This window comes from Rhinolophus ferrumequinum, chromosome 14, assembly GCF_004115265.2.
Source record: "Rhinolophus ferrumequinum isolate MPI-CBG mRhiFer1 chromosome 14, mRhiFer1_v1.p, whole genome shotgun sequence".
Lineage (NCBI taxonomy): Eukaryota > Metazoa > Chordata > Mammalia > Chiroptera > Rhinolophidae > Rhinolophus > Rhinolophus ferrumequinum.
The window spans coordinates 40749319-41879629 of NC_046297.1; the positions used below are offsets into that span (position 1 = coordinate 40749319).

Here is a 1130311-nt window from a genome sequence, read left to right on the forward strand (position 1 = left end):
CTTTACAAAGAGTGGATTTTCAACAAATTGCTCTGTTGTCTTCCTGGAGTTGTAAATTAAAGAAACTCTCTTGGTATAGACAAGTTAAGTGGACCACAACTAATTATTAAGTTGAGATTCTGCCCTTAGGGTGATCAACATAATACAGCAACAGCCTCCCTTACAAAGTGACTAAGGCAGCTACAAGGGTGTGTTACTCACAGAAAATATTCTGAAAGGAAATATTCTTTTTTTTTCTTTATTAGTTTCAGGTATACAAAACAATGTAATATCTAGACATTTATCATTTATACCCCTCACACAGTGATAACCCCCCTCCCCCCATCTACTACCCCTCTGACATCGCACACAGCCATTACATTTCCACTGTCTCTATTCCTAATGCTGAACTCCAATTCTTGTAATTATATATATATAATTCTTGTAATATAATATATATATATATAATTGTAGTTGACATTATTATTGTTCAGCTTCAGCTTCAGGTGTACAGTGCAGTGATCAATCTACATCATTCCTGAGGTGGTCTCCCTAATGAGACAAGTGTCCATCGGACATCCTACAAAATCTTTATAACATTTTTTATTATATTCTCCAAATTGACTTTCCTATCCCCATGGCAATCTTGTGGTTACCGACTGTGCTTTCTAATCCTCTCACCTTCTCCCTCATCCCCATCCTCCCTCCCATCTAGCAACCCTCAGTTTTTCCTCTATGTCTCTGAGACTGTTTCTGATTAGTTCATTCATTTATTCTTTTCTTTAGATTCTACATATAAGTGAGATCATATGGTATTTGTCTTCCTTTGTCTGACTTATTTCACTTAGCATAATGTTCTTTAGGTCCATCCATATTGATGCAAATGGTAAGATTCCATTCTTCTTTATGGCTGCGTAATACTCCATTGTATAAATGTACCACAGTTTCTTAATCCAGTTGTCTATAGATGGGTATTTCGGTTGTTTCCATTTCTTGGCTATTGTGTATAGTGCTGCAATAAATATAGAGGTGCATACATTTTTTTCGAATTAGAGTTTTGGATTTCTCCGGATAGATACCAAGGAGAGCAATTGCTGGGTCATAAGGTAGTTCCATTTTCAGATTTTTGAGATACCTCTATACTGTTTTCCATATTGGCTGCACCAATCTGCAATTCCACCAACAGTGCACAAGGGTTCCCTTTTCTCCACATCCTCTCCAGCACTTGTTTGTTGATTTATTGATGACAACCATTTTGACTGGGGTGAGGCAGTATCTCATTGTGGTTTTTATTTGCATTTTTCTAGTGATTAGTGAGGTTGAGCATTTTTTCATATGTCTGTTTGCCATCTGTGTGTCCTCTTTAGAAAAATGTCTCTTCATGTTCTCTGCCCATGTTTTAATTGGGTTGTTTGTTTTTTTGGAGTTGAGTTGAGTGAGTTTTTTATAAATTTTGGATATTAACTGAAAGGAAATATTCTAAACATTGGTTTCAGTATATTGTGAGTGGATGTCCTTATAAAAGTAATTATACTTAAAATATACTTATAAAATATATATATATTTTCCAAATTGTATTTAATGGGCATGTATTTTTTAATGAAAACTAATAAAATAAACAGAAAAAAGACCATGATTTAATCTTAAATGATTCCTATTTGATACAGTTTCTATATAGTGCTATCTAACCTTGAAATATTGACAAAAAATTACTCCCAGTCCAAAAAGATGGGTTATAGAAAAATATTAACCAAGAATCTGCCTACATGACCTCATATCTGTTGAGGTTTTAGAGAGTTTAAAGCCAATTGATTAGACACAAGAGTTAAGACAGTTTAAGATCAAAATTTTATCTTGATTACTGGTAAAAGGGGATCAGACAGAGACAGTGGCTTTAAAGACTTACACTCTGCCCCAACATTAAACTTATCTGTCACAGGGAGAGCTGGAAAACCAAAAGCTTTCCTGACAAGGCTGGACCAGGCCCTGCTAACAATACTACATGGAGAGCAGTCCAGAGAACGTGCTCTCCGTAGGCGGCTGCGGCACACATGCCCAGTCCTTAGCCCCAAATACAAATCAGAGGTAGAGGGGTAGAGAGAGATCAGGAATGTTACTCAAAGGAAACTCTTCTATAGGAAACTATGAGACTAGGGGAAAAGAAGAATCCCAACCAACCTGCAAAATAAAAATTTTCATTCAGATAACTAAGGCTATATGATCCTAAGAAATAGTTTTGACTACTTTTAAATTAAATTAATAAAAATTTTGGTGTTAAGTAAATGCAAAAAAAATCTGAAGAATGTCTTGTATTTTGAAAACAAACAATACCTTCTTTTTAAAATGTTCAGCAGTATATTTAATTTACTTCTTTCATTTTCCATAAATTAAAAGTGTCTTGCCAATTAAATCTAAAATTAGAAAAACATTGTGCTGAGTAGAATTCTCTCTCCCTTCCCTAAATACTACTTAGCCAGAAACAAATAAATAAAAACTTCTGAAAAATTGAGTAGAAAATTGGTTGTTTGTTTTGTAAAAGTTAATCCAGGGTATAAATCTGGTAAGGAAAGCCCATCCTCTTAGCTAAGGTTGCATAATCTTTTATAAAGAGTCATCCCTGGAGAGTCATAACCAGGCCAGGTATGTTGATTTAACACCCACACTTTCTGTGCAAGACTTCTGGCCTTCATCCAGACTCCTTGGGACAAGATGTCCACATGCATTTGAGTGCCACCAAGGAGATGGCAGGTAAGGAGATTTTCACGTAGGTATTTAAGTGTTTGAGCCTCTTGCACCACATTTGCCCACTCAAGTATTAAATTAAACCCCTTTTCACACCAAAACATGACTGAACCTGAGAAAAAGAATCCTCCACATCAGGCTTAAATGAGTATCTCTGCTTAGGAGCAAACAGATGTCCAGGAATGAAAACTATCCTCCATGGCAATTGCCACAGGCAGCCACAGGATGTTACCAGGGACCTCTCTTTACTGAGAAACCTTGAGCCTCTTTCAACCTCTATTTCCTTATCTCAAAAATACCAAGGCTGGATTTATAAGGCTGTTTTGAAATTCTGTGATTCTTCAGTTTCTTTCCATCTAAATATTTTTATGGCAATCCAATAAATTAAGGTGAAAATGATCTCAGCAACTGATTACTCAGCTAAGGCCAATTTAAAAAACAAATTGTAAGGCAGGTGCACACACAGACACACACACACACACACACAGAGACACACACACACACACCAGTCACAAAGTAAGGAGCTTGAATTATTTCAATTGTTTGTTCACACAGGCCCAAATTACTCAACTTTGCCCTTCATGGCTGCTATTGACATGCTAATTGTGCCAGGTTGTTTTTAGTCCTTTCCAACTGTCTTCATGTCTCTTTAAGTGGAATAAGTTTCTAAATGTGGGTCTTCAAAACAGGATGGTTGAGCTAGCACTATGTGCTCCTGGGCATGTAAGCGCTAAATGTACTGTTATGCTGAATATGTGCCTGAAAGATGGGTATAAGACACAAGGACAATAACTAGTGGTTGATTGAAGGAAAATGTCCTGAAAAATTGAAGATAAATAAATCTTTCATTAAGTGGAATCATATTTGATGTGTTGGAGGACAATTCCCTATTTAGGACTACATTTTACAAACACTGGATTTAGGTCCCAATTTATTTCTGTCACTTACTGTATGACATTAGTCTTGACTAAGGACATTAGTCCTTAAACCCTTTGTCTGAGCTTTAGTTTTCCCTCTGAATAGTGTAGATAAAACACCCACCTCAAAGGAAGGTTGTGAGGATTGAAGTAGAGATTGGATGTATAAGTGCCTGACATGGTATGTAATATGCGTAAGTACAAAAGTTATTCTTATATTGAAATAATTATCTTATCATTTAAGGAATCCTTTTGAAATGCAAATAATAATCAACATTTATTTGTGTGTGTGTGTTTTTGTGTGTGTGATTTTAAAAACAGAGTCTTATAAAAAAATATCCTCAGGTAAGACATATTCGTTATTCTGCCCACAGGGCCCCCACCACTGAGAGAAAAACATCCTCCAACCCGCGCCCCCACACCCCAACACATATACACCGAGTTCTTCTCCAAGGAGCAGTTTCCTTCCCTTCCCCCATCACCCCTTACTCCCCACACCCAATGCCAACATGGTATCTCCTACTTCCTTTACTAGTGACAGAAATCAAGTACTAAACAGACATTTTACCCCTCCTTCTACTTTAGAATCGCTTTTTCAGAAACCATGAAAGGCAAAAGAACTCTTCCTGGTTCAAAGCTCTACACAGGAGCAGCAGATTCAACACCTCCTGATGGAAGCTCTCAAGGAGGCTTCATTTATTGTTTCAATTGTACTTTTATTTTCCTGCTGTGGCATAACCTGCACAAGCTCCAGAGGGAGAGTTTCCTCAAAATAAAGGGAATGTTAACCCCCACCTTCCAGCTTAGTGGTGGACATGCAGGGAAGGATGCAAAGCATTTAAAAAGGCAAATAGGGAACAAGTATCATGGCTAGAGTCAGTCTCCACAACTGAGATTCAGTTTCTCGCTTTGTAACATAAGTATAATTGTTCCCCCTGTCCCCCCTGATTAGTGGGAGGACCACATGACTCTGTGGCAGCAAAGCATTATCCAAATGGAATGCGTTATTATTAACCATCATGCGTGCAACAAATATTAACTGAGATCACTGTTCTAGGCTTAGAGGATACAGCATTAAACCTGCCCCTTGTGCAGCTTCCCAGTGATTGTATGATGATTTCAGTTTTGGATTAGTACTAGGTGGGAAATAAAAGAGTAATGTAATTTTACAAAAAGCAGAGGAGAGACGGGAGTGGTTCTAGGTTGCTAGGCCTCCTGAGGATGGGGATTTTGGAGCGAGACCTGAGCAATGGGAAGGAGCCAGCCATGAGCAGATCTGGGGGAGGAGCATTCCAGGCTAGGAAGAAAATTTGCACAGGTCTTCAGCTGGAGATGACCTTGATGTGTCAGTGGAATAGGAAGATAGCCAGTGTGGCTGGAGCATGGTGAGCAAACAGGAGGGGGACAGAGATGAAGTCAGAAAATAGATGGAAGCCAGAGCATTTAGGTCACGGTAAGGATTATTTCAGAGACCTGCCAAAATGTGCACATTTCTGACAACCTGTTTAATTGCTTCAATACATAATAGGCACTTAATATTCAGATTAGTATTTAAAGATGTATTATAAATAAATAATAACACTTAGATTAACTGATTTCCTACACATAATGCCTTGGACAAATCTGTGATTAACAGCCATCTGATTGACCAGGACTCTCAACAACTGGCAGGTACAACAGCGTAGCCTTTTTACGGAGGACAAGAATGCAGACTACATTCCATGGAACAGAATCCGGAGATGGGCTTTTCATCCATCTTGGCAGAAACCTCTCCTATCCTAATGTACGAGGTCTGACAATTAAGTTTGCAAACTTTGTTGCAATGATGTTGCTAACCTTTTTTGATATCAGAGGGATTATTCATTATGAATTTGTACCAAGTGGGCAAACAGTTAACCAAGTTTACTATTTGGAAGTGCTGAAAAGGCTGTGTGAAAAAGTTAGACAACCTGAACTTTTCACCAACAATTCATGGCTCTTGCATCACAACAATACACGGCATTATGTGTGAGAGAGTTTTTAGCCAGTAAACAAATAACTGCATTGGAACACCCTCCATACTCACCTGATCTGGCCCCCAATGACTTCTTTCTTTCCCCAAAGATAAAAGGAAATATTGAAAGAAAGACATTTTGATGACATTCAGGACATCAAGGGTAATATGACAACAGCTCTGATAGCCATTCCAGAAAAAGAGTTCCAAAATTGCTTTGAAGGGTGGACTAGCTGCTGGTGTCAATGCTTAGCTTCCCAATGCTTACAATGGAGTGCTTCGAAGGTGACTGTAGTGATATTCAGCCATTAGGTATGTAGCACTTTTTCTAGGATGAGTTCGCGAACTTAATTGTCAGATCTCACATATGTAGATTCCAGATGTCACCAACCCCTTGCCAAATACCAGGAAATAAGCCCAAGTTTAAGGCCATGTATTCTGGGTCTGAGGACTCAGAAACCAGTCCAGGAGAAGTGTGGCAGGGGAAAGACCTCTTCTTTGCCCTTTGCTAGCTATGCAACCTTGAGTAAGTTAGTTACCTAATAATAATAAAAGTAAATATGTATGTAGTGTTTTCTATGGACCAAGCACTGTTCTAAGGACCTTACTTGTATTATTAACTCATTTAACCTTCAGTTTCACCATCTGTAAAGAGGGGACAATAATAGTACTTACTTCATTAGCTGGTATGTCAGGTGTAAAATTAATATACAATAAATGTCCCCTTGCCCCTTTTCTCTAAAGACTAAAACAGATGCCTTCAAAAGCACTAGTAGAGATAATGTATATAAAGCCCATAGTGGGAGCTCAATGTATTATAGCTGTAATGATAGCAATGCTATCAAGTCCTCCCAGTGAAGCCAAGCCCTAGTTTATCTGAAAGGTCAAAGCCCTGTTGAGTGACTTACAAAAACCAGCTATTTGGGGCACATCTTACTGTGAAATTATCCTAGAAGCTGACTGACAGCCTGGCACATAGTAGATGCTCAACAAATATTCTTTCCTCTCTGCGGTTTTACTATCGGGTCAGGAACATTAAAAGGTAGCTATTTTACCTCAGAGAAGACAACTTAATACCTATCAACTGTAGAAAAAAAAAAATCTGACTGTTTTGAGTGGTATTCTTCAATGTTCAAACTCATGCCTCAGCTGAGAGGTTGACAAGTAGAATGTGAGAAGGGGACATGGTGCCTCTGTCGTCCATATCAGGACCAGCCTCAGAGTAAGAGGGAATAGAAGATATAGCAAAACAGAAGAAAAGGTCAGAGGAGCTTGGTTCAGGCAGATGGCCCCAAAACAGTGAGAATAAACCCTGGTAATGATGGAAGGACTTCTCAAGCAAGATGTGCCTGTGTATTGGTGTACAAATCCTATATTCTGTCCTGGCTAGCATCATATACAACAGGCCCTAGGGGATAACAGTTGAGGGGACCCTCATAGGTTTCCCCAACCCCAGCTGGACACAGAACTCACCTTGGAAGAGGGACCTTTTGGGTCTAATATCTACATCAAGTCAAATGACAAGATTTGACTTGAGATAGGTATCAGCACCTCTATTAGCACCTACAGTAAATGAGGGTGTATTGTTTAGCCCTTAAGCTGACTCTTGTCTTAGGGAACTGAGAGCAGAGTTCAGAGATAGGACACAGATCAGAAAGATCTTTGTCAGTTCTAAGACAGGCTCCTCCCTCAAAAAATAATTATCTGAGATTTAAAAAATCAGAACAATGGTTGCCTGGGGGAGATGAGGGAACTTTCTGGGGACATGGAAATTCTATATTGTGATGGGGTGTAAGTTACATGGGTGGTATGTCCATTTGTCAAAATTGTACAGCTAATAGCTGTGCATTTCAATGTATATAACTCTTACCTTAAAAAGCTGTGAAAAAAATAAGAATGGAGTGGAAAGGGAGAATACAGGTATAGATGATATAGAAATGACAGCACGTGACTGGCACATGAGGGTTCACTATGGTGTTTAATTTCCTTTGTATATATTTAGAATTTACCATAATAAAAAACTACATATGTCTTTGTCAGAAGCAGAGGAAGGTATGACCAGGGGCCAGGAAGAGGCTCCGTAGGATGAGGACCCATACACTTAAAGAGCAGCCTGTGGAGTGGACTAGAAGTACCCAGGCGAGGGGAGCCCTTTGTCTCCTGCATATTCCTCTTCAAATTTAAATTTTATGTATTTTGTGTTTTATTAATCTGATCCTTTTCTGTTGAATTTTCTAACTATATAAGAAAAAGCTAATACTTTTATGTATTTGCACAGGCCACTGTCTTAACAGTCTAAGCACTCTAAGGGAAGGGAAAGTAGAAGGTAAATGATGTTGTTTAAACGTGACCCAGACCAGCCCTGTTCATAACCAGTGAGAGAATTCAGAAGCAAGGGACCCACAAACCCAAACTTAAATTACTTAAGAAACTTCCACATGAAGATTACTGTATTCCCAGAAACGATTCTCGTCAAACAAAAAATTGGGGGTGGGGATCGGTTAGTGAATAGCCTTCAAGTGTGGATAGATTTCTCCACCAGAGATGGGGTTGACAGAACAAGGCCTGCAAACTCATGGAAATTAGCAGTAATGAGACATAAACAGTCAAACCTCAAAATAACATCTCTGGCCTTTAAAATCAACACAGCTCTCCTGTCAGCCTGCACCTGGCCTGTCCGGCTGGGTCTGGGAGCCAGTGGGGTTTTAGGCAGCCTTTTAACAGCTGCCAAGAGCACATTACTCATGGCCGGGATGGCGGCCTTTTATGTTGCCACAAGTGGCCCAGCCGTTGTTTGGGCCGGGCGAAGTCCATTGACAGTTTTTCCCAGGGCTGGGGCTTTGCTCTCTGATTTTTCCAGCAGCACCAGTTTGTCCAAATTTTACCAGTGTACACTGAGCAAGCCCCCCAGGCTCCTGTGCTGGTCTGTAGCCCTGCTCACTGCCTGGCCACATCCTCTGGTCCCTGGAGAGACAGATAAAGAGGCTGAAGTTAGAATAGCAAAGGGCTCCAACCCCGCTAGACAAACTGATCTGCCTTGTCAGTGCCTGGATTCCTAACGCAGTGTAAATAGCTGGTAGGTGCCAGTTGAATACAAAATACCCACCAAGAGCATACCTGTAAAATTGCAAAAAAGCTGAACTGTAATACTTGTGTTTGAAATATACCATTGAAATGGGTTGGTCAGTTGAGTTAAAAGAGTCCCACATGTACAAGTTAATAAGTTATTTCCTGGATTGGTAGGGCCTGCTGAAATTGGATTTGGGGTTAAATCCTAATGGGGTTATAGTATCTGATAATGACAAACTCATATTTATTGCAGTTATTTGTTCACCATCTATTTTGCCTTCTTCAAGGGCAGGAGTTGTGTCTGTCTTCACTACTGCTATATCTGCAGGGTCTGGCTGAGAGAAAATCCTCAAATAAATCTTTATAGAATGAAGAAATATGTTGAATCTTAAATCTTCAAGTTGCTACAGCCTATGAAGGCCTGGAGGTATCTAATAATACACTGGGTTCCTTGCAGCAGACATTGTTAGCTGGGTGTCCAGAGTCTTCTCCAAACCCTTTCTCGCTTTCTCTCTCCCACTAGAGAGGTTAGAAAGTCTCCCTGCAGCTAGGGGTCTGGCTAATAACGCATAAGAGGGTATCTGCTGGGGTACGTCTGGGGTACCTGCTTCCTGATTTAAAAAAAAAAAAAAGTTAGACAAAAGAGAACTTGCTGGTGTCGCTCTTTCTCCCTTCTTTGTGATCTGCATGTAGACCGTAAAGCCAGACACCGTGACAGTTGTCTTACAACCAGTAGAGATAAGCATGGGGAGGAAAATGCAACATCCAAGGATTGTAGAGCAGAAACACAAAAATAACCTGGGTCCTTGGGCTTTCCAGAGTCACCAAAACATTCCCGGAACCACCAACACCTAGCCGCCTTATAAGTGAGACATTGTAAGCATTTGTAATGCCTGAGCCACAGTTAGTCTCATTCTATTGTCTATTTCCTACATTAACCAAAACTGGCATTTTTTCTAACTTCCACATTTGATAAATAAGACAGAGACTGTATGTTCATCAACTTGTGTTCACTAGCACGTAGCTCATAACCTGCTACATAGTGAGAGGGCAGTGATTATTGAATAAATGACTGAACTAACAAATCAGGAAATGAATAAAAGGTGATTCAGGAATTCATTTCTTGAACTTCTACTATATACAAGGCACTACTGGTTGCTGAGTGAGGGCAGTTAGAATTGATTATTTATCTAAATATTTTAGAACTACAGTATTCATAAGGTATTGATTATAAACTATGGTGATACTTGGTTCTTGCTCTTTGATTTATACAAATTATGGTTTATCAAAGTGCATGTTGTTTGCTTATTTTCTTAATGCACACATACTTATTGGTTCTTGAAGCTTGAGGAAAAGTAACTCTTCTTCTATTGTTTATTAGTGGAACCCTGTCTATGAAATATGGAAACTATTTTTCTTCTTTGAAATTAGCTAAAATTGGTTCCACTGAGGATTGACAAACTCTGGCTATTTGCTGACATCATTTCATTTAGAGCATTAGGATATGTACTATCCATGGGTTTTCAAAATGTTTGATGTTTAGTACTTTTAAATTAAAAAAAAATGTGTAGCCTTGATCAATGGAAAGATTTTAAATATATCTAATGCAAATTGTAATGAAGCAAAGTTTATATAGCTTACAATCAATGACCCATGTTAGAAGAAGGTCTAAAATAACAAAAAGAGCAGAAAAAAATGCAAATATTATGTTAATAAGTCTGGGGATTAAGTTTGTGGGAATTATAATAAAATTTCTCTTTCCTTTCATGCTGTTCCTTAGCAGGACCCAAGTGAAACAAGTGTAATAAGTTTTCCATCAACAGGTGGCAACACTTGTATTCTTAGCTTTTTAGAGTGAAACTTGATTGCATTTCAAAACAAATTCACTAATAAATGGTGAAGATGAATATGATATTTGTTTAAAGCAACCATATCCAGAAATAACATCTTCATGAAAACACAAAATGAGAACTATGACAGAAGAAATAATAAAAACAAGCAAACAAACGAGCCTAAAGCCTAGCACTATTTGTTAAAATGGCTCAAGATACCCCAGGGACATATACTCAAACAAAGGTAGATTCTCTTCTTTTCAAGTTACTAAGTTTGTCAATGAATAAACAGACATTTTAATTACTCTTTTAAAAAAAGATAGATTCTCCCTGGGCTGAAACTAGGTAGGGTCATGTAGTAGGAAGATGAATGATCATGCAGCTTGAGGTCTATGAACAAGATGGAATACTCTATATCCATTAAAAATGTTAAGTCCAAACCACCAGCCAAGTCATGGAAATGAATACATGGAATAAAGTTAAGTTTAAAAAGCAGAACATGAAACTGTGAGTACATAGAGAATACAGCTTTGCAAAAACGTGTGTATGTTGACAGTGATGGAAGAGAATTTGGAGGCATGTCAGGGGTTTTATGTTGACCAGCCAGGTCTTTTCATTTTTCTTTCCTTTGGCGTTAGTTTAGATTCATGATATAAGAAAAAAGGAAAACCTTAGCACTAAAATCATCCATGGTACCTGAAAGAGTTGTCACGCCCTCTTAAGGGGCTCACGGAGTCTCTTAATAAGAGTTAATAATAAGGTCTAGAAAGTTCATGGCAAGAAAGCAGGGAATCATGAAGACAGGATGCTGTTGTTGCCCTGACAATTTCGAGGAGACTGTTCCCCTCCCTTGGCAGGCCTCCCACCTCTTGTTTCCTCAGACTGCAGTTTGGACAGCAGGGAGAACGCTTGTCTGTTTAATAAGTTTGTGAACAAAGGCTGATTGCTTCCCTTGTCAATAAACAAACATTATATGCTTCTGTTTCTCTGCTAAGTTGAATTTTTGCTTACCCTAACTAGTTATATGAAGACTTTCTGTACACAGGAAAAAGAAATGACAAGGTTGTATAAGCAGGCAGCCCTGAGTAGAGCTATGAAGTCAGTACAGCTTATTTCTTGGGAATACTTGCTTATCTGTTATGTTACTTTTCCCGCTTTCCAAGCTCCAGATGGCTTATGAAACCACTATTTTCATCTTGCATTAACCTATTAAGGGACCAGTGGATTTTCCCCCGCCAGGATTCTTTAAATTAAAAAAAAAAAAAAAAAAAAAAAAAAACATGAGAAAGTGCACAGACAAAATGAACGAATCACTATAGACTGAATCGGTGGCATAGAGGTAGGATTTATATTTGGAAATGAGAAACTTAAATCAAACCACATACGCAACAGTCCCTGTAAAAACCAGAATTGAAAAACAAAAAGCTTAATTTTCTAGCTCAAAGTCAAATAACTAAAAAGAGGGAAAGCTGGTGTTAGAAGTTAGGTCTGCAGAAAGTAGTAGGTGCAATGAGAGACTGTAAGAATTCAGAGGAATAGGGGTTAAGCTGGATTTCTCTTCCTATAGAGGTATGGAGTCTGGGACAGATTTCCCCAAAGGATGGGCCCTGTGACCATAAAATGCCTCAGGATTGTCGCTGGTGTATGACACAGTATGATTCCAATCAGAAGGAAGAGGATGAAATTGTCTGATTTTGGCAAGGCAGGGAGGGACAGGAGGAGACCAGGGGATAAACTACTCATACCAATTATCCAAAGCTGGATTTCCTCTGGAAGGTTGTCCTGCCAAGAGAACGATGTTGCTAACGTACAAACCTTCTCCAGGGCAGCCACCAGAAGGTCCGATTGGTTAGACAGAGTGGGGACTCTCCAAGGTCATCCATCAGATTCTGATTGCATCTCTCTCTATACACCAGACTGCCACAGCTCTCCTGACAATTCCTAAGACAAAATCCTGATCCATCTTTTGGCTCAATCATCCTAATTTTTGGTTCAATCATCCTAATTTTTCTGGCAGGCTTAGTGATAGTCGTTCTTTACTTTTCAGTTAAAAACTACAAAATAAGGCATCCAGACTTGTAGTATCACATGACATGAAAAGACACTTATTGAAAACTTAAAGAGAAATACATGAATGTTTTGCAAAAAAAAAATCATTAGCTCTCACATAAAACAGATTGTCAGCACAACCAGAGAGAAAACTGTTTTCTGTAGTGTATGCTTCACTCACTCATTTAAATGAGGGGCCCAGATTTGAGGAAATAGTGATATAAAATCTTTAGCATTTTACAGTATACAAGACAGAGCCTTCAATGTCACAAATCTAAGCCTATTCAAATGCCTCTAATTATAAGGACTTTTTTTAGCCTCTCTTTCCATCTGAAATTTGTATTGTTGTTGGCCCAAACACCATTTTTTGATTGCCCTTGCTGCTTGCTGAGAATGCAACCTCTAAAGCACTCTGTCTAATCTTTGAATCAACTCAGGAAGATGGAATTACCATCGCTGGAAAACTACAGTTTAGTTTCAAGGAACTTAGTGCAGCTGCAACAATAAGATAGAAATGTGACTGGTTTGGAGGAGGCAAGGATTAAAGGTATGAAATTAAGAAAGACTTCCTTGCCCCAGTGAGGAGAATGACCATATAAATCACAGGCTAACTTTGGCTCCACTTAGCTCAGATTAAAGTATGCAGTGTCACAGCCTCCCCACAATTAGGATTTGTCATCTTGAGCATCAGGATGGAAGACACAGCTGCCAAAGAGGGGCCAGAGGGAGAACAGAGGATGAGGAGGAAATGAATAAATTTGGTGACAGTGACTACTATTTTGATAGGAACCAGAAAGCCTGCAATATTTCAAGAACCATGTATAAGGGCAAGGGCTGTTGGAAATGTGCCTTCCAACTTAAAAATGTGCCTGACCATAAGAACGCTGATAAGCATTAGAAGAGCAGCTGGAATTCTGCGGGCTGCTTGTGTTTCCTTTTTTGATATTTATTCCGAGATCACATTTGCAGCTGCTTTTATCTGCTCCTTAGAAGTTCTTGTATTTGGGGAATCATTAATTGTAAAATAAATACCTACTCGCTGACATGGAAATGTAATTTATTAGTCAGCTACAGAACTGGTTGTCTGTTAATGGAATATATTGAATCTGGAACTTTCCACTCTACTCAAGATGCCATTTATGGGGACTCAAGTTTATCGCACCTCATGTTGCCTGGGCTAAGACGTTAAAAATAATGCTCTCTTCAAGAGAAAGTTTTTAAAATTATGTATCCAGCAATATGGATGGGACATGGGAAGAGTTTTTTGAATAAGAGCCAGAGCTCTGAAAGAATGACCAGAAGAGAAGAGACAGCATGCAAATACACTTGTAAGAGCAAGACGGTTGAGAAATAAGGTACAGTCTGATATTGTTAAAATGGGCCCAACACATGTTGGGATTTGGGGCAACACAGGAAGGAGTGCAGGGCAGAGGTGAAACCATGAGGAGCCTGACCCCAGGATATGTAAGGCACAGTGTCTTAGGATACAGAAAGCTTAGGTGTGGTTCGTATCAGCTGGTCCATACCAGTGGGTAAGGTGCTGAGAGGATCCAGGCAGCAGTCGTGGGTAGTAGTGTGGGCGTCAGAACTACAGGAGTCATAGGACCAGAATCCAGACCAGGTCTGTAAGGGCCACAGCCAAGCAAAATGAAGTTCATGGTGTGTTCCAGTTATATACAAGGCAAGGAGTTTGAGGCTGGGTAACTAAGTAGCTATCAAGCTAGAATCATTACATCTAGATGGGCCAAGTTCTGAGATAGTAATAAGTAAGGGTGACGATGCTTCCACTTTGGAGCTACATAAGGCCCAGGGCTCAGCCTGTGAATGTGCGGTCATGTGAGCAATCCACCTTCATTCCAAGTCACACTGGAGGTCAGGGCTGAGGCTACTGGTTTCTTTCCTGTCCTGGTAAGAACTGGCTCTGTAGTGGACATATGTTGTCCGCCCCGCAGTCCTTCCTTTGGGAATGACTTCTCTGTGATTTAATGTGATTTGGGTATTGCCCTCCCAGTGCACAAGTGAGAATGTGACTCAGGTCTGGCCAATCAGATTACATCATTCCCCCTCCCACAACACCTTATCCAAGGTAGGCATATAGCGCAAGCTGAGCAACTCTTCTATTGAAGGTCTACTACTAGCGTTTATTGTGTGCTTACTATGTGCCAGAGACTGTTCTAAATGCTTCAGATGCATTATCTTGTTTAATTCTCATATCAATTCAATAAGGTAAAGCTATTATTATCTCCCTTTACAGATAAAGGATTGGAGACCAAAATAGAGTAATTTGTCTAAGATCACACAGCTAGGTAGTAGAAACAGAAAGAATAACTAGGCAGTTTTGTACCATAGCTTGGGTTATTGGTGTGCAAGGAAAGACACACTTGCTTCCTCTGGGATTGCACACTATAAGGGTTATATAAACTGGAGATACAAAGGACCATCTTCCCAGGCCTCAGGATGGGCATTGTCTTAGACAGAGGAGGGAGAACTCTCATAATATGGCAGCTCTCATAAAAAGCCTTGAGTTCCTGGATCTAGGTGTGCCTGAAGCCGTTCAATCCATGGACTTTTCAGTTACATGGGCCAGTAAATTCCCTTTATTGCTTGAGTTAGTTAGAGTTTGGTTTTTGGCATTTGTAAATAAGAGTCCTGTCTAATATAGGCTTGTCTGTAGGTTACTTCAATATGCACTGGGAGAATTGGGGAAGGTCAGAGCAGAAGAAATGAGTCAGGACATTAAAAACAGGTTGGCATCCTGTGACATGCATACAATCGTTATGGCAATCCACAGCTCCAGTTGTCCTCACATTAGCAGTGTGCCCTGCCTCAGTCACAGTCTGTAAACATACTGACTGTCCCTCTACAGATATAGCCAACTGGCCTCTGGAGAAAAGCCTAAAGTTAAAGCAATACAAGGCTATTACCTCACAGACAAAAAATGTTGGATCTGCCTTTTCAATGCCTGGGTTTATAGCACACTGAAAATAACCTGTAGCTGGTTGAACGCAAAAGGGCCACACCTGTGAAACTGTGAAAAGCAGGACAATTGCAACGCTTGTGCTTTGAAATACACCTACATGCCCCCTTTTAAAGGTTGGCAGATTGAGTGATTGGTTGGTTGGTTGGTCCCTCAGGAATAGCTAGGTAAAATTAATACTTGTTCCACCTTTGACTAATTAAAAGTGTCCTTTCTAGGTTCCTGGGCTTGCAGAGCAGTGGGCCTTGGTGTGGTCTGGCCTTGGTATTATTATGAGTGAAGCTCTTAGAACAGTGACTAGCACATCGTTAGTACTCATTAACCAAACACCATTCTTTCCTTCTCTTCTTGATTTTTTCAAAGATTCTTCTATAACTGGTATCACTTTTTTAATGAACAGAATCTGTGGTAGAATGAGTGGTGAAGGGTTTAACAACTGGATGAACTGTTCGAAGACTCTCTAATCAATATTCCTGCACATGGACAAATGTTAGGCCCAGAACAGATTTTTAATTCAAAGATCAAAACTGGAAAAACCGAGGCTAAGCGAATCTCCAGGGTCACACAGCTGAGGAATAACAACATTGCCATTAAAAAAAACAGGTTGGTACAAATAAATTGTCCCAGCCTCTTGTTTTGCATTGACAATGAATAATTAAATCCCTATACTTTTTTATTGTCCTATAATCCGATTTTTAAAATCTGAATTAATTATCACAATTTTCTCTGTCATCCAATGAACTAGCTTGAAAAGCACAAAGTGCTTTGTTAGCAAGAACCTGTAGACCTTTGTAGCTGAAAGGAACTTTAGAAATCAAATAGGGGTGGAAAGGACTGGATTAAACGGATGTCTTTACTGTAGAACGTCTCAGAGCTTTGATTGTGCTAACATGAATTTTGATTTTCCAATAAGCTATCTAGTAGTACACAACCTCTGTCAAACTTAGCTGACAATGGAATGTTCCTTGGCAAAATGATTAAAATCTTTAGGTGTCCTGAGCACCGTCTAGGAACGGGTGAGTACATCTCTGAAGTCCCCACATAGGCTCATATTTTATTCTATAAATCCTAATTATTTTCCTGCTAGCTAAGGCCCAGAGTGACAGATGCTTCCTTTTTCTGCTCAGTGCACCTCGCCTCCCCTCATTACCGGGGTTCCTGCTAGAACCTCCAGTTTCCAGTTCACTACTATGCTTCAGTGTGTGAGGGAGAGGCCAGAATCTGTAGCTGCGGCCCCAGGCACCCACACTCCACTCCCAGCACTGCAGCTTTGAATCCCCCTGTGTGTAATTATAAAGTATGTGTTCAGTTATTTACTTTGTCTATTCCATGCAGTGTGTTACCAAATAATACAGTTCACAAGTAAACCCAGCTTTTCTGCTGCGAGATCTGAATTTAAAAGATTACAACCCTCTATTATTCCAGTTTAAAAAGAAACCACTACTTATGTAGCTTAAAAAAAAAAGAAAGAAAGAAACAATGATTCTCTGTCCTCTCAGAAATGCAAGCAAAATTGTAGAATTAAGACATTTACATGGACTTTGTTGTTTCTGACCACACTAAATTGCCTCATTTAGAAAGGTAGAAAATAAAATGCCTATGTTTCTTGAATTTCCAGGAACCTCGTCTGGCAGCTGGTTCACTGTTGTCTTTTAGAGTTTGAAGCAAGAAAAATTACAACCAAAGTGGTGTCAATTTGCTCTATTTATCTTGGGAATTAACTCTAAAGCTTAATTGTCAAAAACAATGACCTCTATGCTCATGAAAATCCCCCGGGAATTACAAAAGCAGACTACTTGAGCGGAATGTGAAAGTCATCCTGGGGTGAACTGGCCTGCATAGCGCCTGAAGAAAACCACTCAGCCCAAAACGGAAGGAGTTGACCCTTACACGTTTTTGTACTTTTCTCCTCATCACTCAGATCTGGTTCCGAACCTACTGCTTCTGTCTGACCCAAGTTTCTGCTGCTGAGCTGGTCGCAGAATTGCCTGTGGATGTGTCTTGTCACAGAGACTAGGTATCTTGAAATAGCTGGGCTGGGGTCCAACTATTGACCCCGTTCAGCTCCTGAAGGCCCCTGAGGAGATAGTGCAGTGGCCAAGGGATGGCTTGAAGAAGTTCTGCTTGCTTACGAAGGCACTTGGGCAGGGTTTTGTCTAGAAACTTACCTTTATTCTGGCAGAATTTGGAACAAATGTCTGGCTGAAACCATATGCTATCAAATTAATAGAACAATCATAGGATAGAGAACAATAAGCCAGAAAACAAAAATGCAAGCATACATCTCATAAAGCCTACTTTATAGTAGTAGTACAATGCTGAGAAAAAGATACATTGTACTCAGTGGAATAACCACCCCCACGGCACCCTACCCCAGCCTAATGCATTTTGCATATATTTAACTTAAAAAAAAAAAAAGGAGGAGGAGGAGAAAATCATTTGAGCCAATCATGCTGCAGCCTCTGTTGTGGTCAGTGTAAGTCCAGATACTCAGCAGATAGCATCACCATTGTATTGAGGTAACAGTGAACAGCCAGGATTGGTACTGGGTTTGGGTAGAAGCATTTAATAGGTACAGAAAACTTTGTTCACTGGCTCCACCCTAAGTCATTGCCTTATAAGAGAGGAGCCCATCAAAACAAAAACAACAATACTGAATTAGATTACATTCTACTATACACAACAATCTCCTTTCCTAGAATCTGTTAGTTGCAAGTTCAGAACCAGGTACTGGGAACCATGGTTAAGTGGCTTTCTTTTACTCTAAAAAATGGAGCTCATTAATCGATTTAGCCTTGACTCACTCTGGGAACGTTGTTCCCTTTGACCAAAAAGCACAATTTCAAGAGGGACTTTAATGGAATGGTGAGATAGGTGGAGACTTGCACGTAGCCAACCAGAGTAGCCAAATCAATCCTGGCGATCATTGGAACATCAGATACGGCAACCAGCCCAACCCCACGACTGAGTCGCAGAGTGATCTAAACAGGCCTTGGGATTGTTGGCTCCTGTTAGTAATAATGATTAACAGGAGAAAGTGGGAGAGGAAATTTGGGAATCAAGCAGAGTTTATCTTCTCAAATTGGGAGCAAGTGAGAAGCCAATGAAAAGAAAAGAGAAAATACAGGCAAGTAGGAAAAATTGCCTTTGTGATTTTATACCTGAGAAAAACAAGGTAGCATAGAGAAGCACTTGCTGGCTTCCACCGTTTACCTACCTAGTCTAAATTATTCCAAAGCAACATCTTGGATTAATTGTTCTCAAACAATTTAAGGACATATTACAAGCTAGTCACCTGGAAGAGATCTTTAAACACCTACGTTCCCAAATCCACCTGTAAAGAAAAGTTTAGTATACAACCAAGGAAACTATACTTCCAGGTTTAGTAGATAGATAAAGACTGGACTTTTAAAACATTTATATAGGAACAGATAAGCAATAGGAAGCCATTACAGGTTCTTAATGCATCAGAGAAAAATGATTAAACAGGTCTTTAAGGAAACAATCTGGCAGTAGAGGCAAATCACCTAGGGATCTGGTTAACATGCAGATTCTGATTCAGTAGGTCTGGCTGCATTTCTAACCAGCCCCCAGGTGCAGCAAAAGCTGCCAGTTGTCCCACTGTACTTTGAAAAGCTAAGTCCTGGGGATGGCTGAGGCTGGAGCTCTGATACTCCTGGCTCTCAGTATGACACAACAGGCTGCTGAATTCAAGTCAACATGTTTTCCCGGAGGGAAATTCCAGTTTCAGTCTAGATGAGATTGTGAGGTATTACAGAGTCCTCTCTTGAAATCAGGAGTCCCAGCTCTGGGCTGTGAAAAAGTAAGCGAGCTTGAGAAAATTACTTTCCTCCTGATCTTCTGTGGCCACATTTGGTAAAATGACTCAACTAGATTACATTGTCTCTAAAATACTTTCTCAATCCATATTCCAAAACTCTCTAGCTCCAGCACATAGAATGGGGTCAAACCAACATAGGTGGACTTTTCTAACTCTGCAGGTTATTAGTTACTACATTTTAAAGAATCAACATGAGTATCTTACATCCTTTTGTTATGTTTTCTGTAAAGCATATATGTCCTCCCTATACATCAATTGTATACATTACGATTTAGACATGTAATTACACCCTGAAGGGAGGAAATATGTTTGCATGTGGGGGGTTGATAAAAGAAATGCTATTGTATACAGACTGAAAAACATTATACTTTATTTTTAAAATATTGAAAGGGCTGGTATAAACAAGTCATAGCTTACAGATGTGTGTAAAAGCCGTACAAACTGTGCACATTTACTATTTGGAGGGAAAACTTGGTTTTAAAAATTGTTTGGACTGTATGTTCTTTTCCTTTTTAGCAGGGTGGGGAGCCAAAGGAATTGAATTACAGGGTAGAATATAAAATACCTCCTTTAAGGAAATAAATGTGTAATAGGAACTATGTAGCCAGTTCTCTCAGGCATGGAATCCCCCGGGGCTCGTGTAAATGTGTAGAAGTATGTCCTCAGTGTCACTCCAGATGTTTCTGCAGGGAAAGAATCCTTTTCCCCACACACTGGCATTAACACTCTGCATGTAACTTCTATGCTCAGCCTGGCTCCAAGCCAAGCAGCATCCTGAAGGAGCACCCTAGGTGAGACTGGGGATCCACAGGCCCTTCCACCCCTGACCCTGTATCCCTGGAAGGTTATGTGTGTTGCTAAGTATCCTCCTAGGCTTGGAGGGGAGAATGGAGCATGTAAGTATTAACACAGGATAAGGCTCAGAAGCAAAGTTGACCAGGCAGAGAGGTCAGGCCAGAACAACTTTAAATAGTAATTAAGTCTCTGTACACTTATCTCAGGAGATTGTCCTTGGGCTCTAGCTGAGCAGGGTCTTCTCTGCTATGTGGGGGGTCTGCTCATAGTTTTGACTCTGCCCCTCAGGGGCAACCTGAGCTGCATATTTTTTTTTTCTTTTTTCTGTAGCCTCTGGCTGCTGAAGATATAAAGAGGCAGATCATGGTTTCTGCAGTTGCCCTCCACCCCCCAGGCTGCTTTACATGGTAAGAAGGCCAGGCTTCCACTTTTCCTCTAGTATGTCCTGTCTCATTTCTCATCCCATGTTCCAAGGGGAAAAATGAAGTTTTCCTGCAGAAGACTCACTAAAGTGGCCTGCCTGACATGCCAGGACCCATCCCTCAAAGGCAATGCTGCCATGTGGTACCTGTGGTATTCTCCACAACCAACAGCAAAATCTTCCCCAGGCATTCTCCTGACAGCTCTTGTCTCCCTACCTCACCCACCTTTTTTATTCACACTCCCCACCCTAAGCAGAAAGTCACATACTAGCAGCTACAACTAAGAGTGGGTAAGTAGTCGCAATATGCTAAGCGGATCCAAAACAGAATCCTGCCACTGCATTTAGTACTTAAAACCACAAAAGCAGCAAAGGGGACAATGAACACTACCCAGAACCAATGACAGTGATTATGGTGCCAACACATATACAATAACATATACAGAGAATGAAGCACCAGGCCTAGACATCCTGTGGCAGAGACTGATCACCCCTCGTATACATTCTCCTATTCTCCTTTAGTAATAGAAGCCTGAATTTTAGCTGGGCATGTGGCACCAGAGTAAAGACTACAGTTCCAGCCTTGCTTGCGGTGGGGTACATCTATGTGACTAGTTTTCATTTCTGTGGAGTCTCCTTAAAGAGAGAGTTCTTGCCCTTCTTCATGCCTTTCTTCTTGTTCTTGGCTAGAATGTAGCCATCTTGGACTACAAGGTGAAAGTCATTTTTTGAAGTTGGTAGAACAATAAAATAGAAGGAGCTGAAGTTCCTGATAAAAAAGTTCCTGATCAGGGACCTAGCCACCATATTGACTCTGGATGGCCTATGTTTATGTGACAAATTAACTTCTCTATTGTTTAAATCCATGCTATTTTGGATTTTCTGATATCAGAGCTCAGTTGTATTCTAACTGATACTATTTCCTTCTGCTTAACAACTGGTATATCAATGACATCTCCAAATTAATTGCTTTGTTGTTTCATTGGAGAGTAACATCCAAAACAATAGCTTTGAAGCCTAAAACATCTATTCATCATAGATCCACTCCATGTATTCTCTAATTGCAATAAAACAAAATAACAAGGGTACAACAAAATGTGGTACACAGTACAGAATTCCAACTTTTCAGTAAACAGTGAAAATGTAGACATTTTCTATTGATAAAAGGCAGATGACTTCTTCTCTAGAAATACTTGTTGCAGCAACTTAATTTCTATACTCTTGACCACTGGATACTAGGCACTGGGTCAGATTTCTTCCCCTTGGCCACCTCTCCAAGTCCTTGGAAGGGTGGGAGGAATAATTTTATGCTGATGAGGTCAGTTCATGTTAATTGGTAAGAAAAAAATCATAACTACTGATAGTCATCCATGTCATTTAACTCTCAGAATATCCTTAATTTGCAGATTCAGAAACTGAGGCTCCAACAAGTGGCATGACTTACCCAAGGTAATAAACTATTAATTAGAGACCTTGGATCCAGGTTTTCTGATTCATAATTGCCTATTTTCTTATCTGTCTCCCCACTAGACTGTAGCTTCTTGTTCATTGTTATATCCCCAGCACCTACCACAGGACCAAACATACTAAACATCCTCAATAAATACATGTTAAATGAGTTAACAAGCCTAAAATCCCACTCTGCCATTGCTCCCTGGCTTTGCAAGGGTTCTACAAGCCAACGCTCTTAATATATTCCAGGTCACTCCCAGGCCATATGGCCTGTCAAGAGAATGTGGTCAAGGATGAGACAGAGGGGAGCAGGAGTGGTGAACACACCCATATGACACACTCGTGTTCTCCTCCACCATCTCCTGGGCCTGGGTGGGCCCACCACGTAGGGCATTTGGAAATGTGCCTCACGGCCTGGGAGACAAACTTGCGCTTTGTGTACTTTTCCAGGGAGAGGAAAAGGCAACCATGGTCTAACACATGTTAGAAATGCTGCTGCCCGGTGTCCTGACATCATAGCATCCACCCAGTCTGATTCCTGGAGGCAGGCCCACTTCCAGGCATGGCTGGGGAGGGTGTAGAGGGAAAGCACATGGGACAAGGGGTTAGGCACTGTAAAATGGAGTATGTGGCTAAGACATGCAGTGTGATCAGGCATTATGACCCATTGCCTGGGGTAAGAGAATGGGGCCTCTCAGCTTCTCATTATCTGTGTGTCTGCAGATTCATTGAGTAATCTGTGTTTGGGGCTTAGAGGCAAAGATAATAGAACTCATCATTCCTTGTAAGACCTGGATTCTCTGAAGCCAACTGGATCTGAGCTGGTCCTACTCCAAGTTCTCCCAAGGAACAATGAGGAGGATGAGACCAGCCTAACTGTCTGCCACTGCCTTTACCCCTCCTTCCAGCAAGGGTGCCAGAGGAATGTTTTTGGTATTTGGGGTTTTTTTTCTTTTCTTCCTTTCTGTGGCTCCCTACAGAGACGGGGGTGAAAAAAGGCTTGAGTGAGCTATGGTCACCAATCATAAGGAATCTACAGCTAAATTATCACCTGGCGTGATGGAAATAACATTATTGTAAAATGTTGTCATGATACTAAGGTCTTCCAGTTGGAAAGCCAAAAGTTAAGCCGGTGCTGGCATTCATTTTCCAATAAATGAGCTGGCTTAAGCACTGACTTTCTCTCCTTGACTTGTAAAAATGACCTAAAAATGTAACAGAGAGTTCAATAAATGTTTTAAAGATTTGCTATTAAGTACAAATATTGTAACAATTTTACAAAACCAGAGGAAAACAACCTTAAAATCCCAACTTCCTTGCCCTTGCCCCACCCCCAAGTCAGGATGAAAATTCAGGGTCTCAAACAATAACACATTTGCCTAGTACCTAGTACGTAGTAGACCCTCAAATATATTTGATGACAAGGACTTCTACGTGCCTTATGATTTGATACCTCACACGTTTTTTAGACAGTTTGCTGACTTGGATTAGATTCAAGAAGAGTATATTAATCCTCTGGGGATATTCCCAGGCAAATAGCTACAGAGATATGCATTTTCCTTTGTTAAAACTTGTATCTGCATTCAAATATTGGCCTTGGCATTTCCTGAGTGCTGGCTGCTTTGAATGTTATTATGTCAAACCATTTGCACTGGAAAGCAAAAATCCTGTTAAGAGATATGATCACAGGTTGTAAAGAGATGATCATGTTCCTGACCATTATACATTTTATATTTTGAAAATCCCCATAAGAAAATGTCATATTAAAACAGCAACTCTTTGTAAAAGTGTAGTTGAGTACTTTTATACAATTTACGACTAGGGTCAACATGAAAATTCATTTTTGTTTGTATGCGTTTTGCAGTGGCTTCCCTGCTTTGGCTAAAATGAAACCTTTCTCTCTGAATGTGAAACTGGATGACAAGAGGCTTCTAGTTAGACCTGATTTTTGAGGGTCTCAGCTCTGCCTGCGAGGCCAAGTACCCCTACTGCTCTCACTTCCCACAACCAGAAAATCTGGCAGTGAAGAAAATGGTCCCGGGGAGGTGGCTTTTTACATGACTGAGGACAGGAGTTCAAGTCAAAGTTCTGGAGAGAAAGTACAAAGTCAAAGCTTAAGGGAGATTGATTTGGCATTAGAAAAATAGAAAGTGCGAGTTTCATTTGGATTTTTAGATACTCTGGGAGGGGGAAAATAGACTCTTCTTGTACTTCCAAGCGAAAGGTAAGGATATTTGACACAATCTTAAGGTGACAAATCCACAAGTCGAGGATCATAACGTCAACGCCTGGGTACACCTGACCTCGGTAAACTGGGCAGTTCAGGGCAACAGAACGCAAGATGGGAGGCGGTGGGAGCCCGGCGCTCAGAGTACGCCAGCGGATCATGCATGTCAGTTTCCACTGTCCTTAAGAGGACCCTGTGCAGCTTCAGAGAAATCCAAGGGCACCCAGGCTTCGAACTCCGGTCCAAACACGTTCCGGCGGATTGTGACACTCCCTCACCCCCGCCACTCCGCGCCACGCACTCTGACCCAGTTCATAGAGGGCAGGGAGTGAGCAGTGTGTATCAAGGTGCAAGTGTAAGCAGCAAACACACAGAATCCCGAGAATGTGATGAAAAGAGGAAGAGAATTAACATCAGCCTGGGCGAGAAGAAAGTTTAGTTTCCGAGAAACTATAAGATGAGGTGCAATGCTTCTGTTCACTCCCTAACAGGGGCATTTTCTGAAATCAGATCAAATGTAGTATTAGATTATAATAATAAACAAACAAGCAACTGACCGTGAATGGGAAGGCACCCTTACTACTTTCTCTCTCTCTCTCTTCCCCTTACATTGCAAGCCCACTCCTTGAAAGGAGGGGTCGCTCCCTGTTCACCTGGGGATCCTCAGCGCGTCTCCAAAAATTTGGGAGGTGCCTTGGGAAGTCAGATGAATGAGAGAGAGCGAGTGAATGAATGAATGAGCGAATGAATGAATTAGCTGCCCTAAGCAGATCTTTTCGCGTGCGTTCTCTGGTGGGAAAGGAAAGGAGGGAGGGAGGGGGAGAGCCGAAAAGATAAATCACGCATGTCCGCGGTTGCCCCCAAATGTCAATATGACCTAGGTCAGTGGCTTTCAAACTTTAGCATGCCTCAGAATCACCTGGAGGGCTTGTTCAAACACAAATCGCGGGACCCCACTCCCAGAGTATCTGACTCAGTAGGTGGGGCCAACAATTTCCAGACGTCCCTGATGTTATTGGACCACACTTTAAGAACTGCTGCTCTGGTGAGTAACTCCGGACCCATAGCAGCATCCCAGAGAAACGACCTCTGCTGCGAGAATTGCAAGGCCCGGCATTTTAAAAACAGACCGCAGAGAACGGTGAGCAGAGCTGCTGAGCTCCAGCTCATTCACAGCCGTATAGGACTGGGAGCTCATTGGAAATCAAGATTTTCGTTTGAATTTTCCCAATGGTTAGGCGTTGGCAAGTTTTTGTGTTGTTGTTTTTTTTTAAGTTGAAAGCCTAATAAAAATAGGTTAGCAGACTCTGCCCTAGTCTTTTCTGAGGATGAGCCTTTTGGAGCGCGAGGGCTGGGACAGTTCCACACTGGGCAGGTGAAGCTACCCCAGAGAGGCACTATCCGCTGAGCTCTCCCTCCTGGGAGGCACCTCGATCTTGTCCTCCGCTGCCAATGTCTTCTGTAAACCCAATCTTCCTAGTCACTGATACCAACGGGCTCCGTTAGAAAAATACCTGGAATTCGAAGCTGTTCTTTGCCACGGGAGCCTAGGAGTTGACCTAGGCTCAACTCCTGGTGAGGCAAACGATACCTGCTCCCGTAGAGGCACTGAAGGTGAAAGCGCGCCCTGTCCCGGCGCACCGTGGGACCAGCGTCCACACCCTCTGCAGGTGGCGCGGGCCTGGGGGCCGCTGAGTCCCGCCGCCGCCCAGCACGTGCCAGAGGCAGCCCGCAGCCCGAGACCTGCTAGGGGCTGACGGGTCGCCGGAGGCTTCGAGTTGGCTCTGGGCCTTGCTACTGAGGCGGCTGACGACCTCACCCGGGAAAGCCAAATTCTGACAGGACCCGGGCTTACCCGAGGGTCGCCTCCAGGATTGCCCACCCGGCCTATGGCCACATAGTTAACCTTCAGTCCCAGTCTTCGGCCTCCACAGGCAGCTCCCCTCCCGGTGACAACCTGCCCGCAAGCTGGTGGCTGGAAGGCGCCCGCTGCGGCATCCAGTGGAATGAAGTGGAGCGAGGGGCGCAGGCACAGGGAGAACGCCACTGGGCCTACCACATCCTCCTCACACTCTCCCTTTCCCCAGGAAACAGACAACCAGGCAAGGCCGGCCTCGGGCGCAAGAGGCTGTAGAGCCAGGCCAGCCCCAGGAGGTGGCTGGCCGGGGATTGGACGGCTGGAGGAGGCACAGTCCTCAGGACCCCCAATCCGTGGAATGCTCCGGAGCGATCCGCGCGCCTGGCGGCGCGCCTCTTCCCGTTTTCTGGCTTAAAGAGAGCACGGCGGGACGAGGGATCCCTTCCCAACAGGCCTTCAATTGCTGGAGTGAGGTGAGGGGTAAGGTGTGGGGAGTGGAACAGCCTCTCCGAATGCGGTCCCCTGAGAAACCTCTCCTGCCTCTTCCGCAGGAATAATGTCCAAGACCTTGGAATCTGCTAGTATCTGGGCAGATCGGAACCGGACCGCCACGAACTCCCTGCGCTGGGGTCAGAACTAGTGTCTTTCCCTGCCCTGGGTTAGAGCCTCCCTGAACCGTGTGGTGAGTCGGCTAATCCGTCTTAGAAAAACCTGCCAGGAGTGGGGTCACTGGGGGGGCCACCACGTGGGTTGCTCAGCAAGGCCCTAGCGGAGGGGTTAGAGCAGCCCTGACAACAGGCCCAGGCCCTCTCCCAGCAACCCTGCCATGCACATGACTCATCCTCCGCAGCAAAGGGGCCCAGGTGGAGGTGAAAACTGTCCAGCGGCCAGATCGGACTCTGGCGGCCCAGAATTCACACTAGGGAGCCAGCTGTCTGAGTGACCGCCCGCAGCGCCCGCTCCACGTAGTGCTTGGCCTGTGCCTCCAGGGGGCGCTGGGGCTCTTCTCGCAGGACGCTGAGATCCCGCCCCCGCTGAACTTTCCCATCCCATCCCGGCGTAGAGCGCCAACTAGAACATACTTTTTCAAAAGATAAAATTCTTAGTTTTCTAGCCCCTACCTCCGCACCCTCAGTTCTGAGCCCACAGCCAACGATCCTCCTCTAGGTTTTCGCGAGCCTCCTCACTGTTCCGGGACCTGAGTGCACACGCCCAGAGAATAGCTGGGTTCCCAACTCCTCCGGGCTCCAGCGAAAGCAGCAAAGAGTGCGGGAAGTTCAAATGCAAAAGGTCCCCGCCCTGCAGAGACAGGGGAAGGCCGGGGAGAAGGGAGGCGAGTCCTCAGAGGTAACGGCCCTGGGATCCCTGGGAAAAGATGGGGTTTCCCTAATTTGTGTCTTAAAGGGTAAGCGTTTTTAGGGTATCCGCAGCGCGTGGTCAAAGTGGGAAGGCTCGGAGTCGACTCGAGGGATGTCTGTCTGACACCTGCTCGCTGCTTAACTGGCAGATCCTCCTGGGTGGGCTGGGGGTGAAGGGGGTAGAGGCCTGCACCGCCGGCCCCCTTCTCCTCCTACTGCTCCGAGCTTCCTCTCGCCCGCCTTCATTCGGTTCTCAAAGGGAGTAAACTTTCGTCGGTTCGGGTTTGGGCAGCAACTGCTCGCGCGCCCCCTCGTCAGTCTGTTAGCCATTTCCCTGGAAGCGTCCTTGGTGTCGAAAGTCCAGAGCCGCGAGGACAGCAGATGACCGAGTCGGCGGCAATGTCAGAGTGAACCCGACGCGCAGCTGGCTCTTGGAGGGCACAGGGGGGGTGCAACCGCTGAACAGAGACTCAGAGGCCGGTGCGCAGCTGGGCAGCTCTAGGCTCCGGTACTTCCCTCCCGGCATACCCAGACCCCACAATAAGCCGGGACCCTGTGGCCTATTTTCCGTGCCGCGCATTGTCGCCCGGGAAGTCCTGTAGAGGAGGCTGTTCCTGGGTGGGCCCCACAATGCCTGCGCTCTAGACGCCGGCGTGGGCAAAAGGCTTACCCGGACTGAGCGTGGAGAAACGCCAGGGCCCGCCGCGGGTGGTCGCGGAGGTGGCCCGAGGGAGCCCTGCATACAGTGCGGCGCTGCGCTCAGCCTCTGGCTCTCCCTGGGCTTGGGGCGCGCACCTGCCCATTGCGGTGGCCCGGCCTTGAGGCTGCCCACGCGCTGCTGGGCCAGGCGGCTTCCCCCCAAGACGGGAGCTCGCCGACTCCTCCCTACCTTTCAAGCTTCCGCAGTGCTCAGGGCCCGCATGGCCCAGACTCCATTGTGGAACTTCGGAGGCTGGGGTGGGCGAGGTAAACACGTTTATGGAAAAACCTGGCCTCGGGAGGTTTGCAGAAAGAGGGCGCAGCTCTTGGGTGGTTGGAAATTCTGTCTACTTCGCTGGAAAAGCAAGCGGTTCCGCACCACACACACACACACACACACACACACACACACACACACACTCACGCGGTGGGAAGGTGTGAAGCCCGCCGCTGGGGTATTACCTCCACTTTGCTGGAAAGGAAATAAAAAGCATAGGAACACTCTTCAGGTCACCACCCCTGGAGTGTGTGTCCTGGGGGTCTCAAAGAAGAGAAAGTTCCCTTCAAATCTTCCAAATTGAGAAAAGCTGCGGAAAGAATGAGGCGGTTAGAGAGAGGGGACCGCAGGCATCTCGGTAGCTGGGGCTCAGTACTCAGTACTAAAATGAAAGCACCCCTATAGAAGCCACCAGGGAAAACATTAAAAAAGAAAGAAAGAAAGAAAAACCTGAACTCAGGCATTTTATTAGTTACACGCTGTTTGTCAAATCTACTTTGAAGCAGTTAAATACTAAAAGATATGGAACACTCAGGTCTGCGTTCCAAGCTCACTTTTTAACCTTTGCGAATTTGAAGTTAGAAAGAAAGCAAAAAAGCTCTTCTATCCCTGAATTATGTTTTACCAAAGGAACGAAAAATTCTGTCCACCTCGGCATAAATAAAATAGAAGGAATTTTATCTTAATAAAATAACATCTCGTAGCTTCTGCCTGTGTCCGCAATCACTGGTTCACCTTTGGACAGTTTTTCGTTTTCTGTTTATATGTGTCCACTTCCCCGCACGATTGAGATTGTTTTAATTGTTGTCTGAGGCGACACATCCAAAACCATGTTTTGGTGGAACACTTTTGATTTTTACAGTCTGATGTCTTGGAGATCTGTGTCCCCCAAACGCAGATTTACCCGGAGCTAAGGCAGATCCCCTCTGGCGACTCGTCTAATCTAGGACGAAGGGCATTTTGCTCAGTTTTGCTCAGGCAGATCTAATCTGGAAAGAGGATGTTTAAAATGAGTGTGTCATTCCCTTTCTGTCACTGGGTCACCCTACTTCCAGAGTAGTTGAAGTGCGTTCTCCACTCAACTCTTACACAAGACCAAACCTTTAGAAGAACATGGAAAACGTATCACTACACTTCAAATTCGATTAAGTTTCCTGGCGACTGAACAATGAACTCTTTTTTTTTTTTTTTTTTTGGCTGGGAATGAAGATGTACATGTTCTGAAAAGCTACAATATTATTTCCCTACATTTTAAAAATGATTGTTCTTCATTCATTCTGGATGAATTCTTTATTATTTGCCAGTATGTTACAGAAGCCTTCCTCTTTAACTAAGTTGGTTAACTACTTATGAAATGAACATTGGCTAATTAAAGCTTAAATATTGGAAGAAATTTCTCCTGGGACATCCCACGTGTCTTTGCAGTAATTACAAAATTAGTCAATTGTCACCTCTATAAACAAACTTCGTTTTAGAAACAGACGAAAGCAGACTACACATGTAGTCATAATTGAACAAAAATATGTACAAAACTGTATTTTAAATTGGGGAAGGGTGATATATGCTAGAGAATACAATCTAGAACTGATTGATTTTACCCTACAGAGAAGATGGGTATGTTAAACGTGTTAAGATGTGGAAATTAACCCAGCGAGCGCACCAAGTAAAACTACAAAACGCCCTTTGGATTTCTCTGCGGGGTCTTCCGGAGGCAGAAAACCAGTTCAGTTTCTAACAATATAAGAAAGTGGCACCGAGAAGGAAGGTGGTGAGCGTTCTGTTTGTGTGTAAGTTTTAAACTGAGTCACCTTCGGCTCTGTCTCTATAACTGGGAAACCTGGAGCAAACCTGTGCCTTTAAGACTCAGTTGCTATCCAAACACAAGTAAACAGAGTGGACCATTAGCGGGCGCCGGGCGGGGAGGCGGAGCCAGGGCTCAGTGGGCCCCGCGCGGCAGCGGGACGCCCGCCCGAAGGGGAGGCGGGGCCGCTACTAAAGCCCTGGACTCCCGGCTGCGAGCAGCCTGGCGAGGGACGCGGGCGGGGACGGAGCTCAGAGCGCTCGCTGCTGGAGGGTGATGGCCCTGCGAGACTGCAGGGTCCGACCTTACCCGGAGTCGGCGAGAAGCTCGCGTAGGTGCGGGATTCCTGGCGAGCGCTGAGCGGAGGCTCCAAGCACCCGGGGTCTTTACGCATTCCACGTCCACAGACTCGGACGAAGGCGAAGATCCGCTCTCGTTTTAGTTGCTTGTGGTGCTCCGGATCATGTCCGCGGCTCCCGGGACTCCGCGCGGAAAAAGAAGTTTGCCGGGCGTGGACCCAATGACCTTTCCAAGCTGTGTGCCTCACTGCCTGGACCAGGTCTGAGAGGCGCTGCCCAGGCGGACCTTTCTGCGGGAGGTGAGTGTCCGCTCTGGGAAGGGACTGCAGCCTCCTTAAGCAAGGGTGAAGGGGATTCAGGGGGCGCTCAGATTTTCTGTTCGGCGTGCCACAAGTTCAGAAATGGTGAAAAGAGATCGGATGGATGCAATTCCCGGGGCATTGTGTTTCTCACTTTATCGGATCCCAGGCACGCTAACATCCAACGACACACACTTTTAAGTACTGTTTTTAGTTTTGGTTTACGACATTTAATCTAAGCATGTAGCAAGATGTGTTATAAAAGCTGATCGACGTACGCTGAGATAAAATCCCATTACCCCAAGCTGTTTCTGACCCTGCCCTGGTATTCCCGGTGCACCCGTCCGGGGGCAGCCGCGGCGGCGCAGCGTGGACAGGCCGGGACACAGTGCCAGTCTAGCCAGCGAGTTTCAAGAGGGAAGTAATAGTTCAGCCCTAGGTAATTCTCCAACCCTGTGTTGCCCTTTTGATTTTCCTCCCATCCTCCAGTCCTGGAGGAGGGCAAATTTCCCCCGGGTTTATACGCTTGGATTTTCGAGAAATAGCAACAGAGGAAGGAGTTGCGGTGGTAGAAAAGAGGGAGAAAAAGGTGTTTGTGGAGGGAGCGCTGCATCTGTCTCCCTACCTGTTACGTAGCAGAGAACAAAAGAGGGCTGGCGTTTCCCGGAGCGAAATGCCGCAGACAACCACTTTCTCTGCTAAACAAACTGCAGTCCTGAGCAGAACAAGAAAATTACTCACGCAGGGGGAGCGAGGGAGCAGAGAGAAAGAACCCAGATTATGCGGAAGGCATCTTAATTTAATTAACTCCTTTGGAAGGCAGAGGCGCTGCACAGGGGCAGGAACTTCGCCGCCGTTTTTCTCTGTTCACCTGATCCAGTCGGGCCATTTTAATTTTATTTTTAAAAATTATCTCCTTAGATGCACTTGGTCTATAGCTTTCTGATTTATGTAAAATTCCATTGTGGTTTAGGCTGAAATTCAGTGAGCCTATCTATCAGTCATTTCTCTCAGTCACCAACGCACAGGTTTTAGTAGATGACCCCTGACGGCATATTATTTTTAGATAATTCAGTGTAATAACATCATTACCAAAAAGCAAGATTCCTTATCAAATTACCACGTACCTTTTTTCCTCCAGTGTTTTGAAAGCTTCACTGAACTTAGCATGTACACATCTCACTTGTTGACAGCCAATGAACTAAATTTTACAAACCTTCTGTACATTCCTGGAAATTCCTGTGAAGACGACTGATGAAAGAAAACTAGCCTCAGCTCTACTGAAATATTTATGTATTTTCATTGGTTTAAATTTCTTTTCTTGCAAAATTAAAAGTAACCAATGGTCCGAATCGGCATGCTGGAGAAATGACAGCAAACGATGAGAGCTGTTATTGCCTGAAACTGAGTGTGGGAACTACTACATGCTCAACTCCAGATAAAGCGAAAGTACTTTAGATCTTTGCATTGACTTAAAATATCTTTTGACAAATATTTCCAGCAACTCAACAGGAGAATGGAAGTCTAAACTCCCTAATTATTTATGGCAAAAGTGTTTGATGGATATTTAGGGTTGTTCTGTTTGTAAAAGGGTTTCAGAAGTCACCATTGGTCTGCTCTTCTGTGAAGAAACCATTTGTCCTGCAAATTAAAATGAACATATACTATGAAACAGCACCTTTGTGCCACCAGGAAGATGAATTATAATAGAGTCATTAATTTTTGTGTTAAAAACCATTGGGAGAAAAGGGAAGGAAGATGGCACTCAACTTTCGGCTCACAGAATTAACATTTAACCTTTATGGCAGAGTTTACTTCTTGCATTTGGAATTGGAACCACAAGTTGTGGTAGTCCTTCAATTGACAACACCCCCCCACATACACACACACACACACAACCAAATATACACACGTAGAACATGGTGGGAGTTGTACTTGCCTCCTGTATTTATTTCTAAGAAATCTACTCTGGGAATACACCCAAATAATAATTTTGGTTTCCTCTCTATGGGGGAGGCTACTTTTTAATACTAGGGGAAAAATAATATTTTGAATCTCTGGAAAATCCTCATTATGCAAAAAGAAGGAAATAAAAGTGTAATTTATTATTTTTAATGGAGGAGGAAATAATCAGGTAGATTGCCGGTGAGGTTAATAGAATTCTTTTTTCCTACCTCTCTAGGAGAGGGTTTGAGGGATTGCCACTGAACAAAAATGAATCGTGATTTGTGATGGGAAAGTTTATTCTGAATGGAGGTTTACAGTTTCGGTTGAATGGTAGGACTGAGACTCTCTGACTGTTTCACACCTCTCATTAACCCCGGGCCTAAACTCCCAGTCCGCGTAGCACCAGGTAGAAGCGGCTCATTAATAAATCCCTGTCTCGGAGCCTTTCCAAATAGAGGAGGAGGGAGGGAAGGCGTGGGCCTCATGAAGGCAGCCGAATTCTGCCTTCCTAGAGCGCTGTGTGACTAGCGCAGCGCCCTAAGTAAGTCTGCCCTCAGAGCGACTGGCAACACAACACACTAGAGAAGAAAATTCAGGAGTAGAAAGGGGTCGGTCGGGAGGGGGAGACTGAACAAACCCTCCCATCATTCCGCTGGGTTCAAAAGCCAGGTGTAAAGGGTGATGGCTTAGACAGGCCTGCCTGTTCCTCTCCAGGAAAGGTGTTTAGCTGTGAGTCGCGCACCTGGGGGGGCTGCCCTCAGAGGCAAAGGCCCAGGCCCGCCAAGTTGGCAGAACCCTCTGCTAAAAGGGGCTGGCAGTGGGAGAAGGTAGGCCCACCCTGAATGCAGATGAGGTATCCCTGGGAACCTGGATCTGAAAGTAAACCTCTGCGTTGCCTTCCGGGGCGCAGGGAAAGCGGAGTGCGTGCGGTAGACCCAGGCCCGCAGACTCCCGGCTGGGTTTCTGGGTGACAGGAGTAAAGCTGCACACATCTCTAGGCGGATAAACAAACTTCCTCCAGGCTGGCAAGGCCTCACTGTACCGCCGCTGGGGCTCCGCTGCTGCTCCGTCCCTTTCCCTCCCCAGGGAGTCTTTTCTACCCTCTTCTCCTGGGACCTCCCGGGTAGAGGAGCCCCTCATGGTGACAGGTCGGGAAGCCGCTAGGGCCTCCTGAGAGCTTGGCGCTCAGGCTGGGATAAGGGGTTTCGGCCTCAGGGACATTCTCCGCCCACCCCCAACCACTCCCCGGGAGCCGAACCATCTGGAAGGGATCTTGGTCGGGGGTGGGAGGAGAGGGCCCCTGGGAAGGAGGAGGGGGCGATTCCAGGTCGTACCCGGCCCCCGAGGTGTCACTTTTCTTTCCTGCGGGCCGTCACCGCTGATAAATGGGACCGAGGCAGAGGAAGGAAAAAGAAAACCATCGAGGTCAGCTCGGGGCGAGGCGGGCCCCTTCGAGGCCCGAGGGCCCAGGAGCACCAAGTACGCTCCGGGTGCGCTTCTGCACCCCGGCGTGGCTCGGGGAAAGGCAGGAAAGGCGGCAGCGCGGGCAGAGCAGCCCACGCTGGGCGCAGCGCAGGGATCTCCCTCACCAGCCGGAGTCGAACCCTTAAGCCCCGGGAGGGACCCACAACCAGTAGTTCCCCGGGGAGTTCCGAGGCGCCGCGGCGACAGAGGTTCGGCCCCGGACCTGGAGGCGTTGGCGTCGCGGGTCGTTGCGGTGGACCGAGTTTTGCCCGACAGGGTGAGGGTGGGAGCTGGACTGGGTGCTGTCTCTGCTAGAGTGCCCCTACCCATATTTCTTTCTCCTCGGGCCTAGGTCTTCCGCTCCGTGCGTGCTGGAATCCGACCTTTCTATGGGTGCCAAGAAGGGCCGCCAGGGCATCCAGCTCGCCAGGGGACTTTTCCTGCTGACACCCTGGCCCTGAAGCTGAGCTCTGCGGCCTCACTGGGGAGGCGGGGGCCGGGGGGAGGGTGGAAAGGAGGGAGGGGCGCTACGTTTCCCTCACCACTCTTTTGGGGGCCCTCAAGTAGGATGTGTGTGTGTGTGGGGGGGGGACTTAGAAGGAAGGTGTGGTAACCCGCGCCGGCACCAAAGGTCAGGCCGAGCTGGCTTGTTGGATAATAGTCACGACTCTCCTCCCTCTCTCCCCCCTGTCATTTTTAGGGTTTCTCTTCGTGCTGTTGTCTCTCTGAGTTTTTGCCGGAGCCCCACACCCACCCGCCTCCGAGTCCTGGAAGAAAGGGGCAGCTCCCTCAGCCCCCAGCATCCCGGAAAATGGGGAGCAAGGCCCTACCGGCGCCCATCCCGCTCCACCCGTCGCTGCAGCTCACCAATTACTCCTTCCTGCAGGCAGTGAACACCTTCCCCGCCGCAGTGGACCACCTGCAGGGCCTGTACGGTCTCAGCGCCGTGCAGACCATGCACATGAACCACTGGACGCTGGGATACCCCAACGTGCACGAGATCACCCGCTCCACTATCACCGAGATGGCGGCGGCGCAAGGCCTCGTGGACGCGCGTTTCCCCTTTCCGGCTCTGCCCTTTACTACCCACCTCTTCCACCCCAAGCAGGGAGCCATTGCCCACGTCCTCCCAGCACTGCACAAGGACCGGCCCCGTTTTGACTTTGCCAACTTGGCAGTGGCCGCTACGCAAGAGGATCCCCCTAAGATGGGAGAGCTGACCAAGCTGAGCCCCGGGCTGGGTAGCCCCATCTCTGGCCTCAGTAAATTGACTCCGGACAGAAAGCCCTCCCGAGGGAGGTTGCCCTCCAAGACAAAAAAAGAGTTTATCTGCAAGTTTTGCGGCAGACACTTTACCAAATCCTACAACTTGCTCATCCACGAGAGGACCCACACAGATGAGAGGCCGTACACGTGTGACATCTGCCACAAGGCCTTCCGGAGGCAAGATCATCTGCGGGATCACAGGTGAGGTGGGAAAGGAGGTTGGCCCGGGAAGGGAAGGCGAATTTGTCCAGAATACCAAAACCTCATAGACATTCCAAGTGTCACTAAAATACTTTCGGAACTAGAATATATCCCCAAAGCTCTCCCCCCCAGCCACAACTAACCCCCCACATTTACCATTTTTCCTCACCAGGCTCCTGCCGCGTTCTTGTTTGAGATGCGGGAAGGACTTTCCCCATCTTTAGCAGTTAAATCTAATGGGTTGGCCTTGGTGCTGGGATCGGTTTCCCAGTTTCCTCCCTGTAGCCCTTGGGGTGGGGCAGGTAAAACCGAAGGACCCCCGAAGACCTTCCCACGGTGGCTGCCGTCAGACCATTTCTGGAAATCTACTTGGGCCACTTCCAGTGGTTTGCCTCCCTTCCCTACCTCCCGAGTGCACTCCAGAGCCTGACACAGTGACCTTCCTTTTAAACTTATTTAATCTTGGTCACTGAATTTAAACACAGCTCTCCACCTCCCTCTCCCTGACCTTAAAGTCTGCATTAATAAACGACAATTGGAGAAATACTATAACATAAGTGTTTTCATCGGTAAAAACTTCCCAGGAGTGGAGGAGGGGTAGCCCTCTCCCGACTCTACAGGCTGTTCCCCAAGGTGGGACTTCTGAAGGATCCTCTGCCACTGTTCAGTGATTCGCTGAAATTAGTCCCCCCGAAACTCAGCCTTGACCTATATCCTGATTTGGCCAGTTTAAATCCCAGAGAAAACCGTAGAGGCCAAGGAGGACTCATTCGGCAGGATTTCGAACTCCAGAATACGCCAGAGAGGGCGATCAAGTGTAGATGAAGCCGGTATCCAGTGAATGTTTTGAGTCTGTTAGTTGAGGTTAACCATAAACAGAATTACACAGGGGAAAAAATACAATCTGAAAACAAAAATGGGAATCATGTTTCTTTTGTCCTTTCACGACTTCGATTTCAGTAACTGTCAGAAGAAACTCGTCACTGCGGTGGTAAAGCCATTTCACTGAAACCTTATGTTAATTTTCAGGTATATTCATTCCAAAGAAAAACCCTTCAAATGTCAGGAGTGTGGGAAAGGATTTTGTCAATCTAGAACTCTAGCAGTTCACAAAACTTTACATATGCAGGTAAGTTTGTTTTCTTGTTTAAAAACAGTGACTGGTTCCACTTTATCATGTTTACTCTACAAAAGGTGCTCAGTGGCAGAATCTTTCTCTTAAAAGACTGCATTAGTTTTCTAGGTAGGGAAAGCAACACTCATTTTTTCATACATAAAATTATTCCCATTTAACATAAAACATTTTTATATTATTTTTAAAGGACAGGCCAGTTTATTCTAAATCCTGATTTTAGAATTTTTTTTTTAATCATATCTGCCCTGCATTTAAAGCTTTCGTGTTTGGGAGGAAATAAAGGTAATTTTGATAATGGAGGCATGGTGAAATACCATCCGAGCTCTCTCCCAGGGGCCTCATAATTTGTAGTTTTCAGAACATTGAGGAATAGTTTAATTTTCCAGCAAAGAGGAGCCTTATTACCCGGGAGAATGTCTTTCCTTAAGAGAGGATTAGAGTTTTTCCTTCCCCCTTTTCCTGTCTATGACATGGTGATGAAATGTAAAGAGCTGGAAATCACAAAGCCCACCGCAGTGGCCACCGGCAGTTATCAGTGTAATCGGCCTCTGTGTGTGCCTGAGCGTGTGTTTTCGCGATTGGAGGATTAGGAGCACAGATTTGTTCCTGCAAGTCCCCTCTTTTGTTGTCGTGCGCGTGTTATGTTAACGCTTGTGATACCGATAAGACAGAAACTATTGAGAAGGGTGCGGTGGTGGTGTGAAGGATTAATCCTTTGCTTGCTTCACATCTGAACAGGAATCTCCACACAAATGTCCCACATGTGGAAGAACCTTTAATCAGAGAAGTAATCTGAAAACTCACCTTCTCACCCATACAGACATCAAGCCCTACAGCTGCGAGCAGTGCGGCAAAGTGTTCAGGCGAAACTGTGATCTGCGGCGGCACAGCCTGACTCACACCCCGCGGCAGGACTTCTAGAGAAGCCCAGGATCTGTCCCGTGCCGCTGCTCCCCTCCCCAGACACTTCTCCACGCCTCCCACGGTGGGGGGGTGTCCCACCCCCAACCCTTCACTGACCCCAGGTCTTCCCTTGCTGCAGCCGCACCTGCAGCTCCAGGGACTTTACTTCTCGAGGACTGAGAACTGTAGAAAGCCACACACGTACCGGTACATCCTTTCACAAAGAGCATATGCTAGTTTCTTGTAGATATTCACAGCTCATTTTAGAGCTCTGTACATAATGTCGTGGGTCTTTGTTTTGTTGTTTTGTTTTGTTTGTTTTTGTATCTTGTTGGATGCACCTAGATATGGAAAATGGAAGCCAAATTTATCTTTAAAGACTGTATTTTCAAAATAAAACCTTTTCTTGTTTGTTTCAACACCCCTGCAAATGTGTCTTGCCATTTAACTTCTGTTTTCCCTGTGGCTTCCGGAAGAGCGGGCTGCCTCTAAAATAGTCAATATTGGAGGGTTTTCTTTATACCTAGGTTTTGAAATAAGACTCTCACAATTCTTTTACTGAAACTTCAGCTCTTCCTTTTTGGTGCTGTGGCAGCTGTGCTTATCTTTTTGTTTTTCAAAGATATTAAAATTGATAAAACCTGAGGTTTTATCCCCTTTTGTTTATTCTAATTCCTTCAGATAAAAGCAATATAATAATCATTATTAATAACTTGCAACTCCAATGATTAACCTACTTGAAAGCATAAGGTAGGAAGAAGCGTAAGGAAAAACAAGAGAAAGGAGCTTCTCACCACCTCAGTTTTAAAAAGTCCTTGACCTACTGTCAAAGTTTATGATGGGCAACTTTTCTTACCAGTAGACTTTGAACACTATGATTTAGCACGATAGACAGAGACTTTACCCTGCCTTCAGGGGAGAAGTCTAACATCCTCCTACAGAAGAGTGCAGGGAAGTACAACCTTCAGAAGAAGATGGAGGACAAGAGGAGAAAGGAGAAACTACTTAACTATGTTTGCACAAAATATTTCTTTCCAAGGGTGGAGATCCTTTCTTCTAGAAGGTTTGGATTTCTCAGCAAAGCAAACTGAGTTAGGTCACTAGCAAGGTTTCCATCACTGGTTGGCCTTTTGTCCCTGGGAAAATTCCAGAAGTACAGGTTACTCTGTGTATAGAACTCATGGCAAATATGTAATCACCTTCTAAGGCATTTCAACCTTTCCCAAAAGGTTCCTGGGAAATATGACACTAGTAGTATAATGACAACCCTGTGCAGGATTTAAGTGGAGAGCTATGGATGCAGATAAACAGTAGTACTATGCAGAGATTGGAAGTAAAATAAATGAACTGAAAGTGAGAACATCAGAGGAATCCAAGACCCAGTGGCCCAGCAGGTTCCACAAACTTTATACTGAACAACAGGGTGAATTAAGTACTCTCGGATTTTTTTTCATGTGTGGGGATGGCATGTTTCATCGACAGGGTGATACTAGGCAACACGTACTGTTTGTAGCTGAGAATCCTCCAGAAGGGTAGGTAGGGATTCGAGGACTAGATTCAAAATTTCTCACCAGTGCCTTGTTCACTACAACATAAAAGGAGGTTTCAAAAAGTGTTCCAGACTCACTGCTTACTCTGTTCTCAGGGCGCCTGGCTGGAAGTCACTTCCGCTTCTCACAAAACATCAGTTCTCTTCACAAAGTGTCCACTCACCAGCCTGTGTATCTAATGTTCACACAAATGCATTTCCCAACATGGGATAGGCCTAAAGGCTTCACTGAGGAGAGGGCACAGGGATGTAGTATAGGATGCCCTTGTGTGTGTGTGTGTGTGTGTGTGTGTGTGTGAGTGTGTGTGTGTGTGTGTGGTATTTAGGGGAGTGAAACTGTTGTTTGTTTTCTTTGGTTTGTACAGAATTAACTCAGTGACCTCCCTACCCCTACTCTCTCAAGATCCTGCCCACCTTGGCACAGAAGATTTGAACACTTTAGAGCAAGGTTACACATTGACTGTCACTAGTGTTCCTCTAATCCTGCAGGCATTTTCCATGTAGTCAATCTCACTGCCCCACCCACCTCAACTGACTACAAGCTTCAATAGTTCCATTGCACAGGGTTCAGTCAAATTATCAAAGAATGACCCTTGCTCACTATCAAGCTCAGTCATATCCTTGCGTCCCTGTCACAGGGATAAATAGATAGGTGTAACCAGAATACTGTTCCTCTTCATTGATTTTGGTTGAAAAAATTGGAATCAGAAACGAATGAGGGAAAACAGACAAGAACGTGGAGCAAGCATTTCCCCTTCCAATGTACACACTATTTCAAAAGTTAAAGTGAAATTATTTATAATTTAATTATTTAGTCAATAATTTTACAAATGTTTATTATATGATTTTCATTTGCCAAGCCCTGTGCTAGGTTCCAATGATTTTCATTCTCTGCCTTTCTATATCTAGTGGTACACTTTTGCCACTACTACTTAGATAATTTGAAAATCTATAATTTTAATTTTACAGCTACCTTCTATCTGCACTCTTAAATCCAGCATCCATCTAGACTCAGAAAGGACCTAGACTCTGAGTAAACTTTCCACACTCTTCATGATCTCAGGTGAACTTTTGAACAGTGGGTTCCTCTCCAAGTTCTGAGTTGTTTTCTTCTTCTTTAGAATGTCCAAGTATGCAGGAAATGAATCTTACGTGAGACAAACTTATGAGGCATCATAGGGAAAATGATATCTTGTATCTTATGAAATCCATCTGCGGGTTTTTTTTGTTTTGTTTTGTTTTTTGGTTTAGAGAAGAGTCATTATTTGAGTTTTAGATTAGCCCGTGTTTTTCTTACAACCTCTACCATAGTCAACTCGTGAATCAATACTCCTGGCCAGAGACCAGGAGTGAGAAACATCACGAGTCACAACCACAGTGCTGAAAAACTTCATGAGCAATAGTTAAGTATTGAGCTATGACTTTAATCTCAGTTTGTAATCTTTGTGTGGAGTTTCAAAAATAATTTCTAAATATGAATTACATTGTAACCAATTGTTAATATAAAATTATGAATATGGGTTAAGTCCACTTATTGATACTAATATTGATCTGTAGGTCATCGTAATACTAGTGCTTTATAATTGTAGTAATTAAGGTTGCTATTGTGCTCAGGAACATCCTCGTTTACATGAGGAGGACTTTCCAAAATTTGACTCTAGGATAACTAAACACTTAAAAAGTAAACAAATCTAAAATCTGAAACTATAAATAGGCCTAAGTAGTGATGAAATCAGAGGCAGTTACTGCGACTTTTTTCCTGCTGTTCATTTGTTAGATGTTAGCATGGACATTTAGACCTCTTCACTGAAATCACTGCCCCAGTACTGATTCTGGAGGGGCAGCTTATCCCTGAAAGGCACTTGGCAAAAATTAGTTCTTGAATATTGTCAATGACAAATTAGATGCATTTGGATTAAACACAGTGCAAACTCTACAGAAAATTTTAATACAAGAAGGGTATTACCATGGCATAATGTGTTGCCTTTCTTATTACCACAGTAATTTTAATATTATTATAATAAATATAAAAAGTGGATGAAATCATACAACACATTACGACAGGAATGGCTTTGTATATGGGCGGATTATGTTCACCACCTTTATTTGTATGTTATATTGAGATTGTATTTCCCAATTTTTCCTTCTGAAATGTAATTTGCCACTGATAACAACCTCTGCCGCCAGCGATGAGCAATAAAGGGAGTGGAGATTCAGAATAATTCAGCTTTGATGACCTGAGATATTTCATGTTCATTCCTGTTTCTTTTCTTTACTGCTTATTAGTCCCCCGTCAACACCAATTATATTATTATCTAAGCTATGTAACTTTTTAAATTGAAACTATTCAAGGCAAAAACTGATAGTGAAAAACTGTAAGTAACATAAATACACCACAAGAGGAAAATTTTTAGGTAAATTATAATGCTATCTCTATTAGGATGTTTTCTACTGCAAGAAACAGAAAACCTGAAAAAAAAAACGGACTTAGACAATAGAGGATTTATTTCCTTACATTAAAAAAAAGTTTCAAGGTAGGGCCCAGGGATGCATAATTAATTGGAGTGACAAGATCATCCAAAACCCAGTTCTTACTTTTCTCTTCTGCCATCTTCAGTGTCTAGACTTGCTCCCTTATGGCCACAAGATGGCTGCAAAGGCTCCAACCATCATCAGCTCTAGTGCTTCCTTCTCACACACATCGCATAGGCAGAAAAGGGGGTTAAAGAATCTCCTCCATAAATCCAACCTGTAGACTTGCACTCAAATATTATTGGCCAGAATTAGTTCACTTGTGTCTTCCTCAGCCAATCACTGACAAGGAGAAGAAAATTATACCATGATTGACATAGACTAAATAAAATTCACCTTCTATGCATGGAAATGAAGCCAACTTTCCGTGGAGCCCTTGACTGCCTGAAAACACCCGAGTCCTATTAGCTAGGAAGAAAGTAGAACTGTCTGTTGTGAATATTAAGCAGATGTTAAAAATGAAGTTTCCATTAATAACCTTGTGTTAGGAGATGCTTATGTTATAAAAGCAAGATATTTAATGGCATATACAGTATTATCCAAACTATATAAACAAACAAAACCTTCAAAAAACTAAGCAGAAATAAAGACTAGCAGAAAATATACCAAAATGTTAACAGCAGCTATTCGTGAGTAATAAACTTTGGGTACATTTTTCCTTTCCTTTTCTTATTTTTCAACTCTTCCACAATGAGCATGTGTTACTTTTATAAAGGAAAAAGTTAATAAACATTATTTTTAAAATCCAAGATAAAGCCTTAATTTCCTCAATAGTTTTGTTTTTTCATCTTGCTTTATTGTCTCTAACTAGTCTTGCCTCTTTCCATGGACATTCACATATATTTCTTCGAAACCATCCTTTTAATTTAGTTACATCTTTACTTTCTAGTTTCCTTTCTTTTTTCCTTGATTTCTATTCAAACCTTCCTTCCCTATCTTTTTCTCTTCTCTATGTTTCCGTGTCCTGATTCTTTGTTTTCTCCCTTTTAAGAGCTTCAATAAGTCTAACTCAGTGTTCCTCCACGTGTGATCATTAGAATTATCCAGGTTACTTATTTCTGGGTCCTCCCTAATCCAGTGGTTTGATTGAAATTTCTGTTGATAAAGACTCAAGACTCCGTATTTTAAACAAACACTTCAGGTAGTTCTTATGTGTATTAGAGACTGAGAACTTCTGCATTAGCCTTTGACACCATCATTCCCTTTATCTTATCCATCAGCCAGCCATTTATTATGTGCCTACCGTAATAAACATAAAACAAATCTCAACCCACTTTTCTTAACTTATTTACCCACTGTCCTTGAAGTTGTCAAATTTCCCCCGACTTGGTTCTTACTGCTCTTCCCTTGTCTCTGCATCTACTTCCCCCCCAATACCCGCCCCACATTGTTGCTGTTCCCAAATTCCATGTTTTCACATTAATAGACGTCTTTGGATTTAATATTTTATTTATTTGGTTTTCTTTGTTACCTTAATCCACTTACTAATTTAAAGAGGCAGGAGAAGAGAAGAGAGAGAATGTAATGATTAAGATGAGGTAAAAATAATTTTCTTTAAAAATTTTAAATTAAAATATCATTACCAAATGATTTGTTACTTTGACTTCTATATGAAAAATATTAATTTGCTATGAATAATGCTTTATGCATTGAGGTGTGGGTGTATGATTGTGCTTAAGATCAGAGCTAAGTGAAATTGTTTTTAAGATTATTTATACTATTATCTCACTAAAATTTCACAGCAGGCTATTTTGTGTTGGAAAGAACCATGGTGTGAAGTCAGAAGATGGATTTCATTTTTTTTTTAAATACTAGGACTCAGTTTTTCATCTGTACAACGAGAATTTGTACTACATAATAATGTCTTCTCTAACTTGTAAGATTTATGGTTCTCATTGAGTAAGCATAAATGCATTGTTAGATAAGTATTATTGACTACACAAAGACTAGAAAATGCCAAGAAATCATATCACTTCCCTCCCATAAAATTTTTTATTAACTCAGTAAAAATAAATCTGTGTTTACAAATTAATCTCTAGTAGTATACTGTCATATCATCGATTTTCCTAAAACTGTTGAAATCTTAGGGGCTTTTTACAATATTATTGATTGAAAGTAATGTTTTGAAATTGAAAATAAATGTATTTATTATTTTTCAGCGATAAAAACAATCATGCTTATTGTAGAAAATCCAAACAACATAGAAGTGTATAGAGTAAAAGTCTCTACTTCTTTCTCTCTCCCGCACTAATGATCCTCTTAATTCCATTACCCAGAGGTAACCCCTATTAACACTTTGGGTATATCTTTCTAGACATTTTACTGTGGGTATGCAAATGTAAGTGGACACTTAAAAATATGCACATACAAATAACATCATACTATAATACTATTTTGCAATTTTCTTTCCCCCCACCCCACTTAACAGTAAAACAGTATATATTGAGTCTATTTTTGCATATCAGTATAAGATAATGGGGAAAAAAACTCTAAGGACTTTTAAACTTGAAGATTCATTCTTTTCATTAGAATTAATGGAGAAATAGGAAAACCATTCTGTCACTGAATTTATTTACAAAATGCCATCTCCTTAACTGACAACCTTTAGTTCCTTATCTTCATGATGGCAGCTGAGAGTGCCTGAGGGTTTTGAAGATTCTTCAAAGTGTGTCATATTATGGTTCACATCAATGCACACTGGTATACCTCTCTGGCAAGAAGTGAAAGATACCGTTCTTAAATCCCCTGGTGACCCATTATCCATGGATCATTGACAAGATAGAATGTAATAGCTCCTGTCTTTTTACCAAGGTAAACTTCACAGTGAAAGTGTACTGTTCATGCCCTACATCTTTTGTCTAAACAAGAAAATTAATCTAGGAAAAAGAAACTACATTAAGTAGTAATATTCTTTACTATATTTTAATATTTATTGAATGAGGAAATATCTATCGAAGTATAGTAGCTATTTAATTGCAGAGACTGAGACTGAGAAACTTTTCCCAGAATCTACCTTTCCAAATAGATCATCTGAAATTCAAGGCTAAATGAATGGCACAAGATGCAGCATTTAGAACATCCAGTTAAACTAATAGATGTTTTTCCTATTTAAGGACAACATTAAAGTAGAAGTTCAGTTGATACTATGGGTCAGAATTTAACATTTTCCATTATTTTGCTGTGATCTAAAAAGGCAGTTTTTCTCTATCCTAAAAATTATTTCACTTGTGAACTGGGTCATAGTCATAAACTCTCAGAGGGACTTATTCACAGGCCTCTGCAATATTTGCCATGTGGCACTGTGTTTTGCAACATCACATAGTGACAGTGCTCTGTTGTAAATATCATAATGTGATGACAGGACATGGCCATGGTTTTATGTGGTTCTGATCTAGGTCCATCTGAAAGCTCCTTATTTTATGCTAATCTTCTTGATTTCTATAAGGATTCCGCCCCATTTCTATTGATTTAGAGATAGAAAAGTTTAGAAATAGAAAGATGATGTCCTTGTCAACTTAATTAACACTTCATTTCCTGCCCAGGTTAAAAACATAAAAGAAGAAGAAAAATAGAAATAATTTAAACAACTATCACCATAGAAATATAGGCAACTAGATATTGTGCTCTATCTAGAATAGTGAAGTTGAAGATATATATCCCTTCTACCCACAAGTCCACTAGAGAAACTCAAGCATGTCTACAGAAAAAGATATGGGCAAGAATATTATCTGAAATATTATTTACAGTGGATAAAAACTGAAAAAATATAAATATTAACTAACAGGAGGATGGATAAATACACCATGAGTATTCACATAATGAAATACCAAATAGTTAAAATAGATTAGCAGTACATATGTCAGCATGGCTTAATCTCAAGCACATAACGTGTAAAAAAGGCAAGTTGCAGAATGATGAGTATATATCATTCATGTAAAGTTTGAAGATATAATATGTAGTAAAAGTATAAATTGTTCTTAAAAATAATAAACACCAAATTCTGGATAGTAGTTGCCTTTGGGGAGAAAGAGGAAAGAAATTAGGGACTGGTGCACATTGGGGAGTTCAACTGTATTTGTAATATTTTATTTCTTTAAGAAAAATCTGAAACAAATTTAGAAGTTGTTATGACTTGACAAAACTGAGTGATGCGTGTAAGGGTATTTATCATATTAGTCTCCATACTTCCTATATGCTTGAAACTTTTCATAGTAAACTTTCTTTTCAAAAAAGTATTAGATTTTAGATTTGAAAGTGATGTCAGGAACCATCTAATATTGCATATTTAATGAGCAGCTACTCTGTGATGTTAGAGACACATTGATATACCGAAGAAACAAGATCTCTATGCCTTTGGAGCTTACATTCTACTGGAAAGAGGCCAAATGAAAAAATACGTACAAAAACAGACATTAATAAGGATAACACAGAGGATTTCCTTTCATTTGAGGAGGAAGACATGGAGGCACAGAAAAGCTAAGTGATTTTCTCAGGGTGCAAGCCAGTTCTAGAAACTTGCCTTCTCTCCCTGCCTTCCTACAAGTCTATTTTCCCCTGGTCACTCCCTCGCTTAATATTATTCTAATTGTTGATGGTGTTGGCACAAACACAATGACAGTGCCTCAGTTGTTTTGTAGCCATGTCTAAGTGAAGATATAAAGCAGAAGGTACAAATGTATGAAACACTAAAACCTAACTAGATAAGTTTTAAAATTATTGGAATATTTTGAACATGACACTAAATTTACACAACTGTCTTAATAGGTAGGTCAGCATTATCTTCATTTCATGGGCAAAGAAAGAGATGAATGGGGGAGCAGCAGTAGGGTGAGGCAAATTGCCTAAGGCTCTGTAGGAAATAAGAGTGACAGCTTCTGGATCAGAATTCAGAACTCTGACTAATCTAGTGCAAAATCTTGAGTACCTTTCTTTCTGATCTTTCCTTTCAGGTAATGTGCCTCACTTCCACACATTCCTGTAAAGCAACACTACTTTTTTGAAAATTGTAAGAAAATGGCCTGTAACACTAATATCTTGTCAGAAAAACTGAGTATTCTTTCACATTCAAAGTTGCAAATATGTTCACCTAAGTGAGCAAACACTTCTCTCCAGATGGTCTCAAAGAATGTTCAAGGAAATAATTTCCCAGACTGCAACTATTCTATGCAGAGCTTTGAAGACAGATTTCAGGTGAGCTTTTATTCACTGCTGGCAAGTAAAGGGAACAGAAGAAGAGAATAATTATGGTGACTTAATCCACCTAGATGGTGTATGACATCCATTCTACTTATAAAATTCTAACATTCATAAAATTTCTATTCAAGTAATTGTCTTCATTTCTATTAGAATAATTATTTTAATATTATGATAGCCAAAGGTAATTGTTTTAGCTTCTTTCCTTTTTAAGAAAAATTGTCACTTGTAGAAAAGAAGCCCGTATGGGGAAAATTATTCTGAGCAGAAGTTAAATATCCAACATCAGAAGGTAGTATGGTCTAACACTATTGCTACCCAGGAGCCTATCAGTAGACCTTATCCCTGTGCACTATACACTTCCCTACAAACTGATTATAGGTTTATGTTGTAAGTGTTCAATATTGACTGGTAAAGGAACACTCCAGAATTACTTATGATCTTAATTTTCCAATGAATTCTTTCTTCCCTTGGCTGATGTGTGAAGCTAGGCTTCTAAGGACTTCTTCAGTGTCCTTATTGAGAACATCTGTAAAGAGCATCAGAATGAAGTGTTGAATTTCACCCATTTGGATTTCATTAAAGTGTCTATAGTTGTCAAGCATTTAGAAAGTCAAGACACTAAGAGTTTGGGGTTTGACCCAAAGGAAATTGGTCCTCATTTTAAGGCTAAACAGGAGAGATAACTGAGCCAAAGTTTTTTAGGGAGACTTTTTTTTTTCCTAAATCATTCCTGTCAGATACATGCCCTTAAAGAATGAAAGCTTAAACAGTCCCACTTTCTAATGGTAAGTTTTCCATCTTGCCAAAACAAAGTGTGGGTTTATTGCAGAGGTTCTTAACCCAGAGTTCATGGACTCCTAGTGGGTCCATAGGCAGACCTCAGAGAGTCCATAAACTCTGTGAAATTGTAAGCAAAATTTCATGTGCATATACACATATGTATTTGTTTTTCAGGGAAGAGGAAGCTATAGCTTTCATCAAATTTTCAGAGACATCTGTAATTCAAAAAAGGTTAAGAAATGTTGGTTTATTTCCTTACATATTTAGTGATGCTAAAATTTTCAAAGTATCTGAATAAGCAGTTTTTAATTTTTCCTTTTACTAAGAGTACACAATACACATAAATGTACATAATGTTTAAAATGCTAAGGTATACTAATTTCTAAATATTAACAAATGATCAGAATTTTGGTAATTTGTGAGATCTCAATTATAACTAAATTCACCTACACAGACTCTCTGACTCAACCAGTTTTAACAAAAGTAATTTGACTGATCATTTGGAATAAATAACATAAAAAGAATAATTTGGTTGAAAGTGAAAATATGTTGTATTGGCAGTAGAAAGTGGTAAAAGAACAAAGCAGCTTCAAAACTTTTTATTACATTTAGTAGTAGTAATCAATAAAAATGTTTGTTAATTAATTAATTATGCTCTAATTATAGTAAAATGGCATGAATTAATTTACATTGTGACTTAAATCCACTTTGAGTAAAAATAGCAATTTCATTTAATAAAGAACACTAAGTGAAATAAATTCTGATGTGAGAAATTTACCAGGTATTTTTAAGTTTTGTAACATTTAAAATGAATACCACATAATCTGAACATCATTACATTAATTCTAGCTGCATTTATATTTGGAACATTTGCTGAAATTTAAGAGGTCATATTTTAAGTTCAAATATAATACGTGATTTCTTCTCTGCATGTGACTTTTAAAAAGTGTTGTTTTAACTGGATCTTATAATTACATTTTGCTTTTAAAATAGATTATTTAGTATACATTGAACTAAACATTTTTTCAATGTGGTTTTCCTCATGAATCATCCACTTTAGACTGGAATCAAAACACAAAATGCAGAAACATAGCACAAATCTTTGATTAATAGGGTATCTGTCACTTGTCTTTGTTTTTTATTGAGAAAAATATGTTATTTACCCCTTGAATTAAACTTCAGACATCAGTCTATTTTGATTTATCTTTGCTCCTTATGCAGCCACCTTCTTGAATTACCTATCCTCTCAGACAGTTCTTTAGCTTATTATATGTGAACCTGGCTTGTTTCCAAATTAATTTGGCTAGCCTCTTAATCTTTCCCATCCTCTCTCAAAAGCCCTGATCAGTCTTCTTGATATTCACCAAACCAAACTTAATTTCCAGGCATAGTTTCCACTCTCCTGTTCCCTTGCAGCCCCTATATATACTATACATCATTAACCTTTCTTTTTCAGATGCCTTTATTCTCTCCTCTTGTCTTTCTCTCTAACTTTGCCTGAAAATATTTTCTTCCTTTTGATCTGTTTTATAACATACTCAAATTTAAGTATTAGTGAAACATGGACTCCCAAAGAGTTCCTTATTTCTTTTAATGTTAAGGTTTTTTCTATTCCTTAGCACCAAATTTCCCTCTTACTATTTAAATAAAGTTAAAAATCAGTAAAGGTTATATAGTATATGAACTATATCTCAACAAAACTATTATTAAAAAAAAAAATGAAGCAAAGGAAAAAAGAATAAAGTAAAAGAATTTAGGTGAAAGTGTTTTGAAAAATATAAACTGAAATATGGACCCTAGATTTATCATTGTTTTAATTACTATTACATGCACTATATAGCTTTACAAATTCTGTAAAGCCTTCCCATAAACTAATAATTTAAACTCCTCTGCTAACTCACTGTCATAGAATGATTTATACAAATACAAATTATGTAAAAGCTTCTAGCACAATGTCTGGCATATAAATAGGTGTCCAATACATGTTAAAAAAAAAAAAGTTAAAGTATAATTTATAAATTCAAGTCATATCCATTAATATAGGGATTAATGACTAGAAGAACTTAACCTTTGCCTAAAATAATCAGGAGCCAATTTAAAGTTATTTTAAAATTTTTATTCTTTGATGTTAGAAATAATATATGCTGCTACACAAATAACAGGGTTTGAAATACCATATTAAAATTCATTTTTTAGGCCTTTTTTAGAAAACTGTTATTAAATAGCAGTTGAAAATTGATTTCGTGGAGTGATATGATGATTCCCAATCATTATGGGGAACTCACAGTTCTGGTGACTAAAGAGTACTTATTCCAACACGGTTCTTCCCTTTGGAAACAGAGAGCAACTTTTTTTATTTTCTGTTAAAATATGCAACAGCGAATGAGTAGTTCAAGATGTTTTAGTTACTCATGAGGTGTTTTATTATTATTTTTCTATATTAACCCCACTTCCCTCTCATGTTCTCAGAACAAATGAAGGAGTAACATTATTTATCATAGAAGGTAAGGCCCAGAGTTGATGGGACATTTGTTGCTAGGCAGAAGAGCTAGCATATTTTGAAAGTTATGATCTTCATTATGTTTCAAGAATCGCAATGCCTTTGGATTGAAAGGAACTTTAGAAAATGTCTTTGTTCAATTGTCATATAGCATTAATAATAGAAGAGTAGTCACTATTTTCTGAAGCTGCAGGTTCTATTGTTAGAGAACTCTGAATGTTAGAAAAGTTTTATGTTCAAAAACCCACTTTGTTGCACCTTTCAGTGATTGGTCCCAATCCTGCCCTCTACTTTCTCTAAGTTGTAAAGTCGGGGGAGGAGGAGAATTCCTCTTATATAAACAGATGAGATATTTGAGTTGAACTTAGTAAAATGTTTAGAATTGTTAGGAAATGGTGTCACCACACAATCAGGTCCCCAGAAAAATACATTGCTTATTCTTTATTTAGATTCTACACTAGGAAGTTTTCATCTTGAGTCCAAATATGCCAGTAAATTGAGCAAACTTTCGGTCTTCCTGGGAGATCTGCCAACAGTTACCAGTGAATCAGTGTTAGCACACCTTATGGGAGGAGGAAGAAGGAATTAGAAGCTTCATAGTTTTATTTCCTCCTCTGGTGGTATGGTAGGAATTAGGATTAACTGGTTAGAGCTGAAGCCTTACTGGGTATGAATCTTTTAAATCCGTGGGCCAGATTAACTGAATGATCCCAGCATTGAGCACACAGGTTGTCAAGAGTACTTGTATCATAGTGATTTACCTAATAACTAATCTAACCTCCCCCACATCTAATGAGGAGGTTCTATTGTCCTCCTCTTGCAGGTTCTAACATGCTATATTCCTATCTTGATTAAAAAGGGCCTGAATTGCATGATAGTGTCTCAAGGTGCCAAAGGCCACAGCTTCTTCATTTAAAAAAAAGGGGGTGGTGGTATTATTACAGATCAGGAAGCAGGACTCTTAGAGTCTACACCTGGCTGGCCCAGGTTTGGTTTTTCCTCATCTATTTATTCATCCAAATAATAACTTCAAAAACAGTAAGAAAAAAAAATGAGTCACCCTGGTACCAAGCCTGAGATAATGTGTATTGGCTTTGATCACATGCTCTGAGGTTTGGGAAAATGAATTATTATAAACCGGGTGTCATCCTCAGCTCTTCCCTGGAAACACTTTTCTTAAATATTGCTTTTGATCATATTTTTTAAGATGTAATTAAGGATTCCTTTTCCCTAGTCATGTTTTCTCTCTTGAGTTAAAACCTTATGGAAACAATCCAATGGAATTATACAGCTATGGTTCCACTCATAGGAGCTCTTGGTAATGATTAAGGTTGCCTGGACAAAAGAATATGAAATAGGTGTTTGCCTAGTGGGTGTGTCAATGGACGGTGGGTGTACTTTTATCTTTCTACAACCTGAGGTCCTATGAGGAACCCCAAAACATATCTGCAACCAAGAAATTCCTCTGATTGAATTTGTATTTTTTTCCCAATACTTTTCATTCATTTGACAACCATTCAACAAACATTTGAGTATCAACATGTGTTAGGCACTGTATTAATCCAGTATGAGAGACAAATAAAAAGAAAAACATGAATAAAGAAAAAATTATGTTATCACCCAGGTATGTGTTGGCTTCTGTGACAGCAAGTAGAAGGTTCTCTCGTCAGTGAGGCAGACTTGCTGGAGGAGGTGAATGTGATTTCAATGATGACAGCATTGAAATGACTTTCTCCAATGGAAGTACTCTATCCCTGGAATGGTCAGATAGCAATGGCAAATAGTTTTCCTTAAAGCATAATGCATGACAAAAAAGTCTTTTTAGACTGAGACAAAAAGGATTTTGTAGTCAAATACATGTGAAACTTCACAACGCACATTACACTTAAAGAGACCCGATTGACAAAGTATAACCCAGCATTTCCCGTACTGTCCTGACCACAACTCTCCTCTTTTTTGTTAGAGGGAGACACATTGCCTTCCTGACAGATTCCATTAAAATTATTTACCTAAAGAGGGTAATTTCCTATGAAGAATAGATGCAGTGGGTCAACAAAATACATTTCAACTTTTCTGTTTCACAGATAACTATTACCATAAAAATAGTTAATGAGGATGGCTTTTAGAATGGGCATATTGGGCCACGACTTGGGAGACTCTTGCTTACTGAAGCTTATGCCTACCCCTCAAAAAATCTGCATAGGATCCTCACCTTAGAGGTAAATAGACTGGAGTCCTGGGGCAGAATATGTTTCCACATTCCCTGAAACAAGTATGAAGAAACAAATAAAAGAACTGCTATTATGAATCGTACTAAAGCCATGATCAAAAGTCTCTATACTTTGAAATACCTAATCATATTACAGGATTAAAAATACATGCATGAACACTAATCAATTGATTCATTTCTATATCTACTACCTCTTTTAATTTTGAAAACATAAATTTGTGGTTCTTTCTCAATTATACTATCAAAAATCTCTTATTTTCAGTCTGGTAGGTCCGTTTTTCTATGTTTTGCTGTACTTAGACTATAGTCAGTTTCTGGCTTTATCCAAACTCACTTTTAGAGTGACTTTTGAGTAGAAGAAAACTTAAGGGTCTTTAAAGATTAGAGTTCATACAAGAAGTCTCATCTTTTTCTAGGAATAATGAAGAGTGTGTAACCTCTATATGAATGTTGGGCTTATTTTGTTGTGTTCTAATAAAGCTCCACAGTTGAGGCCATAATGGAAGGCCACATGACCATCTCTGAAGAAAGTGGGTATCCCCTTTCAGATATCCCCTTTCCAGATAATCAATAATCTGGAAGGGGGCAGTTCCTCAGACTGCTTATCGGGATGTTGGAAAGTGGATTCTGGATTTGAGTGACAACTCCTGACTCCCTGTGGGATCATACCTTTGCTGGAGTTTTAAAGTGTCCTGGGGATATTGGAAAAATAACCTCTCTAGGTTTTAGGCAGGAAGGTGGTACCTCTGTAGGGGTCATAAGATGAAGTGATACAGTTTCACATTATCTAGCTTTATGCTTCTCTCTGGGTTCACTCCTGTCTGGCTATGCCCAAGTCTTCAGTGAAGGCTTATCGTAATACTTTAGCCTGGGCACAGTTCTCAGTTGTGCACTAAGGATCTCAGGGAAGAGAATATGGAGTTCATGTTTGGGTCAAAGAGCTAAAGAAGATACAGTAACCACTTAAGTTAACATAATGATATGTGGTTACTCTTATGGATAATGATAATAACTATCAGATTTTGAGTACCCACTCTGTACCAGCCACTTTAAATATGCTATCTCATCTAATCTTTACACCAGTCCTCAGAGGTAGGCTCTATTTTGTCCTATTTTGTGGATGAGGAAATCGAGACTCGGAGGTGGGATTTCAATCCAGGTTTCACTTGAATCCAGAGGTTGAAAATACTCTAGCCAAGTTATTCAACTTCTCAGAACTTAAGTTTTTCTATCTGAAAACATCTATCTTCTAGGGCTGCTATAAGGATTCAATGAAATAATGTATATAAAGATCCCAGGCCATTGACTAGAAGATAACAGGTATCCCCAAAATGGTGCTTAGTCTTATGTTTTTCCTCTGCCTTTCTGGCCATTCCTTCTTAATATGCTTCAAGTCTTCCCTCTTCCTTTGTTGGCCGGTTAAATTGGTGTTCCCTAATTTTTTTCTTTTAACACTCTCCTTGAGTGATTCACCAAATCTGGAGCCTCAACTATTTTTATGCTGGTGACTTCTAAATCTTTACCTTCAGTCGAGATCACTGCTGAGCTCCGGACCCAAATATCCATTCATCTGACATCTCTACTTGGATGTCTCACAGACACACTAAACTCAACAGGTCCCAAACTGAACACATCATCATTTTGTTCAAATCCTGGTTTCTCTCTCTGTAAGTGGCATCATAAATGTTCAGATACCTAAGCTAGAAGCTTGGGAATCTTTCTCTAGTCCTCATTCTCACTCATCCCTCACGTTCAATTAGTCATCAAGTTCTCTCAAGTCTCCTTTTTTATTATCTCTTGTATCAGTCCCTCCCCCTTGCTCCATATCCTCCCTCAATATCATTACTGCAGCTACTATCACTGCCTAACTTCAGACTCTCATCACTTCTGTCAGTCATTTTTGTAATAGTCTCCCAACTGGTTTCCCTACAATCTACCCAACCTTCCTATGAGTCCTCAACTTTACTGTCAAAAAATGATCTTTCAAAAAAGCAAATTGTATCATATATTTCCCACTTAAAATCTTTCAAGAGCTTCTATAGCTTTCAGGGTAAATTTCAAATTCAGCACACAAGGACTTTCAAGATATCGCCTCCTTCCTTATTTTTCATTTTTACTATTTGTTACTTAAACTTTTCTAAAGGAAGCTATCTCTAGCCTTGGGCCTATAGGCATATCCTTTGGATGCCTACCCATGCTCCCCCGTCCCCCTCTCCCCAACTGCTTCCTTTCAAATCTTTCCTTAAAACCCAGCTTAAGAGGCACTCCTCTGGAGAGCTTTTTCTTGATCTTGACTCTGGTGTTTCTCCTTAATGCTCCCATGACACCCATGTGTTGTTACCATGTTTCCCCAAAAATAAGACCTAGCTGACAATCAGCTCTAGTACATCTTTTGGAGAAAAAATTAATATAAGACCTGGTCTTATTTTACTATAATGTAAGACCCAGTCTTTATAATATAATATAATATAATATAATATAATATAATATAATATAATATAATATAATACCGGGTCTTATATTAATTTTTGCTCCAAAGGATGTATTAGAGCTGATTGTCTGGCTAGGTCTTATTTTCGGGGAAACACTACGGTATGTAACAGTACTTTTCATACTACCCATCTCTCTCACTAGTCTGTAAACTGGACCCCAAAGTTTGTTCAATATGGCATCCTTAGCACCTAACTGCCTAGCTCATAATAGGTGCAGACTGTTAGTTAATGAAGAATTCAGGAAGAGAATTTTTAAGCCTTGGTTATGTTGTGTGTAAACCTAAAAAACTAAAGGAAAGGCAGGGCTTTAAGTTAAGGTGGCATATTGCACGAGATTACCTTAAACCTCATTTCTTTCTTACCAACCCTGTCCTTTCTTCTCCATTTTACATACGTGGCCAGGTTCTACTATTCACCCTAGGAACAATAAGACACAACAGCTTTTAGACATACCTGATGTAACAAGCAATTAAGACCCAGAGTATTCCATTTGGCAGCTTAGGAAGATGAGATAGAGTGATTGGGACCTACCAACCCAATATACACCCTGACCTCTACAAACTTGAACTTCATTGCTCCTTTGTAAACCTGAACCAGAGGCTGATCTCTGAAGGGCTCTGTTTGGTTTTATTTTCACTGGGGAAATTGGATACTTCAAAAAAAAAATTACGTCAATTGATCTCTCCACTTTCTCTTTCTCCATTTTCAGACTTCCTTTTAAATTTTAAGCTGTGTAATGCAGGGTTTCAGCTCCCACTCACTGAACAAGAATGCAGGATATGGTGAGGCCAAAATGGAACAACAACGGAGCCATAGATAGGGGAATCATACCACTACATTCTCCATAGTGGCTGGTCGCGACACAAAAGCAAACATCCGCCAGTACCCCAAGGAGGGTTCTTCCTGTACCCCATCTCGCTGGTGGCTGGGTGAGACACAGGAAGTAGGATCAAACAGGATCTGCAATCCACAATCTGCTTGCTAACCACACTTGCTAGCCGCAATCCGTACTTGCTAACCATGTCATCTGCAATCCGCACCTGCTAGTGCAGCCACAGCAGGTATATCAGTGGCTAATAGCTAACTGGCAACAGCTGACGGCCACCCAGCTGCAGCGGATGGCCATCTAATAACCAAGCCAGCACCATTCCACATGAGGCCGAGAGCCTGGAAACTGCTCTCTGGGACTCTGTCCCCACACTCCACCCCTCCAGGGTCTTGCCTCACAATCTACACAAGCATCTTCCGCAAGGGGCCATGTGTGAGGAACCCAGCTCACGAGAAAAAGTTTCAGTCCAGTTCAAATAATGTCCCAGGAGATGTCCCTCAATGTCCACCTACTTTCTGGGCACAGAAAGGGTTTCTCAGAGTACCACCAGTCTTTCTGGGCATAGCCAGACTTCCTGGGGACAGCCAGAGTTTCTCAGGGTACTATGCTGGAACAATAGGGGCTCACAGTCAAGGTGCTTACATATTCTTGACAGCAGCCAGTTGAGACACAGGAAGCAAATATCCGCCTGTACCCCAACAAGGGGTCTTCCTGCACTACAGTCTCGCGGGCGGCCAGGCGAGACACAGGAAGCAAACATCCCCCAGTTCCACTATATGGTGATATGTTCCCAAGCAAACAGTCAAGCGGTCCATCAAATCGGGGATGGAAGGCACTGCAGCGTGCACAGGTGGCATCACCTTATTCAATGCCCCATAGTCCACAGTCATTCGCCAGGGCTATGTGTTGGCATCACAACGTCTGTGCTCTCCGTAGGGCGAGGGCTCCAAGTCCTCCCCAACCTGGGGGTGAGGACCTCAGCAAGCACTTCCCAGCCCACAGGGCCAAAAAGGACCCTCACTTTCTCCGGCCTATGCTGGTTGGAGAACCATCCATGTCTTCCGACTCCTCCATGGGGGTCCAGCTGTCCAGCAGCTACACAGCTTTTCCTATGCTGATGAAGACCTGTCCACATCTTTGCATCCCTCCACGGGGGTCCAGCTCTCCAGCAGCTGCTCCTCATGGGCTTCCTGACTGAGTGTCCATACGCATAAACTGCTCCACCACCCTTCGGAGAGCTTTGGCCGGCACCGTACCCTGCTCTCTGTGCCATGTGTAATGCAGAGTCTCAGCTCCTGCTCCCCACATAAGAACGCAGGATGTGGTGAGGCCAAAAAGGAACACCCACGGAGCCATAGGTAGGGGAGTCATACCACTATACTCTCACTGGCGGCTGGGTTGGAGACACAGGAAGCAGGATCCACACGATCTGCAATCAGCCATCAGCTTCTCTGCCAACCAACCTTGCTAGCCGCAATCCCCTTGCTAACCATACTTGCTAACCATGTCATCCACAACCCGCACTTGCTAGTGTAGCCATGGCAGCTATATCAGTGGCTAATGGCTAACCGGTAACAGCTGATGGCCACCCAGCCACAGCGGATGGCCATTTGATTACAGCAGATGGTCATCTAATAACCGAGCCAGCACCTTTCCACGTGAGGCTGAGAGCCTGGAAACTGCTCTCCTGGCTGTTCCCACAGCTGTTTCCCACCTCTCCTTCTCTGAATGTAATAGAGATTAAAAGAGTTAAAATGAAGGAAAGTAAAGGCAACTAATTTAAAAGCTAATAGAATTTTTTAAAAAACCTCTTTTGGGGTGTGTGTGTGAGAGAGAGTCTCTGAGTTGGAAAAAGACATAGGAAGCATATAGGTTACCCAATAACTTTATTTAGTGAATGATGAAAGAAGGGCAAGAGGGAGTTAGTGACTTGCCCATAGCGACTTAACTAGTTGAGAGCAAGAGTAGTATTATGGCTCCCAAACCCCCAAATTCCAGTCTTGGCAACTTTTTTTTCCTTGAAGACTCTCTACTTGTTCCCACAGCTAATATATTTCTGTTTATGCAAGCCCGGGTAATCGGTAAGGATATATTATATATAAGATGTATTTATATAACTTATAAGAAACATACAAGGTTAACACTAACAGCAGAAAGAAGCCACGCGGTCGATGCGCAGTGCTCAGATGTGGCTCTCTACATTTTGCCCCTGGGAGAGTAAGAAAGGTTGACAGAGCCACTGTTCCTCTCCAGCCTTGCTCCAAAGAACAAACTGACTCATAAAGGGAAAGCCAGGCCGCGTCTGCGTAACCTGGAGGCGCACCCTTCTCCGGTACCTGGTGCGAGACAACGTCCAGGAAGTGGTCAAAAGCAAGAATCTGCGAAAAGTTGGCCTGGCCTCACCAACCCACGCCAGCTCTCAGCTTGCGGGCCACAGCTTCGGGGTTAAGGCAGAACTCTGGGCGCTGGTCCTCCTGGGAGGTCCCCCTGCACGTCCTGCTCGGGAGTGCGGCATTTTACAAGCCTTGATCCCTGCCTCCAGGTTCTCACCGCCCCATGCGCCCCTTCGAACAGGCAGCTCCGACCCTGTCATTGAACTCGAGAGTCCGGGCAGTACCTGGGTCAGAGGGCAGAAGAACGTACGGTCCCTTTTTATAACCAATGTAGAACTCTCCTATGTCACGGATGACGAACAAGGACCTTCGACTTGGCCAACGCAGGAAAACCGCTTGTGGAGATCCATTTCCTTTCCTTGTAAGAGTTTATTCGATATTTATACAGCACCTCTTGTATACCATCAGCTGTATTATGTACTATAGGTAAAAGGATGAAATTAGCTTCATACCTAGGGACAGTTTATTTCCATATAAACTAAGAAACAATTAGGTATAAGGTGGTGAGTGCTCAAATAGATCTTAGAGAGTGCGGGGGAGGGGCACTGGGGAGAAGCAGGCACGTGGAGACCCAGAGGGGAAAAGGGGAGAGACAGAGGAGAGGAATGGAGAGGGTTGGGGAGATGAGATGAGGGGAAGAAGGAAGAGGGTTGGGGGGACAGATAGGAGAGGGAGAGGAGAGGCGCAGGGGTGAGCAGGGCGGGATGGGGGAAGGACACAGAGAAGTAGACCCGCGGGGTGGGAGGAGGTAGAGGGGGATAAGAAGGGCAGGAAGTGGCCTAGTTTGGGTCCAGGTGACCTCTCCTCATTGCGCTCTTCTAAAAGCCTCTCAAGGCCCCACATACGCTCCCGACAAGCCCCCAGCCTCTCCAAGCGCAGTCTTGACACCTAGACCCCGCTCGCCGCGCGGCCTGAGAGCTGCAGCGTGCACACGTCGCCCTCGCCAGTCCCTCCCAGTCTGGGCCCGACGGCCTCCCTCACGAACCAGTGGCCGGCTCTTGGCAACGGCTTTCCTACGAGGCCCCGCGCGCGTGCGGGGATGCTCGTGCTCGCGTCTCGGGCGCCGGGAACAGCCCGCCCCGGTGAAGGAAGCCGCTGCGACGACGCTAGGCGCAGGCCCTAGACCTGGGAGAAAGGCGGGAACCCCGCGGACAAGCCGGCGGGAGACAGGGCCCGGGCCGGCTTCCCTTCAGCTAACGCGTATTTGAGCTACTTCTGTGTGTTTACTAGTTAATAAGCACTTTGGGGGGCGTTCCAAAGTGGACCGCGACCGGCAATGCCCCCGAGGAGGTTGCGGAAAAGTAGAGGAGATAAGGAATATGGATTGCTCGCGGCCCGCGCACGAAGCAGGCTGTGGCGAGGGACTGGGGGCCGGTGCAGCGCCCCTCAGCTCAGCCCACGCGTCAGGCCGGGGGCCGTGGCGCGCGGCCCATTGAGGGTCGCTGAGCTGCTGGGAGCGCGGGTCGGATGTGGACAGCAAACCCTCGGTGAGGCGAGTGTGTAGAGCGGCCCCCGGCGACTGGCCTGACGTCGGTGGGCGCCGCTGAGGCCACGCCCAGGCCATTGCATCCCTATCCTCGCCCTAGACGGAGCGGAGGCCTGTCGGGTAACTGGGGCGCAGATGGGCATTTAGGGTCCCTGCTCCTCCTCCAGGTGGGAGTCCGGCCATCCGGCCCATCGTCTGGCCGTTGCTCCGGGTATTGGGCGGCTGGCGCCGAGGCCGCTCGTGTTTTCCCGCTTTCCGCGCGGAGCCGGCGCCCGAGCGCGCACTGCGGACTAGGCGGGTAGCGTCTGGGCGGACGGCGGAGTCACGCAAGGCTGCCCTTCTCGGCGTTCTCCATACCCGCTGCGAGCGGCAGGAGGCGCTGTGCGGACGAATTAAAAACGAATAAGATTTTAGGACTGGCGGTTTCGCGTCCTAGGACAGGACTGCTTTATTGAGTGACCGGATTCAAACCTCCTCCATCATCTCCTCCCTCTCCTCTTAAAAAAAAAAGTGTGTGTGTGTGTGTGTGTGTGTGTGTGTGTGTGTGTTGGGCTAGTCAGAAAGATGAAATGTCAAGCGAAAGGGGTTGAAAGTAGAAAGCTAAAATTTCAGATTTCGCTGTTTCAAAAGGAAGATGTAAGGCAGAAATTCTTGACTTTCTATAAAGGGCTCGCCTATTACTGCCATTTGCTATAGATCCTACGGATTCATAGCATTTGGTTCAAATTCTTTTACTTAAAGGTTTATAAAAGACTTTCTGTTATTTGCTTTATGAAAGATCACATAGTAACTGGAACAAGGAGGAGTAGTTCCAATATATATAACTGAAATTCCAATATAATTATACAAATACCATATTTGTGATGGCCTTTATCAAACTATAAAAATCCTACTTTTCTGCGAATATATGGTGGTCTGGGAATCATTAGTGAATCCATTGGAACTGAAGCAGTTATATGCGGAAATGAAACGTATAATTTATCATCGTACTTAAATGTAGGACCAAATTATACCAGTGAGTATCTTCTGAAAACTGTCAGCAATAAAGGGAAATCCCTGATCATCCTATGTATGGCCAATTTAGACTCGAGTTCTATCTAAATGGTGGGGCTGTGAAGGGATTAAATGGTACTGCCTCAATCTGTGCGTTCAGCCTCAGAAAGATGGGCTTCCTGGTGGAATCTGACATTCTTGGACTTTGGTTTTCATAAGTGATTGATGCCGTTTTGGAAATTATTCAGCAGTAATTATAAATGCAACATGATTAAAATATATGGAATATAAAGAGACATTTTATTCTGCTAATGATTAGTCTAATATGTGGAAAAACTAATTTCCAAACAAAGCTTCTATTTTAAAAGAACCTCATTTGTTTTATGGTAGTGTGATTTGGAAGTGATGCTGTTCTAGCTAACAAGTAACTATTTCAGGAGCTCAGGATATTAAACTTAAAATCTATACGAATTTTTGGGAAAAGGAGGAATTTGTGGTTTAAACAGATGCCAGTTGTACCAGGCTAGATAATTCTTCACAGCTTTGCTCAAATACAGTGCTTCAAGCTGATGTGCAAGCTTCTGATAATGTGATTCTACTTCTTTGAACAGGTTAACCTCAAAGTAGGTAAAAAGTAAACCCTGGTTAAATATAATAATTCTTTTTTATTTGGTAAAGAATAGGTTAGATAGGTAAGTAGTAAAATTACATAGGAAGTTAAATATATGGTAATCATATTAGCTTACCTTTGTGTAGCATTTTGTAATAAAGTGGTTTAACATTCATCTGTCTCATTTAATTCTCAATAAACTTTCTGAAGTAGATGCTGTTTTGTTGGTTTTATAATTGGGGAAACAGTCTCACAGTGGTGGCCTCAAGTTCACGTAGCTAGTTCACAGCAGAGCTGGGACTCAAACCCCAGATATGGGAGATTTTATATATATGTAGTTTTTAAGTGGTACATTTTAAACATGTGTTTTTAAACTTTCTAATCAAAGTTTTTTCCAAATTACTTAATCTAGATTACTGGATGATCTATTTTACTTCAGTAAAGACAACATGGAGGTGTGTCAGTGATTAAAATGTAGCAAAAATTCAGTGTCAAATAGATTAACCGACACTTAAATTCCCTCTACATTAAATAGGCATAATTCTGCAATACCCCTCCTGATATTTTCATGGGTTTTTTTGGTTTTATATAAGTTCGAGTATTATTTTTGTTTATTATTTGGAATACATTTTTCATGAGTTCAGAGAATATGTTTATCCATCTTGTTAACAGATGTATATATATCCTCAGTATCTTGCCTGTGCTTCGAATTTAGTGGATATAATAAATACTGATAAATGAATGATGCTCGTACCCTCCTTCATTTCATCTTTTGGGAAATTCTACCCATCCTTCAAAGCCTGATTCATATGCTACATCCTCTGTGAAATTCTCTGATCTTTCCCGCTTTTAAATTCTCATGGTGCTTTGTGTGTCTCTCGTTTATAGCATTCATCTATTCCAATTGCTTCCTATTTATGTAAATGTTTTTATCTTGCCTCCTAGAATGTAGACTTCTGTAGGTAAAGACACCTTACCTAGCATAATGCCTTGTACTGTATATTCATTAATGTTAACTAAGTGAATAAAACCAAAACTGTCTACATGTACTATCCAATATGAATTTATATAACTTGATTATAAGTGTTACAGTAAAATTTATAAGCAAGATAAGTAACGTGGGATATTGGTCATAATCATTTTCATTAGGGGTAGTCTATAATTTTTTACTTCAAGATATAAAACTAGCATTTAGCATGATATTTACTGCAACTTTTAACATTAACCATATATCTAGAGCAAAAGTTATAGGGATTTTCAGTATACCTTTTTATGACTAATAGAATTCATTTACCAAATTACATACTACTTCTTCTTCATACTATAAATACAAAGATGTATGCTATAACAATACTATTGCATATATTTTTCAGAGATGAGGACTGATTAACGTTTGGTGCTTTTATAGTAATTTTTTTTTAACTCTAAAAAATAAATTAGAGGTTTAATGGCAAGATTTTTTTTTTTAAAAAACCTGAGTCATAAGCCGCTAGAATTTTTTTTCTTTTCACTTCTAGAACACAACTTGAGGCCAAAAGAGCTTCCTAGCTTCATTTATTCTGCTTCCAAAATTGGAAATGATTTGGTCTCAATGGGAAGATATAATTTGGTCTCAGTGGAAAATTCTTGCTTTTCACACCAGTAATTTTACATATACACTACTACCAGAAATGTACTGGATAGATGTACTTACTGACTAAAATGTATTCCATATCCTTGCAGAATGAGCTATAAGCCAGCTCTTCCTGATAGTATTTTACAGTAAGTTTGTTGGGACATTTGATTCCTACATGAATTCAGTTAACTCTGCCATGCAACTGGAGTAACCAGCAACCAGTAATATCTTGATTTTCAAGTTGCATGGAAGACTTGGTGTTCCTGAACTAAGTAGATAGGTTTTGACCTAAAGAATGCAAAAGCAAAGTTGTGATATAATTTTGAAGTAGGAGGTGTGTGTGTGTTGGGGGGGATGGTGTTTTTAGTCTAAGATTTAATATATAAAGGTACAAATTGTGAGTTCTTAAAAGTAGTGGTGTAATAGGTTTACAGCTGAAATAGTACCCCTTTCTTAAAAAGAAAGGAAAAAAGACCTATGCAGCTCAGAATTTAAAGTTGCAATCCTAAAATGCATTTTTCGGTTAATTTAACTAAATGAAAGTTACTTTTAAAAGTTATTTCCTTAAACTTTGAAATATAATGTATTTTGGCCAAGTGACTTGAAATAGGAAACAGATAAAGATGACTTACTGGTTCGTGAAACACCAGTGTAAAACAGACAGCTTCCTTTCCACCCCCTCTTTATTTCCCCTACCAGCTGTTAATGTTTAACCTTCATTTATTACTTCAAGAGTCATATTTACACTTTTCCAGCAACACTTTATCCATATGTTCTTTGGCCTTATACAATATATAAGGCTCTTTTAGGGCAACTTCCTAATCTTCACATTAAGAAAATGTCACACTCACCACAAATAACCCTATAGAAGATGTCATCTGATATCACTTATTGACTTCCTTTCATTTTTACCAATAATAGCCTTTGCCAGGTTGTACTTCCCATTTAGACAGCTAGGATGTTTCCTTTTCTTTATTCAATTGATAGAAGAAAATCTTCTAAAATGCTTCACAATTCATTTGATTTCAGATAATGAATTCAACTTCTTTAAGAGGATCATCTCAAACAAGTGATTATGTGGTTCATAAATTTCACACTGGAATGTTACTGCTTTAAGACCATGTAGGAGATACAACAAGAAGGACCAGAATGGACTTTACCTCCTGTTTGATAACTTGCTTATTCCTAGTTTTTCTTTATGTTCCAGAGTTGAAAGAATTAAGAAGTAAGCTTTAGGAAGTGTTTTTATGAACAAATCAATCTCATTATTTTGACTACTTAAGGTAATTATATACATTAGGGAAAATGTCAGGTCAATGAATATTCAAATTGCTTTGTCTAGGTTTGGTCATTGGTAGGTGATGGTTAATTCAGTGAGGTTGGAGTTAAGATTCTTGTATTTAAAATTTACTGTAGTGTACTGATTATCTAATTGACCTTTAGTCATTCAATATCACCAGATTCAAGGTTTTCATCTGTAAAATAGATATAATCATATTTATCTCCTCTGAGGAATATTTAACATTTTGGTTTAACAGATGCCAGATAAGTTCCATCATAAAATAAATTTACTATATTACAACCAATTATTAGATCACATATCTTTAAAGTTGCTTAGTGATTTACAAATAATGTGTGATCTGAGTGAATATGTCTTATTCCTCTCTGATTTATTCTGGTACAAGAAGATACTAACTTTTACCAGAATCTAGCACTCCTTTCAAAGTAGGCCCTACTGAAAAAAAAAGTTGAATTAAAACTTCATTTTGTCAAAAAAAAAATTTCCTCTTTGCATAGAATTGGGTTGTGTCATCTAAGGCAGTTCTGTGTAGTGGTATGGTGCTGATTCTCCACTATCTTACACTCCTCATTGTTAAGTCTATAGAGTCATTCCTATGAATGTCCATTTCTGGAGTCAGTGTGAATGAAACTCTGCCTGAAAATCCATATATCTAAAGCAGAAGTTATAGTGATTGTCAATATAATCTTTTGTTACTAGTAGAATTCTCTTACCAAATTATACGCTGCTTTCTCTACAGACTATAAATCATTGTGGCAACTTTGACAGTTGTGAGCTATTGATAGCTCCTGTTAAACTAAATTACAATTTTCACATTTAAACTTATTACTCCCAATCTAATTTTGATATCCTTATGGCCTGAATCACTAATTTTGGTGCTTAATCACTGACTTGCTTTTTTTTTTTTTTTTTTTGTATTAGTTTCAGGTATACAAAACAATGCAGTAGTTAGACATTTATCATTTGTATCCCTCACAAAGTGATAACCCTTCTCCCCCCATCTACTACCCCTCTGACATGCATTTTAACATCTGTCTAAACTTTGTTCTTCTTGAGAATGTAATGCCCATGAGGGTAGGTTTTATGTATTGTAAGATTTTTTAATGCCTCACAACTCCTGAGTATTATTTTGGCATGTGGTATACACTCAGTGAAGAATTCTTCAAATAAACATGAAGTGTTTTTACTGAGTCTTGTGCAAGGCACTTTTCTAGAAATATGAAGAATTAAAAATACTATCTCTACTCCTGTGATATATGCAGTCGTAATAAGTTCCACATAATTTATTAGATCCACAGTCTTCTATGTGTATTTCTGAAATCCAAAAATCCCAGAAAACTTATTTTGTTATTTTTTTGGTAATGTATTTGGCAGTAAAATCTAACCAAAGATTAACTCATTTGGCAGAAAAAGCTGACTTGAACTGATGTGAAGCTATTTATAGTCTTCATTTATTCCACTTAAGAATATTCATGTTTCACTTCAGAAATATTAATGCTTTAAAATATGGTGGTGTTATGTTTTACATGGTATATGTGCTGTATTACCTTTTGAAATCTGAAAAATTCTGACTTCCAAAATACATCTAACCTTAAGGGTTTTGGGGATTGTGGATCTATACAATATACAGAAAGTTAAATGATAAAATATTTAAATAACAACTAACAATAATAGTAGAATCTCAAATCAGTAATTGGAAAACTCTCTTGAGTGTCCCTGCAAATAAGCAGGTATTCAGTCTTGGATCTCAGGGGCCAGAGGCAGATGACTTGGCAGTATTTTCCTGACATGTTCAGGCATAAGAAGAGCCAGAGGGTCTGTGCAAACCAAGTCCTTTAGAGAGCACTGAGAATCAAAACCAGAGAAACCAAGTTCAGTCATCAATGGGTATGAGATGGCCTGAAAAAGGAACCAGAGAGACACTGGAATAGAAGGAGGAATTAAGGGTAAGGTGAGAGTCCTGGACAGTTGTCACAACCAAGGATGATAGATCTGTAACCCTATGCTGCATAAGTGCATGACTTTGATGTAAAGTGTTGAGTTGGAATTGGCTGGTACAGATGACTGTTGCTTGGATCTGAAAGGGGCCTTTAAAGATCTCTTACCCCTGCACACTCCCCCGTTTTACAAGTAATCTGAAGTTCAATAATTATTTTCAAACATCTAGTTAGAGGTTGAGCCACAACACAAATTCAGGTTTCATGTTGCCCATCTAGTGCTCTTTCTACCACCACAGGGAGATAGTATTTCAGTCTGGAATGGTCATGAATGACTTTCCAGAGGATATGAGATTTGAATTGAATTATCATAGTAGTTTGCCAAAACTTAATTCCCCATAAATCTCTGAATGTATTTTGTGTATAGTTTTTGCATTTTAAAGTATCTTGATGCCAAGGACTGTCTTAATGTTTTAAATTTCTAGATTACATAGAAAGTATTTTGCACAGTGTAAAATGAAAAAAAAAAAAAGATTACAGTGGAGACAGACCAAAAATAAGTGCATTATAATGGAAAGAATACCACCGGGAATCATAAGACCTGAGTTCTATTCTAGCCCTGCACAGATTATCTGGATAGCCTTCTGCAAATCCAATGATTTGCAGACCCAGTTTCCATCTTTAAAAAAGGTAGGATTAAGTGACCTTTAAACTCTTCTATTGTGTAATTTAGCTCTGTGTCTGTATGTGCTAGGACAAAATAATTGCCATGAACACTTACTGGATTTAATTGTTTAACTCTTACAAAGGCATAGGTCATATGGATTTAGATTTTCCAGGGACTCGCTCTAGAGACACTATATCTGGACTATGAATATATCTGGACTATTGATTCAGATAGTTTGATAAAATGAAAATACAAAATAACAATTATCAGCAATAATCATTTAACAACATTCACTGTGTATATACAAAGCATTGAATAAGATGTGTTCTCTGACTTGAAGTTGTTTAGGATTTAGCAAGAGTTTACTTTAAATAGTTAAATAAGAAAGTAAACACAACAAGCTCTGTGGAGCTCAGATATGCTTAGCTGGAATGAATCAGCCTCTCAAAGTGTGGTATGACTGGCTATTCAACCTTTTGTTGGAACTGTTTAAATTACTTAGCATTTCATAATGTAAATATTTTGATACTGTGCACTCCTTGATTAATATGAAGGTGGTTTATCATCTTTGAAGAAAACTTGTAACCCTTACAAATCAACTCAGAGTATAATGTTTCTAATTGAATATCATCAGGGATAATATAACTATATTCCCAAACCCTGTCTTCTGAGTCCTAGGCACGTCAGAGAAGTATCATATTCGTTTCACTTTATGTTGTATTAACTAATGGTAAAAATATTTGGTTGGAACTGCATAGCATTGTGATTGACTGGTGAACATTTTACTAAGGGAGATCTAAATAAAGATAACATTTTTCAAAAGAAGGACATTGCTGGTGCTTGACTACTTGTTCTGTAGGATTTATTCAGTCTTGCCAGTTAATTCAGATTAGAACATTTGACGTTACCAGTGTGTGACCATCTTTACACAATGAACAATTTTGTGAAAGTGTCTTATAGATACTTCCCTAAACAAAGTTTTTTTTCAAACTTTTGACTGGGATCCACAGATTGAAATAAATTTTACATTGTGACGCAGTACACATATACATATATAGGTTAACTGAAACAAAACTTTCATGAAACATGCCTACCTTACTATGTGGGATTCACAGTGAGTTTTTAATTCTGTTCTAATCTATTTGATTGTTTTGAAGTAGTTGGTCAGAAACCCACTAAATTGACTCATAATTCTCTAAAAGGTCATAACCTGCAGTTTGAAAAGCTTGAGCTAAACTCTTTTTCTGAGGGCAGTTATTATGTCCTATTTAACTTTTATTCAGACCCAGCGCCTGGGTCTGTGTTCAGCACATAGACGGTACTCAAATAATGCTTGTTGAATGCTTTGTTCTTGATCTAGTTTCAGAGATGTTACTGAATCAGTGAAGCTTATCTATAGCAGCTGCATTGAAACTGTTGAAGAGATTAGAAAAAAATTATTAGTAATTAGAAGATGAAGGTAAAACATATACGAGAAGAGGCAAAAATCACCATACACTTAAATAAAACCATGATAACAATGTGTTGGTTCTCTAAGGTATTATAGAATCAAGTGCTCATTTGTATTTTTCTTCACATGCCACTATTTAAAACTCACTATTCATGTCAAAATAATAATTCATTTCAAAATAATTTCATCTTGAAACTTATCATCTCACAACCATATAGTGACTTTCTGCTAACTGTGTGTGTGTGTGTGTGTGTGTGTGTGTGTGTGTGTGTTTGAGAAGCTTAACTTTGATTAGGTGTCATTTTTCTAAAAAATAAAATCTACATCTTGTAAATTTTGCTTAATTTATTCTTTATTACCATTTTTCAAACAACGCTCTGAGCCAAATACTATTTGTGCATTATTCACTTTCTTTTGTCATCTAATAGTACAAAGTTTTTCTCCTGTAGTAATGCTTAGTTAATTTTTAAGTATGATCATTAATAATTTAAAGTTTTCCATTCTTACTCATTAATAACTTTTTGAGGGGGATTTTAACAAATATTTTGGTACCTTATATGTTCAACTCAAATAAAATTCTATTGTCACAAAAATTATTAGAACAGAATTTCTGAAAGATTTCTTGGTATTTTCCAGCTGTTAATCTTTTTCTTTGTAGCAATAATTTGTATAATAGGGTTTCTGTTTAGCCAAAGAATTAGGTTAGTTCAATGAAATTTTCTGGGATTTGATTAATCCAATAAATAAAAGACATAATTTATTACGTCTTTTTGATTTGAGCACGGTTAAATCACATCAATAAATCAGGTAATTTTCACAACTATTATTTTGTACTTAATGATATATTATTTTATAATTATTCTAAAAATTAATGTTTTCTTCTCAGCCAGATACTAAGCTATTCAATGGAAACTTCTCTTTCTCCCTTTTTTTCTGTTTCCATTTTTTCTATTTCTCTTTGTATCACACAAATACTTCTGTGCTTCATACAAGATAGAATCTCATTGAATAGTTGCTGATTAACTTTAAGTGAAGTTGTTTCCAAAAATATTTAGGATCAGTAAGGTTCTCTGACATTAATGTTATCTAGTAGATAATGAATTGGGGTGAGAAGCCAGAAAACTAAGTTCTTAATTGTATTTTCTTCTAATCTGTGAGTTTAATCTCTATGTTCTTTTATATTCTTATCTGTAATTTACATAGGGCTAATAATTCCTGTAATTTTTCTATTTCATAGCATAATATGAAGATCATAGGAGATAATTATAAGAACGTTCTTTGAAAATTTAAAAGCACTCTACATGTATATATGGTTAGTGTGGCCCTTCATGCATGGTTGTGATTAAATGAATTTATGTATGTAAAATGACCAGCAGTGGTTAACACAGGGTAAACACTTAATAGTGGTGGCTGCTGTTAATATTATTTAACTTGCACATGTACTTATAAATTTCAATATTTTGTATTTCACATTTTAAAATTTCATAGAGTCTAATAATACACATTTTTTTGTAAATCTGTTTTTCATGCTTCTCATTTTCTGTGGTTCTCTTAACTGGACTCTACCCCCTCCCCCAAATTTGGTTTTTTTATACATATTTGCCATTTTATAAGTTTTTACCTATAAAATAGTTAAAATTTATTAGATAATTGAAAATAAAAACTTCAAAGTAATTATTTAATTTGACAATTATTCTATGGGATTGAATATTTGGAATTCCATATTTTGAATTATGACAATTCGAATTATTCAATATATAATCATGTAATAAAAGGACACTTAGTTATTTGAGTAAAGCAGTTGCTTTGAATGATACAGTTTTGATTAACTATATGTTGTCCTAGATTCGATAAATAAAATTTATATTTCATTATTTTTTATAAGCAACAGATATTTTACCCAAAAGGAGAAATTTCTGCAGTTGAAGACAAAATAGTACAAAAGGAATTCAAAGTGAATAATTTAGATCCCATACAGATAATTATATTTTACTTATTTATAATATTGCTATTGCTTCCTTCATATTTTTCTCTCAAATTATTTGTTTTATTGTTTTCCATATCAAAATATGTGATCCCATTATAGTGACTAGAGCCCTCTTTCTTTAAACAGTAAAGATGATTTATGATTTTGCAATTCAAAATTATACAAATGGGAGTTATTCAAATAGTTTAAATCTTCCTAAAAATGGGGGGAAATGTGGGTTTGTGTGTGTGTGCCTGCACGCACGCGATTTAATTAAGATTCTTTTTTTTTTTTTTCCCTTTCAGGAACCTTTCCCAAAATGTTAGAAGAGGAGTAAAAAAACATTTGCAACTTTTGTTTCACTTGGTGAACGAGTCAGGAACTGTTTGTGCACAATAATCCAACATCAGCTAAAGTTTTTTGGCTGTATTTTCTCAAGAGCAAGAAAAGATTTTGCTTCCAATTTCTGCACATTATTATTTTTTTTTTATTGGTTGGTTGGATTTCCTATTCAGCACGAATTTACTTTCATTCTTTTCGTCATTAATGTGCTCATTTTGGAAGAATAAGTAATTAAAACAGTTTTAAAAGTGGTTTTTTTTGGTGCAGGTGTATGTGATATTTTGTTGGAGCATCTACAAAAGCAATAAAAGTACTTGTCCAAACCCTCAAGATGCAGATGGTGTCATGAATGTTTTGAAGGCAGGAAACCGTACAGTCCTATTTTAAGAAATTCTATTTATTTTTAAGTCAAATAAATTTTTTCCCTCCTCTTTAAAGTACCTGACTGGCAAGAGAATTTTTATGGCATCCATTTACAGAATTTTTATGGCATCCATTTACAAAAAAAAAAAAAAAAAAAAAAAAAAAAAATCTAATCTTCTAGTAGATTGGGGTTTGAAAACCACAGTTCTTGGAGACATAGAGATCTTGGGCTTAATTTGGAGTTAACTTATGTTTTCACCTGCTTATTTTGTGATTTCTTAAAAATGTGTTAATTTTTAATCTGTTTTTCTATTTCCCTGAATATAATTACATCATCTTCTTAACCAAGAGAATTGCTGTCTGTGCCTCAGCTCTGTATCATTAATGAAGATCTTTGACTGTATGTTGGGTTTCCTTAGTACAGGTTAGTACTTGACTTTTGGTTTGCTCAGATTCATTATCAGGATTTTTCTGACTGTACTATCAGTGCTTTATTTCTTTATTTTTCATGTGATCATTTCTGTTCTAAAATGTTTGTATTTTCCCATTTCTGTTTTCTAGTTACTTTATCTTTTATAGAAGTTCTAATAAAAACTGACCAACCAAACAAGTGAAACAAAACAAAGAAAAAGCCTTCCTACCACCTGAAAATCTTGACTCTCTCCATATTTATTTGCCCTTTTATGTCATGCCACAATTATTACTACTTTTGAAAATTACTCGGAGAGTCTGTTAATTAATCCTACTAGGCCATGCTCTTTTTGTTCCTAGCATTTCTCAAATCTGCTCCTTCCATATCACTATCAGTATGGTTTCCAGGATCTAACAGTGATCCATCTAAAACACAAACATGAACAGATCGTTTCTCCTTAAAAACTATGTAATAGCTCCCCATCACCTACAGAGGAAAATTAATATTAGCATTGAATACAATGATCTAACCCTTGACTACCTCTTTGATACTCATATTTTGGCAATCTGAGACTACATGTAATTCCCAGAATTTACTAGTATACTGTTTTCTCACCTTTGTGCTGTGGCTTACGTTTTTCCTTGCCTAAAACTTTCTTTCTCACCTCTTCCTTGCCTTGCTAAGAAGGCTTTCATCTTTCAAAACTTTGCTTGGATATCATTACTTCCAGAAAGTCAGAAAGTCTTACTGGCTGGTCATGTGACTGTCTCTGATTTTTTTTTTTTCCTTTGAAGTTTTTGCTTAACTCTGTCATAGCATTGTTTATCTATTACTATCATTCATTAGACAATGAGCTCCTTGAGGGCAGGGGACAAATTGTAGTTGGCTTTGTGACTGAAAGTATTTTAAAACTAACTGCTGAATTGAACTTTTCTTAACTCTATGTAAAAAAGTTTAATGTGCTGTGAAAGGTGCTGATAAAAGAAAATGCTATGCCAAACCAAAAGAACATTATAGATTACTGATAGCTTTATTGATAGAAGGCAACTGATCCAAAAGCCCAAAAACTTCTAACTCTGTCCTATTTTAAATCTATTCATGATGAGAGATTGAGCCACAGCGTAACACCCTGAAAATTCTGAATCAAGGGAATTGTTTGCTTTGTGAAACTGTCTGTCTTGGACAGTTTTGGGTATGAGTAATAAACTCTCAGATCATTTTAGAAATGATATGTTCTGTGTAGCAGGTGTATTTCCCAGTGATGCTGACAACAGAAGGAAAAATCAGTTAACTGATTCCAGCTCCAGAGCAACCTCAGTTTGTAGTCATTCTCCAAAAGCCTTTGGCAGGAGATATATTGGAATGCTCTGACTGTCCACGTTCTTGGAAAGATAGCAATAGGAAAAAAAGTTGCTTTCATCAAGCCAGTTTTCTACATTTCTACAGTTCATGAAGTTTAACCTCTCAAAGAATTTTAAAAAGACAGCAGAATTTAAACACATTCAATAAAGCATATTAACGTTAATCTCTACTTCCATCCACTTTCATAGAACTTGACTCATTCCACATATATTTTCGGGAGAAGAATTTCCCTAGAATTCATAGGAAGTAAGCATTTTAAAAGCAATAAGGCTCATATACATTTTGAAGGGTACACGTGCACTTGTGAATTTATAACAGGAAGGATGAAAGCAAGAAATGTTTTATAGTTTATGTCAGTTAAAACAGATCTCCACTGCATTTTCACTAAATTGTTCAATTAACACTAATTATTAAGCTACTAAATTAGGAGTATATGAAGTATATAACATCTTAAAAGAATACTATCAGTGTTCTCAAGGGATCTATAATTTAGATACAAAAAAGACAATGAATGTTGTTGTCTCTGAATTAAGAATTTTAGTACAGGGCAGCTGGGTGGCTCAGTTGGTTACAGCGCAGTGCTCATAACACCAAAGGTTGCTGGTTTGATTCCCACATGAGCCACTGAGCTATGCCCTCCACAACTAGACTGAAAACAACAATTTGACTTGGAGCTGATGGGTCCTGGAAAAACACACTATTCCCCAATAAAAGTTAAAAAAAAAGAATTTTAGTACAGGCTAACCAGCACCTTTTGTAAGATTCTTTTATTATATTTGCTGAGACTCTCTAAAACCTGGTTAATATTTTTGGAAAACAGAGAGCCAGAAAATTTACATACTAATCACCATCTAAGAATTTCATTGTTATGAAGATGTAATCAAACTATTTTGTTAAATTGAAGTCTGTATATTGGGGTTAAGAGTAGAGAGAATTACCAAAGGAAGGAATGAGGTAAATAAACTAATTTGACTTAGGAACTAGAAATGATCTAGAATATGCACACAGATTTTTAACTAGGCTGCATTATGATCCCCAATTACTTCAGAGTTCTGGGAAGATGGATATTGGGAAAATGAGAAGACAAGAAAAAAATTGCCTGGAAGATTTTGTTGCTGAGTGGGGAAGATGAGATTAATGGACAGCCTGAGCAGTCCAGTATATTCAGAGGTGTGGTCTAACCACACTTGTGCTTCTGTTAGATTGGAATTAAAATTATCTTTAATCATCACCCATTCTTGTTTTCAACTGGTTATTTATTCTTCCATTTTGCAGACGATTACTGTCTTCAACAAGTATGATATGTTTGCCATATAATATTTTAATGTTTCTTGGTAGGTGCCTAAAGAAATTTTGTTATGTGAAAAGCCATAGTACTACATTTATCTGTAGTACTCTCCTGTAAGAGGAGTCAAATAAGGAAACCAAGTAGAATGAGTTTTCTAGCATCTATAGAGGTGAGCGCCCCACCAATCTGAAACTACTAAGTTAGCCATTAAAAACTGTAGGAATGCACAACAAAGTAAATACAAACTGATTCAAGTCTTTACTCTTAATTAAAATAAAAGTCATTTAGGATTTGATTAACTTTCTTTCTGAGTCATATCAAAATTTTGGTGATGTGCTTTTACCTCTGAGCAGGCAGGTTTTATTTAGATTTTTCAAGTGGAAAAGCCAACTAAAATGTCTCAAGACATTCTTGGCACAGTTAGAAGCATGAAGTGCCAAAAAATTTCATGAGAAAAAGACAACCTGTTTTCTCAAGATTTCTAGTCCAGCTAGGGAAATTCAAGAAAGGAGATTCTTACTCCTAGTATTATCTTTAGTTTGTGGCACAGAAACCAAAGACCAGAAGTTAAGTGGCAGAAAGCAAAGTGGTAAAAGGGTATTGCCACCTGCTTCTTTGCTTGATAAGAGAGAAAGATACAGTATGTACATATGTGTGAGAAAATCCAAACATTATTTGTAGTTTTGAAAAATTAGAATAATTTTAATGCCTAATGGTAGGTTTATAGCGCAAATATAAAGTGTAGGCCTTCAGGGCTTCAAGGTCAGTCAAAATAATGAGTAATGAAGCAGATTTGGTTCCAATTTCCAATTTAAAAATGGTTTAATGAATATAAAGTACTCCAAATCATAATCTCCTTTTTACTCATCAGCATTTTATTTATTTTTTCTTCAAACCACAGCAAGGATTTTATTAAACAGCACTACCAAGACAAAAAAAATCTTCTGCAAATATTCTGAGTCAACATTTAATTTTTAAGATCTGGCATTCTTTTTATTTGTTACTACATATTAATCCACTTTTCTCTCTGATAAGAGAATTTTCACTTATGTATGGCTTTGGTTTCTGTCATTTCTCTATTTCATCATTAATGTTACATAAGAACTTTATACAAAAGTAGCAATTTGTGAAATAAAATTTGATTTTCTTTAAGTTTTGTTTTTCCATAATCAATTATTTCTTTTTTCATTTCCATTTCCTCTTTTCCCCCTCTCCATACTTTTTATTCCATTTCCTCAGAAGGAAACAAACATTTGTTATGTACCTACTATTTGCCAAGCTCTTTGCTTTTTACATTTACAGATAAGAAAATAGGGGCTTAGAGAAGTTGTATAACTTGCTTAATGTAACATAGGTAATTAGTGGATGAGTTGTTTAAAATGCACATCTGTTTGACTCTAAAACCCCTGTTCAGCATGTGTTGTTTTATCCCTACGTAGGTATTCTTCAACTCTATTCATGCTTCCCACTCTTCCCTTCCCTTATCTCTTCTTTGGCAGCAATTATTCTCTATGAGTGTTCCTTCTTCTATGTGCTTCCCATCTTTCTCTCATTACCTCAAACTCTTTTTTTTTTCCCTAGGTCAAAGTTTTGGTTTTCTTCTGGTTAGAAAGGAAAAGTGGTATCAAAGATGATTGTATTTTTTGATTGAATGTCTTAAAATTTTTTTATAACTCCCAGCCTACTAATTCTAAATTTATTCTAAAGAAATCACTTAGGATGTATGCAACAGGTATATACAAGGGAGAAAATCTAAGCATTATTTGCAGTTTTGAAAAATTAGAATAATTTCAATGCCTCATAGTAGGGTTAAACATAGGTTAAATAAATCCTAGAAGATATATTATACAATGGGCTAGGCTATTATGGAGGTAAGGTAATGAATACTTTTAATGACATAGAAAAATGTTCACCATATATTATTTAAAAAATTAATTTGTTATGCAAACTCATTGATTATAAAGTTATTCTTCAAAAAGGAGAATTAAAATGTATATATTTAAAGAAAAAGATGAGTATCTATGTATCTACAACCCACTTATTAAAATGAATATATTAGTTTCTTTAAATCCCGTTATGTGACACCATATGATGGTAAATGTAAGAAACAAAAGAGCATTTTAGAAAACAGTATATAAAAATGATAATAGTATGTTCAGCATAACTTTTCACTATATTTAGTGAAAAATATATGTATAATAGAAGACAGATATATACAGTAAAATGTTAGCAGTTGTTACCTTAGGTTGATGGTGTAGGTAAATTTAATTTTTTTAATTTCTAATTTTTTGTTTCATTCTTTTTCAATGAACATTTATCAGTTTTATAATAAAAATACATAACAAATGTTTTATGTATACATGTAACTTTATTATTATTGTCTTCTTTACTGAAAATAGTAGACTGAAAAGTCAAAAAAAATTCTCTCTTCCTTTGAGGCTGGGAAGACTATCATCAGAGACTGGAAAGTAAAAGGATTGTTTATGATTCACTATCAAACATGAGGTCTTTAAATATCATTCTTAATCAGTATAACAATATTAATTCCTTTTTGGCACAAGGTCTGTACTAGTTGAATGGTGCAAAAGAACCATAAATATGTAAGTGCCCTACCCTGTTTCCCCAAAAATAAGATCTAGCCGGACAATCAGCTCTAATGCATCTTTTGGAGCAAAATTAATATAAAACCCGGTATTATATTATATTATATTATATTATATTATATTATATTATATTATATTATATAAGACTGGGTCTTATGTTACATTATAAAAGACCCGGTCTTATATTATAGTAAAATAAGAGCGGGTCTTACATTAATTTTTGCTCCAAAAGGCACATTAGAGCTGATTGTCTGGCTAGGTCTTATTTTTGGGGAAACACGGTAGGTATTCAGAGTAGACAGAGGAGATCCTCACTAGTTGCAGTGGTCAAATAGCTTATCAAAGAGGAGGACTTTCATTTGGATTTTAAGGGCTACAGAAGATTTAGATCAGCATTGTCAAGCTCTTTGGCTTTAGGACCCCTCTATAATACTCTTCGAAATTACTGAAGACCTCAAAGAGCATTTGGTCATTGGCTTATATCCATATTTACCATTTACTAGAAATTAAAATCAAGACAATTTAAAAATATTTACTATAAAATGAATTACATAACATAAAATTTATGAAAAATAACTATGTTCCCAAACAAAATCATTTAATGAGGAAAATGGTATTGTTTTACATTTTGCATTTTATATATGGTTTAATAGAAGACAGCTGTATTTTCATATCTGCTTCTGGTGATATCATATGTCATATAGACTCCAGAAAACTCCACTGTACACTTGTGAGAGAAAGAGAGTGAAAAGGCAAATAGCATCTTAGTATTATTATGAACATAGAATTAATGTCGTGGGCCTCCTGAGAACCATTTTGAAAATTAATGATTAAAATAGACTGAGGGCAAAATAGAGGGATGGCATAACCTCAGGTGGGAAAGCATAAGGCATATTAGGGTGAACAGTCCAGTCTGGTAGTTGTGAAAAATTCAGATGGGGGGAGGTGGGAAAGGTATGGCTAGAAATGTAGGTTGTGGGAATCGTATTATGTCAATTAGAAAAATACCAGCTTTCTTAATTATGACTATAGTTACTGACCTCTAATTTTGTCTTCAGAAAGTTTCAGGGTAGGAGTGATAGAAAAGAAATGCATACTTGGTTCCAGGAAATAGTAAATTATGTGCTGGCAATATTTTTATAGATTTATTGATTGCTTTTATTAATTTAATTTATTTAGAGTCTACTACACTCCAAGCATCAAGGTAAGAACCAGTGATCCAAAGATAATGACAATCTCTATGGGAGATTCAGGTATTAGAAGATAAGTAACAACTTTAGTTTTTAATTTTTTATTTTTCAATTACGGATGACATACAATATTATATTAGTTTCAGATGTACAACATAGTGATTAGACATTGATATAACTTAGGAAGTGATCACCCCGATAAGTAATACCTTCTTTAAACTGGAGGAACAAAGAGAAGGTAGCTGACTCTGGCTGGGTGGTGATGGAGAGGTTGTAAGGTAGACAGGAAGTCTTAAAGGTTGAAGACCCAAATATCAACAAGTCATATCTAACCATCGTGAGAAATACTAGAAGTATGGGGATAACAAACATAGTACTCGAGTTAATACAGTAGATCTGGGGAGGTAGATAGTACCAAAGAATAATTTCCTTTACATAGGTTCTCTTTTTGAAAGTACATGTATACAAAGTCTCGTTCCCCTGAAACCCTACAGCATCTCTCCACTGCCAGGCCTGGGAGACACCATCAATTATCTATGTCTCTCTTCACTTGGATCACCATTTTCAGTCTTTTTGTTCTCTTTTGTGACTCAATAACTATAGAGAAAGGGAGGAAGAAATTTAGGTAACTATAACAGCTTTAAATCAAGTACAAGGAACACCTTTACTGGCCCAAATAATTATGATTAAATAAGTAAATAAATAAAGAACCTGTCTCCCAGCACCACCTGCAGGGGATGAAGAAGTCTGCAACATGATTTAATTCTTTCTTCTCTGCCAGAATACCTTCAATGCAACATTGCTTTATTGAGTAAAGAGCCTGATTTTAGTAGCTGAGGAGAATGCAAAGATCAGTGAGACCATTCACGCATACTCTAAGGAACATTATTAGAACTTGAGGATTTTGTAGTTATTAGGGTAACTTGCAACGAACTGATTAAATTTAAGAGAATCAGGTTTCTTTGGTGAAGAATGAATAGTAAAGCAGCTACTATATTGCCTGTTTATATTCTCCATTAAGAACAAAGGTGAGTTCACAATTTTAAGTAGTGAAGTAATGAAGTCTGTTTTTGAAGCTTCACATCTGTTGAGCTTGAAACATGGTGAGAAAGGCCTGTGTTGCATACAATTTTATGTGGGCCAGTTAAGGTTGTTCTTTTCCTAATTTAAGGCCATCCGCAGACAACTGTGTTATGGAATAACTCTCTGCTGGTCATAAGAGGGATCAGATGGAAGAAGATACATAGCTTAGTATTAATCCATACGCATCTATTTGAAATAAACTGAAAGTGTATTCTAGTAAGAGCCTTTTACTTTCCTTATCAAATCATGTCCTACAAGCTAGGAAGAATGAGAGTTCCAAAAGTACCTAGCCTTTTATAATCTTGCAAAAAAGTACAGAATATTTTTCTAACTTCTAGCATTTAAAATAGAAGCAAAATGCACCAGATAGACAAGAAGCAAAATAAATGAAACAAGCCTTCATTACAACACCCTTAGAAGAAAGAGTTCTGCTGGGTGAGTGATAAAGAATGTGAATAAAGCTGATCTGCAGGATGGCTTTCTGTGTTTTTCTTTGTCTAGATTTAGAATACACACACACACACACACACACACGCGCGCGTGCGCACACACACACACACACACACACACACGTAAGACTTTTAGAGGTAGCAGCCAGTCAGCTAGCACCACTGTCACCCAATCCACAACCCCAGGCAAACGTTTACATGACTTTAGGTAGTCATGTTCTGGTGTTTTCAGTCTTTTCCACCAGATATTTGAACTATCTAATGCAATTAAGTCCTGAATCAACACTCCCAATTATACCTCTTTCCAAAATCATACCACAAGTTATAAAAGCAATGACATGGACTGCTAAGTAAAATAGAGGGTCAGAGGTAAGGGGAATCTTAGATATCATGCAGTGCAGTATTTCTCAAAGTGTGGGTCCTCTATCTGCAGAATTTCTTGCTCATTACAAATGCAGACTCAGGCTCCACATCAAACCTAATCAATTTCAATCCCTAAGGGTGGCGTCAAGAACCTACATTTTAAACAAACTCCTTAAATTGATATGTGCATTAAGGTTTTGGGAACCACACATCTAGTCAAACTGCTTCAGATGACAGATGAGGAAATAATATCAGAGAAGCCAAATGATTTGGCCAAAGTGACAAAGCCAGTCAGAGGCAGAAACTGGACTCAGACTCAAATATTTTGACTCCCAGGTTAGACTTTTTTCAACGATTAAGTAGTTGGTATTTATTCGTAAATTCCCACTATATCTCAATGAAAAGGGAGTTTCAGTTATTTGTCCTTTGACATTCTCCTCAAATTTAAACAATAATTTACCATTAGTGGGTTCCCAGTACTTGCTACGTAAGCTGTTGCCCTGAAATATACGGAGTATCAACTAAAAAAGCTTGTGAACAAAGGTATTTTCTTATTACCATTCCATTCCCCTTCACAATAAGACAAGCAAGATCATTTATCAACAAGAGCATGTACTCATTTTTCTCCAGTTGCAAGAGACAACAATAAAAAGTAAATGGCAAACCCTGCTACTAGTGTTAAACAAGAGTATCCCACCCTTCATAATAACATACCATATGGTATTTCCCTACCTTGTTCAGTATTTAACCTAACAATTTATTGCTAGGCGTCTTGGCAGCAAGCTGTGCAAGTTGAAGTGGAATCTGATTGAGGTGAGTTAATTAATGTGGTGGCAGCTTGGAATGTTGTCCAGCTGCCAGTGAGAATTATGTTTGTTTGTCTTTGGCCCAAGTGTGAAATGGTTGGCTGTTGATTTCAGAAGTGTGAGTGTACATTTTTATATCTCACACGAATGAATACATTTTTTGTATCCTACATATTTGGGGAAATGCTAAAATTTATTGGGTAGTGTTATTTACCACTTGTGTGGCAGAAAGAGAAAGGTGGAATTTTGTCCCAGAGGTTGACTTTGCATCTGTAGAAAAAGCAAAAGCAGGTGGCGTATAAATCTATGAGCAGGTAAATAAGCCATCCAAAATTAGCTCATCTAGGCTAATGTGTTCAGGAATAACTTTAAAAAGGAGGAAAGCAAGATTTAAATCAGAAAAGGATAACTCTTGTGATGATGAAAGAATTCTGAAAGTAAAAAACAATGTCAAACTTCCCTTGAAAGAAATGGCTTTTGGATTCTATTGACTTACATTTAGAATTTTAATTTTCTTTTCATTAAACACAATCCTCTATAAAAGATATCCTCTTTCTGTGCAGGCTTCCTTCCGACCTACTGATGATAGTGATTCCTGTGATGTGCTTTAGATGTTAAAGTTACCATACAGTTTGGACTGATTATTACTGACATGGGCAGGGGTTCTCTAACTCAAGTAGTCAATAAATGACACTAAACCAACACAGTTCAAAGCACATTTGAAAGGTGTCAGATATTATTGTTCCCCTACTATTTTTTTCTACACAAAATACTAGTAATATAAAATGCCTTGACAAAAAGTTTACTTTAGTAGATTAAGGAGATGGATACTTTAAATTTTAATGTTTACACACATTTCTTTCTTTTATTCTACCATTTTGAAGAAATTTAAAATACACTAAAACTAAAGGAAATGGCAGGCAGGAGAAGTAAGAGCAAATAATATGAAAAGTTTGCAAACCTATAAAACAAGTATTACCAGAATACCTTTTTGAAGATAAAAAGAATTTCCTTAAATTTTGATGTGCTATGAGAGTATTAACAAAACTTTAAAATAGAAGTGTTTACACTATGGAAGATACTAAATGAAGTTAGTGTGTCAGGTGAAACTTTAGCAATAATAGTATTTTAAATGTAGAAGTATACAGAAAAAACATAATGCAGTTCTTACCTCCTAAAAGCTGTTAATCTAAGAATATATGATAATAGCTGTAAAACTTTTATTCAGATAGGTGAATAAACCTCAGTACCTGAGGTATGTACTTCATTTTATTGGAAATTGGAGAAAGGTAATTTTTTTGGTCACATGCTAAATAATAGGATGTGCTATAGTTTTATTTATGACTATAAATAAATAGTCATATTTATTTCTCCCCAAGGGTATTTGCTATAGTTTTATTTATGATGCCTTTTCTATGCTAAAATTTTTAAATAATATAAGAAATTATTATAATTGTATGTAAAGGTTATAGTTAGCCCTGGTTACTTTATTATTTTCCTCCATTAGATATGGCAATTAAAAATTTTTTTTTTAAATTTATTGGGGTGACAATTGTTAGTAAAATTACATAGATTTCAGGTGTACAATTCTGTATTACATCATCAATAAATCCCATTGTGTGTTCACCACCCAGAGTCAGTCCTCCTTCCGTCACCATATATTTGATCCCTCTTACCCTCATCTCCCACCCCCCACCCCCCCTCACCCTCTGGTAACCACTAAACTATTGTCTGTGTCTATGAGTTTTTGTTTCTCATTTGTTTGTCTTGTTTTTTGGTTGTTTTTGGTTTATATACCACATATCAGTGAAATCATATGGTTCTGGACTTTTTCTGTCTGACTTATTTCGCTTAGCATTATACTCTCAAGATCTATCCATGTTGTCACAAATGTTCCTATATCATCTTTTCTTACCGCCAAATAGTATTCCATTGAGTATATATACCACAACTTCTTCATTCATCTATCGAAGGACATTTTGGTTGTTTCAATGTCTTGGCCACCGTAAACAAAGCTGCAATGAACATTGGAGCACATGTGTCTTTATCTATAAATGTTTTCAGATTTTTTGGGTAGATACCCAGGAGAGGGATTGCTGGGTTATATGGTAATTCTATTCGTAATTTTTTGAGGAACCTCCACACTACCTTCCATAGCGGCTGCACCAGTCTGTATTCCCACCAATAGTGTATGAGGGTTCCTTTTCCTCCACAGCCTCTCCAACACTTGTTACTATTTGTCTTGTTGATGATAGCCATTCTGACTGGGGTGAGGTGAGACCTCATTGTGGTTTTTATTTGCATTTCTCTGATGAATAGTGATGTTGAGGATTTTTTCATATGTCTATTTGCCATTTGTATGTCCTCTTTGGGGAAATGTCTCTTCAGGTCCTCTGTCCATTTTTCAATTGGGTTGTTTGTTTTTTTGTTGTTGAGTTGCATGAGTTCCTTGTATATTTTGGATATTAGCCCCTTATCGGAGGCACTGTTTGCAAAAATCTTCTCCCATTCAGCTGGTTGCCTCTTTGTTTTGTCGATGGTTTCTTTTGCTGTGCAGAAGCTTTTAAGTTTCCTATAGTCCCATTCGTTTATTTTAGCTTTTACTTCCCTTGCCTTTGGAGTCGAATTCATAAAATGTTCTTTGAACCCAAGGTCCATAAGTTTAGTACCTATGTTTTCTTCTATGCAGTTTATTGTGTCAGGTCTTATACTAAAGTCTTTGATCCATTTTGAATTAATTTTGGTACATGGTGACAGATAGCAGTCCAGTTTCATTCTTTTGCACGTGGCTATCCAATTCTCCCAGCACCATTTGTTGAAGAGGCTGTCTTTTCTCCATTGAATGTTTTTTGCTTCTTTGTCAAAAACTATCTGTCCATATTTATGTGGTTTTATTGCTGGGTTCTCAATTCTATTCCATTGGTCTATGTGTCTGTTTTTCTGCCAATACCATGCTGTTTTGGTTATCGTAGCCCTGTAGTACAAGCTAAAGTCAGGGAGTGTGATACCTCCAGTATTGTTCTTTTTTCTTAAGATTGCTTTTGTCTTTTGTGGTTCCAAACAAATCTGATGATTTTTTGTTCTATTTCTTTAAAAAATGCCATTGGGATTTTGATGGGGATTGCATTAAATCTGTATATTGCTTTGGGTAATATGGCCATTTTAACTATGTTGATTCTTCCAATCCATGAGCACGGAATGTCTTTCCATTTCTTTGTGTCTTCTTCAATTTCTTTTAAAAATGTCTTATAGTTTTCAGCATATAGGTCTTTCACACCCTTGGTTAAGTTTATTCCTAGGTATTTTATTCTTTTTGCTGCAATTGCAAAAGGAATTGTTTTTTGTATTTCTTTTTCTGAGATTTCATCATTAGTATATAGGAATGCAATGGACTTTTGTACGTTGATTTTGTAGCCGGCAAATTTACTGTATTCGTTGATTGTTTCTAATAGCTTTTTGGTGGAGTCTTTAGGGTTTTCTATATATAGCATCATGTCATCTGCAAAGAGTGACAATTTAATTTCTTCATTCCCAATTTGGATGCCTTTTATTTCTTTCTCTTGCCTGATTGCTCTGGCAAGGACTTCCAACACTGATTGCTCTGGCAAGGACTTCCAATACTATGTTGAAAAGCAGAGGTGATAGCGGACAGCCCTGTCTTGTTTCTGAACATAGAGCACAGGGCTTCAGTTTTTCACCATTAATTATGAGATTAGCTGAGGGGTTGTCATATATGGCCTTTATTATGTTAAGGTATTTTCCTTCTATACCTATTTTATTAAGTGTTTTAATCATAAATGGATGTTGTATCTTGTCAAATGCTTTTTCTGCAAAAATTGATATAATCATATGATTTTTGTCCTTTATTTTTTTTAGGTGATGTATCATGTTGATGGATTTGCGGATGTTGAACCATCCTTGTGCCCCAGGGATGAACCCCACTTGGTCGTGATGAATAATCTTTTTAATGCATTGTTGTATTCGATTTGCTAGAATTTTGTTTAGGTTTTTGCATCTGTATTCATCAGAGATATTGGTCTGTAGTTTTCTTTTTTTGTGTTGTCCTTATCAGGTTTTGGTATCAGGATAATGTTGACCTCATAAAATGAGTTAGGGAGTACTGTCTCTTCTTCAATTTTTTGGAAGAGTTTGAGCAAGATTGGTATTAGATCTTCTTTGAAGGTTTGGTAGAATTCACTAATGAAGCCATCTGGTCCAGGACTTTTGCTTTTGGGAAGGTTTTGGATGACTGATTCAATTTTGTTACTGGTGATCGGTCTGTTTAGATTTTCCAGTTCTTCATGGTTCAGCCTAGGAAGGTTGTATGTTTCTAAGAACTTGTCAATTTCTTCTAGGTTATTGAATTTGGTGGCATATAGTCCTTCACAGTATTCTTGGATGATCCTTTGTATTTCTGTGGTGTCCATGATAACTTCCCCTTTCTCATTTCTGATTTTGTTAATTAGTGTCTTCTCTCTTTTTATCTTAGTGAGTCTAGCCAAGGGTTTGTCAATTTGAAAAGATTTGTTAATCTTTTCAAAGAACCAGCTCTTTGTCACATTAATTTTTTTCTATTGTCTTTTTGTTCTCTATTTCATTTAGTTCTGCTCCGAATTTTGTTATTTCCTTTCTTCTGCTGACCTTGGGTTTCATTTGTTCTTCTTTTTCTAGTTCTTTAAGGTGTAACATGAGGTTATTTATTTGGGATTTTTCTTGTTTCTTGAGATAGGCCTGTAATGATATAAATTTCCCTCTTAAAACTGCTTTCGCTGCATCCCCAAAATTTTTGGTAGGATGTATTTTCATTGTCATCTGTTTCTATGTATATTTTGATCTCTCCTCTAATTTCTTCTTTGACCCGGTCGTTCTTTAAAAGAATGTTGTTTAATATCCATGTATTTGTGTTTTTTCTTGCTTTCTTTTTGCAATTGATATCCAATTTCAAAGCTTTGTGATCAGAGAATATGCTTGGTATGATTTCAATCTTCTTAAATTTGCTAAGGCTGATTTTATGTCCTAATATATGGTCTGTCCTTGAGAATGTTCCGTGTACACCAGAAAATAATGTATAGTCTGATGTTTTCGGATGAAGTGCTCTATATATGTCTATTATGTCCATTTCATCTAATGTGTCATTTAGGGCTGCTATTTCGTTATTTATTTTCTGTTTGGATGATCTATCCATAGCTGTCAATGATGTATTTAAGTCCCCTAATATAATTGTGTTTTGGTCAATTTCTCCCTTTAGTTCTGTTAGTATATTTCGGATGAAGTGCTCTATATATGTCAATTATGTCCATTTCATCTGTTGGTATATTTTGGTGCTCCCTGATTGGGGGCATAAATATTGATGACTGTTATGTCTTCTTGTTGTATAGTCCCCTTTACCATTATGAAATATCCATCTTTGTCTCTTGTTACCTTTTTCACCCTGAAGTCTGTTTCATCTGATATCAGAATGGCTACACCTGATTTTCTCTGGATACCATTTGCTTGGTGTGTCAATTTCTACACTTTCACTTCGAGTCTATGCTTGTCCTTGTAGCTGAGATGTGTCTCTTGGAGACAGCATATGGTTGGGTTTAGTTTTTCAATCCAATCTGCTACTCTGTGCCTTTTTATTGGTGAGTTCAGTCCATTTACATTTAGGGTGATTATTGATATGTGAGGATTTCCTGTCATTCTATCTTTAGTTTTCTGGTAAGTCTGTGTCTCTATTGTTTCTTTGACTTTTTGTTGTTGTCTATTATTTCTGTGTGGTGGTATTCTATGATGTCTCCCTCTGTTTCTACTTTTATTACAGTATATATTTCAGTTCCGGATTTTTTTTGAGTGGTTACCCTTAAGTTTATGTAAAAGAAAGTTTGATATTTAGAGTATTCCATTTTCTTCAACACGCTTACTTTCTCCATTCCCATATTCCGGTTCAGGCCTTTATTCTCCCCCTTTTTATGTTTTGGTTGCCACAAATTGTCCCTGTTGATGGTGGTCGAATAGCCTCCTTTAATATTTCTTGTAGTGCAGGTTGTATATTAGAAAATTCCCTCAGCTTCTGTATGTCTGGAAAGGTCTTTATTCCTCCTTCATATCTAAAGGATATCTTTGCTGGATATGTTATTCTTGGCTCATAATTTCTCTCTTTCAATAGTTTGAATACTTGGTTCCACTCCCTCCTGGCTTGTAGAATTTCCGCTGACAAATCTGATGATAATCTAATGAGCTTTCCTTTGTAGGTTACATTCGTCTTTTCTTTGGCTGCCTTGAGGATTCTTTCTTTGTCATTGATTTTAGACAGCTTCAACACAATGTGCCATGGAGAAGGCCTGTTGGGATTGAGGTAATTAGGTGTTCTATTTGCTTCTCGGATTCGAAGATCCAGTTCTGTCCACAAGTTTGGGAAGTTCTCACGACAATTTGAATATATTCCCTGTTCCCTTCTCTCTTTTGTCTCCTTCTGGTATGCCCATTATTCTTATATTGCTCTTTCTCATGGAGTCAGAAAGTTCTTGTAGAGTTCTTTCATTTCTTTTAAGTCTCAAGTCTCTTTCTTCTTCCATCCGTGTAATTTCCAGGTTTCTATCTTCAATGTCACTGATTCTTTCCTCCATCTGGTCAACTCTACTAAGTAAGCTGGCTATTTCATTCTTAATTTCTTCTATTGAGTTCTTAATCTCCAGAAATTCTATTTGGTTCTTTTTTAAAATTTCAATCTCTTTCGTAAAATGCTCATGTTGTTCTTTGATTGTGTTTCTGAGTTCATTAAGCTGCCTTTCTGTGTTTTCTTGTATCTCGTTGAGTATTTTCAGAACTGCAATCTTTAATTCTCTGTCATTTAAGTCACATATTTCCATATCTTTAAATTCCTTTTCTGGAGACTTTTCAGTTTCTTTCTGAGCTGTCTTGTTGCCTTGGTTATTCATGGCAATTAATGATTTATTATTTCTCTTCCTAGACAAATACAGGAGTGGCTTCTGCAACAGGTTGATAGGAAGAGGTCTTTCTTTTGTTTTCCAGTACTTGTTGGTAGAATGTTTTATTTTCTCTCGAACTGCAGCCTTTTTTTTCTCTCTCACACAGTAGTGCTATGTTTTCTCTGCAGTATTCCAGCTTCTAACACAATGGGGGATTCCCTGGGAGACGGGCTTCTCCTCTGTTAATAGTTCGCTTGGGTCACAGGGCGCAGTGTCCGTGTGGGTATGCGGAGATCTTTTGAAGTTCCAAAGCTCTTCCTGCACCCGATTCAGAGCCCATATGTTTCAGCAGTTCTGTATACTCCTGCAGGGATCCGCCCAGATAGGTGGGGCAAGGGGCGGGGTGAGTTGTGAGGTGGCCCAGAGCAACAGCGGCGACCACCCCCACATCCGGTCCTGCTTCCACAGCTCCCTCCCCTTTGCCGGAACTAGTTTGGCTGTGAATCTGTGTCTGCCGACCACAGTTCTCAGAACCGCAAATGTTCTGTTCTTTTGATCTGACACTGCTACTGTTCCGCTTCTAGCACTGGGCAGGTGGGGGCAGGGAGAGCTCTGGGAGAGTTGGGGGGGCGGCTAGTCTCAGTGCCTAAGTCTTCCGTTCTCTGATCGTCAGTGAGGGCTTAAACCACCGTTTTCAGCCTTCTTCCCTCAGTCTTTGCTCTGAGGTCTCTGCCGTGAGCGTTGGGTTCAGCCGTGTTATATGCTGTCCCCTCAGCCCTGTGGGCCATAAGTGGAGCCCAGCAGTCCGAGTTCTTCCCTCTCTCGCAGCTGTGGTAGTTCCGGATGCAGCGAGCTCGGAGCACTGAGCTAGGTCTGCGTCCTGCGCCAGCCTGCGCGGCTCTGTCTCCGCACTGCTCCCTTCCCTCCTCCCCCGCTCTTGCAATTCGCCCACCTTTAGGTGCTTTCAGTAGTGAGACTCTTCATCTTGCCTGTCTGCTGTGCCTGGAGTCCTTTGTGGAGTTATAGTTGTTTGATTTGTTGTCACTTCCAGGGGAGATTTCCAGAGGCTCATCTCATGCCGCCATTTTGATGACGTATCGTATGTTAGTTTTAAAAAAAACTTACCATACTGTTTTCCACAGCAGCAGCACCACTTTACATTCCTACGAAGGTTCCAATTTCTCCATACCCTCACCAATACTTGTCATTCTCTGTTAAAAAAAAAAATTATAACTATCTTACTTGGCATGAAGTGGTATCTCATTATGGTTTTGATTTGCATGACCCTAATGACCAATGATATTGGACATCGTTTTCGTGTGCTTGTTGGCTATTTTATATTTTCTTTGGAGTAATATCTAGTCAGTCCTTTGCCCACTTTTTAAATTGGGTTGTCTTTTTGTTGTTGAATTGTAAAAGTTCTTTATTTATTCTGGATATTAAACCCTTATCAGTCACAATGCAAATATTATCTGCAAATACTTCCTCCTATCTTTGTGGGTTATGTTTTGACTCTCTTGATACTATTCTTTTATGCAGAAAAGTTATAAATTTTAATGAAATCCTATCTATACATTTTTTTCTTCTTTTGCCTGTACTTTCAGTGTCATATTTAAGAAACCATTGTCAAATACAAGGCCATGGAGATTTGTCTCTACGTTTTGTTCTATGATTTTAATACTTTAGTATGTGCTAAGAAATAAGAGTCTAACTCCTTTAGTTTGCATGAGGATATCCAGTTTTCTCAGCACTGTTTGTTGAAGAGATTATTGTTTCCCCATTGAGTGGTCTTGGCATCTTTGTTGAAAATCTACTAGCCATAGATTTGAGGGTTTATTTTTGGCCTCTCAGTTCTATCCCATTTGACTTTCTGTTTATTCTTATGACATACCACACTGTTTTGATTACTGTAGCTTTGTAGTAAGTTTTGAAATCAGGAAGTAAGAGACCTCCAACTTGTTCTTTTTCAAGATTGTTTTGGACATTCTGGGTACCTTGAATTTTCATAAGAATTTGAGGATGGGTTTTACCATTTCTACAAAATTGCCATTGAGGTCTTGAGAGGTATTATACTGATAGGTATATTGCTTCGGGTGGTATTGTCATCTTGACAATATTAACAATATTGAACTTTCCATTCATAAACACTTGTTTTTGCTTTTTACAGGGATGTAATTATTAAATCAATTAACCCTCGTATTAATATATAATGTGTACTTTTGTCTTTTGTAAAAATTTTGACTTAAAGTCTATTAGTATAGCCAAACAAGCTCTCTTTTAGTTATTATTTGCATGGAATATCTTTTTCTATCTTTTTATTTTCAACCTTTGTTTCTGTGGATTTAAAGTGAGTCTGTTATAGACAGCTTGTAGTTGAATCTTACTTTTCTTTATTATTTTTAACTTTTATTAAATTTATTTGGGTGACATTAGTTAGTAAAATTATATAGGTTTCATTAGTACAATTGTATAATACATCATTTATATATTGCCTTGTGTGTTCACCATCCAGAGTCAGTTCTCCTTCCATCACCATATTATTTGACCCCCTTTACCCTCTTCTACCATTTCCCCTCCCCACTTACCCTCTGGTAACCACTAAACTGTTGTCTGTGTCTATGAGTTTTTGTTTGTTTGTCTTGTTCGTTTGTTGCTTTCAGTTTTGTATCCTATATATGAGTGAAATCATATGGTTCTGGACTTTTTCTGTCTGACTTATTTCACTTAGCATGATAATCTCAGGAACCATCCATGTTGTCGTAAATGGCAAAAGTTCACCTTTTCTTATGGCTGAGTAATATTTCATTGTATATGTGTAGCACATCTTCTTTATCCAAACATCTATTGAAGGACACTTTGGTTGTTTCCATATCTTGGTCACTGAAGAATGCTGCCAAGACATACACTGGAGAAAAGAAAACCTCTTCAATAAATGGTGCTGGGAAAATTGGAAGGCCACGTGCAAAAGAATGAAACTAGATGGCTTTCTGTCACCAAATACCAAAATTATCTCAAAATGGATAAAAGACATAAATATAAGACCTGAAACAATAACTTGCATAGAAGAAAGCATAGGTATTAATTACACTAATGAATCTTGGGTTCAGAGAGGATTTTATTAATTTGACCTCAAAGGCAAGGGAGGTAAAAGCAAAAATAAATAAATGGGACTTAGTTAAACTAAAAAGCTTCTGCACAGCAAAGAAACAAAGAGGGAACTAACTGAATGGAGAAAATATTTGCAAACAATACTTTTGATAAGGGGCCAATATCCAAAATATATGAAGAATTCATACAACTTAACAACAAAAAAATAAACAATTCAATTAAAAAATGGGCAGAGGTTCTGAACAGACTTCTCCCAAGAAGACATACAAATGATCAACGGTTATATGAAAAAAATGCTCAACTTCACTATCTATTAGGGAAATGTATATTAAAACCACAATGAGCTATCACCTCACACCTGTTAAGATGGCTGTTATCAATAAGACAAGTAATAACAAGTGTTGGAGAAGTTGTGGAGGAAAAGGAACCCTCATACACTGCTGGTGGGAATGTAGATTGGTAAAGCCACTATGGAAAACGGTATGGAGGTTCCTCAAAAAATTAAGGATTATGCTTTTCTTATAAACCTACTCTACTCTGCCAATCTGTCTTTTAATTTGTAAATTTAATTCAGTTACATTTAAGGTTGTTACTTCTTAAGATGAACTTACTTCAGCCATTTTGTTGTTTTCTTTATGTCATATATTTTTTATTCCTTAATTCCTCTAATACTGCCTTCATTTGTGTTTAATTGATTTTTTTCTTGTATCTTTTTGTTCCTTTCCATTTCTCTATTATATTTTTTATTTTCTTAGTAGTTATCATGGATATTACATGTAATATTGTAAATTTAGAACAATCTAGTTTGAATTCACACAAACAGCTTCAATGGCATACAAAAACTTTGCTACTATACAGCTTTGTCTCCCTGCTTTATGTTTTTACTGTCACAAATTATTAACTGTTGCCCAGTAACATATAGTTATATTGTCTCATGCACTTATCTTTTAAATCATTAAAGAAACAAAAAGAATAGTTACAAGCCAAAAATATCATAATACTAGCTTATTCATTTACCTATGTAGTTAACACTACTGCCAGTCTTTCTTGCTTCATATGGCCTTGAATTATTGTCTAGTGTCATTTCATTTCAGCCTGAAGGAGTCCGATTAGCATTTCTTAATGGGTTGGTCTCATAGCTAAAACCCCCTCAGCTTTTGTTTGCTGGGTAATGTCATTATTCCACCTTCATTTTTGAAGGTTAGTTTTGGCAGATATAGAATTGTTAGTTGACAGGTTTTTTTCCCTTTTCAGCATTCTAAATATGTTTTCCCAAAGCCTTCAGGCCTTCATGGTTTCTGATGAGAAATAGGATTGTTAGTCTTACAGAGGAGGCCTTGGGCATGTCAATTCACTTTTCTCTCACTGCTTGTTCAGTCTCTCTTTGCTTTTTAACAGTTTTAATACAATGTGTCCTGGTATGAATCTGTTTGAATATATCCTACTCGTAGTTTGTTGAGCTTCTTGGATGTGTAGATTCATATCTTTTGTTAAAATTGGAATGTTTACGGTCATATTCTTTCTGTCCCATTCTCTGTCTCTCTCTTTTTCTGAGACACTCACAATTATGGGATACTTACCTGTGTCCCACAAGCTTTTTGACTCTGTTTTATCCCCATTATTTTTCCTTTCTGCTCCTCAGATTGGATTTCAGTTGTCCTAGCTCCAAGTTTCTTGATCTTTCTTCCACCTGTTCAAGTCTGCTCTTGAACCTCTCTAGTGAATTTTTAATTATAGCTATTTACTTTTCTAGCTCTAGAATTCCTACTTGGTTTCTTTTCATAATGTCTGTCTCTGTACTGATTTTCTCTATTTATTCATATGTTATTCTCCTGCTTTTCTTTAGTTCTTTATCCATGGTTTTCTTAAGTTCTTTGAGTATATTTAAGACAGTTGATTTAAAGTCTTTGCCTAGTATGTCCAATGTCTGAGCTTTCTCAAGGATGTTTTCTTTCACTTTTTCTCCCTGTGAATGGGCCATACTTTCCTGTTTCTTTGTATACCTTGTGATTTAAAAACCAAAACCACCCCCCAAAAAACGAAACTGGACATTTTTGAATTCTATAACTCTGGAGATCAGAACCACCCTCCTACCTTCAGTTTGCTGTGTTCTTATGTTGAGGGTTGTAGTCATCCATTGTGTAGTGACTTTCCTATACTCGTTTTGCAAAGACTGAATTTCTTTTTTGTGTGTGGTCATCTAAGTCTCTGTTGCATTATCTCAATGGTCAGGCAGTGACTTGAGAGATTAAATGCCTTGAGCCAAAAAGAAAAAAACCATCTCATTTTTTTCAGATTGGCTCTGAACAGAGGCAACCCTTCAATGCTTGGACAGACCATCAATAAGTCTGCCTTAGCTTTCATTTCCTGTTTCTACAGACCCTAAATATCAGAGGTGCAAGCTTAGAGTCCACTCAAATCCTTTCTGAGCATGCATCAAGCTTTGGGCATGCATGTTACATATAGCAGTATTCCCTTACTTTTATTGCTAAATAGTGTTCCATTGTATGTATATACTATATTTTATTTTCATCTATCAGTTGATGGACATTTGGATTGTTTCCACTTTTTGGTCTTATGAATAATGCTGCTATGATATTGTGGACTCTTTCTAGGCTAGTATATGTAGATCTAACTCATTTCTATTTTAAAAAGACTTATTTTGATATACTTGATATACAATGAACTGCATATATATATATATTTAAAATTTATAATTTGATAGATTTTGAAATATATATAATTCTATGAATTCATCACAATTAAGAAAATATACATTTTCATCACCTTCAAAAGTTTCCACAGGCCTCTATAATTCCATGCAGCTGTACAACCCTGTCTGCCTGCACCCAATGATCATCTTTCTGTCAGTAAACATGGGTTTGCATTTTCTTGTATTTTATATTAGTACAATAATACAGTATTGCTCTTTTTGTCTGGTTTCTTTCATTCATCATAATTATTTTGAGTTTCTTCCATGTAGTTGCATGTATCAATATTTCCTAATTTTATTGCAGTGTAGTATTCCATTGCATATCTATATCACAACTCATTTAACCATCCACCCATTGATGGATATTTGGATTTTTTTCCTACCATTTTTGATATTACAAATGATCTTGTTTGTACATTTTTTTTTCAGTTTAAATCATAATTTTTTATTATCTCATTATTTATTCTTAGTCATATACCATCGTGGAACTCATCAGTAAATTCAGCGGTTTCACTGACTTTGACTACACATATCTCTTTCCTCTGAGGAGGAAGGCTGGCAAGAGAGAAAAGGACCCTGCACTGTCCTTGACCACAAATTTTCCATCTAACGTGGACTATTTGTCCTGCATGATGGGCACAGAGCAACCTTCTTGAAAACCCTCCTCACTATTTTCCTAGGGATTCCTTATACATCTCTTCTGTGTTGGATTTCCTGTTTCTTGTGTCCCATGTTTTTCTTCATCTTGATTTGCTCCCTCAGTTTTGTTTGTACATTTTTGTACAAATCTTTTTGTGGACTTTTTTCATTTTTCTTTGGTATATACTTAGGAGTAGAATGTCTGTGTTGTATGGTAGGTGTATGTTTCTTTTTAGAAACTGCCAAACTATTTTCAACAGTGAAAAACATGGTTAACTACTGTATCATCTTACATTCCTACTAGTAGTAGTGTATGAGAGTTCCAGTTTTTATCAAGTATTTTGTACATATATAAAAGAACAAAAACAGCTATACCATTACCAAACTCTTGTCAAATACTAATATTTTGCCTTATTTAAAAAAAAATAAAACACTACAGATACAATTGAAGTACCTTGTATTCCCTTCCCCCATTTTATTCTTCCCTCTCTTCTTCTTTAGAGTTAATTACTATCCTGACTTTGGTATTTATCTTTGTCTTAAAAGTATTTAATATGATTTCTAAATATGCATGTAGCTATCACAATATATAGCATTTCTTGGAATTTGTGTATATGCATGATGAGGTGTGATAGAAAAATATGGTGTAGGTGTAAATTTAAAAAAAAGTATTACAATAAAAGACACATTGCCATTTATCACCCTCAAAATACTCTCCCTTTCTTCAAACACACTTTTCCCATCATTCTTGCCACTTTCTGAAGCAGTTCTGAAAGTCCTCTTTCATGAGTGTCTTCAGTTGTGCTATTGTAGCTGCCTCAATGTCCTGATTCAGGTGGATGACACACTGTAATGTTTTTGACAGAAATTGCCATACCAGAAGCAATGTGTGACACAGAGCATTGTCATAATGGAGGATGAAATTGTTTTCCCATTTCATGTTAATACATTTTTCGTGATCCATGATTTACGGCACACTTTAAAACACACCTTCTCTCAACCATAGCTTACACTGACTGCACCGAACAAGTTGAAACTTGTCACACACTGTTACTAAGGTTTGATGCGCTGCCTTTCTGTTGGATGGCACTTGGTAGCAGCATTCACCGTATGTTTTGATCATAACAGAAAGACTCCATGTCACACATAGCTTCTGGTATGCAATTTCTGTCAAAAACATTACAGTGTGTCCTCATCCACCTTATTCACCAGATCTGGCACCATGCAACTTCTGGCTCTTCCCCAAAGTCAAACAACCATGAAAGGTAAACGTTTTGAATAGATTCAGGACATTGAGGCAGCCATGACAGCATTAACTAAAGACACTCATGAAAGTTGACTTCCAGAACTGCTTCAGGAAGTGGCAAGAACAATGGGATAAGTGTGTTCGAAGTGAGGGGGAAAAATGGCAATGAGTCTTTTATTGTAATAAATGTTTTTAATGTTGGCATTATTATTTATTGTTTTAATTAAAGTTTATTGGGGTGACTTTTTTATTAGTTTCAAATAATGTACAAAACAATGTAATAGATCCTTATCATTTATATCCCTCACAAAGTGATAACCCCTCTCCCCCAATCTACTACCCCTGTGACATCGCATACTGCCGTTACATTTCCAGTCTCTATTCCTAATGCTGTACTCCACTTCTTGTAAATATATACATATATATATATATACATATATATATACATTTTTAAAAATATATATGTAAAATTATTGTTGACATTTATTACCGTTCAGCTTCAGCTTCAGGTGTACACTGCAGTGATCAGGCATCTACACCATCCCTGAAGTGGTCTCCCTAATAAGACAGTGTCCATCGGTGATAAATTTTTTTTTTAAAGCTATTTGAAAGTTCATCTCTTTTTCTTTCTTTCTTTCTTTCTTTCTTTCTTTCTTTCTTTCTTTCTTTCTTTCTTTCTTCTTTCTTTCTTTTTTTTTTTTAAAGATGTTTATTGGGGAAGGGGAATAGGACTTTATTGGGGAACAATGTGTACTTCCAGGACTTTTTCCAAGTCGTTTTCCTTTCAATCTTAATTGCAGGGGGCGCAGCCACCATCCCTTGCGGGAGTTGAACAGACAACCTGTGGTTGAGAGGATGCGCTCCAACCAACTGAGCCATCTGGGAGCTCAGCTCAAGGTGCTGTGTTTCATCTTAGTTGCAGGGGGCACAGCCCACCATCCCTTGCAGGAGTTGAGGAATTGAACTGGCAACCCTGTGGTTGAGAGCCCCCTGGCCCATGTGGGAATCGAACTGGCAGCCTTTGGTGTTAGGAGCACGGAGCTCCAACCGCCAGAGCCACCGGGCTGGTAAAACATTTTTTAAAATTTAAACATTCACCGTATTGTTTGATCACACCTCGTATATGTAGGGAAGATGTTGAAGAAAATTTGTCTTCATTGGTTGATGTGAGCTTTTGTCTATTAGCTTTTGTCTGTTCTTGTATGTGAGGTGATTTCTGTGCTGTGATCAGGGGTTGAGTAAACTTCCTCTTTGGTCTCATTCTCCCAAGCAAGGGAGATATGAGATGATGTTGCTTTCTGGGTCTCATTCTCCTGAGCAGGGGAGATATGGAATGAGGTTGCTTTTCTGTCCCCCTTTGGTCTTATTCTCCCAAGCAGGGGAGACATGAGATGAGGTTGTTTTGTTTGGTCTCATTCTCCCGAGCAGGGGAGACATGAGATGATGTTTGTTGTTCTGTCCCTGTTGTGAGGTGATAGTTAGCTTAGGGTTAAAGAAATTCTTGATCAGGGGTTGAGAGAACTCCTCCTTTGTTCAGTCTGTTTCACCCACATCAGCAGATGAAGAAAAGAAGTAGCTAAGTTATATCAGGATGATGTGACAGGAACGTTGCCAGGCTTTGGAAGACCTTGGGCTGATGGTCCCAAGCAAGAACAGTAGATATTGCTTAGCCGGATGAATTGGCCCTTTGGTCGGACAGGCAACATTCATGTCAGTAACTGCTAAATCCTCCTGGAACTGGCCATTCCCAAAAGGGGAGGCAGGAACAAGAAACTTGGCTTTAAGGTACATCTGAAAAAATATATAAAATAGACTTCAGTTGGCAGTGTAATTAATTATTATTATTTCATCATTTGGTCATTTGTCATTGGTGATTTCTCATCATTCTAGCATTTTGAAGACTTCCAGCGACATGCAGCTTACAACACCAGGGGATGTCCTGACTTTCAGCCACGAACCTGGTGAGGTCTGGCTGGTTCCCAGCCTCCCCATGGTTAGCCTTCTTGAGAACTTGTTAGCATCTAGAAAAGTTGTATGCAGCTCGCAGCTTACAACATCAGAAGACGTCCTAACTTCTAACAATAAGGGCGACAACAACAGCAACAGTCTTCAGATTGTTAACACCTTGAAAACTTATATGCAGCATCTGAAGACGCCTTGACTTCTAACAACAACAGCAGCAGCAGCAGCAGCAGCAGCATTCTTGGGAACTAACAAGCAGCGGTGTGCTCCCACCTGAGTTTCTCTCAGCTACAAACCTGACAAAGTTTTGATTTATGACTTTTTCAGTGCTGTTCTCCCCCAGTTTGATGAGCTTTTGACATCTACTGTAATAGTTACTATCCTATACAGCTCAGTACTGCTTTTGGATACTCCTTACTGATGTTATTTGTGTATTTAGCCAAGTGATTTTTGATCAATAGTAAACATATGTTGGGATTTCTTAAACTTATGTGTACTCCTTTGATGTGACATTGGTATCAATGTATAGTTTAGTCTTAACCACTTTAATTTCTGTCATTAGCACATTCTATTGTCTTTGTCTTTTGCTATTGAAAATTGCTAAATTGGTTAGACATTGATAAAGTAATTAATTGGCCCCATTCTAGTTTGTGTCCCTTCTCCTTCTTTTCCCTGCTCGTCATTACAGTATATCATATATACTATATAGCATATCACATATACTTTATACTATCGCGTATACTCATATACTATATGATATGCTATACTTATGGTTTTTTCTCAATGTTATATATTTTTAGATTTATTAATGTTGATAAATATACAACTTTGTTTAGTTTTTTAGACTGAGTTGCAAACCATTAAGTAGCTCATAGTATCAATTTAGTAGGTCACGAAACTATTTAGAAAAAAATAGTAACAAAATAGAATGCATCACATGTACTCAATTATAGTTTTGTGCGAGTTCTCAGTGCATATACTATACAAATATTGAGCCATGGTGTAAACTATATTTCTAACTATAGGTAAAACATTTGAAAGTCAGAGCTCTCTTTCATTTTAACATATATTTAATTATATGAATGAGGTCTGACAATTAAGTTCGTGAACTTGTTGTAATGATGTTGCTAACCTTTTTTGATATCAGAGGGATTATTCATTACAAATTTGTACCAACTGGACAAACAGATAACCATGTTTACTATTTGGAAATGCTGGAAAGGCTGTGTGAAAAACTTAGACGACCTTAACTTTTTGCCAATAATTCATCGCTCTTGCATCACGAGAATGCTCACACGGCACTGTCTGTGAGGATGTTTTTAACCAGTAAACAAATAACTGTAATGGAACACTCTCCCTACTCACCTGATCTGGCCCCCAATGACTTCTTTCTTTACCTAAAGATAAATACTGAAAGGAAGACATTTTGATGACATTTAGGACATCAAGGATAATATGACGACAGCTCTGATGGCCATTCCAGAAAGAGTTCCAAAATTGTTTTGAAGGGTGGATTAGGTGCTGGCGTCAGTGCATAGCTTCCCAAGGGCAGTACTTTGAAAGTGTAGTGATATTCAGCAATGAGGTATGTAGCACTTTTTCTAGGATGAGTTCACGAATTTAATTTTAGTGAGAATTACAGGGACTTTCCTGATTTTCTTTGAAAGACTTAGGTCAGTGGAAAAAGTACATTGTTTTGTAGTTGGGTAGAAGTTGAATCATGTCCTCACACAGTGCTAAATGAGTTTTTCCCATCACACCGCACTTTGTGTATATTTCACTTAATCATATTTTTATTTTAAAAATTTCATTAAATTTATTGGGATGACATTGGTTAGTAAAATTATACAGGTTTCAAGTGTACATTTCTATAGTACATCATCAATCTTTTGCATTGTGAATTCCCGACTCCGTCAGTTCTCCCTCCATCACCATATTATTTGACCCTCTTTACCCCCTTCTACCACCATCCCTCTCCCCTTACCCTCTGGTAACCACTAAACTGTTGTCTGTGTCTATAACTTTTTGTTTGTCTTGCTCGTTTGTTGCTTTCAGTTTTATATTCCACATGAGTGAAGTCATAATGGTTCTCAACTTTTTCTGTCTGACTTATTTCGCTTAGAATGATACATTTCAAGATCTATACTTGTCGTAATGGCAGTAGTTCACCTTTTCTTATGGTTGAGTATTATTCCGTTGTACATATATTAATTAGTTATTTATGTCTGTCATTCCAATGAAACTGAGCTCTTTCTATGTAGGCATGCCTCAGTGCATAGTATGGTATATCCCACATAGTGGACATTCAAAAAATGTCTTTGAGTTCATGAGTGAATTCAGAATACCAAACTAATATATTTAAATAACTTGAAGCAACCATGATTATTATTGATTTCCTACTAACTGGACTTCTTATGAACTATACTATGTCCAGCTTTCATAGTGAGATAATACCTATATGACTTGGACAGATACTTTTTTACAGTTAACTCTGAAGCTACATTATAAATTTTTATGTGCTGTAACTCTTTAGGAATCTAGTCAGAAATGTTTTGTGAAGCTACTTAGTATTACTCTATGTCCAGGAAACTTCCTTTGTTATTCTATGATTATAATAATTAATGCTTTTTAATTTTCTGTTTCCTGTTTTCTTTCTCATGGAGACTTGAAGTCCTAAGAGTTGGATTGATTGGCTGTGACCACAGGTAGTTCACTTTTCCATGTCTGAGTTTCCTCATCATGCCATAATTTTGTTATAAAAGGAACAAGGTATTAGGTTGGTGCAAAAGTAATTGCAATTTAAAAGGTTAAAAATAGTTGCAAAAACTGCAATTACTTTTGCACCAATCTAATATAACATGCAAAGAATACTCAATGGGTAACAGTGATTGTCTAGGTAAGTATATTTTAAAATTTAATTAAACAATAATTTCATGAGTAAATCAAGTCACACTTTTAATGTTCTTGAAGATAAAAAGTTGAATAGATTAAGTTCAGCTCATGTCTATTATCTATTTACCTATGTGCTACTTAAAATAACATTTCCTATAACAGCAAAAACCTCAAATCTCAGTAATGTAAACAGTAGTTTATTTCTCAATCATGCAAAAAATTCTAATGGATATTACTAATTAGCAGCTTGTGTTCCCCTAGGCACTGATTCACAGAGTCAGCCTCCTATTTTTTTTTGTCCTTGGTATCTCCTTGCTGGATCCTGGAGTCCTCTGTTACATCCCATTTATCTAGTTTGGTGATGGGGGAAACAGTAAAACTGTTATATGGAAGGTTTTTATGAGCCAGGCCTGTACCTACACTTCTACCCCACATTCAGGTGGTCAGAACTCAGTTACTTTCCAACACCTGACTGTAACAGAGCCCTAATAATAATCTAGCCATGTGCACAGGAGGAAAACAGATTTATTGAATAATTGTTAAATCAATCACTGCCATATAACCTATTAAGAATCACATAATATGTAACGTGCAAGGGACACAAGTTCCTGTACTTGAAGATCTCATACATACACTACACATAATAGAAAAATAAATTATAAAGGTGTCTTTTTCTACCTTTTAAACATTGCTCAAATATTTAAGAACTTCACCTGAGAGTTTTGATTTCTGGTCCAGTACATAAGTAGCTTAGAAGTTATCACTCCATTTAACAACAAGTAAAAAGCTGAATAAAATGAAGTATCACCAACTGTTAGATCCACCAGAGAAGTTAGGTCACAGGGAAACCACTGTTCCCCAAATTGGAGAGAGATGGGTGAATACAGAGAATCACAACTTAACACAGCAGAAACCTATGAGCAGAAATCTCCTAGGGAAGCACTGTCAGGGTAGGAAAACCTAAATCGTAAGTGACAAATAGTTGAAGGCTCACTATAGACAAGTCGGACAATTAAAAACTCCAGGGAGACCCATTCATAGGGAGGTCTCCACATTTTTGTGAGTTTTACCTGCAGGAGCTCTATCAGGTCCTCACAGTGAATAGAGAAAAATTCCCTTGTGTTTCTGGCAGGGGGAGAGGAAAAGGAGCTATTTTGAAATACACCAGAGCATTCTGGTCTTCTGAACAAGACCAGCAGTCAGGAGAAACTATTTTACCAGAGTATAACCTACCAGAGGGAAAAGAAATACACTCCAGCTCCCTCTAGCCCTCAATGTTCTGGCTAATTTATATTAAAACACCATTCTTTTTTAATTAAATTGCCACACAAATAAGACTAGGCCCTTTTTCTTTCTCTGGAAAAATAAGATTTGCTGCTCCTCTTCTAGACCACCTAGGGCTTTCATACAACTTTTCTTTATAGTGAAACTTCTGAGTCATGACTTCAACCTGTTTGCTTTCCAGGTGAAGCAGATAACTAAGAAATTACTTAGATAATTTACTTATTAATTTACTCAGTTTTAATAAGATTGAAATTACTTGGGTTATTTATCAAGGCTTATGAGGGGACAGTTACTCTAAATTAGCAATTAACTGCTTCTCTTTATCTTTTTAAACTTAGTTCATTAACAAAATTAAAATCTAGACACTTTGGCATCCTCACTTAGGCCTGTTTGCTTTTGCAGTTTCTAAAACTTTCAAGAAATCATAACTTGAATTGCAGTAAAGAGCTTTAGGAATTTACTTATTAAATATTTTCAATTAAATGCAACGAAAACATGGGTGGGTATTTTAAAAACTTTATACTTTTAAAATGCAGTGGTAGGTGTTTTTTTCATAGGTTACCAAACATAAGAGACACTGGTCAAAAATTAGGCAGCATGTCCTATTGAGCCATTCCTTTAAGCTTAGTTTATATTTTTCCAAGTTAGGTATTTGAGTTTCTTGACTTTGTTACCTTGCAGGTACTAGAAGATATTTTATAGATTCATTTCAGCCTAATAAAACCAAGTGACTCCTAAAACTCTGAGTTCATTCCTTATCTGCTATTTCTTTTCACTTGTCTCTAGGAGTCTCATTTCCTTCTTTCTTCCGATATTCCCACTCACTTTCCGAAATCCCATTAGTCTGCAAACCAATGGTTCTTCACAACCTTCTTTGACCATTTCTTCCGTGCCCCTTATCAGCAAATTTAGCGAAACCACTGCTTCGCTAAAGTAAAAGAACGCGAGAGCTTGTTTACACCTGCGGGCAAAACGGATTATCTTAAATTGCAACAGTCGACTCCCTTCAATTTCTTTCCACGCCACCCTTCCTTCATCAAATGAACCTCGCATCTACTTTTAAATCTGCCTCCCACCACCCGCTTCTCCTACCTTCCGCCGTATTGCTATCGCCCTGGCCACTGAACCCACGTTCCTCTTCTCAGGCCTTCCATTACCCGAGAGAAAGAATAGCTCTCTCTTTCAGGGATTTAAACACTAGAACCCGCGCTTTCTTCCTCCTCATCGGACCCCCGGCAGTGCGTACTTTTGGCATCCAGCAACCCGCAGCCTCTGTTCTCTCTCTGTCTCTCTCTGTCTGTCTGTCTCTGTGTCTGTCTCTGTGTCTGTCTCTGTGCTGTCTGTCTCTGTCTCTGTCTCTGTCTCTCTCTGTCTCTCTCTCTGTCTCTCTCTTCTCTCTCTGTCTCTCTGTCTCTCTCTGTCTCTCTCTGTCTCTCTCTTCTCTCTCTCTCTCTCGCTCTCTCTCTCTCTCTCTCTCTCGCACCACTTCCGGATCTCGGGTGTCTCCACTTTACGGTCCGCCACCTCCCTAGGGCACTTCCTAGAGGCATTTCCTGATCACTGGCGGGGTCGTAGTGGGGATGCAGGCTAGCCGAGTGTAAGAGGCCTCCTCCTAGAAGACATACTGAATGGATTCTCCAGCCTGAGAAGTCGGGTCATGCTGAGGAGTTCGCGTTTTGGCGGTGGAGGGACAATTTGTTTTGAGCACCGAGTGGGGCCACACCCGGAAGTGGAGCCATACGGGAGCTGCGCCGCCGCCGGGGCGAGTGCCAGGTACCAGGAGGTGGAGAGGACGGCACCATACGCTTTGGCGTGAGTGTCATGCGAGGGTGCAGTAGGGCGGAGATGGCTCCCTTCTGGCTCTGGTTCTATAGTGGTAGATCCTGCTGGGTCCTAGGAAGCGAGGGCCTTGTGTCTGGTGAAGGGGTGCGGCAGCCGTAGAGGGAGCCGCTCGCACTTCATTCTACTTGAAGGGACTCCCTATCTTCAGGTCGCCACCTCTCCTCTCACTCTTCGCCAGTCGAGTTGAGGGGAGTTGCATTAGGGAGGAAGTCACAGCTGGAACACAGAGTCCACTTGAGTTTCTGCTTGTGGAGGAGGCGTGCGGCCACTTTGGTGAGGACTGTTGCCTTTCGGCCTCTTGAACCCCTCCTGAAAAGTGCTTTTTCCTTCGTTGTACCACCGACTCATTACTTATAATATTTCTGTCTCTACCTCCTTCAGCTTCTGACTTTGACTCCTCTGAACCTTAAAGGATGCTGGAGTCATACGTTACTCCAATTTTAATGAGCTATGTGAATCGCTACATCAAGAACTTAAAGCCTTCAGATCTACAGCTTTCACTATGGGGTGGAGACGTGGTTCTCAGCAAGCTCGAGTTAAAGTTGGATGTGCTGGAACAGGTAAACTATAGCTGTCATTGACTGGAAATATTTTAAGCGTGTTTATAAGTAATACATTGTTTCCTACACTTCGACTTTATGCTTTAAAAACTTAATTTTAATGCTAATATATTTTGGCTCCCCTGAAACTAGAGACCTTCCTTTACAGAATTTTTTTATGGTGTATTAACTGGTTTGATGGTTTGTTACAATCGGCTTCCCAAAAGTTGCCTCAGCAAATAGGAAAACAATCGAATTGTTCTTGTTGTCAGAATTGCCCAGCCTATTTACTCAATTCTCAAGCCTTACTGAATATGCTAATTTACATTGTAAGATTCTGTATGATACTAGAGAGTAATACATTTCTGTTCTCTGTTTTGGGGGAATGGGGGAGTCCGAAAGACAGCAAGATCTTGAGGAAAGTTCTATCTCTTAGTAGGAAAGATGACATTACCCATGGCGCCCTCAGAGTGTCAAGTAGACACAGATTGAGAATGCCAGCAAATCAAAAACGTCTTTGTTAATCACTTCTTTTTAGTTTTCTTTTAACCTGAGAATGCTCTGATGCAAATGAACTGTAACTTCAAAGTTCATATACTTATTACTTCATTTAGTACATCATTACTAACATGTGCCAGGCAACTCTGTTAGTCTTGAGGATAAAAAATTATCTGTGGAAACTCAGAAGAGTCAGAGACCAACAGCTTTTTTAGGAGATAAAGAAAGACTTATCTGAGGGTGGTAGTAATCAACAATTTTTAGTTATATTTCACTGCTTCCTCTATTATTGAATAATTTAGAGTTAACATTAAGAAATAATATTCTTGGCTCCTTCCCCTTTCTTTCTCCAAGGTTAATTATTTTTATATATATGGTATATATAGGTATACAGCTCAGTTTTACATATCTATATACCTGTGTAACCACTATCTAGATCAAGAAATAGACTGTTTCCTACACCAATGACTCCCCTGTGCCTCTTTGTAACCAGTTACCCCCACCCCTAAAACAGGTGACTGCTATTCTGACTTCTATCAACAGAGGTAAGTATTATTTGTTCTTGAACCTTAAATAATTGGAATTACTTGTGTCTGGTTTCTTTTGTTCAACATTAAGGCTAAGATTAACCCATGTTGTTGCGTGAGTGGTAGTTTTCTTCTTTGTATTGGATACAATTATTATTGTATCCATTGTGTAAAGAGTCACAGTTTACTAATTTATGTTTGTATTGATGTACATTTGGATTGTTTTTCTGGTTTTGGCTCTTATGAACATTCTTATATGGGTATTTTTGGTGAATAAAAGTATTAATTTTCATTAGGGGTATACATGTTTAACTTTAATGGATATTGCCAAATAGTTTTCTGGAGTGGTTGTACTATTTAATATTCTCACCAACAATGTATAAGGGTTTCAGTTACTTCACATTTTTGTTATTATTTGGTATGTTTGCTATTTTAATTTTAGCCTTTGTGGTGGATGTGTAGTGGTATCTTGTAATTTAAAATTGCTTTCCCTAATGATTAATGATGTTGAGCATATACATGTGCTGGTCATTGGCTATTTGGATATCCTCTTTTGTAAAGTTTCTAATTCTTTTGCCTTTTTAAAAAAATTGTGTCTTCTTTTTCTTATTGATGGTAGGAGTTCTTTATATATTTTGGAATGAGTACTTTGTCAGGTACTTGTTTTGCAGTATCTTCTCCCAGTATGTGGCTTGTCTTTTGGCTCTGTTAAGGGATGGTTTAGCTCAGTTGGTCAGAGTGTGGTGCTCTTAACACCAAGGTTGCTGGTTCAATCCCCAAATGGGCCACTGTGAGCCGTGCCCTTCTTAAAAAAATAATAAATAAAAAAATAAATGAATAAAATAAAAGTATTTTAAAAAAGTGCTTTTTGATGAATAGAGTTCATATTATTGAAGTCCAGTTTATCAGTTTTTTCCCTTTATAGTTAGCACTTTTTATGTCTTGTTTAAGAAATCTTTGCTCATTCCACACTCATGAAGATACTCTCCTGTTTTCTTTTAGAAGTTTTATTGTATTATATGATTGATTTAAAAATAATTTTCTGCAATTGCGAAGTAGAGATCAAGATTCATTTTTTTTCCATTGATAATTAATCCACACCATTTATTGAACCATTCTTTCCCGACTAAATTGTAGTAAGTCTTTGTTGTAAATCAGGTTGTCATATGTGCGGATTATTTCTGAATTCTTTATCTGTTCAGTGACCTATTTGTCTATTCTTGTGTCACTACCATATTGTCTTTCACAGTAAGTCTTGATATCTCATGGTATAAATTTCTACAACTTTGTTCTTTTTTCCTTCAGATTGTAATAACTATTACTGGTCCTTTGCATTTCCATATACACTTTAATTTCAGCTTGTATATTTTAGAATTTCCCTCAAATAGGGAACCCATTTACCTTTTTAATTGAGGTTACATTGAATCAATAGATTAATTTGGGAGGAAATATAATAACATCTTATTAACATGTATTGTCATTGTATTGAGTTTTAACTCATGTACAGGAATTACTTTCTATATTTTAAGGCCTTTAAGTTCAGCAATTATTTGAAAGTTTTCAGAGAGGTTTTACACATATTTCATTAATTTTTATCTCTATTGGTGTTATAAGCAGCAATTTTTTAAAAAAAATTTGTTTTGTAAATATTTGTTACGAGTGTTTAGAAATACAGTTTATTTTATTACATTGATCTTCTATCTAGTGGCCTTTCTAACTTGTCTAATACTTTTTGGTGGGTTCTTTTGGATTGTCTCTGTACAAATCATGTTGTCTGCAAATAATGACAGTTTTTCATCTCTCTTTCCAGTGCTCAGACCTTTACATTCTTTTCTTCGTTATTGCACTGTGCAGTAGAGATCTTGAGAACATTCTTTTTTGTTCTCATCTACAGTGGGAAAGTGTTTAATATTTTACCATTAAGTATGTTGTTAGCTATAAATGTTCTGTATTGGGTTAAGGAAATGCTATTCTGTTCCTAGTTTTCCTATAATTTTTTAGAATCATGAATGGATGTTGACTTTTATCAACTATTGCATTTAATGAGTTGATTAACTCATTAAAAATCTGAGTTTTCTATGTTGTTAATGTGAATTATATTGATTGAATACACAGAGTTTGCATTCCTGGAATAAACCCCACTTACAGTGTACTGTCTTCTGTATATGTGATTGGATTGGATTTGTTAAATTTTCAGTTTTAGTGCATCTATGTTTATAAGTGATACTGGCCTGTGATTTTCTTCTCTTGTAGAGTCCTTATCAAGCTCTGATTATCCTAAATATGTTGCCTTCATTAAATTATTTGGGGAGTATTTCCTCTTTTTATAAAAGAAGAGTTTAGTATTCCATTGTATATATGTACCTTATCTTCTTTATCCAGTCTTCTATTGAAGGACACTTGTGTTGTTTCCATATCTTGATCGCTGTGAATAATGGTGCAATGAATATAGGGGTACATATCTTTACGAATAAATGTTTTCAAATTTTTTCGGGTAGAAAGCCATGATAAAAGATGAAGTACTGCCATTTGCGACAACATGGATGGAACTTCAGAATATCATGCTCAACGAAATAAATCAGATGGAAAAAGTCAAGAACCATATGATTTCACTCATGTGGGATGTACAACTGAAAGCCACAAACGAACAAACAAGACAAACAAAACCTCTTAGACACAGACAGCAGTATTTATCACAGCAGTATTTATAGACACAGACAGTGGTTATCAGAGGGAAAGGAGGTTGGGGGTACGTAGAAGAGGGTAAAGGTGGTCAAATATACGGTGTTGGAAGGAGACTTGACTTTAGATGGTGAACACTCTATGCGCTGTACAGATGATGTATTATAGAATTGTACACTTGAAACCTATATAATTTTATTAACCAATGTCACTTCAGTATGTTTACTAAAATTTAAAAAAAAGAGTTTGCGTAAGATTGGTATTATTAGTTTTTTCTTTTTATTATTTGATAAAATATACATAACAAAATTTACTGTTTTAATCATTTTTGATTGTATAGTCTGGCATTTATTATATTTATATTTCGTAATCATCACTATCATCCATCTCCATAACCTTTTCAATTTCCCATCTTGAACCTTTACACCCATTAAGTAGTAACTCCCCATTCTTTTCTCCCAGCTCCTGGCAATTACCATTTTACTTTGTCTCTGAATTTGATTACTCTACGTACCTCACATAAGTGGAAACATACAATATTTATCTTTTTGTGACTGGATTATTTCAGTTAGCACAATGGCTTTAAGGTTCATCCACGTTGTAACATGTGCCAGAACTTCTTTACTTTTTATGACTGAATAATAATAGTCCATTGTGTGTATATATGACATTTTGTTTATCCATTCATCTGTCGATGCACATTTGGGTTGCTTTTAGTTTTTGGCTGTCGTGAATAATGCTGCTGTGAACATGGGTGCACAAATATCTGTTTGAGTCCCTGATTTCAGTTTTTTTTTGGGTATATACCCAAAAGTAGAATTGCTAGATCTTATGGTAATGGTATGCTTAATTTTTGAGAAATTGCCATACCATAGTGGCTGTACCCTTTTATATTCCTACCAGTAATGTACAAGAGTTCCAATTGCAACATGTCCTCGCCAAACTTTTTTTTTTTTTTTTTTTAGCCATCCTGAGCGGTGTAGAAAGTGGTTTTAATTTGCATTTGTGGTTTTAATTTGCATTTCCCTAATGATCGGTGATTTTGAGTATCTTTTCATGTGCTTATTGGCCATTTGTATATCATCTTTGAAGAAATGTCTATTTAAGTCCTTTGCACATTTTTTTTATTTGGGTTGTTTTTCTGTAATTGAGTTGTAGGAGCTATTTATATATTCTGGATGTGAGTTGTAGGAGTTATTTATAAATTCTGGGTATCAGTCCCTTATATATGTGATTTGCAAATATTTTCTTCCATTGTGGGTTGTCTTTTGACTTTGTTGATAGTATCCTTTGATTTACAAAAGTTTTAAATTTTGAGGTCTAATTTACCAATTTTTTTCTTTTGGTGGCTGGACTTTTGTTGTCATATCTAAGAAATGATTGCCAAATCCAATGCCATGAAGCTTTCTCCTGTATGTTTTCTTCTAAGAGTTTTATAGTTTTAGTGCTTATGTTAGGGTCTTTGATCTAGTTGAGTTAATTTTTGTATGTGGTATAAGCATCCAACTTCATTTGTTTTTGCATTTGGATATCCAGTTTTCTCAACATCATTTGTTAAAGACTGTCCTTTCCCTGTTGAATGGTCTTGGCATCCTTCTCTAAAATCAATTGGCTATAGATGTGAGGGTTTATTTCTGGGATCTCAATACTCTTCCATTGGTTTTATGTCTTTCTTTATGTCTGAATCATGTTGTTTTGATTACTATAGCTTGTAGTAAGTTTTGAAATCAGAAGTGTGAAATCTTCACCTTTCTTGTTTTATTAGTTTTTTAAATATTGGGTAAAATTAATCATCAAGTCATGTGGGTCAGGAGTTTCTTTTTTGTTGGAAAGTTTTTAATTACTAATTTAAATTCTTAAATAGATATAGGACTACTTAGGTTTTTATATCTACTTGTGTTAGTGTTTAGTTACGTTTTCCAAGGAATTTCTCAATTTCCTCGAAATCAGGGATTAGAAATAATGGCCTGGGCATACTCGTAAAATTGTGCTGGACTTGGAGCACAGCTATTCTGGTCGTCATTCATTTACATGTTGTCTATGGCTGCTTTTGCAAACTAAAACCGCAGAGTTGAGTAGCTGGGACAGAGACTGCAGGGCTTGCAAAAACCTAAAATATTTACTGTCTGGCCCTTATTGAAAAAGGTTGCCTGCCTCTTTTCCTAATTGTCATATTTAAAGCCATAAAGTTGGTTTTTTGTTGTTGTTCAATTTAAAGTTGACTAATTTAAATAAAATATATATACGATGTGTTGTGATATCCTTTTTTTATTCCTGATATTGGTAATTTATGTTTTCCTCATCAATATTGCTAGGGTTTTATTAATTTTATTAATATTTGCAAAGAATCAACTTTGTTGATTTTTCCTTCTATTGTATTTTTGCTTTCTTTGCCGTGTATTTTTTGCTCTTGTCATTTCTTTCCTTCCACCTCTTTGGATTTGATTTTCTGTTGTTTTTTTCCTAGCTTTCTTAGGTGGATGCTTAGGTCATTGATGTTTTTCAGCTTTTTTCTACTCAAATATATGAATTTAATGCTATAAATTTCTCTCTAATAATCTATTTAACTATCACAGAGTTTATATTTTTTCATTATTCAGTTTGAAAAAAATTTTCTTTTTCATTTTGACTTCTTCTTTGATCTGTAAGTTATTTAGAAGTGTGTAGCTTAATTTCTAGACGTTTGGGGGAATTGCTAATTATCTTTCTGTGATTGATTTCTAATTTAATTCCACAGTGCTCAGCACAATTCTCTGTATGATTTCAGTCCATCATAATGTATTACTCAGTATATGGTCTTTTTTTGTAAATGTTGCATATGCAATATATTAAAAAATGTGTATTTTGCAGTTGCCATATTTTTCCATGTTAATTGCTTTAAATTGGTTAATGGACTTTTTCAGGTTTTATAAATCCATATGGATTTGCGTTGTCTGTTTGTTCTATCAGTTACCAAGAGAAGTATGTTAATGTCTGCAACTATAATTATTGTGGATCTGTCTACTTCTTTTTTTAGTTTTGTCAATTCTCATTTTATATATCTTGAAGTTATGTTATTAAATGCATGCAAATTGAGTATTGTGATATCTTACTCTTGAATAGACTTAAAAGCGTAACTCTGAAATGTGCCTCTCTTTCACTCTAGTAGTTCTTCTTTCCTTGAAGTATTTTTTTTTTTAATTAAATTGGGGTGGACATCGGTTAGTAAAATTGTATAGGTTTCAAGTATACAATTCTATAATACACCATCTGTATATGCATTGCGTGTTCAACACCCAAAGTCAATTCTCGCCTTGAAGTGTTTTTAATTATACTCTTTTACAAATTATTTTACTTGCTTACCTTAAAAATTAAAAAATGCATATTTGACTTCTAGTGTTTACCTTAAATTAGTACTTTCACCATTTCCTGAATAATCTTATACTTGGTATTGCGGTCCCTAGATTTTTAGCAATGAATTATCTCAGCATTGTTTATTTGGGTATGACTTTATTTTGCCTTCATTTTTGAAGGCTTATTATGCTGGATATAGAATTCTTAGTTGGCAGTTATTTTTTTGTTATTTGAATATGTCATCTCACTATCTTCTTGCCTTTATTTTTGTAATGAGAAGTTAGCTGTTGTCTTACAAAGAGTTTCTTTGTATATGACAAGTTGCTTTTATTTTTCTGTTTTCAAGATTTTCTTTTGATCCTGTCTTTTAATATTTTTACTATGATGTGTCTGGTTGTGGATTTGCTGATTCTTCTGCCAGCTGAGATCTGATGTTGAACTCTTAGTGAATTCTTCATTTCATTTATGGTACTTTCCAACCCCAAAATTTCCCTTTGGTTCTTTTTTTTGTAATTTTATTTCATTATTGATATTTTCTGTTTGATGAATCTCTGTTGTTATATTTCGTTTAATTATTTATTTTATTTCTTTTTTTTTTTTTTAGATTTTATTGGGGAAGGGGAACAGGACTTCATTGGGGGAACAGTGTGTACTTCCAGGCCTGTTTTTCCAAGTCAAGTTGCTGTCCCCTCAATCCTAGTTGTGGAGAGTGCTGTTCAGCCCCAAGCTGTTGTCCTTTCAGTCTTAGTTGTGTCGGGTGCAGCTCAGCTCCTCCAGGTCCAGCTGCCGTTTTCTAGTTGCAGGGGGCACAGCCCACCATCCCTTGCGGGCGTTGAACCGGCAACCTTGTGGTTGAAAGGACGCACTCCAACCAACTGAGCCATCCGGGAGCTCAGCGGTAGCTCAGCTCAAGGTGCCGTGTTCAATCTTAGTTGCAGGGGGCGGAGCCCACTATCCCTTGAGGGAGTCAAGGAATCCAACCGGCAACCCTGTGGTTGAGAGCCCGCGCTCCAACCAACTGAGTCATCCGGGAGGCAGCTCAGCTCAAGGTGCCTTGTTCAATCCCAGCTGCAGGGGGCGGAGCCCACCATCCCTTGCGGGACTCGAGGAATCGAACTGGCAACCTTGTGGTTGAAAGCCCATTGGCCCATGTGGGAATCGAACCGGCAGCCCTCGGAGTTAGGAGCATGGAGCTCCAACCGCCTGAGCCACCGGGCCGGCCCTCTTTTATTTCTTTGAACATAATTATAATAGATGTTTTGAAGTTTTGTGTACTAAGTCCTACATTTGAACACCCTCAGTTGGGTTCTCTTGACTACTTTGTATGCTTTTCATGTTTTTTAATTTTTTGTTGGAAACTGGACATTTTGGATATGTTATAGCAACTCTGATTTCTGATTTCCTCCCTCCAGAGGATGGTTGTTATTGCTCTGGGTTTATTGTTTAGTGACCTGCCTGGACTAAATGTGTGGTGTCTGTTTCCCTTACAGTGTGTAGCCTCTGATGTCTGTGCTCAGTCCCCCTCCAACTCCTTTTCTACCCCCCCCACCCCCTCGCATTCTTTCTAGTTTTAGTACTGGCTTCCTATGGATTACCCATGGGTCACTATAACTTAGTTGTCAACCACTGATTGGTTACAGGTTGTTTAACCAGTAAGGTTTTTGCTCTTTGGCATGGTATATATGTGTATATATTGGATAATGCTTTTAAAGTTCAGGGAGTTTATAAGTTTGATTCGTTTTTTTCAGTAACTGTGTTTACAAGGCCTCTTGGTCAATAATGAACAAGTAGCTTGTTAGGGCTCTCTATTGTCTTCTCAGTAAGCACATCTTGGCATATGCATGTATCTTTCCAGACTGCCATGGCTATGTGAAATAATAGCAAGGCCATCTTTAGCTGTCTTGTTCTCTGGGATCTTTCTTGTTAATTTTTGGCTGGCCTGCTCTTTTGTTGTGTGTACCAAGTAATAATGTGACCTCACTCTAGCCTTTCCTTATCATTCCTGAGATTTTGGTTGTTTTGACAACTATGTCCAGTTTTGTCATTGCTTTTTGGGGAGAGGATTCGCCAAGCTTGTAACTCAGAATTCCTGACGTTATCTTATATTCTTCTTGTTTGTGGTGGTAAAAACCACAAAACATAAAATTAATCTTCTTAACCATTTTTAAGTGTAGAGTAGTGTGTTAACTATTTGCACATTGTTGCTCAACAGATCTCTAGAACTTTTTTATTTCCAAACCTAAATTCTGTACCCATTGGACAACTCCCTTTTCCATCTTCTTTCAGTCTCTGAAACCACCGTTCTATTTTTTTGTTTCTGAGAATTTGGCTACTTTAGATACCTCATACAAGTGGCCTCATACAATATTTTTTTTTTCTGACTTGCCTATTTCACTTAGCAAAATCTGTGTTGTAGCATGTAACAGGAATTTACTTTTTTTTTTGTAGACGAATCTACTTTTGTTGTGTATGTATGTACCACATTTTCATTATCCATTTATTTTTGATGGTCATTTAGGTTACTTGCACCTCTTGGGTATTGTGAATAGTGCTGTAATGAACATGGCTGTGCAAATATTCTTTGAGAAACTGCTTTCAGTTCTTTTTTGGTATGTACACAGAACTGAGGTTGCTGTATCATATGGTAATTTTATTTTTAATTTTTTGAGGACTGCGCGATACAATTTTCTATAACAGCTGCACCATTTTACATTTTCACCAGTAGTGCACAAGAGTTTCAATTTCTTTACATCCTTGCCAACACTTGTAACTTTTTCTTTTCCTTTTTTTTTGATAGTGCCATCCTAACAGGTAAGAGATGATATGTCATTTTGGTTTTGATTTGTATTTCCCTGATGATAGTGATTTTGAACATCTTTTCATATACTTGGCCATTTGTATATGTTCTTTTTTATTTTTTTATTTAAAAATTTTTTTTTGGGGGGGGGAATATTGGGAGACAATGTGTTTCTCCAGGGCCCATCAGCTCCAAGTAGTTTGTGGAGGGCGCAGCCCAGCTCCAAGTCCAGTCACACCGTTTTCAGTTTTTAGTTGCAGGGGGCGCGCCCACCATCCCATGCGGGAATTGAACTGGCTACCTTGTTGTTGAGATCTTGTGCTCTAACCACCTGAGCCATCCGGCCTCCCCTCCAGGAGCTCAGCAGCAGCTTGTCTTCAATCTGGTTGTGGAGGGCGCAGCTCACTGGCCCATGTGGGAATTGAACCGTCAACTCTGTTGTTCAGAGCTCGCGCTCTAACCAACTGAGCATCAGGCCGCCCTGTATATGTTCTTTTGAGAAATGTCTATTCAGGTCTTTTATCCATTTTAAAATTGGATTTTTGTTGTTGTTGAGTTGTAGTTCCTTATATATTCTAGATATTAACATCTTATTAGATACGTAGTTTGCAAATATTTTCTCCCATTCCATAGGTTGCCTTTTTACTCTGTTGAAATTTTTTTTGTGTGTGTGTGGAATTCCTTAGGTTCTATGTAGTCCTATTTGTCTGTTTTTGCTTTTGTTGTCTGCTATGTTCATTTTTAAAGTATCCCTTCATTCCATGTTGGAGTATTTTCTAATAGCCTACCTAGAATTCGATTTTTGAGAGTTCTTCAACCCTCTTCTTAATTTCTTTGCTACTACCCTGTTTCCTCGAAAATAAGACCTAGCCGGACAATCAGTTCTAATGCGTCTTTTGGAGCAAAAATTAAATGACCCATATTATGTTATGTTATATTATATTACATTATACCTGCTCTTACAGTATAGTAAAATAAAACCGGGTCTTATATTAAAATAAGACTAGGGCTTATGTTAATTTTTGTTCCAAAAGATGCATTAGAGCTGATTGTCTGGCTAGGTCTTATTTTTCAGGGAAACACGGTAATGTCCTTTGTATAGTCATATATTTCTGGTTTTAGGGATACATTTTCAGTGTATTTCTGAATAGTTACTAATGAATAAAATATTTTAAGTTATGATTGTATTTTGAGAAGAAAATAGTTTGTGATTATCTTAGGTCATTTTAGGGATGACCTATTATAATAGTCAACATTTGCGTTTTGCCTTTTGTAAGGCATCTGTATGTTCTCATTAGGTATCACAAGAAGTCTATGATGAGGAAATGGAAACAGTCTTGCTTATAGTTAGATGATTAATAAGTGTTGAACTTCAACTGGATTTCCCACATGGGCAATATGGTTCAAAATTCCGTGTTGTAATATAGAGTCCTGCCTCTGGTGTCAGTGTTTCGTTAGTACCATGTTTCCTCGAAAATAAGACTAACCGGAAAATAAGCCATAGCAGATTTTTTCAGGGTGACATCCCCTGAACATAAGCTCTAATGTGTCTTTTGGAGCGAAACTTAATATAAGACCTTAATATAAGATCTAGAGATCTGTTGAGCAATATGTTCTTATTTTCGGGGAAACACGGTAGTTCAGTTGATTAGTAGCACTCTGATGGTACTAAGGTCTTGAATTTCATTCTGGTGTCTTTTAATTTCTCCCTGAGAAAATCCAGTTTGGCCTATGGACTGTAACTTTGCTAGCCATTTCACAAATTATCATTGTTACACAAATCAGGGAGTGGTAGAGGTGGAAATGTTATTAGCTCATTGTCCAGATAGATGCATTTAGAAAGGCTTTCAGGACTCATAATGGAAGTATAGATTGCAGTATAATTGTGGTTAAGAGCAAGGGCTTAGCATCATATTTTCCAATTTTGAGTCCTGGCTCTCGTAGATGAGTCCTTTTGGGAAGTTACTTGACCTTTCCATGCTTATATTCAATTTTTTTTTTTTTTAAGATTTTATTGGGGAAGGGGAACAGGACTTTATTGGGGAACAGTGTGTACTTCCAGGACTTTTTTTTTCCAAGTCAAGTTGTTGTCCCTTCAATCTTAGTTGTGGAGGGTGCAGTTCAGCTTCAAGTTGTTGTCCTTTCAGTCTTAGTTATGGAGGGCGCAGCTCAACTTAGGTCCAGTTGCCGTTTGCTAGTTGCAGGGGGTGCAGCCCACCATCCCTTGCGGGAGTTGAGGAGTCGAACCGGCAACCTTGTGGTTGAGAGCCCAGTGGTTGAGAGCCCACTGGCCTATGTGGGAATCCAACGGCAGCCTTTGGAATTAGGAGCACGAGCTCCAACCGCCTGAGCCACCGGGCTGGCCCATGCCTTAAATTCTTGTCTGTACTTACCTTTTGTGGTTCTTATAAGGGTTCAATAGTTTCCCTGCAGGTAAAGTTCTTAGAACAGTGTCCGGTACAGAGTAAATACTCAGTAAACATTGTCTTTGTTATTGACACAGAACAAAATAATCTGTACCAGTTAATTCAATATTTGAAATTACTGTATCTATAATGTAATAATGAGAAATATTTAAAAATTGTGATATTTGATTATAATAGAGGAGTAGAAATAGATTTTTAGTATTCAACCCTTTAAGAAAACTTGCGAAAACATACATTAAGTCCATACATCTGTAATAATAATAATAGTTAGCATCTATTCAAGCTAAGCACATTTACAAATTAATTACTTTATTCCTCAAAGATACTGTTCTTACGCAAATTTTACAGATAAACTGAGGCACAGATATGTTATACAAGTTGCCACTGTCATTGGGCTATTAAGTAGCAGAGGTAGGATTTAAATCCATGTCTGCTGGCTTGAGAGTTATTATTGGTCTTAACTGCTTTGCCATATTGCCTATATTTAGTTAGCTATATTGCTACTATTTTGCTAAACCAAGTAGGTGGGCAGTTGTTGGATGAATGAATAAGTGTAACATTTATCTTAACTTTTACAGAGTTACAATAATTATAAAAATGTTATTGAAATACAATTTAATACAATTTATTTTTTTCTTCCTTGGTTGACTTGTAACAAAAATTTTACTGGGATGTGAAACAAATTGGTATAAAGTGATTATAGTGACGGTTATGTTTTCATTTTAAATCTTCTTTTGAATAATAATGGAAACCATGCAGAAAACATTTCAAATTTATGACCAAATTATATCCAAGTGCAATCTTTACTTAGGTAAAGCTTAATTTTCTTTTATTTAATGTTGGTCTATTTTTATTTAGTCAGGTCATTCTTTCTTCTCTACTTTAACTCCCCTTTCAAGTTAAATCCTATTTTAGCTGTAGTTTAAAACACATTTTGAAGTCATGTTTTTGGGTGGAGATTTTAAACAATATACAGTTGCAGTTATCTCAATACTATACTGCTGTCCACTGTGACTACTACCACCACTACCATATATGAGCCTTTGTCATGTATTAGGTATTGTATATTTTTTCCTTTCGGCAGAGTAAGAAACTTAGGACTAGACAGGTTAAGTAGCTTGTTGAATATAACTTGCACAATCAGTTTTTGTAGGTTACCAAGTCATTTGATACTACTTTTTGATGAACAATAATTCCCAAACTATATTTCTGTTGGAAATTTCATTTCTTTTAAAGAATTTGAATATTAGAATGAAAAAATATTAAGCACTTACTAATTTTTATTTAATATTTTGTGTTTTAAGGAATTGAAATTACCATTCACCTTTTTAAGTGGACATATTCATGAATTGAGGATCCATGTGCCATGGACGAAACTGGGGTCGGAATCAGTGGTAATTACCATCAATACCATGGAATGCATTTTGAAACTTAAAGATGGAACGCAGGTATGAAATTATTGAACCTAGTTGTTTATGTTAACCAATTTTATTTTTATTAGTGTTTGATATTTCTTTAACTTTTGGGATATGTCAACTTTTACATAAATAAATCTTAGCTTATATACTTATTTTTTTACATGACTATTAAAGTAATAATTGAAAAAGGGTGTTCTTAAATGTGGGTAAAATATCCTCAGGGATATTTTCATACTGATTTCACTTATCTCATCATGGCCCTAATAGAGATCACGTAGATTGCTTATTACCCATATCCACTAGAAGTGGGCCTGATTGTGTCCAACTTTCAGGTGAAGATTTTTGAATTTTTGCAAAGAAACTGCATGATATTTAATTTACATGACATTTCTAAATGAGGTGAAAATTTCTCACTTTATTTTTTTGGAATATAGAAATATATTGAATCTGCCTTTATATACCAAATTTAATTGTTGTCTTTGAAGTTTTGGCATCAGAAACTAATTTTTTTCTGATTATTTACTTGTTCTTTGACTCATCTTACATTTTTTTAGTGTCTTTTTTTTTTTTTTAAATAAAGATGTAATATTGAACTTAAGGAGTTTCTACCTAAATTTTCTAATCTAAGAAGTGAATAAGTATGGACAGCAGCATAATTGTGATGAATTTTTTTACTTTCATCTTGGGGAAAAGTAGTGTCTCTGTCATTTCACTTTTATTACTTTTTCTTTAACCCACATTTAACTTTCAGTTTTAAGGGAGGCTTTCTGGAGCCAGATGAATTGAGGAGAATTAGTAAATCGATTATTTTCTAAGTACCTTAAGGCAATATTGGGGTATCCTAAATACGCGTATAACTTAAATCTATGTGAGATTAACTAAGGTTATTTATGAATTGTTAAAATTGTTCGCTAAGTAGATCCTTTGAGTGTCATATCAATCTACTGGGCTCAAATCTTTTTTTCCTTTTATGAAATCTTTGATTCAAACCTGCATTATCCAATTTAACTTAACTACTGTAGTTCCTGGAAGTAAGTAGACCAATGCTATATAGTACTGCCATGAAAATTTATTTCGTGAACTTTAAATATTTGGGGGATTGAGTTAGAAATCTATAGATAGTTGTATCGCAACCAAGTTTTATTTTACATTTATATTTGGTAATACTTAAATGGTTTGAATAATCATCTGTTCTTGGAATTTAATTTAAAAAAAGTCTGGACTGGTTATGCCACCCATGGAGTGCTCCATATTACAAGGAAAAAAAAATCCAGACACTAAGTAGTTTTTCAATGGGAAGGTGGAATTTTCAAGGCCAGATGTCCCCATAAGAAAACACATTTTTAGAAAAAGCAAATTGCAACTAATTATAGAGGTTGGAGAAAAGATTTGTAACACATGATTTAGTGCCACCTAGAATTAATATTTGATATTGGACCATGCAGATGGCTACTGCAGGAATGATCAGATTTCCTGCTTGCATGGTATTTGAGACTTGAATTTTGTGGAGTGTACAGCAAAAGGTCAAAGTGTCACGATTGTAAACCATTCTCACAACAACTATTTTTTACAGATGTTTAAAATTTTGAGGTAGAAAGGATTTTTGAGAATTGCAGTTGACATTTGGACAAATTCTTCAGCAGTGTACACCCCTGGAGAGTAATACTTGCATTCATGCTAGTGATTGGAATTAATTTTTCAGTAAGAACATTATAGATGAAACACATTTTAAAAGTTTATTTTCCTATTTTAAGCATTGATTAGTAAAGTAGGAAATTAAGTTAAAAATTTATACATGTACTAGTAAAACTGAATAAATTTTTTTAAGTTATTACATTGTAGAATCATAACGAAAAGACTTATTTTCTAATAAAATTAGTTTGGGACGGTAGGTTAAATGAAAGGGGCTTTTAGCGTTATAGATTCTAATCTGTTAAAAAACAGGGCAAGACTTGCTAAAAAATCTTTTATTCCATGATTGTGAAGCTTTCTCTGTCTGCTCACTGTGTTTAACAAGTCTTGCGAAAAGCTTCTTTAACCTAAAGAGAGTAGTAAATTTATTTTTAAAGCACTTATTCTGGTCTTTGTACCACCTAGAAAGTAAACTAAAAATCTTTCAGCCTAATAATTATAATCATTTGCAAGGCTATTTATACAAGTAATTTATATTCATAAAAAAATTAAAAAAATCTTTTGCACCTAAACCAAAACTTTAAAATACCATTAAAAATTTGAGATAAAGAACCAAGCTTTTTGTTAATGTATGTGCTTTTAAGCCCTTGTTAATGCTTGGAGTTACAGGAAAATCTTGCCTGACCTCTTTCCTTGCATGTTTTGGTGCTATGGAAATCCGATACTGGTTTAGGTAATCTAGTCTCAAAGGGAATATAGAAGTATTGAAGCCTGTTGTCGAAGCTCAAATTGGAGGAAATGTTGGTAGGTCTATTAACAATATTTTATGCCCCCCCCACCCCCTTTTTAACACTTTAATTCTCTTAAATGAGGCTGGATTAATCTAATTGATTACTGCTATGGTTTGAATGTGTCCCCTTAAATTCTAAGGGGGAGTTGAAATTCTAACTCCCAAAGTGGGGTCTTTGGGAGATGCTGAAGTCATGAGAGTGGAGCCCTCATGAATGGGATTAGTGCCTTATAAAAGAGGCTCTAGAGAGATCCCTATTCCTTCTGTCATATGAGGGAGTGAAAAGGCACCAGCTGTTAACCAAGAAGAGGGCCCTCACTAGACCATGTTGGCATCTTTGATCTTGGACTTCCAGCCTCCAGAACTGTAAGGAATTTCTGTTGTTTATAGGCTGCACTGTTTGTAGTATTTTGTTATAGCAGCCCAGTCAGACTAAAACAGCTACCTTTTCAGAAATTCAAATGTGGTTCAGAAATGCTGACTTAGGCTGTGGAATTTATTGTACGGTTATTGATTCCCTCACTTTCACTGTTATAGGTTAATGATGGTGGTGAGATAATAGCAGATAACATAGTCTGTAGCCTCCTTACATAAAAAATGAGAACTAGAGTTCCCTATAATTATGGGTAATGTCTTTACTCCCAGTAAGGAACCACTTTACGTTGTGAAGGGGATGAGTACTCTGGTACTTTTCCTGAGTAACAGCTCAGAAAAGCTATATAATTGTTAATAACATTAATTATAATAATTTCACATTATTTTAATGTAGTGGAAGAATGTTTTATAGATAGAGTGTGTGGCTAAATAATTTCCAGCCATTGGCTGGATTTGCTGTCTATAAATTTTAGGCCTTGAGTTTGAGTTCTTATTTCTGGTGGTATAATCACAATGATGAACCAGGATTGGCAAATGGGGCATCTGACCTTTTGTGTAAAGAAGGTGAATGGAGGATTCAGCAGAGGATGAGCTAGAAATCCCTGAGAGTGTTTAGTAAGTAATCTGCCCTGGTAATGGACCAGATAGAAGAGTGAAGAAGTTGTGCAGTCTCAAACCCAAGTAACATATAGCAGTAGAGGAAGAATAGTAGTAGCTGTAAATATCCCTTTACATCCTCAGCTAGAGAAGGATAAACCAATAACCATGTCTGTGTGATATAATATTTTGTGCCTTGGTGAAGAAGTTTTGAGTTTGTGAATCTGATCTAGGGATTTGTACCAAGCAATTCTAATAAGTGAAGTATTCAGTTAATACTCAAGTACAGCAACATTAGGTTGTTCAGACCCCTTTCTACTTTTACTGTGTATCTTGAATTTTCCAAAATATATTTAAATTTAAAAACACCTGATATTATCTTCTAAGTCTGTTTTGAGATGTTGTATAAAGAAATAGATACCTTTGGGTTTCACTGTGAGTGCAACATTTTATTTACTTTTTTTTTTGGTTATTGGTTATATTTCTTTTTAAATTTATTTTTTCCAGCTTTATTGAGGTATAATTAACAAATTGTATATATTTAAAGTGTATAACATGATTTAAGTATACATTGTGAAAGGATTCATACCATTAAGTTGATTAATACATCCATCATCGCAAATAGTTATCTTTTTATTCTTTCTGTTTTTGGTGAGAAGGCTACTCTCAGCAAATTTCAAGTATACAATACAGTATCAATAATTGTAGTTACCATGCTGTACATTAAATCCTCAGAACTTATTCATCTTAGAACTGAGAGTTTGTGCCCTTTGACCAATTTTGCCGATTTCCCCTAGGCCCTGGAAACCACGATTCTACTCTGTTTCTATGTGTTTGACTTCCTTTTTTTTAAAAAAGATTTCACATATAAGTAATATAATAAACATTTTTTTTTGGCTTTTTTCGCTCACCATAATGCCCTCTGGGTTCATCAGTGTTGTCACCAATGGCAGGATTTCTTAATCATAGCTTAATAATATTCCTCTGTGTGTGTGTGTGTGTGTGTGTGTGTGTGTATACACACATGTATGAGTATATACACCACATTTTCTTTATCCATTCGTCCATCGCTGGATACTTATGTTGCCATATCAGGGCTATTGTGAGTAATGCTGCAATGAGCATGGCAGTGCAGTTATCTCTTTGAGATAGTGATATTGTTTTCTGTACATACATATACCCATAAGTGGGATAATATGCTGGATAATATGGTAATTCTATTTAAAAATTTTTGAGGAAACTCCATACTATTTTCCATAGTGACAGTAGCGATTTATATTACCACCAAGAGTATATAAGGGTTCCCTTTATTCAACATTTGTTATCTCTTATTTATTAGGTTGGTGCAAAAGTAATTGTGGTTTAAAAGGTGAAAAGTGAATGCAAAAACTGCAATTACTTTTGCACCTACCTAATATTTGGTAATAGCCATCCTAACAGTATGAGGTGATAACTCCGTTTTTTTAAAAAAATTATCTTTTTAATTAAAATTTATTGGGGTATCAATGGTCAACAAAACTACATAGGTTTCAAGTGTACAATTCTGTAGTACATCATCTATATAGTGCATTATGTGTTCACCACCCAGAGTCAGTTCTCCTTCCATCACCATATATCTGACCCCCTTTACCCTCTTCTACCATTTCCCCTCCCCCCTTACCCTCTGGTAACCACTAAACTGTTGTCTGTGTCTATGAGTTTTGGTTTCTTTATTTGCTTATCTTGTTCTTTTGTTGCCTTCAGATTTGTATTTCCCTGATGATTAGTGATTTTCAGTACCTTTTTAGGTACCTGTTGGCCATTTGTATATCTTCTAGAAAAATGTTTAGTCAATTCCTTTGCTCATTTTAAAGTTGGATTTTCTTTCTGCTGTTGAGTTGTATGAGTTTATTTTATATTTTTAGATATTAACTCCTTATCAGATAGATGGTTTACAAATATATTCCCCCATTCATAGATTAACTATTCACCTGTCAAGAAGCTTTTCCCATTTTCTTCTAGTAATTTTCAAGTTTTAGACCTTACATATAAGCTTTAATCAATTTCAAGTTAATTTTTGTGAGTGGTCTTAATATAGGAGTCCATTTTCATTATTTTTACATGTGGATATCCAGTTTTCCTAGCACCGTTTATCGAAGAGGCTATCCTTTCTCCATGTGTATTCTTGGTGCCTTTGTCAAAGATTAGTTGACCATATATGTATTAGTTGACCATATATGTAGTTGACCATATATTATTGACCATATATGTATGACCATATATGAGAGAATTCTGGACTCTCAATTCTGTTTCTTTGATCCATGTGTCTGTTTTTATGCCAGTGACATACTGTTTTGGTTACTATAGCTTTGGAATATAGTTTTAAGTCAGGAAATGTGATGCCTTCCGCTTTGCTCTTCTTTCTCAAGATTATTTTGCTATTCGAGAGCTTTTGTGGTTCCACACAAATTTTACAATTGTTTTTCCTATTTATGTGAAAATGCCATTGAAATTTTAATAGGGATCGCATTGAATCTGTAGATAACATTGGGTTGTATGGGCAATTTAATATTCTTTCAATGCAAAAACATGAGATACCTTTCCATTACTTTGCGTCTTCTTTAACTTATTTCACCAGTGTCTTACAGTTTTTAGTGTAGAGGTATCTCACCTTTTTGGTTAAATTTATTCCTAAGTGTTATATTGTTTTTGATGCTATTGTGAATGAGAATGCTTTCTTACTATCATTTTCTGCTACTTTGTTGTTAGTGTATAGAAATGCAACTGATTATTTTAAACAAATGGGACTTTCTCAAACTAAAAAGTTTTTGCACAGCACGGGATACCATTAACAGAATGAAAAGACATCCTGCCAAATGGGAGAAGATATTTGCCAATGATATAATTGATAAAGGGTTAATATCCAAAATTTATAAAGAACTCATACAACTCAACACCAATAAAACACAATCCAATTAAAAAATCAGCACATGAATAGACATTTCTCCAAATAGGACATACAGATGGCCAATAGACATATGAAAAAATGCTCACGAATCATCAGAGAAATACAGATTAAAACCACAATGAGATATCACCTCACACCCATCAGAATGGTATCATTAATAAATCAAAAAACAAGTGTTGGCGAGGATGTGGAGAAAAGGGAACCCTGGTGCACTGTTGGTGGGACTGCAGATTAGTGCAGTCACTATGGAAAACAGTTCGGAAGTTCCTCAAAAAATTATAAATAGAACTACCATATGCCCCAGCAATTCCACTTCTGGGGGTCTATCTGAAGAAATCCAAAACACTAATTTGAAAGATATATATATATATATATATACACACACACATATATACACATACACACACACACGCACACACATGTATATATACATGTATATAGATATACATGTATATGTATATATATGTATGTATATATACATGTATGTGTATGTGTGTGTGTGTGTGTGTGTGTATATATATATATACATATATATATATGCACCCCTATATTCACTTCAGTGCTGTTTACAATAACCAAGATATGGAAGCAACCTAAGTGCCCATCAATAGATGATTGAATAAAGATGTGATACATATACCGTGTTTCCCCGAAAATAAGATCTAGCTGGACCATCAGCTCTAATGTGTCTTTTGGAGCAAAAATTAGTATAAGACTTGGTCTTATTTTAATATAAGATCGGGTCTTATATAATACTGGGTATAATATAATACAATACAATACTGGATATAATATATATAATATAATATAATATAATATAATACCAGATCTTAATTTTTGCTCCAAAAGACGCATTAGAGCTGATGGTCCGACTAGGTCTTGTTTTCGGGGAAACACGGTATACAGTGGAATATTAATCAGCCATAAAAAGAATGAAATCTTAAACATTGGTGACAACATGGATGGACCTAAGAGGGTAATATGCTAAGTGAATTAAGTCAGAGTGAGACAAATACCATATGATCTTACTTATATGTAGAATCCAAAGAACAAAATAAAACAAAACAGACTCACAGATACAGAGAACAAATTGATGGTTTACCATATGGGAGGGGTTGGGGAGCTGGGTGAAGGGATTAAGAAGTAAAAATTGGTAGTTACAGAACAGTCATGGGGAATTGAAGTACAGCATAGGGAATATAGTCAGTAATATTATAATAACTATGTACAGTGCCAGGTGGGTATCAGACTTATTGGGGGATCACTTCATAAGTTATGCAAATGTCTAAACACTATGCTGTACATCTGAAACTAATACAAAATAATATTGAATGTCAACTGTAATTGAAAAATAAAGAAATGCAACTGATTTGTGTGTATTCGTATTCTATAACTTTACAGAATTTGTTTATTCTAAGTTTATTTTTGTAGTTTTTAGTGTTAAATATATGTAAGATAATGTCATCTGCAAACAAAGATAATTTTACTTCTTTCCAAGTGGGATGCCTTTTATTTCTTTTTCTTGCCTAATTGTTCTAGCTAAGACTTTCAATACTACATTGAATGAAAGTGGTGAGAGTGGACATCCTTGTCTTATTTGTGATCGAGGAAAAGCTTTCAGCTTTTCACTGTTGTGTATGACATTAGCTGTGAGCTTGTTCTGTATAGCCTTTATTATGTTGAGGTACGTTCTTTATGTACCCACTTTGCTCAGAGTTTCTATCACAAATGGATGTTGAATTTTGTCACATGCTTTTTCTGCGTTTATTGAGATGATCATGTGATTTTTATCCTTTATTTTGTTAATTTGGTGTATCACATTGATTGATTTGCATATGTTGAATCATCCTTGCATCCCTGGAATAAACCCCGCTTGGTTATGATATATGATCCTTTTAATGTATTGTTGAATTTGGTTTGCAAATATTTTGTTGAGGATTTTTGCATCTGTGTTCATCAGGGATATTGGCCTATAATTTTCTTGTGGTGTCCTTTACTGGTTTTGGTATCATGTAATGCTGGTCATGTAAAATGAGTTTGAAGTATCTTCTCTTCTATTTTTTTGGAAGCATTTGAGAAGGATTAGTATTAATTCTTTGAATGTTTGGTAGAATTCATCATTGAAGCCATCTGGTCCTGGACTTTTGATTATTGGAAGAGTTTTGATTGCCGATTTAATCTCCTTACTAGTAATTTGTACATTTAATTTTGATTTGCCTAAAAAGTCTATATTTTACTCTTAGTCTTCATTGATGGTTTATTTGGTTATGTCATGTTGGCAGTTATTTTCTCTCAGTACATATATATTTTTCTAGTTGTACTTAAGATCTTATTTACTTATTTATTTACTTGTCTTTGATGTTCTTTAGTTTCACAACAGTGCCTCTGGACTAAATTTCTTTTTTGTTATCTTTCTTGGGACTTATTGTATTTCCTGTATCTACAGATTTATATTTTTTATTACTTCTGAGTAATTACCACTTTATATTTTTTTGAATATTAACTCCTTATTCTTGCTGTTTTTGCCTTCTGAAACTCCATTTACACATATTAGACGTTCTCATTTTTATCCTTTGCATCTTAACTTTTCATGTTTTTTTATCTCTTTGTCTCTCTGTGCTGCACTATGGGTAATTTCCTTAAATCTGTTTTTTATCTAGTTCAATGAATCTCTCAGACCATGAACTTTTGTGCAACTCATAAGAGAATTTGAAATTTAATGTGATCTAGTGGTTCTCAAAGTGTGATCTGAAGACCGCCAGGGATTCCCAAGTTTTTTCAGGGTATACATAAGTTTAAAATTACTTTTATAATAATACTAAGACATGATTTACTTTTTTCCATCATCATTCTCTTATGAGGATAGAGTGGAAATTTCCAGAGGTTACTCGATGTATCATATTACAACAGATTGAAGGCAGAAGCAGATATGAAAATCCAGCTATCTTCTATTAGGCCAGATTTTAAAAAATTTAAAATAATTTTACTCTTTTTACTAATTTTCTCTCTTGTTTTGGAAAATACAACTACTTTTCATAAAACACAGAAACTTAAAATTGTGTAATTTATGATTATTAGTAATGTGATGGATTTATTTAAAAATAATTATGAGTATATATATACAGAGGGTGCCAAAAAAATGTATACACACTTTAAGAAAGGAAAAAACTATTAAAATTGTAATACTCAATATATACCGATAACAAAAGATGAATACAAGGCACGTTTGACTTCTGCAATTACACATTGCTGCCATAATTCAGTTCAACTTTGGAAAGTAATACATAGATAACGTCTCTTAAAATGTGTATACATAATTTTGGCACCCCGGTATATACATATATAACATATATTTAAACTTTTTCTTCTTTTTCATTTCTCATATGGTAAATATGGGTAGATATAATCCACATTAGAAAAGGTATTTGGGGCAAGAGGGTAAAAGGTTCTGAGATCAAAACACTTGAGGATCACTGGTGTAGAGAGGAGAGAGTAGGGAGCTACTGAATTATTTTAAGCTAGTAAGCAGCTTGATTGAATTTTAGGAAGTTGACTGGTTTTTCACAGTGGAGGAATAGATTGGAGGAGGTGATTTCAGATAATTAGGTTCATTTTGTCATATTCTAGGAGATAAAATGATGGGACTAGATGGAACTAAGTCATTGGCTGTGGGCAGAGTGAACTGGGGACAGATTTTGGAGGAAAATGTAGAGAAGATGTTGAAGTTCTAAGATGACTGCTGGAATTTTGGTTCTGGATGATAGGAGTCGATTATGGTGCTGTTAATTTAGATTCTTTCTAGAGATTAAAGATTTGACTGGCAAGCTTGTCATATACTAACATAATTAGTAATTAGATGTCACTGAAGATTAGTGTAAGTGGGCACCATTCATTGTGGGTAAGCCATGTAGAAAATTATCATTTCAGTACTTTATTTGAAGGAAAAGTTGAAAAGTTTATTAAGCTAATCTTTATTGAATGCTGTACAAATACAGACGATATAGTGGCTAATGAGAGAGACAGAACCTTTCTCTCCTTTTGAATGTTTTAAGGAAAAATGGACAGATCTTGAGTGGTTTATGATTTTAATTTTAGCATAGAAAATTTGTTGTGTTAGAACCATCAGTGTGAAAAATATTTTGCTTTAGATTTAGGTTTGCTTTTGAGATGAAATGAGTGATTTAAAAACATGATTGAAAAGGAAATAAAAACCAAAACCACAAACAGATAACTTTTAGATGGATGAAAATGAAGATCACTTTGTTTCAAACTCTGTTAGGTGCTTTAAAGGTTTGAGAACAGAAGAAATTATTTCTCGAACTTCTCCCTTTGTCTGCAGCTTCCCGGAAATCAGAAGTAGTAGAAAGAGGACTCTTTTTAGGTGGCTATTTGGAAGGTAACATTGTTACAAAGACCTGTTTTTCTAAAAAATACACATATTGATTTATTCATAGAATCTTTCATTATGTCATATATAAGCTTGAAATTTCTGCCACATGAAAATCAAACTTGGCATAAAGTGCATTTTTGGTTAAATAAACAAAATTTTTTTTACTTAGAAAGTTTTAATTCTTTTTGAATGTTTCTGAGGGGTTCCATTGTACTTGTTTTATCCTTGGAAAGGTTTTTCTTTTTTGAGCTTGGGTGGTTTTATTCTCTCATAGCTCTTCTATTTTAGGGAGATGAAAAGTCACATTTAGATTGAGACAAGTAAGGAAGTCTGTTTTATGAAGGACTTTCTAAGAATGTTATGAATGAATTAAAATATGGGATTGTAGTAGAAATGCCAGCACAACCTTAATTATAGTGTTCAATGTTGTGGACACCACAATTTATACGTCTAAATGCTGCAAAGAGAACAAAAAATGGTGGTTTGAGAATTTGCAGCTTGCTGGTAGTTACAAGTTCTCTTTTCCTCTTTAGCCTTGAACCATCCCGATGTGTTATCTGGAATTAAAGATAATGAAGAGCACAGACTGCCGTTTCTGGTGTTTGTTTCTGTTTGGTTCACAAGTTCTATAGGTTTCCTTTCTATCTATAAAATGCAATGGTTCTGTGATTTTTGTTTTGATGATTAGATACTACTAATTTTATTTTTTCTTGAACATGGTCATTTTGCTAAGATTTTCTTTTTGAAACTTGGATGTCTAGTATTTAGAAACTGTACTGAGTCCACATCTTAACCAAGGTGGGTTTTACTAGTCTGACCATTTCTGCCTATTAATTGGGAGTGTTTTAGGTTAGTTACGTTTTATATAATTTTTAATATGGTTAGGTTTAAGTCTGATGTCTTTTTGTTTTCTATTTGTCCTATCTAATTTTTGTTCCTTTTTTCCTTCTTTTTCTGCCTTTGTTTGGATCAATTGAGTGTATTTTACCGTTCCATTTTATCTTCATTATTGGTTTATTCCCTGTTTCTCCTTATTTAATTTTTTAGGGTTGCTTTAGATTGATATGTATGTTTAACTTCACCTAATGTTAACCAACATACCACTTCATGGATAATGTACTGTCCTTTAGTATGCTTACAACAGTACGTTTCTTCATATCCCCTGACATTATTTGTGCTATTGTTAAAATTCTTAGTTCTGTACATGTTACCAACCAATACTATGTTGTTTTTATTTTTATTATTGCTTTGAACAGTCAATTTCTAAGAAATTGAAAACCGGAAGTGTCTTTGTATTTACCCACATAGTTATTTTTGGCAGTCTTCATTCCTTTATGCAGATCAAAGTTTTCACTTAGCAGCATTTTACTTCAGCTTGAAGAACTTCCTTTAATATTTTTTGTAGTCCATTTCATCTTGCTATAAATTTTTTCAGCTTTTGTTTGTTTGAAAAAGTCTTTGCTGCTTTCTTGGCTTAAAAACTCTGATTTCTGGATTTAACCTTTGGTATAATTCCTACTTGTCTGGTTATTGCTAGGGCTTTTCTCATAGCAGCTGTACCTACTTTGTATTCAAAAGAAATAGCAGAAGTTGGAATGAGAGAAAGAAGGCCAACTGTTAGAAGATGAAAGAATGTTAGTGAGAGTAATAGGAATAACTTAAAGTAATTGCTTCTGTCTACCTCAAAAATAAAATAGCCAATTATTTTACCAGCAAAATGAGTTTATTTGGGATTAGCAGAGAATTACAATTCGGAACAAGCAAGTTATGGCAAATCATATGCAAGTCCGAGGAGACAAAGGGAAGGTTAGCTTGTATTAAGTTTTAGAAGGAAATTGGAGAGGGTTGTTTTGGACAAAAGTTCACTGGAGAAGAACAAGCATTCGAGGTCATGGCGGTTTCTCATTGGTTGTGTAAGTGGTGGTTAGTGCATTGTTGATGGGGCAGGGAGGGATCTTCGTTTCCTTAAAAGCAGGAGATGAAATTCCTATGTGAAAAATGCCCTCCCTTGTCAAAATAATTCTTATTTTCCTTCTTCCTGTCGGCTATGTAGGCTGTAAGGAATGGAATGTGTGTGGAAGCTCTTCCTTAAGGGATTCTTGACTCCTCTTTAAATGAGGTTTCCTTTATTTATTTTTACACTTCCTTTTCTGAATTCTTTCAACACTTCGTTAACAAACTCTCTAATATTATCCGTTAAAAATTTTCACTTTAGATAAGCTATTTATCTCCATGAAGTTTATTTTCCTCATTTGCTAAATGAGGACAGTATCTTACAGGATGTTTGTGATGATTGTGAACAATATAAAGCTTCTTGAATGGCTTATACCAGTAATAATTACTCAGAGTATTTTATAGTGTAAGACATATTTATTCATGTAAAAATATTCCTTTATAAATAATATTCTGAAGTCGAGGATTTTTCATTTTCCATTGTTACTAACTTTTATCTCCTGCATTGCATCAGGCACAGTATCCTGAATGTAGTGGCTCCTTTCTTTACCATGTACCATCTTCATTCTACTTTACTAGCTTCAGGACCTTATTTATGTCCAGACTTAATGGAGTCTTTTTCTTTCTCAATTTATTCAACATCCACCTATTCCTTAATCCACTGTAAATTGGCTTCTTCCCTCATCACTATAATAGACCTACTCTTTCAAATTTCTGTAGTGATCTGTTAGTGTTGCTAGTATATCTTAATTTTTAGTTTGAGATGATTATAAATACTATAATATTCAGATTTATTATCTTTTTGGTGAAGAATTAAATTTGCCCACATTATTCAAAGATGGAAAAATTTTAAGGAATGAATCTTGGTGTTGACGGTTATTTTGCGCATCTGCATACACAGAGATGCTGATGATCAGTGCTCTTTAGTTGTGAGCCTAGACGTCAGAAAGAGTTCAGCATCTCCTGGCATGTCTTATTGTTTGCTTTAACTAGTTTAAATGCAAACATTCCCCGAGGTTAGATCTCATTCTCAACTTTAGTAGAACTATTATTTGCTTCCGAGTTGCATTTGTTTTATAGGGAAGATAGGAAATGTCATTGTTAACTATAAATAAAATATTCTAATATTTACAATGTGAGTGGCAATGCCTAAAAAGGGGGAAAATGTTATTTAGGGGATTTTCATATGTATCAAAAAGAAAGCCAATAAGAGATATAGTAGACTACTTTAAGAAACAAAATAAATTATTATTGCATTTTCTTATTTTCAAAGGAGACAGAATTAAACTGTTAAATAATATGTGCTCTGAAAAATAAGTTTAGTATGTATATGTTTTAATTTTTTCAAGACTATAGTCATGTACTGCATAACAACGTTTTGTTTAGTGACCGACTGCATAGAGTATGGTGGTCCCATAAGATCATAATGGAGCTGAAAAATTCTTATTGGCTGGTTATGTCGTAGCAAAATGCATTATTCACGTGTTTGTGGTAATGCTGGTATAAAAAAGCCTACTGCCTACCAGTCATATAAAAGCATAGCACATATAATGTACAGTACATAATACTTGATAATGATAATAAACGATTGTTTACTTATGTGTTTATTGTACTATACATTTTATTATTTTAGTCTGTGCTCTTTCTTCTTATAAAAAAATGTTAGCTACAAAAGTATCCTGTGTTATGTCTTATAGTCCAGGTGGGTAGTTGGCTATACCATCTGGGTTTGTGTAGGTGTACTCCATGATGCTTGCATGACAAAATTGCCTAACAGTGTATTTCTCAGAATTCATCTGTCGTTAAGAGACATGTGACTGTGTTCTCTTTTAACAGTTAAAGGTAGTCAGATATTTTCTTCACCATTGTTTAAAGTATCTGTGAATTAGGTGGACACTCAAGTATGGAGTGGATGTTAGGAGATTTCAACTATAAAATAAACAAGTGTTTTTTATTCAAACAGGAAAAAGTAAACTATTTCCTTTCTTATTTTTATTTTTAGCAGTACACTCATCATGATAGCTCTTCTTCAGAAGCCAACGTCTCCTTCATACATATCTAAAGTGAAATGAATCATTGTAATCTGAATACTTAAGAATTTGTAAAGTTTATATTTTGTAGTATTATAGTGTATAATTTAACTCTTTTAATCTTTATTTTGATTCTTTAAAGTCTTTAAAATTCTTTAAAATCTCAATTGGCTTCAGTAGTAATATTGAGAAATAGTACTATTGAGAAAATTCTAATGTGCTTTACTGAAAAATTATCTGAAATGCATTCTTATGTACTGAATACTTCTTGAGTTTCTCTTTTTTTGGAATTGTATGTGATTGGAAGATGCTCTCAGTTCCCCCTCCCAGCATATTTATATATCTTTTTCCCAACTTGCTTTTCAGTCTTATTTCCTTTACCATGTTGGCCAAATTTTAACTTTTGTATGTTTAGAATATGCTGTTTTGATAATATGCAGCAGTTACATATATTATTTCTTTCCAGGAAGGTTTATAGTTTTCTTTTCCTTTGGGCTTCTAGAATTTTCTTTGCCCTGTGTTCTTACTGACACTTTTCTTTCTCTTTTTAAACCTTTACTGTTTTATTAGAAGTTAGTTAAAGGGATAACTGAAGAAATGCCTTGTCTTCTTGGGATGACTTTTGCCAAGAAAAAAATTTGTGCTTTCAACCACCTCCTGAGCTGTCTGATAGATTCCTGCATAATTTAGAGATATTTGTGGTCTGATTTTTCTTGTGTTAAATGATGGAATCACTGGGTTACAAAGCAATTTCAGGTTGAATTATTGTTTATCCTGTACATTTTTATTAAAATATATGGCTTAAAGCAGAAGTCATGCAACAGTGGCCGATGGGTTTACTGCTTGCTTTTGTAAATAAAGGTTTTTTTTTGAAACAGCCCCTCTTACTTGTTTACATATTGTCTGTGGCTGTTTTCATGTTTTAGTAGGCAGTGGCAGAACTGAGTAATTGAGACAGACTCTATATGGCTTATAATATTTATTGTCTGGACCTTTACAGAAAAACTTTGCCTTCCCCTGTTTTAATACAATTTTAAGATGACCATTTTAAAATTTCATTTTAAAATTGACATTTAATTCCATAAAAATTAAAAGCATTAAAAAATATATATTGTCTTTTCTAGATTGATTATTATAATAGGAATTTGCATGTTGGTGATTACTAAAAATTTAGAGAGCCTTTAGTCATTTATGTTGAGTAGACATTTTTAGTGTAAACAATATAATTATTTTTTTTGTGTGTAAAATCTTTATGTAGAAATAGATAATTTAGAAAAGTAAAGTATTGTTTAGTTTTAAATGACCAGATAAAATACCTTGATTAAGTAATGCCCAAATAATTTGAGCCCTTAAATAAATGGAGTAATTTTCTTTATTTAGAGACATGAAGAAAATGTTATTAATGAACGATTAAAAATTAAATTACTAGAATTTATGTGTGTGTATGTATGTGTCTCTGAGTGTGTTTTTTTTTTCATCTGTAGTGTGAGGCAGATATATGGTTAACCAGTTCTCCCTGTACCATTTGAATGGTCTCTCTTCCCCAATGATTCATAATCCCATGTCCATCATATTTCAAGTATTCATATATACATATGTATCTGTTTCTGTTTCTAGGCTCTCTTCTGTTCCATTGGTTTATTTGTTTAAATTACTATAGTTCTATAATAAATCATAATGCTGTAGGAGGGGTAATCTCTACTTTCATTATATGTTATATGTGTATATATAGATATTATTCATTCCTATCTCTCTGAGGATCCTCATACATTTATTTTAAAATCTTTTAAGGCTGATCTAAAGGATGAGTTTTACTGTGACTGAATTTCTTTGATTTCTTTGGCTATCCTGGCATTAGATTTCTTTACGTGCCTTAGAATAGTGTGGTTTGTCAGGTATTTTGAATAGAAGGGTCACTGTGTATTTCACCGTCTTTTCTCTCTCAGGCCCTTTTTTTGCTCATCTCTTCTTATCTAGTAGTTCTACAGTTACTTGCTCTGGTTTCTAGTCTAGAACCAGGTCTTATTTTGGCAGTTCAGGCCTCCTGCTGTGTTGATACTGGATGATATAGAGTTACTTGTCTCAGTATTTATTTGCAAGATTTGCTTTGGACTCCCTTGCCATGCAGCTTCATGATAAGTCCAGGCAGCAGTTGGCAGCAGCTCTTTTTTGGCCTCCTTTCAAGGATTGGGGGTTTTACTACATTACTAATTTTAAGTGTTGAGCCTTGTTATGGTCTCCTGCCTTACATGGGCTATTTTGAGTCTTCTTTATTTCTCACCTGCCTCTGCCAGCTTTTGCAACTGGAGCATAGACGTTTCTCTTCTTCAGTCTAATTCACTGTTTTGAGCCTAGTCAAATTTTCTTTTTTTACTTTATTGTTAGCATCATCCTGTCCCAATGTTTCCAGTTACCTAGTCTGCCATATTTTCAGAAGCATAAATCCTTATTTCTTTTTATTGGAAGTCTAGTGACTTTAATGATCACTTCTATTTGGATGAGTCCCATATCTTTATCTAAATGATTGCTGTTTCGATCGTTACTAGTACACGTTCTTTTCCTTTGTGGCCATATATGTTGGTATGATGTGCCATATATCCAAATATGAATCCACTATTTTACTTGAAAAATCAGATTGAAAAATATCAGTTGGTTATTTCCTAGGTAGTTTCCTGTATGGTTCATGGTCAAGCATCTCTTTTTGTACCCTGAACTTTTCAAAGCTCATTAGCAAAGTTAGAGCAGATATAAAAGAGCATGTTTTATTTTCTTAGGAGACTGAGAAGATGGTTGTGTCGTTGACTGAATTGGGATGTGAAGGACAGAGGATTTTTTTCGATGAATAGGGGTAAGGGAGAAGGAACAGAGTTGCAGAGTTTATGAGTTTTGTTTTAAACATGTTGAATTTGAGGTCCTAGCATTTAAAAAAATTCTCATAGCTACTTCCCTCATCATTTAATTTCTAAACTTTTATAATAATCTGTCAGTTGTTGGTATCTCTGCTTTTACTTTCTATCACATAACCAGAAGATTCTTTTTTTTCTGAATGAAGTACTTCATTGTGTTAGTCTCCCACTTATAAGTTTCATTTGCTTGCCACTATGTAGAATAAAGGTTTAAGTCTTGGAAGGATATAGAGGAAATGGTAGAGACCATTTGCTCTAGTTTCTTTTTGCAGCCTAATATTTCGTTGCTGTCTAATTTTACCTAAATTGGCCTACTTATTCTCTTTTCAATAAGACACATGGTTTCTTCCTTCCTACATTTCTTTGTTCAAATTCTTTTTTTTTTTTTTGCAGGGAACAGTCTTTTCAAACCTCTTGTTCTTTGAGACGGTTTCCTAACTGCTCAAGCTCACTATGATCTCTTCCTTCTCAGAATACATGTTACTTTGTACTGTACTGTTTAGGTGGGCTTTTCTCATAGGGATGGCAACAGAGAAATGTGGTTAGAATTATACTGTTTAATAACAGTGTGATTTTGAACTGTTTACTTAATCTCTTTATGCCTTAGTTTCCTCATCTTTAAATGGTGACACTCTTGTAAGGGGAATGGTGTCTAATTCATAGAGTTGTTAAGAGGATTAAGAGATAGGAATGTAATGTGATTGTTAGCAGTAGGTGACATGTTGGAAGTGTTATAAATAAAAAATTTTGTTCCTTTTGTCTCTTTTTCCTCTTTCCTTGCCTTCTTCCGTCCCTTTCTCCCTGCTTCCACATCTTTCTTTCAAGTTTAGTGGTTACAGGAAGAACTTTTTGGTTAGACAAATCTGGGTGTTCATCCCAAGTCTCATTTCCTGTTTTTTTTGGTTTTGGAAACTGTTAAGCCTTAATTTCCTCATCCTTAAAATTACTTGAGGCCTGGCACAGATAAGTGCTCAATAAAGGTCACTGTTGTTTCTTTGTGACATATATAATTGTTGACTAACTTAAATTGCTCTTTAATCTTTTTATGAATATAAGCGTCATTCCTCAAGTAGGTACGTGAACTACCTGGATAAGGGCACCAACTATTTATACTACTTATTTTCTTCCAAAGTGCCTAACACATACTTTTCTTTGATCAGGTATTCCTTGTTGAGGGAAGTTATATATAAGAAAACAAAGTACAGTTTTATTAGTCTGTTCAAGCACCCAATTCCCTCTAGTGAATCATGCTTAAAATTAGATGGTAGAATGTGGCTTAGGCCAGAATGCTTCAGTGTATACTTTTGTTCTTCCTTAATTTCATCCTGTTTCACCTTCCAAATCTAAGAGTGAATCTGGCCACTTCAATCCAATAGTTAGAAAAGAGGGGAGGAGGAGAGGTTAGCAATGTGATGTACAGCTACTGATACGAAGGAAAGAGATGTCATAGGCAATAATAAAGAGCAAATTTTCCCTAATGTGTTGCTGTTAACTGGCATAGCTTGATTATTCTCGGCCTGGACCAGTATTCTGGATCAGGTGGCTATGTGTGTAACAAGAAGCCAAGGGAGGGATGGCTAATGATTGCATCATATGGAGAAAATGGCTCTGGTCCTATTACTGAGATAGAAGAGTGGCCCTTCTACATAGGTGTTTACAGTTAGTAGAGTGATCTTTTTCATTATTAAAATGTAGGTTAGCCTGTCAGGTTAGCTAGTCCTCCTTTTGGGAGGATCAAGTTAAAGAATGCAAGGGAGTGTCCACTCTCTTCTTCTCCAGGCTATCATATCACCCGTGATGGGTGAGAAGATGGAAGCAGCCTCTGTGGGCTAAAGTTGATGTGTTAAGAGATTGGGGCATACACAGTCCTCTTTTACTTAAGTGTACTTGGCATTTTCTTAATGACTAAAATTAAGTTTTTTAATATTGCTGTCAGGATAGAGGTGAGCCAGGGATTCCCATTTTTATCATGAAAGCAAGTAAATGTGTTTTCCCTGGCTCTCTCTTGTGTTCTCCAAGTGTGTACCTCTTTTTGGTGACTTTATTTGTCACTGATTCCCTGAACTACAGTTTATCTTAGACATTTTTTATTGCATCTGACAATTGTTAATACACTCACTACTGGAGAGGCTAGAGGTGAATGTCCCTAAGAGCTCATTCCTAGGCACTTACAGTTCATTTCCTAGGCACTTACACTCTATTTCGGGAGCTTTTGGTGACCAGAGCTGCCAGGTGAGCCTTAGTCCTTTTCTGTTTTAGGCTGAAGAGCATAAAGCACATTGCTTCTTAGTTCCACCTTCAACTCTTTCTTGCATTTTAACCTCTGTGTTTAAACAAGGAGTTGGAATGATTCATTCACCTGTTTGAAGTTTTGTCCTCAAATCTTATTCATACCACTGTGAATCTGGGAATTTGAATTGACTGGCCCTATGAAGGCTAAGGTGAAAAGTATGGTACATGGGATTGATTCTAAAAGTATTCTAATAGGATTGATAATGGGAATAATGAAAGTAATGGATCTATTTACATACAGTGTTTGCCACATTTTCCCTCTCTTAGGAACTTTTGAAAGGAAATGACATTCTTGCTTGTTTCATGAGGAGCAAAGGGCAGTATTTTCAGAAATAGCTATGTGGTCCCCAAGAGAAAACATTCTTTTGCCATGAAATATACTTCCAGACATTTTGGAAAAATTGCAACCTAAATAAGAAAGATATTAACTGTAATATGTTTGGGGTTAAAAATTATCTCAAAACATTTGAGTTAGTATATTTGAGAACAGAGTTTCTTTTATTAGAATTAGAGACTTTCAATGAAGTAAAATGTGCAATAATCTAAAGTGATGCACACTGGTTAAAAGCAGATGAACTCAAACTAATGATGGAAGTAATTCCAGTTTTAGTAGTAAATGTTGTGATTCTTGTTTTGCTTTGTTTTTTATTTAGTTTAGTTGGGTCAGGATTGAATAGAAGCTAACTTGTAATTGGTACAATTAAAATGTAATTGAAATGAAAACAAGTTCAAATTATCAAAAGGATTATTTTCTAATTATACTGTGTATGCAAGTATAATTTCCTAACCATAGTTAAGAAAGAAGTGTTTACACATTTGGTAATGTTTGTTTCATAGTATATATTCTTCTGAGTACAACTGTTAATACTCATTTTTAAAGCACACTAAGATTTCAGGTTTATTGTAATTTTGTTTAAACAAAGTTAGTTTCTTTTTCTTTTTGAATTATAAAAACGTGTAGTTTGTAGGGAAGTTTTATTCACTACGTGTCTTTTTAAAAAAGTATGGTACATACTTTTTTTATTCACTACGTGTCTTTTTAAAACTATTTGAAAACTCATATTTAGCCTATGTACTTTACCCTTTTGCTGCTAATAATTTTTTAAAAATAAAATAAAAATAACTTGTTCTTTCTTTTGCTTTGAAATGTTTGTCATCTTGTGCATGCCAGATTTATTGGACTGCAGTAGTTTTAGTGCATTTTGGCTGCAGTGTTTATTATGACATCACTGTAATCTATATACAGTATGTGATTTCAGATGGTTTTAGTGTTAAATATTTTCATAATTATGCTAGTTTTGGCAGTTCACTTGGAACTTTTTCACATCTCTTTAATGAACATGTTTTACTTCTGGGCTTTTGAGACAACCATATGTTTCAAAAATTAATAGTCTGCTTTTAATGTTAACATTGTGCAGAAGTGTATGACTGCAGACATTTTTAGGGATGTAAGTTCAACTAAAAGTAATTATGGTAAGGTTTTATTCACAGTAGTAGTCTTTTAGTATTTAGAGACTATAACATCGCCCCAAATAACAGAAGATATCATTATAAAGATCGAGTAGTGAAGTTGTTTTGTGCAATGAAACACTGTGAAGTTTGTTTTGCATTAACTTAAAATGAGTGTAAGATCATGAGAAAATTTTCTTTATTGTTTATGATAGCAGATCTTTTACTTTTTGGTTGTATTGAAGTTTCAAACAAATTTTTTCTTTTGCTAATATATCACTGGCATCTGAAGCTGTGCTGTCTTGTGAAAGATTAATCTTTTATTATTGTATCATTCTCTTTGTAGCTATTGAATAAGAATTTTTGTTTCCTAAAGGTGGTCTTACCGTTCTTATTTGCCTCTTTCTTTAACATAAATATAGGATGACCATGAGAGCTGTGGGTCTAATTCTACCAACCGTAGTACTACTGAGAACACAAAATCATCAGTAAAACCTCGAAGAATTCAGCAGGCTGCTCCCACAGATCCTGATTTACCACCAGGTAATTTCTAATGGGATTGATAAAGGCAAAATTTCAGTCGCTGTTAATTCATTAATTCGTTGTAACCCTTTGTAGAACATACACTTTCAGTATTCTTTAGTGCCATAAAATATTCACACTGTGTGTGCATGTGCATTTACTGCATGAATTCAACAGATTGAGTCTAGAGCCCTCACAAATGTCTTTCATTCAAATTTTGATCTCTTTTGTAGCAGGTTGTTCCTTCAGTTTCTTTCTTACATTCTCTCCAAGCAAAAACTTGCCTCTGATTTCCCATTCATAGTCTCTTTGTTCCCCTCGCTTCTTGATAAACAGAGGAAAGTCACTAGATTGTTCTGACTTCCTGGAAAGTATAAAATTCACTAACAGAATCATAGAATTTTGTAACTGGGAGAGACCGTCTTTTCTATTTTCTGAAATTTTGTTTACCTGGAACAGTAGTGACTTATACATAAAAGTTCCCTTATAAATATTTAATGAAGAAAAAAAAAAACCAATGATCATTACATGTTAGCTCTGTGGCCAAAGTGTATTGCCTTTTTATAGTTAGATGTTATAAGTCACTTCTCTTTTGATTCTATTTATCAGTCACTTCTTTTTTCCTGAGGTGAAGGTGACATTGGTATACACTTGTTTGTTTTTTTGTTCCAAAAGTTTGTAGGCTTTCTGCTGGTTTTAACCTAGTTTATTATTATTATTATTATTATTATTATTATTATTATTATTATTCTTTAAATTTTCATTGGGGAATACTGGGGAACAGTGTGTTTCTCCAGGGCCCATCAGCTTCAAGTTATTGTCTTTCAGTCTAGTTGCGGAGGGCGCAGCTCAGCTCCAAGTCCATTCGCCATTTTTCAATCTTAGTTGTGGGGGGGCGCAGCTTACCATCCCACGTGGGAATTGAACCAGCAACTTTGGGTATTGAACTGGCAACCTTGTTTTTCAGAGCTCGTGCTCTAACCAAGTGAGCCATCCAGCTGCATCTCAGGAAGCTCTGCGGCAGCTCATTGTCTTCAGTCTAGTTGTGGAGAGTACAGCTCACTGACCCATGTGGGAATCGAACCGGGCAACCCTGTTGTTCAGAGCTCGCCTTTAACCAATTGAGCCATCCTGCCGCCCCCCTAGTTAATTTTTGACAGTCTTTTGACAACATTTGCATTACCTTTAAGAGGCTGAAGTAAGGTACACCATTTTGTAGCCCTCCTTACATTTGAATTGAACATATTTAACTAGTGTTATAGTGATGCTATTGCTGATGCTTTGTATTCTTCAGAACTCTCTCTTCCTAACAGTCCTAGGTAATCTCTCTGGCTTCAGAATAGATTCATTTCTATAGCTGGAGAAGGTGCCAGCTTCTTAGAAGATATTTTACTACTGAACATTTCTGATTGTACTTAGAGTAATCTCTTGGTTGTGGAACTTTCTAAATTTTTCCTACTATTAGCTCCTTGCAAAAAATCACTGGTGTATTAAATTAACCTGTAAATTAAATTGGTTTGTTCTTATTAATTGGGCAACACCTTTACTCCTCCAAATTTCTGATTACATATCCCCTCAAAACTTTTTTTTTTTAAATTAAAGTTTATTGGTATGTCAATTTTTAGTAAAGTTACATAGATTTCAGGTGTACAATTCTGTATTACATCGTCTATATATCACATTGTGTGTTCACCACCCACAGTCAGATCTCTTTCCATCACCATATGTTTGATCCCTTTACCCTCATCTACACCCCTTTTTCCCCTTACCCTCTGGTAACCACTAAAGTATTGTCTATGTCTATGAATTTCTGTTTCTTCATTTGTCTTGTTCTTTTGTTGTTTTTGGTTTATATACCACATATCAGTGAAATCATATGGTTGTCTACTTTTTCTGTCTGACTTATTTCGCTTAGCATTATAATCTCAAGATCCATCCATGTTGTCACAAATGGTCCTATTTCATCTTTTCTTACCGCCGAATAGTATTCCATTGTGTATATATACCACAACTTCTTCATCCATTCATCTATCGAAGGACATTTTGGTTGTTTCCATGTCATGGCCACCGTAAATAAAGCTGCAGTGAACATTGGAGCACATGTGTATTTATGGATAAATGTTTTCAGATTTTTTGGGTAGATAGCCAGGAGAGAGATTGCTGTGTCATTGGGTAATTCTATTTGTAATTTTTTGAGGAACCTCCACACTACCTTCCATAGCGGCTGCACCAGTCTGCATTTCTACCAACAGTGTATTTTTGTTCACAGCCTCTCCAACACTTGTTACTATTTGTCTTGTTGATGATAGCCATTCTAACTGGTGTGAGGTGATATCTCATTATGGTTTTTATTTGCATTTCTCTGATGATTAGTGATGTTGAGCATTTTTTCATATGTCTATTTGCCATTTGTATGTCCTCTTTGGAGAAATGTCTCTTCAGGTCCTCTGCCCATTTTTTAATTGGATTGTTTGTTTTTTTGTTGTTGAGTTGTATGAGTTCCTTATATATTTTGGGTATTAGCCCCTCATCGGAGGCATTGTTTCCAAAAATCTTCTCCCATTCAGTTGGTTGCCTCTTTATTTTGTCAGAAGCTTTTTAGTTTGCTGTGCAGAAGCTTTTTAGTTTGATATAGGCCCATTCATTTATTTTGGCTTTTACTTCCTTTGTCTTTGGAGTCAAATTCATAAAATGCTCTTTGAACCCAAGTTCTGTAAGATTAGTACCTATGTTTTCGTCTATGCAGTTTACTTTTTCAGGTCTTATGTTTAGGTCTTTGATCCATTTTGAGTTAATCTTGATACATGGTGACAGGTAGCAGTCTAGTTTCAATCCTTTGCATGTGGCTTTCCAATTTTTCCAACACCATTTATTGAAGAGGCTGTCTTTTCTCCATTGTATGTTTTTGTCTTCTTTGTCAAAAATTATCTGTCCATATTTATGTGGGTTTATTTCTGGGTTCTCGGTTCTATTTCATTGGTCTGTGTGTCTTTTTTTCTGCCAATACTATACTGTTATGATTATTGTTGTCCTGTAGTACAAGCTGAAGTCAGGGAGTGTGATACCTCCAGCATTGTTCTTTTTTCTTAGGGTTGCTTTGGCTATTCAGGATTTTCTGTGGTTCTATACAAATCTGATGATTTTTTGTTCTATTTCTTTAAGAAATGCCATTGGGATTTTGATGGGGAATGCGTTAAGTCTATATATTGCTTTGGGTGATATGGCCATTTTAACTATGTTGATTCTTCCAATCCATGAACATCAAATGTCTTTCCATTTCTTTGTGTCTTCTTCAATTTCTTTTAAAAATATCTTACAGTTTTAAGTATATAGGTCTTTCACATCCTTGGTTATATTTATTCCTACATATTTTTTTTTTGTTGTTGTTGCAATTGCAATAGAAATTGTTTCTTTTTCTGAGATTTCATTGTTAGTGTATAGGAAACCAATGGACTTCTGTGTGTTGATTTTGTAGCCGGCAACATTACTGTTTTCGTGTAGTGTTTCTAATAGCTTTTTGGTGGAGTCTTTAGGGTTTTTTATACCATGTTTCCCCAAAAAGACAACCTAACCAGAAAACAAGCCCTACCATCAGTTTTCAGGATGACATCCCTATAATAAGCCATACTTCGTCTTTTGGAACAAAAGGTAATATAAGAGCCGGTGTTATTTTCAGGTAAACACAGTATATAGCAAGCACCATGTCATCTGCAAAAAGGGACAGTGCAACTTCTTCATTCCCAATTTGGATGCCTTTTATTTCTTTCTCTTGCCTGATTGCTCTGGCTAGGACCTCCAGTATTGTGTTGACAAGCAGAGGTGATAGGGGACAGCCCTGTCATGTTCCTGAACATAGAGCAAAGGACTTCAGTTTTTCACTGTTAATTATATTAGCTGAGGGTTTGTCATATATGGCTTTTATTATGTTATGGTATTTTCCTTCTATATCATTTTATTAAGTGTCTTAATCATCAATGGATGTTATATCTTGTCAAATGCTTTTTCTTCATCTATTGATATAAACATATGATTTTTGTCCATTATTTTGTTTATGTGGTGTATCACATTGATAGATTTGTGTAAGTTGAACTGTCCTTGTGCCCCTGGGATGAACCCCATTTGGTCGTGATGTATAATCTTTTAAATGCATTGTTGCATTAGATTTGCTAGAATTTTTTTAAGATTTTTGCATCTGTATTCATCAGAGATATTGGTCTGTCATTTTCCTTTTTTGTGTTATCCTTACCAGGTTTTGGTATCAGGGTAATGTTGGCCTCATAAAATGAGTTAGAGAGTACTGTCTCTCCTTCAATTTTTTTGAAAGAGTTTGAGTAGGACAGGTATTAGATCCTCTTTGAATGTTTGGTAGAATCCATTAGTAAAGGCATCTGGTCCTGGACTTTTGCTTTTGGGAAGGTTTTGTATGACTCATTCAATTTCATTACTGGTGATTGGTCTGTTTATATTTTCCAGTTCTTCGTGGTTCAGCCTTGGAAGGCTATTTGTTTCTAAGAACTTGTCTATTTCTTCTAGGTTATTGAATTGGATGGCGTATAGTCCTTCATAGTATTCTTGGATGATCCTTTGTATTTCTGTGGCATCCGTGATAACTTCCCCTATTTTATTTCTGATTTTGCTTATTTGTGTCTTTTCTCTTTTTATCTTAGTGAGTCTAGCCAAGGATTTATCAATTTTATTAATCTTTTCAAAGAACCAACTCCTTGTCACATTAATTTTTTCTGTTATCTTTATTTCTCTATTTCATTTAGTTCTGCTCTGAGTTTTCTTATTTCCTTCCTTCTCCTGACTTTGGGTTTATTTGTTCTTCTTTTTGTAGTTCTTGAAAGTGTAATATGAGGTTATTTATCTGTGCTCTTTTTGTTTCTTGAGATAGACCTGTAGTGATATAAATTTACCTCTTAAAACTGCTTTTGCAGCATCCCCAAAATTTTGGTAGGATGTATTTTCATTGTCATTTGTTCCTATGTACCTTTTGCTCTCTCCTCTTATTTCTTCTTTGACCCAGTTGTTCTTTAAAAGTATGTTGTTTAATCATCATATATTTGTGGTTTTCCCTGCTTTCTTTTTGCAGTTCATATCAAATTTTAAAGCCTTGTGATCAGAGAATATACTCGGTATGATTTCAGTCTTCTTAAATTTGCTGAGGCTAGTTTTAACTCCCCAAAATAGTCTATCGTTGAGAATGTTCCATGTACACTAGTCTGATGTTCTAGGATGAAGTGATCTATAAATGTCAATTATGTCCATTTCATCGAATGTGTCAATTAGGGTTGATATTTATTTATTTATTTATTTTCTCTTTGGATGATCTGTCCATAGCTGTCAATGATGTATTTAGGTCCCCTACTATAATTGTGTTTTGGTCAATTTCTCTCTTTAGTTCTGTTAGTAGTTGGTTGGTATATTTCAGTGCTCCATGATTGGGGGCATAAGTATGGATGACTGTTGTTTCTTCTTGTTGTATAGTTCCCTTTACCATTAAGAAATGTCCATCTTTGTCTCTTGTTACCTTTTTTATCCTGAAGCCTGTTTCATCTGATATCAGTATGGATACTCCTGCTTTTTCTGGATAGTATTTGGTTGCAGTGTCAATTTCCACCCTTTCATTTTGAGTCTATGTTTGTCCTTGTAGCTGAGATGTGTGTCTTGGAGGCAGCATATGGTTGGGTTTAGTTTTTTGATCCCGTCTCTGTGCCTTTTTATTGGTGAGTTCAGTCCATTTACATTTAGGGTGATTATTGATATATGAGGATTTCCTATCATTCTTTCTTTGGTTTTCTGGTAGGAACTGTGTCTCCATTGTTTCTTTGCCTTTTTTTGCTGTCTGTTATTTCAGTATGGTGGTATTCTATGATTTTTCCTTGTGTTTCTTCTTTTCTTATGTTATATATTTCGGTTCTGGATGTGTTTTTTTTTTTGAGTGGTTGCCCTTACGTTTATGTAAAAGAACGTTTTACATAATATGGAATATTTAGAGTATTCCATTTTCTTTAGCACGCTTACTTTCTCCATTCCCATATTCTCGTTCAGGCCTTTACTCTCCCCCTTTTTATGTTTTTGTTGTCACAAATTATCCCTATTTATGCTGGTCGAATGACCTTCAGTATTTCTTGTAGTGCAGGTCATGTGTTAGAAAATTCCCTCAGCTTCTGTATGTCCTCATTCATATCTAAAGGATATCTTTGCTGGGTATATTATTCTTTGCTCATAATTTTTCTCTCTCAATAGTTTGAATATTTGGGTCCACTCCCTCCTGGCATATAGAGTTTATGCTGAAAAATCCGATGATAACCTAATGGGCTTTCCTTTATAGGTTACTGTCTTCTTTTCCCTGGCTACCTTGAGGAGTCTTTCTTTGTCGTTAATTTTTTACAGCTTCAATACAATGTGCCTTGGGAAGGCCTGTTGGGGTTGAGGTAATTGGGTGTTCTATTTCCTTCTTGGATTTGAGGATCTAGTACTTTCCACAAGTTTGGGAAGTTCTCGTTGACTGTTTGTTTGAATATGCTCTCTGTTCCCTTGTCCCTTTCTTCTCCTTCTGATATGCCCATTGTTCTTATATTGCTCTTTTCTGATGGAGTCAGAAAGTTCTCGCAGAGTTCTTTCTTTTAAGTCTCAAGTGTCTTTCTTCTTCCATTCGTGTCATTTCCAGGTTTCTATCTTCGATATTACTGATTCTTTCCTCCACCTGGTCACCTCTGTTACCTAAGCTGGCTGTTTCATTCATCATTTCTTCTATTGAGTTCTTAATCTCCAGAAATTCTATTTGGTTGTTTTTCAGAATTTCAGTCTGTTTGGTAAAATGTTCACTTTGTTCTTTGATTGTGTTTCTGAGTTCATTAAACTGCCTTTCTGTGTTTTCTTGCATCTCGTTGAGTTTTTTCAAAACTGCAATCTTGAATTCTCTGTCATTTAAGTGACATATTTCCATATCTTTAAGTTCATTTTGTAGAGACTTTTCATTTTCTTTTTGAGCTGCCTTGTTACCTTGGTTATTCATGGCAATTAGTGAATTGTTTTTCTAGGCATCTACAAGAGTGGGTTCTGCAATAGGTTGATAGGAAGAGGTCTTTCCTTTGCTTTCCAGTAGGTATTGGTAGAATGCTTTATTTTATTTTCTTTCCAACTGCAGCCTCTAATTCTCTCTCACACTGTAGCGTTATATTTTCTCTGCACTGTTCCAGCTTCTCAGACAATGAGGGGATTCCCTGGAAGATGGGCTTTTCCTCTGTGAGCAGGTTGCCTGGGGCTCAGGGTACCTCATTTGTTGGTGGATTTGGAGAGCTTTTGATGTTCTAAAGCTCTTTTTGCAGTGGATTGAGGGCCTGTGTGTTTCAGCAGCTCTGTTTACCCCTGCAGGGATCTGCCCAGATAGGTGAAGACGGGAAGGGTGGGTTCTGAGAGGTGGCCTAGAGCAGTGGCGGTGACCACCAGCATAGCCCACAGGTATTAATGGCACTGTGTCTTTTACTGTAATAATTTTTTTTTAAAACATTTACAGTATTGTTTGATCACACCTCATATATGTATTTCTTTTGCCAGGTTAGGGAAGTTTTCCATTATTATTTCTTTAAATAGGTTTCAATTTCTTGTTCTCTCTTTTCTTCTTCTGGTACCCCTAGATTGTGAATGTTGGTATGGTTGATGTTGTTCCAGAGGCGCCTTAAACTTTTCTCATATTTTTGGCTTCTTTTTGCTGTTCTAACTGGGTAGTTTTCTGCTACGTTATCTTCTATATCATTGATTTGATCCTCTGTTTCATCTAATCTGTTTATTCCCTGTAATGTATTCTTCATTTCCGTTATTATATTCCTTATTGCTGACTGGTTCTTTTTTATGTTTTCTATCTCCATTTTTAAGTTTCTTATCACTTTATTGAAGTTCTCCCTGAGATCATTGACCATCCTCATAACCACTGTTTTGTAACTCTGCATCTGGTAGATTGCTTGTCTCCATTTTGTTTAGTTCTTTTTCTGGAGCTTTGTTCTGTTCTTTTATTTGGGATATTTTTCTTTGTCTCCCCATTTTGGCTGCTTCCCTGTGTTTATTTCTGTGTATTAGGTAGGGCTGCTGTGTTTTCTGGTCTTAATAGAGTGGTTTCATTTAGTGGGTGTGCTGTGGGGCTCAATGGAGCAGTCTTCCTGGTCACCTGAGGCGCACACTCCTTGTGTGGGTTGTGTGGGTCCTCTTGTAGTTGAGCCTCAGTTGCTATTTGCGTGTCAGTGGGAGGGATTGACCCTCAGGCTCATTGGTTATGAGGACTGGCTGTGACCACAGTGGAGGAGTTGTGGTGAAGGTGCTGACACTACAGAGTGTGATTTGCCTCAGTAGGGTTCTGGTGCCTGCCCAATACCCTACTTGGGTGTATCGTCCTTGGAGGTGGCTGGGTGATGCTTTGTCTCTTTTTGAAGGTGTCCACCTGGGAGGGAACCCACTGCAGATGAAGTTCAGCCGCAGCCCTTCCCCCATCTAGGGCCACTTGGCAGGAGCTACAAAGTAATCCGTAGATGGCTGCTGCTCGTGTCATGCTTGGAAATGGCTTTGGAGGCCAAGCTGCGAACCAAGGCCCGCTCCTGCTACCGCTGGGTTTAGTACTGCTCAGCCAGAGGTGCGGGACATGCTCAAGCCAGATGCTGCTTGTCTGCGTTCTGTAAACCTTTGAAAGACCCTAGGAAAGTTTCCAGCATGATCCAAGGCAGGTAGTTTGTAAGAAAAAGTCGCTGGAAATGGCTTGGGTGCTCCCGAAAGTTGGGTGGGGTGGGGTCTTGAATCACCAGGGCATGGTGAGCAAATGGTGTCAGCTAGCTTAATGGAGACTCAGATATGACAGCCGCCTGGGTTTGAAGGCTGGGAATGGGAAAAGCTCAACAAAGAAACAATGGTTTCTGCCATCTCCTTTGTCTGGGATAAAGCTACCCCCCAGCCCCCATCCTGAATCCAAACAACTCAGTTTCCCCTATATGTCCCTGTCGCCTCGCTACCTGTTTTCCCAGTGCTGGAGCTCAGAGCCAGTGATTTCATCAGTGAGTAAGTCTGGGGCCATGTCTTTAAGAGGAGCAGCTGACTCTGCAGCCACTCTTGGTCTCACTCAGCCACAGTCTCTGCTGGTTCTCACAACCAGAAATTATGGCGTCTTAAATCTCTGGCCCTGGAACCGTATGCTGGAGAAGGGCTGGGGACCCCTTGCTCCTCAGGGGGGAACCTCTGCAGCTGAGATATCCCTCCTGATTTTTAATGGTCACATGCGTGTGTGGGACCAGCCCGTTCTGCGTCTCTGCCCCTTTCACCAGTGTCAAGGTGGTGTCTTGTGCTTGTCCTTAGTTGTAGGGCTTCAGTTGAGCAAGATTTCAGGCGATTCTGAATGATGGTTGTTTTGTAGTTTAGTTGTGATTTTGATGTGGTTGTGAGAAAAGGTAAGTGCAGCGTTTACCTCTTGCACCATCTTGACTGGAACCCTGATGGATGCTTTTTGAATTCATGTTTTATTAAACCTTTCGACAGTGTTGACAGTAAAGAATCCTGTTTTTTCTTTAGCCTTTTAAAAAAGTTTTATTTAGAAATAATTTCAACCTTCCAAAAAGGCAAGAACATTACTAAGAACTTCCTCTCCCTTTAACCATTTGAGTATAAGTTGCGTATATGATCCTGTCTAACCTCCAGATAAATTTTATATCAAAAACTAGACCAAGATGTTTTTAGGTACTGTAACTAAGTCATCAACCATGGCACATTTCTGACTTGAGCACTTGGCTTCCCAGTGACCACATTAGGATAAACTGATTGCAAATGTTGTCTGTTTTAACCAAAATTATTTGAACATGCCGCTTAATTTAGAATATCAGAGGAGTAAATAGATCTTTGCCTTCTCAGATTTTATTATTTAACAGACAAGGTTAGTATACGTAAACATACACAAATGGCAGTAGTAACATAAGTCCAGGAAAAGTGGTAGAGACAGCCTGCTTAATGTTGATGTGTAGGGTGGGGGACTTTAGAGAAGAGGATATATGAGAGGGGACATTCATCCTGGGTCTGCGCAAGAAGGGAGATGGACGAAGAGTATTCTAAACAGAAGAAAGAACATGAGCAAGGTCAATGAAGAGTCATAGCATTTTATCTGGCCCTATGAGCATATTTATATGTATTTGGAGGAATGGGGTTTTTAAGTGGGAGAGATTTGAGTAATGATAGGAATTTCTGGAAAGATTGATTAGTAACAGTCAAAGAGTCATCTATTATAATGGCTCGTATCCCAAGAGTGATTTTGCATTTTCAGATGCTTGTGGAATAGACCTGGATTACTGTCATGTTATTTGAACAGATATACTCCCAAGGAGTCTCTAAATATGGAGTAATGAGAGCTGTTATTTCTGCTGTTTGGCACCCTGTGGGTCACTTAGAACTAACTTGTTATGAGGGATTAAAGAGATACAGTATCGTTTATTCTATTGGTTAGTCACTGTTACTTACTTTGGCATTTTATTTTTAATAAGGAAACAAATATAAGTAATTCTTTTTAGATACTTGATTCCTTTTTTGGTGAATTGGTTTATTCATCTCCTGTTGTATGTCAGTTTTATAATGAGAAACTGAGAAAAAATATTAAAAAATAGATGAAAAATGTATTAGTATAATTCTGACAGTTAAAATACATCTATAGTATTATGTTTCTATTATTTTGCATTATACAGTTTCTCCAGTTCTACTTTGAGAGTTTATTTTTTTGTTTTGAAGGTAATAAACACTTAAGCGGTTTTTATGAATTCCCGATTGATGACAGGTTTTTCAGGAATAGGAAAACCGGTATTAGTCATGCTTGACTTCTTAGTAACAGGATTTTTATTTTTATTTTTTAACATCTGTGCTGAGTAGTAATAGCATGGGGGAATATTCATTCTAAGGTTGAAATTTTTGGTATTTAAAATTTCATTTTGAAGCTTAATTTGTTAAATATTATTTTAGCATCTACTCTCATAAAAGTATTTATTACCTTAAATTTATTTATATTTTGTATGTTAATGTTATAGCATCTGATAGATAATTGGCACTCTAAAAGCTGCTAATAGTTTCCATATACCAGAAAAATTTGAACTTAGTCATTTTACATTTCTGTTCTATTTGTATCCACTGGGAGTGAATGAGGGAGTTGGTTTTTGCAAACATGTTATGGTTGAATAGACTTAAAATAAGCTTTCTCCCAGCAGGCTTTAGTGTAGGTGTTAACAATGTCAGTTGCTGAAAGAAGTTGATTCTGTTTTGTCCAATGAAGTTCTGGTTTAAAGAATACAAACAGATAGATTTCATGAAATAGCTAATATTTCAGTTAGCTTTCAAATAGGTTTTATAGTGGAAAATGCATTTGAGTAAAGTGAGGTTTTTAATCTTTCTCTGTCTTTTTTAATGCTCTTTATGTTTAGTTTTATATTTTTAATTAAATTCCTCAATAATTTATCTATATACACATTTATTGTGTGATAAACCTCTGAGAGAAACTTCTGAGATTATGGAGTATCCCATAGTAGCATGAAATTAAAAGAAAACTTTTGGACCTTCTAGGCAAGCTGAGAAAAAGAATATTTACTAATTCCTTTTGTTGTTTTGAGGTTTTTTTTTTTTTTTTAAAAAAAAAACTTATTTCTGATTGTCTTTCTTATTTCCCTGTGTTCTCATGCTTGCATGCATTCTCTTTCCTTTCATACTTTTCTTTTTTCTGTCTTCTTTGTCGTGTTCTTTTTTCTCCTCTTTCTTTATCTGTCTATATTTTCTTCCTCTTTCATATTATTTTCCTGATTCTGTTTCAGTGTTATGTATTAGTGAGTGGAAATAGTTGAGTCCATTATGGTGGTTATGTTGTTCCTATCTTTCTTCCTCCAAGTCTAACTTTTGAATATTTTTATGGCTATTTAAAGTAGGAAGACAAGATGACAGCTGGTTCAAAAAGAAGCTTAAAGAAGCCATTCTTCTAATACACCGTATAATCAGCATATAGTAATAGTTTCATTTGGGAAAATGTTTGATAAAGTAGGCAGAAACCAAAATACTTGTAGTATAAATTAATCATTGATTGGGATCTAGTATTATGTTATTAAAAAGGTTTTTGCTAAATATGGTTTTTCTTAGTATGTGAACATTTTATTATATAGAACTTCTTGGTAATGGTTTTTGTTGGGCTGAATCTGCTACTTTGTAGTTGTGTTACTTTGGCAAGCCTGTTTACCTATCTGAATGTTAGTTACCTCTCTGCAAAACACATATACTAAATAATACTCACTTTTCAAATACATGAAGCTCAATAATATTTTAAGAAAAAATTATTTATTGACAGATTTGTGGCTACTTGAATCCTTTTTCTATTTTATAGGTTATTTGCAGAGTCTGATTCGACGAGTTGTAAATAATGTAAACATTGTTATGAATAATTTCATATTCAAATATTTTAAGAAAAATTATTGACAGACTTGTTGGTAATTGAATCCTTTTTCTATTTTATAGGTTATGTGCAGAGTCTGATTAGACGAGTTGTAAATAATGTAAACATCGTTATAAATAATCTCATACTAAAATATGTTGAAGATGATATTGTTCTTTCAGTCAACATCACTTCTGCGGAATGCTATACAGTAGATGAATTATGGGATCGCGCATTCATGGATATTTCTGGTGAGTAAATGTCAAGAACAATATAGATTTTTTCCATTTTTGTAAAACGTTTTCTTGAATTCTAAGCCTTTCTTGGGCCAACTGGCTCTTTGATAAATCTATTGAAAACTTTATGCCTTCAGCCTGGAAAAATGCACATATATAGAGTTTAGTGTGCAATTACAGGAGGTTAATAGACCCTCAGATTAAGAAATCCCAGACTTGTTTTTTTTAATATTTCTGATTTTTATTTTTTCTTACCTATAACATGCTTATTTCACATGTGATGTATAATATTTTACAATACTATGGGTTATAGCAATAAAACTTAAATAATATTAAGTTAAAATTTTAAAAAAGTTTTTGAAGGAGGAAGGGGAGTATGGTTCGGTAATAGCAAAACAATCTGTCTGATTAATTTATGTTTTAGCTTTGTGTATTCCAGAGCACATTTGGGATTTTTGGATAATCCTGAAGCCTTCTTGAACTATTATGTGTTGCACTCTCCCATTGCTTATTTTAAAAGAACTAAATAATAATGAATTTTAATCACTGCCATTTATTTATTACTATTTTATTTTGTTCTGCACGGCAGGCGCTGTGCTAAACATTGAAACTAAAGCTGTGAAGAAAATATACATTGCTGCTGCTTAGTTTTGTCAGGAGAGAGATTAAATAAGCGATAACATTTGTTGACGTATGTTCTGATAGGACAAGAAATGGGTATTTTTGGAAAATATAGTAAGGAGACTATTGTGAGCACCTTTTATCTGTGATTTGCTGTGGTAGATACTTGTTAAAGATGCCGGCAGTAGAGTCAGACTGCCTGAGTTTGAATCCTGGCCCTCCCACATAGTCTTAGATGTGTGACCTGGGGTGAGTTACTTCACTTCTCTGTTTTTCAGTTTCCTCATTTGTAAAATGGGGATATAAAGGAGTTTCTTACAGAATTATTAAATACGTTGATGCACTGAAAGGACTTATGTAAGTGTCCTGTACATAGTCATTGCTCAGAAAGGAGCTTCTTTTACTATTATTTACAGTCATTTTCTCTAATTGTCATAACAACTCCACAAAGTGGTGATATCCTTTGTCATTCATTTAGTCATATATTCATTTATTCATCTTAAGTCCTAGTTAAAGGAAAGCAAAGTGAAATCGAGTCTTAAGATACTTAACTTGCGTAGTTAAGGCATACAACTAGGAAATGGCAGAATTGGAATACAGTTCTCCAAGCTTCAGTCTTCATATTTTAGAAATGAAGAATAATCCATATCGTGCAACTCTGTTGCGGAGCATAAAGAAGAGTGTATGCAAATGCCCAAGTCTTTGATTTCTGGGACATTATTAATGCCTCTGTCTCATCCTCTGTGGAAAGAAATATTCAATAAAAAGGCTAGAAGAAAAAGCTATGAAAAATAGGAAGAAAACAAATAGAACAGGATAATACAGGATTGAATAAATGAGCTGACATTTTAGGGAAAGAAGTTTCATTCATAGTTTTAATATAGAGGTAATACAGATATTACTTTGTGAAATTCTATATAGGTAATTGAAAAGAGCCCTGAATCAGGAGTTAGGGGATCTTAGTGCAAATCTTCCCTCCACCACTAACCTAGTGGAAGCTTGGGGGACTCATTCCTAAAACGTGAATTATCATTACTGCCAACCCACCAAGTATGTTTATGAGAATTAAGTGTGGTATCACACGAAAGCTCATGATGATGGTGATAAAGACAGCAAAAATGGTATCTTCCATTTATTGAAAGCTTGTTAACTGCTGGGCAGTTGCTGGTTTTTACATTAATTATCTTATTTTAATCCTTTAACCTTCTGAGGTAGATACTATTATTTCCTCTTTTATTAATTTCAGTGTAATATTTCATATTTTCAAAGGGATTTATGTAACATATAATTGTTATAAAACAATATAATAATTACGTACCCTTCAAGTAACTAGAACATGAACCATTTGCTCTCCTTCCCTTATATGCTTTTCCCTATCCACACCCTTGCTAACTGCTGTATTAAATTTTATCATTCACTTTCTTTATAAATGTTGTGCTATAAAACTGAATGAAGCATTGGTAACATGGATGAACCTTGAAAACATTATGCTGAGTGAAAGAAGCCAGACACAACAGGCTACAAATTATATGATTCCATTTGTATGAACTGGCAAAATAGGCAAATCTATATAGACAGAAAGCAGATTAGTGATTGTTTAGGGATTGGGGACGGGTGAGGGCAATGAGGGGAGTAGAGGGGTGATAGCTAAAGACTACAGTTTCTTTTTTGAGGTGATGAAAAAGTTCTAAAATTGATTGTGGTGATGGTTTCACAACAGTATCAGTGTACTAAATGTTACTGTTGTACATTTTAAATAGGTTAATTTTATGTCATGTGAATTTTACCTCAATAAAGATAAGTTTTATCATGTGTGAATGTGCATATAAGTGATATATTTAGTTACTTGTATTTTTGAGCTTTGTATTAATAGTATTTTCTGTGTTGTCTTTTGAGGTTTGCTGTTTTCAGTTACATATGCATTTAATATTTTTCCGTATTGTTGCATATAATTGTAGATAACTGATTTTTACTTATGAATAATATTCTATTATTTAAATATGCCAAAACTTTATTATCTGATTTCCTGATGATGGACATTAGGGATGTTTCCAGATTTTTGCTATTATAAACAGTATTGTTATGAACCTTCTTGTATATATCTTTTGACATGTACTCATGTGTAAGTGTTTCTTTAGGGCATTTACTTAGGAGTGGGTTTGTTAAATGGAAGGATATGCAGTATTCACAGTTTCAAATAATGCCAAGTCTTTTTCTAGAGTGCTTATTAGGTAGACATAATTATTCCATTTTACAGATTAAATTGCAGCACGTTATCTAAAGTACCAAAGCTAGAATTCATTTTGTAAGTTTTTACAAGATAATTGCTGTTATATTTAGTTTTTAAGAAAGACTAATTTTTAAAAGATTAATAATTGCCTCTCAATGAATAATAATTTTCTAGAATTTCCTAAAAATATAACCACTTTGTGTTCTTATAGTGTAATGGATAAGAATATGCCCTCAGGAGTAAGGTTGCCAGAGTTTGAATTACAACTCTGTCTAATTAGACAGATTATTTATCCTTTCTGTGCCTCAGTTTTCACATCTTTTAAACAGAGCCATGTAAATATTAGGAGATAATGGACTTAAAAGACTTAGCATGCAACAGCAAATATTCAGTAAATTATTATTATCACAAATAGAGGGAAGGGAGCATCTAGAGGGTTTATTTCATTTCTAGTCCTACTTGTACGATTTCTTTAATTTGTGCACATGTATATAATATCAATACCTAAATCATCTAATACACTATGTAAAATGAAATAATATGGCAAGTTTGTATTTTTTCAGCTAACAGACAAATTTGAAACTTATTTGTGGATAAAACTTTTCCATACATATGCATGCATACTCTTTTACTTCTTAAAAAATTAAATTCAAAAAAGAAAAGAAAATTAAAGATTGAATTAATTAGAGGTTGCCAGGATATACTCAGAAATAGTGGTATCAAAGATTGGACTAATGCATATTTTATTGTTTTGCAGAGTCCCATGGCCATAGCATGTGGGGCTGCTAATTTAAAATCACTGACCAAAGGAACTTGAGCCTGATTATTTACCTAGGAAATGCTTGTTAGGAATAAAACTACTTGTTAGTTAAAGGTTTCATTTTCTAGTTTGATACTTGACCAGTAATTGTTTCATTTGTATTCCCTTGAAAGCAAACTTTATACAGTTATTGGTAATTTCTTCATTAGTTATATAGAGCAGTGTGAGCCCCCTAGAATTTTCTATGATAAGGGATATATTTTATATTTTTACTATCCAGTACTGTAGCCACTAGCCACATATGGCTTTGAGCACTTGAAATGTGGCTAGTGCAACCAAGGACTGAAATTTTATTTTTATGTAATTTTAATTCATTCATATATAAATTTAAATAGCCACATATCGCTGATGGCTACCATATTGGAAAGCGCAGGTTTAGAGCATAGCAGTAAGTTTTTTCGTGTAAAATGAGTGTTAAATGAGTGACTATTACTCCAGATGTTATCTTGAATATGGTTTCTCAATAATTTTATTTTGTTATTTAATATCTCACTGCAGATGGCAAAATTTCTCATAAATTTTGTCATAAATTTGTTGTTAAAAAAAATGGAAGGCAAGCTACTTCATTTCTTTAGCTTCATTTTGATGCTCTGTACATAAAATGGGGATTATTGTGCCTATTTTGTAAGGTTGTTGGAAGATTTAAATGATATAATAAAGGAGAAGTTCTTTGCATAGATTCTGGCATTGTATATTAAATGCTTTATTAATCTGAATTTCACTATTTTTATAACTATTTGTACTACTAGTAGTTGCCTTTTTTTCTCTAATAGTCCTTTTTACTTAAATTGTTTTTCTTTTCTTTTTAGCAACTGATCTGGTGCTGAGAAAGATTATCAATTTTTCCGACTGTACAGTTTGTCTTGATAAACGAAATGCTAGTGGTAAAATAGAATTTTACCAGGATCCTTTATTGTACAAGTGTTCCTTCAGAACTCGTCTTCATTTTACATACGATAACCTAAATTCCAAGATGCCATCTGTTATTAAAGTACGTGTTTCTTTTTCTAGTAGTTGAGTTGCATATCTCATTTTGTTTATTGGCTCTTGTGCATGCGAATTATTATTTAAAAAACAAAGAAGAAATTAACCTCATAGATGCCATCTTTTTTTTGTAAAAAAGTTTTAGTTATAACTCCTATGTTATATTATTACTATGTTATATATTACATTTACAACTTTTTGTGTTACGTGTTTTAGTAGAGATAGTTTGGGACTTTTTTTCTTTCTTCCTGTGACTATAGTTTCCTGTTTCGTCTGTCAAGCTGTTTATTAGTGTTTTTCTCTTAAAAACACAAATATAAAAAAGTGTATTTATGCTCACAGTGGACTGCATATCAATCTATATTAGATCTATATTTCAATCCTTATGATTTGTTTAGCATGATCTGATAACTGTAGTCTCTTTTCTTTCTTTGATAACTTTATGAGGCTTGATTTGCTAACCTGATAGTTTATTGTTTCAGGAAATTTTAACTTTTGATCTATGCTTTCAAAATGTAATTGAAATCTTAGAGTATGGGGATTTTCCAGGTAACGTTTTTTGACACATGCGAAAATTTGTTGTTCTCCAAGGAATTGATATGATATTTCAATTCATAGTGTGTATAGTTAGTCTGTAAGTGTAAATCTTGTGTTCTTTTATTACAGAACAGTTTTCTAAACCTTTATCCATTTGTCTGTATATGAAAAAGACTTCACACAGTGACTTGTGATTTTGTTAACTAAGTTTTATTGTGAAATGAATTTTTATTGTTGAATTACATGCCTCTGAATACTAAAATTCTAAATGGAAAAGTTGGCTCTAAGTCTGTACACTGGTATTGACTACTGTGCCTGTTTGTGGCTGTATAAATTATTTTTTTACATTTTTTAAAACATATAACAGTTTCAATTTTATGTAGCTCTAGTATACTTACATTTATATTTATACATGAAATCCACTTATTTTTCTTTGGTAGTGCTCAGTCATGAGTGTTTTACTTTCTTCCCCACTCTGTATAGTGCACATTGGTTTTTTAAAATTCTGTTACTTTTCCCTTCTATTTTTGAATTAGCTTCTTCGGCAACGGTAAGCATGGGAGAGTATTAATAGTATTGTTAATTGTCGCTGGATAATAGGCTTACTTTCCTTCTTTAGCCTTGAATCTACTAGTAAAGTTGGGGAATGTTAAGGTAAATCCAAGATATATTTTGAAAACAAGTACTGGAAACATAGAAGCCTTACTATATAAAATAATATTATTTATTATTAGCATAAATTTAATTGTGTATTCTAGGATGTAGCTCAAATAGAGGAAAGTAAAATATAAGTGAACTTGAGGAAAACTTAGTGTTGGCATATAAATAAGTTTGTATTCTCAAAATTGATTAGCCATGACATTTTATTAAAATACACGCCTTAATATAAGTAAGCTTGTTGGCATGTGTTTTTTTGATTTTGGTAATCACTAAATATGACATACCATTATGCTCAACTGAAGTAAAATGTTGAGTTTTTTTATGAATAATATGTATTGTGATGTATGATTTGCCATTTTAAGTTAGGCTCATCATTCTTCCAATTCCTAGTCCTAGGAAATATGTATTAAGTGGACATGGTTAAAGGTCATTTATTGATCATCTCAAAGACAGGTGATTTCCAAAATATTTCATATTCCCTAATTATTTCTTTAAACCTCTCATGTATGTTTATTTAAGTGGCTTTGAGTTTATTTATATTTTGGTTTGGCTTTTTATAATATTTTATCTTTTGTGAGAAATAAATATGTTAAATGGGTATGTCATATTTAACATTCTCCTGTTTTTGAAAATTTATTATTATTTTTTTTTAGAGTTTGCTTTCAGAGGAATGCATCTGTGCGTAAAGCATTGACTACATATCTGATAAATTCCTTAGGAATGATTTCTGTAATTGCAAATATCTTATTAAGGAGTTTAAACTTTTTTATGGCCTGTGATCTGTATTGCCAAATTGTTTCTGGAAAGCTTTAACCAGTGTAAAATGCTTATGAAAATTTAGGGGAGTGCCTCTGCTATAGTCTTGTTATCTTTAAATATGATCATGTTTTAAAAATTGCCAACTTGTTGAACAAAAAAATAATATGTATTTTAATTAACATTATTAGATTTTTTTGAAAATATGTCCACTCATCATTTGTTCTTTGAAAAATCCATTCAGACTTTTTTTTGTTGATTTTTTTTTATTGGATTAATCTTACGGATTTTTGCATATATAGAGGATGCCAAAAAAATGTATACACATTTTAAGAAAGGAAAAAATTGTAGTTTTAATCAATATATACGATAACAAAAGATGAATACAAGTCACATTTGACTTCTGCAATTACAAGAGGTGTTCAAAGTAGTTACCATCAGTGTAATTTTAATACAGTGTTTTCCTTTCTTAAAATGTGTATACTTTTTTTGGCACCCTCTGTATATCATATATAAAATATATATTTTAAAGCTATGTATATATTTGTACATTTTATATATAGACACACACGTGTGTGTATGTGTATGTTGATTTTTTGTCTGTCATTGATTTTGCTAAGACTGTTCATCACTGGTACTATACAATATTTAAAAGGATGTGGTAGAGAAATCTCAAATGAGGAAGAGCTTGGCAGGCCTACACTGTACGCTTCTCTCTTCCCTTCCAGCTTGTCACGATTTTCTTACCTCTTCATGATCTTAGTTAGTGTATCATTTTTAGGTCAGTTTTAAGAAACTTGTACTCTTATTCAAATATGGCATTTTACACTCCTCCCCTCCACAATACAGCTTTATTTCCCTTCAAGTATAATTTTTTTGTTTTATGCCTTTAGCCCTAACAATACGATGATTACCATTACTTCTTTTTCATATTTCATAGACACTCAAATACCAGTTAGTCAAAATAAACCTTCCACGAGACTTGACTTTATGGCTTAATTGGTTTTATTCCATGTTTATAAAACAGCAGGAAACCATTGAACTGAGGCTTTATTTATATTTCATTGATGTCTATTTCTGTGAGGAGAACTTTGATTGGCTGCTGTATATCCTATTTGCTAGTAATTAATCTTAGTTTTTTCTTATAATTGATTGACATTATAAATTTTGTCATGTTTAATTCTCTTATTTAAAATTTGTTTGAAAAATTTTCCTGAACATATATTGCCGTTAGTTTTCCATATTTGGCAATAACATTTTTATTATGTCCATATTTCCATAGTTATAACATTAGTAATTTTCCCTCTTTGCATATGTTTTTAGGATATATATCTATTCTTTTTGGTTAACAGAGCTAGAAAGTGTGATTCAAGTTTTACTAAAATGTCTTCATGAAGCTTTTATTCTTGGTTGTGAGAGAGATCTTCCTGGTTTTGAGGGGAGTACTATCATACCCTTAACATTATAGAGTGGGTAAATTAGATCCCCCTGTCCACTGTTTCGCTTTCCATAATTTCATTTACTTATGGTCAACCACGGTTTGAAAATACTAAATGGAAAACTGCAGAAATAAACAGTTCATAAGTTTTAAATGCATACCGTCCTGAGTAGTGTGCTGAAATCTCACTTCGCCCTGCTGTATGTGCTACCTGCCCATTAGTCACTTAGTAACTGTCTTGGTTATCCAATCTACCTGTGGTAATGCAGTGCTTGTGTTCAGATAACCCTTATTTTAATTAATAATGGCCCCAAAGCAACAAGAGTAGTGATGCTGGTACTTTGGGTATGTCAAAGAGAAGCCTTCAGGTATTTCCTTTAAGTGAAAAGATACTTATGTTTAGGAAAAAACGTAGTATATATGGGGTTTGGTACTATCCGGGATTTCAGGCATTCACTGGAGATCTTGGAACATATCCCCCATAGATAAAGGGGGACTACTTTATGTATTTCGGTTACATAACTTTCTTTCTGGTGTTATCTGGAAATGTAGCGTGACTGTATCTTTTCATTATCGTTTGTATTTGCATTTACATCATTTGACTTAATATAGTTTCTAAGTTTTATTGATCATAGCAAAATTTCCTAAGATTTTAGAATAAACTATTTTGGCTTACATACTAGAAATGTTTGGGACATTACTGTTTCTCTTATGTTACTCTGTTTAAGATTTTTGACATTTCCTTACTTACGTTAAAATATATTCCCTTTGAACGTGATTTTGTTGATGTTTTTATTTTTTCAAAATACAGATTCATACCTTAGTAGAGAGTTTGAAACTTTCCATCACAGATCAACAACTGCCTATGTTTATCCGTATAATGCAACTTGGGATTGCCCTTTACTATGGAGAAATAGGCAACTTTAAAGATGGAGAAACAGAAGATTCTACCTGTCACAATAAAGATATGTTAGGAAACATTACAGGTAAACATAATAAAACTTTATTTTAGAGGTATTGTTCTTACATAGGTTTTTATCATTGTGAAACTTTAAAAATACATTAGACTGAGTTTTGCAGTGTTCTAGTGTGACAGGATGATTTTATTTTGGTTGTCTGACACAGCTTTGACTTTTTTCTTTTCTACATGCTGAATAATATTCTGATTTTCTTTTTTCTGCAAGCTAAAAACAACTTTGATGTTTCTAATAGGTATAAGTGTTAGAATGTATATTATATAAAAGTTAAGGTAGTGCAACCTCAAGATTTCCTATAAATTATGGTATTGGTAATTTTTCTGCAAAGGCACTCCAAGAGTTATTAAAACTAATTAATTGAGTTATATATACTTAATACTTTATTATATGTAATTAATTATACTTAATTAACTATATGCTTTACTGAGGATACCTAGTTAATTAATGGGAGCACTAATTAATGAAGTATTTGCTTCATTGAAGTATACCTAGTGTATTAACTTAAGTTACTCAATTCTTTATACTTTTACTAAAGTGTAGTATATGTGAGACGTTATTGTTGGTAATGTTGGAAAATATAAAGATGATGTGTTCTCTTTCCTTAAAATTTTAAGATACAATGGAGTGGACAGACACGTGAACAGTTAAGTGTGTTGTATGGTAGAATGATAGTAAGTTTGATTAAACAGAGATATGAATATCTGAAGTAGAAAGATAATGTAAGGAATGATTGACTTGCCATTAGGCCTGAGACTCAGGAAAAATTTGGAGAAGATGATTAATTTCTGTAGATAGAGCCTTTAGCTAAGGACATTTAAAACTTAGGAATGACTAACCCAATTAAAAAATGGGAAAAACACCTGAATAGACATTTATCCAAACAAATGGTCAACAAACACATGAAAAGATGCTCAGCATTATTAATCATGAGGGGCAGTGCAAATCTAAACCACAATGAGATGCCATTTCATGGCCCCTAGAATGGCTATAATCAAAAAGACTTATAATAGCAGGTGTTGGCAAGGATATGGAGAAATTGGAACTCTTATATGTTGCTGTTGGGAATATGAAATGGTATAGCTGCTTTGGAACAATCTGTTTCCTCAAAAAGTTGAACAAAGTGTTACCATATGACCCAGCAGTTCTATTCCTAGGAGAATTATAACATATGTTCACATAAAAACTTGCATGTAAATATTCATGGCAGCATTATTCATAATAATAACCAAAAAGTGGAAACAGCCCAAATGTCTATCAGCTGATGAATGGATAAACAATTATGGTATATCTGTACATTGGAATATTATTCAGCTATACAAAGGAATTTTTGAAATACTGATATATGTTGCAACATGATGAACTTTGAAAACATTATTTTAAGTGAATGGAGCCAGTCAAAAAGAAATGTATGATTCCATTTATATGAAATGTACATAATAGGCAATTCCATAGAAACAGAAAATAGATTAGTAACCAGGGTAGGGGGGTAGGGTAACCAGGGTAGGGGGGTAGGGGAAGGAGGGAATAGGGAGTGACTGCTAATAGGTGGAGGTTTTCTTTATCGAGTAATGAAAATGTCTTAAAATTAGATAGTGGTAATGGTTGTACAACTTTGAGACTATTGTATACTTTTAAAGGCCAAATTTATACAATATCTAAATTATAACTTATTAAAAATCTTATCACCTTAAAAAAAGCTTAGGGAACAACATTAATAATCATATATAGGTATAAAATAAAACATACTTTTATTTCACACTAGATAGTGAATTCCTGTCAGACAATGCACTCCTGGACAGGAACAGTGTCTAACACCTAGAACAAAACCTAGCACATAAAAGGTGCTCAATTTATTTTTTTTCAACTATGCTATTATGACAAGTTTCAAATATATAGAAAAGTTGAAAGAGTATTATACAGTAGGCACCCACGTACTCATTATCTAGATTCTACAATGAATATTTTGTTATGTTTGCTTTATCATATATCTCTTTGTCTGGCATCTCTGTCTTCATCAATTCAACTAACCTTTTTGATGCCTTTCAAAGTTATAGACATCATCAGTACACTTCACCCCTAGACTTCAGCAGCATATCGTTAAGAGTTTGTATATATTAATGACTTTTTATTTTTTTGTAGGTTAAATTTACAAAGTGTAATGCATAAATCTTAAGTATACTACTCAACATGTTTTGAGAAATCCATACACCTGTGTGATGCAAAACACCCATCAAGATATAGATCATTAACATCTCACACAGTTTTCTCATGCCCTTTTCATTTGTTCTCTACAGTCCCTCTGCTCAGATAAACACTTTTCTGAATTTTTAAAGAAACCACAGATTAGTTTTGCTGATTGTAGAATTTTGTGTAAATGGAATCATATAGTATGCACTTTCTTTTGAAAGTGTTCTTTCATTAAGAATAAGAATTAATAAAAAAAATTTTTTATTAAGACTGTTTTTATAGAGCAGTTTTAGATTCACAGCAAAATTTATGGGTAGGTACAGAGATTTCTCATATACCTCTTGTCCCCACACATGCATAACCTCCCCCATTACCAGCATCCCTTCCAGAGTGGGACATTTGTTGTAGTTGATGAGCCTGCATTGACAGATCATCACCCAGAGTCCATAGTTTACATTACCATTCACGTGTATTGTTGTGCATTCTGTAGGTTTGGACAAAATGTATAATGGTATTATAATGTATTATCATGGTATAACACATAGTATTATCACTGTCCTAAAGACATAATATTTTTGGGATTCATCATTATCAGTAGTAATTTTCTTTTTATTGCTAGGTACATTGTATGAATATACCATATGAATATGCCATAGTTTAGTTAGCCATTTCCCTGTTGATGGATGCTTGGACTGTTTCTAGTTTTGGGTATTATAAATTAAGCTGCACTGGACAGTCTTCTAAGTCTGTTGTAGATATGTGCTATTCTTTTTCTTGGGTAAATACCTAAGAGTGCAGTTGTATATTCAGTTTTTTTCTGTTTTTTAAGAAACTACCAGACCTTCTTTCCGAAGTGGTTGTGCCATTTTACATTCCCATCAGCGCAATGTATGACAGCTCCAGTAGCTCCACATCCTTGCCAGCATTTGGTGTTATCAGTCTTTACGTTTTGCCATTTTGATGAATGTGTTGTGGTATCTTGTTTTAATTTACATTTCTCTGAGCAATTATTTTGAACTTTTCATTTGGTTATTTACATTACTATATCTATATTTCTGAAGTATATATTAAATATTTGACTATTTTAAACCTTTTTGGGTTTCATTACTGATTTGTAGAAGTTCTTTATATATTCTGAATTCAAGTTTTTTGTCGTATACATTGTTTAGGAATGTTTTTTTCCCAGAATGTGACTTGCTTAATTCATTTTTTAAAGATGTCTCTTGAGCAGAAGTTTTAAATATTGATGAAATGTAATTTTCAAATTTTTCCTTTATGGACTATTGCTTTCTGTGATCTAAGAAGGTGACTAGGTTTCTCTTGTATGTTAAGACAAAGGGATAAAGCAACTCCACTATTTGCTTCCAGAGAAGTCTGAACTAGTTTTCTCATTTGTCTAAACCAGGGATCCTTAACCTTTTGTTGTGTGTGCTGTGGATTGCTTTGACATGCTGATAAAGCCTATGAACGTCTCTTCTCAGAAGGTTTTAATCATTTTGACTTTGATATGCCCTGGTGTCATTTCTTCATGTTACTTGTGGAATACATTAGAGTTTTTAGATCTGTGGGTTCATATTTATTTAGAAAAATTTGGGGCTTTATTTCTTCAAGCATTTTTTTTCAGTTCCCCTCTCTTCCTTTGGGGTCTCCAATTACATGTGTATTAAGCAACCTGAAGTTCGACAGAGCTCCTCTGTGATGCTCTGTTCATGTTTATTTTTTTCTTTTTTCCTTTGTTTTCTGTTTCATTTTTGATAGTTTCTATTTCTGTTCAAGTTTACTAATTTTCTGTATCTAATCTGCTGTTAATCCCCTCTAGTTTATATTTCATCTCAGATACTGTATTTTTCATCTTTAAAAGTTCAATTTGGATTTAAAATAATACGTCTATCTCTCCTTGTTTATGCTTTCTTGAATATTGTATATTATTTATATAGCTGTTTTAATGTCCTTGTTTACTATTGCCATGAACGCATCATTCCTAGGTTTTTTTGTATTGACTGACTTTTTTTTTCTCATTTTGGGTTATATTTCCCTGCTTCTTTGCATGCCTGATAAATAATTTTTAATTGGATGCCAGACATTGTGAAATTTTCCTGTTGAGGGCTAGATACTTTTGTATTCTAGCAAACTGTTTAGTTACTTGGAAACCATATAATTTATTGAAGTCTTGGTTTTTTTCAATGGGATCAGAGCAGCCATTTAGCTTAAGCCTGGGTTTGTCCCACTGTTGAGACAATTACCCTTTTGAATAGTTTGCCTGATACCCTCTGAATTAAAAGTTGTTTTTTTTTTCCCCCATGGTCTGTGGGAACACAGAGTATTCCCAATTCTGTATAAGCCTTGGGGATTGTTCCCATTGTTCTTTTCTGGTGGTTCTTTTCATGGTCTCTGTAGTTTCCTTACACGAAACTCATTACTACTCAGCTGAAGACAGGGGTGGACCCTCTGCAGATATTAGGAGCTCTTTACTCAAGAGGTCTTTCTCATCTGATACTCTGCCCTGCAAACTCTAGCCACCTTAGTTTCCTTGGACTAATTACTTTGTCTTATCATCTAAGGACACTGCTGAGGTCTGCTTGGATTCCTGCTTTCTTGGCAGTGACTTTAGAAACTCATTCCAAGCATTAAGCTGGGGCAATCATAGAGCTCATTTCTCGTTTCCCATCTCTCAGGACTCACTGGTCTTACTGCCTGATATCCAGTATCTGAAAACCATTATTTCATATATTTTGCCTTTTTTGTTATATTTTTATATGTGCTTCTATGTTAACATTTTCAACAACAAAATATAGCAGGAAGTCTAATAGTTGTCATAGTTTCAAAGTAGTGATGTGTATAAATATTTTGAGATAGCGTCACAACCACTATTTGATACAACTGTGACTTCTATAGATTTTAGAGTTGAAGAGACTACTGATGCAACTGTGATTTGTTACCTACATTCACAATTAAAACAATGCTACATTTTAGTTAAATAATTAATGTATATTTTTCCATTGAAATTCATTTGTTCCATTGTCAAAGGGCCTCCAGATTAAAATGCAATATTTCAAAGGAAAAGAATATTGTAGGAAATTCTGACCAGAGTTCAAGGAGATGCTTTTTTCTTTTCTAGGCCTTAATTCATTCTTTTGACAAGGCAATGAGCAAAGACTCAGAAGTTCAAAAGCATCTTTCATCAAAATCCCTCTTATTTTTTTTTTTTTACTAATATTAAGTATAAATTATAGTGACTGGTTTCTCAAACCTCTGTTAGTGACGTTTCTTTTGTTTCAAAAGATCAAGCTGTGGATAGCCCTTCTTTTTTAATGGGTTAGACAAGAAAGTTCTAGGGTCGACCTCTGTGGACCCAACCTGGTCACTGCTTCCTGGGTTGAGGTGATTGACTTCTTATAACTGCAATATTTAGTGATGATGTCCAATTTGAGATCTTATTAAGGACGGTTAATAACAGGCGTTATTATTCCCCGGTAGATGTTTATATAATGTTTATGCTTAAACAGCAGGATATATGCAAACATTTTCTGTATTTGTAACTTTTATAATTTATTTTGAAGTAAAATGGCTATGGCCCCTTGGTACTATATTTTAGGTACTCTACTTAGTACTTATTAAGTCTTTTCCTTTCCAGATGAAAGAAAGAAAAGGGCCATGTGTTGTTTAACTTGTAAGTGTAGGATGTTCCAGGAGTCTCTTGTCATAGGACTAAAAAAGTTAAGTAGTTTTGCTAGCCAGAAAACCTAGAAGTGGATCTGAAGGAGGATGATATTTAACGGAATGCATGTATTTATAGATTTATCACTGAAGGGTATATATACTTGAATCTGCTGGAGATTGCTTATACTTTCTTTAAAAGTATTTTTTCCCTAAATTTCATGAATATATACTTCTTTTGTTTGTATTGTTACAATAATGTTAAGAAGCTGGTGGAATTTGTCTTTACAAAGCTGGAATACGTTAGAGTGTTGGAATTTAAATTCTTAGTCTGCTCGATTGTAACCAAATAAAAGTTTTTTGCTATAATTTTTCAACTGTAAATAGGAAAGACTAATTTATGTTACCGACTAATAGTAAAGAGTCACTGACAGTATTATTTTTCTCAACTACATATGAGAAAAATTCATTATAACATTTGTTTACATTCTTTGGATAATTTTTTTAGGGTAAGCGGTTTGCCTAGGAACACTTGTCAGTCTCTTTTTTCATTGGGTGCATCAAGGGAATCAAGAACTTTTCTTGGATCTTTCTGGTATTATATTTCTGAGAAAAGTCAGTTTTTTAGCACTTTAGCCTTATTTTTGGGATGTAGGGTTTTTGTTGTTGTTGTTTAAATTAATGAGTGAAATGCCAAAGAATGAATTTATTCTGTGTATTTATGAAATCTATTTAAAATGATCTTAAACTACTTTGCACATAACATTAATTGTGGCCTATAAAAGAAGGTTGATACAGACAATGTATAGAAACTTAAAAGTGGCAATGCTAAATTACTGGTTTCAAATAATAATTGCCAGTGTATATGATATGGTCAAACTTTACATGTAGAAAGGATATGTGAGATATATTTTTATAGAATTTATCTTCCTAATTTTCCTCTTAGTTAAATCCTTTTGATTTACTTAAAATGACTTTATTTTGATTGATAGATGTTGAAGGTGAAACAAGAATAGATATTCAGTATCCTGCTCAGTACAAAGGACAAGAGTTGTATTCACAGCAAGAGGATGAGCAGTCACAGGGATGGGTATCCTGGGCGTGGTCATTTGTGCCTGCAATTGTGAGTTATGATGATGGTGAGGAAGACTACCTTGGGAGTGATCCTGCAACAACCACGCATCAGCAAAAAGCACAGACTTTGAAGGATCCTATTGTTTCTATAGGATTTTACTGTACAAAGGCAACTGTGACTTTCAAAGTAGGTTTCCTTTTTTTTTCACTACTTTTATCTCTCTCAATGCTTAAAACTATAATTTCTAGTAAGGATCTTGCTTAAAGTTCATTTTACAATTTGTAGTTATAAGATACAGATTAGCAGTCCTTACTTTATAAAGGTATATGTCCCCTGATGTGAAATCTCTGAACGTTGATCTCTTCCCATCTTCTTAAGACCTACTCCATTTTTCTTGTTTTATCAGCTTCATGGAAAATTTTTCTCTCCCTACTAAATCTTTCTGTTGGCATAGAAGATGTCTTAATATTTCCATTAAAAAAGCAAGGCACATAAAAAAAAAAAAACTCCTTTGAATTCATATACCCCTCCAGCTATTGTTTCATCTCCGAGCTTTCCTTCATTACAAAATTTCTTTCAAAGAGTTGTTTGTATAGTTTCTTTCTTTCCTCACCTCTCTTTCACTCTAAAATAATCCAATTTCTTATCTAGGTCCTCATTTCACTCTGTTTTTTTGCAGTGTTTAACATACTTTGACCACTTCCTCCATTAACAAATATATGTAAAATATATATTCAAAAGAGATTATACAATATGTATTTTCAAGTTAAAGAATAATAAAGTGGGCAACTTTTATGAAATATAAAATCACTAGTACTTTGACACCTCTTATATGCTCTTCTTTAATCATATTTGTCTTCTTTGCCCCTCAAATATAATCCAGCCTTAATTTTAGGTTATTTATTCCTTGGCTTTTTATAATAGTATTACCACACATGCAATATTCCTGAACAGTATGTAATTCATTCAATAAATATATATAAAACCATCTATGTGCTAGACACTGTTTTGACTCTAGAGGTATCACAGTGAACAGATTAGATAAAAATCCCTAGTTCTTTAAACATGAATTGTTATAAATAAATAAAGATGTACAGTATGCCCACTGATATGGGTTATGTAGGAAAAATAGAGAGGGAAGAGTAATAGTGAATACTTCCACTAGACATGAGATTATGCAATTTTAAACGGAGTGATCAAGGAAAGCCTTAATAGGAAGGGGATACTTAAGCAAAGACTATGAAAGAGGAAGTTTTGTAGATATGTGGGAATGAACATTCTAGGAATAGCAAATGGAAAGACCCCAAAAGTTCAAGGAACAGCAAAAGAGGCCAGTGGGGCCAGAGCAGAGTGAGCTAATGTGAAAGTGTACAAAATCAGGTCAGGCAATGAGGTTGGGAGAGGTCCATAAATTATAATACCGTGTAGGTCATTTTAGGGACTTTGTCATTAATTCTGAGTGCGATAGCAAGTTTTTGGACAATTTTTAGCATCGTAGTTATAGAATAATCTGAGTTATCTTTTGAATTGCATCACTCTGGTTGCTGTGTTGAGAATAGATTATAAGAGAACAAAAGCAGAAGTAAGGGGAGTAGACAGAGAGGATTGCAGTTTTCAAGCAAGAGATGATGATGGTTTGGACTAGGGTGGTAGCAAGTGGAGGTAGTGAAAAGTAACTGGATTTTGGATGTGTCTTAAAAGTCAAGAGGACAGGACTTCCTGATAGATTTTATTGTGAGACATAAATAAAATAAAGAGGATCTGAGGATCCCTCCTGGCCAACAATAAGGGTTGAGTTCTAATTTCCTGAGAGAGGAGGATTGTGAGAGGATTAGGTCTGAGATAAATTTCAGGAGTTTGGTTTTGGACAAGTTTAAGATGCCCAATGTATATTCAAGTATAGCTATCTGGTTGGATTTATGAATCTGGAGTTCAGATTAGAAGTTTGGTCTGGGTCTATAAATTTGAGAGTCAGGATTTTATTAAATCTGGAATCAGTATAGATAGAAAAAAGGAGCGATTCCAGGACCAAGCTCTGGGACACTGTGATGTTAAATATTTGGAAAGGTGAGGAGGAAACAGTGAGCGAAACTGAAAATAAGTGACCAGTGATGTAGTAAAAAAGCAAGTAGAGTGTCTGGGAAGTTAAGTACCATAAATGTTTTAAAGTGGAGGGAGCAGGTCATTTGTGAGAATAGATCATTGAATTTGGCAATGTGGAAATTGTTGGTGATCTTGACCAGAGCAGTGATTTGACACTGGTGGAATCTTAGCTGGAGTTGGTTAAAAACAAATGGGAAAACTGGTGGGATGTAAAATGGTGCAGTTGCTGTGGAATAATTTGATGATTCCTCAATAAGTTAAACATAGGATTATCATATGAGCCAGCAATTCCACCCCTAGGTATATACTCAAAAGAATTGATAATTGTACTCAAGCAAATAGATGTATATAAATATTCATAAAAGCACTATTTACAGTTGCCAAAAAGTTGAAGCAACACAAATGTCCATCAATGGATGAACAAATAATAGCGTTTTCAGAAAATCATGGATATTCTTTTTTGATAGTACACCAAACTCAATAAGTGATTGTTTTAAACAAGGTTAGTTGTACTTCTAGCTCTTGGAAATTTCCCGGTACATATTTAGCAAACATCTGTTGAATAAATACATCCATCCATCGATCTACCCATCCATCCGTCATTCATCCATCTACCCATCTCCTCATCTGCTTTCCATCTTCCATAATGTTTGGAATCCTCTTTTTTTTCTCAAATTTTATTTGTCTTTGTGGGTTTATTTTTTCATGGAGACATTTTTCTGAAGGAGATAAACTCATGTGTCTAACCTGTGAAGCAGTATAACAGGTATTATTCCAGGCAAGTTGTTAGATACTGGAAATTGGCAGTGGAAAAAACAAGTTGATGCGCTCTAATATTTTAACTTAGCTTGGATTGTTTGTTAACTGCTTGAAATAAGTTTTTTCAATCAGTCGTAAAACTATACAATTTATAACTACAGCAGGTAGTATATTAAAAGTATGTTTTTGGGTTAGATTAAAAATATTAAATAGACTTTAAAGAGTTTTCTAATTAAAATTTATTATTTTATAATAAGACAAAAGCTGAAAAGCACAGACTAAGTTTCAACACAAGTTTAGTCAAGGATTGATTAATTTCAAAGATTTTTTTTTTTTTTTGCAAATGAAATTTGGGGAAAAAATGATAAAAATACATACATTAGCTGTGCTATTTTAACACCATCGTTTATTATTTTTGAATTCTTTACTGAAATAAATTATTTTATTGTAATTTTTTAATTGAAATTCACTGCTTGACCTTTCACTAAACTAAAGGAATATAGATCAGTCTGCAATATTAAAAATGATAAAACAGTAAAATCTTTAAATATAATAAAAAGCCAGCTTTTGCCAACTGTTGTTCGATATATTACCAAATTTACATCGTTTAAATTAGGAAGTTGTTTTTAATCTAAGTTGGTGAGGGATGTTAAGGATTGCTAGTAAAGAATTATCTTTTCTGGTGACTTTTGCGTGTTTTAAATTTGAAATTATTCCGGTGTGTTTCTGTTAACTTCATTGATGAGAAGAATTGTATTAAACTGAGTCAGAACAGGCAGTTATATACTGAACTTTTTATAGATTTTCGGCAGTGTTTGTCATTAGTTAATATATATTTTTTTAGAAGGTTGAAACATTTATGTCTAAGGTTTCACTAAGGGAAATATGTTGATATTTAGGAGGAAAACATTAGAATTCATTGTTCAGCTTGGATTTGAAGAATGTGTATGGAATTAATTTGCGGTTCATATTTTGGTCAGAAAATAAGGTCATGTTTCTACATTAGCATTCTGAACAGTTGATATTAATCCAGCAAAAATCATGCTAAATTAAATGTAGCATTTAAAAAATAATGTTGAAAATTGTTCTTGTAATGTCTGAGTCCTTTTAATCAATTAATTGCTTTTTCTCTACAATAATTGTAGACAGCTGAAAGGTGATCAAGTTTAAAATATTCAATGTTACTTAAGCATTTTAGGTTATAGAATTGTAGTTGAAAACAGCAACATATGTGTACCAGTTCTGGAAGCATCCAAGCTATAAGGGCTTATATAAAAAACTCCTTGTTACAAAAAATGAGAAAAATTAGTTGATTCTTAGTATAAAGATGTTATCATACTTAAAATCATAACTTTTTGGTTCAGTAAATTCTATTTGACCTAAGTTAAATATTTTTTTTTTAAAGTGATCTTTGACTTTACATTTAAGTTTGGAGAACACACACACACACACACACACACACACACACACACATCCATTTTATGAGAATAAGGGTTGCTGAATCGTTAACAAACATGAGCAGAATACTCACTTTTAAAAAATAACATCTTTATTTTGGAATAGTTATGGATTTACAGAAAAGTTGCAAAAATGGTACAGAAAGTTCACATATACTTCTTACACAGTTCCTTTATTGTTAACCACTTACATTTTCACAGTACGTTTGTCAAAACTAAGAAGCCATCGTTAATGCATTACTGTTGAATTCCAGACTTTAATTGAATTTCATAATGTCCTTTTTCTGTTACATGATCCAAGCCAGGATACTACATTGCATTTGGAAAAATACCTTTAAAAAATAATTTAAATTAGTTTTTGGATATATATACATAATACTTTGTAAGCTTCAGGGGGGCAAGAATATTTTTTTCTTTTGTCAGCATCTAGGTTAGTACTTGTTATCTAGTAGGCACTCAGTATTTGTTGCATGATTATGAACCTGTGAGACATACTGTGAGACACATACTTTGAAAATAAACACCTGCAAACCTACTATCATTAGAACTAGAAAGAATTTGGTGACTCTGTTTGTGTTTCTTCACAGCTTTCTTTTTGATTACAAATAGGGAGAAATCTTGGAAATGATTGAACTAAATCTGGTTGAATATATTAGTGAATACAAAATGAATTGAGGTTAAAATATATGTAAAATTTTGGTATAATATAGAAACTATTCTATGACTGTGGGACTGTTATAGCTGTACAGCTTTCTCCTTTTTAGACAATATTAAGAAAAAGGAGTTAAATAAAATAAGTGGTATTTAAATTCTCTGTATGAGCTTAGACTAGCATATTCAACCTTTTTACCATGGATAATCCATTACAGCTGTTTTTGTTGCACCTGTTTTCCTGCTTAATAATTAAATTTCCTGAATCTTAAAATTGGCCTACTTTCCATCAATTCATCATAATAAGTGCAGTTTATTGCCATTTAATACTAATTTGACTTATTTAATATTCTTATGTTGTTTCTTAGCTGACTGAAATGCAAGCTGAGAGTAGTTATTACAGCCCTCAGAAAGTAAAATCTAAAGAAGTGTTGTGTTGGGAACAAGAAGGAACTACAGTTGAGGTAATTTTTCAACATTGAACATACATTTGTAATGTCTTTTGAATGGTTGTTAAAGTTAATATTTAATAAATATAGACTTTTATCATAAGTGGTATGTTTAAAATAAATTTATAGTTTTATATTTCTATTTTAGTGGTTAGTACTATTGGTTGAAATAATTCATACTTTTAACAATGATTTTACTGTAATATACAGCATTAATTTTTTTCATTTAACTTGAGTGTGCTCATATGTATGTGTGGATTAATATTTATGAAGTGCCAGTCATTGAGGATACAAAGGTTTGAGGATATGGGGACAAGGAAGAAGTTTCTTACCTTAATAGGGTTTATGATCTGAGGAGAATAATTTTGGAAAGGCCACACTCCTAAAGATGTTACAACAAATTTAGAAATTGTACAAGGAAACTCTGTAATATTTTTATGAAATTAAAGTTCTTAGTTGTAATGCTTTTTCCTTTTATAGGCCCTTATGATGGGAGAGCCTTTCTTTGATTGCCAGATTGGTTTTGTAGGTTGTAGAGCAATGTGCCTGAAAGGAATTATGGGTGTTAAAGATTTTGAAGAGAATATTAATAGAAGTGAAACCGTAAGTCAAAATCTTCCCTTTCCCCGCTTTTTTTGGATAGAATGCAAGGATAATGAAGTGCTTATTGAAGTGTTTAACATACCAAAAATCTGTTAGACTACATATATCTTTGGCTTGAGAGAGGAACTTTACTGTTTTCCCCTGTAAGAATTTATAGAACTCAGGGGAATTTAGAAAGTTGGTAGCACTTAACACCTGGACAGTAGTTCCAGATACTTTCCAATTCATAAATGTTTCTTCTTTCTTGTTTATGGCAGCTACTTGGAGCTCCTTTTTGGTTTGTTAAAATGTTCTTTGCCAAAATAGGCAGTGAAAATGGAGACAGCATTCCTTGTCTTTTTACAGGACTTCAAGTTGTAGTGATTTCTATTGACTACTGAGTCGGTGTTATAAAGCCAAGGGTTTATTTTCTTTAACAGTCTAATGATTTTTCCTTCTGTTTAAAAATTTTGTGTTTATTTTCAGGAAGCCTGTTTCTTTATTTGTGGTGAAAATTTGAGTATGAAAGGTTTGACATACCTTACAAATTCATTGTTTGATTACCGAAGCCCAGAAAATAATGGTACTCATGCAGAATTTATCTTGGATGCAGCTCATCATAAGGTCAGAGAATATATATTTGAGCCAACTTCTAGACTGTGTTTGGGTGGACACTTTGTATAATAAATACTTGTGATTGCTATCTTTCTTCTCAAGTAATATATTCCGAATGCTATTTGTTTATTGAGACATTTAGTATGTTTGTGCCTAGCTTCCACATCTAGAGAGGTTTGAGGAGTTCACAAAGATCTCTATTTTTATACAGTATACAGCCACAATTAGTTTGTTTATCCATTCCCTACTGTTAAAATAGTCATGGAAGAAACATACTGTGTTTCCCCAAAAATAAGACCTAGCCGGACAATCAGCTCTAATGCGTCTTTTGGAGCAAAAATTAATATAAGACGTGGTATTATACTATATTTATTATATATTTATTACATTATATTTATTATATCATATATAATATTATTTTATTGTATTATGTAATATAAGACCTATATTATATTATATAAGACCCAGTCTTATGTTATAGTAAAATAAGACCAGGTCTTATATTAATTTTTGCTCCAAAAGACGCATTAGAGCTGATTGTCTGGCTAGGTCATATTTTTGGGGAAATAGGGTAGAAGTATCTCTTTTAATTTGAGTTAATTTTATGTTATGGGATTTATGGGACAAGATGAAGAATTTTACATATACTATGTGTATGTCTTAGTATTTTCCATATAAGATTATATTAATGTATTTTTTATGGAATAAATTTTAAAATTCAAAAAAGTTAACTGAAGATTGGTAAAATAGAATAAATAATTTACATTTTAACCCTTTCACTACAGATTTACTTTTGTAGTTGAAAGTATTTAATTTTGACCTGCATAATTAATATACATTTAAATATTTTAGTATATTTTTAATGTTTGAACCGTTCCATATAAGTGTACTGAAATATTTAAGGGTTAACTCTCTTTGAGAGTATACTTTATTATTAGACAGTTTTGTGATGTTGGTAAAGGTCAAGAGTAGACTGTCCTCCTTCATTAATCAGATTATTGATAAAGTGGTCAAAATGTGTGGTAGAATTATGGTTACCCTTTTGTGTGGCCTATAAGAGAGGTAACATTGCCTTTCTTAGAAGTGAATTCTTTGGATCACCTCTGTTTTTTTGTTTTGGTAATCCTTTGAGTTGATACACATTCTGTGTAAGGATATGTGTCTGATTTTTGACCTATCAGGTTTTAAACTCAAAAGTCTGTTCTATACAATGTGTGTTCTGTTTGCTTTGCTTTGTTGGCAGGAGACATATACTGAGATAGCCGGAATGCAAAGGTTTGGGGCTTTCTACATGGATTATCTGTATACAATGGAGAACACTGGTGGCAGAGGTACTGGTTTCTTTCTTTTATGTTTGGTTTTCCTTGAATAACAGAAACAAAGGCTTCTTCAGAATCAGTTGGTCCTTGACTGGTTGTACTCTGTTACATTAGATTTACCTTCTGTTATTTTGGGGAATGGTTGAAGTTTAGTGTCATGTTAATTTTCTTAGATTCCTGAACCCTGGACCCTCAGGTTAAAAGTCTGATGCTCTACCAACTGAGCTCCCTATTTTCTTAGATTCTTGACATTTTTAATTCTTTCTTTGTGAAGTTGATTAAAAAGAGATTTTTGTATAAAAAAATGAGAGTTCTCATGTTTACCAAATATTAAAATTTTGGTACATCAAATTTCATATTACATTAAGTTGTCAAAAGAATAAACATTGTTTTCCTGTATTAAATACATCTTTTTATGTATTATAGATCTTTTTATTTATAAAAGCATTTGTTTTAAGCAGGAAAATAGAAATAAATTTTTCTAGGAACTATTGACATGTATTTTTATACTTTATTATATCTTTTATTCATATTCTAATTTTATTATGTTAACAGTCAAATTATGTTTTAGAAAATTTAACCATTTGATATTTTATGTGCATATCAGTATACAATATTGTGCTTATTATTGTAGTCTTTTTTTCATGTTGAAAACTAAATGAAAATAGGTTCACCATTTCTTTGGTTAATTTTTCTTATTTACAAAAAGGTGATAAGTTAGATACTGTGAGTGCAAAGAAGACTAAAACATTTCTCAAGAAACCAATATATAGTGTTTAGCTGTACATTTAAATAAATGACTATAATGTGTCATGTTACGAACAGTAGTATAAACAGAGTGAAGAGAGACCCTCGTAAGAAAATGACTACCTTTGTCTGTGGGGTTGAAGACTTCACAGAGGAGTTGATCTTGAAAGATCATTAACTTTTGTTAGATGAAAACAGAAGGAAGGAGCAGTAATTTTCTGCTTCCTCCTTTTGTAATGGACTTCTAAGTGTTGGTGTTCTCTTTTATCAAATCTTGGATTCACTTCTTTCCTTAAACGCTTTCTTGAGGTAATATTCTTTTGCATGGATTTAAGTACCTTCTGTATGTTGTTGATACTCATATTTGTATTTTTAGTCCAAACATCTTATTTAAGGTTTAGAATTAAATATCCAGTGCATACTTGACATTTTCACTTCTGTGTTTCACAAGTATCTCAAAACTGAATATAACCAAAGTTGAATTATTAATATCTTTACTGCCTATTGCTTCTCTCTATTTTCTGTCTTCTTATCTTGGAAAATAGTTCTATCATCTTTTAGTTGCCTAAACCAGAATTCCAGGAACCATCATGACACATTCCTTCTTTCTTAGCGTCCAGTACATTAGCATATTTTGTCAAATTTTACCTCTGGAATCTATCTTGAATTTATTCACTTCTCATAAGCACCACTGTAATCAATCTCGTCTAATCTCTAGATTCTAGTAGCTTTTTACTGGCTTCCTGCTTCCACTCCTGCCCTCCTATAATCCATACTGCAATCAGATTGGTTTAATTCCTGTGCCTAAAATCCTCACTGCCTTTGCATTGCTGTATTTGACAATAAAATTTAAATAGTTTTTCAGATTTTGGTCTTGAATTACTTGGTGGATAGTGGTAACCACTAAGGAAGACGGAGGTAAGAAAAGATTTTTAGAGGAAAAGATACATTTTGAGGTACTGGTGGACATTGAGGTGGAGATGTTTAATAGCCAATTAGATATATGAAAAGTGCAACATAGAAGTCTGTGTTCTAAGAATTTTGCAAATTGTTATAGTGTCATCGTTGCCAAATGTAAGCTGGTAGATTTCATCTTGTTTAGTACCTGTCTTATGCACGTGCTATGATTCAGTATCTTGTGAAGAAGTAGAGTGTGAAGTGGTCTCTTTTCATGTAAAGAAAACTTGGTGAAAATTCTATTATTTGTACATATGTTGCTTCTACAGTTTTAAAAAAATAGAAACATGATTTACCATGTTTCCCCAAAAATAAAACCTAACTGGACAATCAGCTCTAATGCGTCTTTTGGAGCAAAAATTAATATAAGACCCCGTCTTACGTAAGACCAGGTCTTATAGTAAAATAAGACCAGCTATTATATTATATAACATGATATTACACGATATTACACTATATTACATTATATTACATTATATTACATTATATTACATTATATTACATATTATAGACCCGGTCTTACATTATAGTTAAATAAGGTAGGGTCTTATAATAGTTTTTGCTCCAAAAGATGCATTGAGCTGATTGTCAGGCTAGGTCTTATTTTCGGGGAAACACGGTATATTTGCTAGGGTGCTTATATATTTTCTGTCTGAGAAGCTAGTAGTTTGTTAACTTTTGAATTTTTTGTATTTTACATTTCTGTGAATAATATATAGTGTTATAAATATTTTCGTTCTTTTTAAAAACAAAATGTTAGCTCATAGAAACAGAAAAGTCCTATACATTTATGTACAGAATAACAAAGAATTACAAACAACTGTGTTTTCTCCGTACAAGCCAAGAAATAGGACAGTGTCAGTGTCTGATAAGTTTCCTGTGTTATGTTCCTTTTCTATCAGACTCTCCTCCCTCTCTTACTAGGAAACTGGTATTCTGAGATTTGTAGGAATCACTTTCTAGCTTTTGTTTTTACCACTTACACATCTCTCAATTGTGCAATCAAATAATCTTTTTTTGGAAAATAATAAAATCCTACTGTTAATTTAATTTGTGAATGTTATATGTACTTTAAAAATGTGTTCCTTCATTCACTTAATAATCTGTTCATTTAGTCTTTCCCTGCTTTTAGGTTGTTGTGTTCATGTTTGTTTCTCATTGTGAATCTGTATTCACTTATAATATAATGATGGTGATGATGTGATAATAATAGCTAATATTTATTGAAGAGTTTTAAATGATGGAAGGTGCTGTTCAAAGTGTTTTACATGTATTAGCTTATTTATTTCTCCTAGTAACCCTGTAAGATAGATAATATTATCCCCACTTTACAGATGAGGAACACCAGTCCTTACAGGTTAAGTAACTTTGTCAACATCACACACCTGTTACGTGGGATTGAACCCAGCTAACCTAGTTCTACAGCCTACATTCATAGCTACTGTGTTTCCCCGAAAATAAGACCTAACCAGAAAATAAACCCTAGCATGATTTTCAGGATGATATCCCCTGAACATAAGCCCTAACGCTTCTTTTGGAGCAAAAGTTAATACGAGATCCGGTCTTATTTTCAGGGAAACACTGTATTGTGCAGACTTTCTTCTTTCTTGTATTACTTGAAACAAGACATCTGTAGAGTATTTAGTATTTAGGAACCTAATAAAAATATTTTGAATTTTCACAAGAGGTTAATTTTAAATAATTTAAATAAATATTTTATCTAAAATTCTTGGTTTACTTGACATTTATTTGTTTTTATAATCTAAATTATCAAAAAGTGCTGAAATTTTATCTAAGTATCTAAATACATATGAAATTAATTTTACAGAGTTTGTAGTGAATTCTGAAAATATTTGATTCATGTGTTTTAAGTAAATTTATGATAGTATTCTAAATAATATAGGACAGTAGTAAATGCAGTAAGAAAAAGAGCTTGTGTTATTATTTATTTTTGTTATGATAAATGATGTAGTATTATTTTGCCCATATTATAAAATGGCATATAAATTGAAATTCATTTGATAAGTTTCCTTTGCTACTGTTTGATATTGATAAGCATCTTCTGCTACTTGAAAGCAAACAATATTTTAAAAACTAAATTGAAATATTTGTTATTAATAATATAACTGTTTAAATATTTGTCATTGTTATAACTATTACCCATTTGTTTTTTTAATTTAGGGAGTTATGGCAAAAAAAGTTATTTTAATTTAGGGAGTTTTTTTAATTTAGGGAGTTATCTGGACCTAAAGTAGATAGCTGAAAATGTAACCTACAACAGGGAGTTTAGAAATGTGCAAAAAGATAAAATTGAAACAATTCCATTATTGGATTGAGGGAAAGGATGAGAGAGACATGGTTCATTGCCCTTTTGAATTTTGATGTCTTGGGAGAGTGTTGGTGTTCATTTAGGTGTTTGCTGCAATAGAACGATTCTTGATTCCTACATTATTCTATTTAAGGATTAGTTTTCTAGTTCCTGGGGTAGGGCTAAAATAGGCTTTTTTCTTTAAAAGTGTGGGTTTCATATAGAGACCCAGACTCATAAGGTGTAGGTTAACTACAAACAAACTTTAGTGAGGACTGTGGGGGAAGAGAGCACGTGAATTTGCAGTAAGAGGACAACTTGGGATATAGTGTTTCTCAACAATGAAAGTAGCATTTTTTTGCACACAGACAGCACAAACTCTTGGTGGAGTTGTTTTGATAGTTTGCAGATTCCTTCTCAGATAGGAAGAATAATTTTTTTATTAACAGGTAAAAGAGTATAGGCAGACGGGGGCGTTGTAGGTTCTGTTGCCTCTGGCTGTCCTGGAGAGACTGACAAGTCCGTCGTTTTTTGTCATGCCAGCTGCATATTATCTTGATGCTAAATTAGAGTATCCAAACATGCAGGGGACTGAGCGACCAAATATATTGAGGGTGGACACAAATAAATACCTTACTGAAAATATATAGTAAAAAGCCAGTCACAGTTTTACATTTCAGACAAGCTACTGGCATCTAAATTTAAACAGTATTATAATCAAGATACATTATCTGGAAAAAAATTGAAGGCTATAGGTTTCTATTATTTTTAGACATAATTTGATGTCTAAAAGAAGGGTTTTCTCACAAAGTGACATTTGTTCAGGCAGCGTAGTGGCCCCTACAGGACTCAGAGCAGGGCTTTCTCCTTGTTTTTGAATATTGTGATTTGCAACCAGAGTTCTTCTGGTTGTCTTCAAGTTACCCCATCCTAAGAGAAATGCCTGGTTAAGCTATGGATAGTAATTTTTTTCAATGTGAATATGTTATTTATACCTAATTTCTAATGTGACTTGATATTATTTATACATATCATAAAATAGGTATAAGAGTAATGCGTGTCTTATTTGATGTGACATTTAAATCTGTGTGTGGTCATTTTGCTAAGAATATACAAATAAGTTAATCACTTTGTCCATTGTACTGAGACTAGAGATAGAATTGAACTCCTTTGTTTGAAATGAAGGAAATGTATTTTTGAAAAAGTTATTAGGAGGTGTAGCTATAGAATTTCTGTGTTTCGTTGGGCTTTTCTAGATTCTAAAGGTATTAGGTACTGAAAAGCCTTCCTTTCCTATTTTTGTGTGAATAGAAAAAATGGATTAAGAATGAAAAATTACCACATATTATCACTTATAATAGAGGATTTATGTATTAAAACCAAATCTCTACTATACGGAGTGTACACAAGGGGAAATACCTGTAGGTAGAGCCAAAATATATTTTAGAAGACAGCTTTTGTTTCTCTTCAATGTGTGTCCCGATAAGGGATTGAGATACTTGCATTCTGCCACATGGAGCATGGCCATAATAATTTTACTCTGTAAAGGTTCAAAGCAGTTAATACCTGTTGTTCACTCCCATGGTCATCATAAAAGTTGCAATTTACCCTGTGAACATGTAGTTTTAAACAGTCTAATTTTCAGTGAAACTTCTAAGATAAAATAGTAGTAAAAGGCAACATCCTCCAGAAGCTCCTTTTCCAGTCAACATAATAGTATTGTGTATAGAATTATTTATATAAAGAATTAGATTTTAGAAAATAATATTCTAAGAATGACCATTTCAATTTTGTAGTACTTCTTATAACATAAATAGATAAAAGGAATAATTTTTTTTGAATCACTTGTTTTTTGATGGTAATATCTTCTCATCTGTATTGAGAAAATTACAGATTGGCAAAATTCTGTGTATGCAGCTGTATGCAGGAGAATTGGTTTTAAAACATTAAAATATACAGTGAAAAGATGAGATAAAAGTAATATTAAAATGTATACTTGGTATATCTGATGCTTAAAATATTAATATAGAATTTGGCTTCTTGAAGGTTCTGCAAATCAACAAGACTTTTCTTCAGGAAAAAATGAAGATTTGGGAACAGTTCAGGAGAAGTCTACCAAAAGCCTTGTTATAGGTCCTCTTGATTTTCGCTTGGATAGCAGTGCAGTACATAGAATTTTGAAAATGATTGTTTGTGCCTTGGAACACGAGTATGAACCATATAGCAGGCTAAAGCCAGGTTTGTTTTTTGACTTAAATATCTTGCCAGTTGACTTGAATGATTATATAATCCAATTTGTTATGTTTTGCTAACTTACCCTTTTTAGTATATTTTGCCTATCTGATCTTCATGTATTTAGTTGTTGATTTTGAAGAATAAACTTGTGTGTTGAAGTTATGGGAGAGGTCAAGATTTGGAAGTTATTTGCATAGGTACTTATTTGCCAGTATTTGTCAGTATTTTATTGTCACACCTTTTTGATGCTCTTTCCAGTGAATACTCTTTTTTGTTTTAATGTTTTTCTTTTTTTAAAATTTTTTATTGGGGAACAGTGTTTTTTTCCAGGGCCCATCAGCTCGAAGTAGTTGTCCTTCAGTCTAGTTGTGGAGGCGCAGCTCAGCTCCAAGTCCAGTCACGGTTATCAATATTAGTTATAGGGCGCGCAGCCCACCATCCCATGTGGGAATTGAACTGACAACCTTGTTGTTAAGAGCTCGCGCCATCAGGCCAACCCTCCAGTGAATACTCTTAAAATATGACCCTTTTCCCACAGTAGTGGATTCTGACGAGCAGACGTGAAGATGGGCTCTAAACATATACATTTAAGATTCAAGAAAACTTACGGCTTACTGGTAAAAAAGAATTTACTGTGCAATGAATTTTTTCTACAGGGTATAAAGGTATGGTTATCACAGTTTCATAAAATAAAAATTCCTTTTTTATGTAATAAATTACCTTAGAGTAGGACATGATAGCCCAGTGATGGAGTAAAGGATAGTAAAGAACTCAGCCTAAGGGGTCAGACTATAGTTTGAATTCCGACTCCCACTTATTATTGACCTTAGGAAATTTCATTAACACCAATGATTGTTTTGTTTGTTTCTCTGTTTTAATTTGTTTAATTACTATGGAAGAGATGGTTAAATTGTCTTCCCAATATCCATTCTCATGTTATTTTGTAGTATACAAATTCCTGTGGTAGAAATATTTATGATAGACGTAAAGATTACACATCCCAAGAATAGTCATATGACTAGGTTCTGGCATTTGGGATGGGTGCGAACTTCATGTGAATTCTTGGGCCAAAGGAAAAGAGCATGCCATCCTTTTTTTTCTTTTTCCCTTCCTTCTGCCTGGAACGCAGTTATAATGGCAGGAGCTGGAGCCGCCATCTTAGACCCTAAGATGAAAACTGCATGCTGAGTATGACAGAACAATAAGATAGAAAGAAGTTAGGTTTTTGTATGTGGTAATACTATGTCAACTCTGGATCCCTTAGATTCAAATTGTTATGTGAAAGACAAATAAGATTCTGTTTTTGTTGAAGCTTTTATTATTTGACTTTTATTACAGCATATTTGTGTTATCCTAAATGATACACTAATAGGACTTAACTTCCAAAGATTAGGGCGTGTAAAAGCACATAACACATTTGTTTCTTGCACCTTGCTTGGATGTCTACTCCATCCCAGACACTTTTATAAGTGCTGGGGTAGTATGTACATAATGGCTAAAATGAAAAACACAGACAACGCCAAATGTTGGGGAGGATATGAAGAAACTGGATCACTCATTCATTATAGTTGGTGGGAATGCAAAATAGTACAGCCACTCCTGGAAACAGTTTGGCAGTTTCTTTCAAAACTAAACACTCAACTACCATATAGCCTAGTAACTGCACTCCTGGGTATTTATCCTAGAGAAATGAAAACTTATGTTCACACACACAAGAAAACAGTACTTAATTTATTTGTTTTTCTCATGTAGAAGTCCACACTGGTAGATACTCCAGGGAATTAGGGCAACTGTGTTCATAAGGCTGTCTCAGACCCAGAATTCCTTCTATCTTGTTATTCTAATGTCCTCTGAGATATACGTCATCTGCATGGTCAGTGTTGATTCACCATTACAATGTCTGAATTTAATCAATAGGAAGGGGGGACAAGAGAAAATGGTAGGTATGTAGTTTCATTTAATGACATGGCTCTGTCATCTGATTGACCAAAACTTAGTAAATTGTCTCTGCACCTGGCAGCAAGGGAGGCTGGAAAATACAGTTTCAAGAAGTCCAAAAACCTGACTTAAATTCAGAGGGTTTTATAGCTAGAAAAAAGAAGAGAAGAGATTGTGATTAGCAGTCTCTGCCACAGTGGCATTATGACATGTGGACGATGCATGCACGTGAGCACACACATACACGCGTGCGCGTGCACAGGTAAGTATATAAAACATGAATTTGTACTTGAAGTTTTTATGAATTTTTATTGAGGTTTATCATCTCAAAAATGTGATTTATATAAACAAACTGCTGCTTGTTGCCTTTAGTTTAACATATAGGCAGTTTTCACTGTGCATGGTAGTTAGGGACCATAAAAATGTGTAAGCTGAAATCATGGGAAGTGGGACAAATTAGTTGTTCCACACTTTTAGATATTTTTGTCAAAACACTGAAAAATGTCTTACACTTGGTATAAATGTAAATAGAAATGGAAAAAGTAGTAAAAGAAATAGTAAAAAATTAAACATTTTATTGCTAAAGAACTTATTAAGAGTAGTTTGAACAGTACTTGTCTCTTTCTCATCATATAATTTACAATATGGAGAGCCTTTCCTGTGCCATGGCAAATTGTTATACTCCTAAGTTTGAATCAGATTCCTACATTTTATCCTATACACTGTCCATGTAGTGAAAACCTCTTAGAGTTCCTTTAACAGGAAGTATTTTGCTTATATCACTTCCTCTGGCACATCTTCATTTTTTTTCTTCTTTTTTTTTTTTTATCACAACCATTCTTTAAAGACAAACCGATAAGTTTGTCTTTACTAAGTTCTCTTAGCTGCATATGTAGAGTCTCTCCAGTGGTGCAGTGTGGGTATTTCCCACGGTCAGCTGTTCTGTAACACCATTTATGTTCGATTAGAATTTCACTTCCAGCGTACCGTTTTTTGGTTCTTTGCTGCACTTTTGTCTTTGATCGCCAATTCTTTGTTTCAATTATCCATTTTTATAAAATGTCATGTGGTTTTATCATCAGTAAAGAAGGAGGCAATGTAACTGCATGCTTTGCTATCAATGCATAAGCTAAATATAAAAAATACCAATAACCAAACCGGACAAACTTTGAAAAGAAGTGACATGATTGGTTATATAGATCATTATGCTCATCTTTTGTTTATGTAATGATTTGTGGACTGAAGAACTAGCAGTGAAGGTTGTACTTTACGAAGTTATTTATAGTTACTATACAGTGGTAACTGATACTTGAACTGTGCTTTTTTTTGAACTGGCTTTTTTGAACAAATTAATGCATATCAGAAGTGTGCAAAGCGAGAGCTGCCTGTACATTCATATAAGTGAGTGCGTATGTATTAAGTCTTAAGTAGTTAGCAGTTCTCCACTTATTTTGTACCTATTTTGAAGTGTAATGTACATATTGGAAAGCACATAAAACCTAAGGCTGTAGTTCTGTGAATTTTGCAGACTTAACCACATCTATGTAACTGTTCAAGAAATGGAACCTTACCAACACTCCAGAAGTCCCCTCTGTGCCCTCTTCTGGTTAATACTCTGACTCCAAGGGAAACCACTCTCCTAACATCAAACATCATAGATTTAGTTTTGTTTATTTTAGAATTCATGTAAATGGAATCACACAGTATGTGCTCTTTTGTCTCTGGCTTTAGCTTACATTATGTTTATGAGCTTCATTCTCATTGCTGTATAGTGTCCCACTGTATGAATATACCGTAACTTTTATCCATTTTACTGTTGATTATTATTTGGTTAGGTTCCAGTTTGGGTTATTATGATATTGATGCCAAAAATTCTAGTACATGCCTTTTGTTAAACATATGTACTCATTTCTGTTGGCTATTTAAGAATGGAATCACGTAGGTAAAAGGATTGCATATGTTCACCTTTAGTAGATATTTCCAAACTGCTTTCCCAAGTGGTTGAACTGCTTTATACTCCTACCAGCAATGTAGGAGAATTTTAGTTGCTTTTGATCAAGGGTTCGCAAACTATGACTTACTGCCTCTTTCTGTATAGCCGGTGAGCTGATAGTGGGTTATGCACTTTAAACAGTTGGAAAAAATATAAAGAAGAATCTTATTTGTCATACATGAAAACTACATGAAGTATAATTGTTAGTTTTCGTTGGTAAAGTTTTATTGGAACATAGTTATGTTCATTAAGTTACATTTTGTCGGTGGCCGCTTTTGTACTACAGTGGCAGAGACTGTATGCCCCACAAAGCCTAATATATTTTCTGTATGAGTCTTTATAGAAAAAATTTGCTGAGGTTGGTCTACCTGCTCGCTAGCACTTAGTATTCCTAGTCTTTTTTATTTTAGCCATTCCAGTAGCTCTGTAGTTCTATGACATTGTGACTTTATTTGCAGGTATCTGATGCTAATTGTGGTAACTAGCTTTTGATGTAATTTTTTGCCATTTGGATATATTATTTTTTGCTTATTCAAGGCTTTTTTGGCCATTTTTCTATTGAATTATTTGTTTATTATTTGTTTTTAGGAGGTTTAAATTTTTTTATTTTTAGTATGCTATGAGTACAAGTCCTTTGTGGAGATATTTATATCTATCTATGTATCTATCTATGGCAGATATTTCCCCCAGTTTGTGGTTTGCTTTTACATTATCTCACATATCTAAAAGCTGTTATTCTTTTAACATAAGAGAATGAGAATTTCTTTAAAATATTAAAAAAATTAGGGTGGACGATAGAAAAATTTGGGTGGACGCTTAGTTGATTAGAGCGTGAGCTCTGGGCAATGGGGCTGCCAGTTTGATTCCCACATGGGCCAGTGAGCTGCACCCTCCCCAACTAGGATGAAGTTAATGAGCTGCCGCTTAGCTCCCAGGTGGCCAGATGGCTCAGTTGGTTGGAGCACAGGCTCTCAAAACACAGGGTTGCCAGTTTGACTACTGCAAGGGATGGTGGGCTGCGCTCCTTGCAACTAACAACGGCAACTGGACCTGGAGCTGAGCTGCGCCCTCCACAGCTAAGATTGAAAGGACTACAACTTGACTTGGAAAAATCCCGGAAGTACACACTGTTCCCCAATAAAGTCCTGTTCCCCTTTCCCAATAAAATCTTTAAAAAAAAAAAAAAAGTTTTTTTTTAAGAAATTTTTTTTATTAAGCCATAATTAACATATAATATTATATTAGTTTCAGGGGTACAACATAATGATTCAAGATTTGTATATATCGTGAAATGGTCACCACAATAAGTCTAGTTAACATCCATCACCACACTTTGTTATATATTTTTTCTTGTGATGAGAACTTTTAAGATCTATGCTCTTAGCAACTTTCAAATATGCAGTACAGTGTTATGAACTATAGTCACCATGTACATTACATCTCCATGCCTTAGTTATTTTAAAACTGGGGGTTTTTATCTTTTGACCACCTTTACACATTTCACCCTCCCCCTATTCCTGCCTCTAGCAAACACCAATTTATTCTGTGTACCTATGAGATTTTTTATTTTTTATTCCACCTATAAGTCAGATCATATGGTATTTGTAAAAAAAAAAGTTTTTTTAAATCAAAAATGTAAAATTTTATACAGTAAAGACATACATTTATATTCTAGAGTAGTATAATTTATATTTTTTAAAGGTAACATTGTTTTACAATGCTTTATTATTGGAAAAAAATAGAATTTGACCTTAAAATTTGGGTAACCAATTATTGACTCATTGAAGAAAATTATTTTTAAAAAATAATTTTTCATTAAATTTTTATCATTTCGTTTTAGATATTAAGGATGAAAATGAAACAATATTGAGTCCAGAAGAAGTGGCATCTTTGGAGGAATATATTCCTACTCGACATACAAGTATTACTCTCCTCAAATGTACCTGCACAATTTTCATGGCTGAATTCAATTTGCTGGATCACTTGCTACCTATCATTATGGGAGAAAAGGTATATTTTGCGATTTACTTCTCATTTTTCCATATATGCATATTTGTTGGTCCTATGATATTGTAAGAGGAAGGTGATTAAGTAAAAGAATATCTGCTTATATAGTTTTCCATGTGAAGATAAAGTAATGTAACTGATTGTTTTTTCTTAGAAAGTAACATATATATGTAAAAAATTTATACATGTCTGTGTATAAACATGTATAAATTTTTTTTCTAATAACCTCAAGCTAAGGCTGTATAGAGAAATTGTGAAGAGCATGGGCCTAGAAGTCAGACCACATAGTAGTTATGGTACCTTATGACACCTTGCTTTATATGTCTAAGCCTAATTTTCCTTTTCTGAAAAACAAAAGAAAATTATGTTTTTCAAATGGGCTGACAGATTCAGCCAGTAAAGAAGCAACGAGCCCAGATATTTAGGTAATTTATTACTTATATAGACAGCAAAAACAAATCAATAGTGGTATCAGCTTGCTGTGTCTCTTTCAGGATTACCCTGAAACCAGAGGGCCAAATGACGTGCAACATACATGGTAGGGTACCCTGTTGATAAGGATTCAGTTCTACACTGCGGCTAAGCAGGCTATGTAGCCTATAGCTTTACTCTTAAGAGGGATAGGTAGAAAGGCCCTTATCTCACCGGAATGAGGGATACTGATGAGAAAACGTCTCATAGCAGCCTTCCTCAGGATGAGAAGGTGAATGAGAAACGGTCTTTTAGCAGCTCTTCACCAGACTACCTATCTTTCCCTGTTTTAAGAGTATCACAGAATGTTCTCCCAAGGCTTAGGGCTGCTGTGGTTGAGGCTTATTTTTGTGGTCTACATGGATTTGTGGAAGATTGTAAGGGTGCTGGCACAGAGCAGTTCCCCTGTAGTACCTAGCTTCTATAATTATTTTGAATATTCAGTGAGATAATGCATGTAAATCATTTTGCACATATTAGGGACCCAGTGATTACTATTGTTATTGTATTTAATGAGAGCTTATTAGATGCTTAATATTTATTGAAGGTCAATATATAGTGTATTGCTTTCTGATTTTGCCATATACATATAAGGTATTTGTTATTTTTAATTTATTGTTTTTTGGTTACATTTCTTTTGAAGTCTATACAATAATGATAATTATAGAAGTAAAAACTATCCTAACTCTAACGGTAAATAAGAACTTATGGAAGTCTGGCAGGGAGTTGACTATGATGCACTAGTTTCATTTTGTATATTTGCGCTCTATTGGCTATCAAACTTAATTATTGTTTTGCTAGGTAAAGAGATCACCTGTGGAAAGTTACAATGGAGAAAATTAAAATATGTCAGTATTAGACATGAACTTTAATGGAACTATGATTAATAAGTTCAAGAAAGAGGCAAAAAGGTAGAAGATTTCAAAAAAAACCACAGTCCATAAAAAAAGAACCCAATGAAGTTCTGGAACTGAAAACTATGATGTGAGATAGAAGGAAAAGGATGGAAAAAGATATTCCATTTAAATGTTAATCAAAGGAAAAATGGTGTGGCTGTTTTAAAACCAGCAACTGTAATGCTTAAGGCAATAGTATTACTGGAAATAAAGAACCACTTCATAATGGTGAAAGTGTCAACTAAGATGAACAACGCAGATAATTCTCACAGATGTTATGTTGAATGAAAGCAGGCAGACATAAGTATATACTGTATGATTCCATTTATATGAACTTCAAGAACAAACAAAACTATCTATGGTGATTGGCTATGGTGATTGGTGGGGTTCAATATTGCCTGAGTATAGATATAAAGAGCCTTCTAAAGTGCCTGAAATGTATGGTGGTTACAGATGTAGAAGTTCACCAAGCTCTACATTTAAGATTTTGTGATTTACTGTATGTTATACCTCAGTAATCCAAACTGAATTTGCTTAAAGTAATTGAATAAGAAGTGGTGGTTAAAAATTATGATTAATAATCTAAAAAGCAGGATTGTATGTTCAATTTAGTCAATTTTAGGCAGTGTTTCTCAATAATGGCACTATTGGTTTTTTTAATTATAGAAGTATTATGTAGCTTTTACCATCTTTGGCTAATGTCTGCTAAATGCCAGTACTGCTCCCCAATTATTGTGACAATGAAAGACAGACAAAACAAAGTAGTGAAACTGCTCTCCCCACATTTTTTCACATACCTCTGGATAGAAGGTCACACTGTTCCTCTTTCAGAACTACGGGTATGGCATTTTAATAGAATTAAGTTAAGTCTAGAACAGGAAGGGGTTGCTTGATATTCTGGATATCATGAAATTTACCTGTATTTATTTGGAAGCTGAGAAAAGTTCTGTCTATAACACTGAAAATACTAAGCCTATCTTGAGATTCTTAGGACTTTATGAACTTTTAACATTTATATTTTTAGGTATGAATCATAAGTTTTTATGTTTTACAAACTTTGTTTATTCTGAGTATCTTGAAACTGTCTGGAGTAGTCTACTTAGTCCCTTAGTCATCTGAATGTGAATAAAGGGAAAGAAGATAAAAGATGGCTGGCTCTGGAATATCTAGGAAATTTTTTTGGAATGATTTGAACTTAAGAAAACATCTTCCTTGTATTGAGACACGTAGTGGCAATATTATAGTTGATGAAAATATAAAAAACTTTAGCTAAAAGGGCAGTGACAACTTTGCAATAAGTATGCATTTTTTTGAAATCTGGGACATACTGAAAAATATATAGAAGGTGTTTGTATTTTGTTTTGGTAAGAGAATCCCAAAGAACAGTGTCATTTCTAGTTTCATTTGATATCATTGCAAAATGTGCCAATCTGAAGCTTGTATCACTGAAAGTCCGTCACTGTTCTCCTGAAATACAAAGTGAACATTATTATTTTCCAGAACTCAAGCAACTTAATGAACACTACAAACTTCCAATCTCTTCGGCCTTTGCCATCTATTCAGATATTGGTGGACAAAATTAATTTGGAACATTCTGTGCCGATGTATGCTGAACATTTGGTGCATGTGGTCAGCAACCTTACTCAGCCTTCTGATAATCTGCTTCATTATTGCTATGCACACTGCTACCTTAAGGTATGGAAAGTGAATTTTCTTGTTTATTAGTATCTGATTGGCTTTGAGAGAATTAAATGTCTTTTTTTTTTTGAGTTGTAATTTCTTATAATTAGTACCCCATAAAATGAAATTTAAATAAGATATGCTAGATACATTCATTATCAATATAATTGAAATGAATAAAAAATGTAAGATATTCCTTCAATTATTTGGGATTAATACCTTGATGTTTATAAGATAATAATAATTATAATTTTTGAAGAATTTTTGTATCATTGATAATATTTATAAGCCGTGTGAAAGAGCACTTAGTTTATAAAGATGCTGTAAAAGGCTCATGATTTCTTCGAGGGGAACATTTATTTGAGACAGTGTTTTATAAGAAGGGTTTAACACATTTGCGTTTTAGTCAACTTTCCTCCTATTAATATTAATTTCTTGATGTGAAAGGAAAACTTTTTAATGGCTTTATATCAAGTTATATTAATTATTGGAGGCTTTGCTCGGCTCTCCTGTATCTTTTTTTTTTCCAACATCTTTTTTATTATTATTAGTTTTAGGTGCACAAAACAAAGTAATAGTTAGACGTTTATCATTTATATTCCTCACACTGTGTCAACCCCCCTCCCCCATCCACTATCCCTCTGACATCGCACATAGCCAATACATTTCCACTGTCTCTATTCCTAATGCTGTACTCCGCTTCTTGTAAATATATATATATATATATATATATATATAAACTTGTAGTTGACATTCATTATTCTTCAGCTTCAGGTGTACAGTGCAGTGATCAGGCATCTGCATCTTCCCTGAGGTGGTTTCCCTAACGAGACAAGTGTCCATCAAAACGAGACAAGTGCCCTACAAAATCTTTACAACATTATTGATTACATTCCCCAAATTTACTTTCGTAACCCCGTGGCAATCTTGTGGTTACTGACTGCTTTCTAAACCCCTCACCTTCCTCCTTATCCCCAGCCCCTCTCCCGTCTAGCAACCCTCAGTTTTTCCTCTATGTCTCCGAAACTGTTTCTGATTAGTTCATTCACTTATTCTTTTCTTTAGGTTCCAAATGTAAGTGAGATCATATGGTATTTGTCTTTCTCTGTCTGACTTATTTCACTTAATGTAATGTTCTCTGGGTCCATCCATGTTGTTGCAAATGGTAAGATTTCTTTCTTCTTTATGGCTGCGTAATACTCCATTGTATAAATGTACCACAGTTTCTTAATCCAGTCATCTACCGATGGGCATTTTGGTTGATTCCGTGTCTTGGCTATTGTGTATAGTGCTGCAATAAACATAGGAGTGCATAAAGTTTTTTTAATTAGAGTTTTGGATTTCTCCGGATAGATACCTAGGAGTGGAATTGCTGGATCATAAGTAGTTCCATTTTCAGATTTTTGAGATACCTCCATACTGTTTTCCATAGTGGCTGCACCAATCTGCAATCCCACCAACAGTGCACAAGGGGTCCCTTTTCTCCACATCCTCGCCAGCACTTGTTGTTTGTTGATTTTTTGATGATAGCCATTTTGACTGGGGTGAGGTGGTATCTCATTGTGTTTTTTATTTGAATTTCTCTGATGGTTAGTGAGATTGAGCATTTTTTCATGTCTGTTTGCCATCTGTGTGTCCTTTTTAGAAAAATGTGTCTTCATGTCCTCTGCCCATTGTTTTAATTGAGTTGTTTGTTTTTTTGGAGTTAAGTGAGTTTTTTATAAATTTGTGATATTAACCCCTTATCTGATGTATCATTGGCAAATATCTTTTTCCATTCAGTAGGATCTCATTTTGTTTTATTGATGGTTTCCTTTGCTGTGAAAAAACTTTTTAGTTTGATGTAACCCCACATGTTTATTTTTTCTCTTACTTACCTTGCGCGAGGGGATATATCAGTAAAAATCTTACTCTGGGTAATGTCTGTAAAGTTTCTCCCTATATTTTCTTTTAGGAATTTTATGGTTTCAGATCTTACATTTAAGTCTTTAAGCCATTTTGAATTTATTTTTGTATATGGTGTAAGGAGGTGGTCCAGCTTCATTTTTTTGCATGTGTTTGTCCAGGTTTCCCAGCACCATTTATTGAATAGACTGTCTTTACCCCACCATAAATTCTTGCTTCCATTGTTGTAGATTAAATGGCCATATAGGCATGGATTCATTTCTGGGCTCTCTATTCTGTTCCATTGATCTATGTATCTGCTTTTAGGCCAGTACCATGCTGTTTAGATTATTGTAGCCTTATAGTATAATTTGATGTCAGGTATTGTTATACTTCCCACGTGGTTCTTATTTCCAAGATTGCTGAGGCTATCCGGGGTCTTTTATGGTTCCATATAAATTTTAGGATTCTATGTTCTATTTCTGTGAAAAACGTCATTGGTAGTTTGATAGGAATTGCGTTGAATATGTATATTGCCTTAGGCAGTATGGACATTTTAACTATATTAATTCTTCCTATCCATGAACATGGTATGTGTTTCTATCTATTTGTATCTTCTTTCATTTCTTTCTTCAGTGTCTTATAATTTTCTGAGTACAGATCTTTTACTTCTTTGGTTAACTTTATTCCCATGTATTTTATAGTCTTTGAAGCAATTGTAAATGGGATTTTTAAAAAAATTTCTCCTTCTGATGTTTTATTGTTGGTGTATACAAATGCAACTGATTTCTGAATGTTAATTTTGTATCCTGCTACTTTACTAAATTCATCTATCAGCTCTAATAGTTTCTTGGGTGGAGTCTTTAGGGTTCTCTCTATATAGTATCATGTCATCTGCATATAATGACAATTTTACTTCCTCCTTACCGATTTGGATGTCTTTTATTTCTTTACCTTGTCTGATTGCTGTGGATAGCATATACCTAATCAAATTCTGTTTCATGGACCAAAGGAAACTATACAAAGTTGAATTCAAGAATAAGAATTAAACTTAGTATAATATGCTCAAGGTCCATCCGTGTTGTCGCAAATGGCTAGATTTTAATTGATTTTTATAGCTGAATAATATCCCATTTATATATGTAGTACATCTTAATCCATTTGTCTATCAATGGACGCTTAAGTTGCTGCCATATCTTGGTTATTGTAAATAATGTTGCAGTGAACATAGGGATGAATGTATCTTTTCGAACTAACAAAACAGAAACAAATTCATAGATACAGATAACAAATTGATGGTTTCTAGATGGGAGGAGGGTTGGTGGGATGAGAGAAAAAGGTTTTGAAAGGGATTAAGAAGTACAAATTGCCAGTTATAAAAATAGTCAAAGGGATGTAAAGTACAACATAGGGAATATAGTTAATAATATTGTAATTACTGTGTATGGTTTCAGATGGGTACTAGACTTATCACGGTGATCACTTTGTAGGGTATATAAATGTCCAATCACTGTTGTACATTTGACTGAAATAATATATGTTAGCTGTAATTGGGAAATAAATTTTAAAAAAGTGAAAAAAGATCAAGTACTAAAAATGCACAAAATTTTATGTAAAGTACTGTAAAATGAGGGGGCTCCAAATAGTCTTGGTTCATGTTTATTATTTTAAAGTTCTTAAATATTTTCATATTTATAAAGTAAAAAGAAACCAATTTAAAGATACCACTTTTAGATCACCTCCAAGTGTATTTAAGATGTTAAAATTTGACTGATTTCAAACCATGTATAGTAGAACATGTTTTGCTAGCTGTCTGTCCAAATCCCATTTTTAAGAGGATGGAGGAGACTCCACTCCTTTGATGGAAGAGCCACAATATCATGTACAAAGAGGTGGGGACACAAGAGAAATGTGATTCATGGTGATCATTATAATGGTCTATCACAGTGTTTTATATTATGTGGAGAGAAACAGAAGGTATTTTTGAAAGCTAGATATATAGATATTTCATACTTATGCTTTTTTATTCATTCCCACAATTAATACACTGAGGTGTATGTTGTTTTTTTTTTTTTAAGTATTGATTCAACTTGAATATCAGATTACAATGTTAAGAAAATTTACCTTGTTTTTCTGAAACAGGTATACTTTTTGGTAGTTAACTAATCTTTCCAAGGTATTCTACTTATATAGGATTTGTTAATTTGGTAAATATTAAGTTCTTTCTTTACTGCAGACACTCAGCATTAAAGATCAATAAGGCATGCCCCATCCGCAAGGAAATTGGTCATCAAAGCCATTGGTCATCAATATGGTTGTCATCCACACTGACCTAAACGTTAATTGGAATAGTTGTTTACCACTACTATTGTTAATATGTTAAAATCCCAGTTAAATATTTAGGGTAATATAAAAGTTACAGTGTCATCTAGATGAAGTTGTTTTGGGTAAAGGTCTTTTGCTACACATGCTGTCTAACTTGTCTTTATATTTGGTTAGTTCGATTCTCACTATAATGGATAAATTAAATGTTCCAGGAAGTTAGGTGTTGGGCAGAGTGGGACTAGTATAATATATGTAGAAAAACTTTTCATTGGTTGGCATTATGCACATTGAATACTTAAAAAAAAAATAAAGCCTTGCTTGACTCTTGAACATTTCATCGCACGTTTGATGCTGCTTAAGTGGCCTAGTATATTTTAAAAAATTTCAGGATTGGTAGAGTTTTAATTTATATGACTCAGAATACTGATTTGTTATAAAGTCTCTTAGCAGTTCATGTTACTTGGGATGATTACTATATATAACCTTTGAAGAAGTTTGCAAAGTTTAGTTTTCACTATTACAGTGTTAAAATACCAGAGGATTTAAATGTCTATTTCATGTGGACAGCATTTTAGACCCTAAAATGAATTAAATTTAGACCCTAAAATTTAATTTTCAATTAAATACTCAAAGTCTCACGTTTGAATTTTGTATACCTAATTTTGACTGTATTAACTGTATGGTGAAATAGTATGTAGTTCTAGTTTTATGTAATGAAATTTATTAATTAAGAGAATTGGCATGGATGTGTGAAGAAAACATGGAGATGAAACTTTCACAATTTTTACCAAGTCATCTTTATTTAATTACTTAACCCCATCCTTTGAATATATATGGCATCAAGTAGCTAACGCATTGCAAAGCATGTGATGTCTGAAACATAATAAGTTAATGAAAGTACCCTATACACTATAGAATGATATATAAAATTAAAGCCACATTACTTGTATCCTATGGTAGATGCTTCAGAGAGATCAAGAAGGTTATAGTAGAAGCAAAACCCTTTACATTTTTTGAGATTTGCTAATTTTTGACCTCAAGTTAAAAGTTTTTCCTGAGAATTTGGGGGAATGTTGTTTTCATACACGGCTGTGGGGTTTATAAATTAGTATAATTTTGGGGAGTACTTTCTTAGGATCTAATAAGCTGAAAAACACATCTACCTTACCATCCATTCCAATTTTCAGTCTGTATCTCACAGCAGCGCCAGCACATTTTCTCTAAAGGGTGAGATAGTAAATATTTTAGGCTTTGTCGGACAAGAGGAAACTTTAGGATATTATGTAGGTACTTAATAAGAAAGAACAAATTTCCATAAATTTTGAGTTCATCAAATTCAAACTACAATACTCAAATTTTTTTGTAATACAATTTTGCTAATGAGAAGAATGGAATTCTCTTTTGGGGGATAACATTTCACCTCATTGGGGATCCAACTTAGTTTTTCTGTCATCAAATTGATTATAAATGTTCATATGTAAAAATTATTTAGGCTTGTAGGCAATACAAAATCAGGCAGTGAGTTTGAATTTGACCTGTGGGCTGTAGTTTGCTGACCCCTGCCCCAGTGGAATTTTTGTGTATGATGATATATATCACTAGAGGTCTGTATATGTGCTCACATGGATAGCTCTCTGGAATGTAATTTTTGGTGGGAAAACCAGCAAGCATGATGGTATATGTAGCATGTTGCCATTTGTGTAAATTAAGAAAACATAATAATACTAAAGATTGTTCATGGGTATAAAAGAGTCTGTAAAGGTATAACAAATGGGCAGGATACATGCTGAACTCCTGAAAGTGGATTTAGGTGGTCTGGGCATGGTTGGGGAGGGAACTAGTGGAAGGGTCATGTTTAAAGTAGACTTTAGCTATGTTGTAAGATTTTTAATTTTTTAGATAACAACTTGAGATAATTTACATACCACAAATTCATCTTTTATAAAGAACAGAAATGAGTGATTTTTTAGTATTTTCAGAGTTAATGCAACCATCACCACTACTTAATTCCAGAACATTTTCATCACCCGAAAAAGCAACCCTCTACCGATTAGCATTCATTCCTCATTAACTCTTCCACTCCTCCCCCTTGTAGCCATTTATCTACTTTGTCTCTACGTATTGTCCTAAACTGGGTATTTCAGGTAAGTGGAATCATATAACATAGTCTTTTCTGACTGTTTTTTCTTACTTAGCATTTTGTTTCCAAGGTTCTTCCATATTGTAGCATGTATTGGTACATTATTCCTTTTTTTAATGGATGAATAATATTCCATTGTATGGATATACTATATTATGTTTATCTGTTGATAGACGTTTGTGGTGTTTCCCCTTTTTGGCTATTATAAATATAGCTATGAACATTGGTGTATAGGTTTTTTTAAAAAAAAATTTTCAAATTAGTTTTCAGGTGTATAAAGCAACACAATAGTTAGACATTAAAACCTCTCATAAAGTGATAACCCACGCCCCAAGCTGCTACCCCTCTGGTAACTTATATAGCCGTTACAGTACCATCAACTATCTTCCCTATGTTGTACTCCATATCCAGTGACCATATATACCTATATATTTAATTTTAGTTGACATTCAGTATTCTACTTCAGCTCTTCAGGTGTACAGTGCATTCATTGGTCAGGCATCTACACAGTTGATGACGTGATCCCCCTGATAAGTCCAGTGTCCAATTTGCACCTTACATGATCTTCACAACATTGTTCATTATATTCCCCATACTGTATTAACTACAATTTTGTATTTCTTAATACCTTCACCTTTTCCCCCTTGCCCCCAAATCCATTCCCATCCATCACCCTGATATATCCAGTACCTATCTGGCACCATACTTAGTTATTACAATATTGTTGACTATATTCTTTATGCTGTACCCTACATCCCCATGACTATTGTGTAACAACCAGTTTGTTCTTCTTAATCCCTTTCCCTATCACCCCTCCTTAAACCCCCTCCCATCTTAAAGAAGTCCCTGTAAGATTCCTTGTAATACTAGTTTGGTGATGATGAACTCCTTCAGCTTTTTCTTGTCTGGGAAGCTCCTTATCTGTCCTTCAATTCTAAATGATAGCTTTTCTGGGTACAGTAATCTTGGTTGTATGTTGTTGCTTTTCATCACTTGGCGTATTTCCTGCTATTCCCTTCTCGCCTGCAAAGTTTCTGTTGAGAAATCAGCTGCCAGTCTTATGGGGACTCCCTTGTAAGTAACTAACTGCTTTTGCTGCTCTTAAGATTCTCTCTTTGTATTTAACCTTTGGCGTTTTAATTATGATATGTCTCAGTGTTGGTCTAATTGTGGTTATCTTGTTTGGGAATCTGTGCTTCCTGGGCTTGTGCGTCTATTTCCTTCACCAGGTTAGGGAAGTTTTCTGACATTATTTCTTCAAATAGGTTTTCAGTTCCTTACTTTCTCTCTTCTCCTGGTACCCCTATAATGTGAATGTTGGTATGCTTAATCATGTCCTGGAGGCCCCTTAAACTCCTCAATTTTTTGGATTCTTTTTCTTTTTGCTGCTCTGATTGGGTATTTTCTGTTATCTTCTATATCACTGGTTGGATCCTCAGCCTCATCTAATCTGTTGATTCCCTGTAATATATTCTTCATTTCCGTTATTGTATCCTTTATTTCTGACTGGTATTTTTCATGGTTTCTGTCTCATTTTTATGCTTCCAGTCTCTCTGTTAAAGTTCTCCCTGAGATCACTGAGCATTCTTTTCACGAGTGTTTTGAACTCTGCGTCTGATAGATTGCTTATCTCCATTTTGCTTAGTTTCTTTTTCTGGCGCTTTGTTCTGTTATTTTATTTGGGACATGTTTCCTTACCTCCCCATTTTGGCTGCCTCCCCGTGTTTGTTTCTATGTATTGGGTAGGGCTGCTTTGTCTTCTGGTCTTAGTAGAGTGGCCTTATTTAGTAGGTGTGCTGTGGGGTTCAGTGGCGCAGTCTTTCTGGTCACCTGAGCCATGCACTCCAGGTGTGTCCCTTGTGTGGGTTATGTGTGCTGACCTCTTGTAGTTGAGCCTTGGTTGATGATTGCACATCAATAGGAGGGACTGACCCTTGGCCTCACTGGTTGTGAGGACTGGCCTTGACTACAGTGGAAGAGTTGTTGTGCAGAGGCTGATCCTATGGAGCCGGATCTGCCTCAGCAGGACTTTGGTCCCTGCCCAGTCTGCCCCTTGGGTGTGTCGTACCTTGGGGGTGGCTGGGTGATGCTCCAGCTCATTTTGAAGCTGGCCACTGGGGACGCCAGCCTCAGTACCACGTTGGAGGGGATCTGCTGTAGGTGAAGTTCAGCCACAGCCCGTGCCCTACTCAGGGCCATCTGACAGGAGCCACAAAGAGATCCACAGATGGTTTGGAGGCTCCATGAGAGGCCAAGCCATGAGCCAAGGCCTGCTGCCACTATTGCCGTGCTTAGGGCTGCTCACCCAAAGATACAGGACACGCCAGATGCTGCTTGTTTGGATTTTGTGAACCTTTGAGTGACCCTAGTAAAGTCTGCAGCTTGATCCAAGTTTGTCCATCTGCACGAAGAAGCCACTGGAAGCGGCCTGGGTGTGCCCGAAAGTTGAAAATGGTCTTGAATGGCCTGGATGCTTCAGATGAATGGCAGAGAGTCAGATATGACAGCTGCCTGCATCCTCTCGCGTGGAAGGGGGAGGGCTCAGCAGTGAAACAGTGGCCTCCATCAGCTCCCCAGTCCAGGAGAAAGCTGCCTCTCCAACCCCCCTGTCTCAAGCTAGACATCTCAGTTCCCCACCATATGGCCCTGCCTCCTCTCCAGCTTCTGCCCCAGCGCTGGAGCTCAGAGCGAGTGATTCTGTTAGTGGGTAAGTTCATGCACGGTCCATTTAAGAGGAGCTCCTGGGAGTGCGCCACCCTCAGTCTCACTCAGTCACAATTTCCACTGGATTTCACAACCGGAAATTATGGGAACTTCTCTAGCTGGCACTGGAACCCTGGGCTGGGGTGGGCTGGGATGTCTCGTTCCTCTGGGGAATCCAAAATATCCCTTCAGATCTTTAATGGTTACATGGGGGTGTGGGACCAGCCCATTCCATGTCTCTGCCCCTCCTACTCGTCTGGAGGTGGCTTCTTCTATGCATCCTTAGTTGAAGGGCTTCAGTTCAGCTAGATTTTAGGTGATTCTCAATAATAGTTGTTTTGTAGATTAGTTGTAATTTTGATGTGGTTGTGAGAGAAGGTAAGCACAGCATTTACCTACTGTGCCATCTTGGTTTTTTGTCTGTCTATAGGTTTTTGTGTGAACACATGGTTTTAATTTCTCTTGGGTATATGGCTAAGTATGGAGTTGTCTGGTCATTCGGTAACTCTTTATTATTTTTAGGGACTGAGAAACTTTTTTTCCAAAGGGATTGTTACATTGTTTTACTGTTCCACTAGCAGTGAATGAGGGTTCATATTTCTCCACATTGACACTAACACTTGTTATTTATTATCTTTTTGATTTTAGTCATGTTAGTGGTTGTGAAATGGCATCTCACTGTGGTTTTGATTCACATTTCCTTCATGACTGATGTTAAACATTTTTTTATGTGGTTATTGGCCATTTGCATATCTTTTTTTGGAGAAATATCTATTCAAGTCGTTGCTCATTTGAAAATTGAGTTACAGTGGTACCTCGGTTTTCGAATGTAATCTGTTCCAGAAGACCATTCGAGTTCTGAAACGTTCGAAAACTGAGGCATGGTTTCCCTATAGAAAGTAATGCTAAATGGATTAATCTGTTCCAGACCATTAAAATCAACCCCTCGAATTGCAAAGTTAACGTAAATTTTACTATCGAATGATACCATAGATCCATAAAATTTATGGTGTTTGTAAACCGAAGTGGTCATCAACGGAGACGTTCGAAAACCAAGATACCACTGTATTTGTCTTTTCACTGTTGAGTTGTAATCATTACTGTATTTTGAAGGATTTTGTTTTTTTAATAGTATATGTGACAGAATGACAGTATTCATATTTTTAAAATTGTGGGTGATGGAAAAGTCACTATTATTTATTGATTCCTCACTTAAATTATTGCGGGAAAATAATCAAGAGATAATACTTCATTTCTCTCCATAAGAAAAGAACCTAAGCATCAGTTTCAGTTCACAGTTTTTTTGTGTGTGTGTGAACATGATACATGAACAGAAACTAGATTTCGTGGGTTTAAGGAATGAGTAGGCAATGAAAAAGAATTTGCATTCTCCAGGTTACTGTTTGAAGATATTTTTGATGGAAGGTGAGAAATAGAATTTTGCTGATGGTTAGAGGAGAAGTAGTGGTGAGAAAGATGGTTTGTTTTTTCTTCAAGAAAAAGTGGAGAATCAATCATACTTTTTTGGAGAGGGGGAAGTAGGAAATGGAGGGAGGAAGCAAGGCAGAGTGAAATTGTAAGCTAATGATGAGCTAAATCAAATGAAGCATTATATTGCTGTTCTAGCAATATATAATGTTGAAGAAATTCTTTATCCTTTTTGGACTTCATTTTTCCTGTATGTGAAATGAGTTGATTTAGTCAAATAATCAACAAGCAGTTCTGGCTCTGAAGTTCTAATTTTTAATCAGCTAGATCTGGTTCCATCCTTTTCCCCTGAAGGCTTTTTTTCCTAAAGTGTTCATTCTTATGCTGTAGATTTCTAGTTATAATCATTCTTTTTTTTAAAAAAAAAACTTTTACTTATTTTATTTGTGTTTTACCAGAACCCATCAGGTCCAAGTCAAGTAGGTGTTTCAATTTACTGTGTTTCCCTGAAATTAAGATGTAACCGGACAATCAGCTCTAATGCATCTTTTGGAGCAAAAATTAATATAAGACCCGGTCTTATTTTACTATAAGGGTCTTATTTATATATATAATATATATATATATATATAAGGGTCTTATATATAATAATATAAATATATATAATATATATAATATATAATATATGATATATGATATATATAATATAATATATAATTAATATATATGTAATATATATAATATATATATATAATACATATAAGACCCGGTCTTTTTGGTCCAAAAGACGCATTAGAGCTGATTGTCTGGCTAGGTCTTATTTTCGGGGAAACATGGTAGTTGTGGAAGGCACAGGTCACACTGGCCCATGCAGGAATTGAACCGGCAACCCTGGTGTTCCGAGTGCTCTAACCAACTGAGCTCACCGGCTGCCCCCCATAATCATTCTTTATGCAGTTTTTACAAGTTCCAATGGTTTACTATATACAGATTAACTTTTGACATAGAGATAATGCTTGATTTTTTTTTGTCCCTTTAAGAAAGGGACGTCTTTAGGATGTTGTGGTTATACTAATATACTGACTGTCTTATAAAAACAACAGCATAAAAATGATTTGTTTTACATCATACTTACGTGTTTTCATTGTTACTTACACTTAGTGTGTGCTTTTTATATTTTTTGTTGTTTTACCATTGAAAATCCTAAGTTAGCATACCAATCTTTTTAAAAAATGTATTAGAAATAAGTTGTTTTATGTTTTTAATTCTGCTATAGTTTCTTTGATATGAAATGTTAACTCAAGAATGTCTTAAAGTGTTAAAATATAGATTGTGTATTAACTTTCATTTTCTACCTCAATTTTTTTTAAGATGACACAACATGTTTAACTTTTCATTTAATGTAACATGTAAGTCATCTTATTCAAGTTGACATTTTCATCAGGTAAAATTTCTATTGGTGGTTACAGTTACTGTTTCATACATTCTTACTACTTCAGACTACAATACTTTGCAGTACTTTTATTCTCTTTCTGAATATATGAACTATCTTTGGTGAAACAACCTTAATTCATTCTGTGCTGGTTTTCCTTTTTTCCTAGATAAGGTATTTGTAACCTTGGTCAAGATTAAGTTATTAGATTATGTTGATATTGTAAATATATGCATCTTATTGCTGTAATTTAAAAGAGAGTTGAAAATTGGTTATCTTGAAATAATTATTTTTGATGTAGTATAATAGATAGGCCCTTTTTCATTTATGATTTATACTTGCTTGAATATTCTATTGGAGGCAACATGTAAATTTAGTAAAAGCTGTAAAAAATTTACAAAATAATATGTAGTTTCCCCAAAGTCCTTTGCAGTTCTGCAAACTAACAGCAGGGGATCTCCTCTACACCCAGTTTCCTTTTGAGTACAGTTAATGATAGTGTCTGTGATTATACTGTTAGGGCATTTTATAGCCTGTGAGAAAGTGGCTGAAGAGAGTTTTTTGTTGGACATAGATAATCTAATGTGATAAAATATCTCTATGTACTCTATACTCTAGAAATATTTGGAGGTTGGGAATTGTTTAATAAGCATGTTTTGTATTAAATAGTATTAATAGTTGTAAACTTTAGGGTCCTTTAAATAATGGGTCTTTCAGAGGAAATACGAAGTGCTAAAATTGTACAGTGTCCAGAAGTTCTTGGTATACAGTGTTGCTCAGAACAAGTCTTCAAAGGGAATGAATGTGGAATAACTTAATTTTTAAAGTTGATTACTTAAGTATTAGAAACATGTTTTATTTTCCTTTTTCTCAATTTAGTATTTTTTACCACTTGGCTAATAGCGGGACTTACAGGAATTAATAGGTGTTTTCATTTTCCTTGATAGTAATTAGGTTGATAGGTAAGTCCTTTGAAGTGCAGTTTTCTCTGAAAGTATGTAATCTAATTAAGTCATATTTCAAAAAAAAAAATTTTTTTTGCTTCATGAAAACTGACTTTAGAGGGAAGGATTTGACATCCAGGGTTTTGTAACCATTGGAGGTAGCTTAATACTTTCTAAGAAAATGATCATTGGTTGATGTTTATTAAGTGAAAATATTTTATTTTGAAAATTAGTTATTGAGAATTTTTAAACATGTTTCACTATAGAATTGGGCAGTTACTGTTAATCCTAGAGATAGGAAAGTCAGTGCTTTATTAAACCGAAGGAATAAAAAATAATAATGAAAGATAAATGTTGGAGTTAAGCTGCTTTTCCATGTTGTTGGGAAACAAATAACTCTGTTTTGTATCCCTGTGTGCCAGTATTTCCTGTTTGAGATGCTTATCTTTCACCTTATTGGAAATAACTGGAGCAGAAATAATCGTATTTAATTCTCTGCAATGTTTTGTGAACAATGTGATGTTATACTGATTCTTCCTATAAAGGCAAATAGTGTTCAGAAATTTCAGAGAACGCTTATAAAATTTTTGAGTGTGATCTGTTCATTGTAAATATAAATGTATGAAGAACAATTTATGCTGTGTTCCAAATTTCCTGGGTGAGAAAAACCTCAGACCTACAATTATATTCACCCACAAAAGGGAAAAGATGTGACAGTTTAGGATATATTTGGATATTCTTTTTGTGTGTGCGTAATGTAAGTTGAAGACAAAATACATTTTTAAGATTGTTCTTGTTGTAGTTAATGCTCTTTTAGGCATAAAATGATATTAATAGTAATTTGTTAATGTTAATATCTACCATGTGCACAACACTGTCAATTGTTTCTGTTAGAAAATATGTGCATTTTAGCAGGCAATAAAACACTAAATGAGAATTATGTATAGAAATAAAATGTGAAACTTAAAAAGTTAGTCTAAAACAAAGAGTAGGGATGTGAAAGAAATACTGTATATTTAAATCTCTTAATTCTGACTATTTAATGTCAAATTGAGTAAAATAAAATGTTGATGTTTCGGAAGTGGAAAAAGACATTGGAACACATTTAGTGTGCAGCTGTTGTAGAGCAAATTTAAACTGACGTATTTCATCCTGTGCTTATTAAAACTTTGTCTCTGCGAACATTTGGATCTTTCATTTTTGTTTCAGATATTTGGTTTCCAGGCAGGACTGACTTCTTTGGATTATAGGGGATCTTACTGCTTACCTGTGCCGCTCATTCCCTCTTTCAGCACTGCTCTTTATGGTAAACTTCTGAAACTACCCACATGCTGGTAAGTATTATGTTAAATGTGGTTTATGGTAATTTTTATTTATTATCTTAGGAGGGGAACAAACACCTTAAATCTGTCTATGCCAGGGTGTTAGTTTTATACAAAATCTTAGAAGCTTATCTGAATTTATACTGTCTTTTACTGAGATACTAAAAATCTCTTTTTCATGTCTCATGTGTATTAGGTCATAGTAGCCTTTGTGGTAGTGATGACTGTTGTTGAGGTAATAAATAATAACTTAATCCATGTTAGAGCTATTGTAAAATGTCGCTGCTTCATACACGGGATTGTAAGGGTAAATACTTTCCTTTTTCCTTTTTGAGAGGATACAAAGATTAAAGGAAAAGTTGCATGTTAATATTAAGGCCACTGTATTTACCACCTAAATAAAAATTTTATGTGTATTCATAGCTAGTGAGAAAAGTATACCCATGACATACATTTAAAATATTTGACGTGTTTATGTGTAATCACTGAATTTTGGAAGAAATTGATTTTAGCTCTTATTTTCAATCAGTATTGGGTTACTTTATTTGGAGGTCATATTTCCCTAAATTCAAAGAGATTTATACCTTTCGTTTAGTTGAAAGCAAACTGGTAATATATTAAAGAAATAATTGCTTAAATATATAAAATTATATTCTAGTGAAATAGTTCTACATTTTAAAATTTAGATTATTTCAATTATTTGGAATATATCTTTGCTCTCTTACCCTAATTAAGAAGCTTATATTTAGAGGATACATTTTCCATTAGTTACTTATGAAAAGCAACATACATTTCAGAAAATAAATATTAATTTCTTTATATTAAGTATTTCATTTGCTAATACTGTTTTTTTAATAATATATAATTGTTAGAATAACATTTGTAAAGTAAATGCTTACATTTTCAAAGAAATTTCCTATTGATGCAGAAAATTTTTAAAAAACCTGAAATTGTAGTTAATTAAATCTTGAAACTAGTTTTTCTACTAGATAAAACCATTATTAAATGATTATTCTTATTTTCTCTTGATAGGTTTAATTTTGTTCTTGTCACTCATTGTGTTGTTTAGAGATTCACTTTCAGACTATATTTGTGCATACATAGCATATTGCATTTGAGTCAGTTTTCTATTCTGACCTATTAAGAAATATGTTGATACCAGCTTTAATAGATATTTGTGAATACTTTTATCTCAATCATGTACTTATCATTCATAACACTGAAATTTTATTAAAAACATAGTGCAATTTACTGTAGAAAATGCTTAACTTTTTAAAATAAAAAGCCCAAATTTCCAAAATGAATTAAAACCTTCATATGAAAAATATTGAATATTTACATATGCAAGGCTTAATTTAGGGACTTATAGGGCTTACTAAAATATTGGCAAATGTGATTTAAAATATTTCTCTTGACATCTAAAAGAAAATATTGCAATTAAATACTAAAAGTGTGAGATCACAGAATGCTAATATTTATTTGGATATGACTTGCTTTTTTGTAGTTAAGACCACTTCTCATTATTTCACTGATAGTTTTGCTATACTTTACAGAAGTATGTTACTTTGAAATAGTTTCTTTAAATTGTTTGGGTTCCCTTAATAAATAGAAAGTAAACTATAATTAATCTATTCTTAGCAACTCTATATTGAAAGTAATAAATACAAACCTCAGTAAACTGAGATGTATCTTAGTTATGTGAAATGAATAAAATACCAGATAAAATATATCATATAGTGCTTGAATTAAATCAAAATCACATGAGAACTGAAAGATTTATTTAACTCATGCAGTGAGTGAGGATTTTTTTTTAGTAAGGCACCCTGGATATGTCATTAAATGTCAGCTCTGTTTGCATTCATGGTCTCTCCCTTCCTCAAGTTATACAAGCTGTTTCATTTGGATTTTTAAAATGCACATTCCAGAGTTTCTTAAAGCACATTTATGATGCTGTGTATATATTTCATTAAATAATGAGAAAAGCATATTTACAACAAGCTACAGCTTTTGAAACAAGGGTATTTTATAGAATATTGAAAAGAAATTTAGTTGATATGTTTAAGTTAGCATTGAAAATCGAGAGTTTATGTAAATTATCAAAACAGTTTATTTTTTTGTGTTTAAAAATATTTTTAAATTGAGCCTTTAATTGTGTATGAAGTTTCAGACTAATTACCATTTACTTTAATCAGGTTTGCAAATAAATTTTTAAAAATATGTGGTTAAAGTAATATTGAAAATAAGTTATTTTTCTCCCATTTAACTGTTCCTATTAATATATTTTAGCCTTAATGAGCAAGCTATTACTAAACTCCAATTTCTTAGAATTTAATTTTTTCAAATTATTTGGTTATATTTTCTTTCATTCTGTATCACATAATTTCCAAACATACAAACTTTTCAACAAAAGTTTTTCCTTATTCGTTTGTATCAGGTTACACTTAGTTCTTTAAGCTTCTTTGGACAAGATTGAAATATGTAGGATATGGTTCGTAGGAAAGACACACTGACCAATGACATTTAATGACAGAAATCTTGAGCAATTAATTTAACTTAATTTACCTCTTTTTTAAAAAAGAAGATGTTTTAAAAATGGCAGTAAAGGGTTGGTGTAAGGGCAGCAAAGTATCATAACCTTGTTATCTCTAGAAGAATTAAGCCTTTGTCTCTGTAGATTAGATATTATATTTAAAATTTCTAAAGTGGGTAATGGCTTTAGGCTTTTAAGATGCATTCTTGGACTTAACATTTTTTTCAGAACAGAGAAATGATAAGTATTTCAACTCTACTTTTAAAAATTTTAATCGCAAAATTAATATATTATAGAAAGTGCATATATTGTGGTATTTCATAACTGAGGTGATCCTTGGTAACCAGCAGAAAGATCAAGAAACTGTGTATTATTAGCATCCAAAAGCCTCTCTCGTTCACCCTTCTCCCAAGGTTAACCACTATCCTGATTTCTCATAGTATTGATTGGTTTTGTCTGTTCTTGGATTTACTATAAATATAATTATACAACATGTATCATTTTTTGACTTACTTCTGTCACTCAAAATAATACTTGTGAGATTCATTTATACTACGGAATGTAGTTTTTAGGTTGTTTGCTTTTATCACTATACAGTATTCTATTACATGAACATTGACAATTTATATCTTCTTCATCCACAATTTTAACTTAAAAATAAGTACCTGAAGTTTGTGTCAATTTATTTTTTTTATTTCTTTGATATCAATTTTCCTTAAGAAGCTTCAGTTGTATTAGGGCACATTAGATGTCATTCATTGAATATTTTTTTTTATTTTTCTATGTTTTGATAGCCATTGTGCTACATGTTAGGATTGGGGAAAGAATAAAGTAGAATGCAGTGAGGGTAAAGTGACTGTGAAAACTTACAATCTTGTTGAACACTAGACACATATGACAACAGTGGTCTTTAAATTACAAAATTGAGGCTTAAGCAAAATATCCTGTTTAAAGAAAATAGAAAATTTCCCTGGACAACAGTGATAGCTTCAGAGAAGTTGGGCTTTAATGGTTGAATCAGATATGTAGGCGTTGAGAGGTTGGTTGGGGTGTGGAGGCTTCTAGGGGATATATTGTTAGAACAAATTCACGGTTGTCCATTGTATCTGTGAATGGATATAGTAGTGGCGGAATGTGGAAAGTTACTTTGGGTCTAGTCTTGGACATGAATAAGGATGTCTAAGTTTTTTTGTTTTTTGTTTTTTAATTTTTATTGGGGAACAGTATATTTCTCAGGGCCCATCAGCTCCAAGTTGTTGTCCTTCAGTCTAGTTGTGGAGGGCTTCGTTCAGCTCCAAGTCCAGTCGCTATTTTCAATCTTTATTTGCAGGGGCCGCAGCCCACCATCCTGTGTGGGAATTTAACCGCAACCTTGTAGTTGAGAGCTTGTGCGCTAACCAACTGAGCCATCTGGCCGCCCAAGGATGTCTAAGCTTTTTAACTTAAAAATAGTTAAACCAGTTAATCAAGTATTCATTAGCACCATTTCTTCCTGATCAGGCTTGTTCAACTGTAATCATGATACAGTCTCAAGTTCACTTTCTCTTATAATTCAGGGTTCAGAAATGTGACCTTGTATGTATCTACCACATCTTCTTTATTCAGTTATCTATGGACTATTACTTGGCCATTAGAAAAGATGAAATACTGCCGTTTGCAGTAACATGGGTTTATCTTGAAATTATCATGCCTAGCAAAATAAATCACACAAAAGTTGTGAACTAAATGATTTCACTCACATGTGAATTATAAAACTGAAAGCAACAAACGAACAAGACAAACAAACAAAAACTCATAGACAACAGTTTAGTGGTTACTAGAGGGTAAGGACGAAGCGGGGTGGTAGAAGAGGGTAAAGGTGGTCAAATATGTGGTGATGGAAGAACTGATTCTGGGTGATGATCACACAATGTAAAAGAAAGATGATGTATTACTGAATTGTACACTTGAAACCTATATAATTTTCCCAACCAGTGTCACCCCAATAAATTTAATAAAAATTTTGAAAATAAAATAAAGAAACAAATGTGTCTGTGTGTGTGATCCCAGATGTATAGGAACCATGAGGTATTTACAAATCATGATAAAATTATATACTAAGACACCTATCTTTCTACTTTTTCTAATAACTTCTATATCCTCCTGAAACTTGTCCTGAGTCAAAGTAAGTAGTAACCAGGTGAATGGTCACTTGATTTAACTAGCTGTTCATTTGTTTTAATTTTGATTCTATTTTATTTGGTAGTTTTGAACTTGTCTATAATCTAAAGACTATCAAGAACTATAACTTTTGAAGAGTTTAACAGATATATATCTTTAGAACATATTTAAAATCTTTAGAACATATTTAAAATGAAAAGAAACTTAAGCAGGAATAGATCCCCTTGTAATGCAGAAACTTATAAAATATTTCTACAGAAAAACAATTTGTAAGTTAGTCATCCCTGTAAATGGGAAGAGCAGAAACTATGAAGATAAACTTTAAACAACCCAAAGAATTAATCCCACAATTAGGTAGAACTGTTCTAAATATGCACCTGACCACTTTTTACTTGCTCAAGCTATATGAATTTTAAGAAACACTGTGTCACATCTAAAGGATAACCGTTTCAAACAAAAGCAAAAAATAAAAAGAAGAGGTGACTCAGCTCCTGGCTTTGGAGTTAGGTTAAGATAGAAAGACTTAATGTTGAAAAGCAAGGTGGTCCCACCGAATGTGAGGAAAAAACTTGCAAATCATATATATAAATACAGGAATAATATACAGAATATATAAGAATCACCTATAATTCAACAACAGAACAATCTGATTTAAAAATGGGCAAAGGCCTTGAATATATATTTCTCCAAAGGAGATACACAAATGGCTAATAAGCACTTAAAAAAATGCTCAACATCAGTAATCATGAGAGAAGGGCAAATCAAAATCATAGTAAGATACCATTTCATATTCATTAGGATGGTTATCAAAAAATGAAAAATAACAGCTGTCAGTAAGGATGTAGAGAAATTGGAACCCTTGTGCGTTGCTGGTGGGAATGTAAAATGGTGCAGCTTTTATGGAAAACTGAATTACAGTCTCAAAAACTGAAATAAGTAATTACCTTATGATTCAGCAATTGTACATCTAGGTATATACCCACAAGAATTGAAAGCAGGGACTGGAACAGATATTTGTACGCCCATGTTCATAGCAGCATTATTCTCAATAGCTAAAAGGTGGAAACAACCCAAATGTCTACTGATGGATGAATGGATAAATAAATGTCGTGCGTATACTTAAGGGAATATTATTCAACCTTTAAAATGAAATAAGAAGGGGAGCCTCCCTCTTTCTTCCATTCCCTCCCTAATTAACATCTTTTAGGAGGAAGGAAGGCTCAGAGGAAGAAAGGGAGGGAGGGGAGAAAGGAGGGATTCTGATACATGCTAACAACATGGTTGAATCTTGAAAACTTTATGCTAAGTGAAATAAGCCAAACACAAAAGGACAAATATGAGCGATTCCACTCACATAAGATACCCGCAGTAGTCAAATTCTAGAGACAGAAAGAAAATAGTAGCTACCAGGAGCTGGAAGTAGGGAGTAACGAGGAGTTACTGTTTTAATGGATACAGAATATGAAATTTGTGGAGATGAATAGTGATGATAGCACAACAGTGGGAATATACTTAATGCAACTGAATTCTATACTTAAAAATGGTTAAAATGGTAAATTTTATGTTAGGTATATTTTACCACAATAAAATTTGAAAAAAGTGTAATTTTTAAAGCAGTTTGGTACAGTTGAAGGAGCCCTGAATCAAGACAATGATGGTCAAATCGAGGCATTGCTGTTAACTAACTGTACATTCTTAGGTAAATACTTTGACCTCTCTGGGCTTCAGCTTTTTCATCTTTGAAATGAGAAGACTGTAATAGATGATGTCAGAGTTTCTTTTCAGTTCAAAACAGCCCATAAAAGCACATTCCAGATGCCAGAAGAACCAAAACTGAAAATCAGGCTGCTGCCACTCAAGTAGAGATAAGAGAATTAACATTCGAGTTAGACCTTCCCATTTTTAACACATCCTTGTTAAGGAGAATGTTAATCAGTAAGCAGACATGAAAATAAACGTAGCTTTGGAAACAAAAAGATCTACAGGAGCATTAAAAACACCCAACTCTAAGTTCTTGAGGCCTCAAACTGCAGTGTATTATAAAGGACAGGGCAGTTGAGCAAACATTTGGAGCCCTGTGGGGTGTTTTACTTATTCTCTAGGTTTGCTAATAAATATTATTGGCATTTTTGTTAGACTTGAAGGGCCTATTTCCCATTGAAGCTGAAAGCATTTACTCTTTTTTTTTTTTGTATTATTATTAGTTTTTTTTTTATTATTTTTAATTTATTGGGGTGACAATTGTTAGTAAAATTACATAGATTTCAGGTGTGCAATTCTGTATTACATCATCCATAAATCACACTGTGTCTTGTATTATTCTGTTAGAGCCGAAAAATGGCTGCTTCAGTTTCCATTTCAGGATAGCAAGAGGATCACTTTATCTGCCAAAAACCCAGCTATCTGGCAATGTGCCAAGTAAGGAATGGGTGCTTAAAAGAATACCTCAATCTTATAAAGAAATACGTATTTTCCCACATTCCTATGAGTATGGAAATGGTTCAGATGTAAGCAATAATTATGAAAGAGAAAAAACAAAGTCAATTTTGATTCTATAAAAGAACTTGAGACCTGCCCAGCAATGAATCTGGCTGCCTCACAAAGTAGCTGTCTCCCTTTCAATAAAATATTCAAGCCATGGATAGATGAGTATAAATCAAAGCTGTCATAGACTCAGGAATTGAGACAATGCCTATGAGATAATGCCCTCCGTGACAAGACTGTAAGTTTTCATGATCAGGGGATATCTTTTACCCTCACTGCATTCTACTTTATTCTTTCCCCAATCCTAACACGTAGTGCGATGGCTATCAAAACATAGATAATACCTAACCCTAAAGCTACAATTGTATGAGATCAGCATCACAATAATATATATACACACTATTAACTAACACTAGGGGATTTATTAGCTGCGCTACCATAATTAGCCTCTCAGTACATGGAAATTCACTTTTACTATATACGGCAAGAAGTAACATTGAGCCTTGAAAGATGATTCATAAAAGATTATGTATGTCTTCACTCCTTCAGGTAAGAAAGGGATCAAGGACTTTGCAATCAGATAACCCTCCATGATAATCCTTGTTCAGCCACTGTGTGACATTAGACAAGTTACATAATTTCTCTGAGTTTTAGTTTTATAAGAGGGAATATCATTTTATCTCATAGGGTTGTTATGAAAAGTTCCTTGAGTCTGGGTGGTGTGCACACAATGTGATATATAGATGATGTATTATAGACTAGTACACTTAAAACCAATACAATTTTTTTTTTCATTGTCATTTATTTGTATTGAAAGATGTAAAATATTTGTACATTTGTAGTATGAGAGAGCATGTGATTAAAAAGAAGAAAATAAAGGCATTCTGAGGTACAGATTTAAGTCTGGGTCCCACGGTCATTTGCCAGTTTTCACCCTCATTTTATCAATTAAGAAAAATTGGACTCTATCAATTAAGAAAAAATTAATTCAATAAGAAACACATGAAGGATGTAGAGATTTCATAGGTAACACGGGATTTGCCCATCTTTTTGGTTTAATTTTAATAATATGCTATTTTCAGCAGGATGGCTAAGTATTTCTTCAAATTAAAATGACAAATGCTAAAGTACAATAAATGCATGTTAAAGAATAATCAAATGATGGCATCAAAAAAGTGTGATATTGGCAAAAGAACAATCAATCAATCAATCAATCAATAGAACAGAATACAGAGTCCAAAAATAGGCCCATGTACATAATAAATATAGACAACTGATCTTCGACAAATGAACAAAGACAATACAGTGAAGCAAAAAATCTTTTCAACAAATGGAGCTAGAGCAATGAGACATCATGTGCAAAAAATGAATCTAGGCACAGACTTAACATCCTTCACAAAAATTAACTCAAAATGGATTACAGATCCAAATGTAAATGCAAAACTATAAAAATTAAAGAAGATAACATAGGAGAAAACCTAGATGATCTTGGGTTTGGTGATAATTTCTTATGTAAGACACCAAATGCACAATTTATGATTGGAAGAATCGATAAGCTGTTCTTTTTTTTTTTTTTTTAATTTTTAATTTATTGGGGTGACAATTGTTAGTATAATTACATAGATTTCAGGTGTGCAATTCTGTATCACATCATCCATAAGTCACACTGTGTGTTCACCACCCAGAGTCAGCTCCCCTTCCATCACCATACATTTGATCCCCCTCACCCTCATCCCCCCCCCAACCCCCTTACGCTCTGGTAACCACCAAATTACGTTCCCCAGGTTAATTTCAAACCCCGTGGCCATCCTGTGGTCACCGACTGCCCTCCAATCCCCTCACCCTCCCCCCCACCCCCCACCCCCCACCCCTCCCGCCCATCTAGCAACCCTCAGTTTTTCCTCATTGTCTCCCAAACTGTTTCTGATTAGTTCATTCACTTATTCTTTTCTTTAGAATCCGCAAATAAGTGAGATCATATGGTACTTATCTTTCTCTGTCTGACTTATTTCACTTAACATAATGTTCTCTAGATCCATCCATGTTGTTGCAAATGGTAAGATTTCTTTCTTCTTTATGGCTGCATAATACTCCAAAAACCAATACAATTTTACTAACCATTTGTTACTCCAATAAATTAAAAAAAAATTCATTAAACTAAGTACCTAACAATGTATAAAAAAGTACAGAATTATTTTTCAATTCTATGCATTCTTTAATAAACTGCTGAAAAGTTACCTCCTTCTTTTTCTCCATAACTTTCTAAGCCAAAGTAGTTTTTCTCTGCAATTCCAAAGTATGTTGCATATTATCTCTCTGTGAATAAGGTCACATGTCTTTTTTTAAATTAAATTTATTGGAGTGTCTGTCGTTGTTTAGTAAAATTATATAGATTTCAAGTATACATTTCTATAATACATCATCTATATATATTGCATTGTGTGTTCACCACCCAGAGTCACTTCTTCCATCACTATATATTTGACCCCCTTTTCCCTCTTCTACCACCTCCCTCCCCCCTTACCCTCTGGTAACCATTCAACTATTGTCTGTGTCTATGTGTTTTGTTTGTTTGTCTTGCTTTCAGTTTTATAATTCACATATGAGTGAAATCATTTGGTTCTCGACTTTCTCTGACTGACTTATTTCGCTTGGCCTAAATTCAAGATCCATTTGTGTTGTTGCAAATGACTGTATTTCATCTTTTCTTATGGCTGAGTAATATGCCATTGTATATCTGGACCACATCTTCTTTACCCAATCATCTTTTGAAGGACACTTGGGTTATTTCCATATTTTGGCTCCTGTGAATAATGCTACAGTGAACATAGGGGTACATATATCTTTATGTTTAAATGTTTCCAGATTTTTTTTTTTTGGTAGATACCCAGAAGAAGGATTGCTGGGTTGCATGGTAATTCTGTTCTTAATTTTTTGAGGAACCTCCATACCTTTTTCCATAGTGGCTGTACCAATTTACATTTCTACGAGTAGTGTATGAGGGTTCCTTTTTCCCCAAAGCCTCTCCAACACTTGTTATTATTTGCTGATAATAACCATTCTAATGGCTGTGAGGTGGTGTCTATTGTGGTTTTGATTTGCATTTCCCTAATAGTTAGTGAAGTTGAGCATTTTTTCATATACCTGTTGGCCATTTGTATGTCTTCTTGGGAGAAGTATCTGTTCAGGTCCTCTGCCTGTTTTTAATTTGATTTTTCTGTTGTTCACTTGTATGACATCTCCTGTTTTGAAATCAACATACATAGTGGCTTGATGACCTTTTTGTTATTAACAGTAGTGCATATTAATTATTGGAAAGCAGGAGGGTTTTTAAAAAAGTGGTAATACTACTGGAATTCAGATTTATTTTTGTGAGCAATATTCATTAAACAATGCTATTGTAGGCCTAATGCTCATTGTTATTGAAGTTGAAATCTAAGAGAATAATGAAATAGAGCTCTTTGAGGGATTAAATGGTAAATAAATTCAGCCAAGGCACTTATTATGATTACAAGATTGTTTCCGTAATGATGGATGTTAACATCGTTTTTTACTGTCTGAGTGAAAGAATGTATTTTAACGAATCCAAGCAGATATGAACACTGTGTATGCTCACATAGTTAGACATTCCAGGATAGACTGGGATTCATATGTTAGTTTCTGAAAATTCAGCATTGTTTGCTTTTTAGCTCTCTAAGATTCTCTTGAAGCTGGCATGCATTGCCGGTACAAGTTTCTACGTCAAAGATAGGTGAATCAAAGTATGATTCTTGCAAGTAAGATTCAAACTCATAGAAATGTGTGAATGACTTCTGAAATTGTGCTCTTATTTTAATCAAAGGGCTCTAACAGTTCTAGAAAATTTATAGATCTTTTAAAGAAGCTTAGGGCAATTGAAAATAAGAACTACAGCAGTCTTCATTTGTCTTTTGCTCAAAGTATGTATCCATTTTGCATCTAAAGTTGAACTTTCTTAGAAAAATGCTCCTTCTGCCACATAAAGTTTTAGATTGAACACATAAGAATGTGCTGTCTTGTGATACCTTAATGGTGGGTTGATAAGTCCAAATTTCACTGCCTTAAAAGAAAATACACTTTATCTCATCTGCTTATACATTAGAGGTGATTAAGCATGACCACAATGAAAATATTCCATCTTGATCAATTTCTCATTGCATCATATGGTAAAATTTGATTTGGAAAGTTCATAGTGCAAACTGTTCTCATACCAGCTTTCTCTTTTGATTTGGATAACTTATTGAAATATTCTTTTCTGCTTTTGTATTGTAGTAACTCACTTTGTGGCAAATTTGCTCAGTTTTAAAAAAACGCTTCTTAAAGCAAATGGCTGGTTAGGTCCTTATTAGTACTATCTACTAAGGTGTGATATTTTTATTTGAGCTATAATCTCATGTGAGACATAAAACAATGAACTATGTCCCGGTGCCTCTGTGCGTGATATAACCTCCTTTAGTCTTCCATCTTATGGAATTCTGTGTTGTATGTGAATTGGTGTACACTTGCCCTCTCTTGTTAATGAAACCATCTTTCCACTATTAATCAAGCATTTGTTAGAACCTTTCTTCGTTTTGCTCATACTTTCTATTTTTACCTTCTACTAACTTTTTCTATTAACTTTACTAACTTTTTAACAGGCTTAAGTCTTCTTTCATATCCTTACAGGGATGACTAAAGCAGGAAAGGATGACCAGAATATACAGGGTGCTTATTTTCTTTAATTTTGTCAACAGCATTCCTCAGTTTTATTTTTTTAAAACTCCAGTGAGTTTTTCCAGTGAGTTTGTTTGCCTTTTTGCACACTTGAGATTTTCTTTGTTCATTCATTCAGTTCTATTCCACAGATACGTGATGAATGCCCACTGTGTGCCAAACACTCTACAGGGCCCTGGCTAAAGATGCACCAATAAACAAAATAGGCAACGTATCTGCCCTGATTACAGTGGAAAATACACATTCTATTATGTAGGGGAATTTTAAGGAGAGAAAAATTGCTTTAAGAAGAAATGTATATTGTCTTTTAAAAATCTATTATAAAATTGTCCTTTTAGCTGTGTTGGGTCTTGAAGGAGATGTTTACATCGTTTTTGATTGCGTAACATTTTTGAATTATCAACATTCATCTGTTTAGTTTTTTTTTTAAATGATTAATGCTTGAACTGAAAACTATCTAATTAGTGGAGCAGTGATAGGAACTGAAATATAGGTTCCTACAGATAAATGAAAACTCATTGAATAAATCACATATATCATTGTTTTATTTTCCAGCTTTTAAAAAACATTCTCTAGTTTTTTGTTGAATGATTTTGTAGAATGTACTTGACAATTCTTGACTTACTGTAAGCTTTTTAAAAAATTTGATTTCTCAGTTATTTTATGTATTACAATGTCCAATATTCATAGAAGTTAACTTATATGAGAGCATTTAAAACATATATATATGTGGGTATATATATATATATACCCACATATATATATGTATATATATATATATACACACACACACACATATATATACACATTATATTTGCAATCTTGCTTTATATTCTTTTTTTTTTAATTTTCATAAATTTGATTGGGGAATATTGTGGAACAGAGTTTCTCTAGTAGCTCCAAGTCGTTGTCCTTCAATCCAGTTGTGGAGGGCACAGCTCAGCTCCAAGTCCAGTCGCCATTTTCAATCTTTTAGATGCAGGGCGCAGCCCACCATCCCATGCAGGAATTGAACTGACAACCTTGTTGTTGAGAGCTCACGCTGTAACCAACTGAGCCATCTGGCTGCCCCTCTGGCAGCTCTGCAACAGCTCATTGTCTTCAATCTAGTTGTGGAGGGCGCAGCTCACTGGCCCATGTGGGAATTCAACTGTCAACCCTGTTTTTCAGAGCTCACGCTCTAACAAACAGCCATCTGGCCACCCCCTTGCTTTATATTATTAATATCCATTTTCCTATTTTATAATGTTTATGTGAATAAACCTCAGAAATCTGTAAACTCTAATTAAAAGATTTTGTTATAAAATTTTTAATACTTGTATACATTCATGTGAAGATATATTCTCTTTAATTTATAAGTTACTGAGATTAATTTTTTTGGCTGGACTTTCAGAATGTAGTAGTATTACTTAGTAATTATATCTCATGTTTATTGTTACTTTTTATATTCATTGAGAAATACTTATTTGTATTTTGCATATAATTTATGTTTTAAAAATTCATGAACAGAGTTATTTCTCAACTTATATAAGTGGCATGTGAAAAATTTGTGGGGAGAGTTTTAATAATACAGAATTAATAATAATAATAGCATATATGTGCCAGGAATAGTTCTAAGAGTCTTATGCTTTATCTTATTTATTCATCATAGCAGCATTAAGAGAGAGACACTATTATAAACACTTTATGCATATTTTTGTCTTAACTTGTTAATGCTTATAGTATAATAAATAGTGAAGTTGGAATTCAGTTTTAGTTCTGCCTATCTGAATCAAGACCCTAGATTAGCAGTCCCCTCCACCACTAATGAGAGAGTATATTGCAAGTTGGAGTTAAGTTTGCATCCTTAGACATCCTTCCATAGCTTTGATAACTTGTATTTTTAATAAACATCTTTATTGAGGTATACTTTATATAGCATAAAATTCACTCATTTCAAGTGTACAGTTCAATGATTTCTAATAACTTTACTGAGTGGTACAACGTTTACCATAAATCTGTTTTAGAACATTTTCATCTTCTCAGTAACATCCCTCATGCCCATTTACAGTTAATCCCTATCTTCAGCCCCAGGTAACTACTAATCTATTTTCATTCTACATTAATTTATTTTTTCTGGCATATAAATGGAATCATACAATATGTGGTATCTTGTATCTGGCTTTCAATCAGTTAGCACAATGTTTTTGAGGTTTATCCTTGACATAGCATGTGTCAGTAGCTAACTTGTTTTTTATTTCACATCTCTATATTGCTTTCCTTCAATTGGGGGGGCGAATGTATTCAGGCTTGCAAATAGCTATCCTTACTCTTTCTTATTCAGAGATGTCTAATTTCCAGAGTTGCACGAGAGATTTCCAAACCTATTACAGTTGCTGCTGTAACTGATTTGGGATGTTCTAAGAATGTCCTTTTGTGTCATTAGCCCCTTCTTCTATCTCAAATAGACATAAGCTTTTGCCATAATTTTTGAGATATTATGGATGTGGGAATTGTGTTTAGGTTCCTTCTTGATTTGTGATTGTTGGTTTTAAAACTCATTTAAATACAGAATTTAATTCTGTATCAGACTTGTCTGCCTCCTTTAGGAAGATAAGTAGTTGGTACTGGGTGTTCTTTTAAATTTAAGTCTTTGGTAAGTTAACTCTGAAAATGCCTAGTCTTGTCATTATAGGACTTTTATCAGTTTTGTATCTGGATTAGATTTACTTTTCATACTTGTGTTTATGCTCCAGGACCTAGTTATAGAATAGATTTTCAATAATGTTAATTAAAATGAACTGAAGTAGAATTTAATTTTATAAACATTTTTAGATCAGTTAACTTAAAGTTTGAAGACATTAGAAAGAACGTGTATATTTGGTTATATTAATATTTAAGGAAGAAAAGGTAGCTAAAGTGACCAAACTTAGTTTCCTTTTTTGTTTATCTTTAAATTTTTAATAACTGAAGGTTTAATATTCTAAAGCAAATATGCTTGTAGAGTCTAGCATCTGAAGAGAAATATAAGGTAATTGTACTATTCTTGAATATCTTCAGTTTTAATTCATTGTAATACATGCACATATTCAGATATGTGAATCCTCTTAGAGTTTGTGTGTCTGGATTTTAGTTTTTTTAGTATCATGATGTTCTTTCTTTTAACTGTTTTTTTAGAATAATATTTGAAGGTGAATGCTTATTTTTTTATACTTAATTTATTTCTCAAAATATTCTTATTTCATTATAAAATCCCTGTGAGTAATTTAAAAAATTACAAAAGTACTTAGAGGCCTGCTTATACCTGAAAATACTGTGTAACTGTAGCAAACTTTCATAGTACTTCAGAGTTGTTGGAACGTGGTTTATAAATTTTTCTGTAATGGTTTATTATATGAATTATACAAGTGTTTTCAGTAACAGTGTTTTCATTTTAAAATTAGAGCATAATTTAAATACAGCAGAGTTCAACAATTTTGTGTGTATAATTAAGTGATTTTTAACACATATACCGTGTTTCCCCGAAAATAAGACATAGCCGAACAATCAACTCTAATGTGTCTTTCGGAGCAAAAATTAATATAAGACCGGGTCTTATATATCATATTATATAAGACCCGGTCTTATATTATAGTAAAATAGGATTGGGTCTTATTTTATGTAAGACCCGGTCTTATAGTAAAGCAACACCAGTCTTATATTAATTTTTGCTCTGAAAGACGCATTAGAGCTGATTGTCCGGCTAGGTCTTATTTTTGGGGAAACACAGTGTGTGTGTGTGTGTGTGTGTGTGTGTGTGTGTGTGTGTGTGTGTGTGTGTGTGTGTGTGTGTGTGTGTGTGTGGTATTTTGGGGAAACACGGTGTGTGTGTGTGTGTGGTATTTTGGGGAAACACGGTGTGTGTGTGTGTGTGTGTGTGTGTGTGTGTGTGTGTAGTTATGTAGCCACCAACAAAATGAAGATGTAGAACATTTCTATTTCCCCCGTTTTTCTCTTGTTTCATTGCAGTCACTCCCTTTGTTTCCTCCTGGAGTACATCAGTTTTTGGTGAGGGCAGCTGGCTCATGGTAAAGGGTAATGCCATCTGGATTCCCCGGTTGTAGGGTGACTAGTGGATGACTAATTTCTTGTTTGCTAGCAATCCCACTGTTCTTGCTTTGTTGTTTCATCCTTTACACAAACCCGTCAATGATTGAGCCTCTTCACTAAGGCTTCTGGGATTTCTCTAGCCTACAGGACTGCCAGAGACTGAGGCAGGTAGCATTTGCAGTGGCATAATAAAGGATATTGTAACTAGATTTCATATACACACATTCATATATTTTCGCTTCAGTTCATTGAGCATCTTTTGCTTAGGTAATTTTTTTTAAAAGATAGTTTAAAAACAGTAATAAAAATAGGAAAATAAAAACATAATTTAAATATGAGACATAAAAGGACTCTAATATATTTTGTGACAATTTGACTAGTAGCCTAACGCTTAAACAAGGTTAACTTACAATTTTTTAAAAACTTATTTTACTATTGTTCTGTGTATTAAATTTATTTATAGCCTTGTATTTTTATCAAGGTGAAAATTTTACTTAAATTGATTTTGAGGTCTGCAATAGCAGTTTGTTCGTATTAGAAAGAATAGTTTTATTTTTTAAGTGATATGTATTTATATTTCTTTTTTGGAAGTTGGAAAATATAGAATAGAAATTAATCTAGCCATTATTTTCATTAAGGATGTTTTCCTACCAAATATGTCATTGATTTTTCGTGAATTTGTCTTGATTGAATACTTTTCTATAATAACATTTATGTTTAAAATTTTAAAGAATTCCTTGTAAGTAATCTTTATATGAATAAAAGTCAGGAATCTTGAATTTAACAATTAACATAATTGGTTCTAAACTATATGTCTGTTTCTTAGTACTTTTAAAGTCTCTGCTTGTGCTGGTTTGGGATTTAGTTTCAACACTTTGCCACATTTAGCTAAAAATATTTAATTATGAAATTATAAATATTGTCAATCATTTTATTAATGCTTTTATATTTTACTTATAAAATACATTTACTTATTTAGAATGTTAATGTATTATTGTTATATTACCTGGAAAGACTGACCAATTTTTATATTTATTAATAGTCCTACCAAATTTTTTTTTTCTGTCATATTTTGGTTCTGAGTTTATAGCATGCTTAAATAAGTGACCAGTTGAAAAATGCCTACTTTTTTAGTTTATTTTTTTAAAGAATTTGTCTGTGTTTGGAATTTAAAAGATAGTATCTTTTTATATCAAAATTTCCCCTTTGATTATATTAATAAGGGCACGAAGATCATGCAACACATGTTAATAACCAGAGACTGTTGGTCCAATGAGAAAAAAAGATATTCTTTGATTTTGCTTTTGGAAACATTTGATATTTCACACATGCAATTTTGTGATCAGTTGAATGTGAAGTTGTATAGGCTGGTATGATGCATCGATATCCCTTATTAAAAGTTTTGAACTTAGTAAAATAGTTTGTTAAGTGGTACCCAAATGAACATTTACAATTTATTCTTAGATTATTGCCTTTAAATTTGATTTTTGGTTATTGGAGAATGTTATTACAAGACCTGTATCTCTTTCTTTGAGAAGAATAATACTAGGTTTTTCTTAGTGTTTAGTTTTGTCTATGTATAAAATGAGAATATTATCCAGTGACAACATTTTGTTCTAGTGACAGTATCTTTTAAGTATGTCTGTGTTTCATTATTTTTTGGAAGCTGAAACTTAAGAGTATATTCAAAAGAATTCTAAATTATTAGTATAACCAAGGGAAATGTCTTGGTTAAAAATCACCAAATTTAGCCTGTTGTGTTTTTAATTATTGCCTCTAAATTTATTTCTAAACTATGTTTGATGATTTAATTTATTTTTTTATATATTAACTTGAAATTTAAGAACAAATGATCGTTGGAGTTACGCATGTTCAAAAGATCATACAGTGCATATTTAGGGGCAGAAGACAATATCTAAGAACAGCATCATAATACTCATATATTAGATTGGTGCAAAAGTAATGTGTTTTTTGCAACTATTTTTAACTTTTTAAAGTGCAATTACTTTTGTACCAACCTAATAGCATTTGTACTTAACTAATTCCAGTACATACAGGGATTTATTTGAACTTCACAACTGACTTTTGGAATAAACAACTCAGGTATTATCTCTATTTTAGATGTAGAAATGGAGGATTAGGGAAGGTGATATCGGGAATCTAGAGAGATGAAATCACGTGTTCTAGACATCTTTTAATTAGTTGGTGATGGAGTCATTAATAGCATGTTGGTAACTGATTAGCAAGTTCTCGATAATAGCTTTGATAGTATTGATTTTGATTTATAAGTTTAAAAAAATATTGCCAGGTACCTAGATGAATTTGTTAATACTTAGAATTTTTCAATTTTCAACTGATTAATGAGTCATTTATTTGTTTTAAGAATATTTTTTTAAGACACCTATCATGTTCAAACTGTTGTATTATAGGCCTTGCAATCCCTATATGAATAAATTGTATTTGTTTTTTCTTTCTTGATTCTCTTAAGCATTTAGATGTGTTCTTAATCACCAGCTAACTCCTATGTCTGCAACCCAGGTTTGGGAAGATAGTTCTTGTTTTTTTAATTATTGGGGAAGGGGAACAAGATTTTATTGGGGAACAGTGTGTACTTCCAGGACTTTTTCCAAGTCAAGTTGTTGTCCTTTCAATCTTAGTTGTGGAGGGCACAGCTCAGCTTCAGGTCCAGTTGCCATTGTTAGTTGCAGAGGGCGCAGCCCACCATCCTTGTGGGAATTGAACCATCAACCTTGTGGTTGAGAGGACAGGCTCCAACCAACTGAGCCATCCGGGAGCTCAGCGGCAGCTCAGCTTAAGGTGCCGTGTTCAATCTTAGTTGCAGGGGGCGCAGCCCACCATCCCTTGCGGGAGTCGAGGAGTCGAATCAAGAGCCTTGTGGTTGAGATCCCACTGGCCCATGGCGGAATCAAACCCTCAGCGTTAGGCATTAGGAGCATCGAGCTCCAACCGCCTGAGCCACTGGGCCGGCCCTTGGAAGATAGTTCTAATTGTCCTTCTTCTGCCTAAAATACTTTGCTTCTCATAGCTTTTACTTTAAATATTAAGATGTTTAAAGCATTCTGCAGTGCCTTCCAGATCTGGCCTCTTCTTGGCTGTCTAGATTCTTCTGAATATCTTCCTCCCTATCCTCTCCCACCTTGTCCTATTTCAGTTTGCCTTCTTTCAGCCAAGTCTTTCACCATATAGCTTCACTAGTCCTTACCATAAATAATCTTTACTCACCCTTCAGATATTGGACCAATTGATCTCTTTCTGACTAAGTCACATCCCCCTAATAATTCATGCAATATTCTTGTTTTTCACTGTACTATTTTTCATAGAAGTGATTTTATACTGGTTTGTGTGATTATTTAATTTCTCATTTTTCTTTTTTTTAAACTTTAAACTCCATAAGGCCTATCTCTTTTTTGTATGGAGGACATTTCAAAACCTTGAATCCATGATAGGCACAAGTGAATCATTTTTGATACGCAGCTGGTAATTTCTTAAGTGATTTCAGTGTTCTTTGGTTGTCAGATTGATTTAGATTGTATACTTTTTTGACAACCAAATCTGTCTCCTCTTTACTTACGTAATACATGTAAATGTGCTCTTGGCCAAAGCAAAAACCAATGACCTTAATTATTTACTGAAATTGAACTAAATTTTTTGTGATTTTTTCCCCTAATCAGAATTTTCAAGATTATATTTGAATGTTATTAATTACATATATAAAATATATCACAGAAACACACTTTCTCTCTTTTTTTCCCTGAGTAAACATTTTTACTTAAGTAGATGAATTAATTATCTATGTTGAATAACTTGTGTAGGAGATGATGAGATTAATGATTAGACAGCATTTGCTCCTTTTGTATTTTGTTTGTTTACTATCACCCATAGTTCTTTGTAAGATTTTGGACTTTATAATAATCAAGCATTCACCGTATTTTATTTTAGAGATAGACAAGTTTTACTTCCCATTTTCCTTGTCCATCTGTTAAGTAATATTTAAATTCAAATGATACTTATTTCAGAAATTTTGAAAAATGGTAAATTGTTTTCACATCAAAACAGAATATAACTTGTATTTTACAACCATTTGCAAATGCTAAAAATAATTGTAATTAAAAAGTATAGTAGTTAATACTAGTGGTGATGTTGAAAAAGGGGTATTCTGATATACTGCTGATGAATGTGAAACTTGATTCAGTGTAATATCAAATATGTATTAAAAACACCAAAGTAGAAGTATATATCCTGATGCTGAAAGATCCTGATGACCTCTAGATAATGTTGTTTACTCATTCTTAGGAGGCTGTAAACATATACATATATGTATCCATTAAAATTATATGTATATCGGGGACGGCCCGGTGGCTTGGGCGGTTAGAGCTCCATGCTCCTAACTCCGAAGGCTGCCGGTTCTATTCCCACATTGGCCAGTGGGCTCTCGACCACAAGGTTGCCAGTTCGATTCCTCAAGTCCCGCAAGGGATGGTGGGCTCTGCAACTAAGATTGAACATGGCACCTTGAGCTGAGCTGCCTTCTGGATGGCTCAGTTGGTGGGAGCGTGGGCTCTCAAACACAAGGTTGCCAGTTAAATTCTTCGAGTCCTGCAAGGGATGGTGGGCTGCGCCCCCTGCAACTAGCAACAGCAACTGGACCTGAAGTTGAGCTGCAGCTGCACATAGCTCCACAACTAAGACTGAAAGGACAACAACTTGAAGCTGAATGGCACCCTCCACAACTAAGATTGAAAGGACAACAACTTAACTTGGAAAAAAGTCCTGGAAGTATACAACTGTTCCCCAATAAAGTCGTGTTCCCCTTTCCCAATAAAATCTTTAAAAAAAAATTACATGTGTATTTATGAATGCATAAAATCAATAGACACAGGTCTGTAGGTGTGTATGCTAAACTCATAAAAAGCGGTTACCTATGGGGAGTGGAGTGTGATCAGAAAGAGGAAAGAGGAGCTAGTTTAACCTTTTCATTTTACCTACCACTTAATTAAAAACACTTTTTCTTTTTGAGTATTGATATGTAAGTTAAGGGGTCATTGTATACAGAACTAAATACAAATTTCTTAGCTTTTTAAAGTTGAGTTAGTGAAGTTTTATACTCATTTTATTTAGGAAAAAGTGATCTAATCTTATTTTACTGTACAGGATATGAGTAATAACAAAAATACATTTTTGGAACTAATTTGTAGTTTCAAACTTTGCATTTGGGGATTCTATATAAATCTTTAGATCCAGCTGTTGCCGAGGATATTCTTTCAGTTGCTGTGAGGTGTGTTGATTTTAAAAGAATGGATGGCTGTTCTTCAAGCTTATGTATGGCAAATTTATGGTATTCCTATGAACATGAATGGATTGTATGTTAATTCCTTTGCATCGAGTAGTAAGAAACACTTCCACATTTTTTATTTAAAAATTTGAAGGAAGTATTTTCTATACAGAAATGCAGTATCCAGAAATTTCACCAGCTTTGTATTATAATTTGTCAGCAGATGGTACAGAGTCTTTTAAAGTATTTGTTAATTAGAGCATATTCATTTTCAGTCTTTGCTACTACACAATCAAGACCTACTTGTTTCTATTTCCTTAAATTTATCCTGGAGCTTGTCCAAGTTTAGTTTTAATGAGTTGTTTATCCCACTAGTTACATTAGGATTTATTTTCCCCTAGAGAGTAATGTTTCAATTGATGGTTTTTAAACCTATTCTGTAAAATGAACATATGTTCAGACTAGGACTTACGGATATGTGGACTAGACATTTGTTAAATAAATTATTTTCACCACCTAACTGTTAAAATATAGGTTTAGTGATATTTCAAAAAAAATTAGGTAAATCCAGAAGTTACTTTTAGAGTATGAATTTTATTTAGCTGGTTTATTTTAAACAAAGTTTAAATAAATTTGTAGTGGCATAAATCACAAGGAAGATTATACTTTTATTGTGTATTTTCATTGACATTTTAATGAGCTACCCAAATAGCTTTAAAAATGTTATAAAAGCTATTGATTTTTTAAAAAATTTCTGAAGCAAATATGGTGTAATGTTAGGGTTTAATGAATTGGGTTGATGAAATGGGTACATGGATATTTATTTCTTGTGCTTGTTAACCTGTTAGAACTACATTTTAAAATTGAGAAAAATAAAAGGAAAAAAACCCGTCTTCATTGATATTATTACAGTAATAAGTATATTGTATAAGCTACCATCTATTGCCAAATCATTTTAAAATAGTTTAGTTCAAATGCTACTGGAGTACTTAACAGATGTATAATAAAATGTACTTTATTTGTAGTTGGTTACAGCTGGAAAATAAAACAAACCACAAAAACATGTCCTATGTGTATGATATAACTTACTTGTTTATTATCGAGTTCTGGCTTTTGTACAACGTGAGTTATTTCTTTTGATGTTAAATTAAATTGAATCAGAAGGAGGGAATTGCCTCCTACCCTTGGGTATTATTAAAATGTAGAATAAATTAATCTTTTAAAATTTGCATATGTTTAAGTTTTTATTTAAGTCTATGTTATCCATTTGGGAATTATTTTATGTGACATTTGATGGCTTGAAAGTTAGAGTACCATATACAGTAGCTGAATTTGGTATGAAATAGTAAAGACCTACTTGTTAAAAGAATCCCGACTGTAATTTTGCCCTGTAAATAAATATTGCTGTAGTTATAAGAACATAGCTCTTGCCACAGCATAGGACTTCTTAAATACCACAGAGTATCTGGCTGAAGCTAGAGTAGCTAGATTAATTGTACATTTTTATAGTGTACGTGTTCCAAATATCTGTTTTCTTTACTGAGTATTACTACTAATAAACTGTTTTCTTTGCTCAGGAATTTTGAGCAGAAATTTGAGAGCACAGTAGAGAAACACCTCTAAATTTTTAAACCCTTAATGAAAGAAATTAAAATTATTTAGAAAATGGCTGCAATGTTGGAAAAGTAAAAGAAACCAGTGATGATAATGAAATATAAATTTATGAGTTGGATCTTATTTGTTTTTCCTGCTGTCTGTTGATCTCTACTATTTTACCTGTTTGCTTTAAAGAATCTTTTATTCAGTGCATACGTGTATTTTCTGTTTCTTTTATTATGGCCATCCTACTGGCTGTGAAATGGCATCTCATTGTGGTTTTGAATTGTATTTCCCTAATAATGTTGAGTATTTTCATGTGCTATTTCCATTTCTGTATCCTGTTTGGAGAAATGTCTATTCACATCCTAGTTAATTTTTTATTTGGGCTGTATGTCTTTTTGCTGTTAAATTGTGGGAGTTCTTTACAAATTCTGGATACTAGACTCTTATTAGGTACATGATTTGCATATATTTTCTCCCATTTTATGTTGTCTTTTCACCTACTGGATAACATCTTGTGATATATAAGTTTTTAATTTTGATGAACTCTAATTTATTTGTTTTTCTTTTGTTGGTTTTGCTTTTGGAATCACATTTAAAAAACCGTTCCTTAATCCACAATCATGAAGATTTACACTTGTGTTTTTTCCTAAGATTTTATAGATTCAGCTTTTTTATCAGTTTTGAGTTTATTTTGGTATATGGTGTGAGGTAGGAGTCCAACTTCATTCTTTTGTATTTGGATATCCAGTTGTTCCAAAGCCATTTGTTCAAAAGACTTTCCCATTTATTGTTCTTGACACCCTTTTCAGAAATCAATTGATGATAGACATATGGGTTTATTTCTAGTTTGCCAATTCTAGTGCACTGATTTGTATGTCTTTCCTTGTGCCAGTGTAACACTGTTTTGATTACTGTACCTTTGTAGTAAGTTTTGAAATTAGGAAGTGTGAGTCTTCCAACTTTGTTCTTTTTCAAGATTGTTTTGGCCATTTAGGTCCCTTGTAAGTCCATATGAATTTTAGGATTAGTTTATTCATTTAGTTAAAACAACTGGGAGTTTGATATGGATTATATTGAATTTATAGATCAATTTGGCAAATATTGTCATCTTAACAATATTAAAATTCTCAATCCATAAACATGGGATTTCTTAGCATTGTTTAGACCCCTTTAATGTTTTTTTTTAACAGATTTTATTTTTATTATTTCTCCAATAGTACTAGAACCTTAGACTCTTGAACTCCATTTACCCCCCTCTAACTTTTGTGTTAGTGGTTGTCATGCAACACTTCATATATATATATATATATATATATATCTTTTAATTGGGGAAGGGAAACAGGACTTTATTGGGGAACAGTGTGTACTTCCAGGGTTTTGTCCTTTCAATCGTAGTTGTTGTGGAGGGCGCAGCTCAGCTCCAGGTCCAGTTGCCGTTGCTAGTTGCAGGGGGCGCAGCCCACCATCCCTTGCTGGAGTCGAGGCATTGAATCAGCAACCTTGTGGTTGAGAGCCCGTGCTCCAACCAGCTGAGCCATCTGGCCACCCCAGAGCTGAGCAGCAGCCCATTGACTTCATTCTAGTTGCGGAGGGTGCAGCTCATTGGCTGTGGCGTGCCAGCCGCCACAAATCGAACAGTACCTGAATGGGGGAGTGGGAATGAAAAAAGACACTCACACATGTGATGATGCGGCCGGTCTTCAGTGATCCTGAAGCGCGGAGTTTACTTTCCTTTACCAATTTAAACCACCTGTGTATGTGCAGCTTAGCAATCACGAATGTGCATTGCCTCATTGAAAGTAAAATTTTCAACTTTTACATATGAACTACAGACTCATTGAAACTTTCCCAAAGTCATTATCTCAATGACAAAGCCTACCAATTACCCTGATAATCATCAGTGATCTGTGTCCGGGAACTGGCCGTTCCCACCTCATTCCTTAGCAGCTTGCAAGCACCCTCCAATTGCAGGCAGAGACAATGCCTCAGGAACTAAAAACTGAGCCAGTCTGCAAGGCTACAGAATAAACAAGAAATCATGGCTCCCCACAATTGGCCCATGTGGGAATCGAACCGGCAGCCCTGTTGCCCAGAGCTCACTCTCTAACCAACTGAGCCATCCGTCCGCCCCCCTTTAATGTTTTTCAACAGTGCTTTGTCATTTTCATTATAAAAATCTTGAACTTCTTTGTTAAATTATTCCTAAGTATTTTATTCTTTTTATTGCTATTGTAAATGGAATATTCTTAATTTTTCTTTTAGATTATTTATTGTGAGTATATATAGGTATAAAACTGATTTTTGTGTAATTACCTTGTATCTTGCAACTTAGTTGAACTTATTAGCTCTAATTGTGTGTGTGTGTGTGTGTGTGTGTGTGTGTGTTTTAGAGTTTTGAGTGTATAAGATTATGTCATCTGTGAGTAGTGAGTGATAGTTTTGGTTTTTTCCTTTAATGTCTGAATGCCTTTTATTTTTCTTTCCTGGTTTCTTGGCTGGAAACTCTACTACAATGCTGAATAGAAAGGGAAGAGCAGACATCCTTGTGTTACTCCTGATCATGGAGAAAAAGCTTTCAGTCTTTATCCACTAAGTATGATGTTAGTTATGTTTTTGGTAAATATCCTATACCATGTTGAGGAAGTTCCCTTTATACTTAGTGTGTTGAGCGTTTTTATTATGAAAGAGTATTGGATTTTCCCCATGCTTTTTCTGTGTCATTTGAGAAGAACATGCTTTCCCCCTCCTTCATTTTATGAATACAGTTTATTACATTGATTTTCATAAGTTGAACCAGGACAAATTACAGTTATTAAGGTGATACTACTTTGAATATTCTTCTGAATTTGATTTGCTAGTATTTCACTGAGGATGTTTGCATCTGTGTTCACAAGGGATATTCGTCTTATGTTGTCTTTGTCTCCCTTTGGTATTAGGATAATACTGGCCTTATTAAAGGAATTAAGAAGGGTTTGTTCATTTCTTTTGCACTAGTTTTAAAAGGATTGGTATTTATTCTACTTTAACTGTTTGGTAGAATTCACCAGTGAAGCTTTCTGGTCCTGAACTTTTCTTTCTTGGGAGATTTCTACATCGTTTTTGAAGGATAGTTTTGCCAGAAGTATAATTATGAATTGACATTTCTTTCTTTCAGCAGTTTGAATATTTCATCCCACTATCACGTGGCCTCTATGATTTCTATTGGGGAATGCCTTGAAAACTCAACTAGACAGTTTACAACTCTGCCTTTTTTCCTTGTTGTGTAGACCCTGAAAGTCAGCCAGGGTGGCAAGCTTAAGACTCTTTGGTTTTGCCTCTGCAACTGTACAGTCTTGAGTGTGTGTATGGCCTTCTCTATTACCAGGAAAATGTTGGAGCTTTTCAGTCTTTTTATTCCTTGAAGCATCACTCCCAACTTTTCTCCCAAGATTTTGGTTAGTCTGTTTTTTGCCCCTTCTCTTATCCATTCTTCCAGGCAGCAGGAACTAATGGAATACATTTGCCTGTAAGTGTTTTCTATAAATACCCCTAGGTAGTTGTTTAGGAGAGTTCTGAATTAAAAAAGATAAAGCAAGCTCTTTGAATAGGTTCTCTAGGTAGCCCCAGACAAGTCAAAACAAACAACCACAACTCCTTGTGGATAAAGTCTGTTTTGCTTTCTTTGTTACTGCTACCTATACTGGGAATGTGAGCTATTCAATGCCACTTCTGAACTTGGGGGCAGGGTATACAACATGGATAAGTAGAAAATACCATAAAGCTCACTGTTTCTACTGAGATTGAGGTAGGTTTTTATTACTTAAAAAAGAAAAATTTTTATGTTTAAGTGTTCCCCATTTTGCTGCATGCTTTTGATTAGTTTCCAGAGTTCTGAAAAAGTTAAATCTTGACAGTTTTTGACAGCTCTTTTGTTGCTTGTATGGAGGGACAGACTTTTGATGTACCTTACTCTGCCCTTTTTACTGACGTCATTCCTTTTTAGGGAGGTTTTAAGTGAAGTTTATTTCAATGCAATGAGAAGGTAAGAAATTATTTGATAATCCAATGTCAGGACAGGGAGGAGAGGTAGTTGGATACATTAATAATGCTGATTCAAGCTGTGATTAAACAACACAGTGAATGTTTAAATTAAAAATAAATCATTACAGTAAAAGACACATTGCCATTAATCCCCCTCAAAATACTCGCCCCCTCTTTGAACTCACTTATGCCATTGTTTTTACCACTTTCTGAAGCAGTTCTGAAGCAGATGATTTCACTATAGTCATCTGTGGTAGTCCTCTTTCATGAGTGTCTTTACTTCATCATTCATGACAGCACTCCATGTCACGCATTGCTTCTGGTATGGCACTTTCTGTCAAATAAAAACATTATGATGTGTCCTCATCCACCTTATTCATTGGATCTGGCACTGTGTGACTTCTGGGTCTTCCCCAAAGTCAAAATGACCATGAAAGGTAAACATTTTGAATCGATTCAGAACACCTACGCAGCCATGACAGTGCAACTAAAGACACTCATAAAAGAGGAGTTCCAGAACTGCTTCAGACAGTGTCAAGAATGATGGGATAAATATGTTCAAACAGAGGGGGAGTATTTTGAGGGGGATTAATGGCAATGTGTCCTTTACTGTAATACACTTTTTTTAAATTGAAACATTCACCTTATTTGTTGATCACATCTACATCTTACACTTTTAAAATGTTATGAAATTAATTCATTTTGACGTAGTTTGTGATTTCTTTAGTTCATCTTGAAATGCTGCAATTTCTTAAAGAGTTTTGATAAAAAGAGTAACATAGGTTTCTCAGAAAATAACAATATAGATTTTTCAAGGGACCAAGTAATACAATATGGAAATTTCATAGGGAACAAAAGGAAAAATCACATAAAAGTCATTTACTATTCTTATCTTCTAAGAGTGGCTACTATTAATAGTTCTATCCAGAACTTTTAATCTTCAATATATAAACATATGCAGACATGGTTTTACGTGTGGGTAACGCACCACTTCCTGCCACTACATGGAACCATATTATACTGCAACTATATAACTTTTTACTCATCCATATTTCATCATATACTTTCATGTCAGTAGATTTATCTACCTCCATTATTTTAATATCTGAGTAATTTTACATAAAGTTAATGTACCAGAATTTATTGAACAATGAGTTTGTTTCAAGTTTAGGCTATTTTAAATAATGCTGCAAACACTGACATTGTGTAAGTATTCTTGCAACTCATGAGAATTCCTTTCAGATAGATTCCTAGAAGGTAAATTTGATCCTGAGAGGTTTTTCTAATCTTTGAGGTTAAAAGAATCATACATTGTTTTAATGTGAATTTCCCTTTTTACTGGTGTGACTTAGAGTCTTAGGTTCATGGGTCATTTCTTTTTTTATATTCTGTGTTTTTTGTTTATATCCTTGAACCATTCTTGTATTGAGATATCTTTTTTCTTTAAAGAATTTATAAATTATTTCCTGAAGTGATTCATATTTATTCTTCAGGATTAAATTTAAATATAACACATTCATTTTATATATATAAATAAATATATTTTATATATAAATATATAAAATTTTATATATAAATATATACATTTTATATATATAAATATAACCCCCTCAGTTTTTCAGTATATCTCACAGGAGCCTTTATATAACATTGTTTTAGCACTTACAATGTTAACCTGTAATTACTTGTTTACTTGTTCGTCTCACAACTGGACTCTGAATTCTTTGAGTATAAAATAGTGCCCTTCTTAGATCCTTGCAAAGAACTGGTAGCTTTAAATGTTAAATATAATTGATTTTCACTACAATCATCTTTGATAGCTTTGGCAGTAGTTATTATACTTGCTTTTTAAAGAGGAAAATGAAGCCCAGAACAGTTACGTAATTTTCTCTTCCTTAAAACATGAAACAAGTCATTTAGCCAGAATTCAGACTCAGGGTTTTAAAATTTAACTTCATGTCCTAGAACCGGTATCTTAAATAAAAAACTTTGAAAGTAAAGTTAAAGATAAGCAATTTAAGAATACTAGGGGTACCAAAAAAATGTACACATTTTAAGAGATGTTATTTATGTATTAGTTTTTGAAGTTGAATTAAATTATGGTAGCAATGTGTAGTATGACGTTTGTTCAAAAGATGGCGTTAATCAAATGAATGCTAGCGTCATTCATTGTATTACAATTTTAATACAGTTTTTCACTTTCTTAAAATGTGTATACATTTTTTTGGCACCCTCTGTGTAAATAAATTCAGGAAATGGAATCTTACAGACCCTCATACACTGTTGGTAGGAATGCAGATTGGTGCAGCAGCTATGGAAGGTAGTGTGGGGGTTCCTCAAAAAATTAAGAATAGAATTATCATATGACCCAGCAATCCCTCTCCTGAGTATCTACCCAAAATATCTGAAAACATTTATCCGTAAAGATATATGTGCTCTGATGTTCACTGCAGCTTTATTTACTGTTTATTAAAGAGATGTGGTATATATACACAATGGAATACTATTCTGCCATAAGAAAAGATGAAATAGCGCCATTTGTGACAACATGGATGGATCTTGAGATTATTATGCTAAGCGAAATAAGTCAGAAAAAGTTGAGAATCATATGATTTCACTGATATGTGGTATATAAAACTGAAAACAACAAAAGAACAAGACAAACAAGTTGAAGAAACAAAAAGTCATAAGCATAGGGCGGCCGGATGGCTCAGTTGGTTAGAGCGCGAGCTCTGAACAAAAGGGTTGCGGGTTCGATTCCCACATGGGCCAGTGAGCTACACCCTCCACCACTAGAATGAAGACAATGAGCTGCCCCTGAGCTTCTGGAGGAGCGGCCAGATAGCTCAGTTGATCAGAGCGCAAGCTCTTAACAACAAGGTAGCAGGTTCAATTCCTGCATGGGATGGTGGGCTGCACCCCCTGCAACTAAGATAAAAAACGGTGACTGGACTTGGAGCTGAGCTGCACCCTCCATAACTAGATTGAAGGACAACGACTTGGAGTTGATGGAACCTGGAAAAACGCTGTTCTCCAATATTCCCCCTTCCCCCACCCAAAAAAAAGGCATAGGCACAGAGAATAGTTTATTGGTTACCAGCGAGTAAGGAGGAAGGGGTTTGGTAGACAAAGGTAAAAGAGATCAAATATATGGTGATGGAAGAGGTACTGACTCTGGGTGGTGAACACACAACATGATATATAGATGATGTATTACAGAATTGTACACTTGAAACCTATGTAATTTTACTAACAATTGTCACCCTAATAAACTTTAACTGAAAAAAAAAGAAGAAGAATGGCTGTGTAAAGTCTATCCCGATATTTCTTACGCACAGAACCCTTGGAAAACCAATTGAATTAGTGAAGTATGTTGTCATCAAACTGCTACAGCCACCCTGGCCTCCTTGTCATTGCTTGGACTTGCCAGGCCCAGTTTTACCTCAGGGTTTTACCTCACTTTTACCTCAGTTTATATAAACTGTCCATCTGCATGAATCACTTTCCAGAGATACCCACCCATACCCACCCACATAGTTGTCTCTTACCTCCTTCAACAAGTCCGTTCAAGTTCTGCTTACAATAAGAGCTGTCCTTTTAATAAAATCTACCCTCTGTATATGAAAGTTCTACCCCTTCAGCAGTCCCTGTTCTGTCTTCTACTTTTTCTTTCCAATCGTGTTTGTCTTTTAACTTACTTATATCATTTATTTATTTATTATGTTTGTTGATTTTTATCTGCCTCACCTCTCCATTAGAATGTAAGCTTTATGAGGACACTGGGATTTTATTTTTTTTTTGTTTTGTTCATAGATATGTTAAGGAGACTAAAATGACTAAGATATTTCCTAAGTAGCTAGTACATGACTGCTGTATAGTAGGCAATAAATAAATATTTGCTGATTTTATAGATTTCTTAGAGAACAGATTCAACATGAAGCTTGAAGACAACAAGGTATAATATGAGATCTAAACAGTTCAAGTCACCGCAGCAACATTACAGCTCATTTCTGTATAGACCTAGGAATTGCCAAGTGAAAACCCAATGTTGACTTTGAAGGACATTAAGTTTATGAGCTAGGTGGTCCTTGGCTGTAATAGCAATGGGTGGAAAAGGAGCCCCTTGACTTAAAAGATGACTGGTTGGCATGAAATTCTCATTAGTATCTCAGTTGTAAGGGCTATTGCTTGAACTTCCCTTATGTTCTAATGATGAGTTGTGCATACACATTAATTACTTTTCGTAGTGAACAGTTCAGGGAGGATAATAGAAAGTAGGGGAAATTCTGGAGATGTCCTGGTACCTCCATGTTACTTTATCTGAGTGAATGCCCATAGAATGTTTTTCTTTGTCTTTTTCGTGTAACTTTTGATAATCATTCTTAATATTTTGTGTGACTCATGCACTTTGTGTATAGATTTAGGTCTTTATTTTAGGCAAGATTTCTTTTGTTCGATGTTTTCATATAGTATTTCTTTTCCATTTGTTTTGTTCTTTTCTCTAGGAACACTGATTATATTTTAGATTGTTCTTTTCTGTCATCTAAGTCAAAGTACTTTTCTAAAATCATTTTTCAATTTTTCAAAAATTTGATTTTGTGTGACTTTCTGAATTTTATCTACCATGTTCCAGACTGTATTTTGGGTTATGTCTTCTTTTTTTAATTTCCAAATACTTGAGGATTTTACAGATACTTTCTTTTATTCGTTTATGGTTTAATTTCATTGTGATCAGCACATATAATCTGTGTGATTTGAATTCTTTTAATTTTATGAAGACTTGTTTTTGTGGCCTAGAATGTAGCCTGCTTTGATGAATGTGTATTTTGCTTTTGTTGGGAGGGGTGTCCTAAATGTGTCAATTAGACCAAGTTGGTTGATTCTATTGTCTGTCTTTTTTTCCAGTTCTTGAGAGAGGAATGTTGAAATCTCCAATTTTTGGATTTGTATATTTCTATTTTCAGTTCTATCTTTTTTGATTTATATATTTTGAAGGTCTGTAGTGCATATAAACCTTATTAACTGTTTTATCATTATGAAATCTCCCTCTTCATTCCTGGTAATATCCCTTGTTCTGAAATCTATGTTGTTCGATATTAACATAACTCTTTTTTGATTAGATTTACATGTTGGATAAGTTTTTAAATTTTTTTTAATTTTTACATTCTTTGCTTTTAACCTATATTTTAATATTTAAAGTGGTTTTTTTATTGATTGGATATAATTGGGAATTGGGGCTTGGATTTTTCAATTCAATCTGGTAATCTGTGCCTTTACATGCTTAGACCTTTGATGTAATTATTTATTATTTTGAGTTTGACTGTCATCTTCCTGTTTGTTTTCTACTTGTCCCATCTGTTTCTTGTTCCTTTTTTTCCCCTTTTTATAACTTCGTCTGGTTTGAGTATTTCTTATGATTCTGTTTCTTCTCCACTATACCTCTATTCGCTCTACTTTTTTGTTTTATGGCTTTAGTTCTAAAGTTTAGAGTTTAAGTCTTTTACTTATCACAGCTACCTTCAATTAATATCATACCACTTCACACATACCGTATGAAAATCTCATAGCAGTGTATTTTCACTTCTCCCCTCCTGTCCTTTGTTCTGTTGTTGATACATATTTTACATATGTTTTGAACCCCTCAAATACTATGTTTACCTTAAACAGTTACGTTTTTAATCTCTTTAGAAGATATTGAGAAAGCATGTTTGTTATTCTTTTTAAAAAAATTCTCCCATGTATTTACCATCTCAGGCACTCTTCTCATTTCTTTGTGTAGATCCACAAAAATTTCTATCTGGTATCTCGTTTCTTTTGCTTGAAGAATTTTCTTTAACAGTTTTTGTAGTGCAAGTATGCTGGTGAGAAATTCCCATCTTTTAGTCTGAAAATTGTTTAATTTGCATACATTTTAAAAAGGTGTTTTCTCTGAATTTTAGATTCTAGGTTGACAGTTTTATGTCTTTCATCATTTCAATAATGTTATTCTGTTGTTCTCTTTTGTGCATGGTTTTTGATGAGAAGTCCGCTTGTAAGGGTGAAATTTGGTAAATCAATAACATCATTAGATTTAGCTAGTTTACAGTTTGACTTACCACATAGCCCACTATTTAGCCACGTGCAATTAAACCTATCTAGTTTGCAGTTAGATTCGCCCTGATATATTCGCTATTTTCTCTTTGCTTTTCCCTCACTAAGTAACAAAAGAACTCTGTTTTGTTCCTTTTCTCAAGACTACCCATACCTTGTTAATCCTTTTTTTTTCTATTCCCAGTCTTTTATTCAGTAATTACATTTTTATTTATTTATTTATTTTTTAATTTATTGGGGTGACAATTGTTAGTAAAATTACATAGATTTCAGGTGTACAATTCTGTATCACATCATCTATGAATTACATTGTGTGTTCACCACCCAGAGTCACTTCTCCTTCCATCACCATATATTTGATCCCCCTTACCCTCATCTCCCAACCCCGAACCCCCTTACCCTCTGGTAACCACTAAATTACGTTCCCCAGATTAATTTTCAAAACCCCGTGGCCATCTTGTTGTTAATCCTTTTAATTAACAATATCCTAACCTGGAAATGGCAATTTCTCAATCCTCAGGCACCCAGATGCCTGAATGCACATAAAGCCCCAGGCCTCAGTGGCTAAATCCTTGTCCAGAGTCCAGAGATAACAGTATCTTAAAACAGACCAGGCCCCAGGAAGGATGTCAGTCCTTGGACCTATCTGTCTGACTCCCTCTTTCCTTTGTTCTTGTGCACCTATAAAACCATCTGCCCGATCTAGCAATGGGGAGGTGGCCCTTGGACCAGGAGTCTGCCATCATCTCAGAATGCTGGCATTCTGAATAAACCTGCTTTTCTTCCCACCAGCCATGTTTCTTCATTTTTAAGTTTTTCAAGAAGCAGGCAGCCGGACCTTAGCAGGGTATCATGCTTTCATTTTTGTTTCCTTGTATGGAATGTGTTTTTCTACCTTCTGCCTGCTTTTAAGATTTTTCTCTTTAATAACTTTTTTTAAAAAAGCAATTTGATTATAATGTACCTTTGGTATGGTTTAAGTGTCTTCTGCTTTGGGTTTGTTGAAATTCTTAGGTCTTTGGGTATATAGTTTTCTTCAAATTTAGAAAAATTTTGGCCATTATGTCCTTAAATATTTTTCTGTTCCACTTCTACTTGTCTCCCTTCTTCTGGGATTTCAATTCTGCTTGAGGTTGGTTGATACTGTTCCAAAGCTCGTTAAGACCATTTCAGTCTTTTTTCCTCTCTGATCCTGGATCTCCTGGGACCTTCCTAAGAGACTTATGAAATGCATCTCAAAATTGTCAGCCAAGGAAATGAAAGGGGGGAAGCATTTCTTCCTATACTTCAGACTCCTCATACAGGAATACAAAATAATTCCTACTGGAGTCTCACCTGTACAGTGGCCTTAGGCAATGCCAGTGAAAATCTGCATTGAATTGGTCTCCAAAGCAGTTGCTGGAATAAGAAGTGGGGTTGAGGAGAGAGTGGGTTGATTGAATCTACTATGGTAGCATCTTACTATCTTTTTTCTTGTCTCTTATTTTTCTTTTTTCACTTTATCTTACATATTTCATTAACTTTCACTATCAACTTATTTCTCAACAGACATATTTAAATGTTTCCTTACTTTAAAGTTTTGCTATTTGGAATATTTAATTATGTAGGCATCTCATTCAAAGACAGAATGAGATGAATAAAGCAAGAATGAATTAGATATTGCAGGGCTGAGATTCTAGAAATAATTTTTTTGTGTTACTGTCAAGTAGTAAGTAACCTGGATGTAATGTAAATACTTCATAAGTACTTATAAGAGGAATTATAGGTTGGGTGCTCTGGATCATATTGCCTGGACTCAAATTCCTACTTTTTACTTATTAGTTGTATGATATTTGATATCTTAATTTATCTCTTTGTGTCTTATTTTCCCCATTTAAAAATGCAATGTATAGATGATGTATTATAGAAATGTACACTTGAAACATATAATTTTGCTAACCAATGTCATCCCAATAAATTTAATAAATAAAAAATGAAGATAATGATAATGCCTCTCTCAAAGAATATTATTGCAGGATTTAATCAGTTAATACGTAGATGCAAGATACTTGTAACAATGCATATCTGCTAGTAAATCCTTTTTAAGTGTTAACTAGTATTATTTTCATTATTTCTGATAATTGATTGAAAAGCATAATTACTTGAGTAGAATATGTGTGTGTATGGACATAATTCTGGTTTGTATTTTTATTTTTTATTAGTGTAAAAGCTCTGAAATAGCGAAACTTATTTGAAGTTAGTAGAATTGCGTATCTATTTGATAATTCCATTTTGAAACATCCTAAATGATTTTATATGTTGTTGCTTATAAATGCTATTTACTATATTGTTATTCTTTCTGTTTTCTTATGCAGGACCAAAAGATCTCAGATTGCTCTAACTGAAGGTTTATTTGAACTTCCTAATCTTACAATTCAAGCTACAAGAGCACAGACACTTCTGCTGCAAACAATATATCAAAGTTGGTCTCATATTGGAAATGTCAGCTCTTCAGCAGTGAATGAAGCTTTGATGAATGAAGTTTTCCAAACTATAGGTAAGAGCACAGTATTTTTGATAAATATATGGAAAATTCTTATTAGTGGTGACTAATGTTTTATCATTCAAATCCATATCTATAACATGCTCAATTTAAATTGTATAGTACTGTGAAAGTGAGTATTTATAGTTCCTGTGTAAAATACAGGATATGAGTTAAGCCATTCAGTTTCATTTCCTGCCATCAATTTCTGGATATATTTTATATTTGCAAGAGATTATTTTTAACCAACTCCTTGTGTAGTTGAGTCTTTGGCTTTACATGTGTAACTTTTGAGGGGAAGAATGTATATGTTTGAACTGATAACCAAGTCAAGTATAAATACAATATGTTGGATTATGCTGGTAAAGTGGAATAAAATTGTTGATCATAATACTTTAAGAATTGGTAAGCAAATCATTCTTTTTGTGTGAAAAACAGTCTTACCATGAATGAACTACTAAAAGTGAAAAATCTGCTTTGATACCAGTATAAGAGATATTATCTTCATGTTGTTGTTGACTTTGCATATAAACAAAAATGCTTACTGAAGTTTTGCTTTTTTTCATTGTTTCAGTTCAAAATAATTATGTTACTTTTTTATCAGTAACACAAAAGTAGTTTTCAAGAAAGATATATTTTTATTTAATACGTGTAATCATGCTTCAAATAAGAACATTGTTTTTGTCTTCTGCATTTGTCTATTAAAATAAAACTTTTTGGATCTTACATGATGCTCTTCAAGGTTTTAATTTTAGACCTTACTATGAGTTATATATTATAAATACTAAAAATGCATTATAATACAGCCTTTTTATTTGATATAGCATGACTAATGTAAAATTTTGTTTTGTCTCAGGTTTTAGAATTCTATAAAGAATGAGAAATGTTTTATTAGCCTATAGAAGTTCTTGTGGCTAATGAAAGGGCTTTGAATCCCCTAAAATAGTATGCAAATTTTAGTTTGTGTATAAACACATATGTCACATATTTATGTTTTCTTTTTGAATTGATTCTCTTATTAATGTATTGAATCTATCCCTCAGACAGTCTTTTGACTTACAATTGTTTTTTCTTATATTCACACAATTACAATTAGCTTTCTCTTGGTTGGTATTTGCCTATACTTCCATTTACATTCTTTTACTTAAAACCTGTCTGTTTTTATACTTTAGGTAGATATCTTGGAAATAACATATAACTGGATATTTTAGATCAAGTTTTATAATATGCCTTTTAGGTAGTAAATTTAATCCATTTATATTAGTGTGTAATTGTTCTTTTTTGACTTCATTTCTATCATCTTACTGTTTTGTTTCCTTTTGTACTGTTTTATCTATACTACTTTAAAAAATTTGCTATTTCTTATTTTTTTCTTTCTACTTGTTTGGAATTTGTATACTTCTGTTGAATTTTTACTTTAAAAGATAACTGATGCTGCTTTGGAAAACGATTTGGTAATTCTTTAAAAAGTTAAATGTAGAGTTTCTATATGACCCAGCAATTTTACTCCTAAATATATACCTAAGAATTGAAAAAAATACTCACACAAAATCTTGTACATGAATGTTCATAGCATTGTTTTTTTCTTTTTGTAGTAAAAATGTTTATTTAAAAATAAATTTTATATATTTAAGGTGTGCAACATGATGTTTTGATATGCATGGTGAAATGATTACTGCTGTCAGGCTAGTTAACATATATATCTGCTCACACATTTGTAATTTTTTTCCTGTGGTGAGAACAAGTGAAATATACTCTTAGCAAATTGCCAGTATACAATACAGTATTATTAACTGTCATCACGCTGTACATTAGATTTCTAGAACTTACTCATTCTCTGCAACTGCAACTTTGTACCCTTTGATTAACATCTCTCTTCCCCCCCCCCATCACCTTGCCCCCGGTAATCACTGTTCTACTCTCTGCTTCTATGACGTTTTTAGATTCCACATGTAAAAGAGATCACAGCGTTATTCTTAATAGTCAAAAGGTGGAAACAACACTAATGTCTATTAACTGTGAATGGATAAACAAAATGTCTTATATCTTTACAATGGAATATTATTCAGGCATAGAAAGGAGTAAAGTACTGATATGTACATGCTACAATATTGATGAACCTTTAAAATGGTGTGCTAAGTTGACGAAGCCAGATGCAAAAAGTCGCATATTATGATTCCATTTGTATGAAATGCCTAGAATAGGCAAATTCATAGAGATGGAAAGTAGATTAATGGTTGCCAGAGTGTGGGGAGAAGGAGGAATGGAGAGTGACTGCAAATGGAGCGTGATTTTCTTTGGGGTAATGAAAATGTTTTGGATGTGATAGTAATGATGTTTTCATGCTTGTGAACATGCTAAATTCCACTTAATTATACACCTTAAAGGGGTGTTTATGTTTCATGTATTTTATCTCATTAAAAAATGTTTTAAATTGATGAATATTTATGTATTAATAGGTGAGATTATGTGCTATGGTTTGAATGTTTGCATCCCCCCAAAATTCATATTTTGAAATTCTAATGTCCCATGTAATGGTATCAGGAATTGGGGCCTTTGAGCGGTGATTAGATTATGAGGGTGGAGTCCTTATGAATGAAATGAATATCCTTATAAAAAGAAGCCAGAAAGAGCTTCCTTGCCCCTTTCACAATGTGAAGGCACAGTGAGAAATCAGCAGTTTACAACTGGAAGAGGTTCTCACCAGAACCTGGCCATGCTTTGTACCCTGATCTTGGGCTTCCAGCCTCGAGAATTGTGAGAAATAAATTACTATTGTTTATAGACTATCCAGTTTGTGTTATTTTGTTATAGCAGCCGACATGGACTAAGACATTAGGTTATTGCTATTTACGTGGCCATTATTTTATGTGGAGTTACTTACTATATAAAATCTTTTCTTTTAGATCCTTACTCATGAGGCCTACAGTAAGGTCTTAGTTGGGAGTAGTGTTTATCACTGAAATTATCTAATTCATTTTTTGTTTATTTGTCAAATTTCTGTTTCCTGTGATGTTCTCTAATATTGTCTCACAATATTAATTTGCCTTTCCTTATTTTAAAATTTCTGTTTTTGTCTCCTGGCTTAGATGCCCCAATATTTCTGTTAATAAGCGGGTGGTGGTGTTAATTGCTTTTATAATTTTCCTTTTTTCTAACCAAACTAATTCTCTATTTCTTTTTCTGGATTTATCAAATGGACCGACTGTGCTAAAACAAACAAACAAACAAACAAAACCCATTTTATTCTGGAAATACTTTGTCCTAACAGAATGCAGTTACATGTCTTAAGAAGTGGATCAGACAAGGAAACAGATTACATGATTCATAACCTGATGTCCTGTCATTTGTAAGACCTAAAATTATTGGAGCTAATTTTTTACAGAGTAGGGGAATTGAGGAAAATGGAATGATGTTAGGATGTTTCACCTCTTTGACAAAGAATTTTATTTTTATCAAATAAAGCAGCTATAAAACTTATAATAGATGAATTAAAAGTATCACCTAAAATTTTTTTTAAAATCCAGATTTCCAAATGCCCAGGTTTGTTATGTCTTTTTTTGCTTCCCCAAAGTCTTATTCTGTTTATTTTATTCTTAGTAGAGTACTTACACTATTGTGTCTCCAAAATTTCTATCTTAAGATCCAGGAACTATATATTTAAGGTGTAAAGTTTTAACATTTTATTATCTCGCATTTGTAGGCTGTCAATAGACAATACTCAGCACTGTTAAACTTTAATATGTTTGGTTTAAGCATGTGATCCTTGCTTTGCATTACAACTAGTTCTCATTTACTACATTAATGAAGTGGTTATTCAGGCTATTCTTGGACCTTTCAGAGTTATATTCTGATAATGTATGGAGGAAGAACCATTATTCTTCTGTTCTGCAAGCTGTAAGCTGAGCACTTCTCTTCCATGTTTTGCCTCACCTTCTATCATAATTTTGTGCCTCTAGCCTCCCTTCCTACTTCTTGCATTCTTATTGATCATTGTGAACCCACAGCATCCAGTTTTCTCCTGTCCTTCAGCCTGGTGGCTTTTGGCTCTGCCTCTGCTGAACATAAAAGTCTGATTTCATCATATTGTCCTACATTATCTTTTTTCTTTGATACTTCTTTAACACAAGTCAAAAACAGTCTTTTCCTTTGGATAATCATACTATGCTTACACTCTCCTTGGATTCAAAAAAATTAAGTTCTTTTCCACATTCATGCATTTGCCCAGGTTTTCCCCCTCCGCCTATGCCAGAAATGTTTTACCTTGGTTTCTCTCCTCCCCAGTTTTTCTGTGCAATCCTTTTTTTCCCCCTTGAAACAGCTTTTTTTGAGATATAATTCACATACTACACATTCACCATTTTCAGGTACACAATTTTAAGCTTGTAGTATATTCAGAGTTCTGTGTCTGTCACCACAATCAATTTTAGAATATTTTCATTCCCCCAAAAAGAAGTCCCACATTCTTTAGCCATCACTCCCCAAGCCTCCCATCCCCCCCAAGCCCTAGGCCTTTTGTCTCTCTGGATTTTCCTATTCTGCACATTAAATACAGTTTTTGTGAGTAAATTCTTTCATTTACCATACTGTTTTCGGAGTTCATCCATTCTGTAGCATGTATCAATACTTCATTTCTTTTTATTGTTGAGTAATATTCCATTGTATGTATATAGTACATTTTGCTCATCCATTAATCAGTTGATGAACATTTGGGTCATTTCTACTGTTGATAGTTATAAATAATGTTATACAAGTTTTTGAGTGGACATATGCTCGTATTTCTAGGTGTAGAATTGTGGGGTCATATAGTAACTACAGTCAACCTTCTGAGGAATTGCCAGACTGTTTTCCAAAGTGATTGTACCATTGTGTATTCCCACCTGCAGTGTATGAGGGTTCCAATTTTCCCACATCCTCACCATACTTCTATTACCTGTCTTTTTGGTTCTAGCCATCTGGGTGTGAAGTAGTGTCTCATTGTGGTGTTGACTTGCGTTTCCCTCATGGCTAATGATGTTGTGCATCTTTTCCTGTGTTTATTGGCTATTTATATATCTTCTGTGGAGAAAGGTCTGTATACGTCCTTTGTTTATTTCTATTTGGCCTGTTCATCCTTTTGTTTTGAGTTGTGAGAATTCTTTATGTATTCTAAATGCAAGTCCCTTTTCAGATATATGGTTTGCAAACATTTTCTGCAATTCTGTGGGTTGTCTTTTACTTTCCGGATGGTCCTTCTGTCTCATTTTTTCCTTACTTGTATCCTCATGAACCTCTTTACATTGGACCCTGTAATCATTTAAAATTGGTTTGTTTCTTTTTTGTTTTTGATTCTAGTTTTTGGTCAAACTATTTTTATACCACAGAATCCTTCTGCTCTTATTACTTAGCTTGATTCCCAAGGCCAACAGTTTCAGAGATGCTAACCTAGATTCATTTCTTCCCTTTTTTTTTCTTTCATCTTTGTTTTCTCCATGCCTATTCTGCAACATGTTCTGCTTGCAATAGAAATTTTTATGTGTATTACATCTACCACCAAAACTTTTACTGTTTTTTGGCATCTTTAGAAAAATTGATATATAATTGAATTCTATTTTCTATTTTATTCATTGCAGACTGTGACTTACTGGGTTTTGAAATCAAGTTCATTGGTTACTACTAAGCATTTTAAAAGAATAAAATAGGATCAACTAGAATGCATGTAATGTAGTAAGAGAAAGTATTATGTTTATTATATTTATAATCATGAAAGGCGTACATTACTAGTAAATAGAATTACTGCTGTAATTTTTTTCTTAGTGAAAATAGGTATTAAACTTCTGTGTAATTGCTTCTTAAAATCTGAGTTTTGGAAACTGAGAGGACATGAATAAGAAAGGCCTGAATAACAAAAAGGAGAAAATCTAGTCTTTACAAAGAAAGAACTGAAATACGTAATTAATGACATACTTTTCAAATTTTAACATTTCGTGGCAAGAAAATGCAGTACAGGCATATCTCATTTTATTGTGCTTCACTCTATTGTGCTCCATAGATATTTGCAGTTTTTACATATTGAAGGTTTGTGGCAACCCTTGTTGAGCACGTTTGTCGGTGCTGTTTTTCTAGCAACATTTGCTCACTTTGTGTCTATCACATTTTTGTAATATTTGCAATATTTCAAACTTTTTCATCATTATTATATTTGGTACGGTGATCTGTGATCAGTGACCTTTGATGTTACGATTTTAATTGTTTTAATTGCTTAAATAGGTCTATATATATAATAGCAAATAGCATTAGGTTATTGGATTTTATTGGGACTTAATATGGAATATGCAAATACTTTGTGCCTCAGTCTTCTTATCCTAGATGTTGGGTTAATAATGGTGCTTCAGTTGTGCAATATCAATTTTAATTTCAAGTGTCAAAACTATAAAATTCCTTTAGAAAGAAAAGACTTTTTTCTTTAGTAAACTGTATTATAATATGTTACAAAATTAGAAATAATTTTTGTTTGTTGAATCATTTTTTAGTTTCTATTTTGTGTATATGTTTGTCGGAGGCCTTAAGAGAATATTTATATGAATATTAAATTACATGTTCTTTAAAGCTACAATGATTAATTTTTCTTCCTCACCTCTTGCCAAAATCAGAATAAAATTAAAAGATATTATAATAAATAATACATTCTATGCTAATCCTTCTTAGACATTTAATTTTGTGCATTGAATTTTATTAATCGGTATGTTGCATATAGATGTTGGTGTAGTGAATATCTTACTATCTCTCTCAAGTAATAAGAATATTTTCCCTTTTCAGCTATTGAAATTTAGGAGAGAGTACTGAATTATAGTGTGGAAATCCTCTCAGTACCTAGTTATATATCTAAAGGAAGTTCAGTTTGTTTCATTGTGTTTCAGTTAACTTTCTCATCTGTAAAATGATGATAATATTTTATATCTACTCATAGAATTCTTGTGAGTGCCAAAGATAGTATTGTTAGTGGAGTTGATTTGTTGTTGTTATCCTGGATATAGAATCCCACTGGAATCATACATAAAGGGATATTACCTATTGATGTATGAAGTTCTTCGAGAATGAGATAACCTCTGTATCGGTAATTTAGTGTCTTAACTGAGAAGATACAGGACAATGGTAAATTGAAAGGGTAAGGCAAGAAAGTAAAGAGAATAATGAGAAGTGAACTTGAGAGAAAAACAAAATTCAAGACATTGGTTATGTCTTGTTTGGACTGAATTGAATAAACTGCTTCATGCCCATTTAATGTAGCTGTTTAAAAGAGGCCACACCAGGCTCCGAGAAACCTATGATACATGTATATTCTCTGTTCTGCTAGGGATTCCAAAAGGGAGTGGGTTAACAGACCTATAAATGGATGTTGCAATGCAGTGGGATAATAGATATATGAAACCTTATCCTCTTACCTTCTTTTCATGTTACTGCTGTTTACTAAGTATTTTTCCTCTAGTGAGGTGCATAATGTAGGGACTGGATACCTACCACAAAAGTTACTTGAATAGTCTGATTTTACTCACCTATTTTAAGTTGATGTTTCTCATGTATTAATTTCACTGACTTCTTAATGGTAATATTGACATTGGCAGGTTATACATCCTGTGTTACGCATGTGAAAATTTATGCTCAGAACAATTCAGTATTTTTCTTAAATATCATCCCACAGATATTTACGAATTAAGTGGGTTTTTGAAGCCAGGCCTTTGGACCTGTTACTATCATTAAATTACCTCTCTGGTAAATGAGACCAGAAATAGAGTGTAGGATAGTTTGCTACTTCGTTTGAAATTATGTAAAGGAAGAATAGCAAATATAGGAAACTTAAATAATTATAAAGAATAAGTAGAGATGTTAAAGTTTGAACTAAATATGTATTATTAATTTGGATTATTGAATTTACATATTTTTGCTGTTCATGTTTCTGATGGCACTCAAATCATAGAAATTCTAACCCTAATTTATTTTCCCAGAAGATGAAATATAAAGTCCCACATGGTTTGTGTTTGCTCAGAAAAACAAGGACTTGCTACCACTTTTTCCTTACTCACATAGTTCATTGTTTTGTTGATAGCCTAGTTCCATTAATCTGGTATTTGCAGGGAAATTACTTACAGATTTTAAAATCTGTGCTGAAGGTGATCAAATGGACATTTGAATCTCTCATTTAAGTGATGTCTTAATGTTAAAATGAAAATCTACTTTCCAGAATGTAACTGTAAAAGTATTTTATGCAAGATTTCATGTGGGATACCTTAATGGTTGAATAATAAATTTTACCTCATAAAAATGAAATTCAATAATACAGTAGCTTTCTCAGCTCAGTAGCATCTGGTCTATTCTCATGAGAGCCAATATTTTCCAACTCATTAGGATCATGTCGTTCTGTATGTCGTCAACATTGACTTAGCCAAGCTACCTTTACTTACATAACCGCCAAACTATTAAATAGGTCTCTTGTGGAGTGAAGTCAAATATTCCTCTTACTTTACTTCTGCCTTAGAAGAGGGGAAGAAAATGTACATACTGTAACATTTAAACATCTGGTCTAAAACCACATCAGTGTAACTGAGCAAAGTTAGGGATTCGGTATTCTTCCCAGGTGTGCATATAAAAAGGGTTTTGGAGTTGTTGACGAGTTCTTTAACCATTTAGGAAAAAGACTGAGTATAGCGATGTGCTTTTTCTCTTCTTCAGTTTTCAAATTACATTTTTTTTACCACATCTGAAAAAAACCTCCTGTAGGTTCTAAAATACGTATTTTGGAGCTGTTATAAAATTGCCTTTCCACATAGAGGCATTGACTGTAAATTTATTCTTGTCTAAAAACAAAAGTGAGTTGAATTTGATTTGCATTAAGAACTGCCAGTAAAATATATTTTTGATATTTAAATTGGAGTAAAAAGCCATTACTTTTGTGAATCTTGTGACTTTTAAAGTGCTCTTATATAAATTTTGCATTATATGAATGTTTATTGAATTTAAAGATTCCTTTTCACTTGAATTCATGTAGTTATTGAGAGCTCATGTACAGTATATGTGATAATTATTAAGAAATGAATAATCACATACATAATCATTCATTTTTCTGTGAGTATAAAGAATTAAGAATGTGCTAAGTGTTTTCTGAATGTGAGCACATAGGCTAGTTCTGTGTTTAAGTGAATAAAGAGAAGGGGGCAGGTGAATGCTCCACCAGAATCCTGTTGCTTTTATTCAGCCTCACTTGTACACATATGTTTTGGGAGTCAGCTTTCCCTATCCTATGACTAATTTTCCAAAACAGAGGAGCTCATTTTACACTACAGATTCTCTGTGCCTCACCTCTAATCCTGTCACAGAATTCTTTTATTGTCCCCAGTGTTCTGAAACTTGCCTCCCGTTCAGCTATGTTCTCTTGGGGTATACTTTGATGGCACTGTACATTATTCTTAATATATTTCCATCTTGGCCACCTTTGGATTTCACTGGATCAGGTCTCAGTTGTTTTTGTATTGTTTGTGTATACACACATCCACTCACATTTAGTGCTGTCATGTTAGACATAGAGCATTCCTGAAACTGTGTTTGGAAGTTGAATGTCTGGTAGTTGAAAAATTAGCTTACATGTTCTAAGGGCTTAAAAAACAAAATGTAATGCTTAAGTGTCTTTCCTTTAGGGATTGCGTTTTTGGGCTAGGAACTAAAGGTGTATGTGAGAACTATCTTGGGTGACCAGTGACTAAGGGACAGGAAGTGGTGCTTGGTTGTAGGAGCTTCTCAGCCAGACACTTACACTTCCTGCAAGTCTGCTGTTGCTTTGATTATAAGGTGGGAAACCATAGCTACAGAGGGAATTACATGACCACCTTTAGTCAGCAGATGCAAAAATGACTAACTTGGCCATATAAAAGGTAATTTTAGATATATCCACCTACAATGTACTAAAGTTCAGATTGCATGAAAGCTATAGGATTTTTCTTAACAGGCTAGTACAGTGATTTTCATGTTTATTTTAGTTGTATTGAGATATACTAGACATACCTCACTATGTAAGGTTAAGGTGTATAGCATTATGACTTACATATATTGTAAAATGATTACCATAGTAAGTTTAGTTAACATCCATTTTCTCCTATTGATACAAAAAAAGAATATATTTTTTTCCCTGTGATGAAAATTTAGGATTTACTCTCTTAGCAACTTTCAAATATACAATACAGCAGTGTTAACTATGTTATACATTATATCCCCAACACTATTTATCTTGTTTTTGTACCTATTGACCACCTTCATCTAATTCCCTTAACCACCATAATCTGCCTCTGCTAACCATAAATCTGATCTTTTTTTCTATGAGACTTTTTTTGTTTTAAACCCCAGATTCCACATATAAGTGAGATCAACCAATATTTGTCTTTCTCTGTCTGACTTATTTCACTCAGGATAATACCCTTAAGGTCCATTCATGTTGTCACAAATGGCACCATTTATTTTTTATGGCTAAATAGTATTCCACTGTATGTGTATGAGGTGTGATCAAAACCTATGGTGAATATTTAAATTAAAAAGATTTTATTACAGTAAAGGGCACATTGCCATTAATCCCCCTCAAAATACTCCCCCTCGCTTTGAAACACTTATCCCAATGTTCTTGCCACTTTCTGAAGCAGTTCTGGAAGTCCTCATTAGTGAGTGTCTTTAGTTGCGCTGTCGTGGCTGCCTCGATGTCCTGAATCATTCTGACTTTGGGGAAGAGCAAGAAGTTTCATGGTGGCAGATCTGGTGAATAAGGTGGATGAGGACACACCGTAATGTTTTTATTTGACAGAAATTGCCCTATACCAGAAGCGATGTGTGACCCGTAGTGTTGTCATGAATGAGGATAAAGTAAAGACACTCACGAAAGAGGACTTCCCAAACTGCTTTCGAAAGTGGCAAGAATGATAGGATAAGTGTGTTCAAAGCAAGGGGGTGTATTTTGAGGGGGATTAGTGGCAATGTCTCTTTTACTATAATACATTTTTAAAAATTTAAATGTTCACTGTATTTTTCAATCTCACCTCATATATACACATACACATGTATATACATATACACATGTGTGTGTACACACACACACACATCAATCACATTTTCTTTATCCATTCATCTGTTGATGGGCACTTAGGTTGTTTCCATATCTTGGTTATTGTATATAATGCTGCAGTGAACATAGGAGTGCAGATAGCTCTTCAACATAGTGGTTTCATTTTCTTCGGATGTAGAACCAGAAGCAAGGTTGCTGGATCTTATGGTAGTTCTGTTTTTAATGTTTTGACGAACCTTCATACTGTTTTTCCATAGTGGCTGTACCAATTTACATTTCTACCAACATTGCTCCAAACGTTCCCTTTTCTTCACATCCTTGCCAGCATTTGTTGTCTCTTGTCTATTTGATAATAGTCATTCTAACAGGTATGAGGTGATATGTCCTCGTGGTTTTGATTTGCATTTCTCTAATGGTTAGTGCATCTTTTCATGTACCTGGGAACCATTTGTATATCTTCTTTGGAAAAATGTCTATTCAGGTTTTTTACCCATTTTTAATTGGATTATTTATTTTTCTGCTATTGAGTTGTATGAGTTCTTTATATATTTTGGATATTAACCCCTTATCAGATGTGTGATTTACAAATATTTTCTCTCGTTCGGTAGGTTGCCTTTTCATTTTGTTGATTGTTTCTTTTGTTGTACATTAACTTTTTAGTTTGTTGTAGTCCCTCTTGTTTATTTTTTATTTTGTTGCTTGTATTTTAAGTGTCATATCCAAAAATATCGTTGTCAAGGCCCAATGTCAAGGGGCTTCCCCCCATGTTTTCTTCTAGGAGTTTTATGGTTTCAAGTCTTTCATTTAAGTCTTTAATCCATTTTGACTTAATTTTTGTGAATGGTGTAAGGTAGGGACTAGTTTCATTTTTTCACATGTGAATGAATATCCCGTTCTCCCAGCATCATTTATTGAAGAGACTGTCTTTCTTCAGTGAGTATTCTTGGCCCCCTTGTCAAATACTAGTTGACTGTATGTTTATGGGTTTATTTCTGGGCTCATTTCTGGTTTATTGGTCTGTGTGTCTGTTTTTATGCCAGGACCGTATTGTTTTGATTACTTTAGCTTTGTAATACAGCTTGAAATCAGGAAGTGTGATGCCTCCCCCTTTGTTCTTTTTTTCAGGATTGCTTTGGCTGTTTAGGATCTTTTGTGGTCACATACAAATTTTAGGATTTTTTTTTCTACTTCTGTAAAAAAAAAATGCCATTGGAATTTTAATAGGGATTGCACTGAACCTATAGATGGCTTTGGGTAGTATGGACATTTTAACAATTATAGTTCTTTCAGTCCACAAACTTGAATATCTTTATATTTATTTGTCTTCTTTGACTTTGTTCATCAGTGTCTTAATTTTTCAGTATAGAGATCTTTCACCTCTTTGGTTAAATATTTATAAATATTATATTGGTTTGGGTGCTATAAATTGGATCATTTTCTATTATTCTTTCAGATAATTTGTTATTAGTGTATAGAAATGCTACTCATTTTTTAATGTTAATTTTGTTTCCTGCAATTTAATCATAATTCTTTGATTAGATGTAGAAGATTTTGTTGGAGTCTTTAGAATTTTCTATATATAAAATGTCATCTGCAAATAGAAATAGTTTGATATCTTTTTTTTCAATTCTGATGCCTTTTGTTTCTTTTTCTTGCCTGATTGCTGTGACTTGGCCTACCAGTATTATGTTCGAAAGGAGTGGTGAGGGTGGGCACCCTTTTCTTGTTCCTGATGTTAGAGGAAAAGCTTCCAACTTTTCACCATTGAGTCTGATATTAGCTGGGGGCTTGTCATATATGGCCTTTATTATGTTGAGGAATGTTCCTTTTATACCTAATTTGTTGAAAATGTTTATTATGAATGGATGTTGAATTTTGTCAGACGCTTTTTATTGTGTTTAGCGAGATTACCATATGATTTTTTTCCATTCTATTAATGTGATGTATCACACTTATTGATTTGTGTATTTTAAATCATTCTTTTATTTCAGGGATGAAGTCCAATTGATCATGGTGAATGGTCCTTTTAATGTGTGGCTGAATTTGGTTTGCTAGAATTTTATTGAGAATAGTTGCATCTATATTCCTCTGAGATATTGGTCTGTAGTTTTCTTTAGTCTCTTTATGCTATACATCTTTCGCATGAGGGTAATGCTGGCTTTGTTAAATAAGTTGGGAGTCTTCCCTCCTCTTCGATTTTGTTGGACTAATTTGAGGACCATTCTTTGAACCGTGGGGCCTGACAAGTCAGAAGCTGCTTCTGTCTTTTTGTGGATGGATAGATGGACCAACAAATGGATGGATAAATAGATGGTGGTGGATGCACAATGCCATACATACGTGTGCACACAGACTGCTGTGTGGAAGCATTTTAGAGAGCATGACAGCCTGCAGTAAGAGCATATGTGTGTCTGTCTATGTGGACAAAATCTTTACATTTTAAGGTTTGGAAATATTCAAGAGGAAATGCCATGTCAGCAGTGAAAACAGGGATAGCCACCTTTGTATTGTGAATCTCAGCATGTGGGAAGGGGTGTGCTTGTAACTCTGATGAGTTGTCTGTCAGGGCCTTGGTTCAGTAAAGCACCGAACAAGTTGAGTAACCAGCATTGTGTTCTTGTGTTCTGTGGGGCCTCTTGAGAAGACCACACAGACCCTGGTGGTAGGATGGGGGCTGGAACTGGTCAGTGGTTTGGGGTTGGAAGACTTGTGGGGAGGTGGCCTCATGCTCCCTTCTTCCTTTTCCCTGGAAACCCTTCATTTCTTGGATGGTGCTCCTGCCAAAACTGGATTTAACCGCCCCTTCCCCCTTATCTGGCTATTCAAGCACCTCGGGGCTCACCCTTCCTAAACTCTGTACCAAGAAGGTAAGAGTGACCCCATCACTCCTCATGAATTGTCAGTGGCTCCCTATTGCCCTCAGAATAAACGTAAAAGTCTTGTGGCATGAATTGGCCCTTTAGGACCTGGGCCCTCCACAGCCTCATTTCTTCCTCATTTCTCACCTCTGGCTGAATCAAATCCCATATACCATGCTCTTCACTTTGTCTTCATCCTCCACAAAGTGCTGATTGATTACCTCTTTTCTATATAAAATGTAGCATCAATGTTAGTATTTAGTACTTAGCTCTATTGATTGAACTTCTTTTTGAGTTGACCAAGCTGCTATGTTGAACTGCCATTTCATTTGCTTGATGCCTGTCAGTTTTGTTGGGCTGGCCACATTCCATCTCATCAAAGACCAAGGTGATGAATTTCCCTTTCCAGATTGCCATAGATTCTTGAGGGTTTGCCTTAATGTCAGTCCTGTGGATGTGGTATTTTTCACTAAATATTTCCAGATGTATTTAAAGACATCTACTTGCTGACTTCCCATTTTTACTGTCTTTTTCTTTTAAACGTAATTATTGATTGTATTACATTTGCCTGCTAGGATTCCTATTGCATTGTTTTTTGTTGGACAGGCATCTGATCTGACCACTAGTCTCAGAGGTTGCATTTTTTCCCATTCTCTAGTTCAGGCATCAGCAAATCTGGCTCAGAGCTTGTTGTTGTAAATAAAATTTTATTGGAACATAACCACAGTTGTTCCTTTAAATATTTTCTATGGCTGCTTTTGTCCTACAATGGCATGGTTGAGTAGTTGCAATAGAGACTATATGGCCCACAAATCCAAAAAAGTATACTATCTGGGCCTTCACCAGAAAAATTTTGCCGACTCCTGGTATACAGTAGTCCTTTCTTATCCATGGTTTTGTTTTCCACAGTTTCAGTGACCCACAGTCAGATGTCCAAAAATATTGCATGGGAAATTCCAGAAATAAATAATTCTTAAGTTTTAAATTGCACACTGTTCTGAGTAGTGTGATGAAATCTTTCATTGTTCCGCTCTGTCCTGCCTGGGACGTGAATCATCCCTTTGTCCAGCATGTTCACACTGTGTACGCTCTCTGCTTTTCAGTCACTTAGTAGCTGTCTGGGTTATCAGATCAAGTGTTGTGGTAGTTAGTGTTTGTCTTCAAGTCACCCTTATTTTTATTTTACTTAACAGTAACTCCAAAGCACAAGAGTAGTGATGCTGGCAATTTGGACATGCCAAAGAGAAGTAGTAAACTGTGTCTTTTAAGTGAAAAGGTGAATCAGTACAATAAGATATTTTGAGAGAAAGAGACCACATTCACACAGCTTTTATTACAGTATAGGGTTATAATTGCTTTATTTTATTATTAGTTATTGTTAATGTCTTACTTTACCTAACTTATAAGTTAAATTTTATCATTGAGTAAGTATGTATATAGAAAAAAACCATACGGGGTTTGGTACTCTCTGTGGTTTCAGGCATCCGCTGGGGGTCTTGGGACGTATAGCCTGTGGAGAAGGGACTACTGTTTTTAGTTTATAGCTTTGCATTTTTCATTTGGGACCTACTTAAAACATCCTACTTTGTATTTTATATAGATTTTTTAATGCAAAAAGTAGCGTATTTATTCATGTGATTTTCTCTTAATCAGATGTTAGGCCGGCAGGTTTTGGACTTTCTACAATTTTTATTTTAACTCTCATTTTTTAAATCACCATTTTATTAAGGAAAAGTGTCTCATCCAAAACAGATAGGATTAAGTGATTATGGTAATTGATACTTTTACCAGTGTTTAATCAGGTACATATATAGTAAACCAATCACCAAGTATTGTCACCTTTATTTTCTAAGTACTTTAACAATACATTCATTTCTTTCCATCTTTAGCACTTACGTTATTTAAGGGCAACTCCACTTCTTTTTTCCTTTCTAGTATATTTCCTACCATGTACCAGAGTGAGCTTTGAAAAAGTCAGATGTGATCACATCCCTTCATTGACTTCCTATTAATTGTAGGATAAAATCCCAACTCTGCCCTGAACTCCATTAACCTTTCAGCTTCTCAAAAGAGTTGTGCTTGTTGTCTTAGGGCTTTTCTCAAGCTATTCCATCTTTCTGCATTGCTCTTGTCCCTCTATTTCACCTATTTATATCAGTTTGTCTTTCAGAGCTGAGGTCAAATGGCAGCTCCTCAGAGGATCCTTCTTTAAATAAAAAAATAGATTTCACGAGGGCAGGTAGCATGTCTCATTTAGTCCCCTGCTATATCCATAGCAGCTAGTATTTATTTTGGAGAATGTTTAAATGTTAAAGATGATAAATGTTTGTACGTCTGCTTTTTTTGGTGACCATTCAGAATGTAAATAGTTTATAAATTCTATCGATTATTAAGATCACCTTTTTTTCATCCTCTGACACCATCTGTAATAGAGTGGATGGGAGCTAGGAGATCTGTGTGCTAGTAGTGTATGAACCAAGTCAACCAAGGATATAATCAAATTATGGGAGATAATTGTTAGTAAGAAAATACTGTGATTTAAGTTACCAGTGAAAACTTGTTAAAATGGAATTGCTGTATGGATTCTTTTGTTTGGGGTCCCTCAAACTCCTACATTTGGAAATTCTCTAGAAGAGCTCAGTGGACTCGGCGTGTAGTTGTACTCCCTTGCTAAGATTTATTATAGCAAGGTAGTAAGGATACATGTGAGATGATAAGGGAAAAGGACACAGGTAGTTTGGAGAAATCCATACATAAGCTTCCTTATGCCCTCTACTTCCTGTGCAGGGATATGTTTGAACATGCCCTTTTCTCCAGCAATGAAAAGTATAGTAACGTGTATTGTTTCTGCCCAGGGAAGGCCATTAGTGATTCAGTGCCCCAGTTCTTTATTAGGGGATGCTCATGTAAGCAACCTTTGGCTAGCACATACCCAAATCCTGAATACCCAGAAGGAACTCAGGTGATCTCTCTGTCTCTCTCTCTGTCTCGGTCTCTCTCTCTCTCTCTCTCTCTCTCTATATATATATATATATATACACATATATATATATATACACACACACACACACACACACATATATGTATATATATATTTATTTATTTTGTACAAAAGTCTAAGCATGGTAAACCATTCTTATCAGTTAGAGAATGGAGGCAAGCCAAGTTCTGGACACTGCTAGGCAAAGGCCAGCTTTCCATCTTTCTAAGGATAGCAGCCTTAGGCTTGCTGTTAAGTCTTTCTTTTACAGTTCTTAAAACAATATATTACCTAACAATATCTGCTTTTTATTCTAATTAGGGGGGGGTGAGTGTTTTTAGCTAGATACTTTTCTACCCTGAACAAAGTTGGAGTTATGTTAGTAAATAAGAATGGGGAGTGAGTTTTAGGTAGATGGCAACCGTTCCCTTTATTTTAAGATGTTTTTCATGTCTCCCTTCAGGAAAATTTGAATACCTGATGGGGCAAATCATGTGTGACACTTGTTCACTGCATTTAAGTCATTTTGATATTCATTCTGTTCTTCAGATACCCCAAACTCTCTTCTGTTTCAGGGCTTTTACCTCTTTTATATTATACTGGAGTTAGTTTTGGGGCAAATTGATACAAAATTTGCTATTTACTTTTTTTGGTCATTTAAGTAAATGATCAAAACAATTATGAGGGGTAAATTGGCAGGTTTATTAAAATGTAGTAGTCCTTGTATACTACTACTATTACTATAATTAACACGTAAGTGATTAGTGTGTGCCTAGCACTTTTTAAAGTGCTTTATATGTATTAACCCCTTTAATTCTTAGAGTATCTCTTTTCTTAGGTATACACTTATTATTCCCTTTTTCCAGATGAGGAAATAAGGCACAGAGGCATTAGTAACACGCTCAAGGACGCAGCATGTTTGAATCTTAATTACCATATCTGGTAATGATAGTGCCTCAGAAGGTGATTTGGAGCATTAAATGAGGTAATATACTTTCAGATCTCTGGCCATGAGACTTATCACATTGAATACTAGGTATTCAATAAGTATTTTTGATTTGAATCAAATTGAGAACGTTTTTAGTTTATACTTTTCAGCTATAGTATATGGATGTTTTTATGTCCTTTATTCTCAGTAATGAAGTGTTGAATCTCCGATACAAAAGAAAACAAATATGAAGTTTATGAACCTTACCATTATAAAATATGAGTTGATGCCTTTTGTATGCAAATCCTTCCAGAAGAAGTAGAGCAAACAAAACAAAAGCAAGTTACTAGGCTTGCTAGCAGCTAGGCTTACTTTGGGCCAAATCTGGTAGTACCTATTTGTTTACTTATTGTCTGTGGCTGCTGTTGCATTGCAATGCTGAATTTGAGTAGTTGCAATAGAGAGTCTATAACTCACAAAGCTTAAACACTATTTGGCCCTTTTCATAAAATGTTTGTCTGATCCAGGACCATATCAATCCAAGAAGAGAATCCAGGTGGCTGGACCCCATTAAGTTGGAAGCCTAGGTTTCCTTTGGCTGGGCTTCTACCTGGAAGGTATATCATTTAGACTTCCTTGGGACTACTGTTAGTAGTCCAGGCATGGTCAGGGTAGAATCCTGAGCTTTCAAAATATGTATAAACTAGGAATGGGCAAACCAAAGCTCCCAGGCCAAATTTGGCCTGTGGCCTGTTCTTGTGTAGCCCGCAAGCTAACAATGTTTTTTTCTCACAATTTTAAATGGTAAAAAAGAAGAAGAAGAATGTGGCCTAGATCCTATGTAGCCTATAAAACATAAAATATTTGCTCTCTGGCCCTTTACAGGAAATGTTTGCTGACCTTTATAATTTCCACTGCTTTTTTTCCCTGATCGTTATCCTGGAGGTGGTCAAGGGGAGATAAACCCTTTGTTAGGACAGCTGCATTTAGTGAGTAAACTACCTACCGAGTTATGTGGACCATACAAAGGTGAGGGTAGTAGAGTCAGAATCCTTTTGAATTGATTTATCAGGAAGTCATTCCAGTGCTTGACATATGAGGTGGGACAATTAAGTTCGCGAACTGAATTCATCCTGGAAAAAGTGCTACCTACCTCATTGCTGAATAGCACTACGGTCACCTTTGAGGCACTCCCCTTGGGAAGCTATGCACCGACGCCAGCGCCTAATTCACCCTTCAAAGCAATTTTGGAACTCTTTTTCTGGAATGGCCGTCAGAGCTGTTGTCATATTACCCTTGATGTCCTGAATATCATCAAAATGTCTTCCTTTCAATATTTCCTTTATCTTTGGGTAAAGAAAGAAGTCATTGGGGGCCAGATCAGGTGAGTAGGGAGGGTGTTCCAATACAGTTATTTATTTACTTGCTAAAAACTCCCTCACAGACAGTGCTGTGGGAGCTGGTGCAATGTCATGGTGCAAGAGCCATGAATTGTTGACGAAAAGTGCAGGATTGTCTTTCTCAGGCAGCCTTTTTAACACTTCCAAAGAGTAAACTTGGTTAACTGTCCAGTTGGTACAAATTCATAATGAATAATCCCTCTGATATCAAAAAAGGTTAGCAACATCATTGCAACAAGGTTGCGAACTTAATTGTCTGACCTCATATTAGATGCCTGTGGATTAGGTAGAGAGCATGGAATTCCCATCAACTATTCTAACTTTTGATTTGTTTGCCCTTTATAACAGGAGGTACGCTATTGTTAGCTGGTAAATGGCCTTGAAAGCCAAAAATATGTAACAGCTTAATTTTGATGGTCACATTGGTGTGTCCAGAGTTAACTGATCAGATTGAACAGGAGTTAGGGGTTAAAGGTCTGCTATGGTGAGTTTGACATGAGTAAGCTGGACAGGGATGGGTTGGTAATACCTAGTGCAGTGTGGCCTTCGTGACCACATTATGAAATGGTTGATCTTTGGTAGTAATAGGTGGCAATAGTATAGTAACTCTGCATCAGAAGATAGAATCTTTCATTTTATGCCCTATCTATGACAGTGAATGTTCTGCTATGTCTGATACAATGACGCGTACAGGTAGCAGTGGGGGCAGTCTGGGTGGTGCAGGTTGCTTCCTGTTGGTCTTATCAGAGAAAGAGTGGCTGCTGTGGACATCAGCATGAGTAACCCAGATGATTTGTTCAGTTGTGATTTTTTTTCTATAGTTTTTTTTTCTTTTATAGCTTTTTTCTATAATTTGTGACCCTGAATCTTTAGTCTTTAATTTGGCATTCTGTAGTTTTCCAAGTGGCAGATCGAACAGCTAGGCCATTGGCAACAAATCAAGGGTCAGTAAATTAAATCAAGATTTGCCAGTGGGAGTATTAGGCAGAATTATGAGAATGGCTTTGAATTCTGCCCACTGAGCTGGTTTACACATTGCTGGAACTGAGGTTGAATAGCAGCAGTAGCACAGTGGACATCATTATGTTTTAGTTTTGTTGAACCATCAGTGAATTAGATCCTGGCATTTTGGGGACCTCTTCTGTATCAAATGCCCCATTAAGCCTACAGCTTGGCTTCAAGTAAAGGGGAGATTAAGATTCCCCATAAGGGATAGCTGCCTTGCTTTTATGTAAATCCAAAATGCAGCAAGGGCCACGCTGGGTATGCTCTTCAATTTCTATTTCCATTTGACTAGGGATAAGGACCTTACTGAAGCTGAGTCGGTGGTGATGCCTACCAATAAGTTAAAAGTCCACAATCCCAAGTCTTGTCCATCAGTATCCTTTTCTGGGAGTTTTGAATTTGGATCCAGAGAAAATGAAGTTAGCTTTTTCTGGTGGAAGAAGACATAAAGTGTGGGGATTGGGAAGTTACTGTTTCCTGCCATGGTGAGAAATCAGGTCTATTGAGAATCAGAGTGACCTAAATGGACAAGGGAAGAGTTCTGGAGTCGTTTCAGACTCTGGTACCAATTGCTTCTGAGGCCTTATCACCTTTTTTCCTTACCCCTTCTTTGTATTCTATAAGCAAATTAATCTCAACTTTCTTTGTAAGCTATCTTAAGTTGGATTTCTGTTTCTGACCATTATGAGTCCTAACAAATACATATTATTGTCTTATGCAAAGTATAATTACTGATGGTTTGGCATCTTCATCAGAGATATAGTAATTGGTATTTAATTTTGATTCATTTCTGTTTATTTATATGATGTCATGGAGGAAGGAAAGGAAAATATGTGCACATTAAATTAGGTGTTATTTCTAAATCGGTCAGTTGTTATTCATATAAAGTGAATCTCCAGGACTAGGAAGAAGTATAAAAGGTTAAAATGTGCTTTGGATTAAAAGTAATAAAATTAGAAAGCGAAAATTTGATCAGAACAAACAAGAAAAGTTATGGATTATACTGGACCTAGGGAATATGAATTTGTTGCTTGAACATGAGTTGTCAGTATATCGGTAAATGAACTAACATAATTTTGGATAGATTCCAAATCAAAAGATTCACCAGGAAGAACTGAGAAACTCTTTTTAATTTTATTTTTTACTAGTAGAATTTTGAGTGTTATTGTTGATCACACATTAGAAAATAATTTTAAAAATACTGAACAGGTTTCAGATAAGCTGTTTGAAAAGGAAGGAAAATGAGGAAAATTCTAAAACAAGAAGAATGTTAGTTTTTAAAAAGGCTTTAATGACTATTCTCTAAAGAATGTCTTTGAAGCTTATTCTGTTACACTGAAAACAAAACTTATACAGTTGACCCTTAACAACACAAATTTGAACTTTGCAGATCCATTTATACATGGATGTTTTTCAGTAGACATATAGTTGGCTCTCCGTATCCCCGATATGGGAGTAAAATCATGGTATTTTAGATCTGCGTTTGGGAATCTGTGGATACAAAATGCTGACTGTATGCATTGTTCTATGGCATTTTATATAAAGGACCCTTTGCATCCATAGGTTTTGATATCTGTGGGAGGTCTTAGAACCATTCCCCTGTGGATATAGAGGGACTACTGTAGTTAAGTTTTGGAGTCAAAAGTTATATGTGGATTTTTGACTGCATGGGGGGTTGGAACCCCTAATCCCCACATCATTCAAGAGTCAACTGTATATCCAAATGACAGTCGCTCTTCTAAGTAATTAATTTTGGCCAACAGTTTCCAATCCATAGACACTGTCATATTCATAGCTTTTAAAAACTTCTTTGAAATTGTTTTTGTCACCAACTTAGTAGACACATGAGGAAATCAGTACTTTACATATTACCTGTTTCTTTTAAAGACTGAATCAAAGAAACAAAATGTAATTTTGAATATGTATCCAAAACGATGCCTTCTGTTAGAGTATAAAGATTGGTTGAGCTCCTGTGTTACTTTATCCTTTTCTTGACTCTGAATTCTATTTCTTTCCAATATTCAGACTTACCTATCAAATGATAAAGATTTGTCATCCTTAGGATAGTTCAGAAGAATGACTTACAGGCAGTCAGTGTAAATGAAGAATACCAAAATGTTTTGGTCATTGAAATGCTGGTATAGTTAGCTTATAACTACACTGAAGAACAGTTCTTGGCTGACTGCTAATTCACTGTAGCATAGAGAGGACCTTAAGGGTTTAAATTTTACTCCCATGCAAACTTCTCCTCCTCAATGCCATTTACTAGTTGTGGGATCTTAGGCGTGTTGCTGAGATTCTTAAACTTTCAGTTTCTTCATTGTAAAATACGGATTATGATACATTTTTCATGGTTTTGTTATGATAAATTGTATTCACAGTGCCTGGCTTGATGATTGGTGGCTACTGTTAGTTATATTGACAGTAATAATACAACATGTCTTGGATTATTTCAGGATTTTATGAAAGGTAACAGAGTTTTGTAATTCTATAAAGGAAAGCAGTGAGCTAAAACTAGAAGGAATTTAGTTTGATGGAAAGAAGAATTGGTGGGATTATTAAATCCCTGAAATTAGAATTGAACAGGATGACAGTTACTCATTGAATGGCATTACATTATTTATTTGTTTTCTAATGCTATTACCCTACAGAAAGCATTGTGTAGTTTTCTTGTAATACCTGGCAATGCACTTATCATAGGATGTGTGTTATTTAACTATCTCCATCTCCTTTGAATGGATTAAAATTTTTTTTCTGGGGCATGTAGTTTTTAATGTGTACCACAAAAGGTAGCCATTATATCATTTTTAAGTGTTCTTTATTGGTGCAATATCACTGTTGGAATTGGAGATAATTTTGGAAACTGTCTTTAATTATAGAAGTCATTTATTTTACTTCGTATTAGGAAAAAATATATCCCACATGTCATACCCATGATTTCATATATTATTGCTTAAAATAATAGTGGAGTAAAAGTTTGGTCATGAACTATATGTATTATAAAGTAAAAAATTGTGGGTAAATTTAAAGAAAAATATTAACAATATTAGCTAATTACTTCTTTAGTACTTCTGTGTGCCAGCATGTTGATAAGTGTTTGATATTTATTGAATCATATAATCCTCACAAAAGTGTTGAGAGGAAGGTACTCTTATTATCCCCATTTTACACATGAGAAACTGAAGCACAGAAAGATGAACAGTTTTGCCCTTGGTAATAGATCTAGTTCAGGGGTGTCCAAACTTTTTTCAACGTTTTTCACCAAGGGCCATATGCTATAAAATACACAAACAGCTGGACCACTCACTCGAGGTGAGGTACGTATTGCCTCACTTGGTTTATTTAAGTAAACTAAATGTATTTTTGGAATTTGCTGTGGGCCAATTAAAGTGGATCGCATGCCACAGTTGGACCGTGGGCCGCAGTTTGGACACCCCTGATCTAGTTAGTGGCAGAGCTGGAATATCAGTCTATGTGCTCTGACATTAGCCACTGTGAGATACTGCTGCTTTATTAAGTAAATAATAGTACAAATAATACAATTTGTAGCAATAATGATATTGGTACACAAATATACGAAGTTTGTGGAAACTGCTCTAGATAATAAAATATTTCTAACCTATACTGAATATTTCCATATATACATATATGGAATTAAATAGAGATGCATTCAAAATATCTACCAAGGTTATTCTAAGTATAAATGAAGCATTACCATTTTATTATGTTTTTAATATAATGAAATAATGCTTTATTTTTTTAAAAATCACCATTTGGGGAGGTATAATAACATTTTTTTTTTCTACCACTTCTGCACCTGTTTCTGTGAAAAGGAAATGTTCATAGTTTATAACTAGCGAAAGTTGTTTTTTTTATGTCATTCACAACTGTACTCCAAACTGTTTGATATTTTAGTTTCAGGATTTAACTTCCTAACAAAAGTTATGTGACATCAGCAGTGAGGTGCAATGAAAGCTCTCTCAGGAATACTCTTAATAGAAAGGAAGACTTTGGGTCTGTGAGGTTGTGTGGGCTTGAATGTGATTTTTATTTGATATATGAGCTGTGACATAACTATTGCATGACTGAGATGTACTTGTAAGTGCCGTACTATGCAGATGGGTTTTTTCTTTTCTGAAACAAAGCCAGAAACAAAATCTTGAATGTGTTCATTTAGTGGGGAAAGAATACTTCATAGAAACATATGGAAACATTTCTAAGTTTTTTTTCATTAAATTAGCCTTTTACTTTCTAAGCATTTTTATGATTGTTCGAGTTAATATGTCATTTGCCTCATATTTTCCAAGTTTAGTGAGACATGGAAGTCTTAAAGAACTGGGATATTTTGAAACAACTAGATCACTTTTAGGAATGCACATGTTAGAATTCGAATGGATGGTTATTAGAAAGTTAGGATTGAATCACAGATATATTTTTCCTTAATAAGGTTAGCCATCTCTAATTATATTAACATTATGATGGGATTTGGTGAGGAGATGTATAGAGCAATTATTCTCTTTTTACTCATTTTCAGATTTACATGCAGATTTCAGATTAACATGCAGATTTCAGCAGATTTCAGATTAACATGGAATTTTCAGATTCCATGTTCCCTTCTAACACATACATAGTTTTGCATGATTTTATTTATTATGTATATATCATTTTATGCTTTCCTTTTATAATATTACATTAGTTTTTTTCTTTTTGGTGGTCACATAATTTTGTCTTCCCATTGTAAAAAGCATACAAAGAAAGTTTCCTTAGATTCGAAGTCCCTCTCAACCTTTCATTTTATCTTTCTCTTTTCTGTCATAGAGAAATAACAAAATGATATATATGTTGCCTTTCCATTTAGCTTTGATGCTGAATTCTGTGTATAATTTGTAGTTTTTAAGATAAGAAATTTTGTTCTTGTTTTGTGGGTTTTTCTTTGTCTTTTATTCTTTACCTTGAGGGAGTACTGGAGTAATCTCTTTCGCCTGTGTGGCTTCAGCTACCATCCATAAACTGACAACTGCTTCATTAAATTCTCCAGCCCAGAACTTCTTCCTGAAACTGATAAATTCATTTGGATGTACCAAAGTATCTAAAACTCACTGTATTCAAAATGAAACTTGACTCTTTTTTCAAATCATAGCTAATGGTATCACCATTCACCCATTGTCTTATGCAAAACATCTAGGAGTCATGTTCTGTCAGTTCTTCCTCTTAAATCTTCCTGACCTCTGACCTGTGCTTTGTGTTACTATGTCTTTATTTCCAGCTGGGATTGTTGTAGTATCTTACCAAGTGATCTCCCTGCCCTCTCTTGTTCTTTTCTAATTCTTTCTCTTTGTTGCAGTCTCAGTGATCTTTTAAAAAATAGAATTCTGATTATGTCCTTCATGATTTCCCATTTGCCTTTTAGATAAAATTGGAACTTCCTTGCATGTCAGTACAAGATTATTTCATGATTTCTCAGACTCATCTCTGGAAACTTTCTTCAAGCTCCTTCTTTTAGCTATTTTGAACTACTGGGTGCCCAAACACACATACTGTCTCATACCTCTTTGTTACATCTGCCTGGAACAACTTTTCTACCCTCATAACCATTTCCTCCTCTTGACTGCTTAATTGCTTCTTTCCCTTTAAGACTTAACTGAAGCTTCATATCTTTTAGTTTGAGTTAGGTGAACTTCTTTTGTATTCCTGGAGTATGCTGCCAGATATATATGTCTCAAAAGTGTTTTTAAAATTGTATCATTAAATATTATTCCACTGAGTTCATTTTTTGGGAATTCATTAACATTTGCAATTAGGTGATTGACAGTTGTTTATTAGATAAGCATTTTGCAGCTACATACATGTTAATATTTTTAAAAATTATTTTTCTACCAAAATATCCCAAGAAATACTGGATCAAAGATAGGGACACTTTTTATGAATTTTGGGCATCATTCTTAGGGTAATGATTCTTAATGTCAGTCTTGCCCAAAATATATGTTATAGGATAGGTATAATGATTTCCAGAAATCAAGATTACTGGTACTGGTGACATTTTCTGTTTATTTTTTATCTTTATAAAAAAACTGACCTTGGGATATGCATTAATTTTTGCATTTAATAAACTGTATGTGGATGCCAGTGTATGCCAAGCTTTATGCCAGGCACTGGGAACAGAAATATAGTAAGACTCTTTACTTGGTTAATTACAAAATAGGTTTTCCAAGACCTTTGAACAGCAATATGCATAATATAATTCACATACATGTATTCTACTGATTAGAGCTGCCTGTTAAATATGAAGGCAAATCAATGTTTAATTTAACCTATTAATACCATAAGTTTAACAGGTTTTTTTATTTGTATTTGTAAGTGGCTTCATTACTTGCAAAACTGCCTTTTTCCATATTAGCATTGTATTTTTGCTTTTATCCCTTATATTAGAGGAAGGTTGTTTAATTATGATTCGATTTTAATAAGTAATAAAACTGAAGTGTTTTTGTTGGAACATAAAATTAATGGATTGCTGAATGAAGTTCAGTTTTAGTTTTTTAACAAGTTGAACTATTAGTATTTATAATATAGTTTATGTATGTTTACTTATTTACTTAAACAATTGTTCAAGTATATTTCATATTTTCATATTAAAATATAAACAGATGGTTATAATATTTCTTTGTACATGATATCCACACAAGAACTCTTTGTACTGTTGGCGGTACTGTTACACAGTTCCTTACTACAGTAAGTAAATATATTACCTCAACCCTTAATCAGCCTACCATTGCCACTGATGACCCAATGCTTAAGTTGTAACACTATGCTGCTGACCCAGACTCTGGGGGCTTATTTTATTTTATTTTTTGATGCATTGCTGTAGGCAATTTTAAGGGTGTGGAACCAAGCCATTTTTTTCCTTGGACTCATTTCCACTTTTATTTCCTATGGGAGGCTTAGCCTTCCTTTAAAATATTAGGATTTTTAAATTGTTCACCTATTCTATGATTACTGGGTGGAAGAGTAACGCTGCCTACCCATTTTAACTCACTGAATTAAACTTAGTATGGCTTAACCATTTGTGTTAATTCTCAAAATTAAAAATTTCAAATTCATAAAATCTCTTCCTGGTAGATGCTTAACTGTGTGTGTGTGTGTGTTTGTGTGTGTGTGTGTGTGTTTCATGGTTTTTAGTTTTATTTTATGCTTATATGCTAGGAATGTTTGGCTTGATTTTGTCCCAGGAGGGTGTAATTGAGAACTGACAGGTTATATGAAGTTGAAAAGAAATTTAATGAGTTGTAAAAACCAATGCTTCATTTTTCCTTGGTAACTAATATGTTATTTGTAAGGAAGTGTCCTAAAAGTTCAAAATGAATAGGTTCTAAATTGCCTAGCAGCTTTCAATTTTAACGTTAATAACTTTCTTGAAAACAAAATGAAGTTTATTCACTAAGAAGAATGAAGTTATTTTTAGAATATGTGAATGTTGGGGCCTGAATATATTGACTATTTTTATTCAGCCTTACAGATAAAAACTGAAAATCGTACTTTTAAAGGTGTTTTTTTTTTAAATTACTCTTATTTATCTCATTTCTTTTCTTTATCAAGAAATTTGGAGAACATCTTACTTGAACCAAGTGCATTATAAGGTGCTGGGGTTATTAACATGAGGCAGGCACAGACTGAAGGAGCTCCATCTTTAATAGGCATATAAGCACATAATTATAATATGGTCAGTATTGCTAGATGTACCAAAGGAGCCATAGAAAAAGAGCAGTTGATTGTATTTTGAAGGCTTCGTAGAGGAGGTTACATTTGAATTAAGACTTAAATGTAAAGTAAAATCTCCTAAGTGCCATGTGGTTCGGAGTTTAGGGGAGTATGTGTGGGTGTCTGTGTTTGTATTTATGTATGAATGTTAGTGAGGAATGAGGGTGGTGGTAGCAATGTCATCAGATGCTTAATATAAAATGAATGCTCTATATACTGTTAAAAATGACCATTTTAATTTGTAGGCGTAAGGAATTAATTTTGAAATGCAAACAGTACTAGTTGGGTTCTCCTTGAAGCAGACACTGAGATGGAGTTAGGACTGCTAACAGTTTACTGAGGAGTAATACCTGCAAAAAGAAAAGAGTGGCAGCAGGATTGGTTAGGAGCAGTCTTCACATTGTGAAGCTACTTGACAAAGTCGCAGCCAATCCAACAGGGGCCTTTGGCACAAAGGTTGGTTGAGGAGTCCTGCAGTGGGTGGAAATGGCTAGGCCCTTCTACCGCCATTACTCAGGTGTTAATGGTGGGCTTCCTTGGAAGTATGTCCTTGACTGGAAAGCTTCTTTAGGCAAACTCTAAAGGAGCTAACAGCTGGAGGCTGTCAGCTAATCACATTCCTTGCAGGTGGGCAGTGTGTCCTTTGTTCAAGGGTGATCTGTGGGGCACATCTATGTGTCTGCCACAAGAAACCAGGGTGGGGTAGGTCTTGGGGTGATACTAATCATTCATTAATTTACTCAGTCAGTAAATATCACTGGACACTTGTGCTAGGAATAATGCTGGGCGTGGGAGATGTGAGCAAAGCAGATATGTTCCTGTTCTCAGGTAGGGCAAGAGATCTGGAGGAAGAAGATTTCTAGCCAAGGAAACACTGGATATAAAGCTCCTGCTGTGGGCAATGGTTTGGCAAAACTGAGAAAAAGAACGAAGGCTACTTTGGCTAAGGAGTTCTGAAAAAGAAACAGAAGGAGAGAGGGGGAGATGGAGAAGGAGAGGAGGAGGAGGAAGGGAAATGAGGTCAGAAAGTTTGGCTGGAGCCACGAGCCTTGTAAGGCACAAGAAGGGCTTTGGATTTTATTATAATTGTAGTGAGAGGTCATCGGAGGGTTTTAACCAGAAGAATGGTACAGTTTGACTTAGGGTTGGAAAGTTTACCCCTGCTTACCAGTTTCTATATTTAACAGTCATAATGCAAACATGTCTTGACTTCTGACATAATGATACGAGTAAACTACCCTGTTTCCCCGAAAATAAGACCTAGCCGGACAATCAGCTCTAATGTGTCTTTTGGAGCAAAAATTAACATAAGACCCAGTCTTATTTTACTAACACGGTATGTAGTCACTTGGAGAATTCCTTTATACTGCTGGAAGTGGTATGACATCTGCAGAAAAGATGTGTGCATGTGCGTGTGCGCTTGTCCACAAACACACCCACACACACCCCAGTTCCATTGTCAGTTTGTTTTACCCATTTCCCATTTTCTACAGTAAATAATTAATTCTTTGTTTTAATATAACTATTCATTAATCAATTACAAGTGCCATTTTAATTTGATTTTTAGTTGACTATACAGAACTTTCTTTTCTTCTATTGTTAACTCTGCAAAAAAGCAAGTAAATTTCTTTGTAGGGATTTTATTTAGTTGAAACTCTTCATGAGAATGTGTTGCAAGCCTTTAAAGTTTAACTAGTCCCTCACTGGATCCATACCTCTCTCTGGTGTAGTGCAGGACAGAATTTAAAGATCCCAGGTTTCTTGCATATAACAGAGACCCACACATTGCTGGCTTCCATAACTGCCCTTATTTTTCCTGCAATCAGAAGTTTGCCCTCTTCCCATAGGAATTTTTAGTACTCTATCTTCCTCCGAATATTGACTTACCTAGTTGAGAATGATTTTAGTTACCTATGACTCTTATTTAAGGCTTGTATTATTTATTGAAAATTAAGTTCCAGTTCTGAAAAGTGTCTTCTCAGTGCTAAAGTTTGAACTGTGGTCCCACCTTTTATTAACCATGTGACTTTAAGTAAGTCTCTTTACCTCCTCAAGACTCAGTTTCCTTCTCTGTAGATTGGGGAAGACCAATAGTACCTGCTTTATAGGCCTATAGTGAGAAGTCAGTGAAATAATACAAAATATCTGTTATACCATGACTGTTTAATGTTACTTTAAATGCAATTATTACTTTATTAGGGATGTATGATAATATAGATTCAGTTTGGATATTCATCTAAAAGCTCTGACCTCAGCCTTTGAAAGATTGAATAGCACAATACTTTAGTATCATTTCTGACATCCTTGAATTTGTGTGTAAAAATACTTACCATCACATCTAATAGCCTAACAGCATCAGTTTAATAAATGAGACATGCCACTTGGAATTATTATTGTCTCAGTATTCACTTTCAATTACAGGTAAGCATTCTCTATGTAACAGAATAAGCATTTCCTTATAGGTTTTATGTGTTGAAATTTAGTGTTGCAAATGTGTAGACTTACATATTACAGAAGTAACCTAGCAGCTTACAACAGGTGAGAAATTGTATACTCTACTGTCAAATTAAAACTTGGCTCTTAAGATCCTTCTTAAACAATTATAATGATAATTCCTTTTTTACTAGAATTTATATTTATTCTTATACTCCAGAAATTCATTCTATTGTGATATTTAGTTTTGGCTGCACCTGAGTAGTATGCTGTATTTTAATATAATAATATAGGAAAGTAGTAAAGGTTTTTTTTTCCTTTTATGTGCCTGACATATTTATCAGTTTCCCCAAAATATACAGAATGTTAGGTAATTTTAGAAGTAAATATTTTTAACGTCAAAATCTTGCATTTTCATTTCAAAAACTTTCAAAGGTTAGTTTCTATTTTGATTAATAATTCAGTAGATTGAATATTATATACAGAATTTGAAAGATGTCTTGATAAGTTTCAACATGTACAACTGGAACCATTGTCAAATATTTTTTCTTAGCTAAATAATGCATTACGTTAAATTCACATTAAAAAAAAAACTGAAATACCTTCCAGCATAATTTATACACAGTCATTTTCTATGTGTTATTTCATTCCCTTTAGGTCAATGCATGCTATGTTTACTCTCAGTTCTTTCGTAAGATAGAGTTATTAAAACTACTTACTGTGAAATAGAGGGTGATAACACGAATAAAACAAAATTTTTCTGTTTTGTTTTTGTTGCAGTAGAACACTGGTAACCCCTATTAATGATTCCATTACCAGTAGATGAAACAGAATGGTGTTTACTTTAGGTGGGCGATAGAGACCTTAAAGTTTAAAAGCAGTTGTGCAGTATCCAAATAAGTAATACAGGACACATTTTAACAATACAAGAACCGGTTTAATTTAATTTAACCATGGCCTGATATTGTGTTCATCCCACTCAGGGTAAACCACAGTCCATTAACTGGCTAATGCTTCAAAGCCCTATTGTTTTTCATCCACCTTCATTGGCCAAATGTGTCGTAGAGGCATAGTCTAAGTTCTGAAAAACAGTTCTCAAGGATTTTGCTTTAATGATAACAGTGTATAGGTCATTTGTTGATTGAGTGGCATTTCTAAAATCTGTTCTTAATGACTTTTAGGTATGAAACTGTAATGATTTTACCATGTTTGCTGAAGCAGAGAGTAGATGAATTAGAAGGGTTTATTTCTAGTTGCAATCAGCAATGCCCATCATGACCTTTTAAAATAGCCTATATTGTTAAATGAAGGAAAGTGGAAAATGGAGAAAAAGGATGGCACTTCTTATGTGATGTGTAGAATATTCTGGAACCTCATAGCATTTCATAATGCTGTGTCAACTGCCTTAGACATAGTGCAGTTATAAAAAAAAATTCTAGATCTGTAACCATATTTTTACTTTTGGAGTAAATGTGATACCTGATGGTATTTCCCCACCCCACAGCTGTGTAGTGTTGGCTTTTATAGATACTTCTGGGATTACTTGATAAGAACTTGAAAAATTACTATGAAATTATAGGATTATAACTAGCATTCTGTCACCATTATCTTTCAGTCTGCTGTTAGTGCAAGGGTAACAATTGAGGCCTTTCATGAAAATGGTGAGGGCAAGTGACCAGGATAATAGGTTTATTTAGTAAACAGGAAAACAGATCATGAAATATATTGTCAGTGAGAAAGGAGAAGTGAAAAAATAAATATTTAATAAAAGGTCATGATTAAAACAGAAAAAGTGTCATGAATGTCTGGACAATAGGCTACACTATAGGGATATGGAATTAATTTAGGAAGTATTTGTTTTCTGGCTACAATATGCAGTTTGGGGTGATCTTTGTTTTTATTTTTTTTAATTTAAACTAAGAAATGTCCCAACATTTCTCCAGCTTCATCTCATATCACTCTCACTACTATCCCCACTGGGTTTCACTCCTGTCGTTCTTATAGAGAGTCCTACTTCTTTCCTCAGGTTTGTGGCTCATGCTTTTCCATTGCCGGGAGCACCCCAATTCCCTCTACCCTCACTTTTTCTGGTTCTTTTCTCTTTATCTTTTACGTGTAGTCTCATTTCTCTAAATTAGGCTAGGGGCCCCTGTGTATATAATTTAAAAGCATCTTGTACTTCTATCATACCACTTACCACATTTTATTGTAATTCCTTATTTAATTATCCATTTCTCCAAATGATTTTAATAGAGTTTTTGTAGGAAAAGACCAATTTGTGATTAGTAAGCACAAAATATATATGTTTTGAATGAATGGATTCCAGTTCCAGTGTTACCAGTTTTGAATTTTAGGAAACATTTATTAAATATTTAAATTTTACCTCGTATTGTCTAACCTGGGGAGGTTGTGGAAGAATAATTGGCCATGAGGCAAGATTAAGTGAAAGATGATGCTTGTACTGAGTTTTGAAGGATGTGTGAATCTGGACCTGGTAGCTGGTAAAAGCTAACTAAATTTTGGTAGGAATTTTTTCTCTGTGTATCCTGGCACTATTTTAGTAGAAGTAAAGAAGGAGAAGGATGTTAGACTATAATAAAATTTATATTGGACAAAATGAAAATTTCATAAGTAATTTATATGAAAAATCTTAAAAAAGTCTGAAAAATGCAGATGCTTCATGTTAATACTGACAGTTATTGGCCATTTTATTTTACTTTACAGTAAAATGAAAATAAGTATTTAATTTAAACACTAACAAATTAACTGGGTATTGAAGGATAAATAGCATTATGTACAAAAACACATATGCCTTATGGTCACATTTTGCTGTTCTATAATGATTTATTTGGTCTATTGAATGATAACAGTATGTTTTAGATATATTTGTCCTATGGTAAATCCTGAATACTTTAATTAAAAAGTCACTTGGCGGTGCTGCTAAAATGCAGGTTCTCAGGTCCATTCTATTTTGTAGGTGGGACTGTTGCAGTTGACCTAATAAGCATCCAGGTGATTGACCATAACTCTCCTGACCATTTATTTAGTGGCAGGACTGATACGTTTTGTATAAATCTGAAGTTCTTTTGAACAGTTATATCCATTTTGTAATGAATTTTGAATACTCTTAAGTATATTGAATGGGATATTACCTATTTGAGTGCATCAGATTTCATGTATGGATTGATGAAAGCAGTCAAATTACTTTATACTTATTCTTTGGGTACCCAGGTTTGCAGAATAAATTGTGTTATAAGTGGTTTTGTTTATTATAATCTGTGGAAAAATAAAAATGGACAATATTACTGTTTGAAATGTTAAATAGTCTAATTAATAATAATTTAACTTCATTTATACTATACAGTTTACTTTGATATATCTGACATTCTGCCAATGCCATATTCTGAGAGTAAGTATATCTTATTCATCTCTGTGGTAAACTGTCAATTTGATTTGTAAGAACAGTGAAAAAAATTATTGTAATATAATAGTATATTCCACTGACTTTGTAAGAGAATAACTTACTTTTAAATCTTGGTTATTCTTTGATTATATATTGCTTATAAAAGATACAACACTTAAGTGTTTACTTTGTTTTTTGCCTTTAATTTTTGTTACTAAGTTAAAAAAGTAACACATGTTTAACATATAAACCAATTTATGGGTATGTAAAGAAATATTTTTTTAAAAGTTAATTTCCTTTCCATTCTTTGTCCCCTCACTTTCTCTATGCTTATACAAATATAAACACATTTGTAGGTTTGTGTTGAGTATGTGTGTGTATTTCATTGTGATGGTATGCACATTCTAGAACCTGCCCTTTTCACTTAATACCACGTATAGTTATTGTTCCAGCATAATGGTCCAAATATAACTTGTTCTTTAGTTGCATACTACTTTATAGTATTGGAGTTCTATTATTTATTCAGTCATTCCCATTCTTAATGAACATTCAGGATGTTCACTTTTTGCCACTATTGTCAGTGGTGCAGCAGATAACTTTGCATATGAATCGCCATATTTTTGTTTTTCTTTCTATAAGATGGATCTAAAATGTGGGATTGTAGGTCAGAGAGAATGTCTATTTCACCTTAATTTCTTTTATAAGATACATAACATTTTTTCTTACAAAACATTTTTATTACAAAAATAGGTTATAGACCATGGGAATTACTAGAAAACACATAGAATGAAATGAAAATCATCCATACCTATACCACCAAAACATATTCAGTGTGGTCAATCAGAGCATAACTTTCCAATTATTATTTTCTCATCTACTTTTTTCCAATTCATTACATCAATTGTGTTATAAGTAGCTAAGTTTTATTTTTACCTCATGAAGAAGATTGTGCAGAGTAATTTCAAGTTCCTATTTTGTAGATATTCTTTCCTACTTAGAATAGCTGAAAACTTTCAAGAAAATTTGTAATGCAATCTAGAAAGTACAATATTAAAAGAGAAAGGAAAAACAGCTCTGAATTAGGAGTGAGAAAGCTTGAGTTCTGGATGTGGCTTCTACCTGATATTCATGGGACTTCGGTTAATTACTTCACCTCTCAGAACCTCAGTTTCCTCTACTGTTCCAAATGTGGAAAATAATGACTTAGTATTTTGAGAGAGCTATTTATTTGCAGTTGAAGAAAAAGGAGCAAAGATATGAAATGGTCTGTTGATACATGGTTTTATTTTATGCCTTACAGCCAGAAATAATTTCAACCTTTTCCAGACTCAGTATCAAGGAGTTTCTTTATGCCCCCTTGCAAGTCAATTCTGATCACCCCGATAGCCAGTTCTTGTTCTGATTTCTGTCACCATTGGTTAGTTTTGTCTATTTTTGAAGTTCTTATAAATGCAATCATATATACTATTTTGTATCTGGTTTCTTTCAACAAAATGTTTATGTGCTTCATTGGTATTGTTATATGAATATACCATATATCTATGCTATACAATATTATACTATGCTATTTAATATTAGTCATCTATTAAAATAGGGAGGATAGGTTGATAGATTCTAAGTAAAAAATGAGTTGCAGACAAATACGTACAGTAGCACACTACCTTTATTTTTACAAAATGGATGTGTATATTCATGTTGTGTTTATAAACTTGAGAAAAGCCATATAATTATGGAATTACTTATTCAAATAAAAACTTTAAATATTTTTCTTTTTCCCTTGTTCCTTCTTATTTTATTCTACTGTCTCCTGAAAATTCTTTCTAATTGTATGGGGAAATGTATCATTTAATTTAGCTCTTAGCATTATGAAGTTTGCTCTTACCCTCCCATAAATGAGTATTATGCCCATATAGTTTTTTGTATATGTTTGTGTATTTGTGTGTGTGTGTAGATAGGAGGCTCTTTCTGTCTCTTATAATTAAGATTGCTCCCCTGACCCCTAATGCATTTCCTTTAAGAGGTCTCTTAAAAGTCGTAGCAGTTATTTACTAAGTATAGTACTTTTAAGCAAGTGAGATATGATTTATTTAGGTGAATTACAAAATTTTCAATATTTAGTAGTGAATATTTTAAGCTCTTAAAATAAAGATTGATCATTTTTAGTGATTGAGGCAAACCTCCAGTGTTTATATTTGGATGTTTAAAATTATAAACAATTAGAATTAGTTTTGGGTATAGATTTAACTTCTAAGGAATCAGTGAAACCAACTTGAAAAAAAATGAAGTGTGTATCTTACCTTGCTATCCTTTAGTCACTGTAGTTTATAATTAAATCCATGCATGTTAATATCATTAGTAAATAACAAAATAATTACAAAAATAAAATACTAAATGATTAACAGATTACTAGCAAAAATATAAATTTTTTAAAAATGATATTATTACTATAGTGAGGTAGCCAGTCTCCAAAGATGGCCATGAACCATGTTTCTCAGTATTTACAAGGTGTGATCAAAAGATATGGTAAATGTTTAAATAAAAAAATTTATTACAGTAAAAGACACATTGCCATTAATCCCACTCAAAATACTCCCCCTTGCTTCAAACACACTTATCCCATCATTCTTGCCACTTTCTGAAGCAGTTCTGGAAGTCCTCTTTCATGAGGGTCTTTACTTCATCCTCATTCAAGACAATGCTCTGTGTCACACATTGCTTCTGGGATACTGCAATTTCTGTCAAATAGAAACATTACAATGTGTCCTCATCCACCTTATTCACCAGATCTGGCACCATGTGACTTCTGACTCTTCCCGAAAGTCAGATTGATTCAGAACAGCGAGGCAGCCACGACAGCACAACTAAAGACACTCGGGAAAGAGGACTTCCAGAACTGCTTCAGAAAATGGGAAGAACGATGGGATAAATGTGTTTGAACAGAGGGGGAGTATTTTACGGGTGATTAATAGCAATGTAATAAATTTTAAAATTTAAACATTCACCGTGTTTTTTGATAACATCTCCTATATCCTTTTATCAGCTCATCACATTGAGTTTGGGTTAGACTTGTGATGACTCACTTTTGACTAATGAGTTGTGAGGCAACATTGTAAGAAGCCATGCAGCTTCTGCCTGAGTCACTTGGAATCTTTACTCTGGGTGAAGCTAGCCACCATGTAAGAAGTCCAATTTGATACCGTCATGTTCTGAGGAAGCCTAGCCTAGCCACGTAGGCTAATGTAAGTGGGGAGAGAAAGAGAGATAGAGACAGAGACAGAGACAGAGACAGAAAGAGGTGCCTGTCTGACCCCCAACTGTTCCAGTCATCTCTGTTGAGGTGTTTGAAATGGGAGTGATGAAACCATGTTGGAGCTCTAGCTCAGTCAAGACTTCAGATGAGTCCAGCCCCAGTCACCACCTGAAAGCAGCTGCATGAGAGAGACCTAGGCAGAAACCACTCATATGAGTTTAGAAAATCCATAGAACTGTAAGAGATAAAAATAGATTGTTGTTTTAAGCCACTAAGTTTTGGAGTAGTTCCATAGCAATAAGTAATGGGAATAGATACAGTTAACTAAAATTTGTTTCAAATATATTGTGGATGTTAAATAAAGGTCAAGGTATTTTACTCATCCTCACTATTTGACACTTTTCTCATTGACAGTATTTTGTGACAAAAGCTACTGATGTAAATGTTTGAGCCAGAATTGCTGAAAAAGAGTTATTCTGAGATTCAGAACCAAAACTTAGCTAGATCCAACCTGGAGCATTGAAGGCTACTAGGAAGCTTTAAAGAGCTATGAATCACACCTCAGGGACCCATCAGCAATATGGGGATCCAGGTTGAATTCCAAGTATTTTCTATTTATAGTTACATAAAAGAATACAATAGACACAAGAGAATTTATTTTAAAGGAATCTAATTAAATAATTATAAGCCTTCCACTCCTTCCCCCTCATTTACTTTTTCTTTTCCTACTTCAGATTGAATTTTTGTGGCTGTTAGAGTAATAGTTAATAAAGTTAGGCTTTGTGTAGAAGAACGGGATTTGTATCAGAGAAACATAATTTTTAAGTACCTTTATACCTTCCAGACACAACATAGCATGAAGCCCCTGATGTCAGAGACCGCTAGTGTTTCTTGATTACAAACTCTTTGACCTCAGGTTCACTGAAGATTAGTATATTAGGCATAATGCATTCAAGCTCATTTTCTAAGTTATCTTTCATGTTTTGTCAACTGCCAGGTGGACTTTGAGCATTTTGGAGGAAATGTGGTTAAAGTAGTCATAATTATCAGCTGCCTGAAGTGCTTACTTGTTATTTTAAAGAATATTAATCAGGTCACTTTTAATTTGGGAGCTTTCACATGATTGCAAAATGATCATGTCTTACATTTTCATTTATTTCTCTAGTCATTTGTAGATTAATTGTAAGAACTAAATATTTGTTTACAGTCTAATATAGCATGTAACTTTTGATAGTTAAATGTTATACATACTTTTGGACACAAATACTTGCTTTGGCAAGTTCATCTTAAATGCATATGAATTGGAAAGTAGAATTATAAATATAATAAAATATAATGTAGAACTAGTAAATGTTTTAAGGTATACTAATTGTGAGTTGTAAATATTATAGCTAAGGCATGCTTGCACCAACTTCCAAAAACTAAAGATGAATTCCAAAATCTTTTCACATTTTTGTACTTAATAAATGAATTTATAGATTATCGCTTATATTTAAAATTAAAAAATAAATTCCAGTTTCTTCCAGCCATACTAACAAAAACTTAATAGTAGGCATTGCTTTAAAAATGACACAATCCACAAGTTATTTGGTAAGACTAGCATAATCATAAATTTCCCATCCGTGCTTTTTCCAAAAATACTAACCCATATTGTTCTCCCTGGACCTGTTGTAGGGATGACTAATCCAACTGCTGAGGTCTCCCTTTATGTGTTTGATGGAACACTTGGCTTGCTGGACTACAGCTGTGTGTTTATGTGCAGTGCACACCTGCAGGGGCCTGACAAATAGCTGTAGTATGCAGAGGATACAAAATTACCCTGGCAGTGCTGCAAATAAGGAAGTTTCTGTTTTGAAGTCCATATGTGTGTGTGCTTGAGATGCCAGCTGGTGTATTTATGTTGCATGCACAGATGTAAAACTGCCAACTGATTTTATACCAAATAAAGTCTAATCTTTTTATATGTACTTTGTGTCAAAGTTATGAAGTAGTACATAAGAATGTTCTCACGACTTAGGTCTTTTAAAATAAAAGGTGCTATTAAAAATATGAACTCATGACACAACTAGGAAAGAGGATAGTGACATAGGTGGTATTTCTTAAGTATCATCGTGTGGAAGAATTTTATAATTGCTGTATCATTATATAAATAAATAAAAGCTTGATTTATTATAAACATTAATGATATATCCTCTTTTGTGGCTAGTCAGTCAGGTCTATGTTTAATCCAATTTCTGACTACTGAAACGTGAAAGTCAAATTTATAGTTCCTTAGCTTGAAGGTTTTGGCCTTTCTATTTTTCAGTATATTTAATTTTAACAAATTGAAATGATAGTGCATTTTGGGTGGCATTTTACCAATGTATTTAAGTTTGTTCTGAAAGAAATATCAGTATTTACAGGGATAGTATTCTCCAAGACAATGGAGATTTAAACGTCAAAATAAAAATTATATAAAAGCCATTTATTCAGAAGAACATTTGAAAAAGGCAGCTTTTTGTTTCATGTCCCCTCTAACCAACTGAAGAACCCCATTTAATGTGTCCATGGTAAACAAGAGTAATGATTTGATAGTTGGAAAATTGAACTTCAAATTAATACTTGCAAATTAGACTTCTCATATCTGTTACTTAACCATGGCTTATTTTCGAGTTGGGATTCCTCTTTTGGACAGTGTTTGATATAGTAGTCATTTTCTCTAAGAGCTATCATAGCTTACAAACTAATGAATTTTTTCAGTATATAGTTTCCAGTGGTAATGGGCATGTTTAAATTGAACTATTTTTAAAAGTCTTGACTTTTACTGTATTTGAAATACTTGCAAAATTAAGATTTTTTTCGACTTTGCATGAGGAGAATTGGTTATTTGAATGGTTATATTTTAGTTTTACCTATGATTTCTTAGTGATTTTTTTTCACTGTGTTTGATCTGTACTGGTTTATAAATACTTATAAGTAGAGAGGAGTTCAAGTGCTTATACAAAATCATATTAATTTTAAATAGAAAAATTTAGTGATACTATAAAATATGCTATCTAATTTTGCATTTGAAACATACTAAATGAGTATTTTACATGTGTCCATCTAAGTATATTAATTGATTCTTCTTCTGTCATTGATGTAAGTTGTAAGTTTGTTCTGAATTTGTATTTGTAGAACTGCCTTATCATAGTTTATTGTTTGATTATATTTGTATTGATGTTTTATATACCTTACTAATTATTCATTATTCATTGTTATTGATAACAAACTCACAAATATTTTTAATAATGCCTTTATTTTTACTAAGTAGCACATTTGTAGGTATGCTTTCTTTTTCTTCAACAGTAGGCATTGTTTCCTCATAAAAAGATGTGCATTTTCTGTTATTTCTGGCATAATTTTACTTCAACAAATGTGGGAAGGCTTGAGCTTTTAGCATTATTCCTTAGCCATAAAAGTATGAGTTTTGAAAAGTATGAGAACTGAGGGAAGCTTCTTAATTCATGAAGACAGCTTGATTTGGAATAAATTTTATATGATGAGACAGAAAGGTGGAATAGAAAACACGTCTTTTAATGGCTAACTTGAGGGATAGAATGGTTCTGGCAAAATGTACAATTAATCACACATCAGAGGTACACCAAGAGACCAGAAAATTCCCCAAAAAGTCAAAGTAGAAAGGGAGCATAGTATAGTTTAATGAGATCTTCCAACAGGAGACAGACTCACAGTTGTGTGACATTAGGCTAGTTTCCTGGAGCTTTAGTTTTTCCACCAGAGGAAGGGAATAGTAATTCTGCTTTAATCCAGTTGATGTGAGTCTTAATAAGATAATAGACATAAAGCTCTTTCTAGGGTTAGGGTGTGGACCATGTGGTAGGTATGCAATAAATGTTGACTAATTTTTTTATAGCAGCAGTAGTAGCAGCAGTTTGAAATAAATTAATTACATTGGAAATAAGAGATACTGTATATGTAAAGCTAACTCAGAAAAGAAACAGGAATTGTTGCCTTCCTTTTTTTTTTTCTCAAAGAATATTTTAAAGAAAGGACCAAACCTCAAATTTTTACAGCTACAAGACAGAACCTTTTATTACTCATTTGAGAGATTATGTTCCATACACGCTTGGTTATTTAGTGCCAGGGCCAACTTCTTTTTAGTAGGGTATCACTTCAAACACTGCTGCCGCCGCTGCAGGTTGCAAGCACATGATTGAAGGCTTCTAGTTCTCAGCTCATGCCCAGATGTCTTTCAATAACTATAGCCAGTAATTTCTTCAAATTGCTCACTTTATCAGCAGCACATGTCATCAATCCTGAAGTGGTTGCTCAAGTCAAACTGCAGAATCTTTAGCTTACAGACACAGCTGCAAACAGGTGAACAGGCAGAAAGTAATTTGTGCAGCTTGGTGGCTGTCAGACGAAAGACAGACAATCTGTGTTTAAAACAGATTGCAGGCCCTGTATGGGCCAGACAAAAGGGATTTCTCCAACTGCAAATAATTCCAAGGTTAACATATTTTCCTTTCTGCCATTAGGTGATTTGTTAAAATTGGAAACAATGAACATTATAAATCTACACAGAAACTGGAGACAAGATGAAAGAGAAAATCAGATCACTAAATAGGTTTACATTTGTCTTTCCAAAGAAGTACAACTGGCATTCATAAAAGCTATTTTCTCACAAATTAAGCCAAGTTATAAAATAATTCTTTGAAATTTACAAGATTATAAATGTTTCAAGTTGCATTAGAAATTACTGATATTAAAAAACAATGAAACCTGAACCAGTACAGTTTTTATAATGAATATTTTGGTTTTTAGATAATTGTTAATTTGTGAATATTGCAATTGCTTTTTTCAGTTACTTTCAGTGTTTCCCTTGAAGCTTAATTAATGTAGATTTTAAAAGTAGCATATGCCAGATATATCATAGTTTTCTGCACATAAGGATCTGTCATGGTTACAGCACAAAAAATTCTTATGGAGAAAATAATTTTTAAGGATTTATATATTTAAAAAAGTTATCTTCACATTTTATTTTTCTGCAAATTACTGGAACATGACTCTAAAAGGGATCTTAATCTATCTGTAAAATAGTCATGATTTAGAAGATTGTTCCAGAATAGCATTAAGAATGTTCATCATTTTGGCCATGTCTCTTAAAATTGATAGACAGTGTTATGAGATACTAAATCAGCAGCGTATTGCTTGTCAGTATTAGTCCATCAGAGTACTGACTCACTAAAAAACAGGAAGAAGGACTATATTACGTTAGCTTTATGCATACTTCAGCATGGAAAATTGTTGCAGGAGATACACACAAACATGTTTATATATTTAAAATATAGGGGTGTGTGTGTGTGTGTGTGTGTGTGTGTGTGTGTGTGTGTGTGTGTATAGCACATGAGAAGTAAAAGATTAGTCCTTCATTGTAATTATCTACTGGGGCTCATGTTTGTCATATAGAGAACAACTATGAATGAATGTGACTGATAATAATTATTCTCTCTTGTTCTCTGGGTGTCTTGTGTTTTTCTCTCATGTTTTACAATCACTTTAATGTTGTAATTATTTTTAATGGGTAATGAATCTTTCATGAACATAGTCTTCAATATCAAACTGGGATACAAGTCACAATTTTGTCACATTGTGTGACCTTGGATAAGTTGCTTAACCTCTGAGATCCTTAGTTTTTCAGTGGTGATAGTGCTATTTATCTAACTCATATTGTTTTTGTGATATTTCAGGAAAAATAATATACAGCATAGTGCATTGCACATATTTAAAGCTTCAGTAAACTTCAGCTAGTTTCTGCTAGAAGTTAAACATCCTGAGAAGAGGGAATGAGTTTGTCTTCAATACTGTAAGAACTTGATAACTAATGAGAATGAATTTATAATTGGTTCTGTAAATTTCAGAGTCTACTTTGCTGATTTTTTTTAGTGATAACAATCCTTCTTTGCCATATACCTTGACTTTAGAAATTGGAACAATTCTGATTTATTTTTTGAGTAGAAACAAAATGAAGGGATATGAGTATTTTAATTCTTCTTATGTCAGTTTACATAACACTAAAATTGTTTAGGACTATAGTTATTTTCCTTTCCTTTTTTTTTTTTTTTTTTTAAGAGACGGTTCTCTCTATGTTGCCCAGGCTCGAGTGCAGTGGCTGTTCTGGCACGATCCCAATGCTGATCAGCACTGGAGCTTTGACCTGCTCCGTTTCTGACCTGGGCCGGTTCACCTCTCCTTAGGCAATCTGGTGGTCCCCTGCTCCCGGGAGGTCACCATATTGATGCTGAACTTAGTGCGGCCACCCGATCGGCATAGCGCACTACAGCCCAGAACTCCTGAGCTCAAGCGATCCTCCTGCGTCAGCTTCCTGTTAGCTGGGACTACAGGCGCGCGCCACAGCGCCCAGCTATTGTTCTTTTTCAAATATCATTGATTTTTCAGCTTCATTGAGGTATAATTGATAAAATTGTGAGATTTGACATATTGTATACTTGAAAATTACGATTTGGTATATGTATACATTGTGAAAGGATTAATTAACACAGCCATCACATTTTTATATGTAATTGGTGAGAACATTCAAATTTTACTCCTTGCAAATTTCAGTTATACAGTATAGCATAATCAACTATAGTTACAATGTTACACATTATATCCTCAGACCTTATTCATATTATAGCTGATAGTTTGTACCATTTTACCAACTTCTCCCTATTTCTTCCACCCTCCAGTCCCTGACGTCCACTTCTTTACTCTCTGTTTCTGAGTTTGACTTTTTTTTTTCCTTTAGAGTTTACATATAAGTGATACTATGTTGTATTTCTCTTTCTCTGTCTGACCTATTTCACTTAGCATAATGTTCTCAAGGTCCATCCATGTTGTCACAGCAGGATTTCTTTCTTATGGGTTAATGATAATTCGTGTGTGTGTGTACATATACACACTACATCTTCTTTATCCATTCAACCATTGATGGACACAGGTTATGTCTGTATCATGACATTGTAAATAATGCTGCAATGAACATAGGAGTGCAGATATGTCTTTGATTCATGTATTATTAATTTTTAATGCAAGACTATGAGCATAAACCTCTTGGTCTCCACACTGTCCCAACTTTATTCTTCTTTGTCATTCTTAGGCCAAAAGTTGGTAAGTGCAAGAATATAATCTTAACTTTAGGTCTTGTAGGTGTCTCATATCAAAACCTCTTTGCTTCTAGAGCTGTAGTTAGAGCTTCTAAAATATGCAAGTCCCACACCAGACCCCTTATTTTGGAATCTCTGAGGCTGAGGCCTGAATGTTGGTCATTAAGAAAAACAACAGCAAAAAAACTTTTTGGTTCGCTCTAATGTAGATACAGGTTTCAGAAGTACTGCTTTAGAACAGACATTGGCAAAGTATGACGCACAGGCCAAATCTAGTCCACTGTCTATTTTTCACTTGTACATAGCCACGGTTATTTGGTTATTTAGCGAGGTATTGTCTATGTACTCGTAGTGTACTATAATAACCAAGTTGAATAAGTGCAACAGAGACCTTAGTCTCACCAAGCCTAAAATATTTGCTGTGTGGTCAGTTACAGGAAAAGTTTGCCAAACCCTGTTTTGGATTTGAGCTCTGATGATTGTAGTTTTGCCAGTTTCCTAGATTTCATGTTTGTACTTGATGTAATTTATTGGTGAATTAGCTAGAGTTTTGGATATCTTTTTATTCATGCCTAATTGAGTGTGACCTATTGGAGGGCAGGCACTATGTTATAACGTCTTTGAATACCTCAACACTTAATAAAGTTAATTTTGCCTAGTTGGGTCTGAGTAGGTTGTTCATTAATTGATGCTAGCAATTGGGCTTAGATTATTGCAAGAGGGTTCCAGCAAATGCAGCGTGGCGCTTTTGCCTTGCATAGCCTGCTATTTATTTTTTACTCATTCATTTGTATAATTACAATATGTTAAAACAGATATTACAGTATTTTACAATGTTACCAAGCCATAATTTCGTAATTATGGCAAGTCTCCTAATTTTTTTCATTTCTTTAATTTTCTTCAATCTTCATGACTCTCTATCAGTTTTTCAGTTTTAGCTCTATGTCAGCTACAAAATAGCATACCACATTTTCATCATTATTACTCTTTTGAAATTTTGCCTTCATTCCTGTTTCAGGAAGTTTTGGAATGAGTGGGATAGTTACGTCTTGAAAATACATCGGGGTCTGGCAGATGTGGGGTTGATCCAATTTTAATAATAGTTTGGCCCTACTTCCAGGCCCTTAATGGGTAAAAATCAGCTTAGCTTTTGTTGTTAGTGTAGTTACAATAATTTTTTAATTGTAGGTTGCTCAGGAGAGAAAACAGACACGAAGGCATTCTGTATGGGCTTCTGTTTTGTTTTCTTAGAATGATGTGTTCAACTAATTTTCAACTATTACTGCATAAATTCTGTTCAAGGATTGTGTGTTAGCATTTGTATTTCAAATATAGTTAGTACACATACATGTGTTACATGTTTATTAAGAAAGTAAGATCACCATCTTAAAAAGACTTTTTTCATTTGAGTTGTTGAATAAAGTGAGTATGTTATTTAGGGCAGGGAAAAAAATAAGGCACTGAGGCAGGTTGCTGACTGCAGTCCAAATGGCTGATCAGAGAGTCTTTATATGCATTGGTAATGTGTTGTGCAATATAAGCTGAAATATATTCCACAAGGGAGGAAAACGGAATAGGTTACATACGCTGTTCCTAAGTGCAATGAATATAAAACTCCATTACTCACTTTAGGCAGGTGCTTTTTATATGAGGCTTTAAAGAAATATAAAACTGCTGGTGAAATGATTGGTTGTTTGTATAGACACCACTTAGCTTCTAGTGCTTTGACCAGATAAGAAGGCCAAAAGTATTCTTGCAAACATTTCTTGAATGATTCAGGATTGAAGGTTAATATTCTCCTGGTGTAATAACCTGTCAGTATAAGCATTGTATAGTATATTAAATTTGTCCCTAAGTTATGAAAAATTATTTTCAGGGACATAGGAATCATTCTTTAGTAATGATAAATGCCACTTTTGCAATGTAAAATAACTATTTTTAGGATAACTTTGCAATTATTGATAAACATCATGAAGAATTTAAAGTATATTAGTTCAAAAAAAAAGTATATTAGCCCATAAAGATTCATAGTGGTCCTACCTACATATACAAGTGCCTAGATTTCTCTTCCCTTCAACTCTTAGAATAGCACTTGCTGTAGTTTAATCACTAAACACTCTTCCACAATTGAATTTTCATAAACATAAAAGGGAGATCAAAGAGAAGAGTAATAAATAGGTATACAAATTTGTTTTAGGTCTTATATATGTGAATCAGTTGTATTTCTTTTCTTTATTTTTTAAATTAAAGTTTATTGGGGTGACAGTTGTTAGTAAAGTTAAATAAATTTCAAGTATACAATTTTGTATTACATCCTCTATAAATCACATTGTGTGTTCACCACCCAGAGTCAGTTCTCCTTCCATCACCATGTATTTGATCCCCCTTACCCTCATCTACCACCTTCCCTTCCCCCTTACCCTCTGGTAACCATTAAATTATTGTCTGTGTCTATGAGTTTTTGTTTTTCATTTGCTTGTCTTGTTCTTTTGTTGTTTTTGGTTATATACCACATCCTGGCTCTGGAGTGCAGTTTCCAGGCTCTCGGCTTCACATGGAAAGGTGCTGGCTCAGGTCGTAAATGGCCATCATCTGTGATTGGATGGCCATCAGCTGTGGCTAGTTGGCCGTCAGCTGTAACCAGTGAGCCATTGGCCACTAATATAACTGCTGTGGCTACACTAGCAGAAATTGGGGGCTAGCAAGAAGATGGTGGCTGAGCTAGCAAGAGTGGATTGCAGTTAGCAAGTGGGGTTGGTTGTCAGAGAAGTGGACAGCAGGTTGAGGATAGTGTGGCTCCTGCTTCCTGTGTCTCCAACCCAGCCACCAGTGATAATATAGTGGTATGACTTCCCTATCTATGGATCTGTGGGTGTTCCTTTTTGGCCTAACCATATCCTGCGTTCTTATGAGGGGAGCGGGAGCTGAGACCCCGCATGACACCCTGCACGACACCACATATCAGTGAAATTATATGGTTGTCTACTTTTTTTGTCTGAGTTATTTCACTTAGCATTATAATCTCAAGATCCACCATATTGTCACAAATGGTCCTATTTCATCTTTTCTTACCGCTGGATAGTATTCCATTGTGTATATGGACCACAACTTCTTTATCCATTCATCTATTGAAGGACATTTTGGTTGTTTCCATGTCTTGGCCACCATAAATAAAGCTGCAATGAACATTGGAGCATTTTTTTTTTAAAATAAAAATCTGAACATTGGATAAATGTTTTCAGATTTTTTGGGTAGATATCCAGGAGAGGGATTGCTGGATCATATGGTAATTCTATTTGTAATTTTTTGAGGAACCTCCACACTGCTTTCCATGGCGACTGCACCAGTCTGCATTCCCACCAACAGTGTACGAGGGTTCCTTTTTCTCCACAGCCTCTCCAACACTTGTTACTATTTGTCTTGTTGATGATAGCCATTCAATGAGGTGATATCTCATTGTGGTTTTTATTTGCATTTCTCTGATGATTAGTGATGTTGAACATTTTTTCATATGTCTATTTGCCATTTGTATGTCCTCTTTGGGGAAATGTCTCTTCAGGCCCTCTGCCCATTTTTCAACAGGGATTTTTTTTTTGTTGTTGTTGAGTTGTATGAGTTCCTTATATATTTTGGATATTAGCCCCTTATTGGAGGCGCTGTTTGCAAAAATCTTCTCCCATTCAATTGGTTGTCTCTTTATTTTGTCGATGGTTTCTTTTGCTGTGCAGAAGCTTTTAAGTTTGATACAGTACCGTTCATTTATTTTAGCTTTTACTTCCCTTGCCTTTGGAGTCAAATTCATAAAATGTTCTTTGAACCCAAGGTCCATAAGTTTAGTACCTATGTTTTTGTCTATGCAGTTTATTGTTTCAGGTCTTATGCTTAAGTCTTTGATCCATTTTGAATTAATTTTGGTACATGGTGACAGTCAGCAGTCCAGTTACATTCTTTTGCATGTGGCTTTCCAATTCTGCCAGCACCATTTATTGAATAGGCTGTCTTTTCTCTATTGTATGTTTTTTGCTTCTTTGTCAAAGTTATCTGTCCATATTTATGTGGGTTTATTTCTAGGTTCTCAATTCTATTCCATCGGTCTGTGTGTCTTTTTCTGCCAATATCATGCTGTTTTGATTATTGTTGCCCTGTAGTACAAGCTAAAGTGGGGTTGTGTGATACCTCCAGCATTGCTCTTTTTCCTTAGGATTCCTTTGGCTATTCGGGGTCTTTTGTGGTTCCTTAACATAATAAAGGCCATATATGACAAAACCTCAGCTAATCTCGTAATTAAGGTGAAAAGCTGAAGCTCTTTGCTCTACATTCAGGAACAGGACAGTGCTGTCCCCTATCGCCTCTGCTTTTCAACATAGTGTTGGAAGTTTTCGCCAGAGCAATCAGGCAAGACAAAGAAATAAAAGGCATCCAAATTGGGAATGAAGAAGGTAGATTGTCACTCTTTGTAGATGACATGATGCTATAGATAGAAAACCCTAAAGACTCCACCAAAAACTATTAGAAACAATCAACGAATACAGTCAAGTTACCGGCTACAAAATCAACGTACAAAAGTCCATTGCATTCCTATATTCTAACAATAAAATCCTAGAGAAAGAAGTTTAAAAAAACAATTCCTTTTGCAATTGCAACAAAAAGAACAAAATACCTAGGAATAAACTTAACCAAGGATGTGAAAGACCTATATGCTGAAAACTATAAGACATTTTTAAAAGAAATTGAAGAAGATGCAAAGAAATGGAAATACATTCCGTGCTCATGGATTGGAAGCATCAATTTCAACATAGTTAAAATGGCCATTTTACTGAAAGCAATATACAGATTTAATGCAATCCCCATCAAAATCCCAATGGCATTTTTTAAAGAAATAGAACAAAAATCATCAGATTTGTTTTTCTTTTTAAACCTGCCCTAGATTGATTTCTCTCTCTCTCTCTCTCTCTCTCTCTCTCTCTCTCTCTCTGTCTCTCTCTCTGTCTCTCTCTTACTGAGGTGGAATTCACAAAACTTATAATAAGTTTAAAGTGTACAAGTCAGTGTTATTTAGTGTATTTCAATGTTATGAAACTGCCTACTTTTTCTGGTTTAAAACCTTTTTATCACTCCATAAAGACAGCCCATACCCTTTAAGTAATCATTCCCTAATCCCTCCTCTGCCCCATCCCCTACTAACCTCTAATCTGCTTTCTGTTCCTGTGGATTTGCCTATTATGGACATACCATATAAAAGGAATCATATAATGGGTGGTGTTTTGGGTTTGGCTTTTTTTCTCTCAGCATAGTTCTCTGGAGATCTCTCTTAAGTTATTGTGTGTATCAGTAGTTTGTTTATTTTTTATTGCTTTTGTTGTTAAGTCAAGAAACTGTTTACCTTGCCCGTGATTCTAAAGATTTGGTCCTATTTTCTGTTTTTCCTGAATATTTATAGTTTTACATTTACTTTTAAGTCCATGATTCATTTTGACTTATTTATAAGATGTTAGACCTAGGTTGAAGTTCATTTTTTTTTTTTTTTTTTTGGCCTATGGATGTTCACCTAGTGCAGCATTATTTGTTGAAATGGCGATCTTTCTTTCACTGAATTGCATTTGTAGCTTTGTCAACAGTTATTTGGCATATTTGAATGTCTATTTCTGGGTTCTCCATTCTGTTCCCCTTATCTATCCGTATGTGTCTATTCATCCACTAATACTGTATAGTCTTGATTACTAAAGCTGTATAATAAGTCTTGAAATTGGGTAAATTTATTTCTCCAACTTTCTTCATTTTTGAATTTTTTTTTTAGCTATTCTCATTCCTTTGCCTTTCCATAAATAGTTTAGAAAAATATTATTTATATCTACAGCAAAAGATTTATTGTTTTGAGTCTTTCAGTCTGTGAATACTGTATGTCTCTTCATTTATGTAGATCTTCATCGATTTCTTTGATCAGCATTTTATAGTTTCGGCATACAAGTCCTCTACATATTTTTGTTAATTTTACTGTTTCATTTTTTCAGTAATTGTAAATGATATTGCATTTAAAATTTTTGTGTACACGTATATTCATTGCTAGTATATAGAAATACACTGATTTTTCTATTTTTATTTCATGTCATGCAACTTTACTAAACTTACTTATTATTCCTAGAAGTTTTTAAAAAGATTCCTTAAGCATTATACATGGTTATGTCAACTGTACAGAGGGATATCTTTTTATCTTTTTTTTTTTCCCCTTTCCCTTCTGTATATATCTCTAATTTGTCTTTCTTGTCTTATTGCACTGGCTAGAACTTCCAGCATTATGTTGAATAAGAGCAGCAAGAGTGGACATACTTGGTTTCGTTCCAGTCTTAGTGTGAAAATATTCAGTCTTGCACCATTAAGTAGCTTTAGGTTTTTTTGTAGATATTCTTTCTCATGTTAAGGAAGTTACTCTCTACTTCTATTTCCCTGTAAGTTTTCTTGCTGTGAATAGGTGTTGAATTTTGTTAAATGCGTTTTCTTGATAGATATCATCATGATTTTTGTTCTTGTCTGTTAATATGGGGGATTACATTGATTTTCCAATGTTGAACTAAACATCCATTCTTGGAATAAAACTCATTTTGACACGGTATATTATTTATGTTTATACACCCAAACTCATTGCTGAATTTCACTTTCTAATATTTTGTTAAGTATTTTCACATGTATATTGGTGAGGACTGTTTGTCTGTAGTTTCCATTTATGTAATGTCTGTTTTGGAATGAGGGTAGCTTCATGAAATGAAATGGAAAGTGTTTCCTTCCTATCTGTGTCCTGGGAAAGATTCTGTAGAAGAGGTATTAATTCTTTTCTAAAGATTTAGTACAATTCTTCATCTGTCTCTGGAGATTTACTTTTTGCGAGTATTTTTTAAGTTGACTTACTGATCCATATTATTGAAGTTGTCAAATTCTATATACAGAATTATTGGTGGTAGTTCTTATTATCCTTTGATGTCTTCAGAGTGTAGTTATATTCTGTATCATTCCTGATAATTGGCAATTGATAGCTTCTCTCTATTTTTCTTTGCTAGTCTTGGTAGAATCTTGTCAATTTTACTGATAGTAAAAAAACAATTTAAATGAATTTCATTGATTTTTTGCTATCTTTATTATATCCTTCTGATTGTTTTGGGTTTATTTTGCTCTTTTTCTGCACTTTTGAGGTGAGAACTTAGATTATCGACTTGAGACCTTTATTTTTGTAATGTGTGCATTTGGTGCTATAAAATTCCCTCTCTGAACAGCTTTAGTTGTGTTCTGCAAATTTGCTCTGTTGTGTTTTCATTCATTTCAAGGTGTATTTTTTTTACTTTCCCTGAGTATTCCTCTTTGACTTGTGGAATATTTAGATCTGTTTAATTTCCAAGTATTTTAAGATTTTCCAATGATCTTTTTCTTACTGATTTCTAATTTGAATCTATTGTGGTTAGAGAACAAACTCTATTGATTTTAATTCTTTTAAATTTCTTGAGGTTTACTTATGGACCAGAATAATATGGTCCATCTTGTTATATGTTCTGTATGCCCTTGAAAAGAATATGTATTCTGTTGTTGTTCTACAGTATTACTGAAAAACCCAGGTTCAGCCGCTTGCCTCATGAAAGCCAAAGTCTGAGAGACAAGGGTTGGTGGAAAGAAAGGTTTATTCAAAATGCCAGCATTCTGGGAAAGATGGTGGACTCCTGTCTCAAACGCCATCTTCCCCGTTCCTAGATCAGCCAGAAGGTTTTATGGTCACGTAAGAAGCAGAAAAACAAAGGAAAGGGGGAGTTAGGCGATTCCTGGGTGCTGATGTCTGGAAAAGTGCATCGTAGGGTCTGGTTTGTCCCAAGATAATGTTATGTTGGACCCTGTTGTAGGGGCGATTCATGCAGGGGCGATTCATCTGTGGAAAATTGCAAGGAAGTTGCAGCCTGATTATCAGTGGCTAGAAGTCTAAGGGCTGAAACAGTCGCTTTTAAATCCATGTTTTGGTGATTAGCCAGATTAATGAGGTATGTACGTAGCCATGGGAAAACAGAGCAATTGAATGAGGGAGGAGGGGAAGGAAACAAAGAATCGAAGAAAAAAATAAAATAGACTGTTAAATATTGTAAAGTATACAATATTTACATCCTTATAATTTCAAAAAGCACCTATAGGTTGATAGTGTTTTTGACATCTTCTATATCTTTGGTGATATTTTGTTTAGTTTTTCTGCCAATAATTGAGAGAGGTGTTGAAGTCTCCAGCTAGAATTTTGGATTTATGTCTCTGCTTAGCAGCTGAGCTATAGTTTTTGTAGCTATGTTGTTAGGGTCATGCACAGTTAGAATTGCTATGACTTTTGGAGTTAATATAGCCATGCCTGCTTTTTCTTTTTTCAAATTGAGGTTAAATTCACATAAGACAACATTTACCAGTTAGCCATTTTAAAGAGTATAGTTCTGAAATTTTTATTATATTCATTGTGCAACCATCACCACTGTCTAATTTTAGAACATTTTATTACCCCAAAAGAAACTATATCCATTTAGTAGTTACTCTCCAGTTCCACTTACCCTCAGACCCGGGCAACCACTAATCTCCATACTTTACGACTCTATAGATTTGCCTATTCTCAATATTTTCTGTAAGTGGAATCATGCAATATGTGATCTTTTCTATCTGACTTATTTCAGTTAGAATGATATTTTCAAGGGTCATCCATGTTGTAGCATATATCAATATTTGATTTCTTTTTAGGGATAAATAAGGTAATATTAGTATACTATCCTTTTGTTTATGCATTCAACAGTTGGTGAACATTTGCCTTTCCCCTTTTTGACTATTAAGAACAATGATGTTATGAACATTCTTGTACAAGCTTTTGTGTGGACATATGTTTTCAGTTCTCTTGTGTATTTATCTAGGAGTGGAATTGCTGGGTCATATGATGTCTCTCTGTTTAACTTGTAAGGAATTACTAAATTGTTTTCTATATGAGCCACACCATTTTAAATTCCCACCAGCAATGTATGCGAGTTCCAATTTGTCCACATCCTTGACATTACTTACTTTTTCTCTTATTTTTAATAGCTAGTGAAGTGGCACCTTACTATTTCATGTTCTGCTTTCTTTCGATTAATATTTGTATGATCTACCTTTTTTACACTTTTACTTTCAACTTGCCTACATCATACGCTTGAAGTGAGTTTCTTGTAGACAGAATATAGTTGGTTCATCTTTTTAATTCAGTCTGCCGATCTTGTCTTTTAATTGCTAGATTTAGATAATTTAGGTTTAATCTATTAGTAGGTTAGGCCTTAAGTCTGCCGTTTTAGCTTTTGCTTTCTGTTTCATCTTCTGTTTTCTTTTTCTGCCTCCTTGTTGGTTACTTGAGCATTATTTAGAATTCCAGTTTGATTTATGTGTAATATTTTGAGTGCATCTTGTGAAAATGTTTAGTGATTGTTTTAGGTTTACATTTTATAAATCTAGCTATTAAAGTCTACTGGTATCATCCTTTTTCCAGTTCAAGTCATTTGCAGAAACCTACCTACCTTTATGTTTCTTTACCCACCCCTGTTTGTTTGTTTATTCATTTATTTTTTATTAGCTTAAGGTGTACAAAACAATGTAATAGTCAGACGTTTACACTCCTCGCAAAGTGATAATCCTCCTTCCCCAATCTGCTACCCTTCTGACATCATATATAGCTGTTAAAATTCCATTGACTCTATTCCCTATGCTATACTCCACATCCTCTCTCTCTCTCTCTCTCGCTCTCGCTCTCTGTCTCTCTCTCTCTCTCTCTCTCTCTCTCTCTCTCTCTCTCTCTCTCTCTCTCTCTCTCTCTCTCTCTCTCTATATATATATATATATATATATATATATATATTTATAGTTCACATTCAGTATTGTTCAGCTTCAGCTTCAGGTGTACAGCGCCGTGGTCAAGCATCTATACTGTCCATGAAGTGGTTTCCCTAATAAGACAAGTGCCTGTCTGACACCTTACAAAATCTTTACAACGTTATTGATTATATTCCCCAAACTTTCTTTTGTTTCCCCGTGGCAGTATTGTGGCTACCAATTTGTGCTTACCTGCCCCTATTTATAATTGTCTTAAATATTTAAGTGTATTGAGAACCACATCAGATATTATTTTTGCTTCAACATGAAACATAGTTTAGAAAACTCAAGAAGGAAAGTCTATTATATTTATTCTACTTTTACTTATTGTTTTCTTTTTCCTCTAGTATTTCCAAATTTCTTATTTTATTCTTTCTTTTTAGAGAACTTACTTCAGCTATTCTTTTAGGGTTGGTCTGCTACCTAAAAGTTCATTTCTTTTGGACTAAAAGTTCCAAACCTAAAAGTTCCACTAAGTTAAATACTTAACAGAACATTACAAATTTTCTTAGTATTCCTTCATCTGAGAATGTCTGGTTTTTCTCTTCAATCCTGAAGGATATTGTCAGCAGTTGAAAAATGTTGTGCCACTTCCTATTGCACTTTATGGTTTCCAATGAAAAATCTGCTGTCGTTCGAATTGTTTTTCTTCTGTGCGTAAGGTGTCATTTCTCTTTTGGTTTTTTGAAGATTTTTCCCCTCAGTCTTTAATTTTCAGAAGTTTATCTATAATGTGTTTTGATTTCTTTGAGCACTCTGTTTGGGTTTAGCTCAATTTCTTATTCTTCAGGTTTCTGTCTTTTGCCAAATTTGGGAAGATTTTGGCCATTATTTTCTTCAAGTACTTTTTCAGCCCTACCTTTCCTTTTGGAGTCTGATGACATGAATGTTAGATCTTTTGTTATGGTCCCACAGGTCCCTGAGATTCTGTTCTTTTTTTTTCTTCCCTATTTTCTCCATTGTTCAGATTGGGTAATTTCTATTGTTTCATTTCATGGTGATGGAAGGAGAACTGACTCTGGGTGGTGAACCCACAATGCGATATATATAGATGATGTATTACAGAATTGTACACCTGAAACCTATGTAACTTTACTGACACTTGTCACTCACATAAACTTTAATAGAAAAAATTGTTTCTATTTAATTAGAATGAGGATGAATGTGACCTTGAGTAGTCTTCTGTTTGTTGATGCTAATCATAAATGCATATATATGTACATATATATATATCACATACATACATAATATTTACATACATACATAGCTTAATCATACCTAAAGTACCCCACATGTTGTCTTACTCTAATCTGAATCTACTACCGGTAGCAACATTTGTTCTTTAGGGATGTGGCCTGCCCTGATCCATGAATAATTTAGAGCTCAGTTTATGTATAGATTGCATTATCATTTTTATTCTTCCTCTTCTTGTGCATATCTTTTAAATATATTTCTTAGAGTCCTGATATATTCTTTCATTTTATTTTTTTTTGAATTACTTATTGGAAAGGCTTAATATTATTTGTAAATTTATATATTGTACTCTTTCATATCACTTATAAGTTTGTCTATATATACCCATATTAGTAGGGGTTTTTTTTCTGTTTCCTCCTGATTCTACCTATAGTAATTACAGAGCATTATTTATTTTTATTTTTAAATGTGAAACCTTGTTATATGATGGTATTTAAGTCTCCAAACTTAGTAAGTCAATTTTTAGATTATATATGAACTTTTACAAAATTTCGTTTCTCTACATTAATGAAAATTTCTGTGTATTATAATGTCTAATAATTTTCCATGCATAGTTTTCATATAGTTGTAACCATATTGTATATAGCATTTTATATTCCATTGTTTGATTTAACATTTGTTAATAAATATATTTTGTATACTTTTACATAAACATCAAATAACATAGGTTTTTAAAAATTTATTGGGGTGACATGGTTAGTGAAATTACATAGGTTTCAAGTGTACATTCTATAATACTCATCTATATATCACATTGTGTGTTCACCACCCAGAGTCAATTCTCCTTCCATCACCATATATTTGATCCCTTTCCCCCGCTTTTAACAACCTCCTCCCTCAATGAGGTATTTCGTAATGCACCTAACCATTCTCCTCTTCCATAACATTTAAAGTGTTTTCTGATTTTTTTGCTGATATAATTTATATTGCTATAAGCATTTTTTCCCTTCTTTTTAGTTATTTCTTTGAGATAAATTTCTAGGACTGAATATCTTTGTGAAGAATAATAAACTTTAAAAAATAACGTATAATATGTTTTGCTTTCCCAAATCATTCCATGAATATGTAACACAACTGGTAATGAAGAGTAATGACTGTTTTAATAAAGCCTCAACAACATATAATATTGTAGATTGTACACACAAATGATACTTCACTTTTCCTATTATTTACTTTCTTTTAGTTACAGCAAAATCGATCTTTTGGCATATATCTTTTTATTACTTGTATTTCCTCTTATGTGAATTTGCTTTTGTATTCTTTACCATTTACTGATTCATGGGTTCATTTATTCATTCAACAAATATCTTTATGAAAATGAGACTTGGTAGTACATTGCCCTTTGAGAGAATGGTGTCCACACTGGCCATCTGTTTGCTCTCCTGGTTGTGACATCGTGTCTAGGCAAAGACAGTAGATGAATATGAATCATTCTTTCCAGTTCCTTCTTTTGGATAACTCCTTAGTCATAGCTCAAGTGGTATTTTCTTCAGGCTCCCCAGACTAGTTCAGTCCTTCCCTTCCTTATCTTTTCATAGCACTCCATACTTCTCATTTTTGGTGTTTTTCACACTATCATGTGGGTATATATTTGTGTAGTTATTAGTTTAATATCCAGTAGTGCTTCGTTCACTAGATTGTGAACTTCATGAGAGAAGAGCCTGAATTGGTTTTTTAGTGCCATAACCCCAGATTGAGCTTGGTGTATAGTAGTATAGTAAAAACTTAATGAATAAGTGAGTGAATGAATGAGACATGTGAGTCAGAGTTAGTGTATATGTGAGGGACCAACAGTAGATAATCATACTTAGGTGCAGACAAAACCTTGCATCCTTAAGCCAGGATGATTGCCTTCCACAGCGAGGAGAAACAAATAATTCAGATAGATGCAGTAGGCCTTTGATTTTGCCAGGATCCGAGATCAGTGATTGAAGTACCAAGACTGAATCTTGGTTGCATGCCGCCAGACTTCTTACGGTAAAAGAATAGCTTGTTGGAGTCAAGGGTTCATAGTGGTCAGATAATTAGCTTGTCAGTTTTACTTTGTGGTAAGATTAAGAGTACGCTATAACACAATGTGAATTAAACTAAGGAAAGAAGAATGATCTTGTCCTGTGTAGAATGAGTGAATGTTGGATTTATTTTTATTTTGGTGTGCCCTTTACCTCCCCCTCCCCTCTGTTTCTCTCTCTGTCTCTCTGTCTCTCTGTCTCTCTGTCTCTCTGTCTCTCTCTCTCTCTCTCACACACACACACACACACACACACAATTTTCCTTAATTTAAAAGATAGTTTTCCCCTTTACTGTGACCTCTTTTATTTTGTCAGTTAGTTATTTAGCATCCTTCTAACTAACTGACATCCTTCTCCACGTTTAAAAAAAAAAATAAAAAAACTTTGTCACAATTTCCTTCTTGTGTTTATCATAAGGTGTTTTAAAATAGACTCTAGGCTTCCTGTGTGGTATTTTTAAATGATCTCATTTCATTTTGTCCTGATGTCTACATAGTTGTTTCATTTTTTTTCCCCTTTAATTTAGTGACTAAGAGTGATGGCTTCCTCTCCCCATTCCCCACTTTAGCTGTCAGAATATGGAGTTTAATATAATATGACTTTTGCATGGTAGCCCTTCTTTGGCTATTTCACCCATGGTTATTACTGAAAATTTAGTTTAATATGTTTCCTTCCTATATGCGTTTTGAAATTACCTAATCCAAGAATCAGGCATTTTTCCTAAGCATTTTGTTTTCATGTTTTATTCTAAGAGTTATTTTTTAAAGTTCATGTATGGGTATAATAATACTAAATGATAATCACTAGTAATAATTGGATGTTATTTTTATTTCAACCAAAAAATTTTATTTATAAGAAAAAACAAACCTATTGTACCACTTTGTTATTTGTATCACAAAGAAAATTATCGTTCTTCACCTGGTATTACATCTCTAGAGGCTAGGGGAAGATATAAAAGGTTTCAAAAGTTAGCCTTGCAGTAACAGTTTGTAAACAGATTTGTAGTTCTTTAAAATTTTCTTCATCTTTCACTAAAGTCATTAACTGACTTTACCTAGTCCATATTATTTTTTACCATATGTACAAAAACATAATAACTGCTTCATTTAATTGGTGTAAGTTTTCTTTGCTTAAAAAAAAATACTGATGGCATATGGCAGTGTTGTGTTCTCTCATGGAGTGTTTAATCTCCTTCCACTGCAGCTGATCATTGGCTTTTAGATCTAAAAGATACCTTGGTCATAATCAAATCCCAAAACTCACTTTTTTCATCTGAAAAAAATGAGCCACAGAAGTTTCAAATCCAAGATTACATAGCTATTTGATAGCAGAGTTCATACTAGAATAAAGGCGATTAGTGTATCTTTCAGTAAATTCCCTCATTATTCATTAATGTATGTAAACTGACTTCCTCAGTCGAAGCTTATATAGTTTGTAGTAATAATAACAATAATGCGAATATACTAGCTAACATTTATTGAACTCTTACATAAATGCTTTTTTAACCACTGAAATGATAAATTTCCATTCAATGATAAATGGAAATTTATCATTTCAGTGCTAATGATTACTTTGTAAGGTAGCCAGTAATTTATATTCGCTTTCAGGGAAACTGAAACAATGTAATTAAGTACATTTTGGGGTTCATAGTGCTTTTAATATTTCTGCATACCATACAGTGTTTAACCTAAAAAAAAAAAAAAAAACTTGTTGCTTCCTCATCTATCATGGATGAAATCGTAGGGAGGAAAAAATTCACTTATAAGCTACATTTATTATACTTAAGAAACATACAGCATAGCATGACATGACTTTTTTAATTGTCAAAGTATTATGAATGTTTATTGTATTTAACAATCAGCTTTGTTCTAAATATAAGGATTATAGCAATAGCTGTAGCACACAAAATAATGAATACATTTTGGGTCAGTGTCTTCTAACTACTATTTGCAACCATGTCCTGGATGGCCAGAACTAATTAGGGGGTTGAGAAAAAAATTATGTTTCCCAGACATTCTCTCACCTGAATTGACACCTGGAAGAATAAAATACAACACACTGCAGGAGATGGCTGGAATAATTTGACAAAAGAGTTGTTAAATCCTGTGCACTATGATTCAGACCATGGTTTCTCAACTTCAGCTCTGAACATTTTGGGCCAGATAATTCTTTTATGCCTGGCAGTGTGACATACTGGTTAACCTGAAAAACCTTTCCTCTACAAACATTCATGCTGCATAATATATAACCTATATAATTCTAAGTGAATTGCTGAACCTGCAAGAAAGGGAAAAAAAAGCCTAAATGAAGGAGGAAACTGAAAACCAGAGTGGTAAGCAGGCACTAAAACTTTGCTCACTTATCAGTGAGCTTGCCTTTTAAACACCAAAAGGGGTGGGACAAGAAGGGAGGAATTAAAAGTGATGTTCCATCTCCCTAAACTCATACCTTTTAAGGACTAGTGGAAAGATTTCAACAATCTGCCCCATTCTTGATTTAACAAAGAAGTTTCTTTGTTTTGGCCTTGATAGGAAAGAGGAACAGTGCTGTCTGTGAGAATTTGTAACTATAGTCCTGTTATCACTCAGGTTTAAATATCCTTCATGGTTTAGGAGCCATTAAGTCAGTAAGTCAACTTAATCTGTGATCCTAGGTGGACTGGTTACATCTCTGGATATGTCGTAGTAAGCACATATATTTGCTGTGACATACATACCTTCAACTCTGGCAATGTATTTGCAAAAGAAAGCCTTGTGAAATGTCAACTCAGAATCCAAAATTACCAAGAACTTGAAATAATCCACCAAGAGCAGGAATTAATATTGACTTCTAATGGCTGATTTAGAATCCTAGAATTTCAGATTAATGTAATTATCAGAAACAGTATAAAATGACATTTAAAATTATTAAAGAAGAAAAAGATGGAGTTGAAAATATGAGAGATTTCCCAATATTGTCAATAAAGACTAGATAATTTAGAAAAGAAAAATATAATTTTTGTAGGTCAGAAGTCATCGAATGGGTTAAATAGCAGATTAGGCACAGCCAAAGACACTATTAGTTAACTCGAAGATGGATATAAAGAAATTATCCAGAATGCAGCATTGAAAATAGAGATGAAAATGTAAAATATAGGTCAATAGATCTGGACACTAGAATGAGACAATTCTATATATGTCTAATAAGACTCTCAGAAAGAGAAACTAGGAGAGAGGCAATATTTAGAGATTATTTTTTATAAACCACAAAATTGATGCAAGATGTGAATCTTCAGATTTAAGAATTATAAATCCTGAACAGGAAAAATAAACGTAAATCTCTAAGCAGATACATTAGGGTGAAACTTCAGTGTGCTAGAGATGAACATAAAACTTTAAGAGCATCCCAAGAGAAAATAAATTAATGACATGATTTACCAACATTAATGTTAGTTTTTTAGTTTCCCATACTTGGTAATGAAGATGTCAAGGATAAAGAAAATTATTTGATCTTGAACATTTATTATATTTGAGGCACTGTGCTAAGCTGTCTGGAATTCTCTTCTTTTAAGCCCATACAATCTAGTAATTCTGCCCTTTCCAGCCAAAATCAGTTACTGAATCTTGTTAGACTGTATCTGTAAGTTGTAAGTTCTTCAGATAATCTAACCAGGCTCCCTCACTTCCAAATGAAAAGATTTATTTTTCTAGTGCCTTATTCTAGTGCAGAAATGTCCAAATCCCCACACTTGTAAGCATAACATAGTAATCAAAGTTAAGTAAGTAAGCTTGAAGAGGAACAGGTTAAGGTTACTTCTTCTTTTTTTTTTTTTTAAAGAGGGTGCAGCTCACAGTGCCCCATGCAGGGATCCAACTGGCAACCTTGGTGTTATTAGCACCAGGCTCTAACCTACTGAGCAACCGGCCACCCCCAGCAGGTTAATTCTTAATAATACAAAATAGCAGTGTACATGGTTAGTGTGATAAAGGCATGTAGGAGTGAAACTGTAATTCATAGAATTTCACAGTTAGAAGCAAATTTTATTTTGTTAATCTTTATATTAAGAATTGTATCATAAACTAGGTAGCAGAATATATTGCTTTAAACTCAGGCATCTCTTTATCATCCTGTCAGTATGAAGCTGAGTCTACTTGTTTATTTGCCAATGTTGATGTTAAAAAAGTTAAGAATCAGAGAAGCAGATCTGTAATACAAAGTGGTCAGTAAATGTTTGTTGACTCTCTTTTTGCTAATATGGGCAGGGATCTATGAGATGCAAGTGAGGTGGAACAATGAAAAGTAAGACTTGGTTTTTGCTCCTTGTGAATATTTAAAGTTAAAGTCTGTCATCTAAATATCACTGGGAACTAAAATTTTGAGATTACTTTTTATTTCACACTATTTAATTGGTTATAGTTCAGTGGTTATATTTTATATTCTGTTGAAAATACTGTTATATTTTTACCCAAATATTTTGGCTTAATTTAATCCTAGAATGTCACTTCATTTGCTTTTCCATGTTAAAACAACAAAATAATTATAAACAACAATTAACAAAACAACCACTACCTTTTAAAGTTTGCTGTCTCCTCCTATCTGCTTGTGTTATCAGTGGGAGCCATTTGCAATTTTTGTCACCCACTGAGTCTTGGAACTAACCAGCGTTTTTGTTTTACCTCTTTCGTTGTTCTTGCCTACCCAGCCACTTTTGGTCACTCTTCCACTTTCTTCTTTATGCGATAAATCTTCCTCTCCCTTTTTTCTTCCCCTGAAATGATTACTATAATACCAACCATTTGGAAGTGCTTTGCTGTTGTTATTTTGTGTAATGTTCCTTAATAACTCTGCTAAGATGGCTATCTTTTCAATGCAAAGTTTAAAAGAATTTATCTCTTCCCTCTTTCAGAAATCTTCATGATTAGTTCACTGTCCTGTGATGTTATTATTTTTGTGTATGTAGCGTGAGTCCTGGTTGCTTGAGTGTCCTGAATGACCTTTTGTTTTATTTTATTAAATAATAGTTTTGCAAGGCTTGTAACAAAATGGGCAGTCCTCTTGGCCCCTATCGTCTTAACTGCTTTTTAATAGACAATCATTTTTAGCTTATTCTTAGATATTTAAATTTCTAAATAAAATATTGTCATTTGTTTATCTTCCATATTTAGATATTATTATATCTACATACTTTCTACTACCACAAATTTAGTGCCTTAAAACAACATATATTTATTTTCTTATAGTTCCGTAGTTTAGAAGTCTGAAATGAGTGTCATATTAAAATCAAGATGTCGGTATGGCTGTGTTCCTTTTTGAAGCCTCTTGAAGAGAGTCCGTTTTCTGACTTTTTCCACCTATAGGCCACCTGCGTTCCTTGGCCTGTGGCCCTCATCCACCATCTTCAAAGCCAGCAACATAGCATTTCTATGACTGTGTGTCTGTCATCACATGTTTTTCTCTGACTCTCCTCTTCTGCTTCCTTCTTTCATTTTTAAGGACCCTGGTGATTACATTGGATCCAACAATAAGAATAAACTCCCTATTTCAAATTTGCTGATTAGCAGCCTTAATTCCATCTGTAACCTTAATTCTCCTTTGCCATGTAAAGTAACATGTTCACAGGTCCTGCAATTAAGATATGGATATCTTTGGGGAGAAGGGACATTACTTTGTCTACCAAATAGGATTTAGCTTTTAGGGCCAACACTCATTTGTCTCTATCTCTGATCTTCCTCATGAATTATCTAATATAATTATATCACAATTTTTACTTCAATTTATATTCATTATTAATGTAATATGGCTGTGTATATATGAATTATACTTCCATTTAATATTTTTTCTTATGCAACTTTTATTCTTAGAGTTAACATTTGCTTTTTTTGTTCCATTAGTGTTCAGTGTACTTACTATTAATTAATTCCCCCAAACTCTTAACAGAAGCGTAAGTCTTCTCTTAATATGTTCTAATACAAGAGATAGTTTTAATTTTTGTAATCATTATTATTTTGGTACTCTTTCCTCCTGTTCCACTTTTATTTGCTTCTAATCCTTCTATAGAGATGTCTTAAAGTTTCCTTTTATCATTGTCCTAGTAATACCCTTTTCTCTTATATTGGACCCTCTGTTTCTTGATTCACATATGTTATTCTTTCCTGATTTACTCTCTTTGTTTGGTGGATCATAATTCCCTAGTTATCTTTCCAGCAGAATAAATAAACTTTTTTCAGATCTGCCATTTCTGAATAAATCTTTATTCTAACTTTATGTTTGATTAATAGCTTGGTTTGTAGGTTGGGAATCATTTTCCTACATAATTTAAAAAGCACTGTCGTATTGTCTTCTTGTTTCTAGTATTACTATTGGGATGTTTGATTCCATTCTAATTTGCATGTTACCTATTTCTGCTTTTATGCATTTGTTTGTTTTTTATCTCAGAAGCTTTTAGGAGCTTCTTTTTAGCCCTGATGTTCAGCTGGCAGTCTTTTATGTGTATGGTTTTTCTTTTTTTTTTTTCTCATTTGTTGTGCTAGATGTATGGTATACCCTTTTAATTTGAAACTCTTATTCTTCGGTTTGGGGAAATCTTGAATTATTTCTTTGATTATTTTTTCCATTTTGTTTTAATAGTTATTTCCAGGAACTTTTGGTTTTAAAATATTTGATTGTTTATGGTGATCCTTTCTTTTGTCATTTCTCTCCCATTTTGAGTCTTTTGAGATTTTTTTTGTTTGTTTTTGTTTTGAGATTTTTTATTTTAATTTATGGTAGATTTACTCAAGTTTATGTTCCAATCTTTCTGTTACTTTAAGGAGAATTAACATTATGGTTTTAATTTCTAAGAGCTGTTATTTGGTTTTTGAAAATTTTAACTAAACATCCTGTTCTTGATGTAGTATCTTCTGTACTCCTTTTGGAAATAGTTGTTGTTATTATTACTATTATTATTATTATTATTATTATTAAGTTTTCTGTTCCTCAAATTGTCTATTTACCCCAATGTTCTTTTCTCTGTGTTTTTAATCTCTACCTTTCATGTTAGTGATTTCTACCTAATAACTGATGATTCTTTATATTATAGAATAAAATACTAAGTAACTAATTGGAACCTGTGTGTGAGGTTGGAGCTTGTTGACTGGTTGGTGTCACTGTAGGGGAATTGGACACTAACTTTTTTTTTTTGGGAGGGGGGGAATAATCAGTTATCATGATCTCTGGTTCCTTTTTCTTGAATTAGCCACTTTCCACAGAGAGAAATCCTTCCATTTCCTTCCTGTAGGTCTTAAGCCTGGCACTTAGAGTTCTTAGAGAGTAAAAGAAAAGGAGATCTCATTATCGAGTACATATGTACTCTATGTAAAGTTTTAGACATCCCCCATTTTTAACATGGACCCTTTGGTTTTATCCCTTAGTCCAAAGTTCTTTTGGTTTAACCTCTCCAGAGTGTATTCTTCAATCTTTTACCAGAATGAGTGGGGTAGTTGCATGGCTGCATGAATTAAGGGAAAGGTGCTGTAGTCATTAGACTTTTAGTCTTCTCATCTTTTTAGCCTCATCTGCATTCCTGCTCTCTGAACTGCCTAGTTCCTTTAATTTTTATATTTCCAGGGCTTGTTGCAGATCAACTTGCCTCGTAGTTTAATTACCCATGGGCACTTTTCTCTGTTTTACTAATTCATCTCTTTGCTACTTTTTCATCAAATATTCATCTTCCAAAATTTTGATGACAGTTTTTGCCTGTTTGGGAGCTGCACATTCAGCTCTTATGTTTCTTTTCATTTTCATTTCTTTATTGGTCTAGGGCCCTAAATTTTTTTCTTAGCTTTTTGGTGGTGAAGGAGGGGACAGAGATAAACTTACATGTGGTTTGATTCCTTAATCTTTTAATTCTACACTGATATACAGGTGATTGTCATTAGTTCATCTTTTTAATTTGTAGATGATAATTACGGGAGGATCATAAGTGTATCACTCAACACTGGAGAGTTGACACTGAGGGTTAAGGTCTCAGTGAGGATGGAAGAATTATGGTGGGCAAGAAAGTTGGTAGAAAAAGAATCAGTTATGGTTAATAGTTTACCATAGGTCAAAGAATATGTGTTAGAAATTTATATTTTTCATACGAGTACTACCACGGGAAGAAATAGCAGTACATTCTTTTATATTATATTACAAAAATTTGGTAGTTTTAGATTATTTCGTTAACAGAGTGTACAGTATAAAATGGTATTTCAATTCCCTTCCTCTAGTGGACTAGGACAACACTATTTGAATAAATATGTGAATGCTTTATTAAGGCATTATTTCAAAAGTCACTGTCTTTATGATTGTCTTACTGGCTCATGTAGCTGACTATCCATCTTATCAAATATTGTACCTCCAAATTACGTTCTGTATAAAGTTCAGCTGATTTCTTAAGAGTTAAATACCTTGAATAGTATATGGTATTTTGGCCTCCACATGTAACAATAATAAATAGTAGCTTACCTTAAGCTATCCAATTACTAGATAAGCAATGCTGCCTATACACAAAGTTGTGCTTTTTTAGTTTCAGAGCTTTTGCTCTTTTTGTTTCACCAGTAGCATCCCTAACAGGAGATTTCCTTGCACAATTTCAGGAAGCAGCATTCATGTAGAATGCAGTGTGAATGGTGCCAAGCCTCTTGCTCCTTTACCTGGATAGTGCTCACATTTGAGGCGTTTTACAAGTTCTGGTTTGAAGATGGAATGGAATGAAACCAACATTATTTTTTATTAAGACTTTTTTTTTAAGAGCAGTTTTAGGTTGACAGCAAAATTGAAGGAAAGTACAGAGAGTTCCTGTACGTCTTCTGCCCCCCACACCGGCGTAGCCTCCCTCCGTACAACAGCCCCCATCAGAATGGTACATTTACCATTGATGAGCCTATACTGACTCATCATCATCACCCAAATTCCACAGTTGATGTTACCAAGATTGTTTGTACTAGCAACTTTGATGCATTGAAGTCTATCTTTATTTCTTGACGTCTATCAAGAAATAAAAATAATTTGTTTTTTAAAAATCTTAGCTTGTGGCATTAAGAATAAATTACTTTATAAAAAAGCTCTTCTTAAATTGTGCATAAGGCTATTTTGTTATTGAAACAAGATTTAAAATATCTGAGAAATGTAATGATCATAAAAATGTGAACTAAGTTCTTGGTAGTATTAGTTTAAACCAAGATGTTTTATATAAGTACGTACATCAGATTTCTATTAGATGAGGTTTTAGGCAGCTTCTTCTGATGAATCTTATGTATAACGTGCATACAAAGACCTACCATTTGCGATTCAAGGTAGAGTCCTAAAGTTTGTAAACTGTGAAAAAAATAGTGTTATAAAATAATTTAAAAACAAAATCATTTTGGCCTCTTCATATTCATTTGCTTTTGCATCTGCCGGCAACTGATTCAGTTTTTTTGGTTCCAAACACCATCAGATCGGCAACCCTTGAGAGTATCTTTCAGCAGCTGTTGTTTGCTAACAGCTATCTTGGATTTTTCTATTTTTGCAAAATTGGCACAGAATGAGAGTTTGACTGTGGGGGCTTGAGGTCTATGGGAGGGTATTATTCCATTTTGTATCCCTCTCATCATCTAACATAATGATTGGAGCAGGGTAAATTATCCACTAATTATAACTTACTGCCATTACAGTGGATGTTAAATATGTAGGGTAGCTCAGCTTCCATTCTTACAGGGACAAGTGTGATCCAGGTCTTGCCACTTTCTGACTTGAACCTTGAGCAAAATCTTTATTTCTCTGAGTCTTGGTTTTCCCATAGCTAAACTAGAATAGTAATAACTACTTCAGTTTTTTGGGTTGAGTATGTGATGAATAAATAACATAAACGAGGCATAGTGCATGACACTTAGTAAGTACTCAGTGAATGTTAGGTGCTACAACTATGTTTATGTAAGTATCGTTGATGTCGTATAATTTTCTGAGATACTGTTCCTTAAGTTTTTTGAGTTACGGGTTTTGGGAATGTGATAAAAATCTGATAAAATCAGAAAAATGTGTCCATACACAACATTTTAGAATCCTGCCTTGAAGATAATAGATACCACTTCAGATGGAAACAACACAGGTGGTCAATATTGGAAAATCGCAACCAATCAATACATGATTTATATAACAGCCAAATAGAAATTAGTAAATTAATAGTTCCCTCTGAAATAAGGGTTAGTATGTGAGGAGGTGTTTCTTCAGATGATGTCCTTTAACCATTTGCACGTCATGTAGCATGTTAAACTGCATATTCCTGGGGCACATCTCAGGAAGATTCTCGGAGGATTATGGTGCTTTTTGAACACACTAAAGTTTGAGATAAAATATTTCAGAATAATGTTTAATGTATTTATCATGGGAAGTTCATGGTTTTCTTAATTATTCATACATAGTTTTGCTTAAAGGAGGTTCAAATACAAAGGATAGTATAATATTTGATCAAAATGCGAAATAGGGAAAAGAAGGGAAATTATGTTGGTAGATGTTTGTGAATATAGACAAAATGAGTGGTAAAGCCTTCTGTGATGGGAACAAATTGTATGAAACACTTTCACTAAGTATAGGAATTTGAGTAAAAATTACTTAACACCTCTAATCCATTCTATCTTAATCTTAAAATGAGGCTAGTAAACATCTTTATAATAGGCCTGTTGTAAGGACTGAATGAGAAATGTGCATAACACATATTTCTTTAGTAAATGTTAGTTGATTAGAGTTCTTCATCATCATTATCCTTTTATTGGATACTGCAATATTGTCAGTATCATGTTCTTAAAATTTCTCTGCCTGTTTAATTGCACCTACTCTTTAGGACCAAAATGAGTACGTATGTCCCCTTTGAATTAAGTTTTGTCTGCCATTTATTTCATGGTAATTATTCCCTTCTGTGCTTTTATGCCCTTCTCCAAGTAGCATAGAGATGTTAACATCCACTTTTTTCATTAATTGATACAGAAGCCTTTTGATTTCTTTTATCTACAGACTGGATGGCAATTTTGTTTATAAGATACTGCGTTTTAACTTAGGAGCTATTTCAAGCTATCTTGTTTCTCTCTCCTCACCGAACTGATCAAGATATTTTGAAGAGTCTGTTTACTCTGGAAGTTTCATGTTGAAATTAAGTGTCTCTGCCTAAATGAAACTCAATTTATAAGTTAAATTTGTTTCATAAATAAAAATCTTACTTTACATTCTAAAACCAAATATGATTTTTAACATCTCCAGCTTTTTAAATAAATATTTGCTTAAAATATTTACTTTCATTTCTTTAGCTTGACTAATCAAGAGCTGACTACATATGTGTAGTTATGAGAGTTCAACCCATTTATTTTAAAATTGCATCCTTTCACCTCCTAAACACTAAACTCTGAAACCTAATGCAAATACTGTAAGAACATCTGAGGTAGATAATTAAAGTATAATTAAATTTAAATGCCTTGGTGAAGGAGTATAAAAATTATTTAAATTCAATCGGCTAGTACATTTGCAGTTTTCTTTTATTAGGTGTGAAATCTAAGAATCCCCTGCCAACTCTTGAGGGCTCAATCCAGAATGTTGAATTGAAGTATTGCAGCACATCATTGGTCAAATGTGCCTCTGGGACCGTGGGATCAATAAAAATTTGTGCCAAAGCCCCAGGTATGTGCAGCTGGACCATGTAAAACTTTATTGCCTGTATAGGAGAATTGGCCTTGCATTTTACAAGCAGCGTTACTGAAACAAGAATTTACTCATTGTTCCTATGAATCAGAGGTTTTAAAATTTTTTATTTTACTTAAAAATTTTTATTAATTGTGCCAGAATGATACCTCTTTAATAAATTAATTTTTATTTCAAGAAAAAAGCTACAGTTTTAAGAATGGTCATGAAGGAGAGAAATTAAAGGAAAGTTTATATTTATCCTTTTTGGGAGCGTAAGAGGTATAGATATATATGACACCTAAAAATTAAATTGAAATGTTAGTATAATAAAAATTAAACAGAAAACCCAGCTATTTTTCAGTTTGAGGTTATAATTGACTTCACCTTCCTACCAATACTTTGTTTCACAATAGTTCCCTTAAACTACTTGTAGTTTAATTTTTTTCAGTGTAAATTTAATTTCTAGATAAGTTTAAAGAGGTACAGATTCTGTTGAATATTTAAAACACCGTGTGTTCAAGCTGTTTCTTTTAATAAGCTTTTCTGAACATGTTCTTCATTGATTAGCTAAATATTAAAACTAAGAATTAAAAGTGCTTTTAATTTTATCAGTCATATTTTTAAGGTATAACTAAATGTACAGCTAAAATTACCAAATAAAGTTGAAATGTTATGTTAGTAGTATTTTAAGATCATGCATCCTCATGCTACTCCTATATTTTATTTTATAAGATTTTTTTCATTAATGTTTCTGTTTAGGTGACAGTGGAAAAGAGAAGTTGATTCCATTGCTTCAAGGTCCTTCTGACACTAAAGACCTTCATAGCAGCAAGTGGCTCAATGAGAGTAGAAAGCCAGAATCTCTCTTAGCTCCAGATTTGATAGCCTTCACAGTCCAAGTTCCCCAGAATATGGACTACTGCCACAATTCTGGTAAGTACAAAGTTATCATTATTCACTTACTTTGCATTTTCTTTTCCAGTAAGGCTTTTAAAATTGGACCTTTTAAAAACATTTGTGTCCATTATACTCCCTGCAGTTGTGCTCTTTGAAAATACACATGAAGTATTTCGTATCATTTTTGATAAATGACGTGTTTATAAGCAATGATGGTTTTATTTTATATGAGAGGTAATTCGGTAGTACGTATAACAATCTCAGATTCATATCAACTAAATCCAACTGAATTTTCAAGCATACTATATCATGCAATACATAGAAAGGAATAAAAGAAATTTAAAACACTAGAGAGAAAACGTTTTTCATAGGATAGTAGTACTTTGTCACCCACAGTGTGCCATATAAAAATTAGGTGTTTGGGCTTTCTGTAGGGTTTTTTTTTTGTTTTTTGTTTTACCAAAGAGTGGATTCAGGCAGACCAGGGAACAGGGAGGCCCTGCATCTAAAAGAAGGTGTTCATCTCCTCCTGGTGGTGAAGATTGGCTTGTGTTGGCGACTCAAGGACGCGGAGGGGCTGCGGGAATTTGATCTTGGAGTTGTAGAACTGCTTTACTGCTGGTCGGTGGTAACTTCTGACTGCGATCTCCTCCACCTTCCTGATCTGGATCGGCGCGGTAGCCCTGGGTGATGGTGCCAGTGGTGGTCAGGTCTCGGTACTCCTGGTACATGTTGTGGGTGCCACCGCGGGAATCATAGCGCAGCCAGATGCTCAATTTCTTCACCCGCAGGGGGGATTTCTCAATTGCCCGTCCACAGTAGACAATTTCCCCTGAAGACAGACTTCTTCATCTACTTCCGCTGACACACAGAGTACCAGAAGCGAGACTTGGTGACGACATGGTTAGGCGCGGAGATGTGTGTGCGATGGAGGGGCGGTATGCTGCACTGGGGAGCGGGCAGGCAGCACCGCACTACCTTTGTTCTCGCAGCCTGTGGATGGCCTTCAAGCGCTCTCCGCGTTCGCCACCCCGCACAAAAGGGGGCTCTCTGTAGTTTTGCAAAAAGGAAAAGGTGTTGATGGGGAACTGAGAAAAAAAGTCAGAGGTCAAGTTCGTATTTCTTAGACTTACACATTCTTTTCTAGCAGCACTTTGCTTGTAATCTGTTTCATTTTATTCAACACTATAATAGCAGAGCCAAACCTCTAATGTTGAGAGGAGACATCAGAAAGATCAATGAAAACTTGGGAAATATTAGCAGTGTGTGGTTAGTAAAGCTAAGGTGGTCAGTCAATGAGTATAGAAGTAAGGTAGCTATAAACGTTTCTTGAAGGGAGGAATGAATTTTTTGTTTAGAAATAATTGGCTAGTGAGGAAGTGGTTTCAAATAGTTGCCTAAGAGTAGAGCTCCATTCAGATTATTTAACAGGTATTTATAGAAAATATGTTAAATATTACACTAAGTTCAAAGTAGAAACCATGAATAGATGTGTAATTAACTGACTAGACAGAGACTTTATGGATGTCAATATTCAAAGTAGAGCACAAGTGCACATATGCAGTGACACGGAAAGCATTTGAGAGATGAATTTTGTTACATTAGGAACTGGAAATTAGTATTTTGAAAGATAAGTTTGAGGACCCACTATCAGCATGCCGGGAAAGGCAACACTTCTTAAAAGGAAGTTACCTAAATGGTGAGAACAGGTATGCAACCCTAACGAAAAAATGTGAGGATGAGGCCAAAACCCATAGACTGCCAATGGATATGATTTTACTAATCTTAGGCTTTGTGGCCATATGGTCCCTCTATCTCAGCTATTCTGCTGTTATAGCACAAAAATAGCCGTAGACAATATGTAAATGAAGGGGGTGACTGTGTTCCAATAAAACTTTTAATTCAAAAAATCAGGAGGTGGGCCAGATTTAGCTTATGTGGTTTACCTACCCCGGTTTTAGACAGAAGAGATTGGAGTTAAAACATCATGGTTTTGTTAATGCCTATTCAGTTGTGTTCCTTTAATACACTATTTGGTAAACTCCTTTACATAATTATCCATATAGTAGATTTTGATAGGTTTTGTTTTCAAATAAATCATTGAAATTTTATTACAATATCCAGGCTGTCTGCTTAGAATTTTGAAACCTAAGAAAGGAGTAAGCTTATTTGTATCCACCACATAGTCTTAAATTGGACCAGGGACTCTGTGTCTTTTTTTCTGCCATATATACAGTTAGAATGGATTAATGAGTCAGGATTATTTAAATAACAATCAGATCTTATAGCACTATTCATAGTTTCTTTGTAGTTTAAATCCATTTCTAAGGTCACAAAAATGTATTTGCATTTCTAATCTATTATATAGACCTAGAAGTAAACTATTATAAAAAATTATACCTATGATATTTCTAGGGTAAAGTTTTACATTTTTTCTTGCTGTTAAGCAAATTCACCTAGTCTTCAATATTAATGTTATGTTTAGTTATATATTTATGAATTTATATGTAAAATTTAATGTGATCATGTATTTAGTGTTTTGAAAACATTTCTTTGGGTATGTTTTAATCCTAAAATGTAATGTATTTTTACGTAAACTACATTCACATACTTCATTTGGGGCATTTTTAAATTTAAATTTTCCATTCACCTTGGTACTGCCATCTACATGCCATCTACATGCCATCTACATTCATACATTAGGTATTTATGATATGGTTATGAGAAAGATTGTAAGTATTAATTTTTAAAGCCAGTTTTAAAATAATATTGATTAATCTTATGTTCCTGTAGCAAGATTTAAATTGGAGGTGTGTATGTGTGTGTGTGTGTGTGTGTGTGTGTGTGTATATATAAAACTGATAGTATAGACAAATTATAAATAAATTTTAAGTGAAAAAAATAAATAATTTATTAACAGTCTGTCAAGATTTTACTGAAATATCACTCTTTCAGCAAGTACTTTCCTGGCCACTGTTTATAAATTTTTTTCCTTTTTTTTCCTCACACATGTCCGTGCACACACATTGACACATATTTCTTATTTCCCTACTCCTCTTTAGTCTTTCTTAGTACTTAATCAGAGTCCACCATACTATATATATATTACGGATTTATCTTGTTGATTTTTTTCCCTGCTATTAGAATTTATGTTTCATTTGGTCAGGAGTTTTCGTTTTTTTAGTCACTGCTGTATTCCCAGTGTCTAGAACAATATCCCACATATCCTATGCTATCAATAGATAGTTAATGAATGAATGAGCAAGTGAGTGATGATTACGTTTATTTGTTTTATTTATTTATTTATTTTTGGCTTTTGTGGCTGGAATACCAAAGGGAAATGACACAGGAATTTTTCCTAAAGTTTAAAGAAAAAAAGATGATGATGATGATGCTGGGTAGTTAAAGTCTTGTAGGTGAACAGTTAAAGGGAAGCAGAAGTAATCAACTGCTCTTTTTTCACAGACAGACAGATGTCCAGGTGAGGTTGTTAATGCACTTTTTTCCCTTTCATTTATAGAATTTGAGAGGTATTTGAATGTAGAGCAGTAAGTGATAAGCTAAGTGACTTGAGGCAAATTGTGTATTTTAGAGGAGTTTGGTGATCATTCTAACTGGCTTCTATCATGACATGACGTGTGTAAGACAGTTGCCTTTGTGCATATGCTCCCAAATTAAAGGCAGAGGATTAAAACTGGGAGCCAGCAATGTGGATATTATACAGAAGTCAGTTAGGAAGTGAGTTTTGAGGGAAGCTTAGTTCAGAGACAGAGGCAGAGTTTTTTTTACCTCTGACTTCAGAATGTGAGAATGGACAAGCTTTATAAATGGGAATTAGGTATATATGTGACTGAAAGAAATATTCATGGTATAAGTAGGACCTATTATAAAATTCGTTTACAATTTAAAAGTCACTTTTATATAAATTGTTTACAAAACATGACTGTTTTCAGCGCAGCAAATGTTATTTGTATCTTACAGAAGAGGAAATAAAGGCCTAGAAATTGTCCAAGTACCTAGCAAGTCAGATTCTGATCTTGAACTTGGGGCTTCTAACTATATAACATTTTTCCATTTTCCTAGACTATTTATATTTATCATATAACCTTAGGATCCATATTGCTAAACATTTCATCCCCCAGCTTTAAAAGTCCTTAACTTTAAGATCTCCATTCTTACTTCATATTAAGCATTGTCAAATGAGCCACAGTTTCATGGTGTCACAGAATTACTTTGTCTTTGAAGTCTCAGTAACTAACTCCCTTTGCATTTTTCCCTCTTTCACCCTTGACTGCATTCTCTTCTTGACTAATTACAGTGAAGTAGCTGAAGCCTCTTGTGGGAGTTTAGTGTGCCAGGCTACATTCTGTATTCATTGTTATTATTCACAGGAACCATTTAATGACTCCTCTATTTCTTGCATTTGTATAGAAATTAGCGGTCAAATAGAGAAAGTAGATGTTTCTTTGTTTATCAGTAGGAGCACTTGGGGACTAATTATGTATGTACTTAATTTTAAAATGGGTTCTAAACTTTTTTTTCTTTATCTTTTACATATAGACTTTGGCTCTTTTTTATGTGCTATATTTTGCCTATGATTTATAGCAGGTTTTGATTGTTAAAAAGTTCTGAGTCTTTGTTAATCCTGGTATTAATGTATAAATAAATTTTGGGTTGTCTGCTATTTAGAAATATAAAATGATCACAAAGTACTGTAAACTTAGAATTAAAGGAACTTAGTGGTCATCCATTTCAATTTCCAATTTCTAAGCCAGTGTTAGGAGTCCTTTTTATGTGTCTCCCTCTCTATGTGCTTCAGATCTCTTGGCCTTCTTTCAGTTTCTCAGTGGTGATTATACTTTGGCATATGCTGTTTTTTCTGTCTGGGATTCTCACAACTATCCTTACTCTTTCACCTTATATACGTGTTTAATTCTAGCTCGGTCTCAAGGTAGCTCGACACCTCTTAAAGGAAGCCTTCTTTGATGCTGCCTTTCCCCAACTCCCCTGTCCCCATGCTTGATTAAGTACTTCTGTTACATTCATTTTCATAGTTCACTAGACTTTCCTTTCATAAACCCAATGTCAGTGTATATTTATATAATTGTGTGATTTGAATACTCTGTCTTCGCCATTTGTCAGTGAGTTCCATGAGGGCAGAGTTAGTCACTGGTTGCTTGTCATTTTGTCCCCAGGGCCTAACGTTACTTGACACATAGGCAGTGCTTGAGAAATCATTTGTTGAATGAATAAATGAACATTTATGACAGATGGGCAATGATCTGAATGTATTCGACAGATAAATAGTAAGTTCTTAATACGATACATTGTAACCTCCTTCCCCTTTCTCTCCCTATGTTTCTTCTTCCTCTTACTTCTCCTTCTGCATATATCTGTATCTATTGCAGAGATTATTTACCCCATCTGTCTTTGTTAGACAGTTTAATTGCTGTTAGATCCTCTGTTCATTGGACTGAAACTTCCATTTCTTGGTCTGGTTTTAGTCTTAAAGATGACGTGAAATAATCAGCCTTAAGTATACTTGACAAAACCCATTCTTACCTTTCTTAACTTTATTTCCCTTTCTCAGTATTCATCCTCTTTCTTTGGCATTTACCGTATGACATACTCTTTCTGTTGAAACCTTAGTCTCTCATGGCTTCCAAGTGTTAAGAAGACAACTCTCTGTAAGTCTTTTGTGTTTTTGCATATCTTGTTAATGAAAGCACTGAACACCTTTTGTTCTGGACCGTCTCTTCAATGATGTGTGTGTATTAACAACCTTGGAAGGCAGATCTAGTGTCTTCCTTTGAAGACAATGGAAGGCATGCTACTATTATAAAAGATTTTATTCCTCAACTCAGGGTTTCTCTTATCATGCATCCCACTGCATGTGTAAGCATCCATCTGGATACATCTTTGTTGTCACTTCTGTGGAACTTGTGGACAAAGGGAACTGATGCAAATATGTTGATACTCATGCAGCTTGCTGTGCCATGAGTAATACAATCCTTTGATTCAGGAATTTCCTGTCTTCAGTATTCATGACACTGTGATAGGGTAAAATCTTAGGCTCAGAATTCTTGATACCAGAACCATGTAGTTTTTTGATTCTCCTTGCTGAACCATCTTCATTTCCCTCCTCAAATGTGTTTCTTTCCTTTGTACCTTAAATATAGGTCCTTTCCCAGATTATGTATTGGTCCTTGTCTTTCTATTTGGATGATCTAATCAAACACTCCTGTTTTAGGCAACCTACCATATGTTTATATCTCTCTGTCCATTTATTTTCTTTTGAGATCCAGACTCTAAATTTCAGCCACCTCTTGACCATATCCCTATGTATATTTAATGGTGCCTAACATTTAAAAACTAAACTCAATAAAATCCACCCCTACCCCATTTCATACTCCATTGTTCACTATTTCAACGAATGGGAGTACTCCCCTCTATTGCTAACACTTTCAGCACTAGTTCAATTGTCCTGTCTTTCACCCCTGTATATGGTAGATGTTCCACAAAAGCTTTTTTTTTTTTAACTGAATAGTCTAAGATAAACATAATAAATTTATTTTAGTCATTCCCCATATTATTTGTCTTCAGATTCACTGCCATGCTGATTACTTCCACTACATGTTTGAAAATGTGTCTTAAAATTAAACACAGTCTTTCACATAGCACAAAGTACAGAGTGTGTTTCTCAGATATATATAGTGAACTTTTATTTGTCTTGATTTTATGTGCCACTGGGAACCAGAGTTTTTAACGTAAACTACTGTTAACGCAGTTTTCCATACTTTATATATCTGTATTAGTTTATAAATTTACCTGAAGACTTTCACTCTTATTCCTATGAAATTTCATATAATTGATTTTGGTTTAATATTAATAAAGAAGGTGTCTTTTAAAATATCTGTTTGGCTATAGTTACTTGTATAAGTAGGATGAGATGAACATGCTACTTTTGCTGTTAATATATGAAAAGCAGTATAATTATTTCTTCTGAGGTTAGAAAAATAGAATTATGTGATTATGATGTTATAAAATAATGGAAAACAAGTGCTCTTCTTAAAATGTCATTTTAATGTATAATAATACAGTTTAAGCTAATCTTCCTATTTCCAGTGTAATCAGTTTCAGAAATAAAGTTTTTAACTTTAGTAGATTGTCATATTAAAAGTTATTTTATATTTTCCCCATCACATACAGGCAGTTTTTGATCATTGTTATTGGAAAGGAAAGTCACAATTACAATTCTATAGTTTCTGGAAATTCATAGTTAAATAGGAGTGGGGAAGGGATAGTTCTCTTTCTTGATTAAAACATACCAGCAAATACACACACTCTTTGTTTCACCATTCTGAATTGGTTGGTTAGAATATGAATTTTTTGGTAGTTTTTAACATGGAGACAGTATTTTAGATTGTAAATTCTAATTTATGGGGAATGTTTTTGTTCCAAAAACTTCTCCTTACAATGTAGAATTAAGTGAATTGCCTTGAAGTTATGTTTTTAGTATTTTTGACAGGACACATGCGTAAAAATGCTTATATATTGTAGCAATTAAAGACAATTCACATTTGTGGTTTGGGCATAAATGTGTAAAAATTATACCCATCTATCTTATTACATTTCCTCTTTCCTCCCTGAGGACTTTACTATGTACTTTATCTGTAATTGTTGCCAGTTTTCTATCATGTTCCCACTGGGCTTCTGGTGCAAAAAAATCTTATCCTCTTGATGACAGAGCTTGCCTGAATGATTTCATGCTCTGAGCATTTTTGTTCACGGGAATTAGGGGCAAAATGTAACTACAGCTGAACAGAGCGTCTATTTTTGTAATTTTGGAGTTTAGGCTCTGTTATTGAAACTAAATGAAGAGATGCAGGTGTTCTCCAGTCGAAGCCCTTTGGGAGTTTTGATGGTAGATGCTTGAAAAGAAAATGCATGTGTTTCTAGAGTCAAACAGCAGCTGTGAGACAAGGATTTATGTTTTTCTCAGAACTTTGGGATTTCAAAATGTTACATTTAATCACAAGCACAGAAAGGGGAGCAAATGTTAAAGATGTTACGCATAAAAGTAAGTTTACTGATCTTTTTACCATATGAACTAGTTTTGGGAATATAGCAGCAAAGTGATGTTTAATCATAATGTAAACAATTTCTAAAAGATTATGATAGTTAACCAGGACATAGACTTTTGAGAATGTTGCATTTGTAGCACAGAGAATTTTTTTATCCTACCAATTACTTAAAAAATTTGTTTTTTGAATTTAGACATATATGCATGCATGTATACACAATGAAAGGTTTGCGAAATGCATTTTGAGTGTAATTATTTTTGCAAAAAATTTAATAAATATCTTATAACAACACAGGACAATGTTTTCAAGTACAAGAAATGTAAATTTCTTCCTAGAATAGTAATTAAGGGAGTTTATAGATATATTTAAAATGTGTGTATATATATTGAAGGCGGTATATATTTAAAAATAGTTTTGTTTTTCAAATCATGATGTTATTCTGTGCTGTGGTTGATTCTCAAATTCATCTTTCTTTAAGTAAAGGGACACGTTTCAGTATTTTTTTCACCATTCTCATAATTTGCTTTTTTCGTATAGTCATTTATTCATTCATCCAGAAAATATTTATAGAAAGTTTTCTGTGTGTAGAAATATAATGATGAATCAAAATCTCTACTATAGAGAAAGTTCTAATACATTGAGGAGATAGGCATATAAATACTAAGGCTGAATGAATGAATTATAAGAAGGGTTACATTTTAAGTTCAAATTCATCCATTGTAAACTATATTACTTTGAGCAAGTCAGTCTCACTGAGTATTGGTTTTTCATCTGTAAATTAAGGATATCTGATATCTGGCTAAGGTTGTTGTGTAGATTAAATAAAATACTATATCCTCCAGTACATTGTAAACTAAAACATAATGCAAACTTAAGTATTAATGACTGTATAAAATAGTGCCCTCTATTATTTCTTTCATTCACAACTTAAGGTTTTTCTCTTGAATCTTGTCCTTTCCTACCTTGTTCTCTACATCCAACTGATCCCTATCCACTTAAAATTTTTCTTTAACTCTCTAAACCTGTGGGTGTGCAGTTCTGAATCTAGGAGCAGCAAATCCTTTACCTAGTCCAAGAATCTAACCTTCCAGATTGAAATGTCTCCTGGATGCTGTGGTGGTAGAGTCAGGGACAGACTCAATAGCAACAGGAAATTGCTTTGTTTGCTCCTTTGAAAGGTCCCAGATTCTGGAAGGAAGCCAGTATGAGAAATCTCTTGAGCCTTGTGGGTGACCAGTTATTGCCCTCTTTTATAGCACAAGGTCAAAATTTTTGCATTTTTTACTGCTTGCATAGAAAAGGAAACTGGTATACAGAGTAAATAAGTAGTAGCTTTGTTTGTAAATAGTAAATTACTGTACAAGAAATATTTCAGGTCATAATGGATTAAGTAGACCCACCATAAAATGTGTAATATTTTGTATATTTTATATGGATCAGAAAGCTTATTATTTAAGTTTATTTTATATTTTAGAAAATATGTCTTTAAAGTGTGTTTTTATTTTTGCCTTTCCTGTCAAGGTTTTGAAGTTGGCTTGTAAGTAGCTGTCATATTGGCTCGAAGAGGAGTATAAGCCTTAGTGAACCAGTAGGAGTTGATTTATAAAACACTTAGGAGTGAAATTTATGTCTTTGCTACCTGACTCTGCCCCTAATTGTCCCATAACTAGAAGAAACTTGATTCCACAGATAGCTTTTGTATCCCTTTTAGTCAGTACAGAGGAATAATCCTATGTCACTGCTTTGTTTTGTAAATAAATGATGAGAATCAGTTGTACAGTATGTTGCAAGTCTGAGTAGTTTGCTGAGTGTTTTTGTTTGTTTTATTTTCACCTTCTTAAGACTTCTGCCCCAACTCCTTCTCCTCTGCTTCCGCCCTTTCTTCTCTCCACCTTTCCCAATCGGTTACTCCCTTCTAAGCAGTACTACAGCACTTTGACCACATCACATGACAGTTATAACTGTTAATAGGATTCCTTCCCCGTGAAGCTAGGAGTTTCTAAGGGCAGGGATCATAACAAGTACTTGATAGGTATTTGATAAATAGAGGATGGCCCAAAGGAAATGATTTTTGCCATTTGGGCATAGTTCTGTTGTCTATAAGCCCACCTAATTTTATTTCTAAATTGGTCTGTGGGGGAACAATGTAGTCTGGATTTAGCTTGTTAAAGAATTTTTTTAAAAACTAAAATCATGACTTTTAAATAGATATAAAATGGACAAATGTTAAAGATTATTAACATCATTATAATGAGAGAACCAGGAAGATGTTACAACCAGATCAAATGAGAATTGAAGAAAAGAGACTTTTACAGATCAGTAATACTGTAATAAATTTGGAAATGGACACACAACTAGCTTCTAGCTTCTTCCACAGGAGGAAAGGGAGATCAGCTGAACTTCTATATGACAGAATTTATTTGCATTTATAGTCAAGAATTATTTTGCGTTGCTATTAGTTATCTACTATTTATAGATGTAAGAAAGCTCAAAGGTAATGAAAGGTGCAGAAACCCCATAGAATCAGACTCAGCTAACCTGGAAGGGTGTACTCTAAGCAGTGGAGAGCTTTTCACTGAAGCACAATGTTTTTCCTACAAGCCTTACTAAATTCCAGATGGCTAGGCTATTTTTAGCTATGGATGGTTTAAATATAGAGGCAGTTCAGAAGTAATTTTGTGAGGCAAGGATTCAGTACATGGAGGGAAAATTAAAGGGAAATAATACCACCGGCAGAGGGCAGTGATGAAGTAACAGTTTCCTCCTGTCTAAAGGAGGTATTTTTTGATTGTTGAAGAATTGTGAGCTAATTCTGTAGACTGTAACTTCAGTTTAACTTTTGAAATCTTGTCATATGAAGTTTCCTTCAGCATGGTGCTTTGTTAATATGTACAACTTTGCAGAAAAAGACTTTTTCACTTGTTTTTGTTAATTTAGTAAATAAATAAAATGTTCTAACCTGGTTTTAAGGTAAATAATGTGCTCTAATTTATTAAAAAACTTTTCTGGAAAAAAAAATATATATGACAAATGCTTGAATACTACTCTGTCAGGCACTGCTTTAGGTCTTGAGAAAGAGTGAGAGCGAGAGCGAGAGCGAGAGGGAGCGTGCACGTGTCTGTGCATACCCACAAGAAAGAGGAGTTCCCAGACCTTTACAGAAGTAACATTCTCGTGATTATGACATTTTTATTTTTGTGGATAATTTATTATATTGTATCTTTTCTTATGAGAATTAAATGTGTTACGTAGTACTATCTAAACCATAAGAAGCCTTTTTTCAAATACAAAAATTGCATCTTATCTGATTTTTTTTCCACTTAGAAGATGGAATTCTGCAGTACTGTACTGGTAAGAATATAGTAGACAAAGTTGTGCAGAACTCAATTACAGATAAATAGAAAAACAAAAATAGAAATACACCGGGAAAATGGCCAAAGGTGGCAAAAGTACGGTACAAATGATCAAAAGCGTATGAAAAAATTTAAACTAATGAAGTCAAAGAAATGGATATCAAAACAAAAATAAGGAACAATTTTTATCTGTGAAATTGGTATTTAATGAATTATAAAATTGAAAGCTGAAGTCTGCTAGGACTATGAACTATACAGAAATCAGTTTAATATAATGTGTTAAGGACTTTAAGAGTGATCATCCTTTATTATCCCTCTTCCAAGACTATATCCTAAGGGAGTAATCCAAGATGCATTTTAAGAGTAGTATTTAAAGTGTAAGCGTATTCACATCAGCTTATTTATAATAATCACAAATCATCTTTGTTGTCAAATAGTAGGCAAATTATGTAATAAATTAGAGTATGTCCATAGAAGAACATCTTTGAAATTAGCCAATACAAAATACGTATCATAGGAAAATGTTCATATTAAAAGCTTGTGTGAAAAAATAGAAATATAAACCAACATATAAAATTTAAAATTTCTCTGAATGTGTACATATGAATATATGTTTACATCTATATTCATGTATTATACTCATAGAAAAATTACTTATTATCAATGCTTGATTGGATTATGAGTTATTTCCCATTCATATTTATTCTCTTCTATGGTATTTGAAATTTTCTATAAATTTAAACACGATTTTAAAATATTTTCCAAGATATTTATTTATAATGGTTATTTTGCTCACAACTAGGAATTCTTGCACAGTAGTTCTTATATTTCTCTAATATTTAAATAAAATTTTACTGAAAGCACATATGTACCCTGAAAGCCACAGTCTACAGCTTAGTTTTTAAAGATTTTTTTTGCGGGGGGGGGGGCGGTCTTAGTATATATCTGAATGATAGATTTCATGATAACATAATTTGCATTTCTCCTTAGATAGTTTTAGTCTAGTGATAAAATGTTTAAAATGACCTTTTCTTATAATTTGTTTTCTATTTATAATTAAAACATGTCTTCAAAATATAGTTGACATTTTATTTTATCTTTAGCTAACTGTCTGGGATAGTACAAAACAAAACCTTCAGTGAGTTTTGATTTTTGTGAAAGGCAGGCAGTTTTTAGCAAATAATCTCTGGGGGAAGAAAGGAGGTGATGAGATTGAAATCTACTGACAGGTGGTGGGCAGCCACTGAACAGAGAGGAAAGAGGGAAGAAAGAATAGGCAACATTAAACTGCAGTTATTGGGTAAGAGTCGTTTTTAAAAATCAATTTGATATTGTTAAATCATTAATTGCCAATCATTGGCAGTTATTGTTAAATCATTACTTCCTTAAAGATTTTGTTATAATTACTAATCCTGTTCAAAGAATACATATGTTTTCTTTCAAGATCATTTCTAGGGGGGAGACTTTCAAGATCATTTCTAGTGCAAAGAAAAGAATAAAGCAAATACTTTACATATGGTCAACTGTTGTCATCAGAGTCAAGCAGCTAGTGAGTGGAAGAGGTAAGACTGCCTCTTCTTGTCTGGTGTTCTTTTTATTATGTATATTTTCACTTAAATGGTACCTTTTCAGGTAACCAGGTAGTTATCTTAATTCATTCAGTACATATTTACTTCGTGCTGGAACCTTGAGATGCAAAGGTGAAAAAGAGCCTTTTACTTCTTACTAATGAGCTTATAGTTCATGGAGGGAGACATACTCATAAGCAGATAATTAAATGGTAGTTAAAATATTGCTGTAAAACAAGATAGTATGAGTTCACTTTGAAGGAAACCCTTTACCCAGACTTGGGATTTGGGAAAGCATTACTGTCCAAGATTATAAGCTAGAGGAGAAACAGTGAGTCAGGTTTGTGGAAACTGTAAACTAGTTTTCTGCAACTGTAGGTTAGAATGGAATGGGAGCATAAGAGTTCATGCTTGATGAGATCAGCCAGCCCCATCAGATTATGAAAGGCCTTGAAAGTCATTTTAAAGGTGTCGGACTGAGTACCCAAAGGGAGCAATAGAAAATTTTTATCGTAATTATGCTTTAGAAACCATTTTAGGCAGTAGTGTGGATGAGGGCAAATGACAAGAAGCAGGGAGATTAGGAGAATGTTGCAGTGAAAAAAATGATAATGTTAATGGAGAGAGTTACACAAGTTTGTGGTATTGTAATGTGTTAGAATCAACAGGAATTGATGATTATTGAATATGATGGCTAAGGAAAAGGGAACAGTAGGCAAGCACCCAGCGTTCTGATTTGGAGAGTTGGATACACAGTGGGGTGCCCTTCATTGAGACAAGGAACAAAGGAACAAGAAGCAAGTTTTATTCAGGGTGACAGAGACAACAGGTATAATACTAATATTTTTCTAGTTCTTCATCTGTGTCAGGTATCATTAAAGGCATTTTAAATAGAACCGAAGCAGTTTGACTCTAGAACTCATATTCTTAACCATTTCATTACACTACAGAACAAAGACTATCGAGAAATTCACACCCTAAGTTATTGATTATTCAGTTCATTGAATTGTATTTAATTTTTTTTTATTGACGGCTAGCTGCATGTATATCACTAGAGGTTGGTATAAAAAGTTATTCAGTACAGTGCCCCCTTTGAGTAGTATACATATACAGCTAATTCTAAAAACAAGCTTAGCAGCTTTAACAAATGCTGTAATTGATTGGGAGAAAAATACTTCTGTCTGAAAATAGAGGGGAAAGATTTAATTTGAATGGAAGGAAGGAGCACTGAATGATACTAGGAAAGGTTTCTCAAAGAAGGATTGATATTTAAACCAGGAATGACAGAAGACTGCATATGAGTTGAAAATCTTATTGTGTAAGCATTGCAAATACTTTAATTTGACATATTATTTAAATGTTTGGTAATTAGTATTAGTTGAAGTCCATATTTTCATAAAAGTATAAAATGTGTAATTGTTAAATGTGTTCAGTATATATTTATGATGAGGTAGTTTTCCTTCTAAAGTATTTCTATATTCAGATAACTATAATTAGAAAATCACATTTACAATTTTTAATTTTACAATGTGATTTGAAATACTTGTTATTACTACTTTTGTTTTCTAAGACTTTTTAAAATGAAAGTAAGTATTGAAATCATTGGATTGTATTTATGTGGTTTAGCTTGGAGTTAATTATTAAGTAGAATTTAATTTTCAGCCTTAGAAAAACAAATATAGAAGTTAATAAACCTTTTTTCAAAAAAATTTATTGGATTCATTGTTAACAAAGCATAGCATAAGTAATCCTCAGCCAGCCTGTGAAAGGGATGACTTAACACAACTGTTGATGCACTTGGAGTGAAACATCTTTATCAAGTTAATACAAGAAGCAGTCACGCCCTACTTGAATTACTCACTTATAATAGCCCAACAGCAGCCTGCATGTGGACTTTGAAATCCTGGGAAAATAAAATGCCTGCGTACATCCAAATGTTGAAAGCTTCTACTTCTCAGCAGCTGGAACATCTTGAGTTTTGTTGTCATCCAGTAGGTTTTTGGCCTTCTGGGAGGTGTGATCAATTTAATTACTGACCAGTTTTATCCATTACGTTTAATGATTATAGACTCTGAAGTTTTTAGCTTAAAAGATCATGTTTAGATATTGTATATCTAAAATTTATAAAAATTAAACACAGACTTAGGTGATTTTATTTTGCTCAAATTTATCATATATACAGCACTAAAAATACAAAATAATTTAGATATAATAGAAAGTACCTTATTTTTTTTAAATGCAGTCTTAAGTGTGTTTGTGTCTAAGGGTCACATATTTCTGTGCTGGTAGTAAATTTTACATATTAGATCCATTCGTGTGCATAATTTAAAATTTTTTTCTAAAATACAGGCTGTGTTTTATTTTGAGTCACAATTATTTATAAACAAAGCAAATTATTTGTCCTTCATGTTTATCTTTTTTTGCTACCATTTTGATGTCTAATTCAAAGAGGATTTTTAGAAAATAGTTTGTAGTGATATAGCACAGCTAAGAAAAGATTCATGTTATATGAAGGAAGAAATGCATCTGTAGCTTTGAGGCTGTTACTCTTGAATTCTAACTCTAACTCTGGAATCCAATCTTGGTATAAATCACTGATCTCACTTTGATTGTTTCTTAATCTGTTAAATGATTGCAGCACCAGGTACTGAATATCTTTGTGTGGGTTGTCCATTGTATAAAGACATCCCTTTAAAAAGATCACCGTTCATGTCATAAACCAAGTGAATTTGTTTATTAATATTATTGTTATTTATTACAGGGATTTTCAGGCAGATGACAGTAAAATTGTAACAAAATTGGTGTATTATAAAGTATCATAGAGATGGAACTAAAATTGAGGAAGATACTATGTGACTGATTGATAGTTATAAGCAATATTGGAGATAATTATGTTTGACTGTTTTTGTTTTTTTTAAGTTGATGTGTTAAAAATATTCGTTAGTAGTGTCAACTGGCCAAATAATTCTCTAGGTAATCCGCCAAAAGAATGATTTATTTGGGAAAAGAAAAAGAAACGGAACCACCAAGGAGTGCACGCACACTCAAGGCTGGACTGCCCTTCGTCCGCCCACATGGAAAAAAGGGAACCCAGCACCTAACATGGCTTCTCCCTTTATTCGCGTCCTTCCCGGGAAGTTACACAGAGTTCAACAGGAACTCAAGGCCAGAGAGCCCACAAAGGGCCCAGCTCCACTCACAGTCCCTTCAGCTTCATGGTTAAGAATCCTCAAATGCCAGTTCACTTTCATCGTAACCCCCTCTTGATCAAGATCTTTTCTCTAAAAGCATCATTGATCAACAGTCAGGTCTTCTATCCGCAGCGTTTCTAGTGTCTAGCCTTTTTGTCCCTCTATGTCTGTTTGGCCTTTTGTCCCTCCGTGTCAGAAGGGCCTCTTCTGGGTGTCATCTCTTACATCATGGGGAAGAGTGCATGGATCGGGAAATAGCTGGTGTCCAGTGTCGACCGGCATCAGAAGCAGAGCTCAAATAGGTCACAGTTAAAATAGAATTAGAACATAGCAACCTCGCTTATGCGGCAGGCATTGACCGGGAATTCAAGTTCCTTAGAGGTCACCTGCCTTAACTTAAATCTTGACCGTTTTAGTTTCAGGTCACCAGACTGTATGCTTTTCCAGTCAGGGTTTGGTGTCTTCTTCAGGTGTGCCACGTTTCCAAGAGTCTACTCCCTGCAGTTTAGCAGCACAGGTTAGTCAATAGTACCTGGTAAGGGCCCTTCCAGCTTGGCTGGAGGGAATCTATTTTCAGGTGTCTTTTCCAATAAACAAAATCTCCAGGTTGTAAAGCATGAATTTTTAGTTTTTCACTTCCCTGGAGTATATGGTGAAATGATTGTTTGACTAAAGCATGATTATTGTTGATAGAATCAATTAAGCTTTTACAATACTCAAGTATGTCTCCTTTCACCAGCTGTGGATCAAGAGAGGCAGGGGCTAGATGCATAGGACATCCTGTAATTATCTCAAAGGGTGAGAGATTATGAGTCCCAAAAGTAGTAGATCTGAGATTTAAAAGAACTAATGGCAATGCTTTTGGCCAAGGTATTTGAAAAGTTTCAATAATTTTGCCAACTGAGTCTTAATAATACCATTACTGCATTCAGCCAATCTTGAAGACTGAGGATGGTAGTAAACACAGTGAAAATGTAGGACTGGCCAAAATAGACTAGTTTTAGCACCTGACCAGTGAAATGGGTTCTTTGATCACTGTGGAGTTCAAGAGGAGTTCCCCAAGTAGGAATAATCTTTTCTAATAGCACTTTGGCCACTGCAGATGCATTAGCTTGTCTGCAAGGGAAAGCTTCAGTCCAGTGAGAAAACATGCATATCATGACTAGAACATACTTGTATCCATGAGATGGGGAAAGCTGTATGAAGTCTAGTTGCCAGACATCGAATGGTCCATTTGGCAACTTAAAATGTCCAGGGGTAGTGTGAACAGGTTTCCCTGAGTTATACTTTGGACAGGTGGGACACCTGACGTAGACACTTTCTGCAGCCTTATTAATATTTTCCCACCAATATTGGTGCATGAAAGATACTTTTGTCAGTTGACCAGTGGACTAGTGCATGTGCTGTGGTTAAAAGTGGGAATTTCAAACTTTCTGGTAGGACTGGATTGTTATTTGGTCCAAATGAGAGTCTTTTTCCCTTATTAAACCAACAATTGTGGGATTTCCAGTTATGTTTTTCTTCTTCAGAAGCTGATTGTTGGGCTTCTCTGTCCAGTTTTTCGAAGTCGTCAGCTGGAGAAACTTCTCTCTGGACCATGACACACACTTGACTGCTGCTGATGCCTTTAAGAGCAGCATTTTTAGCAGAAATGTCAGCTAGGTAATTTCCTTTGGCTTCTAGGGAATTAAGTTTAGGATGTCCCAGAATCTTAATACTGGCCAAAGCACCAGGTGAAAGTATAGTGTCCAATAATTTCTGTTCATGTGAACCATTCTTAATTTTATCTCCATTTGAGGTACGGAAACCACATTGTTTCCATAGCATTCCAAAGTCTTGGGCCACCCCAAAGGCGTGTCGGCTGTCGGTATAAATGTTGACAGCTTTACCTTTTGCTAAAATGTAAGCTCGAGTGAGGGCACATAATTCAGCCTGCTGTGCTGAAGGGGCCAGTGGCAAAGGTGCTGCCTCGATGACTTCAGAAGGAGTCACAACAGCATAACCAGCACAGTACTTACCATTGTTGTTTCTTCAGTAAATACTATCAGTAAACCACGAGAAATTAGCTTTACCCAGAAGAGTTTTCTGCAAATCGTCACGAGGAGCTAGGAGATGGTTTGTTATGTCAGGCAGCCATGAGGAGCTTCTTTAGTTTCAGAAGGAAGAAGAGTAGCTGGATTAAGGTTGTTAAAATGTGAAAGGGTTATGTGAGAAGTGGATAACAAAAGGATTTCATAGGAAGTAAGACGGCTAACTGAAAGATGCTGGATGTGACGAATTCAGGAGACCTTTTACTGCATGAGGCACAAAGATAGTTAGAGGGGATCCTGTAACAATCTTTTCTATGGCCTTAACCAGGAGGGCAGTGGCTGCAACAGCTCTGAGGCAAGGAGGGTATCCGCGAGCCACAGTGTCCAGTTGTTGACTATAGTATCCTAGGGGTCAATGTTGATCCCCATGTTTCTGAGTGAGCACCCCGAGGGCATTTCCTTCCTTTTCATGTACAGAAAGGAAGAAGGGAATCTGGTACTTAGGATGCTCAAGAAAAGGCGGGTTTATTAAACTCTCCTTCAAGGCGTCGAAGGCTACGTCACCCTGTTGTTCCCATGAAATTGGGTCAGGCTGTCATTCCTTAACAGAGGGTTTGCCATAAGAGAAAGATTTGGGATCCAATTTTGGCAATAGCCGACTATTCCAAGAAAACCTCATAATTGAAGCTTAGTCTTGGATCTTGGGAAACATAGGATGCCGTGGAGCCTGACTAAATCCAGGCGCAGACTTTGTTCCGATATCAGATGTCCCAAGTATTGAACCTGAGCTTGGGGCAAATCGTAATTTCTCTTCAGAGACCTTATGTCCCTTTAAGGCCAATAGTGTCAACAAATGGATGCTATCATGCTGCAACAAAACCTGAGAAGAAGAGCCAAGCACTAAGTCATCCACATATTGTAACAAAGTAGAATCTTTAGGGAAAATTATGTCGTCCAAATCGCTCTTCAGAATCTTTGAAAAATAAGAAGGGCTGTCAGTAAATCCCTGAGGCATTACAGTCCAGGTAAATTGCTTTCCTTCCCAAGTGAAAGCAAAAGGGTATTGGCTGTCTTCATCAAATGGGATGCTAGAGAATGCTCTGCATAAATCAATCATTGTAAAGAATTTTCTTCCAGCTGGAATGGATGCCAGCAGCGTATGAGGGTCCGGAATGACAGGGTGTTGAGGGATGACAATGTGGTTTATTGCTCGGAGGTACTGGACAAACCTCCACCCTCGTCCCTTTGACTTTCTCACAGGTAGAATAGGAGTGTTACAAGGACTAATGCGAGGGATAATAAGACCCTGAGTTATGCAATCTTCTGTTATGGGCTTTATACCTTAGATGGCCTCTTATAGGATATTTATTAATTTAGTCAGAGGCTTTGAAAGATCGATTTGAACCTTGATAGGAGGTGCACTGTGAATCCTGCCAACATCAGTTGGAGATTTTGCCCATAAAGAAGATGGTCGTTGGTCCAATAGGGACCATTAATCAGTACTGTCAGATTTAGTTACTGTACCATCAGAGACAGCACAAATGAAAGATGCTGAAAGGTAGGGTTTCCAGGTGGGAATTCCCGCCCGTTCTCAGGAATATTTTTCGCTTTCCCTCTCCCAAATCCCGAGATATAAACTGTTTTCTGTTCTCCACGATGAATTGTTTCCACAAAATGATGACCAATACTACCAGCCATCTGGGTTCAAGAAGCCAAGTTTCCCTATTTCCTGACCAACTTTTCTCGGGATTCGGGAATGGAAAAGTGGAAAAAATTCCCTGGAACAGGCAGGAATTCCCACCCGGAAACCCTAGCGATAAGTAGGAAAAATGTCTGAGAGATACATTGTGAGTAGTACATTTATTTCCCATTGTGGGTATTACTTACTGGGTTCAAGGAGCCGATTTTCCCGATTTCCTGACTAACTTTTCTCGGGATTCAGGAACGGGAAGTCGAAAAAAATTCACGAGAATGGGTGCAGAATTTCCACCTGGAAACCCTACTGAAGGGTCATGTAATGCACCTGATTGGTGATTCTAATGGTTACCATCAAACTCTAATATTTCTCCTTTTCGATAAAAGGATATTCCAGCATGATAGTTCTCTAAGAAATCTCTGCCTACTAAATGGGAAAGGGCAGAAGAACTAAGGAGAAAACAATGTTCATGTCTTAAGGGACCTAGACAAAAGGGAATAGGTTCAGATATGTAAACCTGTTGAGGTTTATTTAAAATCCCCACCATATGAAACGTCTTATTACTCTGAGGCAGGGGCCTGTTTATAACAGTGGTGTTGAGCACTGAGAGTGTAGCACCGGTGTCAGTAACAACATAAATAGTTTCCTCCCCAGTCTGAAGAGAAGTCTCTCCAAGAGGATTAAGGGGAAGGACTGGAAAAAACCCCTGTAGTTCCTTGGAGCCCTGTCACTGGGATTTAGGGAGGCCTGAAAGAGGTTGGTCAGAAGGCAGAGAGTGTTTTGTACACTTAAACTTAACAGCAATCCCTTTTCCAGTGTCTTCGCTCCTTGCAGTAATGGCAGAAAGTTGGAATTCTTTGGTTTCCCACAGAATCTCCCATTTGTCTTTGTTGAAAATCAAATGTGTTGGCAATCTTATTTCCAGGTGGCCTGCCTAGGCTGTGAGAGAGCTCATTTGCCAAATTCACCAAGTCCAGGGTAGGCATTTTCTCCCACCCCATCCTGGATCTCTTAACCAGGAAGGAATGTTCTTCATTCAGCCCATTGATAAACAAAGAATTAAAAGCTGTCCATGTGTGGCCAGCATCTGAAGGAAGACCTGAGTTTTCCTTAAAAACGACCTGGAATCTTTCGTAATAGTCATTAACAGACTTGTCAGGCCTTTGTGAGCAATCCTGAATTTTGTTTCAATCGACGACCTTTGGAAAAGCCTCTGGAATTGCTCGCTGTAGTTTCCTAGGAATCGGAGGTTTGCTTTTCCAAATCCCTTTCAGGATGTTCCCATCTGGCAATTCTAATCCAACGTATGGCTTGGACTTCACCAACCAACATATTAATTCATTAACAGAATTAATTCATATTAATTCATTAACAGAATTCATTCATGTTAATTCATTAAGCTGTCCATGTGTGGCCAGCATCTGAAGGAAGACCTGAGTTTTCCTTAAAAACGACCTGGAATCTTTCGTAATAGTCATTAACAGACTTGTCAGGCCTTTGTGAGCAATCCTGAATTTTGTTTCAATCGACGATCTTTGGAAAAGCCTCTGGAATTGCTCGCTGTAGTTTCCTAGCAATCGGAGGTTTGCTTTTCCAAATCCCTTTCAGGATGTTCCCATCTGGCAATTCTAATCCAATGTCTGGCTTGGACTTCACCAACCAACATATTAATTACCTGATATAAATCAGAAAATCCAGGCTGATAAGCTTGAATAGTAATATCAAATTTTTTAGCAAACTTGTTAGAATCTTTAGTTACTGTAGGAAATTCCTTCACTATAGCTCGTAACTCATCTTTGGTCCGGGGAATGTAGGCGACGTGGGGTTTACTAGGATCCTCAGAGGGTTTAATCTTAAATGGAAAAGTACTGATAGGTTCTGAGGGAGGAGAGAGAGAAGATTTAGGAGAAGACGCAGGAGGGGGCTGAGTTGAAAGAGGAGCAGGGGGCTGAGTTGAAGGTGAAGGAGGCAGCAAGGAGGAACAAGATGGTGTCGGAGTGGAGTTTGAGACAAAAGAGGAGTGGGGGGAAGGACAAGGCAGTTCAGAGGAGGGAGGACATGAGGTTTCAGGCGCCATTTTGTTTCTTTTCAAAATTTTAACAGTCTGTTAGTTTTGAGACTGTTTTATACAAAGGTAACTTTAGATTCACAGTCTCGATCAGAGGTTTCCAAACAGGCATTCCGTTGCTCTTTCTTAGTTTCAGCGCTGTTACTATACAATCTAGTTTTCAGAAATTCAGCGACAAAAAAAAGTTAAAACAATTTCTGAATAAAACCTGGAGAACGCCAGACACAAAACCTGTTGGCTCGGACCCAGGAGAGGAACCCATCTGAGGCTTCAATGACAGGGAGTGAAAGTCGAGCCAAAACAGCTCAGTTTGGCGCCATAGCTTCGCTCACCAGTCAGAAGCTGTGGAAGTGCCGTCTTCTCTGGGCCCTACGTTGGGCGCCAGTAATGTCGACTGGCCAAATAACTCCCCAGGTAATCCACCAAAAGAAAACCGTTTATTCGGGAAAAGAAAAAGAAACGGAACCACCAAGGGGTGCAAGCCCACTCACCTCCTGACTGCCCTCCAGCTGCCCACATGGAAACAAAGGACCCCAGGTACCCAAGATGGCTTCTCCCTTTATTGGCATCCCGCTCCCCCGGAAGTTACCCCAGAGTTCAACAGGAAGTCAAGAGCAGAGAGCCCACAAAGGGCCCAGCTCCACCCACAGTCCCTCCAACTTGATGGTTAAGAATCCTAAAATGCCAGTTCACTTTCATCAGTATTAAAATGTGTTGGATATCATCCTCATTGATAAACAATTGATAATTGTATAGAGGCATTGTGCTGATGACTTACTTAGAAGATTTTACAGATATTTGTAATAACTAAGCAGTAGAAAAGAATGGTAGTTTTTTACTTATATAGTAACTTTATGCGCAGATTAATGATATGCCTAAGAACAATGTAATTTAAAAGAGATAATGAGAGAAGTATATTTTTAAATGTGTTATAAAAAAGGTTAAATGATAGATTTTTATGATGAGAAGGGTACTGGTCTGAATTTGAAAGAAAGGAAGAATCTGGTCATAAATCATGTTAAAATAAAGGCAATCATATTTATATATATATATACTATTAACATTTAGCATATATACATTTGATTCACTTGCCTTTTTTGTGACTCGCTTAATTACGTATCCAGATATTACATTGGAACATAGCATTTCTGTGTCAGACGAGGTCAAGGATATGAAAAGCGTATGTTATTCTAATACCCATAAATTTTTAATAAACTTGTAATTGTGTTCATAACATTTTTGGTAACATTTGGCAGCTTATCCAGCTATTTTTGTTTTTAAACTGATAGGTTTTTTGAAAAATTGTATTTACTGAGGAGGTTTCTAAGGGTTTGCATAACAGACATCATTACTTACACGTTCTTACTGAATAATATGTAAACTCATGTGCTGATTCATTCTTTTTTTCCAAAATGAAAATACCTTTTTATTCTTATGTTAAAAACTTAATGCAAAATTAAAACAGAACAGAAAAATACATCAAAGTATTAGGAATCATATGACATACTATGATCTAAACACTAACGAGTGTTAATGCTTTGGCAAACATCCTTTCAGATAATTTTTATGCTTAGATATATAAATATACAATCCTACATATATGATTTCATATCATGCATTTACTTTGCTACCTGCTTTTTCACTCTCAGTGTTTTAAAGCCATCTCCCTATGCCAATAAATATAGTTTTCATTCTAATTTTACGCATAAATCATATTGTAGTATTTTGTTGTATGTCTACATTGAAATGAATATAATTAAAGTCTTTTTGGTGGACATTACTATTGGTAAATATTAGGATTTTTCTAATTTCGTATTAATGTAAAAAATGATGTGCACAATTTCGTTAGCATTTATTTTTGTGAACTTTCTTAGCAAAGTAAATTGTTAAAGGCATGTTTGGGTGTATTATTTTGCACTTGAGAACCATTAAAATTTATTTTTCAAATATTAAATTAGTGATAAATAAGTATAACTACAAATTATAAAATGGCAAGTGGTTAACTTGGCAGAGAATTAAAGTGAGTCTTTCATGTCTGTATCATAGTTAATACATTTTTGTTGAACAATAAGGTTTCCTTTGTTTGGAAATTCCGAGTTGTTATGCTAATAACTCAGATGTTGACATGTAAATTTATTTTTCCTAGAAGATTTTAAAGCTTTAATTCTACTCTCAAAATTAATTTGCAAATCATTTCTTCAATTTCATTTGCCTAGCGCTGTTTAGGAGAAAAGAGATTGGACTTTGGAATCAGGCAAACCTGTTTTCTTTTTCTTTTCTGTCTTTCTTTTTTTGCAAACAATCAGAAAACATTTATTATACTGAAATATAAGGTTGGTGTAAAAGTCATTGCAGTTTAACAGGTTAAAAACTGTAAAAACCGCAGTTACTTTTGCACCACCCTAATATATACATCCTACTATTAAAACAAATAAGCAAAATGCTGGTGCCATGTTTCACTGGGACAGGCTAATGCTCAACATTACTTGGTATAATTTCAAGTTTGATGAACTTTTAATTATTTTTATCTGTTTTCAACCACCTGTTTGCTTATCTGTCTTTGTGACTTGGGAAATTTACTTAAATCTCCCTAGTCTCATTTTCTCATCTTTAAAATTTGAAAAACAACTCCACTCCATTATAGGTTTTGTTTGGAGTTTAGAGGTAGTGAATGTAAAGAGTTAATACCTACTAAAGTTTTTGTAAGGCTTAAGAAAAAATATGGATGAGAGGTACTTCATGCAGTTACAGCAAATATTTCTTTTGTTATTTCTATTACATTTTAAAATTTTTATTTTTATTAACAGTGATTCCACATTCAATATAAATTTATGTTTCAGTTGTTTATTCTGTTGTGCTAAACTTACAGATTCTTTATCCTTATATTTAAAAAATAAATTCATAATTAACATGAGCTAAGTTGTTGGCTTTGCTGTGTTTTGATAAATGATTGTGTAACTACATGCAACCTGCTCATTTAGAAGAAGCATGTGCCACAAAGAAGAGTTTTATTTATAAGATCAAACTTGTATATGTTTTGGAAATCTTTTTCCTTCTTTCTAATTCTATTTAAAAAATCTTCCTACAGCTGTCTTATTTAGACCCCTTTAAGCAAACGTGTGTGTGTGTGTGTGTGTGTGTGTGTGTGTGTGTGTCCAAGACCAGCACAATTTTGTCGGGCTCCCTCCAGCATAATGTCAGTTCATACATCCTTGTTTGTGAATCCCTCTCTTTTCTCTAGTTCTAAAATACTACCTGGGCTGCTTTATCTCTGGATATACCTAAAGGAATAATAGCAATGCAGCATTGTTTTGCTCTTTGATAAACAGTAGGTCACTTATTCTAAATAACTTTATGTCAACTTTTGAAAAAGAATTTTATCAGTTTTCTAATATATTTTACAATAAGTGTTGGTTGTGGAGTAAATATTGTAACAGTAAATACTACAACATTGTAACACTGGTATGTTGGATATCTTCTGTATCCTAAATAAATGGTTTTTGAAATCTGCTTAGACCTTTCTCAACTCAGTGGGTAGTAGCTTAAAGTTGTACCCCCCCCCCCCCCATCAGTCTGTGACCAACCCTAATGCATGTTTGGTTAAGAATATAGGTTTCCAGGTCTTTATTGCTTTGTTCCTTCCAACTTAGGTGTTAGTTATGAAAGGGCACTTACTGGAAGACATGATGGGACTCCCTATATTCTCTTGTTAGTTTTCCTTTTCCTTCACTTCCTCTTTCAAGAGGGATTGCTTGCATTACTCTAGAGTTGGGGGCAAGCTTCAGCTTTGTTATTTATTGTATGTTTATCACTTGTGTGCTGTGTACTTCAAGTATTCTGATCTCGGAAATGGGAGTATTAGTAAATAGTAGCCTACCTCATAGGGTTATTGAAAAGATGAGCTGAATTAATATAGGTGTCATTTTTTTTTTTTTTTTGGTAAGCTAAGTTATGTGTACCTAATAAAAATATTAGCTTTTATTGGGTACTCATTGGTGACAGGCACTGTTACAAGGGTACTGTTAATTTTATTCTCACGATAACTTTATAGAACAGGTACTTACTCTATTTATTTTTTTAAGTTGGAAGTAGTAATTGTTGACCCTTTAAAGGTGTAAGAGGAGGCATACCTTGAATATGAAGTCCTTGGTTTATATCTGCATCAAAAGGTTAGTGAATGAATATATGAGGTCTGACAATAGGGTTCGCAAACTCATCCTAGAAAAAGTACTACATACCTCGTTGCTGAATATCACTACAGTCACCTTTGAAGCACTCCCCTTGGGAAGCTATGCACAGATGCCAGCGCCTAGTCCACCCTTCAAGGCAATTTTGGAACTCTTTTTCTGGAATGGCCATCAGAGTTGTCGTATTAACCCTTGATGTCCTGAATGTCATCAACATGTCTTCCTTTCAATATTTCCTTTATCTTCAGGTAAAGACAGAAGTCATTGGGGGCCAGATCAGGCGAGTAGGGAGGGTTCCAATACAGTTATTTGTTTACTGGCTAAAAACTCCCTCACAGACAGTGCTGTGTGAGCTGGTGCATTGTCATGATGCAAGAGCCATGAATTGTTGGAGAAAAGTTCAAGTTGTTGTTGTCTAACTTTTTCATACAGCCTTTTCGGCACTTCCAAATAGTAAACTTGGTTAACTGTTTGTCCAATTGGTACAAATTCATAATAAATAATCCCTCATATCAAAAAGTATTAGCAAAATTGTTGGAACAAGTTCATGAACTTAAATTGTCAGACCTCATACATTTGTGTTTTATGTTTAAGTAAAATGTTTAGGGTATAGAAGTATTCTTTCTTATGATTTCTCACTTTAACTGGTTATTTTCCCCTGTCAATTGAACTAGTACACTTAGAGTCAAATAAGAGAGCTTTATAGTTCTGTCTCTCTCTAGTTCTTCAACTGTCTCTCTAAGGGGACTCAGTCTAAGGAAGCAGGGCCATCATAATTTTCTCCTGCACCAACGCTGCTATTGAGTCATCATCCAAGGGTTTGAAGATAATTGTGTTTTCTGCCCGTTACTTGACTCATCCTGCCATCACTCCATACTCTCTAGTTAGATTACTAGGACAATATCTGGTAATCTCTTGTAATCCTGAGTGCTTCATATTATCACTTCAGTATTTTGACCCTGAATACTAGTAAAAATAATACTATCTGAGAAACATGATGTAAAGGTCTTATGTTATGTAACACCAGTTGAGAAAGAGAAGAGGTAAAACAATAGTCATTATTTTGCAGAACTGAAGCTAGGGACAATGGGCACATGTTTCTCATATGGTGCAGACTTCCCTGTGATTCATACTGTGCTTTAACTTTATAACTAGTCGTATTTTGTCTAAGTGATATTATCATTAAAGGAATTGAGGAAGCATTAAAAATGAAGCGTGTTTCAAATATTTTAAAGGCTGGTGAAATCTAGCATCAGTGAATCCAAAAGTGAAATTCCAGTAGTAATAAGATTTTGAATCAATTGCAGAAATCGTATATACAGCAATGCTTTAGAGTTCATGTTTCTTTTGTGTGTCTGCTTAGCACTGAGTGTGGCTCAGTGCCTGGAAAGAAATTTTTACTATAAATGTCTCACTAAGGAGATCTGTTTTTCCATTTATACACATATCTACATATTTCTACACTTGATCTTAGCCAAAAGGCCGAGAAGCGATATCTACATATTTCTATTTGCAGTATTCCATAGCTTCTGAATAAATTTTGATATTTGCATAATCTTGATTTATTAGAGTAGTATTGTTTATGATATATGGCATAGTGCAGCGGTTATAAACATGCGCTTTAAAATGAGACTGATTCGTGGCTCCACTCTGTATTGTCTTTGTGATCATGGGCAAGTTTTTGGGCTCCTCAATAACTTTGTTTTTTCATTGGTAAGGTGGGAATAATAATAGTATCTGTCTCATCGTGTTGTCATGAAGATTCAGTGAATTCATGTGAGTAACGCATTTGGAATAAGATTTGGCACATAACAAATGGTAGCTATTGTAGTGGCAAAAATTTAGGACCGGAACCCAAAATCAGAAATAAAGTATTTATTTGCTGGTTTATCAGCAATCACTTTCCTATTGAAAATATTCATATTTAAGGAAAGAAGGAAGTTCATGTTAATGAAGTTCATATTTTCTGTTGGCAAATATGATTGCTTTAAAAGAAAACATTTTTTTTTTCCATGAATAAAGTGCTGTAGCCAATGGCTAAAAGGAATTGGTACTATGTGCCCAGCATTGGATAATTTTAATTAGTTCTGTAAAGATAAAATGTTAAATTTTTGTTATCCCCTAACATTTGTAGTGCCAACATTTTCCCTGAGCAGTAGATGAATTTTTGGTTATCTATGGAACATTTCTTTTGGATAATTAACAGAGACATTAGACTCAGCAGTTCCAAATTAATTTCACCATTTTTACTCCAAGCCTGCACTTTGACGTATTCTCTGTATCAGTGAATGGTGGTATTATCAGTCCAGTCAGAAATCTAAGGATTGTCCTAAATATTTCTCTTCTTTTCCCATCTTCCCTATTTGGGCAGTCACCAAATCCTAAGTCTTTTCTATCAAATTTTTCTGTAAGACAAATCTGATCCTTTGACTTCCTTTGAAATATTTTTTAATGGCTCCCTCATTGCTTTCTGGATCAAGATCAGACTTCTTAGCAGGACCTTATATTGTTTACTATTTTCGTTTGGACACTATTCTCCCACTTTGTGGAACTATTTTCAGTTCTATGAACATGCCATCCTCCCTTTACTATTTTCATTTGTGTGTAGTTTTCAATGCATAGAAAGCTCCGTGGTTTTCTGCTCTCCACTCTGTTCTATTGAAACATTACCACTGATTTCAACTGGAGCATTGCTTCCATTGAAAATTTATTCATAAATTTCCTCCCCAAGCCAAGTTAGGTATAGTTCTCCTTTCCATTCTGTAACCTCTTAAGAATTATTAAAGCGCCTATCAAAAATTATTATTTTTTTGTTAGTGTCTTTCACTAAATTATGTGCAATTCACATACAGTGAGTGTTTCTTATTTATCTCTGAATGCTTAATATTCATTTTTAGGCATTCAGTTGGTATTCAATAAAAGTTAGTTGAATTAATAAATGTTTTTGAATGAGAACAGAATCTTTGGTAACAGTCACATGGTAAGCTTATCTTTAATGGGAGATAATGAGAATTAATTGCTAATTATTCTCAAGAGGCAAAAATAAGGAAATGGACTGAAATCCAAGCTTTTGGCCATTTGACATTAGTCATTCTTTCTCTTACTTATTTACCACTTTGGCAATAACTATTTGGTCTTGTCTGCTTTGTTGTTAATGCTAGTAACTGTCAGAAAGTGTTCATCTCTCACTTACTTACATCGTCACTTTTTAATTCTTAAATTTTTATCTTATTAATGCTTTTATTGTCTTTATTTTATCAGATGACTAGACATGTAAAAGTTTTCTCCCGTATTTTGCATATTCATTGTAATAAATCTAAAGTGTGTCTATGGAACTGATTTAAGGGCATCTGGCGGAGGGCATGATGATAAAATGTCATTCACAGGATGAGAGGCCTGAGTACTGTGTAGACAGGAGAAATATGTCAATTAGGGAGTTTTCCCTTAGAGTGGGTAACAGGCTAAGAATCTGAGTGTGCTGAGGTCAAGACTATGTGGACAGGAGGTAAAAGTGATATCCAGAGTGCCCGAAGGGCCATTGTGGTAGGGGCTGTACGTCTTCGTTGTTGTTTAGGCGGATCTGACTTTTTTTTGTTGTTTTTTAGTTTCAGGTGTACAAAACAATGCAATAGTTAGGCATTTCACCTCTCCCAAAGTGATAACTCCCCTCCCCCAAGCTATTGCCTCTCTGACATTGTATATATCTATTACAATTCCATTGATTCTATTCCTTATGCTGTACTCCATATCCCATGACTGTAATGTGTTTCCCCGAAAATCAGACCTAGCCAGACCATCAGCTCTAATACATCTTCTGGAGCAAAAATTAATATAAGACCCAGTATTATATTATATTATTTTATTTATATTATATAAGATCTGGTCTTATAATAAAGTAAGACCGGGTCTTATACTAATTTTTGCTCCAAAAGACGCATTAGAGCAGATGGTCTGGCTAGGTCTTATTTTCGGGTAAACACGGTGTATATATTAAATGGTAGTTGACATAGGGGTATCTTACTTTTAATTGAGGAGAGAATGCTGTTTGGAAGAGGCTGGCCTTGGGGAGCAAGCAGTGAATTACCATTAGAAGTTGATAGAACAAATAAATAGTGGAGCATGTTGGCACTGGGATACTAGTTATGTTTATTATACTGATACCACTAGGTTCAAGACTATGTGTTTGTTTTTGCTTATGAATAACTGAGTTCAACTTAGGCTTTAACCAAAAGTAAGACTATGTTCAGACCTATTTAGTGAATAAATTTGAGTAGTTTTCTGTGCCATTGGCGGAACAAATTAAACTTTCCCTGGTTGAGTGCTTGTACCTACACTGTAGAGTGTGGGAGGATTATCAGCTAGTTTGTCTTATTGGTTTATTGGCAGCAGAAAACTGTTAAACTCAATTTTCCCATGGAAGAGGTATCTTATTTGAAATTCCAGAACTTTTACTAAAAAATTTATGAAGTGGGATGACAGTAAATTACTCAAGAATCATCAAAGCAAGTATGTTATTAATTGACAATTTATTGACTTCATCCCCCAGGCCAGTTTAAAGAGAAGGGACGGAGGGTTGGATTTCAAGCTATACTTTGAATGCTGTGTGAGGTCTGTTTGAGATATTTCAGTTAAGCTGTGATTAATTAACTCAATTAAATAAGTATTAGTACATGAGTATAAGTACACTCCCTATGGCTCTGTCAAAGAGGTAATAATGGGTTCAGTACTGATAGAATTTTGAATCTGAATCTGGTTAACATTAAAGGGCACACAAAAATTCACCTGTCATCTTTAATCTTTTGATAAGTGGCATGTATATATATATATATATTTGTGTGTATTTGACCACAGATAATGGGGTTAAGCTTTAAATTTTCTTTTTAATTGTATTTTAAAATATTGACTTCTTGTTTGTTTGTTTTAAAAATTGTTAGATATTGTTATCCTTGGGCTTTACAGCTTGTGCAGCTATACAATTTTACTGACATATGTAGAAGCAAAGACAGATTTTGAAACTTTCCATACTACTTTCACTACTCCTTAAGAAAGAGGTGCTTCCAGTTTATGAAAAAGAAAATGTAATTCTCCAGCTAGAACTTTGTGTTTTTTTCTCTTTTCATAACCCCTACATACATGACGAAATATCGAATCCCTTTTGTTCTGTTCCCTAAGTATAATTTCATTTGTTTTTGTTACTTCTGAAAGCACCTATATGCTAATTCATGAATTCTTAGCAATTTCCCATATTTAAACATCATTGAAATTAGGAGTCCTTGTATAATTAGTAATTTATTATAATTGCTGGTAGCCTGAATTTAGGTCAAGTTCCTCCAGATAGGATATCTGTTTACTTCTGCTGCTTATTTTGTGGCACTACTACATGTGAACACCATAAGTTAAACTTTTCTGCTTGAGAAATTGTTGGACTTCATTGGTAGTGTGAATTCAGTCTGCAAATCTACATAAACATCAGCTTATGGTTTAAATTCCCAAAGATTGGTTTTTGTTTGTCTACCCAATGTAAACTTTAGGTCAAAAAAGTTACCTTTCTGCTTGGTGACTTTCTTATTTTCCGTTACACTGGCAGCTTTAATGTGTTAACTTTATGGAGGACTTTCTTATTAGACTGAATGCTTGGAATTTTTGTTTAGTGATACATTAAGTAATGCTCAGTCTTATAATAATAACATCTTATATATAACGAAATATAGGGGCAGTCATGTAACTAAAAAGCAATTGCATGTAGGCAACAGGAAATGGTATATGGCCTTGGAGCTACTTCACAAGTAGTGTAGAATAGACTTTGTAGGGTCATCTTTTGTGACTAAAAGTGGTAATGACTTCATGTGCTGTATTGCTTGCCTCTTGATAAGCAAGACCTCTGGAATTGTTATCCCAGGTCTGGCATCCAACACATTGTTGTTTCTTGTATAATTGTTTATTAAGCTGAACTTTAGAAAAAGGTCTAGAAAAGCTGAACCATTCAATTATTACATAACCAGTGACATTAGTCTTATTTTTGTGGTGAGAGATACTGGAGGAATTGTTCACTCTTAATGAGGACTTGCAAAGGGGCAGGAGTTCTTTAATTCGTTTTTTAAAGAAAATTTTGTCATGAATCCAGGTGTATATACCAAAGTACCATAAAATCCATAAACTGGTAGTAGAGGATACCAGTTTCCTATAGATATTTTTTCCAAAAAAAGATCATATTTTGTGTTAGGAAAATCAAAAGATACTTTGAAATTTTAATTTACAATTAACATTTTAAACCTTAACTTTAGTTTTGAACTTAGACATTAAACTAATGCCATTGTATGCCTGCTCTAATTTACTACCTCTGCAAATTAAGCATTATTCTTGTGAATTTTCATATTGGATGGGAATGATGTTTTGGTCTGTATAGTCAATCAAAACATTATTGTTAAGTAGAAAGCATTTATAAAATAGTTGCTGTATTGGATTATTCAGTTTGTGAACATACTAATATTGAATAAGAATGCTGTGGAATCAATTATCATTCTATGAACAAACATTCATTGAATACTTATTGGGAAATATCGTAAGTAAAATAGAGATATTAATAAATAAATTTCATTGATAAAATATAGCCTCTACATGGTACTTGTAGTTTAGCTACTCCTGTCCTGCAGAGTAGATCTCATTTTAAGACAGAGAAAAGAATAAACAAATTTAAATTATAAAATTAGAAGTTTTAGTTCAATGTAAGGAAATATCCTGACATCGAAAGTAACCTATATGAAAGTCTTTATGAGTAGAGTTGAATCTTATAATTGGGAGGTCCCAATTATATTATTTTAAGGCCAAGGATACAGCCTTGTTAGTGTTACAATCAGGGGCAAAGTTATGTATAGTGTTGTGGCTTTCAACGCTATCAAATCGAATGGCTCTGTAGTGCTTTGATATAAAATACATAGTCAGTGTACCTTTTTAAGTTGATAATGTGTAGAGAAATCAATATAATGCCATGATCATATACTAAGGGAAAAATAAGAGGAAAATAATTTATAATAGAAATATATTTCAATATTTAGAGTGTAACTAGACTAGGAGACGTAATAAAGTGCTCAGGTAAGACATTTAGTCTGCAGCATGTGTTATATTGGGACAATTATAAATCTTCCTTCCTGACATGTTTGATAAATTTGCAGTGCAAATACTCAAGTGGAAATGCTATGAGTGATGTGATTTTCTGAAATTCTAAATACCCCTTGGTCAAATTCTCATCGACTTACAATTTTTCTCCTATATTCTTGATAGTTAAATTTCTGTAACTTTTGGGGATAATTAAAAGTGGGTGAAAAAAATCACTGTGTGCTCAGATGTAAAACGGAGTTAGAGTCTAGATTCAAATAATTGTAAAAAGATTTTCACTCACATGAATGTCTGGCAGATATTTGAAAATTATACAGGATGCAGGACCATTCCTTGTTGTATAGGACTTTTTTTGAGCATTGAACAACTTTAATGTTCTTGGTTGATGCCTAGTGTCAGCAGTGTCTCCTAATCATTGTGACAGCCAGAAACACTAATTTCCAAATATGCCCCTAGAGGGTGGTACAACCCTCATACAGAATCTACTGGCTGTAGAACAAAAAGCACATGCTACAGGCAAGAGTCACAGTCTTGGATTTGCTTCTAAGTTCTTCTACTTCTTCTTTTTAATGTTTATTAAATTTATTGGGGTGACATCGCTTAGTAAAATTATATAAGTTTCTTTGTGACATTGGGTAGGTTAGTTATCTTCTAATACCCTAATTCCTTTTTGGAAAACTGAGAAGATAATATGTTGCAGAGTTGTTAAGCGGATAAAATATTATATTTTAGGTACCTGACGTGTGCTTCATGGGGGATGGGACTGTGTCTCTTTCATTTATCACTTTATTGTCCAGTACTAGTAGGCACTTAATAAATCCTTGCTTTCTCTTATTACTGTTTACCTCCTGTGTATCACACAATATTAAAAGCATGTGAGGAAGTGATTGCTTATAATAGGTACGAAGTCTGTCATCTGTGTCTTTACTCTAGTGTTTTGGAACTTGTGTATCTTAGTTGATAATGGCAATTATGATCTTCAGTTTCCTAGAGAATAATAAATTAGAAGTATGATGATTTGTTTTCTGTTTGAAAGAGACCTGTGGGATAAGGATCTACCTCAGTGAGCATATTAGTTTCCCAGAATCCTAACTTTAAAAAATATTTTTATTGTGTTGCTAATGTCAGGATGATAGTGGAGGCTGTCATGAAAGCCTAAGGACCTTAATTTTCTTGTTAATCCTGATCTTTGTTACTCAGATTTTTAAAATACAGCACCAGTAATTTATTCCTCTTTTCCAGCTCTGTTTTTCCTCCTCCTGTTATTTTCGCCCACTAAGGTTTACATACTGTGTTTTCTCAGTAAATATTTGCTATCTTTGTCTTGTTATCTGACTTGTTTAATCTTAGTTCAAACCATTTACTTATAGACTAAGGTGGAATAGTTACTTCTGAAATTTTAATGAGACTAATTACTTTGAAAATGTTGGAAGGGAGCTCTAGTCTTTGTTTTTAATTGCCATCCAGTTTATTTAAAAGAGGGAACATTCAATCTGTAAATGCTTCTGTACATTTTATAGAATGGTGAACCTTACAAGTATTGAGGTTTTCTGCAAATGTTTATTAAAATTTTAGCTCATATAAGTTTTGGATGATTATTATGAACACAAGTTTTTATTCAGTCACTTTGCTTTGATATTTACAGTGTGGAAAAACTTGATTTTTCTTTTTTTCTTCCTTTTATTCCTCCAGGTCACCTTTGGGTCAGGCATTGCTGCTTTTGCAGATCTGCTTGTCCTTGACCTTCAGTTACTCAGAGTTTAAGTTTGGTTTTGAGCCAGTGAATGCTGAAATTTTTAAAACTAAACAAATGTTTAGCATTCTATAAAATTACTGAAAACCTCTCTGATTTTTCACGTTAGTTCAGATGGTTTTAAGTTCTTTTAAAAATTGAAGATTCTTTCATGCACAATGTTATGAATCAGCTTAAATAATTTAGATGACTATATTAGATAATGACCATGTTTTTTCCCCTGTAAAAATGAAAAAAATTTAAATCTATTCTGAATAGCATTTATAATTTCACTTCACTTGCAAGTAACGTGTTTTTTTTTGTTTAGTAAAGTTATAAGACCATGTATTTAACTCCAATTATATGAGAAATATGATATGAGATATCAAATTGAATAATTAGATTTAGGGTTCTGCTAGACCACTAATGTTTTCATTTAATTAAAGATAGCAGTTTATTCCTGAGTGGAGACTTTTCTGAGGTTTTGAGGACCCAAGACTGTGTTGCTACTCTTTATGTTGCTTTGGATGTATCATGTAATTTTGCGTATAAAATAAGTCTCTGAAACTTAAGAGAACAGAAGAGGAAAATAAAAGTAAAATTTTAATTTGAGGACTGGTAATGGTTTTTGGTCATGGTTTTGGTTAGTGAATGATTACAGTGTTTGAATTTTTAATATTAATCAATTTTCTTTTAGATTTGTTTTGTTGATTAGATTGAGAGCATGAATACTCATTTAATTGCTGAATTCGGAATTTAGTACGAGTACAATCCACAAGTCTGTGTCAAAGATTTGTGTATCTTTTACTGGAGATGGGAAGCATAAATATGCAAAGCTTTAGCTATTGCAAGAGTCCTATATTGGTTCCTTTTCCTGTTCTATTTGTTATCTGCATTTACAAAGGAATTTGGATAAATTGGAATAGATTCAAAGAAAAGGTATAATAATTATTAGGCAGGAAATGAGGATATGTGGAAAACATGCAGTAGTGGTTCTTAAACATTTTTTTCTTAATTCCTTGATAGGTCACTCTGATGTGTGTTATCCTCAGCATTGTATTAAGTCACAAAGGTGATTAGCATGACCGATAGAAATAGTTTTTTATCAGAAATGTATAGAACAGAATCAGTATGAATTACTTTCCTTTGGGAAACTGGTACTGGAAAGTGGGAATTTGACCTGCTTTCATGTCTGCTCTCTAGATATTCATTATTTGTTTTGGGCCCTCAGCTTTCCATTTTTCTGATGAGACAATTTCAGGCCTGAAAAAGTAGTCATCCTCTCCTGGTCCTGATGACAGTTCTGAGAAAGTTATAATGCTGATATTTTATAGTTGCCCAACAGCATATTTAATGAGGAAGCTCTTAGGCAACTAATTCCAGCCCAGAGTTGAATGTTGGTTTCAAGTTTCACTTGGATTAATTTCTGTCAGTTTTGTCAATATAAGAGTAGTTATAGACCAATGTGACGCTTCTTCAGATCTGTAACATGGTCAACACAGTGTGAAGATGTCTTCAAAGCATGGGCTATTCTACTTAAAGACACTGCTTAGAAGATAGTTATTTAACATGGTTTAATAATTGCCATGAGAGCCATATACTAGTGGTGGCAGTGATCATCAGTTTAGAGGGTGGGAGCACAGGCATGACCAGTTCATATTCTGTTGTTCCTGTTGGGTAAAGGAAAAAGGAGTACAAGTGGCTGTGTTTAATAGGTGCATCTTCACTAGGTGTATACTTGTACCATGAACTTTCCCTTTTTCTGTTTCCCTTTCATACACCCTAACTTTCTTAACTCCATGACTGTGAGGAGAGGTGAGATTTCTTACTTATAATCTCCTTAGAGAGTGTGGAGAGTTTGAACAGCAATTTTTACTAACGTTGGCAATTTTTTATCTCTACAAAGGATAGAGGGAAGGAAACTAACGATTTTGAACATTTACTATTATTACTATTATTGCACATTTATTACTATTACTATTATCAGGCACTATGTTTGGTGCTTTTGACTTACATCTTTTTCAAATCAGAATAGCCCAATGAAGAAAGAATTAATTGCTTTATTTTTACATTGAGAAAATAGGTTTAAGGAGGTTATTAACCATCTCAAAGACACATAGTTAATAAGTGGCAGAACCAGGATTTGAACCAGTATGTTTATGTTTCCAAAGCTCTCTAGTGTTTTTCATACCATCTCCAATCAGGTATCTAAATGATTGAAAGTGGTTGTGGTACACAATTCAATATAACTGTGTTAACTGTAAGCACAATTAGAAATTGAGTTAGACTACCAGATACAATTGAACTCCATAAAGTTGTAGTTATAAATAATCAGCTTGTGTTCTGATTAATCTTGATTGTTTTCTGATGCAAATTTTTGCCTTTATTTTGACTTGCAACCTGCCTTAGAGTTAGTGATTTATTGAGTATCTTGGAAGCAAGTCCTTGACAGGCAGTATTTTAAGGTGAAATTGCTGTGTGAGGATTTTGTTAACCTGACATTTTGTGGTTTCGCCTCATAAAACCGGCAAAGGACTCCCAGCGTGGAATGTTAATGGGGTGAAGTAATGAATGCAGGCTGGGATACAAGCAACCAGACACGAGCAATCCTATAGTTCATATTCCATGATTCTTGGGGGAGGTCTTTGTAGACAGTAGCTTTACTAAAAGATAAAAGCAGGAGGAGATCTTTTTAACTCAGCAGTTGATCAAACTCTTGTTCTGTAATTCAAGCTTAGAAGCCAAGCAGTGGGATGAACATGGGAAAGTAATTAAAGTCAAGCAAGTGGAGTCTCTCATGATAATCTTTCACTTTCTTAAGCTGTTGAGGTAAATAATTATTGAGCGCCTGTTTCCTCTAACCAAATAATAGCTTTTTTCTTCCATTTAGCTTTCAAGTACTGCTAAGTATTTTACCTGTACTTGTATTTTTCAAGTACTTTAAAGTATTTTACCTGTATATATCAATCTGTCAATAAGATAACGAATTTCATTTTAGTGTTAGTTAGATTTTATTCTACTGGACCAAAGTGATATATGATGTTCTTGTTTTCATTTCAGTTTATTTTAAAACTATACTCTGCAGAACCCAAGGGTTTCTTAGAGTTGACATTGGGGTGGGGCTCTCAAAGCTCGTTTCTAGATTCCATAAAAGCAACTCTGCCCTTTTGTCTGATTTATTTGTTGGACTTGTAAGATTTTGTTTGTAAAAAGGGTACTGCTTCTTAGAAAGTTTTAAAGCCACATGTTTAGCTACTATTTAATTTAAAAGGGTAGTAGCTTAAAAATATATTTTCAAAGTTTTTGTGATCATGTATTTCAAGTGATATAGAACAAGAGGATAGATTACCTTGAATCTTTTATTATTAAGAAGAACAACGATTGCTTATAGGTTAGGGGTATTTTTTTGAGATGTTGCCATAATATAATCAGTTTTGTAGGATTATGACTAGTTGCAGAGATTATAGATGGTTTTAAAATAATCATTTTACATCCATTTATGATTAAAACACTTAATAAAATAAGTACAGAAGGAAAATGTCTTAACAGGGTAAAAGCCATATATGAGAAATTCTCAGCTAATCTCATAATTAACGGTGAAAAGCTGAAGCCCTTAGCTCTATGTTCAGGAACACGGCAGGGCTGTCCCCAGTCACCTCTGCTTTTCAGCATAGTGTTGGAAGTCCTTGCCAGAGCAGTCAGGCCAGACAAAGAAATGAAAGGCATCCAAATTGGGAATGAAGAAGTTGAATTGTCACTCTTTGCAGATGACATAATTCTATATATAGAAAACCCTAAAGATTCCATCAAAAAGGTATTAGAAACAATCAACGAATACAAAAAGTTGCCGGCTACAAAATCAACGTACAAAAGTCCATTGCATTGCTATATACGAACAATGAAATCTCAGAAAAAGAAATTAAAAACACAATTCCTTTTGCAATTGCAACAAAAAGAATAAAATACCTAGGAATAAACTTAACCAAGGATGTGAAAGACCTATATGCTGAAAGCTATGACATTTTTAGAAGACACAAAGAAATGGAAATACATTCCATGCTCATGGGTTGGAAGAACCAACATAGTTAAAATGGGTGTATTACCCAAAGCAATATACAGATTTAATGCAATCCCCATCAAAATCCCAATGGCATTTTTTTTAAAGAAATAGAACAAAAAATCATCAGATTTGTATGGAACCATAAAAGACCCAAATAGCCACAGCAATCCTAAGAAAAAAGAACAATGCTGGAGGGATCACACTTCCTGACTTTAGCTTGTGCTACAGGGTGACAATAATCAAAACAGCATGGTATTGGCAGAAAAACAGACACATAGACCAATGGAATGGAATTGAGAACCCAGAAATAAACCCACATAAATATGGACAGATAATTTTTGACAAGCAGAAAACATACAATGGAGAAAAGACAGCCTCTTCAATAAATGGTGCTGGCAGAATTGGAAAGCCACGTGCAAAAGAATGAAACTGGACTGCTGTCACCATGTACCAAAATTAATTCAAAATGGATCAAAGACTTAAGCATAAGACCTGAAAATAAACTGCATAGAAGAAAACATAGGTACTAAACTTATGGACCTTGGGTTCAGGGAGCATTTTATGAATTTGACTCCAAAGGCAAGGGAAGTAAAAGCTAAAATAAACGAATGGGACTATATGAAACTTAAAAGCTTCTGCACAGCAAAAGAAACCATCGACAAAATAAAGAGGCAACCAAGTGAATGGGAGAAGATTTTTGCAAATAGTGCCTCCGATGAGGGGCTAATGTCCAAAATATACAAGGAACTCGTGCAAAAAAAACAACCCAATTGAAAAATGGGCAGAGGACCTGAAGAGACATTTCTCCAAAGAGGTAAATAGACATATGAAAAACTGGTCAACATCACTAATCATCAGAGAAATGCAAATAAAAACCACAATGAGATATCACCTCACCCCTGTTAGAATGGCTATTATAAACAAGACAAATAGTAATAATAAGCGTTGGAGAGGCTGTGGAGAAAAAGGTTGGTGGGAATGCAGATTCGTGCATCCACTATGGAAGGCAGTGTGGAGGTTCCTCAAAAAATTACGAGTAGAATTACCATATGACTCAGCAATCCCTCTCCTGGGTATCTACCCAAAACATCTGAAAACATTTATCCATAAAGACAAGTTGCTCCAATGTTCATTGCAGGTTTATTTACACTGGCCAAGACATGGAAACAACCAAAATGTCCTTCGATAGATGAATGGATAAAGAAGTTGTGGAATATATACACAATGGAATACTATTCGGTGGTAAGAAAAGATGAAATAGGACCATTTGTGACAACACGGATGGATCTTGAGATTATAATGCCAAGTGAAATAAGTCAGATAGAAAAAATAGAGAACCATATGATTTCACTGATATGTGGTATATAAACCAAAAACAACAAATGAACAAGACAAACAACTGAAAGAACAAAAACTCATAGTATAGGGGTTATCAGAGATAAGGGGGGAAGGGTGAGCGGGGCTTTACAAGAGGGTAAAGGGGGTCTAATATATGGTGATAGAAGGAGAACTGACTTTGAGTGGTGAACACACAATGGGATTTATAGATGATGTAATACAGAATTGTACAACTGAAATCTATGTAACTTTAGTAACAATTATTGCCCCAATAAACTTTAATAAAAAGAAAAAAAGTAATCGTTTTATTTTGGTATTTTACTTTTAATTAAGAGTTTTCTCCCCCCACCAAATAAGCTATTGAGATATCTTTTAGATAAAAGCTAAAACACTTTGATTAGTCATTTTCTTTAGGTACTGAACGTGCAAATTAGTATTGTTAATCTCAAATGGCTAATGGTATATTTTAGTTTGTGCCCTTCTTTTCTACTTAGTCAGCGGGACATACAATGTTTTCTAAAAGATTCTTCTAAATTTATCCCTTGTTTTTTTATTTCCACTTCTTTTACTGCAGACTATGTTGTCAGCATTAATCACAGAATGGTTTGGATATTCTTTTGCTAATTTAGCATTTTTTTCATATGTCTATTTGCCATTTTGTATGTCCTCTTTGGAGAAATGTCTCTTCAGGCCCTCTGCGCATTTTTCAATTGGGTTGTTTGTTTTTTTGTTGTTGAGTTGCACGAATTCCTTGTATATTTTGGATATTAGCCCCTTATCGGAGGCACTGTTTGCAAAAATCTTCTCCCATTCAGTTGGTTGCCTCTTTATTTTGTCAATGGTTTCTTTTGCTGTGCAGAAGCTTTTAAGTTTCATATAGTCCCATTCGTTTATTTTAGCTTTTACTTCCATTGCCTTTGGAGTCAAATTCATAAAATGTTCTTTGAACCCAAGGTCCATAAGTTTAGTACTATGTTTTCTTCTATGCAGTTTATGGTGTCAGGTCTTATGCTTAAGTCTTTGATCCATTTTGAATTAATTTTGGTACAAACTTCTCTAAGTCCTGAGCCAGGGCACTGTTCACTGTTAGCTATGTGATGAAGGATTGTGTATTCTCTCACAAGTTACTTGTATCATCAACGTTGGAAATAGTGAGCGACTAGGTTCCACCAGTCCTCACAGGTTCCCCTTTGTCCTTGCTTCCCCTTACTTCCTATCATCTCTTCTTGACTTTCTGCCTTGCTGATAATCAGGCAGCAGCACCAAACACAGAGGAGAAGTTGAAGAAGATTTGGCAAAAGCAGGGGTTGCTATGGGGCTGGCTGCTGTTGGTGCCAACTAGACTACCAGCGGATAAGCAGCAACAGGCATGAACTGCGGTATCACGACACGCCATGCTAACATTCCGAATGTGAAAAGAAAATGGCTGCTACTTCTCTTCCCCCTTCCAAATCTTGCTGAAAACATCTTTTGTAGCTAATGCTAATTTTGAGCTATCTAGAGAAGAGAATTTTTAAGAGATGTAGTTCTAGGTTAGTCAAGTTGACAGATACAAATCTGTATCTGGTTGAAATTTTAAAAAACTGTAAATTCTTTTTTGAATAACAATAAGCAATTGTTATCACATATTATGTGCCACACACATCCCATGGTCTTTGCATATATTAGATTATTTAAATGTCATAACTATCCTATGAGGTATACCTACACTTCTTTTTTCAATTGGTGAGAAAACCTTGGCATATAGAGGCTAATTTTCTCGCCTGAGGACAGGCTATAAGTAGTCAGTTATGGATACACAGTTTAATCTCAGGAAGTTTAATAGCAGTGCTCATGCTTTTAAGGATCCTTTAACCTAAACAAAGGAGGGGCACAGCAGTGAGGATGTGGCATAGCATTCTGCCACGTAAACCAAGTGGTCAGTTTTAGGTAATGTAGAGCTTTTGAGGGAGGGAGTTGAAAAAGTTCAAAATAAACAACCCCGTGGATTGGCATTTTGTAGGGCAGTAAGTTAATTACAAAGGATTTAATGCTATTGCCATTTTATTTAATTAGTTATTTCATTTAATAGGTTAAGTTGCTCCTCAATTAAGACCTCCTGTTCTTATTTTGCCACTTCGAGTACTTGTTGGCTTACGTTTGTATATGCCTAGAAGTTTAAGTATCCTCCTTTGAGAAGTTCAGTTCAGGATGGTTTCTAAGGTCCCATTCAGTTTGGCTGTTCTTGAACTATAGGACTTTTCTACTTGTGAAGTATTATTATCTTACCAGTTTTTATGTGAAACAATGAGTGAAATTTTAATTCTCGTCATTTTTTGGACAAGTCTAAACCCTGTATTTTTGTTTTGGGCATAATATTCTAAAGATCATTCATTTCAATAAATATTACTTTAGCAGCTACTTTGAATTAGAGTCTGTACTGTTTCCAAGTATGTGTTTTAGTAAAATAAACAACTAATTTTGAAAAGATACATATTTTAAGGTATTCTGGAAGTACTATGTGATCTATATATCTTGTTTGACAAGATCACCTTAAGGAATGCTGGGAAAAACGCTGTTAATTCCAGATTATAAATAACATTGATCTTTTTGCAGTGTTATCCAATTCCAGTTTTGAAACAACTTATTTCAAAACTTATTTCAAAACTTATTTCAGCTACAGTGGATTACATTAAATCTAACCACTAAGCATCCTCAGTGATCTTTACCTTCCTTTTCTGTGCTATGACATTACTCCCTTTGGGATTTCAATGAGTAGTGTCTTTCTTATCATCTTGATAGATTCTAGTAACAGATTATAAAACAGAAATTCTAACAGTAAATAATTTACTAACCTTCAGTGTTTCCTTAGAGCAATTTGTTTTTTTTGACCTTGGCTTTATTGATATTATCTGATATGGATCAGATAATTCTTTGTTGTGAGGGACTTTCTTGTACGTTTTAGGATGTTTTGCAGCATTCCTAATCTGTACCCATCAGATACCTACCTGTAGTACCTTCCAAGTTGTGACAACAAAAGATATTTGTAGGCAGGGCCAAAAATTTTCCCGTTTGAGTACCACTTCTTTAGCATGCACTTCTTTAGTTTTATTCTGTAATCGATATTAACTCATTACCGATGTCTATTTAGAAGTGTTTGCTTAGGATTTTAGAAAACAGTTTAAAATATGGACAAAATTTTTGGGGTAGTTATCTTGGGACTGCTGTTTTAGAATGTATTGTACTAATTTTTTTTTTTTTAAGTTGAAGTACCCATTATCAAAACATTTGATCATACATATAATACTAAACAATAATAGTATTTTTCAGTTTTTTACATTCAACATGTAAGTGAAATTATGCAGTATTTGACTTTCTTTGTCTGACTTATTTCATTTAGGATAATATACTCCAGTTCCATTAATCTTGTCACAAATGGCAAGATTTCAATATTTTTTAATTGCTGAGTAATACTCCATTATATACTATATGTATCTCACATCTTCTTTATCCATTCAACTATTGATGGTGGCTTCCATATCTTAGCTATTGTAAATAATGTTTCAGTGAACATAGGCATGCATATATCTTTTCAAATTAGTGATTTTGTTTTCTTCTGATAAACATCCAGGAGTAGAATTGAGAGATCATATGGTAGTTTTATTTAAAAATTTTTGAGCAACCTCCACACTGTTTTCCATAGTGGCTATACAAGTTTACATTCCCACCAATAGTGTACGTGGGTTCTTTTTTCTCCACATTTTCATCAACACTTGTTATTTTTTCTCTTTTGATAATAGTACAGCTATTCTAGCAGGTGTGATGTGGTATCTCATTGTGGTTTTGATTTGCATTATTTGCATTTCCCTGGTGATTATTGATTTTGAGCATCTTTTCATTGTGCACATGGGCAATCTGTATGTCTTTGGAAAAATGTCTATTCAGTTTGTCTTCCCATTTTTAAATCAGATTGTTTGTTTTTTTGATATTTAATTGTATGAGATCTCTATATATTTTGGATATTAACCCCTATTGGATAAATCATTTGCAAATATCTTCTCCTATTCAGTAGGTTGCTTTTTCATTTTGTTGATAGTTTTCTTTGGTGTGCAAAAGCTTTTTAGTGTGATGCAGTCCCATATTTTTTTTTTTTTTGCTTTTGTTTATTTTTTCTTTTGAGGAGACATATCCAAAAAAAAAATATTGTTAAGACCAATGTCAAAAACCTTACTGCGTTTGTTTTTTCTTCTAGAATTTTTATGATTTTTAGGTCTTACATTTAAGTCTTTAATCTAGTTTGAGGTTTTTTTTTTTTTTTTTAATATGGTGTAACATAGTTTTCTTTTGCACGTAGCTGTCTAGTTTTCTAAACATTATGTATTGAAGAAACTTTCTTTTCTCCATTGTGTATTCTTGCTTTCTTTGTCGTAGATTAGTTGACTGTACATGCTTTGGTTTATTTCTGGACTCTGTTCTGTTCCATTATTTGTCTTTCTGTTTTTGTGCCAGTACTGTGCTGTTTTGATTACTATGGTTTTGTAGTATAGTTTGAAGTCAGGGAGTGTGTTGCCTCCAGCTTTGTTCTCCTTTCTCAGTATTGCTTTGGCTATTTATGGTTCTTTGCATTTTCATAAAATTTTCATTTTAGGTTCTTCAAAGAATTCCATTGGTATTTTGATATGGGTTTCATTGAATCTGTAGATTGCTTTGAGTACTGTGGACATTTTAACAATATTCTTCCCATCCATGAGCATGATATATCATTACATTTATTTTTGTCATCTTCAGTTTCTTTCTGGAAGTACTGTGTGATCTATATATGTTGTACTAATACTTTTCAGAGTACAGCTCTTTCACCTCCTTGCTTAAATTTATTCCTAGGTATTTTATTCTTTTTGATGGAATTGTAAATGGGGTTGTTTTCTTAATTTCTGATAGTTTGTTATTAGTGTATAGAAATGCCACCAATTTCTTTATATTAATTTTGTATCCTGCTACTTTACTGAATTCATTTAATTTGTTCTAATAGCTTTTTTTTTTTTTTTTTTGGAGGGGGCAGTCTTTATTTAAAGTTTTCTGTATATGCCATCTGAAAATAGTACCAATTTTACTTCTTTCCAATTTGGATGCTTTTTATTTTGTTTTCTTGCCTAATTGCTGTGTCTGGGTCATCTAGTACTACAAAGAATAAAAGTGGCAAAAGTGGGCATCCTTGTCTTGTTTCTTATGTCAGAGGAAATGCTTTTAGCTTTTCACCACTGAGTATAATGTTAGCTATGTGTTTTTCATATATGTTTTACGAGTGTGTCTTTGCCTCTCCTACCATCTTGACGTGGTGCTTTTATCCTTTGTTGTGGAGAACTGCAGTTCATCTGGTTTTCAGATCATTTTCAGAGGGAAATGTAGTTGTAAATTTGGTGTGTTTGTGGGAGGAGGTGAGTTCAGGATCTTCGTACAACACCGGACTTGGACCTCACCTCTCTGTTATTTTCCATTGTCATACTATCATTGATTTGGTATTAAAGATTTACTGGCCTTATAAAGTGAATTGGTAAAACTTTAAAAATTTTAATTCTCTGGAAGAGTTTGTAAAAGATTGGAATGATCTTTAAACGTTTTGTGGAAGTTTTCTTACAACTGTTTGGTCCTACCCTTCCCTTCCTCATTTCTTCCTACCCTTATTACCTTCCCTTTCTCCTTTCTTCCTTTTTTCAAGAGAATCTTTGTGATTTCTTCTTTCTACCACTGTAACTTTCTCCATCCTTTCCTCCCTCTCCCTCTCCTCATTTTTTATTTTTCGTAGTTTAATCTGCTGTTTAATTCCTCAAATAGATTTAGGATATTCATATTGCCTACTATTGAATTAGTTTTAATGCGTTAGTTTCTTAGGAACCTATCTAGAAAGTTTTGTCTTATCTGACTTACCAGTATTTCAAACTTGAATGATAGTTTATCTGGGTATAAAACTCATCCTTGATAGTTATTTTCTTTTTTCATTTGAGAAGTCTGCTGTTAGTCTAAATGTCATTCCTTTCAGGTAATATGTCTATTCTTTCTACTTGCTTTTATATCTTTTTGTTTAAAGTTATGTAATTTAACCCCACGTCATCTAGCTGTGGTTTTCATTTTATTTATATTACTTGGGAACCGTTTTGCTGCCTGTAGCTGACAGTTTGTTTCTTTTTCAATTATGGAATATTCTCAACTGTTATTTTTTCAAATATTGTGCTTTCCCTCTCCTCACTTTCTAAAACTTTGTTAAAACGTTTAACTTTGTTAAAATATTTCTAAAAACATTCCATCATTCTCATTTCAGTAATCCTGTTTAATCGTTTTATTTTTTTTTCCTTTTGTGTTATATTCTGAGTGATTTGTTTTTGTATTTCTGCAGGTTCACTGATTCTTGCTTTACTTGTATAATCTGCTGTTTAACTTATCCACTGTGCTTAATTTCAGTGAATATGCTTTTTAAAAATAAGTTCATTTTGAACCTCTTTCAGCACTCTAGTCTTTTTTTATTGTGTTTGGTTTTTTAAGTTTTCCATTTCATCTTTTTATTCTTTAATTAGTCCAAGCATCATTATATTATAATCTACATTTATTAATGCTATGGTTTGAAGTTTTGCAGGTCTGTTTCTGTGGGGTTTTTGGTTTTTATCATAGATCATGGCTATTTCCTTATATTTTTGTAATTTTGTATTATTACATGTTTAAACATGTAGCCCATGTTTAACAGTGCATTATTTAAATGGGTATTTTGTAAAGTGTATTGAGCATGTATATCTCTTAACAGTTTTTGTTTTCATTCTACCAGGTGCCATATTTTACTAATCTAATTTCCTTTTAATGGTTTTGTGCTTTTTCTGATTATGCAGACAATGTAAAATTGATCTTGAAATTCACTTGGTTTTAAAAAAATATGCTACATTTTACTTTGAAGTCTACATGTTGTAGTACATGTTGACGGCCCTTTATACTACTGTATTTTACAGGGTTTCTCTTTTAATTCCTTTTTTTTTTTTTTTTTGGTGAATTTCATCATGCTAAAAGGTGTAACAACTAATTTTACAAAAATACCCATAACTCCTTTTTTTAGCTAATGAAAAGGAAAACTACTACAAATGTAATTAAAGCTCCCTCTATATATTTTCCTTTTCTCATTTTCCTTCTCCAAACCAAGAGTTGGTTACTATCTTGTATCTGGCATTTATGATTACTATGCATATTTTCATACTTTTGGAGTGTGTGTGTGTGTGTGTGTGTGCGCGCGCACACATAAGTGCATATACGCTTCACTCAGTAATGCATATATTTGTTTTTTTGTATGATTTTAGCATTATGTAATGATATGTAATACATTATAAAAATTGATACAAATTTCTCTCCTCCCTATGACTCTTGCTATGTTATGTTGTAGATCTTCTCATAATGCGTAGACTATTTCTCCAAAATAAATTTTAGATGAAGTGGTAATTTAATTTGGCTTTTTTGGATGTGAGTTGCTGTGGCCAAAAGGACATTAGGAAACATGACAAAACAGAGGTTTGAAAAGCACTTACATTTGGAGCTTGCTTTTCTGCTGCATTTGGAATCCTGAGGTCATGATGTGTACAGGTTTGAGATAGACTATGAGAAATCATGTTGAGGAAAGCTAAGGTGCCCTAGCCCATAGGCTATCAGCCTCCAGGTGACCTGGCAACTGACGACTGATGTCAGAGTCAGCTCACTGAAATCAACCAAGGCTACCAGGAGAATCTTCTAGCTAGGGCCACCCTACATGGGTAACCTGAAGAATAAAAAGCTAAATAAAAGATGATTGTTTTAAGCATCTGAATTTTGGGGTGGTATGTTAGAAAATGTTAGCTATTACTTGTATTACACAATTGACATTTTTTTCCCTCCAACTTCATTTTCTTATTCAACTTATGATACATATGATCTCATAGCTATGTAACTGTACCTCATTCATTTTCTCTGCTTATTCCATTATATGAATATATCACAGTGTTTTCATATTTCTCTTAGTAATTATTTGTCTCCATTTAAAAAAAATATTACAAATAATTCTGTAATAATATTCTTGTACATGTCTCCTTATACACATGTGCAAGAATATCAATAATCTAACTTTTCGGCCTAATTAAAAAAAACCCCTCAATTTATAAGTTAGGAAAATATTGTTTAGATCATGATATAGCTTGCCTCTGTTCATTTGAGTGTATTTGGATCGACTGAACTGGTGCTATTGCTTGTACCAGACTTGTCATTTTATTGTTGTAATCTGCTGGCCTGGCTATGGTAAACTTGAACCATAGTACCTCTGAGGTGTGTGTCATAAGATGTCTCTATTTGTTACTAAGATTAATTTTATGGCTGTATGGTTTTTTTTTTCTTCATTTTTTTGAGGTATAATTAACAAATAAATGGCCTTATGTTTTTAAGTTGCTAACAAAATAAACTGTATTTCTAGCCCATGTTTAACACATCCCATTTCTGATTATAGATGAAATCAAGATTGCTAAATAAAGCGATCATGAAAATAAACTTTTTTAGATGACATGCAAAAGTTATTTGTTTTACTTCTGCAATGCTAAACACCACAGACGTAATTTAGATGATGCTATTTCCCCTGTGGAACCATTTAAAACAACTTTCTATTCTAAAAGTCAAATAAGGTGAATTTGATCAGAGAACTACGCTTGGCATTAATATTTTAAAATTTTCTTTAAATGATGTAAGAATGGCTGTATAATTTTTAATCTTCATAGAATAATAAAGCATGATAATCATGATCTATTACTTATAGTGAGGAAGCTCCCAAAAGATGCCTTCATTTTTCAGTTATTTATAGAATGTTCTTAAGTGTAAATTATTTGTATTCCATAGAGTATGAAATGTTAATACGTAGTTTCAATATTTTGAAATGCACATGAAGTTGAATTAGAGGAGTTTTTTCATAGCATGAAGAGTTTCTGCCAAATGCCCATCTTTGAAAATTATTTTGAGAAAATTTGCAATTCTCAGAAGGTTGCCAGTTTTTCATACTTAAAATAGATTATTTTCTGCCTCATGAAAAGGAGAATAAAGTTTATTTTTAAGGGATGTGGGACACTTTTCATATTTGAAAATAGCATGCCTTATTTTTTCCCGTTACTACTTAGACTGATAGTTTTTTTTATTGTAGAATAATAGTTCTTTACTGTAGGTATAAATCAGCAGCTCTTGTGAATATAACACAAAATCTAGAATTCATAATGGCGAAATCAAATCCAGAAGTATATGTATTTTATGATTAGAGTTGCCAGATAAAATACAGGATGCCTAGTTAAATTTGATTTTCAGATAAACAACAAATAGCGTTTGGTACAACTTATATTGAAAGAAGAAATTCTGATTGTTCATCCGAAATTTGAATTTAGTTGGGCATACTGTATTTTTATTTGCTAAATCTGGTGGCCCTAAATATAATTCATTTATTGTAAAAAATATAGTTGTCAATACATACTTTTCTGTAATTGTAGAAGAAATCTCCAAAAATACACAACAGAATATTAACAGTTGTTATTTCTGGAAGGGTGGAGGGAAGATTTGAGTTCTTTCTTTACACTTTTAGTTGTGTTTTTTTTTTTTTTTTAATGTATTGCAGCATGAATTTTTTCTTTTTATGCTTCATATATTTAGCAAATTTTGGATGAAGTGGTAATGGTACAGTGGATCACAAAAAATAATCTGATGCTAAACCTCATAGAGCTTACAAATGTGAGGGGCAGGTAAATATGAAATTAAAATTATAATAGTATCCTAGAAGAAAGAATCATGTTATGAGAATATACATTAGGAAGATTTGACTTGGTTTAGAAAATCAGAGAAAGCTTTCTTGAAGAAATGAAGTTTGAGTGTAGAAAGGAAGGAGTTAATGTAGGTTTATCTAGGTGAAGAGGCGAGCTCCTCTGACTGAAAGATGTGTGAGAGGTAATGTGAGTAGGAGGAACTGAAGGTGAGAGAACAAGAGGGAGAATAGTACAAGATGAAGCTGGAGAGAAGGATAGGGGCCACACTCTGCTGAGACTTGTGCTCCCTGTAAGGAGTCATACTTTCATCCTTAAAACGTTGTGAAGCCATTGAAGGGTGCAATACTGATGGTGTTGAAGGCATCAGATTGTGTTTTGAAAAGATCACATTGGCCGTAGTGTGGAGACTTGTGTGGTCCACATGTATTAGCATGAGAGTGGATGTCGGTAGACCAGTAGAAAGGGTATGGTAGTAGTTCCTATGAGAGATAACTATGAGGAGTTAGATCTTGGGATCCTGGAGATGGAGAGTAGAAAATTTGAGGATTACTTGACTAGAAAGCACTATTCTAAAATAAGGCCATTTGCCAACTAATCAATTCCTAAATATATTCATGCTCTTGTTTATTTTAAAGTTATCCCACAATATTTGTAGCCTTTTGTTAGGTTTTTCTGTCTCCAGTTAATCAACCCTTTTCACTTATTTATCCATTTTCCCACTAAGAGTCTGATCTTTGTTTCCTTTGTTTCAAAACCTTCTATGGACACCTGTGGCCTGCAAGATTTAAATTTTTAACTTAATTAAGAGTGGCATTACCTATTTACTTTCACTGTCTTTTTTAAAATTAAATTTATTGGGGTGACATTGGTTAGTAAAATTACACAGTTTTCAAGTGTGCATTTCGATAATACATCATCTGTATATCACATTGTGTGTTCACCACCCAGAGTCAGTTCTCCTTCCATCACCATATATTTGACCCTCTTTACCCTCTTCTATTATTCCCCCTTTCTCTTTCTCTTTTCTTTTCTTCTCTTCGTTTCTCTTTTCTTTCTTTCTTCGAATTTATTGTGGTGACAATGATCAACATAACTATATATATTTCAAGTGTACAGTTCTATAATACATTGCCTATATATTGCAATAAGTGTTCACCACCTAGATTCAGTTCTCCTTCCATCACTGTGTATTTGACCTTCTTGACCAGTTAACATTCATTCCTTTTCTTGTTCCTGAACAGCATGTGTGTGCGTGTGTGTGTTTTAATGCCGCGGTATCTTTGAGTGTGCTCACTTTTTAATCTGGGAAATACTGACTGAGCTTTTTAGACCCAGATCAAACATTATCCCTCTTAGAACATGGCTACTCCCTGGGAGACTTAGCAGTTTCCTCTGTCATATTTCTCTAAATTTGCATAACATCTTATTTGTAAGGTTTCAGTAAACCTTTGTTATGAGTCCTGTTTTGATGGTGGTGATGAAAATGTCCTCAAATATCTTAATATCTACAGGGAAAGAGACATAGATACCTTATTACAAATCAGCATGCTAGTATTGTAAGGGATGAAAATGTTCTTGGGAGTGTGAAAAAAGGAATGGTCTATTCTTACTGCAAGATCAGTACATCTTCCTATAGGACCTCAGCTAATCTTAACCCATTTTAATATAAGGTTATAATGCATCCGTATTGTATCAAATAGATGATCTTTTTCTGTCTTTTTCCTGTGGAATCTTAGCATTCCCAAACATTTATAAAGGAAATGAAGTAAGAGCTACTAAAATGTGTTCACCTACATAGTTTAAAACTTCTGATTTAAAAATTATACTAGTAAAGTATAGGCAGTCTTCCCCATAAGCAATTTTGTTTCCAGTAATTTCAAATACATAGATGTTATAATAACAGGTTTACCATGATGTCATTACTCCTATTACTGGTAGTAGGTTGGCTTTACACAAATGAAATGACCTCAATTAGTGTCTTTTCTGAAGTTCCATCACCATATTTCCAGCTTCAGTTTCTTCAGCCTTCCTACTCAGTACAAGGAGCTCTTGAGTTTCATAGATCACACCACAGAGTTTACTACAAAGAATAGGGAGTCATAAGAAAGAGGCTAAATTTTAAAAAGATGAAAGAAAAAATTGTATACGACTGAGAAACTTGAGCTTTGGCTAGCAAGTAAATGAGAATAATAACTTTTTATGTCATTGGAGAATTGATTTTTCTTTTAAGAAATTCAGAAAGGCAAATTCTAAAAGTGTTATACAATAAGCATACTTTGATTAAATGCTTTTTCTTCCGAATTCTAAGTTCTAAGGAATTTACTTAAAGGCAAAACAAGCAAACAAAAAACTTCTGTTCTTGAAAGTCACACATCTATCAGTCCTGGGAAAAAAACTGATAAAAGGGAAAAGTTGTTCTAGTGACTACACCAAGGAAAATTGCATGACAGAAGATTGTATAGTAAAATATTTAATCATATGAAGTTCAAAATAATCTTAATGCTCTCGTCCTTTGACATTGCAAAGTGTTATGTCGTAAGGAGTTGAGGGTGATTTCTTTCAGGACAAATAAATGTTAATTTATTGACTGTAAAGGTAGGCATTCCTCAGGTGTAATTTCAAGGGCTCATTTTGAGGAGCTACCTTCTTAATACAGCAGACAATCTTCCAAAAAACCCAGAATGCACAGTAGTTGTTTGCTAACGACAGCACTTATTAAGAAAAGACAGCACGAGAAGCTTTCCTGGATCTTTCTTGTCATTTCTTTTACTTGACCTAAGTTTCCCCAGGGTCTCTTTTTTCGAAGTTATTGAAAATGTTTCCTAATAAGTCCTTGGTTCCATATCTTTGAGGAATGTGCCTTAATATCTTTGAGGAACATTCCTTTAACGTAGCAGTTAAAACAGTTACGAAAAACAAGGTAAGAACTTTGAAGAGTACATTATGTTATATTGTATAATATTATCTATGATTTTATGTGATATTTTTCCATTTAAAAATATTTTGTAGTTTATAGGTGTGTCACTTATAATGGATTAATATGATTATATTGATTTGCAAAATTATCAGATTTATGATTAAGAAAATAATCTGTTATATTACCCTTGTTTTTGTGAGAAAGTGAGATTTGACTTAAGTCATTTCAACTCACAATTTTATTTTTTAATTTTACAACATGTCGTAACTATGAAGAATTCTTGTTTAGAGGAATGAAAACAGCATCACAGATTGCTTTCTGACAGATAGTATTGGGAAATATTTGGTAAAGTTGAGAAATTAGTTTTAATTTTCACTCTTAATAATTGAAAACTAACAATTTTGTGGGAAAATCATTATTATGACTTGCTACTCCAGGGCTTTTTTTCCTTTTATATTTCAAAGTTGGTGCTTCCTAAACAATAGGGAAGAATTATCCCAGGATACAAAGAAATGAAACTTAAATTAAAATTAGATATTTCATCTGATTCTGAGAGTTGTTTTAATTTTTCATAGGTAAAATTAGTATGTTCACATACTAGGAATTAGAATGTCTTTAAATGTTTATCGCCAAACTATGTAAGTAAAAATTGCCCATTGCAGTCTAGGTTATCTTTAGAGTTTTCTTACATAGGACCAATCATACTATTTAGAAATACCCCTAAAACTAATACTGTATTTTAGCTATGTACATTTTTTATCAAATTTATTGGAGTGACAATGGTTAGTAAAATTATGTATACTATAGTCATTCAACATTTATATACCTAAATAAGTGATCACTATAGTAAGTCCAACAACTATCTGATATTACTGACTATATTCCCTATGCTGTATATTACATCCCCATGACCTATTTGTTTTACACCTGAAAATTTGGACCTCTTATTTCTCTTTACACTTCCTTGTTTTTAAATTTTTCAATTATAGTTGACATTCCCTATTTTTTTATATTACTTTCAGGTGTACAGAATAGTGGTTAGACATTTATATAATTTAAGAAGTTATTTCCCTGACTAGTCTAGTACCCAACTGGTACTGTATGTAGTTATTACCATATAGTTGACTATATTCCCTATGCTGTGCTTTATATCCCCGTGACTATTTGGTAACCACCAATTTGTAGTTCTTAATTCCTTCACCTTTATCACCCTGTCTCCTAACCACCTCCCATCTATCAACCCAACAAATCTAGTATCCATCTGACACCATACATCGTTATTATCGACTATATTCCTTATGCTATACACTAAATCCCCATAACTACTTTGTAACAACTAATTTATACTTCTTAATCTCTTCTTGTTTTTCACCTACACTCCTAATCCTCCTCCCATCTGGCAACCATTAAAATGTTTTCTGTATCTATGAATTTGTTTATATTTTGTTTATTTTCTTTAGATTCCACATATAAGCGAAATCACATTGCATCTGTCTTTCTCTGTTTAACATATTCTACTCAGTACAGTACCCTCCAAGTCCATACATCCCACCGCAGATGGCAAGAACCCATTCCCTTCCATGACTGAGCAATATTCGTTGTGTATATGTACCACCTACTCTTTATCTATTCTTTCATCTACAGACACCCAGGCTGCCTCCACATCTTGGCCATTGTAAACAATGCTGCAATGACCATATGGATGCACATGCCCCCATGAAGTGGCATTTTGGGTTTCTTTGGATGTATCCCCAGAAGTGGGATTACTGGGTCCTTCTTTGTCCTGTGTTATAGCCTTTGTTTTAAAGTCTGTTTTGTCTGGTGTAAGTATTGCTAACCCCATTTCTTTTTCTTTCTTCTTTCCATTTTTTATAAAATATTCTTTTCTATCCCTTTATTTTCCATCTATGTGTGTCTTTCAATCTGAAGTGAGTCTATTGTAGGGTTTTCTTTTCTGACCCAATCAGCCTACATATGTCTTTTTGTTTTTTAATTTTATTTATTTGTTTATTTATTATTTATTTGTTTTTTTAAGGAGGGTGCAGCTCACAGTGGCCCATGTGGAAATCGAACCGGCAACCCTGGTGTTAAGAGTACCATGCTTTAATTAACTGAGCTAACCGGCCACTCCCCTACATGTGTCTTTTGATTGGAGCATTTAATCCATTTACATCAAAAGTAATTGTTGATAGATTTGTAGCTATTGCCATTTTATTATTCATATATGTATATGTGTATATATATATATATATTTTTTTTGTTGTTGTTGTTGTTTGTTTGTTTTGTTGTTGTTGTTGTTAGTCTTAGAAGTGCCTCTAACATTCCTTGTAATATTGGTTTGGTGATAGTGAACTCCTTTAGCTTTTTCTTGTCAGCCAGATGTTGTGGTGGCTCCTTTTCTCCAGCACCTATACTCTGGGCTTGGAAGCCTGGTGTAGTGCTGGGGTCCCTCGCTCTTCCCGGGGGAACCTCTGCAGCCAAGATATTCCTCCCTATTCTCAACTGCCACATGGAGCTTTGGGGCAACCCGTTTCACCTCTCCGCCTCTCCTACCAGTCGCAATGTGGCTTCTTCTTTATATCCTTAGTTATAAAACTTCTGTTTGGCTAGACTTCAGATGGTTCTCCAGGTTGACTGGTTTATAATTTGGTTGTAATTTTAATGTGTTCATGGAAGAAAGCAGACACAGTGTTTTTCTACTTGGCAGTGTTGGATCTCTCCTTTCTTTTTCTTTATTCTGAATTGCTGTTGTATTTCTGGAGGCAGAAATATAAGAGCAATTCCCTTCGTACCATCCTCCTTCCTTTTTTTCCCTTCCCTCCCATCCACCGAACTATATGTCCATCTGACAGGAACTGAAAACAACTCAAGGAAGGATGACTCTAGCAATTGGTTTAGTGCCTTTATAACCTGAATTGTGGGCAGCCCTAACATATTTTTCCAAGAGACCACTGCATTCAGAATATGAGTTCATATACATAAGTGAGTAAAAGTGTTAATCTGGGACACAGATTTTGGCAGTATAAATATTGGTTTTGTAACAGTGGACTATTTTATTACCACTTTGTACTGGTGTCCTGCCTAAGAACACTATTGGTAAAGAAGTCTTGATTTGTGCATGGTGGTAGTTTATTCATTAAGTGAAATTAGTAATTTCTTATGACAGTAGCTCAAAGACACTTGCTCATAGAGTTACCTCCTTTTCATGTAAAATATTGTAACTATATGAGAAAAATGTAGATGCAAACCAAATGTTAATTCTAGAGGATCATAAATTCAAAATTTTTTCTACAACAAACAATAAAAAACTTCCAAAATTGTCAATGTTTTCCTTTTTCTCTTAGACCGGAGAATTTTGGGTATCCACCCTGTGGGTTGGAGTCTCATCTTAGGTCACATCTGAAGACTATCCATGGTGGTCTATGCAGCCAGTTATGAGAGGATATTAGCACCACCTGTGGTGCCGGCTATTCCATGCCATTTGTTTTTGTGCCCTGTCATAAGTATTATACAAATCTGATAATTAGGAAAGGAAAAGTAAGGAAGACCTCAGTTTGGCCATTATCTTTCCAAAGCATATATACGTTCTGATCATTGGTCTTACTATCGAACCCTTAATATTTCCCCAGGATTTTAGATCTTGCTTATTGATTTAAGAGCTTCAAATTCTTAGTCATATATACCAAGATTGCTTTAAAAATGTAGAAATAATATTCGAGGATACTCTGGTACATAATACTTTTTCTTTGAATTGTATTAAGTTATTGTAAAATAAGTGTTTTCCTATCTTAAAATTATTTTAGAAATAATTAAGTATGATGTATTTGTTGAATTTTGTCTTGATTTGTATTATAACATATAGTGTAAAAACTGATTTAAACTATGTAGTTCTTTGAAAATAACTATAAAATACATTTTAATATTTTTTGAACTAAATTTTATAGTCATAAAATAACACTGACTTTTAAAAGCAACATTTTTATAAAAGTCAAAATATTAATTTTCTTCCTAGGGTTTATTTTATAGTTTTCATATTTTGAATAATTAGTTCCTTAATGTTATTCTTCATTAGAATATTATTAGATTTTTAAAAATTTGCCTGGAAAGCAAAATATATTAGTTAAATTCAGGATTACAGGTTCTATGTAATTTCTTTAAAAATTTAGTGTTGATGATGGACAAAAATAAAGGAAAGAAAGTACAATAATGTGGGTATCATAATGAAGATATTTTGTATTTTAGACAATAAAGTATACTACATATGCTGAATTCTCCATGTAATTAAAAAAAGTATATCCGTTTTTTACAAAGTACTAATTTCCAAAGTTGAATGTATTGCTCAACCTTGAATATTTGTAATAAAATTGAAGAATAATTTAGGTGTAGACTTAAATAGAATTTGTTTATTTCAATACATGGGTTAACCATACCACATAGCAGTTACATAGTAGGCAGTTTGCTCATTCTAATTGAAAAATATGGCCTCCAGCTTACGAATCAATGTACAAAGAAAGCATGCAGTAACAATACTTAATTATAAAGGAAAACCACTGTTTTTTTTAAAAAACATGTTATAAACATGATGATATTACAAGTAAGACAATACAGATTTCTTAATTAATGTAACATTGTTTTCCTTTTTTTGAATAACAACATTTTTTTGTCAATAAGAATATAAATAAGGACATTAAAAGTACCTATCACTTTCATTTCATAAAACAAAGGAGTTGTAACATTTTAAAAATAGGAAGGACATAATTTCAGAAAAACATTTTCTAATTGTAATTTTTTCATGGATTTATTCCTACTTGAGTATGATCTTTTGGCAAGAGTAAAAGATGTTGTAGGCAGTCTGTTACATCACTTGGAGAATGAAGAACATTTTACTAGCACCAGTGACAGAATCAAGGGAACTAACAATGGGAGTCAGTTTTTATATGTACGTTTTGTTTTTAGCCACTTTCAAAGATTTTTTTGGATACATTATCCCTTTCTCTTAGGGACATTGGTTTTGGTTTCTATAGAGTATTTATTATTGTATCATTATCCATATCACTGTGGAAAATTATTTGCTTTTCACGGAGATCATTACTTTCAATTCTTGTATTCTCTGTACTCTTGTTCCAAGCAATAGTGTTCATGCCCACAGGCTTTGGAGGAGATGATAGTGGGATTGACTTCCTAGCTATACTAAACTTGAACAAGTTACCACCTATCACTGATCCTCAGTTTTCTCAACTGTAAAATGAAGATGATAATACTTGGCATATTATTATAAGCACGTAGCAAATAATGGCTATTATCTGTTATTGTCACTAGAATAAAACTTTAGAGTGACCTTACCAAACAGAGTCTTACTGGAAAATCCCTTAGATGCTTGTTACATTATTAAAGGAATGGATGGGCATTAAATTGCCTTTCAGTATTGAGGCTAGGGAGCTATACCACTCATACATTGTCTCACATCGAGGGTTGGGAAAGTTTTTATAAAAGTCCAGATAATAAATATTTTAGACTGTGTGGACCATAGGTCTCTGTTTCAATTACTCAACTATGGTGTTGTAGCACAAAATTTCACAGCTGTAGATGATATGTAAATGAGTGAGCATGGCTGTGTTCCAATAAAATTTGATTTATAGACACTAAAATTTGAATTTCATATAATCTTCATATCGTGCAAAATTACACTTCTGATCTTTTCCAACTATTTTAAAGTGTAAAAACCTTTCTTAGTTTGTGATCTTTACAGAAACAGTACGCTGATTTTGGCTAGCAAGCTGTAGTTTGCTGACCCCTTTCTTAGAGTAGAAACATTTGAGAGCAGGATAGTAGGCAATCTCCATAGCATAACATCAAGACAGTATCTTTTGTAAATGAGGGATATCAAAATTGTACTTGTGGTACAACTATAAAGCCCTCTGATTCTAAGTGAGATAGCTTTTGGAGAATAATATCCAGGAGTCAGTCTTACCTCTTTAAGTAATTAGATAAATGAGTGTTTTCGCACCGGGTGCCTAATGTGTGGAATGATCCTACTTAGATATTAGCAGTTAGGGATAGAGAGCAGTTCTCTCTCTGTAAACTATAATATCATGGTGAGATACACAAATGGAGGAGAAGGTGTGCAATTGGTTATACACATAAATTCCTAAAGGTATATATGTATATGAGTAGTTATCAAGGAGAGAGTGCCAGAGGTGAGACTGCAGAAAGAGGTCAAAGTCAGGTAGAGAGAGCATGGCTGTATGGTATCTGATAAAAAGTTCGAATATATGGTGATGGAAGGAGAACTGACTGGGTGGTGAACACACAATGTAATTTATAGATGATGTGATACAGAATTGCACACCTGAAATCTATGTAATTTTACTAACAATTGTCACCCCAAAAAATTAAAAAAAAAAAAAAGTTTAGATTTAATGCAGAGGGGGTTGGTAAGACAGTGTCTAAGCGGAAGAATAACTTAACTTACCTGGTTTATCAATCCAAACACATGAAATCTTTAGATGTTTACATATATTCTTTTAAATTTTTAGTTTCAGTAAGTAGAATTTGGGAAGTTAAAAAACCAAGAAAGCAGATTTAAAAAATTAACCCATCATGCAAAACAGACCACTGAAATTTTTTTTTTACATATATCCTGGTGTTTTACCCTATTTATTTTCTTTTGTATTAAATTGTATTTTAAAATTTTTGTTTAGTCATAAAAATTTTCCTATTTTCAGATAGTCTTCATAACCATCATTTTAAGATTATTATTATTATTTAAAGATTAAAGTACTTTGTTACTTGTATACACACAGTTTACTTAACTACTCCTCAATTTTGGAGATCTAGATCATTTCAAATATTTTCTATTATGAACAACTGTAAAATTCTTAATATTAAGCAATATCTGTATTTCTTTAGAATAGATTTTTGGAAACAGGATTAATTAAAAGGTATTAATTTTCTATTACCAAATTCATATGCAAAACTGTTATTTTATTTAAACTCCAACCAGCAATGAGTTACCAGGGTTCAGCAAACTTTTTCTTAAGGGGCCAGATAAGTAGTTATTTTAGGCTTGTGGGCCCATATAATCTCTATAACAACTACTCAGTCCTTTTTTAGAGCAAAAGCAGCCAGTGACAATCTGTAAACAAATGGAATGGCTGTGTTCCAAAATATTTATTAAAAATTTTTAATAAAAGTATCTCACAGTCTGGAGACAGAAGTCTGTGTTACACTATCAGTTATACCATATCTTAGCTTTTAAATTGTATGTCTAGGTTTTAGAATTTAAAAAATTTGACAAACTTTAAAATAGTTTTAAATCACATGCCACTCAAAGCTCCATTGTTATTTTTAAAGTAATAGTATGAAAGTAGTATTTTTATAATTGTGATTGGTTTTAATAGCTATAACAATGATTCATTACTTTTCAATTTTTTTGATATACTTGTTCCATATTAATCTTTGATGTTCCAGAAGACTGTAATCCAGTTTGAACGCCAAGAATAGTAACGAATTAACTCTTAACAGTTGCAACCATGAATTCAATTTAATACTAGAATGCTGTTCAGAAATAAGAACTCTTTGTCTTTAAAAGCTTCTAACTTTGTCGTCTAGACTTCACATCTGTGTGATCTTTGTAACCTTGAGAAATCTGTATAATGCTTACTGTTGCTTCCTCTTCAAATTTACATGTATCTTACAGTGTTTTATGCCTGTGTTACAGAGGAAAGATGTGAAAACTAAAACCATGGTCAGGTAGAATAAAGCATTTGTGTTTCAGAGATGTGTTGGTCTTTATGGTGTTCTGTGTGGTGTAAAAAGAATAAGAGTCTAGATAACCATCAAGTGTTCTAGTAAGTATTTTTGGAAAATAATAGGTAGGCTAAATTAAACATGCAGATTTACTTCTTGCCTCCACCATCAATCAGCAGGGCAAGCCAGATTAGGGGAAGAAAATCATTTTAGTTTCAGGTTACTTTGTGAAAAACACATATTGGGGATTTTTTTCTTTGGTTGGTTTGATACATGCAGGAAAGCAGTTTTGTAAAAGTTTTTTGTTTACGACTAGAACATGCTGATCCAAGGGTTCTTATATTTAAAAATCCACCTTCATTTCTGAAAAGTTGAAAGAAATCAGTTGGCTAGAGAAGGGTGACTGATAGAATGAAAGGCAGTATCCTGACTTAGGAATGCTAGAAATTTATCTGATTTATGCCATGAGATCCTAGATGAAATGAGAAGTAATGATGTTAAGTATCAGAAAATACGTGCTTGTCTGGTCTTGATCAAAAAAAGCATTGGTTTTAATTTCAAGTTAAGATTTATTATTATTAATAAAAATTTTAGTATTCAAGGATTTCAAATTAAATCAAAATGTGTACTCTGTCTTCTAGTCTGTTGAATATTATCATGATTTTGAGAGAGTCCTTTCCAGTCTTTACTGGTTACGTGGAATTTAAAGACTGCAGACACTGTCTACTGTGGGTAACTGAAGATTCTTTTTCTAGTTCATTTTTAAGAATCGTTATAATAGAAATTATTTATTAAGCTTCATATTAGAATTTATAGAAAGAAATACATGCATATGAGTCTTCACTCTGTGTGTTTGAAATTTTAGCCAGATGAGAATAACTTCATATAGTCAGCAAAATTAAAGTGCTAAATCAGTACAAGATAAATTTTTTAGAATTTCATCATCAGAGATTATCAGTATTGGCTTTAAATTACTTAAACTGATCTAAATATTTTATTCCAAGTTATTGTACATCAATTTATATTTTATGCAACATTAATTCAAAAGGTAATTCTGTCATATTGTTTACATTGTCTTTACAATGTTCATAGCCTTAAGTTATTTAATGTATGCTAACACAGTTAAGATATATGTTGGAATTTTGAGCTTATTTATGAAAGAGATGAAAAAATATTTGAAATTGACAAAACTATCCTATTGGACAATAGAAAAGATTTTACTAAGATATATGAGTCAATTAATAATACATTTTATAGTGATTATATGTTGCTTTCTAGTTTATATTTTGATTATACCAAATCTTCTAAAACTAAATTCAGTTTAAATTGAAGAACTGGTTTTAAAAATTATTTTTTAGTTACAGGATCCTAGATTTGTTCATATTGATTTGGTGCAAGATCATGGGATGGGGATTCTGAATAATGAAAATCCTGAATAAAGAACAGTGACAAATTGAAAATCGATAAAAGAGAGATTTATATTATATATCTGGTAGTTTTCGAAATGGTTTTTACTTGTGGTGAATCAAGGTTTTGCTTTTGTTTCTTAAGTGAACCAAAGTTTTTATTGAAATTCAAAATAGATCAGAAAAAAATGCTTATGTAGTTTCTTGATTTTAGGATATAAGTAATATAGTAACATTATTTTTAAATCATGAAGTGGTATGTTCTACCTTGGTTTGTATAGAGCATGTTAAATATCACTTGTATATTCACCCACATACACTCAGACATATCATTATTTTGTTTATATATTACTTGTAAGCATATTTTATAAATATGCATACAGAGGATGCCAAAAAAATGCATACACATTTTAAGAAAGGAAAAAACTGTATGAAAATTGTAATACAATGAATGACGCTATCATTCATTTGATTAACACCATCTTTTGAGTGAACATCATACTACATATTGCTACTGTAATTCAAATCAACTTCAAAAAGTAATACATAGATAACATCTCTTAAAATGTGTACAATTTTTTGCCCCCACCCCCCCGCCTTGGTACCTACTCGTATAGATGTAGTACCTGAAGTTTCTGTGCAATACCAGTGTCTGCACTTTGCTTTTTTCACTTTAAATATGCTGCACTTATTTTGTGTCATTACATACATTCCTGCTTCATCATTTGGTAGCTGAGTGGTGTTCCATTAAATAAATTGTCATTATTTGCCTGTAGATGTTGATGTTATTTACATATTTTTGTTATTATAAAACTACAAATGAACATTTTTCTGCATAGGGTTTTAAGAGAGTATCTACAAGTATTATTGTAGGATCCCAAGAAATAAAATAGCTGAATCATTGAGTATGTACATTTAAAATTTTAATAGGTAATTCCAAAATGGACTACCAATTTCCATTTATTTTCAGCAGAGCATGAGAGTGCTTTAGCCTTATTAGTAATAGAATTTCATTATTTAAACTTTTATTAATCTATGTTTCAAAAATTATCTTACTGTTTACCTGGAATTTCTTTGACTGTTAGTAATGTCCAGTTGTATTTATTTTGTGATTTCTCTATTTATATATGTTGCCCATTTTTCTGTTTAGTTGTATTTCTTCTTCATAATTATTAGGAAGTTATGAATATTATCTTTGTCGTGTATTTTTCTAATATCTTCTCCTACTCTGACTTTTGCCTTTAGTTTTGTTTTAGTATCTTTTATCATTTAGAGGTTCTAAGCTTTTTATTGTTAAAGCTGTCTGTAATTACCTTTATGGTTTTAGGATTTTATGTCATGAATTTAAAGTTGGAGAACAAAACTTTGAAACACCACAAAGTATTAATTACTGACCGTTATGGTTTGAGGTTACCATGAAATCTCATTTGTCCATTCTGTGCCAATTGAGAAACAAGACACATGAGTCAGATAGAAGGAGGTCAGTTATTAACTTAATAACTGATAAAACTGATTAACTGTTTGATCTGGAGAGAAAAAAGAAAAACAACAGCAGGAAAAAATAAAAGAAACACACGCAATCTTGATGAAATCCAGTTCTTCTGCTTTCTCAGTGCCTGAATTGTATTGGATAAATACACGCAACCGGGATGAGTTGACTCAACTTTGAATTCATGACCAAGGAACAGAGATGGGTCCTTAATGTTGTAAAGCAATAGCATGTGTCACTATTTCACACATTTTGCAGTTACCTGAAGCACTCATAACCTCTTTTCCATCCTATTCTTAACTGATGACATTCTTATTTATTAAGAAAACTCAATTGAGTCAGTGGCTAAAATGAGCTCTTTAATACTTAGTATTGCAATTGGCCAGAGAATGGAAAGGTCAATGGTGGTAGGAAGTCTTAATGGCTAATTTGAATCAAAGGATGTGCAGAATTTGGAGAGATGGAAAGAAAAAAATACATATGTACATAAGTAGGCATTTGATAAATATTTTTTATTTGATCTGAATTGGGCTTGACAGTAACATTTGGCTAATCAGAGGACAGTGAAGGAGTCTATCATCAGTTGAAAAATAAAATAAATGCATTGTTACACAGTTTTATTTCCAATTACCACCATCTTGTTCTTTGTGCTCTAAGGGCATATATTTTACTTCTATGTGCAATACGAATCCCATGTTGTACTGTTATTGTTTCTACTTTAAACATCGAGTGTTTTTAAAGAGATTTAAAGATGTATATATATATACATATATCTATATATCTATATATCTATATATCTATATATCTATATATCTATATATCTATATATATAATTGTACCTGTATATATATTATATATAAATAAAAGTAGAATATTTTAAAGAGGTTCTCTTTATTTACCAATATATTTCTCCTTTCTGGTATCCTTCATTCCTTTTCTTGAAATGAGTTTCTATCTAGTATAATTTCCTTTCATCCAAAAGTACTTTACTTGTATCTTCTAGTAGTGCAAGTCTTTTGGAGGCAAATTGGTTTCATTTTTATTTTGTCTTAATAAAAAAAATATTTTCAATTGATAGAGAAATCTGGGTTGTCTTTTCTTCTTTCAGCATTTTAAAAATGTCATTCCATTACTGTCCAGCCACCATTATTTCCCATGAGAAGTTACTCTTATGGTTTCTTCATATGTATTGTGTCTTCTTTTTCTCTGATTTCACTTTTTTTCTATTTGATTTTCTGCAATTTGATCATGGTTTATCTAGATCTGGTTTCCTTTTATTAATTTTTCTTGGTGTTTGCTAAGCTTTTTCAATCTGTCAGTTGATACCATTCATCAGTTTTGGAAAGAACTTTTGAAAGAATTCTTCACCTCTGATACTGTATTTTTAAAAATTCTAATGTTTCCATTTGCCTCTTTTTAATAATTTCTGTCTCTCTTCAGCAGCTCCCTTTCATCATGCATGTTTTTCACTGTGTTCTTTAAAATACTTATCTGAGTTGTTTTAAAGTCCCTGTTTGGTAATTACAATATCTGTACCACCTTTGGGACTAGTGTTAGTGACTGTTTTCTCTTTTGATAAGTGAGTCATTTCTTCTTGTTATACTGTGTATTTCCTAATTTATTAAATCGAATGCCAAACATTGTGTGTGAAAAGAATAACAGAGCCTATGATAAATAATGTTTATGCCCACAAACAAGGCATGCTTCTTTTTGACATGTTATTGGTGTAGTTGAATTGGGTCTGGTCTTTGCTTTGTCTTCTGTAGTTGAGCTGGATCTGATTCTTGCTTTACTTACATTAAATTTACTGCAGGCTTCACAAGTTTTGAGAGCAGGATCAGTATCTTTCTTTTAATATGGACTGTGATTTTCTCTCAGTTCTCCTGACCTACCTTCAGACTTCAGCATGCCTTGTTCACCTGTCCTTACATAGGTATCTCTTTTAGTGCCTTTTCCTTTTCCTACTCATCGATTGCCCCACTTGGTGCTCACTGAAAAGTTCAGAGTGCCTATGGGATGTCTTTCAGTTCTTCTTTGCGCTCAGACTTCATTGAGCTCCACAGACCGGCATCTCAGTGGGGTCTTTCTCATCTCTTCAACCCTGTTCCCTATCCTTCTCATGAGCGTTTGGTGGAGGCTTGTTGAAAAGAGATAACAGATGGGTGGACTTCCCTTGTGTCTAAGATTCTCAGAGATTCTAAACTATCATACCAGCCCCCAATAGGTCTCTAAGCATTTGTTAAAAGTTCAGTTGTTTTCTTACCAGCTTTCTTCTACTGCTGTGCCAAAAATGAAAGCTGGTATATATTCCGCTTCTCCAATGAGGAGCCTTTCACTTTTCTGATTTTTGTTCATCAGATGTCTTTGTGAACTCTGCTATCTGACGACTATTGAAAAGCTTTGATCGGTTACTTGAGTTGTTCTTATTGTAATGATGGCATAGGGTTCTCTTGTGATTTTCTGTATGCTAAGAAAAGGGGAAGTAGTTGTTAATGAAATAACATGAACTACCATACACACATAATTAAAAATCTTATGTTTCATTTACACTAAATTTAACAATTACTTTGGATAAAATTGCCAGTAGTTGGCAGCTCATCCATGTTCTGCTTTTTCTTAGACTCTGATTAATCTGTCTTGCCTTTATCACCCACCTTGTTTTTGAAGTATTGATTTTTCCTTTTTGTTAGCTGTTTAGCCAGAATTCTTGAAATTATTCTTGAAAGTAAGAGTAGCAAATAGTTTCTTAAGAGCTATACAGATCTAAAAAGTCCTTACTTTGCTATAGCTGCATAATAGAAAAATCGTGATTTTTTTTTTTTTTTTTTTTTTTTTTTTTTTTTTTTGCCATTTAAACTTACATGAAGATTAATATGTCTGTGTTTTTTTCCTCATTCATTGATTCAAGATAAAATGCCGGGCACTTTTTCCCAATTATAAGTTGATATTTTACAAGACAATCTCATTGGTTTACAAGGGCTCTATAGCTAACAAGAAGCATGTATGTTTAATTTTAATGCTCTGCAACTCTGATCTTTATCCCTTATTTCAGCTCTCATTTCTCAGTTTTTAGGATGTAACTGAAAATGACAGTGGTGCCTTGGTTTAACTAATTGGTGAAGCCTGAGTGCAATATGGATAAGTGAACCATTTGGCAATGAGCAGAAAAGTAAAGCACACTTTTTTCATTAGTTGTCTCCCAGGCTAAAATTAAACAGAATAATATATTGCCAATTTTTTTAGTGATTTATGGGGGATCTGTTCTGAGTCAGCTTCAGTATCAGACTAATTGTCTGCACACTTATATGTCAGAACTTTTGTGTTATTTTAAAGGCTATGTCTTGTAAATTGAGTATAACATGAAAATAATTCTTTTTTATTTAAAAGAACATTATCTCTAAATTATAATTTTAACTAAATTGACATTAAACTAATACCTTATTCTATTTTATCACCTATTTAACATTCATGAAGTTCAAGCCTGGTTGTGAGTAATTTTTGGTATAATTTAACCATAGACTTATATGAACATTTAATGGTGAAATATTTTTTAACTTGTTCAGTATAATAAATATGACTTTCAAGATTAATTTTCCTAGTGAAAATGTTTGTCACATTTCTTTTCTTTTTCTTTCTCTAAAATCCCAATTTAAAAAGTGTGCTAAGAACATATTGAGAAAGTTTTAAAACATTTACTCAACACATTTAGTTTTGGGCACATCTGAAAAGACTTTTAAAATAAGTTGCCTAATATGGAGAATGTCTGAAATTTCTTAATTTACTTTCGTCTTTTGCAGTTTGTGTACTTTTAAATATGGACACTGCTTCGTTTACATAAGATTTTTTTTGGTATTTTTCATCATAATTAAAGTTTTTTATATATGGCTTATACTTGAGATAGATAATAAGAGAATTAAACTTATGCTGACATTTATTTTACAAAACCAATTTAGTTTCTTCTTCTTATGTTATTATCTTTTAAATATAATAGTTAGTAGATTGAAAAGAATGTATGTAATATATGTGTAAGTTTTAAAGTAAAATCATAATAATGAATACCATTTACTGCTTGCTAAGAAGTTGATTATTTGCTTTTTTATTCCCCATGGGATCTTTTTTATTTCTCCCCATTCGTGGTGTTTTTCTGATCTTTTTCTATTCAGTGTTGTGTAGCTTCTTTTTTGTTTGTTTAGTGTTGGTTTATTTTTACTTATCCAGTTTGGATTCCTTGGGCTTCTTGGGTTTGAGGTTTTCTATCTAACAATTTTGTAAACATCTCAGCTATTATTTTGTTGTTAACACTATTACCTCTATCCCATTCCTTAATATCACCCTCTGAAATCTAATTAGACATGCTTGGTCTTCTTACTTAGTCCTCATATCGCTTATACCCATTTTAATAGTTTTCTTTCACTTTTTTCTATCTCAGATGCATTTTAAATTATCTTACTGTGTTTCTTCCATTCCACTATTTTTTCTTCAACTATATTTATTCTGTTGTTTGACTTGTCCAGTGAGTTTTTTTACTTCAACAATAAATTTGTCATTTCTGTGATTTCCATTTTTCTTTCAAATCTGTTCTTTGCTGATACTTTCTCGTTGTTTGCTCCTCTTCATGATTCCATACTTTTGTACTTGAAATATTTTATACATGGCTTTTTAATGTTCTGTATTTGGATATCTCTAGTGCTTGAAAAGTGTATATTTGTTGTTTGTTGATTTTTCTGAGTCTAGCTCAAAGTGGCTTGCCTTCTGCAGTGCTTTCTGATTTTTGATTTTTTGTTATGGGAATCATTTACAAATCTTAATTAGTGACCGTTACTGACAATGAATTGGAGACATTTTTCAAAAATAACATTTTATTCTGCTTTTTTGTTGGTGGCTATAGGGATATTCCTCAGCAAGAAAATCTAAGGCTTATTGACCTCTATTTTCTTTGTTTACAGTTTGAGAATCTTAATTACTTACTTCCATATTCTTAAATAAATATCATGATTTTTCTTGCTCTTGATTGTTCATTTTAGAGCATTATTTATTGATATCGTACTGTGGGAAATAATAATTGGCCAACTTTTGCCCTCCTTAGCTCCCATCATATATTCATGAATCATATATTCATTCTTGTATACCCATGCTCCCAATATTGTTATATCATGAGTTTGATTGTTCAATTAATTCATTTGTTTTTCTGGAATTTGTATAGTTTTATGAATATTATTCATGGCATAATCATGTTGTAACCTAAGATTAGTTATCCTTTACTTTGTAACATGTTTTTCCCGCATTAAACAATGGTTGTTATTAAGTTTTCCATGCTCCTGTCATTATATCACTTTTGTCATCCTGGGGATTCCCATCACTTTTCTCCTGTGTTAGAGCCTTTGTCTTCTGGATCCCAGTGTTTTCTTTCTTGTTGTAATTCCTTCTTTTGGTGGAACACATTTTTTATTGTTAATCATATATTATTTGTGGTTTCATTTATACTTATGTGCTATTAATTATAAAATAAATTATATTACAGTGGGCTCATATGACAGGAAGCAGTCATAGTAATTTAAATCTAATGTAATTTCATTTCTCTGTATGGATTGTAGAAAAATGTTGTAACCTTTAAGATTGAATTATATATTCTTGAATTTAAATAAATTTCTTAAACTCTCCATTTAAATGTGTTCAACTCATTTCTTTGAAAATGAAAGGTTTTAATAGTGTTTCATATTTGGGAGCAAATTCTATTTCTCACCGAAAACATTTTTGGAAAGAATGAATTGTTATAAAACAAGAACACTATTCAAATTAACTCTTGCTGCATACTATAATACTATATTTTTGTTAGTTTGTGGAGATGAGAGTCTCTGGTGTAATGGAGTTGCTAGAATTGTTTGATAACTGGATATAATTTTGGGAAAGTCCTATTTTGTTTCCATTAACATAATATAGCATATTTAAGCCTTTTTTTTTCTGTATACTAGTGGTATTTGAACAATCTACTGGTATTTGAGATAACTAGATGTAATTTTGGGAAAGTCCTGTTTTATTTCCATTAACAGAACATAGCATATGTAAGTCTTTAGTCTGTACACTACCAGTATTTGAGAAATAGAAGAATTTGGGTTTTTATGAGGAATTTGTATTTTATTACAGGAAAAATATATATTAAATTGTATTTTCCCATTGACTTCAATTATCACGCTCCTTGGCAATCATCTTGTATTTAGCTTCTCCCATCATTTCGTCCTGACATGTGTTTGAGTAAATCATTGCTCACCAGCACATATCTTGGTACACGGAGGGGGATTACTTATGTCATCTCAGCATGTTGCCTAGGAATCCATACTGATTCTGTGTCCATGAGAGAAGTAGCAGTGTGAAGTGGAACAATATACATGACAAATTTTGCTTGTTTGAGAATTATGTGCAAAGCTTTGAGAAAAGGGGATGGGCCGGCCCGGTGGCTCAGGCTGTTAGAGCTCCATGCTCCTAACTCCGAAGGCTGCCAGTTCGATTCCCACATGGGCCAGTGGGCTCTCAACCACAAGGTTGCCAGTTCAATTCCTCGAGTCCCTCAAGGGATGGTGGGCAGCGCCCCCTGCAACTCAAATTGAACACGGCACCTTGAGCTGAGCTGCCGTTGAGCTGCCGCTGAGCTCCCGGATGGCTCAGTGGGTTGGAGGGAATCCTCTCAACCACAAGGTTGTCGGTTCGACTCCCACAGGGGATGGTGGGCTGTACCCCCTGCAACTAGCAACGGCAACTGGACCTGAAGTTGAGCTGCACCCTCCACAACTAAGACTGAAAGGACAACAACTTGAAGCTGAACGGCACCCTCCACAACTAAGATTGAAAGGACAACAACTTGACTTGGGGAAAAAAAAAAGTCCTGGAAGTACACACTGTTCCTCAATAAAGTCCTGTTCCCCTTCCCCAATAAAATCTTTAAAAAAAAAAAAAGCTTTGAGAAAAGGGGAAATTTATCTTTCTCTTGCTTCTTCTTCATCCTATTTCCATATCAGTGTACTTCACTTTTCATAAGACTTGGTATTAATACTAATTGTACTAATACTAATTGTTTAAATAATCTGCGATATTATAGAACAAATGGGCTAACCTGAGAAGCTATCTGCCATTTATTCAGACTTTTTTTTCCTGTTCCTACTCGGTGGACGGTCCTTGTCTCAAAGCTGAAGATGCAATTGAGAGCAAAACTGACAAATATTCCTTCCTTTATATGCCATACATTTTTGTAGAGCTAAAATTTTTATCGAAAAATATACGTAGAAATGCAAAAACTTATTTATGGTTATGCATAAATTAAATTGCACATAAATTAAAAATGGGGTATTCTGCTTTAGTTAAGTCCTATATGAACTACTTTATATCAGAGAGGGACAAAAATATTTCAGTTAGTAGGATTGAATTGCGACTTCCTACGTTTCAACTTTGTGTTATATGTCAGAATGTTAGCCAGCATTTCATCTAGGCAGCTTTCTCTCTTTGCTTCTGAAGATTTAAAGCTGTAATTTATAATGATTTATTGAGTAGTTATTATAATGCTTTCTTTCAATTCATGAATTAGTTTTGTAATATAAACAAAAAAGGGAGATATTCTTCCATTCTCATGGCCAGTATAGAAATTGCTGTTTGCCTAAAAATATTAAGCTTATTATGCTTTTTTAAGACAAATGCATTTAATGACATATAATTCATATTCCATAAAATTCATTATTTTAAAGTACATAATTTAGTGTATATTAGTATATTTGCAAGGTTATACAACAATCACAACTTTCTAAATCCAGAGCATTTTCATTACTCCCCAGATAACCATGTATCTTTTGGCAGTTATTTCTTATTCTCTCATCCCCCTGGTTCTGGCATCCACTAATCTACTTTCCACTCTCTCTGTTTTTGCCTTCTGGCCATTTAATATAATGGAATCATACAATATGTGGTTTTCTGTGGCTGGCTTATTTAACTGTTTTCAGGGTTTATCCATGTTGTAGTACGTATTAGTACTTCATTCCTTTTTTGTGGATAAATAATTTTCCATTGTATGGCTATGCCACATTTTGTTTATCTGTTCAACAATTCAAAAACATTTGTGTTGTTCCCATTTTTTGGCTATTATGAATAATGCTGCTGTGAAAATTTATGTACAAGTTTTTGCGTGGACATATGGTTTCAGTTCTCTTGGTATATATCTAGGAATGGAATTATTGGGTCATATTTTAACTGTATGCTTTTCTTTTTGAGGAAATGCCAAACTGTTTTCACCTAAGTATTTGCACCATTTTACATTCACCAGCAATGTATAAGGGTTTAAATTCTTTCACATCCTTGTTAATACTTGCTGTTTGTCTTTTGTATTATAGCAGTCCTATGTGAGGTGGTGTCGAGCTTATTGTTTTTTTATGAGAAATTATAACAATTTTAAAATCTTGCTTTTTAGGTGCTGTACTTCTCTGTAGTGTACAAGGACTAGCAGTTAATATCGATCCAATTTTATACACCTGGCTTATTTATCAGCCCCAGAAACGAACCAGTAGACATATGCAGCAGGTGAGAAATTTTTATAATTCTCCAAATGAATAAATCTTTTCCTTTATCATTATTAGTTATATATTTCTTCTATTGATTTGATTTATGAATGTAACAGAATATAAAAATTAAAAACTACAGCTCATGTCTAAAGGAACATCTTCTAAAGGTTTTTCTTCACTTTGTTCTAATTTCATTTGAAAATTCTACTCTGTCTCCCCCCTTCCATTCTTCCTTTTATCAAATTCTTATAGAACATGAGGCAGTATCAGGGGCTACAGAAATAGAAGTCATGGTTGAAAATATCCCTCCCTCTAGAGTTATTTAGTTTATTTGGAAATATTAAGGAGTATAGTAATGCCATTCTTAGTAATTGCTATGTTAGACCTACGTACAGGATTATATGGAAACAAAAGAAAGGAACAGTTCTCATATGCAGGTGAGGGTTTTAAAAGGAGGAGTTCACAGTTGAGCTGAGCATCATAGGAGTAAGACAGACAGGAAAGGTTGTTTTAGGCTGACCTGTGTGAGCACAGGCAAGGAAGACGCAACAACTTGGCAAGAAAGGACATTCAGTGTTTCCAGACAGAGCCAAGTGTTCATATAGAGATTTGTAAAAATTGGAGACCAATTCATAAAATATTTTATTTGTAATGCTAAGGTTTTGAGATGTTATCCTAAAAGGTAAAGAGGAAGTAAGGGAAACTGATATAAATAGATTTGAATTTTTCAAAGTTTGCTCTAACAGGATGTAGAGTATGAGTGATAGAGAAATAAGACTAATGTGGCAGGGACCATTTGAGAAAAATTTTAGTTGTAAATTCTTTTTTTCTTATTAAGATATAATTGACATATAACATTTTATGAGTTTCAGCTGAACAACATAATGATTTGATATTTATGTATATTGCAAAATGATCACCACTTTAGTTTTGTTAGTTAGCATTCATTACCTATATAGTTACGGTTTTTCCCCTTACAATAAGAACTTTTAAGGTTTACTCTTTAAAACTTTCAAATATACAATACAGTATTATTAACTATAGTCATCATGCTATATATTATATCCCTTGACTTACTTATTTTATAGCTGGAAATTTATAATTTTTGATTCCTTTTACCCGTTTCACCCACCCCTCACCTCTCGCCTCTGGCAACCACTCTTATGTTCTCTATATGTATGAGTTCATTTTTTTCTTTTGTTTTTTGTTACATTTAGATTCCAAATATAAGTGAGATCACAGAGTATTTGTCTTTTTCTGTCTGACTTATTTCACTTAGCATAATGCTTTTATGTTGTTTCAAATGGCAGGATTTCCTTCCTTTTTATGGCTGAATAATATTCTATTATATTATAAATTATTCTTCCTTATTTTATTTTTTAAATAGTTTTGGGTGTACAAAACAACATAGTCATTAGACATTTATATACCTCACAAAGCAATAACCAAAATAAGGCTATTATTACTCATCTGACACTGTACATAGTTATTACAATATTATTGACTATATTCCCTATGCTGTATTTTCTAGCCCTGTGACTATATTTTTAAAAATTATAGTTGATAGTATTATTTTATATTAGTTTCGGGTGTACAGCTTAATGGTTAGATATTTATATAATTTGTGAAGTCTGGTACCCATCCGACACTATGCATAATTTTTAGAATATTATTGACTGTATGTTCCATACTGTATTTTACATCCCCATGACTCTTTTGTAACTACCAATTTATACTTCTTAGTATCTTCACCTTTCTCACCCAGCTCCCAACCCCTCTCCCATCTGGCAACCATCAGTTTGTTCTCTGTGTCTATGAGTCTGTTTCTGTTGGTTTGTTTGTTTGTTTTGTTATTTTGATTCCCCATATAAGTGAGATCATATGGTATTTGTCTTTTTCAGTCTTATTTACTTCATATACCCTTTAGGTCCATCCATGTGTTTACAAAGGCTAGCATTTCATCCTTTTTATGGCAGAGTAATACTCCATTGTATAAATATAGCACAGTTTTTTATCCAGTCGTCTATTGATGGGCATTTAGGTTGTTTTCATATCTGGCTGTTGTAAATAGTGTCACAGTGAACAATACCATAGCGGTCATATATTTTTTTGAATTAGTGTTTTGGATTTCTTCGGATAAATGGGAATTCCTGGGTCATAAGGTAGTTCTATTTTTAATTTTTTGAGGAACCTCCATCCTGTTTCCCTTAGTGGCTGTACCAATTTACAATCCCACCAACATGCTTAAGGGTTACCTCTGCTCCACATCCTCACCAACCCTTGTTTTTTGTTGATTGACGACAGCCATTCTAACTGGTGTGAGATGATATCTTAATGTGGTTTTGATTTGCATTTCTCTGATGATTAGTGACATTGACATTTTTTCATATGTCTATTGGCTACTTGTATGTCCTCTTTAGATAAATGTCTATCCAGGTCCTCTGCCCATTTGTTAATTGGATTGTTTGTGTTTTTGGTGTTGAGTTCTATAAGTTTTCATAGATTTTGGATATTAACCTCTTATCAGATGTATCATTGGTGAATAGCTTCTCATATTCAGTAGGATGTCTTTTCAATTTGTTGATGGTTTCCTTTGATGTGCAAATCTTTAATTGACTGTAGTTCCATTTGTTTATTTTTTCTTGTGTTTCCCTTGCCTAAGGCTATACATCTGTAAAAATATTACTACGGGTAATGTCTGCCTATGGTTTCTTTTAAAAGTTTTATGGTTTTGGGATTTACATTTAAATCTTTAATGCATTTTGAGTTTATTCTTATATATGAAGTAAGAAAGGTGGTCCAGTTTCATTTTTTTGCATCTATCTGTCCAGTTTTCCCAGAACTATTTCTTGAGAACAGACTTTCTTTAATGTATATTCTTGCTTCCTTTGTCATAGATTAAATGACCATGTAGGCATGGGTTTATTTCTGGGCTCTCTATTCTGTTCCATTGACCTATGAATCTGTTTTTATTCCAGTACCATGCTGTTTTGATAGCTATAGCCTTGCAGTATATTTTGATATCAGGTAGCATGATGCCTCCAATGGTATTCTTCTTTCCCAAGACTGCTGTGGCTATTTTGGGTCTTTTATGGTTTCATATATATTTTAGTATTATTTGTTCTAGTTCTGTGAAAAATGTCATTAGTGTTTTCATAGGGAGTGCACTGAATCTATAGATTGCTTTGGGTAGTATGGACATTTTAATGTTGTTAATTCTTCTTATCCATGAACGTGGTATATGCTTTTATTTATTTGTATCTTCTTTAATTTTTGACTTCAATGACTTACAGTTGTCTGAGTATAAGTCTTTTACCTCCTTGGTTAAATTTATTCCTAGGCATTTTTTTTTCTTGATGCAATTGTAAAAGGGATTTTTTTCTTAATTTTTCTTTCTGATAGTTTCTTAATGATGTATAAAAATGCGCCTGATTCTGAATACTAATTTTGTATCCTCCTACTTTACTAAATTCATTTTTCACTTCTAATAGTTTTTTTGTTGGAATCTTTGGGGTTTTCTTTATATTGTATCATGTCATTTGCAAATAATGAAAGTTTTACTTCTTCCTTTCCAGTTTGGATGTATGCCTTTTCTTTCTTTTTCTTGTCTGATTTCTATGGCTAGGACTTTCATTATATTGAATAAAAGTAGTGAATGTGGATATTCTTGTCTTCTTCCTGGTCTTAAGTAGAATGCTTTTAGCTTTTCCCTCTTGAGTAGGATGTTAGCTGTGGGTTTGTAATATATGCAGCGCGCGCGCGCACACACACACACACACACACACAGCACATACACGGAGTCTAAATAACATGCTACTAAATAATGAGTGGGTTAACAGTGAGATCAAGGAAGAAATCAGGATACCTTAAGACACAAAATGAAAACACAATGACCTAAAATCTATGGGACACAACAAAAGCAGTTCTCAGAGGGAAATTCATAGAAATACAGGCCTACCTGAAGAAATGAGAAAAATCTCAAACAATCTAACTTTCCACCTAAAGGAACTAGAAAAGAACAGCAAACAAAGCACAAAGTGAGAAGGAAGCAAATATATGGTGATGGAAGGAGAACTGACTCTGGGTGGTGAATACACAATGTGATATTTAGATGATGTATTACAGAATTGTACTCCTGAAACCTATGTAACTTTCTTACAGTTGTCACCCCAATAAACAAATTTTAAAAAAGGCCCCTCACAGGGGCAATTCCTACGAATTAAAAAAAAATTTTGTTTGGTGAAAAACTGCCATTATTCAGTAGTGACGAAAATGTAGAAACGGTTATACTCATATAATAGTGTTGTGAGTGAAAACTGATAAATTTGGCAGTATCTAATAAAATGGAAAATGAGCATATCCTATGATGCCCAAATCCCACTTTTTGATACAACTGTACTCTTACGGTTGTATCAAAGAGACTGTAAGAGACTGTACACTTACAGTATCATTCATATGAGCTTAAGAAGTCATGTACAAGCCAAGTATTGCAACATTTATTGCAATAGTATAAAATTGGAGACAACCTAAATGTCGGTCTCTAATGAAGCAGATAAATGAAACATGGCATAGTCACATGATATAGTACTTAACTGTTAAAAATTATAGACTAGGTCTTAATATAGTTCCCTCAAAATTTTATTTAATGCAAAAATCAGTTTCCCAAGGATATATGCAGTATGTGAGTAGCTATATTTTTCCAAAACCTCCCTTAAGTAAGTAAACAAATTAATACATACATAATGTGTGAGTAATTAATTTGAAGGATTGTATAAATATCGTAATATTGATTGATTGGGAAGACTGGATAGTTGGTTAGCAGTCATAGGGGATTTTAGCTTTATCTATAATATTTTATTTCCTTCTAAAAATATAAAATGTTAATAGACAGTAATTATTGGTTATATGAGAATATGGGTGTTTTATTCTTTATAATTTCCTGTGTTTTCACATTTATTAAATTAATAAAGGAGGGAAATTTTTTATAGGAACAGGGTTAGAAGGCTTTAGGTATTTTGGCATAGTGGGATATTGATGGGGCAGGGATAGAAAGATCTGGGGCTAGGGTACAGCTGAAATTTGGGGAGTATTTAGTACCAGAAGGTAGCAGAATGTAAGCAAAGCAGTGGGAGGTTTCCAAAAATAAATACTGCTTATTTTGATATTTTTGGCTCGGGTCACCCTAGTTTCAGAAAAGTGGAGGGAATATCTCATGCTTTATCTAGTATCTCTGCATGCCTGATGTGTTACGCCTACATTAGCAATTACTCAGCAAATATTTCTGGAGAGTCTTTTAAACACCATGTAGGTATTTGGAATATAGCTGTGTAGAAGACATCTAAGAGCCTCACTCTCTTGTTAGAGTTTTTGTTTGGCTTTTTACTGTATTTTTACCTATGTGAAAATGCACCCAGAGTTTCACCACTGAAAGATTCTTTTTGTTGTTGGATATTGCCAATGCCATGGCTTCGTTTATATCATCTTTTAACAATTATGCTTGAATTCAGTATCACACTATGCAGTGCACAATTTTTCTCTAATTATTTATTACATATTAATTTTTATCCTGAACTTGGTTGTAATTTTTTAGAGTACTTGATTGCATTCCAGGTTTATAAATAATGGCCACGAAATTCAAGGGATTATGGAATCACTAAACATTCGAGCATAAAGGGGTTTTCCAGTAGATTTCTCTACCCCCTTATTTTATAGATGAGGAAGTTTAAATGAATCAAAACTTACATTATGCTGAGCATTTCTCATCAAAGTCTTAAATACTATTTCCTATTTAGATTTGTATAAATATTACCAGTTTCACCAAATACTTAATATGAAAGTAGGTACTCTGCATTATGTTTCCTACAGTGTATTTAATCTTTTCATTTTCTCATTCAGCTTTCTTGTCCTGTTTTTCAGCCTAAATAACAATTTGTAAAATAATTTACCTTTTCCACTGTAGCTCATAACTTGATTATATTACATAGTTACATAATGTACCTGTGTTCTCATTGAAATAAAATCCAAATAATATTAAGTACTGTTAGTTGAGTGAGTCTTAAAGTTGGATCTATAAAAGAGTGGTTGTTGTAGTGCTGAGGGTAACATTAGACCCCACTGCAACCTGAGCAGCCCCCTACAGGTTCACCATTTGATGCAGCTGTATCACAGTTATCATCTGTTGTTTCTCGAGCTGCAATTTCCTTCTCAGTTTGTGGCTAAAACCCAACATTTGATGATTGTTTTCCACCCAGTTCAACATTGATCTTTGATCCGGCAGCAAACTTAAAAATACCTATGTATTTTTTTTTTGCCAAAAATCTGACAAGATTGTATTGGGCGTCATCAGCAGTAACATCAGACTTTATTTCAGTGAATAAAGATGAAACAGCTGCTTTATTGTTCAGTTCAGCACTCATGCATTCAATATAGAATCATAATGTTTTCCAGCTTTCTCTAGCTATAGATATTTTCTATGCTTTCTAAATATGCTGTAGATAGCACTTTGTCAGACAAAGTGGAGATTTTTTAGCTATTCTTTAAAAATATATTAACATGTACATAACCAGTTTATAGAAGTATGTCTCTAAAATATTGTTCTATGATACCTTTTTATTTTGTAGTAATCATAATTTTCAAAATTAATTTTGGTTTTGATTTGCTGTCACTATGTTGTCTGTACTTCTTACTAAAATAGATGTTAAATTTTAATTGTTTACAACTTCTCTTGATTTTCATAGAGAATTGTAATTTAACATTTAAATTGTGTCCATGTCCGTGTGTGTGTGTGTGTGTGTGTGTGTGTGTGTGTGTGTGTCTGGGGGGGGGGGGGGGGGGTGTCAGGAAGAGGGAAGATGAGAGAGATTGATTGGTTATTTGATTGACTGATTAAAATAATAAAGTCTCAACCCCAACTTGTGAAGGACTTTCCTCAGTGATGCCATGTTAAACCTTCACTGCTTTAGAAACAGGAAATAAATAATTCAGTTTTTCATTTGACTCTCTCCAGCAGCCTGTGATAGCTGTTCCTCTTGGTATGCCAATTAGCAGAAGGAAAGAGGATGAGGCATCTGTTGGAAGTGCACCCTTGGCAAAGCAACAATCATATCAGGCCTCAGAATATGCCAGCAGCCCTATAAAAACAAAAACAGTAACAGGTATGTGTGAAAAACTTTAAAGGATCTGTGATTTTGCCCTACCTCTAAGCTAATAAATTATCTAGTTATCTGGGCCACATTTTCATGAATGCTGGCCAAAGACATGGACTCCTAATACAGAAACAAAGGACTATTTTTATCTACAGCATTACTGGTAATCAGAGTGTTAGCATTTTCTTGTGTCGCTGCCCTGAGCCTAATTTCCACAGGGTGTCATAAGGAGGAGCCCGGTAATACTTACATACAGTGGATTAAATTACGGGATAGGACTCCTCAGTTGAGGGAACCTGAACCTTTTATAATGGGTAGAAAGCATGCATGCCGTTTTCTCTAGAGGGAGGTACTACATGTACCTTGCAAAACTGTAAGTAAACTTGCCTTTTGCTCAGAAGGACGACAATATTTTTTTCTTCTGAGGGTGTGCTGTACATATATCCTTGAAAACACAATTGGGAATAAAGACTCTCACTGCCTCTACTTGTAAGACATGCAAAAACACAAGAAACCCATGGAGAATTGTCTCCCAATAGTATGTTCATTCTTAAAATGAATTCTTGCAAATGACGGTATACTTTAATCTTTTTTCCTCCCCATCTTTCATTTCCTCAGCTATATCATCCAGGCAAATATAAAATAAAATTTCTAACATAAACAAATTCTTTTATTTTGGGGGTGTAATTAAAAAAAATCACTTTATGATTTCATTTTAAGTGGTGTTTTTCTGTTTTTCTAATATTTTTGATAATGAGCCACCAATCTTCAGGTGATTTGTTTTTATTTTTCTTTAGATGTTCAGCTTTAATTCACATAACTCATATTACTAACCATATTGTGAAAACTTTTATATTTTCAATAAGTGAAAATCTACTTTTTGAATGTCTGTAATGGGCAAGATTCTGTTGCGATATTGAGGGTAGAATTTTTAATAAGACATGATCCCTGCCCTTAAGGAATTTAAAATGAACGTATACATAAGGAAGTTCAAACTAACATTTGTGGTTTAGAGGAAAAATTATTATTTTCTTACCCCATTTCACAACAACAACAATAAAAATGTTAGTATACATTTTTGTGCAGTTTTATACATAACTATTAGTATTCTGTGCTCTATTACTTTCCTAAAATATGATGTTGTGTTTATATTATGGAATCATTAGACTTTTAACCAGTCAGTATCCACAGCCATTTGCTCTGTTGAAATTTTCTGTATCAATTGACAAAATTGCATATGCTTAATTTTTGTATCATAGGAACATTATCTGTAACTTGTATTGAGTTTTTAATACAAAATTAGATATTTTTTTCTCTTAGTTACTATGCTAAGTTTTAGACTTTGGATCTCTTTCACTGGTAATTTTACGTAAAGGCTCATAAATATCACATCTTAATAAATGTCCACTAACTGTCAGTTGATAAAAATAAATTTAATCTTATATGCATATTAAACACATATTCTAACCTCCTGCTTTACTATTTAATCCTGGTCTTTAAATAACACTTGATAATTTATTTAAATCAATTGTGAAGGATAAAGATGATAGAAAATGCTTACAATTTAAATGAAATTACATGACATAGAACCATATAGAAAATATGATTGTAGATTTTAGGATGCATTTGCTCTGCTTGGAGAAGTTTATATATAAATTCACATCTCATATCTGTTACATATCAATTCACAAATGTAATCAGTTAATATCTGAGATTTATTTTGCTTTCTTATACTTTCCCCCTCTTTACAAGAAAATGTTAATTTTAAATTGAAGAAAATAATAAAAGCCAAAACCGTAATTTCCTATCATTAATTATCACTTTATATAATATGAAGACACATATAAATAACACATTGTTCTTTATTTCAAATTATAATATGAACTGTGGTTCTTTGCTTTTGAGTTGTGGATATTTTGTCTTTAGTGTTTCCCTATCTCTAGAACATGTAAATTAGATATCATGTTGGTATTCTCCTTATAGATAGGTAAGGATATCAGTACTTTACCAAATACAGATTCTTACACAGGCTAGCATAAGAATTCATAGTTAACAAACTAATACCAGTGCCTTGGTTTGGCCGTTTGAGCATTTACAGGAGGTAAAAAGCCTTGGGTATAACTTTTATTCTTTACGACTTTTGTATCTTCCCCCTTGGATGCCTGCCATTTTTACTTCTGTGGAAACCTTGGTGGTAGTGCTGTCTCTGTTCTTGAGAATGCTGTGCCGACCATGTTCTTTAATTAGAATTAAGATTCAAAAATTTCTGTTTTATTTTTAATTAGAGTATACAGTTCCTGTTCTGCTTTTAATTTAAAATATGAATCTTGTGAATTTTTACCTACTTTTAAATGTAGTTATCACTGTTTTTATTATTTATATTGCATCATAAAATGTAATGGACTTGGTAAAGTATTCATAGCCATTTACATAGAGTTTTTGTTGTTTTTGTTTTACTTTTATTATTTTAACCTTTTAAAATTTACAGTTCAGTAGTGTTAAGTATATTCACATTGTTGTGAAATGTACATTTTAATTTTAACTGAATTTTACAGTGGAGAAATCTCACTGTTAATTTATGTCTCAGTTCTTCCTAAAATAATTTTTTATTTTTATGTTCTCAACCTAAGGTCAAATGTTGGTCTTAACGTTCATCCCAAACAAGTTATCTAGTACATTTGGCCCATGATAACCAAGGCTTGCTGATCATGCACTGGGCTTGATTTTGATTTTAATTAATCAACAGGAAGCAGACATCTTCCTCTTCCAGTTTCAATTAACCAATGTTAAGTAGCTGCCTGCAGTGGGAACATGTGCTTGATGGCTGGAAATGTGTTGACAGCAGAGCAACACTATTTCAGTGATACAGGCACAAAGGGCAGGCCAAGCCAGAATAAATCATATTTCACATGAAGATAATATATTATTATAAAATTCTAAATAATCTTCTACAGAATCTCTTTATTTCTTCAAATCAAGAAAACCCCTAAAACATATGATGTCTGTTTACCCTATGTTTCGGAAATGTTCTGAATATTAATTTGGGGCTCTTGACAAAAATGTCTGTAATGGAGATGGTAACTGTGAAAAAGAGGATGCTCCATAAATGATAGCTGTTTAAAAAATACCGTCCATTATCATCTTACATGTTTATATATTACTTTTTGAGTTTAAATCACAGTAACTATACCATTAAAATAACAGCTAAAATAAAAGTTTTTCATTGAAAGCTTATATTCATTTATTTTCTACAGTGACATTCAATATTATTTTATATTATCTCAGGTGTACAGAATAGTGGTTAGACAGTTATATAGTTCACAAAGTGAACCCCCTGATAAGTCTAGTACCCACCTGGCGCTGTATATAGTCATTACCACATTATTGATTATATTCCCTATGCTGTACTTTACATCCCCATGAGTACTTTGTAACTACCAAATTGTTATTTTTAATCCCTTGCCCTTTTTCACCCACCCCCTAACTGGCACACATTAGTTTGTTCTCTATTAGTCTGTTTCTGTTTTGTTTATTTGTTTATTTTGTTCTTTATATTCCACACATAAATGAAATTATATGGTATTTGTCTGACTTACTTCACTTAGCAATAATATTTTGTAGATCCATCCAAGTGTTCACAAAGGGTAAGATTTCATTCTTTTTTTATGGCCAAGTAATATTTCATTATATATATGTACCACTTCTTCTTTATCCAATCGTTTATTGATAGGCAGTTAGGTTGTTTTCATATCTCAGCTATTGTAAATAGTGCCACAGTGAATATAGGGGTCATATATCTTTTTGAATTAGTGTTTTGTATTTCTTCGGATAAATACCCAGAAGTGGAATTACTGGGTAGTTCATAAGGTAGTTCTATTTTTAATATTTTGAAGAACCTCCATAGTGTTTTCCATACTGGCTGCACCAATCTGCAATCCCCCCAACAGCGTACTAGGGTTCCCTTTTCTCCGCATCCTCGTCAACAGTTGTTCGCTGATTTATTAACGATAGCCATTCTGACAGGTTTAAGGTGATATTGTGGTTTCTATTTTCATTTCTCTGATGATTAGTGACGTTGCACATCTTTTCATATGTTCATTGGCCATCTGTATGTCCTCTTTGGAGAAATGTCTTCTCAGGGCCTCTGCACATTTTTTTAATTGGATTGTTTGTTTTTTTTGGTATCTAGTTATATGAGTTCTTTGTAAATTTTGCATATTGACCCCTTATTGGATGTATCATTGATGAATATCTTTTCCCATTCAGTAGGTTTCTTGTTTTGTTGATGGTTTCCTTTGATGTGCAAAACCTTTTTAGTTTGCTGTAGTCACATTTGTTTATTTATTTTTTTATTTCCCTTGCCTGTGAAGGTAGATCAGAAAAAAAATATCACTAAAAGCAATGTCAGAGTTTACTGCCTATGTTTCCTTCTGTGATTTTATGTTTTCAGGTTAGGTCTTACATTTAAGTCTTTAATTCATTTTGAGTTTATTCTCGTATATGGAGTAAGAAGGTCGTCTAGTTTTCAGTTTTTGAGTTTATCCAGTTTTCCCAACACCATTTATTGAATGGACTGTCTTAACCTCATTGTATATTCTTGCCTCCTTTGTCATAGGTTCATTGACATATAGACATGAGTTTATTTCTGGGCTTTCTATTCTGCTCCATTGACCTATGAGTCTATTTTTATGCCAGTCCCATGCTGTTTTGATTACTATAGCATAGTTTGATATCAGGTAGCATAATACCTCTGACTTGTTCTTTCTCAAGAAGGCTGTGGCTATTTGGGACATCCTTCCATCACCATATATTTGATCCCATTTACCCTCATCTACCATCTCTCTCCCCCCTGACCCAGAAATTCCTCTCCTGAGTATCTACCCAAAAATCTGAAAATGTTTATCTGTAAAGATATATATGGACATTTTAACTATATTAATTCTTCCTATCCCTGAGCATGGAGTATGCTGTTATTTATTTACATCTTCTTTACTTTCTCTCTTCAATGTCATTTTCTGAGTATAGGTGTTTTACTTCCTTGGTTAAATTTATTCCTATGTATTTATTTATTTTTTTGATGCAATTGTAACTGAGATTGTTTTCTTAATTTCTCTTTCTGATAGTTCTTTATTGATGTATAAAAACGCAACCGATTTCTGAATACTAATTTTGTATTTTCCTACTTGATTGAATTCATTTATCAGTTTTTAGGGTTCTCTATATATACTGGGGGTGCCAAAAATGTATACAAATCACTTGTATTCATCTTTTGTTATCAGTATATTTTGAATATTAACAATGTTAATACAGTTTTTTCCTTTTAAAATGTGTATATATATATATATATATTTTTGGCACCCTCTGTAGTAACAAATAATGACAGTTTTATCTCTTGCTCTCCAATTTGGATGCCTTTTGATTCTTTTTCTTGTCTGATTGCTGTGGTTAGGACTTCCAATATTTTATTGTGTAAAAATTGTGAAAGCGGGCATCCTTGTCTTGTTTCTGATCTTGAAGAAAACACTTTTAGCTTTTCCCAGTTGATTACAATGTTAGTTGTGGATTTTTCATATATGGTCTTTATGTTAATGTATGTTTCCTTATTCCCACTTTACTGAGAATTTTTATCATAAATAGATGCTGAATTTTGTCAAATGCTTTTCCTGCATCCATTGATATGATCATGTGATTTTTTTCCTTGATTTTGCTTATGTGGCATATCATGATAGTTGATCTTTGGATACTGAACCAACCTTGCAACCCAGGACACATCCCACTTCAACATGGTATATAATCTTAGTAATATATTCTGAATTCGGTTTGCTAATATTTTGTTGAGAATATTTGTATCTATGCTCTTCAGGGATATTGGCCTATAATTTTCTTTTTTTGTAATGTCTTTGTCTGGTTTTGGATTCAGGGTTTTGATGGTTTTGTAAAATGTGCTTGGGAGGCTTCCCTTCTTGTAAATTTTCTGAGAAAGGTAAGTGTTAATTCAACATTGAATGTTTGGTAAAGTTTACCTGTGAAACTATCCAGTTCAGGACTTCGTTTGTTGGGAGCTTTTTATTATTGATTAGATTTCATTAGTACTAATGCATTTATTCAAGTTTTATTGATTCAGTGTTGGAAGATTGTATGTTTCTAGGGATTTATATTATCCAGAGGTCCAATTTATTGGCATATAATTATTCATAGCATTTTCTTATAATCCTTTGTATTTCTGTGGTATCAGTTGTCACTTCTCTTTTATTTCTGATTTTATTCATTTGGATCTTCTTTCTTTTTTTCTTAGTAAGTCTGATTGAAGGTTTATGAATTTTATTTATCTTGTGAAAGAACCAGCTCTGGTTTCATTGATCTTTTGTATTGTTTTTGTAGACTCTATTTTATTTATTTTCTCTCTGATCTTTATTATTGCCTTCCTTCTACTCACTTCGGACTTCGTTTGCTGTTCTTTTTTCTAGTTCCTTTAAGTGTAAGGTTAAATTGTTTATTTGAAATTTTTCTTGATTCTTGAATTTACCTGTCAGGACTACTTTCGCTGTGTCCCATAGATTTTGGGTCATTGTGTTTTCATTTTCCTTTGTCTCAAGGTATCTTTTGATTTCTTCCGTGATCTCATTGTTGATCAATTCATTATTCAGTAGCATGTTATTTAGCTTCCATGTGTTTGTGTGTTTTTTAGTATGTTTCCTGTAATTGATTTTAAGTTTCATACCATTTTTGTTGGAGAAGACGCTTGATATGATTTCAGTGTTCTTAAATTTTTTAAGACTGTTTTGTGGCCTAACATGTGGTCTATCTTTAAAAATGTTCCATATGCACTTGAAAAGAATGTATATTCTGTCCCTTTGGCGTGAAATGCTCTAAAAATATGAATTAAATACATCTGGCCTAATGTGTCATTTAAGGCTGCTGTTTCCTTGTTGATTTTCAGTCTGAAAGATGTATCCATTAATGTAAATGGGATGTTAAAGTCCCCTACTATGACTGTATTACTGTCAATCTTGCCCTTTATGTCTGTCAATATTTGTTTTATATAGTTAGTTGCTCCTTTGTAGGGTGCACAAATGTTTACAAGGGTTATATCCTCTTGTTGGATTGATTCCTGTATCATTACAAAATTGTCTTTTCTGTCTCTTATAGCCTATGTTTTAAAGTCTATTGTTGATGTAAATATTGCTTACTTTTCCTTTGTTTTTTTTTTTTTTTTTCATTTCCATTTGCCTGAAATATCTTTTTCCATCCTTTGGCTTTCAGTCTGTGTGTATCTTTTGATCTGAAGTGGGTCTCTTATAGACAGCATATATAAGGATTTTGTTTTTCTATCCATTCACCACCCTATGTCTTTTGATTGGTGCCTTTAAGCCATTTACATTTAAAGTGATTATTTAAATTGATTATTGATAAGTCTTTGCCATTTTATTATTCACTCATATTTTTGTCGCCCTCCCCTCCCCTTTCTACTTCTTCATGAAGTCCCTTTAACTTTCCTTGTTATATTGGTTTGGTGGTGATAAACTTCTTTAGATTTTTCTTATCTGGGAAGCTCTTTATCTGTCCTTCAATTTTAAATGATAGTGTTGTTGGGTAGAGTAGAGTTGCTTACAGTTCCTTGCTTTTCAGCACTTTGAATATTTTGTGCCAATCACTTCTGGCCTACAGAGTTTCTGTTGAGAAATCAGCTGACGGTCTTATGGAAGCTCTCATGTAGTTAACTAACAGCCTTTTTCTTGCTGTTTTTAAGTTTCTCTATTCGTCTTTAACTTTTTGTATTTTAATTATGATGTGTCTTGGTGTGGGCCTCTTTGGTTTCATCTTGTTTGGGACCCTCTGCCTCTCCTGGACTTTTGTGTACATTTCTTTTGCCAGGTTAGGGAAGTTTTCAATCATTACTTCTTCAAATAGGTTCTTAATCTCTTGTTCTCTCTCTTCTCCTCTGGTACCCGTATGTTGTGAATGTTGTTACACTTGATGTTGTTGCAGAGGTTCCTTAAACTGTCCTTTGATTTTTTATTCTTTTTTCTTTTTGCTGTTCCAATTGGATGTTTTCTGCTACCTTGTCTTCCAAATCGCTGATTTGATCCTCTCCTTCATCTGATCTGCTGTTGATTCCTTCTAGTGTAGTCTTCATTTCAGTTATTGTATTCTTTATCTCTCATTGTCCTTCTTATTATTATTGTTATTATTATTATTATGGTTTCAGTGTCCTTATGCTTATTATCACTTTGTTGAAATACTTACCAAGTTGCTTAAGCATTCTTATAATCAGTGTTTTAAACTTTGGTTGATTGCCTCCATTTCATTTAGTTCTATTTCGGGAGGTTTCTCTTGTTCTTTCATTTGGGACATGTTTCTTTGTTTCTTCCTTTTGGCTGCCTGTCTGTGTTTGTTTCTATGTATTAGGTAGATTTGCTACATTTCCCAGTCTTGGCAGGGTGTCCTTATACTGTTGGGGCCAATAGTGCAGTCTCCCTAATCACCTGAGCCAGGAGCTCCAGGAATACCACTTATGTGGGTTGTGTGTGCCCTCCTGTTGCAGTTGAGCCTTGATAGCTGCTGGCACATCAGTCAGTGGGATTGACCCTTAGGCTTATTGGCTTTGAGGCTTACTAGTATGACCACAGCATGTGAGCAGCTGTATAGTGGCTGACTCCACAGAGCAGGATTCACTCCAGCAGGCTTTGGTGCTTCTCAAGACCACCCTTTGGGTGTGTCATTTGTGGGGCCAATCAGGTGGTACTCTGTTGTGGTCTTAAGCTAGCCAGCGTGTTGGTTCTGGGACCTCTTTGAAGTGGCTCCCGTGCAGTTCAGTGTCAGCCTCTGCCTATTACTGGCCCAGGGCTTACTTGTATCAGGTCTAAGCGTTCCTCAGTTGGTAGTTGCCCGTGCTGGACCTGGAGGTGGTGAGGGTGAACACGCTGATAACCGAGGCTAGCTGCCACCAGTCCCGGGCCTGGGGCATCTCAGCATATGGCACAAGGACACTTCAAGTACTATCTGCACCTGCTCGGTGCCTGAAAGGCTCACTCATTGCAAGAGCCTTGGACAGTGCGAGTTGTGTGAGGTGGAGTCTCAGGGATTCACCAGGATAGGGTGAGTGGTGTTCACCTGGTCAATGCAGATTCAGATTTGGTGTCAGTGGAGTCTGAGCCTGGGACCACTCAGCAAAAGACACAGGATATACACAGGCCAACTCCTGCCCACATGGGGCCTGTGGACCTTTGAGAGTTTTTTTGTGAAAGACTGCAGCCCCGGTCACAGCTGGCTGTGTGCTGCCAAAAGAACCTCTAAAGGTGCTTCTGTTGGGTGGGGCGTGGTGTCTGGAAGTCATCAGAGTGGAGTGAGTGGTGTTCAGCAAGCTAATGCAGAGTCAGATTTGGCTCTTTGGGAGGACGGCTGAACGCCTCAACACAGGGACAATGGCAGCTGTCCGTCCAGTCCTTGCCCTGAAGTTACACAAGTCTGTTTCTTCCTGAATGTCTCTGGTGCCTACTGAGCCACTGTCCCTCTGCCAGAGCCTAGGGTGAGTACCTGCAAGCATGTGAGTCTGTGTGCTGACCTTTTAAGAGGACATCTGGTTTTCTAGCAGCCCTCCATCTCACCCTAACAGAAGGAATCCCAATCGATTTTAATAACCAGATGTTGTGGGAGCTTTTCTTAATGGCACGGGTGCTCCATGCTGGGGAAATCGGTGTGGGGCTGGGACCTCTTGCTCCTCATGGGTGAGCTCTGCAACTGAGATATCCCTGCGATTCTCAACTGCCACACGTGGGTATGGGGCCAGCCCTTTTTTGTCTCCACCCCTCCTGCCTGTCTCTACGTGGCTTTGTCTTTATATCCTTAGTTATAGGACTTCTGTTCAGCTAGACTTCAGATGGATGTCCTGGTTGATTGTTCTCTAATTTAGTTGTAAATTTGATGTGTTCATGGGAGGAGGTGAGTACAGCATTTACCTACTCTGCCATCTTGTCTCAATAGAAGGCCTTTTAATTTAGCTCCTCAAATAGTACAAAAATAATAAAGATGTGATAATTAATGATGTAAATTTTAAGAGATAATGCCACAAATTAAAAGAATGGAAATTTAGCTTCTGACCATAATGGACTAGATTTATATTCCTGTAAATACCATACTGGTCAAAATGTATGAAAGAAAAAACATTTGTAGACATTTGACAATAGACTGTATAGGAGCATGGTACCTTATAGAAGGGAAACAAATGAAGTTAAGCCTAGAATTGCCCTATCTTTCTGGCTGAAGGCACATTCCAGCCCACAGAGGAGGCTTGGATATATCAAACTGTCTTGCTGAATTGAAGTTTAGGGAGGCAAAAGACTATAAATATAAGGAGGCAGATGTGATTGGAAATTATCAGACAAAGTTTCGGAGAGAGAAAGCTATATAGCAACAGAGTTCCAGAAATCAGCAATCGAGCTGTACTTGAGTATTTGCTAAAGAGTAATATTTGCATGCATAGGATGAGACTCCACAAAGTTGGGTAAAGGATGGCCAAGGAGCTGTGACCTGCATGATTCCCAGAGCTCACACCAGGCTGGAGGGCATTCAGGTTCCTAGTGTCCATAGTACCCAGTTTCCACTAATTATTCAGAACATTTGGCAGAGAACCCAGAAAAACGTGCCTTATTAGTGGAGCTAAACTATCCATAGAGTAAATGCTACCGTAGACCCACCCTAAACAAGCTATACCGTCAGGTTTTTTGTGCTTTTTTTCCCTCAGTTTAATAAGTTTCTCGAAAATTGAAATTCCTTCAAGGCTTTAAAAAAATCATCCTTTCCACAGGCAGTAGTATAACTTGTAGGATGGTTTTAAGGAGGGTGATTTTCAATTTTTGTTAGTAATATTTGGTCCTAAATGTACTCATATATTTTCGCTTTTAAATTTTTAAGAATTTTGGATTATAAGTAAAATGAGCCACACCAATATAATTAATCAGCTAAAAGTGTTTAAGCCGTTATTAATTTGATTAAGCTTGAATGTTGAGTAAGTATGTTCTTAATTACAGTCTGGAATTAATATTAATGTATAAGAAATATATTTTTGTGAATTTTTGTATATTAGAAGATCCTCACTTTAATCATGTAGTTTGACATAAAATTCCATTCTTATGTAATTGGTTAGATATCTAATTTTAATGGAAAATATTAAAGCATGGCTGTAGACACTAATGCATAATGTGCAATTGATTTTATTTTCTCAAGAATAAAATGTCATTTAAAAATATTTTCCTCTGAATAGAAAAAGGTTTCAAATGAAATGAAGTATGTCTTAATGAAGTACATCTAAAAAAAAAAAAAAAAACCCAGAGAGTAATCTGAGTACTTAATGAAAATATATTTGTAGATTTACTAAATTGCTTTTTCCCTGTAGTACTTTGTAAGAAAAATCATTTTTATTTCCAAACCTAAAATTTATAGGAAAAAGTATTTACAGTGTGCAGAGCTCAAAATGATACTTAATATTCAAATTATCTTATAAGTTGTTTCTACAGTATTCTGGGCAATAAGCATAATTTAAAAGCTGCCATTTCTAAGCTTAGTTTCCCGGATTAGCAGATGCCTGATGATTATGTAGCATATTAGCTTTAGTCTAGATGGTCATAGCCATAGAATATAGAGTTTCTTTTTCTTTTCTTTTCTTTTTTAAATTTATTTTTATTTATTTATTTTAATTTATTGGGGTGACAATTGTTAGTAAAATTACATAGATTTCAGGTGTGCAATTCTGTATCACATCATCTATAAATTACATTGTGTGTTCACCACCCAGAGTCAGTTCTCCTTCCATCACCATATATTTGATCCCCCTTACTCTCATCTCCCACCCCCCAACCCCCTTACCCTCTGGTAACCACTAAATTACGTTCCCCAGATTAATTTTCAAAACCCCGTGGCCATCTTGTCATTACTGATTGTTTTCTAATCCCCTCACCTTCCCCCTTACCCCCACCCCCCCTGCTCATCTAGCAACCCTCAGTTTTTCCTCTTTGTCTCCAAAAGTGTTTCTGATTAGTTCATTCACTTATTCTTTTCTTTTTTATTTTTTGTTATTATTATTTTTTTTAATTTATTGGGGTGACAATTGTTAGTAAATTACATAGATTTCAGGTGTGCAATTCTGTATCACATCATCCATAAATCACACTGTGTGTTCACCACCCAGAGTCAGCTCCCCTTCCAACACCATACACCTGATCCCCCTCACCCTCATCCCCCACCCCCCAAACCCCTTACCCTCTGGTAACCACCAAATTACGTTCCCCAGATTAATTTTCAAACTCGTGGTCATCCTGTGGTCACCGACTGCCCTCCAATCCCCTCACCCTCCCCCCCCCCACCCCTCCCGCCCATCTAGCAACCCTCAGTTTTTCCTCTTTGTCTCTAAAACTGTTTCTGATTAGTTCATTCACTTATTCTTTTCTTTAGAATCCGCAAATAAGTGAGATCATATGGTACTTATCTTTCTCTGTCTGACTTATTTCACTTAACATAATGTTCTCTAGGTCCATCCATGTTGTTGCAAATGGTAAGATTTCTTTCTTCTTTATGGCTGCATAATACTCCATTGTATAAATGTACCACAGTTTCTTAATCCAGTCATCTACCGATGGGCATTTTGGTTGTTTCCATGTCTTAGCTATTGTGTATAGTGCTGCAATAAACATAGGAGTGCATAAAGATTTTTGAATTGAAGTTTTGGATTTCTCCGGATAGATACCTAGGAGTGGAATTACTGGATCATAGGGTAGTTCCATTTTCAGATTTTTGAGATACCTCCATACTGTTTTCTATAGTGGCTGCACCAATCTGCAATCCCACCAACAGTGCACAAGCGTTCCCTTTTCTCCACATCCGCGCCAGCACTTGTTGTTTGTTGATTTATTGATGATAGCCATTTTGACTGGGGTGAGGTGGTATCTCATTGTGGTTTTTATTTGCATTTCTCTGATGGTTAGTGAGGTTGAGCATTTCTTCATATGTCTGTTTGCCATCTGTATGTCCTTTTTAGAAAAATGTCTCTTCAAGTCCTCTGCCCATTTCTTAATTGGATCGTTTGTTTTTTTGGAGTTGAGTTGAATGAGTTTTTTATAGATTTGTGATATTAATCCCTTATCAGATATATCATTGGCAAATATCTTTTCCCATTCAGTAGGATCACTTTTTGTTTTATTGATGGTTTCCTTTGCTGTGAAAAAACTTTTTAGTTTGATATAATCCCACATGTTTATTTTTTCTCTTATTTCCCTTGCGCGAGGGAATATATCAGTAAAAATCTTACTCTGGGTAATGTCTGTGAAGTTTCTTCCTATATTTTCTTCCAGGTATTTTATGGTTTCAGATCTTACATTTAAGTCTTTAAGCCATTTTGAATTTATTTTTGTATATGGTGTAAGGAGGTGGTCCAGCTTCATTTTTTTGCATGTGTCTGTCCAGGTTTCCCAGCACCATTTATTGAATAGACTGTCTTTACCCCATCGTACATTCTTGCTTCCATTGTCGTAGATTAAATGGCCATATAGGCATGGATTTATTTCTGGACTCTCTATTCTGTTCCATTGATCTATGTGTCTGTTTTTATGCCAGTACCATGCTGTTTTGATTACTGTAGCCTTGTAGTATAATTTGAAGTCAGGTATTGTTATACCTCCCACTTTGTTCTTATTTCTCAAGATTGATTGCCTTGGCTATTCGGGGTCTTTTATGGTCCCATATAAATTTTAGGATTATATGTTCTATTTCTATGAAAAACGTCGTTGGTAGTTTGATAGGAATTGCGTTGAATATGTATATTGCCTTAGGCAGTATGGACATTTTAACTATATTAATTCTTCCTATCCATGAACATGATATGTGTTTCCATCTATTTATATCTTCCTTCATTCCTTTCTTCAGTGTCTTATAATTTTCTGAGTACAGATCTTTTACTTCTTTGGTTAAATTTATTCCCGGGTATTTTGTAGTCTTTGGAGCAATTGTAAATGGGATTGTTTTTTTAATTTCTCCTTCTGATGTTTTATTATTGGTATATACAAATGCAACTGATTTCTGAATATTAATTTTGTATCCTGCTACTTTACTAAATTCATCTATCAGCTCTAATAGCTTCTTGGTGGAGTCTTTAGGGTTCTCTATATATAGTATCATATCATCTGCATATAATGATAATTTTACTTCCTCCTTACCAATTTGGATGCCTTTTATTTCTTTTTCTTGTCTGATTGCTGTGGCTAGAACTTCCAGCACTGTGTTGAATAGAAGCGGAGATAGTGGGCAACCTTGCCTTGTTCCTGATTTTAGGGGGAATGGTTTTCGCTTTTCCCCGTTGAGTATGATGTTAGCTGTGGGTTTGTCATATATGGCCTTTATTATGTTGAGATATGATCCCTCTATTCCCACTTTCTTAAGGGTTTTTATCATAAATGGCTGTTGGATTTTATCAAATGCTTTTTCTGCATCTATTGATATGATCATGTGATTTTTATTTTTCCTTTTGTTAAAGTGGTATATCACATTAATTGACTTGCGGATGTTGAACTACCCTTGCATACCAGGGATGAATCCCACTTGATCATGGTGTATGATCTTTTTAATGTATTGCTGAATTCTGTTCGCTAATATTTTATTGAGGATTTTTGCATTTATGTTCATTAGAGATATAAGCCTGTAGTTTTCTTTTTTTGTGGTGTCTTTGTCTGATTTTGGGATCAGGGTGATAGTGGCTTCGTAAAAAGTGTTTGGGAGTCTTCCCTCCTTCTGGATTTTTTGGAAGAGCTTGAGGAGAATAGGTAATAATTCTTTTTTGAACGTTTTGTAAAATTCACCTGTAAAGCCATCTGGTCCAGGGCTTTTGTTTGTTGGGAGATGGTTGATTACTGATTCAATTTCCGTGGTGGTAATCAGTCTATTCAGGTTTTCTGTTTCTTCTTGAGTTAGCCTTGCAAGGTTGTATGCCTCTAGAAAATTGTCCATTTCTACCAGATTGTCAAATTTGTTGGCATATAGTTGCTCATAGTAACTTCTTAAAACTTTTTGTATTTCTGCGGTGTCTGTTGTCATTTCTCCTCTTTCATTTCTGATTTTATTAATTTGGGTCCTCTCTCTCTTTTTTTTAATGAGTCTGGCTAAAGGTTTGTCAATTTTGTTTATCTTCTCTAAGAACCAACTCTTGGATTCATTGATCTTTTGTATTGTTTTTCTGGTTTCTATTTCATTTATTTCTGCTCTGATCTTTATTATCTCCTTCCTTGTGCTCCCTTTGGGCTTATTTTGCTGTTCTTTTTCCAGATCCCTTAAGTGTGAAGATAAACTGTTGATTAGTGATGTTTCTTGTTTCTTTAGGTAGGCCTGCAAAGCTATGAATTTCCCTCTTAGGACTGCTTTCACGGCATCCCATAGATTTTGGGTCGTTGTGTTTTCATTTTCGTTTGTCTCGAGATATCTTTTGATTTCTTCCTTGATCTCCTGCTTGACCCATTCATTATTTAGTAATAAGTTATTCAGCCTCCATGAGTTGGTGTGTCTTCCAGTTTTTTTCCTGTAGTTCATTTCTAATTTCATAGCACTGTGATCAGAGAAGACAATTGGTATGATTTCAATTTTCTTAAATTTATCAAGACTTGTTTTGTGGCCTAACATATGGTCTATCTTGGAAAATGTTCCATGTGCGCTTGAGAAAAATGTGTATTTTGCAGCAGTGGGGTGAAATGTTCTGAAAATATAGATTAAATCCAAGTGGTCCAATGTATCATTTAAGGCTGTTGTTTCCATATTGATTTTCTGTCTGGAAGACCTGTCCCTTGTTGTCAGAGGTGCGTTGAAGTCCCCTACTATGATAGTGTTACTGTTGATATCTTTGTTTATGTCAGTCAGTACCTGTTTTATATATTTAGGTGCTCCTATGTTGGGTGCATAGATGTTTACTAGGGTTATGTCCTCTTGTCAGATCGATCCCTTTATTATTATATAGTGCCCATCTTTATCTTTTAATATGTTCTTCATTTTAAAGTCTATTTTGTCAGATATAAGTATTGCAACTCCAGCTTTTTTCTCATTTCCATTTGCATGAAATATCTTACTCCAACCCTTCACTTTCAGCCTGTGTGTGTCTTTTGTTCTGAGGTGAGTCTCTTGTATACAGCATATACAAGGGTCTTGCTTTCTTATCCAGTCAGCCACCCTATGTCTCTTGATTGGAGCGTTTAATCCGTTTACATTTAAAGTGATTATTGATAGGTACATAGTTATTGCCATTTTTAAATTTGTAGTTAGGTTGTTTTGATCTTTCTTCTATTTACAGAAGTCCTTTTAGTATTTCTTGCAATGCTGGCTTGGTGGTAATAAATTCCTTCAGCTTATTTTTTTCTGGAAAGCTCTTTATCTCTCCATCAACTTTAAATGGTAGCCTTGCTGGATAAAGCATGCTAGGTTGTAGGCCTTTGTTTTCCATCACTTTGAGTATCTCCTGCCACTCCCTCCTGGCCTTCAATATTTCTGTAGAAAAGTCATTTGATAGTCTAATGGGAGTTCCCTTGTATGTAACCCTCTGTCTTTCTCTTGCTGCTTTTAGGATTCTCTCTTTGTCTTGAAGCTTTGCCATTTTAACTACAGTGTGTCTTGGTGTGGACCTGTTTGGGTTTATCCTGGTTGGAACTCTCTGCACTTCCTGGGCTTGTATGTTGGTTTCCTTCATCAGGTTGGGGAAGTTTTCGGACATTATTACTTCAAGTATGTTCTCAATCCCTTGCTTCCTCTCTTCACCTTCTGGTATTCCTATGATGCGCATGTTGTTGTGCTTGATGTTATCCCAGAGGTCTCTTAAGCCATCCTCATTGTTTTTTATTCTTTTTTCTTTCTGTTGTTCCGTTTGGGTGATCTCTGCTACCTTGTCTTCTAAGTCGCTGATTCGATCCTCTGCTTTATCTAACCTGCTGGTAATTCCTTCAAGTGTGTTCTTAATTTCGGTAATTGTGTTCCTTAGTTCTAACTGGTTGTTCGCTATGATTTCTACATCCTTCTTTATGTCTTCTCTAAGCTCCTTAAACATTCTTATCACCAGTGTTCTGAACTCTGTCTCTGAAAGGTTGATTACCTCTGCTTCATTTGGTTCCAGTTGTGGAGGTTTCTTCTGTTCTTTTATTTGGGACATGTATCTTTGTTTCCCCATTCTGCCTGACTCTATGTGTTTGCTTTGATGTATTAGGTAGATCCCCTAGAGTTCTTAGTTCTTGCTAGGTTATCTTATGTAGTATGTGTCCTTTATATTTGACTTGCACTACGTCATTCTTCTCCTCTGCGTGTGCTCCAAAGGTGACTCTTGTGTTGTGTATATTGTCCTGTTCAAGATCTTTAATTGCTTTTTGCTTGTGAGTAGGTGGGGTTAACTCCTAGGCTGTCTCGTTGTGAGACTTGGCTCTGCTCACCGCAGGGCATTCTGCTGCGTGAGGGTTGACCACTTAAATGTGGTTTGGCCTCTATGGGCTCTAGTGCCTGCAAAGAATTCCCTCTGGGTGTATGACTTGTAGGTCAAACCCAGTAGTACTCTGGTTTGGTCTGGAGTTGGCCTCTGGATATGTTGAATCTTGTGCCTCTTAAGCTGGGCCCTGGTAGGGCAGTTTCAGAACAAAGCAAATCACCAAGTACAACAGCAACAACAACGACAAAGAAAAAAATCAAGTACATTCACATGTAAAAACACCCGATAACCCCCACTCGACACAGGCAAAGATATCAAAGATATAAAGACAAAACAAAACAAAGCAAAACAAAAAGCAGCGCCAGTCTTGGCTTTAGCCCACCAAGTAATGTCCAGGTTATCCTCTGCTTTACCAAAGAGCCCCCTGCTTATTGCGCAGGCTGAGCCGGTCACCTGGTGCCCAGAGTGACTTTGGGACTGTAGATTTAAATGCGTGGGCCTGAGGGGTCTGGATGATAGTTTTTACAAATTCAGTGCAGTTTCTGCCCTTGCCTGCACATATGCACACTGAGAGTAGCCCCACCAGCCCCGTGTCCAGTACTCCTGAGTCTTAGGGCACTTCTTCAGTGTGTGTGTGTATGGGGGGGTGCGGGCGGGAGATTTCTGAGCTGCTGAAAGCCCAGAGCTGTGTCTGCCTTACTGGTGATCCCTGGGAGTGTCTGTGCAGTTGCACTTGCCCCACCCTAGGCAGGCCAGAAAGGGTGGGGCTGGGGATGGAGGGGTCTTCTCTCTCCCAGCCCAGCCGCGCGTCACCCTCTTCCCGCAGGCCAGAAAAGGTGGTGGCTGGGGTTGGAGGAGTCTCTTCTCTCCTAGCCCAGCCAAAATCACACTCTTCCCAGCCTCTTCCCTGGGTCAGGGCTGACTGTCAGGCTTCCCAGAGCCTGAGCACTACTTCGGCTCCTCTGTAATCTGACACTACTCCTCAGTTCAGGGGCCAGTTTAAGTCTCTGGAAGTGTGGAAGTGCGGACAAGGGGGGGGGAGGGTCCCAGGTATGGAGTCTGTGTTCTTTATCCGCCCTAGGGCCCACTAACCGTCCTCCTGGTGGGAGAAATCAGCCGTGGGATGCAGGGAAAGAGCCCACCTCCTGGTCTCTGTGCTCTCCGTTCCGCCCTGGGATCCCGTGCGTGCCCAGAACTGTGGGTGGCACCGCGGTTTTCGCCACCACCTCAGCCACTGCCGGCCGAGACCCTGCCGCGGGCCCCCGAGTTTTCACTCCCCTCCCTTCCTTCCTTCCCCTGCTCACCCAATTAGCGCACCTTCAAGTAATCCTTCCAGGAGTCTCTTAGCAGTTCTCTGTGATGAGCAAAGAGTTCTTTGATAGGTTATAGGTCCCGTTTGTAATAAGATCCAGAGGAGAACTCAGAAACTGTGCCCCGCTGCCGCCATTCCTATATCTGTAGAGTTTCTTAACACTTAGATTTTTTGTTTGTTTCACAAAGCATTCCTTGAACATTAGGATGATAATCTTTTATAGATATATCTGATAATTGTGCTACTCACTTGGCACTACCACATACCTGAATTTTTTGCATTATTAGGGTTCATATGATTACCCCTCAAGTAAATCATCAGCTCATTAAGAAATGTAATTTATATGTTTTTAAAGTGTCTCCTAGTATGTCCAGCAGAATGTCTTATGGTTAGGGTTTGTTGATTAATTCCAAGAATTTGTTGAGTTTGTTAAACAAAGTAGGTTTGTTGATTTTTATTTTTTAATGTACTACAATTTGTGTAACATGCATATGATGTCTCATCTTTTTGGAACCTTAATTCTCCAGTAATTATTTCATGTTTAACTTTTTAGAAAACTTCATTTTCTGTATCCTTGGCTCATTTTTTATTTTTCTATGACTGTAAGGTAGATTTATTTATGCATGTTTTTTTTAAATGTGTTCACATTTTAGTAGTTTTATTTTGAAAGTAGAATATAGACTTCACTGAATTTTGTCAAAGGAGATGTTGCGTTTAGAAGGTAAATTATTTTAATGTTGAGAAATTGCTTTTAAATTCTTCATTCTATTGGAGTAACTTTACTTTGACTACTGTTGTCACTAAGTCCTCCTTCCCCTTTTATATGTCCTAGCACAAGCCTGGATTGAAAGAAAACATAGAGAAAAAAACAAAGAAAACTGCTGTTTTTGGTTTCTTTGAACACAGCCGCTGAGACATGCTTATGAATTACAAAATGTACCGGGAACACAAATTATTTGAAAATAGTTCATATTTAGAATACTAGTCTTCAAACTTTTTTCTTAGAGAGTTCCTATCAGTAAAAATTTTTGAGCAAGTATCTGGAGTATATCATTTATTGATTTATGCATTAAATATGTGTATCAATATTATAAAGCATACCAGATAATTTTAATTTTATTAACATTTAAATCTTATTATTCTGATAGAAGTTTAATAATACATCAGTGACAATTTAATGAAAGTAATATTGCGTTTTGTATTTAAAATAAGTTTGATATATTGTTATAATAACTTAAAAGTTTCTTAATTCAGTTTATTGTAATAGCTGATTTTAGTGGCTGACATAGTTGAAAAGGCACCTCACCAATATACATATGAGTAGATCCAAGAGGGAAAAGGGCATCATTGATGCACTTAGAACATTTATTTTTCAGTCCCATCGTTTTGCAAATGTCTTGGTTGATACCAGGCTGGTAAATTACCATCTTTCTCGTATCACTAAGATGTTGTTCCAAACTATTGGAAAGGTGTTGCCTTTTCCTTTTAAATAAATTAGTGGTATCTTTATATTTTTGGGTATGTGTGTTTTACAGGAATCTTATAAGTATGTATTCATATTATATGAGGATTAGTTTAATTAAAAGTAGATAATAAAATTTGTAAATATGATTAACTGTATATATATAAATTGTAATATGTGACAATTAAGTGAAAACAAATGAAAGAGAATGAAGGGCCCTTACCAATTCCTTATTAAATGTCTACTTTTCCTTTAGTGTACTTAATACAGTGTTTTCTGTGACCTTCTGAAACGGGAATTGGTGTCCTTCTGCTTTACTAAATATTAACAATGTGTCTTTCTCATGTTTAGGTGAAAGTAAATATGAATAGATATTCTCATATTTTTCCCTAACAGCTCAGTGGATGGCTTATAGTTTTTATGTACCACATTTTTGGAAGACAGTGCTGTATTGGTGTTATTATTTGGAAGTTTTAGGGTTTCCTAGAGAAAGTACCGCATACAGAGCCTACGTTAGAGAGTCCCAAGAAGCCAAGTGATACTGAGAAAAGTATTGGCTAATGTAGTTCAAGAAATGTTCTGGGAGCAGAGAAAAGTTTAGAGAGTGAAAACATCAATAGCATCTCCAAATTTGCCAGCCTTAGCAGGGATTCATCTGGATAATGATCAGTGAATATGGTAATGGAAGCAGTGAGAGCCGGGTGAGCTAAATGGGTGATGAAGTTGAATAGTTCTTGAGGAAGTAAGCTTGGGAAATCAGGAGTTAAATGCCGTGATATTCTAAAGCATTTGGGGGCATTTTGGAGCCTATGCAGACTATGTAACAAGGGGGCTGAGTAGGTACAACTATTAACATATTGTCTAGTTTTACCCCTAATTAATAGGTGATTTCTTTACTAGGGAAGACACATTTATAAATTAGAGAGGCTTCTGTGATTACAAGAGACAGAAACTGGATTGAAATGATTTTAAGTAAAAAAAAAAAAAAAAAAGAAAGACAGGGATATTTATTGATTCACATAACCAAAAAGGCAAAGATAGGTCTTTCCTTTGGAATGACTTAGAAGCAGACTCCACACCAGCAGGACTGTTTTTTGTGTTGGCTTAACTTTCTCTTACTGAACATAGATTTTTCGGCTTAGCAGGTACATAGCTGTGGCACATCTGGACTCACATACTTAACTCTCTGTGATCAAAGAGAAATAGATCGGATCTAGTATCTGTTGAAAATATACCCAGGAGGATTTTGTTTGGCCTGTCTTGGATTATGTTCACTCATCTTGGATAATCATTGTGTCCAGGGAAGTTAGATACTGTGATTGGCCCAGTGGCAGCCCAGGTTGGGTTATGTATCCACCTCTGTGTTCAGGGGCGTGAACTGTGATACCAGAAAATGTAGGGATAGCAGAAACTTGGCTCCTGGGCATAATTTTTGAGGGTCAGTCAGCTATTCCAGTGTATGTCTATTAATTTTTTTCCATTTACAATTAGTCACTGCAGGCTTAAAATACAAAATGTTGATTATATAATAGACTAAATCACACATTTCTGTTTTGATAGGAATAAGGTAAATAGATTATGAAAGTATTGCACAAATGAACTAGGGGACAATAGGAAAAAGAATCTAGAAAAGAAAACATGGTATTCATAAGACAGATTGCAGCCTTTATAGCAGATTTTTGTTTGTTTATTTGTTTCTTAACCTAAAGTTTATTTGGGAGAAAGAAATTAGGAAGTGTTTTTGTTGTGTACAATTTTGAACAATACAGTTTTGCTTTGCATAGTTTATTAATTTTGCAACTTTGTTTCATTGTAAAAAATTTTTTCTATAGATTGTCACTAATTTGAGTTATAACATGATTTACACTGTTGGGTAATTTTAAAGCTTTTTGAGAGCACATTGTGTTGATAATAAGGACATTGAAAGTTTTTCGAATATAGCGTTCTTTTTTGGAAATAAGTAAGTTATTCTAGTTTTTCCACAAACTGGCAAGAATTCAGCAAAAATTCAACGAAATTGTTTTGTATGCAGTCTCCTGCTCTCCTTTGTTTCAGTCAGAACAAGATTATAGTTTCCAGATGAAATTCTGAATGTCACATAGTGATGACATATATTTTCCTGGTTGGCTCAGCATGAGATGCAATTTTGCATGCCATGTCACGCTGACTTGCAGAATCCAAAAGCCATTATTTCCCAAGGGGCTTTCAGGAGCAATAGTATCTAATGTAGTTTGTATTTTGATGAAAAGTCTCAGGCATTATTGCAGTTTCTATGGTAAGATGCTTGAAACTTTATATGTTATCTAAAGTCCAGAAATGCAAAAATACTATTACTATGTAAATGTCACTTTTTCTTCAAGTTGTTTAAATTTATATTGCCTAATAAAGTTCCCAAAAATAATGACCAGTGTAAAATATAGATATAAAGTTAGGAAGTTATGATAGAAAAACCACTAGACTGGGGACTGAAAAAAACCTAGGTTTTAACCCTATTTCCATGTCAAGATAACTTCAGACAGCCACATTTTCTTCATTTATAAAATAGTAATAAGTATACCCCAAAACATCTCACATATCTGCGTTTTCTTATAAGACGTAAAGATACGTGAAAGTTCTATAAAATGATAAAATAGAATTTAGAATTCAGATAGAAAGTAAAAAGATCACATTTTTTATATGTTTGCTTTTTAAAAGGTAAGGTATAGGTTTCAAGCACGGTGAAGCTTATTTCTTATGTTGGCCTCAGACCTGGCAGTGTAATTTAATTTTTCTTTTCTCTGTTCGATTTTAATCATCTTAAATTTGCCTTAAAACCCAGTATTCCCACTCATGCTTGCGTAATAACATTTATTTCACACTGGTCATCTTTCTGTTTTACATTTGTCTTAACTGACCTGTTTGTAATACCACTTGTTTGTCTTATTTTTTTTTTTTTCTTTTTTAAAGTGGTGTCTCATAAACAGACATCTTTGTTTAGGTACCTACCGGCCGCTGAAGCCTACCACGTGAAGCCTACCACGTATCAAATCTGTGCAACTATGGACCTCTGCCCTCAGCACCATTCACAGTGTTGCTTAAAGCTGAAACAGGATTTATCCTGAGTGTCTCCTTTTCCTGTCCATTCTGCCTCTAAGTTATATCTTGAATCTTTTGTTTCAGTCTGTTTGTATGCAGAATCCCTAATCAGAGCCACATAATATCTTATACAGAATAATGTAAGGGTATCCTAACTAGTCTCACTGGTGTCAATTTCTAATTATCTCATCATCTGATCTCAGTTACCCTAATTCACTTTTCAGATGATAGCAAGTCATCTTATTAAAAATCTAAATTGGGTCATTTTATTCCCTGTTTAAAATGCTTTAGTGATTTCTTTCTTGCACTTAAGATAAAATCCTAGCTCCGTACCATTGCCTATATAGTTTGACCTGATCTAGTCTTTGTCGGGGTCTTCCATTCCATACTTTGCCATTTTCCATTACACTCATCTTCTTTCATTTCTTCAAACACTCCATGCTTTTTCTTGCCTGGGAGCTTTAGCGTATGTTGTTCTACTGTTTCCATGGCTCTTTTCATAGCTGTGTACTTTTCATACTCCAAGTCTTAGTTTAAAGGTTACCCTTTCAGGAAAGAAACCTTCCCTGTTCATTCCCTATTCAGTTTAAAGTAGGTCTGTTCACTGCTCCAAGACTCCCTACATTAACACTACTCTTTTCTGTCCTCCAACACTTATCATAGTTTGCCATTCTTTTTTTTTCTGTCTCTTCATCTAGCATATATGGCAGGGACCACATCTGACTTGTTTACTTTTGTATTCCCAGATAACAACTATTTCTGGCATTGAGTAAATATGTGTTATAGTAAATGATTATTTCATGAATGAATGAAACCTTTTCTCTCATCATTTTTTTTTTAATTAGGGGCTAACCGTCGTATTCTTTAACTTTTTTTGCCACCCTGTCCTTTAATTGATTTAAATTGATGTTCTGTAACTTTTCATATCTGTTCCCAGATTTTCCAGGGATATTTATCAAATATTTAGGAGAAGTTAAAACCTTTGGTACATTTTAAATTGGTGCATATAATCTTTCAGGGTATTCCTGCTGTAGCAGAAGTTTTGGTACGTTTTTAAATGTTGAATTATGATAATACTCCAAGTACAACCAGGATAATGAGGTAAAATTTTATCTTTAGTCAGATAATCAGTAAATATGTAACTGTGAATTTTTGCAATATTTTTAACTCTGTGCTAAGTGCTTAGGGAAATTGAAGGTAGTATATGACATGGCTTCTATTCTGATGAACTTTAGATTCTAATTGGAGAGAAAAAAGTAATGTGCAATGTGGTAGGCTTTATAGAACTGAAGAAAATTTAGGGAAAGGAGCCATTGCTATAGACTTTAGGAATTAGAAAAGTTTTTTTGAAGAGGTGTAACTTGAGGTAGATAGGAATTGCAGGAAGTAGTCAAAAGGGGGCACTTTACTTGGATAGGAACAGCAGAGGAAGTTGAACAGATTCAATAAAGTTGAACAGATTCAGAGAGGCAAGACCAGTTTATACAGTGCTTTGAAAATCAGAGAGGGAACTTTCGTTTTCTTAGATGCTATTCATTCTTTAATAGTATTCTATGTTTGACAGTAGTCTGTAGGTTGGATCTGAAGGAAAAAGAACCTTTGCAAAAATGTTAGTTACCCTACTTTGCAGTGATGAAAATTTCCAGCAGGTTGGTTGCCATGGAATTGGAGAAAAAAATACATATTTAGGTTATTTTTGCACCTGAAAATTGACTCTTTCCTTACCTTTTGTAAGAAATATATTTATATTTATTTCCAGTGACGCCAAAAATCATTATTAGGGTTATGAATGAGTAATAGCTTCTTTTCCATAGGTAAATATTTATGGTTTAGAAAAGATTGAAAGGTCATTATAAGACTATGCTTTTACAGTTATTACACTTCCTACACTATGCTAAAATATCCTAAAATAGATCTGTGCCACCTATCCGTTTAGTAAATCTATTACCTCCTTTGAATGTTAAGATCCTCGAAGGCATGACCCCAGTCTTATATTCGTACATCTTTGTTTCTCTAGGTCCTAGCATAAGTAAGTACTCAGTAAAGTTTATTGAATTGAACTAAGCAACTTTTCCATAGCTCATAAGTCTTGAAAGAGGTCAGTATTTTCCTTTATCTCATTTCCAAGTGTTTCCAGGCCACACCAGCTGGATGGAAGAATAGTATCATAATAAGCTTCACAAATCAGCGTCTGTCTTTTTCCTTGTTGTGCTGAAATTCCCTAAGTCCTTGTGAGATCTCCTACAGACTTGAGGAAATGGGGGATTGAGAGAAAGGTGGTGTGGACATAATTCCTCTTCTAGTAAGTCCTTTAGTCCAGTATATTTGCCAGTATTATTGCCTTCAGGGACCAGCAAGGAGGGCAACGTGGCTGGAGCAGAGAGAGCACAGGGAAGAGCAATAGAAGGGGAAGTCAAAAAGACAATGGGGAAGCCAGATCCCGTAAGGACTTATAAGCCATTTTAATGAGTTTAACTAGTAAAAGTGAGTAAGGTGGGAGGCCACAGAGTGGTTTTTATTAGAGGAGTGATATGCTTCCTCCCTGCCTTCCCTTTGGCTATTTTAACAGTATCCGTCACTCTCGGTGCTATGCTGAGAGTACACCTAGAGAGAAAAGTATAGAAACAGGTAGAGCAATTTCCATGTGGCTGTTGCTATAGTGTATGCCTGTAATCATGGTGACTTGGACTAGGCTAGTATCCCTAGAGGACATAAGGTCAAATTCAAGATTTTTTTGAGCTAGAAACTGTGCCAGTTACCTGAATATATGGTGTCAGAGAGCGGGGTCAGTTTTTTTATGTGTTTGTTTTAATTTGGTCAGTTGGGAAGGTGGATTTGCTATTTACTGAGACTTGAAAGAATATAAAAGGAAAGGTGTGGGGGCAGAGGGAGACTCGAGTTTTGCTTTGGCTATGTTAAGCTTGAAATTCCTATTAGATAGAGATGTTGAGTAGACAGTTCGATAAATAGTCTAGAGTGTAGAGGATAGATTCAGACTATCCCCTGGGAATTGTAAACATGTAGAGGATACTTAAAACTATGGCATTCAGTGAGATCATTCAAGACCAGGGTGTTGGTAGAGAAGAGAAATGCCCAACGACTGAATCCTTGGACTTTCCAACATTTATAGTCTGGGAAACAAAGAACTAGTGAGAAAAGCAAAAAGAGCTGCCAGTGAGGTAGGAGGGGAACGTGGGGACAGCAGTGACCAGAAGGAAGTGAAGAAAATGTTTTAAGCTTGTGGATATGATCAGCTCTTTGATTCTTCTAATAGGTCCTGTTAGTCATTGTTGTCCATTGGCTGTAAAACAACAACCACAACATCTCATTGACTTTACATAGAATTCATTTCTTGTTTGAGAAAAATCCATTGTTATGTTCACAGTTTGCTAGTTCTCCAAACAGTGATTCAGGCACCTTCCATTTAGTTACACTGCTGATTCCACTGGATGTTCTGTGTTTAGTCAGTAGATAAAGAGAAAGATAAGTGAGGAAAGCACACTAGCTCTTACTTGCCTCCAAAGCTTAGAAGCATCACTTCACTTTAGGTTACATTTTATTATTGAGATTCATTCATATGGGCTTGTCCAGATGCAAACTGGGTAATAATATAGGGTAACACATGGACCGTTTAATGAGCACTGTTGTCTCTGACACAGAGTGACAGTGATACAAGAATTACAATCTGCAAAGAAGGAAGGGGCGAGGGTGCTGACCTCAGGATTAGGTTATTCCAATAAGAAGGCATGATGGCAGTGTTGTTGGATAATGAAATTCAAAGTGAGGCTCTTTTAAAAATTTTTTTGTAGGAAAGCGATACAAAAATAGACTGGATATGGCAAAGAGGACCAGTGTAGCCATTTATCTCACTTCTAGGTCTAATCCTATGCAGGGTATGGGAGAGAAAACTTCAACTACTTAAGAGGACTCCACTGAAAGCAGTGTCCTCAGAATTGTTAGAACAAGAAGATAAAGAGTAAGTTTTAGAAAGACACAGGAGATTTTGCTGATGATGTATCATGAGTTCTAGAGGGTAGAATGGAAGAGATTTCAGTGTTGCGTGGAGTGAGAGATGGGATCGGTTGGGGGTTGTATACATCTCTTTGGGTAATACGTGGTATTCTTGGAATTTTGGGCTGCTTCTGGTGGCTGACATAAATGGAGATAAGGCACGAATGTATGAACCCTGGGGTTTGTAACGCAGAATTGCATAGCAAGGCTGTGACTGTTGGAAACTGGAAAAATGCGGTCTTGTATGTGTTATTCCAATTTTGTAATGTATGTTCATGTACCTGGCGTGATTCTCCATTCTACAGTCAGATGTGTAAAAATGTAACTTTATTTTTCTATATCAGAGATATAGAACTTAATTTATCTTTGATCCTCAATTCTAGTTGGGTAAGAAGTAAAGTAATGCAAAGTCAATTCAGGGTCTCCCAGAGTTGTGTTTAATTTTCAGTGGAATAATACTGAGAAAACAATTGGACTTGGTGTCTGGGTTCTCTCTGGCAATGAGAGAAATATCTTTAGAAGTGGGAATCTCTAATCAGTCCCTCTTTCTTTCTCTCTGAGTATTTGAAAACAAATATGAAGGAATGAAACTTAAATGATACATTCAGTAAATACTTAGTGTATGCTTAAAAAATGACTGCAATTATATATGCCAATTTAAATCACCAGACAAAAGAATAATGAAATTTTTAGGCCTGGAGTTTTTCTTTGGATTGCAGAACCCCCACACATTAGTTAAGAATCAGTATTTATATTTCTTGCTCTCCACTTAAAGGAAAAAGGATTAAATACTGATCAAATAAACACATTTCATGAATTTATTTAGGTTAATATTCAGACTATGTACTGAGGTCATAATAGATCAACTTACAACTCCTGTATCAGCAATCAAACAAAATGAGAAGATTGTGGGTTATTAGCAAAACAGCTCCTAATTGGTGTTCTAGTTTCACTCTCTCCCTTTTCCAATGAAAGATCCTGTGTGTTAATATCAGAATTTTCGCTTCTAAATCTCAGAATTTTATTACACTTCCCTGTTAGAAATTTCCATTGTCTTAGTACCTTCAGGATACATTATTAGTGTGAAAGTTCCTCACAACTAAGCCTTAACTTACTTTCCGGCCCTACGTCTGGTGTGTCAGTTTCGTTTGACAGGCAGTATGCTAAACTCACACTAAACTATTTGCCGTACACTTTGTGCCTCTGTCCCTTTGTTCATGTTCTTTCTGCCTGCAATTCCTTCCTTTTGATTTAAGAATTCCTTCTCAACCCAACTTTTTATCACTTCCTTTGTGAAGACTTTCCTGCCAATGCTTGATTGAATTAGTCTTTCTGTAGAATATTTGAATAGTATAGCTTTATCATATTTTATGATAATAATAGTATGTACAGTAAGTCTTCATTTAACATCATGATAGTTTCTTGGAAACTGTGACTTCACGCGAAACAATGTATAATGGAACCAGTTTTACCATAGGCTAACTGATATAAACAAGAGTTAAATTCTTATGGCATATTTTTGGTCACAGAAACATCACCAAACTTCTAAATAAAGGCCCAGAACACTTATAATGTTAAACACTTAAATAAATGTGAGACATACATATGAGCTGTGGTCAAACAATACAGTGAATGTTTAAACTAAAAAAAAATTATTACAATAAAAGACACGTTGCCATTAACCCCTCTTAAAATACTCCCCCCCTCTTCGAACACACTTATGCCATTTTTCTTGCCACTTTCTGAGCAGTTCTGGAAGTCCCCTTCCTTCTTTCCTTCCTTCCTTCCTTTCTTCTTTCCTTCCTTCCTTCCTTCCTTCCTTCCTTCCTTCCTTCCTTCCTTCCTTCCTTCCTTCCTTCTTTCCTTCCTTCCTTCCTTCCTTCCTTCTTTCCTTCTTTCCTTCCTTCCTTCCTTCCTTCCTAAGTTTATTGGGCTGACAATGGTTAGTAAAGTTACATAGGTTTCAGCTGTACAATTCTGTAATGCATCACCTATATATCACATTGTGTGTTCACCACCTAGAGTCAGTTCTCCTTCCATCACCATATATTTGATCCCTTTTACCCTCATCTACTGCCCCTCTCTCCCCTTACCCTCTGGTAACCATTAAACTATTGTCTGTGTCTATGAGTTTTTGTTTCTTCATTTGTTTGTCTTATTCCTTTGTTATTTCCAGTTTTATATACCACATATCAATGAAATCATATAGTTCTCGATTTTTTCTGTGTGCTTTATTTCACTTAGCATAGTAATCTCAAGATCCATCATGTTATCACAAATGGTATTATTTCATCTTTTCTTATGGCAGAATAGTATTCCATTGTGTATATATACCACATCATCTTTATCCAGTCATCTGTCGAAGGACGCTTTGGTTGTTTCCATGTCTTGGCCACTATAAATGAAGCTGCAATGAACATCGGAGCACATATATCTTTACGGACAAATATTTTCAGATTTTTTTTGGTAGGTACCCAGGAGAGGGATTGCTGGGTAATATGGTAATTCTATTTTTAATTTTTTGAGGAACCTCCACACTGCCTTCCATAGCAGCTGCGCCAGTCTGCATTCCCACCAACAGTGTATGAGGGTTCCTTTTTCTCCACAGCCTCTCCAACACTTGTTACTATTTGTCTTGTTGATGATAGCCATTCTGACTGGGGTGAGGTGATATATCATTGTGGTTTTTATTTGCATTTCTCTGATAATTAGTGATGTTCAGCATTTTTTCATTTGTCTATTGGCTATTTGTATGTCCTCTTTGGAGAAATGTCTATTCAGGTCCTCTGCCCATTTTTTAAATCAGATTGTTTATTTTCTTATTGTTGAGTTGTATGAGTTCCTCATATATTATGGATATTAGCTCCATATCAGAGGTATTATTTCAAAAATCTTCTCTGGTTTGGTTGGTTGCCTCTTTATTTTGTCAATGGTTTCTTTTGCTGTACAGAAGCTTTTTAGTTTGATATAGCTCCATTAATTTATTTTAGCTTTTATTTCCTTGCCTTTGGAGTCAAATTCATAATATCTTCTTTGAACCTAAAGTCTAGTACCTATTTTTTCTTCTATGCAGTTTACTGTTTCAGGTCTTATGTTTAGGTCTTTGATCCATTTTGAGTTAATTTTGGTACATGGTGACAGATGGCAGTCCAGTTTCATTCTTTTACACATGCTGTCCAATTCTCCCAGCACCATTTATTAAAGAGGCTGTCTTTTCTCCATTGTAGTTTTTGGCTCCTTTGTCAAAAGTTATCTGTCCATATTTATGTGCGTTTATTTCTGGGTTCTCAGTTCTATTCCATTGGTCTGTGTGTCTGTTTTTCTGCCAGTACCATACTGTTTTGATTATTGTTGTCCTGTAGTACAAGCTGAAGTCGGGGAGTATGATACCTCCAGCATTGTTCTTTTTTCTTAAGATTGCTTTGGCTGTTCAGGGTCTTTTGTGGTTCCATACAAATCTGATGATCTTTTGTTCTATTTTTTTAAAAAATGCCATTGGAATTTTGATGGGGATTGCATTAAATCTGTATATTGCTTTGGGTAATATTGCCATTTTAACTACATTGATTCTTCCAATCCATGAACACAGAATGTCTTTCCATCTCTTTGTGTGTTCTTTAATTTCTTTTAAAAATGTCTTATAGTATTCAGTGTATTGGCCTTTCACATCCTTGGTTAAGTTTATTCCTAGGTATTTTATTCTTTTTGTTATAATTGCGAAAGGAATTTTTTTGTTTGTTTTTCTTAAGATTTAACTGTTAGTATGTAAGAATGCAGTGGACTTTTGTATGTTGATTTTGTAGCCAACAATTTTACTGTATTCTCTTATGGTTTCTAATAGCTTTTTGGTGGTGTCTTTAGGGTTTTCTATATATAGCATCATGTCATCTGCAAAAAATGTCAGTTTGGTTTCTTCATTCCCAATTCAGATGCCTTTTATTTCTTTCTCTTGCCTTATTGCTCTGGCTAGTACTTTCTGGAAGTCCTCTTTCGTGAGTGTCTTTAGTTGTGCTGCTGCGGCTACCTCGATGTCCTGAATCAATTCAAAATATTTACCTTTCACGGTCATTTTGACTTTGGGGAAGAGCCAGAAGTTGCACAGTACCAGATCCAGTGAATAAGGTGAATGAGGACACACCATAATGTTCTTATTTGACAGAAATGGTCGTTCCAGAAGCCATGTGTGACACAGAGCCTTTACCTTGTGATCAAAACATGGTGAATGCTGCTGCCCAGTGCCATCCAACAGAAAGGCAGGGATATTCAATACTGGAAGTGGCCCGTTGAACTTTAGTAACAGTGTGTGACAAGTTTCAACTTGTTCGGTTCACTCAGTCTGGTGTGAGCTACAGTTTAGAGACGGTGTGTTTTGAAGTGTGCCGTGAATCCTCCTCCATCATGACAATGCTCCGTGTCACACATTGCTTCTGGTATATGGCAATTTCTGTTAAATGAAAACATTACGGCGTGTCCTCATCCACCTTATTCCTTGTATCTGGCCTCGTGAGACTTCTGGCTCTTCCCCAAAGTCAAAATGATTCAGGACATTGAGGCTGCCGGGACAGTGCAACTAAAGACACCCAGGAAAGAGGACTTCCAGAACTGCTTCAGAAAGTGGGAAGAATGATGGGATAAGTGTGTTTGAAGTGAGGGGAAGTATTTTGAAGGGGATTAATGGCAATGTGTCTTTTACTGTAATAATTTTTTTTTAATTTAAGTATTCACCGTATTGTTTGATCACACCTCGTATTTTTAATTTTTAAAAAAGATGAATGGAAACAAGTAAGATAATTATTTTCGAAGCTGCTTTATCAAGATCGGGCCTCTGGTGACCAGAGCGTATTCCAGCCACTCAGGGCACAAGGTGAGCACCCACCTGGACAGCACGCCTTTCCATGGCGGATTGCATTTATATACCCACACTCCCTCAGACTGGGAGTAGTAGACACACCATTTTACCTAACGTCTTTGGGATGTTGGAGGAACCCGGAGTACCCAAAGAAAATCCATGGAAACATGGTGAAAATGTGAAAACGCCACACAGACAATGGCTTCAGTCTGCAATCAGTTTTTTTTTTCTTCATCAACATTATAATGAAACGACATTGAACATTCAAATCAATGTTATTCTAAGACCTGCTGTACTCATTTAAATTATGTATCTCCTCTAGATTGTAAGCTTTTGGAGAACAGGGATTGTGTCACATTTTCTATCCCTTACTACAGTATCCTGGTACATAATAGACATTTAATAAAAATTTTGAGTTTATGAGGAACAAAATTCCTTTCCACCTTCCTTACCCCGCCTCTCTTCCCTTTTTCCTTACTTGCTTTCCAAAACATGTGACCATTCAAGTTCTAGTAGCAGTCTGATTAACCAACGTTTTCTCATTCATTTTTGTGTAATCCCCCGGTTAGCTTATTTTTAGTTTCTCTCTGAACTTTCGTAATTATTAAGACCAAAGTTTAGGTAAGGACTTATCTGCAGAAGGAGAAACAGTGTAAAGATGCTTTTGAAGGGCAAAAGGTAAAATATTGGTACCAATTTCATACTGCTACTTGAAAATCAGTTTCATTATTTTAGAATTCCACTTTGACTCATTAATCTTTTTATTGAACCTTCTTCCTGAGTGTAAAATACATGGAAAATAATACCAGCCTTGGCAAGATTTTCAGCTGCAAGAAAAAGAATGCCTCTTACAATCTAAAAATTCTTAATAACCTCCTCCAAGATCTTATGATATTTTCTGGAAGTGCTACAGCTCATATTCTGCCTCGTGTTATTTCTCTTGGTGGTAGTGTTGGTTTGGGGGACACACATTAAAAAATTCATGGAAGTTCAAAATTTTTGTTGTTGTTTATTTTATTTTGGAACTGAGGTCAGAGTGAAAGAATGTTAATGGTCTCAGTGGATCACTGTGGTACTATAACTTGAAGGGTAGATTCTAGAAACATTCATATTTTTGCTTTACTACTTGTAACAAGATGGTATTACTCAGTCATCTCTCTTTGTTTCCTTCCTTCCTCATCTCCCCTCTTTTTGTATTTTTCATTTTTACTTTAACAGGCAACAGAATTCCTTCCCCACTCCATAATTTTCTGGTGAGATTTAGGCAGCCTTTAATGTTTATCTCTTGAAAGTTCTGCATGAGAAAACTAAAAAATAAAGAGCTGAAGTGATTCTAAGGTTACGTATCTTAAATTTGTAGAATAAAAAGTGGTATCTAGGTTTCCCGATTGCAGGTTCATTCTTTGAGGAAACTTTTATGTAAATATATTTATCCCACTGGTATCTGAAATTCTAACACTGAAGAGTTTTTTTAAATCGTAAAACATACATACACACACACACAACACACACACACACACATGCACATGCACACTCACACACATGTGCGAGCAAACACACACACACGTATAGAGAGAAACAGATTGAGAGAGAGAGTCTGTTTTGTTCACCATGGTATTCCCAGTTCCTAACACAGACCCTAAAACACAGTAGGTGTTCCTTAAGTAGTTTTCAATATCTTTTTTTCACATGTTGAAATTATGGGATATTTTAATTTCCTTCCTCCCTCCCTCCCTTTCTTCTTTCCTTGCATTATTTTGTTGTGAACTGTATTTTCTGATTTTTAAACCTATTAACATATATTAATTCTGTTAAAAAAATTCCAAAAATAATACATCGGCAGGAGAACACATTAAGTCCACAAACAACTAACATTGTATCCAAGTCTTTTATGATGTCTTTGTGAACAAGGTAAGGAAATGTGATATTGCATATCACTATTGTGTCAATGTCTGGTTTCTCTTCTGAGGGATTCACCCTTCTTCCTCCTTCAAATCTCTGCACAGAAACCCAGAAAGTATGCCTTTCTAGGTAGTCTAGTGTTCACCACCCATTCTTTTGCTTTCTGAACTTGTACTAAAACAACTATAGAGCTGCTTCATGTCCTACTGAAGCATTTTTCTTTCCCAAGCTTTTACTTCTCTTCTCTTTATCCCTTAGGAAGCTGTGATTTTTCTTATGGGCTCTTTTTAGTTATCATCTTCTCTCTGCTTATGACTGTTTAAAGCATGCAGGCACTCCATGATGATCTATAACCTGAATTTGCAAGGCTTAGTCTCAGGAGAGTTTTTTCGCTTTATCTTTTAATTTTTTTTTTTTTTTTTAAGTAATTCAGCTGTTTAGGACAGCTACCCCAGCACAATATTGTCTTGGCTATGAGTATATGGCTTGAATAGCTTGGTTTCCCATGAATGTAAGGGAAAAATACAGGTTGGCACACTCTTCTTCTTGGGGATTATTTAAAGTTCAAATGAAAATGAAATCATTAATGTGTACCTTACACAAAGGTATATTTTTGGAAAAAAAAAGTCAAATGATATGTCATTAGGGAAAGATTTCAAGAAGGTACATGAGTTTTTCTTTTTTCAAAAGATGTTGATTGGTTGATTGATTGAAGATTTACTGAGCAAGGCACCATGGTATTGCATGGTGCCACATAATATAAATAAAGGAAATGCAGATTGTGTTTTCGGTGACATGAATACTGTATTGGTATGAGCACTATATTGAATGAAGTGCATAAATGTAAAAATTGATGTTCAGAAATATACAATGTAGAAAAGAAAGCCTCTTCAATAAATGGTGCTGGAAAAATTGGAAAACCACGTGCAAAACAATGAAACTAGACTGCTTTTTGTCACCATGTATCAGAAGTAACTCAAGAGTGGATCAAAGACCTAAACATAAGACCTGAAATAATAAACTGCATAGAGGAAAGCATAGGTAAACATGGACCTTGGGTTCAACAAGGATTTTATGAATTTGACCTCAGAGGCAAGGGATATAAAAGCAAAAATAAATGAATGGGACTATATCAAACTAAAAATCTTCTGTACATCAAGAGAAACTGTAAACAAAACAAAGAGGTAGCCAGCCAAATGGGAGAAGATATTTGTAAACAATGCCTCTGATAAGGGGTTAATATCCAAAATATATAAAGAATTCATACAGTTGAACAACAAAAAAAATCAAACAATCCAGTTTCAAAAATGGGCTGAAGACCTGAACAGGTGCTTCTCCCAAGAAGACAAACAGCCAACAGATATATGAAAAAAAATGCTCAACTTCACTAGCTATTAGGGAAATGTAAACCAAATCCACAGTGATATACTACCTCACACCTGTTAGAATGTCTGTTATCAACAAGACAAGTATTAACAAGTGTTGGAGAGCTAGTGTAGAAAAAGGGACCCTCATATACTGCTGGTGGGAATGTAAATTGGTACAGCCACAATGGAAAACAGTATGGAGGTTCCTCAAAATATTAAGAGTAGAATTACCAACAATCCCTCTTCTGGGTATCTACCCAAAAAATCTGAAAACATTATCTGTAAAGATATATGTACCCCTGTGTTCATTGCAGCAGCATTCACGGTGGCCAAGACATGGAAAGGAAACAACCAAGTGTCCTTCAATAGATGATTGGATAAAGAAGATGTGGTACATATATGCAATGGAATATTACTCGGCCATAAGAAAAGATTAAGTACTGCCATTTGCCACAACATGGATTGATCTTAAGATTATCATGCTAAATGAAATATGTCAGATGGAATAAGTCGAGAACCAAATGACTTCGCTCATGTGGGATGTAAACTTGAAAGCAACAATCAAACAAGACAAAGAAACAAAAACTCATAGACGTAGATAACAGTTTAGTGGTTACCAGAGAGTAATGGGGGCATGGGGTTGCTAGAAGCGGGAAAAGGGGGTCTTATATATGGTGATGGAAGGAGAACTGACACACACAATGTGTTATATAGATGATGTATTATAGAAATGTACACTTGAAAGCTATTTAATTTTACTAATCAATGTCACCACAGTAAATTTGATAAAAATTTTAAAAAATGAATGGTCAAATATCTTATGGTTAAAGGAAAAATTGCCACAGGAATTTTTTTGTTGTTACTCTCTTATTAGAAGTCATCCTCCTTTATTGACCAAGTACTAAACTTGACGTACTTTTATTATAGCACCTCTCTAAATTTTACACAGCATGTGATAGATAAACTGAAACAAAAAGAGTTTTAATTCTGAGAAGCAGTTACTATGAGAAGTGAATTTTATTACTGTGGGTGAACAAATGTTTTTTACTCTTTGATATTATGAAGTAACTATCATTTTTAGAATTTTGAACTTGAAGGACATAAGCCATTTGGTATCAAATGTCAGTATTTGGTGCCATTGGTTTATATACAAGGTTGGACCACAAAACATGGAGAATGCTGCTGCCGAGTGCCATCCAACAGAAAAGCAGGGATCTTCAATATGGGAAGTGGCACATTGAACCTTAGTAACAGTGAGTGACAAGTTTTAAATTGTTTGGTGCAGTCAGTCTGATGTGAGCTGTGGTTGAGAGAAAGTGTGTTTTAAAGTGTGCTGGAAATCATGGATCTTGAACAACACGTTAACATGAAATGGGCAAGTGGTTTCATCCTCCCTCGTGACAGCACTCCATGTCACACATCGCTTCTGGCACGGCAATTTCTGTCAAATAAAAACATTATATGTGTCCTCATCCACCTTATTCACTGGATCTGGCTCTGTGTGACTTCTGGCTCTTCCCCGAAGTCAAAATGACCATGAAAGGTAAACATTTTCAATCGATTCAGGACATTGAGGCAGCCACAACAGACAACTAAAGACATGAAGTAGGTGCTTCAGAAAGTGGCAAAAATGATGGGATAAGTATGTTCAAATGGAGGGGGGGGGAGTATATTGAGGGGGATTAATTGCAATGTGTCTTTTCCTGTAACACATTTTTTTTTAATTCAACATTCACTATATTTTGTGATCACACCTCGCGTATTATAGGATACTTAGAGTTACTATTTAAACATTGACATTATTACTCAAACCCTCAAAATAAAAACAGACATACTGACTAAGTGTTACCAGGTTCCAATTTCTTTAAGAAGGAAAAGGAATGCTTTGATAGAAACATTGATTGATATGTAGAGGCCAAAATTTAGTCATTTTATTGTGTGGCCTGGAGTATCTGGCTTTATTCTTCCTTAGCCAAAATGGTGTTACGTTAAGAAATGAGTATATAAAGATTATTTCTCACTGGACAGGTAAGATTCATAGTAGAACCCAGAATGTATCTTCAAAGTCAAACCATTAGCCACTACCATTTATTGCTATACCATACAGCTATGTTCTGCTGTTACTTTTGGAGAGACAAATATTCAAATGTTTAAAATTATACCATGAAAAATTAAATATGTTACACAGAATTATGTCAGAATTATGTGAGGTTAGTGAGGAAGGACCAAATCTAATTTGGGGAAATCAGTGACAATTTCTCAGAGGAAAAGGCATGTAAGGCACAACTAAAACAATAGGTTCATTGTGATAGAGAAGGAGGGAAAGTGTGTTTTAGATATGGTGAACTTCAAGTTCTTTTCTATACTTATAGCCAGTTGTTTTTGTTATTATCATTGTTCCTTATATTTATTGTACTTTTTAAATGTACATTCTGACTGTTTTTATGTACATTATGACTTTTAAAATGAATAGTATTCTTGACATTTAGTATAGGTATTATTAACTTCTGACACTTCAATTTTTATGGCAGTTGCATAGCTAAAACTTACTCCAGTTGATTCCAAGTGCAGTACTTGCTCCAAGGCACAGAAATAAAGGATTAATATTGTACCAAGTTGGATGCTAAATGCCTAAGAAATAATTGTTGATATTAATTTAAGCAATAAACTTTGGGTCTCAAAATTATTTATTGTTGAAATCAAGAACGTAATACAAAGATAGCAGACTACTGTATTAATGTCGATTTTATTTAGCTCCAGTGGGAATAAAGAAATCTTATGTTTTCTAAACTATTTGTGGTACCATGATCCTCAGTAGAAATACTATACATTTATTACATATTTGGTAGAACTAGAAGTAATTGCACAAGGTTTGAATAACAGAAGAGGGACCACAGCACAGTAGCTAAAATCATAGACTTTGGAGTCAGACTTCCCTGATTCTCATTGCTGTTTTGCCTCTTACCAGGTGGGGGACTTAGGATGTTTCTTAACCTCTCTATGGTCAGTTTCCATATCTGAAAATGGTGGTAACAACAGTCTGAATAATAGTTCATTATTCCTCATGGGGTTGTGATGAGGTTAAAACTGGCTAATATTTGTAAAGCCCTTAGAGGAGTAACCTGGCTTGTCGTAGGTGTTAACAGAGGTTTTGGTTTATACAGTATGCAGCCTTTTCAAACTTACCTCTTTGACTTAATAATATGGATTTAAATTTCCTCCATGTGTTGCTATGGCTTGATAGCTCATTTCTTTTAAGTGATGAAATTATATCAATTTTCTGGATATACCACAGTTTATCTGTTGATTCACGTGCTCGTGCTGTACAACACCTTGGTTACTTCTTAGTTTTGGCAATTATGAATAAAGGTGCTGTAAGCATCCATGTGCAAGTTTTTGTGTGGTTGGTCTACATTTAAGTCTGTTATTCCATTTTCTTCTTGTAACTATGAGTACTAATGTACAAAAGAAAAGCAATGAAGTCCAACTGAGTAGAAAGTAAATTAACATATATTACACTAAAATAAAATACTTTATTTAAAAAATTACAGTCGGTAATTCATTTTGTAAACCATTTAATTCAGCTCACTTCACAAGATACCAAAAATGTGCTTTTGGTCATACCTTTCATTGTTCCTAATGTTTAAATTATTGAATGATCTTTATTGCAGATAATCCAATGTTAATTTAACCATTTCTTTTTTGATGCGCAGATATGTTACTTTGCATTTTATTTCTTTCCTTCCTCCCCACTTCTTTATTTTTCTTTTAAATAATACTGCTGATACTGAACATCCTTTGTAAATTATTTGTATGCATTTCTGTAGCTTAATTTCTTAGAAATGGGATTATTTTGTAGAAAAATGTGCATATTTAAATCCTAATAGATGCATATTGGCCCTGTGTTGTAATTCCACTCTATAAGTCATATTTATATTTCCAGTATATGAAACATTCTCACAAAAGGCTTCAACAATGACAAATTTTGTACACATACAAATTAATTCTTTAAAGTGTTTGCCAACGTGACAATCGAAAAGAATATCTGATTAAGTGTCTAATGGAAATCTCAACTTGACAGGTCTAAAATTGTTTCTTTTTTCCTCAATTCTCCTCCTTCAGCTCCATTCTTCCATTTGCTCAGACCTTAACCTTGAAGTCATCTTTCTTGCTTTTCTCTCTTACTATATACATCTTGTCCTTCAGTAAATCCTTTGCTATGTCATTGAAATGGATACACAATTTTACCACTTCTTACTACCTCCATTGCTGCCATCATCTCTCACAAGCTGTCTTCCTGTTTGATACTTGATCCATGTAGTCACTTTTCTACATAGTAGCCAGATAAATTCTTTCAGAATATGTCCATTAATTTCATGACTGTATTTAGAATTCACTGTCATATCCCAACTCCTTCAGTGTAAAAGCCAACCTCTTTGTCATGGCCTGTGTAAGTTCTGTATGCTTTTTGGTCCCTGTTGATAGCTCTGACCTCATCTACTTTTCTCATCTACTCTACTCTAGCCACTCTTACTTCTTCTATACTGTTTCTTGACAATCCTAAGCACACACCTAACTGAGGACGGTTGCATTGTTGTTCTGTTTTCCCAGAGTCTTCTGCTCCCAGATGTCTCCATGGATCTCTACCAAACTTTTTCTTAAACAAACATGTTTTTTTACTTTCTAATATACATAATGTGGTAGACTGTGGGATTATAAGTATGAGAAAAAAAGATCTATGCTCCATGCCCTTAGTGTATTGTAAATTTAGTATGAATGCAAATATATGAACCAAGTTGGGAGGAAAGGGCAAGTATGAGTAAATATAGCAACTGTCGTTCTCATATTGGTAGTATCGTATCACTTACCTTGAAGAGCATCCTAGGATCATCAACTTAGTAAATGTCTTGAAAAGCAAGCTCTGATTGATTTATTTTATGCTACGTAAAATATTGCATATAAATAATATGTTTGCATTAACACAAAATGTATAAATACATACGATGGGTCTCTTAGATATATGTTATAAATTATTAAGTTGTTTAAATAATTTCTGAAATTTTACATTATAAATATTGTTGAAATTCTATTATTTTAGATGAACAAGGTTTTTAGTAACATACTATATTGAATGGAATATCACATTTCATTTTCTTAATATATAAATCTGCCTTTTATGTAATTGCATACTTCTTTTGATTACCATCAAAGTCAGTTTTTAGGACTGAGAGATTCTATAACTTTTGTTACCAGGAAAATTGACGTATGGGAAGACCTAGTTCCTAACAATTTTGGATGCATCAGTACTTTGTATTTGAATTTCCCCTTTTCAAGTAAAGTTTGTATTGATGTATTAACTTTATACTAAGAAATGGATCGATGGTTAGGTTACAGCTTAATTTCCATAAAGTGAATACATCCTGGTGTTCAATAAATAAAACATTACCATTGCTTCACAAACCCACCTACCAATCACCAATCACTGACAAAAGTAACCAACTCACTCCTAACTTTTAACACATTTGTTTTGCTTATTTTTAAATAGTTGCAAATGTCAATAATTGTATAAGAAAAAATGATCTAATATGATATTTTATAATCTTATATAGTTTTAATTTTAAACAAGAAAAGAACAATCTTGAAACTATTTTCTGTATATTTTCGTGAAATTGTAGGGTACATTTCTGTTAAATAACTAGCTATTTTTATACTTAGAATCCAGACCATTGTCAGTTCCTGTGAAAGCCATGCTGAATATATCGGAAGGCTGTAGAAGTCCTGAAGAGAGAATGAAAGAATTTATTGGAGCAGTATGGAATGCAGTAAAGAGTCTCACTCTACAGGTAAAATAAAAGTTAGAAATATCAGGGTTTTAACTTCTATGATCCTTTTTACTTTTTAGCATTTATAATATTAGTAAAAATTTTCTGATTGGTAACACTTACGAATACCATTTCTTTTCCATAATTTAGATGAAAACTATTGGCATGCTTGGCATATTAGTAACAAAATGATATGAAACACATATTACATGCTTTTTCTGATGAAGTTTTAAAAATACACAAATTTTGAGATGTTTCTTGAATTAATATTCATTCTACTTTTGGTTTCCTTTAAGCATTAGTAATATGTTTTAAATGCTCAATGTACAAATCACATTCTTAGTACTGAGATAAAAACTTTGTTGGAATTACATTAAAAGGGTTACTTAATTTTCCCTACCTAATCACAAATTAAATATGAAAGTGATAATTATAACTATTATGAAAATTGTTATTGTTATTAACTTTTCTTCTCACTTATTTTCACTTTTAAGGACACACAATTTAATCTTATTGAATTAATCTCCTTCCAGATGATATTTTACTTGATGAAAATGAACAATTAAATGCTTATCTAATCTCATAGGAATTAGGTAAAAGTAACTCAGTAGTTATACATTATAAGTTTTTGTGTTTGAACTGTTTGAATAAAATATGAAAGATTTGTGATACCAAAAGCATCTTTATTGCATTTTATGTGTAGCAGAGAGTAATATCTAAGTACTGGGGCCTTCCACTTTAAGATGTAGAAAATTGCAAAAGAAAGTTGCTCTCACCTTAAGAACAAGAGCAAGGTCAATGATCAACAAGTTAAACCACGATGCTTCACCCATAGAAACTGCAAGATAATACATATGTGCTGTTTTTAGCTGCTACATTTGTGGTAATTTGTTACATAGCATAGAAAAGAAATGTGGACAGATACAGACATGTTGTGCATAACTATAATATATTCTGATTAATGAAAACTTACCTATCAAAACGCTTTTAAAAAATATATGTAAAAACATCTCCAGTTGCCTGATATCAGTCAGTGAATGTAATTGTTTGAAATGCTATCTAATACAAGAGTCAGTAACCTGGATATAGACAATCCTTTACAGCCTCTCTTTTCTCAGCATGTTGTTTCTAAGAAAGTTAAGAGTGGGAGAGAGAAAGTGTCTTGTCACTCTTTTGTTGTTTTAACTCTTTGCTTGCAGGAAGTATGACTTTTTCACAGACATCAGCTAATTGTCGCTAACCTCAGTCGTCATAAGGACTTTTACAATTAATATTATTCAGATAACTCCTTGTGTTGACTCTCCTGTTTTCTTTCCCTAGAGTTTCCTTTGATGCTTTGGTGGCATCAGATAGGACAGATGAGACTGCATGAATACAGGCAACATTTAGTGTTTTTACATTGTCTCTGATTGCAGAAGCAGAAATGCATAGTATTCTTACGATGTTGCCGAACACTTATATTCATGTTAGCCTCTTTAATTTAATGATGAAACACTATCTCCTTATAGTCTCTTTCATTTTATAGCACCCAGTCTTTGTATAAATGAACACCCATGCCCTCCCTCATGGTAGAGCTTAACTAGAACATGTGTGGTTTTGCTCCTGGTAACTATTTAGATTTATTCACTTAATTACATGTAGTTTTTATTATCATAAAATCTTAAATCTCAGGGAAGACCTGTTGTTAATGACAATGAGAATGATAAGGTGGGCAATTCTCTGTCAGTTATACTCTCTCAATATGGTCGAACTCAATCTGTATTCTTAGCTTACAGTATATGGTCAGAAGAAAATGACTTGAGAAGTGTTCTTTCTTGTCTTTCTACCTACTGCCTTACTGACCTTTATGTGCTCATCTAATTTCACTGACTAAACACATTCTGTTTTTACTATTTGAATCACTAGTACAATAAGTGTTTTTTTTGGTCTGATGAATTCTACCTACTATCTTGTTACATATTATTTAAATCATGTTCTAGAAAGAATAACATGTGGTGTATTTACTAGTCAATAAAGGTAAAGACCAAAGCGTTTTAGTAAGTAGTTAAGAAGATGAGTAAATACTTAGAACAAATGTTTCTACTGTAATGATTATGTAAATAATAGTGAACGTATTATAGTTCAGTCTGAAGTTCTAAGTTATGGTTTGCCACCAGTAATATTTCAGGGAAAAAAGAAATAATCTAAATATTATCAGATGTCTCTCCAGCACTTTATTACCTTATATATCATGCTTTTCTTTAGCACTTTAAGCCAGCTGTTTTTAGAAGTTGGTATTCTGGTGTCACTGAATTGTGACTAAGAACTGTGGTAGGAAAAGTATATCTCTTTTTTCTGAGACTTATTTAATGTATAATATATCTTCATGGACAACATCTCTCTTGAATTTTCGCTGTCTCACCTGCTGCACAAAATTTGTCTTCTTTGACTCTCGTATCTGTAGCTTTGTCTTCTTAGTAACACATCTCCTTTCTTCTTTTGTTCAATTTTCCTTCTCCATTCCAGTGAAAGTGCTTTGATACCAAAATAAGCTTATATAGCATTCATTCATTTTGTGTGTGTGTGTGTGTCCATGTACCACACACCAGTGTGCCAAAAAAAGTATACACATAACTTGTATTCATCTTTTGTTATCGGTATATATTGTTACAATTTTAATACAGTATTTTCCTTTCATAAAATGCATATATATGTTTTTTAGCCCCGTGTGTGTGTGTGTGTGTGTGTGTGTGTCTCACACAGTAGTATATATTCTACTATAGTGGGACTATAACAGATCTCTTGAAGTTTGTGTTTTTTTTTTAAATCAATTGCCTTTTACTATTCTTAGTGATAGCCCTGGAGTTAAAGAAGGTAGAGTGTAATTTCGGGGATTGCTCCAAGGCCCCACTGCACCTTAATATATCCTACTTGGCTTCTGAAATGCCATATATTCTTTCTGATTAATACTATATTTTTTAAAAATCTAGTGAAAATATAAGTATTTACCTAATAATCATGTGCATATTAACCTTTTAATGCCCTCATATAAACTTGTTTATTTTAGAAAATAGCTAGTTACCTAATAATATGTTATGGGAAGCTCTCTTTCCCTTCGTTTATTACTCTTTCATTAATTCTCACATTCAGCATTTAATTTTTCTTGCATATCAAGCTAGATGCTGAGGAGATGAAAGAAACATAGTAGTTCTCATGGTCTAGCAAGAAAAAGGCAAAGAGCTATTCTATGAAGCATCTTATGGGAAGCCTCTATTAAGAGGGATTCCTTAGAAAACTCTTAGGCTCCCAAAGAGAAATGGGAATGTCAAGGTAAATGTCATTTACTGAAAGGATGCCTAGGGCACGCTCTACCTGGTACATGATAAATTCAGATGAGTGTTTACTGATTTGTAGAACTAGATGACAGTACTGCATTATCTAGAGTGTAATTGCTATACGGAATATTTAGGTGTTTGAAATTTATTTTGCTCCTAAAAATGATTTCATAATGATATAAGTAGTTATATTAAAAGTACCTCATTCCCTTTTATCTATTCTGTAAAGAAATTGACTACTGTAACTAGTTGTGTAATGGGATAAGAAAGATGGTATTAGGTTACACGATTATTTGACAGCTCTAGGAAAATCTTCCAGTTTAAGATTCCATGTGATATAAGAAATCTTTATATTTGTAAGCTCACAGGTAGACACATAAATATTACACAACATAAAATATACTTCAGAACATTCTCCTGCCCAGGATGAAGTAACAGGGACCAGATTTTTCTTGCTGCCTGAAACAACAAATATCGGACAAAGTATGCTAAAAAAAAAATGGTTTCAAAACACTAGACAATGGGCCAAGTTGGCCAGTGACCTTGAGAGACTTAAGGTAAAATCAGCAGTACCTAGCGAGTAATGGATTTGGGGAATGCGAGCAAGGGGGCTATCTAAGTGATGGTCCAGGTGCTGGTTTTGGTGTTTGGGTGGATTGTCATGCTGTCAATGATAGAAGTAGCACCTTTACTGGGTTAAGGGCAAATAGGGAGTTTGAATTTACACATGTATATGAAATGCCTGTAAGATATCCAGCTATCTATTAGACAGCAGGATATTCATATCTAGAGGTTAAGAAAGAGGTTCATACTAGAGATATAATTTTGGGAGTCATCTACAGATGGTTAAAACCAGGAAAATGGGTTATCATTCAAACAAGTACTTAAAGTTTAAAGAGCAATCGGCCAAGAGAATACCAATTTTAAAGATTACTACTTTAAAATTGGTATCCATCAAGGACAAAGGAAGTGTCCTTGATGGAAACCGTAAGGGAGTGGTCAGAAATATGGTATGAAGGGTGTGTGGAGAGTTTCTAGGAGCCAGTGGTCACTCATACCAAACACTGGATGGTAACTAAGGGCTTTACTTTGCTTATCTGCCATATGAAATGGTTAGATTTAGTAATTTTTGGTTATTTTTAATTCTAACATTCTTGTGAGATTCTTTTGGTTGTTTTGCTTGTTTTATAATGATGCAGTGCCTTCATTATAACCTACAATGAAGTTAATGTTGTGTGTCATTATGGATTAGTTGTAAGTAGAGATACTGATGTTCCTCTTTGTTTCTTCATTCTTTTGTATTTTTAATTGTGGTACAGTACAAATAACATAAAATTTACCATCTTAGCCATTTTTAAGTATAGAGTTTAGTCTGATGTTCCTCATTTGACTAACCTTATTGAATATAAATTAACGTATAAGTACAGAAAATACTAAATGATATATCTTTGTATAGGTTATCTTGGATATGATCTAGGTACCTTGCTAGCCTCACCCCTAGTTCCAATCCTGTATTATACACATTATATGTTCTAATCCTGTATTATATACATTATATATTTAAATATTAATGTGTTCTGGAAAAGTTTGAAGAAAAAACTTGCTTCTGATTAAGTAATTCAAATCTGGGCCCTAAAATTCTGAGTGTTTTAAAAAGTAGTGTCTGTTTTCCAAATAGTTTTATGAACCAAAATATAAAACAAAACCCTGAAGTCGTCATCAGATAAAACAGAACATCACAACTTAAAGCTATCAAAGTGGAAGTCTGAGCAAGTAAATATGTTTGGCATCAGTGTTTCTGGAAAATTGATTTTGGAGCCAAAGTTGATACTTGCTAAACCAATGTTCTTTTTTATTTATGATAAAAAGACTTAAATTACATAAAAACATAAACAATATTTGTTTTTCAATAGGAAAAGGAATTTTCACACTTCATTGTAGTGGATTATTTTATAGTGCTACGTGTATTCTTGAACAATTTTTTTTTTTCAAATATAAGCTTGGTATGGGGGCCTCACAATTAGCAATGAGATTAGCATAAAATCAATTGTTCTTTTCAATTTTTCTCTATCTGCTTATCAGCAAATAACTTATTTTTTATACTTCAAAAGCTACGATTTTATCCCAGAAGTACATCATTGGCAATGGCATGCAGTTGACAAAATACCCTGGCCTGGAATTCTAATAAAGGAGAACTGTGCCCTGGTGGGTTTTTGTCTTTATACTGAAGATTATGTTGCTGGCCTATGGCATTTCCTGGATGTTTTTTGTACTTTCTAATGTCTTCTGAATAGACAATGTAGTGTTAATGGAATCTATTTTCCATACCAAACATCCTTGTCTCTTTCTTTTGCTCATAATTCTCTGTTAATACTTTATGGAACTACTTTCCAAATTCTGTGTCATTTTGGTGTATCAGTCAAAGTGTCTCAAGTACCAATAAGCCAGTTGAGGTAAACCAATTGAATTATTTCTTCCAGGAAGTTAAACATAGAATATGACCAGTGATGCTGTCATCACATTGTGTGAGGCACTTGATGTCCTCATGTCCATTGATCTTCCTACCTTATCTCTAGGATAAAATAAGAGTAGACATTTTAGGCTAGACAGATCAACTGTTAATCACCTCAATTGCAAAAGTAATTTTTTTACATATGCTTAAAATTTTCTACACAGGACCATATTTTTATCTATACACATTGAGAAAGTGACAGTAATTGCAAGGTGGTTTGCTAGAAGGAAGAAGTCTGGAATACAAATGTATGAATCTTTTTATAATTCCCCTGACATGTATTTATGGAAAAAGTATGGAGATTTATAATTCTCTGAAAAAGAAGACAACTAGTGTTCACTTTTGAGGTTTTTAACTTAATGACCTAAATGGGTATATTTAGATTCGTACTACGTGTAAGATACTCAAAGTATTTTCATAGTGCATTGAGAATTTATAAAACAGGAAAACTGTGATTTGGGTAATAGTTTGTATATTTTTTGTACTGCAAATGAAATATTTTGGTGGCCTCTATATACATAGATAGTTCAACCATAAGTAACAGCATTTTTATATAAAAGGACTGTGAATATCTTTGATCAATCTGTGAGGGCTAATATATTATATGGATCTGGCATATAGTGGATATTCAGTGTGTGTTTATTGACTTTATTTATTTAGTAAAAATTTAGGTGGCCGTTAATGTGTTATATCTTCATATCAACACTGATTTCCTTCCATTGACAGATGAGGGGACTGAGGTAATGGACAGATTAAATAGCTTGTCATAGGTCCCATAGCTGGAGTTGTATCCATTTGGCTGACAAGTCAGTTTTCAAATTACCCATCAGGTTTTCTCTCTGGAATGAAATGATGAACATGAATTAAACAATTGTTTTAATTAATATCTGTATCTGATGCTAATAAAAATAATTGTGTTTATTTAATAATTATTTAGTACCTACTACATGCTAAGCACTGTACTATGTACTGAGACTGTAGAATGAACAAAACTGGCAAAGCATCTGACATTGTAGAGCTGAATTCTAGTGAAAATTTGGTAAGGCTATTGGTATTTTAAAACCCTATTGTTTCAAGTTTTTTAAGTGCTGGGATATGTATTTTGTCTCTTTGTTCTCATTTCCAGCTCAGTTCATTGTAAATATTAAAGAATTCATGAATAAAAAAAGAAAAAATGAATGAAATTACACCCTGAATATTTCTTCATTTTTGTTTTTTATTTGAAACTGTTTCCTGAGGATTAAAATACATTCATACAGAGAATATTTCATTCTGTAGAAATTTTCCAAAACATAATTTTCACTGAAGTTTCAAGTTTTAAAGAAAAAGAAACATGTTATTTGGGAATAAGAAATAGGACCATTATTTGAAAGGACAGAAAATATGGTATAACATTTTAGAGCATTTATATATAAAGTGTTCTGTATGATGGACAGTGGGCGAAGTAAAATGTTCAGATTAATATATAAATGAAACCTGTTTTATTGTCTTCTGTTTAACTGAGTTGTAATAGAGCACAGAAATTAGAGAAATCTAAGTTAACCAAACCTTACATATGGGTGTACACAAATGGCATGTATCTTTTCAAATTGCACATAAACTTGGAACTTCAGAAAAAAGTGTGTGACAATCGTTTATTAAAATAAGAATACTGAACAATTTCTGCTGTATTGGTTTGTCCTCAGTATGTAATAATTAGATATGTAGTCCTTGACCTAATAGGAATCAAAATAGCGGTGGTTCTACTTCAAGAATTTGTAATAATCCCTTCACTTTAGCGCATGAATGTGTTCAATATTGAAGAAAGAACACGTTGCTACCAAAACTGAAATAAGATCCTTGAAACAGAAAGGATGTTGCCACGGAAAAATGAAGTAACACTCAGTGCAGCTGTGATGCATTAATGAATAGGATATTTTTTTAAAAGATCATTTGTGTTTGGTGTGGCTCAGAGGGTCCCAACCAGATGGTTTCCATGAACATGATCTGACCCCCGGTTTGAGGACTTCTTACTGGCAGATTACTTCATTTTCTTTCCCTTGGATTGTCAGATCCTTACATTAATGCAGAATTTACTGCTGCAGATTTCTGTTCGCTTGTATAAATCATTCGACATTTTACATTAAAACCACAATTTTAGACATACAGTTTAACAGTTATTTTAAAAGTGTAAAAAGATTTATGTGATAGCATTAGTATATATAATAGATGTAACATAAGTTTGAGCAATTTGGATTATGTATATGTTTTGGTTCTTATCATTAAAGAAATCCCCACAACATATATCATATTTTAGAAAGTTAATTTTTTAGTGTTATGCATCTCATGCCAATATACTGTTGATTCTTTATGTATTGCTCAGGTTGTTTAAATTTAATGAAACAATTTATTTCTGAATTATTAGGATTTTGGAATATATTGTGATTTTGGAAATTTGGGCACAATTTAAAGTTTTTTTCAGATCTTATATGTATATATATGTGTATATGGTGGCATATTAAACCAGTTAACTCACATTATTGAAAGCATTTTTCAAAACAGCATCGATACCTACATGAAGTGTTAAATACTGACTCTTCATAATTTGATCTTATTACCACAATTTATATACGAGAATATGCTCTCGGTACCATTTTAATTTGTGCAACTAAACATTAATAATGACTTATGTTAAATATTTAAAAACTTAAGTGTCATACATCTGAGACAATATACACTTCTATTTCAGAATGAAAAATATGTTGTGATCTTAAATCAATTAACTACTTAACATACGAGTATACACAAATTATCTAAACTGCAAGGTAAAATTCTAGAATTAAAAAATGAGCTCATACTCCATGAACCAATGTATTTATTTTTGCAAAATTTTACTTAATATTTTTCTTCACTGAATTCATCAGTTTGTCCATGCATATAAATGTTGAACAAAGATGAGTAAGTTTGCTTATTTATAAGGCTGGCAAATTATTTATTGTATCAAGGAATTCCAGACTTGTTACATATCGTTATACTTTCACTAAGGAATATATTAGCCCCAAGAGAAGTGATATTCTTAGTTATTTTTTAAATAAAATATAGTATCTTTGCTAATATAATTGGCTAGAATATCCAAGCATTTATATCAAGTAAATAAATTTTATTTTTCATTACAAATTCACATAATACCTTTGTATGGAAAATATTTTATAGTAAATTAACAGGTCATATTTTTTTTCCCTTAAAAATAGTGTAAGTTTGCTAGCCTAAGCAATTTACTAATCTTAATTTTGTTTTACCTCTCTAAGGGCCTAGCAACCTACATAAATACCCTGGGGATAGGGAAGCATAAAAACTTCACATTAAATCACAGTTTAGATAATTTAAAGTATGATAAAAACAAGGAATAATGCCCTGATTTTTGTCTCCTGAATTTTCTTCATTACCATGTATCTGTTTATAACAAATGTGATATATATCACACTAACTCAAGTATAATGTATATACTTGAGTCTTGGTATACATTTGTAAAATGAGAAATTATGTGATAAAAACATGTTGTATGTTAATGTTTGCCTAGAGATATAATCTGAACATTTTAAACATTTTTTTTTAATATTTTAGTCTGTAAAGTAAAAATGGATGGGCAAAATACACACAGAAATAGAAATAGCAGTTTGTGATTTTTTTTTTTTTTTTTTTTTTTTTAAGTAAGAGCAATAAAATGCTAGTCAGTTCTCAGGACTTAGCTGGTGTTAACAAAATCTAATGAACTGGAAAAGGAGGAGGATTTTCTCACCTTTGTTTGCCAGCACATTTTCTAACTCAATTATGTTTCTTGGAAAGAACTGTAGAAAGGCAGATATGTTTTCAACTCATGTCACTGTGCCCTTTTGATCAAATTTATAGCAAAACCCGAAACCTTTTCAAGTGTTTGTTGTGTTCTTTAGTAAAAGTAGCTCATAAAGACACAAGTATGGGACATTTTCATTTTTATTTTCTTGCCTGTTTATTCTAGTAAAGGTATTATTAGTGTTTGAGGGTATGTTTACTCCCAAATTTAGTCTGATCCAAGTATTTTAATTCTGCTTTCCTTTTCTAGCTTGAAGTACAATCTTGTTGTGTGTTCATTCCAAATGATAGCCTGCCTTCCCCAAGTACAATTGTATCTGGTGACATTCCTGGAACAGTAAGAAGTTGGTATCATGGACACACCAGCATGCCAGGAACGCTCGTCCTCTGCTTTCCTCAAATAAAGATTGTTAGCGCTGGCCACAAGAATATGGAACCTCTGCAGGAGATTCCGTTTGTCATCCCCCGACCCATCCTTGAAGAAGGTACTTTTAAAGAAATTCTTTTTCTGGTTATTATATTTATATTGATGTTTTTAATTGTGTTATTTTTCTAATATCCTAGTGCATATATAGATCAGTCTTCTCACTGAGAGATTTACATGAAGATGAACTAAGTGATCTACAAAGTAATCTAAACAGAAAGATCTACAAAGTAAACGAACATGAACTGAGATGCTGTTCATTGACATCCACACCTTTTAATCATGTTCATATATATGTATATAAACAGAGGCTATCTACAAAAGATATGCAATTAATATTAAAATTATAAACAGGTAAAATCAACTTGAGAAGAAAGTTGGTTTCAGATGTATACATTAGGCTGAATTAAGAATGATAAGTAGGTTGATTTTAATTTACACATTTTATTTATAAATGGTTATATATAACATATAATCAAATGAATATACTTATATCAAGCATAATATATGTCTAGATTTCTCATTTAAGTAAAATAGATAATTGTGTGATAAATGACTCTTTGTAAAATATATACTTGATTTCTGATATTTCAGTGTTTTAGTTGCAAATTCATACCCTTTTGAACTTTGACATCTTCATCTCAAACAATATATGAACGTTGAAAAGTTTTAAGTTGCAAAGTAAATACTGTGAATCTATATTTTAATAACAAGGTTCAAATTTTTGACAGTGCTGAACAGGTCAACACCTTGTTCATATTATTAGAATGTAAGTGTATAAATCCTGGTATCATTCAGATTCTATACATACTGTTACGGAAAAGCAGATACTGTCTTTGTGGTTTTTGACTGTGACTTGATGTTGATTTCTCTCTCCTTTTCTCTGTATCGAAACTTCCACTGAAATCTAGTTTTTCTCAGATTTGTCAGAAATAAGCATGATTTTAATGCCCGAAATTAATGTTGATAATGTTTAAGATTATTAAATATGAATGCCATTGTCATAAAATCATAGAATTCTAAGGATTAGAAGGAACTTCTTTAGAGTTTTTCTTGTGTGACGTTTGTCTCAATGCAAGGATCAATTCTCTAGCATATTGGACATATCCATTCTTTGCTGTTTGCTTTTGGTGATAGTGAGTACTTTATTATCACAACACATATTGTGTTGTGATATCATGTCAAGGATATGCTAGCCTTATAAAGTGAGCTAGGGCATGCTCCCTCAACTCTGGAGTAATTTTTGTAGGATTAAAATGATTCGTCCTTTGATTTTTTTGTGAAAACTCACTAATATTTGTATATCAACTCTTTGGAGTATAATTTGCATATCTTAAAATTCTTCCTTTTAAGTATACAATTTGATGATTTTCAGTTTATATAGTATTGTGCAACTGTCACCACGGTCAAATTTTAGAACCGTTTCATCTCCCCAAGAAAGAATCGGTATACTATTAGGAGTTACTCTTCATTCTTCCTTCTCTCAGACCCAGGCAATCACTAATATGTCTGTCTCTATGAATTTGTTATTCTATATATTTCATATAAGTGGAATCACAGCATACATTGTCTTTTGTGACTGATTTGTTTCACTTACTGCAATGTTTTCAAGGTTGATTCATGTTATAACATGTCAGTCTTCATTCCATTTTATGGCTAAATTATTATCCATTTTTATGTTTATGCTACATTTTCCTTATGAATACATCAGTTGATGGACATTAGGTTGTTTCCATGTTTTGGCTATTTTGATTAATTCTGCTTTGATCACTTTGTACATGTTTCTGTGTGGACATATGTTTTAATTTCTATTAGATACATTGTCTGTTTACCTAGGAATAGAATTGTTGGATCATGTGGTAATTCTATAGTTAAGCTTTTGAGGAATTGATATAATGTTTCCTAAAATCGACACCATTTTACAATCCCACATCAATACATGAAAGGTCTAATTTATCTAATCTGTGTCAGCACTTGTTAATGACTTTCTTTTTGTTTCTAGCCATCCCATTGGGTGTGAAGTGGTATCTCATTGCCATCTTGATTTACATTTCCCTAATGACCAGTAATGTTGAATATCTTTTATTGTGCATTTTGGCCATTTGTAGATCTTCTTTTATTTGTTATTGCTCTATTCAAATCCGTTGTCCTCTTTTTAGTTGGGTTATTTGTCCTTTGTTAAATTATAAGAGTTCTTTTTATATTCTAGATATTAGACCCTTATTAGATTTGTATATATATGATTTGCATATATATATGGGTTGTCTTTATTATCAAGATTGTTTGCTTTATAACATTTTTGAATTCCATTTTTTCCTCTGCTATATTGGAAATTATTCCTCATTATTTTTATTTTTATTTTAGAAATTAATACTCTTTCTGTAAAGCAAACTTGGTCCTAGAAATATTGATACATATTTAATTTATTAAGTTATGCAGTAAATCAAGTGATTTACTGTGCTTCTAAACAACACACAGGTGTTCAAATACTTTAATTCAATACTTCTCACCAGATTAACCATTTGTCATTAGCATATATTTTAATTCTTTCTTTTATCGTTTAAACTTCATAAAATAAAATTTAAAAAGAATAATTGCTTCTATATTGCATATAATATATTGCATATTATTAACTAATAATTATTTATATAGATATTGCATATATATAACTAATGTGGGGCTTGGAAAATTTATTCAGTAAAAGGCCAGATAATAAATATTTCCACTTTTATCAGCTATATGGTTTCTGTCTCAACTACTCCACACTTTGTAGTACAGACACAGCCATAGATGATATGTCAGTGAATTGACATGACTATGTTCTAATAAATCTTTATTCACAAAATCTGGTCAGCCAAATTTGGTCATAGCCATATATGCTGACTCATATACTAGTACCTTACTAATCATTCCTTCTCACAGCTTAGGCCTTTCTTGTATCTTAGATAATTTTCCTTCTGCCTTTTTGTAGTGATCTGCTGTTAGCAAACTTAATTTTGTTTGAAATGAAACAAAAATTGTTTGTTGAAAATGTCTGAATTTTGCCCTACTTTTTAAAAGATATTTTGTTAGATATACAATTTCTTGATGATAGTTATTTTCTTTTGACGTATTAAAAGATACTGTTATGCTGACTCTTGTTTTTTAAATTGTTCTTTTGAGAGATCCACTCTCAGTTTCTCTTTCCTTGAAAGTATTTTGTCCTTTCTCTCTGCCAGCTTTAGAATGTTCTTAATCTCTGAGTTTTAAAATTTTAGTATTGGTAACTTTTATGAGTTCTGCCATATTTTCTGAGATTATTTCTTCAGATGGTGTCTCTGCCTCATTCTTTGTACATATATGTTAGTCTTTTTTGCTTTTTAAATGTATTTTTCTTGTCTTTGTGCTTTCATATTTTTCTCTCTTTGATATGCTGGCTTCCATACTTAGTTAGCTTTTTAATCATATCCTCCAATTCACTAATTTTCTTTTCAGTTATATCTAATATGCTGTTGAACTTGTTTATTGAACTTTTTTGAGTAAACTTTTATAGAATTCTAATATATAATACAGAAAACTGCACAGCTTTTAATGTACAGCTTGATGCATTTCAAAAAAAAATCCCACCCATGCTACCAGCATCTGAATCCAGATCAAGAATATTACCAGCACCCAGGAGATCTTTTCTAGCTTTTTGCCATTCACTATTTCTTAAAGGCAAATTGTCTATTCATACTGAAAACCATAAATTAGTTTTCTTATCTTAACACTTTATTTATTAGATTTTAAATTTCATGTATGATATTCTTTTCATTTTAGTTTTTTAAAAACACCTTGCTGCTTATTCATGATTTTTAAGGTTTCCTTATATTTCTTCATATAGGAATCATTTATGTTATATTATAGTCTAATTCCTGTTGACTCTTATTTCTGTGCCTCATATTTCTTGTGCATTTTTTTCAAGAGGAGCCTGAAGTTTCTTCCTGTGCATGTTTGAATTTGCTCCTGACACATTGAGAGAATTACCTGTTCAGGACCACTTAAAACTAAATTTTTGTTAAAGGTTTTTATGCCACACAAATAATAAAAATTCAAGCCACCACTTCTTATGAGGCTTGGCTTGTAGTTATGAGTATTTTTCTTCCTGTGTTCAAGGTTCATTTTTCTGGTAGAGTTTGTGATAGGGTCATGTAGAGAGGGAAAGATCTAGATACTTTTATTTCTAGTTTACCCTAACTTTACCTCACTTGCAGGTGAGCCTTTTGGGTTCTCCACTTGGAATGGGCCTGAAGCTTTATCTTTAGTTAGCCTTAGTTGTGAACAAGAATGTTCAGTTTCACCAGTTTTGAAATGCCTTAACACGTTTTTCTTCTTACCTCTGAGTTTCTGGTTTCCCTAAGTCCCTGGCAAGTAAATCCTTACTTTCTGAGAAATTTGTTAATTAATTTAAGAAGATATTAGTCTGTATGTTGAGTATGTGTAAACCGAACTATATGAGTTTTATTCATAGTATGTGTTATATATAAGCATTTTATAAATATATTTATCATTTTTATTTCTTTTTAACATACAGGTCATTCAGGGCACTAAATCTACCATGTTGCTGGAAATAATCCCTCAGTGATTGAAAGATGTTGTGACAATATTACACCCCTTTTTTCTAATGGATTTTATGACAGGATTGATATATTACCCCACTGTTCTTTATCACTTAAAAACTCTTTTTTAAAATCCCTCTTATTCCTACAACTCTCTTGCTAACTTCTATTGTTTGTCCTTTTTCTGATAAAATATCTTATTCTCATCTGATTTTTCAAATACATTATAAATGTCTTAAGAACTACAGAAGTCTGCATCTATAAAGCATAAGATGTTATTATATTCTCTGATTTTTCCCCTGGAACTGAGTTGGACAGCATTTTAGTTTATTTTGAACTTAAAAAAATATATCACATACCAATTGGAGAGGCTAGGATCAAATAGAAACATCTAAAGTCTATTTGTCATACTCCCTAGGAGAATATAGGGTGACTGTATAATCAACATTGAAACCTAAAGTAGAAACAATTTTTTTAACCGTATAGTTATTCTCATTGGGCAAACCTACCTTGAGGAAAGGAGATTATTTCAAGATATTTAAATCTTCTTTAGGTATTAAAAAACTGTAGAGAATAACTTTTTGTAAAGTACCATAAATTTAAATTTTTTCTTCATTTTAAAGGGTGCTTATAAAAATGTTTGGGTATAAGGCTTTGATGCTTATGTGTAATGAACAGTTTACTCTTTATCCTTACATTTGTATATAGATGGAGAAAGAATCTGGAGGTCTACTTAATCATTTTATCAGTTTTCACCTAATCCTCCTGGTTTCAGTGTCACTCTGCATTCTCTTTTTCAAACATGCTTGAGTATTAGAACCTATGGAGGATAGATAACCATAAATCAATTTGATCCTTTATAGTTTACCCCTCTGCGCCTCAGTCATTTGCCATTTATCTATTGTCTCTTCATCTTTAATCATTTTGTAATAATTCTTATCTGCTATCTTGTCCTACCTTGTTCTTATAGTCCTTTTTGATTTATAATTTTTTTCTCTCACTGTCATTTTTCTGGTTTCAGAAATGTAGATAAATATTTTCAGTCATTGATGTTCAAATAGATGCAGATTGTGTCTAAATCGATACCACTTTCCTCTTAACATTCCTTTCTAGTCTGCTTCCCTGATACTGTTGTTGCTGTTTTTCTGTTCAGCTCGTTTTTTGTTCATTCACTGATTGTTGGTAAGTATGGAGGATGGATTTGGGTGATGGTGTAGAGAAAGGTAGGAAAACTGGAGGGAAGCAGGTTAGTTAGATATTGCAGCCAGCTATTTTAGTTGTCTGGAAATATGACTGTCAGAGCCAGGATGATGGTGATGGGTATAGAGAGAATGGGAAGAATAGAGAAATGTTTAAGAAATTAACAAAAAATTTGCAAAACTTTGTAACTGGATTAGTTACGGATAATAAAGGAGAAGTAACTGTTTAGAATAGGTCCATGGTTCCTAACTTGGATGTTTGTGTAGATGTTTGTGTAGTTAGTATTATGATTATAAATAAAAAAAGGTTTAGGTTTTTGTGTGGAAGGCGAGAAAAGATGAATGTAGATTGGGACATACTGTGAATTGCTTCTGAGACATCAGGTAATGAGCTGTTTCATATATGGGACCAGACAGAACTCAAAAGAGGGGTCTTTGTTAGAAATACACAGTTTAGCAGGGAAAACCATGAAAAATGATGTGATCACTGAAACTCACTTTTATAGTGACAAATAAGTAGAATCCAGATAGAAAAAGGGGAACACTAATTTTTATTGGATGAGAAGGAAAGGAATAATCTATGATGGAAATTGCAAATAAAAAGTAAGGTAAATAGAGGACACCATGAGGAAATAGCATACTGGAAGATAAATGATTGGATCATTTTACTTTGTAGCAGAGATACCCAATAAGATAAAGATGTAAAGGGATTTTACAATTTTAGGTGGTTGGTTCTCTTTTTCATAGTACTTTCAGAGGCAAGTCAAGTAATGGTGGCTTAAGGGCTGAACAGAAAATGAAGAATTGATACAACAAATACATAGTGTTTTATTTAAAATTATTTGAGCAAGAAAGCATTAAGGAATAGAGTTCACTGAAGATTTCCTACTAAAGGCAGATGTGGCACTATACACCTTGTTGTCATACAGTTTTAAAATCTGTATTAGTCTTTTGACACTTCCGCATTTTAGAATTCTTAGCTACTCTGCCACAAGAGGTGTCTCTCCCTGGCTATGCTCTCTCCCTCTTTGATCTGACAAGAGGAAATTCAAATTCCTCTCCCTTTGTCATATATTTCAGTTATTTTTGCCTGAGATCCTTCCCATGGCTTCCCATCAATCTTTGGATAATTTTAAAATCCTTAACTTGACCAAGAGGATCCTTTATAAGTTAGCCCTCCCTACCTCTCCAGCTTTACTTTCTGCCATTCTACCCTCTACTAACATTTGCCCTACCTCTACCCCTGTAGCCTTTGAATAAGCACAGCTCTGTCCTATCTCAGGGGCTTAGCATATGCTGCAGATGTGACTTTCTCCTTGATCTTTTCTCCAGGCTTCCTTCTCATCTTTCAGGTTTCAGAGTTTTTCACTCATCAGGTCCCCTTATTCTCTGCTCTCATTGCAACTAACTCATTACTTTTATTACTGCCTTTGTCCCAGTACCAATTATTTTCATTCTCTATCTGTATCACTGAGTAGGGTGAAAAGGACAGGAAATACATGTCTTGTACACTGTTCTATTTCTATCTAGCACAATGCATGGCACAAAATAGGAGCTCACTAAATAATTGTAGAGTATGCTATTCAGTAAATAGTTTTAGGTTACTAAAGGAGAATAAAACTAAAAATGAAAATGTCAACTTCTTATTGTATTCAGGTTCACAAATAATTGAAAAAGAATTCCTGGTCATTACGATATTAAGAAAAAAAAAACCACCATTACAAAGTTGATCAATAGGATAAAGAAGATGGGTTCTTATAGATCTGAGGCTCCATCTATACCGAGCCTTCTAAACTTCTGAACTTCTCAAGTTCAGAATGAGGAACTGTGTGTTGAAATGTGTCATCTGATTTCAATTGCCATGGGAAAGGAGAGATGATCTCTAATATACTTGAATATAGCCAGATTCAATCTGTGTAGGGTGTTTGGGTCAAAATCAACATGTTGAGTTTCATTAGGGAGCACTTCCAGAGAAGCTTGCAGACGTAATTTGCTACATCCAGCTCACACCTCGGAGCAGATGGGTTTCTACACTGTGCCTAGCAGAGGTTTGTTTTTTCTTCTTTGAAAGAGTTGCCTGTGACTTTAATAAAATATTTTGACAGAAATGGAATATTGAGACCATTTATAAATTAAAACTTTGCTGTTGTTGGATTTAGTGAATTTTAATAGAAACTGATGTGAACATTGTTGAGTACCTAGAAAAACACAAGAGCTATTTTTCCATGTAATTCTGGTTCACCTTAGTGGTTTATATGTATTGTTCCATTGTAGATTTTTAAAAATATCATGGTTTAATAATCATAATTTCACTTGTTCTGAAAGATGATGTACCACTGTAATAGTTTCTTTCCAGTTTTACTGAGTGTCTTTGACTTTAATCCTTAAATCATACGTAAATGAGATTCCTTGGGGAAAAGAGGGAGCTCAAGAAAAGAGCTTCAGATTTGTTCTTGATATTGTTTTAAAATAAATCTCTTGAAAACCATCATATATATATTATAAATGAAATTAAGCTCTTGAACTGCCTCACTGTAGTTAATATAATTTCTATAGATGTTATTCTCTTCTAAGTAGCTCACATTCAGCCTGCTCCATCATTCGGTTAGCTATAGATTCTGTGACTTTTAAAGGTTGGAGAAGGACCCTTATTTTATTTATTTCCTGTTAATCAATTTTACACTTCCTACCCCATACATACTTATTTTAAAAACCAAAAAACAATATGGCATATCTAATGTGATTTCATATTTTTCCTGATCACCTTTTTAAAATAGACTGTATAATTGATATTAAGATCTTGAAAATGTGTTTTTAAAGTGATACCAAAGCAACATTCTCATTAAAGAAAAATTTTTTTATGGAGATGTAATTGACACATAACATTGTAAGTTTAAGGTATATAACATTGGTCTGATACATTTATATGTCACGTATCTGACTAATACTTCTATCAGGTCACATAATTATTATCATTTCTTTTTTTATGTGGTGAGAACATTTAGTAACTTTGAAATATATCAGACAGTATTGTTGACTGTAATCACTATGCTGGACATTAGATCTTCAGAACATACTCATCTTGTTGCAGGTTTGCACCATTTAACATCTCCCCAATAATAATGCCAATTTCAGCTTGAAGTTATCCATTCATCTAAGTAGACTATTTTGTTGGGACGTATAGAGTTGTTCATAATACCACTTTTTAGTCCTTTTTAATTTGTTTAGGGTTGTTAGTGATTAGTGATATTCCTTCTTTTATTCCTGATTTTGGTATTGTGGGTGTTCTTTTTTTTTTTTTTTTTTTTTTTTGAGGTTAGCTTACCTAAAGCATTGTCAATAGAACCAGATTGCTGGTCTATTCATAGAACCAAGTTTTAGTATCATAGATTTTCTTCTATTCTTTGTTTTCTATTTAACTGATTTCTGCTCTAATCTTATTTCTTTTTTTCTGCTTCCTTTGCTTTGGTTTCATCTTGTTTTTCCTAGTTTCTTAAGGGATAAAACTTAGGTTACTGATTTGAGAAATTTATTCTTACAGGATATAGGCATTTAATGCTATAAATTTCTCTTTAAACACTACTTTAACTATATCCCAGAAATTTTGATGTTTTATTTTCATTTACTTCAAAATATTGTGTAATTTTCCTTATTATTTCTTCTCTGACTCCTGGGTTATTTAGAAGTGTGTTATTTTTCTTCTAAATATTTGAAAAAAATATTTGTTGCTATTTTATAATCTAATTCCAATGAAGTCTAGCACATGTATGATTTTAATCCTTTCAAATTTATTAAGACTTGTATTAGGTCTAGCATGTGTGGTATTTGGGAGGATGTTTCATATGTGCTTGAATGTGTATTCTGCAGTATTTGGATGCGGCATTCTATATATGTCAGTTGAGTTGATTGATGTCGTCGTTCAACTCTTTTAAAGCCTAACTGACTGAGCTAAGGTCTGGTTATTCTATCAATTATTGAAATATTCATGTATTACAGTTACCTACTTTTTTCTTTAAATTCTATCAGTTTTTTTCTTTTTTAAATGAGAAAGATCTCTTTTTTTATTTTTTTATTGGGGAAGGAGAACAGGACTTTGTAAGTCAGTTGTCCTTTCAATCTTAGTTGTGGAAGGCACAGCTCAGCTCCACGTCCAGTTGCCGTTGCTAGTTGCAGGGGGCGCAGCCCACCATCCCTTGCAGGAATCGAACCGGCAAACTTGTGGTTGAGAGGACGCGCTCCAACCAACTGAGCCATCTGGGAGCTCAGCTGCAGCTCAGCTCAGGGTGCCCTGTTGAATCTTAGTTGCAGGAGGTGGAGCCCACCATCCCTTACGGGAGTCGAGGAATCGAACCCGCAACCTTGTGGTTGAGAGCCCACTGGCCCATGTGGAAATCGGACAGGCAGCATTCAGCATTAGGAGCACGGAGCTCCAACCGCCTGAGCCACCGGGCCAGCCCCAAATTCTATCAGTTTTTGCTTCATATGTTTTTAGATTTGTTCTTAAATACAAGCACACACGTAATTTTATGGCTTCCTAAAGTGTTGACCTGATTATCATTATGAATTGTGCCTTTTTGTCTCTATACTTATTTTCATAAATCTATTTTTCTGGTATTATAGCTACTTTAACTTTTATGATTATAGCTTGATGGTACATCTTTTCAGTCCTTTTACTTAATCGTAGTTGTGTTTTTGAACGAAGGTCTTACTCATTTAGAGAGCATTTAGTTACATCTTACTTTTTTATGCAGTTTGACAATCTCTTATTCTTAAAGGAGGTGTTTAGACCGTATCTATTTCATGTAATATTGACATATTTGAACTAAATTGGTTATTTGCTATATGTTTCTCTCATGTTTTTTGTTTCTCTTTTACCACCTCTTTTGTTTTAAATGTATACTTTACCATTTCATTTCCTATATTGATTTTTTTACTATGTATTTTTAAAATGGTGGCTCCAGGGTTATATTATGCATCTGAATTGATTACACTCTACTTCAAATATATTCTGACTTAATTATGGTAAATTATAGAAAATTTTTTCTAACATAGTTTTATTCTCTACCTTCTTATATTCACACATATATACATCTCTATGTATCATAGCACAACAATATGGTGTTATATTTATTGCTCTGTATAATCAACTGCCTTTTAAAGTACTTAAGAGAAGTAATGAGAAATAACACATTTGTAGTCTTTTATATTAACCCACGTATTTGTCACATCCAGTGCTCTTCATTTCTTTCTGTGGGTTTTAATTACCACTTGCAGGACTTAGTATTTCTCATAAGGCTGCTTTGCTAGCAATGAATTCTTTCAGCCCTTGTTTATCTTAGAACGTTTTTATTTCACCTTAATATTTGGAATATAGTTTTTCTGAAATACAGAATTTTTGGTTGACATTTTATTTCTTTCCTTTCACGTATTTGAATGTGATTTTCCCACTGCCTTCTGAATTCCATTATTTCACATAAAAGTTCGCTTTTCAATATATTGGTTTTTCACTGTATGTGATGAGTTATTTTTCTTTTGCTACTTTCAAGATTTTCTCTTGTTCTTTAGCTTTCCACAATTCAACTATGATATCTAGGTATTTATATTTTAGTATTTATCTTATTTGGGCTTGATTAAGCTGCTTGGATGCATATATTAATATTATTCATCAATTTGAGTATTTTTCAGCCATTATTTCTTTAAATATTTTTCTGCTTTTTCCCCTCTTCTATTTTTCTGTTCTATGTATATTAGTAGACTCAATGTTGTTCTTCAAGTCTCTGAAGCTGTGTTAAGTTTTCTTCAATATATATATACTTTTTGTTTTTCAGGTTGGATAATTTCTATTGATCTGTCTTCAGATTCATTGATACTTGTGCTATCATGAATCTGCTATTGAGCTTCTCTACTAAATTTTTCATTTCAATTATACTTTTATATTTTAAATTTTGATTTTATTCTTTTTTATTTTCTTTCTTCTTATGAGATTATTTGTTGATTCATTGTTATCTTACTTTCCTTTAATTAATTTTTTTTAGTTTTTTGAACACATTTATAATAGCTGCAATGCTGTCTTTTGTTGTGCTGCATCCAATATCTGTGGATACTCAAGTTTTTATTGACTGTATTTTTTATTCCTAGAATAGGGGACACTTGCCTATTTCTTTGCATGTCTAAAAATTTTAAAATATTGAACATTTTAGGGGTCTGTGTGTTTGTGTGTGTGTGTGTGTATCTGTGTATTTTTTTACTCCTGAGGGTTAGGTTGCTGTTCTTTTGTATTTGTTTGCTTCTTTGTATAATAACTTCCTTGGACTAAATCTGTTTCTTTCCAACTGTGTGTTCACTGATATCTTTGCTCAGTTATGTTTTGTTCATTTTACTCTTGGTTTTATTTTAACCCTGGCTTCTTAGGTATCACTCCTATGTCTTCTTGTCTTAGGAATCAGCCAAAATTGAACAGAGGTTGTTTCAAGTAAGTTTTTTGTCCTTTACTGATGGATCTGTATGTGTGTACTATTATACAGTCAGTGTTCTGGCCATTTTCATGTCTACCACCCTTTTACTTTTCTCTGAGATCTTGCCCATGTCCACTGTGCATGTTTGTTACCTCAATCAGGAATATGCTTGCCCCAATCACATGTTCAATCTCAGACTAGTAGAGTTCTAGGCCTTCCCTGTTCAACCGCTACCAAGATCATCAATTCACTAACAGCTGGGTGTGGTGGTTGCTCACCACTACAAATCAAGTGACCTCTCTTTGACCATGTAGCCATGTCTTCAGTCTTTGTGGGCTGCCTCACTGAGCAAGCTGTTGGGGAGATAGGTGTGGCCACCTGCAAGACTATTACAGACACTAACTCTTCTACCCAAAGTTCAATAGTTTTTTAAGCATAAACGTCTTTTGATTATTGTATGGCTTTCTCTGATTTTCACAGTGCTGAAATATTTTTTGTTTTGTTTTTTAAATAGGTTATGTCCAGCTTTATGGTTTCTTTTGGAAGGAGAATTTGTTAATCTCCTTACTTGGCCATAATTGCAAATCTCCTCTGATTCCCCTTCTTTTGTGAAGCCACTCATAGTTCTACCAGTGTTCTTCATATTCAGCCTGAAAGTAGTTACATTTCATTATCTCCTTAGTGTTTGACCCATTAAAAGTTAGGCAACACAATGCATTATGACTTATTCAAAAAGAATTACCCATGTCTGTTTTATACAGAAGAAGACTATTAGTGTGGTGGGCATTTAGAGTTTTAATCATTGTCCAGTATCATTTAATTATTAGGTTCTTTCTTTCCACAATTGGAATGCAAGCTCCATGAGAACAGTGAGTTTATATTGTTCACTGCTATATCCTTAGATCCTAGAATTACATCTAACATAGTTTTTAACTCAGTAAATATTTGTTGAACAAATAAATCTACCTCATTGGAAGTATTCTTTACTCTGCTGCTAGGGCTAAGGCCCAGTCATTTTCACCCAATTTTTATTCATCACCCTCCTTTCCTTCCTCCTTCCTTCCCAAATATTTATTGAGTACATACTATATGTTCTGCACTGTGTTTTTAAGGAACTTGCTTTATCAATTATAACCTTATCAAACCCCCTTATTGGCGTGTAAAAAGGCTGAAATTTCTATTCAGCTCATAAAATTAACAAAACAAGCCTCTTAGTTGCCAAATCCAACATAAACCTTTTAATTCTTCACATTGTTTGTTGATTTCTTCTTGAAATTTCTTCCTGTCTTCTGGATAACCACTCGCTGGTTTGTTTTCTGTGGATCATGGCCACTTCTGAAGGTCCTGCACTGGCTCCTTTTCCTCTTCCCTTTACTTAAGTGTAGGTGTTCTTTATATGTATACCTTCCCTGGGTATTCTCATCTATACCTATACCTTAGCTATCATCCTTTCACTGATGGTTTATAATCTATAAGAGTATCACTTGCATGTCTTCTTTGTTCATTTCATATATGCCCAGGTATCTGTTTCACCTAGACGCTAGTAATATGACACTGGCAATACAACACTGGTAATATGATAGAATCTTGTGTTACAGAGCAACAGGAATTTTCAGTACTCAAAATTGCTCTATTTCTAATTTCTAATTGCTCAGTCCTAATTTTCCTGTAACACCTGTCAGATTTAGCATGTCTTTGAAGTGGTTCACCTGAACCACAGAGCATGAAACCACATTTGTGATAAGTTATGGATATACATGATCCCCAGAACTCAGGTTTCCTTCCATCCAATTTCTTTCTGTATAAGGTTTTCAGGAAGTAGGACTCATTATTTCAAACTTCATTTAGATTTGGAATAGTTTTTGAACTGAAGAGCCTGGGGGTCATCCATGAACTTCCTACTTTTCAAAAAAATTCTTTAAATAATAATACCAAAGAATATAAAAAGTGAAATTCGTCAGGGCTTTATCTTAACTGTCTTTAAATCAATGAAGTGCTAAGTGGTTTGGAAAAAATTTCAGCCATTTTGCCTCATTTATAATTGTGAAATGCAATGTATCTATCTCCAAAGTGGTAACCCTCACAATAGGTAGTAAAATATTCCTGATTATACTATTTCATATTTGAAATACTGCATTGTGGAACCCAATGGAAAACATTAAGGAGAAGAGGAAAGATATTAATTTCTAAAGATATTAAATGATTAAGGTTATGAAAGCAAAGAAAACTGAGTAGAGTCTCTCTAATATTGACCAGTCATTTGTCTTCTGCTTCTGGTATTGTGAAAAATCAGCAACATGTGATACAGTGTAAGGAAATCCACACTATATATTTTTCTAAAGGTCACTCAGTTCTACGTTAATGTTAGCTAAGGAACCCCCCACCCATTGTTGACACATGTAGCACATAGTCTCAATGATTTTTCTTTCTTTAATCATTTTATACCACATCTCTCTCATGTCCTCTCTCTTTCCATTATTTCATTTCACTCATATCAAGTGTTTTATTATAGTTTTCTTGAGAGTTAATTTATTAGTATTTTTTTCTCTGTTGATAATATAGAGGGTTCACAAATTCATACACAAATGGATTTCTCAGACTTCTTGCTTTATTTTTTTCTTGCTCTTTAGACAGTTTGTTTGAAATTTTATGAATTCTGCCAGCAATAAAAGTTTCTCTAAAATAAAATATCCATGTTGTAGTATTAGAATTTTCCAATTAAAAGAAAAATAATAATGTTGAATGTTTCAGATTAATAGACGGTTCTGGCCTGTCATGGATATCTGAGCATATTTTTTGGGGAGTCTCCAGAACATTATATTGCCTGTGTTATAAATAGATAAGGTGTTTTTTATTTTGTTTCTATTTTATGCGTATATATGTTTGTATGCTTGAAAGGAATACTTATGCAGTTAATGATTTGTTTTCTTTTGGTAAATTTTTTTTCTAAGTGTTTAATTGTGCAAATTTTTGTTATTACATGTTAAGACCTCATTTTCTAGGTGGAGCGTGATTTTTGAAAAAGATAATATCCTTGCTATATAAATGGACATCGAGTATTACCTTAAAAAATTCTTTTAAAGACTTAGAATATGATGTACCCAATTTCTGTTTATTGGTCTGAGTCCAAAGTAGAAGTAGAGACACATATCTAAGACAGTATCAACATCATTTGGGATTTTTTCAAAATTTAATGAATTTAAATGTGGTGCTCTTCTGCATAACTACTATTTAGCATTTCTTGGATAACATGAGATTTGAAAAACTATTTATAGCTTGTTTCCAGTTTTAAAATATGTAACCTCAAATCATTCCAAAATATTTTAAGACAAATTTGGCAAAGCCTTTATTTTGTAAATAACATGGAATTTTGTATAGGTTTTAAAATAATTTTAGAATTAGTTACAGATTTGAAGTTTTTCATTCTTTCTTAGGAGCGAAATATTTTAAGTTTTAAGGTAGGCAAAGTACCACAGTGCCAACCACATAGTATTATGTAGGCTTCATTGTTTCCAGTCAAGTTGTTGAGGACTACTACGTAGCTAGATTTGTTTATTATCTGTGTCTCAATTTCAGAGTTTCTTGTCGTGTCCTGCTTGTTGCGTCCCGCGTGAGGAGGATAGTGGGGAGCTAGGAGGGTGGCGCAGGGTTAAGAAAAGACAGTAGCCATGAATAGAGTACAAGTGGAGGCCAAGGGACCAGCAGCCTCAAGGTCTGGGCTGTGGCACCTAATTGGCCTACCCATTAGCTTTTTTTAGTTCTGTGGGGAAGTAAAGGAGATAAAGCTTGTCAGTCTCAAGATCTGTGAATTCCATACACCATAATAGGAAACAGATTCAAGCCCATCACCCTTGCCTGCAGGCAGCTGGACCATTAGTCTCAACTTCCCCAAGGGACAAAACCTATATGCATATGAATAGATGGAGAGCACATCATTGAATCTCTTCCCCTGCAGGTTTTGGGAAGGAATGCAGCCACAGAGGCTGAGGCTTTCCTTAGCCTGAGGAAATTGGGGGGGGGCTGTGCCCACCTCTATAAACCCCTTGGGTTCTCCTGTTGATCCCCACTTATCTCAGCCTGTCTTAGGTTGCTTTCCACGCAGAAAGTCATACCGGTCATTGGCTGACCAGCCATCTTTCTGGGACCAAACAGTGAGGCATAAAGTTAAAACACAAAGGTTTAGCAAAGTCCCTGAAAGGGTCCATCTTACAGACTCTCCTTTCTTTGTGAGCAAGTACAAGGAAACAAACTGTTAGGCTGCTGCGTGGCGACAGTTTCTGATTTTAATGTTATTAACTATATTTGGTCAAGACATTTTGAAGTTCAAACTTAGGAAAATCTACCTTGTAGATTCCACTGAGTATCACCATTCATGAGTCAAATGCATATTTAGATTTCTCTAATATATGTATTTATAGTATGATCCATTAGTAATTTACTTTTTCTTTTCTTCACTGAAAAATGAGGTGATACTAAAAGTACAATGTGATCCTAGTTCTGATTCAATGTGAGCATGTTCAACACTATAAGGGAAAAAAGACTTCCAGGAAATACAACAATGCAAATAGTGCTTATTATTGGGAGTGACTGGGTGGAAAGTGGATTATGACTGATTTTTATTTTTCTCCTACATATATTTTCTAAATTGTCTTTAATGAGGTGTGAGTACGTCTCTAATTAGAAAGTAAATAAATATTTTCTTTTGTTTTAAAATAATTGAGCTACTTAAGAAGAAGTCTACACTGTACAGTTCATACTGACAATAGTAGTAGAATTACAAAGTCAAAAATACAAGTTATAGGAACGTATTTTCCATCAAATTGGAATCCCATTAGTAAATATTTATAAGTATTCTAATCTGAGTACACTTTCTAATTTTTAAAATAATTTTTGTTTCAGTTAGAATTGACATACAATATTATGTTAGTTTTAGGTGTACAACGTAGTGATTAGACATTTATATGTCTTACAAAGTGATCATCCCGATAAATCTAGTACCCATCTGACACCATACATAGTTATTACAATATTATTTACTATATTCGCTGTGCTATACTTTACATCTCCGAGTATTTTGTAATTACCAATTTGTACCTCTTAATACCCTCCTCTCTTCACCCATCTCCCCAACCCGACCCCATCTGACAACCATCAAAATGATCTTTGTATCAGTGAGCTTGTTTCTGTTTTGATTGTTCATTTATTTTGATCTTTAGATTCCACATATAAGTGAAATCAAATTTGCTTTTCTTTGACTTACTCCACTCAGCACAATTACCTTAGGTCCATCCATGTTGTTGCAGGTGGCAAGATTTCATTCTTTTTAATGGGTAATATTCTATTGTACATATGTACCACCTCTTTTTTATCCTTTTATTCATCAGTGGACTCCCAGGCTGCCTCAACATCTTGACCATTGTAAATAATGCTACAATGAACACATGGATGCACATGTCCCTTCAAAGTTGTGTTTTGGGTTTCTTCGGATGAATACCTAGAAGTGGGATTACTGGATCCTTCTTTGTCTCTTGTTACAGCCTTTGTTTTCAATTCTGTTTTGTCTTGTTTAAGTCTTGTTAGCCAGCTTTGTTTTTTCGTTTCCATTTCCATGAAATATCTTTTCCATTCCTTTACTTTCAGCTTGCAAGTGTCTTTTGATCTGAAGTGAGTCTCTTATAACCAGCATACCTATGGTTTTTGTTTTCTAATCCTGTCAGCTACCCTATGACTTTTGATTGGAGCATTTAATCTAGTTACATTTAAAGTAATTTTTATTATAGGTTATTGCTGTTTTATTTGTCATGTTTTTAATCGTTTTCTTCTCCTCTACCTCCTCCTCCTCTAAGAAGCCCCTTTAACATATCTTGTAATACTGGTTTGGTGGTGATGAACATCTTTCACTTTTCCTTGTCTGGGAAGCTCTGTATCTGTCCTTCAATTTTAAATGATAGTCTTGCTGGGTAGACTAGTCTTGCTTGCTTTTCATCACTTTGAATATTTCGTGGCAATCCCTTCTGGCCTGCAGAGTTTCTGTTGAGAAATCAGCGGACAGTCTTATGAGAGCTCCCTTGTAGGTAACTGCTTTTCTCTTGTTACTTTTAAGATTCTCTGTCTTTAACCTTTAACATATTAATTATGATGTGTCTTGGTGTGGGCCTCTTTGGATTCATCCTGTTTGGGACTCTGCATTTTCTGGACTTGTATGTCTATTTCTTTTGCCAGGTTATGGAAGTTTCTCATTGTTACTTCTTCAAAGAGGTTTTCTTTCAGTTCTTTGCTCTCTCTCTTCTCCTTCTGGTACCGCTGTGATGCAAATGTTGTTATGCTTGATGTTGTCCCAGACACCCCTTAAACTACCCTTATTTTGGGGGAATGTTTTTTTTTTCTTTTTGATGTGCTGATTGAGTGTTTTCTGCTATTTCCAAATTGCTGATTCTATTATTGGTTCATCTAATCTACTTTTCATTCTCCCTAATGTATTCTTCATTTCAGTTACTGTATTCCCCATTTCTGACTGTTCTTTTTTATGTTTCCTATCTCTTTGTTGAAGTTCTCCCTGAGATCATTGAGCATCCTTATAACCAGTGTTTTGAACTCTGCATCTAGTAGATTGGTTTCTCCATTTTGTTTAGTTCTTTTCCTGGAGCTTTGCTCTGTACTTCTTTATCTGTATTTTTGGCTGTCTCCCTGTGTTTGTTTCTTTGTATTAGGTAGGGCTACTATGTCTCCCCGTCTTAGTCGAGTGGCCTTATGTAGTAGGTTTGCTGTGGGGCCCAGTGGTGCAGGCTCCCTGGTCACCTCAGCCAGGTATTCCAGGTGTGTCCATTGTATAGGTTGTGTGCCCTCCTGTTGTAGTTGAGCCTTGGTTGCTGTTTGCAAATCAATGGACAGGATTGTGAGTACACTTTTAAAAATTATTTCACAAAGTACTTTTTCTATAGGCACAAAAAAAGAGAGATGGCTTTAGCTCATAAATTTATATTAATGAATTAATTTCTGATAAGTTAATAAAAGAAAATAGTATAAAAGAAGAAAAGAAATTTTGCTCTTAATCCTGAACTTTATGAATGCTTATACTTTTTTCACGTATATTTTATTTAAAAATAACATACGTATATGAGAATCACCAAGGGAGGGTACTGAAATGTATCTTGGGTCTTACCACCAGAGATTCTGTTTAAGTAGGTCTGAAGTAGAAACCAGGATTCTGTATTTCAAATAAGCACTGGCATGATTCTGGTGTAGGTAGTCCATCAGACCATTGTAGATTGTTTGTTCTTTTCCTCTGTCATTCATGCAAAGATTATTGTATTTTCCTAATTTAATATGTTCTCTGTGGTCTCTAAGGCACAGTCCACACATCCCCAGCAGTTGCACAGTACAACCCTCTAGAGCAGGGGTGTCAAAACTGCGGCCCGCGGGCCAACTGTGGCCTGCAATCCATTGTTAATTGGCCCGCAGCAAATTCCAAAAATATATTTAGTTTACTTAAATAAACCAGGTGAGGCAATACGTACTTCCCGTCGAGTGAGTGGCCTGGCTGTTTGTGTATTTTACTGCATATGGCCCTTGGTAAAAAACGTTGAAAAAAGTTTTGACACCCCTGCTCTAGAGTAAGGGAAGAAGAAGTTTGAGCTTCTATTTATGTTTTTACCTCATTTCCTTCATTTCTATTTCTGTATGTTTTTATAATGTACATAATTTATTGGTATAGTAGTATGTTATTATACATATAAACATATCATTAAAAAGGTAACTTTTATGTAGGATGCATACTGTTTAGCATGTTAGTCCTGTGATACTATATTCACTTTTAATGATGCATTATTACAAATTTTATATTTCAAATTTAGACAATAGACAGCTTACTATCAAGTGACAATTAACTACATGTTTGTATGTGTGCTTCCCTACCCTCTTTTATCCCCTTTAACAGGTGATGCTTTTCCTTGGACAATCAGCTTACATCATTTCAGTGTATATAGCCTTTTTGGAAAACAAGTGACACTTTGCCTAGTGGAACCTATGGGTTGTACCTCTACTCTAGCTGTTACATCTCAAAAACTACTCGCTGCAGGACCTGATACGAGACATTCATTTGTTGTCTGTCTCCATGTTGACCTAGAGTCACTTGAGATAAAATGCTCGAACCCCCAGGTTGGTACATTTGATTTATGAAAGGAAATTTAAATAATGTGATTTAAGAACAATTGTTATCCATTTTGTTGCGGTATTTCTCTTCTATTAAGTGTCCTAAATTATTTTTAACAAGACCATCAAGATCAGAATGGTTAGATTAAGAATTGCTTTGAAGCTTTCTCAAGTTTTGTAATTTAAACTCATTTATGTAATGGTGGCAACATAAATGCATCTTTGGCTGATGGAATGAAATCAGTTGCAGATGTAATGTTTTTAAATACTGATGAACTCCTTTCCCATCAGATTGGAAGAGTCTGTTGAAGTGATCAAATGTAATTTTCAATCAGATTATCACTCAGAACTTCTGTTGCTCAACATTTAATTTTTCTTTAAAAACACTGTTTACTATTGTAAAAAGGCATTTTGTTCATCCCGTAACATTTTAGTTGGTATAGGCCAAACATGATGTATTCTAGAGTTTTATGGTTTAATATTAATTAGGATCACCTAGGTTTGTACAAATTATTAACTGCATACAATTTAATACTTATTTCTTCACCCTCAAGCAGACTGTAGTATATTTTCTACCTAGCTAAGCTTATCATTGTTGAATACTATTTTATATTTTATATTTAAAAGAATACTTTTTAGAGTATTTTTGGATCTGACAGATGAATATGGATAAATCTACTGTATATTTATCACAGCATTAGTGGTTATAAACCAGTTATAAAAGTGTTTTTTAAAGTGGGTGCAAATATAGCTATATTTTATAGAACCTCCTTACAGATACCATCCTTCTTCTTTCTCCTATTCTCCCTACCTCTCTCCCCATACTGTATATTGTGCAGTTTGCTTTAATTTATGTATATGAATATTTGTGTATCTTGAAAAGATTAGGCCTGCTAGATATTGGTGATGGCCTTATTATAAAAATGCATATAATTAGAATTATGACAAAGCAGCTAAATTAAACACTATTATAAGAACTGGAGGCTTGTCCTCTATTACAAGTCATATTTTTTATAAGTCATACTTTGAACAATATTAGTATTCCAGTTTAAGGGCCATTTGCCATTCTGTTATGACCCACAGTGGTATAGAAGAGAATAATTATGAAATGACCCTTTCATAGATTATTCTCTGAATGCTATTGCTGATGGTTACTGAAAAACATTTCCAAGAGGCAGGGAAAGTGTTATGGGTTGAATTTTATACCCCCCAAAAGATGGTGTATTCCTAACCCCCAGTATTTCAGTATGTGACCTTTTCTGATAACAGGTAGAGTTAATCAAGTTAAAATGAGGTCATTAGGGTATGCCCTAATCCATTGTGATTATAAAATGGGGAAATTTCACACAGGAAAATCAGTGTGAAAACACATGGGGAGAGAGCCATGTGAAGATGGAGGTACAGATCGAATTGATTGAGCTGCAAGCCAAAGAACACAAGGATTGCTGGTTACCACCAGAAGCAAGGAAGAGAGGAAACGAAGGATTCTACTCAGCATCTTAGAGGGAAGATGGCCTGTTGATATTGATTAGGGACTGTAACCTCCAGAACAAGGAAACAATAACTTTCTGTTGTTTTAAGCCAACAAATTTATCATACTTTTGGATGGCAGCTCTAGCAAACAGATTGTACAGAGACAGACTCACTTCCTGCAAATACTTTATCGTGGAAGTTGTTAAAAAGGCAATCATAAGAGATCCAGTTCTAGCATGGAGGCAGAAGTTTACATCCCTCCATTCATCCCACTTACTATTTCTATATATTCTGCGGGGAAAAAGCAAAAACTAACAACATAAATGAATGTTCCCAATTAGTTTTAAAATAATTGAATTGCAAAAATAACTTTAAAGCAGCTATTATCATTTTTTCTTGAGGTGTAAAGGAAAGCACATGGAATGAAAAAAGTTAAGAAGTCTCATTGGAGAAACAGAAAATATAAAAAGAATCCAACGGAATTTCAGAATTAAAAACACAATATCTGAAAGAAAGGAAAAACCATACCATATGGGTTTAGAAGTGGCCTGCATATGACAGAAGAATCACTGAACTTGAACATGGAGCATAGAAATTACTGAATTTGAAAAACCGAGAGAAAAATGATATTTAAAAAATTATCAGAGCCTCAGTGGCTGTACGAGAAAATGTTTTATATGTGTAATTGAGTTCGAGAAAGTAAAGAGAAAGATTGGGGTAGGGGGGAAAAAAGGAAAGAATTGCAGAGAACTTCCCAAATTTACAGAATTTGGCTTCTACAATTTCTTCAAATTCACCCAATTCTAAGCATGTTTATTTTTGAGGATAGAGTCAAAGAAAACATGATGTAACTTCATTGTGATTAAAATATTGAAAACCAAAGATAAGTTTTTTAGAAATTTTGGGAGGAGCTACAAGAAGACATGTATAGGTTTACAATAATTTGAATTAATACAGATTTCTCATGAAAAACTGTAGAAAACAGAAGACATTGAAACAAAATCCTGAAAGTGCTAACAGAAGAAAACTGTCAAGCCAGTAAAGATATGCCACAGAAACCAAAATTAAATAAAGACACTGTAGATTTAGGTAATTTGTTACTAGCAGCTCTACTCTACAAGAAACGCTAAAGGAAGTTTTTCAAGGTAAAGGAGAATGATACCAGATAAAAACTTGGATTTTCAGAAATAATGGACAACCATCGGAAATAATAGCTTAGTAAATATTTTTAAAATTGTTTTAAATATTTATGACTGCGGAAACCAAACGCTGTATGTCTACTGGGGCTTTCAGTATTTATAGCTGTAATATAGAAGACAACCAGATCATTAAGGTTAGTGGGAGATGAGCCACAGGACCCATGTGGTTGACAGAATTCTAAATTTCATGTGAAGTGGTACAATATAAACTCTGAATAGACGGTGAAAATTTTTACATATTGTAATCTAGAATTAACTAAAAATATGTAGAAATACAAACATGTAGCCAAAAACCAATAGATTAATTAAAATGAAATACTAAAAAATATTCAAATAATCTAAAGAAGTGAAGAAATGGTAACATTTACAAAAACCAGAGGTAGAAACAAAAACAAAATAAAATGATAGTGGCTGAACCAACCTTATCAATGAACACATTAAATGTTAATAATCTTAATTAGGATTGTTTACACCAGGAGTTAGCAAATGAAGGCCCACAGGCCAAATTTGGGGAAACCTATATTTTTCAAATTGTCTAAGATAGCCGTCATGGTTTAGCTGCAGAATTCAGTAGCAGCAACAGAGAAAAACATGGCTTACAGAGAAAAACATGGCTTACACAGCCTGTAATTTTTACTATCCCCCCTTTATAGAAAAAGTTTGCTGCTTCCTGGCCCAGCTACTCCTATTAAAAGACAAAAATTTATATAGTGGGGAAAAAAGCAAGACTCTGCTATATATTGCCTAAAAGAGAAACACTTGAAATTTAAAGAAACAATATAAATAAATGCATAGGAAAAAATATACCATACAAACAGCATGAGAAGACTTGACGTGCTTATTCTATATCAAATGAAGTAGACATAAAAAAAAGTATAATTAGAGACAAAAAGGTCATGAAACAGAAAGAGACATAATTAAAGGAAAAAATAGATAATTCTGTCCAATCATAGTAGGAAATTTTTATGCCATTTCTTCACGCATTAAAAAACAATTACATGAAAAATGATTGGAGATATAGAAGATATGAAAAAAATAGATAATACCACAGTTTTAGTAGGAAATTTTTGTAACACCTTTCTCAACAATTGACAAAACAACTAGATAAAAATAAATAATTGGAAATATAGAAAATATGAACAATACTATGAACTTGCCTTGATCTAATTGATATTTACAAAACACTATCTCCAACAACTGTGGAGTGCACATTTTTTAAGGTGTATATGGTTTCATTATGTTTAAGAAGATCAAATTTAATACGGTGTATTATCTAACTACCATCAAATTATACTAGAAATCAATAATAAATTATTGGGACATTAAACTACATGCTTAAAAACTATGAATCAAAGACAAAGTCACTTGGAAATAAGAAAACATTTTGGTTGAATGACAATAAAAAAAGTGGATACAGCTAAAGGAGTGTTTTGAGTGAAATATGATTTTAAATACTTATGTTACAAAGGAAGAAAGATCTTAAGTCATCCACTTAAGGTTCCACTTTAGGAAACTAAGAAAAGAAGAAGGTAAACCCAAAGAAATTAAAAGGAAAATATTCAAGATAAGAGCAGAGATGACTGGCACAGTAAAAAAAGAGAGGGAATTCAGATCACCAGTATCAGAAATGAAGGGGGAGTTTATTACCACGGAGCCTATAGCCATTAAAAGTAAAATAAAAGACTAACGAACAACTCTATGCTAAAAAATGCAACAATTTAGATGAAACAATAATTTTTATTTTAAAAGAACTGTACAAAATGGTCCAAGAAAAAACAGAAAATCTGAATACCCCTATATACCTTTTAAACAAACTGAATGTGATAACAAAAATTTTTCTATAAGAAGCTTCAGGCCCAGGTGGGTGAATTCTATCAAATAATCAAGGAAAAAAATAATAGAAATGTTTAACAGAATTTTTTCCAAAAAGAATGGATTCCTGCCCAACTTGTTTTATGAAGCCAGAATAACCCTATTACCAAATCCTGAAAAAGATGTTACAAAAGAAGGAATTAGAAATCAATATCTCACATGAAAATACATGTAAACATTTTTAACCAAATATTCGCAAATCAATAATATATTAAAAAAAGATAATACATAATGACCAAGTAGAATTAATTTTAGAAATGAAAATTTGGTTCAGTATTCAAAAGTCACTCAGTGTACTTCACCATTTAAATAAAACAATGAAGAAAAATCATATGATAATCTCAATAGATCCAGGGAAAACACTTGACAAAATTTAACAGCCATTCATGATAAAAACTCTCAGCAAATTACAAGTATTAGAGAACTCTTTCAAACTGATAAAGGACATACATGAGAAAGCATATATCATACTTTATGGTAAAATAGTGTGTTGTTTACCACTGAGATCAGGAAGAAACCCAAAATGACTGCTTTCACCACCTACTTACATCATATTGGATGTCCCAGCCATTGCAATAAACCAAGCAAAAGAAATAAAAGGCATAAAGATAAGAAGTAAAACTGTTGCTATTTGCACATAAAATATTTCATAGAGAATTCCAAAGGAAGGTAAGAAACTATTGCTAGAACTAATAAGTGTATTAGTGTTGCAGGAGAGAAGATTATTATACAAAAATCAATTGTATTTTTATGTACTACCAGCAAACAATTGAAAATTGGAATGAAATCAGTTGTATTTATATTGGTGACAAGAAACATAAACAAATGAATACAGCAAATGGTGTCTAAGATCTCTATCCTGAAAACCACGAAGAACTGCTGAGAGAACTTAAAGAACACCTGCCTCGAGAGATATACGGGTTCATAGATTGGAAGACTCAAAGATGTTTGGCATAATCAGGTTTAATAATATTTTCTCTTTGAAAGACACATTAAGATAGCAGAAAGCAGACACTTGGAAAAAGTATTTGTAACACATGTATGAAACTGTTGTCCAGAATATTGAAAGAATCCTTTCTACTCGTTAACTTGAGGACAAAGAACAGTAAATAAAATAACATGCAGACAAAGAATGGGGAAGAGATTTGAACATGCACTACATAAGATACGTGCCTGGTCAGTAAGCACATGAAAGGATACTCAATGTTGTTATTCATCAGGGAAAAACAAAACTTGAAGATATACCACACACACCTGTTAGATTGCCTAAAATAAAAAAGATTGAGTTGTGAACCTACTGGAATGCTTTGAATACTGCTGGGAGGAATGTAAAAATTAAAACAATTTTGGAAGAAACTTGGAAATTCTTGAAAAAGAACACGCACCTACCATATGACCCAGCCATTCTTTCCTAATATTTTCTCAGAGAAACAAAAATACATGTCCACACAGAGATGTGTATACGAACATATTTGGCAGCTTTATTTGTGTAGCCAAAAACTGAACACAACCCAAATGTTCATCAGTAGGTGAATAATTTAAACAAATTATGGCCTATCTATATACTGTTAATATTGCTTAGCCATTAAAAGACAGAATTATTGATAAAATGTAACATGGATGAATATTGCAATCATTATGCTAAATGAAGGAAGCCAGACTAAAAAGAGTATTTACTGTATAATTGCATTTATGTAAAATGTTAGAATATGCAAACGACTGCATTGTGTCAGAAAACAGGTTCAGTGTCTGGAGGCAGGGCAGGGACAGAGAGGGAGGAGGAAGTAATAGGAAGGATGGATTACAAAGAGATATGAAGAAATTTTTGGAAATAATAGAAACAAAAACTTATTATATTTAGTAGAAGCTCAATCCCTGTATGATTGACAGCTAACTGCTACTTGAAGTTGTCTCCCAGAGATCTTATGTTTTAGAGACTTTGAAAGATTATGATAACCTTGGGAGGATTGTCCTACTCCACATTTTCTGGTTATCCGTAGCCATCCAGCTGAAAATAAAATTCTGTTATCATTATTGTTTTAGCCTGGGAACGCCACTATTTTTTAAGAATTATTATTGAATTTATTGAGGTGACATTGGTTAATAAAATCATATAGGTTTGAAGTATACATTTCTGTAATATATTGTCTATATGTCACATTGTGTGCTCACCACCCAGAGTCAGTTCTCCTTCCATTACCATATATTTGACCCCTTTTACCCTCTTCTACCACCCCCCTCACCCCTTACCCTTTGGTAACCACTAAACTGTTGTCTGTATCTATGATTGTTTGTTTGTCTTGTTCCTTTGTTGCTTTCAGTTTTATATACCACATATGAGTGAAATTATGCTTTTTTTCTGTCTCATTTATTTTGCTTAGCGTGATAATCTCAAATTAATCTTTAAAAAATTTTTCTTTTACTTTGAGATCCTCAATAGTGTAATTTATGTGGAATCGTATTAAATGTGATACTGTGGCTGAAAACTAGAGCTTTGGGATATCTCCTTTACATATCCACCTTGTTTGGAACTAAGCTCAGTTTTTGTTGTTGTTTAAATATATACCAGTTCTAAGCAAAGTTATCACATAAAAGAAAGCTTATGTTAGGCCTGGTATTTTCTTCTTATGTCTGCTCCCTCCTTTTGTCCCTTCCTCCCATCATCTGGCTCCCCGGGCCTCCTTGTGGCTGCTCCCTAAATGCTAAGGACCCCTTTTTTGAGAATTAAACTAAGGCTGAATGAACCTCACGCCCTGAGAATCCCTTTTCACTCAAAATGTAATGATTCTTTCTATTCACTTAATTCCACTTTATCATATCGTTTTGCTAAATCCTGATAAATCAGCTTTTAGTAAATTGTTACTAGCTGCTATAACCAAAGTTGATCTCAACGTTGTTAGGAAGTTTAAGTGAGATATTTAGGAAAATACTTTGTAAACTCTGAAATGCTATGTGAATACCGTTTTGTTAGTTTAGATTGATTCTGATATAAAATGTGACACCCTCTTCATAAATTGGTCAGAATATCCCTGGTAGAATGTAGCAGTATTCCTGAAAGAATAGAAAGCCACAAAACAATACAGCATTTTGAAGAATCAGGTGTACTCAAATATGTGGTAAGAAGTTAAACACTTTTATATCCTTGTGTGCCAGATTAACCTAAATTTTAATGATAAGACATGAGACTCTAAATAAACCTCTTTAACATGACTGGTCGCTTTGGCATATGCTTCCAGACTGCCCTCTGGATTCTGTCAAAATTACAAGGAATGATTTGATTCCCACTACCCCTACCCCCAACTTGAATTCAGTGAATAGTTATTGAATACTATATATGAGCCAGAAATAAGGGAAACAAAGATGAATAAGATAAACACACACAGAAGGCCATGCCTGCGCACATAATCCAACTGTTGAAAGCCACAGATTAAAAGAGCAAATCTTGAAAGTATCATGAGAAAAATGACGCATTGCATACAAGAGAACCAAGATTTGATTTTTAGGTTACTTCTCATAAGAAACTATGGCAGTCAGAAGAGCAATATTTTTAAATTGTGAAAAATTTATAAAGCCTTTAACGCAGAATTCTAAATAAAAAAAAAACGTAACTTTTATGAATGAAGACTAAATCAAGATATTTTCACATAAAAAAATCTATCACCAGTAGAGAACTGCACTACAAGAAACCCTAAAGGAAGTCCTTCATGCTGAAGGGAAATGAAACCAGATGTTTGAGCATCTTCAAATGTTTATTGGCCATTCAGTTTGCTTTTCTGTGACTTGACAGTTCATATTGTTTACATTAATTTGTATTGTCCTGATTACTAATAAGGTTAAGCAGTTTTTGAATGTTTATTGGACAGTGAATTTGCTGTTTTATGAATTGATAATTCATATCATTTACCCAGTTTTCTGTTAAATTTCTTAGCAATTTGAAAAGCTTCCCTCATGCTCTATAAATACAAACTCTATGTATCTGTACTGCAGTTTTTAAAGTTTTTTAAAACTTTACTTTTTTTTGTACTGCCTTTTTTGTACTGCCTTTAAAGTTCATGGCATCTTTTGCCAAAAGTGTTTCATCTTTCTTAGTGAAATCATATGTATGTGTCTCTTCTTATTTTCTGGGTGTCCTACCTTATAAAAAGAATACCGTGGGCCCCTAAAATACAAACATTCACATGCATATAGGATCCTAAAGTTTCTTGTACTGTTCTTATTTTTTATTTTAAGACTATTGACTCAAACTAAACCTTTTTCTCGTGAGTGGTTGCTTCATAACCCATCTGTTTTTGTTTTTTGTGTTTTTGTGAAGGACAGTATTTGTCTTTTTTGTGTGTGTGTGCCATGGACTTCTTTGAGAATCTGATAAAAGCTGGGAGTCTTTCCCCCAGAACAATGTAAATACCCAACAATAGCATTGCATGTATTATCAGAAGCTTTGTGTACTTTTGATTATAGTTAGTGTATAAGCTTCTTGATTCAATTTTAGGGAAATAATTCCTACTTAAATGTGTACCATTCTTTTGTTTATCCATTAGAGTGATATCATAAGTATTAACTCTTGTACATTAATTTGGTTCATTATTGCTCAGATAGAGAGGCCTCAGCTAGTTTATATAGTTTAAAACATAATGCCAGTTCTATAAGTAGGGCTGGCACAGAGAAAATTCATTGTCATATCAGACATTGTTTCAGGTCTCTGTATCAGCTGTGAAGACCTAAACTACTGTATCAGTTCTTAGAATGCATTGCCATTCGAGGGTCTTAGACACTACAAATACTTAATCTGGTTGAATAGTCAAAAGTTTTTTTTTCCCCCTAGAAATGATTTCCACCAACCCTTCATTTGTTTTACCAAAGTTACCTAATTCCCTTCAATGTGTTTAGACACTAGTCTCTCAGACATTAAAAATTGTGTTCTTCCCATTGTGTATATCCAAAATTAAATGAGCCTGTAGCATCCTCTCTTTAATATGATAAAATTTCAAATTTTTTCCTCAGCCAATAAATCGATATATTTTGTCTTCCTATAAGGCATTCCCAAGAACAAAACTATCTTTGCATTTGGGGGTTTTCAGTATGTGAAAGTAGAGAAAGAATAGGTTTTGTGCTGTTTTCCTATACATTTATTCATAATTTTATTGCTGAAAGCTATGTTTGGTTCTCACCAAGGCAATGGAATTTGGCATTACTGTCTAAGAACATAGGCATTGAGTTCAGACAAAACTGGGTTTCTGTTCTTGTACCACTCACTCATTTTTAATTTCTCTGAGCCCCTGATTTTCATTTTTATCTTTTAAACTAAATTAGATAAGGGTAAGTATAATGGGTAAGTGTAATGCTCTATATGAAAAGTTTTTCTTTTTTTATTTGGCAAAACCTTTTTCTTTTGAAACCGTTTTAATTGTTAGTAACAACTTGCATGCCAAAGCAAATAGCCTTTCTAAATTCGTATTCACTTAGAGCTGTTTACACTGTTCAAACAGATCAGTAATTGCTTATTTTTAAAATTTTTAAGTTAAAGTTTATTGGGGTGACAATTGTTAGTAAAGTTACATAACTTTCAGGTGTACAATTCTGTAATGCATCATCTATATATTACTTTGTGTGTTTACCACCCCGAGTTAGTTCTCCTTCCATCACCATATATTTGATCCTTTTTATCCTCATCTTATGCCGATCTGGTGTCCGCGCTAAGTTCAGCATCAATATGGTGACCTTTCTGGAGCACGGGACCATCAGGTTGCCTAAGGAGGGGTGAACCGGCCCAGATCAGAAATGGAGCAGGTCAAAGCTCCCATGCGGATCAGTAGTTGCTTATTGAAATTCCATTTCTCCTTGGTTTCCATTGACATGGTTTTTCTTTTTCCTCTCTACCTTTATGACAACTCTTCTCTCAGACGCTCTGTACTAGCACGTTGTCGAAAAAATTTTCTCCCCAAAGGAATAGGACTTTTCATTGCCCCTACATTGTATCTTGATAATTTGTTGCACTTGGCTTTTGCTCTTGCTATTCTTATGACTGGAATGGCTTTTTGCACCCACCCAAATCCTGCTTGGCCTTCAGAAATGTACCTCCTTGAGGTTTCTTTCAGCCTCTTCAGTCCAATTAAGTCTCCTTTCTGATTGGTCATAGATTAAATGAGAAAATCTATGTGAAATTAATTTTTAAATAATAAAATATTGCATTTTTTATATTTAGTCAGTATTTGATACTTAAGATATTATTGATACTTAATTACTTTTATGCTCATTTTTTAGTGACTTTTTGTACACCCATGAAACTGTCCCCACAATCAAGATAATGCATAAATCCATCATCCTCAAAAGTTTCTTTGTACCCCTTTGTAGTCCCTTCTTTCACTCCTCTCCCCATCGCAGTCAACCACTGATTCTGTCATTACAGAGTGTTTTTCATTTGCTAGGATTCTATATAAATGGAATCATACAGTTGTATTCCATCTATTCTCTTGCTCTCTTTTTTCAATTTTTTTTGCCCAGCTTCTTTTATGCAGCGTAATTATTTTGGATTAATCCATGTTTTTGCATGAACTCTATAGTTTATTTCTTTTTATTGTTAAATATCATTCTGTGGTATGGATATACTGCAAATTGTTCATTTATTGATGAACATTTGAGATTTTTTTTCCAGTTTTGGACTATTACAAATAAAACTTCTATGGACATTTGTATACAGGTGTTTATGTAGACCTTGACTTTTATTTTTCTTGGGGAAACATGAGTGAAGTGGATGGATCATATGGTAGGTATTTGTCCTTTTCAGAAACTGCCAAACTATATCCTAAATTTTGCATTCCCATCAACAGTAAATGAAAGTTTCATTTGCTCTACCTCCTCACCAGTACTTGATGATGGTTAAGGCTTTTTAATTTTAGACATTTTAATAAATAGCTATGAGTAGCTCATTGTGGCTTTAAATGGCACAATTTTCAGTACAGTTTAAAGAATAATAGTTGAACATTTACCTTTAATTTATTTGCCTTATTTTTTAAACCTCTAAATTTGGGGAGTCTGAATTCTGGGATAGCAACTCTCTTCTTTGAAAATAAAAATGCATTTAAAGTTTATGTCTGTTTGCTTGGCATGTTAAATACACAATGTACTTGGTGATATTCATATACAATTATTTAATGGTAACAGTTAAAGAAAATTAGAAGTAGTGACAATAAAGCAGCATCAGTCCCTTAAGTAAATAAACCTTATGCCCTTAGAACCTGTTTGCATTGGTTTATGCTTTCCTTATTTGTCAATTCTCATTGTTTAAGAAAAAGTAAAATAATCATTTTTATAAAATTCATTTGCAACAAAATTGTTTCTTTTTAGAGAGAACTTACTCGTGATTATGAAGGACAAAGGAATTTGAACTAAAATTTTTCTAAGAGTTTTTTTTGTAGGATCTCTAGCCATTAGATTATTTTTTTAACAAAAAGAGCCATAACCTGAGATTTGAGACTTCGTCACACAAAAAGCAGGGGAAAACTGTAACCCAGTACTGTTTTATATCAAATAGGGATTGACAACAGTGTTTTTATGCATCTGTTCTGCCCACATAAGAAGCCAGCTTTATCATCTGGATGTATCCTGGGGCTGAAACTTTTTATAAATATGAGAATTTTGCTTTTTTTTTTTTTTTAATGGCAAGCAGAATATGGTATCCAGCTGTGGATTTGCTTATATATTGTGTTTGCCTTTTTTTTTCCCTGGGGCTTGTTTTATACAGTATATGGCAATATGTTGTCATACAAATTCCATGATTAATGCTTATTTATGAAATCTTGTGTAAATATCTTAGAACTTAGTCAAACAATGTGCAAGTTAAACATTTTTTTCCCTGAATATTGGAATGACAAATCTGAGGGGAATAGTAGGTTGGATGGTTTATGTTCTTTATCTGTAGAAAAGTCTCATATGTAACATTTTCCTTTTACTATTTTATATTATATCATTCTTTTTCACTATTTTACCGGGTAAGAAATCCAGTTTCAGATATATTCCTTAGAGAAATAGAGAGAATTTAAATGTAGAAATCATTCAGAAATAATAATAATTATTTCATACATCACTAAATAATGATATTTACTAGGATATATTTGATTTCTAATTTTAATTCTGACATCTGTTTAAAAGGATTTTTTTGTGTTTGTTCCATTTACATATTAAAAGAAATGTTCATAACAACCTGTTATATTAGTGTTATTATAATAGCGTTATTTTCCTATAAAAATGCTAAATTGCTTATAAAATATCACATGGTGAATATGTGTCAAATTTCATGTGTGAATAAATTGATTATATCTGTTTATAATCAAATCTGATAAAATGCTTAATTGCAAATTTTTTGCATTAATTTTTTCTCTGTTATTAGAATCATAGTGTCATGATAACATAATTATATATCATAGATTATAGATCATGATATAATATGATCAGTGATACATTGATAGATTTTTGTTTCATATATTCTTGTTTCCCTGGACTTTTTAAAATTTACTAACATTCAGTATTTTAGTCAATCGTGACTAGATGTTGAAAGATTTGTTTACCCTTTTTTTCTGCTCAGGTGCAGCTTTTCTATGAGCTAATTGATATCATGAATAAGGTCTGGCATAAGATTCAGAAGAGAGGCAATCTCAGTCCTTCTTCAGCCTATCCAGAGACCATGGCAGGGCCTGTCCCCACTTCTCCACTAAGAAGCAGTGTAGGCACAGCTCCTCCAGATACCAGCACATGCAGCCCATCTGCTGACATTGGAACTACTACTGAGGTAAGTGTTTCTGAAAAATTCTGTTACCAAATGAAGGGTAATATATACCACAGAGTTTCGTATCAGGATTGAGAATGAAGATGACCTCACGTCTGTGGAAGCTGGCAGGTTCTAAGGCTCATGAGGAGCTTGGGTAGCAGTAGCTGTGTGTTTACTGTTCCTTTTAGGTCCAAGTATTTTAATCACTTTCAGTAGGTAGTGGGATAGTTCAGGGCAGTGGGGCTTCTGTAAAATGGTGAAAACTGAGACACAGGAAGGTATGTTTCCTCAGAAGCATGGAAACTTAAAAGCTGAGTGATGAAGGCTCATGCTCCCCCATCCCCTACCCTCTCTGCCTCTGCTGCGTTTTGGAACCAGGCTGTTGTTATCTTTGGTGGTTTTCAATCCTGTCAGACCCAAAGTCCTCTCCTTCTTTCTTCTGATTATAAAAGCCTAACATCCTAATGTGCCAATACCCTTTCTTGAGAGCAGATATTTTATAACACCTCCTTTACTATCCTGTAATGAAAATAAAAATGATATAACCTGCATATACATATCGTTTCAAAATTATATAAGATTTTAAATAAAATATAAAGGACAAAAGGAAAGTAATTTAAGGTACAATAATATATATAGTTCAGTATATAAATACTCAGGCATGACTACATTAGAAAGACATAATTAAGTAGTTAAGTACATATAATTACTATGAATGTCACTGATACAAATAGACTTGTGCAGGTCTACATTAAATACTACAAGTGGTGGTGTTAGTGGCGTGATTTTCTGAAATAGTGGTAAACTCTTAGTGAAGTTTCAAATAAAACAAAAGTTTACTCTTCCTTTCATTTTAGTAGATGCATTTCTGGAACTCTTGGGATTATATAATATAATCCCATAGAAATGCCAGAAAAATTATGTTCAGATTTAAAACAGATTCAGTTTTATGGCCAAATATTATAAACAGGATTTTCACCTATATGAATGTGAGATAGTCTTCATTTTTCAGGACTGTCTTATTTATCATAGGACCTCTTGATTTCCCAACTCCTAATGGCTAAATGCCAGTAGTGACACCCAATCATTGAGTCGACCCAAAATACCTATTACATTTCCAAGACACCCCTAGAGGGCCAAACTTTTACCTGTACTATTATAATAGATGGAGGTAGGGGTTATGTTTTTGTTTTGGGGTTGGCAAAGTACAGAATGGAAAAAAAAATCAAGTAAAGGGAGATGTTAATCTCTTTTTTCTTACAAATTGGTAAAGGCAAACAAACTCAGTTAAAAGGGCATGTTTTCTTTTTTTTTTTTTTACTTGCTTTGAGACTTTAACACATAATTGTAGTAGATCTGTTTGACCCCTACACAAGCAACTTTTTTATCCCTGCTCATTCCAAAATTGAAGAAACACAATGACCTAAGTAATGGGATTACTTTGCCCACTTCTCCCACCCCCGCAAATGAGGCATAGGTGGAGAATCTAGGAATGTGTCCTTATGAAGTCAACGGGCAAATCCTTTCTGGGGTAAAATTAGTGAATTCTTTCTTAGAGATTCTTAATGTTGATAGAACACAAAAGCTCCTGCGGTAAAGAAAACTATTTAACTTTACTGAATTTAGTAGTTTCTAAACTTATTTAACCAAAGATGCTTTTTAGCCTACTTATTAACATTGCATATAATATGCTTTGTGAAATACTTTGGTACAGTAATCAAAGCTTGAGTGATAAATTGTTAGACAAAGGTAGAACAAGTGCAATTGATAAATGAAGTTAAATCTGAGAGACATTTCAGTGGCAGAAAGGAGAGTTGTTTGCTAAGTACTGACATTCACTAGGATGTCAAAATGAACATGACTACCTATTTTGGGAGTGGCTTTTTGGAAAGAAGTATTGAAAAAAACATTGTAAGTCCAGAAAGCACAGGGTTCACATGGAATGGTCACACCTGTTGGTCTTCTATCTAAGGACTGCCATTCACACAAAGTACAGTATGAATGGTGCTATCTGGAATTGTGCAGTGACCCACCTACACATCATATGCTAGAGATGAGATGTAATAGACATGAACCCATCCTGCAATTACAGAGGGATGATTAACAAATTCATTCTATGGGATCTGTGGGTGTTTTGCAGAGGCAGTAACATTTGAGATGGATGGATCTTAAAAGATGATTAAGACATTAGTGACAGTTTTATTTTAGTATATAATGAATATAATAGAGTTGAAGAATGGCGTCTTCATTAGCCAAAGTGAGGAAGTTAAGAAAGGGAGAGAATAACAAAGGGAGATATTTTCTTAATCACTTGAAAAGAAATTAATTCTTTTTTTAAATTTTAATTAAATTTATTGGGGTGACATTGAAATTTATTCTGATTTTATTAAGTTCCTTACATGACTGCAATTAATTTAAAATTATAATGTTGGGGATTTTTTCTGATTGGGTTATAAGGATAAAGAAAATGCTCCTAGTGGATTTGTTAGTTTTCTGTTAGCTATAGATTTAATCTGATCTGGGTGAAAAAAATGATCTGAAAGTGAAAGAATCTTAATACAACGGATTCATTTATTAATATTCAGGAAAGACTATATAAAACAGTTTATAGAAGATAGAACAGAGATATGGGGAGGATGCCCATGCTTAATAAATGGGGCTGGGAAGGAAAAGAGGGAAAATATATACATATATTTTGTTTTAATTCATTCAAAAGCCTTTATGCCTATTTGGACATGGCATTCCTGGAAAGGTCTAGCATCCTTTTGCTCTTCAAAATTATGTTCTAATAATCTTTTGATTATAAAAAAAAACATTTTATGAGCAACACTGTCATGTAAGTAACAGAACTATTTGTATACAGATTTAAATACACAGTATATATTTTGTGGTTAGTTATAGCATTGCTTCCCTATTGTTTGCATATCATTTGCATATATAGAGAATGATATTTATTATCTGGAGTCATCAGAAAAAGCTCTACGACATTGAAAGCTCCATTTTCCCCAGGCCTCTCCCAAAGACACTGAGGATCAAGGGAAGCCATGTCTCAGCATAGTTGTGACATCCCACGGTATCTCATGACACAGGAAGCTCAGGGTTATAGTACTTCTTTGATAAATATACTCTCAATATTTTTATTATTCCCCCAGTAACAGTATAGATGAATTAAATAAAATTATTGATGCTATTTTATAATTTTATTCCCATTGTAAAAAAACAGTATTATAACAGCATAGGGCTATTATGTGGAATATAATTTAATTAGTGTGGCAGACTTTTCTTCAGGCAATCAGGGCTAAGAAGAAAATGAAAAAATTAAATTGAAATGACATCATTATTTAACCCCTAATGTATTTTAGAAAATCTATTAACAAGGTACATGGGATATAGTCAATTACTCAGCTACTTGGTTCTGAGTAGATGCCTGTGTTGTCCATCTCATTTTCTATCTGCATGCTTTTGAACCACTTTTCTTTCCTTTTTTTTTTTTCTTTCTGTTTTTTTCCCTCCACTCTCATTAGCTCTCTGGTTTTTTCCTAGGTCCTTTCCTCAATTCTCTTTTTTATTCCAGTTTACTAAATCTCCCCTTAGCTATTTCAAATCCCGTTGGTTTCACATGGTGGGTGATACAAGCAGCAGATTAACATGAGAGAGGCGAGAGAGGCTGGTGTTTTTTTTCTTGTTACCTCCCCACTTTGGTGCCCTATAAAGAAAGCATCCAGAAAGTCTGGTGAAGCCTCAAGTAGATTGTCTCTTTTGCTAAAGAAGCAGCTCTTTTTGGTTCTAGGCCTTATGCAAAGGGCTCTTTAACTCAGGCTGTAAGCCTTGTCTCCAGTCCCTTAGTGAGTGTTAAAATACCATTGCTCAACCCCTACATCCTTACCTGAGTTTGACACTTCCATTTACCACCGGGGACCGAGTTCCAACTAATTTCCCTGACTTTGTGTTTCCTCTTCATTTCTGACACCTTGAGATTTGCCTTTATTTATTTCAAGTTTGACTACTGTAGTAGTCATAAAAAGATGACATTCTTAAATTGGGCAGTTTTAGGAGAGTTTAATAAAAGGACAAAGGTGTTGACTGGGAAGGGAAATCACAGGAAATAGTATAGTACCTGCAGCTAGTAACAGTGGGATGTTGTTGCCACCAACTGGCTTAAAGGCAGGGAGGGAGAAGTTGTCAGAACAGGATATAAATACCCTGACTTAATTCTCCTCCCTCATTCCAATCTCCTGCCACTGTACCTCACTAGCCGAAACCAACCAGAAACCAGAAGGTAAGAGCATTGGTACGTATTGTTCATATAGACTGCCCTCCTAGACACAGAAGGTGGTAACCGGTTGAGAGTAGATCTAGGCCAAAGAGAAGACATGCAGTATTTTTGTGTAGTAAAACAAATTCTTGTTGTATTTTATCCAAAATTCCTATGCTTTCCTAGTGGAAAAGAAAAATGTTATTTCAGCTTAGTCTGCTATGTTGCTTGAATAAAAATTTCTTTAACATCGAGTACTAAGAACTGGTCTTTTGAATCTTTGTTTTTATACTCTGTCTGCCTTGTACATATTATATTAGGTTCTCAATACCATTGATTAACTTTTTTTGCTGATTTTTTTGTAAAATGTAAGTACATAAAATTTACCCTTTTCACCATTTTTAAATGTACCATTCAGTGGTATTAAGTATATTCACAGAGTTATGTAACCATAACCGCTATCTATTTCAAGAACTTTTTCATCATTTCAAACCAAAACTCTATAGACATTAAAAATGACTCTCTATCCCCCCAGGCTCCCATCCCTTTTCCTGGTAACCTCTATTGTACTTTCTTTCTCCATGAATTTGCCTATTCTGGGGACCTCATATAAGAAGAATCATACAGTATTTGTCTTTTTGTGTTTGGCTTATTTCATTCAGTGTAATGTTTTTAAGGTTCATACATATAGGGGCATATATCAGAATTTTATTCCTTCCTATGGCTGAGCAATATTTCATTGTATATGTAACATATTTTGTTTATCCATTGATCAGTTGATGGACATCTGGGTTGTTTCTACCTTTTGGCTATAATGAATAATACTATGAACATTGGTGTACAAGAGTTGGTTAACTTTTAATGAAATAGTTTTGCCTGAAGAAATTATATGCATCTTATATGACCTGTGTCTGACAAACCATTTTAAAACTAATGTGATACTTATTTTACTTTTAATTTTTCTTTATCTGTTGAAATATGTTGATAACTGAGTTAGTTTACATAAAAACTATGGGGTGGAGGAAATACAGTGAATCCAGAATCTTTAAAGATACTTTATTCAGTACTGATTTTCTGACTCAGAATTATACATTTCAGTAATTTTAATGTGATTTGCATAATACTAGCATGAATGGTCTAGGATTATAGTGACACTTAATATTATCTATTAATGTGTTCAAGCATATTTCTAAGGTTTGGCAATGTGGGTACCACGGGGGAAAAAGGGAAAAATTAGAGTAGTGTGTTTAGTTTCTATAGTAACATTTCAAAGAGAAAAATAAAATGTTAGTAATTAATTTTCTCTAAGGTGTATTTTTTTTTCCTCCCAGGGAAACTAGCTAAACTGTGTCTGCTACTTCCCTACTCCTTGTCATAGACTCCCTTTAGTCAGCCCTACGAATTGCCTTCATGTGACTTGGCTCATTTGTCAAATCCACAAAATTATCATACCAAATTATACCAAAGATGTTTCTCTTAATTCCATCAACTTAAAGCTATATAATTGAAAGGAATTGTTGGAGAGATCGTTTAGACCAGCATCCTCATGTTATGTACTAGAAAATTGAAACACAATGAATTGAAGGTAGTGTCACACAAAGTAGAGACTGGGCCAACTTATCTTAATATGATTCTAAATTAATGGAATCTATGGAAGAGACTTTGGAATCAGACAGTGAGTTTTCTCTCTGCAACTTATTGTCACATTATTTAACCTCTGTGCCATAGCTTCATCATCTGTAAAAATGGGGATGATGTTCATACCCATCTCAATATGTTAGTATAAATATTAATTATGTACAATTTGTCCATATACCCCATGAACATGGAATATCCCTCTATTTATGTGTTTTTTAATTTCAATAAGATTTTAGTTTGTCTTTTAGGGGTCTTACCTCTTTTGTAATAGATGTAGTCTTTGATATTTTTTATTCAACTGAGATGATTATGTATTTTTTTTTCCTTTTGTTTTCTTTTAATGTGGCTAATTACATTGATTGATTTTCAAATACTAAGCTGACCTTGCAGTTCTGGAACAAACCCAACATATACATATATATTGGGCTTATTCTGTTTTCTAATTTCTAGAATTGGATACTTAGCTTAATAATGTTCGGCTTTTTTTTTTTTTTGAAAGTAAGCATCTAAGAGATAGTCCTTAGAGTTAGGGCATGAATATATGTATACGTGTAATACAAAGGTGGGCTGGGAAATTTAGCCTATTACTGGATTGCTGCTTTCCAGAGACAATTCTGTAGTATATGGAAAGGGGAATAAAAATTTTGGTGTACAGAATGCTGTCTCGGCCACACTAATTGCTATCATGGACCCCAAAATAAATAATATTTTACCTCAAAAAGCATACTCATTCCATTGTATTTTCAGCTAGTAGTTAAGGTTGTCAAAAATTTGTGTTTAGGCAGATGTTCCAGAAAGTGAAGTATTATATAATTATGTTCATTAAAATCTTTATGCCATTTTGCTTATAGGACAGCCCAACAATAAAAACTGTCCTTAAAAGCACTAACATTTGATGATTTGTTTTCTTAACAAGTAAACAAAGCAAACATACATACACATAAACAAATACATGCAGATTCACATACTTTTTACAGGATAAATTCATAAACTGAAAGTCTTTTGGAAACTTCTAATTACAAAATGATACTGGATTTTCAGTAATTTCCATAAATATGATATAGAAAGGACAGTTATTATGGATGGCTACTGTGTTTGCTCGAAAATAAGACCTAACTGGAAAATAAGCCCCAGCATGATTTTTCGGGATGACGTCCTCTGAACATAAGCCCTAATGCGTCTTTTGGAGCAAATCTTAATATATGACCTGGTCTTATTTTCGGGGAAACATGGTATATTGTGTTGATGAAATTAAATTCTTCCAACTTAGTTGTGATTTTAGGCACACCACTTAGTGTTTTTTCATTTTTGCTTTCTTGTGTATATGAATAATATCTTTGATATCCCTTCCTCATTCACAGCACTGGTATAAGAAATAATTTTAAAACTTTAAAAAAATATAAAATGTTGAGTGAATGCTAGAATATTAATTTACAACTCAATCTAAAGTAAAAACTGACAGATTAACCTCCAGTGTGTGGAAACTTAGGTTCATGGCAAAATTTGGCTTGCATTCTTTACTGATTCAGGAATTAAAAGTGCTTTTAGCATGCCAGTTCTCAAAAAATTGAGCATAAAGCGATTCATTTCTTAGTGTCTAATAGTTGTTTAAAATGAATTTATTGTAATTAAATTAAAAGTGAATATGAGTGGGGCTGAATGAATGAAGGTGTTCAAAAGGTACAAACTTCCATTTACAAATAAGTCCTGGGGTGTAACGTACAACATGGTGACTATAGTTAACAATACTTTATTGTATATTTGAAAGTTGCTAAGAAAGTAGACCTTAAAACTTCTCATAACAAGAAAAAGTAATTTGTAACTGTGTGGTGATGGATGTTAACTAGATTTATTGTGGTCATTATATCACCATATATACAAATATTGAATCATTATGTTAATATCTAAAACTAATATAATGTTATATGTCAATTAGATGTCAATTTCAAAACAAAAAGTGAACATTGGATTGAGCAGTTGCTTGACATCAACTGCTATAGCAAAACTGTTGTCAGTTTTTCAGTTATTCAAGTGCAATTAACCTAAGAGGTAATGCACCTCAAATTATTCCAAACAACCCTTTAGAAACTACATTTAGTTTGAACTCTTTACTCAATTGCTATTTTAAGGATGTCTCATGGTAATTTTAAATCTTCTTCTGAATATAGACTTAGTTAATATCTATCTTTAACATTTAGTGAGAAATTTTTATTCAAAATATGGAAATCTTAGCATATAGGTTATCATCTAATTAATTGAATAGCTGTAGAAAGAACAAAGATAATATATAAATCAGATTAGATAAATAAAGGTTACTGTTTAGCCTTCACATATCAATCGACAAAATATTTTGTTTGTAATGCTTTTCCTATTTCTAAATAATTGTATCAGAAAATGTCTCTAGTTTCTCAGTTATTGACCTACTTTTTTGGCTTTTAAGATTCAAATAGTTTTATTGTATAAATATAATTTGTTAATCTGAAATCACCTTACATTTGTTGTGCTCATTTATATCAATTATGTATTCGGGGACCACTTTGAAATTGCAGTTTTGAATTTTTTCAATTTCTAATTAATACTTATATTTACAAAGTTCATAAAAATGTTAAAACATTTACTATTTAAAGTATTGTTTTTCTTGCTGAATTGGGCCAAAACTACTATTTTTAAATTATTTCGACTATAAAGAATTTACTATAAATGAATCTAGTTTTAAAAAGCACACTCTTAACAATTGTTTGTATTAAGTAGAAGAGAAGTATTTGTTTATATGATCCTTGGATGATTTATATTTTAAACTATGAGTAATTCTTTTCATGTTGACATGTTGATAGGGAGCACCATGATTTTCAGTGAATATAGTTCTAGCTTCCTGAATATCCATCTGGGTGGTGTAGAGGAGGGAAATATGAGTGAGAGGCTTAAGTACTGAGCTTAAAAACAGTTAATCATTTTTCCCACCGTTGCATTGAAATACTGAGAGCAAAGGTAGTGGAAACCACAGCAGGCCACTTGTTACTGTTGACTTAAGTACAAACAGTGGTGGAAGTGTTTAGCCCTTTGGGAAGTTTCGTGATTGAACAAGAACTCTGGAGTTATTTTGATAAGGGAGAATAGCAACGTGGCCAAAACTATGATCATCCCTGAGCTCTGAAGCAGGCCAAGGATGAAGGGCTGAAGTGTTTGCTCTTCCAGATGAACAAAGATAAATTCAGCTAGGAAAATAAACTCAGTATTTTGGTCAATTTGCAACAAAATGGTGAAAGAATTAAACTGTATATTTTAGAACTTGGCATACAGAGGTGTGGGAAAATAGTTCAGCATCTCCAATTCTGGCTCAATTTTTGCTATAGAATTGGAAATAGAGCAGAAAATTAATGCATAAACATATTTAACAATACCACACCAAATGTTGTAAATCCAAAATGAAAATTGAAACTGCGTGAGGAAGGAGAGCTAAACTTTTTCTTAGGAGTGCTTACTGATTAAATTTGAAGTCACAGTTTTCTTAGAATTCCCGCTGAATATACGTAATAGTGTTAAAAATCAAGGTCTCGATTTGAGATGCTGTTTTCTGTGCAGTTTCCATTCTTGTGATTATGGTATTCTGTTTGAGGGAGAATTAATTTACGAATGTTTCTGCTCCAAGAACCTATCCTTAAAGAAAGGCATACTGAGTACATTATGTCGTCTTTTATTGAATTTGACTTTGTAAAATGCATCCTTTTCTGGGATTAGTTTGTGCTTTTCATTAATGTGTTACTTTAGACCACTCACCACAACCTCAAATTTTTGTATAGCTTCTCAAATTCTAGAAATTTCAATTATAGCAAATTTAGGACCACTTGTTTTGAAGAAGCATTTATATTAAAACATCACAAACAGTGAGCTGTTTGCTTTGCTTAGTGCTATTGGATCAAGGAATGAGTATACTGTGCAGGTTTAAGTCTATAATTTCCTGTCACAGTCAATCAAAGGACACTATTGGTTTGCTCTGCTTGGTGCCGAAGTATTCCAACAATAAACACTAACCTAATACATCATGCTGCCTACCAGACTAGCTTACATACTTAGCTAACATTTAAATATGTATACAGAAATTTTAAACAAATGAACATGCTATAGTGTGTTGACTAGTATATATTTATATTATTTATATTATTAGCATTATGTATAAGCATTGATGTGATTAGCACTTGCATATAATATGAAAAAGTTGTGAGTAATAATTAAAGATTTTAAATTATATATTTTTAAGTTATGTTTCTTTAAGTTACAAAATGTTGCTGTTTTTTCCTCAATGCAGGGAGATTCTGTACAAGCTGGTGATGATTCCCCGTTCTCAGATTCTGTTACCTTGGAACAAACCACAAGTAACATCGGTGGATCCAGTGGACGTGTTAGTCTGTGGATGCAGTGGGTGCTCCCCAAAATTACTGTCAAGCTCTTTGCTCCAGATCCTGAAAATAAAGGCACAGGTACAGGATTACTTTTCTTCTGTACTGAAAAGATAAAATATTGAACACTATTTTTAGAAGAAATAATAGTTTTATTTATCATTGTCATTCAAATTAAATAAACATCGTTAGATCTAATTCAAGTGATATCTATTAGCAATACTAACATATTGAATGTAATACCTAAATTCTGTCTTGTTTGTATTAAAATTCATCCTTAAAGCCATGATGAGGTAATTTCTCCTTAGTCATATTAAGGTATTGTATCTTTGTCATTAAAAGTATTGCAAAGTTCGTTGACCAGAATCGGATATAGCACTTCTCAAACATTAACTGGGATCTCCTCTACCTTGAAATAGGTATACTATGTTAATTGTGAGGGCTATATTGCTATTAATTTTGTTATGCTAGAATCTTGTGTGGTTAATGAACAGAAAGTCTCAATCACGCTGTAGATGTCAAGGATATATATGTCATTGATTGTTGTACCTATATCAATATCAATGTTTGCTTCTTATTGCAGAGCTTTGTGTGGTCAGTGAACTAGAAGACCTCAGTGCTTCCATAGATGTCCAGGATGTATATACCAAAGTGAAATGTAAAATAGAAAGTTTCAATATCGATCACTATAGAAGCAGGTAAATAATGAATATATAGGAAAGGCTATATTTTCTTTGAACAAAATCTAAATAAGAATTTTTATATTGATATAGTTCAGTTATTTTTAAAAAAATACTACTATACTTATTCGCAAAGAAGGTTCTTAACAGATAAATTGGTTAATTTTACTTGTTATTCGTTCGTATGTGGAATATACTGAAGTTTTGTTTTATAATGCTAATCTGTTCATAAATATCCACATTGCTGTATTAATTGACATACGCTGCTTTTATTAATCATCTCACACATTTGTGAACATATGTTGTATGTTCGCTAAGATGTCTGGGACACAGGTGATGGCTTTGGTTTTTGCTGTATCCTTGCCATTCACTTCCTACAGCAGCAGAATATAGATTACATGGAGCAACACCTCATGTCCCTTTGCTCTGGAGACTTACCTCACAGATGATTAAAATACATGTGGCGGATGTTCCTAGAACCATATTTTCCTTCCCTAATAAGTTTCTATCAAAAGTATGATTATAAGCAAATATAGTTTGTTTATAATGAGAAATAATGGTGGTAAAATAATACATTTTACTAAACTTTTAGATATTTTCACAAAGCTATATAGCAATTTTGTCATTATTTTTTTCCAAATAAATATCCAAAGCTTTTTGGGAATGGGTTTTTTTTTGTTTGCTTTATATACTACTACTAACCTGGAGTTTTTTGCTTTTTTTCAATTGAAATATAATTCACATACCATAAAACTCACACGTTTTTTTTTAAATTGGCTTTTAAACAACATCATATTTTCAGTTTCATAGTATTTTAGCATAGCAAGAGCCTTAAAACCCATTTTTTTCTGGATTCGTAATATTCATTAAACAATTATTTATTGAATGCCTGTAGAAGCACAGGTGTTTCTGTACCTTTATTGATGCACTGTATACCCTAAGAAGTCTTTTTTGTTTAATAAGTTTCTAATTCTAAATTAAAAACATTTGAATTTTTGTCTTTTATCACATATCATATTGCTTATGTCAGTAATTATAAAAATCTGATCACAGCTAAAAAATTGTGTCATAATTGTGACATAATTGTGTCAAAAATTGTGTGTAAAATTCAAAATATTTTGCTGGATTCTTGAGGAAAAAATGTTTTGCTGGATATATGGACCTGTTATAATAGTATTATTTTACCAAACATATGATAATTGTTTTTATTAACTGTAAATTGTATTAACAGTGAATCCATTGATTTTTGATGATGGAATGTTTAGCTCTTTAGTCTCTTTTGACGGGTATATCAAAATGATCCTTGCATGCATATTACGTGAATATTATGTAATGAATATTATCGCTGAAGTAATTTCTTGATAATGTGAATATTAAAGTCTGTGTTCTAGATCAGTGACTTTACTGTTAAATTTATGGAAGTTTTAAATATTTGGATAATTTATTTGTCTATTCAGTTAATCAAAATATTGAGTATGTATTATGTGTGAAGCACTACACTAGTAAGTAGGAATATACTGTTTAATAAAATAGACATAAATCATGCCCTGTGGACCTCATATTCTCATGGATGAGAAAGAAATAAATAACCAACAAAATAAATATACAATTTATTATTAAGAAAAATGCTTCTATGCAGAACTACCAGGGTGTAGTGCTAATGTAAACTGTTCTGTTGATTGCATTGTCAGTTTGATGTTTTAGTTCAGTGTAGTGTTGTTTACGTCATAACTATTTGAAACAGCTATATATGCTCAATTTTTTAACTCAGAATAATTGACGAGAACAGATAAGGTGAACTTATGTTTTCCAGGCCAGGGGAAGGTTGGCAGTCAGGACATTTTGAAGGAGTATTTCTACAGTGCAAAGAAAAACCTGTGGTGAGACTCATTTAGTAATTATGATTTTTTGAAAATATAAACTGTTTATTTTTGTTGTTTCATGCAATAGGACTAATGGTTACAAGAATTAGAGCTCAGAGTAAATTTTTTGACCTGTTCTTCCAAAATTACATTACAAAATAAAACTCTTTATTTCTGTAAGCTGCTCATGTATTGTAACCATTTTCCTGTATAGCGATTAAGTAAATTTTTCAAAAGGTCAAACAAAGGTAGGATGCTTTTGTTAATATACTTTGTCATTAATGTATTATTTTGTTGACTTTTTAGAAGTTTTTCCCCATTCGTAAGTGAGTCATGTGGATTGTCCTTTATCATAAACTAAAGGTAGTAATATTACACTAAAAATAATTTTTGTTTACTTCCATTAACAATGCTTTTGCAGAAGATGGTCCAGACAAAGGCCATACCTAGCAGTGGCTCAAACCTAAACTTATGCAAAGTTGAGCAGAATTAAAACTATCTAAATTTTTTTGCTTATGGCTTTTATTGCTTTTTGTCTTTTCACTTTTCTTTGCTCCTGTCCATCACCTCAAGTCTTGGGGAAGACTGTTGGTCTCTGGGGCAATGTGGAGGTGTCTTCCTTTCCTGTACTGACAAGCTGAACAGACGCACCTTGTTGGTTCGACCCATCAGCAAGCAGGACCCTTTCAGTAATTGCTCTGGCTTCTTTCCTTCTGTAAGAAATGGTTTTTAAATTATACTACAGCACTCCCATTAACAGGAACACAGAGAAGGAATTAAACTGTCCATAGAGTCAACTCTTGATTTTCATCTTCCTCTGTACCATCTACTTTGTAAATGAACTATAATGAATTTTTAAATCAGACTGGTTTTCCACTATAATTGATTTGTTTCTGTGTTACTTGCATATGCTGTTTGTCACTCTGGTTTTGTGAATGCAAACTAATTTTACCATCAGCATAAAAACCTCAAAGTCGGATGTTAAATATGTTCTTAAAATTATGCATGTGTTGAATGATCAAGAGTTGACCATACTGCTTTTGTCATTCCTTTTATGATTCTTACTTAGATTGCTTTTTTTCCATAGGAAATTACTATGCCATTTCCTTTTCACAACTAATTCTAAGTATCTTATTTGGTGCTTTCTTGAATCTGGGCAAGGCTGTGTGACTATCGACTGGATGGGAAATGAACACTACACTGTACATGAGTGGCTTTTAAAAGTTTGGGACCTTGTTTTTTCTAATGGTATAATATAGCTGAATATATTGTTAAGCTGGTTATTCTATGATGTTTTTAAGTAAATAAAAATGCATGTAATTTAAAAATATTAAGAGCAAATTATCACAATGGTAATAGTGATTCTCTTAAGCATTTATCAAATCATTGCAAATATTATTAGATGTTTTCTTAGCATGTGTAAACTACCTATTTCTTCCCCCTTTTTTTGTAGCTCAAAAAGAATTAAAGACATATATCTTTAGCATTATAAGAATTAGTCAAGTATTGTGTGCCTAGATTTAGTGTTTAATATTGCATCTGCACAGCAAATGCTAGTTTCTGCTTTGAGTTTTGAATTTTCTCTAGCCTAGTCTGGAAAAAGATGCCTGTTAGGTGGCTTTTATTTCAGTGGAATTTCTGTTCAGATTTATTTTCTTCTCTTTGAATGTTCATTAGTGTCCATTGGAAACATTCTTAATAATTTTAATACATATTCATGAAAAAAAAACCCAAATTATTATTAATGTCCTTTAAATTTTTCCTTTATCAGTTTTAATTTTATTTTATTAACATTACCTTGATTATTAGTGTTTTCTAACTTTTTATCTTAAATAGTATAAAATATTGATTATTACTGTATGAAAAGTTATAGTTATATTATCCAAATTCTAGTTAGTATTCATTTATTGTTTTCCTTTTTCCCCCTCTTATATTAAGGTAGGCAGGGATTCAGTAGCTAGCTCAGCAGGCAAAACTTTCTATCACAGGAGTTTACCTTTTAAGAGCACCTACATTCTATGTATTTAAAAATATTTTTTCCAAATCAAAACATTTATACATTGAAACACCCTTTATACTCTTTCCAGGATTCAAATGTTGCCATTAATGAAAAGTTGAGTTGGGTTATTTAGATTAATGGTTGATTCTACCCCTCTCCAATGCCCAGTTTGTATACCTAGAGACAGACAGTGTGGCTGTGGCCTCTTCCATTGGGGCCATACTACAACCAGCACCCTCCATCCACTGTTGTCTGCTGTCTAGCAACATGATGATAAGATTGGTAGTACTTTTTCTTGCTTTACTATGTTTCTCTTTATTTTGAACGTTGAAAGCAACTGGGAAGGGGAATCAGAGGCAGTGAGAAAGTTGGGACAGTAAAAAAAAATGTTCTGAGACAGGCCAGTTACATGAAAAATTATTATTTTGCACGTCCATTTAATGCTACTTTCCAAGTTTTTTTTAATAGTCAGAAAATTAACTTTAAAAAAATAACATATACAAAGCAAATTTTATCTCACCTTTCTTCATTTTACAGTCCAGATTAAAAACAAAATGAACAGGGGTAGCTGAATTGCATACTTTGTTTTCTCTCACCATGTCATGAGTGTTAGGTAACAACACGAGAGGAGGAAAATGGAAGCAAAAAGGTTTACTAGTGTTGGGATAACATAGACTCAGACATATTGCTGTTTTGCTACTTCTCAATGTTTTGTCCTGTTTGGGTGAATATATTTCCTTCTTTTTCTTCTTCCTAGTTCATTTTCTCTCTAACATTACTCTTTAGACCCTAATAGCTAAAGAACTTTATGAAGCCTTGAGAAGAGGGGTTAAGAATGTGAAGTAAATAACTGTAATTTCACATTGAGTAATTTTCAGAATAGGATTTTATGTACATTATTTGGTTCGAGAAACCTTGTTGAAGAGCTGTTTTTTTCACATGTTGAGAAATACAAAGTATGCACTTTAAAAGTATGCTGTTTTATTATAATTTGTACATAGTGTGCAATTTGAATATGAAAGTTAATTGGAAAAATTTTGTTACAAATACTGAAGTTACAATGACATAATTTTCACTCTCAATCAACTGTTGTATGTGTATTATAGAGTATTAAACCCAAAAAATAAGAGTTGTAGAAGAGTTATGTTTTGTTAACGGTATGATAGCCACTGAAAATAGACAAGTTCTAAAGGACAGATGTTTTATTTTTGTCATGTTATCATTTCCAGTAAACGTGTGTTAATTGATTAATTTAGTTATCACAATAGTGTGCTCATTAAGAGGTGTAGATATAATAAAAGAGATGATTTTGTGCTTTCAAATAGTTTTTTTTTAATGAAATATGTATTGTGATTTCCTTTTTCTGGAACAGACAACTGCAAAACTTCTTGATGGCTCTCATCAGCAGCATGGATTTCTCTCTTTGACATATACAAAAGCTGTAACAAAAAATGTCCGTCACAAGTTAATATCAAGAAATGAGCGAAGAAGTTTTCATAAGTTATCAGAAACTTTAATGGATGGTTCTCCTCATTTTCTTCATGAAATTCTTCTTTCAGCACAAGCTTTTGATATTGTCCTTTGTTTTCCTTTACTTAATGCCATTGCAAGTATATTTCAAGCAAAATTACTGAGGACCCAAAAAGAGAAAAGAAAATCTCCTGGTCAGCCCATGAGGACCCATACACTGACTTCACGCAATTTACCTTTGATTTATATCAACACAAGTGTAATCAGAATTTTTGTTCCAAAAACAGAAGAAATACAGCCAAGTATTGAAGGTATGGTCTTCAGCATTTTTTAAAATCTGATTTTAAATAACTTTCTTCTAGAGACATTAATTTTCTTTCTTTTTTTTTTTTTAAAAAAATGGTAGCTAGTTGTGGTTGCAGTTTGGTGTTTTAACAAGAAGTGGAGTACAGCATTAGGAATAGAGACAGTGGAAATGTAATGGCTGTATGTGATATCAGAGGGGTAGTAGATGGGGGTAGGGGGTTATCACTGTGTGAGTGATGTAAATGATAAATGTCTATTACATTGTTTTGTACACCTGAAACTAATAAACAAAAAATCTCATGAGAAAAAAAGTAAAAAATAAAAAGAGTAAATATGGCATAGTCATTCTGCAACTAAATCTTCATGAGATATGTCAGAATACTGGGTATGTTTTTTTTCTTAGTTACTAGAGTAGGAAACATGACATTGTTTTTCTTCATTTACTTTTGCTAGTAAATCTTATATTTTTGCTAGTTAATCTTATACTTTGTTATTTGTTTTACGTATTAAACTCAAATGCTGGGTTCTGTGTTCCTAAGATAACTAAAAAGTAGTTTAAAAAATTAGCTAAAACACCAAGGCTCCTATAGTTTCTTCTAGGCTTTTCGGTGCCCCCCAGAAATTAATCTAGGTTTTAAAATGAAGCAAATTGATAATCCCATTGCCTGCATCCACAAGAGTGAATTATAAAATTTAATTTCTCCCATGCTATAAAAGAATGAAGAACTTTAAGAATTTTGAGTGAAATTGTAACACAGTGGTTAATGGTATGGACTTCAGAGTTACACAGACCTGAGTTCAAATCCCAGCTTTACCAATTATTTACTGTGAAATCTTGCACAAATTAATCTAAATTCCTATGTGTAAAATGGTAATAGTAGTACCTAACTTGTAGGCTTTATTGATAGCTTGCTTTCAAACGGTAACTGCATAAGACTCTGCATGGTGCCAGTTCCATAGTAAGCTCTCAATAAAAGGTAGTCTTGTTAGAATAGTTTGTTCCTTTTCTTTTAAAGGAGGATTTCTGGAAGACCCACATTTTACTACCACTTACACCTCATTGCTTAGTCATATGGCTACACCTGCTGTAAGAGAGGCTGAGAAACAATCTTTACCTAGGTGTTAGTGTGCCCGGCTAATAAATTAGGGCCCTGTGAATTTGAGAGAGAAATGAGAATGGATATTTTAGGTACAGATCATAGTTTCTGCCACATGAAAACAGCAAAACTTTTTATTTTTTTTCTTTTAGTTATTAGGAGGAAGACTTTGTGTGGTCAGTGATGTTAAATAACAAAGTAAAGCACCTGGCTCCATTCTCTTCTCAAAGTCTAGTCTGTCTCTTGTTCTGTCTCACATAGACAGATGATCTTAATTACGGAAGGTATTCTGCCTAATATTATCAATAATTAAAAAACCCCAAAGTAGTGTGTTTTTTAACATTTCTGATAGTAAAAGAGAATATTTGCAGAATTTTGTAATTCTTAATTGCCAAGATGTCTAGAAATAAATTTGGTATATCATACTTATGGATTCTTAATACAAAAAGGTTCTATTTTTTTAATTCTAATTTTTTACTAGCGACTGCCATAAAATTGATTATTTTGGGATGTGAAATTAAAATTCCCCGCATATACTATATTTTGACAGTACTATACAGTTATTTTCATCTGTTCAGATAGTTTCTGGAAGCACATGAACGGTAAAGAATAGTCATTATTGAGTGATTACAAGTCACATGAGAGACAAACCATTAAGCAGAAAAGAGGCTGCACATGTATTGCAGAGGCAGTGACCTTTATGCATTTTCCTTATCATTATCTTTTATTATGTGAATATGTAATGAATGTTTAAATAATATAATTTGTATTAAAGCTATAAAGGTAAAAAAGATACCTATGTTTTTACACAATATAGTTCTCTGAGAACCAGCATGAGAATCATAATAACATTTTTTCGTAACCGTACAACACAAGAGGAATAGACGTAAAAGGTTACTGAGATTTTCAAACCATTTTTTATTTTCCAACTGAAAATAGGGGAAAACACTATTGAAACAGAAATTGTTTGGCTTTGTTATTACAGAAGATTTATCATTATTTTGGTAAAAGAGCCTGAGGTAGTGCATTACATTTAAAAAATAGCATCATATTGAAGTGTCTATAAGTTTTTCCATTAAAATAAAATTACAGGTATTTTTTTATGTAGATTAAATAAGAATAAATAAAATCTCATGATATCTCTATTATAAAAATTCTAATTTTTTTTTTAACAATTAAGAATTTCCACAAATATCTCTCTGGTTGGTATATAAACATTCATTTTTCTAACTAGAGTAAATTCTTGTAATTTTCACTTAAAATAAGATATGTTAGTAAGCTTTTGTGATTTCCTGAAAATTTATTGTGGATTATATTTTATGTTCTCCATTCCATAATTTCTGATGATTTTCATTTGAATGTAAACAATCAGTGAGACCAAAATTTCATTTAAATGTAAGAGTAACATGATACTGGAGGTAAGAGGGTAGGATGAGATAGAGAGTAATATAGGGAGAATGCTCTATGAAAAAATAGGGAAGGGTCATGCAGATAGATCAGGAAGTAAAGCAACATACCTGATTACGAAATGTTCAGGAATTACAAATGATTCTCAGATTGTATGACTTAGTTGGTCTCTAAATAATAATCTCCTGTTAACTCACCCTAAGTTGAGTCCTTTTTCCTCTAATTTCTCCTATACTATTTTAATTTAAGGTTTTATACCTTATATTCCACACCATAAAATACCAATATTGGTTACAAATACAAATAAAAAGAAGATAAACCAAATGTGTATGCTTTATCTCTCACGAAGTTTTGAAATTGGTCCTAGAATATAAAACAATATCAGTATATTGCTTTTTCTAGATGAGCCAGTCTGGCCAAGACTTTAAATAGATGTCCAATAGTGTTTATACTGGTAAGTCTTCCTGAAGCAGACATAGCTGTTCCTCAGTTTAATCTGCATTTAAAATTTGCTTATTTGTCTCAAAATATTTTGTCTATTTGACATACTGAATGCTTCTGAAGTCTTTGGTGTTTGTTATTAAAAGGGACATTTTCACAGTGAATTGCTCATTCCTTTTTATGGCTGAATGATCTTCCATTATATGGATGTACTACATTTTGTTTATCCATTCACCTGTCAGATACTTGGGTTGCTTCCACTTTGGGGTTAGCTGTGGTGAGTAACACTGGCATACAAGGGTATATTCAAGCCCGTTTTCAGTCCTTTGGGGTATATTCCTACTGGTGGAATTGCTGACTCATATGGTAATTCCATGTTTAGAATTTTGTTTTTGAGGAACCACCAATCTGCTTGGAAGCCACTTTGACTAGAGTAGGATATGTGGTATTTCCTGAATAACACTGATGTGCAGGCGTACTTCAGTCAACAAGAAGAGCAGTGAGCTGACTCACTAAGGGTGGTAGCACCTGTGCACCTGAGTACCCCTGCCATGAGGCATATGTCAGAAGTTTATTTTTGGTTAACTCTGGCTTCATTTTTCTATCATACTCAGCAGTGATTTATTGAAACAGGTTCTGTGTTTCTTTGATTTGTGCACATGTCAGGAGGAATAAGAATCTGGCTGTTTGAAAAAAGAAGAAAATAGAACACTTTTATTTTGTGTGTGTGTGTTTGTGTATGTGTGTTTTGTTTGTTGCTTTTGGCTTATTGTATTAACTAATACTACATATCACAATTGTGTTGATGTTGTTTTAAATTTCCCATTTAGCTGCTATAACTAGGAAAATTCCCATATGATTCTAATTACAAAAATATTTGCTTTGCTATCTTATTTAAATTTTTTTTCTGGTGGTGATTGTGGTAGGATTTTTAATGTCTAATTCCAAAATTCAGATGCCTAAGTACTTCCTAAGCAGGTTACTTTAAAAATGAGCATATTAAATGGGAGCCTATCATTATAGACATCTTTGGAAAAGGCAGTATGCCATATTCTCTGTGGACTTTGGATTAATTTTAATCCTTTGCTTATATGAACACTTTTTGCAGTGAACACCTTTTTAGTGGTATCAGTGGTATTTTTCATGACTTAGATGAGTATATCTATAGAATATGTTCCTAGCAAAAGGATTGTAAGATTAAAGGGCGTGTACCTTTAAAATATTAAGGGGTGTCAAATTGCCCTTTTAAATGGCTGAACCAGTTTGTATTGTTTTCTCACTCTTAACAGAGCTTTATCAATTTTTTTGGTCTTTTGACAGTCTCATTAATGAAAAGTGCACTCTTTTTTTGAGGAGTTGCTCCTTGATAAGGATCTTTTCCTTATCAGTTTTAAGAGTTCTTTGTGTATTAGGCCTTTTATCGAGTTTTCATTGTATTGCATATACTTTTTTTATTGGGGTGACAGTGGTTAGTAAAATTACATAGGTTTCAAGTGTACAATTCTGTAATGCATCATCTATTACATTGCATGTTGACCACCAGAGTCAGTTCTTCATGCGTCACCATATATTTGACCCCATTTACCCTCTTCTACCAGCCCCCTTCATCCTTACCCTCTAGTAACCACTAAACTATTGTCTGTGTGTGAGTTTTTGTTTCTTTGTTTGGCATGTGTCTTTGTTGCTTTCAGTTTTATATCCCACTATCAGTGAAGTGATACAGTTCTTAGCTTTTTCTGTCTGATTTATTTCGCTTAGCATGATAATCTGAAGATCCATGTTGTCGCAAATGGCACTATTTCATCTACACTGAAAATTATAAGACATTTTTGACAGAAATTGAAGAAGACACAAAGAAATGGAAAGACAGTCCTTGTTCATAGATTGGAAGAATCAACATAGTTAAAATGGCCATACATATCACTCAAAGCAATATACGGATTTAATACAATCCCCATCAAAATCCCAATGACATTTTTTAAAGAAATAGAACATGAAATCATCAGATTTGTATTGAACCACAAAAGACCCCAAATAACCAAAGCAATCCTGAGAAAAAAGAACAATGCTGGAGGTATCACACTCCCTGACTTCAGCTTGTACTACAGGGCAACAATAATCAAAACAGTATGGTATTGGCAGAAAAACAGACACACAGACCAATGGAATAGAATTGAGAACCCAGAAATAAATCCACATAAATATGGACAGATAATTTTTGACAAAGGAGCCAAAACAATGCAATGGAGAAAAAACAGCCTCTTCAATAAATGGTGCTGAAAGAACTGGACAGCCATGTGCAAAACAATGAAACTACACTGCCATCTGTCACCGTGTGCCAAAATTAACTTGAAATGCATCAAAGACCTAAACATAAACCTGAAACAATAAACTGCATAGAAGAAAACATAGGTACTAAACTTATGGACCTTGGGTTCAAAGAGCATTTTATGAATTTGACTCCAAAGGCAAGGGAAGTAAAAGCTAAAATGAATGAATGGGACTATATCAAACTAAAAAGCCTTCCGCACAGCAAAAGAAACTATCAACAAAATAAAGAAGCACCCAACCCAGTGGGAGAAGATACTTGCAAACAACGCTTCTGATGAGGGGCTAATATCAAAAATATACAAGGAACTCATGAAACTCAACAACAAAAAAACAACCCAATTGAAAAATGGGCGGAGGACCTGAAGAGACATTTGTCCAAAGAGGACATACAAATGGCCAATAGACATACGAAAAAAAACTCACCATCACTAGTCATCAGAGAAATGCAAATAAAAACTACTAGATGGTACCTCAACTCAGTTAGAATGGCTATCATCAACAAGACAAAGACTAACAAGTGTTGGAGAGGCTGTGGAGAAAAAGGAACCCTCATACGCTGTTGGTGGGAATGCAGACTGGTGTAACTGCTGTGGAAGGCAGTGTGGAGGGTCCTCAAAAAATTAAGAATAGAATTACCATATGAGCCAGCAATCTCTTTCCTGGGTATGTACCCAAAAAATGTGAAAACGTTGATCTGTAAAGATATACATGTTCATTGTGACCAAGAAATGGAAACAACCAAAGTGTCCTCTGATAGATTATTGGGTAAAGAAGATGTGGTATATATATATATATATATATATATATATATATATATACAATGGAATACTACTCTGCCATAAGAAAAGATGAAATAATACATACATTTTTTCATTTTTGGATTTTTGCCCCTCTGCGTGTGTGTGTGTGTGTGTGTGTGTGTGTGTGTGTGTGTGTTTAGGTGTCTATGTCTATATGTATATCTAAATATCTCTCTGAGATGTTGTGAATTGCCAGAATATGTGCCTATCCATAAAATACAAATGTAAAAATGCATGACAAAGTTTTAAAGGTTTTGGCACATTATACTATGTTAGATTTTTTGACACTCTTTCTTTTGTTGTTGCTACTCTTAATTCAAATGATCACCACCCATGAATAAGAAAATTTATTGCAGAAAACTACATGTAAAATTTAGCATTTAAACCATCTTAACATGTAGACAAATTTTTAAATGTGTATTTCATATGAGTATTGAGTGTTTCTAATATATTTTAAAAGATATGATGTGACTAAATAAGGAAAATATGCTTGAAACAGTATTTCTATTATAAATAAATATTCTAGTAGAATATTTAAGTAATAGTCATTTAAGTAATGACTAGTAAAATCTAGTAAGAGTTAAGAGGATGGTATTCTTTTTACTCCAGAAGGGCTTTAAAAAGTACTTTGCTTGAGTAATATATTTAACAAATTAATTAAATGGAAAATATACGTATAAATCATGTCTTAATGAGTGTGATAGCAGAGCTAAATGGTGCTATATCATACTTCTCAGCAGAAACTATTTTATTTAAAAAAATCTCCAAATAGATATTTATAAAAAATATCTCCAAACAATATGTTAGAAATGATTGGTAAACAAGATGCAACTGTATTTGCCATTAATATACATGACAGTCATTAGGTTACACATTTATTGAAACTTCTTTCTGTCTTCAACTGCAAATATAGCAAAAAACTAATAAAACCCTTTCCTGAAAGCTTTGTGTAGGGCTGTCATTAGTTATGGCTTTATAAGTACAGTACTTCACAGTGGCAAGTTCAAATACTATTGAGACTTTAGATGTTTAACTGTATTGAGTTTGTGTTGAGAATCTTAAAGGAAAGTTGATCTCCAAAACACTTTTATTTCATGTTGGAGTTAAGAAAACTTAGTTATAAGCAAGTCTTACTGTTATCTGACAATTGCATGCAAATTCTGCTCTTTATTTAAGCTTTTGGTTACTTACACAAGCTCACAATTTCAGAGTTGTTCATAGCCTTTTCTTTTTCAATACACTTCTTTTGCCCCAAGAAAAGATAAAATCTTTGAGTTACATTTCATGTTACGTTGAATATAAAAGCTTTTGATAGTTCATGTGTAAAATTCAGTAATGATAAGAAAAATATATTTAACATTGCAATATTTTATTTAAAGAAGTGGTATTGAAAGTCTGGTTTTCAACTGAATATTGTTTTCATTATGTGTAATTATTATCAAGATTCCGAATCTACAGGTGTTTGACTTCCAGCTTAAGCTATTTATTTCAGAATAGAGGGCTGTTTTTGGATCTAGTATGAGCCTTTTAGAGTTAGTGGTTCCTTATGAGGCTCAATTTTTAAAAATACAGTTAAAGCAAAGAAGGAAGGCATTCATTTTCATGTTGAAATGCATCTAGAGGGAACATTTCCTCATATGGTCCAACTATTAAATGCAGGTGAAATAAACCAAAAAAGGGAAGCTTATTTTTTCCAACTATAAAGTAACTGAAGAAGTGACTCAAAGCACTTTCTTGTATAAATACATATTTTTGTTATTTTTTCTTGTATCTCAAAGATACGTTTTGATAAGCGAATACTTTCTATAATAAAATTGATTATTTTAGTTTAGTTTGTGGATGATTTGTATTAAGTGCTTTTTTTATTATAACTTCATAGTCAGTATAATCTAGTGAGAACACTTTTGGCTCTAACAGAAACAGAATTCTGTTCTTGGATCTGGCTTTGTATGTAACACCAAGTACGTCATTTTTCTTCCATATGTACCTCATTTACTGCAGTGTTTCTATTACATTTTAGACTTTCATATGGTGGGTCATATCTATAGCCTGGAAGAACAGTTAGCAAGTACACTAATTGCACTTTTGTGGTATGGTCTATTCTAAAGGCTTATTATTTATTGTTTTAATTGATGCCTTCTGCTTAATCAGAGGTTTTACCCACATGGAACTGTTTGATAAGCTTGGCGTAAAATGCAAGATCTGTGAAATGTAAACAATGTTCATAGTATAAGGACCTATAATAAAGACAGACCTCTAGTCATTTGAAAATTGTCCAGCTGCATGAGAAGTGGTTTCCTATTAGATCTTTTTGCTGTGGCATTTAAAAGTGCTGTCTGTTTGGTGGCATCCATATGCTAATATTTATTATGATAGCTCATCTCTTTTTTTCCGTATTGCTGCTCTTCTTCCCTCCAATCTCCTTCCATTTGCCACTCCCTTTATGTACATCTTACTCCATTTCCTTCTTTTCCTCACTGAACATCTTTTTTCTTACTTTTTCTGATTTTCTTAATTCTGATTTTCTTTTTTAGTCTAATCTAAGTCAGACCATACTAAGCGTACTGCTGAAGCAGCTGGAACTAATCTCTTAGCTTTTGCATTCTTTGAGCACCACAGTTTGGGAAATATGGATTGTATGCCTTTCCTGGCATGTTCTGTTCAGGATATTCCTGAGGTCTTGCAGCCAGTCCTTTTCTGTTCCATGATAGTTCTTTGAGAGAAATTATGAGTTTTAATATATATTTTCTTCAAAACCCAGAAAGTTGTACATTGTTAACAATTTTTAAACATTTTCAAATAATTTTTAAACAGCTACTACAGTAGAATAATCTGTTGGAAATAAAGGGAGTAAAATTTAATATAAATTAATAAGGCCATCAAGAACCCTTATCCATTTCAAACAGACCTGAGAAAAGACATTGAATTAGTTGGTGATTTGTAGAAAAATTGTTGAACTTTGTATGATGAGACCATATGGTAAAATATTATTCAGCATAAAGGAAAGAATCAGAATTGATATATCTTTTTACCTTTTATAGTTTTCTGAGATACTTATCTTAGTTTTAGATTCCATTAGGAGGTAGAACTATTATATAGGTGTGAAATTACTATTTCTCAAACAATTTCACAGTAGTAATTATTAAAATTAAAAAGTGTCTAGAATAACAAGTTGAAATGTCCTCATATTATTAAGCACTTGTTTTTTTTCCTTTCTTCAGCATTACAGCCATTATATTTGTTTTAGATTTTGTGAGATTTTACAGCTAATAATAGTGCTGTACCTTTGTGAGTGTGTTTGTATGTTTATTATTAATCATGGAAATTGAAATGGCTTTGAGAATTTGTCACTAACTTTATGGTATCCTTTAATATATTTGTAGACAACAATGCAATGTTAAAAAGCCAAGGGCTAAAAATCACTTGGGAAAGAACTAGATAAACATACTGCTTTAGTACTCCTTATATATGTTTAATATTACATGTTTTAATGTTGGCGTGGAGTTTTTTTTAATTACCATTTTAATTCTGTATAGAAGAAAACCAGTTAGTGGGACATAAAAGAAATAGCTAAGAAAAGCATCAAATATTTTTATTTTAAGCATAATTTTTTTGTTGTCCGCATTTTCGGTTTATTTTAATGTATCTCTACCCTTTTACTCAAAGATTTCTCCTTACACATGAAGCTATGTACAGATCCACTGTATACCTCAAAATCTATTTCTTTTGTTACAGTTAATCAGGCAGCAAAAGAAGACACCATGGTTTTGAAGATTGGCTCGGTTGCTATGGCTCCCCAGGCTGACAACCCCCTTGGCAGATCTGTCCTCAGGAAAGATATTTACCAGTAAGTGTATTTTCTTATGTTCAATCTTGCAACAGTTTCTTCCTGCAAAGAAGTACACTGATCAATAAAACTTGCTTAGTGTGGCCTGTAGAAATACTTTTTATTCAGGACCTTTTGATATTTAAAACCAGGTTTTTCTGATTTTCTTCAGTTGTGGGTTTTTAAATTCATTCAGACAAATCAAGTATTTCTGTGAAGTGTTGATGAATAACAGAATGTATGTACCAAGTCACCATAAAACTGAAGAAGCGCAGTTTGGAAAATTTTAGCAGACTTTAAATTTGACCAAATCTCTACTCACATAAGAAAATGAGGTCCTCTGTAGGACTACCACATCCTACTATAGTCATGTTGTATCAAATTGAAGCATTTCTTAATTTAACTGTAAGCCATTATTTGAAATGTAGGACTGTGGATGTCATATGGATCAAAGCTGTAAAGAAAAGCAAACTTCTAAGGAGAAATTTCACAGTAAACACTTTCTGTGGAAATGCCATGCTCTGGATTTTGTCACCGAGTATTTGCAAACCACACCAAGCATATATGGACAACTAAACTGGTGAACATATGTAATCAACATGATAAAAATAATATATCATTCGTACTGAAGTTGGCAGGGCTGCCAGACATAAAAGTACAGTTGCAAATAAACCAAGTGAGAAAAGTCGCAGAAATACAGATGAACAAGTGTCTTAGTCTTCCCTCTGGTCTGTTGGTCTGTTTTTCAGATGTTGTAGTCTCACTCTTTTGGAAAATAAATTTCTACTGTTCTCCAATAAATGTTACTACTAGGAAAAGATTCTGATTTTTATAATACATTTACCACCTAGAGGGTGATAACTACTTTAAGTGGATGTGAGGATTTTATTTTTCTAAAATTTTTGATATTTGAAATGATATTTTTTTCCTTTAAATTATATATCACGCGCTCTTTCTTGTTTTTTTTCCTTCTTTTTTTTTTGGATAGTTGGTAGTATTCATATATTAAATAAATTTTTATTTGCTAGCTTATATAAAATAAAGTCTTATGATGTCAGAACTGAAAGAGGCTTTAGGAATTAGTCTAATTGAAATTCCTTATTTTATAGATTAGGAAACTGAAGATCAGAAGTATAGTTGTCTCTAGTCAAATGATAGAGCCAAGATCACAACTCACATTTTTTGATTCCTTCAGTATCTATGGAAAAGATTACAGTAGAATCCTTTCTGGATGAAAATAATTTAATTTTCTAACATTTGGAAATTCTTTCAGGTGTATTTATCTTTTCTTTTCACTTCAGAAGTATGTGGTCCTCAAAGAGGCTCCTACTTTACTTTTGGTGAAATATGTTTCATATTAAAAGACCTTATCACCATCAATAAAGAGAACTGCTGAGGTACTTCTTTTTCTCCTCTACCATGTACACTTTCTGGCTCTTCAGCAGTTATTTGGGAAGATGTGGCTTTCATATTCCTGCTGTTATTGCTTCCTTACCTTTGTCCTTCTTGAATTTTCTTCTTCATCTCTCTCCTTATTTACTTGGTTTACTGTCTTCATAACTGATTTTTTTCTTACCTTTCTTCCTTCATTTTTTTACTTTTTCTATAATTTGTCTTTTCTTTCTATCTTCTTTCCCTATCTCATTTCCTTCCCGGTTTCGCTACTTCCCTGTTTGATTTCTTTTATAGAATATAGAACTATAATGCCAAAAAGTAAAATTAAGTGTAAAAAAGTATATTAACTCTTTAGAACATCAAGATACATAAAAATAGGTACATAAAAATACATAATAGGTTCTTTATGTTTATAAAGTAAATGCCCTTACTTTCTTTATACAATTGACAAAACCAAGGCACACAGAATTTTTACATATTTTGCTAAAAGTATATACTTATCTAATGACAGAGTATTTCAGAATCTATTCCTTATGCATTCCTTTCAGAATTCTTTTAGAATTCTTTTTTCTAACGTTTAGTCTCTCCCTTTGATTATATTATTTAGTCATTTCACTGTCCTGCTCCCCTTTCCATATGTTTTTACTTCCTCTTTCTTTTACTCTGCTCTTTGTGTTTATTCTTTTTGTCTTGAGTTTTCTAACTTCTTCAACCTGATAATTGGAATCTGTCAAATCCCACAGCTAACATAGTTGATGGTGAAAGACTGGATGCTTTCCCCCTAAAATCAGGACAAGACAAGGATATCTGTTCTCACTACTTCTATTTGGTATTACTCGTATACTGGAGGTTCTAGCCAGGGGAGTTAGGCAAGAAATGGGGGAAAAATGCACTCAGATTTTAAGGAAGAAATAAAACTATGTCTTAGATGACATGATGTTACATATATAGAAAATTTTAAGGAACCACTGAAAAACTGTTGAGCAAATAAACAAATTCAGCAAGGTTACAAAATAAAGATCAAATATAAAACTCAATTCACAATAACAGTGAACAATCTAAAAGTGAAATTAAGGAAACAATTTTATTTATAATAGCATCAAAAAATTAAAAACTTACAAATAAATTTATGAAAAGTAGTATGAAACTTACACCCTGAAAACTACAAAACATTGTTGAAAGAAGCTAAAGAAGATCTAAATACATGGAGTTGTATACCATGTTCATAGATCGGAATACTTAATATTGTTAGATGACAATACTTCTCAAAATCCTCTACAGATTCAGTATAATCTCAGTTCAAATTCCAACCTACCTCCTGTGCAGAAATTGACAAGCTAATCCTAAAATTCATATGGAAAATTTTGATATGAAAATTCAAGGGACACAGAATAGCTTGGAAAAGAACAACAAAGTTGGAAGACTCACACTTCCGGATTTCAAAATTTATGACAAACAAAACAATACTAATCAAGGCAGTGGAATACTGGCATGAAGATAGACAAATAAATCAATGAATAGAATTGAGAATCATGCTAAGCAAAATAAGTCAGCAAAAGTCAAGAACCATATGATTTCACTCATATGTGGGATATAAACATGAAATCAACAAACGAACAAAAACTCATAGATACAGACAACAGTTTAACGGTCATATATATGGTGACGTAGGGAAGATTGACTTTGGGTGGCAAACACACAATGCAATATATAAATGATGTATTAGAGAATTGTGCGTTTGAAACCTATATAATTTTACTAACCAATGTCACCCTAATAAATTTAATAAAAACAGAGATCAAGAAATAAACCGTCACGTTTACTATCAATTGCTTTTTGATGAAGGACCGAAGATAACTTATTGGTAAAAATCATCTTTTCAACAAATGGTGCTCAGACTGTTGGATATCCATGTGAAGCTGGACCCTTAGCTGACATCATATACAAAAATTAACTCAAAGTGAATCAGACACCTAATATGAGAGCTAAAATTCTGAAACTTATAGAAGAAGACATTGGAGTAAATCTTTGTGATCTTGGACAAGATAAGGGTTTCTTTAAAGTGATGCAAAAGTACAAGAGACAAAAGAAAAAATAGATAAATTGGACTTTATCAAAATTATAAACTTTTGTGCTGCAAATGAATCTGATAAGAAAGTGGCAGTCTACATAATGTGAGAAAATATTTTCAAATCCAGTATGTGATAAGAGAAATATAATCAAAATATGTAAAGAACTTTTACAACTCAATAATAGAAGAACAACCCAATTTTAAAAATGGACCAAGAATTTGAAAAGATATATATTCAAAGAAGATAGAGACATGGCCAGTAAGTGCATGTGAAGATGTTTGACCCAATTATTCAGGGAAATGCCAGTCAAAACTATACACACTAGAATTTGCTATACTAAAAAAGATAACAGATGTGGAGAAACTGGAACCCTCATGCATTTCTAGTGGGAATGAAAAATGGTGCAGCTGCTGTGGAAAACTGGCAGTTCCTCATAAGAGTAAACATAGAGTTACCATGTGATGCAGCAATTCTGTTCCTAGGTATGTACCCAAGAGAATTGAAAACATATCCACATAAAAGCACATGCACCAGTGTTTGTAGCAGCAGTATACATAATAGCCAAAAAGTAGAAACTACCTAAAGGTTCATCAACTGATAAATGGCTAATCAAAATGTGATATATTCATACAGTAGAATAGTATTCTGTCATAGAAAGTAATTAACTATACAACGTGATCAACCTTGGAACATTGCAAACTGAAAGAAACCAGACACAAAAAGTCATTATTACATGATTCCTTTTACATGAAATGTCCAGAATCAACAAATTCATAGAGACAGAAAGTAGAATAGTGGTTGCTAAGAGAGGAGAGAGGAATGACTGGTAATGGGTATAGGATTTGTTTTGGGGGTGATAGAAATATTCTGAAATTAGGTAGTAGCGATGTACAATGAGATGTAGTGAGTACTTGTACAATGAATGACGTATAGTGAGTACAATGAGAATATACAAAAAAACACCAAATTGTTCACCTCAAAAAGATAAATTTTATGGGATATCAATTGTATCTCAGTAAAGCTGATTTTTAAAAATACATGTCAAAGATTAATGTCACAAAATGCTGCAGAGGTATCAAATTCCAGAGAGAAATACCCTTCTTATGTGACTGGGTGCTCTTTTCAGCTCTAGAATTGTTTGCATTGTCTGACTATAAGCAGAGGGATATTTTTGTGGGAAGAAGAAATGAAGGGAAATTTATCAGTCATGTAGGCTACAGTGACACACTGGAATCTGGAGGAGAACCAAAGACATAGTCAGTCCTCCACAGTGTTTTATCAGAGTATTGGGTGGGGAAGCTGAAGCTGGCCGAAAGAATTTGAGTTTCTCAAAGTTTCACTTCCCTTAGAAGACAAAGCCATGGTAGAGATTCACTCAGTGTTCAATCTAATAGCCACTAACTAATGTGGCTATTCTCTTTTTGAAATGTGGCTAGTCCAAATTGAGATGTTTTGCAAATATCAAATATATATACAAAATTTTGATGAATTAAGAAAAAAAGCAAAGAAAACATCTCATTAAAATCTTTACATCAATTATATAAAACATTGTGATCACAATATTTTAGATATATTGAGTTAAATATTCTATTACTATATTTTCCACTGTTCTTTAAAACCTTTTTTCAATGTGACTACTAACAAATTTTAATTTATATAGGTGGCTCACATTTATGGTTTGCATTATATTTTTATTGAGCAGTGCAACACTACAACAAACAGTGTAAAACTTGCCCTTGAGACATTTGAAACCACAGGTAAATTGAGTTTGAAGTTGCAAATCAAGTCCAACCTAGTTCAATTCCTGACTGGATTTAAATTATATACCCCTTTCCCATTCTGCCTGGGAGGAATAGGTATGCCTTCTCTGGGAGAACATAACATTGACTTTTCATTCCTTAGTCTTTTATACATGTCTGATACGTAGTCAAAAAGTTGTAAGATATCAAAGAAGCAGGAATATTTGACCCATTATCAGGAGAAAATTTAGCTAGTAGAAAATGATCCCAGATGGCTGAGATGTTGGAATTAGTAGATAAGAGTTTGAAATAACTGTTATTTCAAATAGTTTAAAGAAAAATGTTGAAAGATAGAGGATTTCATAGACATGAGCTCTATTTAAAACACATTCTAAAATTGAATAATACAGTACCTAAAATTCAGGACTCATTGGATAGCCACAACAGCAGATAGACAAGCAGAAGACAGGATTAGTGAAGTTAGATATCACTGAACAGAAATTATCCAAACTGAAGCACAGAGAGGGAAAAAAGAACAGAAAAGAAACAAACAAGAAAGAGAGCAAACTGGAAAACATGTGGGGTGCTGTCAAATGGTCTAACATGTGTAATGAGAGTACAAGGAGTAGAAGACAGAAAGAATGGAACTAAAAGAAAAATGAAAGAAATAGCCCTTGAGACTTCTGAAATTAATAACAGTCATTAATCAGCAGATTCAAGAAGCTCAGTACCCTATTTTCAATCCAAACAAAGTAAGTGCAAAGAAAATTACATCTAGAAACAACACGGTCAAATTACTGAAAATCAAAGAGAAAGAAACTCCCCCTGATAGGCTGAGGCGGGGATGCTAAGCAGGAGAGAATGCAACAAGATCTGCCTCTCCCAACACAGGTTTCAAGGTCTAGGACAGGAGAAGCCTCTATCTATAATACAGCTTGTCAATTTGATTATTAAAAAGTAATAAAGAGAAAAACCTTAAATGCAGCCAGTATAAAAAAGACATATAATCTTTGAAGGAACAACAATAAGACTAAAGTAACTGAAGACCTTAAATCTGAAGAAGAGAAAACTTCTAGGGGACATGGAACCATTCTTCAAATACTTGGCCTATAGTGTCAGAAGGCATAGCTTCATTTTTTCTGAAGCTAAGAATAGACCTAGGATCATTAAATTCATGGATATTACAATAACAGCAATTAGAGTTCAATAGAATGAAGATTTTTTTTAAATTAAAGTTTATTGGGGTGACAATGTTAGTAAAGTTACATAGGTTTCAAGTGTACAATTTTGTAATACATCATCTATATATCACATTGTGTGCTCACCACCCAGAGTCAGTTGTTCTATCACCATATATTCAATCCCTTTTGATCTTTCAAATTATAAAAGTCTGATAATAAATGGAGCTATTCATTAACTAGTCATTACTTAACAAATGTTTATTGGGAGCCTACAGTGCATCAGGCACTATTCTAGGAATTGGGTGTACATCAATGAATAAGACAGAGAAAAACCCCTGCATTTACAGAGTGTGCTTTTAATGAGGGGGAGAGACCATTACAAATTAATAAATAAATTATTCTTGTATATTAGAATATTCTTAAATATTAGGCAGGCAATGCAACAAGGAGAAGATAGGAATTGGGAATGAGGTGGAAAGCAAGGCCTCATCCAAGAGGACGCCTCAGGGAGAAAACACAAGGGTCCTGAAGCAGGAGTGTGCAAAAGACACCCGTGGCAGCTAAAGCAGTTATGTGCCAGGTGGAATGTAGTGGGCTGTGAGGTAAGAGACATTACAGAGAAGCCTTACAGACCTTTGTGAGGGATTGGCAGTTACTCTGAGTGAGATGTAGTTGTGAGGGAAAATAATTTACACAGGCTGAATTTTAAAATAATGCTTTCATTGTTTACCGAGTCACTACCTGCAGAAAGAAATTAAGGGATTGCCAGCAGGAACTAAAGATACACATTTGAAAAGAGGTAAAATACACATTTAAAAACGAAGGGAGTTATAGTTTGGTGAAACAAATGGAAGATTGCTATTGATCTCTAAAGGAGTTGTGTTAAGGATTATTTCCACTGTTTGAGTTAACAGAGTATGTGATACGAAGTTCTTTTGATTATTGAGTGTTGATTTTTTTCATCAAACGAGAAGCCCTCAGACGGTTTGAGCAGGGAAGTGATTTCATTTATTTTTAAGCAGATAATTCAGGACAACATGTGAAAATAGACTGCAGGCAGAGAAGGGCAAGTTTTTATGACTTGCATTGATCTTGGCAGGAGATGATGGTGGGTTGGCCCAGGGTAATGGCTGTGGTGGTGGTGAGAAGTGGTCAGATTCTGAAGATACTTTAAAGGTAAACGCAAGAGAAGTTGCAGATGGATTATACATTGGATTTGAGACAAAAGAGATAAGGATAATTCAGTTGCATGACCTAAGCAACTAGAAATATGAAATTAATTGAGGGAAGGAAAACTGGGAGGATTTGGTTTGGGGGTTGGGCAGATGGAGATGAGGAGTTTACTTTTGAAAATGTTGACTATCTCAGGAGGTAGTGAGCTACCTATCACTGATGTTGCGGAGGCTGATCATGAAAGCCACATAGAGGGTGGCCGGTTAGCTCTGTTGGTTAGAATGTGGTACTGATAACACCACGGTTGCCGGTTTGATCCTCACATGGGCCACTGTGAGCTTTGCCCTCCATTAAAAAAAAAGAAAAAGAAAAGAATGCAACATAGAAAACTTAGAGTGGCTTTTGATTTATGTTGGATTACACCAGTGCTTCTTAAACTTAATGTGCCTACAAATCACCTGGGGATCTTGTTAAAATGCAGGTTTTCACTTGGGAGGTCTGGGATGAAGCCCGAATTTCCACATTGTTACCAAGGTCCTGAGTGATTGGGTGTGACCTTGATACTGGGTGATTCTGATACGCTGCTTCAAGGACCACACTTTGTTGAGCCGATTAAAGCAGTGGTTTACTTTGAGAGGATTTAAAAAAATATTTTTAATGAATGCTAATAATTTTTAATGCTACACATTCAAACATTGTGAAAGGTTCTATGACAAAAAGTGAGCATTTTCCTTTCTCAGACTTTCCTACTCCCTAATAAGATCACCTTCAGCAGAGTCTTTAACTTCAACATTTTCAGACTTTCAGTTGATAGCAGTTAACTTTTGGAATCTGTAATTCAGAAAACTTTTATTGACTTATACTTTATGTGAATTTGTATTTTATTACTCTCCAAAGCATCTGATCCACAGCAGCATGTAAACTATATAACTTATAATTTATTCAGTGTTCATACTCAGCTGTTAGGTATATCTTCGTGAGCCCCCCCCTTAGCCCTCCACCCTCTTTACCTGCCTCCTCTTTGCCTACTGATCTACCTAACTTACAACTGCTAATTCCTGGACAAGATGATTTCCCACTGTGCTTTCAGCTGGGATTCGCCTGTTCTATGATGTGTTCAACCATTTCCCTGACTTACACCATAGATCTGAAGCGTAGTCTAGCCTGATAGTTTTTCCTTTATCTTACCAACCTTTTTTCTTGAGAGATGATTCACGTTCTTGTGTCAAGCTAAAAAAGAGAAGCAGAGAAACAATTAAAAGTAAAAGGTTATAAAGTCAGATAAAAAAAGAAATTACCTATGCTGAAAGTGTTCCTTCATAGGCTTATTGAAGGAAATTAAAATAAAATAGGGATTATAATGAAGTAAAATTAAAATGTTTAAATATGTTTGTAATTTAAAGATATTAAGAATTTAATAAATTTGGTTACTCTTCTCTTATATAAATTATTTATCTGTTTTTTAGAAACTTTGTATTTACAAATGCTGGTACATCATCTCTAGCTCATTAACTATAGTGTTTATGGTTGCTTCTATTAAAAATGGAAATAGATTCTCAATCAAGACCTTAGGCCAGTTCATAGTATAACTGCTATAGGAAAATTACACTGGATTTATATTATTTCTGCTTCCGAAGACTTTTTTAAACCTTTCAGTGATAAGTAGTTTGACTTGATTTTCATTGTGTCAAATTATTTTCTGAAAACAGATTTAATATGAGAAGTAGAATAAATAGCTCTATATCAGTCATTGGAACAGTAGGGATCTTGAGACATTTATGCCATTCCATTGCATGTATGCATACATTCATTAATTACTTTAATTCATTAATTAAATATACATTGATTTATTATTTCAGTTATTCAATAGATATTTACTGAATGCCTACCATGTACTAGACACCAATGATATGTATTTTTTACTAGAATTTATGTACATCCCTTCATGGAACTAGACCTCAACAACAACATTTGAGCTAATGAAATTGCATTGTGAAATTCTGATAGATTTGATATCATAATTCATACTTTGTCTACAACACCTTCCACAATGCCTAGACTGATGAAATAAGTAAAATCAGAAATTATGAACTGGCACCCTAAACTTTTTTGTGTGGTCCCATTTTTATTGTAAGAGTCCTTACAACATTCTGTCCTGCATCTTCTGAAAATTATTGTAAGACGAAAAAATGATTCCAGAAGTTCCATCCAGATTTGTAGTTTTCACAGGAAGGAATAGAGAAAAGTGTTCTTCCATTATATTCAAATATTTTTCCTTTTAGAAATAGCAGAGGGAAGAGAGCTATGAGCTCTAATTGTTCCTGAATCTATTTAAGTAAATGCATCACTTTTTCTGTACATTGTAATGGTCTGTTTTTAAAATTCTTTTTATATTTCAAGTTTAAAAATTATTGTTTACAATTTAGTTTATCGTTATTCAGTGAACTTGTTATCAGATTATAATATGAAAAAGTAAAATAAGAATTAAAAAATAATTTATAATTGGTAGAATGATGCTTTTTATAGCAAATCTACCTTTATTTTTAATCTATTAATAAGCCTATATTACTACCATTTTATAAATAAATGGTAGTGATGTTCCTTTTTTTTTAAATTAAATAACCCTGAAGTGTGGCCATAGAAAATGAAATTCCTCTTCTTACCAGGGCTTACTCTGAGTGTTAACTGCGTCCTTCCTCTGTGACCACTGTCAATACTTAGGTTGACTCTCTTTTAGACCGTGTGTGTGTGTGTGTGTGTGTGTGTGTGAGAGAGAGAGAGAGAGAGAGAGAGAGAGAGAGAGAGAGAGAGAGAGAGAGAGAGAGAGAGAGATTTTCTTAAATAATGGGATTGTATTCTACATAGTGTTCTGCAACTTGTGTTTGTTTTAACTTAGTAATATATTGTGGGCATCCTTCATTGTCATCATATGCAGAAATACTTGCCTGTGTTTGAGTAGTTGTTTTAGACAGTATAGATGAAAGGACTCAAGATTATTTTTTGTTTCTAACCAACGAAATATTCTCCATTATTAAAAAGCTTCATTAAAACTTAAAGTTTTTGTAGAATATATTGTGACCCAGAATTTCCAGACTTCAAAACATTATTATACCCAAGAAACTGTAAAAGGAAAACTGAGTTATTCCTTTAGTGAAATAGCTACTATGGTGGTCTTTAAAGAACAAACATGTCAGTACCAATAAGAAACTGAAATTATTATAGCTAAAATGTTCTTTGTTACCATGTGAATTTCAAAGGCCAAGTGATTCACAATTCACTACTGAGTGAATTAAAATATTGTAGCCATTTGGCTTTAATGTACCACTTTGAAACATTACTTGATGATAGCAGCTCTGTTCATTATCTGTCATAGTGCTCAATTTTTAACATGACAAAATCCCTGTCTTTTAACCCAGCGTGCATATTCTTCCATGATCTGACTTCAACCTACACTTCAAATCTTAGCACTAATTGCTTACTTTCATGTGACACTTGTTCAAATTAAATATCAAATTAAATATAGTTTACCCAATAATGCTTAATATGTTTATGTATACATTTTCAACTTTCTTTAAATATAGCTTTCTTCCACTTCAGCTTTTCAAGGAGTTTTTGTTACAAAAATTACATTGGTTAGGTTTGGGATCCTTTAAAAATCTTTTTCTTTGGTGTTCAACCTTATTAATTAAAAAAAAAAATTTCTTAAGAATCACATCTGTCTTTTAATGTCTCACTTAAATTCTTTTTGAAACCTTCTGTAATCATTTCACTTAGAAATAATTTCCTCTTTGTTTTGGCCTTTATAGCAATGTCTGACCTACTTTCTACAATTGTAGTAGAATAGTATTTACTAGTAGTAGCAACAGTAACATCTATTGAGAGCTTCCTTTGTGTCAAGGATTCTACTTCATGCTATCAATGCAAGGCTTGCCTCACAATAACCATAACAGTCAGATATTATGATTATATGTGTTTTAGAGACAAAAAAAAAAAAAAGGAGCCTTACACGTTAAATAATTTCTCCTGGGTCACTCATGAAAAAGTGATAGAACCAATTTCCATTGCACATGCTCTTTACCACTACATCTTGTTGCCTGTAACTCAGTTTCATGTAAGACAGACTGGCTTTTATTTAACTAACATATTTAACTAGTATATAATATTAAGTTTGAAACTTTTTCTGAAGTTTCACATTTATATCCCATTAAATTTTATTATTGTTTTGATGTTAGTTTCTTTTTCCTTTTCTTTTCCTCCTAACAAAATTCTTGTTAAGAGTGACTAAATTGACAATACCATTAGGTACCAATTCTGCATTTTCCTTAAGTTCCCTAAAACATTACAGGTTGGATGGACTTAATAGTATAGATACTAGAGACATAATTTATAGTGAAAACTCTATAACCATAGTGTTTGAGTTCTTTGGTCCTTCAGGGAATGACCTATGAACATACAATCTATTTTAAGAGAATTTTCAATTAAGTCATTCTTACTACTGGATTAGATCTACATAAAATAGCTCCCTAGCTAATGATTTTGATTGTCATCAAGTTTTTTCTCACATCTATTATGAACTTTGAAGTGAGTCATGACCAGATATAAATATTAACCATAGATTTGTCTGATTAATAAACTCTATATTTTTGAGCATTTTATTTCATGAGATATTTTAAATCATTATAAAACAAATATTTAAAAAATTATTTTTTTACTTTAGTATAATTTAGTTATTATTCTAGTTTTATCTCAAAGTTAATGAAAGAAAAACAGATAAATTAAAACTTCTTTTTCCTTGTTATATTATTCTCTCCTTCCCAGAGTATTCTTATATATCATCATTTTTCTCTAAATTGTGTTTAAAAATACTGATTTTTAAATTTTAAAACAGCTGCGTACTATTTGTTCACAAGTATGTTTAGTCCACCAAAATTATATCAAAGCTTAATAAGTATGTCACGAAGATTTCTAGTAACTTGGACTTTTTTCCCTAATCATGTGCAATTGAGAAATATTGTGTTTAAGCTACGTATCTGAAAATACTTACAGAATTAGATATATAAATTTGGAAGCCATTTAAAATTATATGTTGACTCCCTATATTATTGCTCTGTTCTACCGTCTAAAAATCCAAAAACTCTTAAGACCTACTGTAAAAGATTTAAAAAAAAGCAAACCAGTAATTGTAACATTCACTTCATATCTTATTCCAAAATATTTTATTTGTTAAAGGAATTTTAAAATACTCAAAACAGAACTTTTTTCTTTTGCTGTATTTTTAATTATAAAGTTTCTTAACTTTCATCTTTTACTTGAGAGAACTATATATCCTTCTTGTAATTGGACATTTGTGAACTTCTGCATACAGCTTTTGGTTCATGCCATAAATACTTGTGGGTCTTCTGATGTCCCTTCTGGGATTTTATCTGTGACTAATTTATCCCATAGCTCTTTAAAAACTTTGTCAGTTGTTGAATTTTTCAGCCATTTCTTGTTTGCAGACATTTGCTAATCCTTTTTAGTGCATTCAGCATTTAATAGACTTGATTCTAGTATTGGGTTTCAGTTTTTCTCCATACAGAATTTCATTCTCTTAAAAATTGTTTACAAGAATTATATGAAAACTCTATGGTAATTTTGGCAAAGTTTTTAATGACATCTTTTAAAAATGAGGCTTCTGACAGGTGTAGCCTATTTGTGGTAGTTTTAATTCATGAAATTTTAACTTTAAAAAATTACAAAAGTTAGGGGAGCTGATTCATTTTCACTCTTAGAAGACTTGCATTAGAGAATTCTTCCAGCATTGTATACAGAATTTGTTTTCCCTTTGTTTATTGCTTTTTTTATGGGCAACTTTTGCAATAGTGGTTGTTCTCCAATTCTCACAATGAGCCTGATGTGATACCACCAATCACAGGAAGAGTGGAAAAAACATGCTTTATTCTTATATAGTTGATGAGACTATTTATCTTTCATTATAAAAAATCACTTTATGACTAATATTTCAGCAACATAAATGTTCAACAAAAAAAATGCACATTTTTTAACTGGAAGCTTGTCAAAACTAAGCAGAATTTTTTGAACTACTATATAACGTTTCTTAAGTTTTTATTACTTTAATGTATAATCAATTTACTGAGATTTTTTAAAATCATAATTTACCAAAATCAGGAATAAAGTATCTTATTTAAGATTTTAAATAAACAGACCTTGATGTAATCCGAGATGTAGACGTTTGCAGGCAACAGAATTGTTTCATACATTAAAATCTTGGCAATATCCTTTTGTAATTTTTTTAACTGCTAATAGTCATCCTGACTTCTCAAAGGTTAATCTTCCCAATGTGAACTAACATTAAATTGATCTGACCCATGAAATTCATGCTTGAGATTAACTTAATTTTTATCTTGTTTTACATGTATACTTAAACAATATACATAGGCCCAAATAATAAATGAATAATGTAAGCATATGACGAATAGAAATTCATAGATGAGATTAGCATCCTTTCATAGATGAGCTTAATATCATTAACAATTATGCATGTATACTTTATAAACAATTTATCTTTGGTAAAAACATGAAAATTATTCTTTTCCCGCAAATATTAGTAATAACCTTGGTTTATTCCTGATGAAGATACAGCTCAAAGTATGGTATTTCTCCTCTACATGTTTTTATGGTTTGTCTTAAACCTTGTTTAACGTCCACTTTAACTGCACTGTAGTTCTCAGATACATTGTAAAATTTAAATTCTAAAAATCTCCACAAAACGTTGTAGTTCACCTCACAACCTTTCATTTCTTCCTAATTTTCTTTCTATCTAAATGTTCCCAAAATAACTATTGTGTTAGGTTTTGGCAAGGTATTTTTCATATCTAGTGACGTTATGTTCCTAATCCTATAATGTTTAGTCTTGGTTTCAAATAACTCCCTTTTAGCAAATCAGAGAGATTGGGATAGTAGGTATTTAGAGTAACTTGCCTAAAAGCTTTGTTTGAAAATACTACTGGCAGACTTTTAGTCCTTTTCGTGTTCTTCAGCTGATCTAGTGTGAAGGCTTTGGATTTATACTTGGCCCTCACCAAAATAACTGCGTCTTTTGTGGCTTCCTGTAGCAGGATGTAGGTTTCCATGAATATGTTTTTATTTGCTGCCAAAAGCTACCTCAATAACAGTGTTGAAAATGACTATCAGTTCTACTGTCACAAATTTTGGAATGTGATATTAAATGTATTAACCCTTTTTTATTGATACTTTAGAAATTCATGTTGGAAAGAAGCTACAGAATAATACAGTATATTTGGATTAACATTGCAGTTTTTATTATGAACTTGGAAAATCTATCTTATACTTCTTTCAAATACATTTCGGTTATGTAAATTATGCTGGATATGTAATATCTTATGCATTCCTGATTGTATATTTTCATTGAGGCACTAACATTATCATGTGAAATTATTATCTAAACAACTTTGTACTTAAAGACAAATGAGAGAAATCATATTGTCCCTTAAGGTAAATCTCCAGAGTTTCCGAAATATGATGTCTGGTCACCAGAACCATTAACATATAACACAGCTCCTAAAAAATAGTGAACCATGGTGCTACTTTCTAAGTGTCTGATGTAAAGGATGTATTACATTTTTTCCCATTAATAGTAAAGGTTGACTATTTTACCTAAAGAGTAACCTGTTTATTCTTATAGATCTACCCTATTCATCGTCCTAAAAGGATTTTATATAATCTACCCTATTCATCATCCTAAAAGGATTAAATAGGAGAAATATCTGATGGTAGGTAGGTAGGTAGGTAGATCTGCCTTTGACCAGCTTTGAGTTAAGGAGCTTGTAAATGTGAACCACTGTAGTGTTGGCTTTATAATTGCAATCTGAGGAAAACCCATTTTACTCTTTGTTGACTGGTGTCTGTTTTCATCCAAGTCCTTCTTATCTCCTTTATAAATATAGAAGCTAATTAAAAAGCAGGTTAGGAAGCAGGCATCTGTGCATTCATTTAATATGTATTATTAGTCGATTATAAATACTTCTATTAATTTAATAATAAATTACCTCTACACAATGTGTAAAAGCACATGCTAATCACTAATAAGGTGCCACTATTCAAAAAATCCTTGTAATTCTTACCTTAGATGAAGTAAATTATTATTTTCTAAAGTATAATTTAAACAATAACTACTAAATATGCATACTTATTTTTATGTCTTATTCTGTATTCACTGAGTTCACTGTCTTAAAATGAACGGTACAGTTTTACCTGTTTTATGTACTAGAAATATTTATCCTCTGTTTGGAGACCATGTGTCCTCTGTGCTGAAGACAGGTATTTCCTCCATCTGAAATACATTCTTGCCCATCATTTCTAACATTCAGCTTTGAGTAAAAACTAGATACCAGAATAGCATTCCACATTGACAAAGGTAATGAAAAACACACATGTGATTGCAAAAATAGATTAACACAAAATAAGCACATAGCAAATTTTTTCTGATTTGTACCTTTTTCATATCTTTAAAGTATTTTTATTGAGTTGTAACTTACATACAGAAAAGTGTATTAGTCATTCGTATGCAGCTCGATGAACTTTTACATGTGTACATAGCCATGTTACCAGCACCCAGAAATCTTCCTCATTTCAGTCCAACCCAGTAGATTAGTTTTGACATAACTAAATGTTAAAATGAATTTTTAAGTTGTGAAAACTTTTTTTTGCAACGTAATTTATCATCTGTAAGTCTGCCTGACATGGTTTCTGAGCCAATGTCAAATCTTACAATCCAAAATATAAATGATTTTGATCAGAATTAAAGCATAATTTTTAACTTCAGTTGGTTATACCTTAACATCAAATAGTATATTTTTCCACTGTGATATTTTCCATATAAATCATTAATGAATATAAGGAAAAATAAAAACTGTATATAAAGATTAAAAATTTTATTAATAAACATCTGTATTCACTAGAGAAATTCATAGGGTACACCCTAATAACTTTGATTATAATGTGAGCTTTTTAACCAATTTCTCTGAATATTTACTGTTACAGTTATTTAGTGCAAATTGTCATATACATATGTATGTGACATTTATACATCATAGAATATATAGCTTCTCGAAAGGGAAATAATGCTTTGTATTCCAGGATTCCAGTGTGTTCTAACTGAATCGACTGTCATCCAGGTATGGGTTTGATAAACTGACACAACAGTGAAAGGAATTCCTGTCCCATGTCAGCTTATCAAACACACTGTGGACAGCATGTCTTTGGCATTGCGTACATTCCCAGTCACTTAAGTTCTGAATAGATATCCTGAAGCTCACGTTCAGTGAAACACAACCTCAGTATTTCCAGGTGATTTTAAAGAACACCTGATAAAACTGAGGTATAGTACCACTAAACTTTAAGAATTATCCAAAAACTAGGAAGAAAATAACATACACGGAGTTAGAGAATTGCAATATCATTTGTTCGTTTTGGTGATGGAGTAGATGTTAGTGAAATATACAGTAATGACTTAATATCCTGTCATTCTGATAAACAGTTTGACATTATTCTGTAAACGTATTTATCCTATTGCATGAAACACCAAAATCAAGGTCAAGTATTTTTTTTTTTTATAGTATAATTCATATCACAACAGATAACCCTCTGGGAAAGTTACATTTCAATCTGAATCTCTTACTATTTTTTTCCAACTTCATGTTATTTTATTTGAAAATATTCGTCCTCAGAAATTTAGCTGCCTTCATTTTAAATAGTGTGCCAAAATCATTTGTACATTTTCCAGGTTAAGTTTGTGTATATTAATAAGAGATTCTTTTAATATTTATTCTTAGTGCCATAAGTATATTCTGGTGAAAAGCCAGCTTAAAAGGTGATGTAGGCCAAAACATGTTTCCTTATATAATATTTAACTTTATTTTCATATATATAATAAAATAGTAAAATCTGTAACATTTCTGGGTGAATTTGCCCGATAGCATATCATATGCAATGTGAAAACATATTATCCAGGTTTTTTTTCTATACCTTTTAACCCTCTGCAGAAGAAATTCCGTTATGCAGTGACAGTACCTCAGCAGCGGAGCTCCAGTTCTGTGCTGCAAGTAGAAATGTAGTGCAGCCGTGCTGAGCAGAAGTTCCTCTCCTCTTTGGAGAAAAATCGCAGTTTCCAAGAGCTTTTTTAACAAGAGACTACTTTTAAATGTGTCTGGTCACCTCAAAGGATATGTAGGGCATTTCCTGCCAGTAGGATTAGAGGAAGGAAGCACCAGGCCAAAATGTTTGATGTGTGATGTACTGTAATTCCTTTCATGTGTTCCGTGGCTTTTATATGTTGATCACTGTTCTGCTCCCAATTGTGACCCTGGTGTGGTCCAGGGCCTTACAGTTCAACCTTCCTTAATATATAGGGTCATTAACTATACCTAGCAGCACTATTATAATTAAGGATACTGTTTTTTAATAACCACCTCCCATTTTCATTAAAGTATTTATGTTTTCATAATTGGATAATCCTCCTAGAGACTATGATTCTCATGAAAGAGATGAGTCAGTGTTAGAGGCTGCCAATACTAACATTACTGTAGGGTGATGCGCTTTAGGTTTCCTCATTTTACCTCAGATACCTGGTTTTTAAATCAGCACTTGCTTCACAGTCTCCTATGGGCATATAAAGTTCAGTACAGAAACTAGCTTTATAATATAGTTTCCCTGGGTGTGTGTCTTACAGGCAGTAAGTATTGACACAATCACTATCAGCAATATTATATACCTTTAATGAAACAGAGCTGATGATTCCACATGTTCTTTACTATTCTAAGATCACATATTCAGAAATAGTAAAGTGCTCAAGTGCTATAGATTTAGGCTGTTTTTTAAACAAAAATGAGCAGCAGTAGCTGATTATATATAGTGGCAAAGGTTTGATAATCTAAATGTTCAACTGTAGAGGATTGGTTAATACAAAAATAGTATATATTCATGCAGTGAAATTCTAAGCAACCACCGCAAGGATAATATGTGTGCCTATTAGATTAACTTGAAATGTAATTGAGGTATTTGTTAAGTGAACAAATGGGTTTTAAAAACCACATGTATAGTATTATCTTATTTATGTACATGTTTACATATGAATAGCCTAGATGGTTACACACCAATTTTTCAAAGGTAGTTACCTGTCTGTAAGAAGTTGTTTCTTTTGCTTTTATTTATGGGTATCTTCTAGATTTTTAAAGACTAATTTGAAGTCCGTAATTGCACTTTTAAAAAGTAGGAAAAAATGGCAGTTTTATGTCCATTATATCTTTGTCATCATATATTTTAAATTTTCAGGGTTTTTCTGTATTTATTTAGTATGAAATATATGAAAATAGATTCTTTATTCTTTTATATTCATCTTTTCTATGACTTTTATATTTGTTTTTTGGATCTATTTAAACTTTTTAGACTTATTTTTAATATGATATCATTAGCTTACCTGTTAGTCATTCAGCACTAAGAAATATATGCTCTACTATGGGGGGCGGGGTGTGTGTGTATGTGTGTGTGTGTGTGTGTGTGTGTGTGTGTGTGTGTAGGGTTATTTTGTTTATCTGAGGAACCAGTTTAATCATCTCTCTTCATATGCATATACGGATAATTTTAGTATTTGTCATTTGTCTCTCTTTCAGTGCTAGTGCTGGATATAGTATATCATTCACACAATAATTTGACTAAGACTACAGTCATGTACTAGCTGCCAGACAGGCTCTTTCTATAATATTGAAATAATAAGTTATCTTTCATCCTTATGTAATAAAAGAGTCTTATTTTGTCATTTATTTCCTCAAAAATATTTGTGAATGCTTACTACTCACCAGTTATTTGCTAGATGTAGGTTCTATACTGGTAATAAAAATATTCAGTCTTTACCCTCATGGAACATAATTTAATCATCTTTGTAATTGTATTTAAAGTATACTAACTGATTGATTTTTAAAAAATATTTCTCAAGGTAAAGGCATATATGGCACATTTAAAATATAAGGGAAGAGCTCACTGAATGTTTATAGAGTCTTAGTATATTAATGTAGCGTCTGCATTTGTTTCATCTTGTAAGAAAGTGTTTCACTAGTTTAATAAGGTGAAGTTATTGTCACCGTAGCTTAAGTCATTTTCAGCTCCTGACTTATGATCTATATACTTAACAATCAAAATAATCATGATCATATTGTAAGCATAATAGTGTACAGAATAAAAACATATTTTTAATGACTAAGACCTTTCACCAATAAGTTTTAAACAATTATTCAACTGGCCTTTTATAAAAGGTGCAATAATTTTCTGCACATTCTTTTGCATTTTTGCAACATGTTAAAATATAGATGTATATATATGTGTAATTCAAAAACATGTTAATGTTGAAGGAGAATTCTGTATTTTAAGATAAATGTGATTTTATTAATGCACACAAAGTGAGTTAGCAGATAGTGTGAATGTTTGGGGAAGGAAGTATTTATACATAATAAAGTAAAACAAATATAATGAATAAATGTACTAGATAATTGTTAGAGAAATTAGTGATAGAAGAGGTGCTTAGAAGTAAGTATAGTAATGCCTCCTCTTAGTGGAAACAGCCACTCGTATTGAAAATATATTCTCATTCTTTTTTTTGATACCCTAAAGCAGAAAACACATCTTTAGTTCTATGAACAGTTATGTTTTTTAAGGAATACTTAACAGTGTTCACAGAAAGAAATTTAAAATTTATCACAAGCTAAGTTGGGAGTCATTTTTGTAGCATCTCTTTAACAGCTGTTTGACCTCATTATTTCTCAGTTCATAAATTTGATGTTGAATGCTTTTGCCTCAACACACATGCTAAGGTGTGAAAAATATCCTTTTTTTCCACTACTTTCATGTCTCAATTTTACTGGTATTTCCTAGCTCTTCCCCCACTTTGACCATGTCGTTTCAAACAAAATTCTTGAATTTAAAGAATTCATAAGTAAAATAAAATTTCATTTTATCTAAATCAATTTCTTTTGTATTCCCTTTGAGAAATGCAAAAACTTTTTGTTTTATTGTTTATTTTGTTACCAAAATCTAAAAACTACATTAATTGTTCTCTGAGTTTTTGCTGTGGTTTTGAGTCTCTATTTTGAATATCTGTACTTTCATGTTTTATATGTTTGTCTTTGCTATAGCTCAACATTTTCTTTTCTATGAAAAGAAAGGTTATTTTGTTAAAATGTCATGGTATAGAATTCTGCACAACTAAAGGTTAAATATTTTTGTAGTCATTATTTTGTTTATAAAAACTGCCAAACTTACATCATTAGATTGTTTATATGTTTCCTTAATTCTCCCTTTGCCTTTTTTGTTTTAATTAAAGTTGAGAAAAAGTCCAGGGATACTGCATTTAGAAACTACCCTGTATATTAATATTACTTATCTGATTTTAAGATTATAAAAGAATATTGTTTTCTGTGTCAATTCAAACTTATATAAAATTTTATATAAACAGTATGACAATGGAATAAACAGTACATAGAACATGTTTTGGTCACATACTTTATGTTTTCCTGACTAACGTCAACATTCTCATTATGGACTGATATTTAATCAACTTTTGATATACTATTAAGAACAAGCATATCACATTTATTATTTCCATATTTTTATATTTCTTGCCTTGTTGATACGTTAATGCCCAAAATAAATTAAAATATCTATATTTTGGAGAATAAGATAGGGGAAAATATTTTTATATTCTTATTTTCCTGAAGAAGAAAAAAATGTCTTCATATTATCAATGACATACTAGTGTTTCACTTCCTGAGTGAAATAGGTAGTGATTTATTTTCAGCTCATTAATTCCAGAATGCATGAATAAAATACTGTATTTGGAATTCTTATCCATAGTAATATATAATATTTTAAACTTAATTATTTCTGTAAATCTGGATAGTGTTTAAACGTAGATTTAATGGAAGTCTTTCTAGAACCGCATCTCATGAGATTAAGTTTCTATAGGGAAGAGTTTTCAAAAGAAGAAAATTCCAGTGCCAAACCTTGGAAGACAGCATATGCCTTGAGAGTGTATACATTTATTATTGACAAGGATATCCTCAGAATTTCTTTGTAGCATTGTTGTTTTGAATCAGAGTGTTCTAATTCATATCCATATAATTAATCACGTCTTAATTATAGATGTTAGATAAGAGAGATGTCCTCATAGTCTTTTGAGCTGTGGTGGCCAGAGGGACTCTCCATTGAAGAGTTAGAACTAGGTGATACCCTTGAAGGATATGTAGAATTGTAGCAAATATGCCAGATAGAGAGAAAGAAAAGCCCAACGAAGAGAGGCAGGTACTCTTAGAGACCTGAGCAGTCTTCTTTCTGTATCAGAGGATTGTTAAAGGGCATAATGAGAGAATGGTGGGGAAAAGTGATTTAGATTAGATTGTGGAAGATTTCAATTCCTGGTTAAGGAATTTGTGCTTCATTGCTTGGGTGAATGGGAAGGTCCTGCTTTTTTTTTTTTTTTTTTTTTTTAACCAGGGTTACACTGCTTTTGGAGGATTAAACACAATGCAAGCACATAACAGATGCTTAAAGAGCACAGATTCTGGTACCTACTGCCTGGTTCCAGCCTTTCCACTCACTAGCCTACTAGACCTTGGCCAACATAAAGTATTTAACTGCCCAAATTTGCTTGTCTGTAATGTATACAGCCTACCTCATGGAGTTTTTATGAGGGTTACATGAATTAATGTAAAGAATTTAGAACTTGACTGGCACATAGTAAGTATTCAGAAATATTTACTGAATACTTACTTGAATTAGCTGTCATAATTATTATAATTGATGAATATTTTTGAAATAATTAATAGGCTATACTGTATTGATTAAATTGGGGAATGGATTCCACATCTGGTCATTACTCATGCAAAGTTAAATAAGTAAAATATCACTGACAAACTAAGAAATTGTAATTTTTTTATGTACCAGCAGAAAATCATATCCCACGTTATCCCTCCTACCCAAGAGGTTTGTATCAATTTAAAATTCTCAGATGTTAGTTGGTTTGTAATTTTAAGCCTGATTTAATACTAGTTAATATTTGCATAACATGTTATACTTTACAGAGTACTTTCACATATTTTACCTCCTTTAATTTTCTCTACAGCCCTGGGCACTACTTAGTACTGTCATTCACATTTGACAGCTGAGTAAATGAAGCTCAGGGTTACCCAAGATTACATAGGTAGCTTGAGCTCTTTACCACTGCATCTAATTCCACTTGGCCTTTTTACTAAAACTATATCAGAACAATATAGAAAATAAGAAAATGCATCTTATACTCACCACTTCCTGTGTTCTGCAGCTTGGTTTATTAACTCTGCTTTATGCATGTAAGACTCATCACTTGGTTAACCATAATCTCATTCACAAATTTTTACTGCTATTTAACAGTCTATTGCATGATTGTGCCAGGTTATTTAATCCATCCTTCTGTTAACAGATGTATAAGTTTTGAATTTTTCTCTATCAAATGTAGTGTCAAAATGAATATTCAGCACTCTCCTTGTACATGTTTATAATAGTTTCTGTGGAGCAGTGCTATACAAAGAACTTCCTGCGATGATGGAAATGTTTTATATCTACACTGTCCAATACAGGAGCCACTAGCCAAATATGTCTATTGAGCATTGTGATTACTGTGACTAAGGCACTAAATTTTTAAAATTGTATTAAATGTTAATGAACTTAATTTTCAATAGACACATGCAACGAGGGGCTATTGTAATGGACAGCTAGTGTCTACTGTAATGACTCTAGGGGGTGTATGTACCGGGGGTACTAGTATGTACATAATTTGTATTCATCTTCTGTTATCGGTATATATTGAGTATTACAATTTTAATACAGTTTTTTCCTTTCTTAAAATGTGTATACATTTTTTTTGGCACCCTCTGTATATAACTAGGCATGGGATTGCTAAGTCGTAAGTTATGCATAACTTCAGCTCTGCCAGATGTCACCAAGTTGGTCTCCAAAGTGATTGTATCAGATTAACATCCCCAATAGCTGAGTGTGAGAGTTGCCTTTGTTCTACACCCTGGCAAACACTTAGCATTAATATTGTTGTATTAGACACTACACACAGGATTGTTTTAGGACTGGTTGTGAATGAGCACCCTTAGGGAAAAACATTTGCTCTCTACAACTAGAGGCAATGCCTTAATGCTGTGATGCCCTGATATGATTAGATTTAGAGATATGTATCCTCTAATGTATGGTGAGAGAAGGGGATTACCCTACTATACTATGGGGAAAACAGCAAATTTTTAAATAAAGTCTTAGGCTATTACTTATTGCTGATTTGAAGATTGGAAGATTCTTCATGGTTCCTTTCCTTAAAGAAACCATCTTTATTCTGATTATTTTGTGTGTTGAGATAGTCATATTTTTAAGATAATGTATTAAAAATTTTCCTGAACTATTGCTGCGTTTTTTAAAACTACTATTTTCCTTTAAAAATAAAGAGAGACTTGCTAATGATTATTGTATATAAATTTAAGACCCTTTACTTCTGGTCCCTATTCTTCTTGACAAATTTTGTAATATTTGGAGGTCTGAAGCAACTCTATACATTATAAACTATATATAATAATGTGACATTTCAATAAAAAGGAGTTGATTTGCTATATACCAAATCTAAAGGGCCTGCCGTTCACCAATTTCTTGTTTTAAATTTACTTTAGCCTATACTCTGGAAATATTGTCTTTATTAAGTTTAACTTGAAATCTCTCAGTTTTTCACCCAACTAGATATCACACGTATACATTTTAATAAAGTATTAACTTATGTTGTATTTTGAAAACCACTTCTCACGTTGCTAAGTATAGAAAAGAGGCAAGAGAGAGGGCTGAATTTGTAGTCAGAAGGTGTGGTTTCCAGTAGGGACTCTGCTGTTTCCCAGCCTCCTTACCTAAAGCATCAGCACCTTGTGGATGGTGATTTACCTGAGATGATATTGGAATGCCCTTTGCAAACCATTAAACTGTACACAAATATAAAGTGGTATTATTAATATTATTACTAGTGTGTATTTTTACGTGTGTTGCATTATAAAACACTTTATAGTTTGATAGTTGAATTGAAATCTTGTTGCAATAAAACAGAAAAAATGTTTAAATGATAGATTAGAGGCATACTAATAAAAATCAATTTGGTAAGAGATAAAGGGAGATTTCTTTGGTAAAATTTTTATTAAAGTATTCTGAAGCACTTAGAATTAGGAATAGTTTACATGTAGTCGAGGTAATTCAGCTGCAATTTACTTTTTATAAATACTTTTGTAGGGTTATCATGTTTTTTCTTATTATAGAAGGTACTCAGAAAATTATAAAGAACCTGCTTTTTGTATTTAATAATATACTATGAACGTTTCTTTCTCTGTTATTAAATAGTCTATTAAAACCTCATTTTTAATCACTTACCAGTGTGTTTAAATACCATTAGTATTGCTGACCATTTTTAGCTGAGTAAAAGAGAACCAATTCTGAATTCTGATTTAAATGATAATTTTAAAGGGAAGTCTTTGTAAACATAATTTTAGGAGTAGGAGATGATGAATAATGATTGATTAGTAGAGAAAGAAGGAATATTACAAATGTTAAAGAGAATTTTATAGAAATTTTCAAATAGGATATTCAAATTGGATTTGGAAATAAATAAGGAGTCTGTTAAGTACCAAAACTAATTGTTTTGAGTAAATGAAATTTAAAAAAAAGAAAAAATATGAAGAAAATCTCTGAATGAGAAGGGATGTGAACACAGTTGAAATAAAGTCTGGGTAGTTCATGATTTATACAGTCGGAGTTGATTTACAGCTATGGTAGGTTTTATAGAAAAATCCTAAATCAGGAGGATTGCCAAAGATATGTCACAGAAACATGAGAAGCAAGTAGGAGGTCTCTTAATAAGGACAAATTATAAATATGGTCTATTTATTACCATCTTTAGAAACAAAGAAATCTAAGATGTGCAGGGTTTTTACTAAATTTACAGTTAGCCTTTCACTGTCACCTATGTGGGAACTGCAGTAAATGTCACTGCCAAGTAACACCATCCATGGACTCTAATATGTATAAGATACATACTCTATATCAAGTCCTAGCATGCTTTAGGAATCCATGAGGATTTTATGTAAACACACCTGTAATATATTATAACATTCTGAAAAAAAAAATTTCTGATCACATGTTGTCAATGAATTAGTATATATTATATATTATTTTTTGAATAAAGCTATGCAAATAAAATGCACTCATTTTAAAATTTAATGTTTGAATATTAATGAAAGAATAGTACTTAACTATTGCACTATTTTATTAGTATAATAAGGAAGAGATTGCCTAGTCCTGTGAAATTTTGCACCATGAGTTGTATGTTATGCTATTTAAAAATTAAAAGGCTAGGGGTGGCCGGTTAGCTCAGTTGGTTAGAGCATGGTGCTAATAACACCAAGGTTGCTGGTTCGATCCCCACAAGGGCCACTGTGAGCTATGCCCTCCTTAAAAATCAATCAATCAATCAATCAATCAATCAATAATTTTTTAAAAGGCTAGAATCACACTTGATAATGTTTTTGATATTTTTTTTCTTTCTCAAAAGCTAGACTAACCTTTCTAGACTTTCTTTTGTTTTTGTTGTTCTTTTTAAACGTGAAGTGTTGTCAAGCTATCTCTTTCACCTGCTGTACTATTTGAACCTACATATGGAATATCGCATTTGTTCCTGTGCAAGTTCATCTAATTAATTTAAACTCTGTTCCAATATTTTAAGATACAGAATCCTGATTCTCTCATTCACCATATTAGCTTTACTTCCTAACTGCCATCTGAAATATTGATGAGACTGATTTTATGTGAATTCATTAAAATTAATGATAAAAACTATTTACTTGAGCCAAATCCTCTGGCATGTTACTAGAGACCTGACTCCAAATAGGTATTTTTTGGATCTGGTATTGAACCAGTTCTAAATCCATTTGACTATGTTTTGGTCAAGTCCATATTTCTCTATTAAAAATGTCTCTTAACTTAGTCATTTACACATCTTTATACCATCTAGTTCCATACATTGATGTTGTTTTCTCATTTTTTATTATCATGGTAATACAACCAAAAAGGAAATGGGTTCAGGTTTGGCTTACTGTTTTCTTAATTCATATAACTCCAAATATACACCACTTTTTATTCTAAGCTATCAAAAACCTTCTGATAAATGAATAATTGATTTTGTTGAAGATCAATGTCATAACTAGATTTTTTACTAAATTGAAATATCATTTTCATTTCTCCAGTATGTCGCTTTTTCAGTAATTTCTCTGAGATTACACATGGATTCTTTGATCACATTAACAAATTTTTCAAAGCAGTGTATGTTCAGTTACTGCATTTCTTTCAAACGTATTTCCAATGAGGTGGTAATTGTTTGGTATTGTTTGGTATACTTTTCACATTAACCATACATTGTATACCCTGTATCTTCTTAAATCATCTTGCAGATATACCCCATTTATAGTATTCGTGAGCAAATGAGGACTTACTAACTCAAGTTTGTGACTGTTTGCTGAAGGAAAAAAAAATTCAAAGCTCATGTTTTCCTGAAGATAGACTATGAAAATCTAGTTTCTTATTTGCATAACCAGTGAGAATATTTTGAGAATTTTCAAGCAGAAAGAGATATTTTGCATTCTAATGACATTACCTATAACTTAGCAATCAAAAAGAAAATAATTGGTAAATACTGCTGCCATGTCATTATTACTTTTACTCATATCATGTTGATTTATACAATCATGTATTATTTGTATAACTAGGAAAAGGTGAGTTTTATTATTGCCTCATCAAACCATTTATTAATGTAAAATTGCTTGTTTATTTTAAAGTTTAAATTAATTAAAAAGTAATTTTAGTTTCTGGAAGGTATAAAATGTTTAGAAAATAATTAATAATTGGATAATTTTGTTTTTGATCCTTTACTTTCATAAACCCCTTCTTTCTTTTGAGAATGTGAAATACATGATAAATGTATTATTAAATTATCACTTGCACTTGAAATAATGAGAAACTATTTTCTTCATAATGTTTTGTTTCAACTCGAAATTATTATAGGGCCCATTTGTTTAAACTGAAGTCTCTGTATCCTCAGCGTACTTTTGCATTTTAGAGTACACAGTAAGTGGGACCACTGGATTCAGTCTGAAAGCAGGCCTGTCAGCTTCTTTCTCATCCGCTGTAGTACGCAGTAACAATAAGCAGGTGTAATTTATAGATACTAAGCAGATTAAAGTTATCACATTTACTCCCAATGAAAACCTATATAGCTGGATACCACTTTCTCTTTTGGAGGAAACTGATATTCAGTGAGTTAGTTGACTTCTCCACAATACATAGCTTGTAAGTGGTAGACCAGGATTTTAATATTATTGTGACATTAAAATTCATGCTCTTAAAAAAGTAGTATTATACTGCAATCTCGATGACCATGGAAATCTAACGGTAGCCAACTGTCTTGACGATATGTGCCATTCATCATATAATGGATTAGATCAGAAAATGTAAGGAGATCCTAGGAAACCTTTCTCCTTCACTGGAGATATAATTGAGAAGTAGATATACAGGCATTTGTGAATTAGTTGTGCTACTGAATGCATGTAAAGCATAAAATAAAACTGAAGATAGAGCTCTGGAGTTCACCAATATTGAAGTGGCAAACAGAAGAAAATAATTTAGTAAAGGAGATTAAAGGACAGTTGAGAGAAATAGGAGCCACAAGCTCATTGAGGAAAATTTCAAGAATGAGCAAAATTGTTATAATAATGGCTTCTAATATGTATTACTCATTTCTCTGAGTCAGACATTGCTTTGCATGCATTAACTCATTTGCCTCCCCTCAGTGACTTCACTTTGCAGGTGAATGAAATGAAGCACTGAGACTTTAATTTGCCCAAAGGCACGCAGTGGTAGGTGGCAGAGTTAGACTTAAGGAGCCAGGCAGGCTAATGTGAAGTCTGGGCTCTTCACAGGCATCCTACATATACTGCCGTTTTGAATTGTCAAATGACTAGAAAGGGCAGGTAAGTTAATGACTGAAAGTCATCCATTGGATTTGTTAATTAGAAAATCAGATGGAGTTCTTTTCCAGGAAAATTTCAGAGAACAGGTAGGGATGACACCTGATTGTTCTTGGTTAGAGGAGAAAATAAATTGTGAGTAAATAGAAATCCTACGAAAAAAATAAGTTTCTGGTTAAAAGGGAATGTGAGAGAAAGGGTGTAGCTAGAGGGGATGCAGGCTCTTATGGAAAGAGTCTGTCTCTCTGTTTTACAAGAATAATTTGATCATATTTGTGGGGACAGAGCCCCAGAGAGCAGTTTCCAGGCTCTTGGCCTCACATAGAAAGGTGCTGACTCAGGTAGTAAATGGCCATCGTCTGTGATTGGCTGGCCATCAGCTGTGGCTAGTTGGCCGTCAGTTGTAACCAGTGAGCCATTGGCCACTAATATAACTGCCGTGGCTTCACCAGCAGAAAAATGGGGGCTAGCAAGAAGATGGTGGCTGGCAAGCGCGGATTGCAGTTAGCACGGCAGAGTGCAGGTTGCAGATTGCAGAGAAGTGGACAGCAGGTTGCAGACAGTGTGGCTCCTGCTTCCTGTGTCTCCAACCCAGCTGCCAGCAAGACTACAGTGGTGTGACTTCCCTACCTATGGCTGCGTGGGTGTTCCTTTTTGGCCTCACCATATCCTGTGTTCTTATGTGAGGAGCGGGACTAGAGACTCCGCCTGCCGCCCTGCATGACAATATTTTTAGTCAAAAAATTAAAGATGCCGAAGAGACAAAGTGATTGATTAAAGTCCCCAAGGGAAATGAAGGGAATAAAGAAGAATATTTGTTATTTATTCAACTTACATGTATCAAAACCTACCATATGCCTGTGACTAAGTACCTGAAGGTGAGAAAAAGAAAACAGACCCAGCCTTCAAAGGTGAAGTGAATTAAAGATCTTGGCCTTAAAAAGATGCTTCCTCTAAACAGCTTGGTGAAGGAGACAGGATAGTATTAATTTCTCTGTTTTATTAATGAAATAGCCTTAGGTTTGTTTACTGGTCCTGTTCTCTGCTCCTCTCAGTTTAGCTAGCAGAGATACGATGTTTCAAATCAGAGAGATGTGATTGATGCTCTAAGTCTAAATGTGGTTTTTGTAAACCATAAGGATGCTAGGTTAGATTTGAAAAAAGGAAGAAGAGAGCATACTCCTCAGCCCCAATTTAGAGCTATGGAGTCAGATTTCTCAGCAAATGGAAACTTCACTATTTAACAAGCTCCACAGGTGATTCTTCTGAACTATGAAGATGAGCACCTCTGCCCTGTCATTGGTCATGGAAATCAGCATTCGGTCTCTGTCTGATGGTCAACCATTTGTATCCCCTGCCCTGTTTTGCTCTCAAAATTACTCTCACTTTTGGAGACATGGTGATAAAAATGTAGGGATTTAATTTAATCAAGACATATAAATTTTACTTCTGCATTCCGATTTTCTGGCTTGTTTAACATTTTGTAGATCTCATTTGAGTTGTAAGTAATGAGTTTTACTTCTTTACATAAAGTGAGCTCCTGAGATGTGCCTATTCAGCACTGAGCAGTAAATGGTTCAACATGAGCTGTTCCTTATGTAAACATACAAAGGCCTGACCCAGACTAAATCAATTTAAAAAGGAAAACATTAAAGCTATGTTTCCTGTTATATACTTAAAGTCGTCTTTGGTTCCTTATGATTATATTATTGACCAACTATTGCAGACTTTAGTTTATCCTCCTACACCACCTGCTGAATGATTCAAAAGGTATGGGAGATGAGTTTCGGAAGGGCAAAGCAATTACAATTATAACTCCTACATTTTAGCCAATAAAGCAGCTTTTTGTGTTAAGGGTAAGGAAGTTACAGGCATCTTGACTCACCCCCTTTCCTGATTTGAATTGCTAAAAGGTTTTAAAGTCTGCAATAAGGAGGGAGAGCAAAGTCCATAGAGCTTTTAGAAGTAGGTGAATTTGAGAAAAAAGTTGATTCCTACTTACGATATCAAACATTTCTAAGAAAACTTTAATTAGGAAATGAAACAACATAAAGCTTTCTTTACTGTTAAGATATATTCATTGCATATATATATATATATATATATATTATATATATATATACACACACACAAAATATATATAATATATATATATATATTTTTTAAGGTGGACAATTAGGCATTTTGGTCCACATTGAAGTCATAAAGTTCTTTTCCAATCATTAGTTCCCTGGTAAACTATCATTCTATTAGAATTCTTTGCTCTAATCATTTTGCAGTTGTATCTTGTGCTGTGAAAATGTAGTGTACTAAATCAAAGCTCTCTTGAATAAAATATACTTTCATTTTTGACATTGTAGTGAGATTGTTTTTTACTTTTCACAGGCTATTTTTAAGTTATATGTTCTTTGCTTAGGGAAAACAGCATTTTAAAAGTTGAAAATGATTTCCAGCTTTTAAAAAAATAAAAATAAATTATTTTCAAATCTTATGTCTGTAACTATTTATGTATTTATACCTTATAAAAAAAGTATAGTGTACCATGAGATGTGAAATATATCTTTCTGAAGACATCTTGCTCTAATAGTGCTTAATAAAAGTTAATGTATGGTATTTTAACGAAAACATTTTGAATGTGTTTTCCTAATTTAGTATTGGAAAACAAAGCAAAGTGCTTGAAACATTCTATTTTAGAATAACTGGAACTGGTTTTAAGTATGCATAAAACAAAATGGGCATATCTTATACTTAAAGAATAAAGATCAATGAGTATTTTAAGTTGTGGGGAAAAATCGTACTTTTTAGATAATAAAGTAAATCGGTGTACCACTGTACATTTTCTGTATTTAAAGAAAATAAGTCAGGGGAAGTATAATAAAGAAAACATTAGATTTTATTTTCTATTTCTGAAAAAGGTTATCCTATATTTATTTTTAATCAGAGAATAATCAAAGCCAATGTAAATTTTGTAATATTGGTTAATTCTTTACAATGTAGTTAATTTTCATATTCACCTAAACTAATAAGCCCGATGGTCTACCTTTATTATTTGTAATAGTAATTTAAATTTTACTCTTGGGAAACTAACTGTTTGCAGAGGAAATACATTGATGTTTTATGGATTTGATATCTCCGGAGGCTAAAAATTTGTTGACAGTATTTAAGATGCAAGTATATTTTTAATTGATGTAAATTTTATGATAAACTGTTATCTTAAAAAGTTAAAGGTGTATTGCATACTAACAAGCATGCTATTAGAATGGTTTTAGATTCATAAAACAGGTCAAATTAGATGTAAGTAGAATTCATTGAGTTTGATTAATTAAATTGAGGGGTATAGCTGCTCTGTTTGCTCAGCCGTTTATTTTTTTCAGAATCCTAGTGTCTGCTTAATCAGGGTAAATCTCTCTTCCTCTCACTTTCCAGTCATTTCACTTTTTATGTAACACTTTATACAGAAGCTGAGGAAATAATCAAAGTAGAATGATTTTTTTCTAATACTTACTGAGGTTTTTGTGATGTGGCAAGTTCTATGCTAGGCTCTTTTTATGTTATCTCACTTAATTTTCATAATTAAAGCAAATTCAGGTCTGTCTTTGCTCATGACTGCGGTGCTACCACATAATTTCTATAATCTTTTTGGCAAAGGAGGAAATGTTAATTTGCTAGGCAAGCCTGATCTGTGGGCTGAACCCCATCACCCGCAAAGGATGGGCCTAGAGCAGGTCTCTGACACCTTGAGAAAAAGGCCTATCTTTGGCTTACAGCCTTGCTGGACTGATAGCTTTACTTCCTTCCATGCTTCTCTCCACGCCAACCATTCAGAGCCTCCTTTTCAGAATGTGTTGTTCTCTCACACCTTTGGGCCTTTGAACCTGTTGTTTCCTCTGCCTGAATATTTCCTTCATTGTATGAAATGGGATTGGGCTTTTTAAAAATTCCTTTAAACACTGCTTCCACTTTCCTGGAGTCCCTAGATCTGTGTCAGGTGTCTCTCCTGTGTGCTTCCAATTGCATTTTATACCTAACCTTTTATAGCATTAACTGTTTTGTAATTGCCTCTAAACTGCATGAGGGCAGAGACCTTTGACCCACTATCCCTAGGGTCTGGCACAGCGCCTAGCATGCAGTGCCCACTAAATATCCTTTGTATGAATGAAGGAATGCAGTTAGCTCATTGGAGGGCGGGCTACTGAGATAGGAGAATTTAGTTCTGACAGTCTGGGGAATACGGAATAGGGAAGTTGGGGAATAGGGAAGAACTTGGTTGCTTCTCATCAGTTACTACATTGCCAGCAGTTTTATACTGTCAGGGTTTAGTTTTAATATAGTGATTTTTAAAAGTAACATGATGGAAGATAACCTTTATATTAATCCCATGGTGAAAAGGGTAAAAAATATCTTCTAGGGACAGTGATGAGGAGAGATTTTAGTCCATGATAAATCGTAAAATCTTTTTTTCTATAAATCTTTCTAATATCCTCTTATTATCTGTTTAATCTCCACAGCATCATAGTTATGTTTCCTTTTTTATTGCAAATATAATTTATTTGGCTTTCTATCTTTGTCTCTTAATTTTTTTTTCCTTAATTGCTGGACGTTTGTCTATTTTTGGCTTTGTTGATCTTCTCTCTTTTTTACTATTTCTGCTCTTATTTCCTTCCCTCTATTTGTTTTTTTTTAGTTTATTCTGCCTTTTTATGTTTACCTCATTAAGTTTGAATCTTCCTTTTTTTTGATAAAACAAACATTTTAGACAAGAAATTTCTCTCTAAGTGCTACTTTAACTACATCCCACAACCTATGATGCATAGCATTTGGTATTTAAGTATTTCTTAATTTTTATTATTAATTTTTGACCACTGAATGACTAAGAAATGGGTTTTTATTAATAAATTTCCAAACATAGGCAGTTTTGCAGATTTTCTTTTTGAAGGAAATATCTAAATTGTATTACACTCAGAGGATATAGTCCATATGATTATAATTCACTGAAATGTGTATAACACCAATTTGAGTTTAGAAAATGCATGTTATGACATGTATCCATCATTATAGTATCATACAGAGTATTTCACTGTCCTAAAAGTCTTCCGAGCTCATCCTATTTATCCCTTCCCCAACCTACAACTGGCAACCACTGACCTTTTTACTGTCTTCATATATTTATCTTTTCCAAAATGACATACGAGTATAGTTGAAATATACATTATGAAGCATTTTCAGATTGGCTTCTTTCACTTAGTAAATGTCTTTCAATTTCCTTTATGTTTTTTCTTGGCTTGAGAGCTCATTTCTTTGTTGTGCTGATAATATTCGTCTGGATGGACCACAGTTTATGCATTCACCTACTGAAGGACTTCTTGGTTGCTTCCAAGTTTTGGCAATTATGAGTAAAACTGCTATTAATATCGTGTGCAGGTTTTTGTGTGGACATGAGTTTTCAGCTTCTTTGGGTAAATACCAAGGAGTATTTATCAAGGATATGATTGCTGGATCATATCGTAGGAGAATGTTTAGTTTGTAAGAAACCGCTCAACTATCTTCCAAACTGACTGTACCATTTTTCATCCCACCAGAAATAAGTGAGTGTTCTTTCCTGTTGCTCTACATCCTCACCAGCATTTGGTGTTGTCAGTGTTCTGGGTTTTGGCCATTCTAATAGGTGTGTAGTGGTATCTCTGTTTTAATATGCATTCACCTGATGACATACGATGTGGAGCATCTTTTCATATATTTGTTTGCCATCTGTTTATCTTCTATGGTCCTGCTCAAATTTTGAAGATAGTTTTCAAAAAAAAGTTTAAACAGGTATTTTATTTTTCATGTGTGCTAATCCAATTTGTGAAATCTTTGTGGGCCTTTTTTTCCCCTTCCCATTGTTTCTTCTGTATCTTACTCAGGTGCCTTATTATCCTGTGTGAATTGTGAATTTTGTCTATTAGTCTGTCACTTCACTTGGAAATTCTTTGAGTGGAAATTGAGTTCATCTCAAGAAAATTCACTTTTACCTTTGCTTTTGCCTATCATCTGGTGGCACTAGCTACCTGGAACAAGCCTTTCCAGATTTATATCAAATTTGGTGATAGGCTAGGCCACCAACTGACCAAGATATTTGCTGTAAGTCAGAATTTACATGGACATAATTAAAAGTTGCTTCTTTAAAGACTGTGTGTTCTTACTGCTGCAGACAGGTAGGTTCTCCGCTTGAGATTTGTAAAGATTTGTATCAGTTCAAATTAGTGAATTGAAACACATTTACTGATTGTAATTGGAGAGAGAGTTTCTGACTTCAAAAAATTTATGTTATATTAGGAAAGACTTACAAATCATTTTGATGTTATCATTCTTATAAGTATAGAAACCTTAAGAGCACAGATTCGGGAAGGAAGGAGTTTGGAGAACGGATGATCAGGAACTGCTGCATGGAAACTGGCGTCTGAGCTGTGCCTTTAAGAATGAGCAGAATTACACTAATATTCAAATGAAAGGAGAGCATTCTACCAAAACAGGGATACTCAAAATGTTACTGCCTCCCACCTGCACACTCATTCCTTTTTTCTTCGCCTTCATTAGGATAAATTGGAAGGGTTCATGGACCATTTCATGAGCTCTGTTTCTAATGCAGTTCTTGGGTTCATGTAAAACTTTAGGCCACCTTTTGTTGCACGCCCATTCATAGATTGTAATATTTCTAAGTTAGAAAAGCATAAAAGAAAACCAGGTTCAGCTATTAACTTAGGAATAATGAAAATCCACCCATCTCTATTTCTCTGGCTTCTACTGTGGCTTCTTGACCAATACCTACTCCCTCTGATATCCCTCTACCTAAGCTGCTTGCTCATTTAATTTTTCAGTCATCTCCCTACTTCTCTCTTCACTTGAATTCATTACGCTCAGCCCCCGTCTTGCCTGACTCAATGCATGCCATCTCCCTCCATTCCTGAGCAACTGGCCCAGGCATCTGCCATTTTGAGTCTCAATAATCATCCACTTTCCATCAATATTTGACCAACCTCTGGGCACGGTCTCACCCACACTGCTTATTTAGCTAAGGCATAGTCTTAAGCAGATTCTTATCCTCTTTCTGTAATTTTCATGCTAGGATTCATTGCTTCTTCCCCACAACCCCCAATAGTACTAGTATCTGTACTAGTAAAACTAATTTTATCCTCTATGTTATTTCATTTTTTTGTTTATTGAAACTTTCATAGTGCCAAATATTATTTTCCTTTTGATAACTCACTTGAAAGCATTTGTGAACCAACAAAATTAAATAGTTCCCAAACTCACACAAACTTAGATTTATCTGGACCCAGAAAGGGTTGCCTGCTCTTACCACCCTACCATACTTGCTTACTATTTTCATTCTAAAACCTTCACGAAAAGTTTTACCATTTACTTCCTCTAATTTCACTTTAACCTACCGATAGTTTTATTTCTTTGCTTAGCATTGGGTCCAGTAAGATCAAAGTCCCAGCTCTGTAAGGGCCAGTTGTCCTCACTGTGTTTCTACATCAGTGAACAATGTAGTCTTCTCAACAGTTAAGTCTATGTGAATATAAAGACTCAAAGGCAAAGGGTAGGGGAATGAAATAGGTTAACAAGGCTCTACCACTTTTCCTAAGAAGACATCAGAGGGCTGAGGAAGGTAGGTTATTATCACTGGAAAGAAGACTGGGTTTTGAGTCAGAAAATCTGGCTTTAGGTTGTAGTTTTGTCGCATACTAGCTGTGTAACTTTGGCTAAATCTTTCAACCTCTGAATTATTTTCACTTTAGTAACAATAGAGATAATAGAGATTGAAATCATGTATGTGAAAGTACTTAGAAAAACAGTATAGTGCTGGGAATAACACAAGAAGTCATTATAAGGTAGATTATTGTAAGAGATATATTTTAGATACATTTTCAAGTCATAATATGTGGTAACTTTCTAATACCTGCCTCATAGATTTGATTAACCCAGGGTATTCATTGGTGATCCAAAGAACAAAAATGATACTGATACTATGTTAGTGAACAAAGTAAACATAGAATATTTATCTGTTTACTTTTTTCCCACTGCCTGTACAGGAGAGCCTTGAACTTAGGAATTCTTCGAGACCCTGGATCAGAAATTGAAGACAGACAATACCAAATAGACCTTCAGTCTATCAGTATTGGTACTGCACAATGGGATCAACTAAAACCAGAGAAAGAAAGTGGCACAGGCGGGGTGCTAACAGAGAGTGAAAGAAATTCTCAGAATCCAGCCCTGGAGTGGAATATGGCCAGCAGGTAGGAAATGATTGAGAAAGTTTCTCCACTTTCTAATATTTCATTGCCATAAGAACAGTTGCTGATATAATCTTTAGCATGCCCAACCTAAGTGTTTTGGTATTGCTTCTGCCTTTCATGACAAACATAAAATATATTTTGTAATTGTAGCTGATGATTTTGCCTGGAAACCTGCTAGTCTTACTACTGTTAACACTAATTTTACAAATTTAAGATTGTGTCAGAATATTTTTTTTAAAGCTTGCTATTTGATGCAAGGTTCTACTTCAGACTAAGGATACATTCACATTTTCCCTTGAAATCCATTGTATTCAAGGTCAGATTTATTTTTTTAAGTCTCTCCTTTCTGCATATAATAATAAGATGAGAAAAGCATCAATGCTTCTGCATTGGTTTTTTTCAGTCCGCTTTAACTAAAAGCAGCCATGTTCACAGAAGACATTTTAAAAGGAATTAGCCCTGAATATGAGCTGTAAGATTTGTAGGGAGCCACTGCCGTCTTACCTGGGCTATTCATAGTTCTCATCAGAAAGGTAGAGCTGCTTGCTAGAACAAAGGTGCGGGCCATTCAAGATACTTTTATATTGTAAAAAACTATACTTTGTATATTGTAAACAATTTTTATGATTTTAAGAAAGTGTTAATTATTTTTCTTTTTTTTAATTTATAAGATTCAGTAAAATCTGTTGCTTATAACATAGCATATTGGTTTTCTTTAAAACATTGTATGCAGACTATTATATGCCTTTTGCAATGCGGATTGCTTTTTGGTTCTGCCTCTTTACCACAAAAACTATATTTATCCATGTATTGGCATTAATAGTAATAACATTAATAATAGATTATATAATGCTTATCACTTTGCATAATTTCACAATAATGGTAGAGATGAGGACTGTTTTCCCTAAACCCATGACGTAACTAAGGCCTAGACAAGATAAAAAACTTTCCTAAGGCCAAATACTAAGTGGTAGTCTGTATTCCTTATAAGGTTCTTCTTTTTCAGGTCCTCACATTCTTTTCTAACTTCACTGTGCTCTATTCATAATGAGCTTCCTGAAAATACGATTGTCAGTTGCTACTAGGCTTTTGTATGTGATCATCTCTTTGCCTGGAACTCTCTTAACCCACCCTTTCCATTTGCCTCATCAAGTCTCAGTAGACATCACATTTTCCAGGAAGTCTTCCTTGATCTCCCATGATAGAAGGTTAGGTTCCCTTTCTGTATGTTCTTATCATATCACTTAATGTATTTAATTCTAATAGCTATATACGAGGTCTGACAATTAAGTTAGCAAACTCATCCTAGAAGAAGCGCTACATTCCTCATTGCTGAATATCACTATGTCAACTTTGAAATACTCCCCTTGCGAAGCTATGCACCAACCCCAGTGCCTAGTCCACTCTTCAAAGCAGTTTTGGAACACCATCCTGTGCATTGATTTATCCCTAGCACTAAGTGCTTTCATGATATAAAAGATATAATTATCGCCCTTCATTGACAAGTGATTGAATGTACCCCTGGGAAGGAGTGTCAATTTGGGTGAAAAATCTCTCTCCTGAAGGTATACTTCAGGAGATGGATGTGATTATTGAGCCATCAGCAAGCAGCAGTCCCTGAAGGTGGGGGTAATGGGTGTTTTGGTCCTGAATGTAGGATCTGTGTACACAGTACACATCTAGTACTCCGTTCCCGATATCCAAGCATCACAGGATATCAGACAGGATCAAGTCCCCTCATTCCTCCACTTCATTCATTTTTCAGCTTTAGATAGTACCAGCTTACAAAACTTAACAAATTTTATCATGGACAAAGATGAGTCTTGTCTTAATCAAGAAACTTTATCACCATCTATCCTTAGCTATATCTCTCCTATTCACTCCTTAATTCATTTAATAAACAATTTGTGTGTATGTATGGTTTGATAATTGAGTTTGAAAGTCACATAATGTAAAATCAACCATTGAAAGTGAACAATTCAGAGGCATTTTGTATATTCACGATACTGTGTAACCACCACCTCAGTCTATAACCTCTGTCTAGTTCCAAAACATTTTCTTCATCCCTAACTAAAACCTCTTACCCATTAAGTAGTTTTTCTGCACCCCTCTCTCTCCTCATTGCCCCTGGCAACCACCAATCTGCTTTCTGTCTCCATGGATTTATCTATTGTAGATATTTCATATAAAGAGATTCATACTTGTATGATGGTTTGTGTCCCGCTCATTCACTTAACAGTGTTTTGGAGGTTTATCGACATTGTGGCATGTGTTAGTAGTTCATTTGTTTTTATTTCCGGATAATATTTTACTGTATATAAATACCATAGTTTGTTTATCCATTCATCCATTGGAATTTGGGCTCTTTTCATCTTTTGGTTCTTGTGAATAATGTTGCTATGGACATTTGTGTACAAGTTCCTGTTTGAGTATTTGTTTTCAGGTATTTGGGATATATACCTAACAGTAACATTACACGGTCATATGGTGATTTTATGTTTAACTTTTTGAGGAGCTACCAAACTGTTTCACAGCAGCTGAAACATTTTGCACTCCCACCAGGAGGGCACAAAGGTTCCAATTTCTCCATATTCTCGACAACACTTATTTTTTCTTTTTTTGACTATAGCCATCCTACTGGGTATGGTTTTGATTTGCATTTCCATAATGATTAATGATGTTGAGCAACTCTTCATGTGGTTGTTGGCCATTATTATATCTTCTTCCGAAAAATGGTTATTCAAGTCCTTTGCTTATTTTTTTTAATTTGGTGAATTCTAATTGATCTTTTTTTCCCTGTTGTTGTTTGTGCTTTTAGTGTAATACCTAAGAATCCATTGATGATTTTATTCCCATATTTTATTCTGAGAATTTTATTGGTTTAGCTCTTATAGTAAGGTTTTGTTGTTGTTGTGTTTTATCTATCCATCCTTATTCTTTTGCATCTGGATATCCAGTTGTCCAAGTACCAATTGTTGAATAGACTATTGTTTCCCCATTGAATGTTCTTGGCACTCTTGTCAAAAATTAACAGACATTTCAACATTCAGTGTATGCTGTAGAATGTCTTTTACACTAGAGAAACAAGATGAAATAACTTCTAATATGTGTCTATCTCTTACAGAGCTCAGTATCTATTCAAAAAGACAAGCTGGTCAATTAACTATTAGAGTTCAGTGTGGATAGTGCTATGATAGACATAATTGTAGGATACTTAGGATTATAGAAGAGCCCCATTAAAATCAGGATAGACACAGTCCATGTACGTGGGACATCTCAGGCTAATAAAAGTGACAGACACACAAACAAAACAAATTAATCTAAAATTGGTATAGGTACAAAAAGAAAATTTAAAGAAAGAACTGAATGATTAACTCTGTGGGTAGGTTGTCAGGAAGGTTTCACAGAGTATGGGGCTTCTGAATTTGTTTCCACAGAGTATGAGTGGCAGGCGAGGGGAGAGAGCATTTTGAACTAATAAAAGCAGTAGATCAAAAGGCTAAGAGTATGAAAATGTGACATGTTTTATTCACTTCGGAATACCTACCACATCATATCATGCTTGGCACATAACAGATGCTTAATAAAGATTTGAGTAAATTAATGAAACATTAAATGATTACATGATTAAGTAGAGCTAACAAATCAAGTCACTTTGAATTAGTATTTCTGATGAAGTAATTCTGATAAATGTGTCTTCAAATGAGACAAGAAATGTTACATCTGATATAGCTTAGTTCTTCTGATTAATCTTGACAGAAATATAAATAGATAAATATAATTATATGTTTGTTTTTCAGTAAGTATTACAGGTAAAATAGATACGCGGTGTAGAATAATTTGTTCCCTCCCCTGACCAGTGTTAAATGTCAACCTTTAATTGTTTTAATTTATGCCTCCTGAGTATATTAGTCAGATTTTGTCTTTAATCATAATGCATCTATGTGTGTATGTTAGGGAGCAAGGAAGTTAAGCATAAAGAATCATCAAATTCTAAAATGTGTAGATCTTCTGCTTCCAAAATCTTAATTTTTCAGCTGGGGTGTTACATCAAGGTTCAGTCAGCTCAGCAGAACCATAAGAATTATAGCATAAAGATTTCTTCTAGGAATAAGACCTTATCCAATTATGGAAGAAGCTGGGAAGGAAAGGTCTAAGAGAGGGAGATGGTGGATGAGAGAAATGTCACTTGATAACGTGACCTAGGTAAAAAATTTGTGGCTCCCCAGGGAATCTTGGAAGCCAGGCATTTCCAGCAGCTGGAGGGGCCTCCAGGCTGGTAGAGCAATCCATGGGGTGACTGTGTCATGGGTAAGCCTACAGTGGCTGTTGGTCAGCACAGCCAATGGTCAACAAGAAGAGCTCATCATAAAGCTTGGAAGAGTGAGGACGAGCTGGAATCTGTCAGCACCTCTGCATTGGAATTTCACTGCATTTAAAACAGCATGGCTTTCAGAGTATAATGGCTACTATTTCCTTTACACCTTCCAAATGTCATACAAATTCCTCTCTAAACTCTGAACCATTCTTATTAGCAAGTTGTTACAGAACAAAACCAGTACAAGAAGCTAAGTGAGGAGGTTTCTTGGCTTGTCCAATGGCACTTAAAAATAGAGTTAAATGTAAAACCCTGGTTTGCTTCCTCTTTGTCAACTACTTTTCTTCTGCTCAATGCTCTGACCCCTTACATTTATACTAAAATTCATTGTTAGTTAATCACTTTTTTTCTTTTCCTCTTAGCAACCACTTTTACTACATCTGGGCTTATTTTATAATCTGAGGAAATGAAGTGCTGAGAACTAAAATAACCTGTACTGATGTCTGCCATATGCAGGTTACACATTGAAATCACTTTTGCTGTTTTTTGGGTTTTTTTACATAGTGATGTGGGATGGGGGGTAGAAAGTTTATTTTTTAATTTCCTGAAAATACTAGTAAGCCCTAATTCTCCAAGTTAGTATTAATATAATTTTCTTGTTTACAGTATTGAAATATATAATTTGAATAGATTTTAAAACTATACATGAAAAATAAGTCACTTAGTTTTTATCCCAGTACTTTTATTTGGCCCTGTCACTATTTGTTTGATTTCCTTGAGTAATTTATCTTTCAAACTTCATTGTCAGAGAAGTATTTGCAGCTATTCATTTGTTTAAATATTTTGATGCACATGTACCAAATTGTATATTGTATTCTGCAGGTCTTTTCCCCCACATAGGATTTGTTAAATCATTGGTAAGTGTTTGCTTAGCAAGCTGAATTTGAATTTGGCACAGTCCTGTGCTTCACAGGACTGGTAACATTGACTTTGGGTTGATACTAAAGTGCCTGAAACATATATTATTGACCTTAATCCTGAGAGATTGTGACTGTTCCATCTGTGTTTTGATCTTTGATTTGTATTTTGTTTGAAGTATAGTATTACCCAAGTGTTCACAGGAGCCCTTGCATATTTTGATTTGTGATTGATCAAACATGAGCTTATCCCAGAATTGTACCTGAAATCGTTAATAGCAAAGTGGAATGAAGCATTTTCTTTGTTCTTATTGTTCAACCTGAAAACCAGCAGATCTACTTCTATACCATTATGAGTCTTTTGTCTTATTAATTTGTGAGGATGTCAACCTAATGCCTAAGCAGAATTATAGAAGTTAGTCTAATTTGCGTAGCTCGTAGGTTAATACCTGGAGTGACCAAAACCTACTTGAATTGTATGATATTTTTAAAGAGATAATTTTTTTATTTTATTTATTTATTTGGTTTCCTATGTGCTATTTTTATTTTCTTATTGTAGTTGGTATACAATATTATGTTAGTTCCAAGTATACACATAATGATTCAACATTTGTATATGTTATGATGTGATCACCACACTAAGTCTATAATAGTGTGATAACTTTGCACAGGTAGAGAAGGCTACTAGAATTGTATGATTTTATAGTAATTCCCTTAAACTTTATCGTGGCTTTACATGAGAGTATGTGATTTCTCCTCCTCTTAAGGTACCTGGGAACTGGGTATGAAGGAAAAAGTACAGAGAGGTGTGGAAACATTCAGTAGGGGACCTAATCTTTTATCTCAAGGTTCTACACTTACTCAAGAAACTAATTTGTAAAGATTTTTTATAAAACATCTATGAACAATGCTATGGGAACAACAACCTAAAATGCGGGTGCTTTTTAGGGTACATTTAAATAAAATGCTAGTACTAATTTAGTTTGGCAGAATTAAATAATGTTAAAATTCTTAAAAAAAAAAAAAAACCCAAACAAAAAATATCCTTCCCCTAAACAAGCAAAATAATAAACCAAAACTATGGTGAGTATATTTATGATGGAGATCACAAGTGCTACATTTATTATAGCCTCTAAAGAAAGTCTTATGAGCATGTCTATTGAAATACTTAATTCAATTTTACTGAGCTGTTCAATGATTAATAGCTTTAGTTATAGTTTCCAGTTGTTTATATCTGTGGTCTGGGACTCCTGTATCTGATTCTACTCGACAACTCTTTTCCCAAGGGGAAAAAACTTCAAAGTAAACTTCATGGAGGAGGGAGAAACCAAGGGATTGCTAAAAGTTTCTCAGAGAAAATGAGATTAGAAATTGTGTGTTGATGGTATAAAAATAACTACACAAAATAATCGTAAGTACTAGTCCTACCTTATGATTATTTTGTGTAGTTATTTTTTCTGCTAAACTGAGCTCCATGCCTCCATCTTTGTCACTGTATTACCAGCACGTAACAGAGGGCCTGGCATGATAGTGGACTTTCAGTCCATGTTCTCAAAATTTCAGAGTAATAAATGCTATGAAAATAATATGACAGTACAGTGTGATAAGGGCGACTGGGAGATAGATTAGGGCTTAGGGAAGCCTATTCTAATACCTGAAGGACAAGACTGAGCTCTCCATGGAAATACGCCTGGAGTGTTTCTGCCAGGAGTGTTCTGAGCAGAGCAAAGACCCTTGAATAGGAATGAGTTTAGCACATTTAAGGATTACACCTGGCTGGGAGGAGAGAAATAACAAATGAAGTTTTGGGTATGAAAGGACAAAATTATGAATGGTCTTGGAGGTCAGAGAAAGTTTGGATTTTATTTTAATTGCATTAGAAAGACACTGGATAGTTCTTGGGGGATAAAAAACAAAATGGGTATAAACTCTGAAGTATTTGCTTTTTAAAGTTGTTAGAGACTACAAATTATTTATCTTTATCAAAAAAAGAGGAATCTCTACACATGAGTATAGTTAAGCAAATTATAACTGTTTTCCAAATAGCAGATTGTTTATAATAAATGTTCGTGAATATTAGTGTTTTTCATATTTAGGAATATTCATTATAAGGGATTATCTCACTTAATTTCCTCAACAAGTCCCAAGTATCTTCTGCTCAAGTATCTTCTTGCTGAAACTCAGCTGTAATTCCATACCAAGAAAGTCTTCATGTTGCATAATAACTGTTCTGTGTGACCACAGACCAACTGGCCTTTTTTAATTCTGATTTTAGAGGAATATTTTCGAAACCTTAGTACCATTTTCCCCAGTCTTTTATATTATGTGATTTTTGAAGTATGGTTCTTGAACTGCTTTAATATTTCCCACAAAGTCATACCAAAATGTATGGAAGGTGGGCAGAAGAACCTTAACATAAATATGCTAAGCCCAGGAAAAATGAACCACAGCTTTCCTAAACATGTATTTTCATGAGTGTGTGTGGCATATAATTATGTCTTCTTGCTTAGTAACAATTTCAGAGAACTGTACTTTTCCTTATTTATAATCTACTACTCCCAGAGCTTAACAGAATAGCTATTGTCAACACATATGATTACTTTCCTGTTATTCGATTAGCATTTCATGATTGTTGATGTTTTTTTTATCCTCAGATAGGGTTTTATAAGTTTCTGTGGACTTAATCCTCTATATTAGATGATATAGGTGCAAATCACTGTACCTTTTCTTTGTTTCTGTGGACAATGTACAAATATATTAAGTCATTGTTAAAGTATATCAGAGAAATATTTCTTCCACAACCTTCCTAACCCCGTATGCCATAAACCCCATATGCCATAACATGCAATAGATAATTTGTTTTCTCTAGCTGATTTTAATCTATTTTGTCTAGCATAGATGGTTACTGTTTCAGCAAGGTGTATCTAGTGGTGGATTTTATTGTGTTTATGTGAACCAGGTTCATTGTGCTTCCTAAATCTGTGTATTCCTATATTTCATCCATGCTCGAGAATTCTCAGCCATTCTCTCTTTACTATTGTCCCTTTCCCTTTCTTTCTGTTTTCTCATTTTGGATCTACACTTTTACATATATGTCAGAATTGCTGTTCTGTCTCTTAACTTCTATTTTAAACTTTGTATTTTAAAATTTACTTTAGAACATTCCTGTAATTATGTCAAATCTTAAATTCTGGTTTACTAATTTTTCTGGTTTACTATATTTCTTAAGCAAATATAAAATGCTGTTTATCCATCTATTATGTATTTAATTTTAGTAACTATATTTTTTATTTCTGGAAATCCTTTTTAGTTGTTTTTCAAATCTGTTTTGCCTTTTTTTATAGTACTTTGGGGTTTTTTCTTGATGTTTTTTATTCCATCCTATATGTCTTTAATAGTTGTAAACTTATTGTTCATATGTGGGAATTTCTTTATCAAAAGTTCTCAATCATGGGTTGAATTCTCTTGTTAATAAAGAATAATTTATTGTGGAGTATATAAAACAATCTGTGATTTATTAGAGCTTATCTTCAGTGGTCTTTGTCTCTAAGAATCCTTTTTGTCAGTTTGAGGGAATGTTTTCCGGAGGTTTTGCATTTCTTTCTGATAGATGCCCCAAGGTTATGAAAGATCTGATGCAAGTTTCATGTAACTAATTCAGAATGGGTATTTTTGAACCAACATAGGTAGTATAAATTACAGCTAGGAAACATACATGAAGGGTTTCCCATTATTTTTCATTTTCCAGGGAGATCTCTGTTTTTTTCGATAAGCTCTCTTGCCTAGAGAGGCAAACTTCGTGGTTCTTCCCTGTGTCTGATGGGCAGATATTTTTCTGGCCCTTGAAGAGCCCCAGATATAGATAAGTAGATGATTTTAAAATCCTTGCCTATCAGGGATGTAAGAATTATCCTGTGGTCTTTATTCCCTTGATTTACTAAGGTGGTTAAGACCCTAAAGTCCTTAACAATGTGAGTTAATACTTTGAGTTTTGTTTCTGTCTTTTGTTATTTTAAACCTTAGACTGTTATCTAGTAAAATGTTGGCAGAAATTAATTCTTGTTGAGGTTATTTTTTCAATGTTACTATTTTCTTTAGAGTTCATCCTTCAAAATAGTTGAATCTAAAAACAATGATTTTTAAAATGCATATCATCACCTCAAATACTAACCAGAGAAAAACACAAAAGTTTACACTATATACCAGAGAAGTTATGGTTTTATAGGACTGTTGACTTTTTAAATTTTTCTTTTTACCTCTATAGTCATAGGTCTTTCTTATGTTATATAACTGATTTAATTCATCTCATAATGGGAAAAAAACTTATGATATGGAAAAGCTTTTTTTCCATCAGTGCTTTAGTTAATGTTTGCTCTTATTTGGTTCCCTTTCATATTTCCCATTTTAAGGTATTTTTAATAAAAGGTATATTTTAGCACTCCCCTGTGATAGTATATCACATTGTTTCTCACATTGGTCATTTTATGGAATTTGAGCTATTAGGTTATAATTATGGTGTTGCTCAGGATCTCAAACCTTTCTCTGTATGCACAGATTTAATACTTTTTCCTGTTACCCTCTATTCTCCAGATCTCTTAATTCTTTAAAATTGACTTTCTTGAAATCCAATACCTGTGTGTCACAGAACCAGATGATCCAATTTGCTTTTTTGGCAAGCACCATATAAAGCTCTGCTCACTGCAAAGTTCAACAAAAGATACTAGTACTCTCTAGACTACTCTGCTGCAAAAGCATGTAGGAAGACTTGAGTTTTACCGGGCTTTTTCGCAAGACAATTTAGGCCAATCTCTGATCTCAACTTGATCATTTTATACTATAAATGAATAATAGGGACATATTTATAAGGAATATTAAATTAATGATTCCAAGGAACTTTTGAGGTATGGCTTGCTAGTTAAACATCCAATTGTATCATTTCATAAAATGAAAACTGAGAGTATGATTAGTAGACCTGAGGATCTGTATTAGCACAAGCTTTGGTTTCTCAATATTGTTTTCCATTTTCATCTTTCACCATATATGCAACACTTCCTTTGAAATTATTAGCAATTTTGAATGTAGTGTAGAAATACCATGCTAAATAACTAATCAAAAGTGAGAATGTATAAAGAAAAATTAAAATAGAGGCCAAATACTACTCTGGTATCAACTTGCCCTCCAGGACCAGTTGTGGAAATTCTATTCCCAATGGGTAGCTTAGCCTAGTCCCTGAACCTCCTTTCCTTATTAGTAATTTGAGGCTAATGATGATCCTTGCTTTACCTACAGGGTTGTTGTGAAGAAGCATTCAGTATCAAAGTCACAAAAGCCATTTTACGAACTGCTAAGGGAGTAATAATAATCTGTGCACTCAGATGATGGTTCTTACAGTTTAAAAAAAGAAAGGTCAAAAATTAAAAGTATACGCTTGTGAACCTAATGAGTTTGAAACGATGGTAGTTGTAAACTAGAAATTCAGAAATATTAAAAATAGGAAATCAAAAGTTATCACAAAGTAGTGATATTATTGTTGGTAACAAAAGAGATACTAAGCTATTTGCAAGAACAAAAGGAATTCAAAACAATTTGTTGAAAGGTGCTAGGATGTGACTAATATGAAAGTGATTAATTACATCCAAATTTCTCAGTGATTTTTTTTTTATTTGGTGTCTTTTATAACTCTGAAGTTAAGTACTGAAGTTGCAGAACTATGACTATGCAATATACAAATAGGCACTCTCAAAATAATGTGATTTTGTCACACATGTTTATAGTACAAAGACTTGTACAAATTCAATGAAAAATATTCTTTAAATAAATGAAATGGCTAATAATTTTGTACTTTATTTTTTTAGCATACGGCGGCATCAAGAAAGAAGAGCAATTTTGACTCCCATTTTAACAGAGTTTTCTGTCCGAATAACTGGAGCACCTGCCATCATTTTCACCAAAATAATTTCTGCAGAAAATGTACATACTGAGGTTAGAACTTAATTTAGGTTTCATTTTCGTATAAGTAATGGAGCAGCTCCTCTTTGTATGTTAGGGTATTCATAGTTCCAGTGCACAGACTATCAAATTAGCTTATTGTTAATAAGTTACTGTTGCGACTAATAATTGTTGAGCATTTTCTAGTACTGGTCAGCTATTGTTTTTTATGTTATAACTCATTTAATTCTCATAATAATCCTATTAGCTTCTTCTTCTCTGCTCATTTTACAGATGAGGAAACTAAAGCATAGAAAGAAAGGCTTTCTTTCTTTCTGTCCTGTCCACATTTTCATAATAATAAGTAGCCAAGCATGGTATGAACCCATCTGGTCTGGCTCCAGACCATACACAACCGCTACAACCTCTTTGTAATGAAAGCAACCGTAATCCTGCAAATAACTTCGAGTTCTCACATGGGTTATCTTACAGAAGAGTTCTACCTGGAACAGCTTATTTAGTCTTCACAGCTTCCTAATGAGATAGATATTATTAGTTTCTATAGTTTATAGATGAGGAAACTGAGATCAAAAGAAATTAAGTAATTTGATCCATGTTATTAGCCAATAAGTGGTGGATCCCGGTTTCAAGTCTGATCACTACGATATCAGTGCCTCCCTGCCTAGAGTAGAAATGTAATAAAAATGTGATTCATCATAACTTTAAAAAATTCTTCTTAGAAATTTGTTATACTAAAAACATAATAAACTTTTTAATCAAAATTAGACAGTTGTTATGAAAAGTTCAAACTAATTAGGTACGAATTAAATATAATAATCCAAGCTTATAAAACTTTACATTCCTTATTTAAATAAAAAAACAAAAAACAGTATTTTTGTATATGTTCTTATTTGATGTTTATAATAGCCCTACAGGGAAAGTTAGGTTAGGCATGGTATCTTACATCCACAAAAGATATATAACGATTAAGTCTGCTAATATCTTACAGTTACTTAGTAACACAATTGGTTTAAAATACATGAATATATTTATTTTCATCATTTACTTGAGGAATTAAATGAGAATTCTAACTATAATGCATAAACACAGAAATCTTGTGGGGGAAATGGTTATTTAACCAATAAAAGGGGGAGGGGTGGTAGATAATCATTTCCTACCTACTGTTCTTTATGGTTTTATTAAACCCTGCTCTAAGCTGTGTAGTTTGTATTTGGACCAGTCATCAGTCTCCTTTAATCCATTCCCTTGGATGACACTAATAAGGAGAAGGTTTTTTTGGACTTTTCCAAGCATTTGAACATTGTCCACATGCACTTCATGACAAGAGTCAGGACTTCTGCTTATTAAGTGAGGCTTCTGGATTGTTTTTCATTTCTGTTTTCCTTCACTAAATGGTTTTCCAGTGATGAATGTTCAAGTGACTCAGATATGCAGAACAGCACCAGTTAAGTAGTGGACATCTATCTACCCAATGCTGCCAAGATGTTAGCAGTTTGAAGAAGTGAAATTAATTAGTCTAGCTATTTTTGGCTTCAGCGCTCTGTTTTGTTATAAATCATTCAGAGTGTATCCTTTGGAGAATACTGAGGCCATACCACTTGTGATTGTAATTGCCGACCTACAATTGCCTGTTTACATCTGTCGGCCCAAACAGATTGTAACCTTCTCAAGAGCAGGTTGTCCTTCAAGGCCAGTGTTCTTTATGATATTCCTAGCACTCTAGGATAGTGCATGGTAATTAGGAGATGCTCAATAAATATTTGTAGGTTTGAATGAATGAATAAGACTGGGCTAAAGAATTACATCATTGATTATATATTAAAATAATGATCGTAGTTTGAGATATGAAAAAGCCAGATGTACACGAAATGGTGAAAAATTCTTATTGTTAGTTTGTTGCCCTATAACTAGCACACAGCCTGGCTCACAGCAGGCCCTCATAAATGTTTATTAAATTAATCCATTATACTGTGTCGAGTGACTGTGCTCACCATTTCTGCTATTCTCATTAACAAATGAACTTGAGTCCCAGGAAAATTCATCAACATAGGGTCAAATAAGTAAGAATGATAAATTATCATTGAATGGCTATCATGTTTCTCTATCTATATTCAACCTTTTTTTTTTTTTCTTTCAGGAGATTTTAGTGTGTGGCCATTCCTTGGAAGTGAATATAACCACAAACCTGGACTTCTTCCTAAGTGTGGCTCAAGTTCAACTCTTACATCAGTTAATAGTAGCAAATATGACTGGACTGGAACCATCAAGCAAGGCCACAGAGGTAACTATTACCTGATTTTGATTAGGCTTGCTGCAGTTATGCCAACTTTACATTTATAATAGGAAAACTAAATTAAATTAAATGCTTTCTGCTAATTATTCTATATTTAATTTTATTGAAAATGTGGTCATAAATCATTTTGGATTGGTATTCTTTATTTTTGAAATTTGTTTGGTCTTTTTTCCTATAATTCATCATGCACCTTTGCAATTCTGCTGTGGCCTACCCTTAGAAAAGCCTCTGTAAAAAACATGATTTTATTACCCTGCTGCAATTTTTAAAGTCCAATGCAAGAAACCTGGGATAGCTTTTACTTACTCAGATATATTAAAGGGATAGGGCCTCTTTTGGAAATGAACTCTTAAGAGTACTATGGGAATATCTTTAGTAAGTAACTTCTAAAACGTGCGTTTGCCATGCTCAGTGAAGAATGGATACAATCATAAAAGTTGAAAGCCTGCCTAGAATTTTAATTCTGATCTGGTGTTCATTGGATGCCTGCATTGTAACCACAAAGCATGTCAGCATGAAACAAAGAAAGCTGCTTGTTAGATGCTTCTCAAGATATGTTTTCTTTGCCTTTTTTTCCATAGTTCTATGATCATATCTGTAGTTACAGTAAAACTCAAGTTAAGAAACCACTTATCTGTGAAAAAGACGTTGCTTTATTTTTGTCATGAGTTATGCAAAATGCTCTAAGTTCTGTTTATTAAAAAAGAAGGGAAGGAAGAGATATTTACTGAGAGCCACTTGATGCTGAGCAATGTGCCAGGTATTTTAATGTAAGTTAAGTACTATCTTCAAGCATATTATCACAGCTGCCATGTGAGATAGAGATGGGCATTATCACCATTTTACAGATTGAGATCTTGGAGCTCAGAGACAGTGAGTGACCTGCCTGAAATCACACACTTGGCTGAAAACTGTGAATGTGAGATTGGAATTTAGGTCTTTCAAGTCTGTGTTCTTTCCATTCTGACATAGTTCATATACTGCAAGCATGCTGGACCTCGAGAGTCACATTAGTCTCTCAGTCTCCTTTATTTTAAAAAAATGTTTAAAAATGATAAAGCCTTTAACTTCTGTAAATGAAGATTCTCTAACTGTATCTTTTACCACCCATAATTTCTGTTTGCTCAGTATCTTTTTAAAAAGGACTCTGGAGCCATATATATATGTATTCTTCAAAATATTGACTTTTTTCCAATATAGATTAAACAATCCATAAAAATATAATTATGTGACATGAATATAAGCAGAGAAAAAATATCTCCCCATGGGATTTTTGATGAAGTCCTTGAAGCAAGTTAGGTTGGAAACAGAATTTTACATTCCTATATTATTAGTGCCACTTTTATGAATCTCTAACATCAGTGACATCTCAGATTTTTGATGTGTTTTAGGAATTTATACAAGTTGGCAAGTCAATTCTTAACTATTTACCTATCTTCTAATACCTATTAGTAGGATCTGATTTCAATAAATGAAGGGACACTTAGAGTTAGATTACTAATAACCCTTACCTGGATGTTGACTCATCCCTCACAGTTACATAAATGAGATAAGCATTGTTTTGGCTTTTTAAAACATGTGTCTGTGGCTCTTTGTTCCTTCTTGGAGATATTAAAATACAGTACACTGAAAAGTAATTAAGACTGTACATTTTATTTTATGCATATTTTGCCACACTATTAAAAAAATGTACAGACTAATGAAGAAGGACAATTTGGCCCTGTCCCCCACAGCCTCAGTGGGGTATGTCTGTGAAAATGTCAATAATAACAAAAGACTTTCAGAGGTTCCACTCAAGATGGTGGTGTAGGTAAATGCTGTGCATACCTCCTTCCATGACCACATTAAAGTTAAACCAAATTATAGAACAACTTGGAGCACCACGTGAAAACTAGCTGAACAGAAGTCCTTTAAGTATATAAAGAAGCCACATCGAGACAAGTAGGAGGGGCAGAGATGGAAAAGGGGCTGTCCCACACCCACGTGGGGCAATTGAGAATCAGGAGGGATAATTCAGCTGTAGAGGTCTCACCTGAAAAGCCGGGAGTCCCAGTCCCACACCAGGCTCCCCAGCCCAGAACACCAGTGCTAAGAAGAGGAGCCCCACAACATCTGGTGGTGAAAATCATTAGGGATTCCATTCATCAGGATGAGACAGATGGCTGCTGGGAACCCAGACTTCCTCTTAAAGGACCCGCACATATACTCTCTCACTCCCAGGCATTCACTATGTGCTCTGGTGGAGGGACGGCAGCTCGGGCGGGGCCGGAGATATGCAAGGAGAGACTTGAGTTGTGTGGCTTCAAGATGAGGGCTGGAGGGACAACTGTCATCGTCCCTGTGTTCAACCATCCCCCCACAAGGCCAAATCTGAAACTGCCTTAACCTGGTTAACTCTGCTAGCTCCAGCCTCCTGGCTCCCTGAGACCCTGCCCCTTCCAACTCATGTACCTCTGGAGGCTCTTATGACAGCTGAGCTTTATGGGCACTCAGCAGGTGGGGGGCAGATCTCAGAGTGCCTTATCCCTTTTGCTGAGCTGCCCCAGGCTCAATAATAGTGATAGCTCACCTGGATTCCCAATGTAGGCTGTTCCCATGCTCTACCATTTCCAACACAGGCAGCTATCAACTGAGAATCACTTTGTAGCTCTTACCAGGTAATGCCGGGCATGGTCACAGGCAGCAGCTGATGTTGGCCTACACCGGAGCTGCTCTCAAGAGGCCACAGAATAAACACCTATTGGACAGCTTCAGACTACAACAGAGCACCACTCGATTACCTCACAAGTGGTATACTCAAAGGGTGGTCTCCACAGGCACCAGAACTCGCTCGGGCAAATTCCAGTTCATGGGGACAGCCCTCACACAGTTCTTATACTGTAGTCATAGCCTGTCCTCACAGCCAGTCAGCCTGAGTGTCAGCCCCACTCACTGACAGGTCAAAAACAGTCAAAGTTCAGCTATAGAAGGAGGGCACACACAACCCACACAAAAGACACTCTTGGAGCACCCGGCTCAGATGGTCAGAGAGACTACACCACTGGGCCCCACAGGACTAGGCCATTCTTACTACATAAGGCCATTCTGCCAATACTGGGAGACATAGTCAATCTACCTAATACATAGAAACATACACAGGAAGGCAGCCAAAATGAGGAGATAAATATATCCCAAATGAAAGAACAGGGGAAAACTCCAGAAAAAGAACTAAACAAAATGGAGGCAAACAATCTACCATATACACAGTCCAAAATATTGATTATAAAAATGATCCAGGATCTGAGTGAGAACTTCAACAAAGAGTAAGCATAAAAAATGAAATAGAAACCGTAAAACAGAACCAGTTAGAAATAAAGAATGCAATAACTGCAATGAAGAATACACTAGAAAGAATCTGCAGCAGATTAGATAAAGCATAAGACTGAATCAGCGATTTAGAAGACAAGATTGCAGAAAACATCCAATTGGAACACCAGAAAGAAAAAAGAATTTTAAAAAAGGGGATAGTTTAAGGGACCTCTGGGACAATATGAAGCAGAAAGACATTTGCATCATAGATGTACCAAAGGAGAAGAGAGAGAACAAAGGATTGAGAACCTATTTGAAAAACCTGTTTGAAGGATTGAGAACCGATTTGAAGAAAATTTGCCTAACCTGGCGAAGGACATATACATACAAGTCCAGGAAGCCCAGCGAGTCATAATTAAGATGAACCCAAAAAGGCCCACACCAAAACACATCATAATTAAAATGGCAAAGGTTAAAGACAGAGAATCCTAAAACAGAAAGAGTAAGGCAGTTAGGTACCATGAGATTGTCAGCTGATTTCTCAACAAAAGCTTTGCAGGCCAGAAGGGATTGGCACAGAATATTCAAAGAGATGAAGAGCAAGGACCTGCAACCAAGACTACTCTACCCAGCAAGACTGTCATTTCAAATTGAAGGAGAGATAAAGAACTTCCCAGACAAGAAAAAGCTGAAGGTTCATCACCACTAAACCAGTATTACAAGAAATGTTAAAAGGACTTCATTGAGAAGAAGAAGGCAGGTGAAAAAGAACATCAATATGAATAATAAAATGGCAGTAACTATGTATCTGTCAGTAATCACTTTGAATGTAAATGGATTAAATGTCCCAATCAAAAGACATGGGGTACCTGAATGGATAAGAAAACAAAGCCCATACATATTCTGTCTACAAATGACTCACTTCAAATCGAAAGACACACACACACTGAAAGTAAAGGGATTGAAAAAGATATTTCATGCAAATGGAAACAAACAAATGCTGGAGTAGCAATACTTATATCAGGCAAAATAGACTTTAAAAACAAACGCTATAATAAAAAACAAAGAAGTACGTTTCATAATGATAAAGGAATCAATCCAATAAGATATAACCCTTGTAAATATTTATTCATCCAACATTGGATCACCGAAATATATAATGAATGTTTATATTGATGGACATAAAGGCAGAGTTCGGCAGTAGTACAGTAATACTAGGGGACTTTAATGCCCCATTGACATCAATGGATAGATCTTTCAGACAGAAAATCAACAAGGAAACAGCAGTCTTAAATGACACATTAGACCAGATGGATTTAATTGATATTTTTCGAGCATTTCACCCCAGAGCAGCAGAATATGCATTCTTTTCAAGTGCACAGGAACATTTTCCAAAACAGACCACATGTTAGGCCACAAAACAAGTCTTAATGAATTTAAGAAGATTGAAATCATATCAAGCATCTTCTGTGACCATAAAGGTATGAAGTTAGAAGTCACTTTAAAGAAAAACACTGAAAAACACACAAACACATGGAGGCTAAATAATGTGCTACTAAACAATGAATGGGTCAACAGTGATGTCAAGGAAGACATCAAAAGATACCTTAAAACAAATCAGAATGGAAACACAACAACTCAAAAACTATGAGACACAATGAAAGCAGTTCTAACAAGGAAATTCATAGTAATACAGGCCTACCTCAAGAAATAAGAAAAATATCAATTAAACAATCTAACATTACACATAAAGGAACTAGAAAAAGACAGCAAACACGGCCCAAATTTAGTAGAAGGAAGGCAATAACAAAGATAAGAGCAGAAATAAATGAAGTAGAGTCTTAAAAAAAAAAACACAAACGATCAATGAAACCAAGAGCTGATTCTTTGAAAAGATAAACAAAGTTGACAAACTTTTAACTAGACTTATCAAGAAAAAAGTGAGAGGACCCAAATAAATCAGAAATGAAAGAGGAGAAGTGATAGCTGACACCACAGAAATACAAAGGATTATAAGAAAAGTATATGCCAACAAATTGGGCAATGTGGAAGAAATTGATAAATTCCTAGAAACGTACAATGTTCCAAGACTGAATCAATAAGAAACAGAAAAATCTGAACATACTGATTACTACTAATGAAATCAAATCAGTAATCAAACAACTGCAAACAAACAGAAGTCCTGGACTACATGGCTTCATCAATATATTTTACCAAATATCCGAATAATCATTAACACTGATCCTTCTAAGACTATTCCAAAAAATTCAAGAGGAGGGAAGTCACCCAAGCTAATTTTAAGAGGTCCTCATTACCCTGATTCCAAAACTAGACAAATTACAAAAAAAAAAGAAAAATATAGGCCAATATCCCAGATGAACATAGATGTAAAAATTCTCAACAAAATATTAGCAAAATGAATCAGCAATACATTTAAAAGATCATACATGATCAAGTGGGATTTATTCCTGGGATGCAGGTTTTGTTCACTATTTGCAAAACAGTTAATGTGGTCCACCACATAAACAATATGAAACCTAAAAATCACATGGTCATATCAATAAATGCAGAAAAATCGTTTGACAAACAATTTATTTATGATAAAAACTCTCAGCAAAGTGGAAATAGATGGAACATATCTCAACATAATAAAGGCCATTTATGACAAACCCACAGCTAACATCATAGTCAACAGGAAAATAGAAAAGTATTTTTCTTAAGATCAGGGACAGGACAAAGATGTCCACTTTCCCCACTTTTTTTCAACATAGTGTTGGAAGTCCTAGCCACACTAGTCAGACAAGAAAAAGAAATAAGAGACATCTAAATTGGAAAGGAGGAAGAAAAATTGTCAATCTTTTCAGATGACATGATACTATGTATAGAAAAACCTGAAAGATTCCACCAAAAACTTTTTAGAACTGATAAACGAACTCAGTAAAGTAGCAGGATTCAAAATTAATATTCAGAAATCAGTTGCATTTTTATACATCAGTATTTAACTATCAGAAAGAGAAATTAAGAAAACAATCCCATTTACAATTCCATTGCCCCCAAACTAATAAAATACCTAGAAATAAATTTAACCAAGGACATTAAAGACCTGTACATGGAAAATTATAAGACATTGAAGAAAGAAATTGAAGAAGATACAAATAAATGGAAGCATATGTTGTGCTCATTCATAGGAAGAATTAACATTGTGAAAATGTCCATACTACCCAAAGCAATTTATAGATGCAATGCAATCTCTGTCAAAATACCAATGGCATTCTCCACAGAACTAGGATAAATAATACTAAAATTTATATGGAACCACAGAAGACCATAAATAGCCATAGCAGTCTTGAGAAAGAAATACAAAGTTGGAGTTATCACACTACCTGATATCAAACTGCTACAAGGCTATAGAAATCAAAACAGCATGGTACTGGCATAAAAACAGACACATACACGTAGATCAATGAAACAGAATAGAAAGCCTAGAAATAAACCCATGCCTATAGGATCGTTTAGTCTATCACAAAGTAAGAATATGCAATGTGGTAAAGACAGTCTATGCAATAAATGATGTTAGGAAAACTAGACAGATATGTGCAAGAAAATGAAACTAGACCACCTTCTTACACTATATACAAGAATAAAATCAAAATGGATTAAAGACCCGAAACCATAAAACTCCTAGAAGAAAATATAGGCAGTAATATAGACATTGCTTTCAGTGATATTTTTTCTGATCTATCTCCTCAGGCAAGGGAAACGAAAACATAAACAAATAGGACTCATCAAACTAAAAAGTTTTTAACAGCGAAGGAAACCATCAACACAATTTAAAAATCTACTCAATGTGATAAGCTATTCACCAGTGATACATCCAATAAGTGATTAATATCCAAAATTTACAAAGAATTTACACAACTCAATACCAAAAAAAAGCAAAACAAAAAACCGTTCAATTAAAAAATGAGCAGAGGCCCTGAGTAGACATTTCTCCAAAGAGGTCATACAGATGGCAAGTAGACATATGAAAAGATGCTCAGTTAGAAATCATCAGAGAAATGAAACAGTAAAAACCACAATGAGATATCACCTCACACCTGTCAGAATGGCCATCATCAATAAATCAGCAAATAACAAGTGTTGGTAAGGATGTGGAGAAAAGGGAACGATCATGCACTGTTGGTGGGATTGTAAATTATTGCAGCCACTATGGAAAACATTATGTAGGTTCCTCAAAAAATTAAAAATAAAACTACCTTATGACCCAGCAATTGCACTCCTGGATGTTTATCCAAAGAAATCCAAAACACTAATTTGAAAAGTTATTTGCATCCCTGTGTTCATTGCAGCATTATTTACAATAGCCAAGATATGGAAGCAACCTAAGGGCCCATCAATAAACGACTGGATAAAAATGAACTGGTACATATATACAATGGAATATTACTTGGCAATAAACATGAAATCTTAACTATTTTCGACACATGGATGGACCTAGATGTTATTATGCTGAGTGAAATAAGTCAGACAGAGAAAGACAAATACCACATTGATTTCACTTATAGTAGAATCTAAAGAACAACATAAATAAGCACAATAGGAACAGACTCACAGATAAAGACAACAAACTGATGGTTGCCAGAGGGGAGGGTGGTTGGGAGCTGGGTGAAAAGGTGAAAGGATTAAGAAGTACAAATTGGTAGTTACAAAATAGTCCTGGAGATGTAAAGTACAGCATAGGGAATATAGTCAGTAATATTTTAATAAGTATGTATGGTGTCAGCTGTGTACTGGACTAATCAGGGGGATCACTTCATAAATTACGTCAGTATCTAATTACTATGTTATACACCTGAAACTTAAAATAATAATGAATGTCAACTATAATTTTGTTTTTTAAAAAAGTCTGCACAATTCAAACCTATATTGTTCAAGGGTCAACTGTACTGAGTTTGTCACAGAACTAATAGACTGTTAAGATCCAATTAGAGATTATTAAATATGTGTAATTTTTTTAGAAAGACCTTTAGTGAACTGGAAGGTTATTTTTCTATTCATAAATGATTAGCAGAACTCACTTCTGATAGTCTATGAACATAAAGACTTTTTAGCTACATAGAATACATGCTTATAATAAGTCACAATATATTTTGAAAGAGCTGGTTACTTTTAAAACAACCACATTGGTATAATTTTTAAAGTTCTTTTTGGGAATTGAAGAAATTTGAAAGTTGAATGTGGCTGAATTATTGGGGAAGTAGAGAGAGGGGTATGTGTTTCATAAAAATGTTTATCATGACATTATGAACAATTACTATTTCATAAGAATTATGGATTAATAATGGAAATCCCATTGATCAGGACTCTAGAAAGAGCCCTGTGAATTACAGACCAGTAAATGTTATGTGTGTTTAAGCCCCCCATCTGATGGATGGTGTTAATTTTTTCAGAAAGTGTTTGACAAAGTTTCATTTGAAAGATGAATTTTAAAAATTATTCAAGAATGTGATAGAGGAATTTGTTAGTAGAGGAAACATCCACACTTTAAACAAAGAGGAAGAAACATGGACAAATCTTTGGAAGTAGAAGTGAAAACAACTGAAAAATCTAAGGATTTTTGCTAGAAACAACATTTAACATTAATCTTAATTATATGGACAACTAACATATGATGAAACTTTCAAGTACATAGCTGAAAGAGAAGTACTTTAGATAATAAATAACCAGTTGATGGTTTCGACAAATTTCCTCCCAAGTTGATCAAAACCTTTCTCGTAGTTTTGCTCTGAAAAATGTAATCTAGATGGAGTGTTGCTATCGTGATTGACACAATTGGTTTACCCTTTCAAAGATTCTTTACTTAGAAGATGGTCTTGGTCCCGTAAAGGCTGAATTATATAAAAGTGAATATTACTAATCATAACATTCATGCAATACAAATAATGGAGATAGTTTAGTTACATGTACCAGTAAATATCAGGAAACATTTGAAAGAGAATGTGAATAAACAAAAGAGTTAAAGATTTTAATTTGTGCCAGTCTATTTATTGGGTAATAATAATAAAGGCTATTTTAATGATAAGAAACAAAACATTATTGTAAGATTTCCTAAAGCTATTATTACTCAGGATATGATAAGGAATTGCTCAAAAACAAAACAGAAAAAATTCTACCTTTATATCATTTTTATTTCGTTGCAGTCACAAAAAAATACACCATAAAGAAAGATAATTTCTTTATGTATTAGGTTAAAGTATTAGAGTGATTTAAAATGAAAAGAAAACTGAGCAGTCTATCTGAAATCGGTAATATCATAAATTATATAGATGAGATATTAAAACTAGCCTGTTAACTTGAAATAGAAATGGTTAGTTTATTTTTTATAATGTAATGCTATTTTTATGAAAGTAATATATAATTTAACAATCAAATGTTGCTAAATTAAATATATCAAAATAGTATCAGTCCCCTGATACCCTCACCTCATCCTGCTTAGCCACTTTTCACCCTGTAAACCTTTCATCTCCCTATTTTTGAATAAAATGAATAGACACCTCCCGATTTACTCATTTTAATATTACCTATACACTTGTTATTTATTAAAGATGAGGATTCCATCTTTTCACTTTCCTTCTCCTCTTATGTCAGTTTAAGTCTATATGAATTGTTATCACTGTAAAGACTATATAAATATTATTCACTGCTTACTATCCTGTCTTTATACTCTTTGTTTTTCCCTGATGTTAACCATTTTTACATTTTTTATTTGCTCAGTTGTTTTTTAAATCTCTACGTCTTCTTTCTTTCTACCCCACCTCACCTCCCACCAGTGATTCTACATAGTGCCCAAAATTTAACTTTTCGTACTTTGAAACTTATAAAATAATGTCATGTCTGTTTTTCCCCTTGGAACCATTTTACCTAAAGTCTTCTTTCTGCCTTCTCTATTCTGGACTGTTACTTCTCAGACCTGCTGCTCACTTGTCACAAAAGAGCCAGCTGAGGGAACATTGATTTTTTTTTTTTGGTTAAAGTAAAGAGAGAAATTATAGGGTATCAAGTAAGTAAGGGGTTTTTTTCCCTATGAATATAACTTAGTAAAAATTGTCAATATCTTTATCCTACCATCCTAAAATAGTAACTGTTTGACTCTCTGTACAGAAACAGTACAATAGACAAATATTGTAATAGGGTTTATTATACATCCCTAATATAGTTTACTTAGTGGTCTTTATAGTTTGCTATAAAATAAAATATAGTATGTTGGACTTTTTTACTATGAACTAGGATTGATTGTATGCCCTGTGGAGTGGTGGTGGAGATTGGGTGGGGTTTTTTTTGTTTGTTTGATTTTATTATTACTATTTTGATTGGAAATTATCTACTTTGGAGTTGTGCTTTATTTTGTGAATGGATATCCGTGCCTTTTTAGTCGATGATGAAAAATTCTTGCAATCATCCTTTACCAACCTGAGGGTTGCTAAGAATAACGAGAAGTAGGAACTTGAGTGAAGAAGAGGGGAAGGAACCATGAGTGGTGATGTAGTACCAGATGTTTTCTGAGTGAAACTTTAGGCAAGAAGAGGGAAATGGAGGCAAATTATACCCTGTGGACACATGTGAATAGAGGCAGGTTTGAAAGCAGGAACTAGGACCCATGTAATAGCGGATGTTGGTGTTCTGGTCTAGCTCGATGCTTTCCATCCTGAAGTAGGCGTGAAGGGGAAAGGCTGTATCAGCAGTTACATAATTTCTATGTTTAGGGAAGGAAATGGGAATTCTGAATGATGTAGATGTGGTGACTTTCTGTCAGTTTTGCTATAGTATTTCCCCCCCTTCGGAGGCACCTGGATTGACTACTAGTGACCCTGCAATAAACACAGTTTCTAATAAAATATGGATTCGTGCAGAGCCTTAAATGGACAGGAGGGCCTGTAAGGAAGTACCTTAATATCTTAAAATCTACACCTGGAAAAGATATTATGTATTTTACTGCCCATCGTCTCCAAGGGATGGACTTCTTAGGTACATTGAACTATTACACTTGTCTCAATTTCAGTTAGGCCTTGTAAATGTTAAAAATAGTATAATTTTCTCTTGATAAACAAGCTTATGCTTTGAGAGAAACACATTGTAGTTGCCTCAAGGTAGATGCTAAACATCAAGAAAACAATACAAATTTTCATTTTCTAGCTATGCTAATGTTTATCCCATACAGATTTCTTGACTAGAAATGCAGTGAGTGCATTAAGTTTTCTTAAGGCGCTGTTAAACTGTCTTAGTCTTATTGGTATTCATTGAGGACCTACTATGTACCAGATACACTGGCTACAGGCTGAGACGTATGGAAAAATAGTACACTTTGGTCTCTGCCCTCTAGGATTTTACAATCTGGTTGAGAAATAAAACATTGACAAATGAATTTATAACTAAGAACTCAGAGTGGTGCATGAAAAGTGATAAATATGCTCTATTTTTTTTCCTATGAATATAACTTAGTAAAATTGTCTATACCTTTATTCTACCATCCTAAAATATTAACTATTTGAATGTCTGTACAGAATCTGTACAGAATCTCTATATAAGAACCATTCATAATAGGAAGAAAAGACACCTAAAGGTCAGGTGGTCAGAGATTTAGCTTCATGGAGAAGTTGAAATTGAATAGACAGAAAAGAGTGACCTATTCATTTCTCAATAAAAATTGAACCCTTCCGATGTGTCAAACACTATTATAGATTTTAGGGTGACAGCATCCAACAAAAGAGATAAAGTTTCTGCTTTCATATTCTAGTGCTCTTACATTTAGTGAAGAAGATAGAAAATAATAAACAAAAAATTGGAGCCAGGGGCAGCCGGATGGCTCAGTTGGTTAGAGCGCAAGCTCTGAACAACAGGGTTGCCAGTTCGATTCCCACATGGGCCAGTGAGCTGCGCCCTCCACAACTAGATTGAAGATAATGAGCTGCCGCTGAGCTTCTGGAGGGGTGGCCAGATGGCTCAGTTGGTTAGAGCGCAAGCTCTCAACAACACGGTTGCCCACATGGGATGATGGGCTGTGCCCCTCTGCAACTAAAGATTGAAAACGGCAACTGGACTTGGAGCTGAGCTGCGCCCTCCACAACTAGATTAAAGGACAATGACTTTGAGCTGTGGGCCCTGGATAAACACACTGTTTCCCAATATTCCCCAATAAAATTAAAAAGAAAATGCAGTCAGATCTATCTACCTATCTACTATTTACCTACCTGTCTATATCTGTCTATCTATACAGGTAGTTATACACTCACACACTAGTTTTGTATATTAGTTATTTTCACTTTCCATGTGGTCACACCTGTTGCAAGGGAGGCTTAAAAAGGTAGTCTTTCTAATGCATGGCCATGTGTCCTGCTAAAAATTATTTTACTATTATTTTACAACTGACAGCCTTGGCCAGAGACTTCAGTGTTACCTGGTAGTCAAAACTATGAAGGATGTTCCTAAGGAAGCAGCTTTGGGTCTCTTCATTATATATTCTCAATTAGAGCCTGAAGTTTTATACAATATAATATGGCAGAAAGAACATTAGCTTGCAAATTGTTCAGTGCTACTATAAGGACAAATGTTCTTTGCTTAGTGTTTCTAACCCTCTTCATCTAATAATAGAACTCCCCTACCTTTGGCTAAACAACCTTCTCCTATTCTGTGTGGTTTTGATGGGGATTCCCATTACAGGGTAGACATGAGACAGAGGCCTGGCCAATCATTGTACTTTTATCTTCCTGACCCAGTTATTGATCCAGATATGGGAACATACTCAAGGAAGGGCAGTATTTCATATGAAGACACTGAAAAGAATAAACTCTTTCCTGTGGCTCATTAAGTTCAGATGTTGTTATACTGAACCTTTCTTTGACCTTGCCACACTCTTCTTCACCACTATCACATGAAGAAAACCTGTCTGTGTTAAGGAGTTGACCTCACAGAAATATGCAAAGCTGAAAGATAGAGAGAGAAAGTCTTTGACATCATCTGACTCCCCTGACACAGTTCTAGTCAATGAGATATAAAGGGAAGTGTTCTACAGATTTCTAGGAAAGTCTTTACTTTGTTTCCTGTCCTCCTTCTTGGAATAATAGCAATGAAAGTTACCAGGCACTTGTGACCATGTGATGGCAAACATGAAGCTAAAAGCCATACACTAAAGATAGTAAAGTGGGTAGATAAAATGATCCTGAGATGTGAGTGACATCATGGAGCCACTGCAACTAGCCCTGGACTTTAGGTTATGTGAAGAAAATAAGCATAAGTGGTTAAGCCACTAATAGTTGGCTTTCTATTACATAAGGCCAAGCTCACTGATACAGACACTGTTACAGTCAATAAGGTCAAGATGATAAAATCCAGGGAAAGTGCTGAGCACACAATAGAATTTGACACTGAATAAATGCTTGCGCTATGAATTAATAAACAGTTCTTAATTCATAGGAATTCCTATTTCTGTTCATAGAAATAGAAAATATGTATGTAATATATACTTCAAAAGAATTAGAAGAAATCAATACTTAACTGTACGAGGTCAGACAATTAAGTTTGCAAACTCATCCTAGAAAAAGTGCTACCTACCTCATTGCTGAATATCACTACGATCACCTTCAAAGTACATAGGAAGCTATGCACTGACGCCAGTGCCTAGTCCACCCTTCAAAGCAATTTTGGGACTCTTTTTCTGGAATGGCCATGAAAGATGTCGTCGTTTTACCCTTGATGTCCTGACTGGCATCAAAATGTCATCCTTTCAATATTTCCTTTATTTTCGGGTAAAGAAAGAAGTCATTGGGGGCCAGATCAGGTGAGTAGGTGGGGTGTTCTGATACAGTTATTTGTTTACTGGCTCAAAACTTCTTCACAGTCAGTGCCGTGTGAGCTGGTGCATTGTTGTGATGCAAGAGCCATAAATTGTTGGTGAAAAGTTCATATCGTCTAACTTTTTCACGCAGCCTTTTCAGCGCTTCCAAATAGTAAACTTGGTTAACTGTCCAGTTGGTACAAATTCATAATGAATAATCCCTGTGATATCAAAAAAGGTTAGCAACATAGTTGCAACAAGTTCGCAAACGTAATTGTCAGACCCCCGTATGTTTGATGGAGACAGGTTGGGTACATATTGTGGAAGGCTTTGAGTACTAGGCTGAAATGTTTTAAGTAAATAGGCAACAGCTGGGAGTTGAAGTTAGTTGAACTAGAGAATGATTACAACTGGTATGATTCAAGCTCAGATCCATTTTATGCTGAACTCTCAGATGTACTCACACACTGATAGTAGGTATATAATCTTGAAGCATAAATATCATAGTTACATTTTCCTGTATCTTAATATATTATATTATATTCAAAATAGTATTGGATTATTTCAGTTATGATTTGAAATATCTGTAGCATATAATATTACCATTTTCTCCTGCAATTTTTCTTAAAAAAAAGAAAACTTTTAAAATTGACTAAATAGAAGGGTGAGAGGGCTAAGATTGCCCTGAGTTATGTTCATTTGGCTGCAGTAATTACCCTGTTATTCCTGAATAGCGAGTAATCATCTTATTAAGCCTACTTACAGGGGTAGTGTATATAAGGAGTAACACATGCTCATTTTCAAATTAATGTTTTAGAGTAAATAAAACTTTTGTAACAAAATAAAAACCATATTTTAGAGGCAAAGAATAGAACCACATCATTGGGGATCTGAAGGTGGAGGTTCTTTGATCCACACACTACATATCCTGAAGAAGAATGGAGACAACTTATAAAGCTAATTGAGCGTTTCTTCCTTTGCCTTCTGTCCTTCCTCCTTCTTCTCCTCCTCCACTAACCACTTGGTTTTAGGCATTTCCTTAGCTCTCCTTCCCTTTCAGTCTCTGGTAATGACACACTTGGTAACCTGTCCCATGCATTCTTGGTACCTATTCTTATGCTCTGTGTTTGATTGCTAAAAATTTTTTTTGTTTTTTTCTAAAGAATTTTTTTTTTGGGGGGGAAGGGGAACTGGACTTTATTGGGGAACAGTGTGTACTTCCAGGCCTTTTTTCCAAGTAAAGTTGTTGTCCTTTCAATCTTAGTTGTGGAGGGTGCCGTTCAGCTTCAAGTTGTTGTCCTTTCAGTCTTAGTTGTGGAGGGCGCAGCTCAGCTCCAGGTCCAGTTGCCGTTTTCTAGTTGCAGGGGGCGCAGCCCACCATCTCTTGCGGGAGTCAAACCGGCAACCTTTTGGTTGAGAGGACGCACTCCAAACAACTGAGCCATCCGGGAGCTCAGCGGCAGCTCAGCTCAAGGTGCCGTGTTCAATTTGAGTTGCAGGGGGCGCTGCCCACCATCCCTTGAGGGACTCGAGGAATTGAACTGGCTACCTTGTGGTTAAGAGCCCACTGGCCCATGTGGGACTCGAACCGGCAGCCTTCGGAGTTAGGAGCATGTAGCTCTAACTGCCTGAGCCACCGGGCCGGCCCTAAAAATTGTTTTTTAAGGAACATTTCATTTACAAAAAAATTTATGTTAGCCATCATAAAATATACAGAATTTAGTCCATGTTTCTGCAAATTTCTAAAGTAATGGGTATTTCTACCAAAGTAAGGTTTTTACTTCCCCAGACTTTCAGTTATTATATATGTGTTTGACTTCTCTACAACTATCAAAAGAATTAAGAACTACATAAAGTACCCAACTGTCTATAAGCATGATAAAGTTACATTTAAAAAAATGTTAGTCAAGCTGGACAGAACAGGGAGTTCCAGCTACATCTCCACCTGCAGTCAGCTCCTGTGGTCTCAAGACTACTATCCCCTCTCGTCTGTCCTTCTCCCTAGGACTCCTTCATCTGTTCTTGTTTATATTTCTCCCTGTTTGCGCTAAGTTATGTCTTCTCTCTGAGTTTGAACTCTGTCTTCAGTAACTGCTCCTTTCTCACAGGTTTTTCTCAAATTTCCAATGCTGTCTTTCAAAACCATATTCCTCAGGACCTACAAAACTTGTATATAAGGAGGAAAGCTCTAGGAAAATAGGTTATAACTAATTCCTTATTATCTTTTCTGAGTGAAAATATGATAAATGATCTGGCTATCCAAAACAACTGAGGGTCTTGGTTTGCTTGGTTTCCTATCTGACAGTTTGTACTTTTCTAACAAGCAAACTTCTGGGCTTTCAGTTACTATTACATAAGAGAATCAACTTTTTAAAAATATTAACATCAGAGCCATGGGAATGTATATAATTCTCATCTAAGATTTCATACATCTTTAAATTGCTTATTTCTAGAACTTTGGCTCTTCATCAAAGGTTTTCTTCAGCAAATGACTAAAAATCCTCTCATAGAGTATAGAGGTATCTAAAATAAACACCAAAGCCTAAACCCAATAATCTTCCTTCTACACTTTTTAAAGATTCCTGGTCAGCAAATGTTCCTTCCCCCCATTCTTTCTAAAAATTGGCCCATTCACTGATGTACCTTTGGAAGTCACAAAAGTCCACTGGCAACAGTGATTTCCGTTAATGTCAGAGTGTCTGTTACTGGGGTAGCTTTTCGGAATCTATATAACACTAGCTAACACTTATTGGATACTTACTATGTGCCAGATGGTCTAAATGTTTTATGGAGCTTAACTCCTTTATTCCTAATAATCTCTGAGTTGGGGACTTTTTTCCCCCAGATTGTACAGATATGGAAACTGAGTCTCACAATAAAGTCCCACAATAAGTATCAAAGCCAGGCTATTTCCACCACTCCCCACCCTGAGAATATATTGATTAAAAGAGGTGTTGGAGGTAATTTGACCTAACTGGTATGAATGTGGGTATTTACAAGGAGAATTAAGCAAAAATTAACATAATATAGAAATAGAAATATAGTTCTCATAAAATTTACATTTTCTTTTATTGCAGTTGTAAGCCATTGAAGGATCATGACATGATCAGATTCACATTTGGAATAGTGGCAGATGGATTGGGTAGGAAGATCACTGCAAGTTTTATCAGTAAAATCCAGATAATGAGAGCCTGAACTGAAGCACTGATTTAGGGAAAAAAGAGAAAAACCAATAATAGGCTTACTATGCATTTGCTTGAGAGGATATGTATATAAGAAGGAAAATAGATAACTAATTCATTATTATCTTTTCTGAATAAAGATAAAATAAATCGCTGATTCATCTCAGTGTACTTGTTGAAGGAAAAACAGGATCATTCTTTCCCCAGCTAGTCCAAATTGGACAGCAAAGGGCAGTGACTCTCCTGCTACATGTTTGTTTATAGTCATCAACTATTACTTAATTCAAAGGCCACAGAGTGGAACCTCCCTGCATTTTGCACCGTCTTGCTCTCTTGCCAAATTCAGTATTTCACTGATGCCCCCAAAGAAAAATGCTGTAGTGGGCTATTGTCTTTTTAAAGATTCAGGAAAGGGTTATTATTTATTTTTTTATTGGTTTTATTTTTAAATATGGAAAAGATAAAAATGTTTAAATATCAGTGGAAAGGATTCAGTTTTAAGAGAGGTCAAACTATACTGGAATGAGAAGAAAAATCAAGAGTGTAGCATTCCTAAAATAGTGAGAAAATAATATCCTGCAAATAAAAGACAGAGGGGCTGATATTAGGTGAAGGACAGCTCTTTTAATGTAACAGAAGAGAAGAAAGAGAGGATGGTTACAGATAAGTAGATTCAAGAGTTTAGTAATAGGGAGTTGAGGAGGTACCCATTTGATAACTTTTTTTTACTCCATGAAATAGGGTGTAAGATATCTGTTAAAGGAACAAGGCTTAGAAATTTGAGGTAAAGGGCAGGATGATACCTCTACTTAAACTTTAGTTTTTTTACCTAGTAAAATATTGATTTGAGTCTACAAAGATGCATACAAATAATAGTAAAATATAAAGATTTCTAAAAATTAAACCAGAGGAATAAAAACAACATAAATTCAGGCCACAAGTGCTGAACTTCAGATTTGACTCTTAACTTCATGGCAGCCAAAAGAGAAGGGAGATTCAGATATTAATAAATTGCTTAAAGGTTTTACTTTTTTTAGAATGTATAGATCTTTTTAAATAACTTTTTTTTTTTAATTTATTGGGGTGACAATTGTTAGTAAAATTACATAGATTTCAGGTGTGCAATTCTGTATCACATCATCCATAAATCACACTGTGTGTTCACCACCCCGAGTCAGCTCCCCTTCCATCACCATACATTTGATCCCCCTCACCCTCATCCCCCACCCCCCATCCCCTTTACCTTCTGGTAACCACCAAATTATGTTCCCCAGATTAATTTTCAAACCCGTGGCCATCCTGTGGTCACCGACTGCCCTCCAATCCCCTCACCCTCCCCCCCACCCCCCACCCCTCCCGCCCATCTAGCAACCCTCAGTTTTTAAATAACTTTTTAATCTTAGAATCATTTTAGATTTATAGAAAAGTTGGTAAAATAGTATAGAGTTCCCATATACCCCACACTCAGTTTTCTCTATTAATATCTTGCATTAATATGGTACATAAGTCACAACTAATGAACCGATATTGATATATAATATTAATTAAAGTGTATACTTTATTTAGAATTCCTCAGTTTTTTACTCAGAATGTTTTACTAATGTTGTTTTTCTGGTCCAGGATCTCGACAATGATACACCACATTACATTTAGTTTTATGTCTTCTTGGGTTCTCTGGACTGTGACAGCTGCTTGTATTTTCTTTGTTTTTGCTGACCTTAACAGTTTTAGGATGGAAGGTGATGGAAGGAGAACTGACTCTGGGTGGTGAGCACACAATGTTATATATAGATGATGTATTATAGAATTGTACACTTGAAACCTATGCAACTTTACTAACAATTGTCACCCCAATAAACTATAATTAATTTAAAAACAAAACAGTTTTAGGAGTACTGGTCAGATATTTTTTAGAATGTACTTTAATTTGAATTTGTATGATGTTGAGTGGGCAGTATCTACATGAATCACTTGGAATTTTTCTCTGCAGGAGATTTGTCTCTTCTCTTTTATTTAGGATATATGTTATAAATAGAGCAATTGTACCATTAACACTCAAAAAATTGTAAAACTCAGTTAGTAGTATGGATTGTAACTATAGTTAATCCCGTATATGCTAGGCGTTTATTTAGCCTCTTAGAGCTCTAGTATCTTCATCTGCTGCAAAATGAGAGATTTGGACTATGCTAGTCGGCCTTCACCTCCCTTTCCAGTCATTCGTTGGGGTTTTTGATGACCTGCGGGAAAGCCCAAGACTGACCTCCAGTGGTAATCCAAGCTGCTCTCCAGGAAATAAATGCCCATTTGTTGACTTGAGATAAGTTGGAAAAACCAGATAAGAAAAAGTTAACACTCACAGCAAGGCAATTTCTAATTTACTCATCATTTATTGATAGTTAATAACAAGTCTCAACTTCTCTATGATATGACTAGAGAAGTTTCTTTCCAGAAATGACTTGAAAAATCTCTTCTTCTGTTTTGCTGAAATTTGAGTCACTTGGAAAGAAATGTATTTAAATTCTCTTTTCAATGTATAGATAACTAACTCTGGATTTAACCATTTCATAAATGTCTCTTCTGCTTAAGTGTTTTCCTCTCAATAATTAGTAGAGTTTTTTGAAGTCATTAATTTTAGTTCTCCTAAAATATTTTCTGAAGTTAACTTTCCATCTTTCTAGTCCCCCGTTAGCCCCCAAGGCTTATCTCTCCTCGTAGAACCATATTCACATAAATTCTAAGAGATCTCATCCCTCCCCACATTAATCTCGGAAGATGTTTGTAAACCGTTGGAATTAGGGGGTATCCCTATAGGGGAAATTCCTCTAATATTATTTTTTAGCATTCTTCAGGAGGTGGATCTAAGTTTTCTGGTATCTGAAGTTGGTCCTTTTTAAAAAGAATACAAATTACAAATACAACATTAGGTTCAGTGCCTTGAAAAATGTCTTGTGCAAGCAAGCGACTGTGAAGCTGAAACTTACTAACTTACTACGGTAAATCTCCCTCAACCAGTCTTGGATGAAAACTGACATTACCACTGTATTAGTTTCCTATTGCTGCTGTAACACATTACCACAAATTTAATAGCTTAGAACAACATAAAATTGTTACCTTTCAGTTGTTTATTATCTTTCAGTTCGTTAGGTCAGAAGTTTGATACAGGTATGTCACTAGATTAAAATCAAGCTGTCAGCAGGGCTCTGTTTGTTTCTGGAAGTCCTAGGACGTCCTAGGAAAGAATCCATTTCCCTGCCTTTTTTAGCTGCTAGAAGCCTCCTGCATTCCATGGTCTCTTCTTCAATTTCCACAATGGTGGATTCAGTCTTTCGTACATTACTTCTCTGTGACCTTTCTTCTATTGTTACATCTCCCTCTAACCACAAGGAACAGTTTTCAGCTTTTAAGAACTCATGTGATTAGACTGGGCCCACCTGAATAATCCAGCGTAATTTCCCTATTTCAAGATCTGTAACCTTAATCACTTCTGCAAACTCCCCTTTGTCATGTAAGGTAATATGAGGTGTGATCCAACGATATGGTGAATGTTTAAATAAAAAAGAAATTATTGCAGTAAAAGACACACTGCCATTAATCCACCTCAAAATACTCCCCCTCGCTTGAAACACACTTATCCCATCGTTCTTGCCACTTTCTGAAGCAGTTCTGAAAGTCCTCTTTCGTGAGTGTCTTTAGTTGCACTGTCGTGACTGCCTTGATGTCCTGAATCATTTTTATTTTGGGGAAGAGCCAGAAGTCACATGGTGCCAGATCTGGTGAAGAAGGTGGATGAGGACACACTGTAATATTTTTATTTGACAGAAATTTCCATACCAGAAGGGATGTGTAGCACGGTGCGTTGTCATGTGGAGGATGATTTATGGCACACTTTAAAACACACCTTCTCTCAACTTAGCTCATACCCAACTGACTGCACCAAACAAGTTGAAACTTGTCACACACCGTTACTAAGGTTCAACACACTGCTTCCCATATTGAAGATCCCGCCTTTCCGTTGGATGGCACGCGGCAGCAGCATTCACCATATTTGTTGATCACAACGAAAAGGCTCCATGTCACACATGCTTCTGGTACAGCAATTTCTGTGAATAAAAACATTACAGTGTGTCCTCATCCACCTTATTTACTGGATCTGGCACCGTGTGACTTCTGGCTCTTCCCCAAAGTCAAAATGATCTTGAAAGGAAAACATTTTGAATCAATTCAGGACATTGAGGCAGCCACGACAGTGCAACTAAAGACACAAAAGAGAACTTCCAGAACTGCTTCAGAAAGTGAAAAGAACTACAGGATAAGTGTTCAAAGCAAGGGTGAGTATTTTGAGGGGGATTAATGTCAATGTGTCTTTTACTGTGATACATTTTTTTATTTAAACATTCACCATAATTTTTGATCACACCTTGTATTTCACAGGTTCTAGGGATTAGGACATGGACATCTACAGGGGGCTATTATTCGTCCTGACGCAATCACATAGGAATATGGTCTCTGTCTTCTACCATTTGATGATAATGACCTATGACATAGTCTTACTGACTCAAAAAACCACCCTTGAGCTACCTAACACAGACAAATCGTGGCATCTTGTTCAATATCAAACAACACAACAAAAAGCCTAAGTGTATCTGTTGGGAAAAGACATGGTACAGAGAAGAGTGTTAGAGATTGCTTATTGTGTATCCAATTTGGAGGTTAGTGTTATGCCATTATAACAATTTGTCTCTGACTTAAAATAATAATTTTTATGAAAATCATATTTTCCAAAACAAAAATCATTACTGACATTATCTTAATTTTTTTTGTAAACCTCTTTACTGTATGGCTTAATGGATCATAGCTAGATTCTCATATTTCTGTATTCAGTCTGTTGCAATTTGTTGTTTTGATTAAAGTATAGAAAGATAAATCCAGCCTTACACAGCTTTGTAGTCAGAAAAGGGAGGATTTTAATAACCTTTAAGATAATTGTGAGTATTCTTTGATATACAATAAAACTTGAGATGTGGTAGTTTCTTTTTTTACGTACTCAAAAAATTGTATTTTACAGAAATGTTAAGATTAATTAAGAGTCATATGTCATTTTGAGTAGAAACAAAAATATTTTTGTTCTTTTGGGACATACCTGTCTTATTTTTGATATCTGAACTACTTTCAGTATTTCTATAATCTAAAGAAATTTAGAAGGTAAATAATCTCCATCCCCATTTTAAAATGAGAAAACATTGGAAATCAATTTTTATTTGTCTAAGGTTGCTGTTCATTTTAAGTTGAAACCTAAGCCTTCTGATTCCTCCTAATTCCAGTGTTTAGCTTTTTTACAAGCTACTTTACTAGAAAATTTATGTGAAATATCATGATGCCTCAGTAAAAATCCAAAGTGTAGGCTTAATTTGTCACATTAAATATTCCTCAGATAGTCATCTTTCAAGCTTCAAAAGTGATTATATAAATACTCTTAGAAACAGATGGGGGAAATGGATGATGGTAGTCAAAGGGTACAAACATTGTATACGTGAAAGTTACTAAGAGTAGATTTTAAATGTTCTCACCACATACAAAAATTGATAACTCTGTGAGGCGATCGATGTGGTAAAACCCTATTGTGGTCATCATTTCATAGTATGTACTTATACCAAATCATTGCATTGTACACCTTAAACTTACACATTGTTATATGTCAATTATACTTTCATAAAGCTAAAAAGTACTCTTAGATTAGAAATTGAAAATGAATTGTACTAATATTCTGACATTCTCAAGCTAAACTTCCCTAAGTAGTGTTCTACGGAAAAATGAATTCAATTAAGCAGATTAAAGAAATACTTTAAGAATGAGATGTACCTTTAGTTATAAAACCTGTTATTGCTGCAAAAATACATGACTTTTTCAGTAAGCTGAATGAAGTAGTTATATAAAAATCTACAAATAACTTTATATAAATATAATAAGCATCAAATATATTATGTATAGATATTTTGTTAGCTGGTTGAAATCCGGTTGATTTTTGTCAGTGCTTTATTTGTGATGTAGTTTTGGCAGAAACAATACTATTGAAAAGACTTTTAAAGTGCATAATTATATATCTTAAAATTCTCAAGAATCACGTTATCAATAGTGATGATAATGTAGCAGTTGATAATATTCATTAACTTCTCACCATGTGCCAGGTACTATGTATACTGTGTTGCTACATGCATTATCTCATTTAATTCTCAAATAGCTATGTTAGAAATATACTGGCATTACTAAGAATAAATAGACCAGAAATGAAAAAGAAACCCAAATCTTTGTGTTTGGTAATCATTAACATGTATTTGTTTACCATAGGAGTAATATCACTGCCCTCAAACAGCTTTTACACTCTCTAAGCAATCTTCTGTTTGAAAACAGGAATTTTGTGGTGGATTTTTTTTTTCTAAGTTAATTTCTTAGTCAAGTCAGACTTTAGTTTCTATTTTAACACTAGTAAAATGGACTGGAAAGTCTTCTAGTCTTTAAACTTAAATATTTTTTTTTCTTTCCAGAAATACTGTTCTCAAAGAATGGGTTTGATTAAATTTTTCCTTTAAAAATGTAGATGGAGGAAGGATAACATATGATGTGGAAGAATTTTAAGAGTTTATGTCTGAGTCCTCAAAGTGATAAAGATGACGATAATGTGACAGTCACTTAATGTATACTTATTATTAGCTAAGCATGGTAAATTATATGAGCATTATCTGTTTTCCCTATAACCCCATAAAATATAGGTACTATTCTTATTCCCATTTTTCACAAGGGCAAAAGCCTTTTTTTAAGTTATTTTCCAAAGATCGTATAATTGGTAAGTGTTGAAGCCAAGATTTCACCCCAGATTATATGTCTACAGTACTTGCTGCCTTTGCTGTTAGGCTAGCAATCTGGATTTCTGATCCTGGCTTCACCACTTACTAATCGTGTGCTTGGGCATGTTTCTTAACTTCTTTAAACTTGGATTTTTGTATCTCTAAAATGGGAGTAAGAGTGGCAGTTCTTACCTTGTCGTGTCTTGTAGAGGGACAAAAATTTTGGTGGCTTTTTGGGGCTTGTTGTGAGGATAAATGAGAAATTAAAGGGCTCAGCACAATTCTGGGTACACAGAAGTGCTCAGTGAAGGATGATGTCTGTGGCAGTGATGATAATGAAATCAAGTCTCTCTTACTGAGAGCCTTGTTTCCAGCCACATGGCCTTTACTGCTATGCAGCCGCACTAAATATCCTCCTGATTGTGCCAGTTATCTCATTGCAAGCCAATGCATTATACACAGTATCCGGTAGTAATTATCCTAAAGTTTTTAGGGTCAGATCAACTCCCTTTTTTAAAAGCCTTCAATGTTTTCCCTTCGCCTACTGAATTTAAGTAAGCGCTCAGCCTGATACTGAAAGCTCCTACTTATCTCTCCCGCTTTATCTTTCCTACACAGAAACCTGTTTGGTTCTCATTTGGGGTGGTGATAGAGTTGTTTGGAAAGATTTTAGGTTGTCAGAGTTACTGAGGACCCACAACCTGCATTTAGAGTGTTGGGCCCAGGGTTGTACCAAGTTCCTCCGTGAGTGTACTAACAGTTTCATACACAAATGGTCTCACCCAAGTATAGGGGGTCAACTTGTGCTACCTCTCTATTTTCCTGTTACCATTCCTTTATCCTGCTATTTATTTGAATGTTTTGACCTCTCCTTCTAAATCTGTTGCTGTTGCCATCTTATGTAGCCTTTAAAGCCAAACTTACATTCCCAGATCACTCTAGTTTCTACTATCCTTGTACATTTTAAATGTTTACTTCTTAAATCTCTTTCCACCTGTCTATAATTATTTTTAGTGAAGAATACATTTACTACCCTGCAACATTTTTGTGGACAGATTCAAAGTCTGATTCATCTTTGAGTGTCCCAAAATGTATAGCATGTGTTAACACTTTGCAGATATTTCTGAAGGGTAGATACCCTATTTTAAATTGCTTGGGAAAGATAAATTCTTTTATTATCTTATTTATCTCAGCACTGGTGGTGCGTTCTATAGTACCAGGCCAGTAATTGGTAATAAATTCATGTTTTCTAAATCAGTGTTTTCCTCTTAACAGACTGGAGGTATTTTGAGGCAATTAAAGCAATATTTATTATTTCTTTGTTTACTTATTGCATTCTTATTTGCCTATCTACTCATTCACCTATATCTTCACTCAACAAGACTGAAATTGTTGGCAAGAGCAGCATCTTTACTTCACTCTGTATGTGTGTCAGGCACAGACAACATAATTCCTTTTATGTACTAGGTGCTTAATATGTTTTGTTGCATAGACTGGTTAATAGCCTGGAGCGTCAGTTAAAGGTGAAAATGTTTTCATGCCTTCATACTGTTTGGCGATAAAGTATCATAGATGTCAAAGTACCTCAGGAGCTGCATGACAGATTATATAAATGTAAAGCTAGGTAGATACAGTTTATTTTAGCATGTTGACATCCTATCAAAAACATATATACTCTGAACAAACCATTTTTTATCCTAGAAAAAGACCCAGGAAAATATTGGCTTTGGCTTTGTGTAGATGGGAGCCTCTTAGTACTTACTTAATTTTCAGTCCTCTTTAATTAAATAAACAAGAATAAATTAAATGACAAATTCAAGGGAGTACATAGATTTATACTTAGAGATTACTTGTAGCCTGTGTAGGCTAATGTGATTTCACTAGAGAAAAATAACTCCATGAAAAATCTTTTATCTTAAATTATTATTTTTTTAAAAGTGTTTCAGTATGAGAAGGAAGTCTCATGGACTAGGGTGATTTTAACCTGAGTTTATGTGGGATTTGGACTTGATCCAGATTATTTAAAAATAGCTCTGCCTTACTTGATTATTTAAAACAGAACTTTATGCTTTCATTATTTGAATTAAGTATAAGTTTATTTTACTCTTTATCATACTGAAGTGATAATCTAAAAAAAAAAAAACAGGCAACAGCCTTTATCAACTTTCATTGTAAAATTTTTGCTTGCTAAAATCAGTATAAGGACATTTTTCAGATCTACTGAAATTTGCCTTTTATTCAATACAATATTTAGTCATTATATTAGTAATTATATTATTAGTCATCTTCTAAATGAAGTGCAAAAATGGTCAGAAACTCTGGGTTCAAATCCTGGCCCAACCACTTAATGGCTTAGAAAGGGAGGCCAACTGATTTCTCTGAGCCTGTTTCCTCATCTGTAAATCTGGGATAATACTCCTTAATTCTTTATCTTATTGTGAGGTCTAGATGAAACTATGTGATTAAAAAAAAAATGCTTAGGCTTGACTCTTAGTAGGTACCCCTTAAATATTGTAGTAGTTGTCATTGCTGGAATTTGCTGCCATAGTTTAATTCACACGTTTTGGGGTTTCTTAATTTATTTTTTTGATCAGGAAAACTATATACTTAAATGTTTTGACAGTTTAATTTTCTAAATTTCCTTTGTATTTTTCTATAAATCGAAACTAAATTTGAACTTGCACACTGTCATATTATGGAGCGAGGCATCACAGAAATTGCTGTAAAATTTGCTTTGCCACTAATGATAGAATCTTGATGGGCTTTAGTTTCGTCCTGTATAAAATAGGAGAGTTAGGTAAGGGAGTTGTGATAAGTGAAATTAAAGCCCCTTTCAGTTCTAGAATTCAGTGATTATTTTTGAAATATTAGCATTATGATTTATTTGAAAGATGCAACTTCTTTCCCATATTTTATTGTCCTTGTTTTTTTTTTTGTTACTAATATATATGTATATTATATCTAATACACATATATGTATAAGGGGGTGTTTTCTAACTCTGATGATGATAAGCACCAGGGGTATTCTGATAGTGTAATGGAAGGAATGGAGAGGCACACCAGAATATATGTTTTCAAAAGTTCACACTGAGTCATTTGAGGAATGACTACAAATAAAAAGACCCAGTTAGAGGGCAACTATAGTCTCTGCTAGGAAGAGTACTAGTTGCCAGGAAAGGCCCAACCATTGGAGTCAGAAGGCCTGGCCTTGAATTCTGATTCTGCCACTTATTGCAGGATTTTAAATTTTCTCATCTATGTATTTATATGTCTAAATTTTCTCATCTATAAACTGGGATATAACTCTACTACTACTGCTGCCTAAAACTGTTGTGAAAATAAAATAAGATATGTTTAAAACAGTTGAAATGGTGCCCATAGTAAGCACTGGTCATTGTCAGCTGCTGCCATTATTGTTGTTGCTGTTATGTATTCGGCATTGTAAGAGTCAGGGTTAGACTAGAGGCAGCAATAAGAGAGAAGTAAAAATAACAGAACAAATTTTCAAAGACCTAGTGATATTTTAAATATATGAAGGTTGATGGACAATTTGAGTGATTGGATGTCATTTAGCACAATCAAGTCATTCAAAAATGATATTTCATAAACAAAACACATTAGCTCATGTGTTCAGTGCTGCATAAAATCATAGCTGTACCATGGATCACAACCTTGTTTCGGAGAAAATTTCATTAGACTAATTTGATTATTAAAACCACCCTGAGAATTGAGGTTATTCTTAAACTCTTAGTATCTTAAAACTGGAAGAACCCTTAGATATTATTTAATTTAATGCTCTGTTTACAGATGAAAACATTGATAATCAGATTATAAATTACAGTTATTACAGCTACTGAGTGAAAGATGCAGAACCAGAGTCTAGGCATTCTAAGTCCAAGTAGCAGTTTTCTCAAGCCAACAAGCCTAATATTTGAGGAAAACCAGAAATCCTGTATGTAAATAAATAGATGGACAGACAAACAATATGATATAGTGTTAATAATATTTCTTATATAGTTCATATTTAGGAATTTAGGGAAGTCAAGGTAGCCAGAATTCACAGAACAGAAATTGGAAGGAAAGAACTGCACAGACAGGAGAGAGATAAACAGAAACAGAGCGAGCACACAAGAGAATGTGAACTCAGAGATATTAAATCCAGTGGGGAATGTGCAGCTGAGTGCTGACCAAAACGTGAATACGAGGAAACTCCCTGAGGTTGAGCAGATCACTGGAAGGGATCATAGTAAACTCCTTGGAGCCCACGCAGGGCTGGAAATTTTCTGTTTCCCGTTAGCCACAGTTGAAAATACATGAGGTATCAAGTAAAGTACTCCAAAGAATATTGCCTCAGTAGTGGGGCAATACTAGCCACAGACTAAACGCAGCTCTAGTGCTATCCAAAAAAGCTTAAAAGCAAGAACTAAAGGAACGAACTGTCTCCAGGATGTAACTACATCCCAGAACAAATATTTGAAGGAATGTTTAAATACAGATATTTAGAGGAGTACAGAAATACCTTGTTTCAAAGTTAAATTCATAATGTCTGGCATCCAATAAAAAAAAAATATGAGGCATAAAAAGAAGCAAGAAAATATGACCCATAATAAGGAGAAAAATTAGTCAATACAAACAGACCCAGAAATGGCCAACGTGAAAGAATAGGTAGACAAGGACATTAAAACAGTTATAATGTATATGTTCTATGTACAAGTCAGTAGAGGAAAAACATGAAAGATATATAAAATATTGAACTTCTAGATGAAAAGTACAATATCTGAGATAAAAACTAAATGGAATGGAATTTACAGCAGATTAGAGACAATAGAAGAAAATATTATTAATCTTAAAGACATAGCAATAAAACTATCCAAAATAAACATGCAGGAAAAAAGAGGGGGAAAAAAACCCAGAACATCAGTAAAGTGTAAGAAATTTCATTCAGCTTAGTAGATATGTAATTGTGGTATCCAAAGGAGAGGCAAGAGAGTCAGAGAAACAAAAAAATTTTTAAGAAATAGTGTCTCAACATTTTCCAAATTTGATGAAAACTATAAACCTGGGAGATCCAAAGCACCAGAAATATGAAGAAAACTATAACCATCGTCAAATTGCTTAAAACCACTGACAAAGAAGCAATTTTTAACAGAGAAAAGGAGTAACCAGAGAAAAAGAGTGATGGAGATGATAGTGACAGCAGACTTTTGGAAATGCATGCCAAAAGCTTAGTGGAATAGCATCTTTGAAGTACACAAAAACAAAAGTTATCAACCTAGAATTCTATCTCCTGACAAAATATCTTTTAAAAAACTGAGGAAAAATAATGATTTTTTTTCAAACGTACACAAGCACAAATAAGTCATCTCCAGCAGGCCTGCTCTACAAAGACTGTTAAGTACTTTATGCAGATGGAAACTGATAACAGATAGAAAAAAATCTGCAACTACACAAAAGAGTGAAATCACTGGGGTTGATAAATACTAGGGGTGCCAAAAAAATGTATACGCATGACTTGTATTCATCTTGTTATCGGTATATATTGTTGAGTATTACAATTTTAGTACAGCTTTTTCCTTTCTTAAGATGTGTATACATTTTTTGGCACCCTCTGTATATGGGAAACCATAAAAGACTTTCCCCCTCACGTTTTAAATCTTTCAAAGATAATTGAGTGCTTGAAGCTAAAATAATAACACTGTAATAAGAGGTTTATATGTGGTCGTACAATTTATGACAACAATAGTACAAAAGCTGAGAGAGGAGGAATTGAAGTATACGTTTTAAGGTTCTTAGACTATATACAAAATGGTATAATATTACTTGAAAACAGATTTTGGTGAGTTAAATTTTAAAAAATAATTTTAATGCAGATATACACCAACAGCAATTGAAGAGTCATAAGGTTTGATAACTTACATTAGTAAATAAATTTGTAGTTAATACAATTCTTAATTGTATCTCCCCTCAATCTTAAAAATAAATCGTCACATATTTGATCTAGTTTAAGACTAAGTATGAGGATTGATGGTATGAGATAACAAATAATATTGCTCTGAAATAGTAAAACTTGGATTTTTTTTTAAACATATAACTTGCTTTGGACACAGTTGGATGTAACTCTTATGAGAAACCAGAGGACAATATGAGCCTGTACTTAGACATCCATCACATTGAAAGATTTATAAACAACTGTTCTGTCCTCATTTCTGTTAAGTTTTGTTGTTTTAAGACGGCAAAGTAAGTAAATAGTGCCAGTCCCAGCTCAGGCAAAATTGTTAAGCAGAAAAAAATGTGTTGTCCGTTCCCTCTTATCTCCCACTTTGTTGGTTACCAACTTTATACTCAGCTGTGGAAGCTGATCCGTGATCTCAGCTGTTCCATTGTGTTATTTTCCAAAGCTCTGTTCCCCACCTCCACCCCCCCAAAACATGTACCCATCTTGGTAAGTTGCACATTGCTTTCCAAGGTAATCAATATTATATAACATTAATAACATAGCTTCTTGGAGACTGCACTTTACTCCATCAGCCCCTTAGCCAACCAGCTGGGAAGGAAAAGAGGAAAAGGGCAGATGATCTACTTCTTCCACTGAGTGATAGCTTGACAATTTTCTTAGCATTGTTTTTTATTTAATAGTGACTGATTTAAAAAAAAAATTAACAACAACAACAAAAAACCTTATACCAATGAGCAATAGCTAACATACCATATTTCCTTAATAATAATTCCTCATATTTGTATTTCAAAAATAATCTATATATAATCTGTCAGTTGTTCCTCAAAGCAATCCCAGGGATTTTCAGGTTTGGAAAACAAATCCTAGAAAGGCAAATGACAAGGTTAATCAGAGCCTGAATTAGAACCTAAGTCTGCTGACTTATAGTTAATTACAGTCTCAAACGCACAAGTGAAAGTGTTGGGATTGGGTGACAAAGTAGTTGTCTGTATGTGGAGGACTGCTGGCAAGAACTCAAGACTTTTTAAAGCCTGACTAGAATTCATTTCTTTATAATCTCTGATGGAAATATAAGGATGTTCTTTAAGAAAGGCACTAGCAACCTCAGGCAACTTTTGCTGTTGTTGATAAACGAAACCCTGGGAATGAAGTTCAGCAGAATACCTACTTCCTATTCACTGCATCCTCTTCAACTCAGTGGGCCCTGCAAACAGCTCTGTGCATGTAATCCTTTAATTGTGTTCCCTTTTAGCTATTAAATTTTTCTTTAAAGCATTATTCTTTCACCTGGTTTTCCCTGTGAGCTGTGATATCTGTGGCTACAAATAACAGAAAACCCAAAGAGTATCATACAGTAAGGAAATGTATTGCCTCTCGAAACTTGAAATCCAGAGGCACAGGAGACTTGAGAGTTATCTCAGTGTAATACAGCTTCTTTTCTCTTGACTTCCTCTGCTATGCCCTCCTTGATATGTTGGCTTCATCCTTAGCTTGCTTTCCTTATGGTGGCATGATGGCTATAGTCGTTCCCAGCTACATGTCTGCACTTCATGGCATCTAGTTGTTTCCCAAAGCTATCTTATATCTTCATAAGGAAGCTTTGTCCCAGAAGTGCTGAGAAAAATCCTTCCCATGAATTATTAGACCTAGTTGGGCCACATGCCCATTCCAGAATCAAGCCCTATGATTTAGGTAATTCTCTATCTGATTGGCTCAGGCCTGAATTTCTGAGCCAATTACAGGAAAGGGACCTGTTATACGCCTTGATCCTGGGGGTGGGATTAAGTTTTCTTGGGACACATAGGATGGGGTGGGAGTTTTGTGAAAAATTAGATTTCTATTAGGATGGGGGAAAATAGAATGGATGGTTGGCAGGTAACCAGTAATACTGGCTTCAGTTCTTTTGTTTTTGTTTCTTTTAGCTTTTCAGATCAGTGTGGAATGATACAGAGTGTGAGTTTTGGTGTGAGTCTAGCTTTCAGAAACCTGCTCTAGTATTTGGCCAGGTTTCTTAACCCACTATGCCTCAGTTTCCCTGTAGGAATTTTATAAGGCATAAAAATAATGAAGGTAAGGGACGTAGCACATAAGGACTCAATAAGTATGATTGATTGAATATGATTAACATTTTTGTTGATTTTTTTTTTAAACTAAAGTTTATTGGGGTGACAATGGTTAGTAAAGTTACATAGGTTTCAAGTATACAATTCTGTAACACATCATGTATATATCACATTGTGTGTTCACCATCCAGAGTCAGTTCTCCTTCCATCACCATATATTTGACCCCATTTACCCTCACCTGTCACCCCCTACCCCCTTACCCTCTGGTAACCGCTAAATTATTGTCTATGTCTATGAGTTTTTGTTTCTTTGTTTTATTGTCTTGTTCCTTTGTTGCTTTCAGTTTTATATCTCACATATCAGTGAAGTCATATGGTTCTCTACTTTTTCTGTCTGACTTATTTCACTTAGCATAATAATCTTGAGATCCATCCATGTTGTCACAAATGGCACTATTTCACCTTATGACAGAATAGTGTATATATACCATTGTGTATATATATACCATACCTTCTTTATCCAGTCATCTATCGAAGGATACTTTGGTTGTTTCCATGTCTTGGCCACCATAAATAAAGCTGCATTGAACATCAGAGCACTTATATCATTATGGATAAATGTTTTTGATTTTTTGGGTAGATACCTAGATTTTTTAAATTGTAAACTATAAGTGAAATAAAAGTGCTTTTTTTCCTGCTGAGACCATTCTGTCCCAGATAGTTATTACAACAAGTGAACAAGGAACTGTTTCTAAAAGAATCAAGGTGGTAGGTATATTATAAAATAGTACATATTGTAGGGTTACTATAAAATTAATATTATAGTATAGTATGGTAGGCTTAACTATAAAATTCTTTCATCTTTTTCTGTGTTTGAATATTTTTATGATGAAATATTGAGAAAAGTGAATTCACAAGAATGACAGTGTTGCAATATAAACCATTGAGGGTGATTCAGAAGAACTAGAAGCCAAAATTATCTTCTTAAGACAGCAATAGTGTAACTTAATTGACAATTCAGGTGAATTTCTGGAATGGTACTGTCTCACACATTCCTTTTCTTTATGAGGAAATGCATGGTCTGAAATTCTGGGTTTCCTGCCTTGAAATTGCTTGGCATTAACCATTTTGTGTGAGCATCCTATGGCACAAATGGATAATGAAGTACGTTCTCGCTCTCACTAAAGGGCTCTGGAGTTAGCCATTCAAAAATAAAGGGGTGTGAGGGAAAGTATACATAGAAGGGGAATTAGGAAAGACTTTTATTGACGTCTGTTACGTGTGTGCCAGAGGCTCTGTGGTTACAAGGATGAATAAAATACCTTCCCAACCTTGAGAGAGCTCATACCTTGTGTCAAAAGACACACCCATCAGTAAATAATTATGGTACACAATAAAACTGCCATAATAACATTGGGTCTAAGAGCATAGTAGATAAATAACTACTACAGGATTCTCATAGGTCTTCTAGATTCCTTCAGTTAGTTAAGAAAAAGTTGTGAAAGCTTGAGATTTCCAGAGTTTTGTTGTTTGTTTGTTTAAGAACACAGGAACGTGTTCTGTTACTAACTCACTAAGATTCATAAGAAGCCTAGACCTCTAAAAACTAGACACCTTCCTTCCTTTTCAGCAAAATTTTTAGTCTCTCTGCATATAGTGATATGGTTGAGAAAGATTACCTGAATACCCTTTCTTCTCCCTAAATAAGAATGGAGGGCCATCAAGGGCAGGCCAAAGTTCTTACAAAATAAATTAACAATAGTCTGGTCCAAGACCTTGACTTAAATCCCCACTGCACTCTCTTTTCCCTCTCCTGCCACAGACCATCATTCTCGTCTCCCACTGGCTGTATCTTAAGAGTCTGCTCTGTTCTGACTCCAGCACTTTGGAATCAGTCCAGTTGAATCTTCAGTAATATATACCATGGCTCACTTTTTCATTGCTGTTTCTGCTTTCACATGCTACCTCCTATTTCTTTAGCAGGGCTTTTTTGTGTTTTCATTTTAATGAATGTTTTGTTGCTGAATTAATTATAGTGGAGTCAGACCTATGTAAGATTAAGTCATTTTTGTAACCATTGTCTAGGCAGTTTTTAGAAGGCCATGGGTAAAGAAACCCCTAGAAAGCTTCTCAAAAGCCTTTCACCAGTTTGCTCAGAGATTATTCAAATAACTTTTATCTACATTCATTCCTTTTTGTAAGATGGTGGAATGCATGAATGAAGAAATGAATGAGCAAAAACAATAGTCATGTGTAAATTTTTTGGCAAGCTATAGACAATAATGATAACTTATAACATGGGTATAACTCTTTACAATCCATCACATTGTTTCACTTGCATCATTTAATTTAATCTCACACCATCCCTATAATGTAGGTATTTTCTCCATTTTATGTTGTCATCAGTGAGATCCAAAGATATTAACGTCCTATCACAGGAAAGTGAAGAACCAAGGTTTGACCTACAGATCTTCTGATTCTAATTCCAGAGCCATTTTATCCTGCCCAATTAGTTCTTGAACCTAGGGACAAGAAGCTACGAACACATTTGCTTTTGGCAAGTGAGAAACAAGCAGGAACTTTTCTTAATTCTTAATTGGTAGACTAGAATTTCCAGCTACTGCAGTGAGAGAAAAGTTGGCACTAATGAATAAAAGCTATTTAATATAAGGTCTCTAATACAATTCTAGCTGGAATAGAATGCCTAAGAAATAAATGGCAGTAGATTTGTTTTGAATCTACAAATAAATGTATGATGAGGAAAATGACCTGGGATTATAATGTGAGGATCATAGCATTTCACTATATGAGGTTAATGTTCAAAATGGAACTGTTATCTTTTTATTCCTTCAAACCTACTCCACACATAGTCGTTTTTCATGTCAGTCATTGACAACTCCCATTTTTTTATAGTTATTAAAGCCCAAATTTATGAAGTCATACTCACCTCCTCTTTTTCTGTTATATGTCACATCTAATCTGTCTGGAAACCCTGACTTAAATCCCCACTGCACTCTCTTTTCCCTCTGTTGGCTCTACCTTCAAAGTATATCCAGAATTTGAGGACTCCTCACCACCGTCACTGTTTTGCTCTGGTCCAAGCCACCATCACCTGTCACCCAGATTGCTTAGCAGGTAGCCTCCTCACTCATCTCCTTTTTGCACCCTGTTCTCCCTGTCTTATATTCTCAACACGGCAGCCAGAGTGATTCTTTTAAAACCTATACTAATTGCTTCTCTTGTCCCCTCACAAGCTTTCTTCATTGGCTCCTATTTCTCTGAGAGAAAAGCTAAGATTTTATGACAACTTCCAAGTCCTCTAAGATCGGGCCCTTCCATTCTTCTCTTACTGCACTCCTATTGCTTACTCCACTCCATCCACACTGGCCCCCTGGCTGTTCCTTGATTATTCCTGGCATGATTCCTGCCACCAGACCTTTGCAGGGGAGGGCCTCTTTCCCAGTAGCAGCTCAAGTCCTTACTCCGATATCTCCATCTAATGAGGCTTCCCATGGCCATCTGATTTAAAATTGCAGTCCTTCCTCAGAACTCTTGGTCTCCTTTACCCTGCTCTTGTTTTTCTCATACGATACAAGAGTTCAGTACCAATTTGTTAAATGAATAAATGATGGATGTGTTTAATGAATACCACTGAGGAAAGACTTTACAGTTATTGAGGCAGTAATGCTAGGCTCGTCCTGACGGTAACTGACCAATGTGAAGCCCTGCGTGATAGAATCGATTGAGGTGATAGAGCTGAGAGAGATCAGTGGGGCTGAGCAGAGTTAGTCTAGTTACAAAACTCCTCAAGTAGAGACTAATGACCTTTGTGTATAGAGGGAAAGGAAAATGTATACTAAAATTGCTTGTGGCTTCCTAGATATTACTTATGTAGCACTTGACATAATATGGCTTTCCCAGATCTTTAAGGAAACCAAATATTCTGCATTCATTCATTCAGCAAGTGTTTTTCAATACACCTACTATATGCCAGTCACTGGGTAACTAATTTCAGGTTGAAACTTGCAGCAACTACAAAGAGAATGCTTTAGTATATCTGTATTTAATATATACAAATGAAAGCTTCCCTGGTTTGTGAAGTTAGCTTGTCAGCATTGCTTATATGCATTCCTTCAGCTTTTTGAAAATTAGCTACTCTGTACATGAAGAGATAATGCTACTCACCTATCATTAGTAGGACATGCACTTGGATCTGGAATTGTTCTTTTGCAATAATAATGTGCATAGTGGCTCCCATTTGCAAGCGTGTTAGCCAGAGTAAGGGGTGTAATCTATGTCTATGAAACAGAAATTTTTCTGTGTGAATCTAACTTAACTGACCCAATTCTAAATTAACTAACTTACTTAGACAATCCATTATGTGGGCTCATGAGACACAGAGATTGGAAAAGGTCACTAGTGGGTTATGTCTGTCAGTTGGTGGCCAGTGCAGGTTTGATCCTAACTGTTTTTCTAATGCTCTGGCCAACCCAGTTCTTTTGGGTTAAAGCACCGTTTCCCTTTTAATATAGTAAGCACTTTTTCCCCTATAAAAGAGCCCAGTCCTTGGAACGGAAACAGCATTAGGTCTTTGTAACTTGGGTAGTTTTTAGCACTGGATTGTTTAGTTTGTAAAAATATTTGATTTAGACTGAGCTTGTGGCCTGATGATGTTTAGAAGAGTGCCAAAGTGTAACTCATAGAAGATGCCAGTAAAAACCATAGTTGGAAGAGGTGAATAATGGTTGCATCATTTTCCTGGTAGGTGTAACCAGGCCTGAAAATCCATCACTGCCATTTTAAAATGTGTTCCTAAGAATAAAGTCAACTGGTATTCTGTGAACTACATTAAGCATCAAAATAAAATATCTTCCATTGCTTTGAGTCACTGTCACACTGTCTTTACATTGTTAAGGAAGCTGTGTTTCATCATTGTGTTTTATTACTAAAAACAGCAGTAATATTTTTCCCTGACTTTTAATGACCATTTTTGTTTCATTGAAAACCTTGAACATAACATATTTTTAACTGTGATTTAACTTTGATATCAGAAGACTTCTTGTTAACAAACAAATTTTTGTCAAGTGTCTTAAAACTTTAGTTCCTAAAATAATCTCTCTTAAATAAAGCTTAAAGACTAATGGAGCAGGGGGGAAAAAGCATATTTGGTTAAAATAAAATGAAATTTTGTGAGTAACATGCAATAATCAGGCCAACATAACAGATCAGATTTCTAGATTTAATAAAATACAAACAGAAGATTTTAGGATTCAAATGAAGTACATTAAAATGTGTTTAATTCTCCTTGAGTAGTACAGTGTACTTCTAGAAATATTGAATGTACAATTCCTTTACTCCTCTTGTGAATGAAATACATTTAAATAATTGATCAAGTATATGTTTGTTGGCACGTATGCCTTCAGCTGTGATAGGAGAAGCAGAGGTGCAGAGTAGATGGAATCACAGAATCATGCCCTGCTCTCTTCCTTGGAGAGTATGGGTCTAGGACAGAGTGAGGAATAGACGGATATTATAGAATAGGAAATGAATTATTGGCATCTGATAGGTTAAAGTACACTGAATAGGGCATGGAAGGTGGGTAGCAAAAGCAAGTAGTGTGATCCCTATTTTTTCTTAAGCCCTTAAACCTGGAACCTCTCTTTCAAGAGAAGGAATATTCCTTCACCTTTAGAAGGGTTGTGTGGTACTAGAGCATGCCCTCTTCACCGAGGAAGAGTGTGCACAGGCGTAATTGGAAAATAGAACTCAGGGCCCTGCCCCATGGGAAAGGCAGTAACCCATGGACACAGCTACTTTATCCACAGCAGTTCTTGGGAATATTTCTCTACAACTTCAACCACAGTTTATACTTGTTTATAAAAGAATAAAAAAACAGAGTGTGAGTGAGAGATAAATGAAGACTAACTTTTTTGCTTTTTTTCTTAGTTGGCAATCATTCCCACCAGTCTGACTGCAAGTGTATCTCTTTGATCTGATATTTGTATTGTCCTTATTTCACTTTTTTCCTTTATTTTATACCTGAGGCCAGAACCACAAAGAACACTCAAACAGAAGGAACTGGGAGGAAGCTGGATAGATAAAACCTGCAGGAAATCTAGTTTCAGACCAGGGCTGTTGGTAGAGTGACCTATAATTTATCATCTGAACAGGAAACTTTTGAGAATAATAGTGAACATTATTAATAAGTAAGGCAATAGGAGTGAAATAGGACTGGCTTGTGCCATCTCAGAGATGCAGTCACTTGAATGGAGGGATGGATAGGAAGCTGCTACTGCTTCAGCCCCAAACTCCTTACTTTATCGAAGGCTTCTGTAAAATACCAAAGGGAGACAGAAAAACAATAGAGAAAATCAACAGAACCAAAACTTGGTTCTTTGAAAAGATCAGCAAAATTGGCAAACCCTTAGACTGATCAAGAAGAAGAAGATTACTTGTCTGAAATAAGAGGGGACATTAATACTGACCTTATAGAAATAAAAAGGATTAGAAGAAAATACTACCACACACCATATACAAAAATTAATACAAAATGGATCACGACCTGGATGTAAGAGCTAAAACTATGAAACTCTTAAAAAAAGACATGGGATTAAACTTCAATAATCTTAGATTAGATTTCTTAATAATCTTAATCGTAGATTTATTAATATGACACAAAAAGCTTAAGCAACCTAATTAATTAATAGGACTTCATCAAAATTATGAAAGTGAAAAAAACAAGCCACAGAATGGGTGAATATTTTCAAATCACAAATGTAGTAAAGGGTCTTATACTAGAATATATAAAAGAATCCTTATGTGCCAATAATAAAAACACAAATAACCCAATTCAAAAATGGGCAAAGGATCTGAATAGACATTTCTGCAAAAAAGATACACAAATGGCCAAGAAGTACATGAAAAAAACTTATCAATATCATTCACCATCAGGGAAATGCAAATCAACACCACCATGAGATATTACTTTACACCCACTTAGGATGGCCATGATCATAAAGACAAATAACAAGTGTTGGTGAAGCCGTGGAGAAATTGGAGCCTTCATATATTTTTTGGGAATGTAAAATGTTGATGCTGTTTTGGAAAACAATCTGGCAGTTCCTCAAAAGATTAAACAAAGTTAGATACAATTTCACTTCTAAATATATAACCAAGAGAAATGAAAACATATGTCCACACAGACACTTCCACTTGAATATTTATAGCAGCATTATTCAAAAATAGCTAAAAAGTGGAAGCAACCCAATTGTCCACCAACTAAATGAATGAATAAAATGTAATGTATTCATACAGTGGAATATTACTCAGCCATAAAAAGGAATGCAATATATGCATTCTACATGCATGCTACAACATGGATGAACCTTGCAAGCATTGTGCAAAGTGAAAGAAGCCAGTCACAAAAGACCACATGTTGTATGATACCCTTTATGTGAAATGTCTAGAATAGGTAAATCTACAGAGACAGAAAGTAGATTAGTGGTTCTAAGGAGCTGATGGGGAGAGAGAAAAGTGAGGTAGTGAACGAGAGTAACTGCTAATGGGTATGGAGGTTTCTTTCTAAACTGATAAAAATGTTCTGAAATTGATTGTGGTGATGTTTGCACAACTCTAAATATACCAAAAACACTGATTGGTACACTTCAAATAATATGATATGTGCATTCCTATCTCAGTAAAGCATATATTTAAAAATTATGTCAAGGAGTGGTTGATCTGTGGCAGATTTGAGCTTTGTGGCCCCCAAATCACATGCGTACACATTCATGACACAACCATCCTGGGGCAACTTGGCTTTTACCTGTTTTACATATTGTGCATCCCTGTCACCCACTAACTTCATCGCCCCATAAGATTTTCCTTAAAGAAATGGTCTTGTGGCTAAAAAGTAGTTTGAAAAAAATCTCTGGAAACAATGAGCTCTAAAACCTTTTCCAGCTCTAATAAGCCATGGTTCTAATGCATTGAAATGAGAATTTGAATTTGGCCGAGATTACTCTGTTTTAACTCTATGTCGACAAAAGGAAAGCTGTGAACAAAGTTATTTCCCACACAGGTGTGACTTAGTGGAAACTGTGGAACTCAGCCAGGTCTTCAGTTCCCTACTGCAGTGCTCTATCTCCAAACTGTGCTTCCTGTTCTTGAATAGAGTGATTTTCTAAAATAGAGACACCTGGTCCCAGCACCTTGCAAATGGATTTTTCCTTTCAGCGTTTCAAAATGCATTCATATATTGATGAAGGCTTTCTCTAAGAAGCCATCTGTCTGAAATCTGCAGTAATAAAAAACCTTCCTAATCTCTGAGATATTCATAGTGGTATCTGTAGCTTTACTCATTTCTCCTCCTTTTTCCTTATTGTTTCATTCATTCATTCACTCATTCATTCACAAAGCATATATTAATGGAACGTTTACTCTATGCCCAGCACCAGGTGTGTAGCATTGAACAAAATTAGCTAGTCCCTACAAAGATGGATCTTGCTATCTAGTAAGGAGACAGAAAATAACAACAAAAAGTTTTAAAATTTTCAAATTGTAAGGGCTATGAAAGAAACAAATAAGATTCTGAGACAGCAACTCTGTAGGTTATGATTTTAAAATGAGCTCTGTTATTGCATTGCCAATGTCCAAATCCAAGTTCACCATTTACCAGCTGTGTGATTTTGAGCAAGTTACTTAACTTCTCTGCACCTCAGGTTTTTTTGTTGTTTTGTGGGGTTTTTGTTGTTGTTGTTCTTTTGCAATCAGCATGCCCAGCACCCAGGTTTTTATTTCTACATACATTTTACATACATACAATATACTAATTAAATACAAACAGATACATATTAAACACATTGCAATGGGAGTAGATGGGGATGAGAGTGGAGTACAGAAATAAAAGAGAATCAATTTATTTATCTATAAGAATCTTTTTTTAAAAGGTTCAGGTGTATAAAGCAATGTAATAATGAGACATTTAAACCCCTCATAAAATGATAACCCACCCCCCAAGCTACTACCCTTCTGAAAACTAATATAACTTTTACAATACCATTGACTACCTTCCCTATGTTGTACTCCACATCCTGTGACCATATATACCTGTATATTTAGTTAGAGTTGACATTTAATATTATTCTACTTCAGCTTCAGGTGTATAGCGCATTTGACACAGTCTATGAAGTGATCCCCCTGATAAGTCCAGTGCCCATCTGGCACCTTACATGATCTTTACAACATTGTTCATTATATTCCCCATACTGTATTAACTATCAATTTATGTTTTTAATGCCTTCAGATTATATTCCCCATAGTGTATTAACTACCAGTTTGTATTTCTTAATGCCCTCACCTTTTTCACCCTGCCCCCAACCTCATTCCCACCTATCACCCTGATAGATCTAGTACCTATTTGGAACCATACCTAGTTATTACAATATTGTTGACTATATTCCTGATGCTATACCCTACATCGCCATGACTACTATGTAACACGCAATTTGTTCTTAATCCCTTCCCCTTTCACCTGTCCTTAACCCCCGTCCCATCTTAAAGAAGTCCCTCTAAGATTCCTTGTAATACTGATTTGGTGGTGATGAACTTTTTCAGCTTTTTCTTGTCTGGGAAGCTCCTTATCTGTCCTTCAATTTTAAATGACAGCCTTGCTGGTTAGAGCAATCTTGGTTGTATGTTGTTGTTTGTCATCACTTGGAATATTTCCTGCTACTCTCTTCTGGCCTGCAAAGTTTCTGTTGAGAAATCAGCTGCCAGTATTATGAGGGTTCCCTTGTAGGTAACTTAACTGCTTTTCTCTTGCTGCTTTTAAGATTCTCTCTTTGTCTTTAACCTTTGGCATTTTAATTATGATGTGTCTTGGTGTGGGCCTCTTTGGGTTTATCTTGTGTGGGACTCTCTGTGCCTTCTGAGCATGTATGTCTATTTTCTTCACCAAGTTAGGGAAGTTTTCTGTCATTATTTCTTCAAATAGGTTTTCAATTCCTTGCTCTCTCTCTTCTCCTGGTACCCCTATAATGCACATGTTGGTATGCTTGATATTGTCCGGGAGGCTCCTTAAACTCTCCTCAATTTTTTGGATTCTTTTTTCTTTTTGCTGTTCTCGTTAAGTGTTTTCTGCTACCTTCTACATCACTGGTTGGATCCTCTGCTCCATCTAATCTACTGTTGATTCCCTGCAATATATTCTTCATTTCTATTATTGTATCCTTTAGTTCTGACTAGTTCTTTTTCCATCTGAAAAATGGTTTCCATCTCCATTTTTATGCTCTCTATCTCTCTGTTGAAGTTCTCCCTGAGATCATGGAGCATTCTTATAATCAGTGTTTTGAACTCTGCGTCTGATAGATTCCTTATCTCCATTTCGCTTAGTTCTTTTTCTGGAGCTTTGTTCTGTTATTTCACCCAGGACATGTTTCTTTGTCTCCCCATTGCGGCTGCCTCCCTGTGTTTGTTTCTATGTATTGAGTAGGGCTGCTTTGTCTTCTGATCTTAGTAGACTGGCCTTATGTAGTAGACGTGCTGTGGGGTTCAGTGGCACAGTCTTTATGGTCACCTGAACCACACACTCCAGGTATGTCCCTTGTGTGGGTTGTGTGTGCTGTCCTCTTGTAGTTGAGCCTTGGTTGATAATTGCACATCAGTGTGAGGGACTGACTCTAGGGCTCACTGGTTGTGAGAACTGGCCTTGACTACAGTGGAAGTGTTGTTGTGCAGGGGCTGATCCTACAGAGCAGGATCTGCCTCAGCAGGACTCTGTGCCTGCCCAATCCACCCCTTTGGTGTGTCGTACGTGGAGGCGGCTGGGTGATGCTCCAGCTCATTTCCTGGCACCAGCCCCAGGACCACCTTGGAGGGGATTCACTGTAGGTCAAGTTCAGTCACAGTCTGTGCCCCACCGGGGGCCACTTGGCAGGAGCGACAAAGAAATCCACAGATGGTTGCTACCCGTGCTGTGCTTGGAAGCACCTTGAAAGGCCAAGCCGCAAACCATGGCTGGCTACCACAAGTGCCAGTTTAGGGCAGCTCAGCCAGAGGTACAGGACACGCTCAAGCCAAATGTTGCTTGTCTGGGTTCCGTGAACCTTAGAGCGACCCTAGGAAAGTCTGCAGCTGGTCTGCACGGAAAAAGCCACTGAAAGCAGCCTGGATGTGCCTGAAAGTTGGTCAGGGCCAGTTCTCGAATCACCAGGGCTAGACAAATGAATGCTGGAGACTCAGAAATGGCCGCCTCCTGTGTCCACATGCCAGGAATGGGGAGGGCTCAGCAAAGAAACAATGGCCTACACCAGCTCCCCCATCCAGGAGAAAGCCACCTCTCCAGCCCCCGTCCCAAGCCAGACAACTCAGTTCTCCATTTGTCCCTGCCACCTCTCCAACTGCTGCCCCAGTGCTGGAGATCAGAGCGAGTGATTCTGTTGGTGGGTAAGTCCGCATGTGGTCCCTTTAGGAGGAGCGCCTGTGAGTGTAGCCGCAGTGTCTCCCTCAGTCACAATATCCACTGGTTTTCACAACCAGAAAGTATGGGGACCTATTTCCCCAGGGCTGGAACCCTGGACTAGGGTGGGGCTGGGACCTATCGCTCCTCTGGGGACAGAGGGCCACCTCCACAGCCAAGACATCCCTCCTGGTCTTTAATGGTCACACGTGGGTGTGGGACCAGCCCGATCCATGTCTCTGACCTTCCTACCAGTCTGGAGGTGGCTTTTTCTGCTCATCCTTAGTTGAAAGGCTTCAGTTCAGCTTGATTTTAGGCGATTCTCAATAATGGTTGTTTTGTAGATTAGTTGTCATTTTGGTGTGGTTGTGAGAGATGGTACAGCATTTACCTACTGCGTACCTACTGCGCCATCCTGGTTGTCTCTCTCTGCACCTCAGTTTTCTTCATTCTTAAAATGAGGATAATAGTACCTACTTTTATAGGGTTGTTCTGAGGATTAAATGAGTTGATATAGAAAACATATACTCAGTGTACATAGAAAAGTTCCTGACATGTTTTAAACATCAAATAAGCAGTGTTGTCTGGGCACTGGTATCATTGCTGTAGAGACTGTCCGGGAATCCGCTGTTAGGCTGTCATTGTTGCCGTCTTCATCGCCAGCATCACTATCATCTATATATACTTAATTCACTTCAGTTACATTCTTTGTGCACAGAATTTACAGAAATGGATGTGTTATATTTATAGACTTAAGATTCCTTCAATCTAAGAGATAGAGTGTAAGGATTTAAAGAAAATAGCAATAGAATGTGGCATATGCCAGATAAGGGATAAAGACAGTATGTCCTACAAGATTATAGGGGAGAGAGAGCAGTTTTTGTGGACCTACAAAGGGAAGTTTTCATACAGGAAGTGGACCCGTAAGAAGGAGGGCATCCCAGGCTGGGAGAACAGCATGAGTGACGATGTGGAGGTAGGAAGGTGATTGTGAAGTTCCAGAATGAAGAACTTAAAGAGAAGAGTAGTGACGGTGGGTTAGAGAGGAGGTCCCAGAATATTGGTTACATTAGTTAGTAGGCAGTGGTGTGCCATGACCAGATTCTGAACTAGAGTGATCAGATAAGGTTTCTCTCCTTCCTCTCCTGGAGCCGTTACTTCACATCTTGCTTTAGCTCACATCCCCATCATCGTCATCTGGCCAGTTGCTTCCTAACCTGATGGTGCTACCTGCAATCTCTCTGCTCTCCAGTCCTCTGCACCTACTGCACATTGTGATCACATTAATTTTTCTCAAGTACCATTTTGTCACTTATTTGCTGAGAATGTTCTGATAGTTTTCCATTGTCTATAGCAGTGTATCTCAAACATTAATATGCATCAACATTACCGGAAGTTTGTTATAAGTGCAGGTCAACAGGTCTCACCTTCAGGTAAGACACTCCTGGCATGAGGCCTGATAATCTCTGTTTTGACTACTGGCCTACGTGATTCTGATTCAGGTGGTCAAGAGGCTCTGCTTTGAGGAAGACTGACATACAACTAAGAATTCAAGGTTCTTAACCTGCCACCTAGAATTTTGTGTTATCCTGCCTTTCCAGCCTCATCTTCTTCTATTCCCATTAGTATATCTTTTGTTTGAGCCAAATGGGACCTTTCCTTTTCCATACACTTACCCATGCTCTTTTTTTGTCTTTTGTCACTTTTTTATTTATGTGTTCCTCTCAGCCTCAGTGTCCTTAATGGCATTTCAACAAATCCAAATCCCAGCTTCTTTCAGTCTTGGTTCAGATGTGTCCTAAAAGCTTCTTGAGTGAATAAGTATCTCTAACTTACAAGGCAGGCTCCAAGTTTAACTGATCCTTATATCTGCTCCCCCACCCACGGACCTAAATGAGTACCTTGTAAATTATTCTGTTCATTTGTTCCTTCCTTAATTCATTCTTTAAATTGTTACTGAGTACCTACCATGTACCAAGCACTGTTCTGGGTGTTGGCGATAAAAGTAGAAAAATAAAACACACTCAAAAAGTCTCTGTTTTCATGGACTTTACATTCTAGTGGGACAAATGTTTATAAGTAAATATGAAAGTGTTTTGAGAAGTGTACTCTGGCAGTGCTATTTGGGATAGATTAGGAAAGGGAAAGACCAGTGAAAGAAACTTAATTAAGGAACTCTTGTAACTAACCAATGTAAAGTGGGAGGGGCTAGCAAAAATAGAAAATACAAAGGAAAGAGCAAGAGTAATTAATAAAATGAAGGAATGACCAGCAGTATTTGGTGGGGCCAAGAAGGTATATTTAATATTTGAGCCTTTTGAGAAGGAACAAATACATAAAAAGTTAATGTATAGAGGTGGTATTTTGGGGGAAAAGTAGTTTTAAATGTTACGGTGATCTTTTAGATGTGTGATATTGATAATGGGACACCCAAGTAGAAATGCTCAGTAGCAGTTAGAAATACAGACATAGTGTAAGAGCCCAGCCCTTTCTCCTTTTCTCCTTCTCCAACTCAGCTCATGAATATTATGTCAATTTCAGCTGTTTCCAGGCCAAAATCCTCCCAAGAACTATACTATGTCTCCTTCATTTGATTTTCTGGGCACGTGGCATGACTACAGTCTTGACTACAGTCTTGGCTCCATTTCTGTGTTCTACAAGTGTTTGTCTAGAATGAGGTCTAGGCCCAACCCCAGAAAGCCATCTCTAATTATAGCCCTTGAATGACTCTTAACTGATTGGAGGTTTGGCTTATTGGAGGAACTAGGAAGACATCATAATTGCGCTAGAGAATCCTTTAAAATTTGGTATGGTGGGGACTGTCATCATCTCCCTATGTGAAAATCACTGGTGTCATTTATGATTCTTGGAAAAACAGGCAGTTTGGAAAGGCAGAATGTTAAAGTATTAGTATAACACATGGACAGGTGGGGAAACTGCTTGCGTAGCCTGGAAAATCATCTCTCTCCATTTTTGTAGTTGCTCAGGCCAAATAACTCAGATTATTTTTGACTTTTTCTTGCTCTTATAATACCCAGCATCCATCATCAAATATGGGATGTGTGTATGTGTGTGTGTGTGTGTGTGAGAGAGAGAGAGAGAGAGAAAATTCTGTTGGTTGACTTCCCCACTATAATGTAAACTTCATAAAGGCAGGACATTTTCCTGCTATATCCTTAACCAATGCCTAGAACATAGTACAGGCATACCTTGTGTTATTGCACTTTGCAGATACGTTTTTTGTTTGTTTGGTTTTTTTTAAACAAATTGAAGGTTTGTGACCCTACCTCAAGAAAATCAATCAGCACCATTTTTTTTCTCAGCAGCATTTGTTCACTTCATGTCTCTGTGTCACATTTTGGTAATTCTTGCAATATTTCAAACTTTTTAATTATTATTGTATTTGTTACAGTGACCTGTGTTCAGTGATCTTTGATGTCACTATTATAATTATTTCAGAAAACTTAATCGCTAAATGTCTATGTCCTGACTGTTCCACCAGCTGGCTGTTCCCTGTCTCTCTTCCTCTTCTTTGGCCTCTCTATTCCCTGACACAGGACAATATTTAAGTTACAGCAATTAACCCTACAGTGGTTTCTAAATATTCAAGTGGAAAGAAGAGTCACATGTCTCTCACTTTAAATCAAAAGCTAGAAATAATTAAGCCTAGTGAGGAAGGCATAGTAAAAGCCAAGATAGGCCAAAAGCTAGCTAGGTCTCTTGTGCCAAACTCCCAAGTTGTGAATTCAAGGTGAAAGTTCTTGAAGGAATTTAAAAGTGCTACTCCAGTAAACACGTGAATGATGAGAAAGCGAAACAACCTTATTGCTAATATGGAGAGAGTTTTAGGGGTCTGGATACCTCAAACCAGCCATAGCATTGCCTAAGCCAAAGCTGAATCCAGAGCAAGGCTCTAACCCTCTTAAATTCTGTGAAGGCTGAGAGAGATTAGAAAGCTGCAGAAGGAGAGTTTGAAGCTAGCAGAGGTTGGTTCATGAGGTTTAAGGAAAGAAGCTGCCCCCAAAACATAAAAGTGCAAGGTGAAACAGCAAGTGCTGATGTAGAAGCTGCAGCAAGTTATCCAGAAAACCTAGCTAAGATCGTTAATGAAGGTGGTTCCACTAAACAATAGATTTTCCGTGTAGATGAAACAGCTTTCTATTGGAAGAAAATGCCATCTAGGACTTTCATAGCTAGAGAGGAGAAGTCAGTGCCTGGCTTCAAAGAACAGGTAGACTCTCTTGTTAGGGGCTAATGCAGCTGATGACTTTAAGTTGAAGCCAATACTCATTTACCATTCTGAAAATTCAGGGCCCTAGCGAATTATGCTAAATCTATTCTGCCTGTGCTCTATAACTGGAACAACAAAGCCTGGATGACAGCACATCTGTGTACAATGTTGTTTACTGAATATTTTCAGCCCACTTTTGAAACCTGCTCAGAAAATAAGATTCCTTTCAAAATATGTTACTCATTGACAATGCACCTGGTCACCCAAGAGCTGTGATAGAGATGTACAATGAGATTCATGTTATTTTCATGCCTGCTCACACAGTATCAATTCTGCAGCCCATGGATCAAAGAGTAATTTTGACTTCAAAATCTTATTATTGAAGAAATATATTTTGAAGGTTATGGCTGCCATAGATATTGATTCCTCAGATGGATCTGGGCAAAGTAAATTGAAAACCTTCTGGAAAGGATTCACATTCTAGATGCCATTAAGAACATGTGTGATTCATGGGAAGAGGTCAAAATATCAGCATTAACAGGAGTTTGGAAGAAGTTGATTCCACCCATAACTTATGACTTTGAGAGGTTCAAGACTTCATAGTTAGAGGAAGTAACTGCATATGTGGTGGATATAGCAAGAGAACTAGAATTAGAAGTGGAGCCTGAAGATGTGACTGAATTGCTGCAATCTCATGATCAAAGTTTCAAGGATAAGGAGTTGCTTCTGATGCATGAGCAAAGAAAGTGGTTTCTTGTGATGGAATCTACTCCTGGTGAAGATGCTGCAAAGATTGTTGAAAGGACAACAAAGGATTTTGAATATTACATAAGCTTAGTTGATAAAGCAGCAGCAGGGTTTGAGAGGATTGACCTCAATTTTGAAAGAAGTTCTGTGGGTAAAATGCCAACAGTATCACATGCTATAGAGAAACTGTTGTTGAACGGAAGAGACAATCAATGTGACAAACTTCATTGTTGTCTTATTTTAAGAAATAGAAACTAATGTTTTTCTCTAGCATCTTGACTATTTTGCATTTCAAGTCCATTGCATCATTAAGGTATCGATAACATGACACACAGAGAATTACTTAGCTTTAGTTCAGTTTGGATTTCATCTGCCATCATGAAGTTAAAGGGAGACCAATGAAAATTATCAACCCAAACTTCAGCAACCACCACCCTAATCAGTCATCAGTCATCACCACTGAGGCAAGACCTTCCATAAGCAAAAAGATTATGACTTGCTGAAGGCTCAGTTGATGGTTAGCAATTTTTTTTAGCAATGAAGTATTTTAAATTAAAATATATACATTGTTCTACACTTAATGCTATTGCACATTTAATAGACAACAGTATAGTGTACACAAAACTTTGATATACACTGGAAAACCAAAAAGTTCGTGTGACTCACTTCATTGTGATGTTTGCTTTATTGTGGTGGTCTGGAACCAAACCATAACATCTCCAAAGTATGCCTGTACGTGCTCAGTCACAATTTGTTGCATGAATGATGTGAAATAAAACTTTACTCCACATTTTGCTCATTTGTTTTGACATTGGCTCTTTCCTCAAGAAGCTCAAGAAATATTTTATCCCAATAAAATTATTATAGCTAAAGCCCACACATTAACCATATTTGACTGAATAATGTTACCTTAAAAATAATATCATTAAAAAATAGAAACTTTATTCTTCACCTAGTTTAGAGAGAGGTAAGCTTTAAAGGCTAAGAACTCCTCTTTAATAATCCTAATTTGGTTATACTGTTGTGAATGTTATCTTCTAAAATTTAGCATTAATAAGAGACATTCTCATAAGATCATCTAGTAAGCATATACCAGCTATGATTAAAATTTGTTTTCTAATTCATAGCTTTTTAAGAAAATCTTCTCAGGAATTTTCAGATTTGGTCACTCATGTTTGTAGAGATGATGCTTGATATATGGGAAGAGATAATCTTCATTTTCTTTCTAACTTTTAAACTTATTCAAGCGATCCCACATGACCAAGAATATCCTTAAGGTGAAGGTTGGATTACCTTCATTAATATACATAATGTTGCTTTCTTAGAACAGCAAGAATTACTTAGGACATATTAGCATATGAAAATTTACTGATGTTGTAGGGCTAGCTGACCAGAGCTATTAGGAATATTTATGTAATTTAGAAAATACTGCACATCTACAAAGACTGAAGTGAGAAGTTGGTATGATCAAAGCAGTCTATGTGGAAGGTCATTTAGGCCCAGTTAGGATTTTGTGGAGTAGAAGAGAACAGAGTTCTTGTAATGTAAAAGAAGAATTGGCTACAGGGCATAAGCAAATGTTTCTAACATCTTGACCATATTGCATTTTAAATCCATTGCATCATTAAGATATGGATAACGTGACACACAGAGAATCAATATATAGCTTTAGTTCGGTTTGGATTTGATCTGCCACCATGAAGCTAAAGGGTGGCCAATAAAAGCTTGTAAATGACTGGCTGTATTCTGTAATGTCTTGATGAACTTCAATAAAATAACATACACTGGTAGAGAACACTGAGATTCAGGTTTTTACTTTAACTGAAGAGAATCTGCAGTTAACTGAAACAGATTTGTTTAGATTTAGTAAATAGAATATAAAATAATGAAAATTAGCTCAATATTTTTGTAAAATAACTAGATTCTGTTTGGCAGTGAAAACCAGCCACTGGATAAAACTAATTATTTTAATTATTTTTCAACTGTACTGAATATTAGGGGAAAATTAGTTTTAAAAGCATGCTCTTGTTTCATTTCCATAAACCCTACATGGTTTCTTTGAAGAGGAACAGAATGATCAAATAAGGATTTCTATGTATTTTTATTGACAGAAATTTCTCTAAGTTCAACTATAGTTTTCTTATCAGAAAATCAGGTTCATAGCTGCAAGGCAAAGGTCCACTGGAATAGTTAATAAGCACATTCTACTTCTGCATTGCTGCAGAAACTAAATGCAAACTTTTCTGGGACTCTTACAGAGAATGCATAGGCTCGGTAAACTTTCATCTCTTCAGGGTCAAAGCTGATTCAATCTTAGGGCAAGTTTATGAGAGTGGCTGATGTGATACAGTTGTTTCTAGTAAAATCAGACTAGCCCTAAGGAGCCAATCTAAGTCAGTCTCTGAGTAAAATTCTATGAGAAACAGACTCCAACTCAGACACAATTGTAAACCCTGATATAATGAGGACTTGCAGCTGATTTAATCCTATTGAAAATCTTTAAGCAGCCATGGGACAAAATGGTTTCCACATTGACATCAGTGGAATGAACCTTGGATTTCATCAGTATGAAGAGTAGTTACCTTGTACACACAGTAGCCCCTTTTTAAGAATTAGCATCATGGCCATTTCAAAGCAGGTTGTTGTTTCTCATGTAGAGGCATCTGTTTTGATTAAGATCCAAGTTCCCAGAATATGTGAAGTTTTATTTTAAAAAAACTGAATTCATTACAAAAAGCAAACAAGTCGAAGTTAAACTCAGAAGTTAGTATAAATCAATTAGATCTAGTCTCCTTGAACAAAAATGACCAATCTATTCTAATTTCATGTCAAAGACATAGAAAAGAGAGGGAGAAAGAGAGAATGAAAACTGTTTCTATGTTAAGACCTTGTATACAAAATTTCGCCTGAAACTAATTTTGTTTCATGAATTTAGAAGCTCCTGAAAATAAACTTATGCTGTGAAATCGTGTATGTATAAAAGGACAAACAGACACAAAAATTTAAAGGTCAACACTGCAGATAAAATCTCAATAAGTAGGATTTGAACGTGTGTGGATAGGTTGACTTGTATACATTTTTTGTTGTTTGGTTTATAACATTGAAGTAGACACTGTTAATGACCTAGGTATTATAATCAGTTTAGCACTAGAACTGGTCCTTTTTTGTAATTTACAACTTAAATTAGAACAATAGACCAAACATGGGCTGCAGTAAAACACAACTTTGCCTCAACTGCCCATGCGTCTTTTATTGCAGTTAGCACTGGACTTGAAATGTGAATATTTGAATTGATATTTAGCAGGCAGTAGTGGTCTTATACAGTTACTTCAAAGAGCCGGAAAAGTTACTTCATGAAAGGGAAAACTTGAAACTATAGTACACTTTACCATTCTATCTGTTAAGCAGTGGTGGGTATCATTAGTTCTGCTCTTTTGCCTAATTACTGCAGTATTGTGAAAACTTTTTGCCTTCCAACTGGGAACAATTATATTAAGTGGGATCTTGTATAACATTTGGCTTAGAGAAATAAAATATAAAAAGCTCTTGTTTTCTAGCACTCTGTATCTGTAGTACTCAAGTGCATACAGTGCTTATTCACGTTTGTTTTTTAAATAAAAAATAATGTGGATTGGTGACACTGAAGGAGACGTTTCATATCGAAGTCAATTGATTCCTTATAATTTTTCATATAATTTAATGTGCTTAAATAAATTTTACCTAGTACATCACTGAGTTGCAATGGTATAAAATGATAAAAGTTTTTGAAGTATAATGCTGACACCACTGAAAATTTGAGACTGAAAAATATACTTTAGTTGTTTACTTAATTCAAGTTGAAATTAAGTATTTCTGATTGTTAAAACAATTTGCTATTTACCTAAAGCTTCCAGTGTAGATTATCTCTGTGTTAAAAGCATACCACTCAAATATATGGTGATGCAATGAGAACTGACTCTGGGTGGTGAATACACAATGCGATTTATAGATGATGTAATGCAGAATTGTACACCTGAAATCTATGTAATTTTACTAACAATAGTCACCCCAATGAATAAAAAAAAAAAAGCATGCCACAACCTCTCTCAGTAGCTAGCACCACCCCACCCCATCCCAAAAACCAAACTTCTAAAAAGATACATCTAGAAGAGGATGTTTGCAAATGTTTAAACATTAAGGCACATGATTTTTTTTCAAGTTTACAAAAATTTTCCTTTGTAATTTCAGTATGTGAAACCATTAAACTACTGTAACCAATTTTTTTTATTGTATTTGATTTGGTAAGGTAGACAAGATGTTTACTTCTTTGAAAACACTACTACATTTTAGCAAGGACAATAAAATTAGAATAAATGTCGCAGTGACATACAGATGTGATTGTCACTTTGATCCTGTGGTTTCACACTTGACTTTTTCATAATTTATAATATGTTTAAAATGATTCATGACTAGTAAAAGATATTTTGACCAAGGTTAAATTATAACTGTCGCATGTTAGAAATATTACTTCATTGTGTCTCTTATATAACCATAATTATGATAAGGTAGAAAAATATGTGGATATGCTTATGTTTGGTGTATAGTTAAGATTTCCTTAAAAAGACAAGAAATTTTTTTAATGAGAATTAATATATTGGGATAGATGCTGAATTACCCTTTTTTGTCAGCCATCAAAACAAAATTTATATTTGTTTTAGTCCTTGTTAATTCTCAAGAGGTTGATTTCCACGTATTTTTCTTTAAATTTGAAATATCCATTTATTTGCAGCATTTTTATTAGTGAGTTTGACTTTTGATGTCTTCATAAAAAGGTTGATACAGCCAAATAAAAAGTTTCAATCAATCAAGTTTATTTTTCTCCACTCCATAATGCTACTGAAGAAAATCAAATTAATGTCATTTGAAATTATTTTAATGCATTCCTTGGTACTGTCACATGTTCAAGTGTAGTTTTAGCTGCTATTCCTGTGATACCGTGGCTCTTCACAGACTCTGGGGTGAGCTAATAAACTTACCTATCTCAATACATTAAAAGGAAGAACTAGCTGTAGTTCCCTAGCTACTACCTTTCAGCACCTTTTCCAAGGTAGCTAGTATCTGTACCATATATAACTGTGAAAGGATGGGAAAATGCGCTGAAATGATCTAAGAAGTAAACTATCAACTTGACATGTTTTCCTAGCTATTGAAAACCTTCTCATATTGAAACCCATTGATAGTGAAACTGTAGAATTCCTATGATTTAAGTACCATCTGGTTGTGCTCAGGGCTTTAAAGCTGTTATCTCTGCATAAAATTTCAGAGTCCTATACTTTTTTTCTTCACCAAACTATCCATTTTTAAGCCACAAATATTTTTCCAGCTCTTTCAGATTTTATCTAAAAGTATATTTTAACAGTATTTAAATAGTTCTTAAACAATAACAATTTATCTTGATAGATGGCATGCTGTGTTTTTTCATTTTATTTTAATTAGCCATTGTGGAACCAAATTCCCTTTTGTTTTAGTCTTTTGAATATTGTTTAATTATAGTTATCATGCCAAATATCTTAAAGGTTATTTTACCAATACAGTTCCATTTAATATAACCCATATGGAATCAATAGCCCAGTTTCCTAAAGTGAATGCTTGGAAAATCTTACATTCATATGTTAAGAGTACACATCCTTTCCTCATTAGTTGGAAAGTACAGGGATTTTGGCACAGGTTCTGTGTGGAAGCATTGTGCAGCTTTTATATGGATTTTGTTTTTAGCCTTTGATGACACTGTTTAGAATAGGAAGTATCTAATAAGTAAAGCATTTTGTCTCAAGTGCTGCCAGTGTGTTTAATATATGCCTGGAGGTCTGAAACATTATCTTCTTCACTACAGTAATATGCATTTAATTCTCTGAAAGCAGAAGGTCGAACTTTTAAAAGGGACGCAAAGTACATTTTCAAACAGAATAATTCAAAACATATGGAAGAAGGGACCAGAGTAATGTACAGTTGGTTTTTATGGTTTAATCACGATCATGTTAATGCACACCAGTAGCTAATTAAAGAAAACTTTTATTGTTCATTTTAAATGAGTTAGGTAAAGAGTGGGAGAGCTGATGTAACAGCACTGCCCAGAGATACGTGTTTCTGTTGCATTCACTAACACCATGCAGATATTACTATTTTTGACAACTTAAATTATTATTCCCCTTGGACAGTAATAAAGCAAAAGTTATTTTCAGAGTTATTACTTTGTGAACTTTTCTTTTTCCACAAAGGAATAGTAAATTGATGCCCAAATTTAGGGCTTAGCCCACAAAATTAATTATAAAACTTCTCAGTAGCAGGCCAGATATTCTTCAATATAATAGATAAATCTGCAGTAGACTGGTGACAAACCAATGGATTTTTAAATGTCTCAAAAATCACCAGCTTATTTATTTGATTCCTACAAATAGTGTGGAAGCTTAGAAAAATCGAGGAAATCTTGGCTTTTAACCCAGTTTTAAGAATTTAGTTTTCTAGTACTGGAAAATTTGTACTGTTTTTTTTCTTTCCCTGTAAGAGTCTGAGTCTTTCATCTCTGGGTCATTGGTTCAAATTCCATTCTGCTCAGTAGTGACTAGAATTAGTTACCATCTGACTTCTGTTCAGTAACCCGCATGACCCAGGCTGATAGCTGCCATCCTGCCCTGCTGGTTATTTATATCTCAAGATCGGGCCACTTAACATTTGCTAGTAGAGTCTAATGTGGCAATCACAACACTTAATGGGGCTGGACACTAAATTTCTTTATCTTTACCTACAGGTGGTTTGTTTTGTCATGTTACCACTGATGGGGAGCTCTGAATTCCTTGTAAAGAGGAGAGACTAGATTTTAAACAAAATCTGTAGATAACAATAAGAAAATATAATACTCTGTGCATAAAAATGTCCTGTATAGTCTCATGTAGTTAATTATGGTTGCCTTTTCTGATTGAGATAATAGAAATAGTTGAGTTCTTGTTTTGAATTTGCCATAGAACTCAACCTAAAGAAATTTTTCATTTATTCTGTATATAGATATTTGGTTTGTAATGCCTCAAAACATGGGCAGTAAATCCCAGACTACTTGTGTACTTGATTTTATTATTTGTTTATGTATTATTTGAGAAGTCCTAATGGGTAATGGACTTGGAAGTATATTTTACATTTTTATAATAGGGATAACTGAAAGCTTTAAAATGAATCTGTCGTTTTGATAATTGCCTTAATTATTTTTACTTTACTGAATTTTTAAATTAATATGTTTATTCGTGTATTCAGGCAGCACGTAGTTATTAAGCTCTACTTACTATGTGACAAGCAGTATTATGGGTGCTAGGAATACGAATGGTGTTCCCTTTGATCCATAGCCTACTAGCTGTCTGACCTTGGACCTGTTGATTAATCTCCCAAGCCTCAGTTTCCTTAGCTGTAAAATAGGGGTAACAGTACCCTCTTCAAAGGGTTGTAACACTTAGTAAAGAAAATGTATATAATGTGCTAACAATGTTTGGCAAATAATAGATATACTTAGGGGTATTTTATTTTTTATCTTCAATTGCTCACAATCTCAGAGACAAAACGCAGTGTGAAAAGTGCTATAATAATATTGGTTTCCAGAAGCAGGAAGGACTAGCATCCTCTGAAGGCTGAAAGAAGTCTACCCAAGGAAGGTGGCTCCTTTTTAACTTTACCCATCATTGATGGTGCCTACTGTGTGCGTTCAGTCCATTAACCCACTTAATGCTGCAGCAACTCTGTGGGTTGGGTATTAAAGTTCTCAGTGTCAGGATGAAGACCCAGCAGAGGCTCAGATGCTTCAAGTGTGATCGGTCCACAAGGTGGAGGACACAGATCAGCTGGGTACAGTGTATGGGGAAGTCTCTGTCCACGTATATTTATTTACATGTTAACAATCACGTATTTCTAATCCGAAGGGCAGTTGATTTCATTCAGTATTGTATTAGAAAGGAACATGTCATCAAACATGTATGGATCCCGTCTGCAGTTTGCCAGGCAATGCAGTGCTCCTTAACAATACCCAGAAGCAAATACGATGACCAAGTCCCTTTGGCAGCGCTTCACCTGGTAAAGGGAGGGAAACATACAGCGGCCCATTACTGAGTCTTTTCTACATGCTGGACACTGTGTTGCCCTCTTTAGGTATATTAGCTCATTGAATCCTCATACTAACCCTTTGAAATAAGATTTATTATCCCCGTTTTACAGATGAGGTTATGTAGCCTTAAAGAGGTTTGTAATTTATCCAAACTCATACAATTAGGAAGTGTTGAACTTGACCCCACATTGTGTGACTCTAAAGCCTATAGATTGTTTTAACACAATCTGAAACCGCCACCACAAAACTTGTTAGGAGAAAATAATACATCCTAAAATAGAAGTATGAGTAAAATACTAGGATCATCAAAAAGGAAAATACAGAACAATTTTCAGACAAGTGTCATGTGTTCTGAGTCTTGATGGATAGCGAAATGTTTGCCAGCTACAGCAAGCTCAGAAGGGGGCCTGGAAACAGCACGGCATAGACAGAATAGTTTAAAGTAATATGGAGACGTTGTTTTTTATTTCAAATAGTTTATGCTGGATTTTTCTAACAGCAATGTGTATATCCCTCAACAACTTTAAAATCAGTTGAAATATTAAGAAATATTAAGCAAGAAATATTATTTGAAAAAAATTAATGACTATTAATTACATGGGCTTAAATTATTTAACAGTCCTTTAACATTTTCACAAGCTACTTATAATAATCTGTAGCATGTGGGAAAAAATAATAATATATTTACCAGGCAAATTAAGGAAGAACATAAAAATATGATAAGTAATACCGAGTACTTGGGGAATATTTTTCCATTGCAGGTGATGATATTAATTAGTGCAGGCTTTTGTGAAAGGTGTTGACAATATTCCATAACCTTAAACTTTTTCATACCATTTACCTAGTAATTCCACTTCTAGGAGCCTGTCCTAAGGAAATATTAGATGTTTGGCATAGATGTTTGTTATCACAATTTGAAAACTTGAATGCCCAATTACATGGAAATGCTGGACAACTTGTTCCTAACACAAAATGAAATACTATGCAGCTTTTCAAACTTAACAATTATGAAGAGTATATAAGCATGTAGAAACATTGGGTTAAAAATTTGTCTCTACAGTATAATTATAACCATAAAGGGGTGTGATGGGAGGAAAGTTTGCACAGGTAGGGAAAAAGGAATGAAAGGAAATGCACTAAAATATTACCTTTGGTTATGTTTGCTGATCAGATGGAGATTGGGAGGATTTGGGGTTTTTTTTCAGATTTTCATTGGTTTCTTTAATGAACCTGTATTACTTCAATGAAAAAGCAAGTAAGACATGTAGGTCTCGAATAGCGTATCTCAAACGCATGGTTGGTAGACCTAAGAAAGTGGAACCAAAGAATCAAACTGAAGGCCTTGGAGTTGTACTGCCAAGGTGATCCTACCTGCTGCTGGCACTAAGTTGTTTTTGTTCTCTACATAGGGTGTTATTAATGGATAATTTTGAGCATGAGTAGCCTGTAGTGCACAAAGGAAAACTCCACCTTCAAGGGCTTTAATTACTTACATTTTGCTTGGTCACTTACATTTACCCTGTTTCAAGTCCTGTTGTATAGGAAAATAAACATCATTTTGAAAGGCATACATTTATCTTATTTAGTTTTCTTTGTCCTTTATAATTTAGGACTACTGACTTTTCCCTCTCTTTCTTACTATCCAAAAACCTATAAATCAGTTTTATAATGACATGGGTAAACAATATAAACTGCTCCTACCTAAAATATAGTTTCAACCAATAGTAATCACAATTTGGAAACAGTTTATTGTACTACTTGGAAAATCACTGTAAAGAATACTAATTTTTTAAAGAGGCGTTTTTACTGTGTACTATTTTTTATTTGTCCAAAAAAAGAAAATCAGACACTCAAAAGTATATTTTAATGTTAGAAATGCGTATTGATACTTTTTCTCAAGTATTTCCTTGGCATTTTAATATGAATAATTTTTGAATGGACTCCTACTTTATTTTTATGATTACTCTGTTACAAATTGTAATAGATGCATTTTTAACATGTTTATATAACCTCTTTTATATAGAAACACTTGGAATGTAGCTGGTTTTAAATATTTTATTGTTTTTCCTTACAGATCTCTAAACAAGAACAGAAAAAAATGGATACATTTGATGGAAGCATGGCTGAAACCTCATCTCGGTGCAGTGGTGCTCAGGATAGTGGAATTGGCAGTGACAGTGTTAAAATCAGGATAGTACAAATAGAGCAGCACAGCGGTACCAGTCAGCATCGCATTGCCCGTCCCTCACGCCAGTCATCCATTGTAAAAAATCTCAACTTCATTCCCTTTGACATATTTATTACTGCAAGTAGAATCTCACTAATGACCTACTCCTGTGCTACCTTACCCAAATCTAAATCACAAGAACTGAAGAATAATGAAAAAACAGGCAAGTGTTCATTAAATCTCCCAGAAGTTGATTCAGATGTTGCTAAGCCCAGCGAGGCATGTATTTCCACAGTAACAGCAGAAGATCTCAGAAGCAGCAGTATATCTTTTCCTTCAGGGAAAAAAGTAGGGGCCATCTCTCTTGAAAGTCTTCATGCATCCACAAGGTCTTCTGCTAGACAAGCACTTGGCATAACTATTGTTCGACAGCCAGGACGAAGAGGAACTGGTGATTTGCAGCTAGAACCTTTTTTGTACTTGATTGTCTCCCAGCCTTCTTTGCTTCTGAGTTGCCACCACAGAAAGCAGCGAGTGGAAATGACCATTTTTGATGCTGTGCTTAAAGGGGTAGCCTCTGATTACAAATGTACAGGTAAGAGCCTTCAACTTCACCGGAGTGCTACTAACTACTGTTACATAGTAAGTTTTATTCCCAGTTTCAAGATTGATCGAACAGAAAACAGCTGGCAAACTAGACAGGACTTCTTTTCTCTGCAGAGAAATATGTAAATATGGAAGGTTCACGTCCCACAGCTGAATCATGTTTAAGTAAATGTTTGAAATGTATCAAGATTTAGCCTTCATGTCCTTACCGTGCCTCTGAATATTTTTTTTTTTTAGGAGCTAAATTAAACAGGCTCTTTCTGGGATACGGAAATGCTTAACAATTTCCAGTGATTGGGAAGCAAAGCTTTTTTTCATATTAATGGCCTATAGGTATGCTTTCTAGGTTAATGCAAATGTTCGGGTAAAAAAAAGAACCTTAGAAAATTCAGTTTATTGTTTTGGTATTCTTTTGATCTAATCATACTATAATAGGATAATAGTAAATTTGTTTGAGAAGGTTTATTATCAAATTAAGATGATGTAAAGATTTTTATATATCTACAACAAACACGTTTATTAGTGGTGTTGGCCAGCTGGCTCTTGGTGCCCCATCTATACCTGCCTTATAACCAGAGAGCATCCTGTGTTATAATAATTATATTGAACTTCTGAAGCTTATTGCCTGTTGAGACTAGGAAAGGATCAGGGATTCAGATTTAAGACATACTGGCTGTTAAGTAACAAGGGCTTATGGAAACAGGTCAAACAAGGTAGAGACCTTTTCCCTGAGATAATGTAGAATTAGATATTTGGCCTGAAAGACTGGAGAGGGTGGCTGAGTCATATAAAACTTGGTATTGGAAGAGAGCCGTAGCAGGCTCAGGTCTAGCTCAGGCATTTTATTGCTATCAGGTGGTCCCATCTAGCAAATGGAAGCCAGCAGTGAGGGATTTGGAGAATTTGTCCAATCTGGAAATTGGCTGGTGCGTTCTTGGCATGAAGGGGAACCATTTTACACAGGTTCCTGGAGAGTGGATGACAGGCATGAAGATCAGGGTTCAGCCCAAGGAAGTAAGGTCAAAGGGGCCCTCGGCTCTTGCTGAGGCATGGTGCAAGTCCTCTGCTTCAGAAAGGGGTAACAGGCCAGTTACTAAGGAGGAGTAACCGAGGGTTACCTCCTAGACTGCGTCCTGGCTCTGTCTCCATTGGTGTGCTGGAGCTGGCTCATACTGGCTTGCAAGAGCCAATTGTTAAATTTTTAAGAACTTTAAAAGACAGTTGTTAAACCACTGGTAGTTTAAATCGGCCATAATGAGAGTATTTATGCCACAGATACTGGCAAATACTTTCAATCAGCTTTCTTACTCTGAGAGCCAGTTGTTAAACATTTACCAGCAACCATTGCCTCCCTTCCTCAACCTGTTCTCACTTACTGAGTGACTACAGTTCAGGAGCACTGGAGATGGGAGTGGTGCTGAGGAGTGGAGTGATACGAAGACTCATGCCTATACACCTGATACCTGTTTGGGGGTCAGCTTAAAAATGGCCAAAACTGGAAGAATTCCAAGCCCCTTCTTAAGTTCTTTCAGCTGCAGTCACTTTATAGGTGGGTGACTTTAGTGGCCTCTATGAAGAGTAGAGATATTTATACTAAATTCAAAGTTATCAGGGCTCATATCAAAGACGTACATTTAAATCAGTTACTGGATCAAAATAATAAAATACTTTCTGTTTTAAAAAACATCCTGTATATGGACTAACATGGAACCCAATCATGAGGCTAACTTTCTAAGAAAGGTCAAGGAAAAGTTAAAGTCATCATAAGTTAAAAATGAATGAGTAACATTATGCCTTTCTGCAGAGTTCATACATCAGGTTCTCAAATAACGTCATTTCATTCAGCATCATGTTGTTATAATGTTGATGAGATATTGTAGGAACTTAACTCGTTTATATCAATTAGCCTATGGTCAAATTGGTTTTGTTACATGTTGTTTTGCTTAAAGTCTCAGAACCTATCAACGACCTTAAGTGAGGATTTACTGTACTTTCTCTCTTGATGCTAAAATTCATCCTTTCCCATAAGGTAACTCAAGTGGTAGCCAACCAATTACGGTTTTAGCATATATGTGCATCTCAGTGATTGCCTCATTTTAGTATGTCAGACACGCCTGAGGTTGTTACAGCAATAATGGGTTTTCTTTTTTGAGAGGACAGAAACATTCGATTGTAAAAAAATTTTAGCATAGTGTGGCTTGTAATTGTTTATTATTTTCTATGCAAGTCATAAACCATTATTCATGTGCTTGAGTTCCTTTGTATGGAAATCATATGAAACAAAAAGTAAACAAATGATTTTGTTTTACTCTTTAAAAAGGCTTATGTTTAAAGGATAATTTTCAAAAAAAAGTCATAATTTTTTATATAAATATGAAAGAAAATGTCAAAGATTTTATTTAACTCATTAATTAATAAGGGAACCAATAAGAATGTTACAAAGGAATTTATGCACAGGAGACCTCTAAAGACCCTAGTCATCTCAGAGATTTTGATTCTCTAATTCATTAGGGTCCTAAGAATGATTAGAGCCACTTGATCTTTGACTTTATTCATTGCTAAAGCATGCTGAGAGATTCTTGAAGGTGGAAATATTTTTAACATTAAATTTTGAAAATTTGGTTTCATATGACATATTCAGGAGACGGCAGTGAAGACACTGAAAGCAAATACTAAAAATCCTTTGAGTATTGTTGAAGTATGGAGTAATATCCCAAGATAACTACTTTAAATTAATCTACGTGGTTTTAAAAATCACACTTACCCTTCTGTCTTGTACAATCAACTTGATGTTACTTTAGAATGAACTTCTTATCCCTATTGTGCTTTCATTTCTACATTGAGACAATCTTTCGGAATAGTCATTCATTCATTCCATTTGAACCCTGGCTGTTTATCAGACATGTTCAAAATGCTAAGGAACCAGACAAAAGACTCAATTACTGCGTTCGGTTACCTCTCTTCATTTAATAATAATTGTGATTAATGATGAACGTTTAGCAGTATATGGATCTTCATGATATGGAGGGCTGTGCCAGAAAAGCAATTTAGAAAAGCTTAGTATCATTTGTATGCGATGGTTTCAGGAACACTACTTGAATACAGAGGAATGAAATAAGACTACTCTTCAAATTAATTTTGTTAATTATTTGTAGATGGAGCTTTAGCTGCATTTCAGAATAATTTTTAGTATTCTATTTATTTGTTTTTTGGCTTTATTTTTTTGCAATATATTTTGGTGGTTGCTTCTGGGGTTCCAATATACATGCCTAATTTAGCAATAACATTACTTCAAGGAAAATATAAAAGTCTTATAATCATATATATTTCTTTAGCCTTTCCCATTGATAATTGTCATATATGCTTCGTCTGAATATATGAAAACCCTACCAGATAAGATTTTGATCTTTGTTTCAATAATCTTACATATTTTAAAGAGAGGAAATGAGTATATTTTATATTTCCCATATATTTACTATGTCCAGAGCTCTTCTTTCATTCCTCAAGTTCTGAGTTTTCCTCTAGTACATTTTCCTTCAGCATTAGGAACGTACGTAGCATTTCTTTTAGAGAAGACCTGCTGGCAACCAATCTTAGTTTTCCATTATCTAAGAGTATTGTTTTCTCACTCTCTCATATTCCCAGGGGATATTTTTGCTGGATATAGAATTCTGAGTTGCCATATCTTTTAGCACTTTAGAGATACTGTTACACGTCTCCTATCCTTTGTGGTTTCTAAAGACAAATCCATGTCAATTCCTATTATTGCTTCCATATATGTAATGTGTTGTTTTTTTCTAGTTGCCTTCAAGATCTTTTTCTTTATATTTGGTTTTCTGTAGCTTGATTATGATGTGTCTGGGCTTGATTTCTTTGAATTTATCCTGTTTGAGGTTCTCTGAGCTTCTCAACTCTGTAAATATTAATATATGGTTTTTTTAAATTAAATTTAGGAACTTTTGGCTATTATTTTAAAAATATTTTTCTGTACCAATCTTTCTCCTCTCCTTTTAGGACTCCAATGTTAAAAACTGTTTTATATTATCCCATAGATCACTGAGACTCCTTTGTCTTTTTTTTTTTTCTTTTTTCCTCTCCATTCTTCTTATGGGAAAATTTCTATCAAATTTTTCAGTTCTAAAATTTTCATTTGGTTCTTTTTTGTAGTTTCTGTTTCTTTTCTGAGAACTATATTTCCATTCAAGTGTGTTTACCTTTATCTCATGAAACATAGTTATGACACCTGCTAAAGGCTTAAGTTGTGTCACTGCCACCACAACACAGTCACTCACATATACACATGACCCACCCTTGGAGTAAAACCAGGAGAGAAAAAATAAAAATAAAAAGCAGCTGGTCTCTTTTACACTCTTGAAACCACAGGGGCATTATTTCTTAGACCAGGTTTCTGTTGGACTTTTGGCTGTTCTTGCCATCACTGTGCAGCCCAATTTAGGACTCACTCTCAAGTTAACATTATAAGAGAAAAGAGGGAAAAGTAAACAAAATGGGAAACTCAACACAGTATGGGTCATATCTGCAAGTTTGACTCCCTTTCCTAATCTGCATGCATTGTTCTTACTTACTTTTCAGAGTCCTCAGGTATTTGAGGTTTTTTTGTTTGTATGTTTGTTTGTTTGTTTCAAGTTTTTAATTGTAAGCAGCACGAGACTTAGGCTTCAGTGAGGTTATTCCAATTTTGGCTGGCACCAGCAATCCTACAATTTAAAATAATAAAAATATTTTCTAGTCCATTAGCCAAGACATGGTTTCTGAGAAACTTAATACAGGATTTCCTCCAAAAGTGATACTTTAATATCTTTACATCGAGCACAGATCAGTTAAATGTATTGCAATGAATAATTACTGCTCTCAGAGAGTTGTCAGCATTAACTTGATTCCTTCCATGTCACCATTAAGCAAAGAATATGCTCAAATACTCAAAGGGCGGTAATAGTGTTTTCCCTATGTGTTCCTTAGGGATAGCCTTTCATATGTTATAAAATTGAGTTAGAAAAAGAAATACTGAGAAACTCATTTTCCCTTATGTCAATTTGCCTTCTCAGAACATGTGACTGATATAAGATAGATAGATCAGTACACACACACGTGTTATATATACCATTTATACACTTATGTATTAAAACTAAATTTATTGCAAGATGCTACTGTGGGGACAGAGCCCCAGAGAGCAGTTTCCAGGCTCTTGGCCTCATATGGAAAGGTGCTGGCTCAGGTAGTAGATAGCCGTCAGCTGTAACCATTGAGCCATTGGCCACTAATATAACTGCTGCGGCTACGGAGGGAAGTCGAGGAGAGTGGAGGAGAGTCGGTCGGTTGGCAGCAAAGCGTACAGCAGGTCGCACGTCGTGTAAACCCAGCCTCCAGTGAGACCATAGTGGTATGACTCCCCTACCTATGGCTCCGTGGGTGTTCCTTTTTGGCCTAGCCATATCCTGCGTTCTTATATGGGGAGCGGGAGCAGAGACCCCGCAGGCCGCCCTTCATGACAAATGGCGCAGCGAGCAGGGTCCCCCGCACGACACTACCTAGAATAGATGATAAATGGAATCTATAATTATACATATACGTACATCTATTTTAGAAACCTGAAGTGAAATAAAAATGATGATAATTGCTTATAATTTTGCAGGTGATAAAATATAATCCCCAATCTGCATAATTTAATGATCTTAAATTATGCCACCCATACCTATAAATGTATATATGTAGTGCTTTGTTTTACTCTCCATAATTTAAAAACAACAGATTCTTTAAAGTATAAAATATCAACTTGAATTTCTTTTATGATTATTAATATTAATAACCTATAAATGATTTTCTTTCTAGTCCAGGTAGATAATACATATGAGAGTTAAAAGGTTTCATTTTAAAATATTAAAATAATGTGGCAATGGGTTTTTTTCATGCCCTTCTCACCTGGAGCAGCCTCTAACAGAAATGAGAGCTTCTACCAGCACCTTTATATGTAGCAGCTGTATTATTGGCAATTCTCATTTAAATAAAGATGTATGTAGATGTTTTTAACATAATCGTATTAGATGTGTTTATAAATATTTAAAATTTGGTATTTGTTTTGTTTAAGGTAATGGAGTCCAGATTTGAAATTGCCTCATATCTTAACTATGCAGCCCAAGGCAGACTCAAAAAGTCATTTTTCTTCTTGTTTGTTTGGGGTTTTTTGTTTGTTTTTGAAGAAATGACTGTGCCATCTGGTCAATTGTAAAGGAGTTCAACCATTCGGAGGGAATTTAACCCCCATACTTCCTCAGTCCAGTCAGTCCAGTATCGTATTACTTATTAATGTGTTCTAGGAACTACCAAACCAATTTGAAAACAATTGCCTCTGCCCTCTTGCATCTTCTTTACGTTATTGTAATTTTTCAAGCATCAGCTGGACTAATACAGAAATTAAAGTTGATTCAAATGTATCTTACTGTAAAGGCAGGTAATAACACACTTCTATGTAGGACAGAAATATCCACAATATGGTATCTCTAGTATGAGACACTTCTTGCATTTTAAAGTTTTATAAATGTTACAGATACGACTTCAGGTCCAATTAAGAGGCAAACCTGGAATAGAGTTCAATAAGAACTCAAGAGGCAGTCAGTCTTGGGTTCTAACCCCAGCTCTGCTACTTACAGCTGTGTGACCTTGTACAAATTATTTAACCTCTCTAAATCTCAATTCTGTATCTACAATATGGGGATAATACTAATAGCTACCTCCTAGGGTTGCTGTGAGAATTAAACGATGTATATGAAGTGCTTCGCTAAGTGTGTAGCACAAGGCTCAGTGAATGTTAATATTATTATTGTTGCTTTTGTCATCATTGTTAAAATGTTTAAAAGCTCATTTTAAAATAGTGGTTGTAGTCAGCCAAGGAAAAAAAAAGCACACCATTTCAGTGCAATTATAGCTATTGTATAGTTTGAAAATTTTCAGTTACAATAATTTACTTTTTTACCCTTTCATGAATAGGTCTGTAGAAAATGTGCCAAAGACATTTGAGTAAACCAACAGTTGGAAAATCATAAACTGGCTTCTTACACCTCATAAATCATATCTTGATTTCATTTAGTTATTGTGACTTTAAGAGAAGGATTGAATTACATGTCTCTTTAGAATTAAAGGTTTTGCTAAAGTCTCTGGAAAGGCTTAGAATTAACCTGTGACTTTAATGTCATAATGATCACAACTTGAACGTTTATCTGAAAATTTAGCTGCTGGGAACATTTCTTGCTGACCAATAATGTGAAATGAAATTATTACTTTGACAGGAATCAGCAAGTAAGTAAGTCTGTTAAATGAGAGGTACTCTAGTGCATCACTCAGGGAGAATTGTGGTGAGAAAGTTGAATAAGAAGTCACCCAGCCAGAGGAAAGGGGGAGGGAAGGGGCTAATGTATGAGGAAGGGCATTGGAACGAAAATCAGAAATTTTTACTTTTAGTCTTGGCTCTAATGTTCTTAGCTCTTTGGTACAAATAATTAAATTTCCTAGTGTTTTACTTTTCTTATCTCTAAAATGGGTATAATAATATCTGTTCTTACAGTTTAATGGTATAATTTGAGCTTCAAATTAGATAATAATTATGAAATGCCTTGGAACTATGAAATGTTAAGACTTCTGTAGTTATTAGCAGTAGAAGGGAGAGCTTAATAGACCTTCTTTTTTGGACATGAGGAAAAGATTAGTTTCCCAGGCCTTTGACACCCATTTTAACTAATATTTACATAAAATGAAGGAAAAATGGGAGGAATCATGTAAAGCCACTGGATTGGCTCAGTGTTACCGAACCCAGAGTTGCTCAGAGCACAGAAGAGGCTTACAATTGGGGTTAAGCTGATCTTCCTTAGATATATATGACTTCATTTTTTTTTTATTGGACAACACCCTGTGTTTATTTGTACTGAATTTTAATCAGATGTTGTCCTGTAAAACATCTAAAACCCACATTAGAATCGAACATAAAAACAACCAAATAGGAAAGAGATCCAGAGCACCACAGAACAGCACAGAAAATAAATTAACAGTAATTCATTAAAATGATATTTTATATATATCATCTGTTGCTTAGCATCATTAAGCAGAAGGAATGCACTTTCTTCTAGCAAGATATGGAAGACTTGGTTCTAAAAGTAAGAGGCAGTGGACACTGGTGATCACACATCGCAGCAGCGACTTGAATCCTTTTATCATCTAATGGGGTCTAAGTCTAGGCTTGGGTTTCAGACAAGGAAATCTCCTCTTCCCCTTCCCATCCCATCTTACAAAGTATAGAATACAGAGCATGGAGAAAAGTGTGGAGTTAACCAAATGCCTAGATATCAACCAGGAGATGGTGGCTCTTAACTTGCGTCCAGAGCAATTTAGAATTTGGTTTCTTGGTTGATTTTGCTGTCCTGACATTGAATTGTTACTGTGTTTTAAGGCTCTAAGTTGTTTCACAATTTAAGTTTCATGCGTTATAGGGGCCTCATGGACTACATTTGCTTCTGTGACTATATTTAAGAAAAGAAAAAGAAAAATATAGCCATTTAAAATTAAACTAAGGATCATAAAAGAAATCTAGAAAAATATGAGAAATTCAGTAAACCTGTAGCTTTGCCTTTTACATGTCCAGTAGTAAGAAGGTGACTGTTCTGATAGCGACCTCTCATTGCAGGGAGTTATACTTCCAGCCATTGAGCATAGCGAAAACCAAGGACAACCACGGCCCCCTGGGAGCTTTAACAATATCAATTTCATAGATAAAGGCAAATAGATCCAGTAAAATAGATCCTCCCAAAATTCTTTCCTTTAAATTTTATTCAAGTTCTATAAAGAAATACCTTTGTGTATGCTTGGCTGGGCATAAAAGGATTAAGCTAAAGGGCCATCTAGGAACATCTTGTCAATGAAGTGAGAGAGTAGGGAGTCTCTAAGCCCTCACTTACTACCCTGATTCCTGTTTAGGTAGTTTCTCCCTCCCTGCTCTGGCTAGCTGTGAACTCTGCTTGATCTTCCTGAAAAAAAGAAAGCTGTATGAAATCGAGATCCTGATGCACTCACCATGTTTTCTTATAAATTATTTCAAAGTGTCATTTCAGTTTCTTTGTATAAAGGTTGATATACCCAGATTCCTTTGGAAAGCAGTCTCTAACTTCTAGTTTAAAAATGGAGTCTACTTTGGCTTGCAGATATTTACTTCCTGTATGTAGGCCATATATTTATAAGGGATGGGAAAGAACATAAGAATATATGCATAATTTTTATAATTATCAGAACCAAAGTACAGGGAAGTTGTCAGGTCTGTAATTTCTTCTAGCCAGTAGTATTAAATAAGGAAATAACTATTTTGACTAGCATTTCAGACCTCAATAATTATTATTTTAAAAATTAAATATAAGTAAGTTTACTAATTTTTTAAGATCAAAATTGGGTATAATTTTCACTAATAAGCAAAGCTTTTTATTTTTTACTTTTTATATTCCTCTTATTTGTAGACTAGCGATGTAAAAAAAGATTTTTCAAAATCAAAAGACTAAAAGAACTAGGAAGAGTAGACACTTGAAAGACATACCACACACACTCCTATTTTGTTTAGAGTTTCTGTTTAAGAAACCAGATAGTGACTGTTTATTGAACTCCTATCGTGACGTGCTGCATATAAACCATGTTACACGTATTATCTAATATAATATTCTCAACGACCCCACAATTTAGTTCATTATCCCCATGTTGGAAACAAAAAGTGGAACTCAGTGATGTTAAAATTAAATTTACCCAATTAAAAGAATCAGGACTTATACCCAGATCTGTCTGCTTCCAAAGTTCATATTCTTTTCATTACCCTATATATTATCTTGGTGAAAACTGACATAAATTCTCCTATAAAACAAAATGTGAGAAAGCTTCTTGAAAGTAAGTCTGTGTTCAGTAAGTCCTGGGTCAGTGACAGAATATTTCATAAACCTCTTCTTTGGGATCGTATCATATCACCTGCCAGTTGTCCCTCAAGAGTTCATCAGAAATCACGTAAATCCTATTTCATAAACATGACAGTCCTGTGTGCCTCAGGCCAAAGAGAACCAGTCTGCCTTAGCAGCCATAGATGCCATGGTGGGTCTATGCAGTCTGGGACAGGCCGGAGCTCATTAGCTATAGCAGACTACACGATGCTTATACCTCATAATAACGGGTCATTGAAGACTGCAGAAAAGTGAATAAAATATATATAGTCTGTCATTTCTTTAAAAAACAAACAAACAGTAGATCCTTCTGGACTTTCTGGAACTGGAAACAGAAGTAAATCTTGAGGCTATGTGCAGAGATACATCATACAAGTATTAATTTTATGCTTCTGAGGAATTTGCAATGTTTTTGTTATATACTACTATCAGAGAGAAAACTCAATGTGATATGACATCAAAGCAGAAAGTTACTGAAATTTAAATCTACAATAGTAGTTTAATAAACACATTAATTTTAATTATACAAGGTCAGACAATTAAGTTCGTGAACTCATCCTGGTAAAAGTGCTACCTACCTCATTGCTGAATATCACTACGGTCACCTTCGAAGTACTCCCCTTGGGAAGCTATGCACTGATGCCAGTGCCTAGTCCACCCTTCAAAGCAATTTTGGAGTTCTTTTTCTGGAATGGCCATCAGAGCTGTCGTCGTATTACCATTGATGTCCTAACTGTCATCAAAATGTCTTCCTTTCAATATTTCCTTTATCTTCAAGAAAAGAAAGAAGTCATTGGGGGCCAGACCAGGTGAGTAGGGAGGGTGTTCCAATACAGTTATTTGTTTGCTGGCTAAAAATTCCCTCACAGACAGTGCTGTGTGAGCTGGTGCATTGTCATGATACAGGAACCATGAATCTTTGGTGAAAAGTTCAGGTCGTCTAACTTTTTCATGCATCCTTTTCAGCACTTCCAAATAGTAAACTTGGTTAACTGTTTGTCCAGTTGGTACAAATTCATAATGAATAATCCCTCTGATATCAAAAAAGGTTAGCAACAAGTTCGCGAACTTAATTGTCAGACCTAGTATATCATCAATAATGTTAACATTAACATCAATAGGATTGGAACTTAAGGCATGATGTAAGTTCAAAAGTTGATATTAATATTGAGCATGATTTTGTTATCCAGAATTGCAAGCAACAACAGGATCAGATTAATACAGCAAGAAGCTAATACCAGAAGTAAGACGACAAACCACTTGCTTATTGAAGAAAACATAGTTAAAATGAGTACACCAAAACCCAATTAATCAGAAGTTTATTTTTCAGGGCTCATCCCCCAAATTTCAATTAATAATTTTTTTTCCAGTAACACAAATTTGCAAGAACTCTCCACCGTAGGAAAATTTTGTTTCCTTGACATTGTTCTATATTTAAGTAGCACTCATTTTCTACAGAAATGTAAAAGACAAGAGTATCTTGAGAAAATTGAATCAAGAGGTCAAAAACTTATGGACTATAGTTACTTGCATCTTCCACAAACAGAAACTTTACCTGGAACTGCCCTTCCTTCACCAATCCACTTGTGAGGTGTTCTTGAGCACAACAGTGGACAAGAGAAAGCAGAAGGAGGCATGAATTATCAACTCCATTGTAAACCTGTGGTTGATCAAAGTAACTGTTAGGGACGAATGTGGAAGAATAATGATATTGGTGTAGAGTCTCACTTTAATCCTCTTACTACAGATATTTAGCTTTCAGATGAACAGATTACTATAGTACTAAGCTTTTTAAAAGTCAAATTCTTTATATGGCAAGAGAAATTAAAACTTTGGTCTGTATGATGAGACACTTAGAAGTATCTGGTGTAAAAGTAACTGGACTTCACTTTATATATATTTAGTGTTATATCAATCTTAAAAAAAGGAAATTACCACCGAAATCTGTGGGAAAATGTCTTTTTATTGGGACCTAACTCAACTTAGTTGTGAAAAAGAAATATCCTTCCACATAGTAAAACAAAGCAAAGTAATAATAAAGCTTACAAAATCTATAGCATTCAGCTATTCTGTAATGAACTTGGAAAACAAATTTTTGTGTCAAGGAGAAGATTGCAAAGAAAAACTATTTTCAAAGTTTCCTTTTGAGTTGGCTATAGTGAATCGTGCTGTATTTTATATAATTCAAACGTTAAGCAAAGACATTCTTAACTAAATATTGCTTAGAGTTAAAAAATAATAATAACGAGCAGCACTACAAAGACCATTTTTATCAGATTCAGGGGAAGACCTTCCCAGCAGTTAAGTTAAATGAAGGTTTTGTGAAGAAGAGCAAAGTCATCCACAAGCACAAAGAACACAATCTGAATCAAGTCTCTATTAAATCCAATAATACCTTGATCAAACTGGGAATGGACTTGAGACTTTATGAATCTTCTCTTTGGTTGTTTCTTGTGACATGATATGATGAAGTATTTTCTTTGGGAGGCCAGGTCAACCCAGAGGGAAAATATCATAACTTTATCAATACTAGTATCTTATTGAAGTGAGTTCTGGCTGACTTTGAACAACATGTATGGCTATGAGAAGTTTGTCATTTTTTCTGACCCGTTTCCCACATTTTGTTACTCTCAATAAGATATGACTTTCTCCTGTTTCTTAAGATTAGAGATAACAGCATAAATGTGCTCATCAACAGTGGGAGGAGCTTATTTTGAGAGCTTCCTGTATTCAAATAAATAGGTGTTTGCAAGCTAGCAATGTCTGAAGGAGCTTCCAGTCATCCCTATTTGTCACTCCATTTATATTATATTCACAGGCTCCTTGACCCTTATCTGGTTTATCTGGTGCTTTCCCAGCAATATTGACCTTGAGGAATGTGTAATATGTATCCTATTTTCTAGACATGGTGATGGAATTCAGAAGTTAAATTGAAGATAGTACAGGAAGTCTAGAAGTCATGAGCCTCATCATCTAGCCATTAGAGTATAAGGGACTGAATAGTGACTTGCAAACCTGAGCTATTTCTCTGGGATTCTGACATCTCTCTGCTATTACTGCTGCTTCATCTAACCACAATGATTACAGGCATATTCAAAGTAGAGAATTTAGCCACAACTGGGGGAGTAGCCACCAGCCCTGTCATACATACATCAGCCATGCAACCTGTGTTTCCCTGAATGTCCCTAATTTCAATGATTCTGTTCTATCAGGCCTATAAATACAGCTGTACTTTTTTAACTAGTTGTATAGTAATGAAACCAATAATATCATTAAGCGAGTAATATTTTGTTGGGAAATAGTCATTGAAATTTTGGCTTCCTTGGATACATTTCCTAGACTTTTACATTTTCCGTAATTCCTAATTCCTGTTCTGCTTCCTGCTATTGCTAGTTTATTTTCTCTGTAAGTCGTATCCCCCTGATGTAGATGGCCAGGCCCTCTAACTTCTACAAAAAGAGAGGCCACATGCATAAAACCCATTTCCCCTACCTGTGAATCACTCATTCATATTATCAGAATTTTCTGTTTCACCAGTCTATACGTTGATGAAGGGTAGGACATCACATATCCTTTGAAGTGCTTTTCTCTCTCCCTTTTATTTTAATTTTTATAAATTATTGATATGTAGTTCTCTTTTTTCAGCTCTGGATAAATTATAGGTCCATATATCAGTATGTGTTTAGAATCATCATAAAGACGATCATCCTCCACTACTTAGAAAAGATATGTATGTGTGTGTATGTTTGTATGTATGCAAATAGGTTTTTACATTTGAATTTATTACATTTAGTGTCCTGTTTCGTTGTTTTATTAACTTCACAAGAAATTTTGAAACTTCTATTTCAGTACCTCATATTGATTTCCTTCTTTTTATTAACAGCATAGCGATCTTTTTTAATTCATGGCGGTGACATTGGTTAAGTTTCAAGTGTACAACTCTATAATACATCATCTGTATATTGCATTGTGTTCACCACTCAAAGTTTAGTCTCCTTCCATCAACATATAGTTGACCCCCTTTACCCTCTTCAACCTCCCCTTACCCGCTTTCCCTGTTGTCTGTGTCTGTGAGTTTTTTTGTTTGTTTTGTTTGTTCGTTTGTTGCTTTCTATTTTATATCCCACATATGAGTGAAATCATATGGTTCTCGTCCTTTTCCTTCTGACTTATTTTGCTTAGCATGTTATTCTCCAGATTCATCCATGTTGTCGAAAATGGCATTATTTTGTCTTTTCTCGTGGCTGAGTACTACTCCTTATATATGTACCACGTTAATAAATATGTACCATCTTTACCCAGTCATCCATGGAAAGACACTTACGTTGTTTGCATGTCTTAGCTACAGTGAATAATGCCAGAGTAGTATTCTGTGTATAGTATTCATAGTATAATCATAATTTATTTTACCATTTCTCTGTCTAGTTGTATTTTTCCCATATTTTTAATGTATTAAATGATGGCACAGTCAACTTATTTGGATATTTATCTACATGTTTATAAGTATTTCTTTAAGAGAGAGTCGTACAGATCGCCTTTCTGATTACAAGGGCATGGATGTTAGAATTTTGGTAGATACTCATTTTCAGCCCTCTCCCCCCACCCATGCAACAATACTGTATTTACACTCTTATCCACCATACACAGGAGGATTCATTTATCCTCCTTCTCACCCATCCAAGATATTATCAATCTTTTTAATATATGCTAATTTGATAAATGAAAACTTGTATATCTTGTTTGAATTTGTATATATGCTTGATTAATAGTGAGGCTGAGCAGATTTTTTGAATTTTTCATAAAACAGTGCTCTCCAGAAGGATTAAATAACTAAAAGTAAAAAGTAAATAAATAAGTAATCCTAAAAATGCTTCAAGAAACTACAGGAAAATATATAATCACTAGGGATAAATTCATAAAACAAAAGTTAATAGATTTTTACCACATCTATAAGAAAAAGTATGCATGCAAAAGCAACAGGATATAATTAAATGACAACTAACATACCAAGAGGAAACATTTGCTATACATGGCAAACAAAATATTAACACCCATAATGTATAAGGAGTTCTTACAGATTAGTAAGAAAAAGGACCCAATAGAAAAATGAATAAATAAGTATTTTGTAGAAGAGGAATTTTAAATGTCCAGTAAATGAAAAAATGCTTAACCTACTTTGTTTTTTACTATTAACAATACAAAATGGCTGTCTTATGTCAGTATAGCTATTCTTATTCTTTAAACAATTGTACAGATTACCACTGTTTATTTAAACATTGTTGATGAACAGCTAGGTTGTTTTCTACTTTTTGCTATGATAAACAATTCTACAATGAGTGTGTCTGAGTGTGTGTGTGTGTGTGTGTGTGTGTGAGAGAGAGAGAGAGAGAGAGAGAGAGAGAGAGAGAGAGAGAGAGAGAGAGAAAGAGGGAGAAGGAGAGGGATAAAGGATTCATTTTTTTTGTCTTGGCCGATCTAATAGGGGAAAAATGCTACTTATTTTAAAAGATGTTTTCATTGATTATTGCTAAAATTGAATATCTCTTAATGTTTATATGCTTTTGTTTTTCTTCATGTATTGCTTCTTGTTCATTTTCTTCATTTAATGATTGCTTGTCTATCCACTACCCATGTTTCTATTAGTATCAATATTGATTATATGAACTCTGTGTATTAATGATATCCCTTTCCTGTCATACAGGTTTGGATATGTGATTCCTATAACTTGTTTTACTTATCAACCCAAGTTTTACTTGCCAGTTTTTTACAAATCATCAATATTTCTACATCAATTGAATTCATCTCTGGTCATTATTTAGTTACATCACTTATGTCTGTTTTCTCTATTATATCATTATTCTCTCTCTAAATTGTATTTTCCTCACAATAAAGAATTACGTTTCCTCATATAGGTCTGGTACAGTACCACTTACTTTATAATAAAAGCTTCTTGATGATGGCTACATAGGTGAGGCCCTAGAAATAGACATTCGGGTCTTAGCAGGTTATGTAGCTCCTACAGACTGGTTATGGATCCTACCAGCAACAAACTTTTGCCATCCTTTCACCAGACTTGACCATTATATTTAAAAGAGAGACTAGTATAGTGTTACTATGTAATGGATCTACTATGCATATTCTCACTGCTTTAAATTCACTGATCATATAAAAAAGAGAAGAATGCACTAGTTTAGTGTTTGATCTTTACCACATAGATCTAACGTCAGGATCAATTGCTTTCAGTGTTTTCTTTGAAATCACATAAAGGTTCATATGTGCCAAATTTCATAAGAATCACATGATAAGGTCAGGAAATACAAATTCCAAGGCAGAATTTATATGCCCAGTTCACATATGACAGTAATACTATATAACCATATGTTGAATATAATACACTGTATGTAAATGCTATTCTTGAAAGCAATCCAATCAATAAAACCTAAAATAAATAACACTTTAATAACACATTTCAAATCAACTGAAAATGGAATAGATGGACTCTATGGCAAGAACATCCCTATAAAATTGACATTCAGAGGCCATTAAAACACAGAGAGTAAAGCAATCTTGAAACTAAAGAAAAGCTGTGAATATTTAGAAGTTTTTAAAAAGTGTACTACATTGTATGCCAAGATACAGCAGTCGTTTTTATTTAAAGAGCTATTTCAATAAAAACTGTGGCTTGCTAAGCATTAAAAAGAAAATTCTGTTTGCCATCATCCATAGCTAAAAAATGCTTTTTAAAAATACATACAATATTAACCAGAAAAAAGAAAAAAATACACAGTATTTAATATAAAAAGTTAAACCAGAAAAATGTTAAGTTTTAGTTATAATTGGGACTATTAAAAGATTGACCAATTTTTATCATTAAAGGTTATGGGAAAGCTACTGAAGTTAACTTCAAAAGCCTAGCAGTAAAAAGTGATTGTAATGTCAGTAAAACTCTGAAACAGATCAAATTACCCCTAAGTAGTACTAATCCACTGCTTCTTTGAACATGTATATACCTTTTTTTTTTTAACTGAAAAGGTTGCACTGTTTTCTTTAATTTGTTTCCAACATCCGGTTTTAAAAAAAAGAAATCCAACTATTCAACTGTTAACAGTCAGTAGCTCAGAGTACAGAAGCTTTACCTTCACTCAAAGGTGATGAGTTAAGATTTGAAATGTCTTTTCCTTTTTGGACTGGTTCTAGAAAATACAATTTCATCATTCCATCTTGTATAGAGAGAGCTTCTCTTTCTTCAAACAAGTACTTGTGTGTTGTATGTATACAAACAAATGAATCAATGAAGGTACATACTATAATTGACCAGTTTTTCCTCTTGTTTATCAGCTGAAACTCTTACACCAAAATGAGATGTTTGTGATCTAACTGATATTTTTAATTTCAATTTTATCACTTTAGATCCTGGAAAGACTCTGCCAGAAGCCCTTGATTACTGCACAGTTTGGCTACAGACAGTGCCTGGAGAACTAGACAGCAAAAGTGGTATTCCACCTTCCCTTGTGATGCTACAAATTAAAGACTTTCTTAATGGACCAGGTAAGAAATTCATAATTCAGATGTGTGTACTTTTTTTTATGAGTATATTAACATGTACAGAGAGACTGTTAGTAATCTTGATGTTCATGGCCAAAAACGAGTAGTTCAGTTATTTTCCAGAAGTGTACTCTTCTCAGGCTGCCTGTTGTGGAGATCAACAGGCAAATAATTAAAATGCATTAAAAATTACCTTTAGTCAGACAAAAAGTAGTTAACAATTCAAGAATAGTTGATTGCAAGCCAAAGACCTAAGATTTTATTTCTATCTTTTCTACTAATTAACTGTGTGACTTAGACAGTTGATCTAATCTCCTATGCTTTCATTCCCTTACTTGTAAATGAAGAGAATAAAATGGAGGGTGGATAGATGGATAGGAGGATGAGATACATCATATACATACATAAGATAGTGTACACAGATAGATTTGGTTAGATACATAAGTACATTTATTTCAAATGCTTAGCAAAGTGATTGAAACATATTTTTGCTCAGTTTTAAATAGACACAGATATCAAAATTTGTTGAATATTTATTATGTCCCAAGTACTACATGTTTTATATACTCGTATAAAAGCGTAGGTGCTATAATTATCCCTATTTTATGAATAAGGAAGCTCAGGCATAGAAAAGTAACATAAATTGCACAAGGTCATAGTGGCAGAAAAGCCATCCAAATCCAGGTCTTTGTGACTCCAAAGACCTAGAACACTTCTGTACTGCACTAATTTTAACATAGCTAAAGTGTTTCCTCTCTTCTCCTTATCCTCCTCCTTTTCTTTTTTTTTTCTGCTCTATTTCTTCCTTCATCTCTTGTTCCTCCTCTTCTTTTATTATTTTCCGCTCACCTCAGTGAGGTCTTCGCTACTTATTTATTTAACAGAAAGTACTATTATACATCTCAGTTTTGCTTTTGTTATTTTATACTTATAGTGCTTCAGGACATACTGTGTTTCCCCGAAAATAAGACCTAGCCAGACCATTAGCTCTAATGCATCTTTTGGAGCAAAAATTAATATAAGACCCGGTCTTACCTTATATTATGTTAGATAAGACCGGGTCTTATATTATAGTAAAATAAGACCGGGTCTTATATTAATTTTTGCTCCAAAAGACGCATTAGAGCTGATGATCCCGCTAGGTCTTATTTTCGGGGAAACACGGTATTAGTCATCAAAAGAATATTAGTTTATTCATTAAGTATTTAAAACTGTGATGCTGTGATTTAAAACTATCTTAAGATCTCTAGCAATATTCTGAAAGGCATGAATTTTGATGAGTGAAAAATACCCCTATATGCTCCTGGTTACGTTGTATGCTGTGTAGCGTGCCAGTGCACTTAATGATTGATGACTATAGATGGAGAAGGCAGCCCGTCATCATGTCTGGAATAAGCAGAGCCTAAAATCAGCTACACTAGCCCTTTCAGTGGGGCCTTCTTAAGCATGTTTCTCCAGTGCTGGGATTGAAAAGTACAGAAGTATGAAGAACTATTTCTAATCACTATAAGTATCTAGACGTGGTTTTAAATTTACTCAAAGGAAAGCCAGAAGCTGATGATGAAGGCTAAGGGAGTCATTAAAGTTGGAAGAAGCCTTTGGGGTGAGGTAATGGATGGATTGAGAGGAGTGTGAGTCCTAGAACTTGGTTAGTGAGTGTGAAGTACCATATTTCATTGAAATCAAGCCATCACCAATTGTAGGAAAAAAATATGCAGCACTAGGGAAAAAGAGAAAAATATATGCTCTTTAAACTATGATACAGTTGTTATTATGTCAGTTGCAGGACATTTCCTGACTTCAGGATTGTGTTCATATGTAAAAAACTGAACATGTTAGAATGGATGAAGTAGGGTAGGATCATATGGTTAGTTAATGGAGATCTGACAGGGATACTTGGGTTTATCCTTTATTTCTCTTTTTTAGTGTCAGATTTCTTTTGTTTTTAGGCACAATCTTCCACTCACTTTAGCTAGAAATTTATCTTCTAGTTTACATTTGATTGATTTTTTTGTGTGAAAGATATGGGACCTGCAAATAAGTGGTAAATTGTTTTCCATATTTTCATGGCAATCACATAACTTGAATTTTAAGAGAAGTGTCAATGAGTGAGTCATAATTCTAGAATTTAATATGACTATGTAGTAGATGTGATTTTTAAAAATTGTTGCACTTTGTGTTTCTTATACTTTTTAAAATTGCATATATGTCATTTCTGATCTTAGATTCATTCAGTAATAGTGATAATCTAGCTGGAGAGTCAAACTTTTAAGTAAATGAATTGAAATAGTTATTTTACAGCAGCACTTCTCAAACTTAAGTGTACATTTGAAGCATCTCTGGGGAGCTTGGTAAAATGCTAATGCGATTTAATAGTTCTAGAATGTATGGATGAAATTCTACATTTCTAACAGACTCCAAGGAGAAGTGGATGCTATTGTTCTGGAAACTGCACTTTTTGTACCAAGGTTTATATGACTCATATGTGAAAGAAAAATTGTGTGTGTGTGTGTGTGTGTGTGTGTGTGTGTGTGTCTACCAGAGGGTGTCAAAAAAATGTATACAAGTGGACACTTTGGTGAATGTTGCTTAAGCAGTAATTCGCTGTCATGCAGGGACTCTGGTCCCGCTCCCCACATAAAAACGCAGGATATGGTGAGGCCAAAAAGGAACACCCATGAAGCCATCAATAGGGGCGTCACACCACTATATTCTCGCTGGCAGCTGGGTTGGAGACACAGGGAGCAAACATCCTCCAGTACCCCAACAAGAGGTCTTCCTGCACCCCAGTCTCGCTGACTGCCAGGAGAGACACGGGAAGTAGGAGCCGCATGATGCGCAATCCGCTGTCTGCTTCTCTGCCTGCCAACCAACGCAGCCACGGCATTTATATCAGTGGCTAATTGGCTAACTGGTTACAGCTGACGGCCAACCACCACCCGAACCAGCACCTTTCCACGTGAGGCCAAGAGCCTGGAAACTGCTCTCTGGGACTCTGTCCCCACATTTGCCATATGAGAAGTGCCTGGACGCTGATGGTAACTACTTTGAGCACCTCTTGTAATTGCAGAAGTCAAACGTGACTTGTATTCATCTTTTCTTATTGGTGTATATTGAGTATTACAATTTTAATAGTTTTCTTTTTACTTTCTTAAAATGTGTATACATTTTTTGGCACTGTGTGTGTGCTTGTGTGTGTGTGTGTATGTGTGTATGTGTATATGTGTATGCCAGCAGTTATAGGTATTGAAGACCAAACTGCAGATGTTTGGGGGACACAAAAAGGGGAAATGATACAAAGAATGATGCGTGTTTTTTTAATGGTATTTTTATTATGAAAAATCAAAAACAGTGTCCAGTGAATGGTTTAAGTTCTTCAGCATCTAAGAGTCCAGTTCTTCTAAGTCTCTTTTAACCAAGAGTACTTTTCTTTCATAAATTATTTGAGGGAAGATTAGTTTGAATGATGTATCAGCTGTACGGGATTCCACTGAAACACTAACCTAACATACTTGAACTGCTCCAAAATTTACGGTTGTAGACAAGAATGTCCTTACTGTAAATAATTTGTCATTTTGTAAGTAGGTGTTATTCCATAGAATACTTATATTCCCTCACTACACAGCCAAATTGCCACTCTATACTGATTCAGAGAGCAATAGGAATAATAGGACACAATTAAAGCATTTTTTGCTTTAATCGTATTATTTAAATGTATTATTTTATAGCTTTTTGACAACTCAAGAAAATTACGGTTTTCATTTTTTTTTTTTTTTACAGATTTTAGGTGATAGTATGCTAAATGGAATATTATTTATGCTGAGATGGGGGAATAAACGTCAGCTTAATAATATTCCCAATACCATTCCCTTTTCTTGAAAAATTAAAAAGGCTGTTTTTTAGTATTGCAAATAATGCTTCTAATTTTATACAGTATTATCATTAAGAATCATTTGCTACCATTTGTTTTTTATCTATGTGCACATCTTATTTAAGTATCATTCCCAAAGAATGTTTTATGCAACATCTCTAAAATAGTATATTTTCATTTATTCTTTTCTTGCTCTTGAGTTGACGTTGTGGTAGCAATAAAAGTAATGGCCCTGAAGAATAGAGGAAATACTGTTTATAACTGCCTAACCTTAAATTTTCTTCATAAAGGTTCAGTTCTAACAGCTTTTGAATTAAGTCTTTCAAATTTATTTTTCAGGGATTATTTTATCTCTATAGTGATAAAAATGCTGCTCTTTAGCCCTTGTTTTTGGAAAAATAATTCAAAGTTCTTGAGTATTCCCTTTTCTCATCTGTTCACCAAATAGCACCTTAGAGCAAATGGTAGATCCCAACTTATACCTCGAAAACCCCTTCAGAGCTCTCAATCCCCACATCCTTTCTTCAGAGGCAACAATTGTACCCATTAGCAAGGTCAGTGGCTTGGAGAAACCTGGAAAACAGCAGCTACCAGAAACCCACTAGAATAATATCTCCAGCAGGTGATAGATTAGTTGGAACAAATTGGAACCATTGCTGTTCAGCAATCCTGGTTTCTTTCAAGCTGTTTTTAAAATGTCGTCATTTTAATACACAATCTCAGCTCCGCGGAACAGTCCACAGCAGGTTAATTTGAATCATATGATGTGTCACTGCCCTCAGCTGACATGAGCTCTATTCCATGTGTGAAGCCATAATAAATCCATTCCCAACCGAGGAAAATTCCCCGTGAGAAGGTGAACTAATCCAGGCCTCACACTGGCAAGCTAGCTCCTCCATAATTGAAAGCAGGGCCACCTGTTCCCTGCATAGTTAGCCTATAGAGAAAAAATTAGCATTAGATCAGATATTTCTTATATTGAAAAATCATTCATACTTCTTGCAAATGCAAGTTCAGCTGTGAACTGCTTGGTATGACATCATACAGAAACGTAGGAATGGGCCCACTTGATCTCAGTTTAAAAGTTTTGTTAACCATAGGATTTCTCAACTTTGAAATGAGAATTTTCTTTTTTTCTTTTTTTTTATTTAATGAGAGCTGACATGTGAGAAGAACTGGGAAGGGTGCAGATTTTTCTAATTACCTCAGGGTCATTTGCAGAAACATTTGAGCTCCCTCATATTTTTTTCATTGTTCCTTTGCAGACATATTTTTGAACGCTGTCTCTGTAGCCATAAAATGACATTTAAATGACAACAAAGAAAAAAACATGCCAAAATGAGAAAACATTCCCACATCATTTATGTAGTTTTATAATTAGCATACCACAATTCTTCATATAATTTAGGTAACATGTTTATAGCAAACACAGTTATGGCTGCAATTTCACATTTCTTTTTGGTATACCTGGTGTCTCTAGTTGAAACACATAGCCATTTTTTTTTTCTTCCTCTTAATGAAATCATTTCTTTAGTCTCTCCTTGTTTAACCTATTCATTAATTTACCTATGCATGTTCAGTTTTTCTGCTTTCATTCTAGCTTTCAGTGATTTCATCTCTGGTTTCATTTGATTTTTGTTTTAAAATTTTATTTGACTGTTAATAGACTATAATAATCCTGTTTTGAATACTGTTTTCTTCTTATATTTTATGGATTAATTTACTATGTTATAGGTTGCAGTGACTTTAATTTTTACTTTTAAAGAATCCAAAAAATCCTAGAATATTTTGTTTCCACAAACATCTTTGATTTGAATAAAAATGTATACTTAAATAATGTCAAATATTACTTTAAAAAACTTCTCAGGTACAGTAATACACCATTCAAATAGGTTTAATTATATGAATATAAAGGAGAAATTTTACATTGTTACACCCAAATATGTGTATTTTTGAAATATTTTTCCTTTTTGGTAAACTCTGCTTTTATGATCTTTTATTCTTGAATTTATTACTCAGTGGGGATTAATTCAGACATATCTTGAAGGTGACTGATTCAGGGGAAGTACGATACCTGAAAAAGATGACCCAAATAGCCTCCTGACGTTTTCTGGAATGGTAAATAAAGAATAAATAATAAGATTTTTAAATGGAAGAAGATTCAAAATGACAGAAAGCATCTTAAGAAGCTAATTTAAATGTATTTCTCTTAATGTAGCTCTGATAATTAACCCTTTGCCTCTTTTCTCTTTCCAGAAATAGGGCCAAGGCCCATACCCTAATCACTGGAGTCCTGTCTTTATCTTAATTCAGTTTTACAGCCTTGCTAACAGGCTATCTTCTACATTTAAGAAATGTAAACTATTTAATAAGACTGTAAGAACCTTGGCTTTTACATTTCCTGAGTTTCTTGGGTTCCAATTTGCAGCATCAGCATTACATTATTGTAGTTTATATTCCCCATGATTTATCAAAATAAAACAGTAAACTTGATGTTAGGATGTCAAATAGGGAATGGACCAAAAATGTTAAAATGCAGGGAATTCTTTTGTTATTTCAACCTTAGTATTTTGGCTATAACTTTGATTTTTGGAAGGTAAAAGAAAAATGGATGATTTTCAACTAACTGATTTTTAATAAACTTTTTCTTATATTCAGAATAACAACCTGATTTTAATATCAAATTTTCTACCATAGAATCAGTAAGCCATAATTAATTACTTTCCAACACGATAGAATGGATTATAAATCTTCTTTGAAGGTCTCGTTAACAGTGGTGCCTCTAGGGGACTGCACTTGAGTAAGTAATAGGACCCGAAGAGTCACAGAAGCTGTTGTGGGGGTGCTGAGATGGTAAGAGGCCAACACAAGGTCTCCTACAGGGAAGTCAGTAGTGTGGCAATTATTTAGATTTTTATTTCTTCATTTACTCGAATTCTGTCAGAATTCTTTCCTCTACAGAAGAGGATAAGGGTAACTGGGGAATACCTTTATAGGAACATGGAGTAGGCTAAGGTAGAAGAGAAAAAGAACATTGTCTGGTTTCTCCTAACTGACTCTGCAGCTCGCTTTTGCATACAGCTCTTCCCCTAACTCTGTCGCTCTAGACCTTCCCAAGGTCGCTTGCTGTCTTGTGCCTTCTGTTCTTATCTTACTTAGTATAAACAGTAACCTCAACTGTCTTTTATGCTAACAACTCCCAAATGCCTAGGTCTAATTTTGACTTATTAGTCAAGTACAGGACTATTAGATAAGTTTACTTATTTAAAATTTAGCTTATTTACATTAAATAAAAACATTTTTTTCCATTCTCCTTATTCACTCCTTCCTTCAGCTAGTCTTCAAATTTATTTACCTGTGCTCATGACAGCAATATTGTTCCACTCCTGTCTTCTCACAATTTTACTGTCACCCTGGATTCTTCCTTCTTTTTATTCCAAGTCCTTTTAGTTTTTCTTATGAAATAGTCCCCCATTGTGCCTTCTACCTTCTGGATCTGTTTACTGGCAGCTTTCACTTCAGATTCTCCTTTTTTCAATAATCCTGTCCCCCCTGCCCTTGCTGGATTAGCCTCCCCTGCCAAAGTCATATGGATCTTCACCACCCACCTACTTCAGTTCATCAAGTCAAAACTCCCCTCAGCCTTCAAGTCTCTGTAATTTAGTGTCACCTTGGCAATCCAGGCTTACTGTCACTAAGCAAGTGATCCAAGTCAAATCATTTTACTGCTTTGAACCTCAGTATTTTCTTCTGTAATGTAAAAGAGTGTTCTAACACCTCTTCAAGTTCTAAAATGATGGGTGTAATCCCCAATGGAACTCTTCATTCATTTATTTTCACAAGTATTTATGGGCAACTACAATGTTCCAAGTGTTCTAATACTGGAAATGTAGTGACGAGGAAAAGATAGACAGTTCCTTCTCTGAGGAAATGCACACAGTCTACTAGAAAAGACAAAATTTGGTTAAATAGTCACACAAAGTAATACATAATTATAAGCTAACATAGGTATCATGAAGTTCTATGGATTCATAAAAAGTGAGAGATTTAGGGACACTTCTGTGAGTAACTGGCACTTGAGCTGAGTTCCACAGGATGAAAAGGAGTTAACCAAGCACATGGAGGGAAGGTGGATTTCTGGGAGAATGTGTAAAAGACCCTGTGGGGAGAGGGATCATGGCTCATTGAAGGAAATGAGTACAGGGCAGAGTGAGGGAACAGTGGTATGAAGTGAGGCTGTAGGGAGAGGCAGAGGCCTGGCCTTGCTGGTGGGAAGAAAGGATTTTAGATTTTTATCTTAAGAGCACTGCGGAACCACTGAAGAGCTTTAGGCAGGATATGTATGTGGTGGGAGAGGGAAGAGAAGCGAGCTCGCGTGCATGTTTGTGTTTTGATATGGTTATACCTGCATTTTGAAAAGATGTCTCTAGTTGCAGGGTAGATGCAAGGGACCAATTAGGAGGATATTGCAGTAGTGCTGGTGTGAGATAATGGTAAGTTGAATCAGGGAATGGTGATAGAAATGGGGGAAATGAAGAATTTAGTAAATATTGGGGAGGCAAAATCCAGACAATGGCAATGGAGTAGAGGGAATGGAGGGTAAGATGTAAGCATGACTTCTGGTTTTCTAACTGGATGGTGCTATAGACTGAATTATGTCACCACAAAATTCTTATGTTGAAGACCAAATTCCCAGTGTGATGGTATTTGGAGATGGGACCTGTGGGAGATAAATTAGGTTTAGATGAAGTCATGAAGCTAGGGCTCTCCTGATGGGATTAGTGTACTTATAAGAAGAGATACCAGAGAGCTTGCTGTCTCTCTTTTCTTTGCCATGTGAGGACACAGTAAGAAGGCAGCCATCTGTAAGCCAGGAAGAGGGCATTCACCGGAAACCAACCATGCTGGTGCCCTGATCTTAGAATTCTAGCCTCTAGAATTATGAGAAAGTACATTTCTGTGTGTAAGCCAGTCCGTGGTATTTTGTTATGGCAGCCCAAGCTGACTAAGGTGATAATCCTATTTAATGAGATAGCAAATACTTAAAGAGAACCACATAGGTTTTATTTTATTTTATTTTTTGCTTATGTTTGTGCGTGCAGGCTCAGGAGAAAGCCCTGAGACTGAAAATCTACCTCTGCAAGTGGAGGGCAGGGAAAGATCGAAGAAAGAGGCTGTCCACTCCAGTCTAGCTGTTAATAGAGTTTATTAAAGGAAACTTACGCGAGGCATGTATTTGGTGGCTGCAAGATGAAATGGATTCCCATGCTTTAGCTGGCACCAAAGAATTACATAGGGTAAGGCAGGGGATAGTCACAGGTACTGGTGTGAATGCTGCCAGGTACAGGAAATTACATACTTGACCAAGTCAGGACAACAGCCTGTTCCAGAAACCGGCACATAGCAGGCAAGGGAGGGGAGCTGACTTATTTCAGAATGAATGTCAGTTATGTCAGTCTCTAACGGGGGTTTGCAGAAAGCAGCCTCCATTCTGGCCCAGGTCTAGCTCATAGGACAGACAGCGGCCGCATCATGGAAAAGTCTTTCCTTCACAATATGTGCGAGTAGTGAGAGATCCGAGTTTTGCCCTGAGTATGTGGGGTTTGTGGTAATTGTGCACACATGTCTGGAGCTCACAGGAGACAATAAGATTAGTGATAAAGGGTTAGGTGTTTTGGAGTCTTTGGGATATAGGTGGTAATTCAAGCCATGGTCATGGATGAGATTGTGCAAGGAAAACAGAGAGAGGTCGAGAAAGGAGCCTAAGACTTCACCTTGAAGATGTCCGATCAGTATTTACTGACTAGGAGGATGAGGAGCCTGGAAAGGAATCCGAGGGCTAAGAGGAAAAATTGGAGAATGTCGTAATGTGAAAGAAACCAAGGGAAAAGAGTGATTCAAAAGGAAGCAGTACTCAACAGTGTCAAGTAGTGACACAGAAAGAGGAGAAACTGAAAATATTTAATAGATTTATAGACATTGTGACTACACATGTCTTTCCTCCTGGATTAACCTAGATGAACACTGGACTAGAATGCATTGAAGAATAAGCAGGAGGAAAAGAAATAGTAGCGGAGAGGGTAAATAACTCTTCCAAGAAGCTTGGCTGTGAAGAATATGAAGGGGAATTTGGGCTCAGGGTTTTTTGGTTTTATTTTTATGATGAAAGAGACTTGGGTTTTCTCATGTTTAAATGTCAGCAAGAGGAATCCTGTTGAGAGAAGAGTTGAATAAACTAAAAAGAGAAAAGATAAACGGGGGTTCCTTAGAAAGAGAGAAGGAGAAGAATCCAATATGTATGTGAAAGAACTCCTTTGAGAGAAGCGAAAGCTTCTCTATTTTACAGAACAAATTAAGGAAGGGAACAAAAATGGCATATTCAGGTAGATAGTTTTTCACTTTGGTAGGAAGAAATCGAGATAAATTGAATGGTTTTAACTTTCTCCGTGAAGGTACAAGGAAGGTAAGGTCACTTATTGAAGTTAAAGGGTGGTTTGGAGGAAAATGGTTTGAAATCATCTTTACAATATCACTTCTTCATATGCCATACTTATTCATCTTTTTAAAATTTTTTCATATGGAAAATTTCAAGCATACATAGAAGTAGACGGAATAGTATGTATTATAGAACCTCCTACTTAAACGATTGTCGGCCTGTAGCCAGTATTGTTTCTTACATAACCCTCTCCACTTCCTTACTTTCTGTGTTATTTTGAGGCAAATCCCATGTATCATATCGTCTGTAGTATTTCAATATGTATCTCTAAAAGATACGAACTTTTAAAAACCTAACCATAATTCTGTTATCAAACCTAAAGATAATAATTCTTCAGTTTCATCAAATACCCAGTCAGCATTCAAATTTCCAATTATTTCATGAATATCATAATGTGTGTGGATGTGTGGTGTTGGTGTGCATGTATATTTCTTGTTTGTATGTTTGTTTGTTTTAACCAGGAGCCAGATAAGGTCTGTTCATTGCTATTGGTTGATACTTCTTTCAAGTTTCTTTTATCATTAGGTTTGCTCCTCTATCTTTTTTCATCTCTTACAGTTTATATATTGAAGAAACCAGCTCATTTATCCTGTAAGGTTTATCACAGTTTGGATTTTGTCTGTGCCCCTGTCTTCTATATTTCCTACATTTAAGTTAGTAGTTGGGTTACTCTGATTCAGGTGTTTTGTTTTTTTTGTTTTTTCACAAGACTATTCTGTAAAATGTTTTATTGTTTCATCAGGAGGCACATAGTGTCTGGAGGTCTCTTTTTGTGATGTTAACAGCCATTGATGCTCAATGACTAAATTCACCGGAGGTTGCTAACAGTAATATTTTAAATGTAGCATTCCTTTTTCATATGTTACTGGAATAGTTCTATAAACAGAAGCATTTTCTCATTTACTATTCGGTTACACAGTAGTATTGTTCATCTAAGAAAAGTAGAATAAATGCTTACATCTTTCCCTTTACCCATTTTCAAAAATCAGTTGGTTTTCTAGATGGGAAGAATCTTTTCAGAATGTATATGTATATCAAATTACCACAATATACACTTTCAATATCTTACAATTTTATTTGTTAATTATACCTCAGTAAAGCTGGGGAAAAATGAGTTGGGTGTTTTAGCATATTTCAGTGATGGCTGATTAGTTGTTATTTGTTATTATTCTGAACACATTATTTTTAACGATCAAATTGTCTAATCATTGGCAGTGGGAGCCTCTGTAAATTGGTATCTCTGTGTTGTTAATGTTTTCTCAATCTGGAGTCCTTGCTCCCTTATCTCAAAACAACATTCAGCTGTTCCCAAATATCAATTTGCTGTCTCCGCGGATGAGTATATTCCATCACTGAGAACAGAAGGGGAAAAAAGGACATAGGCACCCCACAAGCTGCCAGAATTATTAGGACAATGGAATGTACTCAACCTTCTCTGATGACTACTTAGAGGGAGAGACGCTCATTTAGATGAGTTCAGTTCAATATGTTCATCTTAGAAAACGAGTGCACGTACCCTACCATCAAAACTTTTATGTTGTGATTTGGGGAGGAGGGGGGGACAATGCGGTCACAAAAAGTCAATGCTTGAGCATAGGAATACATGTGTGAGTAATGTTAGCAGTGATGATGCCCAAATTCTGGTGATAAGCACCGGGAACCGCTGCTGGCTGACCCAGCATGTGGGCATGTGTCAGCTTACACCCAGTTCCACTTGGCATCCCACTGTTAATTGAAACACTCATGTCTGCCACCATTGAGGTCTTCACACCTTCAATGAAAACACGATGATCTCAGTGTCTTGGGCAGCTTTCCAAGTTTTCAGCCCTCACACCTGTGAATACTAAGTCTCTACCTTCCATTGTCATCATGAATATTTTTATTCGGACACTGTAAGAAAAATCTGAATTTGAATTGCTGAATAAGAGAAAAAAATATACAATGACCTAATAATAAAAATATTTTTATTATAGTTACTATAGTGTATAAAGTCAAGCTCGATTATAGATTTCTTCTGTGTTTTGCATTTACTTCTCTAAATTGAGGCTTAGGAGTGGGAATGATTATTCTTAGATCTACACATAGCCATGCATGTATGCACTGTGTTCCTACCAAACCTTGCTCTCTAAAAATTTTTTTGTCTTTTACAAATAAAATTCCAAAGGAAGAAGCACTTAACAAAGAAGTTTTCTTTCAAAAATGTTATGATTTGGGTATAACAAGCCATATTGAATCCATTGGGTTTTTGGTAATAGATTTCAAAATACATCATAAATGTAAGTAATATGATGACTAATGGGTCAAGTAAAGTTGGAACATTTTAAATGAGAAAATAGCTGGAACAATTTTCAGGAAACTTTTCCAGTTGATGTTTGGTCGTCCACAAGGTGTGCATTAACATAAACTTAGGGGAATCACTTCTGGGCCTTGAATTCCCTCTCTGATTTCATTATTACAATATGATTCTTTTCCTTTCACTATTAAGTCATCTCCTAGGGTGAAAGGAGCATAAAATAAATATAATTTATTTGTATTTGTCTAATCTCCTTTTAACTCAATAGTCATTCCATCATTCTGTTTCCTGGTAGCTGTTCAGAAAGTTTTGAAGGGTAATTAGAGTCTAATAATTGACAGGCATGGGTTTACTTGGTAACTTAAAGATACAGAATGTGTTCTGAAGACAGTGAGAAATTAGATCTGGCAGAGAAATAGATGACTCAGCTGGGAGATTCTCTGTTACTGCATATTCTTAAAATCTCAACTTTGAAAGCAATCCATTTATTAAAGTTCAGTCAGGATTATGACAAAATGCAAAACCATTTAAAACAAGAATCTGATAATAATTGAAATAAAATCCACATTAATCTATGCCTGGTTCTTTGTCCAGTTATGTTACCAGTTCTTATAAAACATTACTCTATAGAGCACCCACTGTGTCTCTGTTGAATAAAACTTTTCTAGTTCATTTTTTAATGTTTTATCTTAATGAGGTTAATGTTTTTCATCATTTTTAAATTAAATTTATTGGAGTAATACTGGTTATAATGTTATATGAGTTCCAGGTGTACAATTCTGTAATACATCATCTGTGTATTGCATTGTGTGCTCACCACCCAAAGTTTAGTCTCCTTCTGTCACCATGTGTTTGACAGCCTTTACTCTCTTCATCCTCCCTTTATCCCCTTCCCCAACTATATTGTTGTCTGTGTCTACGAGTTTGTTTGTTTGTTTTGTTTGTTCATTTGTTGCTGTTGTATATCCCACATACAAGTGAAGTTATATGGTTCTTCTTCATTTCCATCTGCCTTATTTCACTTAGCAAGATACACTCAAGATCCATCCATGTTGTCGCACATGACAGTATTTCATCATTTTTTATGGCTAATATTCCATTGTATATACGTACCACATCTTCTTTATCCCGTATCCATTGAAGGGCACTTAGGTTGTTTCCCATGTCTTAGTTATTGTGAATAATGCTGCAATGAGCACAGGGGTACATATATCTTTACAAATAAATGTTTTCAAATTTTTCGGGTAGATACCCAAAAGAGAGATTGCTGGGTCATATGGTAGTTCTGTTCCTAATTTTTTGAGGAAATGTCACACTGTTTTCCATAGTGGCTACACCAATTTACATTTCCCACCAGCAGTGTAGAAGGGTTCCTTTGTCTCCATATCCTCACCAACGCTAATTATTTCTTGTCTTATTAATAGTAGCTATTCTGACAGGTGTGAGGGGTTTCTCATTGTGGTTTTGATTTGCATTTTCCTTAGAGCTAGGGAAGGTGAGCATCCTTTCATATGTCTGTTGGCTATCTTTATGTCTTCTTGAGAATAGTGTCTCTTCAGGTTCTGTGCCCATTTTTTAATTGAATTGTTTATTTCTGTTTGTTCGATTCTATGAGTTCTTTATATATCTTAGGTATTAGCTTTGTATTGCAGATATCATTTGCAAATATTCTCTCTCATTTGGTTGGTTGCCTTTTTTTTTAATGGTTTATTTTGCTGTGCAGAAACTTTGTAGTTTTCATCAATTTTTTCAAAGTATAAATAAAGACTAGTGGAAGGTGCAAGATGGTGGATTATGTAAATGCTATGCCTACTGCCTCTCAGGATCACACCAGAATTACAAATAAATTATAGAACCATCAAACTCAAGAGTCATCTGAAGACTAGCTGAACAGAACCCTATAACTAAGGCTATAAAGAAGAGGCCACATCAAGACTGGTAGGATGGGCAGAGACACGAAGTAGGCTGACCCCAAATCCACAGGTCATGGTTGAATACTGGGAGGGACATCTTAAAGGTGGAAGTTCCCTCCTTCCCCCCACCAGAAGAAGGAGCCCCACACTGGGCTCCCTAGCCTAGAAGTTCTGTGCCGGGAAGAAGAGTTCCCACAACCCCTGGCAGTGAAAATCACCGAGGACTCTGTTGGTCCCAGGGAGATGGAAAGCAGTTAGAAACCCAGACCTGCATACAGACTCCCTCACTTGTACTCACTCCGGTGGCAGGGCAGCTACTTGAGAGGCGCCAGAGACATACTGGGAAAGACTTGAGTTGAGTGGCTTTGGGAGAGAGCTGGAGAAAGCAACCATTGCCCCAGTGTGGAGACTACCTCACGTGTAGCCTATAGGAGGGCATCATCTTTTCTATGTTGAATGCTCCTCCTAAGAGCCAAATCTGAGACTGCATTGGTCTGGTAAAATTCGCACATGTGTACTACCTTGGTAACACCCTGGGTCCCCACCCTGCAAAACTAGTACTGCATTGCCCAGGGCACTCTTGGCTCCTGGGCACCCGCCTTGCCCCACAAGCTGCGGAAGACTTTTACAGCATCAGACAGTCCACGGTGGCCTCGGGAACTTTTCAGGGTGGGCGGTGAGCCACAATCTGCACCACAGCTTCCCTTGGGGACCTGCGGGACTGAAGCAGGTCTTGGGGACCTGCAGGACTGAGGCAAACGGTGGCTGGCTGCAGTGTTCTCGTGGTGTTTTGTGAAGTGGTCACAGGGTAGGCAGTAGCACAAGAACTGTAAACTGAATCTGCATTAACCTTGTAAAAACCACTTGACTCGTGACTCCCTGAGACCCCACCCCACCCAGCTAGAGCTGCATCTCCAGAGGCACATTCAACACCGGATCAACAATCCTAGCCTGCACACCTAAGGAGGCACTTTCAACTGCTGAGCCTCACAGGCAGCCAGCAGGTAATAACAGACCTAGGGGTCCCTGGGCCTTATGCTAAGCTGCCCAGGCCCCGTGCTTGTGATAGCTGGCCTCAGTTCACAGCATAGCCACCCCCACATGCCTCCATGTCCAGCACTGGCAGCAGACAACCACATATAGTTTTGTAGCTCCCACCAGGTAGGCTTGGGCCAGTCACAAGCAAGGCTGAAATTGGCCTGCATAGGAGCCCCTCTCAAAGAGACACTAGAAATAACACACCCAGAAGCCAGCCTCAGACCACACCAGAACACTACCTGGCTAGCCACACAGGCAGCACACCCATGGGGGGTTTCAACAGGCACAGGAGCCCACAGGAATGGACCCCCATCTGAGGGGTCAGTCCCCACTTAACTCATACACTGTGGGCATGACCAGTCCTCACAGTCAGTCAGTCCCATCCTCTGACATGCCAAAAGCAATTAAGGCTCAAACACAAGAGAATACACACAACACACACAAGGGACACACAAGGGACTCCTGAAATAGATGTACAGATGACCAGGGAGATTGTAGTCCACTACAATCCATTGGACTACATGGGACACCTACTACATAAGGCCACCCAGCAAAGACCAAGAGACACAGGAAAACTAATACATAGAAGCAAACACAGAGTGGCAGCCAGAATGAGGAAACAAAGAAACATGCCCCAAATGAGAAAAACAAGAGAAACGAGAAGTAGAACTAAATGAAATGGAGGCAACCAACCATAATTTAAAACACTGGTTATAAGAATGCTTAAGCAACTTGGTGAGAATTTCAACAATGTGATAGTAAGCATAAAGGAGGGCATTGAAACCATAAAAAATTACCAATGAGAAATAAAGAATACATTAACTGAAATGAAGAATACACTAGAAGGAATCGACAGCAGATTGGATGAAGCAGATGATAGAATCAGCGATTTAGAAGACAAAGTAGCAGGAAAAACCCAACCAGAACAACAAAAAGAAAAAAGAATTTTAAAAATGAAGACAGTTTAAAGGACCTTTCAGACAACGTCAAGTGAGACAACATTTGCATCATAGGAGTACCAGAAGGAGAAGAGGGGGAGCAAGGGATTGAAAACCTATTTAAAGAAATAATGACTGGAAACTTCCCTAACCTGGTGAAGTATTAGGTGGTACAAAAGTAACTGCGGTTTAAAAGGTTAAAAATAATGGTGAAAACCACAGTTGCTTTTGCACAAACCTAATAAATAGACATAAAAGTCCAGGAAGTAGAGTCGCAAACAAAATGAACCCAAATAGGCCCACAATGAGACACATTATAATTAGAATGGCAAAGGTTAAAGATAAAGAGAGAATCCTCAAAGCAGCCAGACAAAGACAACTAATTACTCATAAGGTAGCTCCCATAAGACTGTAAGCTGATTTCTCAACAGAAACTTTGCAGGTTAGACAGGAGTGGAAGGAAATATTCAAAGTGATGAAAAAGAAGGACCTTACAACCAAGACTACTCTACACAGCAAGGATATCATTTAAAATTAAAGGAAAAATAAAGAACTTCGCAGACAAGAAAAAGCTAAAGGAATGCATTAGAACCAAGGCAGTATTACAGGAAATGTTAAAAGGACTTCTTTAAGCAGAAGAAAGAAGAAAACAAACAAACAAAGATCAAAATAAAATGGCAGTAAATATGTACCTATCAGTAATCGCTTTAAATGGATTAAATGCTCCAATCAAAAGACATAGGGCAGCTGAATGGATAAGAAAACAAGACCCATGCATCTGTCCACAAGAGACCATCCTCAGATCGAAAGATACACACAGATTGAAAGTAGAGGGATGGAAAAAGATATTTCACACAAATGGAAACAAGAAAAAAGGTAGGGTAGCAAAATAGACTTTAAAATGAAGATTATAATAAGAGCCAAGGAAAGACATTACATAATAATAAAGGGATCAATCCAACAAGAGAACATAACTGTAGTGAACATTTTTTCACCCAACATAGGAGCACCTAAATATATAAAATATATATTGACCAACATAAAGGCAGAGATCAACAGTAACACAATCATTGTAGGGGATTGTAACACCCCACTGACACCAATACATTCTTCCAGACAGAAAATCAGCACCAAAACAGTGGACTTAAATGACACACTAGACCAGATGAATTTAATTGATATTTTTAGAGCATTTCTCCCCAAAGCAGCAGAATATACATTCTTTTCAGGTGCACATGGAACATTTTCCAAGGTAGACCACACATTAGGCCACAAAACAAGTCTCAATAAATTTAAAATGATTGAAATCATATCAAGCATCTTCTCTGACCACAGGTGTATAAAATTAGAAATCAATTACCAAAAAAGAAAAAAAGAAAAACACACAAACACATGAAGGCTGAATAACATGCTATCACATAATGAATGGATCAACAGCGAGATCAGTGAAGAAATCAAAAGATACCCTGAGACAAATAAAAATGAAAACACAACAACCCGAAATCAATAGGACACAAAAGCAGTCCTAAGAGGGAAATACATAGCAGTGCAGGCGTACCTCAAGAAACAAAGAAAATCTCAAATAAATTATCTAACTTTATACCTAAGGGGAATTGGAAAATGAAACCGCAGGAAAATAAACAGCCCAGAGTGAGTACGAGGAAGGAAATAATAAAGATCAGAGTGGAAATAAACAAAATCAAGTCTAAAGAAACAATATAAAAGATCAATGAAACCAAGAGATGGTTCTTTCAAAAGATCGACAAAATTGATAAACTTTGAACCAGAGTCACTAAGGAAAAAAGAGGAGAGGACCCAAACATATAAAATCAGAAATGAAAGAGAAGTGACAAAGAGGAGAAATGAAAGAGGAGAAGGACACCACAGAAATACAAAAAAGTTCAAGAAAATACAAAGAACAAATATACATCAACAAATTGGACGATGTGGAAGAGATGGATAAATTCCTAGAAACAGACAATCTTCCAAGGCTGAATCAAGAAGAAACAGAAAATCTGAACAAACCAATTACTACTAACGAAATGAAATCAGTAATCAAAAAACTCAATAGTTCTGGACCAGATGGCTTCACAGGTGAATTTTACCAAACATTCAAAAAGATTCTCCTCAAACTATTCCAAAAAATTCAAGACGAGGGAAGGCTCCCAACCATATTCTACGAGGCCACCATTACCCTGATTCCAAAATTAGACAAAGACACTACAAAAAGATAATAAACTGCAGGCCGATACCCCTAATGAACGTAGGTGCAAAACTCCTCAACAAAATATAAGCAAACCGAATTCAGCAGTACATAAGAAAGATCATACAGCTTGATCAAGTGGAGCTCATTTCTGCTATGCAAGCGTTTATTCAATATCCACAAATCAATTAATGTGATACACCACATAAACAAAATGAAAAAAAATCATATGGTCATATCAAAAGATGCAGAAAAAGCATCCATTTATGATCAAAACTCTGAGCAAAGTGGAAATAGAAGGAACATATCTCAACATAATAAAGGCCATATATGACAAACCCACGGCTAATACATACTCAATGAGAAAATCTAAAAGCAATCCCTTAAGATCAGGAACAAGACAAGAATGCCCACTTTCACCACTTTTGTTCAGCATAGTTTTGGAAGTCCTAACCACAGCAATCAGATCAGAAAAAGGGAAAAAAAAAAGGCATCCAGATGGGAAAGGAATAAATAAAACTGTCATTTGCAGATGATATGATACTTTATATGGAGAACACCAAAGATTCCACCAAAAAACTATTAGAACTGATAAATGAATTTAGTAAAGCAGCAGAATACAAAATTAATATTCAGAAATCGGTTTCATTTTTATACCCCAATAATGAACTATAAGAAAGAAATTAAGAAAACAATCCCATTTACAATCGCATCAAATAAAATAAAATAGGAATAAATTTAACCAAGGAAGTAAAAGACTGGTATTCAGAAAATTATAAGACACTGAAGAGAAAAGTTAAAGAAGGTACAAATCAGTGAAAACATAGAGCAGGCTCATGGATAGAAAGAATTAATATAATTAAACTGTCCATATTACCCAAAACAATGTATAGATTCAGTGCAATTTCTATCAACCTAACAATGGCATTTTTCACAGAACTAGAACAAACAATACTAAAATTTATATGGAACCATAAAAGACCCCAAATAGCCACGGCAACCCTGAGAAAGAAGAACAAAGCAGGAGTTATCATGCTACCTGATATCAAATTATACTACAAAGCCATAGTAATCAAAACAATATGGTATTGGCATAAAAACAGATACATAGATCAGCAGAACAGAATGAGAGCCCAGAAATACAAGGTGTGACAATTAAGTTCGCAAACCCATCCTAGGAAAAGTGCTACATACCTCATTGCTGAATATCACTATGGTCAGCTTCAAAACACTTCCCTGAGGAAGCTATGCACCAATGCCAGCCTAGTCCACCCTTCAAAGCAATTTTGGAACTCTTTCTGGAATGGCCGTCAGAGCTGTTGTCATATTACCCTTGACGTCCTGAATGTCATCAAAATGTCTTCTTTCAATATTTCCTTTATCTTTGGGGGCCAGATCAGGTGAATAGGGAGGGTATTCCAATACATTTATTTGTTGACTGGCTAAAAACTCACAGACAGTGCCATGTGAGCTGGTGCATTGTCTTGATGCAAGAGCCATGAATTGTTGGTGAAAAGTTCAGGTCGTCTAATTTTTTCACACAGCCTTTTCACCAGTTCCAAGTAGTAAACTTAGTTAACTGTTCTTCCAATTGGTACAAATTCTTAAAGAATAATCCCTCTGATATCAAAACAGTTTAGCAACATCTCTCAAGAAGACATACAAATGGCCAATAGACATAAGAAATAATGTTCAACATCACTAATCATCAGAGAAATGCAAATCAAAACCACAGTGAGATATCACCTCACACCAGTTAGAATGGCCATCATCAACAAGACAAATAATAACAAGTGTTGGAGAGGCTGTGGAATAAAAGGAACCCTCATACACTGTTGGTGGGAATGCCGATTGATGCAGCCCCTATGGAAAGCAGTGTGGAGGTTCTCAAAAAATTAAGAATAGAATTACCATATGACCCAGCAATCACTCTCCTGGGTATATACCCAAAAAAAACCTGAAAACATTTATCTGTAAAAATATATGTATTCTGATGTTCATTGGCCATGGAAACCTTGGCCATGTTTCCATGGCCAAGACATGGAAAGAACCAAAGTGTCCTTCGAAAGATGATTGGATAAAGAAGATGTGGTGTATATACACAATCGACTATTACTCTGCCATAAGATGAAACACTGCCATTTGCAACAACATGGATTTTGAGATTATTATGCTAAGCGAAATAAATCAGACAGAAAAAGTCAAGAACCATATGACTTCATTCATATGTGGAAAATAAAACTGAAAGCAACAAAGGAACAATAGAAACAAATAAAGAAACAAAAATTCATAGACACAGACAACAGTTTAGTGGTTATCACAGAGTAAGGGGTGCAGAGGAATGGTAGATGAGGGTAAAGGGGGTCGAGTATATGGTGATGGAAGGAGAATTGACTCTGGGTGGTGAGCACACAATGTGATATATACATGATATATTACAAAATTCCACACTTGAAACCTATGTAATTTTACTAACCATTGTCACCCCAGTAAATTTAATTTAAAAATATTACGCTTTCTTCATTTAATTACCTTTGTTTTCAAAAGTCATTTGATGGTATTTTTTTGGTCGCTATTTCTGAAATATGTTCTGTCCCACTGATATACATGTATATCCTCCAAGGCTATGATGTCTTGATCACAATAGCTTCATAGTAAGTCTTAAAATCAGGTAGTAGAGTCCTCCAGTATTATTTTTTATCAAAAGAGTTTTGGCTATTCTGGTTCCTTGACTTTCCTGTATACGTTTTAGAAGAAGCTTCTCTGTATCTACGATAAATACTGCTGGTATTTTTATTGGAATTGTGTTAAATCTATAGATCAATTCGGGGGAAACTGACATCTTTACTATGTAGAGTCTTTCATGAATCCATGAATATGTTATATGTATGGTATGTCTCTCCACTTACTTGGGTCTTTTTTGATTACTAATTAGCATTCTGTCATTTTCTTCATACAGATCCTATATAAGGTGTGATCAAACAATACGGTGAATGTTTAAATTTAAAAAAAAATTATTATAGTAAAAAACACATTGCCATTAATTCCCCTAAAAATATTCCCCCTTGCTTCCAATGCACTTATGCCATGTTCTTGCCACTTTCTGAAGCAGTTCTGGAAGTCCTCTTTCCTGAGTGAGTTGTGCTGTCGTGGCTGCCTCAATGTCCTGAATCATTTTGACTTTGAGGAAGAGCCAGAAGTCCCATGGTGCCAGATCCGGTGAATAAGGTGGATGAGGGCACACCGTGATGTTTTTATTTGACAGAAATTGCCATACCGGAAGCATGTGTGACACAGAGCCTTTCCGTTGTGATCACAAAATACAGTGAATGCTGCTGCCAAGTGCCGTCCAATGGAAAGGCAGGGATCTTCGATAACAGAAGCAGCGCATCGAACCTTAGTAACAGTGTGTGACAAGTTTCAACTTGTTCAGTGCAGTCAGTCAGGTGTGAGCTACAGTTGAGAGAAGGTGTGTTTTAAAGTGTGCCATAAATCATCTTCCATCATGACAATGCTCTGTGTTACACATCGCTTGTGAAATATGGCAACTTGGGGAGGAAAGTCATCTTTAGAATTCTGCCCAGCACAGGTAAGCAGGTACGCAGATTAGAATGTTTTGGAGTGCTCTAGCATGAAGTGACCAAATGTTTTTCATGTTGTTTGAGGCCCAATGCTAAGTTTTAAAGATGGCAAATGTTTACTCACAGATCTTCTTGATTGGTGGGAGATATAATCTCATTTAAAAGTACTTGTATGGGGCCAGTTTTGCAGATCAATTTCTTAGAGAAAATGCTGAGTAGTATCTTGAAGATTAGGTGTTACACAGGCAAAGAAAGGGTACATGAGACAAAGGAGCAACATGTACAAAGGCTTAGTGGTTTGACAGCATGGGTTAGGGAAAGTGGGTTCTATAAACTCTTATATTTCTGGAATTGTAAAATGTGAGGTGGGCAATGGCTATAGAAAAGGAAAAGCAGGGCCTTTTTTTTTTTTTTTTCCAGTATAAGGAAGTTGGTCTTTTATCTCATAGATAAGGAAGAGCCATTAAGTAGTTTTTTGCAGGAGTGAGCCAATCAGGATCACATTTGAAACAAAGCATTTGGAAATTACTCTGGAGACTAGATTGACTAAACAATATTAAAGGCATGGAGGAAAGACATGGCGAATGGCTGAAATACTAAGAGAAGGGGATTGGATTCAATCAGTAATTTGTAAATAAAAGTGACAGAACTTAATTATTGAGTTGTACCAGCAAAAGGAATGAAATGAATAAAAAGTCAGATTTCTAATTTGAGCCATTTGGTAGATGATAGAGCCATTAACTGGGACAGGGAATCTAGCATGTCTGAGAAGAGTTGATGGATTATTCTGGATGAATTGATTTGATGTGCCTGTGGGAATTCAGTAGAAAAGAAAAATTCATGTATGTCTTCTTGATTACATCATTAAATACTAATTTAATACTTACTATAGTAGTTTAGGCACTGCAAATATTAAGATGTAGGACAGTCCTTACTGTCCAGGAGCTAACAGCTCATTGTACCATGACAGATACCTAAGGAGGTAACTATAAAAATAACATAAATAGGTGCCTGATGATGGCATAATGCACAGGATATTCTGGAAACTATGGATAAGAGACACCTCACCCAGCTACAGGGGTCAAGGAGGATTTCCTGGAGGAAGTGACTGAAGGGCTAAGTCTGAAAGGACGAGTTAGGCAAGTAACCAGAGGTGTAAAAATTTTTTGCCTGTGTCACTGGGACCACAGTGGTGCCTGAGGTATGAGAGTCCATACTGAGGTAGTAGTCAGCAACATATATATATATAATATACCATTCATTCCATGGATGTTTTACCAGTGTGCAGTCAAGGAAAATGAATCCCTTAGCTTCGGTAGTTGGTTTAAGTGTTTATTTGGGCTACTTCCTGGGTCGGTCTCTAAATTGTTTCCTTGGCTACAGAAAGCACTCTGACACTTAATTTGTCTTCATGTTATGAGTCCAGGCAAAAACAGATAGCTTCAGGCCCCAACCTCTGAGTCTCTTTCTACTTTAGCTTTGTTTTCCTTTTCTGTTGCTGCTATCACGTTAAGATTGTTCTTTTATTTTTCCATTTTGTTAAGTTGTTTTCTGTGAGGCTACAGAACTTGGAAGCCCACATAGAAGGATGTCTAAGCAAAACAAGTAAAGTATTGGCCATTTGAATAATCCAATCACCCTAAACTATTTTGCCTGCCAGCCTCTTTCAGTACCCCAAATTCTGCAAGTCAAAAATAATATCTTTGAACAAATGCTGCTTGTCTGGATATTCCCATGCAAAAGAATGAAGTTGGACCACCTATCTTACATAAAACACAAAAGTTAATTCAAGAGGGATCATAGACCTAAATGTAAGAGGTAAAACTATAAAACTCATAAAAGAAAACATAAGTGTAAATATTTGTGATCTTGGATTAAGCAGTGGTTTCTTCATATGACAGCAAAAGCACAAGCAAAATAATAGATATATTGGACTTCACAAAATGATACCATCAAAAAAACTAAAAAGACAATCTACCAAACAGGAGAAAATATTTGCAAATCCTGTATCTGATAGGGATTTATATCCAGAATATATTAAGAGCTCATACAATTCAGTAGTAATAAGACAAATAGCCCAATTTAAGAATGAGCAAATGATGTGAAAAGACATTTTTCCAAGAATATATACAAATGGCCAATAAGCACGTTAGAAAAGGCTCAACATCATTAGTCATTAGGGAAATGCAAACCAAAAGCACAATGGAATACCACTTCACACCACTAGGATGACGGTAATCAAACATAACCTAGCAGGCTCACTCCTAGGAAGATAACTAAGGGAATTGAAAACATGTCCACAAAAAAAAAAAATTACACATGAATGTTCATAACAGCCCAAAAGTAGAAACAACCCTTGCCCATCAACTGACAATGGATAAAAAAAATATGAGATACCCATCTGATGAAGCATGATTCAGGCACTACAAAGAATGAAGTACTGATGATACATGTTTAAACATGAATGGACCTTGGAAACGTTATGGTAACTGAAAGAAACCAGACACAAAAGGCCAATAGTGTATGATTCCATTTACACGAAATATCCAGAACAGGCAAATCTGTAGAGACGAGAAATTAAGTTAGGGATTGCCTGGGGCTGGAAATGGAGAATGGATGAGGAGTGACTCTTAAGTGGTATGGGATTTTGTGTGTGTCCAGTGATGATAATATAATGTTCTGGAAGTAGACAGTGGTGATGGTTGCACAATCTTGTAAGTATACTAAAAACCATTGAATTGTACACTTTAAGTAGGTAAATTATATGGTATGTGAGTTATATGTCAATAAGATGTTTTAAAAAAAAGTAAGTCTTTTAAGTTAGGATGTTTGTTCCTGTTTCAGAAATATGGGGAGCAGGAAATTGTTTAATATTGCAGAAGGTTAACTCAGATGTCTAACTCTTTTAAATGAACAACTAGTTAGAAGCAGGACTCGCAGAGTTTTGCTGGGCCTGATTAAAGAAACACAAGAGCAGGCACACTCAAGAGAGATGGTACTCTGAGGGAGCCTGGGTAGCCAGGAGGAAACCCGTAGGTGCTGACATCTGAGGAAGGTGAGAAGAGTTCATCCTTCTGAAGAGAGACGGAGTCAATGAGATTATTAATAAAGAATATTAACTTTATCTGCTTAATAACTGGTATTCTTAGCGTCACATAAGATTTATGATATCTTCAGGCTCCAATGACAAGAACACTTGTTAGATTCAGTTAAGCTCAAACATTTATTGAACATATGCAAGAGACTGTACCAGTCACGGGTATAAAGATGTATGACATGCTCTGCCTTCACAGTGCTTATAGTCTTATGTCTTAATAGTAAAAACAGAAGAAAGACGGTAAAATAAAAAGGCAAAATCGGAAATAATAAGGCTAGTTTTAATGTCCAGTGGCTAAGTGGCAGATAAGGACAACTGCTGGTATATGGTACATAGCAAATGGAGTATAGGTTTTAAGAAATTTCAGTCTACCCCTGAGGAGGTATTTGAAATTTTATCAATGCAGAATATACAGGGAAAGGCGTAGGGACTCTTCTGGTTTGCAGCAGCTCACAAAAGATAAACAAACATTCTCTGCATATACTTGATCAGAGAATGGTAGGGGAGGCTACTTCAGTCAGTTGGACACATGTTTATTACTACCAGTATTTGCATCAGACTGTGTGTGGAATACTAGGGGACGCTCTTTTACTTTGGAGAAAGGGATACTGGTTGCAGTAATGAACTGGAAAGGCTGCTTCCTTTTGCTACTGTTGGAAGGGCAGAAGTAGGGTTTCCAGGCGGGAATTCCTGCCCGCTCTCAGGAATTTTTTTCACTTGCCCGTTCCCGAATCCCAAGAAAAGTTGGTCGGGAAATCGGGAAAATTGGCTCCTTGAACCCAGGTGGTTGGTAAGTATCGGCTGTCACTTTGTGGAAACGATTCATCGTGGAGAACAGAAAACAGTTTATCTCTCAGGATTTGGGAATGGGAAAGCGAAAAACATTCCCACCTGGAAACCCTAGGCAGAAGTAGATGTCCATGGGCGGCCTCTACCAGGTCAGGCAGTCACATGAACTGAGACAGGAATATAGGTGTGTAAGTAGTCCAGGGAAAGTGTTCCTTCAAGTAACTACATGGAAAGAATACATAGGTGATGATGAGTAAAAGAATGACAACATCTGGCATTCTAATGAGTCCACCCACAATCCAGGTGTTGGGAAACTTGAAGCTTGACAGGGAGGTAAAGGCTTATATTCAATAAGAGAGCTTCAGTAATTTTCTTATCTTTTTCAATTCTATAGCAGACATCAGCTTGGATATATCAAAGCCGTTGAAAGCAAACCTGAGTTTCACCAAGCTGGATCAGATAAACCATTTTTTAAAGAAGATAAAAAGTGCACACAGTGAAGAGACGTCAGCCCTGTCCGACACCATGCTGCCTAAGGATGAGCTTCCAGCCTCCAAATGTTACCGTGGGAATTTCTCTAAACCTAAAGTTCATGGTGATGGAGCACAAAAGGTTCCACTTCAAGAAAACATTTGGAGAACTGTTTCCTGCTTTCAGAAAATCTCTGTTCGTACTACTCAGATTGTGGTCTCCATGGAAACTGTCCCCCATCCTAATAAACCATGCCTTTTAGCATCTTTATCAACTCTCAGTGGGAGCCTGATTGTCAAAGCAGCACAGAAAGTACCTGGTAAGTCATCAAAACAGGGAGAGGGAGATAATGGCGTGACTTGTTCACATCTGAAAATGCATCATTTTGATGATTTATATTATTTGGAGGTTAAAAGTTTTAAGGGCCATTAGCAATGGGGACATTTCTGGTTTGTGACCTTAGTTTAGAGAAAATTTTGTAACAAATCCTTTGAGCTTAAGTATTTTAATGCCCTAAATAAAACAGGTCCTATCCACCTCTTCAGAAATGTTTCTACAAGAGTCTTTAAAACTGCTCATTCCTAAATTTATTTTTACAGTTATAGTGGCACAACAAGAAATGGTTTTATGAACCATTTGAGTAGTGGTTCTCAAGAAATGGTCTCAGAATCAACAGCATCATCAGGGAACTTGTTAGAAATACAAATTTCAGACCCTACCCCTGACCTGAATCAGAAACTCTGGGCAAGGAGCCCAGAAATCTGTGTTGTGAAAGCCCTACTGGTGATGCTGGTGCACTACATTAGGTCATTGGTACTACCAACTGATTTTAAAAAGAGAAATTGCCTTAGTGGCAGCTGTGCTGCACAAAGTGTAATAGAAGTCAGGGTGCAATTCTGCAAGGACAGTGCCACTGAGGACTATCAGGCGGCAGCACCTGGCCGGGAAGCGCTGTGCTTCGTGCTTAGCCTGGCAGAGAGGCAGGGACCCTGCAAACTGAAAGTTGATGGGTGGAGAGGTGAGAAATTAACAGGCAGTGACATCTACATTTTCCTCTTTTGTTACCGTGACTAAATTGTTACGTGCTTTTTCACTCTAAACCTAAAAGGTGGGCTGAAGAAATGTGAGAAGGGAAATAGAAAAGACAAGGCACAGGTGGGAAATAACAGTTTTCAATCACTGAAACTGCTACTGTAAAAGTTCAGGGCATAGTGCCAGAAATTTTACTTTGAAAGTAAAAGTAGCAAAAGGGAAACATTTTTTTTTTCCACTTTAATTTACAGGAAAGTATTGGGGATAAAGGGATAGTGCAGGGGATAAAAATAAATCCTGAAACGATATGCAACTTAGTTGCTTACTAAGAAAGTAATTAAGTGGCAGCTGGAAACTAACTGTAACTTAGTTAAATAGCCAGTTTGGGCACAGTAGTTTAAGAGATAAAGAAAAAGTTTTAGAGTTGAGAAGTATAAATTTTAGGCCAAAAAATGATTTATTTCTTTCTCACTAGAAATATTTGTGACCAAGCCAGCTAAAAGCACTGTATTTTTTTAATTGTCTTAAAAGTTAGAAATGAAAAATGTAAGATCCGTGGGACATGATAGATTATGAAACACTGGAGGCTAAAATGCCTGATTTATCCACAAATAAATTGCAACCCAGACGACACTGGGCCCGTTCCCACGCCTTTCCAGTTGTACCTTAATGATATAGCAGGGAAACGGGACTCAGAGTGAAAGAATTTAAATATATTGTACTCAATTCTAGGTCCTTATCTTTTTTTCATCCTCATTCCTTGTTTTATTCATTAGCTACTCATATTTTATCCACATTAAATTGTATCTGTCCTCGGTAAACATCTCTAAAATATAATTAAAATCTTCTCACTAAGCTATACAAGGTACTAGACTCATTCTGTTTTTGTAACTTGTTTTTTGCCCCTTCATACTAGAAAAATGTGTACTTTATACCTTTATGCTCTTATACAATTATGCTCTTAAATCTAGTTAAACACAAAGTGGAAACTATAGCTTTGACTCAGACATAAATTATTCAACTCTAACTGCAGTTTCAGCAGATGTTCTAAAGTAGTTATTTGAGTCCACAAACCAAAACAAATTGAAGTTAGCCATTTAATAGGAACAATTTTTATTATGAGAGCTGAACAGACACCAACTCTGTTTTCTCTACATTTCTGCTTAATGTAATGGCATGCCCAAACATTTAAGACGATAACAAAGTCAGCAAAATAATAATAAATTATAATTAAGTGAAATGAGATTGTGTCAAGTTCTAGTTATTGCTGAAGGCTGATTTCTAGGAAATTGTAATTGAGAGATTACTACATATTTTTCAAAAATTGATTTTTAACTAAGTAAAGCTTTTTAAAAATAAAATACAATTTGAGCTTTTATTATATAGTTGAATACCTTAAAAATGCATGCTTTGCAAATTGGATGAAATTTATGCAAATATATATTCAAAGTATATTTTTGATACGTTGTAAAAATAACCCCCTCCTAAAAAAGGAAAACCTCCTACCAGTAGTCATATTTCTTTTTGTATTTTTCAAGTGACATCATTCTGCATTCAACCAAAAATATTTATACTATATCTTTGAGCTCAACAGAGTTAATGTCAGATTTTTATAGTTTGAATCTAATACAGAAATACTTAACTGTGTCTGATTTTGCAGTTTATATAACTATGGCGGCATCTGCAGCAGCTGCACTTTTCAAATTCTTTGCTGAACCAAATCGAGCACAGTGACAAAAGTAGTCATCTCAGATGTGCTATTAAACAGAGAGAGAAACAGGGGCATTGCCGTGGCACAGGATAGCCATCTGCTGTACAGATGTTATTGTATAGAATGACTTACGATAAAATAATTGTAGAAAATTTTCATTAAAACCTCAACAATTTGCACTTGTTTATGCGAATCTGCATAACTCCCCAATGAGACAACACACTTGGGGTTTCTTTGGTTCTCACTCACTTTCTCTTTGATCCTTTTTGATGTGCTGACTTTAATAAACACAGTCAAAAACACTGTGCAAAAACATCATGGAAAAAACTACAAAGGAACAATTATAGCAGCAGAAACTACTCTAATCCCTAACTTACGCAAGCTATTTTTAGTGAAATATTTTTTTTAACACTCTTTATGTGACAATGTTATATAAACAGGGTAAAACAGTCCTCTCCAGATGAGTTTTAATTTAGGAGCTGAAATAGATTTGTAATGCTAGAGGAATCTTATGTTCTAAGTAATATTTAGAGAAACACAAAGGGAATGTGTCGTAGGCATGTTTCCTCACTTCTGAAAGGTACAAAAATATTTGAGTTTGCCTAATGATTATATTTTTTATCATCTAATCTGTCATAAGATTATGGGAAGTATATGGAAAAGGGAATAATAAAAGAGTGAAGGGGGAAAGTTAATTTTCTTCCCAAGAAAGAAATTGTCAATACATTTAAATCTGAAATGCTTTCATATTCATTTACTGGTTTTTACAACAAAATATGTACAGATTAGTCGCTGAAATGTTTTCATCGTTTGAAACAAAATGAAATGGTTAAATATTTTCTTTCCCCTTTAAAAAAATCTACAAGTTTTTCTTAGTCTGTACTGTTCTGCAACCCTCAACTATGAGAGTTTCAGGCAACTTGATTTTTTTTTTTTTTAATTCTACTCTGCAGATGCTAGTGTAACAGTGACTTACAATAACCGAACTTGTATTTCAGCTAGCATACTTATATGCTCGTGTATGTCTTCAGTAAAAGGGCCCTAAAGTTGTGATTTTAGTAGACATAATGCTTGTATTTTTAAAGTTGGTGTATAATACTGCCCCCCAAAAAAGCCCTATGGTTGTGTTATTGATAACAAAATGAATCTCATTTAGAAATTACACCTTATTTTCTGAATCATTTTAAGGCAGATAATATTCCTTCTGCTGTCCATTAAATCCATCCCATTCTATAGTATGTTCTTTTAAAAAACAACCTCCTTTCTCCCCACATACACACACAACACAGTCTCTTTTGCCATTTGAAGTACGTCGTTTTGGAGAGACCTTAAGTACATCGCTATAAATTCTGAACTAGCAGTGTAGCACTTTCCACAGGCAGGGTGGGGAGTAAGCTGTAGTCTTTTGCTCCTCTTGTCAGAGTTAATTATGGCTGTATTAGGGCTGTACTCCTTAGAGTTTGGCAGGCAAGGGTGCACAATTCAGGCTGTGAAATAACTGTTCTTTAGGCTGCCTTGCTCTTCCCCAGGGACACTTAGATTAGCAAGCTCCATGTATATTAAGGAAAAGGGGACTCGGATATGAACTAGTTAGGTGGCACAAAGGATTGGGAGAAGAGCCTAAGTAGGGCCATTTGGGCTGGCATTTTAGTCAGAACTGGGAAAAAAGGTGCAAGGATGCCCTTTCCAAAGGGACCAAGGGGTCTTTACATCCATGCAGAAAGCAATGAGTGGAACTCATTCTAGTCAAAGAGCTGTGGTTTAAATAACTTTCACTACCCCAGCCTCTGTCATCCAGATGTACTTATCTTTGTGTATAAACAAAAATAGGGAAAAAAGTATAACTATATTATTTTTCACATATATAAACGCCTCTTGTTCACCGAATTCAGGACCAATTAAAATGTAAAGAACCTAAAGTTCCTTTTCAGATACTGAAAAGTGAAACCAAGTCATTAATTGATAAAAGTGGAGCTCCAGCTTTTCCTTCCATCCTTAACTGGATCTCCTGAGGAAAATCTCTTACGGTGTTGTCATAGCCATCGGATGCTCCAGAGATGCAAGTAAGCCTAAGGGGAAATGAAGCATTAAATTAGATATGACTACCTAAAACACTGTGTTCCAACAACAGGCAATTTACAATACCCCAAAGGCTATTATTACTTTTATAAAGAAACAGCATTTCTTTCCAATGCCTGAACAATAGGAAATGAATACTTTGATAGTTAAAGCCAGAGGAAAACTTAACTTTTAAACAGCTACTGAGGATTGAAGTGGAAATACAGCTTGTAGACAGCTAGACAAATCACTAACCAGCCTTAATGAATAGTGTGGGCATCAGGGTCTTGTCATTTTTGACACTATGTCCCGAGTAGCTTAAACCCAGCACTCAAAGAAAGGTAGAGACCTCATTGGGTGTGTAACATAGGGGATTTCATTTATCATTTTGTTATACCTCGCAAGCGCAAAAGAAAGAGTAAAAGGGGATTATCTTGATAATGAAATGAGTTACTGAATCTTGTGATAATGAAAAGCAGAAGAATTCTAATTCCTTTCTATAGCCCCTGAGGTAGAGGTGCGTTTATAGTTTTGCAAAAGTAAAATGTAGGCAGGCAGGACAGATGGCCCAGAGTCTGTGAAACAGGACACCCGTCATCCCAGGAGTGAGCACCACTATTAATCCTGGTCAGATTCTCTCCTATTATTTTGTAACAAGGTTCAAAGTTGCTACTGATGAACTGGCATGTTCCTCTTTTATACTCTTAAATTACCTGTAGATTCCTGAGCTTTTCCAACAGTGATATTTTTCTGTGCCTAGTGGTGGAATACTGAGACATTCCAAAAGAAAGTAGAATTTAAGAAGTTCTAAAAATTTAAGGGGAAATAAGTAGAAAATGTAAGATTTTCAGTTTATTTTCAAAATAATGTCCCGTGTTATTTCTCTAATATGGTGGGAAGTAAAAACCATAAATGTATAAGATACTCCCTTGTGGAGTAATTATTTTGTCCCCTTCTTTTTAGACATCACATCCAGTAGAGAAGAAATCCCAATATACAATTTTTATTTTCCTTGCTGTCATTTTTATCATAATATATGATTAGATAGAATTTTGAACAATAATAGCAATATTAATACTACTATTGTAGAAGTGATCTTTTTTATACCCTCAAAAAGAGAGAAAAATTTTAGAATGTTTGATGTTTAAAAAAAAAAAAGCCACTAGTAGATACACACTTTTCAGGCATGTTTATACAGTTACTTATTCCTTTGTTTAACCAAATTATGTTAATGCAGTCTTCTACATCTTTCATCTGGGATATTTAAATTTTTCTGTGATAAGGGTTTATACATTTTTAAGTGTCTGTTACGTGATTATTGTTCTTCGTGTACTTTTTGTTTTAGTGCTGGTTACCATAGCTGTTCTGGATGTCAATGGGAAGCTTTTGAAATACATAGGAGAGTAACTTTAGCTATTTAGAAGATAACATTAGGTTGAATTTCTGATGTGCTAATTTCCAGGTTGCATAAAAAGTAAAAATCATGTAATAAGCAACCAACTGAGAAAGTCCAAGCACTCTCACGTGCTGTGTGCACTGAACATGATGTACCTGCCCAGTCTTTCATGGAGGGAGATGAGCTCATCTCAGAGAGATAACCATCTCTGACTTTTTCTTCTGATTCATCACCGACCTGAACTCCATTTGAACCTTGTTAGACAAAAAACAAGCAGAATTCCTGGCCCAAGCTATAAAATATAATTAAGCCCTTTTGAAATGATGTGTAAAAGAACATTGCTGTACCCCCACTTATAACCACTACCACCACCGCAACCAATAAAGTTAAATCAAGCACTGCCTGTAATGGATTAAAATAATAAATGTTCCTGGATTTCAGTGTTTGAAGTACTTGAGGAAAACAGGCTCCCAGCAGCCCGGGTAGCTGAATGCGAGAGACATTTATTAATGACGAGTTCAAGGATTTGGCCTGTTTAAAATCATTACTTTCTGTTTACCGTGTGTTACGCATCTCTTATATTTTTACACAGCCCACATGTGTCCACATGTAATAATGAAAAGCTTTTTTTTCAAACAAAAGAATTGTTAATTGTGTAAATATAGTTCTCTTGGGGAATTCATGTCTTCATAAAACTCTGCTCTCTTCTAATGAGAAATCCAGTACAGTTGTTACACTCTTCCAAGTATATCCGCCTTCAAATCTTATCTCTAGCTAAATTAGTCTATTTCTTCCTAATATTTTTAGTTACCAAATTCCAAACTTAATATAGACTACTAGAATAATGTTGCCCTTAGGTTATATATTTTAGACTTGGGTCCCACTGCACTGAACTTGGTGTCTTATGTACTATAGCAAAAAACCAGGAAAATCAATGCTTTTTATTTTTTCTCCTAGCTTTAACAAAGGTATGGTAAAGAATTATTTCTCTAGATTTAGATACATTGTGGGGGAGGAATGACCACTGATAAAAATTTCCCATGTACACATATTAAAACAGTGTTCCTTGGACAGGAGAAAAAAGGACCTTTGAAACAACAAAAATGCTACCAGTTAACATGAGGATATCTCACTGTGCAAAATGCTATTGAAGAAGAAAGTTTCCAGTCCTAGTAATTAAACACTAGAGGTCTTTTTCTTACCAGCTTCTCCTCTGCCTCCTTGATAGCACCTTATAGGTTAGTATTAGGTGAAATGGACAAGAATTATTATAGCTCCCAGTCCCGGGATTATGGAAAAAGAGGTTACAAGTGAATCTCTATCCCCCACTCTACTGAATTTGTGACAGCCTTTAGTCTTCCTGTGTCACAGCAAATTGCCCTCTCATCCACATAAGCCAGTCTAGGAACATTTTTAGCACAGCAACCTGTCAGTGATAAGTGGCTGAAGATATATCTTAGATGTTTTTTTTTTTTTCTCTCTTGATGGGCCCCTGGACTTGTAGCCTATATTGGCATAATATACTGAATCTGTGCATGACAGCTGGGGACAGGAAAAAGCGTTTATTCACAATCCTGTTACCAATTGGAAAAATGAAATTACGGAGCGCTGACAGCAGTAGTTTTTATTAAACAACATGGTGCTGGAAAGAGGCAGACACAATCTGAATCCCAGCCCTGCTGCTTACTACTGGCCATTGACTGTGGTAAAAGTTACAACTTAGCTCATTTCCAAAATGAAGGCAAAAATACTTAATTCACAGGGCTGTTGAGAGGATTAGGTGAGATGATGTATGCAGAGGACCCCATACATTCGTTGGCACAAATGTATTAAAATCCTCAATAAAACTTGGTCTGTTTTGTATCTTCCTCTCCCACCTGAGTCACACCACGTGAATGCTGAGGCCATAGATCATTAAATTTTAGAGCTGAAAATTGTCTTCAAGATCACCCTTTTCTTTATGAAGAACACTTTTTATCCATTCCCTCATGGACCTCATGAGCCAAACTGCATTTAAGATGACATAGCTAACATGACTGTCCCAACTTGACGTGACTGTCGTACGCCTCTGCAGCCTTGTCTCAGACAAATCTGTGATTGCTGTCAGTCTCTTTGACATCCTGAAAATGGACCACCATTGCTGTGTGGGACTCTTAAGTATCAGAGAACCCTGGATTGAGGCCCCTTGAGCTAGTCCTAACTCCCTCAATGAGTTAAGGGCGCAGAGATTAAGTGATTTGCCCAGGGATAATCTGAGGCAGAGTAAGGGCTTCAACACATGTCTCCTGGCTTCTGGTCTTTCTATTACACAAATCTTTAAAAACCTGGTTTATGTAGATCAAGACGAGTTTCTAAGACACTGCAGTAAATTACTTAAGTCATTTTGCTTTCAACATTGTTAGAATAACTTTATACCAATTCTTCCATCCATGTCACTGACTTGGAAAAAAATTGATTCACCAGCAGTTTCCTCATGTAATTAAATTAACCAGCTACTGTATTCATCTAAGAACCTGTGGAATATATATTTGCTGTTGGTCTTTCCTCTCTGGGCAGGTTGTTATACACTTTCTACTATGCAGATCTGCCAGTCTGTTTTTTTCTTTTTAAACATAGCCACATGATCCAATCAAGTTTTATTTTTCTAATTAACTGACACAACTGTAAAAACAGTGACCATGGTGGCAGATTGGAAGGGAAGAAAGAGGCAAAGCATATCCTCCATCACCCTTTGGTATTTTTAGTTTAGATTTTCTAGGATCTGAGAGTTTTAAAACATTTCTCAAAAAATACCTTTCCCAGACAAGGGCCAAGTATAAATAGCCAACTCAGCAGACATTTTCGTCTTTCATGAGTAATTCTACCTTTATGTGAAAGAACAAAAGTACTCCTGTTTCTGCTACTTGTCATTTTTTTAAGTCCAAAGGAAGAGGATTGGATTAGACTTGGGGTACCAGCTTACCATTGAGGACAGGATGAGGGTCCCCAGGAACTGGAAATCTTACCTGAGAGAAATCATCACGTGCCTTGGAGAAGGGATATATGTTAGCAGGCGGACCACCGAGTTGGGCTCCCATTTTGATGGCTAGACTTTTTAGTAAAGTTGTTGGGAAACACCAGCATCCCTTTCTGCATAGATATCAGTATCCATGTTGGTCTCTAACAGTTATGTTTTCCAGATATCAATCTTATCCCATATTTCAATTTGCTATATTTTTAGATACAAATATATAGGCTTATTAAAAAATAGAGTGTAATTAAATAGGATCTGATCAACGTACATATTCTGATCAAGAGGGGAAAACAGGGGTTTTTTTCCATCATCAAAGAACCCAAGTGCCATTTTTATGTGCTACAACATAATAAATTGAAGGAATTAGAAATGGAAAGGTTTCTAATCATCTCTTTAGGGACCATACTTACAAGCATTTTCTTTTCTAGTCATCTAATCACTTATGGTCAGCTTTTCACAGATCATACTGATAAAAGATTTTTTCTTCTTCACTTTTTGAAGTATCATGATGTTTCACTGTTATGCAGATCGACTTGTGGATGTATCTGACATGTTTGCTAATTTTCTATAGCCTTAGATTACTTCCAGCTGGATAAAAAAAAATACCTGGATATACTTTGCTAGCATATGTCATCATTGAAGACTCTTTCTAATGACATACAGAAGCTTGATTTAGATTGCATTTTGCACAGTCAGCATGTGGAGGATAGGCGCCTTACTATGGGTCTACTGGAAACTGATGAAGTAGGACTGGCAGCATTTTGTAAACATTCTCCAAAACAAGTGACTTGCATTTATTAGCCTTCTGAAGGAGTATTTTAAAGGCCATGAAACTATTTGTTCCTTGAACTAAATTTTTACCCTCAATAAAAAGTATGTCGTATGTAAACAAAGCAGATTATTTCTGTTTATCATACCAGTTATTTCTGAAATTACTTCTCAATGTTGCTACACCTCATTTAGTTTAATTAAATATCTGCCATTAGTTTGCCAGAGCTGAAATTAAAACTAAAAACAGATTTTTGAAAGGCGCCAGTGGAAAATCAGGCAGAAGAGCATTCTGTTGAATGGAGGGAGATAGAAGAGGTTCTATCATTGGTCAAAATGACCTGATCACACAATTGCTAAATGCAATGTGGGGTCTTAGATTGGATCCTGGAACAGGAAAAGGACACTAGAGGAAAAACTGGTGAAATTCAAATAAGGTCTATAAATTTATTGTAGTAGTATTATATTGGCATTAATTTACATTTTGAGAACCAAAGTATACGAAAGTTGTTAATAGTAAGAGAAGATGGGTGAAGGATATCAAAGTTGAAGAACATCAACTTTGCTGAAAGCCTAAAATTATTGCAAAATTAACTTTCTAAAAATGACCTGATCATTGATTACATAAATAATTTTAATAATATTCATGCTTTTAAAGTTTAAGTGATCATTTTAAATCTTACCCTTTCAAAGCATATTTCTTTAATTTTTTTCCTCTTATTTTTTGGAAATTTAGGGGGAAAATTAAAAGTACAGAATATGTCATGAGGAACACATCAAACACCTACACAGGTAGAACAAGGTAGAACAAATATAAACATTTTGCCATGTTTGCAATACATACATAAAAGGAAAGAGAGAGCGATAAACGTCACAAAATTATTCAGCCTTTTCCAATGTCCCAATGCTAAGAATGTAGCTTTTTATAATTTTTACTTGTAGTCATTTTGTCCAACAATGCATTAGTCCATTAAGATAAAGAATAACACATGCTTTTAACTCACTTTCTATTGCCATTTATACCAGATTTTGAATGTATAAGTATCCAACTTACACAGCCTTGGTATTCTCTGTGGCCCTGGGTTTATGTGTGTGGTAATATATAAAATAAGATTCATTCTATCCCAGGGAAGACATTTAGCATGTTTCCTGATGAAAAGAAAACAAAACAGAGGGGATGGTGTCCCATAGGCCAACTTCTTCAAGTGAAAGAAAGGGAAAAAGAGAATTAATAACCCTGTCATGAGTCCCAGGGATTATTTTCATATTTTGTGGTAAAAATGTGGTTTGATTTACCGTTTATAAATGACCCTTTGGGAAATTCATCACTACTCTTTATTATTAAGCTATCACCGTAATCTCTTATTACTGGTCATTTACACCAAGATCAAAACCTCTGTTTCTCTATTGTTTTGTTGTAGCTTTTTTAAAAATGTAGCAGGATATGTTCAAAAGGAAATGGAGACTCTATTTTAAGCTTAAAAACTGGTACTTGTGGACCTTTCTGTGGTCCACAGATAACTGGATCCCCTCATTGAGGAGCAAAGCCACAGCAGGCTGGTGTGTATAGTGGGCAGTTAGGCACATGGGAACGAGTTAAATTAGTTGTGTGAGTTTCCAAAGTGAAACACTCCTTATTTTCTTGTAGGTATATGGCACAAAAGAAAAGAAAGGGCACAAGAGACCAGCCAGGGCACATTTTCATCTATAAGTCATGTGTTTTCTTAATGCAGTTAGGCAGTGCCTGTTTCTGTGTCCTCACTGCCAAGATAGCATCTTAAATTCTCAGTGCCACCTGTGTGTTAAACAAGCCTATGATCGATCAATGCTAGAAGACCAGAGATATAGGCAAGTACAAACTATAAAAGGATTAGAAAAAGTAAGGGGTAAGAGTAAGGGATAGGCTATTGGGGAAAAGAATGAAAGAAGAAAGGAAAAAAAATGAACAGCCACTTACACATACATACTCAATGAAATATTTGATCAGAATGAAAGAATTGACAGCACATAAAGTGAATTAAAAGAAGCAAAAAAGAATAAGGTTTGTATGATAATAGGGAAGTGTTTGTTTTTCAACAGTTCACTTGCATAACAGAGTCAGTATTATAAATGTTGGTTGTCTTTTTGTACCCCCCCGTAGTACTTACTGAGATCTCAAAATTTGAGGCTAACAAATTGCCAAGGAAAAATCTGATATGAAAGAAAATTGCAAATCATTCACTTTATCTTTGTATATCCAGTATATATATATATATATATATATATATATATATATATATATATGGTATATATATGGTAGATAACCAATAAGTGTTGGTTGAGTAATGAATACCTGCATGCATAAATATCAAGTTGGAGGTGATCAAGGTTATCCAAAATTTTTATGGACAGAAGCATAGGAGAAACACTTGTTTAAGAATTAAGCATGGTTATAGATACTGTCATAAGAAATTATCCTTAAAACCATAAGAGTAGGGCCAGCCTGGTGGCTCATGTTTTTGGAGCACGGTGCTTCTAACTCCAAAGTCGTAAGTTCAATTCCCACATGGGCCAGTGAGCTGCGCCCTCTACAGCTAAGATTGTGAACAACGGCCCTTCCTGGAGCTGGGCTGCCCTGAGCAGCCGGAGGTTGGCGTGAGCTGCCATGAGCTTCCACCGGCTGCTGTGGGCTGCTGTGTGCTGCCAGGAGCGTGAGTGGCCAACAGCCGGCGAGAGCTGGTGAGAGCCACCCTGAGCTGCCATGAGCAGCCGACCAGCGACCAACTGCCTCAGCCGGGGGCGGGGGCGGGGGGGGAGGGGTAGGGCGCACAAGGCTCCTAATACCAGCATGGGCCAAGGAGCTGTGTCCTACACAACTAGACTGAGAAACAACGGCTTGGACTGGTGTGGTGGGGGGAGGCAGAAAAGGTGGGGGGGAACCATAAGAGTAGACAGTTTCACTGAAACGAGATTGGAGGTTGGTGGAGGTTGAGAATAGAAGACTGAGGATTAACCTTGGAAATCTCTGTAGTTAGAGAATGTATATAAGTTCATGTGGTTTGGGTTATAAATGGCAGAAAATGCAACTTAAACTGGTTTAAGCAGTCTCATGTAGGTAAAAAAAGCTTAGGACCAGTGCTATCCTTAGCCATGGCTAATCCATTAGATCTTCTGTATTACACAGCTGCAGCCTCGGGCTCCATCCATATGGTAACTACCAACCCTTCATTTTCTTCAAAACCAGGAATCAAGAGGAAAGTTTACTTTCCCAAAAGTTTTGTACCTCCTTGGTTTTCATTGAATTTCATGCTCATCCCTAAACCAAATCAAACTTCAGAGAGTATCAAACATGAAAATCTAGAATATAGCAGGATCCCAGCCCTAATAGTCTACTTCCTGGAAAACTAGTCATTAGATTCTTTTATTATTATTATTATTATCATTGGTATTGAAATTTATTGGGGTGACAATGGTCAACAAAACCACATGGCTTTCAGGTGTACAATTTTGTAATACATCATCTATAGATTGCATTATGTGTTCACCACCCAGAGTCAGCTCTCCTTCCATCACCATGTATTTATTTGATTCTGACATTGCTGGAACACAGCTGTGTCTGGGTCAATGCCTGACTCAATTGCAATGTGTCTGTATCTCAGGCACGTTGTGTCTCCTGCCTCATCAGTGCTCATCTGAGTCTGGCCTGCTTTCTTTCCTCTTGTTCCAGGCTCCCAAATGTTTGTCTGACCTTTCGCTTCCTAATTCTGGCCATTTTCCGGAGCCAGTCCCTACTTTTATCATTACTTTCCTGAGAATTCTAGGTCTCATTCTTCCTACCCAAGCAAAAAAAAATAGAATTTGTTTAAAGTTGGGAAATATTCATGTGTTTAAAAGTGTATACAGTGACACAAAAGCTGTGAACATTTCTACATTGTTTTTTTAATAATTCAAGTCTAGAATTTTTTCTTACATCCCTTCTCACCCCAGTCAGTAAATGCACAAACTTCTAATTGTGTAACTTTGGGGAGTTAAGAAGAGCCTTCTATCGACCCTACTTAGGTTCTCCTTTGAGAAGAGATAGACACATTATGAGGAATATACACATAAAGTATAATGAAATTTTTGTCATGTGGATTAGTTTTTTTAGGCAAAATCTCAGAAACTAATTTAAGACAGTACAATACTGGTATTTTGAAGTAGTTCCTGCATAGTAGAAATAGCAAGATCCAAATTCTGTATGTATTAAGTTCTTCTACAAAGGAGATTTTATCATATGCTTACAAATACCTTTTTGTAAATGAAAGCTGCTATAGAATGAGAAAGGTAAATGTCATTCATCTATATGCTCCAGACAAAATGTTGTCAAGCCTATTTTTAACAAGACTTCTAGAGATAAATAAAACCCTTTCTTTTGATAGTCTTTTCACTGATAATTAACTTTGCTTCCCCAAAGTTGTCCTTTATGTCTGTCTTACTTCTGGCTTTAATTGTGACCAATCACTCCAAAGTGATGTTTTAGGGGTAATTAGGAATAAACACATCAGAAGTGGTGCTTGGCAGGTTTCTCAATGTTTTTAGGAAGAGGTGACAAATAATGAAAGGGAGAAGGCTAGAAACCACCTGTGGTGTTGGACTAGAACTAGAGGTATCAACGTGAATTCACGATTTTTAATATATTTAGTGATAGATACAAAAATATAGATGTGTGTGTATACATAAGTAGTATCCATACATACGAGGTCTGACAATTAAGTTCGCGAACTCATTGCAATGATGTTGCTAACCTTTTTTTTTTATATCAGAGGAATTACTCATTATGAATTTGTACCAACTGGACAAACAGTTAACCAAGTTTACTATTCGGAAGTGCTGAAAAGGCTGTGTGAACAAGTTAGACGACTTGAGCTTTTCTCCAACAATTCATGGCTCTTGCATCACGACAATACACCAACTCACACGGCACTGTCTGTAAGGGAGTTTTTAGCCAGTAAACAAATAACTATATTGGAACACCCTCCCTACTCACTTGATCTGGCCCCCAAAGATAAAGGAAATATTGAAAGGAAGACATTTTGATGACATTCAGAACATCAACGGTAATATGATGACAGCTCTGATAGCCATTCCAGAAAAAGAGTTCCAAAATTGCTTTGAAGGGTGGACTAGGTGCTGGCATCAGTGCATAGCTTCCCAAAGGGAGTACTAAGAAGGTGACGTAGTGATATTCAGCAATGAGGTATGTAGCACTTTTTCTAGCATGAATTCACAAACTTAATTGTCTGATCTCGTATACTTCTTAGCCTTCTGGGCCTAACTGGGAACAGTGACATTCTAGTGCAGTGAGTATACGTACCACTTATCCTTTGCATTATACATAACATTCTTCAACAAATGAAATCAAAAGTCTTTGCAGAAATAGCTGATGGCAGAGATGGGATGGGAAAAATACAAAATGAGCCTGGAACATCTTTTTTTTTCTTTTTAAAAATAAAAATGGCTGTATTATTTTTCTCAAAAGAAAAATGCCATATATATGCTCGTAAAAAAAAAAAATCAAGCAATGTTGGAAAATATAAAGAAGAAAGTATTTTATGTACTCTTCAAATTAGTGATAGTAACTCTTCAAAAATCTTATTTGTTGCAAATACTTTTCTGTTATTTGTTTTTTTAATTACAAGGGTTTTACTTTTTTTTTTAATTTATTGGGGTGACAATTGTTAGTAAAATTACATAGATTTCAGGTGTACAATTCTGTATCACATCATCTATAAATTACATTGTGTGTTCACCACCCAGAGTCAGTTCTCCTTCCATCACCATATATTTGATACCCCTTACCCTCATCTCCCACCCCCCAACCCCCTTCCCTCTGGTAACCACTAAATTACGTTCCCCAGATTAATTTTCAAAACCCCGTGGCCATCTTGTGGTTACTGATTGTTTTCTAAGCCCCTCACCTTCCCCCTCACCCCCACCCCAAGGGTTTTACATTTTTTTATGAAATAAAATTTATCAGGTTTTCCCCTTTTCATTTCTGGCCTTTGACTCATGATTAGAAAGGCTGCAATTTTCCCTGGATAATAAAAATCTTTATCTTTTCTCCCCTTGTTACTTTTTATTTTAATTGACATATATTGAAATACAATATCCTATTGATTTCAGGTGTACATCATAGTGATTCAAATGTTTATATACATTATGAAATGATTCCCACAATAAGTCTGGTCACCATACAAAGTTATTACAGTATTCCCTATGGTGTACATTACATACTCATGACTTAATTATTTTAAAATTGGAAGTTTGTACCTCTTAATCCCCTTCACCTACCGTGTTTCCCCGAAAATAAGACCTGGCCAGACGATCAGCTCTAATGCATCTTTTGGAGCAAAAATTAATATAAGACCTGGTCTTATGCTAAAATAAGACCGGGTATAATATAATATAATATAATATAATATAATATAATTAATATAATATAATATATAATATAAAGTGGTGCATATAGCTCTTCAAATTGTTGTTTTTATTTATTTATTTTGGATAAATACCCAGAAGTGGGTAGTTCTATTTTTAAATTTTTTTGAGGAACATCCACAATGTTTTCAATAGAGGCTGCATTAGTTTACATTTCCACCAACAGTATGCAAATGTTCCTTTTTCTCCACATCATCACCAACACTTGTTATTCTGTTGTTTTTGATAATAGCCATTCTAACAGGTGTGAGGTGAAACCTCCTTGTGGTTTAGATGTTTATTTCCCTGATGGTTAGTGAGGTTGAACATCTTTTCATGTGCCTGTTGGTCATCTGTATGTCTTTGGGAAAATGTCTATTCAGTCCTCTGCCCATTTTTCAATTGGGATTTTTTTTGTATATTAAGATGCATAATTTTTATATAGTTTGAATATTAATCCCTTATCAGATGTATGATTTGCAAATATCTTCTCCCATTCAGTAGATTTCCTTTTCGTTTCGTTGATGGTTTTCTGTGCAATGCAAATGCTTTTTATTTTCATATAATCCTATTTGTTTATTTTTGCTTTTGTTGCCGTTATTTGAAAGACTGATCCAAAAAAAAAAAAACTGCTAAAACTGATGTCAAGGAGTCTACTGCGTGTGTTTCTTGTAGGAGTTTTATGGTTTCAGGTCTTAAATTCAAGTCTTTAATTCATTTTTAATTTATTTTAATATATGTTGTACGAAAATGTTCTAATTTTATTTTTTTGTATGTAGCAGTTCAGTTTTCCCATCACCATTTATTGAAGAGACTGTTTTTTCCCCAGTGAATATTCTTGCCTCCTCTGTCATATGTTAATTGATCAAATATGTATGGCTTTTATTTCTGGGCTCTCTATTCTATTCCTTTGATTTATGTGTGTTTTCATGTCAGTACCATACACTTTTTTTTTGAGGGGGGAAGGGGAACAGGACTTTATTGGGGAACAGTATGTACTTCCAGGACTTTTTTCCAAGGTCAAGTTGTTGTCCTTTCAATCTTAGTTGTGGAGGGTACCATTCAGCTTCAAGTTGTTGTCCTTTCAGTCTTAGTTGTGGAGGGCGCAGCTCAGCTCCAGGTCCAGTTGCCGTTGCTAGTTGCCGGGGGCGCAGCCCACCATCCCTTGTGGGAGTCGAACCGGCAACCTTGTGGTTGAGAGGACGCGCTCCAACCAACTGAACCATTCGGGAGCTCAGCGGCAGCTCAGCTCAAGGTGCCATGTTCAATCTTAGTTGCAGGGGGCGAAGCCCACCATCCCTTGCAAGACTCGAGGAATTGAACTGGCAACCTTGTGGTTAAGAGCCCACTGGCCCATGTGGGAATCGAACCTGCAGCCTTCGGAGTTAGGAGCATGGAGCTCTAACCACCTGAGCCACCGGGCCGGCCCCAATACCATACACTTTTTGATTATGAAATTTTTGTAGTAAAGTTTGAAACCAGGGAGTATGATATCTTTAGCTTTATTCTTCTTTCTCAAGATTGTTTTGTCTCGTCAAGGTATTTTGAGGTTCCATAAAAATTTTAGGATTATTTATTGTTCATTGAAAAATGCCATTTGTACTTTGATAGGGATTGTATTGAATTTTAGATTGCCTTGGGTAGTACGGACATTTTAACAATATTAATTTTTCCAATCCATCCATGAGTGCACGGTATATCATTCCTCATTCCTCATTTTTCTTTCTTTTTTTTTTTTTTGATCATCTTCAATTACTTTCTTCATCGCCCTATAGTTTTCAGAGTACAAATGTTTTACCTCCTTGGTTAAATTTATTCCTAGGTATTTTATTCCTTTTGATGCAGCTATAAATGTGTTTGTTTCCTTCATTGCTCTTTCTGATACTTTGTTATTAATATATAGAAATTCAACCAATTTCTATATATTAATTTTGTATCTTGCAACTTACTGAATACATTTCTTTATTTTAATAGTTTTTTTGGTGGAGTCTTTAGGATTTTCTATGTATAATATAATGTCATCTGCAGACAGTGACAGTTTTACTTTTCTTTCCAATTTTGATGCCTTTTATTCCTTTATCTTGCCTAATTGCTGTGGCTAGGACTTCTAATAATATATTGAATAAAAGTGGTGAAAGTGGGAATCCTTGTCTTGTTCCTGATCTTAGAGGAAAAGCTTTTATCTATTTACTGTTGAGTGTGATGTTAGCTGTGGGTTTGCCATTTATGGCCTTTATTATATCGTGATACATTCCCTCTATACCCACTCTGTTGAGAGTATTTATCATAAATGGATGTTAATTGTCATGCTTTTTCTGCATCTATTGAAATGATCATAGATTTATATCCTTCATTTTGTTAATGAGATGTATTGATTTGCAGATGTCAAACCGTCCTTGCATCCCTGGAATAAATCCCACTTGTTTATGGTGTGCAATGCTTTCATGTTTTAGTAAAATTTGTTTGCTTATATTTTTTGAGAATTTTTGCGCCTGTGTTCATCAGGGATATTGGCCTGTAATTTTATCTTTTGTAGTGTCTTTGTCTGGTTTTGGTGTCAGGATAAATGCTGGCCTTGTAAAATGACTTTGGAAACATTTTTTTCCTCATCAAATTTTTGGAACAATCTGTGAAAGATAAGTATCAACTCTTCTTTAAATGTTTGGTAGAAGTCACCTGTGTGGCCATCTGGTCCTGGACTTTGGTTTTTTGAGAGTTTCTAAATTACTGATTAAATTTCATTACTTGTAAGCAGTCTATTCAGGTTTTCTATTTCTTCATGATTTAGTCTTGGAAGGTTGTGTGTTTCTAGGATTTTTTTCATTTCTTCTAGGTTTTCCAATTTGTTGGTGTATAATTGTAGTATTTGCTTATGATGCTTTATATTTCTGTGATGTCAGTTGTAACTTCTTTTTTCTTTTCTGATTTTATTTATTTGGACCCTTTCTATTTTTTTTCCTGATGAGCCTGGCTAAAGGTTTATCAATTGCGTTTATCTTTTCAAAGAACCAGTTCTTAGTTTCATTGATCTAGTCTATTGTTGTTTTTAGTCTCTATTTTATTTATTTCCACTCTGTTCTTTATTATTTCCTTTCTTCTGTGAACTTGGGTTTCATTTTTTCTTTTTCTAGTTCCTTTAGGTGTAAAGTTAGATTGTTCATTTGAGATTTTTCTTGTTTCTTGAAGTAGGCCTGCATCACTATGATCTTCCTTCTTAGAATTGCTTTTGCTGCATCCCATAGATTTTGGAAAGTAGTGTTTCCATTTTCACTTGTCTGAAGACTTTTTTTTCTATTTCCTCTTTGATTTCTTCATTGGTTGTTCAGTACATGTTGTTTCATCTCCCAAATGTTTGTTTTTTCCAATTTTCTTCTTGTAACTGATCCTGAGTTTCATACCATTGTGGATGGAAAAGATGCTTGATATGATTTCAGTTTTGAATTTATTGAGACTTGAATTTACTGTTTATTTGAATTTATTGTTTTGTGGCCTCACATGTGATCGATCCTGGAGAATGTTCCTTGAGCACTTGAAAAGAAGGTGTTTTCTGCTGTTTGGGGATGAAATGTTCTGTATATGTCTATTAAGTTCATTTGATATAATGTGTCTTTTAAGGCCAGTGTTTCCTTATTGATTTTCTGTTAGGTGATCTATTTATTGATATAAGTGTGGTATTAAAGACCCCTAATACTATTGTAGTACTGTCAATTTCTTTCTTTATATCTGTTAATATTTGCTTTTTATAGTTCTGTACTTCTATTTTGTGTGCATATATATTTACGAATGTTATGTCCTTTTCTTGGATTGACCCCTTTATCATTATGTAATGCCCTTCTTTGTCTTTTGTTATAGTCTTTTGTTATAGTCTTTTTTGTCAAAGTCTATTTTCTCTGAGATAGTGTTGCTACCCCAGCTTTGTTTCCATTTCCCTCTATGTGGAATATCTTTTTCAATCCCCTTCAGTCTGTGTGTATCTTTAAATCTAAAGTGACTCTTTTGTAGCCAGCATATAGATGTGTCTTTTTTTTTAATCCATTCAGCCACTCTGTCTTTTGATTGGAACATTAAATCTATTTACATTGAAAGTAATTATTGATAGATATGTACTTATTGCCATTTTATTATTTGTTTTTGTAGTTTTTCTCTGTTTTTTCTTCTCGTGGTATCTTCCTTTGTGGTTTGATGTTTTCTCTAGTGTTATTTTTTTTGGTTCCTTTCTCTTATATGTGTCTCTGTATATTGTAAGATTTTGTTTGTTGTTACCATGAGGTTCATAAATATCAATGTATATAGCAGTCTATTTTAAGCTGACAGACATTTATGTTCCAGTGACTTCTAAAAGCACTACATTTTTACTGTCCTGCCATTGTATGTTTTATGTCATATTTGACATCTTTTTATTTTGTGTATCCCCTAACTACGATAGTTATAGTTGATTTTACTACTTTTGTCTTTTAACTTTGATACTGTTTTTGTAAGTGGCTGATTTGCTTTTACTATATATTTTCCATTGTCAGTGAGATTTTATTCACTTATCTCTTTTCTTATTTCTAATTATGATTATTTTCGTTTCCACGTAAAGAGGAGCCTTTAACATTTCTTGTAAGGCCAATTTAGTAGTGATGAACTCCTTTAGCTTTTGCATTTCTGCAAAGTTCCTTCTTTCTCTTTCAATTCTGAAGGATAAACTTGCTATGTAAAGTATGCTTGGTTGTATGTTTTTTTCTTTCAGCATTTTAAATACATCCTACCATTCCTTTATGGCCTGCAAAATTTCAGCTGAAAATCAGCAGATAGCCTTACAGAGTTCCCCATGTATGTGACTAGTTTTGTTTTTCTTTCTGCCTTTATAATTCTTCTTTTTTCAGTTAAATTTCTTGGGGTGACATCAGTAAGTAAAATTATGTAGGTTTCAAGTGTACAATTCTGTAATACGTCATCTATATATTGCATTGTGTGTTCACCACTCAAAGTCAGTTCTCCTTTCATCACTATATATTTGATCCTGTTTACCCTCTTCTACCACCTCCTCCCCCCTTACCCTCTGATAACCACTAAACTATTGTCTGTGTCTATGAGTTTTTATTTATTTGTTTGTCTTGTTCATTTGTTGCTTTCAGTTTTATATTCCACATATGAGTGAAATCATTGGCACTCGACTTTTTCTGTCTGGCTTATTTTGCTTAGCATGATAATTTCAAGATCTGCTCTTTATCTTAAGTTTTGCCATTTTAATTATAATATGTCTTAGTGTGGATCTCTTTGGGTTCATCTTATTTGGCACTGTGTGTGCTTCCTGGACTGGATTTCTGTTTCCTTCCCCAAGTTAAGAAAGTTTTCAGCCATTCTTTCTTCAAATAATTTTTCTGCTCTTTTCTTTCTTCTCCTTTGGGAGCCCTGTAATTTGAAGGTTGGTACACAGCAGTCGCTTAAGAGATCCTCATTTTTTCCATTATTTCTTTCTTTTTGCTGTTCTAATTTGGTGATTTCTATTATTCTGTCTTCCAAATCCCTGGTCCATTTTTCTGTATCATCTAATCTGCTACTGATTCTATCTAGTGTATTTTTCATTTCAGTTACTGATTTCTTTTTTTCTCCCTGTTTTTCTTATATTTTCTCTTTTTTGATGGGCTCACTTTGTTCCTCCATTCTTCTCCCATGTTTGGTGAGCATCCTTTATGACCATTACTTTGAACTCTTTATCAGAATTATTTATCACCACTTCATTATGGTTTTGGGGGGAGGGGGTTAGCTTGTTCTTTTGTTTGGAACATATTCCTTTGTCTCATTTTGTTTGACTTTCTGTGTTTGTTTCTACAAATTAGGCAAAGCAGCTACTTCTTCTGGTCTTCAAGGAGTGGCCTTTGTGTAGAAGCAACCCCTATGTAGACTGCATATCTACATGGCAGGCTGGCTTGGAACTGAAGTGGTGCAGACCACTTAGTTCCCCATATGCACTTTGTCCAGGTGCCTTGGCAGGATGGCTGGAGTCAGAGCAGGCATGGGCAAATGGGGGAGTCCCAGGGTGCTACATGCCAAAACCACCTTGGTGGGATTGCTGGATATGGAGTGGGCACAGGTGGGATGGAGGTTCCCTGGGTGTGCCACACCCACGGGCCACCCTCACAGAACAGCTGGAGCTGGAGTGGGCTTGGGGGCTTCCAGGGTGTACCATACCCAAGCTACCTTTGTGAGACAGCTGCAGCTGGAACAGGTACAGGCTGGGGAGAAGTGCCAGGGCATGCCACTTCAGGGTCACTTTGGTGGGACAACTGGAGTAAGCTCAGACTGGGGGTGTTCCCAGGGAATGTTGCACCAGTACCACCTTAGCAAGATGGCTGGATTGAGTGCGGGTGAAGTGGGCCCCAGAGCATGCCACATGGGGACCATCTTAGCGGGGCTCCTGGAGCTGGGACGGGCACAGACAGCCAAGGGTACACTGGTGCAGCCTTGGGAGGCTGACAACAGTAACTGGACTGTGCTTTTGCCCCCGCTATTAAGGTTGAAGAGGAACGTAAAAATGGCCCTCATCCACACCTCCAGTCCCAGAGAGAGTTCCAGCAGTTCTTTACCTGTTTGACAGATGCTCTAAGATTAATAAATGGATTTTCTTCACATATAGTCTAGGTGCCCTTTAAGCCACTGTTTTTCCACTGTGCCCGAGGGTGGGTGACTCTGCACACGTACCCCTCAGTGATATCCCTCCCTACTGCAGGTAATTATGTTAAGGGTAGGGTTACTATTTTTATTGTGTCTCCATCTCTCCTACCCTTTTCTATGTGATCTCTCTGTTGTTTGCTGCGCAAAAACTGCCCAGTCAATGCTCATTTCTTTTCCAGGAGGAATTGTTCTATATGTAGATGAATATACAATGTGTCTGTGGAAAGAGGGGAGTTCAGGGTCTTCTTACACTGGCATCTTGGACCCTATCAGAAGCTGAAACAGCTTGTAGCCGGAAAATAATGAAGTTCTCAAAAAATGATGGGGATATATTAAAAGGATACAGGAACCAACTTGAAGGGGTTCCCAGTGGCCAAAGTTGGTTCAATTGAAGCAACATAGTAAATAATGATACTATAAGATTATAACCCACAAAATAAAATAAATATCCATGAGTCCTGATATAAATAATTGAACTAATAAATGAGGTAGAAAAGACAGCTCTTTTTATCTTACAATACTAATTAATAAATATTGGAAAATAAGAGCAATAGGAAATCAACATTATGAAGCCCACAGTAGTAACTGTTGCAATCAAGAACCATTGATGGATGCTAACATTAGTGGGTAAAGTTTACTATAAAAAAGGATACTTGTATAATCTCCAAATATCTCCCCACAGATATTTATTATTTACAAATGCCAACTTTACAGTGGCAAAAGCTGGCAGACACCACCACTTTAGCCATGTAATCAGCATTAATATTACCAGTAATAAAACATCAATATCACTTACCCAAATATGACGCACTGAGAATGACATCATTTTTCTGGTATTCTTGCCACTAGTGAGAAAACATTAGTAAACACAAATTGAGAGATAGTCTGCAAAATAATTGGCCTGGACTATTCATGATTATCAAGGTCATGAAAGACAAAGAAAGCTAGAGGATCTGTCATAGACTAAGAAGACTAAGAAGACTTGACCACTAAATTCAGTGGAGATCCTAGATTGGATCCTGGACCAGAGAAAGGACATTCATGGGGAAAATGGCAAAACTTAAGATCTGTAGATTACTTATTAGTATTATATCAATGTGAATTTTATGATTTGTACTATTTATACAGTATTTGTACTATGGTTACATTGCTGGGTGAAGGTGTATGGGAACTGTCTGTACAACTTTTGCGACTTGGGTAGATCTAATGTTATTTCAAAATTAAAAATATTTGTATGGGTTTTGTTTTTTGGTTTTGTTTTTTTTTTAGAAGAAGGGAACTTGGAATACATGACTTTTAAAATCTCTTCCATCTAGCCTTACTGTTCTACAATACAGTGATGCAAATGAAGAGTAACAGATTTAAGTACTTTTATTTTCTGTCTGTCAATTAAGAAATATGAGACAACTGAAAATAGGATCAGATTCTAAACTGTCAATTCAGTTCAGTGGAGTATGTCCTGAATAGCTACTGTTGTGCCCAGTAGTCTACTACTGAGTAAGATGGTCCTTGCCTCCAAGATGATCACAGTCTACTGGAGCTTGAAAATGATGTGGTGATCTTCCCTTTCAATCACTTAAATTACTAAGATCTCTCTTCCTTGATGTTTTAAAATAATGGAGTTGGATAAAATAATATAGAAATTGGTAAGTGTTGTATACCTATCCAAGAGAGTAAGAGCTACCAAGGTGGGCCACAAGATTTTTCAGTCTGGGTGCTTGATGAGATAATGGTAAGCATTAATTCAGCTAAGCCACCTAGGGGGCTTTTGATATTAAACACTTAGTGTATGAGGGACCAGTAGGACATTCACATTAAGATGCCACCAGAAATCACTAGTAAACACAAACTCAGAGAGATTCTGCAAAAGTTGGCCTGGACTATTCAAGAGTATCAAGGGCATGAAAGACAAAGCTAGAGGGTCTGCCATAGACTTAAGGAGATTGACAGCTAAATTTAGTGGGGATCTTAGGTTGGATCCTAGACCAGAAAAAGGTCATTAGTGGGGAAAATGGCAAAACTTACGATCTGGGGAAAATGGCAAAACTTACGATCTGTAGGTTACTTAATATTATTATATCAAGGAGAATTTTATGATTCCAGTATTTGTACTATGGTTACATAGCTGAGTGAAGGTATGGTGGGAACTCTCATAATTGGATATTTCATTGTAAGGTAGTATGAAGATGCGTGTATTTGAAAATAAAGAGTAATGTAATTCTAACATTCCCTTAGTGTTCATTTGCTGTATGATTGTATTGCATTAAGCTTGTACTTTCATAATCCGATTATGACAAATCACTGAATAATGAATTGGTATGTTTCATTTAGCAGATATTTACTGTTGAGAGTCGTAACTTTCAGGAAATGTAATGCAGTTAAGCCAGGAAGTTATGACTTATGTTCTAAACTCTATTAATAAAGATGATTTTTGATTTGGGGGTATTTGGTGGCCTGTTTCTATTTTCTTTATTCTCTGTTTAATTTTTATTCTTTAAATAAAGTGTAGCTTTGAACCCAGAAAAATGTGTAAATGAAGTGGAAGTCTTAGTGCCACAATGTATTTGATGAAAAATTTTAAGAAATTTTCACCATTATAATTTGTGACAAGTCTTACCCCTAACACTTTTGTGGGCATGATGTCTTCTGTGGAAGATTAAAAGTTGTGTATCTTATTTCTGCAGTAGGAATATACAGCATATATGATGTTTTCAGGTCCACAGAATTGAAAAGTCAATGTGGGTACTTACGTTGAAAAGTGTATACTGTCAGCCTAAGGTGTTTTTTAATCTTTCATCTCTTTTAAGGGTCGAATATCCTTAGAAAAATAAGCCATGGGCATTACAAACGTGGCCTGGTGAAATTCAATATTTACAATGACAATTCAGAATATGAGCTCCTTGGGAGAAAGTTAACCCACCACTCTAACTTTGCATCCAAATATCTTAAAGTGTGCCATTGGTTTTATGAAAAGGTTTTGATCTACACTTCTAGTTTAAGTTCAAAAGAAAACCTACATTTTAAAGTGTATTCCTTTTCTGGGTATATTTACTTTGAACTATAGCATATAGTTTTTCTCATAAATCTAACCTGCCACTATCTGTTTTTAAGACTTTGTAAACTTCAAGTGGTTATGATGTGTGAAGTTTGGATTAAACTAAAATTTTTAGAAAACACATGTTATATATTTTGATTGTTTTGATTTTAACGTGGGCCAGTCAAAAACTTGAGTGTCTAGCAAAGTAATATACTATACTTTTACTGTAAGAAATCACAGAAAATTGCCCTTTCTCATCATGTTAACAATAGACAAATGAAGCAGCTGTTTTTATTCTTAATGTAGTTGTTTGAAAAACTTGCACAATTTAATGAAAATGTCTCTACTCATAAAACTTAAAATGCTCACACATGGAAAAAGTCATAATGTTTTGGCAAATATTGCTTTGTTAGGAATGTGAATAAGGTATACCTGCTTCATAACTAGAATTCTAGAGAAGTGGCATAAAACTGTGGGGGAAAGCCCACTGAAAAAGAAGACTCTGACAAAGGATGAATTAATGACCTTAGAAAAGATGATTCTTGCGCAAACATATTTTTTGAAATGAAAGAATTATAATATATACCCCTCTCCATTTCTTTTTTGTTTCTTCAGGCATAATTCTTGGGTCATCATTTCTACTCAACATAAACGATTTTCTCCTTAAAACAAGTCTCAAAGAAAGAAGTCGGATTCTGATAGGACCATGTTGTGCTACTGCCAATCTGGAAGCTAAGTGGTGTAAACACAGTGGCAATCCTGGCCCAGAACAGTCCATACCAAAAATATCCATGGACTTGAGAGGAGGTCTACTACAGGTCTGTGGGGATTGGCCACATTTTCCCCATAAGTTTTTAACTAGCCTTTGTTCAGGTTTTAACTCTTAGTAAATTTTTAATCTTGATGTGGTGAGAAAGGGTATTGTCAGATTGCTGTCTTATTAAACATTTTTAACAGCTTTATTAAGATATAATTCGCATACAGTGCAATCCACCTAATTAAAGTGCACAATTCACTGTTTTTTTAGGACATCCACTGAGTTGTGTGATCCGTGCTACAATCCATTTCACTCCATTTGAGAACATTTTCACATACACACATTCCCAAAATCCTGTACCCATTAGCGTTTGTTCCCCATTACCCTCTAATCCCCTCTCCAGGCATAGGCGACCAGTAATCTATTTTCTGTCTACATATTTGACTTTTCTGGACATTTCATGTAAAAATGGGGTGGTGGTTTGTGAGTGGCTTCTTTCACTTAGCACAGTATTTTCGATGTTCATCCATGGTTTAGCAGGTGCCAGTACTTCATTCATTTTTATGGCCAAATAATATTCCACTATATGGATATACCACATTTTGTTTATCCATTCAACTGAAGGACATTTGGGTTCTTTCCATGTTTGACTTAAGAATAATGCTGCTATGAACATTTGTGTGCAAGCTTTTTCATGGACATATGTTTTCATTTCTCTTGGATATATGACTAGGAATGGAATTGCTGGATAATTAAACTTTTTTCTAATGTGTAGACTTTTCTAATTACCAAGTAGTCTACCTGTGTCAATCACAGTTTCATCAGCAATATATAAGAACCTTTTCTTAATGGCAGATTCCTTAGATTAAATTATGATACTGATGACTAATTTGACACATTGCAACCTTTTATGCATTTCATTTAGAGCCAAGTATAGAATGTGTGAGGGTATTCAACTTATTTCTTGATAACTTTCTACTTGGATAGATTTGAATGTATTCTTTATATGAGTTGATGTCCCCCAAATTTGACATACAAAAAAAAAAAAAAACTTGAGAAATTCACAATTACAGACAATGGAAATGACTAATTTGTTAATAATGGAGGCATATTATATATAAATTTCTTGTTTTCATCTAAAACTTGTGTTGCCTCAACTTATTCATCAGTTTTCTTACTGACACAGAGCTAGATATGGAGGGATCCTAATAACTTATTGCTTTGTACTGCTGGAAATTTTGCACATCTCTCAGAAATCTTCATATATTTAACAATAAGCATGTAGTTTTGTATTGTTTTATCAAGAATGTTAATTGTATTAGCATTTTTTTCAAGGCAGCAGAGTAACTCCACATTAAAAACAATAAGAGCAAAACTAGAGTATATCATTTCTACATCATAAATTCACTGACTGTCTATTAATAATTTAAAGGCTAGAGCACAGTGTTCAACTCCCCAGCTTGATTTTTCACCTACCTCTATTTTTCCAGATCCAACAAAAAAATAGTATTGGTAAAAACAAAAGTAGACTTAATATCATATCGCTTACCTTTATGTCTGAGCTGTCTTAAATCCAGACAGCAGGACCTAAGCCTAGGGTTAAAACTTAGCCACAGGTATAGGGTTATTCTTTTCTACCTCTATGTATTCTTTTTTCTTTTCTGTGTTATATGGTTTTCCTAGAATTCATGGTTGCATTGCCTTTATCCAATTATTCAGAGAAATTTAATATTGAAATTTTGAGCCCTCTGAAATTATTATTACCCATTGGTCAGACTTTTATTATAGACTAATATTCTTCACGTGCAGAAAGAGGGAACTTGATTCTCTCTTTCAGAGGAAACACCAAGACCTTTTTTCTGAAACTCTACAGTAGCTCCTGTGCAGTTGATTCTCAGGGTGTGGAATACTGTGTATTTGTACATTCTCATTCAACACAGAAGTTGGGAGCCTTCTGAGTTCAGGTTCATTTAGCATCTTCCCTATCTTTTTCTCTTAAAAATAAAAGTGCAAAGAAAAGATCCCTATAATCAAAAAGTGCAAAGAAAAGAACCCTCATGACAAAATGTAGAAAGCTATTCTACAAGGTTACTATTGCTTTATTAACATTTTGGTCCAGAGGATCTCCATCGCCTTCTCTCATACTACAAATAGATGTTCTTTTCCCTCTTAGCTAAGTTAATTAATAAACATATTAACATATTAACATAATTTCATCATTAATTCAGCATTTAAAATTGATCATTATTCACATGGTATAATTGATTTTCTTTTTTTTTTTTTAAGATTTTTTTTTAATTGGGGGAAGGGGAACAGGACTTTATTGGGGAGCAGTGTGTACTTCCAGGACTTTTTTCCAAGTCAAGTTGTTGTCCTTTCAATCTTAGTTGTGGAGGGTGCCGTTCAGCTTCAAGTTGTTGTCCTTTCAGTCTTAGTTGTGGAGGGCGCAGCTCAACTTCAGGTCCAGTTGCCGTTGCTAGTTGCAGGGGGTGCAGCCCACCATCCCCTGTGGGAGTCGAACCGGCAACCTGGTGGTTGAGAGGACACGCTCCAACCAACTGAGCCATCCGGGAGCTCAGCAGCAGCTCAGCTCAAGGTGCCGTGTTCAATCTTAGTTGCAGGGGCCAGAGCCCACCATCCCTTGCGGGACTCGAGGAATTGAACTGGCAACCTTGTGGTTGAGAATCCCCTGGCCCATGTGGGAATCGAACCGGCCCATGTGGGAATCGAACCGGCAACATGGAGCTCTAACGGCCTAAGCCACCAGGCCAGCCCGATTTTCTTGTTTTTATATATTTGCTCAAGTAATAGAATTATCTCCCATAATAGGTCAACTACTTCTTAGAAATTATAGCTAAGTTATTGTCAGTAATTAAATTGAACATAATTGCAGTCATGCATTAATTCAAATATGATTGTACCTAATTATCTTCATGAAATGTTTGTATTTAAAAGCCACTAAAATTTTTTATATAATTTTAAAGGTTTTCTGGGGTCAAGAACATTTGAATTGTTTAGTTCTTCTACATGAATTACTCAATGGATACCTTAATGAGGAGGGAAATTTTGAAGTGCAAGTTTCTGAAGCAGTGCCACATATGCCATCTCCTGAGGAAAAGAATCAGATGTCCAAAAGTGAACAAAGTTCAGATGACCTACGGACAGGTCTATTTCAGTATATACGTGATGCTGGTAAGTAACTATAGCTTCAGTGTGTGTGTGTGTGTGTGTGTGTTTTAATTGCACATCCACTAAAGGATAACACAGTAAGATCACTTCAAAAGTGCATTAATATGTGCAGTACGAAAATACTATATTACCAGTCAGTATCTCTTCAGGGAAAATTCTTGATTTGTTCCTGTCTCAAACAGTATAAAAATGAACAAAGAGCTTCTTTATATTTTTTCTTTTATTTTCATCAATTTTTCTTGCTCTCATAAACCAGCATGTTTCCCTTCAAAAGCATACAATTAATTTTACTTCCATTTAACAGAACCTTTGAAAACGCCTGGTGTTTATGAAGTCTTGTTTTACAATGAAACCGAAGATAGCCCAGGGATGATGTTATGGAGATATCCAGAACCTCGAGTGCTCACCCTTGTACGGATAACTCCTGTGCCCTTTAACACCACCGAGGATCCAGATATTAGCACAGCAGACCTTGGTGATATGCTGCAGGTATGTAATGACTATTCATCTTAAAATAAAAGCATGGTGGGAAAGTGCTCTTGAGCTACTAGGAAAAATATTTTGAGCATGCCTATTTTTATCCCATCAGTTGAGTCTATTGATGAAGAGAAATATACATATAGATGTATTTACATACACAAACACACACAACATTTTAAAATAATATAATTTAGAATAATATAATTCAGATTCATGGTACATGGCAATTTGGATAGTTCTCAATTCTACTCTTTGTCCTGTTGTAGGCAGGTTACATGGTCACTAGATGTAATAAGACAAACAGGTGTCATTCAGTTCACCACACATTTTTTGTGTACCTACCATGTGCTCATAACTCTTAAGCATTTCTAGAACTGCTCCATGAAATAAAGTATGTCCACATGAAGCCAGAATGGATGGCTCAGTTTTCATTTTCCAGAGTTTAAAATGGTCTTGGGGCCTGAGGTAGGCTAATAGGAAAACCATCTAACTGGTGATCATATTCTGTATGACTTTGTGAAAGTTTTTTACTTGTCGGTTCTCTGAGTTTAACGTAAATGTCATTGTAGATATCACTCTGTTATCGTTCTACTTATTAATATTCTGTGAATCTGAATTTCTCCCAAAATTTGTTTTTCTCTTAGTCTTTCACCTATTACCAGATTATATACCATTCACTTAGAGCCTAGGGGTCGTTCCTGATTGCTCTTTCCCTGATTCTCTGCATCTGTTTCATCAACAAGTCCTATCAGTTCTACTTCCAAAATGTGTCCCTATTTCATCTATTTCTCTCTGTTTCTACTGGTGCAACCTGAGTCCTGTCTACCATCTTCTGTTCCTTACTACAGTAGCCTCTTAATTGGTCTCTATAATCCCATTCTTATCTTCCTGTAATGCATTTTCCAAACAACTAACGTGATCTTTTAAAAATGTAGATCAGGTCACATCATTCCCCTAATTTAAAACATTATGGTATCTTCCTCTGACACTTAGAACAAAATTCACATATCTTGCTATGACCTATAGAGCCTATGATCTGTGCCTTTCCTACCTCTCTGCCTTGATCTCATGCCAGTCTCCCCATTTCTCACTGTGCTCCAGCCACACCAGCCTCCTTTTTCTCCTTGAGCATACCACTTAAGAGACATTTCTCTTGTGTTCTTCCCATCTTTGTCAATCAGGTATACCATCTCAAATGTCATATCCTGGTTAGCTCACTACCACTACTTTATTCTGTGTTGCATTTTTTTAACTTTCTTTCTGGCTCTTATTGCTGTTCACAATTATCCTATGCATTTATTTATTTACTTGCTTATGGTCTTTCCATCTCTACTGTTAGAAAATAACCATATGATTTCACTCATGTGTGGGATATAAAATTGAAAGCAACAAATGAACAAGACAAACAAACAAAAACTCATAGACACAGACAACAGTATAGTGGTTACCAGAGGGAAAGGGGGGAGGGAGGAAGGTAGAAAAAGGTAAAGGGGGTCAAATATATGGTGACGGAATGAGATTTGACTTTGGCTGGTGAACACACAATATAATATAAAGAATTGTACACTTGAAACCTATATAATTTTACTAAACAGTGTCACCCGAATAAATTTAATTAAAAAAATAATTCTTATATGTCTTGATCACTGATCTCCAGCCTCTGGTACATAGAGATATTCACTCATTTTTTTTAATGACTGCTCTATACTTCACAAATCAGAGTAATAATATAAATCAGAGAGGTCTAAGGTACATATTAGCATAGGTATATTCTTATTGAATTGTTTTTTAAATTCTTGATTATAATATATTTAGTCAGATTTTCACCTTCTGAATTGATGACAATGATATGGGTCGTCATTTTGTCAAGTGAACCTAGAGTGTGCAGAACTGTCCAATTTGCCAAGATGTTGACAGTCTCTTCTTTCTTTTTTTTTCTTGTGGTGAGAACTTTTAAGATCTGCTTTCTTAGTAATTCTTTGATTTTTAAATCCTCAGATTTGTTTGTCATCCTATCAAGGTCATATTCATTATTATCTTACATATCAGTATTCTTGGATAATTTTTGCTAAATAAAACAGCAATATCTTTGAATCCATTAGACTTGCCTAAATACAGAACACTGGTATTTTCCATCAAAAAGAAAACACTCCTATATCAAAGTTTCAGCATCATGTAAAACTTTCTGATTTGGGGGGTTCAGATTTATAGATAAATGTTAATATATTTATTAACATAAATATGATAATGCTTAGTGGTTGTATTATGTCAGTTGTATTAAATAGGGTGTTTTATACTAAGATGTGGACAGAGTTGAAAGATAGGGATGCTGGCCTAAGTGGCAAGTCAAGGTGTCACCTGCTGTAAGCTGAAAAGGACAGCTTGATCCCAGTGCTGGGAAGGAACACCTAGAATCAGCCGCTAGGATGGAAGAACAGAGCAGGCCTGGCGGAAGGTTGCATTGCTGCTGAGTTCTCCGCCCAGTCCTTATATAGCAGGTCCTCAAATAATATTTCATTGTAATGTTGATGACATGCCGTAGGAATACAACTCTTGTTTATGTCAATTCCTAGGGTAAAGTTGGTTTCATTATACGTCATTGCACCATGGTTCCAAGAACCTATGGACCACGTTATGTGAGGATTTAATTTTGCCCTGAGTAGGAGCAGAGTTGCCCCAAGGATTGGGGTGAGCTTTATCTGTGGAAATAACTCTCTGGGTTGCAATCTTAGAACCATACAATTTAATTTCCTTGGAGCTTTGGCTAAAAACAGAAAACATGTTGCATGAATCACAGGTTTGATTCAGTATGATAGTTTTTCCCTGAGTACTTGCAGTACCAGACCCTGGGCTTCGTCCTGAGAATTCAGAGACAGTAAGGCAGTACTTACTCATAAGAAACTCTCTGTCTAGCAGAGAACTTTCTATGGTTGTTTGAATAGAAGAGTCTCCCTAATTTCAGCTTTCAAGGAGAACCTCTAATTGTCAGAATCATTTTCCTGCTATATGTGATTATCTCTAGGTCAGTACCAGAGGCGCACCTAAAATACTGAACCATCGATCCTGCATTGCAGAGGGCTTATGAAAAGAAGGTCCTTTATCATAATGCTGTAGTGCTGATAGCGGGGACATTAAAGTCTCAGCGGCTGACTCCTTTTCCCCTCCCCTTTTTGGTTTACTAGCTCAGTAACCTTAGTGATCTCCTTGAGCCTTAATTTCCTCAACAGAACTCTGGTGTTAATGTTATTTACCTTTCAGAGTTATCATGAGAATTAAATGAAATACTATAGTTAAAACAAATACATGCCTTACATATAGTGAGCTCCTAATAAGTGTTAATTTCCTTCCCTCCACACCTCCTTTAAAAGCAACTGCCAGGACCACCAAAAGAGCTTCCTAAATGGAATTCCAGCCTTCAGTCCATCTTCCTTCCAAACTGTCCGACTAATTTCTTAAAGGACAGGTGGATTGTATCACTTCCCTGAGACAAACCTTTAGTGATTCTATCAACCTGCAAGACTGACCTTGAGAGCCCTTCGTCACCTCCCACCCCCACCCAGCTTTGAGCTTCACTCCCTGATACGTCATCTGTGTTCTCCTTGAACTGGCCTATTCAGCATTCCCCAAACCAGCCTGTGACATCCCACTTCCATCCCACTCAGTCTTCATTTGAATCTCTCCTTTCTCTGAAATCCTATTCACACTTCCAGACAGCTCACATACCATCTATTTCACGAAGCCTTTCCTGGACACCAGCTCCAAACATGATACCACCTTCCTCTCAAGTTCTCTAGCACTCATGGCACCACTTTTATGCTATTTCTCACCTTATTCCTCACATTTTAACTATGTGTCCATATCTTTTTTTTGTATTTTTTAATTAAATTTATTGGGCTGACAATGGTTAGTAAAATTGCATAGTTTTCAAGTACACAGTTCTATAATACATTATCTATATATCATATTGTGTTCTCACCACCCAGAGTCAAAAGAGGTCAAATATATGGTGATGGAAGGAGAAATATGTGTCCATATCTTGTCTCCCTCCTAGATTGTAGGTTTCCCAAGGAAATGATCATATCTAATTTGTCATTATGTCCTTTGCAGTATCCACTGCAGTGGAGGTATTCAATAAACATATTGAATGGATGAATGGATGAATGTCATATTCCTATTTTGTATTATTCAAAATTATTACATAGTTTGTCATTATTTTATGGGCTCTTGAATGAGTTTTGGTTTTACAAACTGAATTATGTCAGGATGCATTGTATTATGCTTCAGTGGTATTATCTACCATAAACACACGGTCTAATGTCATTACATTACTCAGGCCCTTGGTGAGATCATTGAATGTTCTGCTCAGCCCACTGCCCCCTAGACAGAGGCTTAAATACAAAGATAAGGTAATTTCCTTGGTTGTAGTCCTAAAAACAGAAACAAGTTAGATGACTTTTTCTTTCAGGACCATTTATTTCATAAAAAAACTAACCTTATAGAGTTCACTTATACAGAACCCTCAAATTTGTCTCTTTATATACCTTTCTGTGATTCATAATGGGATTTATAAAGTCTCCCCAAATGACTTTATGGAATTTATTTGGAAAACATGTCTCTAATATTAAATCAAACTAACCACAAATTCTGAATAAAGACCCTAAAATTAATGTTCACAGAAAGCAAAAGGAGCTTATTTTGTGATCAGTTTATCATCTTGTCATGTTGAATTTTAAGTGTTAGTATATTTAGGATCTGTAAGGTAGAGTAATGCCATCAACCTAGAAGGAATGTTGTATGGTTTAAATGAGCTTAAAAGTAGGAAATCTCTGGTACTGTGTCTGGCACATACTAAGTTTCCCTCTTTCCTCATCCTATTGTGTACACTGCCTACTGAGGATTCATTTTGGAAGTACAGTGTTCCCAGATTGTAAAATGTTAATTCATCCTCTGTGGTAGAATTGGTAATGGATGTTTTTAATTCTCACACAGATCTGTCATTGTGCTTGTTCTTATTCTCTCAATATTGTATTATTCTTGTTTTCATATTTATTTTCATTTATGTGTTGCACTACATTTTTAGATATCTTCATTTGGTATGTGACAATAGGCCAAACTAAATATCATCTTTCCACCAAGGATCCTAAGAGCATAAAGCTTGAGCATTACAATTCAATACAAATACTAAATGGATTGGGGTCACTAAAGCAATTTAAACACATGGGAAGCAAAGTCTCAGAAGTAAAGGGCAGGATGAGTTTGGCATTGATAACATGCTTTATGGGTTAAAAAGAAAGATACAAGAGCTAAAGTCAGGAATTTCTCTAATGCAAGAAATATCTAGGATGTACATAAGATTCCTGGTGTTAAAGTCAGAGAAAAAAAGAAAGAAAATGTTTAGGTAGTGTAGGAAAAAATTAACACAGGTCACAAAACTTTATATTAGTTAAATTAAATAAACACTTAGATTCAAATCTATACCTTTAGAAAATGTGAATATAAATTGATAAATGAGATAAACATATCTGTTATTTTCTATTTCTACTCCATAACACTTCTCATCAACAAATAATTATGGAATGTCTTTTCAATATCAACATAGGGTACAACAATGTATAAACAATGAGGATATGAAGAGAAAAAAGATCTGTCACTACTCTTATAAGGTTTATAATATAATTGAAAAGAGAGGGCATAATTGCATTGTAAACTCATAAGATAAAATATCTGAATATATATTAAGATAAACCCATACATTTATATAGAAGGAATCTGGGGAATTTGTAATTTGGGGAATTCTGACATCTGAAAAATAAATTGAATTAATTGGGAAAAGAAAATAAATTTATTATTAAAACTGTGATTTCATAGCACTTTCTCAGTTAAAAAGGCATTTTTAAGTTTCAGAATTTGGTGCATAATTCTTTGTGAAAAAAACATGACTGGAGTCCTTAAAAGATATCTTCACAAGAATAACAGGAAGAAAAAGACAAAAATCAAGCTGTGTCATTTGTTTATTTCTGGTGGAGAAGGAGAACAGTAAGCCAAAGAAATCAATGCACTTGTGCCCAATTCACTTTTGTTTATCCAGTTCAAAAGTTAGGGAAATTAATTTTTAAATTACACTAATATGATTACAGAAATCAAAGTGAAACCACATTGGAGGAATAATGAATAAAAAATTGCATACTTGGAAACCAAGGAAAATCTAAATGGTTGAGATCTGTTTTTTGTTTTTTTCCGAATGTGTTATGATCATCCCTGTGTTTTACACCCAGAGCTGTGCTAGGTACTTTGCATACATAACCTCATTAAATATTATTTTATTCTGTGAGTTGAGCATTATCTCCATTTTATAAGTGGGGAAACTAAGGCCAACAGAAATTTACTGGTCTTGAATCATAAAGCTAAAAGTAGGGAAGCCAGACTTTCATCCCTGGTCTTCCCCACTTCTAAACCTATACTCTTTATCCTATTTGTAAAACATTGGGATAATAATATTGTAGATGATACATTAGGGTGATAGTGAGCTACTTTGTTGAGAAACATGGAAAGAAGGAAAATAAAATGATCCTTTTACTTCAAACTGTTAAATCATGAAATAATGAATCAGACCAAAGATATAGAAAATAACCTTAAATAAATAAAAGGAATCCTAGACACACAAGATGGTTTGGGTATTAAGATATCTACAGAAAGAATGTTTCCTTCAGGAAGAGAGTTAGTCATTTCACTCAGCCATTTCTCTCTAGCTCTAGAAACCCAGAAGGGTTACAGAAGCATTTGTTGGCAGAAGCCCTCCTCGCAGCATCCAAAGAAATGGTACCCAAGTGTCTGGTTCACCTGGTAGCTAAATCCCCTTTATGAAGATGAATGTAGTTGCTGTCAAATCTCTGTCCAACATTCAAATCATCTAACCATCCATATAACCTTTTAATAGTTTGGTTCCCAATGCAGTCTGTCTCTGTAGAGAGTATCATACACTGCTCAGGCTGCATCCGTATCCAGGCTCCTTGGTAATTATACATCTCAAAGTAAATTAATAACTTGGCATCTGGTTTATGTATCAGTCTCCAGTGAGCTTGGTTGCGTGACTCAGCATTCCTAAGTCCAGTCAGTGCTAGGACACCCTGGACATTTTCTGAGGCTGCGAGACCAATGGCCAGATCTTGACTCACACTGAATCCATCATGCTAAGCACCCTCTTGCGACTACCTGCCTTCCCAGCATGCTGGCCTTTCCCAGTGACATCTCTACTGTGCAGTGCGTCACAATTTTTCCAAACAAAATTCATTCTCACTTCCTTAAAGAGTTGTGAGGTGTAGAGAGAACGTATGTAAAGCGCCTGGCATAGTGACTTACATACAAGTAGTTGAAAGCTCCGTAAATTATTATTGTGACACTCAGTAAGTGGTAGCTGCTGTCACTATTATCATCATTGTTGTCATCCTGTCAATTGATCCAAGAACCTGTAACCTACTGTGTTAGGCCAAGGAAGCCCTATTTTCTGAGAAAGACGTTTTTTGTGTGTTGCCAGTCTGTTAATGTCATAGTAATTGTTAAGAATGCTGACTCTGCATATGATTAATGGAATGCTTTCACTAACAGTGGCTACCGTAAGAGACACCACCTTTCCAACAGCTACATGGTCAGTGGCCTCTGAGGTAGTGTGTCAGCTACAGCCCTCTAGGTTGCAAGTAGCAGAAACCCCACTAAAGCTGAAGCTGGCTTAGCCAAACGTAGAGGGATCTAGTATCAAGATACAGTGGGAAGTTCTAGACACCAAGGGCAGCTGGGCCTCTAGAAGCAAGGGGCCAGGAATGGAAGTTAGGAACCCAGGAGAGTATTTCCTGTCACTTTTCTCTGCGTCTTTCCCCACATTTGCTTATTTCTTCCTTTGTAACAGGCTAGCTTTCCCTCCTATGCTTCCTTCTCAGGCTACCCCACACCTCCCAGAGCTTCCAGAGTCACATTTACAAGCCCAACCTCCCGTCCAGTTCCACATTCTTGGTTGAACTAGTTTGGTATCAGGTGCTCTTGGCCCATTCAACTATGGCCGTGGAGTGGAGTCACTCACCAACGTGGCTGTGCATTAGGGCTCATTGTGGGCTCTGCAGACACCACCAGTGGGCTCCACTCTATCCTCTTGCTTACTGCTCTGGTTTTTCACCCTGGCTAGCTTTGCCAAACTCGTGGGCAGTACTGGCCTCACACTCAGCCGTTTCTTTCTAGTCTGACTGACAATGAAGGTCTGCACAGTGTATTCTGCTCTTCCAAGAGGGAAGTCTTTTATATGCGGTCTGTGGTTTGAGGAAGAATTGCCGCTAGCAGAAGGTCTCTAGAAAGACTGCCTCACTAAAAAAAATTGACTCATTTTTGCTACGCTTTTTCCAGCTTTTCCTTTTGCAAATATCTGGCAGAGCTGTGTCTCTCTGCACATCAAAGGCTGTCTGCATCTGGAGGAAAGCCTCACATCACTTTTTACATCTTATTGTCCTCCCCTTCCTTGCATCCTCCCAAAATACAGATTAGGCAAGCTTCTCTGTCCTGCTGACCCATAGGAGATATTTTCTTGTCCCCAAGATGCTTAAAACCAATAGTGTTTTTTTTTTTTTCTTTTGGTCAGTGCTTCCTTTTTAATCCAATGACAATGTAGCACATTAGCAACTTCAGAGATTCTACAAATACTTCCCAATTCTAATTATGTATAAGAGCTTTACATAGAAAATAATTTCTATTTTTGAATTCGAATTTACAATGTGTGATGCTTAATGTCTGTAGCTTAGTGGTGATTTAATTGTGTTTAGTTTTCTGATAACATTTTATCTTACATACTTATCCACAGACTGAACTAAAGCTTCATTAAACCTTATAGTTTTGTGGATTTCACTGTATTTCATAATTACAAGGAAAAATGTTCCGAGTCAGACAGTAATACTTGATATTACCCAATAAATTAAAAACTAGACTTTTGCTGCTTTAAACTTGACTTTACAAGCTTCCTGTAATTCTAAAGCACATGGACCTGATAGGCAAATGTTGCAATATTAGCACTACAGAAACAGAATTCTTCTGAGAGTTACTTGCAATCTAATATGATTTGCCTCTTCCATACATAACTTGGGTGTTTCTTTTCAGCTGTGTTGGGCGGTTCACTTATAGCTGCACATATGTTTGCAGAATCCTGAGCCTTTTTATTTTATAAGCACCTCTTGCCCACTGGCAGCTGTATTAATGTGTCTTAGATGGCTTTGCTCCTATCCATCATCTTTAGGAGTGGTGCTCAAAGCCAGATATGAGATTCATTCTTGTTGAAATGCAGAAAAGAAAAAGAAGCCTTAGGGGCTTTGAGGAAGTAAGAGGCAGAGCCAGACTCTTAGGAAACAGCAGAAAGGAAGCAGTTCTACGCATCCAGTGGACACAATAATAAATGGTTTTGAATGATGGGTAACAGTGCTGGATCGACTACTAAGTGTTTTGCGTCCAGAAGTCGTTGCTTCCTTTTTTGGCTAGTGAGGGGGAAACTAAAATAGTGTATTCCCTGAATACACTTTTAATCATTCTGTCTTCATAGTGTTGTAAAAGTATGGAAAAGGATCTAGGAATATATTAAAAAGAGTTCCACCTGAGAATTTTGAGAATAACTCAATAAATACAGATAAGAGAACATGGGATAGGACCATGAGAGATACAGAGGAGTATAGGGCTCTAGTTCTGTTTTCAAGGCACCTCTAGTCTTTTAGGATGGATAACGAGAACACAAAATAAGGCAATACAACCTGTGAAGTACCTTTTTAAACAAGAGTTTCTATCGGGCTGGAAATATCAGGAAAAGGCTTCATGGATGAGATGGCAACTGAGAGGATCTTTGAAGGCTGATGAGGATTTCAGCAGATAAAATGAAATAACCAGTATGAGGCAAAACTTCAGAATTGAGTAGGAGACTGAAGTTTAATCTGGGAGGTGGCAGATAATCTGGCTTGACTAGCACAGGTTATCAAGTAAGTGATAAGTGGAAGAGTGGTAACCTAGAGACATGATTTTTTAAGTGTCCATTTCATTGTGGAAAAGAAGAAAGCAAGAAATTTATGGAGCGCCTGGCATGTATCAGGCACCAAATTTGTCTTTTTATATATCATGTCTTTTCTATCCTAACTATACCCCTGTATAGTAGGTGCGATTATCTCCACGTTAGTGCTAAGGTAACTCAGGTTCTGAGAAGTTATAAAATTGTCCCAAGATCGCAAAGCAAGTAAGGAGGTAAAAGGAGGACTCAAATCTAGGTTTATATGAATCCATAATATTTTCTTGTGTGTTGTGCTACCTTAACTGCTTTTAGAGAATTGAGTTTGTTATTTCAGTTGATAAGCACTTGGAGAACCATTGGCAGTCCAGGACTTCAGGTAAATTAATCTAGTACTCTGGTGGAATGTACAGTGGAGTAAGAAGAAGCCAAAAATGAGGAGGCCTGTTGGGCTGTTAGGGGGTCTCAGTGAGAAGATGACAAAGGCTGTAAGCTGGGGGTGGGGTGGTAGTGGGTATGGAGGAAAAGCAATGAATGTAGGAGACATTGTAGAGAAAGAATCTATGCTCTTGGTAACTAATATGGTAATTTAATGAGAGGGAGATAAGAGAAGTGCTAGATGACCGCTATGTTGAAACCCAGTGGGAAATACAAGACTCATCACATCACTTTGGAAATAAAGAGGAGCTCCGCTTACGCCGCCGTGCCCGCCCACGTGCAGACTGGATCCACTTCTGAAATCAGCTCTGTAGAGGTGAGTATTGTTCTCCCGTTATTGCAGATAAGAAAGCTAAGGATCTGCAGGGTTAAATGAGTTGCCATGGGCCTCTTCTCCTTGAAAAGTACATGACCACACACAAGATTTAACATACAACAGGGGTGTCCAAACTGCAGCCCGTGGGCCAACTGCGGCCCGCAATCCATTTTTTATTGGCCCGCAGCAAATTCCAAAAATATATTTCGTTTACTTAAATAAATCAGGTGAGGCAATACGTACTTCACCTCGAGTGAATGGCCTGGCTGTTTGTGTATTTTACTGCATGTGGCCCTTGGTGAAAAATGTTGAAAAAAGTTTGTACACCCCTGACATACAATTTCAAGAAGTTTATAGTTTCCTGTAAACTATGTGTGAATATTCGATGAAGAATCGCAACAATACAAGAAGCACTGTAGGAGCTTCTGAGCCGTGTGAATTAGGATTAGGTTCAGATATGAGAGACAGAAAACACAAAATCACAGAAGCCTGAACAAAACAGAAGTTTCTCGTCCTGTCACATGAGGACAGTCTGAAAGTAGAAGGTGTAGGACTGTAGGAATCTCTGCAGTCATGAGGGCCCTGGCACCTTCTTGCTTCCTGCTGCTCTGCTTCCCCAGCACTAGCTCTTCCTCCAGGACTGTACAAGCTTCAGGCATCTTGTCCTCATTCCAGCCACAGAAAGAGGAAGAGACCAAAAAAGAGTACACCTCATACCTTTAAGGATATTTCTTGGAACCCACACCCTGCACTCTGTGCTGTCAACATCCCAGAGTCCAGAATTGTGTCACATGGCCACTCCTAGTTAAAGGGGAAGTTGGGACTCATTTGCTGAGGGAGAAGGGAGGGAGAGCAATTGGGAGACGACTAGCAGTGCCTGCTGACGTCACAGCTGTGACTCCTGAGGATCTGTCCACCGTCTCCTGTGCTCATCAGCACGCTGGCTGCCTCTGCTTCTTGCCTCCTTGTGAAATTGATCGTTCAGCCTGTGATGCAGTAAGAAAACTGGTTTGCTAGTTCAATGGTCAGCGTTCTGCTGAAGCAGAACTTTTGGCAAAAACTTAAAAAGCAACTGAGACTTCTGAAATATAGGTAGGTAGGTAGGTAGGTAGACAGATAGACAGATAGACAGAAAGAAAAAAAGAAATGCTAACATTTCTTCCCCTTCCAAAAAATAAGGGGAGGTGGGGAAATCTGTCAGTCAGACGTGCTTTTAAAGTAAATGGAAAACATTTGTGAACTGGAAAAATCCCCAAGTCATATTTGTCCTGTCACTTTATTTGGTTGTAGAAATTTTATTAGCCTATTTATCTTTTCCAATTAAATACTCTTGCATTAAAAGGGGTGAGAAGCATTTCTTTCTGGAACTATGCTTAGCAATCAGTGTGCTTGATGTTTACTGCTCAGTATTAAAAATGTTCAGGGTGTAAAACAAAGGCAGGATAGTAAATATGAACTAATGGTCTATGATCATCTTTTTATGAATTATTCTCCCTCAAATAGAAAAGATATTCTCCCTATGAATAGAAGTAATTTTTCCCTATGAGAGTCACAGTAAAAACCATTGTTCATAAAGTATAAATTATTTCTTAAAAGCTACATTGTTGAAGAGAAAAACAAACAGAAGGAGAAGTGAAGTACGGAGAGATAATATAGCCCAGTTGTTAAGAGCACAGATTCTGGAACTAGTCTCGGTCCAGATCCAAGAGCTGCTGGGTGACCTCAGAAAAGATACTTAGTTTCTCTGTACTTTGGCTTCCTCATCTGTAAATGAGACGTAATAGTAGTTATATTTCTTTGAGTGGTTGGGCACAATAAATGATTGCTAGATGTCAAAGGACACTTAGAACAGTGTCTAGCACATAGTTAGTGCTTTTTAAATGTTAGTAATCATTACTGTCCTCTAAAAGCTTACCATCTCCAGGTGCCAATTTGCCTCTTTTTCTGTCCAAGATTTTGAATGTTGGAGAAAAACTGGGTTTTGATGACAAACTTCAAATTCTTTATCCTTTTATCTATCTTTTTCATAAAAGCATTGGTCTGAAAAATCCATTTGTGTCATGTATTTTTAAGCATGCATGACTTCCTTTTTTTAATTCAACTCCTAGTTAGAAAAAAAATCAAACTTGAGAACCTTACAGGTTTTGTAGCAGCATCTTCAAATGCTACATCAAAATCAAAGTTAAGAATCTTGGTTCTCTCATGCTATTAACATTTTTTTAGCAGATTTATTGGCATTCAATTCATATACCATATAGTTTACCCATTTATGGGGTACAATTTAATGGTTCTTCATATATTCATAGAGTTGTGCAATCATCACCATTAATTTCAGAACATTTTTATCATCTCAAAAAAGCAATCTAGTATGTTTTAGCTGTCACCCTCATCCCCCAGCCCTAAGCAACCACAGATTTATTTTCTGTTTCTATATATTTACCTATTCTGGACATTTCATATAAATGGAATCACATAATTTGTGGTCTTCTGTGACTGGCTTCTATCATTTAGCATACTGTTTTCATAGTTCACCCTTGTTATATCATAGATTAGTATTTCATTCCTTTGCGTTGCCAAATAATATTCCGTTGTATGGCTATACCACATTTTACTTACCAATCTTCAGTTGGTGGAAGTTTGGGTGATAGCACTTTTTTAATCCTTACCACTTTCTGTCCTACACACTTGACGGGAAGGACCAAAAGGTGATGATGATGATTAATAACTACGAGGTATTCTTACAAGCATTATCTCAAGGAACTTACAATCTAAGCTTCATGAAACAAATACACTGGCAGCTATCAGCCAGTATTATACAGTAAGTGTTAATGGAAGTGCAGAGAAGGAAGTTAATATAGTAGGAGATGAACTTAAAAAGTAGACTCCACGGCGGATAGTAGAGGATTTTAAATGCTATGCTGAGATATTTGGGCTTTATTTCATAAGCACTTTATCTGTGAAGAGAGCCATTAAGGTTATCAAGCTGAGCAACAACCAAAGCTGTCTGCAGAGGGAAGGGTGAATTAGAGGTTACTATAGGTTGGCTGCCCGGAGACCTATTCAGGGTAAAGTACTCAGCAATAGGGAGAATGACTGTAGGAGTGGGAAGGAGGAAATGAATGTAAGAGAGAGACATCTGGAGGTAGAATAAACAAATTCCAGTGCCTAGATGTGGACGACGATAAGAGGGGGAAATTAAATGACTCTGTGGTTCTAGTCTAGGTAACTGAATGGGTAGAACACCATTAATGGGGACTGGAAGCGTCAGAGAAAAAATGGTGTAGTCAGGATCGTGGAAGAAATACTAAGTTCTGCATTGAACACTTAACAATTTAAGCGTTTACAGGACTAATCATGATGAAATGCCTACCACAAGTTTGGAAATGTAGGCTAGCAATTCAGAAAAAGGTCAAAGTTATTTAAGAAATGGTTCTGGGGAGTCATCCTCAGAGCAGTAAAAATTAAGCCATATAAATAAAATGAGAGAAGTCACACTCGGAGAGAATGAAGTGTTCAAAGGTAAGAGAACTGAGAAAAGAACCGTGAGAAATCTCACTTTGTCTAGTTAATAAATAAGAGATTAGGAACTATGGTGGGTCTAATAGTTTCCCCAAAACATTCATTTCCACCCAGAACCTCAGAATGTGACTTTATTTGGAAACAAGCTCTTTGCAGCTATAATTGGTTGCAGTGAGGTCATGCTAGATTAGGGTGGGCTATCACCCAATGACTGGTATTCTTAGAAGGGTGAAATTTGGACAAGAGACAAAGACGCACAGGGAAAGGGCCATGTGAAGCAGAGGCAGATATTGAAATGATAGAGCCACACACCAAGGGCACCAAGGATTTCCAGGAGCAACCAGAGCTGCAACAGGCAAGGAAGGATTCTTCCCTGGAGCCTTCATGGAACACGGCCCTGCTGACACCTTGATTTTGTACTTCTAGTCTCCAGAACTGTGAGAGAATACATTTCTGTTGTTTTTAGCCACCAAATTCGTGGTAATTCGGTAGAAGCCCTGGCAAACTAATACAGACATTAACAAAGGAGTGGTCAGTCTTAGGAGACTACAGTGTCAGCAAGCCCAGGCACAGGAAAAATGTGAGGAAGCTCGGGGATCTCAGCAGTATGGTGGCTGCACACAGACAGAGTACACTGTGGACTGGGAAAGGAAAGCTGTGAATTTGACAAGTCACTGTTGACTTGTTGGACAAAAGTTCTAGTCACCAGGACACCATGGCAGAGCCATTCCCCTGCGAGAGCCCACCCCTTTGGAGTCTGTGCTGAGATCATGTTGGGCTTCATTATTTTACGTCCTCACTACATTGTACATTCCATGAGAATAGGGGCCCTGTCCATTATTCATCAATGTTTCCCTGTCATCTGGAGACTGGAACACAGTAGTTGCTCAGTAAGTATTTGTGAAAGGAATTGAAGGATGGAGAGAAGAAGTTAAGAATTAGAAGTTATGAATTTAGTTTACAGTTGATTCTTTGGAAGAAGTTATTGGATGGAGAGCCTATAAGCAGACAGTTGAGTGATAAGATTTATTCCATAGAGATAGAAGAAATCAGAGGCAAGATGTCAGTTAAAAAGAAAGTCATGAGATGGCAATGACCAGGCCTACATGAAGGTTTGTTCTATGTCCTTATGCTGTTGCATACTAGCCGACAAGCTTTCATAAATGGTAGCAGGCCAAAGACAAAAAAACAAACTTGGAAAGAGACTGTAAAGTTTCGGGATTGGAAGAGGTAGTTTTTTGTTTTGTTTTTTGTTTCTTGCTGTCATTTATTGTTTTCTTACTTAGTGCCAAGCACTGTGCTAAGAACATTACATATGATTATCTCAATAATCATTACATGATTATCACAACACCACAAAAGCTATTATTCACGTTTTACAAATGAGGAAACTAAGACTCAGAGAGATTAAATAACTGTCCCAAGGGCATACCACTACTAAATTTCATAGACAGGATTCTTTCTCAGGCATGCTGATTCCAGGAATTCTTAACCACATTCTCTGCATTCCTAACTATAGGGATGGATATTTACTCAGAGACTGATGAAAAAAATCGGTGTGATATTGAGGTACTTTTGAGGTCACTGGGGACATCCTATTGAAGATGTTCCTCATGAAACATACTTTCACATGTAATCAGCGTTCTCAAATTTTGCCTCACCAGAGGTACGGTCCAAAGCAGCAGCCTCCTCCAAGCATAAACTGTTTTTGAAATCACATCTTGTTTTCCATCCAAATTCTATATTCTACTTTGTAATGCATTTTTATTAGTTTTGCTATTATAAAACAGACTTTTATCTATCGCATTACCTATACTATTAATTAATGGGAGAGATCCTCTTGCATTTCATAAACCAAAGCATGTGTCAGTTTTCTCTGTCTTAGTGTCACAATGGTTTGAAAGCCTAGACTTACATATATAAGTAACTGCAGATGGCAACCACTTTTTTTTTCCCTGCTTTATCAGCCACATACTGGTGAATCCCTGAGCAGAGATGCACAGAATGTTGCCAAAACATCTAAATAATCGGTTCGTTTTAGGCTCCTATTAGAAGGAATTTTGATAAGTGTGTTTTCTTGTTAATGGTTCTCTTGTATGTTGCACAGGAATGGGAGTTTATCCAATGTTCAGTATAGAAGACAGTCTCTTTTAAGAATCTCAAGAAAATAATATCCATCAAAGGGCATTTTCAGTGAAGAGAGATGACTGATGTGGTTGTTCTTTACTTTTGTTAGTCTCGCTCTGTGTAAGCTAAACCAAGGTTCTCAAAGGACTCGTTTTCACCACAACCAGCTTTCTTAACACAGCATTCAAACTTCATTTTACTGCAGTGATCTTGAAATATGTGTAAAGTGCATTCACAGTTTTCTCTTACGTTTGTTGATTGAAAAATGTTTAGCTTTAGAAAAATATTTGCTATATAAGCCAACTTGGAAACATTCTCAAAAAATAATGATTTCTTATCCATGTTTTTACCCTTTATCATGACATCTTTTTTTTTTTGACATTCAGTATTATTTTATATTAGTTTCAGGTGTATAGCACAAGCGTTAGGCATTTATATAATTTAAGAAGTTATCCACCCAATAAATCTAGTACCCATCTGACACCATACATAGTTTTTACAATATTACTGACTATATTCCCCATACTGTTTCACATCCTTGTGACTATTTTGGGACTTCCTAATGCCTTATGCCATCTTTTTTTTTTTAATGAGGAAAAGTCAATTCCAAACAATTTCCAATATCTTTTTCTCTTTAGCTAAATAATAGTACATCTGTGTAAAATAGTAAGCTTTTAAAGTTGCTCCCTATTTCATTAAAAATTTATCTGAAAAGAATGAATACTCTAATTACTAATTTTTTTTATCTTTTTAATGCATTCTATTGGACACATTTAGAAAATTCAGAGCCTGATTTTAATATAAGGTAGTCTCAGTGATTGTTGTAGTGTATTTTAGTATATTCAAAATAATTTCTAAAAAATGGTCTTGAAGACTCAGTCACATTTCCCACATTTATCCCATTGCAGATTTGGCTCCACCTAAACATAAAACCCTACACTTTTTCCCAAGCAATATCTTGATCTCTTTAAAATGTATAAACTCTGTCAAAAATCTTCACTAGTTATTTTAACATGAAGTATGAAATAGACCTTTATATTTTATAACTGGAAGTTTGTACCTTTCTACCCCCTTCACCCATTTTGCCCACCCCACCCCCACCCCCCAGCAACCACCAATCTGATCTCTGTACCTATGAACTGGAGTTTTGTTTTGTTTTTTTAGGTTCTACATATAAATGAGATCAAAGGGTATTTGTTTTTCTCTGTCTGACCTATTTCACTTAGCATAATGTTCTCTGGGTCCATCCATGGTGTCACAAAAGTCAAAATTTTACAGTTGTTTATGGCTGAATAAACATTCCACTTTGTGTGTGTGTGTGTGTGTGTGTGTGTGTGTGTCTGTATCACATTTTCTTTATCCATTCATTTGTCAATAGATACTTAGGTTCTTTTCATATCTTGGCTACTGTAAATAATGCTGCAGTGAACATGGGGGTGCATATATCTTTTCAAGTTTGTGTTTTCATTTCCTTCAGATAAATGCCTAGTACTGGAATTGCTAGATCACATGGTAGTTCTATTTTTACTATTTTGAGGAACCTCCAAATTGTTTTCCATGGTGGCTGCACCAATTTACATTCCCACCAACAGGGCACAAGAGTTCCCTTTTCTCCACATCCTCGTCAACATATGTTATTTCTTGTCTTTTGCATACTAGCCATTCTAACAGGTATGAGGTGATATAAAATGATTCGTAAACTAATTTTGAAGGATTTTCAAGCAAATTTTTTAAATTTGCTTGATTGATACGCTTATTATATTGTTTCCTAGTATTTGATCAATTTCAGTTGGCCGGAAATAATTGTGATGATTCTCCTTGAAAAAAATCTGTTTCTGTCCTGAAAATTTTCAAATATATCGAAGTAGAGAGACTAGTATAATAAACTATATGTGTTTCTTACACATCTTTAGTAATTATCAGTATCCTGTTGTCCTTGTTACATCTACCCCTCTCACCACTTTTTGTTGATGCTACAATTGTTTTTCTGGAGTAGTGTTTTAGAAGTCCCATTATATCATTTCACCCATAAATATTTCAGTAAGCATAGTTAACAGGTAAATAATTTTAAACATAACTTCAATGTCTGTATGATAGCCAATAAAATAGCAGTAATTTCTTAATAGTCTATATTTAATAGTCTATTTATATAATAGCCTATATTTAATTCTCCCCTATTGTCTCAAAAATATTTTTTTAGAGTTGGTTTGTTTGAATCAGGATCCCACTGAGATCTACACATTACATTTGACTGATAAGGTTCTTAAGTCTCTTTCAATCTATAGCAACTTCATCGTTTTTCTCCCCTATGTCATTTATGTGTTAAAGAAATAAGATCATTTGACCTGTAGCATTTCCTACATTCTGTTTTTTGGGAGCTCATCTTATCCTTAAAATACTGGTCAACATTTTCCTCTATTCCACATATTTTCTGTAATCTAGTAGTTATTATAGAAGTTTGATTAGATCTGAGTTGCTTTTTGGGGGGAGGGAGAGGGTTACTTCCCAAATGACATAATAGTCTTCCTATTGCATCACAATGGAAGGCACATGATGTCTGCTTATTGCACTTCTGGCACAAGTTAAAAATTGGTCAGGTGATGTCAGTCTGATCCATCATTGTATAGTCCCCCATCCGTCTCTGCATGCCAGAAATTTTCCTTGACAGTTTACCTACATTCTTTCATTTGCCCTTTCATTTGCCCAAAATCTTGGGCTTCATATCATCATTATAATTTAGTAGATAAAGGAACTGCAAATAGAATTTGTTCAAGATCATTAACCAGTAAGTGAACCGAGTTATGCTGATTTTAGGAGTTGTTTTCATGACAAATTAACCTAGAAAGTAGTCTCATTTATATATAGAAGTAGACAAGATAGATTAAAACTAAAGACCTAACTGAATGAGAATGGCAACGTCTATAGCATTTATATTACTATCAAAAAAGCAATGTTAATGTCGTACAATCTAAGTACTTCCCTTGCCCCAATTGTGGACCATTGGAGCCCAGCAAATAATTTATTTCAATATCCCTTAAATATCCCTTTAATGGACTGAAAATATAAGCTACCTGGTAGTTCATTTTATAGAAAGCCATGATAGCTGTCAAATAACATTTTTATAAAATGAAGACTACATCACAAAGCGTTCTCTAACAGTGAAGCATGCTAAGCACTCCAGTGTTGAGGAGAAAACTCTTGAAATCTCCTCTCCAAGTCTTTAAACATCATTTGTCTTCACGGTTTGGAGTTAGTCTTGTCCAGAGCAGCAAGTTGGTGTCTATCTGACCTCCCAAGTCCTTTCCAGTCCTATGATTCTCACACTAATGAATTCAAACAGAAAAGGATTATTGGGCCAAAACTAGGAGTATCTTCAGAGCCAGAATGCAGGAAAAGTTACAAAATACAGATGTCTGTCAGGGATGAGGTCCAAAGGGAGAAGCAGGCCAGAAGTTGGAAATAGATATGTTATTGTACAAAAAAAAAAGAAGTTTTGAATTTGGCTTTTAGCCAGAAAAACTTAAAAAAAAAATACTTAGATCAAGCTATTAAGCCATAATATTCAGTTGAGGTATGATAAAGTTCTGTGGTTAAGGATATATAGTTGCAAAAAAAAAATCATAATTCATTATATTCAAGGAAATGCAGACCAGCTCTCAGTTCCTCAGAACTGTGCCAGATTATACCTTTTAGAGAATCTATAATCCTATATTTTTCATTCAGGAATAAAATCATTCTGATGGTTCTAGGAATAGTCAGTATTTGCATATCAAGAATTGTAAATGAAAATCAAAATCTTTAAAATAATTGAATAATTATGTAACATGGCAGAAGTGTTTATACTTTTTAACCCTAAAAGTAAGCTATTTTTAATGGAAAAGTCTCTAAAATTAATGTGATTTATTTTAATTGTTCACTAAATTTTAAAGAATTGGTTGTATTGGAGAATATAAAAGAATTTGTTTTTTGTGGTTTCTTACTTTTTTCAGAGTGACGTGTTCCAAGAATACTTTTTTTCCCTTGGGTAACAGGGTCAGGGGAAGAGGATTAGAGTAAGGAACACCCAAGAAGGTTCCTGATCATACTGTATGAATATAAAAAGTGATCTGTGGGCACAACTGCTTTGGGGTATTTTTTCTACCCTTGTCCCTAGTATTCATTAGTTTTCTATTTTACATTTTCTTTTCTTTCCATGAATCTCAAGAGAAAAATTTACCACATAAAGCCTGTGATGTACGCCTAAACAGCAAATTAGGTGTCTGTGGCTTTTATTCTAGTCTATGATGTGTTTGAATTTAACTAAGTTGTCTAAAAAGCATTCCCCAAATTCATCTTTTCCACATTACATTTTTTCTACATGATGATTCACTTAACAGGACGTAGGTCACCACCAAATAATGGTGGTCAGTACAGCCAGAAATTCTATCTGCAAATTCATGAAGAAAGAGCCAGTCTTTCCAGCCCAGGAAATTTGCCTCTCTGTAGATTTTCTAAGATGATTTGCAAGCCTTAGAGAATTATAGATATCTGTGAGAGCCTTCTTTGTTCCCTTAGCTACCTGAAACCTGAAAACAAACCAAGTGAACAGAGCAGTGATATGATATGTTCAGTTGGTATGTAAATAGACATATTTTCTAACATCCTGTAAGGATGCATATCATAGATGTGCCTGACTCTTTTTCTTTTGTATTCCACTTTGTGGCTACAGTGTCAAATACAGTGTCATTTTGAGAATATGATTGCATTAGGAAACTATACAGTTTACCCACGTTTGCTTTATCAGATTTGAACATATATTTTGAATTTCCAAATAGTTTTCTGTGTTGTAAACAAAATTTAATATATGCATAATGATAAAAAAATTGACGCTTCCTGATTTTCAAGTTTATATTCAAATACTTCTTACCCATTTTTAAAACTGGATACTCCACAACGGTTTGTGCTAATTATATTGTCATGTCTTGTCAGTTAGGTTTGTGTATATTTGGAATATGACAGTACACATTTAGTTTAATGGTATGTATTTTGTATTCATTCATAATGCAGTATTTCCCATGTAGGGAAGACCTTAAGTTGAATCCTGGAAAGATAAAACACATCTTATACATGTTTGAATTTATGTTATTTTTTTATGTTCATTTCTTGACACTTCCTCCTAGAAGCCTTCCCTGATATGTCCACCCAGGCTGGGAAAGTTGTCCTTTACGATACCCATATTACCCTGGGCCTATTTATATTACTGATTCCCCCTTCACTTTGGGCTTTTTGAAGGCAGAGTTCTTATGATACTTACTTTTGACCTATAGAGTTTGTATAATATTGCATGGTATTTATCTTTGATTACTAATCTTTGATTAGTACTATGCCTAACATAGTACTTGTGTTGACTGTGACCAAGTGAAAACTAAAAATGAAATAGAATAAGGTTATCATAATGCACTGAGACTGTCTCTAAAGGTAATTGCCAAAATCAGCTTCTGCCTACATATTCATTGTAGTCTGGGCTTTACATCTTGTTGTCATCTGTTTGGTGGATCTGTGAAGCATACTTAGTGAGCAGGCTAACGACAAGGAGACCTTTGAAATATTTCTGGCAAGAGGTCTGAACAAAGAGTAGCAGCTGAATAAGTAGCAGCTTATTCTACACAGGGTTTCATTAAAGAGAGACGGGGGGTTTCATATGCACAGATACGCACAAATAACTGCAACATAAGATAGTATTTCTAAGTGCCATAAGAAGAGTTGAAGCTATGAGTGCTTTGGGAGTTGAAAAGAAAAATTACTTTTAATTTGGATGATTGGATATTAAATTAGGATTTGGTGGGATTGTTTGTTTTTCTGAGAGGATGTGAAGAAAATAGTTTTGAAAGATGGATGAGATTTGAAGAAGTACTGACAGAGCCAAACTGATGGCAGTGAAAGGCATATGGAGTACAAAAGTGGGAGATTAGTCTGGGGAGATACGGAAGGGCCAGAATTGGAGCATAATTCCTTAGGAATGTAATGGAATTTGCACACAATTTCAGTTTTACCACACTGAGATTTATTCCTCTAGGACACTTATTCAGAATACCAGAGGTTAACCAAGGTTACCATTTTAAAAACTACACTGTACAGTCTGCCCCTTAGTCGGGGGCTGATTAGGCAGCCTTCGTTTTTTTAATTTTTCATACTTTTTCTTCTTTTTCCTTTTTGTTTTCTGCCTGTAAATCAATCCTCTTCCCGTCATACCTCCATCAGTCAGAATCACATGATTCACTCACTCTTTCCTACTTATTAGTAGCTCTATAGAAGATTTCGCAAAAAGATAGTATGAAGTTATAGACTTATGTTTTGAGAAAATAAACTCTTCAACTGATAAATAGTTAAACCATGTTAATTAATAGTTAAACCATATTAAAGACAGATTCAAATTTACCAGAAAGGTATGGAGTAATTGGTGGGGGGGGGGGGGGAATTTTTTTTAAACACTTTAAAGTGTTTTGGACAATGTCCTGTATTTAACTACGTACGTATTGATTGCTTGTAAGTTCCATGAAGTCAGGAACCGTGTTTGTCTATCTTGCTGACCATTGTATTCCTCGCTTGCCATTACCATAGAAACAATAAACATGTGGTGAGTAAATTAAGTATAATTCATTCTTATACATAAGTATATATATATATATATATATATATGAAACATACAAAAATACACGTTAAGTAAAGATATTGTCAAAAATTGTGAAGTGTCTGAGTTTTACGCCATTTGCAGGTTAACAACTTAGCCTGCCACAGCCTCATGGATATTGATAGAAAACATGGAAGCGCTAGATTAGAGATGAAGGAGAGTTTATTACCTACAACAGAGTGTCTGCATATGTGTCAGTTCCCCAAGCCTCAGTTCCCTAAGCGTGACATGAAGAGAGCCAGATGACTCTTGAACAGGCAGTGAATTACGTGACAGGAGAGGAAACTTGAACTTGGAGAACCTGAATCTCTTATGGCAATAATCATGCCTGCCCTTCTCTTTGTAGGGAAACACTTTGTCTGCCTTCCATAGCTATCTGCTGTACATATATCCTTAAAAAGGCAGCCTGGAACACAAACAATGCCTTTACCTCTAAGAGGTGGGGAAATGTGACAGACCAGTGGAGAATGATCTCCCAACAGATATATACTCCAAAAGGCCTCTATCAGAGCAACACTTTTCATCTAATCAAGGGATCCGCAAACAGCTGCCTCCAGGCCAAATCCAGCCCACAACCCGTTTTGGTAAATAAAATTCTATTGGAACACAGACATGCTCATTTAGGGACTATTTGCATGCGACTATAGGCAAAGTCACGTATATGTAACAGACAGCATAGAGCATGTACACACAAAGCCTCTGATATCTGCTGTCTAGCCCTTTATAGAAAAAGTTTGTTGACTCCTGATCCAGTCTAAATATTTAACTTTATGACAAGCCTTTATAAAATATGCTATGCTTGCTTTATGTTCTAAAATATTTTCAGGTATTTAAAAGTTACCCTGTAATTTCTACTGATTTTTCTCCAATTATTAAGGGTTACACTATCTGTACTATAGTTCTGTTTCTTATTATAAAGGTTGTTAAGAGCTATTATCAAAGATTACTGTATTTTAACTTTTTTAATTTTAAAAAGTCATATAGCAAATGATCACAGTATGAGCATTTGTTTTATGAGCATAGCTTATTTGTCAGATTGCATATTTTTGAAACCCTTCCACAAGCAGGTAACTAAAATATGAGAGTCAGTATAATGAGATGAATGAGTTTCCAGGGTTCTAGAATCCAACAGTCCAGGCTCTATAACTTACTATCATTGAGATCCTTGGCAAATTGTTTAATCCTTCTGAGCTTTATGGTCTTCATCTGTAAGATGAATATACTCTTAAAACTTACAGAATTACCATTAAGATTGAATAAAATCATGTAAATCTTGGCACATAGTATGCAATTTAAGATATAAACTCTCTTTCTAAAATATAAACTTTAAAAAAGCAAATCCTATTTTTATACATTACTTTCGAGTTGGAAAGTGCTAGGGTAATCTTATCCTATCTTCTTAATTTTTTATGGATAAGAAAATTGGGTTCAGATTGGTTAAGTGACTTCAACTCATAGTGGCAAAACTAGTTAACAACTAAATGTACATTAGAATTAAGCTTTTCCTGGTTCCCAATTAGTATTCTTTACAGTATACCATATATATTTGACTGTCTCATACAAATGAATAAAATACCTGAACAATTAGAGACTTGAACACAATATTGAGTTTAGGGTTTGTAGTCTCATTAAAAGAAACTATGAAATAGTAAGGTTGCCCCTGTTCTAAGTTAATTTTGACTCAGAAGTTCTTAATATATTTTTATTATTTCTCTTTAAGGGAAAATATTATCTTGAAAGATGTCATATTACACACCTGCATTTGCTTGAAACTTGGTAGCTTGATAAATTGATAAGATAACTGGGTCATATGTTAAGTTTGTGAAAACCAACCCAAACATACTTCCTAATAAAAGAATGTTACATATTTCCTTTAAAAAGCTAAAAAGTATTTCTCAGGGCTCTTAAATTACAATATTCTGATACCAAGGGAAAATAAAATCTGGACTTAGAGTCTTGTTTGTACTTAGAGGGCTTTCCGGACAGGAAGGCAGGCTTGATGCAATGCAGTAAGCCACAATACCAGTGGGGCATTACAGGTGAAAAATCTGCAGCTGTACCCTTTCACCACAGTGCATTACAACTGTATGCTGGAATATTTCCTGTACAGAAATAGGGTTTGGTTAACTTTGTTTCCCAAGAGTAGATCACATTAAAATGTTATAAAATCATGATTTCCTGCATTTGAATACTTGTGGTTTCTCAACTGGTTCCAATATTTTAAGGTGTTTTTTTTTTTCTTGGTATGACTTCTATTAGTTGAAGATGTATAGAAGCTTTCTTTTCTTTCTTCAAAATCAACTAAAAAGCAAATACATATAAAAAAAATAATATTTTAAGCTAAAACATTTTTGTATTTTATGTCATTATTAAATGGTAGATTTATACTTTGGAATAGAAACACAAAGATTGATAAATGCCATTATCAGAATGCATTTCATTTTTAATTATTAACTATTGAAAAGTATCTCTACTCAATTGCATTTGTTCTGTGTGATGAATATTTCTCCTGTTATAATTATAGATAACTGATTATAAGAAATATTCTTTGTGTTTAAAAGGGACAGTTAAGTCCAATGACAATCATAAATAGAAATCTCTTCTGTATTGTAGAAGCAGAGCTGTTTTTTGGCTTATTAGGTTTTAATGTTTATATTGCTATTCATTTATCCTAATTTCTACATACACATTGTCTCTTTCAATCACCCATCAATCCACTATTTCATGCTAAGACTTCATTTTCTGTGTTTTAACTATCCACTTACCTACTTTTTTTGCAGTCATCAATTAAAAATTCTTTAGCCTATCTACCTCTAATCTTTTCAGTACATTCTCCACTGGGGAATGTATTTGATCTTATCACCTCCTTGACCTTGTTATAAATGCAGTATATACTTTTACTTGGTTAATGAGGTCAAATAACTTTCTATTAACAAAGTAAGAGCTTCACAATGATGACACTTTCAAAAGTTATCAACTACAAATGTTCCAGTGTGAAAAGCCTTGACACCCGCCACCCCCAGGGGTGGGTGTCACAGAAAATTAAAGGAAATTGATAAATTTTAAGGCTACTTGAGGCAGAGGGTAATAGATAAACTTTTAAGCTAACCAAAAAGCTTAAAAGGAAAAGATGAGGAATGAGATATCCACAGAGGCTTTAAAAAGCTTGTAGGGAACTAGAAGGGCACATACATGCGTGTGCTGGTGCACATGTTCAAGACTGGCCTGAGAAGACCCTACCTGTCACCTCTGGCTGACTTCTAGGCTCTGCTCAAGAAGGAAGGGAAGGCTAAAGCCAAGTTGAAGGCATACCTCAATAGGCACACGGAGCCCCCTCAGCAAAGACTGCGGGTCCTTACTGGTTCCAGAACTTTGAGGAAATCTCTGTCTAATCATTAACTAGCCACTAAGCTCACTGAGGAGAAACTTCAGTGGCATTTAACGAAGAAGACATACATTTTAGAATTAGTTCATAAATGGCACTAAACAAACAATTACAACAAATAGCAATGACAAGAAGCCCTGGGGAAAGGAGAGAATCTGATTTCCATAGTTGCTGTTATTTATTAATAATATAATAATAGTAATATAGCTAATGATATTCATTAATATAATAAAGTTTTATGTCATACAAAGAAACAAAGTATGGCCCATATATAGGGGGAAAAAAGCAATCAATAGGAACTGTACCTGTTCATATTTCCAGGTATAAAACAAACAAGTCATGGGGTTGTAATGTACATAATACTGTTATAGCATAGTACAGTGTCAGATGTTTGCTGGACTTATGGTGATCACTTCTTTAGATATATAAATCTTGAATAACTATTGTGTACACCTGAAACTAATATAATATTGTGTGTTAGCTATATTACAATAAAAATCTTTTTTAAAAAAATAGAAACTGTACCCAAGAAGTCTCAATGTTGACCTTACTAGACAAAGACTTTAACTACCTATTTTAAATATGTTCAAAGAATCTAAAGAAAGCTATGTCTAAATAACTAAAGGGAAACATGAAAATGTCTCACCAAATAGAGTAAGTATATCAATAAAAAGATAGAAATTATGAAGAAAAAAGAACCGAATAGAAATCCCAGAATTGCAAAATGAAGTGAAATGGAAAGTCAGTAGAGGACTTCAACAGCATGTGTGAGCAGGCTGGAGAAAGAATCAGTGAACTTAAAGATAGGTGACTTGAGATTATTGAGTCTGAAGAACAGAAAGAAAAAAAGAATGAAGATAAATGACCAGAGCTTCAGGCCTGTGGAGTACTCCATCAAGCGTATCAATATGTGCGTGGTGGGAGTCCTACAAGGAGAAGAGGGAAAAGGGAAGAAAGAATTTTTGAAGAAATAATGGCTGAGCACTTACCAAATTTAATGAAAAATATTAGTCTCCAAATCCAGGAAGCTCAATGAATTCCAAATAGAACAAACTCAAATATTTCCATACCAAACACAATCAAACAGTCAAAAGACAACCTTGACTGCAGCTAGAGAGAAGTGACTTATCATATATAAAGGATACTCAGTAAGATTGACATCTGATTCTTCATCAGCAAAAATAGAGGCCAGAGGAGGAGAGAGAACATATTCAAAGTGCTGAATGAAACAGACAGCTAAAGAGAAAACAATTAGCCAAATTAAGTAACGATAAATGACTGAGATGAATGGTAAAGATCAAAATGTATTCTGCATTTAGATTTCTTCCTAAGAATCCACTTTAAAGAAACTGGAACTGGTCATTGTAAATGACACATTGTGGAGTCTATTTTTCTTCTTTAATCCAAAGGTAATTCGTTTAAAGAGCATAGAGAGCTTATAACCCAAAGTCTGCCACTTATTAAATGTGTGATCTTGAACATATTACCTAACTTTTCTGCGCTACAGTTAACCTATCTGTAAAATGGGAGTAATATTTTCCTCCGTAAGTCAATGTATAAGAAAAATCTTTATAACTTCTAATGGGTTTTCCGCAAGGTAGTTTCTTCCACCTAAGCTGCCATCAGTGTTATTATTACTGCTACTACAAAAAACATGGATGATGATGGAAAAGCAGAGATTCTTCCCCTTGCTATAATCACCTGTTGACGTGGTATTCTGAGAACTTTGGAAATGTGATGGGAGGGGTGATAAAGGTGGTATTCTCTGCTGTAACCAGGCTTTCATAACTTAGTCCTGAATGGGAACTACAGCTTTGTGCTCCCTAACCAGCCCTACACAGTCAACTACCTCTGTTCTGCCATAATATAAAGGACAATTAAAGCAGACTGTTAGAATACATCACTTGCTAGATCTCTTCTGTCTCTACCAGCAGCTCTTTGTTGTGCACATAAACACAGGGAAGACACTTCCTATGTATCTTTTGCCTCGGTTGCTTAGTGGGACTGAGTGGGCAGAGAGGGAAAGTCCCAGCTTCAACAGCCCCTGCACAAAGAAATCAGAGCTATTTATCTATGAGGACAGAAGGGCAGTTGCAACCCTGCTAATACTCTTGGCTGTACTATTAAATAATAAAAACAAATTAAGTGCCAAAATATTCTTTGTACCAAAATTATTCTTAAATCACCAACACACATGCAAATCTTCCCAAATTAGCCATCAAATGGAAACAAATTGTGGAATAACATTTTAAATGCAAAAATACATGTGCTCTTACCAACTGGCAGATATACAACCTAAAATATATTCATATGCAAAGACCACATATGCTTAGAGTACAGTTTATTATGTATGGCTGGCTAATTTTTTAGGTCCTGTCAAATAATGCATAGGAAAACAAAATGTAATAAAAATATATATAATCTTGACATTCATTTGAAATGTACCATGTGTTACATGTGGAATGTTTTCCAGTGAAACCAATTTACTTGTTCCCACTTCCCATGACTCAGTACTAGATATTCAGGCTTTCTAAACTATTTTTTGGCAACCAAGCTTTCTTGGAATAGTCATCTTCCCTTCAAGTTATTCAGTGCAGGCATTAATAATAAATCCTTAGTTATAGATATATAACTAAAGATCATTCACATTATATCTTTCAAACCTAAAAGCACATGATAAAGTTATTTTAAATAGGTCACACACAATAGAGCCCAAAGTTACTCCTTGAGAAATATTAATTGCTACCATATGAAGCACGATATGGCTGCATGAGATTTTAATTTAATTATGTTACTAGTAACCTAAAGATTAACTGGGCAATGTCAACTTCTAACTGAAAGGCAAAGGAAGATTAGTGAGCTAATGGAAAGTTTGTTAGAAGTGGGTGTGATTGCAAAATAATATGAAGGGACGGCTCAGAATATAAAACAAGACCTTTTTAGAATACAAGACTGTTAAAGAGTTAAGATTGTTATCTTTTCAACACCTATCTTCATTCATTAATTTAAAAACTAACCGTGTACCACAAATCAGACTCTGTGCTCTGACTGTTTTGGAGAAATAGCTGCAGTTCTTTAAGAACACTTGTCAGAGAACACACAGAAGGCAAGCCCGGCCCCAGGCAGGAGAAGTGTGCTACTTTTGGAGCCACAGCCCTTGCCCCTATCCCTCCTAAGTGGACTCAGTTCCAACATATGCCTCGCTTCCCTCTTTCCCAGTCACTGCCCAAACTATACGATTTATCCCCTCTTGTCTAGATACTGATTTTTATTTCTTCGTCCTCTTCTTGCCAATATCCTTTCTCCTCTACTTTCTAACCCCTCCCACTGAGCCCTGTGGAACACCTGTTCTGTGATTACTGAACTCCCCTAAACCTCAACCTCTTCTCCAAGCATTTCCATACCCCTTTACCTTAAATAAAACATTGCTGTCCCCTGGAACTTGCTGTACCCTCTGATGTGGAAGCTGTTTGTTCTCTCACATCCCTTTTACCTGAAGGTCAGGAGATGAGATATTTTCCTTGCTCAATAATGTCACTTGCCTGTACTCTTCTACCCTCTTGTAAAATCTTTTTCCTTCTTTGAGACTCACTCCATCTAATTACATCATCCTCACCCCTCTTTCTTGTTGCATCTGCTAACTTTTGGGTCACTGTCCCTCGTTCTCAGAAGTCTTTGGCCATGGCTTCCAGCCTTTTTCTTCACTGCCATCAACATCCATGTAAATGACCCAGCCAAACCCCGGCTTGATCTCCTCACCTTGTGATGCTCTCCTCCACTCCAACTACTCACTCCCACATATGCCCTGGACCTTGTCGTCATCCGAAAGTGCTCAGCCTCCTTAATCATTCATTCCTGCATCCTAATCTCCCTCACTGCCTCTCAATCTCTACAGCCTGCTTACTCAACAAGACCCACTATAGTCATTCATTAAACAATACCTAAACCTATAGTTCTCTGCTTTCTCCCTATCCATCATCTTACTCTGTCTTCACATCCCCTTTTAACCAGTTTACATTAATTCATCTTTTAAAACACCCTCTTCTAAACTTTGTGGCTCTCTGTCCTTTCATTACATTCTCCTAACACAAAGTTTATGTATGAACAGTTAAATCCCATCCCACTCTCCAAAATAGCCAACTCTTTACTCGCTTGCCACTTAGATGGCTCATTGGTGCCTCTTAATTCAGTTTATCTAAAAATGAATTCATGATCTCTCTTCCTCTACCCTACTTATACCACAAACCTACTCCTCAGAGAGACATACCAATCTTATCCATCCCAGTAAATGGTATTAGCATCCATAGAGTGGCTTGGGCCAGAGACCTGGGAGGCATACATGACCCCTCCCTCTCCTCATAACTAAATCAGTCAACAAATTTTTATGTCCCAAGAACCTCCCACATACCTCTCCAGTGTCATTGACTATACGCTAAGCTATCTACATTTCTAGCTTAGACCACTGCACAGCTTCCTAATTGGTCTTTTCACATCTGTGCTTTTTTAATCCTAACACAGTAATCTCTGCACAGTATCCAAAAGCTTTTAAAAACGTAAAAAGACTGCATTAACTTCTTGGCTTCAAACCCTTCAAAGATATCCTGTTGACATGAAGATAAAGTCCAAACCTTAATGCAGCATGAAAACTATATTATTTTTATTACCTACATTTCACAAATGAGGGAAATGAAGCTCAGAGTCATTAAAGAAGTTGCTCAAGGTCTTAGAGCAGTGATTTAAGTGGCAGAGCCAGGATTTTATACCAACAAGATTTTTTTTATATAATGAAGAAACAGAAAAATATAAAGATTATATCTATGTGGTTTATAAATGTGTGGCTCAATACATATTTGTGAATGTATAATTGATTAAAATTACCTTTAAAATACTAATTGTACTCAATGTTATTAGTTTCTTTTTTGAAGTTTTGAAGACAAATATATTGGTGTTTTTTTAAATTAAATTTTATTGGGGTGACAATGGTTAGTAAAGTTACATGGGTTTCAGGTGTACAATTCTGTAATACATCATCTATATATCACATTGTGTGTTCACCACCCACAGTCAGTTCTCCTTCCATAACCATGTAGACAAATATATTCTTATAGTGGGAAAAGAGGTTAACATGTGACTTTTGCAAATGTACTTATAGGCATACAATTAAAATTTTTTTCAACAGAAGTCTCATTTGGAATGAATTTATTAATTTCCCTTTATTAACCAAAGAAAATAGGGTGTATAAAGGAAAATCCTGACAAACACATAACTGACATATTTGGGGATGTCTTTCTTTTGTAGTTTTCTATTGTTTTTCTGAATTTTCAGAGTAGACTGGAATGTTTCCGTTGACATATGTAACCAAAGACCCAGCCTCACACAAAGTTGTGAACTAAATAAAGTTTGTTCTTTGGTTGTCTTCCAAATCTCTCATTTTGAGTTCTCACAGTTCCTCTTTCCCCAAGCCCCAGTGTTGGTGTAGCCTACTTGCATTGCCCTTAAACTGCCTAATGGCTTCCCACAATGGTCCCCAGTTAGGACGGCCTTATGTTTCGGAGCTATTCCAACCCTTGCCTTGTATATCAAAACTTACTAGGACTTTTTTCTGAAGGCCCAATTCTGCTTTCCATGTGACAGCTAATATTCGTAATTTATTATATATTAATTTTAATGGAGAATTTCCAGAGGCAGTACCAGAAAGAAGCAATTTTTTTTACCCTTTTCTATGTAACCTCTCTACCAAGAAAATGATTTTGAATTTTACGTTGTATTATTTGTATTGTAAAAAGTAGGTATATTAAACATGCTTTTTCTAAACTCATTTACCTTCTTCCACTAAGATTCTTTTTTATTAAAGCTTATTGGGGTGACCATGGTTAGTAAAGTTACATGGGTTTCAGGTACACTTCTTGGGCTTGTATATCTGTTTTCTTCACCAAGTCAGAGAAGTTTTCTGTCATTATTTCTTCAAATAGGTTTTCAGTTCCTTACTCCCTCTCTCTTCACCTCTGGTACCCCCATGATGTGAATGTTGGGATGCTGATGTTGTCCCAGAGGCACTTTAACCTGCCTTTTTTTTTTTTTTTAATTCTTTATTTCTTTTTGCTATTCTGATTGGGTGTTTTCTGCTACCTTCTAAATCACTAATTCAGTCTTCTGTTTCATTGAATCTACTGTTGATTCCCTCTAATGTATTCAGTTCTGACTGGGTCTTTTTTATGTGTTCTTTCTCCATTTTTATGTTTTCTATCTCCTTGTTGAAGTTCTCCCTGAGATCATTGAGCATCCTTATAACCAGTGTTTTCAATTCTGCATCTGGTAGATTGCTTGTCTCCGTTTTGTTGTTTTTCCAGAAAAACATAGAGCTTCGTTCTATTCTTTCTATTGGGACATATTTGTTTGTCTCACATTTTGGCTGTCTCCCTGTGTTTGTGTCTGTGTATTCGGTATAGCTGCTATGTCTCCTGGTCTTAGTAGAGTGGCCTTACATAGTAGTTCTCTTGTGGGGCCCAGTGGCACAGTCTCCCTGGTCACCTGAGTCAGGTGCTTCAAGTGTGTCCCTTGTGTGGGTTGTGTGTGCCCTCCTGTTGTAGTTGAGCCTTGGTTGCTGTTTTCATGTCAGTGGGAGGGATTGACCCTTGGGCTAATTGGTTGTGAGGACTGGCCTTGACTGCAGTGGAGGAGTTGTTGTGCAGAGCCTGACCCTACAGAGTAAGATTCGCTTTAACAGGGCTCTGATGCCTGCTTAGTCTGCCCTTTGTGTCTTTTGTGGAGGTGGTTGGGTGGTGTTCTGGTGTAGTCTGAAGTTGGCCACCAGGTGTGTCAGTTCTGGAGCCTCTTGGGAGTGGCTCCATTGCAGGCCAAGGTCAGTCACTGCCTATGCCCTGCCCAGGGCCACTTGGTAAGAGCTACAAAGTGATCCACAGATGGTTGCCACTTGTGGTGGGCTTACAGGTACCTGGGAGAGGCTAAGCTATAAACCAAGGCTGGCTGCTGTTAGTGCCAAGCTTGGGGCTGCTTAGCAAGAGGTATAGGGCACACTGAGGCTAGATGTTCCTTCTTTGTGAACATTTAAGAGATTTTAGGAAAGTCCACAACATGAGCCAAGACAGGTTGTTTCTATGGAAAAGCCACTGGAAGCGGCTTGAGTGGGCCCACAAGTTAGGTGGAGTGAAGTCCTAGGGAATCACTAGGGTGGGGTGAACGGTGTTAGCCAGGTTAATGGAGACTCAGATATGGAGGCCACCTGCGTCTGCACACTGCTGGATCGGGGAAGGGCTCAATAAAGGAACAATGGCTTCTGCCAGCATTTCTGTCTGGGAGAAAGCTGCCCCTATACCCTGAACCCTGAACCCGGACACTTCATTTCTCTTTAAGTCCCTGGCACCTTTTGGGCCGCTGCCCCCAGCACTGGAGTTTAGAGCAAGTGAGTACATCAGCTAGTAAGTCCATGTGCTGTCCCTTTAAGAGGAACTCTTGGGACTCCAGCAGCCCTCTCACTCATCCACAATCTCCACTGGATTTCACAGCCAGAAGTTATGGGGACTTCTTTTCCTGGCACTGGAATCCTGGACTGGGGAGCCTGGTATGGGGCTGGGACCTCTCACTCCTCAGGGGGAACCTCCACAGTTTTTAGCCCTCCCAATTTTTAACTACCACAAGTGGGTGTGGAACCAGCCTGTTCCATGTTTCCACCCCTCCTACCAGTCTCGACATGGTTTCTTTGTATATCCTTAATTGTAGGGCTTCTGTGCAGCTAGACTACAGATGATTCTCAATGATGGTTCTTCTGTAGTTTAATTGTAATTTTAATGTGGTCGTGAGAGGTAAGCACAGCATTTTCCTAATTTGCCATCTGAGATTCTTATATTCTTATACATATGTCTTATCCCACTTCCCACATCATGTCCACCTCTAGTTGTGAGTGACCTAAGTCACTGACTCACTGGCAGTCAATGGGAGTCTAAGAAGGAGTTAAGCAATGAGATAGTCCTTTATTTTTCAAGTAATATGTGTACAGCAGAAAACTATGTTGAACTATGATTACAATGTTCATGAATATCCAGGTTCAAGGTTTATTATTTTCTTCCAAGTCCAACCCATTGTTAAAAAAATCTAACAAACAGGACTCTTAATTACAACCTACCTAATTCTGATAACAATACTTGAAGTGTTCTTTGAGCATATGAAGAATAAATAATTAGTAGCTAACACTTCTTAAGCTTTTACTGTGTAGTATTAAATGAGATGCTTTTTCTCATTTAATCCCCACAGTAATTCATGAGAGTAGTTCTGTTATTATCCCCTTTTTAGAGATATGGGAACAGATGTTTAAAAAATTAATTTACCCAAGGATGCATAGCTAATAGAACTAGTATTTGAGTCCCATTAGGTTTGACTTCAAAATTCATGCTTTCATCTTCTATACTTTTTTGTGGAGAATTTTTAATGTGTCAGACATGGGCTGAATCTCCCAGTATGTGACTCACCCATTCATTCATTCATGAATTATTCATTCATTCATTCAGCAACATTTTTTGAACATTCACTGTATACACTTTCCAGGTGCTGTGAAAATCCAAAGCTTAGCCAAATGGAAATCATTCCCTCAAGGAATGTGTCTACCAGGGAAGATGTTATGTATAGAAATAACTGTAACATAAGGTATACAATGATAAAAGCAAAAAAAAAAAAAAAAAACTATTGGCATTCAGAAAAGGGAGAGAATTTTTCCATCTGGAGGTGAAAAGGCTAAAAGAAGGTGGTATTTCATTTGAACCCATGATGGATGGAAAGGATTTAAACATGAGACAATGAGAAACTAGGGAGTCCATGGGTATTTCAGGCTGAGAGAATATATAGAAACAAAGACTTAGAGGGAGGAAAGTTAAAAAAAAGTATGTCATAGAAATCAAGAAAAGAGAGAATTTCAGGAAACGGTGGCTAAAAGTAGAATATTATGGATATGTTACTTGTCCTTATTGCTGACCAGAATATATGCCTCTGTTTAATACCCTGTTATTAGCCTCTTATGCTTAGCCATTTGTTTTCCTTTCTTCCATTGAGCATCTCTCCACACATGTAAGCTCAAGTTCCTGTTTAAAGAAAAGAAACTTTGTTATAGATGGAGATAAAGTTATTCCCATTAAAAAATTAAGAATCACTTATTTAGGAAAGAAGGTTAGGAGTAATGTATTCATTCAGGAAGCTTTTATTAAGATCCTATTATGTCCCAAAAAATGTTACATGCTTAGAGTATTTTTTAAAATAATGTGCCATTTTTTCCTCAAGGATCTCAGAGTCAACTAGAGACAAAGATGTAAATAAGGAATTGCAAAATGTAATGCGTTCTATGATAGAGGACTATTTTAGATATGAAAGTGACATAAGAGAAGCAGTGATCAGTTCTGAGGATGGTACATGATTAGGGATTACCTCCAAAAGAAGAGACACATCTGATCCCACTGTTTTTTTCCAAAGATAAATGGGGTCAACCCACATGTTCTATCTTAAAACTTATTTTTTTTAAGTTAGTAATATATCTTGGATGTTTTTTGTGTTAGTATACATAGTTATTCCTTATTCATTTTAGTGGTTATAATTTATTGATTACATGTTATATAAAGAATAGAGTAACTTCAAGCTATTATATATATAATATATATACATATATGTTATATATACATATATTTAATAGATCTTTATGTCATATTTAATCCCCTGTTGATGGATATTTGAATTTTTCCAATTTCTTACTAATACACATAGTACTGAAGTTAATACGCACACGCGCTTTGGAATCTCTGTAAAACAAATTCTTAGATGTGTACTTACAAGCATTTAATAGATGTTGCCAAATTACCCTCCAAAAATATTGGGTAGAAATGCTTTTTCCCACACCCCTACAGAAATGGGAACTGTCAGTCTTTTAAAACTGCCAGAATAATAAATAAAAATATTACATTATTACTTTAATTTGAATTTCTTTAGTTACTAGTGAAGTTGAGTATATTTTTATGTTGACAGCCTGGTTATATTTCTTCTGTGAACTCGTTGCTATCAGAGTCTGGGATTTTTACCTATGCAAGCTAATTAATTAGCCTGTCATTGTTTGATGGATGCTGGCAGAAGACATAAGATTCTTGGGTCAGAAACAAAGAACATTATTGCTCGAGGCATGGCCAGCAGCATGAACATCATGTTGGCATTGGTTTCTTTTTCTTGCCTCCAAGTCTGAAGAGGGAGATTGTAGAACAGCCCCCAAGGGGATGCTATGCATGGAGTAGATAAATATGTGACACAGCTGAGGAACATGGAACTTGTCGAATCTACCTCTTTAGAGCAAGTCTACTGTTTGTCCTGGAGAGAGACAGCCTCATCCCTTAAGGTTTCTCTCTGCAAACACAGGATGCCCTACTGTGATAAAAATACCAACTGATTTTTTCTCTCTTATGCTTTCAGTTTTTAGCCTTTAACATTTTGATCCTTTTGGAATTTACTTTCATGCAGGAATAATGTAGAGACCCAGTTTGTTTTTACCCAATGGCTAGCCAGTTCTTGCAACCTCATTTCCTATCTTTCCCCTACTTGTTTGAGTTGGCACTTTCATCACATACTGAAATGTATCTGTGTTTACGTCTTATACTATTTTTATTCTACTCTTTCATCTATTTCTATGTTACTACTCCAACTTTATCTTTTAATTACTATAACTTTATGATACACTTAACACCTCGTAGAATTTGTTCCCCATTTTCTCTTTTATTTAAAAACTTTCTTGGCTGTTTTCTCATATTATTCTTGAATGGGTCTTTTAAAATAAAATAGGTAAACTGGATAAATGTAAGCATTCTAGAGAAATTGTAAACTACTGTCTTTTACAACCTTATCTCTTTGAAAAAGTCTTATTAATGTTGTAACTGATACAGGTTTAATATGGATTTCAACAAAATGGAAACATAGTATCTATTTGCAATCTCTAAAATCCTTTTTTATTTTAATATAGATTCCGTGTAGTTTGGAATATTGGGATGAACTCCAGAAGGTTTTTGTTGCATTTCGAGAATTTAGTCTGTCTGAAAGCAAAGTTTGTGAACTGCAGTTGCCAGATATCAATCTTGTGAGTGACCAGAAGAAACTGGTATCTTCAGATCTTTGGAGAATTATCTTGAACAGCAGTCAAAATGGAGCTGATGACCAAAGGTAACTCAGTGAAAAATGAAATTGTAGCATTGTACTAGGAAGCAGTGGTTATGTTATCTTACCTAGTGACCCTCACTTAGCTGTAACTCAGCTGTTTAGCAGCTGCATCTGTCTGAACTACAGATGAGAACCAGGAAGCAAGACAGAAGCTGATGTTTCAAAGTCCACATAAAAATCCTGTGTTTGACTCATAATGCAGTCCTGTAAGCCCTCACTAAGAACCTCTTTCTTAAATATAAGAAGAAAAAAATTGCAGAAAGCAAACTATCCAGTCACCCTGAACCAAAAAAAAAAAAAAAAAAAAAGAGAGGAAAAGAGCCATACATACCTCAATAGACTCTTAATGACACAGTAATCAATATGTGTAATGATAACCCTGGAGCATTCAAAAAAAGGCTAAATAAATTGAATTGTCTCCTTGAAAAAAGATAAATTTTGGAAATGGTTCCTTCTTAAGTGGTTTTAAAAATAACCTTGAGAGATAAATCTCCAGACATTAGAAAAATTTGGCTAACCAAAATAACTTATATTAAAGGATTTCAAATAGCCAAAGTTTATCCAGCTTTAGAATCTATTTGGACATAATGAATCTCTTAGACTCCGGGTATTCCAAATCATGTCCCCAGAACTTCCTGTTCCACACCCCCTACAGGATATCTGGTTAGTGGCAAAGAAAGGCCAGGTTATCCCCGTTTCCAATGTTTGCATGCTTAATACATCCACTAACTTAGAAAAATAATGGTTTCAACAACCTGTTTTTCACCACCTTCTGTCTATGCTCCCATAAAAGAAAAAAGAGACTACATCACAGTCAGTGGAACGGGTTTCTTGGATCATATATTATGTGTATTTAAAGATAAATTAAATTAAAAGATAAAGTTGGGCCTATGTCCATCACTTTCAGTGTTCTGCCTTCCAACTCTCCTGATGAATTGGCTTTAGCAGTATCTTATTCATTTTATATAATCCCTTATTTTTTTTCCCCCAAACAACATATGACACTAACACAGAGCAAAAGACTCCACCATTCCAACACCCTGCAAATCAACTGTTTTCTCTTTTTGGTTACCTTTATTTTTTGCCCATTATTGTATGACTTTACAAGGTTATAATCATAGCACACCACTTGATATTCTGATTACTACTTTATATTATATATTGTTGTGAATGCTTTTTCTCTTTTTTATTAACAATAATATATGTTCATTGAAGAACATTTGGGAAAGAAAGAAAATATCACAGTGAGATAACTTCTATTAACATTTTAATCTGTAGTCCCACAGTGTTTTTCGTTGATTATTTTGTATGCTTAATAATAATATGTTTTATACTTTATATGCTTTATTTCTGAGTCATTTGGGCTCTTCAAACATAATTACCTTCCTAGTATGTTACCTAGTACTGTGTTTCTCCAAAAATAAGACCTAGCCAGACAATCAACTCTAATGAGTCTTTTGAAGCAAAAATTAATATAAGACCCGGTCTTATTTTACTATAATATAAGACTGGGTCTTGTAAGATAAGATATGATATGATATGATATATGATACCCTGTTTCCCTAAAAATAAGACCTAGCCGGACAGTCAGCTCTAATGTGTCTTTTGGAGCAAAAATTAATATAAGACGCAGTACTAATATATTATATTATATTATGTTATAGCCAGTCTTATAGTAAAATAAGACCAGGTTTTATATTAATTTTTGCTTCAAAAGACGCATTAGAGCTCATTGTCAGGCTAGGTCTTATGTTCGGGGAAACAGGGTATTATATCATATCATACCGGGTCTTATATTAATTTTTGCTCCAAAAGACGCATGAGAGCTGATTGTCCAGCTAGGTCTTATTTTCGGGGAAACACCATAATATAAAATTAATGAAAATGTATTAGAGGAGTGGGATCTTGATTTTACCTATGTGTAATGCAACAGTGAAAAGAACGCCCATCCTTGTGAGAAGTTAGTAGATGGATAGATTGTCCAACCTAAGTAGAGGTTACCTAGTCAGAAACCAGGAAACCTCAGAAAACAGAGCAATGGGTAATGAAATTGATTTTTTTTCAATCTGAGTTTCATTAATAGTATCAACTTAGAAATCATTTCTTGATTCTAATTATGAAAGAATACATTTTCATCATTGAAAGAAGCATTGTAGACAAGGTTAATGCCTCTGAATCTGAAACATTCATAAAATTTATTTTTGTGAGAAGCTTAGCACTACAGAAATGTGGAACCTTTAGAGAATGGAAATTTATGCAAATTCAGGCAATTTTTCACCAAGCTTTTGACATTGTAAACACAGATTTTTTGTCCTCACCTGGGATTTTTCAACTTACCTAATATTTCCCAAATTATCTTACTTTAAATGGTTTGATATTAACCATTTTTTAGGTAGAAATTGACATTAATGAAATTAAATGTAAAGAGTTGATTTAAAACGCAATATAATAAAATGCTATTAAGACATTTCAAAATGGTCATTAAATAAATTTCATCCAGTTTCTAGAAATAAAACATTAGTACTTTGATAACATGTCAACATTTCATGCAAAAGGAAACTACTACGGTATAGTTAGTTCCAGAATATTCTGTCATTAGAAACTAGAACTGGACAAAAACTTGACACTTTTACGATTAGAGATTATCTTATCATAAGTAATATTTTCAGTGGTTTGAGAAGGATATCCATCAGACTGTTGTACATTACTGGAAGAAAGTTCATAAAAATAACTTGCATGTAACTTAATCTTTAAAAACAAAGAAGGCATATTGTCCAGAAGAGTCATAAAGTTGCAACAGTATAGTGCAACTCAGCGGTGATGGCATCACTGTATGTATGTAAATAGAAGCACTATTTCGTAGAGAATTTCAAGTTAGAAAACCTGGGTTTAAGTCCTGGCTCTATCGCCAACCAGCCGTTTGACCTTGAGAAACTGAGTCCTAAGCTGAGGACTTAAGTAATGAATAGGAACTAACCAGTCCAAGGGGTGGCAGGTAGCCTTCAACAAAGGACTGGAGACAAAAGATTCAGTCTCTTAAACCCTTGTCTATTTATCCCATATGGGCATATTATTTTTAATTCAGTCACTGTGTTTGTAATAATTACATCCGATTTACTTTAACTAATGGTTTGCTTGACCATAGGGAAATAAGTGATTAGTATTGATTATATCTTTTTTGACCTAGCATTTGAAGGAAAGTAACTTCAAGCTTAGTTTCCACAGTAGTAGTGACTTCGATTTGCTGTGCTCTGGACAGGAGGCAAGGGATACAACCTTTAAGCCCTGACCAGATACCCATTTCAGCTATTTATCTTTAATGTCATCATGCATGTATTTGCCAACACACCCATTGCAAAGCCTAAATAAACCCCTTTTATCAGTTAGGTCCTGACAAGAAACAGATGGCACACTCAAACTAGGTGATTGAGGAGAGTTTAATAAAAGGACTATTTACAAAAGTGTGGGCAGGGTTAACCAATGGGGCTAGGAACCCTGGGGAACCATAGCACTCTTAGGCCTGGAGGAGCCAGGTGATAGAGCCATTACTAAAAACTCCGAGCAGGTGTTTGCAGCTGCTTTGGATAGAGGCATACAGCAATGTATGGAGATGCATCCGAGAAGGAGTCAGGAAAATACAGCCCTCACCCTACTCTCCTCCTGCTTTCTAATCTCCTTGGGCACCTCCCACTGGCTGAACCAAAGGACAAACCAGAGGACAGAGCAGCTCTTTGGTATAGTCCAGGGGCAAAGAGGAGGATGGGGAAGAGTAGAAAATTAATCTAGAGAGCAAACAGAACATAACCAGCAAGCACCTACTCTGTTTGGAATTTACAGTTTCTCACCCAGTGACTGGCCTTAGGAAGGAAACAAGGGAAACTGAAAGTGGTGGGCCCAGCTCTCGGGCTTTTGGCCACCTTGCTGGTTCCCTGGGTTTAGTATCAATCAGATGTCTTCTGATGGACCAGAACAACTTTCAACTTTGTTTCCCCTCTTACCCTCACCTCAAATGGCTATCTCCAGAAGTATGTGATACGTAATTATACAAAGTACAGGCAATCATTATGTACCACAACAATAACTGCAGATCCTGACATATAAGTTGTTTCATGATAATGCTAAGCTCTGTTCACCTGTGCCAAGTCTTTTGTGGTTTGTTGTCCATACTGCATGGTCGTTTTCTCACATTGAATCATGTGAGAGCAGACTGCTTACAAGGACTTTTTATCCTCACCCCACAAAATGCCGGTTCATAGAAGAAGGTATCTTGAAAAGGGAAGTGGCTTAGGGTGTGTGACTATTTCTGCATGTAACGACAATTGAAACTCGGGTGAGGTTTTTGGGATACTTTCATCTTTAGATGTGGAAGAGAGAGAGAGAGAGAGAGAGAGAGAGAGAGATTTTCGCCTACTCCCTAAAGATCCCCTGCCCATTGATATTTAGTAATCTTTGAGATAGTGGTCCCAGCTTTTTGTATATGTGTGTGAGGAAGAGATGCTTTTCATTCCCCAAAGCCTTGATTCTTGCATATATAGACAGTGGAGGAATCAGAGAAAGAGAATTGTGATGGTCAAGGACCTGAATCATTTTGTTTCTCTCCACTGGTTGAGCTTTATCCTACCAGAAGGTGACTATGGCTTCCAGATATTGTTCCCCTCCACTTGGCTCCCAGGATCTACACTTTTAGGTGTACCTAAATTTACTGGGTACCATTTTTTAAAATCGTTTGACTTTTATAAACCATTCAGGCATAAATTTTGACATTTGGAACTGCTTTGTCAACTATGTTTCTAGTCATACAATGATATAATCCATGATTTATCCAGAAAATTCTTTCGGAGGGCTGAATTTTTTTTGCCTTCTCTCCGTTGGGCAGAAGGAATGCTTGTGTCTTTCTCAAGTACCTTTTTGAAGCCCTTTACTGTTTCCTTTTAGTTGGTGATTGAACTCTATGTAACAACCCCTCCAGGGAGTTGGTCTTTTGTCACATAGTCCTTCTCCCAATACACATTCCCCAAAGTATTCAGTGTTCCTCCGTTCTCACCTAAAGTTCTAGGCTGATTGTCTTAACAAAGTCTCTGTGTCATGGTGCTGATTCTCTGAACCTTGGGAGATTCTCTCTCTCTCTCTCTCTCTCTCTCTCTCTCTCTCTCTCTCTGTCACACACACACACACACACACACACACTTTTTACAGTCAGTACATATAAAGCAGTCCTTTACCTGAGAACCTGTTTAAGCTTATTTTCTAAGCCACAGATTGCAACCCATTAGTGGGTCATGAAATCAGTTTAGCAGGTTGCAATCACTATTTTTTTCAGTAAAATAGAAAATATCAGTGTGAAAAGGACAAATATTTTTTAATTACACTTACATGAGACACCAAGAATAGTCGAATTTATAGCGACAAAATAGATTGGTGGTTGCCAAGGGATGAGGGAGAACGGAATCAGGAATTATTGTTTAATGGATATGGAGTTTCAATTTGGAAAGATGAAAAAATTCTGGAAATGGATCATGTTGATAGTTGTGAATGTACTTAATGCCACTGAACTGTATAGTTTTAAATGGTTAATATACTAATTTTTATGTTATGTATATCTTACTATAATTTTTCAGAAAATATCAAAGTGTATTTCAAAAAATATCAATGTATTGTATTTTCTGTAAACCTTCTAGCCCTCCTCCATTTTAATGTGTACTAGATTACAATAAAAGTGTATTCTTTTGGGTTGGAATTAAAGTATTTTAAAAATGACTGTTCTACGGGGTAGAGACCAGGTAGTAATGCAGGCGCACACATCCTCTGTCTTCTCTCAGCTGGACAGTGCTCTCCCAAGACTGACAGAGCAATGTTTTTGCAGTAGCCAGGAGACGATTTAGGTGAACCAGTCTTTGAGAGACAATACCACGTTGAGATGAATTTCAGTGTGATATTGTGAGATCCTTCTGAAGAGCTAATGGTAATCACCAACAGTTAATGTTAAACTGAGTGACCAGTATGGTACCTTGTTTGCCGGGCACAAAGGGATGGATTTTTTTTCTATTATGGAGTGCTAGACATTATGTTAAGCGTTTCGTATTCAGTATCACATTTAATACTCAAAAAGTAGTTCCCGTTATTAGACTCACTTTACAAATGAGAAAACTGATATTTATCGAGGTGAAATAACTTACCCAAGATTGCAATACAAGTGATAGCAGTGCAAGCATTTTCACCTAAATTCTCTCACCCTAGTCATTCTCTTCTTAATCTCTATGCTGTATTATGCTGTATTGTAAAACCCTTAGTCCCACAGAGGAATCCGCAGAAAAACTCAAGCCTTCATCAATGAAGTCAGATCGTTGTTGAGTATCTGCAGTGCTAAAGGGTTCACCCTGAGTGACATCCAGAGGTGAATCTTTGAAAATTATGCCTGGGTCCCCACCATGCGTCTGGTTCAATCACGATCTAGACTTACTAAAACCCTCCTTTTTAAAGAGTTAATACCCCCTCTACAGGGCACCCAGGACAGTTGATAAGTAACCCTTTGACTGAAATGAAGGTGTTAATATGTAAAACTCCTGCCATACTTTCCACTGTTTAGAATATTTCCAGTATCCTAAAATTTGAGTTTTCATTAGGAACATATTGATATTTGAACTGCTGAATCTTGAGTTCTGTGTATTATTTGAGAGATCTTGCTCCTAGGAGTCATTTTTACTTTCCTCTCTATTTCTGCTTATTACATATCTCATAAGTTAAATTTTCCCTTTTGAGATCTGGATCAGATCAAGTCCATTGTACTTAATTAAGGAAACTATGCAAATGTAGCTGCTATAAGTGTGCCTAGCAGGTTCATCACTCTCATATTTATGACTATTTGTGTTACACTTAGATCTTTGTAATCCCTATGTAAAAGATAAACATGGATGAGTATATGCTGCTTTCACAGTATATAATGATCAAGTTGAGTATTAAAAATACTACAGTTGATTCAAAATACAGTTAAAGCATATTCAGATTATATATGCCATATTAATTTTATGTTTAAAAAACTTTAATTTTGATATGACTCAAATTTTTAAATAAAAGTCTAAATTTTTAAATATAGATTAACCTAGTAACCATTTTAGTCATGATTTCAAGATTAAATGAGATAGTACTGATCACGGGAGTATGTTAGGAGTATCCATCCCTCTATCTATCTATCTTTTAACCATTGATTTGTGCATTTAATTTCAGAAAAGTGAAAAATTAATCAATTTTTAATAAATAAAGATTGTGGCACATACTCATGATGTTTCAGCAAACTTTTTCAGTATGTTATAGTATCTGCTTCTCTCGAGATAGACAAATAAATCATGGACAGTCTCAAGAGTGTCAAAATTGTGGTTGGCAAGAAAAATGCTTCAGATAAACTTCAAATTCTATACTCACTGTTTCTCTTAGAAGTCTCGCCTGGGTTTTTAATGTTTGACTAACATTGTACCCTACTTCTAACAGCTTCTTAAAGTAGCAAACAGAAAGAGTTCATATGTGTAGCCACATACATGTACAGCTGATACATTTTGCTCTTTCTGAATAAATAGGTTTTAATTTCCAATGAAATATTTGCCAATGAAATATTTTATTTGTAATTCTACAGATAAATTCCTAGAAAGCTATTTGAATTAGTGTGCCTATTTATAGATAGTTTTAAGAGTACATTTAGCTGCATTTTTGCACAAAGCATTTAGTCAATAATATAGGACCCCAGAGTTTATGTTTTGTTTGTATGCAATGGAGATTTACTAACATTGCAGTAAATACCACCACATCAGGAGAACCTCCTTGAAGTTAAACACTCAGTAAACATGTTGGAATGCTCCTAGCTTTCACTTTCACCAGCCTTTCCACAACCTCTTTCAAAACTCAACTGAAGATTCACACTCTGAGAATTCCACGTGATTCACCCTGCACCATTGTGAGTTCCTCTTATATTTTCATTCTGGCAGCACTTCTGACTTTCCTATTCCTGAGTGGTGGTTCTGTTTTGTAATATTTCTAAATGTCTACCTATTTTAAATTGCCAGTTAGAATGTGAGTTCTTTGAAAACCAAGGATTCATTCCTTTAGTTTTTCCTGTCATAGTTCTCCCTAGGGTACTGTAAATTATGGTGTTCTTCTCTAGGTCCTGTTGGATTTCGGAGCCAGGCAACTCTAGCTGCAGAGCCAATTTTAGATTTGGAAATAAGAGGATGGAAGACGGTGAGGGGAAATAGGACAGCCTCAATTCAGTATCCATCACTGCCAGAACAAACCTCACCCCCCCCAGTCCCCGCCCCTACACTTCTACTAGCACTGAGGCAGGCAGACAGGTAGCGTGTTTCCCATGGACAGCAGCCTCCACCTTGTACAGACGTCTTCCTTCCTACAGATGCCTTCACTATTCCTTGTAATCAGAGTTTCCTTGTAATGGTCCATGGGACCTTAGTTCTTCTGGCATGGTCATAACTTATGGCACCTAGTATACTTTTCATTGGGTGTTCAATAAGGATTATTGACTAATTCATATGGGAATATGGATCTAGACAATCTGGAGAAGTAAAACAAAAGTGAAACATTTATGGTGAACTGAAAGTATTGGGTTTGTTGAACAGCAGAGTCATACTCTGAATTGTGTTGGTCTTAAACTAATATGAGAACAAATTGCGCATGAGTTATGTGACATGTAGATGGAAGAAAATTGGATTACAGGTAGGTCAACGTGGCCTGGAGTTTGAGGAGGCCTTTGAAATTTTTCTGCTAATAACTCAAAGGGAATAATCAATATGAACTTAATTTTTAAAAATAACTAATTGATGTGAGTAAATACAAAAGATTTGATAACATATTGACTATAGGATTATAGGTGCTAGCTTTAAAGACCCTTATAGAAAGACATTTCACTTATGTTTGGAAATTTAGATTATTGAACTTTTTATTGCTTATTTCCCATAGCTCTGCAAGTGAATCTGGTTCTCAAAGCACTTGTGACCAACTTGTAACTCCAACAGCCCTGGCTGCCTGTACCAGAGTCGACTCCTGTTTTACCCCATGGTTTGTCCCATCTCTTTGCATTTCCTTCCAGTTTGTTCACCTGGAGTTCCATCTTTGTCATCACCTTGATCAACTAGGCACAGGTACTTTTTTTTTTTTTTATTAAAGTTTATTGGGGTGACAATTGTTAGTAAAGTTACATAGATTTCAGGTGTACAATTCCATATTACACCATCTATAAATCCCATTGTGTGTTCACCACCCAGAGTCAGTTCTCCTTCCATCACCATATATTTGATCCCCCTTACCCTCATCTATCAACCCCCTCACCTCTTACCCTCTGGTAACCACTAAACTATTGTCTGTGTTTATGAGTTTCTGTTTCTTAGTTGTCTTGTTCTTTTGTTGTTTTCGGTTTATATACTACATATCAGTGAAATGATATGGTTCTCTGCTTTTTCTGTCTGACTTATTTCGCTTAGCATTATATTCTCAAGATCCATCCATGTTGTCACAAATGGTCCTATTTCATCTTTTCTTACGACCGAATAATATTCCATTGTGTATATATACCACAACTTCTTCATTCATCTATCGAAGGACATTTTGGTTGTTTCCATGTCTTGGCCACCATAAACGAAGCTGCAATGAACATTGGAGCACACGTGTCTTTATGCATAAATGTTTTCAGATTTTTTGGGTAGATACCCAGGAGAGGGATTGCTGGGTCATATAGTAATTACTATTCTATAGTAATTTTTTGAGGAACCTCCACACTGCCTTCCATGGCGGCTGCACCAGTCTGCATTCCCACCAACAGTGTATGAGGGTTCCTTTTTCTCCACAGCCTCTCCAACACTTGTTACTATTTGTCTTGTTGATGATAGCCATTCTAACTGGGGTGAGGTGATATCTCATTGTGGTTTTTACTGGCATTTCTCCGATGATTAGTGATGTTGAGCATTTTTTCATATGTCTATTTGCCATTTGTATGTCCTCTTTGGAGAAATGTCTCTTCCATTTTTCAATTGGGTTGTTTGGTTTTTTGTTGTTGAGTTGCATGAGTTCCTTGTATATTTTGGATATTAGCCCCTTATTGGAGGCACTGTTTGCAAAAATCTTCTCCCATTCAGTTGGTTGCCTCTTTATTTTGTTGATGGTTTCTTTTGCTGGGCACAGGTACTCTTACCTTAGCAACAGAACAACATCCACTTAGTGCTTACTATTTTGTCTTGAATGTTCTCCAGATACAATTCATCAGTTCTTACCTGGATAATTTAATTTCAGGAAGTAAAAAGGCTTGGAGGGTTTTCCATTCTATGTGCTACAGTATTAGTGATATTTCAAAGTGTTGTGATTGCTAATAATTTTGCCCACCCAAATCTCCTTCTCTAATCACCACCATCCACATGATAGCGGAAATTTTTAGAAGCATTCATTCATTTCCCCTAACAGTAAGCACTGGCAAAGTTATTCTGAAGTTGATTTCATATAACAGGTGTACCCCTTACCTTTGAACTATTTATGGACCTACTATGTAGGTTACCAGTTGTATTGAACTGACATGATTTTGCATGCTTCCTAAGGAGAAGTTCCAAGGAACTTATAAAAATTTCAGGTTTTACCGTTATTCCAATTTTGATCTTTTTGAAAGAGATGCTTCTGGTTTTATTCTATATCCTGAGCCATTACATTAATGGCAAATAGATTCCAAAAGTCATTGATATTACCTGATTTCAAAAGCATGTATACCTTTTACAAAAGATGGGCAAATTTTCCAATAATTTAAAGGACCAGCATTTTTACACATGTATAAGGTAGAAGATCAAATTTTCCCATACTCCAAAAGTGGCCTTCTATAGGTTTGCTAATATTGTATGTAAATAATTATTCCTGAAAGTCTGCACCAAAGCATTTCTAGTTAATACATTTTGATTCAAATATTAGACTTTTAACCTACATGCAATGGAAAATGGGGGTAAAAAGCAGATTAAATACAGCTGTTGTCAAGCATCTTGTCTTTTCAGCAAAAATGGAGTTTAGCCTCATTTTTCTAACTCTCTTTGAGTCGTGTTTTTGTTTTTGAGATTTCGTTAGTAGACACAGAGCACTTCTAAAAAAACTCCCCTCAGACATTTACCTCCTCTTCATTTTATTTGTTGTCTTCTGTCATCAAATTTTTGTCTGTGAAAGTGAATGTAACCTTTGAACAATACATATTTAAGAGACCTGCTGATTGAACGGACCAGTTTTGTTTGTAAATATCCAATGATATTTACTCATATATTGTAATATGAAGAAAATGTTTAAATTTATTAAACAGTAAATATTGAATCCAGTAACCAAAAAGTGAATCATTTAAATGTCATCTCTTTATTTCCATCGAGTATTGGCTCATCTCAGTTGCTATTTTTCTTGTTTGTTTTCCCAACAGCTCCACCGCAATACCTACAGCCATTTGTTTCTGATAAAAATGTGCCGTCTGAACTAGAATACATGATTATTTCCTTCAAAGAACCACACATGTATCTTCGACAGTGGAACAATAGTTCTGTCTGTCAGGAGATCCAGTTCTCAGCTCAAGCAGACTGTAAACTTCTAGAGTGCAGAAATGTTACAATGCAAAGCATGGTGAAACCCTTCAGCATCTTTGGACAGATTGCAGTTTCCAGCGATGCAGTAGAAAAGCTACTTGACGGCACCATCATAGTTGATTCTATATTTATAAACTTTGGACAACATGCAGTCCATTCTCTAAACACTGCAATACAAGCTTGGCAACAGGTATGCACATTCTAGAACAGTTTACAGTTTGTCCACATGTGATCTTTTACTAGGCACTCTATGTTATCACTTCTAATAATAAGTTAAGCATAAACCAAAGTGTGAGAGAATGAAGAATTTGATGGGCACCATAATATTTGGGACCTTCTCTGCTTTGGCAAAGTGATGCATGTTATTTTTTAAAACGTTGGAGAATATGGTTCTCTACACATGCATCGGAGATCATGCCCACATTTTTGTGACTAATGTACCACATCTGTGTGGAAAGTAACATATTCCCAGAAATTTTTTCCAAGTACTCTGGCTTTAGTTTGCCAATGCTTCAACTTAGCTATGTATCAAATTGTCTAAGCATCTATTGCAGAAATGAAGAACCTGTGTGAGCCTTTCTGATAATAAGCATTCCATCTTTTCAAAGAAGAAAAGCAGTGAAAGGAAATACGTGAGCACAAGATAGTGTTAGTCTTTCTTCCACTATCATTCTGCCATTTTGAATCACTAAAAAGTACTTGATAGTGGATTTTTTTAACTAGTTAGATTTTTGATGGATATTTTTTTTTACTTTTATCTCTTGTCAGAAGTTAGTCATATCAAAAAAGGGATGAAGTATAAAATCTATGCTGAGTGGCATATTTCAGATAGGAAACCTGTCCAGATTCACTAGCATGAAAATAATTTCACAGAATGTTTGGATAATAATATGCTCAGCAATTTAAGAACAAGTCACTTCTGCTTCCCTTACTGATTTTCAGTATAATATTGTATTTCCATAAAATTTGTGTTGCTATTTAAGCTGAGGCATTTACCCACATTTTGTATATGTTACATGCATTTGTGCAGAGTTGGCTCCCCAAGAGAAATGGTCCTTCATCCTGCACTGACCTCATGTGGGGACAGGAGCAATGAGGGGGAGAAAGGGGGCTTGAGTTCTCTAACTTAAGAATTTTTACGGAAATAAACTTTTCTTTATATGCATGAAGACCTATACAAGACTGAGGAATTAATTACCTAACATGGCACTACAATAGCAAAGGGAAAGAAGATAACACATCTGTTTTATATTTTAAAATTCTTTTTTAAGGGCATTCCATGGTTTTCTTGTTGCAGAGGACATGCGTAAAATAAGAGCTAGTGTGATCTAAATCTTTGCAGCTGGTTCGAATAGCGATGTGAAAAAAACCTCCATGGCTCCAATTTCTGTTTTTTGTCATATTTTGAACAATGCATTTAATAAAAAACAAACCTAGAAAATATAAAAGAGTCACTGATACAGTGTTGAAACCCAGGATGTTTTTGTCCTGGTATCAGGGCCGTTATAAGAGGACTCGTGTAGCAACTACTGCAAAATGGCCTTCAGAAATATCAGTTTCCTCCCAGGGTAAAAATATTCTCTTAGACACAGCTATACATATAAATAAAATACATTGCATAAATATTTAAATGTTTTAAACCACATCAGAGTGTGAATGACTGGTTAACACAGTATCTTGAAAGGAATATTCTGAGTTTTTTTTTTTAAATGGAATTGTATATTTGATTAAGTAGAGCCATATGTCACGTAGCATATTGCTGACAGGTACATTCTATGAATAGTTGGTTCTGATTTATACAGGGATTTGGCAATGTTAACATGAGCCACAAGAGGATATACTTCTGTAATTGTTGCTGTAATTTTCTTGTTTCCTCCCATGTCAAGGGTACTTGCCACCAAGTTTTAATGTGGTAGGCATCTAACCCTGTGTATTCTAAAGTAAATACAAAAATGTACTACTTTGAAATTATAGGACATTTGACATTGAAATGGGCTTATAAAGGGTTATGAAGTTCATTGTTTCTAAAATATTCTGAATGTGGTTTATCCCCTTTAGAGGAGAAGCTTAGTTTCCCAAGCTTGGATTTTATTGTGTATATAATGCTCACATACAGTATAATTGTTGCCAATGATAAATAGGAATTTAATAAGCAGGATAAGTAATTTGGGTTCTCCACATACCTTTTATAGTATTCATATCCAAGACAAGTCATTTGTATCCAGTGTAGATGGACCAGACAGATGAAGCATGAAACAATTTGTCCTTTCACCTTTAGGTCACAAGTTCAAGATTAACAGAAGCCTTCATCAATGTCTGATTTCTCTGGCTGTAGATTTTTTTCTTTTTGTAAATGATTAATATTTTGTGAAACCAGATTAAGGACCCAAAATGCTACTTGCAGTTTACTTTTTATTTTTACGTAACATTCCCACGTTTGGACAAAATACATTTAAAGGGCGTCTTATTTAAAAATCAAGGTTATACTCATGTGTTTTATACCAAAACAGATATCTCTGTTTAGTTACAAATGCCTTTGCAACACTCCAGCACAAATTTTAAATGTGAACAAGCCATCATTTAATTATAATTCTGAGTGAGCTTTCTGAAGTTTAGGTCATTTATATGATGTCATATAAAATGTGTACGATCTTTTTTATAATATACCAGAATTTAAAACATTCCAATAAATGCTTAAACTTACAGTTATAGTGAACTCCATAGATGAAGGAGCAGTAGAGAAACAGTTCCCTAAGGACTTTGAGTATTCTTTAGAAAAATGTAAACAACCCTCTTGTGTTCTTTCATTTACATTTTTTCCTAAAACCCTCATCATTTATTAAAGGTCAGTTTGTAGAAATGAGGAAAGTAATATGATTTTATTTTCCACTCAAACCCCATCGGGTAACTTAACCTCTGTGTTACCAGCAGAGTGATCCCAATTCATTATGAGAACTGAATTTCAATCACAGGATGTCTATGTAAGTGGGAGTTTAGAATCATATCTCATGTTTGGCCTCTTGGACCTAAAGGAGAGAAAAATGCTTACAAGGAGAGCAGTTTGTGTTGATTATATAAAGCTAACTGGAAAAATCATCACAACTAATTATATACTATTAATCCAGTTTGATTAAAGGTTTAGCAGCCTTTAAATATGTAAAGTAGGATTGGATAGGACTAACTAGAACAGGAACAGGCAGGACACTCAGAAGAGAAAAATTCCTAGAAGAAAATTCACCAAAATATAATAGCAGTTATCTCTGAGTGTAAAATTAGAACCTTTTACAATATAGAATCTATATTTTTTAATCTGTATTTTCTAATTTTTCTAAATCTGTATTTTCATATTTTTCTACGGTGAACATTTATTACATTTGCAATTTTAAAAATTAAACTTAGGTATTTGTTTCATAAGTGTTTATTGAGTACTTATGTGTCGGGCATCGTGCTGAGTACTGGAGGTAAAGTTATAAATAACACAAACCTGGTTTCAGCCCTTATGCAGCATGGAATCTAATAATAGAGATAATATTGAACCATAATCATACAGATGATTACCCAGTCCCAGTAGAGATAAGTGCTATGAAGGTGAAATGCAGGGTATGGTGTGAGCATAAAAGAGGGGGACGTAATCTGGTCTGGAGAGGACCTCAGAAGACTGCTCTGGCGAGGAACCTGGAGGCTGAGTAGGAAGAAGTTAGTCAAGCAGGGAGGAAGAGAGGTGTAAGCAGAGGAGAGGACAGGCACTGAGGCAGGAAGGAGTTGGACATGTTGGGTGAATAGGAAGGGGCCAGTATAGTATGGGAGAAACTGAAGAGGGCTGTCAGAGCTGCAGTGTGGTGAGTGATAGAGAGAGGCTCCATGTGCCACCAGCCCGGACAGCTAGGACCCACTGGCAGTCAGGTTCTGAGATCATAGCCCAAGATTAAAAGCCACAGCAGAGAGTATTACGGTAGACAACAGAGAATTGTGGCTATAATTGCTTTGGTCTTACTTAGCCAGGCTCTTTTTGTGATTAGTGTGGCTGTCCAGCAAGATTCCGCTCCCTGAGAATGAAGAGGTTTGAGGAGAATAGTTGGATGCTAGAACGAGGGCTTAGCAGGGTATCTGGAAGAAGGAAGTATTTCAGGGCCTCTTCACCAACTGCAGCCATAGAGCACTGCCCGTCCACTTTGGAGCCTTCTGGATGACTAGGAATGAATTCTACCTCCCAAGATAACTGTTCTGGATAACGTTTGAGGTTGGGTCTTGGTCCAGGCTGGATTCAGGTGCATTTATCCATAGACTTCTTGGCTGCAGGCCTCATAATCACTTAAATCACTATACTCATTAGTGATGTATCCCCTTTTACTCTCCCCTCAGTAAAATGGCAAATGATGGAATGTGGCATTGTGGCATTATTTACATCCCCAGCCAGGAAATATAGGCCAACTGGAGAAGCATCAGTTACATATGACCTCCCATTGTCTGCAAATTGACTGGCTAATTAAGATTTTTTTCTTGCATTCTCAAGTTAGTCATTTATTTAGCTATTCTTTTCATTTACCAAAAGTATGTTTATTGTTTATTAAGCCATAATCTAACCACAGTGATGAGAGTAAGAACAGAAATGCTCTTTCACTTTGCCAGTGTTTTGATATAACAGCAACCAATGGAGACGCCACTAAGTTAGAAGGAGTATCAACACTGGACCATGTTACTAATTTGTTGAGCCTTAGCAGATTAATGGAAGTACATTAGCTGATTGAAGACCGTTAGCTGAAACAGACACTAACAACTGTTTTTCAAGGAAGATTATTTCTCTTGAAAACTACAACCCAGCTTACCCTGACTCTGGAGTTGATCTGTTTTGTGTGTTCAGCCTCTTAACAATAGAGGGAAAGTTATGGTTTTATTTACATCTCTCCCTGAGCAGATTTATACACACACACATCCACCCTCTCCCTTCAGCGATTTGGGGATGTATTACCTAAAAGGTCCTTACTTTCTGTAGGGTACAAACTGTGGCTTTGTAATTGATCTTGATTGTTGAGTTTAGAAGGCCAGGAACATGATAATTCTAGCCTCCAGTACTCTGCTCAGAACATGCACTACCCAGTACAGCATTCTTTGTAGCATGTTAATTCATTTTAAAATGTTAAAAGTTTGAGGGATCTCATTGGTTTTCCTTCTGTGTCTATGATTTATTTTGCAGGAGTATAAATCAAAACATGTTTTTGGAACATTTAAGATCTTTTAGGTATTTTTTGTGCTTATCCTGGAAGTATAGAATATTTTGTATACCAGAGCTAATGACAGCAGATCTTTTAGTGTTTCTGTATTGTAACAATCGCCACTGGGCAGACAACTGCCAAACATCTTGCAATTAATCTGATGCACGTTGGCTTTCGGATTCTTTTTCTTTCAGAACAAATGCCCTGAGGTAGAGGAGTTGGTCTTCAGCCATTTTGTGATCTGTAATGACACACAGGAGACACTGCGGTTTGGCCAGGTGGATACTGACGAAAACATTCTGCTGGCGAGTCTCCATAGTCACCAGTACAGCTGGCGCTCTCACAAATCCCCACAGGTATTTCAGAAACAGCTTTACAAACACAGCAATTGTTCAGGTTGGGGATTCATTTATTCTGTATTTGTGTGCCTGTGTCCAGTTATTTCCCTTTTTCAGTTGCCCAAGAAACCACACCGTGTAGCTACATCTGACAGAATCACAGAAATGTTTTGAGATGGGAGCTCAGTGCTCCCTTGCTCACCATTCTCCTGTTTAGCATGGATGCTGTTGAGGCAGCATGGTGTGGTGATTACGAAACGGAACTCTAGAGCCAGAGTACGTAGGTTTGGATCCTGGCTCTGCGTAACCTTGCTTTACTTTCCCTGCTTCAGTTTTCTCATATGTAAAATGGGGGTGATAATAACAGTACCTGTTTCATAGTGTTGTGAGGACTAAATAATAAAAAGTCAGTATGTATAAGGCATTAGAACAGTGCTTGATAAACTAAGCATTATGTGTTGGTGTTATTATTCATTGTTTGTTCAGAGTTTTACTGTGTGCGAGGCATGGATAGGCACTAGGGGTTCAAAGATAGTCCTTGCCCTACAGGGACAGCTCATGATCTGTGACAAAGTGAACACAGTGACAAAATATACCCAAGGGAGCACTGAGAAAAGACATACCAAAGGATGTCTGTTTTTCAAGTAGTATAATTCCATTTTCCTGTCATTTTAGATGGGAATAATTAGAGGGATGTGCCCTAAAGGGATAATATGAGGAAGAATTAAGTACAAAGATGTGGTCTTAAATGAGTAAAAGAAATCTTAGGAAGTACTCTCAAGAATAATGTATTTCTAAAACTCTGGGTAATAAGGAAACTACTGTCTGCTTGTGATTAAAAGAAAATCATTAGATTAGAGAACAAGTTTTCCCATCTGGGACCAGCTTCTATAGACCAGCTTCAGAATATATTATACCCTCAGGCTCCCTCTTGCTTTTTTTTTTTCCTTCCAGTAGCTAGATTCTGATTTCTTACTGGCCACACTATTAGTATAAAATTTGGAAGAGTAGATACAGTGCAAATCTTCTTATTTAAGTATATTTATTTAATTCTAGTTCATTTGACAGGATATTAAAACTACAGAAATTCTTCTTAATAAAAGTTCTTACAAATATTTTTCATGTGATACGGTATTGCACTCATATTTTTTAGAGTGAATGACATGCCCTTATTTTCAAATTTGCCTCTTGAGAAATTTCCATGTTAAAGGGTTGTTAAGTGTTTGGTTGTTTGCCTATTATAACATAGCTAACGGGCAGTTTGTTCAAAATTAAGTTTCTCTCTGTTGTTTTTTTCTTATTAATAGCAAAAGTGAGAATATACACATATCTAGAACAATTTTAAAATGACCACTTATAATTCCAACCACTCAGAGACAGTCCAAGTCAATACTTGAATAGCCTTGTAGATTTTAGAAAGGTCTCCATGGTAATTGCATTCCCAGCAATGAACTAGTAGCGGCAGGAATGAAGCCTCTGAGAAGCTGCAGTGATGGGTAATTGTACACTGACTGTACCTGTCCCATTCACACACAACAAGCTACCAGCTTAGCCAGTAGAATGCAAAGCAGAGAAAGCTTACTTCCCTTCACAGTCATTTAAGTTGCATAGACTACCATGGCCCTCAGTGACCCTCAAGACTCCCTGGATATTGGAACCAGTATGGGAAGGGTGAGCATAAGAGCAGCTGGCTCGGGTGTGGAGGAGCAGCAGTTTTCATGTTACAGACACATGACGTACAGTGTCTGGGTGCAAGGATATCAACAGGAAAAAAGAACGACCACTGCCAGCACTACACTTTCATATTAACAGTCCTTTGCACTTTTTAAAGGTTTTTTTTTAAAGTTGTTTGTTTGTTTACTAGTTTTGGTTTCACAGTATCCCTGTGTGGTTTGTGTTATTTGTTAATGCATATTATATAGACAAGGAGACAAATAGAAATATTGAGCTAAGATAGTGGTAGAATTAAAATCCCATATGTTTTGATTCTCAATAAAGTGTTATTTTCACAATGTTGTCAAATTCTGCTAGGTTTTGGCAGCATGATTTGTCTGTTAGAATAGCCAAGCTGTGAGGTTTTAAGAGAAGGGCTGAGAAATCACTAGTATAATACTCCACATTTAAAGCTAGACTAATAGGGGATTCTTAGTCCAAGTACAAACCCTTGCAAAATCTTAACTGTATTTCCAAAAAGAATAAGGACCTTTCAATGACAAACTGGAGACATAAGACAGGTATCTATTAAACTTTTTTTTCTTTTTAATTTGTAACTGCATCCTCTGGATACAAATTTTAAGATGAGCTGTAGTCATTATAATCTTAGGCTAAACTCAAATCAGATTTGTAAAAAACAGTGTCTCTTCTCTATGGCTATGTATGGTGAAGGAATTGTGTTTTAGGGCCCTCTGAAGCCAGAGGTCTGAATGGGCCCAGAGGGTCTGCGTGAAATTCCTTACCCCCACAGTCACGGATTCTGCTGTTGTTCTAATGAGAGGCTACATCTGAGGATCAGAAAAACTAGCCACTTAGCTTCAAACTGCACCTGGCGGTAGTCATAGACTCACAAGTGAGCGAACTGTTCCTTTTTCCAGACTCCAAGTCACATCCTGCATTGCCCAGCAGGCTTGGTTTTAGGAACATTTGTGTCTGCATGTTATGCTACCTTGGGTGTTAGTCAATTCATAGTCTCAGGGAGGATTTCTAAAGTTCATAGAATTTAAGTCCATTAAACAATGCAGCTTATATTGCAGAGATCAAGAAAGTGGCAATGACACCTGGAAAGGTTTCCAAGAGGTCAACATATCTTAGAGCCACACAGGATGTTGCTAACAACAGCAAGTCCCAACAGGATGGGAAGAAACATGGACACAAACAATTCCAGAATCCAAAGCTGTAAAACCTTTTAGAAATGAAAAGTTATAAACTCTCCTTATAGTTTCTAACACATGCTCTGAGGCAGAATCACTTAAAATGTTGGATATCCCACAACAGTTGCTTGCCTAAACAAACAAAGGAAGAACAAAACTATTTCCTAGGGAATAATTGAACATATTCAGCTGCACAGTCATTTATGCCACCACAAAGGGTCCTTAAATATCCCAACTCAGTAGATTTCAGATTAGGTTGGATGAGACCAATCACCAGCAAGGGATTGGTCTTCAGAGAAGTGCTTCACATTACATAAAGTTGAACATAAGAACTGGAAATGTGAGTTTGTGGAATCTTTCCCCAGAATGTGGGCAGTATGTGCAGCTCACAGTGAAGGGAAGCTTTGTTTAATTTAGCCAAACCGGACATAGAGACACTCCCATCAACTCGTAGGATTTGCGTATAGGCTGCTCAAATTAACTTCCTTTTCTGCTTAATAGAGAGCACTGTTGGCTAATCAACTGCTTGGAATAGGAATTCCTCTACCTTGTATGTAAGGAATTACATTTGCTTTTACCCCCAAAACCCCCAATGCACAATTTATAGATGATGCATTTTTTTAGAATTACAGAATTCCAGATATCAGTGACTTAATTTTAGTAATCAAATCATCAAGCAAGATAAAAATAGGCTCTAGACAGAACTGTAGAAAATAGTAAAATATGGCTCCAAAATGGATATAATAGAAAGTTTCATAAGCTAGTGAAAAATGGCAGATATTTAAAAATGCAAGCTAACAAGGTAAGAATTAATTAAAAGGTAAGAATTAATTTTGAGAGCAGCAGAGCATCTGGGAAATATTCATTAAAGTAATCAGATTTAATGAAGAAAATATAAATCATACATTACTTTAAGTCAGAGCTTGGCAAGCTTTTTCTGTATAGTGCCAGATAGTAAACATTTTAGGCTTTCGGGCCTTTACAGTCTGTTGCAGCTACTCAACGCTGCACGACAGTAGCCCTAACGAATGAGCATGGTTGTGTTACAATAAAACTTTATTTATAGACAATGAAATTTGAATTTTAATAATTTTCACACATCACAAAATATTATTTTGCTTTTTTTCAACCATTTAAAACTGTAAAAACTATTCTTAGCTCAAAGGCTATTCAAAAATAGTCAGTGCACCAAATTTGGCCCAGAAGCCATAGTTTGGCAATCCCTGCTTATTAAGGCCTCTCATTTGACAAAACTCAATAGACTGAAGGTTTGATATTTAATTGTTTTCACTCGGATGTAAATGATATTCCTATCACTTGAAAACTTGGTAAAATGTTTCAGAAATTAAGAAATAACAGGTAATAGTTCATGTATAATACTTATATAATCAACTTGTACTCACTACATAACATTACATAGCAATAAAATATTTTTAATATACTCGTTTTGGGCCTGTAGAGACAAAAGAAGTTCTCCAGTTCTCTTTTGGATATAAAAATACTTAAAAGTGATAGTATTTACTTAAAAGTGATAGATAGTATTTATCTATCTTAAGGTAATTTCAGCCAGCTGTCAATTTCATTAACTAGACTGTAATTCTTATACAGTTCCCACTCTTTCCCAATTCATTTATATAATGTGTGTGGATACATATATCTAGACAAAGAGCACATTTCTTGTTGCCACAGTCACAATTTAGAAAATTTAAAGGCAGACTTAGGGAGGGAAGGAAATATCCTGTGTTGGTAAAAGTGTTCAAACTGATAAATTTTTTTCAAGTGTTTGCCTCTGCTATTATTTGGCACATGGCATGCATGTTAAAGTTTGTTTAGAAAGGGCAAATGAGAAGACACTCTTAAACAATGAAGATGAAATGGAATTGATACTTCCTTTCTAGAAAGCAATTTGGTAAGAAGTATCAAAGCTAGTAAAATAGTCATAGCTTTTGAGCCAGTAAATCATCTACTAGTAATCTACTCTCAGGAAATGATTCAAATTAAAACTAAGGTTTATACATAAAATTGTTTATCACAATTTTATTTATAGTATTAAAAAATTAAAAACCAAAATGTTCACTTTTAAGGAAAGTTAAATAAAATCTGGCATATCTATTAGATGAACTATTACAGGACCTTTAAAGTTTTATATAGAAAGGAAAAAGCGCTACCATATCATATCAGTCAGAAAAGCACAATAAAAATTCTTTGTATACAGCACAATCTTAACACTTGAAGGACAAAGGCATAGAAAAATACTGGAAGGAGACATGAAAATGTTACCAATGATTGCCTCTGACTGGTGGCTTAAGGTGGTATTTTTCCACTTCATTACATTTGTATATACTTCTCAACTGTTTAAAATAAGGGATATGGATTACTAAATCAGAGAGAAGTTAAGTTAAAAACCCTGAAAAAATGGATAAACAGACAACTCAATGACAAGTATAATGATATATTAAGAATGATTATCTTTGTTTCTTCTCATATAAACTATTACAATAGGTTTTTTCAATTAATCTCTTAGTTACATCTTTAGCCCTCTCCTGTCTTGCAGACTACTTCTCAAGTAATTTTTCTAAATAGCATTTTGATCATTATGCTTTCCTGTCCAAAAGTCTTCACAACCTCCTCCATCATTTAAATATTTCCAAATTATCTGGCATCCAAGGCCTGACTCAGTCTACTCACAAGCCCTAATGTCTGCCATTATTTCTTTCTAGCTGCTTATTTAGTCTTCCTTTCTCCCATTCACTTTTAATATGTACTTTCTTCTAAGAAACTTATTGTCTAAGGAGGGTGTCAGAAGAGTAAACAAATTATTATAGACATGATTAGGATCAGAATAGTATTGCAGTAGTTCAAGACAGATAAAAATGATGGGTTACTGAATTAAAACACTAGCAATAGGGAAGAAAAGCGAGAGAATCAGGAAGTAAAATCGATTGCATTTGGGTACAGACAGGGTCTTGATAGGAACTCAAAGAAAGTGTTTTCAATTCTAACATGAGGATGGTAATCTGGAGAGGCTTCCTAGTGGAAGGAATATTTGTACTGAATTTTAATGTGTAAATATAATATTGTATGTCAACTGTATGTCAATTGAAAAAAAGTTTTTTTAATTAAAAATAAAAGAGGCCAATGAAGTGAGTATGGTGGTGGTGTTCTAGATAAAGGAACCAACATGTGTGAAAGCCACAGAGGCATGAAACAACACTGCCTGGTAAGACAATTTGACTAATTTGGCTACAGTGTAGAGTACACATGTGGAACTGCAAGAGGGGAAAGTAGATGAAAGCCGTGAGAGCACTTGTACACTGTGGTAAGCAGTTTTCATGCTTTCTGGAGGCCGTGGTAGCACAAAAGCAGGAAAAACTACATACTTGGGGAGGTCAAAGTTGGCTTTCCACAGAGGCTGGGGTTGAAGGATGAGAAGTTGTCCCAGTGGACAATAGTGGAGGAAACACACAAGACAGAACCAAGGAGATACATAAACACACACATGCATGCTCAGCATGTCATGTTCAAGGGAATTCAGGTTTTGTTCAGAATAACTCAGGCATAAAAACTGCATGCCATGCTAAAGTGACATGTGCTAATAAACTGGCTCTTACAGTGGTGGTGCTGGGGAAGCCCTAACTTGTAGGGTTGGCTAATTAGCATGATGTAAATACTCCCACCATAACTAATTTCAAGCTGCCAATGATTTAACAATCAACTCGCAAAATTCCTGAATATTTATAATTTTTTTTTTAATCAAAGTTTATCGGGGTGACAATTGTTAGTAAAGTTACATAGGTTTCAGTGTACAATTCTTTTTAACAAACAAGTTGAGCCAGTTCTAGCACACCACTGTTTGGAAGAGTTTGTTCCGAAGAGCCTGGCAGTTCATTTTGGGGAGTCATACCTGTATGTGATGGGCAGCTTTCGACTACTGAAGGGTTTTAAGTAGAGGAGTCATAGGATCACAGTTGCATTTTGGAAAGATTCTTATAGTGTAGTTTAGAAGAGTCTACAAGAGACTGAAAAACACAAGCAGAGAGTAGTGTGGACACTGCTGCATAGTTCAGGGAGAGGGAGAAATAATGGTAACTGAGCCAAGACAGAGGAGAAGTCATAGGGTGGTGTAAATGCCTAACAAACTGATCTTTCTGTGAGTAATAGCTATAAATTCTAAGCGAAACACAAAACAACTACCTGAGGCCTCGGAAGACTGAATAACGGCAGGCAGACTTTGGAGGGGAATCAAAACTTTGAGCATGTAATCTGCATAGTGTGAATTCCCCATTTTTTGTGGCTTTGCCCTGAGGGCAACTGCAGTTGTGTCAGTGCGGGGGTGGCCCATCATCTTTCTGACCCAAGGTACCAGAGGAAAGAACCCAGGCAACCAAGACTGATAGAGAGTGAGGAGAAAACCTTAAAAAAGGGAAAGCCAGAAAGTAGGAAAATTATATGTTTAAATTTGGCCCAACTACTGACCTCTGAACCATATATACATCGGGCAAACTGAGGACAGCTTGTACCCAGGACTGAAAGAACTGATCTAATCTGAGCTGCCACTCACCCAGGTGTGAGAGTTTTCATTTTGAGTCTAAACAAATTAATTACCGTGTTTCCCCTAAAATAAAACCTAGCTATACAATCAGCTCTAATGCGTCTTTTGGAGCAAAGATTAACATAAGACCCGGTCTTATTTTACTCTAATATAAAATCGGGTCTTACATAATATGATATAAGATCGGGTCTTAATTTTTGCTCCAAGAGATGCATTAGAACTGATTGTCCAGCTAGGTCTTATTTTCGGGAAAACACGGTACCTATTAAATCAAAACCATTAACACGCTTTGGAGCAATTATAAGAGAACCCAGAGTCTCCACAACATAACATTCACAGTGTCCACAATATAACCCAAAATTACATGATAGATTTCAAGACTCTCAGAAAGAAAAAGAAAGTTTACTCGATTTCAAAGGAAAGGTAATTAACAGATGCCAACCCCTAGATGATCCAGAGGTTGGAATTATCAAATATTATATATACTTTATTGCACCTATTGCAAAGGTAAAGGGATTTTACAGATACAGGTAAAGTCCCAAAACAGTTGATTTTTAGTTAATCAAAAAAGAGATAATTCTGGGTGGACTAATTTAATCAAGCAAACGCCCAAAAAGAGGGACTGGCCTCTTTGTGAGGAGAGAGAGACACCTACGCTCCTGCTGGCCTTGAAGAAGCAAACTGCCTTGTTGTGACTGCACATGAAGAGGGCCATGGGGCAGGGCATTGTGGGAAGCCTGCAGGACCCAGAGCTGCTGCCAGTGCTGGTCACTAAGAAGTCAGGACCCTAATCATATATCCACAAGGGAATAAATTCTACAACAACGTGAGTGAGCCTGGAAGTGGATTCTTCCCAAGTCGAACCTTGTGATTTTATTTTCTACCCTGAGCAGATGTCCCAAGTAAACTATGCTTGGACTCCTGACCCACAGATGCTATAACTGTATGTTGTTTTAAGCTGCTAAATTGTGGGTAATTTGTTACTCAGCAATAGAAAAATACAACGTGGCAGAAGGAAAAAGTTAGTAAATGTGAAGATTGATCAATAGAAATTATCCAATCCAAAGCAGAGAAAAAAAGATTCAGACAGAATGAATAGAATTTCAGGGGCCTGTGGGACAATTTTAAAAGGTCTAATGTATGAGTAATTACAATCCAAAAATGAGAGAAGAGAGAGAAAATGGGGCCAAAAGAAATTAAAAATATAATCCCAGAAAACTTCTCAAATTTTATGAAAGGTAGAAATTTATAAACCCAAGATGCTCAGAAAACCCCAAACAGGCATTTCAAAAAAATTCACACCCAGGCACATCATAATGAAACTACTAAAAACCAAAGATAAAGAGAAAACCTTAAAAGCAGCCAGAGGAAAACTATGGGGGAAACAATTCAAAAAATCATGAACTTCTCTTTAGATATAATCCTGGAAGCTAGAAGACAGTGAAACAAAATCTTTAAAGTGCTGAGAAAAAGTTTGGATTGGGAGAGATGTTTTTGGAAGATATTTGGGAGGTTATAATCACCAGGATTTGGTTATTGATCATGGAAGAGAAGGGCCGAGTTTGACTGTGAGGTTTGGGGACAAGTTGGGAGTTGGTAGTGTTGCTATTGGGCAAGACAGTGAACTAAGTAGGACAGTATTTTCGAGACAGAATGGGAGCACAACAGCATGATCCTAAAATTCATTTTGGACACATTGAGTTTTAGGTTACCTTAGGAGAGCAGAAAGGATGATATATTAGAAAAAGCACAAATTTGAAGCCATAAATACCTGGGTTTCGCCTCTAAGGTTTGTTAGCTGTGTAAGATTGGACAGTTTCTTAATTTCTTGGTGCTTCAGCTTCCTCTTCTGCAAAATTAAGTGAATGTCACATGAGTTAACAATTATATAAAGTACCTAGTAAAGAACTGAGCTCTCTATAATCAAAGGTTCCTTTCCCTCCCTTTTTCCTTTCTTACCAGACATCCAATGGTCATGTAGAGTGGGCAAATAAATTTAAGGGTCAGGAGCTCAAAAGAATAGTCTGGCCTGGAGGTGAAAATTTGGCCTATCATCAGTGCCTGTGTAGCAGTGGATATAGATAAAAATGCCACGGAGAGAGTACTAAGAGGACTTTATTAGTTATCTCTTGTTGTAGAACAACATGCAATGGTGGTACAGGCCTGGGATAGCTATGGTAGACACTCCCATACATAAAAGTACAAAATGAGAGACACGTAGGAGTCACTGGTCCATAGAAATTCTGAAATCCAACCAGATAAATGTTGGAAGTTTCTTGATTAGTAATCATTCATACTCCTGCTTGAGAATAGCAAGCCTCTTGAGTCATCCATCCTTTTCCATAAAAAGTATCCTTCATTTGCACATCAGAGTTTTTCTCAGCCTGTTTTCTACCTGTAGAATTTTGAAGGTTCAAAGACTTCTTTACATTTTGTACCATCTTTGTTTCTTTCAGTCTAAATTGGCAGTATTTCTGCCATTGTAATTCCTTTAACAACTTTGTGAGTCTCTTGTTAATCTTACTTAGGTTTACTACTGTAGACAAAATCACACTCATGTATCTCTTCAACATAATGCCTTCTCTGCTTTAGGAGCCTGCTGACACTGCTGAGGAGCATCACCCTTAAGAGTCTTAGGAGCCCTATGGTTTGAATAGTTCACTGAGACACCAATTTAGATCTTTCTGAGATCTTCACAAAGGAGTTTCTGGCTTCATCCCTAGACCCAGCTTTCCTGGCTGTGTCCTGGATTTGATCTTTGTCTGGAAGCCATTTCTTTATTTTTAGCATCCTTTGCCATCTGGAAGACTAGGAATTTTCAAAACTAGCAAGTCCTCACTCCTTGTTATCTAACAGTTCTTCCTTCAGTTTATATCACCCCTCTTGGACCTTAAATATAAGCAGCAGATAGAAACCAGGAAGCACTTCAATACTGCCTGGAAATCTCCTTAGCCAGACCATGTAGTTTAATAGACACATTTTCTACTTTCCATGTTACTACGGGTTATAGTGTTGCTAAACCCTCTGCCACTACATAACAAGGATTCCTTTCCCTGAGGTTTCCAATAACATTTTCATAAATTCCTCACTGGAAGCCTCGTCTAAGGCCATCAGGATTCTACTAATATCTTTGAAGCACCTTAGACATTCATCAGCACTCCTCAAGTCTGTCCAGTTTTTGCCCACTTGCCTGCTCCTAAGCCCCTCCCACATTTTAGGATTTTGTTATGCCCTGTTTCACCGAAAATAAGACCTAGCCGGACAATAAGCTCTAATGCATCTTTTGGAGCAAAAATTAATATTATAATAATAATATTATAATTATAATAAAATAAGACCGGGTCTTATAATATAAGATTGGGTCTTATATTAATTTTTGCTCCAAAAGATGCATTATAGCTGGTTGTCCGGCTAGGTCTTATTTTCAGGGAAACACGGTAATTGCACCCTGCTTTGCAGATAACAAAATGTATATTAGTTATATACTACTGTTTAACAAATTACTACAAAACTCAAGTAGATGAAACAACAAACATTGATTATCTCGTTCCATTAGCCAGGAATTTCAGGTGAGGTTTAACTAGATGGTTCTAGTTTAGAGTCTGATAAGGCTGTAGTGAAGACATCAGCTGGAGCTGCTGTCATCTAAAGGCCTCACTGGGCTGGAGGCCCCATTTCCAAAGTGGCTCACTCACACAGCTCTTGACAGGAGGCCTCAGTCCTTGCTATAGGGATCTCTTACGGAGTTACTTCAGTATTCCCATGACATAGCAGTTGGCTTCCCCCCACATCAAGTGATCCAGGATAGAAGAAAACAGAAACCACAGTGTCTTTTATGACCTAAGCTCAGAAGTCATTCGTCATTTCTGTAACAGACAAGTGGTTACACAGGTTAGCCCTATTCAGCGTTGGAGGGGGCTACACAAAGACACAATAACGGGAGGCAAGGATCATTGGGGCTACCTTGGAGGTGGGCTGACATAAGGACTAATAGTTTAGGGGTTAGGCTGAGGAATGGGAACCATTCAGGGGGGATGAGAGGTATGAGGAAAACAAAGACATAGCAGGACAATTAGGACATAATGATTTTCTACAAACCAAGGAAGGAGAATATCTAGAGGGATAGAATTATCAGTGTTGTCGGATGCCATAGGAGACTCAGTGAGACTAGAACTGAAGAGACCATTGTGTTTGGCAATTAGGAGTTCATTGATGGCTCAAGGAAAGCATTTTCAGTGGCAAGATAAGGATAGACATCAGATTGCAGTGGATTGAGAAGTGAATGGGAGGTGAGGAAGTGAAGAAAATGAGCATGGACTTATTTTTTTTAATCTTGATTGGGTGTTAGCTAGACAAAGCTGCAGGGTCAAGCAAGAATTTTAAATGGGAGAAACTTAGCCATGTTCATATGAGATAAGAAATAACTAGGAAGGATGGCATGACGTGTTAGAAGGGAAGCAGAGGAAGGAATCCAGATCACAGGTAGAAGGACTGATCCTAGATGGGAAGAGGTTTATACCAGATATTTGTTGCTGCTTGACAAACCACCCCAAAACTTAGTAGCTTAAAAAAAATTATTACTTCATGAGTCTGTTGGTCAGAAATCTAGGGGCACTCAGGAAGTTCTGCTGGTCTCAGCTGAGCTCACTCATGAGGCTGCAGTCAGCGGGTAGGCCAGCTGGGGCTGGGTGGCCCAAGGGGGCCCCCGCTACATGTTGGTAGTTGGCAGGCTATTTGGCCAGGGTACTCTCGTCTTCCATATGACCTCTCCAGCAGGCTAGCCCAAGCAAGAGAGCAAGAGCAGAGACTGCAAAGCCCATTGAGCCTAAGCTCAGAACTTACACTTCTGTCACATTCTATTAGGCAGAGCAAGTCTCAAGTTTAGGCCAGATCCAAAGGATAAGGAACTAGATTTCGGCTTTTGGTGAGAGTTGCTGAGAGAATTTGTGGCCATTTGGAACCTACCACAAATGACTCCTTTTATTTTGAGATAGGAGGGAGAGAATAAGGATTAGTGTGAATGTAGATGAGCTTTTCGTAGGTTTTGCTGAAAGTAAAAAGGAAGAAAAAAGAGTTGGAGGCTTTAAAAAATGTGATTTTCCACATTATCTATTCCTGTATCTTGCTCGTAATCGGCATTCGATAATGTTCACTGGATAAATAAATGTTGAGATTTCTCATAACATTTCTGACGTTTCTCAAGAACACAGATTAAAAGGCTTAATTGTTTTAACATTATGGAAATTATTTAACATTATGGAAAGTATTCTTTACAACATGTTGGATACTTTTGTGTATACTATGCAGACACACAAAAAGAGGTCCTCTCATCTCAACACGTATGCTTCCATATACTGTCACTGCCACTGGATTCTTATTTAAGAGTAGCTCCTGGTCTCCCTACTTCCATCCCTTTGGCCTCCCGATGGCCTCTAGTGAAAACTATGTTAATAGAGGAGAATGCTACAAGAGCGGATTAGCAGTATACTTCAAATTAGACCAACTTTCAGGTCCACGTCCATGTCCAACTCTTCCCACTTTTGTTTAACTATGAAAACTTCTTATTTTTTTATCATAAACTAGAAGTGCATTGTACAATTACCAAATATTATCAATTTAAAGTAAACCTCATTTCAAGTAAATTTGCCATATATTGTCTCTTTCTTTAATCATGGAAATATATTCCCAGAAGCCTACAGTACGACCCTTATTGTTGTATAGGGCACAGCTCTCTGCAGCTAGCAATTCCATTTAGGGGGGAGAGATTGTTTGCCTCTGCTCCCCAGTGGCAGTAACAAGCTTCTCATTGTTGATGACATTAAGATAGCTAAAATCAACAGTGAGGTAAATACTTCTCGGGACCATCTGGCAAGGTTTTTAAGCCAAAATATTCTGTAAACACTGATTCCATTTGAGTACCTGGTCCAGTCCCTATCAGCTGCATTTTTATTTCAGTTTTAAGCAGTCATTGAAACGGCAAAATAGTAGACTGTAGACTCCATTTCTTCATCTTTCTCTCTTAAAATATTTTTAGTTTCATAAAATTCCAGGAAACTTATATTCTCTGAAGAAGCTTATGGTGCTTTGTGAAGTCTCCAGTAGAAGTAAACGGGGCCCTAACAGTTTGGGTCGTTAAGCATCTAGGGGATAGAGCATATTTGGAATTTTTTCATTGTCTTTTAGGAAATACATTTACTCTATTTGAATGCGAGGTAGAAGTTTGGGATTGAGTTTTCTTTATCTCGTATATTTCAGAGTTTCTTTGTAAAAATGATTTGCAATATGACCACATTAAGACTTGCAAAGTTTATCATAAGAAATGGCAGAGATAGGATTGTAATAGGGCACTGTATCCAGTCACAGAGCAGATTTCTGGAATGTTCTACAAGCCTGCATTAAAGGGAATGACTAGGGATTATTTCAGCTGCAAAGCACCAAGAGGAATGAGTGCTGGTGCTTCTAATGGTCTCTACGTCCCTCCTCTGGCAATAAATTTTAGATATTGAAATATAGCTTTGGAGAAAAATGTACTGAAGATTCCTTAAACTTTTTACAAGACACTCAAAGGCTTTTCACAAGCCAGTACTCTGCTAATGTGAATTCTTGATGTCTAAGCATAAAGGTCCTTTACGGAACTAATTTTAAATGTGAATTTTAATACAGAGTGCTTAGAGAAAGGGAATGCAGCTGGACCATTAAAGCATGGTATTTTGCCATTTTTAAGTAATGGGAAATACTGATTAAGAATGTTATAAAGATTTCAGCATACATAATGTGATTGTCTTTAATCATAACCAATTACCACCACAAGTCTGTGGAACAAAAGCATTAACTCGAATAAAGACAATGGCATACCTTTTATACTGTGGCACGTTTTAATTATTTCCATGCTGAACAGGATATTGAAGAGCTTATTATCTAAAGGTCAGAATAATGCCCAAGACATGGCCAAGCCCAAGGAGTGTCAGATGCATGGAATGCTGGATGACTTCATAGTTATGAAATTATTTCATTTCTCATGATAATTCCAGACTTGCCAAGTTAGTGAATTTTAAGAACTCTGAGAACAGATTTTAAGATAAATGTGAAATAATCCATACTTTTGGAGTCCGGGACTTCCCTTCAGGCATTCGTTCATATTTGACTTGCTTGACTTACACTTGGGGATAAAATAAGTTAGGACAAGGTCTTAGATACGATGTTCTCTTACTGGGAAAGAAAACCAACTTGCACAACTTTGGCTGGCTCATGTTTCTTGTTATACAGGCTCTAAGAAGCAGCGGTTGCCATGAAATACTTTATTTAACCTTTATAAAAATGTTTTCTTAGTATGGCAAGGCAGTTTAGTTAAACGAAAATAAATAACTAAAAATTTTGGATTTCTTTTCTATCCATCTGTTGACTTTTTTTTGCTAATTAAAATTTAGGGATAACAACTAAAATTGACTAAATTGCCATGATGACTAAAAATAAAGATTGCACAAAACTACATGATCTTTTCTTAGCACACATGTTGCCATGTCTTCTACTTTACGTTAAAATAAATTTTGCTGAATGATTAATGTTACATTTCAGAAATATTTAAAAGAAAGTTTTTATTCAAATTCTGGTTAGGTTTCTCTATTGTTTATATTTGTGTTTAGTTAAAATTAGTTTTCAAACAAACAAAACCTAATGATTTGGCTTATAAACTCAAAATATTTATCAAAATCTGAATGATTATCAAACAGTATTCCAGTTTCTTATCTAATTGCCTTCCATTTTTCAACTAACCTAAATTATTCTTTATTATTTCCATCCAACATACTCTTCATTCTTCTACTGAAGAATAAGGTCCAACCAAGAGCAGAATTATTGACTATCATTTTGTTAAGAAAGTGTGTCTACACAGCACCAAACTCTCCTGGCTGATCATGCAGCTCAATTAAGCAATTAAAGTTTTTATTTTATTTAATGATTTAAAAAGAAAATGTGAATTATATTTTATAGACACCATCTTTTTCTGTGCGCACACATATACATATCAAATTTTTCTGAATTTTCACTTTTCAGCCCTTTGTGGTAGTGTCAAGGGTGAACAGTCTCAAAGACTGTCACACAATTCTGGACTTAAGACAGCTATTAGTATCACAGCTTATGTTTTTTCAGTCATGTATCATTTAAATATAGGAAAGCCCACATCCTTTAAAAACATGAAAACAAAGGAACGTGTAATGTTGAAATAACCTCTTTAAGCAAGCCTAGATATCATTTCATACTTTTTTTACTGTATACATTTATATCTGATTTCATGATGGATAGGTTCCAAAAAAAAGTTATGCAAAAAATATTTTTAATATGAGAGAACTTGTTCTTTAAATCTTTTTGCAAAAATGTTTGTAGTGTAAATTATTTTTTCCCAATTTAGATAATTTAGATTTAGATAATTTTTATCAAAGAATACCCATTAAACATCCCATTGTTTTATAGATAATGTATGAATCAAAATTGCCACTACTATTCACCCTACTCTTGCTTCTTTTTAAATTTATTTTTTCTAAGTCTATAAATTTCAGCCAGAGATTGAACAGACTAATGCCTGAGTAGTGAAAAACCAAAAATAAATTTTTAAATTTAGATTTCTCTTTATAGTCATTTATGAAAAATAAATATTTTTTATTTTGAAAAAGACTCAACGACTTGACTATAGATATGTTGAAACAGTATTAAGCCTGAATGTTTGCTAGAAATGTGTGACATTTGATATCCTATTTGCTCAAAGAAATTAAAATGATTTATCATAAACTACATAATGAAATGACACAATGCACTGTTTTAAAGTTGTGAAGATATAGGTGTAAGATATCAATAACATTATTTCTTTTTTGTATTATGTGTATGTTTTCTTTTATACGTATGCCATTTTTCTCATATTTCTTCATCTATTTGTGTTTTTTGCTCTGCATAATTGTAAACGTTTTCAAGGTTTTTTTTTTCCATAGTGGTAGTTATTCATACTTGTTCTTATTCCATCAGTGTAGATCGTTTGTAGCTTCCTTGCATTTATTTCTTATCTAATTCCGTTTTTATATCATCTAGTTTTGTAATCTCAGGCTGTTTTCCATATATATCAGACTGTTCTTTCCTCTCAATATTTTTCTACAGTTTTATAGAAATCATGTATTTTTGCATACTGTCGAGAACATCAAAAACTTTCCTGATATTTTTTTTTCCCGGAATTCTGCAGCAGTGCACTACGTTAATTAGTAACGTCTTCACCTCATTTTTTTAGGATGATACTCTCTTTCTTTTGCAATACTTTTTCCTAGGGCTCTGGCTTATTTTCATGTCATTTTTGCTGTTTATTAATGACTATATTAAATGGACTGCCCTTGGTTATACCCCATTATCAGTTGAGAAATGGTGAGATTTTTATTCTCATCTCTCCGGCTGCAGGGCAGGATGATAAAGTCAATTCTTATTGTACTTCCCATTTTCTAGCTGGCATTTCCTAATATTTCTCAACGATACAGAGGTGAAAGCTTCCCCCACATCCTTTCACACTTATCTGATATCCTGAATTGGCAAAATTCATGAGAAACTGTAATTTCCTTCTTTCACAGCTATTGTTTTTGTTGTTTGTTTTTCCTGACTCTTGATCTTCATCTATAATGTTTGTCTTGTGATGACCACTCATAAAATACAGTGAGGTGCTACTAGATAGAGTCTGTTGTTCCTGGGAGCTGCTATCTCTGAATATATAAAGACCAGGGAGATAGTGAATAGCATTATTTCAAACAGCCCAACAACTGTTAATTACTTTGTTTCAATGTCTTTAATGCTTCAAACCCTGATATTTATTAATGATTTGATGCTTTGAGGGGAAATGGCAGTTATTGGCATAAGAGTTTACTGCCTCTTGAACCTCCCTTTCTGTACTACTCTCTTTCAGGCAGGTCCTCTCCCTAGCTCTCACCTCTCCTCATTCCCAAGAATCTACACACATGGCTCTTGGCTGCCCAAGATCAAGGTTTGACCTCCTAAAACAATGAGTTTTATTCCAGTATGACTCTTTCCTTTCTAAGATCAAAATTCAGTGGTTGCATTTGGATCATGATCAAAGCTATTAGAGGAATGTAAGCCGATGAGTTCATAATATAAAGTTAATTTTCCAAATTATATTGACAAGAAGTATGACAGAGGTTGTTTGCACAAATGGTTTGAAGCCATAGCTTGCTACTTTTATGGCTTGTCTTTGTTTGTAATACAATCAGTGTGCTTTGTAGACATTAATTTTGTACAGAAAGAACCACTACAAATTAGGCTGTTGCCTGCTTTTGTTCATCAGAAATAACAGTCCTATGTATATTTTACTCTATTTCACTGCATCTTTTTTCATGGTATTTGTTTGAGTAACTGAAATATGTCCTGTGGTTAATCTTTTAACTTCCCCAAGCACAGTACCTCTGGAGTCCTACAACAATTTTTTCCTTCCTCTCATAAAATGTTGCGTATAATTTTTCTTGTTAAAGATTTGTTTCTTCCACTGTATTGTGAGAATTTTCAATGCAAGTAATGTGTCTCATTCATCTCTACATTCACCATGTGTATGTACTACGTTTGCTTGGCTTATGGTAGGTATTTAATAGAGGTAGATATTAAAATTTTTTGTTTAATTGGAAAAAAAATAGAACTATTGCCTTAGGAATAAAACTTAAATAATTACATTAAATGACTTCAAGAATTATGTGAATAAGTAATATAGCAACCCAGACCCTTTTCAAGGAGCTGTAGAGGCTACAGAGAGGAACTGAGGATTGTGTCACCTTTTTAGCAAAGTGCCAACTGCAAATGGGAAAGCTGTGACACTTACTAGGACAGATGGGGAGACTTCATGCATGAGGCTGAATTCAAGTTTTTAAAATAGAAATGTACGGTTTCTTTTTACTTGAAATGCAGGCTCTGTATGCTTCCTATTAGACATTTTTTTTTCATTTTAATAACATTAATTTTTATCTGATTGCAAAATAATACATATTTTTAGTATGAAATTTGGAGATTACATTAAAGCACATAAAACACACACACAAAAAGGAAATTTAAAACACACAACCCCACAACACCAAGATAACCACTGTTAGCATGCTGGCATGTTTCTAGCCATTTTTCTCTCTTAGAATATGCATATATACTTTTTGTTCATTTTACAAAAATGGAATGTATACTGAACATATCTTTTTGTAATGTGCTTTTTTTTTCAGTTAATCTATTGCTAAATAATACTGTGAATGTTTTTTTCATGCTGTGATTTTTTTTCAATGGCTTGAGAGGATTCTGCAGTAGAAGTATGGTTAAGAATAGAGTCCCTAAGTAAGCATACATCAGTTCAAATCTCATACCTGGCCCTCCCCAGCACTGTGGCGCTGGGCAGGTCATTCAGCCTCTGTGTAACTCAGTTTGTTTCTCTTCTGTAAAATGAAACACAAGTATCTACCTTATAAGATTGTTTTAAGGAATAAATAAGAAAATGTATTAAAAGCACTTTGCCCAGTGCTTGACGCATAGTATGTGTCTAATAAATGATAGCTGTTATTGATTTTACTATATTTTATTTGACCAATTTCCTAGTAATGCCAAATTTTCATTATTAAAACAATGCTGGAATAAACATTCATCTAAATAAATCTTTGCACATATCTATAATTATTACAGTACGATAAATTCCTATATAGAATTGATGAGTCAGTAAGTATCTGAAACTAAGATTTTTGATACAACAATTACCTTTCAGCTACAATTTTCATTCTAACCAACATTTTGTGAGTGTGTCAGATTTCCCTCTTTTGTAAGAGGTTGTTTTATGCTGATTGTACAGTATTTGTGGCCTTCATTGAATTTAGTCTTGAGGGAAAACCTGTAAGTGCTCATATTTTGTGGAAGAGTAAACTCCTGACACGTGTGTAATGACAGTGATGCCTTCCTTATTTCACCTCCTGAAAGGCTGATGTGGAAAGCTTCCTTCCTCTTTCTCCTTCTTCCAAAATACAAGGCATCAGAGTCCAATAGAAAATAATTCAATTTGCTTTATTTCTACTTTATCATTCTTTTAGGTGTGAGCTTCTGTTCTATAAATGTCAAAGGATATATAGGGTCCTAAGAGTTCTACTATGAATTGGGATGAACCAAGCATTAGCCATTACCTAGAATTTTTTCTACTTGGTTGTAAGCATTATTTGAAATACTCTGAACATCCTGAAATTCAGCTGCCTTGAAAAAACAATCAGAGCAACATATTCATTTTATTTTTATGTTAATTTATTGGTGTGCAATGTATGATCAGTTTTACTTATGTATTCCAAACAAGTAACTTAACTTTAATCTGTTTAATGTAAACTGTAACTTTCCAGATATTATTTTAGAGAGACAACATTTTTTTTTTAATATTTTAACTTAATTTTCATTCATGATGCTCACCTAGTATATCATTTAAGGTCTACTTTATGATCTAACATCAATATTGCAATGTTTGAATTATGGGTCTGAGGGATTTGATTTTTAGTTTAATCTAGTATCATTAGCCACATAAAGCAAGTCTCCTGTGTTGAAGGTCATTCAAAATAGGAATTGTTTCTAAATATTTTGATTTGATATTCATTTTATGATATTTTATGAACAAATATCAGCACTAAAATGTTTGAATATCTGCTTTGGGTTATTTTTCAATAATCCTGATTCATTTATTTATTCAATACTAAGCTCTTAGAGTATAGTGATAAGTTTAGAAGTTTAAAAAATAAATATGGTGTCTAAGCTTTAATATATATTAATATACTATATAGTTATGTAATAAAATATGGTATGTTAATATATTCAGTAATTTATTTCACCTGGATTACATGTTAATTTTTTAGAACTTCTAAAATTTCTACAGAGAATACAATGGATTGGGAAAATTTTTGAAGTTTTTAGGTTTTCAATTTCTTTTTAGAAATTAAAATTGCATATTATTATATAGTAAATTATTATAAAATACAAAAAATACAAGTGAAGCTGAAGACAAAATTTTACTTTGTGATTATTAAGTAGAAATAATCTTGATAACAGTTTTTAAATGAATAGTGGAATAAAGTTCACAGAAAAGTATCTGATACCTTCATTTACATTTAAGATATAATTTTAAAATTTTTCTTAACTATCCTCTTTCTCTTTCTCTTCCTTGGTGTACCGTTTTCCTTGATTTTGTACATTTTTATCTTGTTTTTATTCCCTCTGTAATCTGTTAATGCAGGAATTCTGCCTTTGGACATGACTGTGAGTGGTCCTGAGAGCTGGCCCCCAGTCCCCTGATCAGTAATTCAGTTTAAGTTTTATTTGACATTGAAAAAAATGGGGGGAAAAATGAGTGGAAATCTGTATATACTCCTGTTTCAGGTCTTCAGTGGAAAAACTGAATTTAGTCTGGTTGCCAGCACAACACGGGCGGAGGGGGGTGGGGGTGGGGTGAAATCTACAGGAAAAAAAGAAAATGTAGCCTCTTCGGACCTTCCAATGAATGTGGCCACTGTACAACCTGTCTTATTGCTTAGTTTCAGTTTCCATTGAAAAGTTCAAACAAGACTGGTTCCTATTTGATTTTCCCCCCAATGGAAAATATTAAGCACTAGCTAAGTAGGCCGAAGAGAATGAAAAGCCTGAATAGAAAATATGGTGGCGGAAGTAAGTCAGTAAGGGAAATTTAATAGAAAAGAGGGGAAAGAAAATTTTCAAATTGATAAGAGAACATAGAAATACCTTGGACTCCAGGCAAAAGGATAGTGATTGCTTTGCCAAGCCCACTGCTTCTTCTCTCTCAAGTTTCCGGCCCACATTGCCTCTCATCCTGACTATTGCAATTGTCCTCCTAGCTCCACACCCCACTCTTACCATCCTTTCAACACATTGCTCACTTATTCACAAGGCTTCAGTGTCTACACAATAATTCCTGAATAAAACACCAATTCCTTAGCTTAGTAAATCAGTGCTGACCGCAATCTAGATCTGTCCGACCTTATTCCTCACTCATGTTTTCATATTCCTTTTTCTCCATTCAGTCGAGGTTATTGACGTTTCCCCAAGAATGTCTTCTGACTTTCATATCCCAGTTGTCCCTTTGGCCTGGAAATGGATTGCCATCTTTGCTAGCTAAAATCTTACCCAAACTCTGAGACCCAATTGCTTCATGAAGCCCTTCTAATCACAGCAGCCGAGAACAAGCCCTCCCTTCTCTAGACCCCTGTATCACTTTGTACCTCTCCTAATGCCTCTTGTTAGTTATTTGTGCGTGCCTTATTTTCCCTATAAGTTCTTAAGCTCCTTGTGCTCTTCCTTCTTATTTCCTCCATAGTGCCTAGCATATTGCCTTCCTTATAGTACCTGAGTAATAAAAAATGTATTGGATGAATGATAGAAGAAAATCTCATTAGGGTCAGGTAGTCTAACACAAATTTCAAATTTTTATGCCTGGTTTTAAAGTTCCTTTGGCATAGAAATAAAAATAGATGTGTGAGTATTTGTTATTAAATGGAGACTTTTCAGCACCTGTAGTAGTGAAATTTAGCCAGTTGGTCCAACAAGAACAGAGCTTCCCACCTTCACTTGATGTCAGTGGGTATCTGAGCTCTGCTGTCTAGTGCCCCTATCAATTAAGCAACAAGAAGGAGGACTAAAGTAAGCTGGGCCTCCTCCTGGATTCCTTTTTGTAGATTTCATCTCCAAGAAATGTAATTCCTTTCCTAATAAATTATATACATCTAATTGCCAATGATATTTAGCTGCTTTTTAACAGTAGACCAAACATTACAAATATTCTACTGGTGATGCATGTAGGAGAAGTGTTATGTTTTTCTCCCACTTAACTTTTCTGTGTGAACTAAATCCAAATATATCTGAATTTTTGTAATTCAAAGAAAATATCTATGCCAACAATTTGAAAACAAATAAATGCCAAGTGAAACCTGACAGCATATTCCTTGGTGACATTCAGTCATTTAAAACCTGTGTATACAGACTGAGCAGCTACCTAAAATGGAGCTCGTATGCAAATGTGAACACTCCTCAATTAAAATTACATTGTGTACATTAAAGTTTCTTTAGAGGCTATGGAATTTTCAGGAAAAATATAGCTGAGCCTGACCTTACGTACCTTGTCTTATTACTATTATTTTTTTTATTTTTATTTTTTGTCATTTCAAGCTACTAGTCTCTCCAAAGAAAACAACTTTCTTGTTTCTTTTAGTTCTGTGTGTGCCCTGAGCTTTATTCCCAATTGCTGCTACAAAAAACTGAAGTGGTTCCAAACACCGCTATTGTTTTTCTTTTCTATTTTCTATTTTTTTTTTTTCCGGTAACTAATATTTAAACATCAAAGACACCCTGGACTTTTATGTTGTGGAGTATATATAAGACCAAAGTTTCCCTGAGGAATTTGCTGTCCAGGATGGTTTTTGTTTTTTTGTTTTTGTTTTTTAGCTGTTAGCCTTTTTTTTTTTTTTTTTTTTTTTAGGAATCATCTGAATGGCAGTAGTCTTTTGATTTCACAGGATCACTGGTGGTTGTGTGTAGGAAGAACTGGAGTGGGGGCATATTAAAAGCAAAGAGATGAGTTAGGAGATTATTTTTAGTATTTTATTAAGATATACATATAAAAGCCCTCCCTTAATTTTCCACCAAAAGTCATATTGTGATGACCGATGACCTTGGGAATGTTTCAATTTAAGCACTTTATGAGGGTTCCTCCTAATACTAAAACTAAAAAACAATCTTTTCATCCAAACACTTTTATTTTTATGTCAATTCCCATGAAAATCCTTAATGTATTTATTTTAAGGGTTGATTATGATAGCTCACATAGAATGTTTTCAAAATTTTATTCATTCTGTTAATTGGGAAAAGGTTTCATGCAATTAGACTTTGGTTAGTTCTTTTTAAAAATTATATATGATACAAAGGAAAATATTAAGTTTGTGTATCATAAATGTTTTCCTAAAATGTCAGTTTTATTTCCTTATCATATAGAACATTATTTATTTTCATTTAAACATGTATCCTAAAGAAACAGCAATTATTATGTTGTTTTGGAATACTTGTTCAGTTAAACTGATTTTCTTAGTAGCAGCTTGCTAGTAGGTACGAGTAGAAATAGAAAATATTTGATGACCATGAAAGAAAACTAAATATTATGAAAAGTGGCAATCCTATATGAGTAAATATGAATATGAATCAGGAGACTCTATTGGTAAAAGTTACAATAAATATATACTAGAGAAAAATAGAACAAAGACATTGTCTCTCATACATTCAAAATGTTGAACATATTTCTAATTTGATATATATAATCTCACAAGGAGAGTATATTAAATGCACTGCATCCTCAAATTGCTGTTTTGTTCTTTGTCAAAAGAAAAAATAAGGACTGGCAATTGAGGGTCAAAAATAATGCCACAGACCAAATTTAGCTTTAATTACTGTCTAGCCATAAGAAGGAATAAACTATCAGCCAAGACCAAGTTTCTTTGATCTCACATTTCAACCTTCTTGTCCTCCAGATGAATGAAATGATCTTTTCTCAAATGTTCAACAGGCCTATTACCATTTGATAGGACAATTACTTTTAAGAAGGTTTAAAATGTGATCTGGAAAACCACATTGACTCTATGTGGCATATTTGCTATTCTTAGCTTGGTTGAATAAGCTGGAAGTGGATGAATAATGCAGGTTAGAAAGAAAACAGATGCTAAATATTACAAATAGAAAGGTTTTCCAGCAAAGAGACTTTCATTTTAGGACTAGATTTTTGTTGGCACTTTTGGCATTATGACGATTATTGTTTTTCCCTCCAGCTGTTGCACATCTGTATTGAAGGTTGGGGCAATTGGCGTTGGTCAGAGCCCATCAGTGTGGACCATACCGGGACTTTTATCAGAACTATTCAGTACAAGGGTCGAACTGCTTCACTCATCATCAAGGTTCAACAACTCAGTGGAGTGCAAAAACAGGTAAGTTCCTTTGTATTTATGGCCCAGACAGCTCTTCATTATTGATGTAATTAATGGAAGGGAAAGTTAAAGACATGAAAATGATTCATAATAAAAAAGAATCACAGTGGTGTGCCTAGTTAGGCCTACTGCAGTGGTGCACCTGAGCACTTAATAAGCGCATGTTGATGGGCCTGATGATCATGGTGATGGCTTCAGACCTCTTGTCCCACGTCTTTTACAAGAGCTGCTAACGAGCAGTAAAATTTACTGATTTTAGTTTCACCTCTTCTCCCTGTCACCACCTACCTTCTGGTGGAGGTGCTAATGAGCTGTGAAATGGCCAAAAGGCCTTTACTGAGAAGGAAAAGAAACAAAGGGTGGTGGAGACTGGATAATCCAACAATGGATAACCAGGAGTTGGTTCTCATTTGTGGAAGAATCATCTGGAAGAAGGTGTTGCGATGCTCTCCCATGACGGAGTGGGCCTGGGTCCCCAGCACGCTTTCTTTCCCTAGGAGTTAATATTAACTGCAGTAAAAATTCACTGCAGTCTAACTCTTGGCATATAAAACCTCAGCTCTCAGCACATATTTTTACGTATTTTATAAAACTTCCTTTTGGCTGTTTTTGAAGTTCTAAGTCTGCAAAGGGAAAAAAAGTATCTGACACTTTTTTTTGTGTTCTTAAGATGTGAAAATGTGGTTTTTAAAAGATGTTTTTCAAGCGTGGAGCATATGACAAGAGTAGAAAGAAAAAAAGGAAGTATTAAAATCTGAAAACTGGCTTCACTGCACACATGATAACTGGATTTGTCATAAGAGTTTTAACATATACATCTGCATCTGGATTGTAAGAGCCTATCCAGAACTTATGTGAACTGAGGACATGATAGGAACAGCACTCAGTGCCTGGAAAAGGAAAAGGGGGGCTTTCCATGTTGAGCAGCAGGGGCTACTCCATTACTGTATGCCAGGGGGTAAATGGGAAGCAGTTGGTGAGGGGAACAGTAAGACCATATCATATACATTCTTGATCCACACCTAACGACGGAGCTGGACTTCACGTTCTCATCATTGTGGGCCGCACACGTGAAACGAGAACTATAGCAGAGGAGTCTTAGAAAAGAAGGATGAAGAGTCTTCCCAATCAACTGACCATTCTTCTAAATATTATATTTGTTGATTGCCTACGGTTGAACTTGGTAAAATGAAAGACACCAAGTAGTATGTGACACAATCTTTGCTCTTAAATTGCAAGTTTCTATAAATCCAACAATGTATATAACTAACAGTAAGTGTGATGGGAATTTAGAGGTTTCATTAAGAAGATATGACTTGAGCTGGGGCTTTGGAAAGCATGTAGAACTTGAAATAAGAGAGGACATTCAAGACGGCAGCATAGCACAAACAAAGAGATAAATACGGGACAGATGGGTCTCAAAGATTCGTGAGGGGACCTACCTGCCTGACTAATGTGAGCTTTGAGCTGGAAAGTCAGAAGAACAAGAAGTGTCACTGCTTCCCAGCTGCCCTCAGAACTCTCTTACATGGGTCTGCTCTCAACAAATATCAGCCTAATTAAAACCCACCTGTTTCTGATACTGTCACTGATGGTCTCTGAAGAATGCCTCATCTACCTTTTCATTCACCAGCTTTCCTGAGAAATGGCCATTCAGCGTCTGTTTGAATATTCTAGATGACAAGAGGCTCATTCCCTCACACAGTTGCTCTTTCCATTGTTGGTTACTTCAGCTACTAATGAAGTTTTTTTCCTACTTTTGAGCCAGAATAGGTCACCATTCAGCCAGTTTTTGCCATTCCTCAGAACGTGTGAGGTGTACACAACAATCACACAACAGCTTGTTGTAAGGACTCCACAGGTTGCCTCCCCTCTATATTACCGTCCTTCAAAAATGTGAGGGAAGCTTGAAAGTTTTCCCTTAGTTTCCTTCTGGCTAGGCTAGTGGTTCTCAAACTTAAGAGTATTGTAGTTTATAGCAAATATGGTCAGCAGTATTGTAAAAACTATGTATGGTGTCAGATGGGTGCCAGACTCAATGGGGGGATCACTTCATTAATTATATAAATGGCTAACCAACATGCTGTACACCTGAAACTAATATAAAATAATACTGAATGTCAACTATAATTTAAAAAATAGTCACAGGGATATAAAGTGCAGCATAGGGAATATAGTCAATAATACTATAATAACTGTGTAGTGTCCGATGAGTAATAGACTTCCTGGCGTCATCACTTTGTGAGGTATATAACTGTCTACTCACTATGTTGTTTTGTACACCTGACACTAATTTAAAAAGAGAGAGAGAGACTATAATCAGAGAATCCTCCAGACAGCTTGTTAAAACATAGATTTCTGAGTTCCAGCACCCAGAGTACCAGATTCAGTAGGTCTTGAGTGTGACACGATAATTTTCATTTCTAACAAGCTCTCAGTTGATTTTGATGCTGCTGGTCCAGGGGCCACACTTTGAGAACCATAGCTCTGGTCTAAACTTTCCCAGTTCCTTCAACTCTTTTGCATGTGGTTGCTAGAAGATTTACCAATTAGTGGAATGGCAGAGTCCTACCATGAAGAATTGGTTTTCATGGTGTGTCCTGACGGTTAAGGTCATAGGCAACAGGCTCTATGCCCCTGCTAGTGGTGTGATATTCAGCAAGTCATTTAATCTTTGCAAATCACTTTTCTCATCTGTAAAATGGGGGTAGTAATAGTGCCTTCCTCATGAAGTTAGCGTGAGGATTAAATGAGTTTGTGTATGTAAAGTGCTTTTAATGTGCCTGGCCCACTGTCATAACCCCGATACACTTTAGTTACAGTACAATACTGAAATATTCCTAAGCGTGAGTAACATCAGTTGGACTTGTTTTGTGTTACTATAATAGTGCCTCATTTTTGCATAGATATTACATATTTTCAAGGACTGATATTAAATTTCAGGGATAAATTAATATATACAATGTCCCTGAACAGATGTTACAGATTGCAATAGTACACCATAAGTCAAAAAGGTTGGTCATGAAAAATACATTTAAAAAAAATTCTCATAAAATGTTACCTATCTTTTTTTTTCTTTCTGTTTGTAAAAGACTTCCCAACACTAGTATTTATTACCTAGATGATCTTAGGTAAATTTTGTAACCTTTCCATGTTTTATATTCCTTTTGTAAAAGAAAGCACCCAATGAATATTAGTTCATTGTTATTACTTTTATGTTAACTATTATAAAATATTTCTGAGAACACAGAAAAGTCTAATGAAGAAAATAAAACTTACCCATAATTCTACCATATTATTACTTTGACATATTTACTTTTTTATGTGAATATTTTTTAATCAATTTGAGATCTGATTGTAATATCAGTTTTTCAAATTGCTTTTATTTAACATTATGTAATGCTCATCTTCGCTTGTTATGTAAAATTCCTGAAATTTTCCTTTTAATAGTTGTATAATAATTTACCATATGGAATATTGAAATATTTTTAGACATTCTCTTGTTGGATTTTTAGATAATTTCCAATTTGTCAGTATAATAAATCCTTTGTGTATAAATAGATGTCCAGTATTCTGAGTCTGTCCTTAATATAATTTGCTATATAATTTAATTACCTGAGCAAAGGGTATGAATGTTTTTGAGGTGCTTGACGCATATTCCCAGACTAAAAAGATGTATTTTATTCGTTAACCAAAATTCATTGTTTTGTCTCAGCAGATTCTTCTTAGGGCTACACTAATCTTTTAAATAATTAAATACATATTTGTCCCAAAACTTCTGCTGACTTTCTGAGTTCTTCAAACCATTAGCTTTTTAAAAAAATCTTCATGTAAAGAGGGGTTCAAATCAGTACTAACAAAAAAATTTCCATACATTGCAAGTTTAAGGAATTCTTTTAATCATCCTCCCTGTTAATGTCAGATACCCAGATTTTAAGACATCTGGTGCCAAATCACAATTCAGGATTTTTCCAAATGTTATTTGTACTGTTGAATGTCAATAATCCTTTCTGTGGGAACTGCCTCTCACACTTTTCTCTGCTTCTACCCTATTTATAATAAATAGGTAGAGGGTGTGGGTAGAATCTAGCTAAACAGAAAAGGACTATTTGGAGAGCAATAATGAAAGCATAAACAGCCCTCACATTGCATTTACCTTTTTAAAAAGAAGTGTCATCGCCTCTTAAAGGAACCGGGAAAGTCCATTGTAAATTCCCACTCTCATGAAAGGCACATACACAAATATCTATTTTGATTGTTAACATTTCTTGTAGGCAAATAATATTGAGCTCTGTGTTAGGACCACTTAAAAAACTTAGCTGCTGAGTAGTGAAAAGCAGAACACAGAAACAGCAATTTATGTAACCTAGAATGAAGCAAGTGGCAAAAGATTTATACTGAACCCAGGTAATATGAAAAGCTCAGCAGACCACCATGCCAACTTCAAACCAACTGCTGTGTGTATCAAAGTTGTGAAAAACCTTTCTAGTTAGTGTTTTTTAGCCTCTCATATCTCTCTCTCTCTCCCTCCCACCCTCCCTCCCTCTCTTTCTTTCTCCTTCTCTACCCCTACCACACACACACACACACACACACACACACACACACGCAAAAATTTACAATGTCTTTTTTAATTAATTGGATTTAATTTTTTATTGTCAGGGTAGATTAACCAACATTCAGGTTAGTTCTGGTTAAAGTATATCAGAGACACAGGAGTAGGAAGGGAGATGAGAACCAAGCTTCCAGAAGAGATTTGTGGACTCCTGCTTCCCTTATATCTTGGCTTCTTTCCTTCTACTCCACCTGGGCCTAAAAATTGGCAATAAACCACCACTGCCTAATTACCAAGCCCCATGTGGGGAGTTGAGTGTGTGCAGCTCCCTGATGTACATTAAGCAGATTAATATGCCCCTGGACAATGGAAAATGGGTTCAAGCTCACATGAACAATAGTATTTGGTTATCTGTACCCTGCCTTTCCTGTACCCTTCTCATTTCTCCAACTGAATGAAAAGTAACCACAGAAAATTACTCAGGACCTTTGTACAGTATACAGCTAGTTGTGTACATATGTTTGCTTTCATGTTTCCCATCCCTTCATTGAAGAAAGCGTTACCACTCTAAAAACTTAGATGGATATATGTATGTATGTATGTATATATATTTGTATCTTTATACATACACTTTTAATCATGGGTAAGATATCATTTTCCAGTGCATCTGGTGCTCTGGAGTTATTCCTTAATATCACTATTCTTCTTGGCACTGATCTAATAAGAGTTCTGGAACCTGCTAAGTAAAATCATATGTGGAAATCTTCAGTACACATCTTTGTGGCTTTGAGGAAGGAGGGAAATTAGTGTGAAACCTGGAAATGTGTATTAAAGAGAAACCCTACATTAAAAAAATTAAGTAGCTGTCTTCAACTGATAAATTAATCTTGAAATTCTAACCATAATTTTCAAAATAAAGGCATTGTAAGTGTTGCCACCTTGAAGAAAAGCAGACATGGCTCTCACTGAACCCTGCGTGGGAGCAGCCATGAAGGACATCACTCCGAGGAATAGCCATTTTGGATTTTCCTTCATCTAAGTAGCTTTCCCTCCCTGGCCACTTTTGAAGGTTTTCTTTTTATCAAATTTGAAAGGCTATTTAACAGGCTTTTTAGTTGAAAATGAAACTATAAAAACCTACCAAGAGGATTTCGGTTTTTAAACAAAGTGAGTCCCAGATGGTTGCAGAGATTCTGTGGTTTCTGTGAGAGACAGCAAAATTCTCTCCTAGATCCCATGGGGCCCAAAGGTTCTGAAGCAAGAGCAGTGCGCACACATTGCCAGGCCTGGACACGTCCAGAATAAGAACAGAGTTAAATACTGCCTCAGAGCTTGCAATTGTTGATTTAAATTTAGGCGATGCTATGGCATGCTAAGAATTATCGTAAGTGTCTAGTAACCCCTAGCATAAGCTAAAGAAAAGCTTGCCTGGTAATTTAGGACTCATGGTTCAGTTGAGTTTTATGTTTCTTATTGTGAAAACATTGTTTTAAAAAACTCTAATGACCAGAGTATCTAAGGGAAATGTAATAGTTAAGCATAGCTTGGTTTTTACAGATGTATTCCTTCTAAAGAAAATTTAAAGGAATAGATAATTGGAAAATAAATGTTTAAGAAAATTGCTAAACTTCACTATTCAAATCATGTAAGTTGAAATAACAGTGACTTAAATTTTGGTCTATCAATCTAGCAGGTTTGTTTTGAGTAAAAAATAGTTAATTCATAAATAGTCATCTGTGCTTGTGTAAATAATAGTTCCTTCAAAATGATGGCTACAAAGTATTCTTAATGACAAAAAAATGTATCAATTAGGATGCTTTGAGCTTAAAGTTACAAAATAGGCTTTTTAATCTTCATAGCAAGTTAATGAGGCAGATACTATTACTGTTCCTATTTTACATTTATCATCTCACATAACAAGAAGATGTGAGATGATAAATGTAAGCAGGTTTGGTGTTGGTTAATTAAGCAATTCAACCCTGCATCTGCTTCTCCGCCATCCCCTCAGGATGCCTTCCTGGTTTCAAGGTGGCTACAAAAGGATATATATACAGAGGGTGCGTATACACATTTTAAGAAAGGAAAACTATTAAAATTGTAATACTCAATATATACCGATAACAAAAGATGAATACCAGTCACGTTTGACTTCTGCATTTACAAGAGGTGCTCAAAGTAGTTACCATCAGCGTCCAGACACTCCTGATTACAGCAAAATACTGCTTTGAGCAATGTTGACCAAAGTGTTCACTTGTATACATTTTTTTGGCACCCTCGGTATATATCCTCTCATAACATCTTCTATGACAGAAAGAAGAAGGGCTTTCTCTTCTCAAATTATTTCCCTTACTATCAAGGAGTAAAATCTTTCCCAGAGCCTTTTAGCCGTCTTTTCTTTTCATGTTCACCCCTAAACTAATCATTGGCAAAAGGAATTATTACCAGATTATTTTATACCTTATGATACAGTCTCGGGGGGCAATGGGTGGTGTCCCCCTCCCTGAGTATTTTGCTGTTTTTTGAGACCTAAACCAAATCAGGGTTTTTAGTAGTAAGGGAGTAGTAAGGGAGACCACCTATTTGGAACTATCAGGTTGATTATCAGCACAGACTCTGGGCCAGTCTGTGTAACATTGGGCAAGTTATCAACATCTCTGTGCCTACGTCTTCTCCTTGTTAAGACAAAAAGTCATACTAGCACCTATTTTATTAGGTTGCTGTGACATTAAAAGAGTTAATTTATGCAAATGCTTTGTATTAGGGTTCTTCAGTGAAACAGAGCCAGTAGAGTATGTGTGTGTGTGTACACACACATATATTTACATATATATGTATGTATGCGCTTTGAGAAGGAGAGGGAGAGTTATATAATAAATTGGCTCACACAGTTATGGAGGTTGAGAAGTCCCAAGAAATGCAGTCTGCAAATTAGAACCCCAGAGGATCCAGCATGTAGTTCCAGTTCTAAAGCCAGCAAACTAGAAACCCAAGAAAAGCCGATGTTTCAGTCAGCGTCCAAAGGCCAGGGAAAGATCCAGCTCCAGCAATCAGGCAGGAGAAGTTCCCTCTTCCTCAGGCTTTTCATTCTATTATGATCTTCAGTTGACAGGGTGAAGCCCACCCATGTTAGGAAGGGCAGTCTGCTTCAGTCAGTCTACCAATTCAAATGTTAATCTCACCCAGAAACACCCTCACAGACACACCCAGAATGTTTGAGCAAATATCTGTATACTCCATGGCCCACTCAAGTTGACAGATAAAATTAACCATCACATGCATAGACCTATAAATATACTATATGTATAGTAGTTATTACTGTTTTATAATCTGAAAAAATTACAAATAAGCAAATCCAGATGTGAAAGTCCGATTTTCCCCAATCATGGTGAATATTCATATTATAGAAGGATTTGCTTTCCAAAAGTATTCATAAACATAAATTTTACATTACCTTTTCAACTTTAACCAATTTAAGAGATATTTCTTAATCCCTACTATGAACTATTCTCTTACCTGGATAAGAAGAATAATCCATGAGTTTCGTGGACAATTCTGTGCGTTTTATAAAGGAAAAACCTGTATAAAATAAAATAAAATTAGGCTTCTGAGTTAAAAGTTGTTTGCATCATCAGTTTATACAAAGATCTCTTACTACATAGGCGTACAATAAGCCCTTGGATATCAGCGTCAGGGAATATCCTGATTGATTGCAATTGTCCTCTCAGCTATGAGAGCTGAAGTCTTGTTTTCGATCCCCATCCTTTTTGACTGCTACGTTATTTGATGCCATCGACCACCACCTCTTGGTCAGTCTCTTCTCCTGTGGCTTCAGCAGCACTAGTTTCTCCTGATTCACCACCACACTCCTTCACTTCTTCTTCAGCCCCTTCTCTGGCTTCTCACCCTGAGAAGCTGTCCCTGAAGTGAAGGTCAGTTGCTGAGATTGAGCCTCTACCCTCTTTTCCAGGTAAACTATCTTCTGTCTGTGTACATTTGCAAGGCTTTTATTTCACAAGTCTTTTATCTTCTTCCCCACCTTCACTCTCAAGCACATGGCCAGTATTTCTAGCTGGGCGTGGACCCCACCTAGATGATCTCTATGTGTCTCTCCTTTGAATGCTGCAAACTCAACATGACCAAAGCAAAATCCCCTTTCTCCTTCTAAGCCTCTTTTCCTTCTTGTACTCTCTAAATAAGCTAACGACTTCATTTCCTTTCCGGTAAAATCAACACAGATTACTCTGATTTATTATATATTTCCAATTCATGAAATCTGAATTGATGAAGCCTTATTTATTTATTGTCTCTTAGATTATCATCTGTGGAAGACAGATCATCTGTAGTTACTTATCTCACAGCATAGAACTAAAAGTCATTCAGCATTACATCGGTCAAGATGGACAAGCTGTGGTTCGAGAACATTTTGACTGCCTCACAGCCAAACAGAAATTGCCTTCATACATACTAGAAAACAGTGAGCTGACAGAGCTATGTGTGAAGGCCAAAGGAGATGAAGACTGGTCAAGAGACGTGTGCCTGGAATCCAAGGCCCCTGAGTATAGCATTGTCATTCAGGTATGAGAAGTCGTACAATCTAGAATAGAGCAGCTTTAAAATTGAAAATTTCTCATTATGCTGTTTATTCAATATGGCACTTTTATTATAAGGTAATACATATAAAAGAGGGGAGATCTGAAATCATATAAAGAGGTTTTGAATATTTCTGTTCAAACTGTTCCCTCCCCATCCCATAAGAACACCTCTATATCCATTCCTGTAATTCTTATAGCCATGATGCTACCCTTCGAGGTGGAGGTGAGTTATGTCTTGAAAAAGGTTCTGATGCACCAAGGCTTTGGTTGGGGGGTAGGAGGTAAAAGGTGTCCTCCCACTTAAGAATCTTTGTGATGATCTCTTACGTTTTATCTTTTCCTCAACCTCTACCATCATCAGTTTCATTCCCATAAAGGACAAATCCTCTCTTTCATTCTCCCACTCAGTCGTGTATCAGTCTCTCCTCATACAAGTCCCTTCGTCTTTATGGAAAGAATTGGACCCACTATCACACTTCACATTCACTTTGTGCCATAATGAAGTCTGTTTTTGCTTAGTAATTCTTTCTTAGGGCTTTTTTTCTATAACTTTAAACTTTTGAATCCTCCAAACCAATGTTATATGTGGGCCTTATTTTGATTAGTTAGTAAACTAGTATTTAATAGGACCCTTTTCTATCTCATGTGCAGGTGCCATCTTCAAACAGTTCCATTATTTATGTCTGGTGCACAGTTTTGACTTTAGAACCCAACTCTCAAGTGCAACAACGAATGGTGAGTGCTTTCCAATCCTAAAATATGGTATATGACTCTGACCTTTCTCGTTCTGAAATAAATTAAGGTCAGAGTGACCCAGGGAAAAGATTTATTACAAGTTTGTTTCAGCATCAAACAGCTGGAAGACTGCAACAAAGCAAATATGAAAGTTCTTCTGTCCTTTTATTTTTATAGATTGTGTTCAGCCCTCTTTTTATCATGAGGAGTCATCTTCCAGACCCCATTATCATACATTTGGAGAAAAGGAGTCTGGGATTGAGCGAAACACAAATTATTCCAGGAAAAGGGCAGGAAAAACCACTGCAAAACATAGAACCTGACCTTGTACATCACCTAACATTTCAAGCAAGGTACTGGAAAAATCCTTACATTTTCCTCAGAGAAATCAGTAGAAAAGTAACCTTTCATTATTGAGGGGGAGAGGGAGGATAGTTTTTTTGTATGATTTCTTAGGAGAATGTTATTTCAAAATTACACTGTGTAGCGTTCTCTTAACTCTCTTCTATACTTTTAAATAAAATTAAGCCTGTTTCATTAAGCTTAGAAATAAACAAAAAGGATCATCAGAAAATTTAATTGACGCATAATTTCTCTCATGGAAGAAGAGATGAATAGAGATCTCACCTAAGCATGTTTGGGGAGGGGACAGGGACATAAGAGGAAAAGCCAGGGCCCAGATCATCCAAACACTGTGTCATCAATCCCTAAATCACCAAAAATTGACTCAGTCTCACACAAAAAAAATTGGGCTACAATACATTTGTAGTTATATTATTTTCAATAAATTGTAGACCAGTTTAGAAATCTGATATTTATTCTTGTTTATTTTTCTTTCCATTTCCTAGAGAAGAAGAAGATCCTTCACATTGTGCTGTTCCCATCTCAACATCCCTCATTAAGCAAATAACCACAAGGATGCACCCTGGGGGCACAGTTAATCAGATCCTTGATGAATTCTATGGGCCAGAAAAGTCCCTTCAACCCTTGTGGCCCTATAATAAAAAGGATTGTGACAGGTAATGCTCTCCAGCAATCTTTTTCTACAGACATTTCTGAATATTAAGTAATAAATGACCATTCACAAAAATGTTAGATACCAAAAAAAGGTGTTTCGAAAAAAAGGTATTTGCATGTATCTGTCAGACTCTGATCTTTTATCATTGAGTAGATATATTTTGTAGATTACTTTACTCATAATCTAGAACATAATTGCATGAGAAATTTCTTTTTCCTGGATGCAAATTCTGCATTGTATGACTCTGGTATGAAGAGGTGTCATACAGGAGCACTGTATGTCTTAAACATACTTCATGAATACTGAAGTCATTATATTTCACTGATTCTCTTCGATGTGGTATTTGGTACAGGAATGAACAGCTGAGTCAGTGGGATAGCCCAATGCAAGTGAAGCTATCAGTCTGGAAACCACATGTTAGAACCTTGTTGATAGAACTTCTACCCTGGGCCCTGCTTATCAATCAATCCAAGTGGGACCTCTGGCTGTTTGAAGGAGAGAAGATTGTTCTACAGGTTCCTGCTGGCAAAATTATTATCCCTCCTAATTTTCAGGTATTATAACTTTTTTTATCTAATAATGAATTCTTTTCTTTCAACAACTAGCTTTTATTCCGAGGTTGCATTTATGTTCATAACAGAATAAATCAGTTATGGGAGACTGTCCTTTTAGATGCATATGTAAGGGGTACGGAATGTTCTTTGATATTCAAAGACATTTCAGATGTCTTTTTTTGCCCATCAGCAGTATTCATGCTTGAGTTATCATTAAACTTGATAACTTGTACTAGTTACATTCTGGTTTCCATTGTGTACGGGATATTTGACAAGCTTAAGAACTGGCCTACTCTGGGTATATTAATATTAAAACCATAGAGCCATAGTCTGTAGATATTTTTGTGGCTCTTACAGAGACCTGCGATGTGGGTAAGAATTGAGGATTTCTGAGCATTTCTGTCATGACCCCTTTTCCTCTATACGTGGACTTGACTGTCCATAATCACGATGCCCACCCAGTTGTTGACAGTAACAATGGAATCATTACTGACACAAGGGAGAAAACCTAATCGCAAAACACAATGTGACAGGAAGATTTTGTATTCCATCACAAGAGAATTTTCTTGATAAGGCCAGCTTATTTTTAAAAGGCACATAAATGTGTAACAAAATAAAGTATAAGGAACTCCTAAATAAAAATGTTTTCCTAATAGGGAACAATTTGAAAATTACTTTTTTTTTTTTTGAGCTCCAGTTCATAAACATCTTTATTCAGTGGCATTTTTCCTTTTCTTTTTTAATAATCAGATGATGTTACCTTACAGAATTGGAATGTGTCGACCTACATGGACCTAATGTTGCATATTATTCTTTTGTCAAATAAAATGAAGCCTTCAGTTTTTAAGCCTTTGGTATTTATAGGGTAGTTACAATTTGAGTTTGGGTTTGGGTTTCTTTTTCCCCCTATTATAAATATGAATCCCATCGTGAATCAAAGAAAACATTGGGATATAAAATAACATGCATATTGCCATTACAAAACAAGAAAAAGAAAAGAAAGAAAAAACCATATGGGATATGGTTGCCTAAATGACCTATTATATAATATTTTAAAAATTCCTGTGAATTGAGGTAAAAATCTCAAAGTTAAGAAAAATACTTTATAATGGAGGCATTATTTTTCCAGGAAGCTTTTCAAATCGGAATATACTGGGCAAATACAAACACTGTGCACAAGTCAGTAGCAATTAAACTGGTCCATAACCTGACATCTCCAAAGTGGAAAGATGGAGGCAATGGTGAAGTTGTATCATTGGACGAAGAAGGGTTTGTAGATGCTGAAATAAGACTTGGTGCTTTCCCAGGACATCAGAAGGTAAGATCAAAGTCTGTGTGGCTCAGGAAAACAGCATGCCGTCCCCTCAACCTGTCTAACATGAAACTACCCTTTTCTTTTTTAATCCCTTTTTGTTATTACTTGTTCTACACAATTTGTAACAGTGAAACACATGATTTCTTAGACCTCTCTGTTTTATAGGGTTTTTTCCCTTTACCAGCGATAAAAGTGTCACATAATTTATCCAATAACTGTTCTAGTTCAGAACACTCAGCAGTCACTTGATTTATCATATGTGGGGGGGAAATTAACTTATTCCAAAATATCTACAAATGGTTCTTGGCCTCCTTTTTTTGAGCAAGAAGTAGAGTTACTTACATTCTGAGCACTGGATGAAAGGACAAAGGCTCCTGCAACAAAGGGTATACTCCTGGAAGGGGCTCCCTGAGCAAAATGTGGACCAATTCTGATTTTCCCATAGAACCAATGTTCTAAGAGGCAGTTGTATTCTTGAACAGGGGATTGGCACCCATGTTTTTAAAAATATGAACACAAAAGACATACCTAATCAGTTATTAATTAAATACAAATGTGTGCTTTTTCAGCACAAATCTTTCCTAAGTCTATGTAAACCAATTAAGTTGAATAATACAGTAACATATCACATTAAACTGTATGTAGGAAAGTACACTATCACATTGTACCATTTAGAGATCTCATGCTGTATTTAATATCTTCATTATTTTAGCTGTCCCAAATCAGATAAAGAAAGGATACTTCATCAGAGTAGTATAATTCAGAATGACCTTTCTCTGGGAAAAAGTTAGATTTTGACAGGCATCTTTGAAGAACCTCTTCAGAAAAGTTAGGGTCACTTGGTGACTTTTTAAAAATAAATTTCTCTGATACAAAGAAGTTGGTCTTTCTTTAATATTCAAGGCTGGTATCCATTTCCTCAAAGTTGTCTGGGCAACACATGTTTATGCTCTGCTGGCCAAAATACTGTAACATGGGTGTAAATGGCAAAGAACTGTAAGCATGAATCATCCAGAGTTGAATAGTTGTAAATTGAGAACTACCATCAAAACCTGGGAAAAAAATGTTATGATGTACCATCAAACACCCAATGCCCCCAGTACCTCACAAAATAGTCATAGCAAGTGCTGAATAAATGTCTGTGAATGAATGAATGAGTGAGTGACTGAATGAATGAATGAATGAACTGTTGGAAAATGATACTATTTTTTTTTTTATCCCATTATTCTTTAGCAGGGATTCTCAAACTTTTTATTCTCAGGATCCCTTTACACTTTTAAAACTTATTGAAGACCTCCAAAAACCTTTTGTTTAAGTGGTTATACCTATTGATATTTATCAATTAGAAGTTTAAAAGAAAAATATTTTAAACACAAGAATATACATACATTCCATTTGTCATGAGAGCAATGACATAATATGTTGTATAACCTCTGGAAAACTCCACTGTACACTCATGAGAGAATTTGAGTGAAAAAGACAAATAGCATCTTAGAATTATTATAAAAATAGTTTTGACCTTTGGGCTCCCTGAAAGGATCTCAAAGACACCCCCCAAGTGTCCCTAGACCACATTGTAAGAACTGCTGTCCTGATATTATCACTTGCTAGACGGGTATCTTTAGGCAAGTATTATAGTATCTTCTCTGTGCATCAGTTCCTCATATAACATGGTAAGACAATGATGAGGTGATACATGCAGTGACTAAGAACAGCTCCGCGAAACCAGACTGCATGGTTTCCAACCCCAACTAGGCCCTCTTTGTATTTGTGATCTTGGACAAGTTACTTAACCTCTTTGTGTCTCCTTTTTCTTTTATAAAATGTTCTTCTTTTACAAAATGGGGATAATAGTAGCTACACCATATGGGAAGGTTCTGTGAGTTAATATACATGAAGTACTTAAAACAGGTGGACCACAAGAAGGCAATATATGAGGGTCAGTCATTACGTTTTCTTCATCATCATTATTAAAGTTCTCAGAACTCCTCTTGGTCCGTAATAGGCATTCCATGCGATGGCTGCTATGAAGCATGTGAGGAAGAGGAGGAGGAATGTTTAATTGAATTCTTTATGTTGAAAAAGATAGGTGGCATTTGTTTACATATAAGTGCTTTATAAATAGTTTGTGAGGGAATCAGTTAAATGAGTTGAAAACAAGTCTCTCTGTGTCACTATACAGTAGCAGCAAAAAGTAACTGCTTTGCTACAGTGACCTGTGATAGAGTAAATAGACCCTTTTAGGAGCCAGGACGTTTTTGAAACTGGAAGGAGACTCTATTAAATACTCTGGAACAAAAGGTAAAATTGGTACTGTCCTGGGCAAACCAAGAGATGAAATGACCTTTTAAAAATAATCAAGAGATATTTATATGACTTGTAAGATTTTAAAAATTATTCTTTCCTCAATTGTCTTGCAGTTATGTCAGTTCTGCATCTCCTCCATGGTACAGCAGGGTATACAAATTATTCAGATTGAAGACAAGACTACAATAATCAATAATACACCATATCAAATATTTTATAAACCACAGTTATGTGTCTCCACACCCCATTCTGGAAAGGAGGTAAGCAATTTATGACAAGATGGGTTTGTCTTAAGTTTTGATAAATTACAATAAATAGCATCAACTTTTTTTAACCTAGAACAAATAAAAAGCTAACATTGAATATAGGTGAAGAGAATTCCTTTATTGTTGCTTTAATTAAAACCATGCATGCCTGGTCGGCTCTTCTAAGGTAATTAATGAACAGAAACCCTACAGAGCTGCAGATCTGAACACACTGCCGGATTAGTGCTGCCTGCATCCCATCTGCTCAGAGGCTGCCTCACACTCTTCTAGCACTGAACCAAACCCCCCCCAGCAGGGACGCGGTCCTCAGGACTGGCTCCCACGTCTCGTGGGAAAGAACATCTGCCTCCCAGGCCGCCTGCCTGAAGGAGCTGTGCGGGCCAAAGGCCTGGCCCCAGCTGAGCCACGAATCTGGGAGCACTGAGCGCTGTGTCCACAAGGAGAGGACATGTGAAAATGTTAACATCTCGATGTCAGAATGTGCAGAAGATAAATCGAAGAAGGATTTTTGATTCAGTTCTTTATACAATTAAAATGAAGTTATATTTAGAGAGAAAGGAGACATTTTAAAAGAACTTAAAAGCAGAATATGCTACGTGGTGTCCTTTTGTTTTATGATATTGCAACTATTGTAGGTCAGGTCTTTCCACACTGACATTTCTTCATCCAAAAATGTACGTAATTGCATGTTCCTTGAAGGTTTTTTGTGGAGGTTAAATGAGGTAATATGCTTACAAAGGCTAGGCATTCGGAGAGGATAGTTGGCAGCAGCGGCCGTGGCAACCCTGGCATCACAATGAGCTCCTCCTTGGTCTTGGCCTCCTGGAGAGAAGGGAAGGCCCACTTCTGCCCTGCAGTGAGGAGGGTTCTCTTTTCACCCCAGCCCTGCTTCAGGCAGAGGTGGGAATTTTTTAAAGACATGATAACCCCTAGCCTCTCAGGCAGAACACGTGAGACAGTGGGCTGGGGGACACCGAACAGGAGGCAGGAAGCCTGGCTTCTGGCTGGGCTTTGCCACGCACTGGCTTTGTGATTTTGGACAAATCAGTGGCTCTGTGGAAAGCAGCCTTCTTAGCTGTGAAAGAGGAGACTCAAATTATCTCTGAAGGTTCTTTTTAAGTTTAAAATTCTGAGACTCTCTAATGAGCCAGAAACCATGTGGAATTTCAACTGAGGATTAGGATCAGGTTCCTACTCCCTCAGGATGAGCTTTCAACAAAATTTGTCTTCTGAGCTCCCAGTTCACGGTTCTGTATCTCATTCAGATCCCTTCTTCCCAAGTCCTGCCCCCCCAGGGTGCCACACCCTTTCAGTTCAGCCATACCTGTCCAAGAGGACTCCCTCCCCAACACCTGGCATTTCTACTCCTATGTCATCTGGATTTTTGCAATACCTAGGGGACATTGAGAACTTTGCATCACCTTTTAAATTACCCAGCTCTGTCATGTTTCGTTATGCCTAGAAAAGCAGACCCTACTGTCACTGATAGTAATTGTCTCATTAGGGCTTTCTCATGGGGACAGGATTTCTAATATTCCCATGCCTCCCCCCAACCCCACACTTGGCCACCTCCCGATTATCCATGGTTATCGTTTCTGAGAAGCTGTGCTTTAAAAAGCTTAACCTCTCTGTATTACTGTAGTAAATGTGCTTTCTCTGCATTGCCTTTTCTTTTTTTAGATTTTTCACGTTCCGGACAGTGCTCCTTTCAGCATTTGCCCGGGCAGCGAGCGGCCTCCTGTGAGATCCAGCTCCCTTCCTTGCTGGGACTTAATACCTGACATCAGTCAGTCAGCGCTGGATGCATCTCTGCTTCAGAAACAGATCTCACTGGCCTTTTCTCCCACCAGTGGTGCCGACAGCTCCCAGTGCTGGAGCCTCCCAGCTGTAGTTCAACCAGAGTTTCCCCGACAGAGTGTGGCAGTGCCCTTCGGGGATTATAAGGAGAATGGATTCTGTACCAGGTATTTTACATATATGTGAATGCTCTTCTTTGCTGTCACTGTAGCTGTTCGTGAAGGTGCCAAGAAAGACAGAACAGTTGCAGTGCTCAGCGTATGGAAAACTAGGTGTCACTTTCATTTTTAATAGCTTCTAGACATTGTATATAATAGGGCAAATGTTGTGATCATGTGTGCGTTGCCCCAGGGTACTCCTGATGAGATTTTTCCCTTATGCAGCTTACCCTGGGAGGAAATCCTGGTGTTTGTACCGTAGAATGACAGCAGTACATCGTAATGAAAAGATTGCCTTCTTTTATGACTTCTCAGCCTCTGTCAAATGATGAGAAATAAGGATTAAAATATGAGAGAGTCAAGTTGGAAACCCATTTTCTTTTCCCATATTTTACTTTTACTTCAAAATAAAATTTGTCTCAAGAAGTCATTAAGAGAGATAACTTAGATAAACACGAGTCACAGAAGACTCTGTTCTGTGGTCTTGCACAAAAGTTACTCTAATTACCGATTACCGGTTATGTAAATAACCACAGAATCAAGCCAGAGACATATAATGGTTTATTCATACTGGACTTTTATGTTGTGGTTGTTTTGCATATGCAGTACGTCCTCTCTGTAGCTGTCAGGAATAACTTATCTATGGTATATGTACAAAGTACAAAAGAAAACATACTGTGACCTTATGAGAAGTACATTATTCTTGTGATTATGAATTTATAGACTGAGATTTTAGCCTTCCTACCTTTGTTACTACTAGAGATTTCTAGTAGTAACATTTTAAAAGAGAACTTCCTAACTCCTGTTACCCATAATAGTAAGGCCCTGTTCCCTACACACATCCCTCCTTCTTTCATGACATTCACAAACATCCCTGATTTTATAAACACTTTTTACCCCAACTCTGGAGGGCAGTGGTTATCTTATATTCTGGTTGGAGAAGTTAAGTGTGATGAGTTTAAGGAAGTATTTTTGAAAGTGACGTGAACCCATGTCTAAAAAACAAAATTTATTTTTAAAACTGAAAGACAAACTTGTAAATTTTTATTTAGAAATTGTTTAAAATTCTAAGAATTATAAGACATGATTTCATTAAAATAACTTAATCATATCCTTAAATATTAAGCTAGAGATTAGAGGAAAAGTACCCATCTGTTAGTTCTGGCCCCCACCTTTTTTGGCTATCAGAAAGAAACTTCTCTGAGGTTGGCTTGCCCCACTCTTTCAAAATTAGACTACGAGAAGAACTTTGGTGTTAATCTAAGGACTGTACCCTGAAAACGAATTCATTTCCTACTTCCCATCTCCTCGTTTCTCTCCTCCCTTCAGTCCAACAGTGCATATTTGGTGGTGTTATTAATGTGATTTCCCTACATGCTAGTGGACAATTGACTTAGGCGTTTCAAATACAATCTTCGGGAAGGACTCATACTGAGCAGGATAAATGGAAAATGGGAAATTCTCCAGTGCATTCTTAGCCCCTTTTAAAAATTAGCATAAATTGAAGGCCACATTTGGAATATATCTTGATTCTTCGATTAATTTGAAACATCAATCCATGTAATTTAAACTTCAGAGAGATTTTTCTTCCTGCTTTGATATGAAATATTAGTTGGTAGTCTACAGATCTAAATCGGAAAATTTGTCTTGCTCCATTGAGGGCAGCCTGTGCCCACTGAGCAGTCCTTCCAATGCCAAATAATACACCTTTGCTCTTGGTAATCAAAATGGAGATCCTGTAAAGTATGATGATTGTGAAAATGAACAACAAACATTATGAGCCTACCTACCTTAAAGAAAAAGAGAGAGAGAGAACAAGTACCCAAATTCTCTAGCAGTCCTTCTAAAAGCACATCAGTGCCTCCTTCGCCAAAATTTACAAAGCACTTTAGAGGAAGAAGGCACCCTATCTGAAGAGTTTAATGCATTGAGGGAAACAGTGCAGAAGGAAAGATTAGCACAAGGTTAGCTGCAATTCTCTCTGGATGGTAGAACTTAAGATTTTTTTCTTTTAAATAATTTTTAACATTTTAAAAATATTATGTGATAAATATATGTTAATGTTTTCAGGAAAAAAATTAGTAAACCTGTGATTAGTGTATGACAGTTAATAGATGAAAGGATGGCTTCCTTTTTCTGGAAAACATTTCCTCTGATTTTAACAGAGAAGGTGTTATAGAGTTCTGAATATTGCAAATTTAAATAAATTGTACCAGGAAGGAAAGCATTCATTTCTTTCTAACCCATTTCTGTCATTTGATCTGATTCCATTTTAGGGCTATTGCACTGACGTATCAAGAACACTTGGGAGTCACTTACTTAACCCTCTCAGAAGACCCTAGTCCTCGAATAATTTTCCACAACAGATGTCCAGTGGCAATACTTTTAAAGGAAAATATTAAAGGTATATTGAATAGCATCAATTTTAAATAATACAAAACCTATCTTTTTCTGGAGGATTTTGACTTAGTAGTTATCTGTGATCCTGTGAAGAATGTTTAAATAAAAATAGTATTCATCCCTCTCTGAGTTTTTCTTGCCACGCTGTTTAATACGCATCTTGACTTCAACGCCTAAGTCTGCATATGCCTTTTTTTTTTTTTTTAGATATTCCGAAATTTGAGGTTTATTGCAGAAGAATTCCTTCTGAGTGCTCAATTCATCATGAGTTATATCACCAGATTTCCAGTTATCCAGACTGCAAGACCAAAGACTTACTTCCTAGCCTTCTTTTGAAAGTAGAATTGCTGGGTGAAATAACGACTGAGTGGAGTGATGCCATTGACATCAACAGCCAGGGAACACAGGTCAGTGAGCCACGTGTGTCCCTGCCAAGGCAGAAAGGAAAGTGCCCTGTCCAAGGTTTCGAAGGCTGTCTATTTTTAAGCGTAGTTTTCTAAATGCTGAACTTCCTGTGTCTGTGTGAGGATGCGTGTGTATCTATTTTTATATCCTCATTATGTTATAAATTCTCAAATACAAGCATGTATCTAAAAAGTGTACTATACAACTGTTTGCCAGAGAGGAGCTCTTAGTAAAAGCAAGCCCACCTGGGATCTAATACAAGGTCAAAAATGAAATAAAATTGTTGGACTTCTCTGCATACGTAGAAGGTAGTCCAACAAGCCAGATTTTAGGACAATCATAATGCTGACCTTACATTAATTCCCTCTTTTGAAAGTTTACTAATTTTAAAATACACATATTTGTCCTAGATGTACATAAAAGTCTGTAAATGTAAGTACACTTTTAAAAACCTGAACAGATAAAATGTCCTGATTTGTCTCTGTCTTACTCTGGATGTTGGTGATACTATTTTTGTTGAAAATGGCACATGAACCTAGCACTTCGTTTATGCTGTGCTTAAGAATTACCATTTTTAATATATAATTCAGTGGCATTAAATACATTTACCATGTTGTATAGCCATCACTACTATTTCATCATCCCTAACCAAAACTAGGTACCCATTAAGCAATAATTCCCCATTCTCCCCTCCACTCCGCCCCTGGTAGCCTGTGTTGTACTTTCTGTCTCTGAATTTGCCTATTCTAGGCACTTCATACAAGTATAATCAAACAATATTTGTCCTTTCATGTCTGGTACTTACATTAATAGTAATAATTATCATTTATTAATCGTTACCTGTATGCCAGGCATTGTGCTAAGCACTTCACATTCAATCTTATCTAACCTTTACAAGATAGGACTATCATCTTCATGTTACAGAAGTGAAAACTGAGACCTCCAGAAGTAACATGGCCTGATTGCCATGTGCTGTAAGAGAAGGGCCTGGGATTTGATCCAGGTCTGCCTGACTCCACAGCATGTCCTCTGAGCCACTGTGCTATGGATGCTGCATCCTTACCTGGGATTCCTCCCTTCTTCCCCCATTCTACTGGAACATTCTTTTTCATCTCTCAAGAGATTCTCTCTCTTCACACCTGTGACATCTTCTCCCCAACCCCAGGACCCTCTATATGCTCATCGAACATTTGTGACATTTATAATTTTAAATGATTTCTTGCTAAGCCAAGATTCCAGACAGTCAAATTCCTGCCTTATTGATACTTGTCAGCACAGTGAGATCTTAATAAACATCAAATGAATAAATGAGAACTGAATGAAGGAATGAGAAGATGAGGTTACCAAGAAAGATCATGTAAAGGAGAAAAAGAGGGTCCCAGGCATAACCTTGGGAGACTCCACATATGAGGATAGTGCAGCAAAGGAGACTGAGAAGGAAGAAGCAGCGTAGCAGGCGGAGAACCTGGGCCGGGTACACACAGGGAAGCTCCCTGAAGGGAAAGTTTACAGGGTGCAGGATGGTGGAAAGAGGGAAGTAAGACAACAATTAAATTACAAGGTCAGAGTGAATGGAAGAGGGACTGGAGGAACAAGTGAAAATTGTTCTTTCAAGGAGCATGGCCATGAAGCAAATGAGAGGGGAGGAAGCTCTTTATCTGCTGTAGGAGAGGAATCGATCAGTCAAATAGAAGTGGAAAACATGAGCTAGGAGTTTCCCAGAGAGAAAGTCCAAGGCCAGGAAGTGGAATTCTACTTGAACAGAAGAGCCATGTCCTCTTAGCTGACAGTGGAAAACAGGTCGGGATGGGAACAGGTGTAGGTGGAGATATTTGGAGGGATGGGGCCCGGACAATGGAGTGAATTGATAGTGGCCTGAAGCTTATTGTGAAGTGTGAAATGAATCATCTGTAAGAGAGAGATGGAAAGGGGTGGGGGCCTGGGGATAGCAGTAGCTGTGGAAGCGGCTGCAGGACATGCCAGGAACAGGTGCAAGAATGGCCAAGCAGCCTGCGGGGCACACTCCCCTTGGAGACCTGCATTTGCAGTGGCCCCAAAATACCCAGAGGTGTGATTTCCTTCCTCAGTGTTCATTTGATGAGCAATGAAAATCTACTGAATCGGTATAGCCTACAGGAGACATTCCTGGTCTCATTAATTTACAAAATAAATACTGCAGCCTACTCAAGGGTCCCTGAAGTCCCCTGTATCAGTTTGAAGATTTTTTGACACCTTGCTTATATATGGCTAGGGACTTCTTTATAATAGGCCTTCTGCCTGCCAAACCTTATTTTGGGGATTCCCATTCACTCTAAATTTCCTCAAACCTTTGTAGTCAGGGATACTTCAAAGCTAAGAGGAGGTACTCTCTCCCACCCGCACCCTTATCATCTCTGGTCTGAGGACCCAGCAAAGTGTCATGTTCCCATTAATCTTTGCAGAGCTGTGTGCCATATGTCCTGCAGACCATGGTTTACTTCCTATTCTGCAGGAAGATTCGTTTCAGACCCTCACCGACATCTCCTCAATAATACACCAGGGAATATAAATCACTGGGGAGAGAAGGGAGCTGTGTCCTCTGATGAAAGGAAGCAGCTCTTATGTAGGAGTGAGTTTGTCTTCCAGGAGCCTTTCTTCAGCCTTGGTTCTGAGGCACGTGATGTGAATTTCAAAGCTAACCTAAAAAAGCGGAATTAAAACACCATAAAATCCTCATGATACCACAAGGAAAAGAGCTCCTTTAGTTTTTGTCAGTCATAGATGATGCCCTCTGCCTTGGTTTTGTAAATAGAACAGTGTCATGTTGTATAATTTTGAAATGGAATATGGGAGGGAATATGCAGAAAATAACTTTATAATCACACAAAGAAGTATTCTTTCCATCAAGAGTTATCGGGAAGACCTGATCTCATGCAGGCCACACAATTCTAATTGTGAGGTCAGTGTGGGTTTTCTGGGGTTGTGTCCCTGGCTCACACCTGGTTAGAAGACAGCTCAGCCAGAGTCCTGGAAGTGGCAACTGGTGCTCTTATCCATAATGCGACAGTGGGTGCTGGCCTGACTTCAAGGGGAAAAAAATATTTTGGATTCTCAATAAATAAGTAAAGGCATAAAAAATAATTACATTAATAATTTTGATGCTGTCAGAGAAATAGTTTAGAATCCTATCATAGTGTGTAGCATTTCAATTTCTAATAGAAACCTTATGCAACACCCTTTTGAAAAATTCAAAATTCAAAAAAGGTACAAAGAGAACATAGTAGTAACCGTTTAACTAATACAAACATTGCGAAGCATGTTTTAATCATTCAATCAACAAATACTGATTTCCAACATGTACTGGACATTATAACTTGGTGCTGGGACTACATAAAAAAGAGTGAACAGAAGTGGAATACAGCGCCTGCCCTCAAGGAGCTTACCTGTGGAGAAGGTAGATACAATAATAAGCGGGAAGCACATAAGTACAGTTGTGCTGTTAGAGTGTGCAGCAGACTAGTTGGAGAGGCCAAGGAATGCGTGTCTGGGAAAGACGCCTGCATCTGTGTCTTCAAGGAGGAACAGGCATGAGGTAGACAAGAGCGTGGGAGATGTTCCTGGACAGAAAGAGAACGTGTGAAGCTTTGGTGCTCGGAGAGAGAGCGTGGTCCTTCTCAGGAATCTAAATGCCAGTGTGGCTGCAGTGCACGATTAAGGAAGAGGGAGAGGGAGAGGAGGCTGGCAAGGCATTCATGGCCAAACCAGGCAAGATCCTGTATCATCAATCTAGGATTTTGGTTTTTATCATAAGAGCCATGGGAAGTCATTGAACTGTTTATGAAAAGCAATTTCTGAGTTATTGAAATAGCAAAGCAGAATGAGCACTTTGAACCCCAAAACACTGATTAAGATGAGCCCTTTCCAGGTGACTCCTCTTCTAAAAAGTTCAGTAAATTCTCATGATTTCGGCCCCGTAGAAGTGTGTAATGGGGTCAGTGTCCTTGCTATTTTCCTCTCACATGGTGTGTAGGTGTGGGGGATGGGGAAATAGCAGTCCTTCATGTTTATATAGCTCTGTACCATTTACAAAGTGCTTTCACATCCACAGTCTCCATTCTTTCATTCATTTATTCCACAAGCTTTTATTGAGGACCTACCAAAGACCAAACCCTTTGCCCTGAATAAGGCGTAATTCCTGCCTTCAAGGACTCTGGGTAACTAAATTTATGCAGTCAAGTGTCCGAAGTCCTAAGATAGCCTTTGATCACCACAGAAAGTCTAAGATAGCACAATAATTTTTATGGGTTTTGGGTGGGGGAGTTGTTCTTTGTTTTTTGCTTTTTACTGATGAGAATGTTCGGCGAGGTGGTTTATAAGTAACTAAGCAGGATCAGGCGGGAACCTGGATCTGCTCTCATGTGGGCTGTCCTGTTTTCCTACACCAAGCTCAGATCACTGTCTGCCCTTTGGAGTCCTGCCCTGGCTACAGATGTTGCTACCTGAAAGCTCATGAAAGCACAGGCTAGAAGAGATTTTCTAATTTCCCCTTTTAGTGCGTGCGAGAGTCCCTTCCATGACTTCACGTCTCAGAATGCTCCCAGGGTCGTAAGCGTGGCTTACTCCAGCAGTGACTGTAAGAACGGTTCTGCTTGTACCAAGCTGAAAACTGTCCCTCTTACCTTCCATTCATTCATCCTCGTTTTGCCCTCAGGGGCATCACAGATTATTTACTTCCCCTTTAACAGCAACACTACAATTATTTGAAGGCAGCTTTGACATCTTCTCTAAATGTTCCCTTATCCGGGCCAAACATTTCTGGTTCCTTGAATCATTCCTTCAGTAAATATGATTTCCAGACCTATCACCACAGTTACCCTTGTCTGGACACACCAGTGTGTTATGTTCCCTTTTAAAAATCTGGCAGCTGGTATTACACACAGTATTCCAAGTGTGGTCTAACCAGCTATTACCTCCCTATGCTTCCATTAATAAAGTAGAAGATTGAGTTAGCTTTTTATTAACGAGCCCAGACTGTTTATTATTATTGAACTTGTGGTCAGCCATATCCCCCAGGTCTTTATCATATGATTTGCTGTACAGTTGACTTTTTGAACCCAGTGACGGGACTTCACATTTATCCCCAATAAATTAAATCCTGTTGCCATTAGCCTAGTCCAGCTTGTTGAAGTTACTTAAAAAAAAGTTATGATGTTGTCATCCAACATACTAAGTATAGTAGCTTTATGTCATCTGTAGATGTGGTAAACATGCATTCTACGTGTCCATCCAAGTTTTTAATAAATACGTTGAATGGGGCAAGTCCAAGGTCTACATGCTGTAGTGAATCACTAGATACTACACTAGAGCGTGGGTTAACACACCAAGCTCACTGTCCTCTAGCCCACAGTTCTTAAATAAGAAAATGCATCTAAAAGCACTTTTAAAACTATACTGTATAAGATGTTTCATATCTCACTTACAAGAATATCATGGGACGCTTTGGCAAGTGCCTCGATGAACTAGGATTTAAATGTGTGATCAGTCCGTTTGGTGCAGATCAGACAGAGATAGCCCTGAGCACTAATGCTTAAAGAGCTCAGTCAGAGTCATTGTCAGAAATATCTTTAGCCTCCATTCAGGAATTTTTAATAGAAAAGAAGTCAATCCAAGTGAGTGTCTGATTGTTAAAATGGGTCATGCAGATATTATGGCTTCTTGTTTACTTCATTCACCTTCTCCACACCCCATATCAGGGCCACAGCAGATATCAACAAGTTGGTACCCACTTCTGAACATCTGCCAAGTGCCCTGGTCTGCACTCTTCTGTTTGTTTAGTATCTTCTGGTTGAGTCACAACTGCTTCCAAAGATACTTAGGAGTAGGGATTTCCCTAAAACATTTTTCAGTAAGTATACAGGAGGAAGAATTATACCTAGAATATCTACTACTTTCTTTTCATCCTTATCCAGCCTTTTCTACCTTGATCATCTTAGAAATCTATCTCGCTTCTTTTCCTCTCTGGGAGACCTAATACATCCCATAGCTCTAGCTACTATCACCCAGTGACTCCCAGATAACTACCTCTGGCCCCCACATCCTTCCCAAGCTCCAAACACATTATTTCCAACTACCCACCAGACATCTCTGCATGAAAGACCTAGTTTAACTCACCTGCAGTGCTGAGATGCTTTATATCTACCTACCTCTGCTTATTATCCCTGGATTGTCACATATAGCCTATGGGGGAGGTGGAGAGGAGAGCGAGACTTTCAAGAATATTTCAGTTATTTCCTATGTGTCACCTTGTAACTTATTTACTCAGTAAAATCAAACTGGTGTAATTTTTTCAAAATAATTGTTTTTTGGCTATAAATTAATAAATCATTAAAATAAATATAACCATATATATAGAAAAGTGCACATTATATTAACGAGTTTCTTGTTTGTAATTGTAGTGAAAGACAATGTGCTAAGTGGAAGACAGGACCTAGACTTCAAATAGTATTCTTATAACCCACATATGTAAGAGAAAGTCTGTGTGCTCTAACACCGATACAAATGGCAAAACATAGAATGTCCCCCCAAATGTTTTGTACTTAAAGCAGCACCTCTCTTACTATATGTTGCCTCTAGCCTTCCATACACACCCCCACGCTACCAGTGTGATGTGAAAAAAGTAAAAAATAACTAAATGACAGCATTGATCAGAACTGGCTGGCTGATTCGGCAATAATAAACAACTGAAAAAAAGAATCCCCTTGGCCATCAATCATTTAGTAGTAATTCATTCTTTTTCCCACACACAGAATGAACAGACCTCCCCAGGGTTCTAATCAGTCACCACATCCCACTGGAAATCCAATGCTTCTGAGTGATTCTCTGTTAGTCTGTTCGTCCTTTCTTTCTGGAGACTTAAGAATGCATCTGCTCTCCCTTTCCCCATCATTTTACAGGGCAGAATAGCCGTAATAGTCCCTCCAAATTGGAAAGGGGGAGAATGAGAGACATAGAGCAGCCTCTCATCCATAACAATTCTGAAATTTTTCTGGGCACACATTGTGGGCTCCATACCCTGGAAGCAAGGAACAGTCTTGGAGCCCTGTTTCTGCTCTTGGAAGAGCTCCCTTCCCATTATTCTCCCAGTCCTCGTATCTGCCCTGAGATCTTCCTTGTCCGAAGTTGAAGCTTGTATTGAGTCTCGAGTAATCGCCGTCTCTTTTAGTTTAGGTTCATGAGTTTTTTGGTCAGGAGTAATTTCTCAAAAACTCAGTAGACGTCTTATCTATCTGATTCCAGAGAATTCCATGTGTCAGTAACCACATCTGTGGTACTTTTTAAGACATATATCTGTACTATCTTGCTTCCTTACCTCTCTCTGGATTTAAGAGAACTTCTCTGGAAATTTTATACTCTAAATGTTTTCTTCTCAGTGTATTAGCCTTCATGGTTTCTGTATAAGCTGTCACTTTACCAATTAAGAAATTTTAATAGGGATTGTATGCATATACATAGCCCTAAGGCTGAGTATTAATCTACCTTCATGTTCAAAGACAGAAACTCTTGCTGTTTGGGGTTTAAAAGCATTTCCAACTTTGCAAGGCTCTGAATTTCTGGAATCTCTGTGTTCTCTTTCATTTTTATTGCAAACTGGCCAATTCTTTCCTGCGCTCATCTCTTCTTCATAATACATTGCCATCACAATGACGTCAGTTCCTGGTGAAGTAATGAGGACTGCAGAGTCCGGGAATTTGGGACCTGCAAGCCTGACATGGTAGAGCACTGAGTCAGGAATGGGCACGTCCCTGCTGTTATCTGGGAATGGTTCTCTGGCCCCTCGTTTCAGCTGCTAAGCCGGGGCCTTCAGACTGAGAACTCCCCAAGCCACCGCTTTGCAGCTCTGATCTTGATGCTTATTCCTGCCAGTTCAGGAGGTCAGTAAATCATTTTTCTAACACTCGGGAGCCAGGTTTCTTAGAAATTAATGTGCATACAAATCTCCTGGAGATCTTCTTAATATTCAGGCTCTGATGAACTAGGTCATCAGTGAAGCCTGAGATTCCACATTTCTAACCAGCTCCTTGATGGTGGTCCCTCTTTGGACCAGATGCTGCTGGTCTGAGGACCACACTTTAAGTAGCAACACACTTTAAGTAGCTCTTTCCTTCTTTATAGCCCACCTGCAACTGCCCACACTGACGGGTGTAGTGAATACTGTTGGTGCCTCGCCTACATGCTCACCCCACAGCCTCTGTCTGCTTTACTGCTCATGGCTTACCACCTGCAACATGTACAGAATTTGCACTGGATGCTAGAGCCGTATCTCCAGTGATCTGAGCTAGACATTCCCGGGAGTTCTCCACCTCCCACAGTAGGGCATAGCCAATGGCTGACTCATGTGGGAATGTAAAAGCCCACCTCCTGTATTCTGATGTGGTGCAGACTTGAAAGTGTTACCCTCTCGAGCTCCCAATGGGATCAGGCTGAGTTTGGAACTTCTCCTGAAACCCCACCCTCATTTGGCTTTTCCTTCCTGATCATGCCTCCCCTCTGCCTTTCCAGGTTCCCCTGGGGGCACTTCCTTAAATAAATTGCTTCTCCATGAAAAATAATAATAATACATTGCCAGACCCAGCCAATGGTAACCAACACATACTGCTAATGTTTTGTTTTCAAACTTCATCTTCTAGAGCTACAAATCTACTAGGTTTATGATCTACCTCCCAAGTAATATCAGACAACAGTTTTACTAAATGTCTTGCCACTTCATAACATGAACCCCCATTTTTGTAGCCTTCAGTATCAATTTCTACTTTAGTTAAGCCAAAGCCTCATATTTTTATTTTTTGCTAGAACCCTGCTTCTATCACCACTATCTGTATTAGTGAAATCAGGATAGGTTATGCTTCCTGTCGTAATTCTAGAATTTACTTCTTGCTCATGCCGTGTGCCCAGTGTTTATCATTTGAGGGCTCTATTTTACAAATTTACTAAAGGACCCAGGTTGATGGGTCCATCATCTTCCATCTTCCCCATTCTGACAAACCATCCCAAAACTGGGAGGCTTGAAAGAACAGTGATTAACTTCTCATGATTCTGAGAGTTTGGTTGGGTGGTTTCTGTAGGATGAGCCTGGGACCGCTGATACAGCTGCATTCAGCGGGAGGGTTGGCTGAGGGATGAATTCAGCTGGGGAGTCTGGCCATCTCTCTCACCTTGTGGTCTTTTCTCCTTCGGAAGGCTAGACCAGGCTTCATCACATGGTGGCAACAGGGCAAACCCCAGTAAGCAAGTTTTGTCAAGCTTCTTCTTGCCTCGTGTTTGCTGATCCCCCATTAGCTGAAGAAAGTCACATGGCCAAACTTAGTGTCAGTATGGAAATGGACAAAGGCATGGAACTGGTATTTAAGTCCTTGACTGTGTAACACTCGACCACAACCATCTAGAGCAGCAGTCAGCAAACTTTTTCTTTACGGTCTAGATAGTAAATATTTTAGGCTTTGCAGGCCATACAGTCTTTGTCACAATTTCTCAACCCTGCTATTAGAGACACTATATAAATAAATTAGCATAGCTATGTTCCAATAAAACCTGATTTACAGTAACAGGCAACATATCAGATTTGGTCCACCACTGATCTGAAACATAAAGCCTTTATTCAGTCTCGGAGGCAGGGGAAGAAGGATGTCTCTGTTATGCTTTGGCTCAGAAATAACACATGTCAATTCTGTCTTTAACCCATTGGCTAGTATTCGTCACATGGCCATACCTAACTGCAAGAGGGTGAGGTGCATAATCCTGCTCTGTGCCTGGACGGAGAGGGCAACTAGGCCTGGGTTGACATTAGAAGCCTCTGTCACAGGAGTCACATTGAGATGATGTCCATTCAGATCATTATTGAGTACCAGGCACTGCTTATAGGCACTGAAGAAAATGGGCACAAAACCATTGTCCTCATCATCTTATACAGGAACCATGATGGCTAATACACCGAGAGGAAGAAGCATTTCAGACATCTCTGCTCTGGAACTGTTAGTTATTTATTATCTCGTTGTTCATGCACTTGGCTTTTTCACAAACTGAGCTGTGAGCTACTTGATTAGATCTTCTCGATGCCTAATACAGTTACTGACTCATTGTAAGAACTCTTTAAGTATCAAATAATCGATTGATTGAGTGGATAATCAAACCATCATACCAAAGCAAGGTTTTATTTTAAACTTCTGGGGGACCTGTTTATAGGTGCCTAATTTTTCTGGCACTAAGTTACCTAACACCCTAATCCCCAGAACTGCTGCTGTACCAAAGGCTTGGCATCGAGAGCTGTTTCTCTCCATGTGAAAAGAGACAAGGATAGGGTGCAAGAATTAAAGTCTGTATTTCTTCCATTCTAATGGTGAGTGACAGGAATACCCAGCTAAACTCTATGAAGAGAAAGAAGTACCCTCAAGGTTTAGGTTATTTTGCTTGCTTTCAAAGTCCCTTGCACAGTTAACAGAAACCATCAACTTGCCTTATTTTTACCATCTTAGAAAATACAAGTATCCTCAGTTCATAGTATCTGAAGATTACTCTTTCCCTCTTCTGGTCCCCTCCTTCCCTCCTTTGAGGTGTGGTAGTTCTGGTTTTTCACACTCTGCCAAAACCCTGGGGTATGCACTAAAGTTATGGACAGTCATTGAGAAAAAGGAATATAGATGGGAGGATGGGCCTTAAAAAGGTTTGTGCCAAATGAATAATCCCATGTCTGTAAGCCTGAAAAAGCAATTGACTTACTTTACGTATCATATAAAATAATGGCTTTTATAAATGTATTTTTCAAAGAATGCCTGTTTGTTCTAGATTCGTGAGCTGAGCCATTATTAAGTTGGCTATATTCCAAATTTTATCATTGTCAAGTTCAGTTCTTACCTTGGAACAAATAAGGCAAATTCAGGATAGTTTTTTGAAACAAATATTTTTGCAAAGCAATCCATTGGGAAACACATCCATAGAGAATACAAATTGACTCAATTCCTGCCCTCAAGTACTTGACTATCTAGTGATTAATTAAGGTATGTAAACGTGACTGTAATACAAGCAATACTATTTGTGATAGAATAGAAATAGGATCAAAGTACTATGGGAATGCAGGTGTAGGTATCACGCAGAGGAAAGGAATAGAAAAATTGGAGAATACATTCATGAAATAAAGTGTCCTTAAGCTGTATGTGCAAAGACACATAGGACTTTGAAAGTACCTTACGGGGAAAAGCATATTCTAGGCACAGGGAGGGCCGAGGGGCAGACAGGGGCCTAAGAGGCACTAGTGGGGGTGCCAGCGGCGCCAGAGGCTCTCATGACCGCTGGGCTGCAGGAGATGAGGAGAGGGAGGAGGCAGAGACGACATCCAGGTGCCCTGGATGCTGAAGATGGTCAGGATTTCTGAAGGAGGAGCTATTGTACAAGCAAAAAAACCCAGTGACCTTGAAGTCAGTTCCAAATTTGAATCTATGACTCTCTCCTGTGGTTCTGTGTACACTCTGCTAACGCTTCATTTGGTCAAAATTAGAATACATTCATTACATGGCAAACAGGCACCTAGCTTTGTTCCTTTATCCAGAAATTTTCAGTCTGTCTTATTTTGCTGTCCTAACAGCAATAAGGGCCCAGACTTGGACTGAACTGACTGCAAATCATCAGAATCCATGTTCCCAAACATTAGGAGGTTCTTGCCCCTGATTCAGGTAATGCTGGCTGTGAACATGATGTTCTTGGGGTTGTTTTTCAAATAGTTCTGCTCTGCTTTCAAATATTTATCCATTTAAGCAACACTGGTATTTGTGGCTGAAAGGACATCTGTTCCGTGGGCCTGGCACCTGGCTTCTGAGCTAGAACTTTTTAAGTCTTAGTCCACCTTCTCACAGCAGAAAAATTAATTTGGACTCTGAGCAGATGGCATTATCTAACGTTGTTGTTACAAGTGTTACATGGGAAGGACCTTGGGAGGATGATGACATGCCTTGTTGGTAGGTTTGGGGGTAGGTTTTTCTGTCCCCAGCACAGAAGAGCTTCCTCATGGTAGTAAGTCAACAGCCAAAGAGCCTGACAGTTTTTTGCATATTGCATGTCAAGTCCTGAGTTTTAGAGGTTTTTTTCTTTTTCCCAGAGATTCACACGCACACATAAGCTCGCCCATGGCTGGGCTCCAGCCCTTACAGAGTTATTTGCCAATTCCAAAGAAGCAGAGAATGAAGGCACTCTTGCCCCGGCATCCATCTTTTTTCCTTTTTTTTCTATGAACCTTACAGGTGGATATTAAAAATTCTGAATCTGATCTTTCTTTCTTTCTTATTTTTTTTTTCATTTCAAGTCAGCTGAATAGCCTGTACACCTGGATACAAAGAAATATAACCAGAAAGTGTTTGTGATATTGAATCAGAACTTGAGACATTTAAAGTCAGCCATTTCAGTAGTGTTTCTTATTTTTTTTAAATCAGATTTTGAATATTCTTTTTGCAGGTTGTGTTCCTGACCGGCTTTGGCTATGTATATGTGGACATTGTCCATCAGTGCAGCGCGCTCTTCATCACTGTGGCCCCAGAAGGAAAAGCAGGACCTATTTTAACCAATACCAACAGGTAGGTTTAATTATTATCCCAGTAGCAGTGTAGTAAGCTTTCCATTAGGAAGTTGTAAACCTATTATTTACCATTCTTTGTCAACCCTATAGGTACATTAAAGCTTTTGGTAAATTACTGTGTAATCCATCAGGATATAGTTAACATTAAATCATACCTAAAACAGGTAGCAATCTATCATCTTACTGGGGTACCCCTTCCACTTCTTGTATGATAAGTTTAACAAACTGATTTACAAACTAAGCATGCACCTTAAAATTATACATTATCATTAGCATGAAATACAAATTAATACTTCTGTGTCCACATGGCAACCTAGTAATTAGTAATTAGACTTAGCAGTTAGAGCTACCTCAAAAATAAATTCACCTCGTAGAGCCAATTTCTCCCCTTCCACCTGAATGTTGCCATCAGGTTTTGCAAACATTAACCAAGGAGTTAATATCCTTAATGTAAAAGAACTCATATAATGCAATAGGAATAATACTAAGATAGATCCTCCTTCCAAAAATAAAATAAGAACAAAAGACATGAACAGAAAATTCTAGGGAGAGGAAATACAAGTAATCAAAGAAATGCACATTTGAATAAGATATTACTTATCAAATTAACAATTATGTTCCATCATATACAGTACTAGTGGAAGTGTAAATTGTTACCATTTTCTGGAATATGTATTAAGAGCTTTAAAATCCCTTTGGCTTGGAAATTCCAAATTTAAGAGTCTAAGACTTAAAGCAATAATTAGAGAAGCAGGAAAAGACATATGCAGAGAGATGTTTATCACATTGCCAATTATAATGGCAAAATATTTAGAGTACAAACGCCCATCAGTAAGGAATTAGATGATACATAAATGGTATAGCCACAGAAAATAGGCTTAGAGGATTTTAGTGGAATAGAAAAATTCATATGATAAGCATAAAATAGAGAAAACAAAATATAAAATTGAGTGTATAAATATGACCCTAGTTATGTGTCTCACGTACATCTATACACATAAATACATATGCACACACATTCTCTCTCTCACACACACACAGAGAGAGAGAGAGAGAGAGAGAGAGAGAGAAAACATTCCTAGAAATAAGCCTGAAAAGAAAAGAATCATAATTGTTAATAGATATGGGGTTATAAGCGATTATTTAATAATTTTCTGTATTTTAATTTTTCTACTAAGAATTTATTTTATAATCAGAAAAAGTGATTTATTATTATTAATAATTTAACATTTATATTAAATAATGATACCAACTTTTATACATTTGTTTAAGCCTCTCTTTAAAAAAGTTACTTTTCATATATGGTTAGGAGCTCATTAATTTGGACACTGCCAAATTATTGTTAATTTGAATTTATAGTATTTCAAACAAGGGTGAGTAGAATGTTTTCTTTGTCCAGAAGTATCTGTAAAAACCAAAATTAATAGTATAGGGGCAGCCAGATGGCTCACTTGGTTAGAGCATGAGCTCTCAACAACAACGTTGCCAGTTCAAAAACAGCAACTGGACTTGGAGCTATGCCCTCCACAACTAGATTGAAGGACAACAACTTGGAGGTGATGGGCCCTGGGGAAACATACTGTTCCCCAATATTCCCCAACTAAAAAAAAAATATAATAGTGTAACAAAATTGGAGACTAAATTTTAAGTTGCATAACACAGAATTTCAAGTCTATAGAACAATTTCAGGAACATTTTATCTGGGGCACTGGTAGGGCACTATTAATGACAATAGCAGCAATCCATGCATTGGGTCAGTGGTTGAAATAGGAAAGGCCAGGTATTTATTTACTTGGGCTTCCTTAATTCATTTATTCAACAAATATTTTTCAAGTGCTTACTGGATGCCAGGTGCTGTTTTAGGGGTAGCAATACATCAGTGAATAAAAACACCAAAATCTCTTCTCTTGGGGAAATCACGTTCTCATAAGCAATTTTTGGACAAAGAATAAACATAATTAAAAAAATGTTATGGTAATCATAAATCTAAAGTTAATTTTATTATGATAAAATGTAAAGACGGCATTCTGCAAGTATAGAAACAGAGCCTAGTGAGAAAGACTAGGAGTACCAGGGCATAAGGACAGAGAGAGCGTAGTTTTAAAAAACTGGTGCAAGTTAAGCGTCACCAAAAAGTTGGCATTTGAGCAAAGACCTGAAAGTAGCACGGGGATTACTAGTGTGATTATTGGGGGGAAGAGCTTTCCAGACAGAGAGTGCAGCCAGTTCAAAGGTCTGAAGCAGTGAGCTTGGCATGTTGGAGAAGCAGAGAAGAGGCCAGTGCAGGCCCCATGGACTGGGTGGCCATGCACGGAGCCATGCCTGAGCGCAGAGAGGTGCAGTCTAGAAGGAGGGGCCACGGGTAAGGCTTAGCTGTAATCCTGAATGAAGTGGGGAAGGCATTAGAGCATTTTGAGTAGAGAAGTTACGTGCCCATACCTAAATTTTTAGAAGATGGTTTGGCTTATTTGTTGACACAGACTGTACAGAAGCCAGGGTGGAAGCTGGGAGACCACATAGGATCATTAGTTATTCACACTAGAGATGCTGATGGCTTTCCACCACAGTGGTATCACTGGAAGTGGTAAGAAATGGTCAGTCTCTGGATATCCTTTTAAGGGAAAGCCCATGGGATTCGTGCACAAAGACTAGAGGGATTTTGGAGTAAAAATCCAGTGTTGATATGAGCAACATAGAGAAACATGACAAGAACTGGTAATAGTCCCATTGGGAGCAGTTCCCGATACTGTTAGAGTATGACTGACTCTGTCCAGACACTATGGACTGAAAGTTGACTTCTTATTTGTTTCTTAGGAGAATCTGATGGGACCTCAGGAGGTGTTTAATAAGGCACTATCACTGAAAAGAAAACCAGGAGCAGACTAATGTTATTTTCCTTTTCTTTTCTCCTCTAGAACTCTGGAGAAGATCGTGACATTTAAAATGTTCATCACTCAGTTGAGCCTGGCAGTGTTTGATGAGCTTACACATCACAAAGCATCATCTGAACTTCTGAGACTCACGCTGGACAATGTTTTTCTCCACGTGGCCCCAGCGGCTGGCCACCTCCCTGGGGAGGAGCCCACCACAGCACTGTTTCAGCTGCACTGTGTGGAGGTCTACTGTGGGGACCTGCAGTTGGACAACCAGCTGTATAACAAGTCCAATTTCCACTTTGCTGTCTTGGTCTGCCAAGGAGAAAAAACAGAACCTACTCAGTGTTCCAAAATGCAGAGTCTTCCTATATCCAGCGAAGATTTGGAAGAATACAAGAAAAATTGTTTTATCAAACTTTGCCTTACCTTAATTGAGAGTGAGAGCTTCTTTGACATTAATGAGTGCAGTTTTGAATTGAAGCCTGCTCGGTTGTATGTGGAGGATACATTTGTATACTACATCAAAACATTGTTTGAGACCTACCTTCCTAACAGCAACCTGGATGGTCCCCCCACCAGACTCTCAGGCGGCAAACAGGTGTTGCCCGTGCAGGTCAGACAGCACGCCAGGGCCTTGGTGAATCCTGTGAAGTTACGGAGACTGGTGATACAGCCAGTGAACCTCCTTGTCAGTATCCATGCTTCCCTCAAGCTGTACATAGCTTCCGACCACACTCCGCTCTCCTTCTCCATGTTTGAAAGAGGCCCGGTCTTCACCACAGCCAGGCAGCTCGTGCAAGCCCTGGCCATGCACTACGCCGCTGGGGCTCTTTTCAGAGCAGGTGAGAACACAAGCTGAGGGTCTGCTGGAACCTGGGCAAAAGGGATGCTTCGGGGTAGTATCCTACCGACTTCCAGACAGAGGGCAGCACTATGGTGAGAGGTGAAAGCATGGGCTTTGCAATCAGACAGCAGTGGGTTAAATCTAGACTGCCACCGCTCAAGGCCTTGGGCAAATTAATGCACCTCCCCAAGTCTCATTTTCCTCATCTATAAAATGGGTTAAGATTTTTGAGAGGATAAAATGAAAGTATATAAAGTGTCCTGAATTTTGCTTGGCACTTAATAAACACTGAAGCAATAGTAGCTGTTACATTCACTGTTACATAATTTATAATTGTAATTCCATTTAGCTAACAGTCTTCTGGCTCCTTGCAGGTATAAGGCCCTATGTGAGTGCACTAGTGCAGCCAGGAAAAGCAGCCAGGCCCTCCGCCTCTGGGCCCTAAAGGAATCTAGTTCTAGGTTGTTAGCTTTCTTCATTACAGCCCTTCAGGAATAGCTGTAGGTGAGAAATTCAGAGGATTTGTTTGCTCCTAGGATGCATAAAGAGCCTTCTACCTCCCCAGTGCAGCCCTGCCTGTCTAGACAGAAGACAAAGAGAAGGCTGTTGGTGTCTCAGCCTCCACACACCTGAGCTGGAGAAGTCTGCAGGGGGTGGTTTGAATATGTGTACAAAATGTTGTGTGGGGAGCGGATGGTGCACGAAAGGTTGAGTGTTGAAGACCAAGTAGTCTCAGCATACTCTGTGATAACCACCTTCAAAGTACACGTTCCTGACTGAAATTCAATGTAAAGCAGTTGCCTTTTGATAATCTGTCTCCTCGTGTTCCCATGAATTCAAGCAACAAATACTAGCCAGAGTTGGTTGTGGGCCCTCTTAGGGGAAAAAACACAGAAGTCTTCCTTTCTGAAAGCAAGGAAGGAGAGAACCTTTGTGACACTGTACTTGCCGAGTGTGGTCCTGTGGAAGATTCCCACTGACGCAGTACATGACCATGCTGCTGCCGTACTGGTAACATTAAGTTTTCTGCATAATGAAATTCATAGAGTTAATAGGGCTGCCCAGAACTCTTAACTGAAAATGACAAGATCAGGGAAGGGCCCAGCCTGAACTGTTGTTTTGATAGCTTGCACAACAATAAAGACATATTTCCCTCCTGCTAAGAAATCATTTTAAAATAAGCAGTTAACATTTCAAATTTGGTAGATGGGTATATTTATAAAAAATTCCAGAAACTTACCCTTTCAGAAAGTTTTGCTTTTAACATGAGAAGCAGGCATGTAGATTACTGAGCGCCGATCTGGGTCCTGGGAAAGAGGAAGCCTCCCGACAAGTCACCACATAACACGGAGGTGACGGGAGCACCCATCTGTGTAATGAGCTGGCAGAGAAACACCAACTGCAACACCAAGGAGCCATGTCCCTGCAGCCCGTGTGCTAAAAATGATCTCTCTTTGTTTTATGTTTTTCATGAGCTTTCACAAGAACATTCCATTTGGATTTGTTTGTAACCCACCTAAAAATCCTCTAACCTGTAGTCCCAACCTCATTACATGCTGAGAAAAGAAATTCTGATACAGAGGGCCAAGTTTTTAGAGCTTGTTGGGAATTCTGTCACTAAAAACTCACAGTCTGAAGATTATCTGGCAGAAAGCAGTGATTGAAAGAGTTGGAAATGGGAAGATGGTAGGAGGTTACAAAAGCCCAGGTAGAAGAGTCTGAAAGGGAAGGTACTAACATTCTTGTAAAAGAAGGGGGACGGCTGGCCTGGGGGTGGACGGGTTGTATCAACATCTCCCACCAGTCAGGGTTCACCCATTGCACTGGATGAGAAGGTTCCTGAGTGGGGTGGTCGAAATACCCTGACCTCATCTCCAGGGCAGTTTGCGGGTTCACCTTGAAGAGGTTTTAAAAATAAAGAAACGGTAATTAGAAATGAGTAACTAAGCCTATTTAAAGGGACGAATGTGGGCTTTATCATTTCCTGGGCGCCCTCTCTACCCCCAAGTCTCAGTTTGACAGAAAGGCAGACAGACACCCTTCTCAACAAAATTCCCAAGCAATAAGCTAGGGATATATTTGCTTTGGGTGGAAACTAGTTAAAGAAGGAGTGCCCTGGGATACTTTCTGCCCTTTTCTGGGCGGCTCAGGTGTCACTAAGGAGTAGATCTGCTCCACAAAGAGCCCCCATCAGGCAGTGGCCCTACCCTTTGGGTTCCCCCGGGGCGGGGCGCCGGACAGCAGGCTGGGGTGTTCCTGCTCACTCTGTGCCCCTGCGCTGGCCTCCAGGGGCCCATTGTAAAGGGATCTTTGCTTGGCAATAGCTCCTCTTCCTTATTTCAATGTGGAATCTTTGGAGAGAAGGGGAATTAAGATGACTCTAGCCCAACCTTCTGCCCCCAGGCGGAAGCTTACAGCTATTCCAGGCCAAAGGGTATCTGCCGTTTCTTTACCTCCAGAGATGGCCCTCCAAGGAATAGTATTCCACAGCCTTCCATGGAAACCTACCTGTTCGCTGTTGCAGCAGGGGCTCACAGAAAGTGGGGGGAGGGGGTTTTGGAGTCAGGTAAACCTGGGCTGGGAACACAGCCCACGTGTCTAAACATCAGGGAGAGGATGAGCAATTGACTTCGTCTCTGAGCCAGTTTCGCCTTTTCCTGCTTGCCTGGGAGATGGTGGAGTCAGGGTAATTCCATGTCTGATTCTCCTCTGTTCCCTGTGCCTATATACTTCCTGGGGGAGAGGCTCTTCCCAGGGAGAGGCTCAGTCATTAGCTAATCCGAATTTATGTGAAGGGAAGTAATAGTACTTTTTCTGGTACTGTTGCCTGTGAGAATCAAATAAGCTAAATGCCTGACACCAGTAGATTCTCTCATTTATAATCTTCATCTTCTGGAAATTATACTCTTTTAACCTAAACCCTAGTGGAACAATTTGAGAATGTCCCTCTCTACAATGGTGCGCCTAGGCCCCTTTAGGGCTCTGGCTGGGCTTTGCACCCACATCTTCCGCACTCTCTGGGATCAGTGACTTGACTGGGAATCTGTCACAAGCCGTCCTCCAAGAACTTAACGTGCTGATGAGGCAGAATTGACTCCCACTCACGTTCTGTCCCAGGGCCTACCCATTAGAGCCCTCTCAGCTATGGGCTGGGCTTGTCAGTGGGTTCCCAGAGAAAGTTGCCTGTTCACAATGCTCCTCTCCTTAGCCCTTGGCCCTTGCCTGCACCTCCAGACCTCTGGCGAGAGCCCCAAGCCCCCACCCCGGGGAGGAAGGCAAAGACAAGCCACTGCCTGAGTCCACACCACAGCCACGTTCCCACGAGGCAGTGCGCACAGCAGTCAGGCCCCTGAGCAGGCCAGCTCCTGGCAGGCCCCAGCTCAAATAGGAAACCAGATCCAAAGGTCCCCCCCCAGGGACATTCCCAGGGAACACTCCCCTCTCTCTGACCTCATCAGTATGTCCATGTCTCCGAGTTTACACAACTGGAACTAGGGTCGAAGGGGAGACATTTCTCTGGCTCCAGCTCCGCTCCAAAGGGAAGCACTCAGCTTGGTAGGATTGGGAAAGATTCAAAAGAACTCCTCCATCCTTGTCAGAACTTTGCATCCCCTTTGTAACACCCCATTTAGCATCTGGCCTCCTCCCCTGACCATGCATCTCCTCCTTGTCCCAGTGCCTCTGCTGCCCCAAGGAGCTTGTACACATGACATTCCAGCCTGCAGACACCTGCAACCTGAGGGACCGCCTCTCCTTGGCTGGGTGGGAGCGTGCGTCCCCTGCACATGGGTCCCTTTTAGTGGGAATATGGGAGACTCTGGCTGGGAAGTCATATTAAAGTTATTTGTGAGGCTGCCAAAAGGATCACTTTGATTTATAAAGTATGAAAGTTTGCCACATCTGAATTCACAGTGAATGAGTTATTTCCCATATTTTGCTCCAAAGGAGCTTATTACATTCTCAATTCTAGTGTGAAAAATGAATTGCAGGGAAAATGGGTCACTTTTCCCCGTTGTAGAAAGTGCTGTATTTAAGGTTTCAGTAACCCCTTCCCTTTGGTCCCTTCCAGGCTGGGTGGTTGGATCCCTGGAAATCCTCGGCAGCCCGGCCAGTCTGGTGCGAAGCATCGGCAATGGGATCTCTGACTTCTTCAGGCTCCCTTACGAAGGACTGACCCGGGGCCCAGGAGCCTTTGTGAGTGGAGTTTCCAGAGGGACCACATCATTTGTAAAGCACATTTCCAAAGGTAGCTATTGTGGTTCCTTGTAATAATACCTATTTTCATTCCTTCCTGTCTTATTTTCTCATTTTTAAAGAACGTGTTAAAGTTTTAAATGCATTAAGTTTGCCTCTCGCTTTGTTTGGCGTGTTAGCTTGCTGTGAAATGTTGGATTTGTAACAAAGCTGATGTATAACGTATTATGTTATAAACAGATCATTGCTTGCCTGTGTAGTGTGTGAAAATGTTTCAGAAACTTCAGAATTTTAAACCTCCCATTGGGAAAACAAGGATTGGCTCAAATGTTATTCCATGTGATAAATACAGAAATATTAAAGGTGTTCAGGACTTCTGCTAAACATCAGAAATCCTACACTGTGTTGCCTCATCATATTTTTTTTTAATGTAGATACAGTTGTCATAACTTTTGTAAGGATATGGATACATTTTGACATGGAAACCGATCTGGAGTCAAACTGCCAACTTTTCTCTAGCATGCCACGTAAACAGTGCCATCTTGTGGCCCAGACAGGTCATCAGGCACAGAAGCCACACTGCTGCCCTGTACAAGAAGAATGTTTTCGTTTCATCGTGTGTTTGCTTGACGATATTTTGGTCAGGTTGGCAGTGACTCGGGAACTAACAAGGGCCATCTGAGTCCCCCTTTCTTCTCAGCAGGAGGCAGGGAAAACAGTGCAAAGGGCTTCTCCCCCATAAGACGCTTTTTACTGTCAACAGCGCTGCAACTCTGTTACGAGTGGACAGGTTATAGAAGTCTCTAGAAGGCCGCAAAAGAAGACGTGTGCTTGAAATATGAGAACCCATGATCCGGGGCGGGGGACGGGGCAGGGGATGGTGCTGGCAAGAGGACAACAGGAGCAGTAAACCCAATTCCCTGGACAATGACAGGACCACTCCTCTGGGCCCGTCCTCCAGGAGGCTTGTGAGCTGAGCTACAGGAACTCACAGATGAGTCACGGGTGGATTTCTTACCCCTCACATTTAAATCTTTCAGGTTCTGTTGTTTTTGTTTTAAAATAGGACAACCAACACCTGCTAAATTGAACCCCATCAGTAATTTTAGCGTGCTGACTCACTGAATGTTTTTTTGCACTTGTTCTCTCCTTCTCTTAGCAAAATCCATTTGTTTGATGGGGTGTGTGTGCGCGCACACATGGATTTTTTTTCTTTTCAGATTACTGGTAAAGATGCAGCTGCAAAAACATCTTCCATTTCTTTTTGAAACTAGACATCCATAACAGATGAGCTAATACATTAGTTTCCAAAATGTGTCTATTGATGTCTTTCAGTTTTGCTCATTGAGATCTATGCAGAGTTGCTAGAGGGGATTATGAATATTTTGAGCAAGATGCTAAAATAGCCCTTTCTTAGGAAACAAACAGATGGAATCATGGCTTTTACATGATTTACTCCCTGTATTGTCCTCACTTTTTTCAGTTAACATCCTGAATATAAAAATGGCAGACATTCTCTATGGCGCAATAATTATTTCCTCAGAATGTCAAATGATAAAGCTTACAGACTGTCTCCCTTTAGTATGACTGAAGTAGTAAGAAGGTAATAATTTTTAGTTCTAAAGTGGAAATACTTCTTTACAATCTGTCTAAAATTCAGCAACTAACTTTAACCTTTAAATTCAGAGCAGGAAAATTTTAACCTTCAAACCTGGGCCTTAATGAGGACTTCAAAACTTAACTGTTTCAGCCAAGCCTTGACTATCAAAAGATAGTGAATGATGGTTTCATATGAAACTCTAGGCATTTCTCTGGTAACAGAGATTCTCATCCTATCCTTTTTGAGGAGCGCCATCACCCTCATAAGCAAGTGTTAATGTTCATCTCATTTTCTTAAGGCCGTTGCTTCAAACTGCCCATGAGGTAGCCACCCTCACTCACCATCCGGGCACGTCCAGGAGGCACAGAAGTGCTTCTCCCGTCGCTGTCTCCTCTCCCACAGCCCTCCAGGGACCACTCCACTGGGGTCCACCATATATGTGACCACATGCTCTTGTGCCCTCAGGTACCCTCACCTCCATCACCAACCTGGCCACGAGCCTGGCCCGGAACATGGACCGGCTCTCGCTTGATGAGGAGCATTACAACCGGCAGGAGGAATGGCGGCGGCAGCTCCCGGAGAGCCTGGGCGAGGGGCTCCAACAAGGCCTGTCCCGGCTGGGCATCAGCCTGCTCGGTAAGACGGTGCCGGGACCATGGCTCACGTCTGCCCTCTGGCTCTGCCAGCTGTCCAAGGGGTGCCGCTCCCAGGACTCGGGGTGGTGATGAAGTGCAGATTCTTTGTGTAGAAAAAGCTGAGCTCAGAGAGGATATGGCAGTTGGGTTGGCCCCTGCCCGGAGTCTGTGACGCTCTGAAACAGGACCCCGGCCAACACCGTGGTGCGGCCACCGCAGGTGCCCTCCTGTCCCATCCGAGGCTCACCTGTGCCAACGCTGGGCGCCGCCTTCCTTCGCCTCTAGTATGGCACGTGTCTCTGGCCTCCTTGCAGTTCTCCCGTTGGAGGCCCCCTGAGCATGGGGGTGTCAGCACTAGGACAGCAGCACACAGCTGTTTGCTTGTTAACGTGAGTAACAGGCCAACCTGGAACACTGGCCTCTCACTACCACAGAGACTGCAGACGCCTGCTTCTGTGTGAGAAGCACTTGAGCAGCTTGCAACTGTCATGTAAGCTTCAGTGAGGAGCCTGCTTTTTCCTTTTGTTTTTTTTAGAGTGCCTGACTCAGGGTAATTATCGTTTGTTGAGCAGCCAGATGGTATAGTTAGAGGTGAAGATTACTATGGATATTTCCAAATATTGCAAATGTTTGAAAAATAAGTTGCTTTGGGAAAATCTATAAAAAGGAAGCTTCAGAGCTGAACTTTTGCAGAGCAAGATTTTCAAGGATATCTTTTGTTTATTTGTTTGCAAAGGAATTTAAAACTGTGTTGCTTGGCAGCATGCCTGCCTAGCATCTGAAGGAGTGTGCATCTCACAGAGATCAAAGTGCCCCAAAGCAGAGGGAACAAAGGTCAGAAAGGGTGAGCTTGAAAGGATTTGTCCTCTCTCAGTCTGCAGTTCCAAACATAGACTCTCAACTCACAACGCAGCCAGCTGAGGCTCTGAGAGGAAGTAGTAAGATGTTACAAGTGCAGGTTAAGTTACTAGAAATTATTTAAGTCATAACATTGAGTGTGTGGGGCACTGTCACTTGATAATGCATGGCAAAGGGGAGGCTAACGGCCTGGGGATGGAAATGCTGGGTAAAGGAGCAGCCCCGAAGCAGTGGGGGCTGCTGTGCAGAAGGGGGTTGTGTGGGGTGCAGGCGCAGGTGTCCAGGCCCCTTCACCAGGACCTCAGGCAAGTCCTTATGTTCTCTGTACCTGGGTTTTTCTTTTGTAAATTAGGACTGGAAATACCATTATTAAGAGTCCTGCTGGTCAGCCGGGTGCCAGGCACAGGGCCGGAGTTTGGTAATCAGCACCCATCACACTACATTACGGTAGTAAAGGTACTGTAAGCGTTGCCGAATTGCAAAGAGTTTCACGTGAGCAATGGCGGGAGCCTTGCTGCTTTAGTTTCACTCCAATGGGTTAAGTCGCTGTAACCATGGGAAGTAACAATGAGGTGATCTTGGGGGCCTCGGGTCATTGTTTGGGGTTATGGGACCTCTTTTTGCTAAGAATTGTGGGCTTCTGTGTGTTCTGCTCTGGGCAGAAGTGCTTCCTTCCCTCTCTCCAAGCTCTTCTTGGAGCTTGGAGCTTACAGGGGCGCACAGAGGAGGCCTGAGCCGCCTGGCTTGTGACTGTTTCCACGCTGACTGACCTGTTCTCCTCCCACCCAGAAGCCCATCCCCCACCCCGCCCAGTTTCCACTGTATGAAATTGTGCCTGATGGTAGAAATCAATCATCTGAGAAGCCAGGGTTCTGCCTTTGTGATGTCGCCTTCAGGGCTCAGCTCCTGTTGTTAACCAGGGTAGAAAGTTGTAAAGCTTTGATCTTTGCTGTTGTCGTACTGTTGTGTGCATCCTCATCTGTGCAAGAGAATCATTTAGTCTGAGGAAAGTGCAGCGGGCTCACAGAGTCTTTCTATGTCTCTGGTATTCGGTTGGTGCAAAAGTAATTGTTGTTTAAAAGGTTAAAAATAATTGCAAAAACTGCAATTACTTTTGCACCAACCTAATAATTTCCAAAAACCTTGGAGTTCTGGGGGTGACGTAAATCCTCCTCACTGTACGCCCGTTGTACCTGCAGGCGCTGGCTGCCCCTGGGCCCCAGCAGGATGCTTCTATCTGTGCTCCTCAGACGTTTTCGTTCACAGTGGACATCTCAGGTTTGGCTCAAACCCGCTTCCTTTCCTCTAAGAGTTTAAGAACTCTGTAGCACACACAATCACTGCATTATCTCAGAACCTCCGGTTCCAGAACTACCTGATGTGTGGCAGGAAGAAGAGTCAGGAAGTCCCCACACCTGGGAAAAGTATAGATTTGTCTCCATTTAATCCAGTACCAGAAATGGTGTTTAAAAATGCCAAATGCATTAAGTGTCTAATTGACGCTGGAGCTATTATCATATAATAGTTTGAAACCCATGGTTAGTGAAATCAAAATGCTGGTTCCTCAGTTTCTTCCTTTACAAGACAGAAACATTAATGACCCAGTTAGTAGAAACACATTTAAAGAACACATCAGGGTTGACAGAGTATTTTCACATGTGTCATGTTATTTGATCTTCAAACCCTAGGCACGAGTGAGGTTAACTGGCTTCCCAGGTCAGTCCTCTGGCTAGGACGAGAGCCTGGCCTTTCCACGTGCCATCCACCACGGAGGTCGCCAAGCTGGAAACAATCAGGATGTGGGGAGACTGAACAATTGAAAGTTCCAGGGTGGGGAAAACACATTTCCCCCAAATGTTTATGGGTTGGGGGGCCTTCCTGATGCTGCTTCGCCCTCATGGAGACACTGGAGTGTTACGAGGCCCTTGAAAAATCAAAGGAAGTCTTTCGCTGCCATCCCCAGCCATATCGCCTCAGGTCAGCGAGGAAGTGTCAGTTGGCAGAGAGATGCCGCTGAGGCTCTTGGATGAACTCCACCACAGTTTTCAGAAAACAATGGCTTCTGGAACAATTCTGTTTAGCCTGCAGAATTGGCATTAGGCTTGCCCACATTGACCAGATCCATTTCCCGTACACCCCACTTTCTACTACACCCTGGAGTCTGTGTTGAGAGCTCCGTGTCACAGTTCCACTCCACGTTCCCTCCCAAACGTGACTTCTCTCTCATGAATACCATTGGCAGGATGTCAGGACTTGCTTCTCTGACCCACACTTCTTTTGGGCTGCTGCCTGACTTATGAAGCATTGCTGGATTTCCAAGCAGCCGCACCCTCTGTCTTCACGGCCACTCTTGGGATGCCATTTGGAATCCCAACAAAATCAGCCTCTACCAGATGAATCAGGACATGTTCCCTCAAGTGAGTGAGCAAACAGCTGTGCACCCAAAAGACGGCCCTTAGGAGTAGCCCCTCCGATAGCACTGTCAGCGGTCAGCGGATTGGTTTGCAGTTAGCAGGGAGTTGGGGAATAACAGAAGTACTTCCCTTCTCAGTTTCCTAATCTGTTCTGGTCAGAATAAGCTGCCCTCAAGCTGGAATACCTGATACACCGTGGGCCTCGTTCGGCTCTGGAATGGTGAGCTGTGGAGTGGCATCTCAGCTTAGGCCTGCGCCTCTGCTATTGTGACTTATTTTCAAAATGCCCAAAATATAATGGCACCCTGTGCTAAGGACAGCACCAAATAAGCACACAGGCAGGGACTCTCATAGCTCAGGGACTGTGTTCTCTGCCTGAGACTGGGGAGCAAGTCCCAGAACTGGTAAGGGAGGGCCATTTTAGTTCCCTCGCTTCGAAGAGAGCCCTCCTCTTCCAGCTAAAGGATAGAAAAGGAAAGCGCGCCCCACTTTCTGCCCTCGCCAGCACACATGGAGCCCATAGGCATTCCCCTGCGAGGTGCACTCTTCCTTCCTCGCCTCACTTCATCACATCACAGCCGTCTCCATGTGGCCGCCCACCCCATGGGCCTGATGCCAACAGACAAGTTTGGGGATCAGTTTCCACTACTTAAAGCCTTAAAGCAGAGTTTGAGTATATGACAGTAAATAATTTACCAGTTGTAGGATTTAGCTGGATTATACTAATAAGAGAAACTTCTGAAGCTCTACGAAAAGCTGCTCCTCTCAAGGCATGGCTGCAGACACCACGGAATGACTGCCAGTCTCTCACTGCCTCTCTGTTCTCCGCCTCGCACCTGGTGACCAGTGAGGTGTCGGTGTGTGTGACGTGCCAGCTTTCCCCCTTCCAGGATCAGGTGCTGAGCGATGGCATGTGATCTGACAGGTTCTCCTCTACCTCTCAGAATCTAACACCTTGTCATGGGGTTCAGGCTTTCCACTTTTCAGGCTGCCTAAATAGTTTATCTATCAAAGCCGTAGCAACTGAGCCTTGACTGTGGCTGGTGGCTGCAGAAAGTGGAAGATCAAAGGATAGTTTCACTGTGATACCTGTTTGCACTCAGGCAGGTAGAAGTTGGAGCCCTGTGTGCATGAGACTCACAGCCATGAAAGCCCCGTGTACAGGTCGGGCCTGGCACATTAAGGGAGGTGGGAGAGTCTCAGCAAAGTGACCACGTGCCCCCCAACTCAGTTTTAATAGGCTTAACAGAAATCTGCATTTGAGCAAAGACATTTCTCTCAGAAATGCAGGCAATAATACAATCGACTGCTGAATTTGTAATTATTTTCCCCCGTTTTGCTACTCTTTAGCATGGAGACCTATCAAAGAAATCAGACAATGAAATCATAAAAGCTGTATTCCTTGATTTGGTACTTTTCACTTTGACTGTCTGCTGTGAAATGATTTGAGGACAAGGCCCTGGGGATCTTCCCTCTCCCTGCGCTGATGGCAGCCACCAGCTTAGTGTGCCGGTTCCGTGAATACCTCCCAGCTGCTCTGCACCCAGAACTCACAGGTGGAGAGCAGAGCATGAGATTCCTCACACTGAAGATGTGGGCGAGCTCCCCAGCCCAAGTGCCAGGGTTGGATGTCTGGGGGCGCTGGAGCAGTGATCCCTCAGCCCTCCATAGCCAGGGCGGCCGGCACCAGCTGTGAGCAGCTTCCTCTGCTTCCCGCATCATTTCTTTAGAAAGTTTGAGAAGCACTGGTCTAGGCTGGGAAACGGACCTGTCGCCTCAGGTCATTCTTAATCTGTCAATACGTAAACTTAAGTGGCTCTGTCAAAATTTAGAGGAATGGAATCCTTGAAGAACATTCCCTTTACAATTGACCTGAAGGAACTGGCCTTTGGTTTTTCTGGATTTTGTTCAATGGAATAGTGCTTGAAATTAGCAGGTCATTAACTGAGACCTGGAAATCTCTGGTTACCCAAGAGACTTTCAGTTAGTGGCATTTGGAATAATGGGATTTGACATGTACTAAATTTCTACCAGGGGGACTGTGCGTTTTCATTAATCCTAGCAGGTTTGAGTTGAAAACAAAGAATTCTGTCAAGAAAAATGAAATTTTTACCTTTTACTAAGTTAGGGAACCCCCCCCACACACACACACTCCATCATGGGCGGAAAAAATATCAAAACTGGTGAGGCCTTTCCTAGATTTCATCATTGGCCCCTCAAAGTAAGAGTAAGGAGGACAAACCACCCTGCAGGAAAGCCATTAGAACAGATACTGGTGAGAGCAGGGTTTTGTAGCTGTTCTAAAGTGAAGAGTAAGTGGCCAAACCTCAGATGAAATGAGAGAGAAGGAGTTTGTCCAAGACGGGCAAAGGGCAGAGCTTGCTGGTGCAGAGCTGGGCTGCAACTCTGACTCCCTCAAGTACGGAACAGCTGTGTGGCCTTGGGAAAAACTCCTTAACCTCTCCATGTCTCAGTGGCCTTATCTGGGAAATGAGGATAAAAACCATGCCTGACTCCTAGGATTATGAAGATTAACGATCTCATACAAGGAAAGCTCTTCACAGCCCCCAGCACCTAGTAAGCACTCAGATCAGATTAGTGGTGTACTTACGTTCAGCTTAACGGGGATGCATTCTGAGAGAGATGTCAGCAGGCCGTTTCGTCATTGGGCAAACATCAGGTGCACGTACACAAACCTGGTAGTATGTGCACCCCTAGGCTGTGTGTAGCCTGTTGCCCCTAGGCTATAGCCAGTACAGCTTGTTACTGTACAGAACAACAGGAGACAGAACGATGACAATCGAGACACAGTAAACACAAGGTGTCTGAGGCTGCCGCCAGTGTGACACGGCACACTGTTTTACAGCAAACTTTTTTTATAAGTAGAAAGAGTACGCTCTAAAATAATGATAAAAGGTAAAATAATGATAAAAGGTCCTCAAAGAAAGTTGTTTCATTATAATATTGATGAGGTTCCCTTGGAACTTAACTCTTGTTTATATCAATTAGCCTGTGGTAAAACTGGTTTCCTTAATATGTCGTTTTGCTTAAAGTCACAGAACCTAACTTTGACTTTAAGTGGAGACTTACTGTATAGTAAATACATAAACCAGTAACACAGTTGTTTATTATCATTATCAGGTATTATGTACTGTACATAATTGTATGTATGTACTTTTATACGACTGGCATGCAATAGGTTCTTTTACACCAGCATCACCACAGATACACTGAGTAATGCGATGCACTTCACTACAACGGTTACCAGGCGGTAGGAAAGCTAAAAAAACTCCATTGTAATCTTAGGGGCCCACCGTCATTTATGGGCTCCATCATTCACCAAAATGTCGTTATGTGGCACATGACTATAATAGAAATAATTACTATATCAACAATTACTCTTATTAAATAATTATTAATATATTAAGTTATTGTTCAATAATTGCTCTTATTAAAAGGGAAAACACGGAAAGGGGCTGGCCCCTTCCAGTTTTTTTCATCCTCCTGACTCACTGAAAACGTGTTAGGCTGAACAGCTTCACTCTCCTCCTAAGGAATTGTTAGCTCTCTTCCCTAAAAACTGTGTTGCCTGATTTCTGGAGAAAGGCATGTGGGTGTCACTATAGAATAGTTGACATGTTTATTAAATTCTGAGCTGAACTTCACAGATCCTGATTATGGATCAAAGCCAGTCTGAACATTGTGTTTTGATGAAGATAATAAATGTCTAACCTAAACTGCCCTCAATGTACTTAGATAATTGGTAAATAGATGTAAAGAACTTCATAATGAGGGTGGGGTTTCATTTTCAATCCACATAAAACTGTGTTCCAGATTGAAGGTTTTCCTTTGCTGGGGATTTTAAGCCTTAGCTCTTACTGGGGGCTTTTGTTGTTTTTCAGGTGCAATTGCTGGTATAGTCGATCAACCAATGCAGAACTTCCAGAAGACCTCCGAGGCTCATGCTTCAACAGGGCACAAGGCCAAGGGTGTAATCTCGGGCGTGGGGAAAGGAATCATGGGAGTGTTCACAAAACCCATCGGAGGAGCCGCTGAGCTCGTGTCGCAGACTGGTTACGGTGAGTCGGTGCAAAGCCTGTCAGACCAACTCAGACATTGCCAATTAATGTGTGTTATTATACCAAGGGTTCCCTACGTTAATCTAGCCCTTCACGTGGCAAAGGAATGAAAAATAAAAGGAATAAATCCGTAAGTAGATAAATATCTATCTTTCTCACCGCCTTATGCTTATCTACATGAAGAGTAGAATTGTACTAATAATAAATTATAATAAAATTACAGAACCAGGAAAATCAATGACTAATTTCAGTATATGTACATGTCACAGAATCTTTTTACAATACATTTAATCAAATAGGCTTTAATGAAAAGTAACCAGTTAGAGATTGAGGGCAATATATAGAAGATACTGAAGCAGAGAATAGAATTATTGCTTTTTCTGGTGAGCAATTTGAACGGAAAAATAGATTATGAGACAGAAAGCTATCTTTAAATTGTAATGTATTTGTATTTGGACAATGAGAGAGAGAGGGGAACACTTGTGTGTGTGTGTGTGTGTGTGTGTGTGTGTGTGTGTGTGTGTGTGTGTACATGGCTGTGTGCACACATGCCCACAGAGCTTTACACTTGGCATGGCGTTCTCACCTGCGGACTCCATGCTGCATTGCAGCCAGGCCACGTCTCCTCGCCAATGGCAGCAGAGGCATATGACCTGCAACTGAGAGCCCCCTGCCTCAGGCAGACAGTTGTAGAGAACTTTGGCTCATGGTATTACCTGCGCTTGGAGGTAGAGTGCCAGGGCCTCTCCCCATGCATGCTGTGCACACGGAGCAGTGGGTGTGCGGCCAGGAAACACCTCCTCCCATGCTTATTTTCTGCATTCTTGACAGAGCACATGGAAGTGACTTTTAATAAACATGTGACTGGAATTGTTTCCTTTTTACCCAAAGTCAGTGTCGTCACTTTGGTGGTGAAGCAGGCCACCTCGCTAGTATAGCAAACGAGGAGGGCTCTCATTTGTCAGACATGTGAGCTCACTGCATCTGGCCGTAAAGTCAGCAGGGGGCATTCCACCGCAGCCGTCCTGCACCTCAGTAGATCTAACAAGAGGCAGCCAGATCAGGGCATAAAAACTGTCTGAAAGGAAGAGAGCGGCAGACGAATGCCCACACTCAGGCAACCATCGGAGAGATTCCTCTAAGAGACCACACAGACACGAACATGTGTTCCTCTTCGCTTCTCCCCTGCCTCCTCCCTCTCTATTTCTGTCTCTCCTTCTGTGAATGACATTTTCACTCACAGGGAAACTGACAAAAAGAACTTCTGCAACTTCTAAGTGGACAAAGTTAAATACTCCCTTATCAAGTGCTTACACATTAACAAAAACAGTATTCCTTTTGCTCTAGACTCCAGTGAGGGAAAGTCAACTCATACTTCATAAATTCCTTTGGTTTTGAAAACACCATTGTGCATTTCCCAGGGCTGAGGAACTCTCCTTATGTAAGAGCATCTCAGAACAGAGCTTCACATGGCCTTGTTGGTTTCCATCATCCTTGTAAAACTTTTATTACTGCACTGAAGGTTTTATAAACCACTAACTCTTAGTCTAATGACTGTGCCTCGTTTATAAACATTTACAAGTCCTCAGAAAGCACACATGCTGTACCATCTTTGGTTCTGGAGAGTCTCTTTGGAGGCCTGCGTGGCTGCTGCTTGGTGCCCTCATTTGGTGCTGGCACTGGAGAGAGCGTGTCATAAACCGGAGGCCCCACGAGCACTCAGAAATATATACGGATTCATGTTTAACAGCTGGATTAAGTCACTTAAGTACTGTATCTAGGCAAACCATGTGCCTTTGTGTGCATCTCGGTGTGTGTTGTGTTTTTTAATTATTTGACCAGCCACAGCGTAGATACAGAAGTATTCTAATATTAAGCAAGAAAGTCAACTAACAATCTTGACTTTTTTATCACATAAATTGTAAATGATGTGTAAGCCATTTTCAGGACCGATTACTCCCAGGAGCGTTATGCTTCCTCTAATTACCAGTCTATGATGGACTACAAGATTTCAGCTTGTAGCTAATGTAAAATCACCAGGGTTAAGAGCATTGCAGTATTTAATGATTATCTGTACATTTGCTTCCAAAGATGTGACATCATTTCGGATCTGCAGCATTTTATGGATGGCTCTAAGCAGATGACATCACTGTAGCGGGGGACTGTTTTCCAGAAAACAACTAGTAAAACTCCCTTACTTCTCTTACCACAGGTATTTTACATGGAGCTGGACTTTCTCAGCTTCCCAAACAACGCTACCAGCCAAGTGATCTACGTGCTGACCAGGCTCCAAATAGCCACGTCAAATATGTCTGGTAAAATTATTGAGACACTTGCTCAACTGTACATGCACGTTGTGTGTTAACAGGGCCTGGCTTGCTCTCGAGCTAACCAGCCATACTTCCAGGGGCACCCAAGAAGAGCCGTCATTTTCAGCGTCTCAGGCAGCACAGGGGCGTCCTAGAGCCAGGGAAAGGTGGCTGTCCTCAGAACTGGATCTGCCACTCAGGATGCTCCCTGGCAGGGAAGCCGGGGCCCACGAGAGGGTGTGAGATTCTCCATGAAACCAGCCTTCTAATTAGGGGTAACATCTGTAATGCGAAGAAAAGGAACCAACCAGAGCCCAGGGAAATCTTTGTCCCCAGAAGTAGCTGGGCTTTGCTGACCAGAATCAGTTTGAGAATTAAAATAACAATTACCGTTCAAACTAAAATAATTAGATTGGTGAGGGCCCTTTGCCCTTGGGGAGCATTGTGTGGGATTGCCCAACCCTTGGTACAAACAGTGAGCACTAATATTGACCGTTTTTTCAAAGCTGGCTCCTAGCCTCACTTTTCCCTTTTAACACAGGAAAATGCTTCAGTCTCTGGGCAGACCGGAAGTCCACATGGCCCTGGAAGTGGTTCTGGTGCGGGGCTCAGGCCAGGAGCACGAAGGGTGCTTGCTGCTAACGTCAGAAGTGCTCTTCGTGGTGAGTGTCAGCGAGGACACACAGCAGCAGGCCTTCCCTGTCACAGAGATCGACTGTGCCCAGGACAGCAAGCAAAGCAACCTGCTCACCATGCAGCTCAAGCAGCCGAGGGTGGCCTGTGATGTGGAGGTACAGTTCAGAAAACAGGGTGACTGGGGCTGGCTTCCAGCGAAGTCGGGATGTGGGCTGATGGACTGGCTGCCGAGGGGGTATGAGGCGAAGGGGTTGCAGAAGGGGGTTGGGAAGTCCCAGCCAGGTGTACCTTTGAGCCTCCTGCCCCCCTCCCCCCATCAGGAGAGCCCAGCAGGAGGCCGGGTGGACTCACAGCCCCGGGCTAAGCCACCATAGGACTTGAACCAGGCTTGGTCGTGGGGCTGGGAGGCTGGGGAGCTGGAGTCAACAGGACGGGACAGGGCAGTGGAGCTCCAGAACAAGCAGGTCTTACAAGGACTAGGACCAAGGCAGCAATTCCATGCAGCTGCTCCAGGAGACCGGCCCCACGTGGGCCTGCACGTGGCCTGGAAGTGGCTGTCCTGGAGAAGGCCGCCTTAGAAGTGAGGGTGTCATGAGTGAAACAGGGCATGGGCAGTAGGCCAGACCTTTGCAAGTTCACAAACCAGGTCTGTGACTTGTGGGGTCAAAATTTTGTACACAGAGCTCTCTCCCCCATCCACTGCTCTGTATTCTGTGTGACTCTGTGTTCCCTTTCCCACAGGGCAGTTTCCCTACGTCCCACGAGGCATCTCCTGGAGGTGCTGCTTAGAGTCTTTGGGGCAGCTCCCTGGCCACACAGCTCCTGAGATGTTCTGGCTGCTGGCTCCTGGCCACATGTTAGTTGATGTGGAATGGGTGTTCAGGCAAGGCATACTGGGTTCAGGGGTCAGGGCATACTGATGAGAGTAGCACCAGCTTCCTGCAGTCCAGTCCGGGGTGAGCAGGGGCCCCGCTGGGAAGCTGCTCTCTGCCCCGGCGTCCCTGCTAATTGCCTGATCTACGGGGCCCTAAGAGTTGACCTCAGAAACAGACATCTTTTCCCACTTGGCAAGATGGGTGTGGATCAGGGGCAGTGTGGAGCCTGCTGGTCCTAACCTGGGACAGAGTGGCCCCGGGAAAGGACAGCAAACCTGTCTCTACAAGGTTCTGCCCGATTCCTTCATTATTTTCTTCCTGGTATGGGGAGCCTGCGTCTCCCTCACACCACTGTTTGGGTAAAATTATCTGAGAAGATGGAAGGCAGCCAAGCACAACAACTGAGATTTCTCTAGTTTCTTGGATCATAATCAGTCAGGCTTTAAGCTGGGGCTTGGCACTAAACTACAATGCTGCTTCGAATTGATGAGTTTCTGGGAATAAACAGAGGTCAGATGTCCAGGCTGACTTTATTAGATCTGCCAAAATCTTCTGATCTAGTTGACAATAAAGCAACAGTGATGTGGCTACAGGATTTGGCAGGAGATATTATCATTATCTTCAAGTCCTTGGTCCTTAACGAGAACCGTCCAGGGCCCTGAGGAGGGTCTGTCACCATCATTATTCCATAGCTGCTTGGGAACAATTTCAGATCCTAAACTATTGAGGCTGGAGATTCAGCTTTTGCTGTTAAACTGTCTATTGTGATCCTTCTCTCTCCGGCTTTTTTGTTTGAGGGTACTGTTGGGAATTAGCATAACTGGAGGGAAACAGACCTGTTTCTCCAGGGGTTAGTGAGATGATATCTGGAGTCACCACCCCAACAAGTTGCCAAGGCCTAATTGAGACCATGGGATCACTGAGGCAGGAGCACTGACACTGGACAGCATGCTCTACACCAGTTGCCACTGGTGTTCAGGGGTAACAGAGGGTTGGAATGAAAGGATGGCAAAGACAGAGGCAGGACAAAGAGCAGGAACCGCAGGGTAGCTATTACAGACAGACGAAGACAGATGCCGAGTTTACCCAGCAGCACCTGAACCAGGACAGAAAGGGTGGCTAGCCAGTATGCCTTCTGCCTCCGCTGCTTTCCCAGTATCTATTCCACTTTACAGCCACCCTCAGCTCTGCGTAAGAAACAAGAACTAACTGCCCCAGTTCTGTGTCCAAACTCTAACCTCCCCCAGTCACCCCAAAGGAGACCTGAGCTGCAGAACGAAATACTCATTTATTTTCTGAGACAATAAACCCTTCCTTAAATGTGTCGTAATCCCATGTATTTTTTAAATTGGGGGGGCAGGGGGTGGTGTCATTCAGTGCTGCTTGACACGACTTTTCCTCCATTGGCACACTCGTCAGTGCATAGCAACCTAATCCAGATGTAAGCTGGGTGAAGCAGCCTACCCGCTGTTTTCCAGGGAAAACTATATAAAATCTTTATATATATAAAATGGCCTTTCTGGTTTTTGCTTTAGATACTAGGAAACACAGCTCCTTTGAATTTTGAAAGGAATCAATTTGTAGATGACATCATTCAGTATATTCAAATATGGCAGGATTCAGATTTTTTTAAATCAGCATTTGCTTTTCTTGGTTAAATGCAGCCATTTTTAGGGTAATAATTGCTTAATATGCCTGGCACATCATCGAAATCCCTTATGAGAGGCTCAAAATGAGTCAGAAGGTCAATTTATTCCTTGGCCAGGTTCCTTTCACAACACGGGTTTTCCTGTGCTGCTGTTCAGGAGGAGCGATTAAGACTTTGTGTATCCAAAGCTTTCCAGCTGAACGCTGACCCCATCAAATGACATCATCAGCGCTCTGGCTTTTGCCTGGTGGTGCACAGCTTTCATGTGTCAGTGAATCTTTGGGGGCCTTTATTTTCGTTCTCAAGCTTAAAACTACGAGACCCAAACTCTAACAGATCCCTACTTACTATTCTGGCAGGCCCCTTCACTTTCTACCATCCCACTGGCTTTCCGCAGCTTTTAAGACACCTTGGCCACACTGTTTCTGTGCCCTATGCAGAAATACGGAAATTCTTTACACTACTTGGAGAACTAAAACGCCCTCGTTAAAATGGTTTTAATTCTTCCAGTGGTCTTGCCAGCATTTACTAAAGAATCCAGAAAGGTCAGTGGCTACCTGATTCCCACAAATCAGCGGCTTATGCACTAGCTAGTTTCAGGGTGGGAAGAATTTATAGCTACAAGTGCCTTTGATGGGTACTTTCTCAGGAAATCTCACCTAAGAACTTAGGTAGTATATCTCTGTTCTATTTGAGTTCCACTGAAGATGAGCCAGACTTTTATGAACCATAAATGTGCTTTGCATCCTCCTTTTTTACATAAAAATTTCCCCTTCCTCTGCCCAGTTTTATTTTCTCTGGCTTTAAATCCTAGTATTTATAAAAACAGAGAATGTTACAGTTCAAAACGTATTTTTTTAATGCTGTCCAAAGCCACTGGTTTGAAAGAGATGCTCTTCACTTTTTCTGTCAAACTCAAAAAAGTTCCGTCTGAAGAGGTTTGAGGAGACAGGCAAACAGCTTTTATTTCAGAGCTTAGTTTAATGGTGATTAGATTTAAGCAGAGAACACCTTTGTTCCTAGGCTGGTTAGTAAAGAGCAGTGACAGATGTTTTAATAGTTAATGACTAAAATGTTATCAAATCAACTTCAAATGTGGGGATTTTACGTAATACCAAGTGCTTATTCAAAGGAGGTTGTCTTTTTCTTTTCTCACGTAGAGCTTGTTATACCGCTGGAATTGCAGTAGTATTGCCAGTTAGAGGCAAAAAAGAAGCAGTTTTGGATAAAATGGCTTTAACTAAATAACCTGAAAATGTATCAAGTGTATGAAGGCAAAAGAGGTAATTGTGGAAATCTCCTTATGAGAGTCTGGCAACTACAGAATCTCTTTTATTTTTGGATCCCAGGTGGATGGAGTCCGAGAGAGACTGTCAGAGCAACAGTACAACAGACTTGTGGATTACATCACAAAGACATCTTGTCACCTGGCCCCCAGCTGTTCATCCGTGCAGACACCATGCCCTGTGCTGGCTGTGGAACCTCTCCCTTCCACTGTGAAAACGTACCATTATATGGTGGATCCACATTTTGCTCAAGTCTTCATTAGTAAATTTACCATGGTGAAAAATAAAGCCCTGAGGAAAGGGTTCCCTTGAGGGGGTTCCCTTCTCTCAGGTGTTGATTCCTCGTTGTGCAATTTATTTTTGAAAAAGAAACCCAATTCTAACATCTAACATGGACACAAGGACAACACTTTTTCTATAGTTATAGGTAATTTTCTATCCTTTTCTAAAATTAATTCAGATTCCTCTTTCTCCCTAAAACTTAAGATACTGTAATAAAATGGAGTGATAAAAAACTTCTTCCTTTCAGTGGTAACAAAGATTAACATAATCATGTATGTTGTAGTCTTACCACACATAGAAATTGCATTCCTTTTTGCTCTACAATATTTGCTAAAATGTCGACTATAATTAGGATCTGGTAACACTCCACTCTAACGTAAAATATGGTCAGGCCTTAAAATGGAGAAATATTAAAACTTCATTCACAGTTGCATCTGATTTTAGGCTGAGACACTGTCTTTACCTAAAACCTCCATCTGCAAAGGTTTAGATTCTTTAAATGAAATTAAATTTTTAGGTTTTATTGTTTAACTTGTTGTATTTGTTACTTATATGTGATGCTGTTCTTTTCAGTGAAAGCTGATGTGTATACTCCTACTTTTAAAGTCTGCATTTTACTGAAATTTACCAAACATGACTATCCAGGTACATTCTGGAAAATGTTTTTCTAGTTTGTGTTACTAAGTCAAGCTTAGTGTAAATCTTTTTTATCTACCAATGAAAATAGACCCAAAGTGCTCAAGTGACTTTTAGTTCCATAAACTAAACACTACTAGGAATTACCTTTGACAGTTCCTTGTGGAAGGGGTTAGCAGGATTCACACTGCCCTGGTGCACTGAAGGGGCGCCAAGAACCTCAAAATTAACTTTAATGAACCAGACCAAACAGTTCATTTTGCTGAATTGACTTGCTCAACCATAAAGATATTCCCAGTGTCTGTTAGTACTACTTTGCATTTAACGACGAGTTTGGCTCAAGACAGGTTTGGGTCACCAGGTGTCATCTTTAATATTCAGTAAATCTCTCAAGACGCCAATTAAAACACATTTACTGATTACATCTAAACTTGGGCCTACAACCTGTTACCTACAGTTGTGAATTCAATCTCAAGTGCCCACTGATCTTTAACTGAAGTCTCACATGTTACTGACCATACGAAGTCACTGAATAATAATTGCTCCTGGAAAGCTAGATCCAAAAAGGCTACCAAACAGTGACAATAAAGCCCAAGGGTATATTTTATTGGAAAGACAGTCTCTGTCTTTTCTAAGAGCCCACAGTATAGTAGTCATGTGGGCTCATGGATCCCTTACATCCATGGCCCAGGACCATGACCATATATGGACAATCAGGCCAAATAAGAAAAAATGGTTCCTCCATTAGTTTGTTGTATCATACTCATTTAGGAAAGTGACAATTTTGTCAATTAACCTCAAGAGTAACTATTGCTAAGAATGTAAATATGTATTAATTCTTATATCTTTTATAATAATTTTGCGTACTACTTCTAAGAATTGTTATATAAAATTGTTTAAAATAAAAGGAATCCTTGAATAACTAACTACACCTAAGTGTGTATTATTACCAGGGGTTTTTAGAATGCCGTTTTTCACTAATCCCTGGGTTTAATTCAGCTCACATTAAGAGCTCAAGCATTTCAAGTTAAAAAGGGTACAGGTTTTGTTATAAAGTGACAACAGTGATTAAATTAGCTTTGGATAAAATAAATTTGATTTTTAAAGCTCTCTGTAGTATCACTTTGATCACAACAACAACAAAACAATAATTAAACAAGAGAAAGGCCCCAAGACCTCTTCTAAAAAGTTAGCACATTGTTAAGTCATTAGCCATTCCAGTTAAGTAACTAACACAACTAAACCATCTAAACCAACTAAACCATCTAAACCATTTCCAGTAACACAACTAGATACATATTCCAAATTGCATGGATATACTGTTAGCTCTTTAATAAAGTAATACTGAGTAAAGAACCTTAAATTTCAATTATCTGTTACTACCTGTCTGGAAGTTGATCCATCAAGGCTACCAAATAAGCCCAAGGGTCTCGCTCTGTCTCTTCTAAGAGCCCACAGTAATAATGCGGGCTCGTGTAAACGCCTTAAATTGATGGCACAGGACCAAGAAACTACCTAGCAGTATCTCAATGAAATGGACAAACCATCACATCAATCAAAAATGTCCTTAATTAAAGTTTTAATACTGAAATCAAGTATTCATAAGGTAAACAGTTAAAATCCCTAACCAATTCTGATGCAAGTGCCCAGAATTACATCAATAACTGAGCAAAAGACTTATTGTCTACAACATTTGTTTATTTATCAAGAGAAACTATCCTTTAGCCCAAATATGCATGTTTCATAGTTCAGGAACACAGGTCAGCGACAAACTTCCATGGAAGTCAAAGAAATTCTGTGGAGAAAAACACAGTGATTAAGTTAATGACAAGCATTCTCAATGTGTCACCGTCCCTGAGATCACCTGAGGTCTATTCCTCTAGTGGAGCCTACACTTTGCTCACTCACCTTTAGTCCAAGAGAAGCCCAGTTCACGCAGCCTGGGCTCCAGGTCCATTCTCCAGCAAGCTCCCTGACCAGCCTCTTTTCCATTTCAGGCATTACCACACCTTACTCTAGTCTCTTGCTTTCATTTACCAAATTGTGCTTTTTCAATATCTGTGAAGCCTATTCCTCTTCATTCCTTTCTCATACACACATACTGTTTTTAAAAGCAGCAGCCCATCTAAACCATTTCCATTTCTATCTCCAAATCCATTTTTCTTTCACTTACTGGTTTTTCAACACAATCAACTTTTTATATACAAAAGGTAAAAATCTAACATTTAAAAATCATCCTGTTAACATCTGACCATGAAATGCACAACCCACTGTGGAAAATTTAAAAATTTCCAAGGTATAAGAAAACAGAAATGTCAAGATTAAGATTCCACATAGAACCATTAATATTTTCCTGATCTTTTCAGTCTTTTTTTCTGTGCTATTTAACGTAGATCATCTTTTACATTCTTAATTTTCTATTACAAAATAATCTCTTCATGTTACTTTGTGAATATCATTTCTATGGACCCAACAGTCTGTGGTTATGAATAAGGCAATTTTCCAACCACTGAAAATAAAGTTCTTTCTACTTTTCCTAAGTAATTCTATGGCTAATTCAGTGTAAGCATCTACCTATAGTTCATATATTGACTTAAGATAAACTATAGAAATAGATTATAGAATTGAATCTTGTATTAGGCAAAAGTTACTTCATCAAAATTATCCTTCAGTCTATCAGAAAACTGATCGAAGTCCAGTGCAGTAAGTCTCCCCCACTCCCCATCCCCCATCCCCTGGAAAACATACATACATATACCAGTTGGAATACTCATTCAGGTACAGTCTGCCTGAAAAACCAGCAGATTCAAATTCCCCTTGTCACATCAAACTCACACTGGGGTGTTGGAGAGAATCTAAGTCTACTTACCCCGTTTCCCCGAAAATAAGACCTAGCCGGACAATCAGCTCTAATGCGTCTTCTGGAGCAAAAGTTAATATAAGACCAGGTCTTTTATATTACATATTATTATATAAGACCCGGTCTTTTATGTTATGTTATGTGATTATGTGTTTTGTTATGTGTTATGGTATTGTGTGGTGGTGAGGTGAGGGGAGGGGAGGTGAGGAGAGGAGAGGAGAGGGGAGGTGATGTTCCATAGACCCCGTCTTATTTTACTATAAGTAAAATAAGTAAAATAAGACCGGGTCTTATACAGTAAAATAAGACCGGGTCTTATATTAATTTTTGCTCCCAAAGACGCATTAGAGCTGATTGTCCAGCTAAGTCTTATTTTTGGGGAAACACAGTAATATTGTTCTATATTGCTTTTTGGTTGAGCCTAAATAAAGTTCAATACATGAATGATTAGATTACCAAGTATGAATAGTTTCATCAGGTACTTGACACATGCTTTCACATCAATTTAGTGGATGACCTTTCATCAGCCCACAATCCCTTCCGTCCTTTTCTAGACATAAAACCTTAATTCACACTGTCCATGAGGCATAAGGACTTTGCACCAAGTCACTTATGAACACCCAACTAACCAAAGGTGTCAAACTTTTTAAAGCACTGTTAAAAGTGTGATTTCCCTAATGCTAATCTAGCAATTAATAATAATATGTGAAATGATTTGAACACAAAAATTAACTTTATGAAGCTGTTTAGGGAAGGTCTTCCCCTGCATGAAGCCAGTCTGCAAACAACAGGAGAAGTGGCTGTTTAATCCAATGCCAAATTTCAACATAAGATCACAAACCATACAAGCCATACATGGCCCTTTCAAAGGAACAAAGTACATCTCCAGAAACTGACACTGATGAAGCACATGCCTTTGATTTACATGACAAAGACTTTAAAATAAATGCCTTAAATATGCTCAATGAGGAAAGAAATGATGACTGAACGAAATCATGAAAACAATACTGAACGAAATCATGAAAACAACACATGAACAGAATGAGACTATCAACAAAGAAATAAAAAATTATTTTAAAAATTGAAATTTGACAGAATACAGTAACTGGGTTGCAAAATTCACTAAAGGGGTTCAAAAACAGACTCAAACAGAATATTCAACAAATCTGAAAACAGTCCTTTTGAATTATTAAGTCTGAGAAGCAAAAACAAAATGAATAAAGAAAATGAGAGCTTAAAGGACTTATGGGACACCACCCAAAGAAAAACATATGCATTATGGAAGTCCCAGAAGAGAAGGGGCAGAAACAATGGCCAAAAACTTCCGAAATTTGAAGAAATGGCATACAAATAAAAGAAGTTACTTGGAAGTAGAATGAACCCAAAAAGACCCACACCAAGACACTTTATAATCAAACTGTCAAAAACCAACGACAATGAATCTTGAAAGCAGCAAGACAAAATTGCTTCACAACCTACAAGGCAGCCTCTGGTAAAATTATCAGTGGATTTCTCAGCACGAACCTTGCAGGTCAGAAGGCTGTCAGATAACATGTAAAGTGCTCACAAAAAAACCCGTCAACAGAGAATACTATATCCAGCCAAACTGTCCTTCAAAAATGAGAAGGAAATTAAAGACTTTCCCAGATAAACAAAAGCTAAAAAATAAGGAGTTCATTACTACCAGGCCTACAATGGGAGTTCTTCAAGTTGAAGTAAAAGTACACAAGCCATGTGAAAATATAGTTCTCTGGTAAAAGTAAACATATGGACAAATACAAAAGTCAATATTGTAATTGTTTCATAACTCCACTTTTAATTTTGTAAATTTTAAAAGACAAAAGCATAAAAGTATCTGTTAATGGGCACACAATATATAAATTTTTGACAATAATAAAGTTGAAGAGCAGAGTTGTTAAAAGAATTTTTGTACATAACTTATCACTTTGAAATAGACCGGAACAATTTTAGCATGTTGTATGTAATTTTGATGGTAACCACAAATAAAATATCCATAGAATATACACAAAATGAAATGAAAAGGGATTCAAAATGTCACTTAAAAAAAAATCAACTAAAGGAAGGTACTCAAGATCCAAATCTATGCTATTTACTAGAGATTCACTTTAGCTCTATGGACACATAATTTGAAAGTTAAAGGAGAGAAAGAGACAGTCCATACAAATAGTAAAAGAAAACAAGGATGGCTGGCTACACTACTATCAGAAAAAATAGACTAACACAGTAAGTGTTACGACAAAGTACAGCATTGTATAAAGATGAAAAAGGCCAATTCACCAAGAGAACAACTAAAAATACATATCCCCCAAACATCAGAACTTCCAAATATATGATGCAAACACTAACAGAACTGAAAGGAGAGAGATATACAGCTCTACCGTAATATAGTAAGTGATGTCAATACCGGCTAGAAGAACCAGACAGAAGATCATTAAGAAAAGAATGTGATCTACAAGAAGATGGTATTTATGATGATCCTCAAGAAGCTCAAGTTATCCAGTCGATGTTGGATGTTGTGGATGAGGAAGCCCAGAATCTTTTAAACCACAACGATGCAGCAGGAGATGACTGTGTTCTAGGTTCAGTGAAAACCAATGGGAAGTTATGTGAAGAAAGAGCAGAAGATACAGACTGTGATGGATCACCTTTACCAGAATGAACGGCTGTGAAGAATATTGTGAAGAAAAAGTAAAAAGTGAAAGCTTAATTCAAGTCACAAGAAAGGAAGACTGATGATGATGAAATAACACGGGGAAGTGATGAACTGCCAAAAGAAAAAAACCACGAAGATTCCAATAAAGATCATTCCTTTCTGACAAGTGAGAGCTTGCTGCACTCCTTATCGTCAATATGCCTCCCTCTGGTAAACACACTGGTACCAAGTTGAAATCAGTCATTCGAATGTTGTGAGGTTTACTACATCGAGGAACTCCTAAGAAACTGGAGAATCTTCAAGAATTAAAACCTTCAGATCAGTGCCTAATTGGACAAACTAAGGAAAACAGAAAAACCAATATAAAAATATACTTTCCTATGCTGCTACAAGAGTGCCTTTTAGAGATGAAAGATATATCAACACCAGCTTCATTAAGATACCAGTGGGAAAAGAAGACTTTGTTTATACTGCCTGCCAAGGACCTCTCCCTACAACTGTTGGCGATTTCTAGAAAGTGATTTGGGAACAAAATTCCAGTGACAGCCATGATGACACAAGGAGAAGGAGAAAACATCAAATGCCAACACTACTGGCCTAACATCCTAGGCCAAAAAAAAAAAACAATGGTCAGCGACAGGCTTCAGCTGGCTCTTGTGACAATGCAGCAGCTGAAGGGCTTCAGTAAGGGCAATGACCCCTGAAGATATTCAGACGTGGTGTGACATTTTTCATCTGAATTTCACTGCCTGGCTAGACCACAAAGCACTACCACCTCAGCCACAGGACTTGCTTTTCGCTCTTAAATGAGACACATTCCCAGATCGGGCCCAATCATCATACACTGCACACTGGCTTTGGATGTTTAGGGACCCTGATATGCACAGATGTGGTTCTAGGATTAATCGATCAAGATGCTGCATTTGACATCTCTGATTTAGTTCACTGCATGTTACAAAAGCATGGAATGGTTCAAACGGATGATCGATATATTTTCTGCTACCAAGTCATCCTTTATGTCCTGACATGTCTTTAAACTGAAGAAGAGCAAAAAGAGCAGCCACAGCCTCTGAAATGACCTGAAAAGAACAGCCTTCCGGATGCCTTTCCAGTTCTCCAATTAACCGCCAATGCTCCTGGCTTTCTCCATTTAAAATAAAGATCAAGGGCAGCAAGTCCATATAACATAATTACACTTATTCTCCTCTACCTTAGAGGCACATTCTTCACAACATAATGTTGAAATGCTGTTATTTTTACAGCTACCTTAACCTGTGATAATTATTTTTAAAATTTTAACAATAAATAACACAGATCTTAGAGACAATTAAGGCTGCATTTGATTATAGTGGTCATTATTATAAGAATGTGCTGAATCTATTTTTAATATACCAATCTTGTTCATAGAAAAATTTATTTTCCAGGATTTTAGGAGTTATTTTATAGGGGATAGTTAAAACCAGTATTAAAGCTTTAAATGACAGTACTATTGCCATAGGAAAAAATAGCAAATGTTTACCATATCAATTTCTAGTGTTTTACTATATAGAATTACCTGTAACACTCGTGTATTTATATACTTCTTCACAAAAATGAGTAATCAGATTACTCATTTTCATGAAAAAGTGTTATCTAGCTTTGTAAACAAAAATATACCTTGAAACGGGGGGAGGGAGAGATAGAGGACTTGAACCTACTACTTAGACCTAACAGATACACAACATTCCACCCAACAAAAACCACACAATGCTCAACTGTATATGGAACATTCTCCAGGAAAGACCATGTTAGGCCATAAAAAGAGACTTAATAGATTATAAAAGATTGAAATCATACAAAGTATCTTTTCTGATCACAGTGGAAGACTAAAAATAGAAATGAAAGACATTACAACTCATTTTACAGAAGTAAAAAGAATTGTAAAATACTATAAACAATTGTACTGTCAACCAGTTAGATAACCTACGTGAAATGAATTCCTGGAAACACACAACCTACCAAGAAATGAATCAGGCAGATGATATAAACAGACCTATAACTGGTAAGGAAATTGAATCAGTAATCAAAAACCTCCCAACAAAGCAAAGCTCAGGATTAGACTGCTTCACAGGCGAATTCTACCCAACATTTAAAGAATTAACACCAATTCTCCTCAAGCTCTTCCAAAAAAACTGAAGAGGAGGGAACACTTCCAAATTTACACTATGTATCACATATTTTTATTTTCTGTATATTAAGTTATTTTGACATCTTAGAAAACATTTCTGAGCCTGTAGATACTGCCCCTACCATGTTTTTCTGAAACTCTCTCTGTCTCCTTTTATGGCCACATTTGACTGACCATCTCATCAAAGAATACAAAACATTCTACAAGGTCAGCATTATCCTGATACCCAAGCCAGACAGAACAATATCCCTGATGAATACAGATGCAAAAATCCTTACCAAATACTACCCTGTTTCCCCAAAAATAAGATGTAGCCGGACAATCAGCTCTAATACATCTTTTGGAGCACAAATTAATATGAGACCTGGTATTACATAACATCACATCACACTATATTATATTATATTATTATATAAGATCCAGTCTTATTTTACTGTAAGACGGAGTCTTATATTAATTTTTGCTCCAAAAGACATATTAGAGCTGATGGTCCAGCTAGGTCTTATTTTTCGGGGAAACACGGTAGCAAACAGAATTCACCATGATCAAGTGGGCTTTACTCCTGGAATACAAGGATTCAACACAAGGATGCCCGCTTTTACAACTTCTATTCAACATAGTACTGGAAGTCCCAGTCAAAGCAATAAGGCAAGAAAACGAAACAAAAGACATCCAAATTGTAAAAGAAGAAGTAAAACTACCTGTTTTCAGATGACCTAATCTTATATATAGAAAACCTAAAAAATTCCACAGACAAGAGAATAAACTAACTCAGCAAAGTTGCAGGATACAAAATCAAGAGACAAAAATCAGCTGCATTTTTACACACTAACAATGAATAATCAGACAAGAAAATTAAAACAATTCCAATTACAACAGCCATAAAAAATAAAACACAGGAATACGCTTAACCACAGAGGCAAGACTTGTTTACTACAAAACTACAAAACATTGCTGAAAGAAATTAAAAACACAACTGAATGGAAAGGTATCTTATAATCATGAACTGAAACACTTATAATTGTTAAGATGTCCATACTACCCAATGTGATCCACATATATAATGTAATCCCTATCAAAATCCCAGTTGAATTTTGCAAAAATAGAAAAATCCATCCTAAAATTCATAAAGACTATCAAGGGACCCTAAACTGCCAAAGCAATCATAAAATAGACAAAGTTAGAGATTACCACTTCCCAACTTCAAAACTTACTATAAAAAGCTAAATAATGTGGTTCTGGCATAAAGAAATATAAAAGAATGCAATACAATAGAGCCCCCAAATAAACCCTTGCAAATACAGTAAAAAATTACCCACAAAGGTGCCAAGACCAGCCAGTGGGGGAAAGGACAGACTTTTCAACGAATGCTGTTGAGAAAACCAGATATTAACATGCAAAAGAATGAAGCTGGACCCTTCTCTGACATCATACCAAACATTAACTCAATAGATCAAACACCTAAAGGTAAGAATTAAAACTATAAAACTCTTAGAAGGAAACATAAGAGAAGCTTTATGATATTGGATTCAGCAATGATTTCCTGGATGACACCAAAAGCACAGGCAACAAAAGAAAAATTACAAAATTAACTCCATCAAAATTTAAATGTCTATTCATCAAAGGACACAATCAGAGTGAAAAGGCAATCCACAGAATGGGAGAAAATATTTGCAAATCATATAGGATTTAAAGAACTACAACTCACCAAAAACCAATCAGATTAAAAACGGGCAAAGGACTAGAAGAGACATTTCTCCAAAGAACATATACAAATGGTCAACAAGCATGAGAGAAGATGCTCAATATCATTAACCATTACGGAAATGGAAATAAAAACCACAATGAGATACCATCTCATACCCATTAGGATAGGGACTCTCAAAACAAAAAAGCGTTGGCGAGAATGTGGAAAAACTGGAACTCTTTTTGTACTGCTGGTAGAGTATAACATGGTACAGCCACTGTGTAAAAATTGTATGGCGGATACTTAAAAATTTAAAAATAGAATTAGCATATGATCTAGCAACTCCACTTGAGTATTTACTCAAAAATATTGAAAGCAAGGTCTCAAAGAGATATTTACATTCATCATAGCAGCATTATTCACAACAGTCAAAAGATGGAAGCAATGAATAAACAAAATGTGGTATACACATAAACTGCAACATTTAGCCTTAAAAAGGAAATTTTGACATGCTGTAACAAGATGAATCTTGAGGACATTACTTTAAATGAAACAAGCCAGTCACAAGAACATAAATACGATATGATGCAGAATTGTGGTTGCCAGGAATAGGGAGTTGTTTAATGGGTGCAGAGTTTCAATTCTGCAAGATAAAGAGTTCTGGAGATTGGTTGTCCAACAATGTGATTACACCAGGGGTACCAAAGAAATATGAACACTTTCGTCAACGTTGCTCAAGTAATAGTTCACGGTAACCAGAAGTGTCTGGGCGTTAATGGTGATGGAGAAACTGACCTAAAATAGTGGCCTGAGCAGAGAGAGAAGTCCCCAGCCTAAGCCCCAGCCCACTTCCGCATAACCCCCTCCAAGCCACACCCCGAGCCAATCTCTGGATGACACCTACCTCCTCCCCAACTCAAGGAAGTCCCCAACCCATAAAAACCTTCTCAAAACGTTGCTAGGGGCTCAGTCTTTTGGGAAGGATCCCGCTGAGCCCGCCCGCTAATAAAGCTGACCTTCCTAACTCTCTTGAGTGCCCTTCCTAACTCTCTTAAGTGCGGCTTGGGTTCTCCCCCGTCATGGTATCCTGGTATCCGGAACAATGGTAACCACTTGGAACACCTTTTGCAATAGCATTTGTGACTTGTATTCATCTTTTGCAATCGGCTTATACTGAGTATTACAATTTTAATAGTTTTTTTCCTTAAAATGTGTATACATTTTTTTGGCCCCCTCTGTACTTAATACTGAACTATACATTTAAAAATAGTTACAATGGTAAATTTTGTGTTTTACCACAAAAAAATGTTTTTAAACAGTAACTTCAAATAATATTACCTTTACACTCCGAAATCACTTTGCACTCTGAAAGATACCAGCCTTCCTCATCTCCTCAAAATCTTTCATGGAATCATAATTTCTGTAGAAATCTGCATATGCCTTCTTCCTTGGTTCAGCCACAGCAAACTAAAAAGTAGCATATCCCATTAGGGCTTATTTTTTTAGATTATTAGAAACTTAATATGTAAAGACAACATAAACCACAATATGTGTTCATCTTTAACTTGAACCCTCTATTTTCTAAGACAAAGGGTGAAGGCACTGACACATGCAAGGAAAGAGAAAGATGTCTCAGGGAAACTACTTAGCAGGAGGGACCCTCGTTGCCTACGGAGGTATTCCTTTTGTTGGGTGTCTGCGTTGGGTGGGGGGGAGTGCAGACTAGCAACAAATTTTATGTTATGTGTATTTTGACACTCACACAAAAAACTTTTTTTAAGGCATAATGTTAAAATCTATAGAAGACAAAGGGTTAAAATGTATTCTATGGCAAAAATTCTTCAAGGTGCTATTAAAAAAGCCAGAGGCCCAAAATGGCATCACTTGTACTAAAACCCAGGATACCTGACCTAAGTGCTGTAGCAACCTCTTCCAGTAATCATTTTAATCAACTAGTCAAGTTTTCTGGCCACGCACCAGCGAGGTAATCTGTCACATGGGCCCGCTCCATTCCCTCCCAGAGAAAGAGGCAACTTGCATGATAAAAACTTACCAAGTCCTGGTTTGAAAATAAACCTTTTTTTAATAGCTTCTTTGCCCCACCCTTCTTTTCTATAAAAGCATTCCATTTTAGACAAAGCTGGGAGCTCCCTTCTAGTGGCTAAATGGGAAGCTGCTGATTCATGAACTGCTTAATAAAGCCAATTAATCTTCAAATTTAATCAGTAGCTTTTAATAGTGCCAAGCAGAACTACTGCCTTCCTCATATCCCTCTGCTTAAATAAAACAATTACAGCCTGTGTTATGAACTGAATAGTGTCTCCCAAAATTCATGTGTTTGAAGATATGGTCTTTACAGAGGTAATTAAACTGAGGTCTTTGGGGGTGGGTGCTAATCCACTATGACTAGTATCCTTATAAGAGAAAATTCCGTCAGAGACGTGCTAATACAGAGGACCACATGAGGACAAAGACAGCCCTCTACAAGCCAGGGAGAAAGGCCTCAGAAGAAATCAATCCTGGAGCCACCTTGATCTTGGATTTCTAGCCTCCAGAACAGAAAATAAGATAAAGTTCTGTTGTTGAAGCCACCCAGTTTGTGGTACTTTGTTATGGCAGCTCTAGCAAACTAATATAACTTTATTTAAAGATGGAGAACTATCTGGGGAATGCGGTACTTTCCTGTCACATGAAGTGAGTGGAGAAAGGGTCAGAGGAAGAAGTACATTAAAGAGTTTCTTTAAAAGACTCTAAATTACTTAAAAAATATAATACATTTTAAAATTTAAAACACATTTTTGGACCATAAGGACAAAGTAACAATCAAACATACCTTATAGAAAGCTGCAACCCCCAGAGAAACAAGGACTGCTCCAACAATATGAAATCGCAGACGCTTGGCCAGAAGGCCACGCATCTGAGGTTTCGCCAAAGCACTGGAAGACATGGCAGCTATTTTCTCCCTGACAGTCAAAATAAACAAAATTATTAGAGCTTTTATAAGATATCTAAAGAATCCTTACGCAAAATGTATTTTTAGTACCTAGGGAGGCACAGGAAGGATAGTGGACTGACTCCAACAAAGCCTAAGATGTATAATAGCTTAGCCTTGTGCAGGAGGAACAACCTTTACCCTCTAATTCTTCCAGCTGTTGTAATAATCGAATAGACATGAGAGAGATTAGCAAGAGAAAATAACCAAATTTAATACATATATACGGATGAGAATCCTGCATTCATGAGTCAAAGATCTCACATACACAAGCGATTCAGAGATAGAAAGGCGGATCTAGGTATTTAAGACATTCTAGGCTAGGGAAGAGGTAATGCACCTTGGGGGCTTCAAAGGGTCATGGCAGAAATGAGTAAGAGCAGATAAAAGTTTGCTCTGCCATATAGGTGGGTCAAAAAGATTATCGCTGATACTCTCTTATGAGGAAGGCACCTAATTCAAGTTCTTCTAGGTAAAGGGAGGAGCAGAAGTTTCTCTTGAGCGTGAAGCTACAAGTGTCCTTAGCTCAAAACAATCCGGACCACAACAGCACATCTTGGGGGATGTGTTGGTACCTCCCACCTGCTTCATTTTCCCCCCTCCCCCTCACATGCTGAACCAAAACCCTAAATAACTGCAGCACAATAGTATACGTTAAGTGAAAACTGCAAACAAAAATCTCTACCAACTACTGAGAAGGTAAGCAGTGGCTCCAGATTGACAAGTGTAAACGCACTTATAGCATTTACTCTTCCACAAACTTACTATCAACTCATTTAGTCTTGGAGACAATTCTGTGAAATGTTATTTCCACTTTACTGATGAGAACACTGGAGCACACGAAGCGGTTAAAACTCGGATGGGAACCCAGTAGTTCCCTCGAGGGCCGACCTGGTGACCCTGCGCGGCCGGCCTGAGCGCTTGGGCCTTCCCCGCAGGAGGGGGCCAGAGGGAGGCTGCGGAAAGCCCGGTCCTCCCCTCCTGCAACAAGCACCGTAACCCTTCACAAACGCTACCACACAGAGAACACCCACCGAGCGCCAGCGTTGCTGGCTGTTTGCCCTACGCTGACCCTCAGGCCTCATAACGACCGAGTAAGCCCACTTTTTTACAGGTGGAACCACTAGGGCCAGACAGGTCAAATGACCTAGCCAAGGTCACACTGACTAAGGGGAAAACACAGCAGGAACTGGGACCGAGTCTGCTGCCTCCGAAGCCTGCTAGGTTCCTCGAGGTCCCCGCAGGACACCCAGAGCCCGCAGGACCCCAGCCGCCCTCCTAAGGCCGCGGCGGGGTCGCTTAGGGGTCGACGCGGGCGAGAGGTCCGAGGCTCCCCCACGGCAGAGATGCTGAGCCACGACTCAAATCCAAGGCATAGAGAGAGGAGGCAGTGGGAGGCGGTAGTTATGGGAACCTCAAAGAGGGGCTCAAAGGAGACACAACTCACCTTAATACCAACGTCCTTCCGGATGGAGAAACGGACGCCGCTCCAGCAGCGCGCAGGCGCACAAATAGAGGAAGCGGAGAGGATCTGGCGACGGTGGCCGAAAGAGTTCAAAGGTCCTCTGCCGCGCCTCCCGCCGTTCACAGCTGAAGCTCACCTGTGTGGTTATCTAATCTGTGTGACTTTGGATTTAGGGCTTGACCTTCTGAGTCGGTTTCCTTAATAAACTGGAAATATTAATCTTATTTATATAAAGAGTTAACATTAATTTACTAGGGAACTCAAACATATTTAATATGTTTGGTTTTTTTGTACAGTTACAAATGCAGTAAAAATCATCCGAGGTTCATGGATTGCCAGAACCAAGTTCACAAACTGACATTTTCATTCTAACGACACTATGTGAATAACCACTTGGTTTGGAGAGCCCAGCAAATGAGACAGACATAAACATATTAATACCAATCCCAAACGGTGGGTGCTACCAGGGAGACATGACCCAGGTACTGCAGAAGAAATTACCAGCCTGGCAGAGCTGAGCAAATTTTGATGGAAGTATTTGTGTGGGGTTTTTAATAAAAGACAAGTGTTTTAAAGGAAGGCAACTAGAAGCTTATTGAAAGCAGTGTATAAGGGCAAGGCTCTTGTGCTTTAGGGGTGGGGGGCTTAATTGTTATTGGAATAACCTGGATTTGTAAGGTGTTATTTAAATCAACTCCACAAGCACTGGAAGATACACTAGGACACAAAAGATACAGGGTATTGATTCAACATACATTAAATACGCATTTACTCTATAACAGGCTCTGCTACTATATAGTAGGACAGATCTGCAAGAAGGTGCATTCTTGTCAGGGAGTCTTTGTCCTCAATTCTGGGGAGTGAAACCTTTCAGCCTCAAGAAAAGTGCTTGTTAAGAGTCAAAAGTAGATTTGTACCTCAGCAACATTCCTAAGGCTTCCTATCAAGGGTTTACGCCGCTAAAAATTTTCACATGGGGTTTGTCCAGATGGTAATTTGTTCCTATTAGTTTTCCATCTCCACTCCCAGGATTGGTCCAGAGAATAAGCAGTAAATTTTAGAGTTCATAGGGATTGCTATGTGTTAAATCATCAGGGACAGCTTCAGGGAAGTCATGGAAGAGATGGAAGCGGAGCTGAGTCTCAGTCTAACTGAGAGGCATGGAGAAGTGGAGAATCTAAGAGATAAAATTGGTCAGGAGAGTGTGGCAAAGATAGACACACTAAGGGAACAGAGCAGGGCCTAGATGGAGTGCTGAGTGGTGGTTTAGAACACTGGATGGGTAGGGAAGCACAAAATTTATGGTGAATGACTAAAGGTGATACATGAATAGAACCTGAATGAAAGGGGTAAATAAAGAGAATGGAAGATGAGAGTTCTGTTATAGAGTGTAACAGACCTGGATTTGAGTCCCAGCTCACCACCTTCTAGCTGGAAAATATCTTAATCTTTCTAAGTTAGCTTTCACCTCTCTGAAATGGTACCCCTATTTTACTTTATTGGGTTGCGGTGCAAATTAAATGACATAACACATGTAAAAGTAGGCCTTATAAATATTCATTCCTCCCCCTCTTTGTCTGCCCTGCATTCCTTCCTTCCTTCCTTTAGTAGCAGTACTTGATTGTCCTTCCAAGAACCAATCCTTTCCCACTTCTAGCCATGTGGTTCTAGAAGGGTCAAATCCAATTCCAGTTGGGCATATGACCCAAAAGGGGCCAAACAATGTAGCCCATTTTCTTGGCCACAGCAATTCGCTGGGGATAGGCACAGGGCCCTGACCAAACCAATGAAATTCAATCCTACAATTTCTGTTACACTACTGGGGAAAAGACTTTCTTTCAGGGAATATAATGATATGGAGTACGGGGTCTTGCTGATCTGTAAAAATATGAAAACAGATAGTATTGTGTGCCTATAATGTGCCAGGTACTATTCAAATGATACAAAGAACCTGTCCCCACAGAGGAAAGAACAGACAAAAACAAAAATATATCAGATGGTGATAAGTGCAATGGAAAAAAATAGAGTAGAGTAGAGTAGGGACAAAGAAAGTTGTGTGAAGAGGTACCCATTTTATATTAGAAGTTTGAGTAAGACTCGGGAAGTATACTAGAGTAAAAGATGGCTCAATGGAAGGACTGGGGCTGTTCTGCATGGCCCCAAGCAATTAACTAGGATGGCTGGATGGAAGAGATGAAGAGTTAGATTTAGTTAGGTAAGTATTAACAATAGCTAGAAATCAGTCCCCTTCAAGGTGATTCTCAACCAAAGACATATCCATTTGAGGAAGGCTAGGATCCCAGATTGGTAGAGAAACAAAGTGACAGCCTTACTTCTGTCTTTTACCCAGACATTGAAAATCACCAGGTCAGTGTTTTACTTTACAATTTGTTGAAAAGATGCCACTTTTGGGATATGGACTTACAGGAACTTCTGTCATGTCTCCTCTGTTACTACTCTGCTCTCAAGTGCTTCTGAGAGGACCTGGCCCTGTCACCTGTGCTTAGCCTCTCACAGGGTGTAAAGTTTGTACAATACCTGGAAAGGTAAATTACAACACCAGGAGCTAAAAGGAATGAATGAGCCCTAAAATAAAGTAGGCACTTTTTCCTAAAAAGTGGAAAACTATTTCAATCCTTTCAACTATATGATGTATCATTGACATAGTATCAGTGGAAATGGCCATGAATAATTTTGTGGATTAAGAAAATATGAGGGACTGAGAAGTTTAAAAGCAACAACAACAAACCTCTCTGTGAGGTAAAATAGCAATTGCAGGATTCCACAAACCTTGGGGGTAGATCTATTGACTCTTTTACATATAACTTAATTCTACTTTCAAATTTACCAAATAATAAAAGATTACTAAGTCAGAGTTAGATATGGACAATCACAAAGTTTTTTACCCTGGATCCAAGGATCCAATGACATTGTTAATAACAATGTCATTAACAATGTCAATAACATTATGACATTAACAATGTCATTAACAATTGTAATATCAATTGACATTGTTAATGACCAAGCAAAATCTGTGAGTGATCATCTGAAAATGACTTCCTGTTGTGAGAGACTAGCAGTGTTCAACACAATTCCACATAAATTGGTTCTCCACGCACCCAGAAAGGCAGCATCTGCTGGAGAGATCCTTCACTGTCGATGATGCTGTCTTGCACAGAGCTTGGGAGGTACTCCAGGACACAGTGTGGTTTAAGGAGGGAACCGCTGGGTGTTCTAAGCGCATCAGCTGCCGTACTATCCTGTATTTAAATAGAGTTCACTGCAGCTTATGCCAAACAACAGGGACAGTTCAGAGGAAATCTGGCTCTTTTCCCAAAGGTGGGCCCACACCTCACCCTAGGTAAGAGACAGGGTAAAAGTTTCAAATAAGCTCTTAAATCAGCTGTACTATAAACAAGCGTTTGCATTTAAAATCTTATGTGTTAAAACAGTGCTGTCCAATATGAATAGAAAGCTAGCAATATGGGTAATTTAAAATTTTCTAGTAGCCACATTAAAATAATCAAAAGAAGCAAGTGAAGTTAATTGTAATAATATATTTAACCCAATATAGCCAAAATATCATTATTTCAATATAAAAATTATTAGTGAGATATTTTACATTTTTTTTCATACCAAGTCTTTGAAATCTGGTGTGTATTTCTCACATACAGCACATCTCAATTCAGACTAGCCATGTTTTAAGTTCTCAGTAGCCAAATGGGACTGGATTGGATAGTATACTTAGAACATTCCAGTCATAGGCAAATGTTCAATATCTATTGCCAAATGAAAAGGCAGGCTGCAAAACTATGCTGTATGATCTAATTTTATAACATGAGCATGAAAATATACATATGTAGGTATATGCAGAAAATAATATTAAAAGAGCACACTCCAAAAACTTGTATTGTGGGTCACTTTTATATTTTATTTTTCTACCTTTATGTGTTCCAAGTTTGATCATGTCTCTTTTATAGTTAGAAAAAAAAACAAATAATAAATGTGATTTTTTAAAGGAGAGGTGTATTACTGTCCTATTGTTGCTATAAATAATAATAAAAATGCAGTAGTTTAATACAACACAAATTTATTATCTTACAGTTCTGTAGTTCAGAAGTCTGAGATGAGTCTACTGGATTAAAATCAACGTGTCAGCGGGGCTGCATTCCTTCTAGGGGCTCTAGAGGAGATTCCTGTACCTCTGCTAGCTTCCAGAGGCTGCCTGCATTCTTTTGTTTAAGGTCCCCTTCCTCCATTTTCAAAGCCAGTTGCACTGTCTCTCTGGTCATACTTCTGATGTCACACCTCTTTCTCTGACTTCTTTTCTGCCTCTCTCTTGTACATTCTCCTGTGTGATTAAATTGAGCCCCTTTTGGATAGTCAAGGATAATCTCCCTATTTTAATGTCAGCTGATTAGCATCCTGAGTGGAATTCCCTTTTGCCACCTAATATGTCATAATCCAAGGATTAGGATGCAGACATCTTTGAAGGGTCATTATTCTGTCTACCACAAGAGGTGTGCTTGTGATTAGTACTTCTAAGATATATTTCTATTTTCCTCTTAGGCACATGGTAGGGTTATACTTCTCTGATTCCATTAAAGTTAGGACTTGCTTTGGCCAATACAACATGAGTGGAAGTAACATGTGTCATTTCTGTGTAGAAGCTTTACAACTCAGCATGTGGTTTGCCTTGTTCTCTTTGCCCTGTCTTTCTTATAATGGAAGTGTTAATTGAGATGCACCTTTGTTACCTGGGTCTGTGAGAGACTAAAATAAGCTGAGTCCTCCTACTAACCTGCATTGTCCAGGTTCAGTGAGTGAGAAATAACCAATGTGGTAATTAATAAGTGGTTATTGCACTGAGATTCAAGGATTGTTTGGTCCTATAGACAAACAAGGCCCATCCTGACTGGTACAAGAGGAAAAAAAAAGGTTTTTTTTTTTTCTTCTCTAGGTGCATATGTGTAAATGCTGAAACAGATAAAATAAGTGGTAGAGACAGTGAGAGTGTGAAAAGGAAATGGGGACATTAAGGTAGCCCTGGAAACAAACTGTGTTCATCACCATAATTTTTCCTAAGTTGAAAACAAAATGGAAGTGTGGAGACCAGCTCTTCCAGGTTAGGGGCATCCCTGGGCCCAACCGTGACTTCCAGGGAAGCTGTGAAGTTATCAAGGAATTCGTAAGTTTTATAATAGAACCTGTCCACTGCTCAAGAGTCCTCCAGCTGCTGGCTAAAGGGAACTCTGGATGTTTGGACCACTCAGCACTCAGGAGTTGAGTGCCTTAGGCATCAACTCCTTAAGACTTCTTAAGCTGATAGAGTACTATATTCTAGGGGACTCTGGACTCCCCCAAAGTTTGTATGTGGATCAGGGACAATGATTTTCTGGCCACTCTGAGGCAGAATTGCTGCCTCACTATATTTATAAGCCCTATGTAACACCTGGTAGTTAGCAAAACATGTTCACGTACGTGTTTTCATTTTGTTCTCTCAATAACCCCATGAGATGAGTAAGGATTCTTGGTTTTTTTAGACAAAGAAACTGAGGGTAATAGTGGGGGGGAAATAGCAGAACTGGGAATATAATCTAGAGTGGGATTCCTCCCACACCAGGGCTATGGAGAGCACCTCCAGAGAAACAAAATTTACCTCAGTGGATACCACTCACTATTTTTCAATAATTTGTTGAATACCTATGTGTGCTCTGTGTTGCTGTCCCTAATGGCTGAGAGGAGAGTCCCAGGAAGCCACTGAGGATACTCCCCAAATCAGTAGATTATTTCATAACCTTCAGTTTCTCTTCAGTTGAATAAATATATCCTCCTAGATCCCACCTAGGAAGTCTAAGAGGTTATTTATTCACACTAATAGTGATAAGGTCTGTACAATAACTAAATGCCAGATATTGGTGTTCATCTGACCTTTTCAGAGCCAGCAGTAATTAAAAACAATTTTCCCAGAATTGAGCTGACATTAATCACAGAAGCTGTATACAGAGAGTCCTGTTCTAATAAAGGCCTTTACGAAATGAAGCTGTTAAATGAGTCATGTTAAACCAGCTGCTTTAAGAATACAGACATACCAAAAAGATCAAAGTTTACTAAATAGAAAAAAAATCAAAAGAAGAGGACTTAATTTTTTGAAGATTTTTTAATTAAAATACAGCTAACATACAATATTATATTAGTTCAGGGGTACACCATATACCTAGTTCAGGGGTACACCATATACCATTTATATACCTAAAGAAGTGATCTCCATGATAAGTCCAGCAATCATCTGACACCAAACCACGCTATCACAATATTATTGACTGTATCCCGTATGTTATATGTTACAGCTTTGTGACTTATTTGTTTTATACCTGGAAATTTAGACCTCTTATTTCTCTTCACCTTTTCCCCTTTTTAAAAATTTTTCAATTACAGTTGACGTTCAATATTATTTTATATTAATTTCAGGTGTACAGCATAGTGGTTAGACATTTATATAATTTAAGAAGTAACTCCCTTGACTAGTCTAGTACCCACATGGCATTATATGTGGTTATTACCATATCATTGACTATATTCCCTATGCTTTACTTTCCATCCCCATGACTATTTTGTAGCTACCGATTTGTGCTTCTTAATCCCTTCCCCTTTTTCATCCACACCCACCAAGCCCTTCTCATCTGACAACCATCAAAATGTTATCTGTACTATGAGTTTGTTTCTGTTTTGTTTATTCTGTTCTTAGATTCCACATGTAAGTGAAATCACATTACATCTGTCTTTTTCTGTCTGACATACTCCACTCAGGACAATATCCTCCAAGTCCATTCATGCTGCTGCAGATGGCAAGAATCCATTCCCTTCCATGGCCGAGCTATATTCCATTGTATGTATGTACCACCTCCTCTTTAGCCATTCATCCATTGATGGACACCCAGGTTGTCTCCACATCTTGGCCATTGTAAACAATGCCTCAATGAACATATGGATGCACAAGTCTCCTCAAAGTAGCGTTTTGGGTTTCATTGGATAAATACCCAGCAGTGGGATTACTGGGTTCTTCTTTGTCTCTTGTTATAGCCTTCATTTTAAAGTCTATTTTGTCTGGTATAAGTATTGCTACGCAAGCTGTTTTTCCCCCCATTTTCATGAAATATATTTTTCTATTCCTTTACTTTTAGTCTGTGTCTGTCTTTCAGTGTGAAGTGAGTCTCTTGTAGGCATCATATGCAAGAGTCTTGTTTTCTTATCCATTCAGCCACCCTATGTCTTTTGATTGGAGCATTCAATCCATTTACATTAAAAGTAATTGTTGATAGATATGTAGTTATTGCCATTTTATTATTTACATTTTTTTATGTTTGTTGTTGTTGTCTTGAAGTAGTCCCTCTAACATTCCTTGTATTACTGGTTTGGTTGTGATGAACTCCTTCAGCTTTTTCTTATCTGGGAAGCTCTTTATATGTCCTTCAATATCAAATGATAGCCTTGCTGGGTATAGTACTCTTGATTGTAGGTCCACTCTTTTCATCACTTTGATGATTTTGTGCCAATCCCTTCTGGCCTGCAAAGTTTCTGTTGAGAAATCAGCTGACAATCTTATAGGAGCTCCCTTATAAGTTACCAGTTGCCTTTCTTTTGCTGCTTTTAGGATTCTTTCTTTGTCTTTAAACTTTGCTATTCTAATTATAATGTGTCTTGGTGTAGGCCTGTTTGGGTTCAGCTTGTTTGGGACTCTCTGCACTTCCTGGGCATGTATGTCTATTTACTTTGCCTGGTTGGTCAAGTTTTCTGTCACTATTTCTTCAAATAAGTTCTCAAGTCCTTAATTTCTCTCTTCTTGGTATCCCTGTGATGCAAATGTTGTTACACTTAATGTTGTCCCAGGAGTCTCTTAAGCTATCCTCATTTTTTTTTTTAATTCTTTTTTCTTTTCACTGTTCTGATTGGTGTTTTCTGCTACCTTGTCTTCTAAATTTCTGATTCAATTTTCTGCTTCATATAGTCTGCTGGTGACATAAGACCACCTGGCCAAGACTGGGAAACATAGAAGATGAAGCATAGAAGATCTAATACATATAAAGAAACACAAAGAGACAGCAAAAATGAGGAAATGTGGCGGGTCAGCTGCCACAAATCGAACAGTACCTGAATGGGGGAGTGGGAATGAAAAGAGACACTCACACAAAATGATGATGCGGCCGGTCTTCAGTGATCCTGAAGCGCGGAGTTTACTTTCCTTTACCAATTTATACCACCTGTGTACGTGCAGCTTAACAATCACGAATGTGCATTACCTCATTGAGAGTAAAATTTTCGACTTTTACATGTAAACTACAGACTCACTGAAACTTCCCAAAGTCATTATCTCAATGACAAAGCCCACCAATTACCCTGATAATTATCAGTGATCTGTGTCCGGGAACTGGCCGTTCCCACCTCATTCCTCAGCAGCTTGCAAGCACCCTCCAGTTGCAGGCAGAGACAATGCCTCAGGAACTAAAACTGAGCCAGTCTGCAAGGCTTCAGAATAACAAGAAATGATGGCTCCCCACAAGGAAACAAAGAAATAAATGCCAAAAGAAAGAACAGGAGAAAACTCTAGAAAAGAAGAATTAAATGAAATGGAGGCAAGCAACCTACCAGATGCAGAGTTCAAAATAATGGTCATTAGGATGCTCAAAGAACTTAGTGAGAACCTCAACAAAGAGATAGCAAGCATTACAAAAAGACATAGAAACCATTAAAAAGAACCAGTCAGAGTGAAGAATACAGTAACTGAAAATACTACATTTTAACTTCTGAGAGGACACAACAAAGTCAAAAGATGTAAATTATCATTCTAAGATAGGATAGTTGATAATGAATTTTTAACAGATTTGTTAAAGAGAACCTCTTAGTAGTTACTTTGGGATCCCACTCTGAGATTTGTTGATTTTAATTTATGGATGTGGTGAACTAATTGAATCCAATAAAGATGGATCCAGATGGTCCGCTGTGTAGACAGTCACTGTGAGCTATCAGCTGTAAGAGAACTGCATGGTCACCTTGACACTGGGCCACATTTAAAATTGGGGGCCCCAAACAAACATTTTAGAAAGGACCACCTTACCCATTACTACCTGAAAAATGGTAGACCTGGCCCCTTTTGTATATCCCCCACCTCCATTTACCTTTAGCCTTCTCTGGATTACAAAAAGCCTGAATTTAAAATGTACTTGATATTCAAATTATGCATATGAAAGATGGACAAATCTATGTGTGACGTTTTAAGCTTCATTATAAACAATAAGCTAAATCAAATCCTCCCACTATAACTCAAAAAGTATTTACTGAGCACCTACTATGATCCCCAGTCTTTGCCAGCCATTATGGAAAATGGGAAGGAATTATAAAACCCAGACCCTGTGCTTCAGTAGCTGGTAATTTCATTAAGGACAAAAGTCATCAAACCCAATACAAGAGAATAGAGTTCAGGGCCAAAACAGGATGGAGATAGTTAATGCAGAAGAAAGTTTGGAAAATGTGACATAGTTCATTCATTCAACAAATATTTGCCAACATCAACTGCATGCCAAGCACAGTTCTACATATTAGAGATTCTGTGTGAAAGAAAAAGACAAAATTTTGGCTTTCATGGAGTTTATGTTCTCACATGGGATACAGAGCACACAAATAAACAAATAAATACATGGTATAACTTCTGACAGTGGTAAGTGTTGTGAAGAAATAAAACAGTGTTGGTGGGTGCCCTTTTCCATGGGACCAGGAACACCTTCTCTGAGGAGGTGACCTCTGAGCAGAGTCTCTGCTGATGTGAGGAAGCCTCATGAAGACCTGGGAGAAGAGCGTTCCCTGCAAAGGGAATAGCAAGAATGGTGTCACAAGGTTGCTATGTTCTGGAACAGCAAAAAGGCAAATGGGACTAGATGTGAGTAAGCATGGGGTAGAGGTCCAACCTGGCCTGGGACACTTCACTCAGGAGGTGAGATATGAAATAGAATTAGCTTATCAGGCCAAGCAGATGGGGAGAGCATGAGAACTTATAGGTAGGTTGATTAGAGAAAAGTAAAGAGAATTTGAGAGTTATATTTTCTATATATCTACAGGGCTTACATTTGAGGACTCAACACTTCCTGCAACATAATCTATCACTTACTCCCTTATCAACTATTTTGGGTTTTAATTACTAGTACTTAAAAACAAACAAACAAAAAAAAACCTTTCTTAGATTGATGATGATAAAGGGAGCAAAATGGGAGTGAATAATCCTGCCTTCCCACTAGCTTCTGTAAGCAGTGGCAATGGAGTGCCTCTTTGGAGTGCTCTAAACTCCCTTTAAAATCTTCTAAACTTAATTACTAACTTACAGGATATACAAGGGACAAAGGAACAAGTTAAACACGGATGTGGTCAGCAGAATCCACACTATGGGAACTCCACAGGATAACTTGGCTTCTTCCAAACTATTAATTGCAAGGGAGAGGGTGACCAATGCAGGGAAAACCTATAGATTAAAAGGGACTTCAGGAACATGACCAATCACAATGTGTGGAACTTATTTGGATCCCAATTCAAACAAACTGTAAAAAGGAAACACACACACACAAAAAAAAACTAAAAAGATTTATGACCTGGAAGTAATTGGAAATTTGAACATTAATTGGCTATTTATGATATTAAGGAATTATTGTGAAATCTCTCTTTAGAGATGGCAGTGGCATTACAGTTTAGAAATACGTATTGAAATATTTGGCAACCAAATGATATGTTGATTATTATTTGCTTCAAATTATGTCCATCAGGAAGCAGGGGTATAAAGAGAATAGATTAAAAACATCAAGTTCAAAATATGCATGATTCCCCACTCAAAGGGAGATAAAATGTGATGGGAGGAGGAGAATCTGGGAAGACGAAACTAGAGCTCGGATGCTTCATGGGTAACTGAAAGGGCCTCTAGCAGATGCTGCAAAGCAGTGCTTCTTACACTTGAATGTGCATGCAGATTCTAACTCATGAGGTCTGGATTGGGGCCTCAGAGTCTGCATTTCTAACAAGCTCTCAGGAAATGCCAATGTTGCTGACCCACGGACTACATTCTGAATACCAAGGCTTAGAATATACTAAAAGTTCCCCTGGTTTCTTGGGAGGATAAGTTCTGAGATTGAGCTGTGGACTCCAAGGAGTCAGAGATGGAGGAGAAAGACAAAATGTAGACTTCAAGAGCACAGTGTCAAGACTCATTGAGATTTTGCTGCACCCAATAAAGGAACCAGAGAAGACCAGTCACCCCGTCCTTCCTTGAAGCCAGAATAAAAGTTGCTCCAGGGAGAAGGAAAAAGGGAGGGGGCAAACAATCAACCTGGAGAACCACTGAAGACTAACTGAACAGAAGTCCGATAGCTAAGGATATAAAGAAATCTCATGCAGACTAGTAGAAGGGAGCAGGTATAAAAACAGGCTGGCTTCATACGCACACATAGCAGTGAGAATAAGGACAGATATTTCAGTTGTAGAGTCCCCTGCTGAGGAGTCCCAGCCCCACATCAGGCTTCCCAGCTTAGAGTACCAGTGCAGGGAACAAGAGCTCTCACATCTGGCTGTGAAAATCAGGGGGGAATTCCTCTGGCAGGGTGAGACTGAGGGCTGCTGTAGACCCAGGCATCTACTTAAAAGGCCTGTACACAGACTCTCTTGCTCCCAGGCACTTACACTGGGCTCCGATGGAGGGCTGGTGGCTCGGCGGTGCCAGAGACATATCGGAAGAGACAAAATTGTATGGCTTCAGAATGAGAGCTGGAGGGACAGCCACCATTATCCTTGGTTGAGCTCTCCTCCTGTGTAACCAGTGCCCAGACACCATCTTTTCTATGTGGGCCCTCCTCCCATACGGCCAAATCTGAACCTGCCTTTGCTTGGTAAACTCTGTTCACTCCACACAGGTGACTTCCTGGGATGCCACCCCACCCAACTCATGCACCACCTGAGACTCTTTTGGTGGCAAGCAGCCAGAGTTGGCCCACATTGCAGTCTTTCTTAGAAAATTCTCAGGGGTCCAAGGGCCACATGCAGGAGGCAGCTGGCCTTGATGTGCTCTGTGCCTTTGACTGCATGGTCACAGCCTCAGAACCAGCAACAAATCTGTATCTGCATATAGCTTTATCTATATCTGCATACTAGTTGCCCCATCCTGATGGCTCCTTGAGAACACATCTTACCCAACTCAAAGCTCTTTTAGTGACTGAGCCTTATGGGCAGCTGACAGGTGGCAGCAGGCTTCAGGGTGCTTCGGTCTTTTGCTGAGCTGCCTCAGGCCTAGTACTGGTGGCAGCCAGTTTACACTAGCAGTACAGCCTCTCCCACACAACTCCAGGACCAGCACACACAGTGACCAACCACGTCTTGCTTTGTAGCTCCTACCGATAGCCCCAGGCAGGTCACAGGCAGCCACTGACCTTGGCCTACATGGGAGATACTCTTATGAGGCCACAGAACCGACACAACCACTGGCTGGCTCCAGACCACAACAGAACACCACCAATTAGCCCCACAAGTAGAACACCCAAAGGGTGGTCTTGGCAGGCACAAGAGCCCACTGGAGCAAATCCCACTTCACGGGGTCAGCCCATGCACAGCATTTCCTATGTTGTGGTCATGGCCAGTTCTCACAAATATCCTGATGGTCAATCCCACCTACTGATATGCCAACAGCAAATAAGACTCAACTACAACAGAAAAGCACACAAAGCCCATACAAGTTAAACTCCTATAGCACCTGGCTCAGGTGACCAGGGAGAGTGACTAACGGGTCCCACAGGACACCTACCACATAAAGTCGCCCTGCCAAGACCGGGACATTAGCAAATCAACCTGATACATAGAAACAAACACAGAGAGGCACCCAAAATGAGGAGACAAAGAAAAATATTCCAAATGAAAGAACAAGAGAAAACTCTAGAAAAAGAATTAAATGTAATGAAAGCAAGCACTACCAGACACAGAGTTTAAAACACTGGTTATAAAGATGCTCAAGGAGCTTAGGGAAAAAATAGATGATCTCAGTGAGAACTTTTTAAAAAGTAGCAGTAAGCATTTTAAAAAGACATAGAAACCATATAAAAGAACCAGTCAGAAATGAAGAACACAATAACTGAAATGAAGAATATTCATACACTAGAGGAATCAACAGCAGATTGCATAAAGCAGAGCATCAAATCAGTGATTTGGAAGACAAGGTAGCAGAAAACATGCAATCAGAAAAACAAAAAGAAAAATGAATCCAAAAATAATGAAGATAGTTTACGAGACCTTTGGGACAACATCAAGTGGACCAATGTCTATATCATAGGGGTATCAGAAGGAGAGAGAGAGAGAGAACCTATTTGAAGAAGTAATGACTGTAAACTTCTCTAACCTGGCAAAGAAATAAAAGCCTGCGAAGTGCAGAAAGTCCCAAAGAAGATGAACTCAAAGAGACCCATACCAAGACACATCATCATTAAAATGCCAAAGGTTACAGACAAAGGGAGAATCTTAAAAGCAGCAAAAGAAAGGCAGTCAGATACCTACAAGGAAGTTTCCATAAGACTGTCAGCTGATTTCTCAACAGAAACTTTGCATGCCAGAAGAGATTGGCATGAAGTATTCAAAGTGATGAAAAGCAAGGACCTACAACCAAGACTACTATTCTCAGCAAGGGTATCATTTGAAATTGAAATAGAGATAAATATCTTCCCAGACAAGAAAAAACTAAAGGAGTCCAAAACCACCAAACCAGTATTCCAAGAAATATTAAAAGGACTACTTAAAGAAGAAAATGGGAAGAAAAAAAGAAGATAAATATGAACAACAAAATGACAATAACTATATACCTATCAACAATTACTTTAAATATAAATGGATTAAATGCTTCAATCAAAAGACAGGCTATCTGAATGCATAACAAAATAAGACCCACACATATGCTGTCTACAAGAGACCCACTTCAGATTGAAGGACACACATACTGAAAGTAAAAGAATGAAAAAAGATATTACTTGCAAATGGAAAAGGAAAAAAAAGCTGGGGTAACAATACTTATAATAGGCAAAAGAGACTTTAAAACAAAGTCTATAATAAGAGGCAGAAAAGGCCATTTCACAATGATAAAGGAATCAATCCAACAAAAGAATACAACCCTTGTAAACTTTTACGCACCCAATATAGGAGCACCTAAATATATAAAGCAAATATTGACCAACATAAAAGGAGAGATCCACAGTAATACAATCATAGCAGGGGTGTTTAGCCACCCACTGAGAGTAAAGGATAGATCTTCCACACAGAAAATCAACAAGAAAACAGCAGCCTTTTATGACACACTAGATCAGATGGATTTAATGGATATTTTTAGAGCATTTCACCCCCAAAGCAGCAGAACATGCATTCTTTTGAAGTGCACATGGAACATTTCCCAAGATAGACCACATGTTAAGCCATAAAACAATTCTCAATAAATTTAAGAAGATTGATATCATATCAAGCATCTTTTCTGACCACAATGGTATGAAACTAAAAATCAATTACAAACAAAAAGAAACAAACAAATGTAAAAACAAACAAAACCCTGAAACACACAAAAATACATGGAGGCTAAATAACATGATACTGAGTAATGAACGGATTAACAATGAGATCAAGGAAGAAATCAAAAGATACCGTGAGAAAAGTGGAAATGAAAACACAATGACCCCAAATCTATGGTGCACAGCAAAAGCAGTCTTAAGAGGGAAATTCATAGCAATACAGGCTTACCTCAAGAAACAAGAAAAATCTCAAATAAACGACTAAACCCTACCCTTAAAGAAACAGGAAAAAGAACAGCAAACGAAGCCCAGAGTAAGTAGAAAGAAGAAAATAATAAAGGTAAAAGCAGAAATAAATGAAATAGTGTCCAAAAAAATACAACAGATGAATGAAACCAAGAGTTGGTTCTTGGAAAAGATAAACAATATTGACAAACACTTAGCCAGACTCATCAAGAAAAAAAGAGAGAGAAACCAAATAAATAATATCATAAATGAAAGAGGAGTAGTGACAACTAACACCAGAGAAGTACAAAGGATTATAAGAAAAACTCAGAATAATTATATGCCAACAAATTGGACAATCTGGAAGAAATGGATAAATTCCTATAAACACACAATCTTCCAAGACTGAATCCAGAAGAAGCAGAAATTCTGAACAGACTTCACTACTAACAAAATTTAAGTAGTAATCAACAAACTCCCAACAAACAAAAGTCCTGGACCAAATGCCTTCATGGGTTAATTTTACCAAACATTCAAAGAACTAACACCTCTCCTTCTTAAACTATTTCAAAGAATTCAAGAGGGTAGATTTCCAAGCTCATTCTATAAGACCATCTTTATCCAAAAACAGACAAAGACGTTACAAAAAAAGAAAATTAAAGGTCAATATTCCAGATAAACATAGCTGCAAAAGCACTCAACAAGATATTAGCAAACTAAATTCAGCAATACATTACAAAGATCATACACCACGATCAAATGGGATTTATCCCTGGGAGACAAGGTTGGTTCAATATCCATTAATCAATTAATGTACACCACATAAACAAAATGAAAGATAAAAAGCATCTGATCATATCAATGGACGCAGAAAAATCATTTAACAAAATCCTGCATCCATTTATGATAAAAACTCTCAGCCAAGTGCAAACTGAGGGAACATACTTTAACATAATAAAGGAACATACTTCAACATAATAAACTTACAGGTAACATCATATTCAATGGGAAAAGCTAAAGGCATTTTTCTTAAGATCAGAAACAAGACAAAGATGCCCACTTTCACCACTTTTATTCAATATAGTGTTGGAAGTCCTAACCACAGTAATCAGACAAGGAAAAAAAGGCTTCCAAATTGGAATGGAAGAAGTAAAACTCATTTGTAGATGATACTATAAATAGTGAATTTAAAGATTCCACCTAGGGAACTATTAGAACTGATAAGTGAGTTTAGTAAAGTAGCAGGATACAAAATTAATATTTAGAAATTGGTTTCATTTTTATACACCAATAATGAGCTATCAGAAAGAATAATTAAGAAAGCAATCCCATTTACAACTGCATTAAAAACAAAAAACAAAATAAAAAACCTAGGAATGAATTTAACCAAAGGGGTAAAAGACCTGTACTCGGAAAATTAGTAGACATTGAAAAAAAAAAAAAACTGAAGAAGATACAAATAAATGGAAGCGTATATCATGCTCATGGATTGGAAGAATTACCATTGCTAAAATGTTCACACTACCCAAAGCAATCTATAGATTCAATGAAATCCCTATCAAAACACCAATGGCATTTTTCACAAAACTAGGAAAAATAATCCTAAAATTTATATTGAATCACAAAAGACCCTGAATAGCTACATCAATCATGAGAAAAAAGAACAAAGTTGGAGGTATCATACTACCTGATATCAAACTATGCTACAAGTCTATAGTAATCAAAACAACATGGTACTGGCATAAAAACAGGCACATAGGTTAAGAAACAGAATAGAGAGCCCAGAAATAAACCTACACCTATATGGTCAATTAATCTATGACAAAGGAGGCAAGAATATGTATACAATAGAATAAAGACAGTCTATCCAATAAATGGTGTTGGGGAAACTGGACAGACACATGCAAAAAAATGGAACTAGACCTCCTTTCCGCCCCCTTTTTACACCTCCTTTTGAGTTTACAAGAATAAATTCAAAATGAATTAAAGAATTAAATGAAGACCTGAAGCCATAAAACTCCTAGAAGAAAACATAGGCAGTTAATGCTCTGACATTGCTGTTAGTGATTTTTCTGATCTCTCTCTTTAGGCAAGTGAAATAAAAGAAAAAATTTAAAAGGTGGAACTACATCAAACTAAAAAGGTTTTGCACAGCCAAGGAAACCATCAAGAAAATGAAAAGACAACCTACCAAATGGGAGAACCTATTTGCCAATGATTCATCTGATAAGGGATTAATATCCAAAATTTATAAAGAACACATACAACTCAACACCAAAAAACCAAAAAAATCCAATTACAAAATGGGCAGAGGACCTGAGCAGACATTTCTCCAAAGAGGACATACCAATGGCTAATAGACATATAAAAAGATGTTCAACATCACTAATCATCAAATGCAAATTAAAACCACAATGAGATATCACCTCACCCTTGTGAGAATGGCTATCATCAATAAATCAACAAACAAGTGTTGGCAAGGATGTGGAGGAAAGGGAACCTTCATGCACTGTTAGTGGGATTGCAAATTGGTACAGCCACTATGGAAAATAGTATGGAGATTCCTCAAAAAATGAAAAATAGAACTACTTTATGACCCAGCAATTCCACTTCTGGGTATTTATCCGAAGAAATCCAAAATACTAATTCGAAAAGATATATGCACCCCTATGTTCACTGATGCATTATTTACAGTAGCCAAGATATGGAAGCAACCTAAGTGCCCATCAGTAGATGATTGGGTAAGGAAGAAGTGGTTCATGTATACAATGGAATATTACTCAGCTGTAAAAAGGAATGAAATCTTACCATTTCCAACAACATGGATGGATCTACAAGGTCTTGTGCTAATTGAAATAAGTCATACAGAGAAAGACAAACACCATATTATCTCACTTATATGTGGAATCTATAGAACAAAATAAACAAACAAACAAAATAGGAACTGACTCATAGATATAGAGAACAAACTGATGGTTGCCAGAGCAGAAGGTGGTTGGGAGCTGGGTGAAAAGGTGAAGGGATTAAGAAGTACAAATTGGTAGTTACAAAATAGTCACCAGGATATAAAGTACAGCATATCAATAATATTTTATCTGTAGTGCCAGGTGTGCCTAGACTAATCAGGGTGATCACTTTGTAAATTATGTAAATGTCTAACAACTGTGCTGTACACCTGAAACTAATATAAAAATATTATTGAATGTCAACTGTAATTAAAAAATAAAAAAATAATAAAAGACATAGTTAATTTTCTTGAAAAAAGAAAGAAAAAAAGAAAGAAAAGAAGGAGGAAGCATATTCTTCAGGAGAATCTTGACCTGAAAAGATGGAGTTTTAAATTGAGGTTGATTGAATTTGGTCACACTTTCTGTTGCTGATGAAGAAACAGGGCACAAGAGCTAACTTGAGTTCAGTAATAGAGAAAATCGCAACTTTTGCATTTTGGAGCACAGTATGTAAAATTCATATCTGCTAAAATTTGTATGTGAAGTTTACATAATCTATACTATAAACTGTAAAATACATAAATTATATATTATGTAAACGTTTAAAACAAATTCTGTATAAACTTTATATCACTACAGAACATAAGCCAGGATTACTTGAGAACCAAATTTTTTCATTTATGTATTTATTTATTTATTTAACAATTTCTAGGTTGCTTGCTGTGTTCTTTTCATTTTTTTATTTTTATTTTTTATGAAAGTATAATTGACATGCAATATTATGGTAATTTCAGGTGTACAACATAGTGATTCAACATTTATATATCTATCAAAGTGATCACCATGGTAAGCCTAGTAACCGTCTGTCACCATATAAAGTTATTACAATATTATTGACTATATTCCTTGTGCTGTACATTACATCCTCATGACTTATTTATTTTATAATTGTAAGGCAAATAATGTTGTTAGTGTCTAATTGAAGGCTCTGAGTCTGACTTTATAAAAAGAATTAGAGACTTTCTCCTTGACTAATCAGATGGATTGAAGGAGCATTGAAAAGGAATTAACTTCCTGATTGTATGATGTAACATATTTTAAAACTATAAATTTGGGAAATTTCAAACATACACGAAGTTGACAGAATAGTTTAATGAAAAGACCTGTGGACAACTGTCAACACATAATGCACCTTTGTTTCATCTCAACTCCCTATCCCCTCCTCTCACTGATTGCTTTGGAGCAAATCCCATGATTTCATTTGTAAATATTTCATTATGTATCTCTAAAAGATAAAGTCTATTTTATAACTATAATATTGTTATCAAACCTGAAACAATGATAATCACTTACTATCATCAAATATCCAGTGTTCAGATTTCTAAATGTCTTTTTTTTTTTTAACTTCTTGAATCAGGATACAAATACAGGCCAGACTTTACAATTGATTGTCTTTTACATCTCTTTGAATTTATAAATCCCCTTTATCAATGTATGTGATTTGTTTGTTTAACGCAGTGAATATGCACCTCTTATAATCATCTTACAGTGAGTTGTTCCACAGCTTGCGGAGCACTCACTCTCTCTCTGGTCAACAAACATTTCTGGCACACAAGAGGCCTGATAAATATTTGTTGAAAGAAAGAAAGGAAAAGGAAGGAAGGCAGGAAGGTTTGGGAAGCAGCAAGTGCTAGAGGGTTTACTGGGTCCACCTTCCAGTCTGAGGGAGGCCTCATCAGAGATTCCTATGTAGATTATCCCTACACACTGACCATTTCGTCCCCAGGTTAAGATTGCCTTTCTATAACCTGCAGGTCAAATTCAAGCTCCTAATGAAGTGAAAGAGTAGTTCTAGTCTGGTTCAGTCTATCTTTTCGGTTTCTTGACCTGATCATAATGAAACTAATCCATGCTCATGATTATAAAAGTCAAGTACTGCATGTGGGCTAACAATGAAAAGCCATAACCCTCTCTCTCAATATGCCCCACTGTCATCCTACTCTTCCAGAAGCAATGATTTTTACCCATTTCTTCAGCTGGTTACTGTTGGGGAATAAATATTTTACTCTACCCTTCAAGGTTCTCCTGGCTGGTCTAATAAGCAAATTAACATGAGACAGATAGGTAGGAGAAAAGCAAACTAAAGCTTAATAACATGTATACATCCTGTATACATGGGAAAGGACCTAAAAAACTGAGTAACTCACCAAAATGGTGGACACTGACACCTGAAATATCACCTTCAGCTAAAGACAAAAGAAGATGTTGGGTGTGGAGGGTCAGTTATGGGAGGTTACCAGGGAAAGGACAGTAAACAAAGGTAAGATTGTTATACAGATTTAAGTCCCTGTCTTCTTCATTAATTGCAATTTAATATCCTTCTCTTCCTGGTACAGAAAGGGAGACACTGTTACAAAAGATATTTCCCACACAAATGTCATGTTCTTTTGTTACTGGAGAGCAGCCTCCTTGGGGCGGTGCCAGGGCTTGGTTCCTACACCAGCGGTCAAACCTGGGCCATCGGGAGGGAGACTGGGAATCCTAGCTGCTACACTGCTGGGTGTGGGCCCTCCTCAGTGCAATGTCCAGGTTCTTGGTGTCTCAAGCAAAGAATTGAATGAGACACAGAGGTAAAGTGGTGAAAGAGAAGTTTATTAGAAGATATAGTACACTCCAAATAGTTTAGAGCAGGCCAAGCACAAAGGAGTGGCTCGAAAGGTTCAAAGGGCTCATGGGCTCATTATCAGAAGAAAAAGTACATTCCAAAGGGTTTGGAGCGGGCCCCCCAGGAAAAGCAAGGCTCAAAAGGGCACGGACTGGTGAGGACCTGGAGTTTTTATTTCCTTCTCTTGTAGAATGGGCTACATCTCTCTAATTGTGGGGCTGCTTGATTGATAATGGCTGTGATTGGTAATGGCTAATGGTTATGGTAAACAAGGGCAAGTTTGGGTGAAGAGGGGAGATCCTCTGGGTGGTTATTTCCCGTAGACTATGCTGGACATGCAGGAATATTACCTGACGTATTCAGATGTCCCAGAGACCCAATTCCTGTCTCTAACTGCCTGCCTTATATCCCCCTTGGAAACATGATCCCCACAAGTCTTTATGGGAAGCTGAGGAAAAGGAGATCTCTTCTTCTGTATCTGCTTCCTGCTGAATGTGGCTGTTGTCCCTGCCTATTGGGGATTCACGGGACTCTTGCTGACCTTAGATGAGGGGAAGGGGTCTCAAGATCCGCCTGGAGGACCAGGTTGACCTCTGTGGTCAGGATGTACTGGAAGTCTTGGAGGGGCATCACTTGTACCCTAATGGGCCCTAGGTGAGGAGAGACAGATTTTAGTTAATAGAGTTAAAAGTGTTGGCCCAAGTAGCAGGACTCAAAGCCATTGACACAGGCTGACTGTGTGATGAAAAATTGTTCAGTTTTATAGAACCTGGCGTTTCTTCTGGTTTAACTGGTCATTCAGTTATTGTTCACCTGGGAGCTAGGCCTGGGAAAAAAACACTGTGCTACAATGACTATAGTCAACATACATTAATGACAAGCTTTAGGGTAATTACCTAAAGCAGGGGGTAGGAGATTTCTATGATCCAGGTTAAACGCAATCTATTGTTTATGATTAAGAAACTGATTTGAAAAATGATTAAAACCAAGGGCTACGGAGCCAAAACACTAGGGAAAAGAAAACTTATAGAGTTTCTATAGTGAGAAGACCTTTCGTTTGGCCCGTATCACTTTTACAAAGACTAGCTTCTACTTGTTTTTCATGTCTACTATTTCTTAAAATTAACCAGCCTGAAATAATCAATATCAAGGAAGCATATTTTGGGTGACAAACTCTGGCCAGGATGTCACCATTCTACATCTGTCGTTATTGATCAGTAGTCAGCAGCCCAGCAACTATGGGGCTGGTCCTGGGGTTTATGTGGATAAGAGCATGTGGAGAAGCACATATGGCAAGGAGACATTTAGACTATAAATGCTGAAACTTTGTGAGGACTATTTGAGAGTTTGGGTTTGGACAAGGCAACTCTTCACTAACCTAAAAACTCTCTGAAGACCCTTGGGGTATTTAGCTCCTGCTGAGGCCAAGAGCAATCTGCAGTCAGCAATGTCTAAAAGCCTCCAGCAGCTCCATGCAAGAACTCATCCTACCTACTAACTCTGCAGTCTTTGTTCTCCAGCTACAGTGTACTTCGACTTTTGTTAGCTGGCAGCTGGAAATCAGCACTTCAGTTGGTTGCTGACTCTCCCAAGTGCTTCCTCTTAAAAACATTCATATTAAATTTGGACTTTATTCTTTCACCTCTCCTTACCTAGAATAATAATGTTGAGGAGAATAGAGTTTGCCACCCCAAAATATGCCTCTTTGGAATATTATTTGAAGCTTATTATTTTTAAGAAACAACAGACTCAGAAAGAACCTTTGACCTTTCCCCTGACCGCCTAAAAGAATTCAGATAGAGGCCTTTCTTGAAGAAGGGAGCTATTATCATAGATAAGTATAGTTTAATCTGAACTATTGTGTGACAGACAAGGAGGAACCTATCTAGGTTCATTTTATCAGACCAAAGTCCTGTCTGTGTTCCACTGTTTCAAGATGTCTGCACAAATATTTGTTTACTAAATATCAACTCTTTTAATCTCCACCCACCCACAGCCCCTGGTAACCATCATTCTACACTCTGTCTCTATGAATTTGACTATTAGGTACCTCATATAAGTAGAATCATAAAATATTTGTCTTTTTGTAACTGGCTTATTTCACTTACCATAATGTCCCCAAGGTTCATCCATGTTGTAGCATTTCTTTTATTTCTTTCCTTTTGTGGACAAAAAAAAGGGGTGCTATAATAAATCACATTTCTAACTGGGCAGATCATGGTAGTTAGTCACACCCTAGGCCTATAAATGTTTTTAAGCCAGCCCTGCCCATTCTTTTTGTGCATCTCGGTTAACACATTTCTGAAATGCCAGAATTAGTACCGCTCAAAGGGGTTATTAACCCTCAAGAGAGCACATAATCTTATTAACTAACCTGTAATCCAATTCTCACCTTGCTTTCTACCATCTTCATGTAATCTTATTTATGTTTCCTCCTTAATTTCAAATGCATAAAAGAAACTGCAAAACTGTTTTTCTGGGAAGCATTTGAGATCTTGCTTCCAGGCCATTGTCATCAATTTTGGCTCAAATAAACTCTTATAAAAACTCTCTACAGGTTTGGACACTGCTTACATTTGCACTATTTTAAAAGGCCATTGTATATATAGTTAAAGAGAAAACCACAGGCCCCAAATGGAGTCACTTGTGCTAAAGACCATGATAACAAACCTAGATTTAATACCTGACCTAATTGCTGTTTGAAGGTCTCCAGAAACATAATCTCAATCAACTGGTCTGGAATTTTCTGATCAACACCAATGAAGGAATCTGTCACGTGGGCCCTGTCCATCACACCCCATAGAATGAAGAGGCAATCTGAGTGATAAAAATGCTTGCCATTCCCTTCTCCCAAAAGATGTCCTGGTCTGAAAATAATCATTTCTCTTCTTTTGCTAATAACTCCCCTTCCACACCCTTCTTCTTATAAAAAAACTTCCTTCCTTTTGGTATAACCACCTGAAGCATCTTTCTAGTTGCTAGATGCAAAGCTGCCTGAGTCATGAATCTTTTAATAAAGCCAATTCGATCTTCAAATATACTTGTTGACTTTTGTTTTTTAATAGTATATTCTACACTTTGCTTATGTTCATCTGTCAATGGACACTGAGGTTGCTTCCACCTTTTGCCTATTGTTCACAAAGCTGCTAAGAATATAGGTGTATAGGTAGGTATCAGTTTGAAACCCTAATTTTAATTCTTTTGTTTTCTGGGATATCTCTCTCAGATATCTATCTATCTATCTATCTGTCTGTCTGTCTGTCTGTCTGTCTGTCTATCTATCTATATAGATAGATAGATCTGAGAGCAATAATTACAAATTTTTTTAAAGCTTTTTTTTTCCATGAACCAACTCTTAGGGAGTAAATTTTGCTGTGTTTTGTTTTTCTTTAATATTGCACATTTCTGTCTCTAAAGATTTTTGGTTGCCCATCCATATTTAAGAATGAAACAATATAAAAGCTCACCATCAGTTTTGTGTCCATGGCAGTGCTTGTCAATGGGCAGGTGTCACTTCAGGTGAACAGACTGGGAACAGCCATTGGCTTTGGACCTGTTAAAGAACAAACTCAACCAAGTAAATTTAAAGATCTAATTAGCTTTATTAACCAATTCATGAATCGGGCAGCATCCCATCTAGCAACTAGAATGTCATGGCATAAAATTAACCCCTGGCCATTCTAAGAATGTAAAAGAATTTATGAGACACTACAAGAGTAAGAAAACATTTATTGAAAGTCAGAAAGAAAGAGAGTGTTCTGTTTGGAACTGGCAGAAGTTTTGCCAGGGCAGTTTGATGGAGACAGCTGCAGCAATGAGAAGGAATGTTGGGGTTTTATATTTTTCCATGCAGAATGTAAGGTGCTTGTCAGCTTGTGGGGAGGGGGGACTGCAGTTACAATTGTCTTCTCCTGGGAACTGTCCTGTTCCCATCTATGATGGATGTCTGCTGTCAGGGAGTTGCTGTTGCAATTGGGAACTGTTCTGTTCCTATCTATGATGGGTGTTTGCAGGGGGTTGCCAATGCAATTGGGAACTGTCCTGTTCTCACCTATGATGGATGTAAGGTACTTGTCAACTTGCAGGTTCAGTGCTAGCCAGGGGCGATAGAGCCAAGTGGTTAATGTTTAAGCTCGCTCCTGTTAGCTCACAAGCTCACTCCTGTTAACTCTGCCTGTCCCATTCTGCCAGCTCACAAGCCCACTCCCGTTAACTCTTTATTTGTCTCATCAAAGAAGGGTACTCCACGTGGTTGTACAAAATGGAAGGTTTTCATAGGAAGACAGCTGTGGAAGGGGAGTGATTAGCAAAAGAAAAGAAAAGATTATTTTAAAACCAAGACATTTTGTGCAGGGGAAGGGAACAGCAAGGGTTTTACCATGAAGATTTCTTCTTCTTCCAATGGGTGATGGGGCCCGTGTGACAGATTACCTTATTGGCATTGACCAGAAAATTCCAGACCAGTTGATTAACATTATGTTTCTCATGAAGACTGAAACTGCAATTAGGTCAGAAATCTAGGTTTGGTGTCATGGGCTCTAGCACAAATAACACCATTTTAGGCTCGTGGTTTTCTCTTTTTCTCTTTAACTGACCTTGTAAAATGGAATGAGGAGGGCTATGTGTAGACTGAGACACTAACTCACACACTCACTGCCCAATCTCTCACAGAAAAAAATTTCCATTTCTTTCTTTCTTTCTTTCTTTCTTTCTTTCTTTCTTTCTTCTTCTTTTTTTTTTTTTTTTGTTTTTTGTTTTATGTACTGTTTGAATTCTTCTCCCCCCAGTCAGTTTACTTAGGTAAATTGACAAATAAAAATTGCATATACTTGGGTTGTACAATGTATTTTTTGTTTTTTTAAGGTGTACAATGTAATAATTTAATATATGTACACATTGTGAAATTATATACAATAGGATATTATTCAGCCATAAAAAAGAAATAGGATATTATTTGCACCAACATGGATAAACCTGGAAAACATTCTCCTAAGTGAAGTACCATATTTTGCTGTGTATAATGTGCACCCACGTTTTTGGCCCAAACTTTCAGGGGGAAAAAAACTTTCATTTTAATTTTTTAATTCAAATTTTTATTTGTTTATATTTAGGTACTTGTTTTTTGTATGATAAAGGAATTTTAGCATTTATTTTTTAACATATGGTACAAGAAATTTTATGTAACAAATAATTACAAAACACAAGAACAGATACAAGGTACAAGAAATTTTATGTACCGGTAACAAATTTACAATATTTACACATCATAGAAGGCCAAGAACTCTTCGTTGTTGCAAATTCATCATAAGTTCAACAAAATCGATTATCGTATTCCAGGGTATTATTTTGCATACGGATATCATTATCAATTTCTAGAGTTACACTTTTAACTCATAAGCATAAAAAGAATTAAAAACATTTATATAGATATGGAATTAGTACTACCCATGTATAATGCGCATCCTTATTTTTCCCTTACAATTTGGGCAACAAAGTACGAATTATACACAGCAAAATATGATAAGTCAGACACAGAAAGACAAATACTAGCATTACTATACAAATGATAGCATTACTATGTGGAATCTAAAAAATGGTTTAATTCATAGAAACAGAGAGAAGAATGATAGTTGCTAGGGGTGGAGGAGTGGGGGAAATGGGAAGATGTTGGTCAAAATGTACAAATTTCAGTTATAAGATAAATACGTTCTGGGATCTAATGTAAAGTATGGTGACTACAGTTAATAATACTGTATCATTATGTTGAAATTTACTAAGAGAGTAGATCTTAAGTGTTCTCACCACAAAAAAAAAGAGAAAAGAGAAAAAGAATGGTATCTTTCCATTTCTTTTGAAATGAAATCAATCATTCCCTCTCCCTCACTATGATATCTCTGTCTCTTTTTCTGCTTGGGGAGAGTGAGGCATTCTCTGCAGAGATGTGTATGCGTTGAATGTTCTGCCTACAGACTTTCCAGTAACTCCTATTTCCAGCCCCATATTTTGCTGTCTCTGCAAAGATGGCACTTCTGAGTCCTCTCCAGGCTTCTGAGGTTGTACAGTCTCCTTAACTACATCACCAACCTTGCATTATATTAAGTGAGGTTTCCACCTCCCTGCCTCACTTGGTGCTTCCTCCGTCACCACTTTCAGTCTCCAGAAATGTGTTAAAACGTCTGATCAACTGATGTCTTCTATTTATTTTTGTAGGTTTATAACTTTATCCTTTACAGTAATGTTTAGGGTGGTGGAAGGAGAGGAGCTGAACACATGTGCTTAATCTATCATATGGAATCATAAGTCTGAAGTGTAGTTTAGAAGTCATACCATTTCCAGTGCTCTTCTTCCCTCTTGCAGATGCAGGCTCCCATCTGGGATCGTTTCCATTCTGCCCGGAGAGCTTCCTAAGTATTTCCTGCAGTGCAGGTCTACTGCCAACAAATTCTCTCAGCTTTTGTTTTTCTGAAAATGCCTATATTTGGCCATAATTTTTCTATTTAAAACTATTTTACTTTGAATTAATTTTAAGCTTACAGAAAATTCCAAAAATATTACAAAGAACTCCCAAGTACCTTTTTTAACAGGTAAAATTTAATTGTCAACATTTTGCCACATTTGCTTAATCATTCTCTCTTTCCTTCTCTCTCAGTTTCTCTCTCTGTCCCTGTGTCTGTATGTGTATATGCATTATACATATTATAATTTTTATATACACATAATATAATCTTGTATAATATACCTAATATTATACACAATATAATTTTTAACCATTTAAAAGTTTTATATATAATGACCCATATTTAGAGAAGTAACATTGAAACAATAGTACCATCTAATCCACAGATCCCACTCAAATTTCACTTATTGTCCTGATAATGTTCTTTATAAATCTATAATCCAATCCAAGATCACATGTTGGATTTAGTTATCATGTCTTTTTAATTCCCTTCAATCTGGAAGATTATCTCTGCTTTTATCTTTCATAACTTTGGCATTTTTGCAGAGTACATGCCAGTTATTTTGCAGACTATTGCTCATTTGGATTTGTCTGATATATCCTCAGTTTTCAAGAGAAATTTTTTTTGTTGGTCAGGAATTACACAGAAGTGACGTTGTGCCCTCAGTGCCTCCTATCAAGAGGCTCACAATGTCAACTCTCCTCGTTACTGCTCATATTAACTTTCACTACTTGGTTAAGATGGTATATGTCCCTAAATAGCCAAAACAATCTTGAAAATGAAAGGCAAAGTTTGAGGACTCACACTTGCCAATTACAAAACTATAGTAATGAAAACAGTGTGTACTGACATAAAGACAGGCATATAGAGCAACACAATAGAACAGAGAGCCCAAAACAACCCTCACATATCCAGTCAAATGATTTTCCACAAGGGTGCTAAGACCACTTAATGGGGAACAGACATTCTTTTTATATCATACATAATAAAAAGAATTAAATGGTGCTGGGGAAACTGGATATTCATGTGCAAAAGAATGAAGTTGGACCTTCCCTTATATCATAAGCAAAAATTAACTCAAAATGAATCAAAGACCTAGAGGTAAGAGCTAAAACTATAAACTCTTACAAGAAAACATGAGAAGGTTCACGACATTGGATTTGGCAATGACATCAAAAGTACAGGCAATAAAAGAAAAATTAGATAAATAAGACTACATCAAAATTTAAAATTTGTACATCATAGAACACAATCAACAGTGATAAGGCAACCTACAGAATACAAAAAAATATTTTCAAATCCTATATCTGATAAGGGGTTAATAGCTAAAATTCATAAAGAACTCTTGTAACTCAACAAAAGGAAAACAAGCAACTTTAATTCAAATATGGGCTTTAGGATTTAAATAGACATTTCTCCAAGAGTATATCCAAATGCCCAATAAGCACATGCAAAGATGCTCAGCATCACTAATCATTAGGGAAACCTCAATGAGAAAATATTTCACACTCATTAGGATGCCTATTAAAATAAAAACAAAACAAACAAAACATAAAATAACAACTGGATGTGGAAAAATTGGAACACTTGTGTCCTGCTAGTGGGAATATAAAGTGGTGTAGCCACTATGGAAAATATGGTGCTTCCTCAAAAAATTAAACATAGAATTACCATATGATACAGTAATTCTCCTTCTGGGTATATACCAAAAAGAGTTGAAAGCAGGGTCTCGAAGAGATATTTGTGTACCCATGTTCATAACAGTATTATTCACAACAGCTAACACATGGAAGTAACTCAAGTTGCTTTCCAAGTCCATCGATGGGTGAATGGATAAACAAAATGTGGTACATACTTACAATTGAGTGTTATTCTGCCTTAAAAATAAAGGAAATTCTGACACATGCTATTACACTGATGAACCTTAAAGACATTATGTTAAGTAAAATAAATTAATCACAAGAAAAATGTTGTAGGATTCCATTCATCTGAGGTATCTAGAATAACCAAATTCATAGAGAAAAAGTAGAATGGTGGTTGTCAGGGGATGTGGGAGTGGGGAATGAGGTGTTATTCTGTAATGGGTGCAGTTTACTTTTGGGAAGATGCAAAGGTGCTGGAAATAAACAGTGGTGATAGTTGAACAACAATGTGAATGTATTTAATGCCACTGAACTGTACATTAAAAAATGTTAAAATGGTAAATTTTATGTTATGTGGATTTTACCACAATAAAGAAGATGGCATATGCCATGTTTCTCCACTGTAAATCTAACAAGTATTTTGTACTTACCACATTTGTAACTTCCTTCTCTATCATTGAAAACCTGGCTCTTGTTATCGTCAGTATATTACTTGTCAATCCTCCTGTATGTAATCAGTCTCCTAAATATACAAGCCATCTCCTCAACCCTGTCACCAACGTCATGCCAGCGCCAGCTGAATTCTTGGCTCTGACAAAGGTGAAATGAAGACCTTAAATTTTAAAGGCTATTTCTACTGCACATAGGATTTCAGGTTGACAGATTCTTTTTCTCTTTCATAACTGTAAAAGATGTCATTCCATTCTGGCTTCCATTTTTTATGATAAAAAATCAGCCACCTTTCTTATTTTTGTAATAATAACACTTCTAAATGTATTGTGTCTTTTTCCTCTGGATACTTTAAAATTTTTCTTTGTTTCTTTGTTTTCTTTATCTTTGTTTTTTTAGCAGTTTGACTATAATGTGCCTATGTGTAGTCTTTGAAGAATTTATTCTGCCTAAGGTTCTCTGAATTTCTTAGATCTGTAGTTTGTATCTTTCATAAATTTTGGAAAAATTCAAGCTATTATACCATCAAAGATTTTTTCTACTTCATTCTCTCTCCATTATACATTTTAGATCTTTTGCTGCTGTCCCACTAGTACCCTGTCCTATTTTTTCACCTTTCACTTCCTGTCCTTTAATTTGATCAATTTCCATTCGCCTGTCTTTAAGTTTCTGATTCTTTCTTCTGCTGTATCCATCTGTGGTTGAACCCATTCAGTGGTTTCATTTCAGATACTGTATTTTTTCTGTTTTAGAATTTTCATTTGTCTCTTTTTAAGTTTCCCTTTCTCTGATGTAATTAACCCATCTCTTCAGCCATCTTTTGTTCCATCTTTTGCTTTAAGTATTTTAGTGGCTTAAAACAACATTACTATGTCACAGTATCTGTGTGTCAGAATCTGTGATTCTGGCTTAGCTGATGTCTCTGGGTCAAGCTCTCTCTTGAGGTTGTAGTCAAGCTGTCATCTGGGGCTGTGGTTTCATATGAAACCTCAAAAGGGAGAAAGATATTTAAATTTTAAAAACATATTTATAATTTTAAAGTCCTCTTTACTAATTCCAGTATCTTGATCATCTGTGAATCTCTTCAACTGACCATTTTTTCTTTTTATTATGGGTCAGTTTTTCCCTGCTTCCTCACATGTCCAGTAATTTTTTTCAACTTATGCTAGACATAGAAAGACGCTGGATTTTTTTTTATCTTATTCTGAAGAGTGTTGAGTTTTGTTCTGGCTGAAAGTTAAAGTACTAGTGGATCACTTTGATCCTGTTGAGCTTATTTTAGGTTTTTACTGCGGGTCTATTTCAGATTTTTCCTTAGTTCCAGGGTTCAGTCCTTACTTATATGGTATAGTCTTTACTCCTAGAGTATGGCCTCCTTGGAGTTTCAATAAGTTCTCTCCAATGTCTTCACAGCATTGTGCAACGTTTGAAATCTAAGGTTGCTTTTAGCTTCTCCAGCTGTTATTTCCTGATATGCCTTGCAGAGTCTTGCCCAACACTATGCAGCTTAGAATTTAGCCAAGGGCCCAAAGGAAACCTCTATGCAGATTCCTGGTATTAGTTCTTGGGGGCTCTCTCTTTTCTATGTACTTGTATTTACAACCACCGTAGCAACCTCAATCTCCTATCTATTTTTCTGCTCCAATTCCCCACAAATTGTTTGGAAAATGCCCCCAGGTTGAAAGTAGAGCTCTCATTTTTTGCTTCTTTTCCTTCGCAATTGCAGCCCTGCACTGCATATTATCCAATGCCTAAAAACAGTTGCTCTGTATATTTTGTTCTATTTAACAGTTGTTTATGGCAAGAGAGCAGATCTGATACTAATTACTCCATCATGTCCAGTACCAGAAGTCCACAAATATTTCTTAAGTTCCTATAGATCAATCCTATTTTTATATTGCAAGAATCTAAAGATAGGCAAACTTAGATCAAGTGATTTCCAGTTTAGTTTTCTACATGATAGGAAACATGTGTGGCCCTTATCTGTTTGCTTCCTATAACTTTAGTAATCTCTGCTTGCACTGAGGATGATCTGTAAATTCATAAAAATAGAATCAAGACTCTACTTGAATAGTACCTAAGTACCATTCAGTTTTTGAAGTGCGTGGGCAATTTAAAAACTTCATTCTCCTTTGACCACTGGCTGTAATAATAAATCTAGTGCAAATTAGCAATTGCTAAACCTTAAATAGAAGAGAAAATGTATGCACTGAATTAGGGACATTTTACATTTTGCATAAAACTATATATAGTCACAACCCAGTTGTACTTTCTATCTTTTCACTCTGACTTCCAAGAAGTTGATTCCTTCCCAATCATGGCAGAGACTATGTTATGTGTTCACCAAATCCCATTTTATTTTCCTTTATGTAGGCACACTGAATTTCTATTTCTACATTTACCAAATTCTTGTGCATTTATGTTAGGGCCATGTGACTGAATTCTGGGGAAAAGATGTGGGTGAAAGTAAAGTGTACTGTTTCCAGGCCCAGCCATATAACACTACCTCCCACCTCCCACCCCTCCTATATTGCCTCAATCTCTCTTCCCTTTCCACAGTGACCCAGGAAGACATGCTTTTAAGACGGTCACTTTAAAACATAAAAGGAGCCTGGAAATCAGAGTCACTGCTTAAAGGAGACCATTGAAGGAAAGCTGATTGACTCAGTATGACGGTGATTGATTTAAAACAAAATGAAACAAACCTTGTGATTTTTAAAACAACTTAGATTTTAGGGTTTATTGCAATAGTATAGTCTGGCCTACCTTGACCAATGTACCAATCAAAGCATGTAATGGGACTATTTTTAACCAAAAAAAAGGGAAAGTACATCGCATCCATATTGTTATCACCCACAAACAACAATACCATGAGCATATGCGTTACTATTTACATGAAGACTGACACACACAAGCGTGCACGTATACACACGTATTTAAGTTGCCATGCCATTGAACTAGCTCTCAGAAATCATTCAAAAAATGACTTCCACGTTTAAAAAAGATTGATTCTCTCACCCATACTTTGAATTGAAATACTAATCAATTCTTACATGACCAACAATACAAAATTATTCTCACAAGCACTGAATTACCAAAACATATTGTAACAGAGAAAAACACTACTATGTCTTCAAAGTCAGCATCTGTAGGCCAAGTATTAGAATCTAAAACCAAAGCCAAGCATCAGATTTTAGAAAAATCAAATACTTCTAAAGAGATTATTTTATCTATCTGCCACAGAGGTATGAGAACTGCACTTATTACTTAATAGTCTGTTCCATTCCTAGGAAATAAGCAATGTTATTCTTAATGTCAATGAGAAGACAAATTTGCTTAATATGAGGCTTGGGCTTCAATTCTCCTGACACCGAGGCTAGGTGTCATAATGATGCAAATTTGAATTGTATTGGATGGGCTCAAAAGGGAATTGATACTGGAAGCCTTCATACTTTAATGATATAAGCTGTTAGCAGTGGACCTCACTGTACCCCAGCTGTTGCATCTGTAATTTCCTGATGGTTCCAGTTCTTGTGAGGAATGTAGAACAACCTGGTACATAATAACCATTTAATAACTGTTAGCAATCATCATCATGATCAATGTCATCATCATTATTACAGTATGGAAATTCAGATGTTGTTAGTACTGACCACAGCTTTGTTGTTCAATTTGTACAAGATTGTGAAAAAGAAAGTAAGCGATAACATATTTTCATTTTGGGTTTGTTTTTCCACCTCCTTTAGTAAAATATGAGTATTGCTATAAATAACATACATGTTGAAGCTACTGAGAATTGTGATAGGTGTTTTAAAAGTAGAAGTCAAGGAATACATTTCTGATCTAGATTTCTCTATATTTCAAAAGAAACTTTCAATTAAACGTTAGAAAAACCAGAGCATGCCATCTTGGAAAGATATTTTTAAACTGTGAGGAAAACAGCCTTAAGCAAGCCACATCCAGGTTTTTTCCTCATACTTTTTTAAACTGTTGTTTTGGAACCAACTTGTCATTCCTTTGTGTTTGCGCACACACACATTAGACAGAAAAAAGGGGCGATGTTAACACAAATTCTGTCAATCAGAGCTCAAGGTAAATGTATTTTTTTGTTGTCAGTTAATCCTGGATCCCCAGGTTTTTGGAAGTATATTGGAATCACATTCATCAGAGGGTCTCAAGGGACACATAAAGCTTTCAAATGCATGAGGATTTGGATAATAAGGTAATCTGGCAAATAGAGCTTTGAACTTGGCAGTGTAGCTTGCTACATCTCCAGCAAGATTCACAAAGTATCCGTTCCATCTCCCTTGGTTTACAGATGGCCAACTACTGTGGCCAAGTCAGCCCACTAAACAAGGGTGTTATGTTTCAGGCTCCCCGAATTTGGAGTTTCAAGAGGAGCTTGTTTTTCTTCTTCATCAGTTAGCTAGAGTTGAGAAACCCAAGAGTTGAAAACTTAACTATAACCTCAGGAACTACAAAGTACAGTGCTTATAAAACTACCCAACTATTTAGTCAAAGGTTTTAAACCTACTAAAAAGCTGGCCCCTACCCAGTCTCATAAAACACTGAATTGACATGTACCATCACATCACAAAACAGCATGCAGATAAGGTGACTTTAGATTCAACCAAAAATATACGTCACCTCCTAGATCTGCTAAAAGCTTAGTAGGCAAATTAACAAAAGTAATTTTAAATTTATTCAACTCCAACTAGAATATGGTGGATGTATCAAAGCACTAACCAAAATCTTTTGAGAACTTGGTCATAAACAAATCTTCAAGCATAAAACTGCAAATCTGAGCTTGTTTTTCTGTACAGGATTCCCAGACAGGCCAAAGACTTACGGAACTAGAATTTGTCCCTAAAATTAGTCTTGCATAATATATTCATAAAGGATTTACAAAACCCATGGAATTGTCCATTTTATAAAGCTGGAATGCTGTTGACCTAAGCCATTACTTGGGACTTACAAAAAACAAAAATCATAAGATGACTTGTTTTTACTTTATTGTTGTTGTTTTTTCTTGAAAAATATCTTATAAGGATAATGTAGATCTCATATGTTTGTTGCATTGAAAGGTTTGAGCTTCATGATTAGTAGTATTGGCAGCAGGTAATGTGAACAGTCCTCTTTACATGCACTTTGATTAAATGTATTTAGAGTTCCACAAGATGTATTTTGCCATGTTCAATATGGTGCTAGATATGGGTAGAAAAACAGCAGATATTTTTCCAAGCAGGAGGCATGAGATTGTTAAAATCTTCAGCCACCACCACAACATTAATTAGTGTGTTTCACCAACGAAGGCTGTAAGGTTTGTAAATGAAATTCTAGAAGGGGCATCAAGCTAGAACAGGATATGGAAGCCAAATGGAAAACATGAACCAATAAAAGAAGAAAGCTAAACTAACTAGAAGTCTAAGTTTAGGCTTTGAAGTCAGTTCAAGTATTGCATGCTTTAATTCTGATGTAATCTTAAAATGGTGGGTACAAACAAGAACTCAGAAACAGCTTTTGTAACTTTTGGACCAACTGCACATGAATCAGTTTGTTGATGGCTGTTGTGATTACACAGTGGTCTTTGCTGAATTACATCTGAATTAAAACCTTCATTCTCCTTAGGCAGAAATATAATAATGAATACTTATCAACAAGAACAGCCATCCTCCAAGCACATCTACCCTTACACACACACTTACAAAATTTTTACACATTATGTTACATCTTGTTGATATATCACATTATTTGTCTTAACAGCAAGACATAAGCTCTAGCACGCTAGCACATTCTTCCTGTATGACAATGTGTTTGTTCCTTGTTTGTCCTGTCATTTGTTTCATTTCACATTCTATTTAGTGAAATGATTGCTTTTCTGTGTGCAAGAATATTTTTCTGAGAAGAGATAATTCTCTGGATTTGAAAAAAACATATATTTCTTGCAGGATGGGAACTTCAAAAACATATGGCATAAAAGGACCACACCCATAATAGTCTTAATGGACAAAAGAATTCTTCAATCAGAATCACAGTCTATTAAGTATATTTTTCTGTCTGCTGACAAGCGTTAAAAATGAATAGTACACAAATGAAAAAATGTACATTGATTTTTTTTGGTAACAATCCATTTAAAATCCTCAGATGGAATAAGTGTTACCACTTCATTATAAAGTGTTTTTTCATATGAGCCAAATTAATTATTCTTTGAAAGAATTTTAAACTTTTTTTCCTTTGATAATAAATAGAAACGTTTAGTACCTACATGTTACTTTAACTTAAAAGGAAGAGTACGTAAAAGATAAAACAGGAACATTTGAAATCTGGCACATATCGTTGGCTTGGCTTAAATAAACTTTTATAAAAACTCTATGTTAAAAAAACATAAAACAGATTTGATTAAAAATACTATACATAATCTCAGTACCCCTATGATGGGAATTGAATACTTGGGTTTATGCTTATTTATAGAATGTATGTGTGAATAATTAACAAATAAGGGCACACAACTAAGAACTACAATTATATAAGAATAGGGTGTACCACACACACAGCGCAGAGTGACGGGATGGCCGTGCTATTATATTTAGATACTAGAAAACGGCCCACAAGAGTAATAAGAAAAAGCCATTGCCATGATTTTCTGGTAGGCAATTACAAAAGTTCAGCCTCATTAAATTATTGAGTGTCTAGTAAGTGCTGAGGATATGAATAAGAGATATACACAAAAAGTGCAACACAAATGATAAATACTATAGCAAGATATGTGCAAGGTACCATGGCAAAACAAAAGAGAAAAAGATCAGCTCAGTGATGGCAGGGAAGAAAGGATCAGGGAAATCTTTAAGAAAGAGAGAATATTTGAATTGGATCTTTGAAAAATTGGCAGGAACTCTGAGGGTGGAAGAGGGAAGGGATGCCTAGGAAGATGGAACAGGTATGAAACTGGATGACCTACTTGTCAGCTGTTAGTAAGTTGTTCAGTGGTTCTCAAAGAGTGGTCTGTAGACCCCTCTTTCAGGAGCTCCATAGCTCAAAATTATTTTCATAAAACACTAACATGTTATGTGCCTTTTTCACTGTGTTGATATTTGTATTGATGAGGCTAATGCAATGGTGGTAAAACTGCTGGCCCCTTTATATGTATCAAGGCAGTGACACCAAAACAATTGGATTCTTCACTTTTAAAGAAAAAAAAGAAGCCAGTTTCACTTAAGAATGTCCAAAAGTATTAATTTTATTAAATGTTGACCCTTGAGTACACATTTTAAAAATATTGTAATTGATGAAATGGGAAGTAAACACTAAGTATGCCCACTGCATACCAAAGTATTATGGTTATTTCCAGAAAAAGCACTTGTGCAATTGTTTGGGTTGCCAGCTGACTGAGGCACTTTCTTCATGGAACACCATTTTCACATGAAAGGACTGACATACAAATTATAGTTATTCAGACTTGGTATTTGGCAGATGTTTTCTCCAAAATGTACAAAATAAGACTGTTACTTTAAGGATAACGAGACAATTTTTTTTCCCAATGATAAAAATACAAGCTAACAAATGAAAATCAGAATTCTGAAAAACTTGTATCTACCACTGTGAGTTTGACAGCTCCCCAATACTTACAGATTTTTCTGATGAGATTGGTGACTTTTTTGATATTGTGCAATAAAATGTCAACATTTGGAATATCTGCATAACTCTGTGAACCACTTTTCTTTTTTTTCCCACAAAGACCAGGTTATAAAATCACACATGGGTAAAAGATCCATTCAAAGAGCATCATAGACCAATGGATTTCATATAGCAGACTGTGGAAATTATTGATATAGTTGCAGATTCCATATTGCAACTAACCTTTAAGAATCTACTAGTTTTTCAACTGTTGGTGTGGCATAAAGAAGAATACCCAAATTTATCTGAGAAACTTATCAAAATACTCCTTCCTTTTCCGTATCTGTGTGAGGCCATACTTTCTTCATATAGTTTGACCAAAACAATAATCACAACAAATTGAAAGGAGAAGTAGATATAAGAATTCAGCCACTTTTTATTAAGGCAGACATTGAAAAGACGTGAAAGTGTAAAACAATGCTACTCTTTCTCCTAAATTATACTGTTTCAAAAATATAGCTTTTAAAAATAAAAATGTGTAACTTATGCTAACATGTTTATTATGTTTATTACTGATATTTTAATAAATCTTTTTGAAAGTTGTTTAATTTCTAATTCATTAAATATCAATAGACATAAACCACATAAACAAAAGATCTTTGGGGTCCTTAACATTTTTAGGAGTATAAAAGGACCTTGAAACCAAAAAGGTTGAAACTGTTTTTACTGAATGAAAGAGAGAAGATAGACATGGCAGGAAGTGTGAGTTAATACAGGGGCCTGTGCTTGATGCCAAGGCCTATGGTCCTTTTCTTGTAAGAACAGGAATCATTGTAATAGTCCTTTGTTAATACCAGCAAACACTTCAAATACAAATGAAAAATAAAGACACACACACGCGCACACACTTCTAGGCTGTGTGCAATTGGTTTCAGTAATTTTTTGTAAATGGCTTTATGGAGGTGTAATGTACATACTATAAAATTCACTCAATTTAAGATCCAATTATTTTTTTTAGTAAATCTATACAGTATTGCAACCTCACCGCAGTTCAGTTTTAGGACATTTCCATCACCCCAAAGAGACCCCATATGCTCATTTACAATTAATCCCTGTTTACATCTTCAGCCCCAGGCAACCGCTACCTAGTTTCTATCTCTACAGATTTGACTTTTCTGGACATTTTACATAAATGGAATCATATAACAAGCGCTTTTTGTCTTCTTTCACTCAGAATAATGTTTTGAAGGTTCATGTAGGTTGTAGCATTTATCAGTAGTTTGTTCTTTTTCATTGATGGACAGTTACTCCATTGTATACATGTGCAATATTTTGTTTATCCATTCACCAGTTGATTGATTTTTGTGTAGTATTCAATTTTGGCTATTATAAATAACACAGTTATGAATATTAGCATATAAATTTTTGAGTGGAAATGTTTTCATTTCTCTTAGGTAGATTCTTAAAAGTTGAAATGTTAAGCAGTATAATATAGTATGCTAAGTAGTGTAGTACATATAACTTTTTTTCAGAGCATTATTTTAATTTCAATATATTTATACCCAAAACCGAATTTATTTATTTATATATTTATTTATTTATTTATACATTTTTTTTATTGGGGAATATTGGGGAACAGTGTGTTTTTCCAGGACCCATCAGCTCTAAGTCAAGTTATTGTTTTCAATCTAATTGTGGAGGGCACAGCTCACTAGCCCATGTGCGAATTGAACCGGCAACCTTGGTCTTAATGAACACGGCATTCTAACCAACTGAGCCAACCAGCTGCCCCCAAAACAGAATTTATTAACCTTTAGCCTTTTCATAATAAAGAAGCTAATTTATCAAAAATAGTTCAATATACACTTCTTATGTTTTCAAGTCAAAGTATTTCCATGTTTTACATGATCTCACGAAATAGTGATATACATGTAATTTTAAAATTACTTTCAGATTTCTAAAATGTTCTTTGCTAGAAATCTCTGTGATTTAAAAAAAATAAAATAATGGGAACTTCCTAATTTGTCACTGGAATGTAGTAAAATTCATGAACCATGTTCAGAAGCACAAAATATCCTGCAGTATTTTTTTTCTTTAAGATTTTATTGGGGAAGGGGAACAGGACTTTATTGGGGAACATTGTGTACTTCCAGGATTTTTTCCAACTCAAGTTGCTGTCCTTTCAATCTTAGTTGTGGAGGGCACAGCTCAGCTCCAGGTCCAGTTGCTGTTGTTAATTGCAGGGGGCGCAGCCCACCATCCCTGTAGGGAGTTGAACTGGCAACCCTGTGTCTGAGAGCCCACACTCCAACCAACTGAGCCACCCGGGAGCTCAGCAGCAGCTCAATGCAAGGTGCCATGTTCAATCGTAGTTGCAGGGGGCGTAGCCCACCATCTCTTGCGGAGTCGAGGAGTTGAACTGGCAACCTTATGGTTGAGAGCCCACTGGCCCATGTGGGAATCCAACCGGCAGCCTTAGGCGTTAGGAGCACGGAGCTCCAACCGTCTGAGCCACCAGGCCGGCCCTTAGTGGGATCTTTTGAAGTACAAATTTTAAAAATTTTATGGAATGCTATGTATCTTTTTTTTTTAATTTATGCATCTATTATATAGTTGATTTAGCATTGAGGAAATATTTGCCTAACTTAATGTCATGAAGATTTTTCTCCTGTCTTCTTTCAAAAGTTTCAGTTTTATTGCTTGCATTTAGGTCTATGACAAATGTTGAGGAAGATTTTTGTATACGGTGTGAGATAATTTCTCACTGAATTGCCTTGGCTTCTTCACTGAAAAATCAATTGATGATAAATGTAAGGTATTATTTCTGAGCTCTCAATTCTATCACATTGATTACCACACTGTCTCGATTGCTGTGGCTTTAAGTACACTTTGAAATTGGGAAACATAAGTCCTCCAATTTTGCTCTTATCAAATTTATTTTGGCATGGGTCCTTTGCATTCCATACAAATTTTAGGAAGAGCCTGTCAATTTCTACAAGAAAGGTATGGGGAATTTGGATAGGGATCGTGTTTAATTTGTTGATAAATTTCAGGAGAACTGGAATCTTAACAATATTGAGTCTTCCATTCCATGAGCATGTAGTGCATCTCCATTTATTTATAATCTTTACTCTCTCAACAATGTTTTGTAGTTTTCACTGTACAGATCTTGCACTTCCTTTGTTAAAATTATTGCTAAGTATTTAATTCATTTGGTGTTATTGTGAATAGAATGTGTTCGCTGTGCCCATTTTTGGTTTCTTTATTGCCAGCATAGGGAAATACAATTGATTTTGTAGACTGATCATGAAACCTTACATGAGATCATGATCTCGTGTATCAGGTCTAGTTTTTGTGGGTTCCTTAGAATTTTCTACACGCAGAAACATGCCATCTGACAGTTTTACTTCTTCATTTCCTTTTCCTTGCCTGATTATACTGTCTAGAATCTCTAGTACAAAATAAAAAGTGGCAAGAGTAGACATTCTTGTTTTGGTTCCAATCTTAGAGGGAAAGCTTTTAATCTTTCACCAGTAAGTAAAATCTAAGCTGTAGGTTTTTTGTATGTGCTCTTTATTAGTTTGAGGAAGTTTCCTTTTACTCCTAAGTTGTTGAGAGTTCTTATTAGAATATGTACTGGATTTCATCAAGTGCTCCTTTGTCTATTGAAATAGTCATATGGTTTTGTCCTTTACTAGTACAGTGTATTACACTAAATCATTTTTGGACTTTATTTATTTTTGCAATAATGTAACTATTTTATTAAATATATGGATGTATTTATATTGTGCAAAACACTGTAGCATTTCTTCCGCCCCTCGGCCTGAGGCCACCATTCTAGAACCTCATGTTTATAAAAACACTTTGGGCAGCAGTCATAACATGATGAAGGAAAGTGCAATTCTGAAAGTAATACACATAACTAAAATGGGGAACAAAAACAGGCAGAGGTTAGTGGGTTTCTTGGCTAGCTCTTTGCTCATAGGCCCTACTCCTATTCTCTCAACAGGAAACATTTTAGGAATAGAGAGACTCCAAGTATTATTTTAAGTAATACCACCCACCTCTCTTGGTAGCATTCCTCTTCTATTTCTATCTATTCTGATGTTATAACTAGCTAATTTGTAACTTCTTTAAGAAATCCACTCTGGTTTACATCCTTGTCAGTTGCCTAGATCCCTTTGAGCTTCAAAGAAACAGAAGAGCAGTATGTTTCAAAAGGACATCAATTGAGACTTTTTGTAGAAGAAGCCTACTTTCTAGAAGTCAATTGGCCAAACATGCACAGCTGGAGACAACAGACTGTGAAAATAGGTCCAACCAGAAAATATTTCTGTGGATTTAAAATAATCATCATCCACTGTGGAAAAAATGTGTCCCTGTTGCTTAGAAAATCCACAGCTTGCTTGACTGAGACTACAGTCATGTGCTGGAGCTGATTCTTGAGTTCGTGAAAGTTCAATCCTTCAGGTCTTGGGCAAGCCTTAATTAAATTCAGCACCTGGTTTTGGGCCTCAGTGAGGCCATTACTGGCATGAAGCTATTCCCACCAAATTTCCCTGCTTTATCCATTCCTAGCTTGCTGATAGGTGCACTCCCTGCTGAGTGCTGGCTGTTAGCTTTGCTCAGTATCATGTGTGCATTCACTACTCTCTGAATATGTGCAGTGAACTCATTCATATCCTCCGGAGGCATGATCATCAAAGCCACCAGGTATTTTTTGTTCTGAAAAGATCTCAGATGGCCAGCCACTTTCACATACGTTTCTGGAGGAACCACAGTGTTTTCACCACTGGCGTCATCTGTGTCAACCCATTGGGGAACATCCATGGATGCAGCTATTATGTCACCTATTTTGTAAACAATGTTGGTTGGAGTCTTACTTGTGTGTCTGATTATCACCACATTAGTGACCTGTGAAATCTCAACATTCCCAATTCTGAATACTTCATCAAGCAGAATGGCAGAAAGCAGCTACAATATGATACAGGATACAATGTGATAGGCTCGGGTTCTTGATTTCTTTTCAGCCTGAGAAGGTGCCAATGATTCAAAGCCCCAGGGAACTGTGTGTAGCCACTGGTTCCCCCGAAGGTGGAGCTGCCATAGCTTTCAAATCCACTATTCCACATCTTGGTCATGATTCCCTCAGGAAAGAGCCCCAAAAGGTTCCAGTCTGCTGGGTACGCCAGACGCTTCAGCCATTTTTGGACTTTAAATGAACCTTGCAGGCAATTTGCTTTTGTGATTTTTGGATGTGTGGTTTAGTGTTTTCCATTAATTTGGGGTTTTGGCCAATATTTCTTACTTTTGTTTACTGCACCTTTTACAACCTTTCTGTGTCTACTTTTATGCATATGTGCTGGATGGTGTTCCACATTTCCCTGAGGCTTTATTCATTTATTATCATTCCTTTTTTTTTTTTTTCTGTTCTCTAGATGGGCTAATCTTTATTGATCTATCTCCAAGCTCACTGATTTTTTCTTTTGCCAGCTCAGATCTTCTGTTGAACTCCCGAGTGAATATTTTTATTTTGCTTATACTTTTCAACCCCAGAATTTCTTTTTTTTTAATTTAATTGATATTCTCTATTTAATTAATTATTGTCAGCATTCTTTCCTTTGATTATTTAAAGTTTCCTTTAGTCACTTAAGCATATTTATTATAGCTGATTTGAAATCTTTGTCTGCAAGGTCTAACATAACCCCTCAGTTTTTATTGACTACATTTCTGACAGCGTGTAGATTATACTTTCTTATTTATTTGCATGTCTTGTAATTTTTTTTTAAATTTGACATTTTGGATTATATATTGTAGCATCTCTGGATTCTGGGCTACCCCTTACCCTACCCCAAGTTGTTGCTGTGGATTTTTGTTTTTTGTTTTGTTTCATTTTATTTGGTATTTGTTTAGGGACTTGCCTAGATGAATTATTTAGAGGATATTCCTTTACCTTGTGCAGCTAGCTGCTTATGTTGTTGCTCACTTAAAAAAAATATATTCTGGCTTTTACCCTTAAGCCTTGCTTTCTAGGAGTCACCTCTGGATCAGCACAACTTAGTGGCCAGTCCATGATTGGTCAGAAGTTGCACTTACACACTTAGAGCTATTAATGTAGCTACTAATGTAGCTCCATTCTTTGCTGATGTGTTGATGTGTGGTTTAGGGACTGTGTTTAAAGTTTAGACAGTCTATACGTTAGCCTCAACTTTTACATTCTGAGTAACAGACCTCTTATTCAACAAGTGATAGTAGTTGGGGTTCTCCCTGATCTCTCTTGAGCATGTGTGCAGCCTTGCACAAGCCCACCAGCTTCCAAATCACCAGGGATGTGTAAAAGCATATCGATGACCACTATGACTTTCTTATCCCAGATTTCCATTATATTTCTAGCTGGTATGCTAGTATGTTGCTTACCTCAAACAGTGGCATGTCCTCAGTCTAGCTGTGAAGGTCGCTTTCCCAGATGTTTCATATTGCTCCTTGATTGTCTCACTCTTTTGACAAAACTACTGGGCATGAGTTTTTCCACTTTCCAATCTAAATCAATGAACCCCCCTCTGGCAGCAAGGCTATTGGTCCTTATGGTTTGCCTCACCCTGTAGAACTACTACATCATGGAACAGGATGGGGGAATGGAAGCAGCTGTAGGCTAATATGCCACAGACTCCCAAGTATTCCAATTGAGGTTCAGTACTTTATCTTGAATAAATGCTTCTCGATTTGTTGTATATCGTTTTTCAGTTCTCAAGTGGTTGTTTTGACAGTTTTGTCCAGTTTTATTGTTTCTTTTTGGTGAGATGATTTGCTGAACTCTCACTCAGCCATTCCAGAAGTCTGACCTTATTTAGGTAATTTTTTAAAAGTTGCTAAAGGCACCAAATTTAGTATGTCAAAGTGGTATATGTTTTATCATACCTCCTTCTTAAAATCACATAGATATGATAATAAGGAAGCCCAAAGAGAACGAATGTATAACAGTACTGAGGATGGGAAAGGAACTCATCAGTGGACCAGAAGTTTTGACAATATTTATAAGATAAAAAACTGATGGAATCATGTTGACATATAATCCAGAGCAGAGAACAGAAACAACATAATTATGATGGTTTGAAAAGGGAAGAATGGGCAACACATAGTAGTCACAATTCATTTTCTTGGCAGCAATTTTGAACACACCCTGTGCAACGGACTAAATGTTTATGTCTTCCCCCAATTCATATGTTGAAATCCTAATCCCCAACATGATTAAATAAGAGATAGGGCCTTTGGAAAGTGGTTAGGTCATGAGGGTAGATCCCTAATAAATGTGACTTGTGCCCTTATAAAAGAAAGCCCAAAGCACTCCCTTCTGACATATGAGGACACAGTAAGAGAACAGCCACCTATGAACCAGGAAATGGATTCTCAACAGACACAAACTGCTGGCAACTTGATCTTGGACTTCTCAGCCTCCAGAATGGTGAAAAATAAATTTCTGTTGTTTATTGGTCACCCAGTCTATGGTATTGTTATAGCAGCCCAAACTAAAAAACTTTGTTAAGTCCTAATTATATTCTATGGGGAAAATTCCCTTGTCCCTAGTCCTCTGAGGCCCCTCACATTGGCTTCTAAGAAAATTTTCCTTATCTATTATCCTCTAGGCTGCATCTCAAGTTGGCATTGGACAGTGAGCTTCTTTGGAGGTTGTACTGATTTCAGAGCCTACTTTCTAATGATGCAACTTTGGGGGCCTGGTGGTTGTTTAATACATTGAAAATTTACAGGCATTCATTTATTATCCAGGTTTCATATTATTATATTTCATATTCATATTATTAGTCCAGGTTTGTGGTTTTGTTGAGAATACAATCCCATCAAAATTTAGTAAGCTTTCAGTCTATTTACTACCAATTAGTTCCATGTCAAAAATCTCTTCTAGTCACAATTCTTAAGCCTGCCAACTTTCTTATTTTATTTATTCATGTCTGTGCTTATTATATTTCTTCTCTGTTATTTTAATGGTGGCTATTTTAAGGTCATCTAAAACAATAGGCTACATTAGGATGACAACACCTTTACTTTGAACTTTTTACAGGGCCACCACTATGCAGATGAAAAGTCTTAATGAGAAACTTCTGAAAAGGGCGCTGACCAAAGGCTCTATTTTATGGTGCATAATTGCAATTGACTTTCCAACTTTGGGTTTCAAATTATTAAATGTTATATCAATTTTGGTTATAAGCCACTCAGAAACTGTGACTCCCTTAGTTTCCATTACTTATAAATGGGTTCATGCTTACCTGATATATCTCTCACAGTACCTTGCTAAAAGGAGCAGGAAGCAAACAACACATAATAAACACCCACCAACTATATACTGGGGGTTCCAAAAAAAATGTATACAAGTGGACACTTTGGTCAACGTTGCTCAAGCAGTAGTTCATCATAATCAGAAGTGTCTGGATGCTGATGGTAACCACTTTTAGCATCTCTTATAATTGCAGAAGTCAAACGTGACTTGTACTCAGCTTTTGTTATTGGTATACTTGTATATTGAGTATTACAATTTTAATACAGTTTTCCTTTATTAAAATGTGTATGCAATTTTTTGACACCCTCTGTATGTATATATATGTATTTTTTGGACCACTTCCTTTAAAAAGCTATGGGCACTCGTACACAGACTCACTTGCTCACAGGCACTCACCCTGGGCTCTGGCGGGAGACAGTGACTGGCGAGGTATCAGAGACATACAAGGAGAGACTGAGTTGTGTGGGTCAAGGCAAGGACTGGAGGTACAGTCGCCATTTTCCCTGTGTAGGAACAGATGCCGTCTTTCCTCTGTTAGACCCTCCCACACATGGCCAAATCTGAATCTGAATTGGCCTGGTGAGCTCTACTTGCTCCACCCTAATGACTCCCTGAAACCCCACCTCACCCAACTCGTGCACTGCATGAAGCTTTATCAGCAGCTGAGCCTTACAGGAGCCAGCAGGCAGCAGCAGGCCTCGAGGTGTTCTAGTCTTTTGCAAAGCTACCCCAATCCTGATACTGATGGTAGCTGTCCTCAGTTTGCAGCATGACTTTACCCACATACCTCCTGGTTCACCACAGGCAGCAACCAACTCCAGATCACTTTGTGGCTCCTACCAGGTAGTCCCCAACTGGTCATAAGCAGTGGATGGCCTGGGCCTCCACTGGAGCCCCACTCAAGAGGCCCCAGAACCAACATACTAAGAGGTCAGCTTTGACCACATCAGAGCACTACTCAATTATCCCAACAAGTGGCACAACCAAAAGGAGATCTCAGTAGGCACCTGAGCCCTCTGGTGGTAAATCCTGCTCATGGAGTAAGCCTTCTGCACAGCAGTCCATAAATTGACCCACATCCAGTCAGCCTGAGGGTCAATCCTGCCAACTGACATGCCAACAATAATCAAGGCTCAATTATAATAGAAGGGCACACACAACACACACAAAGGACACTCCCATAGCACCCTGTGCAGGTAATCAGGGAGACTGTGCCACTGGGGCCCCAGAGGGCACCTACTACCTAAGGCAACATGGCCAAGACTGAGAGACATAGCAGATCTACCTAATACATAGAAACAAACACAGAGAGGAAGCCAAAATGAGGAAACAAAGAAATACATCCCAAATGAAAGAACAGGAGAAAACTCCGGGAAAAAAAAAGACTAAACAAAATGAAGGCAAGCAACCTACAGGATACAGAGTTCAAAACAATGGTTATAAGGATTCTCAATGACATTGGGGGAAGAATAGATGAACTCAGTGAGAACTGCAACAAAGAGTAAACATTAAAAAGGACATAGAAACCATAAAACAGAACCAGTCAGAAATGAATAATACAGAGGTCAAAAATGGTGGATTAGGTAAATGCTATGCCTACTGCATCCCAGGATCACACCAAAATTACAAAAAAATTATAGAACAATCAACCCCAAGAATCATCTGAACACTAGCTGAACAGAACCATTATAACTAAGGATATAAAGAACAGGCCATATCAAGACTGGTAGGAAGGGCAGAGACACGAAATGGGCTGACTCCAAACATACACAGATAAAGGTTGAGTGCTGGGAGGGACACCTCAGTGGCAGAGGTTCCCCCCTGAAAAGGGAGGGCCCCCCCCCACTCACACACCGGGCTCCCCCGCCCAGGGGTCCTATGCCAGGAAGAGGAGTTCCCACAGCATCTAGCAGTGAAAATCGATAAGGACACTGTTTACCCTTCCTGGTGGGATGGAAGCTAGCTGGAAACCCAGACACCCTTTTGTAGAGCTGGCACATGGACTCATTTGCTCATGAGCAACTCAACTGATCTCCAGTGGCAGAGTGGCAGCTTGGGAGGCCCAGGGATGTGCAGAGAAGGACTGAATTGAGTGGCTTTGGTGTGGGAGCTGGAGAGACAGGGGCCATTGTTGCCCCTGTGTGGAGCTTTACACATGTGTGGTTTACAGCAGGGCGCCATCTTTCCAGGGTTAAGCCCTCCCCCAAAGGGCCAAATCTGGGACTGCATTGGTCTGGTGGAATCCACGTGCACGCACTGCCTTGATGATGCTCAGGTCTAAGCCCTCTGCACAGCTGGTGCTACATCGCCCAGGGAAACTCTTGACTGCTGGGCTGCTGACTCTGCCCCACAGGCCACAGAAGCCAATTTAAAATGGATAGAGAGCCTGTGGAAGCCTGGGAAATGTTTGCTGTGGGTGGTAAACCAAGACCTGCACCACAACATAGATGGGCAGTGGTGAGTCTGAGAGAGGTGGTGCCCAGCTGTAGTGTTTTCAGGGCATTTTTGCGGCATGATCATGGGGTTAGCACCAGTGTGGGAGCTGAGACTGCACTGACTTTGTAGAAACTAACAACCACACCACTTAGCTCCCTGGAACCCTACGCTGCCCACCTATAACTGCACTGCCAGGATCACTCTGGGAGCCTCAGTGGCCAGCCCCACCCCAAAAGCTGCAGAAGTCTTTTAAATGGCCCAGAGAGATTTTGATGGTGGACAGTGACCCCAAAACTGTGCCAAAGCCACTCAGGCACAGCTCTCAGGAATTTGCGAGCCTGTTGGGGTGGCTGGCTGCATTGTTCTCAGGGAGCTGAGCAACGTGGTCACAGACTGGGCACTGATATAAGAACTGAATCTGCAGTAACTTTTTAAAAACCACTGGTCATGTCTCATGCCTCCCTTGAACTCTACCCTCCCAGTTAGTGCTGCATCGCCAAAGGCACTCTCAACACCAGGTCAACTAACCCAGCACTTGCACCTAAGGAGGCTCTTTCAGTGGCTGGGCCTTGTGGGAAGCTGGAGGGTAGCAATAGGCCTAGGGGGCCCTGGGCCTTTTGCTAAGCTGCCACAAGCCCACTATTGGTGGCAGCCAGCCTCAGTTCACAGTGAGGCCACCCACACATGCCTCTAGGTCCACCACAGGCAGCAGCCAACCACATATAGCTTTGTGTCTCCTACCAGGTAGCTGTAGGCTGGTAACAGGCAAGGCTGAAGTTGCCCTGCATGGGAGCCCCTACCAAGAGACACCAGAAAAAACACCCAGAAGCCAGCTTCAGACCAAACTGAGCACTAGGTAGCTCCACAAGTGGTATACCCAAAGTGGGTCTCAAACAGCACAAGAGCCCACAGGGCTGAAGCCTCCTCTGAGGGGTCAACCCCCACATAGCAGCTAATACATTGTGGGTGTAGCCAATCCTCACAGTCAGTCAGCCTGGGAGTCAATCCCACTCAATAACATGCCCAAAGCAATCAAGACTCAACCTCAACAAGAGAACACACAACACACTCAAGGGACACTCCTGGGACACACACTCAGAAGATAAGGGAGACTGTGCAGTTGAACTACACAGAACACATACTATATAAGGCCACCCAGCAAAGAATAAGAGACACAAAAGATCTACCTAATACATAGAAGCAAACACAGTGCAGCAGCCAGAATGAGGAAACAAAAAAACATGTCCCAAATAAAAGAACAGAAGTAACTTCCAGAAATAGAACTGAATGAAATGAAGGCAACCAACCTACCAGAGACAGAATGTAAAACACTGATTATAAGAATGCTTAAGGAACTTAGTGAGAATTTCAACAGAGATAACAAGCATAAAAAGGATGTAGGAACCATAAAAAAGAACCAGTCAAAAATCAAGATACAATAACTGAAATGAAGAATACACTAGAAGGAATCAACAGCAGATTAGATAAAGTAGAGGACAGAATCAGCAATATAGAAGACAAAGTAGCAGAATACACCTAATCAGAACAACAAAAAGAAGAAAAGAATGAAAATAGTTTAAGGGACCTGTGGGACAAGATCAAATGCAACAACATTCACATCATAGGAGGACCAGAAGGAGAAGAGAGGAAGCATGGGATTGAGAACCTATTTGAGGAAATAATGACTGAAAACTTCCCCAACCTAGTAAAGGAAATAGACATAAAAGCCCAGGAATTGCAGAGAGTCCCAAACAAGATGAACCCAAACAGGTCCACACCAAGACACATCATAGTTAAAACAGCAAAGGTTAAAGACAAAGAGAAAATCCTAAAAGCAGCAAGAGAAAGACAAATAGTTGTTCACATGAGAACTCCCATAAGACTATCAGCTGATTTTTGACAGAAACTTTGCAGGCCAGAAGGGGAGTAGCAGGAAATATTCAAAGTGAGAAAAAACAAGGGCTTACAACTAAGACTGCTCTACTGAGCAAGGTATCGTTTAAAATTGAAGGAGAGATAAAGAGCTTCCCAGATAAGAAAAAGCTAAAGGAATTCATTACCACCAAGCCAGTATTACAGGAAATGTTAAAAGAACTTCTATAAGCAGAAGAAAGGAGAAGACAAACTACTAATGCAGATCATAAATATGAATAATAAAATGGCAATAACTATGTACCTATCAATAATCACTTTAAATGTAAATGGATTAAATGCTCCAATCAAAAGGCATAGGGTACCTGAGTGTAATTGAAAACAAGACTGATGCATATTCTGTGTACAACAGACACACCTCAGATTGAAAGATGCTCATAGACTGAAAATAGAGGGATAGAAAAAGATATTGCACACAAATGGAAATGAGAAAAAAGCTGGGGTAGCAATACTTATATTGGGCAAAACAGACTTTAAAACGAAGACAATAATAAGACAAAGAAGGACATTACATAATGATAAAGGGATCAATCCAAATAGAGTACATAACCCTAGAAAATATTTGTGCATGCAACATAGGAGCAACTAAAAATGCAAAAACAAGAGGACAGCCAAGATGGTGCAGTAGGTAAACACTGTGTTTACCTTCTCTCACAACCACATCAAAATTAGAAGTAATCTACAAAACAACCATTATTGAGAATCGCCTAAAATCAAGCTGAACTGAAGCCTTTCAAATAAGGCTTGCAGAAGGAGCCACCTCCAGACTGGCAGGAAGGTCAGAGATGCGACTTTCTTGTGTGTGACCATTAAAGATTGGGAGGGCTATTTCAGCTCTGGGGGTGTCCCCAACCCTTAAAGGAGTGAGAGATACCAGCCCCACCCCAGCCCAGTGTTCCAGTGCTGGGGAGAGAAGTCCCCATAATTTTTGGTTGTAAAAAACAGCAGAGATTGTGACTGAGTGAGACAGTGCAGCTGCAGTTACAGGCGCTCCTCTTAAAAGGAACACCCTGAGACTAACCAACCAGTGGAATCACTTGCTCTGAGCTCCAGCACTGGGGCAGCAACTGGAAAGGTGGCAGGGACAAATGGTGGGGAATTGAGTTATCTGGCTTGGGAGGGGGGCTGGAGAAACAGCTTTCTCCTGGATGGAGGAGCTGGCAGAGGCCATTGTTTCTTTGTTGAGCCCTCCCCATTCTGGCATGCAAACACAGGCGGCTGCCATTTCTGAGTTTCCACCGTTTGTTTGCCCCGACCTGGCGATTTGAGAACTGGCCCCGCCCAACTTTTGGGCACACTCAGGCTGGTTTCAGTGGCTTTTTCATGTTAAACTGCCTGCCTTGGCTCAAGCTGCACTTTCCTAGGGTCTCTCAAAGGTTCGCGGAACCCACACAAGCAGCATTTGGCTTGAGCGTGTCCTGTACCTCTGGTTGAGCAGTCCTACGCTGACACTAGTGGCAGTAAGTCTTAGTTCATGGTTTGGCCTCTCAAAGGCGCTTCCAAGCACAGCACACGTGGCAGACATCTGTGATTTCTTTCTGGCTCCCGCTGGGTGGCCCTGGGTGGGGCATGGGCTGTGGCTGAAGTAGACCTACAGTGGATCCCCTCCAAGGTGGTTCTGGGGCTGGCGCCTCCAGTGGCCAGCTTCAAAATGAGCTGGAGCATCACCTACCATCTCCAAGTATGACACACCCAAGAGACTGGTTGGGCAGGCACCAGAGTACTGCTGAGGCAGATCCTGCTCTGTAGGATCAGCCCCTGCACAACAACCCTTCCACTGTAGTCAAGGCCAGTCCTCACAATAAGTGAGCCCAAAGGTAAGTCTCTCCCATTGATATGCAATTATCAACCAAGGCTCAACTACAAGAGCTGGGCACACACAACCCACACAAGGGACATACTTGGAGTGCGTGACTCAGGTGACCAGAAAGACTGTGCCACTGAACCCCACAGCACATGTACTACATAAGGCCACTCTACTAAGACAAGAAGACATAGCAGCCCTACCTAATACATAGAAACAAACACAGGGAGGCAGCCAAAATGGGGAGACAAGGAAACATGTCCCAAATAAAAGAACAGAACAAAGCTCCAGAAAAAGAACTAAGCAAAATGGAGATAAGCAATCTATCAGACACAGAGTTCCAAACATTGATTATAAGAATGCTCAATGATCTCATAAAAATGGAGATGGAAACCATGAAAAAGAACTAGTCAGAAATAAAGGATACAATAATGGAAATGAAGAATGCATGACAGGGAATCAACAATAGATTAGATGAAGCAGAGGATCCAACCAGCGATGTAGAAGATAAGGTAGCAGAAACACCCAACCAGAACAGCAAAAAGAAAAAAGAATCCAAAAAATTGAGGAGAGTTTAAGGGGCATCCAGGACAATATCAAGCATACCAACATTCACATTTAGGGGTACCAGAAGGAGAAGAGAGAGAGCATGGAATTGAAAACCTATTTGAAGAAATAATGACAGAAAACTTCCCTAACCTGGTGAAGGAAATGAACATACAAGCCCAGGAAGCACAGAGAGACCCAAACAAGATAAACCTAAAGAGGCCCACATCTCGACACATCATAATTAAAATGCCAAAGGTTAAAGACAAAGAGAGAATATTAAAAGCAGTAAGAGAAAAGCAGTTAGTTACCTACAAGGGAGTCCCCATAAAACTGTCAGCTGATTTCTCAACAGAAACTTTGCAGGCAAGAAGGAAGTGGCAGGAAGTATTGCAAGTGATGAAAAACAATGACATACAACCAAGATTGCTCTACCCAGCAAGGCTGTCATTTAGAATTGAAGGACAGACAAGGAGCTTCCCAGACAAGAAAAAGCTGAAGGAATTCATCACCACCAAACCAGTATAACAAAGACTCTTAGAGGGACTTCTTTAAGACGGGAGGGTGGTTAAGGACGGGTGAAAGGGGAAGGGATTAAGAAGAACAAATTGGGTGTTATACAGTAGTCATGGGGATGTAGGTTATAGCATAAGGAATATAGTCAACAATATTGTAATAACTAGGTATGGTTCCAGATAGGTACTAGATCTATCAGGGTGAGAGATGGGAATGGAGCTGGGGTCAGGGTGAAAAAGGTGAGGGCATTATAAATTATATAAATTATATTTCCACGAAATATAAATTGATAGTTAATACAGTATAGGGAATATAATCAACAATGTTGTAAAGATCATGTAATGTACCAGATGGGCACTGGACTTATCAGGGGGATCACATCATAGACTGTGTAGATGCCTTATCAATGCACTATACACCAGAAGAGTTGAAGTAGAATAATACTGAATGTCAACTATAACTAAATATATAATTATATATAGTCATGGGATGTGGAGTACAACATAGGGAAGGTAGTCGATGGTATTGTAACAGCTGTATCAGATGTCAGAGGGGTAGTAGTTTGGGGGGGTTATCACTTTATGAGAGGTTTAAATGTCTAACTACTATGTTGCTTTGTACACCTGACACTAATTAAAAAGTGCAAAATAAATATTGACTAACATCAAGGCAGAGATCAACAGTAACATAATCATAGTAGGAGACTCTAACCCCTTACTAACACCAATGGACAGATCTTCAGACAGAAAATAAAAAAGGAAACAGCAGCCTTAAATGACACACTAGATCAGATGGATTTAATTGATATTTTTAGAGCATTTCACCCCAAAGCAGCAGAATATACATTCTTTTGAAGTGCACATGGAAAATTTTCCAATACAGACCACATGTTAGGCCACGAAACAAGTCTCAATAAATTTAAGAAGACTGAAATCATAAAAGGGTCTTCTTGAATCAAAATAATATGAAACCAGAAATCAATTACAAGAGAAAACTGAAAAACAAAGACATGAAGGCTAAATAACATGCTACTAAAAAATGAATCGGTCAACAATGAGATAAAGGAAGAAATCAAATGAAACCTTGAAGAAATCAAATGAAATCAAATGAACCTTGATGCAAATGAAAATGAAAACATAATGACCAAAAATCTATGGGACACAGCAAAAGCAGTCCTAACAGGAAAATTCATAGCAGTGCAGGCCTACCTAAAGAAACAAGAAAAAAGTCTCAAATCAACAATCTATCTTTATACCTAAGGGAACTGGAAAAAGAACAGCAAACAAAGCCCAAAGTGAGTACAAACAAGGAAATAATAATAAAGATCAGATGGAAATAAACAAAATAGAGACTAAAAAAGAATACAAAAGATAAACAAGGGGCCGGCCCGGTGGCTCAGGCGGTTAGAGCTCCATGCTCCTAACTCCGAAGGCTGCCAGTTCGATTCCCACATGGGCCAGTGGGCTCTCAACCACAAGGTTGCCAGTTCAATTCCTTGAGTCCCACAAGGGATGGTGGGCAGCAACCCCTGCAACTAAGATTGAACGTGGTACCTTGAGCTGAGCTGCCACTAAGCTTGTGGATGGTTCAGTTGGTTGGAGTGCGTCCTCTCAACCACAAGGTTGCCGGTTCGACTCCCGCAAGGAATGATGGGCTGCGCCCCCTGCAACTAGCAACGGCAACTGGACCTGGAGCTGAGCTGCGCCCTCCACAACTAAGACTGAAAGAACAACAACTTGAAGCTGAACGGCACCCTCCACAACTAAGATTGAAAGGACAACAACTTGACTTGGAAAAAAGTCCTGGAAGTATACACTGTTCCCCAATAAAGTCCTGTTCCCCTTCCCCAGTAAAATTAAAAATTAAAATAAAAAGATAAACAAAAACAAGACCCGTTTTTTTAAAAGATGAACAAAATTGACAAACCTTTAACCAAACTCATTAAAAGAAAAAGCAACCCAAATAAATAAAATCAGAAATGAAAGAGGAGAAGTGACAACTGACACTGAAGAAATTTTAAAAAATTTAAGAAAATACTACAAGCAACAATATGCCAACAAATTAAACAATCTGGAAGAAATGGATAAATTCCTAGAAGCATACAATCATCCAAGTCTGAATCAAGAAGAAGCAGAAAATCTGAACAGACTGATTACTACCAATGAAACTGAATCAGTAAGCAATAAGCTCCCAACAAACAAAAGTCCTGGACCAGATGACTTCACAGGTGAATTTTACCAAACATTCAAAAGAGTATTAACAACCATTCTTCTCATACTATTCCAAAAAATCCAAGAGGAGGGAAGTCTCCCAAGCTCACCTTATGAGGCCACTATTAACCTGATTCTGAAACCAGACAAAAACATTACCAAAAAAAAAAAAAAAAAAAAAGCAGAAGAAGAAGAAAACTATAGGCCAATATCCCTAATGAACGTAGATGCAAAAATCCTCCACAAAATATTAGCCAACTAAATTCAGCAATACATTAAAAAGATCATACACCATGATCAAGTGGGATTCATTCCTGCTATGCAATGTTGGTTCAGTATCCGCAAATCAATTAACATGATACACTACATGAACAAAATGAAAAATAAAAAATCCTATGGTCATATCAATAGATGCAGAAAAAGCGTTTGACAAAATCCAACATCCATTTATGATAAAAACTCTCAGTAAAGTGGGACTAGAGAGAACATATCTCAACATGATAAAGGCCATATGTGACAAACCCACAACTAATATACTCAATGGAAAAAAGCTAAAAACAATCCCCTTAAGACAAAGAACAAAAAACGATGCCCACTTTCACTACTTTTATTCAGCATAATTCTAGCCACAGCAATCAGACAAGAAAAAAATAAAACGTATCCAAATGGGAAAGGAAGAAATAAAATTATTTGCAGATGACATGATAGTATTTATAGGGAACCCCGAAAATTCCACCAAAAAACTATTAGAACTGATAAATGAATTCAGTAAAGTAGCAGGATACAAAATTAATATTCAGGAATCAGTTGCATTTTATACACCAATAATGAACTATCAGAAAGAGAAATTAAGAAAGCAATCCCATTTATAATTGCATCAAAGAAAAATATATTAAATACCTAGAAAATAAATTTAACCAAGGAAGTAAAAGATTTGTACTCAGAAAATTATAAGACATTGAAGAGAGAAATTAAAGAAGATACAAATAAATGGAAATATATTCCATGCTGATGGATAGGAAGAATTAATATAGTTAAAACGTCCATACTACCCAAAGCAATCTATAAATTCAATGCAATTTCTATTAAAATACCAATGGCATTTTTCACAGAAGTAGGATAAATAATCCTAAAATTTATATTGAATCACAAAAGACCCCGGATAGCCACAGCAATCTTGAGAAAAAACAAAACTGGAGCTTTCATGCTACCTGATATCAAACTATACTCAAGGCTATAGTAATCAAAACAGCATGGTACTGGCATAAAAAGAGAACACATAGATCAATGGAACAAAATAGAGAGCCCAGAAATAAACTCATGCCTATATGGTCATTTAATCTATGACAAAGGTAGCTAGAATTTACATTGTAGTAAAGACCATCTATCAAGTAAGTGGTGATGGAAAAACTGGACAGATACATGCAAAAACAAAAAACAAAAACAAAAACAAATGAAACTGGACCTCCTTCTTCTGCCACAAACAAGAATAAACTCAAAATGGATTAAAGATTTAATTGTAAGACAAAGCACCATAAAACTCCTAGAAGAAAAAATAGGCAATACACTCTCTGACATTGCTCTGAATAACATTTTTTTCTGTTATCTCTCCTCTGTTAAGGAAAACAAAAGAAAAAATAAACAGGTGGGATTACATCAAACTAAAAAGTTTTTGTACCGCAAATGAAATCATCAACAAAAGGAAATGAGAGCCTACTGAATGGGAGAAGATATTCACCCATGATACATCTAATAAGGGGTTAATATCCAAAATTGATTAAATAATTATACAACTCATCACCAAAAAGACAATCTAATTTAAAAAATGGGCAGAGGACCTGAACAGACATTTCTTTAAAAGAGGACATACAGATGGCCAATAAACACATAAAAAGATGCTCAATGTCATTAATCATCAGAGAAATGCAAATCAAAACCACAATGAGGTATCACCTTACTCCTGTCAGAATGACTACTATCAATTAACCAACAAACAACTAGTGTTGGCAAGAATGCAGAGAAAATGGAACCCTCATACACTGTTTCTGGGATTGCAAATTGGTGTAGCTACTGTGGAAAATGGTTTAGAGATTCCTCAAAAAATTGAAAATAAAACTACCTTATGGCCCAGCAATCCCACTTCTGGGTATTTACATGAAGAAATCCAAAACACCAATCTGAAAATATATATACACCCTTATGTTCATAGCAGCATTATTTACAATAGCCAAGACATGGAAGCAACCTAAGTGCCCATCAATAGAGAGTTGGATAAAGAAATTGTGATATATATATATATATATATATATATATATATATATATATAATGCCAAAAAAGGAATGAAATCTTACCATTTGAGACAACATGGATGGACCTAGAGGGTATTATACTAAGTGAAATAAGTCAGACTGAGAAAGGTAAATACTATATGATTTAACTTACATATGGAATGTAAAGAACAAAATAAATGAATAAACAAAATAGAAACAGACTCATAGATAGAACAAACTGATGGTTGCCACAAAGGAGAAGGGTAGAGGAACTGGGTGGAAGAAAGGAAGAAATTAAGAAGTAGGAATTAATAGTTACAAAGTAGTCATGGGGATGTAGAGTACAGCATAGAGAATATAGTCAATAATGTTGCTGCAACTGTGTATAATGTCAGGTGGATGCTAGACTAATTGGGGGAATCACTGCACAAATTATATATGTCTAACCACTATGCTGTACATCTCAAACTAATAAAAAATAATATCAAATGCCAGTAAATAAATAAATAAATAAATAAACAAATAAAGCAAGCAAGCAAGCAAGCTATGGGCACATGGTCTACTTTCCCAGTTATCTGAAGTAAGAATTTCACCAAATATTTTGCTTGGACATTACAAAGGTCACCAGCTTTCAAGCCTTCAATTATCTCTTTCCTTGCTGCTCACTGACTGACTGCTTAATCATATTCACATGTCACATATTTTAGGTTTTTATTATTGCAGTGCCCTACTCTTGGTAGCAATTTTTGTATCAATTAAGGTACAGCATATAAGCTGCTATAACAAAAAGGCACAAAAATAAAGTAACAGGATAGGAATTTGTTTCTCTCTCAAAGAACCATTCAAAGTGAGGCATCTGTCCTTCATGAGGTCATCCAGAGACCCAGGCTACGTAATTGCTTAGTGTAGCGCCCCATCTATATTGTGGAACCTGGTCAGCCAGCACTATAGCTGTGATCCAGCTTATAGGAAGAGGAAAGATAAAACGGTTAGCAAGCATTTTCATTTTTAAAAGACTTGAACGGAAATTTCACACTTTTGCTCACATCCCCTTGGCCTGACATTGGTCACATGGCATATCTCTCTGCGAGGTAGACTGGAAAATGACAATTAACTACAGTGAGGTAGTCATGGGCACAACTAAAACTTGGAGATTCCATTACTAAAAGGAATAAGAGTTGTAGATACAGTTGTAGATACTGTGCCAAAAAAATGTACACAAGTGGACACTTTGGTCGACTTTGCTCAAGCAGTAGTTTGCCATAATCAGAAGTGTCTCGACGCTGATGGTAACCACTTTGAGCACCTCTTGTAATTGCAGAAATCAAATGTGACTTGTATTCATCTTTTGTTATCAGTATATACTGAGTATTGCAATTTAATGCAGTTTTCCTTTCTTAAAATGTGTGTACATGTTTTGGCACTCTCTGTGTGTTGGGAAACAGCAGTCACCATCAGCATGAAGGTAAGGAGGGAGCTTACCACCCAATATCATCATGTATCATTGAATGTTTTTTAATAAGTACATACATTAGTTTTATACTAATTACCATAAAGAAGAGGTTTCTAAAATAGTAACTGTTTCAGGTCAGGCCTACCCCCTAAGTATTTGACTCTAGAAAAGGAAACAGTACAGAGGTAGAATTTTTCTTTTCATCTTTTGATCTAAGGTTCTAATTCAAAATATACAAATAACTATTCACTGAGGAATGCACCAAAACTCTACAGATAGTTATACATTAAAAAGCTTCAATATTATAAGCTCATAGACTCACATAATATTAGAGCTAAGTAAAAAAGGCCCTCTGTTCTTCATATAGAAGTAAACTGAGACTCAGAGGTAAAATAAATGGCCCCAAAAAGGAAGTAACAGATTCAAGATTAGAACCAAATTTTACTGAATCATTGGATGTATACCAATTGAGATATTTTCTGAAGCAGAAAGGTCACTGTAATTTTAAAAAGAGAATGCCAATTAAGAAAAAAAAACAATGATTCACAGATTATTATAAATTAATTTTCAATTATATGACAAATGATAAAGATACGTGTTTAAGAAATGTAACGTGAATTAAGTTATACCTTTAGTGCTAAATTTGCTTATTGAAAAATAATATACACAAGCTCAATCTGACCCAACTGGCCAAATTACTTTTGAATTACTTCACTATTGTACTTATTTCAAAACACACTTATTCACCCCAAGCAATAATGTAAACAAAGGATGAGCTCAATTTTCCTATGTTTTGAAGGGTATAAGCTGACATAGTATACATAGTAATTTGTGTGTTTTTAAAACCTAGGACTCTTCCAAAAGTAAGTTGTCTTTTCTTTATGAGAACTCATAAAATCAAGAAGCACATCAGATGCAAACATACAGTACAATTAGAATTTATTTATTTATTTGTACAAACCCAAGTCAGATTTAAGAGCACTTTTAAGATTACCTAAAATATAGTATATATTGCTTTAAATGCAAGTAAGGAATTTATTTTAAATTTTATTAATTCAAACAATGGCTGAGCATCTCCTTTAGGCATTATATTTCCCAAGATGATGTAAAGGAAGCGAAATTATTCAATCGGGTATAATATAGATACTCCCTAAAACAAGTAAGTCGTCATCAGTTAGAAGGCACTATTGGTAGTGTTATGGAGCTAGCAGGTGTAAAAATTTTTTAAAAAATGATATGCTGGGAAACTAGAATTTAAAGGTTTCATTGCAATTAGAGGTTTCAAAAACCCAAACATAAAAATGTTCCAAAATCTAAAGCAGTGGTTTTCACCTAGCGATGATTTGACAATGTCTGGAGATACTTCAGGTTGTCACAACTGGGGAGGTCTACCAGCATAGAGTGGGTAGAGGCCAGGCATACTGTTAAACAACCAATATTGTAGAGGACAGCCCTCTGCAACAAAGAATTAGCTGGCCCAAGATGTCAGTGAGGCCAACGTTGAGAGACCCAGTCCTGAAGAGATTTACTGTGATTTAATAAGCATTACTTTCTTCGCTGAAAGATATAATGACACATAAGTGTATGTTCATAAATATAAAAAATAATGATGTCGGTAGAACAAAGATTATACACTTTACATAAATTGCCACATTACTATATATTTATAATTATAAAACTGCTAATGGTAATTTTTGTGCATAGCATTATATTGAACTTTCTTAGATGAGCAGTGATTTTTACCTCCCTGTGATTTTACAATGGAGATATTTCCTTCAGTTTATTTCGACAAATATTTAATGAACATCTATTTTCTAGATGTTCTATACAAGGTGCTGGAATGAAAATTCAAATAAGAGCTTTACTGGAGAAACAGGTGTGTGAACAAAAAACTACAATCAATGTGACTAGTGCTATTATAGAGTAATGAACAAGCAATGGTGGTAGGGCAGAAGACGGAGTGATAACTTCTGTAGCTGGTCCAGGGATCTAGGGTTAAGAGAAGAACATCAGAAACAGGTTCCTAGAGGAACAAATGCCTGATCTGCATGTTTATATCAGAAGAGAGGAGGCCTTATATGTACGTTATGCTAAGTAAGGGACTTCTGTTTTATCAATAACAGGTTTGCCAGTCATCTCAATGAAGGATTTAGGCACAATAATATCATAAGAAAGTACACGTTAGAAACATCACTTTGAAGATAGAGAGTGGCCAGGGAGGAGAAAACGTTACTAATTAGGACTCAGAGCCAAGGTGATAAGAATGTGAAATAAGGCAGTCATGCAATGTGGGGTGGGAGGAGGAGGAGATGTACTGAAGAAATGTAAGGGAGAATCAGTAGAGCCAATCAGAAGATAGTTCCTGAGCATATTAATAGAAGGAAATGGTCTCTAGTGGCAAAAATTGAGACTGTGGGATGCTTTAAGGGTAGGCCAAGAACGAACATGTAAATATTCATAATATAAAAATTGCCATATGCGAGATATATTGCCACATGTATCATATATATATATATATATATATATATATATATATATATCACAATTAATTTTATCTTAGGAATAAAATTGACCACAGAACACTCTAAAATACTGGTGTCAAATTTCAGGGCCCCCCTCCAAAATGTAAAGGGCTTAGAAGTCACTATTATCTTCACGAAAAGAAAAAAGCTGAACAAATGAAAAATCAACAACTCTTCTTGGATCCTTTAATGAACTGTGGTAGCAGGGCAAACTGCTGCCCCTAAAGTTGGAGAGATAGACAGGTAGATACAGAGAATCACAGCTTAACAGGAGCAGAAGCCCAGGAGCAGAAGCCAGAAGCAGGAGACAGAAGCGGGAGCCAGTAATGATAGGAATACTTTAAATTGTAATTGACGAATTTCTAGGGGCTCAGTTTAGACTAGATTAAGAATTAAAAACTCTGTGTCTTTTCTGTTTGTTTTTTTCTCAGTGGGCGGTTAGAGTGGGCTGAGGATGGGAATGGGGAGGTGGGAATAGGGGACCCAAGCTGGGGTCACAGAGACCGTTGCTTACTGACCCCCTTTTTGCCTCTCCCCTTCTCGCCTCTCCTCAGATAATGAATGTGGGGACCACAGTGACGAGACCGGCTGCAGCCACTCTTGCAACTGTGGGTGCTGCATCCCTGAGCACTGGCCCTGTGATGGGGACTACAGTGATGAGACCCACGCAAACTTCACCAATCAGTGTAGGTACCTGGGGGGCCAGCAGGGCGGGACGTAGACTGCTCACTTGCCAGTCACTCAGCCAGCCACACCTCCATCCCTCTTGCCCACTGCATGTTGCTGCCATCTGGGAACCAGAGATAATCCAGACATGACTCTTATCCTGCAGGAGTTTTCAGTCCTTTGGGAGAGGGAGATTGCCAAGAACTCATTGTCACACTGTTAAGATCGCAGTCTTTGCAGTTGGGTGGCCTTAGGTTTGAGCTCCAGCTCTGCAACTTACTATCTGGGTGGCCTTGAGCAAGTTACTTAATCTTGGTGGCCTCTGTGCATTTCATCTGCAGAGTGAGGATAATAATAGCACCAACATCACAGCCCTGATGTGGGGGTTCAGTGAGATCACGCACGAAAAGCACTAAATTCATCCATTTTCCTCCCTCGTAAAATGGGGATATCTTATAGTTTTAATAAGAATTAAATGTATGTGAATGTTTAGTATATAACTTGACACATAATAAACATTTAAATGTTAGCTATAATGAAGCTCAGAGAACACAAGCAGGATTTATACCAAAAAAGCACACCTATATTTAAAATGCAGAAAACCAAAGACCAAGAGAAAATCTTGAAAGAAGCCAGGGAGACAAGATAAGAATTGCATTCGACTTCTCTTCAGAAACCATGTAAGCAAGAAGAGAGTGGAATGAAATATTTGAAGTGTTGAAAGAAAACAAATCCACTAATGTAGAATTCTGTATTCAGTGAAATTATCCTTCAAAAGTGAAAGAGAAATACAGACTTTCAAAGACAAACAAAATATAAGGGAAGTTGTCGCCATTAGACATGCCTTGCAAGAAACATTAAAAGACGTTCTTTGGAGAGAAGGAAAATGCTATAGATCAGGAACTCAGATCTACATGAAGGGAAGAGCATTAGAGAAGGAATAAATGAAAGTGAAATAATATGTTTTATTTTCTTCTTCTTAATTGACCCAACAGAAAACAGTTTGTTCAGAATAATAACAGCGACACGCAGTGATTCTAGCTTATGGATAAGTGAAATGAATTAACAGCAGTGTGATAGGGAGCAGGAGGAAGGAATTAGACATACTTTATTATAAGGTACTTGCGCTACCCATGAAGTGGTAGAGTATTACTTGAAAATGGATTTTAAAAGTGGATTTTTATTAGTTGTAAATGTATATTGTAAACTGTAAGGCAACAAATAAGAAAATGTTAAAAAACAAGTATAATTTATGTGCTAAGAGAGAAGAGAAAATAGAATTACATAAAATGCTCAATTCAAACCAAGAAATGGCAGAAAAAGAATGGAATACAAAATTACAGAAACAAAGAACAAAGGCATTGAATGGAAAAAAAGATAAAAGCTTCACAGCCACTACAGGTATGGGACAGTGTGGGAGCAGAGGAAACTACAGGGTTCCAATGCTTTTTTAAAAAGTATCCAAAAAAACCACTGCTATAGGAAAAAGAAAAAGATCTCTGAAGTGTGCCTCCTGATGCTTTCCCTCTTTAAAATGTCTAACTCTTTGGAGAATTAGGAATGGCAGTTTCTACTTTGAAAATACTTTCTGGGACTGTATTAGAGTGAAAGTCCAATGCTTCAAATCCTGTAATCAGGTCATAGTACTTGGAGCTTCTGAATCCTGAAGCCTAGAGATGGTGAAATTTCATCCTTTAGGCCATTTCTTCTTACACATTCTCCTTTCCCTCCAGGAAAGAGAAGGATATATATATATGTATCTGGGTTCTCTCTGCTACAAGTTTAACTCCACTTATGGATTTTACCTTTTAAGGCTCTTCTCTTGCTATCCTAACTGTTTATCACAAAAAGTGGTCTGTGGACCAGCTGCATCAGAATTACCTGGGATGTCTATTAAAGAGGGAGATGTCTGGGTCCTGCCCAAGAACTACTGAATCAGATTCTCAGAGAGTGAGCCCAGGAGTCTGCATTGCTAGCAAACGCCACAAGTGAGTCTTATGCACACTAAAGTTTGAAAACCACTGCTTTATAGTTGGGTATAGGGATGGGGTAGGGAAGGCTCTTCCCTTTATGTGTTGGGCCAATTTATTGCTGGGAATATTAGTTTCCTAAGCACCTGATGACTGTATCTGCTAACCAAATACAGTAAATGCTCAAAAATCTTGTTGAAAGATTTCTTGAGGAGCATAACATTATATTTCCTTAAGGTCTGTGATAAGAAAACTATTTTGATTTTCCTAACCTGGATAGTAGTTTTATTCTAAATAAGTTTTTAAAAATTTTATAGTCTGTATGTCATGTGTACAGAATAGCTGTAATTTTTAAACTGTGGGAGTAAAACAAGCCGAACTTTATTTAAATGGTAAGCTTGCTCTAATGCAGATCATCCAAAAAAAAAAAAAAAATCACTTCAGCTTCCATGTCAGTTAAATTTGGCTTAAAGTATTCCTGCAAAAGAAAAACAAACCTGGTTGAAAACATAAGTAGCTATAGAAAATATAAATCCAAAACAAACCAAAAAGAAAACACCTCACATAGAGTTTTATGGATAAAACATTAACATATATGTCAGCATACTCTAAATGTTGGGGGCACTGTAAGGTTGGACTAACAGGTGGGAAACTGAGTGAAAGGTGCAAGGGCTAGGATGAACCAGAAGAGAAAAAAATGAGCAGTCTTGGAACATAAAGTTCTTCTCATCAAACCCTCCCCCAAATCAGAAAACTAAGTATTTTGAGAAATAAAAAGGTAAGTTGTAAGACAGAAGATAAGAGAAAGGGGACTTTTCCTGGACTCTTCAAGTATCGGGTCAATGAGTTAGACATATACTACATTCTACTCGCATTTTACTTTGTAAGGGCATAGTTACACTCTAACATTTGTATCCAATCAAAACTGTATAATCACATCAATATCTGTATGAGCGAAGAACCCTGGCTTTATCTTCAGTTCTTTATTTTCAGTTCCTTCTTATATTCCTAACTTGGGAAAAAGCAGCTTGGAAACTTGGGAAACTGAACTAGAGTCCATGCTTCCATACGTGTTGTTTGTGGAAGAGAAGAATAGATAAGGAGTAGAGGAAACAATGATCATTCCCCAGAGGTCTTCCTTTTCAAGAGATTGTGCCATTCAGAAGGGAAGCAAAGTGCTCCTACCTACCAATTTGTTAGTGGTGTGTGTGTGTATTTTCGGTGTGCATGTGTGTGTGTATGTTTTGTGTGTGTACATCTGTATAGCTGTGAAAGCACATGAGTGTGTACGTTAAAAGGGCATGGATGGAACTGAATAAATTTCAGTTTATAACTTACCGTTCACCTATCAGCAACAGGTTATAGACTCACACGAGTGCTGTCATTCTGGAAAGGGGATGAAGTGTTAGGTATATGTCTAGTCTTTCCTCCTCAGTAGAGAAAAAACAGACAGAAAGAGAAAAACAGGACACACCACACACACACACACACACACACACACACACACACAGACACACACATGGAAATTCTCCTAACTTGTGGGGTCAGATCATTTGGGAGGAAGTTAGTCCTCATGCTTTCCTGCCCTCTACATGGCCAGGTGAGAGGCAGAACTCTAACAATAAGGAAGAAAGAACCGAAGATAGACTATGACTAAAAACTCACGCTGGACGTTGTGGGAAGATATGGTATTTTTGAAAGACATACCTGAAGTAGTAGGCCTAACATTTATAAAAGATGATGTGCCTGCACAAAAATAAGAGAAATAGGAAAATAGTGAAGTAATCATCAGCAAAGTCCTCTAAAATTAATTTGTGATGGAAGATAACAAAGCAACCTTATAAGCAAAAGGCAAAAATTACCTGCAAATAACTTCTTTTCTAGTTCTTCTTGAGTTTTAAGAAGAATCCTTTCCTGTTCTAATGCTTCTATGTACTTCGAATAGCACCAGGTTGGCTAGAAAAACAATTTTCAAAGTGAGTTTTGGAAATATTTGCCCTAGAAAATAAACTGATGGTAAGATGACTTGTATCAGGGCCTTCATTAAACTTTTAAATATAATAAAACATGCATATATAAATTTATAATTATATGAATTTTCACAAGTAGAACTTACCCATTTAACCTTTTACTGGGTATCACAAATTGTTATCAATCTACCTTATACTGTTTCAATAATAATATTTGTGATAAAGTAAAGGTAACTTTTTCTATAGCCTTGACCTAATATTTTAAATCTCCTCACTCCAGGTTAGGAGGGGTGGTGGAAAATGAGGATGATGATGTACTATTTCTTAGTGAAACAATGTCTTTATAAAGACATTTATAAAACAAATGCTTTATAGATTTCTTACAGCTATTCAGTCACCTTTGTATATTCAATTTGATAATGAATTTAGGTGCTAAGGAAAAATCCAAGTTTTTGTGGGGGCTAGTTTTGCATCTGGATTTACTACAATTCTTCAATATGCATAATCTATCTTAAACTAATGCATATACAGAGAATTCCACACTTACTAAATGGCAGGGTGTTTTTTAATTATTATTTTACTAATTGCTATTGTAATTTAACATGTATACATTAAATAGCAATAATAATAGTCATTTATACTTATAAAATTTCTTTGGTTTCCAAAAGCTTTTTAGTTTCTAATCTTGAGATAGATGAGAGCATCTCATCATCACCATCATCATCATCTCTTTCTCTCTCCCTTTGTCTTTCTAACATATAGGGAAACAGGCTCAAAGGAGATTAAGTTATTTATTTCAGACTTCAAGGTAATACTGACTTGTAAGTGTCAAAGTAAAAATTAGAAAGCTGGTATCTCTATTTCCACATTTCCCCCTTTATTTTTACACCACGTTTCTGAAATTTAATGCTAATGAATGTACTTCCAAATGTCATTATTAGGTATCATGTGCTTTTAGATACACCTTTTTTTAAATATAAAACAGTCTTGGTTTCATTTTTAATTTTTACAATTTCTTTTACTTTATTAGATTTATTAGGGTGACATTGGTTAATAAAATTATATAAGCTTCAAGTGTACAATCCTATAATACATCATTTGTATATTGCCTTGTATGTTCACCATCCAGAGTCAAATCTCCTTCCGTCACCATTATTTGACCTTTTTTACCCTTTTCTATTTCCCTCCTCTCCTGTTTCCCTCTGTTAACCACACTATACTGTTTTCTGTGTCTATGAGTTTTTGTTTGTTTATAGATATATCTTTTTCAATCTATGGTTCCACAAAATTGGACATTTCTCTTCTCTCAATGAAAGCTTCAGTCTATCAGTTATCGTAGTTGGGTAGCTGAACTTATTTGATATTCCTAAATACCAAAAAGATTGTTTCTCAAGCTAGTATTATTTAAGATGCAAACATTTTCAATAGAAGTCATTTAAATGGACATAAATTAAACTTATGAAATTTCAGGGAAGTGATAGTAATGTACAAATTATAAATGTAAATCTAAACATAACTATAAATGTATTAGTTGATGGTAACATAACTGGCCAATTTTACGACCACTTCAAAGAACTAAAAAATTGAGACTAACCATTGACATTCTTCTTTCTTTCCTTAACCCAAGAATATATCAACCTATATATAGTCTATCTTGTTTTTTATCTTATTCTCCCTTTTCCAATAAGATAGTGATTTCAACTTCTATCTCTTAAATCTTCTTTATATGTATCAGGAAATTATTTTCCTTGATTATATTGTCCCAGATCAGCTGAAATTTTAATGTTCTCTGAAAGCTCAAGGGAAGTCCCTTTTAATCTCTTCTAGTATTATAATTTTAGCCTCACTTTCAAACAAACACACTACTACTGTAAAATGACTGAGCTGCTGTATTCCACTATCCAGTAATCTATAGAGGAAGTGATGTCTGTGATATCTTTCTTACTTACCTGTCGGCCATATGATTGAAGGCCTAAAACTGAGCCACTGACTAAAGCAGCTGTTCCCGAAGTACTAGCACACAGTTTGATTCCATCCTGTAATTATAGTAAATTAAATTATTTCCAAAAAGGGTAATGCTATATTAATATGAGCTTCTCATTAAGGAGTCATAATATCATATGAAAAAATATTTTGTGTTGAGCACCACACCTGAGGTTTTATCAAGTCAGTATCACTAACATGACATCATCTACAATTTGATCTTTAGTTTTCTTTCATACTAATATAAAAATATTAAAATAAATGAGAGAAATCATGAAGTAGAAGGTAAAAATCACCCCTAAATTTTAGCATTCAAGAAAAACCAGTACACATTTAATCTATGACAATGGAAGCAAGAATGCATGGTGGGGTAAAGACAGTCTATTCAATAAATGGTGCTGGGAAACCTGGACAGACACATGCAAAAAAATGAAGCTGGACCACCTCCTTACACCATATACAACAATAAATTCAAAATGGATTAAAGACTTAAATGTAAGATCTGAAACCATAAAATTCCTAGAAGAAAATATAGGAAGAAACTTTACAGACATTACCCGGAGTAAGATTTTTACTGATATATCCCCTCGTGCAAGGGAAGTAAGAGAAAAAATAAACATGTGGATTACATCAAACTAAAAAATTTTTTCACAGCAAAGGAAACCATCAATAAAACAAAAAGGGATTCTAACTGAATGGGAGAAGACATTTGCCAACGATATATCTGATAAGGGGTTAATATCCCAAATTTATACAAAACTCAACTCAACTCCAAAAAAACCCCAAAAAACCCAATTAAAAACTGGGCAAAGGACATGAAGAGACATTTTTCTCAAAAGAACATACAGATGGGAAACAGACATATGAAAAAATGCTCAACCTCACAAATCATTAGAGAAATGCAAAGAAAAACCACAATGAAATACCACCTCACCCCAGTCAAAATGGCTATCATCAATAAATGAACAAACAACAAGTACTGGCACGGATGTGGAGAAAAGGGAACACTTGTGCACTGTTGGTGGGATTGAAGATTGGTGCAGCCACCATGGAAAACAGTATAGAGGTATCTCAAAAATCTGAAAATGGAACTACCTTATGATCCAGCAATTCCACTCCTAGGTATCTATCCGGAGAAATCCAAAACTCTAATTCAAAAATCTTTATGCACTCCTATGTTTATTGCAGTACTATATACAATAGCTAAGACATGGAAACAACCGAAATGCCCATCGGTAGATGACTGGATTAAGAAACTGTGGTACATTTATACAATGGAGTATTATGCAGCCATAAAGAAGAAAGAAATCTTACCATTTGCAACATGGATGGACCTAGAGAACATTATGTTAAGTGAAATAACTCAGACAGAGAAAGACAAATACCATATGATCTCACTTATATGTGGAATCTAAAGAAAAGAATAAATGAATGAACCAATCAGAATTTTAGAGACATAGAGGAAAAACTGAGGGTTGCTAGATGGGAGGAGGGGTGGGCATAGGGGGAAGGTGAGGGGATTGGAAAGCACAGTCAGTAAGCACAAGATAGCCATGGGGATACGAAAGTCAGTTTGGGGAATGTAATCAATAATGTTATAAAGATTTTGTAGGGTATCCGATGGACACTTGTCTCATTAGGGAGACCACCTCAGGGAGGTTGTAGATGCCTGATCACTGCACTGTACACCTGACGCTGAAGCTGAACAATAATGAATGTTCATTACAATTATATATATATATATATATATTTTAATATTTATATATTTTAATATATATAAATATATATTAATATAATATATAAATATAATATATATTAATATATATTAATATACATTTAAAATATATATTTAAAAAATATATATATATTTACAAGAAGCAGAGTACAGCACTAGGAATAGAGACAGTGGAAATGTAATGGCTGTGTGCGATGTCAGAGGGATAGTGGATGGGGGGAGGGGGGTTGTAACTGTGAGAGATATAAATGATAAATGTCTAACTATTACATTGTTTTGTGCACCTGAAACTAATAAAAAAAGTTATATATATATATATAAAAACAAAAGAAAAACCACTAAAAACGTTTTCATGAACATCCATCCAAATTTCTCACTAAGGAAATGCATAGATTTAATCTATAATTTTTATATTTATTACATAAATTTCATACAAATGGATTCACATTAACTGTGTTCTTTTTAAATGTTTCATGTAAAATCTGAAATGTTTCTATGTGAATATATAGAACACGAATATAAATGGCAGGGTCTTTGTATCATTCTCCAAGTATGAGTACTGTAGAACACGAAGTATACTTTTGAATATTTGTTGGGTGATGAAACAAATAAATTGCATCATCATTTTCAATGGGTGAATGGTCTTACGCGTGCAAATATTTGTCAAACAATAAAAGAACAAACTATTATCATTTTTCCATGGGTCAATAATATTCTAGTAAAGGAATGTACCACACATAATTTAATCAATGCCCGCTATTAGAAATTTAGGTAATTTAAATTTTTTTACTATTATAAATGATGCAGTATACATACATCTTGGTGCATTTTTCCAATTCTTTCCTTTAGAAAAAATTTCTGGAACTTTATTAGTTGGATTGGAAAGAATGTACATTTTAAACAATATATGTTGTGAAACTATCCTTCAGAAACAAAGTACCATTTTACAATTTCTCCAATAATACATGAGTTTGTAGTTCCTTCACATACCCTCAACCAACACTGGGTATTTTCTTCTTTGGCAGTCTGCATGTTTTTGGTTACCAGTGAGGATGAACAACTTTTAATACTTTTAATCATTTGTATTTCCTTTATGAATTGGCCAATTTTCTGTTAAAAGTATTTATCTTTTTTATTATTTATTTTTACAACTGACATCATATATTTTATGTTTTCCTAATTTGTCATTTAACCTTGTTCATTTTTGCCATTTAAAAGTTTAAAATATTTATTTAGTTAAGTCACTGATCCTTTCTTAATGAATTTGCCACTGTTCATTTTAAGTACTTAACATTAAACTAGATGATATTTAACTAGATCAAAGTTTTAAAGATATATTCTTTCTCCCATTATAATCTTCAAATTACCGAGTTCCGTTTGATTTCTTTATAAGAATAAGAGATAGCGGATATATTTGACATTAGTTGTTTTGCTATAAAGGAGAATTACTGCTACAATATTAATAAGATAATAACTAACATTTAATTTATGATATACATTGTTCTTCCCATGTATTTTTAATCCATCCCTGTGATGTAAATTCTATTACCAACTCTATTTTACTGAAAAAATGAAGTTTGGGGAAGTGAAGTGGTTTGCCTATGATACTAGAATAAATCAATGGAAAGGTTAGGATTCAAAACCAGGCAGTCTGACTCTAGAGATTACACTTCTGTCCACTATACTATTCTGTCTCATATCAAATAGTACCTTACAATTGTATAGTAGAATAGCTTACATGGTCTTTTATACATATCATTTCAATTAATCCATCTCAAATCAAGTGAGATTAATATTATTACTACTAGATACTAGGTGGAATTGGGGTTAAGAGAGTTAAGAGTCATGCCCATGGTTACCTAGAGAAATCCAATGTTTTTAACAGTAACTGATTTTTTTTCAGAGTATACATTTTTATGTTACAAAAAATCATGGGTTTCATATTTTCATTTTCTCCAACATTTCCTATGTCTTCATTGACAATAAAATACTGGAATAAACATCTTGTTCTCTATTGGTCTTCCTTACCTTATATTTTCCATGTTAAAATAAATAATTGTGTGAAATTTGCATTTACTAATAAGATACCAATATTTATTGCATAGAATAAGAATATTCAAAAGTAGAACTCTTTTAGGATTATTCACCCTATAAAAATGCTGCTTTTCAATTGTCAATATTTGTATCTCACCCTGTTAGCAGCTACCAGCTAACAGGGTGACAGATATGGACAGATGAGAAGATCATTTTGCACTTCCATAAACAATGTACAATATTGATAATATAAACATACATCCTGGATTTTCTGGAGAAGTAGTAATTTAAGATTTTCTATATTCTCATCACACCACCTATTCCAACTTTTGTTTCAGGCAATATATTTACGATATATCTAAGCAAACTGAAAATACTTGGGACTACACTTAGAAAGCTGTGAAGTTCTTCCTCAGAGTTTATGGTACAGTAAGAGATCTTTATATCCTCCACACTTCTATATTTATTCAATAAATATATATTTAGAACCATTTGATTATATCCTACTTTTAAGATTAACACAAATTTTCTTTTTCTATGAGGTCCTTCACCTTTCCCCCCAAAATAATTAATTGTTCATTTTCTGTGATCTTAGCTATTTTTGTTTATGTAATTTACAGATAAGTGTATATATGTGTCTATCTACCCTTACACTATACTCATATGCTTAGCATATGCAGTAGGGATCAATATGTAATAGATGATCAATAAAACTCTATGTAGTAGATGATCAATAAAGGTCTACTGAAAGAAATAAGAAAAGGATCAGAATGAATCCTTTCTAATCCCGTTGAGAGATTATTTAGGCCACATTTGTAGAAAATAGAGCAAACTCATGTGAGACTCATAGAATTGGTGAAATTATTCACATGCCACAGATGCAATCAGAAAAGAGCTGCAAGCATACATAAATTACACAACATCTTTTTTTCTTCTTCATTAAATCCAAGTATCTTTACTTCCTGAGCCTTCCAACTTGGGATCACATTCATGCAGATCAGCAGGATATGGACTTGCCTCAAGGCACTGGATTGGATAAGGTAGATGTGAGGATTTTAATTTAGTGAACTCTGTTCCTTGTAAGATTATATACCGTGTTTCCCCGAAAATAAGACCTAGCCGGACAATCAGCTGTAATTTGTCTTTTGGAGCAAAAATAAATATTAGAACCCGGTATTATATTATATTATATTAGTATAGTAAAATAAGACCAGGTATTATATTATATTATATTATATTATATTATACTGTATTATATTATATTAGACCCGGTTTTATATTATAGTAAAATAAGACCAGGTTTTATATTAATTTTTGCTCCAAAAGACGCATTAGAGCTGATTGTCCGGCTAGGTCTTATTTTCAGAAAAACACGGTAGATTGGGCCAGATGCCTAGTAGGGGGAAAAATTCAGATTTGGTATTATTTTATCTATCATTTATCACCTAAACCACTGGAAGGGAAATGACTGTGTAAATTTTTAAAATAAATAATCCAAAAATAATTACATTTAACTTTAATAACATTTCATATATATATATATATATATATATATATATATATATATATATATACATATATATATATATGAGTATGAATTTGCTCCATAATACATCAACAAAAATATGTGAAGCCACATTGGAAAACTCAGAAGGAAGATTTTGTAGGCACCGCCACCTATTTTCTGGCTCTTACATCTTCCTTGATTCCCACTCTATACTGGAAATACGTCACCTCCAGATTATACAACACATCACCAAAGATAAGCTTCTGAAAGTCTGATCTAATTTTTTGTACCATCATTCATACAAAAATATTATTGAATATTAAATACATACAAAAATATTTACAACACACTCATAAGACATGAATAACAATATCACTAAAGCTTAAGAAATACATGTTATCAGTACCTTTGTTCCCCTTTGTATTACTCCCCGATCCAATCATCTATCTCCACCTGCCCACAGGGCTAATCACTTTACTGAATTTTGTAACAATTCCTTTTTCTTATAGTTTACCACATTTGTATTGCTTGGTTTTTTATGATTTTGAGCTTTACATAAATAGAATGGACTTGTTCTATTCTTTTGCAACTTTCCTATCCAATGTCATATCCCTGATATTCATCCATGTTTATTATTCTGGTTATAGTTTATTTGATTTGCATCAGAGCACAGTATTCTACTATATGAATTTATTTATCTAATCTCCTATTAATAGACATTTGGATAGCTTCCTATTTTGGGGTATTGAAAACATAGTGGCTATAAACCATGTATGTGTCTCCTGATATATGTGTCCATGCATTGCTCTAGGACATATGTGCATATATACAAGTAGATTTGCTAAGTTGAAGGCTATCAGCATCTTTTAATTTACTAGACAAAGTCAAATAGTTTTCCAAAGTGACTATCAATTTGCACACCCATCTATAGTGATGAGTTCTGACTGTTCCACATCCCTAAAATTGGCGATTGAGGAAAATGAAAGACATTTCAAAATGACAAGTGATAGCCATATAAAACCATTATAAGAAAATAAGAACTCCAACATTTTAATTGATGACACTACTCTCCAAGAAATCCAATCATAAATCCAAGGAAAATTATAACATAGAAGCTCAAAATGAATTAAATATTCCTATAGGAACATTTGCATATATGAAAGAATACTCCATATCATAAATCCAGAAACTCAAGACAAACAAACAAAAACAAATATAAACAAGAAAATGTAAAATGACAGTTAACTGAACTTAAAAAAAGATTGAAGAAAAAGCCAAACTCTCTCAAAAATGAAGCTAAAAGGTGTCTAAGAGAGAAGAGATTTGACTGAATAGATAGATGATAGATAGATAGATAGATAGATAGATAGATAGATAGATAGATAGATAGACTTACATACATCATATATACAGAGAGTGCCAAAATAACGTATGCACATTTTAAGTATTAAAATTGTAATACTCAATATATACCAATAACAAAAGATGAATACAAGTCATATTTGACTTCTGCAATTACAAGAGGTGCTCAAAGTGGTTACCATCAGTGTTCAGACATTTCTGATTACGGCGAACTACTGCTTGAGCAACGTTGACCGAAGTGTCCACTTGTATACATTTTTTTGGCACCCCTGGTATATATACAAAGTTGGACTGTTAAGTTCCTGAACTTGCCATGGTGTGAGAGCACGGTGGAAAGTTCGCGAACTTAATTGTCTGACATTCATGTATACACACACACATATACACTTACTATCTGACCCATATATGTATATAAATAATATATAATACATATATAAATCATAATGGATTAGAAAGAATGTGTACATATACATACATAATATTTATATAATCACCCCCCAAAGTTGGCAAAAGACATAAACCTACAGGCTCAAGAACCTGAGTAATCTTCAAACAGAATAAACCCAATGAAATCCACATAAGACATATCATAATCAAAATTTTGAAAACTAAAGACAAAAAAAATATATTGAAAGCAGTAAGTGAGAAAGAATAGCCTTACCTATAGGGAAAAGAAAGACTAAAATAATAAATCTTGGAACATCAGGAAGGAAGAAAATGAAAAGAGCAAAAGTATGGGTAAGTAGAATAGACTTTTCTCCTGTTGAGTTTCCAAATTTATGTTTGATGGTTAAAGTAAAAATTATTAAATTGTCTGATGTGGTTTTCAATATATGTTGAGGAAATATTTAAGATAATTATAAACAGGTGAGGGGAAAGGACCTTAAAGGGAAGTAGTTTCTAGTCTTTACTCAACCTGATAAAATGTCAACATTAATAGACTGTGGTAAGTTATGTACGTATAAAGCAATATCTAAAGCAACAACCAGAACATCTAAACAAAGATACACCAAAATGAAATTCTAAGGAATGTTCAAGTAATCCACAAGAATGCAAGACAAAAGAAACAGAAAGAAATGAAAAATAAAGGGAACAAACACAACAAAAAATATAATGGCATACTTAAGAACTAACATACCAATGACTACATTAAAGATAAATAGACTAAATACAGCAATTAAAAGACAGAGATCGGCAGAGTAGATTTTAAAAAATAAGCCAATTACCTGCTGTTTACAGGAAGTGTAATTCAAAAATAATGATATAGGTAGTAAAGTAAAGGAATGGAAAAAGATATAGCATGCAAACATCAAAGGAGAGCAGGCTAGTTCTGCAGCTTAGGAGAAGTTTGGCAGTTCCTCAAAAGGTTAAACATATAGTTACCATATGAGCCAAAAATTCACCTTCTAGATCCCAAGAAAAATGAAAACATATGTCCACACATAAAATTGTACAAGAATGTGCACAGCAGCATTGTTCATAGTAGCTATAAAGGGGAAACAACCCAAATGTACATCAACTGATGAACAGATAAACAAAATGTAATATAGCTATACAGTGGAATATTATTTGGCCACAAAAAAAAAATGAAGTACTGATAAATGCTCCAATATGGATGGGCTTTCAAAATATTACACTAAGTGAAAGAAGCCAATCACAAAAGACTGCTATTGTACGACTTCATTTATATGAAATGTCCAGATACAGAAAGTAGATTAGTGGCTTCCAGGGGCTGGAGGGAGGAAGGAACAGGAAGTGAGTGCTGACGGGTATAGAGTTCCTCTTTGGGGTAATGAAAACATTCTAAAATTAAGTAGTAGTGATGGTTGCATGACTTTGTGAATATATGAAAACCACAAAATTGTACACTTTAAAAGTGTGAGTTTTATGGTATGTGAATTAAAGTTCAATAAAGCTGTTATTAAATAAAAGTACCCAAACAACAACAACAAAAAGTAAGCAGGAGTAACTATATTAATATTTTATTGTAATAATCCTGAACAGGAAACAACTCAAATATCCTTCAATGAGTGAAGAGTTAAACTGTGGTACAGATGTACCATAGAATGCTACTCAGCAATAAAGAAGACAAACTATGGATATACACAAAAACTTGGATGGATCTCAAGGGCATTTATGTTGAGTGAAAAAAGCCAGTCTCAAAGTCACATCCTGTATAATTCCATTTATATAACACTCTCAATATGACAAAATTATAGAAATAGGGAACAGATTCCTGACTGCCAGACATTAGGGATAATTGGGTAGAAATGACTTGCAGTCACAAGGGAGATATTTGTGGTGTATCTTGAATGCAGGGTTGGTTACTTGAACCTACACATGCAATAAAATGGTATTGAACTATACGAGGTGTGATCAAAAGATACGGTGAATGTTCAAAATTTTAAAACTTCTTACAGTAAAAGACACATTGCCATTAATCCCCCTCAAAATACCCCCTTCACTTCGAACACACTTATCCCATTGTTCTTGCCACTTTCTGATGCAGTTCTGGACATCCTCTTTCGTGAGTGTCTTTACTTCATTCTCCACCATGACAATGCTCCATGCCACATATTGCTTCTGGTACAGCAATTTTTGTCAAATAAAAATATTACGGTGTGTCTTCATCCACCTTACTTACCAAATCTGGCACTGTGCAACTTCTGGCTCTTCCCCAAAGTCAAAATGACCATGAAAGGTAAATGTTTTGAATCGATTCAGGAGATCGAAGCAGCCACGACAGCGCAACTAAAGACATTAATGAAAGAGGACTTCCAGAACTGCTTCAGAAAGTGGCAAGAATGATGGAATAAATGTGTTTGATGTGAGGGGGAGTATTTTGAGAGGGATTAATGGCAATGTGTCTTTTACTGTAATAAATTTTTTTATTTAAACATTCACCGTATCTTTTGATCACACCTCGTATACCTTGTACTAATGTCAGTTTCCTATTTTTACTATTGTAAGATGTAGCCATTGAGAAAAACTGTGTGAAGGGTACATGGGCCTTCTGTACTAACTGCCTGTGAATATTAATTATTTCAAAATAAATTTTTTCTAAAAAACCATTTGGAATTTGAAAGTTAAAAAATTTCATAGCAACAGTATTTTTTTGAATATGAAATACTTTGGAATAAATTTTACAAAATACATTCAAGACCTGTCATAAAAAACTACAAGTCACTGCTGAGAAAGTAAAGAATTAAATAGATATACTGTGTTCATGGATTGGAAGACACAATACTGTTATGATATCAATTCTCCCCAAACTGATCTATAGGTTATGATCCTGCTCAAAATATCCAAATAGTCAGTTAACATGTGAAAAGTAGTCCCACCTTACTAATATTAGGAAAATCTAAATAAATGCATTATCGTGATGAATACTATTTTCCATTATCAGATTGGCAAAAATTTCAAAGTCTGAACATACCAAATGAGGACCACCAAATGGGCAAAAGCAGCATTCTTATATACTGTTGGTAGAAATATAAACTAACACATTCACAGGGAAAAAAATGGTAGCACTTACTCTACTAAAAACACATATACTCCATTATTCAGCAATTCCAAAAAATTTTTACTTATGAATATGGAGACGTTTGCTGGAATGAATGTTGTCCAAAGGGTTGTTTGTAAAGTTGAAAACAAGAAACAAATATCCAACAATAGAGAAATAGTTAAATAAAAATAGTATATGTATTCATGTGATGAAAGAGTATGCAAAATGTAGAAAGACATGCTGCACACTATGTACTATGGGCAGAATTGTGTCCCCCCTAAATTCATATATTAAAGCCCTAACTTCCAGTGTTACTGAATCTGGAGATAGGGTCTATAAGAGGTCACTAAATTAAAATTAGTTCATAAGGGTGGAACCCTAATCCAAAGGGATTGTGGTCTTATAAGAAGAGGAAAAGAGATAGAGACAGAGAGAGAGAGACAGAGAGAGACAGAGAGAGACAGAGAGAGAAAGAGGTCTTTTTCTCCCAACCTTGTGAGGACACAGGGAGAAGGTGGCTATCTATAAACCAGGAAGAGAGCTCTCATCAAAAATTGAGTCAGCCGGCATCTTTATGTTGGGCTATAGCCTCCAGAACTGTGAGAAAATGAATTTCTGCTGTTTAAGCCACCCAGTCATGGTATTATGTTATGGTAGCCCAAACAGACTAATAAAATATGGTACCATTTATGTAAGTTAAAATTCATAAAAAATAGTCCTCTGTATTGATTATGAATTCATAATACATGTATAAAACACTACCTTTAAAAAGAGATGGAATAACATATCTTAAACTTAAGGGCTGCTCTTGGGGATGGGGAAGGTAATGGAACTCAGGGCTAGGGTTAAGAAAGTTTACTCTTTCTGCAATATTTTATTTCTTAAGAAAAAAAAGCAAATGAAGCAAAAATGTTAACAGTGTTTATTTTGACTGTGCAAATATAAATGTTCAATATATACTTTTGTATTTTTCAATATCTTTGGGGACGAAAAAGGGGCATTGTAATAAATCTAACTGGAAGTAACCTTACACAGTGATCTGATCATAAATTCCTAACTGGGAAGGCAGGTACTGATGGGCAGTCATATAACTTTAGTAAAAGGTTTATCTTTGCCTTAAACAAGCCCTGTCCATTGTTTTTGTGCATCTAGGTTAACATGCCTTTGAAATGCCTCTTTTTCAGACCCCTCAGAAGCATAACCACCCTAAAGAGAGCACATAATCTTGTTAACTATCCTGTAGTCCAATCCCCACCTTGGTTTTGTCCACCTCCAAGTAATCTTCCTGATCTTCCCTCCTTAATTCCAAATGCATAAAGAAATTGCAAACTGTCATTCTCCAAAGCATTTTTCTTAGTCTGTTAAGATCTTGCTTCCAGGAGTATCCTCTATTTGGCTCAAATGAACTCTAATAAACTCATAAAAATTTTTCTACAGGTTTGGACAGTCTTATGTTGACATCTTTTAAATTTATTTTAAAAAATAGAATAGGCATAAGCTTATAAGTAAGATAAAATATATTATTGGAGAGCACTTGCCCCTTTTCATTTCAAAGAAAATATAGACATTAAAGAGAGAGAGATGAATGGATGAATGAGTAGATAGACTAACAAATAAGCAGACTGAACTCATGATTCATATTTATAAATTTCACAGTCAATGTATCAATGTAATACTGAAAATGCTGCCCTTGGTACATATTTTTTCATTCATTCATTCATTCCTGATTTACTTAGTAAACAATGATTAATAATTGAGCGTGTGCTGGACATTGGTATAAGTGCTTATGAGACACAGATGAATAAGACAGATACTATCCTTGAGGATGTCAATCCAGTGAGGATGATAGATGGAAAAACTCATTCACAAGAAAATATAAAGCATTTTACAAAAGAGATAGGAATGTGATTACAGTGAGGATGAGTTGCTTGAGTTGCCTAGGAGAGTGTCAAGGAGGCCTTCACATAGAAGAGATGACATTTGAAATGAATTTCAAGTTCAAAACCAAGTCTGAAACCTCCAACTGAAGGCTTAAAACCCACTGAAATCTGTATTCTATAACTTTTCTGTATTTTTCTCTAGTCCAAATTCTTCTATAAATTCGCAAATATCACATATCTTTTAAAAGTCTGATTAAACCCCAAATGAGTCTTGTCTCACCTTTGCAAATTTTTCATCTTCTATGACTGCCAATTTTTTCTTCTGCTTATTATATTCTTGTCTTCTCTCTAAAGCACTCATAATTTTTTCATCAGTTAAGTTCTTCCTAAACTCACAAAACTGAGGCCAAAATTTAAACAGAACCCCAAAAATTGTCATCTGTATAAAAAAACAAAGTATGTCTCAGATTACAATTTTATACAAATGTATCAATTTAAACTCTAATTCACCATAATAATGGATTAACTATTCTATCTTTAATGCACAGCATGTTTCCTCCAACTTATTGTCTCCAGACATCTTGGTATAGTTTAGCTCAGCACATGCTTATCATCAATGTTTTTTACTACCAATGAGAAATCTTTCTTTAAAAAAAAACACATACACTTACATACACTTAAAAGTCACTTTATCCTTTATGTTTACCTAACCAATTGATTGTATTAATAAAGAATCCATTAGGTCTTTTTAAATAAGAAATTTATGTTTTCTTTTAAAACATATACTAGTTGATCTGCCACACACTCTGCTGTTTTATGCAAGTATTCCAAATATTCAGTTCATCAAGGGGAACTCCTCTCTACCCCTCCCCTTTCTTTCTTTTAGAGAAAGGAAATACCATTTTGCCTCTGGAAAAGCTCTTAAACAAAGCTGCAGATCTAAGAATAAATCTTGAGTAACTTTTAAATGATACAATCTCTCTTTTATGTGCGAGCAAGAAAAGTAACATTTAAAAAGCAGAGTGGTATCCTGGACAAATGCTTTCCATGAGGACACTCTACAGTAAGTGATTAATTGTGATATTTATAGAGATAAGAATTGTTGCTCAAATTCCCATGCCAAGTTTTTCCATTAGTTCCAGAGGCATACATTACTTCCAAGAAGGTAGGACTTGCCACATCAGATCAGTCCAACATCTTGTTGCTAGGAATGGCCTTTCCCTAATGCCCTGGAGAAAAATGAACCATCCCATTAGGCGCCACGCCAACTCTTCAGAGGAAAAGAGGAATTTTAAAAAAGTAAATGCTGCAGTGATCAACAGAGGCCTGAATTAGTATATTTCATTACTCCTCTTTTCTGTACATGGATATTAGTAGTAATTCTAAAATTATTTACTCCTTTTAAAATACAACTTTGTCACCGAATTCTGTAACATCTTGGGATTGTGAACACAAAAGTTAGAGATACTTTATTTGACAAAATGCATGCTTTTAATTTTAGTTTATTCATTCATTTCTCATGCATTTAATGAAGTAATCCCCTGCTCCAATGTCCAGAGATCATGGTAGTTTTTATATGAACGTCTTAAACTTAACTCCTCTCCTCCTCTGTTTACCAACTATTGACACTACTTCTCAGTTATCTCTCCAAAACTTGAGTCATTCCCGACTCTCAAACATATTTCTTTCCATCTAGAAGGCATTCCAGTAAGAGTCACTGGAGTAAGACAATTTTTCAAAGGCAAATATAAAACTGCTCTATTCCTAAAAGCTGCAATTAAGATTTTAGGTTAATAATATACATGTTATTCATGAAAATTACCGTGTACCTCCAGAACCTTAAAAGATAATCAAACTGTGGGTGAGAAAATATTTTAATAAATACAGATCTACTTTGCTCACTGCCAGCAGATGGACAATTGGCTTTATATAAGTAAAAAGGTCCAATGATGAGAACTTGGGCTGAGTGATGAGAACTTTCAAGCTATTAGGGGGGCAGGTGGGGAATAGGCATCGCCTACACTGATAATATTAAAACAGCCAACAATTTTTAATGTACTATTTAGCCATTTTGCTCAACTTGCCCTCATTTCCAGTTTGATCTTACTCCTTTCTGTTGTGACAGATCTCTTTTTACTCCATTCATTCACATGTTCAAAAACTGTTATTGAGTGCTTCTTCTGTGCCAGGCATTCAGATCACAAAGGAAAATAAGAAACAGTCCCTGCCCTCAAATACCTTACAGGAAAAGGAAAGTCAGGCATGAGAATAGTCATTTTCAATTTTGTGTAATAAAAGTTATTATAAAAGCACAAGGAAGAAAAGATGATATTGAAGAAAGCTCAAGAGGGAAGAGAGAAAGGCCCCGTTATGGAACTATAAATATTTCAGTAAGACTGCGAGAAAGATGGCGGGGAATGGTAAGAGATGTGGTTAGAGAGATATGTAGGAAGAAGTATGGTCTTCATTCTGAGGACAATGGGGAGTAATTGAAATTGAAAGCAGAGAAATGACATGATCAGATATACATTTTGAAAAAGATGGCTCTGTCTGCAGTGAGTTGAATGGTTCTGAGAGAGTCTAAAGACAGGGAATTTTGGTAATCAATGTGAGACGTTGCAGATCAGCACTGAGGTAGTGGCATGCAGTTGGAGAAAAATATATAGACAGAAAGACAGATAACAAGGAGACAAAGGGACTGAAGATATGGGGGTAAGGGAATGAAGGAGAGGGAAGACATGAAGAGGGCAACGAGCTCTCTGGCTTTACACCTGGTTAGGAGGTGATGCCATTCTCTGAGCTTGCTTAGGAAACACAGGAGGAATAATAGATTTGGTGGAGTAAGGCTTCTAAATAAATATTCTCTTATTTTCTGATACTCCAAAGTTCATATTTAAGATATGTCTAGGACTCTATTTTAGGAAATCAGGTAGAAGGCAGAAACTAGAATATTCCAATAAAGTTCACTGCTATAAACCCTGGACTGTGTGGCAAAACCAACCAGTGTAATCAGCTCCAGACATCCACCATCAGTCTTAAGGTCTTTGATTTTTAGATGGGCAAACCCTGGCCTGGTTATCAGAAGACCGAGGCTAGGCTAAGTGATCTCTAAGATCTTTTCATTAACAGATGCTACAATTCTGGCACCATGTTTTCTCTATTTCTCTCTAGCACATCCTCAATCATTCCTCTATATTTCTGCCTATTTTAATGCATAATTTGGATTGTGAGTCCACTTTCAGTTCCTTAGGGGACTTAGAACACAGCTGGCTCACAAATGAATGTTAAGGAATAATGGCCTTTCTCTATGCTCACGGGCAGTCATACTCTAAATCTCTGTTTCATATCACTTAAATCATGACATTGCCTTCTCTATTACCTCTATTATAATTTATTTTTCTTAATCATTTTTCAGGAACAACATCACTAAAAGGCTTTTCAAAATGCAAATAAATTATGTTCACCAAATCACTGTTTTCTATTATTTATCTTAAAAAAGAAGTAACTTGAGCAGGTTAACAGGCATGATTTTCCTTTCATGAGGTTGTGTACTTTATGTTGGTCAGGTACTTAAATCTCCTCTCACTTATTTTATGAGCTATGTGAATATTCCAATCTTTAAAAATACACAAATCTTGAGGCACACATACTTCACACATTTTTGTGGTAGCAGATATTTTAGAAGGAAATAAGAATGGTGGGAAAGGAAGGAGGAATTAGCTGGAGTTTTATAAATTAGAAAAAAAATGACAACCGTGGAAAGTCAAAGTACAGCATTTAATTTTATTTGCTGTGTATTATCAACAACAAAATGTCAGTTACTAGTTTCTTATGTTCTATGGTATATGCAAAGATTTTTCTAATTAAATAGAATAAATCCCAGTATTAGAAGGATTGCAACTTTGCCAAATATGAATAATGCAAAAGTTTTAAAAGAATATCTAGACTATCAATCTGTTTTAAAATATGCTTACCAATATGCCCTGATCTCTTACCTGTGCCTCTCTAAATACATATGGTCCTAACTCCTTCCTGTGTTCAATAATCTTCTGGGCTTGCTCTAATGGAATGTCAATTTGTAAAGCTGGTGGAATACTGGAATTAATAAAGCAGTTGATAATAGTCCTGATCTTCTTGTGGATAATGGACTCGTCACAATGAGAATGACACAAGTCCTGGACAAGGAGGAAAGACAGAATATATGATTAATGTATTACTGGAACACTTTATAGAATTGTGTCAATACGTCTTTCAGCTAATAAATTCATTTTAATTTCACGTCAAGAGGGCACTGGCACCTGCCAAGTCTATCAAAAAATCATAGCTTCTATTTTTCTTGGGTTTGAGGAACTCAACTTTGATGAATATACCTTACGTAAAAATAGGTTTCATTTAATCTTTATTGCTTCTTCTCCTAGGCAAAGAAACACATCTAGTGTCTATCTTGACCCATTTAACAAATTTATGTTGAGTACCTGATATGTGCCAGACACTGAGCTAAGCCCCAAGATAAAGCACCTGCCATTTAAAGGCTCAATCTTAACTGGAGAAGTATGAGAACACGTTACTTCAATTTGAAATCATTAATAAGTGCTATGATAAAGGTACACACAGGGTTCTAGGAAAGCCCTGAAAACAGGCACCAAACACAACTTACAAGTAGATACAAAAGCTTTCTCAACCATAACTGCTTCAACACCAAGGGGATTTAGGCTCAAAATGGCTAGCTATATAAACGGAATGCTGGTGGTGATGGGTGTGTCAGTACGCATCTCTTACTATCTATATTTTTTCCATTAACCTATTACAATATCCTCTTTACTGCTCAAGAATTTAAAAATAATGCTCGTACTTTAAAAAGACCCAGTTTTATGTTACAGATATGGGCTATCGTTTTTTAAAATAAAGAGGTAGCTTAGCTTGAATTATAGCATTTCTTTGCCAGAGATATTGTTCTCTAAATCACTAGGAAGCGCACAAATTTGGAAAGTTATAATTCTAGGGCAGAAATGAGTCAACATTTATTAAGTACTCACTATATCATGGGCATTATAATAACTTATGTCTTATGGATACTATTAGGAAAATTCTGGAACTTGCCATATAAATCTTCACATACAGTTTGGCAAAAGTTATATGTAAAAAAACTTGATATGTTACATTGAGACAACAGTTAGCATTTTTTAAAACTCAATTTAACATCCTCAAAAAATGCCTATTTTATACCACATGTTTGGTATGTCACCAAAAATATTATTTTTTGCCATTACTAGTGAGGTTATCATATATAATTATTTGGTGAGCCTGGTTTATAAATATGAAAAATAAGTAAGGCTTGTGAAATAAAAATTTGTGAAGTTATATAGTTTTAATTTTGAGAGTGAAGGGATAGAATTTAGAATCAGAATTAATTTTTGTTTTCTAATTGCTCTACCTGAATATACCATTAGCCTAGTTAACTTTGACCCGTCATTAAAGTCTCAATTTACGCACACTTTCCTCTAGGAAGCTTTCTGTGACTTCCTCAGTCCAGGAGAGATGTCCATTGCATCCTGTGCTTCTTCCACCATTGCATTAATCACACTATTATAATTGTCTTGTCTACACTTTTCTGTCCCTCCCATGACACTGTAAGCTCTAACAGGGAAGACATTTTTTTTTTTTTTGGATCACTTCCTGGACCTTTTTATTTTTTTAAATTAGTTTCAGGTGCACAAGACAAAGTAATACTTAGACGTTTATCTTTTATATCCCTCACACGGTGTGAACCTCCCTCCCCCCATCCACTATCCCTCTGACATCGCACACAGCCATTACATTTCCACTGTCTCTATTCCTAATGCTGTACTCCGCTTCTTGTAAGTACATATACACACACACACACACATATATATATATGTATATACATACAAACTTCTAGTTGACATTCATTATTGTTCAGCTTCAGCTTCTGGTATACAATGCAGTGATCAGGCATCTACATCATACCTGAGGTGGTCTCCCTAATGAGACAAGTGTCCATCGGATACCCTACAAAATCTTTACAACATTATTGATTACATTCCCCAAATTAATTTTAAAAACCCCATGGTCGTCTTGTGGTTACTGACTGTTTTCTAATCCCCTCACCTTCCCTCTTATCCCCACCCCCTTCCCACCATCTAGCAACCCTCAGTTTTTCCTCTATGTCTCCAAAACTGTTTCTGATTAGTTCATTCACTTATCCTTTTCTTTAGATTCCACATATAAGTGAGATCATATGGTATTTGTCTTTCTCTGTCTGACTAATTTCACTTAACGTAATGTTCTCTAGGTCCATCCATGTTGTTGCAAATGGTAAGATTTCTTTCTTCTTTATGGCTGCGTAATACTCCATTGTAGAAATGTACCACAGTTTCTTAATCCAGTCATCTACCAATGGGCATTTCGGTTGTTTTCATTTCTTGGCTATTGTGTATAGTACTGCAATAAATATAGGAGTGCATAAAGTTTTTTGAATTAGAGTTTTGGATTTCTCCGGATAGATACCTAGGAGTGGAATTGCTGGATCATAAGGTAGTTCCATTTTCAGATTTTGGAGATACCTCCATAACTGCTTTCCATAGTGGCTGCACCAATCTGCAATCCCACCAACAGTGCACAAGGATTCCCTTTTCTCCACATCCACGCCAGCACTTACTGTTTGTTGATTTATTGATGATAGCCATTTTGACTGGGTTGAGGTGGTATCTCATTGTGGTTTTTATTTGCATTTCTCTAATGATTAGTGAGGTTGAGCATTTTTTCATATGTCTGTTTCCCATCTGTATGTCCTTTTTAGATAAATGTCTCTTCCTATCCTCTGCCCATTTTTTAAATGGGTTTTTTTTTTTTTTTTGGAGTTGAGTTGAGTGAGTTTTTTAATAAATTTGTGATATTACCCTTATCACATACATCATTGGCAAATATCTTTTCCCATTCAGTAGGGTCCCTTTTTGTTTTATTGATGGTTTCCTTTGCTGTGAAAAAACTTTTCAGTTTGATGTAATCCACATGTTTATTTTTTCTCTTACTCCCCTTGCATGAGGGGATACATCAGTAAAAATCTTAATCCAGGTAATGTCTGTGAAATTTCTTCCTATATTTTCTTCTAAGAATTTTATTGCTTTGGACCTTACATTTAAGTCTTTAAGCCATTTTGAATTTATTTTTGTATATGATGTAAGGAGGTGGTCCAGCTTCATTTTTTTGCATGTGTCTGTCCAGGTTTCCCAGCACCATTTATTGAATAGACTGTCTTTACTCCACCGTACATTCTTGTTTCCCTTGTCGTAGATTAAATGGCCATATAGGCATGGATTTATTTCTGGACTCTCTATTCTGTTCCATTGATTTATGTGACTGTTTTTATGCCAGTACCATGCTGTTTTGATTACTGTAGCCTTGTAGTATTATTTGATGTCAGGTATCGTTATACCTCCCACTTTGTTCTTATTTCTCAAGATTACTGAGCTATCCGGGGTCATTTATGGTCCCATATAAATTTTAGGATTATATGTTCTATTTCTGTGAAAAGCGTCCTTGGTAGTTTGATAGGAATTGCATTGAATATGTATATTGCCTTAGGCAATATGGACATTTTAACTATATTAATTCTTCCTATCCATGAACATGGTATGTGTTTCCATCTATTTGTATCTTCTTTCATTTCTTTCTTCAGTGTTTTATAATTTTCTGAGTACAGATCTTTCACTTCTTTGGTTAAATTTATTCCCAGGTATTTTATAGTCTTTGAAGCAATTGTAAACAAGATTTTTTTTTAAATTTCTCCTTCTCATGTTTTATTATTGGTATATACAAATGCAACTGATTTCTGGATATTAATTTTGTATCCTGCTACTTTACTAAATTCATCTATCAGCTCTAATAGTTTCTTGGTGGAGTCTTTAGGGTTCTCTACATACAGTATCACGTCATCTGCATATAATGACAATTTTACTTTCTTCTTACCGATTTGGATGCCTTTTATTTCTTTTTCTTGTCTGATTGCTGTGGCTAGAACTTCCAGCACTATGTTGAATTGAAGTGGAAATAGTGGGCAACCTTGCCTTGTTCCTGATCTTAAGGGGAATGGTTTTAGCTTTTCCCCATTGAGTATGATGTTAGCTGTGGGTTTGTCATATATGGCCTTTATTATGTTGAGATATGATCCCTCTATTCCCACTTTCTTAAGGGTTTTTATCATAAATGGCTGTTAGATTTTATCAAATGCTTTTTCTGCATCTATTGATATGATCATGTGATTTTTTTCATTTTGTTAATGTGGTGTATCACATTAATTGATTTGGGGATGTTGAACCACCCTTGAATACCAGGGATGAATCCCACTTGATCATGGTGTATGATCTTTTTAATGTACTGCTGAATTCTGTTCGCTAATATTTTGTTGAGGATTTTTGCATATAAGTGCATTAGAGATACCAACCTGTAGTTTTCCTTTTTTGTGGTGTCTTTGTCTGATTTTGGGATCAGGGTGATAGTGGCTTCGTAAAAAGTGTTTGAGAGCCTTCCTTCCTTCTGGATTTTTTGGAAGAGCTTGAGGAGAATAGGTGATAATTGTTTTTTGAACGTTTTGTAAAATTCACCTGTAAACCCATCTTGTCCAGGGCTTTTGTTTGTTGGGAGATTGTTGATTACTGATTCAATTTCCCTGGTGGTAATCAGTCTATTCAGGTTTTCTGCTTCTTCTCGAGTTAGCCTTGGAAGGTTGTATGCCTCTAGAAAATTGTCCATTTCTTCCAGATTGTCAAATTTGTTGGCGTATAGTTGCTCATAGTAATTTCTTAAAATTTTTTGTATTTCTGCGGTGTCTGTTGTCACTGCTGTTTCATTTCTGATTTTATTAATTTGGGTCCTCTCTCTCTTTTTTTAAATGAGTCTGGCTAAAGGTTTGTCGATTTTGTTTATCTTCTCTAAGAACCAACTCTTGGATTCATTGATCTTTTATATTGTTTTTCTGGTTTCTATTTCATTTATTTCCTCTCTGATCATTATTATCTCCTTCCTTGTACTCCCTTTGGGCTTATTTTGCTGTTCTTTTTCCAGATCCCTTAAGTGTGAAGATAAACTGTTGATGAGTGATTTTTCTTGTTTCTTTAGGTAGGCCTGCAATGCTACCTAAAAGGAAATATGCATTTCCTCTTAGGACTGCTTTCGTAGCATCCCATAGATTTTGGGTTGTCGTGTTTCATTTTCGTTTGTCTCGAGATATCTTTTGATTTCTTCCTTGATCTCCTGGTTGACCCATTCATTGTTTAGTAACATGTTATTCAGCCTCCATGAATTGGTGTGTCTTCCAGTTTTATTCCTGTAGTTCATTTCTAATTTCATAGCACTGTGGTCACAGAAGACAATTGGTATGATTTCAATTTTCTTAAATTTATCAAGACTTGTTTTGTGGCCTAACATATGGTCTATCTTGGAAAATGTTCCATGTGTTCTTGAGAAGAGCGTGTATTCTGCAGCTTTGGGGTGAAATGCTCTGAAAATATCGATTAAATCCAAGTGGTCCAATGTGTCATTTAAGGCCGTTGTTTTCATATTGATTTTCTGTCTGGAAGACCTGTCCCTTGTTGTCAGAGGTGTGTTGAAGTCCCCTACTATGATAGTGTTAGTGTTGATCTCTGTCTTTATGTCAGTCAATACCTGTTTTATATATTTAGGTGCTCCTATGTTGGGTGCATAGATGTTTACTAGGGTTAAGTCCACTTGTCGGATCAATCCCTTTATTATTATATAGTGCCCATCTTTGTCTTTTAATATGTTCTTCATTTTAAAGTCTTTTTGTCAGATATAAGTATTGCAACTCCAGCTTTTTTTTCATTTCCATTTGCATGAAATATCTTACTCCAACCCTTCACTTTCAGCCTGTGTGTATCTTTTGATCTGAAGTGAGTCTCTTGTATATAACATATACAAGGGTCTTGCTTTCTTATCCACTCAGCCATCCTATGTCTCTTGATTGGAGCATTTAATCTGTTTATATTTAAAGTGATTATTGATAGGTACATAGTTATTGGCATTTTTAAATTTGTAGTTAGATTGTTTTCATCTTTCTTCTAGTTACAGAAGTCCTTTTAGTATTTCTTGCAATGCTGGCTTGGTGGTAATAAATTCCTTTAGCTTATTCTTTTCTGTGAAGCTCTTTACCTCTCCATCAACTTTAAATGAGAGCCATGCTGGATAAAGCAATCTAGGTTGTAGGCCTTTGTTTTCCATCACTTTGAGTATCTCTTGCCACTCCCTCCTGGCCTTCAATGTTTCTGTAGGAAAGTCATTTGATAGTCTTATGGGAGTTCCCTTGTATGTAACCCTCTGTCTTTCTCTTGCTGCTTTTAGGATTCTCTCTTTGTCTTTAACCTTTGCCATTTTAACTAAAATGTGTCTTGGTGGGGGTCTGTTTGGGTTTATCCTGGTTGGAACTCTCTGCACTTCCTGGGCTTGTATGTTGGTTTCCTTCATCAGGTTAGGGAAGTTTTTGGACATTATTGCTTCAAATATGTTCTTGAAATCTTGCTTCCTCTCTTCACCTTCTGGTATTCCTATGATGCGCATGTTGTTGCACTTGATGTTATCCCAGAGGTCTCTTAAACCATCTTCATTGTGTTTTATTCTTTTTTCTTTCTGTTGTTCTGTTTGGGTGATGTCTGCTAACTTGTCTTCTAAGTCGCTGATTCGATCCTCTGCTTCATCTAACCTGCTATTAATTCCTTCAAGTGAGTCCTTTATTTCAGTAATTGTGTTTTTTATTTCTAATTCGTTGTTCATTATGATTTCTCTATCCTTCTTTATGTCGTCTCTAAGCTCCTTAAACCTTCTTATCATCAGTGTTCTGAACTCTGTCTCTGATAGGTTGGTTACCTCTGTTTCATTTGGTTCCATTTCTGGATGTTTCTTCTGTTCTTTTATTTGGGACATGTTTCTTTGTTTCCCCATTCTGGCTGACTCTCTGTGTTTGCTTCAATGTATTAGGTAGATCCCCTAGAGTTCTTAGCTCTTGCTGGGTTATCTTATGTAGTATGTGTCCTTTATATTTGACTTGCACTACTTCGTTGTTCTCCTCTGTGTGTGCTCCAAAGGTGACTCTTGTGTTGTGTATGCTGTCCTGTTAAAGAAGATCTTTAATTGCTTTTCGCTTGTGAGTAGGTGGGGTTAACTCCCAGGCTGACTAGTTGTGAGACTTGGCTCTGCCCACAGCAGGGTGTTCTGCTGCGTGAGGGTTGACCACTTAAATGTGGTTTGTCCTCTATGGGCTCTTGTGCCTGTAGAGAATACCCTCTGGGTGTGTCAAACCCAGTAGTACTCTGGTTTGGTCTGGAGTTGGTCTCTGGGTGTGTTGAATCTTGTGCCTCTTAAGCTGGGCCCTGGTAGGGCAATTTCAGAACAAAGCAAATCATCAAGCACAACAACAACAACAACAAAGAAAAAAGTCAAATACATTAACATGTAAAAACAACCAACACTCAACATAGGCAAAGATATCAGAGATATAAAGACAAAACAAAACAAAGAAAAGGAAAAAGCAAAAAAAAAAAGCAGTGCCAGTCTTGGCTTAAGCCCACCAAGTAATCTCCAGGTTGTCCTCTGCTGTACCAAAGAGTCCTCTGTGTATTATGCAGGCAGAGCAGGTCACCTGGTGCCCAGAGTGACTTTGGGACTACAGGTTTTGGCTGAGAGGTCTGGATGGTAGGTTCTACAAAGTCAGTGCAGTTTCTGCCCTTGCCTGCACATATGCACACTGAGAGTAGCACCACCAGCCCTGTGTCCAGTTCTCCTGAGTCTTAGGGCACTTCTTCCATGTGTGTGTGTGTGTGTGTGTGTGTGTGTGTGTGTGTGTCTGTGTGTGTCTCTCTGTGTGTGTGTGTGTGTGTGTGTGCGCGCGCGTCTGTGTGGCGGGCGGGAGATTTCTGAGTTGCTGAAAGCCTAGAGCTGTGTCTGCCGCTTACTGCTGATCCCTGGGAGTGCCTCCGCAGTTGTAATTGCCCTGCCCTAGGCAGGCCAGAAAGGGTGGGGGCTAGGGATGGAAGGGTCATCTCTCTCCCAGCCCAGCCGTGTCATACTCTTCCCGCAGGCCAGAAAAGGTGGTGGCTGGGGGTGGAGGAGTCTCTTGTCTCCCTGCCTAGCAAAAATCACACTCTTCCCAGCCTCTTCCCTGGGTCAGGGCTGCAAGCTGGGTCTTCCCAGATCCTAAGCACTAAGGCTCCTTTGTAATCTGACACTACTCCTCAGTTCAGGGGCCAGTTGAAGTCTCTGGAAGGGCGGGGTAGGATTGGAAGAGTAGGGGAGGGACCCAGGTATGGAGTTTATGTCCTTTGTCCGACCTAGGGCCCAACTGTCTGCCCCCTTTGGGGGGAGAGATCAGCTGTGGGATGCAGGGAACTAGTCCATCCTGGCTTTTGTAACAGGGAAGACTTTTAATTACAGCTGTATTGTCAGGATTTAGCCTCACTCTTGGTAGGTGCTCAATAAGTATTTGTTGGATGAATATATCCTCCAGTTCTTTTCTCTGTGGACACACCACACACATGCACACACAGACTTTAGATTAAATCATACTGTTTTTTAGTAGCTAGATTTAAACTATCAGTAAAATGAATATCTTTCTCATCATTGATTATTGTCCTACAGTATAATTTTTAAAGGCTGCAGAGGATTCTATTGTATAGCTGTTGTTAAACATCTAGGTTCTTTCCAATTTTTCACAATTGAGAACTATGTTTGATTAAGATCACTGCAGCCATCTCTTTGCATATTACCACAATCATTACTGGTTAAGGGCACTTGCTTTAAAAACAGAATGCTTTGGTTCAAATCCCAGCTCTACCACTAAATTATCTGTATGATGTCAGGAGTTTTGAACTTTTCTGTGCCTTAGCTTTTTCATCTGTAAAATAGTGAGAACAACAACTTTGGCCTCATAGGATTCTTAACAAGAAAAAAATTACTTAACACATGAAAAGCATTAAGACAATATCTGGCAGATAGTAAACACTAAATAAGAGTAAGCCACATAAAAGTGAGCTCAGTAAGATCTTTCATGGTAGAATGCTTTCCACCTGGCAAATTCCCTCATCCCTTCTGTCGACACTTCCCTGACCTACCACCCTCCCTGCATCATTCCCTCCTCTGTGGGAATACCTACTTAGAACACGGATCATAATCAATACTATTTATTTTCATGGATGTCTCCCTCACTGAGGGAGGGCAATGTGTTATATTCACCTTTTTATTCCTACAATCTAGCATAATGGCTGACACATTAGACAATTACTAAATGCTCATTGAATGAACAAATTCACTCCCATAGCATGAATTTTAATAGCTACCTAGTATTATATGTCCTTCATTCTATGACGCAGAAAAGATATTTAACTGAAGACCAAGGGCAGCCTTGAAGAAGAAACAGTCACAAAACTAAGGAATGACTGTGTGTGAGTCTATGGTTTTTAAACACTTATTTTGCAAGTTTTATCTCATTACGCCTTGTCTTAGCAGGGTTGGGCTTATGCATATTCATATTAGCATAAAGATAATTCTAACCACTCATAATAATTGCCTATTTTGGAAAACAGACTCTATCTCCTTTCTAATTCTCAAAAATTATTTTAATATTACTTACCTTGTGACATATTTTGAAAAACTTATCTCAAAATATTTTTTTAATTAAAGTTTATTGGGGTGACAATTGTTAGTAAAGTTACATAGATTTCAGGTGTACAATTCTGTTAATAAATCATCTATATATCACATTATGCGTTCACCACCCAGAGTCAGTTCTCTTTCCATCACCATATATTTGATCCCCTTTACCCTCATCTTCCACCCCCCTTCCCCCTTACCCTCTGGTAACCACTACACTATTGTCTGTGTCTATGAGTTTTTGTTTCTTCATTTGTTTGTCTTGTACTTTTGTTATTTTCAGTTTTATATACCACATATCAGGGAAATCATGGTTCTCTACTTTTTCTGTCTGACTTATTTCGCTTAGCATTATAATCTCAAGATCCATCCATGTTGTCGCAAATGGTACTATTTCATCTTTTCTTATGGCAGAATAGCATTCCATTGTGTATATATACCACAACTTCTTTATGCATTCATCTATCGAAGGACACTTTGGTTGTTTCCTTGTCTTGACCATCATAAATAAAGCTGCAATGAATATTGGAGCACATATGTCTTTATGGATAAATGTTTTCAGATTTTTTGAGTAGATACCCAGGAGAGGGATTGCTGGGTCATATGGTAATTCTATTCTTAATTTTTTGAGGAACCTCCACACTGCCTTCCATAGCAGCTGCACCAATCTGCATTCCCACCAACAGTGTATGAGGGTTCCTTTTTCTCCACAGCCTCTCCAACGTTTGTTACTATTTGTCTTGTTGATGATAGCCATTCAACTGGTGTGAGGTGGTATCTCATTGTGGTTTTTATTTGCATTTCTCTGATGATTAGTGATGTTGAGCATTTTTTAATATGTCTATTTGCCATTTTCATGTCCTCTTTGGAGAAATGTCTCTTCAGGCCCTCTGCCCATTTTCCAATTGGATTGTTTATTGTTTTTTTGTTGTTGTTGAGCTGTATGAGTTCCTTATATATTTTGGATATTAGCCCCAATTAGAAGATTGTTAGCAAAAATCTTCTCCCATTCAGTTGGTTGCCTCTTTATTTTGTCGATGGTTTCTTTTGCTGTGCAGAAGCTTTTTAATTTGATATAGTCCCATTCATTTATTTTAGCTTTTACTTCCCTTGCCTTTGAAATCAAATTCATAAAATACTTTTTGAACCCAAGCTCCATAAGTTTAGTACCTATGTTATCTTCTATGCACTTTATTGTTTCAGGTCTTACATTTAGGTCTTTGATTCATTTTGAGTTAATTTGGTACATGGTGACAGATGGCAGTCTAGTCTCATTCTTTTGCACATGGCTGTCCAGTTCTCCCAGCACCATTTATTGAAGAGGCTGTCTTTTCTCCATTGTATGTTTTTTGCTTCTTTGTCAAAAATTATCTGTCCATATTGATGTGGGTTCATTTCTGGGTTCTCAATTCTATTGCATTGGTCTGTGTGTCTGTTTTTTCTGCCAATACCATACTGTTTTGATTATTGTTACCCTGTAGTACAAGCTGAAGTAAGGGAGTGTGATACCTCCAGCATTGTTCTTTTTTCTTAGAATTGCTTTGGCTATTTGGGTCTTTTGTGGTCCTATACAAATCTGATGATTTTTTTGTTCTATTTCTTTCAAAAATGCCATTGGGATTTTGATGGGGATTGCATTAAATCTGTATATTGCTTTGGGTAACATGGCTATTTTAACTATGTTGATTCTTCCAATCCATGAACACGGAATGTCTTTCCATTTCTTTGTGTCTTCTTCAATTTCTTTTAAAAATGTCTTATAGTTTTCAGTATCTAGGTCTTTCACATCCTTGGTTAAGTTTATTCCTAGGTATTTTATTCTTTTTGCTGCAATTGCAAAAGGAATTGATTTTTTTTTATTTCTTTTTCTGAGATTTCATTGTAAGTATATAGGAATGCAACGAACTTTTGTACATTGATTTTGTACCTGGCAACTGTATTCATTTATTGTTTCTAATAACTTTTTGGTGGAGTCTTTAGGGTTTTCTATATATAGCATCATGTCATGTGCAAAGAGTGACAATTTAACTTCTTCATTCCCAATTTGGATGACTTTTATTTATTTCTCTTGCCTGATTCCTCTGGCAAGGACTTCTAACACTATGTTGAAAAGCAGAGGTGATAGGGGACAGCCCTGTCGTGTCCCTGAAATAGAGCAAATGGCTTCAGTTTTTCACCATTAATTATGAGATTAGCTGAGGGTTTGTCATATATACCCTTTATTATGTTAAGGTATTTTTCCTTCTATAAATATTTTATTAAGTGTTTTAATCATAAATGGATGTTGTATCTTGTCAAACCCTTTTTTCTGCATCTATTGATATAATCATATGATTTTTGTCCTTTGTTTATGTGGTATATCACATTGATTAATTTATGTATGTTGAACTATCCTTATGCCCCTGGGATGAACCCCACTTGGTCATAATGTACAATCTTTTTAATGCTTTGTTGCTTCAATTTGCTAGAATTTTTTTAAGATTTTTGCATCTGTATTCATCAGAGATATTGGTCTGTCATTTTCTTTTTTTGTGTTATCCTTACCAGGTTTTGGTATCAGGGTAATGTTGGCCTCATAAAATGAGTTTAGGGAGTATTGTCTCTACTTTAATTTTTTGGAAGAGTTTGAGAAGGACTGGTATTAGACCCTCTTTGAAGGTTTGGTAGAATTCACTACTGAAGCCATCTGGTCCTGGACTTTTGCTTTTGGGAAGGTTTCAGATGACTGATTCAATTTCCTTAGTGGTAATCAGTCTATTTAGATTTTCCAATTCTTCGTGATTCAGCCTAGGAAGACTATATGTTTCTAAGAACTTGTCCATTTCTTCTAGGTTATTGAATTTGGTGGTGTATAGTCCATCATAGTATTCTTGGATGATCCTTTGTATTTCAGTGGTATCCATGGTAACTTCCCCTCTTTCAGTTCTGATTTTGTTTATTGGTGTCTTTTCTCTTTTTATCTTAGTGAGTCTAGCCAAGGGTTTGTCAATTTTGTTCATCTTTTCAAAGAACCAGCTCTTTGTCACATTAATTTTTTCTATTGTCTTTTTGTTCTCTATTTCATTTAGTTCTGCTCTGATTTTTATTATTTCCTTCCTTGTGCTGACTTTGGGTTTCATTTGTTCTTCTCTTTCTAGTTCTTTAAGGTATAATGTGAGGTCATTTACCTGGGTTTTTCTTGTTTCTTGAGATAGGCCTGTAATGATATAAATTTCCCTCTTCAAACTGCTTTTGCTGCATCCTAAAAATTTTGGTAGCATGTATTTTCATTCTCATTTGTTTCTATGTATCTTTTGATCTCTCCTCATATTTCTTCTTTGATCCAGCCTATGTTTGTTTAATCTCTATATATTTGTGGTTTTTCCTGCTTTCTTTTTGCAGTTGATATCAAATTTTAAAGCCTTGTGATCAGAGAATATGCTTGGTATGATTTCAATCTTCTTAAATTTGCTGAGGCTAGTTTTATGCCCCCAAAATGGTCTATCCTTGAGAATGTTCCCTGTACACTAGACAAGAATGTATAGTCTGATGTTCTATGATGAAGAGCTCTATAAATGTCGATTATGTCCATTTCATTGAATGCATCATTTAGGGCTGATATTTCTTTATTTATTTTCTGTTTGAATGATGTATCCATAGCTGTCAGTGATGTATTTAGGGCTCCTACTATAATTGTGGTTTGGTCAATTTCTCCCTTCAGTTCTGTTAGTAGTTGCTTGGTATATTTTCGTTCCCCCTGATTGCAGGCATAAATATTGATGACTGTTATGTCTTCTTGTTGTATAGCCCCTTTACCATTATGAAATGTCCATCTTTGTCTCTTGTTACCTTTTTTATTCTGAAGTCTGTTTCATCTGATATCAGTGCGGTTACACCTGATTTTCTCTGGATACCATTTGCTTGGACTGTCAATTTTCCACCCTTTCACTTTGAGTCTATATTTATCCTTGTAGCTGAGATGTGTCTCTTGGAGACAGCATACGGTTGGGTTTAATTCTTTGATCCAATCTGCTACTCTGTGCCTTTTTATTGGTGAGTTCAGTCCATTTACATTTAGGGTGATTATTGATATATAAGGATTTCCTATCATTCTATCTTTTGTTTTCTGGTAGGACTATGTCTCCATTGTTCCTTTGCCTTTTTGTTGCTATCTATTATTTCAGTGTGGTGGTTTTCTATGATTTTTCCTCCATTTCTTCTTTTATTGTGTTATACATTTCAGTTCTGGATTTTTTTTTTTTTTTGAGTGGTTACCATTAAGTTTATGTAAAAGAAAGTTTCATATTTAGAATATTCCATTTTCTTCAGCATGCTTATTTTCTCCATTTCCTTATGCTGGTTCAGACCTTTACTCTCCCCCTTTTATGTTTTTGTTGTCACAAATTATCCCTATTTATGCTGGTCGAATAGCCTCCTTCAGTATTTCTTGTAGTGCAGATCATGTGTTAGAAAATTCCCTCAGCTCCTTCATATCTAAAGGATACCTTTGCTGGATATATTATTCTTGGCTCATAATTTCACTCTTTCAATAGTTTGAATACTTGAGTCCACTCCCTCCTGGCTCTAGAGTTTCTGGTGAAAAATCTGATAATAACCTAGTGGGCTTTCCTTTGTAGGTTACTGTCTTCTTTTTCCTGGCTGTCTTGAGGATTCTTTCTTTGTCGTTAATTTTTGACAGCTTCAATACAATGTGTCTTGGGGAAGGCCTGTTGGGGTTGAGGTAATTAGGTGTTCTATTTGCTTTTTGGATTCGAGGATCCAGTTCTTTCCACAAGTTTGGGAAGTTCTTATCGACTATTTCTTTGAATATACTTTCTGTTCCCTTCTCTCTTTCTTCTCCTTCTGGTATGCCCATTGTTCTTATATTGCTCTTTCTGATGGAGTCAGAAAGTTCTTGCAGAGTTCTTTCATTTCTTTTAACTCTCAAACGTCTCTCTTTTTTGATTTGTGTCATTTCCAGATTTCTATCTTCAATGTCACTGATTCTTTCCTCCATCTGGTCAGCTCTATTACTTAAGCTGGGTATTTCATTCTTCATTTCTTTTATTGAGTTCTTAATCTCCAGAAATTCTATTTGGTTCTTTTTTTTAAAATTTCTGTCTGTTTGGTAAAATATTCATTTTGTTGTTTGATTGTGTTTCTGAGTTCATTAAACTGCCTGTCTGTGTTTTCTTGCATCTCGTTGACTTTTTTAAGAACTGCAATCTTGAATTCTCTGTCATTTAAGTCACATATTTCCATGTTTTTTAAGTCAGTTTCTGGAGAATTTTCATTTTCCTTCTGAGCTGCCTTGTTACCTTGGTTATTCATGGCAATTAGTGAATTATTATTTCTCTTCCTAGGCATCTACAGGAGTGGGTTCTGTAACAGGTTGGTAGGAAGAGGTCTTTCCTTTGCTTTCCAGTAGGTGTTGGTAGAATGCTTTATTTTCTTTCTAACTGCAGCCTTTAATGCTCTCTCACAATGTAGTGTCATATTTTCTCTTGCACTGTTCTGGCTTCTCACACAATGGGGGGATTCCCTGGAAGGTGGGCTTCTCCTCTGTGAGCAGGTTGCCTGGGTCTCAGGGTACCACCTCCATTGGGGGATGTGGAGATCTTCTGAAGTTCTGAAGCACTTCTTGCACTAGATTCAGGGCCTGTGTGTTTCAGCGGCTCTGTTTACCTCTACAGGGATCCACCCAGATAAGTGGGGAGGGGGACAGGATGGATTGTGGGAGGTGGTTGTGAGCAATGGCAGCGACCACCAGCACAGCCCGTCGTGCACCCAGGGCTCCCTCCCATTCGCCGGAACTAGTTGGGCTGCGAGTCCGTGGATGCGGGCCACAGTTCTCAGAACTTTAAATACTCTGTTCTTTTGATCTGACACCGCTACCGTTCCATTTCTAGTACTGGGCAGGTGGGAGTGAGGAGATCTCTGGGAGAGTGGGGAGAAGGAAGCTAGGCTCCTTGCCTAAGCCTTCCATCCTCTGCTTGGCAGTGAGGGCTTAAACTACTGTTTTCACTCTTCTTCCCTTAATCTTTGTTTCGACGTCTCTGCTGTGAGCGTTGGGTTCAGCCGTGTTATATGCTGATCCCTCAGGCGGGACTGTGGGCCATAGGTGGAGCCCTAGGAGTCCAAGTTCTTCCCTCTCCCTCAGCTGCGGTAGCTCCGGGATGCAGAGAGTTCGGAGCATTGAGCTAGGTCTGCGTCCTGTGCCCGCCCGCGCAGCCCACGTGTGGGGTGTGCCCGCACTTTCTGCTTCCCTTCCCCACTCACCTAATTTGCCCACCTTTAGATGATTTCAGTGCATCTCTTAGTCTTGCCTGTTTGCTGCACAAGGAGTCCTTTGTGGAATTATAGTTGTTCAATTTGTTATAAATTCCAGGGAAGATTTCAAGAGGATCACCTCATGCCACCATTTCTATGATGTAATCCCTCAAAATATTTTTAAATTAATTTTATTGGGGTGAAATGGTTAGTACATTATATAGATTTCAAGTGTACAATTCTATAATACATCATCTATGTATCACACTGTGTGCTCACCATCCAGAGTCAGTTCTCCTTCCATTATCATATATTTGACTCCCTTTACCCTTTACCATCCCCCCTCCTCCTTACCCTCTGGTAACCACTAAACTATTGTTTGTGTCTGTGAGTTTTCGTTTCTTTATTTGTTTGTCTTTTTCCTTTGTTGCTTTTTTTTCTGAGAAAATTTCTGAGTTGAGAATAGTACAAAAACTGTTGCTAACAGAAAAGGGTAAAAAACAGTTTCATGCATGTTGGAGAAAATTTGGAACTAGATTTTATTGATCAACTACTAACTATATGAATACGCATGTTGCAGAGTATTAGTACTGCATAATATATACTTAGATTATAGGCCAATTGAAAGCACCATCCTCTTAAATTCTAGTATTTTTATTTCCTACATTTATAATAGGATAAAATAGGCTGTTTGAAAGGAAATGAGCCTGCTACCCCTGGGAGTATTTAAGCAGAGGCTGGATGCCTGCTCTTAGGTATTTCTAGACGACATTCCTGTATGCAACTCTAGATTGTATAACTAGAAAGTACTTTCCTCTTCTTCAAATGCAAAGATTCTATATGATTCCATTAAACAGTTAAGCCTGAAAATAAACTGATTTTGGACCCAGCTACTTTTTCTTTAACTTATTTATTTGTTAAGAATTTGGCCATTCTTTCTAATAGAAAAGGCTCTCTCATGTCTGTTGGTTTGTTTATCTATAATCCACTATCTTTGATTACTCTTGCTGTAAAGATAGTTGTGAATTCTTGTAAAGAGGTCTCAGTTACAGTACTAAATATGGATATCTTCAGGGAAAAATGCGCATAAACATTTGTAAGTAAGGAAAGCACTCATTAGATCATAATATATGGGACTACCTTGAAAATATATGCTATCTTTTTAGGGCTCACTCTTACTCTTCATTGTATAATAATAACAACATATCTAACACAGAAAAAGAAACACGTTGATATTTACATATTAGCATGAAGATGGGAAAATTGGGATATCTTATTCAAATCTTGTCCATAAAGTTATAGTAAATAATCTGCTATGTTAACACATTTCCTCCTCAAAAAAAGATAGTTTTCTCCGGCTCCCAATACAATACCTTATATTTTTGTACTTCTTGCCAAAAGAGCACCCCATTTTCCAATAAATCTCCTTTTAGAGCCACAAACCGTTGAAATTGTCTTGCAGTAACTGGATTCAATAATGCTTTACGGAAAGCAATGATTTCACAAGATGAAGATATCCACTTACTCTCCACAGGCTGTCCAGAGAGTACAGAAAATTAGTTGTGTTCTAAAAAGTAAATAAAGTCATTTCCTAGGCTAAAAATCACCAGCTTCTATCTCCTTTACTTTTGGCTGTTGAAGTTTTTGGCATAGATAAATAGAATCTGGCAACTTCCCCCCTCTATTCTTCTCCCCTTTGTCTACTTTATTTTTTTATGGCATCATTTTTTTAAGAGGAAGAGAGAAAAAGAAATGATTGGATGATTTAGAACATATGACTACATTGTTTAAGAATGTTAACAATCATTACAGTTTGAGATTATGGTGAAAAACTACATTTTACTGTATAGTATGAGTTCTGTGTTTAAACAGAACAAAAGAATATTGTTATAACATGCATTGTTATACTATTATTATTTATTTTGTTATACATGTTATATGTATTATGCATTAACATATAATTCTCCTGCTTTTTAAAAAGTAAAAGCAGTTAAACATTTAAGACAGTTTTTCAAAAATTTTAGAAAAATTTTACCAATTAATCCTATTAATTTAAATAGGAAATTTGCTGGAGCTTCACTATAATTCTATCCTGCAAAGCTCATGCTTTTTAGTGAGTTACCTTAAAAATTGTTATTAATAATTTATCTTAAAAATAAAAATTCTTATTAATAATTAATAATAATAAGAAATACATTATCAACACATTATTTTTAATAATAAACTTCCTCTGACTAAGGATTCACTTTAGATAACAAAAAAGCCTGAGGGACCTATAGTGTTTTAGTAATGCTTACAGGTATTATTTATTTTATATATTCATAATTTTGAAATGTAAGATGTCTACTTTTTTCACTTTGACCATTTTGGATCACATATTCATTCCCCTTTAGCCTCTCAGATTTGAAAAACATAAGAAATAGATTTTATTAAATTTAGTAATTAGATTTTTTTACTAGATAAATTTTATTGCAGTTCCCCAAATCTGATTTTAGCCTACAACCATGCATCATTGCAAAGGCATTGTTTTAGATGAACTTAGGAATTATAGTAACAATCAATCAAAACACATAATAAATATCCATTACTGATAATGCATAAAATAAGTTTCTTGAAACAAATCATATGTGACCATCAATGTGAGTGTTTAAGAGAGCTATGTAAAAAGTGCTATGGGAACGTGAAGGAGTAACTAATTCTGTCTGGAGGAGTAAAAACTTTATAGAGAAGGGCCTTGAGGATGCTGTCTGAGTTGGAAACTGAAAATTGTAGGCAACTCCAGGCAGAAGTTGGTGCTGCCTGGAGAAGAATGGTGCTGCCTTAATCCAGATAAAGCGAGTAGATGTCTATCACTATTTCAATGAGGCACATGTTGTGTTCACTGGACAAAAAGTTAAGACCCTCACCATATGGTCCATATTAAAATTATAGCCCTGTAAATAGGAACAACTATGTATTAGACTGGGATGTTTATTTAAAACCCACTCAGCAAATAATGTTTTAAGACCTGCTTCTTAAAATACTAAAACTTAGTAATTTAACTAAAACCTATAATTTATCTAAACAGAAAATAACATAATCTATAATGCACAATGATACGAAATATAAGCCTATTCTACTTAGTGTTTCAATAAAAATATAAGAAAAGACAAACATAAGAACAGTTTATTTCCTTTCAAGAGCAAAATACAGGAAAAAAAGATCCTAGCAGATACATACACTCCTCTAACAGTCAAATAAAACTTTGTCTTTGTTAGTTTGCAGTGGGTCACCTGGGTCTAGTTTGACATTCTATCAAGACCTGTAGAAGGATGAATACGCATAAATTTGTAGGCTCAAAAAGAAGACCGTGTTTATCATGCTTGTTAAGAAGCATAATGGGCAATATTTAGTAAGGTTTCATATTATAGTGGTTTCAATAATCACCAAAATAATAGTTATCTTAATTCTTTTAAAGCTAAAATGTACTTCTAAATAAAGAGGGATAATGTAAAATCATTTAACCTGCTGATTCTGTTGCAACGTCTCATTCTTTTCGTGTAATCCACTCTTAGTAATAAATAAACTTCCATATACTGGAACAGTTTGTCTCAATAAATCCATCACAAGCAAAATAAATAATATATATTTAAAGTCCAATCAGACAATTCTAGGGTTGAGCAGGTCAAGGCAGCTCTGGTAGCATGACACTTTCTGCTAAATCCCATCAGCCAATTAAGAAAAGTATCAGTGGCCAGCGGGTGGCTTAGGAAGCAGTGTCTACAATGAGGGGTAGGGAACATTTGAGATCTTGCTCCTTGCCATTTGTTGTCAGTTTGGCTCAAATAAACTCTCATAAAGTTGTGGTTTTTTTTTAAAGAAGAGGAAGAAAAATAATACTTTGAGAGTAGAACTTACAAGAGGAAGAATATAACAAATATTACTTGCCTTCCAGACCCCAATTTTCCTTTCATGTTTCTGTAGTAAGAGCTCTTCAGCTATGTCTCTCATCTGTACCTAAAAGCAAAAACAATTATTTTATTCCAGTTATTTAGAATGTTTAAAGTTTTGAAATTATTTACTAATTTAATAGCTTTAAAAATGAGGCAAAAGTCAGCATGGATTAGAAATAGTGCAGTTCAGAAGAAAGAGGATCAGACTTAAGTCCTGCCAAGGTCCGTGGGCCAGTCACTCAAGTTCTCTGTCCTGAACAGTTTCCTCATCTGCAAACTGGAGATAATAATAGCAGACTGTATTCCCCAAATGTAGATAATAGTTCCACTTTGGGTCACAAGGAAACTGAAGCTGGAGAGATATTTAGGACTTCCCAGATTTTTGGCTGTTTTCTAGGCACAACTAATTTTAGAAGAGTAGAAAAGTTCACAGAGGCAGGAAATACAGTAGATATTTCTTGAACTTACTGCTGACTCACAGTAATTTTCCTTTCTTGGGAACCACTCCTGCCAAATCTGTGCTATGTGACCCTACATCTCTTCCATAGCAGATAGGTCCAGAAGCTGACCTAGAGAGACGGGCACTAGAATCACTGCGGCTGAGTCTTTCTGACAGCCACAACCTGGGGCAAAGACCTACACATTCTTCTTGCTGGGTTCCCACAGCTGTCCTGGCTCCAGACCTTTGTAAAGCTTGGGTGTCAACTCTTCCCCTAAGTGTGTGAGATGCTCCAGCACCATTTTATAATATATTCCCTCCCTTCTCTTTTGTCTTTGGCTTAAGGTTTCCAGAATCGGTTTATGTTGTTGGCCACCCAAAGAATGCTAAATCCGGAAATGGCCATAAGTTACAATAAAATCATTGTAGTAAACATAGTGAGAAAAATGTGGTAAATAATATTAGTAAGCCAAATACACTTGATTTTGGATAGTTGGAATTAACCTGCGGAAAGAAATGAGGAAATTTGAGTTGTCCCAAAGCTTATTTCCATGAACTTTTTGCCTAAGACAAATCAGCTCTTCTCCAGACTATAAATTCTATGTTCCCAGCTATACTGTGTTTTCCATAACTTAAGGTGCTCACCAGAGTAAGGATATGTCCAGATAAGTAAGCCTCAAAGTGTTTGATAAAATGAATACAGAAGGCTGATTGTTAAGTTTATTCCTCGTCATTACTAATGTGCTTTGCATACTCAAGTCCAGCATTACATGCTCTCTGCCCCTTGTGTTATTTTTGTAAAGATCAAGTTTGCCTGTTTTTAGGTGTGATAATGGCATTTTAAATTATCAAAGTAATACATGCTTCTTATAAAATAAAAACAAAACAAAGGGGAAAAAAAAACCCACCCCACTTTACAAAGTAAAAGTAAAAATCCTTCTTACTCCCCAGGCCCATTCCCAAGAGGCAGATCTTTTTAGATCTTTTTACATAAACATAAAGATAAAGATGATAGATAGATAGATAGATAGATAGATAGATAGATAGATAGATAGATAGATAGATGATAGATAAAAGAAAGGAAGAAAAAAGAGAGATAAAAGTACATATAATAAAATTATCTTCTATATATTGTTCTGCATCTTGATTGTTTCACTCACAAGTAACATCTTCATATCAGTACCTGTAGAAATTTCTATTTATATTTTAATCTCATTTTTATAAGCTCATTTTATATGGAACTCTGCAGTTTTCCATAGTATGGAATTATCATAATTCATTTAACTATTGTTCCTTGTACATCCTTGGCTATCTGTGTAAGAACTTAATAATAACAATATAAAAAATAGGAAACTTATTAATAGATAGTTGAGTGTTTGTTGTGGGCCACACATCAAATAAACTAAATATACATCATTTTATTTAATCTTCACAATAATCTTATGGAGCAATTAGTCTTATTAATCCGATTTTTTTCAAATGAGAAAACTAAGGTTATGGGACTTAAAGTTATACAATTAATATATGGCAGTATTGAGATTAAAACTTGGGAAGTCTGAGTCCACACTCTTAACCATGAGGCCACAGAAGTACAATGGCTGGGTCAATATGCATGTATATTTAATGTCTTGAGAAGTACTGTCAACTGTTATCCAAAGATGATAGTACTAATTTACGTACCTTTATCTTTTGACGTCCTGCAAACTGTTCACTTGCAAGAAACAATGGCAACCACACATTTTCTAGCTTATTTAGGACATGCTTCTGAATTTCAATTAGCACGGCTGCATCAAGCTGCTCATGGAGATACTTCCCCCAGCCACCACTTAAATCCATTATCTAAGAAAATAAAAATGACACAGAAATTACAAACTTCTGTTTTGGTAAAGAAACACTAACAGTCATTAATTTATTCAATCACCCCCAAACTGTTTGCTGAGCACCTGACAGATGGCACAATTTTCATTTTCTATAAAATATCTCCTTGCTATATTGTATATAGTAAAGACAGGTAACTCCTCTAACATCAAACAGAGAATTGTGGTTTATGTAATGGTTGTTTTGGATATATGATTTTTGCTTATGATATAGTTCAAAGAACATAGGAATGAGCTTTTTATCCTGTGAGACCACAATCAATGCCGTTTCTCACCCCCCCCCCCCACCTCATGGCCTCAGTATCTTCAAGTGTAAAATGAGGGCATTAGTGTATTAGTTTTCTAAGTTCTCTTCTAGCTCTAATATATGAATCTGTGATTCTAGTCAAATTGACTTGTTTGAGAAATCATTTTCTTTTGTGTATGACAAAAATGAGGCATTAGTTGAGAGACAACCTTAATTCAGGCATTATAAACGTGTAATACCAACAAATATTGGGTTATCAATGGTGGGATGATGGCAGTGGTAGCAAAGCAGGGCTGTTCCAACAACTTCTAAGAAGAATATAGAGGCAGCAGGAAGCAGAAAAAGGCCAGGTTATATAGACAATAGTCTCTGATTTGCACAGGTAGCACATTTTATAAAACACAATTTCTTTGTGACCCAAATCTTGCTTCTGTATTATTGGCTTCAACAAGCTACTAATGGCTATTTCTTGCTATAAATCATTCCCTTTCCTATCTGTTTTTGTGTACCACTCGAAATTTTTGTACTGCTCATTGGAAAAATTACCTTCTTCTTAGCTCTCCTCTGATTAATAAGATTAAGCAAATCCTACTAATAATACTGTTTTACATAAAAACAAAAGAGAAACCCTGAGGGTTCTCTTAGCCATACTTCAATATTAATCAAATAATATTAGCAATAATACTGTTTTTGTATAAAAAAAGAAAAAGAGCTAAGACCACTTTGCTAATCAAAGAGCAAATTGAACAAATCAGTCATGGGGATGTAATGTACAGCAGGGGAATATAGTCAATAATATTGTGATAGCGTAGTACAGTGTCAGATGGTTGCTGGACTTACCATGGTGATCACTTCTTTAGTTATATAAATGTTGAATAACTACTGTGTACACCTGAAACTAATATAATACTGTATGTTAACTATATTTTAATAAAAATCTTTTCAAAAAGACAAAGAAAGGTAAAGGGGATCAAATATATGGTGATGGAAAGAGAACTGACTCTGGGTGGTGAACACAAGACGTGATATATAGATGATGTAATACAGAATTGTACACCTGAAATCTATGTAACTTTACTAATGATTGTCACCCCGATAAACTTTAATTTTAAAAAAAGACAAATAAATGTAATTTTAAATTCAAAAAGAGAGCAAATTGGCCATGCAACTGAAATTAGAACTAGCATCATTTATATAAAACGTCACGTGATGCAAATATCCTTAAGTATAAAATAAGTAAACAAAAATAAAAGTAAAGACAAAGATGAGGGAGAAGGTTCATTGGGAAAATACCTTTGTAGTAAGTACAACCATTTGCTGTGATAGCAATGGGTGACTTTTTCCACTGAATTTTAAATTCTCAGCATGTTACAATATGGTAGGTTCACACAGTAGCATCAGATACCATGAAACCTCATGCAATGTAGCACAAGCCAAATAGAAAACAAATGCTTCTCATGTGTTTATTTCATGCTTGTGCTTATTGAGATACCTGACCCCTTTTGCTAACACATCCCTGATTTGTGTCTCAGGGAACTAATGGCAAGGCATTTTTGTCAAAGTTGCTTAATTCTACAACTGCTGCTTCCTCTTACTTGCAAGGTCTTTTGTTTATTCCCCTCTCCAAAGATCTAGCTTTTGAATTTGGTAGGCCCGACTTACTAACACTTCTGAGTTTTTCTTTAATTTACTGATTTAGCGTTAACCTGAGATTTGAATTTTATAAATGTATACCATCAGAATATGCATCCATTTAAATTACCAATATAAAAAAATCAAATGCTACCATTTGATCTCTAGGTAGCAATGTTGTACTACAAACTTCAAACCAAATAAATTAACACTTCATTCTCTTTTTTAAAAGCATTAAAAATGAAGCCATATTTCATGTGATCAAAGCATTAGGTGAACGCTCAAACCCACTGCTGAATCCCAATCTGACATTTTTGCTATAAATAATGAACCATGGTTATTAATAAGTTGTGATTAAGGCCATATGACTTTGGCCCAACAAAATGTCCAAACCTATGTTCTTGGTCAATGAAAATAGTTTTGGGGGGACAATACAATGGCAAACAGGATTTTTCAAAGATCAGCTATGTTTGGAGTAATATCAGTTAAGAGAAGAACAGAAGAGAGGCAAAGATAAAGCTTAGTAGCTGTTTTCCTGCTTGTGGAAAGGACTTAGTCTGCTTTCCTCACCACTTATCCTGAATGTCTAGAACGTGTCTTGCATATCACAGTTACTCATATTTGCTGAATGAATAGATGAGTGGATGAATAAAAGTTTTTTTATTCTATAAATTAATTTTTAAAATAACACATTTTAATATGGAATACTTGAGTGAAATTTAAAGACATTTAATTTATAGACACTTGTGAATACCTAAAAAAAATGAGATATCAAAAGTGTCTAACATAAAGTCATAAAAGCAAAAGGAAAAAAGATGACTTTCAGATTGTTGGCAAAAAGAAATAAATTACTGGTTTTCATACTTCAATATAGAAAATATGTTTGCATGTTGATACCTGGCCCTGCTGACTCAGAGAAGCTGGACTGTTGGGTCCAAAGAAATATTTTTTATTTAGGTATTTGTTTTTAATATATATCGATTTTGCCTCCCTTTGCTTTCGATCTCCGTGAGTTATTCTTCGGAGCTGTTCAATGTCTGTCCAGCACATAAGGTCCATGCTAAAATGAAAACAAAAACAAAGTACAACCCTTATTTATTTCTCTCACTTCTACTAAACACCAAAGTTGTTATTTTGACAGAACTTAGAAAGGTGTTGTCTTGACTAGTTAGCACAACTGATTAGATCATGGAACTAGTGAGTATAATATTGTGTCTCATCCTGGCTAAATATATGAATGAACACCAGGAGTCCTGGGATCAGAAAAGAATCTATCACCATTGTTGGTAGGGTCTCAGAGTTCTTCCATTAAAGATGGAGTAGTACTATTAGTTTCAGATATGGGAACATTTCCACATATTGCATGTCTATTTGGCAGATGCTAAATTTAGAATAATCCTCATCACGAAGAAGGGAAATTATGTGTGTGAAATTAGGCTCCCACATCTAACTAGTTTCTGCTAACTTGAGAGAAAATTATTGGAAAAAAATGATCAATGCTTCAGTTTACATTAGATAAATATGTAATAAGGTTCTAAGATTCTGTGCAAAACTGTTTCATTTGTGATAAAAATTACAAAATATTATGCTAATTTCAATAGCTTAGTGAAATATAAAAGAGTCAGTACTCAGAAATAGTAATTGAAGCACCTGTCTAGAAATATGCAAAAGGCAAAAAACCAGCAGAAAGGGAAAAGAATAAAAATATACTTGTGTTTTAACTTATCCAATGCTAAATGTATCAACAAATACTGTTTAACTACTTAAAATAACATTTTGGAGATTGCTATTACAAATATGCACTCCCCACAAAAAGTTATCCATATAGATTTCAGATAATTATGCTCATTCTCTTTTTACTGACATGAGTACAATCTAGAACCAAATTACTGTTATAATATGTTGAATCAAAATAAGTAGGTTAAAAAAATAAGTAACTTAGAAAAAATGTTTTAAGAGACAAATACATTTTACAATGGTTTTGTTCCTTACCTTGAAGAATGAGCCTCAAGAAACTGACGGAAATGTTCAAACTCCAGTTTGTTGTTCAGCAGATCATTAAAATTAAAATGCTTATATTCTGCAGGAACATTATTCCAGTATTCTGTTTGTTTAGAGACATCAGGAAGTGGTGAACTACCAGTTCCAATTTCACAAGTACTTTCCTAGTGAAATAATACTTTTCATAAAAATCTCTTAAACACAACACATTATTTTTCAAATTTAAATAGAGAAACTGAGATAAAAATTAACTATTAGGCCAATGTCATTTAACAATTCAGTGGTAGAACTGGGTAAAGAATCTAGAATCTAGAATGGCTCTAACTCATATCAAAGTCCTTCCCATTCCATTCCTGTTCCTTTGTATTCCATTCCCTTCTTTTCAGGAACATTTAGTAAACGTTTATTATATATTTTTTTAATCAAATATTAACTTTATGATTTTTGTTAGTATACAAGTAATGTCTTTTGCAATGAAAAGAAGGAAACAAAAAGCATACACATACTACCATTCAGAGATAACCATCATTAACATTTATATATACAGAAGGTACCAAAATATGTATACACATTTTAAGAAAGGAAAACTGTATTACAATCATAATACTCAATATATACTGATAACAAAAGATGAATACAAGTCACATATGACTTCTGCAACTACAAGAGGTGTTCAAAGTGGTTTTCATCAGCATCCATACACTTCTGCCTACGGCGAACTACTGCTTGAACAATGTTGACCAAAGTGCCCACTTGTATACATTTTTTTGGCACCCCCGGTGTGTGTGTGTGTGTGTGTGTGTGTGTGTGTTTGTGTATAGTCTTTTATGTTTACACATATGTAGTTTATTAAAAATGAAGACAGGACTATATAACTATTTTTGGTTTTGTAACTTGGTTCTTTTTCTTAATAATATATCATGAATATAGGGGCAGCCAGTTAGCTCAGTTGGTTAGAGTGCAGTGCTCTTAACAGCAACATTGCCGGTTCAATCCCCACATGGGCCACTGTGAGCTGCGCCCTCCACAACTAGATTGAAACAACTACTTGACTTAGAGCTGATGGGTCCTGGAAAAACACAGTTAAAATAATATATCATGAATATAAAACATTCTTTTATCTATAACTTAATTTCAAAAGTTATAGAGTAATGAAAGTTGCTTTTCTAGTAAAGATTACATTATTTAAATATAATCTCCTTCATATAAAAGTTAATTTGGGGGTATTTTAAAGACCACTGATGTTTTACAGATAGTTTATAAACCCTACAGGGCAAAGAGCTAGAGAGGCTTATTCTCTGAAAAACCCTTCCATTTGTAATTCCTTGTATAATTAATTTATCTCCCTATTTGTTTTTGAAAAACATCAGACCATGAGATAAACTGCCAATATTTTCAAAATCAATTATTCATAGGTAGAAGGATAATGCAGCGTGTTATAAATTTTAGTTCACAAAGTCTATAATACAACTTTATAATGTGCTACCTTTATAGATGTTGATGTATCCTTTCTAAGATATTACTTAGTAGTGTCTCAAATAGAGAACTTCTGTGTTAATTAGGCAACTATCATGACAGTTACATTTAAAAAATAACTTTACTGTTTTTGTAAAACTTTATTGTAAGAGAATAAAAATTTCAGATAGGTATAAAGAAGAAAGTAAAAATCACCTGAAACCTTACCACCCATAGCTGACTACCTTTACCATTTTGGTGAACATCTTTCCAGATACCTCTCTTGTAGAAATACATATATATTTTATATAAATAAGATCATACAATACCAGTGTTTTTGTTCCCTACATCTTTATGTAATAGGTCCTTAGAATTTTCCATGTCAATAAATATGAATCTAAACTCATTTTTATGTAGATACGCATTTAATTTTATTGCTTTATGGATCTATCATGGTTTACTTAGCCAATCCAAAAGTTTCAAATTTATAAATCAAAATAGAACTTTCATATTCTAGTTAATCCTATGGTCTTTTTACTGACTTCCCCAAATTCTTTCCATATATTTTTTAATTGTTTTGCATACTGCTGTCACACAACAACTCCTTTTGTGTTTGGAAAACTCAATTTAACTCTTTTGTGACTTGACAACACAGTTGCTGCCAAACGGAAAATAACCAATAACATTCAAAGGAATATAATGTGGCTTGAAGGCTCTTAGCTGAGGCAGATGAGTAGCTTGGCTCCTTGTACAACCTTATCTGCTTTTTTTTTTTGAATTTTTAAATGTGTCAATAAAATGTAACACAATAAAATGTTCCATACTAGGCAAAGAAGCCCAGAAAAATGAAACTGCCTATTCCCTAGTTTATCAATATATGGTCTCCTCAATGGATGATCTCCTACTCCCCACCCTGCATCCCCGCCAATATACACAGTGGTATTCTCCCAGGATAAAAGTTTGTTTTTCTAAGTAGAGAGTTGCCTTACCTCAGGTTTCTTGGAAGATGTCTCTTTATGTAAAGCCTGAAGCTTTCTGAAGTATGTGGAGTCTAGCTGTCGAGTTTCTTCTACCAGCTCCACCTGGTGGTAAGGTGGTAAGGTGGTAAGGTTTGATTTATAAAATAACAGTAATAAAGCTTGCAACATCAATAGAATGTGCATTATGAAAAAGTGGGGAAAGAATATACAATTTCCAATAACAGTGGGCTAAAAAACAAATACAAAAAAATACAAAATAAATAAATAAATAAAAAATAAAAAACAAATATACTTGCGAATAAAATAAATTAGTTTAGAGGCAAGAGCAGGAAGACCAATAAAAAATATTAGCTACAGCAAAGTCAGATTTTGAATGCATGCGATAAAACAATACATACATTTCTATGTAATGATATATATAGTGCCACCAAAAATCACTTCTCCTCTCTGGACACCCCTTGTGAACTAACGAACAATGCAAACATGTTGGGTCACATTTCAAGTTTCTATTCATTATAACAGGGTAATAGTCATGAAGGCAGGCACTACTAGCTTTAAGGACCAAATAATTCGCAGAAGAACAAGGAATAACCGGACTCCATTCTTATTAGTCTGTGAGCAAAGGTTTTATTGCTGTAGCAAGAGCGAAGAGAGTTAATCATCAAATTAAACCTCATAGTAGGTCTCAGCCTTCGAGTATGTAGTGCTCTGTTTTATGTAGTCAGGAGGACAAGATCATTCTCCATTTCTCTGTTTCAGGGAAAAATGAATTTGGCTGACTGAGAACTTTCTGTATTTAGTAGCTGGTTTTGGTAGTCTCCTTGGTTATCCTTTTTGGGAAAGAGTCTACGAATGCATATGTAATTCAGTCAGTTGGACTTGTAGAGAAGTCCTCTGGGCTGAATTTAAGGACGTCTCTAGACTTAAGAGAGATTTGTTGTTTTCCCTCTTATTAAAAAGAGTGTATGTTTGTCCCCTGCATTTTTATAAGAATCATTACTAATGCCAAAACTTTTTGGTTTGGGGAAGTTAGTTATAATTCTAAATCTTTTATATCATCTCAGGACCATATCTCAGGTCCATTTTCTTCTACACCATACATCATATTTAAAATTACTAGAGAGAATTTGTTTTTAATTTCATATGATATCCTAATTTTCCTAGTGTAATATGTGTATTTTTGTGGTAGAAAGGTTGCAATGCTAGTTTTTCCGGACAAAGAGAAATCAGGAATGAAAACTTAAGTGTTTTAGTCATTGAATTTAGTAAGCCATAAGGGTTGTTTTAGTTAAAATCCAATCAGGTAACTCTAACCACAGAGTTTTGGTATTAATTTTATCTTAATTATCTAACCGATCCTTTCTGTAGAAGAAGTGACTAAGAAGTTGTTGAGGAGATATGAACAAAGAATAGCACTACAAAGATAGCAGTCCCACCTGAAAAGACCTCATATACAGGGTCCATGCATTAGCTTAATATAAAAAATACCCATGGATAGTTTTAATTTGCGATTCAAAATAAATATTTTAAGAAATTTCCTCCACCCATCAATAAGACTAGGGAAAATATTTTAAGACTGAGGCTTCAAACAACTTCCTTTGGAATCAAAAAAGATGTGTTGAAACTTTCATCCCATCAAGCAGTCTGACCTGATGAACATCTGGGGGTGCTTTAAATGAGCAGCACTGAAGTCAAAGAATGTGCTTTCCACAATACATATGAAACGTTTATATTTTCCATGGGTGTAATATTAACTGTAACTCATCCAGCATAAAATTAAACGAGCTTTTTCCATTAATCAAAATTAAGGCCGCTGCTGAGAAATGGCAAGAAGGAACAAAGCCAGTATATTATCATGCATATTTTGTTGATTCACAGGAAATCAAAATTCAGATTTAGCTCTGCTGACATATTTGTACAGAGAACAAAAAAATTACATCGATTTAAATCTTTTGTTAGGAGACAATAGGGAAACTGGCAAAAAAAAAACAAAAAAAGTTAATAAATACTTGCCCTGCCCCAATTTTGAGCGTGCCCAAATCTTAACTCTGAATCCATGGCCTGTGTGAGACCTTTTTCAGTTTTTCTCTTGTGACTTAACACTGCTTATTATCAGTTTTGTAGTAAACCTGAATGGCTCACACACAATTTATCAGTGCCACATTACCTGTCTGTAAGCAACTTGATCTGACTTTACCATCTTTGTCCAGGGCTCAAGTAGGAGGAGAAGAATATATTCTTCTGCTGTGTCAAAAAGGTCTTCAAAAGGTGGCTGTATTTTCATATAAATTTCTTTTTTCTTTTCCTGTTGGAGTCCAATGTCAAGGGTGGCTGAAGGAGCAACATACGTAGCAAAAAGATACTAAGGGAGAAGGAAGAGAAAGAAAAGGATGTTGGGAGAAGCCATAATGGTTAGCAGATTCCTTAGCAAAGGTATTTTTTAAAAGATAAGAGAAGGCAAACAAGTTCAAGTGATTTTTTTTTTCTTGAAAAGATGTGTAAAACTACTTAAGACAAAGCAATGTATTTATCAAAAGACTGCTTTTCATTTTCTTTTCCTATTTCTGCATCGGTAATTAGTCAATTAGCCCGTGAATCTTTACAAGAGTAGGTGATTTAGATATTCCAATTTTTCTCAGATCACTACTATGGATTATTATGATTGGTTCCAGGTTATATGTCTCCTTTTCCTCCTTATGCTCATGGCATTTCCTCCTTATGCACATGGCATTTCCTCCTTATGCTCATGGTTTGAAATGCCCTTTTGAAAACAAGAGGCAAGAATACATTAGGGCTGAAAAGCTGGTTACTAATCTTATAGTCTACAGACTCAGAAGACTACCTGCTCTACCCAACTGAGTTTCAGAATTCTTAAGACTGTTGCTACTTATCCCTTTCTGCTGTAAAATTGTCTCCGTCTGCTGTCCAATGCTGTGGAAGAGATACAAGAAGGAAATAAGAGTGAATGGAAAGAAGTATACAGAACTTCCAGCTTCCTAGACAAAGCTGCATAGATGTCTATTTCATTCTACTATTTGTCTTGTCTCTCAATAATAGCTACTTAAATCTGAGACGCACTTGAATAACATTTTATTTTTAAAATGTTACACACTGGATATGTCATGCCTTGCACATCCAATTTAAATGCAGTTACTAAGAATCTCTAATTGTGTTTTATTTCTATTTAATTTTTATACTTAAGTTTTGGACCTGATAATTTCCAGATTCAACCTAGGCAATAGATAGATAATGATAGATAGATAAATAGATAGATAGATAGATAGATAATAGATAGATAGGTAGATAGATAGATACAGATTTCTACCAAATATCAAATAATAGTCTTATGTAAAATAATCTTTTAAAAGTTTTAAAGAGTCCACATTAATAATATAAGCATTTACTGAATGTTTACTACATCTTAGACACGTGGATAAGTGCTATGTATGCAAAGATTAATGAATAGGACACAATGCCTGCCGTGAAGGAGCCCATGGAGATGAAAACCAGTGGTTATAATAGAATATGATAAGTACCACAGTGGAGGTATGCATTGCAAATAAGATCTTCAATGATTACCTGTTGATTCTTTTCAAGCTCATCTCCCATTAATCATCTTTTAAACTTTATACTCAAACTCCAATATTCTGTATTTCCTTAAACCTTGCTGTTTTGCCACTCCATACCATTGCATATTGTTCCTTCAATCTTGGATATTCATCCTACCCCATGCACCTTGTCTGCTTGATAAACTCTAATTTATTCTTTAAAGCCAGCATGGATTTCTCTTCCTCTAGAAATCCTTCACTCACACCCTCCTCCCAAGATCATACTTTTCTACTGTTACACCTATCACACTATAATGCAATTATGTATTTATATGTCTTTTCTTCTGGAACAAGGTCTTTGAGGGCAAATACTGCAGCTTATTCATCTGTGATTCTCCAACTCTTAAAACTGTTCTTGGCAGAGAATAGATGCCATAAATGTTTATTGAATTGTACTAAATCCACAGAAAAGATGCGTTTATGTCTTGGAATGGGGAAGGAAAAGTTCAGAAACTCTTCCAAGAGAAGCTTCTCTTATCCTTAAACTGAGTCTTTAAAGATGAGTTGGTGTCAAATGGACACAAGAAGGGAGTTGATGAGAATGATGGTTCAAGAAGAAGGAAAACATAGGCAAGGCATAGAGACCTAAGGGGTTTTATAACCTGTGAGGAGATTCTGGCTTCAAGTAGATAACGTTGGCTAACAGAAAGAGAATAAAAGAGGATGCTATAAAGAGAGGCAGGCACCAGAGCAAGAATATGATCTTTTATTCTTTGGTAAGGAATTTGAATTTTTGTCTAAAGATATATAATGGGGAATCTCTGAGAAGTGGCATCATTGGACATGCATTTTTAGAAATAAATCACTGTGGCATCGGGAGTGAGAAATGGTTCAAGTAGATCAAGATTTGAGGCAGTTTGCAGGTTATTTCAATAATCAAACAAGAAATTATATGCCATCTTCATTTCTTGCCTGCTCTTTTTACAATAGCCTCTTAACTGGTTGTCCCAGGTTCCTCCCTGCTTTCTTATAGTCTTTTCTTACCACAGCAAACAGAGAAATCATTTTGCATATCACTCCTCTACTCAAACTCTGCAGTGACTTTTCATCTCACACAGAATAACAGCCAAAGTCCTTTATAAGTGGAGGTTGTGGAAGTTTCTCAACGCTGGAGATAAGGATTAGTATAGTTTAGGACCTGCCAGTGAGGAAGCCCCTAGGCTCTTAAAACACCCTAAGATCAGGTGTGGTCCAGGTATAGACTCCAGCCTCAAATCAGTTCTTAAATGAGTCCTTAAAATGCCAAGAGAAAATAGCTTCTAACCTGTAATTATATACTCATCAAAAATACCCTTCCAAAATGAGAACAAAAAGTAAATAATTCAGCAAACAGAAATAGAACATCCATCATTAAATAATTAAAATTAATTAACTAAAAGGAGGCCCTAGACAAGAGCAGGATGGAATAGAGAATAACAGAAAGCATGAATATGTAGGTGAATATCAAGAAATATTGATTGTAAAAAATAATAATAATGAACAAAGTCAGAGGAAATAATGAAAGAGCCTAAGGAAAAGAAGTCAGAAATGAAGGTGCAGGTTAAGGTGTAGAAATGATCTACTGTGAGGCCCATTATAGGTAGGAAATCAAATCAGTTTAGAATCAGGACAGTAATACAATAATACAGGTGGAGTATCAAAGAACTAGAAGTGAAGATAAAGGAAATATAGAATACTTAAAAAAAAAGTAAAACCAACTTTTTTATATAGTACTCTTTTAAAGAAAAGGGAGTACTATAAAGTTCAGCATGTAATAGGCACTCAATAAATAATTACTAAATGGATAAATGGGATATTAGTGGCCTAAAGTGAAATTATGATCTGAAAGAGGAATATCAGAGTTCAAAATCTAAAGCTGAAGTAGTTCCAATTTATGATGGATTCTCATATATGGCAATCCCATAGTTAACTTAAGAGAAATGAAAATTTAAAAAAAAAATGGAATTGGGTAAGTTAAGAAACACTAGCCACCCCCATGATTTTTCTCCCATCAGTGATTCCACATTTCACAACTGGGGGTTCTGCCTAAAAAAAGAAAAAAAGAAACACTATAGCATACAGCATACATGTTATAAGGGCTATTAGTGTGGATGTTTAAAAAGCTTCAAGATGATTAAAGAGAAAAGGTAGGAAGAAATTTCATGAGTCATGTATTGAAAATTTCTAGGAAGATAAAGAGAACTTAAAAGACACTTTAGATAAGATTAATGAGGTTTAAGAGAGGGGAAATTAGCAGATGGAGCAGGTTGCAAATTTTTTTGAAGTTATTAAAAGATAAGTCTTGAACCACAGCAGAGAACATCTCTTTCTTTCTAAGTGTTGTGACATATGAGAGAAGGGGCATATTTAAGAGCCATTTGAGATGTTCTGTTTAATTAGGCGTTCTGCAGTCTGGAAACTTACTTCCCTACAACATAGGCACATAATCAACTGGGTTGAATAGTCCAAAGTGAACCATACTCTTACCAAATTATTATATAATATTTAAAATAAAATTTGCTTTACACATGTGTGTGTGTGCACACACACATACACAGAACACATTTTTCTAACCTTAGGAGTTATTTAGAAGAATCACTTTTAAGTCTAACTAATCTAACAAACTAGTATTTTATCAGATTCAAATCTATTCTTAAACATTTTCTGAGTTGGAAGCTTTAAAAAGTGAACTAATTAAAATAAGATTCCTTAATCTAAGGTAAATAAGGAAATTAAGACTAAAATGGTCAAATTAACATTAAACATTTCCAGAATTTGCTTCAATAATTTCAAATTTACTTCAAAAGAAAGTAAATTTGACTCCCCAAATCACTTAGGTTAAAAATCAGTAGTCTGGGTATGTTTGGATAGGAATACCCTCTAATGGCAAAATAAAACAATTGCTTTGTCATTGGGTCAGCTACATTCAGCGCTGTAGTTTAAAAAGACTTGATGTGCCACAAAGTCTTTGTACAGAAATCATGATGATTCCTTTGATTTAAAAACATAACACTAAAAAGGGTAAAGTACCAAAGAAGTTGAAATGGTAACTAGAACAACAGTGATTGGTCAGCTGCTGGTGGATACCCAAATCTATTCCCTTCTCTTTCACTCCCAGTCTTGCCTTCACTACTCATATCTTATTTTTAAAATCTACTGCTATGATAGTTCTATGAAAGGCTCTAAATAGTCTATCACTATACCATGGTGGACATTTCAGGATGCCATGTTAAAGCCAGATCTCTTTATGTAACTGTATCCAATCGGCTTGGGTTTTTACCATCTGAAATGTTGCTGTATGATTTTTTTTTTTTTTCAGAATGAGCTTCACTTCACTTTTCCACTTATTATATTAATGGCACAATTTCCTGTCTCTGAATATTACTCTTCATCCTTTTATACCTCTCACCAACCTTTTGTTTACCTTCGACACAATCGGTGGTTTCTTCCTGTCCTCTAAAGAAGTCATGCACCTAGTTTCTCTTACTTTATTACACAGTTGGGACTGAAGACTGTTCATCATGTCAATTTACTCTTACAAAAATCCCTAATTCCTCCCACCTTGATCTTCTGCCTTGTCAAAGCCCAATTTTGGGTCAGCTTAATCATTTATTCATTTTTTTTTCCCGTATTTTTTTTTCTTTTTTCTTTTTTTTTTTTAAATTTATTGGGGTAACAATTCTTAGTAAAATTACATAGCTTTCAGGTGTACAATTCTGTATTACATCATCTATAAATCCCATTGTGTGTTCACCACCTGGAGTCAGTTCTCCTCCCATCACTTTTTTTTTTTAATTTATTGGGGTGATTCATTCATTTTTCCAACTCTATCCTCAAGCTCCCAATAAAAACTGTGATAATTGGCTCTATGATAAATAGACAAAAATAAATAAATAAACCCACTCCAGCTGTGATTGCAAAGCTTGGTAAGTTTTTGCTTGTTTCTAATCAACTCCATCTCCCCATTTCTAAACTTTGCCATCCCCTTTAAAACCCTCAACTGTACCCTCATGTTTCTTCACTTTCAGTAGACATTATCTCCCACTTAACTTAGGAAAAGCCACTGGTATAAATGCCTTCAGCTTTCCTTTCTAGAGCTTTCATCTAAATCTTTTTCTTTCTTTGATGTTTCACAGACAGACTCCTTTCCAAGACTAAACCATTTATGTGTGCTCTCGACTCCATTCCCCCAGAACCTTGCAACATCAATTATTTCTTTAATGCCTTGTTTCCTTAATCCACCTTTCCATTGAATCCATCTCCTTCCTTATGGCCTTAAGGTGTTCAAATAAGGTATTTTTGCCATCCTAAAATATTTTTCCTGACTGTTTTACCCACAAACTATCACCCTACTTCTCATATTCTCTTCTCTACAAATCTTTATATTCACTTTTCACTCTCCTCAATCTACTGCAGTCTGGTTTTCAGACCAATGAAACTGATCTCTAAGATCACTAAAACCCACATAATCACCAATTCAATAGCTTCTCTCCTTAATCTTCATCCTATCTGATTCCTTATGCATTTTTAACACAGTTAATTATCCTCTCCTTCTTGACTCTCCTCCACCTTCAACACTTTCTCCTGATTCTCAATTTCCATACTTATGCTCCATTGCTGATTCCTTTTCCTCTATTCCCCGATTAAAGGAAGGCATTCATTAAAGTTCTCTGTTCAACTATATTCGTTGTCAGTTCACATTCTTTCAGTTTCTCACACATGCCAGACAGTCTCTCATAGGACTTTCACACTATGTACTCTATGTACTCCACCCTTAACCTCTTTTCCCCATTTTGCTAACCTTCTATTCATCCTAACGGACTCATTCCTTGACTCCTAAAGTCTGGCTTAGGTATCGTTCTCATGTGCTCCCAGGGGATCCTGTATGTCTACGTCTCTCCCACTGAACCACAAGCTCTATGAAGACAGCTTGGATCTACTTTTTTTTTTTTATTACAGTTATCAGTTTATTACTGATCCCTGGCACCTAGCACAATGCTAAATTTCTAATGAATAAAAGGATGAATAAATGAATGAAAGACTGCATTCATTTTCAGAGACTTAACAGTCAACTATATGTGGAAGAAATCCAAATACAAACACACACACACACACACACACACACACACACACACACACACACACACGAAAGGGCAGACAATTAAGTTCGCGAACTTTCCACCGTGTAAGTGCATGGTGGAAAGTTCATGAACTTAAGGATCCATCCTTAGTAGCTTTAGATCTGATTTCTTTCCTGAACTTGAAATCTTTGCTTCAAGCTGCCTATTTGTTATTCCTATATAGATAGCCATGGACCGTCAAACTCATGACTCAACAATATAATAATGATCTTTTCCTAGTTTCTCAAGGCTTTCCTTCCTCCCGTGGTTCTAGTTTTCATTAGTAACATAATATTCACAGCCCATTCTTTGACCCCTTATTTTCTTCTCCTTCTTCCTCAAATGCAAGTCCTATGAATTTAATCTCTTCAATGAAACAAGGAAAAATTGACAAGAACAAGTATAAAAACATGAGGAAGAAATAAATAGCAGCAATTCCATCCCAACAATAAACATAATAAAACCCAGTCTTCTGACCAAGCTAGGTCAGACCCTTTCCAGGCTACTATACTATCTGCTACCTTCCTTTCTGAACTTACACTCTTTGCTCTATGAAGCCATAGGGATCCATGCATATTGTGGTATTTAGCTGCATGTCCCATAGTCTCAAGGAACTATAATTAGGGTAGCCATATGTCCCCATTCCAGTTTAAGCCTACTGTCTTGGCATAATTATTAATAGTTCCCTTTTCACTCTCAAAAGAGTTCTGGTTCAGATTATAAGTTTCATGTTCTCCCTATATTTAACTGCTACCAGTTAGATAAAATTATGAAGTGTCTCTAAAACAAGACTCCTAGAAATGCCGGACATATATTTAAAGCAGAAAATAAAGAAAAGAAAGGCAGAGGATATTCCTTGCGAAGATACATACATTTGTCTAATTTGCAATCACATGAAGTGAATAGATGTTAAAAGCCAAAATCCCAAACCAGGAATATTTTATTTAGAACTTGGACTCAAGCTTCACAGACTTGCTTGTTAACAAAAAATGTACTAAATGAAAATCTTAATAAGATTTTAAAAATATTTTATTTCCCTTCTATGATTGCACCTAAATTTAGGTATTTGTGTTTGTGTGTATATGTGGCTTCCCCACAGCCAGTTTATTAGAACATTGTTCATTATCAACCAAGTAGTTGCTCTTTGTTTAAGTATCAACCCCCACTATGACAACCACCATAATCCTTAAGAACAATATACTCTCCCCACCACCCTGGTTCTTCCCCAGCCATACGATAAAATCACAGAACTGGAAGCATTAGAAAGGAGCTTGAAAGGTCATCCTTGCCATGGTGTCCCGCGTCCACATTATGCATATTTATCGTCTTTCTTTGGGCTCAGTCCCCTCTTCTTCACCTCCCCAGGGTGGTAGGGACAAAGGTGGTTAAGGGAGTAAGGAGGAGAGAATTGAATTTGATTGTCAATTCTTCGGTAGGCCACACAGTAAATGTATAACACATTCAACTGAATTATGCCATTAGAATCTGAAAATGTCTTCTAATATGTGTTTCTAATAATCCAGGGACAATCTATAAGTGAATAACTGGCAAATGTCTATAACAAATATATAACAAATACAAGGGATATAATCATATATATATATGAAACAAAATTTAAAAACTAAACGCATTTAAATTTTTTTTCTATTTTTTTAAATTTATTGGGTGACAATTATTAGTAAAATTACATAGATTTCAGGTGTACAATTCTGTATTATATCACCTATAAATCCCATTGTGTGTTCACCACCCAGAGTCAGTTCTCCTTCCATCACCATATATTTGATCCCCTTTACCCTCATCTCCCACCCCCCAACCCCCCTACCCTCTGGTAAACACTAAACTATTGTCTGTGTCTATGAGTTTTTGTTTCTCATTTGTTTGTCTTGTTCTTTTGTTGTTTTTGTTTTATGTACCACATATCAGTGAACTCATATGGTTCTCTGCTTTTTCCATCTGACTTATTTTGCTTAGCATTATACTCTCAAGATCCATCCGTGTTGTCACAAATGTTCCTATTTCATCTTTTCTTACCACCGAATAGTATTCCATTGTGTATTTATACCACAACTTCTTTAGCCATTCATCTATCAAAGGACATTTTGGTTGTTTCCATGTCTTGGCCACCGTAAACAAAGCCACAATGAACATTGGAGTATACGTGTCTTTATGGATAAATGTTTTCAGATTATTTGGGAAGATACCCAGGAGAGGGATTGCTGGGTCCTATGGCAATTCTATTTGTAATTTTTTGAGGAACCTCCACACTACTTCCATAATGGCTGGACCAGTCTGCATTCCCACCAACAGTGTATAAGGGTTCCTTTTTCTCCACAGCCTCTCCACACTTGTTACTATTTGTCTTGTTGATGATAGCCATTCAATGAGGTGATATCCCATTGTGGTTTTTATTTGCATTTCTCTGATGATTAGTGATGTTGAGCATTTTTTCATATGTCTATTTGCCATTTGTATGTCCTCTTTGGAGAAATGTCTCTTCAGGTCCTCTGCCCATTTTTCAATTGGGTTGTTTGTTTTTTGTTGTTGAGTTGCATGAGTTCCTTGTATATTTTGGATATTAGCCCCTTATTGGAGGCACTGTTTGCAAAAATCTTCTTGCATTCAGATGGTTGCCTCTTTATTTTGTCGATGGTTTCTTTTCCTGTGCAGAAGCTTTTAAGTTTCATATAGTCCCATTCGTTTATTTTAGCTTTTACTTCCATTGCCTTTGGAGTCAAATTCATAAAATACTCTTTGAACCCAAGGTCCATAAGTTTAGTATCTATGTTTTCTTCTATGCAGTTTATTGTTTCAGGTGTTATGCTTAAGTCTTTGATCCATTTTGAATTAATTTTGGTACATGGTGACCGATAGCAGTCCAGTTTCATTCTTTTGCACGTGGCTATCCAATTCTCCCAGCACCATTTATTGAAGAGGCTGTCTTTTCTCCATTGTATGTTTTTTGCTTCTTTGTCAAAAATTATCTGTCCATATTTATGTGGTTTTATTTCTGGGTTCTCAATTCTATTCTATTGGTCTATGTGTCTGGTTTTCTGCCAATACCATGCAATTTTGATTATTGTAGCCCTGTAGTACAAGCTAAAGTCAAGGAGTGTGATACCTCCAGTACTGTTCTTTTTTCTTAAGATTGTTTTGGCTATTCAGGGTCTTTTGTGGTTCCAAACAAATCTGATGATTTTTTGTTCTATTTCTTTTAAAAACGCCATTGGGATTTTGATGGGGATTGCATTAAATCTGCATATTGCTTTGGGTAATATGGCCATTTTAACCATGTTGATTCTTCCAATCCATGAGCACGGAATGTCTTTCCATTTCTTTCTGTCTTCTTCAATTTCTTTTAAAAATGTCTTATAGTTTTCAGCATATAGGTTTTTCACATCTTTGGTTAAGTTTATTCCTAGGTATTTTATTCTTTTTGCTGCAATTGCAAAAGGAATTGTTTTTTGTATTTCTTTTTCTGAGATTTCATTGTTAGTATATAGGAATGCAATGGACTTTTGTACAGTGATTTTGTAGCCAGCAACTTTACTGTATTCGTTGATAGTTTCTACTAGCTTTTTGGTGGAGTCTTTAGGGTTTTCTATATATAGCATCATGTCATGTGTAAAGAGTGACAATTTAACTTCTTCATTCCCAAGTTGGATGCCTTTTATTTCTTTCTCTTGCCTGATTGCTCTGGTGAGGACTTCCAACACTATGTTGAAAAGCAGAAGTGATAGGGGACAGTCCTGTCATATTCCTGAACTTAGAGCAAAGGGCTTCAGTTTTTCACCATTAATTATGAGATTAGCTGAGGGTTTGTCATATATGGCCTTTATTATGTTAAGGTATTTTCCTTCTAAACCTATTTTATTAAGTGTTTTAATCATAAATGGATGTTGTATCTTGTCAAATGCTTTTTCTGCATCAATTGATATAATCACATGATTTTTGTCCTTTATTTTGTTTATGTGATATATCACATTGATGGATTTGAGGATGTTGAATCATCCTTGTGCCCCGGGGATGAACCTCACTTGGTAGTGATGAATAATCTTTTTAATGCATTGTTGTATTCGATTTGCTAGAATTTTGTTTAGGATTTTTGCATCTGTATTCATCAGAGATATTGGTCTGTAGGTTTCTTTTTTGTGTTGTCCTTACCAGGTTTTGGTATCAGGGTAATGTTGGCCTCATAAAATGAGTTAAGCAGTACTGTCTCTTCTTCAATATTTTGGAAGAGTTTGAGCAGGATTGGTATTAGATCCTCTTTGAAGGTTTGGTAGAATTCACTAGTGAAGCCATCTGGTCCTGGACTTTTGCTTTTGGGAAGGTTTTGGATGACTGATTCAATTTCGTTACTGGTGATCGGTCTGTTTAGATTTTCCAGTTCTTCATGGTTCAGCCTTGGAATGTTTCTGTACGTTTCTAAGAACTTGTCCATTTCTTCTAGGTTATTGAATTTGGTGGCATATAGTCCTTCATAGTATTCTTGGATGATCCTTTGTATTTCTGTGGTGTCCGTGATAACTTCCCCTTTTTCATTTCTGATTTTGTTAATTAGTATCTTCTCTCTTTTCTAGCCAATTTCATTAATCTTTTCAAAGAACCAGCTCTTTGTCACATTAATTTTTTCTATAGCCTTTTTTTTCTCTATTTCATTTAGTTCTGCTCTGATTTTTATTATTTTCTTTCTTCTTCTGATCTTGGGTTTCATTTGTTCTACTTTTTCTAGTTCTTTAAGCTTTAACATGAGGTTATTTATTTGGGATTTTTCTTGTTTCTTGAGATAGGCCTGTAATTATATAAATTTCCCTCTTAAAACTACTTTTGCTGCATCCCAAAAATTTTGGTAGGATGTATTTTCATTGTCATTTGTTTCTATGTATCTTTTGATCTCTCCTCTAATTTCTTCTTTGGTCTGGTCGTTCTTTAAAAGTATGTTGTTTAATCTCCATGTATTTATGTTTTTTCCTGCCTTCTTTTTGCAGTTAATATCCAATTGCAAAGCCTTGTGATCAGAGAATATGCTTGGTATGATTTCAATCTTCTTAAATTTGCTGAGGCTGATTTTATGTCCCAATATATGGTCTATCCTTGAGAATAGAATGTTCCATGTGCACTAGAAAAAAATGTATAGTCTGATGTTTTAGGATGAAGTGCTCAGTATATGTCAATTATGTCCATTTCATCTAATGTGTCATTTAGGGCTGCTATTTCGTTATTTATTTACTGTTTGGATGACCTATCCATAGCTGTCAATGATGTATTTAAGTCCCCTAGTATAATTGTGTTTTGGTCAATTTCTCCCTTTAGTTCTGTTAGTAGCTGCTTGGTATATTTCAGTGCTCCCTGATTGGGGGCATAAATATTGATGTCTGTTATGTCTTCTTGTTTTATAGTCCCCTTTACCATTATGAAATGTCCATCTATGTCTCTTGGTACCTTTTTCACCCTGAAGTCTTTTTCATCTGATATCAGTATGGCTACACCTGGTTTTCTCTGGATACCATTTGCTTGGAGTGTCAATTCCACCCTTTCACTTTGAGTCTATGCTTGTCCTTGTAGCTGAGATGTGTCTCTTGGGGACAGCATATGGTTGGGTTTAGTTTTTTTGTTTGTTTGTTTGTTTTTTAAGATTTTTTATTTTTTTTTTATTGGGGAAGGGGTACAGGACTTTATTGGGGAACAGTGTGTACTTCCAGGACTTTTTTCCAAGTCAAGTTGTTGTCCTTTCAGTCTTAGTTGTGGAGGGCGCAGCTCAGCTCCATGTCCAGTTGCCGTTTCTAGTTGCAGGGGGCGCAACCTACCATTCCTTGCGGGACTCAAGGAATTGAACTGGCAACCTTGTGGTTAAGAGCCCACTGGCCCATGTGGGAATCGAACCGGCAGCCTTCGGAGTTAGGAGCACGGAGCTCCAATCGCCTGAGCCACCGTGCTGGCCCGAGTTCAGTTTTTTGATCCAATCTGCTACTCTGTGCCTTTTTATTGGTGAGTTCAGTCCATTTACATTTAGGGTGATTATTGACATGTGAGGATTTCCTGTCATTCTCTCTTTAGTTTTCTGGTAAGGCTGTGTCTCCATTGTTTCTTTGTCTTTTTGTTTTTGTCTGTTATTTCTGTGTGGTGGTATTCTATGATGTTTCCCTCTGCTTTTTCTTTTATTACAGTATATATTTCAGTTCTTGATTTTTTTTGAGTGGTTAACCTTAAGTTTATGTAAAAGAAAGTTTGATATTTAGAGTATTCCATTTCCTTTAGCACGCTTACTTTCTCCATTCCCATATTCCGGTTCAGGCCTTTACTCTCCCCCTTTTTATGTTTTAGTTGCCACAAATTGTCCCTGTTGATGGTGGTCGGATAGCCTCCTTTAGTATATCTTGTAGTGCGGGTCGTGTATTAGAAAATTCCCTCAGCTTCTGTATGTCTGGAAAGGTCTTTATTCCTCCTTCATATCTAAAGGATATCTTTGCTGGATATATTATTCTTGGCTCATAATTTCTCTCTTTCAATAGTTTGAATATTTGGTTCCACTTCCTCCTGGCTTGTACAGTTTCTGCTGAAAAATCTGATGATAATCTAATGGGCTTTCCTTTGTAGGTTATTGTCTTCTTTTCCCTGGCTGCCTTGAGGATGCTTTCTTTGTCATTGATTTTAGACAGCTTCAATACAATGTGCCTTGGAGAAGGCCTGTTGGGATTGAGGTAATTAGGTGTTCTATTTGCTTCTTGGATTCGAGGATCCAGTTCTGTCCACAAGTTTGGGAAGTTCTCATCAACAATTTGTTTGAATATATTCTCTGTTCCCTTCTCTCTTTCTTCCCCTTCTGGTACGCCCATTATTCTTATATTGTTCTTTCTGATGGAGTCAGAAAGTTCTTGTAGAGTTCTTTCATTTCTTTTAAGTCTCAAGTCTCTTTCTTCTTCCATCCATGTAATTTCCAGTTTTCTGTCTTCGATGTCACTGATTCTTTCCTCCATCTGGTCAACTCTATTACCTAAGCTGGCTATTTCATTCTTAATTTCTTCTATTGAGTTCTTAATCTCCAGAAATTCTATTTGGTTCTTTTTTAAAATTTCAATCTCTTTCGTAAAATGCTCATGTTGTTCTTTGATTGTGTTTCTGAGTTCATTAAACTGCCTTTCTATGTTTTCTTGCATCTCGTTGAGTTTTTTCAGAACTGCAATCTTGAATTCTCTGTCATTTAAGTCACATATTTCCATATCTTTAAGTTCCTTTTCTGGAGACTTTTCACTTTCTTTCTGAGCTGTCTTGTTGCCTTGGTTATTCATGGCAATTACTGATTTATTATTTCTCTTCCTAGACATCTACAGGAGTGGCTTCTGCAACAGGTTGATAGGAAAAGGTCTTTCTTTTGTTTTCCAGTACTTGTTGGTAGAATGTTTTATTTTCTCTCTGACTGCAGCCTTTTTTTCTCTCTCACATGGTAGTGCTATGTTTTCTCTGCACTATTCCAGCTTCTCACACAATGGAGGGATTCCCTGGGAGATGGGCTTCTCCTCTGTTAATAGTTCACCTGGGTCACAGGTGTTCCAAAGCTCTTCCTGCACCAGATTCAGAGCCTGTATGTTTCAGCAGTTCTGTTTACTCCTGCAGGGATTGACCCAGATAGGTGGGGCCAGGGGCAGGGTTAGTTGTGAGGGGTGGCCCAGAGCAATGGCGGTGACCACCACCACAGCCGGTCCTGCTTCCACAGCTCCCTCCCCTTTGCCAGAACTAGTTGGGCTGCGAATCTGTGTCTGCGGTCCACAGTTCTCAGAACTGCAAATATTCTGTTCTTTTGATCTGACACTGCTACTGTTCTGCTTCTAGCACCGGGCAGGTGGCTGTGGGGTGAGCTCTGGGACGGTAGGGAGAGGGCAGCTAGTCTCAGTGCCTAAGGCTTCCGTTCTCTGCTCAGCAGTGAACCACCGTTAACAGCCTTCTTCCCTCAGTCTTTTCTCCGAGGTCTCTGCCGTGAGCGTTGGGTTCAGCCGTGTTATATGCTGTCCCCTCAGCCCTGTGGGTTACAAGCGGAGCCCTAGCAGTCCGAGTTCTTCCCTCTCCTGCAGCTGTGGTAGTTCCGGGATGCAGCGAGTTCAGAGCACTGAGCTAGGTCTGCGTCCTGGGCCCGCGCAGCTCTGTCTCCGCACTGCTCCCTTCCCTCCTCTCCCGCTCACGCGATTCTCCCACTTTTAGGTGAATTCAGTAGTGGGCTTCTTCGTCTTGCCTGTCTGTTGTGCAGGGAGTCCTTTGTGGAGTTATAGTTGTTTGATTAGCTGTAAAATCCAGGGAAGATTTACAGAGGCTCACCTTACGCTGCCATTTTGATAACGAGCTGTTTTTAAAATTTTTGTAAAGATGATAAAAATTATTTTTAAGTTGATGTACTATAAAGATTATGCTATGTGGTAGCTAAATAAAACAGTCTATGGGTTAGAAACATTGTTTAAGTATCCTGGTGTCACGTGGGGTGTCATACGGGATCTCAGCTCCCGCTCCCCACACAAGAACACAGGATATGGTGAGGCCAAAAAAGAACACCCACGGAGCCATAGATAGGGGAGTCATACCACTATAGTCTCACTGGAGGCTGGATTCACATGACGCGTGACCTGCTGTCCGCTTTTCTGCCAACCGACCAACTTGACTCTCCTCGACTCCCCAACGCAGCCGCGGCAGTATACTAGTGGCCAATGGCTTAAGGGTTACAGCTGACGGCCAACTAGCCACAGCTGATGGCCATCCAATCACAGTTGATGGCCCTCTACTACCTGAGCCAGCACCTTTCCACGTGAGGCCAAGAGCCTGGAAACTGCTCTCTGGGGCTCTGTCCCCACACCTGGGTCATGGCTTTTTTTATTGGCCACCCAGTTCTTCCTTCCTAGCCACTGAGCAAATAACAATGTGGCTAATGTTGAAAAAGAAAATGATCCCTTCATATCCCAGTCAGCTACTCTGATTCACATTAAAGCAGAGATTCACTCACACACAGCTGTGGTTGACATGATTCCAATTTAAACATTAACTTATAATGCTTTAACAAACCAGCAGGAAAGTTTTTGAGAATGGATACAAACAATGCCCGTCTGTGATCAGACTGCCTGGCAGTGCACACAACACGGCCCTAAACCCCATCTCTCCTGGAGACACTCAAAGGTTATGTAATCAGGAAATGCACAATGGCCCACTCTACACAGGCCCACTCTACACCTGTGCCTGTGACTTACTTTCTTGGCATCTGTATCAGATGGGTGGCGGGGGGAGGGCAATACCTCTCCCTAAAAAAACCTCTTACAGTCTTGAAATTCTGGGAGTTAATTTTCTTGTTTCATTAAACTCAAGATCATATAATGGTTAGCAAGACTATCAAGATAAAAGATGTAGGATGGATACCATGAAGACAGAAGGAAGAATTGAATTGGAAAGTGGAATGGAGAAATAAATTGGGACAAATGAAGACCGAAAAAATAAAAAGAAGAAAAAAACAACCAAAAATGTTTCTATTTTTGCCTCTTCAAGGAAATCTCAGATGCTTCATTAATCAGAGCCAATATTCTGTACACAACAGCTGTATTGCACTATATAAGAGATGGCTCAAATTAAAATATGACATTTCCCATTGCAATTTATATTTTTTCCAAACCTTATTATATTTTTTATGCAAGGTTCAGCATTACTACTTAATAGTTTCAAAGTAATTTTGAAAGTGTACGTTAATGAGCATATTTTTGGATAGAAGTGGATCCCAATCTCCTTTCAAATATATCATAGTGAATTCCAGGCTTATTTTTCCCACACTTTATTCATCCTCATAAACCCTGAAATGTGTTGATGTTTTCTTATTGCATCATAAAGCCTAGATAAACATACCTGAAAAAGTAGAATTGTGGATTTATTGAATTTATTCTTGTTTTTAACAGTGTCAAAAGCAAAAAAATAATGAAATGTTTTCCACAGCTGTCTGTGCTATTTGGATTTCTTTCTGTATCAAAGACTAAATGAGGACAGCTATGAGGTTAGACTCCAATTATCATGCTGTAGAAGTACCCAGCAAGTATTCTCACTGTGCCAAAGGTGAGCAGTCTTTGGGAAAGCATCTTTTCCATAAGTAGGGGCCATCTGATGAGCTGCAGCTTGACACTCATCTGTGTTCCAATGAAAACAAGAACAATTTCTGTGTAGACTTAAAAGGCAAAGTCAAGAATAATACCAAATGTTGTAGCACATGTGTTGATTTGTTATGTTACATTTCAGCTGTTAGTTATGTTAATGGAACAGTTTCACATACTTCGTTTTGATGTATTTATTTTAATGATCATGTGGATGTATCTTTCTATGATTGCCTAGTAACACTGATTGCATGATGTTCTGCTGTCACCACCAGGCCAGGACTGGAAGTAAGAAAGAGAATTGTAAAACTTGAACTTCAGAACTGTATGACTTAAAATGAGTCCCTCAGTACATTAGGCACAATATGTGTCAAAATCTATATGCTGTGAAATTTTAATACTAGTTTATAGGATATTTAGCAGAGCATATCACCAGGTTAACTAAAACTGGGGACATTTAAAAAGTGGGTTTACGATATAACTTATTAAAGTATTCCAGAGCTTAGGACAAAACATTCATGCTTCAGTATTTGGTATCATTAGCAAGTCCATTTTTCTTAGATGCATTACTCCTCTGCAATGGTAAAAGAAGGAATTCTAGTCAAGTAACTAATACAACTGCAGAAAGATACATATCTTTCACATTCTTCTAGTAATTGTCCAAGACGTCCACTGGGATTATAGGAAATATAGTTGTCTGCTGTTGTGATTTCTTTCTACTTATTGTGAGGTGGCATTAGGGTTCTGCAGTATCAACAAAGACCTAGCTGGCCACTGGGAAGAAGACATACGAGGTCAGACAATTAAGTTCGTGAACTCATCCTAGAAAAACTACTACATACCTCATTGCTGAATATCACTATGGTCACCTTCGAAGTACTCCCCTTGGGAAGCTATGCACAGACGCCAGAGCCTAGTCCACCCTTCAAAGCAATTTTGGAACTCTTTCTCTTGAATGGCCATCAGAGCTGTCGTCGTATTTCCCTTGATGTCCTGAATGTCATCAAAATGTCTTCCTTTCAATATTTCCTTTATCTTCGGGTAAAGAAAGAAGTCATTGGGGGACAGATCAGGTGAGTAGGGAGAGTGTTCTGATACAGTTATTTGTTTACTGGCTAAAAACTCCCTCACAGACAGTGAGCTGGCACATTGTTCTGATGCAAGAGCCATGAATTGTTGACAAAAAGTTCAGGTTGTCTAACATTTTCAAGCAGATTTTTCAGCACTTCCAAATAGTAAACTTGGTTAGCTGTTTGTCCAGTTGATACAAATTCATGAATAATCCCTCTGATATCAAAGAAAAAGTTAGCAACATTGTTGCAACCAGTTCGTGAAATTAATTGTCAGACCTCATATCCCATAAAACCCAAGACACTACTTCATATACTGCAAAGACAAAAAAAGAAAAAAAATTTTGGCTAATGAAACATACAAAGCTTTTTTCATAAGCTCCTTATTAAGGTTCATTGTAAACAAACTGTGCAGGACCTGGAGATTCTGTAGCAAAGGTGATGTCCCTTCTTTGGTAGGTGCAAGCAACGGATTCATAAGCCATCTTTAGAGTGGGAGAAAAAACATGAAGGTGGAGGGTCAGTTGTCTCCAGCTGTAACATTAGAGAAACTTAAAATGGAGAGGATCCGAATGATAGTTCTCTTGTCATTATCTCTCTTCCTTCATTATAAGCAATTGTATGCTGGAACCAGCTCATACTAGCTCATAACAGCAAATTCATGAATTTTCAGGAATTGTGTGAGAAGTTTGCTAGACTCAGTCATTATCAAAAATTAAGTTACATAAACTAACAATTAAATAAATTATATTACAAAGATAATGAATACTCAAAACTCATCACTTCCTAATAATTTTACTGTTTGACTATTATCCATGATCTTGACATTATTTGTATCTGTATGACGGAAATACTATATGATGGGCTACTGCACATCTCTTCCCAACTCTGCATTCACTGATGTCATATTGACAGCTTGAAATCAACCATGGTGAGAGTATTTAGATGCAGAGATCAGCAAATACTACAAATCAGGGCTCCTTTTTTCCCTGGAGAGCTAGTTGTTAAACATTTATCATCACACCACTGATTATAAGGCAAATGTACTTCTCTTCTGATCATGATCGCTAAAGGAAGAGAAATAAAGTAGGAAAAAAGCAAATGATACCAATTCACACCAGAATATTCCAGTTTTTACACTGTATACTTAAATACTATTTAACTGACATCCATTAAAAAAAAACACAAGGATACTGTAAAGTTCCTTTTGACAGTTAAATTAGAGCAAAGCTGAACTATGAGAGGTGGGCAAAAGAGCTTTTCTTTGAAATTGCCTACATTTTAAATTGTCTTTATTTAGAAAAGGGCAAAGCTATGATTCAAATGTTAAATTTAACATCAGTTTGATCAGTAAATGAGAAGAGGTAAGAATTTAGAGGGGAAAAGACTTGTTAACTTGTCCTCATGAGAAAGTATAAAGAGCAGCTATGAAGAAGAAACATTAAAGCATCATGAGAAATAAAATTGATACTAATGGATCTTGATGTGGTGTCTAGATCCCAAAGAGACCAAAATCACTTTACAGATAATCTTAAACACACATAGGATCTCAACTGGGCTCAATATTATATCCTTGGAATTTATATGACACAATGAGAGGATACTGTGCTCCAGCTAAAGGCAAAGTGTCCCTAGAGGAGTTTATAAAAAGAATATTAATGCCCTGATAAGGTACACTTTCAGAAATCACAAAATATTTACTTCGGCAAAAAGAGCAGTCTGTTTTCATAATGATTCACAGCTCTAGAACTTCATTAGCTGAGTTCATATGAGGCAGAAAAAGAAAATAACGAGTAAGTTCAAGCCATCCAATGTTTTTTTGTTGTTGTTTGTTTTTTGGGTTTTTTCTGGAAGAGGAGGAAAAAATGATGATTTTTAATGGCCTCTTATATCCCAGTAGGAGCTCAAAAACATTACTGAGGAGCTATGCCGAGAGGGAATAAATTACAGATGGATATTCCCACAAATGGATTTTCATGTGAAGGACTTTGAGATTTTTCAATTAGGAATCTTAAAGATGGGATCTAGAGATTGCAACATCCTGATACTGAGAGGCACACTATTGTAGAGATCAACACAAGATGGAGTTGCACAAAAAAGACAATGTGATGACAATCAAACAGAACTTCTGGCAGTTACTCAGACTCTATGGAGAACACAGTGCAAAGAGAGCCTAATAAAATGCCAATAGGATAAAAGAATAAAACAAACTTGAATCATTTTGGACAGACTGAAAAATCCGAAGGGAAAACGGAACATGTTAAGTGAAGCCAAAAGCAAACCGCAAACTCAAGGGACAAAATAGACTAAAGCTTAAGACTGACTTGGGCCATTGCTTAAAGCATTTTAAGTAAAATTGATTAATATATGATGAAAAAAATTAAAAAATTACACAAAAAGGTTATTAATAAGCAGTTTAAGGCAACCTAAGGAACAAATAAGCATTTTTATTTTGATCACTTTTGGATTCATTAAAAAAAAAAAAACCTTTTAACTGACAAAAGAAAAATATGTTTTTAAACTAATGGAATAATTTAATAATTTCTTGAAAATCAGTAAACAAAAAAATAATTCAATGAGAAAAGCATGATATATTAATATTGGCGTTAACAAAAACCTGTCTCGGAGGGAAGCTAATCCATGCTGACAAAGCACATGAGACTGATACTAAAACGAGAGTATCAAGGGATTACTTTACATGAGAAAACCAACCATCAAACAGGCTGGATATTTACATTAACCGACTCATCATCTTGGAAAGTAAGCTTAAATAGAGCAGGTGGCTTGGAGTCAGAATAAGGGAAGTTAACGTGATCCCTGTGAATGTTCTCTCCATCAGGATCTATCAGGGTGACCAGATACTCACAAGAGTAGACAGCTCAGTCTGGATAGCACTTCAAGTACATAGTCAAGGTCTGCCTCTGCACGCTTACCTCTCTGGAGTGCCACAGCAGACTAGTGCCTCTTCTTGACTGGAACATTGTTTCTTTAGATGTACTGGTAACTTCATTACAAGTCTTGCAGGACTGTGAGGCCATTCTGTCTATAGACAACTGTTCATATCTGTTCTGAATTATTACACATTGATTTCATAGTTTAAGTTTTAGAAAGCAACCTTATTTTTAAGTTTCGGGAGAGGTGGGAGGGGATTCACTGTTGCTTCAGTGAAATTTTTTAGGAGCTCTTTATGAAGAGCAAACTTGGACTATAAACATAGTATGTCTGGAAAGGCAGAATGTTGATCATTGTTGAAGGTGGGTGGGTGATGGTATATGGGGACTCATTAAACTATTTTATTTTTTTAAAAAATTTTAAATAAAAACACTTGGCTGACAGTCATATATAAGTAATCATTGATTATCTAAAATTAGGTTTATAATATGTTGCTAAGAATATGAACATGCCAATGAGTTCATTCAGTCATTCACTAAATATTATAGCATCTTTTATATGTTAGCCCCAGTCCTGAACATACAAGGTAAACCACATAGACTGTCTTTACGAAACGTATAGTTCAGTGGGGGGAAATGTTAAGAGTGAAATTTGATGTTTAATGTTTACAAAGATATTTTAAGATATTAAAGTGAAAGATTAAACAAGGTGATAAACTAGAGACAATTAATAAGAAAGTAATAGCTTAGAAGTTAAGAGTATAGAGTCGGAGTCAGAATACTTGGTTCTAATTTCAAGCTCACTAATTGCTAGACCCTTAGGAAAGTATTCAACTTCTCTAAGTCTCAATTTCCTAAACTATAATATGGGGAGAATGCCAATATCTACCTGTTATGATTGTCAAGAATTAAATAAAATAATTCATGTAAAGTGATTACACAGAACTTAACAGATAGTAAGCATAAATTTCAGGTATAATGATAACTGTGGTTTAGAGAAGTTTAGGGCTTGACTTTTCTGGAAACAAGAGGATTAAAAGAGAGTCTGTGGAGATCCTATTTTGGTCCATAATCCTATAGTATTCAAAGTCTTAAGAATGTGGGTAGCTGGTATCAACATCAGATGGGAAATGAATGAACAACCAACTGTAAGTCAGAAAGCTGGCTGCTATACGTGTTCTTCCTGAATCCACTTCACTAGCAAGCACAACAAAATGGGATTTGCAAGATGAGAACCCTGCTAATTCTGTGCAGTGATTCACAGTGCTCAGGATTCCAAGACTGACTGCTGCTTGGGACACCATCTCTCTGGTAACAAAACCAAATGATTTAGCAAAGCCTGGATAATAATTGCCCAGTACTCATGAAACAACCTAATTAGGAAGACACTGAAATTTATCATAAAACTATAAAGCGGTACATGATTTTCTGTATTTAATCACCACCACAATCTTACCCCTTGCCGATGCCCATTCAATTTTTTAGAAAACACAGCTTGGTTCTTAACACTGCTGCTGTATAAAGAAATAATGAACTCTGTTAGTGCACCTGAAAATATACCATCAGCCTAGAGAAGGAGCACTTAGCTCGACTTAGCTCACAGCCCTTTAGTGAAAATGTCAGGACCACTCTGAAGTATCTGAGTCCTGTAAATGCCAAGGACAGGAGCTAAACAATTAAGGTAATAGGTGACAACAAGCAAATAAAAAAACTAAGCTGATTATCAGAAAAATCTTCAACATTGCCCCTCTTATGCCATAAAAAGTTTTTTTTTCCCAAAGGAATTCAAGGTTTTGGTTACCTAAAATTAGCTCAGAATCTATTGGAGAACATTGTCAGGACAATGCAAATTTTATAGAGAAAGATCTACATGGCCTATTCTTTCTCAATCTTTCTAGGGTTCTCTGAAAAAGTGGGCAAAAGAAGAGCACATTGTTGAACCTTGTTAGCACTTGAGTGGCAGCACCTATGTGTGTTTTGTTCACCAAAGTGTCTGGCATGGATCAGAGCATAGTATATACTGGGGGTTGATAAATGTTTGTGGAAATATCAATAAAGTTTTCAGGCTAGGGAAAATGTATTTGTAATTGCTGGTCTAACTTCTATCTAGTTTATATTTATTTCCTGATTCTACAGTAATAGAAACAGGAGCAGGAAAAAAGGGGCCAAATCCATGGACATACCTGTAGAACCCTCAGGTAGTGAGAGCTATACTGCACAACCTGATATGAACTTCATTTGGATCCTACTGTGTCTAAGATCATCTTTAGGAAGTTGCAATGATTTGGGGCCAGAGAAGATGAGAAGAGTAGCAATAAATAATTGCTGAATTAATACATTAATGAGTTCTGCATTACTATCACAACTTCTGGCTTCCTAAAAACACCAACACACAGTATAGGTCTGATGACATGTATTGACGTAGCTTTGTATTTTCTTTCTCTCTTGAGAAATTTCGCAAACATAAGAGTAAATTGGTGACAGCATGATAGACCTGGGCAGACAAGGGTAGTCACTTAGACTTACTTATTTGCCATGGGACTCATCAAATGATTTCTTTGTAGGAATGTATATAAATAGAAGCAACAAGTCTTTCACTAAAGCATTAGGCCAGAATATTTCCAAGCTGTCAAATTATTGGGTGGAGATGTCAGGAGTGGGAATTCCAAATGTCAAGATTTCATCTAGATATGGTTAAAGATACTGAAAAGATTTGAGATTTAAATCTAAAGTTGAATAACACAGGACAGTATAATTTTTTTTGTTTGAACAACTGTCACCCAAAAAAGAGAGATTTATTTTGTATTGCTTCACAAGGCAGGAATGAGACCAAAAGATGAAAGCTTTTAGCTCAAAATTGAGGGAAAGAAAATGAAATAGTTCCGTCCCTCCTACAGGTATTTAAAAAGAAGCTGATGATTCTTTAAAAAAACAATAACCAATTGTTATCTGCTGGTAAAGGAAGAACTTATTTAATCTCTAGTTAACATGCTATTATTTGGCTTTATTTTAAACATAATTGAAGTACTTCCGTAATGATCTCTCTCCCCCACTAGAGACGGAGCTCCTTAAGCCAAGAATTTTGTCCTAATCGTTTTTATATTCACAGAATATTACTTGGCACAAAGCAGGCTCTCAGTGAATGTTCATTAATAAGTGAGTAACAGAATAATATAAAATATATCTTAAAAGGTTGTGATTCTATGAAGTATATTTTGACTCAACTTGTCTTTTGAAACTTATAATAAGTTATAGTATTGGTTGAATGAACATTTGCTTAGGAACTGCTGTTCTTCCATCCTATTTTCTTTAATTTCTTCAAATTCCTGTCATCCTTCCCTGTTATGCAGATAATTAGTAGAATCCTAAGTATTGACTCTAATAATAATAATGTCTACTTATTCTACAGAGTGCTCCACATTATACTAAAAAATATTTCCACCTACATTATCTTATGCAGTCCTTACCAAAATCCTATGACGGAGTTGTGAGTAGAAAAGCAAAGTCAGCAATGAAGCAGTATCTCAAGTCTGAGCTTAATTTTCTTCCTAGTATGAAGCCTTGACAAGGTTAACATTTCAGAGATCTAGTTTGTTTGTTTGTTTGTTTTAATTTATAGAAAATAAGATAAAATATTTTACATGCTCATAATGGGTATTAAATTAAAAATATATATCACTGCTTCTTGCAGAGACTTTGGCAGGCTAGGTTACTTGAAAACTTCCTCTATAAAATGTCTAGAAATATTGGATAAAGCATAACAGATATCCTTTAAAATGCATGGCTGAGATGATAAGGAAAATCGACAAGAGCCAAAATAAAGGCATATACTGAAAACCAGGGTGATAAGCATGAGCTGATGATGGGATTACAATGGGGTAAACCAAGGGTGTAGATTATGAGCCATGGTGTACAGGACACATGGTCTTAGACCATCATGAAGTGAAAAAGTTACACTGAGACCCATACACACACAAATGTCATTGGAGGGGTATACACAAAGTGAAATGTAGAGTGAGAAAAAACTTGAAGAATTATACACAAAGTAAAATGTAGAGTGTTAAAAAAAAATGTACAACTTTTTGAGTTCTCCGCATCTTATCACAAACGGGACATCTATAACCCATCAAAGGACTCTCTGCTCATCACACAGACCAGCTAAGAGACTCGTGCAAGGATTACTTGAAGGTGGGTAATTGGGCGAGCAGGGGAAGAGGGAAGGGAGCAGAGTGGAGACACGGCCCGCATCTGCGGCTGTGGGGACGCGGCCCACATCTGCGGTGGTGGAAATGCAGCTGGCATTGGCAGCTGCAGAGACGCAAGGGATCCCAGGATGGAACACAGAACACAAAAGCCAGGAGGTGGGCTCTTTCCCGCCATCCCACAGCTGATCTCTCCTGCCCAGAGGGCAGCATATCCAGTATTTGAGGCAATAATCTCAGCTGAGACCTCCAGGTGGGCCCTAGGTTGGACAAAGGACATAAACTCCATACCTGGGTCCCTCCCCCCACTCTTCCAATCCTACCCCGCCCCTCCAGAGACTTAAACTGGCCCCTGAACTGAGGAGTAGTGTCAGATTACAAAGGAGCCTTAGTGCTTAGGATCTGGGAAGACCCAGCTTGCAGCTCTGACACAGGGAAGAGGCTGGGAAGAGTGTGATTTTTGCTGGGCTGGGAGAGAAGAGACTCCTCCACCCCCAGCCCCCACCCTTTCTGGCCTGCCTAGGGCAGGGCAATTACAACTGCGGAGGCACTCCCAGGGATCAGCAGTAAGCGGCAGACACAGCTCTGGGCTTTCAGCAACTCAGAAATCTCCCGCCCGCCACACAGACAGACACACACACACACACACACACACACACACACACACACACACACACATGGAAGAAGTGCCCTAAGACTCAGGAGAACTGGACACAGGGCTGGTGGTGCTACTCTCAGTGTGCATATGTGCAGGCAAGGGCAGAAACTGCACTGACTTTGTAGAACCTACCATCCAGACCTCTCAGCCCCATGCATCAAAACCTGTAGTCCCAAAGTCACTCTGGGCACCAGGTGACTGGCTCTGCCTGCACAATACACAGAGGACTCTTTGGTACAGCAGAGGATAACCTGGAGATTACTTGGTGGGCTTATGCCAAGACTGGCGCTGCTTTTTTTAAATTTTGTTTTGTTTTGTCTTTATATGTTTGATATCTTTGCCTGTGTTGAGTGGGGGTTGTCGGTTGTTTTTACATGTGAATGTATTTGATTTTTTCTTTGTTGTTGTTGTTGTTGTAGTTGTTGTTGTGCTTGGTAATTTGCTTTGTTCTGAAATTGCCCTACCAGGGCCCAGCTTAAGAGGCACAAGATTCAACACACCCAGAGAGGCCAACTCCACACCAGAGTACCACCGGGCTTGACCTACAAGTGATACACCCAGAGGGAATTCTCTACAGGCACAAGAGCCCATAGAGGACAAACCACATTTAAGTGGTCAACCCTCACGCAGCAGAACACCCTGCAGTGGGCAGAGCCAAATCTCACAACTAGTCAGCCGAGGAGTTAACCCCACCTACTCACAAGCAAAAAACAATTAAAGATCTTCTTTAACAGGACAATATACACAGCACAAGAGTCACCTTTGGAGCACACGCAGAGGAGAAGAAGAAAGTAGTGCAAGTCAAATATAAAGGACACATACTACATAAGACAACCCAGCAAGAAATAAGAACTCTAGGGCATCTACCTAATGCATCGAAGCAAGCACAGAGTCAGCCAGAATGGGGAAACAAAGAAACATGTCCCAAATAAAAGAACAGAAGAAACATCCAGAAATGGAACCAAATGAAACAGAGGTAACCAACCTATCAGAGACAGAGTTCAGAACACTGATGATAAGAAGGTTTAAGGAGCTTAGAGATGACATAAAGAAGGATAGAGAAATCATAATGAACAACCAATTAGAAATAAAGAACACAATTAGTGAAATAAAGAATTCACTTGAAGGAATTAACAGCAGGTTAGATGAAGCAGAGGATTGAATCAGCGACTTAGAAGACAAGTTAGCAGAGATCACCCAAACAGAACAACAGAAAGAAAAAGAATAAAACACAATGAAGATGGTTTAAGAGACCTCTGGGATAACATCAAGTGCAACAACATGCGCATCATAGGAATACCAGAAGGTGAAGAGAGGAATCAAGGGATGGAGAACATATTTAAAGTAATAATGTCTGAAAACTTCCCCAACCTGATGAAGAAAACCAACATACAAGCCCAGGAAGTGCAGAGAGTTCCAACCAGGATAAACCCAAATAGGCCCCCACCAAGACACATTATAGTTAAAATGGCAAAGGTTAAAGACAAAGAGAGAATCCTAAAAGCAGCAAGAGAAAGACAGAGGGTTACATACAAGGGAACTCCCATAAGACTATCAAATGACTTTTCTACAGAAACATTGAAGGCCAGGAGGGAGTGGCAGGAGATACTCAAAGTGATGGAAAACAAAGGCCTACAACCTAGATTGCTTTATCCAGCAAGGGTATCATTTAAAGTTGATGGACAGATAAAGAGCTTTGCAGAAAAGAATAAGCTAAAGGAATTTATTACCACCAAGCCAGCATTGCAAGAAATACTAAAAGGACTTCTGTAACTAGAAGAAAGATGAAAACAATCTAACTACAAATTTAAAAATGCCAATAACTATGTACCTATCAATAATCACTTTAAATGTAAACAGATTAAATGCTCCAATCAAGAGACTTAGGGTGGCTGAGTGGATAAGAAAGCAAGACCCTTGTATATGCTGTATACAAGAGACTCACCTCAGATCAAAAGACACACACAGGCTGAAAGTGAAGGGATGGAGTAAGATATTTCATGCAAATGGAAATGAGAAAAAAGCTGGAGTTTCAATACTTATATCTGACAAAATAGACTTTAAAATGAAGAACATATTAAAAAACAAAGATGGGCACTATATAATAATAAAGGAATTGATCTGACAAGAGGACATAACCCTAGTAAACATCTATGCACCATCTATGCACCCATCTAGAGCACCTAAATATATAAAACAGATATTGACTGACATAAAGACAGAGATCAACACTAACACTATCATAGTAGGGGACTTCAACACACTTCTGACAACAAGGGACAGGTCTTCCAGACAGAAAATCAATATGAAAACAACGGCCTTAAATGACACATTGGACCACTTGGATTTAATCGATATTTTCAGAGCATTTCACCCCAAAGCTGCCGAATACACATTCTTCTCAAGAGCACATGGAACATTTTCCAAGATAGACCATATGTTAGGCCACAAAACAAGTCTTGATAAATTTAAGAAAATTGAAATCATACCAATTGTCTTCTGTGACCACAGTGCTATGAAATTAGAAATGAACTACAGGAATAAAACTGGAAGACACACCAATTCATGGAGGCTGAATAACATGTTACTAAACAATGAATGGGTCAACCAGGAGATCAGGAAGAAATCAAAAGATATCTCGAGACAAACGAAAATGAAAACACGACAACCCAAAATCTATGGGATGCCACGAAAGCAGTCCTAAGAGGAAATTCATAGCATTGCAGGCCTACCTAAAGAAACAAGAAAAATCACTTATCAACATTTTATCTTCACACTTAAAGGATCTGGAAAAAGAACAGCAAAATAAACCCAAAGGGAGCACAAGGAAGGAAATAATAAAGATCAGAGAGGAAATAAATGAAATAGAAACTAGAAAAACAATACAAAAGATCAATGAATCCAAGAGTAGGTTCTTAGAGAAGATAAACAAAATCGACAAACCTTTAGCCAGACTCATTTAAAAAAAGAGAGAGAGGACCCAAATTAATAAAATCAGAAATGAAACAGCAGTGACAACAGACACCGCAGAAATACAAAAAATTTTAAGAAATTACTATGAGCAACTATACGCCAACAAATTTGACAACCTAGAAGAAATGGACAATTTTCTAGAGGCATACAACCTTCCAAGGCTAACTCGAGAAGAAACAGAAACCCTGAATAGACTGATTACCAATAGGGAAATTGAATCAGTAATCAACAATCTCCCAACAAACAAAAGCCCTGGACCAGATGGGTTTACAGGTGAATTTTACAAAACGTTCAAAAAACAATTATCACCTATTCTCCTCAAGCTCTTCCAAAAAATCCAGAAGGAAGGAAGGCTCCCAAACACTTTTTACGAAGCCACTATCACCCTGATCCCAAAATCAGACAAAGACACCACAAAAAAAGAAAACTACAGGCCTATATCTCTAATGAACATAGATTCAAAAATCCTCAACAAAATATTAGTGAATAGAATTCAGCAATACATTAAAAAGATCATACACCATAATCAAGTGAGATTCATCCCTGGTATGCAAGGGTGGTTAAACATCTGCAAATTAATTAATGTCATACACCACACTAACAAAATGAAAAATAAAAATCACATGATCATATCGGAAGAATCAGAAAAAGCATTTGATAAAATCCAGCAGCCATTTATGATAAAAACCCTTAAGAAAGTGGGAATAGAGGGATCATATCTCAACATAATAAAGGCCATATATGATAAACCCACAGCTAACATCATCCTCAATGGGGAAAAGCTAAAACCATTCCCCTTAAGATCAGGAACAGGGAAGGTTGCCCACTTTCTCACTTCTATTCAACATAGTGCTGGATGTTCTAGCCACAGCAATCAGACAAGAAAAAGGAATAAAAGGCATCCAAATCTGTAAGAAGGAAGTAAAATTGTCATTATATGCAGATGGCATGATACTATATATAGAGAACCCTAAAGACTCCACCAAGAAGCTATTAGAGCTGATAGATGAATTTAGTAAAGTAGCAGGATACAAAATTAATATTCAGAAATCAGTTGCATTTGTATATACCAACAATAAAACATGAGAAGGAGAAATTAAAAAAAAAAAAATCCCATTTACAATTGCTTCAAAGACTATAAAATACCTGGGAATAAATTTAACCAAAGAAGTGAAAGATCTGTACTCAGAAAATTATAAAACACTGAAGAAAGAAATGAAAGAAGATACAAATAGATGGAAACACATACCATGTTCATGGATAGGAAGAATTAATATAGTTAAAATGTCCATATTGCCTAAGGCAATATACATATTCAATGCAATTCCTATCAAACTACCAAGGACGCTTTTCACAGAAATAGAACATATAATCCTAAAATTTATATGGGACCATAAATGACCCCGGATAGCTCAGTAATCTTGAGAAATAAGAACAAAGTGGGAGGTATAACGATACCTGACATCAAATAATACTACAAGGCTACAGTAATCAAAACAGCATGGTACTGGCATAAAAACAGTCACATAAATCAATGGAACAGAATAGAGAGTCCAGAAATAAATCCATGCCTATATGGCCATTTAATCTACGACAAGGGAAACAAGAATGTACGGTGGAGTAAAGACAGTCTACTCAATAAATGGTGCTGGGAAACCTGGACAGACACATGCAAAAAAATGAAGCTGGACCACCTCCTTACACCATATACAAAAATAAATGCAAAATGGCTTAAAGACTTAAATGTAAGATCCAAAACCATAAAATTCCTAGAAGAAAATATAGGAAGAAATTTCACAGACATCACCCGGAGTAAGATTTTTACTGATATACCCCCTCCCGCAAGGGAAGTAAGAGAAAAAATAAACATGTGGGATTACGTCAAACTAAAAATTTTTTCACAGCAAAGGAAACCATCAATAAAACAAAAAGGGATCCTACTGAATGGGAAATGATATTTGCCAATGATATATCTGATAAGGGGTTAATATCACAAATTTATAAAAAACTCATTCAACTCAACTCCAGAAAAACAACCCAATTAAAAAATGGGCAGAAGACATGAAGAGACATTTTTCTAAAAAGGACATACAGATGGCAAACAGACATACGAAACAATGCTCAACCTCACTAACCATCAGAGAAATGCAAATAAAAACCACAATGAGATACCACCTCACCCCAGTCAAAATGGCTATCATCAATAAATCAACAAACTACAAGTACTGGCGCGGATGTGGAGAAAAGGGAACGCTTGTGCACTGTTGGTGGGATTGCAGATTGGTGCAGCCACTATAGAAAACAGTATGGAGGTATCTCAAAAATCTGAAAATGGAACTACCCTATGATCCAGTAATTCCACTCTTAGGTATCTATCCGGAGAAATCCAAAACTCCAATTCAAAAATCTTTATGCACTCCTATGTTTATTGCAGCACTATACAGAATAGCCAAGACATGGAAACAACCAGAATGCCCATCAGTAGATGACTGGATTAAGAAACTGTGGTACATTTATACAATGGAGTATTACGCAGCCATAAAGAAGAAAGAAATGTTACTGTTTGCAACAACATGGATGGACCTAGAGAACATTATCTTAAGTGAAATAAGTCAGACATAGAAAGACAAATACCATATGATTTCACTTATATGTGGAATCTAAAAGAATAAATGAATGAACTAATCAGAAACAGTTTTGGAGACATAGAGGAAAAACTGAGGGTTGCTAGATGGGCGGGGGGTGGGGGTAAGGGGGAAGGTGAGGGGATTAGAAAATAGTCAGTAACCACAAGATGGCCACGGGGTTTTCAAAATTAATTTGGGGAATGTAATCAATAATATTGTAAAGATTTTGTAGGGTATCTGATGGACACTTGTCTCATTAGGGAGACCACCTCAGGGATGTTGTAGATGCCTGATCACTGCATTGTACACCTGAAGCTGAAGTTGAACAATAATGAATGTCAACTACAAGTTTATATATGTATATATATGTGTATATATATATATATATATATAGAGAGAGAGAGAGAGAGAGAGAGAGACATATATATATGTCTCTCTCTCTCTCTCTCTCTATATATATATATATATATACTTAGAAGAAGCGGAGTACAGCATTAGGAATAGAGACAGTGGAAATGTAATGGCTGTGTGCGACGTCAGAGGGATAGTGGATGGGGGGAGGGGGGTTCACACAGTGTGAGGGATATAAATGATAAACGTCTAAGTATTACTTTGTCTTGTGCACCTGAAACTAATAAAAAAAAATGTACATATACACACCTACCAAACCTAGGAAATAAAAAGGAAGCTTGCTTATCTTGGCCTGGACTCTATGTAAAAGAAAAAAAAAAATCTGAGAATTAATTATTGTAGTTTACCCATCATGGGGGTTTGGTTTTCAAGATTATGTTTGGCAACTGAGGAAACTCCAAGATAAGAAATTAGCGTTTAAAATGTGCCCAGCAGAAGCACCAGAGATTTAAAAACAAAAACAAAAAAACAAAACCCTCACTAACGAGCTCAAAATTCAAAATTATAAAACACACAAGGAAAGAATCCACTATATCAGCAGAAATAGTAAATAGCAGAATTAGTTTTCCTAAGAACTACAAATCATAGAATTATTGGATACTGTAGCAGCCAGACTCTAGGGTAGCTCCCATGAATACAATGTCTTCTAATAGTCATGCCCTTTCATACTCCTCTCCCCTGAGAGCGGGCAAAACGTATGGCTTGTTTCTAACGAATAGAACACAGCAATAATGATGAGATTTATGTGACTGTGTGTATGTAGTTATTAATAGATTACATAAGATGGAACGCCTACTTTACTAAGAAACTCTCCCTTGATGGTTTTGGAGAAGCAAGTTGCCATGTTGTGAGCTGCCAACATGGAGAGGGTCATATGGCACAGAGCTGAAGTAGCCTGTAGCTAACTAACAGCCAGCAAAAAAATGAGTCCAATGGTCTGTAAGGAACTGAATGCTGCTAACAACCACGTGAGCATTGAAGTAGGTCCTTCCCCAGTTGAGCCCCACATGAGAAACCAGCCCTAGCCAACACCTTGATTTACAGCCTTGCAGAGGACCCAGCACAGCTGTGCCCAGACTCATAAACCATATAAACTGTAAGATAATAAATGTGTGTTGTTTTAAGCCACAAAGTTATGATAATATTGTTATGCAGAAACAGATAACTAACACATCTACACACTATATGTTTTAAATGCTTAAAGACATAAAAGAATGACATGAAAACAAAACATAAAAAAAACACCAGGAATATTTGAAAAACACAAGTAGAATGCCTAATTTTAAAAAATCCTCATAATTCTTAAAACTATTGAACTCAATGGATGGGTTAAATAGCAAATTGATAAGGGGGGAGGGCGTGGTTGATGAAGGTAAAGGAGATCAAATACATGGTGATAGAAGGAGAACTGACTCTGGGTGGTGAACACACAGTGTGATATTTAGATGATGTATTACAGAATTGTACACCTGAAATCTATGTAACTTTACTAACAATTGTCACCCCAATAAACCTTAATTTAAAAAATAAATAGCAAATTGAAATATGCTGAGGAAATAATGTATGAATGAACCGGAAAATAGATAAAAGGAAGTTGACCTATTTAAATTTATAACATATAACACAGATATAAAAGATGGAAAAACTTGAGCACTTAAGAGAGATATAGAATAGATTGAAAAATACCAACATTGATCAGATATGGAAATCAAAATGACGGAATACAGAAAAGAGAAGTAGAAAGTCTGAAAGAAATAATGACTGAGGATTTTCCAAAATTGATGAAAAACATGGTTCCTCAGATTTCTAGAAGCAACTTAGACCCAAGAAAGATAATTGTTGTAAACACATTGAGGTGAAATATAGAACATAAAAGTTAAAGAGAAGATGATAAAAGCAAACAATGAGAAAAAGCATCCACTCTCAAAGGAGCAATAATAACAATAGAAACCAGGAGACATTAGAATAATACCTGTGAAAAGAAATTATCAACCTAGAATTCTATATTCAGCTAAATGAGCAATGAGAGAATAAAATAGATATTTTCACAAACAAACCTGAGAGATTTTTACCAATAGTAAATTCTAATGAAAAACCTACTAAAAGATATTCTGAAAAATTAAATCCAAAGGAAGCAATGTGATACAAAAAGCAATGGTAAGCAAGAAATTTGTGTGTGACTAAATCTACACCAGCATCGACATTATAATAATAATAATAATAATAATAATAATAATAACTACTTGACAGGTATAAAACAAGATTTAAAATGCCATACAGAATAACATATAAAATGGACAAGGTGTGGTAAAATTAGTGTTCTAAAATCTTGATTTGCTTGAGAGGAGGATAATGATAATGATTAATTGTACACTTTAATTTCAGGATGCATTTTAAAATTATGAGGTGAAAACAAAAATAGAATACGTAATTTCCAAACCAGTGGAAGGAAATAAAATGTAAAACATTATTACTACCCACATTTACAAAACATAAAACTGAGGCTTGTTAAACTCACTGACTTGACCAAGTTTACTCAGTTAATAACTAACATAATACAAACTTAAATTCATGTCTTTCAACTCAAAATTTTATGACCTTTTTTCTTTCTATGTCATATAGTCTCTGATCTAGGTGATACATTAAAATAACAATGTGTTACCCTGATATTCAATTCAATGAAGCAAAAATCTCACACTGCTATAATATCTTTGTATTAAATAGGATTTTGTGGTAAAAATGCTGTGGATTTACCTGGTAGCAATCTTCTTATTCCTTATTTCATTTTTACCTACTTTCTCACTCATTAATTCCTATATTCTCTACAATTTTTTCTCCCAGGCTCTCATTTTTACTGTTTTTTTCTCTCTTTCTCCTTCCTATTTGTTTATTTTTTATTTTGTACACGTTTGTATGTGTGTATACATAAGTGTAAACATATATAATATTTATGCATCACACATTATAAATTTTTAAAAATCTCAATGTATATGTTGTGGAGGGTGGTAAAATGCATAGTTTTAATTGGGCTACAGTTTGCTTGAAAGATTTCTACAAAGATGGAAGAAGTTACAAAAGAGAGTGGTACACAGATCTGCTTCATTCTATTATAGTGCTCTGTCACTGAATCAAGTATGTAATGTCGAAAAAGCAGCAGGACTACCTATGATGAAATCTAGGCTCCAAATGTTAGCAGCAATAGATGGACTCCTGGCAAGTTGCTGCTAGAGTCAAAGACCGCATCTCTGCACTATGCTGGTGATTCCCTTTCTCCTTGCCAAAACCATTTCAGTTGGTTTCTAACTGAAAGTCACGCAGTAAAATCTTCAGGATGTGCCCAAGACTGTAGTTCAAACTCCTAGACCACAGTCATTTCCACTGACCCTCACCCCCATCTAATTTGCTTGCAGATATTTGTGCAATACTTCTTGAGGTAATAAAACTTCAAGGTATGTAATCTGCCTACTGGAATACAGAAAAGCATGTAAGCCTTTTGGAATCAACTCTTGGTCTCCTATTATATAGCTTGTCAGATGTATTAAAATAATATAAAATCAAGTTCATAACAACTTTAAAACATTGGCAGCTGATTATATTCTGCGACTGGCATAATCAATCCAAACATCTATATTGTAAATGTACCCTTGAAGGAAGCCATAAAGGGTTTCTATTATAAAGAAATGAGTGGTATTTCATACTATAAAATAAATCTATAGGATTATGGTATTAGAAGCAATTCTTACATCAGGAGGCACAGAAATCTTTAATAATTAAAACTGAAACTAATTTAGAAAATTGTTCCATTAACCAAAAAAATACAATAAAATAACTATAGATGTAAAAGGCAAACAAGTAAAAAAGAAAAAAAATCACATGATTTGCTCAGTTTATTTCCCCCTATTCATCTAAAAGCAAATTGTTCAATTGCTCCCCTCCACCCACCCTGCTTTGACTCTCCAAAAGATAATTTAGGAAAGAATAAAAAGCTAATGGCCTTAATCCCAAAACAGAATAATTCATCTCAAAATGACCAGAATTTGAATATATTCTGCTTCACAATCATTTATAGCTGGTTGAATAATACCATTACTAAGAATTAATAAGTCTACCAAGCTCAAATACAATTTCTGCTTTTACAAGTACATGGAAATATGGTGATTACAACAACAACAAAAAAACCACTTAATTGAGCAGCTGAAGATTTTTGGAGGAGTACGCTTTGTAGTAGTGAAAACATAATAAAAATAACAGATGGTACTTTTGCAGACAGGGGCAATAGGTTAGGAGGAGAAGGATAAATAGAGAATTATACGTAAAGGATTAACAAGCAGAAGAGCCAACTGTGTGGTCTCAGAAAATGGTGCTGGCAGATTAGAGATATAATTGCATGATTTCATGGAACCAGATCTAGGTCATGCAGGAGCTGAAGTCCTTATTCTCATGGTAAAAAGTACAAAGCTCTGTCAACTGATTTACAAAGCATAGTTATTAATGCCAGAGTCAGGGTGGTGGAAGTAACAATAAACATCCAGCAATACTCTCTGATGTCCTGAATAAGATTATAGCAAGGTAATAAATAATAATGACAAAGCTAAACTCCTCAGCAGTGTTCAGGGAGAGGTCCTCTGGAATGGAGTTATTTCAGATTTTAAGAACCACTTAAGTGGTCAACAGAGAAGTGATTAGCAGTTTTCTGGGCTTGATGACCTCTCTCCATAAAAGAGCAGAACAGCCTAAGAATAAAAAACTGAAAAGATAAGTCAGCTTGAATCATAATTCTATTCTGTTTCCTTCTCCAACAAAAAGCTGGCCACCCTCTCAGTCCTCCTCTATTTTTTTTCTTCCTCCTCTATTTTGCTTCAGGGAGGTCTTGAGATAGTCTTTTCTCCACCTCTGAGTATCTGTCTTCTATCATGTGTAGCACAGAAGCCCAGGCGACAGCACAGGGCCTACACCACACAGACTCAGTCAACATTCTGTCCCACCCTTGAGACAGGTCAACAGCTTAAGTATATCTAACAGTTGTTTCTGCAGGAAGCTCAGAGAACAGCTTTGGTCAATGCCTCTCCTCCCAATCACTTCAATAATTTATTACAAGTCCTCTCTCAGGGTAATCTTTTAAATCACTCACAACCAAACCAAAAAGGAATAAATTAAAAAAAAAAAAAGAGGGGATGTCTTTTATTGGAACAACAAGTAATTGGCAGCAAAGAGAAAATAAAGTGAACTAAATAAAATAGGTAAAACCGAGAATCCACAAATCAGATTATAAAACAATATTCTGTATTTAAATAAAGTAATCCCATGGCAACAATTTAACTGTTGCCTTTTGGCCTGGACTCCCAGATTTCTCTTGTTTGGGGCTGGACACAGCTTTTCACTTCTCTGTGTACTCAGAGCTTCACAGTGATACAGCATTATTTACTACTTACGTGGGCTTGCTTGCATACTTTAAAAGGGTGAAGTGTTTCTTGGTAGAAAAGCTGATGATAAGCCTGTAGGTCAAACCAAAAGTACACACTGTTCCTCCACAACTGCAGATGGGAAAAGTACATAAATTATTACCACCCAATTATTAAAGCTCTACAAAGCTCTAATTTCAAATATAAGTCATTGTTTAGCTCTTTGGTGTTACCATAAATCAGGTTCAATTTAAGATGTTTTTATCTTCTATCACAAACTGGCAACATACAAAATATTTATTGGTATTGGCACTAGAACAATATATATTTGCATGTATGTTTCTCACATAATTGTTCATTAAAATAAGTGTTCTAGTTAAGAATTAGTGTAATTACATATTTCTGGCATGAAAAGTAATTTGATATATATGGGCAAATCATATCAAACACTACTCTTCATTTGAACCAGCGAAATACTTTTCATTTTAGCAAAATGAAGACTTTGTGATTTAAAAAAAAAACAAACCTGTAAATAAGTTTGCTACTACCCATTATAATTTGTAATTGTTACAATTATTAAAAATGAAAGGATTGATAAAATCAACTCTGAATTGAATATATATTACATTGAAACAAGTTATATGAAAATAAACTACTGTCAATAGTACAAGTCAATCCTTGTCTACCTGTATTTTACTTTTCTTTTTAATTTTAGCATGATAGTGAACCAAAGAAAATGACAATTAAGATGTTTAAACTTTTACTAAATATTTACTATGAAATTTCTTACCAGCGATGGGAATTTTAACATCAAATATAATTATTTGAGCATTGAATTATTTCAATCTCTTGTATTTTAAAATGAAGTAAAGGTACAAAATTAGATTTTAAATAATTGTTTTCTACCTTGTTCCCTGAATGCTCACAGAATTTAGTAAAGAAGAACCCAGCTCTATTTTCTACATACAAAGATTGCAACAAATTTTCCATGTCAAATCCGCCCAAGGCACCATCCGCCATGGTTTTAACCTAGATAACAAAAGAGAGGTCCATTATCCACCGAGAAACATTGTAATTTTTTATGGCATTATTCAACAGAGTTTCATAAATTCTGACAGGCTGTCATTTCCCGACTGGACTATTTTATTTTTGTTCCAATGTTCAATGTACAAAATGCACAATGAAGTATGTTTGCATCTGACTGTCACGTAAGGTTCATTTTTGGAGCCAACTATAGCAGCAGAGTTCATTCTATTATAAACTAATCTGATCTCATACTTAATGTTAAAATGACTTCCCAACCTCAACTATTTTCTTGTTTCAGGCACAGTGACACCATTTTAGGAGTCTTCCAAATCTCTGTTGGTGGCCTCTTTCCTACATATTTACTGTTATTTTAGCCTTGAGGTGCTGCTATAATATTTACAAGAGAGTTATAAAAAGAACTATCTTCAAGGCCTCTCAATGCTGCTCATTAATGGTCTTTGCAGCAGAGATGGGGATGGTGGGGTGTCCCTCTTGGACAGTCTTAGCGCATACAGGTCATGGCCTTTAGAGTGTAAATGACAATATAAGTTCTCATAAAACTTTGCTATTTATGGGCTTCTCTGCCAGCAATGCTGGCAATCCTAACACCATTCTTGAAACACAGAAAGCTGGTTATTTCTCCAAGAGCAAGAGTAACTCTAGAATACAGAAAGGCATCTACTATTCACATGAACTCTTTGCTATTTGTTGTGTGGAACTCAAACTTCTTTGTAATCTTAAGATAACTGTGACATGAACAATTTAGGGTTTAATTAAGTAAGGTTCTTGCTCTCTCTTTGTTATCATGTCTCTCTACTTTTCTCTTTATCCCTTTACTAAACAAATTCTGAAGTGAGAATTTAATGTTTTTATGATTCCAAAACTAAAAAAATCATTATTTTGGTAGGAAAAAAAATCCTAATTAGAAGAAAAGGAAAACTGTTTGCTTAGAATAAGTTACTAGTCACACAAATATCGAAGTGTTCAGACTACATCAGGACTACCAAGGTTATTACCTGAAGTGTAATCCTTAGGGAATGTGAAATTGTCATCTAGAACAGTGTACTAAATCCACATTTTCAAGATAGCCACACTATGGAAACACTCTGCTTTACAAAAATTCTAAGCTTCTAAAATATAACATCAAATATTATTTTTTATCAAATGTTAAAAACTTAATAAAAATTCTAGAGGGTCTTATTTTATGTCCTCATACCAAAACCAGAACACAGCTGTTTTTAAAAACAGTAATCAATGGAATATATAGCAACATGGTACTATAAAAGGAAACACAGAGGAAATTTTTGTGTAAAATAATTTTGCAAGGAAAAAAATAAAATGTGTTGTTTAGGAAAAAAAATTAGGGTAAATCAATAAAAGTTCTCTAAAAATCAAAGGACATTGATCAGTTGAATGACGGATCAGATTAATCAGTCCTCAAAATACTTACCAAAGGTTCTTCTGTATAAGTATATCTTCTATCCAGCTGTGGCTTCAGACATTCAGAAATGTCAGTAAAAGATGTTAAACGAATAACTTTGCTGCTGTCTGACATGTACCTTGACCTAAATTATAGGGATGAGAACTAATTGATCAACAAACAAATTTTGAGCACTTTTGGTATACATGGCACAAAATCTCAGGAGTGATTCCTAGCATTGTAAGAGAATCAGAAAAACAAAGCATCAGCTCTAGGCCTCAAGAAGTAGTTGAGAGAATGAAGTATTGTCATACAGAAAGACAACTCTCAATAAAATACCTCCTGGTTGAATGAATTTGAGAATATATTATAGATGCTAGATGACAGGGATGCATAATAAATACTATGGGAGTTTAAGAATAAGAAATCCCTTCAAACTATACTAGTAATTAAAGAAATGAGATTTTTTTTCCCACTAAAAAATCGTTAGGAGATATAGTGTGAGTGTGAGTGTGTGTGTGTGTGTGTGTGCGTGTGCGTGTGTGTGTGTGTGTGTGGTGTGTTTATAGGGGTTCTTTACATGGGGAAACTAATGACCAATATATGAAGGTAGGCTTAGGGCAAGAGGACATTAACAGTTAAGTGAACACCATATACTACATACCAAACTTTGTGCTAAATATAATTCATATTATATTTAATTCTCAGCAAACAGATTTATATGTGGTAGTTTGAGGTGAAATAATAGAAGACTTTGGAGTTAGACTAATGACTGGACATTATCTTTATATATATTTATTTTAATTAAAGTTAATTGGGGTGACTATTGTTAGCAAAGTTACATAGGTTTCAGGTATACAATTCTGTATTACATCATCTATATATCACATTGTGTGTTCACCACCCAGAGTCAGTTCTCTTTCCATCACCATATATTTTATCCCTTTCATATTTTCTTATCCCGCTCCCTCACCCACATCCACTGCAATTATTCTAAACCTTAATTTCCAGCTTCATAAAACATGCCTGTTCCACCTCACCAAATCTAACTCCACTCCGTTCTATGAGCAAATTACTTTGCAGGTTCTTCTCAAACAAAATGTATGTACAGCATGCTTCAGTTTCTCAGATAAAATATAGGTAAAGCATGCTTCAGTTTTTGCTACAGTTACTACTTCTCCATGTAGCAGATACTATTGATTGATTAGTTAACTCAACACCCATTCCCAGTGACATGCTTCTATAACCAGCACCACAGAGATCCTGAAAAGCTAAATATTCACTTTTAAGACTCCTTTGCAAAGAGGGGTAGTCATGTAGCATAGTTGGGACTAATAATATATAAAGTGAAATCTGCTGGGGAGCTTCTTAGATAGATTGCTTTCCTGATCAAAGGCAGAGTACTAATGGAAATTGCCCTTCATCCTTTATGATTTGAAAGCCTGATGTCAAGAACTGTAATATCATTGACTATAAAGGAATTGCCAAGAGCATTACAAAGGTTCAGGCCTTAATACTTCTGATCCAGTGAATCATTACTGGCAGTTGCCTACCTTCAGATTTCTTGTTCTGTGAGAAAAAAATAAGCCCAATATGTGTAAGCAACTGCCATTCAAGTTTTCTGTTATTTGCAACTGAAAATATTCTTAAATTGTGTCAAAAAATATATTCCTCTACACCCATCCTGATTTCCTTCTGCCTTGTTTCAGAAAGAAGTGTCATATCACCTGTCCAAGGTTAATGTCATTGCCTTGGTTCTTGAATCCTTCCCTGTATTGTCTTTAGAAAATACAGAGATTTTTCTTTCTCATGTATCTTCAACTTCTCCTTTTCTACTAGATCCTATTCTAAGCATATCAACAAGCTCAAGTCTCCTCTGCCTTAAAAATACCCTTCCCTAAAGCAGAAAATCATCAAATCACAAAGGTAGAGTGCAAGACAAGAAGGAAGGAACAAAGGAATTACAAAACAGCAAGAAAAAGTTTAATAAAATAGCAATAAGTCCATAGCTATCAACAATTACTTTAAATGTAAATGGATGAAATTCTCTAATCAAAAGACATGGGCTGGATAATTGGATGAAAAAAAAACAAGACCCATCTATATGCTGCCTACAAGAGACTCACTTCAGATGTAAGAATATACATAGACTGTGAAAAAGATATTATATACAAATGGAAACCAAAAGAAACCTGGGGGAGTTATACTTGTATCAAATAATGTAGGTTTTAAGACAGACTGTAATAAGAGACAAAGAAGGTCATTGCTTAATGATAGAGGGGTAAATCCAACAAGAGGATATAACATTTGTAATATTTATGCACCTGATATAGAAGCACCTAAATATATAAAGTAAATATTAACATATCTAACGGGAGAAATAGAAAGCAAAACAATAATAGTTAGGGACTTTCATATCCCACTTTTATCAATAAATAGATCATCCAGACAGAAAATCAGTAAGGAAACAGAGGCCTTAAACGACATGTTGGAGTAGATAGATTTAATAAACATTTACAGAACATTCTTTCAAAAGCAACAGAATATACATTCTTCTCTAGTCTACATGGCACATTTTCTAGGATAGCTCATATGTTAGGTCACAACACAAGTCTTAATATATTTTAAAAGATTTTAATTAGATCAACCATCTTGTCTAACCACAACAGTATGAAACTAGAAGTCAATTAAAAGAAAACTGGAAAATTCATAAATATGTGGAGATCAAACAACATACTACTGAACCACAAATGGGTCAAAGAAGAAATCAAAATAGAATTCAAAAAAGTATTTTCAGAGAAATAAAAACGGTAATGCAACATACCAAAATGTATGGGATGCAGCAAAAGCAGTTCTAAGAGAGAAGTTCACAGTGATAAATGCCTACTTCAAGAAACAAACAAACAAAAAATCTCAAATAAACAACCTAACTTACACCTCAAGAAACTAGAAAAATAAAAACAAATCCCAAAGTTAGTAGTAGGAGATTAATAACAAAGGGCAGAGCACAAATAAATGAAATAGAGACTAAAAAGACAATAGAAAATATCAATGAAATTAAAAGCTGGTTTTGGAAAAATAAACAAAGTGGACAAACCTTTATCTAAATCAACAAGGAAAAAAGAGAGAGGACTCAAATAAAATCAGAAATGAAAGAGAAGATATTACAACTGATACCACAGACATACAAAGGATCATAAGAGATTACTATAAACAATTATACACAAATTGATAAATTCCTAGACATACAGTCTACCAAGACTAAATCATGAAGAAATATGAAATTGGTGGTATATGCATACGATAATCTACTACTCAGCCTTAAAAAGGAAGGGAATTCTGAAGTATGCTACAATATGGATGAACACTGAGAACATTATGCAAGTGAAATAAGACAGTCACAAAAAGACAAAAAATGTATGATTCCATTACACAAGTTACTTAGACTAGTCAAAATCATAAGGAGAAAGTAAAGTGGTGGTTGTCAGGTCTGTGGAGAGAAGGAAATGGGTTATTATTGTTTAATGGGTATAGAGCTTCCATTTTACAGGATGAAAACAGTTCGGGTGATAGATGGTGATGATGATTATACAACATTATTAATGTATTTAGTATCTCTAAACTTTACAGTTAAAAAAAGTAAGATGGACATATCCAAGATGGTGAAGTAGATAAACACTGCTTGCCTCCTCCTATAAACATGTTAAAGTTACAACTAAATTACAGAACAATCAATCTGAAAAACCATCTGAAGTCTAGCTGAACAGAAGTTTTATAACTAACAATATAAAGAAGAAGCCACGTCAAGACTTGCAGGAGGGGCAGAGATGTGGTACGAGCTAGCCCCAAATTTCTGTGTGGTAGTTAAGAATTAGGAGGGATATCTTGCCCATGGACATCCCCACCCAGGAGGAGCAAAGGACCCCAGGCCCACACCAGGCTCTCCAGCCCAGAGTACTGATGGCAGGAAGAGGAGCCCCCACAACATCTGGCTGTGAAAAACAGTGGGGATTCCAGCCATCAGGGTGAGAGGGAAGGCTGTGGGAAACCCAGACATCCTCATAAAGGGCTGGTGCACAGACTCATTTGTTTGCAGGCTCTCATCCTGGGCTCCAGCAGAGGGATAGTGACTAGGGGACATCAGAGACATACAGGGAGAGAGTGAGTTGTGTGGCTTCAGAGAGAGAATTGAAGGGACAGTTACTATTTTTCCCTGTGTGGGGTCCTTCTCCCATGCAGCCAGTAGGTGGGCATCATCTTTCCTGTGTTGAGCCCTCCCCCTATGCCCATGGCCAAATCTGAATTTGAATTGTTCTGGTGAGCTCCGCTCACTCCACCCTGGTGATTTCTTGAGACCCCACTTCACCCAACTTATATACTCCAAGAGGCTTTATCAGAGGCTAAACCTTACAGGAGCTCGCAGGTGGCAGCAGGTCTCAGAGTGTCCTGGCATTTTGCAAAGCTATGCCTGACCCAGCACTGGTGGCAGCCATCCTTAGTTCACAGCATGGCCTCTGCCATGTGCCTAAAGGTTTAGCACAGGCAGCGACCAACTGTGGATCGCTTGGTAGTTCCTACCAGGTAGTCCTAAGCCAGTTACAGGCAAGACTGACCTGTGCCTGTACCAGAGCTCCTCCCAAGAGGTCCCAGAACGAACATACTTGCAGGTTAGCTTCAGACCACAGCAGAGCACCACCCAATTAGCCCTACAAGTGGCACACCCAAAGGGTGGTCTGTCTCAACAGGCACCAGACCCACTGGGGCAAATCCCGCTCATACAGCAGCCTGTAAGCTGTGAATGTGGTGAAACCCCACAGTCAGTCAACCTGAGGGTCAATCCCACCAACTGATGTGGCAATAGCAATCAGGTCACAACTATAACAGGAGGACACACAAAACCCACACAAGGGACACTCCTTGAGCACCTGGTGCAGACGACCAAAGAAACTGCAACTGGGCCCCTCAGGGCACCTACTACATAAGGCCACTCGGCCAACACTGGGAGGTGAAGCAGATATACCTAATACATAGAAACAAACACAGAGAGGCAGCCAAAATGAGGAAAGAAATAAATACATCCCAAATGAAGGAACAGGAGAAAACTAGAAAAAGAACTAAATGAAATGGAGGCAAACAACCTACCAAATACAGAGTTCAAAACAATGGTTATAAGAATGCTCAAGAATATAAAGAGAACTTCAACAAAGAGATAGCAAGCATAAAAAGGGACATAGAAATCATAGAAAAGAACCAGTCAGAAATGAAGAATACAATAACTGAAATGGAGGAATCACCAGCAGATTAGATGAAGCAGAAGATTGAATCAGCAATTTGGAAGAAAAGTAGCAGAAAACACCCAATTGGAACAGCAAAAAGAATTTTTTTTTTAATGAGAATAGTTTAAGAGACCTCTGGGACAACATCAAGCGTAACAACATTTGCATCATAGGGGTACCAGAAGGAGAAGAGAGAGGACAAGGGATTGAGAACATATCCAAAGAAATAATGACTGAAAACTTCCTAACCTGGTGAAGGAAATGAACATACAAGCCCAGGAAGCTCAGAGAGTCCCAAATAAGATGAACCCAAAAAGGCCCACACCAAGACATATCATAATTAAAATGGCAAAGTTTAAAGAAGAAAGATTCCTAAAAATAGCAAGTGAAAGGCAACTAGTAACTTATAAGGAAGCTCCGATAAGATTGTCAGCTGCTGATTTCTCAACAGAAAGTTTACAGGCCAGAAGGAATTGGCAAGAAATATTCAAAGTGATGTAAAACAAAGACCTACATCAAGAGTACTGTACCCCGGAAGGCTATTATTTAAAATCTATGGCCAGATAAAGAGCTTCCCAGACAAGAAAAAGCTAAAGCAGTTGATCACCAACCCAGTATTACAAGGAATGTTAGAGGAACTTCTTTAAGTAGAAGGAGAAAAAAACAAGATCAAAAATATGAAAAATAAAATGGCAATAACTACGTATTTACCAACTATTATTTTAAATGGATTAAGTGCTCTGATCAAACATATAGGGTGGTAGAATGGATAAGAAAACAAAACCCTTACATACTCACATGCTACCCATAAGAGACTCACTTCAGATTGAAAGACACACACAGACTGAAAGGCATGGAAAAATTAATTCATAAAAATGGAAACAACAAAAAACCTGGTGTAGAAATACTTATGGTGCAAGTATTGCTACTCCAAACAATAAAGACTTTGAAACAAAGGCTATAACAAAAAAGGACCCAATAATTCCACTTCTGGGTATAAATCTGAAGAAACCCAAAACACTACTTTGAGGGGACATGTACATCCATATATTCATTGCAGCATTGTTTATAATGGCCAAGATTTGGAGGCAACCTGAGTGTCCATCAATGGATGAATGGACAAAGAAGAGGTGGTACATATAGACAGTGGAATAGTGCTCAGCCATGGAAGGGAATGGGTTCTTGCCATCTGCAATGGCATGGATGGATTTTGAGGATTTTGTGTTGAGTGGAGTATATCAGACAGAGGAGGACAGATGCAATGAGATTTTGCTTATATGTGGAATCTACAGAATAAATTAAACAAACAAACAAAACAGAAACAAACTTATGGATACAGAGGACATTTTGATGGCTATCAATAGGGAGGGGGGCTGTGGGGATGGGTAAAAAAGCTGAAGGGAGTGAGAAGTACAAGTTAGTAGTTACAAAGTAGTCACGGGCATGTAAAGTAAAGCATAGGGAGTATAGTCAATAATATTGTAATAACTGTGTATAGTGCCAGATGGGTACTAGACTATTCAGGGGGATCACTTCCTAAATTATATAAATGTCTAACCATTACGCTTACATCTGAAATTAATATAAAATAATATTAAATGTAAACTGCAATTGAAAAGTTAAAAAGGGAGGAGGTGAAGGAGAATAAGAGGTCCAAATTTCCAGGTATAAAACAAATAAGTCATGGGGATGTAATGTACAGCATAGAGAATATAGTCAATAATATTGTGATAGTGTGGTATAATGAGATGGTCGTTGGACTTATCATGGTGACCACTTCACTTTTTTAGGTATATAAATGTTTAATAACTATAATGTACACCTGAAACTAATATAATACTGCATGTTAGCTGTGGGGAGCCATGATTTCTTGTTATTCTGAAGCCTTGCAGACTGGCTCAGTTTTAGTTCCTGAGGCATTGTCTCTGCCTGCAATTGGAGGGTGCTTGCAAGCTGCTAAGGAATGAGGTGGGAACGGCCAGTTCCCGGACACAGATCACTGATGATTATCAGGGTAATTGGTGGGCTTTGTCATTGAGATAATGACTTTGGGGAAGTTTCAGTGAGTCTGTAGTTTATATGTAAAAGTTGAAAATTTTACTCTCAATGAGGCAATGCACATTCATGATTGTTGAGCTGCACGTACACAGGTGGTATAAATTGGTAAAGGAAAGTAAACTCCGCGCTTCAGGATCACTGAAGACCGGCCGCATCATCATTTTGTGTGAGTGTCTTTTTTCATTCCCACTCCCCCATTCAGGTACTGTTCGATTTGTGGCGGCTGGCCCGCCAGAGTTAGCTATATATTTTTAATGAAAATCTATGAAAAAAGAGTTAAGATGGTCAGCTTCATGTTATGTGTATTTTACCACAATAAGAAAATGGGGAAAAAATCAGAAAGGTAATTTCAGCATTTGAGGTTGCTTTTCCTTGAGGTTTTGCTGATAATGAAGAGCATCTGAAAAACTAAGCATTATGTTTGACACAGTTGGGGACCATGTTAAATTCCTCATATTTTTTGTTGGCAATCCCCAGGGCTGAAGCCTAGCAATAAGGATATACTAGAAGTAAACCAATTCTTGCCATACCTGAGCCATTTTGTTTGTTCAGAAAAATCTTTGTAATTATATTAAAATTATCCTAGTTACTAGTGCTTGAGTTGTCTGGCAAAAATTAAAGAAAAAAATCCTTCCAGAAAAATATAATATCATCCTAAGTCTCAAATAAATTCTACAAACAATTTTTCCAATAGAACGTATAGCATAAAATTAGCAAATACAAGATATAAGAGCAGACAAGACAACAAGAACAAAAAATAGCTTAAAGTAGAACAATGAAGAGTCACACGAGCTTCAGATATTAAAAATATCAGACAGAAACTTTAAATAACCATGATCAAGGAGATTAAACAAAGACTGAGAATTTCAGCAGAGAACTGGAAAATATAAAACATGCATAATAGACCTAACCAAGAACCAAAGAGAAATTATATAAATAAAAAAATACAATAACTGATATTAGGAACTCAATAAATGTGAATAACAACAGATTAGACACAGCTTAACACAGAAACTGTGAACTGGAAAGTAAGTCAAAAGAAAATGCCCAGAATAGGATGGAATACAGAAGACATGGAATGAGAGGATAAATCAAGAAGGTCTAACACACCTGCAAGTGGAATTCCAGAATGAGGGGAGATAGAGTTAGAAACAATATTAGAAGAGATGACAGCTAATAATTTTCGAAAACTGATGAAAGACATCAAAGTGACAGATTTAACAACCCAAAATTGGATACATAAAAGTTAACTCACACCTAAACATATTAGAGTAAAATTATAAAAAAAATGAAATACAGTGGTAATACTAAAGCAGCTGGAACAAAAACATATTATCTTCAGAAGAACAATTAGCCTAACAGCTAATACAATAGTTACACCTTATCCATGGTTTCTCTTTCTGCAGTTTCAGTTATCTGTGCTCAACTGTGTTCTGAAAATATTAAAGGGAAAATTCTAGAAATAAACAACTCATAAGTTTTAAATTTTGTGCCATTCAGAGTAGTGTGATGAAATCTCTCACTGTCCCATTCTGTTTCACCTGGGACATGAATCATCCCTTTGTTCAGTATATTCATGCTGTATGTGCTACCCACCCATTAGTCACTTAGTAGCCATCTTGGCTATCAGATCAACTGTCATGGTATCGCAATACTTGTGTCCAAGTAATCATTATTTACTGATTGTTTCAAATCACAAGAATAGTAATGCTGGTGATTTGAATATATCAAAGAGAAGACATAAAGTGCTTTCTTTAAAGTGAAAAGGTGAGTATAACAGAATAAGATATTTTGAGGGAGAGAGAGACAGAAAGAGAGAGAGAACACATTCACATAACTTTTATTACAGTTATATTGTTGTTCTATGTTATTAGCGAGTTTTTATTGTTAATCTCTTATTGTGCCTAATTCATTAATTAAGCTTTATCATGGGTATGTATGTATGGGGAAAAACATAGTGTACATAGGTTTCAGTACTATCTGAGGTTTCAGGTATCCACTGAGGGTCTTGGAATGTGTCACTCATGGATAATCGGGACTACTGTCAAAACAGAAATACTGAAAGCTAGAAGACAACAAAATGATATCTTCAAAGTGTTGAAAGAAAATAAGTGCCAATCTGTAATTCAATACCCAGAAAAAATGTTTAAAATGAAAGAGACCACAACATGAATGAACCTTAAAAACATTATGCCAAATGAAAGATGCCAGACACAAAAGACCACATATTGTATGGTTTCATTTATATGAAATGTCCAGAAGAGACAAATCCATAGAGACAGAAAGTAGATGAGTGGTTACGAGGGGCTGAAGGAAGGAGGAACAGGGAGTGATTATTAATGAAATGGTGCTTCTTTTAAGGGTGACAAAATGTTCTGGAATTATATAGTGATGATGGTTGAAAAACGTTGTAAACATACTAAAAATCAGTGAATTGTTTACCTGAACATGATTAAAATGGTGAATTTTATGTTATGTGAACTTTACCTCAGTAAAAAAAAGCAATAAAAGTGAAGTAATAAATTATTAAACAAAGAATTATTCATCAGAAGATACCACACCAAAGTTAATATCAAAGGATATTTTATCAGGCTAAAGGAAAATAATTCCATTTTCTAAAAAGAATAATAAAAAGGGTAAATTTGTGGGCCAATCTAAATGAATAAAATAATATACTGTATTAAATAATGACAATTTTCTTGAGAGTCTTATGAGTCCTCAAGTTTGAGAAATATTGAATTACTGAATAGGGCCACGTAAGAATTGGGGGGAAATATTCTCAGAGAAGTCTTTTGATTGTGTGGCCCATGAAAGGCTGGAAATCAGAGGCACCAACTCTTTAAAATTACTAAGCTCAGGAGTTTTACTCCTAATTTAGAGTATGCATGGAAGTATAACCCTCTAATACTTATCACTGAAATATAAGAACTCATGCAAAAAAGTCAAGGTATTAATTTTCAATTTTTAAATTCTTTAAAAAATCTTACCATTGCAGAAAAGCACTTGGCACATAGAAAGCTGCACCTACCCTTTCTCAATCACATCATCCTTAGAAGAAATTGGATACAAAGCTTCACTCTTCCAATGTTTTTGAATTGCTGTTTTTACTCTAGGTGGTTTCTTGGGAGATTTAGGAGGTTGTACTAAACTGGATTCTTCTTTCTAAAAAGTGATAAAATCATGAACAAAGTGTACAATGAGCAAAAAAAAAAAAAAAAAGGACAGAGAATAAATCATAGCTCTACACATATACCTAAAATTTCTTTTGATCACTAGAGGATTTCTTCCCTTACTCTGCCACCTACTATGCTTCCCACTAGTATAAAAATGTTCTCTTTCCCAAACTTCCACTGTTATGCAACCAGAAGGCTGAAACCCTTACAACTATTTAGACTCTAAGAAAGGAAAGGCCAAAGGCTTTTATTTCTTTACATCATTGTGAAAGAAGGCTCTTTCCTGCAGGAAGAACATTGCAATAACTTCTTTATTCAATAACTGAATAGGTTTTATTGCTAGTGTTTTTGTGTTTATGTGTGTGCATGTGTGCATGTATGCATGGCTGGCTGGAAAATGTGGGTGGCGGGGTGGGGAAAGAACACAAGAATGCCGTTGGTCCATAATAGAGACCTATATCTTAACAAAATTATTTCCTTCCATCTTTGGACATTTTATTTTCATGGTTATTGTTCCCATTCTTAAATGTCCTTTGTGGTAAAAGTTAACTTTTACCACAGAATATGAGATCCAGAATATGAGATGCTACATGCATGAATCAAAAAAGAATAAACACCTAAATGTCAAAATAGAGGAAAAAAGAATTATCTGAGTATGGGATGTACATAAATGTAACATTATACGACACTTAAAAGTAAGGATTGTAAAAATTATGACATGCATGGAAAAATGATGATATTAAAAGAAATAATCAGAATACAAAAGCATAAGTTCATCAAAACTAGAAATTCACAACAACCCTAAGAGAAAATAAATACGTTAATAGTTGTATAGAAGTAGGTGAGATCATGAATAGTTTGTCTCTACAGTTTCCAGATTTACAGTAGTTTTATTATTTTTATAATTTGAAAAACAAGTGTAAACTTTTAGTATATGTCAACTTCCATTAGAATGTAAAAATGTCACTGGAAAGAAATATATTTATGATATTTTATTATCCAGAACAAATAATAAAATGTAATATATGTATACTCTAGGTGCCTAACAACTACTAATGTTCTTTTAAGAATTCTATAAACAAAATTAATTACCAAGGTATGTTTTACATATAACTTCCTAGGTATCAGGGATCATATCTGTTTTAGTAATTCAGAACACAGCATGACATGAAGCAGCACTCAATAAATAAATGAGTGGTATCACAGGGGGCTGAGCTTATTAAAAGTATATCATATAAAAGTAGTCAAAGTCATAGATGCAGAAAGTAAAATAGTGGTTATAAGAGGCTGAGGGGGGGAAGGGAAGTTGTTTAACGGGTGTACAGTTTCAGTTCTGAAAAAAAAAATTCAGATCTGTTTCACAATAACATAAATATGCTTACTTCTCAAATATACTTACGTTTGAAAATGGTTGAGATGGTAAATTTTATGTTATGTGTTTGTTTTTTCCCACAATAAAAATAACTTTCTTAGAAAGTTTTTTAAGTGTATTATACAGAGAAAAGCCTAAATTGGAACTTTTGAGATTTCTGGTCAGGTGAAAACTAGAAGAGTAACCAGAAAGTAACTGATGGAGGGAAAAAACTAATAAAAGGACACAGGAGAATTAGGGAGTAGGTGGACAAAAGAATTGTTCCAAATTGTGATTGTAATGGTAGTTACACAATATATACATTCGTCACAATTCACAGAAATGTACACTAAAATGGGTGAATTTTACAGTATTAAAAAAAAATACCTTAACTTTTTAAGTGGGAAAAATAAAGAAAACAGAATTAAGTTCTACTTCTTAGAGAGCTTTCTGCCAAGGAAACACACAGTGAGATCAGAATGAGCTTTCCAACTAGAAAATATCAATGACAATATATGGTAACAATGCTCAGGAAACCAAGGAAGAAAACAGATGAGGTCATAGTCATGTTTATACCACTTTTTAAATAAGCCAATCTCTCCCCATCTTTTGCATTGCTTTCGTTCAAGTTCTTTTCATTAATCACACCACTTACTTTTTCTTCCACTTTACCTCTCAAATGTTGTACAAATGTTATCTGTGCAAATGTTTACATATTATCAGATGATGTGCTCCCTACATTACCCCTCTAAGATGTGTATTAACTTGGTGACTGGGTCATTAAATCATGTGGGCTAACAGGAAAGATTAGATTTATTGGTGGAGTGGTCATACAAAAAGGCCACAGAGTGCAAAGGTCAGGAAAATGTCAAAATGATGGATAAGAAAACATTAGTGCACTTAAGTGAAAAGGACTCCCAAGACCAGCACCAAGGTCATCACCTGGGAGGAAGTTTATTAGAAATGCAAATCCGTGGGTCCCACCCTAGACTTACTGAAACTTGATCTCCAGGTGGAGCCTAGGAATCTCTGTTTTTAAAGCTCTTCAGTGACTATACTGTATGTTATACAAATCACCTAGGAATCTTATTAAAATGTAGGTTCTAAAATGTAGGTTCTAATATTCAAAAAGGGTGAAAGATCTCAGTTCTAAGCCAACCCCTAATTTAACAAAATGACTGTGACCCATTGCAAAACAATAAATCTGAATCTCTGAAGGAGGGACGAGGGCATCAGTATATTTTGAAAGCTCTGTATTTGATTCTAATACATGTGTATCTAGGGTTAACAAACCACTGACAAAAAAAAAAAAAAAAGTGAAGTCCCTCCAGCTTTAAAACACTACTTGTTGAAGTAAAACTAAAAACTATATTACACATCTTCATGCTTTTAAAACAAGACATCCTGAGGACTTCTGGTCAAGATCACAGAGTAGGTAAAAACTGTGCTTGCTTCCTCCAATGACCACATCAAAATTATAACCAAATTATAGAACAACCATTCTTGAGAACCACCTGAAGAAGACTAGCTGAATAGAATTCCTATGACTAAGGATATAAAGGAGAAACCACATGAAGTCTGGTAAGAGGGGCAAAGACATGAAATGAGCTGGTCCTATACCCATGCAGGGCAGTTAAGAATTGGGAGGAATATCTCCGCTGCAAAGAACCCTACTGAGGAGTGAGAGGTCCCAACCCCCACACTGGGTTCCCCAGCCCAGAGCACCAGTGCTGGAAAGAGAAGTACATACAAGAGCTGCCTGTGAAAATCAACAGAGACTCAGTCCAGGTGAGGTGAAGGGCTGCTAAAGACCCAGGTATCCTCTAAGAGGGCCCAAGAACAGACTCACTTACTCACACTTGTCATAACTCCAGAGAAGGGACAGCAGCTTGAAAAGTGCCAGGGACATATGGGGAGAAACTGAATTGTCTGGCTCCAAGGTGAGGGCCAGAGGGGAAGCTCTCTCCAGTACTAAAGTGTCTGTAGGCACAGCTGTTCCTTTGTTGAGTCCTTCCCCCACCCAGCCAACAGTCAAAGGCTGAAGTGCAGGAAGGTACCATTGTACTTTTGTTGATCCCTTCCCCAACACAGCCGGCAGGTGCAAGCAGGCACCAAATCTGATTCTCCATTAACTGGGCTAACACCACTCTCCCTCCACCATGTTAATTCTCTGAGACTCTACCCCATCCAATTCTCACACCTGGCTGTAACATCTTTCAGAGGCTAATCCACACAAGTGGCTGGCCTGGGACTGTATTGTGGACTTTCCTAAATTCTCTCAAATGTCCACAAACCCCAAATAAGTAGCAGATGACCTCAGCATGCCCTGTACCTCTTGCTAAGCAGCCCAAAGCATGGCACTAGTGTCAGCCAGTTCATAGCATAACCACTCCCAGGCTCTTCCAAGCCTACCACAGACAGCTACAAACTGTAGACCACTTTGTAGCTCGTATCAGGCCCCAGATTGGACACAGGCAGCAACTGAACTTGGTATGCACTGGGGCCCCTCCCAAGAGGCCCCAGAACCAACACACCTGGTGTCAGCTTCAGACCACACCAGAGCACCACTTAATTAGCACCACAAATGTCAGACACAAAGATTGGACTCAGCAGGCAGTGAATCTCTCTCGATGGGGTCAGCCTCCACACAACAGCTTGTGTGTGTTAATCAAAGCCAGTTCTCACAGACAGTCAGAGGGTCAATTCATCCATTTATGTAATCACCCATTTATGTAGTGTAGCAATCAAGGCTACACTACAACAGTAAAGCACTCACAACCAACACAAGGGGCACACCTACAGCATGCAGCCCAGGTGAACAGGGAGACTGCACCACTGGGCCTCAGAGGAACACCTAGTACATAAGACTGTGAGATTTAGCAATTCTACCTACTAGATAGAAACAAACACAGGGAGGCAGCCAAAATGAGGAGACAAAGAAACATGTCCCAAATGAAAGAACAGGACAAAACTCCAGAAAAAGAATTAAATAAAATTGTTTATTTAAGAATTCTTTATTTAAATTTTTTATTTCAAAACAAGCAATCTACCAGATGCAGAGTTCAAAACGCTTGTTATAAGGATGCTCAATGAACTTAAGAACAGATAATCTCAGTGAGAACTTCAACAAAGAGATACAAAGCATAAAAATGGAGATAGAAAACATAAAAAAGAACCAGTCAGAAATGAAGAATACAATAATAAAATGAAGAATACATTAGATGGAATCAATGGCAGATTAGATAAAGCAGAGAATCAAATCAGCAAATTGGAAGACAAAGTAGCAGAAAATGCCCAATCGGAACAGCATAAAGAAAAAAAAAATTTAAATGAGGATAGTTAAAGGGCCTCTCAGGAAACATCAAGTGTAACAACATTTACATCATAACAGTACCAGAAAGAGAAGAGATAGAGCAAGGGATTCAAAACCAATTTGAAAAAATAATGACTGAAAAGTTCCCTAACCTGGCGAAGGAAATAGACATTTAAGTCCAGAAAGTGCACAGAATCCCAAACACGATGAATCCAAAGAGGCCCACGCCAAGACACATCATAATTAAAATGCCAAAGGTTAAAGACAAAGAGAGAATCTTAAAAGCAGCAAGAGAAAAGCAGTTAGCTACCTACAAGGGAGCTCCCATAAGACAATCATCTGATTTTTCAACAGTAACTTTGCAGGCTAGAGGTTATTGGCACAAAATATTTAAATCAATGAAAAGTGAGGACATACAACCAAGATTATTCTACCCAGCAAAGCTATCATTTAGAATAGAAGGCCAGATAAATAGCTTCCTAGACAAGAACAAGCTCAAGGAGTTCATTAACACCAATCCAGTATTACACACAATGTTCAAGGGACTTCTTTAAAAAGAAAAAATATGAACAAGAAAATATCACAAAGAAAAAAATTCTCACTGATGAAGGGAAACAATAAAAGTGGATCAACTAATACTAAAGGTAATACAAAGGTTAAAAGGCAAAAGCAGGAAGAGCATGTGCAATTACAACAGGAAATTAAGAGATAAACACAACATATACACACACAAAAGAAGTAAAAAATAATGACAAAAACATAAATGTGAAGGGGTGAGTAAAAACGGTAGTGATTTTAGAATGTGTTGGAACTTAAGTGACTATCAACTTAAAATAGACTCTATAAACTTAGCTTGGTATGTATGAAACACAATGTAACCACCAACCAAAAATCTACAAGAGATATACAAGAAATAAAGAGAAAGGAATCCTAACAAAACAGGACAGAAAGTCATCAACAAACAAGAGAACAAGAGAATAGGAAAGGAACAGAGAAGAACAACAAAAACAATCAGAAAACAAATAATAAAATGGCAATAACTACATACCTATCAATAATTACTTCAAATGTAAATGGTTTAAATGCTCCAATCTAAAGATGAATGGAAAATGTAGAAGTGGTGGAGACATACCAGGGTGCCAAAAAAATGTATACACATGAGTTGTATTCATCTTTTGCTACTGGTATATATTGAGTATTACAATTTGAATACAGTTTTTTCCTTTCTTAAAATGTATATATATTTTTTGGCACCTTTTGCATATATGGTGTGATCAAACAATATAGCGAATGTTTAAATTTAAAAAATTATTACAGTAAGACACACATTGCCATGAATCTCCCCATCATGAGCGTTGTCACGATGGAAGATGAAACTGTTTGCCCATGTCATGTTAATGGGTTATTTGTGATCCATGATTTACATCATACTTTAAAACACACCTTTTCTCAACCGTAACTCACACTAGACTCACTGCACTGAACAAGTTGAAACTTGTCACACACTGTTACTAAGGTTCGGCACACCGCTTCGCCTATTGAAGATCCCTGCCTTTCCACAGAATGACACTCGGCAGCAGTATTCACCGTATTTTGTGATCACAATGGAAAGGCTCTGTGTCACACATCACTTCTGGTATGGCAATTTCTGTCAAACAAAAACATTATGATATGTCCTTGTCCACCTTACTCACTGGATCTAGCATGGAGCAACTTCTGGCTCTTTCCCAAATTTAAAATGATCATGAAAGTTAAATGTCTTGAGTCAATTCAGAACATCAAGGCAGCCATGACAGTGCAACTAAAGACACTCGCGAAAGATGATTTCCAGAACGGCTTCAGAAAGTGGCAAGAATGATGGGTTCAAAGTGAGGGGGAATACTTTGAGGGGAATTAATGGCAATGTGCCTTTTGCTGTAATAAATTTTTTTTTTAATTTATTGGGGTGACAATTGTTAGTAAAATTACATAGATTTCAGGTGTGCAATTCTGTATCACATCATCTATAAATTACATTGTGTGTTCACCACCCAGAGTCAGTTCTCCTTCCATCACCATATATTTGATCCCCCTTACCCTCATCTCCCACCCCCAACCCCTTTACCCTCTGGTAACCACTAAATTACGTTCCCCAGATTAATTTTTTTAAACATGCACTGTATTTGTTGATCGCACCACACACACACACACACACACTGGAATATTACTAAGGTACAAAAAAGAATGAAATCTTACCATTTGTGACAAAATGGACTGACCTTGAGGGTATTATGCTAAGTGAAATAAGTCAGACAGAGAAAGATAAATGCCATACAATTTCACTTTTATATGGGATCTAAAAAACAAAATAAACGAGCAAACAAAACAGAAACAAACTCATAGATACAGAGAACAAACTGATCGTTGCCAGATAGGATGGGGGTTGGGGGACTGGATGAAAAAGATGAAGAGATTTAAGAAGTACAAATTGGCAGTTATAAAATAGCACAGGAATATAAAGTACAGTTTAGGGAATATAGTCAATAATATTGTAATAACTATATGTAGTGTCAGGTAGGTGTGAGACTTATCAGGGGGATCACTTCATATGTTATATAAATGTCTAACCACTATGCTGTACATCTGAAACTAATATAATATTGATTGTCAACTGTAATTGAAAAGTTAAGAAAATTTAAAAATAAATAAATAGAAAATAAACCATCCTGACCATAAAGTAATCTTTTTTAAAGAGGTTGCGTGTGACTGGCCAATAACAATGAACATTCTGTTACATGTTTAAAGGCTACTGAAATTAATAATTCTCTTTACTTCTGAAACGCAGGCCTTAGCTACAGTTACTACATCTCTGTGCCAAAGTATGTAGTGTTATTTACTTCTTTCTCTAAAAGTTGGTTAACTTTTCTTCTCCGTTTGGACTTTTTTTCCCCTTACCTTTCTGTACTACTTTATTCTTTCCCAGTGTGAAAGAAAGCTCACTACTTCTAATTCTGCTGTCATTACTTTTCATTCATTCATTGAATTTATACTCATTAAGCAACTATTATGTGCCAGGTACTATTCTATGCACTGGGGATAAGTAGTCAACAACAACAAAAAAAATCCCTTATATTTTGATAGGAGATGAAAGACAATAAACATAAATTATGTGGTCATACTCGTAAGTACAATAAAGCAAAATACAGCAGAGCAGAGGACTCAGATAGTGATGGAGGATATCTGTGTTATCCTACACAAGTGTGCTTATATAGATGAGTCAAGGATATCCTCTCTGAATAAGTGACAAATGAGCAGATACCTGAAGTGAGTAAGGACCCAAGTGACGTGGATATGCAGAGGAAGAGTGTGCCAAGTGAAGGGAACAGCAAATGTAGCACTCATGGGTTTTTGCTTGGTGTATTCAGAGAAAAGCAAAGAGGCAGTCAGACTGGAGTGGAGTAAGTTAGAGAAGCGTGGTAGGAAATGAGGTCAGGAGGTTGGCAGGGGTGTGTACAGCTGTGTAAAGACTTTGGATTTTTATTCTGAGAGAGGAGGCCATTAGAGAATTTTAAGCAGGGGAGTGACATGATCCTGTAGGTTTAAAGGATCACTTTGGCTGCCTGGTAGAGAATAGATTACAGGTTTTATTTCCTAACTGTTGCAGCACTTACACCAACAATAAGAGAGAGAGAGAGAGAGAGAGAGAGAGAGAGAGAGAGAGAGAGAGAGAGAGAGAGAGAGAGGAACTTATGATGAAACTTAAATATTAGTGTACAAAACCCAAGCGTGGACATTTTACTATAAACCTGATAAAGAGATCAAAGTATCAATGTACACCCTACCTGCGTATCAAATATCTGTGGAATGCAAGATTTAGGTCTTAATGGCAAGAGGGTTGCCATTTGTGGAAAAGGGTCAACATCCTTCCTTGGTTTCTCTTGACGGAAGTGCCACAATTTCAGTTTAGCACTAGCATGTTTTGTTGAGCATGAATGAGTAACACAGAATCTTGGTGCCCTGGTGAGAGGAAAAGAAATGTCATATTAAACTACACAATAAGCCTCAAAAATCAAGAGCTTAAAAAGTGTGTAATACTGTGCTCACAATTACCAGTCTTGCAATACCCCTTTTTTGATAATTTCTACTTCTTTTTCTACTGTCTAGCTTAAAAAAAAATATTTTTCCATGATATATCAAGGGCTTGAAATCACATTAACCCATATAAAGAGGCAATATACACTAGGGAAAAATAATTTAAAAGTTACATTCAAATTATTATCTACATGATAAGAAAAAGAACCTATATATTCAATGAAAGAATTTTTTAAATAACTTACAGTTTCTAGTACAATGAATATAAAATGCACCTGTGACCATTTTAAGGCAGTGTAGTATTTACCTATAGTACCAAATAAAAACTGGTGGATGAAATTAAATTCTAAAATATATAAAAATGTTAATAATGCATAAGTATACTGCTAACGTGGATTATGATTCATATGATTTCTTTTCAAGCCTTAAATATGAAGGTAAGAATGAATTTTACAACAATGTATAAAAATGAAAGACCAACACTACTGCCAGAAACTTATGGAAAAGAATGTTTGGCACAATATCAAGGCCACACTTAATTGGGTGGATATCCTGGTATTCAGTTTGTGGGCTAACTCTTTGTTGGCTATATGGTTAACTCCAGCTGTCAGGGACTGTTGCTAATTGTTTGTTAGGACCAGGTTTTCCCCCTGATGCTGCAACCCAAAGACTAAATCCCACTCCATATTTCAGGTCCTAGTAAAAAGTTGCCTCCCTTTAAAACAGGAAGAAGGTAAATATTTCCCTGATGTGAACACAGATTGGGTGTAGAAGAGAATCCAAAGTTCATAATTAGTTTAGGATCAGAAAGCAAGCTGTTTAGATCTAGGTGGTCATTCTACACTGTATTTCAGAACCTTTGCTTGCAGACTTGAAAATATTCAAAATTACCTCTTATTTGCTTGTCAACTAGTAAGTGGGCATATATATAAGATCCTTATCAAATAAATCATACATGTGCTGGTCAGGAAACCCAGGTATCTCAATTTTCTGATTTCCATCATTATAATATATTCATATGACGCCATAAGTCTCTACTCTCCCTACCATTTTAATCTTGCATTATTTCATTCATTGCATTAATTTTTGTATTAGCTACGACGTGAATTCATCAAATATTGTAGAATAAATTTCACAGTCCATCCTAAACTGGTGTTGTATTATTTTTCATGCTTCTTATGTTCTCATGTACTCTGATTGTACACACCTTAATTCTCAAGCTTGGAGAGTATATTTGCCATGTAATGCCTTCAAAAGAACTATATCCAATACGTGTGTGTGTGTGTGTGTGTGTGTGTCCCAATAGAAAAATGGGCAAAGAAAATAAACAGGCAAGTCATAAAAATTTATATCCAAATGACCAATAAATATTGAAAAGGTTATCAACTTCACTAGTAATCAGGGAAATGCAAGTTAAAACCACAAGACATCAATGACACACCAGACACATAGTAAAAAATATTAAATTCTATTATGGATTTGTAGCAATGAGTACTCTCATATTCTGTTGGTTGGAGCATAAGTTGGTAAAACTTCTTTGGGAAAAGGATATGTATACAAGAATTATACATTACAGCATTGCTTGTAGTTGTGAAAAGTAGGGAACAACCCAAATGTTAAAAAACAGCAAATGAATTATGGCATATTCATGCAGTGGAACACCATATCCAGCAATGAAAATTAATAAAACTCTTAAATGCAATTATAGATGAATCTCACAGATAGAATGTTGATAGAAGGCACAAAAGAATGCATACAACATGATTCCTTTTATGTAAAGTTGTGTAACAGGCAGATAAAAATATGTGTCTAGTGATTGATTTGCATACATGGTTGGTAAAACTATAAAGAAAAGCAAGATGATAATCACAAAAGTCAGGATAGTGGTACCTCTGAAGGACAGTGAGGATATTGTGATCAGGAAGAGACCTTAACGGGTCTTGCCAATATTCTATTTCTCAGCGCACATGGTGGTTATAGAAGTGTTCGCTTTATAATATTCATTTATCTGTTTATATCTTAGTTTGAAATTTAAAGAACACACAGAATTTAGCTAGATTAGAAAAAGGGTAAGAAAGAATTCTGGGAAAATGGCAATGACAGCAATATTGTTTTTCTTTTTTTCCCCCCTCTAATTTCACAGTTTATTCATTCCATGAAAATATATCGAATTATTACCAGGTGCCTGGCATTGCTGGGGAAGATGGAGTACAGGAAGAAAACTTCCAGGCTCTCATAATCATCAAAAGAACCAGAAATAAGAGGTCACTGCCTCCCACACTGCTACGCTCACTTGAAGCACTGTAAATGCACAAACCACAATTCTCTAAGATAAATATTTAAATAAAATATGTTCTCTTTTCTTTTTTTAATTTGAAATATTATTTAATTCTCTTTTTTATTAATAGTTTCAGGTGTATAAAACCACATAATGATTAGACATTTACAGACCTCACAAAGTGATAGCTCCAGCAAGTCGATGACCCATCTGACACTGCACATAACTATTACAATACCATTCCCTACATCCGTATGCTGTACTTTACATCCCGTAAATATATATATATATATATATATAGTGTGTGTGTGTGTATATATATATATATTTATGAGATAAATATATATATATATACACACTCACTATATATATATATATATATATATATATGGGATGTAAACTATATATGTGTGTGTGTGTGTATATATATATATATATATATATACACATACACTAATTATAGTTGACATTCAATAGTATTCTATACTAGTTCCAGGTGTACTACAGCGCAGTGGCCAGGCATTTAATAATTCATGAAGTGATCCTACCCATAAGTAAAGCCCCAACTGACACCACACAGTTTTTACATCATTGGCTATATTACCCATACTGTATTTCACATCCCCATGACTGTTTTGTGACTACCGATTTGTACTTCCTAATCCCTTCACCTTTCTCACCCATCCCCCCAACCCCCTTCCATCTAGCAACCATCAGTTTATTTTCGGTATCTATGAGTCTATTTCTCTATTGTTTCTTCATTTATTCTATTCTTTAGATTTCACATATAAGTGAGATCATATGGCATTTGTCTTTCTCAGTCTAACTTATTTCACTTAGCATAATATCCTCTAGGTGCATCAATGTTGTTACAAATGGTAATATTTCATTCTTTTTTATGGCACAGTATTACTCCATTGTATAAATGTACCACAATTTCTTTATCCAATCATCTATTGATGGGCACTTCTGTTGTTTCCATATCTTGGCTCTTGTGAATAGTGATACAGTAAAAATAAGGGTGCATAAATTTTTTTGAATTGGTGTTTTGGATTTCTTTGGATAAATACCCAGGAGTGAAATTGCTGGGTCATAAGGTAGTTCTATTTTTCATTTTTTGAAGAACCTCCATACTGTTTTCTTATCCACTCAGCTACCCCATGTCTTTTGATTGGAGCATTTAATCCATTTACATTTAAAGTGATTATTGATAGGTACATAGTTATTGCCATTTTATTAGTCATATTTTTAATCTTTGTTTGTTTTCTCCTTTCTGCTGCTTAGGAAGTCCTTTAAACATTTCTTGTAATGCTGGCTTAGTGGTAATGAATTCCTTTAGCTTTTCCTTGTATGGGAAGTTCTCCTTCAATTTGAAATGATAGCCTTGCTGAGTAGAGTAGTCTTGGTTGTAGGCCCTTGTTTTTCATCACTTTGATTATTTCCTGCCAAACTCTTCTGGCCTGCAAACTTTCTGTTGATAAATCAGCTTATAGTCTCCTGGGAGCTCCCTTGTAAGTAACTGGTTCTCTTTCTCTAGCTGCTTTTAGGGTTCTCTTTTTGTCTTTAAACTTGTCATTCTAATTATGATGTATCTTGGCGGGGGCCTCTTTGGATTCATCTTGTTTGCAATTCTCTGCATTTTCTGGACTTATATGTCTATTTCCTTCTCCAGGTTAGGGAGCTTTTCAGTCATTATTTCCTCAGATAGGTTTTCAATCCCATGCTCCCTCTCTTCTGGTACTTTTTTGATGTGAATGTTGTTACTCTTGATTTTGTTCCACAGGTCCCTTAAACTACCTTCATTTTTGTTTTGTTTTGTTTTTTTATTCCTTTTTCTTTTTAGTTGTTACAATTGGGAGTATTCTTCTACCTTGTCTTCTAAATTGCTAATTCTATCCTGTACTTCATCTAATCCACTGTGATTCCTTGTAGAGTATTCTTCATTTCAATTGTTGTATTCTTGTTGTATTCTGACTGGTTCTTTTTTTATAGTTTCTATGTCCTTCTTTATGCTTACTATCTCTTTCTTGTAATTCACACTAAGTTCCATAAACATTCTTATAACAAGTGTTTTAAACTCTGTCTCTGGTAAGTTGGTTGCCATTCAGTTTTCAGTTTTCTTTCTGGAGGTTTCTCCTATTCTTTTATTTGAGACATGTTTCTTTGTTTCCTCATTCTGGCTTCCTCTCTGTGTTTGCTTCTATGTATTAGGTAGATCTCCTATGACTCTCAGTCTTAGCCAGGTAGTATGCGTTCTGTATGGTCCAATGGTGCAGTTTCCTGATCTTCTATTTGTGAGTTCCAGGAGTGTCCCTTGCTTGTATTCTCTTGTTGTAGTTGAAACTTGATTGTTTCTGGTGCATCAGTGGGTGGCACTGACTCCAGGCTGACTGACTGTGAGGATCGGATGTCCATAGTGTATGAGCTGCTGTGTGTGGGGTGATCCCTCAGAGGGGCATTTGCCCCTGCAGGCGCTTGTGCCTGTTGAGACCATCCTTTGGGTGTGCCACCTGTGGGCTAACCAGGTAGTGCTCTGTTTGGTCTGAAGTGGGCCTCTTAGTGTGTTGTTTCTGGTGTCTTTTGGGAGGGGCTCCATGCAGGCCAATTTCAGCATTGCCTGTTACCAGCCCAGGGCTACCTGGTAGGAGCTATAGAGGTCTTTGTGGTTTGTTGCCACCTGTGCTGGACCTAGAGGCACTTGGGGTGGCCACACCATGAACTGGGGTTGGCTGCCACCAATAATGGGCCTGGAGCAGCTTAGCAAAAGTCCCAGGGCCCCCTCGGCCTGTTGCCACCTGCCAGCGGCCAGTAAAGATCAGCCATTGAAACAGCTACTTAGATGTTCGGGCTGGGCTGGTTGAGCTGGTGTTGAGAGTGCCTCTGGTGATGCAGCACTAGCTGGGTGGGGCAGAGTCCCACGAGGAGTGGCTGGTGGTTTTTACAAAGCTAATGCAGATTCAGTTCTTCTGCCAGTGCCTGGTCTGTGACCAGTTCACAAAGCTCCCTGAGAACACCACAGCCACCACTTGCCTAGGATCTGCAGGTCCCGGCGAGCTGCCCAAGTGAGGCTACAGTGCAAATTGTGGCTCACTGCCCACCACCACATTTTGCTGGGCCACCGCAGGACTGTCTGTTGCTTTAAAAGGTTTCTACTGTTTGTGGGGTGGGGCTGGCGCCCAGGAGCTGAGAGTGACACAGGTGATACACTACTAGCTGTACAGGGCAGGGACTCAGGGTGTCACCAAGGTGGTGAACATGTGAGGATTTTAGCAGACAAATGCAATCTAAGATTTGGCCCTTTGGGGGAGCATTCAACATAGAAAATACAGCACCTTCCTATAGGCAACACATGAGGCAGGCTTCACACTGGGGCAATGGCTGCTGTCCCCCCAGCCCTTGCTCCAAATTCACACAACTTAGTCTTTCCCAGTATGTCTGTGGCACCTCTCAAGTTGCCACCCCTCCACTGGAGACCAGGTGAGTGTTTGCAAGCAAGTGAGTCTGTGTGCAGGCCCTTCATGAGGGCATCTGGGTTTCCAGCCACCTTCTGTCTCACTGGGATGGACAGAGTCCTCACTGATTTTCACTGCCAGGTGTTGTGGGAACTCCTCTTCCCAACACAGGACCCCTGGGCTAGGGAGCCTGGTGTGGGGCTGGGATCCCTCCCTGTTCCAGGGGACCTCCACCACCAAGGTGTCCCTTCTGGTATTCAACCACTATCTGTGGGTTTGGGGTCAGCCCATTTCATGTCTCTGCCCCTCCTACCAGTCTTGATGTGGTAGTCTTTATATCCTTAGTTATAGGGGTTCTGTTCAGCTAGTCTTCAAATGATTCTTGAGGTTGATGGTTCTATAATTTATTTGTAATTTTGGTGTGATCCCTTGCCATCTTGGACCTTCTCGAGCAATATTGTTTTTCTACCTTTCAGAATCCCTCCATTAAAACAGACGGGGCAATTAGGTAGCAAAACCAAACACTCATGGACAACATTTACAACAAAAATGTTAATGTGACAAGGTATCCCCTAACACCTAAATATAAGCAGGTGGGTAGAGCCATACGCCTGCATGGTATTGATGTGCAGGTGAGAGGAAGAAGAAGGTTCTGATGTACCTGAAAATGGAAGAGTAGTAAAATAGCCAAAAAAGCATAACAGGCCAATTTGAGATTAACAGCTGAGACTGAAAGGGTTTTTGCCCTCTTCAATACTGAGTTAGTACACACAAAATTTAATCAGAGTTCTATTACCAACAATAAACAACTTGAAAGCTAAATTTAAAAAAATATGTATGAAGTATGATACATGCAACTATTTGGATACATTATTGTTCAATAGCATTATGCTGACCAACAGGTCAGTTTCAAAAGGTAACATACTGTATGATTTCATTTATATGGCATTCTCACAAAGATGAAAGCATAGTGACAAAAACTAATCAGTGATTAGGGGTTAGGAGTAGAGGAAGAACGATTTTTGGGGTGATATAATTGTTTGTATATTGATTGTCATAGTACTTGTATGAATTTATACAATTTGATTTTACTGTATGTTAATGTAAAACATAGAAAAGAAGGAAAGAGAGAATAGCCTTCTCAATAAATGAAGATAAGCAACTGGATATCCAATAAGCGCATGTACACACACAGACACACACACACACACACACACACACACACACACAAAACAACAACAAAAAACCCAAAATATCTAAACCTCATACAAGAATTAACTCTAAATGGACCATGGACTTAAATGTAAAACATAAAAATTAAAAGACGTTTAGAAAACACATAGGAGAAAATCTTCAGGATCTAGAATAAGCAAAGAGTTGAAACTGAAGGCAAAATCCAAAAAAGGAGGAGTTGAAAATTTAAAAATTTTGCTCTGTGAAAGACCTCACCATCTTTTAAAAAAATCTTTCAGATATAGTTATTGTTCTTAAAAGTAGGTGCAGGCAACAAAATTTGATGTAGGAAGGTTTGCATTAGTTGACTAAATTTGGCTCAAGAGCTATTTCCCCGACCCTAATAGAATGTTTGGAGTAAAACTTATCTGGAACCCTTCATTTAGAGACAGTCCCCTAGTACACTGCCCTCCCCGGGAAAATACATGTGATTAACTTCAGAATTTCTATTGTAAATTCTTTTTGTTCTTGTCATCATGACCTTCCATTGTTTGGTTTGTCCTGTTTTTTGTTTTGTTTTTTTTTTTTCAGTGAATTACAGTCTTCGTAATTGAGTATGGTAACCTGAGTTTGTGAAAGTTGCATTTTCCATTTGCACCTCCAATTCCTGTTCATCACCACATGGTTTACTCTGTTCTCATCTATATTTGTAACTCTCTTCCACCTTAATGAGAATTCTGGTTCTCATTATCTACAATACTTATTTGCTTAATCTAGATTACTGGTTTATTATTAAAGGATATAACTCAGGATCAGCCAGATGGAAGAGATGCAGAGGGCAAGGTATGGGGAATGTGCGTAGAGCTTCCATGCTCTCTGAGCATGTAACTCTCTCTGAATCTCCATGTGTTCCTCTACCTGGAAGATCTGAAAGTCCCTTTAAGAAGTCTTTGTTCAGCATCATTAACCATTGGAGAATTGCAAAGTAAAAACACAATAAGATATCACTACACACCTATTAGAATGGCTAAAATAGAAAATTGTGACATCAAACAATGGCAAGGATGCAGAAAAACTGGATCATTCATACATTGCAAGTGGGAATGTAAAATGGTACATCAACTCTGAAAAATAGTTTGGCAGTTTCTTTTAAAACTAAAATAAACTTACTATATGACCCACTAACCTCACTCTTGTACACCTGAACACATCCCAGAGAAATGAAGACTCAAAAGACTGGAAACAACCCTGATGCTCTCTGATGATTGAATGGATGTGTAACATCCATACAATAGAATACTACTCAACAATGAAAAAGAACTACTGATACAAACAACTTGGATGAATCTCAAGGAAATTATACTGAATGAAAAAAAGATAATCCGCAAAATATAATATATTGTATTATTGCATTTATATAATTGATTAATGGTTTCTAGAGATGGGGGAAGATGAGAAGGGCGGGAGGTGTGTGTGTTTATAAGCAGTACAAGGGACGCTTGTGGCAATGTAACTATTCTGTATGTTGACTGTAGTGGCAAATTCATGAATCTTTAATATGATAAAGTTGCATAGAACTATTATACACACACAAATAAATGCATAAAACTCATAAAATATGAAAAATATTTTTTATTTTTTTTATCAATGTCAATTTCTTCATTGTGACATTTAATTGCAGTTATGCAAGATGTTAGTTACCATTGGAGAAAACTGGATGGAGGGTACACAGAATCTCTCTATATTATTTCTTATAACTCAATATGAATCAACAATTATTTCCAAATAAAAAGTTAAATTTAAAAAAGGAAAGTTTCTACTGTATTAGTAATGTTTCATTAAGTTGGGTTGTTGTATATAGAGAAGACCATTATGGTATAATTTATACCTTTCTGTATCTTAAATATGCTTTTTTTTTTAAAGACATAGACAAAAACAACATTTTATCTATGGAATAGTACAAAGCATATAACTAATCTGGAATACATAGATGGGAGATGATGACAGAGAAGTGGGCAAGGGACAAATCATGATGACCTTACTTGATAACTTAAGGAATCTAAACTTTACAATGCAAGCTTTGGGGTTATTAGTGAAAGATTTAAAGCAGAGAAGTGACATAATCAGATCCATCACAGCCACAATGAACAGTTCACTGATCCTCAAGTGGCATACCTATTCTACACTGTGTCCATTCTCTTTTCCTTGCTTAGAGTCTCTCAAGTCCTAGTTGAAACATTACCTCTTCTCTGTATCCTAAATGTTCACTTTTTTGTTATACTTCTTTCACATGTATGTTCTTCCCACTAGACTATAACCACTAGTCTTGACCATGTATTACCCTTGTATCCTTAGCACTTGGCCTATATTAAGTGCTCAAAAAATGTTTATTGAAGTAATCAATCTGTAGTCTAGCTACATGTACACACACACACACACACTCACACACACACACACACACACACACACACACAATTTAATGAAATGCCAACCATAAAAAGGTCAGGTGTAGAAGGGTGTGCTCATAAAGTTAAGATGGAGCTTAAGTACTGTCCAGCCTTATTATAGATTTAAAGTCCCCAAACATCCAAATTATCTAATGGAGAAGTATTTTAAAGAAGGACAAAGATATAATAATCTTCTCATTTTAAATTTCCACAAGATATATATCCATAATACAAAAAAAGCATAACTTGTAACTAGCTTAGGAAAAGTGAAAGCAAGTAACTTTGATTCATATTTTTCTTACCAATATAGAAGTAAGGGTTTTACAACCTCAGTCTGAATATTTTTTAAGTGTTCTTTATTCCACTGAGATCCATCTAGCAGTTTAAATTTTGTTAAGATTTCTGCAGAAAGATAGCAATCTCCACTGCTCACTAGATAGCATTTTTTCATCTTCTCAAGATGTCTGCAATAAAATACATACACACATATACATACATTGATACAATATTCAACTAGCCAAATATTTTCACTTCTAAAATGTTTGACATAATTAATGAACAATCTCAAAACCAACACTGTGTTACAGGTTCGACAATGTGGAGATAAAAGTATTTCTCATTGTTATGGGAATGGGAAGAGTATTTTTGGTAGGTTGAACAATGGCCTTGCAAACACGTCCTTGTCATAATCCCCAGAGCCTATAAATGCTCCCTTACGTAAGAAGAGATTCTGCAGATGTAATTAAGATTTCGAGGTTATCTGGAATTATCTACGGAGGCCTAATGTAACCACAAGGGTCCTTCTAAGAGGGAGGCAAAAGAATCAGAGTCATAGAAGAAACAGGTGAGGATAGAAACAGAGGTCAGAAAAAAGAGAAGATGGTATCCTATTGGCTTTGAAGATGGAGGAAGGGGCCATGGACCAAGGAAAGTAGGTGGCTTTCAGAAGCTGGAAAAAGCAGGGAATGAATTCTGCCCTAGGGCCTCCAGAAAGAATGCCGCCCTGTATGTCTATTTTAGACTTCTAACCAATTAAATGTAAAATAAATTTGTGTTGCTTTAAGCCACTAAATTTGTAGTAATTTGTTATAGCAAAAATAGGAACTAATACGATATTGATCCTGAAGAACCTATGTAGGCTGCTTGCATATAATTTCCCTGATACGTCTCGAAAAGTGGTAGTGGCCTTCCACCCCAGGATCAATCAGGTCATGCTTCATAACCGCAGGGTAACCCCTGTGGTTATAACTATGTACAACAGTGAGCTCTATGATCTGAATGCCACTGAAATAATTGGAATAACCCAGTCACTAGTACATATTCAGTCAAACCCTTAGTGGGAATTGCAATCTACTGTAGTTGATCTGCTTCAGAGCAGATCAGAAAAGACAATAAGGAGTTTCCTAAAGCAGAGTCCTCCTGGGTTCTTAAGACTCACAGTAATCTAAAACATATGGAGCAATGAAACAAAGACCTGCACTCCATCCAAAAAGCTGTCTAGAAGATATCCAGTATGATAGCTAGCAGATATCTCATTCAGATATAAATGTCTAAGTGATCCAAATAAGATCATGGAATTTGTTAATCAAGCAGGCTGCTAGGAACAGCCGGCCCTTACACTGTCACAAGGTATCTTTTATATAAGGTATCTTATGCCAGTGTGGTATATAACTGATAATTTTTGTTCTATAAAAATATATCACTGCGATGTTATAAAAATAAAATGGAATGATTAATTTGAAAGCAGGTTTATCATTTATAGGAAGAAACTTACGTAAGCTCAGATAATTGCTACTGTTAGTATTTGAGAGCTTTGAAATCATAGAAGTAGTGAAATCAATATTATTATAATAAAATAATTATTATTATTCATTCCTCTGGAAGTATAAATTACATTTTTATATTTATTTCAGACTTCCTACCTGTGTTTAAATGATACAAATTAATATTCTACAATTTGTTTTTAAAACTACTGAAAAATAAAAAATAGAAATACCTTTGATATCTTCCAGCGTCCTTAAGAACTTTTAACCTCTCAATATCCATCCATAGCCACCAATATTTCTCCCCTAATGTACCTTTTATAAATTTCTTAAATCTTTCGAACTCCTTTCTATTGCCAATGTCATAAGTTTTATGAGAAGTACACCAATCAGCTCTGCTTTCTGATCCAATGCTCTCATTCTTTGAAGTTGCTTCTTCTATCATCTCTTCTGCCTTTTCCTTTGTGAGTTGAACTGTTTCACTTAACAAAACATTCTTGCCAGGAATAAACTGAAAACAGTCATCAAATACCACTTCTGTTACATTTTTGAAATTGATATAACCTAGGCATTCTCTAAATGGCTCTCCAAGAATTTCATGAATTGCTGCTCTCAAAATAAAGGTTATATAAGATCTTAAAAATTCTTCACATGATGAGAAATGCAATGTCAGGTTTTCATCAACATCCTGTTGCTTTTCAAGGTATATTCTCAGAAGAGCTTGAGAAGGAGTGTCTTGTAGAGATACAGACTCATCTTCTTCAAATTCAGAAAGTAATCTAGTGGTTTTAGATGGGTCCTTTCTTGTCCTGGGATGAACTCCATCATCAAAGATAAAACTCTCTGTATTAAATCATAAAAGGTTATTAGATCAGATACAAATACAAAAGATTTTTTTTATTAATGAGATGTTATATAGCCCGGATAGCAAAAGGTTTATCACAAGTAGTGACTGCACAGACCAGTGTCTTAAAGAGGAGTCCAAAGCAAAAAAACTACCAACAGGGATTAGTCATGCCTTCCCTGGACATGGAAGGGGATGATAGTGGTAGATGAACTATATATTTCACCTCCCTAAGACAGAAGATCTTCAAAAAGATACCATGTAACATTTTTAAAGTGTAGGCTGATATAGAATGTCAATATATAAAGAAAAAATCTATTTAAGAATTAGATTATGTGCATTAAATGACTGTATAGGCACACCTCGTTTATTGTGCTTTGCCTTATTGCACTTCACAGACACTGTGTTTTTTACAAATTGAAGGTTTGTGGCAACTCTGAGTGGTACAAGTCTATTGGCACAATTTTTCCAACAGCATTTGCTCACTTCATGTCTCTGTGTCACATTTTGGTCATTCTCACGATATTTCAAACTTTTTCATTATTATTATACTTGTTACAATGACCTGTGATCAATGATCTTTGATGTTACTAGGGCAAGACCCTCCACCAGCAAAAAGATTGCCACTTGCTGAGGGTCAGATGATGGTTAGCATGTTTTTAGCAATAAAGTATTTTTAAGTTAAGCTATATGCATTTTTTTTAGACATAATGCTGTTATACACTTAACAGACTACAGTATAGTGTAAACATAAATTTTACATGCACCAGGAAACTCAAAAATTTGTGCGATTCATTTTATAGCAATATTTGTTATATTGCAGTGGCCCAGAACCAAATCCACAATATCTCTGAGGTATGCCTGTCTGTGCTTTAATATTTCATGTTATATGATAAAGTAAAGTAGCTACCATAGATGATGAGGCCATAAATGAAGAGATCAGAATTGGAGTTACATTAGCAATTTTTTAAAAAATTCACTACTTTATCAGAAAGATTCAATTACTATCATACTTACAACCTATCATTAAAATTACAAAATAGCATAAGGTAGTTATGAAAGCTTACAAATACAAATGGATTATTTTTACACCTTTTCTAAAGATATCATCTTTAGCTCTTCTTTCTCTTTCTTTCAGAAATCAGTGAATTATTTGAAGTCAGTGCTTTCACATGGCAAATCTACCCCGTGAAATGCCATGGATCAGGAAAACTCTTGTTATCTGTGTCCCATCCTCAATGACAATTTTCTCAGTAATAGATTTCAAATCTCAATGAACTGGAAATGTTCCATTACAATTTTTATTGAAAATAAATATATCAAATTTCCCCAATGTTGAGAGATTAGACTTTTGCAAACCTATGAAAAGATACTAGGTATATACACTCAATCCCACAGAATTGGACGTAGAAAGCAAGGCTGGCACTTCTGCTCACTCCCTTCTGCTACCCTTTTTCTTTCTGTTTCCTATCTTCACTATCTCTACTCTACAATTTTCTACTTTACTATTTTGGGAAAACTGCAAGGAACCTATAAATTCAGCTATTTTCAACTAGGGAATTATTTTCTTCTTCACTGAGATTTACGTTCAATTCTAGAGAATCCAGATTTATCATCCCAAGAGGGTGCTTATACTTTTCAAAAGAATCAGGTAAGAACTATTAGTGAATTGCTTAAGTCCCTCTCCTGAATCACATTGCTAGATTTTTTTCTTTCAGTAATAGCACATGCTAATGATTCCCATTTCTAGAAAGTTCCTTCTATTTTTATGAAAAGTTTATATCATCCACAAAAGTTCCCCACAATAGAAATGTATCTGCTTTTCAAAGTGAAAAATAATGTGAACTTAAAAACTCAAGTTCCATGAATGACTATTTACTTTTAAGAGAATATAAAGGTTGCACCCATTTTATTTCAAAGGCTTAATAATAAGAATCTGTAAATTCTGATAGGAAATAAGACAAGACAAACATTTATTGACTGCCTATTAGGTACCAAGCACTAGGCCAGCCATTTTCTATACATTTAGCATGTATCATTATTCTAAATTTACAGATAAGAAAAGCAAGGCTCCCAGAAGTGAAATAACTTATAAAAGTCACACAGCTATTAAATATCAGAGTTGAGTTCTAAACCCCTCCTCTTTTCACTATACCAAGTTGCCTCTTGAAAAATAGTAGAAGGTGGAGTTGGGGAATGGTGGGAAAGATAATTTTTTCTTCCCAACCACTAAGTGTTGTACTGTAAGATTAGAACAACAACAGAAAACTTAATAAGGGGTTTGGAGTCATTCTTGTCCTTTTCTGCTTACCAGAAACAGATGAAATAACTGGTGATTCAGTTTTGCTGTGGAGTACACAAGATGGTAATGAAAAGGTTGATACTGTTTGCTGACTTTGTTTTGCTAATGCAAACCAATCTTTTGCTTGAGTATATGAGGCCTAGGAAGAAAGAGCACCTTTGTTTAACATAAGATTAGCAGTATTCTTCCAATCACAAACCTGGACAAATCATTATAATATTATTCAGTTTGCATAGTACAATATGTAAGGGGAAAATTACTCCAAATAAAAGAAGGTTGTATGCAGAAAAATTCATTAGTTAAGAAAATAATGAGAAGGAAATTTCATTCAGATAATTTTAATATTAGATGACAATAGGAAAAAAACGAGCCCAATACACATCAAATTCTTCACTACTCTTCCACCAAAGGCATGCTACCTTACTTCCTGGATTCACCACAAATTCGTGCCATCTAACTTTAACTTCACCATCACCATGTCTCATCAGGCCTTGGATGCATCTTGGATGCCGGCTGCTCCCATTTACAACCTTCCCAATAATTTCATGCCCCTAATTCTGTATGACCTGGCTCAGAGTTTTTAATAACTCCTCCCTAATATGACAAAGATTTACTCTCAGTAGCACAGGAAACCTCTTTAATCACATCTGCCACTTTGCCTTAGATTCAGTCCTCACAACTTTGCTTGGATTGGATGCTTCCTGAAGACTGACTCCTGACTCCACCTGCCCTGGGATGCAGCTTTCAATTTGCCCTTTGGTTTGTGTATCCTTGAGCCAGTTGACCCAATTCCCAAGCTGAAACTCAGCTTCTAGAACCCAGTCCTCAGAAGCTCCTTATCTCAGCCTTCTGAGAAAAATTCCTCTGCCTGCCTCTCTTAGCAATGTCATCTATTTTTCTAAGAGAACACAGGTTTGTTCAACAGAAGCAGAGAAGGGAGTTTCCAGCATTACTCTCATTTCTCCTTTCTCTGATTTAGCTGGTTGGTCCTTAGCCTAATGAACACTCAAGAAGAGGCAGGGCTCACATGGAATAGATACTGTTCCCTAACTATTAGCAGAATCAGCAGGGCAACTCAAGGCCACACAATGAGACCAAAAGCAAGAGAAATGAAAGGTGCCGTCTGTGTAGTCATTGCTCTTCTTACAGGTAAGGTTTTCCGGGTGTATAAAAGCTTTTGCCACCCTAAAATATGTCTTTGGAAATACTGATTTTAAGCTATTGATTAAGCTATTGATTAAGCTATTGATTTTAAGCTATTGATTTTAAGATATTAAGAAACAAAAAGACCAGAAAGAACCTTTGATCCACCCCCTTACCTGCCTAAAGGAATTCGGATAGAAAAACCTGCTTAAAGAAAGGGAGCATCACCTTAGCATCATAGTATGAACTAAATGTGGCAGACAGGGAAAAATCCAGGAAAGCCTGTTTGTTGAGCTTCCTCTGTGTTCCATTGTTTCTGGGTGGCCCAGCAAGAATTTATCACGTTTTCTCTTTCTTGGCTACCTGTGAGTTGCCTACTTTCCCTTTGAAATCCCAAACCCCTGTCCCCCTTCTCCTTAGTCCAGAACAGCATATAAAGCTAAATGGCCCAATGTGTCATCAAGTGTCTTATTCTTAGGGCACCCCCACATGTGTATTGTAATAAGTTTTGGACTTTTTCTCCTATTACTCTGTCTCATGTTGATTTGATTATTAGCCCAGCCAGAAGAACTTAGAAAAGTGGGAGGAAAATTATTTTTCCCACTTTGAAAGTCTCTAATTTCCTTTTATTCCCTCTTTTCCTTCCTTTGAAACCAAGTTATTTATTAATTATATTTTCATTCAACATATACTTATTGAGTGATTTCTCTATTCCAAGCAGTATCCTAAGCACTGAGAGGAGACCAAAATAATGAGAGAACTTTCAAGGAATTGACAGAGACCCATATACAGCACTCCTTATTGTTTTAACTGCACAAAAAAAACATGAGAGAGAATAGAAGACAGGGGAAAAAGAAGTAGTCAGTCAGACATAAAAGCAGTTAACTATTCCACTTTATACTCTTAAGAGATAGGTCAATTGCTCATGTTTGTATGATACAACTAAGACTCAAAGAAATATTACCAATTATCATAAGGATTAATCTCTATCTATAGTCATGGTTTAAATGATTTAAGGGCCCAACAACTTTGAATCTTCAAAGTTTAAAAGCTATTAAAAAATTACTATACAGTTTAAATATTAATCAAGTGGACAGAAATGACCTTTTATCACAGAAAAGAGCAAAAGCAACCTAACTTGGATTTTACTCTCCTATAGTTGATTAAATTTACATGTCAGGAGTCAGAACTTATTCCCCTAGATGGATTCTTCCCTTTGCCTTATGGAGCTTTACTATAGGTACATATTTTGACATTCCTGACAGTTCTGTAATATATAAGTTAAGAGAAAAAAATAAATACTTAAAAATAACTATAAGAGAGAAGAAAACTGTGCTTTTGGTACTTCCCTAAGCACTACTTGGTGGAAATATTGGAACTGGCATGATTTTAAACATTTCAAACAAATATCACTGATAAAAATGCCAAACTACAAAATTAAATAGAAGCTACACATGAAAACAAATAATCAGTAAGACAGGATAAGTCTATCCATTCCAACAGAGATGGCAAATAATTTCCTCTTGCATGACATCTTTGATCAATTCAAAGTGCCTGCCTAAAGTACTGTGTTGAAAAGAATTTGGAGCCACATCCTAGCTCAGTAGGAAAATTGCCATGATTGATTAGCAATGTCTGCCATGAATAGAAACCAGGAGAATATCAACACATGGGCCTTACACCTATTTGACATTCCTTATTTTGTACAGAATTGTGTATTGGAAGTATGATCCCAGAGAGAAGATCTGGTAATAAGAAGCCAAAGGTTAAATAACAGTTTTCACTATACCATGACTCTCCAAAAGGACATTTGATTCTAGGTTAGATCTCACACAACCTAACATTTATCCAATCAAGGAGGACAAATTTATCTAATAATAGTTAAACAGTAATGCATTTTATTACTGAGAAATAATCTTGACATAGGGAGGAGAAGACCCAATTTATCATCTTTTTGTACAACAGTTATAGAATCCAAATAATAAAAATTTGGAATGAACAATGAAACCATGGACATAATTCAAGTTATTCATGCTTCCCAGGTGACATTGAGCAAGTTCTTCAATCTTGCATTTGTTTCTTTATACACATGAGGATAATAATTCTAATTACATGCCAGATGAAAGAGTATAGGACAAATGAGTCAGCATAAATCCACAAGAATTTTTGATAAATCTGCTTTAGAAGTATTTGAAATAAATTTCCCTGTTCAAGTAATACAAATGAAATTCATCTCCCTAAAGTGAGAAGTTCTATAGACGTGCCAAGTCACAAAGTAAAACATTCATACTTTTACCTCGCCAAGAGAAATGTAGAACTTTTTCATAATTATAACATTGTCATCATCAATGGCAGGAGGTGGTGGAGAGGGTGGTTTTCTCAGGGCCCAGGGAGAAAAATCTGTACTTAGTGTGACATTCATGCCTGATCCACTCCATCTCACTTGTGACATCAATTTGGCTAACCTGCATATTAGAATTCATACAAATTTCAAATAAGTTTCAATATGGTAGAATTCAGGGAAAAAAAAAAACACTAAAATTTTATTTTACACATTCAAGCCAATATCCCCTCCTAACTATGCAGGATGATTCTCTTAGGATCTGCTAAAATTTAATGGCTTATTCATAAAACTGCTAATTAATTAATAATTATACTGTTTTACTTAAAAAATTGTTTCTCAAAGCAAAGGTCAAATTTTAATAAATTTCAGAATGTTTAGGTACTTACACTTTAAAAGTCAGGGAACATAAAAGAAAAACTTAATTCTACACTATGACATTCTTTTTCATGACACACTTATTTTCATTTTTTAATACCCTGTTCATAAATGCCATTATCACAAGTAGATAATTCTAAAAATATAGTGAGTAAAGAATCAAAACTGAAGTACACTTATTAGGTACTGTTTCTGTGAAATCTCTTTGGAAAAGTTAAGTGATGTTAAGCAATGCTTTAACACTCTTATATTATAGTGTGTGGGATCCAAACTCAAGTGGGTTTAAACGTGAATTTTATTAAGCAAGTACAGAAAAATGATTTGGGGCAAAAAAATTTAAAAAGGCATTTAAAAATATGTATATTGATGGAACTACATACCTATATTCAAAATAGCAATCACTTTCCAGAAATGCTGGAAGTCTTTCTTTTTTGATCCACTGAATACCTTGCTCACGACTGAGACACTATTAGAGGACAAGTGAAAAAGAAAAAGAGCATCAAGGAATAATCATCTTTTAGGACAATTAGAGCCTAATCATCAGAGCAATAATGACCTCCAGATATTAATAAGAGCCCTGTATCTACAACAGCAAGAATCCTGAGTCACAAATTTGAAGACACTTCTTGCCTTCTGGTTCTTCTTTAATTCTCTCAGTAATCCTGCATCAACTATTACCTCCATTTTACAGATTAACAAACTGATTGCAGAAAAATTAAGTAACTATAGAAGGAGAAGGAACAAGATACAAGTCAGTCAATCTCGGTATTTTTATAGTCATAAAATGTGTTAAAATTAATCACAAACAGCAACAGAGCTAACTAGAAAATCTGGTAAGGCCACTATGGTCACTGAAGGCCCTTTATCCTTCCAATTTTAGGAAATTTTGTTAAATATTTACATCCCCAGACACTATTCTGGGGATACAAAGAAAGATAACAAAAAAGATAAAGCCCTGTCCTAAGGAGTTTACCGATAATTCAATAGGTAATAATAGTAGAGTGCTGTAAGGACCATAAGTTTAGTCTTCTGTGGGAGTTCACATAGGTACTAAAACAGCAACGGTTTCCCACAGAACATACCATTAACTCTTTGACATGAAGCATAATCAACTAGGTTGAAAAGGGAAGCAGGAGAGAAAACAAAGATAAGCTTAGTATAGCTAGATCACAGGGTGAAAATTTAGGGATGGAGAGAGGAAGGCTGGAGAAGTAGGCAGGGGCCTGATTATAAATAGTCTTTGAAATAACATGAAAGAGTTTAGATTTTTATCGTGAGGTTCCGAGTGCCATACTGTATTGTAGAAGAGTTATTAAATTACTATTCATCCTAAAACATTTACTCACTGTGGGGACAGAGCCAGGAGTGCAGTTTCCAGGCTCTCACCCTCACGTGGAAAGGTGCTCACTCGGATCAACTGTGATTGGATGGCCATCAGCTGTGGCTAGTTAGCTGTCAGCGGAAACCAGTGAGCCATTGGCCACTAATATAACTGCCGTGGCTACGCTAGCAGAAAAAAATGGGGGCTAGCAAGAAGATGGTGGCTGAGCTAGCAAGAGCGGATTGCAGAGAGGCAGATGCCGCCAGCGAGAATATAGTGAGTTGACTCCCCTACCTATGGCTCTGGGGGTGTTCCTTTTTGGCCTCACCATGTCCTGCGTTCTTATGTGGGGAGAGGGAGCAGAGACCCCGCAGGCCGCCCTGCACGATACATGGCGCAGCGAGCAGGGTACGGTGCCAGCCAAAGCTCTCCGAAGGGTGGTGGAGCAGTTTGTGTGTATGAAAACTCAGTCTCAGGAAGACCAGGAAGAGCAGCTGCCGGAGAGCTGGAACCCCGTGGAGGGGTGGGAAGATGTGGACAGTTCCCCAACCAGCATAGGCCTGAGAAAGCAAAGATCTTAGCGGCCCTGTGGGCTGGGAAATGCTGGCTGAGGCAGCCCAGATGCAGGACTTGTCCCAGGAGGAAAGGCTTGCTGAGTCCTCCTTGGGAGATGAGGGTGAGGTCAAGGTCATCCCTCACCCCCATTCGCCTCAGCCCTGGCGAATGACTATGGACTATGGGGAATTGTCTTCTATCCCTAATTTAATGGACCGCTTGACTGTTTGCTTGGGAACATACCACCATGTAGTGGAACTGGCAGATGTTTGCTTTTGTGTCCCGAGTGGCTGCCATAGAGAACATGTGAGAGGCCCTGGCTGTGTCCAGGAAGTCAGGCTGTGCCCAGAGAGAGTGGCAGTACCCTGAGAAACTCTGGCTGTTTCCAGAGAGAGTGGTAGTGCCCTGAGAGGCCCTGGCTGTGTCCAGGGGGTCTGGCTGTGCCCAGAGAGGGTGGCAGTACCCTGAGAACCCTGGTTGATCTCAGAAAGTCTGGCTGTGCCCAGGAAGACTGGCTGTGTCCAGAAAGACTGGCAGTACCCTGAGAGACCCTGGTTATGTCCAGGAAGTCAGGCTGTGCCCAGAGAGTGGCAGTGCCCTGAGAACCCTGGCTGAGCCCAGGAAGTCTGGCTGTGCCCAGAGAGAGTGGTGGTGCCCTGAGAGTCCCTGGTTGTATCCAGGAAGACTGGCTGTGCCCAGAGAGAGTGGCAGTGCCCTGACAGGCCCTGGCTGTGCTGGGGAGACTGGTGGTACCCTAAGAAGCCCGGGTAGTCTGGCTGTGCCGAGAAGGACTGGTGGTGCCCTGAGAAACCCTGGCTGTGCCCAGAGAGCCTGGCTGTGTTCAGGATATTGCATTCACCTCCAGGCTCCTTGCACAGGGCCCCTCACTGAAGAGGCTTGTCGCGTAGATTGTCAGGCAAGACCCTGGAGGGGTAGAGTGTGGGGACAGAGCCAGGAGTGCAATTTCCAGGCTCTCACCCTCACGTGGAAAGGTGCTCACTCGGATAGTAAATGGCCATCTACTGTGATTGGATGGCCATCAGCTGTAACCAGTGAGCCTTTAGCCACTAATATAACTGCCGTGGTTATGCTAGCAGCAAATGGGCGCTAGCAAGAAGATGGTGGCTGAGCTAGCAAGAGTGGATTGCAGTTAGCACGGTGGATTGCAGGTAGCTAGTGAGGTTGGTTGGCAGAGAGAAGTGGATGGCAGGTTGCGGATAGTGTGGCTCCTGCTTCCTGTGTCTCCAACCCAGCCACCAGCGAGAATATAGTTGTATTACTCCCCTATCTATGGCTCCATGGGTGTTCCCTTTTGGCCTCACCATGTCCTGAGTTCTTATGTGGGGAGTAGGACCAGAGACCCCGCATGACACTCACTATTGATTCTATTCTGTTTTATATTCATTTTTTCCAGAATTCTAAGAAATGCCAGTACCTTGGATACTAAACAAATACTACTAATAAGTAAAACAACCAATAAAGGGATTTCCAGTCAAAATGGAGAAGTAAGTAAACACTGTGCTTACTCCTTTCACAATGACATCACAATTACAACTAAACTACGGAACAACCATCATTGAGAATTGTTTGAAGTCTAGCTGAACAGAAATCAAACAACTAAGGATATACAGAACAAGCCACCTCAAGACTTGTACAAGGGGCGGAGACATGGAATGGGCTGGTCCCACACTTGCATGTGGTGGTTAAAAAGCAGGAGGGATACCTCAGCTAAAGAGGTCTCCATGAAGGAGCAAGGGGTCCCAGATATACACCAAGCTCCCCAGCCCAGGTTCCAGGGCCGAGAAGAAAGTCCCCACAGCTTCTGGCTGTGAAAACCAACAGAGATTGTGGCTAAGTGAGATGGATTGCTTCTGGAGTCCCAGGTATTCCTCTTAAAGGGCCCACACATGGACTTATTCACTGATGGACTCACTGGGTCTGAGCTTCAGCTCTGGGGCAGTAGCTCGAAAGATGCCAGGGATATACAGGAAGGAACGGAATTGTCTGGCTTCAGGGATGGCTAGAGAAGCAGCTTTCTCCCATACAGAATTGCTGGCAGAATCCATTATTTCTTTGTTGAGTCCGCCCCTCACCCCCCAGCATGCAGACGTGGGCAGCTGCCATATCTGAGTCTCCATCAACCTGATTAACACTGTTCACCCCACCCTGGTGATTCCTTGAGACACTGCTTCACCCAAATTGTCAAGCCACCCAAGCTGTTTCCAATGGCTTTCCTATATGAATGGCCTGTGTTGGCTCATACTGCGGACTTTCCTAAGATCTCTCAAAGGTTCATAAAACCTAAACAAGCAACATCTGGCCTCAGCATGCCCCATACCACTTGCTGAGCCACCCCAAGCCTGGCTCTAGCAGCAGCTGGCCTTAGTTTGTGGCTTAGCCTCTCAAGGCACCTCCTAGCCTAGCACAGGTAGTGGCCATCTATGAATTGCTTTGTGGCTCATGCAAGGTGGCCCTGGGCAGGGCTGCAGCTGAACTTGACCTGCAATGGGGCCCTTCACAGGAGGCACCAGGGCCAGCACATCCAGTGGCCAGCACACCAGGGGGCTGAATTCAGACTGAGCCTGTGACCACCCAACTGCCTTCACAGATGATACACCCAAAGGGGAGACTGGGCAGGCACCAGAGCCCTGCTAAAGCCAATCCTGCTCAGTAGGGTCAGCCCCTGCACAACAGCTCCACCACTGTAGTCATGGCCAGTCCTCACACCTCTAAGTCCGAGGGTCAATCCCTCCTTTTGACATGCAAACAGAAACCAAGGCTCAGCTACAACAGGAGGGCACTCACAACCCACACAAGGGACACCCCTGGAGCACCTGCATCAGGTGACCAGGGAGACTGCGCTACTGGACCCCACAGGACACCTACTGCATAAGGCCACTCTACTAAGACTAAAGACATAGTAGCTCTACCTAATACACAAAAAGAAACACAGGGAGGCAACCAAAATAGGGAGATAAAGAAACATGTCCTAAATGAAAAAACATTAAAAAAGCTCCAAAAAAAAAAAACTACACAAATGAAGAAAATTAATCATATGCAGAGTTGAAAACACTGGTTATAAGGATACTCAATGACCTCATGAGAACAAAGAGATAGGAATCATAAAAAAGGAAACAGAAAACATAAAATAGAAGCAGTCAGAAATGAAGAATAGAATAACTGAAATGAAGAATACATTATAGGGAATCAGAGATAAATTAAATGAAGCATAGGACTGAATCGGTGATTTGGAATATAAGGCAGTAGAAAACACCAAATCAGACAAGCAAAAAGAAAAGGAATCCAAACAAATTAAGATAGGAGAATCCAAGATGGCAGAGTAGATAAACACTGTACTTGCCTCCTCACATGACCACATTATAATTAAAACTATATTACAGAACAATCAATCTGGAGAACCATCTGAAGTGTAGCTGAACAAAAATCTAGAAATAAGGATATAAAGAAGAAGCTACATCCAGACTGACAGGAGAGAGCAGAGACATGAAATGGGCTAACCCCACACCAGTGTGTGGCAGTTGAGAATCAGAAGGGATATCTCAGCCACAGAGGTCCCCGTGGCACAGCGAGGTACCCCAGCCCACACCAGGCTTTGAGCTCAAACAACATGTGACCGTGAAAAACAGGATTCCAAAAATCCAGGTGAGATGGAAAGCTGTGAGAAACCCAGATGTCCTCTTAAGGGGACTGCTCACAGACTTACTTGCTCACAAGCACTCACCCTGGGCTCCAATGGAGTGATGATGACTTGAGAGGAGTCAGAGACATACAGGAAAAGACTGAGTTGTATGCCTTCTGGGTGAGGACTGCAGGGACAGTTGCCATTTTCCCTGTGTAGATTCCTTCTCCCATGCAACCTGCAGGTGGGTGCCACCTTTCTTGTGTTGAGCCTTTCCCCAGATGGCCAGCACTCTGCTAGCCAGCAGCCAGAACCGCCCATATTGCACTCTTTCTTGGACAACTCTTGGGAATCCATGGACCCCCGTGCCTGTGGCGACTGACCTCAGTGTGCTCTGAGACTTTTGTTGAGTGACTCCAGGATCAGCACTGGTACCAAATAAAAATCTACATTAACCTGATAAAAACACCACATGTCCCTCACTGGTAACTCCCTGAGACCCCATCTCACCTAACTCACCTACCATATGAGGCTTTATTAGTGGCTGAGACTTACAGGCACCAGCAGGCAGCAGCAGGCCTCAGAATGTCTGGGTTTTTTGCAGAGCTACACCAGGCGCAATACTGGTGGCAGCCATCATCACTTTGCAATGTAGCCTCTCCCATGCACCTCCTGATCTAGCACAGACAGCAACCAACCACAAACCACTGTGAAGCTCCTACCAACTAGTCCCTGGCTGGTCACAGGCATAGCTGACCTAGGCCTGGACCAGAGACCCTCCCACGAGGCCCCAGAACCAACATACATCAGGTCAGCTCCAGACCACAGCAGAGCACCCGTCAATTAGCCCCAAGTGGTACTCCCAAAGGGCAAATCCCAAATCCAGCTCTGTGGAGTAACCCACACAGCAGTCTGAAAGTTATAGACATGGCCAAACCCCACAGCCAGTAAGCCTGAAGGTGAATCCCACCCACTAATATGCTAATAGCAATCAAGGCTCAACTGTAACAGGATGCCACACACAACCCACACAAGGGACACTCCTGGAGCACCTGGCGCAGGTGACCAGCAGACTGCCATTGGGCCCCACAGACACCTATGACATAAGGCCACCTGGCCAAGACTGGGAGACATAGCAGAGCTACCTAATACATAAAAACAAACAGAGAGAGGCAGCCAAAATGAGGAAACAAAGAAATATATCCCAAAGGGAAGAACAGAGGAAACTTCAGAAAAGCACTAAACAAAATGGAGGTAAGCAACTTACTAGATACACAATTCAAAACAATGGTTATGAGGATGCTCAATGAATTTGGGGGAGAGTAGATGAACTCAGTGAGAACTTCAACAAAGAAATAGTAGCCTAAAAAAGAACATAGAAACCATTAAAAAAACAGTCAGAAATAAAGAATATAATAACTGAAATAAAAAGTGCACTAGAAGGATTCACTAGCAGACTAGATGAAGCAGAAAATTGAATCAGCGATTTGGAAGACAAGGTAGCAAAAAATACCCAATTGGAACAGCAAAAAGAATAAAGAATGATAAAAAAAAAAAAAATGAAGATAGGGTTGGCCCAGTGGTTCAGGTGGTTGAAGTGCAATGCTCCCAATGCCAAGGTCACCAGTTCGATTCCCACATGGGCCAGTGAGCTGCGCCATCTACAGCTAAGATTGTGAACAACAGCTCTCCCTGGAGCTGGGCTGCCATGAGCAGTCAGAGGTCGGCATGAGCTGCTGTGTGCTGCCACGAGCTGCCGTGGGCTGCTGTGCTGCCGTAGGCTGCTGTGCTGCTGTAGGCTACTATGTGCTGCCAGGAGCTGCCAGTGGCCAGCGTGAGTGGCCGGCAGCCAGCATGAGTGGCTGGCAGCCGGCGAGAGCTGCCTTGAGCTGCTTGCTGTGAGGCAGTTGGTCGCTGACCTACGACCAGCGACTAACTGCCTCAGCCAAGTAGAGTGCAAGGCTCATAATACCAGTATAGGCCAGGGAGTTGCGTCCTACACAATTAGACTGAGAAACAACAGCTTGAACTGGAGTGGGGAGTAGGGAGGCGAGAGAAGTGGGAAAAAATGAGGATAGTTTAAGGGACCTCTGGGATAATATCAAGCATAAAACATTTGCATCATATGGGTACTAGAAGGAGAAGAGAAAGAGCAAGGGATTGAAAACCTATATGAAGAAATAATGACAGAAAACTCTCCTAACCTGGTGAAGGAAATAGACATACAAACCCAGGAAGCACAGAGAGTCCCAAACAATATGAACCCAGAGGTCTACAGTAAGACACATCATAATTAAAATGCCAAAGGTTAAAGACAAAGAGACACTCTTAAAAGCAGCAAGAGAAAAGCTGTTAGTTACCTACCTGGGAGCTCCCATAAGATTGTCAACTGATTTCTCAACAGAAACTTTACAGGCCAGAAGGGAGTGGCAGGAAATATTCCAAGTGATGAAAAGCCAGAACCTACAACCAAGAGATTGCATTACCCAGCAAGGCTACCATTTAAAATTGAATGAGATTTAAAGAGCTTCCCAGACAAAAACAAAAGCTAAAGGGGTTCATCCCCACCAAACCAGTATTACAAGAAATGTTAAAGGGATTTCTTTATGAAGAAGAAGGATGAAGGGGGAAAAAACCCATAAAGATGAATAATAAAATGGCAATAACTATGTATCTTTCAATAATCACTTTAAATTGAATGGATTAAATGCTCCAATCATAAGATATACAATAGCTGAATGTATATGAAAACAAGACCCATACAGATGCTGTCTACAAGAGACTCACCTCAGATTTAAAGACACAACAGACTGAAAGTAAAGGAATGGAAAAAGTTATTTCATAAAAATGGAAACAAACTAACAACAACAAAAAAAAAAACCCAGCTGGTGTCGTAATACTTTTATCAGACAAAATAGACTTTAAAACAAAAGCTATTTATAAGAGACAAATAGGGATATTACATAATGATAAAGGAATCAATCCTAGAGTATATAACCCTTGTAAACATTTATGCACCCAACATAGGAGTACCTAAATATATAAAGCAAATATTAACACCATAAGGGAAAAGATTGACAGTAATATAATCATAATAGGGGACTTTAACATCTCATTGACACCTAAGGACAGATCTACCAGACAGAAAAATCAACAATGAAACAGCAGCCTTAAATGACACTCTAGACCAGATGAATTTAATTGATATTTTTAGAACATTTCACCCCAAAGCAGCTAAATATACATTCTTTACAAGTGCTCATGGAACACTTTTCAATATAGACCACATGTTAGGCCACAAAACAAGTCTCAATAAATTTAAGAAGATTGAAATCATATCAAGCGTCTTCTCTGACCACAATAGTATGAAACTAGAAATCAATTACAAGAAAAAAAAACTGAAAAAGACACAAACACATGGAGGATAAATAACATGCTACTAAAGAATGTATGGGTTAACAATAAGATCCAGGAAGAAATCAGAAGATACCTTGAGACAAATGAAAATGAAAACACAATGACCAAAATCTATGCGACACAGCGAAAGCAATCCTAAGAAGGAAATTCATAACAATACAAGCCTACCTCAAGAAAAAAGAAAAATCTCAAATAAACAATCTAACTTTACCCCTAAAGAAACTAGAAAAAAACGAACAAAAAACAAAACAACAAACAAAAAAAGAACAGCAAAGACAAAAGTGAATAGCAGGAAGGAAATAATAATGATCAGAGAGGCAACAGATGAAATAGAGTCTAAAAGAAAAATGCAAAAGATCGATGAAACCACGAGCTGGTTCTTTGAGAACACAGACAAAAGTGATAAACCTTTAACCAGACTCATTAAGAAAAAAAGAGAGAGGACCCAAATACATAAAATCAGAAAAGAAGGAGAAGTTACAATTGATACCACAGAAATATAAATAATTAGGAAAAAATGTTACAAACAATTATATTCCAGTAAATTGGGCAATCTGGAAGAAACATAAATTCTTAGAAACACACAATCTTCCAAGACTGGAGAAAGAAAGAGAGAATCTGAACCTACCAATTACTACTAATAAAATCAAATTAATAATTTAAAAACTCCCAACAAACAAAAGCCCTGGACTGCATGACTTCAGGTAAATTTTACCAAACATTCAAAGAAGAATTAAAACCTATCCTTTACAAACTATTCTAAAAAATTCAAGAGGAGGGAAAGCTCTGAATCTCATTTTACAAGGCCACCATTACCCTGATTCCAAAGCAATACAAAGACATTACCAAAAAAAGAATATTATAGGCTAATATCCCTGATGAACACAGATGTAAAAATTCTCAACCAAACATTAGCAAACTGAATTCAGCAAAACATTAAAAAGATCACACATCATGATTAAGTAGGATTTATTCCTGGGATACAAGTTTGGTTCAATATCCACAAATCAATTAATGTGATACACCACGTAAACAAAATGAAAGATAAAAATTGTATGATCATATTAATAGATGCAGAAAAAACATTTGACAAAATCCAGCATCCATCTATGATAAAAACTCTCAGCCAAGTGGCAATACATGGAATATATCCCAACATAATAAAGGCTATAAAGGATGAACCCACAGCTCACATCACATTCAATGGGAAAAGCTAAAAGTGTTTTCCTTAAAATTAGGAATAATACAAGGATGCCCACTTTCATCACTTTTATTCAACACAGTACTGGAAGTCCTAGCCACAATAATCAGACAAGAAAAAGAAATAAACACATCCAAATTGGAAAGGGAGAAGTGAAACTCTCATTATTTGCAGATGACACAATACTATATTGAGAGGATGCTAAAGATTCCATCAAAGGTACTTTAAAATATGATAACTGTATCCAGTAAAGTACCAGGATACAAAATCAATATTAAAAAATTGATTGCCCTTTTATACACCAATAATAAACCATCTGAAAGAGAAATTAAGAAAACAATCTCATTTACAATTGCATCAAACAAAAAGTACCTAGGAATAAATTTAACCAAGGAGGTAAAAGACCTTTACTCAAAAAACTGTAAGACGGGTGACGTCATAGGAATGGCGGCAGCAGGGCGCACTTTCTGAGTTCTCCTCCGGATCTTGTTGCAAACGGGAACTATAACCCATCAAAGAAATTTTCGCTCACCACACAATATAGTGGGGAGATTCGTGGATTACTTGAAGCTAAGAAATTCTTGAAGGTACGGTAACTGGACGGAGCAAGGAAAGGAAAAAGAGGAGCGGCGTGAGAGCGCCCGGCCGGCAGCGGCGGGAGAGCCCAGCCCCCAACGGAGCCTCAGCTGGCGGGGGCGAAAACCGAAAACCACTGAGCCGGGCACGCACGGGATCCCAGGCGGAGCGGAGAGCGCAGAGACCGGGGGGTAGGCTCTTTCCCTGCGTCCCACGGCTGATTTCTCCCGCCGGGAAGGCGGCGCGCCCTGCGGCGGACGGGGGCGCAGTCTCCATACCTGGGCCCCCCCCCCTGCCCTGCTCTCCCAATCTTACCCCGCCCTTCCAGAGACTTAAACCGGCCCCTGAACCGAGGAGTGGTATCTAAGGCTCACGCTTTGGGAAGCCTGACGGGCAGCCCTGACCCAGGCAGACTGGGCAGTGTGCGTGATTTTGGCTGCGCTAGGAGAGAAGAGACGCCTCCACCCCCAGCCACCACCTTTTCTGGCCTGCGGGAAGAGGGCGACGCACGGCTGGGCTGGGAGAGTGAAGACCCCTCCATCTCCAGCCCCCACCCTTCCTGGCTTGCCTAGGGTGGGGTGGGTGCAGCTGCCGAGACACACCCGGAGATCAGCAGTGAGGCAGGCGCAGCTCTGGGCTTTCAGCAGATCAGAAATCTCCCGCCCGCACTCACACACACACACTGAAGAGGTGCCTTAAGACTCAAGAGTTTTGGTCACGTATCTGGTGGTGCCACTCTCAGTGTGCATTTGTGCAGGCAAGGGCAGAAACTGCACTGACATTGTAAAAACTATCACCCAGACCCCTCAGGCCCACGCTTTTAAGTCTGCAGTCCCAAAGTCTCTCTGGGCACCAGGTGACCGGCTCTGCCTGCGCAATAAGCAGGGGGCTCCTTGGTACAGCAGAGAACAACCTGGACATTGCTTGGTGGGCTTAGGCCGAGACTGTCGCTGCTTTTTGTATTGCTTTGTTTTGTCTTGTTTTGCTTTGTCTTTATATCTTTGATATCTTTGCCTCTGTCGAGTGGGGTTATCAGGTGGTTTTGCATGTGAACGTATTTGATATTTTTCTTTGTTGTTGTTGTTGCTGTTGTGCTTGGTGATTTGCTTTGTTCTGAAACTGCCCTGCCGGGGCCCAGCTTGTGAGGCACGGTCAGCAGATCAGAAATATCCCGCCCGCACCCATACACACACACTGAAGGAGTGCCCTAGGACTCTGGAGCTCTGGACAAAGGACTGGTGGTGCTCCTCTCGGTGTGCATACGGGCGGACAAGGGCAGAAGCTGCACTGACTTTGTGGAGACTATCATCCAGACGCCTCAGGCCCACGCTTTTAAGTCTGCAGTCCCAAAGTCTCTCTGAGCACCAGGTGACCGGCTCTGCCTGCGCAATAAGCAGGGGGCTCTTTGGTACAGCAGAGGACAACCTGGTCATTGCTTGGTGGGCTCAGGCCGAGACGGTCGCTGCTTTTTGTTTTGCTTTGCTTGGTTTTGTTTTGCTTTGTCTTGTATCTTTGATATCTTTGCCTGTGTCGAGCGGGGGTTATCGGCTGTTGTTTGTTTTTTTGTTTTTTTTTTCTCTTTGCTGTTGTCGTTGCTGCTGTGCTTGGTGATTTGCCTTGTTCTGGGACTTCCCTGCCGGGGCCCAGCTTGGGTGGCACGGGACTCGGCATATCCGGGGGCCAACTCCAGACCAAATCGGAGTGCAGCCGGGTTTGACCTGCAGGTCACACACCTAGAGGGGGTTCTCGGCAGGCTCTGGAGCCCATAGAGGCCAAATCACATTGGGGTGGTCAACCCTCACGCAGCAGAGTGCCCTGCGGGGGGCAGAGCCAAGTCTCACGGCAGGTCAGCCCAGGAGTTGACCCCACCTGCTCATTAGCGGGAAGCAATTAAAGATCTTCTTGAACAGGACAGTGTACACAACACAAGACTCACCTTTGGAGCACACGCAGAGGAGGACGACGTGGTGCGAGTCAAATATAAAGGACACATACTACATAAGATAACCTAGCAAGAACTAAGAACTCTAGGGGATCTACCTAATATATCAAAATAAACACAGTCAGCCAGAATGGGGAAACAAAGATACACGTCCCAAATAAAAGAACAGAAGAAGCTTCCACAACTGGAACCAAATGAAGCAGACGTAACCAACCTCTCAGAGACAGAGTTCAGAACACTGGTGATAAGAATGTTTAAGGAGCTTAGAGAAGACATAAAGAAGGATGTAGAAATCATAACAAACGAGCTTAGAGAAAACATAAAGAAGGATGTAGAAATCATAACGAAAAACCAGTTGGAACTAAAGAACACAATTACCGAAATTAAGAACTCACTTGAAGGAATTACCAGCAGGCTAGATGAAGCAGAGGATCGAATCAGCGACTTAGAAGACAAGGTAGCAGAGATCACCCAAACGGAACAACAAAAAGAAAAAAGAATAAAAAACAATGAAGATGGCCTAAGAGACCTCTGGGATAACATCAAGCGCAACAACATGTGCATCATAGGAATACCAGAAGGTGAAGAGAGCAAGCAAGGGATTGAGAACATATTTGAAGTAATAATGTCTGAAAACTTCCCCAACCTGATGAAGGAAACCAACATACAAGTCCAGGAAGTGCAGAGAGTTCCAACCAGGATTAACCCAAACAGGTCCACACCAAGACACATTATAGTTAAAATGGCAAAGCTTAAAGACAAAGAGAGAATCCTAAAAGCAGCAAGAGAAAGACGGAGGGTTACATACAAGGGAACTCCCATAAGACTATCAAATGATTTTTCTACAGAAACATTGAAGGCCAGGAGGGAGTGGCAGGAGATACTTAAAGTGATGGAAAACAAAGGCCTACAACCTAGATTGCTTTATCCAGCAAGGCTATCATTTAAAGTTGATGGAGAGATAAAGAGCTTTCCAGAAAAAAATAAGCTAAAGGAATTTATTACCACCAAGCCAGGATTGCAAGAAATACTAAAAGGACTTCTGTAAATAGAAGAAAGATCAAAACAACCTAACTACAAATTTAAAAATGGCAATATCTATGTACCTATCAATAATCACTTTAAATGTAAATGGATTAAATGCTCCAATCAAAAGACATAGGGTGGCTGACTGGATAAGACAGCAAGACCCTTGTATATGCTGTATACAAGAGACTCACCTCAGAACAAAAGACACACACAGGCTGAAAGTGAAGGGTTGGAGTAAGATATTTCATGCAAATGGAAACGAGAAAAAAGCTGGAGTTGCAATACTTATTTCTGACAAAATAGACTTTAAAATGAAGAACATACTAAAAGATAAAGATGGGCACTATATAATAATAAAGGGATCGATCCGACAAGAGGACATAACCCTAGTAAACATCTATGCACCCAACATAGGAGCACCTAAATATATAAAACAGGTACTGACTGACATAAAGGCAGAGATCAACAGTAACACTATTATAGTCGGGGACTTCAACACACCTCTGACCACAAGGGACAGGTCTTCCAGACAGAAAATCAATATGGAAACAACAGCCTTAAATGATACATTGGACCACTTGGATTTAATCGATATTTTCAGAACATTTCACCCCAATGCTGCAAAATACACCTTCTTCTCAAGCGCACATGGAACATTTTCAAAGATAGATCATATGTTAGGCCACAAAACAAGTCTTGATAAATTTAAGAAAATTGAAATCATACCAATTGTCTTCTCTGATCACAATGCTATGAAATTAGAAATGAACTACAGGAAAAAAACGGGAAGACACACCAATTCATGGAGGCTGAATAACTTATTACTAAATAATGAATGGGTCAAGCAGGAGATCAAGGAAGAAATCAAAAGATATTTCGAGATAAATGAAAATGAAAACACGACGACCCAAAATCTATGGGATGCCGCGAAAGCAGTCCTAAGAGGGAAATTCATAGCTTTGCAGGCCTACCTAAAGAAACAAGAAACATCACTAATCAACAGTTTATCTTCACATTTAAGGGATTTGGAAAAAGAACAGCAAAATAAGCCCAAAGGGAACACAAGGAAGGAGATAATAAAGATCAGAGCAGAAATAAATGAAATAGAAACCAGAAAAACAATACAAAAGATCAATGAATCCAAGAGTTGGTTCTTAGAGAAGATAAACAAAATCGACAAACCTTTAGCCAGACTCATTAAAAAAAGAGAGAGAGGACCCAAATTAATAAAATCAGAAACGAAAGAGGAGAAGTGACAACGGACACTGCAGAAATACAAAGAGTTTTAAGAAGTTACTATGAGCAACTATATGCCAACAAATTTGACAATTTGGAAGAAATGGACAATTTTCTAGAGGCGTACAACCTTCCAAGGCTAACTCAAGAAGAAACAGAAAACCTGAATAGACTGATTACCACCACGGAAATTGAATCAGTAATCAACAGTCTCCCAACAAACAAAAGCCCTGGACCAGATGGCTTTACAGGTGAATTTTACAAAGCGTTCAAAAAAGAATTATCACCAATTCTCCTCAAGCTCTTCGAAAAAATCCAGAAGGAGGGAAGACTCCCAAACACTTTTTACGAAGCCACTATCACCCTGATCCCAAAATCAGACAAAGACACCACAAAAAAAGAAAACTACAGGCCGATATCTTTAATGAACATAGATGCAAAAATCCTCAACAAAATATTAGCAAACAGAATTCAGCAATACATTAAAAAGATCATTCACCACGATCAAGTGGGATTCATCCCTGGTATGCAGGGGTGGTTCAACATCCGCAAATCTATTAATGTGATACACCACATTAACAAAATGAAAAATAAAAATCACATGATCATATCAATAGATGCAGAAAAAAGCATTTGATAAAATCCAACAGCCATTTATGATAAAAACCCTTAAGAAAGTGGGAATAGAGGGATCTTATCTCAACATAATAAAGGCCATATATGACAAACCCACAGCTAACATCATACTCAATGGGGAAAAGCTAAAACCATTCCCCCTCAGATCAGGAACAAGGCAAGGATGCCCACTATCTCCGCTTCTATTCAACATAGTTCTGGAAGTTCTTGCCACAGCAATCAGACAAGAAAAAGAAATAAAAGGCATCCAGATTGGTAAGGAGGAAGTAAAGTTATCATTGTATGCAGATGATATGATACTATATATAGAGAACCCTAAAGACTCCACCAAGAAGCTATTAGAGCTGATAGATGAATTTAGTAAAGTGGCAGGATACAAAATTAATATTCAGAAATCAGTTGCATTTGTATATACCAATAATAAAACATCAGAAGGAGAAATTAAAAAAACAATCCCATTTACAATCGCTCCAAAGACTATAAAATACCTGGGAATAAATTTAACCAAAGAAGTAAAAGATCTATACTCAGAAAATTATAAGACACTGATGAAAGGAATGAAGGAAGATATAAATAGATGGAAACACATATCATGTTCATGGATAGGAAGAATTAATATAGTTAAAATGTCCATACTGCCTAAGGCAATATACATATTCAATGCAATTCCTATCAAACTGCCAACGTCGTTTTTCACAGAAATAGAACATATAATCCTAAAATTTATATGGGACCATAAAAGACCCCGAATAGCAAAGGCAATCTTGAGAAATAAGAACAAAGTGGGAGGTATAACAATACCTGACTTCAAATTATACTACAAGGCTACAGTAATCAAAACAGCATGGTACTGGCATAAAAACAGACACATAGATCAATGGAACAGAATAGAGAGTCCAGAAATAAATCCACGCCTATATGGCCATTTAATCTACGACGCAATGGAAGCAAGAATGTACGATGGAGTAATGACAGTCTATTCAATAAATGGTGCTGGGAAACCTGGACAGACACATGCAAAAAAATGAAGTTGGACCACCTCCTTACACCATATACAAAAATAAATTCAAAATGGCTTAAAGACTTAAATGTAAGGTCTGAAACCATAAAATACCTAGAAGAAAAAATAAGAAAAAACTTCTCAGACATTACCCGGAGTAAGATTTTTACTGATATACACCCTCGCGCGAGGGAACTAAGAGAAAAAATAAACATGTGGGATTATATCAAACTAAAAAGTTTTTTCACAGCAAAGGAAACCATCAATAAAACAAGAAGGGATCCTACTGAATGGGAAAAGATATTTGCCAATGATATATCTGATAAGGGATTAATATCATAAATCTATGGAAAACTTACTCAACCCAACTCCAAAAAAACAAACGATCCAATTAAAAAATGGGCAGAGGACTTGAAGAGACATTTTTCTGAAAAGGACATACAGATGGCAAACAGACATATGAAGAAATGCTCAACCTCACTAACCATCAGAGAAATGCAAATAAAAACCACAATGAGATACCACCTCACCCCAGTCAGAATGGCTATCATCAATAAATCAACAAACAACAAGTGCTGGCGCGGATGTGGAGAAAAGGGAACGCTTGTGCACTGTTGGTGGGATTGCAGACTGGTGCAGCCGCTATGGAAAACAGTATGGAGGTATCTCAAAATTCTGAAAATGGAACTACCTTATGATCCAGTAATTCCACTCCTAGGTATCTATCCGGAGAAATCCAGAACTTCAATTCAAAAATCTCTATGCACTCCTATGTTTATTGCAGCACTATACACAATAGCTAAGACATGGAAACAACCAAAATGCCCATCGGTAGATGACTGGATTAAGAAACTGTGGTACATTTATACAATGGAGTATTATGCAGCCATAAAGAAGAAAGAAATCTTCCCATTTGCAACAACATGGATGGATCTAGAGAACATTATGTTAAGTGAAATAAGTCAGACAGAGAAAGATAAGTACCATATGATCTCACTTATTTGCGGATTCTAAAGAAAAGAATAAGTGAATGAACTAATCAGAAACAGTTTGGGAGACAATGAGGAAAAACTGAGGGTTGCTAGATGGGCGGGGGGGGTGGGGGGTGGGGGGGAGGGTGAGGGGATTGGAGGGCAGTCGGTGACCACAGGATGGCCACGGGGTTTGAAAATTAATCTGGGGAACGTAATTTGGTGGTTACCAGAGCGTAAGGGTGTTGGGGGGTGGGGGATGAGGGTGCGGGGGATCAAATGTATGGTGATGGAAGGGGAGCTGACTCTGGGTGGTGAACACACAGTGTGATTTATGGATGATGTGATACAGAATTGCACAACTGAAATCTATGTAATTCTACTAACAATTGTCACCCCAATAAATTAAAAATAAATTAAAAAAAAAAAACTGTAAGACAGTGAAGAAGATACAAATAAATGGAAGCATATACTATGCTCATGGATAGAAAAAATTAACATTGTTAAAATGTCCATACTACCCAAAGCAATATATAGATTCAATGCAATCTATATCAAAATACCAATGGCATTTTTCACAGAACTAGAACAAATAATCTTAAAATTTATATGGAACCACAGAAGACCCCGAATGACCACATAAATCTTGAGAAAGAAGAGTAAAGTTGGAGGTATCACGCTATCTGGTATCAAACTATACTACAAGGCTATAGTAATCAAAACAGCATGGTATTGGCATAAACACAGACACACAAATGAATGGAACAGAACAGAGAACCCAGAAATAAACCTATGGCTATATAGTTATTTAATCTATAACAAAGGAGGCAAGAACATACAGTGGAATAAAGACAGTCTATTCAATAAATAGTGTAGGGAAAACTGGACAAATATAGGCAAAATAATGAAACTGAACCGCCTTCTTACACCATATACGAGAATACACTCAAAATGAATTAAAGACTTAAATATAAGACCTGAAACCATAAAACACCTAGAGGAAAACATAGGCAGTTAACTCTCTGAAATTGCTCTTAGTGATATTATTTCCTGATCTATCTCCTTGGGCAGGGGAAACAAAAGAAAAAATAAACAGATGGGATTACATCAAACTAAAAAGCTTTTGCACAGCAAAGGAAACCATCAACAAAATGAAAAGACAGCCTACTGAATGCGAAAAGATATTTGCCAATGATACATCTGATAAGGGATTAATATCCAAAATTTATAAAGAACACATACAACTCAATACCAAAAAACAAATAATCCAATTGGAAAATGGGCAGAGGACCTAAATAGACATTTCTGCAAAGAGGACATACACTGGCCAACAGACATATGAAAAGATGCTCAATGTCACTAATCAGAGAAATGCAAATTAAAACCACAATGAAATATCACCTAACACCTGTCAGAATGGCTATCAATAAATAAACCACAAGTGTTGGCAAGGATGCAGAGAAAAGGGAAACTTTGTACACTGTTGGTGGGATTACAAATTGGTACAGCCACTATGGAAATGGTTTGGAGGTTCCTCAGAAAATGGAAAATAGACTACCTTATGACCCAGCAATTCCACTTCTGGGTATTTATCCAAAGAAATACAAAACACTACCTCAAAGGGAAATGTGCATCCATATGTTCTTTGCAGCATTATTTACAATATCCAAGATATGGAGACAACCTGGGTGTCCATCAATGAATAAAGTGATGAAGAAGTGGTACATATAAAATGGAATATTACTCAGCTATAAAAATGTATAAAATCTTGCCAATTTCAACAACATGGGTGTACCTACAAGGTATTGTGCTGAATTGAGTCAGACAGAGAAAGACAAATGCCATATGATCTCACTTATATGTGGAATCTAAAGAACAAAATAAAAACACACTCATACATAAACATGTTGATGGTTGCCAGTAGGGAGGGGTGTGGGGAAAAAGTAGGTGAAAAAGCAGAAAGGATTAAGAAGTACCAATTGGTAGTTACAAACAGTCATGGTAGTTACAAACATTATTATTACATTAATAATATTGTAATAACTACGTATGGTATCAGATGGGTACTAGATTTATCAGGATGATCATGTTGTAAGTTATATAAATGTCTAATCACTGTTGTACACCTGAAACTAATATAATATTGTATGTCAACTGTAATTGAAAAATAAAAATATATATTAAAAAACCAATAAAGTGCACATCTCAGTGAGGCATGTGTCTACTTTATGCGGCTTCCATTGATTATCTGTTAAAACAATAGTTATGCTGTGATATTACCATCAGAGTCAACATAGACCACTGCTAACTCCTATAAGGAAACTGAAGGCTCACACAGTAGTGCTGCCAATATCTGATAAGCTGATATTCTTGAGGGTACACCTGTGGTCAATATTGCTGACATGTGGCATGAAGACTCCCCAAGACTGTAAAACTGAGCACACAATGGTTCCCTCCTGCTCAGCCAAAAGAAAACATACAAACAAAGAAAAAACATTTGCCTTCACCAAAACTATCTTCTGGGTAATGAAATAATAGAAGAAACTTTGGAAACAAGCAGGACCTGAAAGGTAGCATCTTGTTGACTGTCTGCTTATCAGTAAGATATGAAGGACATTTGAATTCTGTATTTAGAAAGACTCCACATATGCCTCTGTATATGCTATATACTGACAACCACACAGGATTCTTGAATTCTCATTAGCAGTGCTTTCAGTGTATCACAGAAAGACACCCTACTACATATAAAGATCAAGATAAACCCTTAAGAATTCCTCAAGGTTGCCAGACTAGTCAGTTTATAGAAAATCAATTTGCATAATATTTACCTAAGGAATACTTCACCTATAACTCATACTCTTTTGAATGTTTTTACATCTATTTGACCTGAAAATTAAATGAAATGAAAAGTTTAAAAAGAATAATATCAAAATTGAAGAAAAGTCTTTAGTTAAAATGCCAAAAAAATCCTTTGAAGGTGTTTACAAGTAATTAAAATATGTAAAGACCAAAAAGATACAAAACAATCCTGCCCACAATAAAATAACTTAATACTTCCAAGAAACACAAACATAAATTACCTAAAGTGAAATTATTGAATCCTTAAAAGTAAAAAAAAAAAATTTTAAAGTTGGTTAAGAAACAAAAAGAGATGACTAAAAGGTTAGGGGAAACTGGCTATAGGTAAATAATTCTAGACCTATTTCCAAGTAGCCATACACAAGCTCTCTAAAATGCTTCCAGGATTAGATTAATAAAGATGATATTAATATTTAGATGTATGAGGCAATTAAAACAAAGCATGACTATCTGCCAATAGATTATTTTGTTTAGACAGATTTATTGAGGTATAAATTACATACAGTAAAATTCATCCTTTTTAGTATACAGTTCTATAAGTTTTGACAAATGCATATAGGCATGTCACCATGACTATAACCAAGATATAGAGTAGTTCCCATATGCCCAAAACACACTCATGCCACTTTGCAGTCAATGACTCCCTCTAATCCCAGGCCCTGGCAACCACTGATTTGCTCTCCACCTCTATAATTTTGCCTTTTCCAGAATATCATATAAATGGAATCAATACAGTATATAGCCTTTTGACTCTGGCTTTTTTCAAATGTATTTGAGATTGATCTGTGTTCTTCCATGGATCACTGGTTCATTCCTCTTCATTGCTCTGTAGTATTCCACTGTATGGGCGAAGCATAGTTTATTTATCTATTCCCCAGTTAAAGGAAATTTGGGTTGCTTCTAGCTTCTGGTGATTATGAATATGAAGCAACTATAGACATTCACATATAGGTTTTCGTAGGTTCACAGGTGTAGGACAGATGGGTAGTATGGTGTATGTTTAACTTAGAACAGCCAAACTGTTTTCCAAAATGGAATATTTACCAAAAATGTCAGAGTTCTAGTTAATGTGCATCCTGGCTAGCATTTGGTATTGTTGATGTTTGTTGCTTATTTCACTCATTCTAGGTGTATAGAAATAGTTCATTATGATTTGTCTGTGTTTGTGTGTGTGTGTACTGTCTTTTTTAATAACAGCTTTATTGAAGTATAATTCACATCCATACAATTCACCCATTTAAATTGTATAATCCAATGGTTTTTATATATGCATAAACTATCACCACAAATGTGATCACTCTCCCAAAACACCCATACCCATTAGCAGTCACTCTCCATCTTATTCCGACTCCCTCACCAACCCCATCTCTCAATGTTGATTTCATTTCCCTCATGACTAAATATTTTGACCATTTTTTCATATGCATTTGGTCATTTGTACATCTTCTTTAGAGAAATGCCTATTCAGATCCTTTGTCTATTTTTTTTAACCGGGTTGTCTTTTTATTGTTCAGTTGTAAGAGTTCTCTATGCAGTCTTTAAACAAGTCTTTATCAGATATGTGATTTGCAAACATTTTCTCCCATTCCATGGGTTGTCTTTTCACTTTCTTGGCAGCGTCCTTGGGAGCATAAAAGTTTTTAATTTTGATTTATCTATTTTTTCCTTTTTTTGCTTATGCTTTTGGTGTCATATCTAAAAGCCAACACCCATATGAGGTTTTAAAGATTTATGCTTATTTTTGTCTAAAACATGATGCATTATTCTTTTTTGTATTGCTGGATTCAATTTGCTTATTTTTGATGATTTTTGTGTTTCTGTTCATTAGAGAAATTAGTTTGTAGTCTCTTGTTTTCCTTGAAATTTCATTATCTAGTGCTGGTATCAGGATAATGCTGGTATCATTAAATGAGTTGGATATTAATCCCTCTTTTGATTTTTAGAAAAGTGTTCACAAGTTTATATTATTTCACCTCTAAATGTTTGATAGAATTCACCAGTGAAATCATCTGGACCTGGAGTTTTCTTTGTGGGAATATATTTTTTAAGACTCATTTTTTTAAAGCTGTTTTAGGTTTACAATAAAATTGAGAGGAAAGTAGAGATTTCCAATACACTCCCTGTCCCCAAACATGCATAGCCTCCCCCATTATCAACATCAATCACTAGAATGGCACAGTTTTTATCAAGGATGAAATGAACCGTTATTGACACATCATAATCACCCCAAATCCAGTTACCTTAGGGTTCACTCTCGGTGTTATACGTTGTATGGGTTGGACAAAACATAATGACGTATCTCTATCATTTTAACAGTACACAAAGTATTTTCACTGCCCTAAAAAAAAAAAAATCCTCTGTGCTCTGCCTGTTCACCTCCCACCCCCTGCACCCCTGGAAACCACTGATCTTTTTATTGTATCCATAGTTTTGACTTTACTAGAATGTCAAATAGTTGGAATCATACAGTGTATAGCTTTTTTGAGATTGGCTTCTTTTACTTAGTAATATATCTTTAAAGTTCCTCCATGTCTTTTTATTGCTTGAAAGCTCATTTATTCTTACGACTCAGTAATATTCCATTGTTTGGACATAGGCAGTTTATGTAACTGTTCACCTAATGAAGGGCATCCTAGTTGCTTCCAAGTTTTGGCAATCATGAATAAAGCTGCTGCAAACATCAATGTGTAGGTTTTTGTGTAGACATAAATTTTCAATTCCTTTGGGTAAATATGGGGAGCATGATTGATGGATCATATGGTAAAAGTATATTTAGTTTTATGAGCAACCATCAAACTGTCTTCCAAAGTGACTGTATCATTTTGCATTCCTACCAGCAATGTGAGTTCCTGTTGCTCCACATCTTCACTCACATTTGGTGTTTTCACTATTCTGGATTTTGGTCGTTCTAATAGGCGTGTAGGAGTTTCTCAATGTTGTTTTAATTTGCATTTCCTTGATGACATATGATGTACATCATCTTTTATATGCTTATTGGCCATCTCTCTATCTTTTTTGGTGGGTGTTTGTTAAGGTCTTTGGCCCATTTTTTAAACAGGGTTGTTTGTTTCTTACAGTTGAGGTTTGTTTTTATAATTTTTAAAACTTTTCAGTTACAGTTGACATACAATATTATATTAGTTTCAGGTGTACAACTGTAAACAGAGTGATTAGACATTTATAAAACTTATGAAGTTATCACCCTGATAAATCTAGTACCCAACTGACACATACATAGTTAAAACAATATTATTGACTACATTCCTTATGACTTTATATACTTTATGTACATGAGGATATATACTTTATATCCTCATGACTACTTTGTAACTGCCAATTTGTACTTCTTAATTCCTTTCACTTTTTTTGTATTTTAAAAGATTTTTATTAAAATATACCTAATATACAATATTATATTAGTCTCAGGTGTACATCATAGTTATTCAACAGTACCCACCTAGCACTATACAGAGTTATTACCACATTATGGATTATATTTCCTCTGCTAAAGAAATGATCACCAAGATAAGTCTGGCATAGTGTTTAGACATTTATATAATTTAGGAAGTAATCCCCTGACTAGTACCACCTGGCACTACATATAGTTATTATATTATTGATTATATTCCCTATACCTTATATCCCATGACGATTTTGTAATTACCAATTTGTATTTCTTAATGCCTTCTTAATACCTTTTTCACCTTTCCCAACCCCCCTCCCATCTATCACCCTGCTAGATCTAGTAACCTAGTACCCATCTGACACCATACAGTTATTACAATCTATATTATTGACTATTATTTATTCTATACCCTACATCCCCATGACTACTGCATAACCACAAATTTGTACTTTTTTTTTTTTTTACAGTGGTGAAAGAGCATTTTATTACAAGCATAAACACACTCCAAAGAGATAGGAGTGGGCCTGAGTAAGAGTGGCTTAAAAGGTGCACAAATTTGTACTTCTTAATCCCTTCCCCTTTTCACCCATCCCCACCCCTCCTCCCATTTGGCAACCATCAAAATGTTCTCTGAATCTATGACTTTATTTTTGTTGTGTTTGTTTGTTTATTTTGTTCTTTATATTCCACATATAAGTGAAACCATAAGACATTTGTCTTTTGCTGTCTGACTTATTACACTCAGCACAGTCCCTCTAGGTCCATCTATGTTGTCACAGATGGCAAGAGTTCCTTTTTATGGCTGAGTAATATTCCATTGTATATATGTACCACCTCTTTTTTAGCCATTCATCCATTCAAGGACACACACCCAGGTTGCCTTCATATCTTGGCTTAAGTAAATAATACTGCAATAAACATATGGATGAGCATGTCCCCACAAAGCAGCATTTTGGGTTTGTTCAAATAAATACCCAGAAGTGGGATTACTAGATCCTTCTTTATCTCTTGTTATAGTCTTTGTTTTGAAGTCTATTTTGTCTGGTATAAGTATTGCTACTCTAGCTGTTTGTTTCCATTTTCATGAAATATCTTTTTCCATCCCTTTACTTTCGGTCTGTGTGTGTCATTCTTTTTTTTTTTTTAATTAAAGTTTATTGGAGTGACAATTGTTAGCAAAGTTACATAGGTTTCAGGTGTACAGTTCTATAATACATCACCTATATATCACATTGTGTGCTCACCACCCAGAGTCAGTTCTCCTTCCATCACCATATATTTGATCCCCTTTACCTTCATCTACCATCTACCTCATCTACCATCCCCCTCCTTTACCCTCTGGTAACCACTAAACTATTGTCTGTGTCTATGAGTTTTGTTTCTTCATTTATTTTTCTTGTTCTTTTGTTCTTTTCAGTTTCATATACAACATATCAGTGAAATCACATGGTTCTCTACTTTTTCTGTCTGGTTGGATCTTGAGATTATAATGTGTGTGTCTTTCGATCTGTAGTGCACCTCTTATAGGCAGCATATGTAAGGGTCTTGTTTTCTTTTCCATTCAGCCGTCCTATCCTTTGATTGGAGAATTTAATCCATTTCCATTTAAAGTAATTGTTGGTAGGTATGTAGTTTTTGCCATTTTATTATTCATATTTTTTCATTTTTTTTCATCTTAAAAAAGTCACTCTAAGATTCCTTGTAATACTGGCTTGGTGGCGATGAACTCCCTTAGATTTTTCTTGTCTGAGAAGCTCTTTATCTGTCCTTCGATTCTAAATGATAGCTTTGCTGGGTAGAATAATCTTGGTTGTAGTTCCTTGCTTTTCATCACTTTGAATATGTCTTGACAATCTCTTCTAGCCTGCAAAGTTTCTGTTGAGAAATCAGGTGATAGTCTTATGGGGGCTCCCTTGTAGGTAACTAACTGCTTTTCTCTTGCTGCTTTTAAGATTCTTTCTTTGTCTTTAACCTTTGGCATTTTAATAATGATGTGTCTTAGTTTTGGCCTCTTTGGGTTCATCTTGTTTGGGATTCTCTGCTCTTTCTGGGCTTGTATATCTATTTCCTTCACCAGATTAGGGAAGTTTTCTGTCATTATTTCTTCAAATAGGTTTTCAATTCCTTGCTTTCTCTCTTTTCCTTCTTGTACCCTTATAATGTAAATATTGGTGCACTTGATGTTGTTCCAGAGGCCCGTTAAACTCTCCTCAATGTTTTGGATTCTTTTTTCTTTTTCTGTTCTGATTGGGTATTTTCTGATACCTTATCTTCTACATCGCTGGTTTGATTCTCTGCTTCATCTAATCTACTATTGATTCCCTATATTCTTCATTTCTGTTATTGTATTCTTTATTTCTGACTGGTTCTTAATTATGTTTTCTATCTCCATTTTTATGTTTCCTATCTCTTTGTTAAAGTTCTCCCTGAGGTGATTGATCATCCTTATAACCAGCATTTGGAACTCTGCTTCTGGTAGATTGTTTGTCTCCATTTTGTTTAGTTCTTTTTCTGGAACTTTGTTCTGTTCTTTTTATTTTGAACATGTTTCTTTGTCTCCCCATTTTGGCTGCCTCCCTGTGTTTGTTTCTATGCATTGGGAGGGCTGCTTTGTCTTCTGGTCTTAGTAGAATGGCCTTATGTAGTGAGTATGCTATGGGGCTCAGTGGCACAGTCTTCCTGGACACTTGAGCCATGCACTCCAGATGTGTCCCTTGTGTGGGTTGTGTGTGCTGTCCTCTTGTACTTGAGTCTTGGTTGCTATCTGCACATCAATAGGAGGGACTGACCCTCAGGCTCATTGGTTGTGAGGACTGGCCATTACTACAGTGGAGGAGTTGTGGTGCAGGGGCTGACCCAACAGAGCAGGATTTGCCTCAGCATGGCTCTGGTGCCTGCCCAATCCACCCCTTGTGTGCATTGTTCTTGGTGGCAGCTGGGTGATGCTCCAGCTATTCAAAGCAGACCACTGGAGGCACCAGCTGAGGACCACCTTGGAGGGGATCCCCTGCAGGTCAAGTCCAGACAAAGCCTGCACCTCACCCAGGGCCGCCTGGCAGGATCCACAAAGAAATCCGCAGATGGCTGCTGTTCATGCCATGCTTGGAAGTGCCTCAAAAGGCCACACTGTGAACCAAGGCTGGCCTGTCACTAGTCCTGAGCTTAGGGCTGCTCAGCCATAGGTACAGGACATGCTTAAGCCAGATGCTGCTTGTCTGGCTCTACAAAACGCTTTGGGAGATGGTAGAAAAGTCTGAAGCATGAGCTAAGTCAGGCAGTTTATATGAAAAAGCCAGTGGAAGTGGCTTTGGTGTGCCCAAAAGTTGAGCAGGGTAGGGTGGGGTTTCAAATTGCCAGGGTGTGGCCAACCCACTGCAGAGACTCAGATAAGGCAGCCACCTGTGTCTGAACACTGGGGAGAAGGAGCACTAAACAAAGTAACAATGGCCTCAGCCAGTTTCTCCGTCCAGGAGAAAGCTGCCCCTCAGCCCTCGTCCCAAGCTAGACAACTCAGGTCCCCTCCATGTGAACTTGCTGCCTTTCCAGCTGCTGCCCTAGCAATGGAACTCACAGTAAGTCTGCACACAGTCCCTTTAAGAGAAATGGCTGGGACTCCAGTTGTCCTCTGTCTCACTCAGTCACAATCTTCACTGGTTTTCACAACCGGGAATTATGGGGACTTCTCTCCCTGGCACTGGAACCCTGGGTTGGGGATGGGCTGGGACCTCTCATTCCTCCAGGGTGAGGCAGACCTCCATAGCTGAGATATCCTTCCTTATTTTTAATGGTCACACATGGGTGTGGGACCAGCCCATTCTGTATCTCTGCCTCTCTTACCAGTCTTGAGGTGGCTTCTTCTGTATATGCTTAGTTGTAGGGCTTCAGTTCAGCAAGATTTCAGGCAATTCTCAATGACTGTTGTTTTGTAATTTAGTTGTAATTTTGATGTGGTTGTGAAAGAAGGTAAGCACAGAGTTTACGTACTGTGCCATCTTGACCAACCGGAACTTGGAAACATTGGTTTAGCAACTCTTGTGCACAAAAGAAATGTCAGACAGTTTTTGGATTTGATTCAGATGATGAAAGTAAGTCTTCTATCTTCTCAGTAGGTATATCTACACCTGCACAGCCCTCTCAGTTCACTCTTTTGGAGGAACTCCTGAGTTCAGAGGTTTGCTTTCCGCTACCAGCTCCCCTGTGCAAGGTCGATGTTCTCAGTGCTTCCCTCCCTTTTGCTTTTTCAACCACCACCCTCCCACACCCCCTCCCAGCTGGCAATCAACAAAATGTCCTCTGTGTCTATGAGTTTGTTTCTGTTTTGTTTGTTTATTTTGTTTTTTAGATTCCACATATAAATGAGATCATATGGCATTTGCCTTTTTCTGACTTAGACTCCACTAAGCACAATACCATGTTGTTACAGATGGCAAGATTTTATTCCATGTTGTTACAGATGGCAAGAGTTTATTCTTTTTTATGGCTGAGTAATATTCCATGTATATATGTACCACTTCTTCTTTATCCATTCATCCATCTCATGGACTCCACATCTTGGCTATTGTAAATAATATTGCAATGAACATATGGATGCACATGTCCCTGTGAAGTAGTGTTTTGTGTTTCTTCAAATAAATACCAAGAAATGGGACCCATTGTGATTACTGGGACTTTCTATGTCTCTTGTTATAGCCTTTGTTTTAAGGTCTATTTTGTCTGGCATAAGTCTACCCCAACTTTTTGTTTGTTTTTACAATTTTCATATCTTTTCCCATCCCTTTACTTTCAGTCTGTGTGTGTCTTTCAATCGGAAGTGAGACTCTTGTAGGCAGCATATGTAAGGGTCCTTTCTTATCCATTCAGCCACCCTATCTTTTGATTGGAGCACTTAATCCATTTATATTTTAAGTAATTGTTCATAAACAGTAGTTATTACCATTTTATTATTCATATTATTGATTTCTTATTCTTCTTTTTCTTCTTCTTCTCCTCCTCCTCCTCCCCATTCTTTTTAAAGAAGTCCCTCTAACATTTTTTTTTTGTTAACATTTCTTATAATACTGGTTTGGTGGTGATGAACTCCTTTAGCTTTTCCTTGTCTGGGAAGCTCTTTATCTGTCCCTCGATTCTAAATGATAGCTTTGCTGTGTAACCTTGGTTGTAGGTCCTTGCTTTTCACTTTAAATATTTCATGCCAATCCCTTCTGGCCTGTAAAGTTTCTGTTGAGAAATCAGCTGACAGTCTTATGGGAGCTCCCTTGTAGATAATTAACTGCTTTTCTCTTGTTGCTTTTAAGAGTGTCTCTTTCTCTTTAACCTTTGGCATTTTAATTATGATGCAGCTTGGTATGGTCCTCTTTGGTTCACCTTGCTTGGGAGTCTCTGCACTTCCTGGGCTTTCATGTCTATTTCCTTCACCAGGTTAGGGAAGTATCCATCATCATTATTTCTTCAAATAGGTTTTCAATTCCTTGCTCTCTTTCTTCCCCTTCTGATGTGAATGTTGGTACACTTGATTTTGCTCCAGAATTCCCTTAAACTAGCCTCACTTTTTAAATCCTTTTTTCTTTATGCTATTCTGATTGGGTATTTTCCATTACCTTGTCTTCCAAATTGCTGGTTTGATTCTCTGCTTTATCTCAGTTATTGTATTTTTCATTTCTGACTAGTTCCTTTTTGTGTTATGTATTTCCATTTTTATTCTCCCCATCTCTTTGTTGAAGTTATCACTGAAATCACTGAGCATCCTTCTAACCTGTGTTTTGAACTCTGTGTATGGTAGGTTGATGTCTCCATTTTGTTTAGTTCTATTTCTGAAGCTTTGTTGTGGGACATGTTCGTTTGGGACATGTTTGTTTGTCTCCCCATTTTGGCTGCTTTCCTGTGTTTATTTCTATGTATTAGATACAGTTGCTATGTCTTCTGGTCTTAGTAGAATGGTCTTATGTAGTAGGTGTCCTGTGGGACCCAGTGGTGCAATCTCCCTAGTCACCTGAGTTGGGTGCTCCAGATGTGTACCTTGTATGAGTTGTGTGTGTCCTCCTATTGTAGTTGAGCCTTGGTTGCTGTTTCCATGTCAGTGGAAGGGATTGACCTTGGGACTGATTGGTTGTGAAGACTGGCTGTGGCTACAGTGAAGGAGCTATTGTACAGGGTCTGACCACACTAAGAAGGATTTGCTTTAGCAGAGCTCTGGTGCCTGCCTAGTCTGCCCTTTGGGTGTGTCATTTGTGGAGGTGGTTGGGTGGTGCTCTGGTGTGGTCTGAAGCTGGCCACTAGATGTCTTGGTTCTGGGGCATCTTGCAAGGGGTTCTCGTGCAGACTAAGGTCAGCCACTGCCTATACCTTTCCTGGGGCAACTTTGTATGAGCTACAAAGTGATCTGAAAATGGTTGTCATTTGTTCTGGGCTTGGAGGTGCCTTGAGAGGCCCAGCCATGAACTGAGGCCAGCTGCTGCTAGTGCCAGGCCTGAGGCTGCTCAGCAAGTGGTATAGGGCACACTGAGGATAGATGCTGCTTGTTTGGGTTTTGTGAACCTTTGAGAGATTTTAGGAAAGTCTGCAACATGAGCCTACACAGGCCATTTATATGGAAAACCTACTGGAGTAGCTTGGGTGGGTCCACAAGTTGGGTGGAGTAGGGGCAGGGAATCACCAGCTTGGGGCAGATGAATGTGTTAGCTAGGTTGATGAAGACTCAGATCTGGCAGCTGCCTGCATCTGCATGCTGAGAGGGGGGAGGACTCAACAAAGACATAATGGATTCTGCCTGCACTTCTGTATGGGAGAAAGCTGCCCCTCTAATCCACATCCTGAAGCTAGACAATTCAGTTCCTCCCCATGTGTCCATGACACCTTTTGAGTTACTGTCCCAGAACTGGAACTTAGAGCCAGTGAGTCCATCAGTGAGTAAGTCCATGTGTAGGCCCTTTAAGAGGTATACTTGGGACCGCAGCAGCCCTCCACCTCACTCAGCCACAATCTCTGCTGGTTTCTACAGCCAGAAGTTGTTGGGATTCTCTTCCCAGCACTGGAACTCTGGGCTGGGGGGTTTGTTGTGTGTCTGGGACCCCTCACTTCTCCAGAGGGAGCTCTGCAGCCAAGATATCTCTCCCAATTTTTAACTGCCACACGCAGTTGTGGGACCAACCCTTTCCATATCTCTGCCCCTCTGATCAGTCTCAAGGTGGCTTCTTCTGTATATCCTTAGTTATAAGACTTCTGTGCAGCTAGACAGCAGGTGAATCTCAATGATGATTGTTCTGTAGTTTAATTGCAATTTTAATGTGATCATTTGAGGAGGTGAGCACGGGGTTTACCTACTCTGCCTTCTTGACTGGAAAATCTTATTGTTGATTTTTAAGAGATTTTTTTTTGCATATTTTGGATAATAGTCCTTTACTAGATGGATCTTTTGCAAATATTTTCTTCAAGTCAGTGGCTTGTCTTCTAATTCTCTTGATATTGTTCTTTGCAGAGCAGAAGTTTTTAATTTTAATGAAGTCCAGCTAATCAATGACTTATTTTATGGATCAAGTCTTTAGTATTGTATGTAAAAATTATCACATGTTTAGTGCTAGGATTTCTTCTAGGATTTCATCTAGGATTTCTTCTATATTATTATCTAGGATTTTTATAGTTTTGTGTTTTATATTTAGGACTATGACCCATTTTCAGTTATTTTTTGTGAAAGGTATAAGGTCTGTGTGTAGGTACACTTTTTTCTCTTTTTTTGCATGTGGATGTCCAGTTGTTCCAGCACCGTTTGCTGAAGTGACTATCTTCACTCCACTGAATTGCCTTTGCTCCTTTGTCAAAGATCAGACTATATTTATGGGTGTCTATTTCTGGGCTCTCTATTCTGTTCCACTGATCTATTTGTGAATTCTTTCACCAATACCACACTGTCTTGATTAGTGTTGCTTCATGTCTTGAAGTTGGGTGGCATCAGCCCTCCAACTCTTTTGCCTCTCCACATAAACTTTAGAATCAGTTAGTCAATATCCATAAAATAACTTAATGAGATTTTGATTGGGATTGCTTTGAATCTATAGATCAAGAAGTGACATATTGACAATATTCAGTGTACTTATCCATGAACATGGAATAGTCTCCATTTATTTAGTTCTTCTTTGATTTCGTTCATCAGTTTTATAGTTTTCCTCATATAGATCTTATAAATATTTCATTAGATTTATACCTAAGTATTGCATTCTGGGGGGTGCTAATGATATTATGTTTATTATTATGGTAAACGGTATTATTACGATAAATGGTATTGTATTTTAAATTTCAAATTTTACTTCTTCATTGTTAGTATATAAAAAAGCAATTGACATTTGTATATTAACCTTGTATACTATAATCTTGCTATAATTGCTTATTAGTTACAGGAAGGTTTTTTTAATCAATTATTTCAGATTTTACATATAGATAATGTCATCTATGAAGAAAGGCAGTTTTTTGTCTTCTTTCCCAATCTGTATACCTTTATTTTTTTTTCTTTCTTATTGCATCAGCAAAGACTACCATTACAATGCTGAAAATGAGTGGTGAGAGGAGATATCCTTGCCTTGTACTTGATCTTAGTGGGAAAACTTGAGTTTCTCATCTTTAAGTATAATGTAGGAAGATTTTAAACTATGAATCCAATGTCTTTAATAGATTTAGGACTATTCACATTATATATATTTTCTTGAGTGAGCATTGGTAATTTGAACCTTTCAAAGAATATGTCCATTTCATTTAAATTGTTGATTTTATGGACATAAACTTATTTGTAAAATTCCTTTATTTTCCTTTGAATGTCTGTAGTATCTGTAGTGATGTACCCTCCTTCATTGTGATATTGATCATTTATATCTTCTCTCATTTTTTTCTTCATCAATCTGGCTAAAAGTTTATCAATTTCATTGATTATTTTTCAAAGAACTAGCCTTTACTTTTATTGATTTTCTTTCTTGTTTTTCTGTTTTCAGTTTTATTAATTGTGTTCTTTATTTATTTATTTACTTTGGGCTTAATTTTCTTTTTCTAGTTTATTGAGGTGAAAGCTGAGATAATTAATTTGAGATAGTTAGTCTTTCCTAATGTAAGCACTTAATGCTATAAATTTATCTCCAAGGACTTATTTAGCTGTGTCCCACAAATTTTGTCATTTGTATATAAATTTTTATTCAATTCAACATAATTTCTCATTTCCCTTGGGACTTACTTATTCTTTGACCTATGGGCTAGTCAGAAGTGTGTTGTTTAATTAAACATCTAGAGATTTTCCAGGTATCTTTCTATTACTGATTTATAGTTTAATTTTGTTATGGTCAGGGAACAAATTTTGCATGGTTTCACATCTTTTAATCTTGTTGAAATTTATTTTATAACCCTGAATATATTCTATTTTTGGTAAATATTCCAAGTATCCTTGAAAAAGAATGTGTGCTTTGCAGTTGTGGGATGAAATGTTCTATAAACATCAATTAGATTGACTTGTTTGCTAGTGTTGTGCAGCTCTTCTATATCTTTACTGATATTCTATTTTTTCTATACATTACCAGGAGAGCATTTTTTAAGTCTCCAACTATAACTGTGGATTTGTCTATTTCTACTTTCAGTGTTATCAGCTTTTGTTTCATTCTGAAGCTCTGTTATTAGGTGCATACTTATTACAAATTGTTATGCTTCCTTGGTGAATTTCTTTATCACTGTGAAATGTCCCTCTTTCTCCATAGTCAGATTTCTTTTTCTGAAGTCTACTTTATCTGATATTAATATAGCCACTCCAGCTTTCTGTCTTTAAATTAGTAATTATATGGTATATCTTTTCCCATTATTTTACTTCTAATCTATTTATATAATATATTTAAGGTGGGTTTCTTATAATCAGAAAATAGTTGAGTCTTTCTTTTTTATCCCATTTGACTCTGATTTTAATTGGGGTGTTTAGGTCATTTAAATTTAACACAATTCTTTATGTATATATAATGTACTACTAATTATTGATGTGGTTTGCTTAAATTCTACTATCTTATTTTCTATTTGTTCTATGCATGCTTTCTTCCTTTTTTTCCTCTCATTTTCTGATTTTGTTTTGAGTATTCCCTTTTATCTTCACTATTATTATATTATTTATACTTCTTTCTAAAACATTTTTTAAATTGTTGCCCTACTGTTTACAATAATTTAATGAATATCTTCAAAATACTTTTAAATATATCAAATAAAGCCACCTAGATCTTTCTTGAGAAACGTATCAAAACACAAAACTCAAGAAGCTCCTTGTATACAAATATGTAGTTATTATGTTGTACACCTGAAACTAATATAATGTTATGTCAATTATACCTCAGTAAAAAAAAAAAAAGAAAAAAGAAAAAAAAAAGCTCCTAAATAGCTCTGGTTTAACAATAAAAAAATAAGTTACAAAGACCTCCATGAACTAAAGTTTCTATTCACTGAAAAAAGTGAATAAACCGATAAATAAAATTGTCACACTTAGTGAAAAACCTTTTTCACTAACAATTTATATAGTGTTATATAGTTCAGAATCTACTTCCTTGTTTCAACTTCAAAATAATGCTGTAACAGTTATTATAATTACTAATTTTAGTTTTGGTATTTACAAAATATATTCATCATCATCATCATTATTATTGCATTTAATTTTATGGAAGTAATTAAGAAACAGAAATATGTTTGAATTCAGTAAAAAAAAGAAGTGAAGAACTATCAGGCTCGAAAAGAGCTATGTCTTAAGTGTTAAACATAAGTTGGCCTAGTTCTAGCACACATTTTAAATTAATGAAAAACAGTATTGTTAAATATTCATTACTATTTTCATTTGATCCACACAACAAACCTAAGTAGTAGGTAGTAAAAGCATCATTTGATAGATGATGACAATGAGGTTCACTGAAATGACTTGTTCAAGAACACAGGGCTAGTAAGTTGAAGAGTCAATATAAGAACCCAGGGTTTTTTTTCTTGCCTCCCCCTCCCCCCACCTCATACTAAGGAGACAAAAATCCAGAAATTAAGAGTAGAATTTAAAGCCACGTTAGTCAGAGCTACCCAATGTAACTTGAAGGTCAGAAATCTCAATCCCCAACTTCTTGATAGGATAAAACCCAAATGAATTAAATTTATGGCATACGCACATTTTCTAGAATGTATCTAAACTATAAAGTAAAGGACACACACATATTTATATTGCCCAAAATTAACCTGATATTTTAAACATTCAAAGTAAATTACGTAAACTTTTGCAAATTGATAATCAAATATTGACAAAACTGGTAGACTAAATTGGCCAGTTAATAAGATTATGTAGCAGCTAACAAATAATATATGTAAGTATCACAAAATTTAATAAATATAGTTAAATTTCAGTAAGGGAAACCCAAGGAACCTCATGTTAATCTCACCTAATGCTTTATCTATCTAGCAAGGTATAAACTGAAGTATACTTTCTTACCATAATATTGTAGTTGACATTAATGGTCTCATCTTCATAGGGGGCATTCTTTCCAACAGGTTTAACATCATTCTTTCTTTTCCTTACAACATCATAGATGGGATTTCGAGGTTGCTGGTTTTGTAGAATTTTTTTCAGTTGCTTTTCCAGAAGTTGTGGAGCATTGTTAACTACTTCAAAAACTCCATAATCCACATTAAATCTAATTGCCTCTGAAAAGGTCTGCAAAATAAATTGTGGAAACATGTCCTTAAATTTTTAAAAACCAGAAACTCTCTGTCTCCAGAAGACTTGATACTTACACATATGCATATATACACATACAAAGTTTTGTGTTTTTAATCACTACCTCTTTTTCCTTTAGGAGCTTTGAAATCCATTGACTATAGGTAAGGGAACCCACTGAATCCTTCCTTCCCAATTTACTTACACATTGAAATAAGTGTCAGGGTATATTACAGCAGAAATTCCCTTTGCATAACCGTCTACCTCTGTGTTTCTTTGGAACTGGAAAGAAATACACACCTGGTCTCTATGAAACAATGTTATTCTCTTAAAAGGGGGTGGATTACTAGGGAAGAATGAGTAAAAGAAGAAGAAATAACACTCCTGTTATTTTTTCATCCCCAGGAGACATGAAAGCTAAAGTCTCCCTTGTCCAAAAGGAGAAAACTAAGTACAATGTGTTCTTCATTTATGGCTATTTCAACACCATTCCTCTCACTGTGACAAAAAGAAAAAAAAAAGAAAAAGAAAAACGAAAGAAAGAAAGAAAGAAAGAAAGAAAGAAAGAAAGAAAGAAAGAAAGAAAGAAAGAAAGAAAGAAAGAAAGAAAGAAAGAAAATAACATTTCTGAGCTTTTCTCAGTAATTACTAAATGCTGCCAACTTTTATTTAAAGTCAGACAGTTAATATACAAATCAGGAGTCTTGAGTTTGCCAGTTTGCCAATAAGTAGCACTGTGACTTTGGGTAAATCATTGAACATGTTTGGGTCCTCTATTTCCATAACAAGTAAACGGTGAATTAGCTGCGTCTTTTCCCATTTTGCCCTCCAAATCTAAAATTAGGTCACATATTCAGAACATTCATTTATTTTAGGATACCTTCAGTGAAATGCCTATTCATGTAGATTAATTTATATATTTTTAACCAGGTGATAAAAGACATTAAGCCCTTCCCCTTGGATCAGTCACTGTCCTAAGGACAGCATCAGTTCTTTCAAGTTTTACTAAGAAATTGCTAGATACAAGGTGTGATCAAACAACATAGTGACTATATAAATTTAAAAAAATTATTATAGTAAAAGACACATTGCCATTAATCCCCCTCAAAATACTCCCCCTCACTTCGAACACACTTATCCCATCGTTATTGCCACTTTCTGAAGCAGTTCTAGAAGTCCTCTTTCATGTCTTTAGTTGCACTGTCATGGTTGCCTTAATGTTCTGAATCATTTTAACTTTGGGGAAGAACCAGAAGTCGCAAGGTGCCAGATCTGGTGAATAATGTGGATGAGGACACACTGTAATGTTTTTATTTGACAGAAATTGCCATATACCAGAAGTGATGTGTGACACTGAGACTTTCCATTGTGATAACAAAATAGCAAGAATGCTGCTACCCAGTGCCGTCCAAAGGAAAGGCAGGGATCTTCAATATCGGAAGCGGCGCATCGAACCTTAGTAACAGTGTGTGACAAGTTTCAACTTGTTCGGTGCGGTCAGTCGTGTATGAGCTATGATTGAGAAAAAGTGTGTTTTTAAATGTACCGTAAATCATCCTCCATCATGACAACGCTCCGTGTCACACATCACTTTTGGTATTTGGCAATTTCTGTCAAATAAAAACATTACGGTGTCTCTCCATCCACCTTATTCATCAGATCTGGCACCTTGTGACTTCTGGCTCTTCCCCAAAGTCAAAATGATTCAGGACATCAAGGCAACCATGACAGTTCAACTAAAGATACTCACGAAACAGAACTTCCAGAACTGTTTCAGAAAGTGGCAAGAATGATGGGATAAGTGTGATTGAAGCTGGGTGGGGGAGGGGGTATTTTGAGGGGGATTAATGGAATGTGTCTCTTACTGTAATAAATTTTTTTAAATTTATACATTGATCATATTGTTTGATCACACCTTATATATTATGTAGGTAAAATATAATGAATGGCAGGATGTTGTAAAGTTGGAGTTAGAAATATAAGTATATATGTATAAGTACCCTTATGTGTGTTTATTTATTTTAATGTCAGATAATATCACATCTCTAAAGTCTGACTGTCTCTCCTTTTACGGAATTTAAAGTGCACAGACAATTGAATTCAATATGAATGTCAGTCCACAGTTCAAAAGACCTCAGGGCTAAGACTTGCCCTCAAAATGACAAGTATAGCTCAATGGATAAGTGACAATAATTAGCAGTGAATTATATATAATATTTCTTCAATAAATATGTTTCGTTGGTTTCCCACTGTATCTGTCTTTGAAATATGATATTCAAACAGGCATCTCTTGCTGAAAAGTCAAATATTATCTCTGAATTATACTATCACTAGACTAAATAGATAAATGAGTCTGCTGATATCAGAGACCAGATTCATCTGGTTGGAGAAAGGAACTGAACTAAATTGGGGAGAATGGACATCAAATATTAACTGGGGTTGGGGAAATAGAGCAGAATAATGTGAAAGACCATCTGGAAAAGATTTCTTCTAGTTCTGAATATCTATGGAAAAAGAGAACAAGCTTGATCTTTATTTATTGTTTTCCTTTCTTTTTTCTGCCCTCTACTCTCACACCTGGTAGCCAGAGGAACACAAAGCTGTGATAATCCAAAGCAAAGAATGCCAACTAGTTCTATGTACAAACAAAATATTTTCTGTTAATCAAGTAAAAAGAAAATTAGAGGGACTGTGAAACTGAGACCCTCAGTAGCCAATATTAATTAGTAGTAAATAGTTAAGACACAGTTGGTAGAAATAACAGGAGTGATCAGAACTCCTGTTTACTGAACATCTATCTACCATGTGCCAGGCATGTGCCAGACACTTTAAATGCACTGTCTTGAATCCTTCCACATTCCTGAAATAACTCTTTACAAAAAATGGATGCTCAGGATGGTTATGTGATTGGCCATTGTCTCAGAGCTATAAAGTGCTACGTAGATCAAGGCTATAGAAACAAGTCTGTATGTTCCCAGAGAAAGCACATTTCCCTTTCTTTACTATATTGCCTCACATATGATAGAACTAGCATGTTCTAACCACCTTCTCTATGCCAGGCACTATGCTAAGAAACAACCCTGTGAAATTAGTGGAGCTGGGATTCAAACCCAAGGTGTTTTGATCTCAAAGCCTGTGCTCTGGTTTTACCAGTAAAGAGAGAGGCATGAAGCAGCATGATATGTGTGGGTAGTTTAAAGTAGTTCAATGCAGTTGGAATAGAGCTAGAACAATTTATAAGTGGAAGCGTTTAAGGAACAGGGAGAAAAGACGACGTAGGTGAGGTAGATGGGACCAGATCACGGAAAGCTTTACATGCCATTTTAAGGAATGATATAGTCTGATTTGTATTTCAGGAAGATTCTCCTACTAGCAGTCTGGAGTTTTGCTTGCTGGCTCATGAGCTGGTGAGATAAATTGCCCATACCCCACAAGAAGAGCCATCAGCACGCACCTGGGAGGTTGGCTGTTACCTCAGAGCTACGGCTATCACAACCAGGTTTAGTGTGGTAATTATCAACTCTCTGAATGAGTTACTGTCCGCATCACACATAAGGGCCAAGGCAGGTTTTAAGGCAGACAGGTAGCAATTACTTCTATTTTCAACTTACAGAGGACAGCTGCAGCTGAGAACGGTTAAATGATGTCTTCATAGCTTTACAGCAAGTCCCCTAATGAGCTTACTACAGAACTCTGGATTCATGACTCCAAAACTGCTTTAAACGTAGAGTCAAAACATAATTTCAGTGGGGCTTTCAATGGATGCTGCAGCCTGGCTCACTCACGATCCATTCCAACCTCCTTAAATGCAAAGTCTGGACAACTAAAAACTCTGTTATCTAGACTCCCTTGGAACTACGGTTTCACGCGTGATTTAGGTTCTGCTACTCATATGCACTCACAAAAATACTTGACTTCTGATCTGAGTTAAGTTGGGAAAGAGGCAGGGAATATCTATTCTTGGGAAGAAAACCTGAAGGATGTAAACACATGAAAATGAGGAGAGGAAATGGTCAAAAAGAAGTACTTTACAAAAAAAAGAAAGATAACAAAAGGAAAACTATAATTAATTGTGTTTATGATAATATGACATGAAATGTTCCTATTTATAAAAAAAGAAATGTAGCTATATGATATGTTAAAATATTTACAGATTTTGAACTTAAGAATTTATCTGCATGTAATTAAAATGGGATAGAGTCTTTGCCAAAGGTAAATAAGTGGTTTCCTATTTAAAAAGCCATGAGTTAGAGTAGATCTCTGACGGTCCTTAATAGCACTATGATTCTTAGTTTATAAAAGTGGCAAATGACTGATTCAAAGCTTCTCCTAGTTCACTAATTTCAAAAACAACAAAACTTTTGAATGCCCAAGTGCCAATTATTATCTAAGCAAAGAGGATACAAGACGAATTAAACATTGTTTCTGCCCTTGAAGAAATAAGTATGTGGTCGTTAATGTTCCTTGTAATAAAGAGTCAACAAAATACTGAAATAAATTAAAATTAGTGTAACATGCAAATGTTAAAGGGGAAATCTAGTAGTAATACTAGAATATTACATGTAGTTTAGTTATTGTACTTTAAAAGGGATTTGGGTAAACTAGAATCTATCTAGAAAAGGATAAGCAAAATGAGTAAATGGAAGAAATGTTGAGTAAATTACTTCTCTGAACCTTATCATATGAGGGGTTTTAATTAAATAATCCCAAGGTACCTTCCATGCTTGATACTCCATCAATCCATGATTGTCTCCCCAGGAAAAAAGAGCTTGTATCTCCTGATCTCTAATAAGATCACCCAACTCCACTGTTCCTTTGTTAGTTCGTTCACTTATTCAATAAGTATTTATTCAACCCTTATTAAATGAGATATTGTGATTGATGATATATTGCTACATTTAGTGAGTCAAACCAGACCATCCTCCACAAAACTCCAACTGAAATGAATGGATCTGGCCTCAGAGTATGCTGACCTAACAGAAGAAGAAAGATATGTAGATATTAGGTTTGTGCAAAAGTAATTGTAGTTTTTGCAATTATTTTTATTCTTTTAAACCGCAATTACTTTTGCACAACCTAATACATAGAGACAACAAACATTCACTGAATGGACCCTACAGTCAGCACATAGGTGAGATCATATTTAGTCAAAATTATCCCTTTAAACCCTTGAAAACACCCATAAAGTACAATGTTGTCCTATCTCTCAAGAAGTTGATCACAGCCACTTTTTCCTCTGGCAGTGGAATGGGTCACTGATTCTTCAATTAGGGACCAGATGAAGTGGTGGGCTATGCTTTATGCTCATGTGATACAGAAATATGTATGTTTAATACTAGAATCACCCTCTACATAAGAACACTATAGTGTGAGAGACAAGAAGGATGAGACCCACCGAGGGAATGGCAGCTCCTCACCTTCTATCTCACACCCTCTTCAGGAGTTCATGGATTGGTATGTGTGTGTTTATAAGTTGGTACAACAGACGAAATCAACCTCACTCTTTATACCAGTCTCATTCTCTGTAGAGCCTGAGTAATTGAGTAATAACGTATGTATGTTGCAACTCCACTTATACACATACCATAGTAGCTACAATAGAAGTATGTACAGAGTAGAGTAATAACACAAAAAAAATTCATTATCTAGGGCCGGCCCGGTGGTTCAGGCTGTTGGAGCTTGTGCTCCTAACTCCGAAGGCTGCTGGTTGGATTCCCATATGGGCCGAGGGGCTCTCAACCACAAAGTTGTTGGTTGGATTCCTCAAGTTCCCCAAGGGATGGTGGGCTGCGCCCCCTGCAACTAGCAACTGGCAAATGTACCTGGAGCTGAGCTGCACCCTCCATAACTAAGACTGAAAGGACAACAACTTGACTTGGAAAAAAGTCCTGGAAGTACACACTGTTCCCCAATAAAGTCCTGTTCCCCTTCCCCAATAAAAATCTTTTTTTAAAAAAATTCATTAACTATCTTCAGGAAATTAAGGAAGTTGTATAGAGAAATCTGGGTCTTGAAGAATGAACAGGGATTCTCATTTGAGAGACATGGGAGAGAATGGAATTCAGCAAAAGAAACAGCAAATGCATCAAGACACAGGAGCACAAAAGAATAGGTCACCTCTGATGAACTGCAAGCAGTTTGACCTTGCTGAAGCTTAACATTCAAGGGCAGAATAACAGAATATAAGCCTAGAGAGAGCGGCAGAGGACGAGTTCTATTATATGCTATAACTCTCAACTTACTCTCTTGAATCAGTGGTTCTCAAGAGGGTGGTGCCTGGCCCAGCAGCAGCAGCATCACCTGGGAACCTGTTAGAAATGTGAATTCTCAGGCCCTTCCCTAGAAGCAGAAACTTTGGAGGTGGGGCCCAGTATTGTGTTTAACAAACCCTCAGATAATTCTGATGCACACTCCAGTTTTAGAATCATTTCCTTAGCATGATGAGGAGCCAGTGAAGAGTTTCCAGATGGGGAAACACAGAATCCAGGTTAAGACAAACTTCAAAGCCTACATTGTGTCGGTTACTTCATGCTGAGGCTCATTTGTATTTATATCTTGGGAGGAGGGAGGATAGTTATCTATATTTTACACACAGGAGAGAGACCTTGATCTTTAATTATTACTCAAAGTCCTGTTGTCTGCTTAAAAAGAATCTCTTTCACACATCACACGTCCTTTCTTTGTACCATTTCTAAGCTTATCTACAAAACTCCCAAAATTAGTTTAGTATGTGGCAATAAATGACATGTAAGGTGGGAGAGATAGAAGTAAATGATGTAGGAAGTCTTCCCCCCCAGAAAGCTGAGTAGCCTGATTTAGAGAACACACAGCTTTTAATCCTCTGACAGGGAAAAATCTGCAGTTTGAGCCTCAAACCCAATCCTCCTCAAGCTATTACGAACTGCTCTTTCCCTTACTTGATTTTATTATTTCAAGGGTATCATTTTCTAAATGTTCTAAAACGAATTGACCTGAAGGTGGTGAAAGCTAACTTTGTAGTACCAGTCATCCGTGTGCGAAAAATATTTTCACAGAGAAAGTAAATGCAGGAAAATATTTTTACCATAATAAATTGCTGGTTCCACATTTCTTTGAAAAGAGGAGGAAAAAAAAATCCCTGTGAATAATTAGTGATGTGCTTAAACTGCCAGCCCAGCACCACTGAAACTTACCGGGTGCCAAATTATTTAGCTGAACAGTATTTAAATTAAAAACTAATGACTAGGATAATTTAATACATGTTCATCTCTGGTCCAAATCTGTCTCTACTAATTGAGCTCCAAAAGCTATATTTTAAACATTCATCCTAGTCAGTGAATGCAAAACATCTGAATACTTGAACATAACAAGTCAGTTACCAATAACAACTTCTTTTAATCTAAATTTTATTGTCACTTTAGATGCTTAACCATAAACTATTTACTGGATATATTCACCAATGAGGTGAAAGGAATAATGTGCCACATGAAATGCACAGAAAATATCCTTAGTTAATAAAATGAGTTACATTAGTCATTTGAGTGCTTTATGTTTGAGTTACAAGGCTTACCACTCATAGGTATAACTACTGAACTAAGCAATACTACCGAGAGCCCCATCAACACCTTTAAAATTCAATCTCTGAGTATTCAAATTTTGGCAGGGGATGACCCAAGCCCTTCATCTTCCTTCACCCCACCCATTCTCTAAATCTATACCCTCTCTTTTTTTTCTCTCTCACCCCTTACCAAGCAATCCATCTAACATATAATTCCTTCAAAAAGTTGTAAGAAATTATAATAGTTTACAGATTAAAAAAACTGTGGGGAATCAGTCCAAAAAAAGAAGTTATGGTAATATTCCAAAGGCACATAGCTAAGCATGGTCTGGCAAACACATGACATACCTATCCTTGCAAAGAGGGTATAGAACAGGCCACCCCTTCAGCTTCTGCAAACCATAAATGTCACAAACATTCAAAACCACCCACAGAGGACCAACTTAAATCTGTATGTGGGCTCATCTACTCAATCCCACAACAGTCACTGAGCATAAAACACACAAAACAAAACCAAAAGGAAAAAAAAATGTTTTCACACGATAGCACAGAAGAAAACTTAATAAGCAAACACTTGTCCATAAAGAGTTGACAGCAAGAAACCTCCCAGACACCACATGAAAATAATATCTGAATGTGAGCCTGGCACCAGAACAAACAGAATGAAGTTATGAAAGCTAGGATTTGGAAAGTGCCATAATTATTTATAATAGCAGCAACTGTCCTGGATTCCCCTCATCAAAAAATAACATGGAGGCAGGCTACCAGCCATCAATTTCTGGATCTTAAAATGTGTCCCAAGGGTGTAATGGTGTAATGGAAAGAAATAGTGTAGGAGCCAGAAAGCCTGATTTCTAGGCCCATTTCTGCCACAATCTAGTTATGGGACCTTGGGCATGTCACTACAGATGTGGAAGAAGTCTCAGAAGTCTCAGAAATCTAGATGACCTAAGGGCCCTTTTAGATTGAGAATGTTATTATATATCTACACTCTCAGACTCAGAATGTTGAGGTTTTTCGGGGGGGCGGGGAGAAGGGAGGAATAAGAAAAGAATATTAGAAGGTGTATTTGTTTATTTCAAAGATCTTACATGGAAGATGAAGAAATAAAAACAGAATCATGCTCAAGAAGCTTTGGGAGATACAAAAAAAAGGGACCTATTCTTGGTCCCAGGAAAGTTACAGTGTAGCTCTTGAAATAAAATAGAGAAAAAGGAATTAATCTTATTTTCTTCAGTTGAAAAAGTCTAATCTCCTACTCAATACATATATGCCCTATAAAATATTCCCCAAATGGTTTCTCAATCTATACCTGAATATCTCCAATCACAGGGAGTTTACTCCTTCACAAGCTAACCCATTCTATTGTTAGAAAACAAACTTTAAACATCTTTCTTCCAGTGAGTAAAAATCAATTTCCTCATAAATGCTGGCCCTGATTCTGCTTTCTAGCTTCACAGAATATTTTAACCTCTTTTCCACAATCAGATCTTCAAATATTTGGAAAGAGCTGCTCCACTCCAACCCCTCTACCCATTCCCCAGCCCGGCTCAATACCCACACTTCTTTCAACTGTTCCTCATCTGACATGGTTTCAAGAGCATTCATTAGCTGAGTCTCCCCAAATCTAGTTTGGCAGAGTAACTCTTAACATATGGCACCAACAATGGAACACAACATTCCAAATGTGATCTGACAATCATATCTGATTCAAAAAAACATTTATTGAGTAACATGTATGCTTCAGACTAATATTCTTCTTGATTTTAACTATGCTTTTATTAATACACCCTAACACCACATTAGCTTTGTTTGTTTTAGCCCATTTCAGACGACCATGATAAAAATGAGATCAGATTCTGTTACCCAAACTATCAGTTTATTCCTCTGCTGCCAGTTCTAGTCATTACGGTGTAGTAGGAACAGCTTTTGAGCCACGTGGACCAGGGTGGACCCTGTCACTTATTAGCTGAGCGACCGTAAGTTGGAAAAACACTGGTTCATGTACAGTGTTTCATTCAAGTCTCTGATGAAAATATTTTTTAAAAGTCAAAGCTAATGACAGATTTGTATGGCACAGAAGATTATCCTCTAGGCTGACAATGATCTACGAATCTACTTAAAGAGTGATTGCTCCTCATGTTTCAGGAATGGAAAATGAGATGGTCTAGTTATTGAAGGAAAAGGAAAGAGAAGCATTACTTCTGGGCCAGGCACTTATTATACATCAATTCATTTCATAACAATCTTGTAAGGTAGTTATATTGTTTTCACACAGAAAAACCAAAGAATTAAGGAATTAAGGAATGTATCTAAGATCACAAGAGTAATAAAAGGAAGAGCTGGGCTTAAACACAGTTCTCTCTCATTCCTGTAACTAACCGATGCACTGGAAGACTTGAGCACAGGAAGAATAGGTGTGGTCAAGGTGGGTAGCAGTAGGATGGTGGAGGCAGGAAAGAGTGACAGGCACAAGTAGCATGAAACTAGAGAGAAAGCTAGAAAGGTTAGGTGCCAAATTACACGGGGTCTTGAATTCCATACTTAGGAATTTAGACTTCAATCTGTCTGGCTATTAAGAGTCAATCCTAATCCTATGGATAGTGAACCCATTCAATATTTGAAAACTAATTTCATAGACAATAATAAAGGATTTAGAGACCAAAAAAAGCAGCATAAGCAGAGCATTTGCTGGGTATGTTGCTTTAGATAAGGTTGGGAGGGAAAGATCTGTGAACAGAAGGGATTTAAATCAGGGAGAAAGTGATACAGACATCTCAGGAAAGAGTATTCCAGGCTGAAAGGCCCTTGAGTACACTGGGCATACTCATGTTTGAGAAACATGAAGAAGGCCAGTTAGATGGAAAAGAATTAACAAGAGGAAGAGAAGTAGGAAATAAAGATCAACAAATGGCAAGAGCCAGATCACATAGGATTTTGGATTTCATTCTTAGTGTAATGAGAAGACACTAAACAGAGTTTTGAACAGGAAGTAACATGATTCAATTTACTATTATTATTATTAGTTGAAATAATAATACATTACATTTATGGTTCTCTAAAATACCAGTCCATAACTATACAAGAAATTAGTTTGGCATACTTATTCTCAGTAAACCCATGCTGGCTTGTAATTCTTAGCTAAGTGCACATAAACCAAACATTACTAATTTGTTCTAGAATCTTGCCAGGAACTTGGTTTAGAATCTATCATTCCTTCTACTCCCTGCCCCCAAATTCTTTTTGGAAACCTGTGACATTTCCTCTTGTCCCATCTTGTGGCATGAAGCATGAGCAGTTTATAGGTAGACTGTGTGGCACTAAATGTAGATGCAGACGAGTGGGTAGATAGAAAAAGAGAGAGAGAGAGAGAGAGAGAGAGAGAAGGAGGGAGGGAAAGAGAGAGAGAAAACGAGGGAAGGAGGGAGGGAGGAAAAGAAGGAGGGAGGGAGAGAGCAGAAGGATCTAGAGAGACAGAAGAGGGGAGAAGTGGCACAGGTGAAGTGAATGGGACATATAAAGGGGTCAAAATGCAGGTGTCTGCTGGGGTGGGATGAAAAACATGATTGCATAGACAGAGTTCAACAGAAATCACCTTCTTGTCATTTCACCTAAAGCCTGAAAGAAAACATACAAAAATGGTAACGTCTATTCTAACTAGATGGCAAGATTATGGCTCAATTTTTCTCACATTTTAGGTAAATTTTTTATACCATTGTTATATTACTTCTATAATTTAAAATAGATATTTTAAAAAAGAAAGTTAGGCAGGGGAATTTATTTTCTGAAGCAAGCAAAAGTCAAGATAATCATAAATCTTGAGACAATGAAATGTAACTCTTGAGAATCTGAAATCAGACCCAATATAGGGATTTTTTCTTTTTAAAATTTCACAAAAAATATACAGTTTTTTGGAGGCAGGGTAGAGAATGCAGAGCCTAGAGGAAAGACTACATAATCAGAAGAGCAAAATTCGGACCATTTTGGGCTGGCCCGAAGGCTCAGGCGGTTAGAGCTCCATGCTCTTAACTCCGAAGGCTGCCGGTTCGATTCCCACATGGCCCAGTGGGCTCTCAACCACAAGGTTGCCAGTTCAACTCCTCGAGTCCCACAAGGCATGGTGGGCTGTGCCCCCTGCAACTAGAAAACGGCAACTGGACCTGGAGCTGAGCTGCACCCTCCACAACTAAGACTGAAAGGACAACAATTTGAAGCTGAACGGCACCCTCCACAACTAAGATTGAAAGGACAACAACTTGACTTGGAAAAAAGTCCTGGAAGTACACACTGTTCCCCCAATAAAGTCCTGTTCCCCTTCCCCAATAAAATGTTAAAAAAAGAAAAAAAGATTCGGACCATTTTGTGACACTGCTGGGTTTTTTGTAATACACAATTGGACAATGAAAGTTGAAGAATCAAACCAAACAAGAACCCCCAAGGCATCCTGTAATGTCACTCAGGCCTGTTGCTGGAAAGGGATAGGGTGGTTTGGAGTCCCAACCTAACCCTCATAATGGTTTCAGAGACCTAGCTGTGCCAAATGGAAGTAAAAGAACAAATTTTTCTGGAAAAATAAATTTTCACAAACCAAACATGCATGCATAGATACACATATCTATAGAAAAACTAAACTAGGTAAGAAAGTGAAGCTAGTACTTTCCCTTCAAAAGACATTTTCAGGGGTTAGGCTTTAAGAAATTTCACATTTTATGGTCCATTATCTTTAAAATTACTTGTGACTTTTTTATTTTCCAAATTTTGCCTTGTAAATATTTTAATGAAAAAGTTGTCATGTTTTAATAACAATAATAATAAAAAACCTTTTATCTAACTTTCTTTTATCTGAAATTCCTGATTAACTTTATTTATGTACACTATAAGAGTCTTTATGCATCCCCATTTCATTTTCCCCAAACCCTTCAATGCATTATCAATCACTGTCATCTAAGACTGAAAATCTATTATTTGGCATCCACCTATGTCTTATTCGCTATCGATATAAAAACTCCAGTTGCCGTAAACACAAATTCCACTTTAATATCTATCCAAGAGGATGACAATAATTGCCTAGAAACAAGAAATTCAGTTTCTTAAATTTTCTCATATTCTGTTCCTATCAATCACCTCTGTCCAAAGCCTAAAATAGTGCCAAATATAACTGTATCAGATTTTGTACAGAATGCTTTTGATGGTTAGAAAAATTCCAGCTTTCTTCAATAAAAATAATTCCTAAATATGATTCAAATCCAAGTGACTAACTCCATAAAAAGATACAAACTTTATCCAAATGCCTTAATATTTTAAAAAATATTATCCCTGATAAATTTGTCTCACAAGATAATCAGTGATTACAATATTTTGCTTTGCTAATATAGTCAACAGAACATAATAATATACTCACTGGAAGGCTTAGGAATTCATTAAAGTAGTCCACAAGGAAATTATCTGTTGCCAAAGAATATTCCTGCAAAAATATAAAAACACAAAAACACAATATTATGCTAATACTAATATGTTTTAAAACATGTCAATATTATCCTCTAATTCTGCTAGCAATAGATTATATATAAATCTTTAAATCTTTTTCAGTCGGTCAGCAGTGAATCCTCACTGTAAGCAGAACACAGTGCTACAATCTCTGGAAGGAAGAAATATGAAAATAGAATGAAGCATTTTCTTTCATACTTTTAAAAGAGCTTGCTACTGTACTTAGCTAAAAAAAACAGAACACGTGAAAAATATGGCACACTTAAATGAAACATCAACAAATACAAAATACTACACATGATAAATTTCCCACAGACTTATTAAAATATGTATTTCATAAAGATAAAGGCAGAGTCAATAAAGACAGAACCAGTGTTTAGGGTTAAAATGAAATTCAGAATGTAAATTTCTTAAATTGCCTAATGGAAGTGATAAGCAAAATAAAGAAAATATTCTAATGCTTCCCCCTCAGAAAGAAATACAGTTTTAGTAACCTGGGTCCTGCTTAACTTTTGCATGAAGAGACTTTGACAATGTATGTGTTCTAAGCATAAAGATTGTATACATTTTTCCATAACTATTTCATCCCCCAACGTAGTCACTTTTAAAGTTGGCAAAATTGGAAAGCCACTGCCAAGAGCAAATTCTCTCTTCCAAATAAAACACCTTATTTTATTAGTAATTGTTTCCATTGTGTCAAAAGCACATCATGGCATACTCTGTTATATAGTACATGTGTTTATTTTGTTATTCATAATTATATTTCAATTTCCCAAATCTAACATGAAAGTTGACAATATGACACAATGCTATTATTTCCATATGGCTGATTATTTTCTTTTTATACTGGCCAATATTTTAAAATGTGTTGAAGTATAGCGTGGAAATATAAGGAAGATACTATAGTATATTAACACCTACTTTGGAAAATACAGAGGGTGCCAAAAAAATGTATACACATTTTAAGAAAGGAAAAAAACCATCAAAATTGTACCATTCAATATACACAGATAACAAAAGATTAATACAAGTCAACTTTGACTTCTGCGATTACAAGAGGTGCTCAAAGTGTTTACTTACCATCAGCGTAATTTTAATAGTTTTTTCCTTTCTTAAAAATGTGTATACATTTTTTTGGCACCCTCTGTAGATTTTCAGGGTAACTTTTTAAGTAATTGCAGAATTGGGATTGAGTTACAACAATCACAGGATTTATATAAGGAACTTACTGAAAAATCTGAACTGATTAAAATAACAATAACAACAAATTTAGGATCTCATAAATCTACCACCTTCATAGTGGCACCTTAGTAATATACTCTCAAAATTCTGACAGGCAAAGTCTAATAAAGCAGAATAAGGTAGATAACATTTGGTGACAGCTGTAAAGCAAACAACCTTTCAAATTTCACCTTTCAAAGTTCTCTTTATTTTCTGGATTTTATTTAGTGAACTGCCTACTTTCTACTAATTCTTAGGAGAAATCAGTTGAATTCAATAAATATTTTTACGATCTTTGTGGTAGAAGGCATTGTGCTAAAAAATAGGTGGCCAAATTTTGCACTACTGGGTTCATGACCAAAAGTCCATATATGGAAAGGGTGACTATAAAGGAATAACAGTAGTGGAGTACTGTTAGTTTTGCTAAAATAGGCATTTTATTTTTAATTTTCAGCTATAAAACAGAATATATATTTCAGAGAATTAAGCAGACCTAACTATTGCCTAGAATTTGGTAAGCCACATTGCCAGAAATTTCTATATAATCCTCAAATTCATATATTCATTTCTAGATGCCTCAAACATCTGAAAGACTCTAACTCAACATGTTCCAAACTACCTGTGATGAAACACCTGTTATGTTTTGTCTCTAATCCATTTCAGATAACTTTTGTAAAATACAATAGAATGAATTACTAGAAAATGAAATAAAACATATATATAATATAAGCCCAATTTTTTATTATTAAATTCTATAGATATAAACATACTCTGTCAAAGTACCATAAAGTTTCTAAATGTTTCCTCTCGATTTCTGAACTCATCTCAATATGGACTAGTAAGAGTCCCCGGTGGTACCAGTCTGCAGATCCTAACCAAGAAGCACTGCCCTACTCCTTGGAGAGCAATTTGCTTTCAGCTTCCTCAGGTCCTCCTGAAACCAAACCACACTCATAGAGCATTTCCTTGGCATTTATTCACATCCTCAGGTTTGCACTAACAACATGGAAATTTAAAGTATTATTCAAATATATTGAAATCTGTATTTGTTTTCTGAAATTGTACCTTAGTTTCTACCAATTTTAAACATTAGCACTTCCACTGTATCAGTGAAGGTCCGCAGTGTAAATAAGTATAGTCTACAAGTGCCGTCTGCTCAATCCTCTCATCACACTTTAATGGGAAGAACTTCATTTCTCTAAATAAATGAGCATATTTTCCCATTGCATTTTTTCCTAGTTCAGTCTGTTCAGATACCGTGTTACATCAGTAACAAAGTCTTGTGAAGCAATGAAGATCCGATAAACCCTTTAGTTGCAAAAGTCTTCAATTGAAAAAGAAAACATTTAAAGCCCTTGATCTGAAGAAGCACCTCAGTCACTCTCAACAAGTTTCCACAATCCAGTCACATGGTTATATTAAAATGAACTAAGTCGCCATATTTGGGTTTAAGATCTTCCAAATAACCAATATACTGGTGATGGTTAATGGTATAATCAAGAAGATTGAGTTACAATCAATTCCTCCATTACATCATTCCATGAACCTGACTGCAAAATTTGCAACCCAGATTCTCTGCCGAATGATGCAATGGAAGGTAGAAACATTTTTTCAGGGTTGAATACTTTCTTGAAACCTGTTTTTTCATGTTTTACAGGTGTGCCATCTGTGAAAGTGAAGTCAGCTTTTCCGTTTTTGGTCCAAACTTCTCAAATTTTTTCCTGAAAAAGGGCTAAGCAAAATAGTTTATATGTACTTGCTAATTATGGTAGGCAAAAAATTGTTTTGCTTAAAAAATTATTTTACTGCACCCTTAAATCAGATAAACTACAATTACTTCACAACTGTTAAAAAGGATATTCGAAAAAGACTTTATAAACAAGGAAGAGGAAATAAGATACAGACAAAAACCACAGTCCAAGAAAAAAATATAAAGGTGCCATAAGAAAATTACAATATAAACAATTTTCTCCCAAAGGAGAGAGAGATATTATCTGGTAGGGGGAATCAGAAGAGATTCAAGTGGGAAATGGCATTTGAAATGCATTTCAAATAACTTTAAATTCTATGAAAGCAAAGCACAGTAAAGATGGTTATAGTTATCTAATGGCAGAAGTAGAAAAACAATCCAAGTTTCCAACTTCCTTTCAATCCATTCACACATTAAACCAAAGCCATTCATCTAACTTCCAATGTGGAATCCTAAACTGTCACACTGCAGACTGGGAATGCTATCATCAATCGGGGATAGGATAGACCACATTTCCAAAATTATATTGATTTTTGCTTCCTTTTCCTAAAATACATAAAAGTTCTTTCTTTTCTCCTTTCTAAAACAAGCCAGTTGCTAGACCAGAGCTTCCCACCAGGTGTACAATGACACAAAGAGGTGTGCAGAAAACGGAATTGAATGGGTCAAGTGAAAGTGGACCTCATCAACCTTCAAGGCAGTCAGGCACAGCACAGATGGCTGGAGCTCTCAGGATAGTGATCTCTGGTTATGAGCAATCTTGTTTGGGACTCCCCAGATCCAAATCCCTCCCCTAGAGACAGAGATTTATGAGCCACATACCATGCCCACTGCTCCTTTGTAGGATAGCCAGGGAGTTGCTCAAGCCTTGCATATAGATTTATTGGCTAGCTACAGGACATACCACTGCCCCATAAAAGTGCTGGAGGAGTTTCCATTTGAGATGTCCAAGAAGACAGTGCACAACCAAAGGTGCTAACACCTTGGTAAGGGGCTGGGGGTGGGGGGGTGTAGATCCTGGAAGGCTACAGATGACAGCCCCAAATCTACCTTCACATTTAGCAGATATTTCTTTCTGTCAGCAACTGATGGATCCAAGCTAAGTTACAAGGTCATTGATAGAAAAATGTATGTATGTACTGTAATAAGAGTTTCACCATTATTTTGAAATATTTAATTGATTAATGTGAAATATTTTATTGATTTCTAAATCTATTTGCTTATCCTAATTTTAACATTGTATTTGTTATTAAAAAAAGAACTCTTAAATTTTAATTTTAACTCTTAGAAACTTAAGTGGTTATAAAAACACTCCAAAAAAATTTAATACCTATTGAGTGATACAGTTTCTCACCAGTAGAGACTATTCAAGGATTTTTAAAGATCACCATTAAAAACATCTTGATTAGGAATTGTATATAGTCACTTCAAGCATAAAATCTGATATTTAAAAGTTATATATTTATGTATAACTCTAAGAATGTAACTGCAGAAGTCACAACAACCACGTGTACATTTAAAATATTAACAATAATAATAAAGGTCCTTGTCTCATGTATGATTTAGTTTCCTTCGGTTGCAGCAGCACATAAAAGCAAACAGTAGTGACTTTCCAGGGATTACCCGATAGATCCTACACTTTTTCTTCTGGGAACTTACAGTGTCCGTAGAGATACAAGAGCCAAGCATACAGATAACTATAAGACTAGGAGAGTTTTGCATTTCATTTAGAACATGTGTTCATGGAGTAAAAAATAAAACAATAAAATATCAACAATAATAAACATCAGTTTTTAATTGATTACTAGAAAAAGTTATGTGCATCCAAAAAGGAAATTAAGAAAAAATTTCATTTACAATAGAATCAAAAGGAATTACTTAACCAAGGAGGCAAAGACTTGTATACTGAAAACTACAGAACAATGCTGAAAGAAATTAGAGAAGACATCAATAAATAGAAAGACATACCATGTTCATGGATTGGAAAACAATATAGTTAAGATGACAATACCATCCAAAGCAATCTATGGATTTAATACAATCTCCACCAATATTCCAATGACATTTTATTTTTTGCAGAAATAGACAAAAACACCCTAAAATTCATATGGAGTCTCAAGGGAACTTTAATAGCCAAAACAATCTTGAAAAAGAACAAAGTTGGAAGACTCACGTAACCTGATTCCAAAACTTACTACAGTAATCAAAACAGTGTGGTACTGACATAAAGACAGACTTATAGACCATTGGGATAGAATAGAGAGTCCAGAAACAAATCCTCTTCCATATTGTTAAATGATTGTGAACAAGGGTGCCAAACCCATTCAGTGGAGAAAGGAGACTCTTTTTAATAAATGGTGCTAGGAAAACTGGATATCCACATGCAAAAGAATGAAGTTGGACCCTTACCTTATACCATATAGAAAAATTAACGTAAAATGGATCAAAGACCTAAATGGATGAACTAAAACTATAAAATACTTACAAGAAAAAATAAAGATAAATCTTCATGATATTGGACATGGCTATGAATTATAAGATATGACATCAAAAGCACGAGCAACAAAAGAAGAAATAAATCAGACTTAATGAAAATTAAAAACGCTTGTGCATCAAAGGACTCTATTAAGAAAGTGAAAAGAACCCCTATAGGATGTGAGAAAAAATTTGCAAATTACTTATAAGGGTTAACATCCAGAATATATAAAGTCCAAGAACTCAGCCAAAAAAAAAGAAGATTAGGGGAAAAAAAGTCTTTTAAATAGGCAAAGAAGTTAAACAGACATTTCTTTTTTTGTTTTTTATTAAATTTATTGCGGTGACAATGGTTAGTAAAATTACATTTCAATTGTGTGTTTCTATAATACATCATATGTACATCATATTTTGTGCTCACCACCCAAAGTCAGTTCTCCTTCCATCACCATATATTTGACCCCTTTTACCCTCTTCTACCATCCCTTTTTCCTCCCTTACCTCTAGTAATCACTAAACTGTTGTCTGTATCTACGAGTTTTTGTTTCTTTGTTTGTCTGTCTTGTTCCTTTGTTGCTTTCAGTTTTATATCCCACATATGAGTGAAGTCATACGGTTCTCAACTTTTTCTGTCTGACTTATTTAGCTTAGCATAATAATCTCAAGGTCCATCCATGTTGTTGCAAATGGCAATATTTCATCTTTTCTTATGGTAGAATAGTATTCCATTGTGTAGATATACTACTTCTTCTTTAAAAAAAAATATACAAATGATCAATAAGCAGCATCACTAGCAACAAGAGAAATGCAAGTCAAAACCACAATGGGTTATCGCTTCACATCTACTAGAATGGCAAGTAACACGTGCTGGTAAGCACGTGGAGAAAGTGGACACCTTGTACATTGCTAGTAGAAATGCAAAATGGTGTAACCACTGTGGAACACAAATCCTCAAAAACTTCAATGTATAATTACTATATGATTCAGTAATTCTATTTCTTGGTATATACCCAAAAGAACAAAAAATAGGAACCCAAACAGATATTTGTACATTTTGTTCATGGAAGCATTATTCACAAAAACCAAAAGATAGAAACAAACCAACTGTCCACTGACATATGAAGGATAAACAAAATATGGTACATACATGCAATGGAATATTATTCAGTCTTAAAAAGGAATGAGGTTCCAATACATGCAACAATATGGGTGATCCTTGAAAATGTTATGCTAAATGTAATAAGTCTAGCACAAAAGGAAAAATATTGTATGATTCCACTTAAATGAGGTACCTAAGGTAGTTAAATCCAGAGAGACAGAAAGTAGAATAATGGTAACCAGAGGCTGGGGATTTCAGTTGGAATAATGAAAAAGTTCTGGAGATGGATAATGGTGATGGTTGCACAACAATGTGAATGTGCTTGATGCCATTGCATTGTACATTTTAAAACGGTTAAAAGGGTAGACTTAATTTAATGTATAGTTTACTACAATAAAAAAAAGTTATGTACATATCAGAATCATGCAACAACATGGGTGAATCTCAAAAACATTATGCTGAGCAAAAGAAGTCTTACACAAAAGAAAACCAAGTGTATGATTCCATTTATATGAAGTAATAATCTATGGTGAAAAATAAGAAAGTAGTTGTCTTTGGGGAATGGGGCAAGAATCAGTTGGGAAGAGGCTTGAAGGAACTTTCTAAATTAAGTAAATGTTCCATGTACTGATGGAAGTTTGGATTACACTGGTGTATATATTTGTCAAAATTCATTAAATGGTAGTCTTAATTTTTTTTTAGAGTCTTAAATTTCACATCAACAAAACAACCATATGCTAATTTTGAATGCTAGTTTATAATATTCATGCTGAAATGTTTAGGGGTGATGTGTATAATATCAATGTGTGCAGCTTACTTTGAAACACAAAAAAAATAAAATAGATTGGATGGATGGCATGATTGACAGAGGGACAGAAACATGAATAATGCAGCAAAATGTTAATTGTGAAATCTTAGTGCTGGGTATATGGGTGTTCACTATACAATTCTTTTAACTTTCTTATATTTTTAATTTTTTCATAATAACATTTTGGAGTACTTATGAGGTATGATAAAAAAAAATATGGTGAATATTTTAAAAATTTATTACAGTAAAAGACACATTGCCATTAATCCCCCTCAAAATACTCCCCGTCTTTGAATACATTTATCCCATCATTCTTGCCACTTTCTGAAGCACTTCTGGAAGTTCTCCTTCGTGAGTGTCTTTAGTTGCGCTGTCGTGGCAGCCTCAATGTCTTGAATTGATTCAAAACATTTACCTTTCATAGTCATTCTGACTTTGGAGAAGAGCCAGAAGTCACACGGTGCCAGATCTAGTGAGTAAGGTGGATGAGGACCACAATGTTTATATTTGATTGAAATTGCCATATCAGAAGTGATGTGTGATGTGGAGGCTTTGTGTTGTGATCACAATATACGATGAATGCTGCTGTCATGTGCCATCCAACAAAAAGGCAGGGATCTTCAATACGGGACGCGGTGCATTGAACCTTATTAACAGTGTGTGACAAGTTTCAACTTGTTTGGTGCAGTCAGGGTGTGAGCTATGGTTGAGAGAATGTGTTTTAAATCATAGATCACGAACAACCCATTAACATGAAATGGGCAAACGGTTTCATCCTCCGTCATGACAATGCTCCATGTCACACATCGCTTCTGGTATACAGCAATTTCTGTCAAATAAAAACATTAAAGTGTGTCCTCATCCACTTATTCACTGGATCTGGCACTGTGTGACTTCTGGCTCTTCCCCAAAGTCAAAGTCACCATGAATGTTTTGACTTGATTCAGGACATCGAGGCAGGCACAACAGCCCAACTAAAGACACTCATGATAGAGGACTTCTAGAACTGCTTCAGAAAGTGGCAAGAACAATAGGAAAAGTGTGTTCAAAGCTAGGGGGAGTATTTTGAGGGGGATTAATGGCAATGTGTCTGTTACTGTAATAAGTTTTTTTACTTAAACATTCACCGTATTGTTTGATCACACCTCCTATATACAAGGAAATAATATCAAATTTCTCTGTACGTTATGGACAGCCTTCTTAGCCTCCTGCGTACTAAAGGACAGATCCCAAATCACTATCATCACCTCTAGAATCAATCCCTGGTCATCTGATCATCTGCTGACCACTATTCTGTGATCCTATCTACACAGTGTCAGATCCCTGGGACTTCTGCTACTCCCTCCTGTCCACAATGTGCCAAATCTCACCTTTCCTACCCCTCTTTACCACACTCTGGATCGGTCTTCCTACATCTCAGTTAATACAAAATGTCCCCCGACCCCAATCATTTTCTACCATAAAAGGGCGTATAATGAATGCAATTTCATTTCTGCCAAGCTGTCCAGATTCATTTCATTCTGCCATGCTCCAGTCATAGCGACTTTTTTATAGTTCTGTACCACTGCACATGCTGATCATTCTAACTAGAAAAATCTTTGCTCCCCTTATTTGCCTACATACCCTTTTTCTTCTCCAGAAGTCTGGAGCAATGGTCATCTATGTTTCCCCTATTGCAAGCTTTAACACTTCATACTATAGTTGTCTGTTTACATGTATCACTGGATTTGAACTTCTGAAGGGAAAAGACTGTTCCTTATTCATTTTTTAAAATTCCCACTGCTTTTAGATAATAGATGCTTACATTTTTGTTGAATGAATGCTTGAGTGATTACACTGAGAACATGAAACTTGAAAAGACTAATGACCTAATAAAGACTCTAATAAAATAATGCTAATAAAACAAAAAAGAAATTGCCAAAAGAGGAAAACAGTCAGTAAAAGAGAACACAAGGTGAAACAAGCTCCTCAAAGCAGCTTGTTCAAAGTACATCTTGCTTAGATCAAGGGCATTTTAGAAATTTAAGAGCCAAAGCCCATTTATCAGATCTCAATTGGTTCCAAAATTGTATTTTCTTATGAATGTAGTTTATAAAGGAGGGGAAAATAAGAGTGGCTCATACAACGAAAAACAAAAGTATGGACTCTCCTCTTTTTATTCCCAAGGGTTATCACATATTACAGTCACCATCTACCCAGCAATACTTTTCCATTTGGTTTCTGTTTTCACTCTCTCTCCCGGAGGAAACTCTCAAAGCCTGGAGAAGGTAAAATAAGCTCTCTAGTCCCTTTTATCCAATCATACTTTTTAATTATACTACTTGGTTATTTAATTGACCCAAATACCTTAAGGCTTTCTCCCTGTATAAAGGTCTTTACACCCTGATTTTCTCATTTAAAAGAGGGAGAATTTCACACCCTTTATTAACTTTTCTCCAATTCTACACCTTACCTATGTGTAAAAGCTTCTCTAAGTCCAAATGCACTTTTAGTTCAAAGCCCACAATTCACATAAATATAAATTACTTATCCTCTCATTATTTCACATTAAAGATCATCTCTCCAGTCAGACAGTGTACTGCTTTGGGGAATAGTAACGGACAACTTGTGTTCCCAGTAGTGCCTAATACAGTGATACGTGCAAGGAGTTGCTTAACAATATACTTGTTGACTAACTTATTCATGGAGCTTCTAACACAGTTTCTGCAGTTCCAAAAAGAATCAGAGAATTTGATATCAATCAGAGAATTGGACTCCATAGAGATGGAAGAATTCCAAACAGCCTAACAATTTCCAAAGGACCTCTTGGACCCATATTTTTCCAAACGACTTGTTCAAAACACTTCTTGCACCTAGCTCTGCACCCTCTTAAGGAAAGAAATTGAATTGGGGGAAGTAGGAGTGGTGCCTTCATCTACCTGCTCCTGTCCTCTACCATTTCCATATAATGCCACTTGTGTGTCAACTCAAGTGCACTCTTACAATTTCATCCAACCCAACTGGTGCACAGTCTACCATAGTTACAATTTGAAAAAATAAACACCAAGTGGTCATTAATTTTCATGTAATTAGATAGTCTTGTTCATGAGGACTGGAAATATGGATCTTTTTGTATATTACATTAGAATAATGAGAATTTTCTCACAATTATAATTTCTGTGTTTATAACTTCATTTAACCTATGCAGTTAACGAATATGAATTTGAACAAACTAAAGATTAGCTAAAAATGAATATCAAGTTTTTAGGAATTTTTTAAAATTCTAAATTATATTTGACATACAGTATTGTATTAGTTTCATGTGTACAACATAGAGATTACATACTTATATACCTTGCAAAATGATCATCATAATAAGTCTAGTAACTATCTGTCATCATAAATTACATTATTGACTATTTTTAACAAATAAAATAAATAGTGCTTGAAACTACAATCTTTCTTAATTTGATGATAAAAAGAAAGGGCATCTGCTTGTTTTTACTTTTTTTCTTTTTTAATGGCATTAGCTTTTAAAGTAAATGAAAGTGGGGGTTTTAAATCAAAAACCTTTACAAAATAGATAATTATACTACAACATTTTTACTTTACAAATACTATTTTTCAGACATTATATACCTACTTTCATTGTTTCAAACAATTTTTAAGACATAGGAAAAGATATTAGTTTCAACTTATGAGTCAAGTACTTAGGCTTTAATACTAATTTATTTTCTATTTCAAAGTTTAAAAGAATTTTAGGAATCACTCTCACTTTAAACTTTTCTCAATGTATATCTACTTGGTTTCTAAAACAATCAAATCCCAATGTATCATTAATCTGTCTGAACTCTACTATTCTTGCTATGATGGATTTATATTTAAATTTTTATGAAATATGAAAACAAAAGAGGATGTGATTGAGGTAAGTAATAAAGAGAAGCATTCACTTTATGACTTTCATTATTTGAATTATTTACAAAAATGTATTCATATGTTGCTTATATAATTAAAAATAAACCCCCAAAGAAACTAATAAGAGAACTGAATATATTAAGTTTTTGTATTATTTTCCCTAAGAGAACTATCAAAGACTAATCAAATACAAAGTTAATAAAGACACTAAGGTAGAAAAATGTCAGGAGATATGTACTTAAGAAATACAGAATATATATCAAATGAAGCTTTGCAAAAAATAATAAGTGAAACAAATGATACTAATTATTATATATTAAAATATCCATCAACCAAAATTTATTAATCATCTAATGCATATTTTGGGCATTGTGCTACACACTATAGGAAATATTGAGGTTTATTGAGGCATAGTACCATCCCTATAGGAGTTCACAATTTTGTTAAGAAATTGCAAAATTTACAGAGAAAGTTGAAATAGGGGCCGGCCCAGTGGCTCAGGTAGTTGGAGCGCCATCCTCCTAACACCCAGATTGCTGGTTCGATTCCCACATGGGCCAGCGAGCTGCGCCCTCTGCAGCTAAGATTGTGAACAACAGCTCTCCCTGGAGCTGGGTTGCCACGAGCAGCTGGAGGTCAGCCGGAGGTCGGTGTGAGCTGCCATGGGGTGCGGCTGGCTGCCGTGGGCTGCTGTAGACCGCTGTAGACTGCTGTGTGATGCCGTGGGCTACCATGCGCTGCCAGAAGTGACCGGCTGCCAATATAAGTGGCTGGCAGCCAGCATGAGTGGCTGTGGGCTGCTGTGTGCTGCCGTAGGCTACCATGGGCTGCCATGGGCTACCATTTGCTGCCATGAGCGGCCAGTGGCCAGCATGAGTGGCCGGCAGCTACAGTGAGTGGCCGGCAGCTGGCAACAGCTACTGTGAGCTGCTGTGAGCGGCCAACCAACAACCGGCGACCTACTGCCTCACCCAGGGGAAGCACAAGGCTCCTAATACCAGCGCGGGCCAGGGAGCTGTGTCCTACACAACTAGACTGAGAAACAACAGCTTGAACCAGAGTGGGTGGGGGAGGTGGAAGAAGAGGAAAAAATATATATATATTGAAATATATAAAAGGAAATGTGTCCCTGACAACAATGATTTTAAATGAGTTATTCTGTCCTTTGAGAATGAAGATTCCATGTAATGGTTAAAATATTTTGCAGGTATCTATAATAGGATTGTACTTTTTAGATCCATTGATTGAGAAAATACAATATAAAAAAATTTCCTGTGAATATAGGAATTTTATATCAGTATGTGAATGCTGCCAATGATGGGAAAACAAAATAACACTATTTAAATAAAATGGTACTTTCTTTCTCTCATGAACCCATAAGCCGTTCAGGACTGGCATTGTGGTTTCCCAAATATCAGGAGACCCTTTGATCATGTAATTCCACCATCCTCAAGATGCCACTTCCAGCTTATGATCCAAGATGACTGTTGCTTGAGCTCCAGCATCACATCCTCATTCCAGCCAGCAGGAAAGGAAAAAAAGGGCACACTCTCTTCCTGTACACTTTTATGAGTGTTAGAGTCAGAATGACCCAGGTTCTAATTGTGGCTTGACCAGTTACTAGCTATGTGACATAGGGGTCAGTTATTTAATCTCTATAAACGTTAGCTTTCCAGAAGTAGGCATGACACTTCTGCTTACATTCCATTGGTCAGAATTTGGTTACATGACCACATTTAGCTGCAAGGGAGGCTAGAAAATATAGTCTTTATTCTGGAGAGCAATATGTCTAGAATGTTATTATGGCAAAGGGTAGACTGGATTTGGGGGAACCAGAGATCTCTGCCACGCATTTTTTCCTAAGAATATTAATGAGAAAGAATACTTTTAAACTTTTGAAAAACAGAAGGAAATAGATGTGAATTATGTAATATACAGATAATTCTTGGTGATGGTGAATTTGAGGATCTGGTCACAAACTGATCTCAACTGAAAGCTGCACAGAGCTCAAAGGCAATCTGGATGATTTTAGGTTGGAAAGGTTTCATGGAGGAGATGAGCTGGGCCTTGAAGAATGTGCAAGATTGTGAAATAAATGGGGGAAGGCAACTGAGACAAAACTTGACAGCAAAGGCAAGGAGGCAAGCAGGGCAGTTTGGCTCAAGCAGAATGCATGTGGAAGTACTTTATAAACCAAAAACAGTATGAACGTTGTCTTTATCACATAGAAAGTATTGGGAGGTGAGGTTAAAAAAGGCCAAAAAGTTATAGAAAATCTTGAATACTAAAGGGAGGCATTTGACATTCTGGCTCTGCCAGTTACTAGATGTGTGGCCTCAGGTCAAGTTAGTTAACCTCTGTGACTTAACTTCCTCTTCTGTGAAATGTGGGTGATAATCACCACCTAATAGAGTTGTTTTGAGCTTAAATATTAGCATCTAGTCAGCATTCAATAAATAGTAGGATTAATAAAAGATCTGAGCAATCAAGTAACATGGTAATTTTTTAAAAAGAGTTAACAGCAATCTGATAGCCAGGATTGATGCAAGAAGAAAATCTAAAGGCAGACAGAGCAAAGAAATCTCATCCAGCACAATTGATGCACAGGGGTTTGTACTTTATGCTTTAGGCAAAGAAAAATTGGAGTTGGCAGAGGAAATTTTGGAGGCATGATATCAGTTAGGACTACTGCCAAAGTCCAGGCCCAGGGATGAGGGCCTGAAATAAGACAGTAGCTGCAAGGATGGAGAAAAAGATCTGTCTATGAAAGGAACTTGCAGGCAGGAGGTGCAGAAAAGGGAAGAAAGGTTCTGGCTTGCATGGAATAGCCAATAGCATTATTAACCAAAACATGAAAAAGAGGAAGAAAAACAAAATGGGGAGAGACAAGTTCAGTTTAGACTGTTAAGGTGATGCAGGGGCATCCATATGATGAAGATGCCTAATAACCCAATGGATACAGAGTTCTGATATAGAAGTAGTGTCTGGACTAGAGGTGTGTAGATTTGGAAGCCATGTGAAATGAGGGAAGCTGAAATGATAGGAGGAGAAGAGTAGTTCCCCTAGAAAAAGCCTATAGAACAGAAACCTGAAGAAGTACAATAATTTCATGGGCAAAAGAAAAGAGAAGCCCAGAAAGGGAGACATAAAAATGAGAGATGAGAGAGCTGGGGGATACTGGTATCAAAGGAACCAAGAGAAAGAGGAGTGGCTAAAGAGGCTTCAAACTGTTATGAGCTCCCAGACAGCTGCAACGACCTGAAGAAGTTAGCAGACTGCTCAAATGTTAAGTGTAAATGTTGCTGAGCGCTCTTCAGAGCGTTTAGGCTGGAGTTGTATGGGAAGATTAGCTGGCTCAGAAGTGCTGACCTCCTACTGGAATGAAGAACAGTTCAGTAAAGAGCTTAAAGAAATTTGCCACTACACCGTTATAGCAAGGCAAAAGATGGAAGGAGTTGCTGATATGCTCTTTGTGCTGCTGTCCTGATCTCTCTCTCTCAACGGTGGACCAAAGTCCTGGAAGGGTGAAAGTGGAAGGTGCTAGCAGACACCACGTTAGCCCTCTTCTCTCAGAGCCCCAGCTAGGCAGTGAACTTTTGGAGACTTATCCTCAGCATCTAGCACTGCACTGTGACTACAGAAGGCACTCATGTTCGCTGAATAAAATGCCAAAAGCAAATAAGATAGTTGGTCAACAAGAGAAATAAGTGCTAGAGGACATAAGCAAATAATATAGAGAAGTAGTTAGAGCTCTTGAAATCAAACTCAGATGGTAGTAGTAATTAGGCATTGCTACTTCCTATCTAGCTGTTTAAACTTGAGCAAATTCCTTAACACAATAGGGCTCACAATAAAACCCACCCTACATATAGCACTCGCCTAAATGACAATGTATATAATGTACTTGGCAAAGTACTTAGTATTACTCAACTCTCCAGAAGTCTGACCTGAAAACAACATTTTGTACATTTTAAAAGAATTATAACTATAAATTGACCACTTATTATCAATCAATTTCATCTACTAATGTTTACTGCAACCAGGAACTACGTAGCCACATCACAATGAAACCATGGAGATAAAACCTGCCTCTTATGGAGTCATTAAAGAGTTTAGAGAAATTAATTGAGGGCATTTATGTAAAAGAAATTTAACAGTGAATAGTATTCACCATAAAAATCAATTAGCCCCTTCTTAAAAATGTACTTGTTAAAGATTGTAAAAGGTCTTGTTGTACTCAGCACCACTGTTACCAAGCCAAAGCTTCTATTATACCCACTTGGCAAAAAAGGGGAAAAGAAAATACATAGCTTTTTTGGTACATTTATGATCTGCTATTTTAAAAACGCAAGAGGAAAACATAGTAGCCCTCTAAATTGTACTTACAAATTCTGCTTCTGTAATAGTTGGTGGCTCTGAAACAAGATAAAATATTACATTATCTCACTCAAATCTGATTTCCTTTTCGAGTAAATGAAATAATTTGAGACAGCACCTAGCCCTGCTTTATACATGGGCAAGCTCAGTAAAATTTTGGCCCTCTGTTCATTCTCTGCACATGGAATGAATTTTAAGTTGGAATTCAAGGTGGAAGTGGAGAGGAAAGGCCTCTGGAATCCAGCTTGGTCATTAATTCACTGTGACCGTGGAGTTAACCTTCATAGATGGAGGCCTCCATTATTCCATGCAAAACGGAAAATTAAGCAAGTTAAAATAAGACAGTGCCAATGAGGCAATGTCAATGGAAGGAGAGGGGATGGGTGAGAGGTGACGATGGGGTGTGGAGGTAAAATTGGTAATAAAATGCGATGGGGCGAGTTTTTCGAATGTTTGGAAGAGGGGACGCCCCGGCAGGGAGAGTAAAACCGGAGGCTGGAGCGTGGTCAGGCCGGACGCCGCGGGCCATGTCTTTCGTCCTTCCCGGCCGCCCCACCTACCGGCGGAGAGCCGCTTCTCCGGCATGCTGCCGCCGTCGCCCGCGCCCTGCGTCCGCGCGAGCCGTGAGGGCCCCCTCCGCGCGCCGGCCCAGCGCCCCACAGGGCCCGTCTCTCCCGGCAACAGTGCGGCTGCGGGGCGGCGCGCGGGCGCGGGGTGCGCCCGCTGGTGTGGCCCCCGCCTCGCACGAGTTGCTATGGAGTTTAGACAATGAAAGCGCCGACCTGCGGGCTGCCCCGGGCCAGGGAGGTCACGCGCTTTTTGGGGCTCCTGCTCCGAGGAAGGGCCACGCCGGCCTCCGCAGCCCGTGCTCCTCCGGGCCAGAGCGGGCGGGCGGTGGAGACGTGCGTCGTCCTTAACGACCGAACTAGCAGAGGACTAGTTACTGTGGTGACCGTGGCTCAGACCTGTTCTCCCAAAACAAAATCCCAGCCGCACCGTCATTTTTGATATTCCATAGTAAGAAATGACCCTGCTAAACGGGTGCGGGATTGGAGGCCAGACGGGCTGGTCCTGAGAAGAGGGGAAGAGAGGCAAGAGTCGGACTCAAGAAGTTTGTTGATGCTGAGGAAGGAGGTTCAACACAAAGCTCTTGAGCTCATTCCCAGTTGTATGAAATGCCTGTGTAAAAAGATAAATATTCATGTGCTTCAGGAGGTAGATGCGACGCCAGATCTTCCCCCACATTTTGGCTCCAATCAGGACTGCTGCATTTTCAAGATATCTAAGCTTTAAAAATTACGCGAGGAGGCTGTTGACGAGGGGACAATAAATTGAGGGTGCTCAAACTGCATGTTCCGGAAAACGTAGAGTTTAAGAGAAAAGTGAAAAATGATACTTACTAGGAAAAAAAAAATTTAGAGAAGTCATGGCCAACTCAAATTTCCAGCCCAGCCCTCTTCCCCACTAATCCTAGGAACACTAAATCCAACTGCTCGCTGTACACAGCAGTGGCTTTTCCTTGGATGCTTCCAAATCAAAATACCCAAAAGGAAATCTACATTTCCCCCATTCCTTATCTTCAAATTTCATCTTCCTACAAAAATCCCATGTTCAGTAAGTGGTACCTTCATCCAAGTGACTCAAGGCAAAAACCACATATTCAATCAAGCACTAGATCCTGCCAATTCTACCTTAAAGTATCTTCTCTCTGGAATCTTCTCTCCACTCCAACAACCTGAGCATAGGCTCCCATCTGCACTGTTGTAAAAACTTAACTTGTCCCTCTTCCAGTCTTTGCTTCCAGTGGAATTCCCCTAAATCCATTCTCCTGCTGAAAGCAAAAGAATCTAAATGCAAATCTGACCTACTGAAAACCTCAGTGGCTCCACATTTGCATCCTAAGGTGTCCATGTAGGGGGTGCTCTAAGGCCAGCCAGGGGCCTCCAAGTACGTGACTGCTTAGGCAACCAAGGAGTAAGACAATGGGTGCTTGTATTGCAAGGAACCATAACACCTGCCCAGTTATATTTATTGCCTTTTCAGTATGGCATAGGCAAAGACAAATAAACCACTACCTTGGCCAAACAAAATCAGAGGGCAAAATGAAGTGAAGGGAGAATAGTGGAAGAGAACAGAAAGGTAAGGGGTGGTGGAGGGAACAAATCATGAAGGGCTCTGTTGGCCTTTGTAAGAACTGTACCTTTCATTCTGAGTGAAATGCGAAACATAGGCGTTCTGAACGAAGTACCACGGTTTTACTTTTATTTGAAAATGATCACTCTGGGTGCTGTATAGAGAATGCACATGGGCACAAATAGAAGCAGGCAAGAGCTGATGGTGTCTCAGACCAGGGTGGTAGCAGTAAGAGGTTTGAGAAGGACTCAGATCTGCATATATTTGAAAGGTAGAGCCAAGCGAAAATTCTGACTAGTGGGATGTGGGAATGAAACAAAGAGAATAGTTGAGAATGACTCCAAAGATTTGGGCATGAGCAGCCGGAAGGATGAAGTTACCATCATCAGAGATGGGGAAAACGAAGCAGTTCACGTTGTGGGGGAGAGATTAAGGTCTATTAGCCATTCAAGTGAAGATTTTGAATTTGCAGTTGATAGAGGAGCCTGGAATTTGAGAGATGTGAAGTTAAGAGATGACATATAAATGGGGGTTTCAGGCATTTGTTGATGCTGATTCAGCTGTCAGGCAAGTCTTTCTGGTCTTTGTCAGTCTCAATTTTCTCATTCTTCAATACTCAGCTTGGGTGTCATCTTCTCTAGTATACCTTCCCATGGATTCCTTTCATTGGCCTTTCCTCTTGCTCCTGTGTACTTGGTACAAACTCATATCTTAAACATATATTAATATTAAAATAATCTGTACAGGGAGGTGCATCCTCTACCCTCAGTGCCACCTACCAGACAGTAAACAGTAAACTCCTGGAGACTGAAACAGATGTCTTATTTCCTCCCCACCCCACACCCGGCACCCCCCAGCACCCACTACTGAGTGTCTACCACTCGCTACATAATTGTTGAAATATCTTCTTTTCCATTGCAATCATTCTGTACTATACCCTGCTCACAGAGATTTATCTGTTTTAGACAACCATACTAATGACAAGTCAATAGTTTGTTTTGACATCAGGTATGGCTAACACTTATTGCATACTTACTATGGGCCTGTAACAATAACCTCAAGAGATTGCTATTATTATTTTCAACCATTTAGGGAACTGACACTTAGAGAGGTGAGATAATAAGCTAAAAGACAAACAACCTAAAAGTGTTGAAGCCACAAATTGATCCAGATCTGTCTGATCCAAAGCCTTTGTTCTTTAACCAGGCTACGCACACTTTCTCTCGAAAAACAATCTCATGAGATTTAAAAAACACAGGAACCAGAATGACTGTAATTTGAACCCAAATGCATAGATTATAAGGTATTCTAATGTTTTGGTGATTTTTTTTTTTTGTAACAGCTTTAGGGTTGTAGTGTAACTCACATATCATACAATTTATAATACCTAATTAAAGTACACCATTCAATGGTTTTTAGTATATTGAGTTGTGCAACTATTACCAGAATCAATTTTAGACCATTTTTATTACCTCAAAGAAACCCCATACCCTTTAGCTATCATCCCCTATTCACCCCATCCCCCAGGAACCACCAATCTTCCTTTTGTCTCTATATATTTGCCTATGCTGGACATTTCATATGAATGGAATCATACCATATGTTCATCTTTTGTGAACGGTTTTTTTCACTTAGCATAGGTTTTTAAGATTCATCCATATTGTGGCATGAATCAGTACTTCTTTCCTTTTTATTGCTCAATACATTCCATTATACAGGTATACCATGATTTATCCATTCATCAGATGATAGATATTTGGGTTGTTTCTACTTTTTGGGTATTATGAATCATGCTATGAACATTCATTACAAGTTTTTGTGTGAATATATGTTCGTATTTCTCTTGGATATATAACTAGGAGTGGAATTGCTGGGTCAAAAGGTAATCCTATATTAAATTGTTTAACAACTCTATGTTTAACTTTTTAAGGAAATGCCAGACTGTTTTCCAAATTGGCTGAAGCATTTTATATTATTAGCAGTGGATGAGAGTTCTGATTTTCCCACATCCTCAAAAACACTTGTTGTCACCTGCCTTTTTTATTACAGCCATCCTATTGGGTATGAAGTGGTTATCTCTTTGTGGTTTTGGGTTGCATTTCCCTGATGACTATATTTTACTTTTAAAACACTTTATTCCCTTTCCCCCAAACTAGATAGTTTTACCCAAAAGATCTTATTCTGCAAGTAGTCTATATCATTGTTGAAAACCAACACAGTTCAAAACTAAAAGTTTATAATGGGAAATATATCTATAAAAATGAAATTGTTTCCCTTTATTCTCTTCTTATTCTGGACATTATTGTTAGCAATTTTGCAGGATGTGTTTGAGATGGCCTTACGTAAATATAGACTTTGTAGTACACCTGCGATTCAATTTGGGAAACTCTGAAAAGCATCTCAGTCTCCCTGCAAAATACCTAAAACTGTGATACACGAGAAGCCAGCATAACCATGGAACAAGACAAAAAGTGGACAAAGAAAAATTATCAGGTTTCAAAAAGAGCCCAAAAGCAAATGTCCCAAAGGCTGACCTGAACTGCAAGGATTAATTTGCATTAGGGCTATTCTATTTAGCCTGCTCAGAGCAAGAACCTGCAGAAATTTATTGAGAGATTCTCCCAGGTACTGTCAGAAAAACTGGCTAGTATGTGTATGTGTATGTGTATATGTATGTGTATGTGTATATATATATCTCCTTCACAGTCAACAGCAAAATTTCAGGCAGCCTACCTATTTAATCATTTAAATGTATCAGTCCTCCCTTGGGCTTTGTGTGATAGGGTACAACTTAAGCCTAGTTCTAAATCTTTCTGAGTGTGAACAGGAATATCACCAAAGGCTGAAATTCATATATCATAGTGAGTCTGAATACAAATTGACAATGACGAGGAACTTCTGGTCACGATGGCAGAGTAGATAATGGCTGTGCTTGCTTTCTCCCATGACCACATCAAAATTACAACTACAAAAACACCACTCTTGAGAACCACCTGAAGACTAGCTGAACAGAACTCCTATAACTAAGGATATAAAGAAGAAGCCACATTGAGACTGATAGGAGGGACAGAGATGTAAAAGGAGCTGGCCCCATGCTCTTGTGTGGCAGTTAAGAATTGGGAGGGGTATCTCAGCTGCAGAGGACCCCAATGAGGAGCAAGGGATCCCAACCCAACCCCGGGTTTCCCAACCCCACAACAGCTGGTTGTGAAAATCAGCAGGGACTCAGTCTGAATGAAACGGAGGGATGCTAGAGACCCAGGCATCCTCTTATAAGGCCCGAGCACAGACTCACTTGCTCACAAATACTCACTCTAAGCTCCACAGAAAGGTCAGCATCAGGAAAAGCACTAGGGACATACAGGGAGGAACTGAATTATCTGGCTTCAGGGGAAAGGCTGAAGGACAGTTCTTTCCAGGACTAAAGTGCCTGCAGAAGCTATTGTTCCTTTATTAAGCCCTCCCCCACCCAGCCTGCTGGCATAAGTGCACACCAAATCTGAGTCTCTCTGAACCTGGTTAACAGGTTGAGCCTCTCACCCCACCCTGGTGATTCTCTGAGACCCCACCACACACAATTCAAATGCCAGAATAATCCTTTCAGAAGCTAATCCGCACAAGCGTCTGGCCTGGGCCTGCACTACAGACAGCAGTTGGCCTCTGTGTGCCCTGCTAAGTGGCTCCAAGCCTGGAACTAGTGGCAGCCAGCCTTGGTTCACAGTATAACCACTCCCAGGTGCTTTCAAGCCCAGCACAGGCAATGGCTAACCTGGGCCTGCACCAGAGTCCCTCCCTAAAGGCCCCAGAACCATCACACCTAGTGGCCGGCTTCAGAACACACCAGAGCACTACCCAATTAGTCCCACAGATGACATACCCAAAGGGTGGACTTAGCAGGCATGAGAGCCCCACTTAAGTGAATCTTGCTCCTTGGAGTTAACCTTCCACAACAGCTTGTCACTGTAGTCATGGCCACTCCTCACAGCCAGTCAGCGTGAGAGTCAATCCTGAACCCACTGATGCGCCAACAGCAACCAAGGCTCAACTACAACAGGAGCGCACTCACAACCCACACAAGGGACATCTCTGGAGCACCCACTTCAGGAGAACAGGGAGACTGTGCCACCGGGCCCTACAGGACACCTACTATATAAGGCCACTCTGCAAAGACTGGGAGACATAGAAGCTCCACCTAATACATAGAAACAAACACAGAGAGGCAGTAAAAATTGGGAGAAAAAGGAACATGTCCCAAATGAAAGAACAGGACAAAACTCCAGAAAAAGAACAAAACAAAATGGAAGCAAGCAATCTACCAGATGTAGATTTCAAAACACTGGTTATAATGATGCTCAATGATCTCAGTGAGAACTTCAACAAAAAAATACAAAACGTAAAATAGGGGATAGAAAACAGAAAAAAGAACCAGTCAGAAATACAATAACTAAAGTTAAGAATACATTAGATGGAATCAACAGCAGATTAGATAAAGCAGATAATCAGTTCAGCAATTTGGAAGACAAGGTAGGAGAAAACACGCAATCAGAACAGGAAAAAAAAGAATTCAAAAAAATGAGGATAGTTTAAGGGATCTCTGGGACAACATCAAGCATAAAAACATTCTCATCACAGAGGTACCAGAAGAAAAAGGCAGAGACAAGGAATTGAAAACCTATCTGAAGAAATAATGACAGAAAACTTCCCCAATTTGGTGAAGGAAATATACAAGCCCAGGAAGCACAGTGAGTCCCAAACAAGATCAACTCAGAGGCCCACACCAAGACACATCGTAATTAAAATGCCAAAGGTTAAAAACACAGAGAGAATCTTAAATGCAGGAAGAGAAAAGCAGTTAATCATCTACAAGGGAGCTCCCATAAGACTGCCAGCTGATTTATCCACAGAAACTGCAGGTCAGAAGGTATTGGCACAAAATATTCAATGCAATGAAAAGCAAGGACCTACAACCAAGATTACTCTACCCTGCAAGTCTATCATTTAGAATTGAAGGAAAGATAATAAGCTTTCCAGACAAGAAAAAGTTGAAGGAGTTCTTCTCCATCAAACAGGTATTACACAAAGTGTTAAAGGGGACTTCTTTAAGAAGAAAAAGAAAAAAATAGAAAATATGAATAATAAAATATCACAAAGATAAAAAATCTCATTGACAAAGGGAAATACATAATAAAAGCAGTGGGCGAAATGCCTCTAAAGCTATTACATAGGTTAAAAGAATGGTAGTGATTTTACAATGTGTTAGAATTTAAGCGCCCACCAACTTAAAATAGACTGCTATAAACCTAGCTTGGTATATATGAAACACATGGTAACCACAAACCAAAAATCTATGAGATATACAAGAAATAAAGAGAAAGGACTCCAAACACAACACTAACATCGACATACAAGAGAAAAGAATAAGAGAATAGGAGAAGAACTACAACAACAATCAGAAAACAAATAATAAAATGGCAATAACCTGATACCTATCAATAATTACTTTAAATGTAAATGGATTAAGTGCTTCAATCAAAAGAAAAATAGATAAAGAAGATGTGGTACACGTAGACAATGGAATATTACTCAGCCATAAAAAAAAAATCCTGCCATTTGCAACAACATAGATAGACCTAGAGGGTATTATGCTAAGTGAAATAAGTCAGAGGAAGAAAAATATCATGTGATTTTACTTATATATAGAATCTAAAAAACAAGTAAGTGAACAAACAACGCAGAAACAACTTCATAGGTACAGCAAACAAACTGATGGTTGCCAGATGGGAAGGGAGTTGGGGGACTGGGTGAAAAAAGGTGAAAGGATTAAGAAGTACAAATTGGCAGTTACAGAATAGTCATCAGGATGTAAAGCACAGCTTAGGAAATATAGTCAATGATATTGTAATAACTATGTAGTGTCAGGTGGGTCAAAACTTATCAGAGGGATCACTTTGCAAGTTACATACATGTCTAACCACTATGCTTTATACCTGAAACCAATATATCGAATGTACACTCTAATTGAAAAATTAAAAAACAAACAACTGGAAATGACCAGACCATACATGACAATAGAACTCTGGCTTACAATCTCTGGAGCAACCAGCCTTGGAAACCAAACTACAACCTCTGCAGCAAAAGGCCCCAAGTGGTCAGGACTTGATTAGTAACTACCAGTTTCCCAATTTTTGACCCCATTTCCAACTCAGGACCAACCAGAGAAAGCCAAATAAGCTTCCCAAACCAATCACATAGGATGCCAGCCAGATTCTAGTTAGCCTGTTTCCAGCTTCTTCAGGACAACACTCTCCAATCACAGCACCCCTGAAGTCTTCCCCTTTTCTCACTATGCAGATTTCCCACTCTTTCCTGCCTTTGAGTCTCTGCCAAATGCAAGTGATGGTGGCCGGCTTCCTTGTTACAGCAAGCTCTGAATAGCCTTTGCTTAATCTTCTTTGAGTTGTTTTATTTCCACATATGCCTAAACTTTATTTTTAATTTTTATACATAAATGAATCAGAATGACAAGACAAGCAGAATTTTTTTTTAGGAGCCGGATGGCAATTCAACATGTAATAATGTATGATACCATCCCCCACTCCAATCCCTACAGTAACTACAATTGTGGCAAAAAGATCAGAAACACAGTTATAAAATTTATATATTATTTCCATTCTCTTTTGGATAACCACTGATTATCTTTCCCTTTTGTCAAACTACATATCTGTATTTGATAACAGCTACACACATTCATATCACATTTAACTAGAAAACATTATTTTCTATTTCTTAACAATTCATAATTTTTTGAAGGAACATAATTGATTTAATATTCATTAGGCAATTTCTTAACTTATCCAAGATAATTACCATCTGGACCTACTGATTTAGATTTATTCTAATTGTCAATATACTCCATTATATTATTTTGTTTCTTACACAAACTGATAATTTCTAGTCCTTCCCTAACTAAAGTTTTAAAACTCTAATATTGCCCTAGGATGTTGTAATTTTTACAAATAGAAAATACATTGTTTTTTTTTCCTTCTCCATCTCCTTTTTTCTTCCTCTCCTCCCCGCCCCCACCCTTTTTTTTTAAATGAATTTGAGCTTAAGGTATTTTCTTGACCTGTGTTGGTCTGTCTTGTAGCCCTGGCACCTAAATAAAGCCTGGCATGATATAGTGAATGCTCAATAAATGTGTCAAATGAGTTAACTATATTTTATGAAGAAATATATTATAGAAAGTTATAAAATAAATGAGACACCACTACACACCTATTAGAATGACCAAAATCCAGAACACTGACACCACCAAATGCTGGTGAGGGTGTGGAGCAACAGGAACTCTCTCATTTATTATTTATGGGGATGCAAAATGGTACAGTCACTTTGGAAGACTGTTGGTTTCTTACAAAGTTAAATATACTTGTACCATACGACCCAATAATCGTGCTGCTTGGTGTTTTACCCAAAGGTGTTGGAAACATGTCCACACAAAAACCTGCACATGGATGTTTATAGCAGCTTTATTAATAATTGCCAAAAGTTGGAAGCAACTAAGATGTCTTTCAGTAAGTGACTGGATAAACTGTGGTTCATCTAAACAATGGAATATTATTCAGCACTAAAAAGAAATGAGCTATCAAGCTATGAAAAGTCAGAGAAGAAACTAAAATGCATATTACTAAGTGAAAAGCCAATCTGTAAAAGGCTACATACTGTATGATTCCAACTATATTACATCCCTAAAAAGGCAAAACTATGGCTATAGTAAAAAGATCAGTTGTTGCCAGGGACTACGCAGTGGGAAGGGATGAATAGGCAGAACACAGGATTTTTAGGGCAGTGACACTACCCAGTATGACACCATAATAGTAAATATACATCATTACATATTTGTCTCAACCCATAGAATGTGCAACAAGAGTGAACCTGATGTAAACTGTGGACTTTTGGAAATTATGATGTGTCAGTGAAGGTTCATCATTTGCAACAAATGTATCACTGGTGGAGATGTTGGTAATGGGGTAGCTGGGCACCTGTAGGGACAGGGAGTATATGGGAACTCTCTATCTTCCTCTTAATTTTACTATGAACCTAAAACTGCTCTAAAAAATAAGTCTTTTTAAAAAATTATAAAAGAACATTTTTAATCTGCCAATCAGGTATCAATAGTCGGGGGGAAAAATCCAACAGTTTGAATTTGCCACCTCCTTACCTGAAGCCAAACCAATAGTACTTGAGTCTCCAATAAAGCAGCAGCATCAGAACCAAAGCTTTGCTGCCATGGGACAGGGGTACTGCTCAGGTTAGTATGAATAGGCAGAAAGTCAAGGCAAACAGCCACCATTTTTAACCCCAACTCTAAACTCACTAGTGTGGTACCAATACATGTTTAAGCTCCTCTAAGCCTTATCTGGGGGAAAAAATGCAAATAATAATGGTACCACCCTCATAACTTTGTTCTTAATAAGATATTGTCTGCAAGATACATAGTTCATTTCCTGGCCAAATTAAAAATTATCCACCAACAATAAAGATCGATAAATATTTTAAATTGGGGTCACTGTCTCAGGATTCCACAGCCCTTTTAGTCAACATTTACTGTGTCTCTGTATCAGTTTAGTATACACTAGAGCACTAGAGAGAGGTAAGGAAAAATAGCCCCTGCCCTTGGGATATTTACAATCCTCATGAAATAATTCAAGGGCACTTTCAAAGTAACCGGAAAATGAATGTAAATTATCCTCTGTATCAGGAGGGAGGCAACCCATGTACATTCCCCTGGTAGCAGAGAATAAGAAAAAGAGAACTTTCATGTCAGCTGCCTTGACACCTCCTGGTTTTAAATAATGACACAGAGCTTCCTCTCTCTGTCCTCATAGTACCCTGTGTATACCTGACCCAGGCTGGGCATAGGAGTGGCTGGGAAGGCTTTTGCCAAACACTGAACTTCTGTTCAGTGCTTAGGTACTAGACTATGTACTGGGGTTACAGACACAGGACAAAGGAATTCACTGTCTAATGAGGAAAACATAAAAGTTCTGATATATGCTGTGATAACACAAAGGGGCTCTGAGAGTGACATAACCAGCCTGGGAGTGGGGGAAGGTGATCAGCCCCAGTGTACATTGGGCAGTCTTAAATGGCAAGTAGGAGGGAGGCAATGTGGAAGGGAGAGAATGACAATCTGAGGCAGAAAGCAGCATCCGCTAACTCTAAGGGAGCATGAGGGCAATGGTATCTCAATTTTAGCTCTCTCAAAAGCTAATAACTATATTTGAAGTTCCCTATGATATCACCTGAAAAAGTAAAGAAAGTTGGGAGGTGTATAAAATATGTATCATACGACAACCAATTACTAATTCAGCAATTCAATTAAGATTTTAAACTAATGAGAGACACTCAGATTTGTACTTCAGTAAGATCATGCAGATCGTTACTAGATTTATCAGGGTGATCATTCTGTAAGTTATATAAATATCACTACATTGTACACCTGAAACTAAAATGATATGGCATAAAATAGTATGTCAATTGTAATTTTAAAAACTTTTTAAATTAAAATAAAAAAATCACCCAGATGATAATTTATTTGTCCTTTATCCCTGACTTCATTATTATTAAAGTATTTATTTTAAACAAATGAGATTACTCAGCTTTTGTTCAGGTGACGACACCCAAATAAGCTTCAAGCCAATAGTATTTACCAACAGGCATACAAACATTCAAGAAATAAAATTACATCTAGTTGCAAGATTAACAAATTCTTGGGATCTAATGTACAGCATGGTGATTATAGGTAATGATACTGTATGATATAAATGAAAGTTGCTATCAAAGTAGATCTTAAGTGTTCTCACTACACACACAAAGAAATGGTAATTATGTGACAGGAAGGATGGAGGTGTTAGCTAATTCTATGGCGGTAATCATTTTGCAATATATAAGTGCATCAAGTCAACACTTTGATCACCTTAAACTTATACAGTGTCATGTCAATTATGTCTCAAAAAAATTGGAGAAAAAATATACTTTTCTTCCTTTAATTTTATATAAGTACTATGCCTTGAACATATATTTCCCTCTTTTGAATATCAACACAAAAAATATATCTTTGCCACCCTAGCACATAAAAATGTCATATTTACTTTTTGCATGTAGTTATATAACACTTATTCATAAAGTGATGCATATTTCACCCGTAAAGGACAAAATCCTCTGCCCCAAACACCTAAAATATGTGTATTTATGTAAACATACATATCCTCTCATTCATATCATCATATTCATATTATCATGATTCACTGTCCTATTACGTGACTCGTTAATTCAGCAATTAATACTTGCTGCATCATCCACCATGCACAAGACACTTTGCTAAAGGAGGTAGAGAGCCAAGTAAAACAAATCTGCTCTTAAGAAACTTGCCAATGGTAGGAGACAGGTAAAGAATTTAATACAAATAAGACATGCCACAGAAAGATATAAATAAACACTAGATTCAAAGAAGACCAACATTTCATATTTGTTAGAGAAATTAGAAAATGATTCATGGAAAGAAACTAAGGATTAGCTTCATTCGATGGGAGTTAATATGGCAAGAAAGAGAGGAAATGGGAGAAAGCGGAGGAGGTTGAGAAAACAATAAGGAGTCTAGATTGGCTGGAACAAAGTGCAGAGTGGAACGATGGGAGAGATTGCTAGAAAGTTAGGAGCATTAAGAGATCCTAAATTCTGCTTCATTTTTAATAGGAAGCAACGTAATTAGAGCCACATTTTAGTACAAATAACCTGGCAATGGATATTTTGGAGAGATTCAGATGGGAAGAAAGCAAAAGCAAAGAGATCTGTTAGAAGGCATTTATAGGATGTAGGCAGGATGTGACTAGGACTTGAATCAAGTACCACCTTTCTGCAGAAAGGAGAATGCCAGAGAGAAATAATTGGTAGGGCGCCTCCACCACTCATAACCAGCACTCATCTCCGTATTTCGACTGCGCCTTCCACTCCTCTGGCTCCACAGTCCACGGTGCGGGAGCCAGGAGGGCAGAGCCACTGGGCAAGTAAACACAGATGGCTAAGGCACAGACCCCGCTGCCAACAAGGTGTTCTGTTGCAAGTCATCCCAGAAAACTGCACTCTTGCAAGCCAGCTAAAATATTTTAATTAGCAACTCTGAGTAATAACTATTACCAAAATTTATTCTATATACACTTTAAAAATTAAGTCAAGGAACATTTCCCCTACCTGGCAATGTCACAGTACATCAATGTCAAATACTAAATGCTAAATTTACTTTTTTGAAGGATAGCCAAAATCACCATAAATGAGTCTTTGGTGCCCCCTTGTGGAATGTTTAGTATGAACTTTGAAATATTTATCCTTCCACACGGATGCAATAAAGGGTATTTCCATCTTTTAAGACATTTAAATCATTTTCTATATGTTACACTATTTTTGAGAGACACAATGTAAAATAAAGCCAGGTAAATAAAATGCAAACAAGGAACATAAGAAATCAAATGTTGAAAATATTCAGTAAATTTTTGTCATAAATTTGAAAATTTTGCTGTATCATAAATTAAGTAAAGGTAATAGAAAAATTCAGCTTTACACAGTGCTAAGTATCAAAAGGTTTTCTCAACAGCAGTTGTACCCTTAAATTATTGCTAACAAATTCATAATGATTTTATTATTTAAATACCTGGAATAAATTTAAACATCCATATTTGCACTCATAGAAATGCTAGTACAAAATGATCAGATAACTCTTAAAGTGTTGTTTCTCTCTGTGTTACATATCACAAGTTTCTCACCATTTTTTCCCCCAAACAATGGGGTCAGAAATAGGAAATACCTGTCCTTCCTGGAAACAAGTATAAGTTAAATAGAATATTCCTGTCCATCAGCCAACAAGGCTGTTAAGGGGGAAATACAGAGAGGTTCTTATCCTAAGTCAGTAGAAGGTAAAGCATTCATTGGTTTTCTCTAGAAACAACACTCATTCTTTTCCTTATGTCTTTATTAAGAAGTGAAACAAAATACAAAAATAAAGCCCTCTTGTTTTGGAATCTTCTTGGGAGCACAGAGTAGACCATCAATAACTGTTTGGTGAACTTTTTATTATTTTATCTCACCCAATAATCAAAACCTGTAAGAATGCAGTAATTACTGGACTACGGTAATATTTATTCCTGTTTTCAAAATGTCTTGTCTTTAAATTACAAAGACTTTAGGACTAGAGCAGTGGCCTTTCTCTTGAACTGAACTCTCAGATAATAAAATATTCATGCAATTCATGTAGTTTTTCAAATGATGAAGTTGTCTAAGCCACTCAGGAGCTAAGGAACTACTCTATTCAGGCAGAATTGTTCTAAATTAGAATGACTTTTTTTCCTGATATACCAAGAGATTTTTCTTAAATGACAAAACAATTTTCCATTTAAGACATGGTAATTATATGCATACTGAATTTACCAACAGGGGTTCTGCAAAGACTTTTGTCATGTACAAGTGGCAGACACTTGTACCTCTGCTAGAATCCTGACTCCCCGTCACGTGCTGTCTATGTGATCTTAGATTTAACCTGATTCTTGGTTTTCTGATATATAAAAGGAATAACTGCCTTATAGAGTTGCTGTGAAGAATAAATGAACACATATAAAGGATTTAGAGGACTGCCTATATATAATAAGTGCTCAATTCATGATTGGTTGAATTCAGACATTTTTTACAAGCAAGTTAGAGGCTGACTTTATAGTTTCATTCAGCATAATGTTCTATCCTCACAAATGCAATTTCATTTTATTCTATTCACAGGCAGCCAAATGTGTATTAACACAGATTGCTGTACCACTTAGAGTTTTAAAAGTGATTTCACAATACATCATCTCTTTTAATTTCTCTTATTTATAGATAAAAGAAATAGGCTCAGAATCAACAAGTGACTTGCATAAGAGCACAGCTAGTAGGTAGTTCAGGATACCAACTGAGGCTTTTTGACTCCTAGCCTAGCCTCCTTCCATTACACTCTAACCAGTTGCAAGAAAAATCAGCTAAAAGAATGCGTAAGCCAAACAAATCTACCGATTACATGTTAAAAACAATTTAAGAAATCATTTAGATCCTATTTTTTGTTTAATGAAGCATTAATCACTGAAATCAAATACTAAGAAATTAACCAATTATTAGGATAGATGTATAATGGTTTACTTGGATAGAAATTACTAGTAATACTAAAAAAAAAAAATCTACTCATTCAATAAATATTTATTGAGCACTTTCTACTTGCCTGGCACTAGGCTAGGTACTAGGGATGCAATAGTATTTAAGTCAAACATGATATAGTTCAGGTCGTCACAGTTTATACCTTATGGGAAAAGAAAATTAAACAAGCAATTTAAATAAAGGGAACTAAGTGCCGTACAGAGGAAGGACAGGATGCTTAGGAGCATACAGCTAAAGTAAGTGCTCCAGTCAGTTACAATAACACATAATAATTTACAATAATTAGGATAACGTTGATTGTTTTCTGGACAGCTGGAGCCTTTGTTTAATACAATTGTTCATTAATACTGTATGATTTTCTTCCAGCTAACTTATTTACCTCTTGACCCTATCACAAATATAAAACCTATTTTTTGAATTCTTACTTTAATTTTTTTCCTCACAAAGTTTTATTATAAAATCATTAAAATATGTGGTATTCAGTCCTTATACTATTTCACTCATAACTACTTGATCATAAAACTGAAATTTAAATTAAAATCAGAAATTCCAAAATTTGAACTTCCACTGATAACAGTAACTACAAGTAAAAAGGAACACATGGAAAGTATTGTTTTTTAAAACTAAATGTTTTAAAAATCTACTTTTTCACTACCAGTGTGAAATATTACATTTTAGTAGACTGGGTAACCACAAGATGATGAATGTGATCACACTGAGAGGGTAGTGTGACTGCAAAACACAAGAAAATAACAAAGTGCCTCATAATGGACTGGAAATAGGACTCCAGATTCCTCCATTGCACTACTAACAATTTCACGTGTAAAGATGTAAAAGTAACACTTGTTTTTCCTTTTCCATTATTCTGCAATAAAATACAAAAACTCATAAGATATTGGGAAATGTAAACACTTAAAATCATATAAGCAATCTTGCATTTCACTTTTCAAAAACATATCATGGATCTGTGACTTTTAAAACCTAACAAGTCACTTCTGGAATGGCATTTAGTCCAGGTAGAAATCAAGAGCATAAAATAGCAAAAATGTACATATGACAGAAGAAGACATGATTTGATCTGAGCCAGAGAGAAAGGTCAAAGATAAGCACATAGTTTGGATTAAATCAAAGAGTTGATTTCATAAATTAAGAGAATCAAGACTGGGAATAATTCCTAAAAACAAAGAAACTTCTCTGATGGTGGAAAAAAGTGCAGTCTTAATTGAACAACATTAGTTGTTCCTAATATTGATCCTGATGTGGAAAATATCTCAGGAAATTAAATAGATATTGAGAACTAAACTTGGTTAAAATCAAATAAATCAGAAAATGTGATGTAAAATTTATGGACTGCATAACATATTAAATATAACTAACAATTTATTCATATTTATATTTAACCTCCAAAAATTCTTTGTGAAATTAGAAAGGATATGATAAAATTTAATATTTAGCATTTAATCAAAAAAATTTAGGGAGTTAAACTACAAAATTAAAACTTAGGGCAGATTTTTCCAAATATATCCATATCTAATGCACACTTTAAAATTGTCTTACTAAAACAATGTATAAGAAAAGCTACATTGTAAATCTGTGTATATAGTGTGGACACAGACATATACACACATCAGTTACCTAGACACAAGGAATTTATAAAACTATCTTCAAATTTTCCTCTGGGTTTAGTAATTCGTTCAACAGAACTTACCCTTCTTGCTGCTCTTCTATAAATGAACCACACAACTTCAAATCGTTTTTGGAGAGAGGTACATTATAAACAATTTAATAAATTTTATTTTAAAAAACCTTATCTTTTCCAAGCAGCCCAAATTGGTCAGAATATTACTACCCATGCTAGAATAAACAAATGAAAAATCAGTGACTATAGTTCTGGAATTTTAAAAAGTACTTACATGAAATGTGTGACTTATATAGTTTATTGACTAAGATTCCCATTGTGAATAACTACATATGTCTAATAATTTACTTTTTATGTCTTCTTATTTATCAATATTAAGTAAATTTTGTTTAACCAGAAGTCTGCCCAAATATGACTCTCATCAAATTAAGAGAAAGATTATAAATTCAATAGAACTTCTAAAAACATTTTATTTATATTTCATTTCAAACACTCATTTTCCAAATCTATTAAGGCCATCAATCTCAAGTTCAAAATTTAATATTATTTGGAAAACTATTTTTTAAAAGTGATTGAAGGACATTTCACCACATAGTGATGAAATGCACAATTTTTAAATATTACATGAAACAGTTAAATACATATATATGATAACATTGAAAATTCTTTATTTAAAACTCTAAATTATTAAAATGGATAAAAGTGACATAGTAAAATAAAATTTTTTCAATACTCACCACTTTAAAGAAAACATACAATGACATAGATTATAATATATACAAAATAGGAAATAAATCATCATCTGTCATTAATGGGAAAATTTGCATGCTTTCAAAATATTCATAATTTTAAGTCAGACAAAACGTTGCGTGGGGAATGCTTCTTTTATATTGGAAGTCTCTTTAGAGGCGTTTTAAATTCCGTTTACTCTGGGCACTTCCTGGAAGAACATCTTTTCTATTTCTTGGATTTGTTGTTCCTCTACTACATTCTTCAGACCCATGATAAGCACACAAACATAACACACAAAAGTCAAAACCACAGGCTCTGCGGCTACACAGTCCCCTTTTCTTATATGGCTGGTACTTAGCAGGGGATTGGCACCTTGGGCAAGGTTTTAATGCTTCATCAATAAAAAGTGTTTTGGCAACCTGCAGTAAAAGCATATACACTAAATCTTCCAGTTTCATATAGAGAATCGCTTTATTTCAAACTCTGTAAATATTTCTTTATAATAACTTACGATAAATACTCACCTTAACATATTCTTCCTGTTTACTATGTAAGTGAGTAACTGAAGAGCTTGCTATAGGTGTCAAAACTTCTCCCCAAGGAGAAAATGTTGAAACTTGTTCTTTCTGAGAACCTGGTATCCTAGCCTGAGCTTGTACAGATCTTAAAGCTGATCGATTTAAAAGATGGAGCCGAGTGGCAGCATCCTGAACATTTAAAATAGCCCCCTGTGGTAAAAGACAAGAGGGGTCAGTACTGTAATATCAAAAGTTCCAGGACAGCTTTCTGATGCACATGTATTTAAACGTTTGAAACTGGTTTCACACCACTAGAATTTTCTCTCTAAGCCATTTCCTTCTAGAAAATTTTTTTCTTTCATCTAACATTTAAAAGTCGAAGGAATATACGTATATTAAAAATTAAAACAATAAATGTTAGCTTTAAGTTTGCATGATTGGTTATTTTTCTGTTTAAGGCATGGGTTGACAGACTTTTTCTGAACAGAGCCAGATAGTACACATTTACACTTCTCAGGCCAGATAGTTGCAGCTACTCAACTACCATTTTAGCAAACGCAGCTGTAGAGACACGAAAATGAAAGAGCAGGGAGGGCTGAGTTCCAATAAAACTTAATTTAAAAACACAGATGACAGACAAGATTTGTCCCTCAGACCAGAGTTTGCCAACCCGTTTTAAGCCAAGGTCTACGAAGAGGTGAGCCCTTTTTAAAGTTTGCTATGGGATATCATGGAATTCTTTGAAGGTTTCTTACCTTAGCCATATGTAATGGGTCTGGTTAGACCATGACACCCAATTTGTTTGGCTGGTTTTTGCAATACTTGCAAATACTTAATTCATTTTTTACCCTTAAGCTTTAACAGCTTTGATATTTTAAAAGGAGAAAAGGAAATCATTTCTATCTGAACTGGATTTCCACGTCACTCAAATGTTCAGCCAAGAAATATTTTCAATGAGTAATCCTTATAGCCTTCTACTTTGTTCAAGTTGGTAGTGAAAACAAAAGTAAGGGTTTTTTGTTGTTGTTTTTTTAAAAAAAATTGGCATTCTTAACCAATTATCAAAATTAAATGTGCTGCGGGTGAGTTTCCTCATTTATCCAAGTATAATTGTGTTTCCTCTCCCTTGATAGTCCACCGTAGCCACAATTGGCTCCTAACAGTGGGGAGACCTAAAATATGAGAAATTATAGTAGGATAAATATAGGAAATGAGGTTAGCTGGTCATGAAAAATTACATGATTAACAGTTTAACATGAGTAAGTGTAATGGATGAATATTGGTTTTCAGAAATTAGAATAAATAGTTGAAATTTTTCAAGGACTCAGTACTCTTTATATTACATTTGTATAAATGATTTGCAGCGTAGGCCACAAGCACATCACACAAGAGCACACGAGACAAAATTTCAATGGATTTTGATGCAGTTGTAAACACAGTGATTGTGCATGTACCAAAAAATAAATAAATAGAGATATGTTGTTGAAGCAAATTTCAGCCACAGAAGAAACATTCATTCATTTAACAAATATTTATAGAACACCTAAAGGTGCCAAGTGAATAAAACAGTCTAATCCCTGTTCTCCTGGAGCTTGAAGTGTGTGCTACTATCTCTGAATGATACAAGGCAAAGCAGTTAACTAAGGCACATGTTTGTCAACACACAAAATTTTTGAAACACAGCCATCATCATGTTACCAGAAAACATTCAAAAGTGAGAGTGGAGTCACCTTATGATTGTTCATTTCCATAATTATAAGAAAACAGTGAAGAATACAATAAATTTAGAAATTCAATGGAAAAGGTGCAGTATTCCAATTTCAATGCTCATTCTCACTGCTGCAAAGCACACATAAAATTGAGATCCTATTATACATAGCTGGTCTGTCTGTGCATTCTAATTTTCACACTAAGGAGTTTTCAGTGATGCTACACAACTGTGAGGAAAACCATTTAACAACTTTGTTTTGGTTCATGACGCATTAGGATAATTCAGGTAGAAAGCAACCAGTTCGTATTAGAATGACAGGGCAAACAAAGGGCACCAGCAGGATGTCTCTGAGGAAAAGAAGGAACAGATAGAATACATGATTTGTTTGGACTTACACAGAGGAGATTTCCAGTTCTGGTGGATAAGAGGAGATGAATCAGGGATCTGTATAGAGAAACACTAAGCAAAAAAGAAAGAAACTGGGCAATTATTAGCTCTGGAAGTTATATAAGAAAAAAAGGTATAATCATATGCACTACATATTACAGCTGTCAAAAAAATCATAATAATCTCAACAGTCTTTATAATGTCAGCATCTAATTCTGATTTGCCCCCAAATGATATTGTAGTTATATTAGTGTGGTTGCTGTAGTTATATTTGCTCCCAAATGATGGTGTAGTTAAGATAGGACAAAGGGAGAAAGGCATTCAGAGAGAGGTGGGTAGCTAGGGAGTGGTAGTAATGATGAGAGGTCAGAGAACAATCCCTTCATAGAAAAATGCCAAGAAATAGCAATAAAGGCATGTTATTTAGAAATGTGGACATAAATATCAGAAGGACCATATCTAAAAAGATATGTTAGGAAGGCAATTAATATCTTCACTATTATAACTAAAGACTTTAAAGTGATTGCCTTGATGGGACAGGAAGCAAGAGTAGGAAGGGAGAGGGCAGGAGAAGGTGTTTTGTTATAAGCCTCATTGTCCAATTTGATTACTTTAACCATGCATGTTTTACTTTGAAAAGAAAACCAAAACAAGAAAACAAAAAGTACAGTCCTTTAAGAAACCAAGATAAAAAAATAAGTAGTGGGTAAACTATGAAGATTAAATATTTTATATAGAATTACCTGAAGGGTTGCCAAACACAACAACAGGTTTCTTCCTTATAAGATGTAAGGAGTACATGGAGCTAAAAGTTTAATATTAATAGGTTCTTGCTTAAAAATTGTTTTTTAAGTCTGTCCTTAACATGTAGGGCAGCAGGCAGCACTCAAGAAAGATGTTAGAAAGGCAATTAATGTCTTCACCATTTTTAGCTCCCAGAGGCGGCAGTTGTAGCCATAAGTAGCCAGGAGCTGTGAATAAGTCGTAAAGCAACTAATCATAGGTGAGAAGGTAAAACTTTTCCCCAAAGTAAAACAGACAGTCAAAGTCTTAGTTAACAGCAGGCCCTAATATTTCACTGTAATGAGAAACCCACTAATCTGTATCTAGGTGTTCATATTTGTTTATGCCATGCTTCATCTCAATTATTAATCAAATTAGAAATTTACTTATGTTATTAAATGCTTTTTACTAGAACAAGAATAAGGGAGTGAACTCTCAGAGTATCTTTTGGTATTATGCCTGAGAAAGTTCTAAAAGATGAACATAGAATAAATATGGGTGCCAGCGTCAGCAGATGCCTATTACACCAAGTAGCATCCCTCGGAAGAATTAATCAGCTTCTGTAGGACTTGTCTTGTAACTTTAAAGCTGGACCTCACATCTTCAAGGGAGCGCACATTTATAAAGCTTTACGAGTACCGATCTGCCATGCTCACACACCTCCAGGCCTTCATATTCGCTATTCCCTCTGCTAAACACTATCCCCTCTCTTCACCTGGCTAACTACTAATTCATCATTCATCCCTCGGCTGAGATGAAAGTTTTCTGAGAAGCCTCTTGATTCCCAAGTATCAAAAACTCCTTTTAGTTATTTTTTACTTTACTTATTTTTAAATTTTTATTAAATTTATTGGGGTGACACTGGTTAGTAAAATTATATAGGTTTCAAGTGTACAATTCTACAATACATCATCTATATATTGCATTGTGTGTTCACCACCCAGAGTCAGTTCTCCTTCCATCACCATATATTTGGCCCCCCTTTACCCTCCTCTACTACTCCCTCCCCCTTTACCCTCTAGTAACCACTAAACTGTTGTCTGTGTCTGATTTTTCGTTTGTTTGTCTTGTTCATCTATTGCTTTCAATTTTATACCCATATATAAGTGAAATCATATGGTTCTTGACTCTTTCTGTCTAATTTACTTCACTTAGCATGATAATCTCAAGGTCTATGCACCCCTATGTTCATTGCAGCATTATTCACAGTGGCCAAGACATGGAAACAACCAAAGTGTCCTTCAATAGATGATTGAATAAAGAAAATGTGGTACAGATATACAATGGACTATTACTCGGCCATAAGAAAAGATGAAATACTGCCATTTGTGACAACACGGATGGATCTTGCAACTTTCCTTTTAAATGTTCCAGTAGAACTAACTCTGGGCTTCCCCTAACACACCTGTATTGTAATCACCTGTTTACCTGTATCACCCACAGGGTAAGAGCTCCAAGAGCAGAGACCATGTCAGAAATGTTCATCATTGGACTCTAAGCAACTAACACATAATAGCCACTCAAAAGACTGAATAGAAAATGCTATAAGGATATCTAATTATGAATGGATTCAGCATATCACTACTATTCAAATACTGCTAACAGCACATATACTTAAACAACAAACCCAATAAGATGTTCTTGATGCTAGGTAGTCAACTCCACTAACAGTCCAGAAGAAAATAGAGTTTGGAAAAGGTAAAGAGTTTATAAGTGAATGTTTGCTAAATGGAAAAGGTTGGGAATTAGCAGTAAAACCAAATTAGGTTGTCCAGCAATATAGGATTATTAGATATTTATAATTTAGGATCTATTTTAGAAAAGTATTATATACATTACCTCAGAATCTGTTTTCAGTTGTGTGATATAAAATTTCCTCCTCCGATTTGCTTTTTTATCTTGAACAATAATTTCACGCCAATTTCTGCTCACTTTCCAAACACTATAACAAAAAGATCAGTCCTTATGTTGTATATATTCCACAAGATTAACATTTTCTGCACTTGGCAATTAATAAGAAAAACTTTTTTAAAAAGATTTTGGACAGTAAATTTAAACCTAAAAATTTACATTAAAAATATGACTTGATCTATATTGTTGTTTCATATTGTTTTACCATGTGAAAGAAATCCTATTAAAATATTAAATATTTACCAGCATTATGTTGATAGATTATTACCTTCGAAACGGTTAAGGGAAAAACATAGTTTCATATAAAGCCAATATGAGTCCACGGGAAGACTGATTAAGAGCATTTAACTTTAAATGTGACACTAAGATTGAAAATTTGGAATATGACTTCAGCAAATCATTGTCAACTATAGCACAAGATGTTTTTATCAATTTCTCCTATTAATGTATTTAACAAATCTATCATTTTGACTAAACAAACATATGATCAAGCCTTCATTGGAAGTACTAAGCACCAAACAATAAATATGATTATGGGTAGCACTACAAAGTTCCAATTTTATAAACCAAAGTTTATGAGAATGAAGCAGCTAAAGAAAAAACAATTTATGTCTAGTGATTGCTTATTTAATATCAATAACTTTGACTATACTAATTATTAAAGATAATCCTTCAACTGTTAATGTGGGGTTTTTCATTACTCTAATTTAACAAATCAAAGGGAGTAAGACCAAACAGTCAGTTGAAAAAAAAAGTCACTTGTTATGGAGGACCCCAGTAATACTTCAGTTGTCAACACTACTATTCTTCCAGCTACCGAGGCCACTTCAGTTGCCATTGCCTCTCCCTAAACTGATACGCGTACCTTATATCAGATTGATGAAAAGGAATAGGCAGAAAGTCACCCATTAAAAGCGAAGAAATGAACTATATAATTGGGTATTTGCCACAGCTATTTAACTGACCATAACCTTAAATCACCAAGAATAAACACTGCTAACATTATACATGCATTCTGCAGTACACACACTATAAATTTGGAGGGCTGGGCAGGAGAGGTAATTATTGAAGCGTGACTCAATATCAACTACTCCCACAAATGAGTACCCAAAAGTATCACCCAAGTTTTATTTTAACTGGTCTGTATCCAAATATACTCCAGCATATAAAAATAAAATTCCTACATATCAGCCATCTCTTAATCTTTTAAATGAATAATTTATCTCATTTGAACATTTTTAAAAGGCATACAAAATACAGGTGCACTAATCTGTTTATTATCCTACTTGTTAGACCAAATACATTCTTAATCAAGTCTTTTCAGAAACACTTTAAACCTTAAGAGTTTGTAGGAAAACATTGGATGAGAAATCAGAGGGCTCGATTGTAGATCTGGAGTTATTCTTATCTCTTTGAGTGACTGTTGGCTGGTCACTGAACTTCTCTGGAGCTCAGTTCCCTCATCTGCAAAATACATGACTGGACTAGATATCTCAGACTTCCAGCTATGAAATTCCACAATTCTCTATAAGAGCTTCCAATTAATTCATGGCAGAAAGGTGAAGAAGGGCTCTAAGAGAAGCAGTGGCCATAAAAACAGCAAGGACTCAATGAATCAAACTACCGACATATTCCTATCAAAACGGAGGTTCACTAACTCTCCTGTATGTCCTCCCCAAACTATCAGTTCACAGAAATCCTGTCCCACATCTTCCCTCCTTCCTGGTCATGGCATTCCCAAGGGTCTTGTCTTCTGATAGTCCTGCAACTCCCCAAAATTGCCTGTATAAACAGTCTCACTTTAGTCTTTGTAACACTACCTCCCATCCCAATACTCCTGTTTGACTTAGTTTCCCTTTAATTATGTAGCAGCACTCAGTATACTGAAATCTCTGTGATCATAAATTCTTCAGTTTCTAATTCCTTGAAATTCCCAAATGTAATTAATTTCCACTGCTGTGTTAGCAATTAAAATAAAATAATGCATATTCCCTTGGTCTCTGGAAAGACCAAACCCTAAAATGAAAGCTAACCATTGTTCTTCAATTCTAAAACTTAAATAACTAAATGATATCCTTTGTATGTTGTCATTTCTTAGTTACTATAATGCTTTACATTATTTCTGACCAAGTGTCATAACTTCAATAGTTTGCAATCTGACAACAGGATGTGAACTATTAAATAAATCATTAAATAACTTTTGTTGAATAAAGCTTGTCATTTTGAAATTTTAAAGTTCAACTTTTAGGAACTCTCTTCCCAAATGACTGACATGAACTTTATCAAGAAGAAGACCATATTGTTGCTTCTAAAGGCTTTAAAATGGAAGGAACTATACCAGTAAGCTCTATCAGGGAGTTCACTAAACCACCTTTGATAAATTGTAAGACAATCAACGATAGAAATAATAAAACAAAACAAACAAAAAGCAGGAAAACTACTCATGGAAAAACTTTCCAACTTTTTTTAAAAAGTGCTAAAAGGCAGTTTTACTTCAGCAAAAAAAAATATTTCTTACCTGCATAGGCTTTCTGCAGTCAAGAAATCTAAAACCATTGCGAGAATATGCTTTAAATTTCTATATTTTAATTCTGTTAAGATATCCAGTTTTTCTACGCCCATTTTCTTGCCAATTAGTCCTGCAAGTACATACTGCAGCAGAGCTATTTTCCCCCTATCCTCATCTTCCAAGAATGCGTGTGTACTGTTCTGCTGGAATCTTTTCCTTTTACTTTTCATAAAGAGCTCATGCACTAATTGCAAGGCTGGGGTCTTTGACAAATTCTTAAAGCTCAAAATCGAATCCCCACTCTGACTGTCACTGCTCGGCTGACTCTCTGAGATGTCTGAAGCAGCTGCTGGTGTTATTTCAGAATCAGAGTGGGTGATCTGCTTTTCCTCTTCTGTCTCAGACTGTGAGCCTTGCTCTGGAAGGGTGGACAATCTTCTCAACCTTCCAAGACGCTTTGACCCCACTTTGAGCGTTCCCTTATGCCTCTGAAGTAATTCTTGAAAAGAACCCTCCTGGTCAGAGAGGGAATCTTCTGATTTATCCAAGCAAAGTGAGTCAAACCCACTATCTTTGGGTGTTGAAATATTGCCTCTCACTTCAGTTGAAGGAGAAAGCCTTTGACTTGCCTTAAATTTAATGTTTGCTACAAGGTTACTTATTGGAGTCACAAATATGTCCTCATCTGTTTCACACGTTGTTGCACTATCAGAGCCCAGAAGTTCCGGATATGGATTCTCATCGTTAACACATAGACTGCTATTGCTAAAGTCATGGGTGACAGAGTCTTTAAAATTATTGCCCTGAATCGGAGATATACATTCAACTTCAAACAGGTTACAGTCATCTTTGGAGTCATCAACTGTAGAAGTCTTCTGTTGAGAAAAATTCAGTCTCAATTTTTGACTGCTGGAAGTTGCTTCTTCTGTTGTCAAAATGCTAGTAACTAAAGCACTAAAATTATTTTGCCTTGGAAAACCTGAAGCACTGCTTGGAATATTTTTTTCTAAGTTGAGAGCTTGGCTTACACTACTTTCTAGAGAACTATTTTGTGGTTCAAAGTCTCCCTTTAGAAGAGAAAAAGATATGTCCAGCCTTCTGCGCAGTAAAAATTTTTTTCCACCAACTTTAGGAGTTTCACAAAGTTCCAGGGTTTTATCCTTTTCCTTCCTAGGGAAGACAAATCTCTTTTTTTGACTGGGGGATTCTAAAGGATGTGTTAAGCCCAGACTTGAAGTTTCAGGATGTTCATAGTTTAATGCTGGACCTTTTTCTTCCTTTCCAAAAAATTCTTTATCTGTATTATCAAAGCTGCAGGATTTTAACAAATCACTGTAGCCACTGTCTTGAAAAGAAGATGTAGAACATAAATCTCTGAAGCTGGAGTACTTGAAATTGACAGTGGGAGAGTCCACCTCATTTCCTGCCCCAGTTTGAGCGTGATCTGAATGCCTTTCTGACATCTTCAAAATCTGTTTCTACAAAGTGAAAACCAATTTTACTCTTCCTTTGAAATGAGTAGCCTCACAAGCTTACACCAAAATACATTGTTATGAGTACAAATAATAAATTTTATGGCAATAAAAAAGTTACTTTAAAAAACAAATCTACAATATACTCATGTGTATTTTACTTAAAACTACATTTTGACATCATAAAAACAAAAACTTTCAGTTTATATATATTCAGACTAGTCTAAGCACCACGCACAAATATTTTCTTGAACTACTCTTGAGAAAAAAATCTCGTAGCATCATTTTTAGATAATTTTATTACCTTATGATTTTAACAGCACTAAAGTACAAAATAGTAGTTTTAATATTCTAGTTTATTTGTGCTGGCCTATATCTAGTCAGTTGGATAGTTCAAAGTTCTGGGATGTAACTAAAGTTGCTTAAAAAGAACTATCTGCTAATTTTTAAACAAGTCTTAAGGAAACGTGTCCAATGAGTGCTACCACCAGATTTAACTGCAAGTTGGCTAAGCAACTTCAGGATGATGTTATGCATACTTATAATAGAGGCCTGTCTCAGAAATTCAGTGACCATTCACAAGGTCTGATTCCCACACTTACACCTTTGCTAAGACTCTGGCTCATTGATAAATTACTAACACATCTTCTTGAGCTAACCAAAACGAACCCACTGTCCCATAGATATAGGGCCATTTCACAGTCAGCATGTTATACTCGTTCATGTCTCACCTTCTAAATATTTTGAGACATAAGGTCCAGTTGCAGGTTTGAATTCACAGACAACAGGCAACTATTTGTGGGAAACCCACCCTTTATAATATTCTTGAAATTTCAAATAAAGAATTCAAGTAAATTACTTAAAGAGGAAATGTGACTCAGTAATCATATTTGTGATGACACCAGGAAAGACTTAATTTTTTCAATAGTATCACAGCTCTTTTTTCTAGAAACTTGAATTACATCTTAACTCAAAGGAAGCTAAGATATGAAAGTTATCATAGTTTCTGATATTTCTCCAGATTATTCAAAGACACTAAGACAACTGTCATTCTTTCAAAGTTTTCTCCAGACCAAACATGATTTTTCTCTATTAAAAGATTATATATTTGATCTGGAGAAAAATCATATATTTTCCTCCAGACCAAATATATGATTTTTCTCTATTAAAAGAACTTTAGCTGGCTGTAATGGGAAAGTAATTTATTTATGCCTGTTATATTAAATATGTGAATGCATGAGCTTTTAAAAAAAATTGCTACCCAAACCACAAAATGAAATAGTTCCTTTATGGTATAATGATCATTATTACTGGGCAAAGTATCTAAAGTACTTTTCAACCTTTTAAACCTCTTTTCCTTTCTGGTAAATCTCACACATGTTTTATTCTGATCTAGATCCCCACAGATCGTAAGTATCACTGCTATCTTCTGTACATGCTTACCAGCCAAGACTATCAAACTCTGCTTTCTATAATTTGTATTGTATTTTAAAACACTTTTGTTTCCAAAATATTAAGTTAATAAGATATGTGTTTTCAAATTTCACCTTCACCCACAAATGTTTCCCTCTCCCGGAGAATCATTCTATGAAGTAACAATTTTCACGCATGTCATTTGGTAAAATCAGGTCAAGAAATCCTTTTAAAAAGTTAAAACAAATATAACTATTCTACTACTTCACCACTAGGTGCCTCACCGAGCTAGATTTTGGGAAACAGAAGCAAATTGTTAGAAACAAAGTGGGATGCAGATATTATCATCCTCTCCCCCTAAAAACCATAGGCTACTTGTTATAAACATACAAAAAAAAAATTTTTCTTCTTTTTTTTTCTGTTCATCTACCCATCTGAAGTTGCCTCAAACGTGCTTTCTCTGCTGTCATCATGTTCCTATTTCTACTACCCCAAGACACCAGTCTCAAATAAAACTCGATTTTTCAAGACTAAGTTTTTTATTATTTTAAATTATTCATGCAAAACTTACAGAATGCCCATTGGCTTACTTAATTTTTATTGATTCAACAGTTCACTGATGAATCAAACAAGCCTCCTCGATATTCAGTTTTTAACACTAAGCTCCTGATAAAGGGTGGAGAACACTTATCTCTACAGCGCTCTTAGAAATTTTTTTAAAATTTAAAAACACTTGTCAAATCGGAGAATGAAATGCTTATTATTTAACTATATGAAAACAAAATCTCTCTCATTTGTTAAAGTGGAAAATCTTACCATCAGTAAATATTGAGCTCTTGGATGTCAAAGTTATGTAGGCTTCCAAACACGAAAATCAGTTTGTCTTGAAAATTCATGTCCAATAAATGCCTCTTAAAAAGAAAACTTTAAGTTGAACAATTAATTGAAACCAACTAACGGTGACTGCTAACATTTGAAGGGCACCGAAAGTACATTTTGCAGGGATTACTTCTAACCTTTGAAAAGGCCTAAATCATTTTGAATTTCCTTCAGCTTCGACATAACGGAGATTTTAATATCCTTGTTTTCTCCAGCTAGTCTTAGAACTGAGGAAACATCCCAAATTCGGGTTTCTGAAAACGCAGTGTAAGCCTCGGCGCCGTCCTTTACTCCCCCAGGTGCTCTCCGCCGGTGCGTGGGTTACGCTCTCACCAGGGCGTCCCTCCCCGGACCTTCCCCAGGCCCGGCTGGCGGGGGAGGCTCGACGGGGCCGCCAGGGCCCTTGGCCCAGAAAGCCCCCAAAGGCCGAGGGTGGATGCGTGTCACCTGGCGCGGAGCGAGTGAAGTGGACGGCTTCGGGGCGCTTCTCTAGTCCCAGCACCTGGAAAGCAAAGTGGGACGCGAGGCCAGGGGACGCCCAGAGGCCCGCTAGCCAGCACACTCCTGGGGCTCCCCGCTCCTGCCCACCTGGAGACCGAGGGGCCACCGCACCGACCCGGCCGCGCGGGGCACTGAGGCCGACGGGCGGCAGAGGAGAGAGGTAGCGCTGGCCGGTGCGTCGGGTGAAGCCACCGCCTCGCCCCTAAGGAGGCCGGGCTATAGCAACCCCCACGTCACCTTCGCGTGGGACCGCGACGTTTCCCTCCTTCGGTTTGAACTGCCCGCCCTGAGTAACCGCTACGCACCGCCCCGCGCCGCCCCGCCCCGCGCCGCCCCTTCCTCCCGCTCCGTGGCGCCCCCTTCCGGCCACCCGGCGCCCTGCAGGACCCCGGCCCCCGCCTTCGCCGGAGGAGTCACATCCTCTCTTTCCCACCCTTCCACCCGCATCCGTAGCACCGCGAGGGCTTCCCAATCTGATGGGCTCTTCCTCTCCCTATTCTCACTTTGGGGAGCTTTATAAAGGCCTTGGATGCCATTAAAAATAACATAGGGGAATACTCTCTTGAAAACGTTTCCAGAGAAAATCATCAAGTGTAAAAAGCGGGTTACAAACCGAATGACTCCTTTTGAGTTAGAAGTACAGATATACAAAGGATAAGGTCTGAAAGATATGACTAACTTAGTTACAGTATTTCTAGATAGGATTATGCTTGTTTTTTAGGCATCTAGAAGGGGGTGTTTTATTTACTGGGCACCTATTATATGCCAGACTCCATTCCCAACCTTCTTCCTAGTCTCCTTTTTCTGGCTTCTTTTCCTCTGCTTATTCCCTAAATGAGGCGTCCTGCCTCAGCATTTTCCTTATTTTACCATTCTGTGCTTACATAGTTCTCGTCAAAGCCTCAGCCATTACTTTTAAGGCAGTAACTGCTGCTACCACCACTCCCCTCAGACTAGACATTTCTCCCCCTGATTGCCCCTTAGTCATCCAAATTGCCATATATCTAAAATCAAATTCACTAACAATTATTAAGCTCTGACTATGTGCATACTACTGGTCTAAGTACTGAAGGGGCTCAGTGGTGTTAAGTGCAATAACAGAGGAACAGTGGTAGCACAAAGGAAAGATGGAAGAGCCAGCAGAGCTAACTTCATAAAGACCATGAAATGAAGTAGATTTTGAAGGGCAAGTGGTAATTTAAAAGGCAGTTAACAGGTGATTCCAAACTCAAAACAAAATGTGCAACAGGGGGCCCGCCCGGTGGCTCAGGTAGTTGGAGCACCGTGCTCCTAATGCCGAGGTCGCTAGTTCGGTTCCCACATGGGCCAGTGAGCTGCACCCTCTACAGCTAAGATTGTGAACATCTCTCCCTGGAGTTGGGCTGCCTGTGAGCTGCCATGAGCTGCCAAGGGCTACCCTGTGCCACCGTGAGTGGCCGGCAACCATCATGAGCTGCTGTGGGCTGCCATATGCGGCCATGGGCCAACGACTGGCTGACTGCCTGACTGCCTGGGGGTGGGGAGAGTACAAGGCTCAAAATACCAGCATGGGCCAGGGAGCTGTGTCCCACACAACTAGACTAACAAACAACGGCTGAACCAGAGTGGGGGGTAGGCGGAAGAAAGGGAAAAAAGTGCAACAGGAAAATGGAAACAGTTAGGAACATTAGAGAAACTGTAAATAATTTGTTGTAGCTGGAAACTAAGATTTGTTTGAGGAAAGGGCAAACAAAATTCCCTCTGAAGAATCATAGTGATTCTGTTACTTGCAACCAGTCCCATTCATGCAAAGAAAATTCTTGAGAAGGGGAAGAAGCCAAGTCATGGAGAGTTGTGGATGCATGTTAAGGGTCTGAAGTTTATCCTCTAGGCAATGCAGAGCATTTTAGAAAGATCACCTTGGTGACTTAATGGAGGACAGAAGGAAGAGAGGTGAGGGTGGCTGCAAAGAGACCTCTTAGGAAGCTACTGCATTACTCGGGAAGATAGTGGGGGTGGAGAAAAACTTGGACTGGACATATTCAATTGGCAGAATCAACTGCGTGGGACATGGGGTGAGAGAGTGAAGAGTATAGGTTTGGGAGAAAATAAGAATTGGTGAATTACACATTCTTCAAGATAACACCCCTCCGAAGCCTTCCCCACCACACGCAGGTAGAGTGAATAATGCCCTCTCTAGCTGTTCAAATTTCTTCACAGTTGTTATGCCTTTCCCCGCCCAGCATTTGTAAACCCCCTTTTCTGCTGAATTTTCTCTGTGTAATTTATCACTTTCTAAAATACCATATTAATTAGTTATTTTGTTTAATAGTGCTCCCCACTCCCATCATAATGCAAATAGGGCAGGGAATTTTGCCTATGGTTAAATAAAATCCACGCAACCCCAACCACCATTTAAATATTTCCCTTTTCTCTTTCTCTCATTATTTTTTCTTTAGATATTTTATTACAACTGAAAACTGAAAGAGCATATCATAACTCCCTTCTATCATTCAAAGAATAATAATTTTTTACAACCCAAAAGGGTAAAAAGACACCCACTTACATATAGCTTATCCTGGCTTTACTCATATACCACAAATTTACACAACTGAGCTATGTTTTTTACTCACTACAGTCTTTGGGCTTTTTGCTTCCTTTTCTGGATTGGGTGTCATCCCATTACGGAGCTCAGAATTCTACAACCCAGCTGTTTTCTACAAGATCAAATGTTTCTTTGGGGGACCATCCAGTAAAACATAATGGAAGACTTTTTCAGTCACCATGGCATTCAAGTTTCACAGAAAAATTTAAATGATTACATTCAAGGAAAAAGGAAAACAGAGATTCAGGGGGAAAATAGCAAGTTGCATCTCCATAACTACATTACAAGGAGTTAAAAACACTAGTATCCAAGATAGCAAAGACAAATGTTCTCATTAGGAGAGGGCAAATGTAATGATGTCATAGTAAGTACTCAAGAAAAGTTAGTTGAGACCATTGACAATAGCTTCAATTGACCATGCTCCACAGTAATCCGAAAACTACCAGTTCCTGCTGACAAGTAAGAGGGTGTTGGATCTGGACTAGCATCAGTATAAACTCTTGTTAAAATTTTGGATCTTCTTGCTACTTGTAGTTACTCTACACTTCTGTATGGTTCAGGACCCATTTGTATTCCACATATAACATCCATTCTGATCTCTATAGACTGTGTTGTGTGCCAGAACCATCTTGATACCTCAACTGGAGAGTCAGAATCCAGAACAGCTTGCAATGATTAAAGTGACATATTCTGTATCACTCCATCATCTTCCTCTTGATTATGGTTTTATCTAATACTTTTTGTAGGGAAACTTATTTTGACTATTTTATTGGATTACTTCTCTTTGGTTGAGAGAAGTATTTTGTAAGAGAGCTGATGGTCAAAACATTTATGCCCTATGTCAGCCTGTCTGTGGAGGTAGAAGCAGAAAATTTCGTTATTTCCCTGGAAATTTAAAACTTGGCAGTTAGGAAGACTGGGAAGACCAGGTTAAATTTCTCAAGCTGGTCTGTGAAGGTGCAACTAGTTGGAACTTCTTCTGGAAGTAAAAGGTGAAGTTCAAAGTTCTCAAGTTGCTGAATGGAAGAAGGGATAGCAGTATAGCTTTTGTTTAAGAAGAAAGTGAAGACATAATAAATACAGGGGAGAAAGAAAACTGCTTCTCCAGTTAACTATAATAGTTTTTAACAACTGATTGAATTTAGTAAAATTTAATAACTTCATTTTCTTCTCCTTCTAAGTAAAATACCTGCTGTGAAAGAAAAGTGTAAATGTTGTGAACCCAAGTGATATTAATGTCACTGTAATTTTTATCTTTGAAAAAACATATCTCCGCTGGGCAGGTGGTTTTCTTCTAGGGAGTAATACATGGGACTGAAGTCGGGGAGGGTCAGTGGACAGCTACCGCTACCAAAATCCCTTAGTTTTAAGTGGGAGTAATTTGATGTAGTTGCCCTCACGCCCGTCTTTACTTTAAAACAAGTAAACGAAGTGGATGAGAAGGATGACAGAGGTCTAAGAGAAAGGGTTGAAAAGCAAAAACAAAAGTATGCAAAAGATAGAAGTCGGCTGCTCTACTGCACCAGCGCAGATATCAAACGATATGAAAACAATCTGAAGAGTGCTTTCCTACTGAAAATGAGCGGTGGAGCTGATTCTATGCTCCTTGGAGTAACGGTTAGCCTAGAATTCCCCGGACACTTATCATTTCAGTTTCTCTCTAACCCTCTGCCCTCCGGCAAAAGTAATCCTACCAACTTTCAACCGACTTTACTAGTAAGAAAAATAAACTTCTTTCGATTTGAGGAACTATTAAATTCTTTGCTTTCATGAAAAATGAAAATAGCTGAGGCCCGAACAAACACTTTTGTCCACAGTCTAATATGTAAAGGTCCCAGTTTATCCGCCTGCCCGGAGAGGAAGGGGCGGAGACTCCGCTTGCGTCATTTGCTAACGCCGGAAGTTGGCTGCGACACGACGACGAGCTGCGATCTGGAAGGGCGGTGTGTGACGAGTTTCTCGGTGCTAAGTGGGTAAGGAATTAACGGGTTGGGATTTGGGGGTGGGCATTTGGTCCAAAACTGGAAAGACACTGGGAGTTAAAAAAGTCCGGTGTGGGGTTAGAATTGGGAGAGGGGAGGGGTGGAGTCGTTGCTGTTAGCCCTTTGCCTGGTTTCCTTCAGTTTAGCTATTTGGGATTATTTCTTTATTCTTCCCTCACGTTCCAGTCGCATATTCCCCTGTTGAGAGATGTAAGTTTTGGCCACCTCCTGCTAAAGTTTGAAAAAATAGAACTTGTACTAAATGAGGTGAGCTTTGCAGTCAGTTCTGAATCCTCCTGCCTCCTAATAGTTGAATAATCTTCCGCAAAATAACTTCTCTAAGCCTCGGTTTCTTCATCTGTAAAATAAGAGTAATACTTCCTAGGCTTGTTGCAAACATTATAATGAAGTAACCTGTATAAATGAAATAACACGTGTAAAGTATTATTGTGTCCAGTTTGGGGGTGAGTGCGCGCAATGCGTTGTTTCGTCCTTTTGACCTACGCATAGTGTTTGAAAAATTACAGATTAAGAATTGGGATCTTTTTAGCTTTCTCTGAGAAAAATGAGGGCTGGTTGGATTTGTGAGGAGCCCCTCTGAGATATTCAATATTGAGTTTGTGATTTCAGGGACTAACTATGGACACCCAGAAGGACATTCAACCCCCAAAGCAGCAGCCAATGATATATATCTGTGGAGGTAAGAGTAGCACTTACATTGAGAACATTTTACTTCAATTTTTTTGAAATTATTATATTTCTCTTTTGATTAAATGAGTCTCTCATCTTTAAAGTTATAAAGCAAAACACTTTAGCAACCATGAAAAATCCTCACGATAAAGTTTAATTTTCTCTCTTAGAAAAAGTGTATTATTGCCCACAACTATTTTTTTCTTTCCTCCTTAATACATTGGTGATAACAACATATCCTTGAGATTGAGTATATTTTAGTGTTTTGGGTGAAAAATATGGTTACGATAATTTGCTTGTCCGTAATGTTTTCCTTTTAAACATTGAATAAATGTGTTTTCTTTCCTAGAATGTCACACAGAAAATGAAATAAAATCCAGGGATCCAATCAGATGCAGAGAATGTGGATACAGAATAATGTACAAGAAAAGGACTAAAAGATGTATCCTTTTAACTGTGCTTCCTAAATATGAGGTAGGAGGAAGTTAAGAATAATGCTTGGGTTGATAGTTAAAGACTAATATCTGGTAAGAATGGTAATGGATTACTTACCAAAAAAAAAGTCATGATCAGCATTTTCATGGACCAATATGCCAATCTATAGGCATATACTAAATAATCTAAATACTAGTTGATTTTGGTTCGCAAATTTGTTTTTCGAGGATTCTGTATTTAACTAAGTACTCGTTATTGAGCTTGATTTTATGGACAAACTAAATTATAGAAGGAGAAATATAGTGTACACGTGCTACCTAATGGAAAAAGTGAGGCTTACAAATTAGTTGTAAGACAGGGTAAATTGTTATGTGGTAACTGACAATATTCTTAAATCAATAAGTAATCACCTTTAACATTACTTCAGTGTTTTTGGTGCATTAGTCTTTTGTATCATGGAAAGTAGACGAATAAAAATTTAAATAGTGTTTTTTCATTTCTAGTTGTCATAGTAAATAGTGAATTCCATACTTTTGTGCATTTTAGCTTAAATAACAACTTGGCTTATTGTAAAGAGAGTGTGACTAGGAAGTGTTAAGTCTTTTATGTAATTTTTAAATACTTCTTTGTCCTTAATTCACTTTAACACAGTGGTGGTTTTTGATGCTCGGTGAAACATGGAATTCAGAGGAATATCTTTGTATTTGGATTTGCTGTTAATGTCGTGTAGCTTTTGATTGGTGTATTTATCTTTATGAATACAACTATATACACATGATTTCATTTTAAAAACCATATTGTATTTAGGTATCTATTAATAGTTTATATAAAGAAACTTTTTTTTGTTCCATTACATGATTTGTAATTTAAGTTTATTGTATATGTCATCTGACATATGATACAGTGTCAGCGATACACAATGAAGGTTAAAAGTGCTTCCCCAAACCACTTTTAATCAAAACTTAGAATCATTGGGGCCCTTGTTAAAAATAAAGTTTTGGGGATCGCTAAAGGTCTAATTATGTAAGTTCCTTGGAAACCACTGTTTTATATCATCAGCTGTTTGTAAAGTCTCCGGCATCACTTTATAGAGTATATACCAGTGCACTTACTGTCAGTGTACAGATGTCATTTTGAGTTAGATTTTTCATTTGTTACTGGAAGTAGGCCTTTCTGTATTTGTATATAATGCTTGACTATTTGTTAAATCTTGGGCAAAGGAAAAGAAATTTTAATGGTGGTTTTCTGCAAAGCAAAAACCAACATCACATAAAGTAGATGAAGCAGACTATTAAGGCAGGTGCAGTTCCCAGGTGTAATCAATCATTAAAGTAAAAAAAAAAACAAAAACAAAACATCTGCTTTCAGGATATAAAAAGAATAGGGATTGGTTTATACTGAATTACTGGATAAATGTTTAAAACTTTTATCTTGATCTTAGGGATATGGATACTCAGATACTCCATTTGTTCCAGGATTCCATTATTACGGAGCATCATGTTGTCCTCCCTAACATTCATTTTAAAGATCAGATATATTCCAACTTTATTAATAGCTATGTGTGTCTCTGACATTCAAAATATTATATACCATTTTTTAAAAAACTGTATTTTTACTACCATCCTTGAATACTAAGTTCTATAAATTTATTATGTGCTATACAAAGTACTATCGTGCTCAAATTTTAAAGAGTGCTTCGTTGGTCCATGTTTTCCTTTAGCCATGGCTTTCATAATTTTGTAGTTCTGCTATGTTTCTTCTTGAACTTGTCCTTAGACGAAAGAGTGCCAATAAATAAGGTATCTCTTTATGATACCCAAACTCACCGAATAATGTTGCTCTTAACTGTTCTAATTTCATAGTTTTTTTACGTATCAGTAGCTTAATTGAATATTGTTATTTGGTTAATTAGACAGCTGTTTAATGGAAAAAGTATTATCACTGGAACTCATGACCACCATTTCAGTCAATTATCTCTTTGTGTCCATTTCATCTATAAAATGGAAGTAATTTTACCTCTTGCCTACCTAGACAGTTTTAAGAAAAAAATGGTAAAATAGATATAAAATTGATTTTAAAATATTCCTTCAAATGTGCTCTATAAATATAAAAATCAGTGAATCAAAACTTGAGGTTAACATATATGAGGTGTGATCAAACAATACGGTGAATGTTTAAATTTAAAAAATGTATTACAGTAAAAAACATTGCCATTAATCCCCCTCAAAAAACTCCCCGTCGCTTTGAACACACTTATCCCATCATTCTTGCCACTTTCTGAAGCACTTCTGGAAGTCCTTTTTCGTGAGTGTCTTTAGTTGTGCTGTCATGGTTGTCTCCATGTCCTGAATCATTTTGACTTTGGGGAAGAGCCAGAAGTCACATGGTGCCAGATCTGGTAAATAAGGTAGATAGATGAGGACACACTGTAATGTTTTTATTTGACAGAGATTGCTGTATACCAGAAGTGATGTGTGACACGGAGCGTTTTCATGATGGACAATTTACAGCACGCTTTAAAACACACCTGTCAAGTGTAGCTCACACCTGACTGACTGAACCAAACAAGTTGAAACTTGTCACACACTTACTAAGGTTCCACGTGCCGCTCCCTGTATTGAATATC

General features: G+C 35.9%; 5 protein-coding genes and 2 pseudogenes across 19 annotated transcripts; 4 read left to right on the forward strand and 3 right to left on the reverse strand.

Moving 5' to 3' along the window:
• Nucleotides 1-30467: 30467 nt before the first annotated feature.
• OSR2 (odd-skipped related transciption factor 2) lies at nucleotides 30468-38294 on the forward strand. 3 transcript variants are annotated; one of them, XM_033125723.1, is made up of 4 exons: nucleotides 30468-30885; nucleotides 34997-35763; nucleotides 36793-36892; nucleotides 37719-38220. In XM_033125723.1, exons 2-4 carry the CDS (start codon nucleotides 35108-35110, stop codon nucleotides 37791-37793), a joined length of 831 nt encoding a protein of 276 aa, XP_032981614.1. In that variant the 5' UTR covers nucleotides 30468-30885; nucleotides 34997-35107; the 3' UTR covers nucleotides 37794-38220. The 3 variants fall into 3 exon arrangements, with proteins under 3 accessions (XP_032981614.1, XP_032981613.1, XP_032981616.1); XM_033125722.1 differs by having other exon boundaries at nucleotides 30507-30885; nucleotides 37637-38291; XM_033125725.1 differs by lacking the exon at nucleotides 30468-30885 and having other exon boundaries at nucleotides 35090-35763; nucleotides 37637-38294.
• A 64607-nt stretch (nucleotides 38295-102901) lies between these two features.
• VPS13B (vacuolar protein sorting 13 homolog B) lies at nucleotides 102902-822893 on the forward strand. Of its 11 annotated transcripts, none has more exons than XM_033126656.1 (62): nucleotides 102902-103457; nucleotides 103566-103744; nucleotides 117291-117434; nucleotides 139188-139308; nucleotides 151801-151968; nucleotides 156434-156615; nucleotides 160811-160985; nucleotides 167813-168081; nucleotides 173234-173329; nucleotides 173795-173917; nucleotides 174383-174520; nucleotides 175755-175842; nucleotides 181889-182080; nucleotides 187849-188018; nucleotides 190883-191077; nucleotides 205128-205252; nucleotides 240573-240754; nucleotides 309651-309785; nucleotides 310548-310721; nucleotides 382889-382998; nucleotides 389986-390133; nucleotides 431255-431382; nucleotides 441269-441503; nucleotides 461610-461830; nucleotides 474950-475153; nucleotides 485332-485503; nucleotides 486006-486120; nucleotides 487916-487982; nucleotides 491336-491744; nucleotides 501551-501662; nucleotides 538420-538632; nucleotides 549723-549849; nucleotides 551954-552097; nucleotides 610901-611588; nucleotides 628987-629124; nucleotides 655735-656130; nucleotides 682537-682739; nucleotides 685663-685870; nucleotides 686172-686356; nucleotides 723826-724022; nucleotides 732981-733162; nucleotides 735454-735803; nucleotides 741021-741182; nucleotides 765440-765595; nucleotides 774462-774725; nucleotides 775394-775477; nucleotides 775655-775830; nucleotides 776326-776496; nucleotides 776848-777049; nucleotides 778179-778367; nucleotides 780785-780931; nucleotides 782618-782901; nucleotides 785169-785296; nucleotides 785500-785699; nucleotides 798175-798293; nucleotides 801211-802013; nucleotides 806085-806261; nucleotides 808275-808445; nucleotides 815619-815795; nucleotides 818008-818110; nucleotides 818646-818895; nucleotides 822613-822893. In XM_033126656.1, the coding sequence occupies exons 2-62, from the start codon at nucleotides 103598-103600 to the stop codon at nucleotides 822859-822861; spliced, it is 11988 nt and encodes a 3995-aa protein (XP_032982547.1). In that variant the 5' UTR covers nucleotides 102902-103457; nucleotides 103566-103597; the 3' UTR covers nucleotides 822862-822893. The 11 variants fall into 11 exon arrangements, with proteins under 11 accessions (XP_032982547.1, XP_032982548.1, XP_032982542.1 ...); XM_033126657.1 differs by having other exon boundaries at nucleotides 538429-538632; XM_033126651.1 differs by lacking the exon at nucleotides 487916-487982 and adding an exon at nucleotides 488538-488679.
• LOC117034168 (tigger transposable element-derived protein 1-like) lies at nucleotides 597102-601208 on the forward strand (annotated as a pseudogene).
• Nucleotides 822894-825029: 2136 nt separating the features above from the next.
• LOC117034035 (cytochrome c oxidase subunit 6C) lies at nucleotides 825030-837401 on the reverse strand. The gene is made up of 4 exons (XM_033126662.1): nucleotides 837295-837401; nucleotides 835689-835818; nucleotides 834194-834322; nucleotides 825030-825262 (listed from the first exon to the last, which is right to left on the reverse strand). Exons 2-3 carry the CDS (start codon nucleotides 835800-835802, stop codon nucleotides 834209-834211), a joined length of 228 nt encoding a protein of 75 aa, XP_032982553.1. The 5' UTR covers nucleotides 835803-835818; nucleotides 837295-837401; the 3' UTR covers nucleotides 825030-825262; nucleotides 834194-834208.
• Nucleotides 837402-878360: 40959 nt separating this feature from the next.
• On the reverse strand, nucleotides 878361-879239 carry LOC117033720 (replication protein A 32 kDa subunit-like; annotated as a pseudogene).
• A 21113-nt stretch (nucleotides 879240-900352) lies between these two features.
• On the reverse strand, nucleotides 900353-1122204 carry RGS22 (regulator of G protein signaling 22). Its single transcript, XM_033125712.1, has 31 exons — nucleotides 1122082-1122204; nucleotides 1121431-1121995; nucleotides 1117739-1119207; nucleotides 1115149-1115251; nucleotides 1076467-1076529; nucleotides 1063304-1063525; nucleotides 1028428-1028513; nucleotides 1027625-1027793; nucleotides 1024195-1024324; nucleotides 1021273-1021882; nucleotides 1019579-1019740; nucleotides 1009677-1009851; nucleotides 1001047-1001180; nucleotides 990715-990829; nucleotides 989145-989267; nucleotides 988269-988370; nucleotides 972008-972142; nucleotides 951353-951547; nucleotides 949195-949287; nucleotides 946742-946914; nucleotides 945647-945809; nucleotides 942674-942832; nucleotides 940550-940618; nucleotides 937996-938157; nucleotides 920692-920871; nucleotides 916977-917135; nucleotides 904640-904726; nucleotides 902583-902676; nucleotides 902428-902466; nucleotides 902059-902106; nucleotides 900353-901198 (listed from the first exon to the last, which is right to left on the reverse strand). The coding sequence occupies exons 2-30, from the start codon at nucleotides 1121431-1121433 to the stop codon at nucleotides 902102-902104; spliced, it is 5379 nt and encodes a 1792-aa protein (XP_032981603.1). The 5' UTR covers nucleotides 1121434-1121995; nucleotides 1122082-1122204; the 3' UTR covers nucleotides 900353-901198; nucleotides 902059-902101.
• A 4272-nt stretch (nucleotides 1122205-1126476) lies between these two features.
• Nucleotides 1126477-1129510, forward strand: POLR2K (RNA polymerase II, I and III subunit K). 3 transcript variants are annotated; one of them, XM_033125686.1, is made up of 4 exons: nucleotides 1126477-1126521; nucleotides 1127191-1127260; nucleotides 1127600-1127692; nucleotides 1128337-1129510. In XM_033125686.1, exons 2-4 carry the CDS (start codon nucleotides 1127200-1127202, stop codon nucleotides 1128357-1128359), a joined length of 177 nt encoding a protein of 58 aa, XP_032981577.1. In that variant the 5' UTR covers nucleotides 1126477-1126521; nucleotides 1127191-1127199; the 3' UTR covers nucleotides 1128360-1129510. The 3 variants fall into 3 exon arrangements, with proteins under 3 accessions (XP_032981577.1, XP_032981576.1, XP_032981578.1); XM_033125685.1 differs by having other exon boundaries at nucleotides 1126481-1126551; XM_033125687.1 differs by lacking the exon at nucleotides 1126477-1126521 and adding an exon at nucleotides 1126670-1126827.
• The last annotated feature ends 801 nt before the right edge of the window (nucleotides 1129511-1130311 follow it).

What these genes read in the sequence shown, in the direction of transcription:
- OSR2 (XM_033125722.1), top strand. Translation starts at nt 35,108, where the DNA reads ATGGGGAGCAAGGCCCTACCGGCGCCCATCCCGCTCCACCCGTCGCTG. An exon ending in GATCATCTGCGGGATCACAG is followed by an intron (nt 35,764 to 36,792) that starts GTGAGGTGGGAA and finishes GTTAATTTTCAG; the next exon opens with GTATATTCATTCCAAAGAAA. An exon ending in ACAAAACTTTACATATGCAG is followed by an intron (nt 36,893 to 37,636) that starts GTAAGTTTGTTT and finishes ACATCTGAACAG; the next exon opens with GAATCTCCACACAAATGTCC.
- LOC117034035 (XM_033126662.1), bottom strand. Translation starts at nt 835,802, where the DNA reads ATGTCTTCCAGTGCTTTGGCGAAACCTCAGATGCGTGGCCTTCTGGCC. An exon ending in GGGTTGCAGCTTTCTATAAG is followed by an intron (nt 834,323 to 835,688) that starts GTATGTTTGATT and finishes GCTACTTTTTAG; the next exon opens with TTTGCTGTGGCTGAACCAAG.
- RGS22 (XM_033125712.1), bottom strand. An exon ending in TGCTGTGGCACTCCAGAGAG is followed by an intron (nt 951,548 to 972,007) that starts GTAAGCGTGCAG and finishes CTTCTCCCTTAG; the next exon opens with TATCTTTTTGCTACGTATGT. An exon ending in ATGTATTTAGAGAGGCACAG is followed by an intron (nt 917,136 to 920,691) that starts GTAAGAGATCAG and finishes TTTTTTATACAG; the next exon opens with ATGACAATTTTTGGGGTTCT.
- VPS13B (XM_033126651.1), top strand. Translation starts at nt 103,598, where the DNA reads ATGCTGGAGTCATACGTTACTCCAATTTTAATGAGCTATGTGAATCGC. An exon ending in AATTTGTGCCAAAGCCCCAG is followed by an intron (nt 309,786 to 310,547) that starts GTATGTGCAGCT and finishes GTTTCTGTTTAG; the next exon opens with GTGACAGTGGAAAAGAGAAG. An exon ending in CACCTAACATTTCAAGCAAG is followed by an intron (nt 775,831 to 776,325) that starts GTACTGGAAAAA and finishes TCCATTTCCTAG; the next exon opens with AGAAGAAGAAGATCCTTCAC.
- POLR2K (XM_033125686.1), top strand. Translation starts at nt 1,127,200, where the DNA reads ATGGACACCCAGAAGGACATTCAACCCCCAAAGCAGCAGCCAATGATA. An exon ending in AATGATATATATCTGTGGAG is followed by an intron (nt 1,127,261 to 1,127,599) that starts GTAAGAGTAGCA and finishes TTTCTTTCCTAG; the next exon opens with AATGTCACACAGAAAATGAA. An exon ending in CAAGAAAAGGACTAAAAGAT is followed by an intron (nt 1,127,693 to 1,128,336) that starts GTATCCTTTTAA and finishes ACTTTAACACAG; the next exon opens with TGGTGGTTTTTGATGCTCGG.